The sequence below is a fragment of the Mobula birostris genome, chromosome 7, assembly GCF_030028105.1.
Source record: "Mobula birostris isolate sMobBir1 chromosome 7, sMobBir1.hap1, whole genome shotgun sequence".
NCBI lineage: Eukaryota > Metazoa > Chordata > Chondrichthyes > Myliobatiformes > Myliobatidae > Mobula > Mobula birostris.
This window is the reverse complement of record NC_092376.1, coordinates 173,661,932-174,789,650: the sequence shown is the minus strand read 5'-3', so window position 1 is coordinate 174,789,650 and position 1,127,719 is coordinate 173,661,932. Positions and strand designations below refer to the sequence as shown.

The 1,127,719-nt window shown below is 44.0% G+C and overlaps 9 protein-coding genes across 15 annotated transcripts; 2 read left to right on the top strand and 7 right to left on the bottom strand.

The window, feature by feature from the left end:
* Positions 1-10,742: 10,742 nt before the first annotated feature.
* On the top strand, positions 10,743-72,429 carry dele1 (DAP3 binding cell death enhancer 1). Its single transcript, XM_072264119.1, has 13 exons — positions 10,743-10,828; positions 16,650-16,773; positions 22,174-22,291; positions 26,824-26,968; positions 29,501-29,656; positions 35,683-35,762; positions 36,940-37,036; positions 47,018-47,160; positions 53,642-53,800; positions 57,589-57,681; positions 59,453-59,612; positions 68,125-68,238; positions 70,504-72,429. Exons 1-13 carry the CDS (start codon positions 10,798-10,800, stop codon positions 70,800-70,802), a joined length of 1,719 nt encoding a protein of 572 aa, XP_072120220.1. The 5' UTR covers positions 10,743-10,797; the 3' UTR covers positions 70,803-72,429.
* Positions 72,430-75,589: 3,160 nt separating this feature from the next.
* Positions 75,590-111,866, bottom strand: pcdh12 (protocadherin 12). Its single transcript, XM_072264118.1, has 6 exons — positions 111,631-111,866; positions 96,753-98,143; positions 86,873-86,961; positions 85,222-85,388; positions 80,617-81,052; positions 75,590-76,091 (listed from the first exon to the last, which is right to left on the bottom strand). Exons 1-5 carry the CDS (start codon positions 111,800-111,802, stop codon positions 80,631-80,633), a joined length of 2,241 nt encoding a protein of 746 aa, XP_072120219.1. The 5' UTR covers positions 111,803-111,866; the 3' UTR covers positions 75,590-76,091; positions 80,617-80,630.
* Positions 111,867-133,630: 21,764 nt separating this feature from the next.
* ltc4s (leukotriene C4 synthase) lies at positions 133,631-189,572 on the bottom strand. Its single transcript, XM_072264117.1, has 5 exons — positions 189,416-189,572; positions 175,638-175,737; positions 172,708-172,778; positions 163,836-163,917; positions 133,631-134,645 (listed from the first exon to the last, which is right to left on the bottom strand). The coding sequence occupies exons 1-5, from the start codon at positions 189,471-189,473 to the stop codon at positions 133,772-133,774; spliced, it is 1,185 nt and encodes a 394-aa protein (XP_072120218.1). The 5' UTR covers positions 189,474-189,572; the 3' UTR covers positions 133,631-133,771.
* Positions 189,573-202,131: 12,559 nt separating this feature from the next.
* On the bottom strand, positions 202,132-288,079 carry maml1 (mastermind-like transcriptional coactivator 1). Its single transcript, XM_072264116.1, has 5 exons — positions 287,440-288,079; positions 232,962-234,311; positions 222,405-222,659; positions 219,338-219,455; positions 202,132-209,595 (listed from the first exon to the last, which is right to left on the bottom strand). The coding sequence occupies exons 1-5, from the start codon at positions 287,824-287,826 to the stop codon at positions 208,616-208,618; spliced, it is 3,090 nt and encodes a 1,029-aa protein (XP_072120217.1). The 5' UTR covers positions 287,827-288,079; the 3' UTR covers positions 202,132-208,615.
* A 4,234-nt stretch (positions 288,080-292,313) lies between these two features.
* Positions 292,314-724,196, bottom strand: LOC140200581 (alpha-1,3-mannosyl-glycoprotein 4-beta-N-acetylglucosaminyltransferase B). Of its 3 annotated transcripts, XM_072264112.1 has the most exons (28): positions 723,977-724,172; positions 577,712-577,891; positions 564,740-564,883; positions 547,579-547,712; positions 528,790-528,836; positions 505,656-505,769; positions 481,126-481,201; positions 475,543-475,657; positions 462,263-462,393; positions 437,962-438,069; positions 401,437-401,630; positions 391,187-391,265; positions 383,322-383,409; positions 382,184-382,296; positions 350,249-350,398; positions 345,884-345,957; positions 344,232-344,290; positions 343,466-343,607; positions 341,610-341,691; positions 326,438-326,630; positions 323,687-323,876; positions 321,448-321,561; positions 320,481-320,637; positions 311,832-312,047; positions 309,420-309,539; positions 305,057-305,183; positions 302,972-303,087; positions 292,314-295,017 (listed from the first exon to the last, which is right to left on the bottom strand). In XM_072264112.1, exons 1-28 carry the CDS (start codon positions 724,065-724,067, stop codon positions 294,979-294,981), a joined length of 3,393 nt encoding a protein of 1,130 aa, XP_072120213.1. In that variant the 5' UTR covers positions 724,068-724,172; the 3' UTR covers positions 292,314-294,978. The 3 variants fall into 3 exon arrangements, with proteins under 3 accessions (XP_072120213.1, XP_072120215.1, XP_072120216.1); XM_072264114.1 differs by lacking the exons at positions 382,184-382,296; positions 383,322-383,409; positions 391,187-391,265; ... (9 more) ...; positions 577,712-577,891; positions 723,977-724,172 and adding an exon at positions 362,597-362,804; XM_072264115.1 differs by lacking the exons at positions 292,314-295,017; positions 302,972-303,087; positions 305,057-305,183; ... (9 more) ...; positions 345,884-345,957; positions 350,249-350,398 and adding an exon at positions 373,676-376,774 and having other exon boundaries at positions 723,977-724,196.
* A 47,852-nt stretch (positions 724,197-772,048) lies between these two features.
* Positions 772,049-796,305, top strand: sqstm1 (sequestosome 1). 2 transcript variants are annotated; one of them, XM_072264109.1, is made up of 8 exons: positions 772,050-772,384; positions 777,886-777,981; positions 783,850-784,064; positions 785,073-785,217; positions 785,925-786,014; positions 789,732-789,976; positions 791,222-791,426; positions 794,367-796,305. In XM_072264109.1, the coding sequence occupies exons 1-8, from the start codon at positions 772,216-772,218 to the stop codon at positions 794,522-794,524; spliced, it is 1,323 nt and encodes a 440-aa protein (XP_072120210.1). In that variant the 5' UTR covers positions 772,050-772,215; the 3' UTR covers positions 794,525-796,305. The 2 variants fall into 2 exon arrangements, with proteins under 2 accessions (XP_072120211.1, XP_072120210.1); XM_072264110.1 differs by lacking the exon at positions 785,925-786,014 and having other exon boundaries at positions 772,049-772,384.
* A 2,938-nt stretch (positions 796,306-799,243) lies between these two features.
* mrnip (MRN complex interacting protein) lies at positions 799,244-832,328 on the bottom strand. Its single transcript, XM_072264111.1, has 7 exons — positions 832,257-832,328; positions 824,449-824,508; positions 814,886-814,983; positions 810,777-810,846; positions 803,398-803,543; positions 802,702-802,798; positions 799,244-801,128 (listed from the first exon to the last, which is right to left on the bottom strand). The coding sequence occupies exons 1-7, from the start codon at positions 832,326-832,328 to the stop codon at positions 800,397-800,399; spliced, it is 1,275 nt and encodes a 424-aa protein (XP_072120212.1). The 3' UTR covers positions 799,244-800,396.
* Positions 832,329-837,881: 5,553 nt separating this feature from the next.
* On the bottom strand, positions 837,882-915,646 carry LOC140200578 (TBC1 domain family member 9B-like). 3 transcript variants are annotated; one of them, XM_072264106.1, is made up of 20 exons: positions 915,429-915,646; positions 901,374-901,484; positions 895,655-895,773; positions 894,458-894,686; positions 891,524-891,782; positions 888,595-888,802; positions 884,934-885,125; positions 883,603-883,779; positions 881,602-881,752; positions 875,055-875,269; positions 873,677-873,794; positions 869,025-869,310; positions 867,606-867,735; positions 864,589-864,687; positions 862,394-862,462; positions 859,153-859,393; positions 856,748-856,813; positions 852,568-852,645; positions 842,675-842,778; positions 837,882-839,842 (listed from the first exon to the last, which is right to left on the bottom strand). In XM_072264106.1, the coding sequence occupies exons 1-20, from the start codon at positions 915,544-915,546 to the stop codon at positions 839,171-839,173; spliced, it is 3,642 nt and encodes a 1,213-aa protein (XP_072120207.1). In that variant the 5' UTR covers positions 915,547-915,646; the 3' UTR covers positions 837,882-839,170. The 3 variants fall into 3 exon arrangements, with proteins under 3 accessions (XP_072120207.1, XP_072120208.1, XP_072120209.1); XM_072264107.1 differs by lacking the exon at positions 842,675-842,778 and having other exon boundaries at positions 839,698-839,842; XM_072264108.1 differs by lacking the exons at positions 837,882-839,842; positions 842,675-842,778 and adding an exon at positions 847,432-847,696.
* A 39,144-nt stretch (positions 915,647-954,790) lies between these two features.
* Positions 954,791-1,111,028, bottom strand: rnf130 (ring finger protein 130). Of its 2 annotated transcripts, none has more exons than XM_072264105.1 (9): positions 1,110,377-1,111,028; positions 1,071,909-1,072,156; positions 1,008,214-1,008,285; positions 998,262-998,344; positions 989,250-989,346; positions 980,628-980,832; positions 964,245-964,335; positions 958,058-958,117; positions 954,791-954,960 (listed from the first exon to the last, which is right to left on the bottom strand). In XM_072264105.1, the coding sequence occupies exons 1-8, from the start codon at positions 1,110,807-1,110,809 to the stop codon at positions 958,093-958,095; spliced, it is 1,254 nt and encodes a 417-aa protein (XP_072120206.1). In that variant the 5' UTR covers positions 1,110,810-1,111,028; the 3' UTR covers positions 954,791-954,960; positions 958,058-958,092. The 2 variants fall into 2 exon arrangements, with proteins under 2 accessions (XP_072120206.1, XP_072120204.1); XM_072264103.1 differs by having other exon boundaries at positions 964,245-964,338; positions 1,110,377-1,111,027.
* Positions 1,111,029-1,127,719: the final 16,691 nt, after the last annotated feature.

Here is a 1,127,719-nt window from a genome sequence, read left to right as displayed (position 1 = left end):
AATATATAGGTACTGCATTTAAACAAAAGAAATAAGGAGGTTCGGTTCACAGACCATTCAGAAATGTGATGGAGGAGGGGAAAAAGCAGCTCCTAAAACATTGAGTGTGTCTCTTCAGGTTCTCCACCTATCACCTCCCAGTGTCTCACTTCATCCCCCCTCTCCCCCACCCATCCACCTTCCCCCTCACCTATCACCCCCCAGTGTCTCACTTCATCCCCCCTCTCCCCCACCCATCCACCTTCCCCCTCACCTATCACCTCCCAGTGTCTCACTTCATCCCCCCTCTCCCCCACCCATCCACCTTCCCCCTCACCTATCACCTCCCAGTGTCTCACTTCATCCCCCCTCTCCCCCACCCATCCACCTTCCCCCTCACCTATCACCTCCCAGTGTCTCACTTCATCCCCCCTCTCCCCCACCCATCCACCTTCCCCCTCACCTATCACCTCCCAGTGTCTCACTTCATTCCCCTCCCCACCCACCTTCCCCCTCACCTGGTCTCACCTATCACCTCCCAGTGTCTCACTTCATCCCCCCTCTCCCCCACCCACCCACCTTCCCCCTTCACCTGGTCTCACCTATCACCTCCCAATGTCTCACTTCATCCCCCCTTCCCCACCTACCCACCTTCCCCCTCACCTGGTCTCACCTATCACCTCCCAGTGTCTCACTTCATCCCCCCTCTCCCCCCACCCACCCACCTTCCCCCTCACCTGGTCTCATCTATCACCTCCCAGTGTCTCACTTCATCCCCCTCCCCCACCTACCCACCTTACCCCTCACCTGTTCTCACCTATCACCTCCCAGTGTCTCACTTCATCCCCCTCCCCCACGCACCCACCTTCCCCCTCACCTGGTCTCACCTATCACCTCCCAGTGTCTCACTTCATTCCCCTCCCCACCCACCTTCCCCCTCACCTGGTCTCACCTATCACCTCCCAGTGTCTCACTTCATCCCCCCTCTCCCCCACCCACCCACCTTCCCCCTTCACCTGGTCTCACCTATCACCTCCCAATGTCTCACTTCATCCCCCCTTCCCCACCTACCCACCTTCCCCCTCACCTGGTCTCACCTATCACCTCCCAGTGTCTCACTTCATCCCCCCTCTCCCCCCACCCACCCACCTTCCCCCTCACCTGGTCTCATCTATCACCTCCCAGTGTCTCACTTCATCCCCCTCCCCCACCTACCCACCTTACCCCTCACCTGTTCTCACCTATCACCTCCCAGTGTCTCACTTCATCCCCCTCCCCCACCCACCTTCCCCCTCACCTGTCACCTGTTAGCTTGTACTCCTTCCTTTCCCCCATCTTTTTATTCTGAGTTCTGACCCTTCCTTTCCCGTCCCGATGAAGGGTCTCAGTCCAAGATGTCGACTGTTTATTCCCCTCCATAGGTGCTGCCTGACCTGCTGAGTTTCTCCAGCATTTTGTGTGTGTGTGAGTGTGTGTGTGTGTGTGTGTGTGTGTGTGTGTGTGTGTGTGTGTGGTCCAGGATAGGACTGTACAGTCATCAAAGATCTCACCGTTAAAGGAGTGGACGTCGTCATCAAATTTCGATGGACATCCGAAGAGTGAAAGAGAGTGTGTGTGTGTTGGAAACAGTGACTGCCAAGAGATTGGCTTCAGGGAGCGGATGGGGAAACCTGTTTTACAAGGTCCGAGAGGCTTTTCATTCTCTCTCCCAGCACCCGATAGTCACAGTCTCCCAACTCTGCCCCTTCTCTATCTGGCTACCCCACCCCCTCAGTTCTTCGTAGCAGACCGTCCCTCTGTCATTTGCCCGCCCCAGCAGCAGGTGGTACAGAACACTGAACCTGCAACATCACAGGGCAGTACAGGCTCTTCGGCCCACAGTGCTTTAGCCAACTCCACGATATTAGAGGTACAGTGCGGAACGGGTTCTTACGGCCCAATTTAACCCTAGAATAATCACGGGTCAATTTAACCTACCAAGCAGTACGTCTCTGGACTGTTGGAGGAAACCAGAGCACCCAGAGGAAACAGATGTGTTCCAGTGGGAGGGCATACAAACTCCTTACAGGGCACTCCAGGATGAACTCTGAACTCCGATGCCCCGAACTGTAATAGTGTTGCGCTAACTACCATGCCGTCCAATCTAAGGTCAATCTAACCCCTCCCTCCCGCGTGGCCCTCTACTTTCTAAAATCACGTGCCTATCTACACATCTTTTAAATGTCCCGAATGGACCTGCCTCCACCACACACCCACCAGTCTCTGTGTAAACAACTTACCTCTGACATCTCTCCTAGACTTTCCTCCAATCACCTTAAATTGATGCCATTTGCACCCTGGGGAGAAGGTGCCGACTGTTACTTCCTCCAGCGTTTTGTGTGTATCGTTCTATCAGTGCCACACTCACAACACGCTGGAGGAACTCAGCAGGTCAGGCAGCATCTGCAGAGGGAAATAGACAGGTGTTGTTTCAAGACTCTTCATGAGGGCTGAGCTCAACATACCTGCAGTGCAGACACAGGAGGGACCCTATAGTCTATCATGTGTCTGTCAGACACAGGAGGGACCCTGTAGCCTGTCGTGTGTTTGTCAGACACAGGAGGGACTCTGTAGTCTGTCAGACACAGGAGGGACGCTGTAGTCTGTTGTCTGTCTGTCAGACACAGGAGGGACCCTGTAGTCTGTCAGACACAGGAGGGACTCTGTAGTCTGTCGTGTGCCTATCAGACACAGGAGGGACTGTGTAGTCTGTCAGACACAGGAGGGACTGTGTAGTCTGTCAGACACAGGAGGGACTCTGTAGCCTGTCAGACACAGGAGGGACTCTGTAGTCTGTTGTGTGCCTGCCTGGCAGGTACATTGGCCTCTAAATCAGACCAGGCTGGCGGGATTCACTAGTGCAGCTGTATCACCTCCCCACCTTTGCCTACTCACACTCACATCCTGTTTGACACCAAATGTTTATAAAAGGGCAACAGAGAAATAGGATAAGCCCAAACATAGGAAACAGAGAAGATTTAAACATCTTCAGGGTAGGCATACCTCAAAGAGACTTTGCAGTTGAGTCCTGATGAAGGGTCTCAGCCTGTTTATTCCCCTCCATAGACGCTGCCTGGCCTGCTGAGTTCTCCAGCATTTCATAAACGGAAAAGATTCTGCAGATGCTGGAAATCCAGAGCAACGCACACACACAAAATGCCAGAGGAACTCAGCAGGTCAGGCAGCATCTCCCCCTCTCCACGCAGCCGATGAATCCAAAGGAACGGCAGAGGCCGATACAGTTTGGCATCAGCAGCATCACAGGAGTTGTCAGTCAGCGTTGAACTCAATGTAGGACTGCACTAGGGACTCCAGTTCTGGACTCTCCCTCAGGGTTTACCCCCAAAATCTTCCTCATGAATGGGTATAGCTGAAAAGCAGCGGAAGTTTGAGATCAGAGCTTTCCTTTTCCTAGATGAGCTGCCAGCCATGGCTGATGAGCCTTATCTGCCTGATAATGACCGGTTTTAAGGTGCCAGTAACCCACCTTTGCTCCTTCTCCTGTCAGTAGAAACAGTTCTGTTGGGCTTAGTATCCAAGCCACAAGTGAGGGTTAGGAACTGGACTAGGTTGTCAGAGGCTATTTGAGAAGCATTTAATAGCTGATGGGAGCTTGTCCCCAATACCCCACCACCCCAGGCTATGATAACCTTAAGGAACACTTGACACATCCATATGCATTGACTGTGGTTGTGAACCTGGATAAGAGGTCTGCATGTAATATGGGTCAAGAGATTCAGCTGTTGTTTCTGCCACCTCCTGATAGTAATCTGGAAACACAGGGTCAGTCCAGATTAAGTTCAAATTCAGTTTATTGTCATTCAACAATTTGTCGCCAAATGAAACAATGTTCCTCCAGACCAAGGTGTACAACACAGTACATATAAATCACACACAACATATAAAGTAATATTACCACAAATAATAAAGTACATTTACGACACAGGTTAAAAAGTAAACAGTATAACACTACACGTAAACACAAGGAACTGTGCAGATGCTAGAAATTCAAGCAACACACATCAAAGTTGCTGGTGAACGCAGCAGGCCAGGCAGCATCTCTAGGAAGAGGTACAGTTGACCCGAAACGTCAAACGAGACCACCCAGGTCTCATCACGTGTGAACCACCAGTAGTGTTATAGTTCAAAGTTGCTGGTGAACGCAGCAGGCCAGGCAGCATCTCTAGGAAGAGGTACAGTCGGCCCGAAATGTCAAATGTACCTCTTCCTAGAGATGCTGCCTGGCCTGCTGCGTTCACCAGCAACTTTGAAGTATAACACTACTGGTGGTTCACACATGATGAGACCTGGGTGGTGACAGGGAGTTTAGTAGTCTCACAGCCTGGGGGAGGAAGCTGTTTCCCATCCTAACAGTTCATGTCCTAATTCTACAGTACGTGTTGCCTGATGGTAGGGGGTCAAAGAGATCGTTGGACAGATGGGACAGATCATTGACAATGCTAAGAGCCTTGCGTACACAGTGCTCCTGGAAAAAATAACTGATGGGTAGAAGAGAGACCCCGATGATCCTCTCATCAGCCCTCGCAATCCTTTGTGGGGACTTATGGTCAGGTGCCTTGTGTTTCCTATACCAGTGGTGTTGCAGCTGGTGAGAGCTGCTGCTCCTGTAAAAATTGGTTAGAATGGGAGCGAGAGCAGGCTCACTCACCTCAACATCAGCTGTCCGTTTCCCTCCATTGATGCTACCTGACCCTTTGAGTTCCTCTGACAATTTTTGTGTGTCCCCTCCCACCCAAATCCATGCAAGGCTGACCCATCAACTACGGCACCACATTTCGAAGTTGTTTTGAGTCTGATTTCTCTCTGAGTGCGTTAAGTGACTGAGAAGTCTTACAGGGAGATGTAGTTAGTTTCACATAGGTATTTGATCACAATAATGGTACGAATAATATTTTTAAATCATTTGTAACTGTGTTAATTTAGAATGTGTATGTGCTAAGTGTGAGAAGAGTTTTGATATTTGCCCTGTTGGTCGGTAATGTACTGTTCATTTATCTTTTTAACTGAATAAACACATATTTTCTAGCAATTTTCCTCATTCTCTTTTTCACCTGAGTCACTGAATCGGAATTCAGTTTAATATCACTGAATCGTGTTATGAAGTTATGGTGCAGTACATTAAAAATTACTAAAAGTTACAAAAATAAATAAATACTGCAAAAGATGAATAAAGGTTCATTGTCCATTCATAAGTCTGACGGCGGAGGGGAAGAAGCTGTTCCTGAACATTAAGTACGTGTCTTCAGGCTCCTGTACCTTCTCGATGAGAAGATGATATGTCCTGGATGATGGGGGTCCTTAATGCTGGGTGCTGCCTTTTTGAGGCATTGCCTTTTGAAGGTGTCCTCGATGCTGGGGAGGCTAGTGTCCATGATGGAGCTGGCCGAGATTGTAACTTTCTGCGGCTTTTTCTGATCCTGTGCGGTGGCCCCTCCACACCAGACAGAGATGCACCCAGTTTGAATGCTCTCCACGGTACATCTGTGAACATTTTCAGGAGTCTTTGGTGACATACCAATCTCCTCAAACTTCCTAATGAAATATAGCCACTGTCGTGCCTTCCCTGTAGCTGCATTGATATGTTGGGTCCAGGTTAGATCCTCAGAGAGGTTGACAACCAGGAACTTGAAACTGTTCCCCCTTTTCACTGCTGACTCCTTGACGAGAGCTGGTGTGTGTCCCCTCAACTTCCCCTTCCTGAAGTCCACAACCAATTCCTTGGTACTCCTGATATTGAGTGCGAGGTAGTCATGCGAAGTGGGTACGTCCCAGGTGGCGAGGGTCTTCATGATGGGTACTGCCTTCTTGAGGCATCATCTTTTAAAGATGCCCGTGATGGTGGGGAGGGTTGCCCCTGTGATGGAGCTGGCTGGGCTTACAGTCTCTTGTGATCCTCACATTGGAGCCTCTGTACCAGACGGTGATGCAGCTAGTTAGAATGCTCTCCATTGTACATCTGTAAAGATTGCCAGGGTTTTTGTGAAATACTGGATCTCACTCCTATTGAAGTAGAGCCACTGGCACAGTCTCTTTGTGACTACCCAGGAACTTGAAGCCATTCACCCTTTCTGCCATGGACCCCTCAATGAGATCCTTAACACCAGTGAGTGGTGATTATTTGTGAATCTCAGAAAATTGAAATAGTAAGGCTGAGACTTCAAAAGGCATTGGTCAGACTGCATTTGGACTATTGTGAATGTTGCTGGGCTCCTTATCTAAGAAAGAATGTGCAGACATTGGAGAGGGTGCAGAAGAGGTTCAAAGAATGATCCAGGAATGAAAGGGTTAACGTATGAGGAGCATTGGATGGTTACAGACCTGTACTCACTGGAATTTAGAAGAATGAGGGGGATCTCAATGAAACCTATTGAATATTAAAAGGCCTAGATAGGGTGGAAGTGGAGAGGATGTTTTCCATAGTGGGAGAGTCTTGGACCAGAGGGCACAGCCTCAGAATAGAGGGACATCCCTTTCGAACAGAGATGAGGAGGAATTTCTCTAACCAGAGGGCAGTGAATCTGTGGAACTCATGCCACAGACAGATGTAGAAGCCAAGTCATTGGATATACAGTATTTAAGGGAGTGATTGATATGTTCCTGATTAGGACATCTCAGGTGTGAGGGAACATCGGAATAAGTGTATCAAAAGGCCACGGTGAGAAGACCAGAGAATGGGGTTGAGAGGGATAATAAATCAGCCATGATTGAATGGCAAAGCAGACTCAATGGTCCAAATGGGCTAGTTCTGTCCCTATGCCTAATTGATCTTATGTTCGCATCTTGGACTTCAGTAAAACAATGTCGTTACACTGTGGAAACACTATCAATCATGGAAGGCCCAATTGAAGCCAATGGCTTGTGTTATTTTTCTCTCAGAGAAAAATTTATAATTCTATATCTCAATACTGTACAGCACAGGAGAACAAGTCATTATTTTATTGAATGGCAGAGCCGGTCTGAATGAAGCAGTGACAGTGGGAACACCTTCTGTCACAAAACGGATCAAGAAGGTGGAATGTTAAAAATTGGCCTTGTGAGCAACTCTCGCAACACATGAACAAAGTAAAAATGAAAAAGGACATTTACTGCCTTTAAATGGTTAGAGATATGATGTGGGAAGCCATTCATCAAGACAAAGGTGAAGATCAGAATACTATAATTATAAGAAGATGGAGGGGCCTTGTGCTTGTAAATTTCTTGTAAATTCTGCAGATGCTGGAAATCTCGAGCAACACACGAAAAATACTAGAAGAACTCTAGTCAGTCTGCATCTGCGGAGGGAAATTCGCAGTTACTTGCTGGATTTTTCCAGCATTTGGTCTAATAAATAATAGGGTATGTTTTTGAATGACGCTTCATTTGACATTGAACACAAATTGGTCGCAGTGAGGGTCGTTCAACAAGTAGCCGGAAATGGGTGGGCAGGGCGTCACAGGTGTGACATCAGGTGAATATGGTCCAGAGAAAGCGTAGTTGCTAGCTTTGTTTAATTCAGTGTGGAAAGAAGGAAAGTTACCAGTAGAATGGAAGCATGTGGCGGTAGTTCCAGTTTTAAAGCCAGGTAAAGACGCATCTAGTCCTAGTGCGTATCAGCCTATAGCTTTAACGTCAGTGCTTTGTAAAATTGTGGAACGACTGGTCACCAACAGACTTGTTTATTTTTTAGAAAATAAGGGATATTTTGCTGCCTATCAAAATGGTTTTAGAACTGGAAGATCAACAATGGAATCTGTTGCTCTTTTAGATCATGATATTAAAAAAGTGTTTCAAAATAGAGAAGTAATGGTAAGTGTATTTCTAGATATTGAAAGAGCATATGCCTCACTATGGAAGGATGGTTTATTAATTAAACTCTATGATGAGGGAATTAGAGGTAGAATGTGTGAGAACGTGGCCAAGTGGTTAAGGCACTGGACCAGCTACCTGAAGGTCGTGAGTTCGAGCCCCAGCCGAGGGAACGTGTTGTGTCCTTGAGCAAGGCACTTAACCACTGCGACGACACTGGTGCCAAGCTGTATGGGTCCTAATGTCCTTCCCTTGGACAACATTGGTGTCGTGGAGAGGGGAGACTTGCAGCATGGGCAACTGCTGGTCTTCCATACAACCTTGCCCAGGCCTGCGCCCTGGAGAGTGAAGACTTTCCAGGCGCAGATCCATGGTCTCGCAAGACTAACGGATGCCTGTAGAGGTAGAATGTTTAATTGGATCAAAGATTTTCTTAAGGAAAGGACAATTCAAGTAAGAATAGGCTGAACAAGCTCCAAGTCAGTTAAAATAGGTAATGGAAGTGTCCTCAAGGAAGTGTCATTAGTTCAGACCATTTTAATGTCATGATAAACGATATCTTTGATCAGGTAGGGACAGGATTTGGCAAATCGTTGTTTGCAGACGATGGTGCAATCTGGAAAAGAGGAAGAAACGTCAAGTATATATTAAAGCAGATACAAAAGGCTTTAAGATCAGTTGAAAACTGGGCTAATAAAAGGGGTTTCAGGACTTCTGCTTCTAAGTCCAAATATATGATTTTTGGCTTTAGAAGAAAGATTGCTGATTGTGAATTGTGTCTATATGATTCTCCATTAGAAAAAGTCAAGGTATTCAAGTTTTTAGGTGTCTGGTTTGATGGAAGACTTACTTGGAGGGTTCATGTTGGGGGGAAAAAATCTCAGGAGCAGCAGATCAGGCCGACTCAGAGAGTTGTTTCAGACTAAAGGGTTTTATTACATGATATCATGGACAGCCCAGACTCCTAAAGCGGAATTCCACAGCACCGCTCAACAACGGATTACACTCTTATTTATACCCCAGGCGTACGTGACAAGAAGCACTTCAATCTGAAAAGGGAGGGAACTTCATCTACAACTCGTTAGAATAGCGAAGTTGCACTCTATGTCCTTGGGCGGTTATACATTTTCTTAAGTGTTGGTTCTCAGGACAGTATCTCAGGCTTTCCCAAGCGCAGGCGTGTGATGATTCTTAGAACAAGGAAGCACAGACATAGTTATTTTCCCATCCCGTCTACAAAGCACAGTTCAGTCACACAGTGTACATTAGTCGTAGATAAGTGATTACAGACTTTGAATTCACATGCTAGAAGAAGGTCATTAACCCCTTAACGTTCGTCACAATGTCTTACTATTTTTCTTCCACAATTCATATAGATAAAACAATTGAGAAGTGTGAGAAAGTTTTAAATGTTATGAGAGGTATTGCTGGATGTGACTGGGGAGCAGGGCGGGAAACTATGTACCTGATATATCTAGCTATGATTAGATCAGTTATAGATTATGGTTGTATTGCTTATGGTTCCGCTGCTACGGCAGTGCTTGGAAAACCAGACACTGTACAGTCCAAAGCACTTAGACTCTGTTGTGGAGCTTTCAGAACAACATCAGTCCCGGCGTTATGTGTGGAGATGGGAGAAGTGCCTCTACATTTAAGACAAGTTCAGTTGGGCCTGCAGTATTGGGCAAAACTAAATGGCTTCAATCACAGCTGTCCATCAAAATGTCTTTTGCAGGAAGTCGGAGCACCAAAGTAAAATTAAAAGATATCCATTTTTAGATTTGGTTAATAGCTGGGCTGTGAAATTGAAACTGACTGAGGAAGACATAGCTGACCAAATTTGCTTGCCACCCATCCCTTTTCGGCTTTTGCCAGAACCAGAAGTAGACCTACTCCTCCTTTTTCAGCTTCAAGGAAGCAGAGCAATTTCAACAGCGTTGATCACAAATGAATATTTAAATAATAAATGGGGATCTTATCTGAAGATTTTTACTGATGGCTCAGTGGACCCAGAGAGCAGTAGGGCAGGATTTGGGATGTATGTGTCTCAACTTGGAGTTAAGATTGGTCACCGGGTTTCAGATGGTGTTTCTGTCTTTGCAACACAATTATTAGCAATCCTCTGGATCTTATGGTGGATAGAAGACTCTCGACCACGTAGAGTTATCATCTGTTCGGATGATCTGTGCCTTAGAGTCTATAAAAGGGAGTAAATCAAAAGCTCATCCTGACATAGTTATTGAGATTCTCTTAGTGTTGTTTAGAGTAGGGAAGATGGGTTGTGCAGTTAGATTTTCATGGATACCTGGGCATGCTGGGGTGGAGGGAAATGAAATTGTGGATGGCATTGCAAAGTCTTCCTTACAGAGCAGGCAAGTAGAAATTAGAGTTCCCCTAGGCAGAGCAGAATTGAGAAGTAGTATTAAAAAAGGTATAGAGAAGTGCCAGGAGGATTGGAAAAATGAATAAAAAAGAAGGCATTTCTTTTCTAGTCACCCACTAGTTAAAAAGATCTCAGACTGTTACTTTTTAAATTGTAGAGATATGGTGAAATTAACAAGACTTAGGTTGGGGCATTGTGGGCTAAACTATTATTTAAAGATTAATAGGAAAACATCCTACTGGATTATGTGACTGTGGTTGTCCAGAGACAGTCCAGCATGTTTTGCTGAGTTGTAATCGATATAAAATTGAAAGAAGCATGTTGTTCAAGAGGCTGTATTTTGTTTTTCTATTAAATCCAGGAGAACCACCATCTGATTGAAGAGTATTATTCAGTTTATATCGGAGAATTTGAGCGTTTTGAAACGCTATAACTAATTACACTGCACAGCCTGCAGAGGGCAGCACGCCGAGATGTATTGCGGGACGGTGACGTTCCCCACGTCGGTGCGCGAGCTACGCCGACACGTTGTCGCCGGTGGCGCGAGGGTGACGCAGGGTGGCGTCGAACTGTTGGCGGCGGTGGGAATAATGTGGCGGGTGAAGGCGGCCCTGGGCAGAGGTGAGACCGGGGAATGGGATGTGGGGAGACACGGGGGCGGGGGGAGTCACGGGGAGGGGACACTGGTGGGGGAGAGAGGGGGTGGGGGTCATGGGGAGGGGACAGTGGTGGGGGGAGAGGGGGTGGGGAGACACGAGGGAGGGGACTGGTGGGGGAGAGGGGGCGGGGACAATATGGTGGGGGAGAGAGGGGGTGGGGGTCATGGGGAGGGGACACTGGGGGAGGGAAGGGGTGGGAAGTCACAGTGTGGGCGGGGAGGGGACACTGGTGGGGGAGGAGAGGGGGTGGTGAGACACGGGGAGGGGACAGTGGTGGGGGGAGAGGGGGTGGGGAGACAGGGGTGGGGACAATATGGTGGGGGATAGAGGGGGTGGGGGTCATGGGGAGGGGACACTGGGGGAGGGAAGGGATGGAGAGTCACAGTGTGGGGACACTGGTGTGGGAAGGGAGACACGGGGAGGGGACAATATGGTGGGGGAGGGGGCGGGGGAGTCACGGGGAGGGAGGGGATGCAGGAGTCACAGGGGAGAGGACACTGGTGGGGAGAGGGGACAGGGAGATGGGAGGGGACAATATGGTGGGGGGAGAGGGGCTGGGGAGTCACCAGGGGAGGGGACACTGGTGGAGGAGAGAGGAGGTGGGGACACTGGTGGGGGAGGAGCGGGGGTGGTGAGACACAGGGAGGAGACACTGGTGGGGAGAGAGGGGGTGGGGAGACACGGGGAGGGGACAGTGGTGGGGGGAGAGGGGGTGGGGAGACACGGAGGAGACACTGGTGGGGAGAGAGGGGGTGGGGAGACACGGGGAGGGGACAGTGGTGGGGGGAGAGGGGGTGGGGAGACATGGGGAGTGGATAATATGGTGGGGGAGAGAGGGCTGTCGGGGTACTTTTTTTTACGCAAAGTGGTGAGTGTGTGGAATAGGCTGCCGGCGACGGTGGTGGAGGTGGATACAATAGGATCTTTCAAGAGACTTTTGAGGAAAAACTTTTTCACACAGAGAGTTGTGGATATGTGGAATGCTCTGCCTCAGAAGGCAGTGGAGGCCAATTCTCTGGATGCTTTCAAGAAAGAGTTAGATGGAGCTGTTAATGATAGCGGAGTCAAGGGATATGGGGAGAAGGCAGGAACTGGATACTGATTGTGGATGATCAGCCATGATCACAGTGAATGGTGGTGCTGGCCAAAGGGCTGAATGGCCTACTCCTGCACCTATTGTTTATTGTCTATTGACTCCTGGACAGGTATATGGAGCTCAGAAAAATAGAGCGCTATGGGTAACACTAGGTAATTTCTAAGGTAAAGGACGCGTTTGGCACAGCTTTGTGGGCCGAAGGGCCTGTGTTGTTCTATGTTACTAGAGAACCATTCAATGGTCTGATAACAGATGGGTAGAAGCTGACCTTGAGCCTGGTGGAACGTGCTTTCAGGCTTTTGTACCTTCTGTCTGATGGGAGAGGGGAGAAGAGAGAATGTCCAGGATAGGTGAGGGTTTTGATTACATTGGCTGCTTTACTGAGACAGTGAGAAGTGTAAACAGAGTCCAGGGAGGAGAGGCTGGTTTCTGTGATGTGCTGAGCTGTGTCCACAACTCTTGCAGTCGCGGGCCAACGGGATGTATTGGGGCAGGCTGCTTTCTATAGATCATCGATTAAAAACAAGAGTAGACATAGCCACAGGACAGTCGAGTGTGGATACAGGATACTGAGTCTGATCTCTTCCTGCGTGTTCCAGAAACCTTGCTACAAGGGTGCAGGCCCTTTGAGCTGGGAGAGTGTGCCTACAGTGAAAACATTGGCCCAATCATCCCATGCTGGCTGCAGTACCCACCCAGCTAGTCCCACCACCCTGCCCTTGTCCTTCCAGTCCTTCCCCTATCCACTTTTCCTGCTCTGACATTAGTGCCCCCTTGGCAATCCAGTGAGTGTTTCATCAATCAGTCTCTTGAGCTGGTTCCATACTTCATTAGTTTCTTTGTGAGAAACCGTGTTCAGCCTCCTGTTCTTTCCAACAGCTTGTGTCAGGTTTCAGAATTGGGTTTATTATCACTGACTTATTTGCTTTAGCAGAGAATCAGAGGCCCAACAAGCTGAACCACACAGTATCCCACCAATTCAGCCCGAGCCCAATCACCAATTAAACTCTCTTGTTTTTAGCACACCCTCCCTGAGAAAAAGGCAACGTGCTTTCACCCTATCTGACAATGTCCCCAATGCTGGTGAGGGTTGTGCCACTGAAGGAGCATTGGAGCATTTTCCGATCCTGTACATTGGCCCCTCAATACCAAATGGTGATACAAACAGTTCTGTATCATCTCAAACAAGAGAAAATCTGCAGATGCTGGAAATCTGAGCAACACACACAAAATGCTGGAGGAGCTCAGCAGGTCAGGCAGCATCCATGGAAAAGAATACAGTCGTAAACACAAAATAATCTGCAGATGCTGGGATCAAAGCAACACTCACAATACGCTGGAGAAACTCAGCAGGTCGGGCAGCATCAGTGGAAACGATGAGTCGACTTTTCGGGCCGGAACCCTTCGTCAGGACTGAAGAAAGAAGGTGGGGGAGGGTTGGAAGAAGGCTCATAGGTTCAGTTGAAAAACCAGTAATTTGAAAGACAAAAGGGTGGGGGAGGTGAGGCAGGGATGTCATAGGCAGGAAAACAATGGGTAGTAGAAGGAGGCGGAACCATGAGGGAGGTAGTAGGCAGCTGGGGGAGGGGGCAGAGTGAAATAGAGATAGGGGAAGGGAGGGAGAGGGAATTACCAGAAGTTGGAGAATTCTGTGTTCATACCAAGGGGCTGGAGACTACCTAGACGGTATGTGACGTGTTGCTCCTCCAACCTGAGCTTAGCCTCATCATGGCAGTAGAGGAGGCCATGTATGGACATATCTGAATGGGGATGGGAAGCAGAGTTGAAATGGGTGGCTACCAAGAGATCTTGTCTGTTTTGGCGGATGGAGCGGTCCCCCAATCTGCGTCGGGTTTCACTGATGTAGAGGAGGCCGCACCGGGAGCACCGGATGCAATAGATGACCCCAACAGACTCACAAGTGAAGTGTTGCCTCACCTGGAAGTACTGTTTGGGGCCCTGAATGGTGGCAAGAGAGGAGGTGTAGGGACAGGTGTAGCACTTACGCTTACAGGGATAAGTGCCAGGTGGGAGATCCATGGGGATGGATGTGCGGATAAGGGAGTCGCAGAGGGACCGATCCCTGCGGAAAGCAGAGAGGGGTGGAGAGGGAAAGATGTGCTTAGTGGTGGGGTCCTGTTGAAGGTGGCGGAAGTTGCGGAGGATAATGTGCTGGATTCAGAGGCTGGTGGGGGTGTAGGTGAGGACAAGGGGAACTCTGTCCCTGTTGTGGTGGCAGGAGGATGGGGTGAGGGCTGAAGTGCAGGAAATGGAGGAGATGTGGGTGAGGACATCATTGATGACAGCAGAAGGGAAACCACGATCCTTAAAGAAAGAGGACATTTGAGATGTCCTGGAATGGAAACCCTCATCCTAGGAGCAGATGCAGTGGAGGCAGAGGTATTGGGAATGGCATTTTTGCATGTGGCGGGGTGGGAAGAGGTAATGAGAGTCAGTGGGCTTGTAGAAGATGTCAGTGGACAGTCTGTCTCCAGGGATGGAGACCGAGACATCGAGAAAGGGGAGAGAAGTGTCCGAGATAGACCAAGTGAATTTGAGGGCTGGGTGGAAGTTTGAAGTAAAGCCGATGAAATTGACGAGCTCAGCATGGGTGCAGGAAGCAGCACCAATGTAGTCGTCAGTGTAGCGAAGGAAAAGTTGGGGAGCAGTACCAGAATAGGTTTGGAGCACAGACTGTTCCACATAACCAACGAAGAGGCAGGCGTAGCTGGGTCCCATGTGAGTTCCCATAGCTACACCCTTGGTCTGAAGAAAGTGGGAAGAGCCAAAAGAGAAATTATTGAGTGTGAGAACCAGTTCCACCAACCGGAGGTGGATAGTAGTGGTGGGGAACTGGTGAGGTCTATTATCCAGGAAGTAGCGGAGGGCTTTGAGCCCTACTTGATGGGGACTGGAGGTGTATAAGGATTGGACATCCACAGTAAAAATGAAGCGGTTGGGACCGGGGAACTGGAAGTTACTGAAGAGGTGGAGGGCATGGGATGTATCCCGGATGTAGGTGGGGTGGGACTGAATTATGGGTGATAAAATGGAGTCTAGGTAGGCAGATACAAGTTCGGTGGGACAGGAGCAGGCAGAAACCATGGGTCTACCGGGATAGTCAGGCTTGTCTATCTTTGAGAGGAGGTAAAACCGAGCGGTACGGGGTGTGGGAATTATGAGTTTAGCGGCTGAGGATGGAAGGTCTCCAGAGTTGATAAGGGCGATGATGGTGCGGAAGACAATGGTTTGATGTTTTGGTGGGATCCTGTTCCAGGGGTAAGTAAGAGGAGGTGTCAGAGAGCTGCCGTTTGGCCTCAGTGAGGTAGAGGTCCATCTGCCAGACTACTACAACACCACCTTTGTCAGCAGGTTTGATGGTGAGGATGGGATTAGTGCAGAGAGAGTGGAGGGCAGTGCGTTCAGAGGGAGTGAGGTTGGAACAGGAGAGAGGAGTGGTGAAGTTGAGACGGTTGATGTCTCGGTGACAGTTGGAGATAAAAAGATTGAGTATAGGTAGAAGGCCCGGGTGGGGTGTCCAGGAGGAGGAGGAGGGTCCAAGACAGGAGAAGGGGTCATCAGTAGGGAGAGGGGAATCCTTGCCAAAGAAGTAGGCTCGGAGACGTAGGCGAGGGAAGTAAAGTTCAGCGTCATGGCGGGCACGGAACTCACTGAGGTGTGGACGGAGTGGGACAAAAGTGAGGCCCTTGCTAAGGACAGAACCTTCTGCCTCCAGTGTCGTGATGAGGTCACACTTAGGTTGGAGGAACAACACCTTGTATTCTGTTTGGGTAGCCTCCAGCCTGATAGCATGAACATCAATTTCTCAAACTTCTGGTAATAACTCCCCACCCCGCCCCTTCGCCATTTCCCATCCCCTTTTCCCTCTCTCACCCTTCCCTCTCCTTGCCTGCCCATAGTCTCTCTCTGGTACTGCCCCCCCCCCTTTTTCTTTCTTCCAGGGTCTTCTGTCTCTTTCACCAATTAACTTCCCAGCTCTTTACTTCATCCTCCCCCTTCAGGTTTCACCTATCACCTTGCGGTTCTCTTCCCCCACCCCCCATCTTTTAAATCAACTCTTCAGCTTTTCTTTTTCCTGCCTTGCCAAAGGGTTTCGGCCTGAAACAACAACTGTTTACTCTTTTCCATCAATGCTGCCTGGCTTGCTAAGTTCCTCCAGTATTTTGTTTCTGTAGTTCTGTGACATCTGCTCACTCACTGACAGCGACCTGTTTTCAGGTATTCCACGCACACTTTGTCCCTTTTTCTCTGCTCCTGATTCACCCAGGTCCTTTCAGATGTCCCTCTTTCCTACACTTCCTCTTCCTACCACCTAGTTCCATCTGCTGTATGTCCCCTATCCTTTCTCCACTGAACTGTTCCGATCTGCCTAATGAAGGGTATCATCTGAAATGGCAACTGTTTAATCCTCTCCATAGATGCTGCCTGACCTGCTGAGTTCCTCCTGCATTTTGTGTGTTATCCCAGGTTACCAGCACCTGCGGTCTCATATTGAGGAAAAGGTTGTTGTCTTGACAACATGTGGCTGGCCTATCTGTTGTCTTCCTGTACTCCAACTCATCATTATTTGAGATTTGGGATTTGATTGTTTGCCTGGGGATCTGCCAGGTATTTCTCGGTTTCAGAGCTCTGGCGGCTTCACTCACTGGTTCTCTTTTCTTCTCAGTGTTTCATCGCTGGCCTGTCACCGGACCCTCACCCTCGCTGCGCCTGCCTCCCTCTCACTGTGCCGAAGATGACCGGTTGAACCCACTGGCTCTGGGTCCCTCCCACCTTCCCTTGAAAAGCAGGTTGGTTGCTGATCAATCACATGACAAGGACGGTAGAGCAATAGGTGTAATGTGTATATGGATTTCAGCAAGGCATTTGATAAGGTACCCCATGCAAGGCTTACTGAGAAAGTAAGGAGGCATGGGATCCAAGGGGACCTTGCTTTGTGGATCCAGGACTGGTTTGCCCACAGAAGGCAAAGAGTGGTTGTAGACGGGTCATATTCTGCATGGAGGTTGGTGACCAGTGATGTGCCTCAGGGATCTGTTCTGGGACCCCTTCTCTTTGTGGTTTTTATAAATGACCTGGATGAGGAAGTGGAGGGATGGGTTAATGAATTTGCTGATGACACAAAGTTTGGGGGTGCTGCGGATAGTGTGGAGGGCTGTCAGAGGTTACAGCGGGATATTGGTAGGATGCAAAACTGTACTGAGAACTGTGCTGTTGGATCCCAGCCATATTCCACCAAGATACAACACTGGGCGTCACGGGAGGTTGTTCCTGCCTGTGGCCATCGAACTTTGCAGCTCCTCCCATGGAGGGTCAGACACCCTGAGCCAATAGGCTGGTCCTGGACTTATTTCCATCTGGCATAGTTTGCATTTTGTTGTTTAATTGTTTGTGGTTTTTGTATTGCTATATTTATGCTCTATTCTTGGTTGGTGCGGCTGTAACGAAACCCAATTTCCCTCAGGATCAATAAAGTATATCTATCTATCTAGAAGTGACAGATGGAGTTCAACCCGGATAAGTGTGAGGTGGTTCATTTTGGTAGGTCAAATATGATGACAGAATATAGTATTAGTGGTAAGACCCTTGGCAGTGTGGAGGATCAGAAGGATCTTGGGGTCCGAGTCCATAGGACACTCAAAGCTGCTGCGCAGGTTGACTGCGTGGTTAAGGCAGCATATGGTGTATTGACCTTCATCAACTATGGGATTGAGTTTAGGAGCCGGGAGGTAATGTTGCAGCTATATAGGACCCTGGTCAGACCCCACTTGGAGTACTGTGCTCAGTTCTGGTCACCTCACTACAGGAAGGATGTGGAAACTGTAGAAAGAGTGCACAGGAGATTTACAAGGATGTTGCCTGGATTGGGGAGCATGCCTTCCAAGAATAAAGAATAAATTGAGTGAACTTGGCCTTTTCTCCTTGGAGCGACAGAGGATGAGAGGTGACCTGATAGAGGTGTATAAGATGATGAGAGGCATTGATCATGTGGATAGTCAGAGGATTTTTCCCCAGGGCTGAAATGGCTAACGAGGGGCATAGTTTTAAAGTGCTTAGAAGTAGGTACGGAGGGGCTGTTGGGTGAACTTTTTTTACGCAGAGAGTGGTGAGTGCATGGAATGGGCTGTCGGCGACGGTGATGGAGGCAGGTACGATGGGGTCTTTTGAGAGACTCTTGGATAGGTACATGAAGCTTAGAAAAATAGAGGGCTATGGGTAACCCTAGGTAACTTCTGAAGTAAGTACAGGTTCGGCACAGGGCCAAAGTGCCTGTATTGTGCTGTAGGTTTTCTATGTTTCTATGTTTTGTTTGCCACGCAGTACCATCCAGTAAAGCCACCGATGCAGGCAGGCAAGTGGTTACTGCCCACCCTGTGTCCCTGACGTGCAGGTGGACAATGGTTGCCTGTCCTGTTGGTTATCAAAGTGGGAGCAGAGGCATTCTTCTATTTCAATAAAATAGCCCTTCTGGCCAATAATGTGACAAATGCAGTTACATGTTGGTCTGATATAGAAATACCATGAATATATTGAGGGATTATACTGAACAAAACTGTCAGTTTAATTCCACGCCCCATTCCCATTCTGCTATGTTTATCCACGGCCTCCTCTAGTGTAAAGATGAAGCCACACTCAGGTTGGAGGAACAACACCTTATATTCCGTCTGGGTAGCCTCCAACCTGATGGCGTTAACATTGACTTCCGCTAATGCCGCACCTCCCCCTCATACCCCATCTGTTATTTATTTATATACACACATTCTTTCTCTCTCACTCTCCTTTTTCTCTCTCTGTCCCTCTCACTATACCGCTTGCCCATCCTCTGGGTTCCCCCCCCCCCACACTTTTCTTTTTCCCTGGGCCTCCTGTCCCATGATCCTCTCATATCCCTTTTGCCAATCACCTGTCCAGCTCTTGGCTCCATCCCTCCCCCTCCTGTCTTCTTCTATCATTTTGGATCTCCCCCTCCCCCTCCCACTTTCAGATCTCTTACTAGCTCTTCTTTCAGTTAGTCCTGACGAAGGGTCTCGGCGCGAAACGTCGACTGTACCTCTTCCTAGAGATGCTGCCTGGCCTGCTGCGTTCACCAGCAACTTTGATATGTGTTGTGTCAATTTATTAAGTTGTAAATTAATTTTTAAAGCTTTATAGAAATTGTAGAGAAAATAGATTTCAAAAACTGTTTCAATACAGAACACGACCAAAGCATATGTATCAATGTAGCTGTCTCAGTTTTACATCTATCACACTGACTATCAACATTAGGAAATATTTTAGTCTCTCCTTTGTCAAATAGTAACGATGTACAATTTTAAATTGAATTAAAGAGTGACTGGCACAAATCGAAGAAGAGTTAACCAACTTCAAAATTCGCAACTAATCCTCAGTTATCAAGGTCATGTTAAGCTCTCGTTCCCAATCTTGCTTAATCTTAAGTAAAGGATTCCATCTTACCGTATTAGGGACCATTCACATTCTGATAACAGCGGGGTAGAAATTGTCCTTGAGCCTGGCGGTACTTGCTTTTGGGCTTTTGTATCTTCTGCCCGACGGGAGAGGGGAGAGGAGAGAAGGTCTGGGGTGGGTGAGGTACTTAATTAAGCTGGCTGCTTTACTGAGACAGTGAGAAGTGTAGACAGAGTCCACAGAGGGGAGGCTGGTTTCTGTCATGCTGAGCTGTGTCCACAACTCTCTGTTGTTCCTTGGAGTCACGGACAGAGCAGTTGCCAAACCAAGCTGTGATGCATCCAGGTAGCAGGTGCTCTCTATAGTGCATCAGTAAAAATTGATGAGGGTGAAAGAGGGCATGCCAATTTTTTTAGGAATTTCGGGAGGAAGTAGATGCTCCAGTCAGCTTTGAATGAGAAATATTGATGTAGGCTGAGTATTACCACTTGTGGAGTAATCCAAAACTAGGGCTCACTGCACATGATAATTTCTAGCCAATTCAGCAGTGAAGTGGTTCCTTAAAGTTTTCATAGCCAGGCATGGTAACCAGTTAAATGCTCCTAATGACCTATGCCTCAAATAGCCTCTGACAACTAAGTCCAGCTCCTGGCCTTCCTGTGTGGCTTAGCTACTAAGCCTGACAGAAACATTTCTACTGACAGGAGAAGAGGTAAAAGCAAGTTACTGGCACCTTAAAACCAGTTGCTTTGGGAAGATGGGGCTCATCAACCGTGCTTGGCAGCTCATCTAGGAGAAGTAAAACTCTGATCTCAAGCTTCCACTGCCTTGCGACTATACCCACTCAAGGATGAGGCTTCAGGAGTAAACCCCGAGGAAAATCCAAAGCTGGATTCCCAAAGACAGTCCTACATAGAGTTTAACATTGACTGGCAATGCCTGTGATGCTGATGTCAAACTATGTCATTCTCTGTCGTCCCTTTGGATTCATCAGCTGTGTGGAGTGGGGGAGCCTACTGCATGGGCAGCAGCTTGCTCTCCATATCATACGGTCCTAGTTTACGTATCACGTAGACAGCTGGGATGCAACATCCATGGTCGACCCCAGCAGTACGCCTAGTGCAGGTATGATCGCAATATGAAGTTGGTATGATATCAGTTGTAAATGAAGTGACACCGTGTGCAGTGAGTAAAGCACAACCTCACAACACCAGAGCTGTCTGTGTGACCCCTGGGTGCTCTGCTTTCCTCCCACATCTCCAATATCATGTGGATTGGTAGATTAATTGCCCACTGCAAATTACTACCCCTCCCCCCCCAATCCATTTACTTTTTATTTATTTAAAGATACACGCAGACAGGCCCTTCCAGCCCAATGAACTGCTCACTAGCAACCCACCTATTTAACGCTAGCCTAATCGCAGGACAATTTTCCATGACCAATTAACCTACTGCTAACTCCTACATCTTTGGACTGTGGGAGGAAACCAGAAGACCGAGAAGAACCCCACACGCTCACAGGAAGGACATGCAAACTTTCTTACAGAGGACGCCACAATTGAACTCCGAAATCTGATGCCCTGAATTGTAATAGCTTCGCAGTAACCGCTACACTAGTCTAGTCAGCTGCTTGATGTCATTGTGAACTCAGTGGAGTGGAGATCATTTTGTCTTCGTGTAGGATTCTCTAAGTCAGGTTTTTTAGCAGTGGGGTGAGGAGGAACAGCGGTATCTTGGGGTCCTGGCCCATACTTACTGGCCATTGTGTCACGGGTGTTTAGAGCATTCAAGCATAGAAGGACTCTTCGTTGCTGTTTCCATAGCATTTTTGTTTGACCGGTCACAGTTGTTAGCCCTGAGATGAAGTTCCGAATCTGGAGGACTGGTGGGTCACTCTTAATCTACTCTCTACCCTTTGACCTGCTTGGCATGGGTGACCCTGCATAAAGCCCTGACTCCAGCCAACAGAGCTCTCTGGGTCATTGAGGTGTGCAAGCCTCCCAACCATGACAAGGTTGTGGTCGTCTTGGAGGTCCATTAAAATTGCCACACAAGTTGATAGGGTGGTTAAGAAGGCATATGATATGTTGGCCTTCACTAGTCGGATTGCGTTCAAGAGCCATGAGGTAATGTTGGAGCTCTGTAAAACCATGGTTAGACCACACTTGGAATGTTGTGCTCAGTTCTGATCACTTCGTTGTAGGAAGCTTTAGAGAGGGTCCAGAGAAAATTTAATGGGATGCTCCCCGGATTAAAGAGAGTGTCTAATAAGGATGGATTGAGCAAGCTAGGGCTTTTCTCTTTGGAGTACAGGAGGATGATAAGAGGCATGGATCAAGTGGACAGTCAAATCTGTCCAAAGGTAGAAATGGCTAATACGAGGGGCATTCTGAGGTGATTGGGGAAATTATAGGGGGATGTTAGAGGTGGGTTTTTTTTTTACACAAAGAGTGGTGGGCGTGTGGAACACACTGCCAGGGGTGGTGGTCGAGGCAGATACATTAGGGACGTTTAAGAGACTGTTAGGCACATGGATGATAGAAAAATGGAAGGCTATGTGGGAGGGAAAGGTTAGAGTAGGTTAAAATGTCAGCTCAACATTGTGTTCATACTGTTCTAAGTTCAAAAATAGATTGTTAACAGAAAATGAGAGAAAAACGTACAAAGTGTTGACTGAAGGCAGGTGGACTGAGTCGCAAACAGTGTGGTACAGTATGTTCTGTGAATTGTATCATGTAGTCCAAAGTACCAAACGTCTGCTTATTTGTCTGTGAATTCCCCAGTGCTACAGATCCTCAGAATGGAGAAGAAAGAGAGAGGAGGAGAGACGAAGAGGAACAGAGGGCTCGATTTTATTCCAAGTCATTACCGCGGTTTTCAGGATTGGATGCGGTTGGCTGGGTAAGAATAGCACTAAGGGTCAACTTTATTTGCCATACGCATTTACATAAAGTCAAAGAACACCACAACACAGAAACAGGCCCTTTGGCCCATGTAGTCCATGCTGAACTGTTAATCAGCCTGGTCGCATTGATACCTAGTCCATCTACAACACAGAAACAGGCTTTAGTCCAAAAACAGTTCAGCATAGCTCTGGTCCATGCCAAACTGTTGTTCTGCCTAGTCCCATCAATCAGCACCCATACACAGCATCCATGTATTTATCCAAAGATCCCTTAAATGTTGAAATCAAACCCATTTCCACCACTTCTGCTGGCAGCTCATTCCACTCTCACCGCCCTTTGAGTGAAGAGGTTCCCCTTAAACAAGTCACCTTCAAATACTTTCCTATATGTTAGGAATTTGCCGTGGTGTGTCAGTCAGGGCATGACTCACAACAAAAAATGGCATTCAACAATTAGAAAGAATTGTATAAAATAAGGTTAAAGTGCAGACATGGGATGAAATTTGCGCAAACAAGCAGCACGTGAGGTGAGCCCAACCAGAATCACTCGCGTACCTGGGTGCACTCACACCTGATGAGCTAAAGAAGGGCTGTGCTATCCCTCAGTTCATTCCCTTTGCCGGCAGAGAGTGCTCTTGAACATATGCAGCCGACTTCCAAGCTTTTTCAGGTTCCAGTAGGAGCCAGGCAGCCCCTGCAGAGCAGCATGACTGACACACAGCGGCATATTTGTGCACAATAGGGATAAGTAACATGACAATGTAGAGGGAGTTTCACTGGGAGTGTGTGATGGGATGATGTGGAGAGAGCTTTTATCTGTGTCTGACCCTAGGAGTGTGTGATAGGACAGTGCAGAGGGAGCTTCACTTGGTATCTGTAGCTGCGAGTACTGATGAGATGGTGTTTGGAGGAAGTTTCACCCTGTGTCTAACCCTGGGAGTGTGTGATGGGATGGTGTGGAGGGAGCTTCACTCTGAATCTGACCCCGGGAGTACTGATGGGGTGGTGTTTGGAGGGAGTTTCACTCTGTATCTGACCCAGTGAGTACTGATTTGAAACACAAAATAATCTGCAGATGCTGTTGTCAAAGGAACACTCACAATGCGCTGGAGGAACTCAGCAGGTCAGTCAGCATCAGTTGAAAAGATTAGTTGATGTTTCGGGTCGAAACCCTTCGTCAGGACTGAAGGAAGAACTTTGGGGAGGGTTTGAAGAATGCTGGTAGTTGAAAAAAACAGTAATTTTAAAGATAAGGGGGTAGGGGAGGGGAAGCAGGGAGGTGATTGGCAGGAGAACAATGCGAAGTAGTAGAAGGAGCCGGAAATATGAGGGAGGTGATGTGAAATAGGGATAGAGGAAGGGAGGGGGAGGGAATTACCGGAAGGTGGAGAATTCTATGTTCATACCAAGGGGCTGGAGACTACCTAGACGGCATATGAGGTGTTGCTCCTCCAACGTGAGTTTAGCCTCATCATGGCAGTAGAGGAGGCCATGTATGGACATATCTGAATGGGAATGGGAAGCAGAGTTGAAGTGGGTGGCTACCGGGAGATCCTGTCTGTTGTGGCGGATGGAGTGGAGGTGCTTGACGAAACGGTCCCCCAATCTACGTCAGGTTTCCCTGATGTAGAGGAGGCCGCACCGGGAGCACCAGATGCAATAGATGACCCCAACAGACTCACAAGTGAAGTGTTGCCTCACCTGGAAGGACTGTTTGGGGCCCTGAATGGTGGCAAGAGAGGAGGTGTAGGGACAGGTGTAGCACTTACGCTTACAGGGTTAAGTGCCGGGTGGGAGATCCGTGGAGATGGACGTGCGGATAAGTGAGTCGCGGAGGGATCATCTGATGCGATGGTGTTTGGAGGGAGTTTCACTCTGTGTCTGACCCCGGGAGTGTGTGATGGGACAGTGTGGAGGGAGTTTCACTCTGTGTCTGTCCCCAGGAGTACTGATGGGATGGTATGGAGGGAGCTTCACTCTGTGTCTGACCCCGTGAGTACTGATGGGATGGCGTGGAGGGAGCTTCACGCTGTATCTGTCCCTGCGAGTACTGATTGGATGGTGTGGAAGGAGCTTCACTCTTTGTCTGTAGCTGCGAGTACTGATGCGATGGTGTTTGGAGGGAGTTTCACCCTGTGTCTGACCCCGGGAGTGTGTGATGGGACAGTGTGGAGGGAGTTTCACTCTGTGTCTGTCCCCAGGAGTACTGATGGGATGGTGTGGAGGGAGCTTCACTCTGTGTCTGACCCCGTGAGTACTGATGGGATGGCGTGGAGGGAGCTTCATGCTGTATCTGTCCCTGCGAGTACTGATTGGATGGTGTGGAAGGAGCTTCACTCTTTGTCTGTAGCTGCGAGTACTGATGCAATGGTGTTTGGAGGGAGTTTCACCCTGTATCTGACCCCGGGAGTGTGTGATGGGATGGTGTGGAGGGAGCTTCACTCTGAATCTGACCCCGGGAGTACTGATGGGATGGTGTTTGGAGGGATTCCGGAGGATTAGTGGGTTGCAGATGTTGTTCCCTTATTCAAGAAAGGGAGTAGAGATAGCCCAGGAAATTATAGACCAGTGCATCTTACTTCAGTGGTTGGTAGGTTAATGGAAAAGATCCTGAGAGGCAAGATTTATCAACATTTGGAGGCATAATATGGTTAGGAATAGTCAGCATGGCTTTGTGAAAGACAGGTCGTGCCTTATCAGCCTGATTGAATTCTTTGGGGGTGTGAATAAACACGTTGTTGAAGGTAGAACAGTAGATGTATATGTATTTCAGCAAGGCATTTGATAAAGTACCCCATGCCAGGCTTTTTGAGAAAGTAAGGAGGCATGGGATCCAAGGGGACCTTGTTTTGTGGATCCAGAATTGGCTTGCCCACAGAAGGCAAAGAGTGGTTTTAGATGGATCATATTCTGCATGGAGGTTGGTGACCAGTGATATGCCTCAGGGATCTGTTCTGGGACCCCTTCTCTTCGTGGTTTTTATAAATGACCTGGATGAGGAAGTGGAGGGATGGGTTAGTAAATTTGCTGATGACACAAAGGTTGGGAGTGTTGTGGATAGTGTGGAGGACTGTCAGAGGTTACAACGGGGTATTGATAGGATGCAAAACTGGGCTGAGAAGTGGCAGATGGAGTTCAACCCAGATAAGTGTGAGGTGGTTCATTTTGGTAGGTCAAATATGATGGCAGAATATAGTATTAATGGTAAGACTCTTGGCAGTGTGGAGCATCAGAAAGATCTTGGGGTCCGAGTCCACAGGACACTCAAAGTTGCTGCGCAGGTTGACTCTGTGGTTAAGAAGGCATATGGTGCATTGGCCTTCATCAACTATGGGATTGAGTTTAAGAGCCGAGAGGTAATGTTACAGCTATATAGGACCCTGGTCAGACCCCACTTGGAGTACTGTGCTCTGTTCTGGTCAACTCACTACAGGAAGGATGTGGAAACTATAGAAAGGGTGCATAGGAGATTTACAAGGATATTGCCTGGATTGGGGAGCATGCCTTATGAGAATAGGTTGAGTGAACTTGGCCGTTTCTCCTTGGAGCAACGGAGGATGAGAGGTGACCTGATAAAGGTGTATAAGAGGCATTGATCATGTGGATAGTCAGAGGCTTTTTCCCAGGCTGAAATGGCTAACACAAGAGGGCACAATTTTAAGGTACTTGGAGGTGTCGGGTAAGTTTTTTACGCAGAGAGTGGTGAGTGCGTGGAATGGGCTGCCAGCGATAGTGGTGGAGGCGGATACAATAGGGTCTTTTAAGAGGCTCCTGGACAGGTACATGGAGCTCAGAAAAATAGAGGGCTATGGGTAACCCTAGGTAATTTCTAAAGTAAGTACATGTTTGGCACAGCATTGTGGGCTGAAGGGCCTGTATTGTGCTGTAGTTTTTCTAAGTTTCCAAGTACAGGTTACTGGTGTCTTAAAATCAGTCACTAGGGCAGATGGGACTTGTCAGTTGTGGTTGGCAGCTCTAGGAAAAGGAAAACTGATTTCAAACCTCCACTGCCATGCAGTTATACTTACTCATGGAGAAGGCTTTGTGAGTAATCCCCGAGGGAAAAATCTGGAGTTGGAATACCTAAGGCGTTCCTACATTGAGCTCAACGCTGACCAGAAACTCCTGCAAAGCTTCTGGTACCAAACTATATCGGTCTCTGCCATTCCTTTGGATTCATCAGCTGCTGCATGGGCAACAGCTTATTCTGCATATCGTACTGCGCTGGCTTGCATATCACATAGACAGCTGGCACGCAACATCAGTGGTTGACCCTGACCAGTGGAGGGCTTCAAGAAATATTGAGAACCTGAGCTGATGAGTCCTTGAAAAGAGTCCATAGTTGAGAGTTGGGTTGAGTGAAGTTACCCCTCTGGTTCATGGACCTGATGGTTGAGGATTAGCAACTGTTCCTGAACCTGGTGGTGTGAGTACACAGTACACAGCTACAACATTTCCAGATGCATTCCATTCTGTTGCTGCTGCCCTTTGGAAACAGCCTCACTTACTCTCTTTCCTTCCATGCCAGGGTGCTGCTGCTGTCGTACTCCTGCAGTTCGTCAGACACCTGCACCGCCAGTTCTGTCACCACAGCGGGCCCCAGGACAGTGACACAGGCTTGCGTGTCCGTATTGCAGATTTTGTGGCTTCTGCACTGACACCAGACCGAATCAGTAAGTTTACTTTTCATTGAACGTGCATCAGTCCTGGCGGTGACATTGATAAACAGAGGATTGTGAGGTCTGCCAAGGGGATCATCAGGGCCTCTCTTCTACCCATCAGAGATATTTATCAGGAGTGCTGCATACGCAGGGCCTTTGCATTGTCATTGATCCCTCCCACCCGTCCAACACGCTCTTTGACCCCCGACCATCAGACAAGGGGTACTGTTAGGATGGGAAGCAGCTTTCTCTCCCAGGCCGTGAGGCTACCGCATTCCCTGCCACCACCCAGGTCTCATCGCGTATGAAGCGTCAGTAGCGTTACACTGCTCACTCTTTATAACTTGTGTCGTAAATGCACCTTATTATTTGTTAATTTATCTTACCTGATACTATTTTGTGTTATGTGTGTGAGTTGAATGTCCAGTGTTGAGTACCTTGGACTGGAGAGACATTGTCTCATTTGGCTTTATACTTGCGTATTGTTGACATTAAACTTGAACTTGACAAGACATATGCACAGCTTCCCAGATGAGGTACTGTTTGAGATATTTGAAAAGGTGTGGTGCACCATGCTAACGTAGCAGTTTGCGCAATGCTTTTACAGTTCTGGGCATCTGAGTGCAGAGTTGAATTTCCAGCATCCTCCATAGCAAAGTTTGTGTGTCCTTCCTGTGAAGCGCTTGGGTCCCCCAGTCTAAAGATATATGCGTTAGCAGGATAATTGGTCAATGGAAATTGTCCCGTGATTAGGCTAATGTTGAAGTGGTTTGCTCAGTGGGCTAGAAAGGCCTGTTCCACAGTGTATCTCTAAACAAGCATGGAACGGAACGGTACAGTACAGGCCCTTCGGTCCATGAAATGCTGAACTTTAGAACAATGTAACCTTCTCTCCTTCATAGACCTCCATGTTTCTATCATCTATGTGCCTATTAAAAAATTTCTTACAAGTCCATAATGTTACATGCCTCTATCACCACCCTGACAAGGTGTTCCATGCACTCACCACTCTGTGTTAAAACCTACCTCTGACATCCCCACGTGCTTTCCTCCAAACACCTTAAAATTATGCCCCTCATATTAGCCTATTCCGTCCTGGGAATAGTCTCTGGCTGTCCACTCCATCTACGCCTCTTAGTTGTGTGGTTAGCACAATGCTTTACAACACCAGCTGTAGATCGGGGTTTGATTGCCACTGCTGTCTTTAAGCAGACTGTACATTCTCCCTGAGTCTGGTTTCCTCCCACATTGCAAAGACGGACGTATTTGGTTAATGAGTTGTAGGAATGCTATATTAGTGCCAGAAGCATGGCAACACTTGTGGGCTGCCCCCAGCACAATCCTTGCTGATTTGATTTGACCCAAACGACACACTTCATTGTATATCTCAAAGTACATGTGACAAATAAAGCTAATCTTTAATCTTTTTGATATTTTCATCTTGTACACCTCTATCAAGTCACCTCTCATCCTCCTTTGCGCCAAAGAGAAAAGCCCCAGTTCACTCAATCTTTCCTCATAAAACACGCTCTCTAATCCAGGCAGCATTCCTGTAAATCTCCTCTGCACCCTCTCTAAAGCTTCCACATCCTTCCTAATGTTAAGGTGGAGGATGGCTACAGCAGTGAGGGATCACCAGTTGTCTTGCATTCCACCCCCAATCTGTCAAGGACTGTATGGTGGCTGCCCATGCATCAGCCTCCCCATGTTAAACAAAGTCATGCACTGGCATTCTCCATTAAGGGAACCCACCGGAATATCCTGGATTATTTAATTACAGATGCGCCCTTCTAGCCCACCGAGCCACACCTAGTGGCCCACTGATTTACCCCGAGCCTAATCACACAACAATTTACAATGACTAATTAACCTACTAACCAGTACATCTTTGGACTGCGGGAAGAAACCAGAGTACCCAGAGGAAACCCACACACAATTGGGAAGAATGTACAAACTTTCTTTCAGAGGATGCTGGAATTCAACTCTAAACTCTGACGCCCCAAGCTGTAACTCTTTGTCTTAAGCTTGTCACCCCTACTGGGTCATAGGCCACTGACAGCAGCTTACCTGGGCCAGCCTCTCAGGGTGTAGCTGATCGAAGATCCCTCCTCTCCCAGGGTTGAGGTCTTCAGTGTTTCTCTAACTCAGAGTTTTAATGGGATGGAGTTACTAGCCCCATGCCAACCCCCCTCCTCCCACGGCCTGGTTTGGACCATCTATGTTGAAGTTCCGAACTGCAATAGTATCGCTAATTAACTGATGTGATGATCAGTAAATGGCAAAGGATACCGAATTGTGAGTTTTGGAAGCCTCTCAGAATAAGTGGATCCTAGATTGATTTCTACAGCCAATAGATAACCCCTATCCGAGAACTGATGCTCGAGTTGAATGATTACACTCCTATTTGAATCATAATCAGATTTATTTTATAGGTGTGTACAGTGCTGTAACATAAAATTAATGAATCTTTTCCTTTTCTTCCTAATTTCTTCCTCCTTACCCATTCACTCCTCTCCTGCACACTTTTCTTGCTTTCTGTGATAGAGATCAGCCGGTGCATACTGCCTCCGTCTGTGGGGCGCAACACCATCAGTAGCTCTGTGCTTCCATGTTCTGCATGCATAGATTCATCCACTCCAGCAGATGGTGCTGCAGTCCTGTTTCAGACCAGCCAGGAAAACTTCAACACTATTGAACAAGGTACAATTCTTGGAAACGTACGAATTCTTTCTGACATGTGATTGTTGAAAGTAATTAATGGAACTCAGAGTCAGGTTTATGATCACAGACATATGTTGTGAAACTTGTTGCTCTGAGGCAGCAGTACAGTGCAGTACATAAAATGCACATATAGTGCGGATTCCAGTTAACCGGGCACATTGGGACCAGTACATTTTGGCCAATTTAAGCAGCTGCCCCAATTAGCCAAAGTTTCATGGAAATAGTTGAAAAAGTATTTTAAAAAAAGACAAACTATCGTTTGACTGAGTAACAAATTATATATTTAAATGAAATACTGAACAAATTAGAATACTGCTAATAGTTCTACAGTACTATAAAACTGTATTAGTTAATAATTATTAATGGAGGAATTCATCCACTGTACGCTACCGTGTCTTTTTGATTGACTAAATGAACAAAATCAGTGCTTTGACGCTAGTTAGAAACTGTTCAGCAACAGCCTCCTGTCCCAATTAAGTGGCATAATGTCCCAAATAAACAAAGGGAATCCTGGCTATTTTCTCAATTAGTTTTTTGTTCTTTAAGGGTTGTCCCAAATAAGTGGTTTCCCCAATTACGCAGTATCTACTCTTTTTTATTGTAACTTATAGCAATTTTTTTACATATTGCACTGTGGCTGCAAAACAACAGATTTCAGATAAATGTCATTGATATTAAACCTGGTTTTGAATTCCATTTCTTGCAGTATTTCATTATTTGTCACATGTAATTGGGCAGTACTGCTGTGTGTGAACATGCAAGGACAAAATATTGACAGGGAAAAGGAACCAATCAGAATCAAGTTTATTATCACTGTCTTAAGATGTTAAATATTTTGTTTTGTGGCAGCAGTACAGTGTAAAGGCATAAGCTTGCTATATAATTACAAAAGCATGAGGTAAAAATGAATACCAAGATAGTGTTCATGAGTTCATGGACTGTTCAAAAATAGGTTTAAAAAGAGACTGATTTTTAGAAGGGAAAAAAAAATTAAATATTAGTTTTATTTGTCACATGTACATTGAAACACACTAGTCTGGGAAACAAAAGGTATAATACAATTTTCTAATTTATTTTTGGATAATTGTTTTATGTCTTTTGAACAATTATCTAATAAGTATAATTTACCCAGATCCCACTTTTTCAGATATTTACAGATCAGAAACTTTTTAAATACTGTTCTTACTACCTTTCCAATTTCATATTCTACTGATATAATGGAAAAAATTTTAGATTTAAATCCCTTTCAGGAAGGTTCAATAGCAATTATTTATAATATAGTGAAAATAAATCCAGATGTTTCGAATACAATTAAGAACGATTGGGAAAGGGAACTTAAGCTCACTTTACCTACTGAGAAATGGCAAAAAATTTTCCAACTAGTTAATTCTTCCTCTATATATGCTAAACATGCGTTGATACAGTTTAAAGTTGTACACAGGGCTCATATGTCTAAGGATAAACTAGCTCGTTATTACTCTCATATAAACCCTGTATGTGACAGATGTCATTCTGAGAAAGCCTCATTAACTCATATGTTTTGGTCATGCCCTTTGTTGAAGAAATATTGGGATGACATCGTTGATATTATTTCAACTGTTTTGAATATCGATCTACAACCTCATCCACCAAGATGCAACACAGTGCGTCATAGGAAGTCATTCCTGCCTGTGGCCATCAAACTTTACAAGTCCTCCCTTGGAGGGTCAGACACCCTGAGTCAATAGGCTGGTCCTGGACTTATTTCCTGGCATAATTTACATATTACTATTTAATTACTTATGGTGCAACTGTAATGAAAATCAATTTCCCTCGGGATCAATAAAGTATGACTACTACTACTACTACTGCCATCTTTGGTTTACCAATGATAGAACAACGTCATCTGACCCCCTTAGCTTGTCGGATGATTGCTTTTGTTACTCTAATGGCTAGAAGATCTATACTATTGAATTGGAAAGAGATTAATCCTCCTACATTTCATTGGTTTTCTCAAACTATGTCTTGTTTAAATTTAGAAAAAAATAGAAGTGCCATTTATGACCCATCTATTAAATTTGATGAGATTTGGAGACCATTTATTCGATATTTTCACATGATGTAATTTGACCCTTTCCAATTCTATTTTGTTGCTTCAATATATGGGGAGAGGAGCAGAAGTAGCAACACTATTGGTTTTATCTGAGATACCATAACAGCCCTTTCTTTTTTTCTCTCTTTAGTTTTCTTCTAGTTTGGTTAGATTAGTTTTTTTTCCTAATGGGATATTTTCTTTTTATGTTTTTTCTAGAATATGTTTGTATTTTCATGTATATTTTTTCTATATTTTATTGATATTTTTGCGAGATTTTGGGAGGCTTATTAAGTATGTGCCATTTGACTTTATACTTGTACAAACTAATTATCAATATAATCCCAATTGCTCTGTACTTATTTTTTGTAATGTTTATGATGTTGAAATTAATAAAAAGATTGAAAAAGAAGAAAAAGAAACACACAGGGAAATGCATCATTTACGTCAAAGACCAATACAGTCCGAGACTATTCTGGGGCAGGCCGCAAGAGTCACCGTGCATCCAGTTCCAGCGTAGCATGCCCTAACCCTAACCTGTACAACTTTCGGAATGTGAGAGGAAACGAGAGCACCCGGAGGAAATTCATGTGGTCACAGGAAGAACATATAAAATCCTTGCAGACAGTAGGAGAATCGAACCCTGACTGCTGATCCCTGGCTCTGTCTTATACAGATAGAAGCTGTCCTTGTGTGCAGTGGTCCGTCTTCTGCTTGATGGGGGAGGGGGGAGACGAGAATGGTCAGTATTGAATGGGTCCCTGGTTGCAGAGGCAGTGAGAAGTTTAGACCGAGTCCATAGAAGGGAGGCTGGTTTCCATGATGTACTGAGGTATATCCACATCTCTGCAGTTTTTTGCAGTCGCGTTCAGAGCAGTTGCCATACCAAGCCATGATGCATCCAGATAGGATGCTTTCTACTGCGTGTTGCTGAAAATTGGTGAGGGAATTAAAAGCTCTTGTTATGGAAGATTGGCCTTGCTGATAACTGGTCTCTGACAACTTGCACTGTCCCCGCAATCACACTTTATTTACTTGTGCACAAGGAGACCAACATGGCCCCTCTCACCAAACTGTTTATCTATTCAGAGACTTTCGGGCCAGACGAGCTGCACCACCCAGCAACCCACCTATTCAACACTAGCCTAATCACAGACAATTTACAATGACCAATTAACTGCTGACCGGTACGCCTTTGGAATGTGGGAGGAAACTGGTGCACCTGGACGAATCCCACGTGCATATGGGAAGGAACATACGTACTTGCTTACAGAAGACGTCGGAATTAAACCCCAAACTCTGATGCCCCAAACAGTAAGAGCGTCACACTGCTGTGCTACTGTGGCAGCCCCTTTTGAAGTTTAAACCAAGAAATGACCATTTTTATATAGAATTTACTAGTTGGATACAGATATTCACTAAATAGTGATCTTGTGTTTGTTCAAATTCCTAGAGACAAACTGTCAACCAACACCTCTCTTTACTTCCTTGATCTCTGTCTCCACTTCTGGAGACAAATTGCTGATGGACATCTTGACAATAACGCCTCCATTCAGGGCTCCAGACAGTCCTTCCAGTGAATCTACTGTGGTCTGTTGTGTCTCATGCTCCCAATGCAGCCTCCTCAACATTGGTGTAACTTGTAAATTGTCGGTCTACTTCGTTGAGCACCTCTACTCCAGCTCCCAAAAGCAGGACTTCGCAGTGGCCAACCATTTTAATTTCAGTTCCCGTTCCAAAATGTCAGACCATGGCCTCCTCTAGTCCATGATGAGGCCACCCTCAGGGTGCAGGAGCAGTACCTTGTATTCCATCTGGGTAACTTCCAACCTGGCATCAATATTGATTTCTTCCAGTAAAAAATAATTCTTTCCCCCTCACCTCATCTATTCCCCACTATGGCCTCTTACCTCTTCTCACTTGCCTATCAACTTCCCCTGGGTCCCCTCCTCCTTCCCTTTTTCCCATGGTCAACTCTCCTCTCCTATCAGATTCCTCCTTCTCCAGCCCTTTACCTTTCCCACCCACCTGGCTTCACCTATCACCTTCTAGCTATCCTCCTTCCCCTCCCTCTTCCTTTTTACTCTGGTGTCAACCCCCTACTTTTCCAGTCCTGAGAAAGGGTCTTGACCGGAAACGTTGACTGTTTATTCGTTTCCATGAGCGTAGCCTGACCTGCTGAGTTCCTTCAGCATTTTGTGTGTGTTGCTTCAAATTCCTTAATTGCCTAATCAATCACCAATCATGTTATGATAATACAGGTACTAATACCCAATGGAATTTCCTCATTAGTCAATAATACTTCAGAATTAGTAACTGACCAATAGTAAGTGTCATCTTCATTTGTCTCCATACACCAAATGGCTCCAGTCCCCTGCTGTGCAAAGGGAAACTATGCTCTTCTTGCCTTGAGTTTACTGCACATGGTCAGTAAGCTATCCTTGCCTGGACATTACCTTAACCCTCACCTTGTCACGGCTTGATTGTGAACTTCAGGAGGGGGAAGTTGGGGGAATACACACCAGTCCTCATCGAAGGGTCTGCATCGGAAAGGGTGAGCACGTTCGAGTTCCTGGTTGTCGGCATCTCTGATTATCTATCCTGGGCCCAACATATTGATACAATTACAAAGAAGGCACGATAGAGGGAGGAGAGGAGAGAGAGCAGTGCGCCGCACGTGCGCAGCCCTCCGGTGAAAAATGATATCGTGTCCGTTAAATAGGGGCCGTGGACAATTCTGATTTGATGGAGATGGACGTGAAAGCACAGAGGAACATCTGGAAAAATTTCTGAAATGCTCGTTCGCTGCTGTCATTACTGTGTGGTCGGGAATCTTTTGGAGGGAAGGCCTCAAAATCCCCGGCTTTGCCTGCTGTTGGCGACCGAAATGGAGGTCAAGTCGTTCGGATAGAGATGGCGCTCAGTACTCGGTGTTGGAGAGCTGATCAGAACTCGAAGTTTTCAGATGACTCAGAGTCGGACCGTGGTCGGGTATGGCAGGGAGAGTTTTTCTTCCTTCTCCTGTCTACGTGAGATGTGGGACATTTCAGAGACTTTGAACTTTTACTGTGCTCATGGACTTCTTCATCAAGTTATGGTATTGTTGCACTGTTGTAACTATATGTTATAATTATGTCAGTTTTTTTCAGTCTTGGTCTGTCCTGTGTTTTGTGATATCACACGGAGGAAATATTGTATCATTTCTTAATGCATGCATTACTAAATGACAATAAAAGAGGACTACGTGTCTTCATAATCTAATATTTCATTAGGAGTTTGAGGAGAATTAGTATGTTCCCAAAGACGCTCACAAATTTCTACAGGTGTACCATGGAGAACATTCTGACTGCTGCATCACCATCTGGTATGGAGGGGCCACTGCCAGGATCGGGAAAAAGCTGCAGAAAGTTGTAAACTCAGCTGACTCCATCATTGACACTAGCTTCCCCAGTATCGAGGACATCTTCAAAAAGCGATGCCTCAAAAAGGTGGTATCAATCATAAAGGACCCCCATCACCCAGAACATGCCCTCTTCTTCTTGCTACCATCAGGAGGAAGTACAGAGAATGAGACACAGACTGAATGTTTTATGAGCAACTTCTTCCCCTTTGTCATCAAATTTCTGAATGGACAGTGAACCCATGAACACTACCTCACTGTTTTTCCTCTCCTTTTGCACTATTTATTTAATTTATTTTTAATAGCCATACAGTATACTTGTATTTTTAATTATGTATTGCAAAACAACTATTTCACAACATGTGTTGGTGATGATAAACCTGATTATGATTGTGGTTCTTGTAAAAGATTACAGGACATTCTGCCTATTGAATCTATGTTGGGATAATACGCCTCAGTTTTTGGAATGTGGTTTTCATGCAGCTTTTATCGATCTTTGTGGTGAGGGATTCTGAAATTTCCTATATGTTTCAGATGATCCACTGTTTAAGGAGATTACAGAACACTCAGAGTACAGTGCAACGGAGGGGAGTAGCCAGCAGCCACATCTCCAGGTAACCACGCTGTACAAAGTGCTGGGGTGGGAGAGGTGAGGGATCCAGCAGTAATCCCCTTTTAATGAATCAGTGGTCACCTATAGTTCTACAAAGTCAGAATAGAACCACGGCTGTGTAGAACACTGCAGCACAATACAGGTCCTTCAGCCCGCGATGGTGGGGGAGTGTCAGAAGTATTTTTTTTACACAGAACGGTGCATGCATGGAACGCTCTATTATAAGTGGTGGTAGAGACAGATACAGGGACATTGAAGAAGCGCTTAGATAGGTACATGGATGATAGGAAAATGGAGAGATATGTGGGAGGGAAAGGTTTGATTGATCTTCGTTTTTTATGTACTGTGTCCTGTATCATAGGTGATCCTGGTCTTTCCGTGATCATGATTGTTCTTGGCAAATTCTTCTGCAGAAATGCTTTGCCTTTGTCTTCTTCTGGGCAGTGTCTTTACAAGATGGCTGACCGCAGCCATTATCAATAATCCTCAGACACTGCCTGCCTGGCATCAGTGGTCACATAACCAGGACTTGTGATATGCGCCATCTTCTCATACGGCCATCCTCCACCAGCTCCCATGGCTTCACATGACACTAATTGGGGGGCTAGGCCGGTGCTACACCTCGCCCAAGGGTAACCTGCAGGCTAGCAGAGGGGAGGAGCGCCATACACCTCTTTTGCTAGAGACATCTCTCCACCCTGCCACCCCAGATTGATCTTGGCATGGGTTAAAAGGTCAGCATAATGCCATGGGCTACAGGCATTGCTCTCCTGAGTAGTAGTACAGTCCAGTAAAATGCAAATATCTTTTGTAAAGGGGGGATGTCAGAGATAGTTTTTTTACACAGAGAGTAGTGTGGAATGCCATGCCAGTAGAGGCAGATACATTATAGACGTTAAGAGACTCTTAGACAGGCACATGGATAAAAGAAAATTGGAGGGTTAAAAGATCAGCACAACATCGTGGGCTGAAGGGCCTGGACTGCGCTGAAATTTTTTGTGTTCTAAAACACCAAATTTCAAGACACCTCAGTGATACTAAAACCTGATTCAAACTGTTTCAAGCCAATTTCACTCCTTTCGGGTGTTTCCGCCCTGGCTAGTAACTTAGTTTAGACCACATGGAGCCGTCCAAGTGAAATCACTTGTTTCCTGCTGTTTGCCTGTCTGTTGATACAGAGGGAGGAACCTGGCTCAGAAGAAGCATTAAACCAAGCCGCTTCCTACTTGCAGGGTACAGCTGAATCCAGCACTTCTCACATTTTAAACATTATGGGTAAGTAAACAGAAACTCATGATTTGGAGACACAAGGAACTGTGGGTGTGGGAATCTGGAACAACAAATAAATTGCTGGAGGAATCACCTCCCAGTTTCCACCATGGTGAGACCACCCTCAGACTAGAGGAGCAACACCTTCTATTCTGAACTTCCAGTAATTTTTCCCTTTCTTCCTCCTCCAATTCTCCACTCTGGCCTCTTGCCTCTCCTCCTTGCCTGCCTACCACCTCTCCCTGGTTCCCTTCCTCCTTCCCTTTCTCCCATGGTCCACTCTTCTCAACTACCAGATTCCTTCTTCTCCAGCCCTTTTTCCACTTATATCTCAGCTTCTTACTTCACCCCCTTCCCCCACCCACCTGGTTTCACTTATCAGCTTCTAGCTTGTCCCCTTCCCCACTCCTCCCACCCTTTTATTCTGGCGTCTTCCCCCTTCCTTTCCAGTCCCAAAGAAGGGTCTCGGCCCAAAATGTCTACTGTTAATTCATTTCCACAGATGCTGCCTGACCTGCTGAGTTCCTCCAGTATTTTGTATGTGTTACGCTGGTGGAATTTAGCGGGTTAGGCAGTATCTGTGATGTGAAATGGGCGGTTGGCGTTTCTGGTGGAGACCCTTCATTGAGTCCAGAAACACAGATGTTGCCTGACCCACTGAGTTCTTCCTGTATCTTTGCTGTTCTACAATGTCGAATTTGATAGTCATAGTGCACTATAACACAGAAACAGGTCCTTCAGCCCATCTAGTCTGTGTTGAACCATTAATCTGCCCAGTCCCATCGACTTGCACTTATATCTATCCAAATTTCTCTTAAATGTTGAAATCGAACCCACATAAGACCATAAGATATAGGAGCAGAAGTAGGCCATTCAGCCCATCGAGTCTGCTCTGCCATTCAATCCAATCATCCCCACTCGCTGCCTTCTCCCCATACCCTTTGATGCCCTGGCTAATCAAGAACCTATCTATCTCTGCCTTAAATGTACCCAATGACTTGGCCTTTGTAGATGCTCACGGCAGCAAGTTCTACAGATTTACCACCCTCTGACTAAAATAAAGTAATTTCACCGCATCTCTGTTCTAAATGGATGTCCTTCAATCCTGAAGTTGTGCCCTCTTGTCCTAGACTCCCCAACCATGGGAAATAACTTTGCCATATCTAATCTGTTCAGGCCTTTTAACATTTGGAATGTTTCTATGAGATCCTCCCTCGTTCTCCTAAATTCCAAGGAATACAGCCCAAGAGCTGCCACCACTTCTGCTTTTTCCACACTCTCACCATCCTCTGAGTGGAGTTCCCCCTTAAATATTTTACCTTTCATCCTTCCTTTCTTTTCAAATCTTTTTATTATTATTATCCAAAATTAACACCAGTACATCGAAGTAAGCAACACTTACAATGTCTCAAGAAAAAAAACATTAAAGATTGAAAACATTTTGGTGATAATAAAAAAAACCCTACTAAGCAAGAAAAAGTGGGAGGGGAAAACCCCATTAGGCATTCTACCCCGGAGCCATGTGTCATACAAAAAGCTTCTAAAGATAAACATCTAACTGCCAGCAAGAAAAAAAATGTACCAAAAATTAACAATTAGATCGTGGAGGAAACCTATCAATTAACTCAAATGATAATAACGAGCAAATGAACCCCATCTTTTCTCAAAATCAAATATAGGTTCAAAGGTTCGACTTCTAATTTTCTCCAAACTAAGACATAGCATCACTTGTGACAAGGTGGGAGCTGATGTATCCTTCCACTTCAACAAAATGGCCCTCCTAGCTATCAATGTAACAAATGCAGTAACATGTTGGTCAGACACAGCGATACCACGGACATTTTGAGGAATTATTCCAAAAAGCACAGTTAATTTATTAGGTTGTAAATTAATTTTAAGTGCTTTAGAAATTGTCGAAAAAACTGACTCCCAGAACTGTTCCAGTATAGAACAAGACCAAAACACGTGTGTCAGTGTAGCTGTCTCAGTTTTACATCTATCACAATAACTAACAACATTAAGAAATATTTTAGACAGTCTCTCCTTCGTCAAATGGTAATGATGTACAATTTTAAATTGAATCAGTGAATGACTAGCACAGGTTGAAGAAGAGTTAATCAGCTTCAGGATCCGCATCCGATCCTCTGTCATAAAAGTCAAAAAGGAGTTAATAAGTGACGTGGAGCGATTTGGAAGTCGCTGATTGGTTGAGCTCTTGTCAATCAAAGGATTTAAACAACAGTTAAAATCCCCGCCCATTATCAACATATATTCATTTAAATCAGGCAGTAAAGCAAATACCTTTTTAAAAAAAAAGGATCATCTAAGTTAGGACCGTACAGATTGACCAAAACAACTTTTTTGATCACTCCTTTAACAATTAAAAATCTACCATTAGAATCTGACTCAGTATCCTCTTGAGTAAATATACTGGATTTAATAAAGATGGACACGCCTTTGGTTTTACTCTGAAAAGTGGAGTGAAACTGCAAACCCCTCCACCATCCAAAAAATCTATTTTGATCTCCTGCCCTGAAATGTGTCTCTTGAGCAAAAATTACATCAGGTTGGAATCGGTTAATAATTTTTAAAGTCTTTTTTCGTTTGATAGGATGATTCCAACCATGTACATTCTAACTTAGTACAGTAATCTGTTTAAATTCCATACTATAATTTTATTCTACTTTACACATGTGCAGAGCACATACCAATACGGGATGATCAAAAATGGCGGCGATGAAGAATACAACCACGTAGAAAACGCATGCTCTGGAACCACCCCGTGGGAAAAAAACTCCTAACTAACCCCACCCTCCTCCCCCCAAAGCCCAGAAAAAGGCAAACAACCTATGATAGTACAGGTTTCCCCCGCCATCCGAAGGTAGAGCATTCCTATGAAACGGTCCGTAAGCCGGAATGTCGTAAAGTGAAGAAGCAATTACCATTTACTTATATGGGAAAAATTTGTGAGCGTTCGCAGATCCAAAAAATAACTTATCAAATCATGCCAAATAACATATAAAACTTAAAATAACAGTAACATATAGTAAAAGCAGGAATGATATGATAAATACACAGCCTATATAAAGTAGAAATACTTTTCTACAATCATTGCCGCACTGTCCACCGTAGCGAAAATCTCACGCAAGTGCTCGCAGCAGAAACATGGCATGAGCACTCTTGGCAGAAACACTCTCTCCAGTAACCTTTAAGCTATGAAACTGCCAAATCATATCAAATAACACGTAAAAATACATAGTCTATATAAAGTAGAAATAATGTATGTACAGTGTAGTATCACTTACTGGAATCGGGAAGACAGCGCTGAGCACACTGATGATGGTGTGTTAGGCTGAGTCGTCGGAGGTTGGGGTGGTGCAGTGGTTGCCAACCTCCAGGCCACCGACCAATACCGATCCGCGAAGAGTGCAGTGGTGCAGCGGTAGACGGGAAGACGGGACGCACCCAGCACATCTTTAAGAAAAAAAGCCGAAATAAACAAGCTAATTAATTAGGTGCCGCCCAGCACGTAAATGTCGGCCCAGATCAGAGGCGATTAATTAGCTTGTTTATTTCGGCTTTTTTTCTTAAAGATGTGCTGGGTGCGTCCTGTCTACCGCTGCACCACTGCATGCTTCGCGGCAATGTATCGATACGTGGCCTGGAGGTTGGGACCACTGGGGTGGTGGGACACTGAGGTGTCATCTCATCGTCGTCTGTTTCCATCAGGGCAGGCAGGTCATCTTCTGCCTGCTTCGATGTCGAAGGTCGAGGTTTGTTGTCTGCTGTGGCTGATGTGGAAGGCTTGATAAACGACAGTATGCTTGACTGCTTAGCCTCACGCATTTTTCTATCATAAAGTTCTTTGTAAGCACTCAAACCATCCTGCAAGTATGCCCTAAACCTATGTACCCTTTCAAAATTAAAGTCATACTTTTCTGCAATCATTGCAGCGAAAATCTCACGCAGTTGCTTCACGTTCAGTTCTGGACAACTTCACTTTCGGTCCGTTCGCTACTGCATTTGGTTTCGATTGTTATCCTTTCCTTTTCCAATTGCATCAGCTCTTCATCTATCAGTTCTTGGTCATGGGATGCTAAAACCTCTTCAACATCATCTTCATCAACTTCCACAAGCCAAACTCACTTTGTCCTTACTTCGTTCACCACGATCGAAATGCTTAATTATGTCTAGTTTTACGCTAAGTGTAACACCCTCACGAGCTCTTTTAGGCTTTTCCGATACCTTAGAACTCATCTTGCAAACGGATGCTCGAAATAAATCGACATAAAGCACAGGTGCTCACAGGCATGTGTTTAAGCAATGCCGGCTAGAATGCAGTTCCAGGGGAGGAGCTTGGCTGCTCGGGGCGCGCCCTGCCTTTTTTCGTAACAGTGAAAGCACCTTCTAATGTAGGTCTTTCGTAACAGTGAGGTGTCGTGAAGCGAACGTTCGAAAAGTGGGGGGCATCTGTATATGAAGCCAGGGACTGCTCTGCCTGTACAGAAAAAAATTTTTTTAAAGGGTTTTCTCTCCCTCCCCCAGTTAAAAAAAAACCGACTGACCTTGTAAGAAAAACAATAAAGTTTCAACAAAGGAAAGTATTTACATTCCAGCATCTATTAAACAAGAAAGAACCAAAATAATGTTATCTCTTAAAAAGAAAAACCAGTGCCATTTTTAATTTAACATTAAATCCCTAAAAAAGACTTTAAATTCAGTTATAAGACATTAAAATAAAGCAGAAAAAGAGTTAACATATTTAACCCAACTAAATTTTCAGAAATATCAATTAATAATATCATAAGTAATTGAACCCTCCCCTAAATATATATATATATATAAAGAAGCTCCATTAGTAGGAAAAACTACCAATTAGTTAATTAAGAAAGAAACAAAAAAAAATCAAACCAGATATGAGGTTAAAGAAACAAGTCCCTTTATCTTCTTTCCTCAGTCGAATGTCCAAGTAACCATTTAAACAGTCATACTTAAACCATAGATCTTCTTTCCAAAGAAAAACCAATAATATGCAATAATGAACAAATCTCCTTATTTTCTTGTATTAGTCTGTCAGTGGAATATCCATGTAACTTCCATAAATCTTCTTTCCGAAATGCCAATAATATACAGATAACCAAACAGCTTTCAGATAGTTCATTCAGTAGCGGTGTCAGTAGCGATGGCAGGTATAGTTTGAACAAACTCCAGTGAGGCTTTTGGATCAAAAAATGTACGAGGAGGAGAGTTAGGAGGAAAACCTTTAATTCTTGTCGGGTAACGCAAAGAAGGAAACCAATTTCTTACCATATGCCTGTTTCATTATCAGAGCAAGTCTTCATCTTTGTTCCATTGCTTCCTTCGGATAATCCTCATAAAAATGGAGCTCAGGTTCCTTAAATCTAAAAACTCTGTTTTCTTACCTGTTGCATTATTTAATCTTTAATTTTAAAGTGATGAAAACAAACCAAAACAGATCTTGGTTTATTTGGATCTTTAAATTTCGAAGTAAAAGCTCTGTGTGCTCTTTGTATAGTAGGCAGCTGTGATAGTATAGTAGGAAATAAAGTATGAAAAAGCATACCAAAGTAAACAGTTAAATCTCCATCTTCAGCTCCTTCTTGCAGCCCAACAATTCGTATATTTCTTCGGCGAGACCTAGTTTCCAGGTCTATAATCTTATTTTGATATCTTTCCAAACGAGTTGTAGCTTCAAACAACTTTTGCTTAGTTATCTTCAATTCCTCTTCGTGTGTAATAACTTGAGTTTCCAAGTCTTTAAGTTTTCCCAGAAATGACTTCATTTCATTACTATTCTTTTCCAGTTGGTCTTTAATTGACCCATTCTGATCTTTAATTGAATTCAGTGTCTGAACGATATCTTCAGCCCATGGTGACATTTCATCAGATCCTTACTTTTGTATCTTTCCTTTTCCATTACCTTTATCACTAGGTTCAGACAAGTTCTTCCCACTCCTCGTAGACATAGACATATTGTTCCCCCTCAAGAATCAGCAAATAAAAATTTTAAATTCGAAATTTAAACTAGGGGGAGAGAAACATAACTAAGAGCAGCACAAAATTGCTGCTACTCCATTTGCAGATAGGCGCGGTCTCCCTTTCATCCTTGATCCATGACCTCTGGTTCTAGTCTCACCTAACCTCAGTGGAGTCTTCTTGCACTTACCCTATCTATACCGCTCATAATTGTTAGTTGGCTGGTTGGGCAAAAGGCCTGTTTCCCTGCTGTGGGAGTATGGCCATTTATCACAGTGCATTCCATGATGGCATGGCCGTTGGGTACTCATTATTTGGATTCTTTGGAACATGAAAACATCCCCAATGATCTTAGTCAGCATGGACTAGAGTCTTAGAACATTACAGCACAGAAAAATGTAGCTCATCCAGGAGATAGAGAACTCTGATCTCAAACCCCTGCTGCCTTGTGGCTATACCCACTCATCGAGAAGGCTTCGGAAGTAAACCCCGAGGAAAAATTTGGATCTGGAGTCCCTAAGGCAGTCCTACGTTGAGTTCAACGCTGTCTGACAGCTCCTGTGATGCCACTGGTGCCAAACTGTATCGGCCTCTACCGTTCCTTTGGATTCAAATCAGCTGCATGGAAAGGGGATGATGCCCGTGTTGGGCAATAATGACAACACAACATTCATGGTTGACCCTGACCAATGAAGGGCCTCGTTAGAGATCAGGACAGTGAGTGATAGGAGGCAGAGGAGGGGAGGCCCAATGCCTAATGAAAGGTCTTGGCCTGAAATGCCAACTGTTTATTCCTCTCCATAAATGCTGCCTTACCTGCTGAGTTCATCCAGCATTTTGTGTGTGTTAGTTTCGGTCAAATCTAAATCCTGATGCTCACAACCAGCTCCAGGCACCAAGGGATTCTCTAACCACTTCAGACAGGTGAGTTTATAAAATAGCCCAGATTCTCCATCCCTTAGAAAAACAGAGACGGCCACTGAGGGGAATCAGAAGGCCAGCAGCCCAGTTAACTTCATCCCATCTAGTCTGCTCCACCATTCTATCATGGCTGATTTATTATCCCCATTAACCCCTCCTCCTGTCTTCTCCCCATAACCTCTGACTCCGACTAATCAAGAACCTATCAGCCTGTGCTTTAAATATACCCAGTGACTTAGCCAACCTAACAAGAAGAACCGGGTTGTCAAAGCAATAATCTACATTGAGAAATTTAAAATATAAATTCCAAATTAAAATGGAGCTTATGCTTTAGTAGAATGAGTGACTACTGAAATGCACCGTAGGAAGTATCACAAACAAAAGAAAATCTGCAGATGCTGGAAATCCGAGCAACACACACAAAATGCTGGAGGAACTCAGCAGGCCAGGCAATATCTATGGAAAAAAGTGCAGTCGACATTTCGGACTGAAGTGTAGAAAGTATCACCACAGGATGCTTGACAGTTTGGAATGGCAACCGCTCTGACCACAAGAAAATGCGGAGAGTTGTGGACACAGCTCAGCACATCACAGAAATCAAACTACTCCACTTTCCACATTTCCCACTGCCTCAGTAGAGCAGTCATCATGTTCAAAGACCCCCCCCCCCGCATTCTCTCTTCTTCCCTCTCCCATTGGGCAGAAGATACAAAAACCTGAAAGCACATCCCACCATGCTCAAGGACAGCTTCTTACCCCGCTGTTATCAGACTAGAATGTGAGGTTATCTCTTGACCTAACAATATTACAGGACCTTATGATCTTGCATCTTGTCTGCCTGCACTTCACTTTCTCTGTAACTGTAGCACTTAATTCTGCATTCGGTTATTGTTTTACCTTGTTCTAGCTCAATGTACTGTGTAATGATTTAATCTTATGAACAGTATGCAACATGAGCTTTTCAATATACCTCGCTACATAAGACGTAGAAGCAGAATTAGGCCATTCGGCCTATTGAGTTTTCCCTGCCATTCCACATGGCTGATTTATTATCGCTCTCAGCACCTTTCTCCTTGTAAGTGTTGACACCCCGGCTAATCAAGAGCCTATCTGCCTCTACTTTAAAAATACCCAATGACTTGGCCTCCACAGCGTCTGTGGCAATGAATTCCACAGATTCACCACCCTCTAACTAAAGAAATTCCTTATTATCTCGGCACCTCACACAAAATGCTGGAGGAGCTCAGCAGGCCAGGCAGCATCTATAGTCAGTGGTTCAAGCTGAGACCTTTCATCAGAAAAATGATCAGAAGTCAGTTTAAGAAGGTGGGGGGAAGGGAGGAAGAAATACAAGATAATAAGGGATAGGTGAAACTGGGAGAGGGTGAGGGGTGAAGTAAAGAGCTGGGAAGACGATTGGTGAAAGAGATAAAAGGCTGGAGAGGAGGGAATCTGATAAGAGAGAGTGGAAGGCCATGGAAGGAAGAAAAGAGGTAGGAGCACCAGAGGGAGGTGATGGGCAGGCAAGGAGGTGAGGTGAGGGAAATAGGAATGGGAATGGTAAGGGAGAGGCATGTCAGAATGGGAAATGGTATTAAAATGGGTGGCCACTGGGAGATCCCGCTTTTTCTGGCGAACGGAACGCAGATGCTCAGTGAAGCGATCTCCCAATCTACGTCGGGTCTCACCGATATACAGGAGGCTACACCAGAAGCATTGGGTACAGTAGATGACCCTAACAGAATCACAGATGAAGTGTTGCCTCACCTGGAAGGACTTTTTGGGGAGCCTGAATGGTAGTGAGGGAGCAGGTGTAGCACTTGTTCCACTTGCAAGGATAAATACCAAGAGGGAGATCAGTGAGCACGGACAGTTGGATGATGGAGGAAGGGAAGCCCCTTTATATGAAGAGGAAGGACATCACCTTAGTTCTGGAATGAAAAGCCTCATCCTGAGAACAGATGTGGCAGAGACAGAGGAATTAAGAGTAGGGGATAACATTTTTAGAACATAGAACATAGAATAGTACAGCACAGTACATGCCCTTTGGCCCACAATGTGCCGACCCTCAAATCCTGCCTCCCATATAAGCCCCCACCTTAAATTCCTCCATATACCTGTCTAGTAGTCTCTTAAACTTCACTAGTGCATCTGCCTCCACCACTGACTCAGGCAGTGCATTCCACGCACCAACCACTCTCTGAGTAAAAAACCTTCCTCTAATATCCCCTTGAATTTCCCACCCCTTACCTTAAAGCCATGTCCTCTTGTATTGAGCAGTGGGGAAGAGGCGCTGGCTATCCACTCTATCTATTCCTCTTATTATCTTGTACACAAGTAAGATGGTGGAAAGAGGTATGGTCCAGGTATCTGTGAGTCTTATCTCTGTTCTAAAGGGACATGCTTCTATTATAAGGCTGTGCCCACTGGTTCTAGACACTCTCAGTACATCTGACAATAATACACCAATTCAAAATCCTAGTTCTTATCTATCCATTCAGAATCTCTACACCAGTTCTGGTTGCCCCATTATAGGAAGGATGTTGAGGCTTTGAAGAGTGCAGGAGGGGTTTACCAGGATGCTGCCTGGATTATAAGGCATGTGTTATAATGAGGGGGTGGACAGACTTGGGTTGCCTTCTTTGGAGCAGTGGAGGCTTATGGGAGATGGGATAAAGATTTATAAAATTATGAGAGGCATTGATAGAGTATACAGGGAATATCTTTTTCCCAAGGTAGAAGTGTCTAATACCAGAGAGCATATATTAAAGGTGTGAGAGGGTAGGTTCAAAGGGGAAGGTTTTTTAGTCAGAGTGGTGGATGCCTGAAATGCACTGCCTGGGGTGGAAGTAGGAGGCAAGTACATTAGAGGCTTTTAAGGTATGTACAAAAAGGATATTTAGGTACATACAAAATATGAGGAAGATGGAAGTTTATGGACATTGTGGGCAAAAGGGATTAGTTTTCGACAAAACATTGTAAGCCAGAGGACCTGTTTCTCTGCTGTACTGTTCTGTGTTCTACCTCATTATCGATGTTCCCTTAGTCTTTTTATTAAATCTCCAATAGGGATTGAAAATGTAAAAGCTAAGGAGGACGAGATGGCTTTCTCCTGTTTCATGTTGGCAGCCCAGCAGGGCTATAGCAAGGCCCAGTACAACGTCGGAGTGTGTTACAACCTGGGAAGAGGCACAGCCAAAGACACCGAGAAGGTAAGTCTCCAAGTAAAATGGAACATGACACGTGTTGATTATATTCATTTATTTAGAGATTAAAGCAAGGTAACAAGCCTGAGATGCCTAACTCCACCCATGAGACCATTTAACCTCCTAACCCATACATCTTTGGACAGTGGGAGGAAACGAGAGCACCCGGAGGATGTCCCTGTTCTCACAGAGAGAATGCACAATCTCCTCAGACAGTGGTGGGAATCAAACGTGGGTTGTTGGCGCTGTAATAGCGTTACACTAACTGCTCTGCTACCATGCCACCATACCAAGATGTATAAATTGCTGAGAGGTATAGATAGAGTGGAAAGCCAGTGCCTTTCTGCCCAGGGTGGAAGTGGCTAAAACAGGTTGAGTACCCCTTATGCAAAATTCCAAAATCCATTCTTCAGTCATCGTCATCATCATTCTGTGCCATATTGTATGATACGGGCAGTCATGGTCCATGACCATGATTGCTCTTGGCAAAATATTCTACAAAAGTGGTTTGCCATCGCCACCTTCTGGGCAGTGTCTTTCGGGAGACTGAAGGGGGTGATAGATAGGATATATAGAGAGGTAGTTACACCCAAGGTGCAGGACACAGGAGACTGGGTGACAGTCAGGAAGGGGAAAGGGGTTAAGGAGCCAGTGCAGAGTACCCCGTAGCCATACCCTCAACAACAGGTATATCACTATGGATACTGTTGTGGGGGGGAGGGGGGTGACCTAACAGAGGAAAGTCACAGTGGTCAGGTCTCTGGCATTGAGTCTGCCTCTGTGACCCAGGTGGGCATGGGGGAGAAGAGAAGAGGCACAATGTGGTGATAGGAGATCTGTTAGGAGAACAGACAGGAGATTCTGTGGGCAAGAACGAGATTCCCGGTTGATATGTTGCCTCCAGGGTGCCAGGGTCCAGGATACCTCGGATCAAGTCCTCAGCATTCTTAGTGGGAGGGTGAACAGCCAAAAGTCATGTCCTACGCACGTCATTGGTTCCTACGTGGACCAAGTGACAAAATTCTGCATACGGAGTTCATGGAGTTCGATGCTAAGTTAAAGGGCAGGTTCTTCATAGTTGTGATCTCAGGATTACTACCCGCGCCACATGCTAGTGAGGCCAGAACTGGGAAAAATATACAGTTTAGTAGATTGGCTAAGGAATTGGTGCAGGAGGGAGGGCATAAGGTTTTTGGATCATTGGGCTCTCTTCCAGGGAAGGTGGGATCTGCAGAAGACTTGCACCTGAACTGGAGAGGGACTAATACCCCAGCGGGTAGGTTTGTCAATGCTGCATGTGGGAGATGGGAACTAGAGTGCGAGAACAATAAGTGGCGAGTTTGTGGAGGCAGATGTTGGTAAGACCTCAGACAAAGTTAGGAATCAAAAGTTTGAGCATGCTACAACTAGTGTCTTGAGCTGCACGTATTTCAATGCAAGAAGTATCGTAGGAAAGGCAGGTAATAGTTCCAAAGTTGAGGTCGCTAGTTTACAAACAGGCAATGTGTAGTGAGGAGAGTCAGTTGATAGGGTAAAATTACAGTCAACAGGATGAGTTGCAACTTAACAAACAGACAAATTCGAAAAGGGTGAATACAGGACTGAAAGTGTGTTTGAATGCTCACAGTATTTGGAATAAGGTAGATAAACTTGCAGCACAGTTGCAGATTGGCAGGTATGATGTAGGCATCATTGAATCATGGCTGAAAGAAAATTTCATAGAACATAGAAAACCTGCAGCACAATACAGGCCCTTTGGCCCACAATGCTGTGCCGACCATTTGCTTACTTTAGAAATTACTTACGGTTACCCATAGCCCTCTATTTGTCTAAGCTCCATGTACCTATCCAAGAGTCTCTTAAAAGACCCTATTGTATCTGCCTCCACCACTGTCACCGGCAGTCCATTCCACGTACTCACCACTCTCTGAGTTTAAAAGAAAACTTACCCTTGACCTCCTCTGTACCCACTTCCAAACACCTTAAAACTGTGACCTCTCGTGTTGGCCATTTTAGCCTGGAGTTTAATGTCCAAGGATACAGAGTGTATTGAAAGGATAAGCAGGAAGGTAGAGGGGACAGCATTGCTCTGTTGGTTTAAAAAAATTGCAGGTGACATAGGGTTAGTAGGTATTGAATCATTGTGGATAGAGCTGAGGAACTGCAAGGGTAAAAAGACCCTGATGGGAGCAAAACAGTAGTAAGAATGTGGCCTACAAATTACAACAGGCGATAGAAAATGCATGCCAAAAGGGCAATGTTACAATAGTCATGGGGGACTTCAATATACAGGTAGATTGGGAAAATAAAGTAGGTGCTGGATTCCAGGAGGGGGGAGTTCCTTGACTGCCTACGAGATGGCTTTTTAGAGCAGCTTGTGGTTGATCCCACTAACGGATTCTGGATTGGGTGTAGTGCAGTGAACCAAAATTGATTAGGGAGCTTAAGATAAAAGAACCCTTAGGGGAAAGTGGTCATAATATAGTCAATTTCATGTTGAAATTTGAGAACGAGAAGCTGAAGTCAGATGTGGCATGAGAGAAGAACTGAACAGAAAGAACACTGTCAGGAATGACGGCAGAGCAGCAATGGCTGGAATTTCTGGAAGCAGTTCATTGGGAAGCTTTTCAAAGCCAGCAGAAAGCAACTAAAAAAGTCATTAAGGAGGTAAAGATGGAATATGAAAGTAAGCTAGACAATAATATTAAAGAGGATACCAGAAGTTTCTTCAGATAAAGTGTAAAAGAGAGGCGAGGGTGGATAGCAGACTGTTGGAAGACAATGCTGGAGAGAGAGTAATAGAGAACAACAAAATGGCAGATGAACTGAATAAGTATTTTGTACAATCTTCACGGTGAAAGACACTAGCAGTATGCCAGAAGTTCCACATGTTAGGATAATGAAGTATGTGAAGTTACCATAACTAGAGAAAAAGTTCTTGGGAAATTGAAAGGTCTGAAGGTAGATAAGTCACCCGGACCAGATGATGTACACACCAGGGTTCTGAAGGAGATGGCTGAAGAGATTGTGGAGGCATTAGTAATGACCTTTCAAGAATCATTCGATTCCTGGAATGGTTCTGGAAGGCTGAAAATTGCAAATGACACTCAACTCTTCAAGAAGGGAGAGAGGTCGAAGAAAGGAAACTATAGGCTAGTTAATCTGACCTCAGTGGTTGGGAAGATGTTGGAGTCGATTATTAAGGATGAGGTCTCAGGGTACTTGGAGGCACATGATAAAATAGGCTGTAGTCAGTATGGTTTCCTCAGGGGAAAATCTTGCCTGACAAATCTGTTGGACTTCTCTGAAGAAATTACAAGCAGGATAACCAAAGGAGAATTATTGATGTTGTGTACTTGGGTTTTCAGAAGGCCTTTGACAAGGTACCACACATGAGGCTGCTTAACAAGCCACAAGCCCATGGTATTACGGGAAATATTCTAGCATGGTTGATTGGCAGAAGGCAAAGAGTGGGAATAAAGGGAGCCTTATCTGACTGGCTGCTGGTGACTAGTGATGTTCCACAGGAGTCTGTGTAGGGACTGCTTTTTACATTGTATGTCAGTGATTTGGATGACGGAGTTGACAGCATTGTTGCAGAATTTGCAGATGATATGAAGATAGCTGAAGGGGCAGGTAGTTATGAGGAAATAGGGAGGCTACATAAGGACTTAGATTATGAGAATGGGCAAAGAAATGGCAGATTGAGTACAGTACTGGGAAATGTATGGTCATGCACTTTGGTAGAAGAAATGAAAGGGTTGACTATTTTCTAAATGGAGAGAAAATATTTTTAAAAAACAGCTGTAAAGGGACTTGGGAATCCTTGACAGGATTCCCTAAAAGTTAATTTGCAGGTTGAGTCTGTGGTGAGGAACGAAAATGTGATGTTAGCATTTATTTCAAGAGGAAGAGAATATAAAAGCAAGGATGTAATGTTGAAACTTGATAAATTTCTGGTGAGGGCTCACTTGGAGTATTGTGAACAGGTTTGCACCCCTTATCTTAGAAAGAATGTGCTGCAACTGAAGAGGGTTCAAAGGAGGTTCACGAAAATGATTTCAGGATTGAATGGCTTGTCATGTGAAGAGCATATGATGGCTCCAGGCCTGTATTCACTGGAATTGAGAAGAATGAGGAATGATCTCATTGAAACCCATCAAATGTTGAAAGGCCTTGATAGAGTGAATGTGGAGAGGTCATTTCGTGTGGTGGGATAGTCTAAGAACAGAGGGGACAGCCTCAGAATAGAGGGGTGCTCTTTTAGGTCAGAGATGAGGAGGAATTTCTTTAGCCAGGGAGTGGTTAATCTGTGGAATTCTTTGCCACAGGCAACTGTGGAGGCCAAGTCTTTATATTTAAAGCAGAGGTTGATAGATTCTTACTTGGTCAGGGCATGAAGGGATGCAGGAAGAAGGCAGGTGATTGGGGCTTAAAGGCAAATTGGGTCAGCCGTGATTAAGTGGTGGGGCAGACTTGATGGGCGAAATGGTCTTAAGATGGGTGACCCCAGCCATTATCAATACTCTTCAGAGATTGTCTGCCTGGTGTCAGTGATGTGTAACCAGTACTTGTGATATGCACCAGCTGCTCATATGATCATCCACCACCTGTTCCCATAGCTTCACGTGACCCTGATCGTGGAGCTAAGCAGGTGCTACACCTTGCCCAAGGGTGACTTGCAGGCTAGCAGAGGGAAAGAGTGTCGTACACCTCCTCTGGTAGAAAGGTATCTCCACCACGCCACCCAATTCTTCTGTGCAGGATTATAAAGGAGAATGAAATGATTGTTACTCTGGATCTCATGCAGTAGAAATAAAAACACGAGTATAAAGAACACAATTTAAAAAACACAAATATAAATATATTAACAATTTTAGACTACCTGCCAGCCTAGTCATCATATGGGAGCCCAAGCACGGGAGGATGAACCCTGGGCACCCTCCCAAGACTATGGTCAACAAGCTCCTAGAAGACAGCAGCACAGCTAATGTAGATGAACTGAACACACTGATAAGGGAGAGGGAGAAGTGGAGAGTCCGTCATCGTGCCCGACACCGGCCCCCTAGGCCTGAGTTGACATAGTAGTAGTAACAATTTTACAAAAGACTCCCGGATCTTGCGTCAGGGGTGAGAAAACACATCTCAAGTTGCCAAGTACAGCTTCACTGCATTTCAGCTGAGCTTTTAAATCCAGACTGCTGTGCTGTGGGTGGGCGTTAATGATCTGTTAAAGATCATGCCAGGAAGGAATGTCCAAGATGGCCAAAGAGCCACTGAGCAGCTGGAAAGGGCAGTTAAGTCCACCTTCAGGGAGGATGTGGTTTATCAGTGTGTTTCTAACATGTTTTATGGATAGGACAACTCCGCCATGGATGGGCTAAAGCCCGGCTGTGAAAGGAGGGGGGGTTGGGCATGGGGCTAGCAAACCCATCCCATTAAAAAGCTTCAGAAACCCTCAGACCTCATCCCTGGGAGCGGAAGCCACGTACCAACAGATGAACCTTTGCCCTACCTCAGAGGACTCTGGCAAGCTGTCGTTGGCAGCCTATACCCCAGTAGGGGTGATGAGGTTATGCCTTGAACATCACTCCCACCATGTTCTGCCACCAAAATCGCTATAGTGGGGGCAAGACTGTGAGCTCGTGAAGAGAGTATGGGGAAAAATGCAAGGGATTGTGTCATGGTTCATCCTAAGAAGGTGTGTGACAAAGGACATACAGAGACGGACATCAGGTGCTGTTGAAAGATCATCAACTCAGTGAAAGACCCCCTTTGATCTGCCAGCACATTGAGATGTCTAGAGGAATGTTGCCGACTGGCACGTTCCAGGCTACAAGAGTACATGCTGAGGGATGCCCTGAAGTTTGGTGCAGACACTGCAGGGGCTCAAACGTCCTTCAGCACGTTCTCTTGTAGTCTGAATTCTACTGCATTTCCCTATTTTCCTGTAAATGCTTGCAAGAAAATGAATCTCGGGGTAGTATATGGTGACAAATACGTATGTAAGAAGTCAGGCTGGTTAACACCTCCACCCACTAACCCACCCCTCTATACCCCTAACCACCGCTACTTTATCATTTCCTGTCAATCACTTAATGTACAGATACTCCTGCACCTGTCACTTTATGGGCATACAGTCAATTTACGTATACGTTATTTTACACATTTATATTTATTGTTTTTTAGCATATTGCAGGATTTTTTTGTGCTGAATCAGATCAGAGAAACAATTATTTTGTTCTCCTTTTCACTTCTGTACAGGAAATGACATTAAATGATTTTGAATCTTAAACAATCTTGAAACATTGACAATCTACTTGGAGTTTGAATGTAATTGAACACATTGTTTATGAATATGAGAATTAAAAGGAATTGCATGGTTTATACTTGCAGTTTTTTTCACCATAAATAAAGTTCATTTTGGTTTTTAAAAAAAGTTATGTCTAATTCTGTTGGTTCTCCCTTCCCCTCCCTTGTGCTCTAGGCCGCTCTATACTACAGTCAGGCAGCTGCTCAGGGACATGCCATGGCTCAGTACCGCTGGGCCAGGTATTTGCTGGAGGCCAAGCCAGCAAGGGATGTCAGAGATACCCAAAGAGCCATCAAGCAGTTGGAAAAGGCGGCTAAGTCTGGACTGAGAGAGGCAAGTGACCTGTTTGTGGACACTTCTTTCAAGCTAGCCAATACATTAATTATAGATTGGGGTCGCACTTTCACTCCTACCGCAGAAAGCAAGATTTTCCGGTGGCCAGCCACTTTAATTCCAATCTCCATTGTCATTCTGCCATATCAGTCCATAGCCTCCTCTTCCATCTGGGTAGCCTCCAGTCTGATACTATGAATAACAATTTTTGACCTTAAGATACAAAAGCAGAATTAAGCCATTTGGCCCAGTGAGTCTGCTCCACCAATTCGTCATGACTGATCCAATTTTCCTCTCAGTCCCAACCTCCTGCCTTCACCCTATATCCCTTCGTGCCCTGTCCAATCAAGAATCTATCAACCACTGATTCTTGAAAGATCATTATTAATGCCTCCACAATTTCTTCAGCCACCTCTTTCAGAACCCTGGGGTGTACACCATCTGGCCCAGGTGACTTGTCTACCTTCAGACCTTTCAGTTTCCCAAAAACTTTCTCTCTAGTTCTGGTAACTTCACATATTTCATAGCCCCTAACACCTTGAATTTCCACCATACTGCTTGTGTCTTCCATAGTGAAGAATGACACAAAGTACTTAGTTCGTCCGCTATTTCATTGTCCGTTCCCGCCCCCCCCCCGTTACTACCCTTGCAGCATCGTTTTCCAGCAGTCCGATATTCACTCTTGCCTCTCTTTCACACTTTGTATCTGAGGAAACTTTTGGTATCTTCTTTAATTTTATTGGCTAGCTTATTTTCGTATTCCATCTTTACCACTTTAATGACTTTTTCAGTTACCTTCTGTTGGTTTTTAAAAACTTCCCTAACCTCTAATTTCCCATTAATTTTATTTTATGGCCACTCTGGTTTTTATCTTGGTTTTGACTTATCTTGTTAGCCAAAGCTGTGTAATCTTTCCTTTAGAATACTTCTTCCCCTCTGGGATATATATCCTGTGCCTTCCGAATTGCTTCCAGAAATTCCAGTCATTGCTGCTCTGCCATCATCTCTGCCAGTGTTCTTTATCAATCAATTCTGGCCAACTCCTCTCTCATGCCTCTGTAATTCCCATTACTCTCTGTAATACTGATATATCTAACTTTAGCTTCTTCTCAAATGTCAGGGTGAATTCGATTATATTATGATCACTTTCCCCTAAAGGTTCTTTTACCTTAAGCTCTCTTATCAATTCCAATTCATTGCACAACACCCAATCCAGAATAGTTGATCTTCTAGTGGGCTCAACCACGAGCTGCTCTAAAAAGCCATTTTGTAGGCACACGAGAAATTCCCCCTCTTGGAATCCAGCACCAACCTGATTTTCCCAATCCACTTGCATATTGAAGTTGCCCATGACTATTGTAACATTGCCCTCTTGGCATACATTTTCTATCTTCCTTTGTAGTTCATAGGCCGCATCCTTACTACTGTTTTGCAGTCTGTATACAACTTCCATCAGGGTCTTTTTACCCTGCAGTTTCTTAGCTCTATCCACAATGATTCAACACCTTCCAACCCTATGTCACCACTTTGTAATACAGGTTTCCCCCGCCATCCGAAGGTAGAGCGTTCCTATGAAATGGTTCATAAGCCGAAATGTCCTAAAGCGAAGAAGCAGTTACCATTTATTTATATGGGAAAAATTTGTAAGCGTTCACAGACCCAAAAATAAAGTACCACATCATGGCAAGTAACACATAAAACCTAAAATAACAGTAACATATAATAAAAGCAGGAATGATATGATAAATACACAGCCTATGTAAAGTAGAAATACTTCTCTACAACGACTGCCTGCACAGATCTCCGTAGCGAAAATCTCACGCAAGCGCCGTCGGCAGAAAATCTCACGCAAGCGCTGTTCGCATAAACGCGCTCTCCAGTAACCTTTAAGCTATGAAGCTGCCAAATCTACCAAATAACACGTAAAAATACACAGCCTATATAATGAAGAAATAATGTATGTACAGTGTAGTATCACTTACTGGAATTGGGAAGACAGCGCCGAGCACACTGATGATGGTGTGTTAGGCTGAGTCGTCGCAGGTTGGGGCGGTGGGGTGGTGCAGTGGTCCCCACCTTCCGGGCCGCCGACCCGATACATTGCCGCGAAGGATGCAACGGTAGCTGGGAGGCACACAGCAGATCTTTAAGGAAAATAGCTGAAATAAACATGCTAATTAATTAGGTGCTGTCCGGCACGTAAATGTCGGCGTAGATCAGAGGCGATTGCTGATTGCATCACCTATGATCTGGGCCGACATTTACGTGCTAGGCGGCACCTAATTAATTAGCATGTTTATTTCGGCTTTTTTCTTAAAGATGTGCTGTGTGCCTCCCGGCTACCGCTTCATTCTCTGCAAATCGGTACAGTATGTGTCCGGGGCCCGGGGGTTGGGGTGGTGGGACACGGGGGTGTCATCTCATCGTTGATTAGGGCAGGCAGCTCATCTTCTATGACTGCCCGCCTCGATGTCGAAGGTCGAGGATTATCGTCAGCTGTGGCTGATGTGGATGGCTTGCTTGACTGCTGAGCCTCGCGCATTTTTCTATCATACAGTTCTTTGTAAGCACTCAAACCATCCTGCAAATATCCCCAAAACCTACATACCTTTTCAAAATTAAAGTTGTACTTTATCATTGCAGCGAAAATCTCATGCAGTTGCTTCACTTTCGCTACTGCATTCGGTTTCAATTGTTATCCTTTCCTCTTCCAATTGCATCAGCTCTTTATCTATCAGTTCTTGGTGATGGGATGCCAAAACCTCTTCAACATCATGTTCGTCAACTTCCACAAGCCAAACTCACTTTGTCCTTGCTTTGTTCACCACGATCGAAGTGCTTAATTATGTCTAGTTTTACACTAAATGTAACACCCTTACGAGCTCTTTCAGGCTTTTCCAACACCTTAGAACTCATCTTGCTAATGGCTGCTCAATGCAACGAATTTAAGCAATGCCATTCCAAATCTGGGGGAGAGCGGATAAAGAGCTGAAGAAGAAGGACTCTCATACAAGAAGACAGTGGACCATGCATCTTCAGAATCTCTTGTCTTCTTAATATTCCAAATACGGCTCAACCAAAGTTGTATACAGCTGCAACGTGACTTTTCCTGTTGAGTATATTGTCACTCAACCATGCACACATATACCACCAACCGTAGCAACATTCCTCCAGATTAAGGACATATAACTCACACACAATACAGAGTAATATTACCACAAATAAATCAACAAATAATACGGAGCATTTACGGCACAAGTTAAATATTAACCAATATAAGGCTACTAGCGCTTCATACATGATGAGAAAACTGGGTGATGTCAGGGAGTTCTGTAGAAGCCATTTCTCATCCTAACAGTTCTAGTCCTAATGCTTGGTGGGTGGAAGAGAGTCCCTGATAATCCTCTCAGCAGTTCTCGCAATCCTTTGTAGAGTCTTGCGGTCAAGTGCCTTGCAAGTCTGCACCAGGCAGTGATGTAGCTGGTTAGGACACTCTCGATGAGGTTGGGAGCCTTTTTAACCTACTCGAAAATCAGTCTAACCTTTCCCTCCTACATAGCCTCCATTTTCTATCATCCATGTGTCTACCTAAGAGTTTCTTAAATGTCCCCAATGTATCTGATAACGCTCCTGATAAATATCTGATGGGTGGAAGAGAAGTCCCAACTTTAACTTTTGTTCTCTACACCTCAGCTGGTAACAGTGAGGGCCAAAGGACCTCGAGTGAGGGAGTAACATCTCTGAAAGTTGTTCCGTTACTGTCAGTAACCTGTTTCTAATTGTTCCAGGCCCAAGCTTACCTCGGCGTGTTCTACACTAACGAGCCTCACCGAGATCTGCAGCAGGCGGTCAGGCACTTCACCATGGCATCGAGCAGTGGGGTAAGTTGACTGGCATTTCGGTAAGGATAGGTGTTTAAAGATGAGCTTTGTTTGTCAGATGTGCATCAAAACATCCTGTAAAATGCCTTGTTTGTATCAACGACCAACAGCCCAAGGATGTGCTAGGAGCAGCCCGCAAGTGCCACGGTGCTTGTGGTGCCAAGATAGCGTGCCCACAACTTACTAACCCTAATCCGTAAACCTTTGTAATGTGGCAGGAAACCGTAGCAGCTGGAAGAAACCCACGTGGTCACAGGGAGAACGCACAAACTCCGAACAGACAGGCTGATGCTACAATAGCATAACACTGTTGTGCCAATAGCCTGATAACAGATGATAAAAGGATGTTAAGGGGGAGAGAGAATAGAAACTACTTCATCTCTGGGAACTGGTTTAAAGGAGCCTAACCATTAAAATTACAGCCAGTTTGTGACTAAAACCAATCAAACACTGTTCTCATTTCACTCTCCCCACACATTATCCCTCACCAACACATTAGGGGGAAATTTACAGCGGCCACCTAACCCAGTGAACTGCACGTAAGCAGAATTAGATCATTCAGCCCATTTGGTCTGCCATTCGGTCATTATTTATTTTCCCCCTCAACCCCATTCTCCTTCCTCCTCCCCGTAACCTTTGATGGCCTGACTAATCAAAAGCCTATCAACCTCTATTTTAAGTATACTTCTCCTGATTTCATGACCTGGCAGATCTTGGATTTGGGTCCATAGGTGAGATCTAAGAACATAGAACATTACAGCACAGTACAGGCCCTTCGGCCCACAATGTTGTGCTGATTTTTATCTTACTCTAACATCAATCTGTATCCATTTCCTCCCCCACAGCCCTCCATTGTTTCATTTGTATTGTTACTTAAGAGTCTTAAATGTCCCTAATGTATCTTCCTTTTTGAGATACAGATACATTTATATATCATATGTACACTGAAACATACAGTGAAATTTGTCATTTATAAGGATTTGCTGCGGGCATCCTGCAGATGTCACCACACAGTCCAATGGCTACATTGTCCAGGGTAGCAACAATGACAACCAAACCACAAGAGCAAAACTAGCTCTTTCCCATCCTCTCACTGTCCCACTACCCCTGACAATACCATTTTAACTATTTCTGACAGCTCCCCTATACATTCTTCCAGTCATCTTAAAAGCATATTGTCTGTCATTAGTTTTTAGGGAAAAAGATGCTGGATGTTTACTCTGTCAATGCCTCTTTATAATCTTGTACCTCAGTCAGCTCACCTCTTATCCTTCTTTACTCCAAAGAGAAGCCCTGGCTCACTCCAGCAATCCTCATAGGAGATGCTGTCTAATCCAGGCAGCATCCTGGTAGATCTCTTCTGCACCTTCTCGAAAGCTTCCACACCCTTCTAGAGTTTTATAGAGCTGCAGCATTGCCTTACGGCTCTTAAACTCAATCCCCCAACGGATGAATCTTCCTGGGTTTTAGTTTTCTCTGGCGCTTCCGAGGCTGAAGGGAGAAGTTCATAAAAATTTGATTTTAGATGTAGAGATACAGCATGGTAACTTGCCCAATGCACTCACAGCACCCAATTACACCCATGTGGCCAACTAACCTACTGGCCTGTACCTCTTTGGAATGTGGGAGGAAACCAGGGCACGCAGAGGAAACCCACGCGCTCATGGGGAGAACATATAAACTACTTGCAGACAGTGGTAGGAATTGAACCCAGGTCACTGGTGCTATAACAGCATTACACTACCGTGCCTCTCTTGCCTGTCCTTTGCAGGACGCTGCGAGCCTGTACCACCTGGGAATCTGCTGCCAGGAGGGATGGGGTGTACCGAAGGACCACCGGCGAGCCGTGGATCTCTATGAGCAAGCTGCTGCTCTCGGGCATCCTGACGCACAGTGTGCTCTGGGCGTGTTCCATCAAAAAGGACTGGGAGGTACTGCACCGGCAGGGAGAGTGAAACTTCTTACACTTCAGGTTTCCTGAGGAAGCTCTGGCCAAGAATGACCCACAGAAGCATAGCGGTTATTGCAATGCTATTACAGCTTGGGGTGTTGTAGGTTAGAGTTCAATTCTGGTATCCTCCGTAAGTTTGTATGCTCTCCCAGTGTGCACATGTGTTTGTTCTGGTTTTCTCCCACATTCCAAAGGCATACCGGCTAGTAGGTTAAATTGTCTACACGGGGGTCCAGGGTTCAGGTCCTGGTAATGATCTTGGGCTGGACCCCTCACGCTTATGCTACATCTGCCCACAAAAACCTCCAGATAAGAGTGACAAGAACAAAAAGGGACCTGCCGGCTCGGATGTCGCCCGGAGTAACAAAGTTGGGGAACCTGGACCAGCCGGTGAGAAATTGGCTACCAGAACAAACCATAAATGGACAAGACTGGACAACATGGAGTTAATGGAATGCTACTTTAACAACAGCCCACATGAGAGAGTATACATCAAGCGCATATAGGGACTCTGGCAACAATGAGGACCGTCATCCACATTCACGGAAAAACAACCGGTTACCCAGCGGTCAAACATTGTCAACAGAGGATTACTGTCGCATCTTGCATTGGAAGACAGATAATCACAGTGCACCACAGCAACATCACTGCAGAATCGATCGGATCAGGAAATACGAGTTCAAACTCCACCTTCACAACTCTCAGATGCACAAAGGTAATAGCATCACCTTGTACAAAATAAATGGCAGGATACTTATGAGGAGCAGAGGGATCTCGGGGTACATGTCCACAGATCCCTGAAAGTTGCCTCACAGGTGGACAGGGTAGTTAAGAAAGCTTATGGTGTGTTAGCTTTCATAAGTCGAGGGATAGAGTTTAAGAGTCGCGAGGTAATGATGCAGCTCTATAAAACTCTGGTTAGGCCACACTTGGAGTACTGTGTCCAGTTCTGGTCGCCTCACTTATAGGAAGGATATGGAAGCATTGGAAAGGGTACAGAGGAGATTTACCAGGATGCTGCCTGGTTTAGAGAGTATGGATTATGATCAGAGATTAAGGGAGCTAGGGCTTTACTCTTTGGAGAGAAGGAGGATGAGGGGAGATATGATAGAGATATACAAGATATTAAGAGGAGTAGATAGAATGGACAGCCAGCGCCCCTTCCCCAGGGCACCACTGCTCAATACAAGAGAACATAGCTTTAAGGTAAGGGGTGGGAAGTTCAAGCTGGATATTAGAGTAAGGTTTTTTACTCAGAGAGTGGTTGGTGCATGGAATGCACTGCCTGAGTCTGTGGTGGAGGCAGATACACTAGTGAAATTTAAGAGACTGCTAGACAGGTGTATGGAGGAATTTAAGGTGGGGGGTTATATAGGAGGCAGGGTTTAAGGGTCAGCACAACATTGTGGGGCAAAGGGCCTGTACTGTGCTGTACTATTCTATGTTCTGTGTTCTTGTACACGGGAAACGCAAGTCCGATCCTCATCTCAGGGCATATCGTCGCTGGCTGCTACAATCAGAGAGAAGATCACAGATCGCATCCAAAATGTCCTGCAGTGGGAGGGAGAACAGCCAGAGGTCGTGGTACATATTGATACCAACGACATAGGTAGGAAAAGGGAAGAGGTCCTGAAAAAAGACTTTAGGGAGTTAGGAAGGAAGTTGAGAAGCAGGACCGCAAAGGTAGTCATCTTGGGATTACTTACTGCCTGTGCCATGCAACAGTGAGTTATAGGAATAGAATGAGGTGGAGGATAAATGCGTGGCTGAGGGATTGGAGCAGGGGGCAGGGATTCAGATTGCTGGATCATTGGGACCTTTTTTTGGGGCAGGTGTGACCTGTACAAAAATGACGGGTTGCACTTGAATCCCAGGGGGAACCAGTATCCTGGAAGGGAGGTTTGCTAAGGCTACGGGGGGGGGGGGGGTGCGGTTTAAGCTAGAATTGTTGGGGGGTAGGAACTGAACTGAAGAGACTGGGGAAGTGGAGGTTGGCTCACAAACAGAGAAAGCTTGGAGACAGTGTGTGAGGGAGGACAGGCAGGTGATAGAAGAGGGACGCGCTCAGATGGACGGTTTAAGATGTGTCTATTTTAATGCAAGGAGTTATTGTGAACAAAGCGGATGAGCTTAAGAGTGTGGATCAGTACTTGGAGCTATGATGTGGTGGCCCTTACAGAGACTTGGATGGCTCAGGGACAGGAATGGTTACTTCGAGTGCTGAGTTTTAGATGTTTCAGGAAGGACAGGGAGGGAGGCAAAAGAGGTGGGGGCACGGCACTGTTGATCAGAGATAGTGTCACGGCTGCAGAAAAGGTGGAAGTCATGGAGGGGTTGTCTACAGAGTCTGTCTGGGTGGAGGTTAGGAACAGGAAGGGGTCAATAACTTTACTTGGTGCTTTTTATAGGCCGCCCAATAGTAACAGGGATATCAAGGCGCAGATAGGGAAACAGATCCTGGAAAAGTGTAATAATAACAGAGCTGTTGTGATGGTAGATTTTAATTTCCCAAATATCGATTGGCATCTCCCTAGAGCAAGGTGTTTAGATGGGGTGGAGTTTGTTAGGTGTGTTTAGGAAGGTTTCTTGACACAATATGTAGATAAGCCTGCAAGAGGAGAGACTGTACTTGATTTGGTATTGGGAAATGAACCTGGTCAGGTGTCAAATCTCACAGTGGGAGAGCATTTTGAAGATAGTGATCATAATTCTATCTCCTTTACAATAGCATTGGAGAGAGATCGGAACAGACAAGTTAGAAACGCGTTTAATTGGAGTAAGGGGAATTATGATGCTATCAGGCAGGAAATTGAAAGCTTAAATTGGGAATGATGTTCTCAGGGAAAAGTACGGAAGAAATGTGGCAAACGTTCAGGGGAGTTCTGCATAGGTACGTTCCAATGAGACAGGGAAGTTATAGTAGGGTACAGGAACCGTGGTGTACAAAGGCTGTAATAAATCTAGTCAAGAAGAAAAGAAAAGCTTACAAAAGGTTCAGAGAGCTAGGTAATGTTAGGGATCTAGAAGATTACAAGGCTAACAGGAAGGAACTTAAAAAGGAAATTAGGAGAGCCAGAAGGGGCCATGAGAAGGCCTTGGCGGGCAGGATTAAGGAAGACCCCAAAGCATTCTACAAGTATGTGAAGAGCAAGGGGATAAGACATGAAAGAATAGGACCTATCAAGTGTGACAGTGGGAAAGTGTATATGGAACTGGAGGAAATGGCAGGGGTACTTAATGAATACTTTACTCAAGTATTCACCTTGGAAAAGGATCTTGGTGATTGTAGTGCAGACTGAAAAGCTTGAGCATGTAGATATTAAGAAAGAGGATGTGCTGGAGCTTTCGGAAAGCATCAAGTTGGATAAGTCGCCGGGACCGGAGGAGATGTACCCTAGGCTACTGTGGGAGGCGAGGGAGGAGATTGCTGAGCCTCTGGCGATGATCTTTGAATCATCAATGGGGACGGGAGAGGTTCCGGAGGATTGGAGGGTTGCTGATGTTGTTCCTTTATTCTAGAAGGGAGTAGAGATAGCCCAGGAAATTATAGACCAGTGAGTCTGACTTCAGTGGTTGTTAAGTTGATGGAGAAGATCCTGAGAGGCAGGATTTATGAACATTTGGAGAGGTATAATATGATTAGGAATAGTCAGCGTGGCTTTGTCAAGGGCAGGTTGTGCCTTACGAACCTGATTGAATTTTTTGAGGATGTGACTAAACACATTGATGAAGGAAGAGCAGTAGATGTAGTGTATATGGATTTCAGCAAGGCATTTGATAAGGTACCCCATGCAAGGCTTATAAAGAAAGTAAGGAAGCATGGGATCCAAGGGGACATTGCTTTGTGGATCCAGAACTAGCTTGCCCACAGAAGGCAAAGAGTGGTTGTAGACGGGTCATATTCTGCATGGAGGTCGGTGACCAGTGGTGTGCCTCAGGGATCTGTTCTGGGGCCCTTACTCCTCGTGATTTTTATAAATGACTTGGATGAGGAAGTGGATGGATGGGTTAGTAAGTTTGCTGATCACACAAAGGTTGGAGGTATTGTGGATAGTGTGGAGGGCTGTCAGAGGTTACAGTGGGACATTGATAGGATGCAAAACTGGGCTGAGAAGTGGCAGATGGAGTTCAACCCAGATAAGTGTGAAGTGGTTCATTTTGATAGGTCAAATATAATGGCAGAATATAGTATTAATGGTAAGACTCTAGGCAGTGTGGAGGATCAGAGGGATCTTGGGGTCCAAGTCCATAGGACGCTCAAAGCAGCTGCACAGGTTGACGCTGTGGTTAAGAAGGCAAATGGTGTATTGGCCTTCATTAATCGTGGAATTGAATTTAGGAGCCGAGAGGTAATGTTGTAGCTATATAGGACCCTGGTTAGATCTCACTTAGAGTACTGTGCTCAGTTCTGGTTGCCTCACTACAGGAAGGATGTGGAAGCCATAGAAAGGGTGCAGAGGAGATTTACAAGGATGTTGCCTGGATTGGGGAGCATGCCTTATGAAAACAGGTTGAGTGAACTTGGCCTTTTCTCCTTGGAGTGATGGAGGATGAGAGGTGACCTGATAGAGGTGTATAAGATGATGAGAGACATTGATCGTGTGGATAGTCAGAGGCTTTTTCCCAGAGCCACAAGAGGACACAGGTTTAAGGTGCTGGGGGATAGGTGCAAAAGTGATGTCAGGGGTAAGTTTTTTACTCAGAGAGCGGTGAGTGTGTGGAACGGGCTGCCAGCAATGGTGGTGGAGGCAGATACGATAGGGTCTTTTAAGAGACTTTTGGATAGGTACATGGAGCTTAGCAAAATAGAGGGCTATGGGGAAGTCTAGTAATTTCTAAGATAGGGGCATGTTTGACACAACTTTGGGGGCCGAAAGGCCTGTATTGTGCTGTAGGTTTTCTATGTTTCTATGTTTTTAAAATGGCAACTGCCAATCAATGAACTCAGCTCCCAGAAAGTGATAAAATTCCAACAGACAGCTTATTTGAAGCAGCCAAATGAAGCACAACTCACAATTGCAACCTCCAACATAACTGTGACCAATAACCTGATACATGCATTGGCAGCAGCAGTCCTAGAAATGCTGGGCTACAAAATGAGCTACAGTGGAGAGTACTGTCATAACTCCCACTGGAGACAATGATTGGAAGCCAAGATGAAAACCACAAGGACGGAGGTCAGCAGACTAATTGAGCTGCAGAAGAGTGGGAAGACCAAAGATTCATACTGGCTGCTAAGGAAGGACAGAGGTGTGTCCATAGCTGAAGCCCTGAAAACTGGCAAAGGACAGTTAACAGCTCTGGCTACCAGACTACAGAGGTACACCAAGGACGCAGAGCCCAAGCAAATAAATGCACTCTTCTCCAAAGAACCAGGAAAAGTATTTGCACAGTTCCTGAGCAACAACACACCAGTACCTGAACCAACCAAAACAGCAACTGAGGAATACGGGAAGAGTATTTGGGAGAAAGAAGCATCACATAATGCAGTGCCCAATGGCTGAAAGACCAACAAGCAAGCCTCTGGGATCTCCCGGAGGAAGAACCAGACACCATCATGACAGATGTCCAGCAACGGGCAGCAAGTATGAAGAACTGAACATCACCAGGGTCAGACATGATCCACATCTTTTGGGTGAAAAAAAAACTAACAGCATTCCGTAATGGCTGGCAGCTCAAATGAAGCAGCTACTTGAAGCAGGCTCACAGCCTGACTGGCTAGCTGAAGGCAGGACAGTACTCATAATGAAGGATTCTCACAAAGGAGCAACACCATCAAACTACCAGCCTACAACATGCCTGTCTATAACATGGAAGCTCCTATCAGGCATCATAGCCAGCAAGCTGAAGGAACATGTATGTAAATCCCTGAGCCCTGCTCAGAGGCGGATTGGTAATGGAATTAGAGGCTCCAAGTGCCAACTACTGGTAGACAAAGCAATCATGCGAGGCTCTGAGCCCAAGCAGACCAGCCTTAGCACAGCCTGGATTGACGACAGAAAGAATACCACTCAATGCCCATTACATGGATCCTGGAATGTCTGTCTCCGTACAAGGTCAACAACACTAGGAACCTTCATCAAGAACTCAGTGGACCATTGGAGGACAATGCTAGAAGCTAACTCAAAGCCAATAGCATGTGACCATCAGATGTGGAATATACCTTGGTGATGCACTATCCCTACTGCTGTTCTACATAGGCTTGAACCCCTTCAGCAAGATCATCTCAGAGTGGATATGGGTACAGGTTCAAGAGTGGAGTGACCATCAGCCACTTTCTGTACATGGATGACATCAAGCTGTATGCCAGAAGTGAAGGAGACATTGACTTACTAATCTGACCTGTCAAGGGTGTACATCGGGGTGTCATTTGGACTGGAAAAGCGCAGCCAGATGGTAGTGAAAAGAGACAAACCCATCAAGGCTGAAGGGGTCGAGTCATCTGAAAGCCTCATACCACATGTACAGGACAGCTACAAATACTGGGGATCCTCAGGGATATGTTAGCCACGATGAGGACACAAGGAAGGCTGTAACATCCAAGTACCTCCAAAGAATGAGACAACTTGTAAAAAACCAGCTGAATGGGAAGAACCAGATCAGAGCCATCAACACATTCACCCTACCAGTCATCAGATACCCAGCTGCATTAGTGTGCTGGCCAAGGAACGAACTGGTAGCCATTGACATCAAGACCTGGAAACTACTAACAATAAATACATGGAGGATTCCATCCAAGGTCCAATATTGAGCGACTGTACACCCGTCGGAATAAAGAAGGACAGGAACTTGGGAGTGTCAAGGAGTCAGTCCTGGAAGAAATACGAAATATCCATGAGTACATCAGGAAGACGGCCCCTAAAGATGACCTGCTAGGAGAATACCTCAGACAGCAGGCAGGGGATATGGAAATGGGTGAAGCAGAGCCAGAGGACTAAAGGCCATGACAGGACAAGCCACTGCATGAGATGTTCCATCGCCAGATATGGCTGACACAAGAAAACCCTACCAATGGCTGGAAAGGGCAGGGCTGAGGGACAGCACAGAGGTGCTGCTCATGGCTGCACAGGAACAGGCGCTGAGCACAAGAACAATAGAAGCAGGGGTCTACCACACCAGACAAGACCCAAGATGCAGACTGTACAAGAAATCCGCTGAAACCATCCAGCACATAGTAGCAGGGTGCAAGATGCAGGCAGGGACAGTATACACTGAACGACACTACTAAGTTGCAGGAATCGTGTACAGGAACATCTGCACTGAGTATGGATTGGACACTCCCAAGTCCAAACGGGAAACATCCGAGAAGGTGGTGAAAAATAACAGAGCTAAGATCCTGTGGGACTTCCCAATACAGACTGATAAGCAGGTACTGGCCAACCAACCAGACACAGTAATACTGGACAAGGAACAGAAGAAAGCAATAGGAATAGATGTGGCAATCCCGAATGTCAGGAACATCGGGAAGAAAGAATATGAGAAGCTGGAGAAATATCAGGGCTTGAAAGAGCAGATAGAAAGGATGTGGAAGGTTAAAGCCAGAGTAATCTCAGTGATGATATGAGTATTTGGAGCTGTGACAGTTGGACTGGGAGAGTGGCTCCAACAGATCCTGGGAACAACATCTGGGATCTCGGTGCAGAAGAGCGCACTACTAGGAACAGCAAGGATACTGCGCAGAGCCCTCACTCCCAGGCCTCTGGTAGAGGACTTGAGATGGCGGGGGGGGGGGTGGAGGTAATTATATATACACACACACACATATACATATCACCTTTCCCCTCTGCTTCCTCTCTCTCTCAGCCCTTGATTATATTAGAACATTACAGTGCAGCCTCTTCAGCCCACAATGTAGTGCCACCCTTTTAACCTACTCCACAATCAATCTTCCCTTCCCTTCCACGTAACCCTCCAGGTGCCTGTTTAAGAGCCTCTTAAATGTTCCCAACGTATCTGCCTCTGCCAAGCACCTTTGACAGGGTGTTCCACACACCCACCACTCTCTGTGTAAAATAACCTACCTCCGATATCCCCCTATACTTTCATCCAAACATCTTAAAATAATGCCTCCTTGTATTATCCATTTCTGCCTTGGGGAAAAAAAAACGTCTCTCTGTCCACTCCATCTATGCCTCTTATCATCTACGCCTTTATCAAGTCAACTCTCATCCTCCTTTGCTCTAAAGAGAAAAGCCTTGGCTCTCTCAACGTACCTTCATAATACAGGTTCACTAATCCAGGCAGCGTCCTCTGCACCCTCGCTAAAGCTTACACATCCTGCCTATAATGAAGCAACCAGAACTGAACACAATAGCCAGAGTTCTAGAATGCTCCTACATTATTTTGTGATAAATAAATTGCTTCTCCCACTCTGCCCTTGGACTCACTGCAGCCTCACAATTCTTCAACCCTTCCTCAACTTTTAGCTCTGTGCAGCGTTTCGGCATCAGTGTGCCAGCGAGCTGATCTCTCCGTCTCCCTCCCTCCCTCAGGCCTCCCCGTGAACCTCTGGAAAGCCTTGGCATTGTATCAGAAGGCTGTACGTGGAGGAAGCAAGGAGGCAGCACACAACTTGTGGCTCTTGACAACGGAACTGCAGGCGAGAGGTAAATACTGCCTGGTGAGAACACGGGTTGACCTGTTGTAGGGTCGGAGTGTTAACAGAAAGCTTTACAGTGCATTTCAGACCATAAGCCGCATCTGTCTTCAAGGACCCCCACCACCCAGGACATGCTCTCTTCTCATTGCTACTATCAGGAAGAAAGTAAAGGAGCCTCAGGACCCACCCAGTCAGGTTCAGGAACAGTTATTACCCCTCAACTATCCGGCCCTTGAACTACCCCAACACTACAAATTCCACAACCTACAGACTCACTTTTAAGGATTCTTCAGCTCGTGTTCTCGATATTTATTGTTTGTTTAGTTTTCTTCTCTTTTTGTATTCGGTTCTGAATGTTATTTGATTTGTTTTATTATTTGTGCTATTTGTTTTCTGGATGTTGGATGTGTGAGGGTTTTTTTTAATGGGTTATATTGGGTTTCTTTGTTTCGTGGCTGCCTGTAAGGTGACAGATCAGTTACTATTCTATAGACACACAGAATGCTGGTGGACGCAGTAGGCCAGACAGCATCCATAGGAAGAAGTACAGTCGACGTTTCGGGCCGAGAAAGAGATAAGGATCTCAGCCCGAAACGTCGACTGTAGTTCTTCCTATGGATGCTGCGTTCCACCAGCATTTTGTGTGTGTTGCTTGAATTTCCAGCATCTGCAGATTTCCTCGTGTTTACTATTCTATAGATTTGTTAAGTATGCCCACAGAAAAAGAATCTCGGGGTTGTATGTGGTGACATGCATGTACTCTGATAATAAATTTTACTTTGAACTTAAGATTGTATATAGTTTGATAATAAATGTATTTTGAACTTTACATCTTCATTCCAGGCACACACCACTCTTGTTTAAAAAAAAATTACTCCTCACATCTCCTTTGAAATTATGCCCCACCCACCTTAAAAGCATCTTCTATGGTGTTGGACATTTGTGTCAATGACCAGCACAGTCCAGGGATGTGCTGGGGGCAGCCCCCAAGTGTCACCACAAACTGGCACCAATATAGCATGCACACAACTTCCTAACCCATACATCTTTGGGAGGAAACCAGAGCACCCAGAGGAAACACACACAGTCACGGGGATGAAATATAAACTCCTGAGGGACAGCAGCAGTGATTGCACCGTGATCGCTGGTACTGTAACGCAATGTGCTTTATATTATGCTGCTGTGCACCCCTACAAGTTTGCAGAAGTTTAGAAGGCATTCAGTGGGGCGTTCACCGACAAACTGATCAAATCCTGCCCTCCAGCCAGGCTCCTCCACTGCCCTCAAAATCAGGTGCACTCATATCAAAGTTCAAAGTGTCTTTATTATCAAAGTATGTATACATTATACAACCTTGAGATTTATTTCCTAACAGGCAGCCTCAAAATGAAGAAACCTTTGCTTGCGTCTTCCTTGTTATTAATAAAGTAGTTGTATTTCTTGTTTTGTTAACCCACCAGTAACTTCAGTAGCACCATCTTAAACTAGAGTATGAGAAAATGGTTGTCTTACACCAGCAATACTGTGCAAAGGTATAAAATTACAATACATTGCAAAAATAAGGAGTTCAATGAAGAGGAAGAATGAGGTAGTGTTCATTGTCCATACAGAAATCTGATGGTGGAGGGGAAGAAGCTGTTCCAGAATCAATGAGTGTGTGTCTTTAGGCTCCTGTACCACCTTTCTGATGGTAGCAATGAGAAGGGGGCATGTCCTGGATGGTCAGGGCTTTTAATAATGGATGCCATTTTCAAAAGTTGCTTCTTGAAGATGTCCTCGATGGTGAGGAGACTTGTACCCGTGATGGAACTAGCTGAGTATACAATTCTCTGCAGCCTCGTGCAATCCAGGACAAGTGGGCACAGCCTCAGAATAGAAGGACATTCCTTTCGAAAAGAGATGAGGAGGAATTTCTTTAGCTAGAGGGTGGCGAATCTGGAATTCATTGCCACAGACAGCTGTGGAGGCCAAGTCATTTGGTATATTTAAAGCGGAGGTTAATAGGTTCTTGATTAGTCAGGGTGTCAAAGGTTACAGGGAGAAGGCAAGACAATTTATTTGAAAGGGATAATAAATCAGACATGATTGAATGGTAGAACAGACTCGAGGGGTCAAGTGGGCCAATTCTACTCCTACGTCTTATGATCCAATGGATTCTTGCGGGTTGTACCCGGCACATACTGGGACTGTTGATATAAATGATGCATTTCACTTATGTTTCAATGTATGTGTTACAAAGATAATCTTAACAGGGGTTTATTTTTCGTTGCAGAAGGTCTGACCACAGCCCGTGACTCCGACCCTCTGAGGTGTGTGATGTCCTCCCCGTGTCTTCACGCACGGGGCACGCTGAGAGCACCGCTCCCTCAGCAACGTGCCAGTGAAACCGACGCAGGCTCCCTTCCACTAGACGCACCTCTGACCCCACTGCACCACTCGTGGAGTACAGGCTGCCTCCTTGCCTCGCCGCTCAGCAGTGGGGGTCTCCGAGTCAGTGCCAACCCATCTGAGACAGGCTGCCATGTGCTGTTCCCCAGGGATCGCCACACGTTCCTTGTCGGTGTGGGATGATTTACGTGGAGAAGTGTCAGGGAGGCCTCTGTGTGCTCCACCGCCTCATGGCCAGAGGATCTTCTCACCTTGTTTGATGCTCCTTGGACAGGCAAAGTTTGAGGGATTTCTGCTGTTCACTGTCTCAGCGTGGACTGTCTACAGTTCTCACAGATGCTGCTCAACCTGCTGAGTTCCTCCTTCAGATTGTATGTTGCTCCAGCTTTCAGCTTCTGCAGACTCCTGTGTCTGCCTCCGCTGTTGCTACCCAGACTGCCTGGTTCTTGGCCCAAAACGCACCAAACTATTGCTAGGTTAAGGCCCTGCTCTTGCCGCAGAGAGTTCAGAAGCAAGGCACTGTGGACGGTTCCCTGCTCTCTTTCTCTCCTCACAGGAGAGCAATGTGCTTTAACTCTTTATCCTGTCTGTTGTTGTGCCTCTGAGGTTGCAGGTTCCGGTTCTGTAGAATCCCAACCAGGAGCAGTCAGATGTCTGGCGGGGGTTGGAGGCACCTCTGGGAGTGGGAACAGATTTGGATAGAGTATAAACACAAAGCACAATGGGGCCAAATGCCCTCTGTTTGATTGATGTTTCCGTGGGCAGTGGTGGGATATTTCTCTCTCTGCTAGACCCACCATTAATTTAGAAAGCCACTGCCCAAATTTACATTGAACCCCTTGCTGTCCAGATGTGCTGCCAGTTTAAATGTTAGTGTGCACTCCTCGGCATCTTTCTCCTTTGTGCAGATACCCACCTGTGACTGCACATACATGCACACTTACATGTGACTGCAAGCACACAGACATAGCGGGATTAAGCCATTCAGCCCATCGAGTCTGCTCTACCATTCCATCATGGCTGATTTATTATCCTTCTCAACCCCATTCTCCCCATTATATTTGACACCTTAACTAATCTCTGCTTTAAATATACCAGCTTACATGTGCATGTGTGCACACATTCGGTCAGTCACAGTGATTCATCATGTGTTGCACCTATAGTTATAACGACTCCGTTTATACTTTCAGTGGCAGCCCCTGGTTCTGAGCCCATAGCCCACTGACCCGTCCTGCTGCAATGCTGGGCGCATCTGCAAGCAAAGAGACTGCTGTGATTCTGTGCCATGTCGTGCCTTCTCCGCACTCCCTTGAGCACATCACACCTCCCTCGCATGACATACTCTGTGCCACATTGAATGTACAACACAGCCCTGAGTGTTCTGCGCACAATCTGCAGTGCATGGAATGTGTAAGGCATAATCGCTGTGTGCAGCACCCATACCTCCTGGCCACACAGTGCACCCCAATTCCCTCGGCACCTTTAAGCTTGTGATATAGGTACCTGACACTGGTTCAGTCCCAAACTCTGGGGCAGGCTGTGTGAGTGAACTGGCCGCTGTCATTTGCCCCTGGTGGTTAAGTGGTAGAATGTGGGGGGAGATAATGAGAATGTGAGAATTTTTTTTTAAATCAGATTATTTTCAGATAGATCAGTATGGACTCTGTGGCTAAATCTCCTCCCCCCCACCACCCCCCTTTTGTTATACTGTGTCACGTTTGATGGCATAACCTTCGTGTTACATTGACAGGCAAAGTGTTCTAGGCCTTTCCTGAGTGATGTTACTTAAATACAGGGATTCTAATCTTGATTCTGTTTGATTTTGCTGTTTGATTCTAGTTATCTGGGACGCTTAACAGTTCATGTTGCTGCTGATTTGCTTTCGAAAACAGTTTAACTTCGGCTTGCCCTCCACAGATGAGAGTTCCCAGGATCTAAGCCAAAGGCTGGAACACCTCCAAGGACATCAAGAAAGATGGATGGGGCAGATTGTTCACTGGTTTTCCCTCACAACCTCTAAGGCTTCACCTTGGTAACTCCCGTCCCTGGTTGTCTAAAACACAAGACTTCTGTTCATAGTTCTACCTTGCATCAATAGCTGTTCACTCCCAGAGATCAGCATACAGTTGAGTATCCTGATGGAAAGGTCCTCTTGCTTACTTTTTAATTCCACCACCTCCCCACCCCAAAGTCTTGGTTCAACCATTGCAAATAGAACATAAAACAGTAGAGGCCCTTTGGCCCATAATGCTGTACCGACTTTTTAACCTTCTCTTAAAATCAATCTAGCCCTTCCCTCTTCCACCGCCCATAGCCCTCCGTGTTTCAATCATCATGCATGAGATGATACCTAATACCAGGGGCATAATTTTAAGGTGTTTGGAGGAAAGCTTAGGGGGATGACAGAGGAGGTTTTTTTTTACACAGAGAAAGGGGATTGCGTGGGACACACTGCCAGGGATGGTGGTAGATCCAGATACATTAGGGACATTTAAAAGAATCTCAGATAGATACATGGATAATAGGGAAATGGAGGGCTATGCGGAAAGGAAGGATTAGATTGATATTGGAATAGATTAAAAGGTTTGCACAATATTGTGGGCCAAAGGGCCTGTACTGAGCTGAACTGTCCTATATCTTGGATGTACTAGGGCTGTAAGTTGTTTGGACCATGTAATGTTAATGGTGGATGGCCACACTTGTACAAAAGGCTAAGTTCAAGTTCATAGAGATGTTGCCAGGATTTGAGGACCTGATTTACAGGGAAAGTTTCAATAGTTTGGGACTATTCCCTGGATCAGAGGAGAATGACGGAGATTTGACCCACACCTGGATCATAGACCTCCATACCACTCCCTTCCAAGTACTTATCCAGACTCTCTTAAAAGATTAAATCAAACCCACATCCACCAGTTGCTCTGGCAGCTCAATCCACACTTCACATCCTCTGAGTGAAGACGTTCTCTCCCCCCGCCTCAAAAAAAGATTCCCCTTGAATATTTCACCTTTCACCCTTAACCCATAACTTCTAGTTTTAGTCCCACCCGACCTCAGTGGAAAAAGCCTGCTCGCATTTACACTATCTATACCCCTCATAATTTTGTATTGATAGCTAAGGACACAGAGAGGGCAAAGAAAAAAAGGCCAAAAGGGATTTGTGTAGACAGGAGTTTACTGAAAGAATTCAGTATTGCATATGTTACACGAGGAATTCTGCAGATGCTGGAAATTCAAGCAACACATATCAAAGTTGCTGGTGAACACAGCGGGCCAGGCAGCATCTCTAGGAAGAGGTACAGTCGACGTTTCAGGCCGAGACCCTTCGTCAGGACTAACTGAAGAAAGAGCTAGTAAGAGATTTGCTAGCTCTTTCTTCAGTTAGTCCTGACGAAGGGTCTCGGCCTGAAACGTCGACTGTACCTCTTCCTAGAGATGCTGCCTGGCCTGCTGAGTTCACCAGCAACTTTAATGTGTGCTGCATATGTTACATCTGGTTTGATATACCCACATGGGCTTTATAATCTTTATCACCCAGCTGTGTGTGCTTGTGGTAAGATTATTGTCATATGTAGAGATACAATGGAAAGTGTGCTCACAGGTGCAGAAATTCTCTCAATTTCTACAAGATGGTGTGGTGGCACAGTAGCCTTTTGGTTAGCATATCACTATTACAGCTCCAGTGACCCAGACTCAATCTTCACCGCTCTCTGTGAGGAGTTTCTACGTCTTTCCATGACTGTGGGTTTCCTCCCACATTCCAAATACTTGCAATTTAGTAGGTTAATTGGTTGCCTAGGTGTATTGGTCGGTGAAAAGATGGCGGGGATCTTTGATGTTAGTTTGGAGCACGAGTTCCCAACCTGGGAACATGAGTTGGATCACGTGTTCCCAACAGATCTCTTGCTTAGTGGTATTGGTCGATGGCATAAAAAAGGTTGGGAACCTCTAGCTTAGAGATGCATAGTGTGATACTCAATGGCTTACTACTCTTTTTCATTCTCAGCCGCCAGAGCGGGGAGTCAGAGTCTCCTGTCCTACTGTGTTAGGGGAAAGTGCACTGATCTCCCTGCATTAGTCTGCACAGATTCAATCAGGTATTATTGAAGTTGCCAGTAAGCATTTTTTCCAGTAATCAGGACACATTTATCCCAATAAACACATGTAACTGTTGGAAATTATGTCAAACATTATAGCAAGGAAATAGGCCCGTCAGCCCGTCTAGTTCATGCCGAATTGTTATTCTGCCTAGTCCATCAGCCTGCACCCTCTAGAGGTTTCTTCATAAAGGGTCTTGGCCTGAACCATTAACTATTTATTCCTCTTCATAAATGCTGCCTGGCCTACCGAGTTCCTCTGTGAGTGTGCATAAGCTAATTATATTTCTGGCTTGCCAATCATAGATCTAATTTAAAATTTCAGTACCTTCCCTAGCCCCATCCTGACACTGGTCAGCCTTCCATCACAAAGGTATAATGCTGAGACTTTATAAGGCACTGGAGAGACCTCACGTGGAGTACTGCAAGCAGTTTTGAACCCATTATCTAAGAGGTGTGCTGGCATTGGAAAGGGCCCAGAGGAGGTTCACGAGAATGATTCCAGGAATGAAAGGGTTAACATAGGGATGTTTGGCTCTGGGCCTGTATTCCTGAAGTTTGAAGAGAGGAGGAAAAATTTCTTCATCCAAGGGAGGTGAATCTATGGAATTCATTGCCACAGAAGGCTGCGGAGGCCAAGTCACTGGGTAAATTTAAAGTGGAGGTTAATAGGGTCCTGATTAGTCAGTGCATCAAAGATTGAGGTAGTAGAATGGGGGTTAAGAGGGATAATAAATCAGCCATGATGGAGCAGGCTTGATGGACCTAATTCTATTCGTGTGTATTACCCAGATAAGTCATTAGCAAGGAATAATGTGATATTAGTGGACACCATCAGCTTTTCTCAGCTTCACAAGAAACCTGTGCACCATTCAATTCCACAAAAAAAAATCACAGATTTTATTGTTAACAGCAAAATATACATTAGTCAACTTGAGTAATAAAACAGTGATGGAAAATAAAATATATAACATTATTGGCACTGGTCAGAAATAAATCATTAAATAGTATAGAAAAATATATTTAACTGAGATAGTTTGAAATAGCCATCAGTCAGAGAAGTTCAGTGTGAAATATTTATCCTGTGAGTGTACCCAAGACAATCGTTGGTCCTGGGACTGAGCAGAGGAGCCATATTGGTCCTGTCCTGGGAGGTAAGGAATGGTGTTCTGGATAGTAGCCCTCGGCTGGTGGTGGAGGGAGAACTTCCAGTGACCTCCTGGGGAGATGGTGACAAACCACGTTGATGATCAAAGTAGCCAAATGTGTGGAGGGTCATCATCCAGCATCTGAAGAAACTGATGGGGAGATATTACCAGAAACAGATCCAATCTGCTCCAAGGATTCTCCCTCCTCTTCCATGAATGACTGCTGAGACCTAAACAGAGAACAGACCATGAAATAGTAGAGAGGCTAAATCAAAGCATAAATTACTTTATTGTGCACTCATTTTATGATTTTATTCAGGAGAATAAGTGGAGATTTGATAGATGTACTGGAAACAAAATGAGAGGTATATCGGGTAAATGCAAGCTGGCTTTTTCCACTGATGCTGGGTGAGGTCATGGGTCAAGGATGAAAGGTAATATTTAAAGAGCACCCAAGGGGTGCTACTTCACTCAGGGGGTGGTGAGAGTGGATTGAGCTGCCAGTGCAAGTAATGCATGCAGGATCAATTTCAACTTTTCAAGATACAACCCAGAACAGGCCCTTGGAACTGTGCTGCCCAGCAACTCTAGCCAGGGCAATTTACAATGACCAGTTAACCTACAAACAGGTAAATCTTTGGACTGTGGGAGGAAACCCACACAGTTCATGAGGAGAAAGTACAAACTCCTTCCAGACAGTGCTGGAATTGAGCTCCGAACTGCAGAATGCTTTGAGCTGTAATAGTGTCACTCCCACTACCCTACTGTCTTTAAGAGAAGTATGTGGATGGGCTGGGTTGCGGATCGATGGGACTAGGCAGAATAACAGTTTTGGCACAGACTAGATGGACCAAGGGGCCTGTTTCTGTTCTGTACTGTACTGTTCCAAAAGACAAGTTGGGAGTACAGCACTCACTCAGGACTGTACTGAGGTACAGGTGTGAAAAGGGTTTGGAAGTGTGATTCTACAAGGAGCAGTAATCCCAGAGAGACCAGGGGCTGCAAGTACAACTTGTAAAATTGTTCCCAGCAAGGCTAAAGGTGTGTTTATACCGGTGGAAAATAATCCTCCCACCCCTCCACTCACAGTTTTTGTGTAATCCAGCGAATCCAAGCTGGAGTCACAACCAAACGCTTGTCTGTTCTCAGTGGGGTCCCTCCTTCCCCAGCCCAGAGGAAGCACCTGGTCAGATTCCAACCCCATACCAGGCAATCTGTATCACCACAAACCAAACCCACCGTCTCACACTGGGGGGGGGGGGGGGGTGACAAGTGGATTTTCTACAGGGAATGGTGAAACGTGCTGTTAGAGGTGGTGGTAGAGTCAGATACACTAGGGCAGGGGTCCCCAACCTTTTTTGTACCATGTACCGGTTTAATATTGACAATATTCTTGCGGACCGGCTGACCGGGGGTGTGGGGGGGGGGGGGTGTTCAAGTAGGGTTAAACCCACCTCAACATGTCTTTTACAGTTAGGGTTGCCAACTTTCTCACTCCCAAATAAGGGACAAAAGTAGCAGTCAAATCCCAGGACACTTTACCCCAGGAAAGACTACCATGACCATGAAGCCTTGTGCGGGCTCCTGTGTGCGTACGTGGTGCACATGCACATACGGGCCGATTTGTCCCCCACACATCAGCTTTGCCTTCATCTTCCCAACTATATTGTACATACATTATTTCTACTTAATATAGGCTGTGTACTTATCATATCATTCCTGCTTTTACTGTATGTTAGAGTTATTTAGGTTTTATGTGTTATTTGGTAGGTTATTTTTTGGGTCTGGGATCGCTCAAAAATTTTTCCCATATAAATTAATGGTAACTGCTTCTTCGCTTCATGCCATTTCGGCACAAAAGGTTTCATAGGAACGCACTATCTTAGCGGGGGAAATACGGGACAAGGGCGGTCCCGTATGGAACAAACCAATTTAGCCCAATATATGGGATGTCCCGGCTAATACGGGACAGTTGGCAACCCTATGTTCAAGTTCAACAGTGTGTGACAGGGAATGAGGAAAGGTGCAGCTGACTTGTATAGTTTCTTCACGGCCCAGTGGTTGGGGACCACTGCTCAATACTATTTGGTCCTCCACCTGTCTCATATCATCTGCAAACTTGGCCACAAAGCCATCAATTCTTCATGCAAATCATTGACATATAATGCAAACAGAAACGGGCCCAACACCAACCCCTGTGGAACAGCACTAGTCACCAGCACCCAACCAGAAAAGGCTCCCCTTATTCCCACTCTTTGCCTCCTGCCAATCAGCCACTGCTTTATCCATGCTAGTTTCTTTCCTGTAATACCAACTGGGTTTGTAACTTGTTAAGCAGTTTCATGTGTGGCATCTTGTCAAAGCCCTTCTGAAAATCCAAGTACACAACATCAACCAATTCTCTTTTGCCTATCCTGCTTGTTACTTCTTCAAAGAATTCCAACAGATTTGTCAGGCAAGATTTTCCCTTGAGGAAACCACGTTGACTGGCCTATTTTATCATATGCCTCCAAGTACCTCAAGACCTCATCCTTAACAATGCACTCCCAACATTTTCTCAACCACTGAGGTCAGACTAACTCCTATAATTTTCTTTCTTATGCTTCTCTCCCTTCTTGAAGAGTGAAGTGACATTTGCAGTTTTCCAGTCTTCTGGAACCATGCCAGAATTCATTGATTCTTGAAAGATCATTACTAATGCCTCCACAATCCTACAGCCATCACTTTAAAAATTCTGGGGTGTACATCATCTAGTCCAGGTGACTTATCTACCTTCAGACCTTTCAGTTTCTTGAAGCACCTTTTCACTAGTAACGACTGGATAGGACGCCCTCATTTGCAACCCACATCCAAAAACTCCGAGGGTAAGTTGGCTCTGGCAATCCTCTCTTGAAAAATTAGCAGGCACGAAATGGGGAGCTAATGCTCACACACTTAGATCAACTGCCCTAGCACTCTGCTATGCACCTGCAGAATACTGTGCACCTGTGTGGGGCAGATCAGCCCATGCGAAGAAAATAGACCCGTTGCTTAACGAAGCCTGCCAAATAATCACAGGCACACTGCACCCCACACCCACTAACATCATTTACAGACTTGCAGGCATTGCTCCCCCAGAGATCCAAAGACACACAACAAAAATTTAAAAAGGTAAAGAGAACTCGGATCCACGGCACCCACTACACCATCATGTGCCAATTTCCAACCACCTAAAATCGAGGAAAAGCTTTGCTACAGTGGAGGAACTACCACACGGAACATCCCCCCAGACATACAGGATTGACCTCTGGCAACAAACAGAAGCCAGAACCCCACCAACAATACAGTGCAAGACCCCACGGAAATGTTGCCAGACAGGGCACTGCTTGACAGACGAAAGTGGTGCACTCTCAACAGAGCGAGAGCGGGAGTTTGTAGGACGGGAGACAATATGGTGAAGTGGGGTTTAAAGACCAGTGAATCCTGTGAGTATGATGAAAGGGTGCAGAACATTGAACAGGTTCTGCACAACTGCCCACCCTCACCTGATTTAGCTGACACTGACCTGCTCAACATCAACCAAACAACCCTAGAGTGGCTGGCTGTCTGCTGTGACAAGCTCTGATGACAACTAGTAACAACAATTTCACTCACTTCTGCCCCTTAACACTCTTGTACTTCTGGCATACTGCTGGTGTCTTCCCCAGAGAAGACTGATGCAAAATACTTATTCAGTTCGTAAATCATTTCCTTGACTCCCATGACTACCTCTCCAGCTGTTCGATATCCATTCTCACCTCTCTTTTATACTTTATATATCTGAAGAAACTTTTAGCATCATCTTTAATATTATTGGCTAGCTTCCTTCGTATTTCATCTTTTCCTTCTTTTACTCTTTTGGTTGTGTTCTGTTGGTTTTTAAGAGTGTCCCAATCCTCGAACCTCCCTCTAATTTTTGCTCTCTCTTTGGCTTTTCTGTTGACTTTGATTTGTCTAGTCAGCCACGGTTTCATCATCTTGCCTTTAGACTACTTTTTTAGGATGTATCTATAGTGCGCCTTTCAAATTGCTCCCAGAAACTCCAGCTATTGCTGCTCCACTGTCATCCCTGCTAGTGTACCCTTCCAATTAGTTTTGGGCAACTCCTCTCTCATGCCTCGGTAATTCCTTTTATTCCACTGTAATATTGATACATCTGACTTTGGCTTCTCCTTCTCCAATTGCAGGGTGAATTCTGTCATATGATCACTGATTCCTAAGGGTTCCTTTACCTTAAGCTCTCCAATCAATTCTGGTTCGTAGTGCAACACCCAGTTCAAAATAGCTGATGCAGCACCAACCTGATATTCCCAAACTACCTGCATATTGAAATCCCCCATGACTATTGTAACATTGCCCTTTTGACATGTATTTTCTAGCTCCCATTGTGATTTGTAGACCTGCCTCTTGAAGGTCTGTATCTTCCATCAGGGTCTTTCTACCCTCGCTGTTTCTGAGCTTGACCCACAACAATCTTGTGGTCAAATCAAACTGATGTTTTCTGTAGTGTATCAATAAAAATTGATAAGGTTCGTGCACAGTCCGGCTCTCTTCGGCTGTCTCAGAAAATAGAGACTTTCCTGATTGTAGGATATGTTCTGGGACCATGAGAGGTTGTGTCAGGTGTGCACTCCCAGGAGTTTGAAACTGTAAGCAGTTTCCACTGTACATTCTGCAGTGGGATCTAGAGGGGAGTGAGAAAGGGAGGGAAATGGGATTCTGGGATAATTCACTCACCGTCACTGGAGTTGCTACTCAGATCCAGCTCCCTGTGCTGGCGATTCCGGCAGTCCAGGGAGGCGGCTGCCCCTGCAGCGGCCCGAGGACATCTCCCCCTCACACAGCACGCTCCAGCGGGCAGAGAGTCTGCGAAGGAGGTCAGGGCCAGGCTGTCTATATGTCTCGGCTTTCTGCGAGAGCAGCTGTTGGAAGAGGGCACCCATCTCGGTCAGGAGCGAGCCAGAGCCTGATCCCGCACCAGAGTCGTGGTCTGCCCCGCCTTTGCCAAAGGTAGAGAACACGGTCTTCTCTCCATCCACAGTGCCCCCTGCCTCCATGGACTCGGGGCTGAACACATTCTCCTTGTAGTCAGAAGAGGGCAGTGTCAAGGGCAATGTCCAGCACAGGTCCTCGAGGCTCAGCCTGTCTGCTCTGCTCCCTCCCGCTGTCAGCCCTGGAATAGCAACAGGACACGGGTTAGCAACGGCTAGCCATTCTCACCATAATACAGGTCACTGGACATGGGACACAGTCACCGGCCGTCCATTCTCACCATAACACAGGTCACAGAACACGGAACATGGGTCAGCATAAGCAGTCCATTCTCACCAAAACAGGTCACAGAACATAGGACACAGTCACCAGCCTTTCATTCTCACCAAAACATCAACACAGATACATCCAGATGCTGTCCTTAGAGACCATGTAAGGGAACTGGAACTGCAGCTTGATGACCTTCGGCTTGTTAGGAAAAGTGAAGAGGTGATAAGACAGGTAGACAGGAGCTGCAGGGAGGTAGTTGCCCCAAGGCTACAGGAAACAGACAAATGGGGACTGTCAGGAGAGGAAAGGGGTAACGTCAGATAGTGGAGAGCACCCCCGTGACAGTGTCCCTCAACAATAAGTACTCCATTTTGAGTTCTGTTGGAGGGTGGGGGGGGGGGAAGCAACAACAGTGGTGTGAGTCTGGCCATGTGGCTCAGAAGGGTAGGAATTGCAGAGGATGGCAGCAGTGATAGGGCACTCTATAGTCAGGGGGACAGGCAGGCGATTCTGTGGATGCGAAAAAGAAACATGGATGGTAGTTTGCCTCTCAGGCGCCACGGTCTGTCATGGTTCTGAATGTGTCCACAATATCCTGAAAAAAGTGGGTGAATAGTCAGAAGTCGTGGTACATATTGGTACCAACGACATAGGTTGAAAAAGGAAGAAGGTCCTGAAAACAGAATACAGGGAGTTAGGAAGGAAGTTGAGAAGCAGGACCTCAAGGGTAGTAATCTTGGGATTACTGCCTTTGCCACGCGACAGTAAGGATAGGAATAGAATGAGGTGGTAGATAAATGAAGTGGCAGGACAAAGGAGAGGCAATGGATGCCATTTACTTAGACTTTCAGAAGGCGTTTGATAAGGTGCCAAACATGAAGCTGCTTAACAAGATAAAATCCTACAGCGAAACAAGAAAGATACTGGTATAGATACAGGAATGGCTGACAGGCAGGAGGCAGCGAGTGGGAATAAAACAGACCTTTTCTGGTTGGCTGCCAGAGACTAGTGGTGTCCCTCAGGGGTCAGTATTGGGACCGCTACTTTTCACATTGTTTGTCAATGATCTAGATTATGGAATTGATGGCTTTGTGGTGGAGGAGGAGGTACTGCTGAGGAAGCAATGTGATTGCAGCAGGACTTAGACAAATTGGAAGAATGGATACAAAAGTGTCAGATGGAATACAATGTTGGGAAATGTATGATAATGCATTTTGGTTAAAGGAACAATAGCGCAGACTTATCTAAATGGGGAGAAAATTCAAACATCAGAGGTGCAGAGGGACTTAGGAGTCCTTGTGCAAGACTCCCAGGAAGTTAATTTACAGATTGAGTCTGCAGTAAAGAAGGAAAATACAAAGTTGGCATTAATTTCAAGGGGAATAGAATATTAAAAGCAGGGAAATGATGCTGAGGCTTTATAAGACACTGGTCAGGCTTTACTTGGAATATTGTCAACATTTTTGGGCCCCAGATCTCAGTAAGGATGTGGTGTTAATGGAAGGAGTCCAAAGAAGGTTCACGAGAATGATCCGGGAATGAAGGGGTTAACATATGAGGAGCATTTGGCAGCTTTGGGCCTATACTCACTGGAATTTAGAAAGGATGCATAGGGATCTCATTGAAACCTATCAAGTATTGAAAGGACTAAATAGGGTAGATATGAGAGGATGTTTCCTATTGTGGGGGGTGTTCAGAACTAGAGGGCACAGCCTCAAAATGAGCAGCAAACTTTCAGAACAGAAATAAGGATTTTTTTTGGTCAGAGAGTACTGAATCTGTGGAATGCTCTGCCACAGACTGCAGTGGAGGCCAAGACTACTTAAAGCAAAAATTGATAGTTTTCTGATCAGTCAGGGGCATCAAAGGATATGGTGTGAAGGCAGGTGTATGGGGTTGAATGAGATCCGGGATCAGCCATGATGGAATTGTGGAGCACATTCAATGGGCTGAATGGCCTAATTCTGTTCCCATGTCTTTGTTCTAACAGAGGTCAGCACCAGCAGCCCATTTTTAGCAAGACGTGGAATGCAGTTCAAAAGTTCAAAGTAGATTTATTATCAAAGATAGATAAATAGATGCTTCATTGATCCCAATGGAAAAGTACACATATGCCACCATATACAACCCTGAGATTCATTCTCTTGTGGGCATTCACAGTAAATACAAAGAAACACAATAGGATCAGTGAAAGACTGCACCCATCAGGATGGACAACCAATGTGCAAAAGACAACAAACTGAGCAAATACAAGAGGAGAAATAATAATAAAATTAATAAATATTGAGAACATGAGATGAGGAGTCCTTGAAAGTGTGTCCATAGGTTTTGAAAACAGTTCAGTGATGGGGCAAGCAAAGTAATCCCCTCTGGTTCAGGAACCTGATGGTTGAGGGGTAATAACTGTTCCTGAACCTGGTGGTGTGAACCCTGAGGTTTCTGTACCTTTTTGCTGATGGCAGCAGTGAGAAGAGAGCATGTCCTGGGAGGGAGGGGACACGCTACGTGGTCAACTGCAGCCCCTTCTCTGGGACACGCATGTGTGTTTTAAAAATAGTCATCGAACACAGAAGCAGGCCCTTCAGTCTAACTCACCAGGCCAACCAAGATGCCCAGCTAAGATGGACCCATGGTCCGCATCCATCAAACGCTTTCCACGTGCTTATCCGTATGCTAACACGTTGTTATTGTCCCTGCCTGGGGGGTAGTTTGTATCTGCCACCCTCTATGTGAAGCAGTTACCCCCAAAGTGTGAATGGACTGCTGGTGCTGACCCATGACCCAGGTTCCTTTTAAATCTTCCCTTTCTCACCTTAAACCTTTGCCCTCTAGTGTTAGATTCCCTTTCCCTGGTGTGTGTTCACATGGCCCTAAGGTCAGCCTCAGTCTCCTATGTTCTAAGGAATAAATACTGTACTCCTATCTCTAACTCAGGCTCTCTAGTCCTGGCACACCTTGTTTCTTGTCACTCTACAGTAAGAGGTTGAGTAAAGGATTTACTAGAAGATGACATTTAAAATTAGAACATGTATGTCAAAACATACAGTGAAATGCGTTGTTTGTGTCAACAACCAACACAGTCCGAGGATGTGCTGGGGGAGGCCCGCAAGTGTCACCACACTTCCAGTGCCAACATAGCACGTCCACGACTCACTAACCCTAACTGGTACATCTTTGGAATGTGGGAGGAAACCAAAGCACCCAGAGGAAACCCACGTGGTCATGAGGAGAATGTAGAGTGGCAGTGAGAATCAAACCCAGGTCACTGGTACTGCAAAACGTTACGCTACAGAGCATCCCTATTTATTTTGTATTTTATTCTACTTTTAAACTTTAATCCACAGTTACGTAGCAGTTAGCTGGCGCTATTACAGCTCAGGGCATACAGAGTTTGGAGTTCAATTCTGGCATTGTCTGTAGGGAATTTGTATGTTCTCCCTGTGAGTGTGTGGGTTTTGCCCCACAGTCTAAAGACATACGGGTTAGTAGGGTAATTGGTCATTGTAAATTGCCCTGTGATTAGGTTCGGATTAAATCAGTGGATTACCGGGTGGTTCGGCTTGTTAGGCCGGAAGGGCCTGTTCTGCCCTGTATCGCTAAATAAAAAATAATAAACAAACAAACAGATAAATGAATAGAAAGTTGAAATCGACCCTGAATCCACTGACAGCTCGTTCAACACTCATCCCACCCTCTGAGTGAAGAATTTCCCCTCAGGTTCCCCTTAAATAATTCACCCTTCACCCTTAACCCATAACCCTGTGGAAAAACCCCACTAGCATTTACCCCTCTTAATTTTATATACCTCCAAATCTCCAATGATTTTCCTATGTTCAGGGAATAAAATCATAAAATGTCTAAAAAATGAAAAACAAAATCATAAATAATCACATTAAAATTTCATGTAATGTGATTTTTGATGTGTTAATAGATTTATCTTTAAAACAAAGAAACAAAAGATGATAAGGTCAGATACAGAGACCTGCTCCCTCGGCACCACCACCCTGTCACAAAGACGCTCAGCCAGACGTACTGTGGCTCCCTTCTCCCCACTCGGAGTGGGACAGATATGTCTCTCACCTGTCGGTGACGTCCAGCTCCCGCCGGCCAGCAGCTCAGTCAGCCCGTCCTCCAGCAGCTGGTCGATGGGCGATGTCCTTCCTCCATCGCTGTCGCTCTCCCCTTCCTCGCTCTCTCCCTGCCCGCTGTCCTTGAGGCTGCCTCTGTCTGCTTCAGGCGTTGCCGCCCTGCAGGGGGGATACACTCTCAAGATCAACAGTCACAACGCACCACCTTACGGGGGTGGAGGAAATATACTGGGGCATGGTGGGGCACAGAGTGTGGTGGGGTCGTGCTGGGGAGGAGACCATGGTGGGGGGAGCGTGATGGGGGTGGGGAGCCCTCTGGTTCTTGATTCTCCAACCCTGGGAAAAAGAATATTCAGGCACCACAGTTACAGCTTGGGGCCTCAGAGTTCATTCCTGCCGCTATCTACAAGGAGTTTATGAGTTCTTCCTCCGGGTACGGTGCTCTGGTTTTCAGTCCAATTGGTAGACTAATAGGTTATTGTAAATTGTCCTGTGATTAGGCTGTACCTCTAAATAAACAGAACATAGATCACTACAACATAGTACAGATCCTTCAGCCCATGATGTTGTGCCGATCTTTTAACCTCTAAGATCAATCTAACCCTTCCTTCCACATAGCCCTCCATTTTTCTATCATCCATGTGCCTATCGAAAAGACTCTTAAATGTCCCTAATGTATCTGCCTCTGCCTCCAACTTTGGCAGTGGATTCCACACACCCACCATTCTCTGCGTAAAAATCTACCTGTGACATCTCCTCTATACTTTCCTCCAATCACCTTAAAATTATGCCCCTTCGTATTAGCCATTTCCACCCTGGGAAAAAGTCTTTGTCTGTTCCCCTGATCTATGCCTCTTATCATCTTCTGCACCTCTACCAAGTCAGCCCTCATCCTCCTTCTCTCTAAACAGAAAAGCCCCAGCTCACTCAACCTCTCCTCATAAGACATGCACTCTAATTCAGGCAGCATCCTGGTAAATCTCCTCTGTACTCGCTCTAAAGCTTCAAATCCTTCCTGTAATGAGGCAACCAGGACCAAACACGACACTCCAAGTGTGGTGTAACCAGAGTTTTGTAAAGCTGCAACATTATCTCGTGACTCTTGAATCCAGTTCCCTGTCTAATGAAGACCTTCTTAACCACCCTGGTAGTTTAGGAGTTAGCACAGCACTTTGCAGTGTCAGACATCACTGACTGCTGCTGTCCGTAAGGAGTTTATACACTTCCCCCATGCCCACATGGGCTTCCTCTGGGTGCTCCCATTTCCTCCCACACTCCAGGCACATGGATTAGTTATTGTTAGTAACTTGCGGACATGCTATGTTGGTGCCAGACCATGGTGACACTTGCAGGCTGCCCCCAGGCCTGTTGATGAAAACAAAGTATTTCACTGCATTTTTTGATGTACATGACAAGTAAAGCTAATCTTACAAATTTAAATGTTAATCTTAAAAGCAAATAAATCCAATCTTTAAAAACTTTATCTTTTAAAATATTTTAAAATGAACTACCCTATCAAACTGTGCATTCATCCTGATGATTTTCTATACTTCTGTAAGGTCACCTCATTCTCCAATGTTCCAGTGAATAACACACCATCCATCTCAAACTTCCTTTAACCTTCCTCAGATCCAAGAACTTACCTGTAGTTTTTTAAATATTTATTTCCGCGAAAGTTTGGCCTGGCCTGGAACTGTCCCTGATGCAAAAGGGAGAGCAGCTGGGAGATTTGCTGTAGAACAGAAAGGAAAATCTGTAAACATATGAGATTCTGCAGATGCTGGAAATCTGACAGCAACACACACAGAATGCTGGGGGAACGCAGCAGGTCAGGCAGCATCCATGGAGAGGAATAAACAGTCGATATTTTAGGCCGAGACCCTCCATCAGGATTTGTGTCAGGGTTCACTGGGCCATCGCTCTCCTTTCAAAGGTCCTCCCAAAATGAATTAATCTAATTTTTATATGAATTAACTAATTTATTTAGAGATACAGCTCCGAACAGGCTCTTCTGGCCCTTCGAGCCGCACTGCCCAGCAACCCAAGCCTAATCATGGGACAATTTACAATGACCAATTCACTGTGCATCTTTGGACTGTGGGAGGAAACCGGAGCACCCGGAGGAAACCCACACAGTCACGGGGGGAGCGTACAAACTCCTTACAGACAGCGACAGAATTGAACTCCAAACCCGACCCTCCTGAGCTGTAACAGCTTCGCGCTATCCGCTGTATTACTGTGGCACACCAGACTCTAGGTTATTGCAGAGTCGTGAACAAGACTGAGTGTAATTGGTGAATGGATTCTAGGAGAGGTCAGCTGAACAGTGTTCACCCAGAGGGTATTCTGGTAAATTGTCACACTGACCGAGGTACAGTGGAAAGCTTTGTTCTGTATACCGACCATGGATTATTTCATTACTCGGTGCATTGAGGTAGAACAAGGGACAAGGACAAGTGCAGAACGAAGTGTCACGGTTACAGAGAAAGTGCAGTGCAGGCAGACAATAAGGTACAAGTATCACAATGAGGTGGATTCAGGTTGCGAGTCTGTCTTATCGTACTTAGGGGACCATGGTTTGTACGCAGCAATTACAGATCAAGCATCAGGGTTTGGAGCTCAATGGCAATGCTGTCTGCCCTTCCTGTAAGAGGGTGGGTTGCCTCCAGGTGCTCCGGTTTCCTCCCACAGTCCAACTTCAAAGCTCAAAGCAAGTTTATTACCAAACTACATATATGTCACCATGTACAACTCTGAGATTTGTTTTCTTGTGGGCATGCCCAATAAATCTATCACAGGATAATAACCATAACAGAATCAATGAAAGACCGCATCAACCAGGTGCTCATGCAATGTGCAAAAGAGAACAAACTCTGCAAATACAAACAGAAAGAAATAATAATAGTAAACAAAATAAACAATAGATATCAAGAACATGAGATAAAGAGTGGGAACAGTTGATTGATGGGGCGAGTGAAGTTGAGTGAAGCTATCCCCTCTGGTTCAGGAGCCTGATGGTTGGGAGGTTATAATTGTTCCTGAGCCTGGTGATGTGAGTCTCGAGACTCCTGTATCATCTTCCTTATGGCAGCAGTGAGAAGAGAGCGTGTCCTGGGTGGTGGGAATCTCTGATGATGGATGCTGGTTAGTAGGTTAACTAGTCATTGTAAATTGCCCTGTGATTAGGCTGGGGTTTAGTAGTTGTGCGGCTTGTCGTGCTGGAAGGGCCTGTTCCTAGATGGATAGATTATGAAAAGCGTTCAATAGTCTTATCACAGCAGGATAGAAGCCAAGGGTTTGGAACTCACTGAGGGAAAGAGTGACATAGACAGAAATGGCCATTACATTTACATGGAGAACTTACATGTATAGGACCAGCAGACAAAGGAGCAGAATTAGGCCATTCAACCCATCAAGTCTGCTCTGCCATTCCATCATGGCAGATTTATTATTCCTCTCAACCCCACTTTCCTTTTATATTGTCATTGTTTTCACAGGAACTAACAAAGACTCCATGTAAGCCGCAGCTGTCCTGCTGGTGAAACCGCCCCCACTGTGCTTTTGGGGAGTGAGTTCCTTGATTCAGTGTGTGGGTGATGGACAGATGGAGGGGGTGGGGAGGGGAAAGAAACAAGGTGACAGGGGCTGGAGTGGGTGTAGGGCAGAGGTTATGCCACGGGCCCCAGGTTGGAAAGCCCCGGGGGAGGAGGATCAGGGTTAATCAGGAGGAGAGAGAAAAGGTACAGACAGGAGCAGCATTTCTCCAGAAGGGTGAAAGGTGAAATGTTTAAGGGGAACCCCAGGGGGAACTTCTTCACTCAGAGGGTGGAATGAACTACCAGCACAATTGGTGGATGCAGGTTCGATTGCAACATCTAAGAGAAATTTGGATTGGTACATGGATAGGAGGGAATGGAGGACTATGATCGAGGTGCAGATCAATGGGACAAGGCAGATTAATGGTCTGGCATAGACTTGATGGGCCAAAGGGCCTATTTCTGTGCTGTAGTGCTCTATGACTCTGATTCTAGATGGAACAGGTTACCAGAAATTGGAGAATTCAGTATTCATGTTGTTGGGTTATAGATGACCCAGAGGAATATGAGAGGCAGTTAGCTACTCTAGTTTGTGTTTCGTGGCCTCAGCCTTCACAGTGGAGGAGGCCGAGGACAGGCAGGCCGGCAGGGGACAGATCGGGACTTGGAGGCACAAGGGATGGGATCTGCTGGAAGAACCTGGCAGGTCTAGCAGCACCTATGGGATGGAGTTGAGGATGTGTGTCCTGATGCAGGGTGTCAACCTAAAACATCAATCATTCCTTCCCCTGCTGGACTCCATCAGATACGGCTAGACCTGCTGAATTCCCCCAGCAGATGGTTAGTTGGGATGGTTACGTGATGGGTACCAGATGGCTAGCATTGCCACAGTGGACTGCAGGCCCAGTTTCCCAGCTGTAGAACTCTAACCATTGGTGGGGCCACATTTGCAATATGGAGTTCAGTTCTGGTCAGCCTGCTGTAGGAAAACATGCCAAAAAGCTGGAAAGAGTGCAGAGGAGATTTTTGAGGATATTGCCAGGACTTGAGGGACTGAGTTACGGAGAGAGGTTGGGCCTTTATTCATTGGAGCGTGGGAAATGAGGGATTGACCTTCTAGTGGCTGGAACTGACCATGGATGTTGCACCCTAGCTGTGAAGTCGATACACAAGCCAGGGCACACAATATGGAGAACAAGCTGTCGTCACCCAGCTGCTGAATCCAAAGAAATGGCAGAGACCGATACAGTTTGGCACCAGCAGCATTGCAGGAGTTGACAATCAGTCTTGAACTCAATGTAGGACTGCACTAGGCACTTCAGCTCCAGAGTTTTCATCAGCATTTACTCTCGAAGCCTTCCCTGTGAGTGGGAATAGCCACAAACAGTGGAGGTTTGCAATCAGAGTTTTCCCTATAGAGGTGTATAAAACATGAGGGGCACAGATAGGGTGAATGCACACAGCGTTTTTCCAGGGGTCAGGGACTCAAACACAAGACAGCAGAAGTTTAATGTGAGAGGGAAGAGATCTAATAACAATCTTTTCACTCAGAGGGTGGTCCAAGTATGGAACAGGCTGCCACGAGCTGCCAGACAAAATGGTTGAGGCAGGTACATTAATAACATTTAATGGACAGGTACAGGGATAGGAACAGTTTAGAGGGATACGGGCCATGAGTTAAAACTCTGGTCCTCATAAACTAATCTAATATAAATCTGCTGATCCAATTAATCACATTATCATCCAGATCACTGATACAGATGACAAACAACAACAGACACAGCACCAATCCCTGCGGCACATCACATGACACAGGCCTCCAGTCAGAAAGGCAACACTCAACTACCACTGTCTGGCTTCTTCCACAAAGCCAATGTCTAATCCAATTTACTACACCATCCTGAATGCCAAGCGACTGAACTTTCTTGACCAACCTCCCATTGAGGACCTTATCAAATGCCTTACTGAAATCCATGTAGACAACATCCACTGTCTTGCCTTCATCCACTTCCCTGCTAATTTCCCCAAAAAGTTCTACAAAATTGGTTAGACAAGACCTACCATTTCATACTGGCTGATCCAATTTTCCCCTCAGCCCCAATCTCCTGTGTTCGCCCTGTATCTCACAACTGTGCTGTCACACACAGCCCCAATCTGCTGATCAAATTCGCAGATGACACAACTTTGATCAGCCTTATTTCTAGCAGTAATGAGTCAGCCTACAGAATAGAGGTTGACACCTTGGCAGTGGTGCCAAGATAACCACCTCTCCATCAATGTCCAAAAAACGAAAGAGCTGATTGTGGGGTACAGGAGGAACAGAGACAGACTCGCCCTGATCAACAGCAATGGGCCTGCAGTTGAGAGGGTAAATAGCTTCAAGTTCCTCGGTATACACATCACCAAAGATCTCACCTAGACTGTACACACCGGCTGTGTGGCAAAAAAGCACACAGCATCTCTTCCATCTCAGGCGACTGAAAAAGTTCAGCATGAGCCCCCAGATCCTCAAGACCTTCTACAGGGCGCCATTGAGAGCATCCTGACTGGCTCTATCACCACCTGGTATGGGAACTGCACCAACCTTGATCGCTGGGCATTGCAGAGAGTGGTACGGACAGCCCAGCGCATCTGTGGATGTGAACTTCCCTCCATTGAGGACATTTACAGCAGCAGATGCAGAAAGAAGGGCTGGAAGATTATCGGGGACACCAATCACCCAACCATAAACTGTTGTAGCTGCTTCTGTCTGGCAAATGATACCATGGCTTTAAAGCCAGGACCAACAGGCTACAGGACAACTTCTTTCTACAAGCAATTATAGATTTTTAAACTCGTATTTCTGTACATTGCAACACAGTCATAACACAAAGATTCTTACTCCCTTATTTTGTGGGATGGATGCAAGATTTAAATAAATTCAATTCAAATATCCCTTCATGCCCCAACCAGTCAAAAATCTGTCAACCTCTGCCTTAAATATACATAACGACTTAGCCTCCACAGCTCCCTGTGGCAACAAGTTCCACAGATCCACCACTCCACTCTCTAGCTAAAGAAATTCCTCCTCATCTCCAAATTGTAGTCTCCTCAAAGAATTCCAACAGGTTCATCAGGCAAGATTTTCCCATAAGGAAACCATGCTGACTTTGTCCTATCTTGTCCTGAATCACAAAGTACTTCATAACCTTATCCATAACAATTGACTAAAACATCTTCCCAGCCACTGAGGTCAGGCTAACTAGCCTTTCTGCTGCCTTTCTCCTTTCTTAAAGAGTGGAGTGACATTTGCAATTTTCCAGTCCTCTGGCACTATGCCGGAGTCCAATGATTCTTGAAAGATCATTACTGCCTCCACAATCTCGACCGCTACCTCTTTCAGTCATGGTTGTAGTACTTTCCCATTTGAGGATTTCTTTGCTTTTGGGATACATCTATCCTACATCTTCCTCATTTTTCCCAGAAAATCATCTATTGCTGCTCTACTGTCATCCCTGCCAGCACTTCCTTCCAATTTACCATGGTCAACATTACTTTCCTTTACTCCATTGAAATACTGCCTCGTCAGACTTTATTATGTACCTCTCAAATTTTAAGTTGAACTCAATCACATTGTGATCACTGCCGTCTAAGAGTTCGTTAACCTTAAGCTCCCTAATCACTTCCAGTTCATTATATAACACCCAAACGAGTATAGCTGATCTCCTAATAGGCTCAATGATAAACTGTTCTAAAAAGCCATCTCATAGGCATTCAACAAATTCATTCTCTTGAGATCCATTACCAACCTGATTTTCCTAATCGACCTGCATGTTAAAATCTCTCATGACTACCATAACAATCCCCTTTTGACACACCTTTTCTATTTCCCATTGTAATCTGCAGTACACATCCCACCTACTGTTGGGAGGCGTGTATATGACTGTTACAAGGTCCTTTTACCCTTGCAGTTTCTTCACTCAACCCACAAGGATTCAACATCTTCCGATCCTATGTCACAACTTTCTAATGATCTGATGCCATTCTTTACCAGCAGAGCCACACCACCCTCTCTGCCTACCTTCCTATCCCTCTGTTACAACGTGTAAACTTGGATATTCAGCTCCCAACTACAACCATCCTTCAGCCACAATTCAGTGATGGCCACAATGTCATATCCAACAATCTATAATAGTGCAACAAGATCATCCACCTTATTCCTTATACTCTGTGCATTGAGATATAACATTTTGAGTGCTGTATTTGCTACCCTTTTTGATTCTGCATTCCTAATGACTGATACTCACCCTGCTGGCTGCAATTTTGTCCTATCATCTGCCTGCCCTTCCTGATAGTCTGACTGCATGCTATCCTTGCTTATTTATCATCTGTCCTAGCCTGAGTCCCTTCACCCCGGCTCCCATCCACCTGCCACATTAGTTTAAACCCCCCAACAGCTCCAAAAAACCTCCCAGCAAGAATATTGGTCCCCCTCAGGTTCAGGTGCAACCTGCCATTTTTGTACAGGCCAAGCCTCACTCAGAAGAGATCCCAATGATTCAAGAACCTGAAGCCCTGCCCCCTGCAACAGCTTCTCAGACATGCATTTATCTGTTAAATTATTCTGTTTCTACCCTCACTGGCGCATGGCACAGGAAACAATACAGAAAGTACTACCCGGGAGGTCCTGCTTCTCAGCTTTCTACCTAGCTGTCTAAATTCTCTTTTCAGGACCTCATTGCTTTTCCTTCCTATGTCATTGGTACCAATATCTACCAAGACATCCGGCTGCTCTCCCTCCCTCTCCAAAATGTTGTGGATGTGATCCGAGATGTCCCCGACTCTGGCACCTGGGAGGCAACATACCATCCAGGTGTCCCATTAATGTCCACAGAATTTCCTGTCTGTTCCTCTCACTATCGAGTCCCCCATCACTACCCCTCCCCTCTTCTCCCTCTTTCCCTTCTCCGCCACAGACCCATACTCAGTGCCAGTAACCTGGTCTCTGTGGCATTCTCCTGAAGTGTCATCCCTGCAATAGTATCCCGAAAGGTATTATTGAGGGGGATGGCCATGGGGGTGCTCACCTTCCCATTCCTTCTCTAGACAGTCATCCAGCTACCCACCTCCTGCAGCTTAGGGGTGACTACTTCCCTGCAACTCCAATCGATGATCCCCTCACTCTCCTGTATACTTCCCATTCTTTGCCTCCTGCCATTCAGCCACTGCTTTATCCATGCTAGAAACTTCCCCGTAAAACCACGGGCTCGTAGCTTGCTAAGCAGCCTCATGTCTGGCATCTTGTCAAAGGCCTTTTGAAAATCCAAGTACATAACACCCTGATTTATCCACCCTGACTGGCCTCAGGTTAGCAAACATCTCCTCCTCTGTAATCTGTACAGGGTCCATGAGGTCGATGCCATTTCTATAGACTCAGCATCCATCTCCTGAGATGCATTTAAGATCTCCCTCATCTGGCTCCATGTTTTGGCACCACACATGGATCACCATTTTGATCTTCCAGAGGACCAATTTTGCCCCTCGCAATCCGTAAAATCCTTTAGGATTCTCCTTCACCTTGTCTGCTAGGGCAACCTCATGCCTTCTTTTAACCCTCCTGATTTCTCCCTCAAGCATTCTCTTGCATTTCTTATAACTTCATAAGCACCTCATTTGATCCTACCTGCCTGTACCTGCTATGTACCTCCTTTGTCCTCTTAACCAGGGCCTCAATATCTCTTGAAAGCCAAGGTTGCCTACTCTTGTTATCTTTACCTTTTATTCTGACAGGCACATATGAGCTTTGCACTCTCAAAATTTCATTTTTGAAGGCCTCCCACTTTCCAAGTACACCTTTGCCAAAAAAACAGCCTGTCCACACTTGCCAGATTATTTCTGATACCATCAAAATTGGCTTTTCTCAAATTTAGAGTTTCTACCCAGGACCAGAGCTGTCTTTTTCCATATTAGTTTGAAATTAATGGCATTGGGGTCACTGGATGCAAAGTGCTCCCCTGCGTAAACTTCTGTCGCTTGCTCTGTCTCATTCCCTAATAGGAGATCCAGTGTCGCACATTCTCTCATTGGGACTTCTGCATTCTGATGACTGAAACTTTCCTGAACACATTTAACAAACTCTATCCCAACTAGTTCTTTTACAGTGTGGGATTCCCAGTCAATATATGGAAAGTTAAAATCACCTACTATAACAACCTGAACACGAGGAAATCTGCAGATGCTGGAAATTCAAGCAACACACACAAAAAATGCTGGTGAATGCAGCAGGTCAGGCAGCATCTATAGGAAGTACAGTCAGGATGAAGGGTCTTGGCCCGAAACATCGACAGTACTTCTTCCTATAGATGCTGCCTGGCCTGCTGCGTTCACCAGCAATTTTGTATATGTGTTACTATAACAACCTTATGTTTCTTATAGCAGTCTGCGATCTCTTTACAAATTTGTTCCTCTTAATCGCTAGCACTGTTGGGTAGTGTGCAATATAACTCCATTAACGTGTTCATAACTTTCTTATTTCCCATATCGCCTCACTAGTGAAGTTCTCCAGTCTGTCCTGATGGAGCACTGCCATGACATTTTCCCTGACTAGTAACACCACCCCCTCCTCCTTTAATCCCTCTTGTTTCGTCAAGTCTAAAGTTTGAGCGAGCTCTTTTTGGAGCGATGGAGAAGGAGAGGTGGCATAATAGACATGTAGAGATGTTAAGAGGCATAGATCAAGCAGATAGTCAAAGACTCACCCCACCCCCGCCTCCCCCGGACAATAGGCTAATACCAGGGGGGATAATTTTAAGGTGATTAGAGGAAAGTATGGTGGGGGGGGATGTCAGAGGTAGTGTTTTTTTTTTTTTTTACACAGAGTGGTGGGTGTGTGGAATGTGCTGCCAGGGGTGGTGGTAGAGGCAGAAACATTAGAGACTCTTAGATAGGCACATGGATGATAGAAAAATAGGGGGATATGTAGGAGAGAAGGGTTAGGTTGATTAGATTAGATTAGATTAGATTCAACTTTATTGTCATTGTGCCAAGTACAGATACAAAGCCAATGAAATGCAGTTAGCATCTAACCAGAAATGCAAAGAATAGTGTTATTTACAAAATAACTGTGAATAAAAAGTAAGTGGTACAGCACACAAATATAAAAGTACTGAGACAGTACAATATGGGTGCAATACTGCTTAGCGCTGTGATGTGAGGTTCAGCAGGGTCACAGTCTCAGGGAAGAAGCTCTTCCTGTGCCTGCTGGTGCGGGAGCGGAGGCTCCTGTGGCGCCTACTGGATGAGAGGAGAGTAAAAAGTCCATGGTTGGGGTGAGATGCATCCTTGATAATGCTTTTCACCCTGCCCAGGCAGCATTTGTGGTAGATGTTCTCAATGGTGGGCAATTGGGTGCCAATAAGCATTATCAGGTATGCATCTCACCCTAACCATGGACTTTTTACTCTCCTCCCATCCGGTAGGCGCTACAGGAGCCTCCACTCCCGCACCAGCAGGCACAGGAAGAGCTTCTTCCCTGAGGCTGTGACCCTGCTGAACCTCACATCACAGCGCTAAGCAGTATTGCACCCATATTGTACTGTCTCAGTACTTTTATATTTGTGCGCTGTAGCATTTTTTATTCGCAGTTATTTTGTAAATAACACTATTCTTTGCATTTCTGGTCAGATGCTAACTGCATTTCATTGGCTTTGTATCTGTACTCGGCACAATGACAATAAAATTGAATCTAATCTAATCTAATAATCCGCTGGGATTATTTTGGAGTGGGTTCAAACATCGGCACAACGTTGTGTGCGGAAGGGCAGTGTTCTAAATCCCGGCAACTGGGACGAGTTTATCAGAGAATGTTGGTGGTACAGACCGATTGAACCTGTTCCCGCACTGCCCTGAACCATATTGGAAAGAGCCCAACAGTTCGTAAACCTCCCTCCTCACGCCCGTTCCTGGAGATCATACCGGCGGCGGAAGGACCGTCCAGTAACCCGCTCACCTGGACGTGCGGAGAGCCGGCGGCCAGTTCCAGATAGCCATCGGGGCAACCGGCCCGGGACAATCGGACGAGCTCCCGCAGCAGCTGCCGGTGCCGGGGATCCGGTTCCCCGTTGGGGACGGGACACGGGACGTCCGGCTGGCGTTCCGTCGGCTCGATGCGGGAACGCTGCAGCAGAGTGATGTCGGTCTTCTGGATCCGGCGCTCGGGGCGGCGGGGCTGCTGCCGATAGTCGGTCTCGGCCCGCCGGCAATTGTAGGCGCCGCCGTCCCTCCGTCGCCGCCGCCTACCGCAAACCGCCCACCACACCAGCAGCACTGGCAATATTGTCCCGCAAACGGCGCCCAGGGCGATGCCGGTCAACACTGGCCGGCCGAGACTCGCGCTGGTCGCCGCCGCCACGAATGAGATAGTCAGGACAGTGCTGGCCGAACGACTGGGGGTGCCCCGGTCATGGACTCGCACGGTCGCCCGCCACTCCCGTTCCAGCAGGTGGCTGACCCCGCACACGTTGACTCGCAGCTCCCCGCCGCTGTCCAGCTGGAAGACGCCGCTCCCGTCGCCTTCTTCCGCCACCAACTCGTACACCAGCTCCCCGTTGCGACCGGAGTCGGCGTCCACCGCTTTCACCACCGTGACCGGCAGCAGCAGGCCCCGTCCACCCGGCGGCTCCCCGTTAGCGCACCCGCCGCCTACTCCCGCCACCGTCAGCCGACGCTCCACCGGCGCCGTGAACATCGGGCTGTTGTCGTTGAGGTCGCCCACATCCAGGCGGACGGGTACGGTAGCGCGCGCGGGCGGGTGCCCGCCGTCGCGCGCCTCCACCACCAGGTCCAGGTGCTGAGCGCGCTCGTAGTCGAGCGGCGCCACCGAGTGGATGGCGCCGGTGGTCGGGTGCACGGCGAGTGGCCACGGCACCGCCGGGCTCACGATGGAGTAAGTGACTCGCCCGTTGGCGCCCGAGTCCCGGTCCGACGCCGCCACCGTCAGGATGGTGCGGTTGGAGGGCTCGTTCTCTATCACCAGCGCCCGGTAAGCGCTCTGATGGAAAACCGGCGGGTTGTCGTTCTCGTCTGTCAGCCGAATGGTGAGGCTGGCAGGGCGCCCGCTCCAGCTGCCGTTCTCGGTAACCAGCGTCAGGTTGTACTCGGCCCGCTGTTCCCGGTCCAGAACGTTACGGGTCACCAACGTGAATCTGCTTCCCGATGCCCGCCGCAGCCCGAAGCTGCCGCCGCCCGGTCCTGCCTCCAGCCGGCACTCCACGCCCGGCCCCGGTGCTTCCACCACGGCCACGGCCGCTCCCTCGGCCAACCCCTCCGGTATGTGTAGCAGCAGTTCCCGAGTGGCCGGTGGCGACGGAGAGGTCTCCGCATCGTCCGGGAGCCCCGGAGCTGGAAGGGAAAAGAAACGTGTTGGTCTTAACACCTGCATTTGTATAGCGCCTACAACATAGAAATGTCCTACTGGGGAGATGTTGTCCACATAGACTTTATATCAGCGTCTCCCGAGAAACATACACAAAGAACAGTACAGCACCCACAATGTTATGTCGACCCATATGGACCTAAATCTCCTCTGTGCTCTCTCTGAAGTTTCCGTAGTCTTCCTGTAATGAGGCGAACGACTGAACGCAATACTCCAAGTGTGGTCTAACCAGGGTTCTACAGAGCTAGCAGAAGGTGGTCAGTCTGTGGAAGTTATGTAGGCCATGTCATTGGGTTTATTTAAAGCCAAGGTTGATAGGTTCATAATCAGTCAGGGCATCAAAGGTTACCTGGAGATGGCAGGAGAATGAGGTTGAGTTAATAAATCATCCACGATGGAATGGTGGAGCAGACTTGATGGGCCAAATAGCCTAATTCTGCTATGTCTTATGGTCTTATATCAAACTACTCCACTATTCTAACCCTTCACCTTAGGGACAGTCAACATGATCTGAGGGGCATGAGCTTGATGTGGTGGAGCAATGGATGTGGTGTATGTGGATTTTAGTAAGGAATTTGACAAGGTGCCTCATGGTAGGCTCATTCAGAAAGTCAGGACCCTGGGAAACTTGGCTGTGTGGATTCAGAATCAGCTTGCCCATAGAAGGGTGAGGGTGGTTGTAACTGTAGTGTATCCTGCCTGGAGATCAGTGACCGGTCATTTTCCACAGGGAGTTGTTCCGGGAGCTGCGCTTTGTCTTTATAAATAACTAGGATGAGGAAGTGGAAGGGTGGGTTAGTAAATTTGCAGGTGACATGATGGTTGGTGGAGTTGTGGATCGTGTAGAAGGTTGTTGTAGTTTACAACAGAACATTGATAGGATGCAGAGCTGGGCTGAGATGTGGCAGATGGTGTTCAATCTGGTAAAGTGAAATGATTCACTTTGGAAGGTCAATTTTGAAGGCAGAATACAGGGTTAGTGGCAGGATTATTTGCACTGCGGAGAAACGGGCATCTTGGGGTCCACATCCATATATCCCTCAAAGTTGCTGTACAAGTTGACAGGGTGGTTAAGAAGGTGTACGGTGTGTTGGCCTTCATTAGACAAGGGATTGAGTTCGAGAGGTAATGTTGCAGCTCTAAAAAACCCTGGTTTGCCTTCACCTGGAATATTATGTTCAGTTCAGGTCGTCTCATTATAGGAAGGATGTGGAAACGTCAGAGAGGGTGCAGAGAAGATTTACTAGGATGCTGCCTGGAATAGAGAGCATGTCTATTGAGTGAGCTCGGGCTTTTCTCTTTGGAGAGAAGGGGAATGAGAGGTGACTTGATAGAGGTGGACAAGATGACAAGAGGCGTGGATAGCCAGATTCTTTAAACCGGGTGGAAATTATGAATATGAGGGGGCATAACTTTAAGGTGATTAGAGGAAAGTATAGGGGTGATGTCAGAGGTAGGTTTTTATTTACACAGAGAGAGATGGGTGCGTGTAATCCGTTGCCAGGTTTGGTGGCAGAACGCATATATTAAGGACATTTCAGAGCCTCTTAGATAAGCACATGGATGATTTTTTAAAAAGTTTAAGGACTTCATGGGAGGAAAAGGTTAGATTGATCTTGGCTCAGCATTGTGGGCCGAAGGGCCTGTACTGTGCTGTGTTCTATATTCTACGTCTCACAGCTCTGAAGACCCAGGTTCAATCTTGTCTGTGTGGAGTTTTCAGTTCTACTTTTGACACAGTGTGTTTCCCTCACAACACGCTGGGGGAACTCAGCAGGCCGGGCAGCATCCATGGAAACGATCAGTCAACGTTTCGGGCCAGAACCTTTTGTCAGGACTGTAGAGGGAAGGGGCAGAGGCCCTATAAAGAAGGTGGGGGGAGGGTGGGAAGGAGAAGGCTGGTAGGTTCCAGGTGAAAAACCAGTAAGGGGAAAGATAACGGGGTGGGGGAGGGGAGGCAGGGAGGTGAAAGGCAGGAAAGGTGAAGAAGGAATAGGGGAAACACAATGGGTAGTAGAAGGAGGCAGAACCATGAGGGAGGTGATAGGCAGCTGGGGGAGGGAGCAGAGTGAAATAGGGATAGAGGAAGGGAGGGGGAGGGAATTACCGGAAGTTGGAGAATTCAGTGTTCATACCAAGGGGCTGGAGACTACCTAGACAATATATGAGGTGTTGCTTCTCCAACCTGAGTTTAGCCTCATCATGGCAGTAGAGGAGGCCGTGTATGAACTTATCTGAATGGGAATGGGAAGCAGAGTTGAAGTGGGTGGCTACTGGGAGATCCGGTCTGTTTTGGCGGATGGAGCGGAGGTGCTCGATGAAGCGGTCCCCCAATCTGCGTCGGGTTTCACCGATGTAGAGGAGGCCGCACCGGATGCAATAGATGACCACAGCAGACTCACGTGAAGTGTTGTCTCACTTGGAAGGACTGTTTGGGGCCCTGAATGGTGGCAAGAGAGGAGGTGTAGGGACAGGTGTAGCACTTGCGCTTACAGGGATAAGTGCCAGGTGGGAGATTCATGGGGATGGACGTGCGGATAAGGGAGTCGCAGAGGGAACAATCCTTGCAGAAAGTGGAGAGGGGTGGAGAGGGAAAGATGTGCTTAGTGGTGGGGTCCTGTTGAAGGTGGCAGAAGTTGCGGAGGATAATGTGCTGGATCTGGAGGCTAGTGGGGTGGTAGGTGAGGACAAGGGGAACTCTGTCCCTGTTGTGACGGGAGGCTGGGGTGAGGGTCAAAGTGTGGGAAATGGAGGAGATGCGGGTGAGGACATCATTGATGACAGCAGAAGGGAAACCATGATCCTTAAAGAAAGAGGACATTTGAGATGTCCTGGAACGGAAAACCTCATCCTGGGAGCAGATGCGGCAGAGATGGAGGAACTGGGATTAGGAAATGGAATTTTTGCATGTAGCGGGGTGGATAGAGGTATAGTCGAGGTAGTTATGAGAGTCAGTGGGCTTGTAGAAGATGTCAGTGGATAGTCTGTCTCCAGAGATGGAGACCGAGAGATCGAGAAAGGGGAGAGAAGTTTCCGAGATAGACCAAGTGAATTTGAGGGCTGGGTGGAAGTTTGAAGTAAAGCCGATGAAATTGACGAGCTCAGCATGGGTGCAGGAAGCAGCACCAATGTAGTCGTCAATGTACCGAAGGAAAAGTTGGGGAGCAGTACCAGAATAGGTTTGGAGCACAGACTGTTCCACATAACCAACGAAGAGGCAGGCGTAGCTGGGTCCCATGCGAATGCCCATAGCTACACCCTTGGTCTGAAGAAAGTGGGAAGAGCCAAAAGAGAAATTATTGAGTGTGAGAACCAGTTCCGCCAACTGGAGGAGGGTAGTGGTGGTGGGGAACTGGTGAGGTCTATTATCCAGGAAGTAGCGGAGGGCTTTGAGGCCTTCTTGATGGGGAATGGAGGTGTATAAGGATTGGACATCCATAGTGAAAATGAAGCGGTTGGGACCGGGGAACTGGAAGTTATTGAAGAGGTGGAGGGCATGGGATGTATCCCGGATGTAGGTGGGGAGGGACTGAACTATGGGTGACAAAATGGAGTCTAGGTAGGCAGATACAAGTTCGGTGGGACAGGAGCAGGCAGAAACTATGGGTCTACCGGGACAGTCAGGCTTGTCTATCTTTGAGAGGAGGTAAAACCCAGCGGTACGGGGTGTGGGAATTATGAGTTTAGCAGCTGAGGATGGAAGGTCTCCGGAGTTGATAAGGGTGGTGATGGTGCGGGAGACAATGGTTTGATGTTTTTTGGTGGATTCCTGTTCCAGGGGTAAGTAAGAGGAGGTGTCAGAGAGCTGCCGTTTGGCCTCAGTGAGGTAGAGGTCCGTCCGCCAGACTACTACAACACCACCTTCGTCAGCAGGTTTGATGGTGAGGATGGGATTAGTGCGGAGAGAGTGGAGGGCAGTGCGTTCAGAGGGAGTGAGGTTGGAACAGGAGAGAGGAGTGGTGAAGTTGAGATGATTGATGTCTCGGCGACAATTGGAGATGAAGAGATCGAGTGCAGGTAGAAGGCCCGGGTGGGGTGTCCAGGAGGAGGAGGAGGGTCCAAGACAGGAGAAGGGGTCATCAGTAGGGAGAGGGGAATCCTTGCCAAAGAAGTAGGCTCGGAGACGTAGGCGAGAGAAGAAGAGTTCAGCGTCATGGCGGGCACGGAACTCACTGAGGTGTGGACGGAGGGGGACAAAAGTGAGGCCCTTGCTAAGGACAGAACCTTCTGCCTCAGAGAGGGGAAGGTCAGCAGGGATGGTGAAGACACAGCAAGGGTTGGGGCTGAGGTCGGAGGAGGGTGAAGAGTGGGAGATCTCAGGAGGGAGAGGGGGGTTGGGATATTCAGGGAGAGCAGGGTGAGGGGAGGATGGGGGATCAGAAGAATGGAGGGGTGATGAGGGGTAGGGGAAGGTTGGGAGCCGCGGGGAGGAAAGAGGGTAGTGGGGGACTCAGACGAGCGGTAGGACCCAGCAACAGTAAGAGCGGTCCTGGTCCGGAGAGGGTCGGAACCTCCGTCCGAGCTGGATCCGGAGCTGAGGGTGGCAGAGTGTTTCCTCTGGGTGCTCTGGTTCCAAGGACATATGGGTTAAGGTTAGTTAGTTGTGAGCATTCTACATTGGCACCAGAAATGCAGCAACACCCAGGCACGTCCTCAGACTGTGTTGGTTGTTGACACAAATTGCACATTTCACTGTATGTTTCGATGTACATGTAACAATTAAAGCTAATCTCTAGTTTTGCATTCAGTTTATCAATATCCTTGTGCCTTAAACACCGAGTCTAATACACTCTATTCCTTGTTGAGAATCCCTACCACCCATCCCACAATCTCTCTGACCCACTACCGTCAGGAAAGAGGTACAGGAGCATCAGGACTAGGATTGTCAGACTGGGTAACAGCTTCTTCACCCAGGCTGTGAGACTAATGAATACCCTGTCACCACTGAGGTCTCGTCACTAGGACAGCGAGCTGTTTACTGTTTACCTGGGCTGTGCAGTTCACATGCATTTTGAATTATATTTAATCAACTTATTTGTGGTAATACTGTTTGTGTCCCATGTGTGGGTACACCGTGGTGATGTTGTTTCATTTGGTTGTATAAACGAACAATCAGATAAAACTAAACTTCAACTTGAAATTGAATTTAAGTGCACTCCAAAATGTTTCTTAAGTGCTGTGAGAGTCTCTGGTTCCACCACCCCCTCAGTTAGTGCAGCAAATCTAGTCTAAGAATGGAACGTAGAACATTACAGCACAGTACAGGCCCTTCAGCCCACAATGTTGTGCCGACCTTTTAACCTACTCTTAAGATCAATCTAACCCTTCCCCCCAACATAGCCCTCTATTTTTCTATCATCCATATCGTAAACACAAAATACTCTGCAGATGCTGGGTTCAAAGCAACACACCCAACACGCTGGAGGAACTCAGCAGGTCGGACGGGCCAAAGGGTCCTGACAAAGGGTCTTGGCCCGAAACGTTGACTGTTCATTTCCACGGATGCTGCCCGACCTGCTGAGTCCCTCCAGCGTGTTGTGTGTGTTTCTATCATCCATGTGCCTATCTGAGAGTCTCTTAAATGTCCCTAATGTATCTGCCTCTACCATTATCTATGGCAGCGCGTTCCACACACCTGTCACTCGCTCAACCTATCCTTATAAGACATGCTCTCCAAATCAGGCAATAGCCAGGTAAATCTCCTCTGCACCCTCTCTAACCTTCCACGTCCTTCCTAAAATAAGACCATAAGATATAGGAGTAGAATTAGGTCGGCCGTTGAGCCCATCGAGTCTGCTCCACCATTTCTCCTCTCAGCCCCAATCTCCTCCCGTTTCTCTTATACCCTGACTAATCGAGAATCTATCACCCTCTGCCTTAAATATACATAAAGGCTTGGCCTCCTCAGCTGCCTGTGCAAATAATTCCATAGATTCACACTTTCTGGCTGAAGAAATTCCTCTTCATCTCTGTTCTAAAAGGACATACCTTTATTCTGAGTTCTCTGGTCTTAGACACTCCCACCATAGGAAACATCCTCCACATCCACTACCAAATGCTCTTCATATGACAAGCCATTAATCCTGGAATCATCTTCGTGAGCCTCCTTTAAATCCTCTCTAGTTTCAGCATATCCTTTCTTAGATAAGGGCCCAAAACTGTTACAATATTCCAAGTGAGGCCTCGCCACTGCTTTATGAAGTCTCAACATTACATCCTTGCTTTTATATTCTCACCCTCTTGAAATGAATGCTAACCTTGCATTTTCCTTCCTCACCACAGATTCAACCTGCAAATTAACTTTTGGAGAATCATGCGCAAAGACTCCCAAGGCCCTTTGCACCTCAGATTTTTATATTTTCTCTCCATTTAGAAAATAGTCAACCTTTTCCCTTCTTCTAGCAAAGTGTATGGCCATACACTTCCCAACACTGTATTCCATCTGCCACTTCTTTGCCTATTCTCCTAATCTGTCTAAGTCCTTCTGTAGACTCTCTACTTCCTCAAAACTACCTGCCCCTTTTTCTAGCTTCATATCGTATGCAAACTTTGCAACAAAACCATAAATCTGTCATCCAAATCATTGACATATAATGTAAAAAGAATGAGTGACCAGAACTGAACACAATATTCCAAGTGTGGTCTAACCAGAGTTTTATAAAGCTGCAACGTTACCTCGTGGCTTTTGAACTGAATTCCCTGACTAATGAGGCAACATACCATATGCCTTCTTTGTCACCCTATCAACACATCAGACAGGTGCTTAAAAATCAAATGTAAGATGGGCTGGAGAGCCTGTCACTTATCGGAGATAGATTGATCTGAGAGAAGACTGAGAGAATTCTGGAAGTTAGCACGCTGCCAACTGAAGGCCGTGCTGACGGAGGTGATTGGATTCAGGGATGTGCAGGAGGCCAGGAACGTGATTAAAGTTTGCATTTTGGCAGTCACAGTCTGCAATAAAAGGCAGGAAATGATGGAGAAGGTTAAGATCAGAAATGTCACCAAGCTCCAGGATATGAAGTGAAGGAGCTAAATATAGAGGCTGGCTGGCTTACGGAGTCTCCTTCAGCTTCCAGATAAGGAAGAGAGTAATGCAGGTTGATTGTGAATCCTAACAGAAGTCTAATCAATTCCAGATTGTTTAATGTCATTTCCAGAACACAAGTGTACAGGAAAACAAAATAATTGTTACTCTGGATCCGATGTAGCACAAGAAAAACACAATAAGATAAAGAATTAAATAATAAAAACACAATAAATATAAATACGTGAGATAGCTTCTATACATAGACTATTTGTATGCCCATAAAGTAACACTAGGCACAGAAGTGTCTGTAGATAAGGTGACTCTGACAGGAAATGATAAAGTAGTGGTGGTTGGGGTGTGGAGAGGTGGGTTAATGGATGAACAGCCTTACTGATTGGGGAAAGTAACTCTTTTTGAGTCTGGTGGTCCTGGCATAGATGGTACGTAGCCTCCTCCCTGATGGGAGTGGGACAAGCAATCTATGAGCAGGGTGGGAGAGATCCTTCATGATGTTACCAGGCCTTTTCTGGCATCTTTCTGTATACGTGTCCTTGATGGTGAGTTGGCTGGTGCCAGTGATGCATTGGGCAGTTCTGACTGCCCTTGTCTGCCATTGTGTAGTTTCACACAAGAGATTCTTCAGATGCTAGAGATCTTGAGCAACACACACAAAATGCTGGAGGAACTCAGCAGGGCAGGTAGCATCTGTGGAGGGGATTAATCAGCTGATGTTGCAGACCAAGACCCTTCATCAGAATTGGAAAGGAAAAGGGCAACATAGCAGCTTAGCAGTAGTGTAACGCCATCAGAGCACAGCTGTCAGATCACAGTTTCATTCCTGACCCATCCTGTAAGGATATATGTTCTGTGCTGCACTTTTCTGTGTTTATCCATTCCTGTGGGCAGGTTTGTCAATGGAAAGTCTGGCCAGGCGAGGGGAAAAGACAGAGGGCAAAGTGACAGAAAAGGCAACTGCAATGGGGCTCCTGTTGTATTACCCCCTCGCTCTCACTGAAAACACAAAGCTGTCACACTGGTTGGCCTCTCCACAAATATCAGAAATGTTGGTGGACTCCATCAGAATCAGGTTTAATATCACTGGTATATGTCATGAAATATGTTTTCAACGAGGGCTGCCGTTTTGGGTCATCCATGAATGGCGCCCCGGAAGAGAAAATAAAACGAAGAGCTTATTGTGGACTAAAGAAAGGGTAAGACAAGGGAACATGAACCAATCCTCACAGACAGATCAGAAGTGGAGATAGCGAGCAATTTCAAGTTCTTAAGTGTCAGTATCTCTGAGGACCTAACCTGGACATAACATATTGATGCAGCTATAAAGAAGACAAGACAGCAGCTATACTTCAGTAGGAGGATATTTGGTTTGTCAACTAAAACACTTGAAAACTTCTAAAAATGTACCACAGAGAGCATTCTGACAGGCTGCATCACTGTCTGGTCTGGGGGTGGGGGTGCTACTGCACAGGACCAAAGTTACAGAAACTTGTAAAATTAGTCAGCTCCATCATGGGTATCCAAGACATCTTCAAGGAGTGGTGTCTTAGGAAGGAAGCATCCATTATTAAGGACCCCCATCACCCAAGTCATGTCTTGTTCTCATTGCTACCATCAGGGAGGAGGTACAGAAGCTTGAAGGCACACACTCAGTGATTCAGGAACAGCTTCTTCCCCTCTGCCATCCGATTCCTAAATGGACATTGAACCCATGAACATGACCTCACTACTTTGTTTTGTTTTTGCACTACTTATATTAACTATTTAATAGACAAATTATTGCAATTCAGTTTTTTTCTATATTTATTTACCATGTACTGCTGTTGTAAAATTTACAAATTTCACAACGTGTCAGTGATATTAAACCCAATTCTGATTCTGAAATATGTTGTCTGCAGCAGCAGTACTTCCCAAAACATAATAATAAAAAAAACCATAAGTTACAATAAAAAAGTTATATCCTGTGATCGTGTGGGTTTTCTCCAGGTAATCCGGTTTCCTCCCACAGTCCAGAGACGTATGGGTGAGGGTTAGTGTGTTGTGAACGTGCTCGTTGGCACGGGAAACATGGCTGTCCCACCACATCCTCGGAGCATGTTGGTCATTGAGGCAAATAACTCATTTCACTGTATGTTTCGATGTACAGTGATAAATAAAGCTAATCTTAGTATCTGCAGTCGTTGGTATGCTGGTGATCAGATTAATATGGAGGATGTCCAATAACCAGCATGGATGAGTTGGGCCGAATAGCCACGTTTAAGTACACTTCTATCGTTTATGACTTGGAAAGCAACTCACTGTGGGAAAGAAACCCCTCACCAATACCAAATGGCTTAAATCCCCGACCGATTTACTTTGAACTGTCATGGATGTGATGCTTGCTCACTGACTGTCAATCACTCTCCCTAATCCCTGAGGACTTCAATTTCAAGTTTATTGACTGTCCAACCAAACAAAAAACATTCTTCTGCAGTGCACCCACAAAACATATACCACACACAGCACATAAAACAAAATATTACCATCAATAAATTAATAAAATACAATTAAAAATGCATGTAGTGCACAGCACAGGTAAACAGTAAACAGCTCGCTGTCCTGGTGATGAGACCTCAGTGGTGGCAGTGTATTCATCAGTCTCACAGCCTGAGGGAAGAAGCTGTTACCCAGTCTGATAGTCCTAGTCCTGATGCTCCTGTACCTCCTTCCTGACAATCAAAGAGATTGCGGGATGGGTGCTGGGGATCCTCAAGAATCCCTCCCTCCATTAGCATAGCCATTAAATCTAATACTGATAAATCTAATTTTCTATGTAAATTGTATATTGGTTTATTATTTATCCCATGTACTGAAGTTCAGTGAAAATTTATCTTGCATTCTGTTCACACAGATCAGATCATTACACGGTGCATTGAGGTAGAACAAGGTAAAACGATAACAGAATGCAGAATAAAGTGTCACAGTTACAGAGAGAGTGCAGTGCAGGTAGACAATAATGTACAAGGTCACAACGAGGTAGATTGTGAGGTCAAGAGTCCATCTTATGATATAAGGGAATAGTCTTGCCACAGTGGGGTAGAAGCTTTCTCTGAGCCTGCTGGTAGGTGCTTTCAGGCTTGTATATTTTCTGCCCGATGGGAGAGGGAAGAAGGGAGATGTCCGGGGTAGATATGGCTGACTGCATTACAGGGTGGAAATGGCTAATATGATGGGGCATAATTTTAAGGTGATTGGAGGAAAGTATAAGGGGGATGTCAGAGGTAAATCCTTTGCACAGAGAGTGGTGGGTGTGTGGAACACGCCACCGGGGTGGTGGTAGAGACAGATACATTAGGGACATCTAAGAAACTCTTAAAAGGCACATGGATAACAGAAAAATGGAGGCCTGTGTGGGAGAGAAGGATTGAATTGACCTTAGAGTAGGTTAAAAGTTCAGCACAACATTGAGGGCTGAAGGGTTAATTTCGTGTTGTAAGGTTCTATGTTCATCCATTTCTGTGGGCAGGTTTGCCAATGGAAAGTTGGGAGGGGAGGAGACATGACAGAGGGCAAAGTGACAGGATTGGCAACTGCACTGGGGGACAATTCAGTTCCTGCTGTATTACTTCCTCTCCCTGCACTGAAAACACAAAGCTGTCACACTGCTTGGGCTCTCCACGAATATCAGGTATATCGGTGGATTCCATCAGAATCAGATTTAATATCACTAGCATATGTCATGAGATATGTTGTTTTATGGCAGCAGTAAATTGCAATACATAATAATTTGTAAAAAAAAACTACAACTTACAATAAGAAATATACAAATGAACAAAATTAAATAAGTCGTACAAAAAGACAAATTAGTGAGGTGAAGTTCGTAGATTTATTGTCCGTTCAGAAATCTGAAGGTGGGAGCTGTTCCTAAAACGTTGAGTGTGTGTCTTCGGGCTCCTTGATGGTAGCGATGAGAAGAGGGCATGTTCTGGGTGATGAGGGTCCTTAATGATTGATGCCCCCTTTTAAGGCAACCATGGAACAATTATGACTGCTGTTGGCTCTAATACCTTCGTCAGAAAGACCTCACTACTGATACAACCCATTCAGGGCTCCATAAAGTGAGAGGTCAACAGGCAGAGGAGGGAGGCAGTGGCTGGGGTAGTGACAGATATGACCAGTTACCCTCTGATATGACCACCCCCAGTGCATTAATGACATATACGGCGGCACAGGAGAACTGGTGTGTCACCAAAGACACTTGACAGATATATCATGGGTTGCATCACCACCAGCCAGCTGCATCATGGGCACTGGCCTCCCAGCATTGAGGGCACCTTAAAAAGGCAACTCCTCACAAAGACGGTGTGGCGTCGTCATTAAGGACACCCATCACCTAGGACATGACCTCTTCTCATTACCACCATCAAGGAGGAGCCCACAGTTCCAAGAAAATTTATTATCAAAGTACACATGTCACCATATACAACCCTGAGATCCCTTTTCTTGCGAGCATTCACAGTAAATCCAAGACCACATCCAACAGAGCGGATAGCCAATATGCAAAACACAAAATGTGCAAATACGAAAGAAAATAATAATAACAAATAAATAAAAAACACAAATGTAGAACATGAGATGAAGAGATTGAAAGTGAGTCCATAGGTGTGAGAATAGTTCTGTGATGGAGCAAGATAAGCTAACCCCTCGGGTTCAAGAGTCTGATGGTTGAGGGGTAATAACTGTTCCTGAACCTGATGCTCCTGTACCTTGCTTATAATGGCAATAGCGAGAAGAGACCAGGACTTGGGTGGTGGAATCCCTGATAATGGATGCTGCTCTCCTGCGACAGTGCTCCTTGTAGTGGTCAGTAGTGGGGAGGACCTTACCTGTGATGGACTGGGCTGTGATGCAGACAGTCAATATACTTTCCACCAGACATCTACAGACATTTGTCAAAGTTTTACATATGCTGACTCTTCACAAACTCCTCTGGAAATAGAGGTGTTGCCATGCTTTCTTCATAACTGCACTTGCGTGCTGGGCCCAGGACAGATCCTCTGAAACATTAGCACCGAGGAATTTAAAGCTGCCGACCCTCTCTACCACTGATCCTCCGGTAAGGACTGGCTCATGGACCTCTGGCTTCCTCCTCCTGAAGTCAATGGTCAGCCCCTTGGTCTTGCTGACATTGAGCGAGAGGTGGTTGTTGTGGTACCGCACGGCCAGATTTTCAATCTCCCTCCCACATGCTGATTCGTCACCACCTCTGATTGGGCCAAAGACACTGGTGTCATCAACAAACTTGAAAATGGCATTGAAGCTTTGCTTAGTCTCACAGTCGTAAGTGTAGGGAGAGTAGAGCAGGGCTAAGCACATCACCCTGTGTTGCACCTGTGCTGATGAAGATTGTGGAGATATTGTTGCCAATCCGAACTGACTGGGGTCTACATGTGAGGAAATCGAGGATCCAATTGCACAAGGAGGTATTGAAGCTTATTGATTACTTTTGAAAACGCAAACAACAGGAATTCTGCAGATGCTGGAAATTCAAGCAACACACGTCACAGTTGCTGGTGAACACAGCAGGCCAGGCAGCATCTCTAGGGAGAGGTACAGTCGACGTTTCAGGCCGAGTCCTGACGAAGGGTCTCAGCCTGAAACGTCGACTGTACCTCTTCCTAGAGATGCTGCCTGGCCTGCTGTGTTCACCAGCAACTTTGATGTGTGTTGATTACTTTTGAGGCGACCATAGTATTAACTGCAGATCTGTAGTCGATAAAGAGTGTTCCGTCAAGGAGCAGGTACAGGAGCCTGAAGACATACATCATCTCACTATTTTTTCTTCTCTTTTTGCACTAATTATTTATGTTTTAATATACTTTTATTTTAATTTATAGTTTTTATTATCATGTATTGCATTGTACTGATACCACAAAACAACAAATTTCACGACATGCGCCCGAGATATTAAACCTGATTCCGGCGTCGCCACCTGTCGTGACGGCGCCCCAACGCGTTACTGACGCGGCCACCGCACAGCTCCCAGGTCCCGCAACTTCACTCAGGGGTTAACAGGATCACTGGGAGAACGGATGGGAAGATTCCGGGAAATTGGACCCTCCTAACAGATCGGTTAGGTGAGAGGTGAAAGGGCACAGAGAAAAGGGGAGATGAGAGATAGAGAAGGTTTGGTCCTTGTTCGAAGACAATTCTGTGCCTCAGTCACAGTCCCCTCTGGTCCTCGGGGTGACTCCACTATTCGCACCAGCCACGACTGGCCCTCGGGACCTCTCCCCAACCCCTCTGGACCTCATGACCCCCCTCCCCTATCAATTACCCACCCCCTCAGGAAACCAGGAGCCCCCAACACCAACTCTCGCACATTGGTACTTCCTTTCTCCCGTCCCACCGGCCCCCGGGCACTCCCACCTGTAGGGTACAAGCGGCAGCGACCGGCTCCTTCTTCCCCGGCCTCTTGTTCCCACTGTACGGACAGCGGGGCGAATTCTTCCGGGCGAGAAGCGACTCCCTCCGCCGACACATCCCGAGGACGGGCAGTGGTTACAAGACAGCACAGCAGAAGGAGAGACGCCTGTCCCATAGCGGCGGAAAGCGCATCTGTTCCCGGATCCCAACAGCACTGGCCGGGACAGGACACCCGGAGAAGGGCGGGGAGAGCAGGAAGCTCCACTCCGCCCAGACCTCAGCGTCCCGCCTTCACACAGGATTAGTTCCAAAACATTTTTTTTCTCTGTTTCGACACTTTTTGTTCTTTCTCTCCATTTCCCAAAGAGGAGATAAATTCACGGGGAACTTGTGTCAAATTGGCGGCACGATAACGTAGAGGTTAGCATAACGCTTGACAGAGCCCGAGGCTGCCTGATCTGCTGGGTTACACCAGCATTTTCTGTGACCCCACCCACCCCCCGGATTTCCAGCATCTACAGAATCTCGGGGTTCAATACCTGCGACGTGGATTTGTACGTACTCCCTGTGACGGCGTGGGTTCCTCCGGGTGTTCTGGTTTCTTCCCACAGTCCAAAACTGAGGCTTAGTGAATTGTGGACATGCTATGTTGGTGTCGGAAGTGTGGCGAAACTTGCGGGCTGCCCCAGCACAATCCTCGCTGATTTGATTTGGCAAACAATGCGTTTTTCTGTGTGTTTCGATGTACATGTGACAAATAAAGCCAGCCTATTAAATAAAATGGTGTTTAACGCACAGGTGGATATATCGGGAATGGAGAAATATGGATCATGTGCAGGCACCAGAGACTCTGCAAACGCTGGAAATCTGGAGCAACACACACAAAATGCAGGAGGAACTCAGCAGGTCAGGCAACATCTATGAGGAGGAATTCGACGTTTCGAGCTGAGACCCTTCAGCAGGACTGAAAAGGAAGGGAGAAGATGCCAGAATGAAAGGGTGGGGGAGGGGAAGGAGGATAGCCAGGTGGCTGGGAAAGGGAAAGGGCTGCAGAGGAAGGAATCTGATAGGACAGGACAGTGGACCACAGGAGAAAGGGAAGGAGGAGGGAACCCAGGGGAGGTGATAGGCACGTGAGAACATAGAAACATAGAAAACCTACAGCACAATGCAGGCCCTTCAGCCCACAAAGCTGTGCTGAACATGTCCCTACCTTAGAACTACCTAGGGTTACCCATGGCTCTCTATTTTTCTGAGCTCCATGTACCTGTCCAGGAGTCTTTTAAAAGACCCTATCATATCCACCTCCACCACCGTCGCCGGCAGCCCATTCCACGCACTCACCACTCTCTGCATGAAAACCTCACCCTGACATCTCCTCTGTACCTACTTCCAAGCACCTTAACACTATGCCCCTTCATGCCAGCCATTTCAGCCCTGGGGAAAAGCCTCTGACTATCCACATGATCAATGTCTCTCATCATCTTATACTCCCCTATCAGATCACCTCACATCCTCTGTCGCTCCAGGGCGAAAAGGGCTGAGGTCACTCAACCTATTCTCACAAGGCATGCTCCCCAGTCCAGGCAACATCCTTGTAAATCTCCTCTGCACAACCTCTTTAGTTTCCACATCCTTCCTGTAGTGAGGTGACCAGAACTGAACACAGTACTCCAAGTGGGGTCTGACCAGGGTCCAGAGAAGAGGGAACAGGCCAGAGTGGGGAACAGAAGAAGAGGGAAGGGGAGGGGGAGGGAATTTTTTTAATTGGAAGGAGAAATCGATATTCATGCCATCAGGTTGATGGCTTCCCAGACAGAATAGAAGGTGTTGCTCCTCCACCCTGAGGGTGGCCTCATCACGGCACAAAAGGAGCCATGGGCCAACAATTCGGAATGGAAATTGGGAATTGGAATTAAAGTGTTGGGCCACCGGTAAGTTTGACTGTTGGCAGATGGTGCCCCTCCTCCTTCCCTGTCTCCTACGGTCCACTCTCCTCTCCAATCTGATTCCTTCCTCTTTACCCATGAGAGGAATGGATAGGGCAAACTCAAGCAGGCTTCTCCCACTGACCAGAACTAGAGGTCATAGAAAAGGATGAAAGGTGAAATGTTTAAGGAAAACATGAGGGGGAACTTCTTCACAGAGCGGGAGATGGATGTGGGATGGATTTCAGGATTTTAAGAGTAACTTGGATAGGTATATGGATGGGAGGGGTACAGAGGGCTATGATCCGGGTGCAGGTTGATAGGATCAGGCAGATTAATGTTTCCATACATAACAGATGGGCCAAAGAGCTATGACTCTATGAGGGAGATTAGTGGAGATGAGCGAATGGACAAGGGAATCACAAGGGACCAATACCTGCGGAATGGGGAGAGCTGTGGGGTGGGGTGGTGGAGGATGTAAAGATGTGTTTGGTGGTAGGATCCCATTGAAGATGGTCGAAGTATGATGTGTTAGTTGCAGAGGTTTATGGGATGGTAGTTTCCGGTTGAAGATGGCGGACATTAGAGGCTCTGGTAAGATGTTGCACATGCAAATGCAGCGGCCTCTCAGGGGCCAACAAATGGTGTTTTTTTTTCTTTGCAAAATTTAGATTATGAGGACACTCAGTCCTCGTCTATTGTCATTTAGAAATGCATGCATTAAAACATGATACAATGTTCCTCCAGAATGATATCACAAGAAAACACAATGGTGCAGTATAACCGTGGGAGATCGTCTCGGACACTTAACTTGCGATCACAAGACTCTGTTGGACAGTGATAATGTGAGTTGTGGTAGGCCTGTTACCCCTGTCTAATGGAGGGACAGTCAAGGTGGGAGCTGTGTACCTTCAGTTGTAGCAGCAGCTAGGCCTCAAGCCTCAGGCTTTCCTGGTGTTGCTGACCAGGTGAGAGATGCAGAAGCACTACAGTATGGTTGAGCTCGGCTGGTGGCTGGCCTCTCCCATCGGTGCTGCTCCTGTGTTCGAGTGGTGGAACGACAGGCTGGATTGTGTGTCTGTAACTGCCAGGAGACTGTACCGTTGATCGCTGGACATTGTCACTCAGGGTCTTGGACTAATATGTTTATTTTTCGAGTGAATATGCTTCTTTACTCAATACTTTGAATTATGTTACTCACTATTTTTGAATGTTTGCTTGCTATTTTGAATGTTTTTCACCTTTGCCCCAGAGGAGCACTGTCTCATTCAGATGTATCTATGTATGGTTTGAATGACAACTAAACTTGATTTGATTTAAAATATGGATATAGATTAAAATATGCATAAGTATATATGACCAATATGCACAAAATGCTGGAGGAACTCTTTAAGAGACTCTTAGATAGACACATGAATGATAGAAAAATGGAGGATTATGGAGGAGGGAAGGGTTTGATTGATCTTAGAGTAGGTCAAAGGGTCAGTAAAATATTGTGGGCCGAAGGGCCTGTACTGTGCTGTATTTTTCAATTCTATTCTGTTGATCTGATGAATACCTGGAAACACAATCAGCTGGAAGAACTTGGAGAGTCAAACAGCATCGATGGGAGAAAGGAAGCTGTCAACATTTCAAGGTGAAACCCTGCATCAGGGGAATCCGCTCAACCCACTAAACTGGGACCCGAGGGGCAATATTTTCACACAGAGGGTGGTGAGGATATGGAACAAGATGCCAGATGAACAGATTGAGGTAGGTACAATAGTATAATTTTTTAAAAACTTGGACAGGTACTTGGAGGGGTAGGGTCTAAAAAGAAATTGGGACTAGCTGGGTGGGCACCATGGTTGGCATGGACTGGATGGGCCAAAGGGCTTATATACACGCTGAGATGGCCTGCTCCTGCTCCTATTTCTTATATTCTTATGTATTGCTCTATGATTGTGATTCCACAGATGCTGCCTGCCATATTTCAGCAGTTTCTGGCTTTATTTGAGATTTCCAGAATCTGGAGTCTTTGATTTTTGAAGACTTCAAAACATTGGTAAAGGATTAATACTGGTCACTGGGTGTTTCAATGTACATGTGACAACTAAGGCTCACCTGTACATGTTTGGAATTTTGGGAGGAAAGCAGAGCCCCTGGAGCAAACCCACGCAGTCGCAGGGAGAACGTACAAATTCCTTACCGACATCACTGGTGCTGGAAACCCAGAGCTGGAGGGACTCAGCAGGCCAGGCAGCATCTAGGGAGGGGAATAAACAGTCGGCCTTTCATCCGCTAATCTGATTGTTAATGATCTGTTCATGTTTCTGTGCATTTGAATTGCCGTACCTGGAGGGTGCGGGGGTACAATACAGATGGTTTCCCCCTCCCAAACCCTCACTTTCTCCCCACCCTTCTCTCCAACCCTCATCTCTTACAGGTGCATTTAGCAGAACAAAGGGAACCATAATTTTTGCAGCCTCCATCACCACCAGTCATGCAAGGAAATCATTATCAAAGCTGTGGAAAAAAAAACTCAATTTGTTTAATTGTTGTCCCGGACTGTGTTATTGAGACTCTCGCAGAGACTCACTTCCTTCACAGCTGTGCACAGCCATTATTCTGCTGGCCAGCTTCGATCGCCTTTGTCTGGAATGGCTCCAAGTGCGGATTTCCCAGTTTGCTGCAGCTCACTGGGTTCCAATAAAGACTGACTGAACTTTGTGGTGTTCTGCTCATCCATTTCATGGTAGCCCCAAGCACTTTTCAAGGAAAGTGCAGAACCCATGACCTTTTGACTGGAGTGAGAGAACGAGAGAGAGAAAGAGACTGGCAGGGTAAGAGAGGGAGAGGGAGGGGGAGAGGGAGAAATAGAGTGAGATGGAGAGAAAGAGAGATGGAGAGAGGAGAGAAATAGAGCAAGATGAAGAAAAAGAGAGAGAGAAGGAAGCAGCAGGAGAAGGAGAGATAGAGTATGGAGACAGAGAGAGGGGGAGAGATAGAGGGATAGGGAGAGAGAAATGAAGCGAGATGCAGAGAGAGAAAGGGAGAGAAGGAGAGAGAGGGAGAGAAATAGAGCAAGATGAAGAAAAGAAAGAGGGAGAGGGGAGAAAGAGAAATGGAGGAAGTTTGGGGGAAAGAAAGAGGGAGGGGAAAGTGATAGAAGGAGAGGGAGAGAAAGAGAGAGAGAGAGGAGAGAGGATGGAGAGAAAGAAAGGGGAGAGAGAGAGGAAGGGGAGAGAGATGGAGAAAAAAAGAGGGAGGGAGATAGAGAGGGGGATAGAGAGGGAATTGTATGGAAATAATAGGCATGAATAGATCTTAGAACATGTGATATGAGACCACAAAACATAGGAGCAAAATTAGGCCATTCAGCCCGTTGAGTCTGGTCTGCCATCACATTGTGGCTGATTTATTACCCCTCTCAACCCCATTCTCCCGCCTTCTCTCCATAACCTTTGACACCCTGACTAACCAAGAACCATTCAACCTCTGCTTTAAATACACTCAATGATTTGGCCTCTACAGCCATCTGTTGTAATGAATTCCACAAATTCACCTCCTTCTGGCTCAAAAAATTCCTCCTTGTTTCTGTTCTAAATGCACAGAAGAATAGATTGAACTGAGTGTTCAGAATGATGAATTAAAGGGGAAAGATTAAAGGTTGTCATAGGATCACACACCATCTTCAGCCCACTGTCCACACCCAGGAACACCAACACTCCCCTCAACTTCCCCTCAATCACACCCTGAAGCCAATTAACCCATCTCCTGAATGTCTTTGGGATGTGGGAGGAAACAAAACACCCAGAGGAATCACGCTTGGCCACAGGAAGAACATGCAAACTCCACACAGGGAACACCGGAGCTCAGGATCGAACCCGGGTCTCTGGGAATGTGAGGCAGCGGAGATGCTGCACTGTGCTGCCTAAACTGGTGGACATAAAACAGGAGCGTGGGGGATTTCAACTTCCCTAATGTAAACTGGGCCTTCTTAGTGTAAGGGGTTTAAATGGGGCTGAATTCGTTAAGTGCATCCAGGAAGGTTTCTTAAATCAATATGTGGACAGTCCAATGAGAGGAGGGGCCGTACAGGACCTGGTGTTGGGTAATGAGCTCAGCCAGGTGACTGACCTTTCAGTGGGTGAACAGTGACTACAGCTCCTCAACTTTCAGGATAGCTACAGATAAGGATAGGTATGGTCATTGTGGGAGAACTTTAAATTGGAGTAGGGCAAATTACAAGGACAATAGGCAGGAAGTAAGAAGTGTTAATGGGGGAGCATCTTTTCTTTGGCAAGTCCACATCAGACATGTGGAGGGTATTTAAAGATCAATTGCACAGAGTACAGGAAAGTTATGTTCCTGTTAGAAGGAAGAACTGGGATGGAAAGATAAAGGAACCCTATATGTCCAGAGAGGAGATGAATTTAGTCAAGATGAAAAGGGAAAAGTATGTAAAGCTTCCGAAGCCAGGAACAAACAAAACACGTGAGGAGCGTACAGAAGCCAGGAAAGAACTAAAGAAGGGAATTAGGAAAGCCAGGAGGGGCCAAGTAAGATTAAGATGAATTCCATACATACAGTAAATCAAGAGCAAGAGGATAACTAGGGAGAGTGTGTGCCTGCTCAAGGATAAAGAGGGCACCATTTACTTGGATACAGAGAATGTGTGTGAGGTACTTAAAGAGTACTTTACTTCAGTATTTACTAAGGAAAAGGATATGGAGGACCATGAGACCAGTGCTGGGTGTATAAATACCTTAGGGCATTCAGAGTCCAAGAAGGAGGAAGTGTTGGGTTTCCTAATGAATATTAAAGTAGACAAGTCCCCAGGGCCTGATGGAATCTCCTCGTTCCTTCCGCACCTTGTGGTTCATCAGGATGCAACCTTGCCGTTTCTTTAGCATGTCTGTTTTTTTTTACCAGGCTGAGTTGCTGGCTCAGGGCCTAACCCAGCACGGATGGAAAGTGTGCTGAAGCCAGCTGGATTCGAACCCGGAGTGCTCACCTCGAAGTCCGGTGTGACACACCACACCACCAACCTTCCTGGATGAAAATGGAGATGGGTGGGTTCGTAAATTTGCAGATGATAACCAGGATTGGTGGAGTTGTGGATAGTGTAGAAGACTGGCAAGGAGAACAGCATGATATAGATCAGTTGCAGATATGGGTGGAGGAATGGCAGATGTAGTTTAACCCAGATAAATGTGAGGTGTTGCTCCTCAAAAGGACAAATGCAAGGAGACAGTACACCATTAAGGACAAGACCCCTAACAGTGTTGTTGAACAGAGAGATCTTGGGATCCAAGTTCATAGCTCCTTGAAAGTGGCTACACAGGTCGATAAGGTGGTTAAGAAGCTTATGGGCTGCTTGATTTTATTAGTCAAAGCATTGAGTTCAATGATCAAGAGGTTCTGTTGCAACTTTATAAAACTCTGGTTAGGCAGCATCTGCAGTATTGTGTACAGTTCTGGTCACCCCACTATAGGAAGGATGTCGAGGCTTTGGAGAGGGTACAGAAGAGGTTTACCAGAATGCAGCCTGGTTTAGAGGACATGTGCTATCCTGAGGGGTTGGATAAACTTGGGTTATTTTCTCCAGAGTGCAGGAAGCTGAGAGGAGATCTGATAGAGGTTTAGAAGATTATGGGAGGCATACATAGGATGGACAGGGAGTATCTGTTTCCCAGGGTTGAAATGTCTAATACCAGAGGGCATGTATTGAACGTGAGAGGGGGTAGGTTCAAGGGGAATGTGAAGGGTAAGTTTTTTACTCAGAGAGGGATGGATGCCTGGTCTGTGCTGCCTGGCATGGTGGCAGAGGCAAATTCATTAGAAGTTTTTAAGAGATGTTTAGATAGGCACATTGATGTAAGGAAGATGGAAATGGTGTAGGTGGAAGGGATTAGTGTTTGGGTGTTTTAGATTTGCTTTTTAGATGGTTCGGCACAACATTGTGGAGCAATTGGCTTGTTTCTGTGCAGTACTGTTCTATGTTCTATGTTCAAAAGGTGATGTCTCAAAAAGGCAGCATCAATCATTTAGGAACACATCACCCAGGACATGCCCTCTTCTCAGTGCTACCATCAGGGAGGAGGTACAGGAGCCTGAAGACCCACACTCAATGTCTCAGGAACAGCTTCTTCCCCTCCACCATCAGATTTCTGAATGGACAATGAACCCATGAACACTACTTGAATACTTATTTATCACTCTTTTTGCCCTATTTATTTAATATATAATCTCTAATTGTAATTTATAGCTTTTATTATTCTCTATTACAATGTACTGCTGGCACAAAACAACACATTTTGTGAAATATGCTAGTGATATTAAAGGTGATTCTGATTATGTTTTAGTTTAATAAACAGGCAGATGTTCATTCACAAGTTGCTGAGTCTGACCAGATGCACAAAGGTTTGCAAACAACTAGTGAATTGTTGAGGGAAATATTTTTAGGGACACTAATCAGAACAACGTCCTGTTTATCAAGACAGCCAGAAATAACTGCCATTTTCAATCTCAAACTTCCTTTCTTCATCATGTTTATTATAACTTACACAATGTGAAATTTGTTGTTTTGCTGCAGTGGTACTGTGAAAAGGCATCAAAATTAGTACAAATTTCAATTTGGAGTATTGTGTGCCGTTTTGGTCACCTACCTACAGGAAAGATGTCAGTAAAATTGAAAGAGTGCAGAGAAAGTTTACAAGGACATTACCAGAATTATAAGGAAAAGTTGAATAGGTTAGAACTTTATTCCTTGAAGTGTGGAGAATGAGGGGAGATTTGATAGAGGTATACAAAATTAAGAGAGGTATAGATCGGGTAAATGCAAGCAGGCTTTTTCTGCTGAGGTTGGGTGGGACTAGAAGGCCATGGGTTAAGGGTGAAAGGTGAAATGTTTAAGGGGAACATGGGGAGGAAACTTCTTCACTCAGAGGGTGGTAAGAGTGTGGAACGAACTGCCAGTGGAAGTTTTAGATGTGCATTTGATTTCAACATTTAAGAGAAGTTTGGTAGGTACATGGATGGGAGGGGTGAGGAGGCTGTGGTCCAGGCACAGGTCAAAAGGAGCAGTCAGGTTAACAGTTCAGCATGTACTAGATGGGCTGAAGGGTCTGTTTCTGTGCTGGTGCACTCCATGATCCTAGTAGTAGTGGTAATGTTGAGTATGATGTTCTTCAAAGAGGTTGCCTTTCAATGGCAGCAGAGGCCAATCCAGGATCCACATGATCTGGGATGTTAGGGTGGCTCTCCTGAATGGAGAATGGGAAGGCCAGTGCATGGGCAGCCACGTGGAACTTGGTAGATCGGGGTCAGAGTCCAGTGCCATGGATTAGACATTGGCCTTGTGGGAAAAGCTAGACAGTGGTAGTAGAGGGTTGTCTCTCTGACTGGAGGCATGTGACTAGTGGTGTGCTGCAGGGATCGGTGCTGGGTGCTTTGTGGTTTGTCATCTGTATCACTGATCTAGATGATAACGTGGTTAACTGGATCAGCAAATTTGCAGATGACACCAAGATGGGGAGTGTAGTGAGGAAGGCTCTCATGGCTTGCAGAGGGATCTGTATCAGCTGGAAGCATGGGCTGAAAAATGGCAGATGGAATTTAATACAGACAAATGCGATGTTTTGCATTTCAGTAGGACCAGCCAGAGGAGTGTGAACGGCAGAGCTCTGAGGAGTGTGGTAGGATAAGGGGATCTGGAAATATAGGTACACAATTAATTGAAAGTGGCATCACAGGTAGATAGGATCGTAAAGAAAGCTTTTGGCACATTGGCCTTCATTAATCAATGTATTGAGTAAAGGAGATGGGATGTTATTTTGAAGTTTTATAAGACATTGGTGAGGCCTAATTTGGAGTATTGTGTGTAGTTTTGATCACCTACCTACAGTAAAGATGTAAACAAGGTTGAAAGAATGCAGAGAAAATTTACAAGGGTGTTGCCGGGTCTGGAGGACCTGAGTTATAAGGAAAGATTGAATAGGTTAGGAATGTATTCTTTAGAACGTAGAAGATTGATGGGAGTTTTGATAGAGGTATACAAAATTATAAGGGGTATAGATAGGGTAAATGAAAGCAGGCTATTTCCACTGAGGTTGGGTGGGACTACAACAGAGGTCATGGGGTAAGGGTGAAAGGTGAGAAGTTTAAGGAGAAATATGAGGGGAAATCTACACGAGAGTGCGGAATGAGCTCCCTGCTCAAGTGGTCCATGTAAGTTCCACTTCAATGTTTACAAGGAATTTGGACAGGTACATTGGTAGTAGGGATATGGAGGGCTATGGTCCTGGTGCAGGTCAATAGGAGTAGGCAGTTTAGGTGGATTTTGGCATGGACTAGTTGGGCCAAGGGGCCTGTTTTGGTGCTGTATTTCTCTGTGACTCTCTGGCTCTATGAACCTATCAACCTGCACTCTAATTTTACCCAGTGACTCGGCCTCCACTGTCACCTAAGGTAGAATTCCACAGATTCACCACCCTCAGTCTAAAGAAATTCCTCCTCATTTCTCTTCCAAATGGACATCCTTCTATTCTGAGTCTTTGCCCTCTGGTCCTAGACTCCCCGACTATAGGAAACATCCTCTCTATATCCACTCTATATTCGGTAGACAAATATGAATTGATTCTGAATTGATTGTGTTTGCACTCTTCATCCACCACTGATAGCTAGGCCTAAGGTTGTTTTAGTCACCAGGACTCTGCCCCGATGAAAGATCTCAACTTGAGAAATCAACCATCCCCTTCCCTCCACAATGCCGCCTGATCTGCTGAGTTCCTCCAGGGGTTTGCTTTGTTCCCTAGATGCCAGCTCCTGCTCCCTCCTGTGTCTCCAATTCTCGGCTGGTTCCAGACCTGCCTCCGCTCTCTGACCCCAATAACCAGCTCCCTTCAGAGTCAGAATTAGGTTTATTATCACAGTCTGATGTGGAGGGGCCGCTGTGCAGGATCAGAAAAAGCAGCCAAGGGTTGTTGACTCAGCCACCTCCATCACGGGCATAACCCTCCTCACCATTAAGGGCTTCTTCAAGAGGTAGTACCTCAAAAAGGCAGCATCCATCATTAAGAACCCTCACCATCCAGGACATGTCCTCTTCTCATTGTGACCATCAGGGAGGAGGTACAGGAGCCTGAAGAAACACACTTAGCATTTTAGGAACAGCTTCTTCACTTTTGCCATAAGATTTCTGAATGGTTCATGAACCATGAACACTCACCATCAGCATGTGCTGTGTTATATGACATCATCATTATGCGCCATGTCACATGACATGAGCGATCACGGTCTTTCCACGACCATGATTGTTCTTGGCAACTTTTTCTACAGAAGTGGTTTGCCATTGCCTTCTCCTGGGCAGTGTCTTTACAAGACGGGTGACCCCAGCCGTTACCACTACTCTTCAGAGATTGTCTGCCTGGCGTCAGTGGTCGCATAAACAGGACTTGTGATCTGCACCGGCTGCTCATACGACCATCCACCACCTACTCCCATGGTCTCACATGACCCTGATTGGGGGGGGGGGGCTAAGCGGGTGCTACACCTTGCCCAAGGGTGACCTGCAGAGCAGCAGAGGGAAGGAACGGCTTACACCTCCTTTGGTAGAGACATGTCTCCACCCCACCATCGTGAACTATTTTGCTCTCTGTTTGCACTGTCGATCTATTGATTATATTCTTATTAGTAAATTTTATTTCTAATAAAAAACACTATCATAGTCATTTTTATGCTGCAAAACAACAAATTTCACAGCATACAGTATGTCTGTGATTTCCTCCAGTATTTTGTGTGTGTTCCTCTGGATTTCCGGCATCTGCAGAATCTCTTGTTTATTCTGAGTTCCTCCAGCATTTTGTATGTGTGTGTTGGGGAGAGAATGTGCCTGGTTGTGGAATAGGACTAATCTTTTGTGAGAGAAATCGCCAGCCTTTCCCAGCGAAGACTTCAGAACCCCATCAACGTGTCGTTGGTACCTGAGCAGCAGATTTGAACCAGGTGGGAGTGAGAACAGTTTGGGTAGGAGGTTTAGACTGGGACAAGTGCTGGCACGTCTCCAGGGAACGGGGCCGAGGGTGGGTGGGGTAACGAGAAGAGGAGTCGGAAGCGAGTGTGTATCCCGCCCAGAGGAAACCAGCTCGGCAGCTAGTGGTAGGGCAGGGCTCCACCCCTGGCAGTGTTGACACAGCCTGGCCTGTTTCCTGAGTTCAGCTTCCTGTACTGCCGGCTATTGAAAAAAGCAGATTGTGCATACTGAACTGAGGATTCTCACAGCTCAGGCACCTGGTTTAACCCCTCACTCCCTCCGAGCAACCGTCCTCGCAGTGGACAACAGCCCAGACTATGTCTGATTCCCAGCACAGAAGCCCCAGAGAACTAGGCACCACGCTGCTGGAACTCAGCAGGTCAGGCAGCATCTATGGAAGGAATAAACGGTTGACATTTAGGTTGAGACTCTTCATCAAGACTGGAAGGGAAGGGGGAAGAAGCCAGATTAAGCAGGTGGAGGAAGTGGGGGGGGGCAGAGTTCAAGCTGCCAGGTGAGGGGAAAAGTGGGTGGAGGGTGAATGGAGAAACTGCGAGGTGATCGGCGGAGGAAGGAATCTGATAGGAGTGTAGAGTCGAACATGGGAGAGAGGGAAGGAGGAGAGGACCCAGGGGAGATGATGGGGAGGAGGTAAAGGAGCCTAAAGACACACACACATATCTTACAAACAGCTTTGCCTCTGCCATGAACATTAGGGGGGGGGTAACAACCCACCCACCTTCCCCTTACCTGTTCTCAACTATCACCCGCCAGCTTGTATTCTTACCCCTCCATCCACTGTCTAAGCCTAGCATTTTCCCCTTCCTTTCCAGCCCAGATGAAGGGTCTCGGCCCAAAACATCAACTGCTTATCCCTCTCTATAGATACTGTCTGACCTGCTGAGTTCCTCCAGCATTGTGTGTGTGTCTCTCCGGATTTCCATCACCTGCAGAATCTGCTGTGTCCCGAGAACACAATCGGGAAGAACAAGGAAGAGGAAGACTTGCATTACCGTAGCACCTTTATTATTCATCGGTCTGTCACTGCATGTGTATTGAGATACGGTGACAAGCTTGTCTTACATACTGCTCATACCGATCAGATCATTACACAGGGCATTGATGTAGAACAAGGGAAAACAATAACAGAATGCAGAATGAAATGTCACAGTTACAGAGGGAGTGCAGTGCAGGCAGACAATAAGGTGCAAGGTCTTAACGAGGTAGATTCCTCCCACAGCGAGACCCTCCCTCAGTACCACCCCTCCCACAGTGAGACCCTCCCTCAGTATCACCCCTCCCACAGTGTGACTCTCCCTCAGTACCACCCCTCCCATAGTATGACCCTCTCTCAGTACCACCCCTCCCACAGTGTGACCCTCCCTCAGTACGGCTCCTAGCACAATGTGACCCTCCCTCAGTACCACCCCTCCCACAGGGAGACCCTCCCTCGGTACCACCCCTCCCACACTGTGACTCTCCCTCAGTACCACCCCTCCCACAGTGTGACCCTCCCTCAGTACCACCCCTCCCATAGTGAGACCTTCCCTCAGTACCACCCCCCACAGTGTGACCCTCCCTCAGTACCACCCCTCCCACAGTGTGACCTCCCTCAGTACCACCCCTCCCACAGTGTGACCCTCCCTCAGTACCACCCCCCCCACAGTGTGACTCTCCCTCAGTACCACCCCTCCCACAGTGACTCTCCCTCAGTACCACCCCTCCCACAGTGTGACCCTCCCTCAGTATTGCTCGTAGCACAATGTGACCCTCGTTCAGTACCATCCCTCCCACAGTGTGACCCTCCCTCAGTACCACTCCTAGCACAATGTGACCCTCGTTCAGTATCACCCCTCCCACAGTGTGACTCTCCCTCAGTACCACCCCTCCCACAGTGTGATCCTCCCTCAGTACCACCCCCCCACAGTGTGACCCTCCCTCAGTACCACCCCTCGCACAGTGTGACTCTCCCTCAGTACCACCCCTCCCACAGTGTGACCCCCTCAGTACCGCCCCTCCCACAGTGTGACCCACCCTCAGTACCTGATGGTAAGACTTCGATCATATTACTGTACGGCTCAGGAACAGACTCTTTGGCCAATAATTCTGTGCAAAACCAGTCAAAAGTAAATCAAAAACACACAAAAACTAATCCCTCCTACCTACGTAATGTCCATATCCCTCCATCTTCCTCATTCCATGTGCCTATCTAAATGTCTCTTAAAAGCCCCTAATGTATTTGCGTTTACCACCATACCAGGCAGTGCATTCCAGGCATCCAACATTCTCCGAGTAAACAAAACTTACCCTCACATACCCCTTGAACCTACCCCCTCTCAGCTTTAATGAATGCCCTCAGGTATTAACATTTCTACCCTGGGAAACAGATACTGTCTGTCTATCTCTGCCTCTCATAATCTTATAAACCTCTATCAGAGGACATGGCTTTAAGGTAAGGGGTGGGAAGTTCAAGGGGGATATTAGAGGAAGGTTTTTTACTCAGAGAGTGGTTTGTGCGTGGAATGTACTGCCTGAGTCAGTGGTGGAGGCAGATACACTAGTGAAGTTTAAGAGACTACTAGACAGGTATATGGAGGAATTTAAGGTGGGGGGTTATATGGGAGGCAGGGTTTGAGGGTCGGCACAACATTGTGGGCCGAAGGGCCGGTACTGTGCTGTGCTGTGTACCCTCTCATTATAGCACATACCCTTTAATCCAGGCAGCACCCTGGTAAACCTCCTGCACTCTCTCCAAAGCCTCAACATCCTTTCTATAGGTAGGGCAACCAGAACGGTATGCAATATTCCAGATGTGGCCAAGACAAAGTTTTATAAAGCTGCAACATAACCTCTTGACTTTTGAAGCCTTGTTAATCACCTTATCAACCTGTGTCACCACCTTCAATAATCTATGACCTTGGATCTTAAGATCTCTCTGTTCAACAACACTGTTAAGGATCTTGCCCATAGCAGTGTACTGTCTCCTTCAAGGTGCAAGACCTCACATTTATCTGGGTTAAACTCCATCTGCCATTTCTCAGCCCATATCTGCAACTGATCTATATCGTGCTGAGTTCTTTGCCAGTCTTCTGCACTACCTACAGCTCCACCAATCTTAGTATCATCCACAAATTTACTAATAGACCCATCTAAATTTTCGTCCAAGTCATTTTCATTTTTAAAGTCTTTTTATTGATGTATAATCTTCTACAGCTATAAAATACAAAAGTTCAACAAATTAGTATATATATAATTAATAAAGCTGAAGAAAACAAAACTTATATATGCTAATGAAAAAAAAAGTATATAAGAAAAAGAAGGAAAAAAGAGAACCCGAACTAACTAAAAAAAAGCCCACTAACTACAAAAGAAAAAAAACCATCAGGAACCAACTCCCAGAGCAATACATCTTACAATCATCTATATATATAAACGAAGACCACCAAATCACATTTATATAACATAAAATTGGAAGGAAACCACATAAATTAATTCATTTAAATGATAATATTTGGCAAAAGAGCCCCACCTTCTCTCAAAATCGAATCAGGGATCAAAAGTTCTATTTCTAATTTTTTCCAGACTGAGACATAACATTACTTGGGAAAACCATTGAATTAGTGTAAGAGCAGAGGTACCTTTCCACTTCAGTAAAATAGCCCTTCTTGCCAACTATGTAACAAATGCAATTACATGTTAGCTTGAAAATGAAATGCCCTGAATATGATGCGGAACTATTCCAAATAGAACAGTCAATGTATTAGGTTGTAAATTAATTTTCAAAGCTTTAGAAATTGTAGAAAATAAAGATTTCCAAAAAGATTTCAATGAGGAACATGCCCAGAACATATGTGACAAAGTAGCTGCTTCATTTTTACACCTATCATGATAGTTGTCTATATTAGGAAATATTTTGGATAGCCTCTCCTTTGTTAAATAATAACAGTGAAGAATTTTAAATTGAATTAAACAATGATTGGCACATATCGAAGAAGAATTAACCATTTTCAGAACTCACAACCAATCTTCATTGACAAAAGTCATATTAAGTTCTCTCTCCCAATCTTGTTTAATCTTTAGTGAGAGGTTATCTTTTTGTAGTAAAAATAAATTATAAATTCTACCAATGGAACCTCTCACTTTCGTCCAAATCAGTTATATACATTTTTCACAAACCACAGAGGTCCCAGCGCAGATCCCTGCAGAACACCACGAATTACAGACCTCCAGCTCAAATAGGTCTCTTCAACCACTACCCTCTGTCTTCTATGCACAAGCCAGTCCTGAATCCGAACAACCAATTCTTCTGGATTAGTCTCCTATGAAGAACTTCATCATGTGCCTTACTAAAATCCATGTAGACAACATCCACTGGCCTAGCTTCATCAATCTCTCTCGTCACCTTGTCAAAAACTCAATCTGTTGGTAAGGCACGACCTGCCATACACAAAGCCATTCTGGCTCTCCCTGATTAGGCCCTGGGTTTCCAAATGCTCCTATATCCTATCCCGAAGAATGTTCTCCAGCAATTTCTCTACAACTGACAAGAGGACTCACCAGTCTGCAGTTTCCAGGATTTTCCCTTGCTCCCTTCTTAGAGATACAACATTAGCTACTCGCCAGTCCTCTGGGACCACACCTGTGCCTAGAGGGGAGACAAAGCTACTGGTCATGGGCCCAGAAATCTCATCTCTTTCTTCCTTTAATAACCTTGGGAAAATCCCATCAGGCCTTGGGGATTTATCCACATTAACACTCATTAGGAGGCCCAACACTTCCTCCTTCTTGACCTCTAAATTCCCTATCATATTTATACACTCAGCACTGATCTCCTGGTCCTCGACATCCTTTTCCTTGGTAAATACTGAGGCAAAGTTCTCATTCAGTACCTCACTCACATTCTCTGTATCCAAGTAAATGTTCCCCTCTTTACCCCTGAGTGGTCCCAGCCTCTCCCTAATTATCCTCTCGCTATTGATGTATGTGTAGAATGCTCTAGGATTGACCTTGATCCTACTTGCCAAGGATTTTTCATTGCCCCATCCTGGCTTTCCTGATTCCCTTCTTAAGTTCTTTTCTGGTTTCTCTATACTCCTTGTGTGCTTCGTTTGATCCTAACTTCCAAAACCTTACATTTTCATCACCTCCCTGACCATATAAGGTTATTTTATCTTTCCATCCTCAACCTTCCTTCTTTCAGGAAGATACCTTTCCTGTACTCTGTGCAATTGATTTTTAACACCCTCCACATGTCTGATGGGGACTTGCCAGAAAGAAATGTGTTCCTAATTAAAGCTTCCTAGTTCCTGCCTATTGCCCTCGTAATTTGCCCTACACCAATTTAAAATTCTCCCACAAGGACTATATCGATCTTTATCTATAGCTATCCTGAAAGTTGAGGAGTTGTGGTCACTGTTCACCCACTGAAAGATCAGTCACCTGGCCGAGCTCATTACCCAACACCAGGTCCAGTACGGCCCCTCCTCTCATTGGACTGTCCACATATTGATTTAAGAAACCTTCCCGGATACATTTAACAAATTAAGCCCCATCTAAACCCCTTGCACTAAGAGATCCCAGTTTATATTAGAGAAGTTCAAGAGACTACTAGACAGGTATATGGAGGAATCTAAGGTGGCAGCTTATATGGGAGGCAGAGTTTGAGGGTCAGCATAACATTGTGGGCCGAAGGGCCTGTACTGTGCTGTACTGTTCTATGTTCTATGTTCTAAGTTGAAATCCTCCATGACAACAACCCTGTTATTTTTACACATTCCCTTAATCTGATTACATATCTGTTCCTCAATGTCCCAGTGGCTATTAGGGGGTCTGCAGTACGATCCCATCAGTGTGATTGTATCCTTCCTGTTCCTGAGATCCACCCAAATGGACTCAGTGTCTGACCCCTCCATTACGTCTCCCCTGAATGCAGCTGTGATATTGTCCCTGTTTAGTAGTACAACTCCACTCCCTCCTTTACCTCCTCCTCTATCTTTTCTAAAACTTTGAAAGCCTGATATTGGTTCCCCTTCAGTTCAGGTGCAACCCATCCATCTTGTACAGGTTACCCCTTCCCCAGAAAAGGTTCCAATGATCAAAGAACTTGAAACCCTGTCCCCTGCACCATCTCTTCAGCCACGCATTCATTTGTACTACCAGCCCATTTCTACCTGCACGGGTCCGTGGCAGTGGGAGTAATCTGGAGATCACTACCCAGGAGGTCCTTCTTTTCAGCCTCTTTCCTAGCTCTATATGCTTACCGTGAAGGACCTCTTCCCATTTTCTGCCAATGTCATTGGTGCCGATATGCACCATGACCTCTGGCTGATCCCCTCCCTCTTGAGAATATCCTGCAGCCACTCTGATACATCGTGGACCATAGCACCCGGGAGGCAACACACCATCCTTTATGGCCAGAGAATCTCCATCCCGTCTCCATAGCTATCGAGTCCCCTATAACTACCCCATTTAACCCTTTCCTTGTGGGGCCTCAGAGCTGGCCACAGTGCCACCAGCCTGGCTGTTGCCGCCGTGGCTCAATGGGTCATCCCCCAGCAGCTTCCAAAGAGGTGTTCTTGTTGCTGAGGGGGAATGGCCACAAAGGAACCCTGCACTGACTATTAATCCCCTTACCTCTCCTAGTGGTCACTCATCTACTGTCTGAAGCCTGTAGTCTGGGCGTGACCACCTCTTCAGAACTCTCATCCACAATAAGTACATCCAACTCCAGCTCCGTCTCCTTGACCCGGTCAGTCAGAAGCTGAAGTTGGGTGCATTTCCCGCAGATGCAGTCATCATGGAAAACCGTCAGCTACCCTGAATCCCCACATCTGACAGGGTGAGAAATCCATCCTGACCACAATGTATTGAAAAAAACAAAAAAACAAAAAAAAAAACAAAACTTCACAGTCAACAGCTGAAAAAATGCTTACCTCTTATCTGTGCCTCAGCTGGCTCCCACCGAAGCCTGTTGAGCCAAAGCCTTACCACTCTAACACTGGTACACTCCAACAATTGCCGTTCCACTTATCCCTACCCTCTTTTTATTTGCTTCTGAGTTTCGGCCTCTAACACCAACACTTACTGTGCCTGAGGCGCTGGTAAAAAGATTGGAAGTACCTGAAGTTGTTCCTTTTTTATTCCCTCTATACAGACCTTCAGTAGGGCTATTACACCGACACTTACCGCATCTGAGCAGCTGAAAAAAGACAGCGGTTTGAGAAGTGAGACCAGTGCATAACCAGATAATGTTTATACACAGACCAACTGCAAATATAGACTGGATCAGCTTTTGGAAGCTAACTGACGGAAACATTCAAAGTGGTGAGAAACTAGAAACTGTCTTACTTACTTAGAACCTCCACCTGTGCTCGCTCAGGCCTGTTCTCACCCAAGCCTGTTGAGCCAAAGCCGGACTACTCTAACAAAGACCCACTCCGACAAAGCATTTCTTAGTGGTGCCGTAAGAGCGGACAAGCCTGCTGCCTTCTCTGGTTCCACAGTTGAAATGTTGGCAGTAGTAATTCAGAGATTTCTTCAGGCTGGCCTGGTTAAAATTTCCTGCAGTGACAGGGAAGACATCAGAGTATGCCGTCTCATGCCTGCTGGTTACAGTGCTCAGCTCCTCCTCTGCCGAGCCTGACGCTGGCCAGACGTGGAATATATACTTCTGACAGGATGATGGCAGGAAACTTCTTCAGCTGGTAAAATGGACAACATTTGATTGCCGAGCGTCCCGGGTCAGTGAGCAGAATTGAGGCAGAACCAGCATGATTGTGCACCACAATGAGTTAATCTGCCCCCTCTGCCTTTAACAGGCTCAGCTGTCCTGTGTTTGTGGTGGATAGTGAGGCCGTCGGGCTGCAGCATTGCAAGCCAAATGGTGGGGACGAGCCATGTTTCTGTGAAGCAAAGTTCACAGCAGTCTCTGAGGGCCCTCTGGTACAGCAATCTTCTCTGAGTTCCTCAATTTTATTCTCTAGAGATGGTACGTTCACCTGCAGGACAGTGGCCTGTCCATCACCAGGGCCACTGCGCAGAATCAGATAAAGCTGCCGAGAGGTGTAGCTGACTCCATCTTGGGCACTAGCCTCCCCACCCTCAAGAACATCTTCAAAAGGCAATGCCTCGAAAAGGTGGCATCCATCATTAAGCGCCCCACCACCCAGGGCATGGCCTCTTCTCATTTCTACCATCGAGGATGAGGTACAGGAGCCTTTCAACATCTCAGGAACAGCTTCTTCACCTCCACCATCAGATTTCTGAAGGGACAATGAAGGCTCACTAATTGTGCTCTCTTTTTGCTCTACTTATATAAGGGGAGAAGATTCAAACTCCTTACAGACAGTGGTGATCATTCATGCTGTAAAAACACTGCGCTAATCTCCATGCTACTGTGCTGCCTGTGCTGCAGAGCAATTATGATGTTCAAAAAGGCATTTGTACGGGTACGTGGACATGGACCAATTTCAGGCAAGTAGGACCGGCTTAGATGGGAACCTTAGTCAGCACAGAAGAGTTGGGATTTATAAACTCCTTCCGTACTATATTAACACACACAAAATGTGTCATACAAAAGCAGCAAGGTAGTGTAGCGTTAGCATCATGTTTTACAGCATCAGCGACCTGGGTTCAACTCCTACTGCTGTCTTGTACGTTCTCCCTGTAGCCGTGTGGGTTTCTTCCACGCTCTGGCTCCCCCGGCATTCCAGAGGTATACGGGTTAGTAGATTAAATGGTTACATGGGAGGAATTGGACGGCACGGGCTCATTGGGCCAGAAGGGCCAGTGGCTGTGATGGGCGTGTGGATGGATATTTGACCTCCAGTTGAGCTTTGGGTCTGGGCTCTACCCACTTCCACATCATAGACAGGCTGAATGAACCCAGGGTTGAGGAATCAAGGGCTTGAGAGCACAGGTTTAAGGAGAGAGGGGAGAGATTTAATAGGAATTTGAGGGGCAACTTTTTGACCCAGAGGATGATATCACTGTGGAAGGAGCTGCCAGAGGAATGGTTGAGGCAGCTACATTAACAACATTTAAAAGACAGGAGGACAGGTCAATGGAAAGGTTTAGAGAGATATAGATCAAACCTGCGGAATGGGACTAGCGTTGACAGCCATCACTATTTATTGAAACAATAACTACAATTTACAAGGACCATTAGCTGTAAGGTGCTGTGGGTTGTGGACATCAAGGGCATTATACTCTTCTTAATGGTAGTGTTTTGCTACTTAGGAAGCTGGGTGATATCAGATGGCAGGTGCGACTTGGACATCAAAAGAAGAATAGGGATGGCAAAAGACACCTTTATGAGAATGAAGAGTATACTGACCAATACTAAACTAGGAATGGCAACCCGTCTCAGAGTACTGAAATGTTACGTTTATCCAGTTATGTTATATGGCTCAGAATATTGGACAATATCTAGTAACATGAGGAAATGAATTGTAGCAGCAGAGATGTGGTTTTTGAGGAGGATGCAAAGAATATCATGGACAAAATGAATATCTAATGAGGATGTCATGAACAGAGCAAACACAAAAAGAAATAATGTATGAGATCATGAAAAGGCAACGTAACTTCATTGGACATGTGATGAGGAAAGAGGAGTTAGAATGCACGGTAATTATGGGAAAGTTTGAAGGGAAGAAAGCAAGAGGAAGACAAAGACAAATGATGATGGAGACAGCAGCCAGAGAACTGGAAATGAATACCAATGAATTGATCCACTTGACCCGAAACAGGAGTGTGTGGGCCATGGCAGTCAAAGCTCAAACTGGGCACGGCACCTGATGATGATGATGAATGGTAGAGTTAGGATCTCAAATCTTATGTAATGGGAAGCAGTGGACGTCAACCTCATTATATTTACGACACTATTAGATGGATGAATAATACACTCAAAATGCTGAAGCAACTCAGCAAGTCAGAAAGCATCTATGGAGAGGAATAAACACTCAGCATTTTAGGCTGAGACCCTTCACCAGGATTTCTAGCATCTGCAGAATCTCTTGTATTTAATATCCATACTCTATTACTCTGTGATTAAACAATTTATTTCAAAAATCACCATTAATTGCCCCTTAGTTCACCTTAGGTTGTGAAAAAGGAGAAGACTTAGCATCTCTACACGTTAATGTCTCACCAGTAAGTCATCCTACCATTAGAGGGCGTGTTCTAGTACCAGGTTGTGCGAGAGTCAGATCCTGGATCGACGTTTCAAGGGACAAGTTCCATTTGATTCCTCGACCAGCCTGGGTCTGGCTCTAGGCCGACGTTGCCGTGGTGTCCTGGGCTGCGGCTCTGGTTCCAGCTCGAGCTTGCAAACTTTTGGCGAGGACTTGGTCTTTGGCGACTTTGGGACCACAGGTCCCACAGGCGGGAGGCTGTACAAACTTGCCCTCAGCTTGGCCCTCGCTTGTGATGCCCGTCTCATTGGGCAGACTTTGGGCTTGGTCTCTCCTTGACGCCTCTTAGTGGCAAACTTGGGGGTCACCTCTGCAGAGAGGTCATCCTCATCTTCTAAGTACCTATCTGTGGTTAGGGTAGGATACAGCAACTCAGCAGTTTCCAGGGCTTCAGAATCCAAATCCAGCTCGTATTGGTGTGGAATTTTCTTTAGACTTACTTTCTTCTCCTTTTTCTCCACCAACTCCTCCTCTTTCTTTATCTCCACCTCCTCTTCTTCCTCTTCCCCTTCCTCTTTGTTCACCTGCTCTTCCTCGGTGTTCTCCTCCTTGTCCTCCAGCATGATGAGATTGGCGGTGGCCTCAGTTAGCATGTCCATAGTCAGTTCCAGCCTCAGCTGCAGCATGTTGTTCTGCTCCTGGAGAACCTTGTTCTTCTCCCGGATACCCCTCAGCAGTTCACCCTGGTTGGAATGGAAGAAACCCCCCTGGAGCTGAGGAACCCACCGGCCCTTCCTGAAACTGAACCTTTGTCCGGAGATCTGCATGACCGGGGGCTCATGCTCCAACCCCAACTCAGCGATCCTGCGGTCATAATCCAACAGGTAGAGGGAGGAGACTGGAGCATGTCTCCGAGCAGGACTCTTCCTGGGGTGAAACTTGCATCTGCAAGGCAGAGGGTGATGCTCAAAAAAAGTCTTAATCTTTCTACGGAATCTTCTAATTTTGTAGATCAGCCTTTCCATTTGACGGAACTACACAAGTAAACATTGGAGAATTTTAAGAAAGATTAGCTTTATTGGTGACATGTACATCAAGATGTGTCATTTGTGTTAGTGACCAACACAGTCAAGGATGTGCTGGGAGCAGACTGCAAGTGTCACCACACTTCCAGCACCAACACAGCACGCCCACAACTCACTAACCCTAACCCGTATGTCTTTGGAATATAGAAAGAGATCCATGTGAACACAGGGAGAACATATAAACTCTTTATAGACAGTGGCAGGAATCGGGTGATTGCAGATACTGTAACAGTGTTATGCTAACCGCTAATAATATAGCGTGGCCAAGTGGTTAAGGTGTTCGTCTAGTGAATTGAAGGTCGCTGGTTCGAGCCTTGGCTGAGGCAGCGTGTGTGTCCTTGAGCAAGGCACTTAACCACACATTGCTCTGCGACGACACCGGTGCCAAGCTGTATGGATCCTAATGCCCTTCCCTTGGACAACATCAGTGGCGTGGAGAAGGGAGACTTGCAGCATGGGCAACTGTGTCCTGGAAACCTTCCAAGGCGCAAATCCATGGTCTCATGAGACTAATGGATGCCTATATAATAAAATATCAATGCCACCCTCCTTAGAAATATCAACCCCTTGGTTCCAGCATCATCCATAATCTTGAACCCCGACAGCGATCACTGGCACTGAAAGCATTACGCTAACCACTATTCTACCATGTCACTGTACAATTTATGTATGATGGTATATTTTTACGTATCTTCTGTGTGTTGACTGTACCTATGTGCCTGTGATATTAAACGTAGACCATCTAACAGTTCAGTACGGTACAGGACCTTTGGCCCATGATGATGCGCTGAGCTTTTATCCTACTCCAAGATCAATCTAACCCTTCCCTCCCACATAACCCTCCATTTTTCTATCATCCATATTTCTATCTAAGAGTCTCTTAAAAATCCCCAATGTATCTGCCTCTATCAGCACCCCAGGCAGTGTGTCCCACACACCCACCACCCTCTGTGTAAAAACCTACCTCTGACATACCTCTCCATATTTTCCTCCAATCACATTAAAATTATGCCCCCTCATATTAGCAAGTTACACCATGGAAGAAAGTATCTAGCTGTCCCCTTATCTTGTACACATCTCTCAAGTCACCTCTCACCCTCCTTCACTACAGAGAGAAAAGCTCTAACTCACTCAACCTATTCTCATAAAACACGCTCTCTAATCCAGGTAGCATCCTGGTAAATCTCCTGTGCACCCTCTCACAAGAGGTATAAATAGATTTCTAAAGGCAGCAGCCATTATTAAAGACTTTTTCGATTCAAAGTGAAAACAAATTTCTACAAATTGGTCTGAATTACAAATATAAAACACAAAATAATTGATTTAAGAGTTCAACCCTTTCAAGTCAGTATTTAGCAGATGCATCTTTGGCAGCAATTACAGCCTTGAGTCTGTGAGGATACGTCTCTATCAGCTTTGCACATCTGGGCACCAATTTTTCCCCATTCTTTACAAAACTGCTCAAGCTCCTTCAAGATTTCATGGCGATGGTGAGTGAACAGCCCTTTTCAGGTCCAGCCACAAATTCTCAATTGGATTGAGGTCTGGGTTCTGATCTGGCCACTCCAGGACATTAACTTTGTTGTTTTTAAGCCATTCCTCTGTACCTTTGGCTAAGTTATGCTTGGGGTCATTGTCTTGCTGGAAAAGAAATCTTCTCCCAAGTCACAGTTCTCTTGCAGATTGCATCAGATTTTCCTTCAGGATTTCCCTGTATTTTGCTGCATTCATTTTACTCTCTACTATCACAAGCCTTCCAAGGCCTGCTGCAGTGAAAAACCCCCACAGCATGATGCAGCCTCCACTATACCTCACAGTAGAAATGGTGTGTTTTTGATGATGTGCACTGTTTGGCTTACCCCAAACTGCATTTAGTCTGATGACCAAAAAGCTCAATTTTGGTTTTTTCATAACAGAATCTTCTTCCAGCTGACTTTAGAGTCTCCCACATGTCTTCTGGAAAACTCTAGCTGAGATTTCATGTGAGATTTTTTCAACAGTGGCTTTCTCTTTGCCACTCTCCCATAATGCTGTGACTGGTGAAGCACCCGGGCAACAGTTGTATGTGCAGTCTCTCCCATCTCAGCCACTGAAGCTTGTAACTCCTCCAGAGTTGGTGGCCTCCCTCACTAGTCCCCTTCTTGCACGGTCACTCAGTTTTTGAGGACGGGCTGCTCTGGGCAGATTTACAGCTGTGCCATACTCTTTCCATTTCTTGATGATTGATTTAACTGTACTCCAGGGGATATTCAGTGACTTGGAAATTTTCTTATATCCATCTCCTGACTTGTGCTTTTCAATAAACCTTTTGCAGAGTTGCTTGGAGTGTTGTTTTGTCTTCATGGTGTAGTTTTGCCAGGATACTGACTCACCAGCAGCTGGACCTTCCAGATACAGGTGTATTTTCACTACAATCAACTGAAACACCTTGACTGCACACAGTGATCTCCATTTAACTAATTATGTGCACCAGTGATAATTTGGTGTGTCATATCAAGGGGGGTGAATACTTATGCAATTATTTTGTGTTCTATATTTGTAATCAATTTTGATCACTTGGTAGAGATCTGTTTTCACTTTGACATGAAAGAACTTTTTTCTGTTGATCAGTGTCAAAAAAGCCAAATTAAATCCATTGTGATTCAATGTTGTAAAACAATAAAACATGAAAACTTTCAAGGATGGGTGGGTGAATACTTTTTATAGGGACTATACATCATATATATTTACTGTTCTTGATGTACCTTTCTTTTCTATATTATCAAGTATTGCATTGCACTGCTGCCACTAAGCTGGCAAATTTCACAACATCTGCCTGTGATGTAAAACCTGATTCTGATTCTATTCAGATTTATATTCTGGTTTCTTAGATTTTTAAAGCTGGGGGTGATAGTGGGGATAAGCTCCCACTACCTATTAAATGCTCCCAATGGTGTGTGTCTCAAATAGCCCACGACAAACAGGTCCAGCTCCTGGCCTTAGTAGCTACTGACAGGAGAAGGAACAGCTGCGGGCTACTGGTGCCTTAACACCAGTCGTTTCAGGCATCAGCTATGCCCAGCAGTTCATCTTGGAGAAAGGAAACTCTGATCTCAAACCACTGCCTTGTGGCTACACCCATTCATGGGGAAAGCCTTGGGAGTAAACTGCGAGGGAAATTCTGGAGTTGGAGTCGCTGAGGCAGTCCTACATTGAGTTCAACGCTGACAGGCAACTCCTGCAACACTGCTGGTGCCAAATTGTATCGGTCTCTACCGTTCCTTTGGATTCATCGGCTGCGTGGAGAGGGGAAGCCTGCTGCCTGGGCAACAGCTCGCTCTCCATATCGTACTGTCCTGGCTTGTGTATCATGTAGACAGCTGGAATGCAATATCTATGGCTGACGCCAACCAATGGAGGGTCTCAGGAATATTCCCCGTTGAATGTATCTTTGTGCCTGTGATGTTGCTGCAAAAATGTTTTTAATTGAAAACCCAAAGTTGAGTTATAGAGTCATAGAACGCTACAATTCAGAAACAAGTCCTTCAGCCCATCTAGTCTGTGCCAAACCATCAATCTACCTAGTCCCATCGACCTGCACCCAGACCACACCCCTCCCATCCATGTACCTATCCAAATTTCTCTTAAATGTTGAAATTGACCCCACATCCACCACTGCCACTGGCAGCTCGTTCCACACTCACACCACCCTCCGGGTGAAGAAATTTCCCCTCAGATTCCCCTTAAACATTTCTCCTTTCACCCTTAATCCATGACTTCTAGTTTTAGCACAAACAAGAGAAAATCTGCAGATGCTGGAAATCCGAGTAATATACGCAAAATGCTGGAGGAACTCAGCAGGCCAGGCAGCATCTATGGAAAAAAGTAAAGTCGACATTTCAAGACGTAACCTTTCAGCAGGACTAGTTTTAATCTCACCCAAGCCCAGTGGAAAAATCCTGCTTGCATTTACCCCATCTATACCCCTCATAATTTTGTAAATCTCCATTAAATCTCCCCTCATTCTCCTACACTTCATGGACTAAAGTTCTAACCTACTCAATCTTCCCCTATAACTCAGGTCCTCAAGTCCGGCAACACACTTGTACATTTTCTCTGCATTCTTTCAATCTTATTGACATCTTATTGTTTCATTTCTTAATGCATGCGTTACTAAATGACAATAAAAGAGGACTGCGTTTCTTCATACCCTAATCTAATCTAATCTAATCTTTCCAAGGCAGGTGACCAGAACTGCACACAATACTCCAAATTTGGCCTCACTACCGTCTTATACAACTTCAACATAATATCCCAGGGTTTTTCATCATAAGCACAAGTAGTATTTTATTTAATGATACGGCATGGAACAGGTCCTGCCACTCCAACAAGCAGCTCTATCCGGCTAACCACCGCTTTAATTGGAGTAAGGGGAACTATCAGGCAGGAACTTGGAAGCATAAATTGGAAACAGATGTTCTCAGGGAAATGTATGGAAGAAATGTGGCAAACGTTCAAGGGATATTTGCATGGGGTTCTGAGTAGGTACGTTCCAATTAGACAGGGAAAGGATGGTACAGAAACTGTGGTGTATAAAGGCTGTTGTAAATCTAGTCAAGAAGAAAAGAAAAGCTTATGAAAGGTTCAAAAAACTAGGTAATGATGGAGATCTAGAAGATTATAAGGTTAGCAGGAAGGAGCTTAAGAATGAAATTAAGAGAGCCAGAAGGGGCCATTTCAAGGCCTTGGCGGACAGGATTAAGGAAAACTCCAAGGCATTTTACAAGTATGTGAAGAGCAAGAGGATAAGATGTGAGAGAATAGGACCAATCAAGTGTGACAGTGAAAAAGTGTGTATGGAACCAGAGGAGATAGCAGAGGTACTTAATGAATACCTTGCTTCAGTATTCACTGTGGAAAAGGATCTTGGTGATTGTATGGATGACTTACAGCGGATTGAAAAGCTTGAGCATGTAGATATTAAGAAAAAGGATGTGCTGGAGCTTTTGGAAAGCATCAAGTTGGATAAGTCACTGGGACCAGGCGAGATGTACCCCAGGCTACTGTGGAGATTGCTGAGCCTCTGGTAATGATCTTTGCATCATCAATGGGGACGGGAGAGGTTCCGGAGGATTGGGGGGCGGTGGTTGTGGATGTTGCTCCCTTATTCAAGAAAGGGAGTAGAGAAATTATAGATCAGTGAGTCTTACTTCTGTGGTTGGTAAGTTGATGGCGAAGATCCTGAGAGATTGCGTTTAAGAACCAAGAGGTAATGTTGCAGCTCTATAGGACCCTGGTCAGACCCCACTTGGAGTACTGTGCTCAGTTCTGGTTGCCTCAGTACAGGAAGGATGTGGAAACCATAGAGAGGGTGCAGAGGAGATTTACAAGGATGTTGCCTGGATTGGGGAGCATACCTTATGAGAATAAGTTGAGTGAACTTGGCCTTTTACCCTTGGAGTGACGGAGGATGAGAGGTGACCTGATAGAGGTGTACAAGATAATGAGAGGCATTGATCTTGTGGATAGTTAAAGGCTTTTCCCCAGGGCTCAAATGGCTAGGACGAGAGGGCACAGTTTTAAGGTGCTTGGAAGCAGGTACAGTGGAGATGTCAGGGGTAAGTTTTTTATGCAGAGAGTGGTGAGTGCGTGGAATGGGCTGCTGGCAACAGTGGTGGAGGCGGATACGAGAGGGTCTTTTAAGAGACTCCTGGATAGGTATATGGAGCTTAGAAAAATAGAGGGTTATGGGTAACTCTCGGTAATTTCTAAGTTAAGGACACATTTGGCACAGCTTTGTGGGCCGAAGGGTTTGTATTGTGCTGTAGGTTCTCTATGTTTCTATGTTTCTAATCACGGGGCGATTTATAAAGACCAGTTAACTTACTACCCATACGTTTTTGGACTGTGGAAGGAAACTGGACCCTATCGTATCCTCCTCCACCACTGTCGCTGGCAGCCCATCTCACACACTCACCACTCTCTGCGTAAAAATCTTAACCCTGACATCTCCTCTGTACTTACTTCCAAACACCTTAAAACTGTGCCCTCTCGTGTTAGCCATTTCAAAAAAGCCTCTGACTATCCACATCACACATAAAAGTTGCTGGTGAACGCAGCAGGCCAGGTAACATCTCTAGGAAGAGGTACAGTCGATGTTTCAGGCCGAGACCCTTCGTCAGGACTAACTGAAGGAAGAGTCAGTAAGGGATTTGAAAGTGGGAGGGGGAGGGGGAGATCCGAAATGATAGGAGAAGACAGGAGGGGGAGGGATGGAGCCAAGAGGTGGACAGGTGATTGGCAAAAGGGGATACGAGAGGATCATGGGACAGGAGGTCCGGGAAGAAAGACAAGGCGGGGGGGAGACCCAAAGGATGGGCAAGGGGTATAGTGAGAGGAACAGAGGGAGAAAAAGGAGAGAGAGAAAAAGAATGTGTGTATATAAATAAATAACAGATGGGGTACGAGGGGGAGGTGGGGCATTAGCGGAAGTTTGAGAAGTCGATGTTCATGCTGTGGTAAACCATGTATATATGTTGTAACTCGGTTACCTGTCTGGACACACCCCTCTGCTGACTGCCCCTGTGGCTCCTCCCACAGAGTCCTGTATAAAGGTGTTTCTCCTTGCCCCTTCCCCTCAGTCCGGGGGCAGACACTCACTGTGGAGGTCGTATTGTACAGCAAATAAAAGCCTTTCAGTATTTTACCAAACCTCAGTCTTTTGGAGTAATTGAAGGTGCTTTAATTTTATTCGCTGTACGTTTTAAAACATGGAACAGGCCCTGAGACTAGAAAAATTAGATCTCGATCCGCAAATGCCTGACGCTGGAAACGCTTTCGAACTCTGGCTGGCCTGCTTCGAAGCGTATCTAGAGGAGATTAAAGTGACCGACCCGTTAGCGAAGCGCAGAGTTCTACTCTCCAGGGTCAGTCCACGGGTTTATTTGCTGATCAGAGACCAGCCGAACTACGACGGTGCAATGAACGCACTCAAAAGACAATACCTGCGGCCGATAAACAGCGTCTATGCTCGGCACCGTTTAGCGACACGGCAACAACGCCCCGGGGAATTGAGTGCTGAGTTTGTCCAGGCCCTACAGACACTTGTGCGGGCCTGCAATTGCCAGGAGCTGACGGCGGCGCAGCATGCAGAACTCCTAGTGAGGGACGCCTTCGTCACGGGGACCAGGTCAGTGTACGTGCGCCAGCGGCTGCTGGAAAAAGCCGATCTTACCCTAAGTTCAGCGATGGAGCTGGCTGATACGTTGGAGGCCGCTCTGCATAACTCCGAGGCTCTCCAGGCACGCGATCCCCCGATGGCCTCGTGGGCGCCGCAGACCCCGCAACCCGCCGGCGAATCGACCTCGGCTGCAGCCAGTTGTGAGTCCGCGAAGTGCTACTTCTGCGGACTGGAGAAGCACCCCCGGAAACGCTGCGCGGCCCAACAAGCTACCTGTTCCAGCTGCGGAAAGAAGGGCCACTTCGCCAAGGTCTGTAAATCAAAACCGCGAGCGCGATCGAGCAGCGCTGCGTGCGAGACGTGGGGTCGCCATCTTCCCTGCACACTGCCACCATGTGCGAGACGTGGGGTCGCCATCTTCCCTGCACACTGCCACCACATGTGATACATGGGGGCTGCCATCTTCCCTGCACGCCACCACCACGTGCGAGACATAGGGGCGGCCATCTTCCCTGCACGCCACCACCACGTGTGATACATGGGGGCCGCCATCTTCCCTGCCGCCATCTTCCCTGCACATTGCCACCATGTGCGAGACGTGGGGGTCGCCATCTTCCCTGCACGCCACCATCACGTGCGAGACATAGGGGCGGCCATCTTGGTCGGCGCCACCTCCCACCACCTACGACCAATGGGTGCTCACGGGCCACCCCACCGCACCGGACCAAGACAGCGACCCCACCCTGGCTTCCGTGACCCTCGACCAAAGTGCTCCCCACCAGCTCGCAAGGTCAATGATGGACATCCCGGTGGAGGGGCACAGGACAAGCTGCCTGTTTGACACAGGCAGCACGGAGAATTTTATCCACCCGGCCACGGTGCAGCATTGTGGACTCATGATACGGCCGGTAAGTCGGAGGGTCACCATGGCCTCCAGGTCGCATACAACAGACATCCGGGGGGGTTGTGTAGCGACGCTAGTGGTGCAGGGCACAGAATATTGGGACTTTACGTTACTGGTCTTGCCTCAACTGTGTGCCCCTGTGCTGTTGGGGTTGGACTTCCAGAGCCACCTGAAAGCGTGACAATGAAGTATGATGGGCCCCTCCCGCCAATTACTGTCATAAATCCCTTGTTTTGTAGAGATATGTCACGTACCCCGCTACTGACCACACACACACACACCGACCCACGCATCCCACCCAACATCATGCCAACTGCCACACTACCCACACCACTTGCGGCCTCTCCACCCTCAGGATCCCTCCCCCACCGCTGTTCGCCAACCTGACCCCCGACTGTAAACCCGTGGCAACTAAAAGCATGAGGTACAGCGCGGGGGACAGAGCTTTCATTAAGTCGGAGGTGCAGCGGCTGCTCAGGGAGGGGGTCATTGAGGCAAGCACAAGTCCTTGGAGGGCGCAGGTGGTGGTTGTTCGGAACGGGGAGAAGAATAGGATGGTCATGGACTATAGCCAGACCATCAATAGGTTCACGCAGCTCGACGCGTACCCTCTACCCTGCATCGCGGATATTGTCAATCAGATAGCACAGTACAAGGTGTATTCGACCATAGACCTAAAATCCGCTTACCATCAGCTCCCTATCCGCCAGGAGGACCGCCCTTACACTGCCTTCGAGGCGGACGGCAGGCTTTATCAATTCCTGCGCGTCCCCTTTGGTGTCACAAATGGTGTATCTGTCTTCCAGAGGGCAATGGACCGGATGGTGGACCAGTGCCAACTGAAGGCCACGTTCCCATATCTGGATAACATCACCATCTGCGGTCACGACAACAACCTCCAAAAATTTCTCCAAGCGGCCAAATCTTTCAACCTCACCTATAGCAAGGACAAGTGTGTATTTGGGACCACCCGACTTGCTATCCTTGGGTGTGTCGTGGAGAATGGAGTGATTGGCCCTGACCCCGACCGTATGCGCCCCTTGTTGGAACTCCCTCTTCCCAATACCCTCAGAGCCCTCTAAAGGTGCCTGGGCTTCTGTTCATATTACGCCCAGTGGGTCTCTAACTATGCAGACAAGGCCTGCCCCCTGGTCAAGTCCACCACATTCCCCCTCTCAGCCGAGGCCCCCACGGCCTTCAACTGCATAAAAGGGGACATTGCCAAAGCAGCAATGCATGCGGTGGGTGAGGCTATTCCCTTCCAAGTAGAGAGTGACGCCTCCGACTTTGCGCTGGCTGCTACCCTCAATCAGGTGGGAAGACCAGTGGTGTTCTTCTCCCGTACCCTTCAAGGCCCTGAAATTCGGCACTCTGCGGTAGAGAAAGAGGCCCAGGCCATAGTGGAAGCTATAAGGCACTGGAGGCACTATCTTGCCGGCAAAAGGTTCACCCTGCTAACTGACCAGCGCTCAGTCGCATTCATGTTTAATAATCAGCAGCGGAGCAAAATCAAAAATGATAAAATTCTGAGGTGGAGAATCGAACTCTCCACCTACAACTATGACATCATGTACAGGCCTGGGAAGCTCAACGAGCCCTCCGATGCCCTATCCCGGGGAACATGCGCCAGCGCGCAGATCGACCGGCTATACGCCCTATATGTAGACCTTTGCCACCCGGGAGTCACCCGGCTTTTCCACTTCGTGAAAGCCCGGAACCTGCCTTACTCCCTTGAGGAGATCAGGATGATGACCAGGGACTGCCAAGTCTGCGCAGAGTGCAAACCGCACTTCTACCGACCCGAAAGGGCACCACTCATCAAGGCCAGCCGCCCCTTTGAGCGACTGAGTGTTGACTTTAAGGGCCCCCTTCCCTCCACCGACCGCAATGTGTACTTTCTTAACGTAATTGACGAGTACTCGCGGTTCCCCTTCGCCATCCCCTGCCCCGACACCACTACCATGTCAGTTATAAAAGCCCTGCGCAAGCTCTTCACTCTGTTCGGATACCCATGCTATATCCACAGTGACAGAGGGTCCTTGTTTATGAGTGATGAGCTGCGCCAATATCTACTGGCTAGGGGAATTGCAACCAGTAGGACCGTGAGCTATAATCCCCGGGGGAATGGACAGGTAGAGAAGGAGAATGGCACAGTGTGGAAAGCCACACTCTTAGCCCTCAGGTCCAAGGGACTGCCGGTCTCCCGCTGGCAGGCGGTCCTTCCCGAGACACTCCACTCCATCCGCTCCCTGTTATGCACGGCCACCAATGCCACCCCTCATGAGCGGCTCTTTTCTTTTCCCCGAAAATCGACCACTGGAACCACCCTACCATCTTGGCTGACGTCCCTGGGGCCAGTGCTGCTCCGGAAACATGCGAGGAGCAATAAATACTCCCCGATGGTGGAGGGGGTTCACTTACTTCATGCGAACCCCCAGTATGCCTACGTGGTTTTACCTGATGGGCGGGAGGACACAGTCTTCATCCGCGACCTGGCGCCCGCAGGAGCTCCGGGCCCCTACCCTGAACACTCCGTGGTGACCATTGACCCCGTACCCACCAATGTATGTACCTACGAGACACCGTGCACCCCAAACCCTATACAGACACCACACGACACTCCCATACCGGGCGTGACGCACACGCACGAGGGATTACCGATGCCTAACGTGCTGGCACCTGAAGTCAGGCCGGAGCCAGCACAACCGCCATCGCCGGTGCAATCACCGCCGGTGCTACGTCGATCACAGCGACAGACTCGACCGCCTGATAGACTTAACCTGTAAATATACTTCTTGTAAATATTGTCAGTCACTTCACCCCACGGGACTCTTTTTAAAAAAAGGAGGGGTGAATGTGGTAAACCATGTATATATGTTGTAACTCGGTTACCTGTCTGGACACACACCTCTGCTGACTGCCCCTGTGGCTCCTCCCACAGAGTCCTGTATAAAGGTGTTCGCCTTGCCCCTCCCCCTCAGTCCAGGGGCAGACACTCACTGTGGAGGTCGTATTGTACAGCGAATAAAAGCCTTTCAGTATTTTACCAAACCTCAGTCTTTTGGAGTAATTGTAGGTGCTTCACATGCATCAGGTTGGAGGCTACCCAGACGGAATATAAGGTGTAGTTCCTCCAACCTGAGTGTGGCTTCATCTTTACAGTAGAGGAGGCCGTGGATAGACATATCAGAATGGGAATGGGACATGGAATTAAAATGTGTGGCCACTGGGAGATCCTGCTTTCTCTGGCGGACAGAGCGTAGATGTTCAGCAAAGCGGTCTCCCAGTCTGTGTTGGGTCTCGCCAATGTATAGAAGGCCACATCGGGAGCACCGGACACAGTATTTCACCCCAGTCGACTCACAGGTGAAGTGTCGCCTCACCTGGAAGGATTGTCTGGGGCCCTGAATGGTAGTGAGGGAGGAAGTGTAAGGCATGTGTAGCACTTGTTCCGCTTACAAGGATAAGTGCCAGGATGGAGATTGGTGGGGAGGGATGGGGATGATGAATGGACAAGGGAATCATGTAGGGAGCGATCCCTGCAGAAAGTGGGGGTGGGGGTGGGAAAGATGTGCTTAATGGTGGGATCCTGTTGGAGGTGGCAGAAGTTACGAAGAATTATATGTTGGACCCGGATGCTGGTGGGGTGGTAGGTGAGGACAAGGGGAACCCTATTCCTAGTGGGGTGGCAGGAGGATGGAGTGAGAGCAGATGTACGTGAAATGGGGGAGATGTGTTTGAGAGCAGAGTTGATGGTGGAGGAAGGGAAGCCCCTTTCTTTAAAAAAGGAGGACACCTCCCTCGTCCTAGAATGAAAAGCCTCATCCTGAGAGCAGATGCGGCAGAGACGGAGGAATTGTGAGAAGGGGATGGCATTTTTGCAAGAGACAGCGTGAGAAGAGGAATAGTCCAGAGAGCTATGAGAGTCACCACATGATCAATGCCCCTCATCATCTTATACACCTCTATCAGGTCACCTCTCATCCTCTGTCGCTCCAGGGAGAAAAGGCTGAGTTCACTCAACCTATTCTCATAAGGCATGCTCCCCAGTCCAGGCAATGTCCTTGTAAATCTCCTCTGCACCCTTTCTATAGTTTCCACATCCTATTCCATAGTTTCCCACGTTATGGTTGTAATGGACGAGGAGACATCGCTGTTGATTCTGGTGGGTCCTCCAAATGCTCGGTCTTTATATATTTTTCAATCAGCTGATTGGACCTCATTCTGGAAACTCATTTGTGATGGCGGGAGGAAATCTCAACGCTGATTGGTTGTGTGGTGAACTTGGTGCGTTGTGGTCAGGAATTTTGCCTGCATCTCCTCATAAATAGGATTGAGGTCTACGTGTTTGTTTACAGAATTGTTCGCGGAAATCACGCTTCTAGGAACTATCTTGTACATCACGTGTTCGCTTGTGCCATGTCTTTTACTGATGCCCAGCTGAATCCATCTTCATGGGTAGAGACTAGGGAGAGTTGGTCATGCCACTTTACAGCCAGTTGATATCCACGGATCCTTGTGGATAATTTTCTCCCAGTCTGGCCACTGTAGTATTTGCAGCAGTCTCTGCGTTGGATTTTGTAGACCACATTGATGTTGTCCAATATCTTGTTTTGTTCTTCTGGTCTGCAAAGTACTCTCCTCAATATTGCTGTTGGCTTGAGCTGTGTGTTATTGGCACTAACAGCCATCATAATGTAGGGATGTGCTGGGGGCAGGTGTCACCACTGATTCCAGCACCAACATAACATACCCACAATGTTCAGCAGAACAACACAGAACACAGCAAGCAGCAAAACAAGCCCTGTTCCTCCCTCACTCCCACCCACTCACCTTACCTCCTTCCTACCCATCGAGGCACCCACCCACATATATACACACACAGACTCACACAGACTCTTCTGTCTCATGGATGTCTGTGAAGAGTAAGGGTTTCAGGTTGTCTACTGTACACATTCTCTGATATTAAATTGAACTATTGACACATTCACTTCAATCACTTGGATCTTGAACCAAGTGGTGCAACCCTAATCACTACAGCCTAGCAACATGGTCACCAGTTTCATCACTTTGCATTAAACTGATGGGACAGTGTAGACAGAACTTCACCCTGTGTCTGACCCCCTAGAGCGTGTGGTGGGACGGGGTGGAGGGAGCTTCACTCTGTGTCTCAGCTGTAAATTATCTGTGCTCCTGAGAATGAATTCTCACATACATAAAAGCATAGAAGAAAGATGAAGTCTCTACCTGGCCTGCTCATCTGCTGTTCCTGTGGATTAGCGAAGGAGCATTAACCATGTCATGGCTGGTGGGACAGAGTGTGTGTGTGTGTGTGTGTGTGTGTGTGTGTGTGTGTGTGTGTGTGTGTGTGTGTGTGTGTGTGTGAGTGTGTGTGTGTGCGCGTGTGCGTGTGTGTTTGTGTGTGAGTGTGCGTGTGCGTGTGAGTGTGCGTTTGTGTGTGTGTGTGTGTGTGTGTGTGTGTGTGTGTGTGAGAAGTGAGGGGAGGCTGGGTGAAGACTCTCAAGGGTGCTCATTGCTCCTGGTATCTGGTCTGACATCATGTATGACATCACAACTGCCATGGTGTCACACAGCTCGACCCATGACATCACAGAACTGTAACCAACGGATGTCTCACTCTCACTGAGGAGGGTACAGTCTGTCTGTCTGCTGTCTCGTTACCATACCCGATGCGGACTTTGGTGACCATGGTTTTCCATATAGATCTATCCCTCGTTTTTTGGATGACTTCCATTTCCTCGATGTGTAGCCACCTGGCTATGCTTTTGATGTACATAAGCCGAGGTCTTCCTCTAGGTTTGCTCCCCTCAATCTTTCCAGAGAGTATGAGTTTTTCCAGTTCATCTTTCCGCATGATGTGTCCTAGGAATCTGAGTTGACTTTCTCTTATTGTTGGTATGAGTGATCGAACTGCTTGGGTTCTTCTGAGAACTTCTTCATTTGAGGGTACAGTAGTTCTTTGATTTGAAGCCAGAGGCAACAAAGGGCTGGTCATTGATCTCAGGTTTCGATAGTGTACAGCTCACAGATTCCATTAACCAGCTCCATCATGGGCACTAGCCACCCCATCACAGAGGACACCTTCAAAAGGTAATGACTCAAAAAGGTGGCATCCATCATTAAGGACCGCCCTCATCCAGAACATGCTCTCTTCCCTCTACTGCCATCAGGGAGGAGGTACAGGAGCCTGAAGACACACAGGCAATGATTCCGGAATGGTTTCTTCCCGTCCACCATCAGATTTCTGAATGGACAATGAACCCACAAACGCCATTGAAGCTCCTTCAATAATTCCAAAAGACTGAAGTAGGGTAAATACTGAAAGGCTTTTATTCGCTGTACAATACGACTTCCATGCTGAGTGTCTGCCCCTGGTCTGAGGGGGAGGGGCAAGGCGAACACCTTTATTCAGGGCTCTGTGGGAGGAGCCACAGGGGAAGTCAGCAGAGGGGCGTGTCCAGACAGTTAACCCAGTTACAACATATATATGGTTTACCACAACCACCTCAATAGTTACAAAATACACATGGATTGATGTGCTACTGATTTAATTATATACATCCTACCCCTGCCGCAGAACAACGCAGTTCACAACATATACCAGTGATATTAAACAGATTCTAATTCTGATTCTCTTTTACTTTACATTATTTTACTGTCGCCAACCAATTGATACTAGAACGTACAATCATCACAGCGATATTTGATTCTGCGCTTCGCGCTCCCTGGGTTACAAATCGATAGTAAATATTAAACATTTAAATTATAAATCATAAATAGGAAATAGAAAAGAGAAAGTAAGGTAGTGCAAAAAAAACCGAGAGGCAGGTCCGGATATTTGGAGGGTACGGCCCAGATCCGGGTCAGGATCCGTTCAGCAGTTTTATCACAGTTGGAAAGAAGCTGTTCCCAAATCTGGCCGTAGGAGTCTTCAAGCTCCTGAGCCTTCTCCCGGAGGGAAGAGGGACGAAAAGTGTGTTGGCTGTGTGGATTATCCCGGCTGCACTGCTCCAACAGCGTGTGTAGATGATGCCATTGGTTTGGGAGCCATTTCAGAAAAACGCATCAGACAGGCATTCTGGGCTATGCTGAGTGGGCCATGGAGTCATAGCACCAAAACAGGGCCTTGGGCCCATCCAGTCCATTTCGATCTATTCAGCCTAGCTCATCGACCTGCACCCAGACCATAGTCCTTCATACCCTCCCATCCATATGCCTATCCAAATTTCTCTTAAGTGTTGCTGTCAAACTCACATCCACCTCTTCTGTTGGCGGCTCATTCCATATTCTCACCACCTTCTGAGTGAAGTTCCACCCCAGGGTCACCTTAAATATTTCACCTTTCACCCTTAGCCCATGACCTCTAGTTCTAGTCTCACCCAATCTCAGTGGAAAAAAGCCTGCTTGCATGTACCTTGTCTATACCCCTCATAATTTTGTTTACCTCTATCAAATCTCCCCTCATTCTCCTAATCTTTGGGAGGCAAAGTCTTAATATATTCAACCCTTCTCTATAGCTTAGGTCCTCAAGTCCCAGCAACATCCTTGTATAACATATCCAGATGTGAATAAGTCTTGTTTAAGGGCAGGACATGGGTAAAGTTCCCACAGACACCTGCTCTGTTTGGCAGGTCTCTCAGCCTGTAGACACGCTTGAGGGGAGTGGAGCAGTCTAGCCAAACCTGTCCAGTTTCAGATCAGGTGGGCCACCCATTTTGGGGTGTGTTTCATGATAAACTCTCTGTGGCTCTCCAATATGGCAATTTTGTTGTACTCACGTTCCCGCGACCTGGAACACCCAACTATTAAATGTCAACTATTTCTTTACTGAGAGAATTTTCTGTAACCCTGAAATACCGCCAGCATCCAACTAGAATGAAGCGCTTGAAATACTGGATGATGCCGTCACCAAACAAGAAACAGTTCTCCGATGGATTTTATTTCATGGTCAGGAATTTTATTTGGGCTTGGTTGAAGAAATTGCTGCCCAATTACTTGTATGTAACCTGTCGCAACCTGTAAAACCAGAGATCCTAACACACCAGACCACTGTTATACTATGGTTCCCTATAGCTACTGTCCCTTACGCTGACAGTAGTTTGGGAAATCGGATCCCTTGGCTATCCTTCTACCTACACACAGCAGAGGTTAAAGAGCAAAACTCCAGAGGCGGTCGTGGGAGGCGGAGGAGTGGAGTGGCTCTGGGATTGCTTCGAGTCAGCGGACTGGTCTGTGTTCAAGAATTCATCTGTGGATCTGAAGGACTACCTCATGGTTGTTATGGACTTTCTAAAAACAGTCATAGACTAGTGAGTCCCCACAGAATCTTTCAGAGTTTTCCCCAACTAACCTGCCATCAGGTTGGAGGCTACCCAGAGGAAATATAAGGTACACTTCACCTGTGAGTCGGCTGGGGTGATATACTGTGTCCGCTGCTCCCGATGCAGCCTTCTGTATATTGGCGAGACCCGACGCAGACTGGGAGACTGCTTTGCTGAACACCTACGCTCTGTCTGCCAGAGAAAGCAGGATCTCCCAGTGGCCACACATTTTAATTCCACATCCCATTCTCATTCTGATATGTCTGTCCATGGCCTCCTCTACTGTCAAGATGAAGCCACACTCAGGTTGGAGGAACAACACCTTATATTCTGTCTGGGTAGCCTCCAACCTGATGGCATGAACATTGACTTCTCAAACTTCCGCTAATGCCCCACCTTACCCTCGTACCCCATCCCTTATTTCCCATCCTCTGGGCTTCTCCCTCCCCCTTTCTTTCTCCCTAGGCCTCCCGTCCCATGATCCTCTCATATCCCGTTTGCCAATCAACTTTCCAGCTCTTGGCTCCAACCCTCCCCCTCCTGTCTTCTCCTATCATTTTGGGTCTCCCCCTCCCCGTCCCACTTTCAAATTTCTTACTAGCTCTTCTTTCATTTAGTCCTGACGAAGGGGCTCGGCCCGAAACGTCGACTGTACCTCTTCCTAGAGATGCTGCCTGGCCTGCTGCATTCACCAGCGATTTTTAAATTAGTATTCAAATCCCTTCTGCCTACACAATGTCCATATCCTTCCATTTTCTCACTTCCATGTGCCTATCTAAACGTATTTCAGAAGTCCCTAATGTATCTGCCTCTACCTCCACCCCAGGCAGCTCATTCCACTACTCTGTGTGTAAAAAAAACTTGCCCCTCACATCTCCTTTGAATTTACCCCCTCTCACCTTAAATGCATGCCCTCCGGTATGAGACATTTCAACCCTGGGGAAAAGACACTGTCTGTCTACTCTATCTATGACTCCCATTACCTTATAGACCTCTATCAGATCTCCCCTCAGCCTGTGCCGCTCCAGAGAAAACACTCATAGTTTGTCCAACTTCTTATTATAGCAGATGCCCTCTAATCCAGGCAACATCCCAGAGGAACCCTTCTGCTCCCCCTCTAAGGCCTCAACACCCTTTCTATAATTAGGCCATAAGACACAGGAGGAAAATTGGGCCATTTGGCCCACTGAGCCTGAACATCCATTTCACCATGGCTGAGCTATTTCCCTCTCAGGCCCAGCCTCCTGCTTTTTCCCCGTATCCCTTCACACCCTGACTATGCAAGAATCTATCAGCCTGTGTCTTAAATATACCCAATGACTTGGCCTCCACAGTCATCTGTGCAACACATTCCACAGGTTTTTGACATCCCTCCATTCTGGCCTTGGACTCCCCCACCGTAGGAAACATCCTCTCCACATCCACTCTATCGAGGCCTTTCAACATTCGATAGTTTTCAATTATTCATCCCTCATTCTTCAGAATTCCAGTGAGTAGAGGCCCAGAGCCCTCAAATGCTCCTCATCTGATAAGTCATCCAATCCTGGAGTCATTCTTATGAACCTGCTTTGAACCCTCTCCAATGTCAGCACATCCTTTCTCAGATAGAAGGCACAAAACTGTTCACAATACTCCAAATGAGGCCATAATGGGGAAAACAGAATAGTATGCATTTAAAAATAAATAATTTACATGCAGTAAATGTTTTAAAAATAAATCTGTCGAATTTATTTGCTTTTACATGTTTTTGCACTGATCGCAGAAGCATGCCAATTCTGTGAAGGAAACCTGTGATGACGGGAGTGGGGTTTTCAAGGGTGAGGGTTCTTGTGGCTGTCTGCTGCACAGCTACAACCCCAGACACTTTGGCTGGGAGAGGAGAGCCCACACAAGGCTGTAGTTGGATTAGTCCATCACATTAACATATGGGAGAGGTCTCCTCGAGATCCTTGGCCCAGAATGGTTCTGCTGGAAAAAGCGTCTGCTTAGAATGGAAGGATAGATTTTGCTGATGCCATGGGATTGTAGCCCAGGTACTGAGACAAAAGTTGGCTCAGGACACCAACTGAGGACATTCCGACAAGAATCCACAGCATCTTGGCGCTGAAGTATAGTGGGGGTAACCTGAGAGAAGAGGAGAAAGAACTGCCGTCAGTTGGACAAGTACAGACCAGAACAGGTCAGTAAGGAAATAGGACCTTCCGTTCAACTCATCTATTCTGAGCAAGGTGTCTACCTGAGCAAGGGGTCTACCTGAGCAAGGGGTCTTCCTGAGCAAGTGGTCTTTCTGAGCAAGGGGTCTACCTGAGCAAGGGGTCTACGCGAGCAAGGGGTCTACCTGAGCAAGGGATCTACCTGAGCAAGGTGTCTACCCGAGTAAGGTGTCTACCCGAGCAAGGGGTCTACCTGAGCAAGGTGTCTACGCGAGCAAGGTGTCTACCTGAGCAAGGTGTTTACCTGAGCAAGGGGTCTACACTAGCAAGGTGTCTACACAAGCAAGGGGTCTACCTGAACAAGGGGTCTACCTGAGCAAGGGGTCTTCCTGGACAGGGGGTCTTTCTGAGCAAGGTGTTTACCTGAGCAAGGTGTTTGCCTGAGCAAGGGGTCTACGTGAGCAAGGGGGGTCTACCTGAGCAAGGGGTCTACGCGAGCAAGGGGTCTACCTGAGCAAGGTGTCTACCTGAGAGCAAGGGGTCTTCCTGAGCAAGGGGTCTAGCAAGGGGTCTACCTGAGCTAATTTCATTTCCCGTGTTTATTTTATTTTGTTTGGAGATACACCACAGAACAGGCCCTTCCGGCCCAGCGAGCCGCACTGTCCTGCACCTCCCCGATTTAATTCTCGATTAATCACAGGACAATTTACAATGACTAATTAACCTACTAACCAGTACATCTTTGGACTGTGGGAGGAAACCAGAGAACCTGGAGGAAACCTACATATACACATACCAAACTGATGACAGAGAATGCCAGAATCGAACTCTGAGCTCCAAAGGCCAGAGCTGCAATAGTGTCACGTTAACCGCTACACTACCGTGGTGCTGCTTATATCCCTCTCAAACTCCCCTATCCATGTACCTGTCCAATGTTTCTTAAATTTCTTAATTGTCCTCACTTCTACCATTTCCTCTGGCAGGTCGTTCCATGTATCCACCACCTTTCATGTGAAAAAGATCTCCTTTAAACCTTTCATCTCTCACTTTCAACTTATCCCCTTAGCCTGGGGAAAGTGATGAGACCACCCTCCTTATCTATGCCTATATCTCATTAAGGGTTTGAGGAGATTTGGTGTGTCAACAAAGTTTCTAACAAATTTCTACAGATGTACCGTGTGGAGAGGACACTGAACTGGTTGCATCCACTGCACAGGATCAGAAAAAGCTGCAGAAAGTTGTAAACTCAGCCAGCTCCATCATGGACACTGGCCTCCCCAACATTGAGGACAACTTCAAAAGGCGATGCCTCAAAAAGGTGGATCCCCGTCTCCCAGGAAATCCCCTCTTCTCATTACTCCCATCAGCAAGGAGGTACAGGAGCCTGAAGACCCACACTCAATGTTTTAGGAACAGCTTCTTCCCTTCCGCCGTCAGATTTCTGAATGGACAATGAACACTACCTCATCATCTGCTCTCTCTTTTTGTACTACTAAGTTTTTTAAAATATTTATAACATCGTATTTAATGTATTGCACTGTACTGCTGCTGCAAAACAACAAATTTCACAACATACAGAGCATCAGTGATAATAACCCCGATTAAAACTGCCAAAAGAGGACTGGCTGTAGCTCCTTGTGATTCTTCCCAAGTTTCCAAACTTTCAGCTATAAGGGTCCTGGGCTCTGGACAGCCCTTCGTCAAACTCCTCTGCCCCTCTCCCCTCCTCGAAACTTATATCATTGGCTAAGCTTCTGCCCAACTGCTCGAACATCTTAAAATCACATCTCAAAGACCACTGAATGCTCCCCGATACGATAAGACCCACATCCCAAAGACTATTGAATAGTCCACCCACAACACACTGGAGGAACTCAGCAGGTCGGGCAGCATCCGTGGAAAAGATCGGTCGATGTTTCGGGCCGGAACCCTTCATCAGGACTGTAGAGGGAAGGGGCAGAGGCCCTATAAGGAAGGTGGGGGGAGGGTGGGGAAGGAGAAGGCTGGTAGGTTCCAGGTGAAAAACCAGTAAGGGGAAAGATAAAGGGGTGGTGGAGGGGAGGCAGGGAGGGGATAGGCAGGAAGGGTGAAGAAAAAATAGGGGAAAACACAATGGGTAGTAGAAGGAGGCGGGACCATGAGAGAGGTGATAGGCAGCTGGGGGAGGGGGCAGAGTGACATGGGGATGGGGGAAGGGAGGGGGAGGGAATTACCGGAAGCTGGAGAATTCTATGTTCATACCAAGGGGCTGGAGACCACCTAGACAGTATATGAGGTGTTGCTCCTCCAACCTGAGTTTAGCCTCATCATGGCAGTAGAGGAGGCCATGTATGCACATATCTGAATGGGAATGGGAAGCAGAGTTGAAGTGGGTGGCTACCGGGAGATCCTGTCTGTTGTGGCGGATGGAGTGGAGGTGCTCGCAGATTATTTTGTGTTTATTGAATGGTCCATGTGTGTGAGAATGTGTGAGAGCATGTACCTCACAATTTACGTCATTAGTATCTTGCACAATATCTTCTGCCTACAGTTCACTTTCTTCAGAATCAGGTTTAATATCCCTGGCATATGTCATGAAATTAGTTATTATGCAGCAGCAGTACATAACTGCGGAGCAGACCCGATGGGCCGAATGGCCTACTTCTGCTCCTTTGTCTTGTGAAAATAAAAACTGTAAATTACAGTGAATATATATATACATATATTAAATTATATTAATAGTACGAAAAGAAAAAGAGAAGTGACTTAGTGTTTATGGGTTCAATGTCCATTCAGAAATCTGATGACAGAGGGGAAGAATCTGTTCCTGAATTGTTGTAATTGTAAAACTTCCTCTGTAACTGTGACACTTTATTCTGCATTCTATTACTGTTTTCCCTTGTTCTACTTCACTGCACCGTGTAATAATCTGATCTGTGTGAACAGTGTGCAAGACAGTCAATGACGTTGTCTACATGGACTTTAGCGAGGCATTTGACAACGTCCCGCATACGAGGCTGGTCAAGATGGTTCAGTCACTCGGCATTCGAGTTGAGGTAGTAAATTGGTTTAGACATTGGCTTTGTGGGAGAAGCCACAGAGCGGTAGTAGGTGCTTGCCTCTCTGACCAGAGGCCTGTGAGTAGTCGAGCGTCGCAGGGATCGGTGCGGGATCCATTGTTGTTTGTCATCACTGATCTGGATGATAATGTGGTTAACTGGGTCGGCAAATTTGCGGATGACACCAAGATTAGGAGTGTAGTAGACAGTGAGGAATCAGGTCTTGACATGGGATCTGGGCAGCTGGGAAATGGGTTGAAAAATGGCAGACGGAATTTAATGCAGACAAGTGCGAGGTTTTGCACTTCAGTAGGACCAGCCAGGGTAGGTCTTACTCAGTGAACAGGAGGGCACTGAGGAGTGTGGTAGAACAAAGGGATCTGGGAATGCAGATCCATAATTCATTGAAAGTGGCATCACAGGTAGGTAAGGTCAAAAGGAAAACTTTGGGCACATTGGCCTTCATAAATCAATGTATTGAGTACAGGGAATAGGACATTATGTTGAAGTTGTATAAGACATTGGTGAGGCCTAATTTGGAGTGTTATGTGCAGTTTTGGTCACCTACCTACAGGAAATATGTAAGTAAGGTTGACAGATAAAATTTACAAGCGTATTGCCAGGTCCAGAGGACCTGCTTTATAAGGAAAGATTGAGTAAGTTAGGACTTTATTCCTTGGAATATTAAGATTGAGTGGAGATATGATAGTGGTATATATAATTATGATGGGTATAGATAGGATAAATGCTAGCAGGCTTTTTCCAGTGACCACAAGTAGACGTTTTGGGTTAAGGGTAAAAGGTGAAAAGTTTAAGGGGAATATGAGGGGAAACCGCTTCACTCAGAGGATCGTGAGAGTGTGGAACAAACTAGTAGTGGATGTGGGTTTAAATTCAATGTTTAAGAGAAATTTGAATAGGCACATGGATGGGATGGATCTGGAGGGCTATGGTCCACATGCTGGTCGATGGGACTGGTCAGTTTAAATGGTTTTGCGTGGACTAGACTCTATGATGTGCTGGAGGCAGCCACAAGCATTGCCACCCTTCTGGCGCTAACACGGCATGTCCACAGCGCACTAACCCAGCCAGCCACGGGGAGAACGTACAAACTCCTTACAGCAGCCATGGGAATCAAACCCTGATCGGTGTCTAACCACTAACACTACAGTGCTGCCAATTTAGTAAAGGTGCGGAGGTTGGTCGAATAAGTCTCCACAATCTTGGTCACCAAATTACCTGGAGGACATAGCGGCTTTGGAAGAGGTTTATCAGGATGCTGCCCGGATTAGAGGTCATGGGCTATAATGAGAGGTTGGATAAACTTGGGTCGTTTCCTCTGGAGCGGCGGAGGCTGCGGGGAGATCTGATAGAGGTTTATCAGATTATGAGAGGCATAGATAGAGTAAACATTAACAGGAAAGAAATGCCAAATGCTACATATGTTCCAGATAGTCTCAATGACTATTATCCAGTTGCACTTACATCTACAGTGATGAACTGTTTAGATAGGTTGGTGATGTAACATATCAACTCCTGCCTGAGAAGCAACTTGGATCCTCTCCAATTTGCCTACCAGAGTAACAGGTCCACAGCAGCTAAGACCATAAAATATAGGAGCAGAATTAGGCCATTTGGCCCATTGAGTCTGCTCTGCCACTTCATCATGGCTGATCCAATTTTCCTCTCAGTCCCAGTCTCCCGCCTTCTCCCCGTATCGCTTCATGCCCTGTCCAGTCGAGAATCTATCAAACTCTACCTTAAATATACATCAAGACTTGGCCTCCACAGCTGCCTGTGGCAAAGAACTCCACAGCGTTCTGCAATTCCCGAGAGGGTTCCGGGAGACAGAGGCAGGGTGCGTGAAGCTCATGCGTGCAGGCTGCAGGACTGGTGTGACCCGGTGTTTGGCTCCATTTCGCCAGTGATAGCTTCCACTGTTGACCGACTAAAGTTTGAGGGAGATTGAAGCATCAAGGTGAGTGCTAGCTGCCTGTCTTTAGATCGATCTGCTACACCACCAGAGAGGGGCGAGCCTGCCACTGCACCCAGTGTTGCCCAGGTTTCCCTGCGTTTTGGATGTGGACTTGGACTATAAAATCTTTTTCTCAGTCTTGTAGTTTTATATCCTGTGTATTTTCGCCTAATCTTCTTGGTCATTTTTTGTGTGGGAGGAGTGATTTGGGGGTCGACGTGCCTGATCCGTTTTGTTCGCTTCCTTGTGTGGGAGGAGGGATGTGCCTGTTCTGGTTTAGTTTGTGTTTTTTATGCGGAGAGGTGGGATTTGGGGGCTGATGATCTCGCTGCCTTTCTTTTCTTTCTTAGTTTCGTGGCCACCTGGAGAATTGAAGAATTTCAGAGTTGTATACTTTGATAATAAAAAATGAACCTTTGAATTTGATCATATTATGGTCACTTGTCCAAAAGGGTTCTTTTATCTTAAGTTCTCTAATCAAGGCTGGTTCATTACACAACATCCAATCCAGAACAGCTCTTCACTCAACCCCGGAGTACCTGGACAGGAAAGGTGCATACCTTTACTGTCCAGCAAAGATAGAGAGCTTCCTGCTCTGTTAGGGTGGTTTTTATTGACTAGAGCTCGGCATATAATACCATCATCCCCTCAAAGCTAATCAATAAGCTTCAAGACATTATCCTCAATACCTCCTTGTGCAATTGGATCCTTGATTTGCTCATTTGCAGGCCCCAGTCAGTTCGAATTGGTGACATCTCCTCCACAACCTCCATCAGCACAGGTCACCACAAAGCTGTGTGCTGAGCCCCCTGCTCTACTCACTTTACACTTATGACTGTGAGGCTAAGCACAGCTCCAACGCCATATCCAAGTTTGCTGCCTGTTGTAGGCCGAATTAAAGGTGGTGACGAATCAGCATACTAGACCATAAGACGTCGGAGCGGTATAGGCCATTGAGTTTGTTCCATCTTTTCATCATGGCTGATCTATTTCCCTCTCAACCCCATTTCTCTGCCTTTCCCCCATAAACTTTCATGACCTGATTAATCAAGAACCTATCATGTTCTGCCTTAAATATACCCAATGACTTGACCGACACAGCCACCTGTGTGAACAAATTCTATAGATTCACCATCCTTTGGCTGAAGAAATTCCTCCTTATCTCCGCTCTAAATTAACACCCCTTTATTCTGAGGCTGTGCCCTCTGGTGCTAGGCTCCCCTGTCATAGGAAATATCCTCTCCATATTCACTCTCTTTAGGAGGGAGATTGAAAACCGGGCTGAGCGGTGCCACAACAACAGCCTCTCAGTTAACATCAGCAAGACCGAGGAGCTGATTATTGACTTCAGGAGGAGAAAACCAGAGGTCCGTGAGCTAGATCTTGTAGAAGAATCAAAGGTGAAGAGGGTCAGCAGCATTAAGTTCCTCGGTGTTATCATTTTGGGGACCTGTCCTGGGCCCAGCACGCAAGTGTAATTACAAGACCATAAGACATAGGGGCAGAATTAGGCCATCTGGCCCATCGAGTCTGCTCCGCCATTCAATCATGGCTGATCCTTTTTTCCCCTCCTCAGCCCCACTCCCCATTCTCCCCATAACCTTTGATACCGTGTCCAATCAAGAACCTATCAATCTCAGCCTTAAATACACCGAACAACCTGGCCTCCACAGCTGCCTGTGGTAATAAATTCCACAAATTCACCACCCACTGGCTAAAGGAATTTCTTGGCATCTCTATGGATACCCCTCTATCCTGAGGCTGTGCCCTCTTGTCCTAGACTCCCCCACCCATGGGAAATATCCTTTCCACATCTACTCTGTCTAGGCCTTTCAACATTCAAAAGGTTTCAATGAGATCCCCCCTCATCCTCCTAAATTCCAGTGAGTACAGACCCAGAGCCATCAAATGTTCTTTGTATGATAACCCTTTCATTCCTGGAATCATCCTTGTGAACCTCCTCTGAACCCTCTCCAATGCCAGCACATCTTTTCTTAGATGAGGAGCCCGAAATAGTTCACAATACTCAACATATTTCTCATGTTCTTATGTATTCTAGACCTCTTGAAATGAATGCTGACATTGCATTTGTCTTCCTCACCACCGACTCTGCCTACAGATAAACCTTCAGGGTGTTCTGCACAAGGACTTCCAAGTCCCTTTGCATCCCAGAATTTTGTATTTACTGCCCATTTAGAAAATAGTCTGCACATTGATTTCTACTACCAAAGTGCATGACCATGAATTTTCCAACATTATATTTCATTTGCCACTCTCCTAATCTGTCTCAATCCTTCTGCAGCCTACCTGTTTCCTCAACACTACCTGCCCCTCCACCAATCTTTGTTATCATCTGCAAACTTGGCAACAAAGCCATCTATCCATCATCTAAATCATTGATATGCAGTACAGTATAAAAAAACATAGAAACATAGAAACATAGAAAATAGGTGCAGGAGTAGGCCATTCGGCCCTTCGAGCCTGCACCGCCATTTATTATGATCATGGTTGATCATCCAACTCAGAACCCCGCCCCAGCCTTCCCTCCATACCCCCTGATCTCTGTAGCCACAAGGGTCATATCTAACTCCCTCTTAAATATAGCCAATGAACTGGCCTCAACTGTTTCCTGTGGCAGAGAATTCCACAGATTCACCACTCTCTGTGTGAAGAAGTTTTTCCTAATCTCAGTCCTAAAAGGCTTCCCCTTTATCCTCAAACTGTGACCCCTCGTTCTGGACTTCCCCAACATCGGGAACAATCTTCCTGCATCCAGCCTGTCCAATCCCTTTAGGATTTTATACGTTTCAATCAGATCCCCCCTCAATCTTCTAAATTCCAACGAGTACAAGCCTAGTTCATCCAGTCTTTCTTCATATGAAAGTCCTGCCATCCCAGGAATCAATCTGGTGAACCTTCTTTGTACTCCCTCTATGGCAAGGATGTCTTTCCTCAGATTAGGGGACCAAAACTGCACACAATACTCCAGGTGTGGTCTCACCAAGGCCTTGTACAACTGCAGTAGTACCTCCCTGCTCCTGTACTCGAATCCTCTCGCTATAAATGCCAGCATACCATTCGCCTTTTTCACTGCCTGCTGTACCTGCATGCCCACTTTCAATGACTGGTGTATAATGACACCCAGGTCTCGTTGCACCTCCCGTTTTCCTAATCAGTCACCATTCAGATAATAATATGTTTTCCTATTTTTGCCACCAAAGTGGATAACTTCACATTTATCCACATTAAATTGCATCTGCCATGAATTTGCCCACTCACCCAACCTATCCAAGTCACCCTGCATCCTCTTAGCATCCTCCTCACAGCTAACACTGCCGCCCAGCTTAGTGTCATCCGCAAACTTGGAGATGCTGCATTTAATTCCCTCATCCAAGTCATTAATATATATTGTAAACAACTGGGGTCCCAGCACTGAGCCTTGCGGTACCCCACTAGTCACTACCTGCCATTCTGAAAAGGTCCCGTTTATTCCCACTCTTTGCTTCCTGTCTGCCAACCAATTCTCCACCCACACCAATACCTTACCCCCAATACCGTGTGCTTTAAGTTTGCACACTAATCAGTCACTAAAACAGTCCCAGCACCGGCCCCTGCAGAACACCACTGGCAGCCAACCAGAAAAGAATCCTTTTATTCCCATTCACTGCCTCCTACCAATCAGCCAAAGCTCTAACCATGTCAATAACTTTCCTGTAATGCCATGGGCTCTTAACCTGGTAAGCAGCCTCATGTGTGGCACCTTGTCAGGGGGTGCCACACATAAAGCTGCTTACAATTATGAAGAAAGCACTGCAGAGCCTCTACTTCCTTAAGAGTGTGATGATTCAGCACTTCATCTGAAACTTTGACTAAGTTTGATAGAGGAGTGGCAGGTTGTGTTTTGACTGGTTGTAACACAGCCTGGAATGGAAACACCAATGCCCTTGAATAGAAAATCATACAAAAAGTAATGGATTCAGGCCAGTCCATCATGGGTAAAGCCCTCCCCACCATTGAACACATCTACACAGAGCGTTGTTGCAGGAAAGCAGCATCCATCTTCAGGGACCTCCCAGCACCCAGGACACGTTCTCTTCTTGCTGCTGCCTTCAGGAAGAAGATATAGGAGCCTCAGGATCCTCACCACAGGTTCAAGAAAAATTGTGACCCTCAACCATCTGGCTCTTGAACCAAAGGGGTTAACTTCACTCGCCCCATCATTAAACTGTTCCCAGAACCTATGGACTCACTTTCAAGGACTCTTCATCTCATGTTATCGATAATTATTGGTTATCTATTTATTATTATTGCGGGAGGAGAGAGAGCAGCGCGCCGCGCGTGCGCAGCCCTCCGGTGAAAAATGATATCGTATCCGTTAAATAGGGGCCGTGGACAATTCTGATTTGATGGAGACGGATGTGAAAGCACAGAGGAACATCTGGAAAAATTTCTGAAACCCTCGTTCGCTGCTGTCGTTACTGCGCGGTTGGGAATCTTTCAGAGGGAAGGCCCCAAAATCCCCGGCTTTGCCTGCTATTGGCAACCGAGAAGGAGGTCGAATCGTTCGGACAGAGATGGCGCTCAGTACTCGGTGTCAGAGAGCTGATCAGAGCTCAAAGTTTTCGGACGACTCAGAGTCAGACCGTGGTCGGGTACGGCAGGGAGAGTTTTTCTTCCTTCTCCCGTCTGTGTGAGATGTGGGACATTTGAAAGACTTTAAACTTTCATGGACTTCTTCATCAAGTTATGGTATTGTTGCACTGTTGTAACTATACGTTATAATTATGTCAGTTTTTTTCAGTCTTGGTCAGTTCTGTGTTTTGTGATATCACACTGGAGGAAATATTGTATCATTTCTTAATGCATGCATTACTAAATGACAATAAAAGAGGACTGCATGTCTTCATAATGTAATCTAATCTTTTTGTATTTGCATGATTTATTGGCTTTTGCACACTGATTGTCTGCTCTGCTGTGTTGGTGTGGTCAGTCACTGATTGGATTTAAAGAGTATGGTCGCTACAAAAGGAATCCCAGGACTGTATTGGTGACACATATGGACTTGACATTAAATTTACTTTACAGGACGTTATTAAAGGTGAGTGGGGAGAAGTTCCAAGGAATTGGAATTGGATATTGGTTTATTATTGTGAAAAACGTATCTATCATACAGATCAGGTCATTACACAGTGGCCTGAGGCTCTCTGTAAGGAGTTTTTATGTTCACCCTGCTTTATGTGGGTTTCCTCCGGGTGCTCCAGTTCCCAAAGATGTACGGTAGGGTTAGTGAGTGGTGGGCACGCTAAGTTGGCACCCGATGCATGGCAGCACTTGTGGGCTGCCCCCAGCACATCCTCGGACTGTGTTGGTCGTTGACACAAACAACGCATTTCACTGTGTGTTTCGATATTTCGATGTACCTGTGATAAATAAAGCTACTCTTTAGTCTTTACGAGCCCCTGTTGTTATTTCCTTTTACCTCTTTTGAGCTGATTCAGCATAGCCTTCGAAGTACTTGTATCTGCCACCCAGGTAGAGGACTCCAATGCATGTTGCGAGTGCTGGACAGGGAGAGGAGACAGGAAGATTAGTGTCCAACCTTTCAATCCCTTTTGCAATTATCCTGACACTTGAGGAATTTACAGTGGCCATTAAGTTCAAATTTAATTGTCATTCAACCAAACCCATGAACACAGCCAAACAAACCAGCGTTCCTCTGGGGCCACGGTGCAAATCACAGTACCAACAGGCACAAGGCACCTACAGCATATACAATTACGACAGCAGGAAACCATAAAGTCACCAGAAATAACATGACCCAATTAACACAGAATACAGAACAGTAGAGCACGGCAGCCCACCATGCCTGGAACGCACTGCCAGGGCCGGTGGTGGGGGAACTGGAGCTGCCAGGGCTGGTGGTGGGGGCACTGGAGCTGCCAGGGCCAGTGGGGGGGGGGCACTGGAGCTGCCAGGGCCGGTGGGGGGGAGCACACACGTTAGGGCCATTTAAGAGTCTCTTAGATGGATGATGGAAAAACAGAGAGTTTTGCGGGAGGAGAGGGTTAGAAAGTTAGTTTATATAGGTCAGCACAACATCATGGTCCAAAGGATCTGTGCTGTGCTGTAGTGTTCTAATTCAATTAAAAATTAATTTAATTAGAACACGACAGAATTAAATTAAATCTTTTCTTTCTGAAAATGGTCCATATCCAGCCATTCCCAGCCTGGAGGCCAAGTTATTGGGTATATTTAAAGCAGAGGCTGATAGGTTCTTGATTAGTCAGGGCATCAAAGGTTACGCGGAGAAGGCAGGAGAATGAGGTTGGGAGGGATAATAAATCAGCTACGATGGAATGGCAGAGCAGACTCGATGGGCCAAAGGACCTAATTCTGCTCCTATCTTATGGTCTTATAACTTGGTCTCCACGGCCATCTGTGGCAATGAATTCCAAAGAGCCACCATCAATGGCTGAAGGAACTCCTCCTCATCTCTGTTCTAAATGGATATTCCTCTATTCTGAGGCCATGTCCTCTGGTTTCTAGACTTGCCCTCCATGTCCACTCTCTCTAGGCCTTTCGATATTTGGTAGTTTTCACTGAGATCCCACCACCCGCACACCTTCTCTAAACTCCAGTGAGTACAGGCCCAGGACAATCAAACGCTCCTCATACATTAACCTTTTTGTTCCCAGGATTATTCTTGTAAACCTCCTCTGGACCCTCTCCAATGCCAGCACATCCATTCTTAGATAAGGGGCCCAAAACTGCTCACAGTACTCCAAGTGCGCTCTGACCAATGGACGCCTCAGCATTACATCCTTGCTTTTGCACTTTAGTACGTAATGGATGGAGATACATCTCTACCAAAGGAGGTGCAAGGTGTTTCTTCCCTCCGCTAGCCTGCACATCACCCTTGGGCAAGGTGTAGCACCTGCTTAGCTCCCCTGAACAGAGTAATATGAAGCCATGGGAGCAGGTGGTGGATGGTCATATGAGCAACTGGTGCATATCACAAGTCCTGATTATGCGACCATTGACGTCAGGCAGGGAATCTCTGAAGAGTAGTGGTAATCAAATAAGTTTAATTATCATTAAAACCATACATGAATGCAGCTGAACGAGACAGCTTTCCTCTGGGGCCGAGGTATAAAAACACACGCGTGCATTCTAAATAATGAGAGGGGGAGAAAAGAAACATGGTCATGCAAGAAAACACTGAGCAAAAAGTCCCATAAATTGATGGTTCCCAGCAGTCTAGCCTGTAATTCCACTGATCCAACACTGGAAGGCAGCACTGACAAGAGCAGCTACCCCCAACCAAACGTGGACACCACACGACACGGCCTCCAGTGTCTCCTCCTCACCTGGACCGCAGCGGCAGGCAAGCCCACGACTTGTGGCTTAGTCCTCATGATAACAGAGGTGACACTGCTGGCTCACCTCCTGTCTCTCCATCAAGACTGCGGCAATCAATGTCCAACAGGGTCTTGCAGTCGCAAACAAAATGTCCGAGACAGTCGCTCGCAGTTTCTCTGCACACCACCTTCACGCAGCAAATCCGTTGCCTTCGAGTAGCAGGCAGCAGCACGACCTGCACCCAGGTGAGCTCTCCGAACCCAGTCTGGCTCCTCCCATAGCCCAGCAGCCTGACTCTCCCGCCGTAGCCAGGCAATTGGCCTCCCCTTCTCTGAAGGCTACTCCAAACAATGAGCAGCCCTCTGAAGCAGCAGACCTGCCATACCCATAGTTATTGGACTCCAGTAACGACTGACAATAAAATAAAGACACATTTAGCAAAAGAAAAAGCATCTTTGGCCAGCCAGCAAGAGGTCAGTGTGTGTCTACGCATGCGGCCATCTTACCGACGGGGTCACCCGACTTGTAAAGACACTGCCCGGAGAAAGGTAATGGCAGACCACTTCTGTAGAAAAACGTGAAGAATAATCATGGCCAAAGACCATGATGGCCAACGTCATACGACACGGCACATAACGATAACGCTGACAATGATGTTGTAATGGCCAAGGTCTACCACAGGCCGCAGTAACACATTCAGTGCAAAGATGTCTATGGTAAAGGTATTTGAGAAGCCGTGGCGATGAAAGGGTTACAGGATAAGCACTTGGTCAGAGCTGTTCTGTGAATTTCCCCCTTTCTGACAAGCTGCTAACCTCAAGCACTTAGCAGACCGCATTTTGCTCAAAGCTGAGCTAACTGGGCCACCCAGCAGAACAAGAATGAACCGCTGCAAAAGAACCTCCTGTTTCTCAACAGTCCTGTCACAAAATCGCTGCAAGTTGTGGCCATATGACAGATTTAATATCCTACTGAGTGACTTCATTTCTGTTGGTCGGGATTGCCCAGGGATGTTGTGTCTCAGCTGTCTTCGTGATATACACGCCAGGGGTGTACGATATATATCACCCATGCAGTAGGCTCTCCCTCTCCACATGGCTGATGAATCCAAAGGAACGGCAGAGACCGATATAGTTTGGCACCAGTTACATTGCAGGAGTTGCCAGTCACTGTTGAACTCAACATAAAACGGCCTTGCAGACTCCAGCTCCAGATTTTTCATCAGGGTTTACTCCCGAAACCTTCACCATGAGTGGGTATAGCTGCAAGGCAGCAGACATTTGAGATCAGCAGAGCTGACAAGCCTCATCTGCCTGAAGCAACTGGTTTTAAGGCACCAGTAACCTGCCTTTGCCCCTTCTCCTGTCAGTAGAAACAGTTCCGTTGGGCTTAATAGTTAAACCGGACACGAAGGCCAGGAGCTAGACTTGGTTGTCAGAGGCCATTTGAGATACGCACCACTGGGAGCATTTAATATTCACGGCAAAATAATCCATTTATTCGATAACTCTTAATTAAGTTGCAGCTCACTATGAAGTTCCCAAGTTTCATTAACTTAATTTAATTCCTTCATTCAGATCAGTGGAACTGTTTAATCAATCCTCTGGTGTCAAGTTGGGAACTTGTTTGACTGTTCAGACTCATCATCTGCTCATTACCACCATCAGGGAGGAGGTACTGGAACCTGAAGACACACACTCAACGTTTCAGGAACAGCTTCTTCCCCTCCACCGTCAGATTTCTGAATGGACAGTGAACCCACGAACATGGAAGGCAGAAAGTACAGGCCCTTCGATCCACAATGTTGTGCTGACCCTTTAACCAACTCTGATCAATCTAACCCTTCCCTCCCACGTAACCCTCCCTTTTTCTTTCATCCATATGCCTATCTAAGTGTCTCTTAAACATCCCTAATGTATCTACCTCTAGTACCATCCCTGTGACACAACGTTGAGTTTGGGTGAGGGTCACGTGCCCCTATGAAGGTGCAGACTTAAAAACTCAGGCGACTTGGCTGCAAAAGCACATTCAAGCAAAGGTGTTTACTGTGTAGCAAAGGAGGAAAGCTTTTAGATAAAGTGCAAAAATATTTACAATGGAACATAATAGCAAAAATGACAAAAGGGAAAATACAGATATATACCATCAGACCTTGAGGATCACAGCTCCAAAACTTCAGTCTGAAAGTAATACAGCTTACCATGGTCTTTCTCTCTTCACTTACCAAAAGGGAACTGGAGAACTATAATCAGCAATCTTCCCACGCTGGGAGAAAAGAAATATCCATTCTCTGGAATATGGGAAGTTGTTACCATAATTCCAAACAATTACACAAAACCGCAGCCCTCTTCACAAATGACCACATGTAAAACTCATCAGAATAACATTACGCAATAAGGTCAAATGACTAACCATTTTCCAGGAGACCACTCTCTCCACATCCTCCAAAATTAATTTTTCCATTGAGGACATGTAGCCAGCCAGCACTGCCAGGCAGAGATAATGAAAATTACAAGGCTATTGGGGTGGGAGAAGTTACTTGTGGCAGACCTTCTCTCCCACCACCCCGGCAGTGTGTTCCACACATCCACTTTTCTCTGTGTAAAAAAATCTATACCTGACATCCTCCTGTATTTTCCTCCAATCACCTTGAAATGAGCAATTTCCACCCTGGAAAAAAGTCTCTGACCGTCCGTTCTATCTATGCCTTTTATTATCTTCAAGTCACCTCATTGTCCTTCTCTCCAAAGAGAAAAGCCCTAGTTCACTCAACCTATCCTCATAAGACATGCTCCCTAATCCTTGTAAACCTACTCTGCACCCTCTCTAAAGCTTCCTCATCCTTCCTGTAGTGAGGTGACCAGAACTGAACACAGTACTCCAAGTGCAGTCTAGGCAGGGTTTAGAGCTGCAACATTACCACATGGCTCTTGAACTCAATCCTTGACTAGTAAAGGCCAACACACGAAACATATTCTTAACCACTCTGTCAACTTACGCAGCATCTTTGAAGGATCTACGGATGTAGATCCCCCGGTTTCTCCACACTGCTAAGAATACAGTGTTAACCCTGCCCTCAGGTTCAACCTTCTAAAAATGGATCACTTCACACCTTGTTCTAAAGCTATAATTCTCTGCATCTTCCACATCCTTCCTATAATGAGGTGACTAGAACTGAACACAATACTCCAAGTGTGGTCTAACCAGGGTTTTACAGAGTTGAAACATTACCTCGTGGCTCTTGAACTCAATCCTCTGACTAATAAAGACCAACATACCATATGCCTTCTTAACCACTGTTGGATCCTGATTCTCTTGAGATAGAGGTTCGAGGTTCAAAGTAAAATTATTATCAAAGGACATGCATGTCACCAGATACAATCCTGAGGTCAGTCTTTTTGTGGGGATACTCAGTAAATCCCAGAACCATTACAGAATCAATGAAAGTCCACACCCAACAGGATGGACAAACAACAAAAATAATAATAAATAAATAACACACACAAAATGCTGGAGGAACTCAGCAGGTCACACAGCGTCTGTGGAAAAAAGTAAACAGTCAACGTTTCGGGCTGAGACCCTTCATCAGGACTGGGAAAAAAGATGAGAAGTCAGAGAAAGGAGATGGGGGTAGGGGAGAAAGAAGTACAAGCTGGTAGGTGAGAGGTGAAACCTGCAGAGGGGGAGAGTGAGGCAAAGAGCTGGGAAGCTGATAGGTGAAAGAGATAAAGGGCTGGAGAAGAGGGAATCTAATAGGAGATGGTAGAAGACCATGGAAGGGAAGGAGAACCAGAGGGAGGTGATGCAGGTAAGAAGATAAGGTGAGAGAGGGAAATGGGAATGGGGAATGGTGAAGGGAGGGGGGCAATTACTGGAAGTTCAAGAAATCAATGTTCATGCCATCAGCTTGGAAGCTATCCAGATGGAATACAAGGTGTTGCTCCTCCAACCTGAGTGTGGCCTCATTGCGGCAGTAGAGGAGCCCATGGGCTGACCTTTCAGAATAGGAGTGGGAAGCATAATTTAAATGGGTGGCCACTGGGAGATCCCATTTTTTTCTGGCGGATGGAGCACAGGCGCTTGGCAAAACGGTCTTCCAATCTACTTTGGGTCTCACCAATACACAGGAGGCCACACCAGGAGCATCGGATACAGGAGACAGACTCACAGGTGAAGTGTCGCCTCACTGGAAGGACTGTTTCGGGCTCTGAATGGTAGTGAGGGAAGAGGTGTAGGGGTAGGTGTACCAGGAGGGAGATCAGTGGGGAGGGATGAATGGAGAAGGGAATTGCCTAGGGAGCAATCCCTGTGGAAAGCAGAAAGTAGTGGGGAGGGAAAGATGTGTTTGGTGGTGGGATCCAGTTGGAGGTGGTGGAGGTTTCAGAGAATTACATGCTGGACACGGAGGCTGGTGGTGTGGTAGGTGAGGACAAGAGGAACCCTATCCCTGGTAGCATGACATGAGGATGGAGTAAGAGCAGACGTGCATGAAATGGAAGAGATGTAGTTGACAGCAGCGTTGATGGCGGAGGAAGGGAAGCCCCTTTCTTTGAAGGAGGAGGACATCTCCTTCATTCTGGAATAAAAAAACCTCATTTTGAGAGCAGATGCGGTGGAGATGGAGGAACTGAGAGAAGGGGTGGCATTTTTACAAGTGACAGGATGGGAAGAGGTACAGGCCAGGTAGCTGTGAGAATCGGTGAGTTTACAATAAACATCAGTAGATAAACTGTCTCCAGAGATGGAGACAGAGAGATCGAGAAAGGGGAGGGAGGGGTCAGAAATAGACCAGGTAAATTTGAAGGTAGGGTGGATGCTGGAGGCAGAGTTGATGAAGTCAGTGAGCTCAGCATGGGTGCAGGAAGCAGCTCCAATGCAGTCGTCAATGTAGCGCAGGAAAAGTTGGGGAGGGTTGTCGGTGTAGGCTTGGAACACAGACTGTTCCAGCATGGGAAATTGGAAGCAGCACCAATGCAGGCAGCAATGTAGCGTCGGAAAACTTGGGGTGACGCTGGTGTAGGCTTGGAACATTGACTGTATATGGGGGGATTTAAGGTGGGTGTTATATGGGAGGCAGGGTTTAAGGGTCGGCACAACATTGTGGGCCGAAGGGCCTGTACTGTGTTGTGCTATTCTATGTTCTATGTTCCATGTAGCTGACAAAAAGGCAGGCAGAGCTGGGAGCCATGCGAGTGTCCATGGCTACACCTTTGGTTTGAGGAAATGGGAGGAGCTGAAGGAGAAATCAGTTCCATCAGATGGGGAGAGTGATGGTGGAGGGGAACAGGTTGGGTCAGTTGTCTAGAAAGAAGCAGAGAGCTTTATGGCCCTCCTGATGGAGGATGGAGGTGTATAGGGACTGAACATCCGTGGTAAAAATGAGATGATTGGGGCCAGAGAACTTGAAGTCATTGAAAATATCCAGAGTGAGTGAAGAGTCACGGATTCAAGTTCGGTAGGGCAGGAACAAGCAGAGACAATGGGTCAATAAATAAATAAGCAATAAGTATTGATGACATGAGATGAAGAGTATTTGAAAATGAGTCCACATATTGTGGGAACAGTTCAGTGACAGGGTGAGTGAAGTTATCCTCTCTGGTTCAAGGGCCTGATGGTTGAGGGGTAATAACTGTGGTGTGAATCTTGAGGCTCCTGTACCACTTTCCTGATGGCAGCAGTGAGAAGAGAGCGTGGCCTGGGTGGTGGGGGTTCCTGATGATAGATGCTGCTTTCCTGTGGCAATGCTCCGTGTAGATGTGCTCAGTGGTGGGGAGGCTTTACCCGTGATGGACTGGGCTGTACACAAAGGTTCTTTGGAAGCCAAAACTGAGACATAAAATTTACTACTTCCAGCTGATAATAAAGCATTACAAGAACAAAGAATGAACAAAGAAAGACAGGCCGAGAGAAGAAAGACAAAGGAAAAAGCAGTCAAATCGCCAGCAAGAGAAAATCTGCAGATGCTGGAAATCCAAGGAACACACAAAATGCTGGGGGAACTCAGCAGGTCAGGCAGCATCTATGGAAAAGAGTAAACAGTCGACGTTTTGGGCTGGGACTCTTCGTCAGGAAAAAGCCGTCATGATGGTCTCATACTCAGACTAGAGATGAGAACATTGCCATGATACCAATTCAACTATAAAATAGCCACATTCAACTAGTGTGACACCTTGCTGCCAAAAAGGTAGAAAAATATAGAAACTACAGTCCTGTAATTGCTGGAAAATTCACTGAACAATTCCATGTACATAAGCGATTATATAAAATGCAAGTTAGCACAAGAAAGTTAAAATTATGACAAAAAATAACAACTGTACATCCTAATCCAACACCACCCTGTCAATTTGTGTGGCAGCTTTGAGGGACCTATGGGCGCGGCCCCCAAGATCCCCCGTTCCTCCACACAGCTAAGAACCCCGTCACTGACCTCGTACTCTGCCTTTAAGGACAAGTTTATTGTCATTCAACCACCAAACAAGATGTTCCTCTGGACCAACAGAGTGCACATAACTCATACACATAACATGAAGTAATATTACCACAAAAATTAACACATAATAGGGTGCACTTATGAAGAAGTTAAAAAGTGAGCAGTATAATGCTACTGGCCCTTCATATGTGATGAGACCTGGGTGAAGGCAGGGAGTTCAGTAGTCTCATGGCCTGGGGGAAGAAGCATTTTCGCATCCTACAGTCCTTGTACCTCCTGCCTGATGACAGGGGGTCAAAGGGATTGTTGGATCGACAGCAGGGATCATTGACAATACTAAGTGCCCCCAAGTGCAATTCTTCTCAAGTGTAAATCTTAAACTTTCCCACAGGTGCAATAAAAACTTCCTTCAGTAATATCAGCTGTGAGGTAAACATCACATTTTCCATCCGGCTGAGACGATGAGATGAATAGATCCACATCCGGGAGAACAACCACAGCCTCAGATTTATATTTCTCTGGGAATTCGGGTGAAAACAGATGACATATGGAGTCTACTTACCCTGACTGAAAAAGATCCCAGCAATCCAAAGGACACTCAGGAACATTGGGAAATACTCCGTGGAATTGGTTCTACAAGAGAAAAACAAAACGTGACACATCTTTCAAACAAAACCTTATGAATCTCTAATGTGTTCAGAATGACAGAAATAAACTGACGGAGAGATCATAGAGCACAAAGGCCATCCATTGTCAGGATTGACCATTGTCCCAGCTGTCTACGTGATACACAAGCCAGGGTAGTACGATATGGAGAGCGAGCTGTTGCCGATGTAGCCTCCACCCCCCCCACCCCCACGCAGATGATGAATCCAAAGGAACGGCAGAGACCGATACAGTTTGGCACCAGCAGTGTCACAGGAGTTGCCAGTCAGCGTTGAACTCAACGTCGGACTGCCTTAGGGACTCCAGCTCCGGAGTTTTACTTGGGGTTTACTCCCGAAGCCTTCCACATGAGTGGGTATAGCCATAAGACAGTGGAGGTTTGAAATCAGACTTTTCTCTAAAGAGTATTACAGCCCTCCATAACCCTTCAGCCCATCTAACATGTACCAAATTGTTATTCTGTTTAGACCTAGCAGTATCATCTTCACCAAAAATCCTCATCCAGTGAACTAACAAAAGAATCGATACTTTCCTCTTTGGACACTTCTGAGAAGTTTCGAAAAGTAAATCTGATGTTTGGGTGTGAATATGCATCAAGAGTATTCCTATTATCGGAGGATGCCCCATTATCAGAGGATGTCGAGGCTTTGGAGAGGGTGCAGAAGAGGTTTACCAGGATGTTGTCTGGATTAGAGGGCATGTGCTGTACTGAGAGGTTAGACAAACTTGGGTTGTTTTCTCTGGAGTAGCAGAGACTGAGAGGAGATCCGATTGAGGTTTATAAGATTACACTGGACCACAAATTTTTTCAAAAGTGTTGCTTCCTCAGATATCTTTTTTGTTTATGATAGACTGCTTGAAGATTAACACAAATACAATTTCAGACTACTTGTATCATGTAGGAACTTGGAGAAACAACAAATTAACTTTTATTGAGTATAATGTGTTTAATTGCATAATGGTGCTGATGCCTTGCAATAGTTCAACTAAGTTAAGAATATTTTGTTAATGATTTTCATTTGTACTCAGTTTCTGAGGCTTCTTGCTTAAGTGTCCAACAATAATTCACCAGCATTGATGGATTCCAGTTGCCCTGGTATCTTTTCTCCATGACCGCAATGTCCTGGTGAAACTTTTCACCATACTCGTCACTAAGAGCAGAAGGATTTGCAGGGAAGAATAGGAATGCAGAAAATGAATCTTTAGTGACATGTTGCATTTCATGGTTTTATATGCTTGAAGCATGCTTTCAACCAGCTGTATGTAGTTTGGTGCTCTGTGGATGCCGAGAAAAATTTCAACAACTTCCTTGAGTGCCTTCCATGTGATTTTTTCCGGTCCCGCTAGAAATTCTTCAAACTGCCTGTCATTGATGACCTGTTTGATTTGTGGACCAACAAAAATGCTTTCCTTAGTCTTGGCATCAGCTGTGTACATACATTTATTGATGCCTCTGGACACATCTTCAGTGATGTTCCTGGAATCATCGGGTGTTTTGGGTCTTTCAACATCATACAACCTCCTCCAGGTGACCCAGCTGGGGCTGATCAGACCCCAGCTTGTGTCCAGATGGCTAGCTACTTATGACTCCATGGCTCCTCTCTTTTGAGCCACAGCCATCTTGAGGCCCTCTCTGCCGCATCTGTGGTACTGCGGATGGCTCTCCTCTTCCTCTCTCCCTTGATGCCCAAAATGCTGAAGGCTCTAACTAAGGGACAGGCTGTGAATTCCCTACAACCAACCTCCACTGGGAGATACCTCGCTCTCCATCCAGCCTGCTGACAGTTGCTGACCAGTCCTGCGTACTTGGAGAGCTTCCTTTCAAAAACCTCTTCCAGGCGATCTTCCCATGGGACTGTCAGCTCCAGCAGCACCACTTGCTTAGTAGACTCAGACACTAGGACAATGTCTGGTTGCAGGGTGGTGGCTGTGATATGGTTGGGAACTTCAGCTGCTGTTTGAGGTCCACCAACAGCATTATTCCAGGAAGCGTCTATCTCAAATATCAAAATCTTTCATAGAAATTTTTCCATCCTTACAGTTCTGAACCCAATAATTATTACTAAAACCTATCCTGCCATGCAGCAGCCGCGCTGTCCAAGCATGCCTGGACAAGATAGGAAACTTTCCAGCTTACATTGTAGGCAACATTTTAATTGACTTGAATTATGAACTGAAATAATAACCATAAGTTTATTTTAAAAATGGTGCATGATAGGGAAATTTCAAGGTGATTTTCATGATAAGTAGCCCAAAGTTCATAAGATACACCTAAAGGTATTCAGCAAGCAAAATCTTTGTTGTCCAGTGTTATGAGAGGCATTGATAGAGTGGACAGACAATATCTTTTTCTCAGGATTTCTCTAACACCAGAGGGCATGTATTTAAGGTCAGAGGGGGTAATTTTAAAGGAGATGTGAGGGGCAAGTTTTTTTTTATATATACAGAGTGTTGGGTGCCTGGAATGCACTCCCTGGGGTGGTGGTAGAGGCAGATACATTAGAGGCTTTTAAAAAACATTCAGATAGGCACATGAATATGAAAATAAATGGAAGGATACGGACTTTGTGTCTGCAGGAGAGATTAGTTTAGGTGGCCATTTGATTACAAATGTGATTGGTTCAGTACAATATTGTGGGCCGAAGGGCCTGCTGCACTGGTCTATGCTCTATGTTCTAAATGGATGCAAGGGGTATGGAGGGCCAATGGGACTAGGGATCCACATAGACTAGATGGGCCGAAGGGCCTGTTTTAGTACTGTGATGCTTTATGACTCCACCTCCGTCCCCCTCACTCACACCCCAGGGGAATGCTTAGTTCACTTACTGTGCTCGGTACACTCTCTCAAAGTCCTCATTGCCACTGACACAGGGCGGCGAGACATGGAACTTCCTCCTTGCGTTGATGACTTGAAGCAAAAAGTACGCTGGAACAGATGGTGAGAAGTGATGAACATATTGTACGTCCTATTTAAAACGCAACCCTACAGCTTTTCCTGATGCATTCCCACCAAGCCCGTAAGTCCAGGCCAGGGACTCAAGGTCTGACTCCTTCAATCGATGCCTCAAAGGGTCACCGTATGATCAAAGTATGTGTGCAGAATACAACTCTGAGATTCGTACTCTCCAGGTAGCCATGAAATACAGAAAAGAACATAAAAGTTGTTGAAAGAAAAGACATCAAACCCCTGCCCTGAGTACAAAAAAAGAAAAAGAAATAGAACTCGCAAACCCCAACCCCTCCCTCGTTCTAAAACAGCTCACCCACCCGGTCACAGCAGCTAAAACATCAACCCCCTGACCTGAAGCTCCTCCCACGCTAAAAACAACAATAACCTTTCTCGCGCACAAAAACCGAACAGATCGCTCACATGTAAAAACACCAAGTCTCAAATCCCCAACCCGCCGACTGGCAATAAGAAAGCTGACGGAAAGCAATATAAACAGTCCACACCAATAATGACGTGTCTCAGAATTTCAAAATCATCCTCGGTAAAGCATCGAGAAGAGCGATGGGTCCAACTCAGGTCACGAATGGCGACCACTGACCTGCGGTCTCAAGCTCAGGCAACATCCGTCAGTAAGGACCCCCACCACCCAGGACACGCCCTCTTCTAATTGCTACGGGGAGGTACAGAAGCCTGAAGACCCACACTCAATGTTTCAGGAACAGCTTCTTCCCCTCCGCCATCAGATTTCTGAATGGACAATCAACCCATGAACACTACACCACTAATTTTCCTCTTTTTGCACTTCTTATTTAATTTTTATATATACTTTTTGTAATTTTTTAATGTATTGCACAGTTCTGCTGCTGCCAGAACATTTCAGGACATATTTCTGTAAAAAATAAACCTGATTGTGTTAAGAGGCCCAGAAAAGGCCTGCCTGAGATTGACAGCATGTGTGAGTGGGAGAGCCGGGGGGGAGTGTGTGTGAGGGGGAGAGCGGGGGGGAGAGTGTGTGAGGGGGAGAGCCGGGGGGGGAGTGTGTGTGAGGGGGAGAGTGGGGGGGAGTGTGTGTGAGGGGGGAGTGGGGGCGAGTGTGTGTGAGGGGGAGAGCGGGTGGGGGAGTGTATGTGAGGGGGGAGTGGGGGGGAGTGTGTGTGAGGGGGAGAGCCGGGGGGGAGTGTGTGTGAGGGGGGAGTGGGGGGGAGTGTGTGTGAGGGGGAGAGCCGGGGGGGAGTGTGTGTGAGGGGGGAGTGGGCAGAATGGGGAAAGGAGGTTTACATTGCTGCTGTTGGGTAACTTTATTCAGCATTGTTATCGTTTTATCACTTCAATTCAATTCATCCTATACCAACTCAATGCACTGTGTAATGATGTGGATGGACCGCGTGCAGACTGGAGGCTCTGATCTTATGATAGGTTCAAATGATGATACCTTCCAAGATAAGGAAATGAGGATTCTGAGCGAGATGGGGAGATACAAGATTCGAGCTTGTGAAGGATGTAAAATCGCTGATGAACAGATTTGATCTTTGTGAAAGATAACCGAGATGGTAAGTTTGCAAGTTTTAATATCTGCTTAAGTGAGTCCTGCAGTTGTGGAACTCACCAGAAAATTAGGAGAGGCAAAACTGAGTGAAGACATGACTTGCCCTTCACCTCTCTCTGGTTCCACTCCTCCTCCCAGTTATTCCATAGTCCTCTGGTGCTGTCCCACTGTGGGGAGAGCGGTAATGAGAAAGTAAGGAGGCATGGGATCCAAGGGGACATTGCTTTGTGGATCCAGGACTGGCTTGCCCACAGAAGGCAAAGAGTGGTTGTAGACAGGTCATATTCTGCATGGAGGTTGGTGACCAGTGGTGTGCCTCAGGGATATGTTCTGGGACCCCTTCTCTTCGTTATTTTTATAAATGACCTGGATGAGGAAGTGGAGGGATGGGTTAGTAAGGTTGCTGATGACACAAAGATTGGAGGTGTTGTGGACAGTGTGGAGGGCTATCAGAGGTTACAGCGAGATATTGATAAGATGCAAAACTGGGCTGAGAAGTGGTAGATGGAGTTCAACCCAGATAAGTGTGAAGTGGTTCATTTTGGTAGGTCAAATATGATGGTAGAATATAGTATTAACGATAAGACTCTTGGCAGTGTGGAGGATCAGAGGGATCTTGGGGTCCGGGTTCACAGGGCACTCAAAGCAGCTGTGCAGGTTGACTCTGTGGTTAAGAAGGCATATGGTGTATTGGCCTTCATCAATCATGGAATTGAATTTAGGAGCCGAGAGGTAATGTTGCAGCTATATAGGACCCTGGTTAGACCCCACTTCTGGTCACCTCACTACGGGAAGGATCTGGAAGCTATAGAAAGCGTGCAGAGGAGATTTACAAGGATGTTGCCTGGATTGGGGAGCATGCCTTATGAGAATAGGTTGAGTGAACTCGGCCTTTTCTCCTTGGAGCAACGGAGGATGAGAGGTGACCTGATAGAGGTGTATAGGATGATGACAGGCATTGATTCTCTTTGTAGAACATGTAACCTATGTTTTAGCTACTGAAAGCTTCAATCCCATCTATTTGCCCACTGTTCAACCTTATTAGTTGCTAATTAGATTAGATTAGATTATTGCATCCTACATTCAGTTAAATTCAATTTTTTCCCTCCGATTTATAAAGCTCCATTATCTGCAAAAAGTAATTTACCCACCCCAGTACTTATCTCTGAAAAAAATATCATTAATCATAATATTAAACCATAAAAGGCTGAAAATACTGCCTTGTGGAGTCCCATTCTCTATTTCATAGAAGTTTGAATATACCTAGAACCGTAGAACACTACAGCACAGAAAACAGGCCATTCGGCCCTTCTAGTCTGTGCCTAAACTTTATTCCGCTAGTCCCATTGACCTGCACACAGGCCATAACCCTCCAGACCTCTCCCATCCATGTATCTATCCAATTTATTCTTTAAATTTAAGAGTGAGCCTGCATTTACCACATCAGATGGCAGCTCGTTCCACACTCCCACTACTCTCTAAGTGAAGAAGTTCTCCCTAATGTTCCCCCTAAACTTTTCCCCTTTCACCCTAAAGCCATGTCCTTTCATATTTAAAAATGCAAACAACAGGAATTCTGCAGATGCTGGAAATTCAAGCAACACACATCAAAGTTGCTGGTGAATGCAGCAGGCCAGGCAGCATCTCTAGGAAGAGGTACAGTCGACGTTTCGGGCCGAGACCCTTCGTCAGGACTAACTGAAAGAAGAGCTAGTAAGAGATTTGAAAGTTGGAGGGGGAGGGGGAGGGGGAGATCCAAAATGATAGGAGAAGACAGGAGGGGGAGGGATGGAGCCAAGAGCTGGACAGGTGATAGGCAAAAAGGGATACGAGAGGATCATGGGACAGGAGGTCCGGGAAGAAAGACAAGGTGGGGGGGGGGAACCCAGAGGATGGGCAAGGGGTATATTCAGAGGGACAGAGGGAGAAAAAGGAGAGTGAGAGAAAGAATGTGTGTATAAAAATAAATAACAGATGGGGTACGAGGGGAAGGTGGGGCATTAGCGGAAGTTAGAGAAGTCGATGTTCATGCCATCAGGTTGGAGGCTACCCAGACGGAATATAAGGTGTTGTTCCTCCAACCTGAGTGTGGCTTCATGTTTACAGTAGAGGAGGCCGTGGATAGACATGTGCACATCCCATTCCCATTCTGACATGTCTATGTCCTCTCATATTTATCTCTCCTAGTCTAAGTGGAAACAGCCTACTCGCATTTACTCTGTCTATACCTTTCCTACCCTCACCTGTATAAACCGTCCAAATAAGAAACTCAGAAAAGAAGTTATACAGCCTTCCTCCCTCTCCTATTTTCTATAATTTGATCAAAAGCCCCTCCCTCCAACGCATGATATGGTTTTTCTCTATATCAAAAAATACTGCTATTACAACTTATTTTCCTGTGCTTTCCTAATATCTTGCAAACATAAAACTGAATCCAATGTTATTCTACCCTTCCGAAATCTGCTCTGATAAAACGCTATGTCACTTCTTTTTTCCAAAATTGAATTCAACTGCTCTATTACCAGACGCTTCAGGAGTTCCTGAAAGGAAAATCCTGCCTGACAAACCTACTGCAATTTTTTGAGGAAATTACAAGCAGGGTAGACAAAGGAGATGCAGTAGATGTGGTGTACTTGGATTTTCTGATGGCCTTTGACAAGGTGCCACACATGAGGCTGCTTAGCAAGATAAGAGCCCATGGAATTACAGGGAAGTTACTAGCGTGGGTGGAGCATTGATCACATTGATAGTCAGAGGCTTTTTTCCAGGGCTGAAATGGTTGCCACAAGAGGACACAGGTTTAAGGTGCTGGGGAGTAGGTACAGAGGAGATGTCAGGGTAAGTTTTTACTCAGAGTGTGGTGAGTGTGTGGAATGGGCTGCTGGCAACAGTGGTGGAGGCGGATATGATAGGGTCTTTTAAGAGACTTTTAGATAAATACATGGAGCTTAGAAAAATAGAGGGCTATAGGTAAGCCTAGTAATTTCTAAGGGAGGGACATGTTCAGCACAACTTGGTGGGCCAAGGGGCCCATATTGTACTGTAGCTTCTCTATGTTTCTATGGTAATAAGGGAGGGTCCCACTGTGGGGGGAGCAGATTCAACGTGGGGGGGGGAACGGATTCAAAGCGGATGGGAGAACGGATTCAAAGCGGGAGAGAAGGGATTCAACGCTGGGGGGGGGGCGGGGAGAGTGGATTCAAAGCCGGAGAGAAGGGATTCAACACGGGTGGGGACAACGGATTCAAAGTGGGGGGAGAACGGATTCATCGCGGGGGGGAGAACGGATTCAAAGTGGGGGGGACGGATTCAACGCGGGAGAGAACGGATTCATCGTGGGGGAGAACGGCTTCAATGCGGGGGGGAGAGTGGATTCAACACGGGGGGGAGAACGGATTCAAAGTGGGGGGAGAACGGATTCATCGCGGGGGGGAGAACGGATTCAAAGTGGGGGGGACGGATTCAACGCGGGAGAGAACGGATTCATCGTGGGGGAGAACGGCTTCAATGCGGGGGGGAGAGTGGATTCAACGCGGGGGGGAGAACGGATTCAACACGGGGGGAGAATGGATTCAACACGGGGGGGATCGGATTCAACGCGGGGGGGGAGAACGGAATCAACGCGGGGGGAGAACGGATTCATCGGGGGGAGAACGGATTCAAGGCGGGGGGGATAGATTCTACATGGGGGGTGTGCGCGGAGCACAAGTCAATGACAGGATCGTTATCTTTATTTTTTATTTCGAGCTACAGCACGGTAATATTAACAGCCCATTGCAGACCCACGAGCCTGTACAGTACTTCCCTTTACATTCAAGTGACTAATTAATGTCCTGACCCATTTGTCTTTGGAATGTGGGAGGAAACCAGAACACATTACAGAACACACTGTTCTGCCAACTCTTTAACTTCCCCCAAGATCACTCTAACCCTTCCCTCCCACATCATCCACGTGCCTATGCAAGAGTCTCTCAAATGTCCCTAATGTATCTGTCTCTACCACCACCCACTACCCTCTGTGTAAAAAACCTACCTCTGACATGCCCCTATACTTTCCTCCAGTCACCTTAAAATTATGCCTCCTGCATAAGCATTTATTTTCTGTCCTGGGAAGAAGTCTTTGGCTGTCCACTTTATCTCTGCCTCTAATCTTTCACCCCTCCCCTTCTCCCAGTTTCACCTATTACCCACCACCTTGTACTTCCCTTCCCCACCTTTTTGATCTAACCTTCCATCTTTTTCCAACTCCTGAAGAAGGGCCTCAGCCCGAAACATTCATCTCCGTAGATGCTGCCCGACCTGCTGAGTCTCTCCTGCATTTTGTGTGTGTTGCTCTGGGTTTCCAGCATCTGCAAAATCTCCCATGTCAGTGGCCATTTTATCAGGTCCACTTGGATACCTTGTTAATGCAAATATCTAGTCAGCCAATCACGTGGCAGCATCTCAATTCATAAAAGCATGCAGACATGGTCAAGAGGTTCAGTTGTTGTTCAGAGCAAACATCAGAATGGGGAAGACGCGTGATCTAAGTGACTTTGACCGCGGAATGATTGTTGGTGCCATACTGGGTGATTTGAACATCTCAGAAACTTTATACTTTATACTTTATTGTTGCCAAACAATTGATACTAGAGCATACAATCATCACAGCGATATTTGATTCTGCTCTTCGTGCTCCCTGGAGTACAAATCGATACTAAGTATTAAAAATTTAAATTATAAATCATAAATAGAAAATAGAAAAGGGAAAGTAAGGTAGTGCAAAACAACCGAGAGGCAGGTCTGGATATTTGCAGGGTATGGCCCAGACTGCTGATCTCCTGGGATTTTCATGCCCAGGTCTCCAGAGTTTACAGAGATGGTGTGAAAAATAAAAAATACCCAGTGAGCAGCAGCCTTGTTAATGAGAGAGGTCAGGGAGCAGGGCTGGATTAACCTAGTAGTAAAGGTAGCATATGCTACAGGCCCTGCCCGCACTAAATGCTTGCAAGCCATATTCTCACAACTGTTAGAGTGAGTTTTGGGTAGACAATTCATTTACACTTAAATAAATGACTTCAACCATCAGTCTTCTGTTCTTTGACAAAGTACTGTGGATTGAGTTCATAACAATGCATTTCCTAAAAGCTGTGAACCCAGTTTCATTTGTAACAATACATCTCTGGCACCTCTGAGACAAGAATGCCAAATTTACAGGTAGTTGCGAAGATAGCAAATCTATGCTTTTTGAATATGAATTGTCTTCTATGTTAGCACGTAACATACCAAATAATGTATTATGAATTTTAACTTGCATTCTTAACGGCCACGAATGCCAGTTTAGTCATAGTCATAGTCATAATTTATTGAGCCCGAGGGAAATCGGGTTTCGTTACAGTCGCACCACCAAGAATAAAGTATAAATATAGCAATATAAAACCATAAATAATTAAATAATAACATGTAAATTATGCCAGGATATGTCAGGACCAGCCTATTGGACCCTCCAAGGGAGGAGTTGTAAAGTTTGATGGCCACAGGCAGGAATGACTTCCTATGATGCTCAGTGCTGCATCTCGGTGGAATGAGCCTCTGGCTGAATGTAGGCATGCTGGCACCGGTAGAAAGAATTTAATCAAAAGATGTGAAGACTTCAAAGAATTGTCTATACTTGTAACTATGAACTGTCCTTTGTGTGTTGCAAATAAATATCGAGCCTCAATCACAAGGTGGTTAGACCTGTTCTGCCAGGGGTCTCTGCCTGATGTGACCTAGTTTCGTTGAATAAAGAAACTGCCTTGTACCTACCGGTAACGCGACACTCTGTGATTTCATCCACGCCACAACAACGACGATCTGGCAACGCTGTTGTTTTCATGTTGGGGGAGCTGCATGCTGCATGGTGCAGTATGTGTGTGTACAGGCGTGTGTCGGCTCCTTGCTGTGTCGTGGTATAAATGCTCATGCAAACCAAGGAAGGGGACATAAATCGTACCCATCTAAAACAACATGTGAGGAATTCATCAATCTGACTGGATCCAGCATACTGGATCACATTATCAGTGAAGTGAAGAAATACAAGTATTATTCTGTTTCACTGGATTCTGCTCCAGATATATCTAATATGGACCAGCTGACTTTGACTGTGCACTATGTTTTGCCATCTGGACCAGTTGAAAGATTTGTGAAGTTTTTGGATATGGAAGGTCATAGTGCTGAACAGCTCGCTCAAAGTTTACTTGACTTTTTAAAAGGAAAATGACATTGATATAAAAGACTGCCGTGGTCAAAGTTATGACAATGCCAGAAAAGCTGAATGAGTTTGCGGATTACGTTCCATGTTTTGCACATTCACTAAATTTGGTTTAAAAATGTGCTGCTGAATGTTGTCAAGAAGCATTAATTTTCTTTCAATTTGTGGAAAGACTGTAGACATTTTTTTTCTGCTTCTACTTATCAGTGGGATTTCCTTTCTGCTGCATTATCTGATGGAGGTGCTCATTTGCCCATTGTGAAAAGAATGTCAGATACTAGGTGGTCAGCTCGTGCAGATGCAACAAAAGCACTTTTACACACTTTTCTGCAATAAAACAAGTCTTGGACGACATTTCAAATAACAATGAACAGAAGGCAGAGTGTCGACAACAGGCTCGTGGACTACTTTCAACCATGATGAAGTTGGAAACAGGAATAACGGTCATATTGTGGGATCAAGTATTACAGCATTTTCAAATGACTAGTGCTTCTTTTCAATCTTCTGGCCAAGACTTGAACACAGCTTGTGCACTCTATGAGTCCTTGCATGGATATATTCAAGCTGTGCGGTCTACTTTTTCAGACATTGAGCAAAAAGCCAAGGATCTGACTAAGTGTGAAGATTATCAACAGCAAACTCGAAGAAAACACAGTTTACAATGACCTGTTAACCTGGTAACAGGTACGTCTCTGAAACGCAGGAGGAGACTGGAGCACCCTGAGAGAAGCCCCGTGATTCACGGGAAGGACATACAAACTCCTTACAGACAGCGGCGGAATGGAACTCCAAGTCCCAGAATGCCCTGACTGCCATGCTGCCGTGGCACACAGTTTTGTTGACTTTCTCTCTAATGCTCCTGATATTTTCCCAGGGTCCCCTTTACCACTTCCTTAATGAAGCTTTCCCCTCGCTGTCATATAACCTGGTTGTTCTGCAATTCCCCTCTGCTTCCTTTGTCAACCTGTGGGGCTGTGACACGTCTTTCCAATCTGTGAGAACTGATCTGGGGCTCTGGAATTTTGCAAGTTAACAGCTGGTTTCTGCTGCCACTCTCATCAAAACTCTGGGATGTAAATGAACCCGTCATGGGGACCATTGCCATTAACCTCTCCAAGTCTGCATTTATGCTAATGTTTAAGAGATTTCTTCCTTGGTTCCTTAAGGTTCTCATAGCCGGAGGAGGTGGGGTAATGGGGATAAGCTCCCACTATCTATTAAACGCTCCCAATGGCATGTGTCTCCAATAGTCTCTGACAACCAAGTCCAGTTCCTGACCTTCACACGTGGCTTAGCACTAAGCCTAGCGAAACCATTTCTACTGACAGGAGAAGGGCCAAAGGCAGGCCACTGGCGCCTTGAAACCAGATGCTTCGTGCAGATAAGGCTCATCAGCCATGGCTGGCAGCTCATCTAGAAGGAAAACCCTGATCTCAAACCCCTGCTGCCTTGTGGCTATACAAGCTCATGGGGAAGGCTTTGGGGGTAAACCCAGAGGGAAAAATCCAGAGCTGGAATCCCTAGTGCAGTCTTACGTTGAGTTCAACGCTGACTAGTAACTCCTGTGATGCTGCTGGTGCCAAACTGTATCGGTCTCTGCTGTTCCTTTGGATTCATCGGCTGTGTGGAGAGGGGGAACCTGCTGCCTGGGCAACAGATCGCTCTTCATATCGTACTGTCCTGGGCAACAGTCACTTTCTGTCTTGTACTGTCCTGGGCAACAGCTCGCTCTTCATATCGTACTGTCTCTGGCAACAGCTCACTCTCCATATCATACTGTCCTGGCTGGCGTATCCAGACAGCTGGGATACAACATCTATGGTTGACCCCAACCGACGCAGACCTCATCACCTTCAAGTAATTTCTTGCTGATCCTGTACCAGAGTCCTGTTAGTTTTGTATTTTCCAAATTTAACCAACCTTCTCTGTCTTTTTGTAACCCTCTTCTTCCCTATTCGTTCCCTATCCCATTGCATCACAGTCTGGTATGGAAACACCAATGCCCCTGAACGGAAAAGCCTACAAAAAGTAGTGGATACGGCCCAGTCCGTCACGGGTAAAGCCCTCCCTGCCATTGAGCATGTCAACATGGAGCGTTGTTGCAGGAAAGCAGCATCCATCATCAGAGTCTCCCACCACCCAGGCCATGCTCTCTTCTTGATGCTGTCATCAGGAAGAAACTACAGGAGCCTCAGGACTCACACCATCAGGTTCAGGAACAGTTACCGCACCTTAACCATCCGACCCCTGAGCCACCTCCACTCCGAACTGATCCCACAACCTACAGACTCACTTTCAAGGACTCTACAACTCATTTCTCGATATTATTTATCTAGTATTTGCAGAGTTTGTCTTCGTTTGCAGTTTGGGTGATCACAGTCATGTTCATGATGTTTGTGGGTAGTTTTTCATTGATTCTATTGTATTTCTGTTTTGCTGTGAATGCCTGCAAGAGATTGAATGTTAGGGTTGTGTATGGTGATATACACATACTTTGATAATAAATTTACTTCGAACTTCACCCATCTTCTACCATTCCCCTCCCTCCTCCTAACTTTATCCACCCACTTCACACATAACTCTCTCCCAATGGTCTCCATTTTCACCTCTTTTGTTCATCAGAAGTTGGCATTGGCCACCCTAAGGTGAGTGCAGGATCACAGCGGTTAGTGTAGTCTAGAGTGCCAGCAACCCGGACCCGAGCTCAATTCCTGCCTCTGTTCATAAGATGTTTGTATGTTCTCCCCATGACCACGTGAGTTTCCTCTGGGTGCCCTGGTTTCCTCCCACAGTCCAAAGCTTAGGGTTAGTGAGTTGTGGACATGCTATGTTGGTATGGGAAATATGGCGACACTTGTGGGCTGCCCCCAGTGCATCCTCGGTCTGTGTTGGTCGTTGACCCACTCATGCCTGCGTATTTGTCACAAATAAAGCTAACCTTGTTCTTTTGTGTTGCTGCTTAACTCCCTCCAACAGCCATCTCCCACCCTCACTTGCCCCTCCACCACCTCACTCCTTCCATTTTATTCTTAGCCCTTCCACCTCCATCTATCACCCAGCTGCCACCATCTCTAACTCTACTCCCCTATGCCACACCATCTGCCTATCATCTCACATCCCTCCTCAGTCTACCAATCACCTCAAAATCCCTTCTCTTCCTCTGTCACCATTGCAGCCTCCTCTACAATGGTAAGACCCAACGTAGACTGGGGGGGGGGCACTTTGTCAAGCACCTTCACTCTGTCTGCCACAATGTCCAGGGTGTTCTGGTGGCTACCTGTTTCAATTTGACTTCCCATTTCCATTCCAAGATATCTCTGCATAGCCTCCACTACAGCCACAATGAGTCCACTCATTTGGAGGAGCAACACCTCATACTGTCTGGGCATGAACATCGATTTCTCCAATTTCTGGTAATTTCTCCTCCCTTACCCTTCTTTCTTCTTCATTTCCCTGTTCTGGTTCCACTCTTACCTCTTTTCTCACTCCCTCACCTGGTCTCACCTCTCATCTCCCTGCTTCTTACTTTATCCCCCTCCCTCATCTGGTCTCCCCTCTCACCTCCAGCTTGCACCCCTTTCCGTCCTCCACCTTTTTATTCTGGCTTCTTCCCCCTTCCTTTCCAGTCCTGATGAAGGGTCACAGACTGAAACATTGACTGTTTATTCCTCTCCATGGATACTGCCTAACTTGTTGAGTTCCTCCAGCATTTTGTGTGTGTTGTTCTGATTTTCCAGCACCTGCAGAACATCTTGTGTTTATGATTCCATTTTCCTCTGTATACCGGCCATCTCCTATCTCCACTCTCAGGGTATTCAGCCCAAAATGTCGACACATTCTTTCCTCCCAAGGATGCTGCTTGATCTGCTGAGTTCCCCCAGCGGTTTGTTTCTTGCTCAAGAATCCAGCATCTGCTGTCTCCTGTTCCAAGCACATGAGATTCTGCAGATGCTGGAAATTGAGAACAATGTCAACTGTTTATTCCTCTCCATAGATGCTGCCTGGCCTGGTGAATTCCTTCAGCCTTTTGTGTGTGCTCCTGTGCCTCAAGACCTGGTATTCATTTATGAAGACTGATGCAACATGTTTCACTTATTTCTAATTTTCCAATACACTCTGTGACCACTTTATCAGTTACACCTGGTCACCTGCTCATTAATGCAAATATTTAAACAGCCAATCACGTGGGAGCAACTCAATGCATGAAAGCATGGTCAAGAGGTTCAGTTGTTGTTCAGACCAAACATCAGAATGGGGAAAAATCTGATCTAAGTGACTTTGATTGTGGAATGATTGTTGGTGTCAGATGGGGTGGTTTGAGTATCTCAGAAACTGCTGATCTCCTGGGATTTTCACGCACAACAGTCTCTAGAGTTTACAGAGAATGGTGCAGAAAAACAAAAATCATCCAATGAGTGGCATTTTTGTATACAGAAGCATTATGTTAACGAGAGAGGTCAGAGGAGAAAGGCCAGACTAGCTCAAGCTGTCCTGAAGGTGGCAGTAACTCAAATAACCACGTGTTACAACAGTGGCGTGCAGAAGAGCATCTCTGAATATACAACACGTCGAACCTCGAAGTGGACGGGCTACAGCGACAGAAGATCACAAACTTACTTTCAGCGGCCAGTTTACTAGGTTCAGGAGGTTCCGAATGAAGTGGTCACTAAGTGAGCGTGTTTTCAAGTCTTTGCATCTCACTAACTTGAGCCAATCTCTCCCTTTTCGTAAACATCGTTAGAACTTTTTTAGCCTATTGTTTCTGGTTGGAGTCACTCCCATTTTCAAAAATGTTCGCTGTTCGATATCAGCGACCCACTTCCCCTTCCGAAACATTTCCAGTGCACAGTCTGACTGTGTGTTTGGCAACTGTGAACGCCCTAGGTTACGAAGTTAATTAACTTCTCTAAAATGCATCTCTGTCACTGAGATTATGTTCCTAAAAAGGATATATGTAGGAATGTTAACTGTTTGTTTTGGTCAGTGTTATTCCAGTGAAGTCAGATTCATAGTCAATTTCCCTCGGGATCGATAAAGTATGAGTATAACTAGTCCATCACTGTCAACATTTCATTGATATAGACACAGAACGCTACAGCACAGTAGGGCTCTTCAATATTGTGCCAACCTTTTACCCTAATCTAACCCTTCCCTCACACATAACCCTCCATTTTTCTATCATCCCTGTGTCTATGTAAGCGTCTGTTAAAAGTCCCTAATGTGTCTGCCTCTACTCCCCACCCCCCTTCATGCCCCAATCTTCCGGCAGGGCGCCCGTGTACCCACTTACCAAAGTTCAAAGTAAATTTATTATCAAACTACATACATGTCACCGTATACAACCCGGAAATTCTTTTTCTTGCAGGCATACTCAATAGATCCACGGAATAACCCTAACAGGATCAAAGGAAGAGTGTTCACCCCTAGTGTGCAAAAGGCAACCAGCTGCAAATACAAAATGAAAGAAGAAATAATAAATAAGCAATGACTATTGAGATCATGAGATGAAGAGTCATTGAAAGTGTCTGTCTGTCCGTATTTCAAGACAACTCCGCGACGGGACACTTGCTCGCCTGCGCCAGCGGACAGCGGGAATTCCGAAAGCAGACACTTAGCAAATTGACCCCGCGGTTTCTAATCGATAGGAGTTCCGATGTAACTTTTTATTAAACAAGTGCAAACATCTCACAAGGGGACGGCGCCTGTTTAGCTCCACACTGGGGAAAAGGGGATCCAGGACACACTGGGTGTGATGTGAGTGGATTCACTGCCCGGCTGTTTAAACCCGGACGACACCGCGATCCTGCCCCGTGAATTGATACGGCCACGGAGGTGCCGTTCACCTGGGGAACCGCCGCGCTTTGACGCCGACCTACCTTGCTCTATCACGCCCAAGACGGTAACCAGCGCCAAGAAAACACAATCTTCCAACATCCCGACGTCCGGTTCGGCCGCGGGGATAATCTGACCCGCAGTGGTGCCGGCAACAATTCTTCGCCCTGCGAGCTGGAGCCAGAGGAGGAGCAGGAGGCGGCGTTTCCACGGCGCGCATAATCACCCAGCGCAGTCCCCGGGACACGACACACACCCTAACCAGCTTCCCAGACACGGCACACGCCTAGCCCAGCTCCCGGACACGACACACCCCCGGCCCGGCTCCCGGGATCCCCGTAGATACCCACGCACTCCAGGGAACCCGCTGTAAGTACCGACACACTAGCTGGGATCCCCGGCTAAATCTGAAATACTCCCCAAGACCCACAGTAAATACAGACACACTCTCCAGGACCGCCTGAAAATACCACCACACCAAGGAGCCACCTGTAAACATTGACACTTTCACCGTGTACCCTGTAAATACCGCTACACTGTCCGGGACCGCCTGTAAAAACTGACTTTCCCCCAGAACCTCTAAACTCGAACACATTCACCGGGACCCGCTATAAATGGAGATACAGGTCCCAGAAACGCCTGAAAATACCGACGCTCTCCCTAGAACCCCTGTACTTACTGACACACACATCAGCCCCACTCCCCGGACACGACCGACACCAGACCCAGCTCCCCGGACACTACTGAGACCCGGCCCAGCTCCCCGAGATCCCCTCAAAATACAGACACCACTCCCCCCCCCCCCCCGGATCCCTGTTAATACCGAACACATTCATCGGGACCCCTGTAAATACCGACACACTCCCAAAGACTCCCCGTAAATACCGACACACTCCACGGGAACCCTCTGTAAATACCGACACACTCCCTGAGACCCCCTGTAAATACACACACTCCCTGGGACCCCCTGTAAATGCTGACACACTCCCCGGGACCCCCTGTAAATACCGACACACTCCCTGAGACCCCCTGTAAATACACACACTCCCTGAGACCCCCTGTAAATACCGACACACTCCCCGGGACCACCTGTAAATACTGACACACTCCCCGGGATCCCCTGTAAATACCGACACACTCCCCGGGACCCCCTGTAAATACCGACACACTCCCCGGGACCACCTGTAAATACCGACACACTCCCCGGGACCCCCTGTAAATACCGACACACTCCCCAGGAACCCCTGTAAATACCGACACACTCCCTGGGACCCCCTGTAAATACTGACACACTCCCCGGGACCCCCTGTAAATACCGACACACTCTCCGGGACCCCCTGTAAATACCGACACACTCCCCGGGACCCCTGTAAATACTGACACACTCCCCGAGACCCCCTGCAAATTCTGACATCAGACGCTCTTCATATGACAAGCCATTCAATCCTGGAATCATTTTCATGAACCTCCTTTGAACCCTCTCCAGTATCAGCACATTCTTTCTAAGATAAGGGGACCAAACCTTTTCACAATACCCTGAGGCCTCACCAGTGCTTTTATAAAGTATCAACAGTACATCCTTGCTTTTGTATTCTAGTTAATACCCTGGTTAATTTGTTCCATACCTGATAATATTTAATATTAAAGCACTTTAGTTTGTTATTTATGTGTGATTCATCTGTAGATTTTATCCTTGCTTTCATAAGTTATGTGTTTTGTGTATACTGTGCTTTAAACCCTGGTTCGAGGAAACATTGTCTCATTTGTATATACACTATACATGTTATATAATTGACTTGACTAGTCAAGGGCCTTCCAAAACCTACCATGAGGTATTGTGCTCAGCATGGAGTTGGCCAAAGGGGCTGTTCTGGTGCTTTACAACGCTGTCATGGTTACCTGGGATAGAGAGTTCCAAAACTGATATCCAAAGGGACACCAATTCTCCTCTTCTCTGTCCTGAGAGATCGAGTCCCTGTCTCGTGAGGCCAGCGTGGCTCAGTAGCACTTTGCAGCACCAGCGTTCAGGGTTCAATTCCCACCACTGCTTGTCGGTAGATTGTACATTCTTCCCATGACCACGTGAGTTTCCTCCACGTGCTCTGGTTTCCTCCAACATTCCAAAAGTGTAAGGGTTAGGGTTAGGGTTGGTGAGTTGTGCGCTTGCTTTGTTGGCGCTGGAAGCATGGTGACAATTACGGGCCGCCCCCAGCACATCCTCGGACTCCGTTGGTCATTGAGGCATACAGCGCATTTCACTGTGTGCTTCAATGTACATGCGACAAATAAAGCTAATCGTTATCTTTCTTTAGGGTAAGAAAACTCCCAGCCTGCAATCCATTTAAAGAACCCACAGACCTGAACAAGGTCACCTCTCATTCTCCTGAACTCAAGGGAGTAATTGATCCTTCTGCAGAGAACTAGGGAACAAAAACATGGAGAAGAACAGAACAAAGGTGGGCAAGGCAAACCGATCAACAAGGCCAGAGCAGGCATGGCCTGTCATCCAAATATGAAGGTGTAATAAATTCAGATATTATAATTGCTTTTGCTCCCTGCTCTATGCATCTCTGCAAGAGATTTTGCAGAGGGGAGGGGAAACATAAATAGTAATCTAATCTTGAAAATATTTAAGTGCAGGTTATTAGCACTGAAACAAGATGCGCAGAGATACTTTGCCCCAGAACAAGTTGTAAATCATTCTTAGATAAGACTAGAATGTGATCAGCTACTCTCTGTAAGTCGAAGTCAAATTTACTATCAAAGTGCATCTCCTGTATAATATTTCACTATATACCTTGAGATTCATTTTCTTCCAGGCATTTACAGGAAAATAACAGAATATAATAAAATTTATGAAAAAAACTATACACAAATGAAGACAGATAAACAATGTGCAAAACAAGACCAACTGTGCAAAAATATAAAAAATACCGAGTACATGAGATGGAGAGTCCTTGAAAGTCAGTCCATAGGTTGTGGGAACAGTTCAATGTTGGAGTGAACTAAGTTTTCCCCCTCTGGTTCAGGAACATGATGGTTGAGGGGTATTAACTGTTCCCGAACATGGTGGTGTGGGACCTGAGGGTCCCGTACCTCCTCCCTGATGGTTGAGGGGTATTAACTGTTCCTGAACATGGTGGTGTGGGACCGGAGGCTCCTGTACCTCCTTCCTGATGGCGGCAGCGAGAACTGGGCATACCCTCGATGGTGGGGGTCCCTGATGATGGATGCGGTTTTCTTGTGCGGCGCTTCTTCAAGTACGCTCGGTGGTGAGGAGGGCTTTGTCTGTGATGGGCTGGGCCATATTCACTAATCCCTCCCCACCCTCCCTACTGCTTAACTTCTAGTCTTCTATTTGAAACATTAACTGGTCCTCTCTCCCCAGAAGCTGCTTGACTTGCTGAGCATTTTCAATTTTTGATGTTTTCTAGATTAAACTTCCAGCATCTGAAGTTATTTTTGACTACCAATAGATCAGTTTAGAAGAAAGAACATAGAAGGGTACAGGCCCTTCAGCCTGTATGTTATGCAAACACTTTAACCAACTCCAAGCTCAGTCTAACCCTCCCCTCCCCCAAAGCCCTCCATTTTTCCGTTATCCATGTGTCAATCTAAGAGTCTCTTAAATGTCCCGAATGTATCTGCCTCTACCACCACCCCAGGCAGAGTGTTTTATACACTGTGTTAGAAAATCCACCTCTGACACCACCCCCGCCCCCCCATACTTTGCTCATATTATCTGAAAATTATGTCTTGCCGTACAGGTATTATCATTTCCACACAGGGAAAAAAATCTCTGGTTGTCCACTCGATCTATGCCTCCTATCATTTTGTGCACCTCTCATCCTTCTTCATTCCAAAGAGAAAATGCCGAGCTCACTCCACCTCTGCTCATAAGACACACTCTCTAATCCAGGCAGCATCCTGGTAAATCTACTCTGCACCCGCTCTAAAGCCTCCACATCCTTCCCGCAATGAGGTGAACAGAAATGGGTCAGAATCAGGTTTAATGTCACTGGCAAATGCCATGAAGTTGTTGATTTGCAACAGCAGTACATTGCAATACATAAAAACTATAAATACAATAGGAAATTACATATACAGTATGTACATTGAAAGAGGAATATTGAGGTAGCTGGGTAGAATGTCCATTCAGGAATCTGATGAGAGTTGAAGAAGCTGTTCCTAAAATATTAATTGTGTGTCTTCAGGCTCCTGTACCTCCTCCCTGATGGTAGCAATGAGGAGAGGGTACGTCCTGGGTGATGGGGGTCCTTAATGATTCCACCTTCTTGAGGCATCGCCTTTGGAAGATGTCCTTGATGTTGGGGAGGGTTGTGCCCGTGATGGATTGGTCGAGTTTACAAATTTCTGCGGCTTTTTCCGACCCTGTGCAGCGGCCCCTCCGTACCAGACGGTGATGTAACCAGTTAGAATGCTCTCCATGGTACAGCTGTAGAAATATGCTAGAGTCTGTGGTGATAACTCAACACAATATTGCAAGATATTTTGTATCAAGTGCAGATTAGTGGTGATATTAGCTGAGAATCTTCAACACACAGTACGTACAAGCTCATGGGAAAATTTCACCACAAGAGATGAACACTGAACGCCATCCTGTTGTCAACAGCCACATCTTGATCAGATCAAAGCACAGAGACAGAGTCAGCTCAGAGTTTGCCATTGTTACTAGATCACTAACTAACTAGAAACATCTAATTTGAATGATCGTCAGTCACTGCAAGCAACCTTTCCTGCTGCACAATAAGGATGCGGTGCTTGTCTGTTGTACCTGACGATGCCACAAGGGCTATGGGGCGGGAGAAACTGGGGCAGTTCCACTCTCTTGACCTCAGAAGTCTGGGTACGATGGTTCGAATAGTCATCACAACTGGAATCTTCTTTGTATGCAGTGGATGGCCACGGTACCTTCTGTGCCTCACCATGCCTTTGGCTCTCCACGGAATGCTGCAGTACTACCTCCCTGGCCTTTCGATCGCACTTCAGGTCTCATTTATCCCAATCCGCTGGAGCCGACTTCAACAGGCATGTCCCACCTAGGGTATGAGACCTGCCGGTTACCCTCACCTGGTCTAGCCCATCTGCCGAAGCAGTGTATCGGGGTGTGGTTGCTGTCGCCGGCAGATGGCTGCTTGGAGCCACGGGTGAGAGCTGATTGTCTGGTGGGGACCAAAGGTGAGTAGGCTGTCCTGGGTTGGACACGACAAGCCCCTTCACCAGAGATATTACCTCTCCCTGGAGACCCAAGGGCAAATAGGGATGGGTAATAAATTTAGGTCTTTCCGGCAATGCCTAAGTCTTAAATAATGAACAAATACCAAAAAGAATTAAAACTGTGGACTGCTTCACTAGTGTGGAGTAGGGTTGTGACAAGCAGCTTCCCTCACCTGCTCTTAGAAAGAAACGGGCTCAGTTTTCACATGTGAAAATCAAAACAACAGCAGACACTGGAAATCGGAAATAAAAACAGAATGTTCTGGAAACACACAGGAGTTCAGACAGCATCTGTGGGGAGGGAAACAGAGTCAACATTTCAGGTGGATGACCCCTTGTCAGAACCAGGAAGGAGGGAATGTTTTCAATGATTTCAACATTTAAGAGAGATTTTTATGTGTTTTGCTCAACATTTAACAGAAGGTTTTAATAGTTACAGAGATGGGAAGGGTATGGAGAGTTATTGCCCATGTGCAGATTGATGGGACTAGACACCCAGGGGAGGAGGCACTGTGGGAAAGGTCAGGGGCACACTGGATGTTCTGGAATCGGTGCTGGATCGGGGCTGGCCCCTGCAGGCCAACTCTCCCATTGGTGTTGCTCCCCAGTGTTCACTCCTGGAAGACAGGATGCGTTGCCTTTCTGGCTGACCCAGCGTAAGAAGAGGTACTGTTGTGGGCTTGTTCTTGCAGAAACATGGCTCCGGGACAACATCCCATGCACCATCAATCTTCAGGATATGACACACAGGGACTTGAGTAATATTATTTTGGGACAGTTTGTGCTATTGGAACTATACATGCTGTGTGTGATCGTCTGTACTCTTTTGAACTTTGGCCTTGGAGGAACACAATTTTGCTTGGCTCTATAAATGAGTACAGTTGAACTACAATTACACTTGAACTTGAACTATGCCATTTATAATCCTAGAAAACCTCTATCAACTCACCTCTCATCATCCATTGCTCCAAAGAGAAAAGCCCTAGCTCAGTCAATTTATCCTCATAAGGCATCCGTTAGTCTTGCGAGACCATGGATCTGTGCCTGGAAAGTCTTCACTCTCCAGGGCACAGGCCTGGGCAGGGTTGTATGGAGGATCAGCAGTTGCCTATGCTGCAAGTCTCCTCTCTCCACGACACCGATGTTGTCCAAGGGAAGGGCATTAGGACCCATACAGCTTGGCACCAGTGTCATCGCAGAGCACTGTGCGATTAAGTGCCTTGTTCAAAGACACAACACGCTACCTCGGCTGGGGCTCGAACTCACGACCTTCAGATCGTTAGTTGAATGCCTTAACCATTTGGCCACGTGCCCACACATCCTCATAAGACGTGTTCTCTAATCCAGGCAGCATCCTGGTAAATCTCTGCACCCTCTTCAAAGCTTTCACATCAGGTGACCAGAACTGACACAATATTCCAGGTGTGGTCTAATCAGAGTTTTATAGAGCTACAACATCACCTTATGGCTCTTGACTAATGAATACACCTCCTGACTTGTGCAGGCTGGAGGCTCATTGTCTCCATATCTAAGTCCTGGACCAAGAACTGACACAGGGTCAGCGAACACTGCAGCACAGAAACGGGTCATTTGGGCCCAACCAATCCTCATCCCATCGGCCTGTACCTGGATCCCTGAGGCACACCACTGGTCACCAACCTTCATGCAGAATATGACCCATCTACAACCACCCTTTGCCTTCCGTGGGCAAGCCAGTTCTCGATCCACAAAGCAATGTCCCCATGGATCCCATGCCTCCTCACTTTCTCAATAAGCCTTGCCTGGGGTACCTTATCAAATGTCTTGCTGAAATCCATATACACTACATGTACTGCTCTACCCTCATCAATATGTTTAGTCACATCCTCAAAGAATTCAATCAGGTTCGTAAGGCATGACCTGCCTTTGACAAAACCATGCTGACTATTTCTAATCATATTATACCTCCCCAAATGTACATAAAACATGCCTCTCAGGATCTTTTCCATCAACTTAAGTAAGACTCACTGGTCTATAATTTCCTGGACTATCTCTACTCCCTTTCTTAAATAAGGGAATAATATCTGCAACCCTCCAATCTTCCAGAACCTCTCCCATTCCCACTGATGATGCAAAGATCATTGCCAGAGGCTCAGCAGTCTCTTTCCTCGCCTCCCACAGTAGCCTGGGGTACATATTGTCTGGTCCTGGTGACTTATCAAACTTGATGCTTTCCAAAAGCTCCATCACATCCTCTTTCTTAATATCTATATGCTCAAGCTTTTCAGTCCACTGTAAATCATCCCTACTATCGCCAAGATCCTTTTCCTTAGTGAATACTGAAGCAAAGTATCCATTAAGTACCTCTGCTATCTTCTCCAGTTCCATACACATTTTTCCACTGTCACACTTAATTGATCCTATTCTCTCACGTCTTATCATCTTGCTCCTCACATACTTGTAGAATATCTTGAGGTTTTCCTTAATCCTGTCTGCCAAGGCCTTCTCATGGCCCCTTCTGGCTCTCCTAATTTCATTCTTAAACTCCTTCCTGCTAGCCTTATAATCTTCAAGATCTCTATCATTACCTAGTTTTTTGAACCTTTCGTAAGCTTTTCTTTTCTTCTTGACTAGATTTACAACAGTCTTTGAATAGACCATGGTTCTGTACCCTACCATCCTTTCCCTTTCTAATTGGAACATACCTATGCAGAACTCCATGCAACATTTGCCACATTTCTGCTGTACATTTCCCTGAGAACATCTGTTCCCAATTTATGCTTCCAAGTTCCAAGATAGCCTTGTATTTCCCTTTACTCCAATTAAACACTTTCCTAACTTGTCTGTTCCTATCCCTGTCCAATGCTAAGGTAAAGGAGATAGAATTGTGATCACTATCTCCAAAATGCTCTGCCACTGAGAGATCTGACACCTGACCAGGTTCATTTCCCAATACCAGATCAAGTACAGCCTCTCCTCTTGTAGGCTTATCTACATATTGTGTCAAGAAACCTTCCTAAACACACCTAACAAACTCCACCCCATCTAAACCCCTTGCTCTAGGGTGATGCCAATCGATATTTGGGAAATTAAAATCTCCCACCATGACAACCCTGTTATTATTACACCTTTCCAGAATCTGTCTCCCTATCTGCTCCTTGATGTCCCTGTGACTATTGGCTGGTCTATAAAAAAACACCCAGTAGAGTTATTGACCCCTTCCTGTTCCCAACTTCCACCCACAGAGACTCCATAGACAATCCCTCCATGGCTTCCTCCTTTCCTGCAGCCGTGATACTATCTCTGCTCAGCTGTGCCATGTCCCCACCTCTTTAGCCTCCCTCTCTGTCCTTTCTGAAACATCCTGGCACTCAGAGTAACCATTCCTGCCCCTGAACATCCAAGTCTCTGTAATGGCCACAACATCACAGCTCTAAGTACTGATACACACTCTAAACTCATCTGCTTTGTTTATAATGCTCCTTGCATTAAAATAGACACACCTCAAACCATCAGTCTGAGTGCATCCCTTCTCAGGAGACACATCACCTGCCTATCCTCCCTCTCGCACTGTCTACAAGCTTCCTCTATTTGTGAGCTAACCGCCCCTTCCTCCAGCTCTTCATTTTGGTTCCCACCCCCCTGCAATTCTAGTTTAAACCATCTCCAAATAGCCTTAGCAAACCTCCCAGCCCGGACATTGGTCCCCTTCAGAATCAAGTGCAACCCATCCTTTTTTTGTAAGAAAGCTAATGGCATGTTGGCCTTCATAACAAGGGGAATTGAGTATAAGAGCAAAGAGGTCCTTCTGCGGCTGTACAGGTCCCTGGTGAGACTACACATGGAGTACTGTGTGCAGTTTTGGTCTCCAAATTTGAGGAAGGACATTCTTGCTATTGAGGGAGTGCAGCGTAGGTTCACAAGGTTAATTCCCCGAATGGTGGGGCTGTCATATGTCGAAAGATTGGAGCGACTGGGCTTGTATACTCTGGAATTTAGAAGGCTGAGAGGGAATCTTATTGAAACATATAAGATTATTAAGGGATTGGAAGGCAGGAAGCATGTTCCCACTGATGGGTGAGTCCAGAACCAGAGGCCACAGTTTAAGAATTAGGGGTAGGCCATTTAGAATGGAGTTGAGGAAAAACTTTTTCACCTAGAGAGTGGTGGATATATGGAATGCTCTGCCCCAGGTGGCTGTGGAGGCCAAGTCTCTGGATGCTTTCAAAAAAGAGATGGATAGAGCTCTTAAAGATAGCGGAATCAAAGATTATGGGGATAAAGCAGGAACTGGATACTGATTGTGGATGATCAGCTATGATCACAGTGAATGGCGGTGCTGGCTCAATGGACTGAATGGCCTACTCCTGCACCTATTGTCTATTGTACAGGTCACACCTGCCCCAAAAGAGGTCCCAATGATCCAGAAATCTGAATCCCTGCCCCCTGCTCCAATCCGCAGCCACACATTTATCCTCCACCTCATTTTATTCCTATACTCGCTGTCACGTGGCACAGGCAGTAATCCCGAGATTACTATCTTTGGAGTCCTGCTTCTCAGCTTCCTTCCTCACTTCCTGCAGTTTGTTTGCAGGACCTCCTCCCTTTTCCTACCTACGTCATTGGTACCAATATGTACCATGACCACTGGCTGTTCTCCTTCCCACTTCAGGATATCATGGACGTGATCTGAAACATCCCAGACCCTGGCACCTGGGAGGCAAACTACCATCTGAGTTTCTTACACTTGAGGTATAAGGGTGTTCAGGGAGGGGTATCACCTCTGGGGAAGGGGTATGTCATGTCCATTCTGGGGCAGCTCACTCACCTTTGGTCCCCATTGGACACTCAGTTCACACCTGTGGCTCTAGTAGCGGTTTGCATCTGACAGTGACCAAACCCCGGTACACCGCTTCGTCTGGCATGCTAAACCAGGTGAGGGTAGCTGGGCGTGTCTCATACCCCGGTGAGATAGGGACATACACGTGAAGTCAGCTTCAGTATACTGGGCGGATGGGATCTACAGTGAGATCCAATGGCCAGGAAGGCAGTTCTACAACACTTTGTGGTGAGAAAAAGGCACGACGAGACACCAAAGTTGTCATGATCATCCACTGTAACTAGGACCCTACTTGAGACAACTACTCATACCAATGGAGCCAGTCATTTGAAGTTGAGAGAGTTTCCCACTTTAAAAACTTTCCTTCCAAGTTTCCTGATATTGTTGGATATGATGGACAACCAACATTATGTAGATGACAGTCAACTCCACTTTGATTTTGGTACAGACTCATACCTAAGATTGGGCAGGCAGTGCAACTGGATTGAATCCTTTGGTGGATACATTGCCTTGTTAGGAAATAGAATAAATTGGGCTGCTCTCTCAGGTTTTACATAAGAACATAAGAAATAGGAGTGGGAATAGGCCATTTAGGAATGAAAAGTGAACTCAGAAACAAAAAAAAAACTCTGCAGTTGGATGGGCAGATAGTGGGGAAGTCTAAGACCAGAGGGCATAACCTCAGACTAGAGGAACTTCCACTTAAAAGAGATGAGGAGGAATTTCTTTAGCCACAGGGAAGTGAATCTGTGGAATTCTTTGCCACAGACAGCTGTGGAGGACAAATCATTGGGTATAATTAAAGCAGTGGTTGATAAGTTCTTGATTAGTAAGAGTGTCAAAGGTTACAGAAGGCAGAAAATGATGTTGAGAGGGGTAATAAATCTGTCATGATGGAATGCACAGGAGACTCGATGGGCAAATGGCGTAATCCTTCCCCTTATATCTTAGAGGCACCAGTGTTGTTGATTCTTGGCTGCTATCTCAAGCGGTGTAGTAAACCCCTTGCTCCAGAGACTGTACTTTTTGAGCCACGACTTTTGTGTGCAGCTCCCAAGGGAATCATTGAATATTCCTGATTTTGGGGCACCACAGTAGTGTAGCAGTTAGCATAATGCTATTACAGTTTGGGAGTTCAGAGTTCAATCCCAGCATCATCTGTAAGGAGTCATGTATGTCCTCACTGTGGAATGCATGGGTTTCCTCCGGGTGCTCTGGTTTCCTCCCACAGTCCAAAGACATACTATTTAGTAGGTTACGCTAGGGTTAAATCGGCATTGCTGGGCAGTGCGCCTCAAGGACCAGAAGGACTATTCCATGATGTATCTTCAATAAAAAAATTCTCATTTACAACTACAACCACTGTAATCTGCAGCCAGGCGCAGCAGCGAAGAACATTGTTTCAAGTCATTTAAGTAAAAGGGGTGCTTAGAGCGGGCAAACTCAGGAATGGAGACAACCAAAGGAGCGAGTGCAGGAACCACAAACTCAATATTTTAGGGACAGCTTCTTTAAGGAGCTTCCACGTCCTTCTTTTAATTATGTGACTCAAACTGAACACAAAACTCCAAGTGTGGTCTAACACGGGTTTTAAGGAGCTGCAACATTACCCAGGAGCACTTGAACTCAGTGGGGTTGAGTGGGATCCAGGATCACCTATGATGGAATGGCAGAGCAGATTTGATGGGCTGAATAGCCTAATTCTGCTCCAGTGTCTTATGGTCTATCCCTCGACTTAATGAAGGCCAACACACCATACACTTTCTTAACAACCTTATCAACTTGCACAGCAACTTCAAAGCATCTACGGATGTGAAATCCAAGATTCTCCGTTCCTCCACACTGCTAAGAATCCTGCCATTAACACTGAAATCTGCCTTCAGATTTGATCTTCCAAAATGAAGAACTTCACCCTTCCCTGCATTGAACTCCATCTGCCCCTTCTTAGCCCAGTTCTGCAGCCTGTCAATATCCTTTTGTAAATTACAACTATCTTCTACACTATCCACAACACCACCTTTGTTTCATCTGCAAACTTACTAAACCACCCTTCCACTTTCTCAAAAATCAAAGAGCAGATCCTTGTGGAACTGTTTGTCCTGCCAGGGGTGTTGTTAGAGCTAATTTTAGCTTTATCTGTCACATGTACATCAAGGCGCACAGTGAAGAGTTGCTTGTGTCAAATCAGTCAGCGAGGAATGTGCTGGGGGCAGCCCGAAAGTGTCGCCGTGCACCCAGCACCAACACAGCATTCCCACATCTCATTCAACGGGTGTCAAATGTCACAGGGAGAAGGCAGGAGAATGGGCTTGAGAGAGATATTAGCCTTCATGGAATGGTGCAGTAGAATGGCCTAATTCTGCTCACATGTCTCATGGTCTTGTGCCAGAATAAGGAGAGGGGGCTAAGAAAAGGAGCACAAACTGGAAGGTGATAGATAAGGAATACCCATCATCCCTCACTTGGTCTCATCCTTAACCTCACCCACCTTTCCAGTCCTGATGAAGGGTCTCACCCAAACTATCAACTGTTTATTCCTCTCCATAGATACTACCTAACCTGCTAAGTTCCTCCAGCATTTTGTGTGTTTACTTTAATCCTAACAGTTAGGATCCTTCAAAGAACAAACTGTTTTTTCAAAAAACTTAGAACCACCACCACTTACTTTCAGATCCCACCAAATCACAACACGATGCAATTGCAAAAAGATCATGAAGAAGTTTTTATTCACACGTGATTCCCAAGACTGGGACTTATATTTACAGATTTAATATATTGTTTTAAGATAGAAAGATAGAAAAATTCCACCATGGCCAAATCCAGTTTAGATTATTCTGACAATTGGTGGTAATGACAGAGGCAGGAAGATTGAAGACTGGTTGAGGGCTCAGACCAGCTGGATCCTGTAACGTTATCAGCTTAGTAAAGGGAGTTCAGACTCCAGCTGGACTCCATTGTGTTGTGGTCAGTCCCACTACCCGAGTGAGCAAAATTAAACATCATCTCTGCACCATCACCCACGCGCTGATATGGACAGTGCAGGATTGTCCTCAAACCCAGAAACAGAATACCAGCAGACCACATCTCTATGGTCTGGACTAAAGGTGTAGACTATTTTCTAAAATGGGAAGATAATTCAAAAATCAGAGAAGCAAAGGGACTTTGGAGTCCTTAAGATTTCCTAAAGATCAACTTGCAGGGTGAGTTCGTGGTAAGGAAGGCAAATGCAATGTTAGCATTTTGAGAGGACGAGAATATAAATGCAAGGATATAATGCTGAGGCTTTATAAGGCATTGGTCAGACCGCACTTGCAGAGTATTGCGAGCAATTTTGGGCTTCTTATCTAAGAAAAGGTGTGCTGGCATTTGAGGGAGTCCAGAGGAAGTTCATGAAAATGCTTTCAGGAATGAAAAGGTTAATGTATGAAAAGCGGTTGATGGCTCTGAGCCTGATTTGCTGGAGTTTAGAAGAATGGGATTGGTGGTGGGGGGTGAAATCTCATTGAAACACATTGAATACTGAAAAGCCTAGATTGAGTGGATGTGGAGAGGATGTCTCCTATACCAGGAAAGTCTAGGACCAGAGGGCACCACTCAGAATAGAAGGAAAGATTTAGAACAAAGATGAGGAATTTCTTTAGCCAGAGGGTGGAGAATCTGTAAAATTCACTGTCACAGACGGCTGTAGAGGCCAAGTCATTTGGCATACTTAAAGCAAAAGTTGATAGATTCCTGATTAGTCAGGGCATCAAGGGATACAGAGAGAAGGCAGGGGAATGGGGTTGAGAGGGATAATAAATCAGCCATGATGGAATGGCAGAGCAGACGCAGTAGACCAAATGGCCTAACTCTGCTCCTATGTCTTATGTTCTGTAGAAAGTTGTTACCCATGGAAACAATATAAATATCCATCACTTCAAGTGTCCATCAGTTCAGTTTGAAATCTGTCGGGCAAAGAAACCATTGAAGAGCACTGCAAACTGAGGACCACCATAATGGACATGGAGGCTTTGGAGAGGGTGCATGAAAGGGTCACCAGGATGCTGCTTGGATTAGACAGTATGAGCTAAAGGAGATGTTGGACACACATGGATCTTTATCAATGATCCCTCTGATTTCTACTTACTTACTTACTTTTACAGCTGCATGGACCAAGCACTGCTCTGAGCAGAAAGTTTTTTTGCATGGCCTGCAAACTTCATGGCACTTTAATAAAACACAAGATAAAAGAAAATTCCAGCTGTGCTGCAACCAAGTGTGTGTGTGTGTGGGAGCATTTCCATTACTGTGCAGCTTAGAGGGAACAGTGATCTTTAATCTGGCATGTTGGAGGCTGAGGAGGGCCCTAACAGAGGCATGCAAAATTATAAGGGGCATCGACAAGATAGAATAAATTTTTCTTCCCCAGGGTAGAAATGTTAAATACTAGAGTACACACATTTAAGATGTGCGTTGGAAAGAAGTTTTCTTTATATAACGGTAGTTGGTGCCAGGGAAGGTAGAGGAAGCAGATTAAACAACATTGTTTAAATGGCATTGAGATAGACACATGGACAGGCAGGGAATGCAGAGATGTGGATAGAGATGGGATTCATTAAAATTGGCACCCAAGTTAATGATCTTAGAGATCAAGTGGTGGACTGACAAGACAGGCTAATTGGGAGAACCAACTGTTCCATAACATCCGCTCACTGCCATTAGAGGTGAAGGACTGAGAATACAGGCAGCGGATGGTGGAGGGGGATATGGGTACCAGACAAGTCCTGGGCAGTTTTAAACTAAACTACTGGAGAGTGGAACCCCTCAACACAGATTATACTCAGCTTTATTAAAATATATTGTTGTACAGGATGGCCCTGAAGAATTCTGATAGGTGCAAGTTCCACTTCAAAAAAAAATTAAAGAAAATGTACAATAAAATCTACATGAATAAACAGGTTCACTTTGTACAAAAACCATGAGAAGTTTAGAACATATGAACAAAGATTAATGAGAAGGAATCGAGATGCAAACAATATCCAATTAGTTAAAACTCCACTTAAACACCAATTCCAGATTTCACATTAACCTCTATTGCCCAATTTTCTAATTAGTGGCTTAAACATTAGCAAACAATTAATTTTTAATTATAATGCACTTCTAGTGAGTAATTCACTGTTGCCCGGTAGCCAGCAGGGAAGAGAAAAAACAGCAAATGCAATGTATGAAAATATTAACTCCATTATCAGCTACAAATTCTAGGTAGCTAATGCTGGATGTCAGAATCTACATAAAGTTCCATGTGTGGTGCCAAAATGCTATATAATGACAGCCTCATTTTGAATTACATTGTTAAACTAAAAAAAACATTTATATCACCCCAGTCACAATCTTAAATAATTTAACATTAAAAATATATAAGGAAACACAACAAATATCAGGCACCATATACAGCCTGGTACATATAGCCATGTTTAAACTACACATACAGATTTTACCTGAATTACAGTTATAAAAAGATAAAGTAAAAGTAATATATGCCTCTGCTTAAAAATTACGATACTGTTAAAAGAAATGGCTTTGAATAGAAAATACTCCATTGCTGTGACGTGACAAGTTTACACTCTGAGGCACAGCAGAATTAAAACTGAAAAAAAAATTAAAGTTAGTTATTGGGGAGGAGGATGTGTGAAATGGATGACAGATGATCTGTAACTATTGATTTCTGGAAGACATGGATTGGCAGCAAAGGATCACTCCAAACAAAAATATACATTTCTTGGGAATAAATAAACGTCATTTCACCCAAACAGCTTGATAACCTTGGCTCTGCACACACTGTTCAATAAGAAACAATACTCCAACAATCACAAATTGATTTTAACAAGCAGAAATAACGTCTTTGGGGTGCGGGGTTAAGAAATGAGTTTCAAACAAGGTTTGACAAAGTCTTTTTTTTGCCAGAATGACATTTTTTAAAAAAAACATTACGGTGTGGTTTTAAAATCTGTCATTACAAAGTGGTTAGACAGAGCAAGTCAATATAGTCAAGTGCAGAATGAAGACTTACAAAAACCATAGCAAGAAATGCTTTTTTTTTTAAAAAACTCTAAAATGTAAAAATATATTACAGACAAAGACCTTTTATCAATTTTATAAAAATGTAAACATTTATATACATACAGTTTAACTAATTCAGACAGTAAGATATGGCAAGCACCATGATTGGAGGGCAGTGTATATGCCACAGAACATCTCAACCAGGAATCAGGGAAATGGATGATTGGGACAATTAAGGACTCAATTGCATTCTCCAACTGGCTGTTATACCTGGATAATCCCTGGGCAGCAACTGACAGGTATAAAGGGCAAATTCTGTCCCCTTAAAGCTTGCATGCAACTTTTCATTGGAGGCAAGTGCGATAACACCTCCATCAGAACGGACAACACCCTGAACAGAGAAGGCCTGATGGAGAGGAGGAGAGTAGAAACATCTCACCTATGTTGCTCTGATCAAACGGGTGGCGGGTGGCGGGTGGCGGGTGGCGGGGGGCGGGGGGGGGGGGGAACAAGCCTGAAACTAGGACTTAGTTGCATAGTGCACTTCATTCCGTGCCCCCCACCCCAACTTCCAACTACTTATAAAGTGTGAACCCCAGAGATTCTGCAGATACTGGAAATCTTGAGCCATACATACACACAAAATACTGGAGGAACTCAACAGGTCAGGCAGCATCTATGAAGGGGAATAAACAGTCAATATTTCAGACCAAAACCCTTCATCAGGACTGGAAAGGATGAGGGCAAGTGGGAATAGGAAGGTGAAACCAATACAAGTTATGAAGTTTGAACACAAGAGATTCTGCAGATACTAGAAAACTCAAGAGACACACACAATGCTAGAGGAACTCAGCAAGTCAGGCAGCATCCAACTCACTTCATAGCCAGCCCCTTCGTCCTCACCTGGTCTCACCTATTGCCTGCCAGCTTGTACTGCTTCCACTCTCCCCAATTTTTATTCTGGCTTCTGCACCCTTCCTTTGCAGTCTGGCCTGAAGCACCCACAGTTTATTCCTCTCCATAGATGCTGCCTGACATGCAAGCTCCTCCAGCAGCTTGTGTGTTGCTGTTATAAATTTTGAGGCAAGTTTCATTCTGAAACATTTCAGAGAAGCCTGAAAGGTCCCGAATCCCATAAAGACTATTTTATAAAGCTGCTCTCTCCTCACCTTCCTCCCACAGGTGGAGAGAAACAGGACAAAGTAGTAAAGTGCAAAATACACTGCTCAGAAGAGATGTGGACGCTTATTTTCATGTGATACGAAGGCTATGCCACGTGCACAGGCAAGCTTTTCTGCTGGTGAAGATGAGCACAGAGCATCTAGTGTGGGGTATGGTTTCAGAATTTAAAGGATTTATAATCCAGGGGACATCTGTTCAAAACTCAGTGATGGGGAGAACAAAGGTTCCTTCAGTAAAGGGGACTTGGAGATACAGTGCGGAACAGGCCCTTTCAGCCACACCCGATTTAACCCTGGCCTAATCACAGGACAATTTACAATGACCAATTACCTACTCATTGGTAATCCTTTGCACAGTGGGAGGAGCCTGGATCACCTGGAGGAAACCCACACATTCCAGAGAGGACCTACAAACACCTGATAGAGAACCCTGGGATTGAACTCCGAAACCCAATCTATAACAGTGTCATGTTAACCACTGCACTACCTACCGCGGTGCACTTCTTAAAAAAAGCGCAACAAAGCTTTCAGATAGTCATAAAAATTACCCTTTAGGAAGAAAACAGACATGCTTGCATTCACAACCTCAAGATGTTGAAGAGTAATTTTTTTTTGAAGTGTGGCTGTGAATACTGGAATGCAATCCTTGCAGTCTGAGCTGGCCCAGACAGGCTTGGCAATCTTTCACTGCCTTTTTCCAGAGCCCAGTAAGACACTCAAAAGGAAACTAGTGACCAACAATAAAGGTCACCCTTGCTAACAACACGCACATCATGAATTTTCTCCTGCAATGAGTAAAGGAAGTACCAGTGGGGGCCACAGAGGCAGAACTTTTGTTTGGTTTTGGAAATGTCTCTCCTTGGTCAACAGTGAAGGAGTTTGGAAGAATTAGGGTGGGGCTGGAGAATCTCATTGAAGCCTATCGATTATTTAAAGGCTTAGAGTGACTGGAGAGGATGTTTCCTATGGGGGGGGGGGGGATGGGGGGGTGGAGTCTAGCACCAGAGGGCACAGCCTCAGAATAGAGGGATGTCCATTTAGGACAGAGATGAGGAATTTCTTTAGCCAGAGGGTGGTGAATCTGTGTAATTTATTGTCAGGGACAGTCGTGGAGGCCAAGTCATTTAAAGCGGAGATTGATAGGTTCTTGATTGGTCAGGTCATCAAAGATTATGTGGGGAAAGCTGGAGAATGGGGTTGAGAGGGATAATAAATCAGCCATGATGCATGCAATGGTGGAGCAGACTCAATGGGCTGAATGGCCAAATTCTGCTCCTATGTCTTATGGTCTTAACAGGTTATGAAAAGGACCTTCCTAAAATGGGCTCAGTGTCAGGAAGTATATGGCAATGGTAGACAGACAATTCAGTGACTGGAATACTGATACCAGTGTGGCTCAGCATCCAGCATTTGCGTTTTGCAAAATAATGATTCAACCTCAACACAGGGAGTTTGAGAGACCGCGAGGAAGGTGGCTTTACACTACAGGAAGTCAGAGACAGTCTGGTCAGCTGGGCAGGAAAATGGACGTCTAAAATGTACCACTGACCAGGATTAATTCGGTTTTAGATGTATACTCTTCACTGGATTCTAACAAATGTGCTACTTCTAATACCACCCAAGCAACTGAGATTAGCCATGTTCTCCCCTTTCAGAATGTTGTGAACTTAAAGGCCACAGAAAGATTAAAGCAATCTAGTACTGACTCCTTGACCTGCAATGGAACAAAGGAATTTGGTATTGAATAAACTAAACTGCCAAACTACATGTGATTTGCCAGTAAAATAGCAATTATGAAAATCAGCCATTAACTCTTCCCAACCATACATTTTCACCTGCCATGTACCACATCGCCATTTTTGGTCCCAAACATACATACATATATATATATATATATATATATATATATATAAAATCCATGATTACACTTTTCCCACTGTGTTTATTAAATGGCAACAAACTGCCCTTCAATGATGAGATTCCAGAAATTCATCCAGATCCATTATCCATTCCTCTGTAGTTCTGTTTTTCAAAAAAGAGTCCATCAGGTCTGTATCACCGGGTAATCCCTGAAGCGTGCCACCTCCGGACTGGTTACCATAGTTAAAAGGCAGCTCCTGACTGGAACTCCTTACCTGGTAAGGTTGATTGCAGTGGAGATTGCCCCTTGCAGCCATTTGTTGGCTGGAATTGAAGTTTGCCAGGTCTGGAACTGGCTGATTTAAACTGGGAACTGCTTGGGAGGGTGGGTTGGTCTGTGACAGAGGCCCACCTAATGTAGGCACCATGTGCCCGTCAACAGTAGAGTTGATGGCACCCATTGGCCTGGCCGGTGGGAGGCTTGCTCGGGGCATTCCCGGCACAAATTGTTGGCCTGCTATTTTGGGATGAGACGGTCTTGTGTGGAAAGTTGAGGTACTACTGAACGCGACGAGGTTACTGTTGGGTTGGTTTTGGTTATTCACGCTTGGCAAAGCTTGATGCTGCCAGGATGAACTCTGGTTTGCCACTGTGCCAGATAACCTCTGCAAGGGGGTCTTTGATACAGCTTGGCTCACAGGCCCTTTGCTATGCTGCTGTTGTGCAAGGTTTGAGTTGCTGAGGTGATTCTGACTGTATCCCGTTAGTATAGGGGTGCCTCGAGTCCTGCTAGGTTGTCTTGGCAATGAATTTGAATGCTGCCCATTTGTCATTGTGTCCTGGGCCGAATGCGAAAGGATTTGGTTCAGATTTGACCCCACACTGTACATTCCCTGTTGGACATTATGCATATTGCTGTACTGAGTTGCTCCCAGTTCTGGCTGGCCACCAACAGCAGAGGCACTGGAGGTAACAGAATTCTGACTTGGAGCCATTTGGATCATGTTTTGATTCTGGGAGAATAGTCTCGAGCTGCTGGTATTTGCTGTGGTCAGGTTACCAACTGCTGTAAGAACTTGTGCAGAACCTAGAAAATTAAGCAAAATATGCAGATAATTAATTCCCAGCAATGTGACAATCACCACGGCCTCTCCAATAAACTATCTCCCCTGTCCCCAACCAAAGCCTTATGCAAAAGGGCTCACACCTCAAAAGGTATGGAGAAATGTGGCCCAATGTGCATACCCCCGCTCTGAATAACCTACTGAGGTCGTATCTGGGCACCAAGGTAGCAGTGCAGTTAAGCACGACTCTATTACAGCTCGGGACGCTGGAGCCTGCAGTTCATTTGCAGCATTGTCTGTAAAGAGTCCTCCCCGTGGAATGCCTGGGTGCTCCGGTTTCCTCCCACAGTCCAAAGACATACTGGGTAGGTTAATTGGTCATTGTAAAGCATCCTGTGATTAGGTTAGGGTTAATAGAGGTTGTTGGGGCAGCATGGCTGAAAGGGCCAGAAGGGTCTATTCCACACTGCATCGCTAAATAAATAAATCAGTTATTTCTGGTTGCCCAATTATAGTTTGTTTATTGTCATCTGACTGTACATATACACAAACAAACAAAACAACATTCCAACAGACTATGGTGCACCCACAAAACTTGTATCACGCACAGAACATAAAACCAAATATTACCAAAACTAAATTAATAAAATATAAATCAAAATGCATGTTGTGTACAGCCCAGGTAAACAGTAAACAGCTCCCTGTCCGAGTGATGAGACCTCAGTGGTGGCAGGGTATTCATTAGTCTCTTAGTCTAATCTTAGTCGTGGGCACGTGGCCAAGTGGTTAAGGGGTTCGACTAGCGATCTGAAGGTCGTGAGTTCAAGCCCCAGCCAAGGCAGCGTGTTGTGTCTGATCAAGGTACATTGCTCTGCGATGACACTGGTGCCAAGTTGTATGGGTCCTAATGCCCTTCGCTTGGACAACATCGGTATCATGGAGAGGGGAGACTTGCAGCATGGGCAACTGCTGGTCTTCCATACAACCTTGCCCAGGCCTGCACCCTGGAGAGTGAAGACTTTCCAGGCACAGATCCATGGTCTCACAAGACTAATGGATGCCTTTAGTCTTTAGTGGGTCAGAGAGATTGTGGGATGGGTGGTAGGGATTCTCAAAAATGTTTCAGGCCCCTCCCAGTAAATGTCACAAATAGGGAGACCCTGGTGATGATCCTCTTAGTGGTTTTTACTGTCTTGTGGTCCAGTGCTATGAGGACAGGTTGGCCAAACTTGGGTTGTTTTCTCTGGAGTGGTGGATGCCAAAGGGAGATCTGATCAAAGTTCATAAGATCATGAGAGGCATCAATAGACAGCCAGTATCTTTTTCCCAGGGTTGAAATATCTAAAAATAAAGAGCATGACGCAGGTCATAGTCAGTCATACTTCATTGATCCCGAGGGAAATTGGGTAAGAGGGGATAAGTATAAAGATGATGTGCGGGGCAAGGTTTTTTTATATAAGGTTCCTGGAAAGCACTGCCAGTGTTGGTAGTGAAGGCAAATATGACAGAGGCATTTAAGAAGCACTTAGACTGGTACCTGTACATGAATGTGCAGAGAATGAAGGGAGGTAGACCTTGTGTAGTCAGAAGAGATTAGGCATTTAATTAGTTTGGCACAACATCGTGGGCTGAAAGGCCAGTTCCTGATTTGCACTGTTCTATAAATATTAACGCCTGCCCTATTCAATAACTCTATTTAGTGGATGTCATCTTTTGTGAATGTTTGTTCTACATTCCACATTCCACCATTTGGCCTTAAAACATACAGTAGAACAGTAACAGCCTAGTACAGGCCCTTCAGCCCATAATGCTGTGCTGGATCAATCTAACCCCTCTCACATAACTCTCCATTTTTCTATCATCTAAGAGTTTCTTAAATGTAACTAACATATCTGCCTCTACCTGGCAGGGTGTTTCCCACTCCACGTAAAAAACGTACCTCTGACATCCCCCAAATACTTTCCTTGGATTATCTTAAAATCCTGCTCCCTTGTGTTAGCCATTTCCATCCTGGGAAAAAGTCTCTGGCTATCCACTCAATCTATGCCTCTTAAAATAGACTTGTAACAGTCTCATTGTTGCATTAAGATATGCAAACTTCAGTAACACAGTTTATATTATGGGCTGGTGTACAAAAATGTTTTGTTTATAACCGTTTCCAATTTGCTAAACAAATACGGCTAAGGCGACACAACAGCTCGACAGCATGTGCCACCAGACTCAAAGGCTGCTTCTACCACACTTTATCTCCCAGTCTATCTCGTTATGGTTTATACATCTTGTCTACTTGCACTGTACTTCTTCTGCAACACCATTCTGCATTAGACCATAAAACATAGGAGCAGAATTAGGCCATTCAGCCCATCAAGTTGGCTCTGCCATTTCGTTATGGCCAATTTATTATCCCTCTCAACCCAACTCTCTTGCCTTCTCCCCGTAAACTTTAACAGTCTGACTAATCAAGAATCCATCAACCTCCATATTATATATGTCCAATATCTTGGCCTCCAGAAGTAGCATTATTTTTCTACTATTTTCCTTGTAGTTTAACCATACAATGCTTGCTTATAGTTTTTAAATAATTACCTACAGTATATATCTGTGATTGTTCAGTGAATTTTCTATAAATAGTATAGATGATCCTGTACTTTTCTAGAAGCTTCAGCAGGCGTCATGCCTGTTGAATGTGGCCATTGATAGGTTAATTGTTATCATTGGAATGTTATTATCTCCAGTCTGAGTTTGAGATGTCCATGACTTTTTTTTTTCTTCTTTTTGTTTTTTACTCTAGTAACACTTAATAAAATGGATGTAATCACCAACTTCTGAAGAAACTCTGGATCAATCTCATCAGATCCAACAACCTAAAAAGTTGAGGATTCCTTTCCTCAAGCATCCATTCTTCTACTAATCCTACCCTCACCCATTTTGTTCTATTGTTACAAAATTTGTTTCTTCCCGATCACTGCCTCAGTATCTCCATGTTGTCACTGCGGATCAAATCCTTCAGACCAGAGTCAGCCAACAGTCTCCTCCAGCAGACCTAAACTCTTTCCAGTGGCTCTGACCGCTTCACTGTGAATCAATGAGTAACTCAGCTCATTCGTCCCCAAAGTCACCAGAACTGCAACCCAGTGCCGGGAGGGATAAATGGACAAGAGAATCATTAAGGGAGTGATCTCTGCAGAAAAATGATAGAGAAGAGAGGTAATGATGTGTTTGGTGGTAGGATCCCTTTGGAGATGACAGTCTTGCAGAGAATGATATGTTGGATGTGGAGGCTCATGCGATGGTAGGTAAGGATAAGAGGAACCGTATTATGTTAAGGTGGCAGGAAGATGGGAGCGCGGATGTTCAGGAAATGGAGAAGAGGGTGAGGCAGCATCAACAGTGGAGGAAGGTAAACCCCGTTCTTTGAAGGAGGATATCTCTGATGTCCTGGAAAGGAAAACATCATCCTTGGTACAGGTGTGGCAGAGATGAAAGAACTGAGAAAGGTATTTTTTTATATATACGAGATAGGGTGGGAAGAAGTATAGTCAATATGGCCATGGGAATCTGTAGTTTTATTTTAAAAAATTGCTGGTCAACGGTTTGTCTCCAGAGATTCAGAAAGGGGAAGGAAGTGTCAGCTGACATCACCAGGGATGTCACTTGTTCTAGAACAAATGCTCTCCAATCCAAAACTTTCATTATTTTTATACTATTTCTGATATATCTTCTCCCCGCCCCCACAATCTCTACCCCACATGCGTTGAGAGTGAGGAAATCCTTTTTGCAGTGTTAACCTTCATTACCCAAGTTCTATGTGAGCTGTGTGCAGTTCCACTTTTAATTTACATGTACAGTAGTGAGCTTCTATCCTGGAGTTTTATAAAGCCATTAACTAGGCTAGTATCAGACACGAGTTCACTATAATTCACTTTAGCCTACAGTTTGTGGCTCGAGCTGGTTGAGCTTGTTATAAATTTTCAGTTCCTGGTATCAACCCTGTGGGGCCCCCTTTATCCCACTACTACACGCTCATCCCCAATCTCTCTCTGCTAATGCTACAGAACCAAGAATTCACTATTCCCTGCTATGAATGTACTAGCCTACTACACCCATTTCAATCCTGTGATCATTCAACCCCAGCTTATGGCTACTGGTTTGTGGCATTTACTCCATCTATTTTTCAAAGTGTATGCATTTATTTTTACATTTCTCTAAACATAGAACACTACAGTACAGTATAGGCCTTTTGTACCATGACCTTATAACCAGTCTAACCCTTCCCTCCCACATAGCCCTCCATTTTATCTAATACCAGTTTCTTATTACCTTCCTCTATCATCTACTGCAGGACATTCCACATACCCATCACTCTGTGTAAGAAAAACCTACCTTGGACATCACCTTAAACTTTTCTCCAATCTCCTTAAAATTATGCCCTCCTAGCCACTTCTGCTTTTAGAGAAAGGTGGTTTCTTTCCACTATCTATGCCTCTTATCATCTAGTACACCTCCATCAAATCGCCTTTCATTCTCCTCCACATTCGGACTGGTTAAGGAAAGCCTCAAACTAAAGGATACAGTCTTCTGGGAAAAGTCTCAAGCTCATCATCTTGTTTAACTCTATCAAGTAAACTCTCATCCTCCTTCACTCCAAAGAGAAAAGCTCACTCAACCCATCTTCACAAGATAAGAGATCAGGAAAAAGGATGCAAAAGAAAATGGAAATTGTTGGTGAAAAAATTGTGTATTTAACATGGACAGGAAGGTAATAGGAGCAACATTCCACTATGAACAATTTATAAATTTAGAAGTAGAAATGTTAAAAATCTCTGGAATGTCTGTGATGACTATAAACCAACTCAGAAGCCCGGCAGCTGAAATGCAGTAACAACTCACCGAACAACATCTCCACAGAAGATCACAATAAACACTGGTCTTGTACATAATACCGCAGTCCAAAAACAAAATTAAAAGCAGAAGCAACAGAAAGTCTTCAATTTCAATTTGGAGGTTAAATATTTGTTTGGGAGTTGAAAAAAAATTAAATTCCCAAAGTAACGAATGTAACTATGCGAGGTTTCTGAGCTGTTGGTTATTAACCTGTCCCAGTTCTCTGCTCAATTAAAATTACTGTACTTTTGCTATTTACATTGCTTAGGTTTATATATTTAACTACATCTGGTGACTTAGAGCAGGGGTCCCCAACCTTTATTGTACCGCAGACCAGCCGACCCCGTGGGGGGGGGGGGGGGGGCGGGGGAGGGTTGCCAACAGACAAGAGTAGCAGTCAAATACGTTGTGTTTACCCCGAGAAAGACTACCATGACCATGAAGCCTTGCGCGGGCACCTGTGTGCGCATGCATGAATAAGCCAATTTTTTTTCTACAAATCGTTTTTGGCGATTCTGTTCGCGGGGGTGTTAATCACGACCGGAATATAGGTGCTAAGTGGCTAATACACTCAATTTCATTTCTAAAAGGACTTATCTAACAAATTTAATATTAAATACACAGCGCATATTTTCCTCACATGAATATAGTGATAAGTCAATTATCAGGGGAGGACAGGGGAGCTTGAAGTGTTGAACGAACTTCCAGTAGAAGTGGTAGAGGCAGGTTCGATATTATCATTTAAAGAAAAATTGGATAAGTATATGGACAGGAAAGGAATGGAAGGTTATGGGCTGAGTGCAGGTTGGTGGGACCAGGTGAGAGTAGCATTCGGCACGGACTAGAAAGGCCGAGATGGCCTGTTTCTGTGCTGTAATTGTTATATGAGTCACTTATAAGTCAATAGCATCATAACATTTTAAGTAACGTTTGGATATTAAACACACAGCACATATTTTCCCCATATGAACATATAAAATCATTGCAACACACCAATATTGCTGAATCAGTGGGAGACGATGCCACCGAGGGGTGATGGGAGACAGCGATACTCGAAGGGGGTTCCTTATGTCCAGTCTATTCTGCAATTTAGTTTTTGTTGCATTCATTGCAGAAATATGTTGGAAATGGAAGCAACGTTTTCAGTGCTTTCGTGGCTATCTCAGGATATTTGGCCTTGATTTTGATCCAGAATGCCGGCAGAGATGTTACATCAAACATACTTTTCAGCCCGCCATCATTTGCAAGCTCGAGGAGTTGATGTTCTTCCCGCGCTGACATGGATGACGCGTGAGTAATGACCTCGCATGCGTTCAAGTTCAACAGTGGGCGTGACAGGGAATGAGGAAAAATACAGCTGACTCATACCGCCAAATCATATTGTTTCCTCGCGGCCCGGTAGCACATGCTTTGCGGCCTGGTACCGGTCCGTGGCCCAGTGGTTGGGGACCGCTGGCTTAGAGAACTGAGCTACAGGCTTGAGACGAAAGTCATTTTTCACTTTTTTCTTTTAAAATAGGCATCCAATAGTCTCATGAGCCCATGCTGCAAGTCTCCCCTCTCCACGCCACCGATGTTGTTCAAGAGAAGGGCACTACGGCCGATACAGCTTGGCACCGGTGTTGTCGCAGATCAATGTGTGGTTAAGTGCCTTGCTCAAGGACACAACACGCTGCCCCAGCTGAGGCTCAAACTAGCGACCTTCAGATCACTAGACTGATGCCTTAACCACTTTGCCACGTACCAACACTTTTAAAGGTTTGATAAAGAGAAGCCTGCAAACTTAAAAACCAACAGCTGTTCCTAAAAGTGGTTAGACGACTTCTTTTTATTTAGAGATGCAGCACAGTAACAGGCCCTTCCGGCCCAACAAGCTCACGTTACCCAATTACATCCATGTAACCAATTAACCTACTAATCCATACGTCTTTAGAATGTGGGAGGAAACCAGAGCACCTGGAGGAAACCCATGCAGTCACAGGGTTATACATGCATATAAACTCCTTACAGGCAGCAAGCAGAATTGAACCCAGGTCGCTGGGGCTGTGATAGTGTTACACTAACTGCTACACTGCTACTGTACTGTACTTTGCCCCTCCCCCCACCTAGTTCCAGGTATACCCATGGCCCCTCCATGTCCCCTGCACCATATTAAGTCTGTAAAATAGTCTGATATGTTTAAATCCAATTTGAAAGGAGCACGTTGGAAGTTTTCAATATTCCATTTCAACAGTAGAGATTTACACTTTAAACTTGTCTTCTAGAGATATACTGGGCATAAAAACAATGATACTGGGAAAACTATTCTGCAAGAGGTTATATGTTGTAAACAACTAACACAAGTTCAGAGAGTGTAAGTATTTCTTCTCATTCAGCATGCTTTCAGGTCCTAAAAGGGCAGTGTTTTGAAAAGCAGAAGTTTTTTTTTTAAAAAGCACATTTGAAAGGTATTCGAAGAACTAAGAATTCACAAGAGATTATGCAGATGGTGGAGATCTAAGCCAACACAAACAAATTGCTGGAGGAACTCAGCATAGACCATAAGATATAGGAGCAGAAGTAGGTCATTCAGCCCATCGAGTCTGCTGTGACATTCAATCATGGGCTGATCCAATTCTTCCAGTCATCCTCACTCCCCTGCTTTCACCCCATAACCTTTGATGCCCTGGCTAATCAAGAACCTATCTATCTCTGCCTTAAATGCATCCAACGACTTGGCCTCCACAGCCACTCATGGCAACAAATTCCACAGATTTACCACCCTCTGACTAAAGTAATTTCTCCGTATCTCAGTTCTAAATGGACGTCCTTCAATCCTGAAGTCGTGCCCTCTTGTCCTAGAATCCCCTACCATGGGAAATAATTTTGACACATCTAATCTGTTCAGGCCTTTTAACATTTGGAATGTTTCTGAGATCGCCCCTCATTTTCCTGAGCTCCAGGGAATACAGCCCAAGAGCTGCCAGACGTTCCTCATACAGTAACCCTTTCATTCCTGGAATCATTCTTGTGAATCTTCTCTGAACCCTCTCCAATGTCAGTATATCCTTTCTAAAACAGGGAGCCCAAAACTGCACATAATACTCCAAGCACGTCAGACAGCAAATATGGTGGGGAACAGTCAACATTTTGATTGAGATCCTTCATCAGCACTGAGCTTTTCCAGCATTTTGAGTGTTGCTCAAGGAACTAAGGGTTATAGACAAAATCTCAAAATACAGATAAAACCATGAACACAGGAGCAGAATTAGGCCATTTGCCCATTGAGTCTGCTTGGCCATTCGATCATGCCTGATATATTATGCCTTTCAACCTTCGCTCTGTAATCTTTGACACCCTTACTAATCATTACTACCCAAATGACTTGGCCTCCACATTGTTTGTGGCAATGAATTCCACGGAAAACACCACCGTCTAGCTGTAAGTTATAGGCATGCTATTTTGATGCTGGAAGTGTAGTGACACTTGTGGGTTGCCCCCAGCACATTGTCGCTAATTTGGTTTGACGCAAATGATGCATTTCAATGTATATTTCGATGTACATGTGGGGAACATGTGTTCTAAAGGGACATTTTTCTATTCTGAGGCTGTGCCTCCTGGTTCTAGACTCCCCCACTGTAAGATATATCCTCTCCATGTCCACTCTATCTAGGCATTTTAATATTCGATAGGTTAAACATGTCCATACATGCTAAAGAGCTGTTACTGGCAAAATAATGTGAATTGTTGTAATTTCTTGAAAACTGTGAAGAACACAAAAGAAACAAACTGGTTGAAGACAGAACGGTGAACACTGTACCAAGGACTGCCAGGAATAAGAACCATCTTCCTAGATGTCATACACTTCAAGGTTGATTGTTGCCTTTGGCATCCTGATGTCCCTCTGCTATCATATTTCTGAACAGACAATAAACCCATGAACACCAACTACCTCACTCCTGCTGCTCTTTTTGCATGACTTATTTTTTCAATACTTCATCTTGTAATTTTATAGTAATTTTTATATATTGCACCATACTGTTTCAGCAAAACAAGTTTCATGACATTCAGTGGCTACTTTATTAAGTACCCCCTGTACCTAATAAAGTGGGCACTGAATGTAAGTCGCAAACATGAGGAAATCTGCAGATGCTAGAAATTCAAGCAACACACATCAAGGTTGCTGGTGAATGCAGCAGGCCAAGCAGCATCTGTAGGAAGAGGTACAGTCGACGTTTTGGGCCAAGACCCTTCGTCACGACTAACTGAAAGAAGAGCTAGTAAGAGGGAGGGGGAGGGGGAGATCCAAGTAAAAAATAGAAAAATACTGAATGTATATCTGTGGTCTTCTGCTGCTGTAGCCCATCCACTTCAAGACTCGACATGTTGTGCATTCAGAGATGTTCTCCTGCACACCAATGTTGAAACGTGTGGTTATCTGAGTTATTGTCACCTTCCTGTCAGCTTGAACCAGTCTGGCCATTCTCCTCTGACCTCTCTCATTAACAAGGTGCTTTCTCCCTCAGAAATGCCACTCGCTGGATGTTTTTTTTTTGCTGTTTGCACCACTCTCTGTAAACTCTAGGAGACCGTTGTGCATGAAATTCCCAAGTGATCAGAAGACTGAGATACTCAAACCACTCTGTCTGGCACCAAAAATTCCACGTTCAAAGTCTCTTAGATTACATTTCTTCTCCATTCTGATCTTTGGTCTGAACAGCAAATGAACTTCTTGACCATGTCTGCATGCTTTTATGCACTGAGTTGCTGCTACATGATTGACTGATTAGATATTTGCAATAACAAGGTATATAGGTGTACCTAATAAAGTGGTCACTGAGTGGATGTCAGAGATAATAAACCTGGTTTTGCTTCAAGATGGAATACGGATACTGTACTTACCCTGAAACTGGCTGGCCTGCTCGACATGGTACGGATTTTGCTGCTGATCTTGGTACTGAGGTGGGGGCCGGCTCAGATGCCTCTGTAACTGCTGCTCCTGATGTTTCCTCTGCTTCTCCTGAAAGGGGAACAGAAGTGATATTTGATGTATCTGATGGTGTATTTGGTTCAGAGACACCAAACAGAGTTGCACAGGACAGAACAGTACAGCACAAGAACTGGCCCTTCAGACCACATGGGCTTTCCTTTCACCCTCTCCCCCTCCACACCAGATCGTCATCACTACCTGCTGAAGCAACATTGACCACGTTTTCCCAATCCCCTAACTTGCTCTTAAACAAATGCCCTGTCTACCAAGTAGCAAAATGGATACTGTCATCAAACCCATCTACCAGAGACCACTAGACCAAAAGACATAAGAGCAGAATTAGGCCATTCAGCCCATTGACTCTGCTCTGCCATTCCATCATGGCTGATTTATTACCCTCTCAACCCCATTCTTTTGCCTTCTCCCCATTATCTTTGGCCCCCTTTCTAATCAAGAACTTATCAACCTGTGCTTTAAATATACTTAGTGACAGCCTCCAAATGGCAATGAATCCCATGGATTCACCAACCTCTGGCTAAAGAAATTTCTCCTCATCTATGCTTCAAAGGGATCCCCCCTATTCTGAGGTTGTGTCCTCGGGTCCTAGACTCTTCCACCATTGGAAACACAAGACCATAAGACTTCCAAGGGGCGGGGGGAAATACTTTTTATAGGCACTGTAACTGGGTGACTGTCAGAAAAAGGAAGGGGAATAGGCAGACAGTGCAGAGTATCCCTGTGGCCGGTTCCCTTAATAAGTCTATCACTTTGGATACTGTTGAATGGGATGACCTACCAGGGGGATCCACAGTGACCAGGTCTCTGGCATCGAGTCTGGCACTGTGGCTGAGAAGAGAAAAGAGATGAAGAGGACTGCAGTAATGATAAGAGATTTCAAAATTAGAGGACTGGAGGTGAGGTTCTGCGGATGTGATGGAGACACTGATTAAGGAAGTCCCCCTCCCCCTCCCAACCCCGACTGGGTCCACGGTATTCCAAAGGGGGCAGGAGAACAGCCAAAATTCTTGGCACCAATGACATAGGTGAGGTGGTCCTGCAGAGAGATCTTAGGGACCCAGGTAGAAAGCTGAAAAGGTCTCCAGGGTAGTCATCTCTGGATTGCTGCCTGTGCCATGTGCCAGCGAGGACAAGAATAGGAACATGTGACAGATGGGTGCATGCCTAAGGAACTGGTGCAGAGGTTCAGATTTATAGATCATAGGGTTATCTTCTGAAGAAGGCATGACCTATACATGTTAAATCTGAACCCAAGGCAGACCAAAATCCTTGTGGGCATGTGGGCTAGAGCTGTACAAGAGGATTTAAACTGATTTGGCGGGGGGTGGGAACTGAAGTGCTAATACTGAGGATGAGGTAGTTGATTTATAACAGAGGCAATGTGTAATGATACTGCTAGCAAAGAGGCTGATAAAAGAGCAAAACTGCAGTCAGCTGAATGAGTTGCAATGTAAAGCGGGGTACAAAATCAAAAAGGGTGATGAATACAGGACTGAATGTGTTATATTTCAATGCACAGTATATGGAATAAGGTAGATGAACTTGTAGCACAGAACTGAACACAATACTCCAAGTGAAGTCTCACCAAAGTTTTATAGAGCTGCAGTATTACCTTCAACTCAATTCCCCAACTAATGAAGGCCAAAACACCACATGCCTTCTTAACCACTCTGTGCGGCAACTCTGAGGGATCTATGGACGTGGGCCACAAGGACCCCAAGATCCTTTTGTTCTTCCACTGTTAGGAATCCTGCCATTAACCCTGTGTTCGCCTTTCCAAAGTGAATCACTTCACACTTTTCCGGGCATTACCTCAATTTTCTGTATTTTATTAACTTCTGCTTCAAGTTCTGACAACTCTTTGTTTGATAATCAGTTCTGAAAAACTCCAGTTCGATCACTGCAGATTTGAAAGCTAGCGAGAGACGGAGTTATCTCTCTTCCACACCCTTGCACGAAGTGATTTCACACTCTAAAGCGGTCAACAGGAAGGGGATTTAGGCACCAGGGTAGTGTCGCAGTAGGCGTGACACTATTGCAGCTTAGGGCATTGAAGTTCAAAATTAATTGTGTCTTTCTCTGTAAGTAGTTTGTATGTCCTCCCTGTAATCATGAGAGTTTTCTCCAGGTGCTCTGGTTTCCTCCCACAGTCTAAAGATATACTGGTTAGTAGATTAATTGGTCATCGCAAATTGTCCTGCAAATAGGCTGGTGTTGAATCGAACTCATTGGGCTGGAAGGGCCTGTTCTGTGCTGTATCTCTAAATAATTTACATAAAATCCCCACAGATGAACATTATACTACAATGTCCGTACCAGCAGAATACATTTGCGATCCATCCCACATCAGAGGTTGGTGAGAGTGTAGAGTGAGCTGCCAGCTGACGTGGTGGATGAAGGTTCAATTGCAACATTTAAGAGAAGATTGGATAACTACATGGAGGGGAGGGGCATGCAGGGCTATGGTCAAGGTATGTGTGGATGGGACTAGGCTGGCATGGATTCAATGGGCCCAGGGGCCTGCTTCTGTGCTGTAGTGTTTCATAATTCTTGATACATTAGAGACATTCAAGAGACTCTTAGATAGGCACATGGATGAAAGAAAAATGGAGGCCTTTGTAGGAGGGAAACTCTACCATGGACAGTCCCAAGCTTTGCTGTGAAAGGAGGAGGAATGGGCATAGAGCTAGCAACTCCATCCCATTAAAATATTCAGTGTTACAGAAATACCAACAGAAACTCTCAAGACCTCATCCCTGGGACAGGAAGGATCTTCAATGGGCTACACCTGGAAAGACTGAGGACTCAAAGAGGTGCTGTGGGTGGCTTAAGCCCCAGCAGGACTGATGGGCTTGAGGAAGATATAGGAGGGAAGGATCAGACTGATTATGGAGTAGACTAAAAGGCTGGCATGACATTGTGGGTCAAAGGGCATATACTGTACTGTTCTCTGTTACGTACCCTCTCCGCCATCATCTGCTGCTGTCTTTGCAGGTATTGTTGCTTCTGCTGTTCCATTAGCTGGATGCGCTGGTCTCGTTGCACTTGCTGATCGACCAGCATCTGCTGTTGCTTTATGGCCACAGCCTGCTGTTGGCCACTAAGATAACTGGCACCTCCATGACTGCCAGCGATGGACACTGGGGGAGGCTGAGTCCCTGCACCTGATCCCTGGACAGGGTTCTGCGTCCTGGTGACATTCCCGGCACTTTGATCCTATTTAAAAGCAGAAGCAAAAATTATTTTATTATTACATACAGACCATAAACTTACCATTCAGGACAAGAAAGGTGCCAGAAAAGGGCCAGTGACATCGTAAGGACCCCACCCACCCTGTTAATGGACTGTTTGTCCCATTTCTATCAGGGAGGAGGCTATGTAGCATCCATGCCAGGACCACCAGACTCAAAAACAGTGCCTTTCCCCAAGCAGTAAGGCTGATCAACACCCCCACCCACTACCCCACCCCTCCACTCCCCAACCACCACTACTTTATCATTTCCTGTCAGTCACCTTATGTAGACACTCCTGTGCCTAGCATCATTTTATGGACAATCAATGTATGCAAGCTATCTTATTTATATTTATTGTGTTTTCATTATTATTGTGTTCTTTATCTTGTGTTTTTTTGTACTGCATCGGATCCAGAGTAAAAATGATTTCATTCTCCTTTACAGATGTGTACTGGAAAAAACATTAAACAGCCTTTATTCTTCAGAATCAGAATCAGGTTTATTATCGCAAACACGAGGAATTCTGCAGATGCTGGAAATTCAAGCAATACACATCAAAGTTGCTGGTGAACGCAGCAGGCCAGGCAGCATCTCTAGGAGGAGGTACAGTCGACATTTCAGGCCGAGATGTTGACTGTACCTCTTCCTAGAGATGCTGCCTGGCCTGCTGCGTTCACCGGCAACTTTGATCAGGTTTATTATCACAGGCATGCGACATGAAATTTGTTAACTTAGCAGCAGCAGTTCAATGCGATACATAATCTAGCAGAGGGAAATAATAATAATAAAATAAAACATAATAATAAACAAGTAAATCAATTACGTATATTGAATAATTTTAAAAATGTGCAAAAACAGAAATACTGTATATTTAAAAAAAAGTGAGGTAGTGTCCAAAGATTCAATGTCCATTTAGGAATCGGATGGCAGAGGGGAAGAAGCTGTTCCTGAATCGCTGAGTGTGTGCCTTCAAGCTTCTGTACCTCCTACCTGATGGTAACAATGAGAAAATATCATGCCCTGGGTTCTGGAGGCCCTTAATAATGGATGCAGCTTTTCTGAGACACAGCTCCCTGAAGATGTCCTGGGTACTTTGTAGGCTAGTACCCAAGATGGAACTGACTAGATTTACAACCCTCTGCAGTCTCTTTCGGTCCTGTGCAGTAGCCCCCCTCTCCCCTCCATACCAGACAGTGATGCAGCCTGTCAGAATGCTCTCCATAGTACAACTACAGAGGTTTTTGAGTGTGTTTGTTGACATGCCAAATCTCTTCAAACTCCTAATAAAGTACAGCCGCTGTCTTGCCTTCTTTATAACTACATCGATATGTTGAGACCAGGTTAGTGTTACATACCCCGTGGGTATCTTGAGACTGTCTTATGACTATGATGTAATGGTGGGATGATGTAATTTTCCCACCGATGTGAGGTCACGTGATGACAGGTTCACAACAGGTAATAAAAGGGAGACCCCTGGTATGATGCAGTTAGTTTCAATTGAGTTGTTGTTTGCTTCATTAGTTACTCCGTTATGCTGCGTGTTCGTCTCATGACGCAGTTTTGTTTTAAAACAGAGTTGTACTTTCTATTGTAAGGTACAGAATCGTTGTGCCGGCAGTTTCGCCAATCGTTGGCAGTTTTTTGTGGTGTATCTTTGATTTACCTTTACAGCAGTATTGGAGAGTGAAGACCTTACTAAAGTACAGGAACCTGGAAGGATTGAATAAAGTTGGAGTCGTTTGGCAGTTTTATAAAGGATCGACCTTATTAAGTCTTCTTTCAGAAATAGTGACCTGTATCTGAGATAACTCCTGCAAAAGCAGGGAAGTTTGTGCAGTGTTCACTTGCCAGGAAAAGGTCAGTTCCTTTAAGCCGTTTTATTTCCTTCGTCGTGAGTCCTTTGGAGAATCAGCAGTAACATCTCGTCTTTGACGAAATCCGTTTCCAGAGAAGTCTCTCCTTATTGACTGTGTAAATCACTTGGACCTTCGAATTTACCACTTTAAGAATTGTGTTCGAATTTACCATTTTAAGAACCGTCCCAGAGTTGCCGTATAGCAGTTAACTTCCAGTTAAGTTAGTTGTTTGAATTTTTTTTTCGCTATTGCTGAGCAAAGATTAATAAGTGTTTGTTTGTTTATAAAATCCTGACTCAATGATATATTCATGGTTGCTGACCACATAACATTAGATACTCAGAGATCTTGGCACCTAGGAACTTGAAGCTGCTCACTCTCTCCAATTCTGATCCCTCTATGAGGTTTGGTATGTGTTCCTTCGTCTTATCCTTCCTGAAGTCCACAATCAGCTCTTTCATCTTACTGACGTTGAATGCCAGGTTGTTGCTGCAGCACCATTCCACTAGTTGGCATATCTCACTCCTGTACGCCCTCTTGACACCACCTGAGATTCTACCAACAATGATTGTATCGTCAGCAAATTTATAGATGGTATTTGGGCTATGCCTAGTCACACAGTCACGTGTATACAGAGAGTAGAGCAGTGGGCTGAGCACACACCCGAGGTGCACCAGTGTTGATCGTCAGCAAGGAGGATATGTTATCACTGATCTGCACAGACTGTGGTCTTCTGGTTAGGAACTCGAGGATCCAATTGCAGAGGGAGGTACAGAGGCCCAGGTTCTGCAATTTCTCAATCAGGATTGTGGGAATGATGTTATTAAATGCTGAGCTATAGTCAATGAACAACATCCTGACATAGGTGTTTGTGTTGTCCAGGCGGTCTAAAGCTGTGTGGAGAGCCATAGTCATAGTCATACTTTATTGATCCCGGGGGAAATTGGTTTTCATTACAGTTGCACCATAAATAATTAAACAGTAATAAAACCATAAATAGTTAAATAGTAATATGTAAATTATGCCAGGAAATAAGTCCAGGACCAGCCTATTGGCTCAGGGTGTCTGACCCTCCAAGGGAGGAGTTGTGAAGTTTGATGGCCACAGGCAGGAATGACTTCCTATGACGCTCTGTGTTGCATCTCGGTGGAATGAGTCTCTGGCTGAATGTACTCCTGTGCCCACCCAGTACATTATGTAGTGGATGGGAGACATTGTCCAAGATGGCATGTCTCCCATTGAGATTGCGTCCGCCGTTGACCTATTGTGGCAATAGGCAAACTGCAATGGGTCCAGGTCCTTGCTGAGGCAGGAGTTCAGTCTAGTCATGACCAACCTCTCAAAGCATTTCATCACTGTCAATGTGAGTGCTACCGGGTGATAGTCATTAAGGCAGCTCAAATTATTCTTCTTTGGCACTGGTATAATTGTTGCCTTTTTGAAGCAAGTGGGAACTTCTGCCCTTAGCAGTGAGAGGTTGAAAATATCCTTGAATATTCCCGCTAGTTGGTTGGCACAGGTTTTCAGAGCCTTACCAGGTACTCCAACTGGACCTTCTGCCTTGTGAGAGTTCACTCCCTTTAAAGACAGTCTAACATTGGCCTCTGAAATGGAGATCACTGGGTCATCAGGTGCAGCAGGGATCTTCACAGCTGTAGTTGTGTTCTCCCTTTCAAAGCGTGGTAGTGAAGCATCGCTGCTATTCATACCACTGGGTTTCGCTTTGCAGGAAGTAATGTCTTGCAGACCCTGCCAGAGCTGCCGTGCATCTGATGTCACCTCCAACCTCATTCGAAATTGTCTCTTCACCCTTGAAATAGCGCTCTGTAAATCATACCTGTTTTCTGGTACAGGCCTGGGTCGCCAGACTTGAATGCCACAGATCTAGCCTGCAGACGACGTACCTCCTGGTTCATCCACAGCTTTTGGTGTGGGAATGTACAGTAAGTCTTTGTAAACACACACTCGTCCACACAGGTTTTAATGAAGTTGGTAACAACGGCAGATTCAAAGATAAATTCCTGAATACAGTCCAGTCCACCGATTCAAAGCAGTCCTGTAAGCGCTCCTGTGCTTCCCTTATCCATATCTTCTTGGTCCTCACTGCTGGTGCTGCAGTCTTCCGTTTCTGCCTATACTCAGGGAGTAGAAGTACAGCCAGGTGATCAGACTTCTTGAAGTGAGGGCGTGGTATAGCACAGTAGGCATTCCTGATGGTGGTGTAACAATGGGCCAGTGCGTTGGTTCCTCTGGTATTGCAAGTGATCTGTTGATGGTAATTGCTTAGTGATTTTTTTTTCAGACTGGCCTGGTTAAAATCCCCCAAAATGATGGTGAAGGCTTCAGGCTGCGCTGTTTCCTGCATGTTGATCCCATTACTCAGATCATCTAAAGCCTGCTTGACATTGGCCTGAGGTGGAATGTAAACTGCTACCAGAATGACCCCAGAGAACTCCCGTGGTAGGTAAAAAGGGTGGCACTTTACTGCTAGATATTCCAGGTCTGGTGAGCAGAAATGGGACAGCACTGATATATTTGTGCACCAAGAGTTGATCATAACCTCCACTTCTGCTTTTGAGAGACTCTATAGATCCATCCTGATGGTGTATAGTAAACCCACCGATCTGAATTGCTGCATCCGGTATGGAAGGAGTTAATCTGGATTCCGTGAAACAAAGGACACACGCAGTCCTAATGTCCCTCTGATTCAGCACCCTGGCTCTGAGATCATCGATTTTATTCACCAGAGATTGCACATTCACCAGCAAGATAGTCGGTGTAGGGAGTTTAATACCCCGTTTCCTTAAATGCACTAGTAATCCTGATCTTCGCCCACGCTTCTTCTGAAGTTTTCGCTGTGGGCACTTCCAACCACAATCGGTGTTGTTTCTGTCGGCTTTAAGCAGTGATAGTTTGTTTAAATGCATTAAGACATCTTTGCTGACTATACTGATCTTGGAAGCAGTTGTACTTTTTAGCTGTATCAGGCTGAAACCGGAATATTTAATTGTATCCATTAAGAGTACTGCTGCTACTCGAGTTGCGCCTAGGCGCCCCGGAAGTAGATGCCTGACTTTAGCCTGAGTGGTCCATTCCTGTGTTTATACAGGCTGACCTTCACTAATCCAGCACCACTGGGACCTGAGGAGTGCCGGATTAGTGAAAATGCCGAATTACAGAAGGATCACATTAAGCATGATCAGTGCCGTATTATCGAAGGAACCAGATTACAGGTAGTCGGATTAGTGAAGGTCGACCTGTACTTCACTTTCAAACACAAGCTGGTTCCTGTCTAATCAGAATAGTCCATTGACCAGGTGCAAAGCATCTGTCGCCCTGATCCTCTTTATCCTGAGTCCGTGGGGGTGGTGCAGATAGGGACTGGACCACAGGTGGACTAGACCATGAAGCTGCCAACAACCCATTTGGTGGTGGGGTTTTACACTGAACATTACAGCACAGTACCGGCTCTTTGGCCCAAGGTCTTGTGCCAACCTTTAACTTTGTCTAAGTTCAATCTAACCCTTTCCTTCTATATTGCCTTTTATTTTTCCTATCATCCATGTGCCTATCTAAGGGTCTCTTAAATGTTCCCAATGTACCTGCCTCTGTCACCATCCCTGGCAGTGCATACGCAGCACCCACCACTCAGTGTAAAAATAAAATCTTACCTCTGACATCCCCTCTCTACTCCTCTCCAATCACCTTAAAACAATGCCCTCTTGTATTAGCCATACCCACCTTGGGAAAAGTCTCCAGCTTGTCTCTAACTTAATCTACGCCTGTCATCTCTAAACCCTTGGAAGAGTGAAATTAATTAATGGAAGGCAGAATAGTTGTGTAAAAGGCAGAAAATACATCAACAATCTGATGTAGGTTTGATTTGTAAATACAGATGAAGTACGAGGCAATGTGGCTCTTCCAAACGTTGAAGAACTAAAGGGGGCTGAAATATACAGAACAGGCTTTCTTAGCAAGCTTGTATAAAACATTGGCCTGGTGACACCTGACACTGGACCGTCTGCTTCTTGCACTGTGGTGGAGAGGAGATTCAGTGAGGAAATGATCTTATTGAAACCAATAAATTATTCTGAAGGATCTGAAAGAGTGGATGCAATGTGGACGCGGACCCTGGATGCTGAAATCCAGAAGTGAGGGTTTAATATACTGCGACAAGGAGGAGTTTCTTCTCTGCGGGTTCTGATTGTCTACAACTCACCAAACCAGAAAGTTGTGCTAAATCATCACGAGTGGCACAGTAACATTGCACAATCGCTTTGCAGCACCGGTGATTACAGATTAGGGATCAATTCCTGCCACTGTCAGTAAGAAGTTTCTATATTCCAGCTGTGACCACATGGGCTTCCTCCGGGTGCTCCAGTTTCCTCCACACATTCCAAAAATGTGCGGGTTAGGTTTAGTGTCGTGAGCATGCTATACTGGCACTAGAAGCACAGTGACGCTTGTGCGCTGCCCACAGCACATCCGCAGACAGTGTTGGCCATTTCTGCAAAATGATGCATTTCATTATTTGTTTTAATGTTTCAATGTACATGTAACAAGTAAAGGTAGTCTTTAATCTCAAATTTTTGGACTACAGAGAAATTAAGTGTTTGTGAAGAAAGGGTTGAGTTAGGACTATATTTCCTAGAGCGTAGGAGAATGAGGGGAGATTTGATAAAGGTATAAAAAATTATGAGGAGTATAGATAGGGTAAATACAAGCAAGGTTCTTCCACCGAGGTTGGGTGAGACTAGAAATAGAGTTCAAGGGTTAAAGGTGAAAGGTTTACAGGGAACATTAATATTCAGGCCATGCCACTCAGGGACTTGTGCTAATATTTGTTTGTAATTGCATGTGTATGTGATTTATGCGACTGCAAGTACTGTTTTGCACCTTGCCCCAAGGGAACACTGTTTCATTTAGCTGCACACATGTACGGTTGAATGACAATTAAATTTGAACTTCTTCACTCAGTGGGTTAAGTGTGTAGAACAAGATGCCAGTGGAAAAGGTGGATGTCGGTTTGACTTCAACATTTAACATTTGGATCAGTACGTGGATGGGAGGAGTATGGAGGGCTCAGGTCCGGGTGCAGGTCAATGGCACAAGGCAGAATAATAATTCAGCACGGACTAGATGAGCCAAAGGGCCTGTTTCTGTGCTGTAATGTTCTATGACTGTATATAAATGTTGTGAGATCAGTTCAGATCAGCTACAATTTCAATATATCACAGGTCATGGCCAAGGGGTGGATGGCCTACCCATTTCTGTTCCTCATGACAGGAAACAGTTGGAATGAAAGAGTTTAGATGGGGGTGGGTGGGAGGGAAGGGGGATATAATTGAAACCTATCGAATACTGAAAGGCCTAGATAGAGTGAACGTAGAGAGCATGTTTCCAATAGTGGGTGAGTCAAGAAAGAGGGACAGAGGTAGGCTTTTACACAGAGAGCGGTGGGTGTGTGGAACATCTTGCCAAGGGTGGGGGTCGAGGCAGATACATTAGGGACATTTAAGAGACACTTCTTTTTTTAACCCAGGGTTAATATGTTCGATATCAAAGGACATACATTTAAGGTGACAGGGGTCAAGTCCAAAGGCGATGTGAGAGGCAAGTTTTTTTTAAACCCCAGAGAGTGGTGGGTGCCTGGAATGCACTGTACTGGGTGGTGGAGGCAAATACAATAGAGCCATTCAAAAATCTCAGATAGGCAATTGGAGATGCAAAAATTGGAGGAATATTGATATTGTGTAGGTAAATACAATTAGTTTCGTTGGGCATTTGATTACTAATGTAACACACACAAAATGGTTCGTTGTTGTTATAATGAGGGCGGTAAAGGGGATAAGCTTTTACTACCTATTAAATGCTCCCAATGGTGTGTGCGCTTTAAATAGCCTCTGATAACTGAGTCCAGCTCCTGGCCTTCACATGTGGCTTAGCTACTAAGTCCAGCGGAACCATTTCTACTGACAGGAGCATGGGCAAAATGGGTTACTGGCATCTTAAAAATAAGTCACTATGGGCAGATGGAGCTCTTCAGCTGTGGTTTTCAGCTTATTTTGGAGAAGGACAACTCTGATCTCAAATCACAGCGAAGGCTTCAGGAGTAAACCTAAGGGAAATATCCAGACCGGAGTCCCTAAGACAGTCCTAGGTTGAGTTCAATGCTGACTGACAACTTCTATGATATTGCTGGTGCCAAACTACATCAGTTTCCGTTGTTCCCTTGGGTTCATCGGATGCATGGAGAGGGGAGCTTGCTACATGGGCAACAGCTTGCTCTCCATATTGTACTGCCCTGGTTTTGCCTATCTAGACAGCTAGGGTGCAACATCCATGGTTGACCCTGATCAATCCTATCAGCAGGGGCCTCAGAGACACAAAATGCTGGAGGAACTCAGCAAGTCTGGCCGCATCTACATTAACATTTGGGGAAAAGCTAGACATCCCGCATCTGCTGAATCTCATGTTTATGATTACTAACGTAGCTAGGCAGGCACAACATTGTGATCAAAGGGTCTGTTCCTGGGCTGTATGGCTGTATATTCAATGATCAGGCAGAGAACGAAGGTGACATGAAAAACTCTTTTCCCAAATATATAGCAGGACAGTTAAGAGACAAGAGAAGATGCCATGGATCTTATTAAAATCTGTAAGCAAGGGAAGTGAGGGTGGGTAGTGAATGGTACCTTTGTTTTAGACAAGTGCTATTCATTCACCACACCTGGTAATGGAACTTGCAAACAGACACACACACATACAACATTAGTGGAACTCTGAAAGTCAGGCAGCATCTATGAAGAGAAATAATCAACATTTCAGGCGGAAACCCTTCATCAGGTTTGGAAAAGAAGGGGACAGAGGCCAGAATGAGGTGGTTTTGGGGCGGCAGGGGTGCAGAAATACAAGCTGGCAGGTGACAGTTGAAGGGGAAGGTGAGTGGGTGAAGGGGTGGGGGAATGAATTAAGGATCCGGGAGGGGATCGGTCGAAGAGGTAAAAGGATGAAGAAAGAATCTGATAGGAATGGACAGTGGACCATGGGAGAAAGGGAAGGAGAAGGGGCACCAGGGGAGGTGATGGGTAGGTGAGAAGAGTAGAGGTGAGAGGAGAACTAGATGGAGAATGGAAAAAAATAGATCGGGAATAGTCTGGAGGGTGGATCTTAAGTCAAGATGGCGCTAAATGCCAACTCCTTTGCTTGCATCTTCAGAAACAGCTCTATTTCCATCTTTAATATCTATATTTTTCCCTTTCAGGGTTCTTTTGAAGACCCTGACCTGGAGTTACACGCTGACTTAGGTTCTTTGCAGGAATGGCACCCGCGCTCAGGGTGTCACGACTGGCCGTCACCCGACATGCCAAGGGCATGGCCTAGGAGTTTGGCTCATCTTTGGAGGCCTAGGATCTCAGGGCTCTGGAGACAGGTGGATCAAAGGTCGATGTCCCGACAGACCGGTGTGTTGTGAGAGCTGGAAGATCTTTGGCTATGTGCCCAGAGACCAGAGATCTTTCGGCACAGAGCTCGGAAAAAGCGGTACAATGGACTTAACATCATAAACCAGTCAGTTGTTTGTTATGTCTCCCCTCTCGCTGTGATACAGAGACACCTCTTTCTCCCTTATTAGGGGGAGAGAGAGAGCCTGTGGTATGCCGAATACCAGGTGAAAGACGAAGTTTTTGAAGTACTACAAGTCTGTGTCTTTACTGTTGCTTTGCTCACATTTGAGTGCTTGGTGGCAGGTACCAATGCTTTTTGTTGCCGGTGGGGGAGGGGGGGATCATTGCTTGCTGCTGCTTATGCATGGGAGGGAAGGGAGCTGCGGGGGGAGCTTTAGGGTTTTAACATTTAACCGTCATTCATTCTTTGGGGCACTCTGTTTTCGTGGATGGTTGCAAAGAAAATGCATTTCAGGATGTATATTTCTCTGACATTAAATGTACCTTTGAAACCTTTTAAAAAGAGGTTGGGGGGGAGGGAAGAAATTAACAGAAATTGATAAAACTGATGGTCATGCCATCAGGTTGGAGGCTGCCCAAACAGAATATGAGGTGTTGTTCCTCCAACCTGAGAGTGGCCTCATCTTGGCAGTAGGGGAGGCCAAGGTCTGACAAGTTGGAATGGGAATGAGGTAGATGTCACTAGGCTGTAGAGATGTGGATCAGTGGAATTCACTGCCACAGATGGCTGTGGAGGTCAAGTCATTGAGTATGTTTAAAGCAGAGGATGTAGGTTCTTGATTAGAAATGGGTGTCAACGGTTACAGGAAGAAGGCAGGAGTATGGGCTGGAGGGTAAATCAGCCATGCTGAAATGGCGGAACAGACTCGATGGGCTGAATGGTCTAATTCTGCTCTAATGTCTTATAGTCTAAGCAAGACTTCAAAGGTTATTTTACAGCAGGAATGAAGATCAACATCTTACCTGATTGTGCTGAAGATGGGGCCGGTATGACATGCCAGCCTGTGGCAGCTCTTTCTGTTTCATCACCAGCATCCTCTTCTGCTCATCGCTGAGGTGGGAAACCTGCTGCTGTTGCTGCTGCATGTATGCAAACATCGCCGTTTTGTTCTGGTTTGCTGCCACAGCCCTCTGACTGTCGGACAGCTCAAAGTGAGTCAACCGTTTAGTGTTAGCATAGCTCAGCAGTGGAGCCTGACTGCTTGCCGAGTTCTGGCCCAAGTTGTTAGGTGGTTGATTCAGCATACCCACGCGGTTCGGCTGAAGGTAGTTACCAGCAGCTTTTGCAGAGCTCTTTGGTGGCATGCTGGCCATTGAGAGTTTTGGACTGAAGTCCTGCTGGTATATGGAGGGGCTGCTGGGCTTGTCGAGGCTGAAGGGCCCACTTAAAGGACTCTGAGTGGGTGCAGCTGACCAGTTTGACACCTGGCTGGGTGAGGAGTGTTGTGCCTGTTGTTTCTGCATGAGCTGTGCTCTCTGCTTCTGATTAGCGGCCATCTGCTGGAGTTGCTGGGCATGAGACCGCTCCACGGACAACAGAACGCTAGACACAGGCCTCGCACAAGCTGGAGTGGGGCCTGCAGCAGACTGTACAGCCTGGGACACTGACGGAGCCGTATTCACAGATGCCAAAGACACACTTGTAAATGAAGGCCCTGACGGAGAGGGTCTGGCTTGCGGAGATTCTGTCTGTTCATGCTCAAATGAGGAGGGAGAAAACTCCGTTTTGACAATGATGTTGTCTGACAAAGAGTTCTGATCAGATGAAGCAGGTTCAATATCCTTCTTCTCCTCAAAATCCTCATTGAAAAGGTCCTGAATATCTTGATCTGGCACAGAACGGTTCAATTCGTCAAACAATTCCTGCCATTCCTGTTCATTCAAATTAATGTCGGGGAACATGTTGTTCTGGGAGAGAGAGGTGCCTGATGGGTTCACACAAGCTAAATCCAGTACAGGCTCTTGCTTAAGCTCTTTAATGAGAGTGAAACCATCAACACCATCACAGTTCCCATTTATCTGCACACTGGAATCTGGAAGACATTCCTTCTTCAAGCTGTCTAGACCTACAGGATGATTAGCAATACCTTGGACGCCATCCCCAATGGCAGATGCTTTGTCCCTTTGGTGGAGTGGAGACATTGGTGGCATGCCATTAGATGACCCATTAACCATTAGGAGCCCTGATGCATCTTCTCCATTCAGTCGGAGCTTCTTGGTCCCTGAATAGCTGCCATCTACAAATCCGTTTTGCTGATCTCCATTCAAAGGAGAGCCGCCAGCCTGTAGTTTTCTTTTCATCCGCTCGTGCAGCTGAATTGAAGAGAGAGATAAAGTTAGATCTGTGTACTCGTGGCTTAATCTTCACTAATATCCTCAGACATTCACAAGAGATTCTGCAGATGCTGCAAATCCACAGCAACACACACAAAATGCTGGAGGAACTCAGCAGATCAGGCAGCACCTATAAAGAGTAAGGGATCCCTTACTCACTCTTCCTTCAGTTAGTCCTGACGAAGGGTCTCGGCCTGAAACGTTGACTGCACCTCTTCCTACAGATGCTGCCTGGCCTGCTGCGTTCACCAGCAACTTTGATGTGTGTTGTTCTGTTAATTTTAAGATGTCTTGATTATTCCTGAAATTTAACTGTTCGTTCTGAACAATCTTGGCTTCAACTTTTGCCACACAACCTCTACCTGTCCATAATACGTGTTACTAGTGGATACAAACTCTTCCCATTGGCTTTTCTTTTATCTATCTGCCTATCAAAAGAGTCTCTCAAACATCCCTACTGTATCAGCGTCTACCTCCACACACGTACTTAAAAAAAAAGACTTGAGGTCTCAACTAAACTTTCCTCCAATCACCTCAAGAGATAAATGACATCATACCATGGAGAAGTGTTACATCATACATCAATTACACCATAACATGGTGAAGGACGATTACAGAGAATATTTAGGCAGCTATTTCTCCAGTTTTCTTAAACTAATGTAGGCACAATATAAATGTTAAAATATAGTATGGACTAGGTGGGCTGAATGGCCTGTTCCTGCATTCAGCCCACCTAGTCCATACTATATTTTGCTAGATATACAAGACCACAAGCAGAATCAGGCCAATCAGGCCATTCAGCCCATTGGGCTGTTTCGCCATTCCATCATGACTGATTTATTATCCCTCTCAACCCCATTTTCCCGACTAATCAAGGACCTATCAACCTCCACTTTAAACCTATCCAATAACTTGACCTCCACAACTATCTCTGGCAATTAATTCCATAGATTCATCACCCTCTGGCTAAAGAAATCCCTCATCTGTTCTAAATGGATGTTACTCTATTGTGAGGCTGTGCCCTCTGGTCCTAGACTCCCCACTATAAGAAATATCCTCTCCATATCCACTCTATTTAGGCTTTTCAATATTCGGTAGGCTTCATTGAGATCCCCCTTCATTCATCTAGATTCTAGTGAGTACAGGCCTAGAACCACCAATCGCTCCTCATACATTAACACTCTCATTCCCAGAATCATTCTCATGAACCACCTCTGGTATTTTGTAGCTCAGACTTGGGCAACATGCAAATGTCTGTACTAAAATTGTCAGATTGCAGAACCATCTATAGAAACCAGTGCACAGAGACACTTTTTAAAAGCAGGACCAATGACAAAGGAAAGCAAAATCAGGAAATTGCAAAACCACTTTAGCAGTCCTCTTGCACAACTGGAAATCTAGTGTCAAAAATATCATGACTTCAATAATTGAAATCATCTCGGCTGAGGTAAAACAAAACAAAACATACAACATGTTGTCCAATAATGTCAGAAATCTTTGTCTTGTACAATGTAAAATTTGTTGTGCCTCAAAAATAACATTTAGGACACCCACCACATAGAACATGCCCTCTTCTCATTTCTATCATGAGCGGAGGTACAGGACCCTGAAGAGACACACTCAACAGTTCAGGAATACCTTTTTCCCCTCCACCATCAAATTTCTGTGAGGTTTATGAACCCAATCTCATTGGTTCTTTCCTTTTTGCATCTTTTTGTAATTTATAGATAATCTTCATTACGCTGAAGATGGCCAAAAGCTGTTGGCAGTTTTCATTATCTCCTGTACCTGGCACCACTGTATGTACTGTACATACAAGCAATTTTATAAACTATCTTATGTAGTTATATTTGGGATTTTTATTATCATGTTCATTATCTTGTATTTTCTTTGTGCTGCACTGGATCCGGAGTAACAAATATTTTGTTCTCCTTTACACTTGTGCACGGGAAATTACATTAATCTTGAAGGCCTCATTACTTGAAGTCTAAAATGTAAACTGTCTTCAGTGTAGCTTCATGTAAAACATGCAAAGCTCATCCACACAAGACGTTTGCACATTAAAGATGCATGGTGCCACCTATTGCTAAAGCAACGTCATAACTTGTAAACCAAAGTGCAGATGTTGGAAGTGAATCAAACAGCAGCCACAAGCCGACAGAGCCATAGTCAACCTTTCAAGTTCACAGCCCCAAAAGTAATGGAAAATAAAATTAAGGTAGCAGCCACTTTAAAGTTCCAATGTCAGATGTAGGGAGACTGCTGGAGAAAATTCTTCGGGATAGGATGTATGTGCATTTGGAAACCCATGGCCTAATTAGGGAGAGTCAGCGTGGCTCGATGCACGTCAGGTCATGCCTTACCAACAGATATTTTCTGACAAGATGATGAGAGAGAGATTGATGAGGGTAGGGCAGTGGATGTTATGTGGCGCGTGGCCAAGTGGTTAGGGCGTTGGGCTCACAATATGAAGGTCGTGGGTTTGAGTCTTAACCACACACTGCTCCAGTCCACCCAGCTGAAAATGGGTACCAGCAAAATGCTGGGGGTTAACCTTGCGATAGACTGGCGTACTATCCGGGACGTACCCTCAGTCGCTTCATGCCACAGAAACCGGCATAAGCACTGGCCTGATGGGCCACAAAGGCTCGGGACAGACTTTAACTTCTAAGGGCAGTGGATGTTGGCTACGTGGATTTCAGTAAGGCATTTGACAAAGTCCCTCATGGGAGGCTAATCCAGAAGATTAAGATGCGCAGGATCTGTAGCGAATTGGCTGTTTGAATTCAGAACCGGCTTACACATAGAAAACAGAGGGTCGTTGTTGAAGAGACTTATTCCAGCTGGGTGTCTCTAATGAGTGGAGTTCCGCAGGAATCTACGCTAGGATCTCTGCTGTTCGTGATATATGCACATAACTGACTTGGATGAAAATGTAGATGGTGGGTTAGTAAATTTGCAGATGATACCAAGATTGGAGTTGTACGTAGTGAGAAGACTGGCAAAGAATATGGCGTGACATAGATCAGTTGCAGATGTCGGCAGGTAAAGCTTAACCCAGATAAATGTGAGGTGTTACAGCTTGGTAGGGCAAAATGCAAGGAGTTAGTACACTGTTAAGGACAAGACCCTTAACAGTGTTGTTGAAAGTGGCTCCACTGGTTGATAAGGTGATAAAGGCAGTTTATGGAATGTTTGCTTTTATCAGTCAAGGCACTGAGTTCAAAAACTCAAGAGGTTATGAGACAACTTTATAAAAATCTGGGTGCGCTGCATCTGGAGAATTGCCTACAGTGGTTGCCCCACTATAGGCAGGATGTTGTAGCTTTAGACAGGGTGCAAAAGAGGTTTACCAGGATGCTGCCTGGCTTAGAGATTATGTGCTATCATGATAGACTAGATAAACTTGGGTTGTTTTCTCTGGAGCGGCGGAGACAGGGGAGATCTGATAGAGATTTATAAAATTATGAGAGGCAGAGATAGAATAGACAGGGAGCATCTGTTTCCCAGGGTTGAAATGGGCATGCATTGAAGACAGAGGGGTAAGTTCAAAGGGGTTGTGAGGGGTAAATTTTTTTTCTCCCCCACACAGAGAGTGTTGGATGCCTGGAATGCGCTGCCTGGTATGGTGGTAAAGGCAAATACATTAGAGGCTTTTAAGAGACATTTAGATAGGCACATGGATTTAAGAAAGATGGAGGGCTATGGACAGTGTGTAGGCAGGAGGAATTAGTGTTTGGGTGTTTTTGATTTGGCTTTTAGTTGGTTTGGCACAACATGGCCTATTCCTGTGCTGTATGTTCTATAGAAGGAACAAAGGGAAATAGGAACATCACATACTAAATTGCTGGAGGAACTCAGGTCAGGTAGCATCCATGGGGGGAATAAATCATCAACACTTCGGGCTGAGACCCTTCATCAGAACTGGAAAGGAAGGAACAGAAGCCAAAATCTTTGTTTCTGAACATTTTGTCCAGAATGGCTCTGACTCCTCTCCCCTTCCTTTCCAATCCTGTTGGAGGGTTTTGGGCTGAAACTTTATTCCTGTCCATAGATGCTGCCTGACTTGTTGAGTTCCTCCAGCATTTTGTGTGTTGCTTTGGATTTCCAGAATCTGCAGAATCTCATATTTATGAAAAGGGAACATCCATCTGCAGAGAGAAAACTGAATACCAAGCTCTGAAGACTGCAATGATCCCAGACAAGTGGAGCTGCTGTTCCTCCAGATTACTTTGATCTACAGCACTGTTTCAACTATGCCCAGACCATAGTGTGTATAAAAAATATAAAATAAATATATAAAAATTTCTCATTGTGAAACAAATGATCTAGTTACCTAGCGAATTAATGGTTCAGAAATCTTCGGCATATGCAGATGCCATATTTTCTACAATATTGAATACGCTATGGAAGAGTAGTTGTTTTCCCTATAGTGTTGCAATGTATGGACTCATGCAATCTGACATTGAAATCAAGCTTGTTTTGACTCAGTTTCCCTTTATTGGAACATGTTGCCTACTTTTAAATGCCAAGCATGCATTTTTTGTGCACAATAGCAGTGTATCTTCAGAAGTTGGATTATCTGTGCAGAGAACTAAAGTTGCACAGTGCAACATTAAATCCATGTAGAGAAACATCTGATAGTAGTTCACAAAATTATGAGGGGAACAGAGAGGGCGAATCTGCAGCAGCAGCCTGCGGCCATTAGCACGCGCCTCAGCGCTGAACCTTGCTCTCTGGCTGTGGCCTGCTAGCACCGGGTTCCTAGATTGGCTTCACTTGCCTCAGTGCTGAACCTGGTTCTGCAGCTATGGGGCTTCCTGGACCAATTGCACTGCTGAACTGGATCCGTGGCTGTGGACTTACTTTCAGGGACTCTGCGGTCCACATGCTTGTTCGTTGCTTTTTTAAAAATTGTTTGCACAACTTGTTCTTACATTTTTGCACACTGGATTGCCTTTGTGGTGTGGCATTTCTTGTGGATTCTATTGTTTCTTTATTTTGCAAGAAGATGAATCTCAAGGTTGTATATGGTATACACACTTTGATAATAAATGTACTTCGAACTTTACTTCCAGTGCAAAAATCCATTTTAGCTTTCAGGGATAAGGGGTAGTGGATATCAGAGGAAGAACATTATTCTAAAGGGTAGCCAGAAGGGTTGGTGGAGGTAGGTACTCTAACAACATTTAACAATTTGTTTAAGCTCTGGCATCGCCAAGGCACTGAGGCTGTGGACCAAGTGCTAGTGAGTCGGATTAGTACTGAAGGTACCTAGGGAGCTGCTCCCTAGGCTAACGTTCAGTCCTTGGACAACAAGCTGTGCAAACTGAGGGCCAGAATCTCCTGTCAGCAGGAAAGAAAGGAATGTAACATTTTGTGCTTCGTGGGGACAGAGGAGATACCGGATCATACCATTGAGCCCTCTGATTTCGCCCTGTGGACAGGTCTAAAACCCTCTCTGGGAAGAGTAAGGCAGGTGGGATCTGCTTCCTGGTCAATAGTGCTTGGTGCGACCCCTGGAATGTGCATGCGCTCAAATCCTTTTGTTCCCCGGATCTGAATACCTTGTGCTTCTGCGTAGACCTTTCTGGCTGCTGAGGGAGTTGACAGCTGTTATTATCAAAGCTGTGTATATTCCGCCGCAGGCTGATACTGACCTGGCTCTCACAGAACTGTACGAGACCATCGGCACCGTGCAGACTGCACACCCAGAGGCTGCCTTCATTGTCACCGGTGACTTTAATAGAGCATCACTGTCTAAAGTCTCGCTGAAGTTTTGTCAACACATCCAGGTGAGCACATGGGGAGAAAGCATACTCGACCACTGCTACTCTCTCTTCTGCAATGCTTACAAAGTGCTCCTCCCCCTGCCATTTGAAAAATCGGATCACTCCTCCATCCTGCTTCTGCCAACGTACAAGCAGAAGCTGAAAGAAGAGGCAGCCATAGTTAAAACCATCCACTGTTGGTCTGACCAATCAGTCTCCATGCTACAGGACTGTTTTGATGACATCAGCTGGGAAGTCTTTCATGAAGAGGATGTCTCCGAGCTCACAGAAGGGATCACGAACTTCACCTGGAAATGCATTGAGGATGTTGTCCCCAAGAAATTGGTCAGGGTCTATCCAAACAGAAACCCTGGATCAACAGTTCTGTGTGAGCAGCACTTACTGCATGACACAGAGCTTACGTTGCTGGCAACCAACAGGACCTCAAGAAATGCAGCTACGAATTGCACAAAATCATCAAGGCAGCAAAATAACAATAGAAGGACAAGATCCAGACACAACTCTCCACCAACAACACACGCAGCTTATGGCAAGGTCTGCACACCATTGCAGACTTCAAAGCTAAACACAGTGGTGCAGCCAACATATCTGTCAGGTAAGCTAAATCTTTTTTTATGTTCAGTTTGATATCCTCAACACTGAGCCCGAGGAGAGCTGCTGAAGTGACCTGCACCTTGGTCATCTCTGAGGCTGAGGTACACAGGTGTTTCCAATGAGTGGACAGTCACAAGGCTGTGGGACTGGACGGCATCCCAGGGTGGGTACTCAGGATGTGTGCAGCACAATTGGTAGGTATGTCTACAGACATTTTTAATCTCTCCCTCGCCAAGTGTACAGTGCCTTCCTGCTTCAAAATACCCACCATTGTCCCTGCACCTAAAAAGACCAAGGTAACATGTCTGAACGACTGGCATCCTGTCACACTCACCACAATAATAAGCAAATGCTTTGAGAGGCTGGTAAAGGTCTACATCTGCAGTATGCTACCACCCATACTGGACCCCTTACAATTTGCCTATCGACACCACCAACTGACAGGTGATGTAATAGCCACAGCTTACACATCTGGAGAAGAAGGATGCTTATGTGAGAATGCTGTCCTTGGACTACAGTTCAGCATTCAACACCATAATTCCCTCCAGGCTTGACAAGAAGCTCAGAGGCCTCGGCCTTCACCCTGCCTTGTGCAGCTGGATCCTGGATTTCCTGTCAGATTGCCAGCAGGTGGTAAGAGTGGGCTCCCTCACCTCTGCCCCCCCCAACACAGGTGCCCCTCAGGGCTGTATCATAAGCTCCCTCCTTTACTCTCTGTATACCCGTAACTGTGTTGCCACCCACAGCTCCAATCTGCTAATTAAATTTGCTGACGATACTACATTGATTGGCCTAATTTCAAATAATAATGAGGCAGCCTACAGAGAAGTAGTAATCACTTTGACACAGTGGTGTCAAGAAAAACAACTTCTCCCTCAATGTCCCAAACACAAAGGAGCTGGTTGTGGACTACAAGAGGAATGAAGACAAGCTAACTCCTATCGACATCGATGGATCTGGGGTTGAGGCCTTGGCAAATACATCACCGAGGATCTCACGTGATCTACATACCGTCTGTGTGGTGAAAAAAGCACAATAGCACCTCTTTCAACTTAGACGGTTGATGAAGTTTGGTACGGGCCCCCCAAATCCTAAAATTTGCTACAGGGGCACAATTGAGAGCATCCTGACTGGCTGCATCACTGCCTGGTATGGGAACTGTACCTCCCTTAATCGCAGGACTCTGCAGAGAGTGGTGCGGACAGCCCAGCATATCTGTAGATGTGAACTTCCCACTATTCAGGACATTTACAAAGACAGGTGTGCAAAAAGGGCCTGAAGGATCATTGGGGACTCGAGTCACCCCAACCACAAACTGTTCCAGCTGCTACCATCCAAGAAATGGTACCGCAGCATAAAAGCCAGGGCCAACAGGCTCCGGGACAGCTTCTTCCATCAGGCCATCTGACTGATTAATTCATGCTGATATAATTGTGTTACTATGTTATATTGACTGTCCTGTTGTACATACTATTTATTACAAATTACACATTTAGATGGAGACTTAACAAAGATTTTTACTCCTCATGTACGTGAAGGATGTAAGTAATAAATGCAATTCAGTAGCTGATTGTCCGCATGGATGTGGTGAAGCACTGGGATTATTTCCATACTGTTCGATGAAGACCCAAGCAAACAATCCTAAAATCCCTTCATTTTAAAGTCAATTGAGCCACTTGCACACACAATAACGTTGAAAAAGGTTGTTAAAGCTGAACAGCGCTACAAGCAGGGAAAATACAGCTTTATGTCATTTATGCATCACTAGATGGCACTAAATACTATGTCACAACATTGGATACTACAGCAAACATTCACTCCTTCAGCCACCATGGCTACCATCTACAGGACCAACTTCCAGTACGTGACAAATAAAACCAATCTTTCTTTATCATCGCAGGGTAAACTGCAGGTACTTTACAAGACTCCCCCCCCCCCCCACCTCCACCTCCAAACACACCATCTCCTCATCTCTACCAATGTATGAATAAAAGGGGCAGGCACATGGGAGCACTATACTTAAGCCAAAATTTCTGACTTGACCGTATATTGTTCACCATTCATCTTATCAGGGTGGCACGGCAGAGTACCAGCCGGTACAACACTTTACACTATCAATGACTGAGGTTTGATTCTTGCTGCCATCTGTAAGCAGCTTGCATGTTCTCCTCATGGCCACGTATGTTTTCTCCGGGTGCTCCGCTTTCCTCCCACATTCCAAAGATGTATGGGGTTAGGTTTAGTGAGTTGTGGGCATGCTCCGTTGGCACTGGAAGTGTGGCGACATGTCATGGCCTGAAAAGATGTTAGGCTGAAGGGTCTGTATCTTTGCTCTACAACTCTATTTGGAAAAGCAGGGTTTGATGGCTTGGTGAGAGTAAACCCTGTCACACTAACTTGACTGATTCTTTTGTTGAGAACAAAGGTGGTTGTTTAGTCTAGGGTGGTAGACATTGTAAAGCACATGACAAGATCCACATGAAAGGCTATCCAGAATTATAGGGGCAAGTTAGCTTATTGGATTCAAAACTGGTTTAGTGACAGGAGGCAATGGGTGTTGGCAAGGGATGCTTTTCTCAGAATCGAGTTTATTATCATTGACGTATGTCATGAAATGTGTTGTTTTATGGCAGCAGTACAGTACAGTATAGAAAAATATTATAAATTACAATAAGTATATAAAAATTAAATAAGTAGCACAGTGAGGTAGTGTTCTGATTAGAAGTCAGATGTGAGGTGCAGATCCTTATTGCAGACATGTATTAATAACTTCAATGTGAATGCAGGAGGTGTGAAAAGTTAAGCCTGCATATGACACAGAAGTTGATGGCAATGTGGATATTGAAGAATTTATCGAAGGTGATAGCAGGTCAGATGGAAAATTAGGTGAGCATTGGCAGATGGAGTTTGGGAAGTCAGAGGTAGGATACATAGAGTAACTGCCTAATGCAACACCGGCATCAGCCTACCCGCCATCACGGACGTGTGTACAGAAAGGTGCTGGAAAAGGGCCAGTAACATCATGAAGGATCTCACCCACCCTGCTCATGGCTTTTGTCCCACTCCCATCAGCAGCATCCACACCAACATCACCAGACTCAATAACAGTGACTTTCCCCAAACATCAAGGTTGATCAACACCTTCACCCACTAACTCACCCCTCCATAGCCCCAACCACCAGTATATCATTTCCTATTGTCACCTTTGGTACCAACACTCCTGTGCCTAGTGTTACTTCAGGGATATACAATCAATCTGTGTACACACATTATCTTATGTATTTATATTTATTGTGTTTTATTTAAACTGTGTTCTTTATCTTACTGCCTTGGATCCAGAGTAACAATTATTTCATTCTCCTTTACACCTGTGTACTGGAAATTACATTAAACAGTCTTGAATCAAAATGGTAGAAGTGCCAATGAATGCTGATGAACAGAGGGTTCAAATCCAGAATGCTCTCACAGTATAGATCGGGGAAGGAAGTAGATGACACGTTTGGCTCCATGGGTTAGGGCACAGTATATAAGAGCTGGGACATGGTGTTGCACTTTTACAAAACACATTTGGAGTACTGTGTGCCGTTCTGGTCACTATAGGAAAAATGAGATTCACCAGAATGTTACCCAGATAGGAGGGCTTTAGTCCTGGGGAGCAATTAGAGGGGTGGTTTCCCTCTTTCCCTTAAGAGGAGGTTGAGGGATGACCTGACACAGGTACATAAAATTATAAGAGGCATGGATAGGGTAGATGGTCAGAACCTAGAATGGTAGTCATATCAAAAGCATGAGTTTAAGAGGTTTTATAGGGATTTTTTTCATTTACCCAACATGGATATGTGCAACACTCCCACACATTAGATGCAATCACTATGACACTTAGATAGACCTTAAAAAGGTGAATGGACCTAATGCAGGCAAATAGGATTGGGGTAGGTGGAAGAAAAAGGTCACCATTAAAGTAGTGGGCTGCAGAGCCATTACATTTCTGAATGGACCATGAACATTACCTCACTTTCTGCACTATCGATTAATTTTAAAAATGTCTTATACTTTACTGCCACTGCAAGACAATAAATTTCATGACATAGAACTATAGCACAGTACAAGCCCTTCAGCCCACGATATTGTGCTGACCTTTTAATCTACTTTAGGTCAATCTAACCCCTCGCTCCCACACAGCCCCTCATTCTTCTATCATCTAAGCGCATAAGATTTTCTTAAATGTCCTTGTTCCACCATTCTCTGTGTACTCATCCTTGAAATGCTCCTAGATTTTCCCTCCAATCACCTTAAAATTATACCCCTTGTGTTAACTATTTCCACCCTGGGGAGGAAGTCTCTAGCTGTCCACTCGATCTTTTCCTCTTATCTTGTACACCTCTATCAAGTCACCTCTCATCCTCTTTCACTCCAGAGTAAAGTCCTACCTTGCTCAACCTATGTACACAAAATATGCTCTCTAATCCAGGAAGCATCCTGGCAAATATCCTCTGCACCCTCTCTAAAGCCTCCACATCCTTCCTATAATGAGATGACCAGAGCTGAACACAATATTCCAAGTGTGGTCTAGTCAGGATTTTATAAAGCTGCAATATTATCTCACTGCACTTGAACTCAATCCCCTGACTAATGAAGGCCAACACACCATGTCAATGATAATGAACCTGATTCTGATTCTACTCTCATTGTCTGCTTTGTCAAGAGGTTGTTCCAGAGAAATGGAAAATGGCCCATTTTTCACAGGGTTTCACTGTAGACCTTCACTGTCAAGGACAGTGCTTCATTGTGGGAGGTGTTTGGAAGAAATCCTTGTTTTGTACATGTTGAATCCAAAGCTAATTCTGCACTGAATTTCAGTCAATGAGTCAACCACATGAAGCATGATCTTCCAATGTGACCTATGCTCCAGAACCAAGGTCACCCAGGTCAAAATGCTTCCTCATTTGTACTGTAGATTAGCTTCACACTTGCAGTAAGCACAGTGGAAGTAAGGTGCAGCATTTCAGCAAAATATAATTATAACCCTCACACGATTTATAAAGATGTACTCAAGGATATGGATTACTATACAATTCTCCAGCATTATTCTGGGTGGCAAAGAAGTGCAACGGCAAGTGTAGCGCTTTACAGTGCCAGTGACCTGCGCCCAAATCCTGCTGCCGTCTGTAAGGAGTTTGTACGTTCTGCTTATGACTGCGTTTTTCCTCCAAGTTCTCTGGTTTCCTCCCGCATTTCAAAGACATATGGGTTAGTAGGTTAATTAGTTTAAGGTGGGGCAAAGTTAAGATGGCGCTAAACAGCAACTTCTTTGCTTGCATCTTTATTTCTACTTTTAATATCCCCTCCCCCCCATTTTCAGGGTGTTGGGGGGGGGGGGTTCGTTTGACCCTGACTTGGAGTTACACCATCTTGGGATCTTCGCAGGATGGGGCCCGCTCTCAGGGCCTCACGACCGGCCACTTTTTGATACCCCAAGGACACAGCCTGGAAGACGAGTGTGCCTTTAGGGTTCCAGGATCCTCCGGCTTTGGGGACATGCTGATTCTACGCCAGTGCCCCTGACTGAAGCTGCACCTTTTTGGTGCTGACTCTCCAGGCGCAGAGCTTGAAAAAAACAAAGCAACAGACTTTTAACATTGTCAATCAGCGAGTTGTTTCCCTTCTCACTGTGAAATGGGTACAAGGAATATAAGAGGAACAGACATAATGGACTGCCAACAACTTTTTCCCAGGGTGGCAATGACCAATGTCACAGGACATGCATTTAAGATGAGTGGAGAAAAGTTTAAGGGAGACGTCAGAGATAGGTGTATTTTTTTAAAAAGACAGTGGTAGGTGTTTAAAATATCCTCCCGGGGTGGCAGAGACTATACAATGGGAACATTAAAAGACTCAGACAAGCACATGGGTGAAAGAAAAATGGGCTGTGTAGGAGGGAAGGATTAGTTTGATGACAGAGTAGGTTTATATAGGTCACATACATATATAAACCTGTTCGATGTTCTACTCTGGCTAGGGACATAATGATTAGGTGAGCACAACATTGTGGGCTGAAGGGTCTGCACTGTGCTATGCACACTGTTATTTCACAGTTGAAGCTTGCCAGGAAATTACTCCCAAACATTTGCTATTGGTTGGTATTCAGGGGTAATTCCCTCAGCACTGATGGCACAAGATCGGGAAAATTGGCTACAACTGGAGCCAGCACCTTTATTCTCCAAGTTCTGGTTAAGAGAAAATTGAACAAGAACTTGGGTTTGAATTATTGAATAATTAACATGATCAATAGCAATACTAGGTAGCTACTTGGCCCTTCACATCTGCTCCACCATCAAGACCGTAATTATCTTGCTTTATCATAAAATCAAAGTTCAAATTTAATTCATTATCAAAGTACATATGTCACCATATACTATCTTGAGATTAATTTTCTTATGGGCATTCACAATAAAACAAATGAAAGACACTAAAATCTACGAAAAACCATATACAAAGAGGGACAAAATCAGTGTGCAAAAGACAACAAACTCTGCAAATACAAAAAAGCAAAATAATAATAATAGGTTTATTCATTCATTATGTGCCGTGTGGTATGATGTGGGCCATCATGGTCTTGACCATGATTGTTCTTGGCATTTTTTCTACAAAAGTGGATTGCCATTGCCTTCCTCTGGCCAGTGTCTTTACAAGACGGGTGACCCCAGCCATTATCAATACTCCTCAGAGATTGTCTGCCTGGCGTCAGTGGTCGCATAACCAGGACTTGTGATCTGCACCAGCTGCTCATACGACCATCCACCACCTGCTCCCATGGCTTCACATGACCCTGGTAGGGGGCTAAGCAGGTGCTACACCCTGCCCAAGGGTGACCTGCAGGCTAGTGGAGGGAAGGAGTGCCTTACACTTCCTTTGGTAGAGATGCATCTCCACCCCACCACCCAACTAATAGTCAAATAAGTAATAAATAATATTCAGAACAGGAGTTGCAGAGTCCTTGGAAGTAAGTCCATAGGTTCATTGTCAAGGTGAGTGAAGTTCTTTACGCTGGTTCAAGAGCCTGATGGTTAAGGAGTAATAACTGTTCTTGTACCTGGTACTGTGGGTCCTGAGGCTTCTGTACCTTTTTCCTGATGGCAGCTGAGCCCTGAATATACTCAGCAACTGAGCACTGTGGGAAGGAGAGACCAAAAAATCTACAAGGCTCTGAGGAAACTAATGCCAAACTCTTCTCTTTTATACCAGAGGCATCAAACATGGCACAGAAGGACATCTTATCCATGCCACTAATACATACAAGCAATCCTGTTAGCCTAGTTCTGCATCGTCAGCCCTGCAAGCTTGTCATGAATGCCCAGAAAATTTCCTTTTAAAAATCAGTGGTCATCTTTTTTTTTTAAGCCCTTTCTAAAGCAGTTTAAGGTCATTAGAAAAGATTAGCTTTATTTATCACATGTACAACGAAATGCACTGTTTACATCAAGGATGTGTTGGGGGCAGCCCACAAGTGTCACCACGCTTCCAGTGCCAACACAGGATGCCAACAACTTACTAATCCTGATCTGTATGTCTTTGGAAAGAGAGAGGAAACTAGAACACCCAGAAGAAACCCATACTAACGCAAACCCTTTGCAGACAGTGGCAGGAATTGAACCATAATCATACAGCTACTATTGTAATGTGTTACGCTAACTATTATTCTACAATGTCACCCTTAAAATTCAAGGGAGCCCCACTATTTCTTTTACCTCCCACCCACCCCATTATCTCTTGACTAGAGCCTCAGAGCTTTCTGGCTCTTGTACCATCAGCTAATGGGAACAGCTTATCCCTACCTTATACAAATCACCATGCCATGCAAAGCAGCACCATAGCACAGCTGTTGTGTAACACTGTACAGCACAAACAATCCAGGTTCAATTCTGCCACAGTCTGTAAGGAGTTCTCCCTGTGGCTGCACGGGTTTCTTCCAGGTGCTTTATTTTTTTCGCACACTCCAAGAACATACAGATTAGGGATGGTAAGTTGTGGGCATGCTATGTTGGCGTCAGAAGCATGGTGTCATTTGTGGGCTGTCCCCAGCACATCCTCCGACAAAAACAAAGCACTTCACTGTATGTTTCAGTGTACACAGTTGCAAGAAAAAGTTTGGAACCCTTTGCAATTACTTTCTTTTCAGCATTAATTACTCATAAAATGTGGTCTGATCTTCATCCAAGTCACAATAATAGACAAGCATTATCTGCCTAAATAACAACCGTAATTTATGTCTTTATTGAACACATTGTTTAATCATTCACAGTTCAACCTGGAAAAAGTATGCGAACCCTTGTACTTAATAACGGCTAGAACCTCCTTTAGCAACAATAACCTCAAACATTTTGTGTAGCTGCTGATCAGACTTGCAGATGACAAGGAGGAATTTTTAACTATCCCTCCATACAACAGCTTAGATCACAACCACCTCACCCCACAGAAGTGCAGAACAAATTTGGCTGACAGATATCCCTAGGTGTTTCAAGTCAACACCAGGACACAACAACTAATCTGAGGGACTGGCTTTAAGGGAGGTTGTTCCTTTAATGAAAAAAACACAGAAATGGATAGAGTTACAGGGAAGAATTCAAAAGAACTTCTTCACTCGGGTGGTGAGAGAGTGGAACAAGCTGCCAGTGGAAGTGGCAGATGTAGGTTGATTTCAACATTTCAGAGAAGCTTGGATAAGTACATGGATGGGAAGGGTATGGAGTGCGATGGTCTGGGTGCAGGTTGATGGGACTAGGCAGAATAATGCTACATACGGATAGCCTGTTTCTGTGATGTAGTGCTCTGTGATTCTGATTCTTGGGTATGACTGATGATTGACAGACACCAAGGAGGCCCTATCACCAGGAGGTGTTGGATTAAAGTGTAAAATTGTTATATTTCTCATAGCTTCAACTTTCCTATGCTTTGAACGTAGAACAGTACAACACTGGAACAGACTTTTCAGCCCACAATGTTGTGCCAAACCAATTAAATTAGTAATCAAACAACCAACTAAACAAATCCCTTCTGCTTACACAATGTCCAGGTCCTTCTATTGTCCTCACATTCATGTGCCAGTCTTCTCTTAGAAGCCTAATGTATCTCACGTCTCCAATGTTTCTGGCTCTACCACCACCCCCCCAGGCACTGTATTCTAGCCACCTGCCACTCTCCACATAGAAAAACTTTCCCTCACATCTTTCCAATTACCCCCTCTCACTTTAAAAGCATGCCCTCTGGTATTATACAAAGATACCTGCTTGCTCCTATTTTTATATTATCATCTATATACAGGTAATTTTCCAGCAATTGTTGCATAGCTGCTTCTGGATTTTTTTCTAGAAGCTTCTTAGTTTTTCCTGCAGGTGTTATATCTCTTGAACCTGGCTATTTTATGGGTTAATTGTTACCACTGGAATGTTGTTATCTTTTTAGTCTGAGCTAGTTTTGTATACAACCACCTTGGGTTCTTTGTGTTTTTTTCTTTCTTTTTCATTTGCTCATTCTTTGGTCTATCTTGGGGATTCCCAGGAACTGCTAGGACAATCAATTAACTCTTACCCTTTTTGAGAACTCACAACCCAAATTATTTCAATTTTACAAAAGTCAAAGATGGCTCCTGATATTTTTGCAACCAACACCAGCTGGAACTCACCAAAAACTTAAGTCACCACTAAAAGTTATACACTTCAGGCATGGGAAGTCTGGGAGGTTCACTGATCCCATTACATGGTTTTACAGCTAGTTTGTGGGTGTAGGGGTGTCCAGGAAGGGCTAGCACCTCTGATGAAGGGGCTTGTCACGTCCATTCTGAGGGTGCTCACTTAACAACTCTCTGGCACAGGTAACTTTGTGCAGTTCACATTATCCAAGAAGAAAAGCACAAATCTAACTCCCATCATCAGATATGACAGACAACCACTCTGCAGTCGTAGTGCTGTGGCGTTTATATTACTGTATAGACTCAGCCCAATCGGGTTGGTGCAGAGATGTAATATAAACAAGGCAATCTACCCAAATCTTAAACGGCAGTTGTGTTTGAAGGAAATATACCAGCTCCTTCAACTCCATAATCATGGGAGTACATGCACGAGGGCTGTAGCAGCTCAAAAAAAAATTCTATCTCTTGGTATCTTCTACAGGTCGACCTTCACTAATCCGGCACCACTGGGACCGGAGGAGTACTGGATTAGTGAAAATGCCGAATTACAGAAGGATCACATTAAGCATAATCAGTGCCGGATTATCGAAGGAACTGGATTACAGGTAGTCAGATTAGTGAAGGTCGACCTGTATTTTGAAAAGTTAATCCAGGATCCCACCTCAGAGTCCTACCGCATGGATTGAGAGACTGTAAGACATAGGAGCAGAATTAGACCATTTGGTCCATCAAGTCTGTTCCTCCATTCCATCATGGCTGATCCTTTTTTCCTCTCCTCAACACCACTCCCACACCTTCTCCCCATAACCTTTGATGCCATATCCGATTAAGAATCTATCAAGCTCTTCCTTAAATACACCCAAAGACCTGGCCTCCACAGCTGACAGTACTAACAAATTCCACAAATTCATCATTCTCTGGCTAAAGAGATTTCTCTGCATCTCACCAACCATGGGAAACATCCTTTCCACATCTACTCTATCTAAGCCTTTCAACAGTTGAAAGATTTCAATGAGATTTCCCCATAATCCTTCTAAATTCCAGCAAGTACAAACCCAGGGCCATTAAACGTTCCTCGTATGATAACCGTTTCATTCCCGGAATCATCCTTGTCAGCACATCTTTTCCTAGATGAAGAGACCAAAACTGTTCACAATACTCAAGGTGAGGCCTCACCAATGCCTTAAAAGCCTCAGCATCACATCCCTGCTCTTCTATTCTAGACCTCATGAAATGAATGCTAACATTGAATTTGCCTTCCTCACCATCGACTCTACCTGCAAGTTAACGTTTAGGGTGTTCTGTACAAGGACTCCTAAGTCCTTTTGCATCTCAGATTTTTGTATTTTCTCCCTGTTTAGAAAGTAGTCTGCACATTTATTTCTTTTACCATGCATTTTCCAATGTTGTATTTCATTCGCCACTTTCTTGCCTATTCTCCTAACCTGATAAAATCCTTCTACAGTCTGCCTGTTTCCTCAACTCTGCCTACACCTCCACCAATCTTTGTATCATCTGCAAACCTGGCAAAAAAGCCATCTATTCCATCATATAAATCACTGATATACAACAGTGGTCCCAACACCAACCCCTGCCGAACACCACTAGTCACTGGCAGCCAACCAGAAAAGGATCCTTTTATTCCCACTTGCTGCCTCCTACCAATCAGCCTCTAACCATGCCAGTAACTTTCTTGTAATGCCATGGGCTCTTAACTTGGCAAAGGTCTTCTGAAAAGCCAAAAATACAACATTCACTGCACCCTCTTTATCTATCCTACGCGTATTCTCGTCAAAAAATTCCAGCAGATAATTCTTGGTTTTTTTATTATTAATTTATAACATTAAAAAAAAAACACTTAATCTAAAATCCAGCTGGTCAGCTCAGTTGTGCAGGTCAGTTTGGGAGATGACAGTGAAAAAAAATTGGTGCTACACTTTCATTTTCTTTAACAGAAATGCAAACTTAAAAGTGGTTCAGGTACTCCTGCAGCCATGAATATAGAACATTATATGAATATAGATGACTCTCATCTTGTTTACCTCTATATGCCACTGAAAAGCATCTTCTCTCTCCTTTTACATTTACTTCTAAACTTATCTTTGGTGGATTGAGGTTCAAGGTTTTCAAAATAAATGCCACCTGTGTAGTCATGGGTCAAATCAAATGTGGACTAACCCTATGAAAACATCCAATCTCAAATCTGGAGAGGCTGAAGATTTCTAGACAAAATAATTTAGTTCCTTTGCAGAAACTATCAGAGACTAAGTGGCAGCCTGGGTCACTGAGAACACACAATCAGAAGGTTGTGCATTCATATTTTATCGTACAGTCCCCGCTAACATTCAATATTCTTTTTCAAGAGCTGTATCAGTAAACAACCTCTTCAGAAGCAAAGTCAAATCAACACTTCAAGATTCTAAGTTTTTTTAAAATGGGAGGCACGGTAGCATTGCTTTACAACACTAGTAATCACTGACAGGTTCAATTCCTGCCACTATCTATATGTTCTCTGTGACCACGTGGGTTTCCTCCCATATTCCAAAGACATACGATTAGTATCAGTAAGCTGTGGGCATGCTATATTGGCAACACTTACGGGCTGCTCTCAGCACATCCTCAGACCGTGTTGGCTGACACAAATGGCGCATTCCATGTGACAAATTAAACCAATTTTTAAAAAATAGCATTTACTATCTGACTCCAGAGAAGTGGTGAACACAATTCTGCAAGATGGGATGAAATGAAAGGCTGTATAGTTCCTTGGGCCTTGGATATTTTTCCACCCAATCCTTTCCAGAGACCAAAGATCCATCTTCAATGCATCCATAACCCTTAATAGAAAATGTCTCATCTCAGTCTTAAATGATCAGCACTTACACGGAGTCCCCATCAAAATCCTCTTAGCATATACACAACCAAACTCTTGCATCTTTTATAGTGAACACATCGCCCTCAATCCTGAACTGGTATGCACAGGCTACCCTTACTTACTTACTGCACATTATGCCTGCCATTGTTTAAAGCAGGAATGATTTGCCTGTCCAGTGTTCAGGGCTTCCTTGAAAATGCCCGTACCTTCCTCTCCGTTTTCACTACCATCAGTCATGCAAGTCCTGAGTGGAGACTCAGGAGTACCATAGCATTCTTCACTGCTGTTTCTGAAACAGTTTTCTTGGAACCTGGAGGACAGGTGAATCACTTTTAGTCCGGCCTCCATCCTTTGACCTGCTTGGCATGGGTGACCCTACCAAGAGCCAAAGCATAAGGCCCTGATTCCAGCCTGCAGAGCTCTCCGGATCATTGAGCAACACAAGCCTCCAAACCACAAGGTCCAGGTCCTTTTGGAGGTCATTCCTTGTAGCATAACCAATTATTGCAGGAGTTAATATTGTGAATTTGCACTGGACTACATGACCCACACTAAAGAGATCTCTGGGTGTTGCTGACCAAAGGCTGTAATATTTCCTTACTTTGTATTCAACCATAAGACACAAGAACAGAATTAAGCCATTTGGCCCATCAATTCTGCTCTGACTCAATCATGACCGATTTCTTATCCCTCTCAACTTCATTCTCCTGCCTTCTCCCAGTAACTTTTGATGGTGTGACTAATCAAAATCTATCAACCTCTGCTTTAAATATACCCATTGACTTGGCCTCAACAACTGACTGCAGCAATGAATTTCACAAATCCAACAGCTCTGGCTAAAGAAATTCCTCCTCATCTGTTCTAAAGGGACATCCCTCTATTCTGAAGCTGTGCCCTCTGATCCTGGACTCCCCTGACTATAAGAAACATCCTGTCCATGATCACTATATCTCGACATTTCAGTATTTGGTAGGTTTCAATGAGATTCCCCTCCCTCTTTTTCTAAACTCCAGTGAGTACAGGCCCAGAGCCATCTAACGCTTCTCACATGTTAACCCTTTCATTCCCAAAATCATTCTCATGAGCCTCTTCTGGACATTCTCCAATGCAGTACATCCCTTCTTAGAAAAGCAGTCCAAAATTGCTCAAAATATTCCAAGTGTGGTCTAACACGTTATAAAACCTCGGCATTGCACCCTTGCTTTTATATTCTAGTTCCCACTTCTTGAGGCCAATTAGACCCTACTGCGTAACAACATCTTCTATTTTAATACACCTTACCCAGGCTTTTTATTAAAACTAAATAACCTCAGCCTCCTACATTACAATTTATCTGGTACCTTCTTGTCTACTTACAAACCCTGTGCATATCAATTCGCAGATTGTTCCTTCCCTATTACCCAATTTCACACATATCTTTGTGTAACACCCTGGTTAAAGGTTTTACTGCTGATGTGTAGGGCAGTTCATTTAATGGCTTTCTATAGAAGCAGTGTTTTCTGCTGGTAGTGTTTGAGTTACCGTTAACGATAAGGGGTTCAGCTGAGGAATGTCGAGCTAGCCAATTAGGATGATGGAATTAGCTGAAGGTTCTCGAGAAAGCTGGGCGGAGAAGTTTTGTGATGGACACTGTGGTGGGTCAAGATCTTTTCAGCGGGAGATGGAGAGAAGCAGCTTGAGAGAACTGGCCATAGGATTTGATCCAGCTGGAATGTGTGATTCGATGGAAGCCAAGATGGGACATTCTACCGGTGACTGGTGAATAGGAGTTGGCGACATGAATGAAACCAGAATCAGGTTTATTATCACCGGCATGTGACGTGAAATTTGTTAACTTTGCAGCAGCAGTTCAATGCAATACGTTATCTAGCAGAAAAAAATAATAAATAAACAAGTTGAATAGATTAAAAAATGTGCAAAAACAGAAATACTGTATATTTTTAAAAAAATGAGGGAGTGTCCAAAGATTCAATGTCCATTTCTGAATCAGATGTCAGAGGGGAAGAAGTTGTTCCTCAATCGCTGAGTGTGTGCCTTCAAGCTTCTGTATCTCCTCCCTGCTGGTGACAGTGAGTAAAGGACATGCCCTGGGTGCTGGAGGTCCTTAATAATGGACGCTGCCTTTCTGAAACACCGCTCCCTAAAGGTATCCTGGGTACTTTGTAGGCTAGTACCCAAGATGGAGCTGACTAGATTTACAACCTTCTGCAGCTTCTTTCGGTCCTGTGAAGTAGTCCCTCCATACCAGACAATGATGTAGCCTGTCAGAATGCATTCCACGGTACAACTATAGAAGTTTTTAAGTGTATTTCTTAACAAGCCAAATCTCTTCAAACTCCTAATAAAGTATAACCACTGTCTTGCCTTCTTTACAACTATGTGTTGGGACCAGGTTAGATCCTCAGAGATCTTGACACCCAGCAACTTGAAGCTGCTCACTCTCTCCACTTCTGATCCCTCTGAGGATTGGTATCTGTTCCTTCGCCTTACCCTTCCTGAAGTCCACAATCAGCTCTTTCGTCTTACTGACGTTGAGTGCCAGGTTGCTATTGCGGCACCACTCCACTAGTTGGCATATCTCACTCCTGTATGCCCTCCCATCACCACCTGAGATTCTACCAACAATGGTTGTATCATCAGCATATTTATAGATGGTACTTCAGCTATCCAGCTTTTGGAAAGTCTGAGCTCCAAGCTTGTGCACATTTGACTGTTTTAATTATAATAGACCATTTTGTTTTTTTTTCCTTTCTTCTTTATTAACAGTTTGATTAAGCTGACATTAGTAAATACACCTTTATAACTGCAAACAAGGGAAAATCTGCAGATGCTGGAAATCACAGCAACATACACAAATTGCTGGAAAAACTCAGCAGGCCAGGCAGCATCTAGGAAAAGAGTATAGCCAACATTTCAAGCTGAATTTATAATTGTATGTGATGTACGATCTGTTATTTCTTGGCGACAGGTAATAGAAAGTGTGCAGCATTTACACAGTATTTGCTCAGATCCGGGTGCGGGTGCTCAAAACATCCCAACTTCCCGGTTTTGGTGGGACCCAAGTCATTCAAACCCTAGACAGACCAAGTACAAGAACTATGATTTCTCACCGCTGAGTCCAGTGGCTGTTAGCAAGGGGCTAATGAGCTGCATCTCTAGAGACGCCCAGTAAAAAGAGGTTTAATTGTGGGGACTATCGTCCAGGATTTGATTTGCTGAAAACTGTGTAATTACTGTAAGCATTGATTAAGTGCTTTGTGTGTTTAAGCCTGTGTTAAACTTGTCTGGGAAAGTAATTAAGATACATGATTATGAATGCTGCAGGGATTAATCATTGGTGCGATTCAAAGAGATTACTCATAAATGAGGCTTGTATTCTGACCAGGGTGGATATCTGCAGCTCAGATGAACTGCTGATTACAGTTTTAAATTCGGTTCCAGTATTAGGGAAAGTAACAATCATGGAAAGGCTGTTTGACCAAACGGCGAGTAAAGATGTCGTTTTAGTTTAGACCAGCGGTGACATGACAGGAGTGGATCAGCCTGGGATGAATGGGGCATCTGGAGAGGTGGGGCCGGAGGCCATTCATACTTTTACAGAAGAGGGCAGTGTAGGCGAGGGTGCAGAACTGGAATTCAAGTTTCCCGTAGTTGAGGGCTGAGACTTTAAAGACAAGTTGCTCTCGTTTCTGTGGATTGAGAGGAAGGAGTTGTCCGATGTAAAAACTCTAATGAGTCCTTCAGTGAGTAGTGAAAATTCTGAGTTGGATTGGCCCTTATGTCCCTGGTGGATAAATGGCAAAGTGCATTGGCAGAGAGTCAAAGTTATTGCAGGCTGAGAATGTTTTTGAGAGTGAAGCCCACCCCCAAGGGGGAGGAGGAATATGAGACTTGGGTGGAGCAGACATCTCAGTTGGGGATGAGTGGCAGTTCTTAGATAATATGAAAAGACAGCGACTGGTAGAGAGTCTAAAAGGTCCGGCTGCTGAGGTGGTGAGGTCCTTAATGGTAGAAACTCCATTTGCCACTTCCATGGGCTTTATGCAAGCATTAGAAAGTGTTTCTGGCATGGTGGGAAGCCCAGTGGAGCTTATGATGAGGCTCAGGCATACGTTCCAGGAGAATGGGGAGAAACTTTCTGCCTGCATTTTTCAGCTCGAGAGACAGCTGCTTTGCTTGTGCCGTGAAGGGGCCACTCAACTGGCTGATGTGAATCAATTAAGGATCGACCAAGTGGTGAAGGAATGACAGTCATGTGACATGATTGTTTTAAGCCTCCAAATGTCTCAAAGGATGCACCCCCCCCCCCATTTGTTGAGCTGATCAGAGAAGAGAGAAGGAAACACGATGGAGGAGCAGGAGGCCTCTGTCAGCGTAGCACAGAGTAGTAGCCTCTTTTGCTGTAGTGACTCCTGATGTCCCTCAGATTTTTTTTATATACAGGTGTCCCCCGCTTTTCGAACGTTCACTTTACAAAACCTCGCTGTTACAAAAGATCTACATTAGTTACCTATTTTCACTAAGAGAAGGTGTTTTCACTGTTACAAAAAAAGGCAACACGTGAAAAAAGCTGCGTGCAATAAAAGGCAGCGTGCGCCCCAAGCAGCCAAGCTCCTCCCCCGGAACTGCATTCGCGCTGGCATTGGTTAAACACGTGCCTGTAAGCAGCTGTTAGCAAGATGGTATTGGAAAAGCCTAAAAGAGCTCATAAGGGTGTGACACTTAGCGTAAAACTAGACATAATTAAGCGTTTCGATCATAGTGAACAAAGTAAGGACAAAGTGAGCTTGGCTTGTGGAAGTTGATGAAGATGGTGTTGAAGATGTTTGGCATCCCATGACCAAGAACTGATAGATGAAGAGCTGATGCAATTGGAAAAGGAAAGGATAACAATCGAAACCAAATGCAGTAGTGAACGGACCGAAAGTGAACAGTCCAGGAACTGAACGTGAAGCAACTGTGTGAGATTTTTGCTGCAATATTGCAGAAAAGTACGACTTTAATTTTGAAAGGGTACGTAGCTTTAGGGCATATTTGCAGGATGGTTTGAGTGCTTACAAAGAACTGTATGATAGAAAAATGCGCGAGGCTAAGCAGTCAAGCATACTGTCGTTTTTCAAGCCTTCCACATCAGCCACAGCAGACGACAAACCTCAACCTTTGACATCGAGGCAGGCAGACATAGAAGATGACCTGCCTACCCTGATGGAAACGAACAACGATGAGATGACACCCCAGTGTCCCACCACCCCAACCCCCGGGCCGCTGAGAATGCAGCGGTAGCCGGGATGCACCCAACACATCTTTAAGAAAAAAGTCGAAATAAACAAGCTAATTAATTACGTGCCCCCCGGCACGTAAATGTTGGCCCAGATCAAAGGTGATTGCCGATTGCGTCGCCTCTGATCTGGGCCGACATTTACGTGCCGGGCGGCACCTAGTTAATTAACTTGTTTATTTCGGCTTTTTTGTTAAAGATGTGCTGTGTGCATTCCGGCCACAACTGTACCGCTGCATGCTTCGCGGATCGGTATTGGTCGGTGGCCTGGAGGTTGGGGAACACTACACCACCCCAACCTCCGACGACTCAGCCTAACACACCATCATCAGTGTGCTCGGCGCTGTCTTCCCGATTCCAGTAAGTGATACTACACTGTACGTACATTATTTCTACTTTATATAGGCAGTGTGTTTTTACATGTTATTTGGTATGGTTTGGCAGCTTCATAGCTTAAAGGTTACTGGAGAGAGTGTTTCTGCCAAGAGTGCTTGCGCCGTGTTTCTGCCGAGAGCACTTGCGTGAGATTTTCACTATGGTGGACAGTACAGTAATGATTGTAGAAAAGTATTTCTACTTTATATAGGCTGTGTATTTATCATATCATTCCTGCTTTTACTATATGTTACTGCTATTTTAGGTTTTATGTGTTATTTGGCATAATTTGGTAGGTTATTTTTTGGGTCTGTGAACACTCACAAATTTTTTCCCATATAAATAAATGGTAATTGCTTCTTCACTTAACGACATTCCGGCTTACGAACCATTTCATAGGAACGCTCTACCTTCGGATGGCGGGTGAAACCTGTACATGAAAGATTTGTGAGCTGAGGTATCTTGGTTGATATCAGCTGGTCCTGCCACTAAGCATGACAATGTTGATAGGAAGCCCGACCCACTGGTGGGACATACTAATGTTAACTGTCCCGTGAGCATGATGTAATTGTCTCATGATATTGGCATGATGTAATTGTCATGATAGTGGGGTGATGTTAAGTCACGTGATGGCACGTTCCAACCGGTATAAAAGGAGAGACCGCAGTTTGTTGCGTAGTTGTTTTGTTAGAGGCACAGTCGGTGGTTATGTAATCAGGGAGGGGGAGAGGGAGGGGGAGAGGGAGGGGGAGAGGGGGCTGTGACAGGATCCTGAATTATCCCTTATGAACTGTGCTTTTAAAAAGAGAGCGCCGTACAGCACAAACACCATGTTATTAAGAGAGAGAGAGGTGAAGACTGCTCACAGTTTGTTTGGAATTTCTGCAAGGACACTGCCAGCTTCTGAGTTCCTACAGAGAGAGAAGGGAGGAGCTACTTGATGCACCGCTGGTGTTCAGCATGATGAGATAAGTAGGTCAGCTGGTAGACAGAGAGAGACATGATTTTGGACACTGGATGAGCTTTGTTGTGCCCACAGAAAGGTGGGTTATTGGAGGACCGATCAGTGGCTCTCACAGTGTGGAAAAGGTGTGACCGGTGGGAAGTTATTGGTGTGTCGAGTCCTCGCCTGGGTTGATAATTCCACCACAGAAAATGGTCTTCTTGTTGTGGTCACATTCAGTGACTTCTAAAGGATTTCAGAGGACAACGGGAAGAATCAACGGCATCGGCTTCCTCGAACAACCACAACACCTCTCTCTCTCTCCATCACTACTCAACTGAATACCACGAACTGAACCGAACTTTACCCATCACCATAGGAAGTATCCATTTACCCCTAGGCTTGAAGAAGCTTGGTTTTTATATAAAATCATTGCTAACCTGTTTGATATATCTGATTTTTATAGTACCGTATTGTGTAGTTACTAATAAATAGCGTTAGTTAACAGATTCTTCCCATTGTCCTCTGAAATCCAGGGATAATTCAGGATCCTGTCACGGGGAAAGAGGGTGGGGGGGGGGGAAGAGGGAAAAGAATCACCAGCTTCGTATGAACCCAAGAAATCAACGGCGTTCTGTGATTGACATTTGGTATGGTCCATACGGTTATTGTGACACACACTTTTGGTTAACTCCTGCATGGTGTCCGGTGTTGTGTGGTGACCACCTCTGACAAAAGGTCAGTTACTGTGAGAAATCTTATTCCTCATGATCTCTTCGACAAAGCATTTCTCGGCTGGGATCTGCGTCGGCAGTTTCGTCTTTTCTTCATCGCTGGTTCAGGAAGTCTCTCCTCTCACTTATTTCATAAAACATTTGGACTTTGAACTACCACCTTAAGACTGTGTTTGAGTAAGATCTGTTAAGGATCATCTTTAAGTTCGACTGTTTGATAACTAAAGATGCATAACACTGTTAACTTCTGTTTAAGTTAGTCGTTTGTTTACTTTTCCATGTTTTTGAGTAGAGGTTAATAAACTTCGTTGTATATTTATAAAAACCCAACTCACTTTCATATCTATTGCTGCTAGTGCGTAATACTAAGCAGAGGGCTGCTACTGAGCAGAGGATTGACCAGTATTGTCTGTTACAACTGTGGTGAGGAGGGGCATTTCAAGCAGGAGTGTAAAGGACAGGAAAACCTCGAAGTAAACCAACATCACTTAAACAGATGAGGAAGAAGTCGGGACCCAATAACGGCCTGGTCCCTCAGATCGGGGGGAGATGTTCCAATCAATGTATCAAGGAACACTCCACAGTGCAAAACCCTATTCCTGAAGGTTTAGTGGGGCCAAAGCTCCAGTGTACCCCTACAGATTGAGGATATTTATGCTAGAACCATACTTGACACAGGTATTTGACGCATCTACTATTGATACCACTCAGTGCCCTAGAGCTCTGGGTCCTTAGAACTGATGACTACCCATATGTTGTTGAAGCTGGAGTTTTCAGAGGAAACTACTGAAATAGCTGAGGCACTTGATAGGTTGGTGTTGGTCTGTCCGGACCCAGTTGAGAAGATGAAGCTTCCATTCTTGTGGGAACAAATACTCCTATTGTGAAAAGGCTAGTTGGAGCCTGCAAGAAGAGAATTGGAGTGTTTTCTGAAAACCTTGTTCATTCCCTCAGTGTTCAGAGCTGTTTTTGAGAAAGTGCAAGCCCATCCTAGGGTGGATGATGAGCACAAACGAGGAGCTTAGGAGAGAAAATGGCGTCTAATGACGATTCCTTGCTTGCATCTTCAGAGGCAGCTCTATTCCTATCTTTAATATCTCTATTATTCTCTTTCAGGGTTCTTTTGAAGACCCTGCCCTGGAATTACATGTTGACTTCGGTTCTTTGTGGGAATGGGACCTGCTCTCAGGGTTTCATGACTGGCTGTTATTCGATATGCCAAGGATGTGGCCTAGGAGATTAGTTCGCCCTCGGAGTTCCCGGATTTCGTGGCTCTGGAGGCAGGCGGACCGAAGGTCGGTGCCTCTGCAGCAATTTGGTACGTCGTGGGAGACGGAAGATCAAAAGTAGCAAGCTAGCTGCTGGCTGTGTGCCCAGGGACACGAGTTCATTGGGCACAGAGCTCGGAAAAGGCGACACAATGGACTTTTAACACCGTAAATCAGCGAGTTGTTTATGTCTCCCCTCTCGCTGTGAAATAGAGAGACCTTTTTTCCCCGGGAGAGGGAGAGGGAGAGGGAGTCTGTGGTATGTCGAATACTGGGTGAACGAGTAGTCTTTGGGTTACTGCAAGTCTGTATTTTTATTGATGTTTTGCAACACGCTTGAGTGCTTGGTGGGGGGGGGGGCGCCAATGCTTTTTTTGCTGGTGGGAGAGGAGGGATTATTGCTTTGCTGCTGCTTACACGTGGAGGGGGGAGCTGGGAGGGTGCTTTGGGGCTCTAATATTTAACTGTCATTCATTCTTTGGGGCACTCCTCTGTTTTCAGGGATAGTTGCGAAGGAAAAGTACTTCAAGATGTATATTGAGTCGGCCCTCCTTATCCGCAGGGGATTGGTTCTGGTACCCCCGCAAATACAAAAAAACACGGATGCTCAAGTCCCTTATTTAACATGGCTCAGTGCGATGGACTTTAGGACCCAGGGGAGCTCACTGCTGCTGAATCTGCAGTGTTTCTGTTCCGTTGACGGAAAACCATCACGACTGAAAATAAAGTAGAAATTATAATAATAATAATAATAAAGCTATCGGAAAGAGATGAAACACCATCAGTCATTGGAAAAGTGTTAGGCTATAGTCGGTCAACAATCGGAACAATTTAAAAGGATAAAGTGAGAAAAATGGAGCATGTGAAAGGCCCTGCCCTAATGAAAGCTACAATTATTACTAAGCAACGCAGTGGTTTAATTATTGAAATACATACATTTCTTAAGTGTTTTATATGCATAGAAAGGTATATACTACATATTAAGACAAACATTTGACTGACTGACGCTAAATAATACCGGGTGTACCTGTTCCGACTTACGTAGAAATCCAGCTTGGAGACTGCCTGTACTTTAAATCATCTCTAGATTACTTATAGTACCTAATACAATATAAATGCTATGTAAGTAGTTGTTATACTGTATTGTTTAGGGAATAATGACAAGGAAAAAAAGTCTGTACATGCTCAAACAATGAGTGCTGGAGAGAGAATGTCTGGGTTTTCCTGATCCGCGGTTGGTTGAATTCGCACGTGCGGAACCCGCAGATAAGGAGCGCCGACTATATATCTTTCTCTGACATTAAATATACCTTTGAAACTGTGTGGTAAACCCAGTCCAAACTTGCCATGTTATGGCCTGGGGAAGTGTCTAGAGTGATGAGAAAGCCCAACTTTCCCAAAATGCCTGATGCTGAAGCCCTCCTGGCAGACACTCCGGAAGACCACAAAGAGGAGTCACGCTAAACTGCTGAAGGTACTGGTGAGGGCTGAGCCACAGAAACCGTCAGCCGTACAGGTAAACAGGATGACAGTGATTATCAGCAACACCTCGGGGGGGGGGGGGGGGAGGAGGAGAGAATGCCGATGGCACATCTTTTCCAGTGACCATAATGTCCAGTTTTCCTGTGAGAAAACCAGGAGAGTGACAATCTCCTGGATCAGGAAAGTTGACAGCCAAGTCATCCAACTTTGGTAACTCCCCTGTACCCGATGGTTGGAAAAGGAGACTGACGGAGAAGACTAACAAGTTCAAAGATGTCTTTTCTACTGACGAGTTTGATGTCAGTTGCTCCAAGAGTACTCGCCACACCATCCGAGTGACAGAGAACACCCCTTTCAAAGAAAGGTCTCGACAATGAGCACCAGCAGAGGTGGAGGATATTTGGCAGCACCTGCTGGAACTGAAGGAAGTTGGGATTATCACTGAGTCCCTATTCATCACCTATAATTGTGGGAAGATATGAATGCATGTTGATCATCAGACAGTAAACCAACGTACAGTCCCTGACCAGTATAACGTACTGCGGATCAAGGATGCACTGGCCTGTCTGAGTGGAGTGAGATGGTTCAATGTGACGGACCTAAGGAGTGGGTATTATCAGATACCCATGAGTGAAGCTGACAAAGAGAAGACAGCATTCAAATGTCCACTTGAATTCTTTCAGTTTGAAAGAATGCCTCAGGGCACATCAGGAGCAGCAGCTACTTTCCAACATGTTATGGAGAAGACTGTTGGGGACATGAACTTGCTTGATGTACAGGTGTTCTTGGACGAGCTCAGTGTTCGGGTTCACCCTGGAAGAGCACAAGACGAGGCTACTGAAGGTGCTAGTCCGCCTGAAAGCTGAGAAGTTAAAACTGATAGTGGACAAGTGCCAGTTCTGGATGACTTCTGTCAACTACATCGGTTAAACATAGTCTCGTCTTGGAAACTAGTGATAAAAAAGTCAGAGAGCATAGTTTCTGTGAAGGGGAACCCTGTCTGACAAATCTGTTAGCGTTCTTCGAGGAAGTAACGAGCAGGGTGGACAAAGGAGAGGCAGTGGATGTCATTTACTTGGATTTTCAGAAGGCATTTGATAAGGTGCCACACATGAGAGTGCTTAACAAGATAAAATCCTATGACATTACAGGAAAGATACTGGCAGGAGTGGCTAGCAGGCAGGAGGCAGTGAGTGGGCATAAAGGGGGCCTTTTCTGGTTGGCTGCCAGTGACTAGTGGTGTTTCCTCAGAGGTCAGTATTGAGATCGCTACTGTTCAAATTGTTTGTCATTGATTTGGAAAATGAAATTGATGGCCTTTTGGCAAAGCTTGCCAAGGATACGAAGAAAGGTGACGGGGCGGATAGTGCTGAGGCAAATTGGAAGAATGGGCAAGAAATTGGCAGATGCAATACAGTGTTGATAAATATATAATGCATTTTGGTAAATGGAACAAAAGTGTGGACTATTATCTAAATGGGGAGAAGATTCAAACATCGGAGGAGCAGAGGGAGTTAGGAATACTTGTGCAAGACTCCCATTTACAGGTTCAGTCTGTGGTAAAGACAGCGAATGCAATGTCAGCATTTATTTCAGGGGAATAGAATATAAAAGCAAGGAGGTATGCTTAGCCTAGTCATATCTGCCTAGTCGTAAGCTTGGCCTGACATTTGGAATATTGTCAACAGTTTTGGGCCGTATATCTCAGTTTTGGGCTGTATGTGTTGTCTTTGGAGAGAGTCCAGAGGTGGTTCTCAAGGATGATTCCAGGAATGAAGGGGTTAACATATGAGGAGCGTTTGGCAGCTTTGGGCCTGTACTCACTGGAAGTTAGAAGAATACGAAAAGATCTCATTGAAACCTACTGAATGTTGAAAGGACTGGAGGGCACAGCCTCAAAATTGAGGGGTGACCTTTTAAAACGGAGGTAAGGAGAAATGTTTTCATCCAGAGAGTGATGAATCTGTGGAATGCTTTGCCACAGACTGTGGTGGAGGCCAAGTCTGTGAGTATATTTAAGGCAGAAGTTGATAGTTTCTTGATTAGTCAGGGCATCAAAGGATATGGCGAGAAGTAAGGTGCATGTGGTTGAGTGGGATCCAGGATCAGCCATGATGGAATGATGGAGCAGACTCGATGGACTGAATGGCCTAATTCTGCTCCCATGTCTTATGTCTCACTGGTTGGAGTAGCTACGGACCTGTCCAAGATAGAGGCAGTGACCATATGGCCAAGGCACAAGAATGTGAATGCTCTATGTTCTTTCCTTGGATTCTGTGGGTACGACCAGAGATTCATGATAGACTACTCCAAAGTAAGCCACCCTTTGAATCAGCTTCTGCGCGGTTACCCTCTCTAGGGGAAGAAAGGGAGAAGGACAAAAGGGGAAGATGGTGAAGTTTATATTATCCCTTCAGAGCCTTTTGGAACAAGATAGGATGTACAATGTGAAGAGGCCTTCCATTGCTGAAAGAACTGCTGACTAAAACATCTGTGTTGGCCTTTGCAAACCCCCAACTGCCGTATGTACTGCGTACAGATGCCAGCCGAGACCATTTAGGGAGCACTCTATATCAGGATCAGGGCACAGGATTGAAACCTGTCTCTTTCGTCAGCCAGAATCTGTCACCCTCCGAGCAAAACTAACCGACGCACAAATTGGAGCTTCTGGCATTGAGGTGGCCTGTGGTAGAAAAGTTAAGTGACTAGATGGTGCCAAGTTCGAGGTGAGGAATGACAACAATCCATTGATCTTTATACTTTATAGTCGCCAAACAATTGATACTAGAACGTACAATCATCACAGCGATATTTGATTCTGTGCTTCACGCTACCTGGAGTACAAATCGATACCAAATATTAAAAATTTAAATTATAAATCATAAATAGAAAATAGAAAAGGGTAAGTAAGGTAGTGCAAAAAAAAACAGAGAGGCAGGTCCGGATATTTGGAGGGTACGGCCCAGATCCGGGTCAGGATCCGTTCAGCAGTTTCACAGTTGGAAAGAAGCTGTTCCCAAATCTGGCCGTACAAGTCTTCAAGCTCCTGAGTCTTCTCCCGGAGGGAAGAGGGGGGAAGAGGGACGAAAAGTGTGTTGGCTGGGTGGGTCATGTCCTTGATTATCCCGGCAGCACTGCAACTATTGCTGAATCATTAGAAAATTTCTGCAGATGACATGACTCAGTGTTGTATCTAAAGTCTGAGGTATACAGGGTAAACAGGAAGGGAGCCAAAACAGTCCCCTGTGGGGCCCCAGTGCTGCTTAAAGCCATGTCTGACACACAGCTCCGAATCTGCACATACTGTGGTCTGCCAGTCAGGTAGTCCATTATCCAGTGTATGATCTGTTATTTCTTGGTGACAGACAATAGTAAGTACACATTATCTACACAGTATTTGCTCAGATCAGGGTTTGGGTGGTCGAAACATCCCATCTTCCCAGCTTTGGAAGGACCCAAGTCAAACCGACCTTAGAAAGGTGGTTTTTCTTACCACTGAGTCCAGAGGCTGTTAGCAAGAGGCTAACAAGCTATGTTTCTACAGATGCCCGGTAAAAAAGGAGTTCATTTGTATTGTCAGGCATAGATACATTATGCTCTGCTTTTTCTCAATATCACCAATATACACTCAGTGGCCACTTTATTAGGGTGCACCTGCTCATTAATGTAAATATCTAATCAGCTAATCATGTGGCAGCAATTCAACACATAAAAGCATGCAGACGTGGTCAAGAGGTTCAGCTTTGTTCAGATCAAACATCAGAATGCGGAAGAAATGTGATTCAAGTCACTCTGACCCTGGAATGATTGTTGGCACCAAATGGGTTTGAGTATCTCAAAAACTGTTGATCTGGGATTTTTAAGCACAACAGTCTCCCATATTTAGAGAATGGTGCAAAAAAAAAAAAAAAAAAAAAAAAAAAAAAAACCATCCAACGTGCAGCAATTCTATGGATGAAACGCCTTGTTAATGGAAGAGGTCAGAGGTGAATAGCCAGACTAGTTCAAGCTGACAGAAAGAATTGAATTGACTTTATTATTTACATCCTTCATAAACATGAGTAAAAATCTTTACATTAACTCTTCATCTAAATGTGCAATTTATAGTAATTTATAATAAATAGTATATACAACAGGGCAGTCAATATAACATAGAAATACAGCTGTGTCAGCATGAATTAATCAGTCTGATGGCCTGGTGGAAGAAGCTGTCATGGAGCCTGTTGGTCCTGACTTTTTGCTGCGGTACTGTTTCCCAGATGGTAGCAGCTGGGACAGTTTGTGGTTGGGGTGATTTGGGACCCAATGATCCTTCGGGACCTTTTCACACACCTATCTTTGTAAACGTCCTGAACAGTAGGAAGTTCACATCTACAGATACACAGGGCTGTCTGTACCACTCTCTGCGGAGTCCTGCGATTGAGGGAAGTACAGTTCCCAAACCAGGCAGTGATGCAGCCAGTCAGGATGCTCTCAATTATTCCCCTATAGAAAATTCTTAGGATTTTCAGGCCCACACCAAACTTCTTCAACCATCCGAGGTGAAAGAGGCGCTTTTATGCCTTTTTCACCACACACCGGTATGTACAGACCACGTGAGAACCTCGGTGATGTTTATGCCGAGGAACTTAAAGCTATTCACCCTCTCAACCCCAGATCCATTGATGTCAATAGGGGTTAGCCTTTCTCCACTCCTCCTGTAGTCCACAACCAGCTCCTTTGTTTTTGCGACATTGAGGGAGAGGTTGTTTTCTTGACACCACTGCGTCAGGGTGATGACTTCTTCTCTGTAGGTTGCCTCGTTATTATTTGAGATTAGGCCAATCAGTGTATTGTCATCAGACAATTTAATTTAATTAGCAGATTGGAGCTGTGGGTGGCAACACATTCATGGGTATACAGAGAGTAAAAGAGGGGGCTTAATACACAACCCTGAGGGGCACCCGTGTTGAGAGTCAAGAGGGCAGAGGTGAGGGAGTCCACTCTTACCACTCGAGTTATTTGACAGTAACTCAAATAACCATTCATTACTACAGTGTTGTGCAGTAGAGCATCTCTGAACACACAACACATCGAACCTTTAAGTGGATGGGCTACAGCAGCAGAAGATTACACAGGGTTCCACCCTTGTACCTAATGAAGTGGCCGCTGAGTGTAGATTAGAAATTTCTAAGGACTCATATTGCTCTTTGCATCACACCACTAATAATAGGCTCTCAATCTGAAAAAAGATACACTTGATCTTAGTGCCACCTTTTAAGTAGCATATGAATATATGCCAACACAGAACACAAATTAGAAGCAGGAAATCCAGCCCCTCAAATCCGTTCCACTATTCAAAATGACCATGGCCGAGCTCCCAAGCTTCAATTCCTTGTGTTCCATTCCCCACAGCCCTCAATTTCATGATTTCAATAATTATTTATTTGGAAATTTAATGCAGAAAAGGCTCTTCTGGCCCTTTGAACTGTGCCACCCAGTAACCTGTCTAATAAACCTAGCCAAATGATGGGACAATTTACAATGACTAACTAACCTACTGTTACATCTTTGGATACTGTGAGGAAACCAGAGAAACCAGAGGAAACCCACACATTGTACATGGGAAAGTCCATACAAACCAGTTTACAGAGGATGCTGGGATTGAACCCTGAGCTCACTACACTATTGTGGCGTATTTACTCTTGTGTATGTAGCCTCCACGGTAGAGAATTCCCGAGATTCACCATCCTCTGAGAAGAAATTACTCCACATTTTTCAATGTCCACATCATGCTGTAACTATTTCCATGGATTTGAACTAGGGGTGAGGGCAGAGCTCAAACATGATCAAAGAAGTTTCATCTACCAGAGATGACTGAAAAATCAAAACGTGTCAGTTTGCACTTTGCCATTTACTTTGTTTCACATTACTTTGAAATATTTGGCATGTAAGGCTCGCTACAATTCTATAAATTAACTTTGATTATCAACATTAACTTGTAAGGGCTCCACTGCTTTCTGGAAGTCTTTGATTCATGGCATGGCACAGTAACATAGGATAAGCAGAAACTTCACAGTGCCAGCAATTGCAGTTCATTTCTGCTTGTCTGTAAGGACTTTGTATGTTCTCCCTAAGACTCTGGAGTTTTCTCCAGGTGCTCCAGTTTCCTCCAACATTCCAAAGACATACAGGTAAGTTTGTAAATTGTGGGCATATTATATTGGTGCAGGAAGCGTGATAATACTTGTCCACAGCACAATCCTCAAACTGTGTTGGTCATTAATACGAATGAAGCATTTCACTCTATGTTTCAATGTTCATTTAAGAACATTGAGATGAAATTGCTATGAAAGGCAAAATCTCTAACCTTCTGGAAATATCTAAAAGTGGATGCAATGCACAACTAAATCAGGAAGCATTTTATCCACCTTGGAATGGAGAATATTTTTCCTCCAAAAACTGAAACTAGCTTTCAATTGACATTTGATGCTGCCCCCCCCCCATCATCTCATCAAAAAGTTAGACAAACTACCTTTAACAAAATCATCCTAATTTTCAACTTTATAGCAGTACTCCAAATCCATAAATGTTTAGAAGATTATGGCCAATTGCTCAGCAACCCTAGGATGAATGTCATCTAGACCAGGTGACTTAACTGACAAGTGTTACCTCCCTTGTACTTCCACCTTACATTTTAAGCCACAAACAACAGGAATTCTGCAGATGCTGGAAATTCAAGCAACACACATCAAAATTGCTGGTGAACGCAGCAGGCCACATGCTCCTTTGCTGAAGCTCTGGCCATATCATCTTCAGCTGTCTTGGTCAAGGAAAATAGTCACTGAGAACATCAGGCATGCCCTCTGCTCCACAAGTAGAATCTCCTTTCTCATTTAATGGCCCAGGCGTCTCCACTTACAGTCCTCTTCCTGTTCAAGTGCCTGTACATTATTTCTGGATTCCTTATTATGTCTGCAACATTCACTCTCATTTCCTTTTTCTATTTCCCTTCCAAACCGTGTAATTAGCATGGCTCTCACTTTTGTGAACCACCCATCATCTGTAAAACCACACAAAATGCTTGCGGTACTCAGCAGGTCAGGCAGCGTCCACAGAAAGGAATAACCAGTCAATGTTTCAGGCCAATTCCAGCGTCTTGGCCTGAAACCTTGACTCTTTATACCTCTCCATAGCTGCTGCCTGACCTGCTGAGTTGCTCCAGCATTTTGTAAGTGTTACCATTGTCTGTCTTTTTCAATCTTCTGTATCTTTTGACTTTTAATGGAGACCCAACTTTAATACTCCTACCTTTCTCCCTTATGGCAATGTTCTTGAACTATAGGCAAAATCTTTTAAAAAGTTACCCTTTGTTTAACCATGGATAACTTCAGATCACAATACTGAACTGATTCTGACTCTTACAATTCAAGCTCTCAGAATTTGTTTTTGCACAGCTTGCTTTCTTTTGCATTCCTTTATTTTTCTACTACAATTACATTTACTTTCCTGTAAATTTTTGCAAGAAAATTAACCTCAATGTAGCATATGGTAATATACATACTTTGATCATAAACTTTGCAATGGGCAAAAAAAAATTCTCACCTCTAAAAGCCAACAGAGCGACTCCTCTGGAATGACTTGCTTCTACTTCTGAGTAAACTAACTGGTCCCAAAGAAAAACCCATAGGGTAAGGATCTGTTTGTCCAATTCTTAATCACTAATCCTGTGCCTCTAGTTTAAGTTACTGAGGATGATGAGTGCAAGATATAGGAGAATTAGGCCATTTGGCCCATTGAGTCTGCTCCAAGCAATACACATAAAATGCTGGAAGAACTCAGCAGATCAGGTAACATCTGTGGTGGGGAATAAGCAGTCAATGTTTCAGGCTGAAACCCTTCATCTGGACTGGAAAGGAAGGGGGCAGAAGCTAGAATAAGAGGAGTAGTACAAGCTACCACGTGAGGGGGAAAGTGGGTGGTGGAGGAGCAGTGATGGAAGGGAATGTTTATTTCCCTCCATAGATGCAGCCTGACCTGCTGAGTTACTCCAGCATTATGTGCATGTTGCTTAAGGTTTCCAGCAACTGCAGAATCTCATGACCCAAGTCTGTTCCATCATTTTATGATAGCTGATATTTTTCCCCAACCACTTTTCCTGTAACCCTTAACCCACTCCCCTTACCAATCAAGAACTATCTGTCTTAAATACTCCAAATGACTTTCTGATCTTGCAATCAAGAAAAAAACATTTTTTTGTTACATCTAAATTTAATTGAACCAATGCAAGTCCATTCTAATGTAGATACCTTAATCAACAAGCAGATTTGAAAAGCAATGGATCCAGTTTACTTTGCAGCTCAACCAACAAAGAGTCAACATTTCATCAAACTCCAGAATTCTCCCCAAAGGTGCTGCCTATCCCAGTGAGCATTCCCAGTACTGACATGTTCTTCAGACTTACAATAGCCACAGTAGTTTACGTCACAACATAGAACAGTGCAGGCTCTTTGGCCCATGATGTTGTGCCGAACTTTTACCAAAGGGCATTGGAGCAGAATTAGGTCATTTGTCCAGAGTCTGCTTTGAACCTACACCAAGAGCAATCTAACCCAGGGGTTCCCAACCTTTTTTATACCATGGACCCCTACAATTAACCAAGGGGTATGTGGACCCCAAGTTGGGAACTCCTGAACCCTTTCCCATGCACACAGTCCTCCATCTTTATTTTATCCATGGTAACATTGCGATTAGCATAACGTCAACTGAACTCAGGGCGTTCCGGAATTCAATTCCAGTGCTGTTCTGCAGGAAGTCTCTGTATGTCCTCCATGTGGGATAGGTTTTCCCCAGGTGCTCCTGTTTCCTCCCACAGTAATACAGGGTGGATCTGTAATGCCACACCAGCAATGCTTTCCATGTATTCACCACTCTGTGTAAAAAAAACGCTACCTCTGACATCGTCCCTATACTTTCCTCCAATCACCTTTCCAGCTCTTTACTTCATCCCTTCCGCCCATCCAGTTTCACCTATCACCTTTTGTTTTTTCCTCTCCCCCTTCTTACTCTGACTCTTTTTTTTCCCTCTAGTCATGATGAAGGGGCCCAGCGCAAAATACAGGTTTCCCCCGCCATCCGAAGGTAGAGCGTTCCTATGAAACGGTTCGTAAGCCGAAATGTCGTAAAGCGAAGAAGCAATTACCATTTGTTTATATGGGAAAATTTTGTGAGTGTTCGCAGACCCAAAAATAACCTACCAAATCATGCCAAATAACACATAAAACCTAAAATAATAGTAACATATAGTAAAAGCAGGAATGATATGATAAATACACAGCCTATATAAAGTAGAAATACTTTTCCACAATCATTACTGTACTGTTCTCCGTAGCGAAAATCTCACGCAAGTGCCATCAGCAGAAAATCTCATGCAAGTGCTGTTGGCAAAAACACGGCGCAAGCGCTCTCCAGTAACCTTTAAGCTATGAAGCTGCCAAATCATACCAAATAACACGTAAAAATACACAGCCGATATAAAGTAGAAATAATGTATGTACAGTGTAGTATCACTTACTAGAATTGGAAAGACAGCGCAGAGCACACTGATGGTGGTGTGTTAGACTGAGTCGTCGCAGGTTGGCTGGTGCAGTGGCCCCCACCCTCCAGGCCGCCGACCAATACATTGCCGCGAAGCACGCAGGAGTCCAGCGGTAGAAAAAAGCCTAAATAAACATGCTAATTAATTAGGTGTCACCCGGCACGTAATTGTCGGCCCAGATCAGTACCGATTTCTGACTGCGTCGTCTATGATCTGGGCTGACAATTACATGCTGGGCGGCACCTAATTAATTAGCATGTTTATTTTGGTTTTTTTCTTAAAGATGTGCTGTGTGCCTCCCGGCTACTGCTGCATTCTCCGTGAATCGGTACAGTATCTGTCCGCGGCCTGGGTGTTGGGGTGGTGGGACACTGGGGTATCATCTCGTCGTCTGTTTCCAGTAGGGCAGGCAGCTCATCTTCTCCTATGACTGCCCACCTCAATGTCGAAGGTCGAGGTTTGTCATCTGCTGTGGCTGATGAGGAAGGCTTGCTTGACTGCTGAGCCTCGCACATTTTTCTATCATGTAGTTCTTTGTAAGGACTCAAACCATCTTGCAAATACCCCCTAAACCTACGTACCCTTTCAAAATTAAAGTCGTACTTTATCATTGCAGTGAAAATCTCACGCAGTTGCTTCACTTTCGCTACTGCATTCGGTTTCGATTGTTATCCTTTGCTCTTCCAATTGCATCAGCTCTTCATCTATCAATTCTTGGTCATGGGATGCCAAAACCTCTTCAACATCACCTTCGTCAGCTTCCACAAGCCAAACTCACTTAGTCCTTACTTCGTTCACCACGATTGAAACGTTTAATTATGTTTAGTTTTACGCTAAGTGTAACACCCATATGAGCTCTTTTAGGCTTTTCTGACACCATAGAACTCACCTTGCAAACAGCTGCTCACAGACACGCGTTTAAGCAATGCCGGCGAGAATGCTGTTCCGAATCCGGGGGAGAGCGGCTGCTCGGGGCACACACTGCCTTTTATAGCGTGCTGATTTTTTTCGCACGCCGAATTTTTTTCGTAACAGTGAAAACACTTTCTGAAAGCAAAACCAGGGTACTAATGTAGGTCTTTCGTAACAGTGAGGTTTCGTAAAGCGAACGTTCGAAAAGCGGGGGACACCTGTATTGACTTGTACTCTTTTCCGCAGATGGTGCCTGGCTTACCCAGTTCCTCTTACAGCCTTATTAGGGTTAGTGAGTTGTGGGTTGTAGAATATTTTGTTCACACCCATTTCACTGACCTTGATAGTGAACCTCAAGTTTGATCTACTGGCATGAAATATTATTATATCTTCGATCTCATACCACCAGATTCAGGAACAGTTATTGCTCCTGGACCATCAGACTTCTTCCTGAACCAGCATGGGTAACTTCACTCACCTCAACCCTGAACTGATATCACAACATACAGACTCACTTTCAAGGACTCTACAACTCATGTTCACAAAATTATTTACTTATTCATTCTTAATTTTTTTTGTATTTGTAGTTTGCTTTCTATTGCACATCAGTTGTTTGTCAGCCTGTGTGCAGCTTTCTCATTGGTCCTATTGTGTTTAATTTTATCTGTGAATGACTGCAAGAAAATGAATCTCAAGGTAGTATGTGGTGACAAGAGATTCTGCAGATGCTGGAAATATTGAGCAATACACACAAGACTCAGCAGGTCAGACAGCGGCTAGGGAGAGGAATAAACAGTCGATGCTTCAGGCTGAAACCCTCACATCGACTGTTTATTCACTTTCATAGATGCTGCCTGACCTGCTGAGATCCTCCAGCATTTTTTTAATGGTGGCATGTATGTAATTTGATAATAAATTTACTTTGATTTTTGACCTATAAAATATCCTGTTTGGAGTTCAATCCAAGTGTACCGATTTAATCAGATACTGGACTGTTTACAAGAGCATCTCTAACACCATAACAATTATACAAAAATCCAAATTACCTACAGGATCTACTGACGATTCTAATGGATTTATACCACCAATTTAACTGTCGAACTTACATCAAATAAGACACACACACACGCAAATATATCAGCATGAAACAACTGTGTTTCCATCATACATCCTTCTCTTGTAATACATGGTGGTGGGAGTAAAACGTCAAAGCAGAATTACAGTCCATCAGAAAATTACTGAGGCTCTCTTTTTAACAAGGAAATTATTTCATCTCAGTCACTAATCAACATAACTGCTTTGGAACACTAGACAGACATGAACACAAATTATTTATTTTAAATCCAGACAAAAATAATTACATCATTCCACACTCAATCAGAACTTAAAGATTAAGATTAAAAATCTGCTTTGTCATGTGGACATTTAAGCATACAGTTTGTGTTAAAGACCAAAGTCTAAGATGTGCTGGAGGGCAGTCTGCAAGTGTCACCACAGGTCCGGCACCAACAAAACATGCTCACAAATTAATAGAAACTAATCTGTGTCTCTGGACTGTGGGAGGAGACCAGAGCACCGAGAGGAAATCTACGCGGTCGCAGAATGCAATACAAGCTCCTAACAGACAGCAGTAGAATTGAAGCAACACACATCAAAGTTGCTGGTGAACGCAGCAGGCCAGGCAGCATCTCTAGGAAGAGGCACAGTCGACGTTTCAGGCCGAGACCCTGGCCTGAAACGTCGACTGTACCTCTTCCTAGAGATGCTGCCTGGCCTGCTGCGTTCACCAGCAACTTTGATGTGTGTTGCTTGAATTTCCAGCATCTGCAGAATTCCTGTTGTTTGCAGTAGAATTGAACGCTGGTCACTACTGCTGTAATATTGTTACACTAATCTCTACGCTACCACACCATCATTAGTGCATCTGCCTCAATGACTTTCTCTGACAGCTCAATCCATACATGTACCATCCTCTGCAAGAAGAATGTCACTCAAGTACCTTTTAAACCTTTGCATTCCTATCAAAAAAACATCATAGCACGAAGTGCCATTCCAAAACTGCATTAAGTAAACAAAGTTTACACCCATTTACAGAACAGCTTTCATTGAAGGTCACTGCAATGCCAATACGAGGATGGTCGAAGAACAAAGAACATTTTCATCATACCCAAAACCCACACCCAACCTCAATAAGTGGATGAAAACTGACCACTGAACAAAGTCTGTGGACCAATACAGTCAGTAACACTTTTGGGGGAGGCAACTCAGTTACATCCCTGTCAGCAAGCCCCTACAGTTCTCAGTGTGCTCTCCCCTACATCACTGATCTCCAATATACATTGGGGGGGGGGGGATTTCATCGAGCACCTTCACTCTGTCCGCTGCAATGGCCGCCCACTTCAATTCGACTTCCCACTCCAACATCTCAGTTCAGTTCATGACCTCCTCTTCTGCCATGACAAGGCCACTCTCAGGTTGGAGGAGTAACATCTCATGTGTAAGACACTCCTTCCCTCTGCTAGCCTGCAGGTCACCCTTGGGCAAGGTGTAGCACCTGCTTAGCCCCTCGATCAGGGTCACGTGAAGCCATGTGAGCAGGTGGTGGATGGTCATATGAGCAGCCGGTGCCTATCACAAATCCTGGTAATGTGACCACGGTCGCCAGGCAGACAATCTCTGAAGTGCATTTGATAATGGTTGGGGTCGCCTAATTGTAAAGACATTGTCCAAAAGAAGGCAATAGCAAACCACTTAGTAGAAAAATTAGCCAAGAACAATCACAGTCAAGGAAAGATTATGATTACCCACGTCATACAACATGGCACATAGTGAACGAGTATCTATGGCAGCTCACTCATATGTATGAGTGACTACAAGTCAAGCATCTGTAAATTACCATTACAAGAGTGAAGAAATCCAAGCAATGTTTCTAATACATTTCCAAAACCACTTAAAATCTTGATTGAGAGAAGACGAAACTTAAAACTAGATGAGGATCATTCAAAATGGGCCTATTTTTAAGAAAAGGCAGGAAACAGATTACAGAATCATAGTGCAGAAGTAGGCCCCGTGGCTCACCCCATCAATGCCAATAATCAAGTATTAGTCTATATTTTGCCTGAATGGATAATGAACCCATGAGATGATCTCATTATTTTCTTTTCCATTTCTGCACTAGTTATTTAATTCAGAATCAGATTTAGTATCACTGGCATATGTAATTAAATTTGTTGTTTTGTGGCAGCAGCACAATGCAATACAAGTAAAACGAGTATAAACAAAAATTAAATAGTGCACAAAGAGAGGGGAAATATACTGAGGAAATGTTCATGGGTTCATTGTCCATTCAATATCGGATGGTGGAGGGGAAGAAACTGTTCCTATATCTCCTCCATGATGGAGCAACAAGAAGAGGGCAAGTCCTGGATGATGGGGTTTTTGTATATACAAATAATATACACAGACACACACTTACTGTAATTTATAGCTTTTTAAATATATTGCACTGTACAGTTGCCGAAAAATAACAAATTTCACGATATATGCCAGTGATATTAAACCCATTTCTGATATACGAATCCCACTTACCAGTACAAGTCCACAGCCTTCTGTGTTTTGGCCATTTTAATACTTAACCAGATATTTAAATATTATTCAACTATCTTCCTCCATCATCCCCTGACAGTGCATTTGAGATTACAACAGGAAGGCACGGAAGCTTAGTGGTTACTGTAAACAGTATGACAGCGCCACTGATTACAGTCCAATTCCTGCTGCAGCCTGTAAGGAGTTTTCCTGTGACCCCGTGTTGCCACCAGGTGCCCCAGTTTCCTCTCACAGTCCAGAGATTAGGATATGGGTTAGTAAGTTGAGGGCATGCCATGTTGACAATAGAAGTATGAAGGCACATTTGCAGGCCGCCCAGCACAACACCCGTCGATTTAGTTTAATGCAAAAGACACATTTCACTGTATGTGACAAATAGTACCTATTTTAAATCTTTAAAAGGGAGTAGAATGGGGGTCTAAGAATACAGCCTTGTGGTGCACCTGTGCTGATGGAGATTGTGGAGCAGATGTTTTTAGCAATCTGAACTGACTGGGGTCTGCAAGTGAGGAAATTCAAGATCCAACTGCACAAAGTGGTACCAAGGCCCAGGTCTTGGAGTTGACTAGTTTAGAGGAGATGATGGTATTAAATGCTCAGATGTAACGGACCTCCTGCACGGAGAAAGGTTTCCTCAGTATTTACTCTATCTGGCTTTTCATATCCTCATATACCTCAGTCACATGCCTGCTGAAACTGTTCTCCAAATCAATAGACAACCTCCTCAGTCCTTCAACCATAAGACACAGTAGCAGAACTAGGGCATTTGGCCCATTGAGTCTGCTCCGGCATTCAACCATGGCTGATTCTTCCTTCCCTCGTCAGCTCCACTCCTCTGCCTTCATCCTGTAACCCTTTGATGCCATGTCCAATCAAGAATCCATCAAGCTCTGCTTAAATATACCAATGACCTGGCCTCCACCCTCTGGCTAAAGAAATTTCTCCACATCTGTTTTAAATGGACACCTCTCTATCCTGAGGCTGTATCCTCTTGTCCTAGACTCCCCCACCATGGGAAACATCCTTTCCACATCTATTCTGTCTATGCCTTTCAACATTCCCCCATCTTTCTAAATTCCAGCGAATACAGACCCAGATCTATCAAACGTCCTTTGTATGACAGAACATAGAATAGTACAACACAGTACAGACCCTTCAGCCCACAATGTTGTGCCGACCCTGAAACCCTGCCTCCCATATAACCCCCCACCTTAAATTCCTCCATATACCTGTCTAGTAGTCTCTTAAATTTCACTAGTGTTATCTGCCTCCACCACTGACTCAGGCAGTGCATTCCACGCAACAACCACTCTCTGAGTAAAAAACCTTCCTCTAATATCCCCCTTGAACTTCCCACCCCTTACCTTAAAGCCACGTCCTCTTGTATTGAGCAGTGGTGCCCTGGGGAAGAAGCGCTGGCTATCCACTCTATCTATTCCTCTTAATATCTTGTACACCTCTATCATGTCTCCTCTCATCCTCCTCTCCAAAGAGTAAAGCCCTAGCTCCCTTAATCTCTGATCATAATGCATACTCTCTAAACCAGGCAGCATCCTGGTAAATCTCCTCTGTACCCTTTCCAATGCTTCCACTTCCTTCCTATAGTGAGGCGACCAGAACTGGACACAGTACTAGAGCTGCATCATTACCTCGTGACTCTTAAACTCTATCCCTCGACTTATGAAAGCTAACACCCCATAATCTTTCTTAACTACCCTATCTGCCTGTGAGGCAACTTTCAGGGATCTGTGGACATATACAAGGACTCCCAAGTCCTTTGTATCTCAGATTTTTCGATTTTCTCCCCATTCTGCACATTTATTTCTACTACCAAAGTGCACGATCATGCATTTTCCAACATTGTATTTCATTTGCCACTCTTGCCCATTATCCTAATCCATCTAAGTTCTTCTGCAGCCTTCCTGTTTCCTCAATCCTACGTGCCTCTCCACTAATCTTCATATCATCTGCAAACTTGGCAACAAACCCATCTATTCCATCATCTGAATCATCGATTATACAGCATAAAAAGAAGGGTCCCAATACCGGCACCTGCGGAACACCAGAAAAGGATTCTTCAATTCCCAGTCACTGCCTCCTACCAATCAGCCAATGCTCTAACCATGCTAGTAACTTCCCTGTAATACCATAGGCTCTTAACATGGTAAGCAGTCTCATGTGTGGTACCTTATCAAAGGCTTTCTGAAAGTCCAAATGTACAACATTCACTACAACCCCTTTATCCATCCTACCTATAATCTCCTCAAAGAATTCCAACAGATTCGTCAGGCAAGATTTTCCCTTAAGGAAACCATGCTGACTTTGTCCTATCTTGTCCTGAGTCTCCAAGTACTCCATAACCTTATCCATAACAATTGACTCGAACATCTTCCCAACCGTTGAGGTCAGGCTAACTGGTCTATAATTTCCTTTCTGCTGCCTTTCTCCTTTCTTAAAAGAGTGGAGTGATATTTGTAGTTTTCCAGTCCTCAGGCACCATGCCAGAGTCCAATGATTTTTGAAAGATCATTGCCTCCACAATCTATCCCGCTACCTCTTTCTGAACCCTAGGGTACAGTTCACCTGGTCTGGGTGACTTCTGTACCCTTAGGTCTTTCAGCATTTTGAGCACCTTCTCCCTTGTAATAGTAACTGCACTCACTTCTCTTCCTTCACACACTACAACATCAGGCATACGGCTAGTGTTCCACAGTGAAGACTGATGCAAAATATCATTTGCCATCTCCTTGGCCCTCGTTATTATTTCTCCAGCCTCATTTTCTAGCGATCCTCTATCAACTCTCAGCTCCCTTTTAATTTTTACATATTTCAAAAAGCTTTTTACTATTCACTTTGATATTGTTTGCTAGCTTGTTTTCATATTTCATCTTTTCCTTCCTAATGATTCTTTTAGTTGCTCTTTGTAGGATTTTAAAAGCTTCCCAATCCTTTATCTTCCAACTAATTATTGCTTTGTTGTATGTCCTCTCTTTTGTTTTTACATTAGCTTTGACTTCTCTGGTCAGCCACGGTTGCACTATTTTACCATTTGAGGATTTCTTTGTTTTTGGAATACATCTATCTTGCACTTTCCTCATTTTTTCCCAGAAACTCATACCATCGCTGCTCTGCTGTTATCCCTGTCAGCATCTGCTTCCAATTTACTTTGGCCAACTCCTCTCTCATACCACTGTAATTTCCTTTACTCCACTGAAATACTGCTACATCAAGCTTTACTCGCTCCCTATCAAATTTCAAGTTGAACTCAATCATATGGTGATCACTGCCTCCTAAGGGTTCTTCTACCTTAAGGTCTCTCATCCCCTCTGGTTCACTACATAATAGCCAATCCAGTTTAGATGAACCCCTAGCAGGCTCAACAAACTACTCTAGGCATTCAATAAACTCTCTCTCAAGATCCATCTCCAACCTCATTTTGCCAATCGACCTGTATGTTGAAATCTCCCATGACTATCATAACAATGCCCTTTTGTCATGACTTTTCTAGTTCCTGTTGTAATCTGTGTTTACATTCCAGCTACTGTATGTAACTGCCATCAGGGTCCTTTTACCCTTGCAGTTTCTAAATTCAACCCACAAGGATTCAACATCTTCCGATTCAATGTCACATCTTTCTACTGATATGATGCCATTTTTTACCAGCAGAACAATACCACCCCCTCTGCCTATCTTGCTTTTGGTCTGATACAAAGTGTAACCGTGGACATTTAGCTCCCAACTACAACCGTCCTTCAGCCACAATTCAGTGATGGCCACAACATCATACCAAGCATTTATAGAAGTCCAACAAGAACATCCACCTTATTTCGTGCATTGATGAGTACTGTATTTGCTACCATTTTTGACTCTGCATCCCTAATGCACTCATAACCCTGCTGGCTGCATTGTTGCCCTATCATCTGCCTGCCCTTCTGGACAGTACACTATCTTTGGTTTTTAACCATCCATCCTACCCTGAGTCCCTCTGGTAACTACTCCTCTGTACCACAGAGGTTAGTGTAATGCTTTACCATACCAGATGCAAGATCAGGAGGCGATTCCCAAGCTGTCTGTGAGGAGTTTATACGTTCTCCCCATGACCGCATGGGTTTCCTCCAGGTGCTCCAGTTTCCTCCCACAGTCCAAAGACGTATGGATTGGAGTTAGTATGTTGTAGATACGCTATGTTGGTGCCAGAAGCATGGCAACAGGCTGCCCCCAGCACATCCCCGGACAGTGTTGGTCGTTGACTCAAAATGACACATTTCACTGTGTACATGTGAAATAAAACTAGTGTCTAATTGCACCCCTCTATGGTACAATCACAACCTTCCTTGTACACTGACCAGTACTGATAGAGTACCACAGCTATGACCTAATGTTTATTTAATGAAATTCTAGAATTGCCTCCCTGATGTCCCAGCTAGAGGCAACAAGTATCTCAAATGCTTTGGTTCCTGGCTCATCTATTTCTCTTCCACCTTCAGCAATCCTCATATACAGAGTTCCTACTTTTCTCATTATCATGCAACTGACAATCCAGAATGCACTCTACCTTGGTGGAATCGGACTCCCAGATTTTCCAGACATTTAGATGTTAATCCTTAACATTTCAACTCAACTTTTTTAGATGCTACACTACATAGAAAAGTACTGCACACGAACAGGCCTTTCAGCCTACAATGTTGTGCTTAACCAATTAAATTAGTAATCACGTGGCTAATTAAAACAATCACTTCTGCCTACACACACAATTTATAAAATTATATAAATAATTCTGGTTCACTGGTTTATTGGCAAATGACAGAGTAGCAGTGTGGCCTCGGTCATAGCAAGGACTGAGCTTCAAACTGTGGCGCCGCCAGCTTGCAGCCGTCCAGGAGAGAGGCGTTGGGAGTTGGTGCCAGAGGCAGTGTGGTGTCCATGCTGGAGTTAGTGCTGCCCTCCAGTGTTTGCTTGGTAGAAGACAAGCTGTATTGTCTGACTGCAGACTGCTGTAACATTCATGGACTCAGAGACTTAGACTACCTTTTCTATGTGACTGTACAGTATGCTTATTATGATATTATATCTGCTATATAAGCCTTATGCTATGTATGACTGTTGGTACAGTGGTTTGAATCTTCTCTCCAGAGGAACACTGTTTCATTTAGCTGGATTCATGGATATTCATATATGGTTGAATGACAATTAAAACTAATTTTATAAATCTTTCTGGTAAGATTGAGGAGAGCGCAAGGATAATGGCACCACTGAGACTCAGGAGACTATGGAAAATACCTGAAAGTCAGATAGTGCAGTTTTACTGTACCTACATGGCCCGATCACTCCTTGCATACATCTGACCTGTATTGTCATTCCAAAATGCATCACACAGGTCATAGGACTAAATTCCATTTGCCATTGCCCTGCCCATCTTGCCAACCGATGAATATCATCTTATATCATCAACACCAACAATAACAATTCTCACATCATCTGCAAACCCAGTAACCTTAACTCCTACATTCATATTGTTGGATTAAGTTATATCGTCAGAGTTGTCCTTCGGCCTAACTGGTCCATACCAAGATGTCTATCTGAGCTCAACTCATATCCCTCTAAACCATTCCTATCCTTTCCAGGTACCTTTTACACGTTGCTATTGTACCTGCCTCAACCACTTCCTCTGTCAGCTTGTTCCATATATCCACCACACTCTGGGTGAAATGGTTGCATCTCAGATTGCTATTAAATCTCACCCCTCTCACCCTACGCTAGTCTTCTGGTTCTTGTTCGCCATATATGGGGGAAAAGGAGAGCACAAGGATTTGATACACCTTTATAAAATCACCACTCATTTTAAATGAATAAAGTCCCAACCTGCTCAATCTCTCTAAATAACACAGTCACCTGAGTCCTGGCAACATTCCTGTAAATCTCCTTTGTACTTTAAAGTCATCTTTCTATAACAGGGTGACCAAAACTGAACACAATATTCCAAATTTGACTTCAAAATGGTAAGAGTCCAGCATTGGTCCTTAAGGTACAACACCAGTGCTTTCAATCACAAGAACAACCCTCCCTCTAGCTTCTATCACCAAGCCAATTTCAGACCAATTTGCTTGTATTGGAACAATCTTTCCATGTGGGAGGCCTTACTAATGTCTACGTAGACAACATTAGCTCCCACATCCTCAACAATATTTTTTCTCTTACCTCTCTGAAAATTTCAATCAAGTTGGTCAGACAATTCTCCCCCAATCAAAAAGCCAACATACATATTTTCTGCCTTTTCACGTGCAAATTAATCGATTTACTCAATTCTTTCTAATATCTTTCCTACCCATGAATTAGACTTGTTGGTTTGTAATTACCTGGCTTCTTGCTGCTGTTATTTATTTATTTATTGAGATACAGGGTGGACCAGCCCTTCCGGCTCTTTCAGCCTCACTATCCAGCAACCCATTGATTTAACTCTAGCCAAATTACAGGGCAGTTTACAATGAATGGCCAACTAACCTACAAACCGGTACTTCTTTGAACTGTAGGAGGAAACCAGAGCACCCAGAGGAAACACAACCATTCCACGGGGTACAGACTCCTTACAGACTTCATAGATGATGCCAGAATTGAACTCTGAACTTCTTTAATCAAGGTACCACTTTACTGTCATTCAATAATCTGGCAACTCACTTGTGGTCAGTGAAGATGTGAAGATTCAAGAGTCTGTCTGAGTCCTTGCAATCTCCTACCTTGCAACTTCTGCAGGCTGCCCAGGGATTGATCCATCACTAAGCTTGCTAGGCTCAATAAGGTTGTTATAGCCGGGGGGCGGGGGGGGGGGCTTGTGGGGATAAATTCCTACTCCCCTTCAAATGCCCCCAATGGCATATGCTTCAAACAGCCTCTGACAACCAAGTTTAGCTCCTGGCTTTCATGTGTGGCTTAGCTACCTCAGACAGGAGGAGAAAGGCGGGTGGAGACTATACCCAGTCATGGGGAAGGATTCAGGAGTCAACCCTGAGGAAAATTCTGGAGCTGGAGTCCCTAAGGCAGTTGAGTTCAACGCCAACTGGCAACTCCTGCAACACCACTGTTGCCAAACTGTATTGGTCTCTGCTGTTCCTTTGGATTCATCAGTTGCGTGCAGAAGGGGAGCCTGCAACATGGGCAACAGCTTGTGTATCATGTAGGCAGTTGGGACACAACATCCATGGTCAACCGTGACAAATGGAGGGTCTCACAAGCCTGCTAATAATATGGGTGTATCATGGGTTGGGGAGTCCAGGAAGGGGTTTGTCATGTCCATTCCAGGACAGCTCACTCATCTTTGGTCCCCACTGGACCCTGTGGCTCCAAGTTGCTGTTTACATGCAACAGCAGCCACATCCCGGTCCACTGCTTCAACTGGCGGGCTAAACCACATGAGGTAGCCAGTGGGCCTCCTGCCCCAATAAGTTAGGAACATGTCCATCCTAGCATACAAAGTCAGCTCTGGTGGACTGGGCAGGTGAGATCAACAGCGAGACCCGACAGCCAGGAAGGTAGTTCTGCAGCACTTCGTAGAGAGCAAGGGACATGACAAGGCACAGGCGAAGTCATGTTCACCCACTGCAACCAAGGAAAACCCCAGTTATGATGGTACTCAAAACTTCCCAGGTTGAGAGAGTGGAACTTCCACTTTAAAAACTCTGTTAGACTGTCAAATATGTCAAACAACCAACATGTACATGGACAGAACAGGTTTAGAGGAACAGATGGGACAAGCTTGGATAGACATCGTGGTCAGTATTGATGGGTTGGACCAACAGGCCTCTTTTGATTCTATGACTCTAGTGACCCTGACTCAGTGCTTCTGACACTGCTGCCTCCAGTGGATCAATCGGCACATTCCAGATTGTAAACCATGTGTTTAGACAGTAATCCCTCCAGTTCGATACATATTTGTTTGGAAGATATGGTAAACAGACCGGATCTAAATAACTCCCATACAACACGCAAGTGGGTCAAATAGCCTCCTTATGTAAACCTTCGACCAGAAGATAAAGGAGCAGAATTAGGCCATTCGGTCCATTAAGTTTGCTCCGCCATTCCATCATGACTGATTTATTATCCCTCTCAACCCCATTCCCCTGACTTCTCCCTGTAACCTTTCATGCCCTGACTTATCAAGAACTTATCAACCCCGGCTTTATTTATACCCAGTGACTTGCCCTCCACAGCTGTCTGTGGCAATGAATTCCACAGATTCACCACCCTCTGGATAAAGAAATTCCTCCTCATCTCTGTTCCAAAGGGATGCTCCTGTACTCTGAGATTGTGCCCTCTAGTTCTACACTTCCTCACTGAGGGAAATATCCTCGCCATATCCACTCTACCTAGGCCTTTCAATAATCAGTAGGTTTCAAAGAGATTCCCGCCTAAGCAAGTACAGGTCCAGAGCCAAATTTTCCTCATACGTTAACCCTTTCATTCCTGGGTTCATTCTCCTCTGGAGCTTCTCCAATGACAGTACTTCTTAGTACTTATTCTGCTCACAATACTCCCAGCCTTGCCTTTCAGTAGGTAATAACTGGTTTGTCCCTACCCTAGTGAAGCTGTGATGGAGTTAGTAGCACTACTGCTTTAGAATTCAATACAAACACAACATCAGAAATCCTCTTTCTATAAAGTGCTGCACTGACTTCTAAGGCAGACACAGAATAACTCTTGGAAAAGTCATAGAAGACTACAGCACAGAAACAGGCCATTCAGTCATCTAGTCTATGCTGTATCATTCATCTGCCTAATCCCTGAAGAGGAACTAGAGTTCTGAAGAGTTATGGGAGAACTCTGATTACCTGCCTGATATTTATTTATTAGCCAACAGCACTAATGCAGTTCTCTGATCATTACTTCATTGCAATTTGAGTGACTCCAAAATATACAAAGTGAAATTCACAGATGAAAACTGCAGTAGAAAGTAACTACTGTTTTGATGTCCCCATCTAGACACTTACAAATTTAAAATAAAACTATATACCTCAAATTATCTGGAGCATATTGCCTGAATGGATAGAAGAGGCAAACTTAATAGCAATATTAAGAAGCAAACTAAAATTAAAGCAGCAGGGGGCACTTGAAAAAAAAGATTATTTGGACATTTTTGTCAAAAGGCACAATAGACTAAATGGTCTGTTCTATAAAATTCTATAAAGGATGCAATTCAAAAATGCCTCAGTATTGTTTAAAACTAGTTATAAATACTTTCACAATGTGGTCTACCAACTTTAACTAATGTCATCTCAATACAAGTTAGCTCAATGTATAACTTATACAAAAGTTATGTTTGAATTAAAAACTTAAGGTCAATTTACTATCTAGACCACTAGACTTTGAATAAATTGTATAGACTTGGTTAACGGTCATCTTTGACCATCAAGTTTAAACCCAAATATAAATCCTTACTAAATTTGCACAACAGAAATATTTCAGTATTACTAACGAACCTTAGAAATATTGGAATAACATGTTATAAAGAGTGATCATTATAAATACCTACACAACTATTAACTTGTTCATATAGCCTACCAACTCTAAGCTGTGCCAGCTCAGTACAAGTTACACATATTTATAACTCATTCAAAAGTTGAATTAAAGCTTAAGGTCAATTTACTAGACTATGAATAGATTGCCCAGACACGATTTAAATGTTACCTTAGACTGTCAAACAAGCTATAAGCTTATGTGATAAACTCTTGTACAGCAAGATACAGATTTTGATTACAACAGGACAAGTTTTAAACTTTAGTACTAAGTTATGCATCTACCTCGTGTTGAGTAACAAACTTTTTTAAGTGACAACTTAGCGACACACATAAAGAAGTTAAGACTCAATTAATCACACAATCTGCGGATGGAGAGGTTCCAGTCCGACAGGTTTCAGGAGACCGCGGTTGACTGAGATGGAAACCCGTGAAGAAGCAGCCGCCGCTGGATTGCCCGTAGGCTGGCTCCTCACTCACCGCCTGCAGGGTATTGGTCCGGCTCTGGTCGGCGGCTGTAGCTCCGGGCTGGTGGGCAGCGTCGGTACCGGTGGCTGCAGGTCCGGAGCTATTCCTAAAGGCGGGCTGCGGTTCATGCTGCGACGGGACCGGGGTTGTCGCTGGGGCCTGATTCGAAGTAGGGGCCGGGGCGGCCGGCGGAGGCCGCTGCTTGGCCGCCCGCTTGCTCTTGGTCTGCAGGCAGCGCTGGTGCAGCGCCAGGCTGTGCTGCCGCTCCAGCTCCAGGCGCTCGGCCGAGGCCCGCTCGTAGCGCGACTCACAGGCCGAGTGGTGGCGGCGGCACAGCTCGATCCGTTTGCGGAGCCGTTCCACCACGGCGCTGTGCCGAGGCACCACGAACTCGGCCATGGTCCGAGGTCCGAGGCCTGAGGTCCCGAGGGCCCCGCGGCGCCACTCGCTGGCCTCCCCCCCGACCCCGCTCTCACGCCCCTCAGGGTAACCGGAGAGAGGAGGAGGAGGAGCGGGCACCGCCGCTCATCCACCGGCCGCCGCGAGCCCGTCACCGAACAAACCGTCGCCGCTGCCCGTCAACCAGTAAACTCTTCGCTCGGACTTCTCTCCATTTTTTTCCTCTCTACCCTCTGACCATCATCTCGACGGACAGTCGCCGACGCTAATGATTGACGGGGCGCGCCAGCCAATCGCGGCGCGCCACAGGCGGGTCCACTTTCCAACGGACGGACCCCAGAACCAATCGGCGGGAAGGAGGTGGGCGTGAAGCCTCCTCATCTGATGGAGGGATGGAAAAGAGCCTAGTCAATGGGATTTTCAAGAGCTACCAAACCCCGCCTCTCGACAAAGTTGAGTGACAGTTTGATCGATCACTCAGAGGGGGAGCTGACAGGTTTCAGCCAATCCACTTGGGATTGCTAAATGGTTGCTGCCTATTCGGTTGAGCTCTTGGAGTTGAAGGACAAGAAGCAGAACCAATCAGGTCTGACGAAGGGTCTTGGACGGAAACGTCGACTGTACTCTTTTCCGTGGATGCTGAGTTCGTCCAGCATTTTGTGCGTTGCTTGGGTTTTCAGCATCTGCAAATTTTCTCTTGTTTTTGGTCAAATTATTGGTAGATTCGAATGAACGAGCGCCCAATCACAGCTGGCGGAGTCTTTCCGAAATGGAGATTTAAAGTTCGGCTCATAATGATCACTAGACTTTACATTCCAGTTACATTCTTTCAAATTGACACAAAGTTAATTAGAGACTTAAAATTTTGCTTGTCCGACTTTTTGCATGGCCCCATTTGTGGGCTCGCCTGACGTCAATGAGTGACATCAGGACTGACCAATTGGCACATGAACATCTACACGCGTTGGGCCAATCACCGCGGGGACACAAGTTGTTTTAAAGTTACATTTGTCGAAGTCACGGAAGCGAATTCAAGTTTGTTTTTGATTTTTTAAAAACCAGATCCAGCCCAACCCTTCCTCCCTATAAAAGAAATTGCCGGGTAGGACCTAACCAATGGATTCAATATGCTTTCCATGACGCACTTGATAATGTTTGCCTAAGTTTGGAAATGAGAGTAGGACACTAGCAGGAAATAGGAGTGAAAGACTGGTTTGGGCGAGTAAAGTGGACTTCCCCGAGAGAGGGGCTTGGAACACTTTTGTATAACAGGAACACAAGGAGTAGGTCGGGGAGTTGCTGGAGTTCGTTTTTTTTTGGGGGGGTGGGAAAGAGAGGGGAAGGAATCTCATTAAAACCTACCAAATATTAAAAGGCCTAGATAGCGTGGACATGGATATGTTTCCTATAGTGGGGGAATGTATGATCAAGAATAGAAAATCGTCCCTTAGAACAGAGACGGTGAGTAATTTCTTTGGCCAGACGGTGGTGAATCTGTGGAATTCATTGTCACTGACAGCTGTGAAGCAAAGTCATTGGGTGTATTTAAAGCGGAGGTTAGTAGGTTCTTGATTAGTACGGGTGTCAAAGGTTATGGGGAGAATGGGGTTGGGAGGGATAATAAATCAACCATAATGGAATGGCGAAGCATACTCGATGGGCCAACTTGCCTGGTACTGCTCCTAAATCTTATGGTAGAGGCAAAGATTAAAGTTGTTGTAGGACTCTGCAGTATTACACAAATTATATTGTGAAACAAGGAAATGGCAGAGATGCTAAACAAATTAGTGATGAATGAGAGCTGGAGTGAATAAAATAAATACTAGTGTAAAATTAGCATTTGAGAGATTATTAGCACAGAATAATAAACAATTGATGCACTAGTTATAACTTCAAATTTCCATAGATTTTAAAATACTTCCCACAGACTGGAAAATTACAAATTCAACCATATCATTTAAGAGGAGAGACAGCAAATTTAGAAAATAAAGGCAGTTAACATGATCTTTCAAAAGAGAAACTATACTTGACAAACAGTATTTTTAAGTGATTATGGTCAATTTGAATTCATGACACAGACATATATGTCTAATAGGTTTTTTTGTTATGTTTTTATGACTCCACCTGAAACAAAACAAGTTTATTAAACAAACTTAGTACATGGAATTGAAGATAACGTTCTGGCCGGGATTAGTTATGGACAGATCTGGTAGGCTGGCAAGGCAGCATAAGAGTTAGCCTATTGCTTTACAGCACCTGTGATCAGGGTTCAATTCCCACCATTGTCTTCAAAGAGTTTATACATTCTCCCTGTGAATTTCCTCCTGGTGTTATGGTTTCATTCCAATGATTTACAGGTAAGTTGCAGTTATGCTATGCTGGTCCCAGAAGTACTGTGACACTTGCAGGCTGCCCCCAGCACATTCTCAAACTCTTGTTAGTAATGATGCATTTCACTATCTTTCGATGTACATGTGATAAATAAAGCCTGTTGTTTATCTTTCTTTTCGATCTGAATAGTTCCCTTCTGGGGAAGTGGAGGTACCACAGGGATTGATGCTGGAGGTCACATCAATTCATAATACTGTATATCTGAAAACCTTTGCTCAGATCACCTTGCCACCTCCCAGTTTCTGGACAATCACAGCTTCTCCAGTCTAGCTGAAGACCCTACATTCTGTATTTCAGAGTAAAGGTTTTCTGCAACCTCTCCCATCTTTGCCAAAATATAGTGCCTAGAAATGGACACAACCCTCAAACTTATGGTACAATTTAAAACATAAAACATTGCAACACAGTACAGGTCCTTGGACCTATGATGTGCTGACCTTTTAACCTACTCCAAAATCAATTTGATCCTTCCGTCCTACGTTTCCCTCCATTTTTTAAAAATCATTCATGTGTCACATTGTTCTGTGCCTATGTGCCCAGACTGCTGCGGCTATCTCTTCCATTGTGTACCTGTACCTCATTGTACTCAAGCTCATCACAATAAACACAATGACCCAAAGCAGCTATATTTCATTAGCTTGAGAATTGGTATATTACCGAAGACTGAGAAATTTCTACAGCTGTACCATGGAGAGCATTCTAAACAATTCATCGCCATCTGGTAGGGAAAGGCCTCTGCACAGGATGAAGAAAAAAAAACTGCATAAAGTTGCAAACTCAGCTCCATCATGGGCAAAACTCTCCCCAGCTTCAACAGGCAGCATCCATCATTAGGGACCCTCATTACTACCATCAAGGTGGTGGTGGTGCAGGAACCTGAAGAAACACCCAATGTTTGAGGAACAACTTCCCCACCACATTAGATTTCTGAATAGACAATGAACCCATGTACACCAGTTCTTTTTTATTGTAAAAAAAATTAACTTTCTCATATTTACATCAAAACAAAGTGAAATATGCCCCTCCACAGATGCTGCCTGACAAACTATATTTCTGCATTTTAAATGTTAGATTCTCAACATCTAATTTTTTTCTTTCACTACTGGATAATCAATTTTCTGTCCAAACTGATACAGCCATACTGCCTTTTTTTTATTCCGTGGCTTCCATCTTGCTGACAAGTCATAACAAATGTTTACATCCTCACTTTATTTGACCAAAAATAAACTCACATCATTCTTAAATCCATGTTGGCTTTTTAAGTTTTTTTTTGTCAAAAGACTTTCCCCACAGCCAAGGTTAAACTGTGGTATGTAGTTGCCAGAGTTACCTGACACCCTTCTGCTTTGAAAACTGCCAATGTTACAGCATTGTTTGGCAAGCACCACTCCTTAAATACGTATTTGTTTGAAAGATTGTGGTTGGAGACTAAAAATCCACCCCAACTTTTCTCAGAACATGCATGGCATGGTACTGTAGCAGTTAAGAGTAACACTATTACAGCGCCAGTGGCCTGGGTTTGATTCTGTACTTGTAAGGAGTTTGTTCGCCTTGTGATTCTGTGGATTTCCTCTAGGTGCACTGATTTCCTCCCACATTCTAAAGACACATGGGTTAGCAGGTCAATTGGTCACATGGGTGGACTTATTAGGGTAGAAAAGGCTGTTACTGTCCCATTACTGGTCCACCTAAGCTGCATGATACACCGCCGCACTACAATTGAAATGTTCCCACGCATATAGCCTTTGTTGCCACGCAGTTTTCAGGCCACATAAAAATTTCCTGCTGAGTAATAGTTGGCCTATGCAGTTCCAGAAAAAATTAGAGAAAATGTTGTTTGCCATATCTCTAAATCTTAAAAAAAAAATCAAACTTTAGATACATCCCACACAGAACATTACTTATTACAAACCTCACTGGTATCTACACTTTATTGGCCATTTATCAGTTCCTGCCCTCACTGCTTTTCTGGCAATGGGCTCAGATCCCTGCAGGGTGGGGAAGTTAAGGCATAGACTGGTGGTTAGAACACAAAAAAAGTCAAAACCAAACATTCAAGTGTGGATGTCTGCATAATGAAGGAGGCCAGACATGTGTTTTAATTAATATTTTAGTTGCAGGAATCATTTAAATCACATGATCTTGAACTTGCATTCCTGTAAGGAATGTACTCAAGCATAACTTAATCTGGGATACAAACAGAGTCAATTTTATCTAATACCAATCTCTATACATAATCAGCATTTTTAAAACTTATAAAACATCTCTGAAGATCATTGTGTGCTACTGCTGAACCATCAAGGGGTTAGTATGTCTACACAACTCAAGTCATCCATCCAATAGAACGGAGATCCTTCAAACTAGGTGGCAAAAGTATATAATATCTTTCTTTTTTTAAAAAAAAGTGAACATTAGACCTCAAATTATAAATTGACAACATTGTACAGAAAATACTCAGTGAATTGAAATAAAAGTGAACTTTTGCCAACTCAAAAGGCATATTTAACTGTTTGCATCATGGGGATCAGACTTGCTAAACATTGCTTGTTGCAATCCACTGATCAAAGTTTCACACAGTTACAAACCATTCACAAGAAAGTTGAAGGATCTGTCTTATTATGCTTGTGTACAGTAAGGTAGCTTGTGAATATGAGGGAAAGATGGCATTTAACCTTTAGCTCTTACATTAAAACCTTGGTGGTTGAGTTTTGAAATCCTCCCTTGGGTATTTTAATTGGAAATTACACTGACATTCAACAATGGTAATAAATCTTTAATGGTGACAGATAGTCTTTGTACTATCTGAGCTTCCTCATTTAGAACTTTTAACTGCTTATAAAAGCAGAGTGAAAAATATATAGCCGGAAAGCTCAATAGATGCCTTACACACCAAAGTACATATTCAAAATGTAGAGTCATGACATGATCTAATTAGAAAGCCTCCATTTATGTTCTGGGCATCCTAATGGAGTAGCTTTTGTGCTCTGACTGACCGTCAAGGCCACATTTTCCATTTCTTCTCAAACACAAAACTACCAGTAGCTCTAGCATATCCCCAGTCAGAATAAAACACTATGAATTCTACAAATGATCACAGTTCATAATTACTCAAAATTAAACCAGACATCTTAAATATTTATGGAGCTCAGCCAGGGTGGGGAGGGGTGGCAGGTTTGCTACAAGTACTGTAGTTGATTGAGTTAGATCCCTTCAATGAATTTCAAATGGCAACAGCAAAAAGAAAGAAAAATGGACAATTCAGTGCAGTAGAATATGGTTAGCAGGAAATGCTTGAGAGCAAAAACCACACTGCTCTTGTAACTCAGCAAGAGGGACTGGGAATTGGAATAGAGATATGTACATACACAATGAATATTTCCTGATATAAACTGGTATTACTATGTGCTTGCTATCATTAGATGTGCCTGAAAATTTCACCCAGGAGTGAGGTATATTGGTCTAATTTATGTCAACATACCCTTTCTTCCCCTACTAAAGGATTTCATCAGTATGCCTCCAAGATACTGTACAAAAAACTGAAAGCAGTTTTGAAAGTGAATTACATATTAAAGGAGAGGAAAAGGAACAAGTACAGTAGCTCAGGTGGGACTGTCACCAAGAGTCTTAAAATACAAATGTTACACCACACGGGCACCATGAGGTGTTGGATTATTTTTATGTTAAATATCTTCTAATCATCTAGGTAGTCATTACTTTTATCAAGCAGTACATAATGGTGTGATACAGACAAACCAAATTCCACAATGAAAAGACAGTGTTTATCTGTGCATGCTTAGCCATGTTCATATGTATTATAAAATTAATACTGTTCAATGCTTTTCTGTGGGATTGTTTAACTTTCTACCTAACCCCCATTCCCTCCCACCTCAGATAGATTTAAAGATCTAAAATCTTTATAACTCTGAAAGGAAAGAGGGCAAAGTGGACGTGGAGGGAAAAGGGCGGTGTGACAATAGATCAAAACAGGACGATAACAGTACTGGTTTCAGATTGGGGAGATGCATATTCTTCCTCCTACATTTTCATGAGGAGGAAGTGAGGGAGTTGGCTTGACGGGGAGCTGATGGAAAGGCTGGCACAGGTCAATAAAGCTGGCATGTTAAGCTTCTGCTAAGTGCTCCGATAAGGATGATGCAGGAACAAGTTCAAGACTGATTAGGATGTGTAATGGAAATGGACTCAACCCACATTAACCTCCCTATTCCAGATATTATCAGGACACAAGACTAGGAAGCATTTCTGTTGGAATTAACAGGATTTCATTTTAGGACTTTTTGCAAAAGTGGTCAATGCAAGTGCAACATTGACTGCAGTTAAAGCTAGTAACATTATATAGAGTGCCAGTAGATTGCCCACACACCCCACTCATTCCATCCTCTGGGCTGGCTTTTTGCAGTAGGGCAAAGACCTGAACAAACATTTCTAAAATTTAGCAAGCCTGAAATCTAACTGACGATTACCAGGAATTTTACAAACGTAGTAGTTTTTAGACTGTAAATAAGCAGGAATTTGTTTCTACCATCATGTATACATAAAGCACATTTCAATTCAGATTTCAGCCCTCACTGAACACATACGATAACCTGGTCTACCTAGTGTTTGGTCAGTATGGTTTTTATTGTTGCATGTATTTTTTTCTTCATGAAATCCTGTAAGTAGTTCAGCTCTCAAGTCCCAGAAATGATGGTCTCGCCTTTGATATCCAAAGTCATGCCCAAATGATATTATGACAGTAACATCTCAGTCATTCCGTGGCTCTGCATTGGCACTGTCCATCTTCTGTAACAAAAAAGCCAGAATTAACAGAATTCAGATAAAAATAGGAGGCATTGAGTGAATATGCATTTGGAAGCCAGATTTTGGGCCTCATGGTTTGGTCTTAAAGGACAAGCACTATAGTAAAAACTGCTGAGAGGACCACCAGGGCCTCCCCCTCCCTTGTCATGAGGATTGTTGCAGACAAAGAGCCCAAAGCATTGCTGAGGATCTCTATCACCCACTCCACAATCTCTTTGACCCACTATCGTCAGAAAGGAGGTACAGGAGCATCAGGACTGGGACTGTCAGACTGGGTAACAGCTTCTTCCCTCAGGCTGTGAGACTAATGAATACCCTGCCACCACTGAGATCTTGTTACTGGGACGACAAGCTGTTCACCATTTACCTATGCAGCATTCGATATGCACTTTTAATTATATTTTATACCTTGTAATATTTCGCTTTAAGCACTGTGATGTGTTTTGTGGGTCAAGAAATGTTTCATTTGACTATGTATATGTAGTCAGATGACAATTAACTTGAACTTATAGCAAAGCAATCCAAACATTAAAGAAACCCAGATTCCGTAACATCTATTTGGGGAATGCAGCTCGCTGCCCCTAGACTGCCTAGGCCAATAAACAATTCCTTACCCTCAACATGGTTTGTTGAACGATTCAATCACTCCTGCACTTCAACTTATGAACACGAGAAACAGAAAGCAGTTGTATGGAGTTGAGGATGTTGTTTGTCATCAGCTCCACAATCATAATGTTTTAGCTACTGACTTTTAGTACTTATTCTTTTTAAATTTAGAGATACAGCATGGAATAAGCCATTCTGGCCCTTCGAGCTGCTCCCGATTTAACCCAAGGAAATAACCAATTAACCTACTATCGAGGTTGAATCATTCGGATAGAGATGGTGCTCAGTACTCGGTGTCTGAGGGTTGATTGGAGGCGCGAAGTTTTCGGATGAGTCAGAATCGGACTGTGGTCGGCATGGCAGGGAAGAGTTTTCTTCCTTCGCCCATCTGCATGAGATGTGGGACTTTCGAGAGACTTTGAACTTTCTTACTGTGCCATGGACTGTTCTTCATTAAGTTATGGTATTGTTGCACTGTTGTAACTATATGTTATAATTATGTGGTTTTATTAGTTTTTTCAGTCATGGTTTGCCCTGTGTTTTGTGATATCACACCGGAGGAAATATTGTACATTTCTTAATGCATGCATTACTAAATGACAATAAAAGAGGACTGCGTATCTTCATACTCTAAAAATCTATTACATCTTTGGACTATGGGTGGAAACTTGAATACCCAGAGGAAACCCATGCATTCCATGAGGAGGATGTACAAACTGCTTACAGATGATGTCGGAACTGAACTTTGAACACTGATGCCTTGAAATGTTACGGCACTGCACTAACCACTACACTGCCATCATACTCTATGAGCAGAAAACAGTATTACAGAAGCCTCCGATGAACAAAGGGGCTATGATGGCTCAATTTCCATCAAAAATGTAACTCAGAAATTCTCACCACAGAAGGCAGCCCGGGGTTTAAAAAAAAACAAAAAACATAGGCTCTCATTGGACAGCTACTTTCTTTCAACCATTCGGTTTTTGAACCTATTGGCCAAAACAGTAATCATTATGGATTAGCATCACTATAGCTACTTGGGTTGCAGGGTGGAAATAAGTCTCTTCCAAAGAACCGTGGAAGGCACTCTGCTATCCTATAGGCCATCCTTGGGCAAGGTGTAGCACTGCTTAGCCCCCCAGTCAGGGTCACATGAAGCCAAGGGAGCAGGTGGTGGATGATCGTATGAGCAACTGATGTACATCACAAGTCCTGGTTATGCAACCACCGATGCTAGGCAGACAGTCTCTGAAGAGTATTGGTAATGACGGGGTTCACCCATCTTGTAACAGCAAACCATTTCTGTAGAAAAATTTGCCAAGAGCAATAATGTTCATCAGACCATGATCACCCATATGATGATGGCGACTACTTAGCACTGAAATGCGGTATTTTTGCTTTAATTATGTTCTTTCTTGCAAGTATCCTGTACAATTTATATTTACAAACAAGAGAAAAATCTGCAAATACTGAAAATCCAAGCAACACACTAAAATGCTGGAGGAAGTCAGCAGGCCAGGCGGCATCTACGGAAAAGAGTACAGTTGACATTTGAGGCTCAGACCCTTTGGCAGGACTTGTTTTTTTCCTGCGACTGCTGTTTATCTGTTCCTGAGAACCTGTGAGGCTGCTGCACCTGTGAACACATTGACGTGCACTGATGACAATAAACCTCACTTTTATCTTCAGGTGGATCCACTCCCCTTTCTTGGCCTAGAACGTTGCAGTTTATGGTTCTGAATGGTCACCCAGGTAAAATTACAATTAATTTCCATTTGTCAAGCAGCATGTTCTACACACTCACTGAAGTGAAAACTGTTTCAATCCCCTTCGGTTCCTCTACCTTGGCCCCTAGTTACTCATCTCCAAGAGAAATGGGCATTTTATTCATTCCTTAGTTTTTTTGACTATTGACTTCCCACATGTACCAAAGCCTGCACTGTTACAAAGAACCGCTGTGACTGTGAGCTTATGCCAGCCAGTTTAGCGAACAGAGCGGTGGACACCCCTGCTGAAATCTGGAGGAAAACACAGAGGGTGCAGAGGGGGATCACAAAGGCGAGGAAAGAGGACCAGGTCGAGACAACAGAGACTTATGGAGAAGAGGAGTTCGGTGGGTAATAAAATGGATGAGTTCACAGCGCTAGCCAGGCGTCAGAGAACATTTCGGGAGTGCAGTGTTATGTGTTTTACTGGAACAGGGCTGCACGAGGACATACCCGATCAAATCTTTTCCATGGACGGCTGACTGGAAGTGCACTGAGAGCGGTCAGCGTAAAGCAATTGGGTGCTTACAAGTTCTGGTTAACAACCGATGGTGCAATCCTGGTCATATCACGATCGAGGAACGTGTTTGTAGACCGGATATTGAACTTTTTGCTGTTGGACCCCGGCCATATTCCACCGAGATGTCACGGGAGGTTGTTCCTGCCTGTGGCCATCGAACTTTGCAGCTCCTCCCGTGGAGGGTCAGACACCCAGAGCCAATAGGCTGGTCCTGGACTTATTTCCATCTGGCATAGTTTGCATTTTGTTGTTTAATTGTTTGTGGTTTTTGTATTGCTATATTTATGCTCTATTCTTGGTTAGTGCAGCTGTAACGAAACCCAATTTCCCTCAGGATCAATAAAGTATATCTATCTATCAATCATCAAGCAGTACAGGCCCTTCAGTCTACGATGTTCTGATGATCTTTTAAACTACAAATCTAACCCTTCCCTCCTTCAAAACCCTCCATTCTTCATCCACGTGCCTATCTTAAAGTCTCTTAAATGTCCCTAATGTATCTGCCTCTACCACCACCCTGGCAGTGTTCCCCGCCTCCAGCACTCTAAACAAACATACTTCTGACATCCCCTGATGCTTTCCTCCAATCAATTCTGAATAGACAATAACCCCATGATATCTACTTCACTATTTCTCTCTTTTGCACTATATTTAATTTAAATTCTATTTCTTAACATAATTCATTGTATATTTTATGTATTGCATTGTACCATTGCCATGAAACACATATTTCATGGCGTGTGTCAGTGATAATTAATCTAATTCTAAACACCTTAACGTTGTACCTTTTAGCATTAACCAATTCTGCCCAAGGAAAATGTCTCTGGCTCTCCACTTGATCTATGTTTCTTATCATATACACATCCTGCAGACTCGCTTTCAAACACTCAACGACTCACATTTTCAGTATTATTTATTTGCACATTTTGCTTGTCTATGTTTATGTATACTTTTCCTAAATTCTACTGTATTTCTTTATTTTTCTGTTTCCTTGTTGTTACAGCCGGGGATTGGTAATGGGGACAAGCTCCCACTACCTATAAAATGCTCCCAATAGCACGCAACTCAAATAGTCTCTGACAACCAAGTCCAGCTCCAGGCCTTCACAGATGGCTTAGCTACTAAGCCCAATGGAACCATTTCTAATGACAGGAGAAGGGGCAAAGGCAGGTTACTGGCACCTTAAAAACAGTCGCTTCAGGCAGATGGGAATTGCACTTGAATCCTAGGGGGACCAATAGCCTGGCAGGGAGATTTGCGAAGGTTACTGGGGAGACTTTAAACTAGAATGGTTTGGGGGGGGGGGGGGGATCAAATTGAAGAGACTAGGAGACAGGAGGTTAGTTCACAAATAGAGAAAGCTAGTAGACTGTGTGAGGGAGGATAGGCAGGGGACAGAGAACGGGAGCACTCAGACTGAAGATGTGGGGGAGAAGGAAGAAAAAGATAAAGTTGTTTGCACCATTAGGGATAAACAGAGACTAAGAGGAGGAGAGTTTCTTAAATGCATCTATTTAAATGCTAGGAGCATTGTAAGAAAGGTGGATGAGCTTAGAGCATAGATTGATACCTGGAAATATGATGTTGTAGCTATTAGTGAAACACGGTTGCAGGAGGGGTGTGATTGGCAACTAAATATTCCTGGATTTCATTGCTTCAGGTGTGATAGAATCGGAGGGGCAAGAGGGGGAGGTGTTGCATTGCTTGTCAGAGAAAATATTACAGCGGTACTTTGGCAGGATAGATTAGAGGACTCGTCTAGGGAGGCTATTTGGGCGGAATTAAGGAATGGGAAAGGTGTAGTAATGCTTATAGGGGTGTATTATAGACCACCTAATGGGGAGCGAGAATTGGAGGAGCAAATTTGTAAGGAGATAGCAGATATTTGTAGTAAGCACAAGGTTGTGATTACGGGAGATTTTAATTTTCCACACATAGACTGGGAAGCCCATTCTGTAAAAGGGCTGGATGGTTTGGAGTTTGTAAAATGTGTGCAGGATAGTTTTTTGCAGCAATACATAGAGGTACCAACTAGAGAAGGGGCAGTGTTGGATCTCCTGTTAGGGAATGAGATAGGTCAGGTGACGGAAGTATGTGTTGGGAAGCACTTTGGGTCCAGTGATCACAATGCCATTAGTTTCGATATAATTATGGAGAAAGATAGGACTGGACCCAGGGTTGAGATTTTTGATCGGAGGAAGGCTAACTTTGAGGAGATGCGAAAGGATTTAGAAGGAGTGGATTGGGACAATTTGTTATATGGGAAGGATGTAACAGGGAAATGGAGGTCATTTAAAGGTGAAATTTTGAGGGTTCAGAATCTTTATGTTCCTTTTTCTTTTCCCCCCTCTCCCCTTTCCTTCTCCCTCTGAATCTTTATAATCCTGTTAGGTTGAAAGGAAAGGTTAAAAGTTTGAGAGAGCCATGGTTTTCAAGGGATACTGGAAATTTGGTTTGGAAAAAGAGAGGTATCTACAATAAATATAGGCAGCATGGAGTAAACGAGGTGCTCGAGGAATATAAAGAATGTAAAAAGAATCTTAAGAAACTAGAAAAGCTAAAAGAAGAAATGAGGTTGCTTTGGCAAGTAAGGTGAAAATAAATCCCAAGGGTTTCTACAGTTATATTAATAGCAAAAGAATAGTGAGGGATAAAATTGGTCCCTTAGAGAATCAGAGTGGATGGCTATGTGCAGAGCCAAAAGAGATGGGGGAGATTTTGAACAATTTCTTTTCTTCGGTATTCACTAAGGAGAAGGATATTGAATTGGGTAAGATAAGAGAAACAGGTAGGGAAGTTATGGAAACTATGATGATTAAAGAAGAGGAAGTACTGGAGCTTTTAAGGAATATAAAAGTGGATAAGTCTCCAGGTCCTGACAGGATATTCCCTAGGACCTTCAGGGAAGTTAGTGTGGAAATAGTAGGGGCTCTGTCAGAAATATTTCAAATGTCATTAGAAACGGGGATGGTGCCAGAGGATTGGCGTATTGCTCATGTTGTTCCATTGTTTAAAGAGGGTTCTAAGAGTAAACCTAGCAATCATCGGCCTGTGAGTTTGACGTCAGTGGTGGGTAAATTGATGGAAAGTATTCTTAGAGATGGTATATATAATTATCTGGACAGACAGGGTCTGATTAGGAACAGTCAACATGGATTTGTGAGTGGAAGGTCATGTTTGACAAACCTTACTGAATTTTTTTGAAGAGGTTACTATGAAAGTTGACGAGGGTAAAGCGGTGGATGTTGTCTATAAGGACTTCAGTAAGGACTTTCACAAGGTTCCACACGGAAAGTTAGTTAGGAAGGTTCAATCGTTAGGTATTAATATTGAAGTAGTAAAATGGATTCAGCAGTGGCTGGATGGGAGACACCAGAGAGTAGTGGTGGATAACTGTTTGTCAGATTGGAGGCCGATGTCTAGTGGTGTGCCTCAGGGATCTGTACTGCGTCCAATGTTGTTTGTCATATATATATTAATGATCTGGATGATGGGGTGGTAAATTGGATGAGTAAGTATGCAGATGATACTAAGATAGGTGGAGTTGTGGATAATGAAGTAGGTTTTCAAAGCTTGCAGAGAGATTCAGGCCAGTTAGAAGAGTGGGCTGAAAGATGGCAGATGGAGTTTAATGCTGATAAACGTGAGGTGCTACATTTTGGTAGGACTAATCAAACTAGGACATACATGGTAAATGGTAGGGCATTGAAGAACGCAGTAGAACAGAGGGATCTAGGAATAATGGTGCATAGTTCCCTGAAGGTGGAATCTCATGTGGATAGGGTGGTGAAGAAAGCTTTTGGTATGCTGGCCTTTATAAATCAGAGTATTGAGTATAGGAGTTGGGATGTAATGTTGAAATTGTATAAGGCATTGGTAAGGCCAAATTTGGAGTATTGTCACCGAATTATTGGAAAGATGTCAACAAAATAGAGAGAATACCGAGAAGATTTACTAGAATGTTACCTGGGTTTCATCTCCTAAGTTAGGGAAAGGTTGAACAAGTTGGGTCTTTATTCTTTGGAGCGTAGAAGGTTGAGGGGGGACTTGATAGAGATATTTAAAATTATAAGGGGGATAGATAGAGTTGATGTGGATAGGCTTTTTCCATTGAGAGTGGGGGAGATTCAAACAAGAGGACATGAGTTGAGAGTTAAAGGGCAAAAGTTTAGGGGTATCATGAGGGGGAACTTCTTTACTCAGAGAGTGGTAGCCGTGTGGAACGAGCTTCCAGCAGAAGTGGTTGAGGCAGGTTTGATGTTGTCATTTAAAGTTAAATTGGATAGCTATACGGACAGCAAAGGAATGGAGGGTTATGGGCTGAGTGCAGGTCGGTGGGACTAGGTGAGAGTAAGAGTTCGGCACGGACTAGAAGGGCCGAGATGGCCTGTTTCCATGCTGTAATTGTTATACGGTTAGCAGCTCATCTAAAAGGAGGAAAACTCTGATCTCAAACCTCTGCTGCCTTGACGCTATGCTGACTTATGGGAAGCCTTCAGTAGTAAACCCAGAGGGAAAAATCCAGAGCTGGAGTGCCTAGTGTAGTCCTACGTTAAGTTCAGTGCTGACTGGCAAATCCTACAATGCTGCTGGTGCCAAATTGTATAGATCTTTGCCATTCCTTTAGATTTATCAGATGCGTGGAGAGGGGGGAGCTTCCTACAGGGACAACAGCTTGCTCTCCATATTGTACTACCTTGGCTTTGCGTATTTGGACAGCTAGGACATAACACCCATGGTCAACTCTGACCAGAGGCCTCATCTTTATTTTTCTGTAAATGCAAGAAAATAAATCCCAAGTCTATGGTGACATATGTACTTTGATAATAAATTTACTCAAGTTTGCAGATAGGTTGGTCTCCTCTCAAATCCCAACTTCACCAAATCGAATATCAAGTCAACTATCACTGTGAAAGAATCAGAGCTATGAGACAATATCTTTTCACTCTTCAGGATTTAAAAAAAAAATCTCAATATAAATATTTTCACTGCAAAGTAAATCAAGTTTCTTCTCTACTTCCCCTCAACAGTTCTGGTGACTTACTTCATCATCATGCTCTGCGCTTGGCTTCTCCCTTGTCCCCTTCTGCTCCTCCTCATCCTCATCCTGGCTAGCGTTTTCCACAGCATCCTCGGTATCATTATTCTGCTTTTCTTCAGCTGTGATGTTGAAGCACACTCATTAATGTGAACTTATAACCACACATCACCAGTAAACAAAGAGCTTGTATACCATGTGGAAATTAAACACTTTTAATGAGGCACTTCATATCCCTAGAATCAACACTTATTTGGTCAACTTGACATCGTAACCAATTACCCAACTGCAGAGATGCTTCCATTATTTACATTTAGTTGAGGTCAATTTTTAACTTCTTCACACATTCAATCTACACGTCTTGATTGTACCAGCTCTTTTTATCATTTAATTCCCAGCTTCTGCTCCACTGATCACTTCATTATTTTATTTAGAGAAACAGCTACCGGGGTTTCACGGCTCTGTGGACGGGCTGATTCTAAGCTGGCACTGCTGGGTGAAGTGTCACGGGAGAACGGAACATCGGGAACAGTGGATCAGCTGTCAGAGGCTCTGTACTTAGCAAGCCATGCTCTCTCTCTCTCTCTCTCTCTCTCACACACACACATTGGTGGGTGAGAGGTTGTTGTCAATTCTCCAGAGAACTCCAGGGAAAAAAAGCATCGTGGCAGGTTTTTTAACACCGTAAGTTAGTGAGTTGTTTTATTATGTCTTCCCCTCTCGCTGTGAAAGGGGCACCTCTTTTTGTATTAGGGAGAGTGTCTGTGGCATGTCGAATTGTCATAAGAACGATTAGCTTTTGTTATATTGTAGATCATGATCTTTATTGGGGACATTGCAATTGCATATTTGGTGGGTGGAGGGTAATGATGCTTTTTTGCAGAAGTGGGTGGGTGAGGGGGTCATTGCTTTGTTGCTACTTCTGCATGGAAGGAGTGGGGGGGGGGGGGGGAGGGCTCCGGGGTTCTAACATTTTTTACTGTCACTCATTCTTTGGCACACTCTTCTGTTTTCGTGGAGGTCTGCGAAGAACAAGTATTTCAGGCTGTATATTGCATTCATTTCTCTGATGTTAAATGGAACTACTGAACAGGCCCTTCAAACCAGTGAGGTGCACTGTCCAGCAAACTACGATTTAACCCTAACCTAATCACAGGAGATGTCCAGGTCATCCACTGCGCCTAGTCCCATCTCCAGCCGTCTAAACTCTGTCTTGCCACTGGACCCAGATGGGAATTGGGACGAGAGAGTGAGGCTGATGCTGCGCAACTCTCCCTCACTTAAATCCAAATCACGCGCTAGTCTCGACACCATCATTATGGTGTCGAGGTCCTCATCGACGTCAACGATGGATGAACAACAATAATCACAGGGCAATTTACAATGACCAATTAACCTACCATGACAGGAAACCGAAGCACCCAGTGGAAACCCACACATGGGGAAGGACATACAAATATTCTTAGAGGGAGCCAATGTTTAATTCTGTCACCCCGAGCTTTAATGTGTCACGCTAACTGCTATTATTGTGGTGCAAGAGTTAGAGACAGAAAGGCCCAACATATTCTTGCCAACCATCAATTACCCATTTACACCACCCCCATTCCACTGCCCTTAGAACAGAGAAGAGGAGGAACGTCTTTAGCCAGGTGGTGAATCTGTGGAATTCATTGCCAAATTGCCCAATTCTACTCCTACGTTTTATGATCTTACATTTAAAGCAGAAGTAGATGGTTCCTTGACTAATCTGGGCATCAAGGGTTATGGGGACAAGGCAGGAGAATGGGGTTGAGAGGGAAAATAAATCATCCTCTGCAGTTTCCACATCCTTCCTATAATGAAATGACCAGAACTGAAAACATGGATCCTTCAGAAATGTTATCACTGCTGCAGCTCTGTTACATGCACAGGAAAGGTGGGATCAGCTTGGATGTGTTGGACTGAAGGGTCTGTTTCTGTGCTGTATTATTGACTCTAGAAATGTACAACATACACAGCAAGATCCAGTTTACAATGCCTCTACTTATCCCATAAAGGAGAAACAATCCCCTGCACTGGTTCCCTTTTCCAAAGTAAATCGGGATTTCTTACTTATCTTTTCTTCTTCTGTATCGTTTTTCTCTTCTTCCTCCTTCTGCTCTTCTTTCTCCTCTCCCTCTTCATCCTTTACATCAGGTTGTGGAGCATCAGTCTTTTTGTACTCTGCAGCAGCATCTTTCTGCAAGAACATAATGAACAGAATTCAGTTAACATCGTACCAAGCACAGCATCGAAAAGTCTAAACCGCATCCAGCTATAAAACTAGGAGGCAAGTCCTAGGTTAACTGGGATGCAGCGTTTTTCCACTACCTCCCCAAAATGCCTGCTTTACTTATTGTTAGAATAGTTAAAATCTACATATCAAAGTGAGAACCACCCTGAGCTCAGGGACCAGTAGGAAACTTCCTCACCAGTAGAGGAAACCAGCACCAGCTATAAAGTGCCCAAGACTAAAGCAAATTGAGGAACTCAGAAGAACCACAATGTCAAAAAGATTAAAGCTTTACATGATCTTATGGGCATCAATAGCCAAATGTGGTTTGACTGAATAGACAGAAGAGCCATCTGAAAATCCGAAGACATCAACCTTACAGGTGATCCTCCATCTCAAACCCAGTTTTCTACCAGGTCTTCATGTGCCTTCAAGATCATGAAGGACCCCACCTCTTCGGACATGCCCTCTTGTAATTACTAGCATCAGGGAGGTGGTACAGATCCCTGAAGTCACACACTCAGCTTCTTCCCCCGCCATCAGATTTCAGAAAAGCCCACGATCACCATTTCATTATTTTGCTCTTTTTTGCACTACTTATTTACATTTTTCTCTACATTGCTTATTGTAACTTAGTAATTTTTACATATTGCACTGTACTCACCACCAGGTTCAAGAACAGCTACTTCCCTTCAACCCTTCAGTTCTTGAAACCATTGGTAAAACTCTAAACACAACCTCAGTAACCACCAGGCACTAAAATGAACTTCTATTTTGCTGTAATCGTGTTTTTCTGTTGTAAAATGAGTATAATATTTCCTGGTAAAGATCTTGGCTCCAAATGTGGACTGTTTATTCCCCTCCATAGATGGTGCCTGACCAGCATTTTGTGTGTATGTTAAGACCATAAGACAAAGGAGCAGAAGTCAGCCATTCGGCCCATCGAGTCTGCTCCGCCATTTTATCATGAGCTGATCCATTCTCCCATTTAGTCCCATTCCCCTGCCTTCTTACCATAACCTTTGATGGCCTGGCTACTCGGATACCTATCAATCTCTGCCTTAAATACACCCAATGACTTGGCCTCCACTGCTGCCCGTGGCAACAAATTCCATAGATTCACCACCCTCTGGCTAAAAAAATCTCTTCGCATTTCTGTTCTGAATGGGCGCCCTTCAATCCTTAAGTCATGCCCTCTCGTACTAGACTCCCCCATCATGGGAAGCAACTTTGCCACATCCACTCTGTCCATGCCTTTCAACATTTGAAATGTTTCTATGAGGTCTCCCCTCATTCTTCTAAACTCCATTGAATACAATCCAAGAGCGGACAAACGTTCCTCATATGTTAACCCTCTCATTCCCAGAATCATTCCAGTGAATCTTCTCTGTACCCTCTCCAACGTCAGCACATCCTTTCTTAAATAAGGAGACCAAAACTGCCCACAGTACTCCAAGTGAGGTCTCACCAGCGCCTTATAGAGCCTCAACATCACATCCCTGCTCCTATACTCTATTCCTCTAGAAATGAATGCCAACATTGCATTCGCCTTCTTCACCACCGGCTCAACCTGGAGATTAACCGTAAGGGTATCCTGTACGAGGATTCCCAAGTCCCGTTGCATCTCAGAACTTTGAATTCTCTCCCCATTTAAATAATAGTCTGCCCATTTATTTCTTCTGCCAAAGTGCATAACCATACACTTTCCAACACTATTTCATTTGCCACTTTTTTGCCCATTCTTCCAATCTATCCAAGTCTCTCTGCAGACTCTGTCTCCTCAGCACTACTGGTCCCTCCACCTATCTTTGTATCATCAGCAAACTTAGCCACAAAGCCATCTATTCCATAATCCAAATCATTGATGTACAATGTAAAAAGAAGCGGCCCCAACACGGACCCCTGTGGAACACCACTGGTAACCGGCAGCCAACCAGAATAGGATCCCTTTATTCCCACTCTGTTTCCTGCCAATCAGCCAACACTCTATCCACGTATGTAACTTTCCCGTAATTCCATGGGCTCTTATCTTGTTAAGTAGCCTCATGTGTGGCACCTTGTCAAAGGCCTTCTGAAAATCCAAATATACAACATCCACTGCATCTCCCTTGTCTAGCCTACTTGTAATTTCCTCAAAAAATTGTAATAGGTTTGTCAGGCAGGATTTTCCTTTAAGGAAGCCATGCTGAGTTCTGTCCATCTTGTCATATGCTTCCAGGTACTCCGTAACCTCATCCTTGACAATCGACTCCAACAACTTCCCAACCACCGATGTCAAGCTAACAGGTCTATAATTTCCTTTTTGGTTCCTTGCCCTCTTCTTAAATAGCAAAGTGACATTTGCAATCTTCCAGTCCTCCGGAACCATGCCAGAATCTATCAACTTTTGAAAGATCATCACTAATGCCTCCGCAATCTCCACAGCTACTTCCTTCAGAACACAAGGTGCATTTCCTCTGGTCCGGGAGATTTATCTACCTTTAGCCTATTCAGCTTCCTGAGTACTTTCTCTGTCGTAATTGTAACTGTGCACACTTCCCTTCCCTGCCACCCTTGAGTGTCCGGTATACTGCTGATGTCTTCCTCAGTGACGACTGATGCAAAATACTCATTCAGTTCCTCCGCCATCTCCTTATCTCCCATTACAATTTGTCCAGCATCATTTTCTATCGGTCCTATATCTACGCTCACCTGTCTTTTACTCTTTATATACTTGAAAAAGCTTTTAGTATCCTCTTTAATATTATCTGCTAGCTTCCTTTCATAGTTAATCTTTTCCCTCTTAATGACCTTCTTAATTTCCTCTTGTAAGCTTTTAAAAACTTCCCAATCCTCTATCTTCCCACTAATTTTTGCTTCCTTGTATGCCCTCTCCTTTGCTTTAACTTTGGCTTTAACTTCTCGTCAACCACGGTTGTATCCTTTTTCCATTTGAAAATTTCTTTTTTTGGAATATACCTGTCTTGCACCTTCCTCACTTCTCGCATAAACTCCAGCCACTACTGATGTGCCATCCTTCCCACCAGTGTCCCTTTCCAGTCAACTTTGGCCAGTTCCTCTCTCACGCCACTGTAATTTCCTTTACTCCACTGAAATACCGACATATCAGATTTAGGCTTCTCTTTTTCAAAATTCACAGTGAACTCAATCATGTTATGATCACTGCCTCCTAAGGGTTCCTTCACCTTAATCTCTCTAATCACCTCCGGTTCATTACACAATACCCAATCCAGTACAGCCGATCCCCTAGTGGGCTCAACTACAAGCTGTTCTAAAAAGCCATCTCTCAGACATTTTACAAATTCTGTCTTGAGATTCAGTGCCAACCTGATTTTCCCAATCCACTCGCATGTTAAAATCCCCCACAATTATCATAACACTGCCCTTCTGACAAGCCTTTTCTATTTCCTGTTGTAATTTGTAGTCCACATCACTGCAGCTGTTAGGAGGCCTATAAATAACTGCCATCAGGGTCCTTTTACCCCTGCGATTTCTTAGCTCAACCCATAAAGATTCTGCACCTTCTGATCCTATATCATCTCTTTCTAATGATTTAATATCATTTCTTACTAATAAAGCCATGCCTCCCCCTCTACCTACCTTCCTATCCTTCCGATACACCGTGTATCCTTGGACGTTCAGCTCCCAGAGACATGCATCCTTTAGCCACGGCTCAGTGATGGCCACAATATCATACCTGCCAATCTGTAGCTGTACGGCAAGATCATCCACCTTATTCCTTATGCTGCGTGCATTTAAGTATAACACCTTAAGACCAGTATTTGGTACCTTTCGCTTTGATTTCACTGCAACTTTATTGCACTGCAACTCATCCCAATGGCTACAAATTTGCCCCATCACCTGCCTGTCTTTCCTGTCATGTTGTTCTGGATTTCCAGCATCCGTAGAATCTTGTGTTTATAATTTGTTTTTCTACTTATGTGCACTTGTGATGCAGCTGCACAATTTTTATTGAACCTGTGCATACATGTACTTGTGGAGATGACAAAACATTTAGATCACTAGTTCACTGATGTCTTCAGAAGAGGTCAACCATTACTCAGTCTGCCTGACAGTAGATGCACCATTTTGGCTGATTGTTTCAGCCTCAGTACAAGAGTGGTAACTGATTTCCACAAATCAGATCAACAAAGTTTCAGAGTGCCTCCCCCCCTCCCCTTTGTGGAAGGAAGCAGTTCCTACCTTTCCCGTACAGCAGAATACAATAACCAGGAACACGGGCAAGGCAATGATCAGGATGTATATAATCCAAAGCCATGGGCGCTCTTCAGCTGCTGACATCAGCTGTCCAACTACTCCTGACTGGAAATGAAACAAAGTCCATCAGATGTCTGGATGCACATTTATACCAGTTAATCATTGCCTTCCTACATGTTATTTGTGTAACCCTAAGGGAATTAAAACAATTATACTTTTTAAACATACTTTGATATAATTTAAATTAGCTGTAAACACTTCATATTTCTATTAGTTTTTAAAAACATGATCTACTATCTGCTGAGATGAAAAGTCACTTAGTTCATTTATTGAACTAGAGACATTGCAAGTTTGATTTTTAATATGCAACTGGAAGAGATCAAAAACAAACCATCCAACACCTTTGATGCACTGTGATAAATGGTGAAATCTTTCCCCAACAATTGACTGACCAGAAGGGTAGAGATTTGTGAAGCCTGCCAGTCCTGTGAAAATGGAAGCTCAAAGTCACTCAGCTTCTATTTAAATGCCACCTTTCCTGCAGGTTCATCCAGTACATGTCTTACTGGGCATCACCACTCACCTATACTGGGTTTTAAATAAAGAATTAAATGTGACATTGAGGGGGAAAATAGATCAGTGATGATTTAACGGTGGAACAAACTCAATTGACCGAATGGACCAATACTGTTCCTATGCCTTGGTCTTATGTTGATTTCAAATCCTTCCACAATCACCAGCTTCTTATTTTCAGTTAGTTCTCCTGAAGATGCGACTGAACATCTGCCTCTCAAATCCAACTTTGACTGGGATCCAGCACTTGAAATTGGGGCTGATAATCAATGATGGAAACGCTATTAGGAAACATGGTTGGTGCTCATGACTCCCAGAGCTTTCTTCTCTACACTTCTTAGACCACACACAATGCACTGTCCCAGTTTGTCAACTAGCTTTGCACCAAATTCTGATGATGCTATCTTTCTTCCATAAAGCCTACATAAAGTAGTCCATAACAGGCAAAGTCTACCCCATCATTGGGCACATCTACAACAAGCGTTGCCACAAGAAAGCAGCATCCATCATCGGGGATCCCCCACCAACCAGGCCATGCTCTCTTCTCGCTGCTGTGTTCAGGAAGGACATATAGGAACCCCAGGACCCACACACCCAGGTTCAAGAACAATAATTATCCCTCAACCATTAGGCTCTTAAAAGATTAGAAAATAAGAGCATAAGAAATAGGAGCAGGAGTTGGCCATCTGGCCCGTTGAGCCTGCTCTGCCATTCAATAAGACCACGGTCGATCTGGCCCTGGATTCATCTCCACCTACCTGACTTTTCCCCATAATCCTCAATTCCCCCACTATGCAAAAATCTATCCAACCTTGTCCTAAAGATGTTTACTGAGGTAGCCGCCACTGTCTCATTGGGCAGAGAATTCCACAAATTCACCACTCTCTGGGAAAAGCAATTTCTCCTCATCTCTATCCTAAATCTACACCCTCAAATTTTGACGCTACATCCCCTGGTTCTAGTCTCACCTACCAGTGGAAACAACTTTACTGTCTCTATCTTATTTATCTCTTTCATAATTTTATGTTTCTATAAGATCTCTCTCATTCTTCTAATTCCAGCAAGTACAGTCCCAGGCATCTCAATCTTTCCTCATAGTCTAAACCCCTCATCTCTAGAATCAACCTGGTGAACCGCCTCTGCACTACCTCCAAAGCCAGTATATCCTTCGTCAAGTAAGGATACCAGAACTGTATGCAGTAAACACATGCACCCAGAGGGGATAACTTTACTCACACCATCTATTGCAGGGGTTCCCTTTTTTATGCCATGGACCCTTACCATTAACTGAGGGGTCCATGGACACCAGGTTGGGAACACCTGCTCCACTGAGGGTTGTGCCCTCTGGTCCTAGACTCCCTCACAACAGGAAACATCCTCTCCACATCCAGTCTATCTAAGACTTGAATGAACTTGTGCCCCAAGTATGTCCACCCACATGCAGTGTGCCCACCTCCTCACTCTTCAAGTCAACCAGGATCCATCACTTCTAAAACGAATCTATTTACAAGGATGTTGCTAGAACATGACCTGAGTTATAGGCTGAGGTTGAATAAGTAGGACTTTATTCCCTAGAGCATAGAATGAGGGGAAATTGGTAGAGGTATCCAAAATTATGAGTGTAGATAGGGTAAATGTAAGCAGGTTTTTTCGACTGAGGTTGGGTGAGATGAGAACTAGAGGTCACATGTTGGATGGGAGGACTATGGTGTGGGTACAGGTCAATAAAACTAGCATATTAATAGTTCAGCATGGTGATGCGCCCAAGAGCCTGTTTTTGCACTGTAGTGCTCTATGACATTTAGTTCAAATTTATATTCTTACCTCAGCAGTACCCTCTGCTGTTTTCTTCAGACCCCAACCATCATAAGCCCACTGGTCAACCACTGCCCTGTCAGAGCAGATTATAAAATTGTCGAAGAAGATGTCAGACGTCATTGACCAGAGCTCCAAGCCAATAGCGCTGAAGGTGGTCATCTTGAATGGATACAGATCCTCAAAGTAGTTGGGATTGGGAATCTTCTTTGGTTTCCAGATACCCTGAATCAGAAAATTAAATCCTTATGAAATTACACGTCTATTTATACAAGACCTTCAATTAGCAAAAAAAAAATTGGAATGTTAGTAAAAAAAAAATTACCGTCACACAAGGAGATACTTATACAAAAAAACCCATTTAATTTGGAGATATAACACAGTAACAGGCCTCTCCCAATGAGCCCACACTTCCCAATTACATCCACGTGGCCAATTATCCTACTAGCCTGTATATCTCTGGAATGTGGGAGGACACCAGAGCACCCGGAGGAAACATGGTCACAGGGAGAACATACAAACTCTTTATATGCAGTGGTGGAATTGAACCTGGGTCACTAGTATTGTACTAGCATTACGCTAACCACCATTTCCCTCTACAGTGCCGCCTGATCGCTGAGTTCCTCCAGGTTTTTTTTTTATAAATTCAGATTCCAAAATCTGCAGTCTTTTCTGTCTGACATTTTGCAGCCAGTGACGGAAAGCCTGATGAAGATGTGACAAAGGAGCAAGAAACAAAGGAAAAAGGAATTATGGAGCTTGGTGCCTTGGCCAATTTAATGGTGAAGGAACCAAGCTCAGACTCAAGAACCAAAACTATAAAAGAATACAGGTATTTGACTTGCAGCCAGTACAAATCCTTAGCAGAGAAACAGTGAAATAGCTCATTAATATAAAAAAAATGGAGGAGATAAAATTTACAATAGAGGAATAAGATAAGCCAGGAATGTACTGGTAGCAAATAAAATGGGGAAGGCAGTTTTATAGCAGTGGTAGTAAAGTGACTTTTACAACTTGATAAGCTTCTACAAATCAGTGTGATATCAAGACAGTGTATAATTCAGTTTCAGACTGTCTCCAGGAAAACCAACAACATAACAGCAAGGAAACAAAATTTGTGATGGAGAATGGAGATCAAAATTAGTGCAAAATCTTATGAACTGTAGAATTCAGGACTAATTGTAATACCTAAACTTGTGTAACTCACTTTCTTTTTACTACTTATTCAGAAAGTCAGAAGGCATGGGATCGAGAGAAGTTTGGCCAGGTGGATTCAGAATTAGCTTGCCTGCAGAAGGCAGAGGGTGGTGGTGGAGGGAGTACATTCAGATTGGAGGATTGTGACTAGTGGTGTCCCACAAGGATCTGTTCTGGGACCTCTACTTTTCGTGATTTTTATTAACAACCTGGATGTGGGGGTAGAAGGGTGGGTTGGCAAGTTTGCAGACGACACAAAGGTTGGTGGTGTTGTAGATAGTGTAGAGGATTGTCAAAGATTGCAGAGAGACATTGATAGGATGCAGAAGTGGGCTGAGAAGTGGCAGATGGGGTTCAACCCGGAGAAGTGTGAGGTGGTACACTTTGGAAGGAAACTCCAAGGCAGAGTACGAAGTAAATGGCAGGATACTTGGTAGTGTGGAGGAGCAGAGGGATCTCGGGGTACATGTCCACAGATCCCTGAAAGTTGCCTCACAGGTGGATAGGGTAGTTAAGAAAGCTTATGGGGTGTTGACTTTCATAAGTCGAGCGATAGAGTTTAAGAGTCGCGATGTAATGATGCAGCTCTATAAAACTCTGGTTAGGCCACACTTGGAGTACTGTGTCCAGTTCTGGTCACCTCACTATAGGAAGGATGTGGAAGCATTGGAAAGGGTACAGAGGAGATTTACCAGGATGCTGTCTGGTTTAGAAAGTATGCATTATGATCAGAGATTAAGGGAGCTAGGGCTTTACTCTTTGGAGAGAAGGAGGATGAAAGGAGATGTGATAGAGGTATACAGGATATTAAGAGGAATAGATAGAGTGGACAGCCAGTGCCTCTTCCCCAGGGCACCACTGCTCAATACAAGAGGACATGGCTTTAAGGTAAGGGGTGGGAAGTTCAAGGGGAATATTAGAGGAAGGTTTTTTTTACTCAGAGAGTGGTTGGTGTGTGGAATGCACTGCCTGAGTCAGTGGTGGAGGCAGATACACTAGTGAAGTTTAAGAGACTACTAGACAGGTATATAGAGGAATTTAAGGTGGGGGCTTATATGGGAGGCAGGGTTTGAGGGTCGGCACAACATTGTGGGCCGAAGGGCCTGTACTGTGCTGTACTATTCTATGTTGTATGTTCTATGTACTTTGGCTCTCTACTGCATTGCAAAATCTCAAGTTACATTAAGATTGTTTCAGTGTACTGGCTCTTTGAAAACTCCATTAATCCCTTACTATCTGTTTTTTCTGTTAGTCCTGACGAAGGGTCTCAACCTGAAATGTCGACTGTACTTCTTCCTATAGACGCTGCCTGGCCTGCTGCGTTCCACCAGCATTTTGTGTATGTTGCTTGTATTTCAAGCATCTGCATATTTTCTCGTGTTTGCGTTTTTAATCCCATTCTCAAGCTTTTCCTGTTGGAAATATTGATCTGATAAACTGAAGCATTTATAGGATTTTTCACATTGCAAAAGACAGACAGGTCAGTTTCTAACCAGCCAGGAAGACTCCTCCCTACCTTCATCTGATCCCATCAGCTTACCCTCTCCCTCGGGTGGTGATTTATCCTATTAAATCATTGATACATTCACTCTAATCATGTTTGAAATTAAATATATAGATAGTAGTCGAAAACAATTCCCACTGGTAGGGTCAGGAACTACAGGACAAAGAACAAAGTTTAGAGACATGAAAACATTAGGGACATTGAAAAGACTCTTAGATGAGCACATGGATGATAGAGAAATAGAGGGCTATGCAAGAAGAGAAAAGATGGATTGACTTGGAAGTTAAAAGATTGGCACACGCCTGGCCGGATGGCGCGAGCGGCAGCGGGTGGGTTCAGGTTTCCGCCATCCTCAAGGGCACCATTTCGGCGCCAGACATCCACCCGAGGCCCAGGTATGGAGGAGGCGGCGGGATTTATCTACCTTCACTTTCTCTGTCCACATCCCCCGCCCCGGATTGTAAAACTCCCAATATTGATGGAACGCGGTGAGGCAAAATATTAGCCATGAATTTCTGCGATGAGGGAACCAAGAGGCCACAGTCTTAGAATTAGAGGGTACCCAGTTAAATCAGAGATGAGGAGAAATCTTTTTTAGCCAGAGGGTCGTGGATTTGTGGAATTTGTTGCCACATACAGCTGTGGAGGACCAATCATTGAGGGTGTTTAAGGAGGAGATTGATAGATATCTAACTAGTCAGGGTATTCGAAGAAGGAGTCTGAGAGTCTGAGTGGGAGTGCCGAGAAAGACATTTTTGAAATTTTCGTTATTTTTTTTTCTCCAACGGCGTTCTGAGAGGCGGGACTGCGCAGGTGTGTGATGTCGGGCAGTGCAGCGCGGCAGATTTAAAAGGAACAGAGCCTCAGAGTGGGCAGCGTAGTTTGCGGGCTGCAGAGTGAGCCGGGAGCAGAGTGAAGACTTAAGGGCTTCGGCTCAACGGGCTTAGGCGGAAACAGGCGAGGAAGGTTTGGCATTCATTTTCTGTTGTTATTTGAGGAGAGGGGCAGTACGAGTGTGAGGGCAGTTTGCTGTTCTCGGTGTCGGATGTGGGAGGCCCTGGAGTCTCCAAGCCTCCCGGACGTCTACATCTGCGCCAAGTGCATCGAGATGCAGCTCCTAAGGGACCGCGTTACGGAACTGGAGCTGCAGCTCGATGACCTTCGTCTGGTCAGGGAGAGTGAGGAGGTGATAGAGAGGAGTTGCAGGCAGGTGGTCACGCCGGGGCCACGGGAGGCAGACAAGTGGGTCACGGTTAGGAGGGATAAGGGGAAAAGTCAGGTAATAGGGAGTACCCCGGTGGCTGTGCCCCTTAACAACAGGTACTCCTGTTTGAGTACTGTTGGGGGGGACAGCTTACCCGGGGGAAGCGACAGTGGCCATGCCTCAGGCACAGAGCCTGGCCCTGTAGCTCAGAAGGGTAGGGCAAGGAAGAGGAGGGCAGTTGTGATAGGGGACTCGATAGTAAGGGGGTCAGATAGGCGATTCTGTGGACGCAGTCCAGAGACCTGGATGGTAGTTTGCCTCCCTGGTGCCAGGGTCCAGGATATTTCTGATTGTGTCCAAGATATCCTGAAGTGGGAGGGTGAGGAGCCAGAGGTCGTGGTACATATAGGTACCAATGACATAGGTAGGAAAAGGGATGAGGTCCTGAAAGGAGAATATAGGGAGCTAGGAAGAGAGTTGAGAAAAAGGACCGCAAAGGTAGTAATCTCGGGATTACTGCCTGTGCCACGCGACAGGGAGAGTAGGAATGCGATGAGGTGGAGGATAAATGCGTGGCTGAGGGATTGGAGCAGGGGGCAGGGATTCAAGTTTTTGGATCATTGGGACCTCTTTTGGCGCAGGCGTGACCTGTACAAAAAGGACGGGTTACACTTGAATCCTAGGGGGACCAATATCCTGGCAGGGAGATTAGCGGGGGCTACTGAGGCGACTTTAAACTAGAATGGTTGGGGGGTGGGAATCAAATTAAAGAGGCTAGGCGAGAGGAGGTTAGTTCACAACAGGGGGATGGGAACCAGTGCAGAGAGACAGAGGGGTGTAAAGTGAGGGTAGAAGCAAAAAGTACTAAGGAGAAAAGTAAAAGTGGCAGGCCGACAAATCCAGGGCAGGCATTAAAAAGGGCCACTTTTCAGCATAATTGTAAAAGGACTAAGAGAGTTGTAAAAGAGCGCGTGAAGGCTTTGTGTGTCAATGCAAGGAGCATTCGTAATAAGGTGGATGAATTGAAAGTGCAGATTGTTATTAATGATTATGATATAGTTGGGATCACAGAGACATGGCTCCAGGGTGACCAGGGATGGGAGCTCAACGTTCAGGGATATTCAATATTCAGGAGGGATAGACATGAAGGAAGGGGAGGTGGGGTGGCATTGCTGGTTAAAGAAGAGATTAACGCAATAGAAAGGAAGGACATAAGCCGGGAAGATGTGGAATCGATATGGGTAGAGCTGCGTAACACTAACGGGCAGAAGATGCTGGTGGGAGTTGTGTACAGGCCACCTACTAGTAGTAGTGAGGTCGGAGATGGTATTAAACAGGAAATTAGAAATGTGTGCAATAAAGGAACAGCAGTTATAATGGGTGACTTCAATCTACATATAGATTGGGTGAAGCAAATTGGTAAAGGTGCTGAGGAAGAGGATTTCTTGGAATGTATGCGGGATGGTTTTTTGAACCAACATGTCCAGGAACCAACTAGAGAGCAGGCTATTCTGGACTAGGTTCTCAGCAATGAGGAAGGGTTAATTAGCAATCTTGTCGTGAGAGGCCCCTTGGGTAAGAGTGACCATAATATGGTGGAATTCTTCATTAAGATGGAGAGTGACATAGTTAATTCAGAAACAAAGGTTCTGAACTTAAAGAGGGGTAACTTTGAAGGTATGAGACGTGAATTAGCTAAGATAGACTGGCAAATGACACTAAAAGGATTGACGGTGGATATGCAATGGCAAGCATTTAAAGGTTGCATGGATGAACTGCAACAATTGTTCATCCCAGTTTGGCAAAAGAATAAATCAAGGAAGGTAGTGCACCCGTGGCTGACAAGAGAAATTAGGGATAGTATCAATTCCAAAGAAGAAGCATACAAATTAGCCAGAGAAAGTGGCTCACCTGAGGACTGGGAGAAATTCAGAGTTCAGCAGAGGAGGACAAAGGGCTTAATTAGGAAGGGGAAAAAAGATTATGAGAGAAAACTGGCAGGGAACATAAAAACGGACTGTAAAAGCTTTTATAGATATGTAAAAAGGAAAAGACTGGTAAAGACAAATGTAGGTCCCCTGCAGACAGAAACAGGTGAATTGACTATGGGGAGCAAGGACATGGCAGACCAATTGAATAATTACTTTGGTTCTGCCTTCACTAAGGAGGACATAAATAATCTTCCAGAAATAGTAGGGGACAGAGGGTCCAGTGAGATGGAGGAACTGAGCGAAATACATGTTAGTAGGGAAGTGGTGTTAAGTAAATTGAAGGGATTGAAGGCAGATAAATCCCCAGAGCCAGATGGTCTGCATCCTAGAGTGCTTAAGGAAGTAGCCCAAGAAATAGTGGATGCATTAGTGATAATTTTTCAAAACTCGTTAGATTCTGGACTAGTTCCTGAGGATTGGAGGGTGGCTAATGTAACCCCACTTTTTAAAAAAGGAGGGAGAGAGGAAACCGGGGAATTATAGACCGGTTAGCCTAACGTCGGTGGTGGGGAAACTGCTGGAGTCAGTTATCAAGGATGTGATAACAGCACATTTGGAAAGCGGTGAAATGATCGGACAAAGTCAGCATGGATTTGTGAAAGGAAAATCATGTCTGACGAATCTCAGAATTTTTTGAGGATGTAACTAGTAGAGTGGATAGGGGAGAACCAGTGGATGTGGTATATTTGGATTTTCAAAAGGCTTTTGACAAGGTCCCACACAGGAGATTAGTGTGCAAACTTAAAGCACACGGTATTGGGGGTAAGGTATTGGTGTGGGTGGAGAATTGGTAAGCAGACAGGAAGCAAAGAGTGGGAATAAACAGGACCTTTTCAGAATGGCAGGCAGTGACTAGTGGGGTACCGCAAGGCTCAGTGCTGGGACCCCAGTTGTTTACAATATATATTAATGACTTGGATGAGGGAATTAAATGCAGCATCTCCAAGTTTGCGGATGACACGAAGCTGGGTGGCGGTGTTGGCTGTGAGGAGGATGCTAAGAGGATGCAGGGTGACTTGGATAGGTTGGGTGAGTGGGCAAATTCATGGCAGATGCAATTTAATGTGGATAAATGTGAAGTTATCCACTTTGGTGGCAAAAATAGGAAAACAGATTATTATCTGAATGGTGGCCGATTAGGAAAAGGGGAGGTGCAATGAGACCTGGGTGTCATTATACACCAGTCATTGAAAGTGGGCATGCAGGTACAGCAGGCGGTGAAAAAGGCGAATGGTATGCTGGCATTTATAGCGAGAGGATTCGAGTACAGGAGCAGGGAGGTACTACTGCAGTTGTACAAGGCCTTGGTGAGACCACACCTGGAGTATTGTGTGCAGTTTTGGTCCCCTAATCTGAGGAAAGACATCCTTGCCATAGAGGGAGTAGAAAGAAGGTTCACCAGATTGATTCCTGGGATGGCAGGACTTTCATATGAAGAAAGACTGGATGAACTGGGCTTGTACTCGTTGGAATTTAGAAGATTGAGGGGGGATCTGATTGAAACGTATAAAATCCTAAAGGGATCGGACAGGCTAGATGCAGGAAGATTGTTCCCGATGTTGGGGAAGTCCAGAACGAGGGGCCACAGTTTGAGGATGGAGGGGAAGCCTTTTAGGACCGAGATTAGGAAAAACTTCTTCACACAGAGAGTGGTGAATCTGTGGAATTCTCTGCCACAGGAAACAGTTGAGGCCAGTTCATTGGCTATATTTAAGAGGGAGTTAGATATGGCCCTTGTGGCTACGGGGGTCAGGGGGTATGGAGGGAAGGCTGGGGCGGGGTTCTGAGTTGGATGATCAGCCATAATCATAATAAATGGCGGTGCAGGCTCGAAGGGCCGAATGGCCTACTCCTGCACCTATTTTCTATGTTTCTATGTATCAAGGGATATGGGGAAAAAGCCAGAAATTGGAACTAGATGGGAGAATACTTTAGCTTACGGGGGAGTTGCGGAGTAGACTCGATGGGCCGAATGGCCTACTTCTGCTCCTTTGTCTTGTGATCTTGTGAACATTATGGGCCAAAGAGCCTGCTCCATGCTGTAATTCTCTATATTCTATGCTGTAATTTGATTGGCAAAATACAAGTGACATGAAAAATTTAAAGCACTAAGTATGGAATACAGGACAAGAGTAACAGTTGTAACATTCAAAAGAAATCTTAATGAGTAGGTCCCTAGGAAGGGCTGGGTTGTGGGATTTTGCTTATATGTACACCTGGTGATTTCAGGTAGATGGGGCTCATCAGCTGTGGTTGGCAGCTCATACAGAAAGAAAACGCTGATCTCAAACCTCCATTGCCTTACAGGGCTCATGGAGATGGCTTAGGGAGTAAAACCCAAGGAAAAATCTGGAGCAGAAGTCCCCAAAGCAGTCCTATATTGAATTCAATGCTGACTGGCAACTCCTGTGATGCCACCGGTGCCAAACTGTTTGGGTCTCTGTTGCTACCTTGGATTCATCATCTGCATGGAGAGGGAAAGTTGCATGGGCAACTGCTTGCTCTCCTTATCATATTGTCCCAACTTGCATATAACACCAAGGACCTAACAATCATGGTCAACCTGACCAATAGAGGACCTCTCGAACACTTACTAATAGACTGAACAGGGGGACTGGGTTCCTATGTTTTAACTGATCTGGACTGATACCCAAAAAAAGAGGTTCAACCAAAAGCGGAGTCCACGGTGATATCAAGAACCTGTGGGAGCCCAATCAAGACTTCACAGCAAAATTTCAAGCTGTCACCCATCCTGGCATTACCTGGTAATTAGGGTTATCAATCATTGGAGCTTTCCATTTTCCCTTGTAATCTGGGTTATTGATCATCGGCAACTTCCATGTACCACACCCAGGAGCCAATTCACATTTTGGATTGGCTATTTGAGGAGCCTCCCATTCTCCATCCATTTCTTCATCCCTACAGGCAGAGGCAGAAAGGAAAGCATCAAACTCAATGTCTTCAAAAAGCAATCATAACACTGAAAAAGCCTGTCATTAAAAAAGTGGTCTCACAAATTAAATGATTGACTGATTTATAACAAACACAAAATATCCCTATTACACACCATCTGTTAATGGACAAACCAACACACTTCCCCCATCAGGCCACAAAACATAGGAGCAGAATTAGGCCATTCAGCCCATCAAGTCCACTGCACCATTCCATGATGGCTGATTTTTTTAAAAACCCTCCTCAACCTCGTTCCCTCACCTCCTCCCCTTAACCTTTGCCACTCTTACTAATCAAGAACCTATCAAGCTCTGCTTTAAACATATCCAACAATTTGGCCTCCGCAGCCATCTGTGACAATGAACTCCAGACTCACCACCCTCTGACTGTTCCTCACCTGTTCAAAAAGAACATCCTTCTATTCTGAGGCTATGCAAGGTCCCAGACTCTCCCACTATAGGATCCCTCTCGAAACACTCCTCTTACATTAACTCTTTAATTCCCTGAATCATTCTCATGACCCTCCTCTGAACCCTCTCCAATGCCAGCCCATCTTAGAGAAGGGCCCCAAAACTGCTCACAATACTCAAAGTGCAGCTTGTCCAATGCCTTCTAAAGCCTCAGCAATACACTCTTGCTTTTAAATTCTCATTCTCTTGAAATGAATACTAAAATTTCATTTGCTTTCCTTACTATGCCCAACCCCACTCGCATAGATACTTCATACCACAGTTGAGACACACTATTTGCAAGAGCAGGAACAAAATTAAAACATACCAGTCCTCTGGTTTTTCAGCATCAGGATCAGCGATGTACTCGGGCTCATCATCAAGCCAGCCTTCCGGCTTCATAGCACTGTCATCGGGAATCTTAGCGGGAGCATCTTCATCCCTGAAACAGCAACAAGGTCAGGAATCCCACAGTGTGCAGGAAGTCCCAGTGAACCAACACGTGATGCCACTTATCAAAAAATTAAGAAGTCATACTATTTTGACTTTCCAGTCACAGGAAGGAGCGTTTCACCTCTAACCACCCAAGAGGAACATTTGTCCTGGTATCCCATAGTCTGAGCATCAACCTGATAAATTCTCTGCAACAATGATATTGAAGAAAACCAGATATTCAATGTGATGGGAATAGGTGACAAGAATAAATAAGGTCAGATCAAGATTTTCATTCTCAGTATACAAATGTAAAGGGAAATTAAATAATTGTTACCCTGAATTAAGGCTTTTCAAGTTAAGATTTTGAACAAAGGATTCTATGGAACAACTCCACATCAGGCATTTGATAGCTCTAGGCCTGTGCTTACTGGTGTTTATAAGAATGAGGAGGGATTTCACTGACAATTATTGAATAGTGAAAAGCCAAGATAGGGTGGATGTGGAGAGGATGTCTCCTATGGTGAGTGAGTCTAGGACCAGAGCACAGCCTCCAAATAGAGGAACGTCCAGTTAGAAAATAGATGGAGGAATTTCTTTAGCCACAGGGTGATAAATCTGTGGAATTCATTGCCACGGACAGCTGTGGAGGCCAAGTCATTGGGTATATTTAAACTAGAGGTTGATAGGTTCTTGATTAATCAGGACATCAAAGATTATGGGGAGAAGGTAGGAAAATGGGGTTGAGAGGGATAATAAATCAACCATGATGGAATGGCAGAGAGACTCGATGGGTTGAATGTCTTAACAGTGATAGTTACCCAATTCAAAGATGCATGTGGCCCCTGAGAACTGCACAGTTCTGGAGGTGAAGGAAGTTATCGGGATAGGAAAAGAAGAGAGTCAACAGAGGTCAGAGCAAGTGAAGGTCAGGATAAGGCTGCATAGTACCAATGAACTTGCAATTGTGATCAGGGTTCAATTCCCACCACTAACTGTAAGGAATTTTTCCCTGTGACCACACATGGGTTTCCTCCAAGTGCTCCAGTTTCCCCACACATTCCAAAGGCATCCAGATGACAGTCAGTGAGCCGTGGGCATGCTATGTTGGTGCCAGAAGCATAGCGACCCTTGTAGGCTGCCCCCAGCACATCCTTGGATTGTGTTGGTCATGATGCAAACAATGCATTTCACTATATGTTTTGACTAATAAAGCTAACCTTTAAATTTTTCTTTAATTTGAACAGAACTTAAGTAGGGAATCAGCCAACAGACAAACTGAAGTTTATGGAAGGTGGATGACAGAGTCCATCAAGACTGTAGTGGAGATGAGAATTCAGCAGTCAGGAAATAATAACTGCTTCAGTGGTAGTGGCTTTCAAGATAGAAGTGGTGTGAAAATAGCAACATCACTTAAAGTTACAAAAATTGCAGTCAAAACAGTACGGCAAAATCTTCAAAACACTGGAAGAAAGTAATTCAGGCAGCAACCATGACGAGGTTGACATTTCAGGCCATGTCTCTTCACCAGGAGTGAAATGAAGAGAGCAGAATAAGGTGGTAGGGAGAGGGGAAAGAGTAGGAGTACTAGCTGGCAGGTGAGGGGTGAGATAGGTGGGTGGGGGAGAGTGGGTGAGTGTGCTGCCTAAAAGGTGAAGGGTGGAAGAGCCAAAAGACTCGAGGAGTCTACTGAGAGGATATTGGTCCATAAAAGAAATGGGAGGAGGAGGGACAGCAGTGGGAAGTGATGAGCAAGTGAGAAAGGGTGAGAGGAGAATCAGAATGAGGAATGGAAAAAGAGGGGGTGGGGAAGAAATTACTGTAAGCTAAGAGAAATGGATGTTCCTGCCATTAGATTGGAGGCTACCTAGATGGAATACGAGATGTTGCTCCTCCAACCGGAGAGCAGCCTCATCATGGCAGTAAAGGAAGCCATGGACCGACATGTCACAATGGGGAATGGGAAGTCAAATTGAAATAGGTGGCCGCTGGGAAATCCCACCTTATCTGGCGTACAGAGTGAATGTGCTTGACAGAAGGACGAGAGCAGCAAGTTTGCAGTGGGAACCAAAAATATTACATCTCCCTAATTCTCACTGGGGGAAAGACAATTACATTGGGCCTAGATGACTCACCAATCATCAGGTTTGACTGCATCAGGGTCAGAAATTTTTGGTCTCTCATCCCAGTCTTCAGGCTTCTGATCATTAGGATCTTCAATCTCTTTTGGTGGATTAATAGGTGGAGTCATGTCTTCTAGTAGGTTGCCACTGTTAACAACAGTTTGGTCTATCAGGACCTGAAACGAGTTGTCGGGGTTGAGCACTGCAAGAGGAAAAAATAAATCTAATTTAATATCCGATGAATAACTTTTATCACACTTTAACGATGCAAATCTGGTCAAGATCTAATCAGATGTCATTAAGAAATAATCAGGCTGTAGTCAAAATGTCAGGGATCAAACAGTTCTAAATTGTTCAGTTAGATGAAAGGATTTAAAAAACACTCATATCCTCACGAAAGGGTACAGGCTCTGGGCCAGTACTCGCTGGAGTTTAGAAGAATGAGGGGAACCTCATATTGAAAGGACTGGATAGTGTGGATGTGGAAAGGATGTTTCCTACAGTGAGTAAGTCAGGGACTAGAGGGCACAGCCTCAGAATAGAGGGATGTCCATTTAGAACAGAGATGAGGAGGAATTTCTTCAATCAGAGGGTGGCTACAATACCTTGGCACCCACTTCCCAACAATGAGCTCACACTCACCATGACTTTATATTAAATTTTGTTTACTTGCATTTCCTCTTAAGTTTTAATATTTCTTTTTTTCCCCCCAAACAATTGCATTAATATTTTGAAAAATAAGGTGAAATAAGCTTATTTTGCTGCTAATGGATGGAATTTGAGGACTTCTGAATGTTGAGGTACAATCCACAAAATAGATATGTTATCAATAACAATTTACACTACTAGTCAATGCTAGCACCTTCAGGAATCACTTTAAAACTCACTTCTGGTAATCCAAGTTTACTCAGTGAAAATGGGTCATTCCTATCAAAACCTTTTTTAAAAAAACTTTTATATCAAACCCTCTCATACCATTTGGAGATTGACCCACAAAGTCACTCCAGCAGACTCTTTATTGCTTCAGATTCTGCAGTCTCACTTCTCCTCCCCTAACTTGTCTGATTCCACCTCCCCACCTCACTAAAGTCCTTCACCGTCTCAGAGCAGAACAGAGAGCAAATGTACAAAGCTAGGTCCACTGCAGGATGTTAAACATTCCCTTGTGATTCATCTTTAAGTCATGCAATAAAGAACATTGACAGTCCTCATTAAGGCCACTGATTTTCCACAGAAAACAAAAAGCAAATGTCAGCAAAATTACCCTGCATATGCAGCAATATGCCCCATATATTCCAAATACAATTTAGTATTGTTGGATTAGACTTTTTAAGTCATCATTATCTCTGCAGTTTAACAATTTATGCCTACTAGTCCTTCGATGTTTCCGAGTTGCGTGCATGTGCGTGTATGTGTGTAATATATATGTGTATATATAAGGGAACACCTAAAATAACTGTGTGTGTGTGTATGTGTATATATATATATATATATCTAGAAAATTCTCCTGGTATTGTATTATTTGAAAAGGGACTATCTGATTGGTTAACTCTTATCTACGAATTTGAATGGAATGTTTCCTTCGATGGGATATAGAAAGAGCTGACCACGCAACGCCACAATCTTTGCTTCTTCCCTCCCTTCCTTCAGTGACTTGTCACTGTTTTCTCAAGTTTCTTTGTTCTAGTAGCACTCAATAAAATGACAAGTTTTATGTCCCTTTCTTGACTTCGAAAAGAACCTTTGATCAAAAACAACAGTATATTATTGTTTTAAGTACCCAACAGAAAATATTCACTCACAAACTATATTTCCTTGAGATTACACATATTCCCAGATTTTTCTGTCTATTCACTGCAAAACCTTGTATTATATTGTCCCCCAGTCTCCCAAACTCCAATGTCTACAGTCCAACCTTGAGAATCTTTCATCAGAAATCAATCAATCCCAAGAATCAACTTATAAACATCCCTGAATTGCCTCCAAGTAGATCCTTCCCTAAACAGTACACCAAATAGCATCCAATACTCCAGATGTGGCCTCAAAAATCTGACAGGTCTTTGATCAAAAACGGTTATTATTCCCTCTCCACAAAACCTGCCTAACCTGCCAAGTGTTTCCAATATTGTCTGTTTCCAATCATTAGTCCCCTTTTTCCTCACGTCTAATACTATAAGTAATCAGACATCTATTGATCTCAGACTGAAATTAATTTGGCATCAGCTACTACTTAATTCCAAAGACACCATATTGAAAAATATCTGGAGTTTGAACTGGAGAGACAGAGACAGTGTATGGATAGGCAACACTTCACATGCATATCTGTTGGGATGGTCTATTTACCATGACAGTCTGGTAGCTTCATTCATAAGTCGTTAAGAAGGGGAATGTCAGAGACAGTGTTTTAAAAAAAAATACATACAGAGAAGATCACCAGGTTTCTACCAGTGCACGTAACAGATAATCTCATCTAGTCCCTCAACACTACCTTTTTGGTCAAAAGGCAGAGCCTCAAGAGATTAAGGCGAGCTAGCAAGACTCTACCCTCCCCCCGCCCATTACAGACATGCTAGGTTGGCGCCCGAAGAATGGCACTACTTCAAAACCTGCTTCCACAGGACATCTTCTGTGTTGGTTATTGACACAAATGACACATTTCACTGTATGTTTCAATGTACATTTAACAAATTAAACTAATCTTTCTCTTTAGAATGCCTCAGTCATGAAGGAGCTGAGATAAACAAACGTTTGTAATAAGTATACCAAGAGTGTACAGGTGAGTCTTCTTGTCTGTATAATAGCTTTTCAGGTCCACATCAGGACGTTTTGCATGCTTTTCCTCGTACTCGCCGGTTTTCGGGTTCTTATGCCTGATGATAAAATGGAGCTTGTAATCTTCACCACACTTGTCTGGGCCAAACATGATGGTGTAAGGAGTTTTGTCATAAAATTTCTCCTAAAGACACAAACCAAATTAGAATCCATCAACATTCACAAACATTTTTAGCTTTGCTCAAAACCAGTGAAGGCAAATAGAAAATAAAGCAATTGAAGAAAACAGATTCACCATCAGGAGATAGAGGTAGAGAGAGAGGATGAGGTACAGGAAAAGGTTGAATGCCAAGGTTTGCAGATATAATAAGCAGAATTCAAGTGTAACTGTGCATCAAGGTACTAATGAAAAGTAAACAATGCAGGCCCTTTCCAGACTGACATTGAAGAATGGCAGAAAAACTGAAATACTGTATCTGCCTTGAGAGATAAAAACGCTCCAGAATTAGGGCCACAGAAACAGGCCCTTTGTCCCATCTAATTCATGACAGGCTGTTATTCTGCCTACTGCCACATATCCAGTACCTGGATCATAGCCCTCCCTGCTGTCCACGTATTTATCAAAACTTCTCTTAAATGCTGAAATTGAACCCGCATCCACCACTTCTGCTGGCAGCTTGTTCCACACTGACCATCCTCAGTTTCCCCATAAATATTTACCCTTTATCCATGACCCCTATCTAGTTCTAGTCTCACTCAACCTCAGTAGAAAAAGCCTGCTAGCATTTACCCTATCTATACCTATCAAATTTCACCCTTTTCCCCCTGCACACCAGAGAATAGAGCCTTAAACCTATTCAACCTTCCCCTTTAATTCAGTTGAGAGAACTGAAGCTCCAGTGTAACAATGCAGCTCAATGAAATTAACATTTAATAAAAAATAATTAGTTCTGGAGAAAGTGCTTTTAACCCCAAGCAGTCAATGCATCCAAGAAATTTGAAGGTCTACTTATGGAGAAAGCAGAAGCACTTGTAATCATTTGAAATTTCAGACTGTAGAACTATGAGCTACATCTTGGAGCTTTAGAACAGCGATCAACTTTCAACATTCCAGAGTACAGAATGTAAAGTGGGAAAGGTGACATGAGTAGAAAGGAAAACGCAGGACACCCAAATCACAGGTTTGGAAGAATCAACACGAGTCATGGAAAGGAAAACCTATTTAGGCAACAGTTAAGGGCAGACCAATTGATATGGTGTAGTTGGACTTTCAGAAGGTGTTTAATATAAAGCGTCAAGAGTTATTGAACAGAGTTAGAACAAGCTAGTAAGAGCATACTGGCACAGATTAAGGCCTAATTAATGAGAGAAAATAGATAATTTTTTGTCAGAAGATTTGGACCAGTGGATGCTGAAAGTCCTAGATGTTCACAATACATAATTGTTTTTTTCTCTGCACATTGCGTTTTTGACTGTTTTTGTTTTAAAGTGTACTTTGTCTTGTGGCTGCCTGTAAGGAGACAAATCTCAAAGTTGCATAATGTATACATATTTTGATAATAAATATACTTTGAATTATTTGCTAAGGGACTATATTTAATGTATAAACAAGAGATTCTGCAAATGCTAGAAATTCATAGCACAAAATGCTAGAGAAATTCAGCAGGTCAGGCAGCATTTGTGGAGAGGAATAAACAAAGTTTTGGGCCTTCATCAGGACTGGAAAGGAAGGGCCAGGAAGCCAGTATAATGTACGCTGATGATACAAAGCAACGTGGATAAGGAGGAGGGAGGAACAAGCAGGTTAAATGATATTATGTCTTACAGAACACAATGTGGCAAAATGCAAGGTCATCGACTCTGGAAAAATATAGAAAAATAACATATTAAACATGAGATGAGATTTCAAGGTAGAGGTTTTCTTGCTAGAAGTTAGCACACACACTTACAAGTAATTAGGAAGACTTTAAGGAGATCAAAACTCCAAGGTTTTTCACCTTTGCATAAGCAGTTTGCTAGTGATAGCAGTAATAGAGGTGCTTAGCGTGGCTCTCTTTTTTTTTAATTTTATTTTTATTTGGATAAGGAATTCACAAATATCATGTACTTTTTTCACACATATAACCTTTTCCATTTTTTTATATGTATAAAACTACAATTATTTATACATTCTTAAGTACACATTGAGATGATATAAAAGGAAAATAAACATTTAAATAGATAATTATGTACTGTGGTAAATCTAACCTATTAGGCTAAGTAATGAAATTAGTTGTTAAGAAAAATGGTAATAATAGTTTCCACACAACCCTTCTGGACCATTTCCACTGGTCCAAGATGTTGTATACAAGCCTATATACCAACCATTGTAGGTGTTTATATCCTAGTTTGTTCATGCTTGCTCCTGCCCGCAGACATAATTATCCAATCCCTATGTACTTATTTACTTAATTTTTTTCATTTTTTTATCCCTTTCCCAATCTTTCCCTTTGTGTTAATTCTCTATTTTCCAAAAAAACCCCAAAAAAACCCAAACATTTAGACTAGGGGTGCTTACGTTAGCAATATTACTGTGTTGATGAGAAGAGCAATATAAATCATTAGGAGAGTCATCTAAAGTCTGCTCGCATTGGAGTTATATATTCAATCCATTTATTCCAGATTTGATAAAAGTTTTCTTTTTGAGTTCTCAGGGAGTAAGTCAACTTTTCCATTTTAAATATTTCCAAGATAATTTCGTACCAATCTTCTAATGTAGGTGGTATTGGATTTAGCCATTTTCTAGTGATTGATTTCTTACTTGCCGCTAAGAGGGCCTGCAGCAACTTTATATCTTCCTTCTGTTCAAGGAACAATACGTGCCCCAAATAGAGCGTCTCAAAGTTCAGAGGTATCTGGGACCTAAGTACCTTAACTAATGTTCTATGAATACCTTCCCAAAATAGACTTAATTTAGGGCAATCCCAGAAAATATGAAAATGATTTGCCTCCTTGGAGCCGCACCTTCTCCAACACATCACATTTGTATCTTTATATTTTTCCTGATATGGGGTCTTGAAGTATCTTATAATGTTTTTCCAACAATGTTCTCTCCAAGTCAAAGAATTAGTCGAGGACCATTGAAAGCTGCAGATTTTCCCCCAAGCCTCCTCTGAAAGTACCAACCCCGCTTCTTTCTCCCACTTCTCTTTAATATACAGTGTATTTACATTTTTAGCATGGGAGAGTGCATTATATAGGCGAGGAACTGATTTACTAGGTATTGAACTGCAAGCCGAATTCAGAATCTTGAAAAATTCTAATTCTACTGTTGATAGGTCTGTATATCTACAACTCTGGTTAACATAGTTTCGTATTTGAAGGTACCTAAAAAAGTCATTATGTTCTAGGCCATGTTTGTCCTGCAGGATTTGGAAACTTCGTAATACTCTTTTATCTATAAATGAGAGGTAGGTTGTAAGACCTTTCTTTATCCATAACTCAAATCTTTTATCTCCTCTGTTGGGAAGGAATTCGGTATCATATGCACACCATCTAAAGAGTTTTAACATGTTGTTAATTCCACATGAATTTACCACCTTCTGCCATACTTTTAATGTAAGATTTATCCAAGCGTTATTTAATTTTTCCAACTGGGCCATCAATCCTTTGTCAGCTATTGAGGCCTGAAGAGGAAAACTGTCAACTAATCCAAATTCTATTTCCTTCCATCTAGCCTTATATTCCCTATTACACCAATATAACAGAGGGTTATCTGTGAGGCATAAAAATAATTTCTCAGGCAAGGAAGAACCATGCCTCCTCTTTCCTTCCCTAACTGTAAGGTGTTATATCGAATTCTAGGTTTCCTTCCTTGCCAAATGAAGCGGGAAATCCATTTGTCCCATTCCCTGAATTGATTATCATCCACCTCCACCGGTAAAGTACGGAAAAGATACAATAACTGAGGAAGAATATTCATTTTTATAGTATTTATCCTTGAATTTAAACTTAAAAAATGGATAAGATTCCATCTATGCATATCTGCTTTTATCTCTGAGATTAATGGCCCATAATTTACCTGTGACAGTGTTGAAAGATCCTTCGGCAGGGTTATTCCTAAATATTTTAATGATTTAGCTTCCCACTTAAGATCATATGTATCCTGCAATTTTTTGGATGGTGTATAATTTAGGGACATAACCTGCATTTTCTTTACATTTATTTTATAACCTGATATTTTCCCAAAGTCATCCAACAGTGTAAACAATCCTATAAATGATTTTTCTGGTTCACTCAGATAGACCAAAACATCATCTGCGAATAACGCCACTTTCTGTTCAATCCCTGCCACCTTGATACCTTTTACGATTTCGCTCTGTCTTATTAGTTGGGCAAGTGGTTCAATATATAGCGCAAAAAGGAGAGGAGAAATTGGGCATCCCTGTCTAGTGCCTCTCTCTAAGATGAAGGAGTCAGAGAGGTCCCCATTTATCTTAATTCGGGCTGTAGGGCTGTCATATAGAGTCTGAATTACTTTAATAAACCTTTCTTGAAAGCCGAATCTTCCTAACACTCTGTATAGGAATGCCCAACTAACCGAATCAAAAGCTTTCTCAGCGTCCAATCCTACTACCATTGTCTCTGTCTTGTTCTTATTAACCTGTTCTAATATGTGCAGAGTTCTCCTTATGTTGTCCTGTGTTTGTCTTTGTTGAATAAATCCAGTCTGGTCTAAGTGGATTAGGCCAGGTAAAAGCTTTTCCAATCTGCGCGCTAATATAGATGTAAATAGTTTGTAATCTAAATTAAGAACACTAATTGGCTGATAATTGCCACATTCTAGTTTAGCTTTACCCTCTTTAGGAATAACTGAAATAATCGCTTCTCTCCAGGAAGGTGGAGTTTCTCCTCTCTGCAAGATCCAATTAAAGGTGTTAAGTAGTAATGGGGCTAACTGTCTTCAGGGACTTGTACCACTCGGAGGTAAACCCATCAGAACCCGGGGACTTTCCAGCCTTTAACCTAGAGATGGCCACGTTCAGTTCTTTGACAGTTACTGGTTCTAATAAACTTTCATTTTGTAAATCTGAAAGTTTAGGTAGATCTAAAAAATTCAATACACTGTCTATATAGGGCTCATTGGGGGCCCGGGGTTGGGAGTACAGCTCTCGATAATATGTTTCAAAACTCTCTTGAATTTTCCCTATTGTACTCTCCACAAGCTTTGTCTTTGGATTCTTTATTTTATGAATTGTATTGTCTGCTTGTTGTTTTCGTAATTTATATGCTAATAATCTAGCTGATTTACCTCCTACTTCATAATTCTTTTGTCTCAGGTAAAGAAAATTTCTTTGAGTTTCCAACGTATAAATATCGTCAATTTCACTTTGCAATTTCCTAATTTCCTGTTTTCGATTTGAATTACTTTTGTTGCTATCTACAACTTGAAGTTGTTTTAATTTTCCTTGAAGGTCTGCTAATTTTTGTGCATTGATTTTTTTCATGTGAGTAGTAATGGAAATAATTTTCCCTCTCAGTACAGCTTTCAATGTATCCCATAAAATCACTGGTGATGTTTCTCCCGTGTCATTAAGGTCTAGATATTCTTTGATTTCTCCCCTTAATCTCTCCATTACTTTCAGGTTATTGAGTATATGTGAGTTTAGCCTCCATAGTGTTTTCCTCATTTTCCTTTCCAGGATTAGAGAGATAGAGACTGGGCTATGATCCGACAGATCAATTGTTGCAATATTACAGTTTTTTATCCTGAGTCTATCTGTATTAAAGATAAAGAAATAGTCTATCCTTGAATAGGCTGAATGAGGGAAAGAGTAATATGTATAATCTTTACTAGTAGGGTGTAATTCCCTCCAGACATCTATAATTCCCAACTCCTCCATCAATGAATTCACTTTCCGAGTCAGAGGTTTATTCTGAGTAACTATTCTTGAAGAATCTAATATAGGATTTAATCTAATATTAAAATCCCCTCCACAAATTACTACCCCTTGAAAACTGACCATTAGGTCAAAAATGTGTCTATAAAATGACCATTCACAACCTGGAGGAGCATAAACATTCAGCAATGTTATTTCTGTACCTTCTATTCTTCCTGTGATTTTTACAAACCGTCCTTCTTTGTCTCTAGTCTCTGAGATATGTTCATAATTAAGAGTACTTGATATTAAAGTAGCTACCCCTCTTTTGTGACTCAATTTATATGATGAATAAAATACATGCTTAAAGCCCATTCTTTTTAATTTTCCATGTTCAGATTGGCTCATATGTGTTTCCTGGAGGAAAGCTATTTGTGCCCTCTCTTTTTTCAATTTAGACATAATCTTATTTCTTTTAATTGGATTCAAAACCCCATTAACATTATAGGAAATTATTTTTACCAATTCAGTTTGCATTTTTCTCTAGTAGAAAAAAAACTCTCCTTTTCTAACCAAACAGTAAGCAATCCCTTCTCAACAGTAAACCAAGACATATAACCACACCCTAGACACTTTCGAACATGTAACATTTGAAAATTTTTCCCGACTTCCCACAGTGAGGCCTGAGCACCGACCCGCCTCAGTTCAGAGGGATAACCTCTATCTTCACCCTGTGTTAGAGGGCCCTCAGCAGTTTGAATAATCACAGAGAATTTTCTCCTATTTATGTCTCGACCAAATTGCTATCATTCAAGTTATTCCGCCTAGTTTATTTTCAGTTACCAGTTTTCATTTTACTTTTAAGTCCGATTTACTCTTTTCAGTCATTTCTCTTAATTAATCTGTATTCTCTGTACATTCGCGTCTGAATATTTGCAGCTTTTCCTTGTAGTTTGACACTCTGGTTCGAGTGGAGCGTCCTTGCCCCACTGACTGCCACGACTTCTGCTGAATCCTCTCCAGTAGCGACTCCAGTTGGGTGATAACTTTAATAGGTAGCCCCTGGTCCACCAGGTCCAACATTGCCTCCTCCACCGTAGCGTAAATTTTTGTCCCTTCGTCATAAAAGACTCTCAGCCGAGCTGGATACAGGGTCTGGAATCTGATGTTGTTTTCCTTCAGGACTCTCCGTGTTTCCGTATATTCCTTCCGTCTGGCAAGAATCCCCGGTGCATAGTCGTGGTCTAAACTGATTTTACAGTTGTTCCACATGAAACCTTTATTTTGCCATGCCCTTTTAAGCACCTCTTCCTTCGTTCTGTAGCTGAGAAATCTGACCAGAATCGATCTGGGCTGGGCGCCTGCCGGGGGCTGTGGTGCCAACGCGCGGTGAGCCCTTTCTATCTGTAGGTCTTTTGCGGCCGGTATATCAAGGTTCTCTCTAAGCAGCTTCTCCACGAAGGGAATCATCAATCCGGGTTTACCTTCGGTTCCTTCGGGAACTCCGTAGATCCTCACATTTTCCCTTCTCGAGCGGCCTTCTTGATCTATTAGTTTCCACTGGAGCTGGTCTTGCAGCTTCAGCATTTCTGCTATCACCTCCTCTGTGTTTTGTAGCTTTTCTTCAATTCCAACAATCCTCGCTTCGGCTTCATCTATCCGCGAGTTAGTTTTTACTATTTCTCCTTTAATATCTTCCAGCTGTTTGCTGTTATCTTGTTGGAACTCGCGAATCTCTCCGAGAATCAAAGACAGAGTCACCGATTCCCCCTCATTATCTCCGTCCTGGCTTGTCGTGGGGGAGCTAGGCCCGTCGCCTTTCTGCGTCTCTTTATGTTTATCAGCCTTCGGAGCGGACTTTTTAATCTTGTTCTTAGACATCATCCTTGTCCCTTTTATTAATATAGTTATGCAATATTAAATATTTGTCTAAATTCCATTTAGGGGCAGTTTACCTTCTTTTTTGTCGAGAGACCTTTTCCTTACGCCGCCATTCCCTTGATCGCTTAGCGTGGTTTTCAAAGAAAAAAGGGAACTGATAATTGGAATAGTGGTGAAGTTGCTGTAGGTCTGACAAGCCAGGTCTAGGAATTGTTTTGTGGTATAGTTTATCGGCGGAGGGAGTGGAGTTTACCAACTTTGGCTCAGGAGGCTTCAGTGAGGAGGCACAAGTGATTAGCGGATAAGGCTTTTGTAGTGGTTGAAGACAAAAGTCACCAGACTACAACTAGTTAAATAAAGCAAGGAAGATGCAGGATCAGGTGATGAGCTGTAGCTGCATGATGTGGGAGCTGGTGGACCCCACTGTGGTTCCTGGTGACCACATTTGCAGCAAGTATTGACTGCTCGAGGAACTCAGGCTGAAAGTTGATGACCTGGAATCTGAGCTTCAAACACTATGACACATTGGGGAGGGAGAGCACTACCTGGACACTCTGTTTCAGGAGGTAGGCACATCCATGATCAGCTGCCTCAAATTCGGTCTGTGGTCAGGGACAAGAGGTATGATTGCGAGTGAGGCGGGTAATGGTATTCAAGATCTAGTGCTGGAGGAGCCTCAGCCCTTGAACTTGTCCAATGAGTTTGAGATTCTTGCTCCCTGTGTGGTTGAGAGTGGGGGCTGTAGGAAGGATGAGCAAATCAACTGTGGCACCGTGGTTCAGAGAGCCACTCAAAGGGGGGGGGGGGGGGGGGGAGGGGAGAGAAGAGAAATGTAGTGGTAATTGGGGATAGTACAGTCAGGAGAATAGACAAAGATCTCTGTTGCAGGGATAGAGCGTCCCAAAGGCTGTGTTGCCTGCCTTATGCTCAGGTTCAGGACATCTTCTCTGACCTGCAGAGATATTTGCAGTGGGAGGGGTAAGAGCCAGCTGCCGCGGTCCACTGGGGTATCAGTGACATAGGTCAGGGGTCCCCAACCTTTTCTGCACTGTGGACCAGTTTAATATTGACAATATTCTTGCGGACTGGCCAACCGGGGGGGGGGGGGGTTGCCAAAGGACAAGAGTAGCAGTCAAATACCTTGTTTACCTCGAAAAAGACTACAACGACCATGAAGCCTTGCGCGGGCACCAGTGCACATACGTGTAAGTGCTGATTTTCTCCCCCCACAAATCGTTTTTGGCGATTCTGTTCGGGTGGGGGGGGGCTGTGTTAATCATGACCAGAATATAGGTGATAAGTGGCTAATATACTCAATTTCGTTTCTAAAAGGGTTTAATCTAAAGAATTTAATATTAAACACACAGCACATATTTTCCTCTCATGAACACATGAATATAGTGATAAGTCAATTATCAGGGGAGGACAGGGGAGCTTAAAGTAAGTGTTGAACAAACTTCCAGTAGAAGTGGTAGAGGCAGGTTCCGTATTATCATTTTAAAAAAATTGGATAGCTATATGGACAGGAAAGGAATGGAGGGTTATGGGCTGAGTGCAGGTCGGTGGGACTAGGTGAGAGTAGCATTCGGTATGGACTAGAAGGGCCGAGATCGCCTGTTTCCGTGCTGTAATTGTTATATGGTTATATAAGTCAATAGCATCATAACATTTTAAGTAACGTTTGGATATTAAACACACAGCACCTATTTTCCTTGTATGAACATATAAAATCATTGCAACACACCAATATCACTGAATCAGTGGGAGCCCTGGGCTGAATACTTGTTTCCCTGCAACAAGACGGTCCTATCGAGGGGTGATGGGAGACAGCGATACACGAAGGGGGTTCCTTATGTCCAGTCTATTCCACAATTTAGTTTTTGTTGCATTCATTGCAGAAAACTCCCCTTCGCAGAAAAATGTTGGAAATGGAAGCAACGTTTTCAGTGCTTTCGTGGCTATCTCAGGATATTTAGCCTTGACTTTGATCCAGAATGCCAGCAGAGATGTTATGTCAAACATACTTTTCAGCCCGCCGTCATTTGCAGGCTCGAGGAGTTGATCTCCTTCCCGCGCTGACATGGATGACGCGCGGGTAATGACCTCGCATGCGTAATGACTCAAGTGGGCGTGGCAGGGAATGAGGAAAGGTGCAGCTGACTCATATTGCCAAATCATATCGTTTCCTCGCGGCCCGGTTGCACATGCTCTGCGGCCTGGTGGTTGGGGACCGCTGACATAGGTAGATCAAGGAAAGAGGTTCTGTTGAGGGAATTTGAGCAGCTAGGGACCAAATTAAAAGACAGAACCAAAAAGGTGGTAACCTCTGGATTACTACCTAAGCCATGTGCAAATTGGTTCAAGAAAATTAGAGAGTTAAATGTGTGGCTCAAGGATTGGTGTAGAAGAAGTGGGTTTGAATTCATGAGAAACTGGTGGTAGTATTGGGGAAGGAGGGAGCTCTTCCTTTGGGGCGGGCTCCACCTGAACCCTAATGGGACCTGAATCCTGGCAAATTGCATTACTAGGGTTGTGGATAGAGCTTTAAATAGCAGGGGGGTGGGTTCAACAGATTGGAGAAATATGGATAAGGTAAAAGAGAAAAGTGTGGATAAAGATATAGTAAAAGCAAAAGTTAAAAAAGAGAAAAGTAAGAGTGGAGTGCAGAAAAGTCAAGTGCATAAGAGACAAAGGTTACTAGATTTTAAAGGCACAATGAATGTAAGGGCATTTTAACTGAATGCTCAGTATTCATAACAAGGTCAGTGAACTTGTGGCACAAATCAATATAAAGAGATACTATTTAGTGGCCATTACAAAAACGGTGCAGGATGGAGAGCAGTGAGAATTAAATATCCAAGGACATTAGGTAATATGAAAGGATAGACAGGAAGGTAAGGGCGATGGAGTAGCGCTCTTAACTAAGGATGAGATCAGGGCGATAGTGAGAGATGATACAAGATCTAAGAGGCAGAATGTTGAACCCATCTGGGTAGAGATTAAGAATATTAAGGAGGAAAAAAATATCACTGGTGGGAGTTGTCTAGGCCACTGAATAATAACATTACAGTGGCAAATCAATAAACAGAAATATCTGAGGCACGTAAGAATGGAACAGCAGTTATCGTGGGGAACTAACTTGCACATAGATCGGGTAAATCAAGTTGGTTAAGGCAGAGTCGAGAAGGACTTCATAGAAAGCGTACATGATGGCTTTCTTTAACAGCACGTTACTGAACCCTCAAGGGAGCATGCTACTTTGGAAAGAGTGATCACAGTATGACCGAGTTTCTCATACAAACTGAGGATGCAATAGTTCGATCTAAAACCAGTGTATTATGCTTAAACAAGGGAGACTACAATGGGATAAGGGAGGAATTGCATAGGGTCGACTGGGAACACAAGCTATATGGTGGGATACAGTACTCAACAAAAGTGTAATCCAGTTAAAAGCAAGGACAGTAAGGGTCCAGTCATGGATAACTAAAGAAGGCATCAAACTAAAAACTTGTGCATACAAAGTCATCAAGAGTTGTGGGAAACGGGAAGATTGGGAAAACTTAAAAAACAAAGAACCACTAAGCGAGAAATAAAGGGAAGCTTTATGATTATGAAAGTAAACTACTATAAATTAAAAAATGGATAGTAGAAGTTTTTAGAGTTATGTAAATTGGAAAAGGGTGGCCAAAGTCAACAGCCTTCTTGGAGCACGAGTAGGGGCAATTGATATTGGGTAATGAGGAAATGGGCGAGGCCTTGAATCTTGTGTTGGTCTTCACAGTGGAGGACATGTCTATCACACCGAACAGAGATGATATGGATGCAATGGGAGGTGAGGACCTTGATACAATAGCTATCACTAAAGAGGCAGTGCTGAGCAAACTTGTGGGCCTGAAGACAGACAGGTCTCCTGGTTTTGATGGAATGCATCCCAGGGTACAGAAAGAAATGGCAGAAGTTACTGTAGCAGCTTTGGTAATAATTTACCAAAATTCTGTGGTCTCTGGTTAGGTCCCAGCAGTTTGGAACATGGCAAATGTCACGTCACTGTTCAAAAAAGAATGTACGCAAATGGCAGGTAACAACAGGCCAGTTAGTTTAACATCTGGTAGTTGGAAAATGCTTGGAAGCTATCATTAAAAAAAATAACAAGGCATCTGGAAAGAAATGGATCCATCATGCAAGTGCAGCATGGATTCAGCAAAGGCAGGTCCTGTTTGACAAATTTACTGGAGTTCTTTGAGGATTTAACAAGCACAGTGGATAGAGGGGAACAGATAGACGTTATTTACTTGGATTTCCAGAAGACATTCGATAAGAGACCACATAAAAGACTTATCCATAAGATAAGCATGCAAAGAGTTGGGGATAATGTATTAGCATGGATATAAAATTGGTTAACCAGCAGAGAGTTGGGATACATGGGTGTTTCTCTGGTTGGCAATCAGTGGTGAGTGGTGTGCTGCTGGGATTGGTGCTGGGCATTCAACTGTTCACGATATATATTAATGATCTGGAAGAGGGGACCAAGTGTAGTGTATCCAAGTTTGCTGATGACACCAAATTGAGTGGAAAAGCAAACTGTGCAAAGGATACAGAGTCTGCAGAGAGATATAGATGGGTTAAGTGAGTGGGCAAGAGTCTGGCAGATGGAGTACAATGTTGGTAAATGTGAGGTCATCCACATCGGAAGGAAAAATGGAAGATCAGATTATTATTTAAAATGGTAAAAAATAGCAGCATGCTGCTATGCAGAAGGACTTGGGAGTGCAGCAGGCTATCGAGACAAATGGAATATTGGCCTTCATTGCTAGAGGAATTGAAATTAAGAGCAGGGAAATTATGCTGCAACTGTATAGGGTACTAGTGAGGCAACATCTGGACTACTGTATGCAGTTACTTGAGGAAGGATATACTGGCTTTGGAGGTATTGTAGAGGTGGTTCACCAGGTTGATTCCAGACATGAGAGGGTTAGACTATGAAGAGGGTTTGCATTGCCTGGGACTGTACTTGCTGGAATTCAGAAGAATAAGAGAAGATCTTATAGAAACATATTATGAAAGGGATAGATAAGTTAGAGGCAAGAAAGTTGTTTCCACTAGTAGGTGAGACTAGAACTAGGGACACAGGCTCAAGATTCAGGGGAGTAGATTTAGGACGGAGATGAGGAGGAACTGCTTTTCCCAAAGAATGGTGAATCAGTGAAAGTCTCTGCCCAATGATGATGCTGCTTTCCTGAGACCTCACTCCGTGAAGTTATGCTCAATGGTGGGGAGGGCTTTACCTGTGATGGATTGAGCTATATCCACTACTTTTTGTAGGATTTTCTGTTCAAAGGAAATGGTGTTTCCATACCAGGCTGTGATGCAGCCAGTCAACATACTCTTTACCAAACATCCATAGAAGTTTGCTGAAGTTTTAGATGTCATGCTGAATCTTCACAAACTTCTAAGGAGTTAGAGGCGTTAACTCTGTACCAAAAATGGGGTGCAATCTCATTAAAAATTCTCAGATACAGGCATGGTTTCCCCTTGGCTGAGCTGGTAGAACTAAGGATCAGCCTCAAAATGAGGGATCATAGAATATTACAGCATAGTACAGGCTCTTTGTCCCATAATTTTGTGCTGACTTTTTAAACTAATTCTAAGATCCTACCCTTTCCTCACACATAAATTTTCCATTTGTCATCCATCCATTAACTGCCTCTTAAATGCTCCAAATGTATCTGCCAATGGAACTGGTATTTCAGGACAAGTAGGACCCAAAACTCTTCACCTAGAGGGTAGTAAATCTTCGGAATTATCTAAGGTGGCTGTGCAGACACAATCACTGAATAAACTTAATTATAGTATTTTAGATAGAGCAATCAAGGGATTTTTGATTAGCATAAAAAATGGAATTGAGTTAGTAAGATCATGGCTGATTGTTTACATAGCAGAGTAGGCACAGGAAGCTAAATGAAGACAAGAGACTGAAGCTGCTGGAGAAGCTCAGCAGGTCAGACAGCAACTGTGGAGGGAGATGGACAGTCGATATATCAGTGGTAAACAGGATATGTTGGAGTACGAAAATAAAAAGCACCAAAACAATCATAAAATGCAGATAAGGCACCAGCTCCAAATCCAAATTTTCTGCAGTTCCATGCTGTGCAAATACAGCAGGCATCTATCTAGCCCAGTTCATAACTTCAAGATACCCATGCACTATATCAGTCACTCACGAAGTGTTATCAGGAACTTATCAAGTGCTACTGATTAAGAGGTAAACACTGACGACACAGGTAAAGAGAGCTTTTGGCATACCAGTCTTCATTAATCAAGTTATAGACCACTGAAGTTGGAATATTATATTGAGCTGTTAAGAAGTTGGTGAGGTAAAATATCGGAAAGATATCAATAAGACTGAAAGAGAACAGAAAATTTACAAGGATGTTACCAAGACCTGAGCTCTAGGGAAAGGTTTAATAGGTTAGAACTTTAATCCCTGGCATGTAGGAGAACGAGGGGCAATTTGACACAGGTATTTGAAATTATGAGGGGTATATGTAGGAGCCACGCATCTATTTTCTATCTGTATTGTATTTTGTGTCACGTTTATTACGGTAATCTGTCATAAGGGTTGTTGGATGGTAGAAGCAAATGAGTAGTTACCTATTCACACTTTTTCTTAGTTTAGTCTAGTGGAGGGGGGATGAGACATGGGGAATGATTTTTTTCATTAACCACAAACTAGATCGCAACTTAAACACCAATTGGAACGCTTAGTTATGCTAATTAGACAGTTATATCGCTACTTTAGTTTCAGTAGTTTTTAAAATCGCTACCAGTTTTTGCTGGTTTTCTAATAAAGGATCAAACTATCTTTCACAATTTGGAAAATCGCTATTTGGAAGTGTGAAAAACAGTGTCGATTACCCTGGCTTAGTGTCTCAGAGGTTCTGGTTTGTTTTCAAGTAACCACTATAATACAGACAGGGTAAATGCAAGCAGGATTTTTCCAACTAAGGCTGGGTGCGACTACAACTAGAGGTCATGGGTTAAGTGTGAAAGGCAAAATGTTAAAGAATCTGGGTGGGAACTTCTTCATTCAAAGGGTGGTGAAAATGTGGAACGAACTGCCAGTGGAAGTGATGGACATGGGTTTGATTGCAACATTTAAGAGAAGCTTGGATAAGAACATGGATGGGAGAGGTATGGAGGAATATAGTCCAAGTACGTGTTGATGGCACTAGGCAGAATAACACTTTAGAGAACAGAGGAGGCCTTAATTTTAAGTTAGCACCTCCAACTGATCCTTCAGCACCATTTAGGCTAGGTCATCTAGAGTCAAGGTTGGCATGGTATAATTTCTGTTTACACATCAAATCTGAATTAAAAACTCTAGCAAGCAAAAGCAAAAGGAAGGGCAAATAATTTCCACTCACCAGAGTTAGGTCTTTGGTTTTCGACAGTAACTTAATGTATGCTCCACCACATTCAATTCCATTCTGAAAATTCACTTCATACCTAAAATGTTTGGTTGGAGGGGCAGGGGTTGTTGTTGAGAAGAAATAAAAAACATTTCATGTTGAACCATTTTAAAAAATCATTTTACTATGACAATGAACAAGTCCTCCCCCCCACCCCCGCAAAACAGCGGCTCCAAACTCCAATATTGACAATGCGTTATGTCATAATAACAGCCATTCAAACCTATGGCTCTCAAAGCATTTGCAACAGTCCCACTGCCCGTAACCTACCCACTTACACATGACAATCAACCCTCTCTGATTCCCCTGCCACCTACTACACCATGGGGGAAAATGTACAGCAGTCAATTAACCAACCAGCACATCTTTAGGATGTGGGTGAAAGTCTTGAGCAACTGAGAGAAAGCCTACATGGCCACAGGGAGAACAAAAACTCCACACCCAGGGTCACCAGACCTCACTAGCAACAGCACTGCCTGCCAAAACAAAACAAAAAGCAGACAAGATCCTCAACAGAGAACACTGGAATAAATGCCACTAAACCGTCTGTACAGCAAGACTCCAGAGATGCAGAAACAGATGTGATAAGGTAAAGTAGTTTGGGGAGTGACTTATAAACATCAAGGGGCCACACAACTGAACTCATGGTAGCATAGCAGTTACTGCATTGCTTTACAACACCAGTGATCACCGATCAGGGTTCTATTCCCACTGCTGTCAGTAAGAAGTTTGCACTTTCACCTGTGACCTCATGGATTTCTGCCAAGTGCTCTGGTTTCCTCCCACATTCCAAAGACATACCTGTTAGGTTCGTTAAGTTCTGAGCCTACCATGTTGCTGCAAGAAGCATGGCGACTCTTGTGGGCTGCCTCCAGCACAAAACTTGCCAATTTGATTTGATGCAAACTATGCATTTCAATGCACATTTTAACATACATGTAACAAATAAAGCCAAGCTTGATCTTTATACGAAAGTCATTAATATCAAAACTGTTTGAACACAAATCTAGGTTGGTTCATAACTAAAGGAGGTTACAGTGTTGGGAGTTTCCAAAACAACTGAATTGAGAAAAAGGGAATTTTTAAAAGCAGTTTTACAAGAGTTCAATACCAGTCAGGAAGCATCACAGTTAATGAACAAGTAGGACAGAGTAAGCACACACCAAAATATGCTAGTTGCAAGGAGAAAGACTGAAGGGCCAGTCTTGAGATAAAAAGCATGGATGTTTATGTTGAATTAGATAGGTACTAGGAGATAGAAATTAATTATGCCAATTATTGACAAACACTCATTAAATAAAAAAAGATTAATGGGCAGTTAATCAAACAAGAGATTCTAAAATCAGCTAAGGTACAGAACTAAAATTTCAAACCATCATTTTCAGATGAGTTATTAGGGAGATGTATGACATTGAGCACCACAACTCTGGGTGTTGGAGCTCAATTCCAGTGACCTCTGCAAGAAGTTTTACGTCCTGCCTGGGTTTCCTCTGAGTGCTCCCGTTTCCCCTCATGGTCCAAAGGCAAACTGGTTAGTACTTTAATTGGTCATTGTAAATTATCCTGTGATTAGGCTAGGGTGAGCTGGCAGTGCGGCGCAAAGGGCTGGAAGGGCTTTTCCATGCTATATCTCTAAATAAAAAAATAAACTAGCTACAAAGCATTTGAGAATCAGAAACAGTAGCATCTGTCCTCATATTAAATGGAAGAAACTCAGCCAGAGCTAGGTGGCATTTAAAAAAATTGGCCAATAATTTGAGCCATAAAGCTGGGTATCCTGCCCACAAGTCTATGTGACTTGACATACTTACTGAAGAAAAAGTGGCTTATCTTCAAACACAAATGGTTGGTCCAACAAAGCAGCAATCGCATGATGCTTAGCACGAGTTTTGAGAACCAATCCTTTGTCCCCATGGAGTTTAGTGTCCTTCATATCTTCCACTTCCCACTTTCCTGAAGAAAATACATACTTTATACATCAACCTTGAGTGAATTGAACTGAATTAACTTTATTTCTCATACCCTTCACATACATGAGTAAAAATCTTTATGTTACGTCTCCGTCTAAATGTGCAATTTATAGTAATTTGTAATATAGCTCATTCCCCACAGCTGCCAGCCCCAATGTACCATGATTGTTGGGTATTCAATACATCTGATCTCTAAAGACACAATCTCTAAAACCCACATCAAACCACCTGATTGATCTTGTTTACTAATGATACAAGCTCAACTCCAACAAAACGCTTTTCTTTAATATTGTACAAAGGTACTTAAGACCACAAGAAAAGAATTGGGCCATTTGGCACATCGAGTCTGCTCTGACATTTGATCTCAGCTGATTTAATATACCCCTCTCAACCCCATCTTTCTGCCTTATTCCCATAATTTTTGAAGCCCTTACTAATCAAGAAATTATCAGCCTCTGTTTTAAATACACCCAATGACATGGCCTCCACATACGACTCTGGCAATGAATTCTGAAGATTCACCAGCGGCTGACTAAAGAAATTCCTCCTCAATTCTGTCCTAAAAGGATGCCTTTCCATTTGGAGGCTATATAGAAAGTGATCTCACCATCATATTTTGCAATATCTTCATCAGTGTCTTCTTTTTTGGCTTTGGATTGGACCCAGCTACAATGCAAAGACACGAGTGAGTTATTACAGACAGTGATACCATTCAATCTCAATATTAAACAAGACAGCTTTATTCATCCAGCACATTGAAGAGTGAACAGTTGCAATGTCTTCAAAATTGAAAGTTACATTTCAAACTGTGTTGGCTCAGTGGTCAGCAATGCAGATCCCTCTCACTCAGCAAAGTAACAGCAGGAAATTAAAGCATAAAGATCTATGCCAAATTCAGTACTGAAGGAGAGCTAAATTTGTCAGCTTGATTTTTGGATGAGTTGTTAAATGTTTATCTCAGAGATAACGGTTCCTATTATTCATGACTGGATACCAATGACTACAATATCAATCAAATTCAATAAATTATGATCTCATCACGTTATCATTTTTAGAGAGCTTGCAAAACAAACTGCTGTCATAGTTTTTACATTACACCAATTCCAGTGTTCTCCCATACAGTTGTATGAAGATGGTACTGCAGATACTGATAAGAAACAGACAACTCATTTTTTCCAGTTATGACTGATTTCCAACTTCCTGATCAGTTCCAGTTTCCTTAATCATGCTGCAGTTTCTAAGCTTTATTAACTTGCTGCTAACAGCAATGTAGTTGCCAAAAATTATCCTTTGTTGAATAAACACAGATTCTGTAGATACTGGAAATCCAGAGCAACATACACACAAAATGCTGAAGAACTCATTAGGTCAGGCAGCACCTATGGAGAGAATAAAGAGTCAATATTTTGGGCCAAGACTCTTCATCGGGTCTGGAGAGGAAGGGGGAAGAAGCCAGAATAAGATGTGCAGGAGAGGAAGGAGTAAAAGCTGGTAGGCAATAGGTGAGGAGGAAGTAATGGGGACAGCCCACAAATGTTGCCATGCTTCGTTGCCAACACAGATTGTCCACAACTTAATAACCCCAACTCTGAATCTAAAGTGTACAGTTACAGAGAAAGTGCAGTACATGCAGACAATAAAGTGGCAGGCCATAATGAGGTAATTGAGGTGAAAAACCCATTTATCATACATGGGGTCTGTTCAGTAGTCTAATAACAGGATAGGAGCTGTCCTTGAGATTGGAGGTCTGCGCTTCGAATCCATTGTATCTTCTGCCTGATTGGATGGGGACATAAATACTCAGGAAAAGTCTCGTGGCTCCATAGATACTCAGGCCTTCTCTTCTCACCAGTGTGGTCTGACTCAATGCCTCTTGTTTTTAATTAAGAAATTTCCAGCACTGCACATTGCTCTTCAAATCTCGGACTTGTATTCAATGACCTACCAGCCACAGCTGTGAGGTGAAAAATTCCAAACTATTTAGAGCATTTCATGTGAAGAAAACTTCTCTACCCCAGCACTGAATGTCTGTAACTAGTGATTCTACTCTCCAACCAGGAGATGCACTTCACAGCATCTGTTTATCCCATCAAGTCTGTCCATTGATTAAATAACCTTCCATTCTTCCTATGTCCAGACAGAATTGAAGTAGAACACAGGAAATCAACTACTCAGAACTATGTAGCTTCCTAGATGCTATTCTCCCTGACCCCCCCAACTCCACACTCTCACACTGGATGCCCAAGGAATCATCCTTACCCATCCAAAGTGCCTTTATCAAATGATTCTGCAAAGTGCACTCGTCCAATTGGAACAGGAGCTTTATAAGTGACCTGCAAGGCAAAATTAAAAGGTTAAAAAAGTGCACTTTAGTACCCAAACAATTACAAGTATTCAACTAAGTGTAGATAAGGAGCTTCTTTTGCTGTTACTGCTGGTGTTATTCTGCGCCCTGGTCTAAGATTCCTTTGCAGGATAGGGGTAGGAGGTGAGAAGAAGGAACAGCAAACTCTGAGAGGTGTTGGAAACATCCATCTATAGAGCTCATAGCATTACTGCAAGCTCCCCCCCCCCCCCCCGCACATTTGGGTGTGGTTGTCAATACAAATGATTCATTCCACTTTATAACGTGATAAATAAATCTGAATTTCACACAAAGAAATTGAGATTTTGAACAACAACCCCTCATGCTAGTAAGACATGAGATGGTTAAAGCAGCATGTGGGTATTTTACCTTGATTGGTGGAGGGACAATTTATAAAAGTGATGAGATCATGAGAGAATAATAAACATTTGGCATGAGCAACATGCTCAGATTAGAAAGTATCACTACACTGAGTAAGGGGCAGCATTAGAGTGCATACAAGGACATTGTTAGGTCTGGAGACCCAGTTATGAGGAGGTACAAGAGCCTGAATACACACACAACATTTTAGGAACAGCTTCTTCCCCTTTGCCTTTAGATTTCTGTATGGTCCCTGAATCCATGAACATTACTATTTTCCTCTTTGCACTAATTATTTTTTTTAATAGTTCTTGTTGTAACTTATAGCAATGAATTTTATGTAGTGCACTGTACAGCTACTGCAGAACAAGAAGTTTCAGTGTCAGATTCTGAAATCTAGGCTACGATTACTTTCTCTGGAACAGAGAGAAGGAAGAATTAGCTAGAAGATAAAATTGTATGGGGGACCCAAGTACAGCAAACAGAGAAAGACTCATTTTCCTCAGCAAAGAACTGGTGAGCCCAGGTTGTTACAGATAGGATTACAAGACAAATCTTCCGGAGCTACAGTTAAGAAATGGGATAAACATTTTTGGGCTCAGACCAAATGGCTTCCTTCTCAAATGAAAATTTACAAGTGCAAAAAAGAGCATTTTAACGTTCACCCAAAGCAAGAGAAATTTCAGAAGGGACATGTTCCTTGCCTCCAGTTGCTATTGATGCCCCAGCCAATTCCCAGTGCTATCTGGTAGAGTGGGAAAACTATAAATGCTCCATAAAATTACTGACTTGTTTGACAAAACTACAATCGCATTTAGTTACACTTATCAGAAGTATGATTTCCAAAGATAAATCCAAACCACCTCACACTTCTTTGTTGTAAATAACTTAACAGAGAGACCTAGAATCTCAATTATTTTCATGGTCTTTTAGCACTAAGTTGATTAGAAGATAGTAATTTCAGTTTTTTTTTCATTAACAGTTTCCTTTCAGGGACATGACTATCTATCAACTTGTTTTTTTAAACAAATTTAGATTACTTGATTAAAGAACAAGAGAAAAATAATTCCTACACGTCAGTCCATGGCTTCCTGTTCTGCCATAATGAGACCGCCCTCAGGTTAGAGAAGCACCACCTCATATTCCATCTAGGTAGCCTCCAACATGATGGCATGAACATTGATTTCTCCTTCAGGGTAAATTTTCCCCTCCCCCTTCGTTCTTCAATTTCCCACTCTGGTCTCTCAGCTCCACTCAGCTGCCTTCAACCTTCCTCTGGTGCCCCTCCTCCTTCCCTTTATCCCATGTTCACTTCTCACTCTATCAGATTCCTTCTTCAGCCCTTTGCCTTTTCCACCTTTCACCTCCCAGTTCTTACTTCATCCCCACCTTCCCCACCCACCTGGCTTTACGTATCAGCTTCTAGCTTGTCCTCCTCCTCCCCCCACCCCGACCCTCCTTATTCTGGCATTTTCCCCCTTCCTTTCCAGTCCCTATTAAGGGTTTCAACCCAAAATATTGACTGTTTATTTGCCTCCACAAATGCTGCCGAATTCCTCCAACATTCTGTATGTTGCTTTGTAATGCTAGCATCTTCAAAATCTCGTGTTTAAGAGATCAACAAATTTATATTAAACCCACATGCTAGTTTTTAGTTCCCCTTCACAGGGAAAAATACTGTGTACTTTCATAGAAACACAGAAATCCTACAGTACAATACAGGCCCTTCGGCCCACAAAGCTGTGCCTAACATGTCCCTACCTTAGAACTACCTAGACTTTACCCATAGCCCTCTATTTTTCTAAGCTCCATGTAGCCATCCAGGAGTCTCTTAAAAGACCCTATCGTTTCCGCCTCCACCTGCAGCCCATTCCACACACTCACCACTCTCTGCATAAAAACTTACCCCTGACATCTCCTCTGTACCTACTTCCAAGCACCTTAAAACCATGCTCTCTCGTGCTAGCCATTTCAGCCCTGGGGAAAAGCCTCTGACTAGCCACATAATCAATGCCTCTCATTATCTTGTACACCTCTATCAGGTCACTTCTCATCCTCCGTCGCTCCAAGGAGAAAAGGCCAAGTTCACTCAACCTATTCTTATAAGGCATGCTCCCCAATCCAGGCAACATCCTTGTAAATCTCCTCTGCACCCTTTCTATGGTTTCCAGGTCCTTTCTGTAGTGAGGTGACCAAAATTGAGCGCAATACTCCAAGTGGGGTCTGACCAGGGTCCTATATAGTTGCAACATTACCTCTCGGCTCTTAAATTCAATTCCACGATTGATGAAGCCCAATACACTGTATGCCTTCTTAACCACAGAATCAACCTGTGCAGCTGCTCTGAGCATCCTATGGACTTGGACCCCAAGATCCCTCTGATCCTCCACACTGCCAAGAGTCTTACCATTAATACTATATTCTACCATCATATTTAACCTACCAAAATGAACCACCTCACAGTTATCTGGGTTGAACTCCATCTGCCACTTCTCAGCCCAGTTTTGCAACTATCAATATCCCGTTGTAACCTCTGACAGCCCTCCACACTGTCCACAACACCCCCAACCTTTGTGTCATCAGCAAATTTACTAACACATCCCTCCACTTCCTCATCCAGGTCACTTATAAAAAAATCACAAAGAGTAGGGTGTCCCAGAACAGATCCCTGAGGCACACCACTGGTCACCGACCTCCATGCAGAATATGACCCATCTACAACCACTCTTTGCCTTCTGTAGGCAAGCCAGTTCTGGATCCACAAAGCAATGTCCCCTTGGATCCCATGCCTCCTTACTTTCTCAATAAGCCTTGCAAGGGGTACCTTATCAAATGCCTTGCTGAAATCCATATACACTACATCTACAGCTCTACCTTCATCAATGTGTTCACCCTATCTATGGCTCAGGATTTTATACATATCTGCAAGGTTATCCTCCAGTCTCCCACACTCCAAGGAATGGTCCTAACCTATCCAACCTCTATCTAACAAGAGAAAATCTTCAGATGCTGGAAATCCAAACACACACAAACTGCTGGAGGAACTCAACATGCCAAGCAGTGTCTATGGAAAAGAGTACAGTTGACATTTCGGGCAGAGACCCTTCAGCAGGATTGGAGGGGAAGGGACCCTCCCCTATAGTTCAGGCCTGAGTCCAGACAGTGTCCTTGTAATTCTCCTCTGCACACCTTCCAGATTAACGGCATCTTTCCTGTAACAAGGCGAATAAAAATTGTGCACAATGTGGCCTCAAGATTTTGAAAAACACTTTTTCATCATCCTGTCTACATGCAACTGCTAGTGGAAAAATGTTTAGAGATATACTGCAGAGCACTAGGGGGATCTTCTTCACTCAGAGTGATGAGAGTGTGGAATGAGATGCCAGTGCAAGTGGTGGAGGCAGGTTTGATTGCACAATTTAAGATACTTTTGGATAAATACATGGGAGTGGTATGGAGGGCTGTGGTTGGGGTGCAGATGGATAGGACTACGCAGATCAATAGTTTGGCATGGACTAGATGGGCCAACAGGCATGCTTCTGTAATATAGTGCTCTATGACTATGACAGGAAAACGGTACTGATTGTGGATGATCAGCCATGATCACAGCTAATGGTGGTGCTGGCTCGAAGGGCTGAATGGCCTACTCCTGCACCTATTGTCTATTGACTCTAGTAAAAGAATAATGGTGGACTGCTTGTAAGAGCTGGGACTGGCAATGATCAATTAGAGTCCCTTTGTGAAGTAGGATCTTGATTATCTGGACACTAAGTGAAGGTCACATTTTCAGCACAACCAACAAGTTGAATCATCTGATCAACTGGGAAACAACAGACAAAAAAAGTTTAGAAACCTCATGCTTATTCTAAGCAGAGTGCTGAATCCTCAGGTAGCCTCACCTTAGGTGGCGGTGGAGTACTTGGCTCAGCCTCACTTGTTACTGGACTTTCATCAAGTTCGTCTTCCAAAACATCGTCATCATCTTCAGCAAAGACCACAGCAACACCAAGTATCAGCACCAACGTCAACCACAGTTTCATCTTCATTTTCTGTGAATAAAGCACCATACTTATAAAAATAGACATAAGTAAATATGCAGATGCTAGAAAAGCAAAGCAACACACACAAAATGCTAGAGGAATTCAGCAGGTCAGACAGCATCTATGGCTAGAATTATGACGTTTTGGACAGAGACCCTTCTTCAGGACGGAAATGGAAGGGGGAAGTCACCAGAATAACAGAAACAGAAGGTGGAGGGAGGGACTGGAGGCTAGAAGGTGATAGGTGAAGTGGGAAACGCAAGGGTTGGAGAAGAAAGGTTCTTTTAAAAATAGTACTTTTATGCATGTTCCCAATTTTAAAGAATATTGGGGAAGTTTTTTTCTAAGACAAGCTTTGTCACATGTACACTGAAACATATAATCAAATGCATCATCTACATCAATGACCAACACAGTCTGAGAATGCGCTGGGGCAGCCCGCAAGTGTTGCCACACTTTCAGTGCCATGGTAGCATGCCCACAACTGACTAACCTTAGTCTGTAAGTCTTTGGAATGTGGGAGAAAACTAGAGCACACAGAAGAAACGTACGCAGTCATGGGGAGAATGCTACAGACAGTAGCAGAATATGAACCCTGATCACTGGCACTGTAAAATGTTATGCTATGGTGGCACTGTGAAAAGGTTTGTACTTTGAAAGGCACAAGGGAGCACTGTGACCTTCTAGCCTAGTAGACTTTAGTGATCTGTGTGCCTAGGGGACAAAATCCAGTTACCCAATGCGGAAAGAGAATCAGATCTAAGAAAGTACTGACATGACTGAAAAATGAGGTGTATCAGGAGTAAAGATTTCAGACTGATGAGGTTTTATTCAAAACTTATGTAAACATTAGAATAGATTTGAGCACTTGGAGAAGCATAGTCTGATTAGGCATTAGGCACTGTCAGCATCAGCACTGGGTGGCAGGGTGGGATACGTCTCTATCAAAGAAGGTGGAAGGCACTCCTTCTCTCCACTAGCCTCCAGGTCATTCTTGGGCTAGAAGTAGCAGCTGCCTTGCCCCCAGTCAGGGTCACGTGCAGCCATGGGAGCAGGTGGTGGATGAATGCATAAGCAGCTGGTGCAGATCACAAGTTCTGGTTATGTCTACCTGGTGCCAGTGGTCACAATCTCTGAAGAGTATTGATAATAGCTGCAGTCAACTGTCTTGTAAAGACACTGCCCAGAAGGCGGCAATGGCAAACCACTTCTGTAGAAAAATTTGCCAAGAACGATCATGAAACCATAATTGCCCCCAAGTCAAATGACATAGCATATGACGATGATTGTCAGCACGGCTTTGTGAGAGGCAGGTCATTTTTCATGACACTAGTTTTGAGTTTTGAGGTGGTGACAATACAAATTAATGAAGATAGAGCAGTGGATGTGGTGTATATGCATTTTACTCTGGCATTTGACAAGGATCTCCAAGGTAGACTCATCCAGGTAGTCAAGGTAGAGTAGATATGGGCTCCAGGGAAACTTAACTGAGGATTCAGAATTGGCCTGCCCACAGAAGGCAGAGGGTGCTTGTAGACAGTGTTTTCTGCCTGGAGGTCAGTGACCAGTGATGCTCCACAGGGAGCAGTTCTGGGACCCTGATATGTGATTTTTAAAAAAAATATATAGATATATAAATGATTTGGACAAGGAAGTGGAGGAGTGGCTTAGAAAATTTCTAGACGACGAAAGGTTGGTGCTGTGGAGAGAGTAGAAGGTTGTCATAGGTCACAACAGGATGCAAAGTTGGGTGGAGAAGCAGCATATGGAGTTCAGTAAGTGTGAAGTGATACACTTCAGAAGATTAAACTCGAAAGTGGAGTACAAAGTTTATGGCAGGATTCCATGCAGGAGGAACAGAGGGATCTTGGGGTCCCCATACACAGATCCCTCAAAGGTGCTAGGGTTATTAAAAAGGCATATGGTGTATTTGTCTTCACTAGACAAGGGATTGAATTCAAGGGTCACAAGGTAAGATTGCATCTCTATAATACTCTGCTTGGACCACACTTACAAGAATTGTGTTCAGGTCTGGTTGCCTTACAAGGGCACAGAAGCATTAGAGAGCTGATCCAGATTACTACATTACCATCCAGATCGTTGATATAGATGACAAACAACAGACTCAGCACCATTCCCTGCAGCACACCAGATGTCACAGGCCTCCAGTCCGAGAGGCAACCATCTATCACCACTCTCTGGCTTCATCCACAAAACCAATGTCTAATCCAATTTACTACCTCATCTTGGATACCAAGTGACTGAACCTTCACGACCAATCTCCCATGCAGGACCACCAACCTGGCAAGACCTTGCATACCCAGTCTTCGCCTTCCTGGTAAACCTCCTTGAAAAAACCCCATGATTGGTTAAACAAGACATGCTGACTATCCCTAATAAGTTCATGTCTATCCAAATACTTATACAAATGTTTGTATATCTGGTCTCTTGGAATATCGTCCAATAACTTTCCCACTACTGATCTCAGGCTCACTGGCCTATAATTTCCTGGCTTATTCTTAGAGAGCCTTTCTTAAGTATTCTAAAGGCAAGATGACACAACCATAGCTAACAAGAGAAATCAAAGCCAACATAAAAGCCAAAGAGAGGGCATGTAATAGAGCAAACATTAGTGGGAAATTAGAAGATTGAGAAACTTTTAAAACCCAACAGAAGGCAACTTTTTTTTTAAGGTAAAGATGGAATACGAAAGCAAGCAAGCTAATAATATTGAAGAGAATAACAAAAGTTTCTTCAGATACATCAAGTGTTAAAGAGGCAAGAGTGGATATCAGACTACTGGAAAACAATGCTGGAGAGGTAGTAATGGGGGACAACAAAATGGCAAACTAAATTAAGTATCTTGCATCAGGCTTTACTGTGGAAGACACTAGCAGTATGGTGGAAGTTCCAGTTTTCAGGGGGCATGAAGTGTGTGAAGTTACCATACTTGAGAGATCATTCTTGCGCAACTGAAAGGTCTGTAGGTAGACAAGTCACCTGGATCACATGGTGTACACTCCAGGCTTCTGAACAAGCTGGCTGAAGAGATCGTGCAGGCATTAGTAATGATTGTTCAAGAATCACCACATTCTGGAATAGCTCTGGAAGACTGGAAAATTGCAAATGTCACTCCATTCTTCAAGAAGGGAGAGGGGCAGAAGAAAGGAAATTATAGGCCAGTTAGTCCGACCTCAGTGGTTGGGAAGATATTGGAATCGATTAAGTTTGAGGTCTCAGGGTAATAGGGGGCACATAATTAAATAGGTGGTTGTAATCTGTATGGTTTCCTCAAGAGAAAATATTTCCTGACAAATCTGTTGGAATTCTTTGAAGAAATAACAAGCAGGATAGACAAAGGAAAATCAGTTGATGTTATGTACTTCGATTTTCAGAAGGTATTTGACAAGATACCACGCCAGGCTATGAGTCAATGGTATTACAGGAAAAGTTCTAGCATGAATAAAGCAGTGACTGTTTGGCAAGGAGACAAAGAGTTGGAATAAAGGGAGCTTTTTCTGGTTGGCTGCCGGTGACTAGTGGTGTTTCACAGGCAGTCTGCATTGGGACTGGTTCTTTTTACGTTATATGTTAATGATTTGGATGATGAAATTGATGGCCCTGTTGCAAATCTTGCATTACGATATGAAGATAGGTGGAGGGGCAGGTAACTTTGAGGAAGTACAGGAACTACAGAAGGTCTTAGATTAAGAGAATAGGCAAAGAAATGGCGGATGGAATACAGTGTCGGGAAATGTATGGTCATGCACATTGGTAGATGAAAAGTTTGAATATTTTGTAAACAGAGAGAAAACACAAAAAAAACAGAGGTGCAAAGGGTCTTGGGAGTCTTTGTGCAGGATTCCCTAAAGGTCAATTTGCAGTTGAGTTTGAATTTGCAGAAGGCAAATGCGATGTTAGCATTTATTTCAAGACGACTGGAATACACAAGGATGTAATGTTGCGACTTTATAAAGCACAGGTGAGCCTGGTGTGCCTAAAAACTTTTGCACAGTACTGTACTTGTCACTGTGGAGCAGCGAGTTTGTAAATCTGACCGAGCAAAGAATGTTGGGAATGATCAGGGTGGAGGAGGGGCAGCACCCAGGTGCAGACACACCCAGCCCTGAGACACCAGGCAAGGTCATTCCATTCCAAACAATTGATTTAGTGATCACTACAGAATGTCTCTTCGGTGCAACCTGCTCCGTCTCCTCTCCAGAATCTTAACCAGAATCCACTGTAAATGCAAGTCTTTCGGGATTCTATCCAGGAGGTTGCCAACATGAGTAAGAGTTCAGCACGGACTAGAAGGGCCGAGATAGCCTGTTTCCGTGCTGTAATTGTTATATTGGAATAACCCACAGTGCAAGTCAGAACCTGGTAATGACACAAGAAGATTGTCCACATACTGCGCACCTTCATGGGACATAAACCAACTCTTGCCAAAGGCCAAAAGAACATTATGGAACAGAAGCCATCAACAATTAGGTCAGGATCAATGCAGCCACCTAGACTAGATTTGTCTGCCAACTGGGATTTCCCAAGATTTTTTTTTAAAAAACGGGAACAATTATCTGGAATTCAGGGCCACCACATCAGTAGCAAGTTTTCCCAAAAGGCAATGATAAAAGATTAGCTTTGTGTTATATACAGCAAAACAATATAATATGTTATTTGCATCAAAGACCACAGTCCGAGGATGTGCTGGGAACAGCCTGCAAGAGTTGCCATGCTTTCAGCGCCAACACAGCATACACACAACTTAATAACCTTAACCTACAGATCTTTGGAATGTGGGAAGAAACTACAACACCCAGAGGAATTCACATTATAATGGGGCGAATGCACAAACTCCTTACAGGCAGCAATGGGAATTGAACCCTGATTATAGCTGGGCACTGTAAAGCATTACACTAACCTCTACGCTATCGTGCTACCAATACGAATTGGATTCATACATGAAACTTGCCAAGGTCTCAGATCATAGAATGACTACCAGAGGCGGTACAACCTGACGCTCCCCCACGTCACTGAGTCTGTTGGAGCAACAGCAGTTTAGATAGCGCATCACTCTATAGCCAAAATTCTTTCCTTTCAGATACCAGTCTGTCTTCCAATGACATGGCTACAAGAGTAAGTCAAATGCTGGGTATCCTGCAGCAAGTGATTCACTTCACAATATTCCAATACCTGTCCACCATCTTGAAAGCCCAAGTCAGTGATGGGAAAGTTCTTCACTTGGGTGAGTTTGGTTTGAACTTAGGCACTACTGTAGCATAGCAGTTAGCACAAGTCTTAATAAGTAAAAAAGCTACCTCTATTGTTACAATGCACACCAGACCCTAGGTCACTGTGGTGACACCTTGAGCCAATCTACATTTATATCTTTTAGCTCTCAATTTCTCCACCAAATAGGTAGTTTCTAACTACTGTCCATATCTTTCATTATTTTAATTACCTCCACCATATTCCCTAAACCTGTTGTTCTAGGAGATCTCCAACTTCTCCATAACAATACACACACAAAATGCTGGAGGAACTCAGCAAGTGAGGCAGCACCTATGGAAATGAATGAATAGTTGACATTTCAGGTCAAGACCCTTCTTCCAACTTCTGCAGTCAATACAAAAAATCCTTCAACCCTGCTATCATTCTGGTAAATCCACTCTTAAAATGTCCCGCCTGAAACTGATTTATTATGACTTCCTTGCCCTTGTATTCTATGCCTCCCTTCAGAAAGCTCAGGATATTGTATACTTTTTAACCACTTTCTCAATTAAAGATTCTTCATCCCATGTTCTTGAGATTTATTGCTTATTTATTACTTTTTTTCCTTTATTTGCAGTTTGGTCTTTCATTGATTCTATTATCTTTATTGGATATATTGAAAATGCCCTCAAGAAAATGAATCTCAAGGTTATATATGTTGACCTAATGACTTTGATAATAAATTTAGTTTGAACTTGCCTTGTCAGGCACTTCTAACAAACATGCACGACTATCCCTAGATGTGAACTCTTACATAACTACAGAATGCTATTCTAAAAGTGAACATTGCCTCTTTCTTCATGCCAACATGTTAATACATGACATTCTCCATTACAGAAAGGAGAAAGGACCAATGCTATTTCCTCCGTGGCTTCCTTCCTTCCTTTACCCAGGATGCACCTATAAGCAGATATATCCACTTTGAGTACAACTGGCCTTATCAAGAAAGTTACTAATCATGGACCTAAATGAAGTAGCAGTTAAATTTCTGAATGAGCTAGGAATACAGGCTTAAGTATTCACTGTACCTCAGCCATGTGTTCTGCTCCTACATTGATTTCCTTTTCAGTCACCGATTAATTCCACCTCTAGATAGGCCAGAAATGCTTAATGGGAAGCATGCTTTATGTAGTGTAGCGGTCAGCATGACACTATCACAGCTCAGGGAGTCGGAGTTCAATTCCAGAGTCCTCTGTCAGAAAGTTTCTAGTTCTTCCCATCTGCATGTGGGTTTCCTTCGGGCGCTCTGGTTTCCTCCCACAGTCCAAAGATGTACCGGTTAGTAGATTATTAGTAATCAGTTGTTTTGCCACAGCACAACATTGCAATAAAAAAATAAAAATCCATAAATTACAAGTATAAATTAAAAAGAAAATTGAATTAAGTAGTGGAGAATGAGATGAAATAAAATAGTGAGGTAATGTTCATGGGTTCACTGTCCATTCAGAAATCTGATGGCAGAGGGGAAGAAGCTGTTCCTGAATCATTAAGTGTCTGTCTTCAGGCTCCTGAAGCTCCTCACTGATGGTAGCAATGAGAAGAGAGTATGACCTGGGTGATGGGGGTCCTTAATGATGAATGCCACCTTTTTGAGTCATCGCCTTTTGAAGATGCCCTGGATGCTGGGGAGCCCATGAAGCTGGCTGATGTCACAACTTTTTTGCAATCTTCTGCAGTGGTCCCTCCATACCAAATGGTGATGCAGCTGGTTAGAATTCTCTCCATGATACAGCTGTAGAAATTTTCTAAAGCCTTTGGGTATCTACCAATTGCCAAACTTTTAATGAAATACAACTGCTGTCATGACTTCTTTGTAACTGTACATGTTGAGCACATGAAAGATCTGACACTCAGGAACTTGAAATTGCTCACCCTTTCCACCATCCAGCATGGTCCATCACGGGATCCACTGGATGGAAAAGCTGTCCTTTTCCAAAGGATCATTCACGCAGAAATTAAATGGGAAGAATCGATATTCTCAACAAATTGCAGTTGAAATATGCCGGAGGGTGAAAATTAACTCAGGCCTAACCATATGCAGGCAGCATGGTAGTGTAACACTATTACAGTGCCAGCAACCGGGTTCAGTTCCTTCTACTGACTGCAAGGGGCTTGCACATTCTCTCCATGAGCATGTGGGTTTCCTCCCGCATTACAAAGATGTACAGGTTACTTGGTCACATGAGTGTAATTGTGCAATGTGGGCTCTAGGGGCCAGGCATAACTGTTACTGTGCTGCATCTCTAAATCAAAATTAAATGCACTGGATGGCTCAAGACATCAGCCTAGGCAGTGAACACTGACATCATTTAACAGGCATCTGGGTATTCTAACGATGCTGCAAAAGGGGATTAATTTCATTAGTCATCAGGAAGTGCAATAATGAAATGATGAAAAGTAACACAGTCTCTGTTTATGAACGCCAACTGTTCATCCCTCTCTATAGATGCTGCCTGACCCAAGTTCCTCCAGCATTTTGTGCACGTTACCCTGGACTTTCAGCACCTACAGAATTGCTCGGATGAGCAGTCTCAATATTCTTGGGGGGGGGGGGGGCGGTCAACATCTCTGAAGATCTAACCTGGGCCCAACATAATGATACAATTGCAATGCACGACAGTAGCTATATTTCATTAGCAATTTGAGGACACTTGGTATGCCAAAGACTCTCACAGATTTCTACAGATGTATCATGGATAACTGGTTGCATCACTGTCTGGTATGAAGAGGCCACTGCACAGGATCAGAAAAAGTGGTAGAAAGTTGCAAATTCAGCCAACTCCATTATGGGCACTAGGCTCCACAGCATCATGGACATCTTCAAAATGCAATGCTTCCAAAAAAAAAAAAAAAAAAAAACAGTACAGGAGTCTTGCAGTAGTAACCTGATTCTGATTCAGTCTCATAAGTCAGTAACAGGGCAAGTGTCCAAAAGCTTAAGGAGAACATGTTGGGAGCATCTCGGAAAACAAGAGAGATGCACAAAGGTGAACTCAAAATCCCATCTTTAGTTGATGAAGTAACTGCCAATATTTAAACATTTAATTTCATGGATGCTAGACACACAGTACTGAACTGTCCAACTGTCCATGAGACTTGTCCAACTGGAATTGAGTTGAGAGTTAAAGGGCAAAAGTTTAGAGGTAACATGAGGGGGAACTTCTTTACTCAGAGAGTGGTAGCTGTGTGGAATGAGCTTCCAGCAGAAGTGGTTGAGGCAGGTTCGATGTTGTCATTTAAAGTTAAATTAGATAGATATATGGACAGGAAAGGAATGGAGGGTTTATGGGCTGAGTGCAGGGCGGTGGGACTAGGTGAGAGTAAGAGTTCGGCACGGATGGCCTGTTTCCGTGCTGTAATTGTTGTATGTTATATGGAATAACAAATAAGAAGGGAACTCATTGAAATAAGATTTGACATCTGAGCCATATGAGAACACAATCATTCACGCACGGCTGAATTGAGATAACAAGTGCAAAACTGGGTGAGGCAGAACTTGTTTTAATGGTTCCAGAGATGATCATAGTTCAAAGTAAATTTTATTATCGAAGTACATATAATCGCCATATAGAACCCCAAGATTCATTTTCTTGTGGGCATACTCAAATCTACAGAACTATAACAGAAGCAATGAAAAGGCTGCCCAACTATGGTGTTCAACCAGAATGCAGAAGACAAACTATGCAACTGCAAAGATGAACAGTAGAATAAATAAGCAATTAATATTGATGATGCTGTTGTTGTTGCTGAACAATGTGGGCATACTATGTTGGCGTCGGAATGTGTGTTGTCAGTTGCGGATTACCTTTAGCACATCTTTAGGTTGATGCATTTCACTGTATATTTTGATGTACACAAGATAAATGAGTCTGAATTCATTACCATTTATAAACAAAAAAGTATCAACTTAACAGTTAAGTGCAAAATCTAATGAAGTTGCACTAGTATTTGCAATACTGGGGGACTAAGGAAGAGCCAGCCACATGAACACTAACAGTAAAGTCTACAAGTAGCAGAAGGCAGTAGGAAAGTGAAGCAGACCGAAGTTACTGAAGGCCACAAAAATCCCCATATGGGATCAGATGCTCATCAGGTTAACTAGAATACCAAAACGTGGCCAAGAGGGTAGTGCAGCTTGTGGTCTTCCTATGTTTTCCATTTGGTGCAATAATACTTCAAGCAAATTTGACACACTTGGGTCAGAAGTACCTTCTATATTATATTCGTAATTACAACCCTTGCTGACACACAAATGCAGACAGTTTTCTCCATGTCTATCCTATTGGAACACTAGTTTTGGAAGAGGTTTCAGCCATTTCTTTCTCTAATGAGAGCGCCGTGGTATTTTTCTAGCAGTTACACCTGTTCTATTCAAGAAACAGCAGCAAGTTTTCCCATTTGTTCTTTAGGAGAGGAGAAAATTAGGAGCTCAAGAGTGGTCTAATCCATGTCCCATATACAAAATGTTTTTGACCCATTCTTCTCAGAACCAACACACGAATAAAATATCCCACATGTTGGAGTGCTCTTTCAGTTTTACTTATTTGGAGATACAGCACCGAACAAGCTCATGACCCAATGAACCGTGCTGTCCAGCAACCCCCATTTAACCCCAGCCCAATCAGAGGACAATTTACAATGACCAATCAACCTATAAACCGGTATGTCTTTGGACTGTGGGAGGAAACTGGAGCACCCAGAGGAAATCCACACAGGAAGAATGTGCAAACTTTCTTACAGAGAATGCTGGAATTGAACTCAACTCCAATGCCCCAAGATGCAACAACATCATGCTAATTGCTACACCGAGGTGTGACAAATGGGATACCCCATTCTTTCAAAAATTCCTCCCCTTTTTCCCCATGCCAGCAACTTGTATTTCCCCTTTGGAAAGGGATGTCTAAAATTTCTACTGCCATATCAGGTGGTGCATTCTAAACATAACCTGTTCTCTAACCCTCTAAATATAAACTTCAGCAAAAGTTTATTTGAAAGTAATTCATTCTTCCTAACTTAGTTTAGACATTAGGAAAAAAATCTGTCAGAATTGAGGAAATTTCAGTTGACATTACACATCATGTACATGAAGATCTAATCAACATTAGATACAAGTACTTAAGTTACATAGTTAGTATTACTAAACTACAAAAAAAATTGCCTTTCGAGAATATAGGACAGTACAGCACAGGCCCTCCAACCCACAAGATTGTGCTGAACCAACTAATAATCAAATGGCCAACTAATCTCTTTTGACTATACAATATCCATATCCTTCCATTTTCCTTATATCCATGTGCCCATCCAAACATCTCAAATGTACCTACCTCTACCAGCACCCCAGGCACCCACCACCCCCTCACTTAAATGCACGCCCTGTGGCATTAAACATTCCAAACCCTGGGAAAAAGATACTGTCTGTCTACTCTATCTATGCCTCTCATAATCTTATAAACCTCTACCTGATCTCCACCCAGCCTCAAACTCTCCAAAGAAAACAATCCAAGTTTGCCCACCCTCTCCTTATAGCACATGGCCTCCAATTCAGGCGGCATTCTGGTAAACCTCTTCTGCACCCTCCCCAGAGCCTCAATAATACATCACCTCAAAGCCCTTCAGAAAAGCATTTCAGAGCTGTCTGGGAAAGTGATCTAAAGCATTGGAAAATAAACTGGCAGATCTACCATTAAAAAGGCAACATCCATCATTAAGAACCCCCAACAGCCAGGACATGCCCTCTTCTCATTGCTACCATCAAGGTGGTGGTGGTACAGGAGCCTGAAGACCCACACTCAATGTTTCAGGAACAGCTTCTTTCCCTCTGCCATCAGATTTCTGAATGGACCCCAAAGAACACTACCTCATTTAATTTTCTCTCTTTTTGCAGTACTTAATTCAATTTTCTTTTTTATTTGTACTTGCCACATGTACACTACTCACTATTTTACTTTTCTTGCTCTTTTTGCAATACATTTAAATACAGTTCTTTTAATGAATATTGTCATGTACTGCTACCACAAAACAACGATTTTCATGACATATGCCAGTGATATCAAATCTGAAATCTGATCCCACAACACAACCACTCAGATCAAGGGAATTCTCCCAACCAACTGATCAATTACTCAACTGAAATCACTGACAGAAAAACAATCTACTCAGTGCTCTCAGTTTGGGGGAGTTTACTGGCAACAACCTTGATTCAATCATTATACTCAAATAACTACTTCAACTGTATTACTTAAATATATATTGATTCCTCCTCTACCCAAAAGCAGATCTGTAACAAAGTAGCACATAATTAGTGTCTTCCCAGACAGACTACAACAAATGCTTCTAGAATATACCATAGAGAAGAAAATATTTTATACATAGACACACCCCTCAGCTAAAAGTCGGGACAACTACCGCAACGAAGGGCCATCATGCAAATATGGAAAATAAGAGCACAATCTTCTTATTCTGGCACCTGTCCCCTTCCATTCCAGGCCTGATGATACCAAAACGTCAACAGTTTTATTCTCCATAGATACTGCATGACCTGCCGAGCTTTTACATCTTATGTTTGCTGTTCTGGATTCTCAGCATCTGCAGAATCTCGTGTTTAAGCGTGACTGCCCTAACCAACCGCATCACAGACACGCGGACTGTACAGAGGGCCTGCATCTAAAGTGAAGTCTTACCGGGAGGAGGAAACGGGGGTGGGGGGGTTATCAGGGTTGCGGGCACAGCGCCACCCGGCTTGACGGATACAAGGCCGGCCAGACCTCTCATCCAACACCCAAGTCCATGCTGCAGCACCGGCCGCAACTCGACGCCGGCAGTGGGGGAGGCCCCCAGCCAGACATAGTGGGACCTTGTGGGGGAATACCAATCTGAATGCAGAGGGGAAGCCAAAGGCCCCTACACCGCACCGACCCTCCATTAATCGGCACTCACCGTTCACTCCTCAGCACCCGCCACCAGCTCCGATCATGTGACCACCAGTCCGAGCTGCCACCTGCTAGCAGGCCCACCCTCCTTTTAAAAGAACGTGTCGCGTCGCTACTTCCGATTGGCCCTAGCCGCCGCCGGCTGCCGCGTTTTCCGTTCTTATTGGAGAATTAAACCGTTCGTCAAACCGCCTCTCATTCCGAGCGCGCCCCGGCTCCCTCGTGGAACCCGGTGATTGGAAGAAACTGGGATGAGGAAGCGGGAGCGAGCTGGGGGGTGGGGGTGGGGGTGGGGGAGGGAGGGAGTCAATCACGTGAGCTCGAGGCCCCGCCCTGCCCCCGCCTTTCCCTGGCGGAAGAGGGAGGGAGCGGTGAAGGTGAAAGTGGAGCCAATCATTTCTCTGAAACTTTTGGGCGACGGGGAAACAGAGCGAGAGAGAAATTGCTAGAAACGTTGAGAAGGGGCCGGAGAGAGCATTTGGGGAGGGGGATTAGGGAAGGTGTGCAAGAGGGAGGGGGATCGGGGAGGGGCGCAAGAGGGAGGGGGATCGGGGAGGGGCGCAAGAGGGAGGGGGATCGGGGAGGGGCGCAAGAGGGAGGGGGATCGGGGAGGGGCGCAAGAGGGAGGGGGATCGGGGAGGGGCGCAAGAGGGAGGGGGATCGGGGAGGGGCGCGAAAGGGAGGGGATCGGGGAGGGGCGCGAGAGGGAGGGGGATCGGGGAGGGGCGCGAGAGGGAGGGGGATCGGGGAGGGGCGCGAGAGGGAGAGGGATCGGGGAGGGGCGCGAGAGAGAGGGGATCGGGGAGGGGCGCGAGAGGGAGGGGGATCGGGGAGGGGCGCGAGAGGGAGGGGATCGGGGAGGGGCGCGAGAGGGAGGGGATCGGGGAGGGGCGCGAAAGGGAGGGGATCGGGGAGGGGCGCGAGAGGGAGGGGGATCGGGGAGGGGCGCGAGAGGGAGGGGGATCGGGGAGGGGCGCGAGAGGGAGAGGGATCGGGGAGGGGCGCAAGAGAGAGGGGATCGGGGAGGGGCGCGAGAGGGAGGGGGATCGGGGAGGGGCGCGAGAGGGAGGGGATCGGGGAGGGGCGCGAAAGGGAGGGGGATCGGGGAGGGGGGCGAAAGGGAGGGGATCGGGGAGGGGCGCGAGAGGGAGGGGATCGGGGAGGGGCGCGAGAGGGAGGGGGATCGGGGAGGGGCGCGAGAGGGAGAGGGATCGGGGAGGGGCGCGAAAGGGAGGGGATCGGGGAGGGGCGCGAGAGGGAGGGGGATCGGGGAGGGGCGCGAGAGGGAGGGGGATCGGGGAGGGGGGCGAGAGGGAGGGGGATCGGGGAGGGGCGCGAGAGGGAGGGGGATCGGGGAGGGGCGCGAAAGGGAGGGGATCGGGGAGGGGCGCGAGAGGGAGGGGGATCGGGGAGGGGCGCGAGAGGGAGGGGGATCGGGGAGGGGCGCGAGAGGGAGGGGATCGGGGAGGGGCGCGAGAGGGAGGGATTCGGGGAGGGGCGCGAGAAAGGGGATCGGGGAGGGGCGCGAGAGGGAGGGGATCGGGGAGTGGCGCGAGAGGGAGGGGGATCGGCGGAGGGGCGCGAGAGGGAGGGGATCGGCGGAGGGACGCGAGAGGGAGGGGTTTCGCGGAGGGGCGCGAGAGGGGGGGTTTGGCAGAGGGGCGCGAGAGGGAGGGGATCGGGGAGGGGCGCGAGAGGGAGGGGATCGGCGGAGGGGCGCGAGAGGGAGGGGATCGGCGGAGGGACGCGAGAGGGAGGGGATCGGCGGAGGGGCGCGAGAGGGAGGGGATCGGGGAGGGGCGCGAGAGGGAGGGGGATCGGGGAGGGGCGCGAAAGGGAGGGGATCGGGGAGGGGGGCGAAAGGGAGGGGATCGGGGAGGGGCGCGAGAGGGAGGGGATCGGGGAGGGGCGCGAGAGGGAGGGGTTTGGCGAGGGGCGCGAGGGAGGGGATCGGGGAGGGGCGCGAGAGGGAGGGGTTTGGCGAGGGGCGCGAGAGGGAGGGGTTTGGCGGAGGGGCACGAGAGGGGGGAGGGGGATTAGAGGGGCGCCAGAGGGGGGAGTGGGGGAGGGGTAGGAGAGGGAAGGGGTTTGGGGAGTTGTGCCGGGGGGGGGGGTTGGGGGAGGGGCGCGAGAGGGAGGGGGATTAGAGGAGGGGTGCGAGGGAGGGGGTATTTGCTATCCTCCAGTGTCTGGGTATCACACCTGCTGCTATCGAAATGTAAAACTCTGAGTTTAGCAATACCGTAGCAACCTGTGATGGATCTCCTGGGGATTTATCCACCTTTGGAAGTGTTTCTCACACTGTCAGGCACATTGTAGAATGTCAGTTCATTTAATTCTTGTTGTGTGACTGTGGTCTGATGCAGTTTTCCAAGTTATTAAAATTGATTTTCACCATGTACTACCTTGAGATACATTTTCTTACAGGTATTCATAGAAAAATAGTTAGGTTTGTGAAAAGCTTTGACAAACAACCAAGGTGCAAAAGTGAAGAAATTGTGCAGTAAAATAATTCTGAGAATATGAGTTGTTAAGTCTGCGAAAGAGAGTGTAAGTTGTAGAATTAGTGTAGAGTTGTGAGTGAAATTATCTACACTGAACGTTGTGGTTCACAGTTGCAGTGGGTAATGTTTAAATTTCTTTTGTTGTATTAGACAAAACCAATGCTTTTGGTTTTATTGATTGTCAAGACATTTTGCTTCTGGTTGGAACCTAGGTGTTAGAGGTTGATTATTTACCCTCCTTCTTTCCTCATTTACTTTAATGTTCTGAAAGATAGTGGGTCCATGTCTAAAATGAAATCATCTATCAGGTGGGAAGCATCGAAGGTCTCTGTGAATGGGAAGTTCTGGGTGAAGGCTTAGAGTGACCTTGGGTGTGATAGTTGTTAACACAGACCATACATTTTCCTGTATGTTTTGATGTACACATGATAAATGCATCTGAAGCTGGACATCAAGATGCTTCTGAACACCATTTAAACCCAAACATGAGAAAGTCTGCAGACACTGGAAATCCAAAACAACACACACAAAATGCTGGGAGAACTCAGCAAGTCACAAAGCATCTATGGAAAAGAATAAACAGTTGACATTTCAGGCCGAGACACTTCATCAGGACTGAGAAGGAAAAAGGAAGATGCCAGAATAAAAAGGTCGGGGGGAGGGGAAAGAGGCTAACTGGAAGGTGACACGTGGGTGGGACAGGTAAAGGGCTGGAGAAGAAAGAACTTGATAGGAGAGGAGAAAGGGAAGGAAGAGGGAATCCAGGGAGAAGTAATAGGCAGTGGAGAAGAAGTGAAAGGTCAGAGTGGGGAATAGAGAAAAGGAGTGGGGGGAAGTTGTTTACCAGAAGGAGGAACTGATATTCATGCCATCAGGATGGAGGCTACCCAGACAGAATACAAGGTGTTGCTCCTCCACTCTGAAGGTGGAGGAGCAACTTGGCTTAAGAGGTGGGAAGGGAATAGTCAAGATAACCATGGGAATCAGTAGGTTTATAAAAGATGTAACCTATTACCTTTGACTAAAAATCATATGAAGAGTGTTGGCTCTGGGCCTGGATTCACTCAAATTCAGAAGAATGAGGGGTGACCTAATTGAAACTTGAATGGTGAAAGGCCTTGGTGGAGAATATGGAGAGGATGTATCCTATGGTGGGAGAGTTTTAAGACCTGAGCATACAGCCTCAGAAAAGAGGGGCATCCTTTTAGAACGGAGACGAGGAGGAATTTCTTAGCCTGTGAGTGGTGAATCTGTGGAATTCTTTGCCACAGGCAGCTGTGGAGGCTTTTAAGGCAGAGGTTGATGGATTCTTGATTGGTCAGGGCATGAAGGGATACGGGTGGGGGGGCAAGAGATTGGGGTTGAGAGGAAAAATGGATCAGCCATGTTGAAATGGCAGAGCAGACTCGATGGGCCAAATGGCCTAGTTCTGCTCCTATGTCATATGGTCTTAAAAGTGCTACTTCTGAAGATGACAACTCCATTGTTAAGAATCCTGATGAATATTGGAAGAATTGAGTTCATGAATTCACTGCCTTCTAATTCAGGGCTGCAGCATGTTCAACTTCACCTCATTTTAAACCAAATCATCAATTGGGACGGTGCATAATTGCTTTCGGTTGCTAAAGTTCATGCTGATGAGCATAAGGAAGAAAGGATGGGTTCGTACCTTCAAATAAATCATTCATGATATAACAGAGAGCAGAAACTGTCAGCTGCCCTGTTTGGTGAGTTAGTTGGTCAGTTTCCTATCTCCCTATCTTGTTTGCTGTAACAGTGAGGCAAAGACAGAGACACTTGTGACCTCATTGAACTGACATGAGTACAGTAAATGCATATACTTAGAAAGCTCAAAACAGCGGGACGGTGGAGATGTGAATTATATACAATGGGATGATCTTAATTCTTCTGTCCAGATCAATGTTCCCATGGCTGTTGGGAGACAGTAGACGAGACATCACAGCTCTCACAATCATAAAGCGAGTTATATACATAGTTTAATGCTTATGTTTGTGCAATCTGCTTGGAAAAGTGTTCTTATTCCATGAGTCCAGTGTCAAACCTACATGGGAGCTGGTCAATTATAATTACAATTGTGCTGCTGGGGAGGGCAAAAAATCGATCAAGGATTCATTTTGAAAAAAAATCCAATACAGTATCCTTATCTGGTAGCATAGTGGTTAGTGTAATGCTATTACAGCGTTAGTGACCCGGGTTCAATTCCTGGTGGTGTCTGAAAATAGTTTGTGTGTTCTCAAACAACAAACAACGAAGGGTCTTGGCCTGAAATGTCGACTGTACCTCTTCCTAGAGATGCTGCCTGGCCTGCTGCGTTCACCAGCAACTTTGATGTGTGTTGTGTGTTCTCTCCATATTTCCTCCCATATTCCAAAGACTGGTAGATCAATCGGGAGAAAAATTGGGCCACATAGGTGTAATTGGGAGGCATGGGCTTATTGGATTGGAAGGGCCTGTTACTGTGCTTAATAACAAAATATATAAAATAAATAAACTTGAGGGAGGTGGGAGATCAGTGTCGGGTCTGAGCAGCCCAGGTTTTTGTCAGAGCATGAAGAGGTAGTCGTAAAAATGAAGTATTTCATATATTTGAGTCAGATCCTGCTGGCAAAGTTGATTACTTACAATAGGACTTAGAAATCCTCCAAACTTGCCTTTTTAGGTAATTTAAAGGTACGAAGTACATTTAACATAAGGAACTACTTCTAAGAGGTACTTTAAGTAAGTATCTCTACTTCCTTAGAAGTTTGCAAAGATTTGGCATGACATCTAAAACTTTGACAAAATTCAATAGATTTGTGGTGGAGAGTATATTGACTGGTTGCATCATGGCCTGGTTTTGGAACACCAATGTCCTTGGATGGAACTTCCTACAAAAAGTGGTGGATATATCCCACTCCATCACTGGTAAAATCCACCCCACCACTGAGCATATCTACACAAAGTGCTGTCACAGGAAGGCCGCATCCATCAAGGACCCCATACCACCCAAGCCATGCTCGCTTCTCGCTTACGCCATCAGGAAGAAGGTACAGGAGCCTCAGGACTCACACTAGCAGATTCTGGAACAGTTAATACCCCTCAACTACCAGGTTCTCGAACCAGAGGGGATAATTTCACTCACCCCATCATGAAACCGTTCCCATAACCTATGGACCACTTTCAAGGACACTTTATCTCATGTTCTTGATATTTAATGCTTGCTTGCTAATTTATTTATTATCTGTTTTATATTTGTACAGTTTGTTGTCTTTTGTACATCGGTTATCCTCCTGTTGGGTGTGGTCTTTCATTGATTCTATTGTTTCTTGGATTTGTTGTGAATCCTTGCAAAAAAAAAAATTCACGGTTGTACATGGTGATATATATATACCTTGATAATAAATTTACTTTGAATTTTTGAACTTTGAAGTAAATAGAGCAAGTTTCTATTGAATGTTGTTCGAAGAGCCAAGGGTCAGCTGAGGTAAAATGGTTTTGGGTGTGGGATTTGATACCTTGGCAGAGAGTTCAGAAGGACAGTAAGTGAAAAACATTTTTACTTTAGTGTGGGCTAGAATTCAGTGTTAATAGAAACAGTGAAGGCAGAAATCCTCATCAGTCCAACGTGAATTTGAAGAGCCATCACCTGCGATGGACCCTGTATTGTGATCAGGCTGCAGCAGCAGACACAATGGACTGAGTGGAAGAATCACTGAGACAATAAAAGTTAAAAGAGTTTACCTGTAGAAGTTTGTCAAAGTTTTGGATGTCATGCCGAATCTTCATAAACTCCTAAGGAAGTGAGAGGCACTAACATACTTAAATAAAAACCAGGCAACACACACAAAATGTTGGAGGAACTCGGTAAGCCAGGCAGCATCATTGGAAAAAAAGTACAGTCGATGCTTAGGGCTTTAATATTTCACTTTACAATTCAGATTGGAGGGTTGTGACTAGTGGTGTCCCACAAGGATCCGTTCTGGAACCTCCACTTTTCGTGATTTTTATTAACGACCTGGATGTGGGGGTAGAAGGGTGGGTTGGCAAGTTTGCAGACAACACAAAGGTTGGTGGTGGTGTAGATAGTGTAGCGGATTGTCAAAGATTGCAGAGAGACATTGATAGGATGCAGAAGTGGGCTGAGAAGTGGCAGATGGAGTTCAACCCGGAGAAGTGTAAGGTGGTACACTTTGGAAGGACAAACTCCAAGGGAGAGTACAAAGTAAATGGCAGGATACTTGGTATTGTGGAGGAGTAGAGGGATCTGGGGGTATATGTCCACAGATCCCTGAAAGTTGCCTCACAGGTAGATAGGGTAGTTAAGAAAGCTTATGGGGTGATAGCTTTCATAAATCAAGGGATAGAGTTTAAGAGTCGCAGGGTAATGATGCAACTCTATAAAACTCTGGTTAGGCCACACTTGGAGTACCGTGTCCGGTTCTGGTTGCCTCACTATAGGAAGGATGTGGCGGCATTGGAAAAGGTACAGAGGAGATTTACCAGGATGCTGCCTGGTTTAGAGAGTATGGATTATGATTCCATATTCCATATAAGGGAGCTAGGGCTTTACTCTTTGGAGAGAAGGAGGTTGAGAGGAGACATGATAGAGGTATACAAGATATTAAGAGGAATAGATAGAGTAGACAGCCAGCCACTCTTCCCCAGGACACCACTTCTCAATACAAGAGGACATGGCTTTAAGGTAAGGGGTGGAAAGTTCAAGGGGGATATTAGAGGAAGGTTTTTTACTCAGAGAGTGATTGGTGCGTGGAACGCACTACCTGAGTCAGTGGTGGAGGCAGATACACTAGAGAAATTTAAGAGACTACTAGACAGGTATATGGAGGAATTTAAGGTGAGGGGTTATATGGGAGGCAGGGTTTAAGGGTCAGCACAACACTGTGGGCCGAAGCACAACACTATGTTCTATGTTTACCTTTGTATGAAGTGGTAACTTATAATTTTTTTAAAACACTAAATCCCAGCTCTGGATTCGCCACATCCACCCTGTTAAGAGTCCTCTGCGCTGCAAAGAGCGTTCCAGAACATTGAAAGTAGTGGCTTTGAAGAGTGAATGTTCTGGTTACTATCCTCCAAAGTTCAGATTTACATTTATTTATTTATCACATACAAGAGAAAATCTGCAGATGCCGTAAATCCAAGCAACACACACAAAAAGATGGAGGAACTCAGCAGCCAGGCAACATCTATGGAAAACAGTAAATAGTTGACATTTCAGCCCGAGACCCTTCATCAGTCCTGATGAAAAAAAATTGTAATACACACACTTGTCCTGATGAAGGGTCTTGGCCTGAAACACACACACTCACTTGTCCTGATGAAGAGTCTCGGCTTGAAACGTTGACTGTACTCTTTTCCGTAGATGCCGTCTGGCCTGCTGGGTTCCTCCAGCATTTTGTGTGTGAAACAGCAAAATATGTCATTTTTCTTAACAACCAACGTAACCTAACGATGTGCTGGGGGCAGCCCACAAGTGTTACCACACATTCAGCACAATCATAGCATGCCCACAATGCTCGGCAAAAGAACACAGAACACAATAAACAGCAAAACAAGTCCCTTTCCTCCCTCCCCTCCTTCAACTCCAGGACAGGCCTCCAGTGTCCAAGCTTTAGCCATTGGGCTTGGACATCCATACTCTCAATTGACCTTCAGACTTCAGTTATAGTATCAACCCCTGGACCAGCCAATGATGAGACCCCGATTTCCAAGCATACCAAATCACTAGCCCTCGTGTCTCTTGGAACCCACTGACTTGAGAAAGCCCCACATCCACAGAAGTCCGTTGTCACCCATCCACTTTGCTGGTCTTCAAATCCAGAGTGGAGGTCTGATCACTAACTCTCCCACATCACTGTCCCTAAATCGTAACCTGACCCCATAATTCCCCTCTCTGCCCCCAAAACCATTCCTACAAGCTTAGAAAAACAACTAAGTCTGAGCTTCAATCTCTACAAAGCTCGATGCCATCTTGACTGTGAGATCTGGAAGTGCTCCTGTAGATTGGAGGGAAGCAAAAGTGATCCCACTCTTAAACAAAGGAGCGTTGAGAAACGGAACCAGGAATCAGTTGGTCTAACATCATTGGCAGGAAAAATAGAGAAATTAATACCAGCACACCTTGAAAAAGAAGATTAGGCTTGGAAGGAAAATTCATGTTTGGCTCACCCACTGGAGTTGTATGAGATTGTGGGCAGTAGAATAGGTAAATAGCAGGACCCTTAATAAGCATGGACATTAGAAGGGTCCATGGGTCCCTGGAAGTGGCAACACAACTAGACAGGTGGTAAAGAAGGTGCACAGCATGCTTGTCATCATCATTCAGGACATCGAGTATAAATGTTGGAAAGTATATTGCAGCCGTATAAAACTTCGGGTCTGTCTCTTTTGGAATACTGTGGGGAGCTCTGGTCGCCAGACAACAAGAGGGTGTGGAGAAGATGTAGAAAAGGTTTACCTGGTTACGTCCTGGCATGGAGAGTATTAGCTGTAAGGAAAGGTTGGACAAGCTTGAGTTGTTTTCTCTGTAGCATTGGAGGCTGAAGGAAGATCTGACAGGTTTATAAAATTGTGACACACTGTACAGGAATCTTTTCCCCAGGGTGAAAATTTCAAATAGATTTAGGGTGAGAGGAGGAAAGTTTAAAGGAGTTTTGCAAGGTAAGATTTTGTGTGACACAGTGAACAGTAGGTGCGTAGAAGTAGGTGGTGGGGAAAGACAGAGAGAGTGTGGATTATCATGTTTAAGAGTTTTAAGCAGACACGTGTATGGTTAGCACAGACCTGATGGGCTGAAGGGCCTCTTGCAGAGTTTTACTATTCCATGTTCCATAATGAGAAGGTGTCAGTGAATGTGGTGTATTGTCATTTCACATAGTCCTACACAGGTTGGTCAACATCTTCAGAACACATGGAATTGGAAGTAATGCAATGATAGGGATAGAGAATTGGAGATGGGAAAAAACCTATTCAGGTTGTTGGTCTGTGATGAGTGGGGCATAGCAAGGATTGGGTTTGGCTCCAGCTCCACCATTTAGACCAGAATTAGGCCATTCCATCAAGTCTGCTCTGCAATTCAATCATGACTGACTTATTATCCTTCTCAAACCCATTTTCCTGCCTTCTGCCTGTAACTTTTGACGCCCTGACTAATCAAGAACCTATCAACCACTGCCTTAAATACACCCAATGACAGGGCCTCCACAGATGGTTGTGGCAATGAATTCCACAGATTCACCACTTTTTGGCTAAAGAAATTACTCAATTCTGTTCTAAATTGATGTCCCACTATTCCAGGGATTCACAACCCTTTTTATGCCACGGACCAATACCATTAAGCAAGGTCCATGGACCCCATATTAGGAACCCTTGCTATATTCTGAGGCTGTGCCCTCTGGTCTTAGATTCCCCCACTATAGGAAACATCCTATCTAGACCTTTAATATTCAATAGGTTTCAACAAACCCCCTCATTTTTCTAAACTCCAGCAAATACAGGCCCAGAGCCATCCAAAGCTCCTCATATGTTAACCCTGTCATTCCTGGAACCATTGTCCTGAACCTCCTCTGGACCCTCTCCAATGCCAGCATATCTTTTCTTATCTCTTAGATAAGGGGCCCAAAACTGTTCACAGTGCAGTTTCATACCTAATAAAGCCTCAGTATTACATTCTTGGTTTTGTATTCTAGTCCGCTTGAACAGAATGCTAACATTGCATTTGCCTTCCTTACCACCATCTCAATCTGTAAGCTAAACTTTATGGAATCCTGCACAAGGACTCTCAAGTTCCTTTGCACCTCTGATTTTTGAATTTTCTCCCCATTTAGAGAATATTCTATGCTTTTATTCCTTCTACCAAAGTGCAAGACCATACATTTCCCGACACCCTATTCCATCTTCCACTTCTTTGCTCATTCCCTCAATCTGTCTTGTCCTTTTGCAGACACCCTGCCAGCCTCACCACCTTTCTTCGTATCGTCCGCAAAACCATCAACTCCTTCATCCAAATCATTGACATACAACATAAAAAGAAGCTGTCCCAACACCAGCCTTTGCGGCACATCACTAGTCACTAGCAGCCAACCAGAAAAGGCTCCCTTTTCCCCCCATACTTTGCCTCCTGCCAATCAGCAAATTGTCTATCAATGTTAGTACTTTTCCTGTACTACCATGTGCACTCTGCTTGTTAAGCAGTCTCAATTATGGCACTCTGTCAAAGGCCTTTTGAAAATCCAAATAAACAATATTGACTGATCCTCTTTTATCTATCCTGCCTGTTATCTCCTGAAAGAATTTCAATGGATTTGTCAGGCAAGATTTTCCCTTCAGGAAACCAGGCGGGCTTCAGTCTATTTTGTCATGTTTCTCCAAGTACCCTGAACCACGTCTTTAATAATGGACTCTAACATCTTCCCAACCATCGATGTAAGCCTAATTGGCCTTCCCTCCCTTCTTAAAGAGTAACATATGCAATTTTCCAGTCCTCTGGAAACATTCCAGAATCTAGTGATTCTTGAAAGATCATTACTAATGCCTTCAAAATCTCTCCAGCTCCCTTTTTCAGAACCCTGGGGTGTAGTCTATCTGATCCAGGTAATTTATCTACCTTCAGATCTTTCAGCTTTCTAAGCACCTTCTCCTTAGTAACAGCAACTACACTCACTTCTGCCCCCTGACACTCGCGAACCTCTGGCATACTGCAGCTACAGTCTTCCACAGTGAAAGTGCAAAATACTTAAGTTCCTCTGCTATTTCTTTGTCCCCCATTACTACCCCTCCAGTGTCATTTTCCAGCGGTCTGATATCCATTCTTGCCTCTCTTTTACTCCTTATATATCTGAAAAAACTTTTTGTATCCTCTTTTATATTATTGGCTAGCTTACCTTCGTATTCCATCTTTATTTGTTCAGCACGGTAACATAGCGGTTAGTGAAATGGATTTTCCAGTGATCAGATTGGGGTTCAATTCCCGCCACCCTCTGTAAGGAGTTTGTACGTTCTCCCCACGACCACATGAGTTTCCTTCGGGTACCTTGGTTTCCTCCCACATTCCAAAGATGTATGGTTAGTAGGTTAATTGGTCAGTCACATGGGTGTATTTGAGCAGTGTGGGCTCGTTGGGCCCAGAAGGACCTGTCTAGCATGCTGTATTGCTAAATAAAATAAAATAAAACTCCTATTAACTATCTGGCTGAGGGGGTGAACTGTCATTCCAGGTTTACAGAAGTTGTCCTCCAAGCCACACACTATCCTGATTTGGAAATCTACAACCGTTCTTTCACCATCACTGGGTCAAAATCTTCCCTAACAGCACTGTGGTTATTAGGCACACCCAAGGACTGCAGTGGTTCAAGAAGGCATGGGGAGGTTAGGTGGGGAAATGTATCTAAATACGAAGGCCATCAAGAAAACAAAATAATCCCTTCCCAATAATGGCACAATGCTTGAGTGACAAGAATTATTCAATTAATTTACAAATATTTGGTTCTAATGATTTCTCCCATTTTAAACAATTAACGATTTGTAATGATACATGTTTATTATCTACAAATTGGGCCTCATTTACAGATTGTGTAAAATAGTACAGTTTATAAAATGAATATATTAAATTCTTCCAGCCATTCACTGCTGTCTTCATTACATATTAATAAAAATGCCATGGAAGCAGAAATTCTCCTTTCAATAATTGTACTTGAAAAGGTTGACGTAAGCACAACAAAACATTATTCCTAATCACACTACCTTTCAAGGTACAATTATTGACATGGGGACATTCAGACCCTTAAACTTTGAACCAGAAACAAGAATCCTGTCTGATACAAAGATTGTTTTAACTTGCACAAGGATTCAAATCAAAGATCCTACTTTCATTTAGGCAAAGAATTAGTATTTGGTTCTTATCACCTCCAGGGAGACTGGATCAGAACACAAACATTTAATTTTGTTCTGTCAATTTTTTTTCCAGCACCAATTTGATAGTGAAAGGGTGAAAGTCCCATGTGGAGTTTTTGAAACTGGCCACACATACCTCGAGTTTCTGCACATTTACACAAGAAACAAGGATTTATCCAGCATCTTGCAGACAGCATGAACCTATCCTCCAATTAAATAATTCAGGAATTTTGTTTTTACAGTTAGTCTGTAATTAATCTTGCTTACAGATTCGTTAACTGTAGTGGATATAAAATTCTCTCTAAAGTAAGTAAAAATTAAGGACACAGAGTCTGGATAAATCCCTGATATGAGACACTCACTCATTGCATCCATTTTCTAATCTTCATTTCAGATACTCTTCACCTTTTCCTTCTGGTTAGATGTTCCCTATTTCCATCTACTTCAGTTTCAGATATTCCCCTCCAGTTTGATAGACTCCTTGTTAAAGAGAACGCATTATCCCGAACTTTTCTGTTAAATTTTCAACAGCCTTCATCACCTTCCTCAGAGACACTGTTTCCCTTCTGTAGCCATAATGTTCACCACCACATTATCCTTTCAGACACATCCATTCCCTACCTATCTTCAAGCTGTTCCTCCTCCCACTCGTTTGTTACTGACTCTTTCCCTTGCCCTCACTTCCAACAGCTACATATTCTCTCTGACACTCCCTGCTCCCCCTTCCATTAGATACTCCCTCCCCTCCCCCATCGCAGAAGCTCCCTGCTGGCTCCCTCCTACAGGAAGCTTTTATAATTAATACTTGCTCGTGAAAAATTCCATCCTATTTAGACATCCCCTAGCACTTTTACTGAAAATACTCCTATAATCCTTCCCACTAAGGGATTCTCCCCATTTTCCCTTTCCTTCCATATACATTCCCTACAATAAAAGATGCTCCCTAAACATTCACCTGAAAATATGTGACACTCCCTAAATGTTCACCATACAAAAAGAGACTCTCCTTGACCATTCTTACAGTAAGTGTCGCTGCCTAAATATTCTCCGTCAATAAGAGACTCTCCCTAAACGTTGTCCCTGCAATAAGATATGTTCCCTAAACATTCTCCCAACAATGAGGCACTCTTCCTCGATAAGAGACTCTCCCTAACAATTCTTACAATTTGTAACTCACCCTAAACATTCTGCATCAATAAGAGATGCTCCCTAAATATTCTCCATACAATGAGACACTCTCCCTCAATAAGAGACTCGAAGTATCCTTACAATAAGAGATGCTCCCTAAGCATTCTCCCTCTAATAAGAGACATCCCCTAAACATACTTGCTAAATATCCTCCCAAGAATGAGACACCTTCCCTCCCTTTCCCTCTGGTTTACGGAACAGGCCCACCACTGACAGCACTTCCTGGTGTAAACATTCCGCAAAGTACAGGTTAAAAAATGGCGCGTTTTAGAATAAGTTGAACAAGTGAGCATCAGCATGGAAGATCCAATGAAAAATGTACTCTCGACCGACGTTTGATTCTGTTTCGAGTAGAAAAGGGTCTCACAGCAGACACGAACTGCTCCTAAACACGTCAGTTTTTGCAGTGTCCCGGAACACTTCTGGCCGGATTGGACAGTAGGCGGTGCAGTCTTTCTTCTGCGATGGGACAAGATCCGGGAGGGAACGGTTCCTGAACCGAACCACCGCCGGCTGGGGGGAGCAGCACTGTCAAACACAACTCCTCTCTTCAGCTAACTGTCGGCTTTCTTTATAAATATCTGAAATTTTTTAAAAAAGGAAGCTGTCACAACTCAGAAACCGGTGCTGTTTCAAGATTCAAGACTGTTTAATGTCACTTCCAGTACACAAGTGTAGAGGGGAACAAAATAATTGCTACTCCGTATCTGATCCGCACAATAAATACAATAAGATAAAGAACACAATATTAAAAAAATATTAAAATATGTGGGCACGTGGCCAAGTGGTTAAGGCATTGGACTAGCGACCTGAAGGTCGTGAGTTCGAGCCACAGCCGAGGGAACGTGTTGTGCCCTTGAGCAAGGCACTTAATCACACATTGCTCTGCGACAACACTGGTGCCATCTGTGTGGGTCCTAATGCCCTTCCCTTGGACAACACTGGTGTCGTGGAGAGGGGAGACTTGCAGCATGGGCAACTGCTGGTCTTCCATACAACCTTGCCCAGGCCTGCACCCTGGAGAGTGAAGGCTTTCCAGGCACAGATCCATGGTCTCGCAAGACTAACGGGGGCCTTAATTGAAAAAGACACAATGATATAAATAGTCAAGAGAGCTTATATACATATACTAAGATAAAGAATGCCTTATTCCTTGCCCAGACCACATTTTGGAAAATCAATCACTTGGCTCAGAGGCTAAAGAGCAAAACTCCAGAGATTAGGACAACAAAGAGGTGGTCACGGGAGTGCTCTGAGTCAGTGGACTGGGTTGTGTTCAAGGACTACCCTGTGGATCTGAATGAATACACCATGGTTGTACAGACTTTATTAAAACAGTTATAGACGAGTGTGTCCCCACAAAATCATTCGGAGACTTCCCAACTAGAAGCCCCAGAGGAAACATGAAACCTGCAATCTGCTAAGGGCCAGATCAGAGGCATTCAGGTCTGGAGACCAAGGAAGTTACACGAGGTCAGCATGTTCTCTGGAAAGCCATCTCATGAGTGAAGTGGAAATTCTGGAGCAAACAAATCAACAAAGGATAATTGACAGCTGTAATAGGGCTTGAATGCTATTGCCTCTTAAAAAGTTAAATCAAGCGACATGGGAGACAGCAGGGCTTCACTTCCAGATGAGCTCAATGCTTTCTACACACACAAAGTGCTGCAGGAACTCAGCAGGCCAGGCAGCATCTATGCAAAAGAGTACAGTTGACGTTTTGGGCCGAGACCCTTCATCAGGACTGCAGAAAAAAAGATGAGGAGTCAGAGTTAGAAGGTGGGGGAAGGAAGCAACACAACATGACAGGGTGAAACTGGGAGGAGGAGAAGGGTGAAGTAAAGAGCTGGGAAGTTGATTGGTGGGCTGAAGAAGGGGGAATCTGATAGGCAAGGACAGAAGGCCCTGAAAGAAAGAAAAAGGAGGAGCACCAGTTGGTGATGAGACTTATCAATTCCTGCCTGAGAGGTGACTTGGATCTGCTCCAGTTTGCCTGTCGGCACACAGGTTCATAACAGATGCCATCTCATTGGATCTTCAATCAACCCTGGAACATCTGGTCAGCAAAGATGCACACATCATGATGCTCTTTATCGACTACAGCTCAGTGTTGAATACCATCATCCCCTCAAAATTAATTAATGAACTCCAAGACCTTGGGATCAATATCTCCCTGGGCAATTGGATCGTGGATTTCCTCACTTGCAGACCCCAGTCAGTTCAGATTGGCAACAACACCTCCACGATGGCCATCAGCACGGGTGCATCACAGAGCTGTGTGCTTAGCCCCCTGCCTCACTCGCTTCACACCTAGGACTGTGTGGCTAAGCAGACCTCCCACGCCATATTCAAGTTTGCTGATGACACCACAGCTGTGGACCAAGTCAAAGGTGATGATGAATCAGCACATCGGAGGCCGATTGAAAATCTGGCTGAGTGGTGCCACAACAACAACCTCTCACTCAATGTCAGCAAGACCACAGAGCTGACTATTGACTTCAGGAGGAGGAAACCAGAGGTCCATGAGCCAGTCCTCATTGGAAGATCAGAGTTGGAAAGGGTTAGCAACTTTAAAATTCCTGGTTGTTACTATTTCCTGGACCCATTATATAAACGTAATTGCAAAGAAAGTACAGTAGCATCTCTACTTCCTAAGGAGTTTAAGGAGATTCGGCATGACATCTAAAACTTCTACAAAATTCTAAAGAAGTATTGTGGAGAGTGTATTGACTGACTGCATCACAGCCTGTTATGGAAACACCAACGCCCTTGAAAGGAAAATGCTACAAAAACTAGTGGATTCAGCTCAGCACATCAATGGTAAAGCTCCCCCCCCACCCCCAACCATTGAGCACGTCAATCATTGAAATGTTGCCATAGGTCATGCTCTGCTCAGGACTGACACCACCAGATTCAAGAACAGTAATTACCCCTCAAACATCAGGCTCCTGAACAAAAGGGGATAACTTCACTCGCCTCATCATTGAAATGTTTCCACAACCAATGAACTCACTTTCAAAGACTCTTCATCTCATGTTCTCGATTTTTTTGCTATTTATTTAAATTTGCGTTTGCACAGTTTGTTGTCTTCCGCACCCTGGTTGACCTTTCATTGATCCTGTTATAGTTACTAATCTATAGATTTTTGTATGCCCACAAAAAATGAATCTCAGATTTGTATATGGTGACATATATGTACTTTGATAATAAATTTACTTCGAACTTTGATTGATGCTAGGTGACTGACAGGAAATGATAAAGTAGTGGTGGATGGGAGTGTGGAGATGTTGATCAGCATTCCTGCTTGGGGAAAGTAACTGTGTTTGCGACTGGTGGTCAAGAATGAAGGATCAACTTTATTCACCATAGACATTTTCATGTGTTAGGAATTTGCTGTGGATGTGTTAGTCAGGGTACGACATGCAACAAAATACAACATTCAGCAATCATAAAGTGTAAAGAATTGTATAAAAATAAAATCAGAGGTTAAAGGACAGAATTAAATATCCATTAATACATAAATACCAGTACATATTTACAATGTGGACATCATTATAAACAGTGGTTTTAAAGTGTTTACAGTGCAGTGATGCAGTAATAGATAGAGGGGGTGAGGGTGGGTACACTAAATAGAATGGCTGATCAGAGAATCCGCTAGGGGAAGAAACTTCTAAGATATCAGGAAGTTGTTGTTTTAATAGCTCTATAGTGCTTTTCAGAAGGGAGCTTTGGAAAAGGCAGTTTGCAGGCTGGGTAGTATTCACAATGACTTTCCTTGCCTACATCTTTGTCCTGGACACTTACAAGTCCTGCAGTAACAGTAGACTGTAGACAGTGATTTTTTCTGCTGACCTGACAGTTCACTGTAGTTTTTGTATATTGTGAGAGGATGCTGCACCAAACCAGACAGTGATGGTTGATGTGAGGATGCTTTATGTTGGCAATGTAGAATTACACCAGGATGTTTTGGGGAAGATAGAATTTTACCAACATCCTGTGCCAAGCCTTTTTGTTAATGAAGGAGATAGGAACCCCATTCCTAGCCTTCTCTCATGCCTTTTGGTGCTGCCCTAAAAAGGCCATCCAGCCCATCAACTCTCTGCAGTCTCACTCTTAAATTAATCCAGCAAGTGCAACTCACCCTCTCTTTCAACATACTCCAGTTAATCATTTTCTAATTCCCTTCTTTAAGCAATCTTAGTCACAGAGCAGGGAGGCATGAGAGACTGCAGATGCTGGAAATCCTGAGTAACACACAGAAAATGCTGGAGGAACTCAGCAGGTTAGGCAGCATCCATGGAAACGAATAAACAGTCAACATTTCATGTCAAGACCCTTCATCAGGGGTGGAGTTGAATGGGGCAGAAACCAGAATAAGAACATGGAGGAAGGAGAACAAGCTGGTTGATGAGGGGGAAGATGGGTGGGTGGGGGTGGGGGTGAAGTAAGGAGCTGAGAGAAATTGGAAAAGATAAAGAACTGAAGAGGAGAGATTCTATAGTAGTATACGTAATTATGAAGGCTTTTTCCCCACTGAGGAAGGGTAAAGCTAGAACTAGAGATCGTAGGTTAAGGGTGAAAGGTGAAATGTTGAAGGAGACTCTGAGGAGGAACTTCACTCAGAGGGCAATGCGGTATGAGTGTGGAATGAGCTGACAGCGGAAGTGGTAGATTCAATATTAAGAACAGTTTGGATAAGTACATTGATGGGAGGTGTGTGAAGGGCTATTGTAGAGATGTGGATCAATAGGTCTAGGCAAAATAACAGTTGAGCATGAACTAGATGGGCCAAAGAACTTCCTTCTGTGCTGTAGTGCTCTTTGAGTCTATCAAACAGCTCCTCTGGAGGGGGAGAAAGAGGTGACATTACAGAACGATTAGAAATCCGTCCCCTCTAGTCACCAACATTTGGAACAGCCCCATTACCTACTTTACCAAAACCTTTAAAATGTTAGGTCAAATTCCTTCTCAAGAACCACCCAGGATTTTCCACACAAGGCCATCTTCCCCTCTGTGACTGCAACTTCCCACACAGGACCATCACACCTCGCAGGTCTGTAACTTCCCACATAGGGCCACCTCACCCTGGGATCACAACTTCCCACACAGGACCATCACCCCCCACCCCCCACTGTGTCTGTAACTTCCTATACAGAGCGATCTTCCCCTCAGTGACGGTAACTTCCCACACAGGACCATCTTCCCCTCAGTGACTATAATTTTCCTCACAGGAACATCTCCCTTGTGACTGTAACTTCTGACTAAGATCCTCCACACAGTACCATCTCTCCCTGTAACTAACTTCTGCCCAAGATTCTCCACACTGGGTCATTTCCTCTGTAACTGTAACTTCCTACGGCACAGATTCAAGGTTTAAAGTAAATTTATTGTCGAAGTTCTTATATGTCCCATATACAACCCTGAGATTCATTTTCTTGTGGGCATACTCAATAAATCCAAGAAACACTATAGAGTTAATGAACGGTGCACCCAACAGAACAGACAAACAGCCAATGTGCAAAAGACAACAAACTGTGCAAATACAAAAAAAACAATAAATATTGAGAACATAAAATGAAAAGTCCTTGAAAATGAGTTCATAGGTTTTGGGAACAGTTCAGTGATGGGGCAAGTGAATTTGGGAGAAGTTATCCATGCTGGTTCAAGAGCTGATGGTTGAGGGGTAATAACTGTTCCTGAACCTGGTGGTGAGAGCCCTGAGGCTCCTGTACCTCCTTCCTGATGACAGCAACGAGAAGAGAGCATGAACTGGGTGGAGGGGATCTCTGATAATGGATGCTGCTTTCCTGTGACATCACTCCATGTAGATGTGCCCAGCGGTTGGAGAGGGTTGTACCCAGGATGGACTACTTTTTGTAGGATTTTCCATCTTAAGGCATTGGTGTTTCCATGCCAGGCTGTGATACACCAGTCAATATACTCTCCATCACATACCTATTGAGGTTTGCCAAGGTCTTTAAACACATTACCTCACTGAGTATCACCCAAACCGGTGAGTCCGACAGGGTGGACAAACGAACAACCTCTAGTGGCCCGAACGAAGGGTCTACCTCTCCCTCGGCAATGCCGTTTGTGAAGTAAGCTGGAACACAAGGAAAGGAAGTGAAAGAAAAACAATGAGATATAAAAAACAGACATTGCTAACACACTCAGCAGGTCAGACAGCAGCAGTGGAGGCTAAACAGGTAGATGTTTCTTTGAAGAAACGTCATTGATGTGAAATATTAACTCTGCTTCTCTCTCTGCATTTGGGTAGAGCTGTCTGTGTGGAGTTTGCACAGTCTCCCAGTCGGTTTCCCCAAAGGTCCTCCAGTCCCCTCTGACATGCCGGGGATGGTAACCGGCCACTGTAAATTGCTCCTTGTGTGGAGGTGAGGTGTAGAAAAGGAGGGAGCTGATGAAAGTGTGGGATTAGTATAAAAATGGCTGGTTGACAGTCAGCATGCACACTGTGGGCCACAAGACCTGTTTCCCTGCTCCACGGCTCTGTGGCTCCACATTGCTGATCTGCATTTTCTGTTGGATTGAACAGTTGGCAAGCCAAAGACGCAGCAACTCTAAATAATCTTCTACTCTTTCTCTCAGCACTAACCGTGCTGAGCCTTTACCCAACACTGCACTTTAGTACAGTGGTTAGCGTAACTCATTACAGTGCCAGTGATCGAGGTTCAATTCAGACCGCTGTCTGTGAAGGAGTTTGTACGTTCTCCTCGTAACTGCGTGGGTTTCCTCCCACATTCCAAAGATGTACGGGTTAGAGTTAGAGAGTTGCTGGCATGCTATATTGGCGATGGAAACTTGGTGACATTTGTGAGCGGCCCCCAGTACATCCTCGGATAGTGTTGGTTGTTGACACAAATGATGCATTTCAGTGTATGTTTCGCTGTACTTCTGACAAATAAAGATAATCTTTATCTTTAAGACTACTAGGTCAGAGCAACACACTCAAAACTGCTGAAGGAACTCAACAGATCAGGCAGCACCTGCGGGGGCGGGGGGAGGAATAAACAGGCAACATTTCAGGCTGAGTCCCTTCATCAGACCTTCTCAGTGCCATGTTACATGAATCAGTAAAAGTGTATGTAGGGCTAAGTATCGTTGTCTTACCGATTCGGATATAGCCGTCCTCCGTTCTCTGATATTTGGGAAATTTGTCTTTTCCATCCAGCAAAGTTTCCTTCCCTGACTGTACTGTCTGTGAACCAGAGTGACAAAATATAACTAGGCAACTCTCACGTCCTGAAGAACTAATCTGCCCAAAACTACTGCAGAAAGCAAGCAAGAAGCTGCAGAGAGTAGTGGATTTTGCCCAATACATCATGAACAAATCCCTCCCCACCATCAGCAGTACTGTACCTACAGGAGGCTCTGCCTCAAGTACTCTCTGTTGTTGTTTTCATTTGTTTTCCTTTCCTCAAAGCACTGCTGCAATGAGGTGGTCTGTGTGGATGCCATGCTTCTGCATGGTACATGTCTCACTGACAGTAACAAATCAATTTGTGCATTTACAACTGCAAAACGTGTCCAGTAGTGGGAGAGTCTGGGACCAGGGAGCACAGCCTCCAAAGAGAGAGGATCGCGAAAATTATCTTGGGAATGAAAGGGCTAATGTATGAGGAGTCTTTGATGGCTTTTGGCCCGTACTCACTAGAGTTTAGAAGAACGGGGGGGGGGGGTGGATCTCATTGAAAGCTATCAAACACTGAAAGGCCTAGATAGAGTACATGTGGAGAAGATGTTTCCCATAGTGGGAGAGTCTAGCATCAGAGGGCACAGCCTCAGAATAGAGGGTACAGCTTTAGAACAGAGATGAGGAAGAATTTTTTTAGCCAGAGGTTGGTGAATCTGTGGAACTCATTGCCACAGACTGCTGTGGTGGCCAAGCCATTCAGTATATTAAGAAAGGTTCTTCATTAGTCAGGGTGTCAAAGGTTATGGGGAGAAGGCAGAAGAATGGGGTTGAGATGGATAATAAATCAACCATGAGGGAATGGCGGAGCAGACTTGACGGGAGGAATGGCCTAATCCTGCTCCTATGTCTTAACATTGAAACACAGAAACATAGGAAACCTACAGCACAATACAGGCCCTTCGCCCCACCATGCTGTGCCAACATGTACTTACTTTAGAAATTACCTAGGGTTACCCATAGCCCTCTATTTTTCTGAGCTCCATGCACCTGTCCAGGAGCCTCTTAAAAGACCCTATCGTATCCACCTCCACCACTGTCATCGGCAGCTCATTCCACACACTCACCACTCTCTACATAAAAAACTTACCCATGACATCTCCTCTGTACCTACTTCCAAGCACCTTAAACCTGTGCCCTCTTGTGCTAGCCATTTCAGCCCTGGGAACAAGATCAATGCCTCTCATCACCTTATAACACCTCTTTTTCCAATATTTTTTATTGATTTCCATATAGAAGAATACAGAGTTCAAGGGAATACATATTGTAAAACAAAAGAAAAAATATAATAATACCAGATACAATATATTGAATCACATTAACAAACTCCTTACTCTACATGCATATGGAATAGATTAATTTGTATATTAGAATATAAGCAATTTTATTAAAAAAAAATCTACACCCACTACCAAAGTCGAAGCTGTTTGGGGAAAAAAAAATTATCAGATAATAAAATATACTATTAACCATCTTCTGTACCTTAACAAGAAGTCAAAGATTATGAAAATAATTTAAAAATGGCCCCCACGAATTTTGAAAATCTTGGTTAGATTCAGAAACTGAACAACGAATCTTTTCTAAATTTAGGCATGCCATAACATCCCATAACCACTGAGCATGATTAGGCAGAACAGCATCCTTCCATTTAAACAAAAACGCCCTTCTAGCCATAAGAGAGATAAAAGCCCGAATGTGCAGATCAGATGTCTTGAAAATGATATTTTTCCTTCCAACAATACCAAATAGGGCAGTCAAAGGATTAGGCTTAAAATTTACTTTAAAGAGTACAGAAAAAGTTTGGAATACTTTCTTCCAATATTTTCCAAGACTTGGGCACATCCAAAACATATGAATAAGTGAAGCTTCTCCATTGTTACACCTATCACAGTAGGGAGATATATCCCTATAAAAACAAGATAACTTATCCTCGGTCATATAAGCCCTATGAACCACTTTAAGTTGTTGGAGGGAATGACGAGCACATAGCGATGAAATATTAACTAATTTAAAAATCTCATTCCAAGTTTCTTCAGAAATTGAGGTCTGTAAATCTTGTTCCCAAAGATTTTTAATCTTGTCTAAAGAATCATTTCTCATTCCCAACAACATATCATAAATATTGGATATTGAACCATTATAGAATGGTTTCATATTAAGAATTTTATCTAATATGTTCTTATCAGGTCTATTAGGAAATGTACATAATTGAGATCGCAGAAAATCTCTAATCCCGAAAAAAATGGGTTTTTGGTAAACTATATTTAGTTGACAATTGTTCAAATGAAGAAAGACTTCCTCCCCGAAACAGATCCCGGAAGCATGTAATGCCCAATCTTTCCCAATGTTTAAAGACTATATCAGTCATAGAAGGCTTTAAAAATAATTTTTAAAAATGGGACTAGAAAGGGAGAATCTCAATAAACCAAAGTGTTTTCTAAATTGTATCCAAATCCTTAAAGTATGTTTGACTACCACATTTTCAGTTATCTTACTTAAGGATAAAGGAAGTGAAGATCCCAATAGGGATATAATAGAAAATTTATTAACCGAGTTAGCTTCTAAAGAAACCCACCCTGGACAGTCCTCATGGTTAATATAGTATAACCAAAACGTGAGATTCCGTATATTAGCTGCCCAGTAATAAAACCTAAAATCTGGTAAAGCTAAACCTCCATTCCTTTTAAATTTCTGGAGATGGACTTTATTCAATTAAGGACGTTTATTTTTCCACATGTAGGAGGATAAAATAGAGTCCAGAGAGTCCAATCAATGATAATGAAAGGGGCGACCAATTTGATAATGTTCTTTTTATATAATTTAATAAAGTAAGAAAATTTTCTTTAAATAAGTATTTACAATTCTTAGTAATTGTTACACCCAAAAAAGTGAATTGGTTTCTTGCAATTTTAAAAGGAAGGTTAATATCAGTTAATGGCAAAATATTCAAAGGAAAAAGTTCACTGTTGTGTAGGTTCAGTTTATATCCAGAAAACTGAGTAAAACAAGATAGTAAAGAAAGCACAGAAAGTAATGAAGTTTCGACAATAGAAATGTAAAGCAATAAATCATCCGCGTAAAGTGAAACTTTGTGGATAGTACCCTTCCATAAAATACCAGTGATATCATTAGATTCTCAAAAAGCAATAGCTAAAGGTTCTAAAGCCAGGTCAAAAAGCAAAGGACTCAAAGGGCAACCTTGTCTGGTTCCACGTTGAAGTTTAAATGGTTTAGAGTTCTGAGCATTAGTAAGAACCCGAGCAAAAGGCGATAAATATAGTAATTTAATCCATTGAATAAAGTTGGAGCCAAAATTAAAATTTTCTAAGATTTTAAATAAATAATGCCATTCAACCCGATCAAAAGCCTTCTCAGCATCTAAAGATATCACACACTCCAATATCTCCTTAGAAGGAGAATAAATAACATTTAATAATCGACGAATATTAAAATGAGAATATCGATTTTTAATAAAACCAGTCTGATCGTCAGAAATGTTAGATAGTAAGATATTTTCCATCCTACGGGCCAGAACTTTAGATAAAATTTTAGCATCAACATTAAGTAAGGAAATTGGTCTATATGAAGAACCTTCAGTTGGGTTCTTATTTTTTTTAAGGATAAGCAAAATAGAAGCTTCGTAAAAAGATTGCGGCAACCTACCTGACTTAAAAGAATCTGAAACACCTGAACATAAATGGGGTATGAGCAAAGAAGAAAAAGCCTTATAGAATTCTCCAGAAAATCCGTCAGGACCTGGAGCTTTCCCTGAATGCAACGAACATACAGCCTCGGCTATTTCTTCTTGAGAAATACATTGATCCAACTGTTTTCGGTCATCAACAGAAAGCGTAGGTATATTTATTTTGCCTAAAAAGTTATCCATCACAGTATTATCTTTAAGAAGATCAGAACTACAAAGTTTGGAATAATATTCTCTAAAAGTATCATTTATTTCTAAATGATCAGTTGTCCTAATACTGTTAGCTTTATAAATTTCTTCAATCTGTTGTTTAGCACTAGAAGTTTTAATTTGGTTAGCCAATAATTTACCTGTTTTATCTCCATGAATATAAAATTGACTTTCATCATTTAGGAGTTGAGATTCAATTGGGTATGTTAATAAAAAATCATATTTAGCTTTAATTTCAACCCGTCTTTTATATACAACAGGATCTGAAGTCAAAGCATATTCTTCATCTAATTGTTTCAGCTGATTGGCTAAATTAATTCTCTCTTTATTAGCTTTTTTCTTAACACTTGCAGTATAAGAAATGATTTGTCCTCTAATATATGCTTTAAAGGCATCCCATATGACAAGGCTAGAAGTCTCCTCCACCATATTCTCTTCAAAGAAAGAGTGATTTGCCTCTCCAAGAACTTTAAGAAATCCTTGTCAGATAACAGTTAAATTAAAACACCAGAATCTGTTTATCTGAGGAAAACCAGGAAGATTTATCAATAAAAAAAAATCAATTCTGGAATACGTATGATGAACATGAGAGAAAAATGAGTATTCTCTATCTGTTGAATAAAAGAAACACCATATATCAACAATACATTTCATTAAAAATGAATGGATAAACGAAGCTGATTTATTAAGTGTCTCTGGTTTAGAAGAGAACTGATCTAAAACTGGGTCTAACCAGCAATTAAAGTCTCCTGCCATCATCAATGAATACACACTCAGATCAGGCAAAAATGAAATAAATCGCTCAAAGAATCCTGGATCATCTATATTTGGAACATAAACATTGGCAAATACCAACAATTTATTCTCTAATTTCCCTGATTCTATAACAAATCGTCCATTAGTATCAGAAACAACCTTCTGTTGAACAAACGGAACTGTATTTTCTATAAAAATCAAGACACCTCTAGCTTTGGCCTGAAAACTTGAGTGAAAGTTCCATTCTCTCCATCAGCTAAAAAGGCATGAGTTATCAGAATTACGTACGTGTGTTTCTTGTAAAAAAATAATTGGGACCTTAAATTTTTTAATATAAGCAAAAATCTTATTTCGTTTCAAAGGATGATTTAATCCTTTCACGCTAAGACTAAAGTAATTTAGTATTATAATCCATTTTATTATTACTTTAAAAATAAATTAAAAGGATAATCCTTAAGAAGATTAATAAAACTAAACAACGACCTATGAGATAAAAAAAACCAGCACTCACAACACTCTAGAGGAACTCAGCAGGTCGGGCAGCATCAGTGGAAACGATCAGTCAATGTTTCGAGCCGGAACCCTTCGTCAGGACCCTTCGAGAGTCCTGACGAAGGGTTCCGGCCCGAAACGTTGACTGATGACTGATCGCTTCCACTGATGCTGCCCGACCTGCTGAGTTCCTCCAGCGGGTTGTGAGTGTTGCTTTGACCCCAGCATCTGCAGATTATTTTGTGTTTAAGATAAGAAAACCAAACAGCAGGTTTGACTAAAAATCCCAAACAGCTTCCAAGAAAAAAAAACCTAAACACTCTCCCCCCTCCCAAAGAGAAGAAGTCAACCAAAGAAAGTCGACCCCTACAACTAATGATGACAACCCCCCAGAAATCCTGCTGGCTTAGCTCCAAATAAATTACAAGGTTAGAATATTCCAACCTAGTCAAAACAACAGATAATAAAGAGACAGTTAATTCTCCTATCAAAAAAAACTCTAGAAAAGTAAGTATAATATAATGTGAACACACAGAATATTGGCTCATTAAAATCTTAAGAGGTTCTGAAAGAAAATTGACTGCAAGATTCATCAGAGGCAAAATACACAATTATTCATGTAAATTTTTGTTAAACAGCTCTAACATGACACTTTTAAACTTAACAAAGTAATAGCATATTAAAGTCTTATTCTCAAAATAAATCCTTAAAAAGTTCAAAAAGAAAGAGTTAAGTAGGAAGTTTAGCAAAGGTAAAATAAACAGTTATTCGTGTGACAAATAATAAGCAGTCACTTCACTGACTCTAAATATTCCTGAGCCTGGAGACTCGAATTGAACCATTTTTTGCGATCCATCCTGCAGTGTAATTCTGAGCTTCGCCGGGTACCATAAAGAAGGTTTCAAATCTTTTTTGTAGAACCCTGACATGACATTTTTGAACTTAGCATGTTCCCTCATAATCTCTGCTGAGAAATCTTCAATGATTCTAATCTTTTTCCCATTAAAGTCAATCATACCTTTCCGACGAGATTCACGAATTATACGGTCCTTTGTTTGAAACTCATGAAAAGCGATTAGCACTGAACGAGGTTTGCTTGTAAAATTCTGTTCCCAGGTATTCTATGCGCTCGGTCGATCATTGGTGTCGATTTTAAAATATCGGGAAATAACTGAACCAGAAAGTTTGCAAAAAATTCCGTAGGACGATCGCCTTCAGTTAACTCTTTAAGACCAAGAATTCGTACATTATTCCTTCTATTTCTGTTTTCTAAATCAATAATCTTCTGTCTTAGTTCGTCGTTAACCTTGGATTGTTTTTCATAACGCTTTTGCAGGTCGTCCATTTTCTCATCCAGAATCAACAGGATTTCTTCATTCTCTTTTATTCGTTTATCATGTTCAGTTAGGGTTTCTTGAATAGAATCCAGTTTTGTGCTTAATTGCTTAATTTCAGAGCCAAGTTGTTGAAACCGGAGGATTCCTTTCTGAATCACTGAAATTCCTTAGAGGATTGTTTTCTGAATCACTGAAATTCCTTGGACGCTTCCTTTCTGTGCTTTTGCATCAATTCAACAATAGAATCCAAAGATGTAGAAGAATCTTCTTCTTTTTTACCTTTAGCAGTTCTCGTAGTCATAGTGTCAGATCAAGATTGGAAAATAGGAAAAGTAAGGTAAACTAGGAGCGGCTGTAAAACGCTGTTATTCCATCCACCGCCAACAGGAAGTCCCGAAGGACTCATAGTCCTCTGTTTTTCTGAGCTCCATGTACCTATCCAGGATTCTCTCAAAAGACCCTATCGTATCCACCTCCACCACCGTTGCCGGCAGCCTATTCCACACACTCACCACTCTCTGCGTAAAAAACTTACCCCTGACATCTCCTCTGTACCTACTTTCGTGCACCTTAAAACTGTGCCCTCTTGTGTTAGCCATTTCAGCCCTGGGAAAAAGCCTCTGACTATCCACATGATCAATGCCTCTCATCATCTTATACACCTCTATCAGGTCACCTCTCATACTCCATCGCTCCAAGGAGAAAAGGCCAAGTTCACTCAACCTATTCTCATAAGGCATCCTCTCCAATCCGGGCAACATCCTTGTAAATCTCCTCTGCACTCTTTCTATAGTTTTCACATCCTTCCTGTAGTGAGGTGACCAGAACTGAGTGCAGTACTCTAAGTGGGGTCTGACCATGGTCCTATATTGATGTAACACCCATCATCAAAGATCCCCACATCTGGCCATACCATCTTCTCACAGATCCCATCAGGCAGGATGTACAGAAGCCGGAAGACCCACACCACCAGGTTCAGGGACAATTACTTCCCTTCAACCATACAGTTCTTGAACCAACCGGCAAAACCCTAATCACCCCAGTTCAGCAACACTGTGACCACTTTGCACTAAAATGGACTTTGTTTTTGTTCTAATTGTATTTTCTTGAAAAACTGTGCATAATGTATGTTTATTCCTGTGACTGCTGTTAATCTGACACTCTTTGCCAGTGATGCTGCTACAAGTTTTTCATTGCACCAGTGCAACATGGACTTGTGCAGATGACAATCAACTCCACGGTGACTTTGAACAACAAACTGCTTCCTCACCAAAACTCTACTTACATCAAAAGGCAAGACCTCAACAGTGGTATTGAAGAGCTTGTCACCAGGGTGTTCAATATTCCCACTGCGGAAGAAGAACCTGAGGACAGAACAGTGAGCGCCAGACGTTAGATATGGCCTGAGAGAACAACAATAAATTAAAGCATTGAATACCAGAACCCGCAAAGTTGCCACACAAGTTGATAGAGTGGTTAAGAAGGCGTATGATGTGTTAGCCTTCATTAGTCAGGGGATTGAGTTCAAGAGCCGCAGGGTAATATTACAGCTCTGTAAAACCCTTGCTAAACCACACTTGGAATATTGTGTTCAGTTCTATTCAACTATTATAAGAAGGATGTTGAGAGGGTACAGAGAAGATTTAACAGGATGCTACCTGAACTAATGTGGATAGGTTGAGTGAGCTAGGGCTTTTCTCTCTGGTGTGATGGAGGATGAGAGGTGACTTGATAGAGGTGTACAAGATAATAAGAGGCACAGATCAGGTGGACACCGAGAGACTTTTTCCCAGAGTAAAACTGGCTTATACGAGGGACATCATTTTAAGGTGATTAGAGGAAAATACAGGAGGATATCAGAGGTAAAGAATGATGGGTGTGTGCAATGCACTGCCAAGGATGGTGGTAGAGGCAGATACATTAGGGACATTTAAGAGACTTTTAGATAGGCACATGGATGATAGAAAAATGGAGAATTAGGCAGGAAGGATGGGTTAGGTTGATCTTGAAGTAGGTTAGAAGGTTGGCACAACATTGTGGGCTGTGGGCCTGTACTGTTCTATGGTCTAACATTGTGGGCCGAAGGGCCTGTACTGTTCTATGGTCTAACACTGTGGGCTGAAGGGTCTGTACTGTGCTGTAAAATTCTATGTTCTGTGGCACTGAGATGCCATCACAAGCCTGGGAGCATCCATGAAATTCCTTTAAAACTTACTGATGAATCATCTTCCGTTACCTTCCTTACCTCTCCTGTTGATCTCTGGTGTCTGGAGAGGGTGCAGGCAAAGTTCACTGGAATGTTACTGGGTCTGGAAAGCTTGAGTTATCAAGGCAGACTGGGACTTTTCCCTGATGTGAAGGAGGCTGACCAGTGACCTTATAGAGGTTTCTAAAGCCATGAGGGGCACAGATAAGTTGGATGGTCACAGGTTAGGGCAGGGGACTGAGGTTTAAGGTGCTGTCGGGGAGGGAATAGTGAGGGCTGATAACAAGTATTTAAAGATGTGAACACGAGGAATTCTGCAGATGCTGGAATTTCAAGCAACACACATCAAAATTGCTGGTGAATGCAGCAGGCCAGGCAGCATCTCTAGGAAGAGATACAGTCGATGTTTCGGGCCGAGACCCTTTGTCAGGACTAACTGAAAGAAGAGTTAGTAAGAGATTTGAAAGTGGGAGGGGGAGGGGGAGATCCAAAATGAGAGGAGAAGACAGGAAGGGGAGGGATGGAGCCAAGAGCTGGACAGTTGGACAATTTAAAGATGTGAATTGTGTTAATTTAACAGGGAACCGCTGACAGAATTCAAGATTCAAGATTCTTTAATGAAATTTCCTGTACACAAGTACCCAGTTTGACAAATTTCCATAGGTGTGTAGTGGAGAGGATATTGATTAGTTGCATCATAGCTTGGTATGGAAACACCAAAGCCCTTGAATGTGAAATCCTACAAAAAGTACTGGATACAGCCCAGTCCATCATGGGTAAAGCTCTCCCCACCATTGAGCACATCTACATGGGAGTGTTGTTACAGGAAAGCAGCATCCATCAGCAGGGAACACCACCATCCAGGACATGCTCTCTTCTTCCTGCAAGAAGGTACAGGAGCCTCAGGACCCACACCACCAGGCTCAGGAACAGCTATTACCCCTCAGCCATCGGGTTCCTGAACCAGAGGGGATAGCTTCACTTAACTTCACTTGCCCCATCACTGAAATGTTCGCACAATCTATGGACTAACTTTCAAGGACTCTTCATGTTTATTATTTTTTATTTTGTATTTGTACAGTTTGTTGTCATTTGCACAGTGGTTGTTTGTCTGTTGTGTTGAGTGCAGTTGTACACTGATTCCGTTGTGTTTCTTGGATCTACTGTGAATGCTCACAAGAAAATGAACCTCAAGTTTATATATGGTGACATGTATGTACTTTGATAATAAGTTTACTTTGAACTTAGAGATTCACAGCAGTACAAAACATGCAATAAGACAAAGAACACAATAAAAAATAAATGCAAAATAGAGCTTATAGGTTGATTATATGTCCATAAAGTGACACTAGGCACAGGAGTGTCTGTACGTAAGGTGACTGACAGGAAATGATAAAGTAGTAGTGGTGGGGGTGTGGAGGGGTGGGTTAGTGGGTGGAGATGTTGATCAGCCTTACTGCTTGGGGAAAGTAACTGTTTTTGAGTCTGGTGGTCCTGAGGGGATGTTATGTAGCCTCCACCCTGATGGGAGTGGGACAAACAGTCCATGAGCAGATTGGGTGGGATCTTTCCTGATGTGACTGGCACCATTCTGTATGTATGCTTTTAATGGTGGGTAGGGACTAGAAGACCAGAAGTAGAGACATGGAATGCAGAGGCAACAACACCCAAGTTTCAGGAACTTCACTAAATAATGTTATGGCATTCACCCATTGATGGAATTGAAAACTGGATTTCCTGTTAGACTATAAATAACAGACTGTGGATAATTAAGACCATCAGACATAGCAGCAGAATTAGGCCATTTGGCCCATCGAGTCTGCTCTGCCATTCAATCATGGCTAATCATTTTTTTCCCTGCTCAGCTCCACTCCCTGCCTTCTCCCCGTAACCTTGATGCTGTGTCCAATCAAGAACCTATCAACCTCTGCCTTAAATACGCCAATAACCTGGCCTCCACAGCTGCCTGTGGTAACAAATTCCACAAATTCACCACCCTCTGGCTAAGGGAATTTCTCCACACCTCTATTTTAAATGCATACCCCTCTATCCTGAGGCAGTGCCCTCTTGTCCTAGACTCCTCCACCATGGGAAACATCCTTTCCACATCTACTCAGTCTCGGCCTTTCAACGTTCAAAAGGTTTCAATGAGATCGCCCCTCATCCTTCTAAATTCTAGTGAAATAAAGGCCCAGTTGCATCAAACATTCCTCATATGATAACCATTCCCGGGATCATCTTTGTGAACCTCCTCTGAACCCTCTCCAATGCCAGCACATCTTTTCTTAGATAAGGAGCCCAAAACTGTTCACAGTACCCAAGGTGAGGCCTCACCAGTGCCTTATAAAGCCTCAGCATCACATCCTTGCTCTTGTGTTCTAGACCTCTTGAAATTAATGCTAATATTGTATTTGTCTTCCTCAGCACCGACTCAACCTGCAAGTTAACCTTCAGGGTGTTCTGCACAAGGATTCCCAAGTCCCTCTGCATCTCAGATTTTTAGGATTTCTCCCTGTTTAGAAAATAGTCTGCACATTTACTTCTTCTACCAAGGTACAGGACCATGCAATTTTCCAACATTTAATTTAATTTGCCATTTTCTTGCCCATTCTCCTAATCTGTCTAAGTCCTTCTGCAGCCTACCTGTTTCCACAACACTACCTGCCCTTCCACCAATCTTTGTATCATCTTTAAACTTGGCAACATCCATTCCATCATCTAAATCATTGATATACAGCATAAAAAGAAGTGGTCCCAACACCGATCCCTGCAGAACATCACTAGTCACTGGCAGCCAACCAGAAAAGGATCCTTCTATTCCCATTTGCTGCCTCCTATCAATCAGCCAATGCTCTAACCATAACAGTAGCTTTCCTGTAATACCATGGGCTCTTAACTTGGTAAGCAGCGTCATGTGTGGTGCCTGGTCGAAGGCCTTCTGAAAATCCAAATATACAACATCCACTGCATCCCCTTTATCTATCCTACTTGTAATCTCCTCAAGGAATTACAACAGGTTCATCAGAAAACCATGCTGGCTTTGTTCTATCTCATCCTGTTTTACCAAGTACTCCATAACCTCATCCTTAACATTAGCTTTGACTTTCCTTGTTGCATTATTTTGCCATTTGAGTGTTAGAGTGAGCTTTTGGGCAGATAATTAATTTACACTTAAATGACTCTGGCCACCAGTCTTCTGTTTGACAAAGTACTGTGGATTGAGTTCACAACAATGCATTTCCTAAAAGCTGTGAATACCGGAATACTAGCCCAGACGCTGAAGATGGAAGTGTGAAGCTTACAGATAGTTTCAAAGACAGCCTTATCTATACTTTATAAATATGAATTGTCCTCTACGTTAGCACGTAAAATACCAAATAAATGTATTGTGGATTTAACTTGCACTCCTAAAGGCTGTGAGTACCAAACCAGACATGTTGGCGTCGGGAGGAAAGGATAAAGTCAGAAGGTGTGATGTTTTGTATGTAGCTTCAAAAGAAAGCATTGTCTATATTTGTAAATACGAATTGTCCTTTATGTTTAGCTTATAAATATCGAGCCCACATTGGGCTAGCAGACCTTTCCACCGAAAGCGTCGCCATCCGTCTGATGCCTGCTGTACCTTGTTGTGTCGAATAAAGGAGCTGCTTTGTATCTACCAGTAACTCTGTCCCTCCGGTCATTTCATCCACCCCAAAACATGAGGATTTCTTTGTTTTTGGAATACATCTGTCTTTCACTTTCCTCATTTTTCCATAGAAACTCATGCCATTGCTGCTCTGCTGTCATCCCTGCCAGCATCTCCTTCCAATTTACTTTGGCCAACGACTCTCTCTGTAATTTCCTTTACTCCACTGAAATACTGCTACATCAGACTTCACTTTCTCCCTATCAAATTTCAATTGAGCCCAATTGTATTGTGATCACTGGCTCCGAAGGGCTCTTTTACTTTAAGTACCCTAATCACATCTAGTTCATTACATAACACACAATCCAGTATAACTGATCCCCTAGCAGGCTCAATGACAGACTGCTCTAAAAAGCTATCTCTTAGGCATTCAATAAACTAACTCTCTTGAGATCCATTTTCAACCTGATTTTTCCAATCGATCTACCTGTTGAAGTCTCCCATGACTATCGTGACATTGCCCTTTTGACATGCCTTTTCTATTTCATAGAACATAGAACAGTACAGCATAGTACAGGCCCTTTGGCCCACAATGTTGTGCCAACCATCAAACCCTGCCTCCCATATAACCCCCCCACCTTAAATTCCTCCATATACCTGTCTAGTAGTCTCTTAAACTTCACTAGTGTATCTGCCTCCACCACTGACTCAGGCAGTGCATTCCACGGACCAACCACTCTCTGAGTAAAAAACCTTCCTCTAATATCCCCCTTGAAATTCCCACCCTTTACTTTAAAGCCATGTCCTCTCGTATTGAGCAGTGGTGCCCTGGGGAAGAGGCGCTAGCTGTCCACTCTATCTACCCCTCTTAATATCTTGTATACCTCTGTCATGTCTCCTCTCATCCTCCTCCTCTCCAGAGAGTAAACCCCTAGCTCCCTTAATCTCTGATCATAATGCATACTCTCTAAACCAGGCAGCATCCTGGTAAATCTCCTCTGTACCCTTTCCAATGTTTCTACATCCTTCCTATACTGAGGCGACCAAAACTGGACACAGTGCTCCAAGTGTGGCCTAACCAGAGTTTTATGGAGTCGCATCATTATCCCGCGACTCTTAAACTCTATCCCTCGACTTATGAAAGCTAACACTCCATAAGCTTTCTTAACTACTCTATCTACCTGTGAGGCAACTTTTGGGGATCTGTGGACATGTACCCCCAGATCCCTCTGCTCCTCCACACTTCCAAGTATCCTGCCATTTACTTTGTACTCTGCCTTGGAGTTTGTCCTTCCAAAGTTTACCACCTCACACTTCTCAGGGTTGAACTCCATCTGCCACTTCTCAGCCCACTTCTGCATCCTATCAATGTCTCTCTGCAATCTTCGACAATCCTCTACACTATCCACACCACCGCCAACCTTTGCGTCGTCTGCAAACTTGCCAACCCACCCTTCTACCCCCACATCCAGGTCGTTAATAAAAATCACGAAAAGTAGAGGTCCCAGAACCGATCTTCGTGGGACACCACTAGTCACAACCCTCCAATCCGAATATACTCCCTACACCACGACCTTCTGCTTTCTGCAGGCAAGCCAATTCTGAATCCACCTGGCCAAACTTCCCTGGATCCCATGCCTTCTGACTTTCTGAATAAACCTACCGTGTGGAACCTTGTCAAATGCCTTACTAATATCCATGTAGATCACATCCACTGCACTACCCTTATCTATATTTCTGGTCACCTCCTCAAAGAACTCTATCAGGTTTGTTAGACACGATCTGTCCTTCACAAAGCCATGCTGACTGTACCTGATCAGACCATGATTCTCTAAATGCCCATAGATCCTATCTCTAAGAATCTTTCCCAACAGCTTTCCCACCACAGACGTAAGGCTCACTGGTCTATAGTTACCCGGACTATCCCTACTACCTTTTTTGAACAAGGGGAGAACATTCGCCTCCCTCCAATCCTCCGGTATCATTCCCGTGGACAATGAGGACATAAAGATCCTAGCCAGAGGCTCAGCAATCTCTTCCCTCGCCTCGTGGAGCAGCCTGGGGAATATTCCGTCAGGTCCCGGGGACTTATCCGTCCTAATGTATTTTAACAACTCCAACACCTCCTTGTCCCTTAATATCAACATGCTCCAGAACATCAACCTCACTCATATTGTCCTCTCCGTCATCAAGTTCCCTCTCATTGATGAACATCAAAGAAAAGTATTCATTGAGGACTTCACTCACGTCCACAGCCTCCAGGCACAACTTCCCACCTTTATCTCTAATCGGTCCTATCTTCACTCCAGTCATCCTTTTGTTCTTCACGTAATTGAAGAATGCACTGGGGTTTTCCTTTACCCTACTTGCCAAGGTCTTCTCATGCCCCCTTCTTGCTCTCCTCAGCCCTTTCTTAAGCTCCTTTCTTGCTACTCTATATTCCTCAATAGACCCATCTAATCCTTGCTTCCTAAACCTCATGTATGCTGCCTTCTTCCGCCTGACTAGATTCTCTACCTCACTTGTCACCCATGGTTCCTTCACCCTACCATTCTTTATCTTCCTCACCGGGACAAATTTATCCCTAACATCCTGCAAGAGATCCCTAAACATCGACCACATGTCCATAGTACATTTCCCTGCAGAAACATCATCCCAATTCACACCCGCAAGTTCTAGCCTTATAGCCTCATAATTTGCCCTTCTCCAATTAAAAATTTTCCTGTCCTCTCTGATTATATCCTTTTCCACAATAATGTTAAAGGACAGGGAGCGGTGGTCACTGTCCCCCAGATGCTCACCCACTGAGAGATCTGTGACCTGACCCGGTTCGTTACCTAATACTAGGTCTAGTATGGCATTCCCCCTAGTCGGCCTGTCCACATACTGTGGCAGGAATCCATCCTGGACACACTTAACAAACTCTGCCCTGTCTAAACCATTGGAACTAATCAGGTGCCAATCAATATTAGGGAAGTTAAAGTCACCCATGATAACAACCCTGTTATTTTTGCACCTTTCCAAAATCTGCCTCCCAATCTGCTCCTAGGTATCTCTGCTGCTACCAGGGGGCCTAAAGAATACCCCCAACAGAGTAACTGCTTCCTTCCTGTTCCTGACTCCCACCCATACTGACTCAAAAGAGGATCCTGCTACATTACCCACGCTTTCTGTAGCTGTAATAGTATCCCTGACCAGTAATGCCACCCCTCCTCCCCCTTTCTCCCCCTCTCTATCCCTTTTAAAGCACTGAAATCCAGGAATATTGAGGATCCATTCCTGCCCTGGTGCCAGCCAAGTCTCTGTAATGGCCACTACATCATAATTCCATGTATGTATTTCCTGTTGTAATCTGTGGTCCACATCCCAGCTACTGTTGGGAGGCCTGTAAATAACTGCCATCAGGGTCCTTTTACGCTTGCAGTTTCTAAACTCAACCCACAGGATTCAACATCTTCCAATCCTATGTCACATCTTTCTAATGATTGATGTCATTCTTTACCAGCAGAGCCACGCCATCCCCTCTGCCTACCTTCCTATCCCTCTGATACAACGTGTAACCTTTGACATTCAGCTCCCAACTACAGTCATCTTTCAACTGTGATTCATTGGTGGCCACAACATCTTACCTGACAATCTGTAATACTGTAGTGCATCGAGATCATCCACCTTATTTCTTATACTCCATGCATTGAGATATCGCACTTTGAGTAGTGTATTTGCTACCATTTTTGATTCTGCATCTCTAATGCACTGATACTCACCCTGCTGGCTGCAATTTTGTTCTATATCTTCCTGCCCTTCCTGATAGTCTGACTGCACACTATCTGTGCTTTTTTACTGCCCATCTTGTCCTGAGTTCCTTCACTCAGGTTCCATCCCTCTGCCAAATTAGCCCTGCACCATCAAGTGACCCTGTTTCTACCCTCACTGGTACATGGCACGGGTAGCATTCAGAAATTACTACCTGGTGATGGCAGAATTAAGTTTTTCTGTTGCTACCATTCTGTTATCGGAATACAGTTTTACTGGTAATCTCATCAATGGGGAATATAAAAGCTGTATCGAATTCTTGCTCAGATAGATCAGGTTTGACTGACCTCCTGGTGCACATCAGATTTTAATTAATCACCTGTTATTTCCAACACCAAATCCAGGTGATCTCCACAGTTTGCTCTTATAGAGGGGGAAGATTTGAAAGGGACTAGAGTAGCATGATTTTCCACACACACGTGGTGAGAATATGGAACAAGCTGCCAGAGGAAGTGGTTCAGGCAGTTAACAATTCCAATATTTAAACAGGGTCGAATGTTTAGACAGGTCAGAGGTCAAATGCAGTTAAATGTGAATAGCTGAGGAAGACACTTGGGCTAGCTCATACAAGATAGGCCGAAGGGTCTTTCTCTAAGCTCAATAACTCTATGGCATTTTGAGTCTTCTGTTATTACAACTTTCCATCTTCTGGACAAGGGGTCTCAGGTCCAAATCCATAGAACCCTCAAAGTTACCACATAAGTTGATAGGATGGTTAAGAAGGCCTTCATGAGTCACAGGGGACTGAGCTCCAAGGGGAGCAACATTACCTCATATCCAGCTACACCTCCAAACTTCGCTGTGGCAGAGAATTCAGTGGGTGAGGGAGAGTCGAGTCGGTAACGGGGGGGGTGGGGGGGGAGGAATTGTCTGTGGGCTGTAGCAGGGGATTCAGTGTGTGGTGAGAGAGTGGGTGATGATGGAGAGTGTCTGTGGGCTGTAGCAGGGGATTCAGTGTGTGGTGAGAGAGTGGGTGATGGTGGAGAGTGTCTGTGGGCTGTAGCAGGGGATTCAGTGTGTGGTGAGAGAGTGGGTGATGATGGAGAGTGTCTGTGGGCTGTAGCAGGGGATTCAGTGTGTGGTGAGAGAGTGGGTGATGGTGGAGAGTGTCTGTGGGCTGTAGCAGGGGATTCAGTGTGTGGTGAGAGAGTGGGTGATGGAGAGTGTCTGTGGGCTGTAGCAGGGGATTCAGTGTGTGGTGAGAGAGTGGGTGATGGTGGAGAGTGTCTGTGGGCTGTAGCAGGGGATTCAGTGTGTGGTGAGAGAGTGGGTGATGGTGGAGAGTGTCTGTGGGCTGTAGCAGGGGATTCAGTGTGTGGTGAGAGAGTGGGTGATGGTGGAGAGTGTCTGTGGGCTGTAGCAGGGGATTCAGTGTGTGGTGAGAGAGTGGGTGATGATGGAGAGTGTCTGTGGGCTGTAGCAGGGGATTCAGTGTGTGGTGAGAGAGTGGGTGATGATGGAGAGTGTCTGTGGGCTGTAGCAGGGGATTCAGTGTGTGGTGAGAGAGTGGGTGATGGTGGAGAGTGTCTGTGGGCTGTGGGAGGTGATTCAGTGGGTGGGGGGGGGGAGTTGATGACAGGGGAGAGTGCCTATGGGCTGTGGCAGGGGATTTGGTGGGTCGGGGGAAGTTGGTGATGGGGGAGAGTGTTTGTAGTCTGTGGGAGGAGATTCAGCAGGTGGGGAGAGTCAGTGACGGGGGAGAGTGTCTATAGGCTGTGGGAGGGGATTCAGTGGGTGGTGGGGGGAGTGTCTGTGGGCTGTGGGAGGGGATTCAGTGAGTGGGTGAGTCGGTGATGGGGGAGAGTCTTTGTGGTCTGTGGGAGGGGATTTAGTGGGTGGAGACAGCCTGAGACAGGGGATAATCACACAAAGTAAAATTCCAACGTACCTGTCTATTTTCACTGGAGTAAAAAATCTGAAGCGTATAAAGTCACCAGCCACCGGAGTGAATGCCCAGAAAAAGTCCTCTCCCAAGTAAGCCTTTTCCAGAGTGAAGTGCTGATAGGTTTTGAGGCTGGATGTTACCTCTGCCGGGGGGTTGGAATGTCCTTTATGCAAGGCATGTTTTCCAAAGTCCTTATCCTGGGAAGATCAACGAGAAAGTGTGTGGTTAGTGTGATGCTATCACAGGCTGGAGCATCGAAGTTGGGAGATCAATTCCAATGCTGTCTGAAAGGAGTTTGTACGTCCTTCTCTGTGACCGCGAGTTGTTTCTTCTGGGTGCTTTACTTTCCTCCCACATTGCAAAGTCGTGCCAGTTAGTAGGTTAATTGGCCGTCGTACAGCTGGCATTGAAGTGGTGGGATGCTGTTTGGTGCGTCTGGAAGGGCCAGAGGAGCCTGTTCCGTGTGGGATTTCTAAATATATAAATAAGTGGTCACAGGTAAACAAAAAACAAAACTGCTCATGTACGAAGTCAAATGACGGACTGGAGATACTCAGCATCTGTGAAGAGGGGTAAAAGCACTCACATTAGTACAAGGAAATGTTTGAAAGTGCAGAGAAGGTGGAAAGCGTGGACCAACAGGAAGTTTAAGAGTGATATAGGGGTGTAAGTCCACAACTCCCTGCAAGGAGCAACACGAGTGGATTTGGTGGTAAAGAAAGGCGATGCTTCAAAAAGGTGGCATCCGTCTTCAAAGACCCCCAACACCCAGGACATGCCCTCTACTCATTGCTACCATCACGGAGGAGGTAGTGGAGCGTGAAGACACACATTCAGCATTTCAGAAACAGCTTCTTCCCTCTGTCATCAGATTTCTGAATGGACAACAATAAACCCATGAACATGACCTCGTGATTTTTTTCTTTATTTTGCACGACTAACTTAACATATACATACTGTACAATCATATGTGTGTGTGTGTATGTATATATATAATCTTATTGTAATTCAGTTTTTAAAAATTATTCTGTATACCAATGTACTGCTGCCACAAAAACAACATATTTCACAATCTATGCCAGATTCTGAAAGGTGGTGTACGGTATGTTTGCCTTCATTTGTCATGGTATTGAGAATACAGAATACTGTATACACATTGTGGGCAAGCTGTTTCCTAACCTAACAGTCCTTGTCCTAATGCTGCTATGCTCTAACATGTCAGCTGCAGAGAGGAGAAAGCTAGTATCCTTCCCAGCAGAGGGAGACAGCTAGTTCTGCCCTGCAGAGTGGAGAGAGCTAGTGACATTACCTGCACAGTGAAGGGGCTCGTGACGTTACCTGCAAAGGGAAGAAAGCTAGTCTCATTCCCTGCACAGTGAAGAGAGCTTGTGTCCGTCCCTGTAGAGGGGAGAGAGCTAGTGTATTTCCCTGCAGAGGGGACCAGAAGACCATAAGACATAGGAGCAGAATTACTGGATCCCACTCAACCCCATACACCTGCCTTCTCGCCATATCCTTTGATGCCCTGATCAATCATGAAATGATCAAGATCTGCCTTAAAATTACCCACGGTCTTGACCTCCACCGCAGTTTGTGGCAGAACATTCCACAGATTCACTACTCTCTGGCTAATAATTCATCCTTACTTCTGTTTTAAAAGGTCACCTCTCAGTTTTGAAGCTGTGCCCTCTAGTTCTGGATACCCCCACCATAGGAAACATCCTCTCCAAATCCACCCCCTCAATTCCTTTCAACATTTGATATATTTCAATGAGATCCCCTTGGATTCTTCTAAATTCTAGTGAGTACAGGCCCAAAGCTGCCAAACACTCCTCATATATTAGCCCCTTTATTCCTGGAATCATCCTCATGAACCTTCTCTGGACTCTCTCCAATGACAACACATCCTTTCCGAGATATGGGGCCCAAAACGGTTGACAATACTCCAAGTGGGGCCTGACTAGTGTCTTTTCAAGCATCAGCATTATCTCCTTGCTTGTACATTCTATTCCTCTTGAAATAAATGTCAACATTGTATTTGCCTTCTTCACTGCAAACTCAACTTATAAATTAACTTTCTGGGAGTCTTGCACAAGGACTCCTAAGTCCCTCTGCACCTCTGATGTTTGAACCTTCACTCCATTTAGATAATAGTTCGCACTATAGTTTCTTTTACCAAAATACATTATCATACATTTCCCAACACTGTATTCCATCTGCCACCTTTTTGCCCATTCTTCTAATTGCATGCAATCACATTGTTTCCTCGGCACTACCTACCCCCCACCTAACTTTGTATCATCCATAAACTTTGCCACAAAGCCATCAATTTCATTATCCAAATCATTGACAAACGATGATTATGAACAAAGCAGACGAGCTTAGAGCGTGGATCGGTACTTGGAGCTATGATGTTGTGGCCGTTACAGAGACTTGGATGGCTCAGGGGCAGGAATGGTTACCTCGAGTGCCAGGCTTTAGATGTGTAAGGGGTTTCTTCTTTTATGTTACTACTAAGGCTAATAAAATGGCTTCTTTGTTATGCTATAATAAAAATGGCTTCTCTGTGATGTTAACTACTGAGACAGTGGTTCTCTATAGTAGCTTGTTTTGGGTTATAATTACCGATAACGAGAATTGTATTCATTTGCTAAACAATTGAGATAGATGTTATTCTTTCTTGTGTGTCTGTAAGCTATTGTTTTTGCGGGTTTTGGGCAGAAGGTGGATGGAGACAGAGAGAGGACACGCGATGCTGTAAGCTGGATGACGAATGGACCCCGAGCGGGAGTCTGAGGCCCAGGGTCTTCAGCGAGGAGAGGAGACACGGACAGACTCGAGTAGAGTGTCTGGTCCGTCACCGAGGAGTGGTCCCATTCGTGGGTCGGCAGAATTCGGAGGACATCAACTGGAGGAAGGGGGACCCGGTTCTGTAAGAGCTCCACGATGTGTGCACGAACTGGTTAATAATAATGGCGCCTTTTTCTTTTTTTTAAAACAGTTAAGCAGTTCTTATTTTATTCCTTTACCATCTACATAGTTAATGTAAGAGTTATAAAGTGTAATCATTTAATCACATATGGTGTATTGTCTGTCATTTGGCGGGATGGGGTACATCACACAGCATCCACACAAACCTGATTACCCAGTTTGGCGGGGCCGAAGGCTGCTCCCCTGAGATGAAAGTGAGCTGAGCGAACCTGAGGCTTACTGGGGGCTACACTGTGGGGGCCATTGTCCGGAACTGGATTCTGTGGAAGCTGTGTGATCGGCCTGTTTAAATTATGCATGCTGCGGGGGTGGAAAGCTGGTGTGCCTCTGTGGGATTGCTGGTTATTACTGCATGTGTGTTGGGTGGGGTGGCTGTTGGTACCCCGGAGGTCTTTGTTCGAGTTCAGACTAGCACTGATGAGTTGGTGGTGGGACTGCCAGTGTCTATTGGTGCCCCAGGTGAGGCGGGGCCATGGGCTGTCCAATACTGTTAGGAGAGAGAGGAAAGAGTGGTCTGATTCAGAGGTAGTGTCTGTGAATAAATGTTCCAGGAATAGCAGGCTCCGCCTGGTTTTTGGGATAATGTCTACCCCTAAAGGGGCGGAGGCATACGAGACATGGGCGGAGCGGATCTCTCAGTTGTTAGATGAATGGCAGTGCTCGGCTGAGGGAGAGCGGCAAGGATTGGTTAAAGTTTGAGTAGGCGGGCTGGTGACGGTGTTAGAGCTGTCAGGGTCAATTACCCCATAGTGACTGCTGCCAGTTATCTGAAAGCAGGGGAAAATGCGTTTGGTTCGACTCGAAATAAAATGCAGCACCTGGGGGGCTTTCCATACCTGTGTCAGAAGATTGGGGAAAAGCTTTCAGTGTATCTTCTCTGGCTAGGGGGGCAGATATATTGCTTGCAGTGCCAGAGGGATCAATTAAGGGGATCAGCCCCTCCCTCAGTTGTTCAGCTGATCAGAGAGGTGTTGGGAAACTTAGTGGAGGCCCAGTGGGGAAACGGCTTGGGGTCTCTGGGGGAGCACGGTCCCAGCAATGTACCAAGGAACTCCCAAAAGGAACAGACCCTATCCCTGAAGGCTTAGAGGGACCACGCCCTCGGGTGTCGTTATGGATAGATGGAGGATGTTTCAGAAAGGACAGGGAGGGAGGCAAAAGAGCTGGGGACGTGGCACTGTTGATCAGAGGTAGTATCATGGCTGCAGAAAAGGAAGAAGTCATGGAGGGATTGTCTACAGAGTCTCTGTGGGTGGAAATTAGGAAGAGGAAGGAGTCAATAACTCTACTTGGAGTACCGTATTCAGTTCTGGTCGCCTCACTACAGGAAGGATGTGGAAACCATAGAAAGGGTGCAGTGGAGATTTACAACGATGTTGCCTGGATTGGGGAGCATGCCTTGTGAGAATAGGTTGAGTGAACTCGGTCTTTTCTCCTTGGAGCGATGGAGGATGAGAGGTGACCTGATAGAGGTGTATAAGATGATGAGAGGCATTGATCCTGTGGATAGTCAGAAGCTTTTTCACAGGGCTGAAATGGCTGGCATGAGAGGGCATAGTTTTAAGGTGCATGGAAGTAGGTACAGACGAGATGTCAGGGGTAAGTTTTTTATGCAGAGTGGTGAGTGTGTGGAATGGACTGCTGGCGACGGTGGTGGAGGCAGATACGATAGGGTCTTTTAAGAGACTCCTGGATAGGCACATGGAGCTTAGAAAAATAGAGAACTATAGGTAACCCTAGGTAATTTCTAAGGTAAGGACATATTCGGCACAGCTTTGTGGGCTGAAGGGCCTGTACTGTGCTGTAGGTTTTCTGTGTTTTCTATGTTTTTCTAATATGAAAATTAGCGGTCCCAATACTGACAGATGAAATAGCGGCATATTTGGAAAGCAGTAGCAGGATAGGTCCGAGTCAGCATGGATTTACGAAGGGGAAATCATGCTTGACTAATCTTCTGGAATTTTTTGAGGATGTAACTATGAAAATGGACATGGGAAAGCCAGTGGATGTAGTGTACCTGGACTTTCAGAAAGCCTTTGATAAGGTCCCAGATAGGAGGTTAGTGGGCAAAATTGGAGCACATGGTATTGGGGGTAGGGTACTGACATGGATAGAAAATTGGTTGGCAGACAGGAAACAAAGAGTAGAGATTAACGGGTCCCTTTCAGAATGGCAGGCAGTGACTAGTGGGGTACCGCAAGGCTTGGTGATGGGACCGCAGCTATTTACAATATACATTAATGATTTAGATGAAGGGATTGAAAGTAACATTAGCAAATTTGCAGATGACACAAAGCTGGGTGACAGTGTGAAATGTGAGGAGGATATTATGAGAATGCAGGGTGACTTGGACAGGTTGGGTGAGTGGGCAGATGCATGGCAGATGCAGTTTAATGCAGATAAATGTGAAGTTATCCACTTGATGGCAAGAACAGAAAGGCGGATTACTATCTGAATGGTGTCAAGTTAGGAAAAGGGGAAGTATAACGAGATCTGGGTGTCCTTGTTCATCAGTCACTGAAAGTAAGCATACAGGTACAGCAAGCAGTGGAGAAAGCTAATGGCATGTTGGCCTTCATAACAAGGGGAGTTGAGCATAGGAGCAAAGAGGTCCTTCTGCAGTTGTACAAGGCCCTGGTGAGACCCCAACTGGAGTATTGTGTGCAGTTTTGGTCTCCAAATTTGAGGAAGGACATTCTTGCTATGGAGGGCGTGCAGCGTAGGTTCACTGGGTTAATTCCAGGGATGGCGGGAAGATCATATGTTGAAAGATTGGAGCGACTGGGCTTGTATACACTGGAATTTAGAAGGATGAGAGGGGATCTGATTGAAACATATAAGATTATTAAGGGATTGGACACGCTAGAGGCAGGAAATATGTTCCCGATGTTGGGGGAGTTCAGAACCAGAGGCCACAGTTTAAGAATAAGGGGTAGACCATTTAGAACGGAGTTGAGGAAAAATTTTTTCACACATAGGGTTGTAGATCTGTGGAATGCTCTGCCTCAGAAGGCAGTGAGGCCAATTCTCTGGATTCTTTCAAGAAAGAGTTAGATAGAGCTCTTAAAGATAGTGGAGTCAAGGGATATGGGGAGAAGGCAGGAACAGGGTACTGATTGTGGACGATCAGCCATGATCACAGTGAATGGTGGTGCTGGCTCGAAGGGCCGAATGGCCTAATCCTGCACCTATTGTCTATTGTCTATCACTATCACTAACCAGAAAAGACCCTTTTATTCCCACTCACTGTCTCCTGCCTGTCAGCCATTCCTCTATCCATGCCAGTATCTTTCCTGTAACACCATAGAATTTTATCATGTTAACAGCCTCATGTGTGGCACCTTCTGAAAATCCAAGTAAATGACATCCATTGCCTCTCCTTTATCCACCTTGCTTGTTATTTCCTCAAAGAACTCTAAAAGATTTGTCAGGCAAGATTTCCCTTTACAGAAACAATGTTGACTTTGAATTAATTTATCATTAATCTCCAAGTACCCCGAAATCTCATCCTTAAAATTAGACTCCAACATTTTCCCAACTACTGAGGTTAGGCTAGCTGGCCTATAATCTCCTTTCTTTGGCCTTCCTCCCTTTTTAAAGAGTCTTCCAGTCCTGTGGGACCATGCCAAGAATCAAGTGATTCTTGAAATATCATGACCAATGCATCCGTTATGTCTTCAGCAACCTCTCTCAGGACTCTGGGAGATAGTCCATCTAGTCCAGGTGACTTATCCACCTAAAGACTTTTGAGTTTGCCTAGCATTTTTTCCTTTGTAAAAGTAATGGCACTCACTCCAGTTCCCTGACACTCACAGACCTCTGGAAACTGCTAGTATCTCCACAGTGAAGACAGATGCAAATTACCCATTAAGTTCATCTGCTATTTCTTTGTCTCCAATTAGTACCTCACCAATGTCATTTTCCAGTGGTCCAATATTAACTCTCACCTCCCTTTTAGCTCCAGTTCCCTAACACAGTCTCAAAGGAGCTGCATCTTGATGTACCTGGTATGGATGTGGCCATCGGTGAAGCTGGAAGTCTCCCGGAAATCCCACATCTGACACCCAGAACAGAACAGTGGCTCTGTAGACGTACTTCCTATTCTCCCAAGATTTAAATAATAAATAACAAATGAACTCATCTACATACCTTGCTTCCTCCTGTTCTCGCTGAAGGCCTGTTGAGCCAAAGCCTTACTACTCTGCCTCAGACTACTCTGACGATGATTGCTCCCAAGGTGACAGCTCTGCTAGGCAGTATGTCTCTTTTATAGAGACTGGGTTTTTAAACCTCTTTGCCAGACCTGCAGAGGATCACTTTTGTTGCATCTGCGCAGTACTCCAATCAAGAGGTGAGGGAGCTAGCATCTTTCCCTGGAGAAGGGAGAGAGCTAGTCTCCTTCCCTGCATAGTGGAGACAGCTCATGTCATTCCCTGCTGAAGAGAGAGAGCACATGTCCATCCCTGCAGAGTGGAGACAACTTGTGTCCTTCCCTGCAGAGGGAACAGAGCTAGCGTTTTTCCCTGGAAGGGAAAGAGCTAGTCTCCTTCCCTGCAGAGGGGAGAGAGCTCGTGTCCTGCCCTGCAGAGTGGAGAGAGCTAGTGTCCTACTCTGCAGAGGGGAGGAAGCTCGTGTCCTTCCTTGCAGAAGAAGGGAGCTAGTGATGTTTCCTGCAGAGTGGAGAGCGCTTGTGTCCTTTCCTGCAGAGGGGAGAGAACTCGTGTCCTTCCTTGCCCAGTGGAGAGAGCTCATGTCCTTCCCTGCAGACTGGAGAGAGCTCGTGTCCTTCCCTCTTCGCCGCAGAGGGGAGAGAGCTCGTGTCCTTCCCTCTTCTCTGCAGAGGGGAGAGAGCTCGTGTCCTGCCTTGGAGGGGAGAGAGCTCGTGTCCTTCCTTGCAGAGGGGAGAGACAGCTCATGTTCTTCCCTGAACAGAGAGATGAACTAGTGAACCTCCTTGATGGATATTACAGAACCAGATGAGCTTTCATATTCATTATTAACGATTTTAGTTTTTTATTGACTGAATTCAAATTTCCCACTGCTTTGGGCTGTGGATTACAAGTACAGTAATGGAACACATTGTTACTGTACCCCACTGGGCTGTGAGATATTTACATTTCATTGTCAAACAACCAACATATTGTTGAAATTCCTAAACCCAGAATTATATTAGAATTTGCTAACACAAAGTTACCACTTAGTAATTACATTCTTTCCTCAGTAATTGACAGTGGAGTAATTGACTTTGAGTATACACAAAAGTATTAATGAATTAAATATGTCCACATATCAGCTCAGCTTGATTACTTCAAGTGCATTTGAACATATTTGGGAGTTATAGGCTGATCCAGCACAGAAATAGACCTTTCAGCCCATTGAAGTTGTGCTGAACATAAACTATATGACAAATAAAGCTAATATTATAAAGCTAATCACTATCATAAAGATCGATCGAACCCTTCCCTCCCACATAACCCTCCATTTTTCTATCATCTATGTGCCTATCTAAGAGTTTCTTAAATGTTTTAATGTAACTGCCTCTACCACCACTCCTGACAGTGATTTCCCCACACCCACTACGCTGTATAAAAAACCTACAGCCCCCCCATACTTTCCTCCAGTCTCGTTAAAATGATGCACCCTTGTATGAGCCATTTCTACTTTGGGAAATAGTCTCTGTCTATACACGCAACCTTTGCCTCTTATCATCGTGAACACCTCTGTCAAGTCACCTCTCATCCTCCTTCACTCCAAAGAGAAAAGCCCGAGCTCAATCAGCGTTTCCTTGTAAGATCTTAAGGAAAAAAAAAAATCTGCACATTTTTCTGATGAAATCAGATACAAAAGATAGTAGAATGCTGGAAATCAAACACAAAGAAAGGAAAGCTTGAATAGGTTAGCACTTAAAATCCTGGAACCGAGGAGAACGATGGGAGATTTGATAGAGATATACAAAATTACAAGGGGTATAGAAACATAAAAAACCTAAAGCACAATACAGGCCTTTCGCCCCACAATGCTGTGCCGAGCTTGTACTTACTTTAGAAATTACCTAGAGTTACCCATAGCCCTCTATTTTTCTTTTTTTGAAATTTATTTTTTTATTGAAGTTCATCATCAAACATTTCCATAAGATGTATTTCAGATATTCTACATATATATCATATAGTCATATTTGCCACAAATCTCCACATAATATTTATCTGAGGTATACACTGATAGAAAAGAGAGGAAAGAAAGAACAAGCAAAAGGAGAAAACTGTACAAGTAGGGAGTAATTTTTTTTTACAACATATTCATTGATTTGTGAGAATAAAATTAGGCCTATGAGGTGTTATGTAGTTAAACCATTTTCCCCAGTATGAATCAAATTGTTCCAACTTCTGATTACCAGATGCTATTATCTTCTCCATTTTGTAAATGTCCATTGTAATTTCCATCCATGCATGCATTTAAAGTTGGGCTCTCCTGTGATAAACATTTCCTGGTAAGAGCCTTTTTACCAGCCACCAGCACTATATTCATTAAATATTTATCTCTTTTCAACCATTCTAGAGGTATATACCCAAAATATATCGTCTTACTTTCTAAGGGTATTTCACATTTAAAGATGCCTTGTAGGACATTGTGTATCCCACTCAAATAGTCTTTGACAACGGGGCATTCCCAGAAAATATGATAATGGTTTGCATTTTGATTTCCACAGTTTCTCCAACAAACAGGAAGGTTACTATCATAATGGGATTTCTGAGGGGTGTAATAAAATATCTTATCAAGTTTTTCCATCCGAACTCACTCCATTTCTGTGAACTGGTACACTTCCATTGATACCTCCATATCATTATCCATTCTTCCTCAGATATAATTATCCCTCCTTCCTTCTCTCATTTTGTTTTAATGTATGAAGTCGAATGTGTTTTAAGATTTGACGAACCCTTATACATGCTTGAAATGATTCTACTACTGTTATCTGAATTATATGCTTTTGTAAATAGCTCTATTAAACATCTACATGCCTTGGTTACATTTTTAACTGTCCTATTAACATACTGTCACATCTATAAATACTGATAAAAGTCTTGTTTTTCTAATAAGTGTTTCTGTTTAAGCATTTCAAAACTGAACAGTGTTCCTTCTTTCATTATATTGCAAAGAACTGTTATTCCTTTAGCTGTCCAGTCTTTAAATCTAGCATCCAGTTTATTCAGCGTAAAATCCAAGTCATATGCACACCATTTAAGAATTGCAATATCTCCCTCTAGTTTATATTCTTTTATAATAGTTTTCCATATTTTAAGAGTCCATTTCACCCATGGGTTATCAATAGTATTTATGTACCTTTGTAGGTTGTTATCAGCCAAAATTGCCTGTATAGGGATGGGAAGTATCCCCTCCTCAATGTTTTTCCATTGAGTGTCAGAGGATGGGTTGCACCAACGTATCACAGTTCTCAACTGTGATACAAAATAATAATCTCTAAGAGAAGGTAGGCTCCATCCCCCCCTTTTCGTTAGCTAATTGCAAAGTTTTGAGACGAACTCTAGGCCTTTTACCTTGCCATATATATCTTGATAACATTTTGTTCCATTCATTGAATTGATTTTGATTAATCTCTATTGGTAGGGTCTAAAAGAGGTATAATAGATTGGGCAGTATATTCATTTTAATAGATTCAATCCTTGAATTGAGACTAAAGATTTCTATTTTTCTAAGCTCCATGTACCTATCCAGGAGTCTCTTAAAAGACCCTATTGTATCCCCTTCCACCACCGTCGCTGGCAGCCCATTCCACGCACTCACCACTCTCTGCCTAAAAAACTTACCCCTGACATCTCCTCCGTACTTACTTCCAAGCACCTTAAAATTGTGCCCTCTTGTTTTAGCCACTTCAGCGCTGGGAAAAAGCCTCTGACTATCCACGCAATCAATGCTTCTCATTATCTTGTACACCTCTATCAGGTCACCTCTCATCCCCCGTTGCTCCAAGGAGAAAAGGCCAAGTTCACTCAACCTATTCTCGTAAAGCATGCTCCCCAATCTGGGCAACATCCTTGTAAATCTCCTCAGCACCCGTTCTTCAACCATCCTGTAGTGAGGTGACCAGGCTGTGCACAGTACTTCAAGTGTGGTCTGATCAGGGTCCCATATAGCTGTAACATTACCTGACGGCTCTTGAACTCAATCCCACGGTTGATGAAGACCAATGCACTGCATGCCTTCTCAACCACAGTCAACCTGTGCAGCAACTTTGAGTGTCCTATGGACTCGGACCCCAAGATCCCTCTGATCCTCCACACTGCCAAGAGTCTGACCATTAATACTATATTCTGCCATTATACTTGACCTACCAAAATGAACCACCTCACATCTGCCACTTCTCAGCCCAGTTTTGCATCCTATCAATGTCCCGTTGTAACCTCTGACAGCCCTCCACACTATCCACAACACCCCCAACCTTTGTGTCATCAGCAAGTTTACTAACCCATCCCTCCACTTCCTCATCCAGGTCATGAAAAGAAGGGGTCCCAGAACAGATCCCTTCTTCTTAGATTAGATTAGATTATGAGGACACTCAGTCTTCGTTTATTGTCATTTAGAAAAGCATGCATTAAAAAATGATACAACGTTCCTCCAGAATGATATCACAAGAAACATAGGACAAACCAAGACTAAAACTTACAAAACCACATAATTATAACATATAGTTACAACAGTGCAAAGCACTACCATAATTTGAAAAAGAGCAGACCATGGGCACGGTAAAAAAAAAAGTCTCAAAGTCCCAATAGCCTTATCATCTCACGCAGATGGCAGAAAGGAGAAACTCTCCCTGCCATGAACCTCCAAGCGCCGCCAACTTGCCGATGCAGCACCATTGGAAGCACCCGACCGCAGCGGACTCTGAGTCCGTCCGAAAATTTCAAGCCTCCGACCAGCCCCTCTGAGCACCATCCTCTGCCGAGCGCTTCGACCCCACCCCGGCCACCGAGCAACAAGCAAAGCTGAGGACTCGAGGTCTTCCCCTCTGGAGATTCTAGACCACACAGTAGCAGCAGCAGTGAAACAGGCATTTCAGAAGTTTCACTAGATGTTCCTCCGTGCTCTCACGTACGTCTCCATCAAATCAGGATTGTGCACAGCACCCTACTTGACAAATAACAGACATCACCACCGGAGTGGCCACTGCGAGCTGCGTTGCGCCGCCAGCTTCTTCTCCTTCTTCTTCTTGTTTTACGGCAGTTGGCACCCAGCTTGGTGGTGCATTACCGCCACCTTCTGCTCCGCAGTGTGCAATAGACTTACATTCCAAATTCCTTCACCCAATCATACACACATATATACCCTAACCTACATTTTGTCCTCCCATCTTTGGCCATCCTAGTACCCCATTCCTGCTTATTCAAAACATATAAAAACATATCCTATAAGAACAGATCCCTGAGGCACACCACTGGTCACTGGCCTCCATGCAGAATATGACCCGTCTACAACCACTCTTTGCCTTCTGTGGGCAAGCCAATTCTTGATCCACAAAGCAATGTCCCCTTGGATCCCATGCCTCCTTACTTTCTCAATAAGCCTTGCATGGGGTACCATATCAAATACCTTGCTGAAATCCATATACACTACATCTACTGCTCTACCTTCATCAACGTGTTTAGTCACCATCTCAAAAAATTTAATCAGACTCATAAGGGACGACCTGCCTTTGACAAAGCCATGCTGACTATTTCTAATCATATCATGCTTCTCCAAATGTTCATAAATCCTGCTTCTCAGGATCTTTTCCATCAACTTACCAACCACTGAAGTAAGACTCACTAGTATATAATTTCCTGGACTATCTCTACTCCCCTTCTTGAATAAGGGAACAACATCCGCAACCCTCCAATCCTCCTGAACCTCTCCCGTCCCCATTGATGATGCAAAGATCATTGCCAGAGGCTCAGCAATCTCCTCCCTCACCTCCCACAGTAGCCTGGGGATATATCTTGTCCAATCCCGATGACTTATCCAACTTGATGCTTTCCAAAAGCTCTAGCACATCCTCTTTCTTAATATCTATATGCTCAAGCTTTTCAGTCCACTGTAAGTCATCCCTACAATCGCCAAAGTCCTTTTCCGTAGTGAATACTGAAGCAAGGTATTCATTAAGTATCTCTGCTATCTCCTCCAGTTCCATACACACTTTTCCACTGTCACACTTGATTGGTCCTATTCTCTCACGTTTTATCCTCTTGGTCTTCACATACTTGTGGAATGCCTTGGGGTTTTCCTTAATCCTGCTCGCCAAGGCCTTCTCATGGCCCCTTCTGGGTCTCTTAATTTCATCCTTAAACTCCTACTGCTAGCCTTATAATTTTCTAGATCTCTTTCACCACCTAGTTTTTTGAACCTTTCGTAAGCTTTTCTTTTTTTCTTGGCTAGATTTTCAACAGCCTTTGAATACCACAGTTCCTGTACCCTACCATCCTTTCCCTGTCTCATTTGAACATACCTATGCAGAACACCACACAAATATCCCCTGAACATTTGCCACATTTCTGCTATGCATTTCCCTGAGAACATCCGTTCCCAATTTATGCTTCTAAGTTCCTGCCTGACAGCTTCATATTTCCCCTTACTCCAATTAAATGCTTTCCTAACTTGTCTGTTCCTATTCCAAAGCTATGGTAAAGGAGACAGAATTGTGATCACTGTCTCCAAAATGCTCTCCCACTGAGAGACCTGACATCTGACGAGGTTCATTTTCCAATACCAGATCAAGTTCAGCCTCTCCTCTTGTAGGCTTATCTACATATTGTGTCAGGAAACCTTCCTGAACACACCTAACAAACTCCACCCCATCTAAACCCCTCGCTCTAGGGAGATGCCAATCAATATTTGGGAAATTAAAATCTCCCACCACGACAACCCTGTTATTATTACACCTTTCCAGAATCTGTCTCCCTATCTGCTCTTTGATGTCCCTGTTACTATTCGGTGGTCTATAGTAGAGTTTTTGACCCCTTCCTGTTTCTAATTTCCACCCACAGGGACTCAGTAGACAATCCCTCCATGACTTCCTCCTTTTCTGCAGCTGCGACACCATCTCTAATCAGTCCCATGCCCCCACCTCTTTTGCCTCCCTCCCTGTCCTTTCTGAAACATCTAAAGCCTGGCACTCTAAGAAACCAGCCCCTGAGCCATCCAAGTCTCTGTAATGGCCACAATATCATTGCTCCAAGTACTGATCTATGCTCTAAGCTCATCCGCTTTGTTCATGATGCTTCTTGCATTAAAATAGACACATCCCAAACCATCGGTCTGAGCACATCCCCACTCTAACACCTGCCTATCCTCCCTCTCGCACTGTTTCCAAGCTTTCTCTATTTGTGAACCAACAGCCCCTTCCTCTGTCTCTTCAATTCGGTTCCCACCCCCCAGCAATTCTAGTTTAAACTCTCCCCAATAGCCTTAGCAAACCTCCCCGCCAGGATATTGGTTCCCCTCGGATTCAAGTTCGACCCGTCCTTTTTGTACAGGTCACTCCTGCCCCAAAAGAGGTCCCAATGATCCAGAAAACTGACTCCCTGCCCCCTGCTCCAATCCCTCAGCCACACATTTATCCCCCACCTCACTCTATTCCTATACTCACTGTCGCATGGCACAGGCATTAATCCCGAAATTACTACCTCGGAGGCCCAGCTTCTCAATTTCCTTCCTAACTCCCTGTTTAGGGAGTAATCAGGACCTCCTCCCTTTTCCTACCTGTGTCGTTGGTACCAATATGTACCACAACCTCTGGCTGTTGTTACATACCTCGAGATCTTGGTTTTTTTTTTGAGAATGATGTAATGGTCTTTTGGAGGTCACCTGATGTAATTTTCCCGCCGATGTGAGGTCACGTGATGACATGTGCACCACGGGTATATAAGGCAAGACCTCAGCTGACGCAGTTAGTTTTTAGTTTTTAGTTTTCCAGCTAGAACGTGCGTCTGTGTCTCTGTTTCTGTTGCGTATTTGTTTTTATGACACAGTTTCATTTTTAAAACGGAGTGTTATGTTCTGTTGCAAGGTACAATAATGCTGGACTGGCAATTCTTGCTAGATGTGTTGATGTACCTTTTTCCAGCAGTACTGGAGAGTGAAGACTTTCTCGAAGTACAGAATATGAAGAATTAAGAGAAGTTGGTATCGTTCAGCAGTTTAACAAAGGATCGACCTTATTGAGTCTTCGTTGAAGAAGTAGCAACCTGCATCGAGATAACTCTTGCCAAAAGAGCAAGGAAGTTCATGCGGGATTTGCTCTCTAGAAACTAAGGTCAGTTGTTTCAAGCTGTTTATTTCCTTCATCGTGAATCCTTTGGATAGAACCAACAGGAAAGTCGCACCTATGAAGAAATCCTTCTCCAGAGAAGTCTCTCCCAATTGAATGTATAAATCTGTTGGATTTTCGAATTGATCATTTTAAGAACTGAATTTGACTTTACCGCTTTAAGAACTGTTTTCGCATTTAACGCTTTAAGAACCAGTGCCGAGTGACGATTTGTTGAACGGCTGCATAGCGGTTAACTTCCAGTTAAGGTTTTCGTTTGCTTTTTATTGTTTATCCGTGTTTAATAAATGTTTGGTTGTTTTTATATAACCTGTTTCGATTGATATTCATTGTTGCCGGTTACGTAACATAATTTGTGGGGGCTCGGCCAGGAGATGTTCCGATTTGAGTTTAAGTGCTGGTAATTGCCATTCTGATTTGGAAAAGGAAAATACCCGATTTTTTTTAGTTTGATTGGTGTGTGAGTGGTATTCGGCAACAATAAATATTGATGCGTTTATGGACACACCTGACCTGGTGTCTTTAGTGAATGTGAGAAAACCTGAGGTATTGGAAATTGCTCGGAGGTTGGATATTAAAGGAATTACGAAGAATACCACAAATGCTTTAATACAAAGAAAAATCGCTGAGCATTATATTACTTTGAAAGCATTTGATGATGAGGTGTTAGACAGGTTTCCAATGAGTAATCTGGAAATGCAGTTACATCTAGAACAAATAAAGTTAAAGCAATTAGAAGCTGATTTGGAAAGAAGTCGGTTAGAAGCTGAAAATAAACAGAAGGAATTCGAAGCTAGAGAGGCCCATAAAAAAAGGGAGTTTGAAGAAAGAGAGCAAAATAAAATAAAGGAATTTAAAGAAAGAGAAGCTGAAAACCAGAGGAAATTTGAGCTAGAGATGGAGAAATTAAAGTCCGGGAATCAGTCTTCTGGTTCTAAGAAACAGTTTATTGCTAGTTGTGAGGTTATTTTGGCTCCTCCATTTAATGAAGCTGAAGTGGACAAATATTTCCAGCATTTCGAAATTGTTGCTCTGAGTTTAAAGTGGCCGAAAGACCAATGGTCAGTGATATTACAAAGTGTAATTAAAGGCAAGGCACAACAAGTTTATACAGCTTTAAATGCTGAGCAAGCACTGGATTATGATATTGTTTAACAGCATATATTAAAGGCATATGAGTTGGTTCCGGAAGCATATACAGAAAGATTCAGAAATTTGAAGAAATCTGTGGAAAAAACTTATGTGGAATTTGCTTATGAGAAATCTGTGTGTTTTGAGAGATGGGTTTCCTCTAAAAATGTGAATGGGGAGTATAATAAATTAAAAGAGTTGATTTCGCAGGAGGAATTTAAAAGAAGCATTCCTGTTGAAATGAGAACATACTTAAATGAAAAGGTCACTGCTACATTGCAGGAGATTGCTAAATTAGCTGATGAATATGCTTTAATTCATAGGAATAAATTTTCTCCTGGTAAACTTTAAAAGGAAAAATAGCACAGAGAGTCAAGGTAAAACAGAAATTAAACCTGAAGTTAGTGAGAAAAGTAAGGATGAAGGGAGACATATGAAGGAAAGACATTTTGGTATTATTTGTAATTATTGTAAGAAACCTGGACATGTAGTAGCTAATTGCTTTCAATTGAAAAAGAAAGAGAAGGAAGCAATCCCAGATGCTTGTGTGCAGCATATTGAAACACCTGTAAATTCACAGGATTTAGAAAATACTAATGAAGATGTGTCAGATATTGACCAAGTTAAGAGGGGATATGAAAATTTTTATAACAGAAGGATTTGTATCCTTGAAAGATGGATCTAATTCAGTACCAATAGGAATACTTAGAGATACGGGAGCTTCTCAATCACTAATATGAGACAGTGTGCTAAAGTTTAGTGATGAGTCTGACATTTCTGAGGTAAATTATATAGGAGGAGTTGGGAGTGCCCTTATGCCAGTACATTTACATAGAGCAAATTTAAGGTCAGAATTAGTTACAAGGGTTGTTAAAGTATGACTACAATCCAGTTTATCTGTGAATGATGTTTCTCTTTTGTTAGGGAACGATTTAGCAGGTGCACAAGTTTTTCCTGAAGTGCATTTGACAATAAATTCAAATTCTGAGGAACCACAGAGGGATTCTAACACAGATTCTTCCTGTGTTGTAACAAGAGCTATGGCTAAAAAGACTGATGTAAAGGATGAGGTTGTTACCCATGACAGTTCAAATCAAGATTCGAATTTTGAGGATGTATCAGAAACTTTCTTGCCTACATTATTTGATCAGGATTTTGATGGTAAGTCTGATCAGGCCTGTAAAAAAGCCAAAGATGAAAAGAGGATGACTTCTACAACAGGATAATGATCCAAAACACACCTCAAAATCCACAATGGACTACCTCAAGAGGCACAAGCTAAAGGTTTTGCCATGGCCCTCACAGTCCCCCGACCTAAACATCATCGAGAATCTGTGGATATACCAAAAAAGAACAGTGCATGCAAGACGGCCCAAGAATCTCACAGAACTAGAAGCCTTTTGCAAGGAAGAATGGGCGAAAATCCCCCAAACAAGAATTGAAAGACTCTTAGCTGGCTACAAGAAGCATTTGCAAGTTGTGATACTTGCTAGGTGCGCCGAGATGCAGCTCCTAAGGGACCACGTTAGGGAACTGGAGCTGCAGCTCGATGACCTTTGTTTGGTCAGGGAGAGTGAGGAGCTGATAGAGAGGAGTTACAGGCAGGTGGTTACACCAGGGCCACGGGAGGCAGACCAGTGGGTCACGGTTAGGAAAGGGAAGGGGAAGAGTCAGGTAATAAAGAGTACCCCGGTGGCTGTGCCCCTTGACAATAAGTACTGCTGTTTGAGTACTTTTGGGGGGGACAGCTTACCCGGGGGAAGCGACAGTGGCCGTGCCTCTGGCACAGAGTCTGGCCCTGTAGCTCGGAAGGGTAGGGAAAGGAAGAGGAGGGCAGTTGTAATAGGGGACTCGATAGTTAGGGGGTCAGATAGGCGATTCTGTGGATGCAGTCCAGAGACCCGGATGGTAGTTTGCCTCCCTGGTGCCAGGGTCCGGGATATTTCTGATCGTGTCCAAGATATCCTGAAGTGGGAGGGTGAGGAGCCAGAGGTTGTGGTACATATAGGTACCAATGACATAGGTAGGAAAAGGGAAGAGGTCCTGAAAGGAGAATATAGGGAGCTAGGAAGGGAGTTGAGAAAAAGGACCACAAAGGTAGTAATCTCGGGATTACTGCCTGTGCCACGCAACAGTGAGAGTAGGAATGCAATGAGGTGGAGGATAAATGCGTGGCTGAGGGATTGGAGCAGGGGGCAGGGATTCAAGTTTTTGGATCATTGGGACCTCTTTTGGCACAGGCATGCCCTGTACAAAAAGGACGGGTTACACTTGAATCCTAGGGGGACCAATATCCTGGCAGGGAGATTAGCGAGGGCTACTGAGGTGACTTTAAACTAGAATGGTTGGGGGGTGGGAATCAAATTAACGAGGCTAGGTGAGAGGAGGTTAGTTCACAACAGGGGGATGGGAACCAGTGCAGAGAGACAGAGGGGTGTAAAATGAGGGTAGAAGCAAAAAGTAGTAAGGTGAAAAGTAAAAGTGGCAGGCCAACAAATCCAGGGCAAGCATCAAAAAGGGCCACTTTTCAACATAATTGTACAAGGGCTAAGAGAGTTGTAAAAGTGCGCCTAAAAGAAGACACGAGGTTGCCTTGGCAGTCAAAGTGAAGGATAATCCAAAGAGCTTTTACAAGTATATTGAGCAAAAGGATTGTAAGGGATAAAATTGGTCCTCTTGAAGATCAGAGTGGTCGGCTTTGTGCGGAACCAAAGGAAATGGGGGAGATCTTAAATAGGTTTTTTGCGTATGTATTTACTAAGGAAGCTGGCATGAAATCTATGGAATTGAGGGAATCAAGTAGTGAGACCATGGAAACTGTACAGATTGAAAAGGAGGAGGTGCTTGCTGTCTTGAGGAAAATTAAAGTGGATAAATCCCCGGGATCTGACAGAGTGTTCCCTCGGACCTTGAAGGAGACTAGTGTTGAAATTGCAGGGGCCCTGGCAGAAATATTTAAAATGTCGCTGTCTACGGGTGAAGTGCCGGAGGATTGGAGAGTGGCTCATGTTGTTCCGTTGTTTAAAAAAGGATCGAAAAGTAATCCAGGAAATTATAGGCCGGTGAGTTTAACATCAGTAGTAGGTAAGTTATTGGAGGGAGTACTAAGAGACAGAATCTACAAGCATTTGGATAGACAGGGACTTATTAGGGAGAGTCAACATGGCTTTGTGCGTGGTAGGTCATGTTTGACCAATCTGTTGGAGTTTTTCGAGGAGGTTACCAGGAAAGTGGATGAAGGGAAGGCAGTGGATATTGTCTACATGGACTTCAGTAAGGCCTTTGACAAGGTCCCGCATGGGAGGTTAGTTAGGAAAATTCAGTCGCTAGGTATACATGGAGAGGTGGTAAATTGGATTAGACATTGGCTCGATGGAAGAAGCCAGAGAGTGGTGGTAGAGAATTGCTTCTCTGAGTGGAGGCCTGTGACTAGTGGTGTGCCACATGGATCAGTGCTGGGTCTATTGTTATTTGTCATCTATATCAATGATCTGGATGATAATGTGGTAAATTGGATCAGCAAGTTTGCTGATGATACAAAGATTGGAGGTGTAGTAGACAGTGAGGAAGGTTTTCAGAGCCTGCAGAGGGACTTGGACCAGCTGGAAAAATGGGCTGAAAAATGGCAGATGGAGTTTAATACTGACAAGTGTGAGGTATTGCACGTTGGAAGGACAAACCAATGTAGAACATACAGGGTTAATGGTAAGGCACTGAGGAGTGCAGTGGAACAGAGGGATCTGGGAATACAGATACAAAATTCCCTAAAAGTGTCGTCACAGGTAGATAGGGTCGTAAAGAGAGCTTTTGGTACATTGGCCTTTATTAATCAAAGTATTGAGTATAAGAGCTGGAATGTTATGATGAGGTTGTATAAGGCATTGGTGAGGCCGAATCTGGAGTACTGTGTTCAGTTTTGGTCACCAAGTTACAGGAAGGATATAAATAAGGTTGAAAGAGTGCAGAGAAGGTTTACAAGGATGTTGCCGGGACTTGAGAAACTCAGTTACAGAGAAAGGTTGAATAGGTTAGGACCTTATTCCCGGGAGTGTAGAAGAACGAGGGGAGATTTGATAGAGGTATATAAAATTATGATGGGGATAGATAGAGTGAATGCAAGCAGGCTTTTTCCACTGAGGCAAGGGGAGAAAAAAACCAGAGGACATGGGTTAAGGGTGAGGGGGGAAAAGTTTAAAGGGAACATTAGGGGGAGGCTTCTTCACACAGAGAGTGGTGGGAGTATGGAATGAGCTGCCAGACGAGGTGGTAAATGCGGGTTCTTTTTTAACATTTAAGAATAAATTGGACAGATACATGGATGGGAGGTGTATGGAGGGATATGGTCCATGTGCAGGTCAGTGGGACTAGGCAGAAAATGGTTCGGCACAGCCAAGAAGGGCCAAAGGGCCTGTTTCTGTGCTGTAGTTTCTATGGTTCTATGGTTCTATGGTTTTGTGTGTCAATGCAAGGAGCATTTGTAACAAGGTGAATGAATTAAAAGTGCAGATTGTTATTAATGAATATGATATAGTTGGGCTCACAGAGACATGGCTCCAGGGTGACCAAGGGTGGGAGCTCAACATTCAGGGATATTCAATATTCAGGAGGGATAGACATGAAAGAAAAGGAGGTGGGGTGGCGTTGCTGGTTAGAGAGGAGATTAATGCAATAGAAAGGAAGGACATAAGCCGGGAGGATGTGGAATCGATATGGGTAGAGCTGCATAACACTAAGGGGCAGAAAACGCTGGTGGGAGTTGTGTACAGGCCACCTAACAGTAGTAGTGAGGTTGGGGATGGTATTAAACAGGAAATTAGAAATGTGTGCAATAAAGGAACAGCAGTTATAATGGGTGACTTCAATCTACATATAGATTGGGTGAACCAAATTGGTAAGGGTGCTGAGGAAGAGGATTTCTTGGAATGTATGCGGGATGGTTTTTTGAACCAACATGTTAAGGAACCAACTAGAGAGCAGGCTATTCTAGACTGGGTATTGAGCAATGAGGAAGGGTTAATTAGCAATCTTGTCATGAGAGGCCCCTTGGGTAAGAGTGACCATAATATGGTGGAATTCTTCACTAAGATGGAGAGTGACATAGTTAATTCAGAAACAAAGGTTCTGAACTTAAAGAGGGGTAACTTTGAAGGTATGAGTTGTGAATTAGCTAAGATAGACTGGCAAATGACACTTAAAGGGTTGACGGTGGATATGCAATGGCAAGCATTTAAAGATCACATGGATGAACTGCAACAATTGTTCATCCCAGTTTGGCAAAAGAATAAATCAAGGAAGGTAGTGCACCCGTAGCTGACAAGGGAAATTAGGGATAGTATCAATTCCAAAGAAGAAGCATACAAATTAGCCAGAAAAAGTGTCTCACCTGAGGACTGGGAGAAATTCAGAGTTCAGCAGAGGAGGAGAAAGGGCTTAATTAGGAAGGGGAAAAAGGATTATGAGAGAAAACTGGCAGGGAACATAAAAACTGACTGTAAAAGCTTTTATAGATATGCAAAAAGAAAAAGATTGGATAAGACAAATGTAGGTCCCCTACAGACAGGAACAGGTGAATTGATTACGGGGAGCAAGGACATGGACCAATTGAATAATTACTTTAGTTCTGTCTTCACTAAGGAGGACATAAATAATCTTCCAGAAATAGTAGGGGACAGAGGGTCCAGGGAGATGGAGGAACTGAGGGAAATACATGTTAGTAGGGAAGTGGTGTTAGGTAAATTGAAGGGATTAAAGGCAGATAAATCCCCAGGGCCAGATGGTCTGCATCCCAGAGTGCTTAAGGAAGTAGCCCAAGAAATAGTGGATGCATTACTGATAATTTTTCAAAACTCTTTAGATTCTGGACTAGTTCCTGAGGATTGGAGAGTGGCTAATGTAACCCCACTTTTTAAAAAAGGAGGGAGAGAGGAACTGGGGAATTATAGACCGGTTAGCCTAACATCGGTGGTGGGGAAACTGCTAGAGTCAGTTATCAAAGATGTGATAACAGCACATTTGGAAAGCGGTGAAATCATCGGACAAAGTCAGCATGGATTTGTGAAAGGAAAATCATGTCTGACGAATCTCATAGAATTTTTTGAGGATGTAACTAGTAGAGTGGATAGGGGAGAACTAGTGGATGTGGTATATTTAGATTTTCAAAAGGCTTTTGACAAGGTCCCACACAGGAGATTAGTGTGCAAATTTAAAGCACACGGTATTGGGGGTAAGGTATTGATGTGGATAGAGAATTGGTTGGCAGACAGGAAGCAAAGAGTGGGAATAAATGGGACCTTTTCAGAATGGCAGGCAGTGACTAGTGGGGTACCGCAAGGCTCAGTGCTGGGACCCCAGTTGTTCACAATATATATTAATGACTTGGATGAGGGAAGTAAATGCAGCATCTCCAAGTTTGCGGATGACACGGAGCTGGGTGGCAGTGTTAGCTGTGAGGAGGATGCTAAGAGGATGCAGGGTGACTTGGATAGGTTAGGTGAGTGGGCAAATTCATGGCAGATGCAATTTAATGTGGATAAGTGTGAAGTTATCCACTTTGGTGGCAAAAACAGGAAAACAGATTATTATCTGAATGGTGGCCGATTAGGAAAAGGGGAGGTGCAAAAGACCTGGGTGTCATTATACACCAGTCATTGAAAGTGGGCATGCAGGTACAGCAGGCGGTGAAAAAGGCGAATGGTATGCTGGCATTTATAGCAAGAGGATTCAAGTACAGGAGCAGGGAGGTACTACTACAGTTGTACAAGGCCTTGGTGAGACCACACCTGGAGTATTGTGTGCAGTTTTGGTCCCCTAATCTGAGGAAAGACATCCTTGCCATAGAGGGAGTACAAAGAAGGTTCACCAGATTGATTCCTGGGATGGCAGGACTTTCATATGATGAAAGATTGGATGAACTAGGCTTATACTCGTTGGGATTTAGAAGATTGAGCGGGGATCTGATTGAAACATATAAAATCCTAAAGGGATTGGACAGGCTAGATGCAGGAAGATTGTTCCCGATGTTAGGGAAGTTCAGAACGAGGGGTCACAGTTTGAGGATAAAGGGGAAGCCTTTTAGGACCGAGATTAGGAAAAACTTCTTCACACAGAGGGTGGTGAATCTGTGGAATTCTCTGCCAGTTCATTGGCTATATTTAAGAGGGAGTTAGATGTGGCCCTTGTGGCTAAAGGGATCAGGGGGTATGGAGGGAAGGCTGGTACAGGGTTCTGAGTTGGGTGATCAGCCATGATCATACTGAATGGCGGTGCAGGCTCGAAGGTCCGAATGGCCTACTCCTGCACCTATTTTCTATGTTTCTAAAGGGGGTGTTACTAAGTACTGCCGTGCAGGGTGCCCAAACTTTCGCTTCGGGCCCTTTTCCTTTTTTGTTATTTTGGAACAGTGAAAGATGGAAATAAAAAAGTTTTCTTCATTAAAATTCTAAAGACTTTGACCCCAGCATCTGCAGAGTATTTTGTGTTTACTAAAGAAATGCGTCATCTTTAACTTTATGCCTTTTGGAAATCAGTTCATCTTTTACTCGCTTAGCTATTCACAGTAACAGAAATTTTGACTAGGGGTGCCCAAACTTTTGCATGCCACTGTATGTACTTTGATAATAAATTTACTTTGAACTTTGAACTACAAGCAGGTTTTTTCCACTGAGGTTGGGTGAGACTAGAACTAGAGTAAAAGGTGAAGATGGCAGTGCGGGAGGAGAAGATGGCAGCGCGATGCAGCGCGGGCAGCTCTCCAGTGAAATGATATTGTATCCCTTAAATAGGGGCTGTGGACAATTCTGATTTGATGAAGACAGACGTGAGAAGCGGAGGAACATCCAGAGAAATTTCTGGAATGCCTGGTTCGCTGCTGTTGTTACTGTGCGATCGAGAATCTCCGAAGGGTAGGCCCCAAAATCCCCAGCTTTGCCTGCTCCTGGCGACCGTGGCTGAGGTCGAAACGTTCGGATAGAGATGGTGCTTGGTACTCGGTGTCGGAGGGCTGATCAGAGCTCGACGTTTTCGGACGACTCAGAGTCGGACTGTGGTCGGGCATTGCAGGGAGAATTTTCTTCCTTCTCCCATCTGCGTGAGATGTGGGACTTTCAAGAAACTTTGAACTTTTTTACTGTGCTATGGACTGTTCTTCATCAAGTTATGGTACTGTTGCACTGTTGTAACTATATGTTATAATTATGTGGTTTTGTTAGTTTTTCAGTCTTGGTCTGTCCTGTGTTTTTGTGATATCACACCGGAAGAATATTGTATCATTTCTTAATACACGCATTACTAAATGACAATAAAAGAGGACTGCGTGTCCACATAATCTAATCTAATATTTAAGGGGAACCTGAGGGGAAACTTCTTCACTCAGAGAGCGGTGAGAGTGTGGAACAAGCTGCCAATGCAAGTGGTGGATGCCAGCTCAATTGCAACATTTAACAGGAGTTTGGATAGGTACATGGATGATAGGAATATGGAGAGCTATGGTCCCAGTGCAGGTGTATGGGTCCAGGCAGAATGACAGCTTGGCATTGACTGTGTTGTAGTATTCTATGAAAGACTTTCTACAGATGTGTAATAGAGAGTGTATTGATTGGCTGCATCGTGGCCTGGTATGGAAACACCAATGCCTATGAACAGAAAATCCTACAAAAGCTACTGCATTTGGCCTAACACATCACGGATAAAGCCCTCCTAACCATTGAGCACATCTGCATGAAACATTGTCGGAGGAAAGCAGCATCCATCATCGGAGATCCCCACCATCCAAGTAATGCTCTTTTCTCATTGCTGCCATCAGGTAGAAGGTACAGGACCTTCAGGAGTTGCATCACCAGGTTCAAGAACAGTTACTACCACTCAACCATCAGACTCTTGAACATAAGGGGATAACTACACTCAGTTGCCCATCCATTGAGATCTTCCCACACCAATGATCTCACTTTAAAGATTCTTTATCTTGTTAGCTCATGTTCTCATTATTTATTGCTATTTACTTATATTTGCATTTGCAGTTTGTCATCTACTCTCTGGTTTATCTTTCATTGATCCTATTATAGCTACTATTCTATAGATTTGAGATGAATATGCCCACAGGAAAAGGAACCTCAGGTTTGTACATGGTGACATATGTGTACTTGATAATAAAGTTAGCTTTGAACTTTGAAGTTTCCCTATGCCAAGTGGCCGCAAATCCAGCAGCACACAGTAGGGGGTGCTATTGAGCTTAACTAGATCTCTGACTGGACTGGGATCTGGTAGCACAGACTACAATTCACTTCACTGTGTAGGTGTGAAAATTTTAAACATGTAGTCTGTTGCATAGGAGCAAGAATCCCTCGAGTCACCAAAAAAAAAGATGGCTGCCTCATACATAACTGTTTAGATTCACCTTATAGCATTCCCCACGCATGCAGAGCCTTCCTCTGCCCACCTACATCACCACAGCCCTGGTAACCAGCCCTATCTACCCAGCAAGCTGGGATGTGATGTCTGGGCAGGGAGCTTACTGTTTGTATAACTGGAAAATTAAAGTGATTGATTAAACAGGGAGCTTACTCTTTGTATAACTGGAAACAAAGTGATTGATTAAATTTGATTGAAAAAGTTTAGAGAAAAGGTGGAGTATTGATTGCAGCTCTGGTTCCCTACCTACAAGAAGGATATCACTAAGATTGAAAGAGTGCAGAGGAAATTTACAAGGACGTTGTCAGGACTTGAGGACCTGAGTCACAGGGAAAGATTGAATAGTTATGACTTTATTCCCAGGGTGCAGGAGAATGAAGGGAGATTTGATAGAGATGTACAAAGTTTGTGAGAGGTACAGATACGGTAAATGCAAGCAGGCATTTTCCCACTGAGACTGAGTGAGACTAGAGGTGAAGGGTTTAGGGTGAAAGGTGAAACGTTTAAGGGAAACATGAGCAGGAAATTCTTCACTCAGAGGGTGGAATAAGCTGACAGCACAAGAGGTGGATGCAAGTTGGATTGCAACATTTAAGAGAAGTTTGGATAAGTACATAGATCGGAGGGGTATGGAGGGCGATGGTTCAGGTGTGGGTCAATGGGTCCAGGCAGAATAAAATAGTTCTGCATGGATTAGATGGATCAAAGGGCCTGTTTTGGTGTTGTAGTGCTATGAATCATAAAGGAGTATAGGGAGGGTGAACACACAGACTTCTTCCCAGAGAAAGGGCATCAAAAGCTAAAGGGCAAAGGTAAAAGTGGCAGAGATTTGAAGGGTAACTTCTCCCTGAGTGTGGTCACTATATGGAATAAGCCAGCAGTGGCTGTGGCAGCTACAATAACAACATTGAAAAGGCACTTGGGCAGGTAAAATTAATATTAAGGATAGCTCTATTTATCACATGTATATCAAAACACACAATAAATTGCTCCATTTGCATTTGATCAAATCAACAAGGATTGTGTAGGGCAGCTGGTCAGTGACGCCACGCTTCCAGCACCAACACAGCATGCCCATGACTTAGTAACTGGAACCTATACGTTTTTGGAACGAGAGAGGAAACTGGAGCAGCTGAAAGAAACCCGTGCAGTCACAGGGAGAATGTACAAACTCCTTACAGACAGGAATGGCAATCGAACCCCAACCTTACAGCTGGCACTTAAAGCGATGCACTAATCGCTATGGCACCATGCTGCCACACCTTGGATAGAAAGAGTTCAGAGGGATATGAGCCAAATGAGGGTAAATAGGACCAGCATCCTGGTCAGCAGGGATGAGTTGGGCCGAAGGACCTGTCCCCATGCTGCATTACAGTGTGGACCTAGAGCACAGCTGGAGCACAAAGATTCGAAGTTCAAAGTAAATTTATTATCAAAGTACATGCAGGTCACCATACACAACCCTGAGGTTCACAGTAAATACAAAGAAACACAATAGAATCAATGGAAAACTACACACAACAAAGGCAGACAAACAACCTAAGTGTAAAAGATGATAAACTTTGCAAATACAAAAAGAACAAAAATAAAAATAAACAATATATCAAGATTACAAGTAGGATAGATAAAGGGATGCAGTAGATGTTGTATATTTGGACTTTCAGAAGGCCTTTGACAGGGTGCCACATAAGAGCCCATGGTATTACAGGAAAGTTACTGTTATGGTTAGAGCATTTGCTGATTGGTCGGAGGCAGCGAGTAGGAATAAAAGGATCCTTTTCTGGTTGTCTGGCAGTGACTAGTGGTGTTCCGCAGGGGTCGGTGTTGGGACCACTTCTTTTTATGCTGTATATCAATGATTTAGATGATGGAATAGATCAGAATCAGGTATCTTATCACCGGCATGTGTCGTGAAATTTGTTAACTTAGCAGCAGCAGTTCAATGCAATACATAATCTAGCAGAGTGAAAAAAATAATAAAATAAAACATAATAATAAATAAACAAGTAAGTCAATTAAGTATATTGAATAGATTTTAAAAAGTGCAAAAACAGAAATACTGAATATTAAAAAAAAGTGAGGTAGTGTCCAAAGATTCAGTGTCCATTTAGGAATCGGATGGCAGAGGGGAAGAAGCTGTTCCTGAATTGCTGAGTGTGTGCCTTCAGGCTTCTGTACCTCCTACCTGATGGTAACAGTGAGAAAAGGACATGCCCTGGGTGCTGGAGATACTTAATAATGGATGTTGCCTTTTGGAGACACCGCTCCCTAAAGATATCCTGGGTACTTTGTAGGACCCAAGATGGAGCTGACCAGATTTACAATCTTCTGCAGCTTCTTTCGGTCTTGTGAAGTAGCCCCTCCATACTAGACAGTGATGCAGCCTGTCAGAATGCTCTCCATGGTACAACTATATAAGTTTTTGAGTGTATTTGTTGACATACCAAATCTCTTCAAACTCCTAATAAAAGTATAGCCGCTGTCTTGCCTTCTTTATAACTACATTGATATGTTGAGACCAGGTTAGATCCTCAGAGATCTTGACACCCAGGAACTTGAAGCTGCTCACTCTCTCCACTTCTGATCCCTCTATGAGGATTGGTATCTGCTCCTTTGTCTTACCCTTTCTGAAGTCCACAATCAGCTCTTCTGTCTTACTGATGTTGAGTCCCAGGTTGTTGCTGTGGCACCATTCCACCAGTTGGCATATCTCACTCCTGTATGTCCCCTCGTCACCACCTGAGATTCTACCAACAATGGTTGTATCATCAGCAAATTTATAATGGTATTTGAGCTACGTCTAGCCACACAGTCATGTGTATATAGAGAGTAGAGCAGTGGGCTGAGCACACATCTCTGAGGTGCGCCAGCGTTGATCATCAGCGAGGAGGATATGCTATCATCAATCTGCACAGACTGTGGTCTTCCGGTTAAGAAGTCGAGGATTCAATTGCAGATTCAATTACAGAGGCCCAGGTTCTGCAACTTCTCAATCAGGACTGTGGGAACGATGTTACTAAATGCTGAGCTATAGTCGATGAAAAGCATCCTGACGTAGCTGTTTGTGTTGTCCAGGTGGTCTAAAGCCGTGTGGAAAGCCACTGATATGGAGTCTGTTGTTGACCTATTGTGGCGATAGGCAAATTGCGAGGGGGCCAGGTCCTTGCTGAGGCAGGAGTTCAGTCTAGTCATGACCAACCTCTCAAAGCATTTCATCACTGTCGATGTGAGTGCTACCGGGCGATAGTCATTAAGGCAGCTCACGTTATTCTTCTTAGGCACTGATATAATTATTGCCTTTTTGAAGCAAGTGGGAACTTCTGCCCATAGCAGTGAGAGGTTGAAAATGTCCTTGAATACTCCTGCTAGTTAGTTGGCACAGTTTTTCAGAGCCTTACCAGGTACTCCATCGGGACCTTCTGCCTTGCGAGGGTTCACTCTCTTTAAAGACAGTTTAACGTTGGCCTCTGAGGCAGAGATCACAGGGTCATCAGGTGCAGCAGGGATCTTCACAGCTGTAGTTGTGTTCTTCCTTTCAAAGCGGGCATAGAAGGCATTGAGTTCATCTGGTAGTGAAGCATCGCTGTCATTCATGCTATTGGGTTTCGTTTCATACGAAGTAATGTCTTGCAGGGCCTGCCAGTGTTGCCGTGCATCCGATGTCACCTCTAACTTCATTCAAAATTGTCTCTTCGTCCTTGAAATAACCTTCCGCAAATCATATCTGGTTTTCTGGTACAGGCCTGGGTTGCTAGACTTGAATTCCACAGGTCTAGCCTTCAGCAGATGACGGACCTCCTAGTTCATCCACGGCGTTTGGTTTGGGAATGTACAGTAAGTCTTTGTGGGCACACACTCATCCACACAGGTTTTAATGAAGTCGGTAACAACAGCAGCATCCCATCCGAGCTTTGTTGCCAAGTTTGCAGATGAATCAAAGATTGGTGTAGGGGCAGGTAGTGTTGAGGAAACAAAATGACTGCAGAAGGACCTAGACAGATTAGGAGAATGGGTAAGAAAGTGGCAAATAAAATACGTTGGTCATGCACTTTGGTGGAAGAAATTAATGCGCAGATTATTTTCTCAACAGGGAGAAAATCCAAAAATCTGAGATGCAAAGGGACTTGGGAGTCCTTGTGCAGAACTCCCTTAAGGTTAACTTGCAGGTAGAGTTGGTGATGAGGAAAACAAATGTAATGTAAGCATTCATTCCAAGAGTCTAGAATAAAAGAGCAGGGATGTGATGATGAGCAGGGCCGGATTAACCTAGTACAAAAGTAGCATATGCTACGGGCCCTGCATTTCCAGGGCCCCGCAATAAATGCTTGCAAGCTGCAGTCTGGTGAAATCAGCATCTCACCATTGTGTTGCCCTTAAGGCATTTATTTAACTTTATTAAATTTCCGCTTTAAATAATTTGTTTGTAACTATTTTCTAGTTGAAGTTAAATGTTGATAACTATGTTGTAGTTTAACAAATGGTAAAATTTATTGTTTATGGTATATCGCAGCGTGAAATGATTTCAGTTTCGCCGCGTCTTGTGGGTACCTTCCATTTCGGGAAAGACAGAAAGGAGGGGGCCTGCGTGAGCAGCACGAGGGTGAAAAGCTCCATCTCCACCCACAAAGAAACGTTATAGAAGCAACGCCGTAAGTTCATACAACAGTAGACGTGTTGAAGTAACTATAGTAACGCGGATTCTGTTAAAAGTAGCGTCGGTTGATGAGGTTATTTACAAGTATTTACAATGCAAGTGTGGTGTAGGGAATGAAACAGACACTGAATATGTTTAGTATTATTTTATGAACAGTTTACACCATACGATGTCAATGTGGAAGACTGAACAGTAAACGGTCAACTTTACTGCGACTCTGTCTTCATTGGCTCTGGTTTAACCTGGTGTTTAGTCAGAGTTTCAACACACTGCACGAGAACACTACACACCGTGTTCTCACGACGATCTGGCAACGCTGTTGTTTTCATGTTGGGGAGCTGCATGCTGCATGGTATGTGTGTGCAGGCATGTGCTGGCTCCTTGCTGTGTTGTGGTGATCTTTGTGCTATCTCCCACGCACCCAAGGGGCTGCAGTGTGCACTGTTACGCCGCTGACTTTGACTGTGCGCTATGTTTTGCCGTCTGGACCAGATGAAAGATTTGTGAAGTTTTTGGACATGGAAGGTCATAGTGCTGAACAGTTCGCTCAAAATTTACTTAACTTGTTAAAGAAAAATGACATTGATATAAAAGACTGCCGTGGTCAAAGTTATGACAATGCCACCAACATGAGTGGCAAGTATAGTGGCTTACAAGCACGAATTAAAGAGCTGAATGAGTTTGCGGATTACATTCCATGTTTTGCACATTCACTAAATTTGGTTTGAAAATATGCTGCTGAATGTTGTCAAGAAGCATCAATTTTCTTTCAATTTGTAGAAAGACTGTAGACATTTTTTTCTGCTTCTACTTATCAGTGGGATTTCCTTTCTGCTGCATTATCTGATGGTGGTGCTCATTTGCCCATTGTGAAAAGAATGTCAGATACTAGGTGGTCAGCTCATGCAGATGCAACAAAATCACTTTTACACACTTTTCTGCAATAAAACAAGTCTTGGACGACATTTCAAATAACAATGATCAGAAGGCAGATTATCGACAACAGGCTCGTGGACTACTTCCAACCATGAGGTTGGAAACAGGAATAATGGTCATATTGTGGGATCAAGTATTACAGCATTTTCAAATGACCAGTGCTTCTCTGCAATCTTCTGGCCAAGACTTGAACATAGCTTGTGCACTCTATGAACCCTTGCATGGATATATTCAAGCTATGTGGTCTACTTTTTCAGACATTGAGCAAAAAGCCAAGGATCTGACTAAGTGTGAAGATTATCAACAGCAAACTCAAAGAAAACTCAAGCAAAATCACGCGGATGATGGTTTCAGTGGTTCCAGCGCTCTTGATCCACTTGTTGAATCTCAAACACCTTCTCAAAAGTTTAAAAGCCGAACATTTCTTGCCATTATTCACAGCTTGCTTTCTGCCCTGTCAAAAACGCAGAAAACTTATCTAAAGGTGAATGGTGTTTTTGGATTCCTTCATCAGTTACAGTCGTTTACACCTGAAGAGGTTGTAACGAGGTCATCAAATCTTATTAAATCATAAGATTTAAAAGAGCGATCCAGAGAAAGTGGCTCACCTGAGGACTGGGAGAAATTCAGAGTTCAGCAGAGGAGGACAAAGGGCTTAATTAGGAAGGGGAAAAAAGATTATGAGAGAAAACTGGCAGGGAACATAAAAACAGACTGTAAAAGCTTTTATAGATATGTAAAAAGGAAAAGACTGGTAAAGACAAATGTAGGTCCCCTGCAGACAGAAACGGGTGAATTGATTATGGGGAGCAAGGACATGGCAGACCAATTGAATAATTACTTTGGTTCTGTCTTCACTAAGGAGGACATAAATAATCTTCCAGAAATAGTAGGGGACAGAGGGTCCAGGGAGATGGAGGAACTGAGCGAAATACATGTCAGTAGGGAAGTGGTGTTAGGTAAATTGAAGGGATTGAAGGCAGATAAATCCCCAGGGCCAGATGGTCTGCATCCCAGGGTGCTTAAGGAAGTAGCCCAAGAAATAGTGGATGCATTAGTGATAATTTTTCAAAACTCGTTAGATTCTGGACTAGTTCCTGAGGATTGGAGGGTGGCTAATGTAACTCCACTTTTTAAAAAAGGAGGGAGAGAGAAACCGGGGAATTATAGACCGGTTAGCCTAACGTCGGTGGTGGGGAAACTGCTGGAGTTAGTTATCAAGGATGTGATAACAGCACATTTGGAAAGCAGTGAAATGATCGGACAAAGTCAGCATGGATTTGTGAAAGGAAAATCATGTCTGACGAATCTCATAGAATTTTTTGAGGATGTAACTAGTAGAGTGGATAGGGGAGAACCAGTGGATGTGGTATATTTGGATTTTCAAAAGGCTTTTGACAAGGTCCCACACAGTAGATTAGTGTGCAAACTTAAAGCACACGGTATTGGGGGTAAGGTATTAGTGTGGGTGGAGAATTGGTTAGCAAACAGGAATCAAAGAGTGGGAATAAACGGGACCTTTTCAGAATGGCAGGCGGTGACTAGTGGGGTACTGCAAGGCTCAGTGCTGGGACCTCAGTTGTTTACAATATATATTAATGACTTGGATGAGGGAATTAAATGCAGCATCTCCAAGTTTGCGGATGACACGAAGCTGGGTGGCAGTGTTAGCTGTGAGGAGGATGCTAAGAGGATGCAGGGTGACTTGGATAGGTTGGGTGAGTGGGCAAGTTCATGGCAGATGCAACTTAATGTGGATAAATGTGAAGTTATCCACTTTGGTGGCAAAAATAGGAAAACAGATTATTATCTGAATGGTGGCCGATTAGGAAAAGGGGAGGTGCAACGAGACCTGGGTGTCATTATACACCAGTCATTGAAAGTGGGCATGCAGGTACAGCAGGCGGTGAAAAAGGCGAATGGTATGCTGGCATTTATAGCGAGAGGATTCGAGTACAGGAGCAGGGAGGTACTACTGCAGTTGTACAAGGCATTGGTGAGACCACACCTGGAGTATTGTGTGCAGTTTTGGTTCCCTAATCTGAGGAAAGACATCCTTGCCATAGAGGGAGTACAAAGAAGGTTCACCAGATTGATTCCTGGGATGGCAGGACTTTCATATGAAGAAAGACTGGATGAACTGGGCTTGTACTCGTTGGAATTTAGAAGATTGAGGGGGGATCTGATTGAAACGTATAAGATCCTAAAGGGATTGGACAGGCTAGATGCAGGAAGATTATTCCCGATGTTGGGGAAGTCCAGAACGAGGGGCCACAGTTTGAGGATAGAGGGGAAGCCTTTTAGGACCGAGATTAGGAAAAACTTCTTCACACAGAGAGTGGTGAATCTGTGGAATTCTCTGCCACAGGAAACAGTTGAGGCCAGTTCATTGGCTATATTTAAGAGGGAGTTAGATATGGCCCTTGTGGCTATGGGGGTCAGGGGGTATGGAGGGAAGGCTGGGGCGGGGTTCTGAGTTGGATGATCAGCCATGATCATAATGAACGGCGGTGCAGGCTCGAAGGGTCGAATGGCCTACTCCTGCACCTATTTTCTATGTTTCTATGTTTCTATATCCAGAAGACCTGGAAGAAAGTCTTCATGAAGAATTTGTGCAGTTTACTGAACTGTTGAAAACTGATCTTACTTCTCATATTGAAGCCAAACAAGACCTTGTAGAGTTACAGTTGTACCATTTGATTACTAACAATTCTTTGGAGTCATGTTTTCCAAATGTAGAAAATGCCTTGTGCATCTATTTGTCACTCACGGTTACCAACTGCAGTGGAGAACGCTGATTTTCAAAACTGAAAGGATTAAAAATGAACTAAGGAGCACCATGGGTCAAAACAGATTGAACAATCTCACTCTAATGAGCATTGAACATGAACTTCTGTGTGAAATAGACATTTCCAGTATCATCAACAAATTTGCTCATGCTAAATCTAGAAAGTGTAAATTTTAAATTGTAGTTTTGTTACTTCTGACATTTGAAATTGATACTTACATGTAAGTAATACTATTACTGAAGTGTCAGGCATTTGTCGTATTATCTGGCTGTATAGCAAATTAAAAAAATGAATTACTTTACTATGCAAGTAAATAATTTATGATTTAATACATGTGCATTTTTTAAATTTAGGGCCCCTTTATAACATATGCTACAGGCCCTGCACTAGCTTAATCCGGCCCTGATGATGAGGCTTTATAAGGCATTGGTGAGGCGTCACCTTGAGTATTATGAACAGTTTTGGGCTCCTTATCTAGGGAAAGATGCACTGGCATTGGAGAGGGCTCAGAGGAGGTTCACAAGGATGATTTCAGGAATGAAAGGGTTATCATATCAGGAACATTTAATGGCTCTGGGCTTGTACTCGCTGGAATTTAGAAGGACGAGGGGGAATCTCATTCAAACCTTTTGAATGTTGAAAGGCCCAGACTGAGTAGATATGGAAAGAATGTTTCCCATGGTGGAGGAGTCTAGGACAAGAGGGTACAATCTCAGGATAGAGGGGCGTCCATTTAAAACAGAGATGTGGAGAAATTTCCTTAGCCGGAGGGTGGTGAATTTGAGGAATTTGTTATGACAGGCAGCTGTGGAGACTAGGCTGTTGGGTGTATTTAAGGCGGGGATTGATAGGTCTTGATTGGCCATAGCATCAAGGTTATGGGGAGAAGGAAGGGGAGTGGAGCTGAGGGGAGAGGTGGGGGGAAAGGATCAGCCATGATTGAATTGTGGAGCAGACTTGATGGGCCAAATGGTGTAATTCTGCTCCTATGTCTTATGGTGTTATGTCTCCTTGAGATGAAGAATCCTTGAAAGTGAGTCTATAGGTTGTGGGAACAGTTCAGTAAGTTGAGTGAAGTTAACCCCTCTGGTTCAAAAGCCTAATGGCTAAGGGGTAATAACTGTTCCTGAACCTGGTAGTGTGGGTCCTGTGGCTTCTCTACCGCCTTCCTGATGTCAGCAGCTCAAAGAGAGCATGAAGATCAGCAAGAGAACGTGCTTGGTCTTCATTTTACAAGAGCAGGATAAAGGACTGCAGGTGAAGATGGTGAGCACCAAAGTAGCGGAGCAGTTAGCACGATGCTATTACAGCACAGAGCGTCAGAGTTCGGCGTTCAGCTCCATCGTTATCTGTAATGAGTCTGTACGGGTGGATTTCTTCCGGATGCTCTGGTTTCCTGCCACATTCCAAACACATACTGGTTAGTAGGCCTGTTGGCCATCGTAAATTTTCCTGTGATTAGTCTAGGGTTACAACTGGGGATCGCTGGGTGGTATGGCTGAAAGGACCGGAAGGACCTGTTCCGTGCAGCATCGCAATAAATCAATTTTAAAAATATACAAGAATTATAGCAGGACCGAGAGGTTTCACAAGGCTGAAGAGAAAACTGACCTGTTAAATGATTAAAATTCTGAAAGCATTTTTGTGCGGGTGATAAAGATCTCCAGCTCATGAGCAACAGAGTCAGGAGGAAACAGGAAATTCAGGACAAAAGGCTTGCACCAGAATCCTGCTCTCAGTCACAGAGAGGGGTGGTGGCAGATATCAGAGATTACAGAGGAGGAATGTGGCAGTGAGAGGATGGAGGATGAGGGGGAGCAGTTGCTCTGTGCCAGATTTCTGAAACAGAATCTCCCACACAAAAGAGGTTAACTAGATATTTATTGCTTATTTATTTATTACTATTTCTTTTTTTTCCCCTCACTTTGTATTTGCAGTTTGTTATCTTTTCCGTCTTTGTCAGAATCAGAATCAGGTTTACTATCACTGGCATATGTTGTGACATTTGTTGTTTTGTGGTTGTGTGCGGATTTTCCTTGATGCTATTGTGTTTCTTTGTATTTAATGTGAATGCCTGCAAGAGAATGAATCTCAGGGTTGTATAAGGTGACATATACGTATTTGATAATGAATCTACTTTGAATGTTGAACTTGATGCAGGGCTACAGAACCGATGAGTGTCAGCTCCAAATGAGAGAGGGTCTTGGAACGTTCCAGAAGACCGTTTCTTAATCTCAGGCTTTCTCTTGGGTTACCCAGTTCACAGCAGAACTCTGAATAGGAAATCACATTGCTGAACTTACTTTTAACTTCTGGATCTTTCCGGCCAGTGAGGAATGCGTCCCAACATGCTGGAAGAGGGAGGGCTTGAAACGGATTCGAAGGTTTGCCTTCTGTCGGTCACAGTGTTTCTGGAAGAGCGAGAGAAAGAGACAGAAATAAATCCTTTTCTGATTGCACCCCTGACAGCTGTTCGTTGCCAAGATGGAGAAATTTTTAATTGCAAAAAAAATGAAGAATATCACAGTAAAATGTCAGCAGAGAATGGTGAAATATTGCGTGCAGCTTGGATGAAATCAAACCAAATAAAACAGATTGATTTGGAGTACAAGCCTGTTAAAATATGTACACAAGTTGCTGCAACAACACTTAACAAATGTACACAAATTGTCCCCAAATCAGATGTTGAAATCGTCAGTCTGATTGGTCACAGGACTGGCCCTACGGCCCACAATGATGTGCCAAACCAGTGACTCCTAATTAATCTTCCCTGCATGTTGACCATGCCCCTCCCTTCTCTGTGCATAGCTAAGACTCTTAAATACTCCCATGTCATCAGCCTCTACCACCCCTGGTAGCACATTCCAGCCACCCATCACTCTGTGTAAGAACAAAATTGGCCCACACACCTCCTTTGAACTTACCCCCTTCTCACCTTATAGGTGGCACAGTGACATAGCGGTTAGCCTAAGTCAATTACAGTGCCAGAAATTTGGGTCCAATTCCTGCCGCTCTCTCTGTGATAATAAACCTGATTTTGATTCTGAGCTATTAAGCAGTTGCTGTCTGCAAGGAGATGATACAATCTCTGTAACCATATGGGTTGCTTCCCACATTATAAAGACGTACAGGTTAAGGTGAGTGAGTTGTGGGCTTGTCACGTCAGTATTGGAATTATGGTGACACCTGTAGGCTGCCCTCACCCGACATCGGCGTGTAACATCATTTACACCGTCATAGCCAGATGACAAACCCAGCACCCGAGTGCCCTCATTACCATCTCGGTTGACTTCAACCATGTTACCATGGCTAGAACACTGCCCAACTTCACGCAGTATGTGAGCTGTACAACCAGAGGGGAGGGGACTCTGGATTTGATATACGCTAACGTTAAGGATGCATACAGCTCCTCTCCCGCCCCCCTCACTGGGAAGGTCAGATCACAACCTGGTGCATCTAAAACCCTGCTACGTGCCTCTGGTGAAGAGTAAACCTACAACCTCGAGGACAGTGAGGGAATGGTCAGAGGAGGCTTATGAGGCGCTCCAGGGTTGTTTTGAGGAGACAGACTGGCAGGCACTCTGTGAGCCACATGGAGAGGATATTGATGGGCTCACAGAGTGCATCACTGATCACATCAACTTCTGTGTGGACTGCAATGTTCCGACAAGAACTGTCCTTTGTTATTCAAATAACAAGCCATGGGTGACAAAGGACATTAAGGACATCCTGAACGTTAAAAAGAGGGCATTTAGAGAGGGAAATAGGGAGCAGCTGAGGGCAATACAGAGGGACCTGAAAGCCAGGATCAGGGAGGCTAAAGACAGGTACAGGAGGAAGCTTGAGTGGAAACTCCAGCAGAACAACATGAGAGAGGTCTGGAGGGGGATGAGGACCATCACTGGGTTCCGGCAAACTAGCAACAGAGGAACTGAAGGCAGTGTGGACAGGGCCGATGAACTTAACCTGTTCTTTAACAGATTTGACAGCGTGGCCCCTGCCCATCCCACACATGAGCCATCTGTTGTCGGCCCCCAACCAACACATATTCCACTCTCCCTTCCTACCCCTCCTCACAGTCCCCCACCCTGCTCTCATGACTATACCCCTTCCCCACACAAAACCACCATGGTGGGCTTCACAGCTGAACAGGTGAGAAGACAGCTGAAACATCTCAACCCAAGCAAGGCTGCAGGACCGGATGGTGTCAGTACCAGAGTGCTCAAAGCCTGTGCCCCTCAGCTATGTGGAGTACTTCGCTATGCATTCAACCTGAGCCTGAGGCTCCAGAGGGTTCCTGTACTGTGGAAGACGTCCTGCCTCGTCCCTGTGCCAAAGATGCCGCGACCCAGTGGCCTCAATGACTACAGACCGGTGGCATTGACCTCCCACATCATGAAGACCCTGGAGAGACTTGTTCTGGAGCTGCTCCGGCCTATGGTCAGACCACACTTAGATCCCCTCCAGTTCACCTACCAGCCCCGACTAGGAGTTGAGGATGCCATCGTCTTCCTGCTGAACCGTGTCTACGCTCACCTGGACAAGCCAGCGAGCACTGTGAGGGTCATGTTTTTTGACTTCTCCAGTGCGTTCAACACCATCCGCCCTGCTCTGCTGGGGGAGAAGCTGACAGCGATGCAGGTGGATGCTTTCCTGGTGTCATGGATTCTTGATTACCTGACTGGCAGACCACAGTACGTGTGCTTGCGACACTGTGTGTCCGACAGAGCGATCAGCAGCACTGGGGCTCCACAGGGGATTGTCTTGTCTCCCTTTCTCTTCAACATTTACACCTTGGACTTCAACTACTGCACAGAGTCTTGTCATCTTCAGAAGTTTTCTGATGACTCTGCCATAGTTGGATGCATCAGCAAGGGAGATGAGGCTGAGTACAGGGCTACGGTAGGAAAATTTGTCACATGGTGTGAGCAGAATTATCTGCAGCTTAATGTGAAAAAGACTAAGGAGCTGGTGGTAAACCTGAGGAGAGCCAAGATACTGGTGACCCCTATTTCCATCCAGGGGGTCAGTGTGGACATGGTGGAGGATTACAAATACCTGGGGATACGAATTGACAATAAACTGGACTGGTCAAGGAACACTGAGGCTGTCTACAAGAAGGGTCAGAGCCGTCTCTATTTCCTGAGGAGACTGAGGTCCTTTAACATCTGCCGGACGATGCTGAGGATGTTCTACGAGTCTGTGGTGGCCAGTGCTATCATGTTTGCTGTTGTGTGCTGGGGCAGCAGGCTGAGGGTGGCAGACACCAAAAGAATCAACAAACTCATTCGTAAGGCCAGTGATGTTGTGGGGATGGAAATGGACTCTCTCACGGTGGCGTCTGAAAAGAGGACGCTGTCTAAGTCGCATGCCATCTTGGTCAATGTCTCCCATCCACTACATAATGTACTGGGTGGGCACAGGAGTACATTCAGCCAGAGACTCATTCCACCAAGATGCAGCACTGAGCGTCATAGGAAGTCATTCCTGCCTGTGGCCATCAAACTTTACAACTCCTTACTTGGAGGGTCAGACACCCTGAGCCAATACGCTGGTCCTGGACTTATTTCATAATTTACTGGCATAATTTACATATTACTATTTAACTATTTATGGTTCTATTACTATTTATTATTTATGGAGCAACTGTAACGAAAACCAATTTCCCCCGGGATTAATAAAGTATGACTATGACTATCCTTGGAATGTGTTGGGCATTGATACTAAATGTTGCATTTCACTGTATTTTTCAATGTTTCAATGTACATGTGAATCAGGTTTATTTTCACTGGGATGTGATGTGAAATTTGTTAACTAAGCAGCAGCAGTTCAATGTAATATATAGAAGAAAAAACACAAAATAAAATAATAATAATAATAAATAAGTATATCAATTACAGTATATATATATAGAAGAGATTAAAAATCATGCAAAACACAGAAATACTATATATATTAAAAATGTGAGGTAGTGTCCAAAGGATCAATGTCCATCTAGGAATCGGATAGCAGAGGGGAAGAAGCTGTTCCTGAATCACTGAGTGTGAGCCTTCAGGCTTCTGTATCTCGTACCTGATGGTAACAGTGAGAAAAGGACATTCCCTGGGTGCTGGAGGTTCTTAATAATGGATGCTACCTTTCTGAGATACTGCTCCTAAAGATGCTAATAAAACTAATTTTTCATCTTAAATGCAGGCCCTTGGGTACAATTACAATTTGTCATATTACAACTCTAAGAAAAAGATATTGGTTGTTCGTTTGATCTTTGTCTTGCATAGATAGACAGGGGTGAGTCTGTGGAACTCATTCCCCATTGTGGCCTGGTCACTGCAATTACAGGTTATAACTGAGTTATTACAATGAATGGGGACTCTCTGTTGTTCCTGATAACACTATAATCTGCAGCGACACACACCCATCCAATGTCACAACCATACCAAGAAAATGGTTCATGAACAGAAGAATCAGGAGGAAACAGGAAGTTCAGGAGAAACTGCACGAGTCAGCTCCCTTTTTGCATACTTATTTAATTCTTCTGTATGTGCTGTCTGTGTGTGTGAGTGTGTGTGTGTGTGTGTGTGTGTGTGTGTGTGTGTGTGTGTGTGTATGTGAGTATTACATACGGTCTATATACAGTATATATAGACTGCATGTGTTATCGTAACTATATGTACTGTGTGTGAGCGAGTGTATGTGATGTGTGTGACTGAGTGTATGTGCTGTGTGTGACCAAGTGTATGTACTGTGTGTGAGTGAGTGTATGTGCTGTGTGTGAGTGAGTGTATGTGCTGTGTGAGTGAGTGTGTGTGCTGTGTGTGACCGAGTGTATGTGCTGTGTGTGACTGATTGTACGTGCCGTGTGTGAGTGAGTGTATGTACTGTGAGTGAGTGAGTGTATGTGCTGTGTGTGAGTGAGTGTATGTGCTGTGTGTGATTGAGTGTATGTGCTGTGTGTGACCGAGTGTATGTGCTGTGTGTGACTGATTGTACGTGCCGTGTGTGAGTGAGTGTATGTGCTGTGTGTGACCGAGAGTATGTGCTGTGTGTGACCGAGTGTATGTGCTGAGCGAGTGAGTGTACGTGCTGTGTGTGAGCTGAGTGTATATGCTGTGTGTGAGCTGAGTGTATGTGCTGTGTGTGTGTGAGAGAGTGTATGTGCTGTGTGAGAGTGAGCGCATGTACTGTGTGTGAGCTGAGCGTATGTGCTGTGTGTGAGTGAGGGTAGGTGCTGTGTGTGAGTGAGTGTATGTGCTGTGTGTGACCGAGTGCAAGTGCTGTGTGTGACCGAGTGCATGTGCTCTGTGTGAGTGAGCGTATGTGCCGTGTGTGAGTGAGCGTATGTGCTGTGTGTGAGTCAGTGCATGTGCTGTGTGTGAGTGAGTGTATGTGCTGTGTGTGACTGAGTGTAAGTGCTGTGTGAGTGAGTGTATGTGCTGAGTGTGACCGAGTGTATGTGCTGTGTGTGAGTGAGGGTATGTGCTGTGTGTGAATGAGTGTATGTGCTGTGTGAGTGAGTGTATGTGCTGTGTGTGTGAGTGTATGTGCTGTGTGTGAGTGAGTGTATGTGCTGTGTGTGAGTGAGTGTATGTGCTGTGTGAGTGAGTGTATGTGCTGTGAGTGTGAGTGTATGTGCTGTGTGTGAGTATATGTGCTGTGTGTGAGTGTATGTGCTGTGAGTGTGAGTGTATGTGCTGTGTGAGTGAGTGTATGTGCTGTGTGAGTGAGTGTATGTGCTGTGAGTCAGTGTATGTGCTGTGTGAGTGAGTGTATGTGCTGTGTGAGTGAGTTTATGTGCTGTGTGTGAGTGTATGTGCTGTGAGTGTGAGTGTATGTGCTGTGTGAGTGAGTCTATGTGCTGTGTGAGTGAGTGTATGTGCTGTGTGAGTGCGTGTATGTGCTCTGTGTGTGAGTGTATGTGCTGTGTGAGTGAGTGTATGTGCTGTGTGAGTGAGTGTATGTGCTGTGTGTGAATGAGTGTTTGTGCTGTGTGAGTGAGTGTATGTGCTGTGTGAGTGAGTGTATGTGCTGTGTGTGAATGAGTGTATGTGCTGTGTGAGTGAGTGTATGTGCTGTGTGTGTGAGTGTATGTACTGTGTGAGTGTATGTGCTGTGTGAGTGAGTGTATGTGCTGTGTGTGTGAGTGTATGTGCTGTGTGTGAGTGAGTGTATGTGCTGTGTGTGAGTGAGTGTATGTGCTGTGTGTGAGTGAGTGTATGTGCTGTGTGAGTGAGTGTATGTGCTCTGAGTGTGAGTGTATGTGCTGTGTGTGAGTGTATGTGCTGTGAGTGTGAGTGTATGTGCTGTGTGAGTGAGTGCATGTGCTGTGTGAGTGAGTGTATGTGCTGTGTGAGTGAGTGTATGTGCTGTGTGTGAATGAGTGTATGTGCTGTGTGAGTGAGTGTATGTGCTGTGTGAGTGAGTGTATGTGCTGTGTGTGAATGAGTGTATGTGCTGTGTGTGAATGAGTGTATGTGCTGTGTGAGTGAGTGTATGTGCTGTGTGTGTGAGTGTATGTGCTGTGTGAGTGTATGTGCTGTGTGAGTGAGTGTATGTGCTGTGAGTGTGAGTGTATGTGCTGTGTGTGAGTGAGTGTATGTGCTGTGTGTGAGTGAGTGTATGTGCTGTGTGAGTGAGTGTATGTGCTGTGCGAGTGAGTGTATGTGCTGTGTGAGTGAGTGTATGTGCTGTGAGTCAGTGTATGTGCTGTGTGAGTGAGTGTATGTGCTGTGTGAGTGAGTGTATGTGCTGTGTGTGAGTGTATGTGCTGTGAGTGTGAGTGTATGTGCTGTGTGAGTGAGTGTATGTGCTGTGAGTGAGTGTATGTGCTGTGTGAGTGCGTGTATGTGCTGTGTGTGAGTGAGTGTATGTGCTGTGTGAGTGCGTGTATGTGCTGTGTGTGTGAGTGTATGTGCTGCGTGAGTGAGTGTATGTGCTGTGTGAGTGAGTGTATGTGCTGTGTGTGAATGAGTGTATGTGCTGTGTGAGTGAGTGTATGTGCTGTGTGAGTGAGTGTATGTGCTGTGTGTGAATGAGTGTATGTGCTGTGTGAGTGAGTGTATGTACTGTGTGTGAGTCAGTGTATGTGCTGTGTGAGTGAGTGTATGTGCTGTGTGTGAGTGAGTGTATGTGCTGTGTGTGAGTGAGTGTATGTGCTGTGTGAGTGTATGTGCTGTGTGTGTGAGTGTATGTGCTGTGTGAGTGAATGTGCTGTGTGAGTGAGTGTATGTGCTGTGTGAGTGAGTGTATGTGCTGTGTGTGAATGAGTGTATGTGCTGTGTGAGTGAGTGTATGTGCTGTGTGTGTGAGTGTATGTACTGTGTGAGTGTATGTGCTGTGTGAGTGAGTGTATGTGCTGTGTGAGTTAGTGTATGTGCTGTGTGTGAATGAGTGTATGTGCTGTGTGAGTGAGTGTATGTGCTGTGTGAGTGAGTGTATGTGCTGTGTGTGAGTGTATGTGCTGTGTGTGAGTGAGTGTATGTGCTCTGAGTGTGAGTGTATGTGCTGTGTGTGAGTGTATGTGCTGTGTGTGAGTGAGTGTATGTACTGTGTGTGAGTCAGTGTATGTGCTGTGTGAGTGAGTGTATGTGCTGTGTGTGAGTGAGTGTATGTGCTGTGTGTGAGTGAGTGTATGTGCTGTGTGAGTGAGTGTATGTGCTGTGTGTGTGAGTGTATGTGCTGTGTGAGTGAGTGTATGTGCTGTGTGTGTGAGTGTATGTGCTGTGAGTGAGTGAGTGTATGTGCTGTATGAGTGAGTGTATGTGCTGTGCGAGTGAGTGTATGTGCTGTGTGTGTGAGTGTATGGGCTGTGCTTCACGTAGCTGTACATGTGTGTATGAGTGAATGAGAATTAAACTTGAACTTGAAAATAGTGAGGTATATTCATGGATCATTGTCCATTCAGTAATCGGGTGACAGAGGGGAAGAAGCTGTTCCTGAGCACGGAAGGTGCATAAACAGACCAAGGCGAATGAAATGGAGGAATGTGGTGGAGGAGGAAGAGACAGGAGGACACAGGCCCTTCTGTGCTGGCCACCTACTACCGATCTCAGCCCAATCCACTTACCCTCCCGACATTCCCAACAACTTCCCCCAGATTCTACACACTGCAGGCAATTTACCCTGGCCAATTAACCCAAAAACCTGCATGTATTTGGATGTGGGAGGAAACCCATATGGTCTGTCATCCGTGTGCTTATCCCAAATGTATCTGCCTCTACTACCACCCCTAGCAGCACCTTCTATGCACCCACCATTCTCTGTGTAAAATACCTACCTCCGACATCCCTCCTATACTTTCCTCCAATTATCTTAAAATTATGCTCCCTCATTTTATCCATTTCCACCCTCGGGAAAAAAGTCTCTGGCTGTCCTTTAGAAACCAGAGAAACCATAGAAACTACAGCACAGAAACAGGCCTTTTTGCCCTTCTTGGCTGTGCCGAACCATTTTCTGCCAAGTCCCACTGACCTGCACACGGACCATATCCCTCCATACACCTCCCATCCATATATCTGTCTAATTTATTCTTAAATGTTAAAAAAGAACCCGCATTTACCACCTCGTCTGGCAGCTCATTCCATACTCCCACCACTCTCTGTGTGAAGAAGCCCCCCCTAATGTCCTCTTTAAACTTTTCCCCCCTCACCCTTAACCTATGTCCTCTGGTTTTTTTCTCATCTTGCCTCAGTGGAAGAAGTCTGCTTGCATTCACTCTATCTATACCCATCATAATTTTATATACCTCCATCAAATCTCCCCTCATCCTTCTACGCTCCAGGGAATAAAGTCCTAACCTATTCAACCTTTCTCTGTAACTGAGTTTCTCAAGTCCGGGCAACATCCTTGCAAACCTTCTCTGCACTCTTTCAACCTTATTTATATCCTTCCTGTAATTTGGTGACCAAAACTGAACACAATACTCCAGATTCAGCCTCACCAATGCCTTATACAACCTCTTCATAACATTCCAGCTCTTATACTCAATACTTTGATTAATAAAGGCCAATGTACTAAAAGCTCTCTTTACGACCCTATCTCCTTGTGACGCCACTTTTAGGGAATTTTGTATCTGTATTCCCAGATCCCTCTGTTCTACTGCACTCCTCAGTGCCTTACCATTAACCCTGTATGTTCTACATTGGTTTGTCCTTCCAACGTGCAATACCTCACACTTGTCTGTATTAAACTCCATCTGCCATTTTTCAGCCCATTTTTCCAGCTGGTCCAAGTCCCTCTGCAGGCTCTGAAAACCTTCCTCAATGTCTACTACACCAGCAAATTTGCTGATCCAATTTACCACATTATCATCCAGATCATTGATATAGATGACGAATAACAATGGACCCAGCACTGATCCATGTGGCACACCACTAGTCACAGGCCTCCACTTGGAGAAGCAATTCTCTACTACCACTCTTTGCCTTCTTCCATTGAGCCAATGTCTAATCCAATTTACCACCTCTCCATGTATACCTAGTGACTGAATTTTCCTAACTAACCTCCCCGGCGGGACCTTGTCAAAGGCCTTACTGAAATCCATGTAGACAATATCCACTGCCTTCCCTTCATCCATTTTCCTGGTAACCTCCTCGAAAAACTCCCAATAGATTGGTCAAACATGACCTACCACGCACAAAGCCATGTTGACTCTCCCTAATAAGTCCCTGTCTATCCAAATGCTTGTAGATTCTGTCTCTTAGTACTCCCTCCAATAACTTACCTACTACCGGCGTTAAACTCACCGGCCTATAATTTCCCAGATTACTTTTCGATCCTTTTTTAAACAACAGAACAACATGAGCCACTCTCCAATCCTCCGGCACCTCACCCGTAGACAGCGACATTTTAAATATTTCTGCCAGGGCCCCCGCAATTTCAACACTAGTCTCCTTCAAGGTCTGAGGGAACACCATGTCAAGTCCCGGGAATTTATCCACTTTAATTTTCTTTCTAAACCTCGTATCATCTTGTACACCTCTGTTAAGTCACCTCTCATCCCTTTTCACTCCAAAGAGAAAAGCCCTAGCTTGCACAATCTATCCTCATAAGACATGATTTTTAATCCAGGTAAATCTTCTCTGCACCCTCTTCAAAGCTTCCATATCCTTTTCATAATTGAACACAAAACTCCAAGCGAGATCTAAGCAGAGTTTTACAGAGCTTCATTATTATCTCGCAGTTTTTGAACTCAATTCCTCAAATAATGAAGACCAACACACCATATGCCTTCTTAACCACTTTATCAACTTTCATGGGAACTTTGAGGAATCAATGGACGTGAATCCCACGATCCCTCTCTTCACACTGCTAAGAATCTTGCCATTAACTCTGTGCTCCTTTCAAATTCAACCTTACACAGTGAACCCATCTGCCACTTTTGATGATGAATCTGCTTTGTTCTCTTCGGGCAGAGCCGTCCAACACACCAGCTGCGATAAAAATAATTTATCACCTTCCTCAACCATTTAAATCTTGTGGAACTCAATCATCGATTTCCTCACTTGCAGGCCACAGCATCTCCACAATCTCAATCAGCATAGCTGCACCACAAGGCTGTGTGCTTAGTCCCCTGCTCTACTCACTTTACACTTATGACTGGGTGGTTAAGGACAGCTTCAATGGCATATTCAAGTTTGCTGATGTTGGCTGAATCAGCATTTAGGAGGGAGATCTGACTGAGTGGTGCCATAACAACCTCTTGCTCAATGTCAGAAAGATCAAGGAGCTGATTATTGAGTTCAAGGGAAGGAAACCAGAGGTCCATGAGCCAATTGTCATCACCATTATCATTTCTGAGGATCTGTCTTGGGCCCAGTTATCCCAGTCAAATGGGATAACTTCACTGAACTTCACTTGACCCATCACTGAACTGTTCCTCCAACCTATGGACTCACTTACGAGGACTCTTCATCTCATGTTCTCCATATTTATTGCTTATTTATTCATTGTTATTTCTTTTTTCTTTTGTATTTGCACAGTTTGTTGTTCTTTGTACGTTGATTGCCTGTCCATCCTATTGGGTGCGGTCTTTCACTGATTCTATTGTGTTTCTTGTATTTACAGTGAATACCCACAAGAAAATGAATCTCAGGGTTGTATATGGTGACATATATTTACTTTGGTGATAAGTATTTGGCAAAAAATAATTTTGGTAAAGTTACTGATCCTCTGAAAATGGTTCTGCCAATCTATCAGCTACCACGTAGACATTAAGCACACAGGTAACATAAAACACCAGAGGCAGCATGGTCAAACTGAGAGCCAGAACGGATCAGTTGCTAAAGTCATTTTATATGACGTCGATGCTTTACAATGTACAATGACAATGTTTGAAGGAGGTCGAGGTCACAGGGAGGATGTACAAACTTCTTACAGACAGTGACAGGAATTGAACCCGGTGTCACTGGCACTATAAAGCGATACATTACCATGCTGCCCTTTTTTTGCAAACAATCCTGCACTAGCATAAATCTCAGTTGCCTTGCAAACAGGGTTTCAGACTGTCTCCAACAACGGTTCAGTTGCTCATTTCAAACAGATTTATCTGATTGCCAGCCCAGTAGAGACGAGGTAAATGCCCCCAATGAATTCAGAGCAGCAGTATCTGAGACTGAAATCAGATCAGTGTGACTACAGAAAAAGCCAGAATTGAACTCCAAACTCTGACACCCTGAGCTGTAATGGTTTCACTGCACAAATCCAAATTGCAGGTCTTGCTTGTAATTGAAACAGAGACATATCTTGCACCAGCTCAGACTCCTAAGTCTGCTAATGCTTTAATGCCCTCATTAGTAATTGTTTACAAATCTCATAAGCCTGAGAGCTACTTATCTGTAACTTCATCCGCTGTACATTTCCCTTCCTCCCAGTGGCTCCAGAGCCCAATCATTACCGCTCACTCTGTCTTGTGCCCCGTTTCCTGGAGACTGGAACTGATAAACTAATACTATCCATCCATCAGCATCACATAGGGTAGCCAACAAAGATTTATTTTACCTATTTATTTAGAGATACAGCGCCAAACAGGCCTTTCTGGTCCTTTTAGCGCCCCGCCCAGTAAATTCCACCCCCCCACCACCAATTTAATCCTAGCCCAATCAGTAATTTACAATGACCAATTAACCTACTAATCGGTGAGTCTTTCAAATGTGGTAGGAAACTGGAGCACCCAGAGGAAACTCACGTGGTTCACAGGAAGAACGCACAAACTCCTTAGGGAAGCCACTGACGCTGTAATAGTGTTGCGCTAACTGGTATTCTACTGTGGTGATTAATTGTTTTCAATGGCCACGGTTCTTTCTCTCCAGGAACTCAGTACACACTCTTCGAAACAACTAGTTTCACCAGTCAGTGTGGAAAGCCACACTTACAGACCCCAGTTTTCCAAACTAACCCCAGCCCATCCTCTTTTACAGCCCATCTCCATCTCCATCCTCCTGTTTATTCTTGCTCCCCAACAATGAGAATATCTTCAAAGGGCAATGCTCAAAAAAGGTGGCATCCATCATTAAGGGCCCCATCACCCAGGGATGCCCTCTTCTCATTGCTACCATCATGGAGGAGTTACAGGAGCTTGAAGGCACACACTCAGCATTTCAAGAACACCTTCTTCCTCACTATCTTCCTCACTGTCATCAGATTTCTGAATGGACAATGAATCCATGTAAACAACCTCATTTTATTTTCTTTTTCTCACTACTAATTCAATTTATATTTTTATAAATACTTATTGTGACTGATAGGTTTTTTATTATTATGTATTGCAATGTACTGTTGCCACAAAACAACATATTTTACTTCATATGCCAGTGATATTATACCCGATTCTGATTTCCTGTCAGCATCCTCTAGTTCAGAGGGTCACTTGTCAAGAGATCCCACAGACCAGGAACATAAAACATAACATAGAATAGTACAGCACAGCACAGGCCCTTCGGCCCACAATGTTGTGCCGACCCTCAAACCCTGCCTCCGATATAACCCCCCACCTTAAATTCCTCCATATGCCTGTCTAGTAGTCTCTTAAATTTCACTAGTGTATCTGCCTCCACCACTGACTCAGGCAGTGCATTCCACGCACCAATCACTCTCTGAGTAATGAGCTCTCAATGTGTCACTCAGCTCAGAAGCACATCTGTTGCATGAATGTACCACAACAGGATCATAGCCTTATAGAGTGGCCCAATTCGTCTGTGCTGACCACAGCATCTTCCCTGCTAGCCTCTGTTGCCCGTGCTTGGCTCATAACCCTCAAAGCTCCTCCCTCCATGTACCTATCCGAATACTACATGTCGCAATTGCACCTTCAACAACTTTGTTTACTGTGATAAGGAGATTGGCTTTTACAAGATAAGATTAGTTTTATTTGTTCATGGCTTGGCTTCGCAAACGAAGATTTAGGAAGGGGGCTGCCCACGTCTTCTGCAGGCTCGCTGGTGGCTGACGAGGCCAATACAGGACAGGCAGGTCCGGCCACAGCGGCTGCAAGGGAAATTCTGTTCTGGGTTTGGTGCTGCTGTGTCACGGTTCTTCCTCCTTCTCCTTTTGTCCTCAATGCCAGCCCTGCGTGCGTTCTCGAAAGAGGAGACAGACTGGTGAATGGTGTGTCACCAGGCCTCACGATCGGAGGCTAGATTAGACCACTGGCGATGGTCAATGTGACAGGCACCAAGGGATTTCTCCAGAGAGTCCTTGTACCTCTTCTTCGGTGCCCCTCTGTCACGGTGGCCAGTGGAGAGTTCGCCATACAGCACAATCTTGGGCAGGCGATGATCCTCCATCCTGGAGACGTGCCCTGCCCAGCGCAGCTGCGTCTTCAACAGCATGGCCTCGATGCTGGTGACCTCCGCCTGTTCGAGGACTTCGATGTCGGTGATGAAGTCACTCCAGTGGATGTTGAGGATGGTGCGGAGGCAGTGCTGGTGGAAACGCTCAAGGAGTCGTAGGTGGTGATGGTAGGTGACTCACGACTCGGAGCCGTACAGGAGGGTGGTCAGTACAAGGGCTCTGTGCCTTTCTTCAAATGCTTGTTGTTCCAGACTTTTTTGTACAGCCTGCCAAATGCGCTGTTTGCCTTTGCCAGTCTGTTGTCAATCTCTTCGCTGATCTTGGCACCTGACGAGATGGTGCACCCCAGGTAGCTGAACTGGTGGACTGACTTCAGCTCCAGCCGGCCGGATCTCCCATCCATTCTGCTCTCCAATGTTCGCTCCCTGGACAATAAATTGGACTACATCCAACTCCAACGAAATAGTTGGCGGGAGTACAGAGTCTGCTGTGCGTATGTTTTCACAGAAATGTGGCTCTCCGATGGAATCCCGGATACTGCCATTCAGCTGGACAGGCTCGTCTTGTTTCGAGCAGCTCTTTCCGGTAAGACTCGTGGTGATGGCTTGTGTGTTTACATCAATACGGAATGGTGCAGGAACTCTGTGCTGGTTTCCAGATACTGCTCATCGCTAGTGGAGTTTGTGACTCGTAGATGCAGACCATTTTATTTACCACGGGAATTCACCACTGTCCTTATAGTCGGTGTCTACATTCCCCCCAGCGCTAATGCTAAGGAGGCGCTCTGTGAGCTGTATGGGGCTATTAGCGAACTGCAGAACGCACACCCTGATGGACTGTTCATTGTCGCCGGAGATTTTAACCACGCGAACCTTAAGTCAGTGCTCCCTAGATTCCATCAGTATGTGGACTTTGCAACAAGAAGGGAGAACGCGTTGGACCTTGTTTACACAATCATTCCTGGCACGTACCGGGCGAAGCCCCGCTCCCACCTCGGCTACTCAGACCACATCTCTGTTATGCTAACCCCAGCATACAGACCGCTCGTCAGGCGCTCCAGACCAGTTCAGAAGCAGGTGAAAACCTGGCCAGCAGGAGCCATCTCTGCTCTTCAAGACTGCTTTGAGCACACTGACTGGCAAATGTTCAAGGAGGCTGCAACCAATGGCAACTCTACCAACTTACAGGAGTACATGGCATCAGTGACTAGCTACATCAGCAAGTGCATTGATGATGTCACTGTGGCCAAGACCATCAGTACACGCGCTAACCAGAAGCCATGGATGACCGTGGAGGTGCATGCACTGCTGAGGACCCATGACCCTGCCTTCAGAGCAGGCAAGAAGGCAGCCCGAACAACAGCAAGGGGCAAACTGTCCCGGGCCATCAGAGAGGCAGGGCATGCACAGCAAATCCACAGCCACTTCCAGGACAGCGACGACAGGCAGCGCATGTGGAACGGCATTCAGGACATCACCAACTACAAGACAACACCATCTGCCTGTGCTGGTGATGCCTCCCTCCCAGATGCGTTGAATAACTTCTACGCTCGTTTTCAGGCGGAAAATGATGTGGTGGCAAGGAAGACCACCCTTCCTCCAACTGACCAGGTGCTGCGTCTTAACGTGGCTGACGTGAGGAGAACCCTGTGCAGGGTCAACCCATGGAAGGCTGCTGGACCAGACAATATTCCTGGCAGAATGCTTAGAGGATGTGCAGACCAGCTAGCTGAGATTCTCACTGACATCTTCAACATCTCCCTGAGCAACGCCGTCATTCCTACGTGCTTCAAGGCCGCCACCGTCATCCCCGTGCCGAAGAAATCTTCAATGCCCTGCCTCAACGACTACCGTCTCATTGCACTCACATCCATCATCATGAAGTGTTTCGAGAGGCTCGTCATGAGGCACATCAAGACCCTGCTGCCCCCCTCACTGGACCCCCTGCAGTTCGCGTACCATCCCAACCGTTGAACAGACGACACCATTTCCATCACTCTCCACCTGGGCCTAACCCACCTGGACAAAAAAGACACGTACATTCGAATGCTGTTCATAGACTTCAGTTTAGCATTCTACACAATCATTCCTCAGAAACTGACTGGAAAGCTGAGCCTACTGGACCTGAACACCTCCCTCTGCAACTGGATCCTAGACTTCCTGACTGGGAGATCTCAGTCAGTCCGGATTGGAAGCAGCATCTCCAACACCATCACACTGAGCACTGGGGCCCCCCAGGGCTGTGTGCTCAGTCCACTGCTGTTCACTCTGCTGGCCCACGACTGTGCTGCAACACACAGCTTGAACCACATCATCAAGTTCGCTGATGACACAACTGTGGTGGGTCTCATCAGCAAGATCGATGAGTCAGCATACAGAGAGGAGGTGCAGCGGCTAACAGACTGGTGCAGAGCCAACAACCTGTCTCTGAATGTGATCAAAACAAAAGAAATGGTTGTTGACTTCAGGAGGACACGGAACGACCACACTCCGCTGAACATCGACGACTCCTCCGTAGAGATCGTTAAGAGCACCAAATTTCTTGGTGTTCACCTGGCGGAGGATCTCACCTGGTTCCTCAACACCAGCTCCCTAGCAAAGAAAGCCCAGCAGCGTCTCTACTTTCTGTGAAGGCTGAGAAAAGTCTATCTCCCACCCCCCATCCTCACCACATTCTACAGAGGTTGTATTGAGAGCATCCTGAGCAGCTGCATCACTGCCTGGTTCGCAAATTGCACCATCTCGGATCGCAAGACCCTGCAGCGGATAGTGAGGTCAGCTGAGAAGATCATCAGGGTCTCTCTTCCTGCCATTACAGACATTTACACCACACGCTGCATACGTAAAGCAAACAGCATTATGAAGGACCCCACGCACCCTTCATACAAACTCTTTTCCCTCCTGCCATCTGGCAAAAGGCACCGAAGTATTCGGGCTCTCATGACCAGACTATGCAACAGTTTCTTCCCCCAAGCCATCAGACTCCTCAATACCCAGAGCCTGGACTGACACCAACCTACTGCCCTCTACTGTGCCTATTGTCTTGTTTATTATTTATTATAATGCCTGCACTGTTTTGTGCACTTTATGCAGTCCTGGGTAGGTCTGTAGTCTAGTGTAGTTGTTTTACGTAGTTCAGTGTAGTTTTTGTATTGTTTCATGTAGCACCATGGTCCTGAAAAACATCTCGTTTTTACTGTGGACTGTACCAGCAGTTATGGTCAAAATGACAATAAGAAGTGAGTTGACTTGACTTGACTTGACTTGAGCTCTACCTCACTGATGGTGATGCGGGGAGGGTGGTAATCTTCTTGAGGTGCGGGCTGATGGAGAACTATCTTCTTCAAGCTGACTTCCAGTCTGAAGAGCTCGGCAGCCTCTGCAAAGCATGATGGGGACTCCTCTCCAGCAGTGCTTTGGGAACACCTAAAAACCACCATCCTGCAAACCTCTGAAGAAGTCCTAGGGTTTTCCACAAAGAAGAACAAGGACTGGTTCAATGAAAACAACCAGGAGATCCAAGAGTTGCTGGCGAAGAAGAGATCCGCCCACCAGGCGCACCTTGCTCAGCCGTCTTGTCCTGATAAGAAAACAGCCTTCCGCCTTGTATGCAGCAACCTCCAGCACAAGTTTCAAGAGATTCAGAATGTGTGGTGGACAAACCTCGCAAAGAGAACTCAGCTTTGCGCAGACACCGGTGACCACAGAGGGTTTTATGAAGCCCTGAGAGCGGTGTACAGCCCTTCGCACCAGGTCCAGAGACCCTTGCACAGTGCAGGCGGTCAGGCGCTCTTCACGGACAAGGCGTCCATCCTGAACTGGTGGTCAGAACATTTCCAAACTCTCTCCAGCGCCAGCTGCATGGTCCACGACTCAGCAATTCATCTCATCCCACAACAGCCAGAGAAAACAGAACTGGACAAGAGTCCAACCCTACAAGAGACAGTCAAGGCCATAGAGCAGCTGAAAAGTGGCAAGGCAGCGGGAGTTGATGGAATCCCACCTGAGATTTGGAAGCATGGGGGCCCAGCGTTACACACCAAACCCCACGAGCTCTTTGTCTGCTGCTGGGAACAAGGTAAACGACCACAGGACCTCCGTGATGCAGTCATCAACGCCCTGTATAAGAACAAGGGGGAAAAGTCCGACTGCTCCAACTACCGGGCGATAACTCTGCTCTCTATCGTAGGAAAACTCCTCGCAAGAGTCCTCCTGAACAGATTAGTGCCCATCATTGCAGAAGAACAACTCCCAGAGAGCCAGTGTGGCTTCAGAGCCAACAGGAGCACCGCCGACATGGTATTTGTTCTCAGGCAGCTCCAAGAGAAATGTAGGGAACAGAATAAGGGATTGTACGTGATGTTTGTCGACCTTGCCAAAGTGTTTGACACCATGAGCAGGGAAGGTCTGTGGCAAATCATGGAACGACTGGGATGCCCCCCAAAGTTCCTCAGCATGGTCATCCAGCTAAGTGAAGATCAGCGTGGCCAAGTCAGACACAACAACGACCTCTCATAACTCTTCCCAATAGGCAACGGAGTAAAGCAAGGCTGCGTCCTCGCGCCAACTCTCTTCACCATCTTCTTCAGCATGATGCTCAAAAGGGCCACAGAAGACCTTGATGACGAGGACGGTGTTTACATCCGATACCGCACCGATGGCAGCCTGTTCAACCTGAGGTGACTACAGTCCCACACCAAGACATTAGAGCAACTCATCCAAGAGCTACTCTTCGCAGATGATGCTACTCCTGTTGCCCACACAGAGACAGCCCTGCAGCATAGTTTTATTTGTTACATGTACCTCAAAACACACAGTGAAATGTGTCAAATCAACTGGCAAAGATTGTGCTGGGGGAAGCCTGCAAGTGTTGCCTTGCTTCTGGCATCAACATACGAGGGGTGATTGATAAGTTCGTGGCCTAAGGTAGGAGTCAATTTTAGAAAACCTAGCACATTTATTTTTCCTACATTTACACACTTAGTCCAGTGGTCATGGAGCATATGGATCCCTTCTTTGTAGAAGTCAGCGTCTTGGACCTCCAGAAAGTGGTCCACAGCAGGGGTGATTGATAAGTTCGTGGCCTAAGGTAGAAAAAGATGAGTTATTAACTTCAAACTTTCTGCATTTTCACTCAAAGAGTTGAACTGAACATGCATGTAACAAGAGCTGTATAACTCATTTCCTTCGACCTTAGGCCACAAACTTATCAATCGCCCCTGCTGTGGACCACCCGGAGGCCCAAGACGCTCTCGTTACATGCACATGCAGTTCAACTCTTTGAGTGACAATGCAGAAAGTTTGAATTTAATAACTCATCTCACCTTAGGCCATGAACTTATCAATCACCACGGCTGTGGACTACTTCTACAAAGAAGGGATCCGTATGCTCCACGACCGCTGGACTAAGTGTGTACATGTAGGAGGGGACTATGTTGAAAAATAAATATGCTAGGTTTTCTAAAATTGACTCCTTCTACCTTGGGCCACAAACTTATCAATCACTCGTTGTAACATACCCACAATTTACTAATCCTAACCAGCATGCCTTTGGAATGTGGGAGGAAACCGGAGCACCCGGAGCAAACCCACACAGTTCTGGGGAGAATGTACAAATTCCTTATGGACAGTGGTGGGAATCGAACCGGTGATCACTGGCTCTATAAAAAGATTGCTCTACACGGCCAGCACAATTAATCAGCTGTTGGCTGACACTGGATGTAGGAAGAATTATTAGGCAGAACATTGCAGAAATTGTGTACTATATGTTATAGGAAAGATGCGTTTGTGCTGGACAGTCACCAGGATCATTAGCAAAATGTTCTACAGCACAAGCAACTGGTGATCAGAGTTCAAAGTCATATGGGTTAGGGTAAGTAAGTTCCGGGCATGTCGTCAGAAGTGTGGCAACACTTGTGGGCTGGACTGTCTTGGTTATTGATGCAAAATGACGCATTTCACTTCATATTCAATGTAAATGGGACAAATAGAGCAAATCTCATCTGCAGAATCGCTGGTGTTTAAGATGAACCCAGTCTCTTGCTTCTCACAGAATCAGACTCATTCAGTAAAGGAAACTAACACAAAAGCTGGAGAACACATACCACCAGGCTTAGGGACAGTGAATATTCTACTGGTATCAGTCTCTTGTATTTATGGGTGACACAGTAGCTTAGTGATTAATGTTATTATAGCACAAGCGACAGAGGTTTAATTCCCACTGCTGTCTGTAAGGTGTTTACACATTCTCTCTGTGACCATATGGGTTTCCTCCCACATTCCAAAGATGTATGGATTAGTTAGTGAAGTGTGTAATTGGCAGGGTGGGTTTGTTGGGCGGAAGGGCCTGTTACTATGCTGTATCGCTAAATAATAAATAAATGATAAATGTGAACTCCTACCTCTCAGTCTACATCTACTTTGGCCTTTGCACCCTGTCTGCCTGCATGGCATTTTTGTGACTGTAACACTATATCCTTCATTCTGTGATTGTTTTTCCTTCTGAACTTCTGGAGGAATTTAAGGTGGGGGCTTATATGGGAGGCAGGGTTTGAGGGTCGGCACAACATTGTGGGCTGAAGGGCCTGTACTGTGCTGTACTATTCTATGTTCTATGTTAACTACCTCAATGTACTGACTGACGTATGGAATCTGTCAGGATAGCACACAAACAAAAGCTTTTCACTCTACCTCATACATGTGACATAAATAAACTGATTAACAAATAGCCCACCACACTAGTCTTAGCTCTTTGACAGAAGTCTTTAATTCATCCCACTCTTAGATCATAAAAACCATACGACATAGGAGCAGAATTAGGCCATTTGGCCCATTCAGTCTGCTCCATCATTCCATCATGACTGATTTTATTTATTGAAATACAGAATGGAATAGGCCCTTCTAGCCCTTGGTACTGTGCCGCCTAGCAATCCCTCGATTTAAGCCTAGTCTAATCACAGAACAATTTACAATGCCCAATTAACCTACCACCACTGTCTTTAGACTGTAGGAGGAAACCAGAGCACATGGAGCAAACTCACGTGGTCACAAGGAAAACGTACAATATCCTTACGGGCAGCGGTGGGATTATTATCCCTCTGAATAGTTCATTCATTCTCCTGCCTTCTCCTTGTAATCTTTCACCTCAATAATATATCAACGTCCATTTTAAATGTACTCAGTGAACTGGCCTCCACATAAGTCTGTGACAATGAATTCCATAGATTCACTATCCTCTGGCAAAAGAAATTCCACCTCATCTCTGTTCTAAATGGTTTGTCTCTCTATTCTGAGGCTGTGCCCTCTGGTCCTACACTCCCCCACTATAGGAAACACCCTTTCCACATCCATTCTATCTAGGCCTTTCAATATCCCGTCATTCCCCTCAAAGCTGTATAATCTTATTTCTTCTTCAATCATTTATTTAAATCCCTTTTGAATCTTCCCATAAAACCATAAGATATAGGAACAGAATTAGGAATTTGGCGCATTGAGTCTGCCCTGCCATTTCATCCCAATCTCCTGCCTTCCCCCTGTATATCTTCATGCTCTGACCAATCAAGAACCTATCAACCTCTGTCTTAAATATACATAAAGCCTTGACGTCCACAGCTGCCTGTGACAATGAATTCCATAGATTCACTACTCTCTAGCTAAAGAAATTCCTCATCTCCGTTCTAAATGGATGTCCCTCTATTCTGAGCCTTTGCCCTCTGGTCATAGATTCCCCCAATAAAGGAAACATCCTCCTCACATCCATTCTATCTAGGCCTTTCAATATTTCCCTCAGAGCTTACGATTTCCTTTCAGCAGCATGTTCCAGATGACAATAATACACTGCATAAAAATATCAGAATCAGAATCAAGTTTAATATCACTGGTATATGTCGTGTGATTTGTTGTTTTGCAGCAGCAGTGTATTGCAATGCATAAAATTTAAAAATCTATAAATTACAATAAATAAATAAATAAATAAATAAATAAGTTATATTAAATAAGTAATGCAAAAAGAAAGGAAAACAGTAGTGAGGTAGTGTTTGTGGGTTCAATGTCCATTCAGAAACCTGATGGCAAAGATAATAAGAGGAATAGATAGAGTGGACAGCCAGTGCCTCTTCCCCAGGGCACCACTGCTCAATACAAGAGGACATGGCTCTAAGGTAACGGGTGGGAAGGTCAAGGGGGATATTAGAGGAAGGTTTTTACTCAGAGAGTGGTTGGTGTGTGGAATGCACTGCCTGAGTCAGTGGTGGAGGCAGGTACACTCGTGAAGTTTAAGAGACTACTAGACAGGTATATGGAGGAATTTAAGGTGGAGGGTTATATGGGAGGCAGGGTTTGAGGGTCGGCACAACGTTGTGGGCCAAAGGGCCTGTACTGTGCTGTACTATTCTATGTTCTATGTTCTAAAGGGGAAGAAGCTGTTCCTGAAACATTATTATGCATTGGAAAGTACTGCTACTGCTAAACAACAAATTGCACACATTGAGTGTGTGTCTTCAGGCTGCCACCCTGCCTCCATCTCCCTTGATATCCTGTGTATAAAGGATCAGGGCATCCTTAACAGCAATCGTTATACTTTGAAGTGTTTGAAGGCACAGGGCTCCTATTAGTTCACATCTCATTGAGTTTGCTGACCTAACATGGGTAAATGAGGGATTGTACACAGGGGAAAATCGAACAGATAAAAATTCCTGCGGCAACTCCCCACCACAACACTCACAGCACCATTAATCATTCCTTGCACTCACTACACTGAGACTTCCTAACAGTGCAGCAGAAACCCAAAATCAAACTACCTCAGGGAGTCAGTTGTCAACTTGATCAAGAAAAATTCATCACATTTTGGATGCTAACTTGTTAAAAGCACACATCATCTCTCAACAATAATGCTATTAAACACAAACACAAGGGATTCTGTAGATGCTGGAAATCCAGAGCAACACACACAATGTGCTGGAGGAACTCAGCAGGTCAGGCAGCATCGATAGAAATGAATAAATGGTCAACGCTTCAGGCCAAGACTCTTCAACAGGACCTTATATCATTCCCACTCTCCCCCTCCTTCCTTCCCTATTCTTCCATTCCCCATCTGGTTCTCCTCCTCCTTCCCTTTCTTCCATGGTCCACTGTTTTCTCCTATTAGTTTCTTTCTCCAGCTCTTTACCTCTTCACCTCTCCCCTCCTCCTTCCCCCTCACTTGGTCTCCCCTATCACCTGCCAGTTTGTACTCCTTCCGCTCTCACCAGCTTCTTTTTCTGTCTTCTGCCCCCTTCCTTTCCAGATCTGTTGAAGAGTCTCGGCCTGAAATGTCAAATGTTTATTCCCCTCCACAGATACTGTCTGGACTATTGAGTTCCTCCAGCATTTTGTGTGTGCTGCATTTAGATACCAGATTGTCATCAAAATCCATCAGGTTCACCGTTGTCCTTCAGGGGAGAACATCTGGCAAGTTTACACAGTGAGGACTGTGGTTGGCCATAGACCCCCCCCCCCCGGGAACTGACATTGATGGGGACGTGGACTGTTATGATGTAATGGTCAGAGAGTCATACAGCAAGCCCCTTCACCTTGACCATGACACCCATCTAAACTGACCCCATTTACAAAGAACAGTGCATAAACAGACCCTTCAGCTCATGGAGTTGCACCAAACTAATTAAACTACTAATTGAATGCCAACATAGAACAGTACAACACAGTACAGGCCCTTCAGCCTACCATGTTGTGCTGACCTTTTAACCTACTCTAAGATCAATCTAACCCTTCCCACTCACTTAACACTCCATTTTACTATCTCCATGTGCCTATCCAAGAGTCTCTTAAATGTTCCTAATGTATCTGCCTCTACTACCACCCCTGGCAGTGTGTTCTACACACCCACTACTCTGTAAAAAAACTACCCGACATTTCCCATGTAATTTCCTTCAAAAACTTTAAAATTATGCCCTCCTTTCATAGCCATTTCTGCCCTGGGAAAGAATCTCCAGCAATGCCTCTTATCATCTTGTACACCTCTATCAAGTCACTTCTCACCCCTCTTCGCTCCACATAGCAAAGTCCTAACTCACTCAACCTAACCTCATAAGACATGCTCTCTAATCCAGGCAGCATCCTAGTAAATCTCATCTGGATCCTTTCTAAAGTTTCAATGTCCTTCCTATATTGAGGCAACCAGAACTGAATACAATACCCCAAGTGTGGTCTGACCAGAGTTTCATAGAGCTGCAACATTACCTCATGGCCCTTGAACTCAACCCCTGACTAATAAAGGCCAACATATGATATGCTTTCTTAGCCATCCCATCACCTTGCACTGCGACTTTGAGGGATCTACAGATGTGAGTCCTTACTTAGCCTAACTATATAATCCCTTCTGCCTACACAATATCCATATGCCCCCCTTCTCTCCCCATTCACGTGCCTATCTAAGAGCCTCTTAAAAACTCCTATTGTGTTTGCCTCCACTACCACCACCTGCGGCAGCACATTCCAGGCATCTATTTGCTCTCATTAGGCCCATATCGGTCTAAACTTTTCCGATTCACATACCTGTCCAAGTGTCTTCTAAATGTTGTTAATGTACCTGCCTCAACCACCACCTTTGGATGCACATTCCAGACACTCGCCATCCCGTGAAGACTTTGCCGGTCAGGTTCCTGTTAAACCTTTCCCCTCCCACCTTAAACCTATGCCCTCAAGCCTTGATTCACCCACCTTGGGAAAAAGACTGCAGGTCAGATTGTGGGAAGGTACAGTTGGCAAGGAAGTTGTAAAACAGAAATGTGAATGTAATTGAAAAAATCAATATCACACTTACTGCATCTTTTTCTGGGTTACACACTTTAACCCAGAGAATGTGATCAAGCAGCCAATCTATGGGCTTGTCCTTGTAGAACATCAGGATAAACTCCACAATCATGCTTAGGTCCAGTGATTTGAACATCTTTCCTAAAAATGTGAATTAAAACACTATTAAATCCTACTGTTAACATAGAGAGAACAAATGCAACAAGAGGTTTATTTTTAGAGTATACATTTGTAATTAATGTTACACAACTTTTGAGTATGGACAAACATCTCTATCCGAGGACTATCAATAATTTTGGTTGTAAAGTGCTTGACACAATGTAAAATTCAACAGGCTGCCTGGGTCGTGAGCGCTGGAGGAGGACAGTGATGTGCTGTGGAAATGTAATTGCTTTACTAAGCAAGAGATTGCCTGGGGATATAGCATGCAACCAATTTGAGAGAGAACAGGAAACATTTCAGTGTGAAAGGGACAAGGACAGGAAGGGGCAGCCTAGAGATTGTCCTGGGTGAGAGGAGTAACAACACATGGACACAAAAGTAGAAATACATTCAGTGTTCAAAGACTAACTGGGGATCTCGGAATATCTATCTTGGGCCAGGGCACCTGGTATATAGCACGTTTTAGCAATGAGGAACTAATCGTGGACTTCAGGAAGGGAAAAGTTGGGAGGACACACACAGTCCTCTTCAAGGGGGCAGCAGTAGAAAGGATGAGCAGCTTCTGGGTGTCAACATCTCAGAGGATCTATTGAGTCCAACATATTGATGCAATGACAAAGAAGACAAGCCAGCGGCTCTACATCATTAAGAGTTTAAGAGGACTTGGTATGTCATCAAAGACTCTTGCAAGCTTCTGTTAATACTGAGAGGAGAGCATTCCTAATGGTTACATCGCTATCTGGTATAGAGGCTCCAGTGCAGCAATGCATAGGATCAGAACAAACTGCAGAGGGCTGTAGACTCAGCCAGCTCCATCACGGGCACTAGCCTCCCCACTATTAAGGGCATCTCCACGAGGCCATGCCCTTAGTAATGAGGATCCATCACTAAGGATCCTCATCATTTGGGACATGCCCTCTTCTCATTCCTACCATTGGGAGGAGGTACAGGAGCATGAACACTTAATGGTTCAGGAATAGCTTCTTCCCTTCCACTATCAGATTTATGAACGTTCATGAACCAATGAACACTTTCTTGTAAATCTTTCTTTTGCACTATGTTTATTTTGGTAACCTACAATAATTTTACATCTTTCCACCTTACTGTCATCGCAAACAATAAATTTCATCTCATACAAGCCAGTGATTTAAAAAAAACATGATTTTGATGAAAAATTTGCTTGCAGGAGCATCACAGGTTAATAGATATGGACAACACACAGAACATAAATTATACTGTGAAACTTTGTTCCGAAATTGGTGATGTTCAGAAGAGAAATTATTTACTTATTATTTAAGACACACAAAAGTTGCTGGTGAACGCAGCAGGCCAGGCAGCATCTATAGGAAGAGGTACAGTCGACGTTTCCGGCCGAGACCCTTTATCAGGACTAACTGAAAGAAGAGATAGTAAGACATTTGAAAGTGGGAGGGGGAGGGGGAGACCCGAAATGATAGAAGACAGGAGGGGGAGGGATGGAGCTAAGAACTGGAAAGTTGATCCCTCTGTCCCTCTCACTATACCCCTTGCCCATCCTCTGGGCTCCCCCCCCACTTTTTTTCTCCCTGGGCCTCCTGTCCGTCCCATGATCCTCTCATGTCCCTTTTGCCAATCAACTTTCCAGCTCTTAGCTCCACGCCTCCCCCTCCCACTTTCAAATCTCTTACTAGCTCTTCCTTCAGTTAGTCCTGATGAAGGGTCTCGGCCCGAAACATCGACTGTACCTCTTCCTATGGATGCTGCCTGGCCTGCTGCGTTCACCAGCAACTTTTATGCGTGTTGCTTGAAATTCCGGCATCTGCAGATTTCTTCATGTTTGCATTTACTTATTATTATTTGTTTTTTTTTGTATCTGCACAGTTTGTCTTCTTTTGCACAATGTTTGTCAGTCTTCGTGTGGAATTTTTCTAGTTCTTTCCTTAATTATTTATTTATTGATTGATTGATTGAGAGATACAGAGCATAACAGATCTGTCTGGCCCACCAAGCTGCACTGCCAGCAACCCAGCTATTGTACTTCTTTGCTCTACTATGATTCTCTGCAAGAAAGTGAATCTCAGGGTGGTAGATGGTGGCAAATATGTACTTTGATAATAAATTTACTTTGAACTTTGAGACACCAGTGGCAGTGGCTCCATTTCCATTCTCCAGCCCCTCACCTGTGCCAGCGATCCCCAAATCCCTGCCCACCACTACCTCCAGTAAAAGGCAAACAAGCTGTGACTCTGAGACAAGGCAACCTTCTGCCAGGCTTGTTCCAATTTGAATGTGGCTCAGCACACAGTTGCTGTTGGAGCAGTGAACAAAAATGTGCTGCATCCAACTCAGCAGAAATAAATTGCTGGTCGCCTCAATAGCTGCCTGCTGAGGCACACTGCAGCTGCCAAAACAGTTACAGAGCTGCAATTGTGTTAATGCAGTCCTCACTTAGCCCCGCATATCTGCAACGAATCTGTGCCGCACTTTCCAGTGGCCTTTTCCTGATGATTCTGTGGACACTCGAGTCAAGACAGAAGGGGATGGTGTCTCAAAGTTGAATCACCACTGCTGGCTGTGTTTAACACAGTCAGATTGTCTAAAAATTGTTTACCACACATCATGGTAGCATAGAGCTTCTACAGCTCGAGGTTTCAGAAGTTCAGAATTCAACTCTGGTGTCCACTGTAAGGAAGCTTGTACGTCCTCCCCGTGTGCATGTGAGTTTCCTCCGGGTGCTCCGGGTTCTTCCCGCAGGTCATAGACATACTGGTTAGTAGGTTAATTGGCCATGGTAAATTGTCCTGTGATTAAGTTAGGGTTAAATCGGTGGGTGGCTGGGCGTTGTGGCTTGGTGGGCCGGAAATTCAGTTATGTATCTCTAATATGAAGAAACAGCCTTATCATTCCGCTTAAGCAATGGCTGGCTTGGTCGACCTGCCCACTGTCCTTCATACTTTCATGGTCCACCTATCGTCCACTTCCCCTGATCTCACCACTCCCCCTCTCTGCTTTATACTAACTATCGTCCCTCTCCTCCACAAATCCTGATGCAAGGTTTCATACTCAGAAATGTCATCAAGTCCACTCCCCACACAGATACAACCAGCTGACTTCCTCCAGCAGTGTGCTGTTCTAGATTCTGCAGACTCTTGCGCTTTCTGTATTTTCATACTCGGTTGTGCCAGCGACCCGGGTTCAATTCTGCCACTGTCTGAAAGGAGTCTGTACGTTCTCTCCGTGGCCACATGGCTCCACCGAGGGTTTGGGTATCGTCCACAAGACATACGGGTTAGGGTTAACAAGTTGTGGCATGCGATACGGCGACACTTGCCAGCTGCCCCCAGCACATCCTTGTGTGTTTCAATGTCGACATGCATGCAGACATGGTCAGAAGTTCAATTGTTGTTCAGATCACACATCAGAACAGGGAAGAAATGTGATGTAAGTAACTTGGACTGTGGAATTATTGTTGTTCTAGATGGGGTGGTTTGAGTCTCTCAGAAACTGCAGATCTCCTGGGATTTTCACACACAACAGTTTCTAAGGTTTACAATGAATAGTGTGAAAAACAAAAAATATCTAGTGAACAGCAGTTTTGTGGGAGAATGGGTAGACTGGTTCAAATTGACAGGAATGCAATAGTAACTCAAATATCCATGAGTTACACTAGAGGTGTGCAGTACAGCATCTCTGAAACACAAAACACCAAACCTTGAAGTGGATCGACTACAGCAAGAGAAGACCACACTAGGTTCCACTCAGGTACCTAATAAAGTGGCCACTGAGCAGATATCTCTACTATAAGGGTTCATAGAACACACAACAGTACAGCACAGGAACAGGCCCTTCAACCCACAATGATGTGCCAAGTCAATTAAATTATTAATCAAATGGTCAACTAAACTAATCTCTTCTGCCTACACAATGTTCATATCTTTCCATTTCCCTCACATTCATGTCTCTTAAAAATCTCTAATGTATCTGTCTCTACCACCACCCCGGGCAGCACATTTCAGGCACCCAGCACTCTCTGAGTAAAAAAAAATTACCCCGCTCATCTCCTTTGAAATTACCCCCTCTCACATTAAATACGTGCCCTCTGGTATTAGACATTTCAACCCTTAGAAAAGATATTATCTGTCTACTCTATCTATGCCCCTCATAATCTATCAGATCTCCCCTTAGCCTCTGTATATTTGAAGATCCCATTTAATATCCCCTATACTCTCTTTGTCTTTCTACCCTGTCCTATCATGCTCCACTCCATCACTCCCGTAGGGTTCTGGCCAGAGATCTTGTTGAACTAAGGCAAGCTCTGAAGTGAAAATTGCATGGCTACAGCTTGATCAATCTGCCTCTCGGTAGATTTTAAGGCTCTTACTGATGCAAAATGTTCCTGATATAAAACAAAAAATTGTAATAATGTTATGTGAACAGCTAGAGTCGCGTTGTAGGAATTTACACCAGCTGTTCACTGCTTTCAAAAGTTATGAAAATATAAAATAGCTTTGACACTAATCTTGGCGACAAGTAAGATTAGCATCTCAAAATAAGAGGAGGATGTGATCTGATTTAACCTTGGTTTTGCCTGAATGTGTTCAAACGATACATATTTCACTTTCTGAAGGATGTCCTTCAAAACCAGTGTGATGTAAATCACCACACTCTTTAAGGCCACAAGACATAGAAACATAGAAAACCTACAGGACAATACAGGCCCTTCAGCCCACAAAGCTGAACATGTCCTTACCTTAGAAATTACCTAGGGTTACTCATAGCCTTCTATTTTTCTGAGATCCATGAACCTGTCCAGGTGTCTCTTAAAAGACCCTATTGTTTCCACCTCCACCACCGTCGCCGGCAGCCCATTCCACGCACTCACCACTCTCTGTGTAAAAAACTTATCCCTGACATTCCCTCTGTACCTGCTTCCAAGCACCTTAAAACTGTGCCCTCTTGTGCTAGTCTCTTCAGTCCTGGGAAAAAGCCTCTGATTATCCACATGATCAATGCCTCTCATTATCTTGTTGACCTCTATCAGGTCACCTCTCATCCTCTGTTGCTCCAAGGAAAAAAGGCCGAGTTCAGTCAACCTATTCTCATAAAGTATGCTCCCCAATCCAGGCAACATCCTTGTAAAAATTCCTCTGCACCCTTTCTATGGTTTCCACATCCTTCCTATAGTGAGACGACCAGAACTGAGCACAGTACTCCAAGTGGGGTCTGACCAGGTCCTATATAGCTGTAACATTACCTCTCGGCTTTTAAACTCAATCCCACGACTGATGAAGGCCAATGCACCGTATGCTTTCTCAACCACAGCGTCAACCTGTGCAGCAGCTTTGAGTGTCCTATGGACTTGGACCCCAAGATCCCTCTGACCCTCCACACTGCCAAGAGTCTTACCATTAATACTATAATCTGCCATCATATTTGACCTACTAAAATGAACCACCTCACACTTCTCTGGGTTGAACTCCATCTGCCACTTCTCAGCCCAGTTTTGCATCCTATCAGAGTCTGCTCCACCATTACATCATGGCTGATTTATTATCCCTCTCAACCCCATTCTCCAGCCTTCTCCCTGTAACCTGTCTAATCAAGAACCTATCAAGCTCCACTTTAAATATACCCAATGACTTGGCCTCTACAGTTGTCCGTGGCAATCAATTCCATATATTCACCACAGAAATTCCCCCTCTTCTCTGTTCTAAATGGACATTCCTCAAATCTGAGGCTGTGCCCTCTAGTCTTAGATTCCCCCACTACAGTAAACATCTACTCCTCATCCCAGTTCTAAATGGATGTCTTTCTATTCTGAGACTGTGCCCTCTGCTCCTAGACAAAGATTCAAAGTACATTTATTATCGAACTATGTATGCAGTATACAACCCTGAGATTTGTCTTCCCACAGACAGCTATGAAATAAAGAAAATTATGGAACCCAAAGAAAAACATCAAACACCCCCCCATGTGCAAAAAAAAAATCGCACAAACGACAACAAAAGAAGAATGAAAAACACAGAGTATAAAAGACAAAATCCAAAGAGTCCAGGTATATTCAGTTCAGATCAGTGTTCCTTATCTGACCAGGGTCCTATATAGCTGTAACATTACTTCTCGGCTCTTAAACTCAATACCACGACTGATGAAGGCCAATGCACCGTATGCTTTCTCAACAACAGAGTCTGCCACCCCGATTCAAAATGGCCCAAAACAGGAACAAAAAAAGGAGTAACCAGAAACGAGAAACAATCATAACATGAACTACTGAGTCCCATTCACAGACCCTGTTAATTAAACCTTGCCTGAGACTCAAAACTCTGGCACCATCCTCAGACAGCATTAAGGGAAAGTGAGTCCATCCAAATGCAGGGACCTTCCTCTGGGAGCAGCAAGCAAGAGGCTGGTAGACAATGCTGAACATCTCCTCGCCTTCCACACTCACCTCGATGATTTTAATCTTTCTTGTTACTTTAATCAGCGTGACCAGTGAGACATGCAGTCTCATCTAAGAAGCATGGAGATGGTTCGTGCCCCACCTCCAGGCTTTTTAGTCTCCAGGCCGCATGCCTCAGGGAACCCTCTCGGAGACAGCAAAGCACCAGATCGCTCAATCAGTCCAAAAACACAACATCAAAATGTAGTTCACAGGCTCCAACAGTAGCAGAACCACATATGAAAGAAAAAGATGTACAAGAAGTGAAAGAAATGGTTTTATGAACTGTCTGGAGGATGTCGCCCATGGTCGCTGGTGCCATCTTCTTCCAGACTCCCCCACCACAGGAAACATCCTCTCCACATCCACTCTAAATGGATGTCTCTCTATTCTGAGGCTGTGCCCTCCTCGTTCCTTTTGTTTCACTGAGTGAAGACTTTGCAAGGTGAAATTACATGGACTTGTGTATCACTTGCGTCATAATTAATAATCCCAGAGTCTAAGCAGACCCACCAGTAGTGCAGCAGCCAGTGTAACACTTTACAGTGCCAGCATTAGGGAGTTAAATACCCACCGCTGTCTGTAAGGAGTTTGTACGTTCTCCCCGTGACATTGTGGGTTTCCACCCATATTCCAAAGATGTACTGGTTAGTGTAAGTATGCTGTGTGGTCACCAAAAGTACAGCAACCCTGTGAGTTACCTCCAGCACATCCTCGAACTGACTTCTTCTTCTTCTTAAGCCCCATCACCTTGACTGGGGTATAGACCGCTGACAGTAACTCCCCAGAGTCCTCTGTCCTGGGCCAGTCTTTCACATTGTCTCCAGGTGTAGACCACCATCTTCTTGGTGTTTCCTTCCTCTCCCAGGAATGAGGTCTTTGGAGCTTCTACTGGCATTTCTGTAGCTCTGGGCTTTTACGGGATGGGTTACTAGCCCTATGCCCAACCCTCCCTGGGACTGCCCACTGAAGAGTCATATCCTCAGAATGTGTTGTTTGTATATCACAGTGAATGGCGATGCTGGCTCGAAGGGCCGAATGGCCTACTCCTGCACCTACTGTCTATTGTCTATATATTCAAATAATGGACCTCACTGTATGGTTCAAAAGACAATGCACTTCACTGTATGTAAAAGATAATATTTATTCTTCTCTCTCTGTGATAAAATTCAAATATTGAACAGTGGAACTCTGGGCAAGGAAGGATGTTAGGAAAGTTAATAAAGCAAATTCAATTACATGATCCGACTAGCACAAGGGACTGTCAGTTGCTTGTTCCTAATTACACGACTTCAGGCTGTGTTCACACAGAGATGAGAACAACTCCATAAATCTTTCCAAACATATAATGTGCTGAGGCAAAAAGCTTTTGAGTGGGTGAATGCAAGAGAAGCTGTCAGCAAAAAACAGAAACAATCAAATGTACAGTGGTCAAACTGTGACCACACAGCAGAACAAAGCGACCCACGTCTGGCTGTTGCTAACACAGCACATTTCTGTTACTCTCTTTATCAGCGCTGGCTTACACAACCAACTCTGATAAAGGATCTTGGCCCGAAACTTCAACTGTGCATTACCCTCCACAGATGCTGCCTGATCTTACGAGTGTCTACAGCATTTTGTCTGTTGCTTCACAGTCTCTCTGGTAGTGACTGATCAATAAGCTTTATGAAGTCATGGTCATAGTCATAGTCATACTTTATTGATCCCGGGGGAAATTGGTTTTCGTTACAGATGCACCATAAGTAATAAATAGTCATAGAACCATAAATAGTTAAATAGTAATATGTAAATTATGCCAGTAAATTATGAAATAAGTCCAGACCAGCCTATCGGCACAGGGTGTCTGACCCTCCAAGGGAGAAGTTGTAAAGTTTGATGGCCACAGGCAGGAATGACATCCTATGACGCTCTGTGCTGCATCTTGGAGGAATGAATCTCTGGCTGAATGTACTCCTGTGCCCACCCAGTACGTTATGTAGTGGGTGGGAGACATTGACCAAGATGGCATGCAACTTAGACAGCATCCTCTTTTCAGACACCACCGTGAGAGAGTCCAGTTCCATCCCCACAACATCACTGGCCTTACGAATGAGTTTGTTGATTCTGTTGGTGTCTGCTACCCTCAGCCTGCTGCCCCAGCACACAACAGCAAACATGATAGCACTGGCCACCACAGACTCGTAGAACATCCTCAGCATCGTCCGGCAGATGTTAAAGGACCTCAGTCTCCTCAGGAAGTAGAGACGGCTCTGACCCTTCTTGTAGACAGCCTCAGTGTTCTTTGACCAGTCCAGTTTATTGTCAATTCGTATCCCCAGGTATTTGTAATCCTCCACCATGTCCACACTGACCCCCTGGATGGAAACAGGGGTCACCTGTACCTTGGGTCACCGGTACCTTAGCTCTCCTCAGGTCTACCACCAGCTTCTTAGTCTTTTTCACATTAAGCTGCAGATAATTCTGCTCACACCATGTGACAAAGTTTCCTACAGTAGCCCCGTACTCAACCTCATCTCCCTTGCTGATGCATCCAACTGTGGCAGAGTCTTCTGAAGATGACAAGACTCTGTGCAGTAGTTGAAGTCCGAGGTGTAAATGGTGAAGAGAAAGGGAGACAAGACAGTCCCCTGTGGAGCCCCAGTGCTGCTGATCACTCTGTCGGACACACAGTGTTGCAAGCTCACGTACTGTGGTCTGCCAGTCAGGTAATCAAGAATCCATGACACCAGGAAAGCATCCACCTGCATCGCTGTCAGCTTCTCCCCCAGCAGAGCAAGGCGAATGGTGTTGAACACACTGGAGAAGTCAAAAAACATGACCCTCACAGTGCTCGCTGGCTTGTCCAGGTGGGCGTAGACACGGTTCAGCAGGTAGATGATGGCATCCTCAACTCCTAGTCGGGGCTGGTAGGTGAACTGGAGGGGATCTAAGTGTGGCCTGACCAAAGGCCGGAGCAGCTCCAGAACAAGTATCTCCAGGGTCTTCATGATGTGGGAGGTCAATGCCATCGATCACTGATTAGCTCACAACTGGGGTACCTTGGGCAGTACTGGACACCCAGGGAAGTGAACACACATACAGTGAAGTGCATTATTTGCATATACAAGAGATTGTGCAGTTGCTGGAAACCTGGAGCAACACACACAAAATGCTATTGTGTCCTAGCTTTCTATGTGATACGCAAACCAGCATGCAGAATCAGAATCAGGTTTATTATCACCGGCATGTGTTGTGAAATTTGTTAACTTAGCAGCAGCAGCAGTTCAATGCAATACATAATATAGAAGAAAAAATAATTAAAAAATAAATATATCAATTACAGTATATGTATATTGAATAGATTAAAAATAGTGCAAAAAACCAGAAATAGTATATATTTAAAAAGTGAGGTAGTGTTCATGGGTTCAATGTCCATTTAGGAATCAGATGGCAGAGGGGAAGAAGCTGTTCCTGAATTGCTGAGTGTGTGCCTTCAGGCTTCTGTACCTCCTCCCTGATGGTAACAGTGAGAAAAGGGCATGCCCTGGGTACTGGAGGTCCTTAATAATGGACGCTGCCTCTCTGAGACACCACTCCTGGAAGACGTCCTGGGTACTTTGTAGCTGACTAAACTTACAACCCTCTGCAGCTTCTTTTGGTCCTGTGCAGTAGCCGCCCCCCGCCCCCGACCCCCGACCCCCATACCAGACAGTGATGCAGTCTGTCAGAATGCTCTCCACGGTACATCTATAGAAGTTTTTGAGTGTATTTGTTGACATACCAAATCTCTTCAAACTCCTAATGAAGTATAGTCAATGTCTTGCCTTCTTTATAACTGCGGGGACCAGGTTAGGTCCTCAGAGATCTTGACACCCAAGGACTTGAAACTTCTCACTGTCTCCACTTCTGATCCCTCTATGAGGATTGGTATGTGTTCCTTTGACTTACCCTTCCTGAAGTCCACAATCAGCTCTTTCGTCTTACAGACATTGAGTGCCAGGTTGTTGCTGTGACCCCACTCCACTAGTTGGCATATTTCACTCCTGTACGCCCTCTCGTCATCATCTGAGATTCTACCAATAATGGCAAATTTATAGATGGCATTTGAGCTATGCCCAGCCACACAGTCATGAGTATGTGGAGAGTAGAGCAGTGGCCAAGCACACACCCCTGAGGTGTGCCAGTGTTGATCATCAGCAAGGAGGAGATGTTATCACCAATCTGCACAGATTGTGGTTTTCTGGTTAGGAAGTTGAGGAACCAATTGGAGAGGGAGGTACAGAGGCCCAGGTTCTGCAACTTCTCAATCAGGGAATGCAAGGCAGGGCGGTACGATATGGAGACCAAGCTGTTGCCCATGTAAACAACAGGAATTCTGCAGATGCTGGAAATTCAAGCAACACACATCAAAGTTGTTGGTGAACGCAGCAGGCGAGGCAGCATCTCTAGGAAGAGGTACAGTCGACGTTTCAGGCCGACACCCTTTGTCAGGTCCTGACGAAGGGTCTTGGCCTGAAACGTCGACTGTGCCTCTTCCTAGAGATGCTGCCTGGCCTGCTGCGTTCACCAGCAACTTTGATGTCTGTTGCCCATGTAGTAGGTTCCCCTTCTCCACATGGCTGATGAATCTAAAGGAACAGTAGAGGCTGATACAGTTTGGCACCAGCAATGTCGCAGGAGTTTCTTTTTTTTTCTTTTTCAACCTTTTTATTAGTATTGTAATGATAAAGATTAACATAACAGAGTCATCATACAAAGTTATTGGGATTACATTGTTGTAATTATCCTATATAAGTATAAACCCAGTTAATACATGGATATTAAACCTCCCAATCTTACAAGATACAAATATTATATATAGACAAATTAACATGAAAAAGGAAAAAAAATATACCCCCTAACAAAAACTAATCTAACAAAATAGACCAACTAAACTAGGAGTTTCTAGTGAGCATTGAACTCAACACAGGATTGCCTTGGGGTCTCCGGTTCTGGATCCTGTCTCAGGGTTTACTCCCAAAGCCATCCCCATCAGTGCACAGCCACAAGGCAGTAGAGGTTTGAGACTAGAGTTTTCCTTCTCCTAAATAAGCTGATAATAATAACCACAGATGATGAGCCCCATCTGCCCAGAGAGATTCAAAGTACATTTATTATCAAAGAACGTATAAATTATACAACCTTCAGATTTGTCTGCTTACAGGCAGCCACAAAGCAAGATGCCTGAAAGAATGGAATTTTAAAAAAACAAAGGCTAACACCTAATGCGCAGAGGATGAGACAAAAAAAACACAAATCATGCCAACAATACAAGTGAGCAACAGGATTCCAAACCAATTGAGTCCTTAGATCGAAATCCCTGGAGTAGGCCCAAAGCCTTGGTATCAGTTCATAATATTAACAGGGCAAATCGCCACAAAGCTCTCAGACACAAAGCACAGCAGCCGGAGGCAGTCTCGCACCAAGGTGAGAGAAGTGAACATCACAGGAGAATGAAATCCGCCTGACTCTCGCCTCTGATCTTAACACCCTGTCTTTCCCGTCTACGTGGACCAGCATTTAAATTAATGAAGTGGATCATACCGCACATTAGAACTCAGGCCCCAGCACAGCATAATGCACTGGGCCTAGATGCCACCGCCCAGCGATTCAGTCTGGGTATAGACAGGCTGAAGGTGTTATTAGTAATGTTTTTAGTCGAATTCCTTGCCTTTTGAACTGCCAGTAAGCTTTTGCATGCCTTCGGTAGTGCCACCTTAACCAGAAGCTATTTGATCTGAAAGATGTTACATGCATAGATTTTCCTAGATCTAAAATTACTTACCATGGATAGCCTGCTTGGTTTTTAAACTGAACTATTCAATTTCTGAGAAGGATATGAACAAACTTTAACCCAATAGCAAAATTCTGAACAGGTCAAGCAGCATGTGTGAGGGGGGAACAAACTATAGGGATGTCTCACTATAATTATAAAGAGCCAGAGAGTCATGCAGCTACTTGAGGAGACCACAAACAAATTACTCCACACAAGTGCTGTGCTTTTACTAACCCACCATCAAGTCACTAGAATTAGTTTTAGTCTTCATGAATAAGGATATACATCTTCACAGTTATGCAGCTCTTTGACATCACAAAGAGGAGGAACAGGAATGACTTTTGAAATTCCCAGGGCGGAAATGGCTAACACAAGGGGCTATAATTTTAAGGAGATTGAAGGGAAGTATAGGGGAGATGTCAGAGGTAAGTGTTTTTTACACAGAGAGTGGTGGGTGTGGGAACACCCTACTAGGTGTGGTGATAGAGGCAGGTACATTCGGGACATTTAAAAGTCTCTTAGATAGACACATGGATGATAGAAAAATGGAGGGTTATGTGCTAGGGAAGGATTAGATTGATATTAGAATAGGCCAAAAGATTGGTACATCATCATAGGTCAAATGATTTGTACTGTGCTGTGCTGGTCTATGTTCTAACTAAATTAGCAATTAAGGGTCTAGCTGAAAATACTGAGTGAATGTGAGAGGGTGGGGAAACTGAGCAGAATAAGAAGACCCTCTGGTTTAATTAGTCTCTGAGCTAGAATAAACAAATTCAGTCAGGGGACTGAAGCTTGTGGTTCCAGGCCGCAAAGGTTAAAAATAGCATTGGTTTCACTGAGGTCGTCATTCTGAGTTTCATCTTGTAGTGTAGGAGCAGAATGGAAAGCATGGAAATTTCTGGGAGTTTACCAATAAATCCAAGCTGGGAAAATTCCAGGATCATCCACTCCCCCGATGGTTGCTGCAGTGCAAAGTTCTTCATTGTGCTTAGATAATTCGGTCTCGCCACAATATCATCTTCCAGCTAGAAATGAACACAAACTCTCTTTAGTAAATCGCATTCTATTAACTATGCTCCTGAATAGTTTTTATTATCACTGATAATAGGATGCTAAGAGGATGCAGGGTGACTTGGATAGGTTAGGTGAGTGGGCAAATTCATGGCAGTTGCAATTTAATGTGGATAAATCTGAGGTTATCCACTTTGGTGGCAAGAACAGGAAAACAGATTATTATCTGAATGGTGGCCGATTAGGAAAAGGGGAGGTGCAACGAGACCTGGGTGTCATTGTACACTAGTCATTGAAAGTGGGCATGCAGGTACAGCAGGCGGTGAAAAAGGCGAATGGTATGCTGGCGTTCATAGCAAGAGGATTCAAGTACAGGAGCAGGGAGGTACTACTGCAGTTGTACAAGGCCTCGGTGAGACCACACCTGGAGTATTGTGTGCAGTTTTGGTCCCGTAATCTGAGGAAAGACATTCCTGCCATAGAGGGAGTATAAAGAAGGTTCACCAGATTGATTCCTGGGATGGCAGGACTTTCATATGATGAAAGACTGGATCGACTAGGCTTATACTCTCTGGAATTTAGAAGATTGAGGGGGGATCTGATTGAAACGTATAAAATTCTAAAGGGATTGGACAGGCCAGATACAGGAAGATTGTTCCTGATGTTGGGGGAAGTCCAGAACGAGGGGTCACAGTTTGAGGATAAAGGAGAAGCCTTTTAGGACCGAGATTAGGAAAAACTTCTTCACACAGAGTGGTGAATCTGTGGAATTCTCTGCCACAAGAAACAGTTGAGGCCAGCTCATTGGCTATATTTAAGAGGGAATTAGATATGGCCCTTGTGGCTAAAGGGATCAGGGGGTATGGAGAGAAGGCAGGTACAGGGTTCTGAGTTGGATGATCAGCCATGATCATACTGAATGGTGGTGCAGGCTCAAAGGGCCGAATGGCCTACTCCTGCAGCTATTTTCTATGTTTCTATGATGAACATTGTGGATATGCTATCTTCGCACCAGAATGTATGACGACTCTTACAGGCTGCCCTTAGCGCACCCTCAGACAGTCTTCGCTATTAACACAAACAACACATTTCACTGTGTCTTTTGATGACATCTGAATTTTATAGTTTGCAATTTAAAGCTCAAAACACCGATTACAAGATTTCAATAAAGTTAAAATAAGCTGCTGGTTTGTGTAATAAGATGGACGCTTGACCTCACGGTCTGCCTTGTTATGATCTTGCACTTTATCGCTTACCAGCACTGCACTTTTTCACTGTGTAATGATCAGTGTTCAAGACAAGCTGATCACTGATATATGTGCCCTGATCGACACACGGCAGCAAATTCCTAATACATGTCAATGTAAATGGCAAATAAAGTTGATTCTTAATAATGAACCTATAGGTTCACTCTGACCTCTGCTCTGTACCCTGGTGCAATTCCATAGATGTGTGACAGAGAAGTGTTGGGCCAGGAAGAATTTTTATTTTTTTCAGCGAACTACTGAACTCCCTGCCACCACCCAGGTCTTGTCACGTATGGAGTGTTGGCAGCATCAACTGCTGCCTTTAAACTTGTATCATACATGCACCTTATTATCTGTTAATTTACTAGTGGTAGTAATACCTTATGTGTTAAGTGTGTGAGTTAAATGTACTGTTTTGTCCACCTTGATCTGGAGGAATGATCTTTTGTTCAGTGGTATACAAGTGAATGGATGAATGACAATACATTTGAATGTGAACTTGAATTTTGAGGACATTAAACATGAGGACAGAATAAAGAAATGGAAGTGGGGAGGTATGCAGGCAAGGAAGGATGTGTTTTTTATTATTTTCTAAGAGAGCACCATTTCAGGCTGCAACCTTACAACAATATGTTATTAGAAAATTTTGGGTTAGATTTCTTAACACTTCAAGGATCATCAGTAGAAAGCAGAAAGCTGAGAGAAGAAAATTGCCATAAGACACAAGGCAAGACAAGCAGAGGCTCGCCTGAAGCAATATCATAGAGTTAGAAAACTGCGCCTTCAGCCCATCTAGTCCATGCTATACTGCTATTCTGCCTAGTCCTATCTACCCACAGCCCTCCATACCCCTCCCATCCATGTACCTATTTCTTTAATGTTGAGATTGAACCAAGTCCACCACATCTGCGGCAGCTCATTCCACACACTCATCACCCTTTGAGTGAAAAAGCACATCTTTATGTTCCTCCTAAAAATTTCTCCTTTCACCCTTAACCCATGACCTCTAGTTTTAGTCTCACCCAACCTCAGTGGAAAAGCCTGCTTGCACTTACACTATCTATACCTCACAATGCAGCATGGAACCATTTGGCAAACTAATATTGAAATCACAGAAACTAGTAAAATTCCATGTTAAAAACTGATTAGGAACATGGATAATTAATTACCGGAGAACAGGCTGCTTCTGTGCACAGAGGAGACATGAGATTTTCAGGAAAATTTTCGACTGACAGGAAAATGTGATGAAGTATACAGAATGTCAGTAAATTAACCGCAAAGAGAGATGCGAAACTTAGTCAGCCAGAACATTCTGCCTGATCACAGTGCAAGGAGATTAAATTGCTTTCAAAACAAAAGGTTGGAACAAAATTGTGGGCCAAAGGGCCTGTACTGTTTTATGTTCTAAAGTGGTAAGTACCTCCAAAGAAAAAAAATACAGACTACACAGAAAAGACCGGGAGATGGACTAACAGGATAGACCCAGACATTCCACCTCTCCCGGAAGTTCCGGGAGTCTCCCGTCTATTGATAGCAGTTCCCTGATGCCCGGAAATCGATTTTTTTGAGAGGGAGAGGGAGAGCATCCTGATTGGTCTCTCTTCATGCTAAGTAGACCTATCAGTTTTCTCTGTGGGCGGGCTTTACAGTCGACCTCAAAAATAATGACAGTGTTGCTCGCTGCTCTGTTTGTAACCATGAGGAAATTTGCAGATGCTGGAAATTCAAGCAACACACACAAAAAATGCTGGTGAACGGTCAGGCAGCATCAGTGACATTTCTATTACCCATGGTGGGTTAAAATGTAAAAGACATGTTGAGGTGAGTTTAACAGGCGTCATTTGTTCATCAGCATAGCTAGTGTTATTTAAACTAGCTGGCTAACTGCTAAGGAGCTACTCTATTGATGTCCTATGTGATGAGGCCAAACTCCCTGTAGACTTGCTTAAAGTTGTAATAGAATAAACATGATAATATAATATAAGTACATATTTTAATGTCACATTTTCTGCATATACCCAACTTGGTTTACAGATTACACAAAATCACTAACCAAAGTATTACATACACCCTTGGAGGTTGACGGGGGGGGGGGCGGGGGGCAGGGGTGCTACCTCCCTGAAATGACTTTTTGCAGGGTGGGATGTCTGTAGACTCACCATGCAGACCATGTTCTCTTCTCACTGCTGCCATCAGGAAGGTGGTACAGGAGCCTCAGGACCCACACCACTGTGTTCAGCAAGTTATTACCCCTCAATCATCAGGCTCTTGAACCAGATGGGATAACTTCACTCACCCTGTCATTCAACTCTTCCCAAATCCTATGGACTCACTTGATTCACTTTCAAGGGCTCTTTATCTTAAGTTCTTGACGTTTCTCTCTTACTTATTTATTATTACAATTACTTTTTTTCTCTTTTTGTATTTGCACAGTTTGTTGGTTTGCACATTTGCACATTGGTTAGTTTTCTGTCCTGTTGGGTATGGTCTTTCTTGATTAGACTCACACAGAAACAGGCCCAACACTCTACCTAGTCCATGCTGAACTAATGTGCAAAAGACAAAAAACTTTGCAAATACAAAAAAATTGTAATAAACAAATAAGAATTAAATATTGAGAACATGAGATGAAGCGTCCTTGAAGTGAGTCCACAGCTTGCGGGAACAGTTCAGTGCAACACACAAAATGCTGGAGAAACTCAGCAGGCCAGGCAGCATCTATGGAATAAAATACAGTCCCCCTACTACATTTCAATGGTTTTCCCAAACGACAGCATGCCTAAACTTGGAAAAAAATTAGGAGCGGTACTATGAATCCTTCGGTTAAATTTGAAGAGACTTGGAGGCCATTTATTCAATATTTTCATATGATGTAAGTTGACCCTTTCTGAATTTTTTGTAATAATTTTTTGTTAATGTATAGAGGAGCAGAGTTAACGACAAACAATAATTTCAGCCGTTGCAATATGACAGCCCATTCTTTGTTTTTTTTTAGTTTTCTTTAGTTTAGGGGTTTTTTTTCTCTTTATAAAATACCTTTTTCATAGTTAGTTGCTATGAGATTGGGAGGCTAAACTATACTTGACACTTGGAGTCTGTGCTTGTACATGTTAAACATGATTAATGCAATCCCGATCTCTTTGTATCATTACTATTATCATTATGTTTATTAATTTTGAAACTTAATAAAAAGATTGAAAAAGAAAGAACGGAATAAAGTACAGTCAATGTTTTGGGTCAAGACCCTTCAGAAGGACCAGCATTTTGTATGTGTTGCTTTGATTTCCAGCTTCTGCAGATTTTCTCTTGTTTGTGATGAGGCGAGTGAAGATGAATGAAATTATCCCCTCTGGCTCAAGAGCCTGATGGCTGAGGGGTAATAACTGTTGCTGAATCTGGTGGCGTGGGTCCCGAGGCCCCTTTGTCTTATTCCTGATAGCAGCAGCGGGTAGAGAGCATGGCCCAGATGGTGGGGATGTTAATGACTGATGCTCCTTTCCTGCGACAGTGCTGTGTGCTCAGTGGTGTGGAGGCTTTATCCATGATGGACTGGACCGTATCCACTATTATTTGTTGAATTTTCGGTTCAAGGACACTGGTGCTCCCATACCAGGTATGATGCAACTCTCCATTGCACATCTATGGCAGTTTGTCCAAGTTTTAGATGTCATGCCAAACCTTCACAAACTTTTTAGGAAGTTGAGCTGCTACTGTGCTTTCTTCATAATGGTACTTATGTGCTGGGCCCAGGACAGATCCTCTGAAATGAGAACACTGAAGAACTTAAAGTTGCTGACTTTCTCCACCTCTGGTGCCATGATAAGGATGGGCTCATGGACCTCCAGCTTCCTCCCAAAGTCAATAATCATCTCATTTGTCTTGCTGACTTGAATGAGAAGTAGTTGCTGTCACGTACCAAATTCTTATCGTCAGAAACATTAGCAGTTAAGTTCAACACAGAAAACTCTACACATTAGGGTTCTACTAATTGCTTGTCAAGAAGAAGGTTATTACGTTAAAATTTAAAGTGATGACCCTAATAAAAGTTCCTCAAGCACTCGTGGAAGAAATCAATACACACTGACAAATGGTTCTCAGAACTGAAAGCCAGCTGCTCTTTAGACCCAGAGGAGAGGTTATGTTTTCTCCCCCCAGTCAATACAAACTTTTGCCCAACTAAAATAGCTTTGTTTGGAACAACAGTTATACAAAATAAAACACATAAGCTCTCTTACCTGTACATAATAGGTGCCTTTCAACTGTGCATACATCATCAAAAAGCAATAGTCTAGATTCTGCTTTGTTCTCCATCTAAAAAACAGCAAAAACCAACATCAATTCTTCCACAGTAATCTCTTGAAAGCTCAAGGCTCAAAGAAATTTATCAAAGTACATATACACTCAGTGGCCACTTTATTAGGTACACTTGCTCTTAATGCAGCTGCCTAATCAGCCAATAATGTGGCAGCAAGCAAATGCATAAAAGCAAGCAGACAAGGTCAAGGGGTTCAGTTGTTGTTCAGACCAAACATCCGAATGTGGGAACGAATGTGATCTAAGTAACTTTGACCATGGAATCATTGTTGGTGTCTGATTGGGCAGTTTGAAAATCCTGGGATTTTCATGCACAACACTCTCTAAAGTTTACTGAGAATGGAGCGAAAAACAAAAAAAAAATCCTGTGAGAGGCAGTTCTGTGGACAAAAACGGTTTGTTAATGAGAGAGGTCAGAAGAGAACGGCTAGGCTGCTCCAAGCTGATAGAAAGGCAACAGTAACTCAAATAACAATGTGTTACGACAGTGGTGTATAGAAGAACATCTCTGAATGCACAACACATCGAGCCTTGAAATGGATGGGCTACAGCCGCAGAAGCCCACACCAGGTTTCACTCCTAAACCTAACAGAGTGGCCATTGAGTACAGTCACCATATACTATCCTGACATTCATTTACTTGCAGGCATTCACAATAGAAGAAAGAAATCAATGGAAGCAATGAAAACTACACACAAGGACTGAAAAACAACCAATGTGCTAAAGAAGACAAGCTGTGCAAATATAAAAAATAAATAAACTAACAAATAAATAAATAACATTGAGAACATGAGCTGTAGGGTCCTTGAAAGTGAGTCTGTAGGTTGTGAAAGCATTTGAAAGTTAAGGTGAGTGAAGTTATCCACGCTGGTTCAGGAGCCTGATGACTGAAGGGTAATGTCTGTTCCTGAACCTGGTGGCGTGGGACCTAGGACTCCTGTACCTCCTTCCCAATAGTGGCAGTGAGAAGTAAGTGTGGCCTGCATGGTGAGGGCTCCTTGATGAAGGATACTGCTTTCTTGTGGCAGTGCTCCTTGAAGATGTGCACAATGGTGGATAACTTCCATTCAGATGCATACCTCAGCATTACAGGTGGTCCCCTATTTAGGAACCCACTAGGTTCCTTTAGGTTGTTATAGCTGGAAATGGTACTGGGGACAAGCTCACACTACCCATTAGGTGCCACCCAAATAGCCTCTGACAACCAAGTCCAGCTCCTGGCCTTCATGTGTGGCTTAGCTACTAAGCCCAGTAGAACTGTTTCTACTGACAAGAAAAGGGGCAAAGGCAGGTTACTGGCACCTTAAAACCAATCACTTCAGGTAGATAGGGCTCATCAGCCGTGGTTGGCAGCTCATCCAGGAGAAGGAAAACTCTGATCTCAAACCTCTGCTGCCTTGTGGCAATACTCACTCATGGGAAAGGCCTTGGGAGTAAACTCCGAGAGAAAAATCTGGAGCTGGAGTCCCTAGGGCAGTCCTACATTGAGTTCAGTGCTGACTGGCAACTCCTGCAATACTGCTGGTGCCAAACTGTATCAGTCTCTGCCGTTCCTTTGGATTCATCAGATGCATGGAGACAGAGAGCTTGCTACAGGGGTAACAGTTTGCTCTCCATATTGTAATGCTCAGGTTGGCTTACTTAAACATCTAGGACGCAACATCCATGGTTGACCCCGACCGACAGAGGCCATATCCATCCTCATCCTATTTAGAGTTGATGGTAAGGTCACTGACTTCAGTGGCACACAATGGTTTTCAAATAGTTTGCAAAAGGACAATTCAATTGCTCCATTCACACCTGCTCTAATGTTGTGATTCTACAATTTAAAGATTACCTTTATTTGTCACATTGAAACATACAGTGAAATGCATCATTTGCACCAATAACCAACACCGTCTGAGGAAATCCAGGAGGTCATGGGGAGAATGTACAAATTCATTACAGACAGCAGCAACAGGGGTGGCATAGAAGCGTAGCGGTTAGCGCAGTAATTTACAGCGGCAGCAATCATCAATCTGTAAGGAGTTTGTATGTTCTCCCCATGACTACGTGGGTTTCCTGTGGGTGCACTGGTCTCCTCCTCATTGCAAAGCCATATAGGTAAGGGTTAGTAAGTTGTCAGCATGCGATATTAGCGCTGGAAGCATGGCAACACTTGCGGCTGCCTCCAGCAGAATCCTTGGACTCTGTTGGACGACACATTTCATTGTATGTTTGGATGTGACACAGAAAGCTAATTTATCTAATCTAGTGAATTGAAACTTAATCAGTGATCACTGGCACTGTTGTACTAATCGTAACTTTACCAACATACCATACCCACAATTTACAACCCTTACTATTCCATATGTCTTCGAAACACCTGGAGGAAACACAGGTGGTCACGGGGAAAACATACAAACTTCTTACGGTCAATGGCAGGAATTGAACCCCAATCAGTGATCACTTGCACTGTACAATGTTGTGCTAACCACTACACGGCTGTGCCGCACGACACTGATTGAAGCAACCAGTGTTATAATAAAGGCTTGCATATATACAGACAAAAGCAGACACTGGAGTCTCTAAGTACAGACCAACAAATTTTATTGATTTACAAGGCCAGTAACTATTGTGCACCATCAATAACACTTGAGAAAGTGGTAGTCAGCTGTCTCCTTGAATGATTCCAGAAACCGTATAAAAACAGTCCAAGTGTTGTTGGATTCAGGAAGTACAAGATTTTGGTCAGGCAATGATAAAAGCTCAACAACACACCGCCAAGTCAGAACCAAGTGGAACCTAGGAAGAACCCTGCAGTGGGCAGCATGCTGCTTACTTGCTGCCCTCATCCCTCTAGAGATGGAGAACTGTAATCAGTTCTGCTCTCCTCATTATAGGAAGGATGTGGAAGCTTTACAGATGGAGCAGAAGAGATTTACTAGGATGCTACCTGAATTGGAGAGCATGTCTTATAAGGATAGGTCCAGCAAGCTAGAGCTTTACCCTGTGGAGAGAAGGGGGTGAGAGGTGACTTGGTAGGCAAGTACAAGATGATTAGAGGCATAGATCGAGTGGACAGCCAGAGACATTTCTCCAGAATAGAAATGGCTAATATGAGGGGGCATAATTTTAAGGTGATTGTGGGAAAATATAGGGGGGGATGTCAGTGATAATCTTATTTTAAACAGAGGGTGGTGGATGCGTGGAAAGCCCTGTCAGGTATGATGGTAGAGGTAGGTACATTAGGGACATTTAAGGGACTCTTAGGTAGGCAAATGGATAATAGAAAAATGGAGGGCAATGTAGGAGGGAAGGGTTAGATTGATTTTAGAGCAGATTAAAGGATCAGCACAACATTACAGGCTGAAGGGCCTGTACTTTGCTGTAGGGCTGTATGTTCTAATGGTGGAATTAATGTGCTGTAATCTTCTACGTTCTAGACTCACACTGGAATTGCCAAGGCATAAAAGGTTATAGATCAAGTGCTAGTAAAGGAGTTTAATGTACACTCAGTGGCCACTTTTTTATGCACACCTATGAGGTACACCAACATCTGCCGCTGCTCTAGCCGATCCACTTCGAGGTTCGATATGTTGTGTATTCAGAGATGCTCTTCTGCACACCACTGCTGTAATGCGTGGTTATTTGACTTACTGTCAGCTTGAACAAGCCTGGCCATTCTCTTCTGAACCTCTTACAATTAACAAGGAATTTTCGTCCACAGAACTGCCACTGTGTTTCTTTGTTTTCTGCAGCATTCTCTGTAAACTCTAGAGACTGTTGTGTGTGAAAATCCCAGGAGATCAGTAGTTTATGAGATACTCAAACCACTCTGTCTGGCACCAACAATCATTCCATGGCCAAAGACACTTAGATCACAATTTTTCCCCATTCTGATGTTTGGTCTGCACAACAACTGAACCTGTTGACCATGTCTGCATACTTTTATGCATTGAGCAACATGATTGGCTGATTTGATAGTTGCACCTAATAAAGCAGCCACTGAGTGCAGATTCAGATTTATTTAAAGATCAAAGTAAATTTACTATCAAAATACATTATGTCACCATTTATAACTCTGAGATTTATTGTCTTGTGGGCATACTCAATAAATCCATAGAATAATAACAATAACAGAATCAGTGTAAGACTGTACCAACTTGGGCATTCAATCAGTGTGCAAAAGACAACAAACTGTGCAAATAACAAAGAAAGAAAGAATAATAAATAAATAAGCAATAAGTATCAAGAACAAGAGATGAAGAGTCCTTGAAAATGAGTCAATAGGTTATGGGAACATTTCACTGACGTGGCCTGTGAAGTTATCCCTTCTAGTTCAAGTGCCTGATGGTTGAGAGATAATAACGGTTCCTGAACCCGCTGGTGTGGGTTCTGAGGCTCCTGTACTTTCTTTTTGATGGCAGCAGCAAGAAGAAAGCACGATTTCATTAGATGTAGTTTGAAACACACAATGAAATATGTCAGCCGGTCCTGTTAAGGAGTGTCAGCCCAAAATGTCATCTCTATTACTTTCCATAGATGCTGCCTGAGCTGCTGAGTTCCTCCAGTCTTTTGTGTGCTTTACATACAGTGAACTGCATCAATTGTGTTCACAACCAACAAAACGAGGGACTTGATAGCTGGCATAAACATAGAGGTGTACAGAACAGAAAGAGTGATATTGATCATGGTTCTGTGTTGTACAACACTATGAATCTAACTCTAAATTCTGATATTAGGGCATATGTCAGGCCAGTTGTCCAAAAATAATACTGATTATCTCCAACAGCCCCTGCTGAAACCCAATTTGCTTTTCCTTTTAGCAATAATGAAGAAGTGTCTCAGACCTGAACTGTTCATTCTGTCTCTCTTTCCACAAGTACCAAGTGTTCCTGAGATTTCTGGCTGGAATTTGGGAAAATGAAATGAATAGAAATAACCTTACTAACAGCATGAGGAAGGAGATTTCTACTATCAGGGAAGAGGTCCAGGAGCCTAAAGATCCACACTCAGTGATTCAGGAAATTTCTTACCCTCCACCATCAATCACGAATCCAAGCTACCTCAGTATTTTGCTCTCATTTTGCACTACTTATGTTTTACATATTTTTATTGCACTAAATTACAGCAATTTTACATCTTACACTGTACTGCTGCCAGAAAACAACACACTTTGTGACATGCCAGTAATAAACCTGGTTCTGAACAAAGTGCTTCAGAAGGAAATTTCAATGTTCCCACTGAGACAACAGTTCTCAAAGCACCAGCTTCTGGCAGCAAAGATTTATAATGAATCCCTCAGTGGAATTAGATTTTGCCCAGGGCAGCTCCTTTTGTCCTGAACCGTGTACCTCTCTGTTGCAATGGTGTTATACGGTAAGGATGAGAACAGGTTGCTTTTTCACTCAAACTGGCACCCATATTTCTTTGATGCAATTATAAGGAAGACACAGCAACAGTTGTATTTCATTGGGAACTTGAGGAGAATTGGTGTCTCACCAAAGTCATTCGCAAATTTTTACCGTCAAGAGCATTTAAACTGGCTGCATCACCACCTGGCATGAAGGGATCACTGCACTGGATCGGAAAACGTTGAAGAAATTTGTAAATTCGCCCAGCTCTATCGTGGGCACCAGCTTTCCCAACGGCCAGGACATCTTCAAAAGATGATGCCTCAAAAAGGTGGTGTCCATCACTAAGGACCCCATCACCCAGGACATGCCCTCTTCTCATTGCTACCATCAAAGAGGAGGTACAGGACCCTGAAGACACACAATTAATGTTTCAGGAAAGGCTTCTTCCCCTCCGCCATCAGGTTTCTGAATGGATAATGAACCCATGAAGACTTCCTCGGTAATTTTTTCTCTCTTTTTGCACTACTTATTAAATTTAATTTTTAAAAATATTTACTTCTTATTGTAACTTACAGTTTTTATTATGTATTGCAATGTACTGCAGCAAACAAAACAACAAATTTCACAACACACATCAAAGTTGCTGGTGAACGCAGCAGGCCAAGCAGCATCTGTAGGAAGAGGTGCAGTCGACGTTTCAGGCCGAGACCCTTCGTCAGGACTAACTGAAGGAAGAGTGAGTAAGGGATTTGAAAGTTGGAGGGGGAGGGGGAGATCCAAAATGATAGGAGAAGACAGGAGGGGGAGGGATAGAGCCAAGAGCTGGACAGGTGATAGGCAAAAGGGGATACGAGAGGATCATGGGACAGGAGGTCCGGGAAGAAAGACAAGTGGGGGGGGACCCAGAGGATGGGCAAGAGGTATATGCAGAGGGACAGAAGGAGAAAAAGGAGAGTGAGAGAAAGAATGTGTGCATAAAAATAAGTAACAGATAGGATACGAGGGGGAGGTGGGGCATTAGCGGAAGTTAGAGAAGTCGATGTTCATGCCATCAGGTTGGAGGCTACCCAGACGGAATATAAGGTGTTGTTCCTCCAACCTGAGTGTGGCTTCATCTTTACAGTAGAGGAGGCCGTGGATAGACATGTCAGAATGGGAATGGGATGTGGAATTAAAATGTGTGGCCACTGGGAGATCCTGCTTTCTCTGGCGGACAGAGCGGATGTTCAGCAAAGCGGTCTCCCAGTCTGCGTCGGGTCTCGCCAATATATAAAAGGCCACCTCGGGAGCACCGGACGCAGTATATCACCCCAGTCGACTCACGGGTGAAGTGTTGCCTCATCTGGAAGGACTGTTTGTGGCCCTGAATGGTGGTAAGGGAGGAAGTGTAAGGGCATGTGTAGCACTTGTTCCGCTTACACGGATAAGTGCCAGGAGGGAGATCAGTGGAGAGGGATGGGGGGGACGAATGGACAAGTGAGTTGTGTAGGGAGCGATCCCTGCGGAATGCAGAGAGAAGGGGGGAGGGAAAGATGTGCTTAGTGGTGGGATCCCGTTGGAGGTGGCGGAAGTTACGGAGAATAATATGTTGGACCCGGAGGCTGGTGGGGTGGTAGGTGAGGACCAGGGGAACCCTATTCCTAGTGGGGTGGCGGGAGGATGGAGTGAGAGCAAATGTACGTGAAATGGGGGAGATGCGTTTAAGAGCAGAGTTGATAGTGGAGGAAGGGAAGCCCCTTTCTTTAAAAAAGGAAGACATCTCCCTCGTCCTAGAATGAAAAGTCTCATCCTGAGAGCAGATGCGGCGGAGACGGAGGAATTGCGAGAAGGGGATGGCGTTTTTGCAAGAGACAGGGTGAGAAGAGGAATAGTCCAGATAGCTGTGAGAGTCAGTAGGCTTATAGTAGACATCAGTGGATAAACTGTCTCCAGAGGCAGAGACAGAAAGATCTAGAAAGGGGAGGGAGGTGTCGGAAATGGACCAGGTAAACTTGAGGGCAGGGTGAAAGTTGAAGGCAAAGTTAATAAAGTCAACGAGTTCTGCATGCGTGCAGGAAGCAGCGCCAATGCAGTCGTCGATGTAGCGAAGGAAAGTGGGGGACAGATACCAGAATAGGCACGGAACATAGATTGTTCCACAAACCCAACAAAAAGGCAGGCATAGCTAGGACCCATACGGGTGCCCACAGCTACACCTTTAGTTTGGAGGAAGTGGGAGGAGCCAAAGGAGAAATTATTAAGAGTAAGGACTAATTCCGCTAGACGGAGCAGAGTGGTGGTAGAGGGGAACTGATTAGGTCTGGAATCCAAAAAGAAGTGTAGAGCTTTGAGACCTTCCTGATGGGGGATGGAAGTATATAAGGACTGGACATCCATGGTGAAAATAAAGTGGTGGGGGCCAGGGAACTTAAAATCATCGAAAAGTTTAAGAGCGTGAGAGTGTCACGAACATAGGTCGGAAGGGATTGAACAAGGGGTGATAAAACAGTGTCGAGGTATGCAGAAATGAGTTCGGTGGGGCAGGAGCAAGCTGAGACAATAGGTCGGCCAGGACAGGCAGGTTTGTGGATCTTGGGTAGGAGGTAGAAACGGGAAGTGCGGGGTGTGGGAACTATAAGGTTGGTAGCAGTGGATGGGAGATCCCCTGAGCGGATAAAGTCGGTGATGGTGTGGGAGGCATCTGCTCAGCATCAGGATGAGGCTTTTCATTCTAGGATGAGGGAGATGTCTTCCTTTTTTAAAGAAAGGGGCTTCCCTTCCTCCACTATCAACTCTGCTCTTAAACGCATCTCCCCCATTTCACGTACATCTGCTGTCACTCCATCCTCCCGCCACCCCACTAGGAATAGGGTTCCCCTGGTCCTCACCTACCACCCCACCAGCCTCCGGGTCCAACATATTATTCTCCATAACTTCCGCCACCTCCAACGGGATCCCACCACTAAGCACATCTTTCCCTCCCGCCCCCTCTGCATTCCGCAGGGATCGCTCCCTACACAAATCCTTTGTCCATTCGTCCCCCCCATCCCTCCCCACTGATCTCCCTCCTGGCACTTATCTGTGTAAGTGGAACAAGTGCCACACATGCCCTTACACTTCCTCCGTTACCACCATTCAGGGCCCCAAACCGTCCTTCCAGGTGAGGCAACACTTCACCTGTGAGTCGACTGGGGTGATATACTGCATCCGGTGCTCCCGATGTGGCCTTTTATATATTGGCGAGACCCGACGCAGACTGGGAGACCGCTTTGCTGAACATCTACGCTCTGTCCGCCAGAGAAAGCAGGATCTCCCAGTGGCCACACATTTTGATTCCACGTCCCATTCCCATTCTGACATGTCTATCCACGGCCTCCTCTACTGTAAAGATGAAGCCACACTCAGGTTGGAGGAACAACACCTTATATTCCGTCTGGGTAGCCTCCAACCTGATGGCATGAACATCGACTTCTCTAACTTCCGCTAATGCCCCACCTCCCCCTCGTACCCCATCTGTTACTTATTTTTATGCACACATTCTTTCTCTCACTCTCCTTTTTCTCCCTCTGTCCCTCTGAATATACCTCTTGCCCATCCTCTGGGTCCCCCCCCCCACTTGTCTTTCTTCCCGGACCTCCTGTCCCATGATCCTCTCGTATCCCCTTTTGCCTATCACCTGTCCAGCTCTTGGCTCTATCCCTCCCCCTCCTGTCTTCTCCTATCATTTTGGATCTCCCCCTCCCCCTCCAACTTTCAAATCCCTTACTCACTCTTCCTTTAGTTAGTCCTGACGAAGGGTCTCGGCCTGAAACGTCGACTGCACATCTTCCTACAGATGCTGCTTGGCCTGCTGCGTTCACCAGCAACTTTGATGTGTGTTGCTTGAATTTCCAGCATCTGCAGAATTCCTGTTGTTTGCGAACAGATTTCACAACATATGCCAGTAATATTAAAACTTACTCTGATTTCCCTCCTTCTGTCTTAACATCACTGGGCATCCAGATTTCTGAACAGTCATGAACCTATGAACACCACCTCATTAATCTTTCTCAGCTATTTATTTATGTTTCTGATTTATAGTAATTTTTTATGCCTTTGCACTGTACTGCTGCGACAAAACAACATATTTCATGTCATGAAAGTCAGTTGTAATAAATCAGTTTCTGATAAATGTCAGCACATGACCCGTGAAGTTAGTGCATTTCCAATTTTGATGGGAACAGGCATTTTTATGGCACTTTGGGAATCCAGTTCTATAATTGGGTTAACTCTGCCAGACTGATTCAGAGTAAGCATTCATACTTGAAGAATATTAAAGCTCAGTACGTTGATGTCCAAGTGGTGCCAATCTGGTGTAAGTGATTCGAATTTTTTTTAAAAATAGCATTATTAGTCATATGTACATCAAAACAGCGAGGACTGTTCTGGGCAGAGTGCAAATTTCATCACACTTACAGCACCAACACAGCATGCCCACAACTCAATAACTCAATGTTTGGAATGTGGGAGGAGGTTCAAAGTTCAAAGTAAATTTACTATCAAAGTACATTTATGTGTCTATATGCAACCCTGATATTTATGTTCTTGCGGGCATACTCAGTCAATCCAAGAAACATAATAGAATACAAATACAAAAAAGAAATAAAATAGTAACAAATAGATGAGCAATAAATATCAAAAGCATGAGATGAAGAGTCCTTGAAAGTGAGTGCACGGATTGTGGGAACAGTTCAATGATGGGGCGAGTGAAGTTGAGTGAAATTTTTTCCTCTAGTTCAAGAGCCTGATGATTAAACAGATAGATATACTTTATTAAACCTGAGGGAAATTTGGTTTCGTTACAGCCGCACCAACCAAGAGTAGAGCGTAAATATAGCAATACAAAAAACCCCAACAATCAAGCAACAAAATGCAAAACTATGCCAGATGGAAAATAAGTCCAGGACCAGTCTATTGGCTCAGGGTGTCTGACCCTCCACGGGAGGAGCTGCACGTTCGATGGCCACAGGCAGGAACGACCTCCCGTGCAGCCAAGTGTTGTATCACGGTAGAATGTGGCCGAAGTCCAACAGTAAAAAGTTCAATATCCAGTCTGCAAACACGTTCCTCGATCGTAATATACCCCAGATTGCACCTTCCGTTGTTAGCCAGATCCATAAGCACCCCACTCCTTCACGCCGCTTACCGCTCTCGGTGCACTTCCGGTCAGCCGGAACGGTATTACCCACCAAACTCCTCTTCTCCAAAGGTCTCTGTTGTCTCGACCCGGTCCTCTTTCCTCGGCTTTGTGATCCCCCTCTGTGTGTTTTCCTCCGGATTTCAGCAGGGGTGTCTGCTGCTCTGTTTGCTTAACTGACCGGAATTTGCTGGTCCGTGGAATACATAATGCAACCTTGCTTCTGTCCCGCGTGCCGTTAAGGGGTAATAACTGTTCCTGAACCTGGTGGTGTGGATTCTGAAGCTCCTGTACCTCCTTCCTGATAGTAACAGCAAGAAAAGAGCTGACCTGGATAATGGATGCTGCTTTCCTGTGACAACGCTCCATGTAGATGTGCTCAATGGTGGGGAGGACTTTACCTGTGATGGACTGGGCCATATCCATTACTTGTTGGCTTTTCCATTCAAGGGACTTGGTGCTTCCATCCCAGGCTGTGATGCAGACAGTCAATATCTCTCCACTGCACATCTATAGAAGTTCATCAAAGACTTAGGTGTCATGCTGAAACTTCACAAACTTCTAAGGAAGTAGAGGCGTTGCTGTGCTTTCTTCGTAATTGCACTTGTGTGCTGGGCCCAGCACAGGTCCTCCAAAATGACTCCACCAAAGAATTTTAAGCTACTGACCCTCTCCACTTTTGATCACTCAATGACGACTGGCTCATCAATTTCTTCATAAGTCAATAATCAGCTCTTGGTCTTGCTAACATTGAGTGCGAGGTTGTTGTTATGTTGTTCCTCTATGTACTTTGTGGCGCATCAGGCGCTATCTTGCCGTTTCTTTAGCATTTGTGAGGCCAAGTTGCTAGCTCGACACTCAACCCAGCATGGATGGAAAGTGTGCAAGGAGCTTGCCAGATTTGGATACCGGATCACTCACCTTGAAGTCCAGTGCAGATGCAACCACACTACTGGCCAGTTGGTTGTTACTATAGCACCACTCAACGAGGTATCTCCCTCCTATATGTTGATTCATCACTACCTTTGATTCCACCAACGACAGTGGTGTTGTCAGCAAAATGGTACTTGTTCTGTACTTAGCCATAAGTGTTAAGTGAGTAGAGCAAGGGTCTAAGCACACGGTACACTGTTTCCTCCAATCTCTGTGGGTGCACAGCCGCGCAGTAACCGAAATGCTCCTACGTACATAGTCTTTGTTGCCGCACAGCTGGAGTTTTCTTTTAGAAATATTAATTTAAAGTGCCACGCAGTTTTCAAGCCAAGTAAAATTTTCCTGCTCAGAGCAAGGGTTGGTGGATGCAGCTGTAAAAAAAATTAGAGGGAACGTTGACTCAGCATTGTGATGCACCTGTGCTGATGGAAATCGTAGAGGAGATGTTACTGATCCGAACTGACTAGGGTCTGCAAGAGAGGAAATTGAGGACTGAATTGCACAAAGAGGTATTGAGGCCAAGGCCTTGGAGCTTATTGATTAGTTTTGAAGGGATGATGTATTAAATGCCTAGTTGTAGTTGACAATGAGTGTTCTGATGTATGCTTCTTTGCTGTCTCATTGAGACAGGTTACCATGTACTTCTTAAGCACCAGTATAATTGAAGCCTGCTTGAAGCAGACAGATAACTCAGATTGCTGAAGCGAGAGGTTAAAGCTATCAGAGAATACCAAGCTAGTTGATCAGCTCAGGTCTTTAGTATTCGGTCAGTTACCCAATCTAAGCTGGATGCTTTCTGTGGGTTCACCCTCCTGAAGGATGCTCTCACGTCAGTCTCAGAGACTGAAATCACAAGGTCATCAGGGGCCGTGGGAGCCTGTGAAGGTTCCTCTATGTTTTGATGGTCAAAACAAGTGAAACTCTCAGGTTCGGCCAGCAGGCATTTGTCTAGGGGAAGACAGCCTCTGGCCCAGCCAAACTAAGAAATCTTGTTTGTGTGGATGCTGCGTGATGTGTTGCCTGGTTACAAATCTGAACTGCAAAATACCAGACAGTACACCCTATGCAATTAAACGATTGAACTTAATAAATCTTAATCTGACTATAGGGTTAGTAAAGAAAATAGAAAGAAAAAGGGCCCAATTTAATGAAACAGTCTAAAGTGCATGTTGGAGCTCATGGATTCGTCCATTCAACTCCCATCGACCTCCTCTGAGTGTCGCTGACCCTCGGACCCTCGGTCTGAGTCCACTCCGTCTGCCAGTCTACCAACTCTTTCCATTCGTGTCTTCTCTCTTCATCTCTCGCTGACAAAAGACCGCGGAATCCCTGCTCCCAGCCCCACAAGAAAGAACAACAACCTCTCATTGGATAACGCACATTCCAAAGCCCCGTTATCTCTAGTCATAACCCAAACATTGCTGCTACAGAGAAACCATCACCTTAGCAGTGAAGCATTACAGAGGGGCCATTACATTAGCAGTGAAATCTTACAGCGTGTTACGCAAGCACAGAAGGTATTGAGCTCATCTGGGTGCGAAGCCCTGCTGTCTAGCATCCCCCCAGTGACCCAGGTTTGGTCCGGAATTACCATTTCACACGTGAGATGGCTTTCCAGAAATTGTACTTGGCCCTCTTGTGTCCTACTTGGTTGCCAGACCTGAATGCCACTGACTCATCCCTCAACAGATTGCGGATCTCATAGTTCATCCAGGGTTCTGGTTGGGGAAGACTCTGAATGATTTTGTGGGGACACAGTTGTCCACAACTATTTTTATAAAGTCCATGACAACTATGGCGTATTCATTCAGATTCTCTGATGAATCCATGAACACCGCCCAGCCAACTGACTCCAAGCAATCCCATAGCTGATTCTCAGCCTCCCTTGACCAACCTCTTTGTTGTCCTTATTTCTGGAGCCTTGTTCCTTAGCCTCTGCCTGTATGCAGGTAGGAGGACAGACAAGTGATTAGGTTTCCCGAAATGCCATCCAGGTATGAAACAATAGGCATTTCTTATAACAGTATAGCAGTGGTCAAGCATGTTGGGACCCCTGGTGCTGCTGGTTATGTGCTGATGATAATTAGGCAAAGATTTCTTCAAACAAGGCTGACTGAAGTCCTCAACTATGATTTGAAAGGCATCAGGCTAGGCTGTTTCTTGATTGGTGATGGCAGCATTCAATATCTCGAGTGCCTGAGATATTTGGCTTTTAGTGGTATGTAAACTGTAGTCAGGGTCACAGAGTCACTTAATTGTTAGACGTTCCAGGTCAGGGGAACAAGACTGCAACAAAACAGCCATGTCTGAGCACCACAAAGAGTTTATCATGAAACACAATGCCCCACCTTTTGCTTTCTCCAAATCAGCAGTCCAGACCATCCTGTGTATCAAGAAGCCTTTGGGTCTTACCAACATATCTACCATGTCCGGAGGGAGCCATGTCTCCATGAAACGCAGAGCATGGCAATTCCTCATATTCCTCCGAAACAGCAATCTTACCCTTAGGCCCACAGTCCTGTTCTCCAGCAACTGTGCATTTGCTAACAAGATGCTGGGTAGAGAAACTTCCTTCATCTGCTTAAAGGTGCTGTACCTGTATACTAGAGAGTTAAGTCCGCTGAGTCCTTCAGAAGATTATGAATTTGCTAGTTAAGACTGTTCAAAAATACACTGCTTAAAGGGAAATTACAGTTGCAGATTACAATGAGAGCAATTCAGAAGAGATATATTTTCAAGTTTTGTAAGCAGCTTGCAATATGTTAATGTGGTTCACTAGCACCATCTTGAAGCCTCTGGCTTGAAACCGGAGCACCCGGAGGAAATCCCGTGGTCATGGGAAAATGGATAAATTCCTTGCAGACAGTGGTGGAAACTGAAACCCAAGCATTGATCACTGGCACTGTAATAGCATTATGCTAACCACTGTGCCGGGCTTATTGAATTCTATTTATTTATTTGGAGATACTGCCCAATGAGCCTGCACCGCCCAATTACACCCATGTGACCAAATAACTCACTAACCCATATGCCTTTGGAATGTAGGAAAAAACTGGAGTACTCAGAGAAAGGACATGTGGTCACAGGGAGAACATACAAACTCCTTACAGGCAGTTGTGGGAATTGAACTGTGATCACTGGTGCTGTAAAGCTTTACACTATAAGACCGTAAGATATAGGAGTAGAAGTAAGCCATTCAGCCCATCAAGTGTGCTCCACCATTCAATCATGGGCTGATCTAATTCTTCCAGTCATCCCCCACTCCCCTGCTTTCACCACATACCCTTTGATGCCCTGGTTTATCAGGAACCTATCTATCTCTGCCTTAAATACACCCAACGACTTGGCCTCCACAACCGCTCGTGGCAACAAATTCCACAGATTTACTACCCTCTGACTAAAGTAACTTCTCCACATCTCAGTTCTAAATGGATGTCCTTCAATCCTGAAGTCGTGCCCTCTTGACCGAGAATCCCCTACCATGGGAAATATCTTTGCCATATCTAATCTGTTCAGTCCTTTAAACATTTGGAATGTTTCAATGAGATCCCCCTTCATTCTCCTGAACTCCAGGGAATACAGCCTAAGAGCTGCCAGACGTTCTTCATACAGTAACCCTTTCATTCCTGGAATCATTCTCATGAATCTTCTCTGACCCCTCTCCAATGTCAGTATATCCTTACTAAATAAGGAGCCCAAAACTGCACACAATACTCCAAGTGTGGTCTCACGGGTGCCTTTTAGAGCCACAACATCACATCCCTGCTCTTATATTCTACACCTCTAGAAAGGAATGCCAACATTGCATTTGCCTTCTTCACAACTGACTCAACCTGAGGTTAACCTTTAGGGGTGTCTTGCATAAGTATCCCCAAGATCCCTTTGCATCTCTGCATTTTGAATTCTCTCCCCATCTAAATAATAGTCAGTCCATTTATTTCTCCACCTAAAGTGCATGACCATACAGCTTTCCAACATTGTATTACATTTGCACTTCTTTGCCCATTCTCCTAAACTATCTATGTCTCTCTGCAGGCTCTTCGTTTCCTCAACACTACCCGCTCCTCCAACTATCTTTGTATCAATCGGCAAATTTAGCACAAATCTATTAACCCCATAGTCCAAATCATTGACATACATTGTAAAAGAGCAGCTGTCCAACACTGACCATGTGGAACTCCACTGGTAACCTGGCAGCCAGCCAGAAATAGGATCCCTTTATTCCACGTCTCTGTTTTCTGCCGATCAACGAATGTTCCACCCATGCTAGTAACTTTCCTGTAATTCTTTGGGCTCTTATCTTTCTAAGCAGCCTCAGTGTGTGTCACCTTGTCAAAGGCCATCTGAAAATCCAAGTACATCCATGCATATCCTTTGTCTACCCTGCTTGTAATTTCCTCAAAGAATTGCAGTAGGTTTGTAACTGCAAAGTTAGGGATGCAGCCAACTATGTATATCTTTGAGATTTCAAGAGGGGTCTTGCTTCTCTGCATGAAGGAAATACTTTCTAGTAAAAGTGTTCAAAAACGTGTGTGAACTGATGTACCAGCATTCTATACCACAGTGAGAAAGTGAATCCAAGTTCAAAGGAATAATCACGGGCCTATGCTGAGCGGTGATCACCTGTGGCACCATGGTAGCACAATGGTTAGCATGGCACTATTACAGCTCTGAACATTGGAGTTCTGAGTTCAACACACCGGTGCCTCTGTAAAGAAGGTTGTACGTTCTTCTATGTGTGCGTGGGATTCCTCTGGTGCTATGGTTTCCTCCCACAGTCCTAAAGACGTACTGGTTAGTAGCTTAGTTGGTCATTGTAAATTGTCCCTCTGATTAGGCAGGGTTAAATCTCGGTGGAATGCTGGGCAGTGCCACTCGAAGGGCCAGAAGGCCCTATTTCACCCTGCATCTCTACATAGATGAAATAGAATCAAGAGTCTTTCACCACAGGAGGAAGCCATTTTGCCAAAGACAGTCGTGCTAACGCTCATCTGTTTCAATACCCCCTGACTTTTCATCAACTTGCGCCTTCCTCTCTCAACACACTTATTCAATTCTACTTTGAGTGCTGACTGAATCGGCTTCCAGCCCAACTGCTAGGCAGGATATCACAACACTCACTGTGTGAGAAAAGAAATCTCATCCTCCCCAGCTCTTGGGAATTACTTCAAGTACTGTTAATCTGATTGCCTCCAAAAACAGCTTCCTCCTTTTTAATTCCATTGACGTTTTCATTGCGAATACAACCACTCTTACTCTCAAACTCCATATTACAATGTTGTGCATTATCCTTTAAAGCTTACCTCTATAGATCAATCTAACCTATAACCCTCCATTTTTGCATCATCCATGTCCCTATCTAAGGGTTTCTTAAATGTCCCTAATGAATCTGCCTCTACCACCACCCCGGCAGGATGTTCCACACACCCACCACTCCCTGTGTAAAAAAATCTACCTCTGACATCCCCCCTGATACCTTCTGACAATCACCTTAAAATTATATCCCCCCACATATTAGCCACTTCCACCCTGTGAAAAAGGTGTTGGCTGTCCACCCGATCTATGCTTCTCATCATCTTGTACACCTCTATCATGCCATGCTCTCTTCTCATTGCTGCCATCAGGAAGAGGGTACAGGAGCCTCAGGGCCCTCACCACCAGGTTCAGGAACAGTTATTACCCCTCAACAATCAGGCTCCTGAACCAAAGGAAATAACTTTACTTTATTTCACTTGCCCCATCACTGAACTGTTCCCACAACTTACACTGTCCATAAAAAGTATTCACCCCGCCCTTGGAAGTTTTCATGTTTTATTGTTTCACAACATTGAATCACAATTTGGCTTTAATTTGACTTTTTTGACACTGATCAACAGAAAAGACTCTTTTGCATCAAAGTGAAAATATATCTCTACAAAATTATCTAAATTAATTACAAATATAAAACACAAAATAATTGATTGCTTAAGTATTCACCCCCTTTAATATGCCACACCAAATCATCACTGGAGCAGCAAATTGGTTAATTAGTTAAATGAAGATCACCGTGTGCAGTCAAGGTGTTTCAATTGATTATAGGCAAAAATACATGCTGGTGAGTCAGTATCCTGGTAAAAACTACACCATGAAGACAAAAAGAGCATGCCAAGCAACTCCACGAAAAGGTTAGGAGATGAATATAAGAAAATTTCCAAGTCTCTGAATATCCCCTTGGAGTACAGTTGAGTCAATCACTAAGAACTGGAAAGAATATGGTACAGCTGTAAATCTGCCTAGAGCAGGCCATCCTCAAAAACTGAGTGACTGTGCAAGAAGGGGACTAGTGAGGGAGGCTACCGAGAGACCTATGACAACTCCGGAAGAGTTACAAGCTTCAGTAGCTGAGGTGGAAGAGACTGCGCAGACAACAACTGTTGCCCGGGTGCTTCATCAGTCACAGCTTTATGGGAGAGTGGCAAAGAGAAAGCCACTGTTGAAAAAAACTCATGAAATCTCAGCTAGAGTTTGCCAGAAGGCATGTGGGAGACTCCGAAGTCAGCTGGAAGAAGGTTCTATGGTCTGATGAAACCAAAATTGAGCTTTTTGGCCATCAGACTAAACACTAGCCAAACACTGCACATCATCAAAAGCACACAATCACTACTGCGAAGCATGCTGTGGGGATGCTCCGCTGCAGCAGGCCGGGAAGGTAGAGGGTAAAATGAACGCAGCAAAATACAGGGAAATCAGGAAATTCTGAAGGAAAACCTGATGCAGTCTGCAAGAGAACTGTGACTCGGGAGAAGATACAGGGCTAAGTGGTAGGGAAATTCTAGGTAGTTTCTAGAGTGGGTTACATGGTCAGCAAATACTGTGGGCTGAAGGGCCTGTAATGCGCTGTAGATTTCTATGTTCTATGTCCAAATGTGCAAAGCTGATGGAGACCTATCCACACAGACTCAAGGCTGTTATTGCTGCCAAAGGTGCATCTACTAGTTACTGACGAATGAGATGAATACTTATGCAATCAATTATTTTGTGTTTTATATTTGTAATTAATTTAGATCACTTTGTAGAGATCTGTAAACAACAGGAATTCTGCAGATGCTGGAAATTCAAGCAACACACATCAAAGTTGCTGGTGAACGCAGCAGGCCAGGCAGCATCTGTAGGAAGAGATGCAGTCGACGTTTCAGGCCGAGACCCTTCGTCAGGACTAACTGAAGGAAGAGTTAGTAAGGGATTTGAAAGTTGGAGGGGGAGGGGGAGATCCAAAATGATAGGAGAAGACAGGAGGGGGGAGGGATAGAGCCAAGAGCTGGACAGGTGATAGGCAAAAGGGGACACGAGAGGATCATGGGACAGAAAGACAAGGGGGGGGGACCCAGAGGATGGGCAAGAGGTATATTCAGAGGGACAGAGGGAGAAAAAGGAGAGTGAGAGAAAGAATGTGTGCATAAAAATAAGTAACAGATGGGGTACGAGGGGAAGGTGGGGCCTTAGCGGAAGTTAGAGAAGCCGATGTTCATGCCATCAGGTTGGAGGCTACCCAGACGGAATATAAGGTGTTGTTCCTCCAACCTGAGTGTGGCTTCATCTTTACAGGAGAGGAGGCCGTGGATAGACATGTCAGAATGGGGATGTCAGAATGGGGAACGCATCTCCCCCATTTCACGTACATCTGCTCTCTCTCCATCCTCCCGCCACCCCACTAGGAATAGGGTTCCCCTGGTCCTCACCTACCACCCCACCAGCCTCCGGGTCCAACAAATTATTCTCCGTAACTTCCGCCACCTCCAACGGGATCCCACCACTAAGCACATCTTTCCCTCCTGCCCCCTCTGCATTCCACAGGGATCGCTCCCTACACAAATCCCTTGTCCATTCGTCCCCCCCATCCCTCTCCACTGATCTCCCTCCTGGCACTTATCCGTGTAAGCGGAACAAGTGCTACACATGCCCTTACACTTCCTCCCTTACCACCATTCAGGGCCCCAAACAGTCCTTCCAGGTGAGGCAACACTTCACCTGTGAGTCGACTGGGGTGATATACTGCGTCCGGTGCTCCCGATGTGGCCTTTTATATATTGGCGAGACCCGACGCAGACTGGGAGACCGCTTTGCTGAACATCTACGCTCTGTCCGCCAGAGAAAGCAGGATCTCTCAGTGGCCACACATTTTGATTCCACGTCCCATTCCCATTCTGACATGTCTATCCACGGCCTCCTCTACTGTAAAGATGAAGCCACACTCAGGTTGGAGGAACAACACCTTATATTCCGTCTGGGTAGCCTCCAACCTGATGGCATGAACATCGACTTCTCTAATTTCCGCTAAGGCCCCACCTCCCCCTCGTACCCCATCTGTTACTTATTTTTATGCACACATTCTTTCTCTCACTCTCCTTTTTCTCTCTCTGTCCCTCTGAATATACCTCTTGCCCATCCTCTGGGTCCCCCCCCCTTGTCTTTCTGTCCCATGATCCTCTTGTATCCCCTTTTGCCAATCACCTGTCCAGCTCTTGGCTCCATCCCTCCCCCTCCTGTCTTCTCCTATCATTTTGGATCTCCCCCTCCCCCTCCAACTTTCAAATCCCTTACTCACTCTTCCTTCAGTTAGTCCTGACGAAGGGTCTCGGCCTGAAACGTCGACTGTACCTCTTCCTAGAGATGCTGCCTGGCCTGCTGCGTTCACCAGCAACTTTGATGTGTGTTGTAGAGATCTGTTTTCACTTTGACACAAAAGTCTTTTTCTGTTGATCAGTGTCAAAAAAAAGCCAAATTAATTCTACCCTGATTCAATGTTGTAAAATAATAAAACATGAAAATTTCTGGGGAGGGGGGGAATACATTTTATAGGCACTGTATGAACTCACTTTTATAGATTCTTCATTTCGTTCTCAATATTAATTGCTCTCTTGTTTATTTATTTATTCCTTCATTCATTCATTCCTCCCTCCCTCTTTCTCTTTGTATTTACACAGTTTGTTGTTTTTTTTGCACACTGGTTATTCTCCATTCTGTTGGGAGCAGTCCTTCATTGATTCTATAGTGTTTCTTGTATTTACTGTGATTGCCTGTAAGAAATGAATCTCAAGGTTGTATATGGTGACATGTATAATAAATTGATAATAAATTTACGTTGCACCTCCCATCCTCCTTCACTCTAAAGAGAAAAGCCCTAGCTCGCTCAACCTATCCTCAATAGACACACTCTCTAATCCAGGCAGCATCCTGATAAAGCTTCTGTATCCATACTATAATGAAGCAACCAGAAATAAACACAGTACTCCAAGTGCAGTCCAACCAGGGATATAGAGCTCAATCCCCTGCATAATGAGGACCAACATACCATACAGCTTCTTAACAACCCTATCAACTTGAATGTTTGCAGATTTGATCTACTGTGTATGAGAGAATGGATGAGGTTAGAAAAGAGACAGCTGACCACCTAAAGTTTACAGGAATGGTAGAATATGTGATAAAGATGGGAAAGTGACTGCAGCCCAGCTGCTGCACCAGTAAACAAGGGCATTAAAATCCTGCAGGCTCCGTAAACAGGCACGAGGAACTGACCCTTCAGTCTCCCATAGCAGGAGCTGACCACTTCAAGCACTCTGGCATTCTGTGTTTCAATTTCATCTGCCCTTGGTTTTCTCTGCCTCCATCTGCCATCCACCTGCTCACACCCACACCCTCCCCACCAACCAACTCCTGCTCTCTGCCTACCCTATTCAGCTCAATCTGCCCATGATCCTTCACCTACTCCCCCCCCACAAGATCTGATGCAAGGTTTTGCCCCCAGAAACATCATCAAATCCTCTCCCCACATAGATATGACAAGACCAGCTGACTTCCTACATCATAAATATAAACACAAGAGATACTGCAGATGCTGGGAATGCAGGGCAGCATACACAAAATACTGGAAGAACTCAGCAAATCAGGCAGCATCTAGGGAGAGGAATAAACAGTCGATGTTTTGGGCCAAGTCCATTAATCAGACTTCCTTCAGCAGTGTGTTTGCTACTCTCAATACTACAGTCTCTTGTGTTTTAGCTCTTGGTCATGCCAGTGAGCTGGGTTCAATTCCTGCCACTGTCTGTAAGGAGTTTGGACAGTCAAAGTTCAGAGTAAATCTATTATTAAAGTACATATGTGTCACCATATACAACCCTAAGATTTAGTGTTCTTGTGAGCATACTCAATAAATTCAATAACTGCAATTGAATTAATAAAAGATTGCACCAACAGGTTGGGTGACCAGTGTGCAAAAGACAACAAAAAAAATAATAACTATAAATACAAGCCTGATCCAGTTTTAGAGTCAGAATACCATATATTATATTATGACTGATCAGTTATTACAGATAGGACAATCCATAATAACTGTCTAGTTATAATATTACAGGATAAGCAAGCAAGAACAACTTATTTAATAGATATAACCATTCCAAACACACATATTACAGAAACAAATTAGTGAAAAACACCAGAAATATACTGAATTAGATTATGAAGACACACAGCCCTCTTTTATTGTCATTTAGTAATGCATGCATTAAGAAATGATACAATATTTCCTCCGGTGTGATATCACAATAACACAGGACAGACCAAGACTGAGAAAACTAACAAAACCACATAATTATAACGTATAGTTACAACAGTGCAACAATACCATAACTTGATGAAGAACAGTCCATGAGCACAGTAAAAATTTCAAAGTCTCTCAAATGTCCCACATCTCACACAGACGGGAGAAGGATGAAAAACTCTCCCTGCCATGCCCGACCACAGTCCGACTCTGAGTCGTCCGAAAACTTCGAGCCTCCGATCAGCTCTCCGACACCGAGTACCGAGCACCATCTCTATCCGAGTGATTCGACGTCAATCTCGGTCGCCAACAGCAGGCAAGGCTGGGGATTTTGAGGCCTTCCCTCCAGAAGATTCACGATCGCGCAGTAACGACAGCAGCGAACGGGTGTTTCAGAAATTTCTCTAGATGTTCCTCTGTGCTTTCACGACTGTTTCCATCAAATCAGAATTGTCCACGGCCCCTATTTAACCGATACAATATCATTTTTCACCAGAGGGCTGCGCACGCGCGGTGCGCTGCACTCTCTCCTCCCACGCAATTAAAAGAGGAAATAGAAAGTCTTTGGAACATGAACAGGATATATATTGTCCCAATAGTAATATCTACAACTGGTATCATCCCAAATTCACTGTACATAGAAATTTACAGCACATTACAGGCCCTTCAGCCCAATGTTGTTGTCGACATAATGTCAACAATAGCATTAACCAATTAAGCCTACAAACAATATCTATATAAATCTTCAAAAAGCCACAATACTAATCACCACTAGTATAATCCAAAAATTCCTAGCAATTGACAAACGAGCTTCTTTGGCTATACCTCTACCTCAGGTTTTACCAGCTTGAGCTGAGAAAAAATAAATAATAATAATAATACATATCAAAAACATGAGATATAGAGTCCTTAAAAGTGAATCGCTAGGTTGTGGGGAACAGTTCAGTGACGAGGCAAGTGAGGTTGAGTGAAGTTATCCGCTCTGATTCAGCGGCCTGATGGTTGAGAGGTAATAAATATTCCTGAATCCGGTGGTGTGAGTCCTGAGGCTCCTGTACTTTCAGCGGCAAGAAGAGAGCATGGCTTGGATGATTGGGGGGGGGTCCCTGATAATGGATGCTGCTTTCCATGTAGATGTGGGGAGGGCTGGTTCCCTGTTGGACAGGGCTGTCTCCGTGGGCTCTCTCCATAACCACACAGGTTTCCTCCCGTATTCTAAAGGTGTATATGGGCTAGGGTTAGTAAGCTGTGGACATGCTACATTGGTGCCAAAAGCACTGCCATACTTGTGGGCTGCCCCAGTACACCCTCGGACTGTGTTGGTCATTCACACAAGCTTTGCATTTCACTGTATGTTTTAACAGATGTATGACAAATTAAACTAATTCTAACCTTAAAGCAAAACTTATTAGTAAATCTGTTGCATTTCAACATTAGATTGTTAGAATCGTGTCATGCCTTGCTTAAGTTAAACCTCGTTCATACTGAAGTGGAATCAGCGCAGGCATTGGGAGTGTGTCCAGAGGAGTTTCACAAAAAAGATCCCAGGAATGAAAGGGTTAATGTATGAGGCTCTGGGTCTGTACTCACTGGAGTTTAGAAGAATGAGGGGAAATCTCATTGAATATTGAAAGAGTGGATGTGGAGAGGATGTGTCAAAGTTGAGAAGGCTAGCACAGCCTCAGAAAAAAAGGGACGGCTATTCAGAACAGAGACAAGGAGGAATTTCTTTAGCCAGAGGGTGGTGAATCTGTGGAATTCATTGCCACAGATGGCTCTGGAGACCAAGTCACTGGGTATATTTAAAGTGGAGGTTGATAGGTTCTAGATCAGTCAGGGCGTCAAAGGTTACAGGGAGAAGAATGGAGTTGAGAGGGATAATAAATCACCCACAATTGAATGGAAGGTCAGATTCAATGGGCCCGGTGGCCTCATCCTGCTCCTATGTCTTGTGGTCTTATGAATCATCAAGTTAAACGACACACCAGCACTGATGTTTATTTCTATTGTTATAAGAATCTTTAACTTTAGAAACGAGTTCTGCCTGTCTTCATGAATGCTGACTACAGTTCATAAAAATGCTCTGGCTGTGAACCACATTGGACACTAAGTACATGAAAAACATGACATAACTAAACTATTTTTCCTCCTTAATAATTTATTTTCTTACTGCTGTTGAAGTAAAATTAGCAAACAGTCAAATGAAACTTCCTACAGCCTCAAGCAAATGGATTTAAGTTTCATTAAAATTCCTGCCTGAGGCATTGCAAAGTTTATTAGCCAAACTATTTATTAGTCTGAATTTGAATGCTAGGTAATGGACTTGAAGAGAAATCAATGTTTATTCACTTTCAGATGTATTGAAAATCAGGGTGCATTTTTCATGTGAGCTACAGAAATTGGCAACACAAACATGTACAACTTCTCAGTGCATTCAGTTGAATTTACCTGACCCTTTCCTTGGGATCACCGAATGTTTCCTTCAGGTGGGAGAAGTCAGGGTAGTAGTTCACTGAGGGAGCAATGACTTCCAGCAACCCTGACTGAATTTCATTTGGGAATCTGAGGAAGAAAAGAAATCAGTGATTAAAGGCTGCTCTGGACAGAATCAATTGTATAGTGCTCAGGATAAATATCATAAAAGTTCAAAGTTCAAAGTAAATTTATTATCAAAGTACGTAAATTGTACACTACCCTGAGATTCATTTCTTTGCAGACAGTCACAGTAGAACAAAGAAATGCAACAGAATCAATGAAAAACTACACCTACAAACAAAGATGGCCAAGCAACCAATGTGCAAAAGAGAACTGTGCAAATACAATAATAATAATAAAAGAATAATATTTAGAACATGAGTTATAGAGTCCTTGAAAGTGAATCTATACGTTGTGGAGTCAGTTCATTGTTGTGGTGAGTGAAGTTATCCACACTGGTGCTGGAGCCTGATGGTTGTTGGGTAATAACTGCTCCCGAATATGAAGCTGTGGGATCTAAGGCATCTGTCCTTTCTGATGGCAGCAGTGGGAAGAAAGCTTAGCTTAGATGGATGTAAAAGGTCACAGGCTTCTCACTCTGACTCCTGACCTTGTAAAATACCTGGTGATCGATTGGATGCTGCTCCATAAAAGGGCCATTTCTGTGAGAGCTTTGGCTTCTGGTGAAGGAAATCTTAGACGAGCTTTCCTCAACCAAAGGGAACCAGAATACACAATTTACAGTCATAGTACAGTACATGACAGGACAGAAACACAAGACATTCTGCATATGCTGGAGGAGCTCAGCAGTACCTATGGAAGGGAATAAACAGTTGATGTTTTCAGCTCACAAGATCACAAGACAAAGGAGCAGAAGTAGGCCATTTGACCCATCGTGTCTGCTCCGCCACTCCACCATGAGCTAAACTATTCTCCTATCTAGTTCCAATTTCCAGCTTTTTCCCCATATCCCTTGATACCCTGACTAATTAGATAGCTATCAATCTCCTCCTTAAACACTCTCAATGATCGGGCCTCCACAGCTGTATGTGGCAACGAATTCCATAAATCCACAATCCTCTGGCTAAAAAGAATTTCTCCTCATCTCTGATTTAAATGGGTAGCTCCTAATTCTAAGACTGTGGCCTCTTGTCCTGGACTCACCCACCAAGGGAAACAGCCTTTCCACATCTACTCTGTCCAACCTTTTCAACATTCGAAATGTTTCTATGAGATCCCCTCTCATTCTTCTATACTCTAATGAATACAGTCCAAGAGCCGACAAACACTCCTCATATATGTTAGCCCCTGCATTCCAGGAATCATCCTCGTAAATCTTCTCTGAACTCTCTCTAACATCAGAACATTCCTTCTAAGATAGGGGGCCCAAAATTGCACACAGTATTCCAAGTGAGGTCTCACCAGTGCCCCATAGAGCCTCATCAACACCTCCTTAATCTTATACACTATTCCTCTTGAAATGAATGCCAACATAGCATTCGCTTTCCTTACTGCCGATCCAACCTGGTGGTTAACCTTTAGGGTATCCTGCACGAGGATCCCCAAGTCCCTTTGCACTTCCGATTTTTGAATTTTCTCCCCATCTAAATAATAATCTGCCTGAGTATTTCTTCTTCCAAAATGTACAACTGTACATTTGTCAACGTTGTATCTCATCTACCATTTCTTTGCCCACTCTCCTAAACTGACCAAGTCTCTCTGCAACCTTTCCGTTTCTTCGACACTTCCTGCTCCTCCACCTATCTTGGTGTCATCCGCAAATTTAGGCACAAAACCATTTAATCCATAATCTAAATCATCGATATACATTGTGAAAAGAAGCGGCCCCAACACCGACCCCTGCAGAACATCACTAGTAACCGGTAACCAATCAGAATCGGATCCCTTTATTCCCACCCTTTGTTTTCTTTCTATCAGCCAATGCTCCACCCATTCTTGTCATCTTCAAAAGTTTTCTGATGACTCTGCCATAGTTGGATGCATCAGCGAGGGAGATGAGGCTGAGTACAGGGCTACGGTAGGGAATTCTGTCACATGGTGTGAGAATTATCTGCAGTTTAATGTGAAAAAGACTAAGGAGCTGGTGATACCTGGGCATACGAATTGACAATAAACTGGACTGGTCAAGGAACACTGAGGCTGTCTACAAGAAGGGTCAGAGCCGTCTCTATTTCCTGAGGGGACTGAGGTCCTTTAACACCTTTTGGACGATGCTGAGGATGTTCTACGAGTCTGTGGTGACCAGTGCTATCATGTTTGCTGTTGTGTGCTGGGGCAGCAGGCTGAGGGTGGCAGATACCAACAGAACCAACAAACTCATTCATAAGGCCAGTGATGTTGTGGGGATGGAACTGGACTCTCTCATGGTGGTGTCTGAAAAGAGGATGCTGTCCAAGTTGCATGCCATCTTGGACAATGTCTCCCATCCACTACATAATATACTGGTTGGGCACAGGAGTACATTCAGCCAGAGACTCATTCCACCGAGATGCAACACAGAGCGTCATAGGAAGTCATTCCTGCCTGTGGTCATAAAACTTTAAAAGTCCTCCCTGGGAGGGTCAGACACCCTGAGCCAATAGGCTGGTGCTGGACTTATTTCCTGGCATAATTTACATATTACTATTTAATTATTTATGGTTTATTGCTATTTAATTATTTATGGTGCAACTGTAACGAAAACCAATTTCCCCCGGGATCACTATGACTATGACCATTCCAACATCTTTCCTGTAATTCCGTGGGCTCTCATCTTATTAAGCAGCCTCTTATGCGGCACCTTATCGAAAGCCTTTTGAAAATCCAAATACACAACATCCACACCCTCTCCCTTATCAATCTTATTTGAGATTACCTCAAAAAATTCAATAGGTTGGTGAGGCAGGATCTTTCCTCCATGAAACCATGCTGGCTTGGGCCTATCTTGTCATGCACCTCGAGGTATTTCATAACCTCATCCTTGAGGATCGACTCCAATAACTTTCGAACTGCCGATGTCAGACTAATAGGTCGGTAATTTTCTTTTTGCTGCCTCCCTCCTTTCTTAAACAGCGGAACTACACTTGCGACCTTCCAGTCCTCCGGAACCATGCCAGAGTCTATTGATTCCTGGAAGATCATTTCCAATGCCTCCACAATCTCCAAAGCCCTCTCCTTCAGAACCCGTGGTGCACTTCACCTGGCCTGGGAGACTTATCTATTCTTAGTCCATTTAGCTTCCCAAGCACTTTCTCTCTAGTAATCTTGACTGTACCTAATTCAATTCCCTGAGACCTCTGGCTATCAGGTATGTTGCTAGTGTCTTCCACTGTGAAGGCTGATGCAAAATACTCATTTAGTTCCTCTGCCATTTCTTTGCTACCCACTATAATTTCTCCAGCATCATTTTCAATCTGTCCTATATCTACCCGTGTCACTCTTTTACTCTTCATATATTTAAAAAACTCTTATCCTTTTTTGTTAATTGCCAACTTCCTTTCATAATTCATCTTTTCTTTCCTAATGACTTTCTTAGTTTCCTTCTGTAAGTTTTTAAAAGTCGTCCAATCCTCAGTTTTCCCACTAATTTTTACTTCCTTGTACACCGTCTCTTTTGCTTTTATTTTAGCCTTAACCTCTCTCGTTAGCCACACTTGTGCCATTTTTCCATTCACGATTTTCTTTTTTCTTGGAATACATTTTTCCTGCACTCTCCTTATTTCTTGTAGGAATTTCATCCAATTCTGCTCTACTGTCCCTCCATCTAGCTTACTTTTCCAATCGACTTGGGCCAGTTCCTCTCTCAAACCACTGTAATTTCCTTTGTTCCACTGAAATATCGATACACCCGATACCAGTTCTCCTCTCCAAATTTGAAACTGAACTCAGTCATATTATGATCACTACTTCCAAGGGGTTCCGTTACCTCCAGCTCCCTAATTGCCTCAGGTTCATTACACAGCACCCAAAACAGCTGATCCCCAGTGGGCTTATGGACAAGCTGCTCCAAAAAGCCATCCCGTAGGCATTCTACAAACTCCCTCTCATGAGATCCAGTACCTTCCTGACTTTCCCAATCCACTTTCATATTAAAATCCCCCATAATTATCTTGACATTTTCCTTCTGACACGCTTTTTCTATTTCCAGCTGTAACTTGTAGTCCACATCCCAGCTGCTGTTTGGAGGCCTGTAAATAACTGCTATTAGTGTCTTTTTACCCTTGCCATTTCTTAACTCGACCCATAAGGATTCTACCTCTTCTGATCCTATGTCCTTTCTTTCTAGTGATTTGATATCGTTGCTTACCATCAGGGTCACGCCACCCCCTTTACCCACCTTCCTATCTTTCCTATACACTGTGTATCCTTGGACAATCAGCTCCCAATCACATCCATCATTTAGCCATGACTCGGTGATGGCCACAATGTCATATCTTTTAACTTGTAGCTGTACAACAAGGTCATCCACTTTATTTCTAATGCTGCGTGTATTTAAGTACAGTACATTTAGATCAGTATCTGTTACCAACTTTGTTATATTTCTATCACACAGCAAATTATCCTGTCTATTCACCTGCCTGTCCTTCTTGCCATCTTTGCTGCACAGTATCTTTGACTTATTTCTATTTTCCTCCTCCTCGACCCTAACACCCTGGTTTCCTTCCCCCTGCCAACTTAGTTTAAACCCTCCCTAACAGCTATATTAAACAATCCCGCCAGAATATTAATACCCCCTGAGTTCAGGTGTAACCCATCGTTTTTGTACAAGTCATACCTCCCCCAAAATAGATCCCAATGATCCAAGAATTTGAAGCCCTGCCCCCTGCACCAGTTACTTAGCCACACATTCATCTGCTTCATTCTGCTATTCTTACCTTCATTAGCGCATGGGTGTATGGGGCGTCAGGGAGGGGTAGCACCTCTGGTGAGGGAACATGTCGTGTCCTTCTCAGGGCGGTTAGTCCACCTTTTGTCCCCAGCTGGAACTCAGCTCTCACCTGTGGCTCCCCGTAGCTGTTTGCATGCGACAGCGGCCACACCCCGGGCAACGGCTTCGACAAGCCGGCTAAACCAGGTGAGGGTAGTCGACAGGTCTCAAACCCTCAGTGAGATAGGGAGTTGCCTATCCCAGCGTGTGAAGACAGACTGCGGTGGATTGAGCGGACGAGACCAATGGAAGGTCCAACGGTCAAGAAGGCGGTCTCTGCAAGCGTCGTGGAATGTATAGAGCAGGACAAGACACAGAAGACATCCTGGTCATCCACTGCAATTAGTCCCATCTCCAGCCATCTCGACTCGTCTTGCCACTGCATCCAGATGGGAATTGGGAAGACAGAGTGAGGCTGACGCTGCGCAACTCTCCCTCACTTAAATCCAAATCAAGCGTTAGTCTCAACACCATCAATTGCCGGCTGGTGGTGCAGTGACATCAGCGCCGGACTCCAGAGTGAAGATTTCTGAGTTCAAATCCAGTCGGGCCAGTCCTGGGCACGCTTTCCATCCGTGCCGGGTTGAGTGTCGAGCTAGCAACTCGAACTCGTAAAAAAAAAAGTACTAATGGTGTCGAGGTCTTCATCGACGGACGAACCTTATAGCGCGTGGCTCAGGCAGTATCTCTGAGATTATTACTCTGGAGGTCCGGCTTTTCAATTTTCTTCCTAGCTCCCAGTAATCTTCTTTCAGGACCTCCTCTCTTTTCCTGTCTATGTTATTGGCACCAACATGTACCAAGACTTCTGGCTGCTCGCCCTCTCTCCTCAGAATTCTCTGGACCCAATCTGAGACATCCCGTACCCTGGCACCAGGGAGGCAACACACCATCTGGGTATCCTTGTCTGGTTCGCAGAATCTTTTGTCTGTTCCCCTCACTATGGAATCCCCTATAACTACTGCATTTCTCCTTGCTCTCTTAATCACGGCACTGGGCAGAGTGCCAAAGTCCCGTTCGCTGTGGTCTTCCTCTGTCAGGTCAACCTCTCCAACAGTATCTAAAACGATATATCGATTTCTGAGGGGGACTGTCACAGAGGTGCTGTCCACTATCTCTCTATAGGTATTATCAATCACCTCCTCACTTTCCCTAATTAGCTGAAGGTCATCAAGTTGTAGCTCCAGGTTCTTAACAAGGTCCTTAAGGAGCCTCATCTCAATGCAGCTGGTGCAGATGTAATCCCTGGGGAGGCTGAGAGTCTCCCGGGGTCCCCACATCTGGCACTCCAAGCAAAACACCAATCCTAGATGCATACCTCTAATGCTACTGTTATTACTAAATAAGTAAACCTGTAACTTACCCCTTTACTATGAGATTCAACGGTCGCAGGAAGCCTCTTCCTGTTTCTGCCTAAGCCCGTTGAGCCAAAGCCCTATCACTCTGCATCCTCTCACTCCACTGCCCGCTGGATATGTCGGTGTTCCTTTTAAGCCTTCCGCACTCTGAGGTCACGCACCTGCGCAGACCTGGCCTTACCTCACTGGGAGCAAGCTCGTCCTCAGCCTCTGCTCGCCGAAGCCTCTTGAGCCAAAGCCTTCCTACTCTGTCTCCCACTACTCCATCACCTACTACAACATCGCCCGCTCCATTAATCTGCTCACTTTTAAAATTCTCCCGCTGTCTCATAGACCGACTTTCATGCACTTGCGCAGTCGTGCCCTGTTCAAACTGCCGAAGAAATGACCACCCCTTCTCAAGGGGTCCTGATGAAGGGTCTCAGCCCGATCTATCAACTGTTTATTCCCCTCCACAGATGCTGCCTGACATGCTGCATACCCACAGTATTTTGTGCATTGCACAGCACATGACAGGCCCTTCAGGAATATTGTGCCGAACTAATTAAGACCACGACCATAAAATATAGGAGCAAAATTAGGCCATCTGGCCCATCGAATCTGCTCCACCATTTCATCATGGCTGATCCATTTTTCCTTTCAGTCCAATCTCTTGCCTTCAAACCAGGTCCTTTCATGCCCTAATAAATCAAGAACCTACCAACCTCAGCCTTAAATATACATAAATACTTAGCCTCCACAGTTGCTTGAGGAAGGATTCCACAGATTCACCATCCTCAGGCTAAAGAAATTCCTCCCCATCTCTGTTCTAAAAGGACGGGCTTCTATTCTGAGGCTGTGTCCTCCAGTCTTAGTCTCTTCCACCATAGGAAGTTTCCTCTCCATATCCACTCTATCAAGACGTTTCACCATTTGAGAGGTTTCAATTAGATCATCCTTCATTCTTCTGAATTCCAGTGAATACAGGCCCAGAGCCATCAAATACTCTTCGTATGACAAGCCATTCAATCCTGGAATCATTTTTGTGAACCTCCTTTGAACCCAAACCCAGTTTCAGCACGTCCTTTTTTTAATAAGGGACCTAAATCTGCTCACAATACACCAAGTGAGGACTCACCAGTGCTTTATAAAGTCTCAACTTTACATCCATGCTTTTATATTCTAATCCTCTTGAAATGAATGCTAACATCACATTTGCCTTTCTCACCACAGACTCAATCTGCAAATTAACCCTTAGGGAATTCTGCACAAAGACTCCAAAGTCCCTTTGTGCCTCAGTTTTTTGTACTCTCTTTCCACTTAGAAAATAGTCAACCCTTTCACCTCTTTGGCCATAGTGCATGACTGTACACATCCTGACACTGTATTCCATCTGCCATTTCTATGCCCATTCTCCTAATCTGTCTCAGTCCTTCTGTAGCCACTCGACTTCCTCAAAACTACCTGCCCCTCCACCTATCTTCATATCATCTGCAAACTTTGCAACAAAGCCATCAATTCCATCATCCAAATCATTGACATATAATGTAAAAAGAATCAGTCTGAACACAGAACCCTGTGAAACACCATCAGTCACCAGCAGCCAGCTAGAGAAGGCTCCCCTTATTACCACTCTTTGCCTCCTGCCAATAGCCACTGCTTTATCTATGCTAGAATCTTTCCTGTAATACCAGGATCATAATTTATCAAGCAGCCTCATGTGTGACACCTTGTCAAACACCTCTGAAAATTTAAGACACAACATCCACCAATTCTCCTTTGTTTATCCTGCTTGTTATTTCAACAAAGAATTCCAACAGATTTGAACAGGCATGATTTTCCCTTGAGGAAACCATGCTGACTACAGCCTATTTTATCATGTGCCTCCAAGTAACCTGAGACCTCATCCTTAATAATCGACTTCAACATCTTCCCAACCACTGAGGTCAGACTAACTGGCCAATAGTTTCCTTTCTTCTGCCTCTCTTCCCTTCTTGAAGAGTGTCGTGACATTTGCAATATTCCAGTCTTCCAGAACCACTCCAGAACCTAGTGATTCTTGAAAGATTATTACTAATGCTTCCATAATTTCTTCAGCCACCTCTTTCAGAACTCTAGGTATATACCATCTGGTCCAGGTGACTTATCCACCTTCAGAACTTCCAGTTTCCCAAGAACTTTCTCTCTAGTTACGGTAACTTCACATACTTCATGCCCTCTGACACCTGGAACTTCCACCATACTGCTAGTGTCTTCCAGAGTGAAGCCTGATGCAAAATACTTATTCAGTTCATCCACCATTTTGTTGTCCCCCATTACTACCTCTTCAGCATCACTTTCCATCAGTCCGATATCGCCTCTCGCCTCTCTTTACACTTAATGTATCTGAAGAAACTTTTGGTATCCTCTTTAATATTACTGGCTGGCTTACTTTTGTATTCCGTCTTTACATTCTTAATTACTTTTTTAGTTGCCTTCTGTTGGTTTTTAAAAGCTTCCCAATTCTCTAACTTCCCATTAATTTTTGCTTTATTATATTCCCTCTCTTTGGCTCTCATGCTGGCTTTGACTTCTTTTGTTAGCCACGGTTGTTTCATCTTACCTTTAGAATACTTCTTCCTCTTTGGAATGTATATATCCCGTGCCTTCCGGATTGCTTCCAGAAATTCCAGCCATTACTGCTTTGTCTTCATCCCTGCCAGTGTTCTTTTCCAGTCCATTCTGGCCAACTCCTTTCTCATGCCTCTGTAATTCCCTTTATTCCACTGTAATACTGATACATCTGACTTCAGCTTCTCCTTCTTAAATTTCAGAGTGAATTTGATCATATTATGATCACTTGCCCTTAAGCTCTCTAATCAATTCTCTTTCATTGCATAACACCCAGTCCGAAATAGCTGATTCCCTGGTGGGCTCAACTACAAGCTGCACTAAAAAGCTATCTCGTAGGCATTCTAGAAATTCCCCCGCCTTCAGTCCAGCACCAACCTGATTTTCCCAATCTACCTACCCATTGAAGTCCCTCATGTAGATTCTAATATTGCCCTTTTAGCAAACATTTTCTATCTCTCATTGTAATTTGTAGACCACATCCTTACAATAGTTTGAGGGTCTGTATACAACTCCCATCAGGGTCTTTATACCTTGCAATTCCTTAGCTCTATCCACAATGATTCAACATCTTCTGACCCTATGTCACTTCTTTCTAATGATTTGATTTCATCTTTTACCAACAGAGCAATGCCACACCCTCTGCCTTCCTGCCTGTCTTTTTGATATGTGTATCCTTCATTATGCTCCCAGCTATAAATTTCCTTTCAGCCATGATTCAGCGATGCCCATGACATCATACCTGCCAATGTTTAATTGTGCTGCAAGTTCATTTACCTTATTCCGTATACTGTGCGTATTCAAATACAACACCTTCAGTCCTGTATTCATCCTTCTTGATTCTGGCCACCTTTTACGTTGCAACTCATCCTGTTGACTGCAATTTTGCCCTATCAGTAGCCTCCCCTCACTACACATTGCCCCTGTTTGTAAACCAGCTACCTCATCTTCAGCACTATTATCCGCTTTCCTACGATACTTCTTGCACAGAAATATACACCACTCAGGACACTAGTCGCAACATGTTCAACCTTTTGATTCCTAACTTTGTCTGAGGTCTTACCAACATCTACCTCCACAAACTCTTCACTAACTGTTCTGGCACTCTGTCCCATCTTCCTACAACTCTAGTTTAAACTCTACCGTGCAGTATTAACAAATCTTCCCGCTGGGATATTAGTCCCCCTCCAGTTCAGGTGCAAGCCATCCCTTCTGTACAGGTTCCACCTTCCCTGGAAGAGAGCCCAATGATCCAAAAACTTTATGCCTTTCCTCCTACCCCTGTTTCCATCCAGGGGGTCAGTGTGGACATGGTGGAGGATTACAAATACCTAGGGATACGAGTTGACAATAAACTGGACTGGTCAAAGTACACTGAGGCCGTCTTCAAGAAGGGTCAGAGCCACCTCTATTTCCTGAGGAGACTGAAGTCCTTTAACATCTGCTGGACAATGCTGAGGATGTTCTACGAGTCTGTGGTGGCCAGTGCGATCATGTTTGCTATTGTATGCTGGGGCAGCAGGCTGAGGGTAGCAGACACCAACAGAATCAACAAACTTAGGCCAGTGATGTTGTGGGGATGGAACTGGACTCTCTGACAGTGGTGTCTGAAAAGAGGATACTGTCCAAGTTGCATGCCATCTTGGACAATGCCTCCCATCCACTACATAATGCACTGGGTGGGCACAGGAGTACATTCAGCCAGAGACTCATTCCACCGAGATGCAACACAGAGCGTCATAGGAAGTCATTCCTGCCTGTGGCCATCAAACTTTACAACTCCTCCCTTGGAGGGTCAGACACCCTGAACCAATAGGCTGGCCCTGGACTTATTTCCTGGCATAACTTACATATTATTATTTAACTATTTATGGTTTTATTACTATTTATTATTTATGGTGCAACTGTAACGAAAACCAGTTTCCCCCGGGATCAATAAAGTATGACTATGACTACACAAACTCTTTAGCCAGATATTAAACTGTATAGTCTTCTTCTGTGCAATCCTCATGTACCTGTCCAAATGTCCTTTAAATTACTCCCAACGCTACCTGCTTCCACCACTACCTCTGGCAATGCATTTCACCTCAACTTAGCCCTCTCAACCTGAATACCTGACCATTTGTACCATATATTTTAATCCTGGGAAAATATACTGGGTAATCTTATAAATGATCTTATAAACCTCTACTGAATCTCTCTTCAGACTCTGCTGCTCCAGAGAAAACAACCGCAGTATGTCCAACCTCCCCTGACAGCACATGTCCTCATTGAGGAAGGAGATGCCAGAACTGGCTGTGTGCTGCTGGAGTTCATGCTGGGTTGGGGGCTAGCTCCTCTCATCGGTGCTGCCTTCCAGTGTTCGCTCAGTGGAAGACAAGCTGGATTCCCATCATCCCCGGCTGCACTATGCAATATGAGGAACTACTGTGGACTTGTTCTTGCAGAAACATGGCTCCAGGACAACATCCATGCTCCATCAATCCACAGGCCATGACACTCAGGGACTTTTGCAACTATATGTTTTTCTCCTATCATAATTATACACACTAAGAGTGGCATGGTAGTGTAGTGGTTTGCACAACTCTTTACATCATGAGTTCAATTCCCACCGCTGCCTAGAAGCAGTTCTCCCCTTGAAAGCATGTAGATTTCTTATGGGCGCTCCAATTTCCTCTCACAGTCTAAAGACATACCGTTTGGTAGGTTAACTGACCATGATTAGGCTAGGATTAAATTGGGGGATTGCGGGGCAGAGCAGAAGGAGAGAGAGGTAGATCGATAAATAGAGAGATAAATAGATATATATACAGATAGAGAGAGAGAGAGAGGAGAGCAAGACACACACACACACACACATATAAATAAATAAATGTGTATCTGACTGTTGGTTTTGTGTTTTGCACCTTGGCCCTGGAGGAATGGTATTTCGTTTGGCTACTTCAATCATGTGTATGTTTGAATGATAATTAAACTGGAACTTGAACTTGAACCCTGAGAGTTGATTCTGGGCCTGTGCAGACAGCTCACTCCAAATCTCTATGGAAATAAAAGATGTTATTCCTCTCCCTTCCTTTACTGATCACATTTTTCCGTGCCCTCTGGTACTCCTGACAGCAAAAACAGTTCCTCTCAATAAAAACCCTTTGCTCTTAATGGAAAAATAATTCCTTCCCGGTTACTCATCCAGCAGGAACTTGTGCTCTCAATTTGCTTCATTACAAAGTGTGACACATAAATTTGCAAGAGACACCTAAAGTGTGACCGATTTATCACCTATCTTGTTGTTACTAGCTGCAGAGTGCTGATGACTGCAGGAGTCACTGGGGAGTGAGACACTCCCACTGGGCAGTACAGGAGACCGTGCATCAGAAACAGAAATACCTTCAATGTTATGTTGAACTTACTATTATTTTATATTATAGCAATTTTATACCTTTGCACTGTACTGTTTTCACAAAATAAATATCACATCATATATGACAGTGATAATAGATCTGATTCTGATTCTAAAGAGAAATTCCTTTTGCACCCTGGTTTATATTTAATGTAACAGCCCTTCCGGCCTAACGAGCCCGTACTGCCAATTACATCCGTGTGACCAATTAATCTACTAACCGGTACATCTCAGAACATGGGAGGAAACTGGAGGACCCAGAGGAAACCCACACGGTCATGGGGAGAATGTACAGACTCCTTACAGAGATTGGTGGGAATTGAACCTGGATCTTTGGCGTTGTAACATGCTAACCACAACACTAATGTGCCACCAAGACTTGAACAGTCTTTGAGATCACAAAAAAAACAATAGATACACTAAAACATAAACACTAAAATAGACTTATTTTTGTTCTAACTCTGTCCTTTCGAGTAAAAAATTGTGAAATTTATGTCTAATTTATGGTTTTCTGTGAAAGCTGTTTACATGTGTCCTGGGGGAAGAGTTATCCCTCTGATAATATGACAGTGTACTGTGCCTGTGATGCTGCTGAAAGTTCTTCATTACACCTGTGCACACACTGGCTTGTGCAGATGACAATGAACCCAAATGGCTTTAATACATTTACAAGATGATATCACAACTGAGAAATGATACCTAAAGATATAAACTGAACATGTAACTTCAGTTAATTAAACCCCAAAGACATGATTTTATAAAGCTCCACCTGCAGAGGGATGAAAACAAGGTTTACTGAATTTTTTTTAAAAAAGAGTTTGGGGAAAAAAAAAGCTATGTGAGAATGAGGCGTAGCTGACACAGGCGCAGACGTGAGAGAAATGCAGCAAACTATTAGAAACTAAAGATATAAACTGTTAAAAGTGGAATTAGTAGTGTGTATCTCTACCCTACTTACTGGAAATCCTCAGGGTGAAACCCCTAGAGGAGAGACGATATCAGTTAAAGGATTAATGAAACTACAGCTATAACAAGCAGCAGCTACAGAAACAATATCGGCAGAGATAAATGTCCAAGATCTCTACCGTGTAACCAGGAGTTAGTTCTGTTAAATCAAACAAAAGAATTTGGTGAGTTAAAACGCTTTTATTGTTCTGAGTGTATAATTTGTATGTGAAATATGTTCAGTAGTGTTGTAACTGAGAAACATTTGGAAATGACAGTGTGATATTGAGTTATTTTGAAATAGAAAATAGAATGTGCATAACTGTAATCCTGTTGTATACAGGCCAGGTTTTTATGTGTAAGTATTGTGAATTGACCTTCCATGGATGACTCACTATTTCATCCAATGAACCAAGAAACAAGATGGCAAACGACCCAAGATTGAAGCACCAGCGTGGGAACGAAATGTTTCAAGACATAGAAGATTTAATACGTTTGGATGTATATGTTTATTTTTAGAAACATAGAAACGTAGAAAACCTACAGCACAATACAGGCCCTTCGGCCCACAATACTGTGCCGAACATGTACTTACTTCAGAAATTACCTAGGGTTACCCATAGTCCTCTATTTTTCTAAGCACCATGTACCCATCCAGGAGTCTCTTAAAAGACCCCATCGTATCCGTCTCCACCACAGTCACCAACAGTCCATTCCATACACATGCCACTCTGTGTAAAAAACTTACCCCGACATCTCCTCTTCGAATTTTAATTCGAAGAATCTGAATTTGATTTTCTGGAAGAACTAATTATTTTTGCAAAGACATAAGTTACCGAATGTTGGAGAATTGATGTGAAAGGAGTTAAGGGGTGTACGTATACACACACACACATACACACACACGCACATATATACATATGTACATATACATATACCACTTCCCATTCCAATATGTCTCTCCATGGCCTCCTCCACTGTCGTGATAAGGCCACACTCAGGTTGGAGGAACAACACCTTATATTCTGGGTAGCCTCCAACCTGATGCCTTTAACATCGATTTCTCAAACTTCCAGTAATGCCCCCCACCTTACTGTTACCCCATCCATTTTCCCTCTCTCACCTTATCTCCTTGCCTGCCCATCACCTCTCTTTGGTGCTCCTCCCCCTTTTTCTTTCTTCCAAGGCCTTCTGTCCTCTCCTATCAGACTCCCCTTCTCCAGCCCTGTATCACTTTCACCGATCAACTGCTCAGCTCTTTACTTCGCCCCTCCCCCTCCCAGTTTCACCTCGCACCGTGTGTTTATCTGATCCTTCCCCCACCTTTTAAATCTACTCATCTTTTTTCCCCAGTCCTGCTGAAGGATCTTGGCCTGAAACATCGACTATGTTCTTTTACATAGATGCTGCCTGGCCTGCTGAATTCCTCCAGCATTTCGTGTGTATTACTGGATCTAATTAGTTAGAAAAACTGGAGGGATAAAGGTTATTCTACTGAATCTCACTCATTCTAACTAAAAAGGAATTTGGTTTTCATTTGCTATCTGAGATTGGGAACCTGAGACAGAATGTAGGAATTTTGAATTATTCTACCTTATAAATATTTTGTATATATTTTGTACATATTGCTATTTTTTTAAAAACAAACTTACCTCCAGAAGTGTGTGTTTTCTATTCACTGCCTCCTTCTGATACCTAGAGCTTCTAAAGGCCCTCAGTGTGTAATAGTATATAATTTGATCTTCTCATAAAGAGTGTGGCGACCAGCACTACACACGCGTTACAAACAGGCAGGGGTCTTCTCCCCAGAGTGATGAGTAAGCCTTGTTAAAATAAATACTGAGATGCTGGAAGATCATTAAATTGGAGGAAGACACTCTTTGGTCAACCTGAAGCTCAGTCTTCCACAGTGAGATGGCCGTAAGTGAATGCTGCCAACAGCCAAAGTCCAGGCTACAGGAGGACATGCTGAGGGACACACTGAACTCAGTGCAGGCTCTGTAGCATCAGGCCAGTCCTGGCTCCTTCAATTACTGAACATGGAGGGGGTTCTGAGACAGGTGAGGAAGCCCCTTGAACATTGAAACGGTGTATCATTCCAGGGGCCACATGGTGCCATGGATTTTTAAAAAAAATGTTAACAAGATTAAATGCAATGATGCTAAGAATGTCACACACACACAAAATGCTCGAGAAACTCAGAAGGTCAGGCAGCATCTGTGGAGGGGAATAAACAGTCAATGTTTTGGGCCATGACCCTTCATCAGGACTGGAAAGGAAGGGACAGAAGCCAGAACAAGATGAGGGGAGGAGGGAGGAGTATAAGCTGGCTGGTGATAGGCGAGATCAGGTGAGTGGGTGTGGAAGAGGGGGTGAAGTAAGAAGCTGGAAGGTGATAGGAGCAAGAGTAAGTGCTGAAGAAGGAAGAATGTGGAGGCGAGGTCGTTGGGTGTATTTAAGGCAGAGATTGATAGGTTCTTTTTTTAAATAATTTTTTTTATTCAATTTTCAAACTTGATTACATGGAATAATAATATCTACCCTTCCCCCTTCCCTTAACCCTTCTGCCCGATACATACCCCGACCTAAAAGAAAAAGAAAAAAAAACAGAAAAAAAAGAAAGAAAGACTGCCTGGATATTGGAAGGTCTCCACATGCTCCATGGGATTCGAAATAAATTTAATATATGTATTTGTTTCTTGATAGATTGATAGATTCTTGATTGGACATGGCTTTAAAAGTTATAGGGAGAAGGCTGGGAATTGGGGTTGAGGAGGAGAAAAAAAAAGGATCAGCCAAGATTGAATGGCAGAGGAGACTCGATGGGCCTGATAGCCTAATTCTGCTGGTCTTCTAAATGGACATCCCTCTATTCTGAGGCTGTGCCCTCTGGTCATAGACTCACCCACTACAGGAAACATCCTCTCCACATCCATCCATTTTCATAATGAAAACTAATTTCCCCCAGGATCAATAAAGTATGACTATGACTATTCTATCCAGGCATTTCAATATTCAATAGGTTTCAATGAGAATCCTATTCTTCTAAACTCCAGTGAGTACAGGCCCAGAGCCATCAAACACACTTCATATGTTAACCCTTTCATTCCTGGGATCATTTTCATAAACCTCCTCTGGAGCTTCTCCAATGCCAGCACATCCTTTCTTAAATACAGAGCCCAAAATACTCCAAGTACGGTCTGACCAATGCCTTAGCAAATCTCAGCATTACATCCATATGCCTAGAGCATGGGGAATATATGAAACTTTCTCCCGCAGGGAGGGGCTGATGATAGCAATGCAGTGAAAGAACAGCTAGATAAATATCAGCTGGTGCTGGGGTGTTGAAGGGTGAGAGCATAAGCAGCAGCAGGGATTGGACTTGCCTGCTATAGAGCAGAAGAGAACTGCTACTGAGTCAGGATAGGGGGATAGAGTTGTAAGTGTCTTCAGAAAAGCGATGGGATTGAGGGGAAAGAAGGGTCCTTAGATTCAGTGGTAAGAGGAAACTTGGGTTGTTCATTGGTTTATTAGAACATGTACACAGTATAAACACACCCTTCCTTGTGAGTGATTGCTGGGGGATTATGTTATTTTATTTTGGAGATGCAACATGGTAAAGGTTCTACTGACCCAACGAGCCCATATCGCCCAATTACACCCATGTGGCCAATTAACTTACTAACTTCTATATCTAGGACTGTGGGAGAAAACTAGAGCATCCAGAGAAAACCCACACAGTCATGGGGATAATTTACAAACTCCTTACAGACAACGGCAGGAAGTGAACCAGTGTCATTGGTGCTGTAATAGTGTTTTGCTAATCACTATGCCACTGTGTCACCCTCACCATTGCTTAGAACAATGCCACTTTTCCAGTATAAAACTCCTCTTCTATTGTGCGCGGGACCACATGTTAAAAACAGAGTTGAACAACTAACATTAAAACGGTATATTATTTGACTTCCCCAGTTTTTTTTTTAGCCATAATAAACTTTATTCATAAAAAGAAATTGTTTACAAGAATGAACTGTGCAATGCCTTTTCATTCTTACATTCAAAGACAACGTGTTACGTACTGGGCCACCATGGAAGCGCGACGCTAATTACGTCTCGGGGTGTTGGAATTCGTAGTTCAGTTCCAATGTCCTCTAAGAAAGTCTGCATGTTCTTCCTGTGACTGCATGGCTTTCTTCCGGGTGCTCCTGTTTCCTCCCACAGTCCAAAAATATACCAGTTAGAGGGTTAATTGGTCATTGTAAACTGTCCTGTGATTAGGCTAGGGTTAAATAGGTGGGTTGCTGGGTGGCGTGGCTCGGTGGGATGGATGGATGGATAGAGTTCCACTACATTGTCCTAACCAATAGCACCATTGCCACTCATGTGGCCCTCTGGGATGGTTCACTACTACGATAATTGAGGGGCTTCCTCCTCCAACCTGGCCCCTCCCTCGCCAGTGGGACAAGAACCCGACACTGTGGTCCTCCCCCACTGTGCCTTGCGGTGGCTGCATCAAGCTTCAGTGCATCCCTCAACACATACCCTTGCAGCCCAGAACGTGCCAGTCGGCAGCATTCCTCTACAGACATCTCAATGTGTTGGCATTCAAACAAGTTTTTGGCTGGACCAAAGATGACCTGAAACGTTAAGTCAGTTTCTCTCTCTACAAACGCAGATCCAGATTTACAGAGTATTCCTAGTACATTCAGAGCTCTATGCTGCAAGGCTGTAGTGAGATAAAATGGGAATCTTCCTTTCCAGAGCAACACACACAAAATGTTGGAGGAACTCAGAAAGTCAGGCAGCATCTTTGAAAATGAATAAACAGTCGATATTTTAAGCCAAGACCATTCAGCAGGACTGGGAAGGAAGGGAGAAATGCCAGAATAAAAAGGTGGAGGGAGGAGAAGGAGGACTAGCTAGAAGGTGATAGGTGAAACCAGGTGGGTGGGAATGGTAAAGGGCTGAAGAAGGCGGAATCTGACAGCAGAGGAGAGTGGACCATGGGAGAAAGGGAAGGAGGAGCACCAGGGAGAGGTGAAGACATAAGAGGCCAGAGCGGGGAATAGAAGAAGAGGGAAGGGGAAGGAAAAAAAAATACCAGAAGAATAAATTAATGCACATGGGATCACACCGGAAGATACTCTAGACGGAGTATAAGGTGCTGCTCCTCCACCCTGAGAGTGGTCTCATCATGGCAAAAGAGGAGGCCATGGACTGTTGAATGGGAATGGTTTGGAAATAAAGTAGTTGGCCACCAGGAAATTTCACTTTTGGTGGATGGAATGGAGGTGCTCAACAAAACAGTCCCCCAATTTAAATTGTGTCTCACCAATGTAGGAGAGGCTGCATCGGGAGTACCAGACATAATAGATGATCCAACAGATTCGCTTGTGAAGTATTGCCTCACCTGAAAGGATTATTTGGGCCCTGAATGGGGATAAGGAGGAGGTATATGGGCAGGTGTAGCATTTCTGTCACTTGAATGGATAGGTGCCAGGAGAAAGATTAGTAGGGAGGGATGAATGGACAAGGGAATCACGTGGGAGCACTCCCTGCAGAAAGTGGAGGGGGCTGTAGTAGGGAGGGAAAGATATGTTTGGTGGTCAGATCCCTTCCTCTCCAGTCCTGATGAAAGATCTTGGCCCAAAACGTCGACTGTTTATTCCTCTCCCTAGCTGCCACTTAACCTGCTGAGGTCCTCCAGCACCGTGTCACCAGATAGTTTGTACCGTACCCTACAATATTTAATTTATGCACTTTACTTTGTTTATCTATGCTTAATTCATTTATAGATTTAATTCATGCTTTCCTAAATTATATGTGTTCTATGTGTGTTATGTGTACTACAGCGCTTACACCCTGGTCTGGAGAAACGTTGTCTTGTTTGATGGTATACATGTATATACTTGAATGACAATAAAAGTGACTTGCCTTGATTTTGTATGTGGGGCTGGGCAAAGACTGCTTTTTCTTTCATGTAAAATTAGTGTAATTCTAAATGACAGACATCAATCTGACTATTGAGATGAGAGATGATTGAAGAGATATCTATTAGAAGAATTTGGAAAGACACTTCCTGCATTTCAGCAGCTAAACTCTTTGAAGCTCTTGATAATCAAATTCCAGCTCCTGGTGTTTCCGATATACAGATCTTATACAAACATTAATCGTAATGAGATTTAATACAAATATTCTGATTAAATGTTCTATGCTGGCCTTTTAAGCAAAGAGTAGACATAATGGAGAAGATGGCAGTGCAACAGCAGCATGCGCGGCCTCTCCGGTGAATGATGTCTGTAATCTGTCAAGTAGAGGACCGTGCACAATTCTGATTTGATGGAGACGGTCGTGAGAGAATGGAGGAACATCTGGAAAACTTCTGAACTGCCTGCTTCGCTGCCGCTGCTACTGTGTGGTAACCGGAATCTCTGGAGCAGAAGGCCCCGAAATCCTTGGCTTTGCGTGTTTCAGCGGCCGGGGAGAGGTCGAAGGTGCTTGGCAGAGGATGGCGCTTGGGAGGCTGTATCGGAGGGGCTGGTCAGAGGCTCGAAGTTTTCGGACGGATGGACTCAGTGTCAGCTGTGGTCGGCTGCTTCCAAGGTATCGGCAAGTTGATGGTGCCTGGAGGTTTATGGCAGGGAGTTTCTCCCTTTTGCTGCCTGCTATCAGGGACTCAGGAGTCAATCAACTGAGACTTCTTTTTACCGTGCCCATGGTTTATTCTTTATCAAATTATGGTATTGCTTTACCCTGTTGTAACTATATGTTATAATTATGTGGTTCTGTCAGTGTTAGTTTTTGGTTTGTCCTGTTTTCTGTGATATCACTCTGGAGAAACATTGTATCATTTCTTAATGCATGTATGCATTTCTGAACGACAATAAAAGAGAACTGAGTGTTCTCATAATCTAATCTAATGGTTAGAAAATTCAGGTCTGTTCTAGAGATTAAATCAAGCTTCAGTTCACCAGCCTCTCTCCGAGATGAATCTCATACTCCTTATAAGACCATAAGACCTAGGAGCTGCATTAGGTCATTTGGCCCATTGAGTCTGTACCACCATTCTATCATGGCTTATTTATTTTCCCTCTCAAATCCTTCTCCCCATAACCCTTGACGCCCTTACTAATCAAGAACTTATCAACCACTGTCTTAAATATACTCAATAATTTATGCTCAGGATCAGGCCTGTGTTGGACAATATCTCAGGGTTCAGACAACTGGATTGCAGCAATAAACCTGTATGGTATATGATCTAGATATTGTAACATAACATCTTGACAATCAACACCGGTGCTCCTCAAGAATGTGTGCTTAGCCCACTACTCTACGCTCTCTCTACACCCACCACTGTGTGGCTAGGCACCGCTCAAATGCCATCTATAAATTTACCAATGGCACAATTATTGTTGGTAGAATTTCAGATGGTGACGAGGAGGTGTATTGGAGTGAGACAGATCAGCTGGTTGAGTGGTATCACAACAACAACCTTGCACTCAACCTCATTATGACTAAGGAATTCATTGTGGACTTCAGGAAGGATAAGACAAGGGAACACACACCAGTCTTCACTGAGATATCAGAAATGGAAAGAGAGAACAGTTTCAATTTCCTGGGTATCAGCATCTCTGAGGACGTATCTGGCCCCAACATATTGATATAATTACAAAGAAGGCACAACAGAACTATAGTCTGGGGAGAATTGCTGTGTCACCAATGACACTCAAATTTCCAGATGTACCGTGGAGACCATTCCAACTGGTTGTGTGTCTGGCATGGGGGGCACTGCACAGGAGCAGAAAAAAGCTGCAGAGGGTTGTAAACTCTGCCAGCTTTATCTCGGACACCATCCTCCCCAGCACTGAGGACAACTTCAAAAGGCAATGCCTGAGAAAGGGGGACCCATCATGAAGAAACCCTTCATCCAGAACATGCTCTCTTCTTATTGCCACCATCAAGAAGGAGGTACAGGGGCCTGAAGACACACTCAATTACAGGAACAGCTTCTTTCCCTCTAGCATCAGATTTCTGAATGGACAAGGAACCCATGAACACTACCTCACTATTGTTTTCCTTTCTTTTTGCATTACTTATTTAATTTAACTTTTATATGTATATATACTTAATTTATAGATTTTATTATGTATTTCAATGTGCTGCTGCTGCAAAACAACAAACTTCATGACATTTGCCAGTGATATTAAACCTCATTCTCTCAGAGATATCCATCTCTGTATTCAAAGTGCTTTCACAGTTAGACCATAAGACAGAGAAGCAGAATTAGGGCATTTGGTCCATCAAGTTGGCTCTGCCATTGAATCAAAGTTATTAAATCACATTACCTTGTTTGAAACATGATTATCCTACAGAAGGAGCATCCATGATTGAATGGCATGTTCCAAGGTGCAGGACAACATACTGAAGGGTTACTGTAGGGTGGTGCAGCCACTACAGAGAGGTTTCAGTGCATTTAAAACCCATAAGATCATAACGTGGTGTCTGTTCTGCCAGATTTATTGTCCCTCCCGACCCCATTCTGCTTTCTCCCTGTAACCTTTGACACCTTGACTAATCAAGAACCTATCAATCTCCACTTTAAACATACCCAGTGACTTGGCCTCCACAGCCATCTGTGGCAATGGCTTCCACAGATTCACCTGGCTAAAGAAATTCTTCCTCATCTCTTCTAAAGGGACATCCATGTATTCTAGCCCTCTGGTCTAGACTCTCCCACTATCGGAAATAGCCTCTCCACATCCATTCTATCCAGGCCTTTCAATATTCACTAGGTTTCAATATGATCCCCACTCCATTCTTCTAAACTCCAGTGAGTACAGGCCCACAGCCACAAATGTTCCTTGTTTATTAACCCTGTCATTCCCAGAATAATTCTTGTGAACCTCCTACAGATACTCTCCAATGCCAGGTCAGTCAGAGAGGAATACTGATACACAGCAGCAGGGCAACATCAAACAGGTTTATATTTTACACATGTTTGGTGACACAACAGAGTGAGTTTATAGTAAAACTCAACGTAGTTTCTGTTGTGGTTGACTTTTAAAGTTTGAGGAACTGCAGGGAAATCTCTTCCAATAACTAATATTTATTCTTCAACCAATCTTTCTAAAATTAAATTAGACATTTATTTCAATTTTCCATTTTTGCTTATGATAGAAGAATATTCACCCACTGAGTATATGCCAGCTCACTCAGCAATCTAATTCTCCATCCAGTTTCCACCTGTAACCTGCTCTCCTGACATTCCCATCAAGTCCTACCCCTAAACTATCACGCCCACACACTAGGGACAGTTTACAGAGGCTGATTTAACCTGTAACCCATGGATTTGGGAGGAAACGGGAGCACCCACACAGCCACAGGAAGAATGTGCGAACTCCACTCAGATAGTGCTGGAGGTTGAGATCGAACCCCAGTCTCTGGCACTACGCTCCACCAGATGTGACACCATGAAAAATCCAGATAATGTGCAACACATCTCATCTGGAGATTCTGTAGATATTAGAAATCTTGAACAACACACCCAAAATACCAGAGGAACTCAGCAGGTCATGCAGCATCTACGAAAATGAATAAACACTTGATGTTTCAGGGTGAGACACTTCATCAGGATTGTTTATTCCCCTCCATAGATGGTGAGTTCCTCCAGCACTTTGTGTGTTGTTCAAATTATTTACTTGCTTGATACTAAGAACAAAAATGTCAAAAAACCAACCTATTTCACCTTAATTATATTTTGATTCTCCACAATTAAATAACACACAACATTCTAAAACATCAAGAGAGTAGAGAGCAACATTTTTTTAAAATCAAGAACATCCTACAGGCCAAGAAAAATCTTCAAAAAGGAGAAATATGAAAAATACTTACAAATTTTTGAGGTTCTCTGCAACACTATTTACATATGGCAAGTCTGTCTGTAAAAGAAAGTGTAAGTGAATGAGGATTTAAGTAGAGCTGCAAATAGCAGATTTGTTTTAAATGAAAGTCAAGTAAATTTTATTATGAACGTACATATATGTCACCATATACTACCTTGAGATTTATCTTCTTGCAGACATTTACAAGAAAATAAATACAATGAATCCATGAAAAACTATACATTAAGACTGACAAATAACCAATGTGCAAAAAACAAATGGTACAATTAATAAAAATACTGAGAATAAGACTTATACTGTCCTTGAAAGGGAGTCTGTAACTGTGAAATCAGTTTAGAGTTGTGCTGAGTGAAGTTATTCACGCCGGTTCAGGAGACGGATGGCTGTAGAGTTAGTCATATTCATACTTTATTGATCCCGAGGGAAACTGGGTTTCGTTACAGTTGCACCAACCAAGAATAGAGTATAGATATAGCAACATAAAACCATAAATAATTAAATAATAATATGTAAATTATGCCAGGAAATAAGTCCAGGACCAGCCTATTGGCTCAGGGTGTCTGACCCTCCAAGGGAGGAGTTGTAAAGTTTGATGGCCACAGGCAGGAATGACTTCCTATGACGTTCAGCGTCGCATCTCGGTGGAATGAGTCCCTGGCTGAATGTACTCCTGTGCCCACCCAGTACATTACGTAGTGGATGGAAACATTGACCAAGATGGCATGCAACTTAGACAGCATCCTCTTTTCAGACACCACCGTGAGAGAGTCCAGTTCCATCCCCACAACATCACTGGCCTTAACGAATGAGTTTTTTGATTCTGTTGGTGTCTGCTACTCTCAGCCTGCTGCCCCAGCACACAACAGCAAACACGATAGCACTGGCCACCACAGACTCGTAGAACATCCTCAGCATGGTTGATGGTAGTAATAGTTTGGGAACCCCTAGTTCAGGGCATAACAGCAGTAAAAGTCTTTAGCCATGAACCCAAAGGCCTGTTCTTCCAGGTAATAAAATCAGAACCCATCTTAGTTGGCTCTCAGTTCCATTTCCCTGTAAATTCCCATAACTGTCATCCACACGTCACCGCCTCCCCCACCTTTAGTACAGAAATATATTTCGCACAGCTTGAATAAATTTCATGACTCAACCTCCACAAATCTGCAGGTAAAGAATTTCAAATATTTGCCACTCTGGGAGAAGAAGTTTCTCCTCTTTGTTATAAATGGACAACTCCCATGTCCAAAGCAATACCACCTAGTCCTCGATAGTCCCACTAGGGTCCTCTGCATTCAACAATTAACATTTCTTTAGACAGTGCACATTTCAATAATGCCACCTGGCAACAAGTGCAATATATAGTAAATAAAAAGAAAATGTTTAAGTCTTGAAATTTTTAGATTATTCTATGATCTTCAGAATTTCAGCAAATAGAAAGCTAATTTCTGTAATCTCACCTCATAATTTAACAGCAGGTAACAAATGTACACTCCACTTCTCTAGACCGGTATGTTTGGGTGAGTGAGTTGTGAATATGCTATGTTAGCACCAGAAGCGTGGTGACATTTGTGTGCTGCCCCCAGCACATTCTCAGACTGTGTTGATCATTGATGCAAACAACAAAGTATATTTAACTCTAAGAGCATAAGACATAGGAGGAGAATTCGGCCATTCAGCCCATCGAGTCTGCTCCACCATTCCATCAGGCTGATCCCAGATCCCACTCAACCCCATATACCTGCCTTCTCGTCATATCCTCAGATGCCCTGACCAATAAGGAAACTATCAACTTCCACTTTAAATATCCCCATGGACTTGGCCTACACCGCAGTCTGTGGCAGAGCATTCCACAGATTCACTACTCTCTGGCTACAAAAATTCCTCCTTACCTTTGTTCTAAAATATTGCCCCTCTCAATTTTGAGGCTGTGCCCTCTAGTTTTGGATACCTCCACCATAGGAAACATGCTCTCCACATCCACTCTCTCTAGTCCTTTCAACATTTGATAGGTTTCAATGAGATCCCTCGCATTCTTCTAAATTCCAGTGAGTACAGACCCAAAGCTGCCAAACACTCCTCATATGTTAACCCTTCATTCCTGGAATCATCCTCGTGAACCTCCTCTGGACTCTCTCCAATGACAACACATCCTCTCTGAGATATGGTGCCCACAACTGTTGACAATACTCCAAGTGCGGCCTGACTAGTGTCTTATAAAGCCTCAGCATTATCTCCTTCCTTTTATATTCTATTCCCCTTGAAATAAATGCCAAAATTACATTTGCCTTTTTTTACCATAGACTCAAACTTTAAATTATCCTTCTGAGAGTCTTGCACGAGGACTCCCAAGTCCCTCTGCACCCCTATTGTTTGAACCTTCTCCGCATTTAGATAGTAGTCTGCAGTATTGTTCTTTTACCAAAATACATTATCATACATTTCCCAACACTGTGTTCTATCTGCCACTTTTTGCCCATTCTTCCAATTTGTCTAAGTCCTGCTGCAATCACATTGCTTCCTCAGCACTACCTACCCCTCCACCTATCATCATATCATCTGCAAACTTTGCCACAAAGCCATCAGTTCCATTATCCAAATCATTGACAAACAATGTGAAAAGTAGGGGTCCCAATACTGACCCCTGAGGAAAACCACTAGTCACTGGCAGCCAACCAGAAAAGGCCCCTTTTATTCCCACTTGCTGCCTCCTGCCTGTCAGTCATTTTTCTATCCATGCCAGTAAACATTGAAATGTACATGTGACAAATAAAGTTAATTGTTTTTTCCCGAACTGTGTAATGTCCAGAAGTGCCCCCGACGCAATCTAAATTGGACCACATGAAGTTGTATACTTATATACTTTACTTTATTGTTGCCAAACAATTGATACTAGAGCGTACAATCGTCACAGCGATATCTGATTCCGCGCTTCACGCTCCCTGGATTACAAATCCATAGTAAATATTAAAAATTTAAATTATAAATCATAAATAGAAAATAGAAAAGGGAAAGTAAGGTAGTGCAAAAAAACCGAGAGGCAGGTCCGGATATTTGGAGGGTACAGCCCAGATCGGGGTCAGGATCCGTTCAGCAGTCTTATCATAGTTGGAAACAAGCTGCTCCCAAATCTGGCCATGTGAATCTTCAATCTCCTGAGTCTTCTCCTGGAGGGAAGAGGGACAAAAACTGTGTTGGCTGGGTGGGTCGTGTCCTTGATTATCCTGCTCCGACAGCGTGAGGTGTAAAGTGAGTCCAAGGACGGAAGATTGGTTTGTGTGATGTGCTGGGCTGTGTTCACGATCTTCTGCACCTTCTACCGGTCTTGGACAGGACAACTTCCATACCAGGTTGTGATGCACCCTAGAAGAATGAGGGTTTTAAGGGTCAGGCCAAATTTCTTTAGCTTGCTCAGGAAGTAAAGGCGCTGGTGGGCCTTCTTGGCAGTGGACTCTGCTTGGTTGGATCAAGTCAGGTCATTTGTGATATTGACCCCGAGGAACTTAAAGCTTTTGACCTGTTCTACTTACGCACCACCGATGTAAATGGGGTCGTGCGGTCCGCTACTCCTTCTAAAGTCAACAACCAATTCCTTCGTCTTGCTGACGTTGAGCAATAGGTTATTGTCTTCGCATCATGACACCAGATTCTTAATTTCCTCTCTGTATTCAAACTCATCATTACCCGAGATACAGCCTACAATTGTGGTGTCATCAGCAAACTTATATATTGAGATCGATGGAAACTTGGCTACACAATCATAGGTTACAGTAAGTACAGTAGGGGGCTGAGTACAGCCTTGTGGGGCACCGGTGCTCAGAGTGATTGTAGAGGAGAGCTTGTCCCCTATTTTTACAGCCTGGGTCCTGCCTGTGAGGAAGTTGAAGATCCAGCTGCAGATCTGAGTGCTAAGGCCTAGGTTCTGGAGCTTAGGAATCAGTTTATTTGGGATGATGGTATTAAAGGCAGAGCTGTAGTCAATGAAAAGGAGCCTTACATATGTGTCTTTATTCTCCAGGTGTTCTAAGGAGGAATGTAGGGCCAGAGAGATGGCATCTGCCGTTGACCTGTTGCTCCGGTAGGCGAATTGCAAAGCAATTGATGTCAGAGCCACAGGTCGACAGTCATTCAGGCAGGCCACCTTGCTCTTCTTCGGCACTGGGATGATCGTTGCCTTCTTAAAACATGAAGGGATCTTAGACTGAAGCAAGGAGCAGTTGAAGATGTCAGCAAACACTCCAGCTAGCTCGCTTGCAAAGGCCCGGAGAACCTGTCCCTGGACACCATCTGCGCCCGTCGCCTTCTTTGGATTTATCTTCAGGAAGGCCCTTCTAACGTCCTCCTCGGTGACGATGAATCTCGATGTCACCAGGTCCGGTTCATCCGGAGGGAGCGGGATGCTCCTCTTCTGTTCGAATCTTGCGTAGAATACGTTAAGTTCGTCAGGAAGAGAAGCGCCACAGTTATTGATATTCCCAGCCTTTTCTTTACGCCCGGTGATCTCAGTTAGGCCCTGCCATAGTCTACTGGCATCCCTCTGGTTAGCCTGGGGTTCCAACTTGGCTCGATATTGCCTTTTGGCGCCCTTAATAGCTTTCTGGAGTTCACGCCTGGATTCCGTGTAGCGACTGGTATCCCCGGACCTAAAAGCCACAGCTCTAGCCTTCAAAAGGGATTTAACCTCATAATTCATCCAAGGTTCCTGGTTAGGGAATACCTGGATCGTCTTGTGAGACACACAGTCCTCTGTGCATTTCCAGATAAAGTCCGTGACAGCTGAAGCATACTCATCGAGGTTAGCTGCCGAGTATTTGAATACTAACCAGTCCACCAATTCAAAGCAGTTACGGAGGACCTCATCCGTTTCCTCCGTCCAATGCGACACCACTTTTGACACCGTGACCTCCCGCTTCAGTTTCTGTTTGTAAGCCGGGAGGAGGAGTACTGCCTGATGGTCCGATTTTCCGAAGTGAGGTCGTGGGACGGAACGGTAGGCATCCTTGACTGCTGTGTAGCAGTGGTCAAGTATATTCGGGCCTCTAGTGGGGCAGGAGACATGTTGGTATAACTGTGGCAGCGCCTTTCTGAGGTTGGCCTGGTTAAAGACCCCAGCTGTAATGAGCAAAACCTCCGAATACCTGGTCTCAAGTTCACTGATGTTGGCATACAGTATGCTCAGAGCACACTCCATGTCCGCCTGGGGGGGAATGTAGACCGCTGTCAGTATGACCGAGGTGAATTCCCATGGCAGATAGTAGGGATGACACTTCACCGACAGGTGTTCCAGGTCCGGGCTGCAGGAGCTTGTCAGTGCCACTGTGTCCGAGCACCACGCAGTGTTGATCAGTAGGCAGACACTACCTCCCCTCGTCTTGCCCGAAGACGCCGTGCGGTCCATCCGATGGAACAAAAATCTCTCCGGTTGGATGGCACATTCGGGGGTGGCAGGGGAGAGCCAGGTCTCGGTGAAACAGAATACACAGCAGTTCTGCATCTCCCTACAGTAGGTGAGTCTCCCTTTAAGATCATCCACCTTGTTCTCTATGGCTTGCACATTAGCTAGTAGGACGGTGGGCATAGGGACCCTGAAGCCCCTCAGCTTCAATCTGACCAGCAGTCCCCAGCTCTTTTCCCACGCCTCCTCGGTAAATAGTGCATCTTTCCAGGTTTCCATCAATGCAGTGTGTTGTTGGCAGCTCTTTGAGGTTGGCGGACGCGTCCCGCAGGGATTGATCGGCGGGTCACGTCGTCGGGCGTTCTGGGTCAGGCCGAGTGAGGGGGGAGGCTCCGCTGCCACATCCAGCTGCCGGGGGCCCGGGCTGTCAATTGGGTGGGGCTCCGAAGCTGACACTTAATCCCGGAGGGCCGGGCTCCTGGCTGAAAAGTTCGTAAACCGAGTCACGGTTGCAGAGGCCTCTGCTCCAGCTGAGCCTTGGGCTCGATTTCTGAGGTCGGCGGCGGAGGCCTCAAATCTGGCAGCTGTGGATGTCCACCAACGGGGCTTTACGGTGGTCGCTCTGGGGAAGCGTCTGGGGAACCTTAAGGTTTCCAACTTCACATCTGTGTGGTTGCCTGCTCTGGAGAGGTGCTGGTCGGAATGGGCTGTGTCTCCAAGCATGGTAGCACGCCCTTGGTCTCCGGGAATGTGGTGGGCCTCGGACCAGGCCTCACTGGTTGGGTCCAGGTGCAGACCGGAGTTGAAGAAGCAATTCTGGTGCGGTGACCTCCAGCTGGGTCAGTAGCTTCACCAGGGTGTTGTTGATTTTGCGAGATGTAGCAGATTGGAGGTTTAGAAGGGTTTCTCAGGTATAGGGTAGCGTAGAGGGCAGTTTGCTGGGAGAGCACGCGCAGAGTCGCCAGTTACCGGCGCCCTCTTGAAACCTATTCTATAAGTTGTGGTATAAATTCCATAGCTTTATATTTCTCTCAACATAAACCGAAGGATTCTTTTGGACTTTTAATGGTTGTACATGATCATAATGTTTTAATAATAATATTCTTGTATGGTGCCCAGATTTGAGTACAATAAATTCAATTCAATTCAAACTCAAAGAACGTATAGATTATATATCATGAGATTTGAACAGGATAGCCTCTTATTCTGTATCGCTATTAATTGGGCAGCCACTTACATGGGACCTCCCTTAAAGAAAAAAAAACAATTGAGAAACAATTGACTGATTGCCAAACAATTTCTAACTAGTGTTAGTATGGCCGTTAGTGCTACACTGTGCTTAGAGCAAACGGTTTTTAAAAAGCATCAGATGAGTGTGTTTGCGTTCAAAAAGCAGTGATTTTTGTCACTGATAGTTGGCAAGAAATAAGTAGTGAGACAATTCAGAACTGTTTTGCTCACTATGGTTGCATGCGTTCAGGCTTGGAAATGCTAGAAACAGCTAGGAGTGAAAATGAAACAATTTCACTACTTCAACAAGTTAGGAGTTACAATGAATTTGAAGCTTTCGCCATTATTCTTGAATGTTACGATGAAAATTAAAATTTGGAGCCTGTAAGTGTCAAAAGCGTTAGAAACACAGAAAACCTACAGAACAATACAGGTCCTATCCAGGAGTCTCTTAAAAGACCCTATTGTATTCGCCTCCACCATCATCGCCGGCAACCCATTCCACGCACTCAGCACTCTCTGTGTAAAAAAATCTTACCCCTGACATCTCCTCTGTAGCTGCTTCTAAGCACCTTAAAACTGTGCCCTCTCGTGTTAGCCATTTCAGCCCTGGGAAAAAGCCTTTGACTATTTACACGATCAATGCCTCTCATCATCTTATACACCTCTATCAGGTTATCTCTCATCCTCTGCCGCACCAAGGAGAAAAGGCCAAGTTCACTCAACCAATTTTCGTAAGGCATGCTTCCCAATCCAGGCAACATTCTCGTAAATCTCCTCTACACCCTTTCTATAGTTTCCACATCCTTCCTGTAGTGAGGTGACCAGAACTGAACACAGTACTCCAAGTGGGGTCTGACCAGGGTCCTATATAGCTGTAACATTACCTCTCGGCTCTTAAACTCAATCCCATGGTTGATGAAGGCCAATGCACCATATGCCTCCTTAACCATACAGTCAACCTGCGCAGCAGCTTTGAGCGTCCTACAGACTTGGACCCCAAGATCCCTCTGATCCTCTACACTGCCAAGAGTCTTACCACTAATACTATATTCTGCCATCATATTTGACCTACCAAAATGAACCACCTCACACCTATCTGGGTTGAACTCCATCTGCCACTTCTCAGCCCGGGTTTGCATCCTATCGATGTCCTGCTGCAACCTCTGTCAGTCCTCCACACTATCCACAACACACCCAAACCTTTGTGTCATCAGCAAATTTACTAATCCATCCCTCCACTTCCTTATCCAGGTCATTTATAAAAATCACAAAGAGAAGGGGGTCCCAGAACAGATACCTGAGGCACACCACTGGTCACCAACCTCTATGCAGAATATAACCTGTCTACAAACACTCTTTGCCTTCTGGGGACAATCCAATTCTGGATCCACAAAGCAAGGTCCCCTTGGATCCTATGCCTCCTTACTTTCTCAATAAGCCTTGCATAGGGTACCTTATCAAATGCCTTGCTGAAATCCATATACACTACATCTACTGCTCTTCCTTCATCAATGTGTTTAGTCACATCCTCAAAAAATTTAATCAGGCTCGTAAGGCACAACTTGCCTTTGACAAAACCATGTTGACTATTCCTAATCATATTATGCCTCTCCGAATGTTCATAAATCCTGCCTCTCAGGATCTTTTCCATCAACTTACCAACCATTGAAGTAAGACTCACTGGTCTATAATTTCTTGGGCTATCTCTATTCCCTTTCTTGAATAAGGGAACAAAATCTGCAACCCTCCAATCCTCCGGAACCTCTGCTGTCCCCAATGATGATGCAACATCATTGCCAGAAGCTCAGTAATCTCCTCTCTCGCCTCCCACAGTAGCCTGGGGTACATTTCGTCTGGTCCCAGAGACTTATCCAACTTGATGCTTTCCAAAAGCTCCACCACACCCTGCTTCTATATGCTCAAGCCTTTCAATCCGCTGTAAGTCATCCCTACAAATGCCAAGATTCTTTTCCGTAGTGAATACTGAAGCAAAGTATTCATTAAGTACCTCTGCTATCTCCTCCGGTTCCATACACACTTTTCCACTGTTACACTTGATTGGTCCTATTCTCTCACGTCTTATCCTCTTGCTCTGTATTGTATGAAGGCTGTCCATTATCTGCACTAGGTGTCTGCGCTGATTTTGTTCATTACGTACACCGAATGAATTCCTCTGTCGATAACTATTAGGAAACGATACACAGTTTTTATAGTACTGTGGTACTATTGGTAGTGTTCTAATTTATTACTCAGTTAAACAGTAGTTTGTATTGGGGCAACTGCTTAATTGTGCCAAAATGTACTAGTCCCAGTGTGTCCCAGTTAACTGGAACTCACCGTATTTCAAAAATGTGTAAATTGCTTCTGTCATAAGATTCTCAGCAATAAAGCTGCTAGGCTGAACCTAATACTTATAACGTGGCTTTGGGCCAGTATTATCGACACATCAACTTGCTTTCTCATCTTGCTTTTACAGAATTATTTCACATGATCCAGTGATGCTTGTTCAGCTCGGTATGTAAGCAGTCAGTGCCTCCATCACTCTTCCCAATTTCATTTATGTTCTATTAGATTCTAATTTGATCACCAGAAAAAATTGTGTCCTATTCCTAAAGCTTTAAATAAATTATCAACAATTTTCCATGAGGCTCTCCAGTTGTCTTAAGATTCTCGGTAAAGACAAAATTGCCAAATATTCACATTAAAACACTGCAAGAACCAGTCTGCATCATTTTTGAATGAGGAGAGCCTAAAGCAACACTGAAAACATGCAAATTCTTCCCAATCACCAACACACCAAATGCCCAATTCCACACAATCACTGACACTCCAGCCACTCAACTCTACCCAATCACTGACACTCCAGCCACTCAACCCTACCCAATCACTGACACTCCAGCTGCTCAATTTTACCCAATCACCAACACTCCAGCAGCTCAAGTCTACCCATTCACTGACACTCCAGCCACTCAACTACCCAATCACTGACACTCCAGCCACTCAATCACCAACATGGCAGCTGCTCAATTCCATCCAATCACTGATGCACCAACCATGCACTCTCCTTCCATGGTTTACAATCACACCAATTTATCATTCCATCCCACTGTTTCACTCTTTTCACAGACCATGTACATTTTATTTCATCAACAATTTAACCCAACATTGACAGGTTTAGTTATTCAGTATATCTATATAGTGTACTGGTAAACTTTCTGGATTAGATAGCATATCTTATTAAGATAGAAACATAGAAAACATAGAAAATAGGTGCAGGAGTAGGCCATTCGGCCCTTCGAGCCTGCACCGCCATTTATTATGATCATGGCTGATCATCCAACTCAGAATCCCGCCCCAGCCTTCCCTCCATACCCCCTGACCCCCGTAGCCACAAGGGCCATATCTAACTCCCTCTTAAATATAGCCGATGAACTGGCCTCAACTGTTTCCCGTGGCAGAGAATTCCACAGATTCACCACTCTCTGTGTGAAGAAGTTTTTCCTAATCTCGGTCCTAAAAGGCTTCCCCTCCATCCTCAAACTGTGGCCCCTCGTTCTGGACTTCCCCAACATCGGGAACAATCTTCCTGCATCTAACCTGTCCAATCCCTTTAGGATTTTATACGTTTCAATCAGATCCCCCCTCAATCTTCTAAATTCCAACGAGTACAAGCCCAGTTCATCCAGTCTTTCTTCATATGAAAGTCCTGCCATCCCAGGAATCAACCTGGTGAACCTTCTTTGTACTCCCTCTATGGCAAGGATGTCTTTCCTCAGATTAGGGGACCAAAACTGCACACAATACTCCAGGTGTGGTCTCACCAAGGCCTTGTACAACTGCAGTAGTATCTCCCTGCTCCTGTACTCGAATCCTCTCGCTATAAATGCCAGCATACCATTCGCCTTTTTCACCGCCTGCTGTACCTGCATGCCCACTTTCAATGACTGGTGTATAATGACAGTTTGAGATAGTTTGAGTCAGCTATGGATTTGTTCTTTTGCGCAAAGGAGGATGAGAGGTAACTTGATGGAGATGTATAAGAGGAATAAGTGGACAGCCAGAGACTTTTTTCCCATGGTTGAAATAGCTAATTTGAGAGGACATAATTCTCAGGTGATTGGAGGAAAACCTAAGGGGATATCAAAGATAGTATTTTTTTAAATACAAGGTGGTGGGTGTGTGGAATGCCCTGCCAGGGTTAATGGCAGAGGCAGACAAATTAGGGGTATTTAAGAGATTCTTAAGCAGATACATTAGGGGTATTTAAAAGACTCATGGATGATAGAAAAATGGAGGGCTATGTAGGAGGGAAGGGTTTGATTGATCTTGGAGTAGGTTAAAAGGTCAGAACAACATTGTGGGCCAAAGGACCTGTACTGTGCTATACTGTTCTAAGTTCAGCCCACCAAATCTGTTCCACAATTCAATCATGACTGATCTGTTTTTAAAACTCCATTCTCCCACCTAAGAATCTATTAACAGGACATATCAACAGAAATTGCAAGCAAATAAACAGAATGGATCAGATTCAGATTTATCACATGTTATCAAAACATGCAATGAAATGTGTTGTTTGTATTAACAACCAACACACTTAAAGATATGCAGGGGACAGCCCACAAGTCTCACCACACATTCTGGCATCAACATAGGATGCACACAACGTTCAGCAGAATAGCTCAAGCAACAACAAAACAAGCCCCTTTACCACTCTCACTCCTACCCACCCACCCACCCACCCCCCACTCACTCATACAGGCAGTCTTCCAACCCCAGGACAGGCTACCACTGGGCCTTAGCCCCGGACTCTAAGACATTGGTAACACTATCGTTAATGCAGATTATCACTATATAACCACATAAACCATATAACAATTACAGCACGGAAACAGGCCATCTCGGCCCTTCTAGTCCGTGCCGAACACTTACTCTCACCTCGTCCCACCGACCTGCACTCAGCCCATAACTTTCCTTTCCTGTCCAATTTAACTTCAAATGACAACATCGAACCTGCCTCAACCACTTCTGCTGGAAGCTCGTTCTACACAGCTACCACTCTCCGAGTAAAGAAGTTCCCCCTCACATTACCCCTAAACTTTTGCCCTTTAACTCTCAACTCATGTCCTCTTGTTTGAATCTCCCCCACTCTCAATGGAAAAAGCCTATCCACATCAACTCTATCTATTCCCCCTCATAATTTAAAATATCTCTATCAAATCCCCCCTCAACCTTCTACGCTCCAAAGAATAAAGACCCAACTTGCTCAACCTTTCTCTGTAACTTAGGAGATGAAACCCAGATAACATTCTAGTAAATCTTCTCTCTACTCTCTCTATTTTGTTGACATCTTTCCTATAATTCGGTGACCAGAACTGTACACAATACTCCAAATCTGGCCTTACCAATGCCTTGTACAATTTCAACATTACATCCCAACTCCTATACTCAATGCTTTGATTTATAAAGGCCAGCAGACCAAAAGCTTTCTTCACCACCCTATCCACATGAGATTCCACCTTCAGGGAACTATGCACCATTATTCCTAGTTCCCTCTGTTCTTCAATGCCCTACCACTTACCATGTATGTACCATTATTCCTAGTTCCCTCTGTTCTTCAATGCCCTACCATTTACCATGTATGCACCATTATTCTTAGTTCCCTCTGTTCTTCAATGCCCTACCATTTACCATGTATGTCCTATTTTGATTAGTCCTACCAAAGTGTAGCACCTCACGTTTATCAGCATTAAACTCCATCTGCCATCTTTCAGCCCACTCTTCTAACTGGCCTAAATCTCTCTGCAAGCTTTGAAAACCTACTTCATTATCCACATCTCCACCTATCTTACTATCATCTGCATACTTACTAATCCACTTTACCACCCCATCATCCAAATCATTAATATATATGACAAATAACATTGAACCCAGTGCAGATCCCTGAGGCACACCACTAGTCACCAACCTCCAATCTGACAAACAGTTATCCACCACTACCCTCTGGCGTCTCCCATCCAGCCACTGCTTCATTTTACGACTTCAATATTAATACCTAACGATTGAACCTTCCTAACTAACCTTCTGTGTGGAACCTTGTCAAAGTCCTTACTGAAGTCCATATAGACAACATCCACCGCTTTACCCTCGTCAACTTTCCTAGTAACCTTTTCATCTAACATTACCCTTTTTTAAAATGCAACCAAATTAAGAATGAAATGAGAAAGTATTTTTCCATAGTGGAAGACTGGGTGATTGTGTGCAGGGAAGAGCAGTTATGATGGGCAGGTGAGGACCACAAGAAGAGGTAAGAGGCCAGAGTAGGGAATAGAATAGAATAGTAGGGAAGGGGGAAAAAAAATAGTGGAAGATGGAGAAATGCCATCAGGTTGGAGGTTACCCAGACAGATATGAGATGTTGCTCTTCCAACCTGAGTAACCTTCTCCTCTTCATATATGTGACAAATAAAGCTAATCTTTACACAAAACTTCACAAGATAAAGAACCTTTGCAAATTATTTTCTTCTAAATATGTTTCTTCATCTGCTACATACCTCATTTCAATTTATTTACTTATTTAGAGATACCACGTGGAACAGGCCCTTCCAGCCCAACAAGCAACACTGCCCAGTAACCCACTTGTTTTAAAGTTTGAAGTACATTTATTATCAAAGTATGTAGACATTATACAACCTTGAGATTTGTCTCGTTACGGGCAGCCACAAAACAAGAAACCCAAAAGAACCCATTAAAAAAAGATAAATAGTGCACACAATAAGAGTAAGCAAATAGCACTTAGAACAAAAGTGAGTCCTCAGAGACAAAGCTCGGAGCAGGCCCATGGCCTCAGCTCAGCATAGCGGAGGAAACACTGGGGAGACTGCAGACAAGAATCCCGGAGCAAACTTTAGCCTAATTGCAGGACAATTTACAATGACCAATTAACCTACTAACCTGTACATCTTTGGAATGTGGGAGGAAACCAGAGCACACAGAGGAAATCCACGCACTCATGGGAAGGATGTACAAACTCCTTACAGAGGGATTTTGGATATAACTGCGAACTCTGATGCCCCAAGTAGCAATAGTGTCACACTAACCACAGCACTACCAAGGCTCTCTATGATCATCCCCAATCTTATTATTATGTCCACTATTTGAGTCTCTGCTATCCCAATCTTTCTCTGCTACACCTAGTGCACAGATACATATAAGAGGCTGACTGTAGAAGCTAATGCTGCACCAAGTCAATAATTTTGGTAATTACTGAACCCCTGATGAGCTGTTTATATAATTATGTCTGGACTTTAAGCAAATAACACTATTTTGCTTGGAAAAAACACCAATTAAGTCTGAGACTTTATTTAACCACCCACAAGCATTCAGCAAATAATTTGTAAATGATTCCAAAGCTGCTGTGTTGAAAGAACATAATCCTATTTTATTCTAACCTCACATTCTGACATTAGCTCTCTTCTCTCATTCCTCACGAACAACAGGTTCCTTGTTAGTAAAATCTAGGAACTGATTCTAGACATCAAAAAGTGGTATCCACCATTAAGGACCTCATCATCCTCTTCTCATTGCTACCATCAAGGAGGTGGCATAGGAGATTGAAGACACACATTCAGTGTTTGCGAACAGCCTCTTCCCCTCCACCATCAGATTTCTGAATGGACAATGAACCCATAAACACTACCTCACAATTATTTTGCTTTTTCCACTACTCATTTAATTTAATTTCTTTATGCACTATATATTTCTTATTGTAATTTATATATTTTATTATGTACTGTAATGTACTGCTGCTGCAAAGCAACATATTTCATGAGATATGCCAGTGATATTTAACCTGATTCTGAACGACTTGAGGGTGAGGTAGATAGAAAACAGACTGCATGAATTGTCAGCCCCTCCTTATGCATTGCATGTTTGCCACATTGACGCAGAGGAAAGCACAGATACAGAGATTCACTATTACCCACTCTGCAGGTTCTGCTCTGAAGATATAACATCTTAAGCAGGTACTACAAGGTAAATATCAAGATGTTTCCACTCATAAGAGAGACTCAAAGGACCCCCGCCATCCAGGCCATGTTCTTTTCTCACAACTACCATCAGGCATTAGGTACAGGAGCCTTAGATCCCATAACCAGCACGTTCAGGAACAGTTATAACCCTACAACATCAGGCTCCTATACCAAATGGATAACTTCACTCACCTCAACAATTCCATAACCTATGTGCTCATTTTCAAGGACTCTACAACTCATGTTCTCAGTATAATTTAATTTTTAAATTTGCATTATTCATCTTATTTTTATTCTATTTTTTATTTAGAGATACAGTGCAGAACAGGCCCTTCCGGCCCAATGAGCAGCACTGCCCAGCAACCCGCTGATTTAACCCCAGCCTAAGCACAGGACAATTTGCGATGACCAATTAACTATTAACCAGTATGTCTTTGGACTGTAGAAGAAATCAAGAGCATCCGGTTGCATAGTGGTTGTTTGTCACTCTTTCTTTTTATATAGTTATTCATAAATTCTAACGTATGACCTTATTTTCTATAAATGTCTGCAAGAAAATGAATCTCAAGGTAGTATATGGTAATATACAGTATATGTACATTTGATAATAATGTTACTTTGATACCATCCCTTCAACCTGTTCTGATGATCAATAAATCAATAGTTGATCAGCTGTGGATCTTAATTCCACTTTCTTGCGAGATCCCCATAATTTTCCGCTTTCACACAGTACCAGGTCTGTTTCTCTCAGGCCTGGGTATGTTCAATGACCCAACTTTCACAGCATTCTGGAAATAAGGAATTCACTAAACTCAATTCACTAAATCAGGTGTAGAGCATCTTCAAAGACTCTCGCTAATTTCTACAGGTGTTGCATGGAAAGCATCCTGCCTGGTTGCATCACCTTCTGGTGTGGAGGGGCCACTGCACAGGACTGGAAAAAGCTGCAGAGGGTTGCAAGTTCAGCCAGCTCCATCATGGGCACTAGGCTCCCCATCATCCAGGATATCTTCAAATGGCAATGCCACAAGGTGGCGGTATTAATTATTAAAGATCCTCTTCTCATTACTATCATCTGGGAGGGGTTACAAGAGCCTGAGACACACTCAACATTTCAGGAATAGATTCTTTCCCCCCACTATCAGAATTTTATACCATCCATGAACACATAAATACTACCTCACTATTTTTGTTTTTTAACACTACTTATATTTTTATACACATTTCTTAAAATATAGTATATCTTATGTCTTACGTTATACTGTTTCCGCAAGACAATTTCGCAACATATGTCAGTGATAATAAACCTAATCCTGATTCACAATGCTCAAAAAAGAAATTCCTTTACCTCTTAGTCTTAAATGGACTTAATTTCTCCTAAAATCATGTCGCAAAGTTCCAATAACATCCTCACAAGGTGACAAGATGCTGCCAGCGACCGTGCGACCAACAGCAACATCCTGCAGATAGCTCATGAAACAAATTCTACGTCTTCTTATTTTAAAAATGCTTCTTCTCCTGAACTGCGATTGATTGCAGCCTGTCATTTCCACTTTGATTATGTATTTTCGGGCCGACTGAGTGATTTGATATTTTTGCTATTTCCTGGGGAATGGCAAGGTTGAGAGCAGTGTGTGCATCCATAGTTTCCCAATGGCAGAACGTGAACCCTTGGTCAGCTCCATTACTCCTCTATTACTATTCACTGATTAAAGTGCCAAGCAAGATTGAAATCAGCAAGGATGAAGCAGAAGATGAGCAGGTGTTCAGCACTGCCTGGCTGCATTTGACCAATTTCCCTCTCGTTGCTGCCAGAGGAAATTGCAGGTTCGGTCACCCAGGCATAGCTCATGGCTGTGGGACTCTGTAGTTTGAGGTTTAACGTCCTCAGTGCTGAACGCTCTCTGCAATTGTGGGCTCATTTTGGAGCACTCTGTGGTTGATGTTCCATGTGTATCTGGTTACTCATTTTTTTGCTATTTGTGCGATTTGATCAAGGCGCCTTGGTGCGGAACTGGCTCTATGGCTGAGGCCTGCAGTCATCAGCACGGTGCTAAACTGAACTGACTCGGTGGCTGTGGCTCTTGGGAACTCTGCAATTTGATGTTTAATAATCTGTGTATTATTTGCTTGCCTTTTGCTGTTTGTGTGATTAGTTTTTCACACCTTGGGTGTTCAATGTTTTCTTCAAGTGGGTTCAATGGTGTTTCATTGTTTCATGGTTGCCTGCATGAGGACAAATCTCAGGGTTGTATGCTGTATACATACTTTGATAAACCATTTAAAGATTCATTTATTATTAAGGTGTTTGCAGTACACAACTCAGATTCGTTTTCTCCAGACAGCCATGATGCAAAGAAAACTATGGAGGACATTCAAAGGAAATCATTACCACCCCCCCTACCCAGCAAATCCCAAACCCCCAACTTCCTCCCTCACATATAAACACTAACAGATCACTTCACACATATAATGGCAGCTAGAACATCAAACCCCAAATCCCCAACCTCCTCACTTGCACAAAAAACTAACAAATTACTCCACACAGAAAACGGCAGCTAACTTCAAATCTCAAACCTCCTCCCTTGCACAAAAAAACTAACAGATCACTTCACACAGAAAACGGCAGCTAGAGCGTCAAATCCCAAATCTCCAAACCCCTCCCTCACACAAAAAAAACTAACAGATCACTTCACACGTAAAACGGCAGCTAGAGCATCAAATCCCAAACCTCTGCCCTCACATAAAAAAACTAACAGATCACTCTTAAGAAAAGATGGCCAAGACAGAATGCAAAAATAAACGTAGAACTGAAAGGGGCAAATTGAACTACAGTTAGTTTGAACTCCAGTCCACAGTCCAATCCACAAATCACAGAACTTCAATAACATCTTCCAACGGCATCAAGGAAAGTGACACTCGAATATAGAGGCCTTCCAAGATCCATCACACACAGAGATCATTACAATGGGGAGCAGGAGGCAGGTAGTCAGCACTGAACACTCGCTCTCAGCCACATTTGCCGTAATGTGTTAATCAGCGAGAAATGGAGACAATCATGGATTCGTACCCCTTCTCTGAGCTTCTTTGCCTTGAGGCTGATAGAGCTCGAGCTCACACTTGCACTCCCCTCCTAGAATTTTCTTGGAGACAGCAGAGCACTAGATCACTTAATCGATCTCCAAACTGTAAGTCGCAGGCTTAACTGTAGCTCCAACAGTTCCAGTAACACACTTGAGATTAAAAAAAACAAGTAGAAAAAGTGAAATAAGCAGTTCCGTGGACTACCTGAAAGACGTTGCCCATGGAAGCATTGTTCACTGGGGCCATCTTGGCAGCAAATAAGTGTACTTTGAAACCAAATCTACTTTGTCAAACCCACCCTGAATGCAATCATGGCTGTTTTGCATCTGCAGTTCTACATTCTTTGATACCCATTTGGATTAGTATCAGCACTTCTGGGCCCCCTATCTAAGAAAGGATATGCTGACACTGGAGATAGTTCAAAGAAGGTACACAAACATGATTCCAAGATTGAAAGGCTTATGATATGAGGAGCGTTTGATGCCTCTGGGCCTGTACTCGCTGGAATTCAGAAGAATGAGGAGGATCTCATTCACACCTATCAAATGTTGAAAGGTCTCCATAGGGTGGATGTGGAGAGGATTATTTCCTATAGTGGAGGAGTCTAAGACCAAAGGACACAGCTTCAGAATAGAGGGGCGTCTTTTTAAAATGAGACAAGGAGAAATTTCTTTAGCGAGAGGCTGGTGAATTTGTGGAATTTGTTGCCACAGGTGGCTGTGGAGGACAAGTTATTGGGTATATTTTAGTTAGGCAGAGGTTGATAGATTCTTGAATGGTCAGCACATGAAGGGATACGGGGAGAAGGTAGGAGACTGGGGCTGAGAGGGAAATGGATCAGCCATGATAAAATGGAGGAGCAGACTCATTGGGCCAAATGGCCTAATTCTGCTCCTATGTCTTATTATCTTAAAACAGAAATTGATTATTTACCCTTCTCCAAAAGCCCCCAAGCAGGGGAAACAGTCAATGGAAACCCCCTGATTTACCACTCAGATCACCACTCAGCACTCTATTCTTAAACAGCAGGACTTTAACTCACCTCTGCAATGAGTACGACAATCACACAGTCCTGCTTCTCCTCAGGAGTCAGCTCATAAATTAGCGAGTTCAAGGTGTCGATCAAGTAACTGTGCACCTCCCGCTTAACGGTGGGAACTCCCATCACTATTGAAACTGAGCACACGATGGAAAAATAGATCAGGGTTTCATCAACAATGCAGATCATACGTTACAAATCTACCAAGACAATGCAAATCCGGGAAATAAAGCAGCACAATACTTTTAGTTGGATTGTACATATTCACTGCCCTTCCTGCAGAGTGTAGTGTTAAATGACCAAGAACAAGGAGCTGATGTCATTGACTGGAGAGAGACCACAGGTGGTGGCACTGAAATCAATGTAATGCTGAGGCTTTATAAGGTATTGGTCAGACCGCACTTGGAACTTTGAGAAATTTTGAGCCTCATGTCTAAGAAAGGATGCACCAACATTGGAAAGGGTCCAGTGGAGGTTCATGAGAATTACCATGGGAATGAAAGGGTTACAATATGAGGAGCATTTGATGATCTGAGCCTGTACTCACCAGGTTTGTGGATGATACAAAGACAGGTGGAAGATTAAGCGGTGTAGAGGAAGCAGGGCGTCTCCAGAAGGACTTAGACAGATTGGGAAAATGAGCAAGAAAGTGGTAGGTGGAATACAGTGTCAGGAAGTGTATCGTCATGCATTTTAGCAGAAGGAATAAAGATGTAAACTATTTTTGGAAACTTCAAAAATCAGATATGTAAAGCAACTTGGGAGTCCTTCTGCACGATTCATAGTCATAGAAGACTACAGCACAGAAATAGGCCCTTCAGCCCATCCTGAAATATTTAAACTGCTTAGTCCCATCGACCTGCACCCAGACCACAGCCTTCCATATCCATCCCATCAATGTACTTATCTAAACTTCTCTTAAATGTTGAAGTTGAAATTGCGTCCACCACTTGAGCTGGCTGCCCGTTCCACACCCTCAACACTCCCCGTGTGAAGAAGTTTCCACTTGTGTTCCCCTTAAACATTTCACCTTTCACCCTTAACCATGCATTTAGTTGTAATCTCACCAGTTTCTCATTGTGAAGGAAATTATTTTCATCTCATTACCGATCCATTAACAGTGTTAAAATCGCACTATGAAGTAAGTTGATGAGGCTATTTGAACTTCTTGTATTCAGTGGATTCTGGTTAAATGGGACATATTGGAACCAGTACATTTTGGCCCAATTAAGTGGCTGCTCCATTTAGACGAAGCTTCATGGAAATAGAAGCTTACTGTTTAACCCTACTGTTTAACTGAAGGGTCTCAGCCTGAAACGTCGACTGCACCTCTTCCTAGAGATACTGCCTGGCCTGCTGCGTTCACCAGCAACTTTTATGTGTGTTGTTTAACTGAGTAACAGATTATGTATTTGAATGAAATTCAGAACAAATTAGAACACTAATACTACTACAGTATTATAAAACTGTGCATTAGTTCATAATAGTTAACCACAGACGAATTCATCCAGTGTATGCAGCTATGTTCTTTTGACTGTAAACGAACAAAATCAGCACAAACACCTAGTGTAGGTAATAGACTGCCTTCATGCAATGCTTTTGACGATTGCATCCTCCAAATCTTCATTTTCATTGTAACATTCAAGAGGATTGCCAATACCTTCAAATTCTTCATAGTTCCTTGCTAAAGTAGTGAAATAGTTTCATTTTCACACATGGCCATTTCTGGCACCTCCAAGCCTGAACGCTTGAAATCGCAGTGACCAAAACTGTTCTGAATTGTCATATTGCTTATCTCTCACCAACAATCAGTGGCAAAAATCACTGTTTTTTCAACACAAACACATGCAGCTGATGCTATTTTAAAACCATTTGCTCTTAGTACAGTGTAGTATCTAACACACACACATCTGAATTCATTTAGAAATCTTTCAACAAAGTCTCATATCCCAATTAAGCGGCATAGTGTCCCAAATAAATGAAGGAAATCCCAGCTATATTTCTGAATTACTTTTCGTTCTTTATGATCTGTCCCAATAAATAGCTGCCCCGATTAATCACTGGCCCAATTAACTGGAATCCACTATATTTGCAGCTTATCAGGTATATCCTTTTATGTGTTTCTCTTCTGTCTTGGGAGTTCTGCTGGATGAAGAGCTTTTATAAGATGGTAAGAGGTACGGATTGAATGGATAGCCGGAGATCTTTTTCCCCCAGGGCGGAAATGGCAAATACACGAGGCTAACAACCTTATCAAATTGAATGGCAACTTTGAGGGATATATGGATGTGAGGCCTCTGTTCCTCCATACTGCCAAGATTCCTGCCATTAACCCTATATTCTGCCTTCAAATACGACCTTCCAAAGTAAATTACTTCACTTTTCCAGGTTGAACTCCATTTGCCACTTCTCAGCCCAGCCCTGCATCCTGTCAAAGACTGAAACCTACGACAACCTTCTAACCATCCACAACTCCGCCAACCTTTATGCCATCTGCAGACTTACTCACCCTCCCTTCCACTTTCCCATTATGTATGTTTTTTTTTGTAAATTCTATTGTATTTCCTTATTTTCCTGCAAATATCTGCAGGAAAATGAATCTCAAGATAGTATATGGTAACAGATACTTACTTTGATAATGAATTTACTATGAACTTGTGAACTTTGAAGTGAGAGGCAACTTTACTGGAATGTACAAAATTCCAATGATGCAGCAAGGAGGTTTCCCTTGGCTAAGGATTCTACAACCAGGGGTCACGTAGAAAAAATGTGTAGACGGCAAGAAATGAGATAATGAGGAAATTCTCTGTCCAGTGAATGGTGAATCTTATCCATTCTCTTTCCCAGAGAGCTATGGAGTCTTAGTCACTGACTGTATTTAAAATAGAGATCAATGGATTTCAGAATTTTTCTGAAATCAAGGCATAGGGCAGAAAGCTGGAAGATCAGTCTTGATCTTGTTGGGTTGTCATGAAGGCTTGAGGGCCAAATGGCCAGCAGCCCGATTTCATGTTTTCAGAATCAGAATCAGACTTAATATCACCGGCATTAATCGTGAATTTTTTTAACTTTACAGTAGTAGTACAATGCAGTACATGATACTGGGAAAAAATTGTGAATTGCAGTAAGTTAAAAATAAATATAAAAGTTAAATTAAACAACTAATGCAAAATAATTAGAAATTAAAAAGTAGTGAGGTAATATTCATGGATTCATTGTCCATTCAGAAATCGGATGGCACAGGGGAAGAAGCTGTTCCTGAATCACTGAGCGTATAAATGGGAGTACTTGCCTGCTTCTGGTACACAGTAGCATAGTAGTTAACTTAACACTTTACAACAACAGCGATAGTGATTGGAATTTAATTCATGCCACTGTAAGAAGTTTATATATTCTCCCCAAGACCACGTGGGTTTCGTCCATATGCCCTGATTTCCTCTTGCATTCCGAAGATGTACAGGTTAGGGTTAGTGAATTGTGGGTATGCTATGTTGGCGCCACTGTGGGCTGCTCCTACCACATCCTCAGAACGTGTTAGTCGTTGCTGCAAATGACGCATTTCACTGTATGTTTTAATATGCATGTGACAAATAAAGCTAATCTTTATCATTTTTATCTTCTTGTTCTTACGTTCCCACAGGAGGCAGGTCACCCTCAAATGGCCCTCTGATGTGAGTCCAAGCTACCCTTGTGAAATTAATTTTTAAATGCACTCAAAATGGGTCCAGCAAGTCACTCCACCCAAGGTTGAGATGCACAATAATGTCCTCAGTGATACCTTCATCTGCCTATTCAGACCTAAGAGAGGCATGGATAGAGAGCCAGAGTCTGCTTCCCATGATGAGGGGAGATGAAAGTAAAGAGTGTGGGATTAACACACACAACATGCTGGAGGAACTCAGCAGGCCAGGCAGCATCTACGGAAAAAATGTAGAGTCCATGTTTCGGGTCGTTTCGGATTTCCAGCATCTGCAGATCTTCTCTTGAGTGTAGGTTTAAGCAGGAGGAAATTTAAGGGGGATCTGACGGGTGATGTTTTCCACACAAAGTGTAGTTGATAACCTGGTATGAGCTGCCAGTGCAGGCGATGGAGGAAGATCGTTTAAGGGAGATCTGAGGGATGATACTGTCCTCACAAAGAGTAGTTGATATCTGGTATGAGCTGCCAAAGCAGATGATGGAGGGAGAACAATAACATTTAACAGGCATCTTGACAGACATGTGAATGAGCAGGGCATAAAAGGAGATGGAATTAATACAGGAGTTCAAATCAGTTCAAAGTAAATTTAATATCAAAGTACATATATATCATCGTATATAACTCTGAGATTCATTCTCTTCTAGGTATTTACAGTAAATACAAACAAACTCAATAGAATCAATGAAAAACCGCACACAAGATGGACGAACAACCAATCTGCATTAGACAACCGTGCAAGTACAAGAAAAAAACAAAATAATAATAAAAAGGTAACAAATATCAAGAACATGGAATGAAGAGTCCTTGACAGTGAATTCATATGCTGTGGAAACAGTTCAGTGTAGGGCTGAGTGAAGTTATCCCCAGTGGTTCAAGAGTCTGATGATTGTTGGGTAATAACTGTTCAAGAAACTAGTGGTGTGTGTCCTGAGGCTCCTGTACCTCCTTCCTAATGGCAGCAGCGAGAAGAAAGCTTGGCTAGGATGTGGAGGCCTCTGATGCTGCTTTCTTGCGGAAGTGCTCCATGTAGATGTGCTCAATGCTGGCGAGTGCTTTACCCTTGATGGACTGAGCCATAATCAGTACTTTTTGTCGGCTTTTCCATTCAAGGGGCATTGGTGTTTCCATACCAGGCTGTGATGCAACAAATCAGTATACTCTCCAACGGACAACTACAGAAGTTTGTCAAGGTTTTAGATGACATGCCAAATCTACGCACACTTCTAAGGACAGGGCTGATGGTTTTACACAGAGAGTGGTGGGTGCCTGCAACAGCTTGCCAGGGATGGCGGTGGAAGCAGACATGTTAGTGGTGTTCAACAGGCTTTAGGACAGGGCACATTAACAGCAAGGCAATGGAGGGATATGGACCATATATGGGCAGATGTGCAGTTTAAAACGGCATCATGCTTGACACAGACATGGTGGACTGACAAACTGTTCCTGTGCTGCGCTATTTACTGCTCTGTTTTAATTGTTTCACTATCAGCAACCATTCATCCAGTAGGCCAGGAAATCCCTCGCTAAATCCCTCTTCCTTTTTTGTTCATATTTTAAGAGGCATCTAAAAGGATGTCTCCTCAGTCCCTCACATTTTTACCTCCCCTAATATACTGTTTAGTTCAACTTTCCTGTGTCTTTGGGCATTTAGTTACATTAGGAGATGTTATTTAATTGAAGGCTGCATTCCGAGTATGCCTCAAAACTTAGATTCTGTGTTTAGACATCAGTCAATCCGTTGTTTGCAAAGTTTTCATAATTGGTGTAGTGAGTAACTGTTTTTCTTTGCCTTTTCTTAAGGAAATTGTTCAGCAGTTTCAGACTTCCTTCCTGCAGAGAGCAGGATGACACATGGTTATTTTGGAGTGTGACAACTGAGTTTGTTTACTTCAGTTATACTCAGCTTGCCTTAGAGAGTCTTAGAGTATTCAGGAAGGAGGTACAGGAGCCTCAGGACCCACACCACCAGGTTCAGGAACAGTAATTACCCCAAAGGGGATAACTTCATTCACCCCAACACTGAACTGTTCCCACAACCTATGGACTCACTTTCAAGGACTCTTCATCTCATGTTCTCAATATTTATTGCTTACACTGGACAGCATTTATTTCAAAAGTGTTGCTTTCTCAGAAATTTTTGTGATTATGATAGACCACTGGTCTATCATAATCACAAAATATGAGGCTGAACACAAATAAAATTTCAAGTTATTTGTATCACATAGGAATTTGGAGAAAAAAGAAAGTAACTTTTATTGAATATAATGTGTTAAAATGCATAACAGTACTAATGCTTTGCAAAAGATCAACTAAGCTAAAAAATGTTTTGTTGATGATTTTCATTTGTACTCAGTGTCTGAGGCTTCTCACTTCAGTGTCCAACAATGATCAGCCAGTATTGGTGGATTCCAGTTGCCCTGATACCGTTCCTCCATGATCACAATGTCCTAGTGAACCTTTCACCATGCTCAGCACTGACAGAACCAAGATTTGCAGGGAAGAAGTCCAAATGGGAATGCAGAAAATGAATCTTTAGTGACAGGTTGCACCTCATGGTTTTGTATGCTTGAAGCATGGTGTCAAACCAGCTGCACATAGCTTGGTGTTCTGTATTTGCCAAGAAAATTTTCCAACAGCATCCTTGAATGGTAACCCCTAACGGTGACTCTTTTGCTTGCATCTTCGGAAATAGCTCTATTTCCATCTTTAGTATCTTTATTTTTCCCTTTCAGGGTTCTTTTGAAAACCATGACCTGGAATTACATGCTGACTATGGTTCTTTGCGGGAATGGGATCTGCTCTCAGGGTTTCACCACTGGCCATTATTGGGCACGCCAAGGGCACAGCCTAAGAGCTTCACTCACTTTCAGGGGTTCAAGATTTCGTAGCTCTGGAGATGGGGGATGGGGGGGAATCAGAGGTTGGTGTCCAAGCAGGAGATCGGTGTGTCATGGGAGGTGGAAGATCTAAGGCTGTGTGCCCAGAGACCAGAGATCTTTGGGCACAGAGCTTGGAAAAAGCAACGCAACGGCCTTTTAACCCCGTAAACCAGTGAGTTGTTTGTTATGTCTCCCTTCTCACTGTGAAACAGAGACACCTCTTTCCTCTTTATTAGGGAGACAGAGAGCCTGCGGTATGCCGAATACCGGGTGAACGAGCAGTCTTTGGGGTACGGCAAGTCTGAGTCTTTGCTGTTGCTTTGCTCACGCTTGAGTGCTCAGTGGTGGGTGCCGATGTTTTTCTTTGCTGGTGAGGGGAGGGGGGATCGTAGCTTGCTGCCGCTTATGCGTGGAGAAAGGGGAGCTGAGCGGAACTCAGGGGTTCTAACATTTAACTGTCATTCATATTTTGGGGGCACTCCTCTGTTTTTCGTGGATGGTTGTGAAGAAAAAGTATTTCAGGATGTATATTGTATACATTTCTCTGACATTAATTGTACCTTTGAAACCTTTGATTGCCTTCCATGCGATTTTCTCTGGTCCCACTAGATGTTCTTCAAATTGCCTGTCTTTGATAACCTATTTGATTTGTGGACCAACAAAAATGCCTTCTCTAATCTTGGCATTAGTTATTCTGGGAAACATCTTAAATATCAAAATCCTTGTTCATCACTTTCACAAATTATTTCACAAGCTCCAGTTTTATATGAAGAGAAGGCAAAAATATCTTTATTTGGTCTACAAGTGGCTTATGTGCCACTCTTTGAACCAATTGCTTAAGGAGAGGCCAATCCTTTTAATGTAAAGAGATCCTTTAGCACAGCTGTCCCCTTCGCAAATGAAACAACAGTACTTGGTGCATCTGAACTGCATTCCTAGTAGCAGCACTGCTACTTTCAGATCACCACAGATGTTCCAGTTATAGTTACTGCACTGTATGTGTTTCAACAAGACTTCCAGATTTCAGTAGTTTTCTTTTATGTGTACGGTATAGCTGATTGGTATTGCAGGGTGGGCATTGCAATTGGTATTGGAGGATGGATATTGTTGATCGGTATTGAAGGGTGGACATTGCTGATCGGTATTGATGGGTGGACATTGCTGATCGGTATTGATGGGTGGACATTGCCGATTGGTATTGATGGGTGGACATTGCCGACTGGTATTGCAGGGTGGACATTGCCGATTGGTATTGATGGGTGGACATTGCTGATCGGTATTGATGGGTGGACATTGCCGACTGGTATTACAGGGTGGACATTGCCGATTGGTATTGATGGGTGGACATTGCTGATTGGTATTGGAGGGTGGACATTGCTGATCGGTATTGCAGGGTGGACATTGCTGATCAGTATTGCAGGGTGGACACTGCTGATTGGTATCGAAGGGTGGACATCGCCGATTGGTATTGAAGGGTGGATATTGCCGATTGGTATTGAAGGGTGGACATTGCCGATTGGTATTGGAGGTGGACATTGCTGATTGGTATTGATGGGTGGACATTGCTGATCGGTATTGATGGGTGGACATTGCTGATCGGTATTGATGGGGGGACATTGCTGATTGGTATTGAAGGGTGGACATTGCTGATTGGTATTGATGGGTGGACATTGCTGATTGGTACTGATGGGGGGACATTGCTGATTGGTATTACAGGGTGGACATTGCCGATTGGTATTGATGGGTGGACATTGCTGATTGGTATTGGAGGGTGGACATTGCTGATCGGTATTGAGGGGTGGACATTGCTGATTGGTATTGATGGGTGGACATTGCCGACTGGTATTGCAGGGTGGACATTGCCGACTGGTATTGCAGGGTGGACATTGCCGATTGGTATTGCAGGGTGGACATTGCCGATTGGTATTGATGGGTGGACATTGCTGATCGGTATTGATGGGTGGACATTGCCGACTGGTATTACAGAGTGGACATTGCCGATTGGTATTGATGGGTGGACATTGCCGATTAGTATTGGAGGGTGGACATTGCTGATCTGTATCGCAGGGTGGACACTGCTGATTGGTATTGAAGGGTGGACATCGCCAATTGGTACTGAAGGGTGGATATTGCCGATTGGTATTGAAGGGTGGACATTGCCGATTGGTATTGGAGGTGGACATTGCTGATTGGTATTGATGGGTGGACATTGCTGATCGGTATTGAAGGGGGACATTGCTGATTGGTATTGAAGGTGGACATTGCTGATCGGTATTGGAGGTGGACATTGCTGATCGGTATTGATGGGTGGACATTGCTGATCGGTATTGATGGGGGGACATTGCTGATTGGTATTGAAGGGTGGACATTGCTGATCGGTATTGAAGGGTGGACATTGCTGATCGGTATTGATGGATGGACATTGCTGATCGGTATTGAAGGGTGGACATTGCTGATTGGTATTGATGGGTGGACATTGCTGATTAGTATTGCAGGGTGGACATTGCTGATCGGTATTGGAGGGTGGACATTGCTGATCGGTATCGCAGGGTGGACATTGCTGATTGGTATCGCAGGGTGGACACTGCTGATTGGTATCGCAGGGTGGACACTGCTGAATGGTATTGATGGGTGGACATTGCTGATTGGTATCGCAGGGTGGACACTGCTGATTGGTATCGCAGGGTGGACACTGCTGAATGGTATTGATGGGTGGACATTGCTGATTGGTATCGATGGGTGGACATTGCTGATTGGTATTGATGGGTGGTCATTGCTGATTGGTATTGGAGGTGAACATTGCTGATCGGTACTGATGGGTGGACATTGCCGACTGGTATTACAGGGTGGACATTGCCAATTGGTATTGATGGGTGGACATTGCTGATCGGTATTGCAGGGTGGACATTGCTGATCGGTATCGCAGGGTGGACACTGCTGATTGGTATCGAAGGGTGGACATCGCCGACTGTATTGAAGGGTGGACATTGCCGATTGGTATTGGAGGTGGACATTGCTGATCGGTATTGATGGGTGGACATTGCTGATTGATATTGATGGGTGGACATTGCTGATCGGTATTGATGGGGGGACATTGCTGATCAGTATTGAAGGGTGGACATTGCTGATCGGTATTGAAGGGTGGACATTGCTGATTGGTATTGATGGGTGGACATTGCTGATCAGTATTGATGGGCAAACATTGCTGATTGGTATTGGAGGGTGGACATTGCTGATCGGTATTGCAAGGTGGACATTGCTGATTGGTATTCGAGGTGGACATTGCTGATTGGTATTGATGGGTGGACATTGCTGATTGGTATTGATGGGTGGACATTGCTGATTGGTATTCGAGGTGGACATTGCTGATTGGTATTGATGGATGGACATTGCTGATTGGTATCGATGGGTGGACATTGCTGATTGGTATCGATGGGTGGACATTGCTGATTGGTATTGATGGGTGGACATTGCTGATTGGTATTCGAGGTGGACATTGCTGATCGGTATTGAAGGGGGACATTGCTGATTGGTATTGATGGGTGGACATTGCCGATTGGTATTGGAGGTGGACATTGCTGATCGGTATTGGAGGTGGACATTGCTGATCGGTATTGATGGGTGGACATTGCTGATCGGTATTGATGGGTGGACATTGCTGATCGGTATTGGAGGGGGACATTGCTGACTGGTATTGATGGGTGGACATTGCCGATTGGTATTGGAGGTGGACATTGCTGATCGGTATTGATGGGTGGACATTGCTGATCGGTATTGAAGGGGGACATTGCTGATTGGTATTGATGGGTGGACATTGCCGATTGGTATTGGAGGTGGATATTGCTGATCGGTATTGATGGGTGGACATTGCTGATCGGTATTGGAGGGGGACATTGCCGATTGGTATTGGAGGTGGACATTGCCGATTGGTATTGGAGGTGGACATTGCTGATCGGTATTGATGGGTGGACATTGCTGATCGGTATTGAAGGGGGACATTGCTGATTGGTATTGATGGGTGGACATTGCCGATTGGTATTGGAGGTGGATATTGCTGATCGGTATTGATGGGTGAACATTGCTGATCGGTATTTGAGGTGGATATTGCTGATCGGTATTGATGGGTGAACATTGCTGATCGGTATTGAAGGGGGACATTGCTGATTGGTAATGGAAGAAGGAAGAAAGGGGTGGGGGGAGGAACACCAGAGGGAGGTGATGGGTGGGCAAGGAGATAACATGAGCGAGGGACAAGGGGATGGGAAATGGTGAATGGGGGAGGGTGTGGAAGCATTACTGGAAGTTTGAGAAATTGATGTCACACCATCAGGTTGGAGGCTACCCAAACGGAACATACAGTGTTGTTCTTCCAGCCTAAGTGTGGCTTTATCCCAACAGTGTAGGAGGCCATGGATGGACATTTCGGAATGGGAATGGGAAGTGGAATTAAAATGGGTGGCCACTGGGAGATCCTGCTTGTTCTGGCAGACGGAGGATAGATGTTCACGAAGCGGTCTCCCGGTCTACATCCGGTCTCACCAACATACAAGAGGCCATACCTGGAGCACCGAACACGGACTCATAGGTAAAGTGTTGCCTCATCTAGAAAGACTGTTAGGGGCCCCGAATGGTAGTGAGGGAGGTGGTGTAGGGGCAGGCGAAGCACTTGTTCCGCTTTCAAGGACAAGTGCCAGGAGGGAGATCAGTGGAGAGGGATGAATGGACAACAGAGTCATGCAGGGAGTGATCCCTGTGGAAAGCAGAAAGTGGGGGGGTGGGTGCGGGGAGGGGAGGGAAAGATGTGTTTGGCGGTGGGATCCAGTTGGAGGTGGCAGAAATTTCGGAGAATTATGCACTGCGCACAGAGGCTAGTGGGGTGGTAGGTGAGGACAAGAGGAACCCTATCTCTGGCAGCGTGGTGGGAGGATGGAGTAAGAGCAGACATGTGTGAAATAGAAAATATACGGTTGAAGGCAGCGTTGATGGTGGAAGAAGGGAAGCCTCTTTCTTTAAAAAAGGAGGACATCTCCTTTATTCTAGAATGAAAAGCCTCATCCTGAGGGCAGATGTGGCTGAAACGGAGGGATTTTGAGAAGGGGATGGTATTTTTACAAGTAGCAGGGTGGGAAGAGGTATAGTCCAGGTAGCTATGAGAGTCTGTTGGTTTGTAACAGACATCAATGGATAAGCTGTCTCCAGAGATAGAGACAGTGAGATCGAGAAAAGGAAAGGAAATGTCGGAAATGGACCAGGTGAATTTGAGGGCACGGTGGAAGCTGGAGGCAAAGTGGATGAAATCAATGAGTTCTGCATGGGTGCAGGAAGCAGCACCAGTGCAATCATCAATGTAGCGTAGGAAAAGTGCGGGACAGTCACCAGTGTAGGCTTGCAACATAGACTGTTCCATGTAGCCAACAAATAAACAGGCATAGCTGGGACCCATATGATTGCCCAAGGCTATCCCTTTTGTTTGAAGGAAGTGGGAAGACCCAAAGGAGAAATTATTTAGAGTGAGGACAAGTTCCACCAGGCAGAGGAAAGTGGTGGTGGAGGTTGGGTCTGGTGTCCAGAAAGAAACAGAGATCTTTGAGGCCTTCCTGATGGGAGATGGAGGTATCTAGGAAATGGACATCCATAATAAAAATAAGATGATGGGGGCCAGGGAAATCCGTGAAAAGATCACGGATGTCACGAATGTAGGTGGGAAGGGACTGAATCGGGGGGGGGGGGTGGTTTAAACAGAGTCAAGGTATGCAGATACAAGTTCAGTGGGGCAGGAACAAGCTGAAACAATGGGTCAACCTGGACAAGCAGGTTTGTGGATTTTGGGCAGGATGTAGAAACGGGAGGTGCAGGGTGTGGGAACTTTGAGGTTGCTGGCAGTGGATGGGAGATCCTCAGAGTCAGTAAGGTTGGTGATGGTGTGGGAGCCAATGGTCTGGTGTTTCTTAGTGGGGCCCTGCTTGAGAGGCAAGTAAGAGGGGCTGTCTGAGAGTAGGGGCTGGGCCTCAGCAGAGTTCGCCATACTACTACAGCACCTCCGCATCTGCTGTTACGTGATCCTTCTGCTCTCATCATATCATCAGGACAGTGAACAGCATTGACTTCCAGTACCTCTGAGCCAAACTCTAAGGTCAACAGTGCATGTTACACAACAAATGTGAGGAGCCCAGACTTCGTCTTGGTCACCAATTTTACACCCAAAGTAGAGCTCGTAGGCTTTCTTAATAAGGAGTCATGCTCTGTCTTTGAGATAGCAAATATATTTGCAGTTGCAACATTGGTGAAACAATTTGTTACCACAAATACTCCTGAAAATACAATTAATTTATTATAATGAGTATAAACAATAGGCAGTACGTGTGGAGCATGCTCATCAACATGATCACAAACCGAGATACATGTAAACGCAATGCATAGAGGTATGTGCATGATTCTTTTATAGCCTTTCTAAAACCTGTCCTGCCTTGTAGCATCGCCCTGCCTATGCATGGACAAGACAGAAAAGTTTTCAGCTTGCATTGTGGGCAATTTCAAAAAATAAATGGTGTGTGGTAGAAGAATTTAATGGTGATTTTCATGATCAGCAGCACAAAATTTATGAGATACAGCCAAAAGTACTCAGGAGATAAGTCTTTGTTGTCCAATGTACAATTTCTTGTCTTTTGCACATTGGTTGTTTGTCCATCTTGGTGTGTGCAGTTTTTCATTGATTCGATTGTGTTTCTTAGTATTTGCTGTAAATGCCCACAAGGAAGTAAATCTCAGGGTAGTACTTTGATAGTATATTTAATTCGAACTTTGAACTCTAAACTATCTCCCTCTTGCGTTAAACGCATGCCATTAAGTACTTGACATTTCTATCCTGGGGAAAAAGATCATGATTATCTACTTTATCTATGCTCTCATAATTCTATAAGACATAAGTACAGAATTAGCCCATTCATCCCATATTGTCAGATCCACTATTCCATCATGGCCAATTTATTACCCCTCTCAACACCATTTCCCTGCCTTCTCCCCATAACATTTGACACCCTTACTAATCAAGAACCAATTAACCCCTACTTTAAATATACCAATGGGCACGAGGCTCCTAAGTATTGAGGACATCTTCAAAAGATGATGCTTCTGAATTCCAGCGAGTACAGGGCCAGCGCCATCAAATGCTCTTCATATGACAAGCCATTCAATCCTGTTATTGTTTCAGTGAACCTCTTTTGAACCCTCTCCAGTTTCACCACATCCTTTCTAAGGGGCCCAAAACTGCTCACAATACTCTAACTGAGGCCTCACCAGTGCTTTATAAAGACCTAACATAACATCCTTTCTTTTATATTCTAGTTGTCTTAAAATGAATGCTAACATTACATTTGCCTTCCTCACCACAGACTCAACCTGCAAATGAACCTTTAGGGAATCCTGCACAAGGACTACCAAGTCCCTTTGCACCTCAGTTTTTATGTACTTTCTCTCCATTTACAAAATAGTCAACTCTTTCATTTCTTCTACCAAAGTGCATGACCATACACTTCTTGACATTGTATTCCATCTGCCATTTCTTTCCCCATTCTCCGAAACCGTCTAAGTCCTTCTGTAGCCGCTTGACCTCCTCAAAACTACCTGCCCCTCCACCTATCTTCATACTGTCTGCAAACTTTGCAACAAAGCCATCAATTCTATCATTCAAATCATTGATATACAACTTAAACAGAATCGGTCCCAACACAGACCCCTGTGAAACACCACTAGTTACTGGCAGCCAATCAGAAAAGGCTCCCTTTATCCCCACTGTTTGCCTCCTGCCAATCAGCCACTGCTTTATCCAAGCTAGAATCTTTCCTGTAATACCATGGGCTCAGAGCTTGTTAAGGAGCCTCATGTGTGGCACCTTGTCAAAGGCCTTCTGAAAACCCAAGTATACATCAATTATTTTTCCTTTGCCTGTCCTGCTTGCTATTTCTTCAAAGAATTCCAACAGATATGTCAGGCAGGATTTTCCCTTGAGGAAACCATGCTGACTACAGCCTATTCTATCATGTGTCTCCAAGTACCCCAAAACCACATCGATAATAATCAAATCACAAACAAGAGAAAATATGGCAGATGCTGGAAATCCAAGCAACACACACAAAATGCTGGAGGAATCAGAATCAGGTCTATTATCACCGGCATATGTCGTGAAATCTGTTAACTTAGAAGCAGCAGTTCAATGCAATACATAATATAGAAGAAAAAGGTAAAATAATAATAAATAAATAAATCAAAATCATGCAAAAACAGAAATAAAATATATTAAAAAGTGAGGTAGTGTCCAAGGGTTCAATGTCCATTTAGGAATCGGATGGCAGAGGGGAAGAAGCTGTTCCTGAAACACTGTGTGTGTGCCTTCAGGCTTCTGTATCTCCTACTTAATGGTCTGTCTGTCTAGGTACCATACCCGATGCGGACTTTGGTGACCATGGTTTTCCATATAGATTTATCCCTCGTTCTTTGGATGACTTCCATTTCCTCGATGTGTAGCCACCTGGCTAAGCTTTTGATGTACATAAGCCGAGGTCTTCCTCTAGGTTTGCTCCCCTTGATCTTTCCAGAGAGTATGAGTTTTTCTAGTTCATCTTTCCGCATGATGTGTCCTAGGAATCTGAGTTGTCTTTCCCTTATTGTTGGTACGAGTGATCGAACTGCTTGGGTTCTTCTGAGAACTTCCTCATTTGATGGGTGTGTGGTCCATGATATTTTTAACATTCTCCTGTAGAACCATAATTCAGCTGGTACCAGTGAGAAAATGGCATGCCCTGGGTGCTGGAGGTCCTTAATAATGGACGCTACCTTTCTGAGACACCGCTTCTTGAAGATGTCCTGGGTACTTTGTAGGCTAGTACCCAAGATGGAGCCGACAAAACTTACAACCCCTGCAGCTTCTTTTGGTCCTGTGCAGTAGCGCTCCCCCCCACCCCCGTACCAGACAGTGATGCAGCCTGTCAGAATGCTCTCCACAGTACATCTATAGAAGCTGTCTGCCTTCTTTATAACTACATTGATATGTTGGGATCATGTTAGATCCTCAGAGATCTTGATACCCTGGAACTTGAAACTGCTCACTCTCTCCACTTCTGATCCTTCTATGAGAATTGGTATGTGTTCCTTCCTCTTACCCTTCCTGAAGTCCACAATCAGCTCTTTCATCTTACTATCGTTGAGTGCCAGGTTGTTGCTGTGACACCACTCCACTAGTTGGCATATCTCATTCCTATACACACTCTTGACACCATCTGAGATCCTACCAACAATGGTTATACCATCAGCAAGTTTATAGACGGTATTTGAGCTATGCCTAGCCATACAGTCATTTGTATGTAGAGAGTAGAACAGTGGGCTAAGCACACATTTCTGAGGTGCGCCAGTGTTGATCGTCAGCGAAGAGGATATGTTATCACCAATCCTCACAGACTGTGGTCTTCCGGTTAGGAACTCGAGGATCCAATTGCAGAGGGAGGTACAAGAGGCCCAGATTCTGCAACATCTCAATCAGGATTGTGGAAATGACAGTATTAAATGCTGAGCTATAGTCGATGAACAGCATCCTGACATAAGTGTTTGTGTTGTCCAGGTGGTCTAAAGCCGTGTGGAGAGCCATTGAGATTGCATCTGCCGTTGACCTATTGTGGCAATAGGCAAATTGCAATGGGTCCAAGTCTTTGCCGAGGCAGGAGCCAGCAGCAGGCCAGGCAGCATCTATAGAAAAGAGTACAGTCAACGTTTCGGGCTGAAACCCTGCGGCAGGAGAAATAAAAGCTGAGGGATAGATTTAAAAGGAGGGGAGAGGGGACAGAGAAACACAAGGTGATAGGTAAAACCTGAAGAGAGAGGGATGAAGTAAAGAGCTGGGAAGTTGATTGTGAAAGAGACAGAAGTTGATCATGAAAGAGCTGGGAAGTTGATTGTGAAAGAGATACAGGGCTGGAGAAGGGGAAGTCTGATAGAAGAGGACAGAAAGCCATGGAAGAAAGAAAATGGGGGAGGAGCAAGAGAGGGAGGCAATGGGCAGGCAAAGAGATAGGGTGAGAGAGGGAAAAGGAGATGGGAAACGGTGAAGGGGGGGGAAACATTACCAGAAGTTCGAGAAATAAGTCCAGTAATGTCCCCACCCCACTTCACCATAGTGAATTGTGAGCATGCTATGTTGGCGCTGGAAGCATGGCAACACTTTCAGGTTGCCCCCAGCACAACTTTCGCTGATTTGATTTGGTGCAAACAACACATTTCACTGTGTGTTTCGATGCTTTAACATACATGTGACAAATAGAGCTAATCTTTAGCTTTAAATCTTCTTTGCATGCAATTTTGTTCACCACACTGATAGGTGTGGTTGCACTGGAGAGATGTTGCCTGGATTTGCATTACAGGGGGAGACCTGACAAGCAAAGAAGGCATTCTTCACTCTTCTGATATATTGGCACTTGCGAGATGCTCCCAGTACAATCCTTGCTGATTTGACATAACACAAATGGCATTTTCCCCATATCTTTCAATATACATGTGACAAAAGAGTGAATTTTTATCTTTAGTTTTTATCTCTCACCTCCAGTTCTCCTCTGCCCCATGTAGACGGAAGGCTGGAGAGTGTTCTCTCTGGACAGCAGATGTGGGAGGTGGTGGAAGATGCTTGGTAGCTGCAGTACATTCTTACTGGCGGTGATGTTCCAGAGTTTTAGCTTAGTTTCATCTGAAACAAACAGAAGGACACAAGTGAAATAAATAAACACAGAAGGCAATGCAGGTCTCCACCTAGGACTTGCATGGCTGACAGTAGTGAAAAACAAGAGGAAGCTACTGACACGATGAAGGAAGCCCTGAACACCGCCAAGACCAAGAACAGCCACAGATGGAAGACCTTCATTGCTGCCCTAAATGCCAGTGGTGTAATGGGCAGAAATTAAGTAAGTGGCAGATCTGTACTTTGATGCCATTTACCCTCCTAGCTCCTTAACTCTTACCCAAAGATATCTATCATCTTTAAAACTTCCAGCTGATCCTCAGCATTTTTTGAGGCTGGTATAATTAAGTTTCAGATTTTAATTTCCTTTGTGCGTGAAGCATTGCTTCATTACGTCACCCTCGAGTCTAACTTTAAGGTTGTATGGTTGAGTACAATGACTCCAAACAAAACGCTTTATTGTAATGCTGTGGAAGTTAACACAGAATTAAATAATAACATTGGAAAACAAATAAAACTATTCAATTTGGCACCAACAAAGAACAAGCAGGCCATCCAATATCTTGACAGATGAAAACAGAAGCTGTTCAAAATCAGTCAGTGACGCTTGGCAGTGATGTGTGAGAAGAGTCTGATGTGAGATGGTTGTTACTTGGCACTCCCCATTGAGTCAGTAACTTTAAATTCCTGGGTGCTAAGCGCTAACATATCAGGTGACCTGTCCTGGGCCCATCAAATAGATGCAATCATGAGGAAAGTGCGCCAGTGTCTTTACTTTCTCAGGAGGTTAAGGAAGTTCAGCGTATCATCAACATCAAGTTGAGCCCAAGATCAAACCCGAGGTTGGCAAGTCCTGAGGTCAATACCCAGAGATTGGTGAAGTCCAGAGGACAAAGACCAAGGTCGAAGTTGACAGCTCAGTGAGCCTGGAGGTAGAAGCCTGAAGATCAAAGACCAAAGTTTGCGAGTACAAAGGTCAAAGTCCTTAAGTCAGCTTGTCCAGAGGCCAAAGAACCGAAGTCTATGAGTTCAGGCCAGGGACTGGAAGTTGGAGATCTAATATCAGCAAGGCTGAAGGTCCAGAGCCAAGGACTGGAGGCCCAGAGGCAGCCTGCCCTGGGGTTGGAAACCTGTCTGTCGGTCAGTGGGTAGAAAAGGGGCTTGCTCTGCTGAACATTATGGATGTGCTATGTTGGCACCAGATTGTGAGGTCACCTGCACATCCTTGAGTATGTTGGTTGTTAATGCAAATGACACATTTTAATTTCTGTACATGTGTAAATAAATCTGAAGCTGAGTCTGAAATCTGATTCTGAACACACTGACAAACTTTCGCAGATATACTGTTGAAGTGTCCTGTCTGTTTGCATCATGGTCGGGTACAGCAACTCGAATGCTCAGGTACATAAGCTTCAAAGAACAGTGACTGCAGCCCGGGCACATTCTTCCCCATCTTTGGTAGTATCTCTAGGAGGCACTGCCTGAAAAAAACAACACCAATACCTCAAGATCATTAAAGATCCCCACTACATATTCATACAGCTGCCATTGGGCAGGAGGTACAGAAGCCTGACGTCCCACACCATCAGGTTCAGGAGCAGATAGGTCCCTTCGACCAATTGGTTCTTCAGCCAAACGGCAACACCCTATTCAGTACAATTTGTCAACATTTGCACTTTGCACTTAACTTAACTTGCTTTTCCTTCTAAAAGTTGTATATAACTTGCACTTAATTTACATTTTTCTTTTGAAAGCTGTTTATCTGATGCTGTAGGCCTGTGATGCTGTTCCTCTTTAACTTTGAGTGATGAAATTTAAAGAACAGTCTATCTTGTGGCCTGTATTTCTGGTGAAATTCTTTACGGTGACGTGTATTTGAAACTGAGGTCTTATGCCATATTTTGCAGATGTGCCCTCCGGTCCTATACACCCCCACTACAGGAAACATCCTCTCCACACCACTCTATCTAGGCCTTTCAATATTCAATATCTTCCAATGTGATCCCTTCTAACTTTTCGCCTTCACCTCCAACCTCCATTACCTGGCCTAGTCTCACAGATATTGGCCCTCTGACCTCTGGACAGTAGATCTGTAATCTTTGGTTCGATGGGCCAAATGGCCTAATTCTGTTCCTATGTCTTATGGTCTAAGGCTTCTCAACATCCTCATCATACCAGAAGGGGAGACATTTAAAATATTATTTACACCTAGAATAAGTTAGTAAAAACTTGGAAGTTCCAACTATCTGCCCAGTCCACAAGCTCATGTTTTAGTAATAAGACTTGAATAAAAACCATCTGATTTAAAAGCATCATCACAGCTGCAAAGTTCACACATTCTGACTGGTTGCATCACAGTCTGATAAGGAAAGTCCAATACACAAGAACTCAGAGGACATGAAGAGCGGTGCACGCTGCCTGTTCCATCGCAGTTACAGCTCACCCTACCATCAAGGACATCTATAAGAAATGATGCCTCAAGATGAAGAACCCTCCCGTTCTGGAACATGCCCTCTTCCCTCATCCCATTACTACCTCCAAGGACATGCCCTCTTCCCCCTTCCCTTTACACCATCCGGGACATTTCCTCTTCCCGTTACCACCATCCGGGACATTTCCTCTTCCTGTACCACCATCCGGGACATTTCCTCTTCCCGTTACCACCATCCGGGACATTTCCTCTCCCCGTTACCACCATCTGGGACATTTCCTCTTCCTGTTACCATCATCTGGGACATTTCCTCTTCCCAGTACCACCATCCAGGACATTTCCTCTTCCCGTTACCACCGTCCGGGACATTCCTTCTTCCCATTACTACCATTGGGGAGGAGACACAGGAACCTGAAAACACACACTCAACATTAGGAGCAGCTTCTTCCCCTCTGTATCAGATTTCTTAATGGACATGAATCCATGAACACTACCTCATTTTTCCTGTTTTTTGCACTATTTATTTATTTTGTAATTTGCAGCAAACATTGTATTTGCTGCCACAGAACAACAAATTTAAGGAGATACAAATCGGTGATATAAATCTGATTCTTGAAATATTAAACAAGAAGTAGCTACAAACAAAAAGAAAGCGATAGTTAAAGCCTTATCCAGGCAAATTCCCTGTTGAGTACAAGATTAAAACTCTTGAGCTGCAACCAAATTAGCCGTCAGTATTAGAAAACACTTCACAATTAGATTGACTTTATGATAGATAAAATGGAAGTACCACATAGACTAAAAGCTGCTACTTAAAACAATTTAGAATATATTCAGGTCAAAGATTTAAAAGTAAAGTTCTCTAGCCAGGTACCAATTGAAACTTACTTCAAACACATCTGCCCAAGAGAACAAGAGATTCTAAATCATCTCCTGGATTTTCCAGCTCCTGACGAGACTATTAGGCATAAGAGCAGAGTTAGACCATTCAGCCCATCGAGTCTGCTCCACTGTGCCATCATGGCTGTTTCATTACCCCTCTCAACCCCAATCTCCTGCCTTCTCCTCATAACCTTTGACTCCCTGACTAATCAAGAATCTATCAACCTCCGCTTTAAGTATACCCAACAACTTGGCCTCCACAGCCTTATGTAAAGATACTGATTGGCAAACAGAGACTTCAGGCTGACTTACAATGAACAGACGAGAATTATTTTTACAAAATTACTTTCAGCAAAAAAAGTCAATGAAATATTGTTCATGTGAAATGTGTAGGAATCTTAGAGTATCCAGTTTGTAAATTAAAACTCACTTTATCCTGTTCAATCTCAATATTAGGTAAATCTTTTTTAGAACATAGACCATTATAGCACATTATGGGCCCTCCTGCCCACGATGTCGTTCCGGCCTTTTAGTCTACTATAAGATCAATCTAACCTTTCCCTCCCATATAACCCTCCATTTTTCTATCATCCAAAAGTCTCTTAAACATCCCTAATGTATCCACCTCTACCACGACCCCGGCAGCACATTCCAGACACCCGCCACTCTAAAAACAACCTACCTCTGACATCTACCCTATACTTTCCTCCAATCACCTTCAAATATGCCTGCTTTTATTAGCCTTTTTCATGGTAATAATCTTAGTGTGTGCTGGACAGGCCTCTAAGTTAAAAACTCACATTATCAAGTTCAAGTTTATTGTCATCTGTCTGTACATAAGCAACTAAACAAAACAACATTCTTCTGCACCACGGTGCACCCACAAAACATATATCATACACAGCACTTTAAATAAAATACTATCACAAACAAGGTAATAAAATTCATGCATGTAGAAATTCAAACTGCATCCTGCCCAATATCAACATGAGGAAAGCCTTTTTGAGTAGAAGATATCTAGGATACCCCTCCAAAGAGTCAGCAACGTTTTCTTTTCCCTCCCTGACTCACTGGGCTCTACCACAGGCTTGTCTCTTGCTCCAAATTCTACAACAGGTGGCTTCACTAGTCCCCAGATATCCAACTAAAGAAAAATCAGGAATCCCAACACTTCCTCTGAGGATGGGTATTGAAATCTGTGAGAGTATGACTAAGGGGAATAAAAACAGGTATTTTCAATTACTGATTAATATAACTAACAATATTTTACATTCCTTCACCATGTAATGCCACACCTGTCAGTCTGATCATGTTGGTGAACACGTCCGACAAAACAATGGTTCGGCAAATGTCTGGAAAATGGTCCCCACAGAGAAAGGCAGCAATGGGTAACACTGACAGATGGAGCACCAGAAAATGCAGTTTCAGGTCCTCAGTCAGTCACCCCATGAAAGCAGAGCATCTATAAACGACAGTACCTTGACAAAGTAGATAGGAAAGCCGTTGTTTTTGTAGACAGATTAAATTATCTACTGTGTTAAAACTATGTACGGCCAGAGATACGGGAGAGTTGGTGGAAGAATTTAAAACAAACCAAAGACACAATAAAAGCAATAATAACCAATCCACCTCCGGAGAACGAGACAATGCCAGCCTGACCTGACAGTAAACACTGTTGGATATAAAACTGCCAAAGAGTCAGCAATGTTGAAGGACGCAGAGCTCACCAGATGAGATTGACATTTTTAATTAGGTAAAGGTTACCATGGGACAGACAGCAATTAGTAAAGTGAGGATACAGTCCATGTCAGGTAAGATCCAATGTAGTGCTAAAGAGCACATTACAAAGGCTGAACAGCCTCTTCCTTCATGGTCTTCATTAGGACCAGTCTTGAAATTTCTGGGCAATTTTGGTCTCTATAAAACCTAGTCTAACTCTGCCATGGATGAACCAATCCCAGCTGTAAATAGATGGTAAAAATCCAGAGCTACAGAAATGCTAACAGAAGCTCCAGAGACCTCATTGCTGGGGGAAGAAGGATACACCTGGCAAAACATGAAAGACTGGGCCCAGGACAGAGGAATTCAACAAGCTGCTGCCAGTGGCCTTTGCCCCAGTAGGTGTAATGGGCTTAAGAAGAAGAAACACAGTTTGGCTTTTATCAGGACCACACAACAGAGTTGAGGTGAGTGAAGTTATCCATGTTGGTTCAGGAACCTGATGGCTGTAGGGCAATAACTGCTCTTGAACCTAGTAGTGTGGGACATAAAGCTCCTGTACCTCCTTCCTGATGGCAGCAGAGAGAAGAGAGTATGGCCTGGATCGTAGAAGACCTTGATGATGGATGCTGCCTGTTACAGCGCTCCATGGAGATGTGTTTTACCTGTATTGGACCGGGCTGTATCCACCACTTTCTGTAGACTTTTCCATTCCTGGGCATCAGTGTTTGCAAACCAGGCCATTAGGCAACCAGTTATTATATTCTCTACTGTGCACCATCAATCTTTACAAAACACACACACATAGACACAAGGAAATTTGCAGACGCTGGAAATCCAAAGCAATACACACAAAATGCTGGAGGAACTCAACAGGTCTGGCAACATCTCTGGAAAAGAGGAAACAGTCAATGTTTGGGGCCAAGACCCTTCAGCAGAGATATCACATGGAGTCAGAGGGAACACAATTTCTTTTCTATTTTTTCATTATTCCCTCATCGTCCCAGCAGCTCTTTTACCTACGATGATCAGGTTTCTTTTGCAGAACATTTAAATGTTAAAGTTCATTGGTGATTGGAAAACTTACTTGGAAAAACTTTTAAAACCATTGTTTGAGAGTATGATTCAATGAAGACGTGAGGAAATATTTCCACCCAGGGAGTAATAACGTAGAATAAATTAATTTTAGATGTTGGCATAAAATGTGTTTGTGACAACTGAAAGCTTTGCTGTAATGTTAAACATAATGAGAAAGAGCACGGCTTGTTGAACCTAATAGCTTCTGACTCTTCTGCAAAGTATCTTACACCTTAATGAAGTTAAAGCACATCAATGCGTCACTGGAAAGTGATATGACATCTAAAGAAAAACACACAATACTCTGAGATTTTAGGTATTATGAGTGAAATACATCAATAAGTATTACAATTAGTAAAATTTTACTTGTCTGTGAGCTGCTCAAGTTTGCAACAATGAAGAAAGAAAAAAGTGCCAAAACAGTGCCAGTTACCAAAGCTCTTCCACAAAAATCATTGCTGAGTAATCCACTCATTCCTTCTAAAGTGAATTCAGGGTGGTACTGTACAGTCAGACCTACTGGGATGTGCCAATATATGCACTGAGCTGCCAGAGGAAGTGGTATATGTGAGTACAATAAAAATGTTTAAAAGACACTTATACAAGTACGTTAGGGGGGAAAAGGCAGAAGAATGGGGTTGAGAGTTCAAAGTAAATTTATTATCAAATTACAAATCATTACCATCATTATGTGCTATGTCATATGACCTGGGCGATCATGATCTTATGACCATGATCATTCTTGGCAAATTTTTCTACAGAAGTAGTTTGCCATTGTCTTCTGGTCAGTGTCTTTATAAGAAGGGCGACCTCAGCCATTATTAATACTCTTCAGAGATTGTTTGCCTGGCATCAGCTGTCACATAACCAGGACTTGTGATATGCACCAGTTGCTCATACGACCATCCACCACCTGCTCCCATGGCTTCATGTGACTCTGACCAGGGGAACAAGCAAGCTAACTGAGGGAAGGAGCACCTTATAGCTCCTTTGGTAGAGACATGTCTCCACCCCACCACCTCTAAAAACTACATAAAGTACAAAGTCATCATAAACCATGCTGAGATTCATTTTCTTGTAGAAATACTCAGTAAATCCAAGGAACATAATAGAATCAAAGAAAGATTGCACCCAACAGGACAGACGAACAACCAGTGTGCAAAAGACAATAAACTGTGCAAATACAAAAAAATGGCTAATATATCAACGATGATTAAATGACAGGGTAAACTCAATGGGCTTAATGACGTAATTCTCCTCCTTTGTCTTATGATAGCACAGTAGAGGCCCTTTGAACCATGATGTTGTGCTGACATCTTCAAATACTCCAAGATCAATCTAACCATAAGATATAGGAGCAGAGTTAGGCCACTTGGCCCACCGAGTCTGCTCTACTATTTCATCATGGCTGATCCATTTTTCTTCTCAGTCCCAGTCTCCTGCCTACCCGCCCCCCATATCCTTTCACACCCTGACCAAACAATATGTAGCTTGTAGCTTGTTAAGCAGCCTTACGTGTGGCACCTTGTCAAAAGCCTTATGAAAATCTAAATACACATCAGCTGATTCTCTTTTGTCTATCCTACCTGTTATTTCTTCAAAGAATTCCAACAGATTTGTCAGGCTTACTACGGTCTATTTTATCATGTGCCTTCAAATACCCTGAAACGACATCCTTAACAACTGACTCAACCTGCTTCCCAACCACTGAGGTCAGACTAACTGGTCTATAGTTTCCTTTCTTCTGCCCCTCTCCCTTCTTGAAGAGTGGAGTGACATTTGCAATTTTCCAGTCTTCTGGAACCACTCCAGAGTGTAGTGATTCTTGAAAGATCATTACTGATGCTTCCACAATATGGAAGTGTTATATGAATAACACCTTGGAAGGACAAACTCCAAGGCAGGATACAAAGTAAATGGCAGGATACTTGGTAGTGTGGAGGAGCAGAGGGATCTGGGGGTACATGTCCACAGATCCCTGAAAGTTGCCTCACAGGTGGATAGGGTAGTTAAGAAAGCTTATGGGGTGTTAGCTTTCATAAGTCGAGGGATAGAGTTTAAGAGTTGCGATGTAATGATGCAGCTCTATAAAACTCTGGTTAGGCCACACTTGGAATACTGTATCCATTTCTGGTCGTCTCACTATAGGAGGATGTGGAAGCATTGGAAAGGGTACAGAGGAGATTTACCAGGATGCTGCCTGGTTTAGAGAGTATGCAATATGATCAGAGATTAAGGGAGCTAGGGCTTTACTCTTTGGAGAGAAGGAGGATGAGAGGAGACATGATAGAGGTGTACAAGATGATAAGAAGAATAGATAAGAGTGGATAGCCAGCGCCTCTTCCCCAGGGCACCACTGCTCAATACAAGAGGACATGGCTTTAAGGTAAGGGGTGGGAAGTTCAAGGGGGATATTAGAGGAAGGTTTTTTACTCAGAGAGTGGTTGGTGCATGGAATGCACTGCCTGAGTCAGTGGTGGAGGCAGATACACTAGTGAAGTTTAAGAGACTACTAGACAGGTATATGGAGGAATTTAAGGTGGGGGTTTATATGGGAGGCAGGGTTTGAGGGTCGGCACAACATTGTGGGCCGAAGGGCCTGTACAGTGCTGTACTATTCTATGTTCTATGTTCAATATCTTCAGCCACCTCTTTCAGAACTCTGGGATTACACCATCTGGTGCACGTGACTTATCTACTTTCAGACCTTTCAGTTTCCCAAGATCCTTCTCCCTAGTAATGGTAACTTCACATACACTTCCACCATACTGCTGACTGATGCAAAATACTTATTCAGTTCATCTGCCATTTCCTTGTCCCCCATTACCACCTCTTCACCATTGTTTCCAGGGGTCTGATATCCACTCTCACTTCTCTTTTACACTTTATGTATCTGAAGCAACTTTTGGTATCCCCTTTAACATTATTGACTAGCTTACTTTCATATTCCATCTTTACCTGCTTAATAACTTTTTTAGTTGTCTTCTGTTGGTTTTTAAAAATTTCCCAATAATATTTGCTCTATTATATGCCCTCTCTTTGGTTTTTATATTAGCTTTGACTTCTTTTGTTAGCCACGGATGTATCATCATGCCTTTAGAATACTTCTTCCTCTTTGGGATATATATATATCTTGTGCCTCTGAACTGCTTTCAGAAATTCCAGTCACTACAGCTGTGCCATTATCCCAGCCAGTGTTATTTTTCAATAAATTCTGGCCAACTCCTCTCTCATGCTTCTGTAATTCCCTCTACTCCACTGTAATACTGATATGTCTGACTTTAGCGTCTCCTTCTCAAATTTCAGAATGAATTCAATCATATTATGATCACTTTCCCCTAAGGGTTCTTTCACCTTAAGCTCTCTAATTAATTCCAGTTCATTGCACAATACCCAATCCAGAATAGCTGATCTCCAAGCGGTCTCAACCACGAGGTGCTCTAAAAACAGCATCATGTAGACATTCTAGAAATTTCCTCTCTTGGGATCCTGCACCAACATGACTTTTCCAATCTACCTGCATATTGAAGTCCCCCATGACTATTATAATTTGGCATGCATTTTCTATCTTCTGCTGTAATTTATAGACAACATCCAAACTACTGTTTGGGGGTCTGAATACAACTCCAGTCAGGGTCTTTTTATCCTTATAGTTCCTTAGCTCTATCCACAATGATTCAACACCTAGCAACCCTATGTCACCTCTTTTTAATGATTTGATTTCATTTTTTTTTTTACCAACAATGCAACACCACCCCCTCTGCCTTCCTATCTGTCCTTTTGATACAAAATGTATCCATGGACATTAAGCTCCCAACTATAACCTTCTTTCATGCATGATTCAGTAATGCCTACAACATCATACATGCCCATCTGTAACTGTGTTACAAGTTCATCTGCCTTATTCCTTTTTTTTAACCTTTTCCATTTTTTTATATGTATAAAACTATAATTATTTATACATTCTTAAGTACACATTGAGATGATATAAAAGGAAATTAGACACTTAAATAGATAATTATGTACAGTGGTAATTCTAGTCTATTAGGCTAAGTAATGGTATTAGTTGTTAAGAAACATAGTAACAATAGTTTCCATATATCTCTTCTGGACCATTTCTTCTGGTCCAAAATGTTGTATGTAAGCCTATGTATCAACCATTGTAGGTGTTTATATCCTAACTTGTTCATGCTTGCTCCTGCCCGCAGACATAATTATCCAATCCCTATGTACTTATTTACTTAATTTTATCATTTTTTATCCCTTTCCCAAATCTTTTCCTTTACTTGTATTAATTCTCTATTTTCCAAAAGAAAACAAAAACAGTGAACATTTAGACCAGGGGTGCTTATGTTAGCAATATTACTGTGTTGATGAGAAGAGCAGTCATCTAAAGTCTGCTCGCATTGGGGTTATATATTCAATCCATTTATTCCAGATTTGATAAAATTTTTCTTTTTGAATTCTCAGGGAGTAAGTCAACTTTTCCATTTTAAATATTTCCAAGATAATTTCGTGCCAATCTTCTAATGTAGGTGGTATTGGATTTAGCCACTTTCTAGTGATTGATTTCTTACTTGCCGCTAAGAGGGCCTGCAGCTTTATATCTTCCTTCTGTTCAAGAAACAATACATGCCCCAAATAGAGCGTCTCAAAGTTCAGAGGTATCTGGGACCTAAGTACCTTAACTAATGTTCTATGAATACTTTCCCAACATATACTTTTAGGGCAATCCCAGAAAATATGAAAATGATTTGCCTACTTGGAGCCGCACCTTCTCCAACACGTCACGTTTGTATCTCTATATTTTTCCTGATATGGGGTCTTGGAGTATCTTATAATATTTTTCCAACAATGTTCTCTCCAAGTCCAAGAATTAGTCGAGGAAAACTGAAAGCTGCATATTTTCCCCCAAGCCTCCTCTGAAAGTACCAACCCCGCTTCTTTCTCCCACTTCTCTTTAATATACAATGTGTTTACATTTTTAGCATGGGAGAGTGCATTATATAATCGAGAAACTGATTTACTAGGTATTGAACTGTAAGCCAAATTCAGGATCTTGAAAAATTCTAATTCTACTGTTGATAGGTCTGTATATCTACAACTCTGGTTAACATAGTTTTGTACTTGAAGGTACCTAAAAAAGTCATTGTGCTCTAGGCCATGTTTGTCCTGCAGGATTTGGAAACTTTGTAATACTCTTTTATCTATAAATGAGAGGTAGGTTGTAAGACCTTTCTTTATCCATAATTTAAGTCTTTTATCTCCTCTGTTGGGAAGGAATTCGGTATCATATGCACACCATCTGAAGAGTTTTAACATGTTATTAATTCCACATGAATTAATCACCTTCTGCCATACTTTTAATGTAAGATTTATCCAACTGTTTTTAAATTTTCGTCTGCCTTATTCCATATACTGCGCACATCCAAATATAACACCTTCAGTTCTGTATTCACCCTTTTCAATTTTGTCTGCCTTTTACATTGCAACTCATCCTGTTGGCTTATTTGGACATTGGTTATTTGTCAGAATTTATGAATAGCTTTTCATAAATTCTGTTCTATTTCTTTATTTTGCTGTAAACATTGCTGTGGACTTCAGGAAGGGTAAGACAAAGGAACACATACCAATCCTCACAGGGGGATCAGAAATGGAGAGAGTGAGCAGCTTCAAGCTCCTGGGTGTCAAGATCACTGAGGATCTAATCTGGTCCTAACGTATCGATGTAGTTTTGAAGAAGGCAAGATAGCAGCCATACTTTATTAGGAGTTTGAAGAGATTTGGCATGTCAGAATCAGAATCAGGTTTATTATCACCGGCATGTGACATGAAATTTGTTAACTTAGCGGCAGCAGTTCAATGCAATACATAATCTAGCAGAAAGAGAGAGAGAAAAAATAATAATAAAATAAAACATAATAAATAAACAAGTAAATCAATGACGTATATTGAATAGACAAATACACTCAAAAACTTCTATAGTTGTACCGTGGAGAGCATTCTGACAGGCTGTATCACTGTTTGGTATGGAGGGGCTACTTCACAGGACCGAAAGATGCTGCAGAAGGTTGTAAATCTAGTCAGCTCCATCTTGGATACTAGCTACAAAGTACCCAGGACATCTTCCAGGAGCGGTGTCTCAGAAAGGCAGCGTCCATTATTAAGGACCTCCTGCACCCAGGGCATGCCCTTTTCTCACTGTTACCTTCAGGTAGGAGGTACAGAAGCCTGAAGGCACACACTCAGCGATTCAGGAACAGTTTCTTCCCTTCTGCCATCTGATTTCCAAATGCACATTGAATCTTTGGACAATACCTCCCTTTTCTTTTTTAATATACAGTATTTCTGTTCTTGCATATTTTAAAAAATCTATTCAATATACATAATTGATTACTTGTTTATTTATTATTACTATTATTTTATTTATTGTTATTTTTATTTTATTTATTATTATTATTATTTTCACTCTGCTAGATAACGTATTGCATTGAACTGCTGCTGCTAAGTTAACAAATTTCACGTCACATGCCGGTGATAATAAACCTGATTCTGATTCTGACATTTGCAAGAAAACGAACCTCAAGGTGGCATATGGTAACATATATGTATTTTGATAATAGATTTACTTTGACTTTTATCTTTCTAATGCAGAACAGTGTTGAAAGCATGGGTTGGTTGCATAAGTATTGTGGTTATGTAACAGGGAATGGTAAAGTGCAGGATACCTGATAGGTTGCTCCAGGTTCTGTTGATGTCCCTCAGAGTTTGTTTCTCAGCAATGGTTCGCTTGATCTCATCTAAAACCACATTCAGTTCCTTTGACCGTTTGATGTTTTCCTGCTCAGCTGCGTAGAGTCTGTCACGCAGTGCTAGGAACTCCCGCTGATAAACATCCACCACATCCCCTAGGGAAAAAGAGAGGCTGAGAGTTAGTTACACTATCAGACATAGGAGCAGATTAGGCTATTAAGGATAATAAATAAGGGACAGTAAATCTGCTCTGACCAATCAAGAACTTAATAACCTCTGCTCTAAATATACCCAATGACTTGGCCTCCATACCCATCTGTAGCAATGAATTCCACAGATTCACCACCTTCTGGCAACATAAGTTACCCTCATCTCTATTCTAAAGGAATCTCTTCTGTTCTGAGGCTGTGCCCTCTGGTCCTAGACTCTTCCATCATTGGAAACTTCCTCTCCTCATCCACTCTATCTAGGCCTTTATAAATATTTGATAAGTTTCAATGAGATCTGCCCTCATTCTGCTAAACTCCAGCAAGTACAGGCCCAGGGACATCAAACGCTCCTCATGGATTAACACTTTCATTTCTGGAATCATTCTCGTGACCCTCCTCTGAAATCGCGTCTTTTCTTAGATAAAGGGCCCAAACTGCTTACAATACTTCAAATGCAGTCTGACCGATGCCTTATAAAGTCTCAGAATTACATTCTTAAAAGATGAACGGGCAGTGAATCCATTCTCAGTGATGACTGGAAATGGATTCATGGCCGTGGTCAACCAAGAGAACTTTCCACACTCTTCCAAAGGGAATCAGCCAAGGATAAGGATAGAATATCTTGTTTAAACAGATTGTAGGTAAAGGCAGAGGTCACTACTCCCTTCCATTAACAATTTCCAGGCAATGGATATTGGCCGTATTCACAAAATAGCAACACACACAAAATGCTAGAAGAACTCAAAAGACCAGGCAGCATCTATGGAAAAGAGTATAGTCAATGAGTCTAGGCCATTCATCGGGAATGGAAATAAAGATGAGAAGTCAGAACACGATGGGGGGAGTGGGGGGAGGGGAGGGAGTGGTACAAAGTGGTAGGTGACTGGTGAAACCTGGGGGGGGTATGAGAGGGAATGTTGTTGATTGGTGAAAGAGGCAGATAGCTGGAGAAGGGACTATCTGACAGGAGAGTGGAGAAGACCATGGAAGAAAGGGAAGGAGGAGGAACACCAGAGGGAGGTGATGGGCAAGTAAAGAGATAAAGTGAGAGAGGAAGACAGGAATAGGAAATGGTGAAAGTGGGATGGGGGGACAATTACTGGAAATCGATGTTCATGCCATTAGGTTGGAGGATACCTAGAATATAAGGTGTTGCTGCTCCAACCTAAGTGTGGCCTCATCATGACAGTACAGGAGAAGAGGCCATGGACAGACACATTGGTATGGGAATGGGAAGTAGAACTGAAATGGGTGGCCACCGAGAGATCCCCTTTTTCCTAGGTACTTAGCGAAGTCTCCCAATCTATCTTGCGTCTCATCGATATACAGCAGGCCCTACCAGGAACACTGGATACAGTGGATGACCAAAGCAGACACAGGTAAAGGGTCACCACACCTGGAAGGACTGTTTGGGGCCCTGAATGGTAGTGAGGGAGGAGGTTTAGGGGCAGGTGTGGTTTTGGTTCTGCTTGTGCCCTTCTTCCTTCACCCCCCCCACCCCCGGTTTCACTTATTTTACACTTCGTACTTCTTCCTCAACCCCACCTTCTTACTCTGACTTCTCATCTTTTCTTCCCAGCCCTGATGAAGAGTCTCGGCCTGAAACGGTGACGGTTTGCTCTTTTCCATCGGTATTGCTTGGCCTGCTGAGTTCCTCCAACATTTTGTGGGTGCTACTTTGGATTTTCAGCACCTGCAGATTTTCTTGTGTTTGTCACAAAAGAATAGTTGGATTGGGTTGGATGTAGGCGTGATGCCTCAAGAAGGTGCAATCCATCATTAAGGACCCCCATTACCCAGGACATGCCCTTTTCTCATTGTTACCATCGAGGAGGTGATACTAGAGCCTGAAGACACACGCTCAACGATGAATGAATGGCATCTTTCCCTCTGTCATCAGATTTCTGAATGGACAATGAACCCATCAACACTACCTCACTACTTTTTCTTTGTTCTTTCTCTTTTTACACTGTTTACCTTTTTTTAAATATGTACTTCTAATGTAATTTACAGTTTTTATTATTACATATTACAATGTACTGCTGCGGCATAAGAACAAATTTCACGACATATGCCAGTGATACTAAACCTGTTTCTGATTCTGAATTGTTTCTTTTCTCGTAATTTAACTTTCCTATGATTGTGTGTATTTTTACGTAATCACCTGTACACGTGCAATTATTCCGTCAATTTTCCAGCAATTACAGTACAGTTCCTTCTGTATTTTCTAGAAACTTCCTAATTTTCTACAGCAGGTGTCACGTTATTTGAATGTGGCTATTTGAAAGGTGAATTGTTATCACTGGAATGTTGTTATCTCTAGTCTGAGTATGAGATGATCATGACTGTTTTTGTCCCCTTGGCTTTCTTTCCTTTGGTCTCTCAGTTTCTCTTTCTTGTTTGTTTTCCATTCTTGTGATACTGAATAAAACTATTGTAAGCAACACGTTTTATGCCTGATTACTGACTTGCAAAAAACTTTTAAGTTCAAAGTAAATTTATTAACAAAGTGTATATATGTCACCATATACACCCTGAGATTTATTTTATTTCCTTTTTTTTAGATATAGCAAGGAACAGGACCTTCTGACCCAAAGAGATTTAACACTTAATCAGAGGACAATTTACAATTTCCAATGACCAATTAATCTACTAACCCGATAAATGGATGGACTGTGGGAGGAAATGGGAGCACCCAGAGAAAAAAACATGTTCACGGGAAGGAACTTAGAAACCGTGTGACACCATGGTAGCTTAGTGGTTAGCATGACACTATTACAGCTCGGACATTCTGGTGTTGAGTTCAATTCTGGTGTCCTTCTTTAAGGAGTCTCTGCGCAACCTCTGCATGGAAGGTGTGGGTTTCCTCCCACACACCAAAGACATACTTGGTAGGTTAACTGGTAATTGTAAATTATCCCGTATTAGGTTAGGGCTAATTGGGTTTTCAGGGATTGCTGGGACAGCGCGCGTTGAAGGGTTGGAAAGCCCTACTCTGTGCTGTATCGCTAAAAATTGATGTCAGAATTGAACTCCAAACTCTGACACCCCAAGCTGTAATAGCGTTGCACTAACAACTATGCTACCATGGTATTTTCTTCAAGGCATTTAAGGACTATGATAGGATCAGGATCCAAAAGAAATTTAAAAATTGGATCACTGCCTACTGAGAGAATGCCATAACGAAGCAAGACACACACACACACACACACAGAAATGATGAAGGATCTTGGCCCAAAGTATCGATTGTTCATTTATTTCCATAGATGCTGCCTAACTTGCTGAGTTCACCCAGCATTTTGTGTGTGTTGCTCTGGGGATTTCCAGCATCTGCAGAATCTCTTGTTTTTACGGGATGCTATAGGTGACTATTCTGTCAAAGGTGTGGGCCAACATGTCACACACAACCCTTGTTGTGGATCTTAGCTGAAGGTAAAGCAGCTCAGTGGGCTAAAGTTGTAGTACCCAGTGCTTTATCCTTCAAATAACATCACTACAGCAAATTATCTGAGGATTATTTCATTGTTTATGGGAATTTACTATGTACATTTCAGCACATGGAGTTTAATCCTGTGATGATTTCTACAGATGTATAGTGGAAAGCATTTTAACTGGCTGCATCGCGGTCTGCTATGAGGCTCCAATGCACAGTACTAGAAAAAGCTGCAGAAAGTTGTAAACTCAGCCAGCTCCATCATGGGCACTAGACTCAAGGTTACCTTCAGAAAGTGATGGGCGGCATCCATCATTAAGGACTCCCATCATTCAGGACATGCCTTCTTCTCATTATTACCAACAGGAAGGAGGTACGGGAGCCTGAAGGCACACATTCAATGTTTTAGGAACAAGCTTTTTCCCCACCACCATCAGATTTTTGAACAATGCTTGAACACTACCTCACTATTTTTGCTCTCTTTTTGCACTACTTATTTAATCCATAAAACCATAAGATACAGGAGCAGAATTAGGCCATTTGTCCAATCGAGTCTGCTCCACCACCTCAAAATGGCTGATCCAATTTTCCCCTCAGCCCCAATCTCCTACCTTCTCCCTGAATCCCTTCATGCCCTGACCAATCAAGAATCTATCAACCACTGCCTTAAGTATACATAAAGACCTGGCCTTCACAGCCGCCTGTGGCACAGAATTTCACAGATTCACCACTCTCTGGCTAAAGAAATACATCATCTCCATTCTAAAAAGATGCCCCTCTCTTCTGAGGCTGTGTCCTCTGGTCTTAGACTCTCCCACTGAAGGAAACATCCTCTCCACATCCACTCCATTAAGGCCTTTCACCATTCAACAGGTTTCAAAGAGGTCACCCCTCATTCTTTTGAATTCTGGTGAATACAGGCCTAGAGCCATCAAACACTTTTCATATGACAAGACATTCAACCCTGTTATCATTTTCATGAACCTCCTTTGAACTCTCTCCAGTTTCAGCACATCCTTTCTAAGATATTGGGCCCAAAAACGGTCGCAATACTCTAAGTGAGGCCTCACCAGTGCTTTATAAAGTTTCAACATTACATCCTTGCTTTTATATTCTCGCCCTCTTGAAATAAATGCTACCATTGCATTTGCCTTCCTTACCGCAGACTCAGCCTGCAAATTAACCTTTAGGGAATCCTGCACAAGGATTCCCAAGGTCCTTTGCACCTCAGTTTTGTAATTTCTCTCTATTTAGAAAATAATCAACCCTTTCATTTCTTCTACCAAAGTGCATGACCATACACTTCCCAACACTACTTTCCATCTGCTATTTCTTTGCTCATTCTAGGCACATAATGTGAAGGTAAACCTGAAGGGTTTCTACAAGTATATTAAGAGTAAAAGGATAGTAAGGGACAAAACTGGTCCCCTAGAAGATCAAAGTGGTTGTCTATGTGTGGAGCCTCACGATTTGGGGGAGATCTTAAACCATTTTTTTGCATCAGTATTTACTCAGGAAACTGGCATAGCGTATATAGAAGGAAGGGAAACAAGCGGCAGTGTCATGGAACATATAGAGATTAAAGAGGAGGAGGTGCTTGCTGCCTTACAGTGAATAAAGGTAGATAAATCCCCAGGGTCTGACATATTTCCTCAGACCTTGAGGGAGACTAGTGTAGAAATTGCAGGGGCCCTGGCAGAAATATTTTAAGTGTCCTTAGCCACGGGTATGGTGCCGGAGGATTGGAGGGTAGCTCATGTTGTTCCGTTGTTTAAAAAATGCTCCAAAAGTAAACCAGGTAATTACAAGCTGGTGAGCCTGACATCAGTAGTAGGTGATTTATTGGAAGGTGTTCTGAGAGATCGGATATACAAGTATTCGGTCAGCCAAGGGCTGATTAAGGATAGTCAGCATGACTTTGTGCGTGGTAGGTCGTGTTTAACGAATCTTGTAGAGCTTTTTGAGGAGGTTACCAAGAAAGCGGACGAAGGAAAGGCTGTGGATGTTGTTGTCTACATGGACTTGTAAGGCCTTTGACAAGGTCCCACACGGGAGGTTAGTTCAGAAGGTTCAGACACTAGGTATCCATGGAGAGGTTGTAAACTGGATTCGAAATTGGTTGTGTGGGAGAAGACAGAGAGTGGTCGTGGATGATTACTTATCAGACTGCAGGCCAGTGATTAGTCGTGTGCCTCAAGGTTCTGTGCTGGGACCATTGTTTTTTGTTGTCTATATCAATGATCTAGATAATAATGTGGTAAATTGGATCAGCAAGTTTGCTGATGACACTAAGATTGGAGGCATTATGGACAGCGAGGAGGGCTTTCAATGCTTGCAGAGGGATCTGGACCAACTGGAAAAATGGGCCAGAAAATGGCAGATGGGATTTAATGCAGAGGATTGGAGAGTGGCTCATGTTGTTCCGTTGTTTAAAAAAGGATCGAAAAGTAATCCGGGAAATTATAGGTCGGTGAGTTTAACGTCAGTAGTAGGTAAGTTATTGGAGGGAGTACTAAGAGACAGAATCTACAAGCATTTGGATAGACAGAGGCTTATTAGGGAGAGTCAACATGGCTTTGTGCGTGGTAGGTCATGTTTGACCAATCTGTTGGAGTTTTTCGAGGAGGTTACCAGGAAAGTGGATGAAGGGAAGGCAGTGGATATTGTCTACATGGACTTCAGTAAGGCCTTTGACAAGGTCCCGCATGGGAGGTTAGTTAGGAAAATTCAGTCGCTAGGTATACATGGAGAGGTGGTAAATTGGATTAGACGTTGGCTCGATGGAAGAAGCCAGAGAGTGGTGGTAGAGAATTGCTTCTCTGAGTGGAGGCCTGTGACTAGTGGTGTGCCACAGGGATCAGTGCTGGGTCCATTGTTATTTGTCATCTATATCAATGATCTGGATGATAATGTGGTAAATTGGATCAGCAAGTTTGCTGATTATACAAAGATTGGAGGTGTAGTAGACAGTGAGGAAGGTTTTCAGAGCCTGCAGAGAGACTTGGACCAGCTGGAAAAATGGGCTGAAAAATGGCAGATGGAGTTTAATACTGACAAGTGTGAGGTATTGCACGTTGGATGGACAAACCAACGTAGAACATACAGGGTTAATGGTAAGGCACTGAGGAGTGCAGTGGAACAGAGGGATCTGGGAATACAGATACAATATTCCCTAAAAGTGTCGTCACAGGTAGATAGGGTCGTAAAGAGAGCTTTTGGTACATTGGCCTTTATTAATCGAAGTATTGAGTATAAGAGCTGGAATGTTATGATGAGGTTGTATAAGGCATTGGTGAGGCCGAATCTGGAGTACTGTGTTCAGTTTTGGTCACCAAATTACAGGAAGGATATAAATAAGGTTGAAAGAGTGCAGAGAAGGTTTACAAGGATGTTGCCGGGACTTGAGAAACTCAGTTACAGAGAAAGGTTGAATAGGTTAGGACTTTATTCCCTGGAGCGTAGAAGAATGAGGGGAGATTTGATAGAGGTATATAAAATTATGATGGGTATAGATAGAGTGAATGCAAGCAGGCTTTTTCTGCTGAGGCAAGGGGAGAAAAAAACCAGAGGACATGGGTTAAGGGTGAGGGGGGAAAAGTTTAAAGGGAACATTAGGGGGGGCTTCTTCACACAGAGAGTGGTGGGAGTATGGAATGAGCTGCCAGACGAGGTGGTAAATGCGGGTTCTTTTTTAACATTTAAGAATAAATTGGACAGATACATGGATGGGAAGTGTATGGAGGGATATGGTCCGTGTGCAGGTCAGTGGGACTAGGCAGAAAATGGTTCAGCACAGCCAAGAAGGGCCAAAGGGCCTGTTTCTGTGCTGTAGTTTCTATGGTTCTATGGTAAGTGTGAGGTCTTGCACTTTGGAAGGACAAATCAAGGTAGGACATACACAGTAAATGGTAGGGCACTGTGGAGTGCGGAGGAACAAAGGGATCTGGGAGTTCAGAAACATAATTCCCTGAAAGTGGCATCATAGGTAGACAGGGTTGTAAAGAAGGCTTTTGGCATCCTGGCATTCATTAATCAAAGTATTGAGTATAGGAGTTGGGATGTTATGGGGAGGTGGTACAGGCATTGGTGAGGCCAAATTTGGAGTATTGTGTACAGTTCTGGTCACCTAACTACAGGAAGGATATCAATAAGATTGAAAGAGTGCAGAGAAGATTTACTAGGATGTTGCCAGGTCTTCAGGAGTGAGTTATAGGGAAAGATTGAACAGGTTAGGACTTTATTCCTTGGAGCGTGGAAGAATGAGGGGAGATTTAATAGAGGTTTACAAAATTATGAGGGGTATAGACAGAGTAAATATGAATAGGTTCTTTCCACTTTGATTAGGAGAGATAAATACGAGAGGACATGGCTTTAGGGTGAAAGGGGAAACGTTTATGGGGAATATTAGGGGGAACTTCTTCACTCAGAGAGTGGTGGGAGTGTGGAATGAGCTGCCATCTGACGTGGTAAATGCAGGCTCACTCTTAAGTTTTAAGAATAAATTGGATAGGTACATGGATGGGAAAGGTCTGGAGGGTTATGGACTGGATGCAGGTCAATGGGACTAGCGGAATAAATGTTTCGGCACAGACTAGAAAAGCGGAATGGCCTGTTTCCTGTGCTGTAGTATTCTATGGTTCTATTCTCCTAATCTGTCTATGTCCTTCTGTAGCACTCGACTTCCTCACAACTACCTGCCCTTCCACTGATCTTCATATCATCTGCAAACTTTGCAACAAAGCCATCAATTCCATCATCCAAACCACTGACATATAACACAAAAAGAATCTGTCCCAACACAGACCCCTGTGGAATACCGCTAGTCATTGGCAGCCAACTAGAAAAGGTTCCCTTTATTCCCACTCTTTGCCTCCTATTTGACCTTTTAAATATAATTCTGATTGTAATTTATTGCACTGTATTACTGTCAGAAAACACAAATTTCACAAAATATGTCAGTGATTCTGATGCATTTTAAGGGTAGCAGGACGTACATCATTAATAGTTGGATCATAGAGAGTACCTAGGAACAGAGGGACCAACAATACTTGAAGGTGGCAGGGAAGGTAGATAAAGTGATTAAGAAGGCATATTGGATACTAGTGTTTATTAATCGGGGCTTTAAATACAGGAGTAGGTAGCTTATACTCCAGCTGAGGTCAGAACAATGCTTTAAGAAATTGGAGTACGGCAGTTCTTGCCACACAATAAGGAGAATGTGATGGTGCCAGAGGGGACTCACCAGGGCCGGACCATTTTGTAGGTGATACCAGAGAGGCTGGGTCCCTACTCCATGCAGCAGAGTTGATTAAGAGGGGACATAATTCAGGAATATGAAACATAGCACAGCACAGGAACAGGCACTTCAGCCCACAATGGTATGCCAAACCAATTAAATTAGTAATCAAATGGATAACCAAATTAATCCCTTCTAGCTGCACAATGTCCATATCCTTCCATTTTCCTCACATTCATGTGCCTATCTAAAGGTCTCTGAAACATCCCAGATGTATCTGCCTCTACCACCACCCTAGGCAGCATATTCCAGACACCCACCTCTCTCTGTGTAAAAAAAACCTGCACCTCACACTTCCTTTGAAATCACCCCCTCTCACCTTAAGTGCATTCCCTCTGGTATTAGACATTTCAATCCTGGGTAAAAGATGCTGTCTGTCTACTCTATCTATGCCTCTCATACCCTTATAAAGTTCTGTCTGATCAGTTTCATCTACCTCAATACATGACTGAGGCGTATGGATAGGGTGGACTGCAGGAAATGCCTCTTTACCAGAGGTCCTATTTGAGGCTAGGATTAATCTAGATGGGTAGGCCAAATACCCTGTTTCCAAAATGAAAGTTGAGTTTAATATCCTCTGCACAAAAATATGTTTGTAGGTGCAATTAAAAACGTACATGCAGCGGCTTCACAGGCCCATAGCATCAGATAATCACCAATCACAAGAAAAGCGTAGATGAAACAAAATAAACAGTTTTTTTAAAATCAAAAAGCACAATTAAAGCAAAAGAAACAGTCTATTTTAGTGTGGTGGCTTAAGTTTTCATAGTGTCACTAACAATATTGCAGCATGGCTCTGGGGCTATCAGTCTGGGCTGCTATGGCAGTGAAGCAGTTAGCTCAACACTATTACAGCTCAGGGCACTGGAGTCCCCTGTAAGAAGTTTGTACGACCTCCCCAAGAGCGTGTGGGTTTCCTCTGGGTGCTCCAGTTTCCTCCCACAGACCAAAGACACACAGGTTAGTAGGTTAATTGGTCATTGTATATTGACCTGTGATTAGACTAGGGTTAAATCGGTAGATTGCTGGGCAGTATGGGCTCGTTACCCGGAAGGGCCCATTCTGCGCTGTAGCTCAAAATAAATAAATAAATAAATAAATAAAGTCCTTTCTCCCTGGGACCATTCCAGTGAACTTCCTCTTCACCTTCCCCAAGGCATTGACTTTCCTCCCTAAAAGCCTGGTATAGACCTCAAAGCTCCATCTGAGGTCTAACCATTGATTTATGATGTAGTGCTGATGACAGCTTCAAAAGAGCTCTGTAAACACATTGTTCATCTTACTTAAGGATTTCAGAGCAGACAGAACTAAACACCCTTGTAACCTGAGCACATGTTCAATAATTTTCCTGTCAGTCTGGCTCCAGAAATCCATTTATTAATGTCGACTTGCTACTACAAGAAACATTCCAGTATCATGTAAAGACTCAAATCTGACAGACAGTTCAATATTTACAAATTAATTTAAGACACCCTATGTTTTCTTTTACAGGAATTCAATATGGCAAGAAGGGAAGCTTATAAAATACAAACAAAATCAAATAGTTTTCTAAATTCAGCTGCCAGTTACGACTCACATGGGCACACTCACATGCCTTCAAGTGTGGGTTTGAATCCACCCAGGAGAGAAACACAACCCAGGTCCTCTCCGCTGCAGGACCAACACTGCCCTGATCTGTTGGCAGAAATCTCTTTAACACAAGGTGCAGACTAGAGCCCTGCCAGCTCTCTCGCAGGGGAGCAATGCTCTGTAAATTAGTTTTTAACAGCAGCAGTACAGTGCATTACAGATATTGTATAAAATACATCAACTTAAATTAACATAAATTATAAATAACTTAAACCACAAAACAGACATAATAACATTAGCGAGAGAAATATAGTTCAAGGTAAAACTAGGGTTTTTCCAAGTTCAAGTTTAGTTGTCATTCAACCATACATGAATACTCATGAACACAGCCAAAAGAAGCAGCATTTCTCCAGGGCCTAAGTCAGACATCCCACCTCTCCCAGAAGTTCCGGGAGTCTCCCACATATGGATAATGGCTCTCTGACGCCCAGAAATTATATACAATATCCCAGAAATCAATTTTTTTTGAGAGGGAGAGGGAGAGGGAGAAGGAGAGGGAGAGGGAGCATCCTGACTGGCCTCTCTTTGTGCTAAGAGCGGTCCCCAACCACCAGGCCGTGAGGAAACAATACGATTTGGCGATATGAAACGTTATGAGTCAGCTGCACCTTTCCTCATTCCCTGTCACGCACTGTTGAACTTGAACACACGCACTGCTGAACTTGAGTCATCCATGTCAGCGCGGGAAGAAGATCAACTCCTCGAGCTTGCAAATGACAGTGGGCTGAAAAGTATCTTTGACATAACATCTTTGCCGGCACTCTGGATCAGGGTCAAGGCTGAATATCCTGAGATAGCCACGGAAGCACTGAAAACATTGCTTCCATTTCCAACATCATATCTCTGCAAAGTGGGGTTTTCTGCAATGAATGCAACGAAAACTAAATTGCGGAATAGACTGGACATAAGGAACCCCCTTCGAGTATCGCTGTCTGCCATCACCCTTCCATGGGACCGTCTGGTTGCAGGGAAACAAGCCCAGGGCTCCCACTGATTCAGCGATACTGGTGTGTTGCAATGATTTTTTATGTTCATACGGGGAAAATATGTGCCGTGTGTTTAATATCCAAATGTTACTTAAAATGTTATGATGCTATTGACTTATAAGTGACTTATAATTGACTTATCACTATATTCATGCGAGGAAAATATGCGCTGTGGGTTTAATATTAAATTCATTAGATAAACCCTTTTAGAAATGAAATTAAGTGTATTAGCCACTTATAAGTGACTTATAATTGACTTATCATCTATATTCCGGTCGTGATTAACACCCCCCACTCCCGTCAGCCGGTCCGCAAGGATATTGTCAATATTAAACCCGTCTGCAGTGCAAAAAAGGTTGGGGACCCCTGCTAAGTAGACTTATCAGTTTTCTCTGTGGGCGGGCTTTACAGTCAACCTCAAAAATAATGACAGTGTTGCTCGCTGCACTGTTTGCAACAGTGACTTTTCTATTGCCCATGGTGGGTTAAAACGTAAAAGACATGTTCAGGTGAGTTTAACAGGCGTCATTCGTTCATTAGCATAGCTAGCGTTATTTAAACTAGCTGGCTGGCTGCTGAGGAGTTACTCTATTGATGTCCTACGTGATGAAGCCAAACTCCCTGTAGACTTGCTTAAAGTTGTAATAGAATAAACATGATAATATAATATAAGTACATATTTTAATGTCATATTTTCTGCATATACCCAACTTGGTTTACAGATTAGACAAAATCACTAAACAAAGTATTACATACACCCTTGGAGGTCAACGGGAGGGGGTATATGGGGTTGCGGGGGGTGGGGGTGCTACCTCCCTGAAATGAGTTTTTGCAGGGTGGGATGTCTGGCCTAAGTGCAAAACACAATACCAACCTTCATACACAGTAAAGCCACATATAACATCTATAAGGTAGCAGCAAATATACAGTCACACAAATAATAATATATCACTCAAGTCCCTGAATATCGTGTGATGTCCTGTTGATTGATGGTGCATGGATGTTTTTGGCAAGAACAGCCTCTCAGCAGTCAGATCAAGATTATCATTATTTGGTATATGTACATTGAAACATACAGTGAAATATATCATCTTGTCAAATCAAATGTACAAGAATTGTGAATTTGATGGCAGTAGGTCAGGAGTGAACATAGAACAGTACAGCCCCATCAGCCTACGAAGTTGTGCCAACCTTCTGACCTACTCTAAGATCAACCAAGCCCTTCCCTCCCCATAACCTTCTATTTTTCTATCATTCATCTGCCTATCTAAGAGTTCCTTAAATGTCCCTAATTTATCTGTCTCTACCACCGAACCTGGCAGTGTGTTCCACACATCAACCTCTCCCTGTGTAAAAAATACTATCTCTGACATCCTCCTATACTTTCCTCCACTCACCTTAAAATTATGTCTCCTTGTATTCAGCATTTCCTCCCTGAGGAAAAGGTGCTGGTCAGAGAAGTGGAGAGGACAGAGAAGATCCTCTAACTCCTTCTCTGTCTAGAGTGGTTAGCACAACACTTTACAGCAGTATCTATAAAATTTAAGATCAATTCCTCCCACTCTCTGTAAGGACTTTGTACAGCCTCCCCATGACCGTGTGTGTTTGCTCCGGGTGCTCCAGTTTCTGGTTAGGGTTAATAAGTTGTGGGCATGCTGTGTTGGCGCTGGAGTATGGCAACACTTGCGGGTTGCCCCCAGCACAATCATTGCAAACGATGCGTTTTACTCTATGTTTTGACGTCTTCTTCTTCTTCTTCATGTGCCTTGCGTGCTACACGCTTGGGTGATCATGGCTCTCCACATTGAACAATCCCTCGCAGCGTCAATGATATCTCGCACATTTAGATTTGTTAGTTCTTTCACAGTGTCCATCTATTTTCTTCTTTGCCTTCCTCTTCCGCATTTCCCAGGCATACTGCCTTGTAATGTAAGGCATTCTACTTCTCCCTTTCTGATGACATGGCCCAGGAAATTAAGTTTCCTCTCATTTAATGTTCTCATTAAAGATCTTTTTGTATGGGCATGTTGGAGTACTGTCTCATTAGTTACCCTATCTCTATATGATATTTTCAGCATTCTTCTAAGAAACCACATATCTGTTGCTTCTAAGTTTCTTTGGAGTTCTGGTGTTATAGTCCATGTTTCGGAAGCATACAGCAAGATTGACCAGATGTAACATTTTAGTAGCCTAAGCCTTGTTGTCATAGAGATGTCCGTTGGTAAAAATGGTAAGCAATGAAAAGCATGAAACATGCTAAAGCCACTGGACCTGATGAAACATCAGTGGAAATGATACAAGCCCTAGAAGATCTAGGCATAGATATTCTTTTTGAACTGTTTAATGGCATATATGAGTCTGGTGTATTGCCTGACAATCTCTTGAAATCAGTATTTATAACTCTGCCAAAAATTCCTGGAACTATTAACTGCAAAAATTATAGAACAATCAGTCTTTTGAGTCACATAATAAAGATTTTGATGAGAATTGTTCCGAGTCGAATTAAAAACAAGTTAAGTCCAGAAACTTCTAAACTGCAATATGGGTTTATTGAGGATAGAGGAACAAGGATCGCAATTTTCATACTACGAATGCTTTCAGAAAGGACAATTGAATACCAAAATGATGTCTTTTTATGTTTTATTGAATTCACTAAAGCATTCAACAAAGTGCAACATAAAAAATTATTTCAAATTCTTGCAGTCGGGAGGAGAAGATGACGGCGCAACAAAGCGCACGCGGCCTCTCCAGTGATGAATATCTATTATCTGTCAAGTAGGAGGCCGTGCACAATTCTGATTTGATGGGGACGGACGTGAGAGCACGGAGGAACATCTGGTGAAACTTCTGAAATGCCTGTTTCGCTGCCACCGCTACTGTGTGATCCGAAATCTCCGGAGGGGAAGGCCCCGAATCTTCGGCTTTGCCTGTTGCTTGGCGGCCGGGGCTGGGGTCGAAGCACTTGGCAGAGATGATGCTCGGTGTTGGAGGGCTGGTCGGAGGCTCGAAGTTTTCGGACGGACTCAGAGTCGAACTGTGGTCGGGTGCTTCCAGGATGCTGCATCGGCAAGTTTGTGGCGCTGGAAGCTCATGGCAGGGAGAGTTTCTCCCTTCTACCGTCTGCGTGAGATGTTGGGGCTATCAGGACTTTGAGACTTTTTTTTACCGTGCCCATGGTCTGCTCTTATCAAATTACGGTATTGCTTTGCACTGTTGTAACTATATGTTATAATACTGTGGTTTTTGTGGCTTTAGTCTTAGTCTGTCTTGTGTTTCTGTGATATCATACTGGAGGAACATTGTATCATTTTTTAATGCATGCATTTCTAAGTGACAATAAATGAGGACTGAGTGTCCTAATAATCTAATCAAATCTAAACTAAACGTCACAAGATGCTAGAAGTAAAGTAGAAATAAAAAGAAGAATTGCCATTGCCAAAACCAACTTCCAAAAATTGAAACCCATGTTTACCAACAGACACATTTCTATGACAACAAGGCTTAGGCTACTAAAATATTACATTTGGTCAATCTTGTTTTGATGTACATGTGACAAATAAAGCTAATCTTTAAGATCCAATGGTACCATTGTCCAAGGTAGTTCTAGGGCAGAGGTTCCTAATCTTTTATATGCCATGGGTCCCTGCCAATAACCAAGAAATATGTGGATCCCAGGTTGAGAACCCCCGTTCTAGGGCAAAATATATCTCTCAAAGAACAGCACAGGAACAATTAACTCTTCACTGCGGTTTATAGCAGTTTGCAATACACGGGTTAGCAGCTGAGCTTCTGATATTACTTTGGAAGCAGGTAATTGATTTTAAAACCACACTGAGAATCCTATGAAAGTTATCAAATTTTCAGATTTCCAGACATCCCACCCTGCAAAAGCTCATTTCAGGGAGGTAGTACCACCATTTCAGGGAGGTAGCACCCCCGCCTCCTGCAACCCCATATCCCCCCCACCCCGTCAACCTCCAAGGGTGTATGTAATACTTTGTTTAGTTATTTTGCCTAATCTGTAAACCAAGTTGGGTATATGCAGCAAATGTGACATTAAAATATGTACTTATATTATATTATCATGTTTATTCTATTACAACTTTAAGCGAGTCTACAGAGTTTGGCCTCATCACGTAGGACATCAATAGCATAGCACCTTGGCAGCTAGCCAGCTAGTTTAAATCCAGGTCCCTAACCTGTTTTGCACCGTGAACCGGTTTAGTATTCTTGCGGACCGGCCGACCTCGGGGCTGGGGTGGGGTTGGGGGCGGGGGGGGGGGTGTTAAGCGCGACCACAATATAGGTGATACATCAACTATAAGTCACTTGTAAGTAGCTAATACACTCAATTTCATTTCTAAAGGGGTTTATCTAACGAATTTAATATTAAACCCACAGCGCATATTTTCCTCACATGAATATAGTGATAAGTCAATTATAACAGTGGTCCCAAACCTCCGGGCCGCGAAGAATGCAGGGGTACAGCGGTGGCCAGAACGAACCCAGCACATCCTTAAGAAAAAAGATGTGCTGGGTGCGTTCTGGCTACCGCTGTATTCTTCGCAGCTCGGAGGTTGGGGACCACTGAATTATAAGTCACTTATAAGTCAATGGCATCATAACATTTTAAGTAACGTTTGGATATTAAACACAAAGCGTATATTTTCCTCGTATGAATATATAAAATCATTGCAACACACCAATATCGCTGAATCAGTGGGAGCCCTGGGCTTGTTTTCCTGCAACAACACGATCCTATCGAGGGGTGATGGGAGACAGCGATACTCGAAGGGGGTTCCTTATGTCCAGTCTATTCCGCAATTTAGTTTTCGTTGCATTCATCACAGAAAACTCCGCTTCGCAGAAATATGTTGGAAATGGAAGCAACACTTTCAGTGCTTTCGTGGCTATCTCAGGATATTCAGCCTTGACTTTGATCCAGAATGCCAGCAGAGATGTTAGGTCAAACCATACTTTTCAGCCCGTCGTCATTTGCAAGCTCGAGGATTTGATCTCCTTCCCGCGCTGACATGGATGATTCACCGGGGACATTCACAAATGGGTCATGGACCCATTCCTTTGCACGTCTTGGGTCACTGATGACCTCGCGTGCGTTAAAATTCAACAGTGCGTGACAGGGAATGAGGAAAGGTGCAGCTGACTCATATTGCCAAATGATATTGTTTCCTCAAGATGGTTGGGGACCACTCTTAGCATGAAGAAAGACCAAACAGGATGCTTGCTCTCCCTCTCCCTCTCCCCCTCAAAAAAATCTATTTCCAGGATATTGTATATAATTTCCAGGTGTCAGGGAGCCACTATCGATATGCAGGAGGCTCCCAGAACTTCCGGGAGAGGTGGGATGTCTGGACTTCATGCCCTATGTAAAAGGAGAATGAGAGGTGACTTGATAGAGATGTACAAAATGATAAGAGGCAAAGATGAAGTGGACAGCCAGATACATGTGCTCAGGGCAGAAATGGCTAATATAAGTGGGCATAATTTTAAGGTGATTTAAGGAGAGTATAGGGAAGGAGTGTCAGAAGTAGGATTTATACATAGAGTGGTGGGTGCAGACAGATACGTTAGGGACGTTTTAGAGACTCTTACATCGTTGAAGGAAAAATGGAGGCTATGTGGGAGGGAAGGGTTAGATTGAACTTGAAGTAGGTTAAAAAATAGGCTGCACCACAGCCTGGCATGGAAACACCAATATCCTCGAACGGCAAATCCAACAAAAAGTAATGAATATAGCCCAATCCATCATGGGTAAAACCCTCCCCACCATTGAGCACATCGATATGAAACGCTATCGCAGGAAAGCAGCATTTATCATTAGGCACTCCCACCACCCAGGACACGCTCTCTTCTCACTGCTGCCAGCAGAAAGAAGGTACATGAGGCTGAGGACTCAGATCACCAGGTTCAAGAACAATTATTACCCCTCATCCATCAGGCTCCTGAACCAAAGGGGACAACTTCACTCGCCCCATCATTGAAATGTTGCCACAACCAATGGATTCAATGTCAAGGACTCTTCATTTCATGTTCTTGATATCTATTGCTTGCTTGCTTGCTTGCTTGCTTGCTTGCTTTCTTTCTTTCTTTCTATGATTTTTACATTTACATTGGCATAGTTCGTTGTCTTCTGCACACTGGTTGAATGTCCCAGTTGGACAGTCTATCATTGATTCTGTTATGGCTATTATTCTATAGATTTGATAAGCATGCCCACAAGAAAACAAATCTCAGAGCTGTATATGGTGACATATATGTACTTTGATAATAAATTTACTTTGAACTTGAGCATTGTGGGCTGGAGGGCTTGCACTGTGCTGTAATGTCCTCTCCCAAAAGTTCAATTAAAGAAGAGATATAACTGCATTTGAGCTAAACTATAATAAATTCCATGGAGTCACACACCACAGACATGGGCCCTTCAGTGCACCATATCTATATTCACTGAGAGTTCATTCATACGGTTTCTCAGAGTGACGGCTTGGGCCCAGAAGCAAGACCGCGCGTAAAATGGCAACAATATACCAGATGGGTCAAGGGGCCTGTTTCTGTCATGTACTCTATATGGAAGCTGCCGTAAGCAGCAAGCAGCTCAAGACACCAAGGTTCGAGGGTCAGACCATACTTTGTTCCAGAAAGAGATGCAATAGTAGCAACAGCTCCCAGCAAACAGCAGGCAATAACTGGTGCGACAGTTGATGCTTCTGCTGGATGCGGTTAAGCAAAGTAAAACGACACAGGTCAGCAGTTAAACATTTACATTTTTCCCTACTTTACTATTGGATTACAACATAAAAGTTGACACAGAAGAAAAAAATCACACACCACTTAATTATATTATTTTCCCTAAGCAGTAAGGCTGATCAACACCTCCACCCACTAACCCACCCCTCCACACCCCCAATCACCACTACTTTATCATTTCCTGTCTGTCACCTTATGTACAGACACCCTTGTACCCTGCAGCTTTACGATGCAATTAATGTCTCTCTCTCTCTATATATATATATTATATATATAAACTACCTTATGTATTTATATTTTTTGTGTTTTTCATTTTTATTGAAGTCATTGCTGTACTGTGTTTTTTTTTGTGCTGAATTGGATCCAGGGTAACAATTATTTTGTTCTCCTTTACACTTGTGTACTGGAAATGACATTACACTATCTTGAATTTTTAATCAATGCTTATTTCCAGTACTCTTCCTCCCAAAACTGGCTTGTATTTCAAACATTATTGCCAGCATCCTTCTTTACAAATAAATGGTAGATCCATGATTGTATTGTGAAAAGATTTACCCTGTTGTTCCTTCAGTCCTGAGACCAATGGCCATTGCTCTGCGTCAGTGATATGTGGTGAAGAAATAATGGAAAATCACATTTTATTATAGAACAGAGAAATACTGAGTAATGATTGCTTTCTTGGATGGAACCAGAAGGAAATGACTTTCCGGGTTTCAGAGAGACTGGTGCCTTATATAACCTTGAACAAAACATGTGCTTATTTGGCAATGGAATTAAATTTGTTATCTAATCCTGTGGCCCTGCATGAATGTAAATTTCCTCTATCTAAATAGAGGGAAGATTGAAGATCCTCTACCAATCTCTCTTCTAGAGCCTTCAATCCTTTGATTAGTTCACCTCTTAATCTTCAGTATTCTTTAAACCTTGAGATACTTTTCAACAACATTAAACCCTCAAACTGCAACAATCCAGTCTGAATTCACATTTTATGGATTATTGATCCTGTGACATAATTATTACACTGCCACAGAGTCACAAATTCTGGTTAATTGTGCACCTGTTCCAAATGTAACTATTATTAGTTTGCTCTAACGTTGCATATCCGTACTTCTAACTTTATTTTTATATAATTCTTTATTTTGCTGCTATATTCACATGCTTCAAATCAGCCACCATCAGCCCTGTACCAAGGAACTCTACACCTTCAGAACTAAATGACTACTGCCCAGTGGCACTGACACCAATCATCATGAAATTCTCTGAATTGCTGGTAATGGCACATATCAAAAACTCCACTGGACACTCACCAATATGCTTACCAACAGAATCACACCACAACAGATGCCATAGCATCCGTCAGGCACTTGGCCCCGACACATCTAGAATCGAAGGACACTGGTGTCAGAATGCTGCTTCAGTTCAGCATTCAACACAGAACTTGGTGAAAAAAAATCCTACTCCCCAATCTAAATACATCACTATTCAACTGGGTGTTAGACTTCCTAACCAACAGACCTCAGATAATCAGGATGTACAATCACTCCTCCCTCCCCAGGTGCCCCTCAGAGCTGTGTGCTAAGACCATTGCTGTACACTCTGCTCACACATGACTGCACAGCCAAACACCTGAGCAATCACATCAAGTTTGCCAGTGACACAACAGTGGTGGGGGTCATCACTAACTAAGATGAGACAGCCTACAGAGAGGAGGTGGAAGTGCTCGACGTCTGGTGACAAGCAAATAACCTCTTCCTCAATGTCAACAAAACAAGAGATGGTTATCGACTTCAGAAGAACTCACACCCCAACTTACATCAGCGGCACAGCAGTGAAGCAGCTTCAAGCTCCTGGGAGTGCTCATCTCGCACAACCTCCCATAGTCCCAGAACACACCTTACACAATCAAGAAGGCTCATTAATGCCTCAACTTTCCGATGAGGCTGAAGAAAGCTGGACTATGCAGATGCACAGTACAGAGCATCTGAACAAACTGCATCACTGCTTGGTACAGAAACTGCACTGGGCTGGATAGGAATGCTCAACAACAAGTAGTCAAAACTGCCCAACACATCACCTGCACCAGCTTACCCACCATCTGGACATCTATACAGAAAGGAACCGGGAAAGGGCCAGTGACATCATGAAGGATCCCACCCACCCTGCTCACGGACTGTTGTCCCACTCCCATTCAGGCCAAGACCCTTTATCAGGATTGGAAAAAAAAATATGTGAAGTCAGAGTTAGAAGGTAGGGGAAGGGGAGGAAGAAGTACCAGATGGTAGGTGATAGGTGAAACTGTGAGGGGGGACAAGGGGGAATCTGATAGGAGAGGGTAGAAAACCATTGAAGAAAGGGAAGGGGGAGGAGCACCAGAAAGAGGTGATGGGCGGGTAAGGAGATAAGCTGAGAAAGGGAAAAGTGGGATGGGGAATGGTGAAGGGAAGTTGGGAGGGGGTCATTACCGGAAGTTCGAGAAATCGGTGCTCATGCCAAAGGTTGGAGGCTATCCAGACGGAATACAGGTCAGAACCAGAATCAGGTTTATTATCACCAGCATGTGATGTGAAATTTGTTAACTTAGCAGCAGCAGTTCAATGCAATACATAATTTAGCAGAGGGAAATAATAATAATAAAATAAAACATAATAATAAATAAACAAGTAAATCAAATACATATATTGAATAGATTTTTTAAAATGTGCAAACAGAAAAAAATGAAGTAGTGTCCAAAGCTTCAATGTCCACTTAGGAATCGGATGGCAGAGGGGAAGAAGCTGTTCCTGAATCGCTGAGTGTGTGCCTTCAGGCTTCTGTATCTCCTACCTGATGGTAACAGTGAGAAAATGGCATGCCCTGAGTGCTGGAGGTCCTTAATAATGGACACTGCTTTTCTGTGACACTGCTCCCTGAAGATGTCCTGGGTACTTTGTAAGCTAGTGCTCAAGATGAAGCTGACTAGATTTACAACCTTCCGCAGCTTCTTTCGGTCCTGTGCAGTGGCCCCTCCATACCAGACAGTGATGCAGCCTGTCAGAATGTTCTCCACGGTACATGTATAGAAGTTTTTGAGTGTATCTGTTGACATGCCAAATCTCTTCAAACTCCTAATAAAGTACAGCTGCTGTCTTGCCTTCTTCATAACTACATCCATATGTTGGGACCAGGTTAGATCCTGAGATTTTGACACCCAGGAACTTGAAACTAATCACTCTCTCCACTTCTGATCCCTCTATGAGGATTGGTATGTGTTCCTTTGTCTTACCCTTCCTGAAGTCCACAATCAGCTCTTCTGTCTTACTGACGTTGAGTGCCAGGTTGTTGCTGCGGCACCACTCCACTAGTTGGCATATCTCACTCCTGTACGCCCTCCCATCACCACCTGAGATTCTACCAACAATGGTTGTATCATCAGCAAATTTAGAGATGGTATTTGATCCTCCAACCTGAGTATGGACTGATATGTCGGAATGGGAATGGGAAGAAGAATTGAAATGGGTGGCCACAGGGAAATCTCACTTTTTCTGGCAGACAAAATCTCATCATTTTTATTTCAGAACTAATGAAGTGTCCTCCTTCTTCAAAGAAAGGGGCCTCCCTTCCTCCACCATCAATGCTGCCCTCACTCACATCTCTTCCATTTCATGCACGTCTGCCTCATCCCATCCTCTCACCATCCCAAGAGGGACAGGATTGCTCTTGTCCTCACCTACCACCCATTAGCCTCCGCATCCAGCACAAAATTCTCCATAACTTCTGCCATCTCTAAGGGATCCTACCACCAAGCCCATCCTTCCCTCACCCCCACTTTCCACAGGGATTACTCCCTTGTCTATTTGCCCCTCCCCACAGGTCTCCTTCCTGGTACTTATCCTTGCAACAGAACTAGTGCCATTCCAATTCCCTACACCTCTTCCTTCACTATCAATCAGGGCCCCAAACAGTCCTTCCAGGTGAGGCAACACCTCACCTGTGGGTCTGCTAGGGTCATCTACTGTATCCCTTGCTCCCGGTGGGGCCTCCTGTATATCAGTGAAACCCGATGTAGATTGAGAGACCACTTCACTGAGCACCTAAGTGCTGTCCGCTACTGTCTCTCGGTGGCTACCCATTTCAATTCTACTTCCCATTCTGACATGTCAGTTCATGGCCTCCATCTAATGCTGCGAAGAGGCTACTCTCAGGTTGGAGAAGCAACATCTCATATTCCATTTGGGTAGCCTCCAACCTGATGGTATTAACATCGATTTCTCGAACCTTCCGAAATTGTCCCCTCTTCAATATTTCCATTCTCATTTCCCTCTCTCACTTAACCTCCTTACCTACCTATCATCTCCCTCTGGTGCTCCTACCCCTTCCCTTTCTTCCATGGTCTTCTACCCGCTTCTATCGGATACTCCCTTCTCCAGCCTTTATCTCTTTCACCAATCAACTTCCCAGCTCTTTATCTCATCCTGCCCCCTCCCCCACCCCACCCCTGGTTTCATACCACCCCTATCACATACCACCTTGTCTGTCTTTCTGCCCTCTCCCCATCCTCTTGTTCTGACATCTCATCTTTTTTCCCAGTCCATCCCACTCACATGAAAAGCAGATTATTTTTGCTTTTATGATATATAGAGTGAACAGCTCAGGGCCTTAAACACCTTCTTAAAATCATATTGAGAGGAATAGCCAAACAATGAGTACCTTACAGAGGTGCAGAATCACACGAGCCCCATCATCGAGGACACCTTAAGAGGCGATGCCTCATAAAGGTGGCATCCGTCATGAAGGACTCCCACCAACCAGGACATGCCCTCTTCTCATTGTTACCATAAGAAAGAAGCCTCAGGAACCTGAAGGTACACACTCAATGTTTCAGCAGCAACTTCTTCCTCTCCGCCAACAGATTTCTATCAAAGCTACTCAATATTTTGCTCTCTTTTTACACTACTTATTTAATTGAGGAGAGGAGCAGAGGAGGTAGACTATGTTTTATGATCAACCCATTACGGTCTACAAACGTTGTAGTGATGTCCCAGTCCTGCTCACCCAACCTGGAACATATAACTTGAGAGAGGGACAAGGGGATGGGAAGTGGTGAAGTGTGGGAGGCATTACTGGAAGTTTGAGAAATCGATGTTCATGCCATCAGGTTGGAGCCTACCCAAACAGAATATAAGGTGTTGTTCCTCCAACCTAAGTGTGGCCTAATTCCGATAGTGGAGGAGGCCATGGATGGACATAACAGAATGGGAATGGGAAGTGGAATTAAAATGGGTAACCACTGGGCGATCCCTTGACCCGCTCTCATGTTATCTCTTTGCCCACCCATAGCCTCCCTCTGGTGCTCCCCACCCCCCCTTTTTTTTCTTTCTTCCATGACCTGCCTTCTGTCTCTTTCACCAATCAACTTCCTAGCTCTTTGCTTCATCCTTCCTACTCCAAGTTTCACCTATCGCCTGGTGTTTCTTTCTGCCCTCCCCCCACCTTTCAAATCTACCGTACTTCTCCGCTTTTTTTCCAGTCCTGCCAAAGGTTTTCGGCCTGAAACATCGACTGTACTTTTTCCATAGATGCTGCCTGGCCTGCTGAGTTCCTCCAGCATTTTGTGTGTGTTGCTCGGATTTCCAGCATCTGCAGATTTTCTCTTGTTTGTGAATAGTGAGGACCAAGAAGGTATGGACAAGGGAGGTGCACGAGCACTTACAGAGTCAGTGGACTGGACTGTATTCAGGGATTGATCTTTGAGTCTGAATGAGTATGCCACAGCCATTATTGACTTCACTAAAACCACTGTGGATGAGTGTGTGCCTGTGAGAACATACTGTACATATCCAAATCAAAAGCCATGGATGAAACAGGAGATTTGTAGTCCGCTGAGGGCTAGATCTGTGGCATTCAAGTCTGGTGACCCAGGACTATACAAGAAAACTAGGTACAACTTATCAAGGGCTATCTCTAGAGCAAAGGAACAATTCTGAACGGTTGGAGGTAGAATGGATTGCACGTCAACTCTGGCAGGGTTTGCAGGCCATCAGTCCCGACAAAACAAAACCTAACATCATGAATAGTAGTGATGTTTCACTTCCAGATGAGCTCAACTCCTTTTATGCACACTTTGAAAGAGAGAATAAAACTAGAACTACGAGGATCTCTGCAGCACCTGGTGACCCTGTGATCTCTGCCTCAGAGGCCAATGTTAAGGCAACAGGCCCCAATGGAGTAACTGGTAAAGCTCTGAAAACACACCGCTCAATTGGTGGGTGCGTTCAAAGACATTTTCAATCTGCCTGAAGTTCCCACCTGCTTCAAAAGGACGTCAATCATACCAGTGCCCAAGAAGAGCAGGATGAGACTATCATTCACTAGCACTCACCCTTACAGTGATCAAGTGCTTTGAGAGATTGGTTATGGCTAGAATTAACTCCTGTCTCAGCAAGGACCTAGACCCACTACAGTTTGCCTTTCACCACAATAGGTCTACAGTGGATGTGATCTCATTGGCTCTTCACGCAGACTTGGGTCACCTGGACAATACAAATACCCATGTCAGGATGCTGTTTATTGACTACAGCTCAGTGTTTAACACAATCATTCCTACAGTTCTGATTGAAAAGCCCCAAACATGGGCCTCTATACCTCCCTCTGCAACTGGATCCTCAACTTCCTCACCGGTAGAACACAACCTGTGCAGATTGGAAATAACATCTCCACCTTGCTGGCAATGAACACTGGTGCACTTCAGGGATGTGTGCTTAGCCCACTGCTCCACTCTCTCCATGACAGTTCAAAGGCCATCTACGACACAACTGTTGTTGGCAGAATTTCAGATAGTGACGAGGGGGTGTACAGGGGCGAGATACAACAGCGAGTTGAGTGGTGCCACAGCAACAACTTTGCACTCAACATCAGTAAGACCAAAAAGCTGATTGCAGACTTCAGAAAGGATAAGACAAGGGACACGAAAAAAAAAAAAATATATATATATATGTTTTAAATACATATTATCATATATTGCATTGTACTGCTTCTGCAAAGTTAACAAATTTAATGACATATACCAGTGATATTAAACCTGATTCTGTATACTGTATACGCGCACACACACAGTTGAAAGAAAAAAACTGACTTTCTGCATTAATTACTCATAAAATGTGGTCTGATCTTCATCTTAGTCACAATAATAGAGACAAATGAAATGTGTCTATACTAATAACACACAATTGTACTACTTCTTGCCAATACTGAGTACATCATTTAAACAAACTCAGTCGAAGTTCAAAAAAAGTTTGTGAATCTCCAGGATAATGCCTTCTACAAAAGCTATTTGGAGTCAGGTCTTTCAATCAATGATATAAGATTGGAGATTTGTGTTGTAGAAGTTCCCTGCCCTATAAAAAAGACAAAGTCAGGTTACTGACAGAGGAGGATCCGTTTATGTGCACCAACTTTCAGAGGACCTCAGAAGAACTGTAGAAATGCATGAAGCTAGAAAAGGCTACAAAAGCATTTCTAAAGACCTGATTGTTCATCAGTCCACAGTGAGAGAGATTGTCTACAAATGGAGGAAATTCAGTACTGTTTCTACTCTCCCTAGAAGTCGGTGTCCTGCAAAGATCACATCAAGAGTACAATGTGCAATGCTGAAGGTGGTGAAAAAGAACCCAAGGGTAACAGCAAAAGACATGTAGAAATCTCTAGAACTTGCTAAATCTCTGTTCATGTGTCCACTATAAGAAAAATATTGAACAAGAATGGCGTTCATGGAAGGACATCATGGAGGAAACCACTGCTCTCCAAGACAACATTGCTGCACATCTCAAGTTTGCAAAAGACCACCTGGATGTTTTGTACCAATCCTAGTACAATGTTCGGTGGACAGATGAGACAAAAGTTGAACTTTTGGCAAAAATGTACACTGCTATACTTGGAGGAAGAGGGGCATTGCACACCAACACGAAAACCTCATCCCAACTGTGAAGCATGGTAGAAGGAGCTTCATGGTTTGGGGCTGCTTTGCTGCCTCAGGGCCTAGACAACTTGCAATCATTGAGGGAACAATGAATTCAAAATTGTATCAAGACATTTTACAGGAGAATGTCAGGGTAGCAGTCCATCACCTGAAAACATAATAGAAGTTGGATGATACAACAAGACAATGGTCCAAAACACAAGAGTAAATCAACAACAGAATGGTTTAAAAATAAGAAAATTCATGTCTTGGAATGGCCAAAAGTCAGAGTCCAGACCTTAACCTAATTGAGATGCTGTGGCATGACCTGAAGAGGGCTATTCGTGCAAGGTTTCCCAGAAGTATTGATGAACTGAAACAGTTTTGTCTGGAGAAATGGTCTAAAACTCCTCCTCGCCGCTGTGCAAGTCTGATCAGCAGCTACATATAAGAAACGTTTGATGGCGATCATTGCTGCTACAGGAGGTTCTACCAGTTAAGATACAAGGGTTCACAAACTTTTTCCAGCCTGGACTGTGAATGATTAAACAATGTGTTCAATAAAGACAAGAAAAGTACACTTGTTTGTGTTATTAGTTTAGGCAGATTTGTGTTTGTCTATTATTGTGACTCAAATGAAGATCAGACCACATTTGTAATTTATAGTTTTTTATTATGTATTGCTCTGTACTGCTGCTGCAGAAAAACATATTTCACGACATATGCCAGTGATATAAACTTGATTCTGATTAACTCCAGAAAATACCATCCTCCTGCCATGGAACATCATACTTCATTTCTAAACACGGGAGAATCTGCAGATGCTGGAAATTTTGAGCAATACACACAAAACGCTGGAGGAACTCGGCAGCTCAGGCAGCATCTGTGGAGGGGAATGAACAGTTGATACTTCTCTCCATGGATACTACATTTCTAGATTGTTTCTAAATCTGAACAGTCAGCGGCCTCACTCACAGATTATATTTTAAGAGCTACAAGGTTGGAAAAATAATTGTGATTGAAAGAGATCACAGAGTTAAGAAGGGATCCAGAAACCAGCTGGAAAAAAATCATTCATTCTATTCAAGGAATTCTCACAGGAAAAGAAAGAGGAAATTGTCAGAAAATTATTTCAGAGAAACCAGGCTTCACATCTGCAGAATTTAACACTTCTATTCCAGACTGTACCATGGGCCGGTTTATTTCTCCGTGGGCTTTGTGAGTTTAGTTTGCGGGCACTCACAGTGTGATTACTCACGAGCTGAGTAGTAGACCCTGACGGATGCCCGTTTCACACTTATCAATTCCTTAAGTCAGGCGTGTACAGAGGAATTGTCTGGGGAATACATTCAAGTCTCTCCAGCTAGTGCCCTTTCTGCACCTGCTCAGTGAGCAGTAAGAAACAAAACAGTAGGAGACACAGGAGACTGCAGATGAGTAACAAACAACCTGTTGTAGGAACTTGGTGGATGGAACAGCAAATGTGGGGAGTGGGGGTGGGGAGGTGGTAAGAATAGACCACAGCCTATGGAGAGCTTCCTACCTGGCTGTATTATAATCCCTCTTTGGGATGTTAACTGGCTTCTCATCTTTACAATTTTACAACTCCTCCCTTGGAGGGTCAGACATCCTGAGCCAATAGGCTGGTCCTGGATTTATTTCATAATTTACTGGCATAATTTACATATTACTATTTAACTATTTATGGTTCATTACTATTTATTATTTATGGTGCAATTGTAACGAAAACTAATTTCCCCTGGGATCAATAAAGTATGACTATGACTATCTGGTTCCCCACCCATTCATTAACATTCCCTTTGATAAGTCCACCCTCTGCCCTCTCTACACATTCAAATAGCTTTAGTTTCTCACTTCTCCAGATCTTTATCTCTGTTCCTCATTCCTCAAATACAGTACTGCCCCAGTTAGTCCATTGGCCTAGCGTTTAATAATATGTTTTAGAAATTGTTGTCTGGTTTTTAATTTTATTTTTAATCTAAGTTGCAATGCGAGAATAAACTAATAATTATTACATTTTGAGCACATGCATAACTACCCTACAACCATCAGGCTCCTGAACTGTTGTGGATAACTTCACTCAGCTCAACTCAGAACTAACTTTAACAACATTCAAGATTGTTTAGTGTCATTTGCAGTTCACAAGTGTAAAGGAGAACAAAATAATTGTTGCTCTGGATCTGATGCAGCACAAAGAAACACAGTAAGTATAAAAAACAAAAAAACCCACAATAAGTATAACTGTAACAGCAATCCAATAAAACACAATGTACAAGTGGCTTATAAAAATAGACTGCCTGTATGTACGTAAAGTGTCGCTAGGTGATGTGTATGTCAAGGTGGTGGGGTGCATAAATGGGTGGAGGTGTTGATCAGCTTGACGGCTTGGGAAGTAACTGTTTCTAAGTTGAGTGGTCCTGGTGTGGATGCCGCGCACCTTGTTATGGCATTTTGGAAGGTTGCTAGTGCTACATGGGGCATGTGAACTAGAGTTGCAGGCAGTTGGGAACCAGAACACCAGAAGACACAGTGGAATGGTTGTAGAGAAAGACATTGATAAGCCTACATACAAAGTCAAGAATCAAGAGGCTGAGCATGGTGGGACTAATGTTCTGAGGTGCGTATATTTCAATACAAGCAGTACTGCAAAAAAGACGAATGAGCTTAGGGCTCAGATCTGCACACGGAGTTATGATATTGTAGCCATTAGTGAGTCTTGGATGCAGGAGGGGCGGGACTGGCATTTCATTGTTCCTGGATTCTGTTCTTTTAGATGTGATAGACCAGAAGGGATGAGAGTGGATGGGGTTAAAGGGGGAGGAGTGGCATTACAAGTCTGAGAAAATGTCACATCAGTGCTCAGGCAAGACAGACTGGACAGCTCGTTTAGTGAGGCTTTATGGATAGAATTGAAGAATAAGAAAGGCATTACCACGTTAAAGAGGTTATACTACAGTCCACAGGATTTCAAGGAGGAAATTTGTAGAGAGATCACAGACTATTGCAAAAAACAAAATGTTGTGACAGAAACACACATCAAAGTTGCTGGTGAACGCAGCAGGCCAGGCAGCATCTGTAGGAAGAGGTGCAGTCGACGTTTCAGGCCGAGACCCTTCATCAGGACTAACTGAAGTAAGAGTCAGTAAGGGATTTGAAAGTTGGAGGGGGAGGGGGAGATCCAAAATGATAGGAGAAGACAGGAGGGGGAGGGATGGAGCCAAGAGCTGGTCAGGTGATTGGAAAAAGGGGATACGAGAGGATCATGGGACAGGAGGTCCGGGAAGAAAGACAAGGGGGGGGGACCCAGAGGATGGGCAAGAGGTATATTCAGAGGGACAGAGGGAGAAAAAGGAGAGTGAGAGAAAGAATGTGCGCATAAAAATAAGTAACAGATGGGGTACGAGGGGGAGGTGGGGCCTAGCGGAAGTTAGAGAAGTTGATGTTCATGCCATCAGGTTGGAGGCTACCCAGACGGAATATAAGGTGTTGTTCCTCCAACCTGAGTGTGGTTTCATCTTTACAGTAGAGGAGGCCGTGGATAGACATGTCAGAATGGGGATGTCAGAATGGGGAACACATCTCCCCCATTTCACGTACATCTGCTCTCACTCCATCCTCCCGCCACCCCACTAGGAATAGGGTTCCCCTGGTCCTCACCTACCACCCCACCAGCCTCCAGGTCCAACATATTATTCTCCGTAACTTCCGCCACCTCCAACGGGATCCCACCACTAAGCACATCTTTCCCTCCCCTCCTCTCTCTGCATTCCGCAGGGATCGCTCCCTACACAACTCCCTTGTCCATTCGTCCCCCCCATCCCTCCCCACTGATCTCCCTCCTGGCACTTATCCGTGTAAACGGAACAAGTGCTACACATGCCCTTACACTTCCTCCCTTACCACCATTCAGGACCCCAAACAGTCCTTCCAGGTGAGGCAACACTTCACCTGTGAGTCGACTGGGGTGATATACTGCGTCTGGTGCTCCCGATGTGGCCTTTTATATATTGGCGAGACCCGACGCAGACTGGGAGACCGCTTTGCTGAACATCTACGCTCTGTCTGCCAGAGAAAGCAGGATCTCCCAGTGGCCACACATTTTAATTCCACATACCATTCCCATTCTGACATGTCTATCCACGGCTTCCTCTACTGTAAAGATGAAGCCACACTCAGGTTGGAGGAACAACACCTTATATTCCGTCTGGGTAGCCTCCAACCTGATGGCATGAACATCGACTTCTCTAACTTCGGCTAAGGCCCCACCTCCCCCTCGTACCCCATCTGTTACTTATTTTTATGCACACATTCTTTCTCTCACTCTCCTTTTTCTCCCTCTGTCCCTCTGAATATACCTCTTGCCCATCCTCTGGGTTCCCCCCCCCCCCGCCTTGTCTTTCTTCCCGGACCTCCTGTCCCATGATCCTCTCGTATCCCCTTTTGCCAATCACCTGTCCAGCTCTTGGCTCTATCCCTCCCCCTCCTGTCTTCTCCTATCATTTTGGATCTCCCCCTCCCCCTCCCCCTCCCCCTCCAACTTTCAAATCCCTTACTCACTCTTCCTTCAGTTAGTCCTGACGAAGGGTCTCGGCCTGAAACGTCGACTGCACCTCTTCCTACAGATGCTGCCTGGCCTGCTACGTTCACCAGCAACTTTGATGTGTGTTGCTTGAATTTCCAGCATCTGCAGAATTCCTGTTGTTTATGTTGTGACAGAACATGATTTTAACTTTCCACATATTGACTGGGACTCCCATACTGTAGAAGGGCTGAATGAGAAAGAATTTGTCAAATATGTTTGGGAAAATTTCCTTAATACATAGAAGTCCCAACTAGAGGGAGTGAAAAAGGGCAGGTGACAGAAGTTTGTGTAGGGGGAACACTTTGCATCTAGTGATCAAAATGCCAATAGTTTCAAAGTAATCATGGAAAAGGATAGGTCTGGTGCTCAGGTTGAGATTCTAAGCAGAAAGACAAATTTTGATGGCATCAGAAAGGACCCGGTAGATTGAGAAAGGTTGTTTCCTGACAAAGGTGTACTTGGTTTGTGAGAGGCCTTCAAAAGTGATATTTTGAGAGTACAAAGCTTGTATGTGCCTGTTAGAATAAAATGCAAGGATAACAGGTTTAGGGAACATAAACACGAGGAAACCTTGGTTTTTAAAAGATATTGAGGCCCTGATTTAGAAAAAGGAGTTGCATAGCAGGTATCGGCATGTAGGAACAAATAAGGTACTTGAGGAGTATAGGAAATGCAAGAGAACACTTAAGAAGGAAATCAGGAGGGCTAAAAGAAGACATGAGGTTGCTCTAGCAGACAGAGTTAAGGAGAATCCTAAGGGACATTACAAATATATTAAGAGCAAAAGGATAGCAATGAACAATATGGGTCCTCTGGAAGATCAGAATGGTAATCTATGCATGGAGCCAGAAGATAGGCGAGATCTTAAATGGGTTTTTTGCATCTGCATTTACTCAGGAGATGGACACAAAGTCTACAGATGTAAAGCAATGCAGCTGTGAGGCCATGGACCCTATACCGATTACAGAGGAGGAAGTATTCGCTATCTTGAGGAAAATTTGGGTGGATAAATCCACAGGGTATAACAACATGTTTCCTCAGACCCTGTGGGAGGCTATTGCAGAAATTGCAGGGGCCTTAACAGAAATATTTAAAACATCCTCAGCCACGGTCAGGTGCCAAAGGTTTGGAAGATAGTTTATGTTGTTTGTTGTTTAAGAAAGGCCCGAAGAAAATTAGAAAGGTTCCAGGAAGTTATAGGCCACTGAGCTTGACATCAGTAGTGGAAAAGTTATTGGAAGATATTCTAAGGAACTGAATATACAAGTATTTAGATAGACAGGGGCTGAGTAGGGATAGTCAATATGGCTTTGTGTGTGGTAAGTCATGTCTATCCAATTTCATAAAGTTTACTGAGGAAGTTACCAGGAAAGTTGATGAAGGCAAGGCAGTAGATGGTGTCTACTCTGGCAGGACCAATGAGAGTAGGTCTTACACGGTGAGCAGTAGAGTACTGAAGATGGCAGTAGAACAGAGGAATCTGGGAAAACAGATCTATAATTCCTTTAAAGTAGCATCACTGGTGGAGAGGACCATACAGAAAGGTTTTGGCACATTGGCCTTCATAAATCAATGTATTGAGTACAGGAATTGGGATAATATGTTGAAATTGTATAAGACATTGGTGAGCATGAGGAAGTCTGCAGATGCCGGAATTTCAAGCAACACACATAAAAATTGCTGGTGAACACAGCAGGCCAGGCAGCATCTATAGGAAGAGGTACAGTCGATGTTTCGGGCCGAGAGCTTTCGTCAGGACTAACTGAAAGAAGAGATAGTAAGAGATTTGAAAGTGGGAGGGGGAGGGGGAGATCCAAAATGATAGGAGAAGACAGGAGGGGGAGGGATGGAGCCAAGAGCTGGACAGGTGATTGGCAAAAGGGATATGAAAGAATCATGGGGAGGCCTAGGGAGAAAGAAAGGGGAGGGGTGAAGCCCAGAGGATGGGCAAGGAGTATAGTGAGAGGAACAGAGGGAGAAAAAGGAGAGAGAAAAAAATATATATAATAATAATAATAATTAATAAATAAATAAATAACAGATAGGGTACAAAGGGGAGGTGAGCCCTAATTTGGAGTCTTGTGTCTAGCTTTGGTCATCTACCTACAAGAAGGATGTAAATAAGATTGAAAAGTACAGAGAAAATTTTGCAAGATGTTGCCAGGATTTGAGGACCTGAGGGAGAGGAAAGGGTTGAATAGGTTAGAAGTTTATTCCCTAGAACATAGAAAATTGAGTGGAGATTTGAAGGAGGTGTACAAAATTATGAGGAGTATGGATGCAGTCAATGCAACCACTTCTGAATTGAATTGACTTTATTTCTTACATCCTTCACATACATGAGGAGTAAATATCTTTATGTTACATCTCCATCTAAATGTGCAATCATAGTAATTTATAATAAATAGAACAGTCAATGTAATATAGAAATACACTCAAATCAACGTGAGTTCATCAGTCTGATGGCCTGGTGGAAGAAGCTGTCCTGGAGCCTGTTGGTCCTGGCTTTTATGCTGCAGTACCATTTCCGGATGGCAGCAGCTGGAATAAATTGTGGTTGGGGTGACTTGGGTCCCCAATGATCCTACGGACCCTTTTTACACACCTATCCTTGTAAATGTCCTGAATCATGGGAAGTTCGCAACTACAGATGCGCTAGGCTGTCTGCACCACTCTCTGCAGAGTCCTGTGATTGAGGGAAGTACAGTTCCCATAACAGGCAGTGATGCAGCCAGTCAGGGTGCTCTCAATTGTGCCCCTGTAGGTAGTTCTTAGAATTTGGGAACCCATACCAAACTTCCTTAACCGTCTGAGGTGAAAGAGGCGCTGTTGTGCCTTTTTCACCACACAGTTGGTGTACACAGACCAGAACTAGAGGTCATGGATTAAGGGTGAAAAGTGAAGTGTTTTAAGGGGAACACGAGGGGAGCTTCTTCACTCAGAAAGCAGTGAGAGTGTGGAACAAGCTGCCAGTGCAAGTGGTGGATGCGGGGTCAATTTCCTCACTTAAAACAAATTTGGATAGGTACATGGATGGTTATGGTTCAGGTACAGGTTGAAGGGACTAGGCAGATTAACAGTTTGGCACAGACTGGATGGACCAAAGGTCCTGTTTCTATATTGTAGTATTCTATGACTCGGACTCTAATTGCTCTGCCTGTGACCACAAGAAACTGCAGACTTGTGGACACAACTTAGCACATCACAGAAACCAACCTCTCCGCCAGATTCTGCCAAAGTTTTGCATTGCTTCAGTAAAGCAGCCAGAATAATCAAAGATCCCACCCACCCCAGACATTCTTTCTTCTCAGTGGGCGGGAGATATAAAAGCCTAAAAGCGTGTACCACTAAGCTTAAGGACAATGTCTACCCTACTGCTGAATGGTCCCCTAGTACGATAAGATGGACTCTTAACTTCATAATCTCAACTTCGTAATGGCCTTGCACTTTTTTTGTCTATCTCCAGTACACTTTCTCTGTAACTATAACACTTTATTCTGCATTCTGTTATTGCTTTACCTCAATGTCCCAATTGTTATAAATTGATCCATATAATCAGTATGCAAGACAAGTTTTTCACAGTACATATGACAATAATAAACCAATTTAGCAAAAAATTCCCTACCTCTTTTTCAAGTAAGAGCAAGGAATTTCTCTTCAACATCTCAACCCATATTTATCCCTTCAACAGCACTAAAACAGATGACATCATTATTACTTCGCTGAGTGGGAACTTGTCATGCAAAAAATTGGCTGCTGAGATTTCTACAGTTAAAATTTTCCAGAAAACATTTCAGAATGCTTTGAAATGTCCAGAAAGCACAAAAATTACATCATGAATATATCTACAGAAGCATAGCAGTTAGTGTGACGCTACTATAGCTCGGGGTGTCAGAGTTCTGAGTTCAATTCCAGTGCTGTCTGTAAAGAGTTTGTATGTTCTCCCTGAGAGCGCATGGGTTTCCTATAGAAGCTCCAGTTTCCTTCCAAAGTCCAAAGACGTACCAGTTAGTAGGTTAATTGGGCATTGTAAATTGTCCTGTGATTAGGCTAGGGTTAAATAGGTGGGTTGCTGGGCACTGTGGCTCGTTGAACTGGAATAACTATCCAGATTGAAACGACTGAATTTGGACCCTTCACATGCAGTTTCTGCAAGTCCATAAGACCAAAGAGCAGAATTAGGCCATTCGACCCACTGAGTCTGCTCCACCATTCCGCCACAGTTGATTTATTATCCCTCTCAACCTCATTTCCTGCATTCTCCCCGTAACCTTTGACACCCTGACTAATCAAAAACCTATCAACCTCTGCTTCCACAGACATCGGTGGCAACCCCTTCTGCCAAAATGGTCCATGAAGTCTGACTTTTTATTCCCTTTCTTTTGCACTATTTAGTTTTGCATTTTATAGACTTGTCTGTCTTCACCAAACTGCTGCCTCACCAAATTTCACATCATATGTTAGTGACAATAGATCTTATTCTGATTCTGAAATGGTTCAGGGGAGATATAATATGGGTGCTCAAAATCAAGTTTTTATAGAATAAGTGGAGGCTGATAGGTTCTTGATTAGTCAGGGCGCCAACGATTACTGGGAGAAGGCAGAGGAATGGTGTTGAGAGGGAAAATAAATCAGGCATGATGGAATGGTGGAATAGACTAGATGGGCTAATTAACCTAACTCTGTACCCATGTCTTACGGTCTAAATGAGGAAAATTGTTTTCAGCAACACAAAAGGTGTTGGAGGAACTCAGCTGGTTAGGCAGTATCCATCATGGAGGAAAATTGAGATTTGATATTTCAGGTCAAAACTCTTCATCTGGACTGAAAGATGGAGAGGAGATATTCATTCACCAGCATCTTCAGCCTTGAAACTCTCTGATAAATTGTTTCCAACCAGAAACATAGTCTTAAGCAGATTGGCAAAAGAACAGAGGGAAGGCAAGAAAACAACTGATTTAATAAAAGGAAATTAATTATTTGAAGGAAAATTTTGCATTAAAAAATGGCCAATTGGATAACACAACAGGCTAGGTGGCACAAGCAAAATAGAACAGATGGTCCTCTTACTGTAATTACTGAGGTTAAAGAGGACTGCGTGTCTTCCTAATCTAAATGTAAGAGGCACTGGAATTGGAATTAATGGGATCCTGAACACTGCAAGCAAATTTGGTCAGGTAACTCAACATCACTTCAAATGACCATTGTACTAGGAGCAAAGCTCTTTATAACTTCACTCACCACAACTCTGAACTGACTCCAATAAGATAAAGAACACAATAATTAAAAAAACATAATAAATATAAATACTTCTGATAGTGTATATACTTAAGATTGATTGTACATCCATAAAGTGAGGCTGGGCACTGGAGTGTCTGTACATAAGGTGACTGATAGGAAATGATAAAGTAGTGCTGGTTGGGCTTGTTGAGGGTGGGTTCGTGGGTGGAGATGTTGATCAACCTTACTGCTTGGGAAAAATAGTATTTTTTCAGTTCAGTTCAGTTCAGTTCAAGGAAAATAAACAGTTCATTTGGAAACTACCACCTGATACTGCCTCCTTTGTGCCATTGAGGTGATGGGGTCAGAGAAGAAATAATCACAAGTGCCATATGCTATCAATAGTATCTTGTAACCGGGTCCAGCATCTGCTCTGAACAGGTTCCTAATGGTCTGACTATTAAGTTTGCTTTCTGGCAGCATGAAGTGTTTCTGGTGCCCAGAATATACTTGTAAACAGTTTTCAGGAAAGAGGGCCTTGCTTCAAGATGTTCATCTGGACATCTGCATATGTTACAACTCAGCTTAGTTCACATAATCAACTTGCAAACTAATCTTAAGGAAAAAAACATGTGATATATGTATGTAAACATGATATTGTTGGATTAGACTTCATACTGTTATTATCCTTCAGTTTCACTTCCTTATACGTTTCTATTTTTATATAATTACCTACATACATGCAATTGTTCAGTATGTTTCCTGGTGGTTACAGTTCTGTATTCTGGTGGCTTTTTGGAATCACATTATTCGAATAAGGGTTATCTGATAAGTTATATAACAATAAAACAATTACACCACGGAAAAGTTGAGTCTTATCTTTGAATTTGAAACGAATGTCTGCTATCTATGGAAATTCAATGGAATTAGCAAACTGGTATAAGAAGGGCAGAGCATTTTTTCTCTCTTTTCTGCTCTCTTCTCCTGCCATCATCATCTTTCTCACAACTCTCCTTCCCCAATCTCTTTGGCCTCTTAGCGCTTAATAAACAACCATGAGCTACAGGTATGCCTTACGAAGAACCTTTGCTATGATTTTAAAAAGTTGTGAACTGAGCTAAAGTTCAGTTTACCTTGGTGCTTTATGCCAGATGAGGTGTTTGCAGTGTGATCACAGTTTTATAAAGCTGCAACATAACTTCCTGACTTTTGAACTCAATGCCTTGACTAATGACTAGTGACTGTGTAGCCATTTTCAGGGAGCCATGAACTTGGACTCCAAGATCTGTCAGCTCATCAACATAGGCAAGGGTACAATCACTGTGCTCTCTGAAATGGGACTTGGACAGTAATCAATTTCACATCTCACCTAAATGTATTTATACTTTTAAGGTCATTGAAGTAAAGTATAGAAGGCATGTTAGAGGTAAGTTTTTTTTACACAGACAGAGTGTGTAACTTGTGGAACGCTCTCCCAGCGATGGTGGTGAGGGAGATACATTAGGGACATTTAAGAGACTTAGATAGCACATGGATGATAGAAAATGGAGGGCTATGTAGGAGGAAAGGGTTAGATTGACTTTGGAGTAGGTTAAAAGGTCCACACAATATCATAGGTCAAAGGCCCTGTATTGTGCTGTACTGTTCCATGTTCTGTATCTGGTGTTCTATATTAAACTGAATGGTTTTATTCATGGGATGTAATGTCTGATGAAACTTTTGGAGATATTCAAAGAGATATCTAAGAAGATAGAACATAAAAACATACAACACTACAGCACAGGAACAGGCCTTTCAGCCTATAATGTTATACCAAACCAATTAAATTAGCAACCTAATGGCTAATCTTCTGCCTACACAATATCCACATACCTCTAGTTTTCTTACATTCATGTGCCTATCTAAACATCCCTTCAAAGCCCCTAATGGTAATTGCCTCTACCACCATCCCAGGCAGTGAACAGATGAAAGCAGGGTGGTAACGGATGTTGTCTATATGGACTTTAGTGAGGCTTTTGACGCTGATCAGGATGATTTGATCACATGGGGTTCAGGGACAGCTAGTGAGGTGGATTTAGAATTTGCTCGATGATAGGAAGTAGAGGGTGATGGTTAAAGGTCAATTCTCCAGCTGGAGGCCTGTGACTGGGGTGGGGGGTGCCCTGGTGTTGTGAGGTCAATGGTCCATCTCATCATACAAGGGAGCCATTTAATAGTCATAACAGCAGGATTGAAGCTGTCCTTGAGCCTGGAAGTGCGTGCTTTCAGGCTTCAATTTGGTAAACTGATAGAGCTATTTTGTGAGTTAACCTGGGTTTCATAAATAGCAGCATATAGTATAAAAGCAGATGGTGCTAGTCAGCCCTGTTAGGCAGCTCATCTAGAAGGAAAACTGATCTCAAACACCTGCTGCCTTGTGGCTATACCCACTCATGGGGAAAGCTTCGGGAGTAAACCCCAAGGAAAAACCTGGAGCTGGAGTCCCAAAGGAAATCTTATGTTGAGTTTAACACTGACTAGCAACTCCTGGGACACCGCTGGTGCCAGTCTCTGCAATTCCTTTGGATTCATCAACTGCATGGAGGGGGGGATTCTGGTGGGCTACAGCTTGCTCTCCATACCATACGGCCCTGGTTTGCATATGACAGCTAGGTCGCAACATCCGTGGTTGACCTTAACCAATGAAGGGCCTTATTTTAGGTATAAAAGCAAGGAAGTTACACTAAGCTACTATAAATCACTAACTAGATCTTGGCTAGCTCTGCAGTGGGGATTAGGAACTTCAACCATACTGCAAGATTGAGGCCCTCCGTTGGTCAGGGTCGACCATGGATGTTACAGACAATAGACAATAGACAATAGGTGCAGGAGTAGGCCATTCAGCCCTTCGAGCCAGCATCCCCATTCACTGTGATCATGGCTGATCATCCACTATCAGTAGCCAGTTCCTGCCTTATCCCCATAACCTTTGATTCCACTATCTTTAAGAGCTCTATCCATCTCTTTTTTGAAAGCATCCAGAGACTTGGCCTCCGCAGCCTTCTGGGGCAGAGCATTCCATATATATAGTGTGATGTTGTGTCTCAGCGGTCTACGTATATGCAAGCCAGGACAGTACGATATGGAGAGCGAGCTGTTACCCATGGAGCGAGCTCCCCCTTTCTACGTAGCTGATTAATCCAAATGTAGAGCAAAAACCGATACAATTTGGCACCAGCGGTGTTGCATGAGTTGCCGTCTAGCATTGAACTCAACGTCGGACTGCCTTAGGGACTCCCAGCTCCAAATTTTTCCTCAGGGTTTACTCCCGAAGCCTTCCCATAAGTGGGTATAGACAAAAGCGCAGAGGTTTGAGATCAGAGTTTTTCTTCTCTTAAGTGAACTGCCCAACCACGAATGATGAGCCCTAGCTGCCCGAAGCAACTGGTTTTAAGTTGTCAGTAACTTGCCTTTGCCCACTTCTCCTATAGTAGAAATGGTTCCCCCGGGTTTACTATCTAAGCCACACGTGAAGGCCAGGAGCTGTACTTGGTTGTCAGAGGCTATTTAACACATACACCACAGGGAACATTTAATAGGTAAGACCATAAGACCATAAGACAAAGGAGCAGTAGTCGGCCATTCGGCCCATCGAGTCTGCTCGCCATTTCATCATGAGCTGATCCATTCTCCCATTTAGTCCCATTCCCCCACCTTCTCACCATAACCTTTGATGCCCTGGCTACTCAGATACCTATCAATCTCTGCCTTAAATACACCCAATGACTTGGCCTCCACTGCTGCCCGTGGCAACAAATTCCATAGATTCACCACCCTCTGACTAAAAAAATTTCTTCGCACTTCTGTTCTGAATGGGCGCCCTTCAATCTTTAAGTCATGCCCTCTCGTACTAGACTCTCCCATCATGGGAAACAACTTTGCCACATCCACTCTGTCCATGCCTTTCAACATTCGAAATGTTTCTATGAGGTCTCCCCTCATTCTTCTAAACTCCAAGGAATACAGTCCAAGAGCGGACAAACGTTCTTCATACGTTAACCCTCTCATTCCCGGAATCATTCTAGTGAACCTTCTCCGTACCCACTACCATCCCCAGCTATGACAACATTAAGGAACCGATGTGAGACCAATGAAACAGAATTGCTTTACTTTGAATACAGACGTTTCAAGAGATTTTAGGAGGACACTTTTTTGCAATAAATAAGAAACCTCTTCCAACTTGCAGGACGGCCAATAAGTAGAAGGGGGTTTGAAGGTAATTAGCCAAAGAACCATGAGGAAAGATAATTTTTTTAACTGCATTGTAGCCTAGAGTAATTCAACACAGTATCTATAGCAGAACTGGCTAAAGACTAATTGGAGAGCTCACAAAAAAAATCTGTGCTCACAAACTATTGTATTTAGTTCTATTCAGCTACTGTACCTACAGGAAAGATATCAATAAGATTGAAACAGAGCAGCGAAAATTTACAATAATGTTGGCAGAACTTGAAGCTCTGATTTACAGGGAAAAATTGAGCAGCTTCGGACTTTATTCCCTAAGGCACAGGAGAATGAGGGAACATTTGATAGAGGTATACAAAATAATGAGGAGAAAAGATAGGGTAAGTGTAAGCAGGATTTTATCCCTACTGAAGTTGGGTGAGACTAGAACTAGAGGCCATGGGTTAAGGTTGAAAGGTGAAATGTTTAAGGGCAGCATGAGGGGGAACTACTTCACTCAAAGGGTGGTGAGAGTGCAGGATGAGCTGCCAGTGGAGGTGGCGGATACAGGTTCAATTGCAACACTTGAGAGAAATTTGTACCTGAATGGGACAGGTATGAAAGGCCATGCTCTGGGTACAGGCATATTAATAGTTTGGCACACACTAAATAAGCTGAAGGGCCTGGTTCTGTGCTGTGGGTCTGACAACCATGATGGGCTGAATAGTAGTTTCCTACATCGTTTGATGTGTGATCTCCAGGGTGGAATATATGAATCATGTCATTCTTTCCAATAAAGATGTCCATTTCAAGTCACTTAACCTGGGATTAAGAAGGCATAATATGACAAATAATTCACTTACAAGCTTGACACTTTGTAATTAATTCTGGACATTTTAATGGCTTTTTGTTCTTCTCCCTGCATTAAATATCAAAATTTTAATTCTATTCTGACAATAATACAATTCAACTGTCTGGCTTTCATTTTATTTCACTGCTTAATGTTGGAAGTTGAGGTTTGACTATTCATTGGACACTGTAGTAATTTGAAATGTAACCTAATGGGCCACAAGATACAAGAATGTTATCATAAATACAAGAGATTCTACAGATGCTGTAAGTCCAAAGCAACATACACAAAATACTGGAGGAACTCATCAGGTCAGGCGGCATCAGTGGAGGGGAATAAACAGTCGGTGATTTGGGCTGAGACCTTTCACCAGGGCTCTTTAAATCTGAGCTATGTCCAATGTTGTGCTCGTTTCCTATGCTCATTGTGGAACTGCTCCTTGATGGCTGCCATCTCAAATACTGCCTGTATCACCTGCACATTATAACAGGAAATTAAAAGGTCTGACAAAATCACCAACTGCAAACTATCAGCAGTGCCAAGTATGAGAACCAGGCCAGGAAGATGACCATGAGACACAAGAACAGAATTAGGCAATTCAACCCATCGAGTCTGCTCCACCATTCAATCATAAATTAATTACTTTTTTCCTCTCAACCCCATTCCCCTGCCTTCTCCCCGTGACTTTGATGCTCTGACTAATCAAGAACCTATCAACCTCTGCTTTAAAAATGTCCAATGACTTGGCCTCCTCAACCGTCTGTGGCAATGAATTCCACATATTCACCACCGTCTGACTAAAGAAATTCCTTCTCATCTCTATTCTAAATGGACACCCCTCTAATCTGAGGCTATGCCCTCTGGTCCTAGACTCACTACTGTCTGAAACATCTTCTCCACATCCACTTTATCTGGGCTTTTAAATATTCGATAGGTATCAATGAGATCTCCCCTCCTTCTTCTAAACCACAGCGAGAACAAGCCCAGAGGCATCAAACAAAAGGCTAAACTGGCCACAGCTTACCTGAGTGAGACAACCAGTTGCCTAACATGATTCTCTACAGTGAATAAGAAAGAGGCATTAGGAAGCCTAACTGTGCCAAACACTGCTTTAAAGACAGCATCAAACTGCAAGCTGGATCCAATGACCTGGGGAGAAATGGCCCACAAAAGGGGAACTCAGACAAATCACCACACTTTCTTGCCAGCAGTACCAATTTACCCTGGCCCATTTCTGGAATCCAACAGATGGAAACTGATCTAAGAATCAGTGATCACACTGAAATATGAATGATGGCATGTATTATTTATCAAGTAGGAAAGCTATAGAGATGCACAAATCCTTGGTTGGTATGAAGCTAATGGAGTACAAGTAAAAGTGGTTTGAACTCCATCATGGACAGTCCCATGAGGGTAGTGTAGTGGATGTGATCTATATGGATTTTAGTAAGGCATTTGACAAGGTTCCACATGGTATGCTTATTCAGAAAGTCAGAAGGAATGGGAACCAGGGAAGGTTGGCCAGGTGGATTCAGAATTGGCTTGCCTGCAGAAGGCAGAGGGTGGTGGTGGAGGGAGTACATTCAGATCGGAGGATTGTGACTAGTGGTGTCCCACAAGGATCTGTTCTGGGACCTCTACTCTTCATGATTTTTATTAACGACCTGGATGTGGGGGTAGAAGGGTGGGTTGGCAAGTTTGCAGACGACACAAAGGTTGGTGGTGTTGTAGATAGTGTAGAGGATTGTCAAAGATTGCAGAGAGACATTGATAGGATGCAGAAGTGGGCTGAGAAGTGGCAGATGGAGTTCAACCCGGAGAAGTGTGAGGTGGTACACTTTGGAAGGACAAACTCCAAGGTAGAGTCCAAAGTAAATGGTAGGATACTTGGTAGTGTGGAGGAGTAGAGGGATCTGGGGGTACATGTCCACAGATCCCTGAAAGTTGCTTCACAGGTAGATAGGGTAGTTAAGAAAGCTTATGGGGTGTTAGCTTTCATAAGTCGAGGGATAGAGTTTAAGAGTCGCGATGTAATGATGCAGCTCTATAAAACTCTGGGTTAGGCCACACTTGGAGTACTGTGTCCATTTCTGGTCACCTCACTATAGGAAGGATGTGGAAGCATTGGAAAGGGTACAGAGGAGATTTACCAGGATGCTGCCTGGTTTAGAGTGTGCATTATAATCAGAGATTAAGGGAGCTAGGGCTTTACTCTTTGGAGAGGAGGAGGATGAGAGGAGACATGATAGAGGCGTACAAGATATTAAGAGGAATAGACAGAGTGGATAGCCAGCGCCTCTTCCCCAGGGCACCACTACTCAATACATTGAGGACATGGCTTTAAGGTAAGGGGTGGGAAGTTCAAGGGGGATATCAGAGGAAGGTTTTTTACTCAGAGAGTGGTTGGTGCGTGGAATGCACTGCCTGAGTCAGTGGTGGAGGCAGATACACTAGTGAAGTTTAAGAGACTACTAGACAGGTATATGGAGGAATTTAAGGTGGAGGGGGTTATATGGGAGGCAGAGTTTGAGGGTCAGCACAACATTGTGGGCCGAAGGGCCTATAATGTGCTGTACCATTCTATACTTGTACTTATATTTTATACTTTATACTTCATTGTCGCCAAACAATTGATACTAGAACGTAAATCATCACGGCGATATTTGATTCTACGCTTCCCGCTCCCTGGATTACAAATATTAAATATTAAAAATATTTAAAATAGTAAAAAAAATAGTAAATATAAAAACTTAAATTATAAATTATAAATAGAAAATAGGAAAATGGAAAGTAAGGTAGTGCAAAAAAACTGAGAGGCAGGTCTGGATATTTGGAGGGTATGGCCCAGATCCAGGTCAGGATCCGTTCAGCAGTCTTATCACGGTTGGAAAGAAGCTGTTCCCAAATCTGGCCGTACGAGTCTTCTCCCGGAGAGAAGAGGGACGAAAAGTGTGTTGGCTGGGTGGGTCGTGTCCTTGATTATCCTGGCAGCACTGCTCCAACAGTGTGCGGTGTAAAGTGAGTCCAAGGACGGAAAATTGGTTTGTGTGATGTGCTGCGCCGTGTTCACGATCTTCTGCAGCTTCTTTCGGTCTTGTGCAGGACAACTTCCATACCAGGTTGTGACGCACCCTAGAAGAACGCTTTCTACGGTGCATCTATAAAAACTAGCGAGGGTTTTAGGGGACAGACCAAATTTCTTTAGTTTTCTCAGGAAGTAAAGGCGCTGGTGGGCCTTCTTGGCAGTGGACTCTGCTTGGTTGGACCAAGTCAGGACATTTGTGATATTGACCCTGAGGAACTTAAAACTTTTGACCTGTTCCACTTGCGCACCACCGATGTAAATTGGGTCGTGCAGTCCGCTACTCCTTCTGAAGTCAACAACCAGTTCCTTCATCTTGCTGACGTTGAGGGATAAGTTATTGTCTTCGCACCATGCCACCAGGTTCTTAATTTCCTCTCTGTACTCAAACTCATCATTACCCGAGATACGGCCTACAATTGTTGTGTCATCAGCAAACTTATATATTGAGTTTGATGGAAATTTGGCTACACAATCATGGGTGTACAGTGAGTACAGCAGGAGCTGAGTACACAGTCTTGTGGGGCACCGGTGCTCAGAGTTATTGTAGAGGAGAGCTATTCTATGTCTACGTCTATGTTATCCAGCTGCTCGTAGGCTGAGGCTGCAGGATTGCTAGAGGTCAGTAGTTTTGGGCTGCTGGGTGCTATGTCGATCAGGCATCCACATTAAGATTATGTGAGAGGAAGAGGAATGGGCATTGGGCTAGCAACTCCGCCCTGCAAAAACCCAGAGCTGCAGAAACATCAACAGAAGCTCTAAAGACCTCATTCCTGGGAGGGGCAGGATCTTTGCCTAGAAGACAGATTAGGTCATATGGTGAAAGTGAAAGCCACAGGACCAACCAACTTTCTATCAGCCCACAACAGAGGAACCTGGTGAGCTGCTGTCAGTGGACTACACACCAGCAAGGGATAATGGGTTTAAGAAGAAGAAGAACGTTTGGGCAGTTGTGCTCTGCTACTGGGTAACTATGTTTGCAAAAGCAGTTATTGTTCCCAATGTCCAAAATGTGCAAAAGACAAAACTGAGAACATGAGTTGTAATGAGTTATTGAAAGTGAGTCACTGGTCAGGCTGCACTTGGAGTACTATCAACAGTTTTGGGCCCCTTATCTCAGAAAGGATGTGTTTTCATTGGACAGAGTCCAGAGGAGGCTCACAAGGATGATTCATGGAATGATGGGGTTAACATATGAGAAGCATTTGGCAGCTTTGGGCCTGTACTAGCTGGAAATTAGAAGAATGCCGGAGGGGATCTCATTGAAACTTACTGAATGCTAAAAGGACTAGATAGAATGGATGTGGAGAGGATGTTTCCTATGGTGGGGGTATCCAGATTAGAGACCACAGCTCCGAGATTGAGGGATGACCTTTTACAATGGAGGTAAGGAGGAATGTTTTTAGCCAGAGAGTGCTGTATCTGTGGAACACTCTGCCACAGACTGCTGTCAAGGCCAAGTCCATGGGTATATTTAAGACGGAAGTTGAAAGTTTCCTGATCAGTCAAGGCATCAAAGGATCTGGTGAGAAGGCAAGGTGCATAGGGTTGAGTGGGATCTGGGATCAGCCATGATGGAATGGCAGAGCAGACTTGATGGGGTGAATGGCCTAGTTCTGCTCCTATATCTTATGGTCTTGTGGAGTCTGTAGATTGTAGAATCAATTCAGAGTAGTGGTGAATAAGGTTACCCTCCTTCTTATCCTGTACATCCCTATAGGCTCTCCATCCCAACCAGACCATACTGACCGCGATGCCAACCCAACTAGTTCCAATTTCTGTGTTCAACACATATCCCTCCAAGCCCAGCCCATCAATGTGCTTCTTAAATGATGATATTGTGCCTGCCTCAACCACTTCCTCTGGCAGCTCGTTCCATATACTCACCAGCTTCTGCATGGAAAAGATGCCCCTCAGGTCCCTTTCAAATCTTTTCTCTCATGAATGAACTATGCCCACTAGTTTAGACTCCCCTGTTATCCTAGGGAAACAACTGTTACCATCCACCTATCTATTCTGTTTCTTAAGCCCATCACCTCTACTGCGATACAGGCCATCTTCTTGGTGTATCCTTCATCTCCCAGGGAGAAGGCCTTTTGAGCAGCTGTTGGTGCTTCTGTAGCTCTGGATTTTTACAAGATGGGGTTGCTAGCCCCATGCCCAACCCTTCGCCTTTCGTAGTTGGGCTTGGGACTATCCACGACGGACTTCATCTTATTTTCACCGAAGTATAGGAAAGATGTCAATAAAATTGAGAGAGTACAGGGGAAGTTTACTAAAATGTTGCTGGGTTTCATCTCCTAAGTTACAGAGAAAGGTTGAACAAGTTAGGTCTTTATTCTTTGGAGCGTAGAAGGTTGAGGGGGGACTTGATAGAGGTTTTTAAAATTATGAGGGGGATTGATATTGACGTGGTTAGACTTTTTCCATTGAGAGTGGGGAAGATTCAAACAAGAGGACATGGGTTGAGAATTAGAGGACAAAAGTTTAGGGGTAACATGAGGGGGAACTTCTTTACTCAGAGAGTGGTAGCTGTGTGGAATGAGCTTCCAGCAGAAGTGGTTGAGGCAAGTTCTATGTTGTCATTTAAAGTTAAATTGGATAGATATGTGGACAGGAAAGGAATGGAGGGTTATGGGCTGAGTGCAGGTTGGTGGAAATAGGATAGGGTAAGACTTCAGCGCGGACTAGAAGGGCCGAGATGGCCTGCTTCCGTGCTGTAATTGTTATATGTTATATGGTTATATCTATGCCTCTCATTATTTAAACCTTTCTATGAGATCATCCCCTAATTCGCCCACCTTTCTCAAAAACTCAAGCTTTCTCATCCTGGCAACATTTTCATAAATCATCTCTATACACTTTCCAATTTACCCACTTCTTTCTTTCCTACAACAGGGCAACCAAAGCTATCAACAGTCCTCCAAGTGCAGTGTCGCCAACAACTTGCACAACTACAACATAATGTCCCAACTCTTATACAGTACTGTGACATGTGTGATGCAAATGATAAATATATTGTTTCCCAGAAGCAAATTTAACATATAACTGCTTATCAAACATGCAAGAAATTCACCTACTCCAGCTCATGTAGAGCAAAATCCAAGTTTATTAAAAAGTTGCTGTAATGAATTAATCCCATCCCCTGGATTCATATTTTCCAAAACAGTTATGCCATTGCTGAAGGATGGAAATGTTGGTGCTTTCTTGCCAACTGGTACTGGCTTTGAGTGATCCTGGATCAGAACGATACTCCTGATAAACATATTCAAATTCATCTTCCTGCCAATGCTTTTAGACTTCCATTTTCGGATCCTACTCTCGGAATATACACAACGCTTCCATTTCTTCCACTCCTCTGAACTCCAGATGATTTCCCAAATTTATCCCAAATGTGGATAGCTTTGGAATGGATTTAAGCCCAGGAGGAAGTTAATGATTTCATGCCTACATTTCGGCATGGATCTTGAATGTCCATCCATTCAATAGAATATATCTTTTGAGTGACTGGAAGACTACTGGATATTGTGAATGTTGACTGCTGCAGGTCTGTCCCACTGGCAAGTTGCTCAATGGCAGTGGAGCTGGATTCATTGCACATCGTGTTGCCAGTGGCTAAAGCCACACAAGGAGGAACCCTGGAGGAATGTGGCTTCATTTGACTGTATTTATGTGTATGGTTGAATTACAATTAAACTTGAAATTGATAAGACCATAAGATATAAAATTAGGCTCTCCACCTCAAACAGTCCATGTTGACTACGACAACCATCTAAGCCAGTCCCATTTGCCCATGTTTGGGAAATCTCTCTCTAAACCTTTCCTACCCAGATACCTTTCATTCAGCCTACACTTGGCCTCAATTGTAGCATGGACCAGCCCCTCATTCTGCAAGGGCACTTCCTGCTGCCTCCCATTGGAAGAGACAACAGAGGAGGTATGGCATGATGTCAAAGCTGGGTTAGGGTCTGAGCTATCCTTTTGGTGCTGCCCTCCAGTGTTTGCTTGGTGGGAGACAAGCTGGTTTGCGTTGGATTGGGGCTACGTTAGTGTGTGATGATCAGACTGTTGCAGGCTTGTTCTTGCCGACAACATCCTATGCACCACCCATCTATAGGACATGACCCTCAGAGACTTGGGCTATATTATTGCTTTTATGTGACTGTATGTTTATTGTTCCCATAATATGTGCTTTATGTGCTGTGTTCTCTGTGCCTATTGGCACTGTGTTTTGTACCTTGGCCCCACACAAACACTGTTTCGTTTGGGTATATTCATGGGCATTCATGTATGCTTAAACCACAATTTAACTTAAACTTGAATGCGTATGAATGATAAAACTTTTGATTTCCTTGTGGGGTTTTTTGCAATGACCAAATCACCAGCCCTATTATTGAGAACTTAATGGAAGCTTTCATTATAATTTATTGCAATAATCATGGTCCCTTTCTCTGAATGTTTCTTTCAGTTACCAGCATACATACTATATGCAACTGAAAATGTTGGTAATGAATCCACAATTAAAATTTCATACCAACTTAATAATGCCACGCTCTTTAAAAAGTCCTCATATTTAAGAAAACAATATTTTGCATAAATGAGTATTTTACTAGCAAGATATTTAATGTCATACAATAATGTGAGAACATGGTATGTAACCTCAGTTCGAATGGAAGCATCATGAGGGCACTGGACCAAATTGCTGCACCTCTCCACCCAGGATTTTCTCTTTCCATCTCACCTCTCCATTCCCCACCTGTCCATCTTCCCATTCACCTTTCATCTGATTCCACCTGTCACCTCCCATCTTCCATCCCATCCCTCCCTAATACCTCTGAACTGTGGCAAATCATCCCTCTTCCCTCAGTTGTGAAGTGATTCTCAATCTGAGGCACCGGTAGCGTAATAGGATGACCAGAACTGTATTCAATATTCCAGATCCAGCCCAACTAGAGTTTTATAAAGCTGCACCATAATTTCCTGACTTTTGACAATCCCTCCACTAATAAAGGCAAACATGCCATATGCCTTATTAACCACCCTATAAACCACTTTAAAGCCAGCTTTGCCACCGATGCTAACATCCACTGAATAAAAACATCACTGATCCAGCAATCTTTGCAACAAGTTCAGTCATTTGTGAAACTATCTTTGGATAAGGAAGACTGTGCAAGTGTTGTACAGTGTTATATTCTTGAAATATAAATAGGCAACAAAGTGAATTAGTTGGAAACAGTGCCAGGCATGTCATTAATCATGGTTTCCACATGACTATCCAAAGAGCAGAAACAACTAGAACATGCAAATTAGGAGGTATAAGAAATCTTTGAACCTGCTTCACTGCTGAATAAAAATATGCCTCATCTAAATGTAAATGCGTTCTGTAAGATGAGAAGACATAGCAATAAAATTAGGCTATTTGGCCCATCAAGCCTGCTCCTCCATTCTACCCCCTGGCTAAAGGAATTCCCCTCAGCTCTGTTCTAAAGGGAAGTCTTTCTATACTGAGGTTACTCCAGAGGTCCAGTCCGGATGGAGTACTTGGCTGAGTACTGAAGAACTGTGATGATCAACTGGCTGGTGTATTCGCGGATATCTTCAACCTCTCGCTCCGGCAGTGTGTGGCACCCACCTGCTTCAAGCAGGCTTCAATCATACCAGTGCCCCAGAAGAGCGTGTTAACCTGTCTAAATGACTACTGCCAGTGGCACTTCCATGCTCAGTGATGAAAGGTTTTGAGAGGATGGTGCTGAAGTACATCAGCTCCTGTCTGAATGGAGACTTGGATCCGCTCCAATTCGGCTACTGAAGCAACAGGTCTACAGCAGATGCTATCTTCACACAACCCTGGAACATCTGGGCAGCAAAGATGCATACATCAGGATGCTTTTTAATCAATTACATCTAGTTTTTAAACACAATCATCCCCTCAAAACTAATAAGTAAACTCCAACACCTGGGCCTCAATACCCCCTTCCTGTTGTGCAGTTGGATTCTGGATTTCCTCACTTCCCAGTCAGTTCGGATTGGCAAAAACAATCTCCATCAGCACAGGAGCACTGAAGGGATGTGTACTTAGCGACGGGATCATAGGTGTAAAGTGAGTAGAGCAGAAGGCTAAGTACAGGTCCACCACCACATACAAGTTTGCTGATGACAACATTGTTGTGGGCTGGATCAAAGGGGAAGGGGGTGATGAACCAGCATCCAGCAGGGAGAGTAAAAACATGGCTGAGTGGTGTAATAACAACAACCTCTTACTCAATGTCAATAACACCAAGGAACTGATTGTAGACTTCAAGAGAGGGAAACTTGAGGTCCATGAGCCAGTAATGATCGGAGGATCAGAGCTGGAGTGGGTCAGTAACTTTAAATTCCCGGGTGTCACTATCTCAGAGGACCTGTCCTAGACTCTTCATATAAATATTATTGCCAAAAAAGCATGACAGTGCCTCTACTTCCTCAGGAGTCTGCAGATATTCAGCATGTCATCAAAAACCTTGGCAAACTTCTATAAGTGTGCTGACTGGCTGCATTATGGTCTAGTATGGGAACACCAACACCTTTGTATGGAAAATCCTACAAAAGGTACCAGATTCAGCCCAGAACGTCATAGATAAAACCCTCCCACCTATTGAGCACATCTATATGAAACGGTGCTACAGCATCCACCAAAGATCCTCACCACCTTGGCCATGCTTTTTTCCTCTCTGCTCCCATCAGGTAGAAGGACAGGTGCCTCAGGACTAAAGGCTGATTTATACTTCTGTGTCAAATCGCCGTGAACCCTACGCAGAGCCGACGCGGATCCCTACGCCGTAGCCTGACGCGCACCTCTCCCAAAACGTAACTACGCGTCGCGGCAATGCAGAGTGCAACAACTGAGATTGGTCTGCTTGATAGCATCGCATTTCCTCCTACGCTGCAATAGCTTCCCGTTGGGCGACTGAAGGGCAGGGAAGGAATTCTGGCTGCAATGCTTTCCATAAAGCTTTACAGACCTCCAAAATTATGGAGGACACATTTCGCTTTTACGAAAAAAGACGCTCACTTTAAACTTGTTTACCCCAAAAAAGACTACCATGACCATGAAGCCTTGCATGGGCAGGTGTGTGCGCATGCGCAACGTGCCCGAATTACAGAACGACGCAGACATACCAACACACAAGTATAAATGCTCACAACGCACGTAGGCCACTTGCATAGGTTACAGCGTCAATTTGACGGAGAAGTATAAATCAGCCTCACACCACCAGTTTCAAGTACAGCTACTACTCCTTAACCGTCAGGCTCTTGCACAAAAGGGGATAGCTACACTCATTTAAAGACTCTTTTATCTTGCATTTTCATACTTGTTATTTATTCCTATTTATTTATATTTGCATTTGCACAGCTTGTTGTTCATTGATCCCGTTTACAGTTACTGTTCTATAGATTTGCTAAGTATGCCTGCAGAAAAAGAACCTCAGGGTTGTATGTGGAGACCTGTATGATAAATTTTATCTGATGATAAATTTTACTTTGAAATTTGAACCGTATCTTCTGGCCCTAGACTCTACCACTATTGGAATCATCCTCTCCATTTCCACTCTATCTAAATCTTTCAATATTCAATAGATATCAATGAGATTCCCCCTCATTCTTTTAAACTCCAGTAAGTACAGGTCCAGAACCATCAAACACACCTCATATTAACCCATTGCGAACCTCCTCTGGAGCCTCTCCAATGCCAGCACATCTTTTCTTAGATAAGGGGCTCAAAACTGTTCACAATACTCCAATAGCCAATAAAGCTCTAGCATTACATCCTTGCTCTCATTTATTCTGGTTATTCTAGTAACCCGTATTCCCACTAACCTGTACTTCCTCACCTGCTTCCTTCTGAAGAATCCATCTATCTTAAAAACATTTAAAGGCTGTTTCTCCATTGTTTCAGGAGAGTGTCAGAAGATGCACAACCTTCAGAAAGTATTTCACTCCATGTGCCGGAAACCAGGAACTTGTTTTTAGATGCGTCTTCAGTTCCAGATTCTCCCACAAAATAAAACAACTCCTCCACATCTACCGTGGAAAAACAGGTTTGACAAACAGCAATTTCCAAACCATACGGTTTGTAGATTGGACTGTAGTTCTAGGTCACTCTTTTTTCTGTTGCTATTTTAGCGACCTTAAATTAGGGCAGATAATAAATATTGAGCTGAATTGAATGTGGACTCTTTGATTGTGTGTTTTATTTTCTGTGTTTTCATTTTTCTTGTGGCCATTTGTAGGATTTTTTTGTGCGTGGAGGTGGTGGTGGAGGTGTTGATGTTTTGTTTTTGAACTCCATGACTTTCTTTGCTTCTTGACTATCTGTGGAGAAAACAAATCTCAGGGTTGTATGATGCATACATACTTTGATAATAAATGTACTTAGAATCCTTTTCTTCTATAGCGCGCTATACTATGATGAATAACCCAACTGTCATCTGCTAAATGCTCATCATTCTGGAGACTTAATCAATATATTCAATCAATTACTTAAAACACATACAAAAAGAAGAAACATCGAAGCCCTCAGGAGCAGTTAAAGTCAAAGCAAAGTTTATTATCAAAGTACGTATACAAAATTATGAGGGGGTATAGATACAGTAAATGCAAGCAGGCTTTTTCAGCTGAGGTTGGGTAAGACCAGAACTAAAGGTCATGGGTTAAGGGTGAAAGGTGAAATGTTTAAGGGGAACACGAGGAGAAACTTCTTCACTCAGAGGGTGGTGACAGTGTGGAAAGAACTGCCAGCAGAAGTGGTGGATGCAGACTCAATTTTAACATTTAAGACAAATCTGAACAGGTACATGGATGGGAGGGGTATGCAAGGATATGGTCCAAGTGCAGGTCAACGAAACTAAGCAGAATAACAGTACAGCACAGGTGAGATGGGCAGAAGAGCCCGTTTCTGTGCTATAGTGCTCTATGACTCTCTATGTTACCAACTACCACTGTCAAATACATTTTCTTGCAAGTATTTTTTTTGTGTGCCATTCTCTGCCAGAGTCTCAGCGACCACTTTTTTTCAAGTGGTTGTCTTGGAGGAAAGATTCTGTGAGTGGTCCCCCATATCCTTCTCACAGCGCAGTTTTTTTTTTAAACGAGGCCAAGTTGCAAGCTTGACACTCAAACCGGCACACATGGAAAGCGTGCCCAGGAGCGGCCCGACTCGGTTCGAACTCGGGAACCTTTGCTCCAGAGTCCGGCACTGATGTCACTGCGTCACTGCCGGCTGCAGGTGTTTACAAAAATATAAATAAATACAACAGGATTCACGAATAACTATACATAAACAAAAACTGACAAATAACTAATGTGCAAAACAAGACAAATTTAAAAAGTCAAAAAATAAATAAGACTGAGAACATGAGCTGTAGAGTCCTTGAAAGTGAGTATGTAGGTTGTGTAACTGTCAACGTTTCGGACCGAGACCCTTCATCATGACCCTTCCCAACCTGAAACATCAAATGTTTACTCTTTTCCATAGATGCTGCCTGGCCTGTTAAGTTCCTCCAGCATTTTGTGTGTTTAATTTTTATAACTTGTACTGTAAATGCACCTTACACCAGATATCAATCTTCTGGAATGCATTTTATTATTTGTTAATTTATTTGTGGTAATAGCACTTTATGTGTAGTGTGTGAGTTACAGTACCTATAAAAAGTAGTCACCCCCCACCCCCAGGAAGTTTTCATGTTTTATTGTTTTACGGCACTGAATCACAGTGGATTTAATTTGGGTTTTTTTGACACTGATTAACAGGAAAAGACTCTTTCATGTCAAAGTGATAACAGATCTTTACCAAATGACCTAAATTAATTACAAATATAAAATGCAAAATAATTGATTACATAATTATTCAGCTCTTTCAAGTCAGTATTTGTAGATGCACCATTGGCAGCAAGTACAGCCCAGAGTCTGTGTGAATAGGTCTCTATCAGCTTTGCACATCAGGGCACCGCAATTTTTCCCCATTCTTCTTTACGAAATTGCTCAATCTCTTACCAGATCATGAGTGAACAGCCGTTTTCAAGTCCAGCCACAAATTCTCAGTTGGATTGAGATCTGGACTCTGACTCGGCCACTCCAGGATATTAACTTTGTTGTTTTTAAGCCATTCCTGTGTAGCTTTGACTTTATGCTTGGGGTCATTGTCTTGCTGGAAAACAAAACTTCTTCCAAGTCCTAATTCTCTTGCAGACTGCATCAGGTTTTCCTCCAGGATTTTCCTGTACTTTGCTGCATTAATTTTACCCTCTACCTTCACAAGCCTTCCAGAGCCTACTTCAGTGAAGCATCCCCACAGCAGGATGCAGCCACCACCATGCTTCACAGTAGGGATGGTGTGCTTTTGATGATGTGCATTATTTGGCTTACGCCAAACATAGGTCTGAAGGCCAAAATGCTCAATTTTGGTTTCATCAGACCATAGATCCTTCTTCCAGCTGACTTCAGAGTCTCCTACATGCCTTCTGGCAAACTGGCCGAGATTTCATGCAAGATTTTTTTCAACAGTGGTTTTCTTTTTGCCACTCTCCCATAAAGCTGCAACTGGTGAAGCACCTGGGTGACAGTTGTACGTGCAGCCTCTCCCATCTCAGCCACTGAAGCGTGCAATCTCTCCAGAGTTGTCATAGGTCTCTTGGTGGCCTCCCTCACTCGTCCTTTTCTTGCATGGTTACTCAGTTTTTGAGGACGGCCTGCTTGAGGCAGATTTACAGCTGTGCCATATTCTCTCCATTTCTTGATGATTGATTTAACTGTACTCCAAGGGATATTCAGTGATTTGGAAATTTATTATATCCATCTCCTAACTTGTACTTTTCAAAAACCTTTTTACTGGAGCTGCTTGGAGTGTTCTTTTGTCTTCATAGTGTAGTTTTTGCCAGGATACTGACTCACCAGCAGTCGGACCTTCAAGATACAGGAGTACTTTTACTGCAATTGATTGAAACACCTTGACTGCACACAATTCTCCAAAAGCAGATCTCCATTTAACTAATTATGTGACTTCTAATATCAATCCAAGGATATTTTGGTTTATCAGAAAGATAGGTTAGTAGTCAGAGGGGGTGGTGGGCTCTGTGTATAAGAAATAATATTAAATCATTGGAAAGAGATGGCATAGGATTGGAAGGGGTAGAGTCTCTATGGGTTGAGTTAAGAAATAGCAAGGGTAAAAGGACCCAAATGGCAGTCATATACAGGCCTCCAAAGAGCAGCTGGCATGTGGATTACAAATTACAGCAGGAGATAGAAAAGGCGGGTCAGAAAGGCAATGTCATGGTAATCACTGGGGATTTTAACATGAAATTGGATTCGGAAAACTAGGTTAATACTGGACCTCAAGAGAGAGAATTTGTAGAATATCTAAGGGATGGCTTTTTAGAACAGCTTGTTGTTGAGCCCACTAGGGGATCAGCTGTGTTTGACTGGGTGTTGTGCAATGATCCGGAGGTGATAAGGGAGCTTAAGGTTAAGGAACCCTTACGGAACAGTGATCACAACCTGATCAAGTTCACAATGAAATTTGACAGGGAAACATAAAATCCAATGTGTCGATATTTCAGTGGAATAAAGGAAATTACAATGGATTGAGAGGGGAATGGGCCAAAGTGAACTGAAAAGGGACATTTGCAGGAGGGATAGCAGCAGCAGCAGCAATGGCTGGAGTTTCTGCGAAAAGTGAGAGAAGTGCAAAATATATTCCAAATAAGAAGAAATTTTCAAAGGGAAGAAGGACACTACCATGGCTGACAAGTGAAGTCAGAGCCAAAGTAAAAGCAAAAGAGAGGGCATACAAGGAAGCTAGAGCTAGTGGGAAGATGGAGGATTGGGGAGCTTTTAAAAACTTTCAGAAGGAAACTAAGAAGGTCATTCAGAAGGAAAAGATGAATTATGAGAGGAAGCTGGCAAATAATATCAAAGAAGATACTAACAGCTTTTTTTAAGTACGTATAAAGAGAGTCGAGGGTAGATATAGAACCAATACAAAATGATGCTGGAGATATTGTAATGAGAGATGCAGGGATGGCATCTCTCAGAGGAACTGAATGCGTATCTTGCATCAATCTTCACAGTGAAAGACGTCTGCAGTAAACCAGACATTCAAGACTGTCAGGAAAGTGAAGTTTGTGCAGTGAAAATTATGACTGAAAAGGTGCTCAGGAAGCTTAATGGTCTAAGGGTGAATAAATCTCCTGGACCTCATGGAATACCCCCTCAGGTTCTGAAGGAAGTAGCTGGAGAGACTGCGGAGGTATTAACACTGATCTTTCAAGATCCTGGCATTGTACCAGATGACTGGAAAATTGCAAATGTTACTCCGCTATTTAAGAAGGGTGGGAGGCAGCAGAAAGGAAACTATAGACCTGTTAGCCTGACATCAGTGGTTGGGAAGTTGTTGGAATTGATTGTTAGAGATGAGATTACAGAGTACCTGGAGGCACATAACAAGATAGACCAAAGCCAGCGCGGTTTCCTGAAAGGAAAATATTGCCTGACAACCCTAGTGCAATTCTTTGAGGAAATTACAAGCTGGGTAGACAAAGGAAATGCAGTAGGCGTGGTGTACTTGGATTCTCAAAAGGCCTTTGACAAAGTGCCACACATCAGGCTGCTTAGCACGATAAGAGCCCATGGAATTACAGGGAAGTTACTAGCACAGGCGGAGTATTGGCTGATTGGTTGAAAACAGAGAATGGGAATACAGGGATCCTTTTCTGGCTGGCTGCCGGTTACCAGTGGAGTTCCATAGGGGTTGGTGTTAGGACCGCTGCTTTTTACGATGTATGTCAATGATTTGAACGACGGTATTAATGGATTTGTGGCTAAACTTGCTGATGATACAAAGATAGGTGGAAGAGCGGGTAGTGTTGAGGAAACAGAGAACCTGCAGAGAGACTTAGATAGTTTAGGGGAATGGGCAAAGAAGTGGCAAATGAAGTACAATGTTGAAAAGTGTATGGTCATGCACCTTGGTGGAAGAAATAAATGGGCAGACTATTATTTAGATGGAGAGAGAATTCAAAATGCAGAGATGCAAAGGGACTTGGGAGTCCTTGTGCAAGACACCCTAAAGGTTAACCTCCAGGTTGAGTCAGTTGTGAAGAAGGCGAATGCAATGTTGGCATTCATTTCTAGAGGTACAGAATGTGTGATGTGATGTTGAGGCTCTATAAGACACTCGTGAGACCACACTTGGAGTATTGTGTGTAGTTTTAGGCTCCTTATTTTAGGAAGGATATACTGACAATGGAAAGGGTTCAGAGAAGATTCACAAGAATGATGCCAGGAATGAAAGGGTTACCACATGAGGAACGTCTGGCAGCTCTTGGCTGTATTCCCCGGAGTTCAGGAGAATGAGGGGGGATCTCATAGAAGCATTCCAAATGTTAAAAGGCCTGAACAGATTAGATATGGCAAAGGATTCTAAGACAGGAGGGTACAACTTCAGGATTGAAGGACGTCCTTTTAGAACAGAGATGCAGAGGAATTACTTTAGTCAGAGGGTGGTAAATCTGTGGAATTTGTTGCCATGAGCGGCTGTGGAGGCCAAGTCATTGGGTGAATTTAAGGCCGAGATAGATAGGTTCTTGATTAGCCAGGGCATGAAAGGATATGGGATGAAAGCAGGGGAGTGGGGATGACTGGAAGAATTGGATCAGCCCATGATTGAATGGGGGAGCAGACTCGATGGGCCGAATGGCCTGCTTCTGCTCCTATATCTTTTGGTATTATGGTCTAATTGGCTGTGCCAGTGATGATTTGGTATGTCATATGGGGGGGGGGGAATACCTATGCAATCGATTATTTTGTGTTTTACATTTGTAATTTAGATCACTTGGTAGAGACACACATCAAAGTTGCTGCAGGCCAGGCAGCATCTCTAGGAAGAGGTACAGTCGATGTTTCAGGCCGAGACCTTTCGTCAGTTAAAGCAGATTATTGACCACTAGGCCAATGAGGGTAACTAGCGCAGTTACAGTGGCATACAAAAGTTTGGGCACCCCGGTCAAAATTCTGTTACTGTGAATAGCTAAGTGAGTAAAAGATGGCATAAAGTTAAAGATGAGCAACGCACACAAAAAATGCTGGTGAGCACAGCAGGCCAGGCAGCATCTATAGGAAGAAGTACAGTTGACGTCTCAGGACGAGACCCTTCGTCAGGACTAACTGAAAGAAGAGATAGTAAGAGATTTGAAAGTGGGAGGGGGAGGGGGAGGGGAAGATCTGAAAAGATAGGAGAAGACAGGAGGGGGAGGGATGGAGCTAAGAGCTGGAAAGTTGATTGGCAAAATGGATACAAGGCTGGAGAAGGGAGAGGAACATGGGACAGGAAGCCTAGGGAGAAAAAACGGTTGAGGGGAGCCCAGAGGATGGAGAAATGAAGCCACACTCAGGTTGGAATAACAACACCTTATATTCCAAACAACAGGAACTCTGCAGATGCTGGAAATTCAAGCAACACACATCAAAGTTGCTGGTGAACGCAGCAGGCCAGGCAGCATCTGTAGGAAGAGGTGCAGTCGACGTTTCAGGCCGAGACCCTTCGTCAGGACTAACTGAAGGAAGAGCTAGTAAGGGATTTGAAAGTTGGAGGGGGAAGGGGAGATCCAAAATGATAGGAGAAGACAGGAGGGGGAGGGATAGAGCCAAGAGCTGGACAGGTGATTGGCAAAAGGGGATACGAGAGGATCATGGGACAGGAGGTCCGGGAAGAAAGACAAGGGGGGGGGGACCCAGAGGATGGGCAAGAGGTATATTCAGAGGGACAGAGGGAGAAAAAGGAGAGTGAGAGAAAGAATGTGTGCATAAAAATAAGTAACAGAAGGGGTATGAGGGGGAGGTGGGGCCTTAGCGGAAGTTAGAGAAGTCGATGTTCATGCCATCAGGTTGGAGGCTACCCAGACGGAATATAAGGTGTTGTTCCTCCAACCTGAGTGTGGCTTCATCTTTACAGTAGAGGAGGCCGTGGATAGACATGTCAGACTGGGAATGGGATGTGGAATTAAAATGTGTGGCCACTGGGAGATCCTGCTTTCTCTGGCGGACAGAACGTAGATGTTCAGCAAAGCGGTCTCCCAGTCTGCGTCGGGTCTCGCCAATATATAAAAGGCCACCTCGGGAGCACCGGACGCAGTATATCACCCCAGTCGACTCACAGGTGAAGTGTTGCCTCACCTGGAAGGACTGTTTGGGGCCCTGAATGGTGGTAAGGGAGGAAGTGTAAGGGCATGTGTAGCACTTGTTCCGCTTACACGGATAAGTGCCAGGAGGGAGATCAGTGGGGAGGGATGGGGGGAACGAATGGACAAGGGAGTTGTGTAGGGAGCGATCCCTGCGGAATGCAGAGAGAGGGAGGGAGGGAAAGATGTGCTTAGTGGTGGGCTCGGAGACGAAGAGAAGGAGGCTCCATCTTCCTCTCACTCCAACCCTCCTCTCTCCATTGACACCCCCAGCCTTCCCCCTCCCCACTCTGATCCCAGCTCTCATCCGTGCCGGGTCTTTACCATCCCCTCCGACCTTCAACTGTTGGAGGCAGAACGCTCGGTCCTAAGTAAGGGCCTCACCTTTGTCCCCCTTCGCCCACACCTCAGCGAGTTCCGTGTTCGTCACGATGCGGAACTTTTCTTCCACCGTCTCCGTCTCCGAGCCTACTTCTTCGGCAAGGACTCTTCCAACCCCACCGATGACCCCTTCTCCCGTCCAACCCTCCTCTTCTTCATGGACACCCGGCTCTGGTCTTCTGCCTGTTCTGGATCTCTTTATCACTAATTGCCGACAGGACATCAACCGTCTCGACTTCACCGCACCTTGTCCCCATTCCAACCTCACTCGTTCCGAACGCTCTGCTCTCCACTCCCTCCGCACTAATCCTAACCTTATTATTAAACCCGCCAATAAGGGGGGTGCTGTTGTAGTCTGGCGTACTGACCTCTACCTTGCCGAGGCACAGCGACAACTCGCGGATACCTCCTCTTATTTACCCCTCGATCATGACCCCACTAAGAAGCACCAGGCCATTGTCTCCCACACCATCACCGACTTTATCTGCTCAGGGGATCTCCCATCCACTGCTACCAACCTTATAGTTCCCACACCCCGCACTTCCCGTTTCTACCTCCTACCCAAGATCCACAAACCTGCCTGTCCTGGCCGACCTATTGTCTCAGCTTGCTCCTGCCCCACCGAACTCATTTCTGCATACCTCGACACTGTTTTATCACCCCTTGTTCAATCCCTTACGACCTATGTTCGTGACACTTCTCACGCTCTTAAACTTTTCGATGATTTTAAGTTCCCTGGCCCTCACCGCTTTATTTTCACCATGGATGTCCAGTCCTTATATACTTCCATCCCCCATCAGGAAGGTCTCAAAGCTCTACGCTTCTTTTTGGATTCCAGACCTAATCAGTTCCCCTCTACCACCACTCTGCTCCGTCTAGCAGAATTAGTCCTTACTCTTCCTAAGTTCTCCTTTGGCTGCTCCCACTTCCTCCAAACTAAAGGTGTAGCTATGGGCACCCGTATGGGTCCTAGCTATGCCTGCCTTTTTGTTGGGTTTGTGGAACAATCTATGTTCCGTGCCTATTCTGGTATCTGTCCTCCACTTTTCCTTCGCTACATCGACGACTGCATTGGCGCTGCTTCCTGCACGCATGCAGAACTCGTTGACTTTATTAACTTTGCCTCCAACTTTCACCCTGCCCTCAAGTTTACCTGGTCCATTTCCGACACCTCCCTCCCCTTTCTAGACCTTTCTGTCTCTGTCTCTGGAGACAGCTTATCCACCGATGTCTACTATAAGCCTACTGACTCTCACAGCTATCCGGACTATTCCTCTTCTCACCCTGTCTCTTGCAAAAACGCCATCCCCTTCTCGCAATTCCTCCGTCTCCGCCGCATCTGCTCTCAGGTTGAGGCTTTTCATTCTAGGACGAGGGAGATGTCTTCATTTTTTAAAGAAAGGGGCTTCCCTTCCTCGACTATCAACTCTGCTCTCAAACGCATCTCCCCCATTTGACGCACATCTGCTCTCACTCCATCCTCCCGCCACCCCACTAGGAATAGGGCTCCCCTGGTCCTCACCTACCACCCCACCAGCCTCCGGGTCCAACATATTATTCTCCGTAACTTCCGCCACCTCCAACGGGATCCCACCACTAAGCACATCTTTCCTTCCCCTCCTCTCTCTGCATTCCGCAGGGATCGCTCCCTACACAACTCCCTTGTCCATTCGTCCCCCCCATCCCTCCCCACTGATCTCCCTCCTGGCACTTATCCGTGTAAGCGGAACAAGTGCTACACATGCCCTTACACTTCCTCCCTTACCACCATTCAGGGCCCCAAACAGTCCTTCCAGGTGAGGCAACACTTCACCTGTGAGTCGACTGGGGTGATATACTGCGTCCGGTGCTCCCGAGGTGGCCTTTTATATATTGGCGAGACCCGACGCAGACTGGGAGACCGCTTTGCTGAACATCTACGTTCTGTCCGCCAGAGAAAGCAGGATCTCCCAGTGGCCACACATTTTAATTCCACATCCCATTCCCAGTCTGACATGTCTATCCACGGCCTCCTCTACTGTAAAGGTGAAGCCACACTCAGGTTGGAGGAACAACACCTTATATTCCGTCTGGGTAGCCTCCAACCTGATGGCATGAACATCGACTTCTCTAACTTCCGCTAGGCCCCACCTCTCCCTCATACCCCTTCTGTTACTTATTTTTATGCACACATTCTTTCTCTCACTCTCCTTTTTCTCCCTCTGTCCCTCTGAATATACCTCTTGCCCATCCTCTGGGTCCCCCCCCCTTTGTCTTTCTTCCCGGACCTCCTGTCCCATGATCCTCTCGTATCCCCTTTTGCCTATCGCCTGTCCAGCTCTTGGCTCTATCCCTCCCCCTCCTGTCTTCTCCTATCATTTTGGATCTCCCCCTCCAACTTTCAAATCCCTTACTCACTCTTCCTTCAGTTAGTCCTGACGAAGGGTCTCGGCCTGAAATGTCAACTGCACCTCTTCCTAGAGATGCTGCCTGGCCTGCTGCGTTCACCAGCAACTTTGATGTGTGTTACCTTATATTCCATCTGGGTAGCCACCAACCTGATGGCATGAACATTGACTTCTCTAACTTCCTTTAATACCCCTCCTCCGCTTCGTACCCCATCCCTTATTTATTTATTTATTTCCGGGGGGGGGGGTTCTCTCTATCTTTTTTCTCCCTCTGTCCCTCTCACTATAACTTCTTGCCTACTCTCCATCCTCTGGGCTCCCCTCCCTTTCCAGCTCTTAGCTCTATCCCTCCCCCTCCTGTCTTCTCCTATCATTTCGGATCTCCCCCTCCCCCTTTCAAATCTCTTACTATCTCTTCTTTCAGTTAATCCTGACGAAGGGTCTCGGCCCGAAATGTCGACTGTACCTCTTCCTAGAGATGCTGCCTGGCCTGCTGCGTTCACCAGCATTTTTTGTGTGTGTTGCTTGAATTTCCAGCATCTTCAGATTTCCTCGTGTTTGTGAAGTTAAAGATGACACATTTCTTTAATATTTTAAGCAAGATTACTTTTTTATTTCCAGCTTTTACAGTTTCAAAATAACAAAAAAGGAAAAGGGCCCAAAGCAAAATTTTGGGCACCCTGCATGGTCAATACTTACACTTTGTAGTAACACCCCCTTTGGCAAGTATCACAACTTGTAAACGCTTTCTGTAGCCAGCTAAGAGTCTTTCAATTCTTGTTTTTGCTCATTCGTCCTTGCAAAAGGCTTCTAGTTCTGTGTGGTTCTTGGGCCATCTTGCATGCACTGCTCTTTTGAGGTCTAGCCACAGATTTTCAATGATGTTTAGGTCGGGGGACTGTGAGGGCCATGGCAAAACCTTCAGCTTGTGCCTCTTGAGGTAGTTCATTGTAGATTTTGAGGTGTGTTTAGGATCATTATCCTGTTGTAGAAGTCATCCTCTTTTCATCTTCCGCTTTTTTACAGACAGTGTGATGTTTGCTTCCAGAATTTGCTGGTATTTAATTGAATTCGTTCTTCCCTCTACCAGTGAAATGTTCCCTGTGCCACTGGCTGCAACACAAGGTCAAAGCATGATCGATCCACCTCCGTGCTTAACAGTTGGAGAGGTGTTCTTTTCATCAAATTCTGCACCCTTTTTTCTCCAAACATACTTTTGCTCATTGTGGCCAAAAAGTCCTATTTTAACTTTATCAGTCCACAGGACTTGTTTCCAAAATGCTTCAGGCTTGTTTCGATGTTCCTTTGCAAACTTCTGACACTGAATTTTGTCGTGAGGATGCAGGAAAGGTTTTCTTCTGATGACTCTTCCATGAAGGTCATATTTGTGCAGGTGTCGCTGCACAGTAGAACAGTGCACCACCACTCCAGAGTCTGCTAAATCTTCTTGAAGAGTTTTGATTTGCCTTTCTAGCAATCATACAAGCAGTTCTCTCGGAAAGTTTTCTTGGTCTTCCAGACCTCAACTTGACCTCCACCATTCCTATTAACTGCTATTTCTTAATTACATTACGAACTGAGGAAACGGGTACCTGAAAACGCTTTGCTATCTTCTTATAGCCTTCTCCTGCTTTATGGGCATCATTTATTTTAATCTTCAGAGCGCTAGGCAGCTGCTTAGAGGAGCCCATGGCTACTGATTGTTGGGACAAGGTTTGAGGAGTCAGGGTATTTATAAAGCTTTGAAATTTGCATCACCTGGCCTTTCCTAATGATGACTGTGAACAAGCCATAGCCCTAACAAGCTAATTAAGGTCTGAGACCTTGGTAAAATTTATCTGAGAGCTCAAATCTTTTGGGGTGCCCAAACTTTTGCATGGTGCTCCTTTCCTTTTTTTTCCCACTCTAGAATTGTACAAAACAAAAATAATACACTAATCTTGCTTAAAATGTTGAAAAGAATGTTTCATCTCTAACTTTATGACTTTTGGAGATCAGTTTATCTTCTACTCACTTAACTATTCACAGTAACAGAAATTTTGACCGGGGTGCCCAAACATCTGCATGCCATTGTACTTGTGGAATGAGGAACAAAGGTAAAGTCAATTTATCCTTCACCAGATCTGGAAATGTGAGAAATTGAAGCTATTTGAGTGTGTATAGAGGACAGAGGGTGGAGATATCAAAGGGAATGTTAGTGATAGGGTGGGGTGCCAGGTGAGAAGCCAGGTAACATCCCAGAGTGGGAAATAGTTAGACCAAGGAAATATAGACCTATAAATCAAGAAATTCTTGCTTTACAAGATCAACAGGTTTGTCAGCACTCCCCCGGACTGCAGCTGAACAATGTATATGCATTTCCTCACCACCCCACAACTCACCAATGTGATGACTTCAGCACCATAAAATTTGTTTATTTCAATGAAATAGACTGGCTTTTTAAACTCTATTTCAATCACTAGGCTCAAGTCTATAACGAAAATGTAGAGATTGTCTGGGTGGTGGCACTGCAGCTTTAGAACAATGATTCATAGAACACGGAACACTACAGCACAGTACAGGCCCTTCAGCCCACAATGTTGTGCCAAACTTTTAACCTACTCTAAGATTCAATCCAACCTTTCTCCCCTGCATAGCCTTCCATTTTTCTATCATTCATGTGCCTATCTAAGATTTTCTTAAACGTCCCTAAAGTATCTGCCTCTACCACCACCCCTGGCAGCGTGTTCCACACACCCACCACTGTGTAAAAACCTACTTCTGATATCCTCCCCCCGCCCATACTTTTCTTCAATCATCTTAAAATTATGGTCTCTTGTATTGCCATTTCTCCCCTGCAAAATTGTCTCTGGCTGTCCACTCGATCTATACCTTTTATCAATGCAAACACGAGGAAATCTGCAGATGCTGGAAATTCAAGCAACACACATAAAAAATGCTGGTGAACGCAGCAGGCCAGGTAGCATCTATAGGAAGAGGTACAGTCGACGTTTCGTGTCTACTGAAATGTCGACTGTACCTCTTCCTATAAATGCTGCCTGGCCTGCTGCGTTCACCAGCATTTTTTATGTGTGTTGCTATACCTTTTATCATCTTGTACACCTCTATCAAGTCACCTCCCATCCTCCTTCATTCCAAAGATAAAAGCCCCAACTCATTCAACCTATCCTCAGAAGCCATACTCTCTAATCCAGGCAGCATCCTGGTAAATCTCCTCAGCACCCTCTCCAAAATTCTCACATCTTTCATTCAAGTCATTTTGCGAAGGTACAGAATATAGCCTATGTGCCATCATTGGAGTGATGTGTGATTGGAGATGCCGTTGCAAAAATCTAGGCTGACAGTTGAATGTAATACTAAAGAAGCATTATCCATGATATCAGTATTCAGATGCAACAGTAAACTGAGGCTATCGTCTTCAGGTGGACAAGATATCCTACCATTTCAAACCAGATGCTGTGTCAACAAACAATCAGGCAGCACAGTAGTGTAGTGGTTAGCATAACACTATTACAGTGCCAACAACTAGTTTTCAATCTAACTAGTTTCCAAAGATGTACAGGTCAGGGTTCTTAAGTTGTAGGCATGTTTTGTTGATGCAGAAGCACGGTGACACTTGTGGGCTGCCCTCAGCACATCCTCATACTGTGTTGGTCTTTGATGGCAAATGATATATTTCAATATACATTCCGAAGTACTTGCAATAAAATAAAGCTAATCTTTTTAAAATTTTCAACCTGCTGGAAGAATATAGCAGGTCGAGCAGCATTTGCAGGAGGAAATTGATTGTCAATGGTTCAAGTAGAAACCCTGCATTAGGACTCAAATGCAGGGTTTTCCCGCAACATATCACGAATTCCTTCCTCCCATAGATGCTGTCAGACCCACTGAGTTCCTCCAGCAGATTGCTGCCCCAAAATCCAGAAGTTGTGACATCCCCTGGACCAACACCTCAAACTCCCCTTTGTTTTTGCACTTTTTATTACATAATTCATAAATTTTATGTCTTTCAACTGAACTGCTGCCTCAAAAACAAATTTCATGACATCTGAGTCAGTGATAATAAACCTGATTCTGATTAAAGGTTTCAATTATGCTCAACGAGATCAGCTGGAAAAGCCAGATGTTTGACATCTGACTCCATGATGTCAGACTCCACAAAGGACCGGAAATGGGCTAATGTTGTCCCAGTATATAAGAAGGGTGACTGCACTGACCCTGGTAACTATAGACCAGTAAGCTTAACGTGTATCATAGCTAAGTGTATCCTGGCGCGTGGCCAAGTAGTTAAGGTGTCGGCCTAGTGATCTGAAGGTCGCTAGTTCGAACCTCAGCTGAGGCAGCGTGTTGTGTCCTTGAGCAAAGCACTTAACCACACATTGCTCTGCGATGACACCATTGCCAAGCTGTATGGGTCCTAATGCCCTTCCCTTGGACAACATCGGTGGCATGGAGAAGGGAGACTTGCAGCATGGGCAACTGCTGGTCTTCCATACATCCTTGCCCAGGCCTCAGTCAACATCGAAAATCCATGGACAGCCAAGGAAAGATCATAGCTAAGATAGTGGCAACAATCATAAAGAATGAGATGAAAAAGCAGATGATAAGAACAGGCATGTTAGCAGAAAGCCAGCATGGGTTCAGAAAGGGGAAATTATGGTTTACTAATATGCTGGAGTTCTATGAAGAGGCAACTAAAATTTATGTTAACAATAGAGCAGTTGATATCATTTACCTGGACTTTCAGAAGGCTTTTAACAAGGTACCCCAAAGAGGTTAATAATCAAATTATAGGAGGTAGCGATTCAGGACAAGGTTTGTGAATGGGTCCAGAATTAGCTCAAAAACAGAAAACATTGAGATATAGTGAGAGGATCATTTTCACACCATTCTGCAGGGATCAGTTTTGGGGTCATTGTTATTTTTAATTTGTATTAATGATTTGGATAAGCACATAACAAATAAACTTGTAAAGTTTGAACTGACACAAGATTAGGAGGATGAGCTGATAACATTCAGGCAGCAGAAAAGAATCTAGATGTGGGCAGACAAATGACAAGATGAAATTTAATGCAAGTAAATGTAAAGTATTAGATACTGTATAGGAAGTAGAAATATTAGATATAAATATACAATGGAGAGCCTTGAGTTAGAAAGTGCACTGAATGAGAAGGATTTGGGTGTCCTGGTGACTCATCACTATCAACATCTAAACAATGCCCAGAAGCAATTAAGGCTAATAGAACGTTGGGCTATTTAATACATTCAGTGAAGTTCAAGTCTGGAGACGTTCTCCTTAAGCTATATAATGCGCTTGTGAGGCAACACCTTGAATACTGTGTACAATTTTGGTCTCCATATTGTCTGACAGATGTGAAGACACTGGAGAGAGTTCAGAGAAGGGCGACTAGACTCATACCAGGTCTGCAGGGTATGAGCTATGAAGAAAGATTGAAATAATTAAATCTTTTTAGCCTAAGTAGACGTAGAATGAGAGGAGACATGATAAAAGTGTTCAAAAATAATTAAGGGTGGAAGTGGATGCAAGTTGGTACTTCAAAATTAATCCATCATCAGGGATACATCATCACATGTGAAGACTGGTTAAAGGGAGATTTCAGACTAACATCAGGAAGTACTTCTTTATACAGTGAATTGTGGACAGGTGGAACAAACCAACACTCACAACACGCTAGAGGAACTCAGCAGGTCGGGCAGCATCAGCATCTCTATCCCTATTTCACTCTGTCCCCTCCCCCAGCTGCCTATCACCTCCCTCATGGTTCTGCCTCCTTCTTCTACTACCCATTGTTTTCCTGCCTATGACGTCCCTGCTTCCCATCCCCCACCCCTTTGTCTTTCAAATTACTGGTTTTTCAACTGAACCTACAAGCATTCTTCAAATCCTTCCCCCGCCTTCTTTCTTCAGTCCTGACAAAGGGTTCCAGCCCGAAACATCGACTCATCATTTCCACTGATGCTGCCCGACCTGCTGAGTTCCTCCAGCGGGTTGTGAGTGTTGCTTTGATCCCAGCATCTGCAGATTATTTTGTGGAACAAACCACGTAGTTGTGTAGCTGAGAGTAGTATCTTACAGACTTTCAAATCTAAACTCAATAGTTATTTCAATACACTATGTGAATAGGAACTTGGCAAGTTTTGGTGGGCCAAATAGCCTGTTCTTGTCAAAAACTTTTTAATCATCCACTCTACTCCACACTCCACTATATCAAATGTTGCTGGGGGCATTAGTTATAGGGAAATGTTGAATAGGTTACCATTTCATTCCCTGGAGCACAGGAGGAGGAGGAGGAGAGATTTAACAGAGATATGAGCTGCAACAGATAGTGTAAATGCAAGCAGGTTTTTTGTTACTAACCTTTGGTGAGACTAAAATTAAGAGATTAAGGGTTAAGGGTGGAACGAGCTGCCAGAGGATGTGGTGGATGCAAGTTTAATTTCAGCATTTAAGAAAAACATGGAAAACATTGAAAACCTACAACACAATACAGGCCCTTCGGCCCACAATTACTTTAGAAGTTACCTAGGGTTACCCATAGCCCTCTATTTTTCTAAGCTCCATGTACCTATCCAAGAGTCTCTTAAAAGACCCTATTGTATCTGCCTCCACCACCATCCCCAGCAGCCTATTCCACGCACTCCCCACACTCTGTGTAAAAATACTCACCCCTGAAATCTCCTCTGTACCTACCTCTAAGCACCTTAAAACTGTGCCCTCTTATGTTAGCCATTTCAGCCCTGGGAAAAAGCCTCTGTCTATCCACACTCATTATTTTATACACTTCTATCAAGTCACCTCTCATCCTCCATCACTCCAAGGAGAAAAGGCCAAGTTTTCTCAACCTATTCTCATAAGGCATGCTCTCCAATCAAGGCAACATCCTTGTAAATCTCTTTGCAGCCCTTCTATAGTTTCCACATCCTTCCTGTAGTGAGGTGACCAGAACTGAGGACAGTACTCCAAGTGGGGTCTGACCAGGGTCCTATATAGCTGTAAGATTACCTCTTGGCTTTTGAACTCAATCCCACGGTTGATGAAGGCCAATATACCGTATGCTTTGGAGTCAAAGGATTACCATGAAAGGTATTAATGAAATGCAAGTCTGTCTACTGCCTCATGGGTAAAACACAAAATCTGCTAATTTATAATCCACATACTATTGATCAATGCACAAATGCATTTTGCTGAAGGCACCTTGTTAACTACCTGCCAAGTCAAATCCTACTCCAGTGCTCTTCTCTCCCCCACCCCACAACTCTGTATTACCTGTGTTTTCAATAAAAACATGCAATAGTCTCTGTCTTAACCAATCACGTTAAATATCATAGGATCCAACCAAGTTTGCATAATGTAGTACAGTGGATTCCAGTTAATTGGGACACATTGGGATCAGTACATTTTGACACAATTAAGCAGCTACCTAAGTTAGCCAAAGTTTCATGGAAATAGCTAAAAAGGTATATAAAAAAGCCAAACTACTGTTTAACTGAGTAACAAATTACATATTTAACTGAAATACAGAACAAATTAGAACACCATCAATTCCTTCACAGTGCCATAAAACTATGTATTAGTTCTTAATTGTTATTGACAGAAACTTCTTTTGATTGTTCTTTTGATTGACTGTAAAATGAACAAAATCAGCACAGACACCCAGTGCAGGTAGTACCTTGATACAATGCTTTTGAAGACTGCATCCTCTAAATCTTCATTTTCATTGTAACATTCAAGATGACTGTCAATACGTTCAAATTCTTCATAGTTCCTAATTTGAAGTAGTGAATTAGTTTCGTTTTCACTTCTAGCTGTTTCTGGCATTTCCAGGCACAAATGCTTGAAACTGCAATGATCAAAACTGTTCTGAATTGTCTTATTGTTTATTTCTCGCCAACTAAAATCACTGCATTTTGAACACACAACTGATGCTATTCAAAAACTGTTCACGCTAAGCATAGTGTAGTGTCTAATGGATATAAAAATTCATACAACTGACACTGATTAGAAATTGCTCAGCAGCAGTCACCTGACCCAATTAAGTGGCATAGTGTCCCAAATACATAGGAGCAGAATTAGGCCATCTAGCCCATCGAGTCTGCTCTACCATACAATCATGGCTGATTCTTCTTTTTCTCCTCCCCAACCCAAGTTCCTGGCCTTCTCCCCGTAACCTTCGATGCCATATCCAATCAAGAACCTATCAAACATTGCCTTAAATACACCGAACGACCTGGCCTCCACAACTGCACATGGCAACAAATTCCACAAATTCACCACCCTTTGGCTAAAGAAATTTATCCTAATCTCTGTTTTGAAAGGGTTCCCCCCTATCCTGAGGCTGTGCCCTCTTGTCCTGGACTCTCCCACCATGGGAAACATCCTTCCACATCTACTCTGTCTAGGCCTTTCAACACTTGAAAGATTTCAATGAGATCTCCCCTCATCCTTCTGAATTCCAGTGAGTACAGACCCAGAGCCATCAAATGTTCCTTGTGTGATAACCCTTTCATTCCTGGAATCATCCTCGTGAACCTCCTCTGGACCCTCTCCAATCCCAGCACATGAGGGGCCTAAAACTGTTCATAATACTCAAGGTGAGCCCTCACCAGTACCTTATAAAGCCTCAGCCTCACATCCTTGATCTTGTATTCTAGACCTCTTAAAATGAATGCTACCATGGCATTTGCCTTCCTCACCACTGACTCGACCTCCAAATCCTTTGCATCTCAGATGTTCGGATTTTCTCTGTTTAGAAAATAGTCCACACATGTATTTCTACTACCAAAGTGCATGACCATGCATTTTCCAACATTGTATTTCATTTGCCACTTTCTTGCCTATTCTCCTTATCTGTCTAAGTCCTTCTGCATCCTACCTGTTTCCTCAACACGACCTGCTCCTCCACCAATTTTCATATCATCTGCAAATGTGGCAACAAAGCCATCAATTCCATCACCTAAATCACTTATATACAGCATAAAAAGAAGTGGTCCCAACACCAACCCCTGCGGAACATCACTGGCAGCCAACCAGAAAAGGATCCTTTTATTCCCACTCACTGCCTCAAAGGGAACGAGTTAAGCAAAGGGAAGCCCAGCTACTTTTTGATTAGTTTTTGTTCTTTAAGAGTTGACCCAAATAAGCAGTTGGCTATATTAACCGATAGCCTAATTAACCAAAATCCACTGCATTTCCAAACCTTGTATAAGGTGACTTCTTGTCCTCACAATCAACTTCATCAATCTTACCATCTACCTGCACTGCACTTTCTCTGCAACTGTAAGAGAACATAGAATAGTACAGCACAGTACAGGCCCTTCAGTCCACAATGTTGTGCCGACCCTCAAACCCTGCCTCTCATATAAGCCCACACCTTAGATTCCTCCATATACCTGTCTAGTAGTCTCTTAAACTTCACTAGTGTATCTGCCTCCACCACTGACTCAGGCAGTGCATTCCACGCAACAACCACTCTCTGAGTAAAAAACCTTCCTCTGATATCCCCCTTGAACTTCCCACTCCTTACCTTAAAGCCATGTCCTCTTGTATTGAGCAGTGGTGCCCTGGGGAAGAGGCGCTGGCTGTCCACTCTATCTATTCCTCTTAATATCTTGTATACCTCTATCATGTCTCCTCTCATCTTCCTTCTCTCCAAAGAGTAAAGCCCTAGCTCCCTTAATCTCTGATCATAATCCATACTCTCTAAACCAGGCAGCATCCTGGTAAATCTCCTCTGTACCCTTTTCAATGCTTCCACATCCTTCCTATAGTGAGGTGACCAGAATTGGACACAGTACTCCAAGTGTGGCCTAACCAGAGTTTTATAGAGCTGCATTATTACTTCGCAACTCTTAAACTCTATCCCTCGACTTATGAAAGCTAACACCCCATAAGCTTTCTTAACTACCCTATCTACCTGTGAGGCAACTTTCAGGGATCTGTGGACATGTACCCTCAGATCCCTCTGCTCCTCCACACTACCAAGTATCCTGCCATTTACTTGTACTCTGCCTTGGAGTTTGTCCTTCCAAAGTGTACCACCTCACTTCTCTGGGTTGAACTCCATCTGCCACTTCTCAGCCCACTTCTGCATCCTATCAATGTCTCTCTGCAATCTTTGACAATCCTCTACAATATCTACAACACCACCAACCTTTGTGTTGTCTGCAAACTTGCCAACCCACCCTTCTACCCCCACATCCAGTTCGTTAATAAAAATCACGAAAAGTAGAGGTCCCAGAATCGATCCTTGTGGGACACCACTAGTCACAATCCTCCAAACTGAATGTACTCCCTCCACCACCACCCTCTGCCTTCCGCAGGAAAGCCAATTCTGAATCCACCTGGCCAAACTTCCCTGGATCCCATGCCTTCTGACTTTCCGAATAAGCCTACCGTGTGGAACCTTGTCAAATGCCTTACTAAAATCCATGTAGATCACATCCACTACACTACCCTCATCTATATGCCTGGTCACCTCCTCAAAGAACTCTATCAGGCTTGTTAGACATGATCTGCCCTTCACAAAGCCATGCTGACTGTCCCTGATCAGACCATGATTCTCTAAGTGCCCAGAGATCCTACATTCTGCATTGAAATTGCTTTTCCCTTTGTACTACCTTAATATGCTCATGTTTTGAAATGAACTGTATGGATGGAAGCAAAATTAATTTCTAGCTTGGTCGACGAGACAATAATAGACCAATACCAACTCCCTTCAACAATGCAGGAGCTTAATTTGATCATCAGTCTTTCTTTTTGTGTGTGTTGCTCTGGATTTCCAGCATCTGCACAATCACTTGTGTCAATGGTAGCCTTCCTTTGTTTATTAACATTTAAAGTAAATGTTCTTGCCAAAGTGGTTAGCACAATGGTTGACAGCACTAATAACGTGGGTTCAATTCCCACTACTGTCTGTAAGGAGTTTGTACAATCTCTTCGTGACCACGCTGAATTTCCTTTGGGTGTTCTGGTTTCCTCCTACATTCCAAAAATATATGGATTAGTGAGTTGTGAGGATGATATGTTGGCACCAGAAGGTGGCAACACTTGAGTGCTTCCTCAATATCGACAAGATAAAAGAGATCTGAGAACACTGATCACTCACACCCCTCTTTACATTGCGGCACAGTAATGCAAACTGCAAGCAGTTTCACACTCCTGGGAGTGCACATCTCACACACCCTCTCATTGCCCCAGAAAACACACTACACAATCAGGAAAGCTCACCAATGCCTTTACTTTCTGAAGAGACTGAAGAGAACTTGACTATGCACGTCAATACGTGCAACCTTCAACAGATGTACAGTAGAGTACATTCTAACAAGCTATATCACTACCTACTGTGGAAACTGCATTGTGTCGAACCAAAAAAACTCTACAACGGTTAGTCAAAACTGCTCAATGCATCACTGGCACCAGCCTACCCACATCGAGGACATAGAGACAGAAAGGAGCTGGAAAAGGCCAGCAATATCATGAAGGAGTCCACCCACCCTGTTCATGGACTGTCATCCACTCCCATGCTACGTAGCATCCCCCCAGGACCAGCAGACTCAAAACTGTTACTTTCCCCAAGCAGTGAGGCTGATCAACACCTCCACCCACTATCCCACCCTTCCACACCCCAGCCACCATTACTGTATCATTTCCTGCCAGAATCACCTCAAGTACAGACACGCATGGACTTAGCATCACTGCATAGATATAACATCAATCTACATATATAACAAACACAAGAAAATCTGCAAGTGCTGGAAATCCAAAGCAACACACACACACACACACACACAGAAAGTGCTGGAGGTACACAGCAGGTCAGGCAGCATCTATGGAAAAGAGTAAATGTATATAAGCTATCTTCATTCGTTATGTGCCATGACCTTGATCTTTCCATGACAATGACCATTCTTACCAAATTTTTCTACAGAAATGGTTTGCCATTTTATTCTTTTGGGCAGTGCAGGAGGCAAGGTGGAGATACATCACTACCAAAGGCAGTATAAGGCACTCCTTCCCTCTGCTAGCCTGCAGGTCACCCCTTGGCAAGGTATAGCACTTGCTAAGCCACCCAGAGTCACGCAAGCTGGAGAGGGTCAGCAGCTTTAAATTCCCGAGTGTCACTACCTCAGTGGACCTGTCCAAGACCCCCATATAAATATTATTGCAAGGAAAGCACAACATTGCCTCTACTTCCTCAGGAGTCTGCAGAGATTTGGCATGTCATTGAAAACCTTAGCAAACTTCTATAGATGTATGGTGGAAAGTGTGCTGACTGACTACATTACAGTCTAGTATGGGAACACCAATGCCTTTGAACGGAAGATCCTACAAAACGTAGCGGATGCAGCCCAGTACACCACAGTAAAACCCTCCCAACCATTGAGCACATCCATATGAAACATTGCTGTAGAAAAGCAGCATCCACCAAAGATCCTCACCAACCAGGCCATGCTCTTTTCTTGCTGCTGCCATCAGGTAGAGGGTACATATGCGCCTCAGGCTCACACCACCAGTTTCAAGAACAGTTACTGCCTCTCAATCACCAGCCTCTTAAATAAAAGGGGAGAGCTGCACTCTTCTAAGGACTCTGTAATATTGTAAGGTCTTGGCGAGCAGGATTAAGAAACACCCCAAGGCATTCTACAAGTATGTGAAGAGCAAGAGGATGAGCTGTGTGAGAATACAGCTACTTGCATGTATAGACATTAAGAGGATGTGCTGGAGCCTTTGAAAAGTACTAAGTTAGATAAGTCACCGTGACTGAATGGGAGAAACCCAAGGCTACGATGGGAAGTGACAGAAGAGATTGCTAAGCCTCTTGCGATGATTTTTGTGTCATCAATAGGGACAGGAGAAGTACTGGAGGACTGGAGGGTTGCAAACATTGTTCCCTTGTTCAAGAAAGGGAGAGAGAATACCCAGGAAATTATAGACCAGTGAGACTTACTTCAGTGGTGGGCAAGATGTTGGAGAAGATCTTGAGAAGCAGGATTCAATAGCATTTGGAGAGACATAATCTGATTAGGGATTGTCAGCATGGCTTTATCAAGGGTGGGTCATGCCTTACGAGCCTCATTAAATTCTTTGAGGATGTAACAAAACACATTGATGAAGGTAGAGCAGTGAATGTAGTGTATATTGATTTGAGTAAGGCATTTGATAAGGCTCCCCTTGCATGGCTCATTCAGGAAGTAATGAGGCATGGGATCCAAAGAGGTGACCAGTGGTGTGCCTCAGGGATCTGTTCTGGGACCCCTCCTTTTTGTGATTTTTATAAATGACCTGGATGAGGGAGTAGAAAAGTGGGTTAGTAAGTTTGCTGATGACACAAAAGTTGAGGGCGGTGTGGCTTGTCTGGAGGGTTGTCAGAGGTTACAACGGGACATCAGTAGGATGCAGAACTGGGCTGAGAAGTGGCAGATGGAGTTCAATCCAGATAAGTGTGAAATAGTTCATTTCAGTAGGTCAAATGTGAAGACAGAAAATAATATTAATGGTAAGATTCTTGGCAGTGTGGAAGATCAGCGAGATCTTGGTGTCCATGTCCACAGGACACTCAAAGATGCTGCGCAGGTTGACAGTGCTGTTAAGAGGGCGTATGTTGTGTTGGGCTTCATCAACTGTGGGACTGAGTTCAAGAGCCATGAAGTAATATTACAGCTATATAAGACCTTAGCTAGACTGCACTTGGAGTACTGTGTTCAGTTCTGGTCACCTCACTACAGGAAGGATGTGGATGCTATAAAAAGAATGCAGAAGATATTTACAAGGATGTTGCCTGTATTGCCTTATGAGAATAGATTGAGTGAACTTGGCCTTTTCTCCTTGGAGCGATGGAGGATGAGAAGTGACCTGATAGAGGCATATAAAATCATGATTGCGTAGATAGTCAGAGGCTTTTTCCCAGGCCTGAAATGGCTAACACTAGGAGGCATTGTTTTAAGCTGCTTGGAAGTAGGTAAAAGATGGATGCCAGAGGCAAGTTTTTCCACACAGACAGGGTTGGTGCATGGAACGCACAGTGGTAGAGGCAGATACAATAGGGTCTTTTAAGAGACTCTCAGAGGGGTACTTGGAGCTTAGAAAAATAGAGGGCTATGTGGAAGGGAAATTCTAGGAAATTTCTATAGAGTAGGTCGGCACAACATTCTGGGCCGAAGGGCCTGTAATTTGCTGTGGATTTCTTTGTTCAATCTTCTATGTTATTTCGTGCTTGTTATTTATTGCTTTTATTTATATCTGCATTTGCAAAGTTTGTTTACAGTTTACAGTTCCTGATGTTTACAGTATTGTTCTATAGATTTGCTAAGTATGTCTGCAGAAAAAGAATCTCAGGATTGTATGTGGTGACATGTATGTACTGATAATAAATTTTACTTTGAACTTTGTATGCTTTGCCTGCTGGATTTACTTAGTTTTCCTTCTCTCCTTACTCTAACAGTACATCTACTCTCTGCCCTATACCTCCGGTGAATCAAGAACAAGAGGTCATGACTTTGAGGGGAGACCTTACAGAAGTGTTTAAAATTATGAGAGACATGGATATGGGGGATGAGAATAGTTTTAGGGTGAGAGGGGAAAGATTTAAAAAGGGACCTGAAGACCAACTTCTTTACCCAGTGGATGGCCAATCCATGGAACGAGCTACCAGGGGAAGTGTTTAGGTATTGAAGATGCACCTGGAAGGGTACAGGGAGGGGTGGGACTTGGAGGGATATGGGCCAAACACAGGAGATTGGGACTAGCTGGGTGTGCACCGTGGTTGGCCTGTATTTGTTGAGCCAAGTAGCCTGTTTCTGTGCTGTATTGCTCCATGGCTCTGAGATTGATATTATCCATTTTGTTTTTAGTGCCATTGGGTGCTCACTTTGGAACTTCTGCTGTCATTTTTAGCTGAATTTATGGAAGATGTGGTGGCAAGCTCTAATGAAGAGCAAACTAATAAACAATCTGGAATACCAACTGAGCAATACTGAAAAGTCAAAATTCATGGCATTAAATTAATTACTCATACTGAAAACAATTGTCTCCCTTTCCTGATACTCAAAGCATTGCAACCAATTAAAAAATACAATCAAATCAAAACTGATTGCTGACACATTATCTCCCCACTGCAGCCCAACTTACACAAGAATTGAACTTCATCTCATCGATCTGCTTACTATTTTTACTCCTGTGTTTAAACACACAAACAGGAGTGCCCACGCACTTCTCCAAGATACTGCTTATTCCAACACCAACATGTGTCAATTTATCAGTAATGAGCACATGAAATTAAAGCCTTAATTTAAATTAGATTTAAAATGCAAATTGCCATTTAAGCATTTTAATCTCATGTTGACTTTGGCATTTTTTTCATTTTATTCTTATTCAGCGACACTGCACTGTAATCGGCTCTTTCGGCACAACAATCCAGACTCTTTATGATAGGGCGAGTAATTTGATGACAAACACAAGAGATTCCACAGATGCTGGAAATCCAAAGTAGCACAACACAAAGTAGAATGCTGGAGGAACTCAGCAGGTCAGGCATTATCTATGGAGGGAGATTAAACATTGCACATGAAGTCAAGAGTCCATCTTATTGTACTACATTGGGCAGGAAGTGCAGGAGTCTTGGGTCCCACACCACGAGATTTGAGAGTATTTGCTGCCCTGCAGCCATCAGGTTCCTGGACCAGCTTCACTTGCCTCAGCACTGAACTGACTTTGTGGCTGTGCTCTCTTTGTGGGGTACTCTATGCTTCACGCTCTGTGTATTATTTACTTTTTTTTTATTGTTTGTTCGATTGGACTTCTCCCCCCACACATTGGATGTCTGACAGTCTTTTTGTGTGTGGTTTCTCCTGAATTCTACTGTGTTTCTTTGTTTTGTGGCTGCCTGTAAGAAGATGAATCTCAAGGTTGTATACAGTATACATACTTTGAAATAAATGTACCTTGAACATTGAAATCCCGAATAACACACACAAAATACTGGAGGAATTCAACAGGTCAGGCAGTTTCTATGGAGTTGACGTTTTGGGCCGAGACCCTTCATCAGGACTCAAGAATTTGATTACAAATAGTTTTATAGACATAATCAAATTATTTAGCATTTTGCTAACAAATAAACTGAAATTGTTTTCTGTGGCAGAGGGATTGCAGACTTAATGATGTCTAATCACTTGGAAAGGATGTGTTGAAAAGGCAGGAGAACGGAACCCATTTAAGGGCTCTTTCAACTAGTCAAAATCACAGTTGGTGGAGTGGTAACATTCTTTTATGTAATGTCAGGAATACTGCATTCAAGTTCAAAGAGATATGGTTCATGAACTTATCCAACACATGGCAGCACATAATAGAGTTTGCCAGGTGACAGGGTGAACAGGTGAAAGCATTACCATTGATGTATCTTCCAGCAGCTTCAAAGATCTTGGAGGTACATTCTGTCTTGTGGTGATTGAAGCAAGCTGTGAAATATTAGTTGGAAAATTAAACAAAGTTTACATAGTAGAGGTTGAGGGGAAATCTGATAGAGGTTTACAAGATGAGGCCAGGCGTAGACAGACAGCGTCTTTTTTTCCAGCATCAAAATATCTATTAACAGAGGGCAAACATTTAAGGCAAGAAGTAGCAATTCCAAAGAAGATGTGAGGGGCAACACATTTTATACTCAGAGAGTAGTGGATGCCTGAAATGTGCTGCTTGGGCCGGTGGTGGAGGCAGATACATTAGGAACTTCTAAGATACATGTAGAAAGGCACATGAATGTGAGGAAAATAGAAGGATATGGACATTGTGTCAGCAGGAGGGATTAATTATCCATTTGATTACTAGTTAAATTAGATTGGCACAACATTGTGGGTCTGTTCCTGTACTCCAGCAGGAACAATGTTCTACAGCAGGTCCACTGTGTTGGAAGTTAAAACAAATCTTGACATTTTGATTGTGCATCAGCTTTTGACACAGAATCAGGATATACCACTACTCAGTTCAGTGACATTTTCTTTCAAACTCTGTAAAGCCTTCTATGACAGTTATCAGTAGGGTATGTGTACTGAAGCATAAACAGGATTAGAATGAGCTCACCTCCTCCATCCTAAAGCCTGCTGGCAATCCATGACCTCAGAGGATCAAAGTCAGCACAGAACTGACATAGTTATGAGTTTTAATGTAGTTTCAATGCCAGTAAGACGAAAGAATCGACTGTAGACTTCAGGAAGGGGAATGTAAGGGAACACACCAACCCTCATCGAGGGGTGGGTCAGCAGTGGAAAGGGTGAGCAGCTTCCTAGTTCCTGGTGTCAACATCTCCACAGATATAACCTGGGTCCAACATATTGATCCAACTACAGAGAAGGCATGACAGCAGCTTTTGGAGTTTGAGGAGACTTGGTACGTCATCAAAGACTCTCACAAATTTCAACAGCTGTATCTCGGAGAGCATTCTAACTGGTTGCAATACTGTCTGGCATGGAGGAACCACTGCACAGGACTGGGAAAAGCCTCTGACTATCCACATGATCAATGCTTCTCATCACCTTATACACCTCAATCAGGTCACCTCTCATCCTCCGTCGCTCCAAGGAGAAAAGGCCGAGTTCACTCAACCTATTTTCATAAGGCATGCTCCCCAATCCAGGCGACATCCTTGTAAATCTCCTCTGCACCACTTCTATAATTTCCACATCCTTCCTGTAGTGAGATGACCAGAAGAGAGCACAGTACTCCAAGTGGGCTCTCAGTAAGGTCCCATATAGCTATAACATTATCTCGGCTCTTAACCTTAATCCCACGGTTGATGAAGGCCAATGCATCATATGCCTTCTCAACTACACAGTCAACCTGCACAGCAGCTTTGAGTGTCCTATGGACTCACAGACTCAAACATCCCTCAGATCCTCCAACACTACCAGACATCAGACACTAGAATACTACAGTGTCTACCAATAGTCTTACCATTAATACTATATTCTGCCATCATATTTGACTTACCAAAGTGAACTACTTCACAGTTATCTGGGTTGAACTCCAACTGCCACTTCTCAGACCAGTTTTGCAACCTATCAATGTCCCACTGTAACCTCTGACAACCCTCCACACTATCCACAAAACCCCCAATCTTTGTGTCATCACCAAATTTACTAACCCAGCCCTCCACCTCCTCTTCCAGGTCACTTATAAAAATCATGAAGAGAAGAGGTCCCAGAACGGATCCCTGAGGCACACCACTCGTCACCCACCTCCATGCAGAATATGACCCATTTACAACCACTCTTTGCCTTCTGTGGGCAAGCTAATTCTGGATCCACAAAGCAATGTCCCCTTGGATCCTATGCCTCCTTACTTTCTCAATAAGCCTTGCATGGGGTACCTTATCAAATGCCCTTCTGAAATCCATATACACTGCATCTACTGCTCTACCTTCATCAATGTGTTTAGTCACATCCTCAAAAAATTCAATCAGGCTCGTAAGGCAGGACCTGCCTTTGACAAAACCATGCTCACTATTCCTAATCATACTATGCCTCTCCAATGTTCATAAATTCTGCCTCTCAGGATCTTTTCCATCAACCTACCAACCACTGAAGTAAGACTCACTGGTCTATAATTTCCTGGGCTATCTCTACTCCCTTTCTTGAACAAGGGAACAACAACCGCAACCCTGCAATCCTCCAGAACCTCTCCCATCCCCATTGATGATGCAAAGATCAGAATCAGAATCAGGTTTATTATCACCGGCATGTGACGTGATATTTGTTAACTTAGCAGTAGCAGTTCAATGCAATACATAATCTAGCAGAGAAAAAATAATAATAATAAAATAAAACATAATAATAAATAAACAAGTAAATCAATTATGTATATTGAATAGATTTTAAAAATATGCAAAACAGAAATACTGTATTTTTTTTTTAAGAAGTGAGGTAGTGTCCAAAGCTTCAATGTCCATTTAGGAATCGGATGGCAGAGGGGAAGAAGCTGTTCCTGAATCGCTGAGTGTGTGCCTTCAGGCTTCTGTATCTCCTACCTGATGGTAACAGTGAGAAAAGGGCATGCCCTGGATGCTGGAGATCCTTAATAATGGACGCTGCCTTTCTGAGACACCGCTCCCTAAAGAAGTCCTGGGTACTTTGAAGGCTAGTACCCAAGATGGAGCTGTCTCCCTATCTGCTCCTTGATGTCCCTGTTACTACTGGGTGGTCAATAAAAAACTCAGTAGAGTTATTGATCCCTTCCTGTTCCTAACTTCCACTAAGTCCACAGAGAATCAGTAGACAATCCCTCCATGACTTCCTCCTTTCCTGCAGCCATGACACTATCTCTGATCAACAGTGCCACGCCCCCACCTCTTTTGCCTCCCTCCCTGTCCTTTCTGAAACATCTAAAGCCTGGCACTCTAAGTAACCATTCCTGCCCCTGAGCCATCCAAGTCTCTGTAATGGACACCACATCATAGCTCCAAGTACTGATCCACGCACTAAGCTCATCCACTTTGTTCATGATGCTACTTGCATTAAAATAGACGCATCTCTACCATCGGTCTGAGCGCATCCCTTCTCTATCACCTGCCAATCCTCCCTCTTATAGTCTCCAAGCTTTCTCTATACGTGAGCCAACCGCCCCTTCCTCCGTCTCTTCAATTCAGTTCCCACCCCCCAGCAATTCTAGTTTAAACTTTCCCCAATAGCCTTAGCAAACCTCCCTGTCAGGATATTGGTCCCCCTGAGATTCAAGTGCAACCCATCTTTTTTGTACAGATCACACCTGCCCCAAAAGAGGTCCCAATGATCCAGAAATCTGAATCCCTGCCCCCCGCTCCAACCCCTCAGCCACGCATTTATTCTCCACCTCACTCTATTCCTATACTCACTGTCACATGGCACAGGCAGTCATCCCAAGATTACTACCTTTGAGGTCCTGCTTCTCAACTTCCTTCCTAACTCCCTGTAGTCTGTTTTCAGGACCTCCTCTCTTGTCCTACCTATGTCATCGGTATCAATATGTACCACAACCTCTGGCTGTTCTCCCTCTCACATTATTATTTCATAATTATTTCATACATTAATACATTTCATGATTATTTCATGAAATACTGTCTACCAGAGCATGAAGTTTAAAACATAAATATCGGTGTAAAGCTTTTCTTTCTTTTCAAATTTTTTAATTATTATTATCCAAAATTAACAAGAGTACATCAAAGTAGACAACATTTAGTGTCTCAAGAAAAAAAACATTGTTTCAAAGATTGAAAAAATTTTGGTGACAAAAAAAACCCTACTAAGCAAGAAAAAGTGAGAAAAAAATGGCGTAAAGCTTTTATCAGAATATATACTTGATCACCAAGTCTATCCACTCTTGTAATTCCCAGGTACAACATGGAACAGGAATAAAACAGGAACAAGAAATACTGCAGATGCAAGCAATACAGAGAAATACCACAAAATGCTGGAGGAACTCAGGTCAGGCAGCATCTATGGAAATGAATAAACAATCACCATTTCAGGCCAAGACCTGTCATCAAAGAACCATTTCCTTTGACAAGCTTTCTGGTCTGCTGACTTGGTTCATGTTGGTTCAGGTTTTTCCATGGTTTCACCTATCACCTGCCAGCTTGTACTCCTCCCCCTCCAACTTCTTATTCTGGCTTCTGCCCCCTTCCTGTCTGGTTCTGATAAGACCATAAGACACAGGAGCAGAATTAAGTTATTCTGCCCATCAAGTCCACTCTGCCATGGTTGATCCCAGATCCCACTAAACCCCATACACCCGCCCTCTCACCATATCTCTTGATGCCCCAATCAATCAGGAATCTGTCATCTTCTACTTTGAATATACCCACACACTTGGCCTCCAAAGCAGTCTGTGGCAGAGCATTCCACAGATTCATTGCTCTTTGGCTAAAAAAATTCCTCCTTACTTTCTGTTCTAAAAGATCACCCCTCAATTTTGACGCTGTGCCATCTAGTTCTGGATACCCCCACCATAAGAAACATCCTCTCCACATCCTCCTTATCTAATCTTTTCAACATTCAGTAGGTTTCAATGGGAGAACCGCTCATTCTTCTAAATTCCAGTGAGTACAGGCTCAAAGCTGCCAAACACTCCTCATATGTTAACACTTTCATTCCCAGAATCATCCTTGTGAACCTCCTCTGGATCTCTCCAATAGACAGTACATCCTTTCTGAGGTAAAGGGTCCAAAACTGTTGACAATACTCCAAGTTTGGCCTGAACAGTGTCTTATAAAGCTTCAGCATTATCTCCTTGTTTTTATATTCTATTCCCTTTGAAATAAATGCCAACACTGCATTTACCTTCTTTACCACAGAATCAACTTGTGAATTAACCTTCTGGGAGTCTTGCACAAGGACTCCCAAGTCCCTTTGCACCTCTGATGGTTGAATTTTCTCTCCATTTGGTTAATAATCTGCACTATTCTTTTACCAAAATGCATTATCATACATTTCCAAACACTGCCACTTTTTTGCCCATTCTTCCAATTTGTCTAAGTCCTGCTGCAATCTCATTGCTTCCTCAGCACTATCTACCCCTCCACCTAGCTTCACAATCATCCAACTTCCCACTCCCTTTTTCTACCCTATATGCTCTTTCCTTGGCTTTAATGCAGTCCTTAACTTCCCTTGTCAGCCATGGTTGCCTAGCCCTGCCATTTGAGAACAACTTCTTCTGTGGGACATATCTGTCCTGTGCTTTTAGTGAAGTATTCCCAAAAACTTCAGCCATCTCTATTCTGCTATCATCGCCGCCAGTATCCCCCTCCAATCCACCTAGGCAAGTTCCTCTCTCATGCCTCTGTAATTCCCTTTATTCCACCGAATAGGGTCCATGACCTTTGTTCCATTATGATACTGATACATGTGAATTGTGCTTCTCCCTCTCAAATTGCAGTATGAATTCAATCACATTATGATCACAACGGTTCATAAGGAATCACAAGGAACCTCCCAAGGGTTCCTTTATGTTAAGCTAATAAACCAAATAAAACATCTCAGCCTGAAACATCGACAGTTTATTTCTGTCCATAGATGCTGCCTGACCTGCTGAGTTCCTCCAACATTTTGTGTGGGTTGGAATAAAACAGGATCAGATATATGAGAGGATTATCATCACTGGTCAAATCCCTGAAACTTCCCATTTTTTTTTTTTTTTTTTAAACAGGCCCTTTCTGCCCTTTGAGCTATGTGCCCAGTAGCCCACCTATTTAACCCCAGCCTAATAAGGTACAATTTACTATGACCAATTAACCTATGAACCGGTATATCTATGGACAATGATGAATGAACCTATTTACTGTTACATCTTTGGACCGTGGAAGGCAACAGGAGCACCTGGAGGAAACTAACGTGCCAACAGGAAAGGAGGTACAAACTTGCTTACAGTGGATGCCAGAACTAAACTTCAACACTCAAGCTGTAATAGTGTGGCACTAACTGCTACACTATTATGGCGCCCCAACAGTTTATTAGTAATTCTAACAGTTTATCTTTTGCTGTGACTTATCTATGGTCACTGGTGTGATCTGTTATGGAAAATACCTTTACAAGGCTGTACCAGGCACCAGTGTTATATTCACCAGCAGGTACTGAAACTCCAGACAGTGAAACATGGAAGGCTAAAGGGAAAAGCTGATTCTTAGAAATACAAGGAAAAACTCAACCCATTATGTCCATGTCAACAAAACTAAAAAAGCACATACTTCTCAAATATAATATAATCATAGAAAATACAGCACAAAAAACAGGCCCTTTCAGCCCACCTAGTCGATGCCAAAACCATTTAAACTACCTATTCCCATCGACCTGCATCAGGACCTTCACATCCCTACAATCCATGTACCCATACACACATGTGCATACACACACACAGTATATATATATAAAAAATCCATTTGCAATTACCTCATTTTCTGTATTGATTACTCAAAAAATGTGATCTAATCTTCACCCAAGTCATAATAATAGACAAACACAATCTGTCTATACAAACAGTTGTAGTTTTCATGTCTTTATTGAACACATTGTTTAATCAGTATGGAAAAAGTATGTGAACCCTTGTAATTAATAGCTGGTAGAACCTCCTTTAGCAGCAATAACCTCCATCAAACGTTTCCTGTAGCTGCTGATCATACTTGCACAATGGTGAAGAGGAATTTTCGATCACTCCTCCACACAAAAATGTTGCAGTTCATCAATATTTCTGGGATATATTGCATGGACAACCCTCTTCAGGTTATGCCACAGCATCTCAATTGTGTCTGGACTTTGACCTTTGGCCATTCGAAAACACCAATTTTCTTCTTTTTAAACAATTCTGTTGTTGATTTACTTTTGTGTTTCAGTTCATTGTCTTGTTGCATCATCCAACTTTTATTAAGCTTCAGGTGACAGACTGCTACCCTGACATTCTCCTATAAAATGTGTTAGTACAATTTTGAACTCATTGTTCCATCAACAATTGCAAGCTGTCCAGGCCCGGAGACAACAAAGCAACCATAAACCATGATACTCCTTTCACTATGCATCACAGTTGGGATGAGGTTTTGGTGTTGGTGTGCAATACCCCTTTTTTCTTCAAAGGTAGTAGAGTTCGCTTATGCTAAAATGTTCAACTTTTGTCTCACCTGTCCACAGAACATTGTCCTAGGAGTGTTGCAGAACATCCAGGTGTTTTTTTGCAAACCTGAGTTTGAGCAACGTGTTTTTTTGGAGAGCAGTGGTTTCCTCCGTGGTGTCCTTCCATGAATATCATTGTTATAGTGGATACATGAATGGAGACTGGCAAATTTTAGAGATTTCTGCAGAACTTTTGCTCTTACCCTTGGGTTCTTTTTCACCTTCTTCAACATTGCATGTTGTGCTCTTGGTGTGATCTTTGCAGGATGCCCATTCTTAGGGAAAGTTGCAACAGTACGGATTTTTTTTTCCCCATTGGTCGACCATTTCTCTTACTGTGGACTGATGAAAAGTCAGGTCTTTAGAAATGCTTTTGTAGCCTTTTCCAGCTTCACGCATTTTTACAATTCTTCTTCCTCTGAAAGTTGTTTTGATCAAGGCATGGTGGACATAAATAGATCTTTCCTGAGAAGAGTGGCCATTCCTGCCTGTGGCCATCGAACTTTACAACTCCTCCCTTGGAGGGTCAGACACCCTGAGCCAATAGGCTGGTCCTGGATTTATTTCCTGGAATAATTTACATGTTACTATTTAACTATTTATGGTTTTATTACTATTTAATTATTTATGGTGCAACTGTAATGAAAACCAATTTCCCCCAGGATCAATAAAGTATGACTATGAGTAAGAGCAGGCTCCGTCAGTAACCTGACTTCGTGTCCCTCTTTTTTTTTAAAATAGGGAAGGGCACCTTGACAACCCACATCTCCAATCTTATCTCACTGATTGGAGCACCTGACTCCAAATAGCTTTTCTAAAAAGCATTACCCAGAGGGTCACGTACTTTATTGAACCTAGACTGTGATTGTTTAAATGGTTTACTCAGTATTAACGAGTAGTACAATTGTATGTTATTAGTTTTAGGCAGATTGTGTGTCTATTATTGTGACCAAGATGAAGATCAGACCACACTTTATGAGTAACTAATGCAGAAAACCAGGTAATCACAAAGGGTTCACAAACTTTTTCTTGTGTATGTATACATTATTGCTAGAGTACTATTCATTGAATAAGACTTATTTTTGTGAACTTCCTTGTTACCTTTCAACCAATTAACTTCAATCTACAGTATATCACCTAACTGTTGATTTCTCTGACAAGGAAAACAGTCTTTCCTTTTAGCCCCATGGTATTATCAAATACATAACGGCTCAGTCTCCTTGTTCTAACGGGAATGACTTCCAGACAGTACTTCCTCATAATTATAACTCTCTAACCTTGTAAATGTCCTCACAAATCTCTGCACCTTCTCTAGCACTGCCACAACCTTCCTGTGATGTGATGACTAGAATTATACATGATTCTCTAGCTGCGATCATGAAAAAACATTTACCGTGTGGGCGAGTTGAATTATGTACACTCGGCATAACTCGCCCTTAAGACTACAAGACTTGACCGCCACCATGATAACTATGTTTTGCATTTATAAGCATATATAGTGCAGGTGCCAGTGATCTGAAATTAACAGCAAACACTGGAAAGTATTCACACGAGATTCTGCAGATGCCGGAAATCCAGAGCAACACACCCAATATATTGGAGGAACTCAGCAGGTCATATAGCATTTATGAAAATAAATAAAGGGTCGATATTTCATGCTGACACCCGTCATCAAGACTGGAAAGGAAGGGGAAAGATGCCAGAATAAGGAAGTATGTGGGGGTACAGGAAGGAGTGCAAGCTGGCAGGTAATAGATAGTGAGTGTTGGAGGAGAAGGAGGAACAAAGAAAGAAGCTGGAAGGGGATAGGTGGAAGAGGTCCAAGGGCTGAAGAAGCAGGAATAAGAGGACATTGGAGCATGGAAGGAATGGTGGAAGAGAACCAGAGTGAGGTGAAGAGCAGGTAGGAAGAGAAGGGGTGAGAGGAGGAAGAAATTACCAGAGGTTAGATAAATAGATGTTCACACCATCAGGTTGGAAAGAAGTGTTGCTCCTCCAACCTGAGTGTGGCCTCATCATCGCAGCAGAGGCAACCAAGGACCAACATGTTAGAATGGGAATGGGGAACTGAAATTAAATGGGTGGCTACAGGGAAATATTTTGTGGGAAAATATTTAACATGAACGGAAACAGAGTTAACTTTCATCAATACACCACCTTTCTTTAGCACTGGGGGAAGTTAGGAATCAAGATGCAAGAGAGGAGAAGGGATGAAAAGAACAGAGGAGGAAATCTGAGATGGGGTGGAGACTGAATGATGTATGTCATTTTCACCTGAGAGTGGCTTGTTAATTACAGTCAATCATTTCCATTTATTTTATATTTTTTTAGGGATACAGGACAGTAACCAGCCCCTCTGACCCAATGTGCCTGCACCAGCTAATCATACCCATGTGACCAGTTAATCTATTAAATTGTACATCTTTAGAATGTGGGAGGAAACCCACACAGTCACGAGAAGAACGTACAAACTTTTTACAGACGGCGATGGGATTGAACATGGGTCAATGGCAATGTAACGTGTTATGCTTCGTTACTATAATCTGTCTAACAAAAAAAAGTGAATGAAGTAGAGAGAGAAAAGAACATTTCTGGGACTGTGTAATTAAAAATACAGCAGCTGTTAGAAATATCCCATCACACGTATCCTGAATCTTTGACAGGAGGCAAGTCTGGGTCACACCCTCATCACCTAGCAGTATCAAAAGCTTTGTAAGATTTAAATGTTTCTGATAATCGGGTATGTATTTTTATAAAATGTTTACAAATTTGCTTCAAAGTGAAAATAAATCAAAATTTAATACTGAATGTTCATTTTTCTCCCCACCCAATTTCTGGGTGAATGAACCCCCATCCAACAGATGGGATGCCAATTCCACTCCAGATCTGGCCTGTGTGGGATACAGAGACACATTCTTAAGTACAAAGTTTACTAAGTATACAAGATTGCTAAACCACTCCCCCCCCAAAAAAAAATTCATTTAGTAAACAATCTTATTTCATACTTTGAGTACCTTTTGCCTCCCCCTCACTCTGCCTTACATTTGTTTAATAAACGCAGAAACAGGCATATAGCAACCAACTTTATTTTCAGTTGACAACTGTCAAAATGTATAAGTTTAAAAGTCAGGATGTTACGTTGCTCCTTTATAAAACTCTAGGTAGGCCACATGTGAAGTACTGCATATAGTTCTGGTTACCCCCATTATAGGAAAGACATAGAGGCTTTGAAGAAGGTGCAGAAGAGGTTTACCAGAATGCTGTCTGGATTTTTTTTGGGGGGGAGGGAGGAGTGGTTTAGCACAGGAGATGTGAGGGGCAAGTTGTTTTTTTTTTTAAAAATACAGAGATTGGTGGGTCCCCGCCTGTAGTGGTGATAGAAGCAGTGATTTTTATGAGATGTTTAGATAGGTACATGAATGTGAAGAAAATGGAAGGATATGGAGATTGTGTAGGGAGAGGGAGTAGTTTAATTGGCCATTTGATTATTAATTTATTTTGTTTGACAACACCGTGGACTGAAGGGTTTGTTCCTGTGCTGTACTGTTCAATGTTCCATGTTCTCTGCTAGTTTACAAATGGTAAAAAAAAACTATGCTGCTTAAGACAAAATATAAACACAAGTTCAAATGTTTCCTATAAACTTGACAACATTTTAAAGATGACAGAATGTCATAAAACAGAGGGTGGTAGACATGTAGAAAAAGCTGCCAAAGGAAGTGGCTGAGGCCAATAAAATAACAACAGTTAAAAAGACACTCAGACAGGTACATGGATAGAATAGGTTTAGAGGGATTTGTGCCAAACACAGGCAAACGGGACTAATTCGGATAGGTTTGGCCAAAGGGGCTTTTACTGTGCTGCATGGTTCCATCAAAGATACAAATCGGAGATTAGTCGAGCTTCACTGCTGTGCTGAGCTTTCAGAAACCAGCCAAGTGCCACGGTAGTGTTGGTGCAAAGCTTAACCGCACCAGCTGTAAAACTGATCGGAGTTCAGTTCCTGCTGCTGACTGTAAGGAGTTTGCATGTTCTTCCCGTGGCCACATGGGTTTCCTCTGGGTGCTCCAGTGTCCTCCTACAGTCCAAAGATGCTCCGGTTGGGGTCAACAAATTGTGGGCATACTATGTTGTCACTGGGAGCACGGCGATAATAGCATGTTGCTCCCCAGCATCCTCGGACTGTGTTGGTCATCGACGCAAACAAAGCAATTCACTGTATGTTTTGATGTACATATGACAAATAACACCAATCATCATAATAATTTCCTCCGTTTTATAATACAGAATAAGAAAATACAGAGTTAAAGTCAGAGAGATACAAATTGAAATGGGCACGTCCTCACTGACTATCAATCACCTGGTATTTTACACTCACCTTAGATTTATGAACTAGTTGGGCCAAACAGTCTGCTACCATGTACAACTGAGACTAATGTCACTTTTTATTCTCCAAACTTAACTCTGCCCCCCTCCACCTATACGCAAGCTACAACAGCAATGTAACCCACCAACCCACACCTCTCTGGGATGTGGGAGGAAACTAGAGCGTCTAGTCATGAGGGAGTGTACAGAATCTACTCAGGTGGCACCCAATGTCAGAACTGAACCCAGGTTTGTGATACTGTGAGGTAGCAACTGTACTAGGACATTGCAGCACAGTACAGGCACTTCGGCCCACAATGTTGTGCTGACCTTTTAACCTACCCCAAGATCAATCTAACCCTTCCATCCGACATAACCCTCCATTTTTCCTTCATCCATGTCCTCCTCTAAGTGTTTCTTAAATGCTCCCAATGTATCTGCCACTACCACCTCCCCGGAAGGACGTTCCACACACCCACCACTCTCTGTGGAAAAAGCCTGCATTTGATAATCCCCCCCCCCCCATACCTTCCACTAAACACCTTAAAATTATGTATTAGCCATTTCTGCCCTGGAAAAAAGTATCTGGCTGTCTAATCGTGACCTGACGAAGGGTCTCGGCCCAAAACGTCGACTGTACCTCTCCCTAGAGATGCTGCCTGGCCTGCTGCGTTCACCAGCAACTTTTATGTGTGTTGGATGAGGAAGTGGAGGGATGGGTTAGCAAATTAGCTGATGACATAAAGGTTGAAGGTGTTGTGGATAGTGTGGAGGGCTGTCAGAGGTTACAGCGGGACATTGATAGGATGCAAAACTGGGCTGAGAAGTGGCAGATGGAGTTCAACCCAGATAAGTGTGAAGTGGTTCATTTTGGTAGGTCAAATAAGATGGCAGAATATAGTATTAATGGTAAGACTCTTGGCTGTGTGGAGGATCAGAGGGACCTAGGGGTTTCTAGTCCATGGAACGCTCAAAGCAGCAGTGCAGGTTGACTCTGTGGTTAAGAAGGCATACAGTGTATTGGCCTTCATCAATCATGGAATTGGCTTTAGGAGCCGAGAGGTAATGGTGTAGCAATACAGGACTTGGAGTACTGTGCTCAGTTCTGGTCGCCTCACTACAGGAAGGATGTGGAAACCATAGAAAGGGCGCAGAGGAGATTTACCAGGATGTTGCCTGGTTTGGGGAGCATGCCTTATGAGTGAACTCGGCCTTTTCTCCTTGGAGCGATGGAGGATGAGAGGTGACCTGATAGGAGGTATATAAGATGATGAGAGGCATTGATTGTGTGGATAGTCAGAGGCTTTTTCCCAGGGCTGAAATGGTTGCCACAAGAGGACACAGGTTTAAGGTGCTGGGGAGCTAGGTACAGAGGAGATGTCAGGGTTAAGTTTTTTTACTCAGAGAGTGGTGAGTGCATGGAATGGGCTGCCAGCAACGGTGGTGGAGGCGGATACGCTAGGGTCTTTTAAGAGACTTTTGGATAGTTACATGGAGCTTAGAAAAATAGAGGGCTATGGGTACGCCTACTAATTTCAAAGGTAGGGACGTGTTCGGCACAACTTTGTGGGCCGAAGGGCCTGTCTTCTGCTGCAGGTTTTCTATGTTTCTATTTTATATACAAGGTACTCAGTATTCACAAGCAATGAGTATGGACTTTGTGGATAACAAAAAGAACAATTCCTCAGAAGCACTGGTTAAGGCTTCAATGACATCCACCTCTGTGTGTACATCATCTTCTCAGCTTCAACTTGCAAAACCAGCCAAACAGACAGACATTCCAGGGTAGCACACACCAAATGCTGTAAGAACTCAGTGGGTCAGGTAGCATGTATGGAGAGGTATTCCAGACCTCAGATTTTAAGATTGTTTAAAGTCATTTCCATCTAGTACACAAGTGTAATGGACAACAAAATAATTGTTTTTCCAGATCCAGTACAGCACAAAAGCACACAATAAGATAAAGAACACAATAATAGAAAGCACAATAAATATAAATACATAAGATAGTCTATAAACATAGATTATATCCAGAAAGTGAGTTTAGCTGCAAAGCTGCCCACTTTCCAGACCTCTGGAGTTCTGCACCACAAGTCCAGCTCCTGCCACATACCAGCTATTTAAATTTTAGTACTTATTACCACAAGACATTAATCAATACATTAATCTCACGGTAATCAGAGTTCACCAGATACTAGACAGGAGCTCTGAAAGAACACACTATGTCTATCAACATGCTCAGTAACCTACACCTGTCCACCCAAGTATACAAATCCATATATGACAATCAAAGACCCTCAACTTCTCTGTACATTCTCTAAAGTCATAGACTAGTGTAATTAATGGACTGCCTTCATAAAATGCTGTCAATGATCCTCCAAATCTTCATTTTCATTGTAACATTCAAGATGATTGTTGATACCTTCAAATTCTTGTTCTAACCTGAAGTAGTGAAATTGCTTCACTTTCACTCCCAGCCGTTTCTGGCACCTCCACGCCTGAATACTTTAAACTGCAGTGAGCAAAACAGTTCTGAATTGTCTTACTGTTTATTTCTCGCCAACTATCAGTGGGGGAAAAAAATCACTGCTTTTTGAACACAAACACATGTAACTGATGGAAATACCCTAAAACTGTCACTGGGAGATCCTGCTTGTTCTGGCAGAACAGTGGCCACCCATTTTAGTTCCACTTCCCATTCCAATACGTCCATCCATGGCCTCCTCCACTGTAGGGATAAAGACACACTTAGGTTGGAGGAACAACACCTTATATTCCATTTGAGTAGCCTCTAACATGATGACATGAACATCGATTTCTCAAACTTCCAGTAATGCCACCACCCCCCCTTCACAATTTTCCATCCCCTTACCCCTCTCTCATATTAACCCCTTGCCCACCCATCGCCTCCCTCTGGTGTTCCTCCCCCCCCCACTCCTTTTTTTCTTTCTTCCATGACCTGCCTTCTGATTCTTTCACTAATCAACTTCCTAACTCTTTGCTTCATCCCTCCCCCTCCTTTTCACCTATCACCTGGCGTTTCTCTCTCCCCTCCCCCCACCTTTCAAATCTACTCCTCAGCTTTTTATGTCTAGTCCTGCTGAAGGGTTTCGGCCCAAAACACTGACTGTACTTTTTCCCCCCCCATAGATTTCCTCCAGCATTTTGTGTGTTTGGCCATGACATGGGGATCACTTGTACTTCAACGTGTTGCTATAGTCAGGGAACAAGTAGACAAAAAAATAAGTATGTTACAATTGGGGTATTTCCAATGTTGTCAAAGATGGGGTACTTGGAGAGCATATTTACTATATCATCTTGCATAGTAAAATTGGACACTAGAAAGAGCTTGATGAATGCCAAGTAAAAATACTAATCCAAAGTTATGGAATAGGGAGACCCCAAGGCATTACAACTTGTGACTTTGAACTCAGGTTAACCACAACATTTGCTTGTGCAGTAATATATAGAGATTAAAACATTGCAACATGATTCAACTGAATTCTCTTCTTGCCTTTCCCGTTTGAATGCACCTACCACTAGGCTCAAGGACAGCTTTTACCCTACTGGTAGAAAGAAATAAAAGGTTAGCTTTATTTGTCAGATGTACATCAAAACATGGAAATACAATGAAATCTGTCGTTTGCATCACCAACTAAAAGAATATGAGGATGTCCACAAGAGTCGCCGTGCTTCCAGAGCCAGCATACCACACCCACAACTCACTAACCCCAATGCCTATGTCTTTGGAATGTGGGAATATCCCACAGTAAAATAAGATGGAAACTTGACCTCACAATCTATCTCATTATGGCCTTGCACCTTATTGTCTGCCTGCACTGCACTTACTCTATAGCTGTTATTGTTTTCCCTTGTTCTACTTCAATGCACTGTGTAATGATCAAATCTGTATGAACAGTAGGCAGGCCAAGCTTTTCACTGTACCTCGATACATGCGACAATAATAAATCAAATTACCAGTGTAGATAATAATGACTCATTGTGAAGTATGAAATAATGCATAATGAGAAAGTTCATTAGTAAAATTAATAAAACAATTATCCCTTCACCCAAACCTTTAGTCACATTAATTCTTCATGAATGGTGAAAACTTCCTCTGAAGTGCTTTGGAACAGTCTCCACACATTAATCAACATAGAAACATAGAAAATAGGTGCAGGAGTAGGCCATTCGGCCCTTCGAGCCTGCACCGCCATTCAATATGATCATGGTTGATCATCCAACTGAGAACCCTGCACCAGCCTTCCCTCCATACCCACTGATACCTTTAGCCACAAGGGCCATATCTAACTCCCTCTTAAATATAGCCAATGAACCGGCCTCAACTGTTTCCTGTGGCAGAGAATTCCACAGATTCACCACTCTCTGTGTGAAGAAGTTTTTCCTAATCTCAGTCCGAAAAGGCTTCCCCTTTATCCTCAAACTGTGACCCCTCGTTCTGGACTTCCCCAACATCGGAAACAATCTTCCTGCATCTAGCCTGTCCAATCCCTTTAGGATTTTATACGTTTCAATCAGATCCCCCCCTCAATCTTCTAAATTCCAACGAGTACAAGCCTACACACATAAAAGTTGCTGGTGAACGCAGCAGGCCAGACAGCATCTGTAGGAAGAGGTGCAGTCGACGTTTCAGGCCGAGACCCTTCGTCAGGATTAATTTCCAGCATCTGCAGAATTCCTGTTGTTTGAGTACAAGCCTAGTTCATCCAGTCTTTCATCATATGAAAGTCCTGCCATCCCAGGAATCAATCTGGTGAACCTTCTTTGTACTCCCTCTATGGCAAGGATGTCTTTCCTCAGATTAGGGGACCAAAACTGCACACAATACTCCAGGTGTGGTCTCACCAAGGCCTTGTACAACTGCAGTAGTACCTCCCTGCTCCTGTACTCGAATCCTCTCACTATAAATGCCAGCATACCATTCGCCTTTTTCACCGCCTGCTGTACCTGCATGCCCACTTTCAATGACTGGTGTATAATGACACCCAGGTCTCGTTGCACCTCCCCTTTTCCTAATCGGCCACCATTCAGATAATAATCTGTTTTCCTATTTTTGCCACCAAAGAGGATAACTTCACATTTATCCACATTAAATTGCATCTGCCATGAATTTGCCCACTCACCCAACCTATCCAAGTCACCCTGCATCCTCTTAGCATCCTCCTCACAGCTAACACTGCCGCCCAGCTTCGTGTCATCCGCAAACTTGGAGATGCTGCATTTAATTCCCTCATCCAAGTCATTAATATATATTGTAAACAACTGGGGTCCCAGCACTGAGCCTTGCGGTACCCCACTAGTCACTGCCTGCCATTCTGAAAAGGTCCCGTTTATTCCCACTCTTTGCTTCCTGTCTGCTAACCAATTCTCTATCCACATCAATACCTTACCCCCAATACCGTGTGCTTTAAGTTTGCACACTAATCTCCTGTGTGGGACCTTGTCAAAAGCCTTTTGAAAATCCAAATATACCACATCCACTGGTTCTCCCCTATCCACTCTACTAATTACATCCTCAAAAAATTCTATGAGATTCGTCAGACATGATTTTCCTTTCACAAATCCATGCTGACTTTGTCCGATGATTTCACCGCTTTCCAAATGTGCTGTTATCACATCTTTGATAACCGACTCCAGCAGTTTCCCCATCACTGACGTTAGGCTAACCGGTCTATAATTCCCCGGTTTCTCTCTCCCTCCTTTTTTAAAAAGTGGGGTTATATTAGCCACCCCCCAATCCTCAGGAACTAGTCCAGAATCTAACGAGTTTTGAAAAATTATCACTAATGCATCCACTATTTCTTGGGCTACTTCCTTAAGCACTCTGGGATGCAGACCATCTGGCCCTGGGGATTTATCTGCCTTTAATCCCTTCAATTTACCTAACCCCACTTCCCTACTAACATGTATTTCGCTCAGTTCCTCCATCTCACTGGACCCTCTGTCCCCTACTATTTCTGGAAGATTATTTATGTCCTCTTTAGTGAAGACAGAACCAAATTGGTCTGCCATGTCCTTGCTCCCCATAATCAATTCACCTGTTTCTGTCTGTAGGGGACCTACATTTGTCTTTACCAGCCTTTTCCTTTTTACATATCTATAAAAGCTTTTACAGTCAGTTTTTATGTTCCCTGACAGTTTTCTCTCAATCTTTTTTCCCCTTCCTAATTAAGCCCTTTGTCCTCCTCTGCTGAACTCTGAATTTCTCCCAGTCCTCAGGTGAGCCACTTTTTCTGGCTAATTTGTATGCTTCTTCTTTGGACTTGATACTATCCCTAATTTCTCTTGCCAGCCACGGGTGCACTACCTTCCTTGATTTATTCTTTTGCCAAACTGGGATGAACAATTGTTGTAGTTCATCCATGCAATCTTTAAATGCTTGCCATTGCATATCCACCGTCAATCCTTTAAGTGTCATTTGCCAGTCTATCTTAGCTAATTCACAACTCATACCTTCAAAGTTACCCCTCTTTAAGTTCAGAACCTTTGTTTCTGAATTAACTATGTCACTCTCCATCTTAGTGAAGAATTCCACCATATTATGGTCACTCTTACCCAAGGGGCCTCTCACGACAAGATTACTAATTAACCCTTCCTCATTGCTCAAAACCCAGTCTAGAATAGCCTGCTCTCTAGTTGGTTCCTTGACATGTTGGTTCAAAAAACCATCCCGCATACATTTCCAAGAAATCCTCTTCCTCAGCACCTTTACCAATTTGGTTCACCCAATCTACATGTAGATTGAAGTCACCCATTATAACTGCTGTTCCCTTATTGCACACATTTCTAATTTCCTGTTTAATACCATCTCCGACATCACTACTACTGTTAGGTGGCCTGTACACAACTCCCACCAGCGTTTTCTGCCCCTTAGTGTTATGCAGCTCTACCCATATCGATTCCACATCTTCCCAGCTTATGTCCTTCCTTTCTATTGCGTTAATCTCATCTTTAACCAGCAACGCCACCCCACCTCCTTTTCTTTCATGACTATCCCTCCTGAATATTGAATATCCCTGAACATTGAGCTCCCATCCTTGGTCACCCTGGAGCCATGTCTCTGTGATCCCAACTATATCATAATCATTAATAACAATCTGCACTTTCAATTCATCCACCTTGTTACGAATGCTCCTTGCATTGACACACAAAGCCTTCAGGCGCTCTTTTACAACTCTCTTAGCCCTTATACAATTATGTTGAAAAGTGGCCCTTTTTGATGCTTGCCCTGGATTTGTCAGCCTGCCACTTTTACTTTTCACCTTACTACTTTTTGCTTCTACCCTCACTTTACACCCCTCTGTCTCTCTGCACTGGTTCCCATCCCCCTGTTGTGAACTAACCTCCTCTCACCTAGCCTCGTTAATTTGATTCCCACCTCCCAAACATTCTAGTTTAAAGTCACCTCAGTAGCCCTCGCTAATCTCCCTGCCAGGATATTGGTCCCCCTAGGATTCAAGTGTAATCCGTCCTTTTTGTACAGGTCACGCCTGCGCCAAAAGAGGTCCCAATGATCCAAAAACTTGAATCCCTGCAGTCCTTTTTCTCAACTCCCTTCCTAGCTCCCTATATTCTCCTTTCAGGACCTCTTCTTTTTTCTCACCTATGTCATTGGTACCTATATGTACCACGACCTCTGGCTCCTCACCCCCCCACTTCAGGATATTTTGAACACGATCAGAAATATCCCGGACCCTGGCACCAGGAAGGCAAACTACCATCCGGGTCTCTGTACTGCGTCCACAGAATCACCTATCTGACCCCCTAACTATTGAGTCCCCTATCACAACTGCCCTCCTCTTCCTTTCCCTACCCTTCTGAGCTACAGGGCCGGACTCCGTGCCGGAGGCACGGCCACTGTTGCTTCCCCTGGGTAAGCTGTCCCCCCCCAACAGTACTCAAACAGGAGTACCTATTGTCAAGGGGCACAGCCACCGGGGTACTCTCTATTACCTGACTCTTCCCCTTCCCCCTCCTAACCGTGACCCACTTGTCTGCGTAAAATGGCTAAAGAAACGCAAACTGCTCCCTATTATAACAATTGTACAAAAGTTCCCAGAAGTAGTACTGACTGAGAAAATGGCACGAAGGAACAAAACGTCAGAGCAAAAACAGATCCTTTGACCTGATGTGAGTACACCAAAAAAAAAACAAATGTTCTATGCCAATGTCACTCTGGCAAAAGGGATCAGAGCTCAGGATAATGAGCAGGATTCCTACACTGATGGGTAAGGATGTCAATGACTTTCCCACCTGGTTCCTCCTTGCATAATCATTTGGATTGTAGTTCAAAGGCCATTAGAGACTTTAAAGCTCATTGCTCCATCATTCAACACCAACGTTCTATCAGCTGGGAGGAAGAGGGTTAAAACGATTTTAGGTTAGGACCGCACAGTAGCATAGTGGTTTCCGTAATGCTTTATGGCACTAGCTGTAAATTCCAGCCACTATGTGCAATGAGTTTATACATTCTCCCTGTTTCGTCTGAGTGCTTCAGTTTCCTCCCACATTCCTAAGATGTATGGGTTAGGGTTAGTAAATTGTTAGCACACTATGCTGGCGTCAGAAGCATGGCGACACTTGCGGGCTACTCAGCACAATACACACTGATTTGATTTGATACATTTCACTGTATATTTGATGTACGTGTGGCAAAAAGGCCAATCTTTAAAACCTAGGAAAGAGCCTCCATATGTTATCTGACTTAATCACACAGCCATTCTTTCTGCTAATGCTGTGCTCTTGGAGAACATGGAAAAAGAATTAAAGACATTTCTATATCCTATAGACATTTCACAACCTCCAAGCATTTTAACCTTCATCTCACAAGATTACAAAGGACTGAGATTATTAATAAAGCTCCAAAGTGGAACTGAAGTCAACGTTGGAGGAGCCGTGATTTAATGACTGGTAGAGCAGGGATCGTGGAGCCAATTGTTTCCAACAGAGTACAGTCGGCCCTCCGTATCCGTGGCTTCCGCATCTGTGGCTTCAACCAACCGCGGATCAAAAATATTCAAAAAAAAAAAAATTCCAGGAAGTTCCAAAAAGCAAAACTTGAATTTGCCGCGCGCCAAACACCGCGCTGAATCCGCGCGAATGAAGTGATGTGTAGGCATACCCTGCTGTAGCCTCCCGCCATTTCACAGGTCCTCAGTCTCTCTCCAGCACTCGTTGTTTGAGCACTGTTCGCCTCACATCTCATTCGTTTGTTACTTGTGTTGTGAGCGAGAGGACGGAGTTTAAGGCTAGTAAGGGATGGCTGGCTGCTATGTAAAGCACTACAGCCTCAAGATCACGGGAGAATCGGCATCGGCTGATGCCAAGACAGCATCAGTGTTCCCAGAAGAGCTACGATGGTTGCATCTGTACTGAACATGTACACACTTTTTTCCTTGTCATTATTCCCTAAACAATACAACTATTTACATAGCATTTACATTGTATTAGGTATTATAAGTAATCTAGAGATGATTTAAAGTATATGGGAGGATGTGCGTAGGTTATATGCAAATACTACGCCATTTTATATAAGGGACTTGAGCATCCGTAAATGTTGATATCCGCGGGGCGTCCTGGAACCAATCCCCCGCGGATACCAAGGCATGACTGTACTTGTAAACTGCCAGTGGAATGTAGGAAATATGGCAGTCAATTTGCACACAACAAATTTGCACCAACTCAACAACGACAGAATAATCAGCTTTATCTTTCTGAAAAGTGAGCTTGAGGGATGAATATCAACCAAGATGGGAGAATTCCCTTTCCCATCATCAGAATAATATTGATATTGGACGTGATGTTGAAGTTGTATAAGACGTCTTCTTCTTCTTCATGTGCCTTGCACGTTACACGCTTGGGCGATCATGGCTCTCCACATCAAACGATCCCTCGCACTGTCAATGATATCTCGCACACTTAGATCTGTTAGTTCTTTCACAGTGTCCATATATTTTCTTCTTTGCCTTCCTCTTCCGCATTTCCCAGGCATATGGCCTTGTAACGTAAGGTATTCGGCCTTGTAACGTAAGGCATTCTACTTCTCCCTTTCTGATGACATGGCCCAGGAAATTAAGTTTCCTCTCATTTAATGTTCTCATTAAAAATCTTTTTGTATGGACATGGAGTACTGTCTCATTAGTTACCCTATCTCTATATGATATTTTCAGCATTCTTCTAAGAAACCACATTTCTGTTGCTTCTAAGTTTCTTTGGAGTTCTGGTGTTATAGTCCATGTTTCGGAAGCATACAGCAAGATTGACAAGATGTAACATTTTAGTAGCCTAAGCCTTGTTGTCATAGAAATGGCTAGCTATTTCGGAGGCATACAGCAAGATTGACAAGATGTAACATTTTAGTAGCCTAAGCCTTGTTGTCATAGAAATGTGTCTGTTGGTAAAAATGGGCTTCATTTTTTGGAACACACATCAAAGTTGCTGGTGAACGCAGCAGGCCAGGCAGCATCCGTAGGAAGAGGTGCAGTCGACGTTTCAGGCCGAGATCCTGACGAAGGGTCTCGGCCTGAAACGTCGACTGCACCTCTTCCTACAGATGCTGCCTGGCCTGCTGCCTTCACCAGCAACTTTGATGTGTGTTGCTTGAATTTCCAGCATCTGCAGAATTCCTGTTGTTTTCATTTTTTGGAAGTTGGTTTTGGCGATGGCAATTCTTCTTTTTATTTCTACTTTACTTCTAGCATCTTGTGATACCAAGGTAATTAAAGCTGGTCTTTTGTTCAATCTCTTGGTTACCGATGTACAATTGGCAGTTGGGAGTATCCTGCTGTTTTGATATTACCATACATTGTGTTTTTTTTTTACAGTTGACGGTTAGACCAACATCTGCACTGGTTTGTACTACTTTGTCTAGGAGGATTTGTAGGTCTTCTGCAGCACTTGCTATTAGGGTGGTATCATCTGCATATCTTATATTGTTGATGTTAACACCTCCAATTTTTATCCCATCTAGGTCTTCTACTTCTCTGAGAATCATTTCACTATAGATATTAAATAATTCCAGTGAGGCAACCCGTCCCTGTCTAACTCCCCTTTGAATTTTAGTCCAACTGCTTATATTATCATTAATTTTTGCCGCCATTGTTGGTTCCAATATAAATTTTGAAGCAGTTGTTGGTCCCTTCCGTCGATGTTTAATTTAACGAGAATTTGTAATAATTTTTCATGTTGCACTTTGTCGAATGCTTTAGTGAAATCAATAAAACATAAAAAGACATCATTTTGATATTCAATTGCCCTTTCTGAAAGCATTCGTAGTATGAAAATTGCACTCCTAGCTGCTCTATCCTCAATAAACCCATATTGTAGTTTAGAAGTTTCTGGCTTTAACTTGTTTTTAATTCGACTCAGAACAATTCTCAACAAAATCTATATTATGTGACTCATAAGACTGATTGTTCTATAATTTTCGCAGTCAATAGTTCCAGGAACTTTTGGCAGAGTTATAAATACTGATTTTAAGAGATTGTCAGGCAATACACCAGACTCATATATGCCATTAAACAGTTTAAAAAAATATCTATGCCCAGATCTTCTAGGGCTTGTATCATTTCCAATGAAATGTCAGCAGGTCCAATGGTTTTACCATGTTTCATGCTTTTCATTGCTTTACTTATTTCTTCTTTGGTAATAGGTGGGCCAGTATTAGGGTGTTTAATATCTGGGGGTTCCCTCTATTATCCTCAAACAGCTGCTCTATTTACTGAATCCACCTCTCACATACTTTATCTGGATCTGTAAATATGGATCCGTCTGCTGATCTTATGCATCCTGTAGAGGTGGTTTTCTTAGTCCCAGTAATTTTCTTAATTTTCTTGTGCATTTCTTTGCTGTTGTTAATATGGCCTTCTACTTCACCGCATTTTTGGTTCAGCCATTCTTCTTTTGTAATATTGCACAATTGTCTGGTCTGTCTGTCTAGCTCTCTGATAGGGTAAACGCAAGCAAGCTTTTTCCACTGAGGTTGGGTGAGACGAGAAACAGGAGTCACAGTTTAAGGGGGAAAAGGTGAAATATTTAAGGGGAACATCTTCACTCAGATGTTGGTGAGTGTGTAGAAAGAGATCCCAGTGGAAGTGGTGGATACCAGTTCTATTGCAACATTTAAGTTTGGATAAATACACGGATGGGAGGGGTATGGATGGCTATGGCCCAGGTTGATGGGACTAGCGAGATTAATAGTTCATCGCAGATTAGATGCGTCAAAGGGCCTATTTCTGTACCAAGTGGCCTCATTCTGCTCCTATGTCAGAATGGGGATAGGATAGGATAGGAATCCACAAAAACTGGAATTGGTTTATTATTGTCACAAGTACCAAGTCTCGCATACTGTTCACAGAGATCAAATCATTAAATCAGTGCATTGAGGTAGAACAATAACACACACAAGAAACTGCTGATTCTTCCTACTGTGTTGTGTTATCCAACACTGCAAAGTTAAGCTAGTGGACATTGTAGCTATTAATAAGATATTTTGTCTTCTACCAAGAAGATAATTTGATCTCTGAATCCCAATATCATAAATTGATTTTAACACAAGATGAAACAACTTAAAGTAACTAATCAATCATCAAGCTTCCATGGAGTTCAAAACAAAGAAACATTTCTAATGCCTTATTCAGAGGCAAGAACAAGAGCAAAATTCACAAATCTCCACTCCCAGGATCTATCCTGGGTCTAACTTGGTGCAATTACAAAGGCGGTTGATAGCAGATATATTTCATTAGAAGTCTGAAGAGATTTGGTACCAAAAACACTGGCAAATAAATTTCTAAAGATGTACCATGGAGTGCATTTTAACTGGTTGCGTCAGTCTGCTATGGAGGGGCCACTGCACAGGATCTGAAAAAGCTGCAGGAAGTTGTAAACTCAGCCAGCTCCATCATGGACACTAGCCTCCCCAGCGTTGAAGACTCAAGGACATTTTCAACAGGTGATGCTTCAAAAAGGCAGCATCGATCATTAAGGACCTGCAACATCCAAGACCTGTCCTCTTCTCATTGTTACCATCAGGGAGGAGGTACAGGAGCCTGAATACATACACTCAGACACAAACACAGACACATACACACACACTCTATCTTATTGTAATTTATAGTTTTTTTTTATTCTGTATTGCAATGTAATGCAGCTGCAAAACAAATTTCATAACATATGCCAGTGATTTTAAACCTGATTCTGATTCCCCTGCCTCATTCATTCCATGAAATGAAAGAGACAAAAAGGGATAGATAAGATAGGGGCAGGAAAATTGTTTCTACTGGTAGGTGAGTCAAGATTCGGGGGAGTAGATTTAGGACGGAGATGAGGAGGAACTGTTTTTCCCAGAGAGTGGTGAACCTGTGGAATTCTCTGCCCAATGAAACAGTGGAGGCTTCCTCAGTAAATATATTTCAGACAAGGTTGGATAGATTTTCGCATAGTAGGGGAATTAAGGGTTATGGGGAGAAGGCAGATGGGTGGAAACAAGTCCATGGCCAGATCAGCCATGATCTCATTGAATGGCAGAGCAGGCTCAACCGGCCGGATGGCCTACTTCTGCTCCTATTTCTTATGAAATGAAAACTTTGAAGATCCCAAGACAACCCCTGCAAGAAAATAACTCATTAATTCAGAAACAAAGGTTCTGAACTTAAAGAGGGGTAACTTTGAAGATATGAGACGTGAATTAGCTAAGATAGACTGGCAAATGACACTTAAAGGATTGACGGTGGATATGCAATGGCATTTAAAGTTTGCATGGATGAACTACAACAATTGTTCATCCCAGTTTGGCAAAAGAATAAATCAAGGAAGGTAGTGCACCCGTGGCTGACAAGAGAAATTAGGGATAGTATCAATTCCAAAGAAGCAGCATACAAATTAGCCAGAGAAAGTGGCTCACCTGAGGACTGGGAGAAATTCAGAGTTCAGCAGAGGAGGACAAAGGGCTTAATTAGGAAGGGGAAAAAAGATTATGAGAGAAAACTGGCAGGAAACATAAAAGCGGACTGTAAAAGCTTTTATAGATATGTGAAAAGGAAAAGACTGGTAAAGACAAATGTAGATCCCCTGCAGACAGAAACAGGTGAATTGATTATGGGGAGCAAGGACATGGCAGACCAATTGAATAATTACTTTGGTTCTGTCTTCACTAAGGAGGACATAAATAATCTTCCAGAAATAGTAGGGGACAGAGGGTCCAGTGAGATGGAGGAACTGAGCGAAATACATGTTAGTAGGGAAGTGGTGTTAGGTAAATTGAAGGGATTGAAGGCAGATAAATCCCCAGGGCCAGATGGTCTGCATCCTAGAGTGCTTAAGGAAGTAGCCCAAGAAATAGTGGATGCATTAGTGATAATTTTTCAAAACTCGTTAGATTCTAGACTAGTTCCTGAGGATTGGAGGGTGGCTAATGTAACTCCACTTTTTAAAAAAGGAGGGAGAGAGAAACTGGGGAATTATAGACCGGTTAGCCTAACGTCGGTGGTGGGGAAACTGCTGGAGTCAGTTATCAAAGATGTGATAACAGCACATTTGGAAAGCGGTGAAATCATCGGACAAAGTCAGCATGGATTTGTGAAAGGAAAATCATGTCTGACGAATCTCATAGAATTTATTGAGGATGTAACTAGTAGAGTGGATAGGGGAGAACCAGTGGATGTGGTATACTTGGATTTTCAGAAGGCTTTTGACAAAGTCCCACACAGGAGATTAGTGTGCAAACTTAAAGCACACGGTATTGCGGGTAAGGTATTGGTGTGGGTGGAGAGTTGGTTAGCAGACAGGAAGCAAAGAGTGGGAATAAACGGGGCCTTTTCAGAATGGCAGGTGGTGACTAGTGGGGTACCGCAAGGCCCAGTGCTGGGACCTCAGTTGTTTACAATATATATTAATGACTTGGATGAGGGAATTAAATGCAGCATCTCCAAGTTTGCGGATGACACGAAGCTGGGTGGCAGTGTTAGCTGTGAGGAGGATGCTAAGAGGATGCAGGGTGACTTGGATAGGTTGGGTGAGTGGGCAAATTCATGGCAGATGCAATTTAATGAGGATAAATGTGAAGTTATCCACTTTGGTGGCAAAAATAGGAAAACAGATTATTATCTGAATGGTGGCCGATTAGGAAAAGGGGAGGTGCAATGAGACCTGGGTGTCATTATACACCAGTCATTGAAAGTGGGCATGCACATACAGCAGGCGGTGAAAAAGGCGAATGGTATGCTGGCATTTATAGCGAGAGGATTCGAGTACAGGAGCAGGGAGGTACTACTGCAGTTGTACAAGGCCTTGGTGAGACCACACCTGGAGTATTGTGTGCAGTTTTGGTTCCCTAATCTGAGGAAAGACATCCTTGCCATAGAGGGAGTACAAAGAAGGTTCACCAGATTGATTCCTGGGATGGCAGGACTTTCATATGAAGAAAGACTGGATGAACTGGGCTTGTACTCGTTGGAATTTAGAAGATTGAGGGGGGATCTGATTGAAACGTATAAGATCCTAAAGGGATTGGACAGGCTAGATGCAGGAAGATTATTCCCGATGTTGGAGAAGTCCAGAACGAGGGGCCACAGTTTGAGGATAGAGGGGAAGCCTATTAGGACCGAGATTAGGAAAAACTTCTTCACACAGAGAGTGGTGAATCTGTGGAATTCTCTGCCACAGGAAACAGTTGAGGCCAGTTCATTGGCTATATTTAAGAGGGAGTTAGATATGGCCCTTGTGGCTACGGGGGTCAGGGGGTATGGAGGGAAGGCTGGGGCAGGGTTCTGAGTTGGATGATCAGCCATGATCATAATAAATGGCGGTGCAGGCTCGAAGGGCCGAATGGCCTACTCCTGCACCTATTTTCTATGTATGTTTCTATGTAAGACATATGATGCACACTGTGTATCTTGTCATCCAAGCTCCTTTCTATAACATAAGCATCACCCTGATTTAAAAATAAATATCTTTAAAAATTAGTTTTATTTGAAAAAGGATCTCCTGCTCTCCTGGCATATATATGATGACTAAACCCTTCTCAGGCTTCCAACCAGGTACAGTTATCGATTATAACTGATGTTTCAAAGACAAACTCTGCCATCTTCATCAGAGAATATTCCTGGGCATGTTTAGTATGGTAGTCCTGGTGGGGGGGGGGGGGGGGGGGCGGTCCAGGGGTCCAGGCATCATCCCTGATTAAGATGGCATTGAAATATTGCTTATAATCAATACCCGCATCTGGCTGGAAGCCCAAGAAGAGTCTATTAGTTTTATTTGTCACACGTATTTCAAAATTTGACGGTGCTAGCCAGGAGTCAGAGAACATTTCGGGAGTGCAGTGTTATGTGTTTTACTGAAACGGGGCTGCACGAGGACATACCCGACCAAAACTTTTCCGTTAAGGGCTCCCAGACCATTTGGGCTGACCGGAAGTACATTGAGAGTGGTAAGCATAAAGGATTTGGGGGCTTGCTGTTCTGGTTAACAACGGATAGTGCAATCCTGGTCATATTACGATTGAGGAACGTGTTTGTAGACCAGATATTGAACTTTTTCCTGTTGGACTCCGGCCATATTCCACCGAGATACAACACTGGGCGTAATGGGAGGTTGTTCCTGCCTGTGGCCATCGAACTTTGCAGCTCCTCCCGTGGAGGGTCAGACACCCTGAGCCAATAGGCTGGTCCTGGACTTACTTCCTTCTGGCACAGTTTGCATATTGTTGTTTGATTGTTTGTGGTTTTTGTATTTATGCCCTATTCTTGATTGGTGCAGCTGTAACGAAACCCAATTTCCCTCGGGATCAATAAAGTATATCTATCTAAAATATACAGTAATATGTCTCATTTTGCATCAACGATCAACACAGTGTGAGGATGTTATAGGGGAGACCCTCAAGTGTCACCACACTTCCAATACCCACAACTCACTAGTCTTTATCTGTACATCTTTGGAACTTGGGAGGAAACCAGGTCACCTGATGAAATCCACAGGGTCAAGGGGAGAACATGCAAACTCCTTACAGACAGCAAGAGGAATTTAACTCACATTGATGGTGCTGTAAAAATGTTATGCTCACTGTTACACTAACACACAGGCCCACTTTGACAGCGGAAATAGAACAGAGTAAAACAACTAGGATCCATTAATCCAAAAGGCCAAACAACAAGGAATACTATTCAACATTTATCACAGTGTTGAATCAGTACAAGCCAAATCAATTCAAAGTCACAAGAAACAGGAATCTGACAAGATACCGTGACAAAGTGAAGTACGGATGTTGAAATCACTTTATTGAAAAGTTCCATATTCAGACAAAGACCCTTTCTGAGTCTGTTAATTGCAAACAATAAAGATCAGAAGGGAAGGAAGGAAATTAATTTATATTTATCAACTTTGTTTACTATGACCTATTTTATAGCAAATATGTTATAATCTGACAAATAGACTGATATTATATATGCATACATATAGAAACTGACTCATTCTTTTAAGTATATGAAAATACATATAATTCTGTCAAAAACCTCTTCACAAGAAAGCACAGCAGCATGTCCACTTCCTGAGGAGATTGAAGCGAGCAAGGCTCCCCCCCACCCCCACCCCCCATTTTAACTAATTTTTACAGGAGCACCATTGAGTGTGTCCTGACTAAATGTATATGAAAATTGCAAAACACCGGACCACAAGTCCCTACAAAGATTGCTATTTTGAAACTTTATAAAGCACTGGTGAGGCTTTATTTTAGAAAGAATATGCTGAAACTGGAGAGGGTTCAAAGAAGGTTTACAAAATTGCTTCAGGTTTTGAATGGCTTGTCATATGAAGAGTGTTTGATGGCTCTGGACCTGTATTCTCTAGTCTGGAATTCAGAAGAATGAGGGGCAACCTTAATGAAATCTATTGAATGGTGAAAGGTCTTGATAGAGTGGATGTGGAGAGGATGTTTCCTATGGTAGGAGTGTCGAAGACCAAGAGGACACAGCCTCAGAATAGAGGAGCGACCTTTAGAACAGAGATGAGGAGGAATTTCTTTATCCAGAGAATGTTGAATCTGTGGAACTCTTTGCCACAGACAGCTGTGGTGACCAAGTCTTTATGTATATTTAAGGCAGAGGTTGATAGATTCTTGACTGATCACAGCATGAAGGGATACAGGGAAAAGGCAGGAGATTGGGGCTGAGAGGAAAGTTGGATCAGCTATGATGAAATGCTAGAGCAGACTTGATAGGCCAAATGACCTGATTATGCTCCTGATTCAGTTCCTTAAGTTTGTTATAGCCGGTGTGGTAATGGGGACAAGCTTCCACTACTATTAAATGCTCCAAATTCGTGCACCTCTCATAGCCTCTGACAACCAAGTCCAGCTCCTGGCTTTCACATGCGGCTTAGCTACTAAGCCTGGCAGAACCGTTTCTATTAACAGGAGAAGAGGCAAAGGCGAGGTACTGGCATCTTAAAACCCATCTCTTCAGGCAAATGGGGCTCATTAGCTGTGGTTGGCAGCTCATCTAGGAGAAGGAAAACTCTGATCTCAATCCTCCGCTGCCTTGCAACTCATAGGGAAGGCCTTGGGAGTAAATCCGGAGCTGGAATCCCTAAGGCAGTTCTACATTGAGTTCAATGTTGATTGGCAACTCCTGCGACACTGCTAGTACCAAACTGTCAGCCTCTGCAGATCCTTCGGGTTCATCAGATGCGTGGAGAAGGGGAGCTTGCTTCATGGGTTACAGTTTTCTCTTCATATCTAGACAGTAGGACGCAATATCCATGGTCACCTCTGACTGATGGAGTCCCTCAACTCCTATATCTTATGGTCTTATGGATTGCACAGGACTGATGAGAGTTTCTTTGGGGTCTCTCTTCTACCCATCAGAGATATTTATCAGGAGTGCTCTGTACAGGGGCCATTAGCATTGTCAGTGATCCTTCCCATTCATCCAACAATCTTTGACCACCTACTATAAGGCAGGAGGGTACCGCAGCATTAGGACAAGTACTGTTAGGATGGAAAGCAGCTTCCCCCCCACCCCACCAGGCTGTGAGACTACTGAACTCCCTGCCACCACTCAGGTCTCATCACATACAAAGCACCAGTAGCATTATACCAATTACTATTTTTTTAAAAAAACTTGTTTTGTATAAGCATCTTATTATTTGTTAATTTACTAATGGTAATATTACTTCACGTGTACAGTTGAATGACAATATACTGAACTTGAATTGACTTTATTACTTACATCGTTCATATACACGAGTAAAAATGTTTACATTATGTCTGTCTAAATGTGCAATTTATAATAATTTATAATAAATATTATGTACAACAGGATTGTCAATATAACATAAAAATACAGTCGCGCCAGCATGAATTTAGCTGTCTGCTGGCCTGGTGGAAGAAGCTGTCCCGGAGCCTGTTGGTCCTGGCTTTTATGGTGCGGTACCATTTCCCGGATGGAAGCAGCTGGAACAGTTTGTGGTTGGGGTCACTCAGGTCCCCAATAATCCTTTGAGCCCTTTTTACACACCCGTCTTTGCCCTGAGTAGTGGGAAGTTCACATCTACAGATGCGCTGGCCTGTCCGCACCACTCTCTGCAGAGTCCTGTGATTGAGGGAGGTACAGTTCCCACACCAGGCAGTGATGCAGCCAGTCAGGATGCTCTCAATTGCACCACTGTAGGAAGTTCTTAGGATTTGAGGGCCCACACCAAACTTCAACCGCCTGAGGTGAAAGAGGCACTGTTGTGCCTTATTCACTACACAGCCAGTACGTAGAGACCACGTAAGATCCTCAGTGATATGGATGCCGAGAAACTTAAAGTTGTTCACTCTCTCAACCCCAGATCCATTGACGTCAAAACTTATCTCCATTCCTCCTGTAGCGCACAACCAGCTCCTTTGTTTGTGCAACAATAAAGGAGAGGTTGTTTTCTTGACACCATTGTGTCAGGGTGATGACTTCTTTCCTGTAGGCTACCTCATTATTATTTGAGATTAGGCCAATCAGTGTAGTGTCATCAGCAAATTTAATTAGCAGATTGGAGCTGTGGGCGACGACATAATCATGGGTATTCAGAGAGTAAAGGAAGGGGCTTAGTACACAGTCCTGAAGGGCACCTGTGTTGCAAGTCAGAGAGGCAGAGATGAGAGAGCCTATTCTTACCACCTGCTGGCAATCTGACAGTGTCATAGAGCACTACAGCCCCTGCCATCCAAATGACAATCCAAATCCCTCTTAAATGTTGAACTCAAACCCACATCCACCACTCCCACTGGCAGCTCATTCCACTCAAACTACCTTCCAGCTCCCTTTAACCATTTCACCTTTAACCCATGACCTCTAGCTCCAGTCTCACCCAACCTCAGTGGAAAAAGCCTGCTTGCATTTACCCCGTTCATACCTCACATAATTTTGTATACCTCTGAGAAATCTCTCAGCATTCTCCTCTGCTCCAGGGAATAAAGTCCTAATCTAGCTGATCTTTCCCTGTAACTCAGGTCCTGGCATCACCCTTGTAAATTTTCTGCACTCTTTCAATTTTATTGACCTCTTTCCTGTAGATAGGTAACCAGAATGCCATAAAACAACCCAGATTTGGCCTTACAAATGTCTTATACAAATTCAGCATAACATCCCAACTCTTGTCTCAATCTCTAATTTATGAAGGCCAATGTGCAAATGGCCTAATTTAGTTATTTATTTAGAGATACAACATGGAATAGACTTTCCATAAGACCATGACATAGGAGCAGAATTAGGCCATCTGGCCCATGGAGGGAGGGGAGGGGGAGATGTGGAGTTCAATCATGGCTGATCCTTTTCTCCCATCTCCTCCTCAACCCCAGTTCCCGGCCTTCACCCACTATCTCTCCGCACTTGTTTTGAAAGGGCGCCCCCCTATCCTGAGGCTGTGCTCTCTTGTCCTAGACTCTCCCACCATGGGAAACATCCTTTCCACATCTACTCTGTCTAGGCCTTTCAACGTTCAAAAGGTTTCAGTGAGATCCCCCCTCATCCTTCTGAATTCCAGCAAGTGCAGACCCAGAGCCATCAAACCTCCCTCATATGATAACCCTTCCATTCCTGGAATCATCCTTGTGAACCTCCTCTGGGAACTCTCCAATCCCAGCACATCTTTTCTAAGGTGAGGGGCCCAAAACTGTTCAAGGTGAGGCCTCACCAATGCCCTATAAAGCCTGAGCATCACATCCTTGTTCTTGTGTTCTAGACCTCTTGAAATGAATGCTAACATGGATTTGCCTTCCTCACCATCAACTCAACCTGCAAGTTAACCTTCAAGGTGTTCTGCATAAATGTCTCCCAACTCCCTCTGCATCTTAGATGCCTGGATTTTCTCCCAGTTTAGAAAATAATCCGCACATTTATTTCTATACCATGCATTTTCCAACATTGTATTTCATTTGCCACTTTCTTGCCCATTCTCCTAATCCTAAATCCTGCATCCTACCCATTTCCTCAACACTACCTGCCCCTCCACCAATCTTTGTATCATCTGCAACATGGCAACAAAGCCATCTATTCCATCATCTAAATAATTTATTTACAGCATAAAAAGAAGTGGTCCCAACACCGACCCCGCCAGACCACCACTAGTCACTTGCAGCCAACCAGAAAAGTATCTTTTTATTCCCACTCACTGCCTCCTAACAATCAGCCAATGCTCTAACCATGTTAGTAACTTTCCTGTAATACCATGGGCTCTTAACTTGGTAAGCAGCCTCATGTGTGGCGCCTTGTCAAAGCCCTTCTGAAAGTCCAATTATACAACATCCACTGCATCCCCTTTGTCTATCCTACTTGTAATCCCCTCAAAGAATTCCAACAGGTTTGTCAGACAGGACTTTCCCTGAAGGAAATCATGCTGACTTTGTACTATCTTGTCCTGTGTCACCAAGTACTCCATAACCCCTATTTAACAATTGACACTAACATCTTCCCAACCACTGAGGTCAGGCTAACTGGTCTATAATTTCTTTGCTGCTGCCTTCCTCCTTTCTTAGAGTGGAGTAAAACATTTGCAATTTTCCAGTCCTCTGGCACCATGCCAGAGTCCAAACGATTTTTGAAAGATCATTTCTAATACCAACACAATCTCTAACACTACCTCTTTCAGAACCCTAGGGTGCAGTTCCTCTGGTCCGGGTGATTTATTTACCTTTAGGTCTTTCAGCTTTTTGATCACCTTCTCTCTTGTAACAGTAACTGCACCCACTTCTCTTCCTTCATACACTACAATATCAGGCATACTGCTAGTGTCTTCCACAATGAAGAATGATGCAAAATACTCATTTAGTTTATCAGCCATCTCCTTGTCCCCCGTTAATATTTCTCCTGCCTCATTTTCTAGAGGTCCTACATCCACTCTCATTTCTCTTTTTTTTTTAAAAAACATACTTGAAAAAATTTTTACTATCCACTTTGATATTATTTGCTAGCTTGCCTTCATATTTCATCTTTTCCCCTTCTAATGATTTTAGTGGCTCTCTGTAGGTTTTTAAAAACTTCCCAATCCTCTGTCTTCCCACTAATTTTTGCTTTGTTGTATGCCCCTTCTTTTGCTTTTACAATAGCTTTGACTTCCCTTGTCAGCCACGGTTATACTATTTTGCCATTTGAGTATTTCTTCAGTTTTGGAATGTCAAGTTTTCCCACGCCAGAAACCTCATTCCATTGCTGCTCTGCTGACATCCCTGCTAGCAGCTCCTTCCAATTTACTTTGGCCAACTCCTCTCTCATACCAATGTAATTTCTCTTACTCCACTGAAATACTGCTACATCAGACTTCACTTTCTCCCTATCAAATTTCAAGTTGAATTCAAACATATTGTGATCATCGGTTCTGAAGGGTTCTTTTACCTTAAGCTCCCTAATCGCCCCCAGTTCATTACATAACACCCAATCCAGTATAGCTGATCCCCTAATAGGCTCAATGACAAACTGCTCTCAAAAGCTATCTCTTAGATTAGATCAGATATGACTTTATTGTCATTATGCCAAGTACAAATACAAAGCCAATGAAATGCAGTTAGCATTTAACCAGAAATACAAAGAATAGTGTTATTTACAAAATAACTGCAAATAAAAAGCAAGTAAACACAACTCTCACCCCATCCTCCCGCCACCACAACAGGGACAGAGTTCCCCTTGTCCTCACCTACCACCCCACTAGCCTCCAGATCCAACACATTATCCTCCGCAACTTCCGCCACCTTCAACAGGACCCCACCACTAAGCACATCTTTCCCTCTCCGCCTTCCACAGGGATCGGTCCCTCCACGACTCCCTGGTTCACACGTCCCTCCCCACGGATCTCCCACCTGGCACTTATCCCTGTAAGCACAAGTGCTACACCTGTCCCTACACCTCCTCTCTTGCCATCATTCAGGGCCCCAAACAGTACTTCCAAGTGAGGCAACACTTCACTTGTGAGTCTGTTGGGGTCATCTATTGCATCCGGTGCTCCAGGTGCGGCCTCCTCTACATCGGTGAAACCCGACGCAGATTGGGAGACCGCTTCGTCGAGCACCTCCGCTCCATCCGCCAAAACAGACAGGATCTCCCAGTAGCCGCCCACTTCAACTCTGCTTCCCACTCCCATTCAGATATGTCCATACATGGCCTCCTCTACTGCCATGATGAGGCTAAACTCAGGTTGGAGGAGCAACACTTCATATACCATCTAGGTAGTCTCCAGCCCCTTGGTATGAACATAGAATTCTCCAACTTCCGGTAATTCCCTCCCCCCTCCCTTCTCCTATCCCTATGTCACTCTGCCCCCCTCCTCCAGCTCCCTATCACCTCCCTCTTGGTTCCGCCTCCTTCTACTACCGATTGTGTTTTCCCCTATTCTTTCTTCACCCTTCCTGCCTATCACCTCCCTGCCTCCCCTCCACCACCCCTTTATCTTTCCCCTTACTGGTTTTTCACCTGGAACCTACCAGCCTTCTCCTTCCCACCCTCCCCCCACCTTCTTTATAGGGCCTCTGCCCCTTCCTTCTACAGTCCTGACGAAGGGTTCCGGCCCGAAACGTCGACTGATCTTTTCCACAGATGCTGCCCGACCTGCTGAGTTCCTCCAGCGTGTTGTGAATAAAAAGTAAGTGCTACAGCACACAAATATAAAAGTACTGAGACAGTATAATATGGGTGCAATACTGCTTAGCCCTGTGATGTGAGGTTCAGCAGGGTCACAGCCTCAGGGAAGAAGCTCTTCCTGTGCCTGCTGGTGCAGGAGTGGAGGCTCCTGTCGTGCCTACCGGATGGGAACAGAGTAAAAAGTCCATGGTTAGGGTGAGATGCATCCTTGATAATGCTTTTCGCCCTGCCCAGGCAGCGTTTATGGTAAATGTTCTCTTCTTCTTATGGCATCCGTTAGTCTCGTGAGACCATGGATTTGCGCCTTGGAAGGTTTCCAGGGCGCAGGCCTGGGCAATGTTGTATGGAAGACCGGCAGTGGCCCCTGCTGCAAGTCTCCCCTCTCCACGCCACCGATGTTGCCAAGGGAAGGGCACTAGGGCCGATACAGCTTGGTACTGGTGCCGTCGCAGAACAATGTGTGGTTAAGTGCCTTGCTCAAGGACACAACACGCTGCCTCAGCTGAGGCTCGAATTAGCGACCTTCAGATCACTAGACCACTTGGTCATGTGCCAACACTAGATGTTCTCAATGGTGGGCAATTGGGTGCCGATAATCCACTGGGCAGTTTTCACCACATGCTGGAGTGCTTTGTAGTCCGATATGGGACAATTGCCATACCACACTGAGACGCAATTGGTGAGTATGCTCTCAATGGTACAGCGGTAAAAGTTTGTCAGTATCCTGGGCCAGAGGTGAGCTTTCTTGATGCTCCACAGGAAATAAAGGTTCTCTTGCGCCTTTATGATCAGGATGGAGGAGTTCAGGGACCAGGTGAGATCCTCGGAAATGTGGACACCAAGGAATTTGATGCTTGATACACGCTCCACTACAGCTCCGTTGATGTAGATGGGGATGTGAGTGTGGCTCCTAGCATGCCTGAAGTCCACAATGATCTCCTCGGTCTTCTGGGAGTTAAGGGCCAGGTTGTTGTCGGCACTACACGCGGCCAGGTGCTGCACCTCGTCCCTGTAGGCCGTCTCGTCACCCCCTCTGATCAGGCCAACCACCGTGGTGTCGTCTGCAAACTTCATTATGGAGTTAGAACCATGTACAGGAATGCAGTCATAGCTGAAAAGGGAGTACAGAAGAGGGCTCAGCACACAGCCTTGAGGCACGCCAGTGTTCAGGGTGAGAGTGGAGGAGGAGAGGTTGTCTAACTTAACCGATTGGGGTCTGTTAGTCAGAAAGTCCAAGGTCCAATTGTAGAGGGCTGAGCTGATACCAAGCTGGCAAAGTTTGGCGATCAGCTTGGAGGGGGATCACAGTATTGAATGCCAAACTAAAGTCAATGAACAGCATTCTGATGTAAGAGTTGGGGCTGTCCAGGTGGGTCAGGGAAGAGTGAAGTGCCGTGGAGATGGCGTCCTCTGTTGACCTGTTGGTGAGTAAGCCAAATTGATGAGGGTCCAGGGTAGTGGGCAGACAGGATTTCAGATGTGATAGAACCAGTCTCTCAAAGCACTTTGCAATGATGGGGGTGAGTGCAACTGGACGGAAGTCATTTAGGCCCACGGCAGTGGAATGCTTCGGCACTGGCACGATGGTGGCAATCTTGAAGCTTGTGGGGACAACAGCCTGGGCTAGGGACAGATTAAAAATGTTCGTGAAGACCCCGGCCAACTGCCCTACACAGACTCTGAGCTCACGGTCAGGTATTCCATCCGGACCAGCTGCCTTCCATACATTCACCCTGCTCAGGGTGGCGCAAACATCGGAGGTGGAAAGTGTGAGAGGCAGTTCACCAGGTGGGAGATCCGCTTTGAGGGTGACCTCCTTGTTCTCTCAGTCAAAGCGAGCGTAGAAGTAATTGAGCTCATCAGGGAGGGAAGCAGAGCTGGAAGGGGGCACAGTACTGGGTGGTTTGAAGTCTGTAATGACCTGTATGCCATGCCACATGTGCCGGGGGTCCGAGGAGCTGAAATGCTCCTTGATCCTCTGTTTGTATACGTGTTTAACCTGAGAAATTCCCCTCCTCAGGTTGGCCCTGGCTAAGCTGTAAGCCTCCCGGTCTCCAGACCTGAAGGCTGAATCTCTGGCTTTGAGCAGGAGGCGAACATCTCTGTTCATCCACGGTTTCTGACTGGGGAAAACTTTTATTTGTTTTTGTGATGTCACTCTATCTACACACTTGTTGATGTGCTCAAGGACAGATTTGGTATATAAGTCAATGTTAATCTGAGAGTCTGTGGTGGCATGGGCAGCAAACGCACTCCAGTCTGTGTGCTGGAATTGGTGCTGAAGAGCAGGGTCAGCACCCTCCAGCCAGATCTTAATAGGCTTCACTGTGGGTTCATTGAGGCATTCAACAAACTCTCTTGAGATCTATTACCAACCTGACTTTCCCAACCAACCTGTATGTTAAAATCTCCCATGACTACCATAACATTGCCCTTTTCACTCGCCTTTTCTATTTCCTGTTGTAACCTGTGGTCCACCTCCCAGTCACTGTTGGGAGGCCTGTATAAAGCTGCCATCAATGTCCTTTTACCCTTGCAGTTTCTTAACTCAACCAACAAGGATTCAACATCTTCCGATCCTATGTCACATCTTTCTACTGATTTGATGCCATTCTTTTACCAGTAGAGCCACACCACCCCCTCCGCGTACCTTCCTATCCCTCAGGTATAACGTGTAACCTTGGAGATTCAGCTCCCAACTACAACCATCCTCCAGCCACAATTCAGTGATGGCCACAACATCATACCTGGCAATCTGTAATATTGCAACAAGATCATCCACCTTATCTCTTATACTCCGTGCATTTAGATATAACACCTTGCATCCCATATTTGCTATCCTTTCTGACTCTGCATCCCTAACGATTTGATACACAGCCTGTTGGCTGCAACTAAGTCGCATCAGCTGCCTGCTCTTCCTGACAGCATGCTATCTTTACTTCTTTACCATCCACCCTACACTGAGTCTTCATTTCAGTTCCCACCCCCATGCCAAGTTAGTTTAAACCCTCCCCAACAGCTCTAACAAACCTGCCTGCGAGAATATTGGCCCCCCTCAGGTTTCAGGTGCAACCCATCACTTTTGAATGGGTCATACCTCCCCTAGAAGAGATCCCCAATTATTCAAGAACCTGAAGCCCTGCCCCTGCCATCAGTTTCTCGGCCACTGACGCGTGGCACAGACAGCAATCCAGAAATTACTACCCGGGAGGTCCTGCTTCTCAGCTTTCTACCTAGCTCTCTTAAATTCTCTTTACAGGACTTCATTGCTTTTCCTTCCTATGTCATTGGTACCAATATGTACCAAGACATCTGGCTGCTCCCCCTCCCTCTCCAAAATGTTGTGGATGCAATCTGAAACATCCCCGACCCTAGCACCTGGGAGACAACATAACATCCGGGTATCCTGTTCACATCCACAGAATCTCCCGTCTGTTCCCCTCACTATCAAGTCCCCTATCACTACCACTCCCTTCTTCTCTCTCTTTCCCTTCTGCAACACGGACCCATGCTCAGTGCCTGTAACCTGGTTGCCGTGACATTCCCCCAGGAGGTCAACCCCACAAAAGTACCCAAAGCGGTATACTAGTTTTCGAAGGGAATGGCCACGGGGTACTCTGCTCTAACTGCCTATTTTCATTTCTCCTGATGGTCACCCAGCTACTTGCCTCCTGTAACTTTGATCAATTATATTCTTGCTCTCCCGTACAAGCCGAAGGTCATCCAGTTGCTGCTCCAGATCCCTAACGAGGTCTTCAAGGAGCTGCAAGGAACTTCACGCAGATGTAGGTTCCCAGGAGACTCTGGGTCTCCCAGATCTCCAACATCTGGCATGAAGAGCACACCACAGCCATTTAAATGGTACAGTAAGAGAGGGGAAAAAAAAACAAAAAGGAAACCCTAACAGACACTTTACACAGAACCAATTCCTCTTCCTAGCCGAAGCCTCTTTTGAGCTAAAGCCTGTCGATTCTACTTTAGCCACTGGCCAACTCCCGACAATGGCCTCTCCACTTATCCCTTCTGTACTTTTATTTAGTTCATAGAGCTCTGTTTAAGCCACGCTGCCCAGCAACCCACCTATTTAACCCTAGCCTAATCGTGGGATAATTTACAATGACCAATTAAGCTACTAACCGATCCACCGTGGGATCATGGGAGGAAACTGGACCACCAGGAGGGAACCCACGGCTTCCACCGGGAGGACGTACAAACTTCTTACAGAGGAAGCTGGCATTCAACTCTGAACTCCATTGCCCAAGCGGTAGTGGCGTTGCACTAACCACTACACTACCGTGGTGCCCAAAGAAAGCTGTGCCACATGTGGGAAACTTTGCTCTATGTCCTGTGGTCCAAGTTTGAAGTATGCTGAAACAATGCAAGAGATCTCCTGTTACATATTCAATGAAGAGTAGATGTTCTAGAAACAGAGCCTTTAAAATATCACAACATAAGCTCCCACATTATCTCATAACTGTTTGAAAGAGATACCTATGTATAACAACAGGAATTCTGCAGATGCTGGAAATTCAAGCAACACACATAAAAGTTGCTGGTGAACGCAGCAGGCCAGGCAGCATTTCTAGGAAGAGGTGCAGTCGACGTTTCAGGCCGAGACCCTTCGTCAGGACTCTTACTAGCTCTTCTTTCAGTTAGTCCTGACGAAGGATCTCGGCCTGAAACGTCGACTGCACCTCTTCCTAGAGATGCTGCCTGGCCTGCTGCATTCACCAGCAACTTTTATGTGTGTAGCTATGTATAAATTGGCTGCCTTGCTCCCTACACAACACATGGAAAATTAATTAGGGATGACCCAGAGTTGTAAAAGCCATTACATGAACTCAAGCCTTTTCTACTTCCACTAGTCAACAGCTGTTAAAACAAAAGTCAGCCTCAGGGCATTTCCTAGAACCTGCACCTGTAGCTGAAATATCACCAGTGACAACTGTGTGCATGCATGCTGCTGCAAGTCATACAACTTGGGGCAGAAAGTGCACGAGAGCATTAGTGAAAGCCTTCCTATGCTGTGGAAGACGTCCTGCCTCGTCTCTGTGCCGAAGATGCCTCACCCCAGCGGCCTCAATGACTACAGACCGGTGGCATTGACCTCCCACATCATGAAGACCCTGGACAGACTTGTTCTGGAGATGCTCCAGCCTATGGTCAGGCCACACTTCGATCCCCTCCAGTTCACCTACCAGCCCCGACTAGGAGTTCAGGATTCCATCGTCTACCTGCTGAACCATGTCTACGCCCACCTGGACAAGCCAGCAAGCACTGTGAGGGTCATGTTTTTTGACTTCTCCATTCAACACCATCTGCCCTGCTCTGCTGGGGGAGAAGCTGACAGCGATGCAGGTGGATGCTTCCCTGGTATCATGGATTCTTGATTACCTGACTGGCAGACCACAGTATGTGTGCTTGCAACACTGTGTGTCCGACAGAGTGATCAGCAGCACTGGGGCTCCACAGGGGACTGTCTTGTCTCCCTTTCTCTTCACCATTTACACCTCGGACTTCAACTACTGCACAGAGTCTTGTCATCTTCAGAAGTTTTCAGATGACTCTGCCATAGTTGGATGCATCAGCAAGGGAGATGAGGCTGAGTACAGGGCTACAGTAGGAAACTTTGTCACATGGTGTGAGCAGAATTATCTGCAGCTTAATGTTAAAAAGACTAAGAAGCTGGTGGTAGACCTGAGGAGAGCTAAGGTACTGGTGACCCCTGTTTCCATCCAGGGGGTCAGAGTGGACATGATGGAGGATTACAAATACCTGGGGATACGAATTGACAATAAACTGGACTGGTCAAAGAACACTGAGGCTGTCTACAAGAAGGGTCAGAGCCGTCTCTATTTCCTGAGGAGACTGAGGTCCTTTAACATCTGCCGGACGATGCTGAGGGTGTTCTACGAGTCTGTGGTGGCCAGTGCTATCATGTTTGCTGTTGTGTGCTGGGGCAGCAGGCTGAGGGTAGCAGACACCAACAGAGTCAACAAACTCATCCGTAAGGCCAGTGATGTTGTGGGGATGGAACTGGACTCTCTGACAGTGGTGTCTGTAAAGAGGATGCTGTCCAAGTTGCATGCCATCTTGGTCAATGTCTCCCATCCACTACATAATGTACTGGGTGGGCACAGGAGTACATTCAGCCAGAGACTCATTCCACCGAGATGCAACACAGAGCGTCATAGGAAGTCATTCCTGCCTGTGGCCATCAAACTTTACAACTCCTCCCTTGGAGGGTCAGACACCCTGAGCCAATAGGCTGGTCCTGAACTTATTTCCTGGCATAATTTACATATTACTATTCTACTATTTATGGTTTTATTACTATTTATTATTTATGTTGCAACTGTAACAAAAACTAATTTCCCCCAGGATCAATAAAGTATGACTAAAGTCATGTTACAATATAAATAATGCCTTTGAGTCAATGCTATTAATCCTATTGTTTAGATGCCAAACCTAAACAAAACTCTGAACTCAAAATCATCTCTGAAAATCTATACAGAGCCCAACATATTGATGCAATTACAAAGAAAGCACACCAGCAACTATGTTTCATTAGGAGTTTGAGGAGATTTGGTATGTCACCAAAGACTCTGGTGGATTTCTACGGATGTACTGTGAAGAGCATCTTGACTGGTTGCAACACCATCCGATTTGGAGAGGTCACTGTACAGGATCACAAAGTTTCAAACTCAGCCCGCTCCTTCATGAGAACAACCTTCCCCAACGAGGACCCCTCAAAAAGGTGGCATCTATCATGAAGGACCTCCATCATATGCCCTCTTCTTACTGCTACCATCAAAGAGGTGGTACAGGAGCCTGAAGACACACATTCAACATTTTATGAACACCTTACCCCTTTCACCATCAGATTCTTGAATGGACAATGAATCCCATGTACACTACCTCACTATTTTCATTTTTTTTGTATTACTTATTTAATTTATTTTTGCGAGGTATTACACTGTACTGTTGTTGCAAAAACATATTTCATGACATGTCAGTGATGATAAACCTGATTCTGATGTGGGTCTCTATTGTGAGCGAGGAATGGGAGGGGTGGACAAAGAGTGGGAAGGAGACGGGGAGAGGGGAATCATGGTTGGAAAATGGAGAAGGAAGCGCAAAGCACCGGAGAGACATTCTGTAATGGTCAATGAACCGATTGTTTGGAATCAAATGACCTTCACTGGGTATGTCTGCACATGTGCAACATTCCCCTCCCCCCCACCGCCTCTGGGGCTCCTTCTCTACCACCTGTCCAACACCCTTCCCGTGACGTTCCATTATCGCCATTCCCAATATCCTTTGCTCCCACACTCCGAGCCATGTTGATAAATACAGTACAGGCCGACATTCACTGATCCAACTACCCGTAATCTGGTTCCTTCGATAATCTACACTGATTTCAAATTTTCTGCGCAACTGTAATTTCAAATTTTCCAGACCACCGTACCAATCTGCTGCGCATTGTTTTGGTTGCGCTAGATCTGTTCACATGTTGGCACACTCTTGTAAGCACAAACAGGCAATTCCTGCTTGTTTTCCTGCATTTATTAATATTATTTGCATGAGACGCGGCCACCCGGCACCTGCCTGTCTCACCCACCAGCGGTGGGGGAGCTGGCACGCGCTGGGTCGGTCCACCTGCCAGCAGTTGCGCACTGCCCTCCGGCATCGCCCGGCCGGCACTCCGTTCTCTTCTGCCTACAACCTCAGATCAGACGTGGTGACCCGCTGAATTTAAGCGGTGGAAAAGAAACTAATGAGGATTCCCTCAGTAACTGCGAGGCAATGTAGCCTTTGGGGTAACCGCAAGTCTGTGTCTTTGCTATCGTGTAGCTCACGCTTGAGTGCTGGTAGTGGGTGCGTTTTATCTTTGCCGGTGGGGAGGGGGGATTGTTCCTCGCTGCCGCTTACGCCCGGGAGGGAGGGAAGCTGGGGGGGGGGGGGGAGGAGACTTAGGGGTTCTAACACTTAACTATCATTCATTCTTTGGGGCACTCCTCTGTTTTTGCAGATGGTTGCAAAGAAAATGCATTCCAGGATGTATATTGTATACATTTCTCTGACATTAAATAAACCTTTGAATCCTTTGATATTTTAAAGGTATGATGAGGCGGTTAGCTATTGCTTAGTGTGATCCTTCTGTAATTCAGCATTTTCACTAATCTGGCACTCCTCAGGTCCCAATGGTGCCGGATTAGTGAAGGTCAACCTATACTGTGCAAAGTCTTAGGCACCCTATATATGTATCTAAGATATTTGCACAGTTATATGTACACATATTTCTTATTGTAATTTATAGCTTTTTTTTAAATCACGTATTTCACTGTAATGAACTCAACACAAATACATCAAGACCTCGTACACAAGGCCCTGCATCATGGGGGAGGGCTGCGTTCCTAGGAAAAGCCCACATTGCAATTTTTTGTACCAGTAAGACTTGTCATCTGTGCACGTTAAATTTGTAGGTTGCAATTGTGAATTCTATAAACTGTCTGGCTGTGTAATACAGCACACAAAATGCTGGAGGAACTAAGCAGGTCAGGCAGCATCTATAGATTCCAGAGGGTTTGACTTGGGCAAAAATGGGAAGGATTAATAAGTTAATGAGTTGGTGAATATTTTAGAAGAAATAAATTGGGGCAGCACTGTAGTGTAGAGGTTATTGTAACATAATTACAGTGCCAGCGACACAGGTTAAATTCCCCCCACTGTCTGCAAGTCGTTTCCTCCCACATTCCAAAGACATGCTGGTTATTCGGTTAATTTGTAACATGGGTGTAACTGGTCATCGTCAGCTGTAAGGGCCTGTTATCATGCTGTATCTCCCAATAAAAAATAAAATAGATAAGGAAATATATGGTTTCATAGTCACAGCTACTTGTATTAGATTTTCCAGATTTTCTTTGTAGTTAAATTTAAACTCTTCAGCTGCCATCATTTCTCCAGATAAAGTGCTCAGGCCTTTAGATAATAACCCAGTAATCGAACCACCGTACTGTGCACTAAGACACAGAGAACTGGAGGAAGAGGGGAATGCAGTAGCTAGAGCGCTTTTTGTTTGCTGGTCTTTAAATCAGAAAGCTGTCTGAACGAGACTGTTCTTACAGAGCACAGCTAATTTCTACAGATCTCTACAGCGGAGAGCATTTAACTGTCTACATCACTGTCTGGTGTGGAGGGACACTGCACAGGATCAGAAAAAGCTGCAGAAAGTTGTAATCCCAGCCAGCTCCATCATGAGCACTCGCCCTTGCATAAGGACATCTTCAAAAGGCAGCATCCATCACTAAGGAACCCCATCATCCAGGACCTGCCCTTTTTTCATTGGTACCATTAAGATGGTACAGGAACCTGAAGACACGTACTTTATGCTTCTTCCCCTCCGCCATCACATTTCTGAATGGACAATGAACCCAAGAACACTACCTTACTATTTTTTTTGTTCTCTTTTTGTACTTTTTACTTAATTTATATTTACATATACTCATTTATAGTTTTTATTATGCATTGCAATGTACTGCTGCTACAATACAACATATTTCATAACATATGCCAGTGATTCTGACCGCTGTTTGCTGCTGGTTCACAGCACAGTATTGTCATAGAGATCCAATGACTCAGTCGAAGATTGCCTAATGCCTGCCGGAAACCATCTCCTCAAAACATTAAAACCAGCATGGTCTGGCCATCAGCTCTTGACAGAATAAAAGCTGGAAGAACACCAGGAGACCTGCTGATGCTTAAGCCAGGCTTCCACCTCCGTGCTAAGGACACAGACTGATGCTCTTATCCCGGCCCAAGAATTCAACATTAGATTGATAGTCACAAGGTTCCTCACATATCTGGCCAATGAAACTATTTTAATTATTTGTTTGTTTATTTAGAGTCAATGCAGAACAGACCCATCCGGTCCGACCAGCTGCACCACCCAGCAACCCACCTAGTCTAATTGCAGAACAATTTACAATGATCAATTAACCTGTGTGCCTTTGGACTGTGGGAGGAAACCGGAACACATGTGATTATGAGAAGGATGTACAAACTTCTCACAGAGGACGCCACACTGAGCTCTGAGCCCTGACGTTTTGAGCTGTAATAGCATTGCGCTAACCACTGCGCTACAGTGGCACCCCATCCAAGTATAAATATACACAAAGTTGCTGGTGAACGCAGCAGGCCAGGCAGCATCTCTAGGAAGAGGTACAGTCGACGTTTCGGGCCGAGACCCTTCGTCAGGACTAACTTCTTACTAGCTCTTCTTTCAGTTAGTCCTGACGAAGGGTCTCGACCTGAAACGTCAACTGTACCTCTTCCTAGAGATGCTGCCTGGCCTGCTGCGTTCACCAGCAACTTTGATGTGTGTTGCTTGAATTTCCAGCATCTGCAGAATTCTTCTTGTTTGCAAGTATAAATACAGTTTATTTACATTAATTCAAACACCAGTTCCAAAATGTCAGGCAGTTGGCAAGGTTTAAAATGCAATACCAGACACTGCAATGGATTACATCTTTGGAGAAGCCACACAGTTTCTGAAAAAGTGAGAATCTCTGCAATTATTTTGACCAGATACTTATCATTAGAAGTATTTAAAGTGAACCTTAAAGTGAAGGTTGGTACATTTTTGAAAAGTTGAACATATTCCATTCTCATTACAGTTACAGGAGCCTGAAGAGTCGCACAATGATTCACAAACAGCTTCTTCCCCTCCATCATCAGATTTCTGAATGGTCCATGAACCTATGAAAACTACTTTGCTATTCCCCTTTTGCACTATTTATATTTGTAAAATCATGTATTTTATGTCTTGCACTCTACAAACTTCACAAGATATGTCAGTGATAATAAAGATGACTCTTATTTTGGAATTGAGGCCCATCCGTGATCATATTAGACTACTAGACAGGTATATGGAGAAATTTAAGGTGGAGGGTTATATGGGAGGCAGGGTTTGAGGGTCGGCACAACATTGTGGGCCGAAGGGCAGGACTGGCAGCTTAATATTCCAGGGTTCCGATGTTTCAGATGTGATCGAGGCAGAGGAATGAAAGGTGGTGGGGGGGGGGGGTAGCATTGCTTGTCAGGGAAAATGTTACAGCAGTGCTCAGGCAGGACAGATTAGAGGGCTTGTCTGAGTCCTTATGGGTGGAGCTGAGAAACGGGAAAGGTATGGCAACATTAGTGGGATTGTATTATAGACTACCCAATAGTCAGCGAGAATTGGAGGAGCAAATCTGCAGAGAGATAGCAGACAACTGCAGGAAACAAAGTTGTAGTGGTAGGGGATTTTAATTTTCCACATATTGATTGGGACTCCTATACTGTTAGGGGTCTAGGTGGGTTAGAGTTTGTAAAATGTGTTCAGGAAAGTTTTCTAGATCAATAGTGTGACGAGAATACACATAGATTAAGATGTTAGCTGTCCTGTGCTGGCACCAGTGGGATCAGCAGTTGGTCTGCCACCTGTCTTCAGGAGAAAGAGAGATAAGGAAAACAATAGAGCAGCATTTGGGGATGTTAATGAAGGGACGGGAGAGTTTAAAGGAAGGAGAGCTGTCAAGATCGGCTCTCCCTTTGAACCCTGAACTGTTTGAAGTGATGGACAGGCGATACCCCAGCTGGGGGATAAAAAGGGACAGGTTCGCTAAGGCAAGACACACACGACACCCCGAGGTAACGAGACCCTGGAAGCAGTGCATCTCCCACAAGTCGGTGGGAAGTTTTGGAGGGCTGACCACGGGACCAAGCCATAGACACACAGGGTGGAAAGGCACGATCGGCGGGAACCTGGTGTGTGTCCGCCCTTGCCTGGGTGCCAGGTTCACCGCAGAGAAACAATCGTATCTGGAAACAGAGGGGTCATGGTCGGTGACCTCCGAAGACATCACAAAGGGCTCGCCTGAAAGCTGACTGCGAAGAATATCAAAGGTCTGTGTGGAAGCCGTTTGAATATTCATTCGTTTTGCTCTCTCTCTCCTTCCCCCCACTGTCCATCTCCCACGGCAGTGATTACTGTGAACTGAACTCAATTGAACTGAACTTTGCGTCACTTTGAAACTGGTCACTTACCCCTAGACGACGATAGAGCTTGATTGATCCTGTTATCTTAATTCTGTGTACATGTATGTTTATCATTGCTGAACTGTTGCGTTTATTATCCTTTTGATTAGAGTACTGTGTTGCTTGTTTCTTTAATAAAACTTTCTTAGTTCTAGTAATCCAGACTCCAACTGAGTGATCCATTTCTGCTGGTTTGGCAACCCAGTTACAGGGTACGTAACAATATATAGAGGTACCAACTACACGGGATGCAATATTAGATCTCCTATTAGGAAACGAGTTAGGACAAGTGACGGAAGTGTGTAGGGGAGCACTTTGGTTCCAGTGATCATAACACCATTAGTTTCAAATTGATCATGGATAAAGATAGATCTGGTCCTAGGGTTGAGGTTCTAAACTGGAAGGCGGCCAAATGTGAAGAAATGAGAAAGGATCTAAAAAGCGTGGATTGGGACAGGTTGTTCCCTGGCAAGGATGTGATCGGTAGGTGGGAAGCCTTCAAAGGAAAAATTTTGACAGTGCAGAGCTTGTATGTTCCTGTCAGGATTAAAGGCAAAGTGAATAGGAATAAGGAACCTTGGTTCTCAAGGGATATTGCAACTCTGAGAAAGAAGAAGAGAGAGTTGTATGACATGTATAGGAAACAGGGAGTAAATAAGGTGCTTGAGGAGTATAAAAAGTGCAAGAAAATACTTAAGGAAATCAGGAGGGCTAAAAGAAGACATGAGGTTGCCTTGGCAGTCAAAGTGAAGAATAATCCAAACAGCTTTTCCAGGTATATTAAGTGTAAAAGGATTGTAAGGGATAAAATTGGTCCGCTTGAAGATCAGAGTGGTCGGCTATGTGCAGAACCAGAAGAAATGGGGGAGATCTTAAGTGGGTTTTTTTGCGTCTGTATTTACTAAGGAAACTGGCATGAAGTCTATGGAATTAAGGGAAACAAGTAGTGAGATCATGGAAACTGTACAGATTGAAAAGGAGGAGGTGCTTGCTGTCGTAAGGCAAATTAAAATGGATAAATCCCCAGGACCTGACAGGGTATTCCCTCGGACCTTGAAGGAGACTAGTGTTGAAATTGCAGCAGCCCAGGCAGATATATTTAAAATGTCGGTGTCTACGGGTGAGATGCCAGAGGATTGGAGAATGGCTCATGTTGTTCCGTTGTTTAAAAAAGGATCGAAAAGTAATCCAGGAAATTATAGGCCGGTAAGTTTGACGTCGGTAGCGGGTAAGTTATTGGAGGGAGTACTAAGAGACAAAATCTACAAGCATTTGGATAGAAAGGGACTTATTATGGAGAATCAACATGGCTTTGTGCATGGTAAGTCATGTTTGACCAATCCATTGGAGCTTTTCAAGGAGGTTACCAGGAAAGTGGATGAAGGGAAGGCAGTGGATGTTGTCTACATGGACTTCAGTAAGGCCTTTGACAAGGTCCCGCATGGGAGATTAGTTAGGAAAATTCAGTCACTAGGTATACATGGAGAGGTGGAAAACTGGATTAGACATTGGCTCAGTGGAAGAAGCCAAAGAGTGGTAGTACAGAATTGCTTCTCTGAGTGGAGGCCTGTGACTAGTGGTGTGCCACAGGGATCAGTGCTGGATCCATTGTTATTTGTCATCTATATCAATGATCTGGATGATAATGTGGTAAATTGGATTAGCAAATTTGCTGATGATACAAAGATTGGAGGTGTAGTGGACAGTGAGGAAGGTTTTCAAAGCTTGCAGAGGGACTTGGACCAGCTGGAAAAATGGGCTGAAAAATGGCAGATGGAGTTTAATACAGACAAGTCTGAGGTATTGCACTTTGGAAAGACAAACCAAGGTAGAACATACAGGGTAAATGGTAAGGCACTGAGGAGTGCAGTAGAACAGAGGGATCTGGGAATACAGATACAAAATTCCCTAAAAGTGGCGTCACAGGTAGATAGGGTTGTAAAGAGAGAGCTTTTAGTACATTGGCCTTTATTAATCAAAGTATTGAGTATAAGAGCTGGACTGTTATGATGAGGTTGTATAAGGCATTGGTGAGGTCGAATCTGGAGTATTATGTTCAGTTTTCGTCACCGAATTACAGGAAGGATATTAATAAGGTTGAAAGAGTGCAGAGAAGGTTTACAAGGATGTTGCCGGGACTTGAGAAACTCAGTTACAGAGAAAGATTGAATAGGTTAGGACTTTATTCCCTGCAGCATAGAAGAATGAGGGGAGATTTGATAAGGGTATATAAAATTATGATGGGTATAGACAGAGTGAATGCAAGCAGGCTTTTTCCACCGAGGCAAAGGGAGAAAAAAACCCAGAGGACATGGGTTAAGGGTGAGGGGGGAAAAGTTTAAAGGGAACATTAGGGGGGGGCTTCTTCACACAGAGAGTGGTGGGAGTGTGGAATGAGCTGCCAGACGAGGTAGTAAATGCGGGTTCTTTTTTAACATTTAAGAATAAATTCGGCAGATACATGGATGGGAGGTGTATGGAGGGATACGGTCCGTGTGCAGGTCAGTGGGACTAGGCAGAAAATGGTTCGGCACAGCCAAGAAGGGCCAAAAGGCCTGTTTCTGTGCTGTAGTTTTTCTATGGTTTCTACTGTGCTGTACTATTCCATGTTCTATGTTCTATATTGAATGGCTGGGCAATCAAGGAGCTTGACAGGGTACTCCTGCCCCTATTTGGCGTTCAACCATCAGTGTACACCGAGAACCTGGTTCTGTCACTGTTGGAACATCACTGTGCACCGAGAACCAGGCTGAGAATTTACCCCCTTTCTGTAGGAGTAACTCCTAAATGATAATAACAATTATTAATCCAAATGTTTTCTTACCACAACCATAATCCAACCCCAAAATGAGCTAAATTACAAACATTTGTAATTCAAAACCTTAGACTGATTATAGAAGAGGCAGCCAGAACAGTAAAGGTCCTTCAGCCCAAGATCAAACTAACACTTCTCTCTCACACAGCCCTCCATTTTTCTATCATCCTTGTGCTTAAGAGTCCCTTAAATGTTTCTAATGCATCTGCCTCTACCACCACCCCTGGCAGAGCATGCCACACACCTACTACTATGTGTAAAAACCTACCTCTAACATCACCCCCCCCCCATACTTTTGTCCAACCACCTTAAAAATTATGCCCTTTGGTGCATTTCCACCCTGGGAAAAAGTTTCTAACTGTCCACTCAATCTAAGCCTATCACCATCTTGTACACCGCTATCAAATCACTTCCCATCCTTCTTCACTCCAGAGAGGAAAAGCCATAATTCACTCAGGCTATTATTCATATCATTAATGTCAATTATGTCATTAAAATAAACACAGCTTTCAGATACAAGTAACGCAATTTCTTATTTTTTAGAATTTTGTAGAAGCCTCTGAGTTGGGGTGTGGGAGGGTATAAATTAGTGCATAATGAAGACTACAACTTATAGAAGGACATTAACAAATGCAGGATATACAAGCAATTGACTAATGGAGTTCAAAAATGAACGAAAGGTAGCACAACTTAGTTGAAGCACCTTGTCCTTGTTCAAGCTCGATTCATTGTCATGCAACCATTTACATATATACTGCCAAATGAAACAGTGTTCTCTGGACCAAGATGCACAACATGGTTCATTTAACTCTCACGTAAACACATTAAGTAATATTATCACTAGTAAATTAGCAAATATTAAGGTGCATTTATGACACAAGTCATAATACCACTGGTAACACGCTGGAGGAACTCAGCAGGTCAGGCAGCATCCGTGGAAACGATCAGTCAACGTTTTGGGCCGCAGCCCTTCATCAGGACTGTAGAGGGAAGGGGCAGAGGCCCTATAAAGAAGGTGGGGGGAGGGTGGGAAGGAGAAGGCTGGTAGGTTCCAGGTGAAAAACCAGTAAGGGGAAAGATAAAGGGGTGGGGGAGGGGATAGGCAGGAAAGGTGAAGAAGGAATAGGGGAAAACACAATGGGTAGTAGAAGGAGGCGGAACCATCTGCAGAGTTTATAATACCACTGGTACTCCATGCGTGATCATGTGTTCCAAACAGACTACATTTACACACTCAAAACAGAAAATGCCTGAAATAGGAGGTATGGCCACATCTGTGGTGAAAACAAAATGTTAAAATTTTAAGACAAAAACTTCTTCAGAACTGAGAAGAAAACAACAGAAGCTTGTCAAAGCTGTTGGGAGGATCGATGTCTTCAGGTGTCACCTGTATCAACTCGAGTCATTATATCCTCAAATAACTCTAGCCAATTTACCACAAAGGATTAACCTTTCATAACACAATGTTGACTTGATTTGATTACAATGAGCTTCCTATTTTTTTTCCATGATTATAGTTTTCAATATTGTACCAACAACAGGTGCTGCAGGATTATAATTACTGGCCTTTTCTATTAGAACAATGGAGTCACATTTGAGGGCTCTCAATCCACTGACACTCAACTGATGGTTATACCATCTTCTCAACAACTTCTTCAAGAAACCACAGTCTAGTCAAGTGCCAGAATAAAAAGGTGGGGGGTGGGGGAAGGGAGGGGAAGGAGAATAGCTAGAAGGTGACATGAAGCCAAGTGGGTGGGAATGTAAATAGCTGGAGAGGAAGAAATTTGATAGGAGCGGATAGTGGACCTTAGGGGAAAGAGAAGGAGGAGGGGAACAAGGGGGAAGTGATAGGCAGGTGACAAGAGATAAGAGGGCAGAGTGGGAAATAGAAGGGAGGTGAAGATGGAAATATTTTCTTACCAGGAATCGATATTCATGCCATCAGGCTGGAGGGTAACAAGACAGACTATAAGGTCTTGCTCCTCCACCCATAAAAGAAAGTTTTACCATAAATAAGTTAATAAAATAAAATTCAAAATGCACGTCATAAACAAGAGAAAATCTGCAGATGCTGGAACTCCGAGCAACACACACAAAATGCTGGAAGAACTCAGCAGGCCAGGCAGCATCTATGGAAAAAAGTACAGTTGACATGTTGGCCAGAGCCCTTCAGCAAGACTAGAGAAAAAAAGCTGAGCTGTAGGTGAAAAGGAGGGGGAGGGATGAAGCAAAGAGCTAGGAAGTTGATTGGTGAAAGAGACAGAAGGCCATGGAAGAAGGAAGAAAGGTGGTGGGGGGGGGGAGCATCAGAAGGAGGTGACGGGCGGGCAAGAAGACAACATAAGAGAGGGACAAGGAGATGGGAAATGCTGAGGGGGGAAAGAAGGGGTGAAGGCATTACTGGAAGCTTGAGAAATCAATGTTCATGCCATCAGATTGGAGGCTACCCCAACAGAATACAAGATGTTGTTCCTCCAACTCAAGTGTGGCCTTATCCCAACAGCGAGGGAGGCCATAGATGGACATAACAGAATGGGAATGGGAAGTGGAATTAAAATGGGTGGCCACTGGGAGATCCCACTTGTTCTGGTGGACAGAGCGTAGATGCTCAGCAAAGCGGTCTCCCAACCTACGTCATGTCTCACCAATATACAACAGGCCACATCAGGAGCACCAAACACAATATATGACCCCCAACAGACTGACAGGTGAAGTGTCACCTCACCTGGAAGGATTGTTTCGAGCCCTGAATGGTAGTGAAGAAGGAGGTGTAGGGGCAGGTGAAGCATTGTTCCACATGCAAGGTTAAGTGCCAGGAGGGATTTCACTGGGGAGGGACGAATGGTTAAAGGAGTCGCATAGGGAGCAATCACTGCAGAAAGAAGTGGGGGAGAGAGAAAGATGTGTTTGGTGGTGGGATCCAGTTGGAGGTGGTGGAAGTTTCGGAGAATTATGTGCTAGACACGGAGGCTGGTGGGGTGGTAGATGAGGACAAGAGGAACCTTATCCCTGATAGGGTGGCAGGAGGACGGGTTTAGATTCCACATCACAACCCATATCTATAAATTCCATGTCACAACATTATCACTTTTAATTAACAAAGTTCCATCATGGGCTCTAGCATTGAGAAATTCTTCCAGTAAGATGGTGGCACACTCAGGCACAGTGGATTCTACAGGGTCAGTCAAAGATGTATTGTCTTTTTAAAATATTTTTTCGATCACAAGACCCTGCTGAACATTAAAAACTTAAAGTACTGCAGGTCTACACCATCAGCAAGTTGCTCGTTGGCCAAGAAACTGAAGGAGCTGGAGTTGGTGTGGACTGTGATGCTGCCTGCGACACAGTGGTGTCAGAGCAGACGGTGTGTGAAGGAAATGTGCAGTCTAACATCTTAGTTGCTTCTCTTGTGCTCGCAAGGCCCTGTTTCATTTGGCTGTATGCACGGGCATTCATGTATGGCTAAATGACAAATGAACTTGAAATTCAAAAGACAGTGCTTCAAGAAGGGGGCATCAATGATTAAGGACACCCATCAACCAGGACATGCCCTCTTCACATTACTACCGTTAGAGAGGTGGCACAGGAGCTTGAATATTTCAGGAACTGCTTCTTCCCATCCACCATCAAATTTCTGAATGGACCACACTTCACTATTTTGTCCCTTTTTGCACTATTTTTGTTTATATATTCTTCTGTAATTTACAGCTATGTTTATGTATCGCACTGAACCACTGCTGCAAAACAAAAAAATTCACAATCTATGCCAATGATAACAAACCTGATTCTGAAGCTACCCAATCTCCTTTTGCTTGGAATCTTGAACAACCTGGAATACTGAGTTCCCAGTCCTGGTTAACCTTCAACCAAGGCTCTGTAATAACCATTAGACCATACTCAAATGTTACTAATTGCGTCATCATCTCTTCTTCTCTTTTTTTTTTGAGTCCTGATGAAGGGTCTCAGCCTGAAACATCAACTGCTTGCTCTATTCCATAGATGCTGCCTGGCCTGCTGAGATCTTCCAGCATTTTGTGTGCACTTCTTTGGATTTCTAGCATCTTCAGATTCTCTTGTGTTTGTACAAATGCTACCTGCATTCAGTTAACACTCCTTAAGTTTTGCTCTTTGGCACCATTCGCTATTTACTCTAGTTATATTTTTGTCCCTTCCTGTCACATTTTAATTTTCATTTCCACCCCTCTTTTCATTAAACTTTCCATCAGGATCCCTCTCCCCCTCCTGATTAGTTTAAAACCCTTTCTATATGGGCAAGCAGAATCAGCACCATGCACTGCCAGTACACACACCAACTCTGTGGTTGAGTAGTGCAAGACTCCCCGTCCTCATTCCAAGTTGCTATAGGAACATCATTGAGAGTGTCCTGTCTGGCTGCATTACTGTGTGCTACAGAAACTGCGAGGCACTGGACCACAAGACCCTAAAAAACAAAACCACTGACGATCACCAGTGTCTCCCTCTACCCCATTTGTGACATTTACCAGCAGCGTTGCAGACGAAGGGCTCAAAGTATTGTTAAGGATCCCTACCACCAATCCCACAATCTCTTTGACCCAGTACCAACAGGAAGGTGGTACATGAGCATCAGAACAAGGACTGCCAGGACTGGCTTCTCCCCTCAGGCTGGGACACTAATGAGTACACTGCCACCTCCGAAGTCTTGTCACTAGGACAGTGAACTGTTTACTGTACTGTTGTGCTGCGCACTACAGGCATTTTGAATATTTTAAGTTATTTGTGGTAATATTTTGTTTTATGTACTGTGTGTGGCATATGTATGTTTTGAGGATACACCATGATCCAGAGTTTCATTTGGTTATGTAGTCAGATAATAATAAACTTGAACTTGATTGACACCTAATCTAATCGCAGAAGTCATCCTGGGCAGTCCTGTGGATTTCTCGATGACTTACTCCACCTTTGTTCTGAAAGTTCAAAGATGGCTGATGATACCCAGCATGGGACCCAGATACAATAGAGGTGTTTAACAAACGGACTGGTACATGAGCATACAAGGAGTGGAGGGATAGGGATCTTTTGTAGGCAAGTAGGTTTCACTTTAATTTGGCATCATGTGCAGATGTCATGGGTCAAAGTCAACGCAAATTTATTCTCGAATTTATGATACTCAAATTTGAGGGGGTTTTTGCAGGCATTTACAGGAAATAAAGAAATAGTAGAATCTATGGAAAGTACATAAACAAAGACTGACAAACAACTAATGTGCAAAAGACTAATTGTGCAGATTTTTAAAAAATGAATACTGAGAACATAAACCAGAAGACATACAAGTAGAATCAGGCCATTTGGCTCATCCAGTCCACTCTAACAATCCATCATGGCTGATTTATTATCCCTTTCAACCCCATTTTCTGCCTTCTCCCCATAACCTTTCATAGACTAATCAATAGCTTAGCAACCTGTTTTTAAATAACCCAATGACTTGGCATCCACAGCTGTCTGTGGCAATGAATTCCACAGATTCACCACGCTCTATCCAAAGAAGTTCCTCATCTCTGTTCTAAATGAACATCCCTCTACTCTGAGGCTGTGCCCTCTCGTCCTAGACTTATCCACTATGAAAAACATCCTTCCCACATCCACTCTATCTAGGCCACTCAATATTTAATAGAGATTCAATGAGATTCCACGAGATTCCACCTCATTCTTCTAAACACCAGTGAGTACAGGCCCAGAGCCATTAAATGCTCCTCATATGTTAACCCTTTGAGTTCCAATAATTGTAGAGTCCTGAAAGTGAGGTTGTAGATTGTAGAATCAGTTCAAAATTGAGGTAATCTATGCTAGTTCAGGAGCCTGATGTTTGTAGGGTAATAACTATTCCTGAACCTGGTGGTGTGGGACCTCCTGCCTGATGGTAAGAATGAAAAGGGAGTACGGTCTGAAAGGTGGGGGGGTTCTTTCATCCAGGCCTTGCACTCTTCACACTACTACCATTGTGCAGGCCCTCTTGCTACCATGAAAAGTTCTGTTTTGACCTGTGAACAACAGGTATTGTGGGGTGTGGAAAGGGAAGAACACAAATACAAAAAGGAGAACAAATGGTCTAAGAGAGAGGAAGTGGATACAGAGGAGGGAAGGAGAGAAGAAAAAAAAGTCAATCCAGAACACAGGAGCTTTTGTTGGAAATCTTGAGCAAAACATGCAAAATGCTGAAGAAACTGTGGAGGTCAGGCAGTATCTATGGAGAATAGACATAAGAAATTGGAGCAGGAGTAGGTCAACTGGCCTATCGAGCCTGCTCTGCCATTCATTAAGATCATGGTTGATCTGCCCATGGACTCATCTCCACCTACCTGCCTTTTCCCCATAACCCTAATTCACCTACTATGCAAAAATCTATCCAACCTTGTCTTAAATATATTTACTGATGTAGTCTCCACTGCTTCTTTGGGCAGAGAATTCCAGAGATTCACCACACTTTGGGAAAAGCAGTTCCTCCTTATCTGCCCCAAACCTTGAGGCTATGTCCCCGAGTTCTGGTCTCACCTACTTGTGGAAACAACTTTCCTGCGTCTCTCTTAACTATCCCTTTCATAATTTTATATATTTCTATAAGATCTCCTCTCATTCTTCTGAATTCCAGCGAGTACAGTCCCAGGTGACTCAATCTCTCCTCATATTCTAACCCTCTGATCTTTGGAATCAACCTGGTGAATCTCCTCTGCACAGCCTCTAAAGCCAGTATACCCATCCTCATGTAAGGAAACCAGAACTGCACGCAGTACTTCAGGTGCAGCGTGACCAGTACCCTGTACAGTTACAGCACAACCTTCCTGCTCTTAAATTCAATCCCTCTAGCAATGAATGTCAACATTCCCCTTGCCTTTTTAATAGCCCGGTGCACCTGCAAACCAACCTTTTGTGATTCATGCACAAGCACTCCCAAGTCCCTCTGCACAGCAGCATGCTGCAATTTTTTACCATTTAAATGATAATCTGCTCTTTCATTTTGCCTTCCAAAGTGGATGACCTTGCATTTACCAACATTGCACTCCATCTGCCAGACCCTTGCCCACTCACTTAACCTATCTATAGCTCTCTGCAGGATCTCTGAATCTTCTGCACAATTTGCTTTTCCACTCAATTTAGTAACATCAGTAAATTTAGATACACTACACTCGTTGCCCTCTTCCAGATCGTCTATCTGAACAATTGCAGGCCCAGCACCAACCCCTGTGGCACACCACTCACCACTGACAGCCAACCAGAGTAACACCCATATATCCCAACTATCTGCTTTCTATTAGTTAACCAATCCCCTATCCATTCTAATACATCAACCCCAACTTTATGCATCCTTATCTTATGGATTTCTTTTATGTGGCATTTTATCGAATGCCTTCTGGAAATCCAAGTAAAGAACGCCCATCTGCTCCCCTCTATCCACTGTGCTCGTTATATCCTCAAAGAATTCTAGTAAGTTTGTCAAACAGGACCTGCCTTTGCTGAATCCATGCTGCAACTGCCTGATGAATCCATTTCTTTCCAGATGCCTTGCTATTTCTTCTTTAATGATAGCTTCAAGCATTTTCCCAACTAACTGGCCTATAGTTACCCCCCTTTTGCCTACATCCTTTTCTGAACAGTGGCATGACATTCGCCGTCTTCCAATCTGCTAGGACCTGCCCAGAGTCCAGAGAATTTTGGTATATCATCACCAAAGGCTCTACTATAACTTGTCATTTCTTTCAGTACTCTGGGATGCATTCCATCAGAACCAGGGGACTTACCTTTCTTCAGGCCCACAAGTTTACTCAGCACTACCTCTTTAGTGTTAGCTATTGTATCAAGGTCCTCACCTCCCATTGCATGCATAATATCTCTCCTTGGCACGTTAGATGTGGCCTCCACCGTGAAGATGACACAAAATAGTCATTCAAAGCCTCAGCCATTTCCTCATTACCCAATATCAATTCCCCCTGCTCGTCCACCAAGGGACCTACATTCACTTTAGCCACCCTTTTCCGTTTTATATAATTATAAAAACTTTTACTATCCATTTTTATATTTTGTGCTAGTTTATTTCCATAATCCAGATTTTCTTTCTTTATTGCTCGCTTAGTGGTACTTTGTTGTATTTTTAAGATTTCCCAATCTTCCAGTTTCTCATTACTCATGGTGACTTTATACGCCCGAGGTTTTACTTTGATGCCTTCTTTTATTTCCTTAGTTATCCGAGGCTGGGTCTCCACACCCTTACTGTGCTTGCTTTTAACTGAAATATACTTTGTTGAGCATAGTGAAAGATCTCTTGGAAAGTCTTCCACTATTCCTCAACTGTCCCACTATATAGTCTACACTAGCCAAATCCGCCCTCATTCTATTGTAGACTCCATTGTTTAGGCATAATACACTGGTTTTAGATTGAACTATTTCATCTTCCATTTGTATGAGAAATTCAATCATAACTGTGATCACTCTTTCCAAGATGATCCCCAGCTATAAGATCACTAATTTTACCTGTCTCATTGCACAGAACCAGAGCTGCATTTCAGGCCGAAACCCTTCATCAGGACTCTGTCAATCCAGACACTGACAGTAAGCTAGCGTCAGTGTGTGGATGAGCCCACCCTTGACAACTGCCAACCCATATGTGCACATATTCACATCCACCTTGTCCATTGCCATTTGGGCAAAACCTTGTTCTGTCAAGCCTGTGGAGCTACTGATGTACAACAGCTACTCAATGTTAAAGAAGCACAGCTTTCAGCTGCTCTGAAATAGCTTAATTTACTATTACTACCTTTTCAGGGCCAGGGCCAATGAACTTAACCTGTTCTTTAACAGATTTGACATTGTGGCCCCTGCCTGTCCCCCGCATGAGCCATCTGTTGTTGGCCCCCAACCAACATATATTCCACTCTCCCTTCCTACCCCTCCTCACAGTCCCCCACTCTGCTCTTATGACTATACCCCTTCCCCACACAAAACCACCACGATGGGCTTCACAGCTGAACAGGTGAAAAGACAACTGAAACGTCTCAACCCAAGCAAGGCTGCAGGACCAGATGGTGTCAGTACCAGGGTGCTCAAAGCCTGTGCCCCTCAGCTATGTGGAGTACTTCGGTATGCATTCAACCTGAGCCTGAGGCTCCGGAGGGTTCCTGTACTGTGGAAGATGTCCTGCCTCGTCCCTGTGCCGAAGACGCCGTGCCCCAGCAGCCTCAATGACTACAGACCAGTGGCACTGACGTCCCACATCATGAAGACCCTGGAGAGACTTGTTCTGGAGATGCTCCAGCCGATGGTCAGGCCACACTTAGATCCCCTCCAGTTCGCCTACCAGCCCCAACTAGGAGTTGAGGATGCCATCGTCTACCTGCTGAACCGTGTCTACGCCCACCTGGACAAGCCAGCGAGCACTGTGAGGGTCATGTTTCTTGACTTCTCCAGTACATTCAACACCATCCGCCCTGCTCTGCTGGGGGAGAAGCTGACAGCGATGCAGGTGGATGCTTCCCTGGTATCATGGATTCTTGATTACCTGACTGGCAGACCACAGTACGTGTGCCTGCAACACTGTGTGTCTGACAGAGTGATCAGCAGCACTGGGGCTCCACAGGGGACTGTCTTGTCTCCCTTTCTCACCATTTACACCTCGGACTTCAACTACTGCACAGAGTCTTGTCATCTTCAGAAGTTTTCTGATGACTCTGCCATAGCTGGATGCATCAGCAAGGGAGATGAGGCTGAGTACAGGGCTATGGTAGGAAACTTTGTCACATGGTGTGAGCAGAATTATCTGCAGCTTAATGTTAAAAAGACTAAGAAGCTGGTGGTAGACCTGAGGAGAGCTAAGGTACTGGTGACCCCTGTTTCCATCCAGGGGGTCAGAGTGGACATGATGGAGGATTACAAATACCTGGGGATACGAATTGACAATAAACTGGACTGGTCAAAGAACACTGAGGCTGTCTACAAGAAGGGTCAGAGCCGTCTCTATTTCCTGAGGAGACTGAGGTCCTTTAACATCTGCCGGACGATGCTGAGGGTGTTCTACGAGTCTGTGGTGGCCAGTGCTATCATGTTTGCTGTTGTGTGCTGGGGCAGCAGGCTGAGGGTAGCAGACACCAACAGAGTCAACAAACTCATCCGTAAGGCCAGTGACGTTGTGGGGATGGATCTGGGCTCTCTGACGGTGGTGTCTGAAAAGAGGATGCTGTCTAAGTTGCATGCCATCTTGGTCAATGTTTCCCATCCACTACATAATGTACTGGGAGGGCACAGGAGTACATTCAGCCAGAGGCTCATTCCACCGAGATGCAACACAGAGCGTCATAGGAAGTCATTCCTGCCTGTGGCCATCAAACTTTACAACTCCTCCCTTGGAGGGTCAGATACCCTGAGCCAATAGGCTGGTCCTGGACTTATTTCATAATTTACAGGCATAATTTACATACTACTATTTAACTATTTATGGTTCTATTACTATTTATTATTTATGGTGCAACTGTAACGAAAACCAATTTCCCCCGGGATCAATAAAGTATGACTATGACTATTCTAGAGAGGTTCCTAATCTTGTTGGTAATGCAACAAGGTTACCAATAAGAAGCATCATGTAATAAAAGTCATATATCAAGTGGACAGCCAGAGACTGTCTCTCAGAGTGGAAATGTCTAATACAAGGTGGCATCATTAACATTTTAAGGTGACTGGAGGAAAAGTATAGGGGGGATGTGAGAGGAACTTTTTTTTTTAATTTACGCAGAGGGTGTGTAGAAAGCCCTGCCAAGTGTGGTGGTAGAGACAGATACATTAGGGACATTTAAGAGTCTCAGGCAGGCACATGGATGACAGAAAAATGGAGGGCTAAATTAGACTGATCTTGAAGTAGATTTTTTTTCCTCCATATGATCATGTATAGCAAACAAATTAACAAATTTCACAACATATGCTGGCAATATTAAACCCAATTCTGATTCTGAAAAGGTTGGCACAACATTGTGGTTTGAAGATCCTGGACTGTGCTGTACTATTCTATATTCCACAATGTTCACATAGATGGAAATATGTTGTATATTTATAGAACAAAGTTCCCCTTGCTTCCAATCATTGTTGCGCCATGACCCTAATCACCACCTCTGCATAGCAATACTATGACCACCACATATTACAATGGAACTCTTTTTTTTTGCTCAGTTTTTTACTTGTGAGATCTTTGTCTCTAATGCTATGTGCCTGCGACGCTGTTGCAAGTTTTTCCATTGCATCTGTGTAAACAAGCAGATGTGCAGGTGACAATAAATGCAACTTTGATTTTCATCCAAGTCCTACAAATGACCAAGATAGAGTGGGACATGGAGAGGATATTTCCTATAATGAGGGAGTCTAGGACCAGTGGGCACAGCCTCAGAATACAAGGACGTCCATTTAGAACAGATAAGGTTCTTTAGCCAAAGGCTGATGAATCTGTGTAATTCGTTGCCACAGATGGTTGTGGAGGCCAAGTCATTGGGTATATTTAAAATGGAGGGTGATAGGTTTTTGATTAGTCAGGGGGTCAAAGGTTATGTAGAGAAGCCAGGACAACAGAGTTGACAGGAACAATAAATCAGAGCAGACTGGATGAACCAAATGGCCTAATACTGCTCCTGCCTTATAGTCTACAGACAAAAGAATTTACCTCAATAAAAGAAAATTAATGCTTTTGGTACATTGGCCTTTATTAATCAAAGTATTGAGTATAAGAGCTGGAATGTTATGATGAGATTGTATAAGGCATTGGTGAAGCCAAATCTGGAGTATTGTCTTCAGTTTTGGTCACCAAATTACAGGAAAGATATAAATAAGGTTGAAAGAGTACAGAGAAGGTTTACAAGGATGTTGCCGGGACTTGAGAAACTCAGTTACAGAGAAAGGTTGAATAGGTTAGGACTTTATTCCCTGCAGCATAGAAGAATGAGGGGAGATTTGATAGAGGTATATAAAATTATGATGGGTATAGATAGAGTGAATGCAAGCAGGCTTTTTCCACTGAGGCAAGGGGAGAAAAAAACCAGAGGACATGGGTTAAGGGTGAGGGGGGGAAAAGTTTAAAGGGAACATTAGGAGGGGCTTCTTCACACAGAGAGTGGTGGGATTATGGAATGAGCTGCCAGACGAGGTGGTAAATGCGGGTTCTTTTTTAGCATTTAAGAATAAATTGGACAGATATATGGATGGGAGGTGTATGGAGGGATATGGTCCGTGTGCAGGTCAGTGGGACTTGGCAGAAAATGGTTCAGCACAGCCAAGAAGGGCCAAAAGGCCTGTTTCTGTGCTGTAGCTTTTCTATGGTTTCTCATGCATTTTAAAAAGACGCAGTGAAGCTATAATGAATGTGTACACAGATACAATGTATATCCCACCAATCTGTTATAAGCAAAACATGCTGATAGTTCCTTGGATAAAACCGGAAACAATGTTGGTATCCAGACTCAAACCTTTCTATTTTAGTTTAAAATTCTGCTGGCACATATTGGATAACATCAACAGTATCTTCCTCCTTCAACACTCCCTCATCTCCCTGTATGCTGTGAAAATTAAGATAGTGCAGATGCTGCCAATCTGAAATCTCAGGGTTGAATATGGTGACGAATGTACCTCAAAAATAAATTTACTTTGAACTTTGATTAAAACATAAAATGCTGGGATACTCGCCATGTCAGACAGCATTTGCTAAAGTTAAAATTAAACAGATTAACAGAGGGAGTGAGTAAACTAAAAGGTCAGTAATTAGGTGTTGAAATACTTGATCTTTTCTCCCCCTTTGGTTCTCTCTGCCTCTCCACCTTTCCCTGCAAGTTAAAAATTCACTTTTAAATCCTGCATGTTTGAGAAATCTAAAACGGCAGTGAAACTTGCAGGCTGCCTTCAGCAAATCCTTGGGTGTGTTAGTTGCTAACGCAAACTACACATTTCACTGAGCATGTGATAAATGAATCTGAATGTGATATTGCTATTTCTGCAGGAATGACGCCTGACCCCAGGATTTCCATTTTTTCCAGCTGCCATTTCGTAAAACTATCTAGAAATGTAATCAACACACATAAAAGTTGCTGGTGAACGCAGCAGGCCAGGCAGCATCTCTAGGAAGAGGTGCAGTCGACGTTTCCGGCCGAGACCCTTTGTCAGGACTAACTGAAGGAAGAGCTAGTAAGAGATTTGAAAATGGGAGAGGGAGGGAGAGATCCAAAATGATAGGAGAAGGCAGGAGGGGGAGGGTAGCAGACACAAACAGAATCAACAAACTCATTCGTAAGGCCAGTGATGTTGTGGGGATGGAACTGGACTCTCTGACAGTGGTGTCTGAAAAGAGGATGCTGTCCAAGTTGCATGCCATCTTGGACAATGTCTCCCATCCACTACGTAATGTACTGCTTGGGCACAGGAGTACATTCAGCCAGAGACTCATTCCACCGAGATGCAACACAGAGTGTCATAGGAAGTCATTCCTGCCTGTGGCCATCAAACTTTACAACTCCTCCCTTGGAGGGTCAGACACCCTGAGCCAATAGGCTAGTCCTGGACTTATTTCCTGGCATAATTTACATATTATTATTTAATTAATTATGGTTTTATATGGCTATATTTATACTCTGTTCTGGTTGGTGCAACTGTAACGAAACCAAATTTCCCTCGGGATCAATAAAGTATGACTATGACTATGGATGGAGCCAAGAGCTGGACAGTTGACTGGCAAAAGGGATATGAGAGGATCATGGGACAGAAGGCCTAGGGAGAAAGAAAGGGGGAGGGGGAAAACCCAGAAGATGGGCAAGGGGTATAGTGAGAGGGACAGAGGGAGAAAAAGGAGAGAGAGAGAAAGAATATATATGTATAAATAATGAACGGGGTATGAGGGGGAGGTGGGGCATTAACAGAAGTTTGAGAAGTCAATGTTCATGCCATCAGGTTGGAGGCTACCCAGACGGAATATAAGGTGTTGTTCCTCCAACCTGAGTGTGGCTTCATCTTGACAGTAGAGGAGGCCGTGGATAGACATATCAGAATGGGAATGGGACGTGGAATTAAAAAGTGTGGCCACTGGGAGATCCTGCTTTCTCTGGCAGACAGAGCGTAATCGGTGTGTTACTGCCACATATACCAAGATACAGTGAAAAGCTTATACAACATGTTAGAGAGCAGACATTAACCAAAAGTGTACCAGTCTAATGGAGAAACAGGCCAATAAGCTGGGCAAATTCTGTACCATCAAAGACATTGTGAAAAGGCAGCATCCATCATTAAGGACCCCCATCCCCCTCTTCTCATTGCAACCATGAGCGAGGAGGTACAGGAAGGAGCCTGAAGAACCACACACAATCTTTTAGGAACAGCATCTTCCCTTCCGCCATCAGATTTCTGAATGGACAATGAACTCCAGAACACTACCTTTTTCCTCTCTCTTTCTGCACTACTTATTTAAATACACACCTTTCTTGTTGTTATTTATGGTTTTTATTATGCATTGCAATGTACTGCTGCCACAAAACAATAAATTTCAGACATACCAGTGATTAAACTTGATTCTGAACAATTCACACAGATCATGCAGATTATATTGAAAATTACTTCATTTGCAAATACACCAATTTTAAAAACAAAAGAAATAAAGCTAATTGGGACAGTTCAACGGGTCGAGCAACATCTAGCGGGGGGTGGGGAGGGAGGGAGAGGGAGCAGAAGGGTTCTTAAGAATTCCCAACGGTACGGTTTTGAGATCCTGCATCAACTTTTTTAAAAAAGCAGGTTGGGGAATAGTTTTGGACCGCTAACCTTTCAGCAACACAACATTTTGACACAACTTTTGAAGAGTTTTGAAGCGATCTTACCTAGTGTTTATTACTCTTGAGTTCTTTATCTTATTGTGTGCTTTTGGCGCTGCATCGGATCCAGAGTGACAATTATTTGGTTCTCCTTTAAATTTGTGCACTGGAAATAACATTAAACTATCTTGGAGTTTCTAGTACTTTCTATTTACAAGTTATACAACTCTTGTCGCGGTACAAAGTGGAAGAGATAGCATACTACACACAGCAGACCCATGCGGGCCTCCTAAACAGAAAACACACACACACACGAATCTCACAGGCAACGACCCCGCGACAAAAGACATCTCCAAACGGTCAAGGCATCAGCACTTAGTGCGGGTCACTTCAAAACCGTCCGGAAAATCACCGAGGAAAGCAATTACACTACACGTAAGTGCCATCTCTACCGATTGCAACCCTTTCCCCACCCTCCCCCCATAAGCAAGGGACGGGTCCACACGGTAAAGACCAATTGCAACTCTTTTCCCCATAGGCAACCATAAGACATAGGAGCGGATTAGTCCATTCGGCCCATCGAGTCTGGTCTACCATTCCAGCATGGTTGATTTATTATCCCTCTCAACTCCATTCTTCTCCCCGTATCCTTTGATACCCTGAATAATCAAGAATCTATCAACCTCCGCTTTTAATATACCCAATGCCTTGGTCTCCGCACACTTCCGTGGCAATAAATTCCACAGATTCAGGTAAAGCGACGGAATTAGTGAACACATTTGGCGAGCGAATAAAACATAAACTTGGTGTGTTTATTCCGATGATGAGGTATCCGTGTTCAAACACACTGTCGGCGAAGTTAACACTAAACACAAAGAGCTGCTGAGAAATCCAGAGCAACATACGCAAAATGCCGGAGAAACTCAGCAGGTCGGGCAGTAGCTATGGAAGAGAATACACAGTCGATGTTTCGGGGTGAGCCATAGACGCTGCCTGACCTACTGAGTTCCCTGCAGCATTTTGTGTGTTGCTCAAGTTACTACGAAAACCAGTTTTGGGAACTCTGCAATTCGCTTCTCTCCATCCGCCGAGACACAGCACAGACAGTAACATGGCTACGGGGGGGAGAGCCCAAAGAACACAGAGCCTGGCGCTGGCAATATACTCGCTCCGTCTGGCTGTTACCGCCGGCTGAGTGTATCCCGGGATCCCGCAGCCCAGGCAAGCAGGGATAAACCCAGCCTGGCAGAGCCCAGGGAGATCGGCAGGGAATGAGTGACGAGGAGGGGCAAGACGGGGTATCGGCGGGAGGATCTGCCCGGTCAGACCGAGGGGAGATGGACAGCGAGGTAGTACTGGGTCAGGGAGAGGGTAGGTAATGACAGAGATAGATGATGGGCACAGGGGTGGTGCCCCCAGCCAGCAGGTGATGAGAGGGATGGGGAGCCGGTAATGGGTCACGGAGGAATAGATGATGGGGAGACGGGAGGGGTAGATGATGGGGAGAGCGGAGGGGTAGATGATGGGGAGAGCGGAGGGGTAGATGATGGGGAGAGCGGAGGGGTAGATGATGGGGAGAGCGGAGGGGTAGATGATGGGGAGAGCGGAGGGGTAGATGATGGGGAGAGCGGAGGGGTAGATGATGGGGAGAGCGGAGGGGTAGATGATGGGGAGAGCGGAGGGGTAGATGATGGGGAGAGCGGAGGGGTAGATGATGGGGAGAGCGGAGGGGTAGATGATGGGGAGAGCGGAGGGGTAGATGATGGGGAGAGCGGAGGGGTAGATGATGGGAAAGGGATGGAGAGAGGGGCGGGGTAGATGATGGGAGAGGGATGGGGAGAGGGGAGGGGTAGATGATGGGAGAGGGATGGGGAGAGGGGAGGGGTAGATGATGGGAGAGGGATGGGGAGAGGGGAGGGGTAGATGATGGGAGAGGGGAGGGGTAGATGATGGGAGAGGGGAGGGGTAGATGATGGGAGAGGGATGGGGAGAGGGGAGGGGTAGATGATGGGAGAGGGATGGGGAGAGGGGAGGGGTAGATGATGGGAGAGGGATGGGGAGAGGGGAGGGGTAGATGATGGGAGAGGGATGGGGATCCGGTGCTGGGTCACGGACGGGTAGATGATGGGAAGAGGGGTAGGATAGGTGATAGGAGCGGGGTGGATGCCCCCAGCCAGCCAGGCAAGCGGGCGGGCCCTCGTTGACTCCCATCTCCCCTCAGAGGGTCTCTCACCTTTCTGAGCGGAGAACGCCGCGTACCAGCTCACCGAAACCACGCTGCACAAGACCACAGCCGTCAGAACAGTCCCATTTCGGAGCCTCATCTCACCGGGCAGACATTATTATGATGGTTTATTATTGTATATATTCTCTAGCATGCGCCTTCCAGCCTCTCACTGGGACCGCGCCAGCCACTCCGCCTCATATGTACTACATCCTCACGCGGATGCTTCCTACGCTGGCCGGCGGCGGCGGCAGCGCACCGGCCTGATGACGCATGCGTCACCCTGTCACACTGCGGAAGAATATCCAACCCAGATAGGTAAGTGGGCTGGTCTTTAATTTTGCGGTTGGTGGTCGTTCGGTCGGTCGAAATAGATAATTTTTATTGCTGAAGACCCATGAAAAGATATCGGGATTAAAACATAATATTTAGAAACTGTATATGTTGTGAGTTAAATAGATGATTGAAAATAATTGCATATCACATCTTCTTAATGATTATGCTGTTAATGTTGAATGGCCAGTGTCCCAAGAGTATCCATGGCAACCAAAGCTGGTGGCTGGAGGTTTGGCCAAACGAAGGAACTTGGATTTATTTTTGTAAAAACCCTCAATTTTTTACCTCTTCAGATTTAATATATGTTTACTTATATATAAATAGGCCTAATACTTGCTGGGATGTATTTGTGGAAATTAAAACAGATAAGTTGGTATCTCTACAGTGTCTTTCAGGGAAAAAAATAGAGTGCGAGGTGATTCATCCGTAGCTGTCCCCTAACTTGCCCATATACCGGATTCCCGTGGGACTGCATTGAAAGCCGGTAGTACTCATCATTGAACCATGAACTATGGACCATTCTTTAATAATATGTTCGCTGGTACCCCAGCTCTGAATCTGCTCCACAATACCATTATGGTTGATTGATTTCCCCTTTCAACCCTACTCTTCTGCCTTCTTGAAGCCCTTACTTATCAAGAAACAATCAAACTTCACTTTCCCAATGGCATGACGTCCACATCCATCTGTGGCAATGATTTACACAGAGCGGAAATCCCTCCTCATCTCTCTTCTAAAAGAATATCCTTCTATTCTGAGGCTGTGCCTTCTGGTCCTAGAGTTCCCCACTTTAAGAGATATCCTGTCCACATCCACTCTATGTAGGCCTTTCAATATTCAACAGATTTCAATAAGATTCCTATCCCCCCCCCCACCCCTGCCCATTCTTCTCAATTCCATGAGCCATCAAAAGCTTCTCATACATTAACCCTTCCATTCCTGGGGTCATTCTGGTGAACCTCCTCTAGACCTTCTCGAATGTCACCACATCCTTTCTTAGATACGGAATCCAAAACTGCTGGCAATACCCCTTGTGGTCTGACCTATACCTTATAAAAGCCTCTACATTACATCCTTGCTTTTATATTCTAGACCTCTGGAAATTAATGCTAGCATTGCATTTGCCTTCCTTTATCACTGACTCAACCTGTAAGTTAATCTTTAATGAATCCTGCAGAGGACTCAAAAGTCCCTTTGCACCTGCAATTTCTGAATTTGCTCCCCATTTAGAAAATAGTTTATCCCTTTATTCTTTCTACCAGAATGATTGTTGCAGCAAAGCAGCATCCATCATCAGAGACCTCCACCACCCAGGTCATACTCCCTTCTCACAGCTGCCATCAGGAAGAAGGTACAGGAGCCTCAGGACTCACACCTCCAGGTTCGGGAAGAGTTATTACCCCTCAACCATCAGGCTCTTGAACCAAAGAGGATAACTTCTTTCAACTTCACTTGCCCCATCACTGAACTGTTCCAACACCTATGGACTCACTTTCAAGGACTTTTCATCTCATTTTCTTTATTTATTTACTGCTTATTTATTTATTGTCTTTTGCACACTGGTTGAATGCCCAGTTGGTATGGTCTTTTGTTTATTCTATTATGGTTATTATTCTATTATAGAGTTATTGAATATGCCAGCAAGAAAATGAATTTCAGGGTTGTATATGGTAACATACTGTGTATGTATTTTGGTAATAAATTTACTTTGAAGTTTGAACAAGAATGGTCCTGGAAATGAAAGGAGTAACCTATGAAGTGTGTTTGATGGCCCTGGGGCCTGTACTCACCGGAGTTTAGAAGAATGAGGGGGAATCTCATTGAAACCCATTGAATATTGAAAGGCAAGATAAAGTGGATGTTTCCTGTAGTGGGTGGAAAATGGGGTTGATAAAGATAATAAATCAACCATGATGGAATGGTGAAGCTGTCCACTGCACGGACACAGTTCAATGCCAAAATCACAAAGTTGGTATCTCAGTTGCCGAGCACCTGCAATAGAAAAATTTAGTAACAATCATACGGAAAGTGTGAGACTTCACCACATATTCAAGGGAACTCTTCTGCACATACTCGAAAAGTTTGTTTTGTCCACTCTACTAGAAGAGAACTTATCAATATATTAATCATTAACCAACAAACCCACACATTATAAATGTATAAAATCTCATGTCTTAATCTTTTTAAAACTACTACATTGGAGATTTTTAAAGAAGTTAAGTTTCAATTTTGAATCTTTTCTGTATTTTGTCTCTGTCTTACCCTCATCCTCCATCCATTCACATTTCTTTGTTCACTTTATATAATTTAAGGATTATCTTTATCAAAGCATACAGTGAAATGCTTTGCTTGTGTCAATAACCAACACAATCTAAGGAAGCACTGGGGGCATCTGCAAGTGTATGGGTGCCAACATAGCATGCCCACAACATACCAAATCTAACCCGTACATCTTTGGAATGTGAGAAGAAACCGGAACACCAGTAGGAAACCCACGTGGTTATGGGGAAAATGAACAAACTCCTTACAGACGCTGGTGGGTATTGAACCCAGATCACTGGTGCTGTAATAGCATTATATTAACCATTATACTACCATGTATTGAACTTCCAGTGCCTGGTTACACAAACAATTTGAAATAAGAAGATAAGCTTTAATTTCTGCAAACAACAGGAATTCTGCAGATGCTGGAAATTCAAGCAACACACATCAAAGTTGCTGGTGAACGCAGCAGGCCAAGTAGCATCTGTAGGAAGAGGTGCAGTCGACGTTTCAGGACGAGACCCTTCGTCAGGACTAACTGAAGGAAGAGCGAGTAAGAGATTTGAAAGTTGGAGGGGGAGGGGGAGATCCAAAATGATAGGAGAAGACAGGAGGGGGAGGGATGGAGCCAAGAGCTGGACAGGTGATAGGTAAAAGGGGATACGAGAGGATCATGGGACAGGAGGTCCGGGAAGAAAGACAAGGGGGGGGGACCCAGAGGAGGGGCAAGAGGTATATTCAGAGGGACAGAGGGAGAAAATGGAGAGTGAGAGAAAGAATGTGCACATAAAAATGAGTAACAGATGGGATACGAGGGGGAGGTGGGGCCTTAGCGGAAGTTAGAGAAGTCGATGTTCATGCCATCAGGTTGGAGGCTACCCAGACGGAATATAAGGTGTTGTTCCTCCAACCTGAGTGTGGCTTCATCTTTACCGTAGAGGAGGCCGTGGATAGACATGTCAGAATGGGAATGGGATGTGGAATTAAAATGTGTGGCCACTGGGAGATCCTGCTTTCTCTGGCGGACAGAGCGTAGATGTTCAGCAAAGCGGTCTCCCAGTCTGCGTCGGGTCTTGCCAATATATAAAAGGCCACATCGGGAGCACTGGACGCAGTATATCACCCCAATCGACTCACAGGTGAAGTGTTGCCTCACCTGGAAGGACTGTTTGGGGCCCTGAATGGTGGTAAGGGAGGAAGTGTAAGGGCATGTGTAGCACTTGTTCCGCTTACACGGATAAGTGCCAGGAGGGAGATCAGTGGGGAGGGATGGGGGGGACGAATGGACAAGGGAGTTGTGTAGGGAGCGATCCCTGCGGAACGCAGAGAGAGGGGGGGAGGGAAAGATGTGCTTAGTGGTGGGATCCCGTTGGAGGTGGCGGAAGTTACGGAGAATAATATGTTGGACCCGGAGGCTGGTGGGGTGGTAAGTGAGGACCAGGGGAACCCTATTCCTAGTGGGGTGGCGGGAGGATGGAGTGAGAGCAGATGTACATGAAATGGGGGAGATGCGTTTAAGAGCAGAGTTGATAGTGGAGGAAGGGAAGCCTCTTTCTTTAAAAAAGGAAGACATCTCCCTCGTCCTAGAATGAAAAGCCTCATCCTGAGAGCAGATGCAGCGGAGACGGAGGAATTGCGAGAAGGGGATGGCATTTTTGCAAGAGACAGGGTGAGAAGAGGAATAGTCCTGATAGCTGTGAGAGTCAGTAGGCTTATAGTAGACATCAGTGGATAAGCTGTCTCCAGAGACAGAGACAGAAAGATCTAGAAAGGGGAGGGAGGTGTCGGAAATGGACCAGGTAAACTTGAGGGCAGGGTGAAAGTTGGAGGCAAAGTTAATAAAGTCAATGAGTAAAGTTGGAGGCAAAGTTAATAAAGTCAATGAGTTCTGCATGCGTGCAGGTAACTCGTTGACTTTATTAACTTTGCCTCCAACTTTACTCGTTGACTTTATTAACTTTGCCTCCAACTTTGCTGCTTCCTGCACGCATGCAGAACTCGTTGACTTTATTAACTTTGCCTCCAACTTTCACCCTGCCCTCAAGTTTACCTGGTCCATTTCCAACACCTCCCTCCCCTTTCTAGATCTTTCTGTCTCTGTCTCTGGAGACAGCTTATCCACTGATGTCTACTATAAGCCTACTGACTCTCACAGCTATCCGGACTATTCCTCTTCTCACCCTGTCTCTTGCAAAAACGCCATCTCCTTCTCGCAATTCCTCCATCTCCGCCGCATCTGCTCTCAGGATGAGGCTTTTCATTCTAGGACGAGGGAGATGTCTTCCTTTTTTAAAGAAAGGGGCTTCCCTTCCTCCACTATCAACTCTGCTCTTAAACGCATCTCCCCCATTTCACGTACATCTGCTCTCATTCCATCCTCCCGCCACCCCATTAGGAATAGGGTTCCCCTGGTCCTCACCTACCACCCCACTAGCCTCCGGGTCCAACATATTATTCTCCGCAACTTCCGCCACCTCCAACGGGATCCCACCACTAAGCACATCTTTCCCTCCCCGCCTCTCTCTGCATTCCACAGGGATCGCTCCCTACACAACTCCCTTGTCCATTCGTCCCCCCCATCCCTCCCCACTGATCTCCCTCCTGGCACTTATCCGTGTAAGCGGAACAAGTGCTACACATGCCCTTACACTTCCTCCCTTACCACCATTCAGGGCCCCAAACAGTCCTTCCAGGTGAGGCAACACTTCACCTGTGAGTCGACTGGGGTGATATACTGCGTCCGGTGCTCCCGAGGTGGCCTTTTATATATTGGCGAGACCCGACGCAGACTGGGAGACCGCTTTGCTGAACATCTACGCTCTGTCCACCAGAGAAAGCAGGATCTCCCAGTGGCCACACATTTTAATTCCACATCCCATTCCCATTCTGACATGTCTATCCACGGCCTCCTCTACTGTAAAGATGAAGCCACACTCAGGTTGGAGGAACAACACCTTATATTCCGTCTGGGTAGCCTCCAACCTGATGGCATGAACATCGACTTCTCTAACTTCCGCTAAGGCCCCACCTCCCCCTCGTACCCCATCTGTTACTCATTTTTATGCACACATTCTTTCTCTCACTCTCCTTTTTCTCCCTCTGTCCCTCTGAATATACCTCTTGCCCATCCTCTGGGTTCCCCCCCTCCCCGTCTTTCTTCCCGGACCTCCGGCCCCGTGATCCTCTCGTATCCCCTTTTGCCTATCACCTGTCCAGCTCTTGGCTCTATCCCTCCCCCTCCTGTCTTCTCCTATCATTTTGGATCTCCCCCTCCCCCTCCAACTTTCATATCCCTTACTCACTCTTCCTTCAGTTAGTCCTGACGAAGGGTCTCGGCCTGAAACGTCGACTGCACCTCTTCCTACAGATGTTGCTTGGCCTGCTGCATTCACCAGCAACTTTGATGTGTGTTGCTTTAATTTCTGCATGTCTGATATATTCTCAATGTTCCAAATGACATTTTAGCCTAGGAAATAGTTCCTAAAGAACCATCACTATTGTTAAAACAAGGAAACACAATTGTCATTTATATATGGTAAGTTCACACAAATAGCTCTGAGAAAAATGACCAGATCATAAGTTTACCCGCTGCATTTTCTAATGAATGAAATCGATAATTAAATCAATCAAAGACAGCATGCCTTTGGTTTCTTTACCATGACACCTAATGAACTTATATCTTTCAAGGTGATTTATCAAACTGTATGTCAGCATTGAAGGATACAATTTATCATATTGGCAATTAGTATAACTAGATTTACTTTTTAAAAATATCTAACTGGCTCCCAATGTTTGGAAGAATAAAGGGGTTTGTTGATCTCAGATGTGTCTTGGTGCACATTCAGTTTTGCTATTGTTGCTTGTTGTGTTCTATGTTGTTCTGCCAAGCATTGTGGGCAAGCTATAGGGCACTGGAATGTGTGTCGACACTTATGGGCTGCCCCCAGCACATCCTTAGATTGTGTTGGTTGTTAACACAAACACTGCATATCACTGTATGTTTTAAGATACGTGTGATAAATAAATTCATCTGAATGTGACCCCTTCAATGTTGTTCCAAAAAAGAAGTTAGTCCAGTTAATGGAAAACTGTTTGCCTTTAACAGATAAAAGCTTATATTCCTTCAGTAGTCAAGTTGAGTTTATTGTCATACACACTCGTTTGCCATACAGGTACTAAAAGTACTTACAGAAGCATAGAGTTAGGCAATGCACAGAACATATATTATACACAACAGTGAAGAAATGGACTGTGTAAAACAAGACAGGTTAGTGCAAAAACAAACACTTCCATGGTGGTTGTAGGAAAATAGCTCTTCCTGAACCTGGTGGTGTTGGACCTGAGGCTTCTGTACCTGCTGCGTCACAGTAGCAGCGAGAAGAGGGCAGGATCCAGATGGTGGGGTCCTTGCTAATAGAAGTTCTCTTCTCCAAATAGAGCATCATGTAGATGCTGTCAGCAGTGTGGAGGGCTCTGCCTGTGTTGGACCAGAATGTGTCCACTACCCTATGTGGCATCTTGTTTTCCTGTGCATTGCAATTGCTGTACAAGGCTATGATACAAGTCAGGATACTTTCAATGGTGATCTGTATCTGAAGAGGTTTGTTAGAAAATCAGAATCCAGTTTATTACCACTGACATACTGTATGTCGTGAAATTTGTTGTTTTGCAGCAGCACCACAGTGCAGTACATAAAAATTACCTAAAATTACAATAAGATTAGATTAGATTAGATTATGAGGACACACAGTCCTCTTTTATTGTCATTTAGTAATGCATGCATTAAGAAATGATACAATATTCCTCCAGTATGATATCACAGAAACACAGGACAGACCAAGACTGAAAAACTGACAAAACCACATAATTATAACATATAGTTACAACCCTGCAAGTAATACCGTAACTTGATGAAGACCAGGCCATGAGCATGGTAAAAAAGTTCAAAGTCTCTCGAAAGTCCCACATCTCACACAGACAGGGGAAGGAAGAAAACTCTCCCTGCCATACCCGACCACAGTCCAACTCTGAGTCGTCCGAAAACTTCGAGCTCCAACCAGCCCTCCGCCACCAAGCACCGAGCACCATCTCTGCCGAACGCTTCAACCCCAGCCCCAGTCGCCACAGCAGACAAAGCCGAGGATTTTGGGGCCTTCCCTCCAGAGATTCTCGATTGCACAGTAGCAGCAGCAGCGAACTGGGCATTTCAGAACTTACTCCAGATGTTCCTCCGTGATCTCACAGCTGTCTTCATCAAATCAGGATTGTGCACAGCCCCTATTTAACAAATACGATATCATTTCACCAGAGAGGCTATGCGCGCTGCATCGCACTGCCATATTCTCCTCCCTCCGAATATGTATATATTAAAAAAGTAATGCAAAAAGAGATCAAAAATAGTGAGGTATTGTTTGTGACCTCCAAGAATGGCCTTATCATTGGGTTTGGAGGGTTGCATACCTCAATGACTCGGAGAGCTGTGCTGGCTGGCGTCAGGGCTTTATGCTTTGCCTCTTGATAGGGTTACCCATGCTAAACAGGTCAAAGGGTAGAGCCCTGATGAAGAGTGGTCCACTACTCCTCCAGGTTCAGGGATTCAGCTCCGGGCTAACAATCCTAACTAGTAAAACAAAATTGTAACGGAAACAGCAATGAAGAATCCTTGTACATTTGAGTGCATTGAGTCTCCACCCAGGACTTGTATGACTGACAGTAGTGAAAACTGTCAGACAGGAGGGGAAGAAGCTGTTTTTGAATCATTGAGTGTGTACCTTCAGCTTCTATACCTTCTCCCTAATGGTAGTAATGAGAACGGGGCTTGTCCTGGGTGATGGGAGTCTGTCATGAATGACGCTTCCTTCTTGAGACATCACCTTTTGAAGATATGTCCATGATGGAGCTGTCTGCAGCATTTTGACTCTGAGGTGACCTGCCAAATCTCCTTGAGCTGCTACGTAGAGGCACTAGGGGAGGAGAAGGTGGCAGCACGCGCGGCCTCTATGGTGATGAATATCTGTTATCTGTCAAGTAGGGGACCGTGCACAATTCTGATTTGATGGAGACAGACGTGAGAGTACGGAGGAACATCTGGAAAACTTCTGAAATGCCCGCTTCGCTGCTGCTGCTACTGTGTGGTAACTGGAATCTCTGGAGCAGAAGGCCCCGAGATCCTTGCCTCGGCTTTGCGTGTTTCAGCAGCCGGGGCGAGGTCGAAGGCGCTCGGGAGGCTGTATCGGAGGGGCTGGTCAGAGTCTCGAAGTTTTCGGACGGATGGACTCAGTGTCGGCTGTGGTCAGCTGCTTCCAAGGCATTGGCAAGTTGACGGTGCCTGGAGGTTTATGGCAGGGAGTTTCTCCCTTTTGCTGCCTGCTATCGGGGACTCAGGAGTCGATCGACTGGGGACTTTTGATACTTTTTTTTACCATGCCCATGGTTTGTTCTTCATCAAATTATGGTATTGCTGTGCACTGCTGTAACTATATGTGATAATTACGTGGTTCTGTCAGTGTTGGTCTTTGGTTTGTCCTGTTTTCTGTGATATCACTCCGGAGAAACATTGTATCATTTCTTAATACATGTATGCATTTCTAAATGACAATAAAAGAGGACTGAGTGTTCTCATAATCTAATCTAATCATCTATAGGTTTGGGTCAACGTGCTGGGCCCAGGACAGCTCATCTGAGATGTTAACATCCAGGAGCCTGAAGTTGCATTAACTATGCTTTTACAAATTAAGCTTCTCGCCTCTGAACTGCCTTGTGCTCACTGAATGTTGGTTGCTGCAGTTAAGATTCTGGTCAGAGTGATACCCTGATGATGATGGTGTGGAACTTGATAACCATGAGGCAATTAAATGTTGAAATGGAAATGGTCAGACCCTTGTGGTGCTGATCGTAGTTGGAATTGGAATTGCTTATTATCGTCACATGTCAAGTGAAAAGTTTGTCTTGGATGTTGTTCATATAGATCAAATCATTACACGGTGCATTGAGTTAGAACAATGGTAAAACATTAACAGAATGCAGAATAAATTGTAACAGCTACAGAAAAAGTGTAGATGATAAGGTGCAAGATGTTAACAAGGTAGATTGTGAGGTCTAGAGTCCATCTTAATGTACAATTAAAAGAACCATTCAATAGATTGGTATCAGTAGGGTAAAAGTTGCCCTTGAGCCTGGTGATATGCACTTTTAAGGTTTCGTATCTTCTGTCTGTTAGGAGGGGAAGAAGAGAGAATGTCTGGGCTGGTGAGATCTTGGATTATGATGGCTGCTTTACTGAGGCAGCAAGAAGTATAGACAAGAGTCCATAGAGGGGAGACTGGTTCCTGTTATGTGCTGAGCTGTGTCCACAACTCTCTGCAATTCCATTTGTTCTGGATTCTCTCAGCAGAGGAAACTGCTCTTATCTGTCCTATCAGCTCCTTTAATCATCTTAAACACTTCAATTAGATTATCCATTAATCTTCTATTTAAGGAAATAGAGCCGAGTCTGTACTTGTCTTTATATCCCACTAGGGATCAGCAGATTCAGAGAATCATCAGACTTGTGTTTCATTAGATAATCCCTTCAACTATGTCAGAAAAAGAACTATGTACCTAACTCAACTTTTCATAATGGTTTGTATTGACGAAATCTCTCAGAACTAATCAAAGCAATTATAAATTCCATATCAAGTTCAAAATATCACACCACATATTAATCAAGCTGTCAGTTGACTTTAATTAACAAAGAAATCTTGATATTAAGAGAAGTTGTTTCCACGGATAAGTGAGATCAGAACATAGCCTCGAGATTTGGAATAGATTTAGGACGGAGATGAGGAGAAACTGATTTTCCCAAAGGGGAGTGAATCTGTGTGATTCTGTATCCCAGGGAAGCAGTAGAGGCTACCACATTAAATACCCTCAGTGGTCACTTTATTAGGTATCTCCTGTATCTAATAAAGTGGCCACTAATGTAGTTTTGTGGTCTTCTGCTGCTGTAGCCCGTCCACTTCAAGGTTCTACATGTTCTACATGTGCATTCAGAGATACTCTTCTGCAACATTTTGTTATTTAAGTTACTGTTGCCTTCCTATCAGCTTAAACCAGTCTGGTCATTGTCCTCTGACCTCTCTCATTAAAAAGGTGTTTTCACCCACTGGATTTATTTTTGTTTTTTTTTACACCATTCTCTGTAAATCCTAGAGAATGTTATACATGATAATCCCAGGGGATCAGTAGTTTCTGAGATACTCAAACTGCCCCGTCTGGCACCAACATAGTCAAACAAATTCTTTCCCATTCTGATGTTTGGCCTGAACAACAATTGAACTTCTTGACCATGTCTGCATGCTTTTATGCATTTAGTTGCTGCCACATGATTGGGTGATTAGATATTTGCTTTAACGAGCAGGTATACAAGAACTTCTAATAAAGTGGCCATTGAATGTATATTTAAGGCATACTTAGATAGGAATTTGCATAGTAGGGGCATTAAGGGTTATGGAGAAACAGCCAGTTCAGCTGAGATCTTATTGAATGGTGGAGCAGGCTCAAGGGCCCAGATAGCTGACTCCTGCTCCTATTTACATTGTTACATGCCTAACTTATCATTGGAAAGACCTGCAGTGTCAGGAGTTCCATCAGGAAATCCCAGGTCACCACAGATAAATAACTCCCTATGGAGCATTGTTCCAGGAAAGTGTCATCCATCGTCGGGGACCTTCACCATCCAGGCCATGCTCTCTTCTTGCTGTTGCCATCAGGAAAGAGGTACAGCAGTCTCAAGTCCTACACCACCTGGTTCAGGAATAGTTATTACCCCTCAACCATCAAGCTCTTGAACCAGAGGGGATAACTTCACTCACCCCAACGTTGAAGTGTTCCCACAGCATAGGGACTCGCTTTCAAGGACTCTTCATCTCATCTCTTGTTCTTTATAGTTATTGCTTGTTTTTTTTCAGTTCTGTATTTGCAGTGTGTTCACTTTTGTATATCACCAAGGACATGCCCTCTTCTAATTGCTACCATCAAGGAGGAGGTGCAGAAGTCTGCAAACACACTCAATGTTTCAAGAACAGCTTCTTCCCCCCCCCACCATCACATCTCTGAATGGACAATGAACCTATGAACACTACCACAGTATTTTTCCCTCTAGTTTTACACGACTTATTTAATTTAATTCTCTTTTTTATATATATTTCTTATTGCAATTCACAGTTTTTATTATTATGTTTTGCAATGTACTGCTGCCTGAAAACAACATATGTCAATGATATTAAACCTGATTCTGATTCCAGTTGTCTGTCCTGTTGGGTGTGGTTTTTCATTGATTTTATTGTGTTTCTTTGTATTTACTATGAATGCCCACAAGGAAATGAATCTCAGGGTTGTTTAAGGTGACGTGCAGTATATGTACTTTGGCATTAAATTTACTCTGAATTTTGAGGGAATGACTCAGAGTATTTGCAGTCAGAGTATTTACATTGTTGGTTCAGTTCAGTTTCTGGTCAACCCCTCCCCTGTTGTTGATAGTGGAGGACTTGGGGATGACACCTCTGGCTGGTTAAATAACATAGTTAAAGGCATGGTATCCACCTGACACACTGTCTTGTCTTAAAGTGGAACTATAGTTGAAGCCATCTGCTTTTTTTTTACAAAAATGGTGGTCATCTGTCATATCCAATGATGACAGAAGTCTATGCGAGAGAGTTTTTAAAGTGACAAAACCATTGCATGAAACATCGACAGTGTTTTTTTTCCATAGTTGCTGCCTGGCCTGCTGAGTTCCTCCAGCAATTTGTGTGTTTGGATTTCCAGCATCTGCAGAGTTTCGCTTGTTTGGCACTGAGGCAATTCCACTGTGTTGACCTCAGAAGTCCAGGTCCAGTGGTACAAGTAGATGTCACAACTGGGTCTTCCTTGGTTGCACTACTTCTGTGCCTCATCACAAAGTATTGCAGAACCACCTTCCTGGCCATTGGGTCTCACTTATCCACCCAGTCCACTGGAGTTGCCGTCACATACTAGGACAGATATGTCCCTACTTCACTGCGGAATGAGACCTGCTGGCTACCCTCACCTGGTTTAGCCCACCTGTCGAAGTGGTGTACTGGGGTGTGGCCGCTGTCACATGCTAACAGCTACTTGGAGCCACAGCTGAGAGCTGAGTGTCTGGTAGGGACCAAAGGTGAGTGCGCTGTCCTAGATTGGGTAGGACAAGCCTCTTCACCAGAGTTGCTACCCCTCCCTGGACATCCCATACATCCCCAAAATCTTTTTTTATAAATTTAATTCTTCAGTACTACAACAAATGCAGTAGACAATAATAGTGACGAACACAATTACTAACACTAACTGAATTAAATTGAAAGGTTCCCATCTCTGTCAAGGATGGCATTTATCCCTTGAGGTGCCTATCCCATCGGTGTCCCTATCCAAATTACTCTTAAATATTGAAATTGAAACCACATCTACGGCAAATTGCCCCTTGTGTTCTTCCTAAACATTTCACCTTTTACCCATGGCCTCTAGTTCTACTCTCACCCAAATTGAGTGGAAAAAGCCTGCTTGCATTTATCCTATCTATACCCCTCATAATTTTGTATACCTATCAAATCTCCCCTCAATCTCTACACTCCAGGGAATAAAGTCCCAACCTATTTAACCTCTCTTTATAACTCAGGTACTCTACCTCCTGACAAAGTCCTTGTTTCCAGGACTTGAACACCAGACCCATTTCCACTGTTATTTCCCGCTGAAAGCCTGGGCACACGGCCTATGCTATTTTCAAAAGAATCTCCAGCCCATAAGCCTTTCAAGCAGAGGTTGTGTCGGCAAGGCAGCGGGTTTGAGAATCACAAAGCAGATGAAACCAAAAGGATCCATCCCCCTCTTGTGCATACCAAAGATCAGAGATGAGCTCCCTCTGGTAGCTTTGGAGACTTGAGTTATCGGGATAGATTGAACAAATTAGGACTTTATTCCCTGGAGTGTGGGAGAATGAGGGGAGATTTAGTAGAGGTATACAGAATTATTAGGGGTATCAATAAGGTAAATGCAAGAAGGCTTTTTTCCACTGAGGTTGGGTTAGATTAGAAATAGAGGTCATAGGTTAAGGGTGAAAGGTGAAATATTTAAGTGGAGCCTAGCGGGGGAACTTCTTCACTCAGAGGGTGGTAAGATTGTGGAACGAGCAGCCAGCACAAGTGGCGGATGTGGGTTCGATTTTAACATTTAAGAGAAGTTTGGATAAGTATTTGGATGGAAGAGTACGGTTTAGGTGCAGGTCAATGAGACTAGGCAGAATAATGTAATGGCACAGACTAGATGGGCCAAAAGACCTGTTTCTGGGATGTAGTGTTCTATGGCTTGATGACTCTGGATGAGTTCATCTGGAGCACAGATGAGACTGATGAGTCAGGCAAGGTGAGAATATTCCTTCCTCCAAGAAAACCCTCCCTCTGGTGCATACCTCAAAGATCTCCATTAACATGGTGCTGACTGGGATATTTCTCATTACATGTCCAAGAGATTCTGCAAAGGCTGGAAATTCTGAGCAACACACACAAAGTGCTGGAGGAGCTCAGCAGGTCAGGCAGCATCTATGAAGAGGAATAAACTGTCACATTTATCAAAGGAAGGGGCAGAAGCCAGAACAAGATGGTGGAGGAGAGGTAAGAGTACAAGCTGGAAGGTGATGGCTGAGGCCAGGCGAGAGGGAAGGTGAGCGGGTGGGGAAGGGGGGATGAAGTGAGAAGCTGGGAAATGATAGATCTAAAAAGTAAAGGGCTGAAGAAGAAGAAATTTGATTGGAGAGGAGAGTGGGCCATGGGAGAAAGGGAAGGAGGAGGAGAACCAGAGGGAGTGATGGGCAGGTAAGAAGAGAAGGAGTAAGAGAGGAACCAGAATTGGGGAATAGAAAAAGAGAGAAGGGAGGGGAAAAGTTACTGGAGGTTAGAGTAATCAATGATCATGCGTCAGATTGGAGGCTACCCAGATAGAATTTTCTCATTCTGACTGATTTCTTCACCATCTGTATAGAGGCTCCTATGCTCAGGATGGCAAGAGGCTGCAGAGGGTTGTAAACTCAGCCAGCTCCAACACGGACACAAGCCCCCTCCCCCCCCGTGAAGGACATTCCCAAGGGGCAATGCCTCCAAAAAGGCAGCATCCATCATTAAGGACCCTCGTATCCAGGACATGCCCTCTTCTCATTACTACCATCGGGCAGAGGTACAGGAATCTGAGGACCCATGCTCAATAATTCAGGAACAGATTTCTGAATGTTCTATCAACACTCCCTCATTATCTGTCATTGTACGATTTATTTTTGTAACTTTTATGTCTTGCAATGTACTGCTGCTATAAAGCAACAAATTTCACGGCATATAGAGTCATAGAAAAGTACAGCACAGTGCTGTGAAAGTAAAAGATAAAAGATGTTTGTTAAAAGCAAGGTTAAATAAATAGGTTTTGAGTTGTTGTTTAAAAGTGTCACAACATGAGAAAATCTGCAGATGCTAGAAATCCAGAGCAACACACACAAAATGCTGAAGGAACTCAACAAGTCAGGCAGCATCTATTGAAAGGAATGAACAGTCAACACTTCAGGCCGACCCTCCATCTGGACAGGAAAATAAAATGAGAACTCAGAATCAACTGAGTCTGCAACCCTTATAGCTTTAGATACTGAATTCCACAGTTTCGGAGCGTAGTTCAAAAAAGCTGACCTGCCAATTATCTTTTGAGGGAGATTGTTTAAATTTAAGTGATCGACAGAAGACATCCTGAGAGCTTGAGCAGGATTATAAAATGAAAACAATTCTCTGGTCCACATGTAATGTGAACTTTGGTCCAAGTTACTATCCGTACCTCCTTTGTTTGTTTATTTGCTCCTCAGCAGTCTCTGAACTTGGTCCAGCGTCTCCTGCTATGTCTTTACAAATTGATGGGTTTTGTGGCCAAGTCTGTGGGCGTACAAAGACAGGGTAGGTCAAATGTAGAGAGCTGTACACTATTAAGGATAAGACCCTCAACGGTGTTCATGAGCAGAGGGATCTTGAAGTTCATAGCTCCCTGAAAGAGGCTACAAAACTGAATGGGTGGTTAAGGTGGCATATGACATGCTTGCCTTTCTTTATTTGAGGTACAGAGTTCAAAAATCAGAAAATTATGTTGCACTTTTATAAAATGCTAGTTAGGCTGCATCTGGAGTATTGCGTACATTTCTGGTCGCCCCATTATAGGAAGGAAATGGAGGCTTTGGAGAGGGTGCAGAAGAGGTTTACCAGGATGTTGTCTGGTTTAGAGGACGAGAGATTGGACAAACTTGGGTTGTTTCCTCTGGAGTGGCAGAGGCTGAGGGGAGATCTGATAGAGGTTTATAAGATTATAAGTGGCATGGATAGAGTAGACAGACAGTATCTTTTTTCCAGAGTTGAAGTGTCTAATACCAGAGGGCATACATTTAAGGTGAGAGGGGGTAATTTCAAAGGAGATGTGAGGGGTAAGTTTTTTTTTGACACAGGGAGTGCTGGGTGCCTGGAATGCTCTGCCTGGGGTGGTGGTGGAGGCAGATGCATTAGGGTCTTCTAAGTGATGTTTAGATAGGAACATGAATGTGAGGAAAATGGAAGGATATGGACATTATGTGGGTAGAAGGGATTAATTTAGTTTGCCACTTGATTACTACTTTGATTGGTTCAGTACAATACTGTGGGCTGAAGGGCCTGATTCTGTCCTGTACTGTCCAATGTTCTATGTTCTATAGGTGGAGGGGCAGATAGTGTTGAGGAAACAGGGAGTCTGCAGTAGGACTTGGACAATCCTGAGTATCACTAAGTAAATAAAAGATTAGGACAGAGGTTCCTAACCTGGGTCCACAGACCCCTCGATTAATGGTAGGGGTCCATGGTATAAAAAATGTAGGGAACCCCTGGATAAAGAGGATGGACGAGGAAGTGGCAGATAGAATGTTCATGTACTTTTTGGAAGAAATAAAGGTGTAGAGAATTTTCTAAACAAGGAGCAAACCCTTGCCAGAAGTCTTGGTGCACATTGGCACCAATGACATAGGCAGACAAGATGAGGAGGTCCTGAAGAGAGTTTTTAGGGAGCTAGGTAGAAAGCTGAGAAACAGGACCTCCAGGGCAGTAATCTCTGGATTGCTGCCTGTGCCTCATGCCAGTGAGGGTAAAAATAGGATGATTTGGCAGGTGAATGCCTGGCTAAGGTGCAGGGGGCAGGTTTTACAGAGCTGCAACATTACTTTGTGGCTCTTGAACCCTTGACTAATTCAAAGATTCAAAGTACATAATATCAAAGTATGCATACAGTATACAACCCTAAGGTTCATCTTCCCACAGGCTGTCATGAAACAAAGAAAACTGTGGAACCTGTTCAAAGAAAAACATCAAACCCCCAATGCGCAAAAAAACAAGCAAAAACACAGAATATAAAACATCAAATGACAGAGTTATTGAAACAGTCCAGGGACGTTCAGTTTAGTTCAGTTTAGTGCTATGTTGCTCATTGACTACTGGTTGCAGGGCTAGTCCACCTGGATCAAAATCACATAAAGTAACAATAAAAAAGGAACAACCAGAAACCAGAAACACATATAACATGAATTACAGAGTGCAATCCACAAATTGTGTTGATCAGACCTTGCCCAAGACTCAAGGCTCTGGCACCAAAGAGAGAGAACCGGTCGAATGCTGACACCTTCCTCTGGAAGCAGGGAGCAAGAGCAAGAGAGAGAGGCCAGTCACACAGCAGCACCTTCCCCTGGCGGCAGCGATAGCGAGACCCGTGAAACACTGGCACCTTCCTCCAGCAGAAGCAAGTGAGAGGGAGAGAGAATAAAGGCCAATACACCATTTTCACAAGAAAGAACACAATTAGAAAAAAAAAGACCTTTTTAGTATAAAGTGATCAAATGGTGTCAGTGTTATTAGAACTATTTCAAAGTTTGCAGTGAAAGTTGGCCACTGAACACATAGAAACCCCGGGCCCTAAACTGATCAAATAGCAGAGGTTCCATCCTGCAATATCTCTTCTTCCTTCTGTGTTCGCACCACGTGTTGGTGGATCTTGAAGAGTCTTCATTCTTAGCATCATTTCCCTGCCAATCCTTGTAAACAATAATTACTACAATCATGAAGAAGACATGCCAGTGGCTGTACTTCATTAGGAGTTTGCAGAAAGTTGGTATCTCACTAAAGCCTCTAGCAAATTTCTACAGAAGTACGGCAGAGAGCATTCTGACTGGTTACATCTCAGCCTGGTACGGAGGCTCCAAAGAAAAGGATCACAAGTGGCTGCAGAGGGTTGAAGATTCACCCGGCTCAATCACAGACACAACCCTCCCCACCACTGAGAACATCTTCAACAGGTGGTGCCTCAAAAAAGCAGCATTCATCATGAAAGACCCTCACCATTTAGGAGAGACCCTCTTCTCATTAATCAGAGAGGAGGTACAGGAGACTGAACACACACAATGATTCAGCAACAGCTTCTTCCTCTCCGCCACCAGATTTCTGAACAGTCCATAAATCCATGGACTATCTCACTATTCCTTCCATTTTGCACTATTTATTTATTCTCTTAGCTTTAGCAATTTTATATATTTGTTTCTCAAAGCCCAACCCTATGTCCTCATCATGAGAGGTGGCAACAGGTAAGGCCAACCAACAGGGCTCTGGTGAATCTGTATAGACCAATCCCCTGTACAGTGTATACAATGGATTACAGAAACATTGACCAACGCCAACCAGACCATCGACACGACGACGGAAACAGGAGGTCATCAATGGCCTATGGTCCACTGGAAGCTAAGGGCCCAAGGAGAAGATAGTACTGCTGCTGCAAAACAACAGATTTCATGTCATGTAAGACAGTGATGATAAACCTGACACCAATTCTGATATTGGCTCCAATATTATTTATTTATTTAGAGATGCAGCACAGACCAGGCCCCTCCAGCCCTTCAAGCCACGGCACCCTGCAACCCCCGATTTAATCCTAGCCTAATGTAGTGTACCTGGACTTTCAGAAAGCCTTTGATAAGGTCCCACATAGGAGGTTAGTGGGCAAAATTAGAGCAAATGGTATTGGGGGTAGGGTATTGACATGGATAGAAAACTGGTTGGCAGACAGGAAACAAAGAGTAGGGATTAATGGGTCCTTTTCAGAATGGCAGGCAGTGACTAGTGGAGTACCGCAAGGCTTGGTGCTGGGACCGCAGCTATTTACAATATACATTAATGATTTAGATGAAGGGATTAAAAGTAACATTAGCAAATTTGCAGATGACACAAAGCTGGGTGGCAGTGTGAAATGTGAGGAGGATGCTATGAGAATGCAGGGTGACTTGGACAAGTTGGGTGAGTGGGCAGATGCAGTTTAATGTGGATAAATGTGAGGTTATCCACTTTGGTGGCAAGAACAGGAAGGTAGATTACTATCTGGTGTCAAGATAGGAAAAGGGGAAGTACAACGAGATCTAGGTGTTCTTGTTCATCAGTCACTGAAAGTAAGCATGCAGGTACAGCAGGCAATGAAGAAAGCTAACGGCATGCTGGCCTTCATAACAAGGGGAATTGAGTATAGGAGCAAAGAGGTCCTTCTGCAGTTGTACAGGGCCCTGGTGAGACCACACCTGGAATACTGTGTACAGTTTTGGTCTCCAAATTTGAGGAAGGACATTCTAGCTACTGAGGGAGTGCAGCGTAGGTTCACGAGGTTAATTCCCGGGATGGTGGGACTGTCATGTGTTGAAAGATTGGGGCGACTGGGGTTGTATACACTGGAATTTAGAAGGATGAGAGGGGATCTGATTGAAACATATAAGATTATTCAGGGATTGGACACACTAGAGGCAGGAAATGTTCCCGATGTTGGGGGAGTCCAGAACCAGAGGCCACAGTTTAAGAATAGGGGGTAGACAATTTAGAACGGAGTTGAGAAACAACTTTTTCACACAGAGGGTTGTGGTTCTGTGGAATGCGCTGCCTCAGAAGGCAGTGGAGGCCAAGTCTCTGGATGCTCTCAAAAAAGAGTTAGATAGAGCTCTTAAAGATAGCAGAGTGAAGGGATATGGGGAGAAGGCAGGAAAAGGTACTGATTGTGGATGATCAGCCATGATCACAGTGAATGGTGGTGCTGGCTTGAACGGCCGAATGGCCTACTCCTGCACCTATTGTCTATTGTCTAATCACAGGTAAATTTACAATCAGTGATTAACCTACTAATCGGTACATCTTTGAACCGTGGGAAGAAAGTGGAGCAGCCAGAGAAAACCCACATGGACAGAGGGAGAAGGTAGAAACATCTTACAGATGACGCTGGAATGGGACTCCAAACCCTGATGCCCCGAGCTGTAATAGCATACCTTGGTGTCCCATTATTAGAGCAAACCAGAGTTCAAGGCCTGGTGTTCAATGATCAGCAGGTCCTGGGGTCGGGGCGCATCTACAGAAAATAGCGCCTATGGCAAGCACTGAAATTGTGCCCCTATCCAAACATCTGACACCCATCTTTTAGATAACTTTACCATAATATCAGCTCAAAAATACAAGTCAAGCTCGTTAATCTTTTAATTAACAAATTATGTCACTACATGAAAATTATAACTGCACCTTCCTTGCTTTCACTGATTTAAATTGGTCTCTGATGTGATCAAAGTCAGTTTTTTCAGCTTCTTCTCTTTCGACGCTCAGCAGAGCAAGATCACAGAGTCTGCCTTGATCCATGGAGACTGTCAAATACGAAAATATTAGTTTTAACTTGCTGAATGATCTCTCTCACACAGCTGGCGATGGAAACTGCGATGGTTAGCATTATCTGAATAGCAATGCGAACATTGGGGAAGATGCTCTCATCTCCATACTGAACAATAAATTCAAGAAGCTCTTCAGGTCTTGATATTTTCATGTTGACCCGCCTTGATAGCAACATTCTGCAATCCAAAATTTCTTCATCTAGCTGCTGTTCAACAACATCAGAGCTGTACAACTCGCCCAAATTTTCACACTTCTTCTTTAGTCATTACTGTCAGCGCCGTAACACAGTCCCTCGACATCAAGAAGGAACCCAAACTTGGTGTCAGTGTCATGCAAACGAGCAAACCTTTCGTCCATTTCTCTGTGAACATGGTCAAGTGTCTCTTCATGACTCCTTTCATTTCCTCCTTAGCTGTTAACCCAGCGTCTCTCGAGTTCTCATCAGCCATTCGTTTCTTTCGTCTCTTTCGTCTCTGACGTCTTTCAACTTCAATATTCCATTCTTGACAGAGACCGACTCCTCCTTTGAGTGACTCACTGACCAACACTTCTCTTTCATCATAAAAATGATCTCGGAGAGCTTTCAAATCCAGGGCAGCATCGTGGAAGTTCATACTGGGATCCTGCAGCCTCTTTTGAATACAGTCAATGCGAATAAGTACTTTGTTCCAAAATCCTAGCAAAATCAGAAAATCGTAACTCGACATGCGGTTGTACAGCTGCCTTGCGTCACTTCTTGTTTCACTGGTCTCGTTTTCATTGTCTATCACGTCCTGGAGAAGTTGAAGTATCTCCTCAAGGTACTTGTTGATGAGCTTCACTGCTTCTGTCCTTGCGCCCCACCTGGTTTCAGACTCCCACTTAACAACCACAGGCATGGCATTTTTTGAGCTTTTCCCAGCACGATGTTGAATTCAATGGTTCCAAAAAAACGTGGCCATCATTATATCCTGCTTGGCTGCATGTACACCCACCAAGTTGAGTGAGTGATTGTCGCAATTAACAAACACAGCCAGGTTGTTTTTCTCACTTATTCTTTGATGAACACCACTTCTGTGTCCAGCCATCACAGCAGCGTTGTCATAGCACTGTGACCGACAATCTTGTAGCTCCATTTCGTCCTTCTCTAGCTGTTTCAAGATGTCTTCAACCAAGCTCTCAGCATCCTTCTGGCTTATCTGGATAAAACCAAGGAAGGACTCTCTAACACGGACTGTCTTCCTCTCAAAATCAACTTCCACATACCTCACTACTTCTGACATCTGCTCACGGTGTGCCTGATCAGGAGTCGAGTCAAACATGAAATCATAGTACTTGGCTTTACGAATGCTTCTCAGTAAACGCTGGTGAACAGTGGATGCCATCATGTGGATGAATTCGTTCTGGACACCCAGTGAAAGATAAGACGTGGATCCAGGATGACTTTCCAAATGAGTGAGGTGTTCTTTTATGACAGGATCAAAGATGGCCAGTAGTTTCAGTAAGCCAAGGAAATTTCCTACATTAGAGTCATCATCTAGCTGAAGTGACTCCCTGTGTCCTTGCAAAGCCAGGTTCTGAGTCGCAAGGAATTTTATGCAGTGAAGGATTCTCATCAAGATATCACGCCACTTCTGCTTTTCCTTCTCAATCTGTGACTGAAATACCGCGTCAATAACTCCTCTGTTTCCAGCTAAATTTCTTTCCATTTCCTTCCACTGTGTGAAGCATTCCCGCTGATTCTTGGCATTTTCATGAACACTAATCCTTTCAGGTGCTTTCCACTGGTTGAATCCACTTTCCTGCTCCAATGAGAATTGATGGTCTGACTGGGAATAGAGAAGACGACCGATACAAAATGCAGACTTTTTAGAAGGGGAATAGACCAGCCATGAGCGAGTCACTTCCTCACCACAACCATTTCCCAAGTCGCGTAGGGAGCGATCCCTGCGGAAAGCAGAAAGTGGGTGGGAGGGAAAGATGTGCTTGGTGGTGGAATTTCGTTGGAGGTGGCAGAAGTTACGGAGAATTATATGTTGGACCCGGAGGCTGGTGGGTAGTAGGTGAGGACAAGAGGAACCCTATCCCTAGTGGGGTGGCAGGAGGATGGGGTGACAGCAGATGTGCATGAAATGGGAGAGCTGCATTTGAGAGCAGAGTTGATGGTAGAGGAAGGGAAGCCCCTTTCTTTAAAAAAGGAAGACACCGCCTTCATCCTGGAATGAAAAGCTTCATCCTGAGAGCAGATGCGGCGGAGACGGAGGAATTGCGAGAATGGGATGGCCCCCTCTTTCTGCTTTCCGTAGGGATTGCTCCCTACGCGACTCCCTTGTCCATTCGTTCCCCCCGTCTCTTCCCACCGATCTCCCTCCCGGCACTTATCCTTGTAAGCGGAACAAGTGCTACACATGCACTTACACTTCCTCCCTCACCACCATTCAGGGCCCCAGACAGTCCTTCCAGGTGAGGCGACACTTCACCTGTGAGTCAGCTGGTGTGATATACTGCGTCCGGTGCTCCCGGTGCGGCCTTCTATATATTGGCGAGACCCGACGCAGACTGGGAGACCATTTTGCTGGACATCTACACTCTGTCCACCAGAGAAAGCAGGATCTCCCAGTGGCCACACATTTTAATTCCATGTCCCATTCCCATTCTGATATGTCCACCCATGGCCTCCTCTACTGTCCAGATGAAGCCACACTCAGATTGGAGGAACAACACCTTATATTCCATCTTGGTAGCCTCCAACCTGATGGCATGAACATCGACTTCTCTAACTTCCGCTAATGCCCCACCTCCCCCTCATACTCCATCTGTTACTTATTTTTATACACACATTCTTTCTCTCACTCTCCTTTTTCTCCCTCTGTCCCTCTGAATATACCCCTTGCCCATCCTCTGGGTTCCCTCCCACTTGTCTTTCTTCCCGGACCTCCTGTCCCACGATCCTCTCGTATCCCTTTTGCCAATCACCTGTCCAGCTCTTGCCTCCATCCCTCCCCCTCCTGTCTTCTCTTATCATTTTGGATCTCCCTCTCCCCCTCCAACTTTCAAATCTCTTACTCACTCTTCCTTCAGTTAGTCCTGACGAAGGGTCTCGGCCTGAAACGTCGACTGCACCTAGCATGCAAAGTTAGCTCCGTCAGACAGGGCAGCTGTAACCTACCGTGAGATCCAACAGCCAGGAAGGTGGCTCTGCAGTACTTCATGGACAGCAAAGGGCATGACGCAGCTCAGAAGTCACGATAATCCACTCCAATCAAGGAACACCCCAGATGTGACAACTACTTGTACCACTGAACCCAGACTTCCAAGGTAGAGAAAATGGACTGCCCCAGTCTAACAGCTTTAAAAAATCTCCTGCACTGGTTCCCTGTCATTGTCAGACGATGGACAACCACCACTGAAAAATGACAATAAACAATCTTGAATAAATAAATCTGAAACGTGAGTGTTCTTGAGATTCAGGAGGGTGTCTCAGAGTGTAACGCAGGCTGGGCAGTCCAGATTACAGCACTGAGCTCCGTGCGTGGATGTAAGGAACATTCAGCTGCTGTTGTAGAACTCGTGCAAACATTTACTCGAGCATTTACTGCATCACAACTATTAATAAATCCAACCAGAAGGTGTGAGGTAGGAAAGAAGAAACCGGATTAGGGTTAGGGAATGGAGATCTTATAAATGTATACAAAATGATGAGCGGTATAGATAAGATGAATGTATGCACACTTTATCCCCTCAGGTGGGAGGAGATTACAACTAGAGGTCATACTGAAGGTTAAGGGTGAAAGGTGAAATGTGTAAGGGGAACTTCTACACTCAGAGGGTGGTGAGAGTGTGGAACGAGCTGCCAGTACAAATGGTGCATGTGGGTTTTGATTTCAACACTTCAGAAAAGTTTGGATAAGTACCTGGATGGGAGGGGAATGAGGGCTATGGTCCGGGTGCAGGTCAATGGACTAGGCAGAATAACAGTTTTGCACAAAGTAGATGATGATAATAATAATAATTTATAAAGCATATTTCATGCAGATGATGTAATTCAAAGTGCTTCACAATGGCATAAAATTAAAAATAAAATAAACCAGAAAATGCGCTGAAGTGCCTGTATCTTTACTGTAGTGCGCTGTGGATATCTATAATGGAGAATTGATCAGAGGGGTACAGATGTTGCAGGGGATGAGGAAAGCTGTTTAGTTATAGAAGACACAGGAGATTCTACACATGTTAGAATCGGAGCAACACACACAAAATGCTGGAGGAACTCACCAGGTCAAAATAAATTTATTATCAAAGTACATATACGTCACCATATACAACTCTGAACTTCATTTAAGACCACAAGACATAGGAGCAGAATTAGGCCTATTGGCCCACCAAGCCTGCTCCACCATTCAATCATGACTGATCCTTTGTTTTCCTCCTCAGCCTCACTCCCTGGCCTTCTCCATGTAACCTTTGAAGCCATGGCCAATCGAGAACCTATCAATCTCACCTTAAATACATCCAACGACCTGGCCTCCACAACTGCCTGTGGTAATAAATTCCACAAATTCACCACCTACTGGCTAAAGAAATTTCTCCACATCTCTGTTTTAAATGGACACCCCCCTATCCTGAGGCTGTGCCCTCTTGTTGTAGACTCCCCCACCATGGGAAACATCCTTTCCACATCTACTCTGTCTCGGCCTTTCAACATTTGAAAAGTTTCAATGAGATCTCCCCCCCCCCCCCACCCCAGCCACCACCATTCTTCTAAATTCCAGAGGGTACAGGTCCAAAGCTATCAAACGTTCCTCATATGGTAACCCTTTCATTCCCAGAATCATCCTTGTGAACCTCCTCTGAACCCTCTCCAATGCCAGCACATCTTTTCTTAGATGAGGAGCCCAAAACTGTTCACAATACTCAAACTGAGGCCTCACTAGTGCCTTATAAAGCCTCAGCATCACATCCCTGCTCTTTTATTCTAGACCTCTTGAAATGAATGCTAATATTGCATTTGCCTTCCACATAACCGGCTCTACCTGCAAATTAACCTTTAGGGTATGCTGCACAAGGACTTCCAAGTCCCTTTGCATCTCAGATTTTTGGATTTTCTCCCCATCAAGGAAATAGTTTGCACATTTATTTCTACTGCCAAAGTGCATAACCATGCATTTTCCAACATTATATTTCATTTGCCACTTTCTTGCCCATTCTTCCAATCTGTCTACCTTCTGCAGTCTATCTATTTCCTCATCACCACCTGCCCCTCCACCAATCTTCGAATCATCTGCATACTTGACAACAAAGGCATCTATTCCATCATCTAAATCATTGACATACAGAACAAAAGAAGTGATCCCAACATCGACCCCTGTGGAACACCACTAGTCACTGGCAGCCAACTAGAAAAGTATCCTTTTATTCCCACTCACTGCCTCCTACCAATCAGCCAATGTTCTAACCATGTTAGTAGCTTTACTGTAATACCATTGGCTCTTAACTTGGTAAGCAGCCTCGTGTGGCACCTTGTCAAAGTCCTTCTGAAAGTCCAAATATACAACATCCACTGTTCCCCCTTTATCTATCCTATGTGTAATTTCCTCAAAGAATTCCAACAGGTTCGTCAGGTAAGATTTTCCCTTAAGGAATCCATGCTGACTTTGCCCTGTCTTGTCCTCCAGTACTCCATAACCTCATCCTTAATAATTGTCTCCAATATCATTCCAACCACTGAGGTCAGGCTGACTGGTCTAAAATTTCCTTTCTGCTGCCTTCCTCCTTTCTTAAATAGTAGAATAACATTTTCAATTTTCCAGTCCTCTGGCACCATGCCAGAGGTCAATGGCTTTTGAAAGATCATTACCAATGCCTCCACAATCTCTTTCAGAACCTTAGTGCAGTTCATCTGGTCTGGGTGACTTATGTACCCTTAGGTCTTTCAGCTTTTCGAGCACCTTCTTCCTTGTGATAGTAACTGCACTCACTTCTCTTCCCTCACACCCTTCAACATCTGGCACACTGCTAGTGTCTTCCACAGTGATGCAAAATACTCATTAGTTCAGCTGCCATCTTCTTTTCCCTTGTATCCACTACATTTTGTAGGGTCAGGCAGCATCTGTGGGGAGAAATGGACAGTTTTGGCCGAGGCTCCTCATTTCCCTCCTTAGATCTGCCTGGCCTGTTGAGTTCCTCCAGCATTTTTGGAAAGTGTTTGCATACAGTGGAATACCAGGACAAAGAGTGACGTTTGGAGGTGGTGAAGTGCATAATATCATTGGCAGTTGGCACCACCTGCTGTCCTGTCTGTGCCACTGCAAGTGTTTCTGTTTAAAAGGGAACATCACATCCTTCAAAGAATTTTTTTAAAAGACAAGCTTAGGTTTAGTTGTCACATGTACATTGAAACATCAAACATACCGTGAAATGCGTCATTTGCATCAATGATCAACATAGTCCGAGGATGTGCGGGCAAATGTTGCTATGGTTCTGGTGCCAAAATAGCATGCCCACACTCGCTAACCCTCACCCGTACGTCTTTGAATTTGGGAGGAAACCGGAGCACTCAGAGGAAACCCACATATGTTCACAGGGGGAATGTACAAACTGCAGTGGGAATTGAACCCCAATTGCTGATCTGTGGCACTGTAAAGACTTGCACCAACCACTACACTACCATCGGCCCCTTGTCACTAGAAAAACATAAATTAAGTATAAATAATGCACAGCTTCTATGAGAAAAACACTGAGCTCTGAGAGTAGAGTGGTGCAAAGTGATTAAACTGGTCATAGTGCTGCTGAACTCTGGTGATTAGGGTTGTGCTGGTTGGTTCAAGAACCGAATGGTTGAAGGGAAGTAGCTGTTCCTGAACCCAATGGTGAGGGATTTCAAGCTTCTGTACCCCCTGCATGAGGGGAATGGTGAGAAGGTGGCTTGGCCCAGATGGTGGGGGTCTTTGATGATGGATGTTGCCTTCTTGAGGTAGCCTCTCCTGTAGATACTACCAGTGGGTGGGGAGGGATGTGCCCGCGATGTGCTGGGCTGAGTCCACTATTCTCTGGAGCTTCTTGCATTCCTACACATTTGAATTACCATACCAGACCGAGATACAACCAGTCAGAATATTTTCAACAGTACATCTGTAGAAACTTGTTAGCATTCAGTGATATGCTGACCCTCTTTAACATTCTAAGCAAGTAAAAACGCTAGAGTGCCTCCCTTGTCATTCCCACTTGTGGGGCACTTTTGATGACTGCCTACTGTTCTGATGCAGCACATTTCCACAGCAGGAACACATTGACAGCAGTGTATAAACTGACAGATTGGCAGATCTGCGTAGAGAATTTTCACACACAGCTATTCGGCCCACAATGTTCTACAGACCCTTTAACCTATTCTAAGATCAATCTAATAATTCCCTCCCACATAGCCTCCCATTTTTCTATCATCCACCTAAATCTCTTAAATATCCCTAACTAATCCTCTCTGCCTTCATAATGTCCATTATCCTTCCATTTTCCTTACATCCATTGGCTAAACTAAGAGTCTCTTAATTGTCCTCAATATACTGCCTCTATCACCACCCCCGACAGGATGTTCCACACACCCATCACTCTCTGTGTGAAAAACCTACCTCTGACACCACCCCCCCACCTTCCCTTTCCTCTAATTACTTTAAAATTATGCCCCTTTGTATTAGCCATCTACAATCTGAGGAAAAGTCTCTGGCTGTCCACTCGATCTATTCCTCAATATCTTCTACAACTCTATCAAGTCACCTCTCATCCTCTTTTGCTCCAAATAGAAAAGCCCTAGCTCATTCAATCTATCCTCATGAAATGAGCACTTTAATCCAGGCAGCATCCTGGTAAATTTCCTCTGCACCCTCTCTAAAGTTTCCACAGTATGCAAGACAAGCCTTTCACTGAACCTCAGAACATGTGACATTAATAAGCCAATTCCAAGAGTTAACCGTTAGTCTCTGCTTTATATTTTAGGAAGTCAGTGTATCTGAAAGCTTCACGTTGCTTTTGTAGATTGGCCCCATTTAGAATCAGAAGTTTATAGAAGTTCTTTACCCTTTGTTGCCAGGTGTTTTCACTAAACTGGTTTACATTCCTTTACCATTTAGACATCTGGCCACAATGTTTACTGCACAGTTAAGTTCAGCCTTCATGAAGAATGCTAGTGAAAAGTCTAAGCCTACAACATCTTTAAGTATCTTTAAGCTTTAAGTATCTCTGTCCAATTGTCTGTTATCTGATTCAACAGAATACCCTCTCTCTCTCCCTCCCTCCTCCTCGAGTGCCAGTGCCAACGTCAAAATGCTGAGTTATTAATCCCTGGTACCAGCCAATAACACCAATAGGATAAGGGAGAAGTCAGAAGTGCCTACCTAAAGGTCATAACTATTGGCAATGAATGAGGATTGAGGCCCACTGGTTGAAGTGTAAGCCCAGAAGTCAAGGACCGTTGGCCAGAACTAAGTCTGGAATCTTCATGAATTCACTGGGGGAGGTAGAAGCTGGGTCTGTGTCCACTGGAGACCGGAGGCCTGTCCTGGGATTAAAGGATTGTGTGTGTGTGTGTGTGGGTCTGCATTCTGCTGTTGTTGTTCTGCTGAACATCGTGGCCCCCAACACATTCTTAGATTGTGTTGGCGTTAATGCAAATACAGACATCCCACCCTGCAAAAACTCACTTCAGGGAGGTAGCACCACCACCCCTGCCCCCCCGCAACCCCATAATCCCCCCCACGTCGACCTCCAAGGGTGTATGTATACAGGACATTTGATTATGAAAGAACACAACAATTTATCTGATCACATATTGAAACTATTTACATATACAGGTTTCCCCCGCCATCCAAAGGTAGAGCGTTCCTATGAAATGGTTCGTAAGCCGGAATGTCATAAAGTGAAGAAGCAATTACCATTTATTTATATGGGAAAAATCTGTGAGCATTCACAGACCCAAAAAATAGAGGCGACGCAATCAGCAATCACCTCTGATCTGGGCCGACATTTACGTGCTGGGCGGCACCTAATTAATTAGCTTGTTTATTTTGGCTTTTTTCTTAAAGATGTGTTGGGTGCATCCTGGCTACCGCTGCATTCTCCGCGGCCCGGGGGTTGAGGTGGTGGGACACTGGGGTGTCATCTCATCGTCGTCTGTTTCCATTAGGGCAGGCAGGTCATCTTCTTCTATGTCTGCCTGCCTCGATGTTGAAGGTCGAGGTTTGTCGTCTGCTGGGGCTGATGTGGAAGGCTTGAAAAACGACAGTATGTTTGACTGCTTCGCCTCGCGCATTTTTCTGTCACCTCACGCAGTTGCTTCACGTTCAGTTCCTGGACGACTTCACTTTCGGTCCGTTCACTACTGCATTCGGTTTCGATTGTCATCCTTTCCTCTTCCAATTGCATCAGCTCTTCATCTATCAGTTCTTGGTCATGGGATGCCAAAACCTCTTCCAACATCATCAAAGGGATAGAGAGGGCGGAAAAAGGGGAGGAGGGGTGGCATTACTGGTCAGGGATACTATTACAGCTACAGAAAGGGTGGGTAATGTAGCAGGATCCTCTTTTGAGTCAATATCGGTGGAAGTCAGGAAGAGGAAGGGAGCAGTTACTCTATTGGCGGTATTCTATAGGCCCCCTGGTAGCAGCAGAGATACAGAGGAGCAGATTGGGAGGCAGATTTTAGAAAGGTGCAAAAATAATAGGGTTATTATCATGGGTGACTTTAACTTCCCTAATATTGATTGACACCTGATTAGTTCCAAGGGTTTAGATGGGGGCAGAGTTTGTTAAGTGTGTCCAGGACAGATTCCTGTCACAGTATGTGGACAGGCCGACCAGGGGGAATGCCATACTAGAGCTAGTACTAGGTAATGAACTGGGTCAGGTCACAGATCTCCCAGTGGGTGAGCATCTGGGGGACAGTGACCACCGCTCCCTGGCCTTTAGCATTATCATGGAAAAGGATAGAATCAGAGAGGACAGGAAAATTTTTAATTGGGGAAAGGCAAATTATGAGGCTATAAGGCTAGAACTTGTGGGTGTGAATTGGGATGATGTTTTTGCAGGGAAATGTACTATGGACATGTGGTCGATGTTTAGAAATCTCTTGCGGGATGTTAGGGATAAATTTGTCCTGGTGAGGAAGATAAAGAATGGTAGGGTGAAGGAACCATGGGTGACAAGTGAGGTGGAAAATCTAGTCAGGAGGAAGAAGGCAGCATACATGAGGTTTAGGAAGCAGGGATCAGATGGGTCTATTGAGGAATATAGGGAAGCAAGAAAGGAGCTTAAGAAGAGGCTGAGAAGATCAAGAAGGGGGCATGAGAAGGCCTTGGCGAGTAGGGTAAAGGAAAACCCCAAGGCATTCTTCAATTATGTGAAGAAAAAAAGGATGAGAGGAGTGAAGGTAGGACCGATTAGAGATAAAGGTGGGAAGGTGTGCCTGGAGGCTGTGGAAGTGAGCGAGGTCCTCAATGAATACTTCTCTTCGGTATTCACCAATGAGAGGGAACTTGATGATGGTGAGGATAATATGAGAGGTTGATATTCTGGAGCATGTTGATATTAAGGGAGAGGAGGTGTTGGAGTTCTTAAAATACATTAGGACAGATAAGTCCCCGGGGCCTGACGGAATATTCCCCAGGCTGCTCCACGAGGCGAGAGAAGAGATTGCTGTGCCTCTGGCTAGGATCTTTATGTCCTTGTTGTCCACGGGAATGGTACCGGAGGACTGGAGTGAGGTGAATGTTGTCCCCTTGTTCAAAAAAGGTAGTAGGGATAGTCCGTGTAATTATAGACCAGTGAGCCTTACGTCTGTGGTTGGAAAAGATTCTGAGAGATAGGGTCTATAGGCATTTAGAGAATCATGGTCTGATCAGGGACAGTCAGCATGGCTTTGTGAAGGGCAGATCGTGTCTAACAAGCCTGATAGAGTTCTTTGAGGAGGTGACCAGGCATATAGATGAGGGTAGTGCAGTGGATGTGATCTATATGGATTTTAGTAAGGCATTTGACAAGGTTCCACATGGTAGGCTTATTCAGAAAGTTAGAAGGCATGGGATCCAGGGAAGTTTGGCCAGGTGGATTCAGAATTGGCTTGCCTGCAGAAGGCAGAGGGTGGTGGTGGAGGGAGTACATTCAGATTGGAGGATTGTGACTAGTGGTGTCTCACAAGGATCTGTTCTGTGTCCTCTACTTTTTGTGATTTTTATTAACGACCTGGATGTGGGGGTAGAAGGGTGGATTGGCAAGTTTGCAGACGACACAAAGGTTGGTGGTGTTGTAGATAGCATAGAGGATTGTCAAAGATTGCAGAGAGACATTGATAGGATGCAGAAGTGGGCTGAGAAGTGGCAGATGGAGTTCAACCCAGAGAAGTGTGAGGTGGTACACTTTGGAAGAACAAACTCCAAGGCAGAGTACAAAGTAAATGGCAGGATACTTGGTAGTGTGGAGGAGCAGAGGGATCTTGGGGTACATGTCCACAGATCCCTGGAAGTTGCCTCACAGGTGGATAGGGTAGTTAAGAAAGCTTATGGGGTGTTAGCTTTCATAAGTCGAGGGATAGAGTTTAAGAGCCGCGAGGTAATGATGCAGCTCTATAAAACTCTGGTTAGGCCACACTTGGAGTACTGTGTCCAGTTCTGGTCACCTCACTATAGGAAGGATGTGGAAGCATTGGGAAGGGTACAGAGGAGACTTACAAGGATGCTGCCTGGTTTAGAAAGTATGCATTATGATCATAGATTAAGGGAGCTAGGGCTTTACTCTTTGGAGAGAAGGAGGATGAGAGGAGACATGATAGAGGGATACAAGATAATAAGAGGAATAGATAGAGTGGACAGCCAGCGCCTCTTCCCCAGGGCACCATTGCTCAATACAAGAGGACATGGCTTTAAGGTAAGGGGTGGGAAGTTCAAGGGGGATATTAGAGGAAGGTTTTTTACTCAGAGAGTGGTTGTTGCGTGGAATGCACTGCCTGAGTCTGTGGTGGAGGCAGATACACTAGTGAAGTTTAAGAGACTACTAGACAGGTATATGGAGGAATTTAAGGTGGGGGCTTATATGGGAGGCAGGGTTTGAGGGTCGGCACAACATTGTGGGCCGAAGGGCTTGTACTGTGCTGTACTATTCTATGTTCTATGTTCTATCTTTGTCACTTAACACAAGCCAAACTCACTTTGTCCTTACTTCGTTCACCACAATCGAAACGCTTAATTATGTCTAGTTTCACGCTAAGTGTAACACCCTTATGAGCTCTTTTAGGCTTTTCCGATACCTGAGAACTCATCTTGCAAATGGATGCTCAAAATAAATCAACATAAAGCACAGATGCTCACAGGCACGTGTTTAAGCAATGCCAGCTAGAATGCAGTTCCGGGGGAGGAGCTTGGCTGCTCGGGGCGCGCGCTGCCTTTTTTCGTAACAGTGAAAACACCTTCTGTTAGCGAAAACAGGTAACTAATGTAGGTCTTTCGTAACAGCAAGGTTTCGTAAAGCGAACGCTCAAAAAGCGGGGGACACCTGTATATTCCTTGTAGAGTAGCTCCTTAGCCAGCTAGTTTAAATAACGTTAGCTATGCTAATGAATGAATGACACCTGTTAAACTCACCTCAACATATCTTTTACAGTCATTTAACCCACCGTGGGCAATAGAAAAGTCACTGTCGCAAACAACACTGTCATTATTTTTGACCCCTATTAGGCAGGAGTACACTTTAGTGTAGTCTGAGGTGAAGTACGTTTTATATTTTCTTTTTTTGGAACACTCTGCCATGGCGTTGCAGGACACTAAACTGAACTGATGGACAATGAAGGAGAGAGAGAGAGGTTGACTGTAAAGCCCGCCCACAGAGAAAACTGATAGATCTACTTAGCACTAAGAGAGACCAATCAGGATTCATTCATTCTCATTCTCTCTCTCTCTCTCTCTCTCTCTCTCTCTCTCTCTCTCTCCCCCCCCCCCCACCGCTTGCTCGCTCTTAAAAAAAATCGATTTCCAGAATATTGTATGTAATCTGCGGGCATCAGGGAGTCACTATCAATATGCAGGAGAATCCCGGAACTTCTGGGAGAGGTGGGATATCTGCAAATGACACATTTCACTGTGTGCTTTGATGTACACGTGATAAAGAAGCCAGAAAATGGAACCTTGACAAGCTGCAGAGGGTGGTGGCCTCAGCCCGGTACATCACGGAGACATCCCTCCCCACCATCGGTAGTATCCGCAGGAGGAACTCCCTCAAGAAGGCACCATCTACCATCAAAGATCCCCACCAACTGTACCACGCCATCTTCTCAATGCTCCCATCGGGCAGGAGGTACAGAAGCCTGAAGCCACACCAGCAGGTTCAGAGAGAGCTACTTCCCTTCAACCATTCAGTTCTTGAACCAACCAGCAATCTCAGTGTAACAACACCGTGACCAATTGGATCACTGATTAAAATTGACATTATTTTGTTTTCAGTGTGTTCTTTCATGTAAAAGTTGTGAATAATTTGTTTTTCTTGTGACTGCTGTCTATCTGATGCCCTGAGTCTGGACTTGTGAAGAAGACAATAAACTCCACTTGAAATAGGGCCTACAGTGAATCAGCAGTAGTGTGTCAGAATGTACTGTATGTAATGGGGACCTGAAACCCCCTAAAGGGCCCCCATCACATCATCTGTTTTCAAAGCAACACAGACACACTGTTTGCAAAGACTCAGCAAATCAGCTGACACTGAGTCATAAGGTCATGTGACTACAGTACATTTTGAGTTAATTGCTTCCACTTACATCATAAATGCAAACTCATCGAACTTTAGTTTCCTTAAGAAAGTGATTCAGAAAAGTCTGTAAAATTGACTTCATGAAAAATTGTCACAACTGCCTGTAAGACACTGAAGCTACATAGAAGGTTGTCATAGGTTACAATGGGACAGTGATAGGATGCAGAGCAGGGCTGATATGTGGCAGATGGAGTTCAATCTGGACAAGTGTGAAGTAATATGCTTTGGAAGGTTGAACTTGAAGGAAGTACAGAGCTAATGGCAGGATTCTTAGCAGTGTAGAGGAACAGAGGGATCTTGGGTGTCCTGGTCCATAAATCCCTCAAAGTCACTGGGCAAAGTTGTTAGGGTGGTTAAGAAGGTGTAGGCTGTGTTGGCCTTCATTAGTCAGGGAATTGAGTTCAAGAGCTGTGAGGTAATGTTGCAGCTCTATAAAACCCTGATTAGACCACACTTGGAGTATTACGTTCAGTTCTAGTCACTTCACCGTAGGAAGGATGTGGAAACATTAGAGAGGAGGTTTACCAGGATGTTGCCTGGATTAGAGAGCATGGCTTACGAGGAAAGGTTGTGTGAGCTAGAGCTTTTCTTTTTGGAGTGAAGAAAGATGAGAGGTGTACAAGATGATATGAGACACAAAATAGAGTGGGCAGCCAGAGACTTTTTCCCAGGGTGGTACTGGCTAGTACGAAGGGGCATAATTTTATGGTGTTTGGAGGAAGGTATAGGGGGATGTCAGAGGTAGGTGTTTTACACAGTGAGTGGTGGGTGTGTGCAACTCCCTGCCAGGGGTGGTGGTAGAGGCAGGTACATTACGGACATTCAAGGAACTCTGATAGGCACGAGGATGATAGAAAAATGGAGGCCTATGTGGGAGAGAAGGGTTAGGTTGATCTCGGAGAAGGTTAAAATTTCAGCACGACATCGTGCTGGTGGGCTTTTATTATGCTGTAATGGTCTAATTTTTGACTCTTCCACAAATGGGAGCAGATTTCCTCTATTTCCCCTTCAGAACCCATTGGAATATATATCACTCTCCTTTGCTCCATTGATAAAAGCCCGGCTTTTGCTATCCAAACCTTACAGATGCAATCACTCACTATTCCAGTGAAGAGAACAATTTCTGATTTTTTGAACATTTTCCTCTCCTATTTCTGATGTCTCGCTCGGTACCAAGACTGACTGTATCTCACTCTGTTTTGTAGTTCAATTCGGAGCACTCACTGTGAACATGCTCAAACAGATACCTTCATACTGGTAAAATATTACATGATGCTGCCGAAGGTGGGGTCTAATTGCACCAGTGCATAAGATAATAAAGCGACTTTGTCTTCGACAACACTGAACTATACAAAGTTCAAAGTAAATTTATTCTCAAAGTGCGTATATATCACCATACGCTACCCTGAGATTCATTTTCATGCGGGCATTCACAGTAACACAGAAAAATACAATACAATCGATGAAAAACTACAAAGACTGATTAAAACAACTAATAGGCACATACAAAAAAAGGTAAATAAGTATACTGAGAATATGAGTTAGACAATAAGATATAAGAGCAGAATTAGGCCATTTGGCCCAACTGAGTTGGCATCATGGCTGATCTAATTTTCCTCTCAGCCCCAATCTCCTGTCTTCTCCCCGTTTCCCTTGATGCCTTGACTAATCAACAATATATCAACCTTCTGTTTCTACCTCCTACCAAAGAGATCTCCCATCTACTGCCACCAACTTTGTAGTTTCCTCACCCACACCTCCTATTTCTACCTCCTACCCAAGATCCAAAAACCTGCCTGTACAGGAAGACCCATTGTTACTGTTTGTTCCTGACCCACTGAACTCATATCTGCACACCTCGACTCAATTTTATCCCCCCGGTTCAGCCCCTTCCTACCTACATCCGTAACACTTCACACGCTCTTGATCTTTTCAAAGATTTCAAGTTCCCTGGCTCTGAGCATCTTATTTTCACCATGGACCTACGTGGTTCTAACTCCATAATCAAGTTCGCAGACAACACCACGGTGGTTGGTTTGATCAGAGGGGATGACGAGATGGCCTACAGGGACGAGGTTTAGTACCTGGCCATATGTAGTGCCGACAACAATCTGGCCCTTAACTCCCAGAGGACCAAGGAAATCATTGTGGACTTCAGGCATGCCAGGAGTCACACTCGTGTCCCCAGCTACATCAACGGAACTGTAGTGGAGCGTGTATCAAGCTTCAAATTCCTTGGTGTCCACATTTCCAAGGATCTCACCTGGTCCCTGAACTCCTCCATCCTGATCAAAAAGGCGCAACAGCGCCTTTATTTCCTGCAGAGCATGAAGGAAACTCACCTCTGTCCCAGGATACTGACGGACTTTTACCGCTGTACCATTGAGAGCATACTCACCAACTGCATCTCAGTGTGGTATGGCAATTGTCCCGTATTGGACCGCAAAGCACTCCAGCATGTGGTGAAAACTGCCCAGCGGATTATCGGCACCCAATTGCCCACTATTGAGAACATCTACCGTAAACGCTGCCTGGGCAGGGCGAAAAGTATTATCAAGGATGCATCTCACCCTAACCATGGACTTTTTACTCTCCTCCCATCCGGTAGGTGCTACAGGAGCCTCTGCTCCCGCACCAGCAGGCACAGGAAGAGCTTCTTCCCTGAGGCTGTGACCCTGTTGAACCTCACATCACAGCGCTAAGCAGTATTGCATCCATATTGTACTGTCTCAGTACTTTTATATTTGTGTGCTGTAGCACTTTCGCATTTATTTTGTAAATAACACTATTCTTTGCATTTCTGGTCAGATGCTAAATGCACTTCATCGGCTTTGTATCTGTACTCTGCAAAATGACAATAAAGTTGAATCTAAATCTAAATCTAGAATCTAAATATCCAGTCCCTATACACCTCCACCCCCACCAGGAAGGCCTCAAAGCCTCAGTTTGTTTCTGGACACCAGACCCTACACTCCATCCGCCAGAAAAAGCAAGATCTCCCAGTGGCCACCCATTTTAATTCCCCTTCCCATTCCCATTATGACATGTCAGTTCAAGGCCTCCTCTACTGTCACAATAAGGCCACACTCAGGTTGGAGGAACAACACCTTAAATTCCATCTAGGTAGCCTCCAACCTGATGGCATGAACACTGATTTCTCAAACTTCCAGTAATGCCCCTCCCTTCATCATTCCCCATCCCCTTTTCCCTTTCTCACCTTATTTCCATATCTTTCCACCACTTCCTTCTGGTGCTCCTCCCCCTTTTTTTTCTTCCATGGCCTCTCCAATCAGAATCCCCCTTCTCCAGGCCTTTATCTCTTCCACCAATCAACTTCCCAGCACTTCACTTCACACCTTCCCCCTCCTCCCGGTTTCACCCATCACCTTGTGTTTCTTCTTCCCCTCCCCGCACCTTCTAACTCAGACTCCTCATCTTTTTTTCTCCAGTCCTGATGCAGGGTCTCAGCCTGAAACATCGACTGTACTCTTTTCCATAGATGCTGCCTGGCCTGCTGAGTTCCTGCAGCACTTTGTGTGTGTTGCTCGGATTTCCAGCATCTGCAGATTTTCTTTTGCTTGTGATCTATCAACCTCTGCCTTAAATACACATAAAGACTTGGCCTTCACAGCTGCCTGTAGCAAAGAATTGCAAAGATTCGCCACTCTCTGGCTAAAGAAATTCCTCCTCATCGCCATTCTGAAACTACACCCCTCTTTTCTGAGGCTGTGTCCTATAGTCTTAGACTCTCCCACCATAAGAAACACCCTCTCCATATCCACTGTACCAAGGGCTTTCACCATTTGATAGGTTTCAAAGACGTTACCCCCCTCGCTCTTCTGAATTCCAGCGAATCCAGGCCCAGAGCCATTAAACACCCCTCATATGACAAGCTATTCAATCCTGGAATCATTTTTGTGAACCTCCTTTGAACCTTCTCCAGTTTCAGCACACCCTTTCTAAGATAAGGGGCCCAACTTCCAAGTGAGGCCTCACCAGTGCTTTATAAAGTTTCAATATTACATCCTTGCTTTTATATTCTAGTTCTCTTGAAATGAATGTTAACATTGCATTTGCCTCCCTCACCAGTCTCAACCTGCAAATGAACATTTAGGGACTCCTACACAAGTTCTCCCAGGTTTTTTTGTGTCTCAGTATTTTCTCTCCATTTAGCAAATTTTCAACCCTTTCAACTCTTTTACCTAAGTCCTTCAATAGCTTTTCTACTTCCGCAAAACTACCTGCCTCTCCACCTTCTTCATATTATCTGCAAACTTTGCAATGAAGTTATCAATTCCATCTTCCAAATCATTGACATATAATAACATATAACCACGTGGCCAAGTGGTTAAGGCATTGGACTAGCGACCTGAAGGTCATGAGTTCGAGCCCCAGCCGAGGCAACATGTTGTGTCCTTGAGCAAGGCACTTAATCACACATTGCTCTGCGACGAAACTGGTGCCAAGCTGTATGGGTCCTAATGCCCTTCCCTTGGACAACATTGGTGTCGTGGAGAGGGGAGACTTGCAGCATGGACAACTGCTGGTCTTCCATACAACCTTGCCCAGGCCTAGAGAGTGAAGACTTTCCAGGCACAGATCCATGGTCTCGCAAGACTTACGGATGCCTATTATTAATGTAAAAAAGAATTGGTCCAAATAAAGACCCCTGTGGAACACAACTGGTCATGGGCAGCCAACCAGAAAAGTCACCCTTTATTCCCACTCTTTGCCTCCTGCCAATTAGTCACTGCTTTACCCATGCTAGAATCTTTCCTGTAATACCATGGGCTCATAGCTTGTTAAGCAACCTCACGTGTGACACCGTGTCAAAGGCCTTCTGAAATTCCAAGTACACAACATCAACCAATTCTCCTTCGTCTACCCTGCTTGTTATTCCTTCAAAGAATTCCAACAGATTTGTCAGTCAAGATATTCCCTTGGGGAACCATGCTGACTAAGGCCTATTTTATCATCTGCCTCCAAGTACCTTGAGATCTCATCCTTAATTTTCCACTGAGGTCAGGCTAACTGGCCTGTAGTTTCTTTTCTTCTGCCTCTCTCCCTTCTTGAACAGTGGAGTGCCACTGGCAATTTTCCAGTCTTCCAAAACCATTATAGTCATAGTCATAGTCATACTTTATTGATCCCAGGGGAAATTGATTTTCGTTACAGTTGCACCATAAATAATTAAATAGTAATATGTAAATTATGCCACGAAATAAGTCCAGGACCAGCCTATTGGCTCAGGGTGTCTGACCCTCCAAGGGAGGAGTTGTAAAGTTTGATGGCCACAGGCAGGAATGACTTCCTATGACGCTCTGTGTTGCATCTCAGTGGAATGAGTTTCTGGCTGAATGTACTCCTGTGCATTCTTGAACGATCATTACTAATGCCTTCACGATCTCTTCAGCCACCTCTTTCAGAACTCTGGGGTGTACACCATCTGGTCCAGGTGACTTATTTACCTTCGGAACTTTCAGTTTCCCAAGAACCTTCTCTCTTGTTATGATAACTTCACATACTTCATGACCTGACATCTGGAACTTCCAGTATCCTGCTAGGGTCTTCCACAGTGAAGACTGATGCAAAATACTTATTCAGTTTGTCTGCCATTTCATTGTCCCCCATTACTACCTCTCCAACATCGTTTTAGCTTCTCCTTCTCAAATTTTAGGATGAATTTGATCATATTATGATCACTTTCCCCTAAGGGTTCTTTTACCTTAAGCTCTCTAATCAAGTCTGGTTCATTGCACAACATCCAATCCAGAATAGCTGATCCCCTAGTGGGCTCAACCATGAACTGCTCTAAAAAGCCACCTCATAGGCATTCTAGAAATTCCCTCTCCTGGAATCCAGCCCCAACCTGACCTTCCCAATCTACCTGCATATTGAAATCCCCCATGACAATTGTAATATTGCCCTTTTGGCATGAATTTTCTATTGCCCATTGTAATTTGTAGTCCACATCCTTACTACTGTTTGCGGGTCTGTGTACAACTCATCAGGGCCTTTTCACTCTGGCAGTTCCTTAGCTCTATCCACAATGATTCAACACCTTCCGACCCCATGTCACCTCTTCCTAATGATTTGATTTTCAATTTTTGCCAACAGAGCAACGCTGCCCCCTCTGCCTTCCTGCCTGTCCTTTCGATTCAATGCATATCCTTGGACATTAAACTCCCAGCTATAATCTTCTTTCAGCCATGATTCAGTGATGCCTACATCATACCTGCCAATCTGCAACTGTGCTGCAAGTTCACCTACCTTATTCCGTACACTGTGCGCATTCAGATACAACAAGAAGGGTTCTGGCCCGGAATGTCGACCGATCTTTTCCACGGGTGCTGCCTGACCTGCTGAGTTCCTCCAGCGTGTTGTGAGTGTTACCTCCAGTCCAGTATTCACCTGTTTTGATTTTGTCTGCCTTTTACATTGCAACTCATCCTGTTGACTACAATTTTGCCCTATTAACAACCTCTCCTCACTACACATTGCCTCTGTTTGTAAACCAGCTACCTCAACTTCAGCACTATTATCCACCCTTCCTACGAGTTGTAGAGTTCTTGAAAGTGAGTCCATAGATTGTGTAGTAAGTTCAGTGTTGAGGTGAATGAACGATGCCAGTTCAGGAGCCTGATAGTTGTAGGGTGATAACTGCTCCTGAAGCTAAGTTGGTGCGGTCTTTCATTGATTCTGTTATGGTTATTTGTCTATTATGGATTTATTAAGTACGCCCACAAGACAATGAATCTCAGGGTTGTATATGATGATGTATATGTACTTTGATAATAAATTTACTTTGAACTTTGAATAACATCCTTTGTAAGACATAGTGTTTGAAGGCGTGGCTCAGGGTATTGACCTGGCTGAGAGACAGGAGACAGAGTGGTGACATTGGGTAGTGAGTTCAGTTGGGAAGAAGTGATTATGGAGTCCCACAGGAAACTCGGTAGGGTGCAACCACTCCCATTATCTTATAAATCAAGATGATGGGATATGAAGACATGTTTGAAGACACAAAAATAGCCAGTGTTGCTAGCCATTAGAATGAAAGTGTTGTATTGCAAAAAGATATTAATAGATTAGTGAAGATGCAGAATTAGTGCCAGCTGGATTTCCTTTGTGGGTAAACCTGAGGTCATGCACTTCGGACCTCTTCAGGATGGAACAGGATACCTTTTAACCTGTGAAAAGGTAAAAGATAGCAAGGGTTTTGGTGACTGGGTTCGAAAGGGAATCATTTGTACCTTGATTTGATCACAGGCACAGTGCTGAGAAGATGGAATGACTTGGATGGTGAGGGTCTCTTACGATGAGTGCTGCCTTACTGAGGTCCTCCGCAACATCCAGGATTAGGGTGAGGGCCAGGGGTAATGCCTCAAGAAGGCAGCATCTATCACATAGGACCCTCACCAGCCAGGTAATGTAATCTCATCGCCATGCCCAGGGAGGAGGTACAGGAGCCACACTCAACATTTTAGGAACAGCTTCTTCCAACAGTCATCAGATTTCTGAACGGTGCAGGAACTGATGAATACTACCTCACTATTCCTCTTATGCACTACTTAATTTTTGTAACCTATGGTAACTTTTAAATTATGTATTGCACTGTACTGTTGCAACAAAACAACACATTTCACAACAAACAGTAATTCAGCCATAATAAACCTGATTCTGATTCTAACCTTTAAAGTAGCCAGGCTGGTTCTGGGAAAAGAGCGCTGATGAAGGATCTCGACCCAAAACGTTGACTCTTTACTCCCCTCCATATTTGCTACCTGCCCTGCTGAGTACCTCCAACACTGTGAGTGTTACGGGTGGAGTTATGGGTCAGGTTGGGGATTATAGACATGGACGTAAGGGAATTAGAGGCCAGGCAGAAATCTAAGCCTCCACTCCGCGTTCAAAGGCTAGCAACGTGGACGGGGTCGTCCATGGGGGAGGGGAATTAAGAAAGAAGCTGGGAAGGGATAGATGGAAGTAGTAAAGGGCTAAAGAAGAAGGAAAAGAAGGAATCTGATAGGAGAGAAGAGTGGACCACCACTCTCTTTCCCAGAATAGATTCAAGATTCAAAGATTCAAGATTCAAAAAATGTTATTGTCATTCTAACCGTACATCAGCTCTGCAGGGCAGAATGAGACAGCGTTCCTCAGGAACTGTGCAATCATAACATAACAAACGCAACACTAAATAATAAACATAACAATAAATAGTAAAACACAACAGCCACCTGTCAGTTAAAATCAAGTTATAAGTGACCAGTGTAAGTTAAAAGTGTCCAAAGCAGAGTCAGGTAGAGCAGCTATTTAGCAGTCTGACTGCCTGTGGGAGGAAGCTGTTTAGTAGCCTTGTGGTTTTAGAAAGGTCAAGTACCAGAAGACATATTTTAAGAACAGCTTCTTTCCCCCTGCCATCAGATTTCTGAACAGACAATGAACCCATGTACTCTGCCTCACTACTTTTGTTTTCTTTTTGCACTGTTTATTTTTTATATATAATTTTATATTACATATTACATTCTATAGTATTTTTATGTATTGCATTGTATTGCTGCTGCAAAACAACAAATTTCATGACATACGATTCTGGTTCTGGCATATAGTTAAGGTGAGAGGGGAAAAGTTTAAAGGACTTTTCCAGCACGTTATCCTCCGCAGCTTCCGCCACCTTCAACAGGACCCCACCACTAAGCACATCTTTCCCTCTCCACCCCTCTCCGCTTTCCGCAGGGATCGGTCCCTCCGTGACTCCCTGATCCACACGTCCCTCCCCACGGATCTCCCACCCGGCACTCATCCCTGTAAGTGTAAGTGCTACACCTGTCCGTACACCTCCTCTCTTACCACCATTCAGGGCCCCAAACAGTACTTCCAAGTGAGGCAACACTTCACTTGTGAGTCTGTTGCGGTCATCTATTGCATCCGGTGCTCCCGGTGCAGCCTCCTCTACATCGGTGAAACCCAACGCAGATTGGGGGACCGCTTTGTCGAGCACCTCCGCTCTGTCCGCCAAAACAGACAGGATCTCCCGGTAGCCACCCACTTCAACTCTGCTTCCCACTCCCATTCAGATATGTCCATACATGGCCTCCTCTACTGCCATGATGAGGCTAAACTCAGGTTGGAGGAGCAACACCTCATATACCGTCTAGGTAGTCTCCAGCCCCTTGGTATGAACATAGAATTCTCCAACTTCCGGTAATTCCCTCCCCCTCCCTTCCCATATCTCTATTTCACTCTGCCCCCTCCCCCAGCTGCACATCACCTCCCTCTTGGTTCTGCCTCCTCCTACTACCCATTGTGTCTTTCCCTATTCCTTCTTCACCTTTCCTGCCTATCACCTCCCTGCCTCCCCTCCCCCACCCCTTTATCTCTCCCCTTACTGGTTTTTCACCTGGAACCTACCAGCCTTCTCCTCCCCACCCTCCCCCCACCTTCTTTATAGGGCCTCTGCCCCTTCCCTCTACAGTCCTGACGAAGGGTTCCGGCCCGAAACGTTGACTGATCGTTTCCACGGATGCTGCCCGACCTGCTGAGTTCCTCCAGCGTGTTGTGAGTGTTGCTTCGACCCCAGCATCTGCAGAGTATTTTGTGCTTAAAGTTTAAAGGAGATGTGAGGGGCAAGGTTTTTTTTTACACAGAGGGTGGTTGGTGTCTGGACTGTGCTGCCCAGGTGGTGGTAGAGGCAGATATGATAGAGGTGTTTAAGAGACACATTATATTGCAGGGAATGGAGTGATATGGACTGTGTGGAGGCAGAAGAAATTTAGTTTAATTTCAAGTATCAAGTTCAAGTTATCGTCATTTCCAGGATTCTTAAACAAGGGAGCTGATTATTGATTTCATGAGGAGAAAACCTGAGATCCATGAGTCAGTTCTCATCAGGGGGAATCAGAGGTGGAAAGGGTCACTAACTATAAATTTCTCAGTTTTGTTGTTTCAAAGGATCTGTCCTGGGTCTAATATGGGACATTACAAAGAAAACAGGTTTGCTACTTTCTTAGAAGTTAGCAAGGAATCAGTAAGTCATCTAAAGCTTTGACAGACTTCTATAGATGTGTGGTGGAGAATATATTGACTGGCTGCATTACAGCCTGGTATGGAAACACCAGAAACACCAGCTCTGTAACAGAAAATCCAACACAGTCCATCACAGGTAAAGCCCTCGTCACTATTGAGCCCACCTACACGGAGCACTGTCACAGGAAAGCAGCATCCATCATCAGGGACCCCCACCATCCAGCCGTTACCCCTCAACCATCAGGCTCCTGAACTAGAGAGGATAACTTAACTCAACTTCACTCGCCCCAACACTGATCCAACAACCTATGTTCAAATTTTAAAGTGCAAAGTAAGTTTATTACCAAAGTACATATCGTCACCACATACAACCCTGAGATTCATTTGCACACTCAATAAATCCATAATAGAATAATAACCAAAATAGAATCAATAAAAGACTGCACCAACTTGGGCATTCAAACAGTGTGCAAAAAACAACAATGTGCAGGTACAGAAAGAAAGAAATAGTAATAATAAATAAATAATTATCAAGAACATGAGATGAAGAGTCCTTGAAAGTGAGTCTGTAGGTTAGGGAACAGTTCAGCGATAGGGTGAGTGAAATTGAGTCAAGTTAGCCCCTTTTATTCAGGAGCCTGATGACTGAGGGGTAATAACTCTTCCTGAGCGTGATGGTGTGGGTTCTGAGGCTCCTGTACCTTCTTCTAACAGTGAGAAGAACGCATGGCCTGGGTGCTGGGGGTCCCAGATGATGGATGCTACTTTCCTACCACAACGCTTCGTGTAGATATGCTCAATGGTTGGGAGGGATTTACCTGTGACCGACTGGGCTATATCTTTAATTAAGTTACTTACTAATTGAGATACACTGTGGAATAGGCTCTCTCAGCCCTTTCAGCCACACCATCCAGCAACCCCCGACTTAACCCTAGCCTAGTCACGGGACAATTTACAATGACCAATTAACCTATGTCTTTAGACACTGGGAAAACGTACAAACTCCTTACAGACAGCACAGTAAGACACAACTTTTTACCTCTGGACTCGCTTTCAAGGACTCTACAACTTTTCTCGATTTTTATTGTTTATTTATTACTTATTAAATCTATTCAATATACATAATTGACTTGTTTATTTATTATTTTTTAATTTTTTTTTCTCCCTGCTAGATTATGTATTGCATTGAACTGCTGCTGCTAAGTTAACAAATTTCACATCTCATGCCGGTGATAATAAACCCGATTCTGATTTTTTTGTTTGCATTTGCCCAGTTTGTTGTTTTTTTGCACACTAGTTGTTTGTCCATCTTGTTGTGGGCAATCTTTCATTGATTCTATTGTGCTTCTTGAAGAAAGTGAACCTTAGGGTTGTGTATGGTGACATACACATACTTTGATAATAAATTTACTTTGAACTTCACCCATCTTCTACTATTTCCCTCCCTCCTCCTAGCTTTATCCACCCACTTCACACATACACGGGTTTTCTCCAACCACAATCCATCTGGTTTTAAAGGATGGGTTACACCTGAATGCCAGGGGCACTAATATCCTTGTGGGCACATTTGCTGGAGCTGTTTGGGAGAGCTTAAACTAAGTTGGCAGGAGAATGGGACATCAGTGAGAGGGCTGAACATGGCACAGTTGGTATACAAGTCCATGCATGTATAGTGAGACTATGAGGATGGGCAGGCCAATGATAGTGCAAAATTACAGTCAGTGGGATGACGTGAAGTGTAACGTGGGGCAAAAATGAAAAGGGCAATGAATACAGGGTGAAGGTGTTATATTTGAATGCATACAGTATATGGTGATCTTGTAGCACAGTTAAATGGATGTCTCTGAGATGTAGCTGAAAGGTCATAGCTGGGAGCTTAACATCCACGGATAGACATTCTATCAAAAGGACAGACAAGCAGACAGAGGGGGTGGGGTGGCTCTGTTGGTAAAAAAATGAAATCAATCCTTAGAAAGAGGTGGCATCAAATCGGAAGATGTAGAATCCCCTGTGGGTAGAGTTAAGAAACCACCTGTGTAAAGAGACCCTGATGGAAGTTATATGCAAACCTCTGAACAGTAGCCAAGATGTGGGATATAAATTTCAATGGGAAATAGACAAGCTATGTAATAGAGCAATGTTACAATAGTCATGGGAGATTTCAATATGCAGATAGATTGGGAAAATCAGGTTGGTACTGGGTCCCGAGAGAGGACATTTGTAGAATGCCGATGAGATGGCTTTTTAGAGCAGCTTGTGCTTGAGCACACTAGGGGAAAGGCATTTCTGGATTGGGTGTTGTGTTATGAACCGGATTTGACTAGGGAGCTTAAGGTAAAGGAGCTCTTGGGAGACAGTGATCATAATACGATAGAATTCACCCTGCAGTTTGAGAGGGGGAATATAAAGTCACAGGAATCAGTATTCCAGTGGAGTAAAGGGAATTCCAGAGACATGAGAAAGAAACTGGCTTAAATTGGTTGGAAGGAGACACTAGAAGGGATGTTGTCAGAACAGCAACTGCAATTTGGAAGGCACAGGATAGAGACATCCCAAAGATGAAGAAGTATTCTAAAGGGAGGATGAGGCAACTGTGGCTGACAAGGGAAGTCAAAGTCAAAATAAAAGTAAAAGAGAGGGCCCATAATAGAACAAAAATTTGTGGGAGTTAGAGGATTGGGGAGCTTTTAAAAACAAACAGAAAGCAACTAAAAAAAACCATAAGAAGAGAAAAAATGAAATATGTAGGTAAGCTAGCCAAAAATATCAAAGAGAATTCCAAAGGTTTTTTCAGATATATAAGGAGTAAAAGAAAGACAAGAGTGCATATCGGACCATTGGAAAATGACACTGGAGATATAGTAATGGGAGATGAAGAAATGGCAGGCGAACTGAATAAGTACTTTGTGACAGTGTTCACTGTGGAATACACAAGCAGTATGCAAATTGCAACGGATACAAGTCGCTTCACAGGTAGAAGTTGATATGTTTCTTCACCAAACTCTTAAAACACTTAATCACTATTGATGTAAATGCTACTGCATGATTGTTATCGAGGCAGATTACCACGTTCTTCTCAGGCACTGGTATAATTGATGCTGTGGGTACCTCAGACTGCCAAAGCGAGAGATTTAAGATATTGGTGAACATTCCAGCCAGTTGATCAGCTGGCATTGGAGATGGTCAAGAGGAGGTTCACAAGAGTGATTCAGTGAATGAAAGGGTTAATGTATGTAGAGCATTTGAGGTTCTGGGCCTGTACTTAATGGGGTTTAGAAGAATGAGGGGAAATCTAATTGAAACCTATCGAATGTTGAAAGGCCCAGACAGAATGAATGTGGAGAGGATGTTTCCTGTAGTGGGCTAGTCTAGGACCAGAGGGTTCAGATTCAGAATAGAGGGATATCCATTAAGAACAGAGATGAGGAAGAATTACTTTAGCCAGAGGGTAGTGAATCTGTGGAGACCAAGTTATTGAGTATATTTAAAGCAGAGGTTGATCGGTTCTTGATCAGTAAGGGTGTCAAAGGTTACAGGGAGAAAGCTGGAGAATCAGGATGAGAGGGATAATACATCAGCCATGATGGAATGGCAGAGCATAGTTGATGGGTCGAACGGTCTTATGTACTGTGAACATTGAATAATCTACCTCGTTATGACCCTGCACTGCACTTTCTCTGTAACTGTGACACTTTATTCGGCATTCTGTTATTGTTTTACCTTGTTTACCTCAATGCACTGTGTAATGATCTGATCTGTATGAACAGGATGCAAGACAAGGTTTTCAATATAAAAAGACTCATGTCAGGTCGTAGGGCCGAGGTGAAGTGACGGTCGGTGCTCGGGTTACCCCTGGCTGGTTCCCGGCCGGCGCGGACGGGACTCGGGCCCTCCGCACACGGAAGCCGCGGCTCCGGAGGGGCGGGGGAGGCGGAGAAGGTTGGGTTGGAATTTAGGGAGCGCTGGGAGTTGAGGGAGGGGCGAGGGGATATAAGGACACCGCACCGCTCTGCCTCTCCATTACGCTCCGGAGCGGTCGCCTAGTCTTCGTAATCGCTTACTGAGACTCCGCAATCTCTCACTGCGTCAGCGGGCCCGATGGCTCTCACCGTGAAGGCCTACCTGCTCGGCAAGGACGAGACCAACCGTGAGATCCGGCGCTTCGCCGTCGACCCTGGCGTCTCGGCCAGCTTCGCGCACCTTTACCACAAGGTGGGCAGCGTCTTCCAGACTCTCCGCTCCGACACCTTCCAGATGTATTACAAAGGTAATGGAGGGTCCCCTCTCCACTTTCTCATCTTTACTTCCATTCCTCTCTTGTCCCTTCAGAACTCTCACTGCCTTCCTGCTTTGCCCCCCTCTCTCGCTCAACAACCATTATCTCTAGTCATAAACAGCTAGAATGCCCCACTTGGAGCTCAAGGGAGAGCACAGGTCACAAGAAGCAGGCCATTTGGCCCCTCGAGCCTGCAGTCCCAGTTAACAAACCCGATGGATCTCCGGTGTGTAGATACGTGCGAGGCGATCTTGCTTAAATGTTCAAGGTTCTGATGTTTCCCCCCGGCTGAGCTGTCTAGGACTGGTAAACGGTCCTGCCGAAGGGTTTCGGGCCGAAACGTCGACTGTACGTTTTTCTATAGATGCTGCCTGGCCTGCTGAGTTCCTCCACCATTTTGTGTGCTTTGTTTGGATTTCCAGCATCTGGAGACTTTCTCTTGTTTCAGGTTTAATATTACTCTTGTGGCAGCAGTACAGTACATGACATAACATAACAAGAACTATAATTAACAACACTAAATGTTTATGTAAAATAGATAAATAAGTAGTGCAAAAAGATAGTGAGGTATTTTGGACGTGAGTTCATTGTCTATTCAGTAACCTGATAGGGGTTGTGGTACAACACAGAAACTGGACCCTTAATTGTGCTGACTTAATTGCCTACGTGAGCTAATCTAATTGTTTGTGTTAACGACCAACACCGTCTGCGGATGTGCTGGGGGCCACTCGCAGGTATCACTGTGCTTCCAGCACCAACATAGCATGCCCACAACTTAGTAACCCTGACCTGTAATGTGGGAGGAAACCCACTGGCAGAATATACAAACTCTTTACAGACAGTGGTGAGAATCAAACTGGGTCACTGGTACTGTAATGTGTTAAGCTATCTGCCTAGCTTCTGCCCCACTAAACATTGAAACTAAGGCTTAAACTTTAAAATTGCTGCTTTATCAGGAGATGGTAACTGTGATCAAAATTGAACCCTGTACTGCCAGCATGATATTCCACTCTTTTACTGAACTTGAGAAAATTTGAATACCTGCCAATATTTTCAAGGTAAAACAATGTGTGTGTGTGTTCTAGAGTACACCTTGTGGGCTAGACTTGATGGACCAAATGGCCTAATTCTGCTACTGTGTCTACTGATCTAAAGTACATAGGAGTGTGCACTCTCCATTGTAAGCTGATTTTGGAATCCAAATCAGGTTTATTACCACTGACATATGTCATGAAATTTGTTGTGTGGCAGCAATACAAGAAATTGTTCGCTCTTTAGGCCTGTGGAAGGCCATCTTATCTGGATTTCTAAACAGCACTGGTCTTGTATCTAGAGCCTCAGCAAACTGAATCTCATGGTTCATTCATGACTTCTGATTTAGGTATGTCTGATATATTGTGCATGTATTATTGACACAGGTCTTCGAACACTCCCAAACCAGACATTCCCAAACCAGCTTTTGGATCAGTTGAGATTTTTCCACTGTTCCACGTGGAGTGAAGGAGGATGAGAGGTGACTTGATATGTACAAGAGGTGGATTGAGAATGGTTCCCTGTGGCTTGGGAGAGGACCACATTTCCACTCTTGTTGATAAATCACTTTCTGACTTGCTACATACTCTTGTTGAGTGTCATTTCCCTTCTTGAGGGAATGGTTTTTTTTTTGGTGCTACTGTGCTGCATTTGAGGGTGACAACAGGGGGGAAAATTACAATCTTAGTTTTGTAACAAAGGTCACTTGCTTTCAAAATTTGTACTTTGCCAGCCGAAGTGACAAATCTTGTTTCAGGTTGGGACATAAAAGGGGAATTTCCACATTGTTCTGTAAACAGATGCTTGTCTTGGCTCCCATCCAGATGGCTTTCTGTTTAAATTATCTAGCTCAACAGGACAAATATGCAGAACGGTTTGAGGAATTGGCACCTTGTTTTTTACGTTCTAGTCTTTTTACGTTAAATATGGTGATATTCCCCACATTCCCATTTCTCTCCTCAAGACAAGGGTCATACAGTTCAGAAAACTTCTCAATGTTATTTATTATTATTGTTTTTCTCTTGTATTTGCACAGTGCCTTAATTTGTATATTGGTTGTTTGTCTTTGTGTGCGGTTTTTCATTGACTCTCCTTTGTGTTTCTTTGTTTTACTGTGAATGCCTACAAGAAAATGATCCTCAGGGTTGTATATAGTGACATACATAATTTGATAATAAATTTACTTTGAAACAGGCCATTCTACCCAACATATCAGTGCTGACCAAGATGGCTACTAATCTAGTCCTGTTTGCCTGCACTTGGCCTGTTCCCAACCTGGGGTCCACATCCCCTCAGTGGTGGTGGTCCATGGCATAAAAAAGGTTGGGATCCCCTGTTCTAAACCACCTTCCCTCCCTTTCCGTTCCTGAAGAAGGGTCTCGGCCCGAGATGTCATCTGTTTATTCACTTCCGTAGAAGCTGCCTGACCTGCTGAGTTCCTCTGATATTTTCTGTGTTGTTTAAGTAAATAAATTTGTTGTCCAATGATCCACAAACCCCTGGGTTCCAGAGAGTTACAGCCAACCATATCAGTGAATATCTTCACATCTTGGTATGAGCCAATCCCTGAAACCAGGTTCAAGGTTATTTTCATGGTGTAATGAAAATATTTTAAAATTCTTTCTATGTTGTTTTCTGATTCAGTAGGGGAGATGTCTGCAAACAAAGTAAACACTATATGTGTTAATGGTTAAACCTCACCACCACTACTCTTTTATAATTTCCTGTCAATCACCTTGTGTAAAGACACTCCTGTGCCTGGGTATATAGGCTATCTTGTGTATTTATATTGTGAATTTTTTTATTGTTGTGTTGTCTTTTGTGCTGCATCGGATCTGGAGTAACAATTATTTTGTTCTCCTTTACACTTGTGTACTGGAATTGAAATTAAACAATCTTGGCTCTTGAAGAAATTACTTTTGGAGTTGTATAAAGAAAACACAGAGAAATAGATTTAATAAAGTAGTATTAAGAAAGAAAACATACTTATCAACTACCACTAAACCTCGCTCCTTTGCCCAAGGGAATCACAAGTGCCAACAGTGTTCTCTCTCTCTCTCTCTCTCTCTCTATATCTCTATCTCTATCTCTATCTCTATCTCTATCTCTATCTCTATCTCTATCTCTATCTCTATCTCTATCTCTATCTCTATCTCTATCTCTATCTCTAATCTCTATCTCTAATCTCTAATCTCTAATCTCTAATCTCTAATCTCTAATCTCTAATCTCTAATCTCTAATCTCTAATCTCTAATCTCTAATCTCTAATCTCTAATCTCTAATCTCTAATCTCTAATCTCTAATCTCTAATCTCTAATCTCTAATCTCTAATCTCTAATCTCTATCGTGACCCAGCCTATGAGAACATTTCCATTGTGTCAAAAAGAATTGCCCCTTCTTTATGTCCTTCAGGACCCTTTCTGCCAGTGACTAGTGGTGTTCCTCGGGTCAGTATAGGGACCACTACTTTTCACATTGCTTGTTAATGATTTAGATAGATGGTTTTGTGACAAAGTTTGTGGATGATATGAAGATAGGTTGAGGGGTAGGTAGTGCTGGCAATGTGATTGCAGCAGGACTTAGACAAATTGGAAGAATGGACAAAAAGGTGACAGATGGAATACAGTGTTGGGAAATGTATGATGCATTTTGGTAAAAGGAACAATAGTGCGGAGTTGAGGAAATCTGCAGATGCTGGAATTTCAAGCAACACACACAAAAGTTGCTGGTGAACACAGCAGGACAGGCAGCATCTCTAGGAAGAGGTACAGTCGACTCTTCGTCCTGATGAAGGGTCTCAGCCCAAAACATCGACTGTACCTCTTGCGTTCACCAGTGGCTTTTACGAATAGTGTGGACTATTATTTAAATGGGGAGAAGGTTCAAATGTCAGAGGTGCAGAGGAACTTGGGAGTCCTCGTGCAAGACTCCTGGAAGGTTAATTTACAGGTTGAGTTTGTGGTAAAGAAAGCAAATGTCATGTTATTTATTTCAAGGAGATTAGAATATAAAAAGAAAGAGATGATGCTGATCCTTTATAAGACACTAGTCAGGCTGCACTTGGAGTATTGTCAACAGTTTTGGGCCCCAGATCTCAGAAAGGATGTGTTGTCATTGGAGAGAGTCCAGAGGAGGTTCATGAACATGATTCTGGGAATATAAGGGGTTAACAAATGAGGATCATTTGGCAGCTCTGGTCCTGTACTCACTGGAATTTAGAAGAATGCATGGGGATCTCATTGAAACCTACTGAATGTTGAAAGGAGTAGAAAAGGTGGATGTGGAGAGAATGTTTCCTCTGGTGGGGTTATCCAGAACTAGAGGGCACAGCCTCAAAATTGAGGGGCAACCTTTTAAAACAGGTAAGGAGGATTATTTTTTAGACAGAGTGGGGAATCTGTGGAATGCTGTGCCACAGACTGCAGGTATATTCAAAGTGGAAGTTGATTGATTCCTGGTTGGTCAGGGTATCAAAGGATAGGGTGTTGGGCAGGTGTTTGAAGTTGAATGGGATCTAAGATCAGCCATGATGAAATGGCAGAGTGGACTTGATGGGCTGAATGGCCTAATTCTGCTCCTGTCTTGTGGTCTTTCCTCTAATACTTCTCCAGATGTTTTTTACCATTATCTGCTCTCAAGGCTGTAGACTAGAACTTGAAGTTCTTGAAACGATGCTGTGGATTGGTTCCCTTGTACATTCTCAAAACATTCCAACGTCCCACACTAACACTATTTTGCCTTAAAACTTACATTTTGTATTGCAAGGAATCAAATTTAACTAAGACACACACAGTGCTGGAGGAACTCAGCAGGTCCAGCAGTATCTGAGGAGGGGAATAGATAGTCAACGATTCAGGCAGAGACCCTTCCTCAGATTTAACCTTACACATGGACACACACACACACACACACAAGGCATTTTGTTTTTAAAAAGCATCATGAAAATTTAGGTTTTTGCAGCTGTTCAAGATGAAGATAAACAAATTAATGTAAATGAATGTAGTTTACTCTGCATGAATGTAAACAGTGGAAGAAGGAATGGCACAGGGAGGGGAATCCAGTCCGAGTGCATCACTGTACATCTGGGCAAGTTTGTCAGACTATTTCACAAAGTGCTGGAGGAACTCAGCAGGTCAGGTAGCGTCTATGGAAGGTTATACTGTACGCAGTCAGTGTTTTTGGGCCAAGACCCTTCATGTGCTCGTTCTGAGGACTGAGGAGAGGAGATAGCTGCCTCCCTGTTAAGAGCTCAAAGGAGCCTGACGGTTGAGGGGTAATAACTGTTCCTGAACCTGGTGGGGTGGGACCTGAGGCTCCTGTACTTCCAAGTTCAGCTTAATCAAACCTAATTTAGCAAGACTTCTGGTCCTCTAGTTCAATCCCTTTCATTTCAAAGAGCAGTATACTACAAAGGGAATCTGCAAGGTGATTTTAAATTCTTCCCCTCTGTTTTCCCTCAGATGAGGAAGGGGACATGATTGCTTTCTCCAGTGACGAAGAGCTGTCCATGGCCCTGTCCTACCTGCAGGATACAACCTTTCGCATCTACATTAAAGGTAAGAATACCCAGCTCTTATATTGAATACAGTTCTGGTTGTCTCAATATAGCAGTTGTCCCCAACCACCAGGCCGCAAAGCACGTGTTGCCAGGCCGCGCAGAAACGAAATGATTTGACGATATGAGTCAGCTGCACCTTTCCTCATTCCCTGTCACGCACTGTTGAACTTGGAAGACACCGCCACCCCGCCCCTGGTCAGCCGGTCCGCAAGAATATCGTCAATATTAAACCGGTCTGCAGTGTGTAAGAGGTTGGGGACCCCTGCATTATAGGAAGTTTGTGGAACCTTCGGAGAGGGTACAGAAGTTCACCATCGTGCTGCCTGGATTAGAGGGTATATGCTATAACAAGAGGGCTTCTCTGGAGCAGAGGAGACTTTATTTTTACAGCGTGGTGGCTGCCTGGGGTGGCGGTAGAGGCAGATACATAGACTTTTAACAGACATTTCAATAGGCACATGAATGTGAGGAAGATGGGAGGATTCGGACATTGTGCAGATAGGAGGGATTGGTTTAGTTACAGCCATTTCGTTTCTAATTTAACTGGTGTAGCACAATATTGAGGGCCAAAGGACCTGTTCTTGTGTTGTACTGTTATATGTTCTATTCTTTGTTAAGTTTGCTGTTAGCTGTGTAACATTCCCATTGGAACCTCTGCAGATCATTTTCTTTACTCTGGAGGGAGAAATTCCTCCACGAAAGTAAGGTACCATGACAACACCGAACAGGGTCAGCACCTGAAAGTCTACACTGAATTTGTTGCTTTAGCTGTCGTTCTGGCTTGTCCCTCCTGTCCATGACAGCTGTGAGTTGCGTAGACCAGCAGTCTGTGACATTGATTGGCTACACCAATATAGAGTCACCAGCTACCAGTGGTTTCTGTGACCAAACCCCCTCTAGTACAAAGCCTAAATATGTTTATTGTGGTCACATGTACTGAGAGACAGTGAAAAACTTGTCTTGCACACTATTTATACAGATTAGGTCATTTCACAGTGTATTAAGACCATAAGATGTAGGAGCAGAAGTAGGCTATTCAGCCCATCGAGTCTGCCCCACCATTCAGTGATGGGCTGATCGAATTCTTCCAGTCATCCCCACTCCCCTGCCTCCTCTTCACTCCCTTTGATGCCCTGGCTAATCAAGAACCTATCTACCTCTGCCTTAAATACATCCAATGACTTGGCCTCCACAGCTGCTTGTGGCAACAAATTCCACAGATTTAACACCCTCTGACTGGAATAATTTGTCTGCATCTCTGTTCTAAATAGATGTCCTTCAATCCTGAAGTCGTGCCCTCTTGTCCTCTTTTAACATTCAGAATGTGTCTGTGAGTTTCCCCCTTCATTCTCTTGAACTCCAGGGAATACAGCCCAAGGGCTGCCATACGTTCCTCATACTGTAACCCTTTCATTCCTGGAATTATTTTCATGAATCTTCTCTGAACCCTCTCCAATGTCAGTATATCCTTTCTAAAATAAGGAGCCCAAAACTGCACACAATACTCTATATGGCCTCACGAGTGCCTTATAGAACCTGAACATTGTATCCCTGCTCATATATTCTATACCTCTAGAAATGAATGCCAACATTGCATTTGCCACCTTCACAACCGACTCAACCTGGAGGTTAACCTTTAGGGTGTCTTGCACAAGGGCTGCCAAGCCCCTTTGCATCTCTGCATTTTGAATTCTCTCCCCAACTAAATAATAGTCTGCCCATTTATTTCTTCCACCAAAGTGCAAGACCAGACACTTTCCAACATTATATTTCATTTGCCACTTCTTTGCCCATTCCCCTAAACTATCTTAGGCTCTCTGTTTCCTCAGCACTACCGGCTCCTCCACCTATCTTTGTATCATTGGCAAATTTAGTCATAAATCCATTAATCCCATAGTCCAAATCATTGACATACATCATAAAAAGCAGCGTTCCCACACCGACCCCTGTAGAACTCCACTGGTAACCGGCATCCAGCCAGAATAGGATCCCTTTATTCCCACTCTGTTTTCTGCCAATTAGCCAGTGCTCCACCCATGCTAGTAAATTCCCTGTAATTCCATGGGCCCTTGTCTTGCTAAGCAGCTTCATCTGCGGCACTTTGTCAGAGGCCTTCTGAAAATCCAAGTACACCACATCTACTGTATCTCTTTTGTCTACCCTGCTTGTAATTTCCTCAAAAATTTGCAGTAGGTTAGTCAGGCAGGATTTTCCTTTCAGGAAACTATGCTGGCTTTGGCCTATCTTGTCGTGTGCCTCCAGGTACTCCGTAATCTCATCCTTAACTTTCAATTCTAACAACTTCCCAACCACTGATGTCAAGCTAACAGGTCTATAGTTTCCTTTCTGCTGCCTCCTACCCTTCTTAAATAGCAAAGTAACATTTGCAATTTTTCAGTCATCCGGTACAATGCCAGAATCTATCGAAATTCTGGAAAGATCATTGTTAATGCCTCTGCAATCTCTCCAGCTACTTCCTTCAGAACCTGAGGGTGCATTCCATCAGGTCCAGGAGATTTATCCACCCCCAGATCATTAAGCTTCCTGAGCACCTTCTCAGTTGTAATTTTCACTGCACATACTTCACTTACCTGACACTCTTAAATGTCCGGTACACTGCAGACGTCTTCCACTGTGAAGAGTGATGCAAAGTACCATATAACTATATAACAATTACAGCACGGAAACAGGCCATCTTGGCCCTTCTAGTCCGTGCTGAACTTTTACTCTCACCTAGTCCCACGGACCTGCACTCAGCCCATAACCCTCCATTCCTTTCCTGTCCATATAGCTATCCAATTTAACTTTAAATGACATTTGCATTCAGTTCCTCTCCCATCCCTGCACCTCTCATTACAATATCTCCAGTGTCATTTTGTATTGGTCCTATATCTACACTCGTCTCTCTTTTACCCTTTATAGACTTAAAGCTTTCAGTATCTTCTTTGATATTAGTCGCTAGCTTCCTTTCATAATTCATCTTTTCCTTCTGAATGAACTTCTTAGTTTCCTTCTGCAAGTTTTTAAAAGCTTCCCAATCCTCTGTCTTCCCACTAGCTCTGGCTTCCTTGTATGCCCTCTCTTTTGCTTTTACTTTGGCTCTGACTTCACTTCTCAGCTACAGTAGTGTCCTCCTTCCATTTGAAAATTTCTTCTTATTTGGAATATATCTTTCTTGTACTTCCCTCATTTTTCGCAGAAACTCCAGCCGTTGCTGCTCTGCTGTCCTTCCTGCTAGTGTCCCTTTCCAGTCAACTTTGGCCAGTTCCCCTCTCAATCCATTGTAATTTCCTTTATTCCACTGAAATACTGACACATTGGAATTTAGTTTCTCCTTCTCAAATTTCAAAGTGAACTTGATCAAATTGTGATCACTGTTCCCTAAGGGTTCCTTAACCCTAAGCTCTCTGATCACCTCCAGATCATTGCACAACATCCAATCCAGCATGTAGTGGGCTCAACAACAAGCTGTTCTAAAAAGCCATCCATAGAACCATAGAACACTACAGCACAGAAACAGGCCTTTTGGCCCATCTTGGCTGTGCTGAACCATTTTTCTACCTAGTCCCACTGACCTGCACCCGGACCATATCCCTCCATTACCTCTCATCCATGTACCTGTCCAAGTTTTTCTTAAATGTTAAAAGTGAGCCCGCATTTACCACTTCATCTGGCAACTTATGCCACACCCTCACCACCCTCTGTGTGAAGAAGCCCCCCCCCATGTTTCCTTCAAACTTTTTCCCCCTTCACCCTTAACCCATGTCCTCTGGTTTTTTTTTTCTCCCCTAGCCTCAGTGGAAAAAGCCTGCTTGCATTCACTCTACCTATACCCATTGTAATCTTATAACCCTCCTATCAAATCTCCCCTCATTCTTCCACATTCCAGGGAATAAAGTCCTAACCTATTCAACCTTTCTCTGTAACTCAGTTTCTCAAGTCCCGGCAACATCCTTGTAAACCTTCTCTGCACTCTCTGAACCTTATTAATATCCTTCCTGTAATTTGGTGACCAAAATTGCACACAATACTCCAGATTCAGCCTCACCAATGCCTTATACAACCTCATCATAACATTACAACTCTTTTACTCAATACTATGATTAAAGGCCAATGTACCAAAAGCTCTCTTTACGACCCTATCTACCTGTGATGCTGCTTTTAGGGAATTTTGCATCTGAATTCCCAGATCCCTCTGTTCTACTGCACTCCTCAGTCCCTACCATTTACCTTGTATGTTCATGTTACACCCTTCCACTCAAAGTCAAAGTCAAGTTCATTGTCACATCCACAAGTATATTTATGTTCAGGGACGATGACACACAGCTCCAAAACACAACCTCCAGAAGAAACGCAAGATATGATTTTAAACCGAGATTAGTTCATTTGTCACGAAAATCAGAACATGCAGTGAAATGTGGTTTCAGTGTAAAAGGCTTGCTTGCATAATTTTGTATACCTCGATCAAAGCTCCCCGCATTCTCCTATGCTCCATGAAATAAAGTCCTACCCTGTTCAACCTTTCCCCATAACTCAGGTCCTCAAGGCCCAGCAACATCCTTGTAAATTTCCTTGGACATTCTACAAATTCTCCCTCTTGAGGTCCAGTATTGGCCTGGTTTTCCCAATCCACTTTCATGTTAAAATCCCCAACGATTATGACATTGCCCTTCTGACGCGCCTTTTCTGCCTCCGGGTGTAATTTGTAATCCACATCCCGGCTACTGTTTGGCAGTATACAACTGCCTTTTACCCTTGCCATTTCTTAACTCAACCCATAGAGACCCTACACCTTCTGATCCTATGTCATCCCTTTCTAAAGATTTAATATTATTTCTTATACACAGGGCCACACCACCCCATCTGCCTACTAACCTATCTTTCCGATACACCGTATATCCTTAGACATTCAGCTCCCAATGGCAGCCATCCTTTAGCCAAGTTTCAGAAATGGTCACAGTGCCATTCTTGCCAATCTATAGCTGAATTTCAAGATCGTCCATTTTATTTCTTGTGCTGCGTGCATTCAATTACTGTAGAACACTTTCAGTATTGAAGTAGAGGAAGCTAAAACAATAACAGGATGCAGAATAAAGTGTTACAGTTACAGAGAGAGTGCAGTGCAGGATAATTCCTAGGAGTGAACATCACAATACCACCACTGAGGCAGTGAGAATGTAGACCGAGTCCATGGAGGAGATGTGCTGAGCTGTGTCCACAACTCCCTGTGGTTCTTGTGTCACAGTCACAGCAGTTAACATACCAAGCTGTGATAGGATGCTTTCTACGGCTCTGGATTTCTTCCTCGGGGTTTACTCCTGAAGCCTTTCCTATAGTGCATTGATTAAAAATTGGAAGGAATCGATGAGGCATGACTAGTTTCTTTAGCCTCCTGAGGAAGTAGAGGTGTTGGTGAGCTTTCTTGGCTGTGACATCAATGTGGTTGGATCGGGACAGGCTGTTGGTGATCTCGCACTTAGTGCCTTGAAGTTTTCAACCTCAATGCCGTTGATGTAGATAGGAGCATGTGCACTGCCCCCTCCCTCCCTGAAGGGAATGACCAGCTCTTTTGTTTTGCTGACATTGAGCAAAGGTCATTGTTGTGACAACCAAATTCTTTTGGCTGCCATGTGTAATTTCTATTGGTTTATGGTTTTACAGATGACGTTGAATTGAACTGTGACCCCACCCCCCACCTCCTCGGGCTGTACTAGTCAGACACGGAGGAGTAGATATTGGTGTAGTTACTGACAAGTAATCTGTTGACGTAGGGCTGGAGTTGCTGGCCAAGAATAGAGATTTCTTTTGTGAACAGTAGTAAATGAACTGGAAAGTTTGCAATCCCTTTGCTCTTTTCCCAATGTAGAAAAGAAGGAGTACAAACACGGACAGGACAAGGCTGCGGGTGTCGTCCATCCAAACATCGTCTGTGATGCCTGCAGCGGCCCCGTGATTGGTCCTCGCTACAAGTGCTCTGTCTGCTCTGATTACGATCTGTGTGGCAGCTGCAAGGGCAAGGGCTTCCACAAGGAGCACGAGATGATTCTCTTGCAGACTCCGCAGTGCTTCCATCCATTTGAGGTGAGAGCTTTTATTTATAAGTACCAACTTGGTCAGGCCACTTCTTGAACTTTGGGCACCTGTGAGTCTTCTAATATATATGTAGTGTCAAATTCTAGACACAAACAGAAAATCTGCAGATGCTGAAAATCCAAGCAACGCGCATAAAATGCTGGAGGAACTCAGCAGGCCAGGCAGCATCTGTGGAAAAGAGTACAGTTGACATTGCAGGCCTAATGAAGGGTTTTGGCCCAAAATGTTGACTGTACTTTTTTTTTTCATAGATGCTGCCTGGCCTGCTGAGTTTCTCTAGCATTTTGTATGTGTTGTCAAATTCCAGAGCCAGGTTGTAATGGGAGTGAATTCAAGTACTAAGCAGCCCCACCTTGGAAAGTAGCAGGTGTGGATAATGGGTCAACCTCACTGGTTGGTTCACCTGGATTATTAGACCATAAAGACACGAGCAGAATCCAGCTGTTTGGCCCATCGAGTCTGTTCTAGCACTCAATCATCACTAACCCGGCACAGCTTGAGTAAAATTTGCGGGGAGGAATGGACACATCTTGTTCTGTCATGTTGTGCAAAGCTAATAGAGACTTATCCAGAAAGACTATTGGTGATTAAAAGCTAGGTGGTTCAACTGAGTACTGAGCAAAGGGGGATGAATACATCTCAGTTTTTGGATTTTTAGTTTTCCATGGTTTACAATTTCCCCTTTCTTAGTTCTACTGTGGAAAAAAAGGAGCATGTGATCCACAAATAGAAACTCTCAGTTAAGTTGATCAAAATCCCTGGTTATAATACTCATTTATGTGAACAAATGTTTGAATACCTTTACAGGGCACTGTATATCAGCCATGATGGAATGGCAGAGCAGACTCAATGGCGTAATTTGGCTATGTCTTGTGGTCTTGTGTAATATATGGCATCTTAAACCAGTTGGTCTGAGAGCCTCCTTGCACTGAATGATTCCCTTTTAGACTCTGGATTTTTAAAAATTGTTCAATGTGTACCTCTCGCTTTGGGCAGCGGATTCCCAGGGGAATGTGGTTTCACAAGAGGAGGAACGGAGGTCCGTGTCGCTGGGCTATGGCACAAGATTCCTTTGCCCAAATTGCATCGTGCATCAACAAACAGCAGTCACCAGCAGCAGAGCCAACCCCAGCTGAGCAAGGTATGTGAGTTAATGTGGAGAGAATGTCTCTTCCTGCCCCAGGCACATGCTATAACAGAGAAAGGGCTCTGTTTTAAACTAGAGATGCAAGGGACAGCAGGTTGGGCAGTGTCTGTGGAGGGGAATGTACAATTGATGTTTCAGATTGAGACCCTTTGTCTTGACTGTAAGGAGTGTGGGGAGGGCAGCATGGTAGCGTAGCAGTTAGCAGAATGTTACTACAGCATCAGCAGCCCGAGTTCAATTCTTGCCACTGTTTGCAAGGAGTCTGTGTTCTCCCTGTGACCGTGTGGGTTTCCTCTGGGTGCTCTGGTTTCCTCTCACATTCCAAAGATGTACGGGTTAGTAGGTTAATTGGACCAGAAGAGCCTGTTACTGTGCTGTCTCTTAATAAATAAATAGCTGGTGAAAAAGGTTGGGGAGGGGGTAGGGATGGAGCAAGTGCTGGGGAGTGGGGGGTGAGTGGCAAATTGGCAGGTGACAGGTGAAATTGACAAAGGGTTGAAGAAGATGGAATCTGACAGAAGACTGGGGGCCATGAAATAACAGGTGGGAGGTGGGGAGGGGACCCGGTCTGAGGAATGTATGGATGATGGGCAGATGGAGGGGGTGGGGAAGGGGAAAGAGATGGGAGTGATAGCAGGAGAAATTGTAGCAGGCTGTGTGTGAGCCATGTCCCCATCGCATGTTCTGTCTCCTGTACATAGGTACAGCTACTGAGTCCTTGAGCCAGGACAAGCATGTCAGTTATCTGCAGGGTGTGGGCCGAAACGTGGCTGCAATGTTGAGCCCTCTGGGTAAGTTTGGAAACTTTTGAACCTCTGTCATCAGATAATAGCCCTGGTTCCCACTTAGCCCCAAGGCAGCTTAAGTACCTGAGCAAACATTGAAATGTGGAGGGGTTGTGGGGTGGGGTGGAGAAGGAAGGAGCACCTGAGGTGTGCACCGGTCACTAGTGTGACCCTTAATTACACACGCACACTCTCTCTCCCACTCACACACCCTCTTTCCCCCCCCCCAACTGCCCTCAAAGCCTCACCATACTGCATTGAGTACAAGTGCTAGCTAGAACATTACAGCACAGTACAGGCCCTTCAGCCCATTATGTAGTGCTGACCTTTTAATTGACTCAAGATCAATCTAAACCTTCCCTCACATGACACTCAAGTTTTCTATCGTCCTTTTGCCGATCTACGTCTCTCGTATGTCAGTAATGTATCTGTCTCTACCACCATTCCTAGCAAGATGTTCTACGCACCCACCACTTTAATAAAATAGAACAACTTGCCCCTGACATCTCCCCTATACTTGAACTCCAATCACCTTAAAAGGTCCTCTTGTATTAGCCATTTCTGCCCTGGCTGTCCACTGTATCTATGCCTCTTGTACATTTCTATCAAGTCACTTCTCAACCTCCTTCACTGTAAAGAAAAAAGTCCTAGCTCTCTGTTGGAATCTGATGTTTTAATCCAAGGTTCTTTCAGATGTCAGGAAAGAGGCACAAAATTTGTTGCTTCACGATTGTTTTACTAATCAAATCAAATTTATTCATCATTCAAACCATGTATGAATATAGCCGAACAAGATAAGGTGAAGGTGCAGGAACATACATGCGCATTCAAAATGGTGGGGGGGGGGGGTTGAAAAAAGAACATAGTCATGTAAGAAAACACATTTTTAGTCCAAGAACCCTGAGCGACAAGTCCTGCAAGTTGATGGTTCCTGGTAGTCCAGCCTGAAATTCCACTATTCCAACCCTGGAGAGGCCACTTACCAACTGAGCATGGATGCCACGCTATACTGCCTCTCTTTACAGAGGAAAGGAAAATTGAAATGGACTGTTATAGAGGTCTATTAGTTGAAGAAGATAGAGAAACTAAAAATGGCACCTAGCATAAAACAAGCAACACACATCAAAGTTGCTGGTGAACGCAGCAGGCCAGGCAGCATCTCTAGGAAGAGGTACAGTCGATGTTTCGGGCCGAGACCCTTTGTCAGGACTAACAGAAGGAAGAGTTAGTAAGAGATTTGAAAGTGGGAGGGGGAGGGGGAGATCCAAAATGATAGGAGAAGACAGGAGGGGGAGGGATGGAGCCAAGAGTGATTCCCGGACCTCCTGTCCCATGATCCTCTCATATCCCTTTTGCCAATCACCTGTCCAGCTCTTGGCTCCATCCCTCCCCCTCCTCCTATCATTTTTACACTGTTACTCTTCCCCACCCCCTCTGTGTCTAGCTGTTTCCTGTGCAAACGAGCTCCATGCCCCCTCTGCCAACTCTTTTGCATTCCCTATTAAATCTACTAGCGATTTTCTTGTGAAGGAACAAACTTTACAAAATGTTGATGGCTCCCCCGTTCTCCTGCCCTTCACACCTTCTGTCCATTCTCAATATCTATATAAAAGACCACCATTCAGTTTACCTCATCCTTGGAATGAGGTAAACCTGATTGGCCATCCATAGAGATGAAAAGTTCAGTAGGGCAGGAGCAAACAGAAACCATGAGGCTATTGGGACAGTTTGATCAGTGAACCCTCGCATAGGAGGTAAAATTGGGCATCGTGAGGTTGGGGGGGCGTGATATTGTTTTTTCGGTGGTCTTTCAATACTATCTTCCCCTCTGTCCAGTACTGATGAATGGTTTCACCCAACCCATCACTCATCCCTTCATAACTGGGTATTGGAACATTGTCACAGGTACCAAGATAGAGTGAAAAATTGTATTATGGCCTTGTGGTCTTAAAGCTTCCCTTGCATACTGTTCATACAGATCAGGTCATTACACAGTGCATTGAGCTAGAACGAGTTAAACAATAACTATGCAGAACAGTGTAACAGTTACTAAGAACGTTCAGTGCAGGTAGACAATAAGGTGCAAGCTCATGCTTAAGTAGAATGTGAGGTCAAGAGTTCATCCTGTTGTACTTGGGAACCATTTATTAGTCTGATAACTGGGGTAGAAGCTGTCCTTGAGCCTGGTGGGATGTACTTTCAGGCTTTTGTATCTTCTACCCGATGGGAGAGGGGAGAAGAGGGAATGTCTGGGGTGGATGGGGTCTTTGATTATGCTGGCTGCTTTACTGAGGCAGCAGGAAATATAAAAAATACCTCCAGTTTTTCCTGCACTGGTCAATACTGTTGTTGCCTTTTGATTTCACTGGGACTCTGATTTGTTAAGAATGAGGTTATGGAGTACTTGGTGACACAGGGCAAGATGGGACAAAGGTTTCCTTAAGGGAAAATCTTGCCTGACAAACCTGTTGGAATTCTTTGAGGAGATGGAGGGGATACAGTGGATGTTGTATATTTCGACTTTCAGAAGGCATTTGACAAGGCACCACACGAGGCTGCTTACCAAGTTAAGAGCCCGTGGTATTACAGGAAAGTTACTGGCATGGTTAGAGCAATGGCTGATAGTTAGGAGGCAGCAATGGGAATAAAAGGATCCTTTTCTGGTTGACTGTCAGTGACTAGTGTTCTGCAGGGGTCAGTGTTGGGACCACTTCTTTTATGCTGTATTTCAATATTTTATACGATGGATTAGATGGCTTTGGTGTCAAGTTTGCAGATGATACGAAGATTGGTGGAGGGGCAGGTCATGTTGAGGAAACAGGTAGGGTGCAGAAGGACTTAGACAGATTAGGAGGATGGGCAAGAAAGTGACAGATAAAATACAATGTTGGAAAATATATGGTTATGCACTTTGGTAGTAGAAATAAATGTGCAGGCTATTTTCTAAACAGGGAGAAAATCCAAAAATCTGAGGTGCAATGAGACTTGGGAGTCCTTGTGCAGAATACCCTAAAGATTAACTTGCAGGTAGTCAGTGATGAGGAAGGCAAAAGTATGTTGGTATTCATGTCAAGAGGTCTAGAATACAAGACCAGGGATGTGATGCTGAGACTTAATAAGGCACTGGTGAGGCCTCACCTTGAGTATTATGAACAGTTTTGGGCTCCTCATCTAAGAAAGATGTGCTGGCATTGGAGAGGGTTCAGAGGAGGTTCACCAGGATGATTCCAGGAAGGAAAGTGTTATCATATGAAGAACGTTTGATGGCTCTGGGTCTGTATTCACTGGAATTTGAAAGGATGATAGGGAATCTCATTGAAACCTTTCAAATGTTGAAAGGCCTAGACAGTAGATATGGAAAGGATGTTTCCCTTGGTGGGGGAGTCTAGGACAAGAGGGCACAGTCTCAGGATAGAGGGGCATCCATTTAAAACAGATGTGGAGAAATTTCTTTAGGCAGAAGGTGGTGACTTTGTGGAATTTATTACCACAGGCAGCTGTGGAGGCCAGGTCGTTGGGTATGTTTAAGGCAGAGCTTGATGGGTTCTTGATTGGACATGGCATCAAAGGCTACGGGGAGAAGGCCGGGGAGTGGGGCTGAGGAGGGGACAAAAGGATCATCCGTGATTGAATGGCGGAGTAGACTCGATGGACAAATGGCCTAATTCTGCTCCTGTGTTTTATGGTCTTGTGTTCTAAGAGGAGAATGTGTTTGGTTTGCAGGTATTGATGTCGACATTGATGTGGAACATGGGGGCCAGCGGTTTAAAGCTGCCGGATACTCCATTAACAGCCAGGCTGAGTCTGCAGAGAGTGGCACCTGCCCTGATCTTCTGACTGCCAACCAGGGCGAGGCAAGGGGGACCTCCAGCCTGGAGCAGAGTGAAGCAGTTCTAATGGACGTAGAACAGTCTGCCCTAAATCCACATTCCTCGGTGGATCTTACCCCAGTACAAGGGGAGTCCAAGGTAAAGAGAATGGCTGAGCAGACAATTTACTGTGGTGCAGCTGTGAAGCTTGGATATCTGCTGACCATGAGCTCACTCGGAGTATTGTGTCCAGTTCTGATCGCCTTATTACAGGAAGGATGTGGAAGCTTTAGAGAGGGTGCAGAGGAGATTTACCAGGATGCTGCCTGGATTAGAGAGGGTGCAGAGGAGACTTACCAGGATGCTGCCTGGATTAGAGGGTGCAGAGGAGATTTACCAGGATGTTGCCTGGATTAGAGAGGGTGCAGAGGAGATTTACCAGGATGCTGCCTGGATTAGAGAGGGTGCAGAGGAGATTTACCAGGATGTTGCCTGGATTAGAGAGGGTGCAGAGGAGATTTACCAGGATGCTGCCTGGATTGCAGAGCGTTTTATGAAGAGAGTTTGAGCAAGCTAGAGCTTTTCTGTTTGGCATGAAGGAGGATGAAAGGTGATTTACAAGAGATAAAGGTAGATTGGAAAACCAGAGACTTAATACCAGCTTTGAAATGGCTAACATGAGGAGGCAGATCTAAAGTGTTGGGAGGATGTCAGAGGTAGGATTTTTACACAGAATGGTGGGTGCATTGAACACCCTGCCAGGGGTGGTGGTATTAGGGACATTTAAGACACACTTAGGCACCTGGATTAAAAACTAGGATGAAGGATCAATTTTATTCACTATATAGTTTTGCGTGCAATAGGAATTTGTTGTGTGTTGGTTAGGGCATGACATGCAAAGAAAGGCAACATTTATGGGGTATAAAGAATTACATGAAAACATTGGGGTTACAGTACGGGTATGGAGTGTGTATAAATACCAGCACGGATTTACAATGTGAACATCACTACAAACAGTGGTTTAAAGTGTGTACAGTGCAGTGATGGGGGTGACAGATAGAGGGGGTGGGCATGGGAGGGGCTAACTAGAATGTTGATCAGATTAACTGTGGAGAAGATGACTTAATGTCATCTTAGAAATTCTGTTTTAATAGCCTTGTAGTGCTTTCCGGAGGGAGCTTTTGGAAAATTGAGGGCTCTGTGGGAGGGAAGGGTTAGATTGATCACAGAGTAAGTTAGTGGTGTTGTAAAGAAACAAAATGGTGGAATAGGTTTGCTGGTTACTGCTAATCAGTATAATTTTTAAATACTGGGGCTAATGAACCTGAGAAGATCTGCAGAACACCCATGATCTTTGCAGATGTACTTGTGTATAAAACCAGTTGAACTTCTCCTTCCTGACAGTCTGCCAGTGTTGACAGCAACAGTGAGGAGGAATGGACCCACCTGTCACCCAAAGGGGTTGATCCATCTACTGGAGAGTTGCTGTCCATGCAGCATCTTCATCTGGAGGAAGTGCAGTCGTCAGGCCTGCGACCAGACCCCGAGTCGTATGAACAGGTATCCACTGGACTGAGGGAGGCAGCTGAGTACCCTCACCTTCCACAGGGTAAGTATGGTCAGTGTATCAATTGTACCAGTCTCTTTGAGATTCCACTGACCAAATAGAAATGGCTAATACCAGGGGGACGTAATTTTAATGTGATTGGAGGGGGATGTCAGAGGTAGTTGTTGTGTTTTATACACAGTGGTGTGTAGAACGTGCTGTTTGGGCTAGAGGTAGAGGCAGATATATTAGGGATGTCTAAGAGACTCAGATAGGCATGTGGATGATAGAAGAAAATGGAGGGCTGTGTGCAAGGAAAGAAATAGATTGATCTTGGATTAGGTTAAAAGGTCAACACAACAGTACTGTTATCCATTCTAGGTGCAATTTAGCCTCCTGTACTTTGTCATGCCTGTGTATGTCTTGTCTGCTGGATTTGCTTAGTTTTCCTTCAATATTGGACTGTATCTTTCCGTACCCTAACAGTATATCTACACTTGACCTCTAGTGAATCAAGGTCCAGGTGTAAAAGGTCAGCACAGCATTGTGGGCTGAAGGGCCTGAACTGTGTACACCTTGTGGCTGGCTAACATTCAGCCTATTGGTGGGATTAGTCATAGAGTACTACAGCACAGAAACAGGCTCTTTGGCCCATCTAGTTCATACTGATGCATTATTCTGCCTAATCACATCTACCAGCACCTGGGCCTTGGCCCTCTATATCCTCTCCCATCCATATACCTATCCAAACTTGAATGTTGAATCCGCATCTACCACTTCTGTTGGCACCACCCTCTGAGTGAAGGAGTTTGCCCTTGGGTTTCTCTTAAACATTTCACCTCTCACCCTTAACCTATGACTTCTAGTTCTAGAAGTTTCCAACCTCAGTGGAAAAAGCCTTTCACCCTATCTGTATGAAACCCCTTTTTCTAGAAACCCCTGGCTCTAGAGACATGGCTGGTTAGCCTCTCACTAACAAGCCAATGTACTCAGCTTTGAGAAAACAACCTTTCTCAAACTTTGTATGTTTAGGGTCGATATGACTTGGGTCCCATCAGACTGGGAGAGCCGAGATGTTTCGGCCACAATCTCAAAAATCTTGAGATTGTCTTTGAGGCTGGACCCACAGTCCATGTGAAAGCACACACCTCCTTCTGAGTGTTGCTCAAAATCCATCTTGAACAAACATACTCTCATAGAGGAGCCTTAGTCTTTTCCTCCTTGAAGCCATTCATCTGCACAGAGCACCTTGTGCAACAGAGACAGCATCCTCAGCCGTCTTCCCTCCTGTCTTCTCTCAGCTCCCGCCAAAAAGACCTCCACTCAGAATAGTGTCCGTCACGTAAAAACTTCTCTGCCCGGTGTTCTCTAGAACCTCCTCACAATTCCACCATCCTCTTTGGCTGACACAACATTCAAAAGTTGAACTACATAGTCCCTTATCTTTAGCTCAAATCCAAACATGCTAAAAGCAAAATAGATTTGTTCTTGTAGAACTGCTAAGATAAAATATCTATAGCATAGCAGTAAAAATCTTAACCAGGACATTACATGTACCCCTCATTTCTTATATTCCTATAAGATCTCCCCTTACTAGTCAACCTTTCCCTATAACTTGGTTTCTCAAGTCCTGGTAACAACCTTGTAAATGTTCTCTGTACTCTCTCAATCTTATTTATATCTTTCATACAGATAGTTGACCAGAACAACACACAATTGTGCCATATGAAAGACATGCATTCCAGTATAGACCACTTGGAATAAATGCCCTCACGTGCCTTTTCCCAACCCTCCTACTCCTCAAGAACATCAGAACATTCATAGGAACTGGGAGCCATCTGGCCCATCAAGCCTGCTCCACCATTCAATAAGAATCGGGTTTATTATAATTGGAATGTGACATGAAATTTGTTAACTTAGCAGCAGCAGTTCAATACAATACATAGTCTAGCAGAGAAAAATTAAAATAAAAATAATAAACAAGTAAATCAATTACAGTATATGTATATTGAATAGATTTTTAAAAAATGCAAAGACAGAAATACTATTTTTTTTAAAAAGTGAGGTAGTGTCCAAGGGTTCATTGTCCATTTAGGAATCGGATGGCAGAGGGGAAGAAGCTGTTCCTGAATCGCTGAGTGTGTGCCTTCAAGCTTCTGTACCTCCTACCTGATGGTAACAGTGAGAAAAGGGCATGCCCTGGGTGCTGGGGGTCCTTAATAATGGACGCTGCCTTTCTGAGACACTGCTCCCTAAAGATGTCCACGGATTCAGCTCCACCCCCCTGCCTATTCCCCTCAACTCTTAACTGCCCTGCTATGCAAAAATCTGTTGAACTGTCTTAAATGTATTTAATGAGGTCACCTCATATAATGCAAAATAGCGAGATTGTGTTCGTGGACAGTTCAGAAATCTGATGGCGGAGGGGAAGAAGCTGTTACTAAATTGAGTGTGTGTCTTTAGACTCCTGTACCACCAGCTTGATTGTACTGTGGCAATGAGAAGAGGGCATATCCTGGATGGTGAGGGTCCTTAATGCCACCTTTTTGAGACATTGCCTTTTGAAGATGTCCTTGATGGTGGGGAGGCTAGTGCCTATGATGGAACTGGCTGAGTTAACAACTTCCTGCAGCTTTTTTTTCCTGATGCGGTACAGTAGCCTGTCCATACCAAATAGTGATGTAACTGATTAGAATGCTTTCCACAGTACATCTGTAGAAATTTGCTAGTCTTTGATGACATGCCTAATGTCCTCAAACTCATAATGAAATATAGCCTTGGCATGCATTCTTTGAGTGTTTGGCCCAGGACAGACCTTCAGAGATGTTGACACCCAGAAATTTGAAGCTGCTTACGTTTTCCACTGTTGACCCCTCAATGAGAACTAGTGGTGTTTTCCAACTTTCCCTTCCTGAAGTCCACAGTTGCTTCCTTGGTTTTACTAATGTTGAGTGTGAGGTGAGATGAGCTTGGAATCCCATAGCAATATGTTTTCTCTTTCAGACGCTGAACCTCGGCTGATAGAAGCCCTTTCTCAGATGCTGTCCATGGGTTTCCATGATGACGAAGGCTGGTTGACCAGGCTCCTGCAAGCCAAGCAGTGTGACATTGGTGCAGCTCTCGATGCAATGCAGCCTGCAAAGGGGCCGGCTCGCCAGTGAGGCAGAGAAGATGCACGCACAGCAACATCTAAATTCTTGTGCTGCTGCTGCAATATTATTCAGGCTGTTGCACTTTCTTTTAATGGATTGTAATCATACTCACTCATGCTTAAACCATTCTGCTTTGGGGAATCTCTTGGTAGGGACTTAGTCAACATTTAATTAGGTGCCTGGAACTTTCCCACTTTGTTACTTCCTTGGATTTATTTTTAGTTATAGATACAATTTGAGGTCACCCGAACTATCTGGTATTGTGCATAATAATAATAATAAAAAAAAAAATCCTTGTATGAGAGAAATTCAAATGGTTGGTTTTATATCTTGTATAATTTTACTTCACTCTACTATTCCCAATAGTGTATTCTGAATCCACTCTCCTCTCCCATCAGATTCCTTCTTCAGCCCTTCAAGCCCTCCCAGCTTCCCTTTCACCTATCACCCCCCCCCCAGCTTGTATCCCTTCCCTTCCCCTCACTTATTCTGTCTTCCTCCTTCCTTTCCAGACCTAATGAAAGGTCTCTGCCTGAAACAGTTTATTTCCCCTCCTGACCCATTGAGTTCCTCCAGCATTTTGTTTGTGTTTGTTACTGTATTGTGAGGCCAGTCACTCAACAAAGTAACTGATTCCTCCATTACTGAAAGCAACTATTCACAGTTCAGTAGCTGCTGTGGTTAATGGGTGAGAGGAAGATTGCGTGGAAACAGTTGCTTACTGGTGAATGGTAGCACTGATGTACAGGAATTTATTTTTTGTTTTGTTTCTTTGTTCAAGTTGTCAGTACCACAATCTCAAAATAAGAGGGACCAGTCTCCAAGGGAAGAGAGAGAAACATGTTTGGATAGCATTCAAGCCTGAAGCAAGGTGTATTTGGGAGCAATGTGAATTGAAACATTTCTGTGTAATTGCAGGCAGGTTCAATACAGCAGTGTATCTGTCCTGTCATGGCTACAGACCAGAGGAGGGAGACTGCATGTTAAACAATGGCTGGAATAATTAAATAGTACCTTCCCTCTAGAACAATCAGAATCAGGTTATCACTGACTTGGGTTGTGATATTATTGTCTTGAGGTAGCAGTACAATGTAATACATAAGTAGACTATAAATTACAATAAGAATTGTACATTATGCAAGACTGTCCAAAGTGCTTCCCAATACAAACATCAAACAATAGTTGACAATAAACCACATGAGGAGATCTTAAGGAATTAACTGGAGCTCAGAGCTGGGCTGTCAAGAACAAGGTAGATGGGATAATTTCAGAGTTTGGCATTTTAGCAACTGAAGTCACAGCTACAATTTAAAACCAGGGAAGTAAGAAGCCAGAAAGGAGTGAACCCATCATAAAATTGGAATGGAAGGGTGTGAAACAAGGACCAGAAATTGAAACATCTGTTGGTGAAATGAGCAGTGGCCACCAAAGAAGTAAGCACATGAGAGGAAAAATGGAGGGCTATGGGAAAGAAAGGGTTAGATTGATATTGCAGTAGGTTATAATATCAATATAATGTTGTGGGACAAAGGGCCTGATGTGAGGCAGACCCATGTATAACCTCCAGAAATGTCAGGGCAGGTACCTGCAAGCTACAGAGAAGGGGTTAACTACAGATTCTGGGCACTATTGATGGTCATCTCACTCTGTGGTCTAAAACAACTTGTGTACGTCTCTCCCTTAAGTTTCCTGCATTTTACTTAAGCCCTGCTCAGCCTAATTCAGCATCAGAATCTCTGTATTTGTTTTCTTGTTCCTAGCAATAAACTGATGCATTTTAAAAAGCAAAATGGAGAGTTAAAGTTTGTAAATTGTTTTATTATTGTTAAACATGTACTGAGATAGTGGAAAAATTTGCATGCAGACAATAAGGTAGATTGTACTATGCAACTGTTCAATAGACTTTTAACAGAATAAAAGCTGTTCTTGAGCCTGGTGGTATGTGCTTTCAGGCTAAGGTGACTGAAAAACACACAGGCCATCTCTAGGTCTCCAGTCCTTGGCCCTGAACTCTTAAGTGGCAGACATTGGGCATTCAACTTTGGACTTTGTCCCAGGACTCATCAATTATAGGTTTAACATTTGAGACTAGACCTCTTGTCTATCACATGTTTAACCTTCTGCCTCAGCTTTCAGACTTGTGTGTACCTTTGACCCCAGTGACCTGGGGAGGAAGGGTGACTGGCCCTCGTGACTCGTGCACTTAACCAAAATGGATCTCCATTCTGGTGCAGGAGAATGGCTAGTTTCCTTACTGGTTACCGACTTGATTTCTGCAATGACTAATGTTTGGCCATAGAGCAGAGTGACCAGGACAAACTCCGGTCCACTTCATTTACTGCCCCTGACCTCATTTCTGTTCCTAAACCCTAACTCTGAGTGCTAACCATCACTAAAATAAATAACTTAAAATAAAGAACCTAAAATAAATAAAATCTGAGCCACAACATCAACATATTTCTTTTAAAAGAATATGATGAAAGTTAAAATCTGTTATCCATACACACAACCTCACTGAGCTTCAAACCATCTGTACCAGCAGCTGGATCCTTTTAAAACCCATCAGGAGCCTCTCTTATGTCTGCTACACTAATTACCTCTGATGAATTGTCATTATTCACTCAGATCTGGACTAAGTTTGGCAGTATCTATCTGATGATAATACACACCCTAGCTAATGAATAAGTTCAGTCATTGCAGATGTCCATTGGTCAGAACATACACAATAATTGCACAGAATGGTAGTGTATGGCATAATAACTAACTTTATGCTTTATAATGCCAGCAATCATGGATTCAATTTCTGCTGCTGTGCATAAAAAGTTGGTCCTTTCTCCCCATGACCACGTGGGTTTCTTCCTACATTCCAAAGACATATGGGTGAGGGTTAGTGAGTTGTGGACGAGCTATGTCGGTACCAGAAGCATAGCAGCACTTGTAGGCTGTCCTCAGACTACGTTAGTCATTGTTGCAAATGATGCGGTTCCCTGTAAGTTTTGATGAACAAATAAAGTGTTCTTTTTTAAATTAATACTAATGGTTTAACCTGGGAATGTCCTATGTTTTCCCTCATGTTTAAAAGATATGCACTCAGTAGCACATGTAATGCCCTGGTTCATATTCCACACTTTATTAGGTACATCTGTTAATGTAAAATTTAATCAGCCTATCATAAGGCAGCAACTCAATGCATAAAAGAATACAAATATGGTCAAGAAGTTCTGTTATTCAGACCAAATATCAGGATGGGGAGGAAATGTGATCTAAGTGACTTAGACTGTGGAATGATAGTTGGTTTGAGTATCTCAGAAACTGCTGATCTCCTGGGTTTTTCCACACACAACAGTCTCTAGTTTACAGAGAATGGGGGGAAAACAGAGAAAAAAAACATCCAGTGAGTGGCAGTTCTGTGGGTGAAAATGCCTTGATAATGAGAGAGGTCAGAAGACAATGACCAAATAGGTTCAAGGTGACAGTAACTCAAATAACCATATGTTACAACAGTGGTGTGCAGAAGAGCATCTCTGAATGCAAACTACATTGAACCCCTTGAAGTGGATGGACAACAGCAGCAGAAGACTACTTCTATTGGTTGTATTGCCTCTTGCACCTGGGTCTCCAACATGACAACTCTCTCTGGAGGTCTCAGCAGAAGACATCATTGTTTGAATAGCAAGACCCAACAGTCTTAGGATCAGAATCAGGCCATTCAGTCTATTGAGGCTGCTCCACCAATCCATCATGGCTGGTTTATTATCCCACTCAACCCCATTCTCCAGCCTTACCCCCATAACCGTTTGAAGCCTCCGTTGGTCAGGATTGACCACAAATGTTGCATCTGAACTCTATGTATACGCAAGCCAGGGAGGTACAATATGGAGAGCAAGCTGTTGCCCATGCAGCAGGCTCCCCCCAATCACAGTTGATGAATCCAAAGAAACTGCAGCGACCTTAACCTTTGACACCATTACCTAATAATCTCTGCTTCAGTTATACCCAATGACTTGGCTGCCTGTGGCAATGAATATCACAGATTCACCACTCTCTGGCTAAAGAAATTCCTTATCTCTGTTCTAAAAGGATGTCCCTGTATTCTTAGGTTGTGCCCTCTGGACCTACACTCTCCCACTATTGGAAACATTCTCTCCATGTGCACTCTATGTAGGCCTTTCAATATTTGGTAGGTTTATGTGAGTAACTGGAGAGGTAGGGAACATGATCCCTGGACAACACTACATTACCAGGAGATTGGGATTAATAATGGGTCATATCCCATCAGCCATATCTGGAGTGAGTACGCTCTCCCAGCATTACAGATTGGCTCATGAGAGCTTGGGCCAGTTCCAGCTGTCCTACTGCCATGATGAGGCCCTTCTCACATTGGATCAATACCTCACCTTCTGTCTGGATAGCCTCCAACCTGATGGCATGAACATCTATTTGTTTAACTTGCTGTAATTCCCCCCCCCCCATTTCCTCCTGTTCTATTTCCCATTCTGGTTCCTTCCTCCTCATCACCAGCCTCTGGTCCCCCTCCTCCTTCCCTTTCTTCCACGGTCCACTGTCCCCTCCTATTAAGATTCCTCCTTCAGCTCTTTACTTTTTCACCAATCCTCATCCAGCTTCTTCATCCCCCCCCCCACCCACATTTCCCCCTCACCTGGTCCAATCCATCACCTGCCAGCTTGTACTCTTCTGCACCCCACCCCCCCCAGCCTCCATCTTCTTATTCTGGTCTCTACCTTCTTCCTTGTCAGTCCTGATGAATGATCTCAACAAGGCAGAGTACAAAATAAATGGCAGGATACTGGGTAGTGTGGAGGAGCAGAGGGATCTGGGGTACATGCCCACAGATCCCTGAAAGTTGCCTCACTGGTGGATTGGGTAGTTAAAGCTTATGGGGTTTTAGCTTTCATAAGTCGAGGGATAGAGTTTAAGAGTCACGAGGTAATGATGCAGCTCTATAAAACTCTGGTTAGGCCACACTTGGAGTACTGTGTCCAGGTCCGGTCGCTTCACTATAGGAAGGATGTGGAAGCATTGGAAAGGGTACAGAGGAGATTTACCAGGATGCTGCTTTGTTTAAAGAGTATGCATTATGATCAGAGATTAAGGGAGCTAGGGCTTTGCTCTTTGGAGAGGAGGATGAGAGGAGACATGATACAGGTATACAAGATATTAAGAGGAATAGATAGAGTGGACAGCCAGCATCTCTTCCCCTGGGCACCACTGCTCAGTACAAGAGGACATGGCTTTAAGGTAAGGGGTGGGAAGTTCAAGGGGGATATTAGAGGAAGGTTTTTTACTCAGAGAGTGGTTGGTGCGTGGAATGCACTGCCTGAGTCAGTGGTGGAGGCAAATACACTAGTGAAATTTAAGAGACTACTAGACAGGAATATGGAGGAATTTAAGATGGGGGGGTTATATCAGACAGGGTTTAAGGGTCGGCACAACATTGTGGGCCGAAGGGCCTGTATTGTGCTGTACTGTTCTATGTAAAACATCGACTGTTTATTTCCACTTTTATGAAATCAGAAATGCAAATATGGATGCTTTTATATATTTTGCATATAATACAATAAAACCGACAAAAATTAAAGCAGAATACATTAAAATCAGACAATCTGTAAGATTGTATAGGTTTGACACCAGCATCTCAAGAGATTCACTTCAAGGGATTATCAAAAGGGATTTTTAGTGGCTTCACATAAACTATCCACTTCCCTTGTGAAAAATAGCTTCAGGTCAATCTCAGTACTGAAAACCCAGTGGCTTCAGACAGAGCACGTGAAACTTGTGTAGCAATACAACAGTGTTGGCCCTAAAGCTGTACTACTAAATGACTTAATTCTAAAACTGTCCTTAACAACAAAAATAAAAATCACAGATCATCAAAGTCCTCATCCGTCTGAAAGAGTGATGTAAGAGAATAGGGCTGCTTGGTGGTTAGCCCAGGAGCTGTTCCTGGTGATCGTCTGCCTGATGGTGGATGGGGATTTAGAGCCGGCAAGGGCAATGACATCACTGGTTTAAGGTTGCATGAATTCTCAGTAGTGCAGTGCAGAAATTCAAGGAAAGATTCTTGTGCCTGGCTGTCTTTCCCAGCTCCACATGCATTATTGCTCACTCCTGCAGAGTCACCAAATTCAGGTGAATCCACCAATCCACTAGCTTCCTCAAAAAGTTCCACTGAGGCAGCGTTGAGTGGTCTAGTCATTACCTTCTCCATAGCTGTTTCTGTCCTAGGTGAAATGTGCTGCCAAGTGTTGCTAGACAGCGCCAAACCGGCAGGAAGCACAGAATGATCCACATCATCATCTTGATCTTCCAGGATTGAACATTCCAAGGGAAAGCGTGTGGATAAAGAACCCTGCACCCACATGCGCTGTGTGGGACAGACAGTGTGCTCACTACCTGTTGTGTGGCTGTGAGGCAGAAATTTATCCCACTTCGAAGCCTCTGGCTGCTTGGTTAGGAAAGCTTCATCACTTCGGCTTTTCTCAACCTGTTGAACTGGAGAGCTATATTCCAGTTTGGACTTGTTTAAGATATCACTCCCTTCTCTATTTTCTGGGTTCCAGTTTTTGCCCCTGTTTATTTTGGAATTCAGCTGCTTTTGAAACAAAAATTAATATCTGCATTATTATTCAAGATTCAAGCTTGTTCAATGTCCTTTCCAGAATACAAGTGTAAATGAAAACAAAGTAATTGTTATTCTAGATCCAAAGCAGCACAAGAAATAACACAGTAATAATAAAAACACAATAAATATAAATATGTAAGATAGTTTATATACATAGATTGATTGTATGTCCATAAAGTGATGTTAAAGTGTCTGTACATAAGCTGACTGACAGCAAGTGATAAAGTAGTGGTAGTTGGGGGTGTGGAGGGGTGGGTGGTGGTAGATGAACTGAACACACTGATGAGGGAGAGGGAGAAGTGGAGAGTCTGTCATCGTGCCCGACGCCAGCCCCCTAGGCCTGAGTTGATGTAGTAGTAGTAGTAGTATTGATCAGCTTTACTGCTTGGGAAAATTAACTGTTTTTGAGTCTGGTGACCCTGGCGTAGATGCTATGTTGTCTCCTCCCTAATGGGCAGATCCATAGGCAATCGTAAGAAAGTTCCATTCAGTCAAATATAGCCAATTCCTTTGGGGAAGCATTCCCATCAATGCCCATTCCTGTGGCATTCTGATCCAACAAACCAGGTGCCTTGGGCACGTGAACACTGAAATGACTGGTACGAAATTGGCTCCCACAAACAGGAAGGTACCAAATTTAAGCACACTGTTAAAGAAAGGAGGAAAAAGAAAATGGGAACATGCCCTAAAAGCCAACATAATAGTCTATGCAGATTGGATGAGTTGTAGATAATGTAGAGGTGTGGTAGAGTTGTACTGGAGGACGTTGGCAGAATGCCAGGCTGAGCTGAGTAGCAGCAGATGAAGCTCAATCCAGAAAAGTGTGAAGAGGTTCACTTTGGAAAGTGAAATTTAAAGGCAGAATACAGGGTTTGCAGTGTGGAGGAACAGAGAGATCTTGGGGTCCAAAGTTGTCATACAAGTTAATACAGTAAGGAAGCCTGTAGTGTGCAGGCCTTCATCAGTCTGGGGATGGGAGTTCAAGCAATGTCAGGTAATATTACAGTTCTATAAAACCCTGGTTAGACCACAATAACTGGTGTTCAGTTCTGATCGCCTCATTATAGGAAGGATTTGGAAATGTTAAGACAGGGTGCAGAGGAGATTTACTAGGTCTGGATTAGAAAGCGTGTCTTGTGTAGATAGGTTGAGTAAGCTGGGGCTTTTCTCTTTGGGGAGGAAGAGGGTGAGAGGCAACTTGATTGAGTGGATAGCCAGAGACCTATTAGAGTAGAAATGGCTAATACAAGGGAGCATAATTTTAAGGTGATTGGAGGTACAGGCCGGATATCAGCGGTAAGTTCTTTAGACAGTGAAATGCCCTGTCTGGGGTGGTAGTAGAGGCAGTTACATCAGTGGCATTTAAGAAACTATAGCCATATAGATGATAGAAAAATCAAGGGCTATGCAGGAAGGAAGGGTTAGATTAATCATAGGGTAGGTTAAAAGGTTGGCACAACAGCGTGGGCCGAAGGGTCCGTATTGTGCTGTACTGTTCTACGTTCCAGTTGGTAACCTGTTACATTCTTATCAGGTAACGCACCATTTTCTTTCTAGCAGTCTCCTTCCAATTGCTAGGAGCGCAATGTCCACGTGTATCCAGCTTCTCAGAGTCAAGATGGGATCCTCTTTTACGTTTACTGCGAATGGAAACATTTAAAAAGTCCAATACAGATGGGCTTCATATTCTGCCTGAGTCATGAAACTGAACAACTCTTCAGTAACTCTAATTCCTCTGCCCAGGGACCCAGTGTCTCAGCCTGAATCTGTCTTTTCCTGATGTAAATAAACACTTAGCAGTAGGGTCTTCCACATTGGCCTTAGCAAATTACTTTACCTAGGGCCTCAGAAAGGCAGCATCAATCATTAAGGACCCTTCTCATGGCTAGCAACAAGCTGGTGGTACAGGAGACTGAAGACCCACACTCAACGATTCAGGAACAGCTTCTTCCCCTCCACCATCAGATTTTTGAATGGACAATGAATCTATTTTTCTTTCCTTTTTTTTGCACTACATATTTATTTTTTAAATATATCTTATTGTAATTTATAGGGTTTTTAAAAATTATATATTGCCAATTACTGCTGCCGCAACAGTGATACTTAACCAGATTCTGGTTGGGCTGTGTGACAATACCACCAGCATCTCCATCACACTAGGAAGAATGCATGATCACAGGGTAAATAATGCCCTCTGAAACACCACCACTAATTTGATGTTGCATCCTGCAACTCTGACCTTCGATTACTGATGGCATTCTTCATATCTGTCTGGAACTGCTGTCTGTCTGTGTACACAATCTTGTCGTCTCCTCCTTCCTGCTCGACTGGTTCTTCCACATGCTTCTGATCCAAATAAACACACCAGCGACTGGTTGCTTGATTCTGAACTCAACAGAAAGCAATTTGTAAGGGACACGTTTCAAAAAAATGATACTAAATGAGGTTACAAATACTTTCATTTTAAAGCAAAATTTTATACCCCCTCAGTTTAACAAAGTTTACTTTAAAAAATAAGATCTTTCAGGATATTGGAGAAGGTCCAGAGGAGGTTCACGAGAATGAGCCTGGGAATGAAAGGGTTAATACAGTGTTTCCCAACCTTTTTAAGCCCAATGCCTCCCTAAAGCACTTTCATTCTTGCCAATGTCCCCTAAAGAACCTTCATACTTGCCAATGCCCCTCTTAGGCACAATATACTTTCCAGCACACCCATAGTGTAAAAACATGTCTATCATATGCTAACATGAGAAAAATGATTCTGCTTTAAATTTTTATTTGTCTTTAAACCTAGCTTACACAGTACCTGTGCGACATACAGCAGTTTCGATATCCATGTGATCCTTGAGCTTGACGGTTTTTAGCAAGAGTTGAAATATCTGGTTTAAGTTGTGACAGCAAAAGCCTTAAGCCCCCATGAGTAACAATGTCCACACAAATTCTGATTTTTGTGCATATGTGGTTCACTGCACTGAAGTTTCTTTCAACAAGGTAGGAGGATGGAAATACAATGAAGAGCAGTTTGAGCAAAGACCAGGAAACTTCGTATGACAGTGTACACACATACCACAAAAGCCGACATTTTTGAAAAGTATTTTTGCTTCTTCATAATTCTGAAATTTTGATAATTTCTTCTTGCAAGCTCTCTTCCTGTTCTTCCACCTAGCAAGGAAATGGGTTAATTACCCAAAATGGAATTTCCACATCGTTCAAATTCTTGAATCGATTCTGAAAATCTTTCTCCAGTGATTACAGGTGTAAGTCATACTCTTGCAAATCACTGTCTGTGAAAGAGAATGCCATACTTTCCACGCAGAGAATCTGTGAGAGTATTCTTCTCCCAATGTTTTGCTTATATATTTCTAACCAAAAAAGGGGTTTTTTGTACCTCTGTGCATAATGGATACTCTGACTTCACTCATTTTGTCAATACAACAAGCTACAGAGTTATTACTCAGAGGAATTGATTTTAAAATACTGGTATCCAATTTGAGAATAGTGGTGAGCATTTCTGATAACAGCAGGCATTATTAATCTTTAACCAATTGCATGAGGTTTTCCACACTTCGTTATCATTTTGGAAATGTTATAAGAAGCAATGAGATCATTATCATATCACTTTTAGCTTTCTTGGCAAATTACTCCAGTGTGCAAATGATTCTTTCATCTTCTGGAACTGAGTAGCCTTTTCAGGGTGTTCCTGCAATCTTGATGCTTTCTTGGCTTCATTAGCCAGTACAGTATTACAAATAAGACACATGGGACATCGCTGATCTGACAAAAATGGAATAAAACCCATACTCCAGGTATGTAACACTGCATTGATGAACTTTCTGTAATTTCTATTTCTTAGCAGGATTAGAATTCAAGGCTTCAACACCTTCACTCAAAGATTGCATCATACGTATTTATCCATCATTAACAAAGCTAAATTAAAATGAAAAATTAACACAAACTGGGAATGCCCATCAGATGTTACAACAGCAGCAAGTTGACACAGATGGAACAATGGTAGCAGCATGCAAAGGAACAGCGAAGCATAGATGAAGACCTTAAATCATGGCAGCAGAATTAGGCATTAGGCCATTGAGTCTGCTCCGCCTTTTAATCATGACTGATCCTTTTCTCTCCTCCTCAGCCCCACTCCTGGCCTTCTCCTGTAACCTTTGATGCCGTGTCAATCTCCACCTTAAATACAAGCAATGACCTGGCCTCCACAGCTGCCTGTGTTAACAAATTCCACAAATTCACCGCCTTCCAGCTAAAGAAATTTCTCTGCATCTCTGTTTTAAATGGACACCCCTCCATCCTGAGGTTGTGCCCTCCTGTCTTGGGCTTCCCCACCATGGGAAATATCCTTTCCACATCTACTCTGTCCAATTCTTTCAACAATCGAAAGGTTTCAGTGAGATCCCCCCATCCTTCTAAATTCCAGCGAGTACAGGCCTAGAGCTATCAAACGTTCCTCATATGATAACGCTTTCATTCCCAAGATTATCCTTGTGAACCTCCTCTGAACCCTCTCCAATGTCAGCACATCTTTTCTTAGAAAAGGAGGCCAAAACTGTTCACAATACTCAAGGTGAGGCCGCACCAAAGCCTTATAAGGCCTCAGCACCACATCCCTGCTCTTAATATTCTAGACTTCTTGAAATATAGTGCCAACATTGCATTTGCCTTCCTCATCAGTGACTCTACATGTAAGTTAACCTTTAGAGTGTTCTGCACAAGGATTCCCAAATCCCTTTACATCTCAGGTTTTTGGATTTTCTCCGTTTAGAAAATAGTCCACACAATTTCTTCCATCAAAGTGCATGACCATGCATTTTCCAACACTATTTCATTTGCCACTTCCTCACCCACTCTCTTAATCTAAGTCCTTCTGCAGCCTTCCTGTTTCCTCAACACCACCTGCCCCTTCACCAATCTTTGCAATATCTGCAAACTTGGCAATAAAATTATCTATTTCATCATCTAAATTATTGGTATACAGCATAAAAAGAAGTGGTACCAACACCAACCCTGCGGAACACCACTAGTCACTGGCAGCCAACCAGACAAGGACCCTTTTGTTCCTACTCATTGCCTCCTACCGATCAGCCAATGCTCTAATCATGCTAGTAACATTCCTGTAATACCATGGGTTCTCAACTTGGTAAGCAGCCTCATGTATGGCACCTTATCAAAGGCCTTCTGAAAATCCAAATATACAACATCCACTGTATCCCCTTTATCTATCCTACTTGTAACCTCCTCAAAGAATTACAACAGGTTCGCTTAAGGAAACCATACTGACTTAGTTCTACCTTGGCCTGAGTCACCAAGTACTCCATAACCTCATCCCTAACAATTGAATCCAACATCTTCCTAACCACTGAGGTCAGGCTAACCAGTCTATAACTTTCTTTCTGCTGCCTCCCTCCTTCCTTAAAGAGTGGAGTGACATTTGCAATGTTCCAGTCCTCTGGCACCATGCCAGAGTCCAATGATTCTTGAAAGATCATTACCAAAGCCTCCACAATCTTTACTGCAACCTCTTTCAGAACCCTAGGGGCAGTTCATCTGGTCCAGGTGACTATGCACCTTTAGGTCTTTCAGCTTTTTGAGCACCTTCTCCCTTTTAGTAGTAACTGCACTCACTTCTTTTCCCTCACACCCTTCAACACCTGGCATACTGCTAGCGTCTTCCACAGTGAAGACTGATGCAAAACACACATTTAGTTCATCTGCCACCTCCTTCTCCCTCTTTATTATTTCTCCAGCCTCATTTTCTAGTGGTCCTATATCCTCTCATCTCTTACTTTTTATATACTTGTAAGAGCTTTTTCTATCCACCTTGATATTGTTTGCTAGCTTGCTTTCATATTTCATCTTTTCCTTCCTAATGATTCTTTTCATTGCTTTCTGTAGGTTTTTAAAAGCTTCCCAATCCTCTATCTTCCTGCTAATTTTTGCTTAGCATACCTTTTCTTTTGCTTTTACATTAACTTTGACTTCCCTTGTAGCCACAGTTGTACTATTTTGCCATTTGAGTTTTCTGTTTCTGGAATACATATATCCTGCACCTTCCTAATTTTTCTCAGAAAATCACACCGTTACTGCTCTGCTGTCATCCCTGCCAACATCTCCTTTCAATTAACCTTGGCCAACTCCTCTCTCATGCCACCGTAATTTCCTTTACTCCATTGAAATACTGCTATGTCTGACTTTACTTTCTCCCTATCAGATTTCAAGTTGAATTCAATCATATTGTGATCATTGGCTCCCAAGGGATCCTTTACCTTAAGCTCCCGAATTACCTCCAGTTCATTACTTAACACCCAATCCAGTATATCTGGTCCCCTAGTAGGCTCAATGACAAGCAGCTCTAAAAAGCCAGTCATGGGTATTCAACAAACTCACTCTCTTGAGATCCATTACCAACCTGATTTTCCCAATCGACCTGCATATTAAAATTTCCCATATCATAACACTGACCTTTTGACACACCTTTTCTAATTCCCATTGCAATCTGTGGTCCACATCCCAGCTACTGTTGGGAGGCCTGTACATAACTGCCATCAGGGTCCTTTCAGCCTTGCAGTTTCTTAACTCAAACCAGAAGGATTCAACACCTTCCGATCCTATGTCACATCGTTCTACTGATTTGATGCCATTCTTTACTAGCAGAGCCACACCACCCCCTCTGTCTACCTTCCTAGCCCTCTGATATAATGTGTAACCTTGGACATTCAGCTCCCAACTCCAACCATCCTTCAACCATGATTCAGTGATGGCCACAACATCTTACTTGACAATCTGTAATACTGTAGTGCAACAAGATCATCCACCTTATTTCTTATACTCCATGCATTGAGATATCACACTTTGAGTACTGTATTTGCTACCATTTTTGATCCTGCATCTCTAATGCACTGATACTCACCCTGCTGGCTGCAATTTTGTCCTGCCTGCTCTTCCTGACAGTCTGACTGCACACTATCTTTGTTATTTTTTAACCATCCATCCTGATTCCCTTCACTCTGGTTCCCACCCCCTGCCAAATTAGTTTAAACACTCCCCAACAGCTCAAACAAACCCGACTGTGAGAATATTGGTCCCCCTCGGGTTCAGGTGCAACCCGTCCCTTTTATACAGGTCATATCTCCCCCAATAATCCAAGAACTTGAAGAGCTGCACCCTGCACCAGCTTTTGAGCCACGCATTTATCTGCCAAATCATCCTGTTTCTATGCTCATCGCACGTGGCACAGGTAGCAATCCAAACTTACTACCCTGGAGGTCCTGCTTCTGACCGTTAGTCAGGTCTCAAGTTAGGGTCCCCCCCAGAATCTTGAACTCCCCGCGATGACTTCTATTTCCCCTAACTCCCTCTTAGGACAAGTAATCACCCTCACTGGGTATCAGTGGATTAACGTATGAGGAGCATTTGGTGGCTCTGGGCCTGTACTCACTGGTGTTTTAGAAGAATGAGGGGGGATTTCATTGAAACCTACTGAATATTGAAAGGCCTAGATCGAGTGGATGTGGAGAAGATGTTTCCCATACTGGGTGAATCTAGGACTAGAGACCACAGCCTCAGAATAGAAAGACATCCCTTTAGAATGGAGATGAGCAGGACGAGAAAATCTGCAGATGCTATAAATCCAAACACACAAGAAATGCTGGAGGAACTCAGTAGGCCAGGCAGCATCTATGAAAAAGAGTTAACAGTCAACATTTCTGGCCAAGATGTTTTTTTTCCCAGTCCTGATGAAAGGTCTCAGCCCGAAATGTCAACTATTTACTCTTTTCCAATGATGCTGTTTGACCTACTTGAGAGATGTGGAGGAATTTCTTTAGCCAGGTGGTGATGAATCTGTGCAATTCATTGCCACAGATGGCTGCGAAGGCCAAGTCATTGGGTATATTTAAAGCGGAGGCTGATAGGTACTTGATTAGTCAAGGTGTCAAAGGTTACAGGGAGAATGAGTTTGAAAGAGATAATAAATCAGCCATGATGGAAAGGTGGAGCAGACTTGACGGGCTGAATGGCCTATGGGTAGATGGGTTGTTGATTAACAACACCAGTCTCTCTGCATTCAGAATTCCAACAACAGCCAGGATGAAGGGACAGTAACCTCGTCACTACTGAAGAGACCATTGTTTGGCTCCGGTGAGTCCAATGCGTCCAAGCACGTCACCATTTTACCAAAGTCATTTTCTATTGCACCAACATTCACAGAACATACAACAGTACAGCACAGGCACAGGCTATTCAGCCCACAATTTTGTGCTGAACCAACTGAAAGCAAATCAAGAACACACAAACACTAATCCCTCCTACCTGCACCATGTTCACATCTTTCCATTTCCTTTACATCCATGTGCCTATCCAAACATCATTTAAAAGCCCCCCATCCCCCTTTGAACCAGTTCTGAATCCAAATGGTCAATTTGCTAGGGACCCCATGCATCTTAATCATCTGGATTCGCCTCCCATAAGGGACTTTGCCAAATGCCTTACTAAAATCCATGTGGACAACATCCACTGCCCTACCCTCATCAATCTTTCTCGTCACCTTGACAAAAACTCAATCAAGTTGGTAAGGCATGACCTGCCACACACAAAGCCATGCTGGTTCTTGCTAATTAGTCCATGGGTTTCCAAATGCTCATATATTCTATCAATTTCAGCAATTTCCCTATAACTGACATGAGACTCACCAGTCTCTAGTTCCCAGGATTTCCCCTTCTTCTCTTCTTAAGATAGTTCACATTGCTAACCTTCACAAAATGCTGGTCCTGCTGAAGGGTCTCGGCCCAAAACATTAACTGTACTCTTTTCCATAAATGCTGCCTGGCTTGCTGAGTTCCTCCAGCATTTTGTGTGTGTTGCTTGGATTGCCAGCATTTGTTTTTGTTAACATCATTCTTTTTGAAATATATAGAAACATTTTATTTTTATAATTCAGATTATATTCTAATTTTTTTCCTTATTAATCTCTCAGTCAAGTGGTGCTGTTAATAAGTTCAGTCCAATTTTCTGGCCTACCACCTATCCTTGTGCAACGTTATGCTTTAAACTCAATACTATCTTTAACTTCTCTAAATAACCAGAGGTGCTCGGTCTTTCTCTTAGAACTTTACTCTCTCATTGGAATTCTAATATTCTGTTTATTCAAAAGCCTAGCATCTGTGACATTTTCCTTTTGCATCATGTATGGATAACAATCTACCCACCATCAGACAGAAGGTACAGGAGGCTACAGTCAGGAACAGTTATTACCCCTCAACTGTCAGGCTCCTGAAGTAGTGTGGGTATCTTCACTCGCCCCATCACTGAACTGATTCTACAACCTGCGGAATAACTTTCAAAGACTTTACAACTCACATTCGCAGTCTCTTTCTATACTTTTGTTTTTTTGTTTATCTATCTATCTACACACAGACTGGTTGCCTTCTTTTACACATTGGTTGTTTGTCAGTCTTTGTGTGTAGCTTTTCATCGATTCTATTGTATTTCTTTGTTCTACTGTGAATGCTTGAAAGGAAATGAATCTCGGGTAGTATATGGTGGCACATATGTACTTTGATAATAAATTTACTTTGAACTTTGAATAATTTTGATTTTTCTCACCGGTTCATTCTCCACACAATATTTCTGGGGTCGGCAGTCATCACTGGAATATCTTGGCTCCTCAGTCGACCTTATTGAAAGAAAAGAAATCACATGCATTAAAATGAAAAAATACAGACAAAGTGTATGAGCAAGTCTAGTCTAAACATCAAAGTTCACATTACAGGCTCTCCAGCCCACAATGTTGTGCCAACCAGTTAGCCTACTCTAGAAACTGCCTAGAATTTCCCTACCACATGGCCCTCTATTTTGCTAAGCTCCATGTACCTATCCAAGAGTCTCTTAAAAGACCCTATTGTATCCACTTCCACCATTGTTGGCAGTGCATTCCACACACCCACCATTAATTACAATCAATATGTGTGATGAACATAGGAAAAAAATGAATATTCCCTATCTAAACACCAAACATCAACTATACCACACTTCAATAAAAAGGATTGAATAAACAAAGCTGATTTAATAAACAAAACAAAGCTGATTTATTAAGAGACGCTGGTTTAGAAGATGATCGGTCTAAGATTGGGTCTAGCCAACAGTTAAAATCTCCTCCCATCACCAAAGAAAAAAGATTGAAATCTGGTTTAAAAAAAAAGGAAAAAAAAAGTTCAAAGAATCCTGGCTCATCTACATTTGGGGCATACACATTGGCAAATACTATTAACTTATTATCTAGTTTTCCTGAGACTATAACAAAATGTCCATTAGTATCTGATGAAGGGTCTCGGCCTGAAATGTCGACTGCACCTCTTCCTACAGATGCTGCCTGGCCTGCTGCGTTCACCAGCAACTTTGATGTGTGTTGCATTAGTATCAGACACTACTTTATGTTGGACAAAGGAAAGTGTATCATCTGTAAGAATCGAAACTCCTCTAGATTTGGCCTGAAAAGAAGAGTGAAAACAAAGTCCATTGCAACGGCTAAAAAACCATAGATTATCACATTTGCGCATGTGAGTTTCTTGTAAAAAAAAGGGACCTTAAATTTCTTAATACTGTACAAGCAAAAATCTTATTACGTTTAACAGGGTGATTTTACCCTTTCACGTTAAAACTGAGTAAATTAATGTTTGGCAACACACATAAAAATTGCTGGTGAACACAGCAGGCCAGGCAGCATCTATAGGACTGTACTTCTTCCTATAGATGCTTCCTGGCCTGCTGCGTTGACTGTACCTCTTCCTATAGGTGCTGCCTGGCCTGCTGCGTTCACCAGCAATTTATAATGTGTGTTGCTTGAAATTCCAGCATCTGCGGATTTCCTCATGTTTGCGTTTTTAAATTAATGTTCGGTCCATTTTTAATATTATTTAAAGGAAGGGTTAAAATGTAAGTTAAAAACCAAGCCATAAGCCTTGAGAAATGGTAACCAAGCAACAAGTTGGCTAAAAATTCGAAAACAGCTTCTAGGGAAAAAAACCATAACCCTGCCCACCTCCCAAAGAAAGAAAACCGACCAACAGAAAGTCGGCATCTACAAACTACTGACAATCCCCCAAAAAACCTGGTCATCGCTCCAATTAGTTCAATGATATTTATTCCAACCTAGACTAAACAAAACCCAAACAAGAGATTCAGCTCTCGTATATCAAAAATACAGTATTAAAAAATACGAAAGGAAATTAGTTACAAAGGTTTACCAAAAGTAAAAGATACAATTATTCATACAGATAGACATTGAACATTAATCTTATATCTTCACAGAAAAAAAAGACTAAGCAATTAACTTTCAAATTTTAAAAAATCTTTGTGCTTCAACATTCAAACGAAGCCATTCAAAGGATTCATCTTTAATTAGATTCTCAAACTGTAGCCAAGGGATGGGTTAAAACCCTTGTTAAAAGAATTCCAACAGAGCTTGTTTAAACTTAACACACTCCTGCATAACCTCAAGTGAATAACCTTCAAGAATCTTAATATTCCATCCTATAACCAGACATGCCCCTTCGACAGGATTTGCGAATTAAAAGTTTCTCATTTAATCTTAAATCTTCATGTAAAGAGAAATTAAACAGTTAGCCTTGAGATTTAACCTTCGGATTTTAAAAACTTTTGGGCTTCAATAGTCGAGCGGAGCCATTCTAAGGAACCGTTTTTAAGTGTAATTCTGAATTCGGCTGGGTAGCGAAGGGAAGGCTTGAAACCCATATTAAAAAACTCGGACACAACTTCTTTGAATTTAACACGTTCCTGCATAACCTCAGGCGAATAATCTTCTACAATTCTAATCTTGCGACCATTATACTCACTCATGCCTCTTTGATGAGATTCGCGAATTAAGAGTTCCTTTGTTTTAAATTCATGAAAGCAGATTATCACTGATCTTGGTTTCTGAGCATTAGGAGACCTAAACGGTAGAGATCTGTGAACTCATTCAATCATAGGCACAGACATCAAAATATCCAGAAATAATTCTTGCAAAAAACTCCATAGGATGGTTACCTTCGATTAATTCTTCGAGACCCAGAACCCGTAAGTTGTTCCTTCTACTTCTATTTTCTAGGTCGATGATCTTCTGTCTTAACTTTTCGTTGGACTTAGACTGCTTTTCACCAATCTTCTGGAATTCATCCACTTCCGTTTCCAGAGCCAACAAAATTTCCTCATTATTCTTGATATGTTTATCATGTTCATTAAGAGTTTGTTGAATAGAGTCCAATTTACCATCTACCTGTTTAAATTCAGTGCTGAATTGTTGAAACTTCTCAGAGGCTTCTCGTGTATGACTTTGTAGCAATTCCATAATAGAATCCAAAGAGGCAGGAAAATCATCCTTTTTAGTACCTCTGGCACTCCTTCCAGCCATAATGAAAGAATATCACACTTAAAAAAAAGTTTCAAGACAGGCTGGAAATAGTAAGATAATTAAAATTGGAGCAACGGCAGATTGCTGTTACTCCATCAGCCACCACCAGGAAATCTCGTGCAGCAGCTTTGAGTGTCCTATGGACATGGTCACCAAGATCTCACTGATCCACCACACTGCCAGGAGTCTTACCATTAATATTATATTAATATGTCTTCAAATTTGATCTACTAAAATGAAGCACTCCATACTTATTTGGGTTGAACTGCTACTTCTAAGCCCAGTTCTGCATCCTATCAATGTCGCGCCGTAACCCCTGACAACCCTCCAGACTATCCACGACACCCCCAACTTTTCTGTCATCAGCAAACTTAATAACCCACCCTTCTACTTCCTTCTCCAGGCCATTTATAAAAATCACAAAGGGGAGGGGGGTCCCAGAACACCACTGGTCACCGACCTCCACGCAGAATGCGAACCATCTACAACCACCTTTTACCTTCTGTGGGCAAGCCAATTCTGGATCCACAAAGCAAGGTCTCCTTGGACCCCAAGCCTCCTTACTTTCTGAATGAGCCTCGTATGGAGAACCTTATCAGATGTCTTACTGAAACCGATATACACTACCATCACTTCTCTACCTTCATCAATGTGTTTTGTTACATTCTCAAAGAATTCAATCAAGTTCATAACGCATGACCTACCCTTGACAAGCCATGCTGACTATCCTTAATCAGATTATGTCTCTCCAAATGCTCATAAATCTTGCCTCTCAGGGTCTTCTCCAACAACTTGCCCACCACTGAAGTAAGACTCTTTGGTCTATAATTTCCTGGGTTATCTCTACTCCTTTTCTTGAACAAGAGAACAACATTTGCAACCTTCCAATCCTCAACTACTTCTCCCATCCCTACTGATGATGCAAAGCCCATCACCCGAGGCTCAGCAACCTCCTCCCTCGCTTCCCAGAGTAGCCTAGGGTATATTTTGTCCGATCCTGGCGACTTATCTAATTTAATATCTTCAAAAGCTCCAGCACATCCTCTTTCTTAATGTCTATAAACTCAAGCATTTCAGTCTGCTGTAAGTCATCCCCACAATTGCCAAGGTCCTTCCACTAGTGAATACGGAAGCAAGGTATTCATTAAGTGTCTGTCTCTGTCTCTCTCTATATATCTGTATCTATATACACATGTACCTAAGATTTTTGCACAGTGCTGTGTACGTTGATAACAAATTTACTTTGAACTTTGCACCTCTACAGATAACATTATTATCCCCACACAAAAAGATGATAGGTTACCAAGTAGTGGCTTCCATCGCCTGCATCTTCATCCCTCTCAGCATGTTTAGCTTCTGTACGTGCTGTCGGCAATCAGACCCTGAGCCCTGGCCGTATACCTGACAAGATTGTTACATATTAAGCACGAGGAAAAAGAATTAGAGAAACAAAACCTGCACTTTTTAGGGCAGGCTCCCATTAGTTTCAGATGTTTAAATCCAAAATTCTTTCAGATGTCAGGAAAGAGGCACAAAACTTGTTGATTCATGATCATTTTATTAAGCATTGATAGAACAAGGCATAGTAAAAGAAGTAGAAGGCTTAAAGACATAGAGACTAAGATACCAAGTTCAATTCAAATTTGTAGATAAGAATCAATCAATGAGATAGTTCTTATTCAATCAATACAGCACCAAGAGAAGTTTCCAGAATCATATCAATATAACCACTAGGGAAACATTGAACTAGCATATACTGGACATATTGTGCCCACTAGAAATCATACTAAGCAGTTATTTGTATATATGTCATTACATAACATACAAGCAAACTGATAAGGGATAGTCAGCATGGCTTTGTGTGTAATAAGTTATGTCTAACCAATCTTATAAAGTTTTTCAAGGAAGTTACCAAGAAAGTCAATGAAGGCAAGGCAGTGGATGTTGTCTACGTGGACTTTAGCAAGGCATTTGACAAAGTCCCGCATAGAAGGTTGGTCAAGAAGGTTCAGTCGTTAAGCAGTCAAGATGAGGCAGCAAATTGGGTTAGACATTGGCTTTGTGGGAGAAGTCAGACAGTGGCTGCACTCTCTGAGTGGAGACCCGTGACTAGTGGAGGCTACTTGGCCCAGAGTATGCAGTGCCATTTCATCATGGCTGATCCAATTTTCCTCTTAGCCCCAATCTCCTGCCTTCTCCCCATATCTTTTCATGGCCCTGACAAATCAAGAATCTATCAACCTCTGTCTTAAATATACATAAAGAATGGGCCTCCATAGCTGCTGGTGGCAAAGACTTCTACAGATTTACCACTCTCTGGCAAAAGAAACTTTTCCTCATTTCCATTCTAAAAGGACGCCCCTCTATTCTGAGGCTGTATCCCCTGGTCTTAAACTCTCCCACCATAAGAAACATCCTCTCCACATCCACTCAATCTTGGAACCACTTTCCTGAAACTCCTTTGAACCCTCTCCAGCTTCAGCAAATCCTTTCTAAGATAAAGGGCCCGAAACTGCTCATAATACTCCAAGTGAGGCCTCACCAGTGCTTTATAAAGTCTCAACATTATATTCTTACTTTTATATTCTAGTCCTCATGAAATGAATGCTAACATTACATTTACCTTTCTCACCACAGATTCAACCTGCAAATTGACCTTTAGGGAATCCTGCACAAGGATTCCCAAGCCCCTTTGCACCTCAGATTTTTGTATTTTTTCCTCTCCATCTAGGACATAGTCAACCTTTTCATTCTTCTACCAAAGTGCACGACTGTACACTTCCTAACACTGTTCCATCTGCCATTTCTTTGCATATTATCCTAATCTAAGTCCTTCTATAGCTTCTTCAAAACTACCTGCCCCCCCATCTACCTTCATATCACCTGTAAACTTTGCAATAAAATCATTAATTCCATCACCCAAATCATTGATGTGCAACGTAAAAAGAATCAGTCCCAACACAGAGCCCTGTGGAACACTACTAGTCACCGGCAGCCAACCAGAAAAGACTTTTATTTGCACTCTTTGCCTCCTGCCAATCAGTCACTGCTCAATCTGCGAGAATCTTTCCTCTAACACCATGGATTCGTAGCTTGTTAAGCAACCTCAAGTGTGGCACCTTGTCAAAGGCCTTCTGAAAAAAATCCAAGTACGCAACATCAACTGATTCTCCTGTGTCCATCCTGCTTGTTATTTCTTCACCAACAGATTTGTCAGGTAAGATTTTCCCTTTAGGAAAACATACTGACTGCGACCTATTTTATCATGTGTTTCTGTATTGTGAGACCTCATCTTAATAATCGACTCCAACATCTTCCCAACCACTGAGGTCAGACTAACTGGCCTGTAGTTTCCTTTCTTCTGCCTCTCTCCCTTCTTGAAGAGTGGAGTGATATTTGCAAATTTTCAGTCTTCCAGAACCATTCAATGATTCTTGAAAGATCATTACTATTGCCTCCAGGATCTCTTCATCGACCTCCTTCAGAACCCAAGGGTGTACACCATCTAGTCCAGGTGACCTATCTACCATTTCCTAAGAACCTCCTATCTAGTAATGGTAACTTCACATGACCCCTCACACCTAGAGCTTCCATCAAAACTGCTAGTGCCTTCCACAGTGAAGACTGACACAAAATACTTCAGTTCTTCTGCCATTTTGTTGTCCCTCATTCCTACCTCTCCAGCATCGTTTTCCAGTAGTCCAATATCCACTCGTCTCTCTTTTACACTTTATGGTATCTGAAGAAACTTTTGTTTATCTTCTTTAATATTATTAGCTAGCTACTTTTGTAGTCCATCTTCGGGTACAAATGCAGACAGAACAGAGTTAAATTGTGCCACAAGCAAAATTCAAAAGGATAAAGAATGCAGGACTGAAGGTGCTGTATTTAAATGCACGTAGCATCCGGAATAAGGTGGACAAACTCGTGGCACAATTACATATTGGTCGGTATGACGTTGTGGGCATCACTGAGTCGTGGCTGAAAGAAGGCCATAGTTGGGAGCTCAACATCAAAGGATATACTTTGTATCAAAAGGACAGGCAGGAAGGCATAGGCGGTGGTGTGGCTTTGTTGGTAAGAGATGGAATTACATCTTTAGAAAGAGCTGACATAGGGTCAGAGAATGTCAAATTTTTGTGGATGAAGTTAAGAAAAACCATTATGGGAATCATATATAGGCCTCAAAATAGTAGCCAAGATGTGGGGTTAAGATTGAAAAGGGAGCTGGAAAAGGCAAGTAATAAGGGTAGTCACACAACTGTAATGGGAGACTTCAATATGAAAGGGGTTTGGGAAAATCTGGCCGGCATCGGATTGCAAGTGAGGGAATTTGTTGAATGACTACGAGGTGACTTTTTAAAGCAGCTTGTGCTTGAGCCTACCGGGGGAAAGGCGATCTTAGATTGGGTGTTGTGTAAACACCAGATCTTATCAGGGTGCTTAAAATAAAGGAACTCTTAGGAGGCAGTGATCATAATATGATTGAATTCATACTGCAATTTGAGAGGGAGAAGCACAACTCACATGTATCAGTATCACAATGGAATAAAGGTCATGTACTCTGTTCAGTGGAATAAAGGGAATTATAGAGGCATGAGAGAGGAGCTTGCCCAGGTGGATTGGAGGGGGATACTGGTGGGGATGATAGCAGAATAGAGATGGCTGAAGTTTCTGGGAATAGTTCACAAGACGCAGGATAGATATGTCCCACAGAAGAAGTTGTTCTCAAATGGCTGGGGTTGGCAACCATGGCTGACAAAGGAAGTTAAGGACTACATAAATACCAAGGAGAGGGCATATAAGGTAGCAAAAGTGAGTAGGAAGTTGAATGATTGGGAAGCTTTTAACATCCAACAAAAGGCAACTAAAAAAGCAATAAGAAGGGAAAAGATGAAATATGAGGGCAGACTAGCCAATAATATGAGGGCAAGTTGATGAAGAAGATCCTGAGAGGCAGGATTTATGAACATTTGGAGAAGTATAATATGATTAGGAATAGTCAGCATGGCTTTGTCAAAGGCAGGTCGTACCTTATAAGCCTGATTGGATTTTTTGAGGATGTGACTAAACACATTGATGAAGGTAGAGCAGTAGATGTAGTATACATGGATTTCAGCAAGGCATTTGATAAGGTACCCCATGCAAGGCTTATTGAGAAAATAAGGAGACATGAGATCAAAGGGGACATTGCTTTGTGGATCCAGAATTGGCTTGCCCACAAAAGGCAAAGAATGGTTGTAGATGGGTCTTATTCTGCATGGAGGTCGGTCACCAGTGGTGTGCCTCAGGGATCTGTTCTGGGACCTCTACTCTTCGTGATTTTTATAAATGACCTGGATGAAGAAGTGGAGGGATGAGTTAGTAAATTTGCCGATGACACAAAGGTTGGGGGTGTTGTGGATGGTGTGGAGGGCTGTCAGAGGTTACAGCGAGACACTGATAGGATGCAAAACTGGGCTGAGAAGTGGCAGATGAAGTTCAACCCAGATAAGTGTGAGGTGGTTCATTCTGGTAGGAATATAGTATTAATGGTAAGACTCTTGGCAGTGTGGAGGATCAGAGGGATCTTGGGGTCCAAGTCCATAGGATACTCAAAGCTGCTACGCAGGTTGAATCTGTAGTTAAGAAAGCATACGGTGCATTGGCCTTCATCAATCGTAGGATTGAGTTTAGGAGCCGAAAAGTAATGTTGCAGCTATATAGGACCCTGGTCAGACCCCACTTGGAGTACTGTGCTCAGCTCTGGTCATCTCACTACAGAAAGGACCTGGAAACCATAGAAAGGGTGCAGAGGAGACTTACAAGGATGTTGCCTGGATTGGGGAGCATGCCTTATGAGAATAGTTTGAGTGAACTCAGCCTTCTTTCCTTGGAGTGACAGAGGATGAGAGGTGACCTGATAGAGGTGTACAAGATAATGAGAGGCATTGATCGTGTGGATAGTCAAGAGTCTTTTTCCCAGGGCTGGAATGGCTAGCACAAAAGGGCACAGGTTTAAGGTGCTCGGAAGTAGGTACAGAGGAGATGTCAGGGGTAAGTTTTTTTTTAAAAAACGCAGAGGGTGGTGAGTTCGTGGAATGGGCTGCCGGCAACGGTGGTGGAGGCGGATACAATAGTGTCTTTTAAGAGACTCCTGGGCAGGTACATGAAGCTCAGAAAAATAGAGGGCTATGGGTAATCCTAGATAATTTCTAAGATAAGGACATGTTCGGCACAGCTTTGTGGGCCGAATGGCCTGTATCGTGCTGTATGTTTTCTATGTTTCTAATAATATAAAGCAGGATACCAAATGTTTTTTCAGTTATATAAAGAGTAAAAGAGAGGTGAGAGTTGATATTAGACCATTGGAAAATAACATTGGTGAGGTAGTATTGGGGGACAAAGAAATGGCAGAAATTCACTGTGGAAGACACCAGCAGTATGCCTGAGGTCCATGAGCATCAGGGAGCAGGAGTGAGTGCCATTGCTATTACAAAGGAAAAGTGCCGGGCAAACTAAAAAGTCTTAAGGTGGATAAGTCACCTGGACCAGATGGACTACATCCCAGAGGTTGCTGAAGAGACAATGGATGCATTGGTCATGATCTTTCAAGAATCATAGAGGACTGGAAGATTGCAGATGTCAGTCCTCTCTAAAGGAAGAAGTCAAAAGAAAGGAAATTATAGGCCAGTTAGCCTAACCTCAGTGGTTGGGAAAGTGCAGGTTTATTATTAAGGATGAGGTTTCAAGGTACTTGGAGACTAATGATGAAATAAGTCATAGACAGCATGGTTTCAGTACAAGGGAAATCTTGCCTGACAAATCTGTTAGAGTTCTTCGAGGAAGCAGCAAGCGGGGTGGACAAAGGAGAGGCAGTGGCTTTCATTTAATTGGATTTTCAGAAGGCGTTTGATAAGGTGCCACACATGAGGCTGCTTTACAAGATAAAATCTTATGGCATTACAGGAAAGATACTGACATGGATAGAAGAATGGCTGACAGGCAGGAGGCAGCAATAAAGGGGCCTTTTCTGGTTGGCTGATGGTGACTAATGGTGTTCCTCAAGGGTCAGTATTGGGACCACTGCTTCTTACTTTGTTTGTCAATGATTTACATAATGGAATTGCTGACTTTGTGGCAAAGTTTGCGAATGATACGAAGATAGGTGGAGGGGTCGGTAGTGCTGAGGAAGCAGCAGGTCTTAGACAAATTGGAAAAATGTGCAAAATGAGTCCTCATGCAAAGCTCCCAGAAAGTTAATTTACAGGTTAAGTCTGTGGTAAAGAAGGCAAATGCAATATTGGCATTTATTTCAAGGGGAATAGAATATCAGAGCAAGTAGATAATGCTGACCCTTTATAAGACACTAGTCAGGCTACACTTGGAGTATTGTCAACAGTTTTGGGCCCCATATCTCATAAAGGATGTGTTGTCATTGGGGAGATTCCAGAGGAGGTTCACGAGGATGATTCTGGGAATGAAGGGGTTAACACGAGGGACATTTGGCAGCTTTGGGCCTGCACTCACTGGAATTTAGAAGAATGCAGGGGAATTGCATTGAAACCTACCAAATGTCGAAAGGACTAGATAGGGTGGATATGGAGAGGATGTTTCCTATGGTGGGGGTATCCAGAACTAGAAGGCACAGCCTCAAAATTGAGGGATAACCCTTTAGAACAGAAGTAAAGACGAAGTTTTTTAGCCAGAGAGTAGTAAATCTATGGAATGCTCTGCCACAGACTGATGGAGGCCAAGACCGTGGGTATATTTAAGGCAGAAGTTGATTTTTCCTGATTGGTCAGGGCATTAAAGGATATGGCGAGAAGGTAGATATATGGGGTTGAGTGGGATCCGTGATCAGTCAATGTGGAATGGTGGAGCAAACTCGATGGACTGAATAACCTAATTCTGCTCCTATGGCTTATGGTCTTATCTTTACTTTCTAATAGCCAGCTGGTGGCGTAGTGGCATCAGCGCTGGACTTCAGAGTGAAGGCTCCTGAGTTCGAACCCAGCCGGCTCCCATCCACACTTTCCATCCATGCTGGGTTGAGCATCGAGCTAGCAACTTGGCTTCGTAAAAATAAGAAAACCTGCTAAAAGACGCCATCATGACGGTGTCCCAATGACTCCACTTGGAGTTAAGGGCTTTCTTCTTCTTTCTTTACTTTCTAATTACCTTTTTTTTAGTTGCTTTCTGTTGCTTTTTAAAACCATCTCAATCCTCTAACTTCTCACTAAATTTTGCTCTATTATATGCTCTCATTGGCTTTGATGTCTCTTGCTCGCCACGATTGTGTCATCTTTCCTTTAGAATACTTCTTCCTCTTTGGGATGTATATATCCTGTGCCTTCCGAATTGCTTCCAGAAATTCCAGCCATTGCAGCTCTGTCATCATCCCTGCCAGTGCTCTTTTCTTTTTTTTTAATTTTATTTTTATTTGGATAAGGAATTCACAAATATCATGTACTTTTTTCACACATATAACCTTTTCCATTTTTTTATATGTATAAAACTACAATTATTTATACATTCTTAAGTACACATTGAGATGATATAAAAGGAAAATAAACATTTAAATAGATAATTATGTACTGTGGTAAATCTAACCTATTAGGCTAAGTAATGGAATTAGTTGTTAAGAAAAATGGTAATAATAGTTTCCATATAACCCTTCTGGACCATTTCCACTGGTCCAAAATGTTGTATATAAGCCTATGTATCAACCATTGTAGGTGTTTATATCCTAATTTGTTCATGCTTGCTCCTGCCCGCAGACATAATTATCCAATCCCTATGTACTTATTTACTTAATTTTTTCATTTTTTTCTCCCTTTCCCAAATCTTTCCCTTTACTTGTGTTAATTCTCTATTTTCCAAAAGAAAACAAAAAAAAAACAAATATTTAGACTAGGGGTGCTTACGTTAGCAATATTACTGTGTTGATGAGAAGAGTAGTATAAATCATTAGGAGAGTCATCTAAAGTCTGCTCGCATTGGGGTTATATATTCAATCCATTTATTCCAGATTTGATAAAATTTTTCTTTTTGAGTTCTCAGGGAGTAAGTCAACTTTTCCATTTTAAATATTTCCAAGATAATTTCGTACCAATCTTCTAATGTAGGTGGTATTGGATTTAGCCATTTTCTAGTGATTGATTTCTTACTTGCCGCTAAGAGGGCCTGCAGCAACTTTATATCTTCCTTCTGTTCAAGAAACAATACATGCCCCAAATAGAGCGTCTCAAAGTTCAGAGGTATCTGGGACCAAAGTACCTTAACTAATGTTCTATGAATACCTTCCCAAAATAGACAATTTAGGGCAATCCCAAAAAATATGAAAGTGATTTGCCTCCTTGGAGCCGCACCTTCTCCAACACATCACATTTGTATCTTTATATTTTTCCTGATGTGGGGTCTTGAAGTATCTTATAATGTTTTTCCAACAATGTTCTCTCCAAGTCAAAGAATTAGTCGAGAACCATTGAAAGCTGCAGATTTTCTCCCAAGCCTTCTTCAGTTTCTCCTTCTCAAATTTCAGGGCAAATTCATGATGATCACCTTCCCCGTAAGGTTCTTTTACCTTAAGCTCTCTTATCAATTCTGGTTCATTGCACAACATCCAATCCAGAATAGCTGATCCCCTGGTGGGCTCAACCATGAGCTGCTCTAAAAAGCCATCTCATAGGCACTCTTGAAATTCCCCTTCCTGGAATCCAGCACCAACCTGATTTTCCCAATCTTCCTGCATAATGAAATCCTCCATGACTATTGTAACATTGCCCCTTTGGCTTGAATTTTCCATCTCCTGTTGTAATTTGTAGACTACATCCTTACCACTGTTTAGGGGCCTGTATACAACTCCCTTGCAGTTCCTTAGCTCTATCCACAATGATTCAAAACCTTCCAACCCCATGTCACCTCTTTCTAATGATCTGATTTCATTTTTGACCAATAGAGCAACATTACTCCCTCTGCTTTCCTGCCTGTCCTTTCAATATATAGGCTTGGACATTAAGCTCCCAGCTATAATCTTCTTCCAGCCATGATTCAGTGATGCCTACAACATCATACATGCCAATCTGTAACTGTGCTGCAAATTCATCTACCTTATTCCGTATACTGGGCGCAATCAAATACAAAACTTTCAGTCCTCTATTCACCCTTTTTGATTTTGTCCGCCCTTTATGTTGCAATTCATCCGGTTGACTGCAATTATGCCCCATCAACAGCTTCTTCACACTACATATTGCCTGTTTGTAAAACAGCTACCTCATCTTCAGCACTTTCACTCCAGTTCCCATCCCCCCACCAAATTATTTTAAACCCTCCTGAAAAAGTCTAGCTAACCTGCCTGCAAGGATATTGTACCCGTCAGGTTCAGGTATAACCCGCCCCACTTATACAGGTCATACCTTTTCCAGATCTCAATGACCCGTAAATCTGAACCCCTGCTCCGTGCATCTGTTCATCAGCCACACATTCACCTGCCAAATCATCCAATTCTTGCCATGGCTGTGGTCTGTAGCCACTGGGCTCCTGAACCGACTGCAGCACTGAACCGGCTCCAGCACTGAACCAGCTCCATGGCTGTGGCCTGTAGCCATTGGGCTCCCGAACCGGCTCCATGGCTGTGGCCTGCAGCACTGAACTAGCTCCGTGGCAGTGGACTCACTTTTGAAGGCTCTGCAGTTTATGTTATGTGTATTATTTTTTTTATTCTTTGTACAATTTGTTTTTTTGCATACATTAGATGTTTGTCAGTCTTTGAGGTTTCTCGTGATTTCTATTATGTATCTTTGTTTTGTGGCTGCCTGCAAGAAGACAATCTCAAGGTTGTATATGGTATACAAACTTTGAGAATAATTGTACTTTGAAGCTTACCTTCAGCACTGACTGTTTCTCTCCACATAATTTGCAGTTCCATTTCTTGCTCTTTTTAACCTAAAATGAAAAAAACTTAATTAAAAGTCATTAATATTGTATAAGTTTCTCACAAAAAGATGATAAGAGACATAGAGTGGACAGCCAGGGTCCTTCTCCCACGGCAGAAATGGCTAATACAAGGGGGCATAATCTTCAGGTGATTAGAGGAATGTATGGGGGGGGGAAATGTCAGAGGTTAGTTGTGTTTTGTTTTTACACAGAGTGGTGGGTGCCTTGAACACCCTGCCAGGGGTGGTGGCAGAGGCAGATACATTAGAGACATTTAAGAAACTCTCAGAAAGACACATGATAGAACACATGGAGGGTTATGTGGGAGGGAAGTGTTAGATTGATCTTAAGAGTTGGTTGAAAGTTCAGCACAATATTGTGGGCATAATAGCCTGTGATACTCTATGTTCAAATGACAGTTACTTGAACAAAGCAGTGGAATAGATTTGCTGGTTACTGCTAATCAGTGTAATTTTTAACTACTGGAGCTAATGAATCTGAGATCATCTGTGGAACAACCATGGGTGTCAATGAAACTGGAGGTCCATGAGCCAGTCTTCAATGGAGGATCAGCAACTTTAAATTAATTGATGTTATCATTCTGTCCTGGCCCCAGCACGCAAGTGCAATGACAAGGAGAGCACAGCAGCGCCTCCACTTACTTAGGAATTTGCAAAGACTCGGCATGACAACTAAAGCTTTGACAAACTTTGATAAATGTGTAGTGGAGAGTATATTGACTGGGTGCATCACAGCCTGGTATGGAAATACTCATGCCTTTGAATGGAAAATCCTACAAAAAGTAGTGAAAATGGCCCAGTCCATCACAGGTAAAGCCCTCTCTACCACTGAGCACATCCACACAGAGCATTGTCACAGGAAAGCAGCATCATCGTCAGGGACACCCACCATTCAGGCCATGCTCTCTTCTCACTGCTGCCATCAGGAAGGTGGTACAGGAGCATCAGGACCAAAACCATCAGGTTCAGGAACACTTGTTACCCCCCCCCCTCCACCACCAAACATCAGGCTCTTGAACCAGAGGGGACAAGTTCACTCAACTTCTATTGCACTCTGGTTGAACAGCCAGTCCGTGCAGTCTTTTAAATGCAAGGAGACAGTCTACAGTTAAGGACAAGACACTTAACAGTGTTGCTGAGCAGAGATCCTGGGGTCCAAGTTCATAGCTCCTTGAAAGTGGCCACAGAACTCAATTGTGTGGTTAAGTAGGGTTATGGATTGCTTGCTTTTATTAATCAAGGCATTGAGTTCAAAATCAGGAAGTTGTGTTGCAGCTTCATGAAGCTCTGGTTAAGCCACATCTGGAGTATTGAGTACAATTCTGGTCTCCCCATTAGAGAAGGGTGTCAAGGCTTTGGAGCGGGTACTGAAAAGGTTTACCAGGATGCTGCCTGGTTTGGAGGGCATGTGCTATCCCGGTAACCTTTGATGCCGTGGCCAATCAAGAACCTACTAAGCTCTGCCTTAAATAAACCAATGTCCTGGCCTCCAGAGCTGCCTGTGGTAATAAATTCCACAGATTCACCACCCTCTGGTTAAAGAAATTTCTCCGCAGCTGTTTTAAATGGACGCCCCTCTATCCTGAGGCTGTGCCCTCTTGTCCCAGACCATGGGAAAACATCTTTTCCACATCTACTCTACTAGGCCTTTCAACATTAGAAAGGTTTCAATGAGATCCCCCCCATCCTTCCAAATTCCAGCGAGTACAGACCCAGAGCCATGAAGCATTCCTCGCATGATAAACACAAAAAGAAGTGGTCTCATCATTGTCCCCTGCAGAACACCACTAATCACTGGCAGCCAACCAGAAAAGGATCCTTTTATTCCTAGTAACTGCCTCCTACTAATCCAGTCAATGCTCTAACCATGTTAGTAACTTTCCTGTAATACCACAGACTCTTAACTTGGTAAACAGCCTTATATGTGGCACCTTGCCAAAGGCCTTCTGAAAGTCCAAATATACAACATCTACCGCATCTCCTTTATTTATCCTACTTGTAATCTCCTCAAAGAAATCCAACAGGTTTGTCATGCAGGATTTTCCCTAAAGGAAACCATGCTGACTTTGTCCTAGCTTGTCCTGTGTCACCAAGTACTCCATCACCTCATCCTTAACAATTGACTCCAACATCTTCCCAACCACTGAGGTCAGGCTAACTGGTCTTTAAGTTTCCTTTCTCTGCTGCCTTCCTCCTTTCTTAAAGAGCAAAGTGACATTTGCAATTTCCAGTCCTCTGGTACCATGACAGGGTCCAATGATTTTTGAAAGATCATTACTAATGCCTCCACAATCTCTCATGCTACCTCTTTCAGAGCCCTAGGGTGCAGTTCCTCTCGTCTGGGTGACTTATGTACCCTTAAGGTCTTCCAGCTTTTTGAGCAACTTCCTTGTAATAGTAACTGCACCCACTTCTCTTCACTCACACACTACAACATCAGGTATATTACTAGAGTCTTCCACAATGAAGAATGATGCTAAATGCTCATTTAGTTCATCAGCCATCTCCTTGTGCCCTGTTATTACTTCTCCAGCCTCATTTTCTAGTAGTCCTATATCCATTCTCACTTCTTTTTTACAGACTTGAAAAAGCTTTTACTATCCACATTGGCATTGTTTGCTATCTTGCTTTCATTTTTCATCTTTTCCCTTCTAATGATTCATTTAGTTGCGCTCTGTAGGTTGTTAAAAGCTTCCCAATCCCCAATCTTCCTGTTTATTTTGTGTTGGTATCCTGAATTATCCCTATGAAGTGTGTGAGTGTGAGAGAGACAGAGAGACAGAGAGAGACACGAAGACTGCTCACAGCATGTTTACACTTTTGCAAGGACACTGGCAGCTTGAGGAGCCTGAGGTCCTTTAACATCTGCTGGATGATGCTGAGGATGTTCTACAAGTCTGTGGTGGCCAGTGCTATCATGTTTGCTGTTGTGTGCTGGGGCAGCAGGCTGAGGGTAGCAGACACCAACAGCATCAACAAACTCATTCGTAAGGCCAGTGATGTTGTGGGGATGGAACTGGACTCTCTCACGGTGGTGTCTGAAAAGAGGATGCTGTCCAAGTTGCATGCCACCTTGGACAATGTCTCCCATCCACTACATAATGTACTGGTTGGGCACAGGAGTACATTCAGCCAGAGACTCATTCCACTGAGATGCAGCACAGAGCGTCATAGGAAGTCATTCCTGCCTGTGGCCATCAAACTTTATAACTCCTCCCTTGGAGGCTGGACCTGGACTTATTTCATAATTTACTGGCATAATTTACATATTACTATTTAACTATTAATGGTTCTATTACTATTTATTATTTATGGTGCAACTGTAACGAAAACCAATTTCCCCCGGGATCAATAAAGTATGACTATGACTAAGTTCCTACAGAGAGAGAAGGGAGGAGCTGCTTTATGGACAGTTGGTGTTCAGCATGATGAGATAAATAGAAGGTCAGCTGTTAGACCCGCAGACACATGGTTTTGGACACTGAATGAGGTTTGTTGTGCCCGCAGAAAGCTGGGCTTTGGAGGATCCATCGGGAGGATCGATCAGTGGCTCTTGTAGTGTAAAAAGGGTGTGACAGGTGGGGAGTTATTCGTGTGCCCGACCCTCGCCTGGGTTGATAATTTCACCACAGGAGAACGGTCCCCTTTGTTGCGGTCACAGTCGGTGACTTCTAAAAGATTTCGGAGAACAACGGGAAGATTGACGCCGTCAGCTCACCTGAAGACTCAAATCTCTCTCTGTCTATCACTACTCAACTCAATACCACGAACTGAACTGAACTTTACTCATCATTGTAAGACTATCTATTTACCCCTAGACTCGAAGAAGCTTGGTTTTCATATATTTCCACACGTGTGTGTGTGTGTGTGTGTGTGTGTGTGTGTATGTATGTATGTATATATATAAAATCATCGCTAACCTGTTTGATATACCTGATTTTATATTACTGCATTGCGTAGTTACTAATAAATACCATTAATTAATAGCAATACCAGACTCCAAAGTGTTTTCCATTTCTTCTGGATCTTTAACCCGTCACAGGAACGTGACAATTTTTGCTTTGTTGTATGCTCTCTCCTTTGTTTTTACATTAGTTTCAACTTTCCTTGTCAGCCACAGTTGAACTATTTTGCCATTTAAGTATTTCTTAGTTCTTGAAATACACCAGTCCTGCACCTTCCTCATTTTCCCCAGAAACTCACGCCATTGCTGCTCTGCTGTCATCCCTGCCAGATGCTCCTCCCAATTTACTTTGGTCAACTCCTCTCTCATACCACTGTAATTTCCCTTACTCCACTGAAATACTGCTATGTCAGACTTTACTTTCACTCTATCAAATTTCAAGTTGAACTCAATCATATTGTGATCATTGGCTCCCAAGGGCACTTTTACCTTAAGCTCCCTAATAGTCTGTTTATTTCATAACACCCAATCCAGTATAGCTGATGCCATAGTAAGTTCCTCGACAAGCTGCTCTAAAAAGCCATCTCACAGGCATTCAATAAACTAACTCTCTTGAGATCCATTACCAATCTGATTTTCCCCAATTGATGTGCATGTTAAAATCTCCCAACACTATCGTAACATTGTCCTTTTGACTTCTTTTCTATTTCCTGCTGTAATGTGTGGTGTATCTCCCAGCCATTGTTGGGAGGCCTATATATAACTGCCATCACGGTCCTTTTACCCTCGAGGTTTCTTAACTCAACCCACAAGGATTCAAGATATTCTGATCCTTTAGCACATCTTTCTAATGATTTGATGCCATTCTTTACCAGCAGAGGCATGCCACCTTCTATGCCTACCTTCTCATTCCTCCAATACCACATGTAACCTTGGACATTCAGCTCCCAACTCCAACCATCCTTCAGCCGTGATTCAGTGATAGTCACGTCATACCTGACACTCTGTAGTAGTGCAACAAGATCATCCACCTTATTTCTTATACTCCATGCATTGAAATATAACACTTTGAGTACTGTATTTGCTATCCTTTTTGATTCTGCATCCTTAATCCACTGATACTCACCATGCTGGCTGCAATTTTGTCCTATCATCTGCCTGCCCTTCATGACAGTCTGGTTGCACGCTATCTTTGCTTTTTTACCATCCGTCCTATCCTGAGACCCTTCATTCTGGTTTCCAACCCCCGCCAAATTACTTTAAACCCTCCCCATCAGCTCTAACAAACCTGCCCATAAGAATATTGGTCTCCCTCGGGTTCAGGTGCAACCCGTCACTTTTGAGCAGGTCATACCTACCCCAGAAGAGATCCCAATGATCCGAGAACCTGAAGCCCTGCCCCCCTGCAGCAGCTTCCCTGCCACGCATTAATTTGCCAAATCATGCTGTTCCTACTCTCACCAGTGCGTGGAACAGGCAGCAATCCAGAAATTACTACCCTAGAAGTCCTGCTTCCCAGCTTTCTAACAAGGTCTCTAAATTCTCTTTTCAGGACCTCTTTGCTTTTTCTGCCTATGTCATTGGTTCCAATAAGACATCTGGCTGTTCTCTCTCCTGCTCCAAAATGTTGTGGACACGATCCGAGACATCCCTGACCCTGGAACCTGAGAGGCAACATACCATCCATTGTCCTGTTCATGTCCACAGAATTTCCTGTCTGTTCCCCTGACTATTGAGTCCTTTATCACTACAGCTCCCCTCTTCTCCCTCTTTCCCTTCTGCACCACAGACCTATGCTCAGTGCCAGTAACCTAGTGGGCGATCACCCCCCACAACAGTATCCAAAACAGTATACTTATTATTGAGGGGAATGGCCTCAGGGGTGCTTAGCACTAACTGCCTGTTCACCTTTCCATTTCTCCAGACAGTCACCCGGCTATCGGTCTCCTGCAACTTCGGGGCGACTACTTCACTATAACTCCAATCATTTTCCTTACAAGCCAATGGTCATCAGTTGCTGCTCCAGATCTCCAACGCGGTCTTCAAGGAGCTGCAGCTGATGCACTTCATGCAGATGTGGTCCTCTGGGTCCCCCAGGACTCCAACATCCGACATGAAGGGCACACAGTGGCTATTTACTACACTCGTACAGCAAGAGGGGAAAATAGTGAACCTTAACAGAAGCTTATCCGGAGCCAACACCTCTTTCAAGCCAAAGCCTGACACTCCTACTCCTAACAATGGCTGCCCCACTTGCCCCTTCTGTACTTTTAACTGATTCACATTGTTCTGCTCCCACTGCTGACTGGGCCTCCGGAATGTGCGAACAGCTGCGAAGCAAAGCTCTCCATTTAAACAAGTGTCACCAACCTGCGTGAAATCTCGACGCTGTGCTCTGCTCTGGCCGCTGATTAGGCCTCCGGAATAAGATTATGAGAGGCACAGACAGAGTGGACAGAGTATCCGTTTCCCGGGGTTGAACTGTCTCATACCAGAGGGCAAGGTGAAAGGGCGTAGGTTCAAGGGAGATGTGAGGGGTAAGTTTATTTTTTACTGAGAGTGGTGGATGCCTGGAAGGTGCTGCCTGGTATGGCGATAGAGGAAAGTACATTAGGGGCTTTTGAGACATTGGATAGGAACATGATGTAAGGAAGATGGAGGGGTATGGACATGGTGTAGGTAGTAGGGATTCGTGTTTGGCTATTTTTGATTTGCTTTTCAGCTGGTTTGGAACAAAATTGAGGGCTGAATGTTTTGTCCCTGGGCTGTCCTGTTCTATGAATGGCCTGTCCCTGTTCTGTCCTGTCCTCTGAATGTCCTGTCCCTGGGCTGTACTGTTCTCTGAATGTCCTGTCCCTGTTCTGTCCTGTTCTATGAATGGCCTGTCCCTGGGCTGTCCTGTTCTATGAATGGCCTGTCCCTGGGCTGTCCTGTTCTATGAATGGCCTGTCCCTGGGCTGTCCTGTTCTATGAACGGCCTGTCCCTGGGTTGTACTGTTCTCTGAATATTGGGGCCATAGAAAATGATTTCTGGTATCAGTAATGGAAAACAAAAGTTGAATTAAAGAAATTTTGCATTGATCTTCCCTATAGACGATACAGGTAACACCTGAGAAACAGTTGTACACTAAGTAACAATGCCGACGATGGAATGGCGGAGCAGACCAGATGGGCCAGTTTGAAGGTGAGGATGAAACCTGGGGTGGTTCACTGAACAGCATTTGGAGACACAGATTTTGCAGATGATACAGTGTGGAGCAACGCACAATCTGCTGGAGGAACTCAGCAGTTCGGGCAACATCGGCGGGTGGATGAGGGGTGACTTGATATAGGTGTTCAAGACAGAGGGCAGAAATGGCTAATATAAGAGGACATTGAAGGGATAGGCACACTGATTTTGATTACTTTTTAAGTTGTTTGGGCACAGCATCGCGGGCCGAAGGGCCTGTTTCTGTACTGTTCTACGATTCTATTATAGATTTATTGAGTATGCCGGCTAGAGAATGAATCTCAGGATTGTATACGGTGACGTATATGTACTTTAATAAATTCACTTTTAACTTTATCAGTGTCGGCACAGTCTCATCGCATGTGACTCGCGCAGCCTCCGGTGAAATGTCAATTGTTTATTCGCCTGCATAGGTGCTGCCTGACCTGCTGAGTTACTTTGTATTCTAACGCCATTTCAATTATAGTTTTAATTTTCCTTCCAAAACGGATAAGCTCTTATAAATCGGACAAGTTCTTGCACACTCATTTAACCAGTCCATACCGCTTTGCTAGCTCTCATCGCTCTCCTGACTTGAGGCCAGTCCACCCCGATGGCTCCCTACCTGCTGCACCTGGTACGTCTGGCAAAAACAGCACCTCAGCGCCTGGAACCGCTGCGCCGTCGCCGTCGCCATCGCCGCCGCCTCAGGCCTCCCGCGCTAAGCCGTTTCCACGGAAACCGGAGCCGCCCGCCAATCCACACGACTACCAGCCCCGCCGGCAACCAGCCGCAATACGCACGCGTAAAATATCTCCGCGGCCGGCATTCAACCAATAAACGCCTGCGCTGTACCTCCCTCCCCAGCTCAGCCAGCAGCGAACCACAAGACACATGCGTGGCACCGCCGCCTGACCGCGTGTCATGTCATCTGCCCACCGAGGGGAGCGCCGCCTATCGGTGGGAGTCCGCACACCAGCGGCCACGTTAAAAACGCCCGCGTTACGGCCTTTGGGTTGCAGGTTCTGAAGTGGTTGATATAGTCTGTAATTTATTGTAATCCTGTCTTTGCACTGTACCGCGGCGCAAAACAACAAATTTCGCGTTAGTGATTTATAAATCTGATTGAAATAAGTCATCTACCCCAATTCTACGAGAGTGAACAGAAAAGGCAGCCTTACTGCTGTGGACAGTGCCCTAGACACACAAGGTTAAGGCGAGGGGGGCCTGCAGCCTGATGTGGGTGACAATGGCGAGCAGACAGTGAGTATGGAAAGAAAAGGCCGAGAGCCAGACGGAACTAGGCATTTTGGATAGCTGGAGCAGATGGGTTGAAGGGGGGACCCGTTTCCCTGGTGTGTTACATCCTGTCAGGGGTAGTTGAGATTGAAATAGTCTCATGAGACCATGGATTTGTGCCTTGGAAGGTTTCCAGGGCGCAGGCCTGGCAAGGTTGTATGGAAGACCAGCAGTTGCCCATGGTGCAAGTCTCCCCTCTCCACGCCACTGATGTTGCCAAGGGAAGGGCATTAGGACCCATACAGCTTGGCACCGGTGCCACCGCAGAGCAATGTGTGGTTCAGTGCCTTGCTCAAGGACACAACACGCTGCCTCAGCCAAGGCTCGAACTAGCGACCTTCGGATCACTAGACCGACACCTTCACCACTTGGCCACGTTCCAACACTGAGATTGAAATAGGTACTAAATAACACCATAAGCCTTGGGAGCAGAATTAAGGCAATTCGAGTCTGCTCCACCAATTCATCATGGCCGATCCATTTCCCTCTCAGCCCTTTTTCCTGTGTTATGTACCCTGTAACGGGTTAAAGAACCAGCAGAAATGGAAAAACACCTGGAGTCTGGTCCTGGCGAAGGGTCTCGGCCCAAAACGTTGATTGTACCTCTTCCTATAGATGCTGCCCGGCCTGCTGCATTCACCAGCATTTTTTGTGTGTGTTGCTTGAATTTCCAGCATCTGCAGATTTCCTCGTGGAGTCTGGTATTGCTATTTTCTAAAGCTCGTTTATTAGTAACTATGCAATACAGTAATAAAAATACAGGTATATCAGATTAGCAATGATTATATATGTGTGGAAATAATAGACCCAAGCTTCTTTGAGCTTAGGAGGTAATTGGATACAGTCTTACCATGATAGGTAGAGTTCAGTTCGTACTATTGAGTTGAGCAGTGTTGAGAGAGAGAGAGGGGTGTTTAGTTCTTCAGGTGAGCTGATGCCGTCGATCTTCCGATGTCCTCCGAAATCCTTTATAAGTTACCAAATGTGACAACAACATAGGGACCATCTTCTGTGGTGAAGTTATCAACCCAGGCAAGGACTGGACACACTAATAACTTCCCACCGGTCACCCTTTTTTCACACTGCGAGAGCCACTGATCGATTCTCCTGATCAGATCTCCAAAAACCCACCTTTCTGTGGGCACAACTAAGCTCATTCAGTGTCCGAAACCATGTGTCAACCAGCTGACCTTGTATTTATCTCAGCATGCTGAGCACCAGCTGTCCATCACATAGCACCACCCTCGGTCACTATGGCAACCCACGAGCTGCTTGTTTCTTTCTCTCTCTCTCTCGCTCTCACACACACTCAAGCTGTTTGTGCTGTACAGCTGCATGCTCTCTCTCTAAAGGTACAGTCCATAAAGTATAATTCAGGATCCCATCACACCTGTAACCTTAGGCACCCTAACCAACCAACCTCCACATTAAATACATCCAATAACTTGGCCTCTGCAGCCATCTGTGGCACTAAATTCCACAGACTCACTACCCTCTGGCTGAAGAAATTCCTTATCTCTGTTCTAAATGGATGTACCTCAGTCCTAAGGCTGTATCCTCTGGTCCTAGACTCTCCCACTATAGGCAAGATCCTCTCCACATCCACGCTATCCAAACCCTTCAACGTTCAATAGGTTTCAAACAGAACTCTTATGAATTCCAATAAGTACAGACCCAGGGCCATCAACCACTCCTGACTTTCATTCCCGCAATCATTCTTGTTAACCTCCTCTGAACTCTCTCCAATGTCAGCACATCGTTTCTTAAGTAAGGGGCATTAAGCACTCACAATACTCAGCAGCGCCTTATATAGCCTCAGTATTCAATCCTGGGTTTCAGAATTTTTACATCAAATAGAAGGGATGGACTAGATCTATTTTGGAGTAAGTTAAAGGAACAGCACAATCATAATATGTTGAAGTTGTATAAGACATTGGTGAGGCCTAATTTGGAGTATTGTGTGCAGTTTTGAAAAGATGTACGTAGGGTTGAAAGAGTGCAGAGAAAATTTACAAGGATGTTGCTGGGACTGGAGGACCTGAGTTATAACGAATTATTGAATAGGTTAGGACTTTATTCCTTGAAAGGTGGGAAATTGAGAGGAGATTTGATACTTTATACTTTATTGTCGCCAAACAATTGATACTAGAACGTACAATCATCACAGCGATATTTGATTCTGCACTTCCCGCTCCCTGGAGTACAAATTGATAGTAAATATTAAAAATTTAAATTTTAAATCATAAATAGAAAGTAAGATAGTGCAAAAAAACAGAGGCTGATAGAGGTATACAAAATTGTGAGGGGTATAGATAGGGTAAACACAAGCAGGCTTTTTCCACTGAGGTTGGGTGGGCCTACAACTAGAGGCCATGAGTTAAGGACGAAAGGCAAAATATTTAAGGGTAACTTCAGACAGTAGTGAGGGTGTGGAACAAGGTGCCAGCACAAGTGCTGCATGCAAACTTGATTTTATCGTTTAAGATACATTTGTATAGGAACATGGATGATAGGGATATTGTCTCGGTGCAGGTTGATGCTAGTAGGCAGTTCAGTATGGACTAGATAGGCTTGTTTCTGTGCTGTACTTTATAACTGATCAATCGATGTATATAAGTGGTCCAACATATTATTCTCCGTAACTTCCACCACCTCCAACTGGATCCCACCACTAAGCACATCTTCCCCCCACCCTGCTTTCGGCAGGGATCGCTCCCTTTGTCCATTCGTTCCCCCCATTCTTCCCTACTGATCTCCCTCCTGGCACTTATCCTTGTAAGCAGAACAAGTGCTACACATGCCCTTACACTTCCTCCCTTACCACCATTCAGGGCCCCAGACAGTCCTTCCAGGTGAGGCAACACTTCACCTGTGAGTCCGCTGGGGTGATATACTGTGTCCGGTGCTCCCAATGTGGCCTTCTATACATTGGCGAGACCTGACGCAGACTGGGAGACCGCTTTGCTGAACATCTACGCTCTGTCCGCCAGAGAAAGCAGGATCTCCCAGTGGCCACACATTTTAATTCCATATCCCATTCCCATTCTGACATGTCTATCCACGGCCTCCTCTACTGTAAAGATGAAGCCACACTCAGGTTGGAGGAACACCACCTTATATTCTGTCTGGGTAGCCTCCAACCTGATGGCATGAACATCGACTTCTCTAACTTCCGCTAATGCCCCACCTCCCCCTCGTACCCCATCCGTTATTTTTATACACACATTCTTTCTCTCACTCTCCTTTTTCTCCCTCTGTCCCTCTGAATATACCCCTTGCCCATCCTCTGGGTCCCCCCCGCCGCCTTGTCTTTCTTCCCGGACCTCCTGTCCCATGATCCTCTCGTATCCCTTTTGCCAATCACCTGTCCAGCTCTTGGCTCCATCCCTCCCCCTCCTGTCTTCTCCTATCATTTTGGATCTCCCCCTCCCCCTCCAACTTTCAAATCCCTTACTCACTCTTCCTTCAGTTAGTCCTGACGAAGGGTCTCGTCCAATGTACCTCCTCCTAGAGATGCTGCCTGGCCTGCTGTGTTCACCAGCAACTTTGATGCGAGTTGCTTGAATTGCCAGCATCTGCAGAATTCCTGTTGAATGTCTCCCTCTAGCGGTGGTGAGCATGAACTCACATTGAAGTGCAGAATGTCTCCCTCTAGCGGTGGTGAGCATGAACTCACATTGACAAGGTTGAGCAGTGCAAAAGTTCAAAGGTTGAATAATTACTGCGCTAAATTAGGAGGGCTGAAGAAGAAATCCGAAGGAGAGGTGATTGGACCATGAGAGAAACGGAGAGGGAGGTGAGGACAAGGGTTGAGAGGGGAGCCAGAATGGGGAATAGAAAAAGCGAGGGGGGGGGTGTTAGAAATTACCACAAGTTGGATAAATCGATGTTCATGCCATCAGGTTGGAGGTTACCCAGACAGAAAATGAGTTGTTACTCCTGCAACCTGAGGGTGGCCCTATCCTGGCAGTAGGAAGGCCAATGGAGAGACACAACATTATGGGAATGGAGAGTGAAATTGAACTAGGTCGCCACCAGGAATTACTGCCTTTCGTGGCAGGCTCGACAAAGCGAGCCCCCAATCTACATTAGGCCTTATCGATGTAGGGAGGGTCTCACCGGGAGCCCTGCTGTCTGAACCCAAACCTGGAGAAGGAAGCTGATCTAATTGTTGTTCATGGTGTGGGGGTCTCCTGTCCTGAATCGGAACCCAAATCAGGTTTAATATCACCTGCCATATGTCCTGAAACTTGTTTTGTGGCAGCAGTACATTGCAATATATAAGTTTTTAAAAATTATAAATTACAATAAGAAATATATATAACATTAATTAAGTAACACAAAAGCAGAGCAAAAAGTTAATGGTGAGGAAGTGTTCATGGATGGGTTCATTGTCCAGCAGGAATCTGATGGTGGAGGGGAAGCTGTCCCTAAAATGTTGAGTGTACCTCCTCCCTGAAGGTAGCAATGAGAAGAAGGCATTTCCTGGTGATGGTGGGGGGGGGGGGGGCGGCCCTTTATGATGGATGCCAGCTTCTTCAGGCATCACCATTTGAGGATGTCCTCGATGCTGGGGAGCCTGGTGCCCATGATGGAGCTGGTGGAGCTCACAACTTTCTGCAGCTTTTTCCGATCCTGTGCAGTGACCGCTCCATAGTAGATGAACCAGTTACAATGATCTCCATGGTACATCTGTAGAAATTTGCGAGTCTTTAGAGACTTACCACGTCCTCTCAAACTCCTAATGAAATAATAGCTGCCGTCGTGCCTCGATACGTTGGGTGCAGGATAGATCTTCAGAGATGTTGACACCCAGGAACCTCCGCATCGCTGGACTGTCTGACCGCGTATTCCAGTCCAGCAACAGGTGAGAGAGGGGAAAAGGTCTTGGGAATGAAATGGCTCAAACTAATCAGACGCTACGGTAAAATAACAGCACAAAGCCTCTGAATTTGATTAGCCAAGGATTATAATTTATGAATATATTTACAAATCAGAAGGAATCAATTTCTCAATAATTTTCTCTACGAGGTGGGCCATGCAGTCCCCCGGGTTGTGTCATATTACCAGAACCAAGGCAGTAAGTGTGGATAGTCTATGAATGAGGTGGACAGGGCAAACCAGGCGTGGGTGAGTAGTGAAGGGGGGGGGAGAGAGAAAGAATGGGGAAGAGGGACAGAGATGGTGGCAGAGAGAGAAAGTGAGAGTTTGGAGAGAGATGAGGTGAGAGTGTGTGCAGGGTTAAGGGGGAAGATACAAGGTGTGCATGTGTGTGTGGAGGTGTGTAAATGGGTGGGTGGGCAGGGGTGTATATGGGTAGGTGTGGAGAAGTTGCTCATGAAATCTTGAACCTAATTACAACGTTGGATAAGTGTAATCCCCATGGTTAATTCAGAGTCTTTACTAGTCACTGGTCTCTCAAAGGCCACAGACACACAGCCCGTGTTAATCGTTTGCTCACCCACAATCATCATGATTAAATCTAAAGGGTTATAACTGCAGGAATGTTCTGGTCACGACTGGTCCCTGAAGACACAGTGTTGCTCTCTGTGAGCCACACCTCACTAACTTGAGCCTGTTTAACACTGACAAGTTAATACCGATCCCACAATACTGAGATGGTCTTTCCTTTGCTGGTTTCTGGATCTGTTTCAGATCCTGGTTTTGTGGACGTCTGGTTAATCTGGAGCTGGCTCTCCTCTTTCCAGACTGACCTGGAGTAATCTGGCCATGTGTCGTGTCCCTGCTTTGTAGCTCACTGATTCACCAACCGTCTGAGATTAACAGTCCCTGCTGACGCACGTTGGTACACTCAAAAGCTGTACTAGTCAGAAGGAACCTTCCAGAACACTGCTATCACAGAGGGATTAATATAAACAGATACAAAATTGCTTTCTTTCATTGCATTCAACTTGGAGAGATAGAATATTGCCTTGAAGTTCCAAAAGCCGGTGATTTTGTTGTGAAGGTGCATTTTAAGTTCAGACGGGAGTGGAGGGAATTCACCACCCAAGGTGAGATCAGTACTTTGCCAAGGATCATTATGTTCATGTCTTTGACCCCAGCGGGAACAGCCACAACCAACTGGCTCATGGACTCTGATGAAGACCCGAGGAGGGGACATCGAGGATGACAATGATCCCGGGAAACGGGGCTCTTGTGCAGATCTAAGTCTCAGGATGGCGAGGTTAACAGGCAGTTCCCCCTGGATGGGACAGTGGGAGAGGGAGGGGGACTGAATCAGCTAGCCGACAGCCCTAGCTCCTGCTCGCTGGACGAGCTAACCTGCCGCTCCACTGCCCTCTGGCTTTTGCAGGCTGAGATCTTCGGCCCGATGTCCACCCGCTTCTCGAAGAACTGGACCAGGCCTGGCTCCGTGAGCACCGAGGCCAGGATCTGCTCGAAGGAAATGGACCAGTCGGCCTCCGCCACACCCTGTGGTGGCCCTGGTAGCCCAGCCGGCTGCTCGCAGCTAACCAGCACGGTGTCGTCAGAGAGTTCCTCGCAGGGCAGGGAGCCCGAGCTCACCACAGAGTAGGAGGACATGGACGTGTCATCCCTTGCCTCCTCCTCAGATGGCAGAGGCACGGAACCGGCCTCCTTCTCCTTGGCTCCGACCTCCGTAAATTCCACCTGCTCCCTCAGGGCATCACTCAAGATGTCCACCTCAAGGTCGATCCTAGGCCCTGCCCGTTCTGGGGTGCAGATCAGCTCCTTGCCCTGGGTCACGCACGGTGTGTTGCCCCCGTTTCCTGGAGTTCTTCTGGGCACAGAATTGCTAAATTGTTTGCCGACCTCTCCGATCTGGAGCAGCAGCGTAGCAACAGTTGCTATGGCATGGTAGAGCTCGCTCTCGGCTGGGTCCTCACTGAACATGTTGTAGAGAGTTTTGCACATCTCTATGAACTGCTCCTGGGCGAAAGGCAACACAAATTACAGATCAGTATTTGTTACACGCTCAAAACACACAACCAAATGTACTATCTGCATCACAACCAACACAGTCCCAGGATGTTCTGGGGGCAGCCCGCAAATATCACCATGTTCGCGGTACCAACACAGCACGCCCACAACTCACTAACCCGAACCCTAAACCACAACTCACTAACTCTAACCCAACACAGCACGCCCACGACTCACTAACCCTAACACGAATGTCCACAACTCCCTAACTCTAAACGGAACCCAACACAGCACGCCCACAACTCACTAACACAAACCTTAAACCACAACTCACTAACCCTAACACTAACACAGCACACCCACAATTCACTAATCTAACCCAACACAGCAAGCCCACCACTCACCAACCCTAATCTACACCTCACTAACCCTAACCCTAATGCACAACTCACTAACCCTAACCCACAACTCACCAACCCTAACCTCTTTGGAGAGTGCGAGGAAACAGGATCATCCCAAGGAAGCCCGTGCGATCACAGTGAGATTTACAGACAGTGGCAGGAATGGAAGCTCGATTACTGACACTGTGAAGTGTTGCGCTAACCACTACATTGCTGGGATGCCCATTTTAAGACAAGGAGGAAGAGATACCGTCCTGTTGTTGTAACACTGAACGGTCCCCTAGTATGATAAGATGGACAACACAAACAGAATACTGGAGGCACTCAGTAGGGAATAAACAGTTGATTTTTTGGGCTGAGACCCTTCATCAGGACTGGAAAGTAAGGGAGCAGATATCAGAATCAGAAGGTGGGAGAGCAGGAAGAGTATGAGCAGGCAGGTGAGACCAGATGAGAGTGAAGGAGAATGAAAGGGAATGATTATTTCCAGGTGAGGGTAGCTGGCGGGCCTCGTACCCCGGGGAGATATGGACATGCCTGTCCCAGCATGAGAAGTCAGCTCTGCCGGGCTGGGTAGGTGAGACCTACAGTGAGATCCAACAGCCAGGAAGGTGATTCTGCAACGCTTCATGTAGAGGAAAGGGTTTGACTGGGCACAGAAGTCATGGCCATCCACTGCAACCAAGAATGATCCCAGTTGTGACAACTCCTCCTACCACTGGACCCAGACCTCCAAGGTTTGGAGAGTGGAACTGCCCAGTGCAATGGCCTTTCCACTTTAAAAACTCTCCTGCACGGGTTTCCTGTCATCATTGCATTCAGCAGACAACCAATCACTGTTATTTCCCTCCACAGGTACTGCCTGACCTGCTGAGTTCCTCCAACATACTGTGTGTGTTGTTTAAGATTTCCACTGTCTGCCAAAAGAATCTCGTGTGTACGGTAACATGGACCCTCGACCTCACCGTGTACGGGAACGTGGACCCTCCACCTCACTGTGTACGGTAACACGGACCCTCGACCTCACCGTGTACGGTAACACGGACCCTCGACCTCACCGTGTACAGTAACACGGACGCTCGACCTCACCGTGTACAGTAACACGGACCCTCGACCTCACCGTGTACGGTAACATGGACTCTCGACCTCATTGTCACCTTGCACCTTATTGTCTGCCTGCACTGCACTCTCTGTATTCTGTGTTCTGCAATTGTTTTACGTAACGAATTAATCTGTATGAACACAAGTTTTGCACTGTAGCACGGTGGTGGTGGTTGTCTGTCGTATTCAACAATGACAGGGAACCTGTGCAGGAGTGTTTTTAAAGTGAAAAAGCCTCTGCACTGGGGCAGTTCCACTCTCTCTATCTCCGAAGTGCAGGCCCAGTGGTGCGAGTAGTCATCAGAACTGGGGTCTTTCTTGGTTGCAGTAGATGGCCATGACATCTTTGTGTCTGGTCCTGCTCTTCGCTCTCCATGAAGTGTTGCAGAACTGCCTTCCTAACCCGTTGGATCTCTGTCGATCTCATCTGCCCAGTCAAGCAGAGCTGACTTCACAGGCTAGAACAGGCACGTTCCTGTCTCACCGGGGTACGAGCCCACCAGCAACCCTACTTGGTTCAGCCCACCTGTCGAAGTGCTGTACCGGGGTGTGGCTGCTGTCACATGCAGGCAGCTGCCTGGAGCCACGGGTGAGAGCTGAGCGTCTGGTGGGGACCAAAGGTGAGTGAGCTGTCCTGGGTTGGATACAACAAGCCCCTTCACCAGCGGTGCTCGCCTTCCCCGGAAACCCCAAACAGCCCATAGCTCAGTACATGCAACAAAAATAAAATAATTCCAATTCTGGATGTTTTATATTAAAGAACTGAGTGAATAAAGGATATCTGTGAGATCTTACAATGTGAAGTTAGCTGGCTACAGTTCTGTACTGACAGCTGGTGCTTCACTCACAAACAGCCATTTCCTTTTGGCATGAACACGAGAGATTCTGTAGGTGTCAGAAATCCAAAACACCACCCACAAAATGATGGAGGAACTCTGCAGGTCAGGCAGCATCTACAGAGTGAATTAAACAGTTGCTGTTTCAGGCTGAGATCTTTCATTATCAAACAGCCATTTCCTTTGGCAGAGTCTTGGCCCAAAGCCTCCATAATTTCCCTTTCTTCTGCCTCCTTCCCTTCTTAGAAGCGGAAGAGGGCAGAATAAGGACGTGGGGGGGATGGAAGGGAAGGAGTACAAGTTGTCAGGTGATGGGTGGAAGAAGTAAACGGCTGCAGAAGAGAGGGCAGTAGAGAGAGGAGGGAGGGGTACCCACCTTCCCCCTCACCTGGTCTCTCCCCCCACCTTATTGTGGCTTCAGCCCCCTTCCTTTCCAGTCCTGATGTAGTGTCTCGATCCAGCGTTTTGTGGGTGTCCACTGGCAAGCTGTCTGGTCTGTTTACCTGGTTCATCTTGGTTAAGACTTTCCCGTTTTCCTTGGGCTTCTCCCTCTCTTGTGCCCACAGATTCAGGTGGTATGGGTAATCCTGGGGGCCGCTCTTCTCATCTACACACAGAGAAGACTGCTGAGTAAGGGAAGGGACTGCAGCTGTCAGCATGAGCACGGAGCTCTCCCCGAGGCAAGTCCAGGGACACGGCTCGGAGGGGGAGTTGGAAGCACCAAGTTTCTGGGAGTGCACATAATGGAGGATCTCACCTGGTCCCTCAACACCATCTCTTTGGTCAAGGAAGCACAGCAGTGTCTTCACTTCCTGAGGAGACTGAGATGTGTGAGGGACACAAGGCTCCCTTCACCATTCCAACCAATTCTTACCAGTATCCGGACCAGATGCATCACCATCTGGAATGGGAATTTCAAGGCATCTGACTGCAAGTCCCAACAAAGAATTGCGAGAACTCGGTCTCTCTTCCACCCAGAGATATTTATCAGGACAGCTGCATACGCAGGGCCTTTAGCATTGTCAATGATCCCTCCCATCCGTCCAACAATCTCTTTGACCCCCTAGCATCAGGCAGGAGGCACCATATCATTAGGACAAGGACTGTTAGGATGGGGAACAGCTTTCTCCCCCAGGCTGTGAGACTACTGAACTCCCAGCCACTGCCCAGGTCTTACACACATGAAGTGTCATTAGCGTTATACTGTTTACTTTTTAACTTGTATCGTACATGTACCTTATTATTAATTAATTAATTAATTTATGGTAACATTACTTCATATGTTGTGCACCCTGGTCCAGAGGAACGTTGTTTCATTTGGTGATATACATGTGTACATTCGAATGACGATAAATTAAACTTGGACGTGAACTCTCACTCAGTCACGTCCAAGAACCACAGAGAGGTCATGAACGAGGCAGGTTGGCAGACAGACTGCTCATAAAGACGGCTGCTTTGTTCTGGATGGTGTTAATTTTTGGGGTGGGAGTGGACGTAGCATATTGAGGCAGCATGGTAGCATACAGCGTGACGCTATTAAAGCTTGGGGCGTTGGATTTCAGAGTTCAATTCCGACACCATCTTTAAGAAGTTTGTGTGTTCTCCCCTTAACTGTGTAGGTTTCCTCCGGGTGCTCCAGTTTACTCCCACAGTCTAAAGTAGTAGAATTTAGCAGGTTAGTTGGTCATTGTAAATTGTTTTGTGTTTAGGTTAGGATTAAAACAGGTGGGTTGCTGGGTGGCAGAGCTCTTTAGGCTGGAAAGGCCTGTTCAGTGCTGTATATCTAACTAACTAACCAAATCCATTCATTCATCCTGCCTGGAGATCAGTAACCAGTGCAATAAAGTCACCAGGGATCTGTTCTGGGACCCCTGCCCTTTGTCCTTATAAATAACTAGGATGAGGAAGTGGAAGGGTGGGTTGGTAAATTTGCAGATCACACAAAGGTTGGTGCAGTTGTGGATCGTGTAAAGGTTATCGTAGGTTACAACAGAACATTGATAGGATGCAGAGCTGGGCTGAGATGTGGCAGATGGAGTTCAATTCAGAAAAGTGTCAAGTGAATCACTCTGGAAGGTCAACTCTGAAAGCAGAATACAGGGTTTAAATGCAAAATTGTTAGCAGCATGGACGAAGACAGGGATCTTGGGGTCCATGTCCACAGATCCCTCAAAGTTGCTGTGCAGGTTGACAGGGTGGTTAAGAAAGTGTATGGGTATGTTGGCCTTCATTAGTCAGGGGATCGAATTCAAGAGCCGTGAGGTAATGTTGCAGCTCTATAAAACCCTGGTTACACCACACTTAGAATTTTGTGTTCAGTTCTGGTCACCCCATTTTAGGAAGGATCTGGAAGTTTTAAAGAGGGTGCGGGGGGGGGGCGTCACGTGATGACGTGGGATTGAGACGTGTAAATCCGGTTCTCCTGTAAAAAATCAGCAAAGTACCGGTTAAGCAAAACAAAGTTAATAAATACTTTCCGAAAACTATTTATAAGCTTTGCAAGACTACTTTACGATATGCCTCATAAACTGCAACAGAAGAAGTCTGTTGTTGCGAAGTCGCCACGAGATGGGAAGAAAAAAGGGCCTTCTGCAGCGATGGAGCCTCGGACTCAGGTTGGACCTCCTTCGGAGGAGATGCATTCTATCTCCGGCGTAGAACAGGGAGCAATGGTGGCGGTAGCGGTCTCTCGGAAGAAGATGCCGGAAATGCGCATGCGCAAATCGACACAACTCAAACTACAAGAACCGACAGCCACTGCAACTGAAAGTGACTCAGAGTCAGAACTGGATTCCGCAGAGAATACAGATGAAGAGGAGGAGGAAGAACTGGAAGAGTTTGGAAGTAAAGGAGATGATGGAGACATAAAAGAGGCTTTATTGCAATTAGCAGCTGAACTAAGAAAAGTAACAGAAGAGCTTAGAGATATGAAGATGCGCTATAATAAAGCTATGAAAAGACAGGATAAAATGGATAAGAAACTTTAGAACACGGAAAGAGCAACAGGGCATATGAATGATAGAGTGGAAAAAACAGAAAATGTTCTGCTTGTCTGGAACTCGGAAAGAAATCGACTTTTAGAGAAAGTGGACATGTTGGAAAATTTCAGTAGACGTAATAATATCAAAATTGTTGATCTTAAAGAAGGTATAGAGGGAGAAAATCCAATAGAATTTTTTCAAAGATGGATCCCGGAAGTTTTGCAAATGAAAGAGGAGGTTCGATCAATTGAAATTGAGCAGGCACATAGAGCTCTAAGACCAAAACCACAAGATGACCAATATCCACGCTTGATTTTAATAAAATTCTTAAGATTTCAAGACAAGGAAAGGATTCTACAGGCGGCTGCCCAAGCTGCCAAGAATAGAAAAGGGCCATTGATGATTCAAGGGAACAAAGTTTTTTTCTACCCTGACATAAGTTATGAACTTTTGAAGAGAAGGAAGAAATTTAATCTAGTGAAAAAAATCCTATGGGATCACGGTTATCAATTTATATTGCGTTATCCTGCAACCTTGAAGATCTTTTTGCCTGGTGGAGAAAAAAGATTTTTTGATGACTACCAGAAAGCGGAGCAGTTTGTGCGAGATTCTCTGAATATTCACCAGATACAAGAACAAATCCAGGGGAGCGAGATAGATTGAAAGTGAAGACTGGGTTAAGAATGGACTTGTTGGATTTTTGGGCGGATGAATATATAAATATATTATTAATTATATGGGAGGGAAGAAAGATTAAAATTTGAAGAATACTAGTTGGGAATAGTAACATTAATTTTGTTTATATATAATTTTCTTTGTTGCGGGGGAGCTGGAAGAAGCACTGACCAATTGCTACGCTAATCATGTGTGCAAGCGTGGCTTTAGCCACGACCCGCAAAATGGAGGGGGGTAGTGTTGTGTATCTTTTCATTCACAACATCAGTGGGGGGGTATTTTGTTTTTTCTTTTTTTGTATCTTTTCTATCTTTTTTTTTCTTTTTGCCTGGAGGGTTGGGAGGGGAACACAGAGCAACATGGTGAAGTTCAAAGAGATTCCCCAAGGAACTATGAGATTTGAGAAGATAAGTAATGTTTTAGATTGGAGTAACTTTGTTAAGAATAAAGACTAACTTATTGAATTTTTTTAGTTTTAATGTTAATGGGCTTAATGGACCAGTGAAGAGAAAAAGAATCTTAACACATATTAAGAAAATGAAGATAGATTTAGCTTTTTTACAGGAAACACATTTAACAGAAACAGAACATCAGAAACTAAAGAGAGATTGGGTGGGAAGTGTTGTTGCGGCTTCATTTAATTCAAAAGCAAGGGGAGTAGCAATTTTGATCAATAAAACGTTACCAATTAGAATACAAAATGTAATAACCGATTCTGCGGGGAGATATGTGATTATACGTTGTCAATTTTTCTCTGAATTATGGACATTTATGAATATTTATGCACCAAATGAAAATGATGCAAAATTCATACAAGAAGCTTGTTTGAATTTGGCGGACGCACATGAAAAAATATTAATTGGAGGAGACTTTAATTTTTGCTTAGACCCAATCTTAGATAGATCAACTAAGGCTGTTATAAAATCGAAGGTAGTAAATTTAACTTTATCATTGATGAAAGATTTAAATTTGATTGATATATGGAGAAGGATCAATCCTAAAGAAAGAGACTGTTCGTTCTATTCTCATAGACAGAAAACTTACTCAAGGATAGATTTTTTCCTATTATCAATGCATATTCAACACAGAGTGAAAAATACGGAATACAAAGCAAGAATATTGTCAGATCATTCTCCTTTATTAATGACAATAGTAATGACTGATAAGGAAGAAGAGGCTTATAGATGGAGATTTAATTCAACATTATTAAAACGTCAAGATTTTTGTGATTTTATGAAAAAGCAGATCCAATTTTTTTGATACAAATTTACATTCAGTGGATGATAAATTTATACTATGGGATGCGATGAAAGCATATCTGAGGGGCCAGATAATAAGTTATACGTCTAAAATTAAGAAAGAATATATGGCAGAACTAGATCAATTGGAAAAAGAGATTACAAAATTAGAAAAAGAATCTCAAAGATATATGTCGGAAGAAAAACGAAGGCAACTTGTCAATAAGAAGTTACAATATAATACGCTTCAGACATATAGAATGTAAAAAGCAATTATAAGAACTAAGCAAAGGTATTATGAGTTAGGTGAGAGAGCACATAAAATTCTTGCCTGGCAGTTGAAAACAGAACAAGCTTCCAAAACAATAAATGCAATTAGAACAAGTGCAAATAAAATATCTTATAAACCTCTTGAAATAAATGAAACTTAAAAGTTTCTATTCTGAATTATATCAATCAGAATCACAAAATGATGTTAATGAGATAGAAAGGTTTTTATCACAAGTAACCCTTCCAAAATTGAACTCGGAAGAACAGAAGGGATTAGATATGCCTTTTACTTTAAAAGAAGTTGAAGAAGCTTTAGGATCACTTCAAAGTAATAAATCTCCAGGAGAAGATGGTTTTCCACCTGAATTTTATAAAAAGTTTAAAGATTTATTATTTCCTCTTTTTATGGAGTTAATACGTCAAGCAGAAAAAACACATAAACTCCCAGAATCTTTTTCAACAGCGATTGTAATAGTATTGCCAAAAAAAGACAGAGACCCTATGAAACCAAGATCATACAGGCCTATTTCTTTATTTATTGAATACTGATTATAAAATAATAGCAAAAATTTTATCGAATAGATTATCTAAATACTTACCAAAATTAATACATATGGATCAAACAGGATTTATTAAAAATAAACAATTGGCAGATAATGTAACTCGGCTACTCAGTATAATTCATTTGGCACAAAAAAGGGACGAGAAGAGTATAGTAGTAGCCTTGGATGCAGAAAAAGCATTTGATAGATTAGAATGGGATTTTTTATTTAAAGTATTAGAAAAATATGGGTTAGGAACATCTTTTATAAATTGGATTAAAATTTTAAATTCTAACCCTAAGGCTAAAGTAGTGACAAACTCTCAAATTTCAACACCATTTCAGTTAAAAAGGTCAACTAGACAAAGTTGTCCATTATCACCTGCTTTATTTGTACTGGCGATAGAGCCATTAGCAGAACTAATCAGAATTGATCCAGATATTATGGGTTTTAGAGTTAATCAGGAGGAATATAAAATTAATCTTTTTGCCGATGATGTTTTGATTTACTTAACAAACCCACAACATTCGTTACATAAATTATCTTCTAGATTGGATGAATATGGGAAGGTATCAGGTTATAAAATAAATTGGGATAAAAGTGAAATTTTACCTCTTACTAAAGGAGACTATAGTCAATGCCGGTTAGCAACCCAATTTAGATGGCCGGTAAATGGTATAAAGTACTTAGGTATAAGACTTGATAATGATGTAAAGAATTTATATAAATTTAATTATTTACCACTATTGAAAAAAGTTCAAGAAGATCTTGACAAATGGATGATACTACCAATAACATTAGTAGGTAGAGTCAATGTTGTAAAAATGAACATATTTCCTAGATTACAGTATTTGTTTCAAACATTACCAATACAATTACCACAGAAATTTTTTCAAGAGTTAAATAAATGTGTGAGAAAATTTCTTTGGAAAGGTAAAATGCCAAGAATATCATTGGAAAAATTGACATGTAAATTTGAGTTAGGAGGGTTACAACTTCCAAACTTTAAGAATTATTATAAAAAAAATCAACTTAGATTTATTGCATCTTTCTTCGATGACTGAAAACCAGCATGGATTAAAATAGAATTAGACAAGATAGGAAAAAATAGACCTGAAGATTTTATATATAAATGGGAATCTAAATGGATAAGGGAAAAGAAAGAATCTCCTATATTAATACATTTCATTGATCTATGGAATAAGATAAATGTTGATAATGAAATACAGAAATCTTTATTAGCAAGGAGACCTTTGTTCCAAAACAGACTTACTCCTTTTACAATGGACAATCAACTTTTATATAATTGGTACCAAAAAGGGATTAAATTTATAGGAGATTGTTATGAACGAGGTATATTGATGTCATTTGAACAACTAAAGGACAAATATAAAATATCAAATAACACCTTCTTTTGTTACTTTCAATTAAGGGCTTACTTAAAAGGTAAGCTGGGTCAAACAATGTTTTTGCCAAAACCTAATGAAATTGAAATTTTAATTCAAAAAGGGAAAATTAAAAATTTATTTCTTGTATGTATAATTTGATTCAAAAACAGACAATTAAACAAGGAATCCATAAGTCAAAACAAAAATGGGAAACAGATCTGAATATTAATATTGATGAAACAAATTGGTCAAGACTTTGTCTTGACAGTATGACAAACACAATATAATTTTTTACACCAATTATATATTACACCACAAAAAATAAATAGATTAAATTCTAATCTATCCAATAAATGTTTTCGGTGTAATCAAGAAATTGGTACCTTTTTACATTCTACTTGGTCTTGTTTTAAAATTCAACCCTTTTGGATAAATTTAAGAGTCTTATTGGAACAAATTACTGGAACTCAACTTCCACATAACCCTGTATTATTTCTATTAGGTGATATTGAAGGGATAAAGCCGAAACTTAAATTGAATAAATATCAGAAAGAATTTATAAAAATTGCATTGGCAGTAGCTAAGAAGGCTACAGCAGTTACTTGGAAATCTGATTCATATTTAAGTATGGATCGTTGGAATAATGAAATGGCTAGTTCTATTCCACTTGAAAAAATTACTTATAATTTAAAAGATAAATATGTAACCATTTTTGAATATTTGGCACCCTTATTTACAAGAGATAGGATGGCATATTTAAGTGCTCCGATAAAGATCTTGGTCCCTTGGGAAAGTAATGAATAAGTATACCAAATTTATTTTGAATCCCATGGAGCATGTGGAAACCTTCCAACACCCAGGTGGTTTTTTTTTTTCCTTCTTTTCTTTTTTAGGTAGGACTTTATATGGGGGGGGGGGGAAGGGTTAAGGGGAGGGGGGGAGGGTAGATATTATCTTTTCATGTATTCTTTTTGAAAATTCAATAAAAATTATATTAAAAAAAAGAGGGTACAGAGGAGATTTACCTGGATGCTGCCTGGATTAGAGAGGGTGCAGAGGAGATTTATCAGGATGCTGCCCGGATTAGAGAGGGTGCAGAGGAGATTTACCAGGATGCTGCCCGGATTAGAGAGGGTGCAGAGGAGATTTACCAGGATGCTGCCCGGATTAGAGAGGGTGCAGAGGAGATTTACCAGGACGCTGCCCGGATTAGAGAGGGTGCAGAGGAGATTTACCAGGACGCTGCCCGGATTAGAGAGGGTGCAGGGGGGATTTACCAGGACGCTGCCCGGATTAGAGAGGGTGCAGAGGGGATTTACCAGGATGCTGCCCGGATTAGAGAGGGTGCAAAGGAGATTTACCAGGATGCTGCCCGGATTACAGAGGGTGCAGAGGGGATTTACCAGGATGCTGCCCGGATTAGAGAGTCTAATGAGGGAAAGTTCAGCAAGGGAAAGGGAGACTGCCTTTTGATCACTGGTGGGATCGCTCTACTACAGAGAGGGGAGACCGCTCTTTGATCACCAGGGGATTGCTCTGCCATCAGAGAGGGGAGACTGTCTTTTCATCGCTGGCTGGATTGCTCTAGTGCCAGAAGTGGGGGGGGGGGGGGGGCGGAGGCTGCCACTGCGCCCAGAGAATGTTACCCAGGTTTTCTACATTTTGGATTGGGATACGAATATGGACTTGGACTATGGATATGGACTTTTTTTCATTCTTATAGTATTTTATAATAACCTCTGTTTTTGTCCAAATTTTCTCCTTTTTTTGTGGGAGGAGGGGGATTAATGTGTCTGTTCCATTTTTGTTTGTTTTTGTGCAGGGAGGGGTATTTGGGATTGATAATAGTACTGCCGTTCTTTTTGGTTTCGTGGCTAACTGGAGAAGAAGAATTTCAGTGTTAGATACTTTGATAATAAATGAACCTTTGACCTTGAAGCTAGGGGTTTTTTCCTCTAGAGTGAAGGAGGATGAGAGGTGACTTCATACGACCATAACGTAGTACAGTACAGGCCCTTCAGCCCATGAGGTTGTGTTGACCTTTTAATGTACACCAAGATCAAAATAACCCTTCCCACCCACATAACCCTCCATTTTTCATTCATCCATTGTGCCTAACCAAGAGTCTTTTAAATGTCCTAGTGTATCTGTCTCCAACACAACCCGTAGCATTGTGTTCCATGACCCCATCACGCTCTGTGTGAAAAAAAACGATCTCTGACAGCTCCCCTATGCTTTTTTCCAATCGTTCTTAAAATTATGCCCCCTATTAGTTATTTCTGCCCTGGGAAAAGGTCACAGGCTCAATCTATGCCTTTTATCATCTTGTAAACCTTTAATCAAGTCGCTTCTCATCCTCATAAAACAGGAGGTTGGGACTAATCAGAGTCCCTTTTCCTGGTGAGGAAGATCTTCCTTCCAACCATTTGGTTCTTGAAGCAACTGACCAGTACAGTTCAGCCACACTAGAACCACACCCCACTCCAATGGACTGCCTTTTTATTATGTTCTACAACATAGAACACTACAGGGCCTTCAGCCCACAATGTTGTGCTGACCCTTTAACCCACTCTAAGATCAATCTAGCCCTTCCCTCCCACATAACCCTCCAGTTTTCTATCATCCATGTGCCTATCCAAGAATCTCTCAAATGTCCCTAACATATCTGCCTGTATCACCACCCGACAGTACATTCCACACACCCACCCCTCTGTGTAAAAAAAAAACCAACTACCTCTGATATCCCTCCTGTACTTTCTCTACCACCTTAAATGCATTGGTATTAAGCCACTGAGGAAAATGTCTCTGTCTGTCCACTCAGCCTATGCCTTTTATCTTGTACACCTCTATCAGATCACCTCTCATCCTACTTTGCTCCAAAGAGACACTCACAACACGCTGGAGGAACTCAGCAGGTCGGGCAGCATCCATGGAAACGATCAGTCAACACTTCCGGCCGGAACCCGGAGGCCCGAAACATTCGACTGTTCTTTTCCACGGATGCTGCTCGACCTGCTGAGTTCTCCAGCGTGTTGTGAGTGTTGCTTTGACCCCAGCATCTGCAGAGCATTTTGTGTTTATGGTTTGCTCCAAAGAGACAAGCCTTAGCTCACTCAACCTATCCTCGTAAGACATAATTCTAAACCAGCTGGTAAATCTCCTCTGCACCTTCTCCAAAGCGCCCATGTCCTTCCTGTAATGAGGCGAGCAGAACTTAACGCATTTCCCCAGGTGTAATCTGACCGGAGTTTTACATGGAGATGGGAGCAATGGAGAGGGTAGAGAGTGCCAGGTACACGTACCATACGGTCTGTTGCTCTGTCCCTCCTCAGTGAAGTACCGTGTGGCCTCCAGCGCCGATTCCTCTTCCGGCCAAATAGCTGCCAAAACACAAGAGGTGACTTATGGGGTTTGTAACATGGAGGGGCACACAGCGAGTGGCAGAGAGGGAGTCTGGCGGGAATGCAGTGCCCTGGGGGTTGGATGATCCTGGGATTAAACATTTCTCCTCTCTCCTGATTAGTCTAACTAAAGGCATTTCCATCAGTAGTTCATAAATTGTTTGCAAACCTTTGTGCAATAAGATCCTATGGTCTATTTTAGGGAGTGTTATTCAACCCCCACACCCCGGTACAAAGCACTGAAACCTACTGAATATCAAAAGGCCCAGGTATAGTGAGTGGAGAGGATATTTCCTATAGTGGGGGAGTCTAGGACCAGAGGGCACAGCCTCAGAATAGAGGGATGTCCATTTAGAATGAGATGAGGGGCAATTTCTTTAGCCAGAGAGTGGTGAATCAGTGGAATTCTTTGCCCCATTCATCAGGTATATTTGACACAGAAGTGGATAGGCTCTTGATTAGTCAGAATGACAAAGGTTACAGGGAGGAAACAGGAGAACGGGGTTGATGGGGTTAATAAATCAGCTGTGATTGAATGGCAGAGCAGACCCAATGGGCTAAATGGCCTAATTCTGCATCCAGTGTCTTAGTCTTAATTTCTTCCTCCCCTGTTCATGGCCCTGCACTTCGGCCTCTCTCCACCAGAGTAACTCAAGCAGGAAGCTGATGCATCTGACCCGGTCGACACTGGCCAAAAAGTCAAAGATTCAAAGTAAACATTATCAAAGTATGGATATGTCACCGTATACAACCCAGAGATTCATTTTCTTGCAGGCATTCACAGGAAAATAGAGAAATACAGGAGCAATGGATGAAAAATTACAAATAACAAAGACTGATAAATTGAGCACATAATAGATATATATAAGTAATATTGAGAACATGAGTTGTAAAGGGTCCTTGAAAATTAGTTGATAGGTTGTGTTCAGTGTTGTGGTGAGTCATGTCCTCTTCTCATTCTTACTGCTGGGAAGGAGATACATAGCCTGAAGGCACATACTCAGCGATTCAAGGAATAACTTCTCCCCTCTGCCATCCGATTTCTAAATGGACATCGAACCGGTGAATACTACCTCACCATTTCTTTATTTCTCTTATTTTGAACTACTTATTTTAACTTCAAGACATATATACCTTTACTGTAATTCAGTTTCTTTTGTCTATAACATTGTACTGCCATAAAGATAACAAATTTCATGATATATGCCGGTGATATTAAGCCTGATTCTGATGGTTATGAGGTAATAACTGTTCCTGAACCCGCTGGTGTGGCTCCTGCCCGATGGTTATCGGGTAATAACTGTCCCTGAACCTGCTGGTGAGGGTCCTGCCTGATGTTATGGGAAATAACTGTTCCTGAACCTGCTGTTGTGGGTCCTGCCCGATGGTAGTAGTGAGAAGATATAATTCGATAGCAAAGGTCAGACGATTTTGGGATCTGATCAGACTCAGCAACCTGTGAATGAACATCAGCGTATCATTCAAATAAATCAGTCTAAAGTTTGTTTAGAACATAGAATAGTACAGCACAGTAAAGGCCCTTTGGCCCACAATGTTGTGCCGACCCTTAAACCCTGCCTCCCATATAACCCCCCCACCTTAAATTCCTCCATATACCTGTCTAGTAGTCTCTTAAACTTCACTAGTGTATCTGCCTCCACCACTGACTCAGGCAGTGCATTCCACGCACCAACCACTCTCTGAGTAAAAAACCTTCCTCTAATATCCCCCTTGAACTTCCCACCCCTTACCTTAAAGCCATGTCCTCTTGTACTGAGCAGTGGTGCCCTGGGGAAGAGGTGCTGGCTATCCACTCTATCTATTCCTCTTATTATCTTGTACACCTCTATCATGTCTCCTCTCATCCTCCTTCTCTCCAAAGAGTAAAGCCCTAGCTCCCTTAATCTCTGATCATAATGCATACTCTCTAAACCAGGCAGCATCCTGGTAAATCTCTTCTGTACCCTTTCCAATGCTTCCACATCCTTCCTATAGTGAGGTGACCAGAACTGGACACAGTACTCCAAGTGTGGCCTAACCAGAGTTTTATAGAGCTGCATCATTACCCTGTGACTCTTAAACTCTATCCCTCAACTTATGAAAGCTAACACTCCATAAGCTTTCTTAACTACCCTATCTACCTGTGAGGCAACTTTCAGGGATCTGTGAACATGTACCCCCAGATCCCTCTGCTCCTCCACACTACCAAGTATCCTCGCATTTACTTTGTACTCTGCCTTGGAGTTTGTCCTTCCAAAGTGTACCACCTCACACTTCTCCAGGTTGAACTCCATCTGCCACTTCTCAGCCCACTTTCTGCATCCTATCAATGTCTCTCTGCAATCTTTGACAATCCTCTACACTATCCACAACACCACCAACCTTTGTGTCGTCTGCAAACTTGCCAACCCACCCTTCTACCCCCACATCCAGGTCGTTATTAAAAATCATGAAAAGTAGAGATCCCAGAACCGATCCTTGTGGGACACCACTAGTCACAACCCTCCAATCTGACTGTACTCCCTCCACCACGACCCTCTGCCTTCTGTAGGCAAGCCAATTCTGAATCCACCCAGCCAAACTTCCCAGGATTCCATGCCTTCTGACTTTCTGAGTAACCCTACCATGTGGAACCTTGTCAAATGCCGTACTAAGATCCATGTAGATCACATCCACTGCACTACCCTCATCTATATGCCTGGTCACCTCCTCAAAGAACCCTATCAGGCTTGTTAGACACGATCTGCCCTTCACAAAGCCATGCTGACTGTCCCTGATCAGACCATGATTCTCTAAACGCCTATAGATCCTATCTCTAAGAATCTTTTCCAACAGCTTTCCACCACAGACGTAAGGCTCACTGGTCTATAATTACCTGGACTATCCCTACTACCTCTTTTGAACAAGGGGACAACATTTGCCTCCCTCCAATCCTCCGGTTTTAGGCTCCTCTTTTAAAATGTCTTTGCATTCAGTAGAAAGTCTTGCTTGATTAAAGGCAATTTTGTTCTGATAGTGTTTCTTCTTGTGGGACTTGTGTGTACCGGTGACACAGTAGTATAGCAGTCAGCTTACAGTACCAGCAACTGGTGGTCAATTCTGTTGCTGTGAATTTATATAGGTTTCCTCCAGGTGCTCTAGTTTCCTCCCAGAGTCCAAACATACACAGCTCAGGGTTAGTAAGTTTTGGACATACTATATTGGAGCGGTAAGCATTGTGATCCTTGTGGGCTGCCGCCTTGAACTGTGCTGGTCTTTGATGCAGATGACACATTTCACTGTGTGTTTCAACGTGACCATTTTAACCTATATGTAGTGCACAATCTGTGTGTAGAATGTGTACTTTATGTTTGAGTTATATACTTGTAAATGCTGTTCATCCTGCTGCGTGGAGGTTTTTCAATGTACCTGGGACTAGCACAGAGACACTTTATATCTCCAGTTTATGTCCTTGGATAGGAGTAGTCATTCATATTTCATTTGTGGTGCTCGATGTGCGAACGCCTTGAAATATCTGCATATGAAGAGAGCTCTTAAACACCAAGCACAGATTGAATAAGTTATGAGTTGAAGAATCTCTGCATGGACTTGTGTGTATGAAAATAAAAAGTACACACATAAAATGCTGGAGGGACTCAGCAGGTCGGGCAGCATCCATGGAGATAAATAAGTAGTTGACGTTTTGGGCCGAGAGCCTTCTTCAGTCCTGACAGTTTATCCCCTCCATAGATACTGCCTCACCTGATGAGCTCCTCCAGCACTGTGTGTGTGTGTGAGAGAGTGAGTTGCATGCTTGTGTGTATGTGTGTGTGAGAGAGTGAGTGTGCATGCGTGTGTGTATGTGAGTGAGTGTGCATGCGTGTGTGTGTGTGTGAGAGAGTGAGTGTGCGAGAGTGAGTGTGCATGTGTGAGTGTGAGTGTGCATGTGTGTGTGTGTGTGGTGTGTGTGAGAGTGTGAGTGTGCATGCCTGTGTGTGTGTGAGAGAGTGAGTGTGCATGCGTGTGTGTGTGTACGCGCATGCGAGTGAGAGGGAGAAATAAGAACTGTGACATGTTGTGGGATACTCTCTGTTTATCCTACCTGGCGGCTGGTGCAGTCTGTACAACACTTTCAGCTTCTCTGCGAGGTCACCGTGGTACATTCCACCTGTCAGAAACAGACAGGTTATCCACACAGGGCTCACAGATGTCCATCGCCAACCCTCTCCCATAGAGAGCACCATGACAGGCGAGGAATTCCAACTGATACTCGTGGAATCATGTTGGAGTGCACTGCCTATCCAGGGGCAGTGCCGAGGGACCGGCCTGTCCAACAGCCATGGGTAAGGGTCAGCACCCTATCCAAGGGTCAGCAGTGACAGAAGATTTCTCAGCTGGAAGGACAACCCTGGGACACCCTGACCATGCCGCCTGGAGCAAACTTTGATCTGCTAACAAAGACAAGACTGCCACCTCTGAGGTGAATCAGTCTCTCTCATACCCCCACCCACACACAAACACACACACACACACACACACACACACACACACACAGAAACATAGAAAATAGGTGCAAGAGTAGCCATTCAGCCCTTCGAGCCTGCACCACCATTCAGTATGATCATGGCTAATCATCCAACTCAGAACCCTGTACCTGCCTTCTCTCCATACCCCATGATCCCTTTAGCCACAAGGGCCATATCTAACTTCCTCTTAAATATAGCCAATGAACTGGCATCAACTGTTTCCTGTGGCAGAGAATTCCACAGATTCACCACTCTCTGTGTGAAGAAGCTTTTCCCTATCTTGGTCCTAAAAGGCTTCCCCTTTATCCTCAAACTGTGACCCCTCGTTCTGGACTTCCCCAACATTGGGAACAATCTTCCTGCAACTAGCCTTTAGAATTTTATACGTTTCAATAAGATCCCCCCTCAATCTTCTAAATTCCAACGAGTATAAGCCTAGCCGATCCAGTCTTTCATCATATGAAAGTCCTGCCATCCAGGAATGAATCTGGTGAACCTTCTTTGTACTCCCCTCTACGGCAAGGATGCCTTTCCTCAGATTAGGGGACCAAAACTGCACACAATACTCCAGGTCTTGTACAACTGCAGTAGTACCTCCCTGCTCCTATACTCGAAACCTCTTGCTATGGATGCCAGCAGACCATTCGCCTTTTTCACTGCCTGCTGCACCTGCATGCCCACTTTCAATGACTGGTGTATAATGACACCCAGGTCTCGTTGCACCTCCCCTTTTCCTAATCGGCCACAATTCAGACAATAATCTGTTTTCCTGTTCTTGCCACCAAGTGGATAACCTCACATTTGTCCACATTAAATTGTATCTGCCATGAATTTGCCCACTCACCTAACTTATCCAAATCACCCTGCATCCTCTTAGCATCCTCCTCACAGTTAACACTGCCGCCCAGCTTCGTGTCATCCGCAATCTTGGAGATGCTGCATTTAATTCTCTCATCTAAGTCATTAATATATATTGTAAACAACTGGGGTCCCAGCACTGAGCCTTGCGGTACCCCACTAGTCACCGCCTGCCATTCTGAAAAGGTCCCGTTTATTCCCACTCTTTGCTTCCTGTCTGCCAACCAATTCTCTATCCACATCAATACCATACCCCCAATACCATGTGCTTTAAGTTTGCACACTAATCTCCTGTGTGGGACCTTGTCAAAAGCCTTTTGAAAATCCAAATATACCACATCCACTGGTTCTCCCCTATCCACTCTACTAGTTACATCCTCAAAAAATTCTATGAGATTCGTCAGACATGATTTTCCTTTCACCAATCCATGCTGACTTTGTCCGATGATTTCACCGCTTTCCAAATGTGCTGTTATCACATCTTTGATAACTGACTCTTGCATTTTCCCCACCACCGATGTTAGGCTAACCGGTCTATAATTCCCCGGTTTCTCTCTCCCTCCTTTTTTAAAAAGTGGGGTTACATTAGCCACCCTCCAATCCTCAGGAACTAGTCCAGAATCTAACGAGTTTTGAAAAATTATCACTGATGCATCCACTATTTCTTGGGCTACTTCCTTAGGCACCCTGGGATGCAGACCATCTGGCCCTGAGGATTTATCTGCCTTTTATCCCTTCAATTTACCTAACACCACTTCCCTACTAACATGTATTTCGCTCAGTTCCTCCATCTCACTGGACCCTCTGTCCCCTACTATTTCCGGAAGATTATTTATGTCCTCCTCAGTGAAGACAGAACCAAAGCAGTTATTCAACTACTTGGAAACGCAAGATACACACTTTCACACAAACACACACAACACATAACACAGGCACAAACACACGAGCTCACACACACATTTACACAAACACACACACCCACACACATTCACACACAGGCGACACACACACATTCGCACATACACACACACACACAGCCACATGCACATACACACTCACATACAACACATACACAGACATACATAACGCAAACACATGACACACACACACACACGACACCTACTCAGGCCAGTGACGAACTCCTTGAAGCTGATGAGCGCGTCCCTGTTTTGGTCCAGGAGACGAAACATGCGAGCGGCCAGCACCTGGGAGTGTATGCCACAGGCCCAGGGGGAGACAGCCAGGAAGAGGTCAGTGAACTGCTCACAGTCGATGCGGTACTGCTCCAGGTATGGCTGGCTAAGGTCGTGTCTCTCGGCCGCAGTGCTGCTGCCGCCCCAGTAACAACTCGTCATGTGCTTGGCCTGAGGGAGGGCAGGAGAAACAAAACACCATCAGCTAAAGGGCCAGAAAGGATCCCATCCACCTGCTTGTCCCACTCCCATCGAGGGCCTGTAGGGATCCCACCCACCTGTCTGTCTCACTCCCGTCAAAGAAGAGGCTACGTAACATCCACACCAGGAATGACTATAATCAAACTTAAATCTCGAAGCTAAAAAATCTTGAAACACAGCAGGTCTCTGCTGCCTTGAAAGTGGGAGAATGTCAGAATACGCCTGGCAGATGTCGTGAAATTTGTTGTTTTTACAATACATAATAATAAAGACACAAAACATCCAGTAAGAAATATATTTAAAAATTAAATTAGTACAAAAATAGGGGAAAAATTGTGAGGAGGGGACAATCTTGCCGTAGGGTTTGGAGGCTTGTGTGCCTCAATGACCCCGAGAGTTACAGTATGTTGGCTGGAGTCAGGGCTTTATGTTTGGCTCCGATAGGGTCACCCATGCCGAACAGGTCAAAGGGTAGAGGCCAGACTATAAGTGGTCTACCTGATCCTCCAGGTTCAGGGGTACAGCTCAGGGCTAGCAACCCTGACTAGTAAAACAAAACTGTTATGGAAACATCAATGAAGAATCCTTCTACATCTGAGTGTGACAGTATTCCTGAGTCTCCACCTGGAACTTACGTGACTGACAGTAGTGAAAGCTACTGACACGGTGAACACCCGCAGCATAACAGGCAGTAACTAAGTGTTCATGGGTTCATTATCCATTCAGAAATCTGATGGTGGAGGGGGAAAAAATTGATCCTAAGATGTTGAGTGTGTGTCTTCAGGCTCCTGTACCTCCTCCTTGACGGTAGCGATGAGAAGAGGCCATTTCCTGGGTATGGGGGTCCTTAATGAGAGATGCTGCCTTGTGGAGGCATTGCTCCTTGAAGATGACCTCGATGGCGGTGAGGCCGGTCCCCATGGTGGATCTGGCTGAGGTTACAACCCTCTGCAGCTAATGAAACATAGCTGCTGTCGTGCCTTCTTTGTAATTTGTAACTGCATCAGTATGTTGGGCCCGGGATAGATCCCCAGAAAGGGTGCTCACCCTTCCCACTGCTTACCCCTCGATAAGGACTGGTGTGTGTTCCCTCGGCTTCCCCTCCCTGAAGGCCACATTCAATCCGCAGAGTCAGCCAGTGAGAAGAGGTCGCTACCTATAGCTCCGCACCTCTGCTCCGTCCGCAAGGAAAAGCGGGATCTTCCAGTGGCCACCCTTTTCAATTCCACTTCCCATTCTGACATGTCCATCCATGGCCTCCTCTACTGTCGCAATGAGGCCATACAGGCGGAGAAGCAAACCTTACATTCCGTCTGGCATGAACTTCTGGTAATGCCCCTCCCCCCACCCTTCTCTATTCCCCATTCCCTTTCCCTCTCTCACCTTATCTCCTTCCCCCTTTTCTTTCTCCCATGGCCTTCTGTCCTCTCCTATCAGACTCCCCCTTCTCCAGCCCTGTATCTCTTTCACCACTCAACTGCCCAACTCTTTACTTCACCCCTCCCCCTCCCTCCCAGTTTCACCCATCACCTTATGCTTCTTCCTCCCTTCCCCCCACCTTCTATATCTGACTCCTCACCCTCTTCTCTCCAGTCCTGCCGAAGGGTTTTGGGCCAAAACGTTGACTGTACTTTTTTTTCAGATGCTGCCTGGCCTGCTGAGATCCTCCAGCTTCGATTTCCAGCATCTGCAGATCTTCTGTCATTTGTGAAAGGTAGAAATGTTTGACACTGCAATCTGAGCCCACCACAGGAAGGGGTGCTGAGGATGGACAGGTTTCACAGGCATTTTCCAAAGCAGTTGGAGACTATGCCATATTTGCTGATTTGCCATGTTTGTGGGCAGAATTTCAGAGGGTGATGAGGAGGCATACAGGAGTGAGATCGATCCGCTAATTGCATTCAACATCAGTAAGACCAAAGGATTGACTGTGGACTTCAGGAAAGGGACATCAGGAAAACACACACCAGTTCCCATCAAGGGGTCTGCAGTGGAAAGGGTGAGCAGTGTCAAATTCCTCGGTTTCAAGTTTCTGGCTGTCACTATTTCTGAGGATCTTTCCTGGGCCCAACATATTGATGCAACTACAAAGAAGGCATGACAGCAGCAATATTTCATTCGCAGTTTGAGGAGAACCTTGCAAATTTCTACAGGCGTACCGTGGAGAGCATTCTAACTGACTGCATCCCTGTCTGGTATGGAGGGGCCGCTGCAAAGGATCGGAAAAGGCTGCAAAGGTTTGTAGACTCAGCCAGTTCCATCGTGGGCGCTATCCTCCCCACCATCGTTGACACCTTCAAAAGGCAGCATTCATCATTAAAGTCCCTTTCCAACTGGGACATACCCTTGTCTCGTTACTACTATCAGGGAGGAGGTGCAGGTGCCTGAAAAGTTCAAAGTAAATTTTATTGTCAAAGTACACGTCACCAAATACAACCCTGAGATTCATTTTCTTGTGGGCATACTCAACTAATCTATAGAACAGTAACCATAACAGGGTCATACACACTCAATGTTTTAGGAACAGCTTCTTCTCCATCATCAGATTTCCAAATAGACAGTGAACCCATGAACACTACCTAGCTCTTCCAGCATTTTGAGTGTGTTGCTTGCATTTCCAGCACCTGCAGATATTCTCTTGTAATTGGCTCACTATTTCGCTCTGTTTTTGCACTACTTGCTTATGTCTTGTATTTCTTATTGTAACTTAAGTTTTCTTTATGTATCGCACTGTACTGCTGCTGCAAAACAACAAATTTCGGAATGTACTGTACCCCAGTGATAATAAACCTGACTCTGACTCTGAGCGGTCTTGACTTTAACCACCTCTTCTCAGCCAGGATCTCCTCTGTACCATCTGGAGACTTTTCCTGATTCATCCATATCAGCTGCTGCTTCAGGGTTCAGGGTGACCCGACCGGACTGACCGTTAACGTGTAATTCACTGACAGGCCTCACGACAGCTCTAACCTTGAAAAGCAGATAGAGTTCCTCCAGTTCCTCGATGCTGAAGGCGGTGTCCGTCAGAATGGCACGCACCTGAAACAAGACAGCGCAAATTCAGGAAACAGAAGTCAACAGAGAGGACTGGTGGAACAAGCTGATGATGTGACCCGCAATGATGACCATCACGTTGGGGCATTTTAAAAACTCTTCTGTTGTAAGCTGAGCCAGCTCTATCACAGGATCAACCCTCCTCACCATCGAGGACACCTACAAAAGGTAATGCCTCAAAAGTTGGCATCCGTCACTAAGGACCCCATTACCCAGGACATGCCCTCTTCTCACTGCTACCATCAGGGAGGAGGGGGGTGTGAAGCCTGAAGACACACTCTCAGGAATAGTTTCTTCCCTTCCATCATCAGATCTCCAAACACCTCACTATTCCTTTATTTTTGCACGATCTATTTTGTAATTTATAGTAATTTTATTTCACTACACTGTACTGGTGCCACAAAGCAACTCACTTCTCACCACCTAAGAGAGTGGTGAAGGATCTCAGCCGGTAACGTTGACTGTTTATTCCCTTCCATAGATGCTGCCTGATCTGCTGCGTGTCGCCAGCATTTTGTGTTCCTCTGGGATTCTAGCATCTGCAGGATCTCTCACGTCTGATAACAAAAGTGATTCAGATTTTTTTTTATCTGTATCAGAACTGTCAAATTCCACCGCAGGTCACCCATGGGTACCATTACCACTCTGCAAAGGCGCTGCCTGGGCCCTGCAGCATTTCCAGCATCTGCTCTGAGTTTCCGGGCCTGGCCCAGCATTCACTGCATTTCAGAACCTCCTACAGGGGTCTTTTTGTTCCTCTCCACCTTCCTATATCAACACATGAACACCAAAGCCATCTCAGCAACCCATGTCTCACCTAAGAGACATTCCCAGGCCTACTGACCCTCACATACTTGCCCTTCCAACTTACTCACCCCCTCCTACTCACCCCTCCGCAACCTTCTCTATGGCTCTAGGCCGTTGATGATTCAGGCAGAAGATAAAAAAGCCTGAAAGCACGTACCACCAGGCTGAAAGACCACTTCTACCCTACTGTTATAAAAGTTCCTTAGTACGATAAGATGGACTTTGTCCTCAGAATCTACCTCGTTATGACCTTGCGCCTTATTATCTGCCTGCACTGCACTTTCTCTGTAACTGTGACACTTTATTCTGCATTCTGTTACTGTTTTCCCTTGTTCTACCTCAGTGCACGGTGTAATGATCTGATCTGTATGAACAGAGTGCAAGACAAGCTTTTCACTGTATCTCAGTACATGTGACAGTAATAAACCAATTCCAATGCAGAATTCGTTACCTGAAATGTTAACTCTTGGTCCTAGATGCGGCCTGAACTACCGAGTGTTACCACAATTTTATAAAGGCATGTAGATGATAAAAACTGAGGGCTATGTAGGAGGGAGCTCCAAAAGGACCACAACCCTGCCATGGTTTGCCCGTTTGCCTGCCTCAATGACTCAGAGAGCTATGCTGGCTGGGGTCAGGGCTTTATGCTTTGGCTCTTGGTAGGGTCACCCATGCCATACAGGTCAAAGGGTAGAGGCCAGACTAAGAGTGGTCCACTGGTCCTCCAGGTTCGAGAGGAGGGGTATCATCTCAGGGTAACAACCCAGACTGGTCAAACAAAACTGTTGGAAACAGCAATGAAGAACCCTTCTCCATTTGTGTGCTACGGTATCCCTGAGCTTCCACACAAGACTTGCATGGCTGACAGTAGTGAAAACTGAGAGGAAGCTACCGGCACGATGAAGCCCTGATCACTGCCAAGACCAAGACACAAAGTGATTTTGGCCAAGGACAGAGAGAGATGGAGGTCCTTTATTGCTGTCAGCAGGCATAACGGGCAGAAGGTAAGTAGGTAAGTACGTGCGAGAGAAGGGCTAGAATGATCATAAAGCACGTTAAAAGGTTAGCACAACATTGTGGGCCGAAGGGCCTGTACTGTGCTGTAATGTTCTATGTTCTAAGTAAATAAAGTGCTTTCCCTGCTTCAACCAAGAGTGTACCTTCCCTCCACTGCCAGATTTCCGCCCTTCTCAACTCCAGAGTACAGGGGCCCATCTCTTCCAAATGTCTTTCCTGTCCCACACGCCACCCCCTTTCTTCCGCGTCCGTGGAGACTGCTAGCCATTCCTGTGCATGTCCCTTACCACACTCCGCTTGGCCGAGTCCTCCAGGGTTTGAATCACCTTCAATCTCTGCTTGAAACGCATCTGCTCAATTGCCTCCGCTTGGATCGAGCCGAACTTCTAAAGAGAGGAAGAACGAAGCAGCCCCTGAGGGAGGAGATCTCAGCTCACAGTTCCCACCCTTTCAGGTCCAGCCTCAATGGCTCCCCACACCAGCATTAGACACCGATGAAAGGAGAGACCTGTCCCTCCAAAATCAGAGAAGGACGGTGCTACTGAGGGGCAGGAAGTCAGAGCGTGGTGGGGGTGTGGACGTTGCAACAAGACAAGAGTTAGTGCATTTCCTCCATGCGGCTGCTAATGCTGCCACTACAGCGGCAAGGTATTCTACCAGCCTACTGGTGTGAGAGAGAGATAGAGAGAGTGTGAGAGTGAGAGAGAGAGACTGTGCACTCATGAGAGACAGAGATAGAGAGATGAGCGATGGATAGAGAGATAGTCAAACTCTGTGTTTGTGTGTGTTTCTGTGTGTGTAACTTGGGCTCCTCAAGCTTGAATATGTCGAAGATGGTGATAATCGTGTTTTAATTTGATACTGTCCTGTGCTTGGAGCCATATTTGTGTGCGTGAGTGGGGTGGACGGAGACTGGGAAAGGGGCTTGCTTCGCACCATGTATTATTCTTGTGTTGCTCTGCAGAACACTGGGCATGCTGCATTGATGGAATGTGTGGTGAAATTTGTGGGCTGCCCCCGGCACATCCTTAGGTTGTTGGTTAAAGGAAATGGTGCATTTCACCATGTTTTAATATACATGTGCTAAATAAATCTGAATCTGAAATAGTTTATTTCTGAGCAGCATAGTAGTGTGGAGGTTAATGTAACACTATTATAGCACCAGGAAGCTGGCTGTATTTCCCATCACTGTCTGTCCATTCTCCCCATGACTGTGTGCATTTTCTCCAATTCCCAAATTCCAAAGATGCTGGTTGGTGCTGGATTCTAGGAGGGGAATTTCTAGTGTTCTTATGAGATGACTTTTTGAGAGAAGCTCATGGTTGAGCCCACTAGTGGATCAGCTATTCTGCTTTGGGTGTTGTGCAATGAACCAGAATTGATTAGCGAGCTTAAAGTAAAAGACCCTAAGGGGAAAGTGATTATAATATTTGAACTCACCCTGAAATTTGAGAAGGAGAAGCTAAAGTCAGATGTATCAGTATTACAGTGGAGTAAAGGGAATTATAGAGGAATGAGAGAGGAGTTGGCCAGAACTGATTGGAAAAGAACACTGGCAGGGATGATGGCAGAGCAGCAACGGCTGGAATTTCTGGATGCAATTGGGAAGGCACAGGATATATACATCCCACAGAAAAAGAATTATTCTAAAGGAAAGATGACACAACCGTGGCTAATAAGAGAAATCAAAGCCAACATAAAAGTCAAAGAGAGGGCATATAACAGAGCAAAAATTAGTGGATGGTTAGAGGATTGGGAAGCTTTTAAAAAGTAGCAGAAAGCAACTAAAAAAGTCATTAAAAAGGTAAAGTAAGCTAGGCAATAATGTTAAAGAGAATACCAAAAGTTTCTTCAGATACATAAAGTGTAAAAGAGAGGTGAGAGTGGATATCGGACTGCTGGAAAACGATGTTGGGGAGGTTGTAATGGGGGACGATGAAATGGCGGACAAACTGAAGAAGTATTTTGCATCAGTCTTCATGGTGGAAGACATGAGCAGTATGGTGGGAGTGTCAAGGGCATGAAGTGTGTGAAGTTACCATAACTAGAGAGAAGGTTCTTGGGAAACTAAGAAGTTTGAAGGTAGATCAGTCACCTGGACTAGATGGTGTACACCCCAGAGTTCTGAAAGAGATGGCTGAAGAGATCATGGAGGTATTAGTAATGACCTTTCAAGAAACACTAGATTCTGGAATGATTCTGTAAGACTGAAAAACTGCAGATATCACTCCACTTTTCAAGAAAGGAGAAAGGCAGAAGAAAGGAAGTTATAGGCCAGTTAGTCTGACCTCAATGGTTAAGAAGATGTTGGAGTTGATTATTAATGATGAGGTCTCAGGGTACTTGGAGGCACAGGATAAAATAGGTCATAATCAGCATGGTTTCCTCAAGGGAAAATCTTGCCTGACATATCTGTTGGAATTCTTTGAAGAAATAATTAGCATGACAGACAATGGAAATTGATTGATGTTATGTACTTGGATTTTCAGATGGCCTTTGACAAGGTGCCACACATGAGCCCATGGTATTACAGGATAGATTCTGGCATGGATAAAGCAGTGGCTGATTGGCAGGATGCAAAGAGTGGGAATAAAGGGAGCCTTTTCTGGCTGGCTGCCGGTGACTAGTGGTGTTTCACAAGGGTCTGTGTTGTGATCGATTCTATTTATGTCATACGTCAATGATTTGGTGATAGAATTGATGGCTTTGTTGCAAAGTTTGCCGACAATATGAAGATAGGTGGGGAGGCAGGTGGTTTTGAGGAAGTAGAGCGGCCATAGAAGGACAGACAGATTAAGAGAATGGGCAAGAAATGGCAGCTGGAATACAATGTCGGGAAGTGTATGTTCATGCACTTTGATAGCAGAAATGGAAGTGTTGACTATCTTCTAAATGGAGAGAAATTACAAAAATCTAAGGTGCAAACGGACTTGGGAGTCCTTGTGCAGGATTCCCTGAAGGTTAATTTGCAGGTTGAGTCTGCGGTGAGGAAGGAAAATGCAATGATAGCATTCATTTCAAGAGGACTAGAATATAAAAGCAAGGATGTAAAGCGGAGGCATTATAAAGCATTAGTCAGTCCGCACTTGTAGTTCATTGAAACCTATAACTTGTAAATAGAACAAAAAATAGGGGTAGCCTCCTTTTCTATAGACACACAGACAGAACAACTGCCACACTTCTGGAGAACCCCTGTCTGTAAGCAGGAAGAGCGCTGGGTTGGGTTGGGTTGGGGAAGGGGCAGGTAGGACACAAGGTAACAAACTTCACTGCAAGAGAGGTGCTGAAGCCCGCCCATGCTCACCTCGTATGATGCCTTAATCAATTCAAAGATGTCAACCTGTGACGGCAGGTCATTGCCCCCGGTGAGTATCGCATGCAGGTGTGGGATAGGAGGGGAAGCAGACTGTGTGTTGCAGACATTGTCCAGGTAGCTGAGGAAAAGGCAAAGTCAGTTTATTCCGCACAGCCACCAGAGCAAACACTCGGGGAAACAATAATCAAACAATCGCATTAACTTAAGTTCATACTGAGGAAAGTTCATACTTTTCTCCCCTCACATCGCGCAGAAGATACAAATATCTGAAAGCACGTACCACCAGGGTCATTGACAGCTTCTAACCCGCTAATGACCAGTCCCCGAGAATGGTAAGATAGACTCCTGACCTCATAATCCACTGCCTTATGACCTTTTACCTTATTGTCTGCCTGCACTGCACGTTCCTCTGAGAGCTCCAGTTTCCTCCCACATTCTAACGCTGTGCGGGTAGCATTAGTGAGTTGTGGGCATGCCATGTTGGCACTAGAAACGTGGCAACATTTGCAGGCTGCCCAGCACAATCTTTGCTGATTTGATACCACTTCACGCAAACCCCATTTCACTGTTACTTTTGATGTGCATGTGACTATCGACACAAATCTCTCTCCTTCTTTGTAGCTGTTACACTTTATTCTACATTCTGCTATTGTTAGACCATAAGACATAGGAGAAGAATTAGGCTATTTGACCCATTGAGTCTGCTCTGCCATTTCATCACGGCTGATCTATTATCCCTCTCAATCCCATTCCCCTGCCTTCTCCCCGTATCATCTGAAGCCCTTAGTAATCAAGAACCCATCAACCTCCACTTGAAATACACCCAATGACTTGCCGTTTGATCTATACTGGACCCAACATATTGATGCAATCATGAAGAAAGTACGCTAAAGGCTTAAATTCATTAGGAGTTTGGGGAGATTTGGTGTGTCACCAAAATGTGTGCAGAGCACTCTACCTAGTCGCATCACTGAGCAGGATTTAAAAAGCCACAGACGACTGTAAACTCAGCCAGCTCCATCCTTGGGCACTAACCTCCCTTCAAAAGGTGATATTTCAAAAAGGCGACAATCATTAACAACAGAACACGGCTTACAATCATCAGGGAGGAGGCACAGAAGCCCGAAGAAGCACACACATTTCAGAAACAGCTTCTTCCCCTCTACCGTCAGATTTCTGAATGGTCCATGAACCTATTCACACTATCCTACTGTTTCTGCACTAATTATTTAATGTTTTAATATATATATTTCTCATTGCAATTTATAGATTGCACTGTACTGCTGCCATAAAACAAAAAATTTCACGACATACAGTACATTAATGAAATAAACTGGATTCTGAATTCTTTAACCCCAGCGGGTACAGGTCTTGCTACCGGTAATGGTGAATGAGACTGCCAGTCACCTGCCAAGAATGGTCATGGCCTCCCCCTCGTCCGAGCAGTTCACCAGCCTCTCCATGTTGGCCTCCAGCACTGCCAGGGACACCTGGAAAATGACCTTGATGCCATCGTAGAAGAAGCAGTCAACCACAACGACAGCGCTCTCGAAGGGCATGACGCTGAGGAAGAGGGTGAGGAACCAGGAGAGAGAGATGGTGCTGATGACGCCTAGTTCCTGCATCCAATCGTACAGGAGGGGGAGATGATCCCGCGTGAGGTCCTCAAACACGCCCTGATCCACCAGAGCACCTGAAACAGCAGTCATGGAAAGGCATGTAACCAATGGCTGAAATCACCAAGGTCGTTAGCATGTGAGGCTTTGGAAAGTGTGCAGAAGAGGTTTACCAAGATTAGAGGGCATGTGATATAACAAGAGGTTGGACAAACTTGGGCTGTTATCTCTGGAGACTGAGGGGAGATCTGATGGAGGTTTATAAGATTATGAGGGGCATAGGTAAAGTAAACAGACAGTAATTTTTTCCCCTAGGGTTGAAATGTCTAATACCAGAGGGCATGCATTTAAGGAGAGGGGAGTAATTTCAAAGGGGATGTGAGGGGAAAGCCTTTTTCACACAGAGAGTGGTGGTTTCTGGAATGGTGTTAGGGGCAGACACATTAAGAGACTTTGAAGAGATGTTAAGATGGGCACATGAATGGGAGGAAAATGGAAGGATATGGACTTGTGTGGGCATAAGGGATTGGTTTAGTTGGGCATTTGATTACTAATTTAATTGATTCGGAACAACATCAAAGGCCTGTTCATGTTCCATGTTAGTGATTACGCATTAAGACCAGAAAAATCCAAAAGCCTGAAAGAACATACCATCAGGCTCAGGACAACTTCTGCTCCACTGTTACAAGACTCTTGAATGGGCATCCGGTATTGGTCTCTCAACGTACATTGTCATGGCTCTGACGCTGTTAATGTTATTGACACTCTGTGTCCGTGATACTGCTGCAAGTTTTTTATTGCACCTGTGCACACATATAAAGTCATAGCAGAATACAGCACAGAGTACAGCCCATCTAGACTGTGCCACACAATTTAAACTGCCTACTCCCATCGATCTGCACCAGGACCATAGCCCTCTCTACCCCCACCATCCATGTACCTATCCAAACTTCTCTTGCACGTTGAAATCGAGCTCACATGCACCACTTGTGCTGGCAGCTCGTCCACACTCCCACGACCCTTTGTGTGAAGAAGTCTCCTCTCATGTTCCCCTTCGACTTTTCACCTTTCACCCTCATGATCTCCAGTTGTAGTTCCACCCAACCTCGGTGGAAAAAACCTATCGCATTTACCATATCTATATCCCTCATAATTCTGTAGACCTGTCAAATCTCCTCTCAATCTTCTACATTGTAAGGAATAAAGCCCTAACCTATTCAATCTATCATTATAACTCAGGTCCTCCAGACCCAGCAACACTCTTGTAAACAACACACATCAAAGTTGCTGGTGAACGCAGCAGGCCAAGCAGCATCTGTAGGAAGAGGTGCAGTCGACGTTTCAGGCCGAGACCCTTCGTCAGGACTAACTGAAGGAAGAGTGAGTAAGGGATTTGAAAGTTGGAGGGGGAGGGGGAGATCCAAAATGATAGGAGAAGACAGGAGGGGGAGGGATAGAGCCAAGAGCTGGACAGGCGATAGGCAAAAGGGGATACGAGAGGATCATGGGACAGGAGGTCCGGGAAGAAAGAGAAGGGGGGGGACCCAGAGGATGGGCAAGGGGTATATTCAGAGGGACAGAGGGAGAAAAAGGAGAGTGAGAGAAAGAATGTGTGCATAAAAATGAGTAACAGATGGGATACGAGGGTGAGGTGGGGCCTTAGCGGAAGTTAGAGAAGTCAATGTTCATGCCATCAGGTTGGAGGCTACCCAGACGGAATATAAGGTGTTGTTCCTCCAACCTGAGTGTGGCTTCATCTTTACAGAAGAGGAGGCCGTGGATGGACATGTCAGAATGGGAATGGGATGTGGAATTAAAATGTGTGGCCACTGGGAGATCCTGCTTTCTCTGGTGGACAGAGCACTCTTGTAAATTTTCTCTGTACTCTTTCAACCCTATTTACATCCTTCCTGTAGGTAGGTGACCAAAACTGCACACAATACTCCAAATTAGGCCTCACTAATGTCTTATACAACTTCAAAATGACTCGTACATGGCCCGTGCAGATGACAATGAACCCGACTTTGACCACCTTTGCACTTTCTCTACAACTGTGGCATTGCATTCTTCTATCCATTTCCTTGTACTGCCTCGATATATATGTATGGAATGATCGGTGTGGATTTTCTCCGTAACTCGGTACCTGTGACAGTAATAATCCAGTTCACTGTAACTTCAATTGCAAAATGTCACAGCAAACCCCTCCCTTCAGTTCCCATGGATACAACTTAGATCACTTAATCAATCAATACACCTGACTGGAATTGTAAGAATCTCTCTGCAGCCATTTTCTGTTTCCAGATCACAGCATGATACATGCAATATACTTAAAACATACAACACTACTGCACAGCACAGGCCCTTCAGCCCACAATGTTGTGCTGACTGTAAGATCAATCTAACCCTTCCCTCCCACATAACCCTCTATTTTTCTATCATCCATGTGCCTATCTGAGTCTCTTAAATGTCCCTAATATACCTGCATCTACCACCACCCCTGGTGTTTCACACACCCACCACTCTGTGTGAATAAAACCCTAACCACTACAGTTTAGCAGCACTATGATCATTTTGCTCTAAAATGGGTGTTTCTAAATCTGTCCTTTCTTGTAAAAATAGTGTTTAATTGTGTGAAACGGAGAGCATTGTCACAGGCAAGCAGCATCCAGTGTCAATGAATCCCAACGCCCAGGACATACTCTCCACTCACTGCTGCCAACAGGAAGAAGGTACAGGAGTCTCAGGACCCACACCATTGGGTTCAGTGTCAGTTATTACCCCTCAGCCATCAGGCTCCGGAACCAGTGTGGATAATTTCACTCAACTTCACTTGTCCCATCAGTGAAGTGTTCCCACAACCTATGGACTCTTCATCGCATGTTCTCAATATTTATAGCTTACTTAGTATTATTATTATCATTTTCTTTTTGCAATTGCAGAGTTTGTCTTTTGCACATTGGTTGATAATCTTCATTGCTTGTGTGCGATCTTTCATTGATCCTACTGTGTTCTTGGTATTTACAGTGAATGCCCACAAGGCTGGGTAGTATACAGTAAGATAAGTGTTCTGTGATAATTAATTTCCTTGGAACTTTTCATTTATGATTAATCAGTGACTGCTGTTTATCTGATGCTCTGTATCCGTGATGTTGCTGCATGTAAGTTTTTAATTGCAGATGACAATTAACTCCACTTTAACTGTGCTCAGAATACCGTGGTAAATCTCTAAGAGGTTACAGAAAAACAGGGGGGCAGAGACGTAAGGTGAGAGGAAGGTGGTTTAAAGAGGACCTGAGGGGTGAGTCTTTCACACACACAGTGGATGGAACGTGAAACTCACTGCCAGAGGAGGAGGTGGAATCAGAAACAGTTGTTAGGTTTACAAGGAGTTTAGACAAACACTGAAGTAGGCGAGGTGTAGAAGGATACCGCCCAAATGTAGGCAAATAGCATTGGCATAGATGGACAAAACAGGAGCTAGCACTGAGATGATGGACCAAATGGCCTGATTCTGCGCTGTCCCACTCTGTGAGTTCGTATCCACCTCTAACAGGGCCCAATGAGGGGAGGCAGGCAGCAAGTCAAACTTGGTATGTCACCAAAGACTCAGAGGTGTACCGTGGAGAGCATTCTGACTGGCTGCATCACCGTCTGGTGCAGAGGGGCCACTGCACAGGATCGGAAAAAGCTACAGAAACCTGTAAACTCAGTCAGCTCCACCACGGGGACTCGTCTCCCCAACACAGCATTCACCTTTAAAAGACAATGACTGAAAAGGTGGTATCCATCGTTAAAGACCCTGAACACCCTGACCCACCCTCTTCTCATTACTACCATCGTGGAGGAGCGAAAAGAGCTCAACATTTTAGGGACACCCTCCCCTCCAAAGGTTTCTGAATAGTCCATAAATCCATGAACACCAGTGCTGACGAAGGGTCTTGGCTTGAAAAGGTGATTGTTTATTCCTCTCCATAGACACTGCCTGAGCTGCTGAGTTCCTCCAGCATTGTGTGTGTTGTACAATATTTCCAGTATCTGCAAAATCTCGTGTATAAAAACCCACTAACAGTAAATACTTTCCTCTCTTTTTGCCTTTTAAAAAATATTTTAATTATAATTGATAGTAATTTTAATGTATTGCACTGCACAACAACTGATCAGCCTCTCCACCCTCCTCACCCCCAACCACCGCCACTTCATCACTTCCTGCCAGCCATCTTACGTACAGACACTCCTGTGCCCAGTCTCGCTCTGTGGACAGAAAATCAATATTGTGTACACTAATCTTATGTATTACTGTGGCTTTTTTGTGCTGCTTTGGATCTGGAGTAGCAAATATTTTGTTCTCCTTCATGCGTGTCAGTGGTACTAAACCTGAGTCTGACTCTACGATCAGCTCGAACCAGGAACTGATGAAGGAAGTAGGCAGCTAGTCACACTCACCGACCACCCTGGTGTTGTAGTAATCTGGGAGCATTCGCTCGCACAGTGCGACCAAGAGCCAGAACGCTTCCTCTTCATTGCAGTACAGGAGGAGGACAGACGTGACGATGTTCATGGCCTGTGCGCAGGAAGTCAGAGATCACAGCCAGGTCAGTCAGAAAAAGCTGCAATACCACAACAGTGCACGCAGGTCCCTAGGACAGGTAAAAACTAAACACAGCCAAACAACATCACTAAAACCACACGACACAGGAGCAGAATTAGGCCATTCAGCCCATCGGGGTTACTCCACCATTCCATCAGCTTTCCTCTCAACCCCACTCCTGCCTCCCCCCCCGTAACCTTTGATGCAACTGACTAATCAAGAACCCATCCACCTCTGCTTTAAGTATACCAATGACATCCCCTCCTCAGCCGTCTATTACAATGAATTTCACAGATTCATCACAATCCAGCTGAAGAAATTCCTCATCTCTGTTCTAAATGGACGCCCCTCTACTCTGAGGCTGAGAAATCTGCTCTCCACCACTGGAAACATCCCGTCCATGTCCACTCTATCAAGGCCTTTCAATATTCGGTTTCGCTGAAAGCTGCCTTCTGGAACAGTAATAACCCCTGAAGGGCGGGAGAACGAGAGTGGGGTGAGAAGGGGAGGGGAGAAGGGAGAGCTGGGGAGAAGGGGGAGAAGGGGAGCTGGGAGAGGGGGAGAAGGGGGAATGGGGAGGGTGGAGAAGGGGGAATGGGGAGGGGGAGAAGGGGTGAGGGGGAGAAGGGGAAGGGGTGAGGGGGAGAAGGGGAACTGGGGAAAGGGGAGAAGGGGAGCTGGGAGGGTGAGAAGGGGGAACTGGAGGAGGGGGGTAGGGGAGAAGGGGGAGGGGGAGAAGGGGAGCTGGGGAGGGGGAAGGAGGGAGGGGAAGAGAGGGGGAGAAGGGGAAGTGGGGGAAGAGGGAGGGGGAGAAGGCGGAACTGGGGAGGGGTAGAAGGGGGAGCTGGGGTTGGGGGAGAAGGGGGAGCTGGGGAGGGGGAGGGGAAGAGGGAGGGGAGAAGGGAGGGGCAAAGGGGGAACTGGGGAGGGGTAGAAGGGGGAGCTGGGAGGGTGAGAAGGGGAACTGGGGGGGAGAAGGGGAGGGGAGAAAGGGAAGCTGGGGGTGGGAAGGGGAAGGAGGGGAGGGAGGCTCAGAGGGAGGGGGTGAGAGTGTAGGGTATGGGAGGGGGAAAGGGAGGGTGAGGGGAGGGAGGCTCAGAGGGAGGGGTTAGGGAGGGGGTGGGAGTGTAGGGTATGGGAGGGGGAGGGGATTTGGAGAGAGGGGAGGGGAAGGGTTTTTTTCTGGACAGATGAGGGTGTGTCAGCATGGTTGGAGAGAGTAGAAGCTCTCACCTGACAGTAGCCGATGTTGGGGTTACGGAAGGCGTAGGCGGTCAGGACCCTGCGGAGGGCTGCGATGCCCAACTCGTTCTGAAAGGCCGGGTGCTCAGGCATTGAGCGGTGCAGGTCTCTCTCAATCTCGTCAGTAGCCAGAGTGTACCTGCCCATGGACTCAGCCACCAGCCTGGCGTAATACCCAGGATGTGTCAGCATCTCGTTCAGGGCCCCTACGAGAGACCAGCAAACACTGGCTGTAACCTGCTAAAATGGATTTTCGGTGTCTCATGAAAAGGAACAGCATGGTGGTGCAGAAGTTAGCGTAACTTTTTGCAAAGCCAGCGAGCCACTTCAATCCCCATCCCTGTCTGTGAGGAGTCTGTACGTTCTCCCCGTGACTGCGAGGGGCTCCCCAGCTGCACCGGGTACCTCCCGCAGTCCAAAGGCGTACCCGTTCAGTTTAGTAACTTGTGGGCATGCAGTGTTGGCACCGGAGGTGTGGTGTTTTGGTCGCTGACATTAAAAGATGTACATATGACAAATAAAGCCAATGTTGAAAATGTCTGGATAGGTACTGTACGTGGACAGGAAAGGGTCAGAGGGACGTGGGCCAAATGGAGGTGCTGCTTATCACCACGTCTAGCGTGGATGAGAGGAGCCGAAGGGTCTGTCTGCACGCTGTGTGACTCTGTGGAAGAAAGGCAACAGAAAGGAGGTGGGCAGTGGGCCACTGTGATCAGAGCAAATGGCAGAACATCTTTCCATGGTTGAGCAGTCTCCCACTGCACCAGGTATCGAATTGTAAAGGGGGTTTTCCAGCAGAGCAAGTGAGACCATAGGACAGGGGAGCAGAATTAGGCCATCTGGCCCATCATGTCCATTCCACCATTCTACCATGGCTGATATTTTTCTCTTCAACCCCATTAGGTTACACAATCATGAAGATATGCAAATAGTGACAAGGAACAAAGACCACAGGAGCAGAATTAGGCCATTCAGCTCATCAAGTCTGCTCCGCCATTCTATCATGGCTGATTTATAATCCCTCTCAACCCCATTCTCCTGCCTCCCTCTCCCCATAACCTTTGACACCCTGACTAATCAAGAATCTATCTTCATTAACGGTTTTCTTTATATTTACTTGCTTTTTCTTTGTATTATATTGTGTTCGTCTTAATCGGTCTACTTTTTTTTTATTCCTCTACTGTTTTATAACTTTAGTTGATCCTTTTATACATAGACTTTTTTTTAGTGAGCGTCTATCGGAAGTCATGGGGGTAGTTCTAGTGCTTGCTTCTTTCTGGCTGATCTATTTTAGATTTAGCTTTGGGGTCATGGGGTGGGGGGTGGTGGGAGGGGCTTCACTTTTTAGTTTTTTTCTTCTTGGGCTACTTACATTACCAAAGTATTGGTCGCGTTCTCCTTCCCGTTATCTCTTGTTTGTTCTGTTCCCTTCCGGGTTCGTGGGTCGAACCTATTGTCAATCCTTTTTTTTGCGGGTTGACTTTAGGGTTTATGGAGTCTACTATTAATTTTGTTTCTTGGAATACTAACGGTCTTAATCATCCAATTAAAAGGAAAAAAGTTTTTAAAGTATTCCGGAGACTTAATGCACGTCTTATTCTTACAAGAGACCCATGTGCGGAGGGGGGGACAGACTACGTTTTTTTAAATTTTGGAAGGATCAGCACTTCCATTCGAATTCTAATGCTAAGATTCGAGGAGTCTCTATTTTTATAGATCCCTCAATCACTTTTGTACAACACAATATTATTTCTGATCCAAATGGTAGATTTCTATTGGTTAGTGGTTTACTCTTTAATAAAAAGGCAGTTTTGGTTAACATCTATGCTCCTAACATGGACGGTCCGGAATTTTATAAATCATTATTTAATCTGTTCCCAAATTTGAATGAATTTTCACTAATCTGGGGCGGAGATCTTAATACTTGTTTATCCCCAGCTTAGGACCATTCGGCTCCTTTACGGACCTTACCTAATAAATCTGCAATTTTGATTAACTCATTCCTTTCAGATTCCAGGACGACGGACATTTGGCGTTTTTTGCATCCTCAGGAAAAAGATTTTTCTTTTTTTTCCACATGTTCACCATTCCTATTCAAAAATTGATTATGTTTTTATTGACTCTCGTTTTATTTCTTCAGTGGTTAAATGTGAATATGACTCGATAACCATTTCGGATCATGCTCCACTTAAGCTTTCTATTAAAATTCAGGCCAATACACAAAATAATAGACAATGGCGTTTTAATTGGCTGTTGCTTCAGGACTCGGATTTTGTTAACTTTATGAATGAACAGATTGATCTCTTTTTTACAATCAACTATACAGAAGATTATTTCTATGAACATCCTTTGGGATACTTTTAAAGCTTATATTCGTGGTCAGATCATCTCGTACTCTGCTGCTTTGAGGAAGAGGTTGAAGGAGGAGGAGCTGGTTATTATGGACAATATTAAGGAAATTGATAAGAAATATGCTACAGCTCCCTCTGAGAAGTTGTATAAACAAAGAACTGAACTTCAAATGGAACACAGTTTATTACTTTCGTCCTTGATTGCAAATCAATTAATGAAAACAAGAAGCGAATTTTATATACATAGTGACAAAGTTGGTAAACTGTTGGCTAATCAGTTGAAGACTAATTATACTAAATTTCAAATTAATCAGATTTATAATCAAAAAGATCAACCGATATTTGATCAAGCTGAGATTAATCAATCCTTTTTTGATTTTTATTCCTCCTTATATCAATCAGAGTCTCCACGAGACTCTAAATATATGTATGATTTTTTAGATAACCTAGATTTCCCTAAGATTTCACAGGATATATCTTCTATGCTAGACATTTCCTTTACCACTGATGAGATTAAGAATGTTATTTTCTCTATGAACCCGGGGAAATCTCCTGGCCCTGATGGGTTTACCGCGGAATTTTATAAATGTTTTGCATCTTCATTAATCCCTTGGTTATTTAGGGTTCTGGAGGCCTCAGTAAAACTTGGTAAACTTCCCGAATCCTTCTATAGAGCATCGACTTCTTTAATATTAAAGGAGGATAAAGATCCTGCTCAATGTGCATCTTATAGACCAATATCCTTATTAAATGTTGACTCTAAAATTTTTTCTAAATTATTAGCAAACAGATTAGAAAAAGCACTTCCTTATATTATTTCGGAAGACCAAACGGGTTTTATTAAAGGTCGTTACTCTTTTTATAATATTCGCACACTGTTAAACATTGTTTATACTCCCTCACAAAACGATCCTGAGTGCGTCATTTCCCTAGACGCTGAAAAAGCCTTTGACAGAGTCGAATGGCCTTACTTATTTAAGGTGCTTGAAATGTTTAATTTCAGCCCGAAATTTATATCCTGGATCAAATTGTTATATCATTCTCCTATGGCCTCAGTTCGTACTCTCTTTAAGCTCACCTTTTTTCCCTCTTTCTCGAGGTACTAGACAAGGTTATCCTCTTAGTCCTTTATTATTTGATATTGCATTAGAACCTCTTGCAATTGCTATTCAAGAATCTCCAAATATTATTGGGATAACTCGGGGCTTAAAGTCCCATAAAATATCACTCTATGCTGATGATTTACTTTTATATATCTCTAATCCTCAAAAATCTATCCCTGCTGCTTTAGTTTTATTAGCACAATTTAGTCTTTTTCCGGTTACAAGTTAAATCTCAGTAAGAGTGAACTTTTCCCAATTAATAAGCAACTTCCCTTGTATCAGAACCTTCTGTTTAAATTGATTAATAATCATTTTTCATATCTTGGGATTAAAATTACCTGTAAACATAAAGACTTATTTAAGACTAATTTCCTACCCTTAATTGATCATATTACTCAACTTTCATTTAAATGGTCTCCATTATATTTAACTTTGATTGGTCGTATTAATGCAGTTAAGATGTTTATTCTGCCAAAATTTTTATATGTATTTCAGGCATTAACGATTTTTGTTCCAAAATCCTTTTTTTGACAAAGTTGACTCTAAAATTTCTTCATTTATTTGGCAAAATAAAAACCCGAGACTGGGTAAAATACATCTACAGAAAGCTAAGAGAGATGGAGGTTTGGCATTACCTAACTTTAGATTCTATTATTGGGCAAATTAATATTCGACACATGAAATTTTGGTTATTTGACCAAAATACACTATCCATTCCTAAATGGGTAGTATTGGAATTACAATCTGCTCAGGGCTATGCACTTGGCTCTATTTTAGGTCTTCTCTTCCTTTTGATTTGAAATGCCACAAACAGGTCTGTAACCCGATAGTTAAATATACCTTACGTATTTGGTTTCAATTCCGAAAATTTTTCGATCTTAATCAATTTGGGCTTGCGATTCCTATCTTAGGCAACATATTCTTTCCCCCCTCTTCCACGGACCGTACTTTTCAAATTTGGAAGACTAAGGGTATTTCACGGTTTTTGGATTTATTTTTAGATGGTTCCCTTATGTCTTTTGAACAGTTATCTAACAAATATAACTTACCAAGAATACATTTTTTTTTTAGATATCTCCAAGTTAGAAATTTCCTAAGTACTATACTCTCTTCCTTTCCAACGTTACCTCCTACATATATTTTAGATACTATAATTAACCTTAATCCATGTCACAAAGGTGTAACGGCTATTATTTATAATACTATTATGAAACTTAGGAAAGCTCCATTCGATAAGATTAGGTCAGATTGGGAAAAGGAATTGGGCTTTATTATTTCGGCGGATGACTGGGCGCATATTTCACAACTAGTCAATACTTCCTCTATCTGTTCTAAACACTCCCTAATTCAATTTAAAGTTGTTCATAGAGCACATATGTCCAAAGATAAATTAGCTCGTTTTTATTCTCATATTAACCCTCTTTGTGACAGATGTCATGGGGAGATAGCCTCCTTAACTCATATGTTTTGGTCCTGTCCTACTGTGGAAACTTTTTGGAGAGACATTTTTAATATTATTTCAAAGGTACTGAATATAGATATCTCTCCCCATCCTATTACTGCTATCTTTGGATTACCTAAAATTTCCAGTAATCTTTCTCCTTCAGCCCGAAGAATGATTGCATTTCTTACTTTAATGGTGAAAAGATTTAATTTACAACATTGGAAGGAGACTAATGTTCCAACTACGTTCTTTTGGTTTTCCCAGACGATACTATGTTTAAATTTGGAGAAAATTAGAAGTAATATTTATGATTCTTCAGCTAAATTTGAACAGACCTGGAGATCTTTTATTCAACATTTTCATTTAATGTAACTTTTTTTCTCTCTCGGTCCATATTTACATTCCCTTCTTGCTTTTTAACTGTTTTTAATGGAGGTCGGGTTTGAGGACGTGATTGTTTTAAGTTGTTTAAGTCTACTTGGTACCAAGTTAGCCCATTGCTTTGCTTTGCTTTTTAGATTAGTTGCATGGTGGGTTTTTTTTTGGGGGGGGGGTTTGGGTTTTTTTCCTTTCCTTATTGATATGTATGAAAATTAGTATACTATTATATTACCTTGTTATTTTATATCTAAACTGCACTGTTTGTACTTTTTTTTGTGTATCAATATGTCTTGTAAAGTTATATTGCAACAGTGTATTAGTGCCTATATGGTTTACCTTTTGTGTACTAATTCAATAAAAAGATTTAAAAAGAAAGACAGAAAGAATCTATCAATCTCCACTTTAAACATACCCAATGACCTGGCTTCCACGGCCATCTGTGGCAACGAATTCCACAGATTCACCACCCTCTGACTAAAGAAATTCTTCCTCATCTCTGCTCTGAGGCTGTGCCCACTGTAGGAAACATCTTCTCCACATCCACTCCAACTAGGCCTTTCAATATTGGATAGATTGCGATGGAATCCCTCCTCATTCTTCTAAGCTGCAGGAAGTACAGGCCCGGAGACACCAAACACTCCTCATATGTTAACCCTTTCATTCCTCGGATAATTCTCATGAACTTTCTCTGGACTCTCTCCAATGCCAGCTCACTGTTTCTTCGATAAGGGCCCCAAAACTGCTCACAATACTCCAAATGCAGTCTGACCAATGCCTGTAAAGTCTCAACGTTACACCCTTGCTCCTCGTATGTTAACTCTTTTGGTGCTTGTGACATGCAACGGACAAGGCCGGAGGAGGTCATCTGAATCTCTGCCCCAACTGGGAGAGTTGATATTCAGCAGGCTTCAGTGTTGTTCCTCAAGTTTGTATTGGACCTTGCTGTAACACTGGAGGAAGTCACAGGCAAATAGGTTAGTGTAAGAGTGGGATGGGAACATCCTCCTCATCCCTGTACAAAAGGAACATTCTTGTACTCTGAGGCTGTCCCCTCTGGTCCTGGACTCCCCCACTATATGAAACACTCTCCCACATCCACTCTATCTAGGCCTTTCAGTATCTGGTAGGATGTCCACCCTCATTCTTCTGAACTCCACTGACTACATCAAAGACTCATCATACGACATGGCCCCCAACCCCAGCGCTAGCTCTCAGCCGGTTCTCTACGGAAAGAGATCACTGGTTTCAGCGTGCAGTACCTGAGAACAGCAGCCAGAGCTCTCCCCTCAGGGACTCGGGCAGACCCTTCAGCACCAGGTCCTGTGTCTTGTTCGTACGATACATGCACACCCCTCGGCCAAATTCGAAGAAGTGTATGTTCCAGGATTCCTCCTTCATCTTCTCCTTGGCCTGTGCAGGCAAACGGGGATATCAGTACAAATGACAAGGCGCACTGACACACCTTCACTGCATCGATTCAAAGAGGCTAACAGAATCATTTGGTAGGGTTAGACATCCCCATAATAGCTATGTCTAACACCCTGGCCATTTCCAACACCCTGGCCATTTCCTTTTTTCTCTTTCACCTTCTGGGAGCGGATACAGATATTGTCTACTACAAGGAATATAGACAAGGAAACGTTGGACTAACTGGGGTTGTTTTATGTGGAGCGGCAGAGGGTGAGGGGAGATTTGATAGTCTTATTATTCAGATTAGGATTGAACGGACAGCCAGAGACTTTTTCCCAGAGCTAACACCAAAGGGCATAATTTTAAGGTGTTTGGAGGGAAGCTTAGGAGATATCAGAGGTGGTTGTTACGTTTTTTTTTATATGGAGAGTGATGGGTGTGTGGAACACCCTGCCAGGGCTGGTGGTGGAGGCAGATGCATTAGAGACATTTAAGAGAATCTTAGGTAGGCACATGGATGATAGAAACAGGGAGGGTAATGTAGGAGTGAAGGGTTAGATTGATCTTGGAGTAGGTTAAAAGGCCTGTACTGTACTGTAATGTTCTACGTTCTACAAGAGGTATAGACAGACAGCATCTTTTTCCCAGTACTGAAATGTCTAATGACACCATAAGATATAGGAGCAGAATTAGGACGTTTGGCCCATCGAGTCTGCTCCTCCACCCGATCCTGGCTGATCCATTTTCCCTCTCCAAAGGGACTACATTTAATGTGAGATGGGGTACGTGCAGGATAAGCTTTTTTGACTCAGAGTGGTGGGTGCCTGGAATACACTGCCTGGGGTGGTGGCAGAGGCAGATACACTGGAGACTTTTAAGAGACATTTGAATGGGCACATGGTTGTGAGGAAAATGGAAGGATGAGGACATTATTTAGGCAGAAGAGATTAGTTGAGTCGGATATTTGTTTAGTTCAGCACGACACTGTGGACTGAAGGGCATAAGAACAAAAGATGGAATGGTGGAGCGGACTCAATGGGCCGAATTGCCTGATTCTGTTCTTATGCCTGATGATCTAACCGGCCTGTAAATTGCTCCCATTGTTGAAGGATGGAAGAATCTGGGTGGGGGGCTAAGGGGGGGGGGGGAGTTGACAGGAATGTTAGGAGAGCGGATCATGGGGGAAACATGATGGGGAATGGGACTGCTCTGTGAGCTGGCACAGATCCAATGGGCCAAAAGGCCTCCTCAGTGGCCACTTTGTTAGATATTCCTGTACATTAATGCAAATATCTAATCAGCCAACTCAATGCATAAAAGCATGGTCAAGCGGTTCAGTTGTTGTTCAGACCAAGCAGCAGAATGGGGACGAAGTATAATCAAAGTGACCTTGACCATGGAGTGATTGCTGGTGAGCAGCAGCTCTGTGGGAAAAAACACCTGGTTAATGAGAGAGATCAGAGGAGAATGGCCAAACCAGGAAGGCGACAGCAACTCCAATCACCATGTGTTACAACAGTGTTGTGCAGAAGAGCACGGCACATTGAAGACTGAAGTGGCTGGGCTACAGTAGAAGACCACGAACATCCACTTATTATGTTATCAGGTACAGGAGACAGCTAATAAAGTGGTCACTGGGCGTACAATTCCCAAGGAAGCTACGCCTGTGATGCCAAAGCTCTCTCCAAGATCTCCTGACCACAGTTTAACAAACTACCTCTGGTTTACAATCCTGTCATTATTAAAATTCATCCCTATGATTGGCTGCTTGGGTCACCAATTCCCCCCTCACCCCCACCCCCAGGTGAATCCACCAGATTCTCCTGACAGAAGGTCTGGAAGGACCATACCATCTTGGGATTAAGCTCCTCTGGGGACTCTTGACGGAAGATCGACATCAGCGGCTGGCTGGCGGTGGGGGTGTCCCCATCCCCATCACCAAAAGGAAACTGCTTGATGCCCAGTGCCGACCCTGGACTCCACGTCAGGGAACACGGGGAGGAAGCCTCCTCCGGCCCCGGAGAAACCTGAATCAAGGGAACAGATTCAAAACAAGATTAGCTTTGTCACACACATCGGAAAATATACAGTGAAAGCATTGTTTACATCAAACCAAATCAGTGAGGATGTGCTGGGGCTGCCCACAAATGTTGCCATGTTTCTGACAGCGACATAACATGACCACATCTTACTGGTACTAGCTGGCACGCTTTTGGACGGGGAGGAAACCGGAATATCCGGAGGAAATCAACACACATACAGGAAGGAACATACAAACTTCTTTACAGAATTGAACACTGAACTCCAACGCCCTGATCTGGAGCAGCTTTGCACTAATTGTTCAGTCGATTTTCCAGTAGTCACACTTGCCTCCGTATTTCTCTTGTTTCAGTGGTGGATGTCATATTGCTTGAATCTGTCTTTCTTACTGGTCAACTGTTATCAATGGAAGGATATGGATATTGTGTAGACAGATAAACGATCAGTTTAGTTAACCATTTGACTACTGATTTTAATTGATTCAGCACAACATTATGGGCCAAGGGTCTGTTCGTGTGCGGTATTGTGTTCTGGGCTCTGATGGAATTTTCTATAGTCTGGTCTGAGAAGATGATGCCTACTTGAAATCTATCTCCTTCCTTTAATCTCTCTCCTCCCGCCTCTTCTCTTCATAACTTCACAACTCTTCATAAAATGATCGGAAGCCACAAAAACCGACAAAAAGTCGTAGATGTGGCCCCGTCCATAATGGGTAAAGTCCTCCTCACCATTGAGTACATCTACACGGGGCGCTTTCGCAGGGAAGCAGCGCCCATCACAGGGACCCCCATCACCAGGTTCAGGAACAGTTACTGCCCCTCAATCATTAGCACTTGAACCAGAGGGGATAACTTCACTCACCCCACACTGAACTGTCCCTACATCCTTCAAGAACTCTACAACTCGTATCTTGATTTTTTTTTTTTTTTGCTATTTACTTATTATTATTATTTTGCTTTTTGGTGTTTCCTTGTATTTATTGAGAATACCCGCAAGAAAATGAATCTCAGGGTTGTATATGGTGACTTTAATGATAAATTTACTTTGCATCTCTGAAGTTTATGCCTCAATCTTGACTTCTGAAGAATGTTTGGATCACAAGAGTGTTGGGATCCACAGGAGGAAGGAAAGAGCTAGTTACCTGAGCCCCTGGGCTACTGGGGCTGCGGGCTAGCTTCCCCGATGGGGTTCGCTGCAGGAAGTCGGAGATCCTCTGCACAAGGAAATCCCGGTCCCTCAGGTTGGCGAAGAGGAAGGTCATTTTGCTTCTCGTGCTGATGGAGAGAGGGCTGGGAAGGACACTGGAGCTGTCGGCCTTCTCAACAACGGTCACCTGCAAACAGAACACCAGGGGTCAGGAGCCAGGGGAATCACCACCTCTTATTGTCCTATCCCACAGAGCTGACAACCCACAAGTCAGTAAACACACATGGTACCATCACACAGATGCTTCACACTCAAGCTGAAGCTTATTGCCATCTGACTGTGCAGAGATACAACCAAACAAAACAACTTTCCTCCAGCCCACAGTGCACCCATACATCACACACAGCACATAAAACGTATTACCATAAATAAGTTAACAAAATGAAATTTAAAATGTATGTAGTGAGCAGCACAGCTCACTGTCCAGTGACGAGACCTCAGTGGTGGCAGGGTATTCATTAATCTCACAGCCTGAGGGAAGAAGCTGTTACCCAGTCTGACAGTCCTAGTCCTGATGCTCCTGGACCTCCTTCCTGATGGTCATGGGTCAAAGAACTTGTGGAATGGGTGGAGATGCAAACTTGGCAACAAAGCCATCTATCTCATCACCTAAATCATTTATATACAGCATTAAAAAGTAGTCCCAACACTGATCCCTACGGAACACCACTCGTCACAGGCAGTCAACCGGAAAAGGATCCTTTTATTCCCACTCACTGCCTCCTACCAATCAGCCAATGCTCCAACCATAACAGTAACTTTCCTGTAATGCCATGGGCTCTTAACTTGGTAAGCAGCCTCTTGTGTGGTACCTTGTCAAAGGCCTTCCGGAAGTCCAAATATACAACATCCACTACATCCCCCTTATCTATCCTACTTGTAATCTCCTCAAAGAATTCCAAAAGGTTTGTCAGGCAGGATTTTCCTTTCTGCTGATTCCCTCCTTTTTTAAAGAGTGAAGTGACATTTGCAAATTTCCAGTCGTCTGGAACCATGCCAATGATTTTTGAAAGATCATTACTAATGCCTCCACAATCTCTAATGCTTCTTCTTTCAGAACCCTAGGGTGCAGTTCATCTGGTCCAGGAGACTTATACACCTTTAGGTCTTTCAATTTTTTCAGCACCTTCACTTACACCCTTCAACACCTGGCACACTGTCAGTGTCTTCCACAGTGAAGACTGATGTAAAATACTCATTTAGTTCATCTGCCATCTCCTTGTCCCCCATTATTATTTCTCCTGCCTCATTTTCTGGTGGTCCTATATCCACTCTCATCTCTCTTTGATTTTTATATACTGAAAAAGGTTTTTCTATCCATCTTAATATTGTTTGAAGCTTGCTTTCACATTTCATCTTTTCCCTCCTAATAATTATTTTAGTTGCTCTCTAGGTTTTTAAAAACTTTTAATCCTCTATTTTGGAATAAATCTACCCTGCATCTTCCTCACTTCTCCCAGAAACTCAAGCCATTGCTGGTGTGCTGTCATACCTGCCAACATCTCCTTTCAATTTATTATGGCCAACTCCTCCCTCATGCCACTGTAATTTCCTTTACTCCACTGAAATAGTGCTAAGTCAGATTTTACTTTCTCCTTATCAAATTTCACATTGAACTCATTCGTATTGTGATTACTGCCTCCTAAGGGTTCCTTTACCTTCAGCTCCCTAATTGCCTCGGTTCATTACATAACACCCAATCTTGTTGTAATCTGTGGTCCACATCCCAGCTACTGTTTGGAGGCCTGTTTATAACTGCCATCAGGGTCCTTTCACCCTTGCACATCTTTCAATCCTATGTCACATCTATCTACTGATTTGACGCCATTCTTTACCAGCAGAGCCACGCCACCCCCTCTGCCTACCTTCCTATCCCTCCCCAACAGCTCTAACAAACCTGCCCATGAGAATATTGGTCCCTTGGGTTCAGGTGCAACCTTTCACTTTTGTACACGCCATACCTCCCCCAGAAGAGATCCCAATGAACCTGAAGCCCTGACCCCTGCAGCAGATTCTCAGCCATGCAATAATGTGCCAAATCATGTTGTTTCTACCCTCATTGGCACGTGGCACAGGTAGCAATCCAGAAATTACAACCCTGGATGTCCTGCTTCTCAGGTTTCAGCCTAGCTCTCTAAATTCTCTCTTCAGAATCTCTTTGCTTTTCCTTCCTATGTCATTGGTACCAAGACATCTGGCTGCTCTTCCTCCCCCTTCAAAGTGCTGTGTCCCTGACCCTGGCTGGTGATGGGTGGATCGAGGTGAGGTGAGGGAGGAGGAGTGGGGATGATACAAGAAGATGGGAGCTGATAGATGGAAGGGGTAAAGGGCTGAGGAAGGAATCTGATAGGAGAGGAGAGTGGACCTTGAGAGAAAGAGAGGGCGGAGGAGAACCAGAGGGAGTGATGGGCAGTTGAGGAGAAGGAGGAAGAGGGGAATTAGAATGGGGAATGGAAAAAGATGGTGGGGGGGAGAAATTACTGGAAGTTAGAGAATTGATATTCATGCCATCAGATTGGAGACTACAGAGATGGAGAATGTGTGGGTGATGGGCAGATGGGGGGGGATAGTAGAGGTAATGGTGGGGGGGAGGAGGTGGATGCTGAAAGGATAACATGATTGCATTAATCCATGTTTTGCAGTTGTCATTTAGCTCTATAATTTATAATTTTATGTCACTGCACTGCAGCTGGAAAACAGCATCAGTGATGACAAAATCTGGCCCTGGGAACAAGGAAGGATAGTCACTTCTAAAAAATGAATTATAATTCTGAATATAAACACATGTGATTCTGTAGATGTTGGTAATCCAGAGCAACACACACAAAATGCTGGAGGAACTCAGCATCTATGGAGAGGAATAAACAGTCGACATTTCGAGCCGACACCCTTCGTCAGCGTTATAATTATGAAATTACATGGGACACAATTTGAGCTCTAATTTCTAGCCTGCGAGCATAGTTATCACACTGTTAGATTATTTAGTGTGGGCATGTGGCCAAGTGGTTAAGGCATTGGACTAGCTACCTGAAGGTCGTGAGTTCGAGCCCCAGCCGAGGCAATGTGTTGTGTCCTTGAGCAAGGCACTTAATCACACATTGCTCTGCGACGACACTGGTACCAAGCTGTATGGGTCCTAATGCCCTTCCCTTGGACAACATCGGTGGCGTGGAGAGGGGAGAGGTCTTCCATACAACCTTGCCCAGGCCTGCGCCCTGGAGAGTGAAGACTTCCCAGGCGCAGATCCATGGTCTCGCAAGACTAACGGATACCTTTAAGATTATTTAGAGACCCATCACAGTAATGGTAACGGGCCCAACAAGACACACCGCCCAACTGCACCCATGTGACCAATTAACCCACTGATCCGCACGTCTTTGAAATGTAGGAAGAAACCGAACCACCTGGGCAAACCCACGGGGCCACGAGGAGAATGTACAAACTCTTTACAGACAGCAGCAGAACTGAACCCTGGCCCATTACACAAACCACTAATTTACCATTCCACCCAGTGAAAATACAGTGACAAATAAAGATAATCTTCAAATATTTAAGGTTTGTATTCGTAGCTCTGGGTGGGACAATGATAGATTTACCTCCCGCAGGGGAATGATCAGGTTACAGGCGTCCTCCTCTTTACTAGCAAAGCAGATGTAGTTATTGGAGACGAACATCTGTCCCATGATGTGCATCTTGTTGAAGGGGGTCCAGAGGGTGCACTCGGTGTGGCCGTCCAACCGCTCGTCCCGCGGGAGGCGGAACGTGGATCGGTAACGCTCATTCTTGGCCCGTGCATCCAGGTCCCTACAGAGACAGGAGTCAGCGTCAATGTTCAAAATTAACTTATTATCAAGATACATATATGTCACCAAATACTACCCTGGGATTCATCTTCTTGCAGGCACAGAAACACGATAGAATCAATGAAAGACCGCACACAAGATGGACAACCAGTAAGCAAATGAAGACAAACTATGCAAATAATAAAGAAAAGGAAAATAATTATAATATATAAATAATTAATAAATAAGATTAAGACTATGAGTTGTAGAGTCCTTGAAAGTGAATCTATAGGTTATGGAATTAATTCAGTGATGGGAGAAATTAAGTTTTTCCCTCTGGTTCAGGAGCCTGATGGTTGAGGGGTACTAATTGTTCCTGAAGCTGGTGGTGTGAGTCCTGAGTCTCCTGTACCTCCTTCCTGATGGCAGCAGTGAGAAGAGAGAATGGCTGGGTGGGGGTTCCCGATGGAGCAGCAAGAAGAGAGCATGACCTGGGTGGTGGGGGTCCCTGATGGTGGATGCTACTTTTCCAGTGGCGTCGCTCTGTGTAAACGTACTCAATGGTGAGCACCTCTGACCAGACCCAGTGCGAACAGAGGAGCGAACAGATTCCGGGGAAAAGGGCAGCTGAGCGAGATGTTCATGGGTCTGGACAAAGATCCGATAGCTGGACAATCTGTGCTCCGAGAGGAAAAATGAAGTCCCTGCTGAATCAGCATCTGATCTTGATAACAATTCAAATCAAATCAAAAAACTTTATTGTCATTCTAACCGTACATCAGCTCTGCAGGGCAGAATGAGACAGCGTTTTCTCAGGAGCAGTGCAATTCTGGACAATCCTGAGCTCTGTACAACAGTGGGGTCTTTCTGAAGTACAGATTCTGCTGTAAGAGCCATATACACGAGTACAGCACAGAAACAGGCTCTTCAGCCCATCTAGTCCATGCCAACTTGTTATTCTATCTAGTCCCATCAACCCACACCTAGGACCATAGCCCTCCATTCCCCTCCCATCCAAGTATCCTATCCAAACTTCTCTTAAATGTTGAAATCAAACCCCACTTCCCACTGACAGCTCATTCCAAACTGCTCACGATGCTTTTTGGGCTGACCCAAGGCCTTAGGAAGTCTCAACCACATTATAATGAGGGGGGGAGCGTTACACCTTTGCTTTGTATTCTCCTCCTCAAGAATGTATTTGCTTCCTTCTCGCTGTCCTAGCACAGCTTCCATCCGTTGTTATAGGGACAATTTGAACAGTCCCCTACTACAATAAGATAGACTCCTGACCTCACAATCTATCTTGTTGTGACCTTGCATCTTATTATCTGCCTGCACTGCACTTTCTCTGTAACTGTGACACTTTATTCTGCATTCTGTTATTGTTTTCCCTTGTTCTCCCTCAATGCACCGTGTAATGATCTGATCTGTATGAACAGTCTGCAAGACTCTGTACATCAGTACACTTGGGAGTACAGTGTTCAGGTTTCAGTCGTCTCATTATAGGAAGATGTGGAAGTTTTAGAGCATCCCCACTTGAGATGAGCAAGGCTCCCCATCCCCATTCAAACCACATTGTAGTGGAGATCCATTCAGGGTGGCCTGACCAGTATTAAATGGGAATTTAATCACAGTATTAAATGGGAATTGCCAGGCATCTGACCACAAGATCGTGCAATGGATTGTGAAGACTACTGAGAGAATCATCAGGGTCTCCCTCCATCCCACACAGGGCATACACCAGATGCACTGCGTTTGCAAAGCCCTTGACATGTCGAGGATCCCACGATCACTTGACCTCCTACTGCCAGAGCAGAAGTACAAACGTACCTGTGTATAGAAACAGGATTGTTATGCTGTGTACAGCTTCCTTCCCCCAAGCTGGGAGACTTGTGAACACGCAGTACACAGAACAGTAGCAGTAATACTCCTGTATGTTTAACTATGTGATGTGCCCGTATATGCATTTTACGTCAACTTGTGTATCTACAGAATATTTTCATTATCTGTTGATATTATTTGACGTGCTATATGTGAGATAAGCACTGTGTTTAACACCTTGGTCCCTGAGGAGTGATGTTTCATTTAGCTGTATACATGTTGAATGACAATAAATGAGAGATTTACCAGGATGCTACCTCAATTGGACAGCATGTCTTATCAGAATAGATTGAGCGAGCTAGGCCTTTTCTCTTTGGAGTGAAGGAGGATGAGAGGTGATGGAGTGTACAAGATGGTTTTCCAGGCAGAAAATAGCTAATACAAGAGGCATAATTGGAAGGTGATTGGAGAAATGTATAGATGGGGATGTCAGAGAAAGGTTTTTTTATAAAACAACAAATTTCATGACATATGCTGGTGATATTAAACCTGATTCTGATTCTACCTTAGGGAGAGGAAGGTTTTAGAGAATTGAAGAACATAGCACAGTACAAGCCCTTCAGCACACTATATTGTGGTGACCTTTTAACTCGGGTTAACTTCGGCCTGAAAATCTGCTCCAGTCTTCCCGTCATATTTCTGAATGGACAATGAACCCACATACAGAACCTCAGCTTTTTTTTGCTCTTTATGTATCAGTTGTTTAATTTAATTTTTTTTAAATGTATTTCTTATTGCAATTTATAGCTGTTTATTATTATGTATTGGAATGTACTGCTGACATAAAACAACAAATTTCACCACGTGTGCCAGTGATATTAAGCCTGATTGTGCTGCAGAACCTTGCGGGGATGGAACGAACCTCTTCAGCACAGAGACATGCTTGAGCGCGCTCTTGGGCTTGGGTAGGCACTTGTCCTCGGAGAAACCCTCGTTGTCCAGCAGCTGGCGCATGGCGATGTTGGCCAGCTGCTCCATCAGCTTGAAGGTCTCGCTGACGTTCAGGAACATGGACAGGTAGTGCTCTTGGTCTCTGGTGCTGACCTTAATGCACTCGGGGAAGAGCAGCGTGGCGTTCTTCTCCAGCTGCGTGACGTCCACCCATCTGATCACCAGCTTCACTGTAACCAGAAGTGACACGTTAAAACTCGGCCCCCTGTCATTCCCTCAGCTTTTACTCCCCAAATGATCCAACTGAGGGCCTGGAAAGAAGACATTTTCCACACGATGTCCCACGTGGTGTTCCACGGGAATCCAGCCTTCCACTGGTTGGGGTCAGACCACAAGACAGAGCAGCAGAACTAGGCCATTCAGCCCTTCGAGTCTCTCCTGCTATTCCATCATGGCTGCCAACCCATTCTCCCCTGTCACCTTTGACGCCCTGGTCAGTGAGATGTGCGAGTGCTACGTTGGGAGTTGGTAGCACAGTGACACATGTGGGCTGACCCCAGCGCTACATGAGGAGCACTTGATGGCTCTGGGCCTGTACTCACTGGAGTTTAGAAGAATTTGGGGGAGGGGGGCACCTCATTGAAACCTATTGAATATTGAGTGGACTGGACAGAGTGGATGTGGAGAGGATGTTTCCTACAGTGGGGGAGCCTAGGTCCAGAAGGCACAGGCTCAGAATAGAGGGACGGCCATTTAGAACAGAGATGAGGAGGAATTTCTTTAGCCAGAGGGTGGTGAATCTGTGGAAGTCATTGCCAGTGGGCTGTGGAGGCCAAGTCACTGGGTGTATTTAAGGCAGAGCTCGACAAGTTTCTGATTATTCAGGACGTCAAAAGTTTTGGAGAGAAGGCAGAAGAACGGGGTTGAGAGGGTTGATAAATCCGCCGTGATGCAGACTGAGTGGGCCGAATGGTGCTCCTATGTTGTCTGGTCTGTGGCCCTGGAGCCTGCTGGATACGTGCTTTCAGGCTTTTATATCTTCGACCCAAGTGGGATGGGGAGGGTCGGAGACACAGGAATGTCCGGGGGGTGGTGAGGTCTTTCACTGTGCTGACTGATTTAATCAGGCAGCGAGAAGTATAGACAAGGATCCATGGAGGGGATTGAAAGAGTGCAGAGAAAATTTACAAGTATGTTGCTGGTACTTGAGGACCTGAGTTATAGGGAAAGTTTGAATAGTTTAGGAGTTAATTCCCTGGAGTGTAGGATAATGAGGGGAGATTTGACAGAGGTATACAAAATTATGACGGGTATAGATAGGATATAGTCAAGCGTGATTGGATGAGGCTAGAGGTCATGGGTCATGGGTGAAAGGTGAAATGTTGAAGGGGAACACGTGGGGAAACTTCTTCACCCAGTGGGTGTTGAGAGTGTGGAATGAGCTGCCAGTTGAAGCAGGTTTGATTTCAACATTTAAGGGAAGTTTGGATAGGTACATGATGGGAGGAGTATGGAGGGCTATAGTCTGGGTGCCGGCCGATGGGACTAGGCAGAATAACAGGTTGGCATGGACTAGATGGGCCAAAGGGCCTGTTTCTGTACTGTACTTCTCTCACATCCTTACTGGGTTGGTTTGATGGAAACAGCACATTTCACTGGTATACACATGACAGAGTTAATTTTACCTGTACCACCACCCCTGGCAGCGCATGACAATTCCACGGGATCTGTCCTGGGACCCCTGCCTTTGTAATAAATGACTTGGATAAGGAAGTGGAAGGGTGGGTTAGTAAGTTTGCAGATGACATGAAGGTCGGTAGTGTTGTGGACAGTGTGGAGAGTTGTAGGTTACAACAACTCACTTTCAAGGACTGTTCATCTCATGTTCTTGATATTTATTGCTTATTTATTAATATTATTTTTTCTCTCTTTTTGTATTTGCAGTTTGTTAGTTTTTTGCACATTGGTAGTTTGTCCATCCTGTTGGGTGTGGTCTTTCATTGGTTCTACTGTGTTTGTTGTATTTACTATGAATGCCCACAAGAAAATGAATCTCAGGGTTGTATATTACTTTGGTGATAAATTTACTTTGAACAACGAGACGTTGACCAGATGCAGAAATGGGCTGAGAAGTGGCAGATGAAGTCCAATCAAGAAAAGTGTTAAGTGGTTTACTTTGTAAGGTCGAATTTGAGGCAGAATACAGGGTTAATGGCAGAATTCTTAGCAGCATGGATGAAGACAGGGATCTTGGGGTGCACAGATCCCTCAAAGTTGCTGGGCAAGTTGACAGGCTGGTTAAGAATGCGTATCAAGTGTTGACCTTCATTAGTCAGGGGATTGAGTTCAAGAGCCGTGGGGTAATGTTTCAGCTCTATAAAACCCTGGTTAGACCACACTGGAAATACTGTGTCCAGTTCTGGTCACCTCATTGTAGGAAGGATGTGGAAGCTTCAGAGGGGGTGCAGAGGAGATTTACCAGGATGTTGCCTGGATCAGAAGCACCCTTCTCTATCCCAGTTGGCAGGGAGGCCCAATGGAACCAGGCAGAATAGTTCAGCATTATCTAGATGGGCTGAAGGGCCTGTTTCTGAGCTGTTGTGCTCCATGACTCAATGTCCACACCAGCAACACAGAGACCAGAGTGGCTCTCGCAATGTTTGACAGGAAGTTAGGACAGTCTCTGGTGGCCGGCGAGAGTCCCTGGTGGTCACAGACCTGGTGACCAGCGACTGTCCCCGGTGCCCGGTCACAGTCCTGATGGTCAAGTCCCCAGTGATCAGTGAGACGCTGGCAACCTTAGCCATGAGGTTAAGACGCGCCCCTGCCCTCATGCTTGCTTTCACCGTCTGGTTGAGCGTGCTATGACGCGGTGACCCCACGAGCTAACAAGCTGTATTCTCACCTTCTTTCCCCAGCAGGAAGGAGTAGAAACAGAGGTGGTTCACACTGAGGTAAAGCCAGCCCTGCCAGGGGACCCTGCCCTTCCAGTAACTGCACGAGTAATAATTCACCAACTTCTCCACCTCCGGCATTCCAAACAGCTTCCGCATTTTCAACTCTGCTTCCTTGAACTTTCCAGAATCTTCCTCCTCTTTCGCCTCCTTGTTTTTGTTTTCCTCCGCAAGGATTCCCTGGAACAGAAAGTGGGCCGTGGGCATCAAGGCAAGGAATGTGACTGTGTGTTTAAGATGCAGATAGTTTTTAGTCAGGGCATGGAGGGATACAGGGAGAAGGGCAGGAGACTGGGGCTGACAGGGGATGGATCAGCCATGATGAAATAGCCTAATTCTGCTCCTGTACCTTTTGGTCTTATCCACTTCATCGGGTAGGTGGAGCTCGTCAGCCTGGGAAGGCGGTCCATCTAAGAGAGGGAAAACTCTGATTTCAAACCTCTGCTGCCTTGCGGCCATACCCACTGATGGGAAAGGCTTCGGGAGTAAACCCAGAGGACAAATCTGGAGCTGGAGTCCCTAAGGCAGTCTGACGTTGCCTTCAACCTCGTTCTGGCAACTCCTGCGACCACACTGGTGGCAAGCCATGTCGGCCCTTGCCCTTCCCTTGGACAACGTCGGTGTCGTGGAGAGGGGAGACTAGCCGCATGGGCAACTGCCGGTCTTCCATACAACCTTGCCCAGGCCTGCGCCCTGGAGAGGACACTCCAGCGTCGCCTCACTGCGACGGCACAACACGGAAAGCAGCAGTCTACCGGTTTTTTGACTGAAGCAAGACTTTCCAGGCGCAGATCCACGGTCTTGCGAGACTAACTGAACCACCCATATCCACGTTATCAGAGTCAAGCCATTCAGTCCATCGAGTCTGCTCGGCCATTCCTTCAAGGCCGGTTCTCCTGTCTTTTCCCTGTACCCTTTGAAGCCTTCACTACACCTCTGCTTTAAATATACCCAGTGATGTCCCTCTGTTCTGAGGCTGGGGCCTCTGGTCCCAGACTCTCTCACTACAGAAAACATCCCCTCCACATCTACTCTCTCTAGGACTTTCAACACTCGACTGGTTCCTGTATTCTACCTGCAGCAGCGCAATTCCGCGTGAGAGACGCCACTCTGGTTCACGTCCGCTCACGGACGGCCCCGTCACTGACCTGGACTTTGCCTTTGACGAATGTCGTCACATCCTCCTCATTCTCGAAGATGGATAGCGTCTGCAGGAGATTGGCCTCCAGCCATTCCCAGTGCTGCGTGATCTCCTTCCTGGAGCTGCCTGCAGTGGAGAGGATTCAGATGAATTACCGCAAACTACAGGGTCAGTGCAGTGAAGCAGTGGATGTTACTGCTGCCTCGCCAGCGCAATGACATCCGTTCAATCCGACCCTCAGATGTGGCCATCTACAATTCCCATAGGAATCCCCATCATCACTATAAAGCTGAAGGTACTGGCCAGACCACACTTAGAATATTGTGAGAAGTTTCGGGCCCCTTATCTCAGAAAAGGTATGGTGGCATTAGAGAGGGTCCAGTGGAAGCTCAGGAGAATGATCCTGGAAATGAAAAGGAAGAGTGTTTGATGGCCCCAGGCCTGTACTCACTGGAGAATGGGGGGGGGGGGGGGGTGGTTTCATTGAAACCTACCAAATATTAAAAGGCTGAGATAGAGTGGACATGGAGAGGATGTTTCCTGTGGTGGGGGAGTCTAAGATCAGAGGGCACAGCCCCAGAATAGAGGGACGTCCATTTAGAACAAAGACGAGTAGGAATTTCTTTAGCCAGAGGTTGGTAAATCTGTGGAATTTATTGCCAGAGACGACTGTGGAGACCAAGTCATTGGGTATATTTAAAGCAGAAGTTGATAGGTTCTTGATTATTCAGGGCATCAAAAGTTATGGGAAGAAGGCAGGAGAATGGGGTTGTAAGGGACAATAAATCAGCCATGATGGAATGGCAGAGTGGACACAATGGGCTGAATGGCCCGTTCGGCTCCTAAGTCTTGGATGTGGGAATAACACTGTAAGACATAGGAGCAGAATTAGGCCATTCAACCCATCCAGACTGCTCTACCATTCCATCATGGCTGATCCTGGATCCCACTCAATCCCCATACACCTGCCTTCCTTACCAATCAGGAAATGATCAACTTCCACCTTAAATACACCCACAGACTTAGCCTCAACCATAGTCAGTGGCAGAGCATTCCACAGATTCACCACTGTCTGGCGAAACACATTCCTCCTTACCTCTGTTCTAAAAGGTTGCCGCTCGATTTTGAGGCTGTGACCTCTAGTTCGGGATACCCCCGCCAGAGAAAACATGCTCTCCATGTCAACCCATCTGCTGGGAGAATTCAGTGGGTCAAATTGGGGAGGTGACAGGCAAGTAAGGAGAAGAGGTAAGAGGAGAGGGTAGGTGGGGAATAGAAGAAGAGGAAAAGGGAAGTGGGAGATATAAAATTGCTGGAAGTTAGAGAAATCGATGTTAATTGACACTCCCACAGAAGCTGCTCCATCCATTGATCAGGTAGCAGATCCTGGATCCAGATTATTGCAGCACCTCCCGTCTCCTGTGGCTCCAAGTACTGACCTGCATGTCCTCAGCCTCCTCCACTGCCAGGCAGAGGACAAACACAAACACACCCTCATATTTCCCCTGTGTCATCTGAAACCCGATGGAATGAACACTGAGTTCTCCACCTCTCTGTCCCCTTTCTCTCTCCCCTCCTGGTCTACCAAATGCTTCCAACATGTACCAGAGCCCCCGTCACTTTTTCATTCACCTCCCCTCCCCCAATGTTCCAATCTACCCTCCCCCCATTGTTCCCATCTGTCCGTCACCCTCACACCTCCCTACTCCGTTCCCATCTGTCCGACACCCTCACACCTCCCCACTCCGTTCCCATATGTCCGTCACCCTCACACCTCCCCACTCCGTTCCCATCTGTCCGTCACCCTCACACCTCCCCACTCCGTTCCCATCTGTCCGTCACCCTCACGCCTCCCCACTCTGTTCCCATCAGTCTGTCACCCTCACACCTCCCCACTCCGTTCCCATCTGTCGGTCACCCTCACACCTCCCTACTCCGTTCCCATCTGTCCGTCACCCTCACACCTCCCCACTCCGTTCCCATCAGTCCGTCACCCTCACACCTCCCCACTCCGTTCCCATCTGTCCATCACCCTCACGCCTCCCCACTCCGTTCCCATCAATCCGTCACCCTCACACCTCCCCACTCCGTTCCCATCTGTCAGTCACCCTCACACCTCCCTACTCCGTTCCCATCTGTCCGTCACCCTCACGCCTCCCCACTCTTTTCCCATCTGTCCGTCACCCTCACACCTCCCCACTCCTTTCCCATCTGTCCGTCACCCTCACGCCTCCCCACTCCGTTCCCATCGGTCCGTCACCCTCACACCTCCCCACTCTTTTCCCATCTGTCCGTCACCCTCACACCTCCCCACTCCATTCCCATCTGTCTGTCACCCTCACGCCTCCCTACTCCGTTCCCATCTGTCCGTCACCCTCACACCTCCCCACTCCGTTCCCATCTGTCCGTCACCCTCACACCTCCCCACTCTTTTCCCATCTGTCCGTCACCCTCACGCCTACCCACTCCGTTCCATCGGTCCGTCACCCTCACGCCTCCCTACTCCGTTCCCATCTGTCCGTCACCCTCACGCCTGCCCACTCTGTTCCCATCAGTCCGTCACCCTCACACCTCCCCACTCCGTTCCCATCTGTCCATCACCCTCACGCCTGCCCACTCCGTTCCCATCTGTCCGTCACCCTCACGCCTGCCCACTCCGTTCCCATCTGTCCATCACCCTCACGCCTGCCCACTCCGTTCCCATCTTCCCGTCACCCTCACACCTCCCCACTCCATTCTCATCTGTCCATCAATCACACACTCACTTTGGACAGTGAGAGGAAACCAGAGCACCTGGAGGAAACCCACACAGTCGTACAGAGAACATACAAACAGAGCAGGAATTGAACCTGGTTGCTGGCACTGTTAAGCGTTGCGCTAATCATTACACCATTGTGTTGTCCTCATCTCCACTTCTCACCTCCCAGCCTCTGTCACTATTCCCACTCTGCCCTCCTCCAACTGTCATCCCTCCTCACCTGGACCCACCCATCTCTCACCCCCCACCCCCACTTTTGCCTCACCGCTTTATACCATCTCCTCTCTACCAAGTCCTAATGAAGGGTCTAGACCCAAATCATTGACCGTCCATTTCCCTCCAGAGATGCTGCCTGACCAGGGAACCCCGCCCCCCCCGCCCCCATTGTTTTTTTTTTAAACTTCGATTATCTATAATATGTTTGCTTGGAACTCATCCATTCACCCTGCACACCAGAGTGCTCCGTATCAATCAAATGATTTAACTGATGAATAAGTAATCATAGTGTCATGGTTAGCACAATGCTTTACAGCCCCAGTGATGGCGGTTCAATTCTCGCAGCCGTCCGTAAGGAGTTTATACATTCTCCCCATGACCGTGTGGGTTTCCTCCGGGTGCTCCGGTTTCCTCCCACATTCCAAAGACATAGAGGTTAGGGCTACAAACAAGAGAACATCTACAGATGCTGGAAATCCCAGCAACACACACAAAATGCCAGAGGAACTCAGCAGGCCAGGCAGCACCTATGGAAAAAAGTACAGTCGATGTTTCGGGCCAAGACCCTTCAGCAGGACTAGAGAGAAAAAGCTGAGGAGTAGTTTTAAAAGGTGAGAGATGGGGAGAGAGAAACACAAGGTGATAGGTGAAAGTTGGAGGTGGAGGGAGCTGGGAAGTAAATTGGTGAAAGAGACAGAAGGCCATGGAAGAAAGAAGAGCAGGGAGGGGAACCAGAGGGAGGTGATGGCTGGGCAAGGAGATCAGGTGAGAGAGGGAATAGGGGATGGGAAATGATGAAGAGTGGGTGGGGGTGGAGGCATTACCAGAAGTTCAAGAAATTGATGTTCATGCCATCAAGTTGGAGGCTACCCAAACAGAATATAAGGTGTTGTTCCTCCAACCTAAGTGTGACCTCATCACAACAGTGTAGGAGGCCATGGATGGACATATCAGAATGGGAATGGGAAGTGGAATTAAAATGGGTGGCCACTGGGAGATCCTGCTTGTTCTGGCAGACGGAGCATAGATGCTCGCGAAGCGGTCTCCCAATCTACATCGGGCCTCACTGATATACATGAGGCCACACCGGGAGCACCGAACACAGTACGTGATCCCAACAGATTCATAGGCGAAGTATTGCCTCACCTGGAAAGGCTGTTTGGGGCCTGAATGGTAGTGAGGGAGGAGATATAGCACTTGTTCCACTTGCAAGGATAAGTGCCAGGAGGGAGATCAGTGGGAAGGGATGAATGGATAGGGGAGTCACGTAGGGAGTGATCCCTGTGGAAAGCAGAAAGTGTGGGGTGGGGGGAGGGAAAGATGTATTTGGTGGTGGGATCCCATTGGAGATGGTGGAAATTTTGGAGAGTTATATGCTGGACACGGAGGCTGGTGGGGTGGTAGGTGAGGACAAGAGGGATCCTATATCTGGTAGGGTGGCAGGAGGATGGAGTAAGAGCAGATGTGCGTGAAATAGAGGAGATGCAGTTGAGAGCAGAGTTGATGATAGGGAAGCCCCTTCCTTTGATAAATAGGACATCTCCTTCATTCTAGAATGAAAAGCCTCATCCTGACAGCAAATGTGGTGGAGACGGAGGAATTGAGAGAAGGGAATGGGGTTTTTCGAAGTAACAGGGTGGAAAGAGGTATAGTCCCCTGTGAGTTTATAATAGACATCAGTGGATAAGCTGTCTCCAGAGGCAGACAGAGAGATCGAAAAAGGGAAGGGAAGTGTTGTAAATGGACCAGGTAAATTTGAGGAGAGGGTGGAAGTTGGAGACAGATTGGATGAAGTCGACGAGTTCAGCATTGGGAAGCAGCACCAGTGCAGTGGTCAGTGTAGCACAGGAAAATTGTGGGACGGTCACCAGTTGTCGACAAACAGGCCGGCATAGCTGGACCCATGCGAGTGCCCGTGGCTACACCTTTTGTTTGAAGGAAGTGGGAGGACCCAAAGGAGACATTATTTAGAGTGAGGACAAGTTGAAGGAGAGTGGTGGTGGAAGGAACAGGTAGTGTCTAGTGTCCAGGAAGAAACAGAGAGCTTTCAGGCCTTCCAGGTGGGGGGATGGAGGTGCACAGGGACTGGACATCCATAGTAAATATAAGGTGATGGGGGCCAGAGAACTTGAAATCATTGAAAAGATCGAGAGCTTGTGAAGTGTCATGGATGTGGGTGGGGAGGGACTGAACCGGGGAATAAAACAGAGTCAAAGTAAGTAGATATGAATTCAGTGGGACAGGAACAAGCTGAAACAATGGGTCTACCTGGATAAGCGGTAGGAAGTAGAAACAGGAGGTGCAGGGTGCGGGAACTATGAGCTTGGTGGCAGTGGATGGGAGATCCCCAAGAGTCAATAAGGTTGGTGATGGTGTGGGAGACAATGGCCTGGTGCTCCCTAGTGGGGTCCTGTTCGAGGGGTAAGTAAGAGGAGGTGTCTGAGAACTGGCACTGGACCTCAGTACTCCAGAATGCTACACCTCCCTTATCTGCGGGTTAGAACGCTAGTATGTTGTGGGCATGCTTTGTTGGTTTCAGAAATATGGTGACACTTGCGGGCTGTCATCAGCACGTGCTTGGACTGTGTGGGTCATGAACACAAATGACACATTTCTCTGTACGTTTCAACGTACACGTGACAAATAAAGCTAAACATAAATCCAAAGCTTACTTCCCAGATAATGCACATCTCCATGGTTACAGAACCTTTCCCTGCTTTCGTTCAGACCCTGTGTTTCACTCTGTACTTACCACACGCTATGTTCCAGTACACCTGGGACTCCTGGGTCTGATGCAGGATCCGATACGGAGCAACGCGTGCGCTCGAGTCCAACACCACATCCAGCGTCCCCACCAGAAGCCCTGTCGGAGAAAATGAACATGATCAGTGACCTGCGGAGATATAGATCAGCTTTTTTATGTCATGTGTTCATTGAAATATACAGTAAAACGTACCAATGACAACATGGCCCGAAGATGTGCTGCTGGGGGCACACTTCCAGCGCCAACAAAGCACGCCCACAACTCACTAACCCTGACCCGAACGTGTTTGGAAACCGCGGCCCGTGGAGGAGGTCACAAGGGAACATACAACCTCCTGAGAGACAGCAGTGGGGATTGAGCCCCAGTTCCTGGCATTACACTAATCATTACACTACCGTATTGACTCAACAACCTGACAGAGTCCAGGATAGTTTATCACTGTCACATGTACTGAGATACAGTGAAAAGCTTGTCTTCCACACTGTTCACACAGATCAGATCATTACACGGTGCATTGAGGTAGAACAAGGTAAAACGATAACAGAATGCGGAATAAAGTGTCACAGTTACAGAGAAAGTGCCGTGCAGGCAGACAGTGAGATGTAAGGTGCATCAAACAATCTTCATACATTAACCCTTTCATTCCTGCAATAATTCTTGTGAACCTCCTCTGGACCCTATCTGATGCCAGCTCATCTTTACTGAGATAAGGGGCCCAAAACTGCTTGGAACACTCAGTGTCTTACAAAGCCTCACCAATACATCCTTGTTCTTATACTCTAGTCCTCTCGGAATGAATGCTAACACTGCACTTGCTTTCCTTACCGCTGACTCAACCTGCAGTTACACCACTCTGTGGGAGCTAGCTGTGCAGAGATATGTCAGCTGTGGAGATTTCCACACTTGGGCTGTGTTGTGCAGTTACTCAACAGTCCCAGACTGTGTGGTCGAAATCAGTCTCCCTTCATGAGTCAGCAACCTTTGGCACAGACACACTAACAATTGGTAGGTCTGATTTCCTTCCGTGAGTTAACATCACGACTGTCAGCACAGACACACCAACGGACTGGCAGGTCTTGTGATTGTGACCGTTTCTGCAGCAATGCTGCAGAAGGAACCTATTGTAGGGCAGACTGCCACATGGGCAGCTTTCCTCATCGCTTGGCTCCGTGAAGTTCGAGAGAAGCGCCCTCCCATCCCCCAAGTAACAAAGATACTGATACTGGAAGAGCCCAGTCTAGGGAAGTCCAACGTGATTAGGAGAGACCTGCTAGAGATCCCTGAGATCATGAACGGTGTTGGGAAGATCTTTGTACTCTGTCTGGGTCCCGAAATTGGCCCACTAACATCAGTCACCAATAAATCTGTTCAGGAACCTGAGACCAAAGGGCACATCCTCAGAAAAGAGGGGCGTCCATTTAGAACAGAGATAAGGAAGGAATTTCTTTAGCCAGAGGGTGGTGAATCTGTGGAATTCATTGCCACAGATGGCTGTGGAGGCCAAATCACTGGGTATATTTAAAGCAGAGGTTGATAAATTCTTGCTTAGTCAGGGTGTCAAAGGTTACAGGGAGAAGGCAGGAGAATGGGGTTAAATAGGTGAAAGAGTCACCACAACATTATGGTCCGTAGGGCCCACACTGTGCAGATCTGTTCTATATTCAATGAGAGGGAAAGTAAATCAGCCACGATCAGATGATGGAGAAGACTTGATGGGCTGAATGGACTCACTCGTTCTGCTCCTACTTCTTGTGGTCAGCCTAACCATCAGGAGCAGGCGGATATGGAACCTGCTAGCCAGGAAAGCAGAGGCAGACAAAAGAGAGCCGAGATAAATTCCAAATCAAAAGAAAACCCCACAGACACTGGAAAGCTGAAATCAAAGCCAGTAATTGTTGGAAGCATTCAACAGGTCAGGCAGCATCTGAAAGAAAAAACAAGCAGCTCTTTTCAACACAGCTGGGAAACAATTCGTCTCTCCACAGTAGCCGCATGCCCTGCTGAGCGAGCCTGACATTTCTTGAGCAACACACACAAACCCCACAGTAGTTTACAGACCACGGTTAAATCCCAATATCCTCTGTAAGGAGGTTGCATGTTCTCCCATAAACACTTGGCTTTCCCCTGGGGCTCTGCTTTCTGAAAAAGTACCGGGTAGGAAACTGGTCATTGTAAGTTGTCCCAAGATCAGGTTAGGGTCAAAGTGGGGGGTGTCAGGGGTTGCTTGATGGCTCGGTTCGAAGGCCAGGAAGAGCCTGCTCCACTCTGTGCACATGTACTAAATTAAACATTTTAAATGCTGCAGGACTCAGCAGGTCAGGCAGCATCTACGGACGGGAATGAATAGTTGACGTTTCATCAGGACTAGAAATGGGGCAGAAGCAGGACATGAAAACGAGGGAGGGGAAGGAGGACCAACCAGTAAGTGATAGGTGAGACCAGGTGAGGGGGAAGGTGGATGAAGTGAGACACTGAGAGGTGACAGGTGAGACCAGGTGAGGGGGAAGGTGGGTGGGGGAGGGGGATGAAGTGAGACACTGGGAGGTGATAGGTGAGACCAGGTGAGGGGGAAGGTGGGTGGGCAGGTGGGAGGTGACAGGTGAGACCAGGTGAGGGGGAAGGTGGGTGGGTGGGGGAGGGGGGATGAAGTGAGACACTGGGAGGTGATAGGTGAAACCAGGTGAGGGGGAAGGTGGGTGGGTTGGGGAGGGGGGATGAAGTGAGACACTGGGAGGTGATAGGTGAGACCAGGTGAGGGGGAAGGTGGGTGGGTGGGGGAGGGGGATGAAGTGAGACACTGGGAGGTGATAGGTGAGACCAGGTGAGGGTGGGGGAGGGGATGAAGTGAGACACTGGGAGGTGATAGGTGAGACCAGGTGAGGGTGGGGGAGGGGATGAAGTGAGACACTGGGAGGTGATAGGTGAGACCAGGTGAGGGGGAAGGTGGGTGGGCAGGTGGGAGGTAACAGGTGAGACCAGGTGAGGGGGAAGGTGGGTGGGTGGGGGAGGGGGGATGAAGTGAGACACTGGGAGGTGATAGGTGAGACCAGGTAAGGGGGAAGGTGGGTGATGAAGTGAGACACTGGGAGGTGATAGGTGAGACCAGGTGAGGGGGAAGGTGGGAGGTGACAGGTGAGACCAGGAGAGGGGGAAGGTGGGTGGGTGGGGGAGGGGGGGTGAAGTGAGACACTGGGAGGTGATAGCTGAGACCAGGTGAGGAGGAAGGTGGGTGGGGGAGGGGGGATGAAGTGAGACACTGGGAGGTGATAGGTGAGACCAGGTGAGGGGGAAGGTGGGTGGGTGGGGGAGGGGGATGAAGTGAGACACTGGGAGGTGATAGGTGAGACCAGGTGAGGGGGAAGGTGGGTGGGTGGGGAGGGGGGATGAAGTGAGACACTGGGAGGTGACAGGTGAGACCAGGTGAGAGGGAAGGTGGGTGGGGAGGGGAATGAAGTGAGACACTGGGAGGTGACAGGTGAGACCAGGTGAGGGGGAAGGTGGGTGGGTGGGGAATGACAGGAATGTGGGTGGTGTAAGGGGAAGAGGTGGTAAGTCAGAGTTGTACAGGAGGGAAACAGGCCCATCAGTCCGAGTCCACACACCATGTACCCACACATTTATATTGAGCTCATCATATTCTCCTCACATTCCCCTTCACTGCCCTTAGATTTGACCCCTCACCCTCTGTGAGGGAGAATTTACCCAAACAACCCGAATGTCATTGAGATGTGGGAGACCAGGGGGAAGAAAAGGTTCCTGATTATTCAGGGTGTCAAGGGTTACGGGGAAAAGGCAGGGGAACGGGGTTGAGAGGGATAATAAATCAGTCATGATGGAATGGTGGCGCAGACTCAGTGGGCTGAATGGCCTGATTCTGGTCCTCTGTCCAGTGGTTACGGTCTGACCCACGTGATCACATGCCAACTGCACACCAACAACACTGGAGCTGGGTTTCGAACCGGGGTCTCCAGAGCAGGAAGGCAGCCGCTCTTCCCACTGTGCTGCTGTGGCTTTGACTTCTGATTGGCCCCAGTTACGTCTCCCAAAGAGATCAGGCTCATGTAAGCAGACAATCCCACTTGCACTGAGTGCTGAGAGTTCCACAGACACACCACTCCAACTCGGACTCTCGCCTCCACTGTAACTGCTTCCTGAGAAACTGGCCACCAGCATTTATCTCCCATCCCTAACTGCCCCTGGAGAAGGTACAGAGGGACAGTGACCCTTCTTCTTTGACAACACGCTACACATGGGGCTGCTTAACGAGCTACAAGCCCATGGTGTTACAGGCAAGATTCTAACATGGATAGAGCAGTGGCTGATTGACAGGAGGCAAAGAGTGGGAATAAAGGGAGTCTTTTCTGACTGGCTGCTGGTGACCAGTGGAGTTTCACAGGGGCCTGTGTTAGGACTGATTCTTTTTACATATTGGTAATTTGGGTGATGGAATTGATGGCTTTGTTGCAAAGTTTGCAGATGATATGAAGATAGGTGGTGGGGCAGGTAGTTGTGAAGCAGTAGAGAGGCTACAGAAGGACTTGGACAGATTAGGAGAATGGGCAAAGAAATAAATGGAATACAGTGTTGGGAAGTGTATGGAAAGGGTACAGAGGAGATTTACCAGGATGCTGCCTGGTTTAGAGAGTATGCATTATGATCAGAGATTAAGGGAGCTAGGGCTTTACTCTTTGGAGAGAAGGAGGATGATAGGAGACATGATAGGGGTGTACAAGATAATAAGAGGAATAGATAGAGTGGATAGCCAGCACCTCTTCCCCAGGGCACCACTGCTCAATACCAGAGGATGTGGCTTTAAGGTAAGGGGTGGGAAGTTCAAGGGGGATATTAGAGGAAGGTTTTTTACTCAGAGAGTGGTTGTTGCATGGAATGCACTGCCTGAGTCAGTGGTGGAGGCAGATACACTAGTGAAGTTTAAGAGACTACTAGACAGGTATATGGAGGAATCTAAGGTGGGGGCTTATATCGGAGGCAGGGTTTGAGGATCGGCACAACATTGTGGGCCGAAGGGCCTGTACTGCGCTGTACTATTCTATGTTCTATGTTCACGCATTTTAGTAGAAGAAATGAAAGGACTGACTATTTTCTAAATGGAGAGAAAATACAAAAATCTGACTTGCAAAAGGACTTGGGAGTCCTTGGCAGGATTCCCTGAAGGTTAATTTGCAGGTTGAGTCCAAGATGAGAAGTCAACTGCAATGCTGGCATTCACTTCAAGAGGACTAGAATATAAAAGCAAGGATGTAATGTTGAGACTTTATGAAGCACTGGTGAGCAGTTTTGGGGTGCTTATCTATGAAACTGGAGAGGATTCAAAGGAGGTTCATGAGAATGATTCCAGGAATGAATGGCTTGTCATATGATGAGCGTTTGATAGCTCTGGGCCTGTACTCACAAGAATGAGGTGAAACCTCATTTTACACCTATCGAATGGTGAAAGGCCTTGATAGAGTGGATGTGGAGAGGATGTTTCCTATGATGGGAGAGTCTAAGACCAGAGAACGCAGCCTCAGAATAGAGGGGTGTCCTTTTAGAACGGAGACAAGGAATTTCTTTAGCCAGAGAGTGGCGAATCTGTGAAATTCTTGGCGACAGGCAACTGTGGAGGCCAAGTCTTTCTGTATATTTAAGGCAGAGGTTGATAAGATTCTTGATTGATCAGGGAGTGAAGGGATATGGGGAGAAAGCAGGAGACTGGGACTGAGGGACGATGATAAAATAGCGGAGGAGACTCAAAGGGCCAAATAGCTTAATTCTGCTCCTATATCTCATTGTCTTCTTAAACCCCGACCCACTGGTGGGAAAGGGGTCTCTTTAGCCAGAGAATGGTGAATCTGTGGAATTCACTGCCACAGACGGCTGTGGTGAGCCAAATCACTGGGTATATTTAAAGTGAAGGTTGATAGGTTCTTGATTAGACAGGCTGTCAAAGGTTACAGGAAGAAGGCAGGGGAATGGGGTTGAAAGGAATAAAAACTACAGCCATGATGAAATAGCAGAGCAGACTCGATGGGCTGAATGGTCTAACTCTGCTCCTTATGTCTTATGGATTCAGATTGAGGGTGAGCGACCGTTTCCAAGCCAGGACAGTGCACAACTTGGAGGGGAATCGGCAAGTGATGGTGCTGACCTCGGCCATCTGACACAACTTGCCCGGGGATTTATCACGCCGGGGCAAGAACCAGTAGGCCAACTGAAATAAAAATTCTGCACTCAGAGAAACTTCCTTCAGATGTTGCCTGGATTAGAGAGCATGAGCTATAACAAGAGGCTGAGGAGATCTGATGGAGGTTTATGAGATGATGAGAGTCATAGATGGAGTAGACAGACAGTACCTTTTCCTCAGGGGTTGAAATGTCCAATACTAGAGGGCATGCATTTCTGGAGAGAGGGGGTAATTTCAACTGGAATGTGAGGGGCAAGTTTTTTTACACACAGAGTGGTGGAATGTGCAGCCTGGGGTGGTGGTAGCGGCAGATACATTAGGGACTTCTGAAATACGTTTAGATAGGCACATGGAGGTGAGAAAATGGAAGGATATGGACACTGCAGGCAGAAGGGATTAGGTCAGATGGCCGTCTGATTAGTAATTTAATTGGTTTGGAACAACACTGTGGGTCAAAGGGCCTGCTCCTGAGCTGTACTGGTCAATGTTCGATATCTGATGCAGACTGTCAGCATTGTCAACTGTTTGTAAACATGCATGTTACCAAACATTGTTGTGAAAATATGCATCACTCACACCCTCCACTGTAAAAAAAAGTGAAAATGTCCATCACTCACCCCCTCCACTGTCAACTATTGTGAAATTGTCCATCACTCACACCCCTTCACTGTTAACTACTGTGAAAATGTCCATCACTCACACCCCTCCACTATCAACAATTGTGAAAATATCCATCACTCACACCCCTTCACTGTTAACTATTGTGAAATTGTCCATCACTCACACCCCTCCACTATCAACAATTTTGAAAATATCCATCACTCACACCCCTCCATTGCCAACGATTATGAAATTGTCTATCACTAACACCACTCCACTGTCAATGATTGTGAAAATGATCATCACTCACACCCCTCCACTGTCAATATAACCATATAACATATAACCATATAATAATTACAGCACGGAAACCGGCCATCTCAGCCCTTCTAGTCTGTGCCGAACTCTTACCCTCACCTAGTCCCACCGACCTGCACTCAGCCCATAACCCTCCATTCCTTTCCTGCCCATATATCTATCCAATTTAACTTTAAACGACAACATCGAACCTGCCTCAACCACTTTCTGCTGGAAGCTCGTTCCACACAGCTACCACTCTCTGAGTGAAGAAGTTCCCCCTCATGTTACCTTTAAACTTTCGCCCTTTAACTCTCAACTTATGTCCTCTTGTTTGAATCTCCCCCATTCTCAATGGAAAAAGCCTATCCACATCAACTCTATCTATTCCCCTCATAATTTTAAATACCTCTATCAAGTTCCCCCTCAACCTTCTATGCTCCAAAGAATAAAGACCCAACTTGTTCAACCTTTCTCTGTAACTTAGGAGATGAAACCAGGTAACATTCTCGTAAATCTTCTCTGTACTCTCTCTATTTTGTTGACATCTTACCTATAATTCGGTGACCAGAACTGTACACAATACTCCAAACTTGGCCTTACCAATCCCTTGTACAATTTCAACATTACATCCCAACTCCTGTACTCAATACTCTGATTTATAAAGGCCAGCATACCAAAAGCTTTCTTCACCACCCTATCCACATGAGATTCCACCTTCAGGGAACTACACCATTATCCCTAGATCCCTCTGTTCTACTGCATTCTTCAATGCCCTACCATTTACCACGTATGTCCTATTTTGATTAGTCCTACCAAAATGTAGCAACTCACATTTATCAGCATTAAACTCTATCTGCCGTCTTTCAGCCCACTCTTCTAACCGGCCTAAATCTCTCTGCAAGCTTTGAAAACCTACTTCATTATCCACATCTCCACCTATCTTCGTATCATCTGCATACTTACTCATCCAATTTGCCACCCCATCATCCAGATCATTAATATACATGACAAACAACACTGGACCCTGAGGCATACCACTAGACACCGGCCTCCAATCTGACACACAGTTATCCACCACTACTCTCTGGCGTCTCCCATCCAGCCACTGCTGAATCCATTTTACTACTTCAATATTAATACCTGACGATTGAACCTTCCTAACCAACCTTCCGTGTGGAACCTTGTCAAAGTCCTTACTGAAGTCCATATAGACAACATCCACCACTTTACCCTCGTCAACTTTCCTAGTAACCTCTTCAAAAAATTCAGTAAAATTTGTCAAACATGAACTTCCACGTATAAATCCATGTTGACTGTTCCTAATCAGACCCCGTCTATCCAGATAATTATATATGCCATCTCTAAGAATACTTTCCATCAATTTACCCACCACTGATGTCAAACTCAAAGGCCAATAATTGCTAGGTTTACTCTTAGAACCCTTTTTAAACAATGGAACAACATGAGTAATACGCCAATCCTCCGGCACCATCCCCGTTTCTAATGGCATTTGAAATATTTCTGTCAGAGCCCCTGCTATTTCCACACTAACTTCCCTCAAGATCCTAGGGAATATCCTGTCCTGTCCTGGAGACTTAACACTTTTATATTCCTTAAAAGTGCCAGTACTTCCTCTTCTTTAATCATCATAGTTTCCATAACTACCCTACTTGTTTCCATTACCTTACACAATTCAATATCCTTCTTTATGAATACGGAAGAAAAGAAATTGTTCAAAATCTCCCCCATCTCTTTTGGCTCCACACATAGCCGTCCACTCTGATTCTCTAAGGGACCAATTTTATCCCTCACTATCCTTCTGCTATTTATGTAACTGTAGAAACCCTTTGGATTTATTTTCACCTTACTTGCCAAAGCAACATCATATCTTCTTTTAGCTTTTCTATCTTAAGATCCTTTTTACATTCTTTATATTCCTCAAGCACCTCACTTACTCCAAGCTGCCTATATTTATTGTAGATCTCTCTCTTTTTCTGAACCAAGTTTCCAATATCCCTTGAAAACCATGGCTCTCTCAAACTTTTAACCTTTCCTTTCATCCTAACAGGAACATAAAGTTTCTGTACCCTCAAAATCTCACCTTTAAATGACCTCCATTTCTCTATTACATCTTTCCCATAAAACAAATTGTCCCAATCCACTCCTTCTAAATCCTTTCGCATCTCTTCAAAGTTAGCCTTTCTCCCATCAAAAATCTCAACTCTGGGTCCAGTCCTATCCTTCTCCATAATTATATTGAAACTAATGGTATTCTGATCACTGGACCCGATGTGCTTCCCAACACATACCTCCATCACCTGACCTATCTCATTCCCTAACAGGAGATCCAACACTGCCCCTTCTCTAGTTGGCACCTCTATGTATTGCTGCAAAAAAACTATCTTGCACACATTTTACAAACTCCAAACCATCCAGCCCTTTTACAGAATGGGCTTCCCAGTCTATGGGTGGAAAATTAAAATCTCCCACAATCACAACCTTGTGCTTACTACAAATATCTGCTATCTTCTTACAAATTTGCTCCTCCAATTCTCGCTCCCCATTAGGTGGTCTACAATACACCCCTATAAGCGTCACTACACCTTTCCTATTCCTCAATTCCACCCAAATAGCCTCCCTGGACGAGTCCACTAATCTATCCTGCCAGAGGACCGCTGGTATGTTTTCTCTGACAGGCAATGCAACACCTCCCCCTCTTGCCCCTCCGATTCTATCACATCTGAAGCAACGAAATCCAGGAACATTTAGTTGCCAATCACACCCCTCCTGCAACCATGTTTCACTAATAGCTACAACATCATATTTCCAGGTATCAATCCATGCTCTAAGCTCATCCACCTTTCTTACAATGCTCCTAACATTAAAATAAATGCATTTAAGAAACTCTCCACCTCCCACTCTCTGTTTATCCTTAATGGAGCAAACAACTTTGTTATTTTTTTCTTCCTTATCACCTACATCTTTGATCTGAGCACTCCCGTTCTCTGTCTCCTGCCTATCCTCCCTCACACACTGTCTACTAGCTTTCTCTATTTGTGAACTAACCTCCTCTCTCCTGGTCTCTCTAATTTGATTCCCACCCCCCAACCATTCTAGTTTAAAGTCACCTCAGTAGCCTTCACAAATCTCCCCGCCAGGATATTGGTCCCCGTAGGATTCAAGTGCAACCCGTCCTTTTTGTACAGGTCACACCTGCGCCAAAAGGGGTCCCAATGATTCAGAAACTTGAATCCCTGCCCCCTGCTCCAATCGCTCAGCCACGCAATTATCCTCCACCTCATCGCATTCCTACTCTCACTGTCGCGTGGCACACGCAGTAATCCCGAGATTACCACCTTTGCGGTCCTTCTTCTCCAACTCCCCATATTCTCCTTTCAGGACCTCTTCCCTTTTCCTACCTATGTCATTGGTACCTATATGTACCACGACCTCTGGCTCCTCACCCTCCCACTTCAGGATATCTTGGACGCGATCAGAAATATCCCGGACCCTGGCACCAGGGAGGCAAACTACCATCCGGGTCTCCGGACTGCGTCCACAGAATCACCTATCTGACCTCCTAACTATCGAGTCAAGGGCCTCTGAAGCACCTGAATGTAACTCCCTCTGAGAAGCTGTTGCACTTTAATTCTGGTTATAAATTCCTGTTATCGTTCTGGCTCAATACAGTGTTTGTATTGAATGGAGCTGTATGGTTGGCTGGCAGTTTTTCAATGGGTTACCCTGCATCTCCAATGAACACTGAAAATTTTTCCTGTGCAAAGTTACGGAATTAAGTCTCATCCCCTGGACCTTGCCTCCATTTCTCGCTACCTTGGTGAAGCAGACAACTGCTCTCTCACCTTGACACGTACCACCAAACTCACAGGGCAGCTTCTACCCCACTGCTATCAGACCCCCTAGAACGACAAGATGGACTCTTAACTTCTCAATCTACCTCGTTATGACCTTGCACCTTATTGTCTGCCTGCACTGCACTCTCTCTGTAACCGTGACACTTTATTCTGAACTCTGTTATTGTTTTCCCTTGTTCTCCCTCAATGCACTGTGTAATGCTCTGATCTGCAGGAACAGCGTGCAAGACAAGCTTTTCACTGTATCTCAATACCATCAACAGAAAACCAATTCAATCCCCTCCATGCTCCTTCAGCGGACATGGCACACAGACATGCTCCCTCACAAACTGAGACAGTCACCCACATGTTCAACTCCATTTTGCCGTTGAAAGATTAAGACAAATGCAGAAGGATAGTGGGAGTTTCAGCGCCGACTACTTTCAAGGATTGCGGCCGGAGGCGGATCCTGTGCCTTTCACTGCGTGGCTTGCTATGGTAGGCCAATACTGTACCTATATAAAGTATTCACCCCACCCCGGAAGCTTTCACGTTTTATTGTTTTAAAACATCAAACTGCAGTAGACCAAATGTGTGAACGTGCTTTTTGACACTGATCAACAGAAAAAGATAACTTCATGTTAAAGTGAAAATAGATCTCTACAAAGTGATCGAAATTAATTACAAATATAAAACACAAAATAATTGATTGCATAAGTATTCACCCCCTTTAAGATGACACACTAAATCATCACTGGAGCAGCCAACTGGTTTTAGAAGTCACATAATTAGTTAAATGGAGATCACCAGTGTGCATTTGAGATGTTTCAATCAATTGTAGTAAAAATACACCTGTATCTGGAAGGTCCAACTGCTGGTGAGCCAGTATCCTGGCACAAACTACACCATGAAGACAAAAGAACACTCCAAGCAACTCCACGAAAAGGTTATTGAAAAGCACAAGTCAGGGGATAGATACAAGAAAATTTCCAAGTCACTGAATATCCCCTGGAGTACAGTTAAGTCAACCATCAAGAACTGGAAAGAATATGGCACAGCTGTAAATCTGCCCAGAGCAGGCCATCCTCAAAAACTGAGTGACCGTGCAAGAAGGGGACTAGTGAGGGAGGCCACCAAGAGACCTGTGACAACTCTGGAGGAGTTACCAGCTTCAGTGGCTGAGATGGGAGAGACTGTGATACAACAACTGTCACCCGGGTGCTTCACCAGTCGCAGCTTTATGGGAGAGTGGGAAAGAGAAAACCACTGTTGGGAGAAAAAGACTCAAACTCTTGGCTGGAATTTGCCAGAAGGCATGAGGGAAACTCTGAAGTCAGCTGGAAAAAGGTTCTAGGGTCTGATGAAACCAAAATTGAGCTTTTTGGCCATTAGACTAAACACTATGTTTGGTGCAAACCAAACACTGCACATCATTGTAAACACACCATCCCTACCGTGAAGCATGGTGGTGGCTGCATCATGCTGTGGGGATGCTTCACTGCAGCAGCCCTGGAAAGGCTTGTGAAGGTAGAGGGTAAAATGAATGCAGCAAAATACAGGGAAATCGGGAAATTCTAAAGGAAAACCTAATGCAGTCTGCAAGAGAACTGTGACTTGGAGAAAAACTTTTCCCCAGCAAGGCAATGAAGCTGAAGCTACACAGGAATACCTTAAAAACAACAAAGTTAATGTCCTGGAGTGGCCAAGTCAGAGTCCAGGCCTCAATCCAATTGAAAATTTGTCGCTGGACGTGAAAAGCAGCTGTTTACTCATGATCCCCATGCAATCTGACAGAGCTTGAGCAGTTTTGTAAAGAATGGGGAGAAACTGCAGTGTCCAGATGGGCAAAGCTGATAGAGACCGATCCACACAGACTCAAGGCTGTAATTGCTGCCAAAGGTGCACCTACTAAATACTGACTTGAAGGGGGTGAGTAATTATGCCATCAATTATTGTGCTTAATAATTGCAATTAATTTCGATCACTTTGTAGAGATCGGTTTTCACTTTGACATGAAAAAGTATTTTTCTGTTCATCAGTATTTTTAAAAAAGCCAAATTAAATCCACATTGATTCAATGTTGTAAAACAAAACATGAAAACTTTTTATAGGCACTGTAGGCCTCTCTGCCTCATGTGGCATCCCTTTCTTTGTATGGATGTCAGTGATATCATAGAATGGTATGATGGTTCTGCTTTTATGGATTGGACTATTGTGTTTATGGACTGTGGTCTTTTTCAGACTCATGGTTTTTAATATTCTGTGTGTTTATTGTAAATAGCCCATTCCGTTTCCATTTTGTTGTGCAAGGGGAGGGGTTGGATTGTATTTTGGGGTCGATGTTCCTTTTTGTGTGGGGGAGAGACGGAGTTTTGGGAGGATTGGGATGTCATCTTTTTTTCTTGTGCAGTGGGTTTGATGTTTATCTCTGAATTTTCCTGTACGTTCTTTGATTCGTAGCTATCTGGAGAAGACACATTTCAGGGTTGTTATATAGATACAAGTTTTAATAATAAATAAACCTTTGAACACTGCCACATCACACCCGCTCTCACGCGTTGCCACACATCCTCAGACACACACACTGACACACTCACACCCACGTTGCCACACACTGACACACAATGACGCAAAGACACATACAAAGCTTTTAAACTGATAATAAACAGGGTGCAGAATGCAGATCGATATGAAAACATGGACAACCCGTCCACTACCGGAAAAGCTGCCAACGCAGAGACCGGGAGCAACTCGGGGACTCTCGGAAAGTCAGAAAACATCCCAAAACCACCTTTACTGATGGGGGGGAAAAAATTAAAGCCTGCAGACAATGGCTAAATTAATTAGTTAGCAATTAACCTGCAAAAGAGTCGTATGCAGAGGGCAGCAGAATTTGCAATAACTCCGCAATTCGTTGCAAACACACCCAAAGACGCGAAAACACTAGGACGAAATGTTTTTCTGAGGACAACGTTATCAAAACTGAATGTGGGTCCCGCCCCACGCACGAAGCCATTCGCCAGCTGCGGCGATCCTCGCAATGTGATTGGCCAGCCGCCGCTGTCAATCAGGCGCGACGCCAAACCTCGGGACCCAGTTGCTCACCGGCGAGTCCGCCGCCGCGGCCGTGGCCCTTCCGCCGCTGCAGAACGAAGAACGGGTTGGCCCGCTCGGTCACCCACAGCGCGTTCGCCAGCAGCACCTCCTCGGGGCTCAGCCACATCCTGCCGCGGAACGGAGAGAGACCAGCTGGGCGCGGAGGGTCCCGCTGCGCCGCTCGCTCGCTCCCTGTCCCCGGGCCGGGCCGACGCAGTCCGACTGCGGGGCGGAGACAGTGCGCTGCGCATGTCCGGGACCGGACCGGAGCCGGGCCCGGGACCGGGGCGGGTGACGTCAGGTAGGGGGTTGTAGTTGGTCTCTTGAAAGCTTGTCTTGTAGACTGTTTATGCGGATTAATAATTACACAGCGCATTCAAGATTGTTTAATATAATTTCTAAGTTAATTTATTATCAAAGTACGTATATGTCACCATTTATAACGGACTTAAAATTTCTTGGGGGCATTCATAGTAAATAGAAGGAAACATAATAAATTCAGTGAAAACCGCACACGACAGAAAACCAATGTGCAAAAGGCAAACTCTGCAAATTCAAAAAAGAACAATAAATAAAGAAGATACACACAAGATGAAGAGTCCTTGAAAGTGAGTCCATAGGTTGTGGGAACATTTCAGTGATGGGGTGAGTGAAGTTATCCCCTCTAGTTCAAGAGCCTGATGGCTGAGGGATAATAACTGTTCCTGAACCTGGTGGTGAGAGTCCTGAGGCTCCTGAATCTTCTCCCTGATGGCAGCAGTGAGAAGAGAGCATGGCCTGGGTGGTGGGGGTTCCTTTTAAACTCTTGGTGCACAAATATATCAGTGCTGTCCCAATTCTGCTGACCAGACTTAGAATATCTCGCAGTTACGTGCGTGACCGTCCTTTTTACTCACCACCGGAGTTCTCTGGGGTCACTTTAGCGATATACATTCCACCTCAGGCTTTAGATGATCTGAGTAATGGGATCAACATGAACAAAACACTGCATCCTAAAGCCTTCTCCATCGTTTTGGGGGATTTTAACCAGGCCCGTCTGAAAAAAATCACTAAGCAATTACCATCAACAGATCACTTGCAGTACTAGAGGAAACAACACACTGGACCATTGTTACACCACCATCAAGAATGCCTACTGTGCTATTCCATGCCCTCACTTCGGGAAGTCTGATCACCTGGCTGTATTTCTACTCCCTGAGTTTGGACAAGGGAAGCACAGGAGCGCCTACAGGACTGCTTTGAATTAGTGGACTGGACTGTATTCAGATATTCATCTTCGAATCTGGATGAGTATGCTGCAGTTGTTACTGACTTCATTAAAACCTGTGTGGATGAGTGTGTGCCTACAGAGACTTACTGCACATTCCCAAATCAAAAGCCATGGATGAACCAGGAGGTACGTCGTCTGCTGAAAGCTAGATCTGTGGCATTCAAGTCTGACGACCCAGGCCTGTACCAGAAAACCAGGTATGATTTACAGAGCGCTATTTCAAGGGTGAAGAGACCATTTCAAGTGAGGTTGGAGCCAACATTGGACGTACGACAGCTCTGGCAGGGTTTGCAAGACATTACTTCCTACAAAGCGAAACCCAATAGCATGAATGGCAGCAATGCTTCACTACCAGATGAACTCAATGCCTTCCACGCCCACTTTGAAAGGAAGAACACAACTACAGCTGTGAAGATCCCTGCTGCACCTGATGACCCCGTGATCTCTGTCTCAGAGGCCGATGTTAGACTGCCTTTAAAGAGAGTGAACCCTCACAAGGCAGAAGGTCCCGATGGAGTACCTGGTAAGGCTCTGAAAACCTGTGCCAATCAACTAGCGGGAGCATTCAAGGACAATTTCAACCTCTCACTGCTACAGGCAGAAGTTCCCACTTGCTTCAAAAAGGCAACAATTATACCAGTGCCAAAGAATAATAATGTGGGCTGCCTTAATGATTATCGCCCAGTAGCACTCACATCGACAGTGATGAAATGCTTTGAGAGGTTGGTCATGAATAGACTGAACTCCTGCCTCAGCAAGGATCAGGACCCATTGCAATTTGCCTATTGCCACAATAGGTCAATGACAGTTGCAATCTCAATGGCTCTTTACAAGGCATTAGACCACCTGGACAACACAAACACCTATGTTAGAATGCTGTTCATCGACTATAGTTCAACATTTAATACCAACATTCTCATAATCCTGATCGAGAAGTTACAGAACCTGGGCCTCTGTACCTCCCTCTGCAATTGGATCCTCGACTTTTTAACCGGAAAACCACAGTCTGTACAGATTGGTGATAACATATCCTCCTCGCTGACAATCAACACTGGCGCACCTCAGGGGTGTGTGCTCAGCCCACTGCTCTACTCTCTGTATACACGTGACTGTGTGGCTAGGCATAGCTCAAATACCATCTATAAATTTGCTGATGATACAACCATTGCTGGCAGAATCTCAGGTGGTGACGGGAGGGCGTACAGGAGTGAGATATGCTAACTAGTGGAGTGGTGCCGCAGCAACAACCTGGCACTCAACGTCAGTAAGACAAAAGAGCTGATTGTGGACTTCAGGAAGGGTGAGACGAAGGAGCACATACCAATCCTCATAGAGGGATCAGAAGTGGAGAGAGCAGCTTCAAGTTCCTGGGTGTCAAGACCTCTGAGGATCTAACCTGATCCCAACATATTGATGTAGTTATAAAGAAGGCAAGACAGTGGCTATACTTTATCAGGAGTTTGAAGATATTTGGTATGTTAACAAATACACTCAAGAACTTCTATATATGTAACGTGGAGAGCATTCTGACAGGCTGCATCACTGTCTGGTATGGAGGGGCTACTGCACAGGACCGAAAGAAGCTGCAGAGGGTTGTAAATTTAGTCGACTCTATCTTGGGTCCTAGCCTACAAAGTACCCAGGACATCTTTAGGGAACTGTGTCTCAGAAAGGCAGCGTCCAGTATTAAGGACCTCCAGCACCCAGGGCATGCCCTTTTCTCACTGCTACCATCAAGTAGGAGATACAGAAGCCTGAAGGCTCACACTCAGCGATTCAGGAACAGCTTCTTCCCCTCTGCCATCCAATTCCTAAATGGACATTAAATCTTTGAACACTACCTCACTTTTTAAATATATTATTTCTGGTTTTTGCACTGTCTATTCAATATACATATATGTAATTGATTTACTTTTACTTTTTTCTTCTCTATTATGTATTGCATTGGACTGCTGCTACTAAGTTTACAAATTTCATGACACATGCTTGTGATTCTGATGGAGGCTTTTTTCTCTTGTGATGATGCTCTGCGCAGATGTGCTCAGTGATGGGGAGGGATTTACCAGCGATGAACAGAGTGCATTCAAGACTCAAGATAGCTTAATATCGTTTCTAGCACACAAGTGTAAAGGAGAACAAAGTAATTGTTACTCCAGATCTGATGCAGCACAAAACACGTTGAATTAAAGACTAACTTTGAGTTGGTATAAGGGAAAAGAATAACAAAGCAGAATAAAGTGTAACGCCTATAGGGAAAGTGCAGTCCAGGTAGACAAGGTACAAGGTCAAAATGTTAAGGTGTTTGGAGGAAAGTCTTGGGGGGGGGGGAGATGTCAGAGGTAGGTTTTTTTTACAGAGTGGTGGGTGTGAGTGGAACACACTGTCAGGTGTAGTGGGAAAGGCAGATACATTAGGGGCATTTAATAGATAGGCCTATAGATAGAAAAATAAAGGGCTTTTTGGGAGGGAAGAGATAGTTTGATCTTGGAGTAGGTTAACAGGTCAGTGCAAAGCCATGATCTTTTCTTTTTAAATCTTTTTATTGAATAAGTATACAAAAAGGTAAGCCATAAAGGCACTAATACACTGTTAGAATATAATAAAATTACAGGAGATATTAATACAAAAAAAAGATACAAACAATGTAATTTAAACATAACATACTAAGGTAACATAATAGTATACTAATTTTTATATATATATCAATAGAGAAAAGGAAAAAAAACCCACCGTGCAACTAACTAAAAGCAAAGCAAAGCAATGGGCTAACTTGGAACCAAGCAGAGTTAAAGAACTTAAAATCACGTCCTCAATCCCGACCTCCATTAAAAACAGTAAAAAAAAACAAGAAGGGTATATAAATATGGAGCAAAAAAAGAGGAGAAAAAAAATTACATTAAATGAAAATATTGAGTAAAAAATCTCCATGTCTGTTCAAATTTAAGTGAGGAATCATAAAGATTGCTTCTCATTTTCTCCAAATTCAAGCATAATATCGTCTGAGAAAACCAAAAAAAGGTGGTTGGAGCATTAAGCTCTTTCCAATGTTGTAAGATACATCTTTTCGCCATTAAAGTAAGAAATGCAATCATTCTACGGGCTGAAGGGGAAAGATTACTGGAAATTTTAGGTAGTCCAAAGATAGCAGTAATAGGGTGAGGAGAGATATCTATATTCAATACCTTAGAGATAATATTAAAAATGTCTCTCCAAAAAGTTTCCAGAGTAGGACAAGACCAAAACATATGAGTTAAAGAGGCTATCTGCCCCGGACATATATCACAAAAAGGATTAATATGAGAATAAAAGCGAGCTAATTTATCTTTGGACATGCAAAGCCATGATCAAGGGGCCTTTACTGTGCTGTAATGTTCCATGTTCTAACAGAGCGAGTTACGTTGTGAAGTGAGGAGTCCATCTTATTTACTTGGGGACCATTCAATAGGAAGGAATTGTTCAATAGTCTGACTGAAGGGAAGTACCTATTCTTGACCAACACACAAAAAAAGCTGGAGGAACTCAGCAGGTCAGGCAGAATCTATGGAGGGGAATAAATAGTCGATGTTTCATCAGGACCAGAAAGGAAAGGGAAGAAACCAGAACACGAGGGTGGGGGAGGATGAGTGCAGACCGGCAGGTGACAAGTGAGACCAGGTGAGGGTCGGGGGGTGGGAGGATGAAGTGAGAAGCTAGCAGGTGATTGGGGGGGGGGGGGGAGGAGGAGCATCACCAGAGAGGTGACAGGCAGGCGAGGAGAAGAGAGGAGAACCGGAATGGGGAATGGAAAGAGAGAATGGGAGGGGAGAGTACCAATTTGTACTCCTTCCTCTTCTCCTTCCTTTTTACTCTGGCTTCTGTTCCCTTCCTAATGAAACATCGGTTCTTCAGTCCTGCCCATAGATGCTGCCTGACCTACTGCGTTCCTCCAGCATTTTGTGTGCATTGCTCAAGAACAGCTACTTCCCTTCAGTAAGGACTATTGAACCGACCCCTCTCTATGACCTTGCACCTTATTATCTACCTACACTAACGTTGATAATCTGCAGACCTGGAAATCCAAGCAACACACACAATGCTGGAGGAACTCCAGCCCACACCCCCCATTTGCCATCCCCTGTCCCTCTCTCATCTTATCTCCTTGCCCGCTCATCACCTCCCTCTGGTATTCCTGACCCCCCACCCCCTTTTTCTTTCTTCCAGGGTCTTCTGTCTCTTTCACCAATTAACTTCCCAGCTCTTTACTTCATCCTCCCCCTTCAGGTTTCACCTATCACCTTGTGGTTCTCTTCCCCCACCCTCCCACCTTTTAAATCAACTCTTCAGCTTTTCTTTTCTCCAGTCCTGCCAAAGGGTTTCGGACGGAAACGTCAACTGTACTCTTTTCCATGGATGCTGCCTGGCCTGCTGAGTTCCCCCAGCATTTTGTGTACGTTGCCTGCCTGAACTGCACTTTCTCTGTAACTGTGACACTTTATTCTGCATTCTGTTATAGATCTGATCTGTATGGACAGTGTGAAGGGCCAGTTTTTCACTGTACTCAGTGCATGTGACAGTAATAGACCAATTCTGATGTTTGAACCAACTTGCACCACCCTGATCCATATCTCAGTGCAGCAACGCCGTGACCACTTTAACCACTGAGCAGCGAGTGGATTTTTGTTCTAATTCCGTTCTTCCTTTTAAAACAAAGTGTAAAATTCATGTTTCTCGTGTGACTGCTGTTGATGAAGATGTGCTGCTCCGAAGAGTGCTGTGAGGATGTTCCTACCCTCCGCCATTAGGCTCTGTAATGAGTCAATCTCCAGCTGGGGAAGTGATGACCCCACCCTGTTAGACTGTTGGTGGTAACTTATTTTTTTTATTTTTTCTACTTCTCTTCTAATATTTATATCTGTGTACTTGTAATGGTACTGTGACACTGTAACCTCCTTTGGGATCAATAAAGTATCGATCTGTTTCATGCTCTGTTCCCACACTGCTGCTACCAGGAGGCTTTTCATTGCAGCTGGTCACACATGAACTTGTGCAGGTGACAATATGTTCCACAGTTACTTTCACCTGAGATGTCACAGGAAGATCTGCAAAGACTCTATGCTGGAAACTCAAAACATTCTGCTCTGGGCCCTACCCAGAGGGTCACAACGAATCCTCTGATATGTAAGAGTTCACTGTGATTTACTTTAAAGAGAGCACAGCGAGTGCACGCAGCAAGTGTAGGATCATAGGACATTGCGGCACAGATAAGGCCCTTCAGCCCATCTAATCCGTGTTGAGCTGTTATTCTGCTTAGTCCTGTTTAACTACAGTCGGACCAAGCCCTTCTGTTCCCCTCCCATCCACATAACTTCCCCTAAGTGTTGAAATCAAACCCACATCCACCACTTACTCTGGCAGCTCATCTCTCACTCTCACCACTCTCTGAGTGAAGAAGTTCCTCTGAACAGTTCACCTTTCACCCTTAACCCATGACCTCTAGTCTAGTCTCACCCAACGGAAGAAGCCCGCTTGCATTTACCCTAAATATACCTCTCATAATCTTGTACAGTTTTATCAACTCTCCCTTCAATCTTCTACATTCCAAGGAATAGAGTCCTATCCTATTCTTGAATGGTCAGGGTATGAAGGGATACAGGGAGAAGGCAGATTAGGGCTGAGGGGGAAAATGGATCAGGCATGATGAAATGGTGGAGTAGACTCGATGGGCCAAATAGCTTAATGCTTCTGTATATAATGGTCAAACTTGGGTACTCAATTCCTTGCAACATCCTTGTAAATTTTCTCTGTGCTCTTTCAATCTTATTTATATCTTTCCTGCAGGTAGGTGAACAGAACAGTTCACCATACTCCAAGTTAGGGTTCACTGATGTATCGTACAACTTCAATGTAACATCCCAACTCCTGTACTCAGTACAGTAGTTTGATTTATGAAGTTCAATGTGCCAAACGCTCTCTTTACGACCCTATCTACCTGTGATGCCACTTTCAAGGCACTATGGACCTGTATCCACTATGATGACTTTAATCACTCTGCACTAAAATTGATTTTTTTCATTCTAGACAGAATTGTGTATAGTTTATGTAGGGTCTCTCAGTAAGGCTAACTGCTAAGGCTAATGTAATGGCTTCTCTGTGATGTTAACTGCTGAGGTAATGGTTTTTCTGAGCAGTGATGTTTGGGTTATAAGTACAGATAACGGGTGACTAACCAATTGGAGAAATGTTATTCTTTCTTGTATGTCTGGGAGCCGGGGTTTTTCGCGGGTTTTCAGTCGAGGAGAGTGAAGAGGAGCGCTGGGTGATCACCGAATGGCGTATACTGGAATCCGAGGGTTGGCGACTTTTCAGCAGAGGTTGTTTGTGGACGAATACCTGAGGCATGAGCTCCAACAATTTTGTGCACGAACTACTTAATAAAGGTGGCGCCTTTTTCTTTTATATTTTGTTTTTCTACTAACCATTTAGCTAAGGTGTGATTATTTAATCGCATATTGTGTGCTGTCTGATATTTTACGTTGTGGGTTTGTACGGAGGTACATTACACAGTATCCACCCAAACTTGAATACCCTGTTTGGCAGGGCCGAAAGCTGATTCCCCTAGACGAACGTGAGTGGCAAGCCAGGTGGGCTACATTTATATATTTGGAACTCAAACTTTATGACTCTATTCCTACCCAGTGGGTCACAGCTAACACACAGGTATTTAAGAATCACTGAATCTGCTTTAAAGGGAACACAACCTCCAGCATCAACCTGTGTAATTTTCCGCAAGATCTTCCTCAGTAGCCACTGCTTTCATTGTTCACTGTGTACAGACGTCAGGCATATTTCAGTGAGTCTGGAGCCCACAAACGACTCATTTTTTTCTCCCGAGGCCATTCCCCAACATTCCTGTTTTCACCTCAGCTGTCCGGATGCCTCCAATTGGGCAATGTGGACGCCACCATTCGCACTTCATTTTTCCATCACACTGTCTCAAATTTATTTCTAAACACAAGCGATTCTGCAGATGCTGGAAATTCAGAACTGCAGACAAAATGCTACAGGAACTCAGCAGGCCAAGCATATCCAATGGAAATGAATAAACAGTCTATGTTTCAGGCCGGGAACCTTCACTAGATGAAGCGAAGGGGTGAGAGGGGAACCAGGATGGGGAATAGAAACAAAGAGGGAAGGGGGATAATCAGTTTGTACTTCTACTCCTCCATCTCATCCTGGCTCCTGCCCACTCCCTTTCCAGTCCTGTGTTCCCTCTTAAAGCAATGAGAGCAGGGTATGTCCTGGGTGATGGGGGTCCTTAAGAAGGTGGCATACATTATTAAGGCCTCGCCTTCTGAAGCGTTCTGGGTGTTGGGGAGGCTAGAGCCCATGACGAAGCTGGCTGAGTTTACAACTTTCTGCAGCCTTTTCTGATTGTGTGCAGTGGTCACTCCAGACCAGATGATGATGCAACCAGTTAGAATGCTCTCCACAGTACATCTGTGGAAATTTGAGTGTCTGTACGATGTACCAACTCTCCCCAAACTCCTAATGAAATATAGTCACAATCACACCTTTATAATTGCATTAATATGTTGGGCCCAGGGTAGATCCTGAGAGATATTGACACCCAGGAACTTGAAACTGCTCACCCTTTCCACTTCTCATCTCTCAATGAAGACTGGAGTGTGTTCCCTCAGCTTCCCCTTTCTGAACATCACAATCAATGCCTTGGTCTTGCCACACCACTCAACCAGCTGATCTATCTCACTCCTGTACACCTCATCAGCATCTGAAATTCTGCCAACAATAGTTGTGTCATCAGCAAACTTATAGATGGTATTTGAGCTGTGGCCAGCTGCACTGTCGTGGGTGTAGAGAGAGCAGAGCAGTGGGCTGAGCACACACCCCTGAGGTGCACCAGTGTTGATCGTCAGCGAGGAGGTGTCACCATATTCGGACATGGCCCAAGTGCGGAGTGAGAGACACTGAAGCAGGTCCATAGTTCACAGACTTTAATGCGAACAGTGTTAAAGGGAAAAGAAAACAATAAACACTAGGCCAAACAGGGCAATTAACTAAAACTCTCAAATGGAAAACGAAACCTACACTGCTGCTGAAAAGAACACTTAAACATAATACGAACACCGCTAGTCTTCAGAGTCAGTTGACTCGACAGTCCAATTTCTCAGGCAAGACCAAATGCAAAACAGGCAGTGAAGCACCTGCTGTGTCCAAGTCTCGATAAATACCACGACAGAATGAATGGTTAACGGACATCCCACCTCTCCCGGAAGTTCCGGGAGTCTCTTGCATATCGACAGTGGCTCCCTGATGCCCGGAAATTATATACAATATCCTGGAAATAGATTTTTTTTGAGAGGGACAGCAAGCATCCTGATTGGTCTCTCTTCGGGCTAACAGTGGTCCCCAACCACCGGGCCGCGAGGAAACAATATGATTTGGCGATATGAAACGATATGCGTCAGCTGCACCTTTCCTCATTCCCTGTCACACACTGTTGAATTTTAACGCACGCAAGGTCATCAGTGACCCAAGACGTGCAAAGGAATGGGTCCGTGACCCATTTGTGAATGTCCCCGGTGAATCATCCACGTCAGCACGGGAAAAAGATCAACTCCTCGAGCTTGTAAATGACGGCGGGCTGAAAAGTATGTTTGACATAGCAACTCTGCCGACATTCTGGATCAAAGTCAAGGCTGAATATCCTGAGATAGCCGCAAAAGCACTGAAAATGTTGCTTCCATTTCCAACATATTTCCGTGAAGCGGAGTTTTCTGCTATGAATGCAATGAACATTGTGGAATAGACTGGACATAAGCAACCCCCTTCGAGTATCGCTGTCTCCCATCACCCCTCGATAGGACCGTCTTGTTGCAGGAAAACAAGCCCAGGGCTCCCACTGATTCAGCGATATTGGTGTTGCAATGATTTTATATGTTCATACCAGGAAAATATGCGCTGTGTGTTTAATATCCAAACATTACTTAAAATGTTATGATGCTATTGACTTATAAGTGACTTATAATTCAGTGGTCCCCAACCTCCGGGCCGTGAAGAATACAGCAGTGGCCGGAACGCTCCCAGCACATCTTTAAGAAAAAAGCCGAAATAAACAAGCTAATTAATTAGGTGCCGCCCGGCTCGTAAATGAAAACCCAGATCAGAGGCGATTGCCGATTGCGTCATCTCTGATCTGGGTCTGGGCCAATATTTATGTGCCAGGTGGCACCTAATCAATTAGCTTGTTTATTTTGGCTTTTTTCTTAAAGATGTGCTGGGTTCGTTCTGGTCACCGCTGTACTGCTGCGTTCTTTGCGGCCCGGAGGTTTGGGACCACTGTTATAATTGACTTATCACTACATTCATGCGAGGAAAATATGCGCTGTGTGTTTAATATTAAATTTGTTAGATAAGCCCCTTTAGAAACAAAATTGAGTATATTAGCCACTTACAAGTGACCTATAATTGACTCATCACCTATATTCCGGTCGCATTTAACACCCACCCACTACCTCCCCGCCCCCCCACCGGGGTCGGCCGGTCTGCCAGAATATTGTCAATATTGGACGGGTCCGCGGTGCAAAACAGGTTGGGGACCCCGATTTAAACCAGCTGGCTAGCTGCCAAGGAGCTACACTATTAATGTCGTACATGATGAGGCCAAATTCCCTATAGACTTGCTTAAAGTTGTAATAGAGTAAACATGATAATATAACATAAGTACAGATTTTAATGTCACATTTGCTGCATATACCCAATGTGGTTTACAGATTAGACAAAATCACTGAACAAAGTATTATATACACCCTTGGAGGTCGATGTGGGGTGGGGTTGCGGGAGGCGGGGGTGCTACCTCCCTGCATGAGTTTTTGCAGGGTGGGATGTCTGGGTTAAATACTATCACAATGAAATAATAATTAGCTGATGCATGCTTATTCACGAGCTCAATTGCTGAATCTGCCGCACTGCCGAATCCGTGGTTGTGACAGGAGGAGATGTTATTTTCGATCTCCTGCGGTCTCCCTGTGAGGAAGTCAAGGATCCAGTTGCAGAGGGAGGTACAGAGGCCCAGGCTTTGGAGCTGTTTGATTAGAACTGAGGGTGTGATTGTGTTGAACACTGAGCTGTAATCAATAAGCAGCAGCCTGACATAAGTATTGCTGTTGTTCGAATGATCGAAGGCCAAATAGAGAGCCAGTGAGATTGCATCCGATGTAGAGGTGGATAGATTCTTCAAAGTAAATTTAATAAGAAAATGATTTCATGTCTCCATATACAAACCTGGGATTCATTTTCTTGCAGGCATACTCAATAAATCCATAATGGAAAAATAACCATAATAGAATTAATGAAAGACAAGTTATATCTATTAGATAATTGTCCGAAGGACATGAAACAATTATCCAAAAGTAGACCACAAAATCGTAATATACCTTTAGTTTTCCAAGCCAAATAGGCTTGATCCATGATAGAGGGTTGAAAGAAAAAAATTAGATATAATAGGACTTGCTAGAATAAATTGATTCAACCCAAAAATTTTTCGAAATTGAAACCATGTTCGTAAAGTATATTTTACTATTGGGTGCTTTTTTTTGACGTTACACAACAGCCCATGTCTTTTTCTTTCTTTAGTTTAGTTGGTTAGCATTGTTAACATTAGTTTTTCCTTTGGGGTACTGTGTATATTTTTCCCTTCATGTTATTTTTTTTGTATATTATTTATATTTTGTACGATTGGGAGGTTTAATACTCGTGTGCCAACTGGGTTTATATTTAAATATGTTAATCATAACAATGTAATTCCAATAAGAGTATTAATACTATGTTATGTTTATCATTATGAAACTAATAAAGAGATGGAAAAAGAAAAAAGAATTAATGAAAGACCACATCAACTTAGTGTTTAACTGGTGTGCAAAGACAAAAAACTGTGCAAATATAAAGAGAAGTAAACAAATAAATAATGAACATCGAGAACATGAGATGAGTCCTTGAAAGTGAGTCCATAGATTGTGAGAACATTTCAGTGCTAGCAGCAAACAAAGCAAGCAGAACTATCGATTCCTGTATTAATCACACATTTTTCTCAGATACGATCACTGTAATCTCTAGCCTTTTGAAGTTGAGCTTGTGAATCACCTGTACGACCTGGCATATTCGCAATGGGACCTGACGTATCAAAGGCGCAGGACGGTTATGCCGTGATGTTTACACGACAAATTGAGGTAGCGGGGCTATCGTTTGGCCATTGCTGGAGCAGACTTGGGTAGAACCAAAGCAAGGCAGCAGGCTCAGGCCCTGGCCTGAGAGCGAGGGAAGTGGTGGGAGTGGGAGAGTCAGGCTTTGTCTCAAAGGCAGCCAAGTTGCAGGAGGCAGGTAGCTGGATGATTGTCAGGAGAAATGGAAATGTGAATAGGCAGTTAATGCAGAGCACTCCTGTGGCCATTCCCCTCAATAATAAGTATACCATTTTGTGTTCTGTTGTGGGGGTTGACCTCCCAGGGGAATGCCATGGAGACCAGGTTACGAGCACTGAGCATGGGTCTGTGGTGCAGAAGAGAAAGAGGGAGAATGGGGAGTGGTAGTAATAGGGGACTCAATCAGGGGAACAGACAGGAAATTCTGTGGACATAAATGGGACACCCAGATGGTATGTTGCCTCCCAGGTGTCAAGGTCAGGGACGTCTCAGATTATATCCACAGCATTTTGGAGAGGGAAAGAGAGTAGCCAGATGTCTTGGTACATATTGGTACCAATGACATAGGAAAGAAAAGCAAAGAGGTCTTGAAGAGAGAATTTAGAGAGCTAGGTAGAAAGCTGAGAAGCAGGACCTATTGGGTAGTAATTTCTGGATTGCTGCCTGTGCCATGCGCCAGTGAGGGAGGGTAGAAACGGGATGATTTGGCAGATTAATGCGTGGCTGAGAAGCTGGTGCAAGGGGCAGGGCTTCTGGTTCTTGGACCATTGGCATCTCTTCTGGAAGAGGCGTGACCTGTCCAAAAGTGACAAGTTGCATCTGAACCTAAGGGAGACTAATATTCTCACGGGTGAGTTTGTTAGAGCTGTTGGGGAGGGTTTAAACTAACTTGGCAGTGGTTGGAAACCAGAGTGAAGGGACTCAGGCTAGGACAGATGGTAAAAAAGCAGAAATAGTCTGAATGCACACTATCAGGAAGGGCAGGCAGATGATAGAACATAATTGCAGCCAGCAGGGTGGGAGGGTGAGTATCAATGCACTAGGGATACAGAATCAAAAAGGATAGCAAATACAGTACTCAAAGTGTTATATCTCAATGTATGGAGTATAAGAAATAAGGTGGATGATCTTGTTGCACTTTTACAGATTGTCAGGTATGATGTTGTGGCCATCACTGAATCATGGCTGAAAGATGGTTGTTGTTGGGAGCTGAATGTCTAAGCTCACACATTGTATTAGAGGGATACGAAGGTTGGCAGAGGGGGTGGTGTGGCCCTGCTGGTAAAGAATAGCATCAAATCAGTAGAAAGATGTGACATAGGATCAGAAGATGTTGAATCCTTGTGGGGTGAGTTGCCTAACTGCAAGGTAAAAGGGTCCTGATGGGAGTTATATACAGACCTCCCAAAAGGAGCTGGGATGTGGACCACAGATTACAAAGGGAACTAGAAAAGGTGTGTCAAAGGGACAATGTTATAGTAGTCATGGGAAATTTCAACATGCAGGTCCATTGGGAAAATCAGGTTGGTAATGGATCTCAAGAGAGTGAGTTTGTTGAATACTGTATCTACAATAGGCTTTTTAGAGCAGTTTGTCATTGAGCCTGCTAGGGTTATCAGCTATACTAGATTGGATTTCACGTAATGAACCAGAGGTGATTAGGGAGCTTAAGGTAAAAGAACCCTTAAGGCTGATTTATACTTGTGTGTCAAATGTATGCTGTAGGTACGGCGTAGCTGCGTACCCTACGCTGTACTCCACGTCGAACCCTACACCGTAGCCTAACGCGCAGCTCTCCCAAAATGTAACTACACGTCACGGCGATGCAGACAAACAACTGTGATTGGTCCGCTTGGTAGCATTGTGTTTCCTCCTACGCTGCAATAGCTTCCCATTGGGCGACTGAAGGGCAGGGAAGGAACTCTGGCTGCAATGCTTTCCATAAAGCTTTACAGACCTCCGAAATTATGGAGGACCCTGTGCTTGATGCCAGTTTGTAGCTAGCTGCTACAGCCTGTTGACTTCCACCTGAAGCTAAAACTCGAATGGTGATTGCCAGTCACTGTGCGTACACTGATGCGAAATAAATGGTTGGAGACGATGAACCAAATCGTTAAATCTACCTGCCAACATCTGAAAATATTTGAAATGCATTTCCTCGTCCACGTCTCTCAGTGGCCGGACAAGCACAAGAAAATTCACCTTCCTTCGGTTTCAGTTGCCATAGTTTGAAGTTTGAGTTTCTTCGTGTTGAGTTTCAACACGAAGAAACTCAACACAGTGGCAAAGAAACCCCACCGCCAACAAGTGTTTTGGCGGTGAATTGCAGAGAGATGCAGACACACCAACACACAAGTATAAATGCTTACAATGGCGTAGCCCACTTGCATAGGCTACGGCGTAAGCTAGTACACACAAGTATAAATCAGGAGCCAGTGATCACAATATGATTGAGTTCAACTTGAAATTTGTTTTGGAGAAAATAAAGTCTGACATAGCAGTATTTCTGTGGAATAAGGAAATTACAGTGGTATGAGAGAGGAGTTGGTGAAAGTAAATTGGAAGCAGATGCTGGCAGGGATGACAGCAGAGCAGCAGAATGAGGTTTCTGGGAAAAATGAGGAAGGTGCGAGACAGATGTATTCCAATAATGAAGAAATATTCAAATGGCAAAAATAGTTCAATTGTGGTTGACAAGGGAAGTCAAAGCTAATGTAAAAACAAAAGAGAGGGCATACAACAAAGCAAAAATTAACGAGAAGATAGAGGACTGGGAAGCTTTAAAAAAAGCTTACAGACAAAAACTGGACTCCTTACTACGATGCTATGTTTGGAATGGTAAACGACCCAATATAAAGTGGTCAGCTCTCCAATTCAAAAAGTCGGATGGGGGATTGGCATGTCCAAATTTTAAATTGTATCACTGGGCATTTGTATTTAAAAAGTCTTAGCTATTGGATGGAGGAGGATAAAGTTTCATCATGGAAAGATATAGAACAAGAGCTAATAGCACCAATAAGGTTGAAGGACTTTGTCCTTATAGGTATGTCTACCAAAAAAAGTGATTTGCATTACGGTCCAATTTTAACCCATACACTACAAGTGTTTAGAGCAGCAGAAAAATTCCTAAAATTTAAAAGGGTATGGTGCAAATCATCTCCGTTATGGAACAATAATCATTTTCTATCTGGGGGGGAACCATTCACTAACAGAACTTGGGAGGATAAAGGTATTACTACTCTTCAAGATATTAATGAGGCAAGTACTATCCTTAGCTTTCAAGAACTGATATCTCGATATAATATTGACAAACATTCTCTCTTCTACTTTCGAGTAAGATCAGCTTGTAAAGCCCACGGCATTTCCTGGGGGTCAGATTTAAAGGACCATCCCATTTTAAGTTGGATACAGAGTGCTCCAGGACAGATAGTGTCTACGATAAATTAAACTCCCAGAAATATATGCCCACATCGGGAATGAAAGCCTGGGATAGGGACATATCTGAATTGGGACAAGACTTAGACTGGGATGTGATTTAGGATAATGCTGCCAGTGCTTCGAAAAACCCAAATCATCGGTATATACACTTGAAATTTTGTCATAGAGCATACTTAACACCAAGAATTAGACATCAAATGGGACTGGTTCCTGACCCTTATTGCTCATTTTGCTCCCATGGAGCCACTGGCTCTTTTATACATGCTGTATTGGAATGTCCAGGGGTTTTTGATTTGTGGGGGAAGGTTATCGGCACTCTTGCAGAACTAACAGGGGTACAATTACCAATGGACCCCGCTGTACATCTTCTAAATGATGACTCACTCCCACCTTTCCCTTACGGAAAAAACATGCAAAATCTGGCTGGCAGGCCTGACTGCAGCTAGGAAGATTGTAGTCCAGCGTTGGAAACCTCCCCATGATATTTCAAATACTCACTGGCTTCGGAGCTTTTTGGACATTTCTTACCCGGAACTATCATCAGCAAGAGTAAATGATGCACGACCAAACACAATCTTAATGTGGACAAATTTGATATCTAACTTAAAAGATCTATTGTTAAAATAGGAATGCTTTGTCTGTGTATGTACAATTCAGTTGATTGGTGGAGGGGAGAGGGATGGGGGGAGAGAGGAGTGGAGGGGGGTGGTGATGTAGGTTGGGGGGGTGGCTGGGTTAAACAGTCAAAATGTAATTGGCAATTGATTGTATTGAATGTAATTTGTTGGTGTAATAAAAAATTAGTAATAAAACTTACAGACAGCAACTAAAATAATTATTAGGAGGAAAAAGATGAAATATGAATGCAAGCTAGTAAATAATATGAAGGTGGATAGAAAAAGCTTTTTCAAGGAAATAAAAGAGAGATGAGACTGGATATAGGACCACTAGAAAATGAGGCAAGAGAAATAATAACGAGGGACAAGGAGATGACAGATGAACTAAATGAATATTTTGCATCAGTCTTCTTTGTGGAAGACACTAACAGTATGCCAGGCATTGAAGGGTGTGTGGAAAGAGAAGTGAGTGCAGTTACTATTATATTACCGGGAAGAAGGTGCTCGAAAAGCTGAAAGACTTGAGACAAAACACCAAGACCAGATGAACTGCACCCTGGGGTTCTGAAAGAGGCAGCAGTAGAGATTGTGGAGGCATCAATAATGATCTTTCAAGAATTATTGGACTCTGGCATGGTGCCAGAAGACCGGAAATTTGCAAATGTCACTCCACTCTATAAGAAAACAGGGAGGCAACAGAAAGGAAATTATAGACCAGTTAGCCTGACCTCAGTGGTTGGAAAGATGTTAGAGTCAATTATTAAGGATGAGGTGATGGAGTACTTGGTGACACAGGACAAGATAGGACAAAGTCACAAACACGAGGAATTCTGCAGATGCTGGAATTTCAAGCAACACACATAAAAGTTGCTGGTGAACGCAGCAGGCCAGGCAGCATCTCTAGGAAGAGGTACAGTCGATGTTTCGGGCCAAGACCCTTCGTCAGGACTAACTGAAGAAAGAGCTAGTAAGAGATTTTAAAGTGGGAGGGGGAGGGGGAGGGAGAGATCTGAAATGATAGGAGAAGACAGGAGGGGTAGGGATGGAGCCAAGAGCTGGACAGGTGATTGGCAAAAGGGGATACGAGAGGATCATGGGACAGGAGGTCCAGGAAGAAAGACAAGGGGGGGGGGGAGACCCAGAGAATGGGCGAGGGGTATAGTGAGAGGGACAGAGGGAGAAAAAGGGAGAGAGAGAAAAAGAATGTGTGTATGTAAATAAATAAATAATGGATGAGGTATGAGGGGGAGGTGGGGCATTAGCGGAAGTTTGAGAAGTCAATGTTCATGCCATCAGGTTGGAGGCTACATATCAGAATGGGAACGGGATGTGGAATTAAAATGTGTGGCCACTGGGAGATCTTGCTTTCTCTGGTGGACAGAGTGTAGGTGTTCAGCGAAACGATCTCCCACACATTTTAATTCCACGTCCCATTCCCATTTCTGATATGACTATCCATGGCCTCCTCTACTGTAAAGATGAAGCCACACTCAGGTTGGAGGAACAACACCTTATATTCCATCTTGGTAGCCTCCAACCTGATGGCATGAACATTGACTTCTCAAACTTTCGCTAATGTCCCACCTCCCCCTCGTACCCCATCCGTTATTTATTTATTTATATACACACATTCTTTTTCTCCCTCTGTCCCTCTCACTATACCCCTTGCCCATCCTCTGGGTTTTCCCCCCTCCCCCTTTTCTTTCTCCCTGGGCCTCCTGTCCCATGATCCTCTCATATCCCTTTTGCCAATCACCTGTCCAGCTCTTGGCTCCATCCCTCCCCCTCCTGTCTTTTCCTATCATTTTGGATCTCCCCCTCCCCCTCCCCCTCCCACTTTCAAATCTCTTACTAGCTCTTCTTTCAGTTAGTCCTGATGAAGGGTCTCAGCCCAAAACGTCGACTGTACCTCTTCCTAGAGATGCTGCCTGGCCTGCTGCGTTCACCAGCAACTTTTATGTGTGTTGCTTAGGTAAAGTCAGCATGGTTTCCTTCAGGGAAAATCCTGCCTGGCGAGCCTGTTGGAATTCTTTGAGGAGATTACAAGTGGGATAGATAAAGGGGATGCAGTGGATGTGTATTGGATTTTCAGAAGGGCTTTGACACAGATGATGCTGCTTACCAAGTTAAGAGCCTGTGGTATTACAGGAAAGTTACTGGCATGGTTAAAGCATTGGCTGATTGGTAGATCGCAGTGAGTGGGAATAAAAGGATCCTTGTCTGGTTGTCTGCCAGTGACTAGTGATGTTCCGCAGGGGTCGGTGTTGGGACCACTTCTTTTTCTGCTGTATATCAATGATTTAGATGATGGAATAGATGGTTTTGTTGCCAAGCTTGTAAATGATATGAAGATTGGTGGAGGGGTAGGCAGTGTTCAGGAAACAGGTAGCTGCAAAAGGACTTAGACAGATTAGGAAAATGGGCAAGAAAGTGGCAAATGAAATACGATGTTGGAAAATGTATGGTCATGCACTTTTGGTAGAAGAAATAAATACTATTTTCTAAACAGGGAGAAAATCTAAAAACCTGAGATGCAGAGGGAGTTGGGAGTCCTTGTGGACACCCTAAAAGATAACTTACAGGTAGGGTCTGTGGTGAGGAAGACAAATGCCATGTTAGCATTCATTTCAAGTGGTCTAGAATACAAGAGGAGGGATGTTGTGCTGAGGCTTTATAAGGCACTGGTGAGGCCTCGCCTTGAGTATTGTGAACAGTTTTGGGCTCCTCATCTTAGAAAAGATGTGCTGGCATTGGAGAGGGTCCAGAGGAGGTTCACAAGGATAATTCCAGGAATGAAAGGGTTATCATATGAAGAACGTTTGATAGCTCTGGGTCAGTACTTGCTGGAATTTAGAAGCGGGGGGGGTCTCATTGAAACCTTTTGACTGTTGAAAGGCCTAGCTAGAGTAGATGTAGAAAGTTTGTTTCCCATGGTGGGAGAGTCTAGGACAGCCTCAGTATAGGGGAGTGTCCATTTAAAACAGATGCAGAGAAATTTCTTTAGCCAAAGGGTGATGAATTTGTTGCCACAGGCAGCTGTGGAGGCCAGGTCGTTGGGTGTATTTAAGGCAGAGATTGATATGTTCTTGACTTGACATAGTATCAAAGGTTATGGAGAGAAGGCTGGGGAATGGAGCAGACTAGATGGGCCAAATGGCCTAATTCTGCTCCTATGTCTTACCATCTTACAGAAAGACCGGATTTAACACAAGGCGAAATTGGAAAGTCAGGATAAGGCTGATTTGAGGTGACGGAGACTAGGCCTGAGAGCGTATTGAAGCAGCAAGGCCCAGGTTCGAGAACGACCCAAGGTCTGGCTGATTTGAGTGCCAGGCCTGATTGGAAAGGTCAGGATATCAGAGCCGGAGGCGAGGGACGGGTTGGCATTCAGCTTGCTGCTCTCCGGGGTCTGGTTTATGTTGCTCTGCGCTGAACTGAGGCAGTGGCCTGCAGCCAATGGGCTCCTGAATGGCTATAGTGGTGACTGACTTCGTGGCTGTGGAATCACTTTTGTGAACTTCAGTCTGAATGTTATTAGGTTACTTTTTGTTGTTTATATGATTTGTGCTTTTTTTCCCTGCACATCTGGTGCTTGACTGTCATCTTTTTTTAGTAGATTCTATTGGGTTTCTTGTTTTGTGGCTACCTGTAAGGAGAAAAATCTCAAGGTTGTACATAGTTGAATAATAAATGTTCTTTGAAACTACATAGAGAACTAAATGTACTTTGAAACACACAGTTCCAGACAGATCTATTCTTGTTGGTTGTATTTTCATGGAGCCATTCTTCAACACTCTAACAAAAGGGGTATATTTTGGAACAGACACAAGTATTAAAAGCTCCTTTTGAAAAACTTTGAAAATTTCTTCCCCCAGGCAGATAATCTAGTCAATCATTCCGGTTAGCCCCTCCCCTTATTACCCCATCACTCCACTGCACTGTAGACAATTTAACCACTGTTTATAATACTGTTTGCATTGTTAATGCACACTGGTGTTTATGTACATTTTATTCTATATCTGGTTCTTTAATGTTCTGAAAGCCAGGGGCGGTAATGAGACAAGCTCCCACTACCTATTAAATGCTCCCAATGGCGTGCACCTCAAATACCCTCTGACAACCAAGTGCAGTGCCTAGACTTCACGTCCGGTTTACCTATGAAGATCGGCAGAACTGGTTCCACTGACAGCAGACGGGACAAAGGTGTGATACTGACACCTTAAAACCAGCCACTTCACGCAGATGGGCTCGGCAGCTCATCCAGAAGAAGGAAAACTCTGCTCTCAAACTCCAATACCTTGCGGTTATATGCACTCATGGGGAAGGCTTTGGGGGTAAAATCTGGAGCTACAGTCCTACATTGAGTTCAATGCCGACTGGCAACTCCTGCCACGTCGCTGGGGTCGGTCTCTGCCGTTCCTTTAGGTTCATCAACTGTATGGAGAGGGGGAGCCTGCTCTCCGTATCGTACTGCCCTGGTTTGCGTGTCACGTAGATTGCCAGGATGCAACGTCCATGGTTGACCCCGAAAAATGGAGGGCCTTATCATATCCATACTTTAATCTCTAACTTTTTAAAATGTATAATCCTTTATAATTGATGAACGTTGTATTTTGTTGCACGTCACCCTGACCAGTGCACCACCGCAAATTCCTAATACATGTATATATGGTAAATAAAGTTGATCCTTGATTATTCAAAGCAGTTCTGCTAGTTGCAATGTGCTACCATTATAAATATAATTCTGTAAAGTTTCCTGACTATCTGCAAATGTTAAAGTTGTAAGTGATTATAGTAATTGAGACTGTAGTTAGTAATTTATTATCTTTGTGTTGAAGAAAATGTAAACTTTTGCATCTACAGGATTTTATTTTATTGTCTGTTAATATTATTTGATGTGCTGTATATGATACAAGTACTGTGTTTTACACCTTAGTCCTTCATTTACAAAGTTTGTAGTTGTGTACATGTTGAATGATAATACACTCGAATGTGAATGAGTACAATTCTCCCCAACTCTCTCTCTCCTGGAGGTTCGCTGCGTGAATAAAGACTTTTATATTTCCCAGTTACAGCTTCCACATGACTCAGTCAGTCACAACATTACTAAACAAAACAAGTGATGGATACACATGAGGAGATACCGGCTGGGATCAAAAAGCTTGCTCAAGTTGAGGGCAGGTCTAAAGAGTTTCACTGGGATCATCCCTGCGTGAGATCACTGAGTGCATTTGATCTACATTCTTTGGAGTTTAGTGGTGACCAAGATGTCTATCTAACATAATTCTTTTTGCCAGTGTTTGGCTCTTACCCCTCAAATTTTTCATGAACCTCTCCAAATATCTTTTAACCATTGTAATTGTAGCCACCTCTGCAAGCTCATCCGGTATACCCTCCATCCTCGGTGTAAACTTACTCATCAGGTCTCCTTTAAATCTTTCTCCTCTCAGCTTAAACTTATCCCCTGTAGTTTTAGAATCCCCTTCTCTGTGGGAAGAGACCGTGACTGCCCACCTTATCTGTGCCCCTCATGATTTTATAAACCTCTATGGTCACCATTCATCCTCCTTCACTCCAGGGAAACTAGTTCCAGCCTGTCCAATCTCTCCTTATAACTCAAGCCTTCCAGTCTCAGTAATGTTCCAGTGAATCTTTTCTGCACCCTCTCCGGCTTAATCATATTGATGCGATTTAGTTCTGTAGCCACAGGTTAAAGATTAGCTTTATTCATCACATGTACATCAAAACATCCAGTGAAATGTCTCATTTGTGTCAATGACCAATATTGTCCGAGGATGTGCTGGGGGCAGCCTGCAAGTGTTGCCGTGCTTCCGGCACCAACGCAGTGTGCCCACAACTCACTAACCATCACTGAAACATCTTTGGACTGTGGGAGAAAATTGGAGAACCCAAAGAAAATCCACATGGTCACTGGGAGTACATACAAATCCCTTACAGACAGCGGCAGGAATTGAATTGATCGCTACCGCCGTAAAGCATTATGCCAGCTGCTATGCTACTGTGCTGTTGAAAGATAAATTGAGATTTGTGGTGCTTAGAGATCAAAAGCATTGAACTTCTGTGGAAGTCAGTGAGTGAGAGGCTGATCGACAGGTAGCCTGAATCTGAAGAAGTGCGTTCAGAGATGCTCTTCTGCACGTCATGTATAGCGAGTACCTAATTAGCGTGGTCATTGAGTGTAAGTAAGTGATAATAAATGTGGCTGTATAACTTGTTCATACTTTAATCCTTTAAGATTAATAGAATACAATGTTTATATTCATTCTCCTTCTCTGCACTTTCTCTGTGGCTGTTAAACTGCCTTCTGTTACTGTTTTCCCTTGTTCTACCTCATTGCCCTCTGTAATGATCTGATCTGTGTGAACAGTTTTCTGCTCCTCAGGAATCTGACAATAATAAACTGATTTACTAATTTAAGAATTAGTATACTAATGTGATGCTGAGGATGGATAACTGAAACGTGTTCTAGGTTCCAGATTGTTTAATGTCATTACCAGTACACTATTGTAAAGGAGAACAAAATAACTGTTACTCCGGATCTGATGCAGAGCATCTATGTGTAAGGTGATTCTGGCAGGAAATGATAATGTAGTGAAGATTCTGCAGGTGCTGGAAATCCAGAGCAACACTCAGACAACGCTGGAGGAGCTTATCAGGTCACCAGTTTCTATGGAGGACAATAAACAGTTGACGTTTTGGGCCAAGAATTGGGCCATCATGTTTGATAAAGCATTTCAGCCCAAAACGTTGATTGTTTATTCCTCTCCATAGAAGCTGCTTGACCTGCTGAGTTTCTCCAGCATTTTGAGTGTGTTATTTTTCATTTTTCCTTAACCTGATGAAAATCATCATCAAAGATCGAGAGTCAGAGAGAGCCCCTTCACTGACCATCAGCTGCCCGTTTACAGAAATTGTACATTAACCCTAGACATTCTCTCCTCTCCCCTCTCCCACTGAGTGGAAGATACAAAAGCCTGAAAACACATAACACTAGGCTCAAGGTCAGCTTCTACCCCACTGTTATTAGACTATTGGATGGTTCGCTAGTATGATGATATGGACCCTTGACCTCATAGTCTAACTTGTTCTGACCTTGCACTGTGCTTTTTCTGTAACACTTTATTCTGCATTCTGTTAGAAACGGGCCAGTAACATTAGACTGTAAGGCCATAAGTCACAGGATCAGAGAGGCCCTTTGGTCCATTGCGCCTGCTCTGCCATTTCTTCAGGGCTGTTCCATTTTCCCTCTCAGCTCCATTCTCCAGTCTTCTCCCTGTATCCCTTCATGCCCTGACTAATCTATCAACTTCTGCCTTAAATATGCCCAATGAATATACCCAATACACTCAATAAATATCCCACAGCTGCATGTGGCAATGAATTCCACAGATCTACCACTCTCCAGCCAAAGAAATTCCTCCTCATCTCCATTCTAAAAGGACATCCCTCTATTCTGAGGCTGCATCCTCTGATCTTAGACTCCTCCACTTTAGGAAACATCCTCTCCGCATCCACTCTATTGAGGCCTTTCAACATCCGATCGGTTTCAATGAGGTCACCCCTCATTCTACTGAATTCCAGTGAGTACTAGAGCCTGGAGCCATCAAACACTCTTCATATGACAAGCCATTCAATCCTGGAACCATTTTCCTGAACCTCCTTTGAACCCTCTCCAGTGAAGGGGAGAGGGCTCCTTTCCCCTTTCTGAAGGGGCACAAAACTGCTCACAATACTCCAAGTGGGCCTCACCAGTGCTTTATAAAGCCTCAACATTACATCCTTGCTTTTATATTCAAGTCCTCTTGAAATGAATGCTAATATCGCATTTGCCTTCCTCACCACAGACTCAACCTGCAAATTAACCTTTAGGAAATCCTGCATAAGGGCTCCCAGGGCACTCTACATCTCAGATTTTTCAATTTGCTCTCCATTTACAAAATAGTCTAATCCTTTTATTTCTTCTCTCAAAGTGCATGACCATACACTTCCTGACACTGTTTTCCATCTGCCACTTCTTTGCTCATTCTCCTAATCTGTCTAAGTCCTTCTGTAGCCTCTCTAGTTTCTCAAAACTACCTGTCCCTCCAGCTAGCTTCAAACTTTGCCCTGGGGCTATCAATTCCATCATCCACGTTATTGACGTATAACATAAGAAGACCTGGTTCCAACACAGACCCCTGTGGAACACCACTGGTCACTGATAGCCAACCAGAAACGGCTCCCTTTATTCCCACTCTTTGCTTCCTGCCAATCAGCTAATGCTTTATCCATTCTAGTACCTTTCCTATGGCACCAAAGGTAGTCATAGCCGAAGGATGGTAGTGGGGACGAGCTCCCACTACTAAACAAATGCTCTTCATGGCATGTGTCTCAAACAGCCTCTGACAATCAAGTCCAACTCCTGGCCTTCACGTGTGGCATAGTTCTTATGCCCAGCGGAGCTGTTCTCACTGACAGGAGAAGGGGCAAAGGCGGGCCACTGGCGCCTTAAAAACCAGTTGCTCCGGGCAGATGGGGCTCGTTAACCACGGATGGTAGCTCATCTAGGAAAGGGAAAACTCCGATTTCAAACCTCCGCTGCCTTGCGGCTATACCCGCTCACAGGAAAGGCTTTGGGAGTAAACCCCGAGGAAAAATCTGGAGTCGGAGTCCGGAAGGCGGCTGACTGCTGTACCCAGCACCGGCACGGCAACTCCTGTGATGCTGCTGGCACCAAACTGTACCGACTCTCGTCGTTCCCTTGGACCTGTCGTCAGCATGGAGAGGGGGTTCCACTGCATGGGCAACAGATGAAGCTCCATATCAACTCTGCCCTGGCTTGTGCCCTGGCTACCAGAGGCCACTCCCCAGTGACTCCCAGAGGCGTAGTACCCATGGTTGACCACAACCGATGGAGTCCACTCACACATGCACCTTTCCTATAATACCATGAGCTCTCAATTTGTTAAGCACCTTGTCAAAGGCCTTCTGAGAATCCAAATACACAACATCTACCAATTCTCCTTTGTCTACCTTGCTTGTTATTCCTTCAAATAATTCCAACAGATTTGTCAGGCAAGATTTTCCCTTGAGGAAACAATGCTGTCTTTGGCCTATTTTATCACATGGTAAGTACCCCGAAACCACATCCTTAACAATTGACTCCAACATCTTCCCAACTACTGAGGTCGGACTAACTGGCCCAGAGTGTCCTTTCTTCCACCTCTCTCCCTTCTTGAAGAATGCAGTGACATTTGCAATTTTCCATTCCTCCAGAACAATGCCAGAATCAATTGATTCTTCAAAGATCATTACTAATGCCTCCACAATCTCTTCAACAGTGGCCAAGTGGTTAAGACATTGCACTAGTGATCTGAAGGTTGCCAGTTCAAGCCTCAGCCGAGGCAGCGTGTTGTGTCCTTGAGCAAGGCACGTAACCACACATTGTTCCTGCACGTTTGTAGCCCAGCGGCGGCAGTTGGTGCAGTATGGACAAGACAAGACAACCACCTCTTTCAGAACCCTGAGGTGTACATCATCTGGTCCAGGTGACTTATCTACCTTCAGACCTTTCAGTTTCCCAAGAACCTTCTCTCTAGTAATGGTAACTTCACACACTTCATGCCTTCTGGCTCCTGGAACTTCCCCCAAACTGCTACTGGCTTCCACAGTGAAGACTGATGCAAAATACTTACTACCCCTCCAGCATTGTTTACCAGCAGTCTGATATCCAGTCTCACCTCTCTTTTACACTTTATGTATCTGAAGAAACTTTTGGTATCCTTTTTAATCATCATGAAGGATCTCATCAACTCTGCACATGGACTGTTTGTCCCACTCCCATCAGGGAGAAAGCTATGTAGCATCTACATCAGGACCACCAGACTCAAAAACAGTTACTTTCCCCAAGCAGTAAGGCTGATCAATACCTCCACCCTCTAACTCACCCCTCCACACCCCCAAACACCACTACTTTATCATTTCCTGTCTGTCACCTTACAGACACTCCTGTGCCTAGTGTCACTTTATGGACATACAATCAAACTATGTATATAAGCTATATTATGTATTTATACTTATTGTGTTTTTAATTATTATTGGTTCTTTATTGTGCTTTGGATCCAGAGTAACAATTATTTTGTTCTCCTTTACACTTGTGCACTGGAAATCATGTTAAATAATCCTGAACCTTTTACCTTGTTCTACCTCAATGCACAGAGTAATGATCGTGTCTGTATAAACAATATGCAAGACAGGTTTTTTACTGTATCTCAGTACATGTGACAATAATAAACCAATTCCAACTCCGTGTCTCTTGCTGAAAATGTTAGTTCTGAGGTCTAATGTCAGTACAGCATCAGCTGCAAAATAAAATCCTTCCAACGCAGAGAAAAGTACCACTAGGTAATGAAACTTGTCCTAATTTAACTATCTATCTCCTACTATAATTCTGGTTTGGTAAATCCAAATGCATGATAAAGACTAAACATAAGAGAATTTGCAGATGCTGGAAATCCAGAGCAACACACACAAAATGCTGGAGGAACTCAGCAGGTCGGGCAGCTTCTATGGAGGGAAATAAAAAAGCTTACCATAAGATCATAAGTTTAAGACCAGTGTGGAATCCAAGCAGTGAGGCTAGCTTTGCCGTTCTCGGGGTGGAGCAGAATTAGTCATTAGCCTATTGAGTCTGCTCCACCATTTCATCATGGCTGATTTATTAACCCTCTCATACCCATTCTCTTGCTTTCTCTCCATAACGTTTAATGCCATGACTAATCAAGAACTTCCACTTTAAAAATACCCAATGACTTGGACTCCACAGCCATATGTGGCAAAGAATCCCACAGATTAATTACCTTCTGGGTAAAGAAATACCTTCTCATCTCTTCTAGACGGATGTCCCTCTATTCTGCGACTGTGTTCTCTGGTCCTAGACTTTCCCAGTATTGGAAACATCCTCTCTACATCCACTCTATCCGTCCTTTCAACATTCAATAGGTTTTAATGAGATCCCACCTCATTCTTCTAAACTCCTTTGAGTACTGGTCCAGAGCCATCAAACACTCCTCATATATTAACCCTTACATTTCTGGAATCATTCTTGTGAACATCCTTGAGATCCCCTCCAATGCCAGCGTATATTTTCTTAGTCGTGATGAATGGTCTTGGCCTGAAACATTGATTACTTACTCGTCTCCATAGCTACTGCCTGACCTGCTGAGTTCCTCCACTATTCTGCGTGTTGCTCTGGATTTCCAGCACCTGCTGATCTCTTGAGTTTACATCTTAGGTAAGTATATATTTGGACAGTCACTGGGTGTCGGTAGGAGGAGTCTGAGAGCACAAAGATGCTTTTTGCACTGGCGTTCATGTTGACAGGTGAGCTCTGTACTCCTAATGTCTCCTATTCACAACAAAAAAGAAAGCAGAAGCTGGTCAGGAAATTAGGTGGCTCTCTTGACCGGAATTTTCTTCTTCTCAGCTGATTAAAGATAATGATGTTTGTAACAGTAATCTTTGCAGGATGGGGTCAATTTAATCCTTCCAACCCTGCATATTAATTTTGTTTGGTGACATCATGAGGAACAGTAACAAGAAGAAGGCTGATGCGAGGACAGGCAGCGTGTGGTACTGTTCACCTCTGTGCTTTGCTACATTAGATCACAACCCACAAGACAAGATAAAGGCTTGCAGCTTCAGATTTTGTGTGCAGTACATTTAAGACCAGTACGGAATCCAAGCAGTGAGGCTAGCTTTGCCTTGCTCGGGGTGGTCATGGGAAGGCTGGATTTCTGTCAGCTTGATCCCGTATGTGGTCTGTTGAGGACTTACATCAGAGGTCTCAGTCCAGCCATCTGGAAAAGACAAGAGAAAAATGTGGTGGGTTGGGGTTTGTTTTCGTACCTCAGACAAAGAGCAAGAGTGTAAAACAAAGGATTTAAAAGCTTTCTGAAGAATAAGTAATAATAAATACTTTATTGACCCTGAGTGGGAAATTCTTTCGTTACAGGAGCAACATTTAAAAACGCACTTAGCAGTGTGCAGAATTAACTAATAATAATGACCAAGTAATGCACACAATAATACAGTATACCAAAGTGTAATAATAACTACAAGACCATAAGACAGAGGAGCAGAAGTCGGACATTCAGCCCATCGAGTCTGCTCCGCCATTTTATCATGAGCTGATCCATTCTCTTATTTAGTCCCATTCCCCCGCCTTCTTACCATAACCTTTGATGCCCTGGCTACTCAGATACCTATCAATCTCTGCCTTAAATACACAAAATAATGTACAAAATTATAAAACAGAGATTATTATACTATGATGTGTGTCTGCCTGTTGCACGGAGATGAACTGTTGTATATACTTATTGCATTTGGTAGGAACAATTTTCTGTAACAATCCTTGTGACAGTGGAGCTGAATAATCCTGTTTGAAAGAGTGCTCTGCTGCTTATTCAGTAGGTCATGGAGAGGATGTGCCTGATCGCCCGTAATAGTTAACAGTTTGTTTAGTGATCTCCTCTCCACCACCAACTCAAGACTCTGTGTTGGAGCCAAGGACAGATCCAGCCTTTTTCATGAGTTTATTTAGTCTTTTTGCATCACCAGCACTGATGCTGCTGCCCCAACATAAAGTCACAAAGAAGACTGTACGCGACACAATGGACTGGTCTAAGATCTCCAACATCCTGCTGCACACATTGAAGGATCTCAGCTTCCTTAGAAAACAGAATCTGCTCATCCCCTTCTTGTACACAGCCTTGGTGTTGGTTTTCCAGTCAAGTCTGTTGTCGAGGTGAACACCCAAGTATTTGTACTCCTCCACCACCTCAACTTCTCCCAGAATGAATACAGGACTCGTCACAGTCCTCTTCCTCCTAAAATCAATCACCATCTCCCTATTTTTTTTGCTATTTTGATTAATTTTGTACCAGAATAAAGCTAATTATAAAGGACTAATGAAGGGTCTCGGCCTGAAATGCTAGCTGTTTATTCATTTCCATAGACTCTGCCTGACCTGCTGAGTTTTTGTGTGTGTTGCTCTGGAATTCCGGCATCTGCAGAACCTCTTGTGGTTACTATTTTCCGTAGCCAGAGGGTGATGAATCTGTGGAATGAGGCCAAGTCGTTGGCTGTGCTTATAATGGAGGCTGATAGGTTCCTGATTAGTCAGGGTGTTAAAGGTTTCGGGAGAAGGCAGGAGAATGGGGATGAGATGGAAAATAAATCAGCCATGATGGAATGGTGGAGCAGACTCAATGGACCAAGTGGCCTAATTCAGCTCCTGTGCCTTATGTTCTTATGGTCTACACTAATACATACATGAATACATGTGAGGGGTTAGATTTACAACACATTATGTCTGTGCTGGTCGGAGGTAGTTAAAGAAAGTTGACAGAAACCGATTCAGATTCCGTTTAACTTATTGTCACAGTGTAATGAAATTTCTTGGTGGTGTGAAATTCACAGAGTAAACAGTATACACACTGATAATAAATATAACAATAAATACAGTGATGAGCACAAACTATGTATATACAACTTACACTAATTTTTATGGCTTGTCAAAGTAAATTTATTATTAAAGTACGTATATGTACCTACCCAAATTTCTCTTAAATATTGAAATGGAACCTGCATGCACCGGCAGCTCGTTCCACTCTCACCATTCTCTGAGTGAAGAAGCTTCAACTCATGTTCCCCTTAAACCTCTTAGCTTTAGGTTTCACTCTTAACCTACGACCTCTGGTTGTAGTCCCACCCAACCTCAGCGGAAAAAGCCTGCTTGCATCTACCCTATCTATATCCCTCATAATTTTGTATAGCTCTGTCAAATCTCCTCTTTGGCTTTAATCGAAATCTGTATTTTTTTCTAGTGTGATCAGAACCCTTTCAAGGTCACTTTGCTTCACTCTAGAACTCCATTTAGACACTTCCTGACACTGAATCAGCCTTGTACAACTGCTGTGCCAGCTACACCTGAGATAAAAACATGAATCTTCCCACCATACTTATCCTTCTGGAGAATCACTGGCAACTGAGGTGTCTTGGGAGCTGTCACAGTCAGTTATTCCCAATGCAGTCAAGCTCTGGACATACAATGGATTCCAGTTAATTGGGACACATTGGGATCAGTACATTTTGGCTCAAATAAGCGGCTGCTCCAATTAGCGGAAGGTTCATGGAAATAGCTAAAAAATATAAATAGAGACAAACTACCATTTAACTGACTCACAAATGATGTATTTAAATGAAACACAGAACAAATTGGAACACTATCAATACTACTACAGTACAATAAAACTGTGCCTCGATTTTCAAGGTGGCAACCATCATTCCAGTACCAAAGAAGGCAACAGTAACCTGCCTAAATGGCTATTGTCTGGTGGCATTAACATCAATTATTACAAAATGCTTTGAGCAGCTGGTCGTAGAGCATATTAAAGCCTTTCTCCTGGCTACACTGGACCCTTTCCAGTTCACTTATCACTCAAATCAATCTGTTGATGATGTAATAGCCTCTGCTCTCCACTCTGTCCTGTCCCACCTGCAAAATGGGGTCTCATATGTTAGACTGCTGTTTATAGTCTTCAGTTCAGCACTTAACACTATCATACCCCAGAAACTGGTGGGGAAACTATCCTTGGTGGGTCTCAACATGTCTCTCTGCAATTGGATACTGGATTTCTTAACAGTAAAGCCACGGTCAGTTCATGTGGGCAGTAATGTCTCTCGTCCCATTACAATGAGCACTGGCACTCCCCAAGGCTGTGTGCTCGACATGTTGCTGTTCACACTGCTGACGCATGACTGTGTCACAGGATCCAGCTCAAACCAGGTCATCGGGTTTACGGATGACACAACAGTCAAGAACGACGAGACAGAGTATAGAGAGGAAGTGGAGTGGCTGGTGGATTGGTGCGAGAAGAACAACCCAAGCCTGAACATGGAGAAGATAAAGGAAATCACTGTGGACTTCAGGAAGGTGCGGGCAAATCACCCCCCTTTGCGAATACGTGGCTCCTCCGTAGACAGAGTTAAGTGCACCAGGCTCCTGGGAGTTCACATCACGATGGCCTCACCTGGTCCCTTAATATCACCTCCCTGAACAAGACACAGCACTGCCTCCACTTCCTAAGAAGACAGAGGCAAGAAAATCTCCCCTGCCCCCATCTTCACAGCGTTTTACAGGAGCACCATTGAGAGCGTCCTGACAAGTTGCATCTCCATCTGGTCTGGGAGCAGTCAAGCATCAGACTAGAAATCCCTACAAAGGACTGTGAGGACAGCTGAGAGGATCATAGGGTCTCCCTACCATCCATTGGGGTCATTTATCAGGAGTGCTGCATATGCAGGGCCCTTAGTTTATTAAGGATCCCACCTATCCATCCAGCATCCTCTTTGACCTTCTACCATCAGGCAGGAGACTATGATGCACAAAAACAAGAATGTTCAGGATGAGTAAGTTTCTCCCCCCAAGGCCATTAGGCTTCTGAACACTTGGCCGCATCATATTCAAAGTGTGACTGGTTAATTTGTTCCGTACCTTACAATATTTAATATTAGTGATTCATCTGTAGATTTTATCCTTACCTTCATAAGTTACCACGTATTATGTGTGGTATGTGTATACTGTGCTTTACAATCTGGTTCAAAGAAACGTCTCACTTCTATATGCATTATACGCTTGTATATCTTACATGCATGTATATAGTTAATTGACAATAAGTTTGACTTGATTAGTTCCTAATGGTTATCAATGGAGGAATTCATCTAGTGTATACTGCCGTGTTCTTTTGACTGACTGTAAATGAACAAAATCAGCAGAGCCACCCAGTGCAGATAGTGGTCTGCCTTCATACAATGCTTTTGATGATTGATTGTATCTTCCAAATCTTCATTTTCATTGTAACATTCAAGATGATTGTTGATATACCTTCAAATTCTTCATAGTTCCTAACTTTATGAAGCAGTGAAATTGTTTCATTTTCACTCCCGGCCAGTTCAGGCATCTCCAAGCCTGAACGTTTGAAACTGCAGTGAGCAAAACAATTCTGAATTATATTACTGCTTATTTGTTGCCAACTATCAGTGACAAAAGTTACTTTGCTGTTTAATCAGAAACACACGCAACTAATGCTATTTTAAAACTGTTTGCTGTAAGCACAACATAGCGTCTATCAGCCACACATGCATGACTGATGCTAGTTAGAAACTGTTTGATTAGTACCTGCCCCAATTAAGTGACATAGTGTCCCAAATTAATGAAGGAAATCCGGGCTATTTTCTTGATTAGTTTTTGCTCCTTAAGAGTTGTCCCACGTAAGTACTGCCCCGATAAACCAATGGCCCAATTAACCGCAATCCACTCTATACATAACTGAGACTTGAGTAATCCAATTTGTTTCATTAGCATCTGATTTTATACTATTTCCTCTGACAAGCCACATGAACTTTGCTTGCGCCCTCCCTTCAAAATCCAGGCACCAATTCTCTGACCTCCGGATGCTTCCAGTCCTCTTTTTTCACTTTCCAATTGGTTTAGTTGTTGCATGGTGGAACCATTTCTACTCGATGGGCTAAATGGCCTAATTCTGCTCCTATATCTTATGGTCTTACTGACAGGAGAAGTGGCAAAGGTGTGTTACTGATGCCTTAAAAACAGCCACTTCAGGCCAATAGGGCTCATCAACTGTGGTTGGCAGCTCATCTAGGAGAAGGAAAACTCTGATCTCAAACCCTATACCCACTCATGTGGAAGGCTTTGGGTGTAAACCCTGGGGATAATTCCAGAGCTGGAGTCCCTAAGGTAGTCCTACGTTGAGTTCAACTCTGACTGGCAACTCCTGCAACACCACTGTTGCCAAACTGTATTGGTCTCTGCTGTTCCTTTGGATTCATCAGTTGAATGAAGAAGGGGAGCCTGCAACATGGGCAGCAGCTTGCTCTCCATATTGTACAGCCCTGGCTTGTGATTCACATAGACAGCAGGGACACAACATCCATGGTCAACCCCGAGTAATGAAGGGCCTTCAGTGGTAATATACACACAATACAGAACACATCAAGCAACAAAACAAGCCCCTCCCTTTCACTCACCCACTCATACATATGGATCGTTCTCTAACCCCAGCATTCCAGTCTCTTGTCTCCAGGCTTTGGCCAAGGGCCTTCAACTTCTAGACTTCCGATTGACCTACCGGATTCAATTTTTGGTATCAACCCCTGGACTAGCTGATGATGGGAGCCCGAAATCCAAGCTTGAAGTCTGGGCTCACAGACTGATTGGCCCTCATGCGTTTTGCTCATAGGTACATTTGGTCCCAGGACCCACCAACCTGGGACAGCCCAACATCCACAGATGTTCTTCATGAGAATCAGAATCAGGTTTAATATCACTGATATATGTTGTGAAATTTGCTAACTTTGTGGCAGCAGTACAATGCAATACATGATAAATCTGGGAAAAAATGAATTGCAGTAAGTAATGCAAAACCAGAAATGAAAAAAGAAGTGAGGTACTGTTCATGGGTTCAATGTCCATATCATCCACATCGCAGGCCTTTGAGTGCAGAGTGGCAGCTGAGACTCCGGATGTCCTTCATCACCCTGCCATGTCATTAGCCTTTGAATTCTAATCCGGCCTGACCTCTAACCCCTCCACATCCCAGTCCTCATACCCTTATCTAACCTTTAACTTCCCCATATCCCTGTTTCCAAGACCTAATCTGAACTCTAACTCCCCCACATTCCTGTCCCTAAACCCTAATCTGACCTTTATCTCCCCACATCCGTCTCCAATCCCTAGTTTGACCTCTATCTCCCACACATTCCCATCCCCAAACCCTAGTCTGATCTGTCTCCCCCACATCCCTGTCCTCACACCCTAATCTGATCCATATCTCCCCACCTCTCTGTCCTAAACACCAGTCTGACCTTTATCTCCCCACATCCCTGTCCCAAAACCCCAATCTGACCTCTAAATTCCCTACATTCCTGTCCCCAAACCCTAGTCTGACCTTTATCTCCCCAACGTCCCTGTCCACAAACCCTAGTATGACCTCTAACTCCCCACATCCCTGTCCATTAAACCTAGTCTGATCTCTATCTCACCCACATCCCTGTCCCTAAACGCTAGTCTGTTCTCTATCTCCCCCACATTCCTGTCCCCAAGACATGATCTGACCTCTAGCTTCCCCCACATCCCTAATCTGACCTTTATCTCCCCACATACCTGCCTCTAAACCTGAGTCTGACCTCTATCTCGTCAAACCCTAATCTGACCTCTATCACCCCATGTCTCTGTCCCTAAATCCTAGTCTGACCTCTATCTCCCCATGCCGCTGTCCAGAAACCCAAGCCTCACCTCTGTCTCCCTCACGTCCCTATCCCCAAACCTTATTTGGACCTCTATCACCCCACACTCCTGTGCCAAAACCCTAGCCTGACCTCTATTTCCCTCCATGCCCCCATCCCCAAACCCTAGTTGGGCATCTATCTCCCCACATCTCTGTCTCCAAACCCATGTCTGATAACTATCTTCCCCACATCCCTGTCTCCAACCCATGTCTGATATCTATCTCCCTCACATCCCCATCTCTAAATCTAAGCCTGATCCGTAAATCCCCACATCCCATTCCCCAAACTCTAATCTGATCTTTATCTCCCCACATTCCTGAGCCTACACCCTATTCTGTGGGTAAGGCAATGTGGTTGAACACAGATACCTCACTGTCGGCTTAAACAGAGTGAAGTTGAACAAGGATACCTCACTGTTAGTTTAAACACAGTGTGGTTGAACACGAATATCTGTCGGTTTAAATACAGAGTGATTGAACACGGTAATCTCACTGTCAGTTTAAACACAGTGAGGTTGAACACGGATATCTGTTGGTTTAAACATGGTGATGTTGAACACGAATATCTGTCGGTTTAAACACAGAGTGATTGAACATGGATATCTCACTGTCAGTTTAAACACAGTGAGGTTGAACACGGATATCTCATTGTTGGTTTAAATACAGAGTGGTTGAACAGGGATACCTCACTGTCAGTTTAAACATGGTGGGGTTGAACACGGATACCTCACTGTCAGTCCAAACACAGTGAGATTGAACACAGATACCTCACTGTTGGTTTAAATACAGTGTGGTTGAACACGGATAACTGTCGGTTTAAACACTGAGTTTAGACACGGATATCTGTCAGTTTAAACACAGTGAAATTGAACATGGATATCTCACTGTTGGTTTAAACACAGTGAGGTTGAACACCAGTATCTGTTGGTTTAAATACAGTGAGGCTGAACACGGATATCTGTTGGTTTAAACATGTGTGGTTGAACACAGATACCTCACTGTTGGTTTAAACACAGTGATGTTGAATACAGGTATCTGTTGGTTTAAAAGCAGTGTGGTTGAACACGGATGCCTCACTGTCGGTTTAAGCACAGTGGGGTTGAACAAGGGTGTCCTTGATAAGTTGGGTAGTTTTGACTACCCGTGGTCAGGCCTTCCAGTTCGCTGTAGTTTCCATACCATGCAGTGATGCTCTCTACTGCACATCAGTAGAATGATGTCAATATAGATGTGCAAAGTCCAGGTTTCTTCAGCCTCCTGAGAAAATACAGGAGTTGGTTAGCTATCTTGACTGTATCGGATTGTTGAGGGAGCATGCGAGTTTGTGCATGATGTGTAGTCCCAGAGTTTGAAACTGCTTGCAGTTCTGCTGCTGTGCTGCTGATGGAAAGTGGGGTGTGAGTGGTGCCAATTCTCCTGAAGTTGATTATCATCTCCTTTGTCTTGTTGACATCAAGGAAGAGGTTATTTGCCTGGCACCAGGCCTTGAGCTCTTCCACCTCCTCTCTGTAGGCGGTCTCATTGTTGCTGGTGATGAGCCCCAGCACTGTCGTGTCATCAGCGGTCTTGATGATATGATCATTCCGGTGTTTAGCTGTACAGTCATATGTGAGCAGAGTGTACAGCAGTGGGCTCAGCACACAGCTCTGGGGGGCAACCGTGTTGAGGATGATAGGAGTTGTGCATCCTGACTACCTGAGGTCTGTTGGTTAGGAACTTTCCTGTGTTCTGTGTTGTTTTGTTGAATATTGTGGGCATGCTATGTTGGTCCTAGAATGTGCAGCAATACTTCTGGGCTATATCCTTAAGCTGTGTTGGTTGTTATCACAAACAATGCACTTCACTGAATGTTTCAATGTTCAGTTGATAAATAAATTCATCAGGGATCGGTCTTGATTCCTATTTGACCGCGCATTGTATCTAAGCTTGTGTTATAGCACATGGATGAAATCTAGCCCAGGTGGGTTGTTGGTAAGCTGGCTGGGACACAGAGATCTCACCAATGCCTTAATACCATGGTCATCTTGTGCATCATGCAGTTGCAGAAGAATCTCCAGGCTATGATCATTGCAAAGGAAAATCAGTGGTAAAACTAGAAGTCTGAAAGGAGTTTGTATGTTGGGTTTCCTCCTACAGCCCAAAGGTGTACTGATTAGGGTTAATGAGTTGGAGATATGCTATGTTGGCGCCACTTGCATATCCTCAGCATATCCCCCGACTCTTGGTCGTTAACAAAAATGATGCTTTTCACCATATGCTTCGATATAAATGAGACACATAAAGTTAAATCTCTTATTAATACAACTTAACTGAATTACACAATTAAAGTTAGATTGAATGATACAAATTTACTCCTTGCACTTGCATTTACATTCCTGTTTGTGAACCTTCTGTGGCTCATCTCAAAGTTCAAAGTTCAAAGGAAATTTATTATCAAAGTACAGTCTGAACTGACTGGGTTCTACAAGTGAGGAAATAGAGCATCCAATTGCACAAGGAGCTATTCAGACTAAAGTGTTGAAAATTATCGACTGAGGGGATGAAAGTATTGAACTTCAAGCTGTATTTGATAAAGAGCATCCTGAGGTATCGACCTTTGCTGTCCAGATGTCCTAGGTTGAGTGAAGAACCAATGATATGGCATTTGCTGTGGACCTGTTGTGACGGTAGGCAAATTGGTACTGATGCAAGTCGCTTCTCAGGCAGGAGTTGATAAGTTTAATCACCAGCCTCTCAAAACACTTCATCACAGTAGATAAGTGCTACTGGATGATAGTCACTGAGGTAGGAAACCATGTTCTTCTTTGTCATCGGCACCTCAGGTGGTACCTTAGGCGGATACCTCAGACTGTCGAAGTGAGAGATTAAAGATCTCAATGAACACTCCAGCCAGTTGGCCAGCACAGCTCTTTAGTACTTGGCCAGTTACTCCATCTGGGCCAGATGTGCTCTGTGGGATGCTTTCATGCTGACTTCAGAGACTGAAATCATCGGATCACTGTGGGAGTTTGTGAAGTTTCCTCCATGGTTTGATGATCAAAATGAGCATATAAAGCATTGAGCTCACCTGGGAGCGATGTCGCCCGGTTTCTCTTTGTAAGATGTAATAACATTCAAGCCCTGCCTTAGCAATCGAGCATCCTTCAGTGATTCGTTTGGTCTGGAATTGTCACTTTCATGTGAGATGGCTTTCCAGAGATTGTACCTGGAACTCTTGTACCTTACTTGGTTGCCAAACCTGAAAGCCACTGAGCCATCCCTCAGCAGATTGTGGATCTCATAGTTCATCCAGAGCTTCTGGCTGGGAAGACTCTGCATGATTTTGTAGGGACAAACTCGACTATGACTGTTTTTATAAAGTGACAACCGTGGTGTATTCATTCTGATCCCCTGATGAATTCTTGAACATAGCCTAGTCTACCAACTTGGAGCAATCCTGTATCCATCGTACAGGGGTTCATACAATTTACTGAACCAAGTGATAATAAAGTATCAGGGATCTGTACAAACTGGCTATTAGTGTCACTGTGGGAAATAAAACAGTTCCTCCTGATGAGTTGGAACAGCATCTGAATAAATCCTAATTAAAATTTTAAAATTATCATTGTCCAGGAATATGCACATATAATATTTCCTGAAGATTAATAAACTTACTCAGATTGCGTTCAGTTAGAACCAATGGATGCTTAATCCAATGTGTCAAATTTAATAATTTAATATATTACATCGATTGGCCTCATCTCTCTGACACAGTGGTGTCAAGAAAACAACCTCTCCCTCAGTGTCGCAAAAACAAAGGAGCTGGTTGTGGATTACAGGAGGAATGAAGACAGGCTAACTCCTATTGACATCGATGGATCTGGGGTTGAGAGGGTGAACAGCTTCAAGTTCCTCAGCATCCACATCACCGAGGACCTCACATCGTTGTACACCCCAGCTGTGTGGTGAAAAAGGTGCCTCTTTCACCTCAGACGGTTGAGGAAGTTTGGCATGGGACTCCAAATCCTAAGAACTTCCTACAGGGGTACAATTGAGAGCATCCTGACTGGTTGCATTATTACCTGGTATGGGAACTGTACCTCCCTTAATCGCAGGACTCTGCAGAGAGTGGTGCGGACAGCCTAACGCATCTGCAGTTGTGAACTTCCCATGATTCAGGACGTTTACAAGGACAGGTGTGTGAAAAGGGCCCGTAGGATCACTGGGGACTTAAGCCATCCCAACCACAATCTATTCCAGCTGCTACCATCCGGGAAGCGGTATCGCAGCATAAAAGCCAGGACCAACAGGCTCCGGGACAGCTTCTTCCACCAGGCTATCAGACTGATGAACTCACGCTGATTTGAGTGTACTCTATATTACATTGACTGTTCTATTTGTTATAAATTACTATGATTGCACATGGCACATTTAGTTGGAGACATAACATAAAAGATTTTTACTCCTCATGTATGTGAAGGATGTAAGAAAGTCAATTCAATTCAATTCAATTTGGTTTTATTGAAAGATGATTCTAACAAAGCTTTAGGCGCAGAATGTGGAAAAATAACATAAAAAAATAGACTTAGGTTCAGCAGAACTTCTAGTAACAGAAAATCAAATCCAGATGCTCTGTGGGTGCAGCAGGACTGAATTCAGCACCGTTGAAGCCTGTGAACAGAAGGAAAGTTTTATTAATTTGAGCAATAAAAGGATTTATTCTTATGATTTGTGCTGCTTTAAAATATATTCAGGTTTGGTTTAGAGGAACTGATTATAAAACAGTGGAATTGTGAATAGTTTTCATTTACAACTGAATGTACAGTGCTCATAATGTTCACAATCATTATTTCTTTCTACTGCGTGATATTTTAATAAAGAATCACACACCACTTTACAAGACTTGGTAGTGTCACCTCTGTAAGGGAAGCAAGCCTGGAATTTAGGTTAAGGGATAATTTGTGTATATTTAGTAGACAGGGAGAATTCATTTCCAAGGGGCAAAATTTAACTTTAGGTTACCTTAAACTCCACCCACTAACCCACCTCTCCACAACCCCAACCACCACTATTTCATCATTTTCTATCAGAGTCACCTTATGTACAGACACTCCTGTGCCTAGTGTCACTTTATGGACATACAAACTCTCTATATAAGCTATCTTATGTATTTATATTTAATGTGTTGTTATTATTTTTATTACTGTCTCTTTTGTGTTTTTTTGTTGCCTCGGATCCAGAGTAACAATTATTTCGTTCTCCTTTACACTTGTGCTCTAGTAATGAATTAATCAATCTTGAGATGTTTAAAAGGTTAGAGTCAAGCCTTTCAACAACAGTGCCAGCAAACAATTGAAGAAGGAGAAGATGATATAAGTTTGAAATGTGCTTTACAAATGATAACTGATGCTTGGGTCATCAGCCTTATCGCCACTGGTGCCAGGTTCTTAGACTGACTGGAAAAGTTCTAACATTACCCAGTGTTTCTCTCTCTCAACTTGCACTAGTGTCTTTCTGGTGTAAGCTATGTGAGTTACTATATCTTAACTTAAGTTGATGCTAACTTATGGTTGTCATGTTTGTATTGGGCTTGTGTGCCCAATGCCAATAAACCTTAACTTTAAAATTCAAGACTGGGAAAATTTTGTGAATCAAAGACATTAAAGGTGTACAGTGCAAATGCAGATGTATGGAGCCAGGTCATATCTCAGCCTTAATTTCACTGAATGATAAAAACAGGCTCAGATGACTGAATATTCCTTCCAGTTTTTCTTTTCAACAAAATCTAAACTGATACTTATACAACGGAGTCTTGATATTTAACAGTCCAGCTTTCAATTCACATAGGGTAAAGCTTTACAGCAGCAGTGAACCAGGTTCAATTCTGCCACTGCCTGTAAGGAGATTGTATGTTCTCCCCATGACATGTGGATTTCCTCAGGGTGTATCAGTTTCCACCCAGAGTCCAAAGGTCTCTGGAGGAGGACGAGAAGATGGCAGCGCGATACAGCACACGCGGCCTCTCTGGTGATGATCTCTGTTATCTGTCAAGTAGGATGCCGTGCACAATTCTGATTTGATGAAGGCAGACATGAGAGCATGGAGGAACATCTGGTGAAACTTCTGAAACGCCTGTTTCGCTGCCGCCGCTACTGTGTGATCCAAAATCTCCGGAGGGAAAGGCCCCGAATCCTCGGCTTTGCTTGTTGCTCAGCAGCCGGAGCGGGGTCGAAGCACTCGGCGGAAATGGTGCTCGGTGTCGGAGGGCTGGTCGGAGGCTCAAAGTTTTTGGACGGACTCAGAGTCGGACTGTGGTTGGGTGCTTCCAGGGTGCTGCATCGGCAAGTTTGCGGCACTGGAAGCTCATGGCAGGGAGAGTTTCTCCCTTCTACTGGCTGCGTGAGATGTTGGGGCTATCGGGACTTTGAGACTTTTTTTTTAACTGTGTCCATGGTCTGCTCATCAAATTACAGTATTGTTTTGCAATGTTGTAACTATATGTTATAATTATGTGGTTTTTGTCAGTTTTAGTCTTGGTCTGTCTTGTGTTTCTGTGATATCATACTGGAGGAACATTGTATCATTTTTTAATGCATGAATTTCTAATTGACAATAAATGAGGACTGAATGTCCTCATAATCTAAATCTAAAGCTTAATTGGTCACATGGGTGCAATTGAGCTGTGTGGGTTTGCTGGACAGAAGGATCCATTACCATGCTGTATCTCTAAAAAAATAAGAACATAAGAACTAGGAGCAGAGTTGGCCATTTGGCCCATCCAACTGATCTGGCCATGACTCAGGTCTACCCACCTGCCTTTTTCCCACAACCCTTAGTTCAATTTTCCACTGCGGAGCTCTGGACCTCAAAGCTGCACCATTTATTTTCCCCTCTTTCTGCTCATTCATTACCTCGTGTCATCTGAGAGAGGAAAGTCATAGACAACTGACAGAAGGGAGTCGTGGACAACCAAGAGAGGGGAGCTGTGGATAACTGAGAGAGGGAAGTTGTGGACAATAGAAAGAAGGAAGTTGTGGATATCAGAGAGAAGGAAGTTATGGACCACAGAAAGAGGGAAGTTGTGGACCACAGAAAGAGAGAAGTTGTGGACAACGGAGGGAGGAAATTTATGGACAACAGAGAGAAGAAATTTGTGGACAATAGAAAAAGGGAAGTTGTGGACAAAAGAGAAAAGAATGTGGACAGCAGAGAGAAATAAGTTGTGGACAACAAAGAGAAAGAAATTGTGGACAACAGAGAGAAGAAAGTTCTGGACAACAGAAAGAGGGAAGTTCTGGACAACAGAGAGAAGAAAGTCATGGACAACCAAGAGAGGGAAGTCGTGGACAACTGAGAGAGAGAAATCGTGGATAACCGAGAGACAGAAATCGTGGACAACAGAAAGAAGGAAGTCGTGGACCACTGAGAGGGGGAAGTTGTGGACAACCGAGAGAGAGAAATCATGGACAACAGAAAGAAGGAAGTCGTGGATGACCGAGAGAGGGAAGCTGTGGACAACCTGCCCAATCACAGTGACTCTTTTGTTTGCTTCACCCATTTCCCTTTCTGCAACATAATACATGTTTGTGTTCTCAGTTTTTCAGTGTGGATGAAGGATCAGCAGAATGACACATTAGCTCTGTTTCCGCCTCTAAAGATGCTTCTGAGGATTCAGATATAGATTCATTTATTTATCACATGTACACCAAAACATACAGTGAAATGTGTCATTTGTGTTAAGGTGGAAGTCTCTTGTTAAAGTACTTACATGTACAATTATCTTCTTTCATATCCATTCTTTCACTACTGTGTTGTCTGAGTTTCAGCTCTAAAATGGGAATCATACTGTTCGTTTAACAAAACACTCTTAACTTTGTTAAAAATAGTTTAGAATGTTAATCTGATTGTTGTGTTAGTACATGATATAATGTCCATATTCCCTGCAATGAACTCTGTAATCATCAGAACTGCATAAACACATGAGCTTCTGCAGATGCTGGAAATCCAGAGCAACACACACAAAATGCTGGAGGAACTCAGCAGGTCAGACAGCATCTGTGGAAAGTAGAATTTTTGGGGCTGAGATCCTTCATCAGGACTGGAAAGAAAGGAGGAAGATGCGAGAATAAGAAGGTAGCGGGAGGGGAAGGAGTACAAGTTAGAAGGTGATAGGTGAGACCAGGTGGATGAGGGAGGAGGGTAAAGTCAGAGCTAGCAGGTGATAGATCAAAATGGTAAAGGTTTGGAGAAGAAGGAATCTGATAGGAGAGAAGAGGGGAGTGGACCACAGGAGAAAGGGGATAAGGAGGGCCACCAGCCCCGAAACATTGACTGATTATTAATTTCCATTAATGCTGCCTGACCTACTGAGTTCCTCTAGCATTTTGTGTGTGTAATTTTATATCATCACTTATAAACATGTAACTGTTCAGTGATTTTTCTATTTTTCTAGCAACATAGTAGCAGGTGTCACCCCTTGCGAGGTTCTTTGGATTAAAGGTATTATTCTGTTAGCTTATTACTTATCTTTGTATGATGGAACAACTGTTATCTAAGTTCTCATACAGCACAGACAAATCTGATTATGTACCCACTGAGAGGTCTGAATTATAAACTGTGATGATTTGATTAAAAATGTATCTGGATTAAATATGAAAGCACTGTGTTAGCTTCACTTATCCAAGATAAATTTGGCTTGACTGCATCCTAACAAGCTGTATCACTGACTGTACGGAAACTGCACTGTGGTGGACAGGAAGACTCTACAACGGGTAGTCAAAACTGCCCAATGCACCACCGGCACCAGCCTATCTGCCATCAAAAACATATATACAGAAAGGCGCCAGGTAAGGACCAGTAACATAAGACCATAAGATATAGGAGCAGAAGTAGGCCATCTGGCTCATCGAGTCTGCTTGGCCATTCAATCATGAGCTGATCCAATTCTTCCAATCATCCCCACTCCCCTGCCTTCTCCCCATACCCTTTGATACCCTGGCTAATCAAGAACCTATCTATCTCTGCCTTAAATACACCCCATGACTTGGCCTCCACAGCTGCTCATGGCAACAAATTCCACAGATTTACCACCCTCTGACTAAAGTAATTTCTCCGCATCTCTGTTCTAAATGGACGTCCTTCAATCCTGAAGTCGTGCCCTCTTGTCCTAGACTCCCTACCATGGGAAACAACTTTGCCATATCTAATCTGTTGAGGCCTTTTAACATTTGGAATGTTTCAATGAGACCCCCCCTCATTCTCCTGAACTCCAGGGAATACAGCCCAAGAGCTGCCAAGACGTTCGTCAAAAGGTAACCCTTTCATTCCTGGAATCATTCTCATGAATCTTCTGTGAACCCTCTCCAATGTCAGTATATCCTTTCTAAAATAAGGAGCCCAAAACTGCACGCAACTCTCCAAGTGTGGTCTCATGAGTGCCTTAAAGAGCCTCAACATCACATCCTTGCTCTTATATCCGATACCTCCAGAAATGAATGCCAACATAGAACCATAGAACCATAGAAACTACAGCACAGAAACAGGCCCTTTGGCCCTTCTTGGCTGTGCCGAACCATTTTCTGCCTAGTCCCACTGACCTGCACACGGACCATATCCCTCCATACACCTCCCATCCATGTATCTGTCCAATTTATTCTTAAATGTTAAAAAAGAACCCGCATTTACCACCTCGTCTGGCAGCTCATTCCATACTCCCACCACTCTCTGTGTGAAGAAGCCCCCCCTAATGTTCCCTTTAAACTTTTCCCCCCTCACCCTTAACCCATGTCCTCTGGTTTTTTTCTCCCCTTGCCTCAGCAGAAAAAGCCTGCTTGCATTCACTCTATCTATACCCATCATAATTTTATATACCTCTATCAAATCTCCCCTCATTCTCCTACGCTCCAGGGAATAAAGTCCTAACCTATTCAACCTTTCTCTGTAACTGAGTTTCTCAAGTCCTGGCAACATCCTTGTAAACCTTCTCTGCACTCTTTCAACCTTATTTATATTCTTCCTGTAATGTGGTGACCAAAACTGAACATAGTACTCCAGATTCGGCCTCACCAATGCTTTATACAACCTCATCATAACATTCCAGCTCTTATACTCAATACTTCGATTAATAAAGGCCAATGTACCAAAAGCTCTCTTTACGACCCTATCTACCTGTGACGACACTTTTAGGGAATTTTGTATCTGTATTCCCAGATCCCTCTGTTCCACTGCACTCCTCAGTGCCTTACCATTAACCCTGTATGTTCTACGTTGGTTTGTCCTTCCAACGTGCAATACCTCACACTTGTCAGTATTAAACTCCATCTGCCATTTTTCAGCCCATTTTTCCAGCTGGTCCAAGTCCCTCTGCAGGCTCTGAAAACCTTCCTCACTGTCTACTACACCTCCAATCTTTGTATCATCAGCAAACTTGCTGATCCAATTTACCACATTATCATCCAGATCATTGATATAGATGACAAATAACAATGGACCCAGCACTGATCCCTGTGGCACACCACTAGTCACAGGCCTCCACTCAGAGAAGCAATTCTCTACCACCACTCTCTGGCTTCTTCCATCGAGCCAATGTCTAATCCAATTTACCACCTCTCCATGTATACCTAGCGACTGAATTTTCCTAACTAACCTCCCATGCGGGACCTTGTCAAAGGCCTTACTGAAGTCCATGTAGACAATATCCACTGCCTTCCCTTCATCCACTTTCCTGGTAACCTCCTCGAAAAACTCCAACAGATTGGTCAAACATGACCTACCACGCACAAAGCCATGTTGACTCTCCCTAATAAGCCCCTGTCTATCCAAATGCTTGTAGATTCTGTCTCTTAGTACTCCCTCCAATAACTTACCTACTACTGACGTTAAACTCACTGGCCTATAATTTCCCGGATTTTCGATCCTTTTTTAAACAACGGAACAACATGAGCCACTCTCCAATCCTCCGGCACTTTACCCGTAGACAGCGACATTTTAAATATTTCTGCCAGGGTCCCCGCAATTTCAACACTAGTCTCCTTCAAGGTCCGAGGGAACACTCTGTCAGGTCCCGGGGATTTATCCACTTTAATTTTCCTCAAGACAGCAAGCACCTCCTTTTCAATCTGTACAGTTTCCATGGTCTCGCTACTTGATTCCCTCAATTCCATAGATTTCATGCCAGCTTCCTTAGTGAATACAGACGCAAAAAACCTATTTAAGATCTCCCCCATTTCCTTTGGTTCCGCACAAAGCCGACCACTCTGATCTTCAAGAGGACCAATTTTATCCCTTACAATCCTTTTGCTCTTAATATACTTGTAAAAGCTCTTTGGATTATCCTTCACTTTGACTGCCAAGGCAACCTCATGTCTTCTTTTAGCCCTCCTGATTTCTTTCTTAAGTATTTTCTTGCATTTCTTATACTCCTCAAGCACCTGATTTACTCCCTGTTTCCTATACATTTCATACAACTCCCTCTTCTTCTTTATCGGAGTTGCAATATCCCTTGAGAACCAAGGTTCCTTATTCCTATTCAATTTGCCTTTAATCCTGACAGGAACATACAAACTCTGCACTCTCAAAATTTCCCCTTTGAAGGCTTCCCACCTACCAATCACATCTTTGCCAGAGAACAACCTGTCCCAATCCACGCTTTTTAGATCCTTTCTCATTTCTTCAAATTTGGCCTTCTTCCAGTTCAGAACCTCAACCCTAGGACCAGATCTATCCTTGTCCACGATCAAATTGAAACTAATGGTGTTATGATCACTGGAACCAAAGTGCTCCCCTACACAGACTCCTGTCACTTGCCCTAATTCGTTACCTAACAGGAGATCCAATATTGCATCCCCTGTAGTTGGTCCCTCTATATATTGATTTAGAAAACTTTCCTGAACACATTTTACAAACTCTAAACCATCTAGACCCCTAACAGTATGGGAGTCTCAATCAATGTATGGAAAATTAAAATCCCCTACCACCACAACTTTATGTTTCCTGCAGTTGCCTGCTATCTCTCTGCAGATTTGCTCTTCCAAGTCTCGTTGACTATTGGGTGGTCTGTAAAACAATCCCACTAATGTGGCCATACCTTTCCTGTTTCTCAGCTCCACCCATAAGGACTCAGTAGACAAGCCCTCTAATCTGTCCTGCCCGAGCACTGCTGTAATATTTTTCCTAACAAGCAATGCTACTCCCCCACCTTTCATTCCTCTGCCTCTATCACATCTGAAACATTGGAACCCTGGAATATTAAGCTGCCAGTCCTGCCCCTCCTGTAGCCAAGTTTCACTAACTGCTACAACATCATAATTCCACGTGTCAATCCACGCCCTCAACTCATCTGCCTTCCCCGCAATACTCCTAGCATTGAAATATATACACCTCAGAAGATTTTTACTACCACTCACAACCTTTCTATCAGCGGATTTGCTTAAACTTTCAACATCATTTATTTTCACCCCAGCCACACTGTCAGCTCTGGCACTCTGGTTCCCATCCCCCTGCAAATCTAGTTTAAAGCCTCCCCAATAGCACTAACAAACCTTGCTGAAAGGATATTGGTCCCCCTGTGGTTCAAGTGTAACCCGTCTCTCTTGTACAGGTCCCACCTGCCCCAGAAGAGGTCCCAATGATCCTGAAATCTGAAACCCTGCCCCCTACACCAGTTCCTCAGCCACTTGTTCCTCCTCCAGAGCATCCTATTCCTACCCTCACTGGCACCTAGCACAGGTAGCAATCCTGAGATTACCACCCTTGAGGATGTTATGCGCACATTATGCAGATACGACAGGCTTTCAGAGACTTTTGGATTGGTATATGGAGCTTAGAAAAATAGAGGGCTATGTGTAAGCCTAGTAATTTCTAAGCTAGGGACATGTTCGGCACAGCTTTGAGGGCTGAAGGGCCTGTATTGTGCTGTAAGTTTTCTATGTTTCTATGTTTCTATCATGAAGTATCCTACCCACACTGCTCATGGACTGTTTTGTCAAACTCCCATCAGGAATGAGGCTACACTGCATCCACACCAGGACTACCAGACTCTAAAACTGTTAATTTCCCTATGCAGTAAGGCTAATCAACACTTCTATCCGCTAACCCACCCTTCCACACCCCCAACCACCACTACTTTATCATTTCCTGTCAGTCACCTTATGTACAGACACTCCTGTGCCTAGTGTAATTTTATGGACATACAATCAATCCATAAGCTATATTATGTATTTATATTTATTGCATCTTTCATTATTAAGTTCTTTATCTTATTGTGTTTACTGTGCTGCATTGGATCTGGAGTAACAATTATTTCATTCTTCTTTACACTTGTGTATTGGAAATGACATGAAACAATCTGGAATAAACAATGTCATCACTGTGTATATTTGGTCATTCCAAAAGGTAAAAATGTGATTCATCCTTAATTTACACTTTCCCTGCTGAGATTTGAACACTGAAACCTGCTTGGGTTCAGTAGACACGTAGTTAAAGCAGTGAAATTCTTTGCCATATAACTCATTGGGAAAGTTGTTGCTGGTTACCTTCTTAGAGCAGTACAGCACAGGAACATGCCCTTTGACCAAATAAACTAATCTGCCTATATAATGTCCATATCCTTCCATTTTCCTCCTATTCGTGGGTCTATCTAAACATCCCTCAAAAGTCCCAAATGTATTGGCCTCTGCTGCCACCCCAGGCAGTGCATTCCAGGTACTCACCTCTCTGTGTGTAAAAAACTTGCTCCTCACATCTCCGTTGAAATTACCCCCTCTCACCTAAATGCATGCCATCTGGTATCAGACATTACAACCCTGAGAAAAAGATACTGTCTGCCTACTCTCTCTATGCCTCTCATTGTCTTGTAAACCTCTATCAGATCTTCAAATAGTAACTATTTGAAATGATGGCTAGAAAACAGAATCATTTATGAAACAGAACAAAATGGAAAAGTTTGATGTACTTACTCATCTGCTGTGGAAGCTGCTGTTGCTTTGATTACCATGTAGAACAGAGTGAGGGCACTAAGCACTCCAAAACTTGCAATAATAAGCCATTCTTCTGTTAACAAAGGAAAGGTCAATCATTCCAGGAACAGCAAGTAAAAAATGAGGAGATTCGTCTACACAGGAGCAGTAGCTGCAGCATAAGAAAGTGATTGATTGAAGAGAAAGAAAGAGAAAGCATCTGGGAACAAGTGCTGACGCAGAATCAACCAGAATGCAGTGTGAGGATGCAGACAGAGGGTCATTAGGCGAGTTTCTATACAGATTTACTATGGAGAACATTCTAACTGGTTGCACCACTGTCTGGTGTGGAGGGGCCACCGCACAGGATCAGAAAAAGCTGCAGGAAGTTGTAAACTCCACCAGCTCCATCATGGGCACTAGCCTCCCCAGCATCCAGTACACCTGCAAAATGCAATGCCCCAAAAAGGTGGCATCCATCACTAAGGCCCTTCATCACCCGGGACATGTCCCCTTCTCATTGCTACCATCAAGGAGGTGGTACAGGAGCTCGAAGACACACATTCAGCGTTTCAGGAACAGCTTCCACCATCAGATTTCTGAATGGACAATGAATCCATGAACACTATCTCAGCATTTTTCCCTCTCTTTTGCATGACTAATTTATATATATATGCTGCAAAATTAGAAATTTCACGGTATATGCCAGTGATATAAACCCGATTTTGATTCACGTAAAGAGATCGTACAGCAAATGGAAACACTGGACCGACTGCACAACTCTAATTAACATATTCTGATAGGAATAGTTATGTAATCATTTCAAGGGGAGTGTGGTATGCAGGGCTATGGTCCAGGTATGAGTCAGCACAGACTAAATGGGCCCAAGGGCCTGAATCTGTGCTGTAGAGTCAGCTCTATACTTTCTTTCATAGAAATCCATGGCGACTCAGCCCAGCCCGATATTTCCTAGGTGTCCTGTTTTAGATACAGTCAAAGAACAAGGATGGGACTAGGCAGAATAATTACTTGGCATGAACTACATTTGTAGATAGACCGAAGGGTCTGTTTCCGTGCCAAAGTGCTCCATGACTCTAACACCATTTAAAATTATTCCCAAGTCTACACGTTTTCCAAAGTGTAATAAATTTAAAAAAGATAGCAAAATCCAGCATCACTAGTTGACTCCTCTGAGACACAATATAATTCTGTTCTGCTAGCATTAATCAACAGACCACCATTTGATTTTCTCAGAACGAGATCAGCTGGGATTTCTTCACGTCCTTGTTGGTAACAGTATCTTTGTTTCCTTTTTCCACTGGTGCCAAAGGAGATGATCACAGTCAGGACAGTCTGACTGCCAACACATAAATGTAAGTGCATAAGGGATGGCAAAAAGACTACTAATTCTGAACATTAATGAATCCCAGTGGAAAGCTGCATCATGTGTCCACATCGACATGAGATTAGTTACCACTCCACATGTTAGTTGATACTCATTTTCTATGTTCAAATGTGAAGAACATTGGAAGATTGTCATAGCTTGTAAATGCTCTAAATAATATTACTTGCTACCGAACAACTTGGTCAAAGCTTTCTTTTAAAAATTAAAATGAAAAGTTTGTCAGAGAATACAGGATGTTTCATATTGAACAATCATATGTATTTAATCATTGTCAAAGACTGACTTACACCACAGGATATAGGAGCAGAATTAAGCCATTCAGCCCATCAAGTCTGCTCTGCCATTCCATCACAGCTGATTTATTATCCCTCTTGACCCCATTCTCCTGCCTTTTCCCCATAACCTTTGATGCCCTGATTAATCAAGAACCTATCCACCTCTGCTTTAAATATACCCAATGACTTGGCTCCACAGCTGTCTGTGGCAATGAATTCCACAGATTCACCACTCTCTGGCTAAAGAAATTCCTCCTTGTTTCTTTCCTAAATGGACATTCCTCGTTTCTGACGCTGTGCCCTCTGGTCCTAGACTTCTCCACTATAGAAAGCATCCTCTCCAAACCACTCTATCTACGCCTTTCAATATTTAGGTTTCAATAAGATCTCCCCTGATTCTTCTAAGCTCCAGTGAGCAAGGGCCTAGAGCTATCAAATGCTCCTCACGTTAACCCTTTCACTCCCAGAATAAAAATTTGAAGATTAGCTTTATTTGTCACATATACATCAAAATACACAGTGAAATGTGTTATTTGCATCAAATCAAATCAGTGAGGATTGTGCTGGGCAGCCAGCAAGTGTTGCTATGCTTCTGCTGCTAACACAACATGCCCACTACACTCGGCAGAACAACACAGAACACAACAAGAAACAAAAACAATGGCAGCAAAACAAGCCCTGTTCCTTGCTCTCACCAGTCCACACTTCAAGACAAGCCTCCAGTCCTCCAACTTCAAGACAGGATATAATCTGAAGAGATACTAACAGGGCACAGAGGAAATGTATCAGAATGTTGCCTGAAATGGAGAACTTTAGCTATGAGGTAAAATTGGATACACTGGGACCTGGAACAAGAAAGTTGAAGGGAAATTTAATTGAGATGTGTAAAATTATGAAGTTTAAGCAGGGCAGTAGGAAGAACTGATGCAGAAAGGTAATTAGCTAGGGGCATGAATTTAAGATAATTTGGAGCAAGTTGGGGATGAGGTCAAAGAAAAGTCCATTTTCCCTCTCAGCCCCAATCTCCTGTCTTCCCCCCATATACCTTCGTGGGCTGACAAATCAAGAACCTATCAATCGCTGACTTAAATATACATAAAGACTTGGCCCCTACCATTGCCTGTGGCAATGAATTCCACAGATTCAGCACTCTCTGGCTAAAGAAATTGCTCCTCAATTCTGTTCTAAAAGGATGCTTCTCTATTCTGAGGCTGTGTATTCTAGTCTTATACTCTCCCACCACAGGAACCATCCTCTCTCCGCATCCACTTTATCAAGGCCTTTCAATGAGGTTACCCTTCATTCTTCTGAAATCTAGTAAATACAGGCCCAGAGCCTTCAAACACTCTTCGTATGACAGGCTGTTCAGGTGGATGTGGAAGTCAAGGTATTAGATATATTTAAGGCGGAGGTAGATAGGTTCTTGATTAGTGAGGATGTACAGGGAGTTCCTACAGAGGACACCGGGATTGAACAATATGAAAACTTCTGTCAGGATGTTGTTTATTGACTACAGCTCAGTGTTTAACACCATCATTCCTACAGTCTTGATTGAAAAGTTGCAGAACCTGGGCCTCTACAGCCCTCTGCAACTGGATCCTTGACTTCCTCACTGGAAGACCACAATCTGTGTGGATTGGAAATAACATCTTCACCTCTCTGGCAATCAACACTGGCACACCTCAGGGAGGTGTGCTTAGCCCACTGTTCCACTCCCTCTACACCCATGACAGTGTGGCTAGGCACAGCTCAAATGCCATCTATAAATCTGTTGATGAAACAATCATTGTTGGAAGAATCTCAGATGGCGATGAGAGGACATACAGGAGCAAGATATACCAGCTAGTTGAGTGGTGTTGCAACAACAACCTTACACTCTGTCTGTAACACCAAAGAGCTGGTTGTGGGTTTCAGAAAAGGTAAGAAGAGGGAACACACACCAGTCCTCATTGAGGGATCAGAAGTGGAGAGAATGAGCAATTTCAAGTTCTTGGGTGTCGATATCTCTGAAGATCTAACTTGGTCCCAATGTATCAATGCAGCTATAAAGAATGCAAGACAGCTGTTATATTTCATTAAGAGTTTGAGGAGATTTGGTATGTCACCTGAAACACTTGCAAATTTCTACAGATGTACCTTGGAGAGCATTCTAACTAGTTGCATCATTGCAAGGGGGGGGTGCTACTAAACTGAACGGAGTTGTAAAAGTAGTCAGCTCCATCATGGGCACTAGCCTCTGTAGTATCCATGACATCTTCAAGGCGCAGATCCTCAAAAAGGTGGCGTCGATCATTAAGGACTGCACAACCCTGACACACCCTCTTCTTATTGTTACCATCAGGAAGGAGGTACAGAAACCTGAAGGCACACACTCAACGATTCAGGAAAAGTTTCTTCCCCTCTACCATCTGATTTTTTTATGGACATTGAACCCATGAACACTACCTCACTACTTTTTATTTCTTTTTTTGTACTACCTATTTAATATGTATGGTGATGATGATGATGGCTGGTTCCTCTCTTGCGAAGATCAGAAGGAAATATCTCCATTGTTGTAGGAGTTTTCTTCTCACCTGCACTGCGTTGGTTTATAGTGAGGATTGGTGCACACAGACCAATTCCACTCTCTAGGCTGGGGGACCTTCCACAATGGCACAGCGAGCTGCAACAGCTGTAGCAACCACAAGGCTGTAGGTTGAGTTGTTCTTCTCCTAGACCGACTGCCTGGCAGGGATAATGAGTCCCATCTACCTGGGTTGGAATTGGAGTTGACCTTCTCCTTGGCTGGCTGCCAACCAAGGCTAGTGAGCCCAACCTGCCCGCCCAGTTATACCGCTGAGCACTCAGTCATGACATGACATAGCAAACTTAGTAAGACCAGGGACGCCATGTGAAGGCATTGCTGTGGGCACAGTAGTGTAGGAGAGGCCAAATGCGAGTAATTTTCTGCATTGCAAGCCAAACAGTGGTCCTATAGTGATCACTACACCTGGAAAAAAGAGACTTCACCTTCCTTCAGTGAGCAGAACGTCCATCTCAGGACCCATCCATCCCCTTAAATATATATACTTACAGTAACTCACAGTTCTTCTCTATATTATTATGTACTGTATTGTACATGCTGATAACAAATTTCATGACATATGTTGGTGATATTCAACCTGATTCTGATACTGAACTCTGATACCAAGCTGCAAAAGTGACGTGCTATCTGTTATGCTATTGTGGTGCCCAAATATCAGAGGTCAACTGCTTCTGGTAATGAGAAATACTTAAAATTACGAGATGTAGAAAATGAACAAAAAAATTAAAAACAGAGTTATCTCTTCTAAAGGAATTCAGAAGCAATTATTCAAAATCTGTTGATATTGTGGTTGAATTGTGGATTATCCCAACGAGAGAGTGTGATACTTGATCTGCTATTAGGGAATGAGACAGGGCAGGTGACAGAAGTTTGTAGCACATAGATGAGAAAATCTGCAGATGCTGTAAATCTAAACCACATAAGGAGGAACCACACTGGAGGAACTCAGTAGAGCAGGCAGCAGCTATGGAAAAGAATAAACAGTCTACGTTTCAGGCTGAGACCCTTCATCCATCGTTGATGAAGAATCTTGGCCAGAAATGTCACCTATTTACTCTCCTCCATAGATGCTGCCTGACCTGCTAAGTTCCTCCAGCATTTTGTGTGTGTTGACAGAAGTTTGTGTAGGAGAACGCTTTGCATCTAGCAATCACAGTGCCATTAGTTTCAAAGTAAATATGTAATAAGATAGGTCTGATCTGTGGGTTGAGATTCTAAACTGGAGAAAGGCCAATTTTGATGGTATCAAAAAGGATTTGGCAAGTGTGGCTTGGGACAGGCTGTTTTAGGGCAAAGGTGTACGTGGGAAGGGCTTCAGAAGTGAAAATTTGAGAGTACAAAGCTTGTATGTGCCTGTCAGAATAAAAAGTAAAGATAACAAGTGTAGGGAACCTTGGTTTTCAAGCGGTATTGAACCCCTGGTTAAGAAAAACAGGGGTGGCAAGTAGTGTAGTAGACAGCACAATGCTTTACAGTATCAGCAACCGGAGTTTAATTCCTGCTACTGCCTGTGAGGAGTTTGTACGTTCTCCCCCGACTGAGTGGATTTCTTTTTGAATGCTCCAGTTTCCTCCACGTTCCAAAGACATACCAGTTGGCAGGTTAATTGGTCATTGTAACTTGTCCCATGATTAGACTAGGATTAAACTGGGAGACTGCTTGGTGGCGTGGCTCGAAGGACCGGAATGGCCTACTCCGCACTGTATGACAATAAATAAATAAAGAAGGAAGTACATAGCAGGTATAGACAGGTAGGAACAAATGAGGTGCTTATGGAATACAAGAAATGCAGGAGAATACTTACGAAGGGAGTCAGGATGGCTAAAAGATGGCATGAGATTTCCCTAGCAGACAAGATGAAGGAGGATTCTACAGATGTGTTAAGAGCAAAAGGATTACAAGGGACAAAATTGGTCTTCTGGAAGATCAGAATGATAATCCATGTGTGGAGCCAAAATAGATGGGGGAGATCTTAAATTTTTTTTTTGCATCTGTATTCACTCAGGAGATGGGCTCAAGCATTTATAGAAGTGAGGCAAAGTGGTATCAACTGCACGGACCCTGTATAGATTGCAGAGGAGAAGGTGTTTGCTGTCCTGAGGCAAATCAGGGTGGATAAACTTGACAAGGTGTTCCCTTGAACCTTGTGGGGGAGGCAAGTGCAGAAATTGCTGGGGCCCTAGCAGAGATATTTATATCATCCTTAGTAACAAGTGAGGTACCACAGGATTGACGGATAGCCCATGTTGTTCCACTATTTACGAAAGGCTTGTGGTCAGGGCATGAAGGCATATGGAAGGAAAGCAGGAGTGTGGGACTGGGAGGAAAAAATGGATAAGCCATGATGAAATGGTGGAGTAGACTCAATGGACCAAATGGTCTAATTCTTCTCCTGTATCTTATGGTCCAAACATAAACCAGGAAATTATAGGCCAGCGAGTCTAACAGCAGTTGTGGGAAAGTTGTTGGAAGATATTCTAAGGGATTGGACATATATTTGGATAGACATTGCCTGATTAAGGATAGTCATGTCTAACCAATCTTATAGAGTTTTTTGAGAAAGTTCCCATGAAAGTGAATGAAGGCAAGGCAGTGGATGTTGTCTACATGAACTTTTGCAAGGCATTTGACAAGGTTCCACTTGGGAGTTTGGTCAAGAAAGTTCAGTTGCTTGGCATTCAAGATAATGTAGTAAATTGGATTAGACATTGGCTTTGTGGGAGAAGCCAGAATAGTAGTAGATGGTTGCCTTCTGACCGGAGGTCTGTGACTAGCGGAGTGCCGTAGGAATTAGTGCTGGGTCCGTTGTTGTTTGTCATCTATATTAACGATATGTAATTAATTGGATAAGCAAATTTGTGAACAACACTAAGATTGGGGGTGTACTGGACAACGAGAAAGGCTATCGTGGTTTGCAGAGGGATCTAGACCAGCTGGAAAAATGGGTTGAAAAATGGTAGACAGAATTTAATGTAGACACGTGTGAGGTGTTGCACTTCTGTAGGACCAACCAGGGTAGGTCTTACACAGTGAATGGTAGGGCAATGTGGAGTCTGGTAGAACAAAGGGACCTGGGAATACAGGTCCATAATTTGTTGAAAGCTTTGGCACTTTGGCCACATAAATCAAAGTATTGAGTACAGGAGATGGAGTGCAATGTTGAAGTTGTATAAAACATTGGTGAGGCCCAATATGGAGAACTGTGTTCAGTTTTGGGCAGCTACATACAGGAAAGATGTAAATAAGGTTGAAAGATGTTATTCCCCTCCATGTTCTGTGCCCGTCAGGTGGCAGCCCTGCTGTTTCTTTAGCGTTTTGTCTGTTTTCTACAAGGCCACGTTGCTAGCTTGACACTCAACCTGGCGCAGACAGGAAGCGTGCAAGGAGCCAGATAGATTTGAACCCATGACCAGTCGCCTTGAAGTCTAGTGCTGATGTGACGACACCACCAGTTGCAAAGGTTGAATGAGTACAGAAAAAATTTACAAGGATGTTGCACGGTCAGGAGGTCCTGAGTTATAGGAAAGATTGATTAGGTTAGGATTTATTCCTTAGAATGTAGAAGATTGAGAGGAAATTTTACAGAGGTATACAAAATTATGAGGAGTATAGATAGGGTAAATGTAAGCAGGTTTTTTTTTCCCCACTGAGGTTAGGCGGGACTACAACCAGCAGTCATGGTTTATGAATGAAAGGTGAAAAGTTTAAGGGGAACATGAGGGGAAACCTCTTCACTCAGAAGGTGTGAGAGTGTGGAATGAGCTGCAAGCATCAATGGTGCATGCAAGCTTGATTTCACCACTTAAGCGAAGTTCGGATAGGTACATGGATAGTAGGGATATGGAGGTCTATGGTCACGGTGCAGGTTGATGGGAGTAGGCAGTTTAATTGGTTTCAGCATAGACTAGATGGGTTGAAGTGCTGTACTTTTCTATGAATCACAGTTGGAGTCTGGAGATATCAGCACAGCAAATCTTTATTTGAATAATTTGAAACCAGCACATCCTTGGACAGTGTTGAAAGATAAAGATTAGCTTCATAAAGAAAAAGATAGAGTTTAGCTTTATTTGTCACATGTACATCATAACATACAGCGAAATGCATCATTTACATCAAATGAAATCAGCAAGGATTGGGCTGGGCAGCTACAAATGTTGCCATCAGAATCAAAATCAGGTTTATCATCACTGTAATATGTCATGAAATCTGTTGCTTTGTTACAGCAGTACCATGCAATACATAAAAGACGCTGTAGGTTACAATAAGAAATAATGAGCCATGCTTCCAGCACCAACATCGCATGACCACAACTCACTAACTCGAACCGGTATGCCTTTGGAATGTGGGAGGAAACCAGAGCACCTGGAGGAAGCCCACACTATCACTTGGAGAATGTACTGTAAAACTTAATGGAGATCTGAGGGTAGGTTTATTTCACTAGAGGAATGAACTGCCAGGAAGTGGAAGAGGTAGTTACAATGACAATTATTTATGTAGTGGAATACAGGTTCAATGCACGCTTTAGTGTAGATAGGCAGTATGGATGAGTTGGGCCTGAAGGCCCATTTCTGTACTCTACAGCTCTATGACTCTGGAAGAAATAAAAGAAGATTTCAGAAACAGATACGAACTTGAAGTTGAAAAGATAAAGGGAAATAGGATTCAGATTCATTTATTTATCACATGTACAAGAGCCTTAACAGCGTTGATGAACAGAGGGATCTTAAGGTCCAAGTTCCCTGAAGGTGGCTACACAGGTTGATAGGGCGATTAAGAAGGCATATGTCATGCTTGCCTCAAGACATTGAGTTCAAAAGTCAGGAAGTTTGGCCGCAGCTTTATAAAACTCCAGTTAGACGGCACCTGGAGCATCGCATACAGTTCTAGAAATGTAGAGAACCTGCAGCACAATACAGGCCCTTTGGCCCTCATGTCTTTACCTGAGAAATTACCTAGGGTTACCTAGAGCACTCTATTTTTCCGAGACAGCTCTATATACCTGTCCAGGAGTCTCTTAAAAGACCCTATCGTACCTGCCTCCACCACCGTCGTCGGCAGCCCATTCCACACACTCACCACTCTCTGCGTAAAAAACTTACCCCTGACATCTCCTCTGTACCTACTTTCAAGCACCTTAAAACTGTGCCCTCTCATGCTAGCCATTTCAGCTCTGGGAAAAAGCCTCTCACTATCCACACGATTAATGCCTCTCATCATCTTATACACCTCTATCAGGTCACCTCTCATCCTCTGTCGCTCCAAGGAAAAAAAAACTATTCTCAACCTACTCTCATGAATGCTCCCCAGTTTAGGCAACATCCTTGTAAATCTCCTCTGCACCCTTTATATGGTTTCCATGTCCTTCCTGTAGTGAGGCGACCAGAACTGAGCACAGTACTCCAAGTGGGGTCTGACCAGGGTCCTACATGGCTGCAACATTACCTCTCGGCTCCTAAACTCAATCCCACAATTGATGAAGGCCAACGCACTGTATGCCTTCTTAACCACAGAGTCAACCTGCATAGCAGCTTTGAGTCTCCTATGGACTCAGACCCCAAGATCCCTCTGAGCCTCCACACTGCCAAGACTCTTACCATTAATACTATATTCTGTCATCATATTTGACCTACCAAAATGAACCACCTCACACTTATCCAGGTTGAACTCCATCTGACACTCCTCAGCTCAGTTTTGCATCCTACCAATGTCCCGCTGTAATCTCTGACAGCCCTCCACACTATCCACAACATCTCCAACCTTTGTGTCATCAGCAGATTTACTAATCCATCCCTCCACTTCTCCATCCAGGTCATTTATAAAAATCATGAAGAGTAGGGGTCCCAGAACAGATCCCTGAGGCACACCACTGGTGACCGACCTCCATGCAGAATATGACCCGTCTACAACCACCCTTTGCCTTCCGTGGGCAAGCTAGTTTTGAATCCACAAAGCAATGTTCCCTTGGATCCCATGCCTCCTTACTTTCTCAATAAGCCTTGCATGGGTTACCTTTGTCAAATGCCTTGCTGAAATCCATATACACTACATCTATTGCTCTACCATCATCAATGTGTTTAGTCACATCCTCAAAAAAATTCAATCAGGCTCGTAAAGCATGACCCGCCTTTGACAAAGCCATGATGACTATTCCTAATCATATTATGTCCCTCCAAATGTTCATAAATGCTGCCTCTCAGAATCTTCTCTATCAACTTGCCAACCACTGAAGTACGAGACCATCGCCAGAGGCTCAGCAATCTCCTCCCGCGCCTCCCACAGTAGCCTAAGGTACATATTGTCCAGTCCTGGTGAATTATCCAACTTGATGCTTTCTAAACACTCCTGCACATCCTCTTCCTTAATATCTGCATGCTCAAGCTTTACAATCCACTGTAAGTTGTCCCTACAATTGCCCAAAACCTTTTCAGTAGTGAATACTGAAGCAAAGTACTCATTAAGTACATCTGCTATCTCCTCTGGTTCCATACGCACTTTTCCACTGTCACACTTGATTGGTCCTATTCTCTCACATCTTATCCTCTTGCTCTTAACATACTTATAGAATGCCTTGGGGTTTTCCTTAATCCTGTCCACCAAGGCTTTTTCATGGCCCCTTCTGGTTCTCTTAATTTCTTTCTTGAGCTCCTTCGTGCTAGCCTTATAATCTTCTAGATCTCTAACATTACCTAGCTTTTTGAACCTTTTGTAAGCTTTTCTTTTCTTCTTGACTAGATTCACAACAGCCTTTGTACACCACAGTTCCTGTACCCTATCATCCTTTCCGTCTCATTGGAACGTACTTTTGCAGGACCTCACGCAAATATCCCCTGAACATTTGCCACATTTCTTCTGTACATTTCTCTGTTTCCAATTTTGCTTCCAAGTTCCTGCCTGATAGCCTCATATTTCCCCTTACTCCAATTAAACGCTTTCCTAACTTGTCTGTTCCTATCCCTCTCCAATGCTACGGTAAAGGAGATAGAGTTGTGATCACTATCTCCAAAATGCTCTCCCACTGAGAGATCTGACACCTGACCAGGTTCATTTCCCAATACTAGATCAAGTACAGCCTCTCCTCTTGTAGACTTATCTGCATATTGTGTCAAGAAACCTTCTTGAACACACCTACGAACTCCACCCCATCTAAACCCCTCGCTCTAGGGACATGCCAATTGATATTTGGGAAATTAAAATCTCCCACCACGACAACCCTGTTATTATGATACCTTTCCAGGATCTGTCTCCCTATCTACTCCTTGATGTCCCTGTTACTAATGGGTGGTTTATGAGAAACACCCAGTAGAGTTATTGACCTCTTCCTATTCCTAACTTCCACCCACAGAGACTCCGTAGACAATCCCTCCAAGTCGTCCTCCTTTTCTACGGCCATGACACTATCTCTGATCAACAGTGCCACACCCCCACCTCTTTTGCCTCCCTCCCTGTCCTTTCCGAAACATCTAAAGCCTGGCACTTGAAGAAACCATTCCTGCCCTGAGCCATCCAAGTCTCTGTTATGGCCACAACATCATAGCTCCAAGTACTGATCCACGTTCTAAGCTCATCTGCTTTGTTCATAATACTCCTTGCATTAAAACAGACACATCTCAAACCTTCGGCCTGAGTGTACTTTTTGATCACCTGCCTATCCTCCCTCTCGCAGTCTCTCCAAGCTTTCTCTATTTGTGAGCCAACCGCCTCTTCCTCTGTCTCTTCAGCTTGGTTCCCACCCACCAGCAATCCCCAATAACCTTTGCAAACATCCCTGCCAGGATATTGGTCCCCTTGGGATTCAAGTGCAACTCGTCCTTTTTGTACAGGTCACACCTGCCCCAAAAGGGGTCCCAATGATCCAGAAATCTGATTCCCTGCCCCTTGCTCCAATCCCTCAGCCACACATTTATCCTCCACCTCACTCTATTCCTACATTCACTGTCGCGTGGCACCTTGGTGGTCCTGCTTCTCAACTTTCCTCCCTAACTCCCTGTAGTCTGCTTTCAGGACCTCCTCCCTTTTCCTGCCTGTGTCATTGGTATCAATATGTACCACCACCTCTGACTGTCCTCCTTCCCACTTCAGGATATCTTGGACATGATCAGAAACATCCCGGACCTGGCACCTGGGAAGCAAACTACCATCCGCGTTTCTTTCCTGCATCCACACAATCGCCTGTCTGACCCCCTAACTACAGAGTCCCCCATCACTGCTGCCATCCTCTTCCTTTTCCTACCCTTCTGAGCCACAGGGCCAGACTCTGTGCCAGAGGTGCAGCCACTGTTGCTTCCCCCAGGTAGGCCGTCCCCCCCAGCAGTATTCAAACAGGAGTACTTATTGTTAAGGGGTACAGCCACAGGGGTAACTCTCTAACATCTGACTCCTGCCCTTCCCTCTCCTGACTGTTACCCACTTATCTGTCTCCCCAGGCCCCGGTGTGACCACCTGCCTATAGCTCCTCTCTATCACCTCCTCTCTCTCCCTAACCAGATGAAGGTCATTGCGCTGCATCTCCAGTTCCCTAACCCAGTCCCTAAAGAGCTGCAGCTCGACACACCTGGTGCAGATGTGGCCATCTGGGAGGCTGGGAGTCTCCCACACATTCCACATCTGAGACTGAGCACAGAAAACCGGCCTCACACACGTACTTCCTGTCTGTATTCTACTCAGGCAACCTAACTCACCTCGGCTCGTTAATGCCTAAGCCCCGTTGAGCCAAAGCCTTCCTACTCTGGAAGTTCTGGTTTCCCCATTATAGGAAGGATGTTAAGGCTTTGGAGAGACAGAAGAAGTGGTTTGCCAGGATGTTGCCTGGATTAGAGGGCATGTGCTATAATGAGAGGTTGAACAAACTTAGGTTGTTTTCTATGGAACTGTGCAGGCTGAGGGGAGATCTGATAGAGGTTTATAAGATTATGAGAGGCATTGATAGAGTAGACAGTCAGTATCTTTTTCCTGGGTTGAAATGTCTGACACCAGAAGGCGTGCATCTAAGGTGAGAGGGGATAATTTCAAAGGAGATGTGATGAACAAGCTTTGTTTCTACAGAGAGTGGTGGGTGCCTAGAATGTGCTGCCTGGGGTGGTGGCAGACACAGATACGTTAGAGATTTTTAAGTGATGTTTAGATAGGCACATGAATGTAAAGAAAATTGAAGGATATGGACATTGTGTAGGCAAAAAAGACGAGTTTATTTAGCCAGTTAATTGGTTGGGCATGACATTGTGGGCCGAAGGGCCTGTTCCTATGTTGTACTGTTCTATGTTCTGCATTCTATGTACATTAAAATGTGTCATTTGTGTTAACAACCAAAACACCTAAATATGTGCTGGTGTCTGCCCGCAAGTATGACTAATAGAATTGCTTCGTGGGGTTGGCATGGATTCAATAGACCACATGGCCTCCTCCAGCATTACTGTAAGCATAACATGTATGAATGAAAGCATTAAAGGACGGATTTGGAGTAGGGAAACTTAAAACTAGGGATATCATATGCAACTAGAGCACCTCTGTTGGTCGGAGTTGATCATGGATATTGCATCCTAGCTGTGTACATTGTATACGCAAACCAGGGCAGTATGATATGGAGAGCAAGCTGTTGTCCATGCAGCAGGCTTCCACTCTCCATGCAGTTAATGAATCCAAAGAACTGGCAGAGATCAATACAGTTTGGCGCAAACCGGATTTGCCAGTCAGCATTGAACAGGTTAGGACTGCCTTAGGGACTCCTGCTCCTGATTTTTCCTCAAGGTTTACTACCAAAGCCTTCCCCATGAGTGTGTATAGTTGCAAGGCAGCGGAGGTTTCAGATTGGAGTTTTCCTTCTCCTAGATGAGTTGCAAACTATGGCTGATGAGCTCCACCTGCCCGAAGTGAATGGTTTTAAGATACCAGAAACCAGCCTTTGCCCCTTCTCCTGTCAGCAGAAATGGTTATGTAAGGTTTAGTAGCTAAGCCACATGTGAAGGCCAGGAGCTAGACTTGGTTGTCAGAGACTATTTGAGACGCACGCCATTGGGAGCATTTAATAGGTAGTGGTGGCTTGTCCCAACTACCACTCCTGGCTTTGACAACCTGAAGGAGCACAGATGTAACTACTAAGGCTGGAAAAGTGCATTTTCACAGAGTGCATTTTCACAGATACCTGCACGTATTTACAACGTAAACAGTTTTATAAAAAGTGGTTTATAGTGTTTACATGGCAGTGCGGTAACAGGGGTAATAGGTAGAGGGGGGTTGGTGGGGGGAGCTAACTAGAATTGTTGATCAGGTTAACTGCCTGAAGGAAGAAACTTTTAAGATGCGTGAAGTTTTATTTTAATAGCACTATAGTCTTTTCCAGAAGGGGATTGTTGGAAAAGGTAATTTGCAGGATGAGTAGTGTGAACAACGATTTTTCCTGCCTGCTTCTTTGTCCTAGTGACGGTTGACTGCAAACAATGGCCTCTTCTGCTGACCTGACAGTTCACTGTAGTTTTCGAATATTGTGAGAGGCCACTGCATCAAACCAGACAGTAACAATTAATGGTAATCATATTTTTAGAGATCAGCTTTTGCCATCTTTTCAGGCAATATATTTCAGATAATAATAAATCACTTTATTTTAAAAAGTCTCTTCATTAACTTATGATTACTTTTTCTAAACTATCATCTTAAATCTGCCCTCTGAATGTAATGTGAGGACATTAAGCAATTCAGTGACTTAGAGGAGCCAGACATTAATTTATTTTAGAAGAAAAACCTAGTCAGTCACATGAATGGCAATATTTCTCACATTCCTTATTGATATTTGACCAATGAAACAAGCAATATATTATTCAGCAAAACAGACATTATGTTAGAGCAGCAAGAAGGTTGTTGAATAAGTCTTGTGACAGAAAAGCTCAGAAGTACACCGACATTATTACAAATTGCTTTGTGATTGATAATACATCAGAAAGTGTTGCACAATTATCAGATCAATACACCTTAGTCTTATTGAAGATGTATGCTTCAAAGAAAACCATGCAACAATCCATAACACCATCCACTAGTCCAGTCATTTTAAAAAGTTTCACGGAAAGCAGTAGAAAGATTTTAATGTGACATGACAAGAATAAAGAAGACATTGGAATTATTAGAATCTTACGTTTTTTAATGTTTCAAATGAAACAATTTTTTTGAAAAATACTTATATTTTCATTAAAAGCTCATAGAATGAACAATTTTGGGAGGGGAGGATGGGGAGGGAGAGGGTTGGAGGGGAACGAGAGAAGCTGAGGCACACTGAGACAAATGAAAAGCAGATAAGGTTGAATGTGGATTAGCACCAAATCCTGATCTCCCAGGACCAAGCAACTGTAAGTATGAAGTGAGAAATATTTTCTGCCACTTGGTGGCACCAATCTTCAAAGCAACCAGCATTTTAAAAGAGGGAAGTAGCTTTTAGTCAGCGTGTCTCACACCAGCAGTCTACGGATGGCTGGACAGGGCTCCCTTGCAATTAGGCCGATGAAACCTGTTAGCCTAAAACAATAGGTGGTAAAGTAATTTTTTCTATAAAGCATATCATAAATGAAGTTCATGTTATTCATAAAGAGAATGTTGCACAGTATAGAAAGGGGATAATATAAACACAAGAGATTCTGCAGATGCTGGAAATCTGGAGCACCACACAGAAAAGGCTGGAGGAACTCAACAGGTCAGGCAGCATCCATGGAAGTGAATAAATAGTCGATGTTTTAGGCCAAAACCGTTCATCAGGATTGGAATGGAATGGGGAAGAAGCTAGAATAAGAAGGTTGGGGGAGGGGAGCAGACAGTTGAAACCAGGTGAAGGGTTTTATTCTAGCTTCTGTCCCCTTCGTTTCGAGTCCTAGTGAAGGGTCTCGGTCCGAAATGTTAACTGTTTATTCCCCTCCATTGACCAACTGACCTGCCTGACCCGCTGAGTTCCTCCAGCAATTTGTGTAGCTATAATTCTGGCATATTGTACATGTATTCAAAGTTTAAGAATAAGAAATAACTTAAAGGTATAATTTGGGGATAGTTAGTTAGCTTGCAAGACGTAAAGAAAATGATGTCTGCTTCCTGCTTGTGAAGCAGGTGTTTCTTGTCTTAACAACACTGGCTACAGAACATCTTACTGGTTATGGTGATATTCATTTCCCTGGTTCGTGGTACAAATTCTTCTTCCTGACCCATCTGCGAACTCCCCAAGAATCGTAGTGGCTCGAGACTGATGGAACCATCACTAGTGACATCAGTAGGCATAGATCTCTGGTTGGCAAGTGATCCCCTGGCCATTCTATCGACGTCAAAAGCTGAATTCTCTGCACATTGCAATTCCGGCTGTAAGAGATCAATCAACCACTGAATTATGTGAGTACACGTCATTAACTGAAACCACTTCAACAAACGTTATGTACTGAGATAAGGGCATCAGATTAATTCAAACAAGACCATAAGACATAGGAGCACAATTAGACTATTCAGCCCATCAAGTCTGCTCCGCCATTCCATCATGGCTGATTTATTATCTCTCTCAACCCCATTCTCCTGTCTTCTCCCCGTGACCTTGGAAGTCCTGAATAATCAAGAGCCTATCAACCTCTTGATTACTTGTGGTTTTTGGCTGCGGGATGTTGACAATGAGTTGCACAATGGATTGCAAGCAGACTTGGAATTTGTTTTATCATAAATGCCACTAAACCAGCATGGTGACCTGTCATATATGGTGCTCAAACCAAAACAAGAGAAAATCTGCAGAAGCTGGAAATCCGAACAACATACACAAAATGCTGGAGGAACTCAGCAGGCTAGGCAGCATCTATGGAAAACAGTACAGTCAACATTTCGGGCTGAAACCTTTCAGCAGGACTCATATGGCACTCCATCTGTTGCACAAGAAATTGATTGGAACTAAATTGATTAATGGCTTGTTAGGGAAAGTGAAGCATTGATAGACAGGAGCTAAGGGGAGGTAGTCACCCCAAGGCTACAGGAGACACATAAATGGGTGAATGTCAGGAAAAGGTAAGGAGAATGTCAGATGGTGGAGAGCACCCCTGTGACCATTCCTTTCAACAATAAGAACTCTATTTTGAGTACTGTTGTGGGGTGATCGACCTACATGGGGAAGCAACAGTGGCTGTGCCTCTGGCACTGAGTCTGGCCCTGTAGCTCAAAAGGGAAGGGAACTGAAGAGGGTGGCAGCAGTGATAGGGGACTCTATAGTCAGGGGGACAGACAGGCGATTCTGTGGACATGAAAAGAACACATGATGGCAGTTTGCCTCCCAGGTGCCAGGGTCCACCATGTTTCTCAATGCGTCCATAATATCTTGAACAGGGAGGGTGAGCAGCCAGAAGTCGTGGTACATATTGGTACCAATGACATAGGTAGAAAAAGGGAGGAGGTCCTGAGAAAATCATACAGGGAGTTAGGAAGGAAGCTGAGATGCAGAACCTCAAGGGTAATAATCTCAGGATTGCTGCCTATGCCACATGACAGTGAGGATAGGAATAGAATGAGGTGACAGAAAAATGTGTGACTGAAGAATTTGAGCAGGTGCAGGGATTCAAATTTCTGAATAATTGGGACCTCTTCTGAGGAAGGTGAGGCCTGTACGAAAGGGATGGGTTGCACCTGAATCCAAGGGGGATCGATATTCTTGCGGGCAGGTTTACTAGAACTGTTGGGAATGGTTTAAACTAATATGGCAAGGGGATGGGAACCAGTATGATAGAGCTGAAGATGAACCAGCAGGTTTACAAGTAGATGATAGATGTAACAAGTCTGCCTTGGGTACAAATGCAGACAAACAGTTAAACTGTACCACAATTCAAAAGGGCAAAGAATTCAAGACTGAAGGTGCTTATTTAAACACATGTAGCATTCGGAATAAAGTGGACAAACTTGTGGTGCAATTAGGGATTGGTTGGTATGAATGATGTTGTGGGCATCACTGAGTCATGGCTGAAAAAATGCCACAGTTGGGAGTTTAACATCAAAGAATATACTTTGTATCAAAAAGACAGGCAGGAAGGCACAGACAGTGGTGTAGTTCTGTTGGTAAGAGATGGAATTACATTTTTAGAAAGAGGTGACATAGGGAATGCTCAATCTTTGATCTTGGGTTTAGGTCATTTACATTTAGCAAATGGCTTTGGCTACCAGTCTTCCGTTCCTTGAAAATCTATGGTGGATTTAATTTGGAACAATAGATTCCTAAAAGCTGTGAATCCCAGTCCATAGACGCTGCTGGCGTCTGCAGGATGGATGCGAATCCGAAGGTGTGAAGTTTGTATGTAGCTTCAGAAGAAAGCATTGTCTATACTTTGTAAATATGGAATTATCCTTTGTGCTTAGCAAATAAATATCGAGCCCCACATTGGGCCAGTAGACCTTTCCACCGAAAGTGTCTTCATATGATGTCTGCTGTACCTTGTTTTGTCGAATAAAGAAGCTGCTTTGTATCTACCAGTAACCCTCTCTGGAGATATCATCCACGCAACAACAGTGGGTTAAAAAACTGAAAGGGTAAAAAACATTATGGGAATCATATATAGGCCTCCAAATAGTAGCCAAGGTGTGGGGTTGAGATTGTAAAGGGAGCTAGAAAATACATGTAATAAGGGTAATGACAAGATTGTAATGTGGGACTTCAATATACAAGGGGATTGGAAAAATAAGGCTGGTGTTGGATTGCAAGAGAGGGAATTGGTTGAATGCCGAGACGGCATTTTAAAGCAGCTTGTACTTCAGCTTACTCCGGGGAAGGCCATCTTATATTGGGTGGTGTGTAATAACGCAGATCTTATTAGGGAGCTTAATGTACAGGAACCCCTTGGAGGCAGTGATCATAATATGATTGAATTCATACTGCAATTGGAGAGGGAGAAGCATAATTCATATGTATCAGTACCCCAATGGAATAAAGTAAAGGGAATTACAGAGGCATGAGAGAGGTGCTTGCCCAGGTGGATTGGAAGAGGATACTGGCAGGGATGACGGCAGAGCAGAGATAGCTGAAGTTTCTGGGAATAGATCACAAGGCGCAGAATAGATATGTCCCCACAGAGGAAGAAGTTCTCAAATGGCAGGGGCAGGCAGACATGGCTGTCAAGGGGAGTTAAGGACTACATTAAAGCCAAGGAAAGGGCATATAAGGTAGCAACAGTGAGTGGGAAGTTGTATGATCAGGTAGCTTTTAAAACCCAACAAAAGGCAACTGAAAAAGCTATAAGAAGGGAAAAGATTAAATATGAGGGCAAACTAGCCAATAATATAAAGCAGAATACTACATATTTTTTTCAGTTATATAAAGAGAAGGTAAGAATTGATATAGGACCACTGGAAAATGATGCTGGTGAGGTAGTAATGGGGGACAAAGAATGGCAGATGAACTTAATGGGTACTTTGCATCTACCTTCACTGTGGAAGACACTAGCAGTGTGCCTGAGGTCTGTAAGTGTCAGGGAGCAGGAGTGAGTGCCATTGCTATTACAAAGGAAAAAATGCTAGACAAGCTCAAAGATCTTAAGGTGGATAAGTCACCTGGACTAGCTGGACAACGTCCTTTGAGAGAGATTGTTGAAGAGATAACAGATGCATTGGTCATGATCTTTCAAAATCATTTGATTCTGGGATGGTCCTAGAGGACAAAAATGTCAGTCCACTCTTTAAGAAGGGAGGAAAGCAAAAGAAAAGAAATTATAGGCCAGTCAGCCTAACCTCAGTGGTTGGGAAAGTGTTGGAGTCTATTATTAAAGATGAAGTTTCAGGGTACTTGAACACCAATGATAAAATAATTCAAAGTCAGAATGGTTTTTGTAAAGGGAAATCTTGCTTGACAAGTCTGTTAGAGTTCTTTGAGGAAGTAACAAGCAGGGTGGACAAAGGAGATGCAGTGGATATCATTTACTTGGATTTTCAGAAGGCATTTGATAAGGTGCCACACATGAGTCTGCTTAACAAGACAAAATCCTATGGTGTTACAGGAAAGATACTGACATGGATAGAGGATTGGCTGACAGGCAGGAGGCAGCAATTAGTAAATAAAAGGGGCCTTTTCTGGTTGGCTGCCAGTGCCCAGTGGTGTTCCTCAGGGGTCAGTATTGAGATCGCTACTTTTCACATTGTTTGTCAATGATTTGGATAATGGAATTGATGGAATTGAAAGTCTGTGGATGATATGAAGATAGGTGGAAGGGCAGGTACTGCTGAGGAAGCAATGTGATTGCAGCAGGACTTAGACAAATTGGAAGAAAGGCAAAAAAGTGGCAGATGGAATACAGCATTGGGAGATGCATGATTCTGCATTTTGGTAAAAGGAACTATAGTGCAGACTTTATCTAAATGGGGAGAAGGTTCAAACGTCAGAGGTGCAGAGGGACTTAAGAGTCCTCGTGCAAGACTCCCAGAAGGCTAGTTTACAGGTTGAGTCTGTGGTAAAGAAGGCAAATGCACTCTTGGCATTTATTTCAAGGAGAACAGAATATACAAGCAAAGTAATAATGCTGAGGCTTTATATGACACTAGTCAGGCTGTATTTGGAGTATTGTAAAGAGTTTTGGGCCTTATATCTCTGAAAGGATGTGTTGTCATTGAACAGTGTCCAGAGGGGGTTCATGAGGATGATTCCAGGAATGAAAGGGTTAACATACGGGCCTGTACTCACTGGAATTTAGAACAATGCGGAGGGGGATCTCATTGAAATCTACCAAATGTTGAAAGGACTAGATAAGGTGGATGTGGAGAGGATGTTTCCTACAGTGGGTGTATCCAGAACTAGAGGGCACAGCCTCAAAGTTGAGGGGAGACCTCTTAGAACAGGGGTAAGGAGGAATTTTTTCAGCCGGAGAGTAGTGAATCTGGAATGCTCTGACACAGACTTCAGTGGAGGTGAAGTTTATGGGTATATTTATGGCAGAAGTTGATAATTTCCTGATTGGTCAGGGCATCAAAGGATATAGTGAGAAGGCAGGTGTATGGGGTTGAGTGGGATCCAGGATCAGCCATCGAATGATGGAGCAGACTCAGTGGGCTGAATCACCTACTTCTGCTCCTATGTTTTATGGTCTTATGGACCATGGCCCTTTATACCCCTCCCATCCACTCCCATCCAGACTTTTATTGAATGAGCATCCTCACTTTCTGGTGGCAGCTCATTCCATCCTGGCCTCACCCTTCCCCATAAATACTTCACCTTTCACCCTTCACCTATAACCTCTAGTTGTAGTCTCACCCAACCTCAGTGGAAAATGCCTGCTTGCATTTACCCTATCTATACCCCTCATAATTTTGTATATCTCTAGAAATCTCCCCTCATTCTCCTTTGTGCCAAGGAATAAAGTGCAAACCAATTCATAGTCATAGTCATAGTCATACTTTATTAATCCCGGGGGAAATTGGTTTTTGTTACAGTGGCTCCATAAATAATAAATAGTAATAGAACCATAAATAGTTAAATAGTAATTATGTAAATTATGCCAGTAAATTATGAAATAAGTCCAGAACCAGCCTATTGGCTCAGGGTGTCTGACCCTCCAAGGGAGGAGTTGTAAAGTTTGATGGCCACAGGCAGGAATGACTTCCTATGACGCTCAGTGCTGCATCTCGGTGGAATGAGTCTCTGGCTGAATGTACTCCTGTGCCCACCCAGTACATTATGTAGTGGATGGGAGACATTGACCAAGATGGCATGCAACTTAGACAGCATCCTCTTTTCAGGCACCACCGTGAGAGAGTCCAGTTCCATCCCTACAACATCACTGGCCTTACGAATGAGTTTGTTGATTCTGTTGGTGTCTGCCACCCTCAGCCTGCTGCCCCAGCATGCAACAGCAAACATGATATCACTGGCCACCACAGACTCGTAGAACATCCTCAGCATCGTCCGGCAGATGTTAAAGGACCTCAGTCTCCTCAGGAAATAGAGACGGCTCTGACCCTTCTTGTAGACAGCCTTCAGTGTCCTTTGACCAGTCCAGTTTATTGTCAATTCGTATCCCCAGATATTTGTAATCCTCCACCATGTCCACACTGACCCCCCGGATGGAAACAGGGGTCACCGTTACCTTAGCTCTCCTCGGGTCTACCACCAGTTCCTTAGTCTTTTTCACATTAAGCTGCAGATAATTCTGCTCACACCATGTGACAAAGTTTCCTACCGTAGCCCTGTACTCAGCCTCATCTCCCTTGCTGATTGAATTGAATCTTTCCCTGTAATTCAGGTCCTCAAGTCCAGGCAACATCCTTGTAAATCTTCTCTGCACCATTTCAAGCTACACGTACTGTAGCTTCAAGACAAAGGGAGTTCTATAAGTTCTTGAAATCCAAACTACAGTGAAGTGTGGAGTGTTGAATATATTTCTGAAGACATTAAAGCAACTGGAAAGACGGAGACTGGGCGAAGAAGGGAACGAGGTTAAGGATCAGTCACAACTTTAACTGCGTTCCATTTTCTTTCAGTACAGGTGTCCCCCGCTTTTCGAATGTTCGCTTTACGAAAGACCTACATTAGTACCCTGTTTTCGCTTTCAGAAGGTGTTTTCACTGTTATGAAAAAAAATTCAGCGCATGAAAAAAGGCAGATTGCGCCCTGAGCAGCCGCTCTCCCCCAGATTGGGAACTGCTTTGCTTTAACACGTGTCTGTGAGCAGCTGTTTGCAAGATGAGTTCTATGGTATCGGAAAAGCCTGAAAGAGCTTGTAAGGGTGTTACACTTACGGTAAAACTGGACATAATTAAGCGTTTTGATCGTGGTGAACGAAGTAAGGACAACGTGAGTTTGGCTTGTGGAAGCTGATGAACATGATGTTGAACAGGTTTTGGCATCCCATCATCAAGAACTGACAGATGAAGAGCTGATGCAATTGGAAGAAAAATGGATAACAATCGAAACCAAATGAGTAATGATAAAGTACGACTTTAATTTTGAAAGGGTATGTCAGTTTAGGAGATATTTGCAGGATGGTTTGAGTCCTTATTATAGAACTGTGTGATAGAAAAATGCACGAGGCTCAGCAGTCAAGCAAGCCTTCCACATCAGCCACAGCAGACGATGAACCTCGACCTTCAACATCGAGGTGGGCAGTCATAGGAGAAGATGAGCTGCCTGCCCTGATCGACGATGAGATGACACCCCAGTGTCCCACGACCCCAACCCCCAGGCCACGGACAGATACCGATTCGCAGAAAATGCAACAGTAGCCAGGACGCACACAGCACATCTTTAAGAAAAAAGCCGAAATAAACACGCTAATTAGGTGCCGCCTAGCACGTAATTGTCGGCCCAGATCTGATCTGCGCTGACATTTACGTGCCAGGCAGCACCTAATTAATTAGCATGCTTATTTTGGCTTTTTTCTTAAAGATGTGCTGTGTGCCTCCCTTGCTTCGCAGCAATGTATCAGTCGGCAGCCTGGAGTGTGGGGGCCACTGCACCACCTACCCTGTGACGACTCAGTCTAACACACCATCATCAGTGTGCTCGATGTCTTCCCAATTCCGGTAAGTGATACTACACTGTACATTATTTCTACTTTATATAGGCTGTGTATTTTTACATGTTATTTGGTAGATTTGGCAGCTTCATAGTTTAAAGGTTACTGGAGAGCGTGTTTATGCCAACAGCGCTTGTGTGAGACTTTCGTTACGGAGATCTGTGCAGGCAATCGTTGTAGAGAAGTATTTCTACTTTATATAGGCTGTGTATTTATCATATCATTCCTGCTTTTACTATATGTTACTATTATTTTAGGTTTTATGTGTTATTTGGCATGATTTGGTAGGTTATTTTTGGGTCTGCGAACGCTCACAAAATTTTCCCATATAAACAAATGGTAATTGCTTCTTCGCTTTACGACATTTCGGCTTACGAACCGTTTCATAGGAACGCTCTACCTTCGGATGGCGGGGGAAACCTGTACATCACAATGCCAACTGGAACTGGCAATCAACATCCTGGTTTACCTGGACACTGCCTGGATTAGAGGACATGTACTATAACAAGAGGTTGGACTAACTTAGGTTGTTTTATCTGGAAAGTGGGGGCTGAGGGGAGATCTGATAGAGATTTATAAGATTATAAGAGGCATAGATAGAGTAGACAGACAATATCTTTTTTCTATGAGTTGAAGTGTCTAATACCAGAGGGTATTCGTGCAAGGTGAGAGGGGATAATTTCAAAGGAGATGTGAGGAGCAAGTTTTTTCTACACAGAGAGTGGTGGGTGCCTGGAATGCACTACCTGGGGTGGTGGTAGAGGCAATACATCAGGGACTTTTAAGGGACGTTTAGGTGGGCACATGAATATGAGGAAAATGGAAGGATATGGACATTGTGTTTGCAGAAGGGATTAGTTTAGCTGGCCACTTGATTACTAATTTAATTGAAAGGGGCTGTTCCTGCGCTGTACTGTTCTATGTCCTATCAAATTCCCCAAGAGGTCATGGAATTTTGAAATAATTTTCTTTCCAAATTAACTAACAGAAGAGTTTTAACCAACTGCAAAAGCAGTGAAATTATTTTGCCAACTGCATTCAACAGACTGTTCAACATCAACATCAATAGAGAATGGAAAAAATCCCCAAAAGAGTTACATTTAAAGAATATTAATATTTTTAAGATTGCTGTTTCAGTTGCATCTTGCACTGTGGCAGCTTGCACTTTACTTAAACTGTTGAAAGCAACATAGCATAAGGCCATCCACTTGAAAGGAAAATGCAAACAGATGGTTTATTCAAATAGCAGTTTGATCTTACCAGAATTCCCAGTGCCTTCAGTATGTTTAGTTTGCAGATGGGGCAAGTACAGTGTTCATTTAGCCAGGGATCAACGCACTGTTTGTGGAAGACATGCCTGAAACAGTTCACAATACAAACTGGTTTAAAATGCATGAACCATTTCAGTAGAAATACCAGAACGTAGTTGTACAACAAGTTTATCAGGACTGGAAGGGATAATGGATCTGCTATGATGGAATGGCAGAGCAGATTCAATGGGCCGAATGGCCTAATCCTGCTCATATGTCTTTTGACTTACGTAACAATAATAAACCAATTCCCAATCTGATGGGGCATTGATCATTGTCAGGTTGTGACCTGTATCAGACATTTCTTACATTTACAAAATCTCTTCAAACTCGAATTATTGGTGCATGGTACAGCACGGATATTCCAACAACCTTTCATGAATGTACCATTTTCCTCATAACATACAAAGATTCCAAAGTCACTGCTCTTCCCAAAACAGACTAACAATCAACATAGAACATAAAACAGGACAGCATAAGAACAGGCCCTTTATCTCAGTCTATGCTGAGCAAATTCAAATTAATCCCATCTGCCTGCCTACAATCCACATCCTTCTGTATCCTGTGCTTTAGAAAGGTGCCTGTTGAAATATCTCGCAACATCACTATATCTGCTTACTTCACTAGCACCAACACCCAGTTTCTTAACCCTTGCACATTCCATTAACCTAACACTCTTGTGTGTAAAAAAACTTGCTTCGCACATCTCCTCTTAACTTTCCCCACCCTCACTTTACTTTCCACAAGTGGCAAGGCTGATCAACACCTCCACCCACTAACCCACCCCACCACACCCCCAACCACCACTATAGTTTCATTTCCTGTCAGTTACCTTAAGTACAACCTAGCATCACTATATGGACATACTATATAGATATATATCCTATGTATTTATATTCATTGTAGTTTTAAAATTATTGTGCTCTTTATCTTGTGTTTTTTTTGTACTGCATTGGATCAGGAGTAACAATTATTTTGTTCTCCTTTACACTTGCACACTGGAAATGACATTAAACATTAAATAACATAAGGAAACAAAACAATGTCCTGTTTTATTTGACATTTTCATCCTGCAAAAGAGACTCATCATCTGCCCTGTTGATGTCCCTAAACAGTTTATAAACTCCAGTTCAGTCTCCCTCAGCCTCTGACAAGCCAGAGAAAACAGTCCAACTTTGACCAATAGTTCACTATTGCTAATATTTTCTAATCCAAGTAACATTATGGCAAAGCTCTTCTGCATGTTCTCCAAAACCTCCACATCCTTCCTGAGCACTGCATACAATACTCTCCTTTCCACTTTCAGGAATCAATCTAAAGAGTTGTAGAGTCATAGAGTTAAACAGCACAGAAATAGCCCCCATGTCCATGTCAGCCGTCCTCCCATCTCCACTATTCCCATTTGCCTGCATTAGGACACTATGTCTTGCCTATTCACATTATGTTGAAATGCCTCTCAAGCGTAGTGATTCTATCTGATTCCACCACATCCTCTGGCAGCACATTCCAGATACCAAGCACACTCTGGCCTCCTTTGCTCTAGAGACAAAGCCAGCCTTTTCAATCTCTTCCTATAACTGGGAAGAGATTTGTTGAGGATGTAATAAAACACATTGATGAAGGTAGAGCAGTGGATGTAGTGTATATGGATTTCAGTAAGGCATTTGATAAGGTTCCCCATGCAAGGCTCCTTCAGAAAGTAAGGAGGCATGGAATCTAAGGAAAACTTTGCTTTGTGGATCCAGAACTGGCTTGCCCACAGAAGGCTAGGGTAGTTGTAGATGGTTCGTATTCCGCACGGAAGTCAGTGACCAGTGGTGTTCTGCAGGGATCTGTTCTGGGGCCCCTCCTCTTAGTGATTTTTATTAATGACCTGGATGAAGAAGTAGAAGGGTGGGTTAGTAAGTTTGCTGATGACACAAAGGTTGGGAGTCTTGTGGATAGTCTGGAGGGTTGTCAGAGGTTACAGTGGGACATCAATAGTATACAGAACTGGGCTGAGAAATGGCAGATGGGACTTCAATTCAGGTAAGTGTGAAGTGGTTCATTTTGGTAAGTCCAATTTGAGAACAGAGTATGATATTAATGGTAAGACTCTTGGCAGTGTGGAGAATCTGAGTGATCTTGGGTCCGTGTTGAGAGGACACTCAAAGCTGCTGTGCAAGTTGACAGTGCTGTTACGAAGGTGTATGGTGTGTTGGCCTTTATGAACCGTGGCTCTGAGTTCAAGAGCCGTGAGGTAATGTTATGGCTACTTAAGACCTTGGTCAGACCCCATCTGCAGTACTGTGTGCACCTCACTACAGGAAGGATGTGGATACTATAGAAAGAGTGCAGAGGAGACTTACAAGGACGTTGCCTGGATTGGAGGGCATATCTTATCAGGATAGGTTGAGTGAACTTGGCCTTTTCTCCTTGGAGCGATGGAGGATGAGAGGTGACCTGATAGAGGTGTATAAAATGATGAGATACATTGATCACGTGGATAGCCAGAGGCTTTTTCCCAGGGCTGAAATAGCTAACACAAGGGGCATAGTTTAAGGTGCTTGGAAATAGGTACTGAGGGGATGTCAGAGATAAGTTTTTCCACACACAGAGTGGTGAGTGCGTGGAATGCACTGCCAGCAATAGTGGTAGAGGCGGACAAAATAGGGTCTTTTAAGAGCCTCTTAGATAGATACATACAGCTTAGAAAAATAGAGGGCTATGGGTAACCCTAGGTAATTTCTAAAGTAAGTACATATTCGCATATTTGGCATAGCGTTGAGGGTCAAAAGGCCTGTATTGTGCTGTAGGTTTTCTATGTTTCTTCTATGCTAATATTGTGGGCTGAAGGGCCTGTAATGTGCTGTAGACCTCTATGTTCTATAACTAGTGCCCTCAAATCCAGGCAATGTCATGATAAGTCTGCTCTGCATTCTCACCATTGCAATCTCATCCTTCCTGTAGCGTGGCTGTTAGAAGGTAGGTAGTGTTATAGACAGGAATTTCAGGGAGATAGTCACTCCACAGGTCGAGTCAGACAGATGGGTGACTGCCAGGAGGGGAAGTCAGGTGTCCTCTGTGGCTATTCCCCTCTTAAGAATAATATTGTGTTGGAATAGTCTGTTTCATTGTTATTTTCTTTGCGTCTTAATAATTAATTGTCTGCTTGGATTTTAAGTGGCTCTTGAGTAGATATAATTGTTTAGTATGCTTCTTAGTGGTATAGTCTGTATGTCCCTAGTGATTACATTTGCATGATTCTGGAAAGTTCTGGAAGCTTCTCTTGGAATTGCAATATTTGAATCGAGGCTTTCTGACTGGTTGAGTTATCAGTAATCTGAATGGAATGTTTCTTATCTATGGGTCTAAAAAGAGTTGACCATGCAGTGGTGTCATCCTTTTCTTTCTGCTTTTATCTCTCTTCACTTAGTAGATCTCTATCACTGCCTGCTTTCAGCTTTCTTTGTTCTGTTAACATTGAATAAAACAACTGTCAAGCAACAGGTTTTGTGCCTCTTTCCCGACTTCCAAAAGAATCCTATATTAAAAACATTAGAATCTAACAATTGTTTGAATACCTTTGTGGACCAAAAGACCATAAGAGTTTGAAGCAGAATTAAGCTATTTAGCCCATCAATGAGTAAGGTTGCTCAGAGAAAAACACCAGATTGATCAGCCACTGACATGTATGTATAGATGGACTCACTGAAATATATAGAATATTGAGAGGTCTTGACAGAATAGAAGTGAAGAGGATATATCTGACAGTGGGTGAGTCTAGGAACAGAGGGCACAGCATCAGAATTGAGGGAGGTCCATTTAGAACAGGGATGAGAAGGAATTTCTTTAGCCATTGGGTAGTGAATCTGTGGAATTCATTACCACAGACAGCTGTGTAGACCAAGTAATTAGGTTTATTTAAAACGGAGGTCGATAGGTTCTTGATTAGTCAGGGTGAGAAGGGTTATGGGGAGAAGGCAGAAGAATGGTGTTGAGATGGATAATAAATCAGCTATGAAGGAATGGTGGAGCAGACTCAATGGGCAGAATGGCCAAATTCTGCTTCTACGTCTTATGGCTTATGGACTCTTGACCTCACAACCTACTTATGGCCTTCTCACATTACTGATATTCATTATCTATCTACCCATCCTTTGCATTTGCACAGTTTGTCGTCTTTGCAAATTGGTTGTTTGTCCGTCCTGTTGGGTGTGGTCTTTCATTTATTCTGTGGTGTTTCTTGGATTTACTGTGTATGCCCACAAGAAAATGAACCTCAGGGTAGAACTTAAATAATAAATGTACTTTGAACTTTGTTTACCTGCACTGCATTTTCTGTCACTGTTACACTTTATTCTGCATTGCTATGATTTTATCTTGCAATACCTCAATGCAGTGTGTACTGATCTGATCTGTATGAACAATATGAAAGACAAGCTTTTCACTGTATCTCAGTACACATGACAATAATAAACCAATTCCAACCTAAGACGTAGGAAGCTGAAATTATAAAAGCAGAGTCAAAAGTCAAAGTAAATTTATTATCAGAGTATGTATATGTCACCATATACAACTCTGAGATTAATTTTTTCCAGGTTTTTACAGGAAAATAAAGAAATACAATAGAATTTAAGAAAAACTATACATAAACAAAGACAGACAAGCAACCAATGCAAAATTGTGCAAATAAAATAACACTGAGAGCATGAGTTGTAGAGAATTTGAATGAATTGTGGAATCAGTTCAGAGTTGAGGTGAGTGAAGTTATCCACACTGTTTCAGGAGCCTGCTGGTTGTGGGGAACTAGAGGAATGGAATTAAGAAAGTACTTACATTTTCAATGTATTAGGGCTTAAAGGGGCCATGGAATGTCCTTGAGATGCAGGATTAAGGAAAGTCCACAAGTATCTTATACGTAAAGTCGAGATGGTAGGACAGGAAAGGAATGGAGGGTTATGGGCTGAGCACAGGTCGGTGGGACTAGGTGAGAGTAAGAGTTCGGCAGGGACTAGAAGGGCCGAGATGGCCTGTTTCCATGCTGTAATTGTTAAATGGTATGTAGAGAGAAGGTAAGATTCTTGAGTAGTAATTCAAGGAACACCACTGGACACACTCCTGAGTGCAAGAAATTCAAAGGCAAAGGAAGGGATTAAGCTTGGAGCCTGTGGCAGTGAATGGGCACTTTATATTGGTTTTCACCAAGGGGGATACAGATATGTAACAAAATGTGGATAAATAAGACCATAATACATAGGAGCACAATTAGGACATTTGGCCTATCGAGTCTGCTCCAGTATTCCATCATGGCCAATTTATTACCCCCCTCAGGTTCAATCTCTTGCCTTCTCCCTGTAACCATTGGTGCCCTGATTAATCAGGAACCAATCAACTCAGCATTAAATACACCCAATGACCTGGCCTCCGCAGCCACCTGTGGCAATGAATTCCACAGATTCACCACTCTCTGGCTAAACAAATTCCTCTTCATCTGTTTTGAGGCTATGGTTTCTGGTCCTAGACTCCCTGACGAAAGGAAACATTCTCTCCACATCCAATATCCAAGCTTTTCAAAATTCGATATAATTATGCACATTTTATTTCATATCTGTATTTAACTTCTAATTTTATTTTAAAATTATTATTCTTTATAATTGTTGAACGTTGTATTTTGTTGCATGTCAGGCCCTGACCAACACACCACAGCAAATTCCTAGTACATGTAAATATATATGGTGAATAAAGTTGATCCCTGATCCTGATTTGTGCTACTCTAACTGATGGTTCATTAACTGATACAATCATTTCACTGGATATAATTGACGGTTCATACCCCACTCTGAAACTGGCACAATCATTTCACTCTCACCAAAGTTAAACTCATTTGCTTCTAATTGCCTTATTCATTCTCCTTTTCTTTTTAAAGAATACATCACCTCCAGTATTCCAAAGTTCTATTCAGGGAAGATTGAAAAATTGTAATTGGAGCTTATGCCATTTGCTCCTTGTTTTTTTTTTTTCAGCAAGCTGGAATCTCCTTGTATGTTGGTATGTGTGTGTGTGAGAGAGAGAGAGAGAGAGAGAGAAGCAACAAGTGAAAGAGAGAGAGGGAGCAAGTGTGAGAGAAAGAAGGACAATGAATATTTTTCTCACATGCCTTACAATTACTCTTTTTTGACCTTTTGCATATATTACATTATTGATATTTCAGACATAGGAATTCTGCAGGTCAGGCAGCATCTAGGGAAATGAATAAACAGTCGATGTTTTGGGCCAAGACACTTCATCAGATTGGCCGGCTGGTGGCGCAATGGCATCAGCACCGGACTCCGGAGGCTCCCGAGTTCGAATCCAAGTCGGGCCACCCCCCACCCCCCCACCCCCACCCCCCGAGCACACTTTCCATCCGTGCCGGGTTGAGCGTCGAGCTAGCCACTCGGCCTCATTAAAAAAATGGGTCAAGTCAGGAATGTTCATATTGTGGCCCGGTTAATCCGAAAGGAGACCAATCCTGACACTGTGCGCCAGACAAGAATGGCTGACTGTCTGGTGCGACACGCAAAAAAAACTTCATCAGATAAGTCCTGATGAAGAGTTTCAGCCCAAAACATTGACTATTTCTTCCTCTCCATAGATGCTGCTTGACCTGCTGAGTTCTTCTAGCATTTTGTGTGTGCTGCTCTGGATTTCCAGCATCTGCAGAATCTCTTAAGCTTAAGATCTTTGAAAATGTGTCCAAAAAGCAGATAAAACTGTAAGCAACTTTTCAGTTCCAACTGAAAGGTCTGTGTAACTTGATAGTGGAGAGGGATGTATTCTAAATGAGATCACTTCCATCAATAAAACATAAATGTATCTGAATGTGTAATACAATAAGATTTTGATAAAAGGTCATAATGCTGATAGAATTACTAAAACACAAAATGGATGCACATAAACATATTCATTCCCTGGAGGGAGAATGCAAGTTAGTATTGATTTTTTTAAACATTTATTTCTAAAATTAAATTTCAGGAATTTGCTTATTTTTAATAAGGGCAATTAAAAACAGTAAACCAGGATAAATAGTGAAAAAAAATATTGCAGATTTGATGAATTCTCTTCAGCCTTACCACACAAGTACAAATGTTTTGTATCTTCATGCACCAATCTCCAGGCAATCTATACATTTTGTCTTCACCAGTCCGGCCTCTTTCACCTTAATGATACAATCCATAACTATTCTGCTTTGGCCTCAGTTTCATCATCTCCATCATCCAAAATTCCAACACAACCACACTTCTCAGGGCTTCTAACTACAGTTATACTTTGATATTTCTATTGCATTGGGACACTTTTCACAAAGCTGTTTAAAGATTTATCTGGATCTACCTGGATTAGAGAGCATGTGCTGTAATGTTCTATGTTTTAAAACATACACATACACTGTAGCAGGAATGTCACAAAATTATTAATGTACTAGTTATTATTCAAATTTCCAGCATATACATGTACAGTGTCTATATAAAGTATTTAACCCCTTGGAAGTTTTCATGTTTTACGTTTACAACATTGAATCAAGTGGATTTAATTTGGCTTTTTTGATACTGATCAATAGAAAAGACTCTTTCATGTCAAAGTGATCTAACTTAATTACAAATATAAAGCACAAAATAATTGATTGCCTAAGTACTCACTCCTATAATATGACACAACAAATAATCGCTGGTGCAGCCAATTGCTTTTAAAAGTCACATAATTAGTTAACTGGAGATCACAGTCAAGGTGTTTCAGTTGATTGTAGTAAAAATACACCTGTATCTGGAAGGTTCAACTGCTGGTGAGTCAGAATCCTGGCAAAACTACACCATGAAGACAAAAGAACACTCCAAGCAACTTCACAAAAAAGGTTACTGAAAAACGCAAGTCAGAAGATGGATCTAAGAAAATTTCCAAGTCACTGAATATCCCTTGGAGTATAGTTAAGTTAATCATCAAGAAATGGAAATAATATGGCGCAGGTGTGAATCTGCCTAGAGCAGGCAGTCCTCAAAAACTGAGTGTCTGTACAGACAGGGACTAGCAAGGGAGGCTACCAAGTGACCCATGACCACTCTGGAGGAGTTCCAAGCTTCAATGGCTGAGATACAGACTGCACAGATTATTCATATGAAATCTTGGTGAGAGTTTGCCAGAAGGCATGTGGGAGACTCTGAAGTCAGCTGGAAGAAAGAAGGATACAACTTTTTGACCATCAGACTAAATGCTATGTTTGGCTTAAGCCAAATTCCGCACACGATCAAAAACACACCATCCCTACCGTGAAGCATGGTGGTGGCTGCATCATGCTGTGAAAGACTTGTGAAGGTAGAGGGTAAAATGAATGCAGCAAAATACAGAGAAATCCTGGAGGAAAACCTGATGCAGTCTGCAAGGGAACTGCGACTTGGGAGAAGATTTGTTTTCTAGCAGGATGATGACCCCAGGCATAAAGCCGAAGCTACACAGGAATGTCTTAAAAACAACAAAGTTAATGTCCTGGAGTGGCCAAGTCAGAGTCCAGACCTCAATGCAACTGGGAACTTGTAGCTGGACTTGAAAAGGGCTGTTCATTCATGATCCCCATGCATTCTGACAGAGCTTGAGCAGTTTTGTAAAGAAAAATGGGGAAACATTGCAGTGTCCAGATGTGCAAAGCTGATAGAGACCTATCCACACAGACTTGAGGTTGTAATTGCTGCCAAAGGTACATCTACTAAATACTGACTTGAAGGGGGTGAGTAATTATGCAATCACTTGCTTTGTGTTTAAAAATTGTAATAAATTTAGACCAATTTGTAGAAATTTGTTTTCACTTTGACACTAAAGATTCTTTTCTGTTGATCAGCGTCAAAAAAGCCAAATTAAGTCAATGTTGTAAAACAATAAAACATGAAAACTTCTAAAGGGGGTGAATACTTTTTATAGGCACTATATATTAAAATAAGGTAAAGAGGCTTACTTGCATGGCAGAATTCTGACCACATCGTTAGATTTGTATCCCTCGATACAGACTGCACAGTGATCGAATTCTGGATCTGTTTCCTGAAAAATGCAGTAAGATATAATTCAGTCAACACATATATTTAGAAAGGAGGATTCTAACAAAATTGTCCTTGCAATAATTTTCATCTACATAATGATACATCAGAATAAAACATTAAAATTCCTGCCAGAACCCGTCAGTAAGCCCAGCTTGCACATTTATCGGTGTGAGTAACGATAATTATAAATTAATAGTTTGTGTTTTATTGTCATTGTTTAAATGATACATCATACAGCACGGGAAAAGGCCCTTTGGTCCATCTTTTCCATGCTGGCTTTGATGCCTAATCCCATTTGCCCTCATTGTGTGCCATCAGTGCAGAGATGAGTAAAGCTCATGGAGCAGCGAGCTGAACCAGCCCATCCCTCTCCTCTGGCCTTGACACCCTGACCTTTCCAATCTGGCCGAATGCTTAAATCGTCTAAACCTCGGGTTGTTCCTTGCTCTTGGTACCAGGCCCTGCGACTTCAATAAACTCTTGGGTCTGGGCCCTGCTGCCTCAATTTTGGCCTGTGCCCGAACTTTCCAATTCAGTTGGGCAATTAAATCAATCAATCTACATGTAGATTGGGTGAACCAAATTGGTAAAGGTGCTGAGGAAGAGGATTTCTTGGAATGTATGTGGGATGGTTTTTTGAACCAACATGTCCAGGAACCAACTAGAGAGCAGGCTATTCTGGACTGGGTTTTGAGCAATGAGGAAGGGTTAATTAGCAATCTTGTCGTGAGAGGCCCCTTGGTTAAGAGTGACCATAATATGGTGGAATTCTTCATTAAGATGGAGAGTGACATAGTTTGTTCAGAAACAAAGGTTCTGAACTTAAAGAGGGGTAACTTTGAAGGTACGAGACGTGAATTAGCTAAGATAGACTGGCAAATGACACTTAAAGGATTGACGGTGGATATGCAATGGCAAGCATTTAAAGGTTGCATGGATGAACTACAACAATTGTTCATCCGAGTTTGGCAAAAGAATAAATCAAGGAAGGTAGTGCACCCGTGGCTGACAAGAGAAATTAGGGATAGTATCAATTCCAAGGAAGGAGCATACAAATTAGCCAGAGAAAGTGGCTCACCTGAGGACTGGGAGAAATTCAGAGTTCAGCAGAGGAGGACAAAGGGCTTAATTAGGAAGGGAAAAAAAGTTATGAGAGAAAACTGGCAGGGAACATAAAAACGGACTGTAAAAGCTTTTATAGATATGTAAAAAGAAAAAGACTGGTAAAGACAAATGTAGGTCCCCTGCAGACAGAAACAGGTGAATTGATTATGGGGAGCAAGGACATGGCAGACCAATTGAATAATTACTTTGGTTCTGTCTTCACTAAGGAGGACATAAATAATCTTCCAGAAATAGTAGGGGACAGAGGGTCCAGTGAGATGGAGGAACTGAGCGAAATACATGTTAGTTGGGAAGTGGTGTTAGGTAAATTGAAGGGATTGAAGGCAGATAAATCCCCAGGGCCAGATGGCCTGCATCCTAGAGTGCTTAAGGAAGTAGCCCAAGAAATAGTGGATGCATTAGTGATAATTTTTCATAACTCGTTAGATTCTGGACTAGTTCCTGAGGATTGGAGGGTGGCTAATGTAACTCCACTTTTTAAAAAAGGAGGGAGAGAGAAACCGGGGAATTATAGACTGGTTAGCCTAACGGTGGTGGGGAAACTGCTGGAGTCAGTTATCAAGGATGGGATAACAGCACATTTGGAAAGCGGTGAAATGATCGGACAAAGTCAGCATGGATTTGTGAAAGGAAAATCATGTCTGACGAATCTCATAGAATTTTTTGAGGATGTAACTAGTAGAGTGGATAGGGGAGAACCAGTGGATGTGGTATATTTGGATTTTCAAAAGGCTTTTGACAAGGTCCCACACAGGAGATTAGTGTGCAAACTTAAAGCACACGGTATTGGGGGTAAGGTATTGGTGTGGGTGGAGAATTGGTTAGCAGACAGGAAGCAAAGAGTGGGAATAAACGGGACCTTTTCAGAATGGCAGGCGGTGACTAGTGGGGTACTGCAAGGCTCAGTGCTGGGATCCCAGTTGTTTACAATATATATTAATGACTTGGATGAGGGAATTAAATGCAGCATCTCCAAGTTTGCGGATGACACGAAGCTGGGTGGCAGTGTTAGCTGTGAGGAGGATGCTAAGAGGATGCAGGGTGACTTGGATAGGTTGGGTGAGTGGGCAAGTTCATGGCAGATGCAATTTAATGTGGATAAATGTGAAGTTATCCACTTTGGTGGCAAAAATAGGAAAACAGATTATTATCTGAACGGTGGCCGATTAGGAAAAGGGGAGGTGCAACGAGACCTGGGTGTCATTATACACCAGTCATTGAAAGTGGGCATGCAGGTACAGCAGGCGGTGAAAAAGGCGAATGGTATGCTGGCATTTATAGCGAGAGGATTCGAGTACAGGAGCAGGGAAGTACTACTGCAGTTGTACAAGGCCTTGGTGAGACCACAACTGGAGTATTGTGTGCAGTTTTGGTCCCCTAATCTGAGGAAAGACATCCTTGCCATAGAGGGAGTACAAAGAAGGTTCACCAGATTGATTCCTGGGATGGCAGGACTTTCATATGAAGAAAGACTGGATGAACTGGGCTTGTACTCGTTGGAATTTAGAAGATTGAGGGGGGATCTGATTGAAACGTATAAGATCCTAAAGGGATTGGACAGGCTAGATGCAGGAAGATTGTTCCCGATGTTGGGGAAATCCAGAACGAGGGGCCACAGTTTGAGGATAGAGGGGAAGCCTTTTAGGACCGAGATTAGGAAAAACTTCTTCACACAGAGAGTGGTGAATCTGTGGAATTCTCTGCCACAGGAAACAGTTGAGGCCAGTTCATTGGCTATATTTAAGAAGGAGTTAGATATGGCCCTTGTGGCTACGGGGGTCAGGGAGTATGGAGGGAAGGCTGGGGCGGGGTTCTGAGTTGGATGATCAACCATGATCATAATAAATGGCGGTGCAGGCTCGAAGGGCCAAATGGCCTACTCCTGCTCCTATTTTTTATGTTTCTTTGTTTCTATGTTTCTAAATCTTGGGTCTTTCCTTGCTCTCAGGCCGGAGCTCTATTTCAGCTCTGCCTCATTGAATTACCTCCAAGTCTGCTGCAGCAATGGCCAAACATTGGCTCATTTCCCACACTCTGGCCTGGACCCTGCTACCTAGATTCAGCCCATACATGCATCACTGCAACTGTGCTGCACCTTCGAGACTTCAGTTCAAACCGCAAAAATGCCAGTGCCCCATATGTTACCACTTATAGGGCACAATGGACTTGCATCTCAAAGTCCCTCTGTACATTAATGCTCCTAAATTCCCTGCCATTTACAGTACATGCTTCAGCAGAATTTGACTTCTCAATTGATTGTGGACTTTAATAGAACATTCACCACCCAGGATATGCCCTCTTCTCATTACTACCATCAGGGAAGAGGTACAGGAGCCTGAAGACATACACTCCACATTCAGGAGCAGCTCCTTCCCCTCCGTCATCAGATTTCTGCATGGTCCATAGCTCGCTATTTCACTCTCCTTTTGTACTATTTATGTTCTTGTAATTTATTGTAAATTTTGTGTATTGCACTGTACTACAACAGCAAAACAACAAATTTCACTGATGATAAACCTGATTCCTACAAAGTGTAGTGGATATGGCCCAGTCCATCAGTGGTAAAGCTTCCCACAACTGAGCAGGATTCATCATCACATCCCCCCACCATCCAGGTCATGTTCTCTTCCTGATGTTGTGATCAGGAAGATGATACAGGGGCCTCAGGACCCACACCTTCAGGTTCAAGAACAGTTATTACCCCTCAACTATCCGGCCCTTGAACCAAAGAGGATAACTTCACTCACCCCAATATGAAATTTTCCCACTACCTACAGACCCACTTTCAAGGACTCTTTAATCTTATTTTCTTGAAATTGATTGCTTATTTATTTCTACTATTTCTGCTTTATTCTTCTATATTTGCACAATTTGTTGTGTCTTGCACATTGGTTGTTTGTCTGTCCTGTTGGGTGTGGTCTTTTATTTATTATTATTATTTCTTTCTTTTTGTATTTGCAGTTGGTTGTCTTGCACACTGACTGAATGTCCAACCTGATGTGGTCTTTTATTGATTCTATTATGGTTATTATTCTATTATGAATTTGTGTATGCCCACAAGAAAATGAATCTTGGGGTCATAAGTGATGACATGTATGTACCTTGATAATAAATTTGCTTTGGACTTTGAAACATCGGCTGTTTTTTTCTTCCATATGAAGAGAGCCACTGAAGAAAGATTAACTTTATTTGTCACATGTACATCAAAATATTGCAACAGCCAGTAAAAATGACAAACGAGAAAATCTGCAGATGCTGGAAATCTGAGCAACACACACAAAATGCTGGAGGAACTCAGCAGGCCAGGCAACATCTGTGGAAAAATGTACAGACGATGTTTTGGGCTGAAACCCTTCCTAAAATGTTGACTGTACTTTTTTCCATATATGCTTGGTGCAGCCTGCAAGTGTCGCCACACTTCTGGTGTCAACACAGCATGCCCATGATTTACTAACCCTAACCTGTACATCTTCCAGTTGGGAGGAGACTCAAGCACCTAGAGGAACCCCATATGGTCATGGGGAAGAATGTACAAACTCTTTAAAGATAGTGGTGGGAATTGAGCCCCAATCGCTGGAACTGTACCATGTCACAATGTCACAGTGAATGTAGAAAGGAGAATTAACATGAGAGTCAACTGAAAGCTCAGGGATGCCTTTGTGAAGAGGTTACCCAATCTGAATTTGATTTGTAGAGGAGACCATACAGTGAGAAGTGAACTGAGACTAAGTTGCCTTGGTGGATGGAGGCAGATGGTTGTAGTGGAATGGTGCTGATCAGACTGGAAGTTTGTAACAAGTGTTGTACCCCAAGGAACACTTCTCTCACCTCTGTTGTTTGCATGTCTTGGATGAGAATGTAGGTGGTTTGATGAGTAAGTTTGCTGAGATGAAGATTGGTGGAGTCGTAGATAGCGCGGAAGGTTATGCAGGACAGATAGTTGGATGGAGCAGTAGCAGATGGAATTTAATCCGGACAAGAGTGAGGTAATGCACAATCAGGATTAAAGTTCAAAGTAAACTTATTATCAAAGTACATAAATGTCACCATATATAATCCCGAGATTCATTTCCTTGCAGCCACACTAAGTAAATCCAAGAAACATAATACAATTAGCATCAGCTTATAACCTATAGCATCAGAGGTCCCAAAACACGAGATCAATGTTATACTAAGATGAGGAATGCTACCGTTCCATGTCCGGACCGCATTTCAGTAAATTGGGCACGGTTTACTTCAATCAAGCCTGGTTGAAGTCCCCGACTATGACTTGCAATGCGTCAAAATGGACTTGTTTATTGTTTTGGGTTGGAACCCTACATCTTTTCAAATCATCAACAGTTCCAATAAAGAAGAAAAAAAAGACTTTTTCCTCTTTCCACTGCTACCGGAAATTTATAGCTATTTTGTTGTGAGATAGCTCAAGGGCTTGAAAAACAAACCAGGAGAACACGTGAATATAAAGGAAAATCGTAATTGGTTGTTCATCTTGCACTGATTTATATGAGATTCATTACCAGTCTATAATTTCACAGGACAAGTGAATCACTCTCATTCAAAGGATTCACTCACTCACCATACATAAATTATAAACATTTTGTAAGCTGTAATGGTAACTATTGATAGAGCACTTTTCATATAGATAATGCAATTCAAAGTGTTTTACAATGGGATACAGTGCAAACGTGAAAATAAAAAGATGAAAAACAAGAATAAGTAGGTTTTGAGCTAGTGTTTAAAGTCTGTATCCCTTATAGTTTTAGATACTGAATTCCACAGTTCTGGAGCATAGTTCAAAAAAGCTGACCTGACCATCTTTTGAGGGAGATTTAAGAAACAAGCAGAAGAAGACCTAAGAGCTCAAGTAGGATTATAAAACGAAAACACTTCTGTAATGTACTCTGGTTCCAGACCATAAGGAGCTTTAAAATCAAATAAGAGAACTTCTAAAAGGTAAAGGAACCCAATGCAGGGTAGCTAGTATGGGACTGATATGTTCCCTCATCCTGGTTTTGGTTAAAAGACTAGCAGTGGTGTTCTGAATAAGTTGAAATTTGTAAATACTGTTTTGGAAGGCCAGTAAAAAGTACATTGTAGTAACCTAGTCTGTTGGATATAAAGGTGTGAATTAGTCTTTCAGAATCATTATGTGACAGAAACAAATGTACCTTTGCAATATCTCCTAAGTGTAGAAATGCTGCTGTGGTCACTTTCTAGCATTTAACCACAGTTCCAAGTCTGTCTAACATTATAAACAACAAAATGTTGTGAAGTGCAATGATGTTTGCAGACAGATGAAGAATACCACAAATTATGTTAGCCTTGTGTTGCAGCATAAACACAAGCAGAAAGCCATGGGTTATGCACTACTCAAGAAAGGAGCACAGAATACAGGTGACACAACACACTGTATAATTTTGCAGATGAAATGTGAAACTAGGCTCTGTCATGGAAGCCAAGTCATTGGGTATATTTATAGTGGAGGTTGATGGGTTCTTGATTAGTCAGGGCATTAAAGGTTATGGGGAGAAGGCAGGAGAATGGGGTTGAGAGAGATAATAAACCACCTGTGACGGAATGGTAGAATAGACTTGATAGTCTGAATGGCCTAATTCTGCTCCTCTGTCTAATGGTCTCTAAGTCAGCAATAATAAACCTGATTATGGAAACCAGAGAAGCAGGAGGGTGGAGCAGCGAGGGAGAGGATGAGGAAGGGGGTCAAAGGGAGGAGACAGACCAGGACCAGATGATGGGCTGAATAGTCCAATTCTGCTCCAATGTCTTTATGGTCTGACATCGCAGAGGGGTGTAAGGGTTTGAATAACACTATTTGTAGTAGAGTTAGTATCTACAGTACCATTTTTTTCTACTCAGTCAATGCCTGAAATATATTATTTGGAGATTTACTACTCCTTAAGTGGTCTAGCTCTGCAAACTGCCTGCCACGTTTTCTCCATTAAAACACTTCAGAAGTACTTTATTGCTTCAAAGTAAATGTATTATTAAAGTACATATGTCACCACATACAACCATAAGATTCATTTTCTTACAGGCATTCACAGTAGAATATAAAATGCAGTAGAATTAATGAAAAGCTACACACAAACATGGACTGATAAGCAACAAATGTGCAAAAGAAAATAAACTCTGCAAATATAAAAATAAACAAATAATAAATGAATAAAATAAGACTATGAACATAAGTTGTAGAGTACTAGACAGTCAGTCCAAAGGTTGTGTTCAATGATCTGTTCAAAGTTGAGGTGGGTGAAATTATCCCTTCTGGTCCAGAAGCTTGATGGTTAAGGGGTAATAACTGCTCCTGAACCTGGTGGTGTAAGTCCTGAGGCTCCTGTACCTCCTGTCTGATGGCAGAAGCGAGATAAGAGGATGGCCTGGGTGATGGGGGTCCACGATGACAGATGGATAAGATCTACAGTGAGATTCAAAGGCCAGGAAGGTGGTTCTGCAATGCTTTGTGGATAGCAAAGGGGATGATGAAGCACAGGAGGTGTCATGGTCATCCTCTGAAACCAAAGAAACTCCATTTTTGATGACTACTCCTACTAGACCCAGACTTCTGAGGTCGAGAGAGTGGAAATGCCCCAGTGTAACAGCTTGTCTACTTTAAAAACTCGCCCGCACAGGCTTCCTGTCATTGTCAGGCGTGGCAGAACACCACCATTCTGCATTACCAAAGTGTGGTGTGTTTTCCCAGGGACAGACTGAGCTGGCAATTACTCACATTTACACACAGCTTCATCACATCTCATTAAAGTTACAAAGCATTGACAAAATTGATTCTTCTGAAGTGCAATGAGTTATGAGGCAAACAGCAATGAGGGAATTTCAATACAGCTGGTTTGGGAAAGTTAGCCATTAGTTATATAAATCTCCCTTCTCTGTGCGATAGGGTTGCTAACATCCAACCAAACTAACATCTGGAGTCCTGATTTAAGACCACATCTGGTAATGCAGTACTTCTTAAGTACTGCAATGCAGATTGTAGCACTTTTTAAACTAACAAAATGTGACTATAAATGAGGCTGTTCTGATATGCTTCTTATTAGTAGTGGAAGTGCCTATTCTGTGGATACTAAGACTTGCTAAGTTTAAACTTGTAACACTGACGTAAGTTTCAAACTTCTGGGATTGCACCTCTGGCACACCTCTCATGATCCCAGAAAATATCCGACACAATCAGGAAAGCTCACCAACGCCTAGAGCTGGACTACTTGCATCTACACTTGTGTAATTCAACAGCTGCACAGTATGGAGCATTCTGACAAGTTGCATCACTGCTTGGTATGGAAACTGCACTGCAGTGGATAGGAAGGCTCTATAATGGGTAGTTGAAACTGCGCAATGCATTACCGGCACCAGCCTACCCACCATCAAGAACATGTAGTTATATAGCATCCACGTCAGGATCACCAGACTCAAAAACAGTTACGTTCCCCAAGTAGTAAGGCTGATCAACACCTTCACCCACAACCCCCACCCTCCCCAACACTCCCACCCACCACTACTTTATCATTTCCTGTCAGAGTCACTCCTGTGCCTAGCATTACTTTATGGATATACAATCTATGTGTATAAGTTATCTTATCCTATTTTTTCATTATTATTGTGTTCTTTATCTTATTGTGTGTGTTCTTTATTGTGCTGCATTGGATCCGGAGTAACAATTAATCTGTTCTCCTTTACACATGTATACAGGAAATTACATTAAACAATCTGGACTCTTGAAAGAGCAGCTGAAGTGCACTTTAACAATGCCTGACTGTTTCCAGTAGAACAAACACCATCTGGACAAAACAATATTATTTTTTCCTTTGCAGTGCCAAGAAACAAAAAGTCTGCACAATTATGACAGTTTAAAATATTCACAATTCAGTTTTACTTAATGGGGTTGTTCATAGAGGTGTGTTTTAAGTCCCCAACACAGAACATTACAGCACAGTGCAGGCTCTTCGGTCTATCATGTTTTAAAGAATCTTAGACAAGACAATAAGATAAGGCATAGGAGCAGAATTAGTCCATTCAGCCCATCAAGTCTTATTTATTATCCCTCTCAATTTCAATCTCCTGACTTCTCCCTGTAGCCTTTGACACCCTGTCTAATCACAAAACTATCAGGTCCACTTTAAATATACCCAATGACTTGGTCTCCACAACCATCTGTGGTAATTCATTCCAAAGATTCACTGCACTCTGGCTAATGGAATTGCTCTTAATCTCTGTTCTGAATGGACATCCCTCTATTCTAAGAGTGTGGTTACTGGTCCTAGACTCTCCCACTATAGGAAACATCCTCTCTACATCCACTCTATCTGGATCCTTCAATATTCAATAGGTTTCAATGAAACCCCCCTTCATGCTTCTAAACACCAAAGCTATTGAATGCTCCTCATATTTTAACTTCTTCATTCTCCAAGTGGTTCATGTATGAAGGAAAAATGGAGGGTTATGTAGGAGGGAAGCGTATGATTGATATTGGAGTAGGTTAAAAAGTTGACACAACATCATGGGCTGAAGGACCTGTACTGTGTTGTAACGTTGTACGTTAAATGCTTCTTCCCAAATTCTATCTTATGCAATCATTGGCATTTGGTTTCCTCTTGCATGAACCAGAATTGCAGATATATCCATACATAACAAACCCAAGTACCAAGCCTTGGCTTACTTCAACAGAACTGATAAACACAATTTAGCCATGGATGTGGAGTATCAATTATCACTTACCTTATCTCCCCTTTTAACTGTCCTTGTGGTTAACTTCTTGATGGCTTTGTTGGCAATATCTCCCAAATGTCGCTAGATTTGTGAAAGAAAGAAAATTAACATCAATACCAAGTTTAATTTGAAAATAAAACTGCAAGGCTAAAAAAAATAACTGATTTTTGATAACTATGTCTGATTTGACCTTAAAAGAAAATGATTAATTTAATCATTCAATTGGGGCAGCAGGATCAATACTCAGTTCCAAGGATCTACATTTTAGACTGTGCTAAGCTAAAATAGAGAACCTTAATCAAGATAGCGTTACAGGTCCTCCAACCAACCAACCTATGGTTTAGGCAGCCAGAAGCTGCCTAGGACATCTGTGATCCTCTGTTAGAAGCAGACGACTGCTTAGTTGTGAAATGCCTCACTAGTTAAAGACTTGTAGAGGTATAGAATCTTAGAAACAGGCCATATGGCCCATCTAGTCTGTACTGAACTCGTCCCATCGACCTGCACCTGGACCATAGCCATCCTTACCCCTCCCAACCATGTACTTATCAAAACTTCTCTTAAATATCACAATCAAACCTACATCCATCACTTCTGCTGGCAGCTCGTTCCACACTCTCACCACCCTCTGAGTGAAGGGGTTCCTCCTCAGGTTCACCTTAAACATTTCACCTTTCACTCTTAATCCATACCTTCTAGTTCTAGTCTCACCCAACCTCGGTGGAGAAAGCCTGTTTGCGTTTACCCTGTCTATACTCCTCCCTTCTGAACTAAAAGGTAACCCATATTCTACTTTTTTATTACTCTGTAAATATTATCCTATCTTAAATCTCACTAAGGTCACAGACATTCCTGTGCCTAGTGTCACTTTATGGACATACAATTGTGGTATATAAGCTACCTTGTCTATTTATATTTATTGTATTTTTTTATTGGGTTCGTTATCTTATTGTGTTTTTTGTGCTGCACTGGATCCGGAGTAACAATTATTTTGTTCTCCTTTACGTTTGTGTGCTGGAAATGACTTCAAACGATTTTAAATCTTACCAAATTTCAAAGCAATTCCCTGAAGGGAACATAATTCAAATGTTCCTTAAAATGGTACAATAATATTCAGAACGGTGTTCTCCAAACTCACTGTTGAGAGAACAAAGTGTTAAACGCAGGAGACTGAGGGTGAGAGTGATAATAAATCAGCCATGACAGGATGGCAGAGCAGACTCGAGCTGAATGGCTAAATTCTGCCCCTATGTCTTATGGTCTTATGGTCTTATGGACATACAGCATCCTGTAACTACACATGCAGAGATAACAAAGAGCCTAGTTACACCAGAGATTTTATGCAGGAATTTATTCTAACCTGAAAAATCTTTACTCTTCATAACTCACACTGCAGTTTTGTTCAGTATGATTATCCAACAATGAACCATTCTCTGATATCAGGTGTAAAGTTACAAACAAATAACCTCTGAAATCTTATATTAGAACATTCACAGTTAATGCGCTTAAATACTCGATAAAGTACCATGTATTTCAGCACTCTACATTACTTTCCTGGACATTTACACAAATATGATACCTCATTTCCCTACATAATTATCTGTCCAAGTTGCAATGTAAATACTATATTAACACAAGAGATTCTGCAGATGCTGGAAGTTCAGAGCAACACACACAAAATGCTGGAGGAACTCAGCAGGTCAGGCAGCATCAATAAAGGGGAATTAATGACCGATATTTTGGACTGAGACTCTTCATCGGTACTCTCCAAAGATGCTGCATCACTGCTGAGTTCCTCCAGCATTGTGTGTGTGTGTGTGTTACTTTAAGCACTAAATTCATTTTGGTTAGTTTTCAGAATAATCAAGACAATTTACCAGTTTAAATCCAGTTTATAAGGAAAGATTGGAGAAACTTGGGACATGTTATCTTAAATGTTTGAGAGTTTAGAGAGCTTGCAAATGATTTTTAAAACAGGAGTACAAAATGAGAAGCTGAAACATTATTCTACATAAAGTTGTTGACAGAAACTCGGGGGAATAGGATTGGGTGTAATTGAGCAATAGATAAGTTTCAAGTTCAAGTTTAATTGTCATTCAACAAAACAGCATTCCTCTACAAATTTCTGGCATCAGAAATCTTTCATTTAGTTTGAATGTGTGGAATAAACAGATGACGACTTCTGAGAAATCAGAAAGAAATCTCGGAATCAATCAGAAATTATTTATGAGATATAATGAGAAGACTGGATGAAGCAAGAAGGATCAAATACCCTTCCTTAGTTACAATAATCCTGTGAATGTGTACAGCATTTAGACAAGACATAATGACACAGGAACATGATAGGATTTACAGCACAGAATGCAAGTACGTTGCTTGGTTCTTTGACTTTGTACTGGGAAGATTACAGCCCATAATGTTCATTGACTCATTTCTTTTAAAAAGAGTGATAACAATTTAACCCAATGGGGTGATTCTTTTTCCATCAAAATTACATAACTTTCAAAAACTATACTTCGTTAGGAGCTTGAAGAGATTTGGTATGTCATCAAATACACTCAAAGACTTCTATCAATATACCATGGAGAGCATTCTGACAGGCTGCATCACTGTCTGGTTTTGGGGGAGGGGGCGGTGCTATTGCACAAGACCAAAAGAAGCTGCAGAGGGTTGTAAATTTAGTCGGCTCCATCTTGGGTACTAGCCTACAAAGTACCCAGGACATCTTCAAGGAGTGGTGCCAGAAAGACAGCATCCATTATTAAGTACCTCCAGCACCCAGGGCATGCCCTTTTCTCACTGTTACCATCAGGTAGGAAATACAGAAGCCTGAAGGCTCACACTCAGCGATTCCGGAATAGCTTCTTCCCCTCTGCCATCTGATTCTGAAATGAACATTGAACCCTTGAACACTACCTCATTTTTAAACTATATATTATTGCTGTTTTTGTACGATTTTTAATCTATTCAATATACGTAATTGATCTAGTCATTTATTTATTATATTTTTTCCTTCTATATTATGTATTGCACAGAGCTGCTGTTGCTACATTAACAAATTTCATGACACATGCTGTTGATAATAAACCTGATTCTGAATTACAAAATTCTGTTATGACAATTTGTCAGTCAAAATTTTATGCTTTTAGATACAATTGAACTTCTAAAAATTCTCTTTAAAAACATGTTGGGAAATATGTCATTGTTTATTGGGGAAGATTTCTTGGATTATAAGAAGTTACGGACTGCCGAATTGCTTTTCAGCTTTCTGTGGAGCAAAAAACCTCCGCTGCCCCTTCCAACTTCTGCATTGCCAGATAAGATCCAAAGGCTTGGAGAAATAGGGCTTGGAGAAAATCTCTTGCAGCTGTTGAAATTTATGTGAATAAAGGATTACAATGAAGGTGAGAAACTTTCAAAGATCAAACTTAAAGGTAGAGCACAAGGTCAATGGCAGTATTCTTAGCAGTCTAGAGGAAGAGGGATTTTAGAGTCTAAGTTCATCGATTCCTTAAAGTCACCACGCAAGTTAACAGCATGGTTAACAGGTGTATGGTGTGTTGGGGGACTAAGTTCAAGAGCCATGAGGTAATGTTGCAATTCTATAAAACCCTGGTTAGACCACACTTGGAATATTATGTTAATTTCCGATCACTTCCTTATAGGATGTGGAACCATTAGAGAGGATGAAGAGGAGATTTACCAGGATTTTGCCTGGATTAGAGAGTATGTCCTATGAGAATAGGTTGAGCGAGCTAGGGCTTTTCTCTTTGGAATGAACGAGGATGAGAGGTGACTTGATGATAAGAGGCATAGATTGAGTGGACAGCCAGGGACTTCTAGCCAGGGTGAAAATGACCAATACCAATTTGTCAAGTAGGGTACTGTGCACAATTCTGATTTGATAGAGACAGATGTGAGAGTACAGAGGAACATCTGGAGAAACTTCTGAAATGCCCACTTCGCAGCCACTGCTACTGTGTGGTCTGGAATCTCCAGAGAAGAAGGCCCCGAATCCTCAGCTTTGCTTATTTCTGCGGCTGGGGCGAGGTCGAAGGTGCTTGGCAGAGGATGGCGCTCGGGAGGCTGTATCTGAGGGGCTGGTCGGAGACTCAAAGTTTTCGGACGGACGGACGGACTCAGTGTCGGCTGTGGTCGGGTGCTTCCAATGCATCAGCAGTTGTCAGTGCCTGGAGGTTTATGGCAGGGAGTTTCTCTCTTTGCCATCTGCTATCAGGGACTTGGGAGTCAATCGGGACTTTGACTCTTTTTTTTACTGTGCCCATGGTCTGCTCTTTATCAAATTATGGTATTGCTTTGCACTGCTGTAACTATATGTTATAATTATGTGGTTCTGTCAGTGTTAGTCTTTGGTTTGTCCTGTTTTTCTGTGATATCACTCTGGAGGAACATTGTATAATTTCTTAATGCATGCATGCATTTCTAAATGACAATAAACGAGGACTGAGTGTTCTCATAATCTAACTGTATCAGTCTCTGCCATTCCTTTGGGTTCATCAGATGTGTGGAGAGGGGAGCTTGCTATATGGGCAACAGCTTGCTCTGCATATTGTACTACTCAAGCTTGTGTATCTAGACAGCCAGGCTGAAACATCCATGGTCAACCCTGACCAACGGAGGTCTCACATCCCCCAGAGAATGGTGAGCGCCTGGAATGCACTGCCGGGGTGGATGGCAGAGGCAGATATAAGGACCATTTAAGAATATCTTAGAGGAAGAGTTAGATTGATTGTGGAGTATGTTTACTTAGGCCAGCACAACATCATGGGCCAAATAGCGCTTAATATGCTTTACTGTTCGATGTTTAACTGCACTATTTCCAGATCTCCATGTTACCTCTGTATGAAAAGAGGCAAGAGCGAGTGAAATCAAAGAGTAGTTTTGTATCCTTTGTTTCTCTTTTTCTCCCATGAGGTCGCTGGTGTTGTGTATTTAATATTTCAGTAACGCTTGAGTAATACTGTAAATATATTGTTTGATTAAGTATTCTTTGTTATTTACATAATGCATTGCGGGTTATATTGTATGTAAATGGCATAGGTTATATGTTTGCTTCTCACTTAGAGTAAAAACAAAACTAAGAACCATTCTAACAACAGGAATTCTGCAGATGCTGGAAATTCAAGCAACACACACCAAAGTTGCTGGTGAACGAAGCAGGCCAGGCAGCATCTCTAGGAAGAGGTGCAGTTGACATTTCAGGCCGAGACCCTTCGTCAGGACTCTGCCTGAAACGTCGACTGCACCTCTTCCTAGAGATGCTGCCTGGCCTGCTGCGTTCACCAGCAACTTTGATGTGTGTTGCTAAGAACCATTCTGTTGGGCTCCTCTCTTTTCTTGCAATTAGTTTGATATTTTGGAGTTACAAAACATAATACAGATGCAGCTGTCTCTCCTTTCTTTAAGAAGGGAGGAAGACAAAAGAAGGGAAATTATAGGCCAGTCAGCCTAACCTCAGTGGTTGGGAAAATGTTGGAATTCAATATTAAGGACAAGGTTTTGGGGTACTAGGAGACTAATGATAAAATAAGTCAAAGTCAGCATGTAGAGGGAAATCTTGCCTGACAAATCTGTTAGAATTCTTCGAGGAAGTAACAAATAGGGTGGACAAAGGAGAGACAGTGGATGTCACTTACTTAAACTTTCAGAAAGCATTTGATAAGGTGCCTGACATGAGGCTGCATAACAAGATAAAACCCTGTGGTGTTACAGAAAATATATTGGCATAGACAGAGGGATGGCTGACAGCGAGTGGGAATAAAGGGGGCCTTTTCTGGTTGGCTGCCGGTGAATAGTAGTGTTCCTCAGGGGTCAGTATTGGGACCGCTACTTTTCACTTTGTTTCTTAATGATTTAGATAGTGGAATTGATGGCTTTGTGGCAAAGTTTATGAATGATATGAAGATGGGTGCTGAGGAAGCAATGTGATTGCAGCAGGACTTGGACAAATGACAGAAGAATGGTCGTAGTCAGCAGCTGAATGTCCAAGGTTACATGTTGTATCAGAGAGATAGGAAGGTTGGCAGAGGGGGGTAGTGTGGCTCTGCTGGTAAAGAATGGCATCAAATCAATAGGAAGATGTGACATAGGATCTGAAGTGTTGAATCTTTCTGGATTGAGTTAAGAAATTGTAAGGGTAAAAGGACATTGATGGCAGTTATATACAGGCCTCCCAACAGTAGCTGGGATGTGGACCACAGATTACAACCGGAAATTATAGTGGTATGAGAGACGAGTTGGCCAAAGTAAATTGAAAGGCGATGCTGGCAAGGATGATAGCAGAGCAGCAATGGTGTCAGTTTTTGGGGAAAATGAGGAAGATGTATTTCAAAAACAAAGAAATACTTAAATAGCAAAATAGTACAACTGCGGCTGACAAGGAAAGTCAAAGCTAACGTAAAAGCAAAAGAGAAGGCATACAACCAAGCAAATATTAGTGGAAGACAGAGAATTGGGAAGCTTTTAAAACCCTACAGAGGGCAACTAAAAGAATCATTAGGAAGGAAAAGGTGAAATATGAAAGCAAACCAACAAACAATATCAAAGTGGATAGTAAAGGCTTTTAAGTATGAAAAAAAAATAAGAGAGATGAGAATGGATATAGGGCCACTAGAAAATGAAGCTGGTGAAATGAGAATGAGGGACAAGGAGATGGCAGATGAACTAAATGAGTATTTTGCAGCAGAGTTCACTGCGGAAGTCACTAGCAGTGTGTCAGATGTGGAAGGGTGTGAGGGAAGAGAAGTGAGTGTGGTTACTATTACAAGGGAGAAAGTGCTCAAAAAGCTGAAAGACCTAAGGTACATAAGTTACGCAGACCAGATGAATTGCACCCTAGGGTTCTGAATGAGGCAGTGGTAGACATTGTGGGGGCATTAGAAATGATCTTTCAAAAATCATTAGACTCTGACATGGTGCCAAAAGACTGGAACATTGCAAGTGTCACTCCACTCTTTAAGAAAGGAGGGAGGCAGCAGTAAGAAAATTATAGACCAGGCAGCCTGACCTCAGGTTTGGGAAGATATTGGAGTCAATAGTTAAGGATGAGGTTATGGAGTATTTGGTGACAGGATAAGATAGGACAAAGTCAGCACGGTTTCCTTAAGGGAAAATCTTGCCTGACGAACCTGTTGTAATTCCTTGAGGAGATTATACATAGGATAGATAAAGGGGATGCAGTGGATGTTGTATATTTGGACTTTCAGAAGGCCTTTGAAAAGGTGCCACACATGAGGCTGCTTACCAAGTTAAGAGTCCATGGTATTACAGAGAAGTTATTAACATGGTTAGAGCATTGGCTGATCGGTAGGAGGCAGCAAGTGGGAATAAAAGGATCATTTTCTGGTTGGCTGCCAGCGACTAATGGCATTCTGCAGGGGTCAGTGTTGGGACCACTTTTTTTTGTTCTGTATATCAATGATTTAGATGATGGAATAGATGGTTTTGTTGTCAAGTATGCAGATGATTCGAGGATTGGTGGAGGGGCAGATGGTGTTGAGGAAACAGGTAGGCTGCAGAAGAATGGGCAAGAAAGTGGCAAACGAAATACAGTGTTGGAAAATGCATGGTTATGCACTTTGGTAGTAGAAATAGATGTTCAGACTATGTTCTCAATGGGGAGAAATCTAAAAATCTGAGATGCAAAGGTACTTGGAAGTCCTTGTGCAGCACACCATAAAGGTCAACTTGTAGGTAGAGTTGGTAGTGAGGAAGGCAAATGTAATGTTAGCATTCATTTCAAAAGGTCAAGAATACAAGAGCAGGGATGTTTTGTTGAGGCTTTATAAGGCACTGGTGAGGCCTCACCTTGAGTATTGTGAACAGTTTTGGGCTCCTCATCTAAGAACAGGTGTGCTGGCATTTGAAATGGGTTCAGAGGAGGTTTACTAGGATGTTTCCAGAAATTATAGGGTTATCATGCGTTTAATAGCTCTGGGTCTGTACTAGTTGGATTTCAGAAGGATGAAGTGGGGTCTCATTGAAACCTCTTGAATGTTGAAAGGCCTAGACAGTTGATTTGGACAGAATGTTTCCCATGGTGGTGAAGTCTAGGACAAGAGGGCACTGCCTCAAAATAGAGGAGCATCCATTTAAAACAGGTGTATAGATTTTTTTTCAGCCAGAGGGTGGTGAATTTGTGGAATTTATTACTACAAACAGCTGTTGAAGGCCAAGTCGTTGGGTGTATTTGATAGGTTCTTGATTGGACACAGCATCAAAGGTTATGGGGAGAAGGCTGGGGAGTGGGGCTGAGAAGGGGGAGAGAAGAATAAGCCAAAATTGAATGGCAGAACAGACTGATGGGCCTTTGATGGGCCAAATGGCTTATTTCTGCTTCTATGTCTTCTGGTCTTAAATTGGAAGAATAGACAAAAAAGTGGCAGATGGAGTACACTGTTTGGAAATGATAATGCGTTTTGATAAAGAGAACAGTAGTGTAATGGTATCTGAATGGAGAGAAAATTCAAACATCAGAGATGCAAAGGGACTTTGGAATTCTTGTGCAAGACTCCCAGACGGTTAGTTCGCAGGTTGAGTCTGTGGTAAAGAAGGCAAATGCAATGCTGACATTTATTTCAAGGGAAATGGAACATAAAAATGAGGAGATAATGCTGAAGCTTTTATAAGACAAAGACCAGGCCGCACTTGGAGTACTGTCCATAGTTTTGGACCCCTTATTTCAGAAAGGATGTATTGTTATTGGAGAGAGTCCAGAGGAGGTTCACGAAGCTGATTCTGGGAATGAAGAGGTTAACATTTGAGGAGCATTTGGCAGCTTTGGGCCTGTACTCACTGGAATTTAGAAGAATGTCAGGGGTGGGGGGGGGACATCTCATTGCAACCTACAGAATGTTGAAAAGACTAGATAAGGTGGATGTGGACAGGATGTTTCCTCTGGTGGGGGTATCCAGAACTAGAGGGCACAGCCTCAAAATTGAAGGGGTGACCTTTTGGAATAGAGGTAAGAAGGAAATTTTTTTTCAGCCTCCACTATATTCGGGCATATATTAAACATATATTAAAAGCTGCAAATGTGATTTATATTAAGGTGATATTTTCTACTGATATCTTTTGTAAATCAATCAACTCTCACAGCTATCTTGACTATAGCTCTTCCCACCCCTGAAAAAAAACTTTCCCCTTTCTCAATTTCTTTGACTCTGTCGCATTTGTTCCCAGGATAAGGCTTTCCTTTCTAGAACATCAGAGATGTCCTCCTCCTTCAAAGAACAGGGTTTCCCTTCCTCTAACATTGATGCTGCCCTCACCTGCATCTCCTCCATTTCTCAAACATTTACCCTCACTCTATCTTCATGCTGCCTTAACAGGGATAGAATTCCTCTTGTTCTTCCCTAACATGCCATGAGTCTCTGCATCCAGCACATCATTTTCCACAACTTCCACAATCTTTAATGGGATTCTACCACCAAATTACAGCTATACCTACCCCCCACTCACTCTCCGCTTTCCACAGAGATTGTTCCCTCCTGGCACTTATCCCTGCTAGTGGAAGGAATGCTACACCTACCCATTCGCCTCCTCCCTCACATCCATTCAAAGGAAATCTATTGGGGTTATCGACTGTATCCAGTGCTCTCAATGTGGCTTCCTCTGCATTGGCGAGGCAGAAGGCTAGAGCTGTGGCTTTTAGGTCTGGGGATACGAGTTGTAACACGGAATCCAGGCGTGAACTCCGGAAAACCATTAAGGACACCAGGAGGCAATATCGAGCCAAGTTGGAAGCCCAGGCTAACCAGAGGGATGCCAGTAGACTATGGCAGGGTCTAAATGAGATCACTGGGCGCAAAGAAAAGGCTGGGAATATCAATAACTGTGGCGCTTCTCTTCCTGACGAACTTAACGTATTCTACGCAAGATTAGAACAGAAGAGGAGCATCCCGCTCCCTCCGAATGAACTGGACCTGGTGGCATCGAGATTCATTGTCACTGAGGAGGACGTTAGAAAGGCCTTCCTGAAGATAAATCCAAGGAGGGCGATGGGCCCAGATGGTGTCCAGGGACGGGTTCTCCGGGCCTGTGCAAGCGAGCTAGCTGGAGTGTTTGCTGACATCTTCAACTGCTCCTTGCTTCAGTCTAAGATCCCCTCGTGTGTTAAGAAGGCAACGATAATCCCTGTGCCGAAGAAGAGCAAGGTGGCATGCCTGAATGACTATCGACCTGTGGCTCTGACATCAATTGCTATGAAGTGCTTTGAATGATTGGTTATGGCACACATCAACCACAGCCTACCAGTCAACCTCGGCGCTTTGCAATTCGCCTACCGGGACAACAGGTCAACGACAGATGCCATATCTTTGGCCCTACGTTCCTCCTTAGAACACCCGGAGAATAAAGACGCATATGTAAAGCTCCTTTTCATTGACTACAGCTCTGCCTTTAATACCAACGTTCCAAATAAACTGATTCTTAAGCTCCGGAACCTGGGCCTTAGCGTTCAGATCTGCAGCTGGATCTTCAACTTCCTCACAGACAGGTCCCAGGCGGTAAAAATAGGGGACAAGCTCTCCTCTACAATCACTCTGAGCACCGGTGCCCCACAAGGCTGTGCACTCAGCCCCCTGCTGTACTCACTGTTCACCTGTGATTACGTAGCCAAGTTTCCATCGATCTCAATATATAAGTTTGCTGCTGACACAACAATTGTAGGCCGTATCTCGGGTAATGATGAGTTTTGAGTACAGAGAGGAAATTAAGAACCTGGTGGCATGGTACAAAGACAATAACTTATTCCTCAACGTCAGCAAGACAAAGGAATTGGTTGTTGACTTCAGAAGGAGTAGCGGACCGCACCACCCCATTTACATCGGTGGTGTGCAAGTGGAACAGGTCAAAAGCTTTAAGTTCCTCAGGGTCAATATCACAAATGACCTGACTTGGTCCAACCAAGCAGAGTCCACTGCCAAGAAGGCCCACCAGCACCTTTACTTCCTGAGAAAGCTAAAGAAATTTGGCCTGTCCCCTAAAACCCTCACTGATTTTTATAGATGCACCATAGAAAGCATAAGGTTGTTGTGATGGGAGATTTTAACTTTCCTAATATTGATTGGCATCTCCTTAGAGCAAGCGGTTTAGATGGGGTGAGGTTTGTTAGGTGTGTTCAGGAAGGTTTTCTGATGCAATATGTAGATAAGCCAACCAGAGGAGAGGCTGTACTTGATATGGTATTGGGAAATGAACATGGTCAGGTGTCAGATCTCAGTGGGAGAGCATTTTGAAAGTACTGATCACAACTCTATCTCCTTTACCTTAGCGCTTGAGTGGGATAGGAGCAGACAATTTGGAAAACATTTAATTGGGGTAGGGGGAAATATGATGCCATTAGGCAGGAACTTAGGAACATAAATTGGGAGCGGATGTTCTCAGGGAAATGCATGGCAGAAATGTGGCACAGAGTTCTGCATAGGTATGTTCCATTCAGGCAGGGAAAGGATGGTAGAGTTAAAGAACCATGGTGTACAAAGTGTAGGCTTCTCAGTAATATTAACTGGTAACTGCTAATTATAAAATGGCTCCCCTGAAGTGTAATACTGAAGTGGCTTCTTTGCAATGTTAACTATGAGGTAATGTTCTCTGTAGCTGAAATGTTTGGGTTACAGTTATAGATAACGGTGGAACTAACCAACAGGAGCTATGTGGGAACCTGGGTGAGTGCGCGGGTTTCTTTAGGAGGAGAACCAAAGAGGAAGGATGGGCTGGACGCACTCTGGTCGACAACCGTGGTTGGTCTCAGGCGGCAGGTCGAGGAGGTCGGTGGAGATTGAATGGTGGAACGAAGACCCCGATAATTGAGCTCCAATGGTTGTGCACAAAGTGGTTGAACTCTGATAAGTTTGGCGCTTTTTACTTCCCTTTTATATTGTATCTCTATTAATTACATAGTTCCAGTAAGATATATAAAGTGTAATCTGTATTGTACATTGTGTACTGTCTGATATTTGACGTGTGAGTTTGTACCAGGTGGCATTACACAGCAACTACACAAACGTGAGGCATGGTTTGGCAAGCAGACGGGGTTTCCCCTAGATAAACACGGGCCAATAGCCCTGGGCGTTACAAAAGTATGTAGAAAATCTAGTTAAGAAGAAAAGAAAGCTTACAAAAGGTTCAAGAAACCAGGTACCGTTGGAGCTCTAGAAAATTACAAGGTTGCTAGGAAGGAGCTTAAGAATGGAATTAGGAAGCCAGAAGGGGTCATCAGAAGGCCTTGATGAGCAGGATTAAGGAAAACCCCAATGCATTCTACAAGTATGTGAAGAGCAAGAGGATGAGTCATGTGAGAATAGGACCAATCGGTTCAAGAGTGGAAACGTGTGCATGGAGTTGGAGGAAGTAGTGGAGGTACTTAATGAATACTTTGCTTCAATATTCACCGGGGAAAAGACCTTCGTAATTGTGGGAATGGCTTACAGCGGACTGAAACGCTTGAGCATATAGACATTAAAAAGAGGATGTGCTGGAGCTTTTGAAAAGCATTAAGTTAGATAAGTCACTGGGACCGGATGAGATATACCCCAGGCTACTGTGGCAAGTGAGGGAGGAGATTACTAAGCCTCTTGCGATGATCTTTGCATCATCAATAGGGATAGGAGAAGTACTGGAGGACTAGATGGTTGCAAATGTTGTTCCCTTGTTCAAGAAAGGGTGTAGAGATAACCCAGGAAATTATAGACCAGTGAGTCTGACTTCAGTGGTGGGCAAGTTGTTGGAGAAGATCCTGAGAAGCAGGATTTATGAGCGTTTGGAGAGACATAATCTGATTAGAGATAGTCAGCATGGTTTTGTCAAGGGCAAGTCATCCCTTACGAGCCTGATTGAATTGTTTGAGGATGTAGCAAACACACTGATGAAGGTAGAGCGGTGGATGTAGTGTATATGGATTTCAGTAAGGTACTTGATAAGGTTCGCCATGCAAGGATCCTTCAGAAAGTAAGGAGGCATGGGATCCAAGGAGACCTTGCTTTGTGGATCCAGAATTGGCTTGCCCACGGAAGGCAAAGGGTGGTTGTAGATGGGTCATATTCTGCATAGAGGATGGTGACTAGTGGTGTTCTGCAGGGATCTGTTCTGGGACCCCTCCTCTTTGTGATTTTTATAAATGATCTAGATGAGGAAGTAGAAGGGTGGGTTTATTAAATTTGCCGATGACACAAAGTTTGGGGGTGTTGTGGATAGTCTGGAGGGCTGTCACAGGTTACAGCAGGACATTGGTAGGATGCAGAACTGGGCTGAGAAGTGGCAGATGGACTTCAACTCAGATAAGTATAAAGTGGTTCATTTTGGTAGGTCCAATTTGAGAACAGAATATAATATTAATGGTAAGACTCTTGGCAGTGTGGAGGACTTGGGGTCTGTGTCGATAGGACACTCAAATCTGCAGCACAGGTTGACGGTGTAGTTACGAAGGCGTATAGTGTGTTGGCCTTTATCAACCGTGGGATTGAGTTCAAGTGCTGCGAGGTAAGGTTGCAGCCATATAACACCTTGATCAAATCCCACTTGGAGTACTGTGTTCAGTTCTGGTCACCTCACTACAGGAAGGATGTGGGTACTATGGAGAGAGTGCAGAGGAGATTTACAAGGACATTGTCTGGATTGGAGAGCGTACCTTATGTGAGTAGGTTGAGCGTACTCGGCCTTTTCTCCTTGGAGTGATGGACGATGAGAGGTGACCTGATAGAGGTGTACAAGATGATGAGGGGCACTGATCGCGTGAATAGCCAGAGGCTTTTTCCCATGGTTGAAATGGCTAACACGAGGGGCATGGTTTTAAGGTGCTTGGAAATAGGTACTGATGGGATGTCAGGGGTATGTTTTTCACACAGAGTGGTAGGTGCGTGGAATGTACTACCGGTGGTGGTGGAAGTGGATACAATAGGGTCTATTAAGAGACTCTTAGATAGGTACATGGAACTTAGAAAAAATAGATGGCTATGCGCTAGGGAAATTCTATTCAGTCTCAAGAGTAGGTTACATGGTCTGCACAACATTGTGGACTGAAGGGCCTGTAACGTGCTGTAAATTTCTATGTTATATGTTTTACAATATTACTGAAATATTAAATACACAGCACGAATACCCACATATTACAACAATGGTGTGTAGAACAGCATCTTGATCGTACAGCATGTCAAACCTTTAAGTAGATGGGCGATAGCAGCAAAAGACCACAAACACACACTGAGTGTAAAAGTAAATTGTTACTGTACAAACATCACCACCTCAGGGCTTGTTCCTGCACTGTACTTTTCTGTGATATAAGACTAATTCAAGCAAATCTTTTGTTTTCTTTTTATCATTATTCACCTTCAGCTGAGGAGTAAGTGGTTGCAAATTGCTTTTTGATGGAAAATGTACTCTGCTCATCCAGCAGAAAGACAATTTAGTGGAAGGAAAGAAGATGGAATCAGCACATTTTCACTTCCTCTAACTCAAGATAATTCATGTTCACAAGCAATACTCTTTTGTAGTTAGATCAAACGTTAACAATAAATGACCTGCAGTGAAGCTATCTGCTGGAACTATCTACCAGTCAGCCACTTAATCCAAACAGTTATCAAACTGTACTTTAAAATATTAGACTTCACATCCATCTCCACAGAGAACATAAACATGAGAGATTCTGCAGATTCTGGAAATCCAGATTAACATTTACAAAATACTGGAGAAACTCAGCAGGGTAGGCAGCATCTATGGACAGGAATACACAGTCGACGTTCCTCTGCCGTACTTCTCTACATCTACAAATGTAATTTTCATTAAAAAGCTTTAAATTCAAGTGCAATTTTCTTCCATTTAAAAATGTTTATTCAATACTCTCAAACCTATTTTTTTTGCAAAGATTATTGTTGGCACATGGCCAAGTGGTTAAGGCGTTGGTCTAGTGATTTGAAGATCGCTGGTTCGAGCCTTGGTGGAGGCAGCGTGTGTGTCCTTGAGCAATGCACTTAACCACACATTGCTCTGTGACGACACTGTTGCCAAGCTGTATGGGTCCTAATGCCCTTCCCTTGGACAACATCAGTGGCGTGGAGAGGGAAGACTTGCAGCATGGGCAACTGCTGGTCTTCCATACAACCTTGGCCAGGCCTGCGCCCTGGAAACCTTCCAAGTTGCAAATACATGGTCTCATGAGACTAACGGATGCCTATACATGTCAAACCAGTTCATCTTCACGCATCTGAGGACTTCCATGCAACTGTCATTGAGATCCTTTAGAATAAAAAAAACAAGGGAAATGACTGATCACCTTCAGTAGGATACTTGAATTACTGAGTTTATAACTGTGTTCTCAGGGCATGCATGTATATTCATTGAACAGCTGCAAAATTTGCCTACCGGAGCAACAGGTCAACGGCAGATGCCATCTCTCTGGCCCTACATTCCTCCTTAGAACACCTGGAGAATAAAGACGCATACGTAAGGCTCCTTTTCATTGACTACAGCTCTGCCTTTAATACCATCATTCCAAATAAACTGATTCCTAAGCTCCTGAACCTGGGCCTTAGCATTCAGATCTGCAGCTGGATCTTCAACTTCCTCACAGACAGGACCCAGGCTGTAAAAATAGGGGACAAGCTCTCCTCTACAATCACTCTGAGCACCGGGGCCCCACAAGGCTGTGTACTCAGCCCCCTGCTGTACTCACTGTACACCCATGATTGTGTAGCCAAGTCTCCATCGAACTCAATATATAAGTTTGCTGATGACACAACAATTGTAGGCCATATCTCAGGTAGTGATGAGTTTGAGTACAGAGAGGAAATTAAGAACCTGGTGGCATGGTGCGAAGACAATAACCTATCCCTCAACGTCAGCAAGACGAAGGAATTGGTTGTTGACTTCAGAAGGAGTAGCGGACCACACTACCCAATTTACATTGGTGGTGCGCAAGTGGAACAGGTCAAAAGCTTTAAGTTCCTCGAGGTCAATATCACAAATGACCTGTCCCCTGAAACCCTCACTAATTTTTGTAGGTGCACCATAGAAAGCATTCTTCTAGGGTGCATCACAACCTGGTATGGAAGTTGCCCTGTCCAAGACCGGAATAAGCTACAGAAGATCGTGAACACAGCCCAGCACATCACACAAACCAATCTTCCGTCCTTGGACTCACTTTACACCGCACGCTGTCAGAGCAGTCCTGCCAGGATAATCAAGGATACTACCCACCCAGCCAACACACTTTTCGTCCCTCTTCCCTCCGGGAGAAGGCTCAGGAGCTTGAAGACTCGTACGGCCAGATTTTGAAACAGCTTCTTTCCAACTGTGATAAGATTGCTGAATGGATCCTGACCCAGATCTGGGCCGTACTCTCCAAATATCCGGACTTGCCTCTCGGTTTCTTTTCTCCACTACCTTACTTCCCCCTTTCTATTTTCTATTTATAATTTATAATTTAAATTTTTAATATTTACTATCGATTTGTAATCCAGGGAGCACGAAGCGCAGAATCAAATATCGCTGTGATGATTGTACACTGTACTATCAATTGTTTGGCGACAATAAAGTAAAGTAAAATAAAGTAGACATTCCTTACAGGAAAAAAAGGGAAAATCTGCAGATGCTAGGAATCCAAATCCAGGTCCTGATGAAGGGTCTCAGCCCGAAATGTTGACTATACTCTTTTCATAGATACTGCCTAGCCTGCTGAGTTCCTCCAGCATTTTGTGTGTGTTGCCAACAGGAAAATCTTTATTTACTATCCATTTTTGGTTAATCAGATCAAGTGTCACTATAATACACCAATAAGGACTGTCTATTTGAGACAGAAATATTTAAATTGTGCTAGCTTCAAAATAACTGCTTGCTAATATGCAGAAATAATATTAATGTATCTTATTACTTATGCAACTGTATTGTGAACAATCTGTATAATAGCCGATGAAGGAAGCTTAACAAGGGAGAAAATGAAGAACTGCTTTTGTGATTTTGTAAGCTGTTTACAAGAATGGAAAAATTAAAATCAGATTAAAAGGGCAACATTTAATGGATTTCCCCGAGCAGAACTGATAAGTAAAATGGTAACTGCTGACACATTACTAATATAAAGCAATAAATAGTCAAGGAAATGTACCTATTTTTTGGTACAAAAGAGAGTGGTTGCAGAATATTCTTGAAGGGGAGATTGAGCAGCTGGAGATTGTGGTACATGTTGGTACCAATGACATAGGCAGGAGTGGGGTAGAGGTCCTGCGCAGTAAGTTTAGGGAGTTAGGAAGGAGGCTCAGGAGCAGGACCTCCAATTGATAATCTCCGGATTACTCCCGGTGCCATGAGCTAGGGAAAGTCAGAACAGGAAGATAGCACAGATGAATAAGACACTGAGGAAATGGTGCAAGGGGCAGGGTTTCAAGTTCTTGGATCACTGGAACCTTTTCTGGGGAAGGTGTGACATGAACAAATGGGACAGGTTGCACCTGAACTTGAGGGGAACCAACAACCTGGGAGGGAGTTTTGTAAATGCTATTGGGGAGGGTTTAAACTAGATTTGCAGGGGGGGTGGGAACTTAAGTGAAGAAGCCTTCTTCACTTCTTCACAAAGTGGATTTTCAGAAGGCCTTTGACAAGGTGCCACACATGAGGCTGCCTAGCAAGGTAACAGCCCTTGGAATTACAGCGAAGTTACTAGCATGGGTGGAGCACTGGCTGGTCAGCAGAAAACAGAGAGTGGGAATAAAGGTGTCCCATTCTGGCTGGCTGCCGGTTACCAGTGGAGTTCCACAGGCGTCGGTGTTGGGACCGCTACTGATTTGGACTGCAGTATTAATGGATTTGTGGCTAAATTTGCCGATGATACAAAGATAGGTGGAGGAGCAGGTAGTGTTGAGGAAACAGAGAACCTGCAGAGAGACTTAGATAGTTTAGGGGAATGGGCAAAGAAGTAGCAAATGAAATACAATGTTGGAAAGTGTATGGTCATGCAATTTGGTGCAAGAAATAAATGGGCAGACTATTATTTAGGTGGGGAGAGAATTCAAAATACAGAGATGCAAAGGGACTTGGGAGTCCTTGTGCAAGATACCCTAAAGATTAACCTCCAGGTTGAGTCGATTGTGAAGAAGGCAACTGCAATGTTAGCATTCATTTCTAGAGGTATAGAATATAAGAGCAGGAATGTGACATTGAGACTCTATAAGGCACTCGTGAGACCACACTTGGAGTATTGTTTGCAGTTTTAGGCTTCTTATTTTAGAAAGGATATACTAATGTAGCCCCCTAGTAAGCCTCAGACTCACTCAGCTCGCTTTCGTCTAGGGGGAGCAGCCTTCGGCTCCGCCAAACTGGGTAATTAGTTTGTGTGGGTGCTGAGTGATGTACCCCATCCCGCCAAATGACAGACAATACACCATATGTGATTAAATGATTACACTTTATAGATCTTACTGGAACTATGCAATTAATAGAGATAAAATATAAAAGGAAAGTAAAAGGCACCAAACTTATCAAAGTTCAACCACTTTGTGCAGAACAGTTGGAGCTCAATTAACGGTGTCTTCTTTCCACCATTTGATCCCCTCCGACCACCTCAACCCGCTGCCTGGGACCAATCATGGTGGTCAACCAGACGCTCCACACAACTCTGTCTTCGTCTTCTCTCCTTGCCGAAGACCCTGGGCCTCGGACTCCCGCTTGGGGTCCATTCTGCCGCCCAGCTTACAGCATCGCGTCTCTTCTCTCTGTCCCCATCGCGCCTTCTGCCTCAAAGCCCGCGCAAACAACAGCTTACAGACACACAAGAAAGAATAACATCTATCCCAATCGGTTAGCAAATGAATATAATTCTCTTATCAGTAATTATAACCCAAACAAACTATGAGAGAGAAGCACTTTCTCAGCAGTTAACGTAACAAACAAGCCATTTTATTACAACATAACAAAGAAGCCATTTTTATTAGCCTTAGCAGTAACATAAAAGAAGAAACCCCTTTCACTAACATTGGAGAGGGTTCAGAGAAGATTCATAAGAATGATTCCAGGAAAGAAAGGGTTACCATATGAAGAACATCTGGCAGCTCTTGGACTGTATTCCCTGGAGTTCAGGAGAATGAGGGTGGATCTCATAGAAATATTCCGAATGTTAAAAGGCCTGAACAGTTTAGATATGGCAAAGTTATTTCCAATGGTAAGGGATTCCAGGACAAGAGGGCACGACTTCAGGATTGAAGGACATCCATTTAGAACTGAGATGTGGAGAAATTACTTTAGTCAGAGGGTGGTAAATTTGTGGAATTTGCTGCCACGAGTGGCTGAAGAGACCAAGTCAATGGGTGTATTTAAGGCAGAGATAGATAGGTTCTTGATAAACCAGGGCATCAAATGGTATGGGGTGAAGTCAGGGAAGTGGGGATTGAATGGTGGAGCACACTCGATAGGCCAAATGGCCTACTTCTGCTCCTATGTCTTATGGTCTTAAGGCAGAGGATGGGCTGGTTAGCGCATAAGTAGAGACAGCTTGTAGGGAGTTTGTGTTGAAGGATAAGCAGATGATAGAACAAAGATACACTCAGCAAGATGGTTTGAGATGTGTCTATTTTAATGCAAGGAGTATCATAAACAAGGTGGATGAACTTACAGCGTGGATCAATACCTTGGAACTGTGACGCTGTGGCCATTACAGAGACTTGGATGTCTCAGGAGCAGGAATGGCTGCCAAGTGTGCCAGCTTTAGATGTTTCAAAAAGAACAGAGAGAGAGGCAAAAGAGGTGGGTGCGTGGTGTTGCTAATCAGGGATAGTACCACGGCTGCAGAAAAGGAGGAAGTCATGGAGAGATGGTATACCGAGTCAGTGTGGGTGGAAGTCAGAAACAGGAAAGGGGCAATAACTCTACTGGGTGTTTTTTTTTAATAGATCCCCAATAGTGATAGGGATATCGAGGAGCAGATAGGGAGGCAGATTCTGGAAAAGTGCAATAATAGGGTTGTTGTGATGGATGATTTTAACTTTCCTAATATTAACTGGCATCCTTAGAGCAAGTGGTTTAGATGGGGTGGAGTTTGTTAGGTGTGTTCAGCAAGGTTTCCTGATGCAATATGTAGATAAGCCAACCAGAGGAGAGGCTGTACTTGATCTGGTGGGGAAATGAACATGGTCATGTGTCAGATCTCTCAAGTGGGACAGCATTTTGGAGGTAGTGATCACAACTCCACCTCCTTTACCATAGCGCCGGAGAGGGATAGGAGCAGACAATTTGGGAAACCATTTAATTGGGGTAGGGGGAAATATGATGTTACTAAGCAGGAACTTGGGAACATAAATTGGGAGCAGATGTTCTCAGGGAAATGCATGGCAGAAATATGGCAAATGTTCAGGGAATATTTGCATGGCGTTCTGCATTGGTATGTTTCATTGAGGCAGGGAAAGGATGGTAGGATAAAAGAACCATGGTGTACAAAGGACATAGAAAATCTAATTAAGAAGAAAAGCTTACGAAAGGTTCAAGAAACTTGGTACTGTTAAGAGCTCTAGAAAATTACAAGGGTGCCAGGAAAGAGCTCAAGAATGAAATTAGGAGAGCTAGAAGGGGCAATGCGAAGGCTTTGGTGAGCAGGATTAAAGAAAACCCCAAGGCATTCTACAAGTATGTGAAGAGCAAGAGGATGAGCCGTGTGAGAATAGGACCAATCAGGAGTGATAGTAGAAACATGTGCATGGAGTCAGAGGAGGTAGTGGAGGTACTTAATGAATCCTTTGCTTCAGTATTCACCAGTTTAAAGGACCTTGGCAACTGTAGGTATGGCTTACAGTGGACTGAAATGCTTGAGCATATAGACATTAAGAAAGAGGGTGTGCTGGAGCTTTTAAAAGCTATTAAGTTAGATAAGTCACCAGGACCGGATGAGATATACCCCAGGCTACTGTGGCAAGTGAGGAGGGAGTTTGCTGAGCCTCTAGCTATGAGATTTGCATCATCAACATGGATGGGAGAAGTACCTGAGGACTGGATGCTTGCAAATGTTGTTCCCTTGTTCAAGAAAGGGAGTAGAGATAACCCAGGAAATTATAGACCAGTGAGTCTTATTTCAGTGGTGAGCAAGTTAGAAACATAGAAAACCTACAGCATAATACAGGCCCTTGAGCCTACAAAGCTGTGCCGAACATGTACTTACTTTGGAAATTCCCTAGGGTTACCCATAGCCCTTTATTTTTCTAAGCTCCAGGTACCGTGTTGTTGGAGAAGATCTTGAGAGACAGGATTTATGAGCATTTGGAGAGACATAATCTGTTTAGGGAGTCAGCATAGCTTTTATCAAGAGCAGGTGATGTCTTACAAGCCCGATTGAATTCTTTGAGGATGTAACAAAACACATTGATGAAGGAAGAGCAGTGGATGTAGTGTATATGGATTTCAGTAAGGCATTTGATAAGGTTCCCACTGCAAGGCTCATTCAGAAAGCAAGGAGGCATGGGATCCAAGAAGACCTCGCTTTGTGGATCCAGAACTGGCTTGCCCACAGAAGGCAAAGGGTGGTTGCAGATGGTTTGTAATCTGCATAGAGGATGGTGACCAGTGGTGTTCCGCAGGGCTCTGTTCTGGCACCCCTCTTCTTTGTGATTTTTATAAATGATCTGGATGAGGAAGTAGAAAGGTGAGTTAGTAAGTTTGCTGATGACACAAAAGTTGGGGGCGTTGTGGATTGACTGGAGGGTTGTCAGAGGTTATAATATTAATGGTAACACTCTTGGCACTGTGGAAGGTCAGTGATATCTTGGAGTCCATGTCCCTAGGACACTCAAAGCTGCTGCACAGGTTGACAGTGTTGTTAAGAAGGCGTATGGTGTGATGGCCTTCATCAACTGTAGAATTGAGTTCAAGAGCCATAAGGTAATGTTATGCTATATAAGGCCTTGATCAGACCCCACTTGGAGTACTCTGCTCAGTTCTGGTCACCTTACAACAGGAAGGATGTGGATACTATAGAGAGAGTGCAGAGGAGACTTACAAGGATGCTGCCTGGATTGGAGAGCATGCCTTATGAGAATAGGCTGAATGAATTTGGCCTTTTCTCCTTGGAGTGACGGACAATGAGAGGTGACCTGATAGAGGTGTATAAGATGATGAGGGGCATCGATCATGTGGATAGCCAGAGGTTTTACCCCGAGTCTTAAATGGTTAATACGAGGGGATATAGTTTTAAAGTCCTTGGAAGTAGGTACAAGGGGGATGTCAGAGATAAGTTTTTCACACAGAGTGGTGGGTGTGTGGAATGCACTGCCAGCGATGGTGGTACAATACGGTCCTTTTAAGAGACTGTTAGATAGGTACAGGGAGCTTAGAAAAATAGAGGGCTATGAGGTAGGGAAATTCTAGGCAGTCTCTAGAGTAGGTTACATGGTCAGCACAACATTGTGGGCCAAAGGGCCTGTAATGAGCTGTAGATTTCTATGTTCTATGTACTCTACCAATCATCAAGATTTTGTGGGCCGAAATCAGCGCAAGGTGTTCGTTGGTGACACAATGTGAAGTTTTAAAAGAGCTCTGAAGTTTTCAGCTTTCATTCGGTGGGCTAAATTCAGCATGAGAGGCCATTTGCTGGTGACACTGCATGAAATTTAAAGAGAGCTCTGGAGCTATCAGCTTTCTTTCATCCGGCTGAAATCAGCATGGGGGCAAATAAAAAGTGAGGTGCAAATGGACTGGCCATTGTTGTAGTGGGAACAAGCGATGATTAGCTCTAATTTGGTGGTTGAATGGCCTTAACAGAATGGATGTGGAGAGGATGTTTCCTGTGGCGGCGGAGTCTAGGACCAAAGGACACAGCTTCAGAATAAAGGGACGCTCAAACTAAAGTTGAGAGGTTCTTGATTAGTCTGGGTGTAAGGAGAGGGAATTTGTAGAATGCCTACAGGATGGCTTTTTGGAGCAGCTTGTCCAGAAGCCCACCACGGGACCGGCTGTTTTGGATTGGGTGCTGTGTAACGAACCTGAGGCGATTAGGGAGCTGGAGGTAAAGGAACCCCTTGGAAGTAGTGATCATAATATGATTGAGTCCAGTTTCAAATTTGAAAAGGAGAAGCTGGTATCAGGTGTATCGATATTTCAGTGGAACAGGGAAATTACAGTGGTATGAGAGAGGAACTGGCCCAAGTCAATTGGAAAAGTAAGCTAAATGGAGGGGCGGCAGAGCAGAATTGGATGAAATTCCTACAAGAAATAAGGAAAATGCGGGAAAAATATATTCCAAGAAAAAAGAAAAGCATGAATGGAAAAATGGCACAAATGTGGCTAACAAGAGAGGTTAAGGCAAAAATAAAAGCAAAAGAAACGGCGTACAAGGAAGCAAAAATTAGTGGGAAAAATTGGGACTGGAAGATTTAAAAACTTACAGAAGGAAACTAAGAAAGTCATCAGGAAAGAAAAGATGAATTATGAAAGGAAGTTGGTGATTAACATAAAAAAGGATACTAAGAGTTTTTTTAAATATATGAAGAGTTAAAAGAGTGACAAGGGTAGATACGGGAACGATTGAAAATGATGCTGGAGAAATTATAATGGATAACAAAGAGATGGCAGAGGAACTGAGTGAGTATTTTGCATCAGTCTTCACAGTGGAAGACATGAGCAATATACCTGATAGCCAGAGGTATCAGGGAATAGAATTAGGTACAGTCAAGATTACTAGAGAGAAAGTGCTTGGGAAGCTAAGTGGACTAAGAATAGATAAGTCTCCCAATCCGGATGAGGTGCATCCAAGGAATCCGAAGGAGGTGGCTTTGGAGATTGTGGAAGCATTGGAAATGATCTTCCAGGAATCAATAGACTCTGGCATGGTTCCGGAGGACTGGAAGATTGCAAATGTAGTTCCGCTATTTAAGAAAGGAAGGAGGTAGCAAAAAGAAAATTACAGACCTATTAGTCTGACATCGGTAGTTGGAAAGATAGTGGAGTCAATCCTCGAGGATGAGGTTATGAAATACCTCGAGGTGCATGACAAGATAGGCCGAAGCCAGCATGGTTTCACGAAGGGAAGATCCTGCCTCCACCAACCTATTGGAATTTTTTGAGGTAATCTCGAATAAGATTGACAAGGGAGAGGCTGTGGATGTTGTGTATTTGGATTTTCAAAAGACCTTCGATAAGGTGCCGCATATGAGGCTGCTTACTAAGATCAGAGCTCATGGAATTATAGGAAAGATATTGGAATGGGTGGAGCATTGGCTGATAGGCAGAAAGCAAAGGGTGGGAATAAAGGGATCCTATTCTGATTGGTTGCCGGTTACTAGTGGTGTTCCGCAGGGGTTGGTGTTGGGGCCGCTTCTTTTTACGATGTATATCAATGATTTGGATTATGGATTAAATGGTTTTGTGGCTAAATTTGCAGATGACACCAAAATAGGTGGAGGAGCAGGAAATGTTGAAGAAACGGAAAGGTTGCAGAGAGACTTAGTCAGTTTAGGAGAGTGGGCAAAGAAATGGCAGATGAGATACAACGTTGACAAATGTACGGTTGTACATTTCGGAAGAAGAAATAATTGGGCAGATTATTATTTAGATGGGGAGAAAATTAAAAAATCGGAAGTGCAAAGGGACTTAGGGGTCCTCTTGCAGGATACCCTAAAGGTTAACCACCAAGTTGGATCGGCGGTAAGGAAAGCGAATGCTATGTTGGCATTCATTTCAAGAGGAATAGTGTATAACAGTAAGGAGGTGTTGATGAGGCTCTATGGGGCATTAGTGAGACCTTATTTGGAATACTGTGTACAGTTTTGGGCCCCCTATCTTAGAAAAGATGTACTGATGTTGGAGAGAGTTCAGAGAAGATTTACGAGGATAATTCCTGGAATGCAGGGGCTAACATATGAGGAGCGTTTGTCGGCTCTTGGATTGTATTCATTAGAGTATAGAAGAATGAGAGGGGATCTCATAGAAACATTTCGAGTGTTGAAAGGGTTGGACAGAGTAGATGTGGAAAGGTTGTTTCCCTTGGTGGGTGAGTCCAGGACAAGAGGCCATAGTCTTAGAATTAGAGGGTACCCAGTTAAAACAGAGATGAGGAGAAATTTTTTTAGCCAGAAGGTCGTGGATTTGTGGAATTCGCTGCTACATACAGCTGTGGAGGTCCGATCATTGAGGGTGTTTAAGGAGGAGATTGACAGGTTTCTAATTAGTCAGGGTATCAAGGGATATGGGGAAAAAGCCAGAAATTGGAACTAGATGGGTGAATAGTTTAGCTCATGGGGGAGCTGCGGAGCAGATTCGATGGGCCGAACGGCCTACTTCTGCTCCTTTGACTTGTGATCTTGTGATATCTGGGTTGAACTCCATCTGCCACTTCTCAGCCCAGTTTTGCATCCTATCAATGTCCCACTGTAACCTCTGACAGCCCTCCACACTATCCACAACACACCCAACCTTTGTGTCATCAGCAAATTTACTAACCCATCCCTCCGCTTCCTCATCCAGGTCATTTATAAAAATCACAAAGAGTAGGGATCCCAGAACAGATCCCTGAGGCACACCCCTTCCTTTTCGGCCCTTTACCTTTCCTATTTGCCTGGCTTCACCTACACCTTTTAGCTATCCTCCTTCCCATCCCCCAACAGCATTGTGTGTGTGTGTGTTACTTAGGTACCCTAGTTATATATACCTGCTTATCCTAAGACTTTTTCACAGTACCGTATCTATATCTATAGCTACATCTCAAAGCAGTTAGCAAAGTCCATCATGATAGGCTGATCCAGAATGTAGGGAAAGGAATGGTGAAAGCTAATAACTAGTAAATAGGATACGGATTGTGTTCATGCGCAGACAGGGAACCGCAGGTAAAGCTGAAAGGTAGAGACATGGAATGCAGCAGTGATGACGTTCAAGTTTCAGCAACTTCATTAGTTACGTTATAGTGTGCACTCATTGTAGGGCAGAGCCTGCCTAAGTCAGCTGCATGCTGGAGATGGAGCTTACCATTTATGGTAGTGACACAAAGGATTGCAGAAGTATGTGGCCACAGAACCACCACCCATTCCACACTTTACAGTTGACTGGAAAAAGATCATCTGGGAAGATAAGGCAGTCATCAGGCAATGGGATGCACTTTGGAAAAGGATAATGGATTATGAGAATGGGGCTGACAGGGCTCAAGAGAACTGCCTCCTTTTGGGACAGTATTTGGAACTGGAGTTTAAATGTACAAATCCATCCCTGGATTCACCCTCTCTTTCATGTTATTGTTGCTGTATAGCTGATAGTTTTAATGACTGTTATTATATAAGTGTGTGTACTATGGCAACAGATAAACCGTTAGCATTAGAGGTATAGATATTTAGAAGGCAGTGAAATAAAATTTTAATTCTGCTTACAAGCAGCAGCGTAGTAAATGAGGCTGGGAAAATTGACAGAATATCATCTTAAGGAACTGTAATATAGTAGAAATATCAAAGATTTAGCTCAAACAAGGTTCATGGCTTCAGCACATTCTGGGAAGATTGGGAGGGGTGAATGAAGAAAAGAGAAGTGTGTAGTGACGATATTGACTGAATAAACTACTAAGGCACTGAGAATAGTTACTGAGTCAATTATTTTGAGTGAAGGGCAAATAAAAGAACTATTATGCTTCTAAGTATTCATTAATGCCACTATATAGTGAAAAGGAGATGGCAAGAGTAAATCTGCGGTTGTATTACAGAAAGATGCAGAATAACCAATGAGTTCAATTATACAAATACAGATCGGAATAGCAGCCTGGTAATTAGCATTTTAAAAACAAAATCCTGAAACATATCTGAACAGTGCCAGAGTTGAAGACATAGTCTGGCTACAGACTGTAAGCATTCCCATGACAAGGAAAGACAAGACATGGAAAGTTGGAGCAGAGCTTCCTGCATGACTTGAGATATAAATAGAAACATAACGAATGAAAAATTCATAATGCAGGAAACCACCAAGAAAATGTAGAAGCTGTAACAAAGAGGGTGAATAATCAGAATCAGAATCAGGTTTCATATCACTGACATGTCATGTAATTCGTTATTTTGTGGCAGCAGTATAGTGCAATACATAATAATTAAAAAAGTATAAAACACATTAATATATAGTAAAAATTTAAGTAGTGCAAAAAGCAAAAAAAGTGACGTGGTATTCATGGGTTCATTGTCCTTTCAGATACAGTATCTGTTGGTGGAGGGGTAGAAGCTATTCCTGGAACACTGAGTGTGCGTATACAGGCTCCTGTACCTCCTTTCTAATAGTAGCAATGAGCAGGGGGTATGTCCTGGGAGATGGGGGTCTTGAATGATGGATGCTGCCATCTTATGGCACTGCTTTTGAAGATGTCCTCACTGGTGGGGAGGCTAGCGCCCACGATGGAACTGGCTGAGTTTGCAACTTTCCGCAGCCTTCTCTGATCCTGCGCAGAGGCTCCTACGTACCAGGTGGTGATTCAACCAGTTAGAATGCCCTCCACACATTCTAACCTATAATTCTAAGGTTGAAATAGATTTAAGTCTAACATAAGGGATGAGGAAACAGAGGTAGTGAGCTACTTAGGGTCTAAACAGGATTGCCTGGAGGCAGGAGGTAGAAGGCACCGTTGAAATGAAATGAGAACCTGAAATAATCTTCACTCAGGAAGACAATACAGCCATGTGGCAGTGGAGGAGGAAGCAGGAGTGAACCAGGCAAGGTGAAACTGATAAACAGGATTTTTAGATAGCAATAGGGTTAGGGTTAGACAGCATTCTCAGACAGCTCATATGCTTTCTTAATAAGAGGAGTCATACTCCATCTTTAAGATTTAAGTGTATACTCACCACGTATAACAAAACATACTGCAGCTGTTGCAACATTAGCGCAACAATTTGCTATCACAAATACTCCTGAAAATACAATTACTTTATTATAATGAGTATAAACAATAGGCAATGCGTGTCGAGCATGCTCATCAACATGATTGCAAACTGAGATACATGTAAATGCAATGCATAGAGCTGTGCGCATGATTCTTTTATAGCCTTTCTAAAACCCGTCCTGCCAAGCAGCTTCACCCTGCCTAAGCACGCTCAGGTATGCCTGGACAAGATAGAAACATTTTCAGCTCACATCGTGGGCAATTTTTTAATTTACTAGTTTACTTACTTATTTATTGAGATACAGCATGGAATAGGCTTTTCCCATCCTTTGAGCCACGCCGCCCAACAATGCCCTGAATAAACCCTAGGACAATTTACAATGACCTATTAACCTACCAAGTGGTACGTCTTTGAAATGTGGGAGAAAACCAGAGCACCCAGAAGAAACCTTACAAGAACTCCTTACAGGCAGTGGCAGGAATTGAGCCTGGATCGTCTGTACTGCAGTACCATGCCGTGACTTGAATTAGGAATTGAAATAACAAATATAGGTGATTTTTAAAAAATCACCTAAGAAAATTTCATGATATTTTCACTCAATATTCACTCACTGAAAATATGTATCTTTGTTGGATCACATCAGAACAGCAGGCTGGGCTATTGCGAAGTGTCCTATGTTCTTGGCTGGTCACACAGATTCAAGAATTCCTTGCCCAGTTCTGAATCAGTTGATATGCCCTACTGACGTGGAAGATTGAAGCCTGATGAGATGTTAATGCTGCCTGCATTGGAATGGGTTGCAGACTGTTTCCACAGGGTCTCCTCAGTCATTTTATGATCAGCAGTCTCAAGCATTACAGATGTTTTGAGGCAAGGTTGCAGCTGCTGTGTTGATACAGAATATATATGACTAAAAAGGCCATTTGGCTCAATGTTGGTTTAAAAGGGGCTCCAAATAGGAATAAATATGCATTGATCTTTACAGTCTCATGCAGACGGTCAGTAGCAATCTTTTTCCTAATCAAGGGAAGAGCAGGTTGACTCAAAACTGAGAGCCTAGAAAGAGGAGTTGATAGAAGAGTTCCAAGCATGAACACCATTGTTGAGCTAAGTTGCACATTTACAAAGTCAGTATAAACTGACCAGCTCCACAGTGAGACTCAGTACTCTGTTGCCCAGTGCAAGAGAGCAAAGGTCTGAGGAATCTGATTCCTGTGTATATTTCTCAGCAGGCTGAGAAGAATCAAATTATATACAGTTGTCCCTCCTTATCCGCGAGGGATTGGTTCCAGGACCCCTCGCGGATGCTCAAATCCTTATTCAACCTGTCTCAATGTGGTGGACCTTAGGACCCAGCGGAACCCTGGACCTTATTTAACCTGTCTGAGTTCGGTGGGCATTAGGACCCGGCGGCGGAGCTCTGAATCTGGGCAATATTACACTAGTCATGGGGGATTTCAATATGCAGGTAGATTGGGAAAATCAGGTTGGTGCTGGATTCCAGGAGGAGAAATTTCCAGAGTGCGTACAAGATGGCTTGTGATTGAGCCCACTAGGGGATCAGCTATTCTGGATTGGGATGATGGCAGAGCAGCAATGGCTGGAATTACTGGAAGCAACTCAGAAGGCAGAGGATGTATACATCCCAAAAAGGAAGATGTACCCTAAAGGAAAGATGTATATCATGAACAGTTGCAGATCCAGCACTGATCCCTGTGGAACACCACTCACCACTCATAGCCAACCAGATAAACACCCATGTATCCCAACTCTCTGCTCTTTATTGGTTAACCAATCCTCTATACATGCTAATACATCATCCTCAACTCTATGGATAAATCTTTCATGTGGCACCTTATCGAATGCCTTCTGGAAATCCAAGTAAATAACATCCATCTGTTCTCCTCTATCCACTGCACTCATTATATCCTCAAAGAACCTTAGAATGTTTGTCAAACAGGACCTGCCTTTGCTGAATCCATGCTGCACCTGCATGGTAGATCTATTTCTTTCCAGATGCCTCGCTATTTCTTCTTTAGTAATAGCTTTAAGCATTTTCCCAACTACAGATATTAAACTAACTGGTCTATAGCTATCTGCCTTTTGCCTAAATCCTTTTTTTCAGTAGTGGTGTGACATTTGCCTTCTTCTAGTCTGGCGGGACCTGCCCAGAGTCGAAAGAATTTTGGTGAATTATCACCAAAGCCTCTACTATAAACTCTGCCATTTCTTTCAGTACCCTGGGATGCATTCCATCAGGACCAAGGGACTTGTCTATCTTTAACCCACAAGTTTATTCAGCACTACTTCTTTAGTGATAGTTATTGTATTGAGTTTCTCACCTCCCATCACATCCATTTAGTCTCTCTTCGGCATGTCAGACATGTCCGCCACTGTGAAGACCCCCACAAAATAATCTGTCTGGATGATCAGGGTGGTAATCTATGCGTGGAGTCAAAATTGATGGAGGAGATCTTAAATGCATTTTTGCATCTCTGTTTACTCGAGAGACGGACACAGAGTCTATAGATGTAAGGCAATGCAGCTGTGAGGTCATGGACCCTATACAGATTACAGAGGAGGAGGTGCTTACTGTCTTAAGGAAAATTAAAATTAGGGTGGATAAATCTCCAGGGCCTGACAAAGAGTTCACCTGGACCTTGAGGGAGGGTAGTGCAGAAATTGAGGAGACCATAGCAGAGATATTTAAGTCGGTCATAGCCAAGGGTGAGGTGCTGGAGGATTGGAGGACAGCTATTCCATTGTTTGAGAAAAGCTCTAAGAATAAGCTTGGAAATTACAGGCCGGTCAGCCTGACATCAGTAGTAGAAAAGTTATTGTAAAATATTCTAAGGGACCGGATATAAAGTATTTAGATAGACAGGGATAATCAAAACGGCTTTGTGCATGGTAGGTCGTGTCTAACCAGTCTTGTAGAGTTTTATGAGGAAGTTATCAGGATGAAGGCAAGGCGGTGGATATTATCTACTTGGATTTTAGCAAGGACTTGACAAGGTCCTGACAAGGTCCCACATGGGAGGTTGGTCAAGAAGGGTCAGTCACTTGTCATTCAAGATGAGGTAGTAAATTGGATTAGATATTGACTTTGTGGGGGAAGCCAAAGACTGGTAATAGATGGTTGCCTCTCTAACTGGAGGCCTGTGACAATTAATGTGCTTCAGGGATTGGTGCTGGGTCCATTGTTGTTTGTCATCTATATCAATGATCTCGATGATAATGTGGTAAACTAGAACAGCAGGTTTGCAGATAACACCAAGAATGGGGGTGTAGTGGACAGCGAGGAAGACTATCAAAGCTTGCAGCATGATCTGGACTAGCTGGAAAAATGGCTGGAAATGGCAGGTAGAATTTAATGCAAACAAATGTGAGATGTTGGACTTCAGGAGGACCAACCAGGGTAGGTCTTACATGGTGAGCGGTAGGGCACTGAGGAATGCAGTAGAATACAGGAATCTGGGAATACAGATCTATAATTCCTTGACAGTGGTGTCACAGGTAGATAGTGTTGTACAGAGAACTTATGACACATTGAAGAGCATCTTGTGGTCAAGGTGGCACCAGAGAACAATGAGTCCTCAGGCGACATCTTCCAGATAGCTAATTATTTCAGCTTTTCTATGCCTTCTACTTATTCTTTTTAATCTTAGTTCTGTTTTCGAAACTGTTGGAGCCAGTGACATACAGCCTGTAGTTCAATTGAGTGAGCTAACACTTTACTGTCCCTGAGAAAACTCCAGGAGAGAAATGCGACCATGAGCTACCACAAGGAGAAGCTCAGAGACGAGACAATAGGCCATGATCAACAACATTTTTCACTGATTAAAGCATTGAGTAAGACTGAAACATCAAGACAAATGGGGAGGAGAGTGAGTGGTTCTCAGAGAATCTGCTGGTTCGAGTCACTGTCCTCGGACAGGCTGCTAGTTTGAGTCGCTGCCATTCAAGCAGCCGCTGGTTCAAGTCACTGCCAGAGTCCTGATGCTCTCCAGGATGTTATTGAAATTCTGAGATTTATGGATTGGACTGGAGTTCAAATTAACTGTAGTTCATATTGGCCTCTTTCAGTTCTACGTTTTTTACATGTTCACACCTATTCATTGTTGTTGCGGATTGGCAGTCTGGGGGATTTGGGTGATCTGTTGGTTTTTGTGTGGGGGAGGGGTTGGTGAGTGCTTGTTTCTTTCTTTTCGTGCCTGGGGCATTGATGTCCTTCTTTCACATATCTATATGGTCTCTGTATTCTATGGCCATCCGGAGGAGACAAGTTTGATTTGTATTCTGCATACATACAGTACTTTGATAATAAAATTAACCTTTGAAGATTGGCCTTTATAAATCAAAGTATTGAATACTGGAGTTGGGATGTTATACTGAAAGTGTACAAGATGCTAGTAAGGCCTAATTCGGAATATTGTTTGCATTTTTGGTCACTTACCTACAGAAAAGCTATCGATAAGATGAAAGAGTGCAGAGAAAATTTACAATTTACAATGTTGCCTGGACTTGAGGACCTGAGATATAGAGAAAGGTTGAATAGGTTAGAACTCTATTCCCTAGAAAGTAGAAGATGGAGGGGAGATTTAAAAGAATTATACAAAATTATGAGGGGTATAGATAGGGTAAAATCCAAGCAGGTTTATTCCACTGAGGTTGATGAGGCTACAACTAGAGGTCATGGGTTAAGGGTGAAAGGTTAAGTGTTTAAGGAGAACCTGAGGGGGAACTTTTCCATTTAGAGGGTGGTGAAAGCATGAAATGAGCTGCCAGAGCAAATGATGTATAAGGAGTCGACTTCAACATTTAAGAGAAAATTGGATAAGTACACAGATGGGAGGGGCATTCAGGGCTTTGGTCCTGAAGCTGGTCGATGGGACGAGGCAGATTAATGGTCCAGCATAGGCTAGGTGAGCCAAAGGACCTGTTTCTCTGCAGTGGTGTTCTATCACTCTATGATCTATAAATTTATTAACAATGTACGTATATGTTACCATATCAGACCATAAGACAAAGGAGCCCAATTAAGCCATTTGCCCATGAGTTTGCTCTGCCATTCAATCATGCCTTATCCTTTTTTTTCTCCCTCTCCTCAGCCCCACTCCCTGGTCTTCTCCCTGTAACCTTTGATACACGGCCAATCAAGAATCTATCAATCTCTGCCTTAAAAAGACCCAACAACCTGGCCTCCACAGCTGCCTGTGGTAACAAAATCCACAAATTCACCATCCTCTGCCTAAAGAAATTTCCCTGCATCTGTTTAAATGGATGCCCCTTATCCTGAGGCTGTGTCCCCTTATTCTAGACTCCCCAACCATGGGTAACATTGTTTCCACATCTACCCTGTCTAGGCCTTTTAACATTCGAAAGGTTTCAATAAGATCCCCCCTCATCCTTCTAAATTCCAGAGTACAGGCCCAGTTCCTCATATGATAACCCTTTCACTTCCAGAATCATCCTGTGAACCTCTTCTGAACCCTCTCCAATGCCAGCACAACTTTTCTTACATAACGAACCCAAAACTGCTCATAATATTCAAGATGAGGCCTCACCAGTGCCTTATAAAGCCTCAGCATCATATCCCTGCTCTTGTATTCTAGACCTCTTGAGATGAATGCTAATATTGCATTTGCCTTCCTCACCATGTATATGTACGAAAATGTAGTAATGGGCACCACAGTAGCCTAGTCGTTAGCATGACGCTATTACAGCTTGGAGCGTCGGAATTTCGATTTCAGTTCCAATGACATTTGTAAGGAGTTTGTATGTTCCTCTCTGGAACATATGGGTTTCTCTGCATGCTCCGGTTTCCCCTCCCATTCCAAAGACATAATAGTTAGTAGGTTAATTGGTTATTGTAAATTGTCCTATGATTAGGCTAGGGTTAAATTGTTAAGTTGCTGGGCGGAGCAGCTTGATGGGCTGAAAGGGTCTGTTCCACACTGTAACTAAATAAATACATATATAATTCGATCTTTCTCAGCCTACTGAGAAATATACACAGGAATCAGATTCCTCAGACCTTTGCTCTCTTGCACTGGGCAACAGAGTACTGAGTCTCACTGTGGAGCTGGTCAGTTTATACTGACTTTGTAAATGTGCAACTTAGCTCAGCAACGGTGTTCATGCTTGGAACTCTTCTATCAACTCCTCTTTCAACACAATCGTTCCTCAGAAACTGATTGGAAAGCTGAGCCTACTGGGCCTGAACATCTCCCTCTGCAACTGGATCCTAGACTTCCTGACTGGGAGATCTCAGTCAGTCCGGATCGGAAGCAGCATCTCCAACACCATCACACTGAGCACGGGGGCCCCCCAGGGCTGTGTGCTCAGTCCACTGCTGTTCACACTGCTGACCCACGACTGTGCTGCAACACACAGCTCGAACCACATCATCAAGTTCGCTGATGACACAACTGTGGTGGGTCTCATCAGCAAGATCGATGAGTCAGCATACAGAGAGGAGGTGCAGCGGCTAACAGACTGGTGCAGAGCCAACAACCTGTCTCTGAATGTGAACAAAACAAAAGAGATGGTTGTTGACTTCAGGAGGACACGGAGCGACCACTCTCCGCTGAACAATGATGACTCCTCCGTAGAGATCGTTAAGAGCACCAAATTTCTTGGTGTTCACCTGGCGGAGAATCTCACCTGGTCCCTCAACACCAGCTCCATAGCAAAGAAAGCCCAGCAGTGTCTCTACTTTCTGCGAAGGCTGAGAAAAGTCCACCTCCCACCCCCCCATCCTCACCACATTATACAGAGGCTGTATTGGGAGCATCCTGAGCAGCTGCATCACTACCTGATTCAGAAATTGCACCATCTTGGATCACAAGACTCTGTAGTGGATAGTGAGGTCAGCTGAGAAGATCATTGGGGTCTCTCTTCCCGCCATTATAGACATTTATACCACACGCTGCATTCGTAAAGCAAATAGCATTATGAGGGACCCCACGTACCCCTCATACAAACTCTTCTCCCTCCTGCCATCTGACAAAAGACACCTAAGTGTTCAGGTTCTCACGACCAGACTATGTAACAGTTTCTTCCCCCAAGCCATCAAGACTCCTCAATACCCAGAGCCTGGACTGACACCAACCTACTGCCCTCTACAGTGCATATTGTCTTGTTTATTATTTATTATAATATGATAAGTTTTAATCTACAATTTGAGAGGGAGAAGGGAAAAATCAGCAGTGTCAGTATTAGAGTTGGACAAAGGGGACTATGGAGCCATGAGGAAGGAGCTGGCCAAAGCTGACTGGAAAGATACCCTAGCAGGGATGACAGTGGAACAACAATGGCAGGTATTTCTGGGAATAATACAGAAGGTGCAGGATCAGTTCATTCCAAACAGGAAGAAAGATTCTAAGGGGAGTAAGGGGTGAGCGTGGATGACAAGGGAAGTCAAGGACAGTATAAAAATAAAAGAGAAGAAGTATAACATAGCAAAGATGAGTGGGAAGCCAGAGGATTGGGAAACTTTTAAAGAGCAACAGAAGATAACTAAAAAGGCAATACAGGGAGAAAAGATGAGGCACGAAGGTAAACTAAGCAAGAATATAAAGGAGGATAGTAAAAGCTTCTTTAGGTATGTGAAGAGGAAAAGATTAGTTAAGACCAAAGTTGGGCCCTTAAAGACAGAAAGGGTGAATTTATTATGGGGAACAAAGAAATGGCAGACGAGTTGAACAGGTACTTTGGATCTCTCTTCAGTATGGAAGACACAAACAATCTCCCAGATGTAATAGTGGCCAGAGGACCTACAGTAACGGAGGAACTGAAGGAAATTCAGATTAGGCAGAAAATGGTGTTGGAAAGAATGATGGGACTGAAGGCTGATAAATCCCCAGGGCCTGATGGTCTGTATCCCAGGGTACTTACGGAGGTGGCTGTAGAAATCATGGACTCATTGGTAATCATTTTCCAATGTTCTATAGATTCAGGATCAGTTCCTGTGGATTGGAGCGTAGCTAATGTTTTCCCATTTTTTAAGAAAGGAGGGAGAGAGAAAACAGGGAATTATAGAGCAGTTAGCCTGATATCAGTGGTGGGGAAGATGCTGGAGTCAATTATAAAAGATGAAATAGCGGCACATTTGGATAGCAGTAACAGGATTGGTCCGAGTCTGCATGGATTACAAAGGGGAAATCATGCTTGAAGAATCTTTTGGAATATTTTGAGGATGTAACTATGAAAATGGACAAGGGAGAGCCAGTGGATGTAGTGTACCTGGTCTTTCAGAAAGCCTTTGATAAGGTCCCACATAGGAAATTAGTGGGCAAAATTGGAGCACATGGTATTGGGGGTAGGGTACTGACATAGATAGAAAATTGGTTGGCAGACAGGAAACAAAGAGTAGGGATTAATGGGTCCCTTTCAGAATGGCAGGCAGTGACTAGTGGGGTACCGCAAGGCTTGGTGATGGGACCGCAGCTATTTACAACATACATTAATGATTTAGATGAAGGGATTGAAAGTAACGTTAGCAGATTTGCAGATGACACAAAGCTGGGTGGCAGTGTGAAATGTGAGGAGGATGCTATGAGAATGCAGGGTGACTTGGACAAGTTGGGTGAGTGGGCAGATGCAGTTTAATGTGGATAAATGTGAGGTTTTCCACTTTGGTGGCAAGAACAGGAAGGCAGATTACTATCTGAATGGTGTCAGGTTAGGAAAAGGGGAAGTACAATGAGATCTAGGTGTCCTTGTTCATCAGTCACTGAAAGTAAGCATGCAGGTACAGCAGGCAGTGAAGAAAGCTAATGGCATGTTGGCCTTCATAACAAGGGGAGTTGAGTATAGGAGCAAAGAGGTCCTTCTGCAGTTGTACAGGGCCCTGGTGAGACCACACCTGGAGTATTGTTTGCAGTTTTGGTCTCCAAATTTGAGGAAGGACATCCTTGCTATTGAGGGAGTACAGCATAGGTTCACGAGGTTAATTCCCGGGATGGCGGGACTGTCATATGTTGAAAGACTGGAGCAACTGGGCTTATATAAAATGGAACTTAGAAGGATGAGAGGGGATCTGATTGAATTGGGGGAGTCCAGAACCAGAGGCCACAGTTTAAGAATAAGGGGTAGACCATTTAGAACGGAGTTGAGGAAAACCTTTCTCACCCAGAGAGTTGTGGATCTGTGGAATGCTCTGCCTCAGAAGGCAGTGGAGGCCAATTCTCTGGATGCTTTCAAGAAAGAGATAGCGCTCTTAAAGATAGTGGAGTCAAGGGATATGGGGGGAAGGCAGGAATGGGGTACTGATTGTGGATGATCAGCCATGATCACAGTGAATGGCCGAGCCGGCTTGAAGGGCCAAATGGCCTACTCCTGCACCTATTGTCTATTGTAATGCCTGCACTGTTTTGTGCACCTTATGCAGTCCTGGGTAGGTCTGTAGTCTAGTGTAGTTTTGTGCTGTTTTACGTAGTTCAGTGTAGTTTTTGTATTGTTTATGTAGCACCATGGTCCTGAAAAACGTTGTCTTGTTTTTACTGTGTACTGTACCAGCAGTTATGGTCGAAATGACAATAAAAAGTGACTTGACTTGATTCTTTCTAGGCTCTCAGTTTTGAGTCAACCTGCTCTCCCCTTGATTAGGAAAAAGATTGCTACTGACTGTCTGCATGAGACTGTGCAGATCAATGCATATTTATTCCTATTTGAAGCCCCTTTTAAGCCAGCATTGAACCAAATGGCCTTGAGTCTTATATACCCTGTATCAACACAGCAGCTGCAACCTTCCCTCAAAACATCCGTAATGCTTGAGACTGCTAATCATAAAATGACTGAGGAGACCCTGTGGAAACAGTCTGCAACCCATTCCAATGCAGGCAGCATTAACATCTCACCAGGCTTCAATCTTCCACGTCAGTAGAGCATATCAACTGATTCAGGTTGTATGTTCTTTCCAGTGTATGTGTGGATTTCCTCCAGGTACTCCAGTTTCCTCCCACAGTCCAAAGATGTACCGGTTAGTAGGTTAATTGGTCATTGTAAACTGTCCTGTGATTCGACTAGGATTAAATATTGATTGCTGCTGGATAGCATGGCTCATTGGGTCGAACGGGGCTGATTAAGGTATCTTTGCAGTCAGCCATGACTACAAGACACTTTGCAATAACCATCCTGCTGTTGTGGTGTGATCCAACAATGGTGCATATTGTCAAGAAGTGAATATTGACTAAATTTAGTGATGGGCTCTATGACCTCTACCTGGCCTCTGAGAGTATTATGACCTGGCCTGGCAAATACTAAATAATAGATGCTTAGTATTTTATGGAGCAAGGCCAGAGAATATTCAGCAATACATTCTCCTGCAATCACAATTTTCCCCCAAATTTCTTTAATGACCAATACTTGATCCCTAACATTTTAATATTGCTTGGCAACATTACCTGCTGATGTGGCTTTTGCTTCTGTATTCACAGTACCAATTCCTAGATCTAACTCAAAATAAAGACAGAGAAGGCTTAGGCCGCAGGAGGGAAGCTGCAAAGCATTTGACTGCAAGAACCTATGGAGGATAGTAAAAACAGCTGAGAGGATCACTGGCGTCCCTCACCCCACCCCCACCCCATTTATGACCTTTAATGGGAGCATTGTAGACAAAGGGCCCAAAACATTGTTGAGAATCCCCATCATCCAACCCACGATCTCTTTGATTCACTACCGTCAGGAAGGAGGTACAGAAGCATCAGGGCCAGGACTACCAGACTAGGTAAAAGCTCTACCCTTAGGCTGTGAGACTAATGAATACCCTGCCACCACTGAGGTCTCGCACTAGGACAGCCAGCTGTTTACTGTATTGTTTACCTGCTGTGCACTATATGCATTTTGAATTATATTCTATCAACTTGCTTATGGTAATATTTTGTTTTATGCGCTGTATGTGATATGTTTTGTGGGTGCACTGTGGTCCGGAGGAACACTGTTTCATTTGGTCGTATATGTGTACAGTCAGAAGGCAATAAATCTGAAATTGAACTTGGAAGGAAAACAGAATTAACATTTCAGGTCTGAGAATTTGCAAGCACTTTAGATTTAGAGTATCTGCAGTTTTTGAAAAAATTTTCACAGCTCGAACTCTCCTGATCCCTCTACTGCACCAGTACTCTCACACAGCTTGCACAGTGGTTCCAAATGAGCTAGAATTGCCACTAGTACACACCTAAAAGACATTTTGAACATCTGAAGCCACTGCCTTCAGGCCCAACTGAAACTTCCATGGAGTGCTGTCGCAGGAAAGTAGCATCCATCGTCAAGGACCCACACCATCCAGGCCATACTCTCTTCTTGCTACTACCATCAGGAAGGAGGTACAGGAGCCTCAGGACCCAAACCACCAGATTCAGGAATACTTGTTACCCTTCAACTATCAGGGTCCTGAGCCAGAAGGGATAACTTCACTCAACTCAGTATTAAACTGACTTCAAAAGCCTAATCGTCAACAGACTAATTTTCAATGACTGGACAACTCATATTCTTAGTATTATTTATTCTTTAATTTCACAATTTGTCTTCTTTTGCACATTGGTTGTTTGTCAGTCTTACTGTGTAGCTTTTCATAAATTCTATTGTACTTCCTGTAAATGCCGACAAAAATTAATTCTAAGGTCAAATAGAGTGACATATACATACTTTGATGATAAATTTACTTTGACTTTTCCACACTCAGTTCAAAATTTAATCATATACTGGCAAACTTAGCTTTTCTATTTAACCACACTGACCACTTTGCTGGTATGAGTCACTTCCATCTCAGCTCAGCCAATCTGCAGCCGCACATTTTATTCAAGCCTTGAGTTGATTATTTCAAAGCCTGACACTCATCTTCCACTAGATTAACCCTGCTACTGTACATACAATAGGTTCCAAATTTCAGTCCTGGGTATAACTGTAAACTGCAACCGGTGATGAGGCTCTGATTGGGGACTTTCAGAGCTTTGGGGAAAGTGGAGTTACCCCTTAGTCATTCGTTGCTCCCAGGGCAGCTCTGACCTGGAACGGTAGCACCTGCAAGGGTTCCTGCTCAGGATATGAGCGAAGGCCAACGGCGGATCCAGCAGGTCAGTAACTGAACTTATGACGGAGAACGCGGATGGGCTATGACCTCAAATGTCAATGGCTATAGTATAGGCCGATAAACGTTTGGGAAGAGAAATGGCGATTTCCTTAGTTCGCCCAATGGTAGGCAATAGCAAACCACCGTTGCTATTTGCTAAGAAAACCATGGTCAAACTCACAAAATGTATCACACAACAACAGCGTCAGGAGGACCTTCAAGACAACTCTGAAGATGTTTCGCTCGGTAGGGTTGATTCTGGCCAGCAGGGGATCCCCGACCGTCATCAAGCTACTGGTCATAAAATTCAAATAACACAAAAGAAAATTATTTCCACTTGGAATGTAAGAACCCTGTATCAAGCAGGAAGGTTGGACAATGTGATAAATGAAATGGAAAGACTAAAGATTAACATCATGGGAATTAGCAAAGTTCTTTGGATAGGTGCTGGAACATGTCAGATTAGAAATAAAACATTAGTTTATTCTTGTGGAACATCCCATACTATTGGAGTAGGAATTCTAATGGATGAAAACATGGCAAAAAGAGTTTTAGGACATTAGGCGATATCCGAAAGAGTGCTCCTTGTTAGACTCAGAGGATAACCATTTGATTTAGCAATTATACAGGTATATGCACCAACAGATGGAACAGGATATAGATAAATCCTATGAAGAGCTTGAACAAGCAAAGAATGGATGCAAATCTCAAGATATTGTTATTGTCATGGGAGATCTAAATGTTAAAGTAGGACAAGGTGCTGATGGAAATACCATTGGAAAATTTGGACTAGGGGAATGAAATGAAAGAGGTGAGAAATGGGTAGAATGGTGCAAGATGAATAATCAGGTCATTATGAATACCTACTTTAAAAACCATCCAAGACACTTGTGGACCTGGAAAAGTCCAGGTGATAACACTAGAAGTCAAATTGACTTTATTACTATAAACCAAAGATTTAGAAACTCAATGACTCAATGCAAAATATATCCAGGTGCAGACTGTAATAGTGACCATAACCCAGTAGTATGTCATGAAAAAGTAAAACTTAAAAAACTAAAGAAGCAAAAACCTGAACAATCCCTTGACTACTTGCAATTAATTAAAGAAGAAAACTTAAGACAAAAATTTACAATTGAAGTAAGGAATAGATTTCAAAGTCTAGAAATAGTATCTGTTGAAGATGATAGCAATCAATGCACCAATAGTTTGGAATCAAATGACTTTCCCTGGAGTCTCAAGGCTGGGTGTGTCTGCACCCTGCCCCCCCACCACTTTGGCTCTCCTACTCTGCCTCCTGTCCTATAACCTTTCCATGATGGTCCACCCACGTTATTCTTTTATACTTTATACTTTATAATTTATAATTTATAGTCGCCAAACAATTGATACTAGAACGTACAATCATCACAGCGATATTTGATTCTGCGCTTCCTGCTCCCTGGATTACAAATATTAAATATTAAAAATAGTAAAAATTAGTAAATATTAAAAATTTAAAATTATAAATCATAAATAGAAAATAGAAAAATGGAAAGTAAGGTAGTGCAAAAAAACCGAGAGGCAGGTCCAGATATTTGGAGGGTACGGCCCAGATCCGGGTCAGGATCCGTTCAGCAGTCTTATCACAGTTGGAAGGAAGCTGTTCCTAAATCTGGCCGTACGAGTCTTCAAGCTCCTGAGCCTTCTCCCAGAGGGAAGAGGGACGAAAAGTGTGTTGGCTGGGTGGGTCGTGTCCTTGATTATCCTGGCAGCACTGCTCCGACAGCGTGCTGTGTAAAGTGAGTCCAAGGACGGAAGATTGGTTTGTGTGATGCGCCGTGCCGTGTTCACGATCTTCTGCAGCTTCTTCTGGTCTTGGACAGGGCAACTTCCATACCAGGTTGTGATGCACCCTAGAAGAATGCTTTCTATGGTACATCGGTTTTAGGGGACAGGCCAAATTTCTTCAGTTTTCTTAGGAAGTAAAGGCGCTGGTGGGCCTTCTTGGCAGTGAACTCTTCCCAACATCCTTTGCACCTGCCAGATTTTCAAACTTACTCTTCACTCCGCACTGACAAATACAGTACTATGCAAAAGTCTTAAGGCACCCCAGCTATATATACAGTGGCATGCAAAAGTTTGGGCACCCCTGGTCAAAATTTTTGTTACTGTGAATAGTTAAGTGAGTAGAAGATGAACTGATAATTAACTAATAATAGTTAAGTGAGTAGAAAATGAAATTTAACTCCTCTCTAAAGGATACCTTGGTAGAATCAGCAAAGTCAGTGATTCCTAAAAAAGAAAAAAGCACAAAGAATAAATGGATGACAGATGAAATCAAAAATCTAATGGAAGAAAGGAGACAGAAGAAAGTAAATCCTTAGATAAAAATGTTAAAATCTTATGCCAAAAAGCCAAAGAAGAATGGTTAAACCAGGAATGTGAGCAAATAGAAAGAATCCTTATTACTGATCCAAAAAAGCTACATCAACAAATCAAGAATATCGCTGGTAAAAAGCTCCTCTGTTCTTCAAGTGGATGTTTGAAAGCAAAGGACGGTACCATTATCATGGAAAAAGATGAGATTATGAACAGATGGACTGAGTAGATTCAGGAATTGTTGTTTGAAGACGATCGAGGTGAAAAACCAGAAATTAAGAAAAACATTGAAGGTCCAAGTATTTTAAAATCTGAAGTTCGTAATGCAATAAATAAGATGAAGAAAGGAAAGGCAGCAGGTCCTGATGAATTAGTAATAGAACAAATTATCGCCCTTGAAGATTATGGAATTGAAAAACTTACTGATTTAATCAATGAAATTTATGAGACTGGAATAATACCAGAAGAGATGAAAAAATCAGTATTTATCACTCTTCCTAAGAAACCCGGAGCAATAGAATGTGAATTATGTAGGACCATAAGTTTAATGAGTCATATCACCAAGATACTTCTAAGAATTTTGATGACAAGAGCTAAAAGTAAGATACAAGCTGAAACAGGCAAAGAACAATGTGGATTTGTGGAAGGTACAAGAAACACAATATTGATGATAAGGATACTATCAGAACGAGCTATTCAAGTGCAAAAAGATTTATTTGTTTTATCGACTACACAAAAGCATTTGGTAAAGTGAAGCACAATAAGTTATTTGAAATATTACAGAAAACTCTAAATCTAGATTTGAAAGACCTCTGCCTAATCAGAAATCTGTACTGGGAACAAACTGCCACTGTAAGAATAGATGGAGAAGTGAGTCAGTTTACAAAAATCAAGACAGGTGTTAGACAAGGGTGTGTTTTCTCCCCTGATTTATTTAATGTGTACAGTGAAACAATATTACAAAAAATAAGAGACATCTTGGGAATCAAAGTTGGTGGTGAAAATATCAATAATTTCAGATATGCAGATGACATTGTGTTAATTGCAAGTACGGAGGAAGAACCACAAAACTTAATTAATATAATTGTTGAAGAAAGTGCAAAAATGGGTCTATCTATTAATTGCAAAAAGACAATGTATGGTGATATCCAAAAAGAAGGAGAATCCTATATGCAGGCTGAGAATAAATCGAGAAGTCATAAAACAAGTACAGAAATTTTGCTACTTAGGAAGCTGGGTGATATCAGATGGCAGGTGCGACTTGGACATCAAAAGAAGAATAGGGATGGCAAAAGGCACCTTTACGAGAATGAAGAGTATACTGACCAATACTAAACTAGGCGTGGCAACCCACCTCAGAGTACTGAAATGTTACGTTTATCCAGTTATGTTATATGGCTCAGAATGTTGGACAATATCTAGTAACATGAGGAAACGAATTGTAGCAGCAGAGATGTGGTTTTTGAAGAGGATGCAAAGAATATCATGGACGAAACGAATATCTAACAAGGATGTCATGAACAGAGCAAACACAAAAAGAGAAATAATGTATGAGATCATGAAAAGGCAACGTAACTTCATTGGACATGTGATTAGGAAAGAGGAGTTAGAATGCATGGTAATTATAGGAAAAATTGAAGGGAAGAAAGTAAGAGGAAGACAAAGACAAATGATGATGGAGACAGCAGCCAGAGAACTGGAAATGAATACTAATGAATTGATCCACTTGACCCGAAACAGGAGTGTGTGGGCCATGGCAGTCAAAGCTCAAACTGGGCATGTCACCTGATGATGATGATGATGACTGTACATACCCAGTAGTAATGCTGCTAACCAACTGACAATCCAAAGCCTGTAGAATCTAGAAATCGGAAATGACAACAACAGATCCATGAAAACATTCAGCAGATCAGGCAGCAACCGAGTAGAGAAGGAGAATTACTTTTTCAAGTCCATGATACTTTATCAGAATGTGGTTCTGGTCAGGAGAAAAGAAGGTAAAAGTCAGATTTATGCAACAGGGATCAAAGTGACACCTTGAAAAGGATAAGGAAAGTAGGAGTATCTTAAGGTGCCAAAAGGAGAATGTGAAATATCACTGGCGGATGTGAAGGAGAGAATCCCAAAGGACTCTACAAGTAGATTAAGAGCTAAAGGGTAACTAAGGAGGAGTGGAAGAGTTCAAGGACCAGAGGGCACAGCCTCAGAACAAAGGGACGTCCATTTAGAACAGAGATGAGGGGGAATTTCTTCAGCCAGACAGTGCTGAATCTGTGAAAGTCATTGTCACTGATGGCTGTGGAGGCCAAGTCATTGGGTACATTCAAAGAAGGGTTGATAGGATTAGTTAGGGTGTCAAAGGTTACAGGGAGAAAGCAAGAAAATGGGGTTGAGGGAATCATAAATCAGCCATGATGGAATGGTGGAGCAGAATTGATGGGTCAAATGGCTTAATTCTGCCAATATGTCTAATGTACTTATGGTCCTTGAGGATGTGGAGTACAGGAGAAAGAAAGGTCTTAAATAAATACTTTTCATTTACTGTAGAGAAGAGCACAGAAGAGAATGAGTTCAGGAAGAGAATGCTACTATCTCGAAACACATTGACATTACAATGGTGGTGATCTAAAGGTGGATAAATCCCCAGGTCCTAATCAGGACATTATAGGGACCAAAGAAACAAACTAATGGGGCCCTGACAGAGATTTCTGTATCTTCATTGGCTACAGGTGAGGTCCCAGAAGACTGAGGATGGCTAATGTTAGGCCTTCATTTTGGAAGGGCTGCAAGAACAAGGGTGATACAAGTGCATTGCATAGTGAAGAAGGTCTTTAGCTTGTATGGCTTCATTTGCTATGACACTGAGTACAAGAGTTGGTACATCGTATTACAGTTATACAAAGCACTAGTTTGACAATTGCAAGCATTTCTGGTTTTGGCATGAATGGGAGGATGTGATTAAGTTAGAAAGGGTAAAATAGAAGACTTAAAGGATGTTGCTGGAACTGGTGGGCTTGAGTTAGAAGGAGAGATTGGATATGCTGTAACTTATTTCCTTGGAGTGAAAGAGACTGAGGGGTGACCTTGTGAAGGTTTGTAAATTGATGCTAGACATAAGATCTAAAAATAAATGGCCAAGGTTTAAGGTGAGAAGGGAAAGATTTAAAAAGTGGAATTCCATCTAGGTAGCCTCCAACCTGATGGTATGAACACTGATTTCTCTAACTTCCAGTAATTTTTTCCTTCCCCTCCCCTTTCTTCAGTTTCCCTGTCTGGACATTTACCTCTTCTCTTTACCTGCCTATCATCTCCCTCTGGTGTCCCTCCTCCTTCCCTTTCTCCCATGGTTCACTCTCCTCTCCTATCAATTTATTTAGCCCTTTACCTCTTCCACCTTTCACCTCCCAGCTTCTCACTTCTTCATCCCTCTACCACCCACCTGCTTCTTCTATCAGCTTCTAGCTTGTACTCTTTCTGATCCACCCACCTTCTTATTCTGGCATTTTTCCCGTCCTTTCCAGTCCTGATTAAGAGCCCAAAACATTGACTGTTTATTCCTCTCCATAGAGGGGAATAAACTTCCAAAGACCTGGTGAGTTTCTCCAGCATTTTGTGTGTATTGCTCTGGATTTCCTGCATCTGCAGAACCTCTTGTGTTTAAAAAGGGGAACTGTGGGGCAAACTTTTTCACACCGAGGATGGTGTGAAACAAGCTGCCACAGGCTGTGTAGAGGCAGAACAGTCACAAAATTTAAAAGACATTTGGACAGCAATATGGATAAGGCGGGTTTAAAAGCAACTGGTGAAAATGCAGGCAAATTGCTTTGGTAGGCATCTTGGTCAGCATGATCAGGTTGGGCCAAAGGGGCCTGTTACTTGCCATATAACTCTATGAATCTAACATCCCAATTCTTACCACAAACAAGAGAAAATCTGCAGATGCTGGAAATTCAAGCAACACACACAAAATGCTGGAGGAAATCAGCAGACCAGGCAGCATCTATGGAAAAAAGTACACACTCAGGTTGAGGAACAACCTCCAACCTTTTGACACGAACATCATTTCTCGAACTTCCAGTAATGCCTCTACCTCTCCTTCACCATTCCCCACCCCCTTTTCCATCTCTCACCTTATCTCCTTGCCTGCCCATCGCCTCCCTCTGATGCTCCTCCCCCCTTTTCTTTCTTCCATGGCCTTCTGTTCTCTCCTATCAGACTCCCCCTTCTCCAGCCCCGTTCCTCTTTCACCGATCAGCTTCTCAGCTCTTTACTTCATCCCTCCCCCTCCCAGTTTCACTTATCACTTTGTGTTTCTCTCTCCCCTCCCCTACCTTTTAAATCTACTCATCTTTTTTTCTCCACTCTTGCCAAAGGGTCTTGGTCTGAAACGTCAACAGTACTTTTTTCCATAGATGCTGTCTGGCCTGCTGAGTTCCTCCAGCATTTTGCTGTCCCACTTTTACTCAGTGGCTTGGGTTATGAAGGTAAGCAGTTTACATGCTTTCTTCACTACACTATCTATGTCAATATTTTTAGGGAATTATGAATTTGCACTCTTAGTTCCCTCTGAGGTCCCTGCCATATAATCAAATTTTACCCAGTATTTAAACCAAAATGTATTTCACACTTGACCAAATTCATCTGCCACCACTTTTCCCAACTTTCCAGCTGATCCATGCTCCTCTGTACCCTTAAACAACCTTCTTCACTATCTACAACTCCACCACTTCTGTATTGTCTGGATACTTACGAGTACAACCATCCACATTCTCACTGAGGCCAATTATAACAAACAGGAGTTGCAGCACCAATCCCTGTGGTACTCAAATTGTTATAGACTTCCAGTCAGATAAACACCCCTCCACTATTACTCTTTGGTTCCTATCAACAAGTCAAATTCGGACCCAGTTTGCCAACATCTCAGATCACTTCAGATTTACTTGGGATGCGGACACTCTGAGGCAATGCAGTATAGAAGTCATGGACCCTATACAGATCATAGAGGAGGTGTTTGCTGTTTTGAAGCAAATCAGGATGAACATTATCCTTCAGACCCTGTGCAATGCTAGCGCAAAAACTGCAGGGGCCGTAGCAGAGATATTTAAATCAACAACAAGTGAGGTATCAGAGGATCGGAGGATAGCTAATGTTGTTCTGCTGTTTAAGAACGGCTCTAAGAAATTATAGGCCAGTGAGCCTGGCACCAGTAGTGGGAAAGGTATTCTAAGGGACCAGATATATATTTTGATAGACAGGAACTGATTAAGGACAGTCAGCATGGCTTTGTGCATGGTAGGTCATGTCGAACCAATCTTATAGAGTTTTCGAGGAAGTTACTAGGAAAGTTAATAAAGCCAAGGCAGTGGATGTTGTCTACGTGGACTTCAGTAAGGCAAGGTCCTACAAGACAGGTTGGTGAAGAAGGTTCAGCACATGGCATTCATGATGAGGTAGCAAATTGGATTACACATCAGCTTTGTGGGAGAAGCCCAAGAGTGGTAGTACATGGATGCCTCTATGACTGGAGGCCTATTACTAGTGGAGTGTTGCAGAGATTGGTGCTGGGTCTATTGTGATTTGTCATCTATGTAAATGATCTGGATGATAATGTGGTTCACTAGATCAGCAAATTTGTGGATGACACCAAAATTGGAAGTGTAGTGGACAGTGAGGAAGACCATCAAAGCTTGCAGCATTATCTAGATCAGCTGGAAAAATGGACTGAAAAATGGCTGATGGAATTTAGTGCAAACAAGTGTGAAGTGTTGCAGTTTGAGGGGACAACCAGGGTAGGTCTTACACAATGAGTGATAGGGCTCAGAGGAGTGCGGTAGAACAAAGGGATCTGGAAATACAGGTCTATAATTTGTTGAAAGTGGTGTCATAGTTAGATCGGTAAGAATGCTTTTGGCACATTGGCCTTCATAGATCAAAGTATTGAGTACAGGAGTGCATTGTTTCCTCAAGGGAAATTCTTGCCTGACAAATTTGTTGGAATTCTTTGGAAGAAATAACAAGCAGGATAGATAAAGGAGAATCAGTTGATGTTGTGTACTTGGATTTTCAGAAGGCCTTTCACGAGGTGCCATTCATGAGACTGCTTAACAAGCTATGAGCCCATGATATTACAGGGAAGATTTATCATGGATACAGCAGTGGCTGACTGGTAGGAGGCAAAGACTGGGAATAAATGGAGCCTTTTCTGGTTGGCTACCGGAGGCTAGTGGTACTCTACATGGGTCTGTGTAGGGACCGATTCCTTTTACTTTATATGCTAATAATTTGGATGATGGAATTGATGGCCCTGTTGTAAAGTTTGCAAATGATATTGAATTGAATTGACTTTATTTCTTACATCTCTCACATACATGAGTAAAAATCTTTACATTACGTCTCCACATAATGTGCAATGTGCAATCATAGTAATTTATAATAAATTATAATATGATCTATATTACACTGACTGTTCTATTTATTACAAATTACTATGATTGCACATTGCACATTTAGATGGAGACGTAAAGATTTTTACTCCTTATCAATTCAATATCGTTTGCAAACTTTGCAACAAAGCCATCAATTCCATCATCCAAATTATTAGTGTATAAAGTAAAACGACTTGGTCCCCACTAGCCTCCGGTAGCCAACCAGGAAAGGCTCCATTTATTCCCACTCTTTGCCTCCCGCCAGTCAGGCACTGATTTACACTCAAATCAGTTTGAGTTAATCAGTCTGATGGCCTGGTGGAAGAAGCTGTCCCGGAGCCTGCTGGTCCTGGCTTTTATGCTGTGGTACTGTTTCCCCGATGGTAGCAGCTAGAATAGATTGCAGTTGGGGTGACTCAGGTCCCCAATGATCCTACAGGCCCTTTTTATACACCTGTCCACGTAAATGTCCTGAATCATGGTAAATTCACAACTACAGATGTGCTGGGATGTCTACACCACTATCTGCAGAGTCCTGCATTAAGGTCACCTCGCTATTGTTTGAGATAAGGCCAATCAATGTAGTGATGTCGGCAAATTTAATTAGCAGATTAGAGCTGTGGGTGGCAACACAGTCATGGATATACAGGCAATAAAGGATACAAATATAGGTGGAGGAGCAGGTAGTTTTGAGAAAGAGTCTACAAAAGGACTTAAGACAGATTAGGAGAATGGGCAAAGAAATGGCAGATGGAATACAGTGTTGGGAAGTGTATGGTCATGCACTTCGGTAGAAACATATGAAAAGGTTGACTGTTTTTGAAATGGAGAGAAATTACAAAAAAACTGAGGCACAAAGAGACTTGGGAATCCTTGTGCAGGATTCCCTAAAAGTTAATTTGCAGGTTGAGGCTGTGGTGAGGGAGGCAAATGCAATGTTAGCATTCATTTCAAGAGGACGAGAATATAAAAGCAAGGATGTAATGTTGAGATTTCACTTGGAGTATTGTGAGAGGTTTTGGGCCCCTTATCTTAGAAAAGATGTGTTTACATTGGAGAGGGTTCAAAGGAGGTTCACGAAAATGATTTCAGGTTTGAACAGCCTGTCATATGAAGAGCCTTTGAAGGCTCTGGGCCTGTATTTGCTAGAATTCAGAAGAATGAGGGATGACCTCATAGATATCTATCAAATGGTGAAAGGCCTTGATAGAGTGGGTGTGGACATGATGTCTCCTCTGGTGAGAGAGTCTAAGACCAGAAGACAGCTTCAGAATAGAAGGGCTTCCTTTTAACCATATAACAATTACAGCACGGAAACAGGCCATCCCAGCCCTTCTAGTCCGTGCAGAACTCTTACTCTCACCTAGTCCCACCGACCTGCACTCAGCCCATAACCCTCCATTCCTTTCCTGTCCATATAGCTGTCTTTTAGAAGAGAGATTTAGCCAAAAGAGAGATTTAGCCAGATTGGTGAATCTGTGGATTTCTGTGCCACAGGCAGCTGTGGCGGCTAAGTCTTTATGTGTTTTTAAGGCGGAGGTTGATAGATTTTTCATTGGTCAGGGCATGAAGGGATACGGGGGAGAAGGCAGGAGATTGAGGCTGACAGGAAAATGGATCAACCATGATGAATGAAGGTGCAGACTCAATGGGCCAAAGGGCCTAATTCTGCTCCAATACCTTATGGTCTTATGGAGATGGGATGTTATGTTGAAGTTGTATAAGATGTTGGTAAAGCCTAGTTTGAAGTATTATGTGCAATTTTAATCACATACTTACAGGAAAGATGTACAGTAAATACAGATTGAACATCTACAGAGAAAATTTATAAGATGTTATCAGGACAGGAGACCTGAGTTATAAGGAAAAGTCAAATAGGTTATAACTTCATTCCCTAGAACGTAGAAGAATGAACGGAAATTTGATTGGCTTGTCCTTTTATCTGTTGGACGAACCTTGCATATGCAGATTTAACAGTCACCGCCAGAGACACAGTTTTCTCCTCCGTTACTTCAAATTTCATCCTGGAATAGATTACTCAGGCACTGTGTATTTATCCACTTTAGTTCAAGTTCATTGTCATTCAACTGTACATGTATGCCACCAAATGAAACAATGTTCTTCTGGACCAAGGAATAAAGTACAGCAGATATACTGTACTGCATAAGTAATATTACCTGGGTGGTGGCAGGAAGTTCAGTAGTCTCACAGCCTAGGGGAAGATCCTGTATCCCATCCTGACAGTTCATGTCCAAATGACTTTAAAATCTTTAATGCTGTCTCATTCCTGATGTAGACATGTTCCACAATTATCAGTGCATCCTTTCCCTACCTCTCCATCCTGCACATCCTTCTTCCTCATGAATACTCTTCCATAGAGTGGCAATGTCTCAACATTTTTTATGCCATGGGCCCCTACTGAGGGGTCTGTGGACCCCAGTTTGGGAATCCCCGGTTTACAGTAAATGAAAGAATTATTAAGGGAGATTTCAGACACAAGTTTTTTTTATTAGCAGAGTGGTAGACACCTGGAACGCTGCAAGAAGAATACGAAAGGGAGAATTAAAAGATACTTAAATCGGCACATGGATGAAAGATAAATGAGGGCCATGTAGGAAGAAAGGCGTAGATTTGTCTTAGTGTCGACTTATATGTCAGCATATTTTGGGCTGAAGGGCCTGTACTATGTACTGATAAGCTATTCATTTAGAATCACACTCATGACTGTATCACCACCCACAGCTCTAACCTGCTAACTAAATTTGCCAACACTACATTGATTGGCCTTATCTCAAACAATAATGAGGTGGCCTACAGGGAAGAAGTCATCTCTCTGACACAGTGGTGTCAAGAAAACAACCTCTCGATCAACATCACAAAAACAAAGGAGCTGGTTGTGGATTACAGGAGGAATGAAGACAGGCTAACTCCTATTGACATCGATGGATCTGGGGTTGAGAGGGTAAACAGCTTTTAAGTTCCACAGCATCCATCCGAGGACCTCGTGGTCTGTGCACACCAGCTGTGTGATGAAAAAGGCACAACAACACCTCTTTCACCTCAGACAGTTGAGGAAGTTTGGTATGGGCCCCCAAACGCTAAGAACTTTCTATAGGGGCACAATTGAGAGCATCCTGACTGGTTGCATCACTGTCTGGTATGAGAACTGTAATGCTCTTAATCACAGGACTCTGCAGAGAATGGTGCGGACAGTCCAGCCCATCGGTAGTTGTGATCCTCTCATGATTCAGGACATTTACAAGGACAGGTGTGTAAAAAGGGCCTGTAGGATCATTGGGGGCCCTGAGTTACCCCAGCCACAATCTATTCCAGCTGCTATCATCCGGGAAACAGTACCGCAGCATAAAAGCCAGGACCAACATGCTCTGGAACAGGCCATCAGACTGATTAACTCATGCTGATTTGAATGTACTCTATATTACATTGATTGTTCTATTTATTATAAATTACTATGATTGCACATTGCATATTTAGACAGAGATGTAACGTAAAGCTTTTTACTCCTCATGCATGTGAAGGATGTAAGTAATAAAGTCATTAAAAGCCAATTCATATCCAGTGGCTTCCCACGGAGACTTCCCTGCTGATGCTTGATGTGACCTAGTCTTTCCATTACTAAACTCTGCTTCTAATACATATTTCCAGCATTTTCTGTTCTTAACCCAGCTAACCAATATTCCTTTCATAGAATCACAGCTGTACAATACAGAAACAGGCTATTCAGCCCATCCAGTCTGTGCCAAATCATTAATCTGTCTAGTCTTATTGACCTGCACCCAGACACTAGCCCTCCATACACTTCCCATCTATGTACCTATCAAATTTCTCTTAAATATAGAAATTGAACCCACGTCCACCACTTTTCTCAACAATCTTTGTTGATATCTGTAGGGGTTCAAAGTAAAATTCTTATTTTCGGAGAATCAACCTTTGATATTGCTGTTAACTTCATTAATTAAAATAAATCCTTTTAAGTTGGTTTGCTGCATATCCACCAATTCCACTCTCTTCACCATTAGCACATGTGCTTTCAACCACATTGCTCATAAATTCCAGAGTACTGAATCTAAATAATTCAAGAATTTCTGACCTTCCTATTTCCACCTTGCTTTTAAGATAACACATGAAATCTATCTCAGAATTAGCTCCAGCTTTGATACAGTCACCTTAGGCTTGGAACATTAGATAAATGTAAAATGAGATTATGTAAACCAAGCTTAGCATTATTGTTAACTCTTCCTGTGGCCCCATTATCTTCCACTGCATCAAGTATTTCAACATTTTAATGGATTTCTCTGATAAGCAGCTACAGCCCATGCCTGAACCATTCTCTACAACTGTTTGGGAAGAAATTTCTCCTCAACCTACTCCTCATTCTCCACAGGGATAATAAATTGGTAATTTTACAATATTGTTCCTCATGAAAGAAAACAGCCACTCAGCCTATCAAACAAGATCATAACTTTTAAAAATAATGCGTGTATGTAAATTGTCCTAGACTCTCAGCTCTTCCAAAGAAAGCACCAACTAAACTTGGACGTAGGTACAGAGGAGATGTCAGGGGTAAGATTTTTACGCACAGAGTGGTGGGTGCGTGGAATGGGCTGCTGGCGGCGGTGGTGGAGGCAGAAACGATAGGGTCTTTTAAGAGACTGCTGGATCGATACATGGAGCTTAGAAAAATAGAGGGCAATGGGTAAGCCTAGGTAGTTCTGAGGTAAGAACATATTCGGCACAACTTTGTGGGCCAAAGGGCCTCTATTGTTCTGTAGGTTTTCTATGTTTCTATGTTAACAGTTTGCCTCTAGATGCTGCCTGTCGCAATGAGTACACTTAGCAGCTTACTTTTTGCTTCTCTTTGTCACTTCCAGTTGCCATATGCATTATTCAAGTTAACCAATCTTTTTGCACGATGTATTTAATTTTTTAATGTATTTCTTATTGCAATTTACAGTTTTTAATGTGTGGCATTGTACTACTGCAATAAAATCATGAATTTAACAACATACAGTATGATATTAAACCTAATTCTATCATAAACATAAGCAATGCTGGAAATCCAGAGCAATACACACAAAAGGAACTCAGCAGATCAGGCAATATCTATGGAGAGGAATAAACAGGCATCATTTTGGGCCTGGAAAGGAAGTATGGAAGAAGCCAGAATAAGAAGGTGAGGCAAGGGAAGGAGTACAAACTGGTAAGTGACAGGTGAGAACAGGTGAGGGGGAAGATGGGTGGATGGGGTAGCGAGAATGAAGTAAGAAGCTTGGAGGTGAGATGTAGAAAAGGTATAAAGTGCTGAAGGAGGAGGAATCTGATAAACAAGGAAAGCGACCATGGGAGAAAGGGAAATGTCTGATTCTATCCTACATACATTCTATGGACTTTTTTTTTTCTTTCTATGATGGGAAACACAAAACAGAATATATTGCTTCATCAACATCCAAAGGACTTCACCAAATCCAAGAACTTTCTACGGTGGCACAATTGAGAGCATCCTGACTGGCTGCATCACTGCCTGGTATGGGAACTGTACCTCCCTCAATCACAGGACTCTGCAGAGAGTGGTGCGGACAGCCTTTGTAGATGTGAACTTCCCACTATTCAGGACATTTACAAAGACAGGTGTGCAAAAAGAACCGGAAGGATCACTGGGGACCCGAGTCACCCCAACCACAAACTGTTCCAACTGCTACCATCCGGGAAACGGTACCACAGCATAAAAGCCAGGACCAACAGGCTCCCGGACAGCTTCTTCCACCAGGCCATCAGACTGATTAATTCACGCTGACACAATTAAATTTCTAAGCTATATTGACTATCTTGTTGTATATCTTACTGTACATACTATTTATTACAAATTACTATAATTTACACAATACACATTCAGACAGGGACTTACATAAGGACTTTTACTCTTCATGTATGTGAAGGATGTAAGAAATAAAGTCAAATCAATTCAAACTGCCGTTTGGGTGGATGAGACATCCCAATCACAGAGATTTGGCAGGACAAAAATTGTATACACTCTAAACATATGAAGTCAGAGAGAGGTGGATTTCTCGTCGCAGAGTCCGGGGCTGTTAGTGAGGGGCTAACAAGCTGTTTCTGGAGAGACTCGGTAAAAGGAGGTTTCATTGTGGGGGTATCATCCTGGGATAGATTTCATGAGATGCTGTGTGATTGCCCTAAGAATTGGTAAGTGGTTTTGTGTTTAAGCCTGTGTTAAATTATTGTCCAGGAAAGTGATTAAGATAAGTGGTTATGGATGCCGCAGGGATTAAGCGTTGGTGCGATTCAAAGAGATTACCTGTAGCTAATGTTCGTGTTCTGAGTCGGGTGGATATCTGCAGCCCAGATGAGTTGTTGATTAGGGTTTTAAGTACCATTCAAGCATTACGAAAAGTTACAATCATGGAGCGGCAGTTTGTCCAAAGGGCGGGCAAAGATTTTGTTTTAGTTCAGACTAGCGCTGACGTAACGGGAGTGGATCTGCCTGGTACCATTGGGGTACCTGGAGAGGCTGGGCCACGGGCTATCCATACTTTCCAAGAAGAGGGAGTGTAGGCAAGGGTGTTTCCCGTAACTGAGGCCGGAGACTTTAAAGACAAGCTGCTCTCGTTTCTGCCAAGTGAGGGGAAGGAGTGGTCTGATGCGGAAGGTCTAATGAGTCCTCCAGTGAAGGGTGAAAGTTCGGAATTGGTATCGGCCCTTACATCTCTGGCGGATAGATGGCAAAGTGCACTGGCAGAGAGTCAAAGTTATCGTAGGCCAAGAATGTTCTCGGGAGTGAAGCCCACCACGGAGGGGAAGGAGAAATATGAGACTTGGGCAGAGCAGACCTCTCAGATGCTGAATGAGTGGCAGTGCTCTGATAATGTGAAAAGACAGTGACTGGAAGAGAGTCTAAAAGGTCCGGCTGCTGAAGTAGTGAGATCCTGAAATGCAGAGAACCCCTTAGCTACGTCAGTGGGCTACATGCAAGCACAAGAAAGCATTTTTGACACGATGGGAAGCCCAGTGGAGCTTATGATGGGGTTTAGGTACATGTTTCAGGAGAAAGGGGAGAAACTTTCTGCCTACATTTTTCAGCTAGAGAAAGCTGCGTTGCTTGTGGTGAAAAGCAGCTATTGAACTGGCTGAGGAGAATCAATTAAGAATGGACCAATTGTACGCAGTGTGCAATCTGCTATTTTATGCCGACAGGCTATTGCAGCAGCAGTAAGTCACACAGCATTCACACAAACCGCGGCGTGGGTGGGTGAGACATCCCAATCTCACAGATTTGGCAGGAGGGACCACACTAGACATAGGAAGCGGGAGAAACGTGGGTTTCTTGCCATGGAGTCCAGAGGAGAGGGGCTAACATGTCGTTTCACCCAACCTCAGTGCTTGCACTTCTCCTATCTACATAGAACATAGAAATCTACAGCACATTACAGGCCCCTTGGCCCACCATGTTGTGCCAACCATGTAACCTACTCTAGAAATGGCCTAGAATTTCCCACATAAAAGTTGCTGGTGAACACAGCAGGCCAGGCAGCATCTCTAGGAAGAGGTACGGTCGATGTTTTGGGCCGAGACCCTTCGTCAGGACTAACTGAAAGAAGAGATAGTAAGTGGGAGGGGGAGGTCCAAAATGATAGGACAAGACAGGAGGGGGAGGGATGGAGCCAAGAGCTGGACAGTTGATTGGCAAAAGGGATGTGAGAGGATCATGGGACAGGAGGCCTAGGGAGAAAGAAAGGGGGAGGGGGGAAGCCCAGAGGATGGGCAAGGAGTATAGAGAGGGACAGAGGGAGAGAGAAAAAGAATGTGTGTATATAAATAAATAAATAACGGATGGGGTAGTGGGGCATTAGGGGAAGTTTGAGAAGTCAATGTTCATGCCGTCAGGTTGGAGGCTACCCAAACGGAATATAAGGTGTTGTTCCTCCAACCTGAGTGTGGCTTCATCTTTACAGTAGAGGAGGCCGTGGATAGACATATCAGAATGGGAAAGGGGCGTGGAATTAAAATGTGTGGCCACTGGGAGATCCTGCTTTCTCTGGCGGATAGAGCGTCCTGTTCCCCCCTCCCCCTTTTCTTACTCCCTAGGCCTCCTGTCCCAGGACCCTCTCACATCCCTTTTGCCAATCAACTGTCCAGCTCTTGGCTCCATCCCTCCCCCTCCTGTCTTCTCCTATCATTTCGGATCTCCCCCTCCCCTCCCCTCCCCCTCCCACTTTCAAATCTCTTACTAGCTCTTCTTTCAGTTAGTCCTGACGAAGGGTCTCGGCCCGAAACGTCGACTGTACCTCTTCCTAGAGATGCTGCCTGGCCTGCTGCGTTCACCAGCAACTTTTATGTGTGTTGCTTGAAATTCCAGCATCTGCCGATTTCCTCGTGCTAGAATTTCCCGACCGCATAGCCCTCTATTTTTCTAAGTTCCATGTACCTATCTAAGAAGCTCCGAAAAGACCCTACTTTATCTGCTTCTACCACCACCACCGGCAGTGCATTCTACTCTCTGTGTGGAAAAACTTACCCCTGACATCCCCTCAGTACCTATTTCCAAGCACCTTAAGACTATGTCCCCTTGTGTTAGCCATTTTAGCCCTGGGAAAAAGCCTCTGGCTATCCACACGATCAATGCCCCTCATCATCTTATACACCTCTATCAGGTCATCTCTCATCCTCCGTCGCTCCAAGGGAGAAAAGGCCAAGTTCACTCAACCTATTCTCATAAGGTACGTCCTCCAATCCAGGCCACATCTTTGTAAATCTCCTCTGCACTCTCTCTATAGAATCCACATCCTTTCTGTAGTGAGGTTACTAGAACTGAACACAGTACTCCAAGTGGGGTCTGATCAAGGTGTTATATGGCTGTAACATTACCTCACGGTACTTGAACTCAATCCCACAGTTGATAAAGGCCAACACACCATACGCCTTCTTAACAACATCGTCAACCTGTGTAGCAGCTTTGAGTGTCCTATTGACATGGACCCCAAAATCTCTTAGATCCTTCACACTGCCAAGAGGCTTACCATTAATATTATATTCTGTCTTCAAATTTGAACCACTTCACACTTATCTGGGTTGAACTCCATCTGCCACTTCTCAGCCCAGTCTGCGTCCTATCAAAGTCCTGCTGTAACCTCTGCCAATCCTCCTGACTATCCACAACACACCCAACCTTTGCGTCATCAGCAAACTTACTAGCCCACCCTTCTACTTCTTCACCCAGGTCAATTATAAAAATCACAAAAAAGAGGGGTCCCAGAACAGATCCCTGTGGAACACCACTGGTCACTGACCTCAATGCAGAATACAAACCATCTACAACCACTCTTTGCCTTCTATAGGCAAGCCAATTCTGGATCCACAAAGCAAGGTCTCCTTGGATCCCATGCCTTCTTACTTCCTGAAGAAGCCGTGCATGAGGAACCTTATCAAATATCTTACTGAAATCCATATACACTACATCCACCGCTCTACCTTTATCAATGTGTTACATCCTTAAAGAATTCAATTAGGCTCATAATGCATGACCTGCCCTTGACATAGCCATACTGACTATCCCTAATCAGATTATGTCTCTCCAAGTACTCATAAATCCTGCCTCTCAGGGTCTTCTCCAAAAACTTGCCCACCACTGAAGTAAGACTCACTGGTCTATAATTTCCTGGGTTATATCTACTCCCTTCCTTGAACAAGGGGACAATGTTTGTAACCCTCCAATCCTCCAGTACTTCTCCCTTCTCTATTGATGATGCAAAGGTCATCGCCAAAGGCTCAGCAATCTCCTCCCTCACTTCCCACAGTAGCCTGGGGTATATCTCATTCGGTCCTGGTGACTTATCTAACTCAGTGGTCCCCAACCACCAGGCCGCGGACTGGTACCAGGCTGCAAAGCATGTGCTACCGGGCTGCGAGTAAACGACATGATTTGGCGATATGAGTCAGCTGCACCCTTCCTCATTCCCTGTCACACCCACTGTTGAACTTGAACGCACGCGAGGTCATTACTCACGCGTCATCCATGTCAGCGCGGGAAGAAGATCAACTCCCCGAGCTTGCAAATGACGGCAGGCTGAAAAGTATCTTTGACATAACATCTCTGCCGGCATTCTGGATCAAAATCAAGGCCAAATATCCTGAGATAGCCACGAAAGCACTGAAAACGTTGCTTCCATTTCCAACATCATATCTCTGCGAAGTGGAGTTTTCTGCAACGAATGCAACGAAAAGTAAACTGCGGAATAGACTGGACACAAGGAACTCCCTTCGAGTATCACTGTCTCCTATCCCCCCTCGATGGGACCGTCTTGTTGCAGGAAAACAAGCCCAGGGCTCCCACTGATTCAGCGATATTGGTGTGTTGCAATGATTTTATATGTTCATACGCGAAAAATATGTGCTGTGTGTTTAATATCCAAACGTTACTTAAAATGTTATGATGCTATTGACTTATAAGCGACTTATAATTGACATCACTATATTCATGTGAGGAAAATATGCGCTGTGTTTAATATGAAATTCGTTAGATAAACCCTTTTAGGAACAAAATCGAGTGTATTAGCCACTTATAAGTGACTTATACTTGACTTAACACCTATATTCCAGTTGTGATTAACACCCTCCCTCCCCCCCCACAGGGTTGCCAACTGTCCCGTATCAGCCGGGACATCCCGTATATCGGGCTAAGTTGGTTTGTCCCATACGGGACCTCCCTTGTCCCGTATTTCCCCCGCTATCCAAAAGTACAACGTTCCTATGAAACCTTTCGTGCCGAAATGGCATACAGCGAAGAAGCAATTACCATTAATTTATATGGGAAAAATTTTTGAGCATTGCCAGACCCAAAAAATAACATAACAAATCATACCAAATAACACATTAAACCTAAAATAACAGGAACATATAGTAAAAGCAGGAACGATATGCTAAATACACAGCCTATATAAAGTAGAAATAATGTATGTACAGTGTAGTTTCACTGAACAGATTCCCAAAAAACAATTTGTGGAGAGAAAAAAAATCGGCACATACACGCATGTGCACACAGGTGCCTGCGCAAGGCTTCATGGTCATGGTAGTCTTTCTCGGGGTAAACACTAGTGTCCCGGATTTGACTGCTACTCTTGTCGGTTGGCAACCCTACCCTCCCACCCCGGTCGGCCAGTCCGCAAGAATATTGTCAATATTAAACCGGTCCGCGGTGCAAAAAAGATTGGGGACCCCGGTCTAACGATGCTTTTCAAAAGCTCCAGCACATCCTCTTCCTTAATGTCTATATGCTCAAGTGTTTCAGTCTGCTGTGAGTCATCCCCACAATTGCCAAGGTCTTTTTCCCTAGTGAATACTGAAACAAAGTATTCATTAAGTACCTCTGCTACCTCACCGGACTTCCATGCACACATTTCCACTATTGCACTATCTAGAGCTCCATTGGTACCTAGTTTCTTGAACCTTTTCTTTTCTTCTTAATGGATTTTCTACATCCTTTGTACACCATGGTTCTTTAACCCTATCATCCTTTCCCTGCCTCGATGGAACATACCTATGCAGAACACCATGCAAACGTTCCTTGAACATTTGCCAAATTTCTGCCGTGCATTTTCCTCAGAACATCTGCTCTCAATTTATGCTCCCAAGTTTCTGCCAACAGCATATTTCCCCCTACCCCAACTAAATATTTCCCCAAATTGTCTGCTCTTATCCCCCTCCAGTGCTACAGTGAAGGAGATAGAGTTGTGGTCATTACTTCTAAAATGCTCTCCCACTGAGAGACCTGACACCTGACCAGTTCATTTCCCAATACCAGATCAAGTACAGCCTCTACTCTAGTTGGCCTATCTACATATTTCGTCAGGAAACCTTGCTGAACACACCTAACAAACTCCACCCCATCTAAACCGCTTGCGCTAAGGAGATTCCAGTTAATATTAGGAAAGTTAAAATCTCCCATCACAGCAACCCTATTATTATTGCATTCTATCTACTCCTCAATAAACCTGTTACTATTGGAGAGTCTATAAAAACATCCAGTAGAGTTATTGCCACCTTCATGTATCTGACTTCCACAGTATACCATTCCTCCATGACTTCCTCCTTTTCTGCAGCCATGATACTATACCTGATTAGCAACATCGTGCCCCCACCTCTTTTGCCTCCCTCTCTGTCCTTTTTGAAACATCTAAAGCCTGGCATACTCAGCAGCCATTCCTGTTCCTGAGACATCCAAGTCCCTGTAATGGCCACAACGTCATAGTTCCTGTTTTGATCCACGCTCTGTTCATCCACCTTGTTTATGAAACTTCTTGCATTAAAATAGACACATCTCAAACCATTAGGTTGACTGCATCTTTGCTCAAACATCTGCCTATCCTTCCTCACAAACTCCCTACAAACTGTCTCTACTTCTGCTCCAACCTCCCCATTCTCTGCCTCTTCACTTCCGTTCCCACACCCTGTAAGTCTAGTTTAAACCCTCCCCACCAGGATATTGGTCTTCCTTCGGACTCAACTGCAATTCACCCTTTTTGTACAGATCACATCTGCCCCAGAAGAGGTCATAATGATCCAAAAAGCAGGGGAATCCCTGCCCCCTGCTCCAATTCTCAGCCACACATTTATCCTCCACCTCATTCTATTCCTATACTCACTGTCGCGTAGCACATGCAGCAATCCCAAGATTACTACCTTTGAGGTCCTGCTTCTCAGCTTCCTTCCTAACTCCCTGCATGCTGCTTTCAGGACCTCCATCCTTTTTCTACCTATGTCATTGGGACCAATTTGTACCACAACCTCTGGCTGCTCACCCTCCCATTTCAGGATATTGTGAACACGCTCAGAAACATCACAAACCCTGGCACTTGGGAGGCAAACTACCATCCTTGTTTCTTTTTCACGCCCACAGAATCACCTAGCTGTACCCCTAACTATAGAGTACCCTTTTACCACTGCCATCCTCTTCCATTCCTTACTCTTCTAAGCCACAGGGCCAGAGGCATGGCCACTGTTGCTTCTCCCCCCCCCCTCACCCCACAAAGCACTCAAAATGGAGCCCTTATTGTTAAGGGGTACAATACAGGAGTACCCTCCTCTACCTGACGCCCTCCCTTCCCTCTCCTGGTGGTCACCCCTGTTCTGTACCCTGTAACGGGTTAAAGAACCAGCAGAAATGGAACACACTTGGAGTCCGGTTTTGCCTTTAACTAATGCTATTTTTATTAGTAACTATGCAATACAGTAATATAAAAACAGATAAATCAAACAAGTTAGCAGAACTTATGCATATACAGGTGTGTAAATATAAAACCCAAACTTCTGCAAGCTTAGGTGGTAAGGGATACAGTCTTACGATGTAATGTAAGATAGTTCAGTTCAATGTCCAGGTTAATTACTGCAGGATGTTTGTAATCCAAAAGGCGAGTGTTGTGAGAAGGCAATTATGTCGGTATTCCACAGATTTCACGACAGCAATACAAAATAACAATAGTAGGTTTTATCTCCAACACACGAAATATCACCGACAGTGATCTTCAACGAATATCCTTTCAACACAGTGGTACCACACCCAAATTCCGCTATGGGACATCTCAAAGTGGTAGCCACAGGATACTCAAACAGAATCCGTGTATGGATTATCACCAACAGTAGTCTATCACTTAGGTACCGTCTTCAAGTGGTAGAACTACCAACCCAGACAAGGATTATCACACAGAGGTAGTTTCCACACAAGGTTACCCCAACCACACAACGTGATAGCCACTTATCCAGTTCCACGACATACAAAATAACTCCAACAGTGATTTGCCACAGGGGTGCCCTTATTCAGTGAACTACCACACCTAGACAAAGGGTAAATACACACGTGGTATTCACAAAGGTTTTCCTCTCACCAGAGAACCCACTCCTGTGGATTAACTACGTGACTGTCACACCTTCGTATTCGAATAGAACTCAAACTCACCCTCACGGGCTACAGAGGAGAGAGTCCAAACAGTGACCTCTTTGTCACTAGGTTTCTTCTGTTTCAAACCTTCCTCTCCCCTCTGCAAACTTCTTCTAGATGCAGTTCTTGTGAGGGTCGTTTATCAATACTCTGGATCAATCTCAACTCACCTCTCTGAGGAAAAAGGTTGATGGGCTCTTGATTAGTCAGGGTGTCAAAGGTTACGGGGAGAAGGCAGGAGAATGAGGTTGAGAGGGATCAGCCATGATGAAATGGCAGAGCAGACTCGATGGGTTGAGTGGGCTAATTCTGTTCCTATGTTTTATGGTCTTCTTCAAATGTCAACTCTATTTTTCTTTTTTTTCCTGCATTCAACTTCAAGCAAGCAACCTTTTTCATGTGCCTATCAAAGTTCTTTTTACTTTGAACAAACTTCACAGTGTGTACCGTTGCTTCTGATAAGTATGTTTCAAAAGTTGTGACAGTCAGTCTGTTTCACCCTTTTTTTCTATTTTCACATTCCCCCATTTCATTTACTCCATAATTACATGCATTTTCTTCTACTGAAATTCAGTTCTTTACAATTTCATTTGCATTTGGCTATTCTGCAAATTATCAAACTACTGTAAATATTAAATACTATGTTTAATATCTATTCTTCTCCTTACTTAAGACCTTAGGAGTATGATTAGGCCAATCGGCCCATTGAGACTGCTTTGCCACTCTAACATGGCTGATTTAATTTCCCTCTCTACTCCATTCTCCTGCCTTCCCCCCCTGTAAACTTTTACATGTTGAATAATCAAGAACCTATGCACCTCCATTTTAAATGTATCCAATGGCTTGGCCATCACAGATGTCCGTGGCAATGAATTCCACAGATTCAACACCCTGTAGCTAAAGAAATTCCTCCTCATCTCTGTTCTAAATGGACGTCCCTCTATATTTTGAGTCCCGACAAACATTTGACAAAATTATTTTCAGTTTGCATTCTACAATCACACTTAGCATTGAATGGAAAATAAATATTTACAATACCAACTACTGACCTGATTGCGCCCACGTAGGTTTGCATATCTGAATTTCTGGATGAAATAAAAGATCAGCCAAGCCAGTGATGTGATCATCAGTACAATAAAAGATATGGAGACAAAGACCAGAGAGCCACGGCTATACTTCGAAGCATGTGATGATCCAACTGCGATGGACATCAACACAGTGAAGTTTCTTTCCACATAGCGCAGAATCTCACGACCCCTCTGCTCAGAAATCATGATGGCCACTATGTTACCAGTTCCTGAAAGAAACAAAAACATTGCACTTAATCTCAAGAGAGACTAACTGGATTTAAAGTTTCAAACTGTCTGAAAGTTGAAGGATGTGGAGGGTAACACACATAAAAGTTGCTGGTGAACGCAGCAGGCCAGGCAGCATCTCTAGGAAGAGGTGCAGTCGACGTTTCAGGCAGAGTCCTGACAAAGGGTCTCGGCCTGAAACGTTGACTGCACCTCTTCCTAGAGATGCTGCCTGGCCTGCTGCGTTCACCAGCAACTTTTATGTATGTTGCTTGAATTTCCAGCATCTGCAGAATTCCTGTTGTTTAGGATGTGGAGGGTGGAGGGTTAGGAAGGGGTAAACTGGTAATTGTGAAACATGTTCATATCTGGAAGAAAGCAGTGTTAAAGATTTGGCATTTCCATTTTATCCTGCAACTGTCCTCACATCCTCAGATACCAGATGTTTAAATAACTAATCAGGCACAGGGTCCAGTAACATTTCAGATATTGTTTAACCTTCGATCACAGCATGCCTAGCATTCCCAGCATTTCCTCTAGCCCAGCAAAGATAGATATCCAGTTTTCTACACAATTCAGACGTCTAAATTATTGAACCAGAGACACACATTTAAAGATTAGCTTTGTCACATGAACCAGCGAGGGTTGTGCTGAGCAGCCCTCAAGTATTGCCATGCTTCCAGTGTGTACGTGGCATGCCCACAACTCACTAACCTTAACCCATACGCCTTTGGAATGTGGGAGGAAACCGGAGCACCCGGAGGAAATGTGGTCATGAGGAGAATATACAAAATTCTTTACAGATAGCGGAGGAATTGAACCTGTGTCACTGGTGCTGTAATAGTGTTACATTAACCACTAAGCTACTATGCCGCACAACCCTGCCTATGTTGGGAGCAGATGCTCTGTGACAAATTCAGTTTTCTCCTCTCTTGAGAATCAGTATCAGGTTTATTATTATCGGCACGTGTCGAGAAATTTGTTTCTTTAACCATTAACCAGAGTATTTTCTGAATAAATTGATTTTATTTTATTATGAGTCAGACATACATCATTCCCAGCTTCCAAAACATTAGTGGTCAGTACTACAAATGTATATTGAACAGAAAAGTGCAACTTGAGACCAGTGGTGCAGCTCTCTGCTGTTTGATTAAAGTGTGGAAAAGAATTCCAGCGATAATTTTTTCATGGGGTAGGGTAGCATCCTTCCAAAATCCCTTTCAAGATTCAAGTTTATTTATCATGGGTATACTGAAACATACAGAGAAATTTGTATGAACAACCAACACACCCAAGGATGTGGTAGGATATGCAAGTGTCACCACACATTCAGGTTCCAGCATAGCAAGCCCACAATGCGCAGCAGAACCACACAGAACACAACACGCAACAAAACAACAGCAAAGAAGCCCCATTCCTCCCTCTCACCCAGACACAGTCCTTTAACCGCAGGACAGAACTCCAGCCTCCAGCGGACTTGGATTCGCAGACTCAGCTCTGGCCACTAGGCATCAACTTCCAATCTTCCAATTCAACATTTTATCAGGTTTATAAAAATATTACAAAGAGTCAATTGATATGAGACAAATGGAAACCCTTAAGATTTGCCAGGAGAGCTTGGAGAAAATACCACACTCCAACCATGCTCTCCATAAAAGAAAGCAGTAACATTTATGTGGGTGGGGTATGATCACTGAATTTGTGTTACGGCATACATTTACCTTCCAAATTAAGTTCATCCATACCTGAGCTGCACTCAATGCTTGCCAAACACTTTGCCCTCATTTCATCCTTTAACATCCTTTTCATCATTGATTCCTCTTCCTTCCAAGCTATTCCCTTCACATTCAGGTCACATAAATATCCAATGTATTTTTTCAGAAATTCGCAAAACTTCCCTTTAAATTGTACTACAGCCAGACACAGGTTCCAGCTATCTTTAAGGATTATCCAATTTAAAGTCACCCTTTACAGATGGAACAACCTTTAGCAAAAAGGGAGGCATTCAGAGCAACCGCATGATCGGTTCCAGAGAAGGTAGCAAAAATGAAAATTATACAAGTTTAGTTTTTGCTATTGGGGTCTTGAGTTTCAAAGAGTGGTTGTGTAGACTAGGACTTTATTCCCTGGAACTAGGAGATTGAGGGGCAAACTGATAAAGGGATACAAGATCATGAAGGGCATAGACAGGGTGAAGGTACACAGCCTTTTTCCCAGGGAGTGGGTGTTAAAAACAAGAGGGGAGAGTTTTAAGGTCAGAGGTGCCAGATTTAAAAGGGACATTGGGGGGCAAATTCTTCATACAACTGGTAGTAAGTGTTTGTAATGAGTTGCCAGAAACAGTAGTTGAGGCAGACACATTTAAAAGTCATCTACATGAATAGGGGAGGTTTACAGAGCTATGGGTAGATAGAACTATCTCACTCTGCACAGACAGCATGGATAAGTTGGGCCGAACGGCCAGTTACTATGCTGCATGACTATGATTTGACTCTAAAATATTTCACAAAATAAGTCACTAAACCTATTTCACAGAACAATACAGCACATAATGATATGCTGACATTTTACTTACTTTAATATCAATCTAACCTTTCCTTCCCATATAGACCTCTATGGAAGAGTTTCTTAATGTCCCCAATGTATCTGCCTCTACCAGTACCCCTAGCACCAACCACGCTCTGTGTATATAAAAAAAACTATCTCCGACACCCCTCCTATATTTTCCTCCAATTACCTGAAAATTATGCCACCCGCCCCCACTCTGGGAAAAAGTCTCTGGCTATCCTATGGATCTATGCCTCCTATCGTCTTACACACCTCTATTAATTCACCTCTCATCTTCCTCCACTCTAAAGAGAAAAGCCCTAGCTTGCTCAACCTATCCTCATAAGACATGCTCTCTAATCCAGGCAGCATCCTGGTCAATCTTCCAGCACACTCGCTGAAGTTTCCACATCCTTCTTATAAATGAGATGATCAGAACTGAACACAATACTCCAAGTGTGGCTTAACCAAGGTTTTATAGAGCTGTAACATTACCTCATGGCCCTTGAACTTAACCACCAACAAACCATGGTTAATTATGGTTTAACCACCCTAGCAAGTTGTGCAACAACTTTGAGGGATTTATGGTCGCAAACTCAAAGATCTCCCTGTTCCTTCTGTTTCAGAGTGAATCATCAAATTCAGTCTAAGGGATGCCATGGTTTAGTGTGATGCTATTATAGCTACGAGCATCGGAGCTTAGAGTTCAATTCTAGGGTTCTCTGTAAGAAAGGCTGTACGTTTTTCCTGTCTGCTTGTGGATTTTCTGATAGTCCAAAGATGTACTGGTTAGTTGGTTCTGCTGTGATTAGGCTCAGGTTTAATACGGTGAGTTGCTGGGCAGTGTGGCTCGTTGGGCTGGAAGGGCTTGTTCTGCACGGTCTCAGTAAGTAAGTAAATAAATAAATTCCACACACCAACAAGCTTTTTTTCACATACCTATTATCCTTCAAAACATAATCGGAACATTAGATAGGTATCTCATCAGTAGCAATAGCATCCTCTTTGCTCAAAATAATTATTTTTCAGCTCTTTAATGACAAATTATTATTTTTATGTTTGATTTTATTTGCTCCTAAATAAAGCAGCTTTTATCAACATATGGGAGCAAGACTGAAAATCTGGCTGAGTGGTGCCATAAGAACAACCCCCTACTCAAGGTCAGCAAGGCCAAGGAGCTGATTATTGACTTCAGGGGGAGGAAACCAGGGGTCCATGAGCCAGTCTTCATCAGAGGATCAGAGCTGGAGAGGGTCAACAACTTTAAATTCCTCGGTGTTAACATTTCAGAGGACCTTTCCTGGGCCCAGCATGCAAGTGCCATTACGAAGAAAGCACAGCAGCATCTTAACTTCTTTAGGAGCTTGGGAAGATTCAGCATGACATCTAAAATTTTGACAAACTTCTAGAGATGTGTGGTGGAAAATCTATTGACCGGTCGCATCATGGCCTGGTATGCCCTTGAATGGAAAATCCCACAAAAATTAACGGATATGGTCCAGTCCATCATGGGTAAATCTTTCCCCACTACTGAGCACACCTACACAGAACAATGTCACAGGAATGCAGCATCCATCGTCAAGGACCCCCACCATCCAGGCCATGCTCTCTTCTGACTGCTGCCATCAGGAAGATGGTACAGAAGCCTCAGGATTCACACCACCAGATTCAGGAACCCCTCAACCATTAGGCTCTTGAACCAGTGGGGATAACTTCACTTGCTCCATCACTGAACTATTCCCACAATCTACAGACTCATTTTCAAGGACTCTTCTTCATCTCATGTTTTCAATATTTATTGCTTATTCACCCTGCTTAATCAGGACTCTGACGCAGATCCCACCTTCCTCCTATCCACGACCTCAGTCTACCACCAACCGTCCACGAGGTTCTATCAGCTGTCCATTCCCTTAAGAAAAACAAGTCCCCTGGCACTGACAGTATCCCTGCTGAGTTACTGAAGAACGGAGGGCACATGTGTATGCGCACGCTCTACCAGTACATCACCAAAGCCTGGACTGATGAGAACATCCCACAGCAATGGAGAAATGCAAACATCATTGTCATTTATAAGAACAAGGGTGACAAGGCCATCTGCGGCAATAGTAGGGGCATATCACTCCTTTCTGTTGCTGGAAAGGTCCTGGCTAAGGTGATGCTTCAAAGACTCATTAGCAACATCACTGAGTCAATGCTGCCTGAATCACAGTGTGGACTTAGTGAGAACAGGAGCACAATCGACATGATCTTTACAGCCCGGCAGCTTCAGGAAAAGTGCCATGAGCAACATCAGGACATGTTTATGGACTTTGTCAACCTCTCCAAAGCATTCAACACTGTGCAAAGAGAGCTCTTATGGGATGTCCTCCTTAGGTCTGGCTGTCCCAATAAATTTGTTAACGTCCTCCGCCAGTTCCACGATGGGATGACTGCTTGGGTGACCATAGGGGGACAAGAGTCTGAGCCCTTCTTTGTACGCACAGGGGTGAGGCAGGGGTGTGTACTAGCGCCAGTGCTCTTTAACATCTTCCTCGTGTGTGTTACCAAGCTTCTCCACAACGAGACTGAAGACAGCAGCGGTGTGGCAGTGGACGTCAGATTAGATGGCAACCTCTTTGACATCAGGAGGCTCCACGCAACCACCAAACTCCGTAGAGAGCGGGTCCTGGAGCTGCAGTATGCAGACAACTGTGCTCTTATGGCCCATACTCCAGAGGATCTTCAGACTGTCCTTGCTGTGGCAGTGAGTGCGTACAGCAGGATGGGGCTGACTGTCAGTACCACCAAGACAGAAGTGGTTTGCCAATGGAGTACCAGTGTCCCACCTACTCTACCTGCCTTCACTGTTGGTGATGAAAAGCTGTTAGTAGTGCCATCTTTCAAATATCTGGGGATCATTCTCTCTGAGGATAGTGGCATTGACAACAACATCCAGAGCCGCATTAAACAGGCATCAGCTGCCTTTGGGAGACTTCGGCGTAGAGTCTTTGGGAGTTTTCGGTGTAGAGACTTCGGCGTAGAGAACAGGAGCCTTCGTCCCTCCACAAAGGTCGCCGTATACCAAGCGGTCCATATACCACCCTCCTTTATAGCTGTGAAGCTTGGGTAACCTACAGCCGTCACATCAAGTCCTTGGAGTGCTTCCACATAAGCTGCCTCCAGCGCATCCTGGGAATTACCTGGCGTGAGCAGGTGCCTCACACTGAAATACTTGTAAAGACCAACTGAAGAAGTATTGAGGCCATGATCACCCAGCGTCAGCTGCAGTGGCTGGGGCACGTAATAAGGATACCCCCATGTCGGCTACCCCGCAGAGTGTTATACAGCCAGCTACATCATGGTCGACGCTGAGCTGGTAGGCCGAAGAAGCACTATAAGGATCAGATGAAGAATGCTTTAAGCAAGTGCAAGATCAGACCCAAGCACCTGGAGGATGTTGCTGCTGATCGTACCACTTGGCAACAACTGTGTAGGGACGGGGTTTGTATTCTGGAGATGGAAAGAACAACCAGAAGACAGCAGAAGAGAGCCAGGAGAAATGCAGCCATGGTTGCCACCACTACCACCACCACTACTACATATTACCCAAACGAAAATTATCCATTCAAGGACATTGCTGTTCAAGAGCTTAATATTAGACCTGAAGCCTTGATCTTCATGTATTCTTTTCCTCAGATGACCAAAGACTATGGTGACCCACAATGGAGTGTATTAACTATTAACGGTACCCCAATAGAAACTGTGAGCAGTTTCAAACTCCTGGGAGTGCACATAACACACAACCTCTCATGGTCCCAGAACACATCCTATGCAATCAGGAAACCTCACCAATGCTCACTTTCTGGGGATACTGAAGACAGCTGGACTATGCACATCTATACTCATGTTATTCTACAGATGTTGCAGCAGAGAGCAGCCCAACGTGGCAGGAGGCAAAGAGTGGGAATAAAGGGAGCCTTTTCTGGTTGACGGACAGTGACCAGAGGTGTTCCACAGGGGCCTGTGTTGGGACAACTTCTTTTTATGTTATATGTTAATCAATTGATGATGACATTGATGGCTTTGTGGCTGAGTTTACAGATAACAGGAAAACAGGTAGAGGGGCAGGCAGTGTTGAGGAAGCAGGGAGGCTGCAGAAGGACTTAAGACAGATTAGGAGAATGGGCAAAGAAATAGCAGATGGAATACAGTGTCAGGAAGTGTATGGTCATGCACTTTGGTAGAAGGAACAAAAACGAAGACTATTTTCTAACCAGGGAGAAAATTCAAAAATCAGAGATGAAAAGCGAATTGAGAATCCTCATGCAGAATTTCCTAAAGGTTAACTTGCATTTTGAGTTGGTGGTGGGGAAGGTAAATACAATGTTAGCATTCATTCTGAAAGGACTAGAATATAAAAGCAAGAATGTAATGCTGAGACTTCACAAAGCACCGGATCACCCCTGACCAAAAAAATTAAAGGCTAGAGACTGGACTAAGAGTGGTCCATTGGCTCTCCAGGTTCCAGGGTGTGAGAGAAGCAAAGTGAGTGCAGTACTATTACCAGGGAGAAGGTGCTTAAAAAGCCGAAAGACCTAAAGGTGCATAAATCACCCAGACCAGATGAAATGCACCCTAGGCTTCTGATACAGGTAGCAGTCGAGTTTGTGGAGGCATTAGTAATGATCTTTCAAGAATCATTGGGCTCTGGCATGGTTCCAGAGGACTGGAAAATTGCAATTGTCACTCCACTCTTTAAGAATGGAGGTAGACTGCAGGAAGGAAATTATAGACCAGTTAGCCTGACCTCAGTGGTTGGGAAGATGTTGGAGTCAAAGCTGCTCACAATATTCACAACAAATGCTGGCGATACTAAACCAGATGTTGATTATTGCTCAGGTTAACTATGCTGGACCTGTACACCAATATATAGTACAGAACCATCACTATACAAGTCACACAGAAGGTCGCTAGTTTTGAGTTTATAGTCATTTCCTAATGTACAGCACCTTTCTAATGGACGCCTACACCAGCCATTTTAACCGCAGGGTCATGAATCACAATGAATTGTGACATTTATATCTACAAATCAGTATCAGATTTAGCACATGACTTACTTACTGTCTGTTACGCCTGCTGGCGTTTGGGGCAGCAAAGAAGGTTCTCCATTGCTGTCTGTCCATACTGCCGCACACAGATGCAGAGGGATTATTCATTTCTGTTTTTGTAACAGTTTTATTTGACCAGTCACAGTTGCTGGCTCTGAGTTGAACCCCGGAACCTGGAGAGCCAATGGACCCTTCTTAGTCCGGCCTCTACCCTTTAACTTTTTTGGTCGGGGTGATCCTACTAAAAGCCAAAGCACAAAACTCTAACTCCAGCTAGCATAGCTCTCCAGGTCACTGAGGCACGCAAGCCTCAAAACCAGAGAATGTGGTGATCCTTTTGGATGATTTAGCTCATGACTATTCCAGAAATCATCAAAATAGAGTAGCACAAACACAAGAAAATCGGCAGATGCTGGAAATCCAGAGCAACACACAAAAAATGCTGGAAGAACTCAGCAGGCCAGGCAGCATCAATGGAAAAGAGTAAACAGTTGACGTTTCAGGCCTTCATCATCCTGTTTACTCTTTTTCATAGATGTTACCTGGCCTCCTGAGTTCCTCCAGCATTTTGTGTGTGCTGCTTGGATTTCTAGCATCTGCCAATTTTTCCCTTGTTTGTGATTGAGGCCATTTCTGATGGAGGGTCATCACCCTATAACTGGGTTTATTTTGTATCTGTAGATGCTGCATAAAGAGCTGAGTTTTACCAGCATACTCTATGACTTCAGATTTCCCGTATCTGCAGTGAGTTATTACCATCCCAGCGCTGTGTTGTTCTCTCCTCTGTTTTCATTCATCTTTATTTATTCCTCCACCAGACAGATCAGCTGGGAACAAGTCTCATCTGCTCTGTGTTGTCATTATCACTATTTATATCATCCACATCTCTTGGTGTTGGCAAACATCCTCTTCACCCCTTTCCCTCTCTGTGCAGCTTGAAATATCTTTTATTTCTGACTTTTCCTTGTTTTGATGCAAAGTTAATGGCCTAAAATGTTAACTGTTTCTTCCTCTGTTCTTTACTGGCCAATATTTCCATCAGTTTGATTCACTGCTAATTTCCAACTGCTACTTTTTTTCACTTTCCACTAATGGAAATATAAAAGGGACTCTGCAACTTGACAATCCAGCCCAGGGTTTAGGGTAAATTTTTTATCTCCCAGTGTTGTATTTCTCTGGTTGAACAGCAATAGCTTCAATAGTGTAACTAAACATTGTTTGTGCCACTTTTTATTTTACGACACAGAGCAGATGAGACTTGTTCCCAGCTGATCTGTTTGGTGGAGGAATAAACAAAGATGAATGAAAACAGAGGAGAGAACAACACAGCACTGGGATGGTAATAACTCACTGCAGATATGGGAAATCTGAAGTCATAGAATATGCTGGTAAAACTCAGCTCTTTATGCAGCATCTACAGGTACAAAATAAACCCAATTATAGGGTGATGACCCTTCATCAGAAATGGCCTCAATCACAAACAAGGGAAAAATTGGCAGATGCTAGAAATCCAAGCAGCACACACAAAATGCTGGAGGAACTCAGCAGGCCAGGCAGCATCTAGGGAAAAGAGTACTGTCGACATTTCAGACAGTTACAACCCTGGGGAAAGTACCGGTTACATGCACACAACACTGTAAAAGTATCAGCAGCAATAGAACACACCTGGAGTCTGTTTTTGATGTTAAGATCCACTATCTTTATTAGTAACTACTAAATATGGTAACTTAACCAGGTGATCAAAAGTTAGCAGTGTTATGCATATATAGGTGGATAGATAAAGATCCCCAAACAAATTCAAGCTCAGGTGGCAAGAGTTATAGTCTTACGATGGTATGTAAGGAAAGTTCAGTTCAAATGCACAGAGCTGTTATTGTTGTTATGAGGGAGATACTTGTAATCCAAGGCGAAATCCACGCTAGGAGAAAAACAAATAAACAGGTGTTGTTGATCTTCCCGTTGTCCTCTGAATCCTCACACAAAGTATCACCAACAGTAGCTTATCACAAAGGGGACCATCTTCAAGGGAACCACTATGCAGGCAAGGGTAGACACACCTAGATTCCACACAGTTACCCCAAACACACATGACAGCCACTTATCCAGTTCCATGACATACGAAATAACTCCAACAGTGATTTGCCACAGGTGTGCCTTCGTCAGTGAACTACCACACCCAGACAAGGGTAAACACACATGTGGTATTCACAGAGGTCTCCCCTCACCAGAGACCATTCCTGTGAATTAACTATGTGACATTCACTCTTTTGTATTCAAATGGAATCAAACTCACCCTTACGGGCTACTTGGAGAGAGTCCAACCAGTGGACCTCTTTGTCACTAGGTTTCTTCTGTTTCAAACCTTCCTCTCCCCCTCCTCTCTCTCTGTAAACTTCTAGTTGCAGTACTTTGTCAGAGTCGTTTATCAATACTCTGGATCGATCTCAACTCACCCCTTTTGGGTTACTGAAAGTTTAAACCAGCAACCCCACACACTGGTGTCTTTCATTAATCGAAACCATCTTGACTCTGAGCATGTGTGTCTGTGAGAGAGTCATCTGACCTTGTTTATTCAAAACAAACCACAAGAAACCATAAACATTCATTGTCTATCAAACAACTCCATCTCTCTCACTGTAGTAAGCAAGCAATTTTGTAGTCAGTAGAAATCCAACAGTGTCCAAGTCGGTCTCATTCTCTCGGCGTTTTAAAGTGACAGTCCACAGAAAAAAAATGAACCCTAGGGGTACATAGCACAGACCAAGACACTTCGGCAAGACTAGAGAAAAAAAGATGAGGAGTAGATTTAAAAGGTAGGGGAGGGGAGAGAGAAACACAAGGTGATAGGTGAAACTGGGAGGGGGAGGGATGAAGTAAAGAGCTGAGAAGCTGATCAGTGAAAGAGGAACGGGGCTGGAGAAGGGGGAGTCTGATAGGAGAGAACAGAAGGCCATGGAAGAAAGAAAAGGGGGGAGGAGCACCAGAGGGAGGCGATGGGCAGGCAAGGAGATAAGGTAAGAGATGGAAAAGGGGGTGGGGAATGGTGAAGAAGAGGTGGGGGCATTACCGGAAGTTCGAGAAATCGATGTTCATGTCAAAAGGTTGGAGGTTGTTTCTCAACCTGAGTGTGTACTTTTTTCCATAGATGCCTGGCCTGCTGAGTTCCTTTAGCCCAACCTGATTATGCTGACCAAGATACCTACCAAAGCAATTTGCCTGCATTTTCACCAGTTGCTTTTAAACCCGCCTTATCCATATTCCTGTCCAAATGTCTTTTAAATCTGTAACTGTTCTGCCTCTATACAGCTTGTTTCGGCCAACATCGACTTTACTCTTTTCCCTAGATGCTGCATTCCTCCAGCATTTTGTGTGTGTTGATCAGAAGTGGCCTGTCTGACACAAACTGCAAGGACCGATTATCTGAAAATATTGTGTTCCTGAGCATTAGAAATGCAGTTCATTCCAATCTTAGGCTTGGTTAGAATAGTATATAGTGGCATGCAAAAGTTTGGACACCCCTGGTCAAAATTTCTGTTACTGTGAATAGCTAAGCGAGTAAAAGATGACCTGATTTCCAAAAGGCATAAAGTTAAAGATGACACATTTCCTCAATATTTTATGCAAGATTACTTTTTTTTATTTCCATCTTTCACAGTTTCAAAATAACAAAAAAGGAAAAGGACCCAAAGCAAAAGTTTGGGCACCCTGCATGGCAGTACTTAGTAACACCCCCTTTGGCAAGTATCCCAGCTGGTAAACGCTTTTTGTAGCCAGCTAAGAATCTTTCAATTCTTGCTTGGGGGATTTTCGCCCATTCTTCCTTGCAAAAATCTTCTAGTTCTATGAGAATCTTGGGCTGTCTTGCATGCACTGCTCTTTTGAGGTCTATCCACAGATTCTCGATGATGTTTAGGTCAGGGGAAAACCTTCAGCTTGCACCTCTTGAGGTAGTCCATGTGGATGTTGAGGTGTGTTTAGGTTCAATATCCTGTTGTATAAGCCATCCTCTTTTTATCTTCGGCTTTTTTACAGATGGTGTGATGTCTGCTTCCAAAATTTGCTGGTATTTCACTGAATTCATTCTTCCCTCTACCAGTAAATGTTCCCCCTGCCACTGGATGCAACACAAGCCCAAAGCATAATCAATCCACCCCTGTGCTTAACAGTTGGAGAGGGGTTCTTTTCATGAAATTCTGCACCCTTTTTTCTCCAAACATACCTTCGCCCATTGCGGCCAAATGTTCTATTTTAACTTTATCAGTTCACAGGACTTATTTCCAAAATGTATCAGGTTTGTTTAGATGTTTAGATGTTCCTTTGAACCTTCTGAATAGAACTTTTTGGCCGCAATGACCACCACTCCCTGGCCTTCAGCATTTTCATGGAAAAGGATAGAATCAGAGAAGACAGGAAATGTTTTAATTGGGGAAGGGCAAATTATGAGGCTATAAGGCTAGAACATGCGGGTGTGAATTGGGATGATGTTTTTGCAGGGCAATGTACTCTGGACATGTGGTCGATATTTAGAGATCTCTTGCAGGATGTTAAGGATAAATTTGTCCCAGTGAGGAAGATAAAGAATGGTAGGGTGAAGGAACCATGGGTGACAAGTGAGGTGGAAAATCTAGTCGGGTGGAAGAAAGGAGCATACATGAGGTTTAGGAAGCAAGGGTCTTAGAAGATGGGTCTATTGAGGAACATAGGGTAGCAAGAAAGGAGCTTAAAAAAGGGCTGAGAAGAGCAAGAAGGGGACATGAGAAGGCCTCGGCGAGTAGGGTAAAGGAAAACCCCAAGGCATTCTTCAATTATGTGAAGAACAAAAGGATATCAAGAGTGAAGGTGGGAACGATTAGAGATAAAGGTGGGAAGATGTGCCTGGAGGCTGTGGAAGTTAGCAAGGTCCTCAATGAATACTTCTCTTCGGTATTCACCAATGAGAGGGAACTTGATGATGGTGAGGACAATATGAGTGAGGTTGATGTTCTGGAGCATGTTGATATTAAGGGAGAGGAGGTGTTGGAGTTATTAAAATACATTAGGACGGATAAGTCCCCAGGGCCTGACAGAATATCCCCCAGGCTGCTCCACGAGGCGAGGGAAAAGATTGCTGAGCCTCTGGCTAGGATCTTTATGTACTCGTTGTCTACGGAAATGGTACCGGAGGATTGGAGGGAGGCGAATGTTGTCCCCTTGTTCAGAAAAGGTAGTAGGGATACTCCAGGTAATTATAGATCAGTGAGCCTTACGTCTGTGGTGGGAAAGCTGTTGGAAAAGATTCTTAAAGATAGGACCTATGGGCATTCAGAGAATCATGGTCTGATCGGGGACAGTCAGCATGGCTTCATGAAGGGCAGATCATGTCTAACAAGCCTGATAGAGTTCTTTGAAGAGGTGACCAGGCATATAGATGAGGGTAGTGCAGAGGATGCGATCTATATGGATTTTAGTAATGCATTTGACAAGGTTCCACATGGTAGGTTTAATCAGAAAGTCAGAAAGCATGGGATCCAGGGAAGTTTGGCCAGATGGATTCAGAATTGGCTTGCCTGCAGAAGGCAGAGGGTCGTGGTGGAGGGAGTACATTCGGATTGGAGGGTTGTGACTAGTGGTGTCCCACAAGGACCGGTTCTGGGAACTCTACTTTTCTTGATTTTTATTAACGACCTGGATGTGGGGGTAGAAGAGTGGGTTGGCAAGTTTGCAGACGACAGAAAGGTTGGTGGTGTTGTAGATAGTGTAGAGGATTGTCGAAGATTGCAGAAAAACATTGATAGGATGCAGAAGTGGGCTGAGAAGTGGCAGGTGGAATTCAACCCGGAGAAGTGTGAGGTGGTACACTTTGGAAGGACAAACTCCAAGGCAGAGTACAAAGTAAATGGCAGGATACTTGGTAGCGTGGGGGAGCAGAGGGATTTGGGGGTACATGTCCACAGATCCCTGAAAGTTGCCTCACAGGTAGATAGGGTAGTTAAGAAATCTTATGGGGTGTTAGCTTTCATAAATCGAGGGATAGAGTTTAAGAGTCGCGAGGTAATGATGCAGCTCTATAAAACTCTTGTTAGGCCACACTTGGGCGTACTGTGTCCAATTCTGGTTGCCTCACTATAGGAAGGATGTGGAAGCATTGGAAAGGGTACGGAGGAGATTTACCAGGATGCTGCTTGGTTTAGAGAGTATGGATTATGATCAGAGATTAAGGGAGCTAGGGCTTTACTCTTTGGAGAGAAGGAGGATGACAGCAGACATGATAGGGGTATACAAGATAATAAGAGGAATAGATAGAGTGGACAGCCAGCGCCTCTTCCCCAGGGCACCACTGCTCAATACAGGGGGACATGGCTTTAAGGTAAGGGGTGGGAAGGTCAAGGGGGATATTAGAGGAAGGTGTTTTACTCAGAGAGTAGTTGGTGCGTGGAATGCACTGTCTGAGTCAGTTGTGGAGGCAGATACAGTAATGAAATTTAAGAGACTACTGGACAGGTATATGGAGGAATTTAAGGTGGGGGTTTATATGGGAGGGAGGGTTTGAGGGTCAGCACAACAATGTGGGCCGAAGGGCCTGTACTGTGCTGTACTATTCTATATACTATGTTATTTGACGAACAAAAATGTTCGGCAAACCATTTACTCTTCTGAAAGCCCTTATTTACACAGACACTGTTTGCAACATCCTTTGGATCGCGATTACAGCTGTTTTAAAGAAAATTTTTTCTGGATACTGGTGGATTCTTCTAGTTATGGATTGAGCAGTGTTTAAAATTAATGAGTATATAGAGAGTTTCTAGGGGGGTGGTGATTGGGATTGATGGAATAGCTCTGAGAACTGGCATAGAATCTGTGAGTTAACTAGAGCTTCCAAAAGAGTGATTTGCTGAATACTATGTTACCTCAAATAAGGAGCAATTGATGCTTGTATGCAACAAGACCTGGGCATGGACAGCTTTCAGGTAGAGACTGATAAGCAGCAAGTAACACCTGTGCTAAACAAGTGCTGTGCAATAACATTCCCTGAGAAACAACCTGGGTGCCTCAGCCTTTGCTACACCGTCAGACATCTCCCGATCTTTAATTATGCATGAACTACTATAACAGAAAATGCAGGAGATACTGAATGGGTCAGGCAGCATCTATGGAGAGGTAAACAGAGGTAATGAACCACCAAACATGTCAAGACTTCAATTTTCCCGAACATTTCAATTCATTATTTAAATAACCTTTGCCAATAAGATTTAACAATAGAGTCTATTTTGGAAATTACTCAGATGTTTTATTCACTTGCCTTTGTTGCCCCAATATTTTCACAACTGAGATTATTCACCAACACAACAGCACATGTTCAAGAGGCAGTACCTCAGGAAGGAAGCCTTCATCACGAAGGAGCCTCACCATCTGAGACACGCCTTCTTCTCATTGCTACCATCAAGGAAGAGATACAGGAGCCTGAAGATCTACACTTAGTGATTCAGGAATAGCTTCCTCTCCTTTGCTATCAGATTTCTGAACAGTCCATGAACCCATGACCACAATTATTCTCCGCAAACAGCAGAAATTCTGCAGATGCTCGAAATTCAAGCAACACACATCAAAGTTGCTGGTGAACGCAGCAGGCCAGAAAACGTCGACTGTACCTCTTCCTAGAGATGCTGCCTGGCCTGCTGCGTTCACCAGCAACTTTGATGTGTGTTACCACAATTATTCTGGTTTATTTTTTGCACTATTTTGTAATTTACAGTAATTTATGTCTATCTACTGTTGCTGCATAACAAAAGTCACATCATTCAAGACAGTAATTATAAACACACTCCCAATGTGCACAGGCAATATGTGAAATAGCATCAAACACAAGTGATGCTATTTCACATATTGGACATGAAAATAAACAAAATACCGCAAAGGCCAGAAACATGGAACTAAATTGGAAGATGTTGGGCAAACTTGTGATTCACTCAGTTAGCTATGTGCTGGCAGGTTATAAATTGAATATGGTTGCCTGTCTGGGTGAACCTTAAAAAAGTACTGATGGCATTCAGTGGATAGAATTTATCTTCCAAGAAGATGCTTTAGAAATGGGTATTAACACTGAGTTTTACAATTTCCCATTTCCAATATTTACCCTCGTTTGGTAATTTCATCTTCTTGGATGGCACAATAAAGAAGTGGTTAGTGAATCACTTTACAGCCCAGGCTGTTACATTGGGGTTCAAACCCCGTTGTCTTTAAGGAGTTTATACGTTCTCCCAGTGACCATGTAGGATTCCTGTTTGTGGGCATGCAATGTTGGCACAGGAAGTGTGGTGACACATCTGGCAGCACCTCAGCACAATCCTCGCTGATTTGATTTGACATTAACAACACATTTCGTTCTATGTTTCAAGCTAATCTCATCTTTTCTCTTCTCAGTTTAGCTCACATAGGATCCACAGTGACTTGTGAAATTAGATTCAAAATTGGCTTGGTCACAGAAGACCAAGGTGGTGGTAGAAGGCTGATTTTCTGACTGGAGGTCTGTGACTAGTGTTTTCTGTGGGGATCACTGTTGGATCTTCTGTTTGTTATATTAATGATTTGGTTGAAAACTTAGGTTTAAAATGGTGCCACTGAAGATGGTAAACAGCTTATTGGTGGTTCATAAAGGAAAAAATACAACTAAATACTTCATTAATAACACTTTTCTGTGGAAAATTGTGCCAAACTATCATTGCAGACAATAAAGAGGCAAGTGAAGGCGAAGCTAACTCAAGAGTCAAGGCGTGGGAGTGTGATACAAAGTCGGAGCGTGGTTGGGGGAAGTGGTCAAAGTGAAGCAAGTTCGAGACAGAGTCAGAGTCGAAGACCAGAATTGGAGTGAGTTAAATGGAGAAAGGTTGGAGCGAAGTAGTTTTGGAGCCCATCCACCTAACCGGTTGTGAGGCTGGATCAATCTAAGCACTGGGCAAATTTGGAAAGGGCAGGTATGGCCCGGAACTGGGCAGCAGGGTCCAGGCCCTAAGCGTATCGATGCAGCCAGGTCCTAGTGAGGGGGATGACTTGGTACTTAGACAATTTAAATGCCGGGCCAGATGGACTGAAAAGGTAGGGTGCCAGGACCAGAGGCAAGAGCCTCTTCATGGCGCTGAGGCTGAGTCGTACTCTGGCTTTACGATGATTTGCCCCACTCTGTGATGAACTGAGGCTGAAGTTATCAGCCTGCTCCAGCTGCTCCGGGAGCAAATCATCTCTGGACTCACTTTCATTCTGAATGCTGTTGCTTGCTTTTACTGTTCAATTTTTTTTCCTCCTCTCTCTGCACATTGGGCATTGGTCTTTTTTTAAATTGGCTTCTTTCGGGTTTTTTGCTTTGTAGTTGCCTGTAAGCAGATGAATCTCAAGGTTGTAGAATTTATACATACTTAGATAATAAACGTACATTGAATCTCTGAATTTGAGGTGGGCTGATTAACAACTTTGTAGACAAAATGAAGATAGACCAGATAGTGAGAAAGATTATCAGCAGGGCCAGCTAGAGATATGAGTGGAAAAATGGCAGATGGAGTTTAATCCAGACAAGTGGAAGGTATTGCATTTTGGGAAGTGAAGTAAAAGGAATTTTGTTTTTTGAGATACAGCACAGTAACAGGCCCTTCCGGTCCAACAGGCCTGCACCATCCACTTACACCCATGTGACCAATTAACCTACTACTGTGTACATCTTTGGAATATAGGAGGAAACAAGAGCATCTGGAAGAAACCCACATGGTATATGCAACAATTGCAGGACCCTTAGGAACACTGATATACAGGGAAATTTTGGGGTGCAAAAGGCCTAAGCTCCCAAAGGTGGCAACACAATTAAATAGGATGGTAAAGAAACCAGATGACATCAGGGCATTAAGAATAAAAGCTGCAGCTGTACAAGATTTGTTTGGCCACATTTAGAGTATTACGTGCAGTTCTGGTTGTTGCATTATAGGAAGGATGTGGGAGGCTTTGGAGGGAGTGTAGAAGAGGCTCCAGGATGTTGCCTGGATTGGAGTGTGTTAGCTATAAGGAGAGGTTGGACAAACCTAGGTTGTTTTCTCTGGAGCATTAACAGTAACCCGATACAGGCATATAAACTGATCAAAAGGCATAGAAAGGGTCGATAGAACACAGAACATACAACACATGAACAGGCTCTCAGCCCACCATGTCTATGATGTAAATTTAAACCAATCCTATCAGCCATCACAGTCGTACCCCTCCATTCTCTGCCCTTTCTGGTGCCTGTCTAAAACGCAACATTGAGCCTGTTTTCAGCACCTCCAATGGCAGTGCCCTCCAGGAACCCATCACTCCCTACATTAAGAAATTTCCTCACTAATTTCTTGAAACTTTTTCCCCTTCATGTACACTCTAGTATTTAATATTTCTACCCTGAGAAAAGGACATCGACTATCTACCCTACCTATGCCGCTCATAATCTTACATACTTCTATCAGGTCTCCCCTCGAGCAGGGAGGGTTGAACCCGTTATTGGAAAGAACTCTAAACATTGATATTGGTTACAAAATTCAACCTCTGCTCAATTATATGTTCTATTGATGTACACATCTCTTATTTAATTCCATTTAGAATGAATGTTAATAGGCTAGAAAGTTATTCCCTTCTTGATTCTCTAGATTCATGAAAGCCACTTACTGGCAGGGGAACACACACAAAATGCTGGAGGAATTCAGCAGGTCAGGCAGCATGTACGGAAATTTGACATATCGGACCGAGACCTTTCACCAGTACTCGTCTTTCTGTCCTGTCTATGCTCTCATCACTTCATTGCTGGGGGAGCCTTTGGTGGTTTCATCTGTACTCTTGATAAGTTGCACAAGTTCTCTCAATATCTTCTAGATCTTTGATAATACACAAGTTTCCATAACCAGTATATCTTGTGTGTGATTCGTCAGATCTCAGGCTTCTAAGGACTTTATTAAGTAACCATCACAAATTTCCATTCTGACATCCTGATTAGTGACTAATTCAAGTAGAGTTTATTGTCATCTGCACAAGCACATGGATGCATAGGTTCAATGAAAAACAGGCATATAGCAATCTTTTACAGTAAAATAATGCACACAAAAACTTGATCACTTATCTGTTTTGGCTCTATGCTGATAGATTTATCTCAGATGCTTATCTTTATTTGGTCTCAGAAATTCCTGCAGCTGTGACTGTATAGTCATCTGCTAACTATAAAGTAAAAATAGTGTGTTCTATACGAGCGGTGATCTGAATGAAGCAGCTTGAACAGTAAACACATTTCTCTAATCACCACACTATTACTGGCAAGACCCTTAACAGATTTGATGTGCAGAGGGATCTTGGGACCCAAGGATGAGCACCATGGGAGGATTGTGGTTAGTGGGACACTATTACAGCTCAGGATGTTGGCATTTGGAGTTCAATTCCAACACCCTCTGTAAGAAGTCTGTACATCCTTCCCGTGATCACGTAGATTTTCACTGGGTGCTGCGATTTCCTCCCATAGTCCAAAGACATACCAACTAGTAGGTCAATTGGTCACTGTAAGTGCACTGCAGTGCAGCTTATTGGGCTGGAAGGGCCTGCTCTGCACCGAATCTTTAAATAAATACATAAAATAAAAAATAAAGTCCATAGCTCTCTGACTTGGTTACACGGGTTGATCGGGTGCTGAAGGCGGCACATGGCACGCTTGTCTTTATTAGTTGAGGCATTGGGTTCAAGAGTTGGGAAGTTACGTTGCAGCATTATATAACTCCAGTTAGGCCACATCTGGAGTATTAAACACTGGTCACCTGATTGTGGAGAGGATGTGAAGACTTTGGATAGGTGCAGAGATATTTACCGGGATGCACTATGTGGAGAGATTGGATCCAAATTTTCTTTGGAGGCTGAGGAGAGATCCAATAGAGGCTTAAGATGAGGAGAGATAATAGATAGACAGCAAGCATCTTTTTCAAAATGTCTGATGCCAGAGAGGATAAGTTCAAAGAAGGATAAGTTCAATAAAGTAATTTTATTTTTATACAGAGCGTGCTGGATGCCTGGAATGCACACCTGAGATGGTGGTGAGAGTTAATATGATAGAGCATACAACAGGCTCTTGGATAAGCACACGAATGTGCAGAAAATAGACATTTTGTAGGTCTAAGAAATTAGTTTGGTTGGGTATTTGATTACTAACATTGTAGGTCAAAAGGCCTGTTCCTGTGCTGTACTGTATGTTCTAATCAGCTTCTGGTTTCCTTGCTGAATCTTAGAGTAGTAATGTTAATTGTTTTATGCAGTCAGCTCTGACTGTTCATCCTCCAAGAGGACCACAACCTTCTCATAATTTGTTGGCTTGCGTGCCTCAATAACCCAGAGAGCTATGTTGGCTGGACAGGGCCTTGTACTTAACTCTGATAGGGTCACCCATTCCAAACAGGATAAAGGGTACAGGCCAGGTCGTCTACCAGTCTTCCAGGTTCAGGAGTTCAGCTCAGGGCCAACAATCCTGACTGGTAAAACAATTATTAAGGCATCCGTTAGTCTTGCAAGACCATGGATCTGTGCCTGGAAAGTCTTCACCTTCCAGGGCGCAGGCCTGGGCAAGGTTGTATGGAAGACCAGCAGTTGCCCATGCTGCAAGTCTCCCCTCTCCACAACACCAATGTTGTCCAAGGGAAGGGCATTAGGACCCATACAGCTTGGTACCAGTACATTGTTACGGAAACAGCAATGAAGAATCCTTCTATATCTGTGTGTGGAGAAGATGGCCAAGGCCAGGCAGAGATGGAGAACCTTCACTGCTGCCCTACATGCCAGCAGGTATAATGGGCAGCAAATCTAGGCCTGAAATATCTCACCAGACTTGGAATATCTAGCAGTTAAGTGCCGTCCTTTTTACCGACCGCAGGAGATCGCTGGGATCACTTTGATAACAGTATACATTCTACCTCAGGCCAACGTCAATCAGGCTTTAGATGACCTGAGCAATGGGATCAACGTGCATGAAACTGCGTACCCTAATGCCTTCTCCATTGTTTTGGGAGATTTTAACCAGGCCAGTCTGAAATAAAAAAATCACTAAGCAATTACCATCAACAGATCACTTGCAATACTAGAGGAAACAACACATGCCCTCACTTTGGGATGTCTGATCAGCTGACTGTACTTTTACTCCCTGAGTATAGGCAGAGCCTGAAGACTGCAGCACCAGTAGTGAGGACCAAGAAGTTATAGGCAAGGGAAGAATAGGAGCACCTACAGGACTGCTTTGAATCGGTGGACTGGACTGTATTCAGGGTTTCATCTTCGAACCTGGATGAGTATGCTGCAGTTGTTACCGACTTCATTAAAACCTGTATGGATGAACCAGGAGGTATGTAGTCTGCTGAACGCTAGATCTGCAGCATTCAAGTCTGGCGACCCAGGCCTGTACTAGAAAACCAGGTATGATTTGCAGAGGGCTATTTCAAGGGCAAAGAGACAATTTCAAACAAGGTTGGAGGCAGTTATCAGATGCACAGCAACTATGGCAGGGTTTGCAAAACATTACTTCCTACAGAGTGAAACCCAGTGGCATGAATGGCAGCGATGCTTCAGTACCAGATGAACTCAATGCCTTCTATGCCTGCTTTGAAAGGGAGAATATAACTACAGCTGTGAAGATCCCTGTGAAGATCTCTGTCTCAGAGGCTGATGTTAGGCTGTCTTTAAAGAGAGTGAACCCTTGCAAGGCATAAGGTTCCGATGGAGAACCTGGTAAGGCTCTGAAAACCTGTGCGAACCAACTGGCGAGAGTATTCAAAGACATTTTCAACCTCTCACTGCCTCAAAAAAGCAACAATTATACCAGTGCCCAAAAAGAATAACGTGAGCTGCCTTAATGACTATCGCCTGGTAGCACTCACATCGACAGTGATGAAATGCTTTGAGAGGTTGGTCATGACTAGACTGAACTTCTGCCTCAGCAAGGACCTGAACCCATTGCAATTTGCCTATCACCACAATAGGTCAACAGCAGACACAATCTCAATGGCTCTTCATACAGCTTTAGATCACCTGGACAACACAAACACCTATGTCAGGATGCTGTTCATCGACTATAGTTCAGCATTTAATACCATCATTCCCACAATCTTGATTGAGAAGTTGCAGAAACTCCCTCTGCAATTGGATCCTCGACTTCCTAACCAAAAGACCACAGTCTGTACAGATTGGTGATGACATATGCTTATCGCTGACGATCAACACTGGTGCAGCTCAGGGGTGTGTGCTCAGCCCACTGCTCTACTCTCTACATACCCATGATTGTGTGGCTAGGCATAGCTCAAATACCATCTATAAATTTACTGATGATACAACCATTGTTGGTAGAATCTCAGATGGTGATGAGAGGGCGTACAGGAGAAAGATATGCCAACTAGTGGAGTGGTGTTGCAGCAATAACCTGGCACTCAATGTCAGTAAGACGAAAGAGCTGATTGTGGACTTCAGGAAGGGTAAGACGAAGGAACACATACCAATCCTCATAGAGGGATCAAAAGTGGAGAGAGTGAGCAGTTTCAAGTTCCTGGGTGTTAAGATTTCTGAGGATCTAACCAGGTCCCAACATATCAATGTAGTTATAAAGAAGGCAAGACAAGGCTGTACTTTATTTGGAGTTTGAAGAGATTTGGCATGTCAACAAATACACTCAAAAGCTTCTAGAGTTGTACCGTGGAGAGTATTCTGACAGGCTGCATCACTGTCTGGTATGGAGGGGCTACTTCACAGGACTGAAAGAAGCTGCAGAGGGTTGTAAATTTAGTCGGCTCCATCTTAGGTACTAGCCTACAAAGTACCCAGGACATCTTCAAGGAGTGGTGTCTCAGAAAGGCAGCATCCATTATTAAGGACCTCCAGCACACAGGGCATGCCCTTTTCTCACTGTTACTGTCAGGTAGGAGATATAGAAGCCTGAAGGCACACACTCAATGATTCATGAACAGTTTCTTCCCCTCTGCCATCTGATTCCTAAATGGTCATTGAATCCTTGGACACTACCTCACTTTTTTAATACATATTTCTGTTTTTTGCACGATTTTTAATCTATTCGATATACGTATACTATAATTGATTTATTTATTATTATTTGATTTTGGTTTTTTGTTCTATATTATGTATTGCTTGAACTGCTGCTGCTAAGTAAACAAATTTCATGACACATGCAGGTGATAAACCTGATTCTGATTCTGAAGTCTGATTGTTGGTAGAAACATAAAAGTTACAGTTGTACAGCATAGAAACAGGCCCTTCACCCCATCTTGATTCTGTTAACCATAATGTTGATCCATACTAATCCCATTTGCCTGCATTAATTCCATATCCTTCTATGCTCTGTTCATTCAAATGACTACTCAGAAACCTCTTAAATTTAGTTACTGTTCCTGCCTCTGCCCTCTCCTGTCAACTCATTCTAGGCACCATCTAACTCTGTGTGAAAGGTTTATCCCTCGGATGCCTTTTTAAACACCTTCCTCTCAATTGTCACCATAATACAAACCCTGAGATCCAAAAAAAATCTATCTTTCTAGTTTCCGACACTCCTATCATAGGAAACAGAGTCTGTCACTCACAATTTTATATAGATTTATCATATCGCCTCTTGGCTTTCTTCACTCCAGGGAAAACAGACACAGCCTATTCAATCATTCCTTATAACTCAAGCTCTTCAATCCATGCATCACCCTTGTTAGTCTTTTCAACACCCTCTCCAACTTAATCACATTCCTTCTATAGAGAAGTGACCAGAACTGAACAGAATACTCCAAGAGCAGATTAATAAATATTTTGTATAACTGTAACATGACATCCCAAGTGTTATACCTCAGCCAGTGTCTTCCTCACCACAGTCCAGTTTGACAGTTTCAGGGAACTACACACTTGTACCTGTAACTTCTCTCCATTCAACACCAACTCCCAGAGCCTTGTCATTCATTGTGCATGTCCTCAGCTGGTTTAACAACCCAAACTGCATCACTTTGCATCTGTTAGAATTAAATTAGGGGCAGCATAGTTGTGTAGTGGTTAGTGTAATGCTATTACAGTGCCAGCGAACAAGTTCAATTCCTGCTGCTGCCTGCAAGGAGTCTGTATGTTCACCCTGTAACCACATGGTTTTCCACCGGGAGCAACGGTTTCCTCCCACATTCCAAAGATGTATGGGTCAGTAGGTTAATTGGTCATATGGATGTAATTGGGTGGCAAGGGCTCACTGGGCAAGAAAATATGTTACCATGCTGTGTATATTATATATATATACACACACACATACATACACACACACATATATATATATATATATATATATATAAACATCCCACCTGCCATTCCCTTGCCTTCCCTTGATCTACACCCATTGTAATCTAGAAAATCTTCATTGTCCACAAGATCTCCAACTTTGGTGTCATCCACAAACTTACTTAACATGACACCCACATTCCCATCCAAATCATCAAGATAAAGAACAAAAGACCCTGTGACAATCCCAACAGTATACCAATGCTCACAGGCCTATTAGATGGTGCAAGTTCTTGCAGTTAATATCTGTCACTACTTCTCTTTATTTAAGTAATGCAGGCAGCCAAGCAAATCTTTAAGCATTTCAGTTCCCATCGTAGTCATGTAGAAGTTAACAAATATAACTCGCCCAAGATATTTACATTTAGATTAAAAGATTTGCATCTATGTAACATCTTTATAGGAACAACTTTCTAGTGGTTGGTATCTGTCATTTGACATCAAACTAAAAAATACAAATTCTCAAGAAAATAGATCTTGAAGATTTATTTCTGTTTTATTTACTTACTTAAAAATACAGCACAAAGCAGGCCCTTCCTCTCCACCAATTTAACCCCAGCCTAATCACAGAGTAATTTATAACGCCCTACTAACCGGGACATCTTTGGACTGTGGGAGGAAACTGCAGCACTCATAGGAAACCCGTGCACACTCAGGAAGGAACAGACAAACTTGATTACAGGGGATGCTGGAATTAAATTCCAAAATCCAATGGCTTAAGCTGCAATAGCATCGCGTTAATAGCAATACTACCATGATGCCATTTTGTCTTTCATAGTTGTATAGAAACTGATACACCCTAACAGAAGTTATTTAGTGCTTTTTAATTAAATTGAACTTTCCAGAATAAAACCACACAATCATTCTTAACCTTCAACAGCGGCCAGGAAGCACACATTAATTACGTTCAAAAAAAAGTTTTTACCATTAAGTGTTGGCGTCCTACCAGCCTGCCATTAACTTTGACTCACCAAATGATGCAGTGTAACATGATACTTTGCCAATCAGCTCCTATGGAACATAGAACAGTACTGCAGAGGAACAGGTTCTATGGTCCACGATGTTATGCCAAGCCAATTAAATTAGTAATCAAACTAATCCCTTCTTCCTCCACAGAATCCATACCTTTCCATTTTCTGCACATTCATGTGCTTATCTAAAAGCCTGTTGAATGCCGCTATCATAAATACCTCCACCACCATCCCAGACAGACACCCACCACACACACTGTAACAAACTAACCCCCTCATATCTTAAATGCATGCTGTCTTCTATTATACATTCCAACTTTGCAAAAATTTTACTGGTTGTCTACGCTAACTTGCTTCTCAACCTTATAAACCTGCATCAGCTCTCCTCTTAGCCTCTACCACTCCAGAGAAAATAACCCAAGTTTGTCTAACCTCTCCTTATATCGCATGTCCTCTAATCTAGGTAGCATCCTAGTGAACCTCTTCTGCACCCTCTCCAAAGCCTCAACATCCTTTCTATAATAGGGCAACTTGAACTGAACACAATACTCCAGACGTGGCCAAACTAGAGTTAGAGTTTTATAAAGCTGCAACATAACAACTGAACTCTTGAACTCAATTCCTCAACTATTAACAGAAAGCATGCCATGTGGCTTCCTTACCATATTAACCCGTGTAGCCACTTTCAGGAAGCAATGGACTTGGACACCAGGATCCCCTTTCTTATCAACCCTGTCAAGGGGCTCTTCACATTTGGCCGAGGGTTAATTCCATCAGCATTTCTCTACTCATATCTACAACCTAGCTATGTCCCGCTGCTTTCTTTGTCAGTCTTCTGTGGTATCCACCATACCACCAGTACAGGTCCCTGTGGACGACTAATCACAGACTCCAGACTGAATAGATCCCAATTACCACTACACTAGAACAGTACAACGTAGAAACAGGCCCTTCAACCCACAATGTTGTGCCAAACCAATTAAATTACTAATCAAATGGCCAACTAAACCAATCTTTTCTGCCAACACAATGTCCATATCCTTCCATTTTCCTTATTTACCTATCCAAACATCTCTCATGTACCTGCCTCTACCACCACCCCAGGCAGCGCATCCCAGGTACTCACAATTCCATGTAAAAAACTTGCCCCTTGCATCTCCTTTGAAATTATTCCCCCCACCCTTTAAATAATCCATGCCCTGTGGTATTAGATATTTTAACCCTGGGGAAAAGATACTGTCTGTCTACCCTATTGATGCCTCTCATAATCTTATAAGCCTCAGTCTCTGCCACTCCAGAGAAAACAACCCAAGTTTGTCCAATCTCTTGTTATAGCAAATGCCCTCTAATCCAGACAACACTCTGGTGAACCACTTCTGCACCCTCTCCAAAGCCTTGACATTATATAATGGGGCAAACAGAACTGTATGCAATACTCCAGATGTGGTCTAACTAGAGTTTTATAAAGCTGCAAAGTAACTTCCTGACTTTTGAGATCAATGCCTCGACTAGTAAAGGCAAGCATGTCATACACCTGCGTAACCACCCTATCAAACTGTGTCGCCACTTTCAGGGAGCTATGAACTTGGATCCCAAGATCCCTCTGCTCATCAATACTGTTAAGGGCAAGACTATAATAAGACCTAACGGCAAGTGCATTGTCTCTTTACATTTAACCTTCCAACATGCAATACCACATATGGCTGCGTTAACTCCACCTGTCATTTCTTTGCCCATATTTACAACTGATCTATATCTTGCTGTTTCCTTTGTCAGTCTTTTATGGTATCTACAATACAGTCTTCATATCATTTGCAAACATACTAACCACCCACCTATGTTTTCATCCAAGTTATTTACATATATCAATCAGCAGAGGCCCTAGTACAGATTCCTGTGGAACACCAACAGTCACAGACCACCAGGCAGAATGTCCTTTTGACCATTACTTTCTGCATTATTATTTTACTTAGAGATATATAGCACAGAACGGGCCCTTCCAGCCCAACCAGCCACATCATCCAGCAACCCACCTATTTAACCCTAGCCTAATCATGGGGCAATTTAATTTACCAATTAACCTACCAACCTGTATGTCTTTGGACAGTTGGAGGCAACTGGAGTACCCAGAGGAAACCCCATTTGGTTCCTGAGAAGAACATACAAACACCTTACAGACAGTGCTGGAATGGAACTCTGGTACACCCCATGCTAACCACTATTGCCCTTCATGACTGGCACATTCTAACAATAATGCAGAAAGTAGTGGTCAAAGGGACATTCTGCCTGGTGGTCTGTGACTGTTGGTGTTCCACAGGAATCTGTACTAGGGCCTCTGCTGATTGATATATGTAAATAACCTGGATGAAAACATAGGTGGGTGGTTAGTATGTTTGCAAATGATATGAAGACTGTATTGTAGATACCATAAAAACTGCATGCAGTCCCTCGTTCAGTCAGACACTAGCTGCAATGATACTATCTACCAATATCCATTAAAGGGACTTTTGCATGAACAAACCGACAGGAACGTCATCACATTTTCCTCCGCTTGCTCTGGATAAGAGTTGGTATAAAGCTACACACTACTGGATATGACTCAGACATTACTATCACTGTTTGAAATATAATCACAATTTAGGGGATTATATTTCCCAATGATATGGCTGGTATCTGATAGTAGAAATGACCTCATCTGTTATTTCCCCCTTGGCTCACATACGACTATAGCCGTTATTTAGCTGATCAAATGGAACATTGTAAGCTTTCTGTGATGATACCAGAGCAAGTGGGAATCCAAGTTCTGATAAGGATGCAAAGAGCCTTCAAGAGGATTAATGCTCGTCCATCTTCATCGATGAAGACTCCGACACCATTAGTACTTTTTACAAGGTCAAGTTGCTAGCTCGGCACTCAACCTGGCACGGATGGAAAGCATGCCTGGGAGCGGTTCGACTGGATTTGAACTCGGGAACCTTCGCTCCTGGAGTCCAGCTCTGATGTCACTGCACCACCATCTGGCTTTTATGGTGTGCCGAGACTAGCGCGTGACTTGGATTTAAGTGAGGGAGAGTTGCGCAGTGTCAGCCTCACTCGCTCTTCCCAATTCCCATCTGGATCCAGTGGCAAGACAGAGTCGAGACGGCCGGAGATGGGACTAGGTGCAGTGGATGACCAGGACGAACTCTGTGTCTTGTCCTGCTCTACATGTTCCACGATGCTTGCAGAGACCACCTTCTTGACTGTTGGACCTTCCATTGGTCTCGTCCGCTCAATCTGCCAGAGTCTGTCTTCACATGCTGGGATAGACAACTCCCAATCTCACTGAGGGTTTGAGACCCGTCGGCAACCCTCACCTGGTTTAGCCAGCTTGTCGAAGCCATTGCCCGGGGTGTGGCCGCTGTCGCATGCAAACAGCTACGGGGAGCCACAGGTGACAGCTGAGTTCCAGGTGGGGACCAAAGGTGGACTTGGGGTGTATGGGGTGTCAGGGAGGGGGTAGAACCTCTGGTGGGGGAACATATCGCATCCTTCAAGAGGATAGAAATAGTTGAAAGGAGCAGGTTAACTGTATAACCGAGGGATAAAATGTGGAAAGAAAATGTGAGTCACCATGAGAGTTCAAATGGTAAAATGTCTGGGAGGTGTTGATGCTTAAAGGGACTTAGATGTCACACAATCAATTGACCTATTCCACAACCTTGGAACATAGAAGATTAAGGGGAGATGTGATAGAAGTATACAAAATTATGAGGGGTAAAAATGGGGTAAATGCAAACAGGATTTTTTCACTGAGGTTGGGTGGGACTACACTAGAGGTCATGGGTTAAGGGTAAAAGGTGAAATGTTTAAGAGGAATATGAAGGGAAACCTAAGCAACACACATAAATCGCTGGAAGAACTTAGTATCTCTGGAAAAGAGTATAGTCGACATTTCAGGCCAAGACCCTTCATCAGGGCTGAAGGGAAACTTCTTCACTCGGAGGGTCTTGCGAGTGTGGAACAAGCTGCCAGCGTAGGTGTATGCAAGCTCACTTTCAAAGTTTAAGGGAAGTTTGGATAGGTACATGGATGGTTGGGGTATGGAGGGTTATGGTCCTGGTGCAGGTTGATGAAAGTAGGCAGTTTAAACAGTTTGGCATGGACTAGATGGGCCAAAGAGCCTGCTTATTGCTGTACAATTCTATGACTTATGACTCCAACTCATGAACTTACTTTCAAGGACTCTACAATTCATGTTCCCAATATTTAGTAGTTATTTATTATCTTTTTTTTCTTTTGTATTTGTGTAGTTTGCTGTCTTTAGCATGTTGGTTCTTAGTCTGTCTTTGTTGTATGCATGTTTGCATTGAATTATTGGATTTCTTTTATTTATTGTGAATGCCCACAAAAAAATGAATCTCATATATGGTTACATACTGCACTTCCATAATAAATTTACTTTGAACTTTATGCATGTTAACTTTTGGAAACTTGCATGAGCAGCAGTGAAGAAGAAGACAAACAGCCCTGTTATTTATAGAGTTATAGAACACTGCAGCACAAAACAGGTCCTTCAGCCCATCTAGTCCATACCGAACCATTTAAACTGCCTACTCCCATTGACCTGCACCTGGAACATAACCCTCCATACCCCTCCCATCCAAGTACTGATCCAAACTTCTCTTCAATGTTGAAATCAAACCCCATCCAACACTTCCAGCGGCAGCTCATTCCACACTCTCACCCTCAAATTCCCCTTAAATATTTCACCTTACACCCTTAAGCCATTACCTCTAGTTGTGGGCCCACCCAACCACAGTGGGAAAAGCCTGCTTGCATTTACCCTATCTATACCCTTCATAATTTTGTATACCTCTATCAAATCTCCCTTCAATCTTCTATACTCCAGTTACAATTTATGTAACCACTACAATTTAAGTTGGTAGAAATACCTTACCATAATTTGACTGAGATGTCGAAGTGTTGGGATGGACTGCAGTTTTTGATGGACTCTAGATCATGGTCCCTAGGGGGCTTGCAAGCCCACTGATCTCCCTCTTGGCACTTACTCTTGCAAGTGGAACAAGTGCTACAACTGCCCCTACACTTCCTCCCTCACTACCATTCAGGGCCTCAAACAGTCCTGACACTTCACCTGTGACTCTGTCTGTTGGGGTCGTTTATTGTATCCAGTGCTCCCAGTGTGGCCTCCTGTATATCAGTGAGACCCGACATAGGCTGGGAGACTGCTTCGCCGAGCACCTACACTCCATCTGCCAGAAAAAGCAGAATCTCTCAGTGGCCCCCCGTTTTAATTCCTCTTCCCATTTCTATTCTGACATGTCAGATAATGGCCTCTTCTACTTTTGTGATGAGGCCATGCTCAGGTTGCAGGAAGAAACCCTTATATTTCGTCTGGGTAGCCACCAACCTGATGGCATGAACGTCCATTTCTCGAACTTCTGGTAATGACCCCTGCCTTTATCATTCCCCATTCCCATTTCCCTCTCTCATCTTATCACTTCCCTCTGGTGCTCCTCCACCTTCTCTTACTTCCACGGCCTTCTGCCCTCTTCTAACAGATACCCACTTCGCCAGCCCTGTATCTCTTTTGCCAATCAACTTCACAGCTCTTTATTTCACCACACCACCCCCCTTCCTGATTTCACCTTGTGCTTCTTCTCCCCTCCCTCCCCCCACCTTCCAACTCTGACTCCTCATCTTTTTGCTCCAGTCCTGATGAAGGGTCTTGGCTGAAATGTCAACCGTACTCTTTTCCATGAATGCTGCCTGGCCTGCTGAGTTCCTCCAGCATTTTGTATGTGTTGCTTGGATATCCAACATCTGCAGATTTTGGTTTTTGGTGTGGGCGGAGGGTTGATAATTTTGCATGGGAGGACAGAGAGAAGCTTTGAGGTTCTACCGTTTTCAGTCATTCATTCTTTGTTTTTTTCCTGTTTCATGGATGTCTGTGAAGGGTGAAGATTTCAAGTTGTACACTGCACACATACTGTGTTATTAAATTGAACTATTGTAGGGTTTGGCAAGAACACATGGGGCATTGTTTATAATTTTGATCTCTGTATCTAAAATAGAGACAACAGAAAAACTGACCAGATGGGTTCAGGGAGCATCAATGCAGAAGGGCCAAGACCCTCATCGGACTGGAAAGAAAGACAGCAGAGGTCAGAATTCCTGCTTCTGAATTTGATTCTGGCTTCTTCCTCCTTCCTTTCCAGTACTGATGAGGGGTCTCAGCCCAAAACATCAACTGTTTCTTCCTCTCTATAGATGCTACCTGACCTGCTGAGTTCCTCAAGGGTGTGTGGGTGGGTGTGTGTGTGTGTGTGTGTGTGTGTGTGTGTGTGTGTGTGTGTGTGTGTGTGTGTGTGTACGCGCGCGTGTGCGTTTCTAGATTTCCAGAATCTCCTGTGTTTACGATCAGATGAGTTTCTAGGATAACTATTGTAGAGTTAGTATTGTGATCATTGGTTTAAGTTAATATTGGAGATATGAAGGGCTAAATACTCTCATTCTGCTCGTATTTCTTATGGCTTATTTACAAGGGTCCCAAAGAAGATCGGAATGGTTGTTGGTAGAGGCGGAGACCCTCAGAACATGTAGAGGAGCAATTCAATCATTAAAGCAGAGAATGCTTCAGGCTGGGAAAGTGGATCGGGAACTTTATAAGCATAGATATGGTGAACCTAAAGGGCTATTTCTTGATGTATGGTTAAAAATCTATGGTACATCATACATAAGAGATGAGATTAAGCACATTAGGCCTCAATTCTCCAGATTTCTGGAGAACCAAAGACAAACTCCATCGAAATGTACAAAATTCTTGGAGGGAGACATTACAGTAGATGAGAGAGAATTGTTTCCCCAGCTGAGGGCTTTGTCACTAGAGGTCAGAGTCTTGAAGTAAGAAGTAGGCCATCTAGGACTAATATTAAGAAGTTCAGTGGTGGATTCTTCTCTGAGGATCGTTGCCTTGTCGCGATGGAGAGGCTTGTGAATTCCTGAAATTCCGAATGCGATGCCATCAGGAGGTGAGCTCCTGGTATGATCACCCATGGTGGTTGGGTCAAGAGGGAGGTTCCAGATACAGTAAAGAGCAATCCAACCAAGACCTCAATAGTGGAGCTAGCAGAAGATGATGACACACCACAACAGCAGTGAAGGTGGAGGAAGGCTGCAGCAGTGAAGGATCCCCAGGTGTCAAAGACATTCTGGTGGCTGCCTGTACATCAGCCTTCTCTAAACATAGTCACACACAGGCGCTCTCCATCAAAGGAATCAACCCTTGGGAAAACATCATACTTAACTTGAGTGATTGCATTACTCATGGATTTTTATTGGAATTGTGATGGATTAATTCCAGGGTAGGGGAGGCAATCTATGGGTGCCATGGTAGCATAATGGATAGCGCAATGCTAATACAGCTCAGAGCATCAGAGTTCAGAGTTCCATTCCGGTGTTGGCTGTAAGGAGCTTGTACTCTTTGAACATGGGTGGGTTCCTCCCACATTCCAAACACATCCTGGTTAGTAGGTTAATTGGCCTTTGTAAATTGTTTTCTGACTAGACTAGGGTTACATTGGTGGGTTGCTGGGTGGTGAGGCTCGTTGGGCTGGAAGGGCCTCTTCCACGTTGTATCTCTAAATAACACAAATAGCATTTGAGTCGAGGATCAGCTATGATCTTGTTGACAGGTAGAGGAGCACAGGGGGCTAAATGACTCCTGTTATTGAAACAGATATTGATATTGAAACAGGAGTATCTTATGTTAGTTATAGTGAGAGAGCATGGAAATAGGCTCTTCAGCCCACTAAGTCAACACTGCCCAGCAATACCCATTTTTACATGAATCTGATCCATTTATCCTCTCCACATTCTCACCCATACTCTCCACACTGCCACTCACTAACAAATTCGGACCAAACGATAGTGGCATATTAACCCACCAACCCACACACTCTTGACTAAGGGAGAGGTGGAGCAGGTGGAAGGGGGAAGATGCAGGGGTGCAGTTCTACCAGCTGCACCTGTGTGCTGCCCTGAGCAGCTGCACAGAAACATGTGATACAAGTTTTTATTATTACCAATAAACACTGTGAGTAATTTGGTACCTGACTGTCTTTTTCTGAAATAGATTTATTTATTTAGTGATACAGTATGGAGTGTGCACTTCTGCCTTTCAAGCTTTGCTGCCCCAGCAACCCCACAGCCCTGATTAACCCTGACCTAACCACAGGACAATTTACAATGACCAATTAACCTACCCGGTATGTCTTTGGACAGTGGGAGGAAACTGGAGCACCCAGAGAAAGCCCATGCCTTCCACAGGGAGGATGTACAGAGACTCCTTACAGAACACTGTCAGAATTGAACTCTACAACACCCTAACTGCTACACCACTATGGTACACAAGTCTTTGGAATCTACAATCTACCGGCAGAAAAAACAAGGCCACCTTTTACCATATAGACAATCCCATGAAAATGACATCACTATTTATGCTCTCTTCTTTACATGTATTATACATAAATATACAAATAATAACATGAATATATGCATTTGTATGCAAAGTGAGCATTGTTGAGGATCTCTACCACCATTGCTCAAGTTCTTTGACCCATGACCATCAGGAAGGGGGTACAGGAGCATCAGGACTAGGACTGTCAAGACTGGGTAACAGCTTCTTCCCTCAGGCTGTGAGACTAATGAAAAGCCTTTCACCACTGAGGTCTCATCACCAGGACAGCAAGCTGTTTACTGTTTACCTGTGCTGTGCACTTCACATGCATTTCAAACTATATTTTGTTAACTTATTTTGATTTATGTCTTTAATGTTTTGAGGGTGTACTGTGTTCCAGTGGGTTGTATACATGTACAATCAGATGTCAATAATCTTTAACTCAATACATGTTATTGTAATTTGCAGTATATTTTATGTTTTGCAATATACTGTTGCTATAAAACAACAAATTTCACAACCTAGCTTCATCATAATAAACCTGATTCTGATGGAACTGATCTGACTGATCACAGTAATCCAAGCTCTCAATTAAACTTCAGACTAAGAAAATCCAAGTGGAAAGGCCCTTAGGGAACCAGATCCAAACTCCCCCTGCTCTCAGACTCCAAAATAATTTGCAATATTTATTGGAAAAGAGACTTTTAGAAAGCAAAATATGTAGTTAATTTTAAGATACAGACATACTGCACACTTGAGGGTGAATGCCAGCAGTCTGGAAGGACTTGCACTTTCTCCAACAGATGGGCTTAATATTTTACTGTTACTTATTGTGCCAGTGAATCTACTAACCATGGGCAAACCAAACTGACAGTAAACCTTGCAGCTGAAACACAAGTAAATAACCATAATGTCAACAATCCTTTTGCAAAACTACACACTTCAATAGCACAGCTGTACTGAGTCGCCCGTTGCTACAAAATGCTTTCATCTTTGCAATAGTGCAAGTATATTTGGTAATTTAGCTCAAAAAATGTGAAGTGCAAAGTGAAATATTGCGCAATGTAAACACAAACCACTCTACAGATGCTGGGGTCAAAGTAACACTCACAACATGCTGGGGGAACTCAGCAGGTCCGGCAGCACCCGTGGAAACGATCAGTCAATGTTTCGGGCCGGAACCCTTTGTCAGGACTGTAGAGGGAAGGGGCAGAGGCCCTATAAAGAAGGTGGGGGAGGGTGGGGAAGGAGAAGGCTGGTAGGTTCCAGCTCAAAAACCAGTAAGGGGAAAGATAAAGGGGTGGGGGAGGGGAGGCAGGGAGGGGATAGGCAGGAAAAGTGAAGAAGGAATAGGGTAAAACACAATGGGTAGTAGAAGGAGGTGGGACCATGAGGGAGGTGGTAGGCAGCTGGGGGAGGGGACAGAGTGAAATAGGGATAGGGGAAGGGAATTACCAGAAGTTGGAGAATTCAATTTTCATACCAAGGGGCTGGAGACTACCTAAACGGCATATGAGGTATTGCTCCTCCAACCTGAGTTTAGCCTCATCATGGCAGTAGAGGAGGCCATGTATGGACATATCTGAATGGGAGTGGGAAGCAGAGTTGAAGTGGGTGGGTACTGGGAGATCCTGTCTGTTGTGGCGGACGGAGCGGAGGTGCTCGACGAAGCAGTCCCCCAATCTGCGTCAGGTTTCACCGATGTAGAGGAGGCTGCACCGGGAGCACCAGATGCAATAGGCGATCCCAACAGATTAATTATTCATACTTAATAACTTCTCTTTTGGCTCTTCCCACTTTCTTCAGACCAAGGGTGTAGCTATGGGCACTCGCATGGGCCCCAGCTATGCCTGCCTCTTCGTTGGTTATGTGGAACGGTCTGTGCTCCAAACCTATTCTGGTACTGCTCCCCAACTTTTCCTTCGCTACACTGACGACTACATTGGTGCTGCTTCCTGCACCCATGCTGAGCTCATCAATTTGCTCCTAACTTCCACCCAGTCCTCAAACTCACTTGGTCCATCTCGGACACTTCTCTCCCCTTTCTCAATCTCTCGGTCTCCATCTCTGGAGACAGACTGTCCACTGACATCTTCTACAAGCCCACTGACTCTCATAACTACCTCGAGTATACCTCTTCCCAACCCGCCACATGCAAAAAATGCCATTCCATATTCCCAGTTCCTCCGTCTCCGCCGCGTCTGCTCCCAGAATGAGGCTTCCTGTTCCAGGACATCTCAAATGTCCTCTTTCTTTAAGGATCGTGGTTTCCCTTCTGCTGTCATCAATGATGTCCTCACCCGCATCTCCTCCATTTCCCGCACTTCGGCACTCAGCCCATCCTCCCGCAACCACAACAGGGACAGAGTTCCCCTTGTCCTCAGCTACCACCCCACTAGCCTCCGGATCCAGCACATTATCCTCCGCAACTTCCGCCGCCTTCAACAGGACCCCACCACTAAGCACATCTTTCCCTCTCCATCCCTCTCTGCTTTCCGCAGGGATTGGTCCCTCTGCGACTCCCTGATCCACACATCCCTCCCCATGGATCTCCCACCCACACTTATCCCTGTAAGCGTAGGTGCTACACCTGTCCCTACACCTCCTCTCTTGCCACCATTCAGGGCCCCAAACAGTCCTTCCAGGTGAGGCAACACTTCACTTGTGAGTCTGTTGGGGTCATCTATTGCATCCGGTGCTCCCGGTGCGGCCTCCTCTACATCGGTGAAACCTGACGCAGATTGGGGGACCGCTTCATCGAGCACCTCTGCTCCGTCCCCCAAAACAGACAGGATCTCCCGGTAGCCACCCACTTCAACTCTGCTTCCCACTCCCATTCAGATATGTCCATACATGACCTCCCCTACTGCCATGATGAGGCTAAACTCAGGTTGGAGGAGCAACACCTCATATACCGTCTAGGTAGTCTCCAGCCCCTTGGTATGAACACTGAATTCTCCAACTTCTGGTAAATCCCTCCTCCTCCCTTCCCCTATCCCTATTTCACTCTGTCCCCTCCCCCAGCTGCCTATCACCTCCCTCATGGTTCCGCCTCCTTCTACTACCCATTGTGTTTTCCCCTTATTCCTTCTGCACCTTTCCTGCCTATCCCCTCCCTGCTTCCCCTCCCCTACCCCTTTATCTTTCCCCTTACTGGTTTTTCACCTGGAACCTACCAGCCTTCTCCTTCCCATCCTCCCTTCACCTTCTTTATAGGGCCTCTGCCCCTTTCCCCTACAGTCCTGACAAAGGGTTCCGGCCCGAAACGTTGACTGATCGTTTTCACGGATGCTGCACAGCCTGCTGAGTTCCTCCAGCATGTTGTGAGTGTTGAAATATTACGCAAGCTAACCATTACTTAATTTATTTCAATTTCTCAATCTGATGGTGCTCTGTTTATAACTGTTGGAATTTTCATTTTAAGTTTCTCTATTTAAAAGAGCAACTAACATTTCTGTGGCAATTAAAATTGAAAACAAGTCACCCACAATGGATATAGAAAATAGCTAACCTTCTCCTTAAAGGCCCTTGTTGGTTGCCAAATGACGACAAGAGTTATTTTGTAGCTAATATTAGGAGTTTCACTATGATGTATAAGAATTTACTGTATGTTTCTCTGCAATCATAACTATATGGGCTACGTGGTGTGCTGTTTGTAATGTAACTTGCACTTTGATCCTGGAGGAAAACTGTATCATTTGGCTATATTCATGTATGGTTGAATGATAACTAAACTTGAAACTTGGGCATTAAGGAAAAATTTGCATAAACGTCACTTATATCCAAACAACATAGAACAAATTTGGTTTGGAAAACTACACACATTAAAAGAAATGGCACAAGAAATGCAGAATTGGACAAAACCATAAGCAGCTGGTACACATGGCCAGTTTATTGGGCAGTGGAAAAGCAATAAGGAGTCTGCCATGAGTTGTAAGGAAGGATCTCTGTCTAAAATGTTTACTTTTTTTTGTTATGCATTTCAACCTAATTTTTTTAAAACTTTCCACATTTGAAACATCTCAAATGTTATGAAGAATAACCTCACAGTTTATGTTTTGATGTGAAACGTTTCTAAATGTAATGGACAGTCCCTTCACTTGACTTTTTAAATTCCCGGAGGTGTTCCCGGGGATAATCATCCTATTTTTTCCTTGCTAGTTTACAAGTTCACCTTTCACAGTGCCTCCAGTGCCTTAACCTCACCTCAAATAGATTCATAAAGCATTACAGGACAGAGACAGCCCCTTCGGCCCATCTAGACAATGCCAAACTGTTGGATATTCTTCCAGCTTGTTTCCAGATCACTGACTCGTGTGGACTCAAGAACCCCCTGGTAATGTTCACCCAGCACCTCTATTTATTTCATCTATTTAGAGACATAGCTTGGACCAGGCCCTTATGACCCAACGAGCCCAGCAAACCCACCGATTTAACCCTCACCTATCACAGGTACAATTCGCTATGACCAATTAATTGGTACGGCTTTGGACTGCGGGAGGAAATCGGAGATCCCAAAGAAAACACGCTCTTGATGCTCCACTCCACTCTCCATCACTTCACACACCATGGTCTACAGTTCACAAGCTACATTTCCCAGTAATATCTCTTCCCACCCTCTGCCCCAACACACACATGCCTCCTTCTCTACCAATGCCCCCTTGGCCCTTCCATCTCCTAATCCCCACCCCTGTGGGATCTTCCCCACCCGTAATCAACAGAATGTCCCTCCTCCATCACTTCGTCACCTTCTCATTGCTCACAGCGTGGTCCACCCCTCTCCCCCGTCCCTGCTCCGCATCCCACCACTCCAGGCCCGGACCCCGGGTCTCCGCTCACCTTCGTGCGACATGGTGACGAGGTCCGCCCCGCTCGAGTTGTTGTAGATGACCACGGCGGCGGCCTTGTGCGCCGCCGCCCGCAGGATCTTCTCCTTGAAGGTGCAGTTCCCGCGGCGGAGCAGCGCGATCCAGCGCCGGGTGTCGGGCGGCACGACGAAGCGGGTGTGCGGCTCGCAGCCCTGGCGATCGCGGGCCGGGGCGAGCACCATGCCGCCCGGCACGTCCTCCTTGGGCGAGTCGCGTCCGTAGCGGCCGCCGTCAGCTCGGCCCAGCACCGGCTGCAGCTGCCCGCTCTCCGGCTCCACATACGACACGTTCACCGCCGCCGCCACCGGCTTCTCCATGTTCAACTGCTCCGAGATCACGGCGGCCGCCCGGCCCGCCAGCAGCAGCAGCAAGTAGGCGGCGGTCGGCGTCGGCACCCGCCTCATCTTCGCTTCAAGGGTTTTCCCCTTCCCCTGTTGTGGTCGTTGCCGCTCCCCCGTCCCCCGGATTGAAACCGGACCCACTTCACTTCATCTTTCCCATCGCCCGCGATCCGAACCGACTGCTCGCCCTCCCGTGCCCGCCGCGTGTCCGGTAAAAACATCCACTTCGCGGCGTTTGACAGCCGAACCCGGGCGGGCCACCCGAGCGAGCATGCGCAGAACCCACTCGTCACCCGCGCCCCCGCCCTGGCATGTGCGCGGCAACGGCAACACGCACGCGCAGTCCAGGAGCCTACCGCATGCACGGCACCGGCGCCGTCTGCGCATGCGAAGTGAGTGACTGGTCTCGCTGTGAACGTGGTGCGGAAGGAGCGGGCGCCGTGGAGTTGCAGCAGTTTGTACCGAACTAGAAACTGCATTTATCGCCGCACTTCCAATACCATGCATGGTCCCCAACATAAACCGATCAGATTCTGCAGTTGCTGGAAATCCAAAGCAGCACACGATGCTGAAAGAACTCAGCAAGTCAGGAAACAGTTCTATAGAGAGCAATAAACAGTCAACGATACTACCTGCTGAAGGGTCTCAAGTTTATTGACTTGTTTATTCCCCTCCATAGATGTTGTTTGACCTGCTGAGTTCCCCCAGCATTTTGTGTGTGTTATTGGATTTGTCATTGCCTCAAGTGACTCCAGATGATGGGTAAATTAGGTATCAGGTTTCTTATTGTTATCTGTAATGAGATACAACGAAAAGCTCGTCTTCCATACTGTTTATACAGATCAGATCATTACACAGTGTATTAAGGTAGAACAAGAGAAAATAATAACAGAATGCAGAATAAAGTGTTACAGTTACAGTGGAAGTGCATTGCAGGCAGACAATAAGGTGCAAGATCATAATGAAGTAGATTGTGAGTTCTTATCGTACTAGGGAAATATTCAGTAGTCTTATACGCTGTCCTTCAGCCTGGGTGTAGGTGCTTTCAGGACTTTATATCTTCAGATCTTGGAGTAGGTTAAAGGGTTGTCAGATCATCATGGGCTGGAAGGCCTGTACTGTGATGTTTGATGTTCTGACGGAGAAGAGAATGTCGGGGGTGGCTGGGGTCTGAGTAAGTGCTATGTTGACTGAGCGGCAGTTCTGAGGGAATGCTGTGCTGTAGAAGGGGTAGCACTGAGATGGGTGTTTTGGGGGTCCATCTGACCTCTCGAAAGAACATAAAACAAATCGTTGCTCGAGGGCTGGGGCCTCCTCATTGTGCTAGCGTCTCCCTCTGGTGGGAGCCGGTGGAACAGCAGAGTCCATGACGATACTGTAACACACCACTCAATGCGCCGAGCAGTACAGTATCTGTGGGGGAAAGGAATGGTCAACGTTTCGTGCCTCAAATATGGGTTCCTTTGCCCAGGTTCGTGTCTTTTACAAAGCAATTGTCAGAAGCACGACAAAATCTGCAGTTGCTGATATCACTCTCTCTCTCTCTCTCTCTCACACACACACACACAGGAGGAACTCAGCAGGTCAGGCAGCATCCGTGGAAAAAAAGTAAACAGTCGACGTTTCGGACCTAGACCCTTCTTCAGGACTGGGAAGGAAGGAGCGAGATGCCAGAATTAGAAGTTGGAGGGGGAAGAAGATAGCCGGAAAGTGATCGGCGAAGGCAAGGTCACGGGCTGGAGAGGAAAGAATCTGATAAGAGAGGAGAGTGAACCATAGGAGAACGGGATGGAGGAGTGGACCCGAGGGATGTAATAGGCAAATGAGAAGAAGTAAAAGGTCAGTGTGGGGAATAGAAGAAGATGGGGTGTGGGTGTTGTTTACTGGAAGGAGAAATCAATCAGAATTAGGTTTATTATCGCCGGCATGTGACGTGAAATTTGTTAACTTAGCAGCAGCAGTTCAATGCAATACATAACCTAACAGAGAAAAAATAATAAGAAATAAACAAGTAAATCAATTACGTATATTGAATATTGTTTAAAAACGTGCAAAAACAGAAATACTGTATATTAAAAAAAAGTGAGGTAGTGTCCAAAGCTTCAATGTCCGTTTAGGTATCGGATGGCAGAGGGGTAGAAGCTGTTCCTGAATCGCTGAGTGTGTGCCTTCAGGCTTCTGTACCTCCTACCTGATGGTAGCAGTGAGAAAAGGGAATGCCCTGGGTGCTGGAGGACCTTAATAATGGATGCTGCCTTTCTGAGACAGCGCTCCTTGAAGATGTCCTGGGTACCTTGTAGGCTAGTACCCAAGATGGAGCTGACTAGATTTATAACCTTCTGCACCGTCTTTCGGTCCTGTGCAGTAGCCCCGCCCCCCCCCCATACCAGACAGTGATGCAGCCTGTCAGAATGCTCTCCACCGTACAACTATAGAGGCTTTTGAGTGTATTTGTTGACATAGAACATAGAATAGTACAGCACAGTACAGGCCCTTCAGCCCACAATGTTGTGCTGACCCTCAAACCCTGCCTCCCATATAAGCCCCCACCTTAGATTCCTCCATATACCTGTCTAGTAGTCTCTTAAACTTCACTAGTGTATCTGCCTCCACCACTGACTCAGGCAGTGCATTCCACGCACCAACCACTCTCCGAGTAAAAAACCTTCCTCTAATATCCCCCTTGAACTTCCCACCCCTTAACTTAAAGCCATGTCCTCTTGTATTGAGCAGTGGTGCCCTGGGGAAGAGGCGCTGGCTATCCACTCTATCTATTCCTCTTATTATCTTGTACACCTCTATCATGTCTCCTCTCATCCTCCTTCTCTCCAAAGAGTAAAGCCCTAGCTCCCTTAATCTCTGATCATAATGCATACTCTCTAAACCAGGCAGCATTGTGGTAAATCTCCTCTACCCTTTCCAGTGCTTCCACATCTTTCCTATAGTGAGGTGACCAGAACTGGACACAATACTCCAAGTGTGGCCTAACAAGAATTTTATAGAGCTGCATCATTACATCGCGACTCTTAAACTCTATCCCTCGACTTATGAAAGCTAACACCCCATAAGCTTTCTTAACTACCCTATCCACCTGTGAGGCAACTTTCAGGGATCTGTGGACATGTACCCCGAGATCCCTCACTCCTCCACACTACCAAGTATCCTGCCATTTACTTTGTACTCTGCCTTGGAGTTTGTCCTTCCAAAGTGTACCACCTCACACTTCTCCGGGTTGAACGCCATCTGCCACTTCTCAGCCCACTTCTGCATCCTATCAATGTCTCTCTGCAATCTTTGACAATCCTCTACACTATCTACAACACCACCAACCTTTGTGTCATCTGCAAACTTGCCAACCCACCCTTCTACCCCCACATCCAGATCGTTAATAAAAATCACAAAAAGTAGAGGTCCCAGAACAGATCCTTGTGGGACACCACTAAGTCACAATCCTCCAATCTGAATGTACTCCCTCCACCACCACCCTCTGCCTTCTGCAGGCAAGCCAATTCTGAATCCACCTGGCCAAACTTCCCTGGATCCCATGCCTTCTAACTTTCTGAATAAGCCTACCGTGTGGAACCTTGTCAAATGCCTTACTAAAATCCATAAAGATCACATCCTCTGCACCACCCTCATCTATATGCCTGGTCACTTCCTCAAAAAACTCTATCAGGCTTGTTAGACACGATCTGCCCTTCACAAAGCCATGCTGATTGTCCCTGATCAGACCATAATTCTCTAAATGCCTATAGATCCTATCTCTAAGAATCTTTTCCAACAGCTTTCCCACCACAGACGTAAGGCTCACTGGTCTATAATTACCTGGACTATCCCTACTACCTTTTTTGAACAAGGGAACAACATTCGCCTCCCTCCAATCCTCCGGTACCATTCCCGTGGACAACGAGGACATAAAGATCCTAGCCAGAGGCTCAGCAATCTCTTCTCTCGCCTAGTGAAGCAGCCTGGGGAATATTCCGTCAGGCCCCAGGGACTTATCTGTCCTAATGTATTTTAACAACTCCAACACCTCCTCTCTCTTAATATCAGCATGCTCCAGAACATCAACCTCACTCATATTGTCCTCACCATCATCAAGTTCCCTCTCATTGGTGAATACCGAAGAGAAGTATTCATTGAGGACCTTGCTCACTTCCACAGCCTCCAGGCACATCTTTCCACCTTTACCTCTAATCGGTCCTACCTTCACTCCTGTCATCCTTTTTTTCTTCACATAATTGAAGAATGCCTTGGGGTTTTCCTTTACCCTACTCGCCAAGGCCTTCTCATGCCCCCTTCTTGTTCTTCTCAGCCTTCTTAAGCTCCTTTCTTGCTTCCCTATATTCCTCAATAGACCCATCTGATCCTTGCTTCCTAAACCTCATGTATGCTGCCTTCTTCCTCCTGACTAGATTTTCCACCTCACTTGTCACCCATAGTTCCTTCACCTTACCATTCTTTATCTTCCTCACTGGGACAAATTTATTCCTTACATCCTGCAAGAGATCTCTAAACATCGACCACATGTCCATAGTACATTTCCCTGCAAAAACATCATCCCAATTCACACCTACAAGTTCTAGCCTTATAGCCTCATAATTTGCCTTTCCCCAATTAAAAATTGTCCTGTCCTCTTTAATTCTATCCTTTTCCATGATAATTATAAAGGCCAGGGAGCGGTGGTCACTGTCCCCCAGATGCTCAGCCACTGAGAGATCTGTGACCTGACCCGGTTCATTACCTAGTACTAGATCTAGTATGGCATTCCCCCTGGTCGGCCTGTCCACATACTGTGACAGGAATCCGTCCTGGACACATTTAACAAACTCTGCCCCATCTAAACCCTTGGAACTGATCAGGTACCAATCAATATTAGGGAAGTTAAAGTCACCCATGATAACAACCCTGTTATTTTTGCACCTTTCCAAAATCTGTCTCCCAATCTGCTCCTCTGTATCTCTGCTGCTACCAGGGGGCCTATAGAATACCGCCAATAGAGTAACTGCTCCCTTCCTGTTCCTGACGTCCACCCATATTGACTCAAAAGAGGATCCTGCTACATTACCCACCCTTTCTGTAGCTGTAGTAGTATCCCTGACCAGTAATGCCACCCCTCCTCCCCTTTTTCCACCCTCTCTATCCCTTTTAAAGCACTGAAATCCGGGAATATTGAGAATCCATTCCTGCCCTGGTGCCAGCCAAGTCTCTGTAATGGCCACTACATCATAATTCCATGTATGTATCCAAGCTCTCAGTTCATCACCTTTGTTCCTGATGCTTCTTGCATTGAGGTACACACATCTCAGCCCTTCTACCTTACTGTCTTTACACCGTTTATTCTGCTTCTCTTTCCTCAAAGCCTCTCTGTATGTTAGATCTGGCTTTACTCCATACACTTCTTTCACTGCTCTATCGCTCTGGGTCCCATCCCCCTCGCAAATTAGTTTAAACCCTCCCGAACCATGCTAGCAAACCTGCCTGCAAGGATATTTGCCCCCCTCGAGTTCAGGCGCAACCCATCCAATCTGTACAGGTCCCACTTTCCCCAGAAGAGATCCCAATGATCTAAAAATCTAAAACCCTGCTCCCTGCACCAACTCCTCAGCCACGCATTCAACTGCCATCTCCTCCAATTCTTACCATCTCTGTCACGTAGCACTGGCAGCAATCCTGAGAACGTCACCCTTGAGGTCCTGTTCTTCAGCCTTCTGCCTAATTTCCAAAAATCACACTTCAGGACCCCATCCCTCTTCCTGCCTATGTCATTGGTCCCAACATGTATCACGACATGCCAAATCTCTTCAAACTCCTAATGAAGTATAGCCGCTGTCTTGCTTTCTTTATAACTACATCGATATGTTGGGACCAGGTTAGGTCCTCAGAGATCTTGACACCCAGGAAATTGAAACTGCTCACTCTCTTCACTTCTGATCCCTCTATGAGGATTGATATGTGTTCCTTCATCTTACCCTTCCTGAAGTCCACAATTAGCTCATTTGATAGAACATAGAATAGTACAGCACAGTACAGGCCCTTCAGCCCACAATGTTGTGCCGTTCCTTAAACTCTGCCTCCCATATACCCCCCCCCACCTTAAATTCCTCCATATACCTGTCTAGAAGTCTCTTAAATTTCAGTAGTGTATCTGCCTCCACCACAGACTCAGGCAGTGCATTCCACGCACCAACCACTCTCCGAGTAAAAAACCTTCCTCTAATATCCCCCTTGAACTTCCCACCCCTTACCTTAAATCCATGTCCTCTTGTATTGAGCAGTGGTGCCCTGGGGAAGAGGCACTGGCTATCCACCCTATCTATTCCTCTTATTATCTTGTACACCTCTGTCATGTCTCCTCTCATCCTCCTTCTCTCCAAAGAGTAAAGCCCTAGCTCCCTTAATCTCTGATCATAATGCATACTCTCTAAACCAGGCAGCATTGTGGTAAATCTCCTCTACCCTTTCCAGTGCTTCCACATCCTTCCTATAGTGAGGTGACCAGAACTGGACACAATACTCCAAGTGTGGCCTAACAAGAGTTTTATAGAGCTGCATCATTATATCGCGACTCTTAAACTCTATCCCTCGACTTATGAAAGCTAACATCCCATAAGCTTTCTTAACTACCCGATCTATCTGTGAGGCAACTTTTAGGGATCGGTGGACATGTACCCCCAGATCCCTCTGCTCCTCCACACTACCAAGTATCCTGCCATTTACTTTGTACTCTGCCTTGGAGTTTGTCCTTCCAAAGTGTACCACCTCACACTTCTCCAGGTTGAACTCCATCTGCCACTTCTCAGCCCATTTCTGCATCCTTTAAATGTCTCTCTGCAATCTTCAACAATCCTCTGCACTATCCACACCACCACCAACATTTGTGTCATCTGCAAGCTTGCCAACCCATCCTTCTACCCCCACATCCAGGTCTTAATAAAAATCATGAAAAGTAGAGGTCCCAGAACTGATCCTTGTGGGAGACCATTAGTCACAACCTTCCAATCCGAATGTACTCCTCTACCACGACCCCCTGCTTTCTGCAGGCAAGCCAATTCTGAATCCCCTTGGCCAAACTTCCATGCCTTCTGACTTTCTGAATAAGCCTACAATGTGGAACCTTGTCAAATGCCTTACTAAAATCCATGTAGATCACATCTACTGCACTACCCTCATCTATATGTCTGGTCACTTCCTCAAAGAACTCTATCAGGCTTGTTAGACATGATCTGCCCTTCACAAAGCCATGCTGACTGTCCCTGATCAAACCATAATTCTCTAAATGCCCATAGATCCTATCTCTAAGAATCTTTTCCAACAGCTTTCCCGCCATAGTCGTAAGGCTCACTGGCCTATAATTACCCAGACTATCCCTACTACCTTTTTTGAACAAGGGGACAACATTCAGCTCCCTCCAGTCCTCTGGTACCATTCCCGGGGACAACAAGGACATAAAGATCCTATCCAATCTCTTCCATCACCTCATGGAGCAGCCTGGGGAATATTCCATCAGGCCCCAGGGACTTATCTGTCCTAATGTATTTTAACAAATCCAACACCTCCTCTCCCTTAATATCAACATGCTCCAGAACATCAACCTCACTCATATTGTCCTCACCATCATCAAGTTCCCTCTCACTGGTGAATACTGAAGAGAAGTATTCATTGAGGACCTCGCTCACTTCCACAGCCTCCAGGCACATCTTCCCACCTTTATCTCTAATCCGTCCTACCCTCACTCCTGTCATCCTTTTGTTCTTCACATAATTGAAGAATGCCTTGGGGTTTTCCTTTACCCTACTCGCCAAGGCCTTCTCATGCCCCCTTCTTGCTCTTCTCAGCCCCTTCTTAAGCTCCTTCCTTGCTTCCCTATATTCCTCAATAGACCCATCTGATCCTTGCTTCCTAAACCTCATGCATGCTGCCTTCTTCCACCTGACTAGATTTTTCACCTCACTTGTCACCCATGGTTCCTTCACCCTACCATTCTTTATCTTCCTCACCGGGACAAATTTATCCCTAACATCCTGCAAGAGATCTCTAAACATCAACCACATGTCCATAGTACATTTCCCTGCAAAAACATCATCCCAATTCATACCTGCAAGTTCTAGCCTTATAGCCTCATAATTGGCCCTTCCCTTACTGACGTTGAGTGCCAGGTTGTTGCTGCGGCACCACTCCACTGGTTGGCATATCTCACTCCTGTACGCCCTCTTGTCACCACCTGAGATTCTACCAACAATGGTTGCATCATCAGCAAATTTATAGATGGTGTTTGAGCTATGCCTAGCCACACAGTCATGGGTATATAGAGAGTAGAGCAGTGGGCTGAGCACACACCCCTGAGGTGCGCCAGTGTTGATCGTCAGTGAGGAGGAGATGTTATCAGAAATCCGCACAGACTGTGGTCTTCCGGTTAGGAAGTCAAGGAAATCGATACTCCTGCTATCAGATTAGAGGATACCTGGACAGAATATAAGGGTTGCTCCTCCACCAAGGGTGACCTCATCCTATCACAAGAGGAGGCCATGGATCGACATATCGGAACAGGAATGGGAATTAAAATGTTTGGCCACCAGGAGGTCCCCCTTTTGGTGGACGGAGCGGAGGGGCTCGGCAAAGCAGTCCCCCCAATCTACGACAGATCTCACCAGTGTAGAGGAGACTGCATTGGGAGCACAGGACACAATAAGCAGGTTCACAGGCAAGGTGTTGCCTCACTTGTAAGGATTGTTTGGGGCCCTGAATGGAGGTGAGGGAGGAGGTAAATGGGCAGATATAGCACTTAGGTCACTGGCAGGGATCAGTGCCTGGAGGGAGATTAGTGAGGATGGATGAATGGGCAAGGGAATTGTGGAGGTAGCGATCCCTACTGAAAGTGGAGGAAGGAAGGTAAAGATATGTTTAGTGGTAGGGTCTCTTTGGAGATGATGGAAGTTGCGGAGGGTAACGTGTTGGTTCCTACTTGCTTCAAAAAGGCAACAATTATACCAGTGCCCAAGAAGAGTTGTGAGCTGCCTTAATGACTATCGCCCATCAGCAGTCATATCCACGGTGATGAAATGCTTTAAGAGGTTGGTCATGGCTAGAATGAACTCCTTCCTCAGCAAGGACCTGGACCCACTGCAATTTGCCTAAATCCACAATAGGTCAATGGCAGACGCAATCTCAATGGGTCTTCACATGGCCTTAGACCACCTGGACACACAAACACTTATGTCAGGATGCTGTTAGTTGACTGTAGCTCAATGTTTAACACCATCATTCCCACAATCCTGATTGAGAAGTTACAGGACCTGGGACTACGTACCTCCCTCTGCAATTGGATCCTCGACTTCCTAAGCGGAAGACCACAATCTGTGGATTTATGATAATATCTCCTCCTCGCTGACAATCAATACTGGAACACTTGAGTGCTTAGCCTACTGCTCTACTCTCTATATACCCATGACTGTGTGGCTAGGCATAGCTCAAATACCATCTATAAACTTGCTGGTGATACAACTATTGTTGGTAGTATCTCAGATGGAGATGAGACGGCTTACAGGATGATAGTTGAGTGGTGTCACAGCAACAACCTGGCACTCAATGTCAGTAAGACAAAAAGAGCTGATTGTAGACTTCAGAAAGGGTAAGATGAGGGAACACGAACCAATCCTCACAGAGGGATCAGAAGTGGAAAGAGTGAGCAATTTAAAATTCCTGGGTGTCAAAATCTCTGAGGATCTAACCTGGTCCCAAAATATCAATGCAGACATAAAGAAGGCAAGACAGTGCCTGTATTTCATTAAGAGTTTGAAGAGATTTGGTTTGTCAACTAAAACACTCAAAAACTTCTATAGATGTAGCGTGGAGAGCATTCTGACAGGCTGCATCATTGTCTGGTATGGGGGGGGGGGGGGGGCTACTACACAGGACCGAAAGAAGCTGCAGAAAGTTGTAAAATTAGTCAGCTCCATCTTGGGTACTAAACTCTGTAGTAACCAAGACATCTTCAAGGAGCAATGCCTCAGAAAGCCGGCATCCATTATTAAGGACCTCCATCACCCAGGACATGCCCTCTTCTCATTGTTACTGTCAGGTAGGAGGTAAAGAAACCTGAAGGTACACACTCAACAATTCAGCAACAGCTTCTTCCCCTCTGCAATACCATTTTTAAATGGACATTGAACCCATGAACACTACACTTTAAAAAAATATTATTTCTGTTTTTGCACAGTTGTTAATCTATTTAATATATATGTAATACTTAACAGTAATTTATTTTCATATTGAGTTTTTTTCTCTCTATATTATCATGTATTGCATTGAACTGCAGCTACTAAGTTAACAAATTTCACACCACACACCGCTGATAATAAACCTGCTTCTGATTCTGATGGGTGGTAGGTAAGGACAAAAGGGACTCTCTCACTGTTATGATGACAGAAAGATTTTGTGTGTAATTGTCTGAAGACCATGGACATCCCAGAAGCAGAGTATAAAGTGAAACTGCATCAGATCAGAAGTAACAATTATTTTGTTCTTCTTTACATGAGTACTAGAAATAACATTAAACAATCTCGAATCTACATGTAACAAATAAAGCTAATATTTCTTCCTAAAAGGGTTTTAGGTCAGGGGACTGAAGTCATTGGTTTGGCAGGGATCCACAATGCAGACAAGAGAAAGACGTCGTGGAGGGGTCTGCAGATCTGGTGCCTCGCAGCTGAATGCACAGCCAACAGTAAAGGAATAAACACAAAATGCTGGTGAATTTCAGCAGGTCAGGCAGGATTCGTGGAAAGGGGAACAGTTAACAGTTCAGCTCAAAGACGCTTCATGAGAACTGAGAAAGGGAGAAAGCAGGTTAGGTTGAGTACAGCAAATAGTATGTGTTTTAGTATCTGTAATATTGTTTTTAATTTTCATTCACTGTTCCTTGGCAAACAAAGTCAACCATTCCGTTTATTTTTGCATTAAAGCTCATATTCAATTATCATTCAACCACACAGTAAAATGCATAATAAAACTGTAAATTAAATAAGTATATATAAAAATAAATTAAATAAGTTGAGCAAAAAGAGAGCAAAAAATAGTAAGGTGGCATTCTTGGGTTCATTGTCCATCAGAAATCTGAGGGTGGACGGGAAGAAGCTGTTGGTAAAATGTTGAGTGCGGCTCCTGCGGTGCTGTAGTGTAGTGGTTTGCACAACACTTTATAGTTCAGGCAACCCAGGTTCAGTTCTCACTGCTGCCTGTAAGGAGTGTACATCCTCCCCCGTGAATGCGGGGGTGTCCTCCGGGTGCTCCGGTTTCCTCCCACGGGCCAAGGTGCAAAACACAGTATCGACAGTCACACACAGCACAAGGCACCTGTAGCACATAAGAGAGCAGGTAAACATACAGTCACAAAAAAATTATTTTGTAACTTATATTAATTTTATGTTTTTGCACTATACCACTGCTGCAAAACAAAAAACCAAATCATGACATAAAAGGCAGGGATTATAAACCAGATTCTGATTCCATACCTGCTTACAGGCCTCAGGTACAGGTTGGTAACAACCAGCATTCATGCCACTGAAGGGCCAGCTACTGACCATCAACAAGAGAAGGCTTATGGAGATCAATGTTATGAGGAGTGTTTGATGGCTCTGGCCATGTCCTCGCTGGAGTTTCGAAGAATGAGGAAGGAATCTCATTGAAACCTACCGAATATTGAAAGGCCTGGACAGGGTGGATGTGGAGAGATGTTTCCTAGAGTGGGAGTATCTAGGACCAGAGGGCACAGCCTCAGAATAGAGGGAAGTCCACTTAGAACAGAGGTGAGGAATTTCTTTAGCCCGAGGGTGGTGAATCTGTGGAATTCATTGTCACAGGAGGCAAAGTCATTGGGTATAATTAAAGTGAAGATTGATAGGTTCTTGATTAGTTTATGGGGAGAAGGCCCATAAACTAGGGTTGAGAGGGATAATAAATCACTCATGATGGAATGGTGTAGCAGACTCAATGGGCCGAATGGTCTAATTCTGTTCCTACGTCTTGTGGTCCTAAGACTTGCATTTGACATTCACCATAGCCAGCTTCCCCATCGTCAACTTCCTGGGTGTCACTGTTCAAGATCAGAACCGGATTTCATATCACTGGCACGCAGCATGTAATTACATTTGTCGTTTTATGGTGGCAGTACATTGCAATACGTAATAATAAAAGAACCATAAATTACAATAAGAAATATAGTTTAGAAATTAAATAAATAGTGTAAAAAGATACCAAAAAAGAAAAACATTGAGTTAGTGTTCATGGGTTCATTGTCCATTCATAAATCTGATGGCGGAGAGGAAGAAGTTGTTCCTGAAATGTTGAGTGTGTGTCTTCAGGCTCCTGTATCTCCTCCCTGATGGTGGCAATGAGAAGTGGGCAGGTCCTGGGTGATGGGGGTCCTTAATGATGTTTGCTGCCTCTTGGAGTCATCACCTTCTCCGATGCTGGGGAGGCTAGTGCCCATGATGGAGTTGGCTGAGTTAACAACTTTCTGCAGCTTTTTTCGATCCTCTACCAGCTGGTGATGCAAACAGTTAGGATGCTCCACAGTACATTTGTAGAAACTTGATAGCAATCTCAGCCTGAACCTGCCATAGAAACACCACGGCAGCATCAGGAGGTCAGATGCTGGACATCCTGAGGCAAGTGAGTCACCGACACAAGTTCCTTTCACAATCTACGAGGTACTTGTATTGGAATTGGTTTATTATTGTCACATGTACTGAGATACAGTGAAAAGCTTGTCTCGCACTCTGTTCATACAGGGCAGATCATTACAGTGTATTGAAGGAGAACAAGGGAAACCAATCGCAGAATGCAGAATAAAGTGTTACAGTTACAGAGAAAGTGCAGTGCAGGCAGACAATAAGGTACAAGGTCACAACGAGGTAGGTTCTGAGACCAAGAGTCCATCTTATTGTACTGGAGAACCGTTCAATGGTTTGATAACAGTGGGGTAGAAGCTGTCCTTGAGCCTGGTGGGATTTGCCTTCAGGCTTTTGTATCTTCTGCCCGATGGGAGAGGGGAGAAGAGAGAATGTCTGGAGTGGGCAGGGTCTTTGATTCTACTGGCTGCTTTACTGAGACAGTGAGAAGTGTAGATAGAGTCCAGGGAGGGAGGCTGGTTACTGTGACGTGCTGAGCTGTGTCCACAACTTTGCAATTTCTTGTGGTCATGAACCGTCACATGTCCAAACAGGATGCATGCATTGTACGTGGGACATTACCACACAGTACAGGCTCTTCAGCTGCCATGTGCCAACCCTTTAAACCACTCTAAGGTTAATCTAACCCTTCCCTCCCATAACATAGCCCTCTATCATCCATGTGTCTATCTAAGAGTTTTTTAAATGGTCCTAATGTATCTACCTAATGTGGAGGTGGGTGGTGGAATCTGGGGGAAGTTGATGGCATAAGGATAAAGATTAGCTTTAGTTGACACACGTCCATCGAAACACACAGTGAAATGTATTGTTAGTCAGTCCGCAAGTGTCGCCTTACTTCCCACACCAATATATTCCACAACAGATACGTCTTTGGAAAATGACGGGACACCCGAGCACCCAGAGGAAACTCATGCGGGCATGGGGAGAATCTACAAACTCCTTACAGACAGCAGTGGCAATTGAACTACCACCATGCCACTTACTGTGCATTGGGCGGGAGGTGGAAGCAATGGGTCATTGATGGTTGATAAGGATCTGTCAGGCAACAGGCATGTTTCACAGCTGTGTCTCTCTATGCCTCTAAAACATTAATTGTTTTGCGACCAGTCCGAGCAATTGATGTACTTTGAGGTATCTACTGGTTTACAATTACAAAAAGTGTACCTATGAGCTGTATCAATGTGATACAGTTAACAAGGAGCATTGTCCCAGGAAAACAGCATCCATCATCAGGGATTCCCACCATCCAAGACATGCTCTCATATAACCATATAACAATTACAGCACGGAAACAGGCCATCTCGGCCCTTCTAGTCCGTGCCGAACTCTTACTCTCACCTAGTCCCACCAACCTGCACTCAGCCCATAATCCTCCATTCCTTTCCTATCCATGCAACTGTCCAATTTAACTTTAAACGACGACATCGAACCTGCCTCAACAAATTGTGCTGGAAGCTCGTTCCACGCAGCTACCACTCTCTGAGTAAAGAAGTTACCCCTCATGTTACCCCTAAACTTTTGTCCTTTAACTCTCAATTCATGTCCTCTTGTTTGAATCTCCCCCACTCTCAATGAAAAAAGCCTATACACATCAACTTTATCAATCCCCCTCATAATTTTAAATACCTCTATCAAGTCCCCCCTCAACCTTCTACGTTCCAAAGAATAAAGACCCAACTTGTTCAAGCTTTCTCTGTAACTCAGGTGATGAAACCCAGGTAACATTCTAGTAAATCTCCTCTGTACTCTCTCTATTTTGTTGACATCTTTCCAATAATTTGGTGACCAGAACTGTACACAATACTCCAAATTTGGCCTCACCAATGCCTTGTACAATTTTAACATTACATCCCAACTCCTATACTCAATGCTCTGATTTATAAAGGCCAGCATACCAAAAGCTTTCTTCACCACCCCATCCACATGAGATTCCACTTTCAGGGAACTATGCACCATTATTCCTAGATCCCTTTGTTCTACTGCATTCTTCAATGCCCTACCATTTACCATGTATGTCCTATGTTGATTAGTCCTACCAAAATGTAGCACCTCACATTTATCAGCATTAAACTCCATCTGCCATCTTTCAGCCCACTCTTCCAACTGGCCTAAATCTCTCTGCAAGCTTTGAAAATCTACTTCATTATCCACAACTCCACCTATCTTAGTATCTTCTGCATACTTACTCATCCAATTTGCCACCCCATCATACAGATCATTAATGTATATGACAAATAACATTGGACCCAGTACAGATCCCTGAGGCACACCACTAGTCACCATCCTCCAATCTGACACACAGTTATCCACCACTACTCTCTGGCGTCTCCCATCCAGCCACTGCTGAATCCATTTTACTACTTCTATATTAATACCTAATGATTGAACCTTCCTAACCAACCTTACGTGTGGGACCTTGTCAAAGGCCTTACTGAAGTCCATATGGACCACATCCACCGCTTTACCCTCATCAATTTTCCTAGTAACCTCTTCAAAAAATTCAGTAAGATTTGTCAAACATGACCTTCCACGCACAAATCCATGTTGACTGCTCCTAATCAGACCCTGTCTATCCAGATAATTATATATACCATCCCTAAGAATACTTTCCATCAATTTACCCACTACTGACGTCAAACTCACAGGCCGATAATTGCTAGGTTTACTCTTAGAACTCTTTTTAAACAATGGAACCACATGAGCAATACGCCAATCCTCCAGCACCATGCTCGTTTCTAATGACATTTGTAATATTTCTGTCAGAGCCTCTGCTATTTCCACACTAACTTCCCTCAAGGTCCTAGGGAATATCCTCTCAGGACCTGAAGACATATCCACTTTTATATTCCTTAAAAGCTCCAGTACTTCCTCTTCTTTAATCATTATATTTTCCATAACTTCCCTACCTGTTTCCCTTATCTTACCCAATTCAATATCCTTCTCCTTAGTGAATACCAAAGAAAAGAAATTATTCAGAATCACCCCATCTCTTTTGGCTCCATACATAGCTGTCCACTCTGATTCTCTAAGGGACCAATTTTATCCCTCGCTATCCTTTTGCTATTAATATAACAGTAGAAACCCTTGGGATTTATTTTCACCTTACTTGCCAAAGCAACCTTGTATTTTCTTTTACCTTTTCTAATTTCCTTCTTAAGATTCTTTTTACATTCTTTATATTCCTCGAGCACCTCATATTCTCCATGCTGCCTATATTTATTGTAGATATCTCTCTTTTTCCAAACCAAGTTTCCTATATCCCTTGAAAACCATGGCTCCCTCAAACTTTTAACCTTTTCTTTCATCCTAACAGGAACATAAAGATTCTGTACTCTCAAAATTTCACCTTTAAATGACCTCCATTTCTCTATTACATTCTTCCCATAAAACAAATTGTCCCAATCCACTCCTTCTAAATCATTTCGCATCTCCTCAAGGTTAGCCTTTCTCCAATCAAAAATCTCAACCCTGGGTCCAGTCCTATCCTTCTCCATAATTATATTGAAACTAATAGCATTGTGATCACTGGACCCGAAGTGCTCCCCAACACAAACCTCCATCACCTGACCTATCTCATTCCCTAACAGGAGATCCAACATTGCCCCTTTTCTAGTTGGTATCTTTATGTATTGCTGCAAAAAACTATCCTGCACACATTTTACAAACTCCAAACCATCCAGCCCTTTTACAGTATGGGCTTCCCAGTCTATGTGTGGAAAATTAAAATCTCCCACAAGCACAACCTTGTGCTTACCACAAGTATCTGCTATCTCCTTATAAAATTGCTCCTCCAATTCTTGCTCCCCATTTGGTGGTCTATAATACATCCCCATAAGAGTTACTACACCTTTCCCATTCCTCAATTCTACCCAAATAGCTTCCCTAGACGAGCCCTCTAATCTATCCTGCCAGAGCACCGCCGTAATATTTTCTCTGACAAGCAATACAACACCTCCCCCTCTTGTCCCTCCCATTCTATCACACCTGAAGCAATTAAATCCAGGAATATTTAGTTGCCAATCACACCCCTCCTGTAACCATGTTTCACTAGTAGCTACCACATCATACTTCCAGGTATCAATCCATGCTTTAAGCTCCTCCACCTTTCTTATAATGCTCGTAGCATTAAAATAAATGCATTTAAGAAATTTTCCATCTCTGTTTATCACCAACAGTGCAAACAACTTTACTATTTTCTTTTTCTTCCTTCTTCCCTACATCTGTTCCTACACTCTGGTTCCCCTCCCCCCTCGTATCTAGTTTAAATCCACTGGAGCCTCT

What these genes read in the sequence shown, in the direction of transcription:
- dele1 (XM_072264119.1), top strand. Translation starts at nt 10,798, where the DNA reads ATGTGGCGGGTGAAGGCGGCCCTGGGCAGAG. An exon ending in ACTGACACCAGACCGAATCA is followed by an intron (nt 26,969 to 29,500) that starts GTAAGTTTACTT and finishes TTTCTGTGATAG; the next exon opens with AGATCAGCCGGTGCATACTG. An exon ending in GCCAGCAGCCACATCTCCAG is followed by an intron (nt 35,763 to 36,939) that starts GTAACCACGCTG and finishes CTGTTGATACAG; the next exon opens with AGGGAGGAACCTGGCTCAGA.
- pcdh12 (XM_072264118.1), bottom strand. Translation starts at nt 111,802, where the DNA reads ATGGGACAGGCGTCTCTCCTTCTGCTGTGCTGTCTTGTAACCACTGCC. An exon ending in CTGCCGCTTGTACCCTACAG is followed by an intron (nt 98,144 to 111,630) that starts GTGGGAGTGCCC and finishes TTTCCCTTCCAG; the next exon opens with CTCCGGGGCTCCCGGACGAT. An exon ending in GAGCTGGACGTCACCGACAG is followed by an intron (nt 81,053 to 85,221) that starts GTGAGAGACATA and finishes TTGCTATTCCAG; the next exon opens with GGCTGACAGCGGGAGGGAGC.
- ltc4s (XM_072264117.1), bottom strand. Translation starts at nt 189,473, where the DNA reads ATGTTGGAAGATTGTGTTTTCTTGGCGCTGGTTACCGTCTTGGGCGTG. An exon ending in TGGGATCTTTTTCAGTCAGG is followed by an intron (nt 163,918 to 172,707) that starts GTAAGTAGACTC and finishes CTCCCTGTCCAG; the next exon opens with CACTCGCAACATGCATTGGA. An exon ending in GCTGAATCAGCTCAAAAGAG is followed by an intron (nt 134,646 to 163,835) that starts GTAAAAGGAAAT and finishes TCTGCCTTGCAG; the next exon opens with ATGCAAGTTTCACCCCAGGA.
- maml1 (XM_072264116.1), bottom strand. Translation starts at nt 287,826, where the DNA reads ATGGCCGAGTTCGTGGTGCCTCGGCACAGCGCCGTGGTGGAACGGCTC. An exon ending in GGACCAATACCCTGCAGGCG is followed by an intron (nt 234,312 to 287,439) that starts GTGAGTGAGGAG and finishes TCTTCAATTCAG; the next exon opens with CTGCACGAGCGGATGAAAAG. An exon ending in CCCATCTTCAGCACAATCAG is followed by an intron (nt 222,660 to 232,961) that starts GTAAGATGTTGA and finishes GCTTTTAAATAG; the next exon opens with GATCAAAGTGCCGGGAATGT.
- LOC140200581 (XM_072264112.1), bottom strand. Translation starts at nt 724,067, where the DNA reads ATGAGGCTCCGAAATGGGACTGTTCTGACGGCTGTGGTCTTGTGCAGC. An exon ending in GGCGTTCTCCGCTCAGAAAG is followed by an intron (nt 577,892 to 723,976) that starts GTGAGAGACCCT and finishes CTTTTTCCCTAG; the next exon opens with GGGATGTGGTGGATGTTTAT. An exon ending in TTTGGGTGATACTCAGTGAG is followed by an intron (nt 350,399 to 382,183) that starts GTAATGTGTTTA and finishes CTTTATTCACAG; the next exon opens with AAAATGAAGATGAAACTGTG.
- sqstm1 (XM_072264109.1), top strand. Translation starts at nt 772,216, where the DNA reads ATGGCTCTCACCGTGAAGGCCTACCTGCTCGGCAAGGACGAGACCAAC. An exon ending in CTTCCAGATGTATTACAAAG is followed by an intron (nt 772,385 to 777,885) that starts GTAATGGAGGGT and finishes GTTTTCCCTCAG; the next exon opens with ATGAGGAAGGGGACATGATT. An exon ending in CTTTCGCATCTACATTAAAG is followed by an intron (nt 777,982 to 783,849) that starts GTAAGAATACCC and finishes TTCCCAATGTAG; the next exon opens with AAAAGAAGGAGTACAAACAC.
- mrnip (XM_072264111.1), bottom strand. Translation starts at nt 832,328, where the DNA reads ATGGCGACGGCGACGGCGCAGCGGTTCCAGGCGCTGAGGTGCTGTTTT. An exon ending in AGACGTACCAGGTGCAGCAG is followed by an intron (nt 824,509 to 832,256) that starts GTAGGGAGCCAT and finishes TTTTCATTTTAG; the next exon opens with GTTAAAAAGAGCAAGAAATG. An exon ending in AATGCCATCAGTAATCGAAG is followed by an intron (nt 802,799 to 803,397) that starts GTCAGAGTTGCA and finishes TTCCATTCGCAG; the next exon opens with TAAACGTAAAAGAGGATCCC.
- LOC140200578 (XM_072264106.1), bottom strand. Translation starts at nt 915,546, where the DNA reads ATGTGGCTGAGCCCCGAGGAGGTGCTGCTGGCGAACGCGCTGTGGGTG. An exon ending in GTACTGGAACATAGCGTGTG is followed by an intron (nt 895,774 to 901,373) that starts GTAAGTACAGAG and finishes TCTCCACTGCAG; the next exon opens with GCAGCTCCAGGAAGGAGATC. An exon ending in TCGTCAAAGGCAAAGTCCAG is followed by an intron (nt 894,687 to 895,654) that starts GTCAGTGACGGG and finishes TTTCTGTTCCAG; the next exon opens with GGAATCCTTGCGGAGGAAAA.
- rnf130 (XM_072264103.1), bottom strand. Translation starts at nt 1,110,809, where the DNA reads ATGAGGCGGGTGCCGACGCCGACCGCCGCCTACTTGCTGCTGCTGCTG. An exon ending in ACCTACGTGGGCGCAATCAG is followed by an intron (nt 1,008,286 to 1,071,908) that starts GTCAGTAGTTGG and finishes TCACAAATCTAG; the next exon opens with CGACATTTGGGAGATATTGC. An exon ending in GCAGCTTCCACAGCAGATGA is followed by an intron (nt 958,118 to 964,244) that starts GTAAGTACATCA and finishes TTCCCATTTTAG; the next exon opens with AGCTGAAACTCAGACAACAC.